Here is a 1,053,126-nt window from a genome sequence, read left to right on the forward strand (position 1 = left end):
AATATGCTGTTCCCAGTGCAGCTGCGAATGAGCACATGCACGTTAGCGCATTAGTAAAAGGCAGACTGGCTGTTTCTAGCTGCTAGTTTGCTTTTCAGTGGAGGCAGCAAGCGCCTGCCTTTTCAAAGGGGGCAGAGATCTCCATTGAGGCACCTGCAGTAAGTGCTGCAGAAGGATCCTTGAGAGGTCCCTGAGATTCCCTTTCTTCCCTATGGCATCCTGGTGGCATCCTGGTGGGGGGGGGCTGTGCACAATATCTGTGTGGCCCGCAGTAAATGTGCCTGCTGATGTTCTCTTCGCCTCTGTACCTATATATGTAAGACAGTACAAAGCCATGCAAATGAGGGACCGCCCCCTTCATTAAACTGGCACTTAGAGTGGGAAAGGGGCAAGTGTCTTCTGTCCATTCAGTGATAGCAAAGTGCCCAGGGGCGCATAAAGCAGGCTCACACTCTCATGGTGCCCCTGGGGCACTTTCTATAATGTGACACTTGGAATCCGTAGACAGGCTGCCCGCTAGTTAGAGCATGAAAGAACAAGTATTCTTTCGAAATATGGGGTGAGCCAAGCTCAGCATGCAGCATCAATTTTCCAAACTGGATCAGGAGGTGGGGAGTGGCAGCTGATCCATTGGGATGTAAGGGGTCCCTCGTGACCAGTCACCACTGACGCACTCTTCAGAACAGATTCGTGCACTTTGCAGCCAAACCATCACGACCATTATAACGAAGCTGGCAAAAAATAAATATATTTCATATGTAATGCTTTTCTTTTACGTTTTGTCACCTTTAAATTGAAATATGGTATGGAATTCACGAAAATAATGAGGACTGAGAGTCAACGTTTTATGATGTACTTTTGCATCAACATATAGCCGTGCTTCATGCATCCACTCAATGTACTTAAAAAAAAAATAGAAACTCGTTATTTTCAAAGAATGAGGCACATGTGTTTTAAAATGCGTGCACTGCAGATGGCTAGTCAGTGTTTGATGAGCCATAAACAGCTCGGGTCAGCCAAGCAGAACAGTGCCAAACCACTAATGTAACAACTGTTCTACTTTTATTAGCATACATGCTCTTGTTAACAGGGATTCCACAATAAATGTACCCGACATTTTTTTATGAATCGCAAACGAGATCACATTATATTTCGTATGTGTACCTCCAAAATCTAGCAAACAGTTTTTAAATACAAACCTTTTGGAAAATATCTTTAAAAAAAAAAAAGAAAGTACTTTTTTAAAGGTCCATCAATTCAGCATTGGATTCTATTGAAGTATTTCAAATGTTATACTGGAGGGAGAGCTGATTTTGTACAGGAACAGTTAATACATTTTTAAAGGGATCTGGAAAAGCAAACATTGAGTTATTTTAATGCACCAAGTATATCCAGGAAGTCATTAGAACTGGATCTCAGGTTTGATAAAAGTTCCTTTTAAGTTCACAGACCACCTCATACGTTGCACATATGAGTGCATACATACGGAAGTGACAGACAGCGGAAAGTACGGAAGGGAGGGCAAGAGGGAAATCTGTAACTGCTTCTGTTGTCAAACAATAACCAGATTAAGCCCTAGTTCTGATTGCATTGAAATCTAAAGATTAGTCTGCAGTGTGAGGTACCATTGCAACCAGTGCTGTCCATGATCTAGGTCGAAGTAAATTTTAAGCGGCTGAAACAATGAAAATTAGACCTGAAGCCGAACTGACTGCTGGCTGTACACATGCTTGGGCTCAGATTTACAAAGACTGTGTTTCGGTGTTGTGTTACATTTTTTAGTATTAAATGTGTTTATTGACCATTGTAAAAGGACAGAATACAGTAAAGCTGCAAAAGGGGGCGCGAGCCAGTCCAATGACCGACCAGTAGATCAGTGTAAAGGGAAGGTACAAGACAATAGCCATGTCATGAGGAAACAGTGTTATACACAGCAAGCCGCGTCATAAACCCAGTGAAGCTGGGAAGCGTCCCCAACACACACATCGCCAGTTCTGTCACTTGAGGAGGCATAGATCTTTTATCAGTACTAAGCAATCTGAGTCCAACCAGCCTCCATTTTGACACCTTCCCGTTGCCATATCACCCCTCAGTCAGCCTAAGGCACATCGCACCTCAGTCACCTGAAATAATCAAAAAGAAGAAAGACCCCCCAAACAATCCCACCCTGACCCAAAACTCAACTAACCCCCTCCCACCCCTGTAACCTCTCCCCCCCCACCCTTCCCTACCCCCACCCCCCCATGGTCCATGGTCCTCATCTACTCTCCCCGTTGGACTCATCCAACCTTCGGGGCCGAGTCAGTCTCTCTCATCTCCGCTCCGGTCTCCGTCAATCTCAACAATCGGAGATATTTCGGACAAGTTACCTCCGTAAACTCAGAAGCCAATAAAGATAGAAATGGCTTCCACAGCTCGGCATAGCGCGCCCCCTCCCCTGCCCTGGACAACAACAGCTTTTCCATGCCCAGAACCATCCAGAGGCGGTGAAGCCAGCCCTGGTATGTAGGAATGTGCTCTGATCGCCAGTGCGCCACAATATTCGGTATTGCTGACCCCAGCGCGATGGCAATCAGGCGACGCCTCCGAGATCGTAATGGGTAGGTCAGTGCATTAGGCAGCCCCAGGAGGACATAGGAGGGAAAGCGTGGGATTTCTGTATCGAAATGAGTGTCTACTTCTGCTAAGATCCGGTCCCAGTATTCTTGTAAGAATTTACACTCCCAGAGTACATGAACCAGCGTGCCAACCTGACCACAGCCACGCCAACATAGAGGGTCCTTGCCACTGTCCATCTCATACAGGCCCTTCGTAAGAGTATCAGTCAGTCCCATATGGTAGGCCGAGAGGCGCACCATGTAGTATACCCCCTCCCACTCCTTGTGAGTAAGGGGTCTCCCCAGCTCCCGTTCCCAGTGCACCCTGCCTGAGTTGTAGGTGTATCTGTGTTTGTGCATGGGCATTTTATAGAGATCCGAGATCAACTGCTTGTCCGTGGAGCGGGTAATCAGCCAATACTCGAAAGCCGTCAAGCACCTATCCGCCGAGGATCTCACAGTGGTGTTGAGCGCCCAATGCCTGACCTGTAAGTATCGGAGCCTTTCGGATTCCGGCAGACCGAACTCCTGACGGAACAGCGGGAAAGGAACTACCCCTTCTGGGCCATAGATATGATGGTGAGCACGACAACCGGCAGGTTTCCAATGCGCGAAAGCTTTGCCGTCGAGCCCCGTTTGAAAGTCTGAGTTCCCGATGATGGGGGCGACGGAAGGGTGGTGAGTTCTTGGCTAACTCCCACTCGGTCCCAAATCTCTAGCGGTACATGTGTGATAAAGGATGCATAGAGGTTAGGGGGCCTGTGTTCTCGACGCATAAAGGGAATCTCCTGCAGGGCCCGTCCGGCGACCGCCTGGTCTTGAAACAACCAATGTTTCCCGGATTCCCATCTAACCCATTCCACCAGGAAGTGCAACTGAGTTGCTTGAAAATACGTTGCCAGGTCCGGGATCCCAATCCCGCCTTGTTCTGGTGCCAGCATTGCTATCCGCAGCTTCAGACGGGGCTTCCTCCCATTCCATATAAACTGCGACAGTTCCGACTGCATCAGCTTTATCCAGGATCGCGGCGGAGCAAGGGGGATTGTGCGGAAGAGGTATAGTATTTGAGGGAGGACCGTCATCTTGACGGCCGCTACCCTACCCAACCAGGATAGCGGGTAGTATCTCCACTGTCCCAACTCACGTCAAATTTTCTGCTTCAGTTGGGAGTAGTTAATATCTACGGAAGTCAGTAGGGAAGGCGCCAGATGTATCCCAAGGTACAGGACCGCTTCCGAGGCCCACTGAAGGGGCCCACTGCAGGGGGAACGCCGCCTGTAAACAGGAGCGCATGGCTGTCTCCAGCGACATGTCGAGGGCCACAGACTTAGTCATGTTAACTTTGAAGCCCGAGACTCAGCCGAACTGTGCAAGGTCAGCAATGCACGCGGGGAGGGAATTCCGGGGGTTGGCAAGTGATATCAACACATCATCGGCGTACAGGCTTATGGTGTGGACGTCACCCCCGAACTTGATTCCCTGCACCTTTGGGTCCGACCGCAGTAGTTGCGCGAGAGGCTCCATATAAAGGGAGAACAATAGGGGGGATAACAGGCACCCCTGTCTGGTGCCTCGCTCGATCCTGAACCGGGGAGACGTGCAGCCATTGACCCGGACCGTAGCTGAAGAGAATGTATAGCAGTTTAACACCCTGGTTCGGAATTTAGGCATCATGCCGGCCTTCACTAACACCCTCTCTAAATAGGGCCAATGCACCCTATCAAATGCTTTTTCTGCATTGATGGCCAGCATGATGTATTCACCCTCCGTGCGGGCGGCCTTTTCTAGGAGGTGGAAGGCCCTTTTGGTATTGTCAGAGGTCTGTCGTTCCGGAACGAATCCAGACTGATCTGGGTCGATCAGCCCCCTCATGTATGGTCCCAGGCGGGAAGCGAGGATCCCGGTGTGAAGCTTAAGATCTACATTTAAGAGAGAGATTGGTCTATACTCTCCACATTCCGCGTGGTCCTTACCCGGTTTGGGTATCACAGCGATAGACGCCTCCAGTAGGTCTCTCGGGATTGCCCCCTCCTCTGCGAAGGAGGTAAAGAGTCGAGCGAGCAGTGGGGCCACCTGACCACAGAATGTTTTATAAAAGCTCGCCGGAAAGCCGTCCGGGCCAGGAGCTTTGCCGAGTTTGAGGCGAGAGATGGCCGAAATCACCTCTTCCAGGCGAATGTCTCTCTCTAGACATTCAATCTGATCATGCGTCAGAGCCGGTAGGGGGACAGCCGCCAAAAAATCAGCTTCCGCTTCTGGATCCGGTGGGTCAGCCCCGTATAACTCCGCATAGAAAGCGCTGAAGGCCCCAGCTATAGCATGATCTCCTGTCACTGTCATGCCATCCATCCCTCTTAACTCCCGAACTTCCCGTCTCCATGTGACCTCGCGTAACTTATGCGCCAACAGGAGCCTGCATCTGTCCCCACCTGTGTAATATGCGTGACGCAGTCGCAAGGCTGCGTATTCTGCCCTATCTAAGTCCAAGGCTGCGAGCTGCTGGCGAGCAACTTTCAATTGCAGCCATATTCTCGGGGCTCCCGTCCTCCTGTGTATTTGCTCCAGTTCCCTGGTCTGCCGTGTAAGCTCGTCTCTTTTGGCCTGACGTTCCACATTCTCTGCTGTCGAGACAGAAATAAACTCCCCCCGAACGACAGCCTTCAACGCGGCCCACTGTGTAGCCAACGTTGTGTCAGTGTTACTGTTATGAGAGAGGTAGTCCGCTATTACGCTCTGAATTTTAGAGACCACCACCTTCCTATGCAGCAACGATTCTCGTAGGCGCCAGACTCTACGGGAGCGCTGCACAGCAGGCATGGAAAGGGTGACTGTAACCGGTGCGTGGTCGGAAAGGGAGGCCGTACCTATGTCGAAGCTAGTGACAAGCGCTTGAGTAGCTGTGGAGACAGCAAGGTAGTCTAGGCGTGCATATGTTTTATGGCATCTGAAAAATATGTGTAATCCCTCTCCCCGGGGTGGAGCATGCGCCAAAGATCCACTAACCCCAAGTCCCTCACTCGGGCCGAGCCCGCGGTTGTGAGCGCTCCCACCTGTGCAGTGCGTTGACAGGACCTGTCCAATATATTGTCAAAAAACCAAATTCAAATCCCCGCCCAGCAAGAGGTAACGGTCTGTCGTGTCAGTGATGTCGGTGAGCGCTCTGTGTAGGAATTTTTCTTGGCCTTCATTGGGCCCGTAGATTGTGCCAATCGTGTAAGTCATATCTCCTATTGCAAACCTGTACACCAACAGTCTTCCCTTAATTTCAGCAGTCTTGCCCAAAACCTTGCCCTGTTGTGCCACCAGAATCGTAACTCCCGCCTTTTTATCAGGGCACGAGGAGAAAAATTGAAGTGGGAATGTACAGGACCTAAGCCGGTGACAATCCCTGGCTAGAAGGTGCGTCTCCTGTAAGAGGCAAATGTCCGCCTGAGACTGTTCTAATTGGAGGAGGATCGCTCTGCGCTTGACTGGGTTGTTCAATCCCCTCACGTTTAAAGTGAGGATAACTAAATCATCCGCCATCATCTAGAGGAGTGTGACCGTGACCCTGCCATGGAAGCAGCCCTGTGAAGTCCCATTCAAGGGTCCCAGGACCTTTCCCACCCCATAAAGACCAAAACACTGGGTTAAAGACCAACCCTTCCATCAAGTGAATCATGGACCAAACACCCGCCCCCACCCAATACCCACCCCCCCTCACAACTCGAAATTTTTGTAGTCCATCATCCAAAGATGAAAAGGAAAAAACCAGCACTGGGTAGTCTTACTAGTCTGTCCGGGAGCACTCTCCCGCCAACGGCCGTGTGGTCTGAACGGGTAACCATGCCACCAGGCCTTAGTAGGCCCCTCACCCCGTCGGGCCAGCACCACCATCTATGGCTACTGCCTCCACTGCCGCACGCTGAGCCGCTGCAATCTCTGTCGTTGGGGGTTTCTTCACTCGCCTCCGTCGTCGTTGCTGGTGCCATTGGGGCCTTAGCTCTTCCGCCTCCGACGTGACTCTCTGGGCTTCGTCTTCCTCCTCGGGCTGTTCAATTCCTAACAGACGGCAGGCCTCCGAGACCGACCGGAGCTGGTACTGTTTGTTCTCCAGTCTGAAGACTAGACGGAAGGGGTGTCCCCAGCTATATGAAATGCTCTTCTGTTGTAGGTGGGACGTGACCGGTTTGAAAAGACGGCGCTTGTGGAGCGTGAGAGCCGCCAGATCCTGGAACAGCAGCGGCGATGTACCCTGAAACGAGATCGGGTGCTTTTGTCGCGCCTTCTGCAGTATATCTTCCTTCGTGCGAAAGTCTTGGACACAAACCAGTATGTCCGGGGGGGCACTGTCGCTGCCCTGTGCGGCCCCGTCCTATGTGCCCTGTCGAGTTGGAGGACCGAGTCTAATGGCCGCCCCAGGACGTGATTGAAAAGTTCCCTAGCATAGCGAAACGTGTCTTGAGTGGCCTCGGACATGGCAACATTGCGAATACGGATGTTGTGGTGTCTAGAGCGATTCTCCAGGTCCTCCATGTGAAGCTGAAGGTCCACCTCTTGGTCATGCAGGCGGATGATTTGTTGCTGCAGGGCCGCTAGTTCAGTATCTGTATTGTCACTTTTAGTCTCCAGGTCTGCCACCCGCTCTCCTATGCCGTCCATCTCACGCCGCACCTCTTTAATTTCGCTGGCAAATTCCGCCTTGAAGGTTTGAATGTCATCCCGTAGGGATGTAAAAAGGGATTCCAGAAATGCCTTCGTGATGGGCTCTGACCCGCTGTCCGTGCTCAGCTCCATTTTCATCGGACCCGGAACCGCAGTGTTTTTATGTGGGGCGGTCTGCGTTTTCGCAAAGAGTTCTTTCACAGTTTTGCCGCGGGTGCCCCTGCCAGCGGACATCTCTTGACCCTGGGAAGCGTTCTGCCCGGCCGCGCCGCGCCCTTCAGCTGTAGGCCCGGACCTCCCTCTCGCCGAACCTGTAGGGCTACCCCGGTCTGCCGCGGCGTCGATGCCCACAGCCCGCCAAGTCCGGCGCCTAGGCCTCCCTTCGGCTTGCCAGGACTCTAGTTCCGACCTCCAGCTCGGGTCACGCAGCCCCCGAGGCAACCGGCCACCTCCACTCACCCCCGAAAGGCCCACTCACACTTCCGGGCAATCCAGTCACAGCCGCAGTCAGCCCCCGCGGTGTCTTCCTCGCCTCCTCAAGGCTCTTAGACTAGTGGGCGCCCGGCCCTCGTCTCACCAAAGTTGTGGCCAGACCCCCAATCACCAAATGGCCGGCTGCACCGCCGGGACGAGCGACTCTGACGTCGCTCAGGCACCCCCAAAATGGCATCGCGGTCCTCACCGGATAAGCGGGACACAGGCCCCAAGCGTCTCTGTCAAATCGCCAGTCACACCTCTGGACAGACCTGTTCTTCAATGGTGCTCACTTCGTGGGTGCACTCCGCCAGATCGTGGTCTCCAGTCACTCAGGCTGGCCACAAGGGACCACAGCACGCAGGCCACGCTCCGCGCCGCCGCTGCACCAACGGCTGTCTCCCCCGATCACCGGACCTCTCGTTGCCGCTAGGCAGCCCAACCGCTCCCCGGATCTCCGAGGCCGCGGGACCTCACTCTGGTCGTTCCTGGCCGCAGTCGCGGGCCTCGATGCGGCACTCTTGCGATCGCCCAGAGAGTAGGGTATCGGCAAACCTGAGCCCGCCCAGCCTGGGGCTCTGGAAACTTCCGCTCGGCTTCCACTCCTTCGTTCAGCTCCGGGCCTCGCTCTCGGCCTCATGGGTGAGCTCTCCGGACCGGCTCTGCTGTGTCCCCGGTTCCGACAGTCCACGGACCCAGTTCTGTGGGCCCCGGTGTGCCAGAACCGGTGCTATAAAACGGCCATCTGCAGGAGCAGTGGAATCACACGTCTGCTCACGCCGCCATCTTGGCCACGCCCCTCGTGTTACATTTTTTAAAGAAAATTCAATGCAATGTGTTGTGTTGGTATTTACAACCCAACAAAAACGGCAATTTGTGTTGGATTGTAACCCAAAGTAATGCAAAGCTGAACAATGCACTGCCTTGCATAACTTTGCATCAAAGGGGCATTCCATGTGTGGTGCGTATGCAATCCATGAAATCAATGAAACAGTAAACAAAAGAAAATCACCCTGCCGCTTAAGGCCTAAAGCAGAATGTTTCACTCTTAAATGGGACAAAGGTTCCCTCAGAAAGACCAAACCACCCAAGTAAATAAGCTGATATACAAGTTGATACATCAAGTTATACCTACTTACTGCAAAAGTCTGTCAACAAATTATAATTCCTTTTAATAAATACAGCATGGTACAAAAACAAATATTAATTCATAATATGAAGAAGAAACAATTTACGTCCCCCACTCCGACAAACATTCACGCCTCCACATCCCATTAAATCACCCATAACCTTTGGCACAAATCTCTATCTACAAAAAATTGTAGACAGGTATTAACGTCCAAATCCTGCGCTTTCCTGGGGCAGTGGTAAAAAGGAGAAATGTTTGCATTTCTCCTTTTTTGCATTGTGCTGCATTCTACAGCCCACATACAAAGAGAGTAATGTCTTAAAGCAAATTTTTCCTTCCTCCTCTGCAAGAAATATGCTTACCTCTTTGCAGACACTTTCGTACTATGCCTGAAGGCTACCTGCGTTGGAGCATGGCTGCTTAATTTACACCAGCAGAGGGAGAGAGCAGATACAGCACTTTTCCGCTATCTCTCATTCAAGCAACGCAGCACTGCAACTTTACTTGCTTCCATGTGTTGACAGTAGCAACGCGTGGAGGGAGTGGCTGCGGGGCGGTGGGGCAGGACGGAGGAGGAGCAGCATGGGGGGTAATAAACTATGGAAGACGGCCGAACAGAGGTAAGTAAATAAATAAATAAATCAAACAAATTTCTTTGCTTGCGCTGCATTGCCAAATGTGATGCAGTGTACACAATTTTTTTAAAATGTATTTATTTGTTTACTTACTTCCCTTCGGCCTTATTCCGTAGTTTACTACCCACCACCCTGCTCCTCCCCCCACGCCCCACCACCCCGCAACACTCCCTGCACGGGCCACTACTGGCGTTGCACGATTTCTTAGTAAATTTGACGTTGGCCTAGACAATGGATCCGGCCTTAAAACAATATGCCAGCTCTTCAAAGAGGCCACACTATCATATAGAGGAGACAACTTTCAAATTTAAATAGGCAGGCAGTGGAAAGAGGTTGGGGGGACTGAAGCAGAAGGTACAAGTTTTCACCCATACAATATCACTCAAACTAAAGAACATGGAAAAAGATATTGACTATTGATTAAAATGTCAACTTTGCAATCTTTGAATCCTTTCCATGATACGCCAAAAATCAGGTGGTTACGGGCAGACACTTTAAGCATTATTTAGAAACTAGCAGAGAGTCTTCCAGACGGCCAATGGGTCGGAGGTCATGACCTATACCACCCTGGCAGTGGACCAACAGCCATATTTAGAGATCCTCCCCTGCCTGGAGGGGATGTCTTTCCTGTGAAGCGAGCTGCTGCCACAGTAGCTCCCTTGACAGCATTAATGATTTGCTGACGGGGGTGCCATGTTTAAAGCACCCAAACGTTTTTGTTCAGAGTAAACAAACTCCTTTGTTAAACAAACTCCTTTGCTTTCACTGAACAAAACGTATATAACCCTCATTCAAAGGGAGATTTTTCTATGTGTTTGGGGGCTTTTAATATTTTCCCAGCCAATTTTACAGCCAGGAAAAATGAGTGATGGTCATCCCGCCCTTAAGAGGGTGAGACTACCACCACTGTGACCCAGTGGTCTTGTGGGTCAGGGGTTACTGTGTGCAAAGCCAGAAGAAGCTCTGCTGACAGTGACAATATGGTATCTTTGACTGTAAACAGAGCTGTAGAATGTAGATTTTTCTAGTGTTCATGACGGAAAATCTTAATTTTATTAAAGACACGGAGGCGAGTATTATGCTTTCTTATCTTGCATTTATTTTAACAGCAGCCAAGATAAGTAAAAAACTACAGTTCCCAGAGGGCCAGAAAACAAACTGGGCCATGGGAACGAGAAAGAACGAGAATACAGTAACCAATCACAGCAGACCTATTAGATAAAGACCCTAACTGACTGCGCAGCTTCCTCTTTTCGCTGGCGAGCAGATCAAGCATAGTCATTAAACAAAGGGAAAATGGATAAAATTAAGGATATAGCCAAAGTCCAGGAACATAAGTCTTGTATCAGAGGAATCCAAGGAAGAAGACCAAACAGGAGTCCAGGAGGATGATGCAGGAGCGCTGGAGAAGGAGAAGTCGGAGGTGAAGATCGAAGGAATCGAAGTGAAGATCTTCTAAGATGAAGCCGGTGGCAGGGCTGGATTCGCTGTAGGGAGGGAGAACAATGTAAAAAATGTTGCGGCGGGATAATACTCGCCTCCGTGTCTTTAATAAAATTAAGATTTTCCGTCATGAACACTAGAAAAATCTACATTTTATGGCAAGACCGGAGGCTCCTATTATGCTTGTTTAAAGCATATTAACAACATCAGACGCCACAGTATGAACAGGTTTACAATAGAACATGCGAAATATACTGTCATTTGACCAGTCTGCTGATCTCAAAATGTCCTCCAAAACGAGAGCCAGACCAAAAGGCTGTAGAAGCCATGGCTCCCCTGGCCGAATGAGCCCCGAAAACGGAGACATCAATTCCGGCAAGAGACATGACCCAACGAACCCAACGGGCAAGGGTAGGAGAGGAGACAGGAAGATGGGGTTTACGAAAGGAAATGAGGAGTTGAGAATGAGAGGGCGTTCTGAGATCAGCAGTTCGTTGTTCGTACACTTTTAAACATTGCCCCACACACAATTTGGGATGAGCTGGAAAGTAAGGATAAAACACTGAATCCAAATGAGTCTTAGTACGTCTGCGTATCTAAAATAGAACACCTGTAGGAGAGAATTGGCGAGCAGAAACATCTAGAGCTTTAACATCAGAAACTCTCTTAATGGAAATTAGACACAGTAACATGGTAAGTTTGGCAGATAGCATCTTGAGAGAAAGAACAGAATTGTCTGGCCAATTAGAAAACAATTTAAGAACCACTGTAACATCCCATAAAGAGGTATACTTAGCCAACGGTGGTTTTGCGCAACGAACACCTTTGAGTAGGCGACAAATCAGAGGGTGAGCACCAACCGGTTTGCCATCGATTTGGGAATGGTAGAGGGAGATGGCTGAACGATAGAGATTGATAGTGCGGTAAGCCTTACCGGCACTGGCTTGAGAACCAAGGAAATTAATGATGAAATTCAGAGAGGCTGAAATGGGATCGAGGTCCCTTTCCAAACACCAGCTTGTCCAAAGAGACCAGGCGGATTTGTAAGCTTTGGATGTTCCAGGAGCCCAGGCTTGGCTGATAAAGATTGAAGCCTCTTGTGAAATGAGGATGTCAGAAGTGGAAGGCCGGAAACTTTCCAGGCCGAGAGCTGCAGGGAGGAGTCGAGAATGAGACTGTGCTGTACGCCTTGGGGATTGAGCAGAAGATCCTCGAAGGAGGGAAGAAGGACAGGGAAATCCACTGCCATCTCGAGAAGAGTCGGAAACCACACTTGAGCTTGCCAGAAGGGGGCCACAAGAACCAGAGACGCAGACTGGCGGCGAACCTGAGAAAGGACCCTGTTGATCATCAGAAAAGGAGGGAAGGCATAATGAAGATGACGAGACCAGTCCTGTAGGAAAGCGTCTGTCGCCAAAGCCAAGGGGTCCGGGCGCCAACTGTAGAACCGGGGTAATTGTGAATTGAGCCGGGATGCAAAAAGATCGATAGAGAAAGGGCCCCAAAGATGGGAAAGAGAAAGGAAGACGGATGGACAGAGCTTCCAATCGCTGGAATCTCGAAGAAATCTCGAGTGCCAATCCGCTACACTGTTGAGATCTCCGGGGAGATACTCTGCGGTCAAGGAAAGATGATGTGCGAGACAGAACTCCCACAGACTCTTTGCTAAGTCCGCCAGGGGTTTGGACCTTGTTCCGCCGAGATGGTTGATGTAGCGGACCGCAGAAACATTGTCCATACGAAGAAGGATAGAACAGTGAATCCTGTTTTTTGTAAGGCTTTTGATCGCAAAGGAACCTGCAAGCATCTCTAAACAGTTGATGTGCAACTTGGACTCCTCGGCGGACCATGAACCTCCAGTCGAGATTGGTCCACATCGGGCGCCCCAGCCCGACAGGCTTGCATCGGATTCTAAGACAAGATCTGGGGCAGTGGCGAAGATAGTGCGTCCGTTCCACGCATCTAAATGGTCTATCCACCACTGAAGCTCGGTACGAGACTCGGGATCGAGAGCCACGAGATCCGAATAAGCGAGGCCTTGTCGAAGGTGTTGAATCTTGAGGCGCTGAAGAGCGCGATAATGGAGAGGGCCAGGGAAGATGGCCTGAATGGAGGAGGATAGGGGACCGACGATCCTCGCTAAGGATCGGAGAGACAAAAGAGAGGACTGAAGGACGGAAACAATCTCCGCTTTGATCTTGGAAACTTTGGAGAGGGGCAGGCGCAGGGACGCTGCAGCAGAGTCCACCAGAAAACCCAAGAATTCCATGTTCTGAGATGGAATCAGAGATGACTTGTCGGTATTGATGAGAAAACCCAGGTCCAAAAGAAGCGACCGAGTCACCAGCAGGTCGGAGAGGAGAGACTGTTGGTCGGAATTCATGAGGAGGATATCGTCCAAGTAAATAATTAGTCTGATGCCAAGAGATCGAAGATAGGCGACCACTGGTTTCAAGAGTTTTGTGAAGCACCAGGGCGCGGATGATAAGCCAAAGGGAAGAGAGGTGAAACAATAGTTGACACCTGCCCACTGAAACTGGAGATATTTCCATTGAGAGTGATGAATAGGAACCGTGAGGTAAGCATCCTGAAGATCCAAACGGACCATCCAATCGTTCGGGCGAAGAGTGTCCCTCAGATGTAAAATGGTCTCCATTTTGAAATGGCGATAAACCACAAATTGGTTGAACCACTTCAAGTTGATGACTGTGCGGAGCTTCTTATTTTTCTTTTGAACCAGAAAAATGGAGCTTAGAAAGCCTGAGGAGTCGAAGGGAAAAATTTGAATTGCCCTTTTTTGGAGTAGAGCCTCGATCTCGGAGGAGATCTGAGATGCCACGAGAAGTGAAAAGACGGGAGGGGGAGGAAGAGAAGACTGAACGGGAGGAGAAATGAACTCTATTAGGAATCCTTGCACCGTGTGTAAGACCCAAGGGTCTGCACTGAGAGTGCACCATTTTTGAAGGAACAGTTTTAAGCGGCCCCCGACAGGAGGGGAAGAAGAAAGGCTTACCTTGCTGGTTGGAGTTGTGACGGTAGTTTCGTTGACCTTTCCCTCGGAAGCCACGTCCACGTTGGGGATAAAATTGGGGTTTGTAGTCCTGGTTGTTGCTGGACGAACCTCTGGAGCCTTGGTGATAGGGACGGCCGGAAGAGCGGCCCCTGCCTCTGCCGGCCCGTCCAAAAACCCGAGGGGCGAAAACCTTTTTCACTGTTTGCTGGGCTTTGTCCAAAGAAGCAAAAGTAGAAACGAATCTACTGAGGTCACGCACCAAATTTTCTCCAAAGAGGAGACCGTTCGCTTTGGGGCCAGGATCCATAGGTGCTAGATTGGAGAGTTTGGGATCCAATTTGATAAGGAGACCCTTGCGACGTTCATGCGTAATTGCGGAATTTGCATTACCCAAAAGACAGAAGGCGCGTTGAGCCCACATGGAGACTTCCTCAGCAGAAAGTTCAGTACCATCCAAGCGGGAGGATTCCGCCAAATCAAAAATACGGGCTAGAGGGCCCACAATATCCAGCAACTTGTCCTGGCAAGTGGACCAGGCCTTGTCCACCCCTCTGCGGGGGTCCTTGCCAAACTTGGAAAAGAAGGTGAGGAGTGGTTGGTCAATGGAAGCAACCAAAGTGATTTTGTCGGGAAGAGCAGGCTTGGGGCATTCAGATTTGAGCCTGGCTCTTACTGGGGCCTCTAAAGGTAGACGTAACCTGGCTGAGATGTATTCACCGACATGGTGAGAAGGAAGCCATTCAGTAAAATTTGGGTGTCGAATAGTAGAAGGATCAAACATGGGAAAACCTTCAGAATCAAAAACTGGGTCAAAAGAAAAAGAATCCAATTTAGAAGATTTAGGGGGGGGGAAGGGTCGGTCGTGTCAAAAAGGTCAATCAATTGATCTGCGTCATCAAAGTTAGCATCATCATCATCATCATCTGTGTCCAATATGGTGGAAATTACTAATTTTCTCCTAGGAGACTCTGCATGTTTGTCTTTTTGTTTACGTTTGCCCTCGGAACCAACAAACCCCTCCTTAGAAGGAGGCCTGGGAGGAGCGGAGTCCTCAGTCAAAAGCGAGGAAGACTCGCCAATCAATGATGCTTTTTTAGAGACACGAGATTGAGCAGAGTGTTCCACCTTTCTCTTTCTGCTTTCCCCCGCAGATTGGGCCAATACTTTGGACATGATGCTTAACATGGAGTTCTCCATGTTTTTAGACATTCTTTTCATGGAAACCTCCACAGCTGTTTCCACAGAATTATTAATGAATTTATTTAAGTCCTTTTTGAAGGACTGAGAGTCCTGGGTGGGGACTTCCTCTGAGGAACTATCGAGTTCCATAGCCAGGCCGTGCCAGAAAGCAAACACAGAAACAGGAGGCAGGCGAGGGTTAAATTCCAGTCAGGGGCGTGTTTAAGGGCTGGGCCGGGCAGAGAGCGTCAGGCGGCTTCACACGCTGATGAAGCAAGGCACCGGAACAGAAAATGCAGGCACGCGAGGGGCCGGTGACTGGAGAAGCCTCCCAGAGGTGAGAGGAGGTCGGGGAAGACGCGCGAAGCAGCGCGCGCTAGGACGGAACCAAGGGAAGCCGAGGGGGGTGGGGGGTGGGGGGGGGAACAGGGAAACGAAGCACCGGAGATGAAAGGCAACACACGCGAGGAGCGTGAAAGCAAGAGCGTGAGGGCGCGCTTCACAATAACAGTAGAAATAGCATCAAAACTATCATAATATGCATGAAAACCAATAAAACAGTACTGTGAGCATAGATAAAGACACTTATCTGACTGCGAGCAGCAAGAAAAGAGGAAGCTGCGCAGTCAGTTAGGGTCTTTATCTAATAGGTCTGCTGTGATTGGTTACTGTATTCTCGTTCTTTCTCGTTCCCATGGCCCAGTTTGTTTTCTGGCCCTCTGGGAACTGTAGTTTTTTACTTATCTTGGCTGCTGTTAAAATAAATGCAAGATAAGAAAGCATAATAGGAGCCTCCGGTCTTGCCATAAAATTTCAGGCTTTCTTAGACAGGATGACTGACTACAGTGTTCCTCCCATTTTCCAAGACCTACATGAGACAACTAATCTTTCTGTGCTTAAAATGTAAATATGCAAAGTTCGATTGTATATATATGAAATGTGACTCAATAATTCAAAGATATACAGCCTGATTCATGTAGGTAAATTGCACTCGCAAAGGGCCAGATTCTGAGAATCTGGCCCTTTGCGAGTGCGATTTTTGCATTTGGTATTCATGATACCAAATGCAAAAATCGCTATTTAAGAAGTCGCAAATATGCGAGGAATAGCATTTAAGGAATCTCTAATAGAGATTCCTCAAATGCTATTCATGAAACATCAAGAAATAGCGATTTTGAACTTTTGGGGCCGCTATTTACCGACAGGTCAGACCTGTCGGTAAATAGCAGAAACTCAGAAAAATGCTTTTAAAAGCATTTTTCAAAGTTGCATGTAGCACACACACATGTCCTTTGGACATGTGTGTGCGCAACACCTGTCCAAAAGTGCATTTTAGGGGTGCTACAGGGCGTCCTTTGGACACCCCTGGCACCCTTAAAATCGCTATCTTAGTTGCGAGTAGCAAATTGCTACTCGCAAATCCCCATTCATTCCTATGGGCTTCTTGGCCCATAGGAATGAATGGGGAGTATTTGCGAGTAGCAAATTGCTACTCGCAAATAAAGAACATGTAGGAATCGCTATTTAAGTAGCAATTCCTACATGAATGCCGTTTTGCGTGTCCTCAATAGCGAATCGCTATGATTCGCTATTAGAGACACGCAAAACGGCATGTACATGAATCAGGCTGATAAATCCCTGCTTGAAGTACATGATTGTCTTCCAACTCTCCCATGATGTATATTCTGCCTTCTTACTCCCGAGTTGGGTTTGTGCTATATAAGTAGGGCTCAAACTTCAAATGTGTTGTGGGTAGTGGGGTCACTGTAAGAGAGCAAGGCCGAGGCAACTATAAGAGAGAGCTATGTTAGAGGAGGCACTGCAAGGGAATGGATTGTTGGAGCAGAGAACTGTAAGAGAGAATATGTTTAGGAGCTCACTGCTGGCAGCTGGTGATCTTTCAAAGAGGTCCTAGATTGCAGCAAACTATCTCTACTGTCTGAAAGAAGGTTTGTGGAGGCTGGTAATGCACATTTTTCTCAGAAAGTTGCTGTAAATCCATAGGCTTTGAATTCATGCTAATGAAAGACTATACGTCCAGGGTGTGCCAACTAACTCTGACCATCGCTATGAGACATGCAGGGTTACTTAGCCTAGGTTAATTTTGAGAAAATGGTGCTTTATTTCACATCCCTGGGATGACTTTGAAAAAGATTTTTTAGACCATTCTTCAAAAATATTTCTAAAAAGCCATAGGCCATAACAGGCAGCTCAAAAGTCGAAATTTCACATGGTAGTAGTACTAGAAGTAGAAGTTTATTTGATCAATGTATGATCATTTAAACTGAATTACATCAATACATATAATAAAACACCCAAAAATAAAATATAAAAGATATTACAATTTAAAAACACAAAGACAATGAGTGATATACAACAATATCACAGTCCTATAAAAACGTTTCACAGAATAAAAATCTTTACAACATAAAATGTACCCTAACAATTTTTGCTGAACATATGAAAACTCTTTAACAGTATCTAGAAATTCCTCATGTCCAACAATAAAAACCCACATAAATCAGCAAACATCCTTACATCATAATGTTACTAGGCTGTGGCTAATATTTTACTTCTGATGTGCCAAGTGTAGAGAAGATAGCTAGATGCAGAAAACACAACCCACTTTATGTTGTCTGATCTTAAAAGGCACATAGCTTCTTTAAGCCGAGAGACAGACATTAACCTACAAGCTGTAACTATCCAGCCCTTTCTGGTTTTCCGCATAAATAGGACAAAAATACATAACATTATCTATAGGTTCACTGGTAAGTTTACAATCGGAGCATATTAATGATGGAGTGCACTGTTTTTATTTGCTCATTACTGAGTTCACAGGTAAAATACCTAATCTAAATATTAAGAATAAAGACTTTGCAAGTGGAGGTTCTATCTGATCCATAATTTCACATGGTTTGTCATTTACTGTAAAGAACAGTGGTAACAAAGTGCTTATTTAAACAAATATACCCTTTTCTGTGGACAAGTTTCTATTCCAATGGTAGTTAATGCAAATAACAGTAGAAGAAAGAAGCAGTAACTAGTTGTGTTAAAGTGGTGTATTTTGATTGAATCATTTTGGGTCAAAATTACTAATTTTTTATACAGTGCAGCAACCTACGTTGCTGCAATGCTTTGCTTGAAATGGAGAGAGAAAAACAGCACCATATCTAATAATATATAATGCTGTATCTCTCTCTCCCTGTGCTGGCACACGTTAGGCTGTTTTGTGCCAGGTATGCTCCCTTGCACCATACCTTTACAGCACAAAATACTGTGCTTAGATATAGTTTAAAAATGTTCCATGTTTGCATGTGTGCTGTACATTGCAATACAAATGCAAAGTTATAAATGTTTGGAGAAAAGAAACCTTTTCTTTAAAGATATGCCTGCCTTGAGGAGGTGTAGATATTCGGCGCATAGTCCTGTCTACCATTTACAGTATAAAGGGTTTTGCGTCAAAACCCATGAATGGTCGCATGGGAACACCATGAAGCCCCCCAATAGTTTGTCACCATTATGCAAAGCATCACAAAATAGCGTATAACACAACTTTGCATTATAGTAGAGATTAAGTAAATCCCAAATCAGCTCTGTTCTTGTTTGTGTGATGTTTGTTACGCAATCCCTGCGCAACGTGTTAGTTAACCTGCAACTAAAGGACTTATTTACAAGCCCCTAGTGCTGCTGGTACTCACTTTTTTTCATATTAAAAGTGACGCACTGGTGGCGCAAGGGGCTGGTAAATAAGCCCCTAAATCCTTTATTGTTATCTGTCATGCAGTCTATACACAATGTGCACTTGGCACCCATGATTACACAGTGAGAAAATACAAATAGTGTGTGATGTGTGTATCTACACGTATTACAAATAAATATTAGGAAAAAGTTGTGTTCCACTTTTGGTAAGGAAATTCATGACAGTATATATCCTAATCCTTATGTCCATAGTATAAATGCAGTGATGTCAATAGAACTTTAGTCCTATAGGTCTATTTCTAGGGTCATCAACCAAGTGAGAACCAAAAGGCACAAATCAAATGCTTCAGTAAAGCTATCTTCTGACTTGGGGACAAAGGTCTCCAAAAAGCGAAAAGAAGCAACAACAAAAAATCCCAGAAACATGAACAGTCATGCATGTATATTCAACTAATTTAAGAATATTGTAGATGGTGGATGTAGAAAAACATACCCATTAGTTGCATTATTGACAAGACTGACGTACAGCATAGTCAGTTAGTTACTAATTCCGCTTACTGATATGCAAGTGGAAAGGGGCCTGCAAGATCTCCAGGGTCTGCAAGGGGCTGCTAGAGATAATCAGGACAACGGCTTTCCGGAGCGAAAGTGAATTGCCAAGCACAAGGGCCATGATCTGAAACGAAGGTGTCACCCACGATCAGGAAAACATGGGTTAATAAATTATACCTCGCCCCACGCAATAAAAAACGAAATAGATAGGTTCATGAAACAATATATTCAGAAAAGCTTCTGAAAAAATGAAAAAAAAATGTTAAAACTAAAAACCTGAATCAGAAGTCTGTTTCAACATATAATGGAGACTACTATGGACCACACAATACAATTGTGGGGGTGAATATAGTAGAACAAAATGTGGAATTGAATAATCATCCTTAATAACAACACAGTCACAGGTTTGGAGGAAATTATCATTAAAACAATAACAATATTGTTAGCATATTTGCCTTTTCTGCATTATCATCCTGGAATTTTCACTTTTTTTTAACCCTGTCTTTTCCTGGTATTGTGACTCTGTGAAATTGCTTTTCAGTGCATATCACGTGGTTAGCGTTACTGCGAAATCCAGCTGAGCTTGATGATAGATGGAAAGATGTTCCCTAGTTTTTCCCTCAGAGTATCTCACAGATCTCACAGAGGACCGCAGAAATAACAGCAACAACCCAGGATGGTTTCAATAAGTGGCTCACAGCCATATTGGGCAGTGATCCTTTTCGGGCTCCAAGCAATAACTAAGGGAGTGATCCTGTAAGTTTTGCAGACCATGAGTAATGCTGGGCATAGGCTTGCAATTATCTAGAGATGTGTCCTTTCTAGGGAATACCAATGACAATTTCCCTCCAGAGATCCTGTAAGGTATTTTGATATTCGATTAACCCCGCCCATGCTGATGACGAGCTCAGCTCATCATCAGTCACGGTGCTCCTGTGCTGATGGTGAGCTGAGCTCGTCGTGGCCCTTAGAACGCTCACACGCATTCCCCTGCTGTGCTGAGCATTCTATGGAACGGGCGTGGCCGTGACGAGCTGAGCACACGAGCACCGTGGCTGATAACGAGCTGAGCTGGTCATCAGCACCGGGGCGCTGTGCGCACTCCCCGCCCCCCAGCACAGTGGGGGAATTACCCCCGCTGCGAAGGGGTTAAAAGCCTATCTGAGACCACCACTATCTGGCTGCCCTTGCTGTATTCTTGGTGAGAAGAATTCTCAATTTTAATGTCAAATGAGACAAAGTTTCTATTCCCAGAATCAGGCCTTCTGGAAGGGATCTTGTCTAGAGGAAATGCTGTCTATATTGAGCTACTGGGTGTCAGTCTGATATATGTTTACCATTGTGGAAAGTTCATGCAGAGACCAAAATAATGATTTTGGAAAGGAGATTTATTCATCACAGCACAGCACCCTTCAACTCCACCAACTCCCTTCTACTGGTCACATTCCCCAGCAACCCCTTCATTCCATTACTGAATCCAGTTACATCACGGTACCAGGTGACATAATGTAGATACCATCACCACAGCCGTATTACAGATATTAATCCCAACACATTGCACTTTGGAGACAAGGAGGTAATTATCCTCAGAAAGAGGGGCCCCTTCACTTGCCAAATGGTATCCCCCAAATAATAATTCCAGCCACTATCTAAACAAAGGGGATGATTTAGAGTTTGGAGGAAATGTTAGGGTACTTGACTAATGCAACAGAGTACCCTGTCCCAAAAACCCAATCCCCCTGCCTCATTGAGAGGTTTCTGTTGAGGGTGTCCTCATTGGCTCTGTTGATAGAAAGCTTACTCTGACGGGGTATGGTACGTCACCGTAAAGCCATCTCATTAACTACTCTATTTAGAACAGAAACTGTGATGGAATTTCTTTTGTCTGTTACTACCAGAAAAAGCCTTCTAGTGAGGGAGAGAAAAAAACAATATTCACCAACACACCCTGGGAAACAAATCCAAGGAGTGAGAGTCATTAGTTTGTTATTTTTCAGGAACAAACTCCTGCATTGGAAGTTTGTTTCTGAAGAACAAATAAAGTTATACGTTTGGTGGGCAGCTATCAAAACTAATGACAGGCATCCGCCAAACATTTAGCACCCTTAAGGGAACCGCCTGTATGGCACTTCCTTTCAAGGAACTGAGATAACCGCTGAACTAGAGGTCCTCTCTAAATTTGACTGAAAGGACTACTGTTGGGATGAGGACTTAATGTCCTCTGCCATCCCAATGAGTAGTATGTTTGTCAACTTCTAAATCAGCTTCGGAAAGTAGTAGAGGGCAATGATTACGGTGGCTCAAATACTATGAAACATCCTACACACATCTTTAATAAAGACATTTAGGCTACACTATTGTTAAATAGAGATGATACAGTGGGTTGCCAGCAACAGGTAATCTAAAGCCACAAATTCACCTGGGCCCATAAATTCATTCAAAACACACTGGCAATAACCACTGGGGTCATGTTTTTGTAATTCACTAGATTAGTTATCTCTATTCCCTAACTAATCTTTCACTGATCAAAAGTTCTTTCTTCTGGTCAATGGACCATTAGTTGGAACAAGTTGATGGTGAAATGACAAATGTTTTCAATATACTTACACCTTGGAAATGATCACAGAGTCGGGATGTATTTTACATTTTTTATCTCAAATTAAATTTATGTGAACTACTTACACAGTTCAGAACAAACTCTGTTTTTCATAGGAAGGAAGATTCAAATAATCAATCAAATGCAATAATTTATACTTTGCAATGACACTGCATGAAAGGGAGAGGATAGAGAGAAAAGCACATAAGCGCATACACAGATATATTTATATTTACCCAGAATGGTGTGAAAATCAACTCCCAGGCCCAGGAATTGGTAAGGGTTCCCCAGGAAACGTCTAGCGAACAAAGGATTCAGGACAGGAATTAGGACAGAATTCAGGACAGGACAGATGACCTCTCTATCACAGACGTTTGCGTAGCACCCCTCACTGACACCCTCTTCCTCCTCGAGATTCTTCTGCGATCTTCTTCTAAATTAAATTGTTTTCGATAATTGGTTCAACAATTCGATTCCTCTTCTGCATCTCCGTCTGGGACTTCTCTGTGCTCTCAGACAGGTAGCTAACTAACTAATGCTACCTCAATTATACCTTTATGTATGCTAATACCACCCATTAATGTTTGAAACTTGTGAAAATACTAACTCTGATTGGACAGGCAAGGGGAGGTGATCATCACACCATGCTTATTTCTCATTATTTTCTTTCAGCTCTTTGTTTGAAATTCCACCCCTTAAGTTTTATACATCAGTCTTTATTCCCACCCGTATTCACAATATAATTGTCACATATTAGAGAAAAAAAAACGTAGTTCCCATCCATTTCAGTGGAATGTCGTTCCGGTTCCCATTAAAGTATCCACTAAAGAAATTCGGTTAGCGGCCATTTCAAAATCACACTCGAGTTACTGGTTAGTAAGCCACATAGGCAAGCTTCCTTCTTATTCTTAAATGTTGTGTAATGCAGGTTATTTCCACAATACAAGTTTAGTACTGGGAGATTGCATCCAAGCAAGTCTCTTTTCCATGAAACCTTGCTCCATCAATCCCCTCTCTGATGGCGTTTCAAAGCCATCACAAAATGATCCATCCCTAACCAGATGCCAACTTTAGCAATTTTCACTATCTCTTCCTTTTCCAATTCTGTTTTTATTCTTTGTTTCTCTCATCCTGTCATATAACTTTCCCTTCATTTCTTCCAATTGTATCTCATCTTATTGTCTCTTGGTTCCTTTTCCATATACTTCATATCTCCTCCTTCTCAACTTATTAGTGCAACACTTACACCATAATATTATTGACACAACTATTATTGCTATACCTACTAAGGGAAATTCAACTTGTCCAAGGAAACTGTTCTCCATATTAGTAAACCAAGTCCCTACTTTAGAAATACTTTTTGTTAGTCTTTCCCATACACTGTCGACCTCCAGTGGTTTTAATTCATCATACATTTTTGTAATATTCTTTATATATCGTTTAATTTGTGTACTTTTATTCAGGACATAAGTACAACAATGTTGCACTTTCAACATTTTACAGACTTTGCTCTCTCTAGCTAAGTGTATATCAAGCGCAAGTCGATTTTGCAAAACCATAGACCTAATTGCAACCATTTATGTATTAATCATCAAGAAGCCTCCAGGAGTATCAGTCGATAGATGATCAACTACTGTTGACAATTGACAGATTTTATGTGAACTTAGTACGACTCCCACTGAGGGTATCAATGCATTGAACATGTCACCTATTATTTCTGAAAAACTAGCTCTCTTTCTACGTATTAGTCCATTAGTATTTTCATTGCTTCCAGTGATTCTTTTTCCATGATAGATCTTTGAAAAAACTATTCCAAAATATCAACTCCCATACCACTATTCCCACACATGTAGTAAACTCCAGGAAATACTGGATCAGTTCCCCCTTTTAGTCCCCAACCTCCCGAAATTAGGAAGTTATGTTCACATTCACTGGAAACAATACATTTGTTATTATACTCTGTCTTTAATCTATGGAGGCATATTTTCCCTGTCTTCACAAAATCTAGGTCCACCGCAGCATGTTCTTTGCCAGCTGTATACATTCCTTCTTTTTCTGCCCATGACGGAATATGGTGTTTGTGTTCAGCAGCTTTTCTTTAGAAATTGCCTCCTTTCCTCAACTAAATTCAAAAGCACTTCCTCTTCTTCACGTAATGAACATGTTAGATTATCTTTATGTGCCTTTTCTATATCTAATGATATCATTGTTAGGAAAAATTCGCCCATAAACTGTACAGCTAAACTAGTTTTCCCTGGATTCATATTCTTTCTAACTGGAATTTCTGTAGACACTACAACTATCTTAGAATAATAATATTGTAATTTCCCTGTTTTATAAAATAAGCTTGATAGTACACTGCAAGAAATGCCATATGTTGAAGGTAAATGGTGATACGTCACTCCTTTAGCTACTGAAGTAGGTAACTTCATACAAAGATAACAATCACTAATCTCCATTGTGTCTAGATACGGAAATATTAACTTTGTAAATACATTTAAAGAGGATCATTGTCAGTTACTGTGTGATGTAAATCTATCTCATCTGATGCTTCTAATTCTACACTATCTCCGTTCATGTTAGCTGTCTTTTCATTAATGTTAGTGTGTCATTTTTTTTATCTGTTATCATAAGATTAGGAACTGCTATTGTTAAAAATTGCCAAACTAGTATCACTAATAAGAAACTACATATACAAACCGAACAACATCTTTTGATTTTTCTGTAACTCTGGTCGCAACCATTTTGATTTAAGAAGATTTCTCCTTTTTGTTTCAATTTAGAATCAGAATCTTTTAAGTACTTCACTTCCCCTTCATCAATTTGCTCTACGTTTACTTCTTCAGATTCTTTATTCATGTCAAGATTCTCAAACCCTTCAAGGATCACATAGGTACAACTCAGGTCCTTTGAACTTATTATTTAATACTTTCAATCTTGGACTTCTACAAATGTTTTTAGCAATTGACTGTTCACCCTGAGTTTGACTTGTAACTTTGTTTTCTTGTTCTGGATCTTCATTTGTTGTTGTTAAACGATATTTTAACCTTTTGACCCCACCTGGCGAATTGTCACCTTTTCTGACCCTTTTGACCTGCACTGCACTTTCACTTTCTTGGTCTCTTTCAAGAGCCCTTTTATTTTCGTTACGTTGTGGCACACCTGATTTTCTTCATCTTCTAAGTCCCTCTCTACCTTTCCTTGTTCAGGACTTGTCTGTGTGGCTTTTTCGGCCTGAAGTGGATCTTCTGTTTCTACCTGTTTGTTTTCGGGTACTCTTTTCGATAATTCTTTTTCTTCTTCTTCCTGAACCTGTTCTTCTATTACTAACTGGCCCTGTTCAGGTCTTACTACACTTTTGTCTTTGGCCACCTGAACGTGTTCTTCTATACCTGTCTGTCCCTGCTCAGGTCTTTCAATTGATCTGTTTGCCTGAATATTTTCTTCTGTCCCTATCTGGTCCTGCTCAGAATCTTCAGTTTCTTTGTTCAATTCATCCTGACCATGTTCTTCTATACCTGTCTGATCCTCACTATTCTCCTGTTCTTCAAATGTTTCTCTACTCCGTGTTTTGATGAAGACTTCAGGTATGTCAACTATTGGTACTCAATCCTCCTGACTTGTGCTTGGTTGTTTGTTGTCAAACTCTCTAGAGTCTCTTGCTCCATGATCTTCAACTGTACAACCTTCAGCAGCTTCAACTGTTTGCGTCAGTTGTGGTCTTTCCTCATCAGGGGCTAGCAACCTTTTTGTATGGTTGACATGTACCCAGTTTGGCAGGCCTGCACACTTCCCTGCTGTGGTAGTGACCAGTATGACTTGTCGTGGCTCAACCCACCGTGGTGCTAGGCACGACTCTCTGGTGTGGTTCTTTATCACCACCCAATCTCCAGGACTCAAATCATGAGCTTGATCCGGCTGCCTGGTCACTGCGTCTTCTCCAATCTGGTGAGAGATAGAACGCACTAGGTCAGCCAATCCTTTGCAATAATCCAATATAAGATCATCAGTTATATTCAGCAATCTATGTCCTGGTGTAAATGCCTGTCCTTGCTCTTCCCATGATAATTTCATGGGGACTCAGACCTGTGTGCCTGTCAGGAATACTTCTGAGTCCCATCAGAACAAAAGGATATGCATCTGGCCAACTCATTGAAGTGGATTCACACACCTTTGCCGATCTTGACTTTATTGTGCCATTCAATTGTTCCACCACTCCAGAAGCCTCTGGGTGGTATGCACAGTGCAATATTTGGTCAATATTGAATGCTTCACAGATTATTCAAATTATTTCAATGTGAAAGGGAGTTCCTCTATCTGATTCCAAAGTTACTGAAAAACCAAACCTAGGAATGAGTTCCCTCAACAGTAATCTAGCAAAAGTTATGCTGTGGTTTCTTCTTGTGGGGTATGCCTCCACCCACCGTGAAAACAATCACAAGGACATACCCCAATCCCTTGCATGGTGGTAGTGCTATGACATCTAGCTGTAGCCTCACAAATGGACCTTCTGCTTTCCGAATTCTTCCCCAACTGACCACTGTCTTTATCCTGGGATTATTTGCTGACATGTTAAACATCTCTGGCAAAGACTTTCTGCGACTGCGCTAAATCTTGGATTGTACCAATCTTGTCTAAATAGTCGTATCATTGCGTCCCTGCTTAAATGTGTGCCTCCATGGTACATTCTTGCCATTTGTGAGGGCATACAATCTGGCATAGCTGGTCTGCCATCGTGACACACCCACACACCATCTGCTTCTCTTTGTTCACAACTTTTCTTTGTTCAATTTTCCCTTTCACTTTTTTCTACTTCCTTTTGCAACTGTCTCACCGCTTCCAAAGTCTCAACAACTGAAATTGACGTAAGTTGGCAACTGAATCCACTTGTTTCCATTTTTCTGTTTATTGACATGTTGTTTCTAGCACAATACTGAGCAACTTGGTCAGCGTAACGGTTACCAGCTGTCACTTTGTCATTTCCTGACTGGTGATCAGCACACTTGACCACTGCTGTTTCTTTTGGCAATTGTATTGCTTCCAATAATTCTTTCACAAATTTTCCATAGGGGATCCTGAGGAAGTCATGTATCCCCTTTGTGACCACAACTAGCCATAATCATGCACAACCCCGTAACCATATTGGCTATCAGTAAATATGGTCACTCTCTAATTTTTCCCAGCTTTGCATGCTTTGATTAAAGTAATCAATTTGGCTACTTGTGAAGATTTTACTCAAGGTAAACAAGATGCTTTAACAACCCCAGTCAATTTGCATACACCATAGGCTGCACTCAGTCTACCTTCCTCAAGTCTTAGGCAAGAACCATCAACGAAAAACTTGTGTTCTGGTTCTTTTAGTGGTTCTTCTTGTATGTCAAGACTTGGCTTGGTGCACATTTCAGTAACATCTAAGCAGCCATGTTCTATATCATCTTTCACTACTTCACATTTAGGATCTGGTAATAATGTAGCTAGATTCACCATTGTGCACCTGATCACTGTCACATTTTCAGCTCCTAGAAGGATTGTTTCGTACTTAGTCAATTGACTAGGGGTAAGGTGCTGTGTTTGAGTTCTTGTTAATAAAATCTTGACTGAATGTGAAACATACACTTTCACTGGATGTCCCATCACAATTGACTCACTCTGTCCTATACTCATACAAGCAGCAGCAACTGCTTTTAAGCAGACAGGTAATGCTGAAGCCTCAGGATATAGAGTAGCTGAAAAATAGGCTATGGAACATCAGCTTAATCCATGCCTTTGTGTTAAGACTGAGCGCGCACAACCTTCTCTCTCATAACAGAACAGTGCAAATTCTTTTGTATAGTCAGGCATTCCTAGAGCTGGGGCCTCACATAAACAGCTTCGTAATTTCACAAAGGCTTCTACACTTTCATCATCCCAAACTAACTATTGGATCTTTTGCTCTTTTTTTTTGTGTCATCCGGATTAAAGGCTTCGCCAGTAAGGAGAATCCAACAATCCACTCTCTACAGTATCCTACCACCCCTAGAAACATTCTGATCTCTCTCTGCATTTGGGGTAGTTGCATTTGTCTTATTATTCTGATTCTTTCTGTGCTCACTTTCCTCACTCCTCTTTCTATTTGATGTCCCAAATATTTCAATCCTTGTTTGCAAAATTGTAATTTTTCTGGAGATACCTTGTGTCCTCCGTCAGCCAAATGATTTGATAGTGCAATCGAATCAGTGACACAATCATCTCTGTACTTTGATGCCACAAGTAGGTCATCAATATACTGCACTAAGACTGAATTTCGGGGCATAACTAACTTTTCTAAATCCTTTTTCAAAATCTGATTAAAAATAGATGGACTTTCAGTATACCCTTGAGTAACTCAATTCCATGCCAAAGTAAGATCCTCAAATTTAAAAGCAAAAAGATACTGGCTATCAGGGTGTAAAGGAATCGAGAAAAAGGCTTAACATAAATCAATTACAGTGAACCACTTCCAATGTATCTGATACAAAATCACTGCTGGATTTGGCACCACTGGACAACATGGTACTACAATTTTATTGATTTTCCTTAAATCTTGCACTATCCTGTACTTCCCACTAGGCTTTTTGAGACCTATTATAGGTGAGTTACAAGGACTTCTTTTGGGATGCCTTTCTTAATCATTCAATCAATTTCAGAAGCTACTCCTGCTTTAACTTCTGGACTCATTTTGTATTGTCGGGTGTTTGGGTAAACTGCACCGTCTTTCATAGTCACCTTTTCGGGGTCTATATTTGCATTAGACTTATTTCTTTTCCAGTGAAATCCCATAATTTCTAGATTTACTCTTCTAGAATGTCATTTTCTGTCATTAGTGAATACATTTCGTCAACGTTGGTACCTGGCTTAGATAGCATTATTTTATAAACCATGTCTTCATCAGGGGTTTGAAAAGCAACACCATCCGGTGTGCAATAAATCGTGCAATTCATTTTACACAAAAGGTCTCTACCTAATAAATTCACCGGGCTTGAATCACAGACTACAAATGTATGCATGTCTTTGAAGGATCCAATTTGTACCTCCATAGGCTTTGTAATTGGGGTTCTGAGCTGCTGGTTGGTAACTCCAACCACTTGGATAGAGTCTCCAGAGATGGGTAGGTTTGGGATGCCTGCTGTTCTCACAGTAGAACGGGTAGCACCAGTATCCAATATAAAAGTGATGTCATTACCTTCCACTTTCCCATCCACAAATTGACCTGACTGATCTAGCAGCAAGGATGCGCCAAGTACGCAATCCTCTTCCTCCCCCCTCAGGCACCGTCATTGCATCAACATATCTTCTTAATTTTTATTCTGCAAAAAATATTGTGAAACCACATACATTTTCTTACCGCTTCCTAGAAATCCGGCACCTGCACTGTACTGTGCCTGGTTCACAAAATTTTGCATAGGGGCAGGTGACACCTGATACTTCTGATTAACTACCTGCTGTGGTTGATTCACAAATCCCTCATTCTGAATCTGTGGATTTAAGTTTTAATTTGGGCCATTATTATTCTGAATATTTTTATACTTGTTTTTCCAATGTCCAAGCTTCCTACATCCATGACAAAGAAATTTTTTCTTTGCATCCTCTCTGCTCATTCGTCCTTTTTGTTTACCACCATTTGCCACATTTTCACTCTGACTCTGCTGTTTTGTCTGTCCATCTGTTTGACCATCTAAATTTATTCCCTGTTTCACTTGTGCCCACATCATCTTTTCTTTTAGTTTCTTATGCCTATCCTCAATATCGTCTCCACAATATTTAGCATACTTTAATATCTCATCAATGGTTTTAATCAGGCAACAAATCTTATGCTGTTGAATCATTTGACTAATCTCAGGTCTTAATCTGGTAACAAATTGATACACAAAATGTCCCATATCCTTATCTCCAATACTTTCAAATCCACTATACTGCTTAAGTACCTGTAATAACCTTTCATAATAGGCATGAATTGACTCATTTGGCTATTGGGTAGTTCGATCTATTTGTATCCAATGTTTTACTTTTGGAGGTATCTTCCCTTTCAAAAACGTCATTACTTGATGATATTTCTTCATCACGTCGTCTGAGGGTGCTCTTGTTTTTGGATCTCTTGGATATTCATCTCTAGGCCAATCAACTGTGATTTTACATTCTGTCCATATGTCTGCGGGCACCACTATATCAAACAAACCATCTAAATCTTTTAACAAAATCTTCGAAACCTTCACAAACCTTTCAACTTGCCTATACCATTCAACTGGCTGCTCTCTCAACTTTGGGAACTCGTTTGTAAATGACAAAATATCCTGTAGACTCCATTGAACATGCACATATCCACCTCCAGGTACCTCCCTCATGGGACACAATCTTTCTGCTTACCCTGTTTCTTTCATCAAGTATGCATTAGACGTATCCTTAGCCTATGCTCCTTCCTTTTTTTTGGCCATCTCACTCTCCACTTATCAATATCTCCCGATTTCTGCACGATACTAAGTAACTCTTTCACTTGCAACTGTCTTCCAGACAGATTCATAATTTCCAAATCTTTGTCAGTAAAATCCACTCAGTAAGACTTCTACTAAACCTTCGATCTCCCTATCTCTAGTCCCATCTCAGCTGATAGTTCTGTTAATTTCTCGTGAAACAATCTTGCATTTCTATTTATACTCTTGCAAACAAACAACAATTCTGCTTCATCCTAAGAGTTCAATCTATCTATTCCTATATTTCTAGCAATCAGTTCTTCCAATTCTACTTTCAATTTATAAATATCTAATATTTTAGGAGGTGAACTCGGTTTTTCAATCCCTTGTGCCCATCTCTCTAGATCTTCTGGTGTTACTGATGTGGCTCACCTAACCCCCGAGGATGTTACTATCCTTCCTTCTTTTGAACTGCTAGATATAACTCTCTTTGGGGTTTTGCTTATATTGTCTCTTATCGGTAGATCCATTAATGAAATTACTGATTCACATTCATTGGCTTGGTCATCAGTTATCATGATTTCTTTACTGGGTTTATTTGAAGGCATTACTGTAGCTGGTGTTTTTGGACAATTTACTTTATCTCCATACAAAGGAACAACAGGACCTATAGTTACAGGTATCGTCATTGCTTCAGGATTTACATTTAGTTGGGTTATCTTCTGTATTAATTCTTCTCTATTTTTGTTCAAGGCTTCTTTTTCTTTATCATAAAGTACTCTATTAACTGTTTGCTCATGTATAACCTGTGGAATCAATGGCGGTCCTAATACTGGAGAACTTGGGATAACTTTATTTGGTCCTTCTTGATACGGTGGAGGGTTTTTATTTAAAATGCCGTTAGGCCAGCTCCTCTCCCCAAACCATTGAGTTGGGTAACAATAAACATCTGTTATTCAGTGCAAGCTACCGCCGGGTGAACTTGCGCTTTACAAATACACATGTTATATTATGTGAAATCATATGCACAATAATTACTGTGGAATTGAAAGGTGTATTACAAGCCCATATAATGTCCACATTTTTAGGATTATACAGCAGTGTTTTTACTCTAGGGTTGGAAACGATAACTCGCTCTAAAGCATGGTCCAGCTGTGGAGAAAGGAACTCACCATGCCTTTGGCTTGTAAATATAAAGGTCTCGTCTGGAAAAAAATATTAATTCAGAGTGGAATGTGGGGAATGTTAATCGTTTATTTCAAGTTTTTGTACCCTTCAATGCATTTTCGCGCCGAAGTGAGCTGAGATAACGTTTTAACCTGATTGATATTGCGTATTTAAAGAAATGTTTTACACAATATTTCATGTCCATTTTATTACTAAAATCAATATTGTTATCTGTCGGCGTCAGTATCATTATTTTCAAGGACACACTGCTGTGCTGCGGTTATTTCATTTAATAGATAATTGGTTATTACTGGATGTTTCATGAAGTGAAGTACATGTATTTCATTTTAATTCTTGATAATTTTCGCACTATTATTTTTCTACAGTTCTCCATCACAGTGTGTGTGACTGGAAATTCTCAAGCGTGTGTGGGGTAGTTTGTGGTATTCCTAGATGCAATCTACTGTAATATGCAGTGACATACGATAGAAGAAAAAATGAAATCGTGTCTTCAGAGCGGCAAGCGGGATACGTGTTTTTGTACTTGGAAAAAAATCTTAGCCTGCAAATGATTTCCCTTTCTAAAAAGTAATATGCGTCCTAGTTCAAATAGAAAAATATTATTGAATTCATCTTCACCATGTGGTGCCGGGGACTTTTTCAGGAAGATATGATGGGCCATTCTGTATTACTGTGATAAGGTAATTTTAAAGCAAGATGTATCACTGCACCACATTTTGTTGCTCTCGTATATCATCCATAGACACACAAATATATTTACCCTTTCTACTCCTTCTTCCTTTCACTGCTGCTTACACATCACAAGCCTTAAGTCACAGCTAATGTACACTAGAGAAATCTTTGCAATGAATATACCCTTCAAATCTGCTCAAATTATAGATTCTGCTCATCCTGCGATTCGTGCGGAGTGTGTAGTTTCGAAAAACTCCAAGGTGCGGAATTTTTACTCATGAGTGGCTTAGCAATGTTAAGTTGCTGAGCGCTCTAAAAATAATTACTCCTGACCTCCTACCAGCAAGATTTCTCAATGCGGGCAGTCGCGCAGGTCGCAAATGCTCACATTGAGAAATCTGCAACTCATGTTGGGGAATTTGACGCTCAAGTAGAATGTCTACTCGAGCGTCAGGAAGCAGCAGCGCCCTCTGGCACGACGCATGGTGCTGTTCATGCTGATTTTACAATGCGGGCCAAACTCCTGGCCTAAAAAGCACCAGTCTTTTAAGGGAGCTCCGACACCAAACCCCACCCCCAGGGTTTTCACCCAGTCCTAGCGGCAGAGGTCAGGGAGGCTGACAGCAACCAGACCTCAGAGAGTGCTACTATTGTCATCGAATGGGCCACATAGCCAACGGATGCAACCTGAAAGCTTATCATGAGCAAAGATCGATAGTTCTTGGCCAGTCCTCGCAGAATCCCCAGCCACAAAACCAAGCCAAGGGCAGCACCGACCAGTACACAAAAACAGGCACCCAGGTTCCTTCATCCAAGTTTAATTGGGATGGGTTCCTATTACAAGGTTGAACTGACCCCATTCCTCAACTTAAAGCCTCCAGTAAATGGAGGCCCCTTTTTAGTTCCAAAACTTGGCGATGGTCCAAGTGCCAGAAGCCAGGTTGCACTTGGGATAATGGTGTCCCGGATGGAACTCCATATTCCACATACAATTATGGCACCAAGTCAGTAGGTAAATTTACCAAGGCAATCAGCCATCACAGTCCATTGCTGGCAGACAGGTCCCAGCCATGCACAGGTCTCCCATCATAAGCACGACATTCTGCCTCCCCCTCCCCAATAAATGGTTCCAAAAACCAAAAGTCTGCTCATCATATCATGTCCCTCCAAAACAGCAGGAGTAGCTTGTCACTTGGTAGGAAGTCCCTGATGTCCACCGAGGGCAGCAGACGCAAAGCATCCTGGCCCTGAGGGAGAGGGGGGTGACAGGAGGGCAAGGGGGTTCTGTAGAGGACCATCTCAGCCCCCACACAAGGTTCACGATTATGCTCACCACCACACCCAGCTTGTTGAATAAGGTACAGAGGGCCTCATGAACATCATCTGAGGGAGCAATAGGCCCGATCCAAGTCATTGCCACATTCGAATCACAAGGGGGGCGCAGAGCAGCTTGTCAACCCCCACCGGTATGTTACAATAAAACCAACACTACATGAGACCTTAGGAAGGTGCCCAATGACCTGCAAGAAGCAGCCCAAAAGTAGCCTAAAAATTAACCTTCCAGAAAAAAGGGCGTAGTCAAAACACCCAACTCTATCAGAGAAAACCCCATTGTGTGCCACGTACAGTGACCAGAGAGGCATACACATGTCCTCAGGACATGTTGTAATTATCCACAACCTCCACATTGCTACATGCCCCCTTCCATTCATGGCACATCGCGCATGAGCAGGTCAAAAGGTCCATCCATATTGAAAAAGCTACACACATACACATACATTAGGGAAAGTAGGGTATTAAAGCGTCGGCAATGCCCATAAAACAATAGTTAGGTAAAAAGAATAATTCATGCACCATGAAGATCACCACACTAAAACACTCTCCTCTGTCACGCAGGACCAGAATTACCCACAGAAATAAACTCCAGTGCTCCATGACTAATTGTTCAACTTCTCCTAAAATTACTCCCTAACCGGGGCCACTTTTCTGTACCCCACTAAAACGTTGTGCAAGATGGATGTACCGAATATTCCCCAAAAAAGAGAGGCACAGGAATTTCTGAGAACTAATAATGATGTATGTTTTTTTTAAAGCTAACCTACAACCCACAGTACTTATCCAACTTATCAAGCCAATTGTGCACCATCTTTATGGCAGCGCACCACCTTTTCAGTAACAGCCTCCAAAGTCCGAGGCACAAGGGTCCAAGCCAAAAAGACCACAGACTAGTTTTTTAACGGAAACATTTTTGACAACAGATTCTTTACATTTTGTCAAGCAAAGACACCCCCAGATGCCAGAAAGCTGTAGACAATCCCTCCAGACACCATCCCAGGACCTGCAATGTTCTAAAAGGTATGTGTTATTGCACCTTTGCATACTATCTGCTTAGAATTGGTGTGTCCGCATTCATCTGCAGCATGCCTAGTGACATGGAGCCTACCTTGACATTTCTACAGTGCTTGCGTAGGGACCTCTCCCACCTCACTTAACTTACACTGAACCAAACACTAATATTCCATACGCACTAAATAGCACACTCTTGCACAGCACATGGTACCAACACTTGACTGCCATGTGCGCCCAGACATCGGCTAAGTCGTGCTATGTCTTCTTGTTGATACTCCATGCCGTGGGCACAGACAAACTTTACCTATCACATGAAATACCTCCAGAAAAAGCAAAATGCCTCATCCAGCTGTACCTATGTAGGATTAGGGCCAACAGACAACTCAGTTGAGTAGAGTAGAAACCAACCATACAGCGTTACACATTTTCAGTGAGCCTAATGATATTCAAACTCAGCTAGACAGGACGCAAAGGCAGGACACTGAGATTTTCCAGAGAAGAGGTTCTTGGGGGTAGCAAGACCATGGCACCAGTGAACAAACATATCTGCTCCAACCTCTGTCTGTGGTCCTAGGGTGGCCCTTCGCATAGCTGGTCAATATTCTTTAATAAAAAGTGGACCCCAGACATGGAGTAAGAGTGCAAGGTCATTCACCTCGATGATACAAGGGGAAATGAGTCTAGGAGGGAAGGGTTAAATGCCAGCATAGATACAACATGTCAGGAATTCAGGGACACTCAGATGGATAGGTACACGTAGCTAGAAGGGAATGGGGACCCCTAATTGTACGAAAGCTTACACTGTAATCATTGTGTTTCAGAGGCAAAGGGACTATCCCGCTTGGTACAAAGGAGAATTGTGAAGCAATACTGCACGTACCAGATACACAATGGGCAATGAAGTACCTCCATGTTGATGGATACTTACTCTGGCAGTTTGGCTAGTTTGCCTACACCTAGCTCGTCTCTGGATGACAGGGCCTCTGCACCCTTGTAAATCATACAACCCCCAAACCTGGTCATCCTTGGAGAACATCTATCCGAGATCTCCCACATCCAGAAGAAAACAACTCTATTGCATCAAGCTCAAGATAAAAATAACTGCTGATTGCTTTCGCTGAGCTTAGTACAAGGACATTCCGGAAGAATTCAGATTTTTTTTCTGACGCTCAAGTAAACGCAGGAGAACCATACCCTTCTTCACAGTGCAAACAAAGGCAAACTCCTGCTGGTTACAAATAACGAGGTGGGAAATGCTGAATATCATTACCTTTGAATTTGCACACTTGCACTCTGGTAAAACTGTTGGCTTCTGCTTCACGGTTAGCGCTGAGCGCTGATTGGCTGTTTAGAGCCAATTCAGTCTCGACGGGAGGTGCCTGTTGTTGCCCACCGTCCATTTAAAGCGCACCTGATGCGGATGCGCTCTCCCCTTAGGTACTCACGCTGAATACTGCTGCTAGTTACCTGTTTTTAAAACTTGATTGTGTTTATGGAATTGTTTTTAAAGACTTGCTTGCACCTTTGAATTCTGTACACTTGCACTCTGGTAAAACTGTTGGCTTCTGCATCAGGGTTAGCACTGAGTGCTGATTGGCTGATTAGAGCCAATCAGATGCGACAGGAGGCCTGTTGTTGCCCACCATCCGTTTAAATCACACCTAATGCGGATGCGCCTAAGGCAAGCCCGTCTGCGCCCGTCCGTGCCGGGACGCTGCCAGATGCCAGTCACCCTGCTCAAATTCCAAACGATAGGTTAACATATACATGCTCCGAGCTCCTGTCTCTTAACATGCACTGCCCTAGTTGTATAAAGAATTCTTGGTCTCCTCTGATAGATTCATTTCAGTGTGAACAATGTCTTCTTAACTTTAGAACTGTTGGGAGTGGTATCTCTCTTTCTGGTTCAACTGAGCTAAGGTTTTTTAGCTTAAATTGTCGCTCACTCGCAAAACACCATGCAGAGATATTCGACTTACTCACAGACGAATCGCCCACCGGAATTTTTTTGACTGAGACCTGGCTTACACAGGACTCAAATGCAGAATGCTGGTTGGCCCTTCCCCCAGGCTATAGTATGTATCAACTCAACAGATCAATCAAGCATGGTGGAGGTATTGCACTAATTCTCAAGGAGCCTTTTTCGTGCAGTTTTAGGAAGGAGGATATTCCTGAATGTGAAAGTGCCTTTTTTTAAATCACCCTTAACCACAGTTTTTACAGTTTAGGGGTTGCCTATCTATCGCCCGCCCGAGTCATCTAATATTTTTGGGGAGCTTTAGTGAATAAGGTTATCCTACTCACTAGTAAAGCAGCAAATTTCACCGTTCTGGGGGATTTAAACTTTCATCTGGAAGACAGTGGCAAAACGGATATTGCCTGCTTCCTAGCCGATTTAGAGGCCTGTCAACTAATACAACATGTGACTGATTGTACTCATGTGGACGGCCACTTGCTGGACCTGATGTTCTCTAATTTGGGTTCTATAACGGTGTCACCTCCGGTTCCTTTGGTCTGGTCAGACCACTTTTTGGTTCCTTTTTCTTTTCAGTTGCCAGGGAAACCTGTCCCGATTTGCCCCTGCTCTGTGATGAAACGACCTTGGCATAAATTGGATGTTAGTCAATTCTCAGATTGTTGGTCAAGTTTGAAACCACAGTTCCCTTCTAATATAGAGGTAGCTAATACTCTTTTCCAGGATTGGCTGACTCAAGCGTTAGATATCAGCATTCCTGCAAAACTCAGTTCAAAGAAGAAACAAGGGCCAACTAATTCTTGGTTCAATGAAACGTTGGTAAAAGCTAAAAAGGTCTGTAAGCAACTTGAGCGATTTTGGAGGCGTGCTTATGACCTAGAAGCAAAAAATATATACTGTGATTTAATTAAGACGTATTATAGGCTGATCAGGAAAGCTAGAGCTGAATACATTGCTGCTAAAATCATGGTGACTAAGAACCCCCCTAAAATAATTTTTTCCTTTCTTAGAAAGATGCAACACTCTAATGTGAAAGCGGATCCCCCAGTCTCCTCCAATGCTCAGTGCGATGAACTTGCAGGTTTTTTCTGTGTAAGGTGGAGACTATTTATAACAACCTTCCTAATGCCAGCTTCCATTTAGTTAGGGTCAACACTGATCGAATAGTCGAGATCGAGGACAGGTTGGTCACTCCTGAATTAATGCTGTGTTCTTTTCCTCCACTCTAACTCTCTGAGAAGGAATCTGTTTGTCTTAAAATCAAATCAGGTTCCCCAGCGGATCCTTTGAGACCAGACCAACTCCATCTTGTTTACAACTCAATTCTACCAGCGGTCAGGGAATTGATTGATCTGTCACTGACCTCTGCATCATTGCCTGCAACATGGAAGCATGCAAAAGTTGTTCCTCTGATAAAGAAACCGTCCTTAGAACCATCAGACGCGGGTAATTTTCGTTCGATCTCCCAACTCCCTTTTTTAGCCAAAGTTACTGAATCCTATGTAAATACAGTTTTGGCTGAATTCGTAGAGTGGAACAATATCCTTGACCACTCACAGAATGGTTTTCGTCCATCGCTACAGCACCGAGTCGGCGCTGCTGGCTGTGACCGAGGACATCAGTGGCATCCTAGATGTCGGGGATTCTGTGGCCTTGATTCTGTTGGATTTAAGTGCCGCCTTTGACACTGTTTCCCATGACATATTATTATGTAAGCTGCAGGATATCGGGGTCAAGGGGCTGGCCCTGGCCTGGTTTCGCTCTATTTTGAAAGGCAGAACTTTCCAAGTCGCCGTACCACCGCACCACTCGCAGGTGTATGCCTTAAGCATGGGGTCCCACAGGGTTCAATATTGAGCCCTGCGCTGTTTAACATCTATGTTTAACCCCTAGCAATGGTAGCAAAACGTAGAGGGGTGTCATTGATATCTTATGCCAGTGACACCCAGCTAGTCATTGCCTTTTCAGAAAAAGTGTAAAAACAACCTCTTCAAATTTAAGGAGGACCTGTTAGTGATTGCAGACTGGATGACAGCCATGTGATTGCAGCTTAATGCTGCTAAGTCTGAAATTCTTGTGTTGGGGAGAGATAGTGACTGTTTGGTCAGAATAGTGGTGGCCGGATAAACTCAAACCAGCGCCACCGCCCAAAGAGGTGGTTAAGAATCTAGGCTTTTGGATAGATAGGGATCTTTCTTTTGATACCCAATTTAAAGTTCTTACATGGGTCTGTTTTGGACTCCTGAGGGGGTTGAAACCTTTGCTTGGATATTTTGAACCAAAAATCCACCAAACTATTCTCCAGGCTACAATCTTAGCCAGGTTGGATTATGGTAACTCCCTTTATCTAGGCGCTAACAAATCTTGTATTTTACGCCTCCAAAGAATTCAAAATGGCACAGCACGTGCTTTGCTGGCACTGCCTACGTTTTGCTTGGTATCTAATCTTTTACCTAAGCTTCATTGGTTGCCAATGACCAAAAGAATCCAGTTTAAGTCCCTGTGTGTAGCTCATAAAATTCTGTCACATCAAGCCCTCCGATGTTAGTGGACCTGCTAGTTCAGTACATCCCGAACGCCCCCTTCGCTCTGCCAACTCGGGATTGGTGTGTACCCCCGGTTTCAAAGAGCCAGAGCTGGTGGTCGATCTTTTAAGGTCCAGACGGCCCACCTTTGGAACTCCCTCCAGATCTCTATCGGAGGACTCCAGAATCATTTGACTTTTTGAAAGGCTTTAAAGACCTGGCTCTTTCCGGTGTAACTGTTTGTGTTTGTTAGAGTGGTCTATTGGCACCTGGTCTTTGGGTAGCACTGGGACGCCCCGTGCTGGGGCAGCTATGCGCTCTATAAATCTGTAAATAAATAAATAGATAAATTAACGAGACTGAGCACAGCCTAAATGCTATCATGGAAGAACTATGAGCCATCTGCTTTATGGTGATCAGTATGTTTTGGACTTGATTACCGAGATAGAGGGTGGGTTGTGTGCCAAGATCAGTGCATCCTTCTGTACTTTTAGCCCTGGAAACAATAAGGATAATGGGACATTGTATCTTACTATCCAAGCGTTGCATCATCTACAAGCTGACATAAAGAAGGAGAGAGGTGCCCCTGAGCAAGACTGGTTTGCAGACTTATTTTCCTGGTTCTCCCAATGGGTGACCACACTGTGCCTGTCATTGCTTCCCATTTCTCTTTTTATGCTGTTTTTGTTTGGTTTCCTACATGTGGGGGTTACCTGCTGAAAAAGCGCAGTCCTCAATCTGTGAGTGGGTGCATGAGTCTCTGAGTGGGTCTGTGAGTGGGTGCCTGAGTCTCTGAGTGGGTCTGTGAGTGGGTGCCTGAGTCTCTGAGTGGGTCTCTGAGTGGATGCATCAGTCTCTGAGTGAGTCTGTGAGTGGATGTGTGAGTCTCTGAGTGGCTGAGTGAGTATGTGCATACGTCTCATAGTGGCTCTGTATGCAGCAGTGTGACTGTCTAAGTGAGACTGAGGGTAGATGTTTATTTGTTTTTCTCTTTTTTCCATGATATTGGCGAATTCTTCGCAATGTATATTTGAGAATTTGTCGTGATGCTACAAAGGGAGCCACACTGAAAGTTGCAGTGAATTTTACGAATATCACAAGTGGGAAAAAAACAGTTCTTCGAGATATATCACTCATAAGGAGTTCCTCAAATACTCCTATATTCCTCTCATGAGGTCAGGGCACATCCAACCTGACCCCTTATGCCACTTTCTGCCATTTGGTTTGAGCCTTGGGGACTTTTCCGATGAGGTAAAATGGTGGCCCCAACTCTCTGCTCAAGTTGCTGCCAGCCAATTATGGTATTCATGTTGGCACACGCATTTGTGATTAATCACGAAATCCTCGCACATTTTCCACAATCGCAGTTAAACACATTTGGATTTCCTTACATTTTTCAACAACTACTGCTCAGATTTACACTGGATAATTGTAAGCGTTATCTGTGAACCAAAATCTACCTTCCGGCCAAATTTCAAATAATTGCGTCCAGCTGTTCGGCCTGTAGTCGTGTTCAAAGCTCCTATGAGAATTGACATAGGAAACACACTTTATTTGACCACTCCTTCTTCTTGGACCCCCTTGACGGACCACCCCAAAACTTTCCATGTGCAATAAGAATCACTGACACACTTTTTTGGACAATTTTATGAAGATTTGTCAAAGGACAACAAAGAAATAGGCAAGTCAAAAAACGCTTTTCCTATGGAAAAGATCCTAACTAAAACTGGCTACTGGCGACCTCCAGTAGGTAATATATATATATATATATATATATATATATATATACATATATTCGGCTGACAATATCCACAGGTTCACACTCTGAACAAGGATCGCAGCACTCGCAGGGGTGGTTTACTCAGGGTTTTTATTGGTAAACCAACAGCATAGCAAAGACGCGTTTCGGCATTGGCCTTCGTCAATTTGTTCTACACAAAAGCGCGCGGCGTCCATTTTTCATTTTATAATCACTGTTTGTAAATGTTACATAAACACAGACAAAGGACACAAACCCCACCGCTACAGGTACCGCCATCTTATAGCATTGAATATACCAATGAATATGCAGTGGGAAGATGTAAACAATACATTGCTAATAGTTCCTCCTTTTATAAGTGAACTTATTAATGAAATATCTACCCTGTATGGGCATAATCCTCCTTCTGTCCTAATAGTCTGTACATTGATCTTGCCCTGGATGGGCCATACAGTAGTAACATTTCATAATATATAATAACAATAGCATGTGCTCCATAATCTTAGAAACAGAAAATCTCAAATTCTTTACATACAGCATGACCATCCGGCCATGCACTACTGGCTTCATCTTTTATGCACTTCCTCATTCATCACTATTATTCACATGCTGGTCAGCCGACCATCCTAAGTGATATAAAAAAGGGATTTAAACATCTCTGGACATACTATTTAAGCGCATTACCCCAAATGTACTGCCAATTCTTCATGCATATTCAACCCCAACGGTGTTTTACTTTGCAAATCTATGATATAGCGCGATTCAAGTCGCCTCAACTTTTGTAATCTGTCCCCTCCCCTGATGTTCACAGGTACGCTGTCAAGACAGAAATACTTCAACAGATCCCTATTGCGTTTATGTTCTTTGTCAAAATGTCTAGCAACGGGGTAAGACTCATCATAATTGTTTATAGCACGCATGTGCTCTAAAATCCGCATTTTTACAGGATGCGTTGTGCTGCCAATATATCTGAGTCCACAGGGACAACTCAAACAATAGATAGCATACGGGGTGGAGCATGTAAGAAATTTCTGTATGTGTCTAGGTACGATTAATCCTAGTACCTTGTACGTTAACGTCCGTTTACTAAACTTGCCGGCTTTGCACCAACCACAGGGGTAGAAACCATTAAGGGTAGGAAGCTTCGGTTGTACTGCTTGTGTTACATGGTGACTTTTAACAAGAAGGTCTTTAAGGGCTTTCCCCTTCCTGAATGTGACAAGGGGATTAGTCGGCAACTCTTCCCTAATTATCGGATCCGTCAATAAGATGTTCCAGTTCTTACGCAGTATCCTTTTAACCTCTCCAGCATTCTCCGAGAATGTAGTGATTATTCTCAGAGTCCCATTCATTTTCTCATCTTTATGGGACACTAGTAGATCTTTCCTCTGGAGTTTGCTGACATTTTGAAGGGCTTGTGTTAAAATGCCCTGGTTATAGCCCCTAACTTTGAACTGATCTATGCTAGATTCTGCAGCTTTACGGAACTCAATATCATTAGAGTTGTTCCTCCTGATACGTAGGAGTTCACCATACGGTATACTCTCAATTAGTTTTTTAGGGTGACTGCTAGTGGCATGCAATGTAGAGTCGCCCTCTCTCATCTATATACACTGTGAGGTCAAGATAATTCACTGATGTCTTACTGATTTCTCCTGAGAACTTCAAATTCATGTCATTTCTGTTTAGCACGTCAATATACAACGCCGCTGTTTCAATGGGACATTCCAAGATGATAAACAAATCATCAATGTATCAATGCCAATCGACAATTCTGTCATTCCACTCCTGATTGACCTCGGCCCAGGCAACCTGCTCCTCCCACCAGCCCACGAACAAGTTCGCGAAACTGGGGGCGGAGCAGGTTCCCATGGCTACTCCTGACATTTGCTTATAAAGCTGTTTACCGAACAGAAATATATTGTTGTTTAAACAAAACAATATGAACTCAATTAACATCTTATTGTGCTCATAGAACCTCACAGGACGTTGCTCCAAAAAACTTTGTATCGCTTTAAGCCCATCCTCGTGCGCTATACAGGTATATAGACTTGTGATATCCAGTACCAACATACAATAGCTGTCCTTCCACTCAATGTTTTCAATACAATTAAGGAAATGTTTAGTGTCTTTCAAATAAGACTTCAAAGATGTTACACAAGGAAAAAGAAAAGAATCTATGTACATTGAAAGATGCTCCGTCAAACTCCCATTTGAGGCCACAATTGGTCTCCCCGGTGGATTATGTTCATCTTTGTGAATTTTGGGGAGATAATAGAAGGTGAGGATGATGGGGCACAGACACCTCAGAAAAAGATACTCATCAGTGTTTAACATATTGTTATTGTACCACTTAGAGATCATATTGTGGTATTCATCAATGCTTTTATTGTATGTTTCTTCTTTCACTTTCAGATAAGTATCCGTGTCCCCCAATTGCCGCAGTGCCTCGGTCTCGCATTGCTCCTGTGTAAGCAACACAATGTTTCCTCCTTTGTCGGAGGGTTTACATACTAAGGATGAGTCATCGCATAATCTCTTTAGGGCCTGTTGTTGTTTGTTTGTAAAATTGGCTCTCTTTTCAATATATTTGTTCTTATTTCTCAGGCGTACCAAATCCCTCATTACTGCACTGCATATTCATTGGTATATTCAACGCTATAAGATGGCGGTACCTGTAGCGGTGGGGTTTGTGTCCTTTGTCTGTGTTTATGTAACATTTACAAACAGTGATTATAAAATGAAAAATGGACGCCGCGCGCTTTTGTGTAGAACAAATTGACGAAGGCCGATGCCGAAACGCGTCTTTGCTATGCTGTTGGTTTACCAATAAAAACCCTGAGTAAACCAGCCCTGCGAGTGCTGCGATCCTTGTTCAGAGTGTGAACCTGTGGATATTGTGAGCCGAATACATTGACGGGTACACCCCCGTTACGCGAGCACCCGCTCGAGAGTGCGGCAGGCTGGTGTTGTGGGAGCTGAGATATATATATATACATATATATATATATATATATATATATATATATATATTCACTGAAAAAACCATAGGTTATAGACCATATATAGTTAGGAATTAGCATTTAAAAAACCTTATTTTACTCACACAAAACCATTGAAATTCCATATATAGTTAGTTGCACTAACTATATATTGCGCACCCGCAATCCACTGCTGATGATGTCACATATTACATCATTCATGACATGGTCAGTGACATCACTGATGACAACATCCAGTGACTATGTTTCTGTAAAGTTAAAATATGTCTTACATATTGAAGAATGAGTGGATGTATAAGTGTCTGGACGAAGGATTTAGTAGGTGCATGACTGAATGTATGAGTGAGTGATTAAATGTGTCTCACTGAGTGCATGGGTTAGTGACTAAACTGTCTTAATTTGTGCATCATTATGTCTGTTGTTCTGTAAACTGCTGCATGTGTTGATCAGTAGCTATATGAGTAACTATATGGGTTATTGATTGATTGCCCAAGTATTTGCATGGGAGACTGAGTGTGTGTGTGGCTGGATGGGAGGTGTGTGACTCTGTACAGATCAATGTGTACTTGTATCAATGATTGTATAAGAGAGTAAGTATGTGTTAGTATATGGTTGAAAACGTAAGGTGCTCTATGTTTAACTGTATAGAGTAGAAAATGGAAGTGTGATTGATTCTTTACAGGACTGACTAGGTGTGTGAGTAACTCCATGGATGAGTGGCAGAGTGTGAGTGTCTGTATAGGTGTATGAGTGCATATGATTGTGTTGTAAACATGAGTGATTGTATGTATGAATGATTGTATGGGTGAATGAGTGAATGTGTGTGTAGACGTAGGAATCAGTGAGTACGTATGTAGTAACTAGTATTGGTGTGTCAATGGTTTCAAAAATTATACTCTGTTTTTAACACTGGGTGAAACAGAGGTTATATTAAAATGTGAGGAGATGCATTGTATTGTCACATGAATGATATCATCAGTGATGTGGTCATTGATGTCAAATGAGATGTCATCAGTGATGTCATTTGAGATGTCATCAGTGATGTCATCAGTGATGTCACTGACCATGTCATGAATGATGTAATATGTGACATCATCAGCAGTGGATTGCGGGTGCGCAATATATAGTTAGTGCAACTAACTATATATGGAATTTCAATGGTTTTGTGTGAGTAAAATAAGGTTTTTTAAATGCTAATTCCTAACTATATATGGTCTATAACCTATGGTTTTTTCAGTGAATTTTCAAGGTTTTGTAAATGCTAATTCCTAACTATATATGGTCTATAACCTATGGTTTTTTCAGTGAATTTCAATGGTTTTTTAATAGCAAATATCATAAGCTGTCGAATGTCAAGTACGTGGTAAGAATTTTTTTTTTCGTGTTTATGCACACTGATCTGCTTTGATTGCTGCCCCCCACCCCTCATTTCTATTAGGAGTACTCTCTCTTTGCAGATAGTGAAGGGTAGTTAACGCAGCCCTTTCCCCCTTTGTAATCCGTCGTGCCTGCTTCTCTCTCCATTTGATTGATTGTTCTCTTTGGTTCATTCTCTATTTACAAACAAGCACAGAGTCGCAATACTCTGTTTAGTCTTTGCAGATAGCGAAAAATCGTGTAAAAAAACAAAAGGAATCGAGCAAAATCAGTAGGCCACTAATGGGATCTCTTTTTGACCTCGCTAAAATAGAAACATTAGGAACAACCTGTTGAAAATAGCAATGCGTATGTACATAAGCGGCGTTCATTTGTGTTCACAGTACCCCTTGTTGATTGTTTCAATCGAGCATTGAATTGTTCGATGTTAATTCTCTTAAGGATCTTCTCTACCTGCAAACGAGGAAGAATAGGAATATTCTCTCTCCCTTTGCAGATAGTGAAGGGTAGGTAACGCAAGCCTTTAACACGTCGTACCTATTTCATTCCTCATTGATTGATTGATTGTCCGAACATTGACTGTTTGGGAATTAGTTATTTTTGGAGGTATTCCCTGTTTGCAAATAAACGTAGGAAAATCTTTGCAAGTAGTGAAAGGGTACATAATGCGGACCTTTCTCCCCCGTTGTAATCTATCATGCCTATCCCCACTGATTGATGCACCTGTTTCACCCGGACCATTTACTAGACATACGTCATCTGGCCCGACCAGAGAGCACCCCTAGTGAAAAGGACATATGCAATAATAACGAAGTGATCACTGTATCCTGTTAACAGAAACTTTAGCATGAAACAACCTGGAAAGAAAAGAATAGGAAAACGAAAATCAGTAGGCCACTGATGAACATGAACTTTTATTAAACAACGAACAAAGAAACGATAACATAACGTAATGATAAAACCTATTAATGTCCTAGAAACAAGAAAACGTTAAAATATGCCAGTGGTGAGAGACCAGAAAAACAGTAAGAGAAACCAAATCACCCCTCGCTGTCCCACCGCCTGCCACGCCAACAAAATCGATAGACTAGGGAAAATGCAAGTCAGTAGAACATCCGCCCCCACTCTGGAAACTTCCAAGGTGGGGCAGGGTTCCGGCTACGCCCAGCCGGGAGCAGCCCATATAAGGCAGGTCCTGCTGCCACGCCTCGGCCAGGAGATCCTAACGTAGGGTGTAGCCGGAGGAGAGGCCGAGACCAACGGGACCCGGCCAGGGGATTGCCTTTACAACGCTGAACAGTTGCAGGGGGGGGGGAATGTCTCCTCGACCCTCCCCTCTCTCTCCCAGTCCGGCCGCGGTGGCCCTTGAGAGTTGCAGGTAGTCCCGCCACATGCTCTTCCGGTCCGGCCACCAACGGTCGGGGGGCCGAGGCCGACGGAATCCGGCTGCAGCCGATAAACCAAGAAACCCGTTCATGGGGCCAGAGCCAGGGGCGTCCGGCCGACATCCACCGGAAGCCCGGCCCGAAGACGGACGGGACACTTCTTTCTTTTATAATGGCTGCGACAACACTGGGGGGGGATGTCTTGCACATGCCTCCGACCCCCCCCTCGTCCTCATCGCCTGGTCCGGCCATAACAAATCTCAAGCGAGACGCCGTGGGGTGCACTGGGAGGGAGAGACGGTGCGAACAGGCCTCTCCCGCCTCCCCAGTGTAGGCTTCCCAGCTGCACCCTCAGCGGTCCAGGCGCCCGGAAAAGAGTTCTTCCACTGTGGCCATGCTGCAACGTCTCGCCCGGCAGGGTGGAGCCCGTCCGTTCATTTGACCCCGCGATCGCCAGTAGCTACCGAACTCTCAAAATGGCGGTCGACCTGGCAAGAGCGGGCCCAGCATAAAGAAATGGCCCGGTCACTGGTTGACTCCACCACCGTAGTCCTCCACGACCTTGAAGATTCTAGAGGAGCCGCGGGAGTCTCCCACCCCCGATGGGGAATGACTGCCATGATCACCCGTGGAGTGACGAAACTGTATCCGCGGGACGTCGGCGCCAGCCTCACTTTGAATTACTAGAATCCTGCAGACCTCACTTCCGGTGAAAGCACAGTGTGACCCGGTAGGAAAAATTGTTGCACCCCCTCCCCTTTTTGACTGATAGTTCAAACCACCGATCCTTTCCTTTGCCCTTTTAACGGAACTTTGGACTGCCTCCCCCTCTTTTACATTTTCTAGAGAAAACAAAACATTAACCACTACATTAGCATAGCAGTTGACACCAGAACTGTTTTCAAATTGAAAACCAACAACATCTTCAACAGAATCCTTTTTGTTTCTGCTGTGACCCTGCTCCAGCACAGGCATTGTCCCCAGCAGTAATTCTGCAATGCCGGTAAGAATAGCTGTGGTGCCTACTGGACTCACTCACCCCCGCGGCGCCCCACGCCGTTATTTGCTGGGCGGCAACTTGCTAGACATCACCTTCGTGACATCCAGATTTCAGCGCGTTCTGCTGCCTTGGAACTATTCGCACAACAGACCGCTACTGACAAGAATATTTCATTATTGGTGCTGTCAATTTCAATAAATCTATTGGATAATTCAAAATAAATTGCCACGGTCTCTTCGTTGTTTAAATGTTTTTACTGTTTTTGTTTTGTTGTATATATTTATATGTTATTAAAGTTTTATATTCCTACTACTTTGTTGGAGTGCTATATATTTTTTATGTGACACATAATTGTAAAAACTTTGATGTACAAAGAGTCATTCCTGGAATCTTCCGCTTCAGGCTCGGTCCCCTCCCCAATCACAATACAGGATAGTTTTCAGATAGTAGGAACACGTGTGGTGTGACGGATCTCATCGGGTGTGGGCCTTGATCTACTATAACTCCTTTGAAGAGGGGTGATTCTTTACAGCTGGGGCCATAAACTACATCTGCAGGGCTAGCTGATAGCCTGGACAATCGGACACAGAGGAAGAGGAGTGTCACAGGGTGCGGTAGTGAATAGGGCGAAAGGGAGGTGTCGGGCGGGCACAGTGTGATTCTCAGGGAAGAGCAGCGCAGATGGGGGGAGGTTTATTGCCCATGCATAAGACAGAGAGCGGGGGTGACCAGTGCCTGGGGAAGATGCTTGCGAGGGTGAGGAGCCATGCTACGAATCGACAGCGTGCAGAGAGTGGGTCTGGTCAAGACATCTAAAATGGCTGCCGTGCACGACAAAAGTGTGGCATTTCAAAAAAGGCAAGATGGCGCAGACAATGTTTTTCAACACTTCCTCATTTCCTTCGAATCGAACGTTAACAGACGTTGGGGCATATTACCAAAGTTAAGCGATATTTATCGCTAACGATGCTTACCAACCAATTTTTTACCACTAAGCATCGTCAGAAATTATCGAAGATAAACCTTACTATTATCAAGGTTTATCGCAAATGCGATAATAAACGGCCGCAATGCATGAATATCGCTAAAAACTCAGCGATATTCATGCATTACCGAGCTAATACTCTTAGCCATGTTATCCACCTCCCATTGGATAACATGGCTAAGAACTGCTCAGGGCAGGTGTTACTTTTTGGAGATATTCGCGCTTAGCGCGAATATCTCCAAAAGTTGGTAATAGGAGATAGATATCTTGCATGTTGTAATGCAAGTTATTGTGGTATATGGAACTCATACCATAATCTCTCAGGAAAGCAGAAACTGATCCTTTTGGGACCGCCTAAAAAGGCCTAGGGGGTGAGGAGTACTCTACTTTGCCCCCTTTTCACGTTCCGAACTATTTTATTTTACTCTCTTCTGTAATTACACAAAATACCAGCGATAAGATGCATCGGAGACACACAGTGAGAGAAAGGAGGCCGGAGATGAAGAAGACATGTCAAATACACATTGGAGATAATATAGTGGCAGAAGGGAAGTAAATATGAGTAAACTTACCATGTAACATAAAAATGTTGCACTCTATACTATAAGTCTCATTTTATACTACAATCACTTCGCTACAACCTCATAAATTAAAAATAAAAATAAATAATGTCTCAAACAATTTTTGATTTCTAAATATAAATTTATTCTTCAAAATTTTCTAAATTTGAAACAACTAGTAACATGTCCTCATCAGTAATTTCCTCTTCAATCATCTCATCTGGAATCTCCTCATTAAAAGTCTGCAATGATGATTCTTGTAACTCTATGGTCTCCAAACACTCGATAAATTCGCCATCAAGAGATTGATCAAAAAAATCATTCAAGTCATCTCCTCCTTCTGACAATATTTCATTATTGGTGCTGTCCATTTCAATCAATGTAGTGGAATCATTCAAGTCATCTCCTCGTGACAATATTTCATTATTGGTGCTCTCAATTTCAATCAATGTAGTGGAATCATTCAAGTCATCTCCTCCTTGTGACAATATTTCATTATTGGTCCTGTCCATTTCAATCAATCTAATGGAATCATACAAGCCATCTCCTCCTTGTGACAATATTTCATTATTGGTGCTCTCAATTTCAATCAATGTAGTGGAATCATTCAAGTCATCTCCTTGTGACAATATTTCATTCTTGGTGCTGTCCATTTCAATCAATCTAATGGAATCATACAAGTCATGTCCTCCTTGTGACAATATTTCATTATTGGTGCTCTCAATTTCAATCAATGTAGTGGACAATTCAAAAGAAATTGCCACGGTCTCTTCATTGTGAGCCATTTTATTTTGAAATTGCTTGCTGTAAATTGCAGAAAAAAATAATCACTTTCATTTATCGTTTTTAGTAATACATAATATAAAACTAACTTCATCAAGTATTTAGTATAACAGAAGGACTGCAAATAAATAACAGAAAACATTTTTCAAATTATCTTCAAGTGTACAACATAGTTCCCCTTACAAATTAACAACTCACCTTTTTAAAAGTAGCAGAAGTGTTAGTACTGTGTAAATCAAACACCAGAAATTCACCACCAAAAATTCCTCACAAATGTACCTCAGACAGTAGTATCACAAAATGGCTGTGGTTTCCTCTCATTTGACATATATACATAACCAATTAACTTTCATCACACACAAATACAAAACCAAAGTAACATTTTAATTGGTTCTAAATTTCAACACTTTCAAATGTGTTTTCCCCATGCAATTTTCCATAGGACATTTACATACGTCTACAGCCTGAATGGCTGAACGGAATTACACCAAACTTGGCAAAATGGTACATCAAACCTAAGAGGTCAGGAAGGATCTACTATGCCCCCTTATGGTCATTTCCCCCTTCGCTTTGGCCTCCTCTTGTCTCTCAATCCTACCGAGAGACAAGATGGCGGCCGCTACGGACTGTTTGGAATGTTGACAGACGCCGGAGAACCAATCAGCTTCGCAAAGCTCCGTAACGCGAAAAGTACGCGAAGCGGAGCGCTGTTACAGATATATATCTTTTTTTGAACGTTAATTTCTCAAAATCCACTGGAGCACATATATTGAGACCTAGCAAAGGCACATCGGGCTACCAGTCCCTAATATTTTGCCAAGTTTCGTGCAAATCCATTCAGGTGTTCGATTATTATTATTATTATTTTTTTTTGCCCCGCGGGGCCCTTTTAAAACCTCCACATCAAACCTAGGGGGTCAGCGAGGATCTACTATTCCCCCTTATGGTCATTTGCCCCTTCGCTTTGGCCTCCTCTTGTCTCTCGATCCTACCGAGAGACAAGATGGCGGCCGCTACGGACTGTTTGGAATGTTGACAGACGCCGGAGAACCAATCAGCTTCGCTTCACAAAGCTCCGTTGCGCGAAAAGTACGCGTCCTAGGACGCTGCCCGGTCCGCTGTTACAGATATATATCTTTTTTTAAACGTTAATTTCTCAAAATCCACTGGAGCACATATATTGAGACCTACAAAAGGCACATCGGGCTACCAGTCCCTACAATTTTGCCAAGTTTCGTGCAAATCCATTCAGCCGTTCGGGCTAAAAGTGAGGCCAACCGCCCTATGGAAAACTCAATGTTAAAAACACGTTTTGGGACCCCCCTTTTTTCTCGGCCCCCCCTTGACGAACCCCCCCCAAATTTTCAAGGGCTGCTCAGAAACAAAATGTGCCATTTTCCTGAAAATTTCAGCCAATTCCGTCCACAAACGCCAAAGTTATTAGACATAGAATTTTCAAAAAACCCATAGAGAAAAAATCCTAACTATATATACCTACTGGCGACCGCCAGTAGGTAATATATATATATATATATATATATATATATATATATATATATATGTATATATATATATATTTTCTACTGTAGGTAGCCAATAGGCAGTCATAGTTAGGACATTTAGCGAAATTTCGTCAAGCGGCACCAAAGTTATTGGCAAAACTAAAAACGTTTTTCCTGTAGAAACTTTGGTCCTAACTATAACTACCTAATGTCGTGTAGTTAGGACCAAAGTTTTTTGTTTTGCCAATACCTTTGGTGCTGCTTGACGAATCTTCACAAAACTTCCAAAAAACTTCCCTTTTTGGGTACAGCTGCTGTGTTGAAAGTTTTGGGTGATCTGTCAAGCAGGGGACGAGAAAAAACACGTTTTCCCCATGTTATGTCTATGGGATTTTTCATTTTTTTAAACACAACTACAGCCCAAACCACTGAACGAAATTACACCAAATGTTGCAGAAAGCTGATGTTGGTCCAGAAAGAGTGCTTTTTGTGACTTGGTATTAATCTGATAAGAAGTTTCAGAGATATTTAGGTTAAAAAATATAGGTATCCAGGAGCCCAAAATCCTACTAAAACTCAACTGAAATTTGATTGGCTGCCAACACTTCAACCAGGAAGTGTTGGCAGACATCTTTGCACTCAGTTGAACCGAGACCCACAAAAATCCTTTAAAAAAAGAAAAGGGGGCAGGGTAGAAACACCCTGAACGTCTAGGCCTCTAGGGGGTGTCCAAAAAAGCATATTAAAAAACAAAATATGCCAGGATCCATGGATCCAGCTGAAAATGTTTCAAAAAAAGAATCACAGGCTCCGGCGCTTCATTCACCCCCAGGTGAGCCAGGTCACGGGGGCATTTGTAATTTTAGGAGTGGGGCCCATGGACCCCCTTCCAGGGGCTTATTATTACTTCGGTACCACCACCTCTCGGGGGCTTCTTTAAATAATATTGTGGGGGAGGCACGTCAGCCCCCCACAGCCCTGGGGGCCACCACCTGCCCAGGGCTTCATTGTAAATTAATACCGGGGCCCGCACAGAATCCCCTTCATCCCCAGTGGCTGTCACCTCCCGGGGGCTTTATTTGAAAAAATGCAGAGGGCTGCGCAAACCCCGCCTTGCAGCCCTGGGGACTCCCACCTCCCCAGGGCTTTTTTTAGATTAAGGGCGGGGGGACTCTGCCGCTTCACGCAGCCCTGGGTACCACCACCTCCTCAGGGCGGTCCCCTCCTAGAGCCCTAGATGGTGTTGGGGACCTCTACCCCCCAGGACCGGCTCCAGCAATGCCCCCGGGTGCCCACCCCAGGACAATGCAGTTTGCTCTCTGTGCTCTCGCCAAGCCATAGCAAACACTGCTCCGTTTCATACAGGTGAGAGCATTTAAAATGCTCTTGCTTGCGCAAAGTGGGGCAGAACTGCTTTTGGACAGAGAAAGTTGTATGATCCACAGGACGCAGAGAGCTGGCAGAGAATATGGGGGCCTTCAGACTCCCCCTGCAGTCCCCAACGGAGAGGCTAGGCTCTGGGGGAGGGGCCAAAATCAGCCCACAGAGGGTGGCCATGCAGCCACCTCCCTTCCTGTTTCAAAAAAGAAAAAAGGGGCAGGCCCCCAGGGATGGGAACCGTGGTGCAGAAATCAGACGGGGAGGGGTCTACATGGCCCCCTCCCATGATTTAAAAAAATATATAAAAAAGGCCAGGCTCCGGGGGATTTTGGTTCCTGGGGCTGAAATCAGCACAGTAGGGGGACTGCTCGGCCACCTTCCCTATAAATTATAAAGAAAATAAAAGTAAAGGCTGGTCCCCAGGGATTGGGGCTCCAAGGGCCAAAAAAATCGACATAGGGAGGGCAGCTGCATGGCCCTCCTCACCCCAAAAAAAAGAAAAGGCCAGGCCCCGGGGATGGGGTCCCCGGGGCCAAACATTCTTCAGTGAAGGGGAGCCACACAGCCCCCCTCTCTTAAAACTTTTTTTTTAATCCTACTGCAAGCTGCTGAAGGCCATGACACCTCCTGTTACCTTTAGAATTTCCCACACTGTGGGATTTCTGAGAGGTCTTCGTGGCCCGCCCCCTTTCTCTACCACTCTGCAAACTTGCCTCTTAGCACGCTACTAGTTGGGAGATGAAGTCCCCTTGCCTGCTTAGGGTCCTTGGGGGTCCTCAACCCCTCCTGTTACCTCCAGTAAGTCCCATACAGCGGGATTTCTAAGAGGTCTTCAGAGGCCACGCACCCTTTCTACATAATTCTGCAAACGCATCTCCTGGTGCACTACTAGTTGAGTAATGAAGGTTTTTTGGACGCTGAGGGACCTTGGGTGCCAAGAAGCCCTCCTGGTACTTTCTGGAAGTCCTACACAGTGGGATTCCTAGGAGTTGGTCAGAAGCCCCTCCCCATTTCTCCACCACTCTGCAAACACCATTACTTCTTTAAAAAACATAGACATTCACTGCTTTCCTCAACATTCTACCAATGGCTTGAGCAGCTTTTATACATTTTTAATCTTGAAAAGGGGGTGTATCAAGGGAAGGCACGAAAGGCAAAAAAACTAGGAAAGCGTATATCGGCTCCGATCTACAGATGGAAAAAAGATAATGAGATAGGTCAAGATGAATTATGAATTACTTATAATCTTCATATTTTGTATGATATTAATTGTAGTTTTGTATTTGATGGTCCACGGATTCCCAGTGTCCCTCAATATTGTATTTTGTTTATTATGTGCTGAATTGCCTCATGTATTTATATATGTATTTATCTATTTGATGGTGATAAAACTTCCAATAAAGAAAAAATAAGGGGCTGTGTAGAGGCAAGGTCCTTACAGCACTCTCTGGAGCTGGTATTAATTACCACTCCTCCCTCTACTGAATATTGCAATTTAGTGGCTCGATAATTCTCTGAGAAGATAGATACAATCTACACTTCTTTTCCCGACTCCATCAGGAATTTAAACTCACTTTGCCAGAGAATCCATGCCCCACTGAGTGTTTTTCCAACCTCAAGACCCTAACTGTATTAGAGACCGGCAGTCTTCTCTGCAAGGTGAAACCTGGATCTCCTCTTGACCCATCTCACTGACCATGTATGTACCGAGCACTCACTTAAAAGTGTTAACTGCTGAAGAATTGTTCCTTGATTCTGTGCCTATTAATTATATTTAAACTTGCACTGTTGCTTTTTTAATTCCCCAGTGTGTTGTGCTCTTGACCTACGGTGCCTGTAAGTAAGAGCGGGTCAGCCTACTAGTTGTCTTGCACGCAGGGAGACATAAAAACCCGGTGCACCTACGGAAAGCACGTCTGCCCCCATCAGTGCCCGGAATGCGCCATGGGCTAGGACCCCATGCCATTTATCCCACCACATCTATTTAGGGGAACAGCGACTTGCACTCAACAATGGTAAGTGGTGTAATTCCCCGTTATTGGATGGGGAGAAGGACAACACTCCTTACCGCTGTAACCTATGCAACTTCTCCCTTGCGGTTAACCCCATAGCAGCCAACCCAATAGCAGATCACTTGATAAAACCACACCAAGAGATAACATCTCTCTCAATGCTACAAATAACTCGCTAACTTGTATCTTGCTGAACACCAGATCACTGATCAAGCACAAATATGATTTTGAGAGCTTGATGCAGACTTCTAATCCTGATCTGATATTCTCAACTGAAACTTGGGCCAATGAAAAATCGGAGCCCGACTGGTACCAGCAGGATAAGAATTGGCAAGTGTAGACAGGGAAAGGAAAAGGGGAGGATGGATAGCAATTATTTACTGCTCTAGCTTTAAGGCCACGTTTGACCTTACCCATCACCTTGGAGTAGAAACAACAAAATTCAATTTCACATTTAGTAACAATGTTGGGCATATTTACAAGCCCCTATCGCCACCACAATGTCACTTTCAGTGACGTTATGATGGTGATAGGGCCTAGCCTTATTTACAAGGTAGCGTTAAGCCACATAACGTGGCTTAACGCTGCCTTGTAAATAAAGCACCCTTTCACACTGTAATTAGTGTGAAAGGGGAGGGCAATGGGTGTTGCGGTGGGCGTTCCACCGCAACACCCATTCATTTTGACGCTGCCTCCTATTTACAAGGACAGCGTAAATAGGAGGCAGCACCAAAATTAGGACCATGAAAAACCTGGTCAAAAACAGGCGAAACGGGGAGAAATGCTTCATTTCTCCTAGTTTGTGATGTTTCCATGTGTGCTGCCTTGTGCAGCACACATAAAAACAGCAAATTGCCTATGATTGTTTATGTGCAGGAAGGTCCCCCTTCCAGCTATTAGGTAGTCCACATGGTGAGACAGCACAGATGTCACTTTTAGAGGTGATACACAAGGAGATTCTGGCCCACAGAGAAGAGACTCGCCAGGACAGTCGTAAGGCACAAGCGGCTGTCAGGAAAATGCAAGGGGCAATAAGGAAGCTGTCCAAAGTATGTGTTAACCTTGGTGATCGAGTCACAGATCTAGAGGAGAGAGTGGTCTCGACCGAGGCGGAATCAACAGAAGCCATTACTAAGGTGGATGCCCAAAGTGCTCAGATAACGGATATACAATGGAAGCTGGAAGATTTGGAGAACCGGCAAAGGAGGAACAACCTTCGGGTCCTAGGGGTACAGGAGGGTCTGGAAGGGCTGGACATAAGAGCCTTCGTCATCAAGCTTTTTGAGAAAGCCTTTGTGGGTCTCCCTGGCTGGAACTGGGCTGAGGAAATCCAGCGTGTTCATCGTACTCCGTTCAAACCAAAGAAACATGCAAAGGATACGGACAAGCCCAGAGCAATATTAATATATCTGGGCAATTTCTTATTAAGGCAAGCAATATCGGAAAAAGCAAGGCCGGACGCTAGGAGAGTAGTTGGAGAGATCTCATTTTTTGTCAGGCCAGACTTTTGCCATATAACAGTTGAGAGACGGTGGAGACTGAGGCAGCTGATCCTTCCTTTTCGGGCCAAAAACATGCAGGCCTATCTGATCAATCCAGCGCAATTAAAAATAATAAATGCTGGTAGAACATTGTACTTCATGTCAGAGGTCAAAGCCAAAGAATATTTAGACTCTGAAGGGGCAGCAGCATGATTTCTATGAAGATAAACTATCCGGACAGCCATAATACCTTAAAAGACAGCTGGGCAACAGGGCAACTTGGCTAATACATTATCTTTCCGGCCTCCCGGCTACCCTTATTAGGTGCTGTAGATATATGAATTGTGTGGCGGTTATTCGGGATGGCTTTCCTAAGGCGTATAGTATTTAACCAATAACTGTTTATTATTCAGGATAGGTCTGAACATATTGTTTAAAATCGTTTTTTTTTTTTTTTTTCTCCATCGCTTCAATCGACTCTTCATCACGTGCACAGACTAGGTCTGAGCGCCTTAATCGAGTGGGTGTGTGGGTGGTGGGTGGTGGTGGGGGGGGGGCGTGGGGGATTGGGGGAGGGGGCTGGGTGGGAGGTTGGGGGGAAGGGAAGGGGTGGGGGGAGAGAGGGGAAAAATTGAAAAATGAGATGCATCGGTATTTGAATAGTTTTTGTCTTAACAAGAGAGTATCAGTAATTTTCGCTAAGGTATCAAGATTTAGACAGTCATATCTTCATAAAAGACTAATGTTAGATCATGGCTCACATTAAGATTTGCTCTATAAATGTTTCGGGGTTAAATGATTGGAGGAAGCGTCAAAGAGTTAGCCACTTTGCAAGACATAACAACTTGGACTTCCTTTGCTTGCAGGAGACACACTTGCCCTGGGCCAACAGGAATCTACTATATATCAGGGGATACGAGACACTGGTTTGTTCCTCGCAAACCTCATCAGTCAGAGGTGTGGCCATTTTAGCTAAACAAAATCTAGGTGGGGCGAAAAGAGCAAAGGCAGATAGCTCAGGAAGATGGGCAATAGTAGAGCTGACCTCAGGGTACACTTTGTGTACAGTCTATGGCTCAAACTTTGACGACCCGGAAGTCTTTGACATTTTGGAAGAAGAATTGGTAGACTGGCCAACTCCTATTGTATTCTGCGGGGATATGAATATCTCGGTAGAATGGAATAGGACAGGCAGCTATATAGGATCTAAGCCAAAAGTATATAGAGCACTTGCCTCTCTTCTGAGATCACACGGACTTGAGGATGTATTTAATTTAATTTAAAAACATTTGTAAAGCGCGGCGTTCACCCTACGGTTTCTTGGCGCTATGTATGGAATGTGAAACACCCTACGGAGATGGGCTTTACCTATTTTTCTTATCCGCACCAAAAATACTCTAAACTGGACTACTTCTTTATCTCCTCAGATAAGATGAGTAAAGTGAAGATAACAAAAATGCCCAAATATTTATCGGATCACAACCCTCTAGTTCTAACATGTGTGGTAGAAAGTGCAGGAAGGCGACAAACGAGCTGGACTTTCGAAAGAAAGCTCCTTGCAGACGATAGGTTTTTGAGTCACATAAGGCAGTGGGCAAAAGAATTTTATGAAATGAACAGGTATAGTGCCTCCCGTAATACAGTCTGGGATACATTTAAGGCGGCTGCAAGGGGGGAGACAATAAATTGTTCGGCCAGATTGAGGAAGGAGGATAGGGAGGGATTCGAAACTCTGATTAGAAACTTGGGCCTAGCGGAAACACAGCATATCAAAGATATAGGTCAGCGGATCGATGGGCAGGCAAGCTTAAATAGAATTAATATAACAAAAGCGGATCTCCAGGGGCTTGTTACACAGAAGGAATCTAGAGAATATCAGTCCCAAGAGCAAGTCGGTACGAAACAGGGGAACAAGCAGGAAGAGTACTAGCACTGCGAATTAGGCAGGAGAGATCCAAAAATATTATCCAATGTTTACATGAAAATGGGACGGACCATACTGAACCAGAGAAGATCTTGAAAGTTTTTCAGACCTTCTACCAAAAACTATATGATGAAGAGGGCGGCGGGACGGCACCGAATCATAATTTAAAAGATGAAGGTCCTAAACTAGATGAAAAAAGTAGGGAGTTATTGGAATCTGACCTGACACTAATGGAGGTAAAAACAGCGCTACAGGAACTAGCTGCTGGTAAAGCAGCAGGACCTGACTGCATCCCACTGGAGCTGTACAAGTGCCTAGAGGAAGAAATCGCCCCATTATTGTTGGATTTATTTAATGGGATAGTGTACTCAGGGGTAATTCCCGAAATGTGGAAAGAGACAAATATTGTTGTATTCCACAAAAAAGGAAAACCTAAAAATAATCCAGGCTCCTATCCCCCGATCTCCCTCATAAACTCTGATACAAAACTATGGGGCATATTACCAACAACTAGCGATAATTTTTGTCTCTAACTTGTTTAGAGACAAAAATTATCGCCGCACATCGGCGATTTTTATCGCAGATAAACCTTGCTATTAGCAAGGTTTATCGCAAATGCGATAAAAAACGGCCGCAATGCATGAATATCGCTGAAAAGTCAGCGATATTCATGCATTATCGAGCAAATGCTCTTAGCCATGTTATCCACCTCCCATTGGATAACATGGTGAAGAACTGCTCAGGGCAGGTGTTAGCTTTTGGAGATATTCGCGCTTAGCGCGAATATCTCCAAAAGTTGGTAATAGGAGATAGCGATGTTAGCAACTGTTTCCAGTCGCTAACATCTTGGCACGCCCACTTTGCATGTCATTAGTGATAAATATTACTGACATGCAAAGCGGGGCCCAAGATGGTCGCTATCTCCTATTAGCTGTCACTAACTGGTGTTAGCGACAGCTTGGTAATAGGGAGATAATTTTATCTCCGCTTTCTTGGCTTTTAAAGCCAAAAAAGCGGAGATAAACCCCTTGATAATATACCCCACATTCTAAGATATGGGCCATAAGGTTGGGAAGGATCATAGGTCAGTTGGTTTCCCCCTGGCAGCATGGGTTCGTGCCAGGCCGTGATACTACAGATCATATAAGGCGGGCTATAGCTCTGTTCGATGCCTATGCTGCCAGGGATGAGGACATGGCCATGATCCTTCTAGATGCTGAGAAAGCATTTGATCGGGTGACATGGGAGTGTTTATGGGGGATCTTGGTTGGTAGGGGGTTTGGTAAGAAAAGTTTGAAGGCGATCAAGGCTATGTACAGAGATCCGGTCGCAAGGATCATGGTCATGGGGCAAAACTCTGACAAAATAATAATCAAAAGAGGTACTCGGCAAGGTTGTCCATGCTCCCCGATACTATTCTCACTATATATAGATCCCCTAATCCAAAAAATATTGATGTCTGAACAGATCATCCCGGTAAAACTCAATAGCTATACAACCAAAATCTTGGCATATGCCGATGATTTGGCAATTATTACAACTGCCCCCCAACAAGCAATGGTGGAGATTAGTCAACTGGCCAAGGATTTCGGTGCACAGTCAGGATACCGTTTAAATGAGGAAAAAACACAAATCATCTGCACAAATAACATTGTTAAACTGGATCATAGATATGTGGACTCAGCAGTATACTTAGGGGTAAGAATAAATACTAATGTTAACAAGATCATTTCGGATAATTACTATCCACTATTAGAGTCAATTGAGAGGGAGCTGAGGAGGATTGATGTGCTACATTTGTCACTGATCGGTAGGGTAAATGTTAAAAAAATGACTATGTTTCCCAAGCTGCTCTACCTCTTTCGCTCCATACCACTGCAGTTGGAGGAGGGGACAATTAGGAAGATTGAAGGAACACTTATCCGATTCATTTGGCAGTATGGGAGAGTTAGAAGGTCGTTGGCTCGTCTCTCCTTACCACTCATGAGGGGTGGCCTGGCTATGCCCAATATCAGGCTGTATCACTGGACGTGCCTGTTAGTTCAAATGAATATATTGTTTAAACAGGATGATGGATCAGTTGAACCTCCACCTGATATTCAAACAATTCCGACTATCTACGAGCTTTTAGTAGGTAGGAAGGCAGTGGGTTTACTGATGTGAGAGGTTGAAAGGAGATTTTATAAGAGATCTAGATGCAAGATCTTATTGGCTGTATGGGCAATTTGGAAGTCTGTGGGGAAATATCTAAAGATTCCAAAAATCCACGAAAATATAGATATATGGAAATCTACTACTTTTGGGCACCTAGGCCAAAATATCAATAGCCAATTTTGGAGGGAGAAGGGAATTAAGTGTCTAGGTGATGTCGTATTGGGCGATGAGATCATCGATTTTAATACATTACAACAAAAATTTGGGCTTCCATCTAGTCATTGGTTACTTCATGTACAATTGGCCCAAACAATCAGATCACTCAGGCCTAGGCTATTTCCTCTGGTGAGCCATATAGCAGTCAATTATCTGAAAAATGGAGGTGAGAAAATTAAAATTTGTTATGGTAACCTATTGCAGGAGTTAGATGATGATATGGATAAGGTCGAATCCACTCTAGCTCATAAACTAGGGGACTCGGATGTTGACCTGGATCTAGCTCTAGTATTAAATAAAAAGATTTTTCGCTCCTCAAACCTAAGGGCTCAGCACTACAAGACCCTGTTTAACCTGTATTTCACCCCATCAAAGCTGTTTTCCTGGGGAGAGAGAGATAATGATAGATGCCCTAGGTGTGATATGGGACCGGCAGATTTACTCCATATGTTTTATAACTGCCCGAGTTTGACACCAATTATTAATGAGATAAAGCTATTTTTAGAGGGGCTGCTAGAACAAAACATCGTTCTATCCCCTACAAGGATTTTAGTGGGTATTGACGGAAAAATGAAGACAGACGGCGTTGCGGAAGCTCTTGTCTTTATTTCTGTTGCTGTATTTCGTCTTTTAATTTCAGCGGGATGGAAGGATCCTTATCCACCGACCTTCCAACAATGGCTCTCAAGATTGTTAGGAATGCACAACATTGAAGAATGTCTTTATGAGTTTAAGGGGAGGAAAAAATGTGATTTTGGTAAGAAAATGTGGGCTCCAGTTAGAAAATGGAGGGAATCTAGATACAGTGCCGTTTGATAAGATGAAAATAATTTATAAGACTGTTTGATTTATATGAAGATTGTGTTTTCTCTTAAAATTATGTTTTATTATTCCTTCCACTTTTGTATGAGCACCCTGATCCTAATATCCTTCTGAGCACTTATCCTTATTGTATAATGACTGTATAATTAATTTGATATGTGTAAGAACTTATGGAATGTAACTAATCTAAATACTTGAATCATCTCAATAAAAAAAAAAAATATTGCAATGACTATTCCGACATTGATAGCCCAGTAGTAAAACAATTGTGTATGTTATAAACCCGACAGACCCTGACATAGTCACAAATTCTAGTGTATGAAGTTGTCTATGGGCCAACTGGATCTATGTTACGACCACATTTAAGCACTAATGGGCATGCATTTACCCGAAGACAATACCAAGTGTGTGTCATAACTCAATACCCGGTGGGTGCTGGTAAACAGAAAATAAGTGTTATGTAGTACAATACTACTATGTATGTGATCTCCAACTAGAATCCTCTTAACATCACCTATAATCACATCCAAGAAAAAGGAAGGAGGAAGTCAGTAGAATAGAAGAAAATATAGAAAATTGAAAAATAAAATTAAAAATGATATCTCAGCTCTTTGATGCAATTCGTCCCCTCAGACTGAGAGGAAAACAGAAAAAAGAGAAAGAGTCCAGTCCAGTGGGCAATCAGCTACAACTCAGATGCAACTGGCCAAACAGCTTCAGGAGGTAGGCCCACCCCATGTGAACATAAACATAAAAACAACATTTACATTTAAAAATTAAATAACATTTATGAATGTTGATATACATCCTAAGAGACACAAAGAACCCTAGAGTTAAAAGCAATATTCCAAACTAGCACTGAATACATCCTGATTAATTTAGTAAAAACACGAGGGGAGAAAAATAGTTACTCGCCCAGATGGATATGTAACTCCTCATCAAAGTTCAGCTCATTGGAAGCCTGGTGTCAAGATACACATATATATTTGGATTCAAGTTGTCTAAGCTTGTGTGTTCTGTTCCCACCCCTTACAGACTTGGAAATTCTGACTATAGCAAAGAAACACAATAAATGTGTAATACTCTTGAGTTCTAACTCAAAACGGCATGCTACTGTATACTGCTTATCACTGTTTTGGATAGCCCTGATGTGCTCCAGCATGCGTTTCTTTACTTGATGAGTCGTGCTCCCTATGTACATTTTGCCACAAGGACACACCAAGGCGTACATACAACAGTCAGAAAGACAGGTAATATGTTTTTTTTTGTTTTGTTTTTTTATTGATAAATAAGGTGTAATTCCATTAAAATCCAATACATATTCAATTGAAAAATTATACATGTATAAAATTCCGAATGTGCAAAAAGTTAGTCAGCATAGTACAAAAATAATATAAATATGTACATTCAAAATTCATGGGGGATTCATATTCCCATTATAAATACATTGATCAGCTTAAAACACTCATAAGTAATGTAATTTATCTTTTTGTTAGTTCCTCCATTTCTTCAGGGGCTCCCAAATATTTCTACCAAATTCTGGAGCTGTCCTCCCCTCAAATTTATATAGACATGCTTCTAAGTTATGCATACCTAACAATCTGGATAGTCACATTTGAAATGTAGGAGCAACGGTGTCCTTCCACCCAGCCGAGAGAAGAATTCGCAATACCGCTACTGCAATGAACAATAACGCTTGGGTATCTCTCTCAACATTATGTTTATTGTCTATCCCTGTAATAACCAGGGTAGGGGATAGGTTGATATTAATACCTAGCAGCCCCTCCAAAAATAAAGTTATTTCACTGCGTATTAAGACCAGATTAGGGCAGTCATAAAACATATGCAATAGGTCTGCCGGGCCTGAATTGCATTTGGGGCATTTATCATCTTCTCTAATTCCCCACCCATACAATTTTGTAGGAGTATAGTATAGGTTAAACAACGTCTTATAATGTTGAGACATAAAGTTTGCTGCACGAAAAACTTTCTTACTTAATATTAGGGCTAGGTCTATATCGACATCCGGATCCCCCAATTTTGTGCCCATGTGGTCTCTGTTTTCTCCAGATCATCTGTGAGGGCGGGCAACGCAAAATTGTAGGCAGTACCTATCTTCTTTCCCCCTTTTTTTAGGTACTCAACCAGTTGACTATCTGGGGGTGTCAAAATCTTTGGTCTGTGTGCTAATAGTGTTTGAGCAATTTGTTCATATAAAATCCAGTGGGTACCGGGGATCCCATACTTCTTCTGTAGCTCGTCAAAGCTAAATACAGCACCACCTTTCATGATATCACCCTGAGATCTTATCCCATGCTCTCTCCATACAGTACAATACACACTTTGGCCCAGATATGAGAATAGGTTAGATTTCCAAAGATTTACATTGGTGTTTATTTTGGGGATCTTCATGATTTTACTGGTAGCTTTCCAAGTTCCCCAGACCCCTTCAATGATCTTATACCTTGCCTTCCTATAATATCTTCGATCTAACTCGCAGTGCAATAATCCATAGACCTTCCTCCCCAATAACAGCTCGAAAATAGAGGGAGGGGCCTGACTCTCAGTTTGATCTTCAGATGTTAGAAGGTCCGGTTGGATTAGGATGTTCATCTGTGTAAGAAGGCAAACCAAATGATATAGTCTGAGGTTCGGCATAGCCAGACCTCCCCTGTCCCATGGTAGTGACATATAATTAATTGAGCGTCTAACTTTGCCGTACTGCCAAACAAACTTAACAAATGTGGATTAGATTTTCCTCAACACACTTTCCTCTAACAACAGTGGGATAGCCCTAAACAAGTATAAAACTTTGGGGAACATCGTCATTTTTAAGACATTTACTCTACCAATTAAAGATAGGTGTAAGACGTCAATTCTTTTCAAATCCTTTTCGATTTCATTAATAAGGGGAAGATAATTCTCTCCAACCATCTTCTTGACTGCTGAATTAATTCTAACCCCAAGGTATATGGCTGAATTTACTAATCTATAATCAGTCTTCACTATATTTTTAGTACATATTATCTGTGTTTTCCCCTCATTTAGCCGATAGCCTGAGTGAAACCCAAATTTGTTGGCCAATTGGACCAGAGCTGGCATTGCTTGATGAGGGTCAGATGTAGTTATCGCCAAGTCATCAGCGTATGCAACCAATTTTGTAGTGAAGCCATTAAACACTACAGGGCTGATTTGTCGAGAGCCTACATTTTTTTGAATAAAAGGATCTATATATAGGGAGAATAGGATCGGGGAGCAAGGGCACCCCTGGCGTGTCCCCCTCTTTATCACTATTTTATCAGACCTTTCCCCCATGACCATAACCCGAGCCACCGGATCAAGATACATAGCCTTAATTGCCCTCAGAAAGTTATTACCAAAGCCTCTACCGACCAAGATCCCCCAGAGAAAGTCCCAAACCACTCGGTCAAAGGCTTTCTCAGCGTCGAGGAGGATCATGGCCATCTCCCCCCCCCGTGGCATCATGGGCATCAAATAGCGCAATTGTTCTTCTAGTGTGTTCTGTGGTACCTCTCCCAGGTATAAACCTATGCTGCCACGGGGAAACGAGACGTCCGATGATCCCCCCCAACCTGTCAGCCCAGATCTTAGAATATAGCTTGGTATCAGCATTAATCAATGATATTGGTCGGTAGGACCCCGGCAATTCTTTGGGTTTCCCCTTCTTGTGGAAGATAACGATGTTAGTTTCCTTCCAGGACTCGGGAATTAAACCTGACCACAAGATACCATTGAATAAATCTAGTAAAATTGGGGCGATCTCCTTTTCTAAACATTTATACACCTCGAGAGGGATTCCATCAGGTCCTACTGCTTTACCTGAGGCTAGTTCCTGTAAGGCTTCAGTTAATTCTAACATATCTAGATCTCTATCAAGATCTTCTCTAGTTTGAATGTCTAGACAAGGCCCATCATCCACATAACCAGAATCTAATCCATGTTCACCCAAGACGCCCTCTTAATTATATAGGTTCTGATAAAAATTCTGAAAGACTCCTAAAATGTCTTTAGGCTTGGTATACTCCTTATCTTCGTCCTGTATACGGGAGATTAAATTCTTAGCCCTCTTTTGCCTTATCTGCAAAGCAAGTGCCTTACCCACCTGTTCTCCTGTTTCATAGCGACTTGCCTTGGAAACCTGATACTCACTAGTTTCTTTCCGAGTGACTATTTTCTGCAGGTCCGCTTTGATGACTGTTATTCTTTTTAGACTCTCCCGTCCCTCCCGTCTCTGACCTATGTCCTTAATATGCTGTTCTTCCGCTACCACTAGCATATCTAACAACTTCTCGATCTCCCTCTTGTCATCTTTCCTAATCCTAGCGGAACAGCTTATCGTCTCTCCTCGTAGAGCAGCCTTAAAGGCATTCCACACACTATTCCGAGACGCACTATACCTATTAGTATCATGAAACTCCACGGCCCATTTTTTAAGATGTTGAACAAATCTGGTGTCTAATAGTAGTTTTCTCTCGAAAGACCAACTGGTTTGTTTCCTTTCTATTTTAGGCATATCATAGTACAACACTAGAGGATTGTGGTCTGATATTGATTTTGGGACTTTCTTAATTCGCACCTTATTCAGCTCCGTGGAGGAAATCAAAAAGTAATCTAATTTAGTATATTTCAGATTGGGACAGGAGAAATCGGTGAAGCATGGATCTAAGGGTTCCCTGACCGCCCACACATCTTTAAGACTATGTGACTTCATAAGGGAGTCGAGAGCTCGGAACACTTTGGGTTTCCGCCCAGAGTAATCCTCTGCTTTGCTCCAGTCTACTGAAATATTTAAATCCCCACAAACCATTATGGGTGTTGGCCAATTGGCTAATTCCCCGTCCAAACAATCAAAGATTTCAGGATCGTCCTGATTTGAGCCATATATCACACATATTGTACAGCCTAAATTAAGTTCAACTATCACCCATCTACCTGCGCTTTCAGCATTATAACGCTTTGCTCCTCCTACCATAGGTTTAGCTAAAATGGCCACTCCTCTAATAGTTGACGTTTGAGATGAACAAGCTAAAATTTCAAGCCCCCTGAATTTCATCAGATTTCTCTTTGCCCAGGGAAGGTGGGTCTCCTGTATGCAAAAAAATATCGACATTGTTAAACTTAGAAAAATGCTCCACCCTTTGGCGTTTTCTTGCGTCATTCAAGCCACCTACATTAACTGTACAAATTTTAATGCATGACATATTTTGTATTAAGCTTTCCTGCTGAATTTTAATGGTAACAACTTTTACCTTAATACACCTTATTTTCTTTTTTTTAGATTTTTCCCCCACCACCCGACTCACCCTCCTCACCCTCCTCCCCCCTCTTTCCCCCCCACCCTCTCCCTCCACCCCTGCTCCCTAGCTAGTGAGGTGCTCAGACTTAGCCTGTGCGTGTGATGGTCGCAGTGAGAGCAGTGAAGCTCTTAATATTATAATTTACCTCATCATTCTGATCCCCCCTTGAGACATTTTTTTTTTAAAGTAGACACCCAGACTACAAATTCACCTGAACCTTCACCAATAATTTCCATAAGGCTAGAAACACGGACATACGCTCCATACATCCAAAACTGTTCTATTTCCCATAAGAGTCCAGATATTCTCTAGCTTTAATCTCAGGGGTAAAGTACATAGTTCTCCCCTCGCTTATAACTTTCAGTTGGGCTGGATTAATTAGATTGGCCTGCATTTTCTTCTGCTGAAATGGGTTGATCATTTGCCTGAGTCTCCAACGTCTCTCCACTGTAATATGACAAAAATCCGGGCGAACGAAGAACGAAATCCCATCCACATTCCTCTTAGCATCCGGTCTTGCCTTCTCCGCAATTGCCTGCCTCAGCACAAAATTACCCAAAAAGATTAGGATAGCTCTAGGTTTATCTCCTTCTTTAGTACCTTTTTTGATCTTAAATGGAGTGCGGGGAGCTCTCTGTATCTCTACTGACCAAGTCCAGTTAGACAGCTCTGGAAATGCTTGTTCAAATATTTTAATGATGTAAGCTCTGACATCGGAACCTTCCACCCCTTCGGGAACGCCAAGAACCCGAAGGTTATTCCGTCTCATCCTATTTTCAATGTCTTCCAGTTTCCACTGAATATCTATAACTTGTGCATTTTGGGCTTCGACCTTATTGACTGCGGCTGCTGCCTCCGCCTCCGTGGAGACAACTCTATCCTCCAGATTAGTTACCCGGTCTCCCAGATTGATACAGGCCTTAGACAACTTCCTAACAGCTCCCTGGATTTTCTTCACGGCTGCTTGGGATTTTCGACTGTCCTGCCGAGCTTCCTCTCTGTGAGCCAGAATCTCGCTGTGGATAGTCTCTAATAGCGACATCTGTGCTGCACCTCCTCCCGGGCTCCCCTGCAGGGGCAGTGCTGAGGAATGGTTCCAACTAAGCTCGCTCTGAGGGAGCTCACGCTTCTTTGGTGGTTTAACTACTGTTACGGGAAAGCCAGACTCAAGATCACTTTCTATATCTGGATCTGAGACGGCATTAGAGCCAAGATCCTCATCTTCATCATCCTCTGACCACTCCCCCCCCTCCGACACCGAGAAGAAGCATTCGCTCGGAACCTTTTCATTTTCTCTCCCCTTCTCAGCTTCCCCGCTGGCGACAGGATTCTCCTTTATAGGTGTGCCATCACTCGGTCCCTCTTGATCCTTTGCCATATTCGCGACATCAACCCGGTCCACTGGGCTCCTCTGGGAGTTACCTGTAGCTGTCCCGATGTTAGAGACCCCTGGATCACTCAATATGATGTTGCTGTCAGTCTCTTTCACATTCCCCATGGCCTCACAATTGCCTGGAATATCAGGCTCATACTCAGGCTCAGGGTCAAGTTCAGGCTTAGGTTTTGCCTCAGGTTCCTTCAAATCCTTCAAATCATCCCCTTTCATCAAGCATAGTCCTCTAGTATTCTGTGGTGAAGATGACCTATATACATATTATATACATAGTGTAACGTAGGGGAAGATATTTTTTTTTACTAAAGGCAATATTAAAATTGCAATGACTAATCCGACATTGATAGCCCAGTAGTAAAACAATTGTGTATGTTATAAACCCGACAGACCCTGACATAGTCACAAATTCTAGTGTATGAAGTTGTCTATGAGCCAACTGGATCTATGTTACGACCACATTTAAGTACTAATGGGCATGCATTTACCCGAAGACAATACCAAGTGTGTGTCATAACTCAATACCCGGTGGGTGCTGGTAAACAGAAAATAAGTGTTATGTAGTACAATACTACTATGTATGTGATCTCCAACTAGGATCCTCTTAACATCGCCTATAATCACATCCAAGAAAAAGGAAGGAGGAAGTCAGTAGAATAGAAGAAAATATAGAAAATTGAAAAATAAAATTAAAAATGATATCTCAGCTCTTTGATGCAATTCGTCCCCTCAGACTGAGAGGAAAACAGAAAAAAGAGAAAGAGTCCAGTCCAGTGGGCAATCAGCTACAACTCAGATGCAACTGGCCAAACAGCTTCAGGAGGTAGGCCCACCCCATGTGAACATAAACATAAAAACAACATTTACATTTAAAAATTAAATAACATTTATGAATGTTGATATACATCCTAAGAGACACAAAGAACCCTAGAGTTAAAAGCAATATTCCAAACTAGCACTGAATACATCCTGATTAATTTAGTAAAAACACAAGGGGAGAAAAATAGTTACTCGCCCAGATGGATATGTAACTCCTCATCAAAGTTCAGCCCATTGGAAGCCTGGTGTCAAGATACAAAAATATATTTGGATTCAAGTTGTCTAAGCTTGTGTGTTCTGTTCCCACCCCTTACAGACTTGGAAATTCTGACTATAGCAAAGAAACACAATAAATGTGTAATACTCTTGAGTTCTAACTCAAAACGGCATGCTACTGTATACTGCTTATCACTGTTTTGGATAGCCCTGATGTGCTCCAGCATGCGTTTCTTTACTTGATGAGTCGTGCTCCCTATGTACATTTTGCCACAAGGACGCACCAAGGCGTATATACAACAGTCAGAAAGACAGGTAATATGTTTGTCGATTTTTTTGTCAATGTTTGTCACAGGGGAACAATGTTCTTTCAGACTGGAGCTGTGTTTGAATACTTGCAATTATTAAATGTAAAAAAAGTCTACCAATGTGGTATCTGTCTTAGTAGGAATGACTGTGATTTCATCGTTATATTGGGGTGATTCCCAGCTAGATCAGAGAGATTAATCTCTGTCTTTAAGAAGTCCCAATATGTGTTCAACAATTTTCTGACCTCTTTGACTTTATTGTTGTAAGTGGCAATACACCTTACCACTGTCAGAGTATGAGGGCTCTGCAGTTTTGGGAGCAAGAAGGTCATCTCAGAAAATATTCTGGGCCTTTGTTAGGGCATCTTTTTCAATGGATTCACAATATCCTCCGTCCCTAAATCATTTGGTCATTACCCAGAATTTTTCTTGAAAAGCAGCATTGAAGCTGCAGTTCCTGTGAGCCCATAGGAATTCCCCATGAGGGATGCTGTTTATGATGCTCACTGGATGGCTGCTGTGTGTGTGTAGCAGTGTGTTGCCTGCCATGCTCTTCCTGTGGAGTTTAGATGTCAGGTTATTCCCATTAACCATTACTTTCTAGAAACTCTACACTAACATCAATGATGTTGCCCTCAAATTTTAGAATATGCGTGTTATCATTAAGTGCAGAGATGAAATTAGACACCTGTTCTTTCTTACCTCTCCAAATTATGAACATGACATATCCACAACACCACATGTGCATTATAGTCCTCCAAGGGTTCAGACACCTGCTGCTCCCACCACCCCATCATGAGGTCTGTCTATATAACTTGTGGTTAGACATGAAAAAGTTGTTCTCTAGAGAAAACTCTATCATGGATATAAGCATCTCTGTGTGGAACAGCAAAGAAATAGAGTGTGCTCTTAAGAATTGTCTGCAAACCTGTATACCATCATAATGCCTGATACTGGATTGCAGGCTGCTCACTCCAAGGGTGATCAACAAGTAATCATTTCCCCATGGAATGCCATAGATTCTTTGCAATAAATCCTGTTCTGTATGTATGAGGGTAGGGATGCCACAAACGGATGTAAGAAGTATATATTTCAAAGTGTTTTCCAGTAGGAAGCCAATAGATGATACGATTGGACTCCCTGTCGGTGCTAGTGGGTCTTTGTGAAGTTTGGGTAGCAAATAAAGCAATGTTATTCTTGGGAACTTATTTCCAAGACGGACCCTGACCAGATATGGTGCACTTTGGCACTTACACTTTATCGTGGCTCACTCAACATTTAAATACTTAGGAATACAAGTGTGTAGGGGGCAGGTGGACCAATTAGAAGGTAACCTGCTAAAGGCCATCACAGCCCTCCGCTCAAGCGTGGCCTTTAGAATATCCCTGCCACTCTCAGTAATGGGGCGGATTGCTATTTCTAAAATGGTGATGCTTCCCCGTTTATTATATTCTCGCGTGAACCTACCTCTGGTAGTCCCACACTCAATCTTTCGCACCTTGAACACTATCCTTACAGAACTCGTTTGGGGTAAGGGCCGCCGGAAAACGAGTCTCCAGAAGTTGCAGCTAGAGTCCCACAAAGGAGGGCTGGAGGTTCCCGATTTCAGGGCCTACTACTATACCTACCAACTTCAATGGCTGTCCTACTTGACAGCAAGTAGGAACCTCCAGGAAATTGATTATACATCTAGGAATATCGATCAGGGTACACTGCACTCCTTACTCCTGCCAAAAGCCAAAGTTCCATCGGAGGGGCCCCCACTGCTCAAAACTGCATTACAATGTTGGAAAGAAGCATTGCTGTATACTTCTGGAACAACCCCATATGCGACCAACATCCGATTGCTGGGCATTCCTGCCCCTGGGGGTAAGCTTACGGAAGCTAGGCTATTGGCTTGGACAGAGATGGGGGTGGAGACTGTTGGGTTGTTCTTTGGAAATGGTGTCCGCCTTGATCACGACGCTTTAATGCAGGCCACTGATGCACCATAACGTCTCTATTTAGTGCATGCAACAGCATCACATTATACCAAGGCCACTTGGGTGCCACAACGCACAGAATCGTCACAACATGAACTGGTACATTTATTGTAATACATGCGAGACGGGGCCACTTGGTTAAATGGCTATACACAGGTATCAGAGAACAAACTTCTATTGCACTTACCACACTTTGGGGTCGATTAGGATGGCGGACGGACCTGTGTCCGTCCGCCACCCCAGAGTAGGAGGGACCGTCCGCAGGGGCAGCGGCGGTCCCTCCTGTGCAATTAGGATGTGACCGCCACCCTGGCGGTCACACCCTGTATTTTTAACATTGCGGCGGGTGCTGCTTCAAGCAGCACCCGCCGCAAGGTTAAAAATGAAAGCAGTGCATTTGCATGCACAAAGCGGCAGGCACCTCGAGGTGCCTGCCGCTTTGTGCACGCAAATGAAGGGGGGTACCATAGGTACCCCCCATGTGCACCCCCCACCCCCCCTTCACCCCTGGGGGCCCGCAACGGGCCCCCAAACAAAAGTCCGTATGCCTTTTCACGGCGGAAATGCCGCCGTGGAAAGGCATAGAAATGCTGACATCCTAATATGTCTGGCGGTGCCTGATAGACACCGCCAGACATGTTAGAGCTTTTCCGCCGCGGTCGGAAAGCGACCGCGGCGGGAAAGCTGCGGACGGTCTTCCTGACCCCCCAGCCATCCTAATCTGGCGGGGGGTCTGTGAAGGCTCCGCAGCGGTTTTTCCGCATCCTCCGGGCCGGGGGACTCTTTCGCCGGCCCGGAGGATGCGGAAAAACCGCTATCCTAATGAGGGCCTTAGAATGAAGTGGGCAGAGGATGCAAACACAGACCTCACTGATAAAGCCTGGGAGAGCAGGCTCGAACATCCTAAGAGGGTATCCCGAAACCCCCAACTTAAATTCAAACAATGATACTACAAAGATCCTACTTAACCCCTAAGAGAATACACCGCATGTTCCCAGAGCACAACACTATTGCCCCTGATGCAGGGGAGATGAGGTGGACTTCACTCATATGGTATGGGCATGCCTGCGCCTCCATGAATATTGGAGCAGAATCTGGCATTCTTTAGGTGAGGTTACACACCTCATAGTTCAGGACAATATCCTGGAATGCCTTCCAGGACACCGCAAACGCACCTCAGTACTCAAAGTACAATTGCGGTTCTGGACCTGGCCCTTATACTGGCCATGAGAGCCATTACCATGAGATGGAAATCCCCTAGCTGTCCCTCGTTGACTGTATGGCAGGAAGACATGATACAATGGGGCAATGCGGAAAGCATGGCACTAAGAAGGGAAGAAGCAAGGGGGCCGCGGAAACATCCCATCTCCATGGACTGGGACATTATGATGGAAGACTTTAAACAACTAGACCTTGTGCCTGCACATGATTTCCCCACCCAATAACACACTCACACTATACTAGCAAAATGCGTGAAGAATAATTGCAGGCCTGAGTCAGGACACAACCGAGCACAAACTGCGAAGGGTCAGTTTAGGTTTTTTGAGATGTTTATAGTACTAATAGGCCACAAACCATAAAAGTGTTAGCAGACCAGGAGGGAGGGTGGAGGGTGGGGACAATTTTCTAAAAAGTTCAGTTATGTTATGGTTTAACATGCTAAGTGCAAATAATTGACATAATTACTGTATTCCATGTATATATGCAAGCAATACATGACTGTTGGAGTAGATGTTTTAGTGAGACATGTTTGGAACCGAAACAGTAAAACATTATATAGATACAAAATGTATATGTTGGGGGACGCAACAAAAGATAAAGGGCCAGATGTAGGTAAATGCCATTTACCGATTCATAAATACCGACTCATACCGAATCGGTATTCCTGAATCGGTAAATGGTATGTAGGTAAAAAATCGGTAAAAGATACCGACTCGGTCTGAGTCGGAAACCCAAATCGGCAACCACCGAATCGGAAAAATCCGAATCGGTAAATACAGAGTCGGTGATACGCATGCACCCCTATGGGCCACATGGCCCATAGGAATGAATGGGAGTCACCGAATCGGAGAAATCCGAGGCGGAAAAAACCGACTCGGTATTTACCGATTCGGTATTTACCGACTCGGGATTTTGAAAAACGCCATGTGAGCCTGCCAACCAATCAGGGACAGCCTACACACCCCACAACCAAGGCCCTGTGATTCCAACCAATGAGAGTGAAGCACCACACCCCAGCACCTGGGTGTGGCCACACCCTTGCAGATGGAAACCAACAGAACAAACAAATCTACAGAGGTGAGAGGAGCACAGCATCCAGAGGCAAGCAGAGTGACAGAATGGAGGTACAGGAAGGCCAAAAGGAAGGTTGTGAGCGAAAAAGGAAGACAAAGTTCAGCCAAGAGGAACTACAGGTGGCTGTGGAAGAGATAGTAGCCCACTATCCAAAAATTTTTGGGAGGCAGTCTCTGCATGTTGCAGAGACTGTGAAAAGGAACACTTGGATTGCAATTCAGGCAAAAGTCAATGCCATAGGTGTCACCCACCGGGATATAGAGGACATCAAGAAGAGGAGGTACGACCTGCGAATTGTGACAAAGAAGAAGATTGCTGGCCAGAAAAAGGATGCTGGTCTGACTGGAGGTGGCAGGAGCAAAGCACCCAAACTTACACCGATAGAGGAGCTAGTGGAAAGCACCATGAAGGCAGAATGCATCCATGGGATTGAAGACCTGGATAGCACAGCGAAAGCAACCAAAAAACAAGGTAAGAGGCATGTTCCCACATCCACCCCCACCAACCCCAACCCCTACCCCACTGTGTACACTCATCACACTGCAGATGAGCTCATACTCACTGACAGCAATGCATCATGGTATACGTAGTCATGTAAACAGAGATGCAAGGTGTGCAGACTATTTTATTGAGAGACACACACACATGAACAACAACATTGACCCTATGTCAATTTGTTTCTACAGGAGAGTCCTCATGCAGTTCTGTTCCACCGAGGGAGGAGAGTGCAGCACCAACTAAGAAAGGGGATAAAGCAAAGAGGAAAAGTTGTGACAGTGCAGTTGAAGGAGGAAACGATTGCACCCAGGAGCCATCAACTCCTGTCCGAGCCACAACACCTGTCCCACTGTTCCCTCTGTTGTTCGGATCACCTGAGCTCACAAACACACCCATACCAATGTCCAGAGGGTCCTTGCCGGGAGGGGAAAGTAGGCATGCGGAGCCCCCGCATAGGATCCTGCAGACCTCTGAATCAGAGGATGAGGAAGATGTGCCCCAAAATAGTGCAACAGTGGCTGACAGGCCAAGACCAACAATTCCAGCAGCAGGCGCTGCACACACCAGTGTCCTTGGCAGGAGGGCACGTGAGGGTGGGGAAGGCCAGGAAGGGGGGAGCGTCTTCTGCGGCCTGGAGGGCACAATGGTAAAAGTACAGCGCCAGCAGGCCAAATCAATGCAAGCCATGCATAGGCAGGTCCGTTGTATGAACACCAAAATGTCCAACATGGACAAGGGCATAAGCCAAATGGCATCTAGCCTGGAGCAAATGGCAGAAGGGATCACAGACATTTCGACATATTTGGGAGTCCTGTCGGACAAGTTAGACAGGGATCATCTCCAGCGTGCCAAGGAACATCAGTACATGCGCCAACATACTAAGGCCATGAACAGGTTTGCTAACAATACAGCTCTCCTGTGCAGATGCTCAATTTCTATGCAGGAAGCATTAGTGCACTGCTGCACAGACTTAACATGGGGCATGGGTAGAGGGACCTCTGCGGTGGAGCAGATGCTGAACTCCAACACAGTCAATGCTGGTGACACGGGTGTGGAGGAGACTGAGGGGTCAACAAGCAGGAGTGGCTCTAGTACACCTGTACAGGAGGTGCGCAGGAGCGGGAGGCACAACCAAGCTGAGTCAGGCACCAGCAGGGAATTGGAAGGTCAGGCACCAAAATCCCGCAATGTAGTGCGAGGACGCAAGCACTGACCTATGTGGAAGATTGACTCTACTGCACACAGTGACTGGAACTGAGAAGGTGCAGCCAGTGACATTCACTTACATTCATGGATCCTCTTCAGTTGTTACAATGATGATGTAGTGCTGATTAAACTACACATGTCATGTAGTAAACCTGTGTATGTGTCATACTTTACCTAGAAATAGCGTTGTGTTATATCTGTCCATCTCAATCTACCATCTAGTGCTGCTGGTCCTGTTGCCTGGGGTTCTGCACGTTCTTGGTCGTCATCTATGTCCTCATGATGGGTCATCTCAACCTCTGTGCCTTCCTTGGTAGCAAGATTATGCAAGATGGCACAGGTCACTATTATTTTGCAACACAGGATGGGGGTGTACTGTCGCGCACCTCCACTTTTGTGGAGGCACCGGAACCTGCTCTTCAGGAGTCCAAAAGTTCTCTCCACTACATTGCGGGTGGACCTGTGTGCCACATTGTATCGCCTTTCTGGTCTGGTGGTTGGGTTCAGGTACGGTGTCAGCACAAAGGAACGCAGGGCATATGCACTGTCACCTGGGAGAGAACAAGAGGTACATGAGTTACATTCACATTGCACATTTAGATGAGGTCTACTTGAGGGTGTGTACAACTTTTTTACCTAGCAGATATCCATCTCCAAAATCTCCATTCAATAGCCTGGTGTATATTTCGCTGTTCTGGAATATGTAGGAGTCATGCGTGCTGCCAGGGAATTTGGCAACTATGTCTGTGATGATGTTCCCTGCATTGCATATCACCTGCACGTTGATGGAGTGCGTCATCTTACGGTTTCGGTATATGTGTTCGGTGGCTGCAGGTGGGCATACGGGAATGTGGGTGCCATCAATGCAGCCTATCACATGCGGCAAGTGTGCCAGTACATAGAAGTCTGTTTTAGTTTTGGCAAGTTCCGCAGGTGTGTCAGGGAACTGTATGTAATGTCCCATTCTCTGAGTCATGACATCCAGGAATTTCCTGAAGAAACGGGACAGACAGCTCTGGGATACACCTCCTACTGCAGCTATCACACTCTGGTAGCTCCCAGAGGCAAGCAGGTGTATGCTACACAGCACCTGGACATGGGGAGGGATGGCGTGGGGCCTGGGTGTTGGATGATCCAGGTATGGGTGGAGGTCCCTTATTAGGTACATGATGGTCCTGGGGTGCAGCCTGTACCTCTGGAGTATCTCAGGCTCAGTCAATTGGAACAGAGGGATCCTCTGCCTGTACACCTGCTCCTCCCTTTGCCATACCCTCTGACCTGCAGCCTGTAGCCTTCGCCTCCTCGCAATCTCATAGAGTGCCGCCATTTTGCCAACAGTGTTGCATTTTGGGCCCTTTTTATAGCCTGCACCTGGTTACCACCTGCTTTCAGTCCATGGTAATTACTGACTCTTAAATACTGTTTTTTGTTGAAATCGGTATTTTTTTCCTTTCCTACATCTCGATGGGCATTTTTTCCGATTTCTTATTTACCGATTCTGTAAATAAGGACTCGGTAAATAAGGTGTCGGGGATTACCGACTCGGTAAATATGTTATCGGTAAATACAGAATCGGTATTTTACCGACTCATATTTTCCGATTCGGTACATTTTAGACACCTACATCCCGTTTTCTAATTACCGGTCGGTAACGGCCGATTTTACTGATTTTTGGCCGTTACCGACCGGTATTCGCCTACCTACATCTGGCCCAAAATGACGTAAGTACCAAATATATTACATTGTACATCCGTTGTGGTAGTCAATAAAGTATATATAAAAAAGAATTCTGGGGAACTTATCCAGTAAAAAAGGACTATTCCTCCCTTTCGATAAGTTCCTGTTCACGCCAATCAACAAGCATTTCATAGTACCATTTGTTGGAAATCTCAACCACATTATTAGACACCAATTCATAACAATCATAATTATTAGGTTGACGCATCCTCTCTTTTAAATAGTCTTCTGTAGATAGGACCACAACTTTGCCACACGAGTATGGCTGGCAGATGACAATGCTGTGGTCCTCTTGTAATATTATCTTGGCCAATCTTTCATTTTCTGTCAGATTTTCCAATCTCCATCTTGTTTTATTGGTTGTTTTCTTAAAGTCTCTGGTTACAAATGTTTCCAAAGTGTCTATAGCATCAGGGGAAGGGTGTGGTTGAAATTGGATTTGGTTTTGAACTTACTTGGACAATTGGCACCCAGTTCAATACCCATAGAGTCAAGGTTCAGGAATTTGTCATCAATGTACTCTTGTTCAGTGTCCAATTAAGCCAAAGTGAAAAGGATATATATATCTCCAGTGGTCAAATTGCTCTGTGCATGTTGTTTCTTAGAAATAGGAGTGTCTTTGACTATTAGTTTAAACCATTTGTGTAATTTGAGTTTCCTCACAAAGTGGAAAAGATCTACGCTGCTCTGTGCATAGTTAAAAGAATTCATCGGATAAAAGGATAGCCCTAGCCTCAACACTCTAATCACCAAGGATGCAAGCAGGCATATAGATACATTTGCCATATTGTTGGATATATTCAATATTGTCCCAACTTCTTCCTCTTTGTTTCTATTCTCTTGGGGGTTGCCACTGCTGTTGCACCATCCTCCTCTCCTGTTTTTGTTATTGCTTTTCTGTGATCTTTGCCTCTTTCTCCTCTTCTTCTTCTCCAGCCATGGTCTTTCTAAAACTATTGTTGATTTTTTGATTTTTTCCTTGGTTCAGGAGGTGGAATTCCTCACAAAATGTACCAGGTGTTAGCATATTGTTTTTGCACTGGGCGGTGACTTGTCCTAAGGTCTCAGGAGAGTAGCAACCAAACTTTGGTTGTTAAGAGGGGATAGTAACAAGTGGTCAGTCTCAAAGAAGGTTGGGTTTATAAACAGTGGTGGAGGGAATAGCATATTGTTCTCTGCTTGGCCATCATACCATCTTCAGATACGTCACTCTCACTGTGATCACTTGCAGACTCTGCTCTTTCAGGACTATGATTTTATGAGGTCTTAATATTTCTCCTCAAGTCGTCATATTAGCAATTGAAATTTGTTTTCTACCCTACTGGTAGTCCTGTTGGTCCCTTGCAAATTTCCTTTGTTTTTTTAGGACAATTTCCTCTTCATGTTTTGGAAGTCTCTTCAATATATCCTTCATCTTCTTATCAAGAGCATCTTTGATCTCATCATTTATCAATTCCTACTTAAGTTGGTCAGTCTCTTTCAATAAACGATCATGTTCTTTCCTTGCAAATTTGATCTGTATTGCCATGATACGGTTCAAATATTCCATGCGATTAAATACCCACTCTTTTATAATTTCTGGGTCGGGTTTCTCATAAGAAGGGGTTATCAAAATTCTCAGACCCCTTGGTATATGCCCATGTTCAAGACACCTTTACCGCTTCTCACCATTTGGTAATCTTTTTTTGAGAGGTTTTTCAGTTTGTAGTATTTCTGATTGAGAGGCAGTGTTAGTTCATCGCCTTCATTAGTACATGTTAGAGTACCTGTATTAATGAATAGTTCTCTCACCTTTTGTCTCAGTGTATCATTTTTTTCTCCAGTTTTTGGCTCATATTTAAGTTAGCATCAATGGCCTAAAAGCTTCTTATTAATTATATAAGTGGAGGTACTGCCTCACAAACCCTCAGACACAGTACAGCAGAGTTAATCAAGGAATACCTGAAGAATTACTATCTTAACTGAAGGTGAAGAGAAAAGCTTGTCTCTTACAAAGTAAGCTCCAAGGGGAAACAGACGTGTGTAATGTGCAGGATACACACAAAAACCTGCAGAGTGCAACCGGGATGCATACTCACGGTCGGTGTTGCAACAAACAACACGGGTCCTCAGACCCCCTGTGTTGCTACCACACACTGACGGGTTTCAGCCACTCACCTTGTGCTCCAGGTCCGCTATTATCCACGAGCAGCCTCTCTCACCTTCCTACATGCGCTGGCTCCCACATGTCCACTGGCAAGTCATAACTCCAGCCTCACCGATCCTCATGGTCATGACCCTTACAGTGGTGATGCGTGTATGGGTGATGAGCCCATTCCAACAGAGATTCTCTTTCGATTGCCACCACATTCAGAGATGCACTCTCCGGTGTTGAAATGATATCAATAAATGTTAGTAGTGAAAATCCAGTTTATTGTAATGCAGTCATTCCAAAATCCATGCCCAACGCGTTTCGTGACAACTAGATTAATCAGGGAGCATTCAGAGCTAATTTGGAATATGGCTTTTAACTCTAGGGTTCTTTGTGTCTCTTAGGGTGTTCATCAACATTTATAAATGTTAATTGATTTCAAAATGTATGCTTTGTTTTTATGTTTATGTTCACACAGGGTGGGCCTACCTCCTAAAGCTCTCTGGCCAGTTGTATCTGAGCTGTAGCTGATTGCCCACTGGACTGGACCCTTTCTCCTGCCTTTTCCTCTGAGTCAAAGGAGCTGAATGTAACTAAGAGCTGAGATATCTTTTTTATTTAATTTTTCCATTTTCTAGATTTTCTTCGATTCTAATGACCTTCTCATTCCTTCTTCCTGGATGTAAGTATAGAGGATGTAAAAATGATCCTAATTGGGGAGCGTATACATGGTAGTATCGTACTACATGACACTTATTTTCTGTTTACCAGCACTCACCAGGTATTGCGTTATAATACACACTTGGTATTGTCTACAGGTGGACGCATGGCCACTTGGGCTTACGTGTGGCAGTAACATAGATCTAGTTGGTTCACAGACATCGTCATACACTAGAATTTATGACTATGTCAGGGACTTTCGGGTATGTAACATTCACCATTTTTTTACTATTGGGTTGTCAGTGTCGGATTAGTTAGTACTATTGTATTATTACCTAAAAACTTTTCTCTTCCCTTACGTTACACTATGTATATAAAATGTATGTAGGTTACCTTCCCCACAGTTTGATTGAGCTATGTTTGCCCACTTGGGCTCTATTGGGTTAGATGGATCGACTGGTTACCGGTAGAATATGCACTCAAGACTATTGCATTCACTTGCTATGCAGGGTTTGATTTTACTTTGTAGGTACATTTCTGCCAATAAGGAGGTTTGTTTTGCAAACTGTGCCATTTAAGTTATACATCCGTATTCTGCTTTTGTGCATTATTTATTTGGTCACAGATGGCGGTTAGGTATGAGACCAACTCAGACATAATCTGCAGGAGGAACTCTCTGGGGAATACAACAGATACTTTGTCTTACAAATAGAGCATTATACTGTTTTATAAGTTTGTCACTGTTTTTGCAGGAGTGCCAGCATCCACACTTATGATGAGACAGTTACATTTTCTATTTGTAACATTTGTTTGATTCGTAAACTATGCCATTTACGATATATTTGCATTACACTATTGTGCATTATTAGGTAGTCTACGATGGTCGACGCGCATTAGGCCAACTCAGACATAGTTTGTGGCAGGAATTTAATGTTGAATTCTGCAGGAAATTATGAACTCTGTGCCTTCTTTACAAATTTGTCTATATTCTGGCAGGAATACTAGTGGTCGCCTTCATGTATTGATGGATACATCATTGTATTTGTAGCAAATATGTATTATAGTTACTTGTTCCAAGATGGCCAATCACCTCACATGTCAGGAGGAATGGATTACGCCATTTTCTATGTTAATGTATTTTTCACTTCAAAAGAGGCCAGTAGCAAAATGTACTTGCCCGTGATCAAGGCGTGATGATGCCGAAATGCATTGGGTATGGATTTTGGCATGTTAGCATTACAATTAATGTTTAACAATATCATTGGGCACCAGAGTGCACATCTTTGAACATGGTGGCGATCGGAAGGAACTCTCTCTCTCTCTCTCTCTCTCTCTCTCTCTTACTCTATACATATATACTCTGAAACATTCACTGAAAAAACAGAGGTTGAATGGATGTTATAATTAGGTTCAGATTTTGCACACAAAACCACAGAAATTCAGCAGTTATAGTTATCTCAAGCAACTTCAGCTCATGCTCTAGGGTAACTATGACTCGTGTCACCACCATGCACAGTTTTCTCATCAATAATTTCCCTGTAAATGTTGCAGTGATATTTATCAATGAGATCACATAAGATGTCATCAGTGGAGTCGGTGTCCTTCCTGGTCCTGCCCGGGAGGGACCCTCCAAGAGGAAGGACTCTGGAATATATTACCTCAAGGTAAGAGGGTCCCGGGGGTGGAAAGGTGCCTAAAGTTATCTTACCGCTGCCCTCAGTTCCCAGACCTGAGAACCCCTTTGCCATGCCCTCGGGAGAGGCTGCTGGGGACATTGCCTCCCTGCAGGACGTGGCAGACCTGAACCAGCACAGCCCCGGCCCGGCGGGGGAGGGGAGCCTGGCGGACAGATGCGATGTCCCACGCCGCCCAGCAACCTCCCCGTGACTGCCGCGGGCGCAGGGCACCCAGAAGGATGCAACACCAAGCATAGGAGGGACCCGAGAGACCCGGAGATGCCCCAGAAGAAGCACAAGCATGGCTGTGGCAAGGTGTACAGCAAGTCCTCACACCTGAAGGCTCATCTGAGGACACACACAGGTCAGTCCGGGCGCAGCGTGAGGGTGAGCTCTCCAGCCACGGTAGAGAGCGCAGCATGGCAACAGCGGGAAAGCCTCCTTCAAGCTGCAGCTTGAGGCAGGGGAACAGCGGGACACCCAATTCTTGATTTATAAACCGGCCCAACGAAAAGCTGCAGTGACCGCCAGCCAACAGTCAACAAACCAGCAAAGACTGTCATGGACTTCTTTACTTTTTCTTTTGTCCTGGCCGCCATTTTGCTGCTGCTCTCGGCCGTTTTTCTCTGGACCTTGACTCGCCATCTTGTCCATTCCCTCGTCCTTTACCCTTTTCCCTCGTTTACCCCTTGACGATCCTCTGACCCCACTTAATGGAACTCTGCTCTCCTTTTTTTTTTTTTGGTCTTGACCTGAGAAAATCTACTATGTGTATATATGTATATAGAGATAACTCTAATCACTGGTATATGCAGTAGACCTTTGTACTCTACCATTCCTATGTGACTTTTAGAGTATATCCATTTGTACCGCTTCCCTATGTATACAGAGATAACTCTGATCACTAGTATATGCAGTAGACCTTGTACTCTCCACCATTCCTATGTGACTCTTAGAGTATATCCATTTATATCTCTTCCTTGAGTGACTTTACTACTTGTACATTTGAAATTTTTCTTTGTTTGTATCTTCTCCTTGTGTGACTTTACATCTTGTACATTTGCAATTTTTTTCTGTGTGTATCTTTTATGTAATGCATGTAATCCTAAGTCCTTATGTTTTGCAACTGGTTCTTATGTAAAACGCTCTGACACCTTCGGGTAAAGTTTGCGCTATATAAAATTGCATTAAATAAATAAATTAAAAAAAAACTATAACTATAACTTCTGAATTTCTTTAGTGTAAACTCTGAACCTAACTATAACATCCCTCTAACCTTTGTGTTTTTCAGTGAATTTCTATGTTTTTTAATAGCTATTTCTTAACTATAACATCCCTGCACCCTGGGGATGAGGGTGTGTGTGATTGGGTGTATGAGTGGTTTGTATGGGTGTGTGAGTGGGTAAGTGAGTGTGTGGTAGGTGTATGAGTGCATGTGTGACTGGCTATGTGGGTCTGTGAGTGGGTGTGGGAGTAGCAGTGTTGGTCTGTGAGCAGGCGTGTGGGTGGCTGTGTGGACATGTGAGTGTTTGTGTGGTTGTGTGTGGGTATGTGAGTGAGTCTGTGAAAGCAGTCGGGTCTGTGAGTAGGTGTGTGTGGGGTTTTGAGGGTTTGTGAGTAGGTGTGTGAGTATCTGCCTGGGTGTGTGAGTGTGGGTGTGTGAGTAGTTGTGTGGGTGTGTAAAGGGGTGTATGAGTATGTGAGTAGGTGTGTGGATCTATGAGTGAGTACATTTTATTTAATTGGAACCTTAATCCGGTCTGGATCCAGGAGGGAGATCTGGGATAAATCCATCGTTCTTTTGCTCACCGTGCCACCCCAGTTTGTATGAACCGTTCCCATGAGGAGCAGGGTCAAGACTGATTTGCATGGGGTTTTGTACAAACTGAGATGGCAGGGTGAGTAAAAGAGCTATGGATTTAACCCAGATCCATGACTGGGGATGAATATTTGATTTGTTCAGCATTCCGTCCATCATTTGTTTGTGCAGCAACTTGAATCAGCTGCACACTTTTTGGGAACATTTTGTGAAGATTTTTCAAATGGCATCAAAGATATAGGCAAATCAAAAATGCTTTTCCTATGGAACATGGGTCCTAATTATAACTACCTACTGGTAGGTAACATTCAGAAATAAAATGAGTAGCTCAAATTCAATCTATGAGAGTAACTATAGTTATAGTCTACCAAATGTCAGTGTCCTCCCGGATCAGAAGAAGGGGGAAATCATTAATAGGACTTTAAACATCCTACATGATCTGGAAGCCATTATTGAAGATATTCCTGAGTCTGGAGACCTTAAAGTTTTATTGCCACTTCTTACTGAAGATCCCAGACAGACCACGGAGCCGCAATACTATCCTAATAGCACCACCGATCAAAGGATGAATGATGACCCTTCAGCCTTTCCAGTAATTGCATCAATGTGGGCAATGGTAAAACCTTTAACTCCATATCTGTGTTTATATTATCCCAGACCCAGAAAATTGACCTTCAATTAATTGAGTTAAGACAAATTTGCTGACTCCCTGGCTAAACATTACTTACCCAAGGAGTCAAGACTTTGCAATATTTGTTCAAAAGTGTATATTAACACTCAAGGGCAAACAGCATCTTTGAAGAGCTCAGACATGTACCCACCAAGCTGTGAAATCTCTACCTCAGCTCAAGCCAGAGTGTAGGAAAGTCCTTTAACACATGCTCAGCCTTTGTCTGCCCATGAACTTAGTTGGCGAAACCAAATCGAGCAACGTCATCAATAGATGCCAAGATCACACAGCAAAAAAGGATCCCCATGTCCTATTCCATTACATTCTTTGCAGATTTCTAAAGTGCTTGGTTACCATACCCGAAGGCTTCCCAGGGCTAGCCAAACTACAGTATTGAACCTGAGCTGACAAGGGACCATATGAAGAGGTCTTAGTAAGTTGGGAAAGAGTCAGGATTTGAGCTGCTTCCTAAGCAGTGAGTTCCATAGTTTAGGGATAAGATGTGTGAAGGATTGTCCACCCCTTTGAGTCCTATGTATTCGAGTCACCTTCAGGAGTTGGGTAATTGAAAATCTCAGCGCCAAGGGAGGTGGCCGCTGTGAGCTGAGCTATGTTCCAACCATTGGGACAATATTGATTGATCTGTAGCGTTAAATGATCATTTTTATCTTTGAACTAGGTATTTTCTTTTTAAGGGAATTCCTACACCACATATCACGGTACAGGTGTGGGGTAGGTTCACTAACTCCCTTGTTTGGTCGTAAAGAAGCGCTATGGATCCGTTCTGGACCTTTGGGCATGAAACATGTTGACCTGACTCCATTACACCTACAGACTTGAAGCTACTTGGGCACATAACCATTTCTTGGTTTCTCAATCCTGCCAGGAGAAACATCACATTAAAAAATTCTTTAGTATCTCCTAGACAGTTTTATCTTAATTTTCCTCACTCCTACATACACAATCACCCCACACATTTAGATGACCTCATACTTGCACCCTTCATCGTACAACATAAACAATAGCTCTCCACAAATGCAACCCTTCGTGAGGCCATAGAGCACCGCAATGCTGTCCCTACAAGGAGCAAACCACCAATGATGAAGCATGACATCCCCAGTGAAGTGTGAGTACAGCAAGAAATTGTGCATAGGATGCCCTTTCCAAGTGTCATCCACTGTTTTGTCTCTTTCTCTATTCTTTTGATAGGAACAGTGCCTTCCCAGCTAGTCTGATTACTGCTTTGAGAGCCTTGGTACTGGACCTTAATTGGCTCCTAGTCCCATCTTCTTTTTGCTTTGCGTAAACTATGTGAGTCATGGGGTATCTTTGAAAAACTCAAATTGGATTTGTTGCAGAGGTACATCTTAGTTGGGCCTCACAATATTCTTAACAGGGGCATTTCAGTCTATCTGTCCAAATCATTGAACTACCGCCATGATGTGATCTCAAATGAAATCTCTCATGTGGAATTTGTCACATTTCCTGAGGTAGACAACAAAGAGAAAACTAGGATATGTTGGGCATCCGGGGTCTGTTACAAAGCTCTGAAGGAAAGAAGAGGGCACTAAGTCATAGCATTCACCAAGATAGCTGCTCACAGGACAGTCTTTGCTTGGAGAAAGCATGAAACTATTGGCACACACTTCAAATTTTTAAGCTGGAATGTAGCCAGCCTTCCTCAGGAATTACATTTTCCCGACTTGTGCAATTTTGTACCAGCCTTTCAGATTTGCATTGTTCAAGAATCCTGGGCTGTAGATGTGGTTCACTTTAAAGGTTATACCACCTTCTGCATCCCTGCTTTAGAAGGGACTAGTGCTAGACCTTTGCGGGTATGCAATCTGGTTGTGTACTACATTGACCTGCAATACTACTGAAATAAATACCATACGGACATTTACTTGTATTTATAAAGTTTTGCTTGGCGCGAACATGACCCTAATGAATATCAGAGCCCTTTACATGACAAGACGTAGTGTAACAATTGGACTGGAAAACAAAAAAAAATGCATGAGTGCCAAACATATAAGGAAGTAAATATGATGAAAAAGGCTTGGTCTAGGTTAAGGTCAACAAAAGGGTGGTCGATCATCTAATAGGCTGATATGTATAGATTTTCATTATCACCGATATATTGTCTTAGGGTAAAAACTTATCAGAAAACATTTTGCTTCTTTTTTGAAGAAGGAGGTCGAGGAGATCAGGCTAGGTCCAGAAGTACATAGTTCCAATTCTTAGGTGCAATCACCAAGAATGTTCTGGCACCCATTTTCTTATTGTGGGTTCGTAGGGGTTTCAGAAGGAAGGTGTGCGCACTTCACGAGTATCTGCTGCCACCTGATTGTTCGAAGCTTCTGAGCCAAGTAACTGGGGGTATTGAAGTGTAACGCTTTATGCGTCATGTAAGCAATTTTCAGTTGGATTCTTGCTTCATACGGTAGATAGTTTAAGGATTTTAGAGCCGGTAATATGTGTGTGTTTCTTTTAGTTCCAAGGACAAGTCTTGCTGCCGCATTGAGGGAGGCTCTTAGAGGGGCCAGTTTGTATAGATGTAAGCCACATAGTGGGGCATTACTATAATCCAGTCTGGACGAAACAAGAGCATTAATCACTTGTTTTAGGCTATTGTGAGACAGGTAGGGTTTAAGTTTCCGCAGAATGCTCAGTTTGTAGTTTGCTCCTTTGGTGGCTGCGCTAATGTGATCCTGCATGTTCAGGTGTTTGTCTAATATAATACCCAAGGATCTAGCGGAGTCTATGATGTGGGGCGAACATTTCAGGGCTGTAAGATATTTCAACCAGAGATCAATCTAGGGGATGGTATTCGGAGGAGAGATGAGGAGAAATTCGGTTTTAGCAGCGTTGAGTTTGAGATGGTTATCCGTGAGCCAGAGGTGTGTGTTTTGTAAGAAGAAATTAAGGGATATAATATCCTCTGGGGAGGCGATTTTGCTATACATCTGAGTGTCATCCGCATACATATGGTAATGGATGTTGGTGGATTTTAGGTGGTTTGCCAGTGGTTCCAGCAATAAATTGAAGAGAATGGGAGATAGAGCAGATCCTTGGGGAACGCCAAGTGTGACTGCATGGGGCTTAGACATTTTCACTCTTAGGGATCTGTTTTGGAGGAATGAAGAGAACCATTGTAAAATGACACCTGATACGCCCATTCTTAGTTCCAGTAAGTTCAGAAGAGTATCATGTTTGAAGTGTCAAAGGCAGCCGATAAATCAAGCAGTATCAGAGGGCATGATTCATTTCGATCCAGCATTTTTAGTATGTCATACACGATATGAGTAAGTGCCAATTCAGTGCTGTGATCTTGATGGAAACCTGATTGCTTCTGATCGAGGAGTTGATAGTTGTTTATGTGAATGCAGAGTTGGCTCTGGACACCTTTTTCTAAGAGCTTTGCCAGAGTAGGGATGCTGGAGATGGGCCGGAAGTTATTAGGGTCAGAGCAGTCTGCCATGTTTTTTTTTAACGTAGGGGTTAATTGTCCTATTTTTAGGCAGTAAGTGATAGTGCCTTGACGTATTGAGACATTTACAATCTTGGGGGCAGATTTATGTCGGACTTGCGCCACGTTTACGCCGCCGTTGCGTCACGCAACGGCGGCGTAAATGTGGCGCATTCCTGCGACCCATTTTCAACGTGACGCATCTAGGCAGATGCATCACATTGTAAAGCCTTGCGCCACATGTGGGAGTTCCGGCGCAGGGTGGGCGTTCCGGGGCAGGTGCGCCTCGCAAAAGTGCCTGCGTGAAATCTACAAGATTTCACGCAAGCACTTGTGCGACGCTGCTACGTCAATTCCTTACGCCTGCTTGAAGCAGGCGTAAGGACTGACGCAGCACGTTATGTATAGGGCACACCTGAGCATTGCTGGAGTCGTGTCGCACTTGCGACGTGACTCCAGCGATGTGCCGCCCTTACGTCGCGGGATGCGCCACGCATCTGCCTACCCTTGCACCATGGCGCGCCGCATTGTAAATGCGGCGCATCCGCCGTGACGCAAGGGTAGTTTTGCGTGACGCATTTGTTCTGGCGCATCCCTGCTGATTTGGAGAGATGCGCCAGAACTCATAAATATGCCCCTTTGTCCATAGGGGGGGAATACAGGTTTAGATCTCTTTGAAAATGAGGGGTGGTAGAGGGTCAGTGAAGTGGTTAGATGGGTTTAAGGAAGAAAGAATGTTGAACATGTCATGTTTGCTGATTTGGAAGAAGGTGTTCCAAGAGGCATTGTTTTTGAAGGAGTGCCAGGAAGGCTCCTTTCCGTTCATATACTGGGAGGTGTGTGAGAAACTGAATGGGGTAGTCCATATATAGATCCTTTGCTAATAGTAGTTTGTTATCTATCTTTGTGGTTTTATCCTTGAACAAGACGGCCAGTTATTTGCAATTTGGAGGGGTGCTGGAACCGGAGTCTAACGGGTTTGATGTGCTACATGATTGCTGCTTGACTATTTCGAATAGTTTTTGGACCTATTTCTGGTTTGGTCAAGCTGTGTTCTAAAAAAGTTAGCTTTCACTTGTCTTATTCTTCTGTTGTATGTTTTCCTCGTTGTTCTTAGTAGTTCCAAGGATGGGGAAGATCTCCACACTCTTTCTGCTATTCTTTAGATTGCGTCTTTCGGTGTTCAAATTGTCATTGAACCAGGGCTTTGACTTTTATTGGATATATTTGTCTGTTGAGAGGCGCGACGGAGTTCATGATTTCCAATGTGGATGTATTGTAGAAAGCTGTGAGGTCATTGACATCATCCATGTTAGTCTGTGGAATCAAGGTATTATTGCATTTAATGATTATGGATATTTTTTAACACTGAACACAACTGATTCTTTTCAACATGTTTACAGTCAAACAGAGAACAGAGTAGAGTCTGCAGTTCTGCATCACTTGGATGCCCTTATTAAATCATGATTCAGAAAAGGGGGTGCCCACAATCAATGGGAAAACAGCATGTATCTCTAGAGAAAACTTTAATGCTACCTTTGAAACTATGAATGATTATAGATTGTTCACCAAAGAAGACAACCAGGAGTGATGAGGGTGCCATTTGGCTAATCTCACCCTCTCACAAAGCCTCAGGACATGTAATTGTGGAACAAATTCGGGGGAAAATGTACAAGCCCCTTTCGCCACCACAACGTCACTTTTTCTGACATTGTGGTGATGATAGGGGCTTAGCCTTATTTATAAGGCAGCGTTAAGCCACTTAACATGGCTTAATGCTGACTTGTAAATAAGGCCCCCTTTCATCCTATCGTTGAAAGGGGTGGGCAGTGGGTGTTGCGGTGGGCATTCCTCTGCAACACCCATTGATTTTGACGCTGCCTTCAATGTACAAGGGCCGCGTACATAGGAGGCTGCTCCAAAATTAAAACCAGGGAAAACCTGCATTTCTTCTCGTTTTTGCTTTTTCCATGTGGGCTGCCTTGTGCAGTAGACATGGAAAAGGCAGACTGCCATGGATTGTTTATGTACAGGACGGTCCCCCTTCCTGTACATAACAATCTGTAAAAAAATGCTTTTTTGTGACTTTCATGTGTGCTACATGAAGCAGCACAAATAAAAGTGACACACTGGCATTTTAGGATTGTTTATGTGCAGGAAGGGACACCTTCCTACGGGCAGACACCCCTGCACTATGGTGCAAGGGTGCCAGCGTTGGCGCTACAATGCTAAGTGTAACACCAGCACAGGGGAAAATGCAAGGCTGCACCATATCCTTGTTGATATGGTGCAGCCTTGCGTTTCAGAAGTGGCGGAGTGACGGTTAACACTTCACTCTGCCACTTCCTTGTACATATGCTCCTTAGGCTCCCACAGATATTACAGTTTTGATAACGGTCTACACAGGTAGATGGTTGATCTTGTTAGTGGGCATCTAGTCATTGACATGAAGCTGATAGAATTTGCAGACCATCACTCTTTAGCTCCACATTTGTCATCCTAAGCTTTCATCTTGCTGATTGGGAAACCTGTGGGTTCTAGCTACATCACTGAGACACATAATATATCTAACAAGAAAAGAATAAAGTGGAAACAGGTGCAGTCTTTATCTATGGTCAACCCAATAAATTACACAATAGTCAATATTTTGACTCTACCATCCTTGTTATTCCTTAACCCACCCCAAAAAACCTGCAACGTCATCTGTATTTTTGACAACATATCTGAACATTTCTAAAGAGCTACAGTGCATTGATGAACCCCCTGATTTAAAAGCAATACATTGCTTGACAAGAACTGTAGATATGCAAGTGAATCTTGACTTATGGTTCTAAATCCAATGGTGGACGAGCAATTGTATCCTATCTACAAATTAGCTGGGTTTAGACAAAAAAGATAATTCACTATAAATCACGTTTTCAGACTGCACCTAGTTTTGTCAAACTGAAGAGAATTGCTCAACATGTCATGATCATGGAGATCTGTTCCTTGTTGAATAATGTTCGAAACCAGCTACTACGGAATTCCCTTCGGGAGGCGGGTGCATTTGATGGAGCGGTAATTTCTTCTGGTAGTTTCTCAATGCAAAACCCTCATGCTACCTCTAATTTACCGCTCAAAAGGTGTTGGGCCCTTCACACCGTGTATTACCTTCAGGAGACTTAAATAAACCTGAACAGTCAAAAATGCAATTTATTATTCAAGCCAATAAAGAGAGTTGTTGAGTATTTTAAAGGGTTTTATTTTCTAGTCAAAAGTTAATTTTTCTCTGACCCTTTATTCATTAGTAAAATATCAATCAGGTTACAGAATTTGGAAAACAGGAAAAATATCAATAATACAGAACACATTATAGTCTGCATATAAGCATTACATGTAGTTATGAAAATGTGGCGCAAAATATCAGTCAAAATTTCTTAAAGAGTTTCTAAGAAAAATAGTCTTGCAAAGCTAATCAATAATTAAATAGTTGGCAAAAAATCTCCCATTAAGAGAAATAAATGCATAAAACAAATAAATCTTTGTAGACCTAATTAATTAGTCAAAACATAAACTTAAAGTTTAGCATCTAAATCTAAAGAGCCTTTCTATCTGTTGCTGCTCATGTGCATCTCTGTGTCTAAAGAGCAAAAAGGAGGGAGACAGCCCGCCCTTCACCAGACCTCAAAGGAATGTGGCCTGATGTGCCAAGATATGACGTGGAAGCAAGAAACCTCCCCCTGAATCTCCTCGGACGCACCTCCCCTTCAGCAATCTCCCGGGACGTTTCTCGTACCTAACCCATAGAAGCCAGCTGAGCTGAGAAAAGCCAGCCCCCATCCAAAGAGGACATTATTTTATACCCTAATTATTGGCAGACTACACAAAGATGTAGCATCTTTCAGGAAAACCTGTACGTGATTGGTCAGTCATGATGGCATGAGTTCTCAATACCCTGACTCATTCTAAAATCCTGACTTTACCAGTTTTAAAAAAAGAAGCATACATGAATAACTACATTTATAAACATTTGCAACATTTACTAAGAAAAATGTTTCATTCTAATTCTCTTCCTTCCTTCCACAGCGTAGTCAGATGGACACTTTTAACTAACACTGGTACATTGGCAGAATTACAAGAATCTACAGTTCAAGATGTCCTTCACTTCTTGTCATGAGGAAAGCTGCCACAGTCTGCGCATGCTCCCTTCTCATTAAATTGCAAGCCATAGCCTTGATGGATTCACAGGCAGCCATGTTTTGTGTAGGCCCCAAAAATAAAACAAACACAAAGATAATATTAATTTCATGTAAATCAGCCCATTATGTTTCCCTCCCTCATACTAATACCCCTTATAAATGTTTACCTAGCCAAGCTATTAGTGAAAAGCAGCTTTTCTATTATTTATGACAACATGCAAAATAAATGTGAAATGTGCAACATAGCATTTTCATGCTTTAGTGTAAAATTTAAAAGCACACACAATTAATATAGTGCACACAGCAACATGCATTAGTTTTTTAGATAGCTTTTCCTGCAAAAAGCATTTAGTCCCCTGTGTAGTGTTTGGTGCATTTGTTAATTCACACACATTATAAAAAGAGGTGTTATTTAACTGAAAATATTTATCAAGCAACAAGTCAAAGTCTATTAAAACAGGAATAGTGAATGTAGATTATATGGGATGAGCTGGGAAAGAGAGAAACATAGTCTATTAATCTTCAAAGCTAAAAAGGCCACTTTTCTCTACATTGCAAAAACACATGTTAATTCAGCAAAAGCATTTCAGACTGAATAGGCCTCGCTTTCATGTTTTTCATGTGCCATGTTTTTAACTTGCACCAAAATGTGCGTGGCAATTTAAATGCAATCTGTCTGAAGCACAAAAATAAAACAATGCCTGACTGCAGATGAAATCTGCTCCATCACATTTACTTAACAGACTTACTAAACTGCAACAGAAAGGGTCATCAAGTGTGTCAGATAAGGCTCCCCTTTGGCCCTTTCATTTTCATGCTGTACATAAATCAGGCGGTCGAGGAAGTTAGACAGTATATTATTGATACTCTTTCCTCAGTTGGCATCAGGATTGCTACTTTATTGTTTGCAGAGGATGCCCTATTGGTTTACAGATCTCCCATGGGTCTACACTCAATTTTAAAGAAATTTGCCATTTACGCAACTAAAAGGAGCTAATAATGAATACAGAAAAAACAATATTAATGATGTTGATGTTGATACCAGATAAAGGTGCGAGAAACACCTTCAAACAGAATAATTTTAGTTGGAAGAGGTAGAGGTATTTAAGGATCAACATGTCAAAACGTACCTCATAGACACCACAGGTCCCTGGCGCCACTGGAGTGTCACTTTTTTTGACGCTCCGATGGCGCTCCTTGCTATCCCATATTTACAAGGCAGCGCAAAGCCACTTCTCGTGGCTTAACACAGCCTTGTAAATATGGCACTCTGCAACACAGTTTTCTGCGCAAAGGGGCATGCAATGGGTGTTGCTGTGGCCATTCCCAGAGACACCCATGGCTTTTTGACACTGCTCTAGATTTACAAGGATCTGTAAATCTGATGTAGCACCAAAAACTAATACCTTTCAAAAGGAGCGTTAATGTAGCGCAACAAGGAGAATATTTTTATTTCCCCTTGTTATTTGCTTCTTCTAGGAATGCTGCATTATTATTTATTTATTTATTTGACGGTTTTATATAGCGCGAACATGACCCTTGCGGGTATCAGAGCACTTTACATGGGTCGAAAGTAGGAAACAAAAAGAACACAGGAATACATAATTAAGTCTTATAATACAGATATTAGTTGCGGGCCATATGTGCAAAGGTTCATGAGAATTTCCTTAAAAGTAAGGATTTTACTTAGGGGTCGATTAGGATGGCGGTGAATCCGCATCCTCCGGGCCGGTGGAAGCCACCACCGGCCCGGAGGATGCGTATTCACCGCCGCGGTCCCTGTGAACACCACCCGCCAGATCAGGATGGCAGTAGGATCAGCGGCAGACGGCAGGTCCGTCTGCCGCTGATCCGCGGGGTATAGCCTGCTATTTGGTAACGGTGTCTGCAAGACACTGCCAGCCAAATTAGGAAGCATGTGTACACATGCTTTTCCGCCGCGGTTTTTCCGCCGTGGAAAAGCATGTGGACCTTTGCTTCTGGGGGGCCCTTGCGGGCCCCCAGGGTGAAGGTGGGGTGGGGGTGCACATCGGGGGTACCTATGGTACCCCCCTGCATTTGCATGCACAAAGCAGCAGGCACCTCGCGGTGCCTGCCGCTTTGTGCATGCAAATGCAATGCATGCATTTTTAACATTGCAGCGGGTGCTGCTTTAAGCAGCAACCACCGCAATGTTAAAGATACAGAATGTGACCGCCAGGGTGGCGGTCACATCCTAATTTGCATGGAGGGAACGCCGCTGCCCTTGCGGACGGTCCCTCCACCTCGGGAGTGCGTCCGTCCGCCATCCTCATAGGCCCCATATTTTTTAAAAGAGGTAAAAGAAGGGTTCCGTCTGGTTTCTGGCGGCAGTGCGTTCCAAATCCTAGGAGTGATTCCAAAGAAGGCACAGTTGTATGTTTTCTTTTTGGCAAAGCGTTGTGGTTTCAGCAGAAGACTGCTGGTACTTCTGGAGGATCTGTTTCCAAGGGAGAGCATCAATTTCTGGGCCAAGTATCTCGGAGTCTTGTGATGTAGGGCTTTGTAAGTCATGCAAGCGATTTTCTGTTGAATTCTGGTTTCAAAAGGAAGCCAGTTAAGAGCTCTAAGGTCGGGGGAAATATGAAAAAAAAAATTGGAGCCCATATGAGGCTAGCCGCTGAATTGAGCGAAGCTCTTAGAGGGGCCGTTGATGTTCTGGGAAGACCGAAAAGCGTTGTACTCCCATAGTCTAGTCTTTGGATTACTAATGCTTGAACTGCCAGTTTGAAGTAATTTGCGGGAGGGAATGATGTTAGTTTTCTCAAGCTGTTCATCTGAATATTTGCACCTTTTGTTGCAGCACTAATATGTTTCTGCATGTTTAGATTTCTGTCAATTATTAATCCCAGTGATTCTGCTGAATCAACAATATGAGGTTGGCAGTTGAGCGCTGTAAGTTGTTTAAGCCATTCTTCGATGTTGGTAGTTTTGTTGGGAGGAGCGATTAGGAGGAATTCTGTCTTGAGGATGTTTCGTTTCAAGTGGTTGTCCGCCAGCCAGGTATGTTTTTTTTTTAGAGTTAAATTGAGAGTTGTGATATCGTCCAGAGATGTGATCTTTAAGTATAGTTGTGTATCGTCAGCGTACATATGATAGTGGATGTTTGGGGAGCTGAGAATTTCAGTCAGATGTTCCATGAAAAGGACTGGGAAGGCTATAGACAGCATTCTGCAGCACACCTAGAAGGAGCAAAACACCATTAATGATTGTGTTTGTGCCACCTTCCTGCACAAACACAATCATCCCTGCACGGACTCTTTCTGCACAATCACAATCATCCTTGCAAGGCAGGCACCCTTGCACCATGGTGCGTTGGTGCGAGGCAGCTTTTTTAGCAACAGTACAGGGGTGTGCACAGGGATGCACCATATTCTTGTTAATCCTTCAACCCTATGTTCTAAAAATGACGCAGCTCGGCTCAGCAGAATTGCTTGCATCACCGAGCTGCATCATTTTCATGTAAATATGCCCACACATGCCTTCAGAATGAGCAATTTTTGTGCACAAAGAACTGGAGCCATTGCCCACTTTGCTACAGAAATTAGAGGGCGCTTAGTGTCTCCTGTTGTGGAAGTATACAAGGCACATTTCTAGAGCTCTGCTCTGTACAGTGCCGAACTTTGGGGCCACTGGAATTTGGCAGACTTGGCTATATGTGAGAAAGGGTTTTAAAGAGTCTGCTGAGACTTCAACCTGGTACTCAATCTCTCCATTTGTACCTAGATATGGGAACTACGGATAATGTTTCTTGTTCTTAACTCAGGGCCATCTTGTATTGGCTAAGAATCTAGGGCACACAAGAGCTCAACACCTGCGGTCTGCCCTTGGCAATGTTCTGGGCTTCTTAGATAGTGCAGCCATGGAATGACTCTTGTATGTCAAGAATACATTGGGGGAAATATGTCTTTCACAATTTTGGGACCAGCCTATCACAATCACATGTGACAGTGATAGAGCGCGCAGGTCACCCGACCAACAATTTTACCATATGCACATTTGGGCCCATACATTTAATTCACCATATTTATTAATCGGGCAACCTTACACTCTACTACCAGTAACCCGGTTCCTTCCTATTTATTTCCAATATACCAGACTTACCAATCCACTGTTACGGGTACCTATGATCAATCACAATGGATCAGGGAGCTAGCTGTAAAAGAAAGGCAGACACCAAAATACAAACACTATTTACTCTATTTGCACTCATATAATAACCACAGACTCAGGAAGTTTTAAAACCTTTATCTAGATTTCGTCAGATTCAGAAAGCATGAGGTTCACAGCAAGTAAACTGTCAATAACTAAGATTATGAAGAGCACCTATCCATAGAGGAAGTAAATAAAACCAACAATTTAGGACTCTAAAGGGAAGGTAAAGACAGGGAACAGGCTAACAAGGATTTTTTTAGAGTTTAGACTCAGTATGTTTTCTAAAGGACGGGAAAGATAAGGATCATACTGGAATGTCACAAATGGTATACCCTTCAAGGTGGGTAAAGCAAAAGAATTTTAATAAATCTATCGATGACTCGAAGGTAACATGTAACTATAGGGAAGGTAAAAAGTGGAACACACTACTATTCTAGAACAAATTACTTTATTTGGCTAAAGGAGGGTAAAGAAAAAGGAACATCTATATTTCATGAATTGTACGGCACAATTTCTCTGATAGGATGGGGAAGAATGGAACATGCTAGTATAACAACTGTAATGTAGGACTTTATCATTTGTCAACCAAAAGAGGAAGTATGGAAAATCAATATGCAAGAAAACGTCTTTATTAAAGCAAAGAAAAAGAATGAAGGATGCAGAATAGGTTCCCCCAGCGCTATATTTACCTAGAACGGTGTGAAGACCAACCCTGGCCACGGGTCAGTTTAGGACAGGAGAAAACCAAAGAGATACGGTCGCCGGTAGGCCAGCAGGTGCAGAATGGAACCCCAGGACAGGAAACCAGATTAGGATCAGGACAGGACCAGCAAGGTAAGACCAGCACCCGCAGTTCAGCTGCAACGCCTGCGCTACACCCTCTCTGCAGTTATCAGTCAAAACCCCGATTGGGTTACCGGATTCCCCAGCAAAGTGCTCTGCCAGAACTTAAGGTTCTCAAACCCCCAATGGGTCTGTGAAACAATCGGACAGAGTGCTCCGCAGCACCTCTGTTTCAGGATCAGCTATTGAGTGCGTAGGGTCAGTGACTGGTCAGCTATTCGGAGAAGTCGGACAAATTCTCTAGCTAAACCTAGGCTAGTTATACTGTTTTCGGGTCAGTGTACCACCCCCCAAATGTTGCAAGTGTAAGAATCCCCAATTTCGATTGGTCCACAAGTAGGACAGGTCAACACACCAAAAAGGATTTGACTTTCACAAGCCTCAATTTACATCGTTTGGGACCGCCTATTGAATTTGGGGTTCCCATGCTATGTACTCTTCTCCTAACAATGGATAATACAATTTAATATACAATTGTTACAAATGCAGTACAGTTCAGCTTCGTCCTGCTGGGTCACAGGTCGGTTCCCATGAGCATCTTGACTGTGGCTGCCAGCTGGCTGGGTTCCACTGGTACAAGGTTTTCTTCCCTCTGCTAGGATGACATGCGCAGTAGGGACTTCTAAGATGGAGTGTGAAGCATCTCCACTGCCCAAAAAGACTCGACACATGGAAAGTAAAGAAAAACAATTTAGAAACACAGAAAAATTGATAACAATGTATACCAGGAATCCCTGTATGACTCCCCTTACTTTATAGTAACTGTAGCATTAGGATTAGTGCAAGACGAACAATATACCAAAGAGCTGCGGTGCAAGCATCGGACATGTGAGAACACAGAGCAGCCATTTTAGCTAGTGCGCAGGCGCAAAGATTTCCCACCAGAACTGCAAGTACGTCATGTCACGTGAGTGTGACCAACGCATGTGCAGAAGAAGTTCCCGTTAAGCAGCAGCCATCTTAGTGGCAAGCGTTTTAGGATAAGTAAACACATAGGCAAGCGTCACTAGGACATCCCGTGTAGTGTAGAATATGCAATATTAGTAACACAAACGGGTTGGTTATACTGATTAGCATTATTTGAGGTTTCTTGATACAAGCAAGTCGCTGTACGTGCGAATCCTTGCTCCATCAATCCCCTCTTTGATGATATTTTATATCATCACAAATTCATGGAACCAGATGCCAACTTTTCACACTTTCCCAAGTTCAATCTCTTCAAACATTCGGTTCAGCTTTTCTTTGGTTTCTTTATTAGGGTGAGAGTTTTTCACCCTTTTATAAATCTGATTATTTAGTTTCTCTAATTCAAGTTCATCCACATTTCTCTTTACTCCTCTCTTGTTCACAGTGTACTTCTTTTGGTGCTTTCGACATTTACAACAAATGAATATGAGAAATACTACTAAACCTATTCCTACAATTGGCATCAGTACTTTTATCAAAAAACGTTTACCTAAGTTAGTAAACAATGACCTATAGCAGAGAGACCATCAGTAAGTCTCTTCCAGGCACTGTCAACCTCCAGTGGTTTAAGCTCTTTTTCCAAATTAGTAATGTTCCTCACATACCTTTTAATTTCCACACTTTTGTCAGGTATTTAAGTGCAACAATGTTGCGTTTTCAACATTCTGCAGACTCCGCTCTCTTTTGCCAATAGGGTATCAAGAGCAAGTCTATTCTGTAAAACCATTGATCTGATCGCAACCACTTCAGTATTGACCATCAGGAACCCTCCAGCAGTGTCAGTAGATAACCGATCCACTACTGTTGACAATTTGCAAATTCTGTGTGTTTTCAGAGTCACTCCCACTGCAGGTATCAGTGCATAAAAATATCTCCTACTATTTCACCAGCACTTTCTCGTTTACTACGTACTAACTCATTAGTCTTTTCAGTGCTTCCAGTGATTTTCCCCACATGGTATATCTTAGGGAAGACAATACCAAAATAACAACTCCCGTACCAATGGTCGGGCAATTTGAAATAAGCCTTATTCCCACATATAAAGTAAATTCCCGGAAACACAGGCTCTGACCCATCTTAGAAACCCCAACCTCCAATTACCTTGTAATTATGTTCGCATTCACTGGAACCAATGAAAATATTGTCATAATAACTAGTTTTCTCTCTTTTAAGACAAAGTGTTCCCTTCTTTTCGAAATCCAGCAACATCGCAGCGTTAGCTCCACCATTTGAGGTGCTCCCTATACTTTCTGCCCATTTGGGAACTTTCTGGTTCTTGTCTTTTGCTTTCTTTTGGAAACTTTCTCTTCTTTTTTCTACCATATCTAGAAAGTCTTTTTCTTCTTTATATAAAGAACAGGTCAAGTTATTTTTGTGTGTGTCATCTATATCTATCTTTCCTACAGTTAGAAAATAATCACTCATGTATTTAGCTACGTCTCTAGTTGTATGTACAGGATTCAGGTTTCTTCGAACAGGAAGTTCAGAAAATGTCACGTCAGAGTTTGAATAGTAATACTGTAAAGGTCCTCTTTTATAAAATAAACTAGTTAGTATACTGCAGGAAATTCCATATGTTAAGGGTAAGTGGTGGTAGGTCACACCTTCAGCTTCAGAAGTGGGTAGATTCATGCAGACATAACAGTCGTCTATCTCCATAGTTTCTACATAATGTACTAACAGGTTTGCGAAAACATTTAAATGAGTCTTGTTCTTGATTTTGTTAAAGTGTAATCCTTCCTCATCTGGTGCTTCTAAATCTAATTGTGTCTGTTTCAGGCTAAGTGGTTTGTCCAATGCATCTACTCTTTGTGGTGTACTTCTAGTATGTGTTTCTACAGTGTCATCAGGTAGGTTATTATTCGGGTATAGACTCGGGTTTTTACTCATCATAGAAGGAATAGTTATTGTTAGTCCTATCCAGAGTATTAGTACTATTGCTACACTACATAAACATACTTGGCAGCATGTTTTAAAACAACCTCGTCTCGGTCTCCCATTCTCAGAAGAATCAGACATTTTGGCTCAAAAGAAGCTTCAACCCCTCTTGGTAACTCTGCACAGCTTGCTTACTCGAGTAACTTTTCAGGATGGGTTTGCTTCTTCACTGGTCTGTTCAGCAATCAATTCTTCATTAAGCATGGGCGGATTTTGCGGATCCACGATTCACGAATTTGCGAATTCACGGATCGTGGATCCGCAAAATCCGCGGATTTTGCGGATCGGCGGATTTGGGGGCGGGGCTTCCTCGAGTGTGTGGGCGGGGACAAACGGACGGGGCTTCCATGCGAGCGCACATGCCTCTTGTGTGTATAAAAGGTCAGAGACCGATCAGAGCGGCAGATTAAGAGACAGAAGCTCCTGGTCACAGGAACAGCACGGGGATTGCGATCGTGAAAGTCAAAGATGCAAATGCCTCTGGCCTGCATCACAGCGGATTTTCGATGGTATATTTGGGAAGAAGGCACACCTGCCCAGCCTCCACAACGCTCACGATTGATTTTGGGCTGATGAATGAGTCACTGAATTTAAGCTTCAACTAGGGCACATGCTTTATTGATATCTGCAAGTGTTTCCTGTTGAGGTTTATTTTTTGTGCCAGGACCGTCGTGCCAGAATGAACCCTGCCCTTCATATTTATTCAAGAAGACACCACCGTTTTTCCCCATCGTAAATAATTTACGATAGCGCCGGCAAGCTGCCAGCGCCATCCTGAAAAAGTTACTTAATTAGCTTCAACAGGAAGCTCCAACTGATAAAATAAAGCAGGCGCTCAAGCCCCTGCTGTATCTTATCTATTAGAGCTTCCTGTTGAAGCTAATTAAGTAACTATTTGAGGATGGCGCTGGCAGCTTGCCGGCGCCATCGTAAATTAGGCTTTGAACTTTTGACCGCGAAATCCGCCGCTCGCGGATTGCGGATTTTCGGTAAATTCGCGAGAGTTCGCGGACCGCGAATTTACCGAAAATCCGCAAAATCCGCGATCGGAGCGGATTTTGCGCTCATGCTTATTCTTCATCACATTCATCACTTTCGTCACTTATTTCCAGATTCTCAAATTCCTCCAACACAAAATAAGTCCATTCAGGACTCGCCTACTTGTTATTAAGTTTCTTGATACAAGCACTTCTTCTCTTTGGCTTTGTCACCACTGGGTCAGTTTGAATCGAGATCTCATTTATCTGTTCAGGCTTCTCGTTTACCGTCTTTAGACGCAATCTCAGCCTTTTCACAAATCTAGGTACTGAGTCACCTTTTCTGAGTCTTTTAACTGGCACTGTGTCTTGGCCTTCGTCAAACACTCTTTTGTTTTTGTTCAGTTGTGGCACATTGGGATCAAGTTCGTCCTCTGTATTGTTCCCTAACTGACTAGGTCCAGGTCTTTCATCTGCTTCTTCTGCTTGGTCCCTAAACTGGCCTTGTTCAGGTGTATGCTGGGTTTGGCTTTGATCTGTTTCGATCTCTTCTACCTGAACACAATTGTCTAATCCTTTCTGTTCCTGTTCAAGCTCTTCGAGCTCTTGATTTTCTTCCGCTATAACTTCCGCTCTAGTTTCTATTTGTCCCTCCTCTGACACAGGTGTTCTTGCAGGAGTGTCATTTACCTGCTCTCTCCCTGTCTGGTCCTCCTCAGAATCTGATCTAACGTGGATTTTGATGATCTGAGTAGCTTCTTCTTCACCTGTCTCGTCCTCACTATCCCACTGTCTATCTAAATGGGTTTGACTTCTAGTTCGTATAGGGTCGATTGTCAGATCGATTATTGGTATCCAATCTTCTTGACTGGAGCTCGGTTGTTCTTCTTCAGCTACTTCAGGGCCGATGTCTTGGGATCCTTCAGCTGCGCAACCTTCAGCCTCAGTTTCGTCAGGTTCAGTCACTTTCCCCGTATGGCTGGCATGGAACCAGCGAGGTACTCCTGCACACTTTACAGCTGTGGTGGTTACCAGGATCACCTGTCGTGGCTTTCCCCACCTTGGTTCTAGGCAACTTTTCCGAGTGTGCTTCTTTATTACGACCCAGTCACCTGGATTCAGGGCATGTGCTGGAGTCGTTGGCCCGGCGACATCTTCTCCCCCAACCTGGCGAGAGATAGAACGCACTTGGTCAGCCAGCTCTTTACAGTATTCGAGTACCAAATCATCAGATATGCCTATTATTTTGTATCCTGTCACCCATGCTTGCCGCATTGCTCTTCCCATCAAGATCTCGTGAGGACTCAAGCCCGTGTTCCGGTCTGGAATACTTCTGAGTCCCATCAACACAAGAGGCAGAGCATCTGGCCATTTCAATTGAGTGTATTCACACATCTTTCCCAATCCTGATTTGATTGTGCCATTTATCTGTTCTACCACTCCAGAAGCCTCTGGGCGATATGCACAGTGCAGTTTTTGCGTGATCTTGAAAGCTTCACAGATTTGCTTTATTATTTCATTCTGGAAATGACTTCCTCTATCAGATTCAATTAAGACTGGAAAACCGTACCGAGGTATAAGTTCCCTAAGTAATAATTTTGCTACTGTGATACTGTCATTTCTACGGGCAGGGAAAGCTTCCACCCATTTTGAAAACAGGCAGGCAATGACAAGTAGGTATTTCATTCCTCTACAAGGGGGCAACTGAATTAAGTCAAGTTGTAGTCTAATAAAAGGGCCTTCTGCCTTTCCAATTTTCCCTGGTAACACTATAGTTTTATTTCCAGGGTTAAATTGTTGACAGATCAAACACCTCTGGCAGAGTGCTTCTGTTACGCTACTGAATTTTGAATTGAACCATGTCTGGGTGAACATGCGAATCATCGCATCTCTGCCTACATGTGTCTCTCCATGTATTAGCCTAGCCATAGGAGCAAGCATACAGTCTGGCAACACAGGCTCATCATCAAGGTATACAATGACACCATCTGCATTTCTCCTTCGACAACCAAAGTTTCTCCATCTTTGTTTCTCCTGTGGCTCTGCTGCTTCCTATAATTTTCTCACTTCCTCCCATGTATTCACTCCCTCAAGCATCAAAAGTTGGCAGCTGTTTCCGTTTCCCCCAATCTTTATATTGATTGAAACATGGTACTTTGCACAATGTTGAGCTAACTGGTCAGCATATCGATTACATGCTGTCACTTTGTCTTCGCCAGATTTGTGAGCAGAACACTTGACCACAGCCAATTCTTTTGGTAACTGGATTGATTCCAGTAAATCCTGCACGTATTTTCCATTTCTGATAGGGGTGCCTGAAGAAGTCAGAAACTCCCTTTGCATCCACAGCTGTCCGAGGTCATGCACAACCCCATAACCATACTGGCTATCAGTATATATGGTAATTTTGAAATTTCTCCCAATTTTGCAAGCTTTTGTCAATGCAACCAATTTGGCTATTTGTGCAGACTTGACTCCATATAAATAGGATGCTTCCACTGGACCTCTCACTGTGCATACGGCATAGGCAGTGCTTAAGCCATCATCCTCATGTCTCATGCACGAGCCGTCCACAAAAAATTCATAATCCTCACTAATCAAAGGGTTTTCTTTTATATGTGGACGTGGCTTTGTACTGAACTCAGTTAAATCAATGCAATCATGTGCAAATTCTTCCCTTACCTCAGCTGCGAATGAGCTAGGTATTAAGGTAGCTGGATTCAGAATGTTACATCGTTCGATGGTCACATTTCCTGCACTTACAAGGATTCTCTCATACTTAGTCAGCCGACTAGGGGTGAGGTACTGGGTCTTTGTTCGTGTCAGCAAAATTACGACAGAATGTGGAACATACACAGTTACTGGATGTCCCATCACAATGGACTCACTCTGCTCAAGACTCATGCAAGTTGCAGCTACAGCTTTCAAACATCCAGGTAACCCAGCTGCTACTGGGTCCAGTGTGGAAGAAAAGTATGCCACTGGACGTCGAGTCAAACCATGAATTTGGGTCAAGACTGAAAGTGCACAATTGTCTCGTGTGTCACAGAATAGTGCAAAATCATTCGAATAGTCAGGCATTCCTAATGCGGGAGCAGTACACAGACATTCTCGTAGTTTTGTAAAAGCTGTTATGCTTTCGTCATCCCACTCTACAGGATCTTTTGCTCCTTTCTTTTTCCTTTTTATCAATGGTTTTGCTAGGACTGCAAATCCCACAATCCACTGCCTACAGTAACCTACAACTCCAAGGAACATTCTGATTTCCTTCTGGGTATTTGGCAGTTCCATGTTCCGAATTATGCAGATTCTTTCAGAGGTGACTTTCCTGATACCTCTCTCTATCTGGTGCCCCAGATATTTCACTGAGGTGGTACAGAACTGCAGCTTTTCGGGTGACACTTTATGTCCACCTTCACCTAAATGGTTCAGCAAGGCAATGGTGTCAATAACACAGTCGTTTCTGCTCTTAGACGCCACCAAGAGGTCGTCTATATATTGCACCAGAACAGATTTTCCCGGCAATATTAGGGTTTCGAGGCACTTTTTCAGAATCTGATAAAAAATTGAGGGGCTTTCTGTGTACCCCTGAGGGACGCGATTCCAAACGTAGACATGACTGTCGAACTCAAATGAGAAAAGAAATTTGCTGTCTGGATGCAATGGAATTGAAAAGAATGCATGACATAAGTCAATGACGGTAAACCATCCAGCATTTCACGGAATTTGGTATAGGATCACTGCAGGGTTTGGCACGACAGGACAGCAAGGAATCACAATTTTGTTAACCTTGCGCAGGTCCTGTACTACCCTGTACTTACCACTAGGTTTCTTAATTCCAATTATGGGCAAATTGCATGGACTGCTCATTACTTCTTGTTTGATATCTGCTTCTAATAATCTTTTTATTTCAATAGCAACCCCTGCTTTTACTTCTGCACTCATCTTGTACTGTTTAGTATTTGGGTAAACTGCATCTTCTTTTATGGCTATTTTAATTGGGTCAACATTTGCCATTAATCCTACATCTTTTCCAGTAAAATCCCACACTCCTGGTTTCACTGTTTCTTGGAGTTCTTCAGGTAAGTCTTTTAATGTTAGTCTTTTAATTTCGGATTCTGGTCTAACTAACATTAATTTGTAAATTCCATCCTCATCTGGGGTCTGTATTTCGACGCCATTTGGAGTGCAAAAGATAGTGCAGTTCATTTTGCACAGCAAATCCCGTCCCAGCAGGTTTACAGGACTGGAATCACACACAACAAATTTATGCATTTCTTTAAAATTCCCAATTTTAATTTCCATAGGTTCAGTAACTGGGGTACTAATTAGCTGATTAGAAACGCCCACTACTTGGATTGCTTCTCCCGAGAGGGGTAGGTTTGGAACGTCTACTGTTCTCACAGTAGAACGGGTAGCACCAGTGTCCAACAGAAAGGTGACGTCATTTCCTTCAACCTTTCCTTCAATGTATGGCCCTGTCTGGTCCACCGGCAATGAGGCGCCAAGCACGCACTCCCCGTCCTCCCCCCTCAGGCACCGTCAGTAGGTGTCATCACAGAGAAATGTGTCATTTAACAGGAATTGTGAAGTTGCTGCATTTCTATCCTCCCTTACTTCCCACACCTCGGTGTCCTCGCCTTGTTGTGCTTTGCTCCTATAATTTGGTCTAGGTGCACGCGGCAACTGATTTTGCTTTACCTGTTGCTGGGTCTTTCGTGGAGTCTCTTTCTGCGTCTGTGGATTCAAATTAATAATTTGAATATTTCCATTCTTTACATGTGGACACTCGTCTCTCCAGTGACCTATCTGTCCGCACCCGTGACAGGGAACTTCTTTTTGGCCTCCTCTCGGCTCATCTTTACTTTGGGCTTTCCCCACCCCCGGGGCCCTGATTCTGATTACTGGTCAATTTATTTAACGGCTGTTCCTATTGTTCCGCTAACTTTACCTGTGCCCACATGACCTTGTCTTTTAATGCTTTTAGTTTATCTGCCATCTCATCCTCACAATATTTAGCATACTTCAGGACCTCATCAATGGGTTTAGACTGCCAACAGATTTTATTGTCTTTGATCCATTGTGAAATCTCAGGCCTTAACCCTAGCACAAATCTATAAATGAAGTGGGTCATGTCCTTCATTTCTATGTTATCTAGACCACTGTACGTTTTAAAGACCTGTAACAGTCGTTCATAATAAGAATGCACAGTTTCATCTCTATTCTGGGTAGTTCTATCTATTCGGGTCCAATCAGTTTCCTTTGCAGGCACTTTTCCTTTGAGATGCAATATTACCTGGTTGTATTTTTTCATTACCTCGGCTGAGGGAGCCCCTGTGTTAGGGTCCCTCGGGAATTCCTCACTAGGCCAATCAATAGCAATTTTACATTCAGTCCACAAATCTACAGGAACTACAATGTCAAAGAACCCATCCAAATCTTTCAAGAGGCATTTCTGAACCTTCACAAACCTTTCTACCTGTCTGTACCAATCTACAGGTTTTTCTCGTAATTTTGGGAAGTCATTTGTAAAGGACACAATATTCTGTCTGGACCAGGCTACATGCACATATTTTCCCCCTGGCACTTCTCGCATAGGGTATAATTTCTCTGCCTTTTCAGCTTCTTTTAAAACATATTCAGATGTCATTTGCTTTGATCTACTATCCTCTTTTTTCTTGGCCCACCTGGCTTTCCATTTGTCTAAGTCTCCCCATTTTTGCAACAGGTTTAGCAATTCTCTGATCTGTACCTTTTTCCCTGACACATTCATGTTTTCCAAATCTTTGTCTGAGAACTCTGCTCTGTAGGGTTTTTGCAACACTTTAGATTTACTAATATCTATTCCCATACTAGCCGCGGTGTCCATTAATTTCTCATGATATATTCTGGTATTTCGGGTTAGACTTTTACAAATGAACAACAATTGTTCCTCCGTTAGGGTGTTCAGTCTGTCCAACCCCACATTCCCAGCTGATAGTTCTTCTAATTCTGTTCTTAGTTTGTAAATATCTAATGGTTTCAGCTGAGGATTTTGTTTTTCCAATTCTCGGCTCCATCTTTCAATTTCTTCATGAGTCACTACTGTGGCACTTCTAGTACCAGAAGCTGACTCAATCTGCACTTCTCTTGAATTGAAAGGAGTGTTCTTCCTCCGTGAACCCCCTTCTGGTTCCCTTATCGGTAAATCCATCAAGGAAATCACAGATTCACATTCACTTGCCTGATCATCTACAATTAAGGGTTCTTTTCTCGGCTGTACTACAGATGGGATAATCATAGGAGTCTTCAGGCTATTCTGCTTATCCCCGTACAAAGGAACAACTGGTCGAATAGTCACTGGGATTGTCAAAGCTTCAGGACTTGTATTCAATTGGGAGATTTTCTGAATTAATTCTGTTCTTTGTTTGACTAGAGCCTCTCGTTCTCTCTCCTGCAGTACCCTTTCCATGCTGGTTTCATGCACTATTTGCGGAGTTAGAGTAGGAATATAATTCGGGGCAGTTGGATGTGTCATACGTGGTCCCTCACCATAATTAGGCTTTAGGAATGGATTCCCTGTACTTAAAGGTTTTGGCTCCTCCTGATAAGGAGGTCTTAGGCCGGAGTCTCTCGCACTTGCGGGTCTTGATCCTTCATTATAAGGAGGTGGATTCTTCATTAACAATTCCTCCAAATAATCATCATCTGAATCCCCACTGGTCATCAAATGTTTTGTTTTTTCTGTCCTTTTCTCTCCCATTGGCGCTTCTAGTGCTATCACAGGGTATAGTCCTTCTATTATCATGTTCTGTCTCCACTGCTTCATTTTTTTCTCTTTTGCTTCTCCATGCATTTTCGGGTACCATTTACTTATTCCTTTGTCAATTCTAGGTCTAGCTCACTCAAAAGCGTCAATCTCCCATTCTTCTAAAGCCTCATATTGCGTTAGTCTGGGTCTGGGATGTAAATCATTCATTCGGGTCCTCAAATTGAACAGAATCCGGCTATTAAAGGTACCATCTAACGGAAATGCCAAAATCCCGTCATTTTTAGTATATTCCACCCAATTTTCCAACCATACACAGGTATGATACCCTTTGTCAAATAACATGAATGACGCGGGAGTATTAGGTGGTGGAATAACTATACCTTCTCTAGTTTTGATGGGCTTATCCTTCTTGAAATAATTTTTAACTTTGTCTACGAAAGTCAACTTTCTCTTACTTCCGTACATATTATAAGGTCTGCCTTTAAGCATCTGTTCTTTAGCAAACCATAAGTATTTCGGATCAGGTAAAGATTCTGGATACCACATATACTTCACAACTCTAGATCGTGCGTAAATACGTTCTTTTGTTTACTATGTTCTTCCAATGCTAAAGCGTCTTTCAATTTTTGATGACCAATCAACTCTATGGTTGCAAACAATTTTCGACCAATGATTTCGCTGCCTTTTCGTGAGACAAGTTCCCATGCTTCGGCACTCACCCCTCCTTTACAATTCCACCTCAGCTACACACCCGCTGTCTCAACCAATACCAGCGCGGCACTGAGTGACGTCAGCGCAGCTCCGCAACTGACTCCCTCCTTCACAAGGTAAGAAACAACTTCGACCTCTACCTTTTAAAGGGCATGTGCTCTGTTTAATTTACAACGCAAACACATTCGCCACTGTACTCAAGTGTCTAGAAAGAAAAGATTTTGTTTCACTGCAAGTAAACTTCTTCTATTTACTTTTCAAATACTGCGAGTAGAACCCTTATGCCTACTCTTCACACAATCATTAGTGAACCTGCTACTCCTTCGACTCATCCACTTCGGGATATATACTAAGCCAAAAGTTTCACCAGTGAACCCCTTTGCTATCAATCAAGCTCAGACGAACCTCCTACTCCTTCCGTGTGACCCTTACTAGCTTATATCACAATAGAAGTTTTATCAGCAAACTCTTTGCTACCATTTATTCATACATTTATACAGAAAACCCTAATTAGTGCTTCTAGTCCTGCGTAACCTGCACCAACTTCCTTGTGTAAGTGACCTCACTACGGCGTGGATTCTCCTCACCACCCGCTAATCTTTCCCCGGGGATTCCAGACAACATATAACAATCTCTAACGAATTATTAGTACATAAATCAATATAGCAGCTAGAAAAACAATTTAAAACATTTAATAATTTTCATAATTTTTCAAAGCAATAAACATCAATTTCTTTTTTTTTGATCGATTTTCACCATTAGCATCAAATAACCTATCTACCTATCTTAGCTAGTCCTACCTAACTTTAACTAGTCCCTAACCATAGCTCTGCTACCAGAAAATTACTCATAGAGTGCGCAGGTCACCCGACCAACTATTTTACCATATGTTAAATGTTAAATGTCGTATACTTGTAAAGCGCACAGCTGCCCCAGCAAAGGGGCGTCCCAGCGCTGTATACCGCTGGGGAACCCATCCTGGCTTTCCCTGTGAGATGGTCCCTCCTGGGCATCTCCAAGGTGAAGACAAGCATCCCCGGCGCTGATGGGGCCGTTAGTAGAGATTAAGGAAGCTATTGCCCAGAGTTGCTGAGTGGGACCCATGGTTGGAGTAGGCACCGAGGCGAGAATTATCGAGTCCGCTGACCATGGCCCAAGACCCTGCCGCGTCGGGAATCGAACCCTGGTCCCGGGCCGACCTCTGCCTCCGGGTCTGCCGCCTCTAACCAGTGAGCCACACCTCTCCACTCCAATATGCACATTTGGGCCCATAAATTTAATTCACCATATTTATTAATCGGGTAACCCTACACTCTACTACCAGTAACCCAGTTCCTTCCTATTTATTTCCAATATACCCGACTTACCAATCCACTGTTACGGGTATCTATGATCACAATGGATCAGGGAGCTAGCTGTAAAAGGAAAGGAGGACACCAAAATACAAACACTATTTACTCTATTTGCACTCATATAATAACCACAGACTCAGGAAGTTTTAAAACCTTTATCTAGATTTCGTCAGATTCAGAAAGCATGAGGTTCACAGCAAGTAAACTGTCAATAACTAAGATTATGAAGAGCACATATCCATAGAGGAAGTAAATAAAACCAACCATTTAGGACTCTAAAGGGTAGGTAAAGACAGGGAACAGGCTAACAAGGATTTTTTTAGAGTTGAGACTCAGTATGTTTTCTAAAGGACGGGAACGATAAGGAAAATACTGTTATGTCACAAATGGTATACCCTTCAAGGTGGGTAAAGCAAAAGAATTTTAATAAATCTATCGATGACTCGAAGGTAACATGTAACTATAGGGAAGGTAAAAAGTGGAACACAGTAATATTCTAGAACAAATTACTTTATTTGGCTAAAGGAGGGTAAAGAAAAAGGAACATCTATATTTCATGAATTGTACGTCACAATTTCTCTGATAGGACGGGGAAGAATGGAACATGCTTGTTTAACAACTATAATGTAGGACTTTATCATTTGTCAACCAAAAGAGGAAGTATGGAAAATCAATAGGCAAGAAAACGTCTTTATTAAAGCAAAGAAAAAGAATGAAGGATGCAGAATAGGTTCCCCCAGCGCTATATTTACCTAGAACGGTGTGAAGACCAACCCTGGCCACGGGTCAGTTTAGGACAGGAGAAACTCAAAGAGATACGGTCGCCGGTAGGCCAGCAGGTGCAGAATGGAACCCCAGGACAGGAAACCAGATTAGGATCAGGACAGGACCACCAAGGTAAGACCAGCACCCGCAGTTCAGCTGCAACGCCTGCGCTACACCCTCTCTGCAGTTATCAGTCAAAACCCCGATTGGGTTACCGGATTCCCCAGCAAAGTGCTCCGCCAGCACTTAAGGTTCTCAAACCCCCAATGGGTCTGTGAGACAATCGGACAGAGTGCTCCGCAGCACCTCTGTTTCAGGATCAGCTATTGAGTGCGTAGAGTCAGTGACAGGTCAGCTATTCGGACAAGTCGGACAAATTCTCTAGCTAAACCTAAGCTAGTTATACTGTTTTCGGGTCAGTGTACCACCCCCCAAATGTTGCAAGAGTAAGAATCCCCAATTTCGATTGGTCCACAAGTAGGACAGGTCAAGACACCAAAAAGGATTTGACTTTCACAAGCCTCAATTTACATCTTTTGGGACCGCCTATTGAATTTGGGGTTCCCATGCTATGTGCTCTTCTCCTAACAATGGATAATACAATTTAATATACAATTGTTACAAATGCAGTACAGATCAGCTTCGTCCTGCTGGGTCACAGGTCGGTTCCCATGAGCATCTTGACTGTGGCTGCCAGCTGGCTGGGTTCCACTGGTACAAGGTTTTCTTCCCTCTGCTAGGATGACATGCGCAGTAGGGACTTCTAAGATGGAGTGTGAAGCATCTCCCCGGCCCAAAAAGACTTGACACATGGAAAGTAAAGAAAAACAATTTAGAAACACAGAAACATTGATAACAATGCATACCAGGAATCCTTATATGACTCCCCTTACTTTATAGTAACTGTAGCATTAGGATTAGGGCAAGACGAACAATATAGCAAAGAGCTGCGGTGCAAGCATCGGACATGTGAGAACACAGAGCAGCCATTTTAGCTAGTGCGCAGGCGCAAAGATTTCCCAACAGAACTGCAAGTACGTCATGTCACGTGAGTGTGACCAACGCATGTGCAGAAGAAGTTCCTGTTAAGCAGCAGCCATCTTAGTGGCAAGCGTTTTAGGATAAGTAAACACATAGGCAAGCGTCACTAGGACATCCCGTGTAGTGTAGAATATGCAATATTAGTAACACAAACAGGTTGGTTATACTGATTAGCATTATTTGAGGTTTCTTGAAACAAGCAAGTCGCTGTACGTGCGAATCCTTGCTCCATCAATGCGCCATAGACGCAAAATGACTATACAAATGGTGGTCTTCATCTGCACACTGATCACATTTTTGACTCAAAATCAGCAGTGTTCCAATAGTCAGCAATTTTCATTTATTTACAAGGAAAAATATAACTCTTTCATAGGAATGAAATTACTACTTATGATGCAAACTGTCATCCCTTACTTTGGGATGTACAAAGTAGATGAATCTATAGGGCCCAAAACATGTTATATTAGGTTTTGTTCAGAAGTTGTTCTGGTGCCGTTTGTAATTTGTATTTCAGCACTGGGGCAGTAGGAACTCTATAAAAGTTGAGGATCACTGTAGCAACCACATACAGTGTTAGGCTACTTGGAGAGTATATGACTCGAGATCAACCTCAAAAGTGAAAAATGTTCAAAAGTTAAAAAATTAATATTCAGAACGTTGCTTGTCTTTGTTACAATTGAAAGACTGTATTACAGTACCTAATGAGTTGATAATGAATGCAGTATACAGTGCAGAGAATTTAACTATGTTGTTAATTGTAGCATGATTCCAACAAATTTTTATTTGGCAAAATCCCATCTGGTTGACTCTTGTAAATGCTTTAACCCTAGTAGATAAAGCAGAAAGAAGCATTAGTCTGGTTCATGTTTAATTTGCGGTAACTGAAACATCAGTTCTCAACTTAGTGAACATGTTAATATTTTCCTATAAGTGGTAGTGTATGGTATAAAATATATATATTCTCCTGATTTCTCCTAGATTTGGAAACCTGGCCCGTTTATAGGCAGAGAGCCATGTTACATGATTAATAACCTGGTTACTTACGATAATCTTCAGTACTCTGACTCCAGGTATGCCTCACTGCAGTCCTTACTTGTGGAGTTTATCTCCGCCTCTACTGATAGCATGTGAAACCAAAATAAAAGTATTTCCTGAGGAAGAGTTTCCCGAGGAACAGAGGGCTGGGCCAAAGGAACTTCCCGTAAATCCCCAAGATGAGAAATAAAAATAAAACTGGTCTGTTCAAGGTGGGGAACAGCGTTTACAACGCAACTTTAACAACGCAGTACCTTTACGACGCAACCATTACAACGCAAGTCATTACAACGACTTGCGCTGGGGGGGCTCTAGGATAGGGAATAGTTTTAATTTACTATCCAACACCTTCCCTACTATCCACGGGGACTGGAGTTGGAATAGTAAATTAAACTATTCACTATCCAGCGCCCCCCAACGCAAGTCGTTGTAACGACTTGCGTTGTAAAAGTTGCGTTGTGAAGGCATACGTTGTTAAAGCTGGCGCTGTAACGACGTACCTCCGTTTAAGGTCCACCTCTGGGCAGGAGGGAGGGACCAGGTCTGCAGCAAGGAAGTAGGTAACATGAAGATAAACAATGAACTCACATTTAATGATGCCACAATAGCGGAAATACCAAAAGCACCTTCTTTACTAGCAGATACGATGGTCGCACAGACCGAAAAATAATCGGACAAATGTGAGGCTCTTTCTACAATCAAAAAAGATCAAATACGCACGGCCCTCCATGGAGCTTTCATGACTGAATACGTCCGAAAGAACACAGCTCCCAAAGATTTAATAGTAACAAATGAAGCAAGGATTTTTTCGAACAACAAGGAGTTCCGAAAAAATTGGTCATACATTGCATGGAACTGCACGAAGGATTGGCTGGTATTATTAATCAACACAGCAAGAAAAAACTGACCGACCAACTACTCATAGAAATACAACAGAGTGAGAGTAAACTAAAGACAACAGTGCATATTTCCGTTTTCAAAAAGAAACTAGAGGAGATTAACAATGATCACTCCCAATACAAAGAGTATTTGACACAATCAAAACTAACCAAACTTAAAAAGGATGTCCAGAAGTTCAGCCACGAGACAACCTACCCATACGTCACAGTTGAACACTATGAGAAACCTCAGACACAGACTGCTGGGAGAAGACAACAGAGGTTCAGACCCACACCATTGGACTGGACCTTTAGTTCAGGAGATGAAAGGAGCAGCAGTTGCAGCAGCAGTAACGAGGGGACAAGACGTCTTCAAAAATAATACTACCCGGCCCCTCGTCAACAATCACCTATGCATCCACCAATGTACCCATTTGGCTACTGGCAACAATGCTATTACCCGCAAGGGTTCCCGTTTCAACAGGGTCCTCCTCCTTTTTTATACAGAGGCAGAGGCAGGGGAGGAGGAAAACAAAAACAGTCAAGACAACAGGCCAGAGTACACTGGAAAGACCAGGCACTGTATATAGTGGTGACGAGGAGTAAAGGGAAAGACCAGGGACCAACCACAAGCAGGGACCAAACAACATAGTGAACCTGAGCAAACATACATTATCACTAGACAAAAATTCTATCCTTTCCAAAAGACTAGTGTTTGTACCAAAACCAAAAAATGACCTCTTTACCCTAAGCATTGAACTAGCACAATTTTTTAGAAGGATCAAACTAAAGACCTTCTTTGAGGACTTGGAATCTGGTCCGCAGGAAACACCCAACACTGGACTAAAGAAAAAATCGACCTTTCTACCACCAATGCAATCTATCCCTTGTCATGTGATGGCCTTCGAGCAGGCCAATGCTTAAAGAAATAGACACAATTGATTGTCAAACCAATAAAGGCTTCCTGAATCTAAGGAACGGTGAAAGAAAAGCCTTAATGGACCTTAAGAAGAACACTGAACTGGTTATAAAACCAGTGGACAAGGGCGGAGCAATTGTCATTATGGACAGAGAGATGTACCATGCTGAATGCATCCGGCTCCTATCCGATGGTAAAAGCTATGAAATCTACCAGACCGACCCCAAGCCCAGACTTATCAACCAAATCAAAAGCCTGGTTGATGAGGGGCTTTTGAATTTTTGGATCACAAGACATAAAGCGGAGTATCTTGCATGTGAAACTCCTCCCACACTACGGTTCTACACCTTCCATAAGATCCATAAAAACAGGAATCCTCCCCTGAGTAGACCCATAGTGTCAGGAATTGGTTCAGTGCTGGAGCCCCTTTCACAGTTTTACGACTAGTTCCTTAGACTGATTGTTCAAACAGTCATCTCATAACTGAGAGACACAAAAGATGTCCTATGCTTACTCAGAGACATGGAGATTGACCCCATAGAAGACTGGATCATCACCATGAACATCGAGGCTCTATATACCAGCATACCACAGAGACATACCCTGAGCGTTGTTGAACATATTCTGCTTGAGAGGGAGTGGGATTATATGACTCCAAAACATTTTATTTTAGAATGTGTGGAACTGGCCCTGACAGAGAACTTTTTTGAATACGAGCATGATATACCACCAAATTAGAGGTACTTTGAGGGGGAGCACATTTGCTCCTAGTACGGCTTGTCTGTACGTGCACCAATTTGAAGCAGACTACATCTTCCACCAGGACAACCCCTACAGGACACAGCTGAAACTTTTGCTCCCATAGATTGATGTCATCATCATAGTGTGGCACGGTAAAAAGATATCAAACCGTGGATTTTGTGGAGTGGGTAAATACCAGAGATGAACACCTAGAATTTACACACACAATCAGCATAGACAAGGCTGTCTTTCTGGATTTGGTCATAACATTGGACCAAAGCGGCATTAAAACAAAGGTCCATAATAAAACAATGGATAGGAACAGCCTCCTCCTATTCAAAAGCTTTCACCCCAAATCCCTCCGACAAAACCTCCCGGTGGGTCAGTTTCTACGGATTAGAAGGAATTGCTCTTCCCTTGAAACATTTGATATACAAGCAGAAACACTGGAAAACAAACTGATAATTCACCACTACCCCAGGAAACTATTTAAAAAAGCAAACAAGAGAGCAAGAAATAAAAACTGAGTGGCACTGCTCGAGAACCAAGAGAATAAGGACAATGACAGACTAGTGTGCGTCACTACGTACACCCCGATATCAAATATAGTTCAGAATATCGTAGGGAAGAGATGGCATATCCTTAATGGAATGCCAAACCATGGCCTCAACCACTGTTTGCATTTAAGAGAAATACAAGTCTACGAGACAAACTGGTACACGCAAAAACACCAACCTCTCAGACCCAGACACACACAACCTTATTGGGAAACCAGTGACCAGTGAGACACTACCCATGTGGCAACTGTGTAGCATGCAACTACACTAGAGCAACAAAAGAAGTTGACATTAAGGCAGATAGGCCATGGGTCTTGAATGACTTCAGTAATTGCGACAAGGAAAATTTCATTTATCTCATCTCCTGCCCATGCAACCTCATGTATGTAGGAATGACTACCAGAAAGATCAAGAAACAAATCAATGAACATAGGAGCACCAACAGGTGCAAGAAGACAAACACCAAACTGACGCGACACTATCTTGAAATAAAACACTGGGATGTGGGTCTGAAATGGGTTGTCCTTGAGACAATTAAATGAAATGGCCCAGACATAAAAAATAAACTACACACCCGCGAGTAACAATGGGTGTATCGCCTCAGAACCTGGGAAACCAGATTAAATGATGATATCCCATGGTTACACATTAGGAAATAGAGTAGTTATCTACACCATCTCTTTGTAAACCCATCCCTGCTTTGAGGGGTAAGAAATTACACCCTTACTACATTCATGGCTGGAATTAAAGAGAACTATTTACAAAGATGTACAGAACAAGGGTATCTGCCACCTCTGTGTCCCCTGTACTCTAGTACTCTATTGTGGTTCTCTTATATATTTTTTGTAATATATTTTTGTAACCTTTTAAAAAAAGATGGTGTCCAGCATTTATGTGAAATATATGTACACAAGCATATACCATTTTCCTAAACTAAAGCTATCCGAACCCATAACAGCACAAACTGATGAGCTGGTTCTCATACCATCTCCAATTCACTTCAGCCACACCCCCGCAGCACGTCGTGTGAAGCAATGTCAGTAATTACGCCGGTAATGCCCGCCCGCGCAGCGCTGTGAGGCAAAGGCCAGGCCGTCCCAATCAGGACTCCGGGGCTTGAACTAACCCTGGGTTTAGTTTTTGTAGTAGCGCTACGCATAGCAACGCGAAGTACACTTTTCACTACGCAAGCTACGCATAGCTACGCGAACTGCGTAATACGGTAGGAAAAATGCTGTTCTCACTGATTGCACAGTGCCGGATGCTTGTCCGCACTGTGCAATCATTGCAAACGGCATCTTGCACAGTGCAAGCAGTCGTTTTCTGCAGCTTGAGTAGATTTGTACTTGAGCGGCAGCCCAGGCTTAGCTTGCACAAGTGCAGCAGCTCAACTCTGATTGGGGCATGCAGCTGATGCGCGGCCCAGGCAGTCCCGTGTGGGACACCGGGGCTCACACACGTGCATCGGTTCAGCTACACCTACGATATGCAGCCGAAGGGCCCACATGATGCGAACATCAGGCATTTTAATATATGTAGCCTCCAGGCAATCGGCCTGACACCGGAAACAACTCAAATGAACTAGTCAGCCCGTGTGCAACTAATTAAGCGATTTCATACAATTACGATGACCTACTTAAGGTTACTTTCTCACCCCTCTCCATTCTACATCAGGGAAGAGTAGCAAACATATCAAGGCAGATGAAGAGAGACTCACCTTGAGGCAGTAAGAGTATGAATGGTGGTGTGGGTGAGTCCTTTTGTGTAGTTATCTCGACTTTCAAAAGAAGTGTAAAACATATGTTTACCACCCAAACAAATTACATTTCTTCCAGAGTGTGACTAGAGGAGTCTCTAATTCTCTCTTCCCATGGGGCATTTAGGAACCTCCATTTTGGTAAGATTGTTAGTTGGTCTCACACAATTATGTAAAATGTACTGTGTTTCTCACGTTTGCAGGGACACGTCTCTCACACTCAATAGCCACTATATATATGCATGATATGTAATGTTTATTCTGCAATGACCAGATACAGTTCAGATAAATTCTGATACTTTTTTTATGGTAATCTCGTTTTGCATTACAGGTTTAAGAAAACTCGTTCAGCTGGAGGTTGACATAGGTCCTCTTACACAGTGGTCATTTCAAACCAATCCTGGTAGGATAGGGACCACAGTTTTTTCCCGTCCTGATGAATGCCATGGACCCTAAGGGCCATTTTGGCAGAAACATGTTGATGACTACAATCCCGGTGGTGATGGGGTACTAACCCCCCCATTCACCACATTTTATTTTAATACCAAGTAATTGCCCAGTGAATAAATGTATTTTGGCTTTTACATTGGTTTTTAAACTACTCACTTTCATGGGTCCCCACTTACATTCAGAAGTGCCTCCCTGTCTCCAGGTGCAGGCCTGCTCTCTACCAAACGGAGTTTCTAGAGAGCGAGGACTACCAATGATTAAGCATGACACCTGGTGGTGTGTGAGGACTTTTTTTGAGATGCCTGGTACTCCACCAAATACAGTGTAATTTCCCTGTCATTTTCCTTCAGAGTAGCTTCTTTGTGTGTATATGTTAAGGTTGGAGGCCAGCTCACCCTGAATACCCCGTAGCCTCTAGTTCCCTCCCCTGGGAAACCCCAGGGTTTAATGAGTTGCCTGTAGCAAGGAAGCCCTGGAGTAGGAGAACTATAGATTACCGGTAAGTAACTGGGTCATTAGCTCCTCCCCCTGTCTTCCTCACTCCAGTCCTTACCTTTGGCGATAATATTCAAGCAGTATTCAAACAGCCAGATAAACCCAGAATAAGATTCATACAATACCAGGTAATCTACTACATTCTGTATTTACTGATGAAACATTTAAAAAAAATGACTAAGCATCGACTGATTGAAGAACCTTAACCCCAAACCTGAAGTATAACTCACCACCCACTTGTAGCCTGAAGTGAGGCATACATGTGTGAGCTGTAGACATAATTGTGGCAGCAGTGCAAATGTAATTCATTGGTGCACCTTTAAACAAATGCCCCTGACTTAATTAGCAACCACATTTGTACCTAATCTAAACAGTATTTACCTAACATTGTCCTTCTGATACGTAAGCCTTGATAAACGTAGATTTCAACCACCTACCCAGCAATGGATTGGATGGTTTCAAACCCTGTCCAAGCCCTCTGAAAGTCACAAATAATGAATCCCATGACTTCACCAGAGATGTCCTTTTCACATAAACAATTGAGAGAGCTCCAGTCACATCAAGGGAGTGCAACTTCAATTCCTCTGGGGGAAGAAGGATTGGCATGAAAAGCTGGCAAGACTAAATCCTGAGAAACATGAAATGCGGATGGTAATTTAGGGCAAAATAATGGATCCAGTTCAGAATTAGCCTGTCTGGAAGGAAACGCAAAAAAGTTCCGATCATAGCAATGCACCTAATTCCCCAATCCTACAACCTGAACACACTGTCATACCTTATAACCTATAACCTATAGTCAGGTCTTGACTGTTGTGGCCTGCCAAAGGTAAAGGCAATCCCTTCTAGTAGTCATATTGCTACCAACATACGAAATGTACAAGCAGGAAATTGCCCTCCAGAAGGAATACCATGTTAGGAAAAATACAGAGGGCAAAAAACCTCCAATAAGGCAGTAGAATTCCAGGGGAAGATGTTTGGGTGAATGACTATAGGGATCTAAGCAGAGGATGGAACAGGAAACGAATGACAGAATTACAGGAAAGATAACTATAATAGCTGGGACAGGATAACCAGTTGGCAGGGCAGAAACCATGAAGCATTTCGATGCAAGAAACAAGCTGGACAGACTTTCTTATATAGGGCCCCAAACAGGAAATTACAAAGAAGCCATCTTGGATTTGGAATAGGATGTCAATGAAGAGGCTGCCATTACCGCTACAAGGTAAGTGTAGGGTAAGTGTAGGTGTGTGCCACTGTGAGCAGTCGGCACATAGTCCGCACTCTCCAATGGCATCCAGCAGCATGATCCACCTGGCTGATAAGAGCTTGGGCCTCGGGCAGGACGCGAGTGGCAGAGGAGTCACAGTATACCTCCCTGTAAAGCCCTGGGCATATGAGGGAATAGGCAGAAGAAACACAGAACCAAAACAGGGGCATGAAAAGGAGGGTACCCTCTCCAATAAATCAAGAACTGCAGGGGCAGATTTACAAGCCCCTTGTGACACTATTACGCCACTGTTGCGTCACTTTTGTGATGCAGTGGCATCGTAAACAATGCGCCACGTTGCGACACATTTACAAAGTGACGTATCTAGAGAGATGCGTCACGTTGTAAAGCCCTGCGTCACACTATATCTGCATCCGGTATAATGTATGCAGGGTGGGCTTTCCGTTGCAAGAAAGCCTCATAAAAGTGAAGCAGTGAAATCTACACGTTTTCACTGAGTCATTTCTACGGCACCACTGCGTCAAGACCTTATGCCTGCCTGAAGCAGGCAAAAGGAGTGATGAAGCACAATAGGGATAGGCATTCCTAAACATTGTTGGAGTCGTGACACGCTTGTGACAAAACTCCAGGAGTGCATTTACCTTTACGACAATAGACGCATGATGCATCTATCAATCTTGCACCAAGGTGTGCCGCCTTGTAAATGGGACGCATCCATGGTGGCACAAGGATTATTTTTGCGTGATGCACTTTAACTGACGGATCTCTGCTAATATGCAGAGATGTGTCAGTTCTTGTAAATCTGCCCCATAGTCTATAAGGAAAAGGCAGGAATCACACATTTCCTGTACTTCATACTAAGGTTCATGATCAACCAAAATAGGAGGAGTCTGAGTGAAAAGATGTGTAAAAGGATCTGCCCAATATGGTTTTAACTAGGAAAGTGAAAAATGGGAGTTCCGGCAGGTTAGCCACCACAAAGTAAGTGTAGGTGGGTCGCGCTGTGACTCACCAGCCGTGTAGCCCAGCCTTCCCACTGGCATCCAGGAGCACGTGCCGCCCACCCTATAGGAGTTCAAGCATTGAGTGAGACATGACTGGCAGAGCCACAATAACCTCTTTAAATCAATCATCTGTAGAGTTTCACATGGTAGGGAATGAAGAGCTTTTAAAACTAAAGTCAAATCCCATGCAAGAATCAGGGAATGTAGCATATGAAAAACTCTTGAGTAATCTGCCCATCAACCGATTAAGATTTGTGTAATCTGGCCCTCTGAAGTCTCAGAGAGCTGTCCAGTGGATCCTTAGATTTAACACTGGCAAACCCAGGAGAAAACCATCCCACCAAATTCCAGCACCTTCCTAAGAAGGGAACTAGACCCTTCTGATTACACCATCCCATGAACTGTCCCCAGTGATGCTTGTAAGCTTTCAAAGTTGCTGAATGTCTGGATTCCTGGATATCTAAAACTACCTAATCAGAACAAGAGTGAGATTGAACGCTTCAAGCTCCAGACCCCTACCCTTAACCTCTGTACTGATGCCTGGTCTAGGATCTGAAAGTTCAAGGAAGATGGGTGAGTTAGAAATAACCAAGAAGAAAAAACCACTAACCTCTGCAAAATGGAAAATGAATCCCTTTTAGGCCAATATGGGACTACCAACAACACCAATGTATTATCCTCCCGTATCTTCTGAATCACCCTTGGTAGCAGATTGATGGGACGGAAAGCATAAAGTTGTTCTTGGGGCCATGGGATTTGAGAGGTCATCTACTGCCCATGCATGGTTGGGCTGTTCCAGGGAGCCAAACTGTGGGAGAACCGCATTTTTCTGTTGAGTAAAAAGATCCAGACAAGTCAGAATTTCTGAGGTATTTCCGCGAAGATCTTTGGGTGGAGTACGTCAACATAGGAAATGAGCAGCTCAGATGTTCTGCCCCAAGAGTTCTGTTTCCCTGGAAGATGGATAGCACTCAGCTAATTCAGCCTACCTCCCTATCTCCTGTGCTACTAGAAATAACTCTTGCTGACCTCTACCCCTTGGTAATTTAGCAGGGGCCTGGCAACCATATTACCCTTCATTTGACTGGATGATCCCTTGACAAATTGGCAAAATATGTTAGGGCCATCAGTACTGGCTTCAGTTCTTTCCAATTCAAAGACTTGCTGAGTTCCCAAGGACACCGTTTCCCCATAACCTCTAGTAACTCCAAGGTTGCTCCCCAACATGACACACTCCATTTGTTGTTACTATTTTGGGAAGTGTCATTTTAAATGGCTAACCTTTGGGAAATTCTCTACCTCTAGCCACCACTGCAGAGCATGTGAAACCTGGGCGGAAACTAGGATCAAATGCTTGTACATTTGGGATACTTGGGTTCCAGACCTCTAAGAGATGCCTTACTGGTGGATACATGTGAATGCATGCCCACTGCACCAAAGACACCGTTGCTTTTGATTTATTCAAGGGAACCTTCATGGGACATCAATTTTGCAATCCTGTAGTTTGGCAAAAATATCCTTCCCACCTCCGAACTGAACAAAGCTCCTATTAACTGGATTGGATGTGCTGGAATAAACTGTGATTTTGAGTGGTTGATTAGAAATCTGTGCTCCTCCCTCCATTGCAAGATCCTCTGTTGCCTTAGAAAAAGAACGAGATACAAAAAATCAGTCATCAAGGTAAGAAAATATATTCCCCAAAAATGTTATCCACTTACCACAGGTGCCAACAGCTTTGTAAATACCCTCAGTACTGGTGGCAACTCAAATGGAAGGTTTTGAAACTGAAAATGGGGATCTTGCACACAAAACCTCAGGAATGTTGTGCACTGGGACATGCAGATAGGTATCCAATAGATTTATCGCTGTCATGCAATCCTCTAATCACAATAAGGGAATGATGCCTGAGAGCATCGTTATTTTGAAGGTCTGATGAGAGATGAAAGTTTTGACCTTCTTTAAGTCTAACATCAGTTTGAACCCTCCTGATGACTTCTGTACCAGAAAGATTATGGAATAGCAACTTTTTTCTCTCTGGTCCTCTGGTACTGGACTTATTGCCTTTTTGTCCAAGAGGGCCTAAGGGGCATATTATCAAGGACCTGTGTTAACATTATCGCCGTTTTATCGGCAGAAAACTGCCGATATAACGGCGATAATGGGCTTGATAATACGCCCTTGTTAATTCCCATAGAAGCCCATGTTAACACAAGAACATGGGCTTCTATGGGAATTAACAAGGGCGTATTATCAAGCCCATTATCGCCGTTTTATCGGCAGTTTCCTGCCGATAAAACGGCGATAATTTTAACACCGGTCCTTGATAATATGCCCCTAAATTCCTTCAATTAGCACAGAATAACCTGAGGCACTAGGGCTTGAACACATTTTCCCTGATAGCCATGAGAAATCTTAACTAAATATCCTGAGCATATGCTCTACAGACCCCACTTCTCTGAAATGCACTTTACCCAGATTTTCTGTCAAAATTGCAGCCGACCTCCAACTGGGTGTTGAACTGTCATAGTCATGTTTTAGATTGGGCAGGTGAAACCACGCGCTGGGTTGACTGGGACTAGGGTTTATCCAGGTCCAGGGTCCCTTCGGCCATACCCTTTGTTTGGAAAAAGCTTTGATGGTCCTCATGCTGGAAAAGCAGGATCAAGAGCCATTTTTCACAGTACTCCCCTTCCCCTGAAGATGGTATATACCGGCTACAGTAATTTGTGACATTCTGCCTATTTCTTTACAAGAACCTCCAATTGAGCAGCACACAGTCTAGTTGCAGCGAAAGGTAGATGCATCAAGAGTGCCTTCTGAGAAGCATCTGCCTTCCACGAGGGCATCCAAAGGTATCTCCTTGCTGCTAACGCTGCTCCCGAAGAGGAGACTGCTGCTTTCAATAGCTCAAAAGATACATCAGAGGGGAAGCGTGCCTGCTGTTTCATTACCGAAAGAGTTGGACTCCAATTGGCACCATTCTGAATCTACTCAGCCAAAGATTGAAAGACTTTCACCAGAGATTTGCTTGTATAATTTACATAGGTGCTGGCTCTGATCGAGAAAGTTTAAGCCACATAAGATCTCTTAATCGCTGCCTCCACTTTCTTGTCTACTGCTCCAGAATGGAGTGCCTCTTCTGCAGTAATGAACCCTTGCAGGAAACTCCCACCATAAGAGAGTACACCATAGATGTTGAGAAAAATTCAACAAGGATATCGGCGCATCAAAAATCTCGTAAAAGAATGCTGGTCAACTTCCTTCCATTCTGAAGTCAAAACATTTATAATTACTGAATGCACTGGAAGTGACTCAGGTGCTTTATGCTGAATAAGACACAAAATTCTTTTCATTAGCAGCCTGTTGAGCTTCAGGTAAAGTAAAATTATTTCTTAAATGCTGTAGCAAATCAGACAGCTCTTACCCCTGAATATATCGCCCTTTGACCTTCTCCTCCGTCAGCCTGGTCATCATCCCCAGCATCCGCAGAGACCATAGGGATTTTTGGAGGTGGATACCCCTCTCTGACCACAAATGCAGATTTCACTGCCTTTTCAATTATGGTTTGTGTGGCACCTAAATATATTGAAGTCTGAGGTACAGAATCTGGGGCTGTGTCTTTCATTGGCTGCGCAGGGAGTTTAAATGCTGACGTTTGGCAGAGGTTTTCAATTTTATATTAGAACCAAAGTCAGGAGAAACAAGCATTTGCAATGCAATAGGTCTCGCATTAGGAAAGTTTGAGCTATTGGTAATGTGAATGACAATTTTTGTTATTTATGTGTTGGTTTGGAAAATAGTGAAATTAATAGCTTTGTCATTTACAATGCCAATAGTTTTAACTTTAGCAAATGTGACACCTATAGCATTTGTAATGCAATATGTGTTGTATTTACGTGAGTTAGATGTATTGATATTACAAATAACAATGGCTTTTCATTTTTTTAATAATTAATACTTAAATAAAAGTTATTGTAATATATAATGGCAATAGCTTAAACTTTTGTAAATAACTTTTGTGAACATTATGTTCAGTGTATTTTTTGTGACGAAAATCCAAGAACAGAAGTGAAATATTAACATCTTTTTGTGACATTTGTAATAAAGCTTGAAACATTGAGATAACATATTTGAACCAGTTGTTGTTGAATGGTTGCACAGATTGATGCTGTGGTGGTGCTGAGTGATGTGGTGGCGACGAGTGATGTTGTGGCGTTCAGTGATGCTGTGGTAGCTCATAGTGATGTTGTAGTGCCCCTGAGGGATGCTGTGGTGGTGCTGAGTAATGCTGTGGTGATGCGATAGAGAGATAGAGTGAGGGCGATAGATAGATAGACAGATAGATAGAGTGAGGGCGATCAATAGATAGATAGAGTGATGGTGATAGATAGAGTGAGTGCGATAGATAGACAGATAGAGTGAGGGCGATAGATAGATAGACAGATAGATAGAGTGAGGGCGATAGATAAATTGAGTGAGGGCGATAGATAGATAGATAGATAGATAGATAGATAGATAGATAGATAGATAGATAGATAGATAGATAGATAGATAGATAGATAGATAGATAGATAGATAGATAGATAGATAGATAGATAGATAGATAGATAGAGTGAGGATGATATAAAAATAGAGGGCGATAGATAGAATGAGGGCGATAGATAGATACGGTGAGGGTGATAGATAGGTAGAGTGAGGGCGATAGATGGATAGATAGATAGATAGATAGATAGATAGATAGATAGATAGATAGATAGATAGATAGATAGATAGATAGATAGATAGATAGATAGATAGATAGATAGATAGATAGATAGATAGATAGATAGATAGATGGCGATAGATAGAGTGAGGGCAATAGATAGAGTGAGGGCAATTGATAGAGTGAGGGCGATAGATAGATAGAGTGAGGTCAATAGATAGATAGAGTGAGGGCGATAGATAGAGTGAGGGCGATAGATAGATAGATAGATAGATAGATAGATAGATAGATAGATAGATAGATAGATAGATAGATAGATAGATAGATAGATAGATAGATAGATAGATAGATAGATAGATAGATAGATAGATAGATAGATAGATAGACAGACAGACAGATGGATAGATAGAGTGAGGGCGATAGATAGATAGATAGATAGATAGATAGATAGATAGATAGATAGATAGATAGATAGATAGATAGACAGATAGATAGATAGATAGATAGTAGATAGATAGATAGATAGATAGATAAGAGTGAGGGCGATAGATAGATAGATAGATAGATAGATAGATAGATAGATAGATAGATAGATAGATAGATAGATAGAAAGAAAGGATTAAATAGCTCTTTTATACAAATGTAAAGCCTAAAAATTCTTCTAAAAAGTAAGGCTAAAGATTTTTAAAAACGCACAGTATCTGTGGTGTGAAATAAGGAAGATGCTAAACATCGGGTATTATTCAGAATTCTCCCTGATTTGGGATTCCTCTAAGACACCAGAATGCCTGAGGGATAGACTAAGTCTCCCTTTAAAACAAGCTGAGATATCCAAATGGGGATATTTGATATCCATGGAAGGTGTGTTACCATGGGAGGTGTTGAGCACAAAGACAGGCAACAGACTGTCTACATTTAAATATATGCAGCTTACATTATGGTTTGCAACAGCTTCTAGGGAGAAACGGGGGCTATGGGATTTGAGATCCTCCTTCAAGATCTTAGCCCGAAGAGTAAAGAAGTGGCAAAGTGGTATGGGTTTTTCCTGGAGGTAAAGGAAGAGAAATTGGAGGCCCCAATTTCGCGACCTGGTCAAATGTACTGCAGGAAGAAAACATCCAGTTTCTTTGGATGGACTCTCTAAAATTATTATACTCAACAGCCACGACCGCAAACTTTAAACCTCACCACTTCTTTGTAATTTATAGGCTGTATTGGACCCCTCAAAAAGTGGCTACGTTCGTGTTACAGCCAGTAACCTGCTGTAATAGATGTATCCTCCCAAGAGTGAACGATATACACATATTCTTTTTATGTCCTAAGATTCAAGAATATTGGAAAATTGTGGATACCACTATGAGCGATGTTTTGGGGGCATGTAGTCTTGACAGTGACCCTGGTACTCCTTGGGGTGGATAATGTTACGCTCAACCCTTTGAATAACAAGGAAAGGGGCCTATCATTCAATCTGTTGCTTCTGGCTATGCAGGAGATTTGTAAACACTGGTCAGATCCCGCTCCCCCACACCCAACGGATTGGTTAAGTGGACTAGCAATATGGATATCAAATGCAAGTCACCAAGGTCATCGGAAATCTTGGAGGATTTTATAAAATGGGCATGCTAGCACTCATGGAACTACGTTGGGCTACAGGAAAAACATCTAAATATAGTCCTATGATTACACCAGTTCATGGACCTCGAGGTGGGTCATTGCACTCTCTCCCCCTGATAAGACCAGAGCCTGGGAGGCTTGCGGCGAGTGAATGCAATGTACCGCAAGATGGATCGAGCGTGCCAAATGGTCCAAGAGTTGCCGGAGCCATGGTGAAATGAGGACAACAACAAAAAATTATGAATGAAAAAAATTGCTAAACAAAAAAGCTTTGTTAACTATACTTTCATTCTGTAAATAGAAAATGATTAGAGTTTAGTTGTATTTTCCAAGTATTGGAATAATACAGTTTTATGTGCCCCAACGGGTCAAGATTTTATATGAATTACGTTTGGAAATCTTCCTAAAGGTGAAAAGAACTTACTCCCCAGTAAAGAGGGTAAAAACACATCCAGGTTATCAGTTTTGTGATGCTGATAACCAATACTTAAATTATTTTGTATTAAAATCAGTTTCTACGACCTGTGTTTGTAAAGCATAATACACAGGCGCATTCTGATGCACTATTTATGCTGTGTTATCCGAGATCAATGAACATTTGTTATCGGTTGTACATATTTTCTATTTTTTTTTATTACTTTGTAATTCATAATTGTATTTATTGTAAATGTCATTTTGTTCTGCAGTATTTTGTGGAAATGCTACAATAAATAAATACTTTAAAAAATAAAGAAAACATATTTTCAGTATTCTTTCATCTGAACTCGTCCAGAAAAATATACTGCGCAGAGCCAACTAAAAAAAAACGGGACCAACGCCCCCTCCCAAAAGATGTTCATCTGGAACTCTTGGTGTGAGCCCTTGGCGACCATGGGAAATCAATCACAGCGTCCTGCATATGACAGAGCGATGACGAATTTTGGATGGGGGGTGCATTGCCAAGCACTTGAGAGCTAATAGAGATTTTGTTTTCATGGCAGTTGAGACCACGTTATATAAATGTTACACTAGTGCAAAAAAGGCCAAAACTATTTTGCAGTGATGTTGCGGTTTGCATAAAGGAGGTTGGGCAAACTGGTTTATTTTCAGCAGATCATGTTTTGCATAATACAAAGAGAGAGAAAATGCATACCAGTTGCAGTAAATGTATCCTGCATGTATCCCTTCAAATCCCTTTTCATGTGTCGTACAATTTATAAAAAAACAGCGCCTGCCTCGTGAATAACCTTTGTTACACCCGAGAGGCTGTCAGAATGACTGTAGGCCGGATTGAAAGGTGACTCGCCTCTCTGTTTTTGAGGCCTTGGGTGAGTTTAGCTCCGCGGATCCGCCTGTAAATTAAAAATAAATATGATGGAAATGTAGTTGAGTGAACTGAAGGGCCACTGTACACTATGGGGCTTTAAAGCATGGGTTTAGCCGCATCCCTCCCCCGCGGGGTCAGATGACAATGTAAACGAACTGCGAGCATCCTTTGGCCCTAATCTTCTGTTTACGCAGCGTTTTTAGCAGACTTCTGGGGTCGGGCCCGGCTGCCATTAAAGCCCCGAAGCCTTTTGAAGTTTCCGTGAAGGAAATAAAGCTAGCCGGTACTCGGTGCTGGCCCAGCTCGAGCCGGCTGCATCCTTGTCTCCTGCCTGACACTGTCTTTTCGAGTTCATGCAAGTGATTTGGGCGAGAGCGAGGAAAAACAAGTTGGTCTATACATTTGTGAAAATGCTGTTACAAATGCAACATTAAACTGCCACCACCACTTTACTAAACGTTTGGCCTTTTAATACACTCGCTCTTTAAGCAGAATCATTATTTTCAAACCTCCTTTGCTATTAGTGGAGAAAGCCGTGCCCCAACTCAGCGGACTCTACAGTGCACGCCCACCGCTGCCTGCTCTGGAAAGGAGGTCTCAGCAGGTAGCAAAGGACGAGGTGGTGTCTGCGCCGCCGCTGCAGCACTTCTGCATATTTGGAACTAAATGTGACGCCCTTTTTGCCGTTTTATATATCGTGAACTTGCCGAAGACCACTTTACATGAGCACCAGTTATATATTTCGTAAGGTGATAATCATTATGCCCAGCATCACAATTAGGCCCGGCTCCTGGAATATTTATTTGGGTGGGCCAAAGGTACATTCGAGTGGGCCACTGCTGGCCCGAATTATCGCTTATATATCTAGCCAGGCTTGCTTCTGGGCCTTCCTTTCTCTCCTTAGTTTTACAAGGCACAGTAAAACACGCTCTTTTCCAAGTCTCTTTCTAAATGTTATCACTCTCAAAAAGTGGCCTTGGGCCCCGGCCCCATATCAACCACCATGCAGTTCCACTTTCATTATTCCCAGTAAAAAACAATAATAAAATCACCATCAAACTTGAGACATTGAATTTAGCAGTAAATGTAATTAGCATGCATGTTGAAGTATGTGCCACAGTTGTCCTAATCGGCCGGCATTAGTGCTGGTGCAAAAGTCTTTTTTACCTCTTTTTTTACCTCTTTCTCTGTAGATAACTCAACTACCACCCTCCAACAGTACCCTTCATCTCTCTGTAGCCACTCCCCCTCATGGCCTCCTCAGACTCCCTAACTACCACCCTCCACCAGTGCCCCTCATCTCTCCGTAGCTTCCCCACACCCCAAGACCTCCGCCTCAGATTCCCTCACTGCCAACCTCCACCAGCGCCCCTCATCGCTCCGTAGATGCCCCACCCCTTGACCTGCTCCTCGGATTCCCTAACTGCCACCCTCCACCAGTGCCACTCATCTCTCTATAGTTCCCCCCCACCCCATGACCTCCTCCTCAGATTCCCTCACTGCTCCCTCCACCAGTGCCCCTCATCTCTCTATAGATCCCCCCACCCCATGACCTCCTCCACAGATTTCCTCACTGCTCCCTCCACCAGTGCCCTTCTTCTCTCTGTAGTTCCCCCCTCCCCATGACGACCTCCTCAGATTTCCTCACAGCAACCCTCCACGAGTGCCCCTCATCTCTCTGTAGTTCCCCCCACCCCATGATCTTCTCCACAGCTTCCCTCACTGCCACCCTCCACTAGTGCCCCTCATTTATCCATGCCCCCCACCCCTTGACCTCCTCCTCAGATTTCCTCACTGCCACCCTCCCCCAGCACCCCATATCTCTCCATAGTTCCCCTCAACCCGTGACCGCCTCCTCAGACTGCCTCACTGCTACCGTCCACTAGTGCCACTCATCTCTGTAGATCCCCCCCACCCGATAACCTACTCCTCGGCTTACCTCACTGCCACCCTCCTAGTGCCCCTCATCTCGCCGTTGCCCCTCTCTCATATGGATTTCATTTGTTGTATAGCGCTACTCATATGAGTGTAGGGTGTCACAGTACTTTACATAACAGCACACATTATACAGAGACAATAAATCAGTCTACGGGGAATGTCACATAAGCCAAAGAGGATTACAAGGTGTAGAAATCACGTCATCCACACAGGTGGGCAGTATATTTTACGAGGGTTTGGTCTAGAGAAGCACAAACTCAGGATTTAAAGAGTGCTCCAGTGGTTGGGGGTTGGTTTTACTGATAAAAAGGTATAACTGCCCAAACAAACTCTTTTTACTAACATTAGAATGTTGAAAGAATGGAGAAGTTCTAACTGTATCACAAAACAAAAAAGCGAAGTTTTTATGCAGTCCTTTGATGACAGTTCATAAGTAACTGTCCTATGTTAGGATAGTAACTTCTGAACTGCAAGTAACACATGGATATCTGTGACAGAGGTAGTAACCCACTGAGCTATTCCCTTAAAATTTAGTTTATCTGCATTTAAAAACTACCAACAGACAAATGGTTGCTCTGCAGCAGGATCATAAATCACCAGTTATCTGAACAGTTTTTATTGTTGTTGTACATCAGTGGCAGATTCACTGCGAGGGCCAAGGCTCATGTTTGAGTGGGCCTGGCCCACCCAGCCCACCCTATAGAACCGGGCCTGATCACAAGATGTTGTGCCATCGCCGGGACTCGACCACAGCTCCGCCTTCCAAAGTCGACTCCTCTGGCCGTAACCCATATATTGACCGTCTCCGACATTGCAGTTAGCATGAAAAGAAATAAATTCAGGAAACAGGTGTCGGGCCATTTCAAGACACTTAAATTTATAACCAATTGGAAAAACACATCTTTCCATCCGTACATTGTAGGTTTCTGTACAGAAAAAGAACAAGCTGGTGGGGAGGGAAATGGAAAGCGCGTGGCACAATAGCTGCTCATGCACACACACTTACGCACTGAGCATGCGTGCTGCCGACCTTGCCTGGGACATGGGCGGGGGATGGAGCGTGCAGCAGTGTCCGGGGCTCCTGTGAGCTGAGGGAGCCCCGCGTGTTGCAGCCCGCGTGAAGGAGCGCACCCCGCAGAGAAGTCCCACGGAAGCCCACCCCACCCGGTGAGTGGGGCATGTTGTATGTGTGAAGAGCGTGGCATGCTGTATGTGTGTAAGTGGGGCATGCTGTATGTGTGAAGCGCACGTGACCTCTTAAAAAAATGATATTGCAGGAGGATGACTTGCCCGGGAAGCAGGACAGGAGATGTGCACATTGCGTGGCTCTACGTGCGGGTGCAGTACAAAAAGGGGTGGTGATGGACGGAGCATCCGAATCAATCAAACACTCACACCCAGTCAACAGATCTGGGTTTAATCCATCACCGTTCTTTAGCCCACTCTGCCACCCCAGTTCAGACATGGCCATATGCAAATCAGTCTAACCCTGTGCCTCATGGGGACAGTCCAGCCCGAACTGCCAAGCCATGCCTTCCCTGGACCGGAAACATGCTTCCTAGGACCGGTTTCTGGCATTTCAGCCGTCTTCAGCCAGGCTTTCTTGAATCCAGTGGCAAAGTGAGCAAGGGACTAATGTCTGAGCATACCCTGCCAACTTATGGCGAACAAAGCGGTACAAAAAGGGGTGGTGATGGACGGAGCATCCAAACCAATCAAACTCTCACACCCAGTCAACAGATCTGGGTTTAATCCATCACTGTTCTATAGCCCACTCTGCCACCCCAGTTCAGACATGGCCATATGCAAATCAGTCTGACCCTGTGCCTCATGGGAACAGTCCAGCCCGAACTGCCAAGCCATGCCTTCCCTGGACCGGAAACAAGCTTCCTAGGACTGGTTTCTGGCATTTCAGCCGTCTTCAGCCAGGCTTGCTTGAATCCTGTGGCAAAGTGAGCAAGGGATTCACGTCTGATTTAGTAACTTTGCTGGCAGGGTATGCTCAGACGTGAGTCCCTTGCTCACTTTGCCACTGGATTCAAGCAAGCCTGGCTGAAGACGGCTGAAATGCCAGAAACCGGTCCTAGAAAGCTTGTTTCCGGTCCAGGGAAGGCATGGCTTGGCAGTTCGGGCTGGACTGTTCCCATGAGGCACAGGGTCAGACTGATTTCCATATGGCCATGTCTGAACTGGGGTGGCAGAGTGGGCTAAAGAACGGTGATAGTTTAAACCCAGATCTTTTGACTGGGTGTGAGTGTTTAATTGGTTCAGATGCTCCGTCCATCACCACCCCCTTTTGTACCGTCTACGTGCAGATGCACCTGCTCAAATTGCCAAAGGCTGTGCGCGTGCCCATCTCCTGTCCCACTTCTGAGGCAAGTATTTATTTATTTATTTATTTATTAATAAATAAATAAATAAATTATTTATTTATTTATTAAGTACACAGCAATAAGCCTCGCTGGCGACAGCGCTTCGCACTGCGGACGCCAGGCTCGACCTAAAAAAGAATTCTTTAAATTGCAGTTGCTAAGCAACCAAGGGGCATATTATCAAGAAAGGCGATAAAATTATCACCGCTTTAGCAGCAGGAAACTGCCGCTAAAATGGCGATAATGGCCTTGATAATATGCCCTTGTGAATTCCCATTTGAAAGGGAATAATCCCAATTCAGCAGTGCGGAAGTTTGGAACGTATCCACGGTCCTTTGTGATCTTCATGTTTGAACGAGAGACCTGGAACGGGCCTCTATGAACGGACGCACGCAAGTTACAATTTAGTAGAAACATGGATTATATGAAAGGGAAGGAGTGCACTTTGATTTAGTAACTTTGCTGTCCACAATCTTTTCGTCCCGGCGAAAGGTGCACCCCATAGAGATTAACAGTGAATATAGTCAAGATTTCGATAAACGGAGACATCGAAAGTAGAAACATCTGAAAGCTCTGATTGCATATGGATATGAACATGGACGTTACATCTTGTATTTTAAGAGACTGCTGTATATCAATTTGTTCGATCAAACGCTTGGTTGAATCATTTTTACATTTTCTTGACGTGACTAATATGTTAAAATTAATATTTTTCACACATTCATATTCAGTTAATGATAAAAGTAGACATCAGGTTTGAGTTTTCTCTATGTGATTATTAATACTTTTTACACAGTCAAATTTAGTGGATGATAATAGTAGGCATCAGTTTGAGCGGGAGAGGTAGCGGTGAAATTAGGGGATTGAGACATAGCGTGTGTTTGATGTATGGATGATGGCAATGTGAGGCGTGTTAGGGATAGAGTTATTTATTTGATTTAATTTATGCTGAGGGTATGGTGCGATTTTGGATGGAATGCATGATAGGAGAGTTCGATGTTCAGTATTTGTGTGTTTTCAAGTAGGGTGGGGCATTATGGGGGTTGAAGTAGTATGAATATGGGAGGAGTAAAAGCGTGGTTGGTTAATTAATGCAGATTGAGGGCACGTGAGCATTTTGTTTTATAACGGTTTGTTTGGGATTACGGTTGCAAGAGTTAGTTTGGGAGAGCTGAAGGGAAGAATGGCGGTTTGAAGTAGGATGAAAAATTATGTTTCACAAGGTAAATACAAGGGCGTTTTAGAGCATGGTGGATTTTTTTCAGCGTTATTTTTTGATTATGCGCTATTTGTTTAGTATTTCACTTAGGGAGATGTTTGATTTAACTGGTAGGAGGCAACAGTTGTTTGGTAATGATAAGGGAAAGTTCAAGCACAGTATGTTTCAGCACATCATTATAGGATTATAGCATAGCAGGATTTTTGATATTGTATACATGATTTTTTAATGTTACAATAGTACATTTATTTGACGCTATTGGTACAGCTTATCTCATTGTATCTTGCAGAAACCCCTGACGAAGAGCCTAAGGCTCGAAATGCATTGGGTGATACAATACAGGGCCCACGTGGGTGTTTATGAAATTACACATGCTGTTGTTTAAAGGCCTGGAATGGTATGCAGCTGTTGTGTTTCTATCTAGGACCCTAATTCGATATTCCCGATTTATGCCCTTATATGGCTATAATAAATAATACCCTTATAGAGGCATAAGAATCATATCCATATTTAGTAATAGCCCATGCAGTCCAAATACGGCAAGGCTACTCCCATAGACTCCTAGAAAGTACAACGCGTTCTTTAAACAAACCAAGCCTCCAGCAGCCCGGGAATTCCCCCTGCTTTTGTTTTGATTTGCACAAGAACTCATGGAGTCCAGAAAGAACTGTTAGTTCTTAGTGACGTCTTATGTCCAACCTTACGTCAAACACGGCACCTTTCAGGTATAAATATACCAACGTTGCCTTAAGCAAAGACACGGTGGTTTGGAGCAGAGCGGCTATCTACTTGCCCGGAAGCCCAGCTGATGCACTGAGAAAGACGCTGTCTTTTTCTCCAGCCGAGAAAATCCAGCTCCGGTGTTTCCAGTCACCCTTGCGGTTTGCTGGGAGATCGAGTCCTGAGAGAGAGATACAAGACCGCCTACATTCTAGAACCAAGGTACGGAGCTGACTAAACCCTTAAGAGAATTCTTGACTCAGATTCTTGGCAAAAACCAACTTAACTTAAAACTGCAACTTACTTACTCCTTCCCACGTATTAGGCTTAGGTCAGGTACACCGGGGTAGGCGTATATTAGAAGCACCAGTTGAGTACGTTAGTCAATGTTTTTATGTATGTATATATTTTATCCATTTTAAAGTATCATATGGCTAAAAAACCATATCAATGCTTTTACAGTATTATTTTATAATACTCCTTTTACTGTACGCACTTTACTTCATGATAAGTATTGCAATTGTGGCAACTCATTTCTCTTGCATGAGAAAGAAGACTGCTCAAAAAATAACACCTTTTATTGAAAACACCCGTCTCTCTATTTCTCTGCACTCTGGTGAAACTAAGTATGCACGATTGACTGAGTGAAATAACTGTCTATTGTTTTCATACGACTCTAGAGATACACTCTTTATTCTGAGGGAGCAAAGTTGTCATGTTTATGTGGTTGTCAGAAACTAATCCCTTCTTGTCTAAATCAGGAGAGTTAACTCTTTCCTGAACATTCGAGACAGTTTCTAGTGACCTCTGAGCTAGCTGGCAAAACTAATTAAGTCTAATATAGTCAGTAGAGACCTAGTCGACCTCAGTCCTACGTCTAAACTGCTGTTTATATTATTCCAATGCGCAAAGCCTATTGGGAATATAGGAACTACACTACACAGCCGCATATGAAAATGTTTAATAAACATTCAAACGGAATTTCGCTGTCTCCATGATATTTACAAGCAAGAGATGAAAGAAAACATTTTGGTGAAAAGGTTAAACTGTTGTCGAAATATGGAAGAAAATAAAGCATTTGAAAGGGAAAAGATCCCAATTCAGCAGTGCGGAAGTTTGGAGCGTATCCACGCTCATTTGTTATCTTCACTTGTGAATTCCAGCCCAGGTTAACACCAGAACCTGGGTTGCTATGGGAGTTCACAAGGACATATTATCAAGCCCATTATCGCCGCTTTAGCGGCAGTTTCCTGGCGCTAAAGCGGCGATAATTTTATCGCCTTTCTTGATAATATGCCCCCAAATATTTTTTCTAATGAGTACTTGTTATATAAATCAAGGGTTTTGTAAAGACGTTCTTGCTTGCGTGTGATCCAAACAGATTCTTACAGTGTGCAAGATCGCTGTGACGACCCACACTTCTTTATCTGCTGGCAGTTACAGCATGCTTCCGATATCATTTAACGGATCTCTCCACCTGTCTATTAAAGCAATATATGTATACAGGGTAGAGCAAGATTCAATTAAATAAATAAAAAAATTTTTAACTGTTAGTCCGCTATAGCGCGACTAACACTTACCTCGCCTCCTAGTCACGAAAAATGAAAAACAGGGAGGTCCTTTTGCCCAGTCCGCTGTTATACACGTCCTCAGAGAGTAGCGGGCATCCATTCTAATAGTTTTGTTTTGGTGCCCCATGTGAACGAATAAGCTCCACAGGTAAGGACTGAAGTAAGGAAGATGGGAGAAAAGGTGATGTGTCTTTTACCACTCAAGAGACCAGACCAGGACCAACTCTAAGTTCATGTGGGTGCATGGCACACTTAAGAGATGAACCTGGGGATTGTGTCTAGGTGGGTAAACATCGTCTACAACAATGTTTCAATGTTTACACATCGAATGCCATTACAACGCGGTCATTACAATGACTGCGTTGTTACATCACATGCCATCACAACGCAAGCCGTTACAACGACTGGCTGTAAGGGGCAGAAGGTGTTGGATTTTATATCCAACACCTTCCCTACTGTTGCACAGACTTGAGTTAGAATAGTAAATTATACTATTCCAACATCCAGCGCCCCCCCCCCCCTACAGCAAGTCTTTATAATGACTTGTGTTGTAATGGTCTGCGATGTAACAACGCAGTAGTTGTAATGACCGCGTCGTAATGGCATGCATTCTGAACGCATACGGTATAATGTGGCCTATTCGTCTAGGTGTGTTGACATGATTTGGACTTGTATGGTTTCAGACGTTTTGCAAACCCTCATTACACAGCTGTAAAATTGTAAAAAATAACTATACCCAGTCCCTAACTTAAGCTCCACCATCTCCAGAGAGTGATAAAAAGGGGTTCCACCTACCAATATTCCTGAAACACTGAGCATCTCAGCAGCTATGTAAACAAAATGAAGCATGCATGAGTGTGCATATCTTGGACTGTGGTGAAGAAGTCTAGGACACTGAGGGGCAGATTTACAAGCCCCCTGTGCCACCAGTACGTCACTTTTTGTGACGTACTGGAGGCATATCTTACTGCTCCATATTTACAAGGACAGGAAAAGCCACCCTGTGTGGCTTTTCCTGTCCTTGTAAAAATGGCCCCTTTACATGAAGCACTTTGTGTGAAAGGGGCGTTCCATCGGTGTTTCTGTGAGTGTTCCCATGCAACACCCATGAAACAAGACACATTTCCAGATTTACGAGGAACACAACTGCACTGCCCTAAACCCTAAATCTACCCCCAGCACGACCCCATACACCACCTGAACACCACTGCACTACCCTAAGCCCTAAAAGACTACCCCAGCACGGCCCCTACACTATCCAAACACCACTGCACTACCTTAAACCCTAAAACACTACCCCCAGTACGACCTCCTACACTACCAAACACCATTGCACTACCCTAAACACTAAAATACTACCCCAAGCACGACCCCCTACATTACCCAAACACCACAGCACTACCCTAAACCCTAAATCTACCCCTAGCACAACCCCCTACACTAAACAAACACCACTGCACTACCCTAAACCCTAAAACACAACCCCCAGCACGACCCCCTACCCTACACAAACACCACTGCACTACCCTAAACCCTAAAACACTACCCCCAGCATGACTCTCTACACTACCCAAACACCACTGCACTACCCTAAACCCTACAACACGCCCCCTATGCTACACAAACACCACTGCATTACCCTAAACCTTAAATCTACCCCCAGCATGACCCCTATACTACACAAACACCACTGCACTAAACCCTAAAAACACTACCCCCAGTTTGACCCCTTACACTACACAAACACCACTGCGCTTCCCTAAACCCTAAAACACTGCCCCAGCACACCCCCTACACTACCCAAAGACCACTGTGCTATCCTAAACCCTGAAATACTACCCCCAGCACGACCCCCTACACAACACAAACACCACTGCACTACCCTAAACCCTAAAACACTACCCCCAGCACGACCCCCTACACTACACAAACACCACTGCGCTACCCTAAACCCTAAATCTACCCCCAGCACGACACCCTACACTACCCAAACACCACTACACTACCTAAACCCTAAATCTAACCCCAGCATGACCCCCTACACTACACAAACACCACTGCACGAAACACAAAAACACTACCCTCAGCACGACCCCCTACACTACCCAAACACCACTGCACTACCCTAAACTATAATACACTACCCCAGCACAACCCATTACACTACACAAACACCACTGCACTGCCCTAAACTCTAAAACACTACCCAGCACAACCCCCTACGCTACCCAAATACCACTGCAATGCCCTGAACCCCAAAACACTACCCCCAGCATGACCCACTACACTACATAAACACCACTGCGCTACCCTAAACCCTAAAACACTAACCCCAGCACGACCCCCTACACTACACAAACACCACTGCGCTACCCTAAACCCTAAATCTACCCCCAGCACTACCCCCTACTAGGGGTGAGCAGAATTGTGTAGTCGCACTACGCAAAGCTCAGCGAAACGGTAAAAAATCTCCGCGAGCATGCAAAAGTTCTGCGAACACGCAGAATTGCTCGTTCAGCCCGTTCGCGGTGCTTTTTTCCTGTTCGCGAACGCTGTTTGCATGCTCTGGGAGAAATATATTGCGAACACGCGAAATTATCCAAATTCCGCTAGGGAACGGAATTTACCGCCCAGGCCTACAGATCTTGCCTTTTTTTGTTATCTTGGGCCCACTAGGCCATCTGTCTTTTTTTTGGGGGGGGGAGAGTGACCGCTTAGGCAAGGGCCGCTCTCCCTTGGGGGCTCTCTCTCTCCATATTTGGCCCACTAGACAACCAGGGATTTGTTTGTGGGGAGTGGCCCCTTGGGCAAGGGTCACTCTCCTTACGAGGGCAATGTTTTTTGGGTTTGTCTGCCCCTCTGGGGGGCAGATTTCAATTTTTTTTTTAATATGGCCCACTGGACCACCAGGGAATACTTTGTGGGGAGTGGCCCCTTGGGCAAGGGTCACTCCCCTTCGGGGGCTATGTTTTTAGCTGTCAGCCCCCAGGGGGGGGGGGGCATATCTCACCTTTTTTTAATCTAGGGCCCACTGGGCCACAAGGGAATTGTTTTTGGGAGATTTACCCCTTGGGCACTGTTCGCTCTCCTTTGGGGCTGTGTCTCCCCATGTTTGGCCCACTCGACCACCAGGGCTTTGTCTGCCTCCCCGGGGGGGGGGGGGGGCAGATTTTGCCATTTTTTTTAAAGTGGCCACTGGACCACCATTGAATAATTTGTGGGGAGTGGCCCCTTGGACAAGGGTCAATCGCCTTCGGGGGCTATGTTTTTGACTATCTGCCCTCATTGGGGGGGGGGCAGATCTCGCCTTTTTTTTATCTAGGGCCCACTAGGCCACCAGGGATTTTTTGGGGGTAGACTGATCCCTTGGGCAATGGTCGCTCTCCTTTGGGGGCTGGGGCATGTCATGTTTGGGCCCACTAGACCACCAGGGATTTGTTTGTGAGGAGTGGCCCCTTGGGCAAGGGTCGCTCCCCTTTATGGGAGGATGATTGTGGCCATTTCTGTCCTCTTTGGATGGCAGATCAGCAGTATGTTTTTTAGGCCCATCTGCCCCAAGGGGGGCAGAAGCCACTAGACAACAGGGGTTTTACATTTTATGAATTGGGGAGTGGCCTCAAGGGCAAGGGTTGCTCCCCTTTTACAGGGGTGAATCTTTTATTTATACTCTTAGGCCCACTTACCCCATAGCTTAGCTGGTGGATTGTATGTTGACTGGTGCATTATTTGAATATGTGACTGTAATGTTTTTTTTTCTCCTTTTCATTATAGTGTAAAACTTTTTATTCCTGTTTGCGGTTTTGGCAGTGGTTGTTCTGCCGTTTTGCATAATTGCATTTATTTGGTAAGAAAAACATTTTTGTTGTGTTTACTCCAAATGAGTATTATTGTCATGCATTAATGAATTCTTTTGTAAGTGGTGTCATAATGGCAGCATATTTGTTAGTGTTCAGAGCATGACATTCTTTGCGATGTATTTTGCATTGTCTTATGTGTAATTTTTTGTTTCTTTTTCTTTTTTAGTGGGATATTGTTGATCCTTACTGTGTCTGTGCAGAGTAGGTGGTGGTGAGTCTAGCTGCTTCTGTCAAGTGAGCGGTATAGTGTTGGGGTATATAGGTCTTTGTGATAAAGCTACATTTTGTTTCTTTTTTTTTTACAAAGGGTTTGTTGTTGTTGACTTGTTTGACAAGTTACCTTTATTAGTAAGCATTATGGCTAGCCGTAAAATGACTGCTCAGCAGGTGGTTGGTATGCTTCTTGAAGCTTCCTCTGAGCAGGATTATGAGACTGATTGTACGTCTGAGGGAGAGGAGGGAGGGGAAGATTCAGGCAGTGAGTTTTCTCTCCACATAAAATCATCGGATGATGAAGGTTCTCTCAGTGTGGATGAAGCTACTCTCGGTGTGGATGAAGCTACTCTCAGTGTGGATGAAATGCCTGTTTTAGAGGAGGATACTGCTGTGTCAATGGTGCAAGAGGCATCCGGATTGCAGCCTGAGGCTGCTAGGCTTCCTACTGGAAGTGCTGGACTCTAGGTTGATCCAAACATGGTGCAGCTGGTGTTGCCTGCCTTTAGTGGTGATGCAGGGTGTAGAGTGGATTGTGAACATTTTTTGCCTATAAAGTTTTTTCAGTTGTTTATGGATGATGTATTTTTGGGTGAGATTGTTGAGCAGACTAATTTGTATGCTGAACGGTTTTGAGGGACAACAGTGCCAGACTTAGGTCCCACTCTAGAGCTACCCCGTGGACTCCCACAAATCTGGAAGAGATGAAGAAGTTTTTGGATTTGACTTTATTGATGGGTTTGATAAGGAAGCCGTCCATGGCTGCATATTGTTTTACCAGTCCCTTGATGACAGAGCCATATTTCCTGCAATTATGACTTGTGATCGGTATTTACTTTTACTTCGGATGCTGCATTTTGTTGATAATGCTTTGGCGTTGCCACAAGATCACCCTGACTGTGACCGTCTTTTTAAGATTCGGCCTATTCTTGATCACTTTGCAGATGGATTTTCAGAGATCTATACTCCAGGGAAAGAAAAAACTATTGATGAGTCTTTGGTCCTGTTCAAGGGCCGTTTGGTTTTTAGGCAGTTCATTCCTAGCTAGAGGGAATGTTATGGAATTAAGCTGTAAATGTTGTCAGAGAGTAAGACAGGATATGTTTTTAATTTTCGTGTGTACACTGGTAGGGATTCCACTATTGACCCCCCTGGTTCTCCGTCCACTTTTGGAGTTTCAGAGAAAATTGTGTGGGATCTTGCTAGAGGACTGTTTAACAAAGGCTTTCAAAAAGGGGTGGTGATGGACAGAGTATCTGAGTTAATCAGAACACTCCTACCCAGTCAACAGATCAGGGCTTGATCCATCACCGTTTTTTAGCTCACTGCACCATCCCAGTTCAGAACCTGGCTATATGCAAATTAGTCTGTCCCTGGCCCAGTGCATCATGGGAACAGGGCAGACCAAACTACCAAGCCAATTCTTCACAGGAAAGGAAACAAGCTTCAGGGGACCGGTTTCTGGCATTACAGCCGTCTTCGGCCCGGCTTGCTTGAATCCTGATGGTGCAGTGAGCAAGGGACTCATGTCTGAGCATACCCTTCCACACTCATGGTGGCCAAAATAATTTCAAAAAGGGGTGGTGATGGACAGAGTATCTGAGTTAATCAGAACACTCCTACCCAGTCAACAAATCAGGGCTTGATCCATCACCGTTTTTTAGCTCACTGCACCATCCCAGTTCAGAACCTGGCTATATGCAAATTAGTCTGTCCCTGGCCCAGTGCATCATGGGAACAGGGCAGACCAAACTACCAAGCCAATTCTTCACAGGAAAGGAAACAAGCTTCCGGGGACCGGTTTCTGGCATTACAGCCGTCTTCGGCCCGGCTTGCTTGAATCCTGATGGTACAGTGAGCAAGGGACTCATGTCTGAGCATAACCTTCCACACTCATGGTGGCCAAAATAATTTCAAAAAGGGGTGGTGATAGACAGAGTATCTGAGTTAATCAGAACACTCCTACCCAGTCAACAGATCAGGGCTTGATCCATCACCGTTTTTTAGCTCACTGCACCATCCCAGTTCAGAATCTGGCTATATGCAAATTAGTCTGTCCCTGGCCCAGTGCATCATGGGAACAGGGCAGACCAAACTACCAAGCCAATTCTTCACAGGAAAGGAAACAAGCTTCCGGGGACCGGTTTCTGGCATCACAGCCGTCTTCGGCCCGGCTTGCTTGAATCCTGATGGTGCAGTGAGCAAGGGACTCATGTCTGAGCATACCCTTCCACACTCATGGTGGCCAAAATAATTTCAAAAAGGGGGTGGTGATGGACAGAGTATCTGAGTTAATCAGAACACTCCTACCCAGTCAACAGATCAGGGCTTGATCCATCACCGTTTTTTAGCTCACTGCACCATCCCAGTTCAGAACCTGGCTATATGCAAATTAGTCTGTCCCTGGCCCAGTGCATCATGGGAACAGGGCAGACCAAACTACCAAGCCAATTCTTCACAGGAAAGGAAACAAGCTTCCGGGGACCGGTTTCTGGCATTACAGCCGTCTTCGGCCCGGCTTGCTTGAATCCTGATGGTGCAGTGAGCAAGGGACTCATGTCTGAGCATACCCTTCCACACTGATGGTGGCCAAAATAATTTCAAGGAAGCCGTCCATGGCTGCATATTGTTTTATGCAGCCCCTTGATGACAGCGCCATATTTCCTGCAATTATGACTTGTGATCGGTATTTACTTTTACTTCGGATGCTGCATTTTGTTGATAATGCTTTGGCGTTGCCACAAGATCACCCTGACTGTGACCGTCTTTTTAAGATTCGGCCTATTCTTGATCACTTTGCAGATGGATTTTCAGAGATCTACACTCCAGGGAAAGAAAAAACTATTGATGAGTCTTTGGTCCTGTTCAAGGGCCGTTTGGTTTTTAGGCAGTTCATTCCTAGCAAGAGGGAATGTTATGGAATTAAGCTGTAAATGTTGTCAGAGAGTAAGACAGGATATGTTTTTAATTTTCGTGTGTACACTGGTAGGGATTCCACTATTGACCCCCCTGGTTCTCCGTCCACTTTTGGAGTTTCAGAGAAAATTGTGTGGGATCTTGCTAGAGGACTGTTTAACAAAGGCCACCATTTGTACCTTGATAACTTCTACACTGCTGTGCAATTGTTTAAGTAATTGTTCAAAGTGAACACTTTTGCTTGTGGCACAATCCACTCTAACCATAAAGGTTATCCAAAAGAGCTTGTTTGCAAAAAACTTCAGAGGGGACAGTGCAGTTTCTTGCGTAGTGATGACCTACTAGCTGTGAAATTTGTAGACAGGAGGGATGTGTATATGCTGACTACCATCCATGATGAGAGTACTTCACCTGTGGCTGTTTGGGGTCAGATTTCTGAAGTGTGCAAACCTGTGTGCATTTTAGACTACAATAAGTACATGGGTGGTGTTGATGGAGTAGATCAGAGGTTGGACACTTACACTGCTATTTGTAAAGGCTTACATTTGGTAGAAGAAGTTGGCGATCCATCTCTTCAATTTAGCAACTTTCAATGCTTTTGTTGTGTTCAAGGAGTGTTCTCCTGCATCAAAGTTGACTTTTGTTCAATTTCAGGAGTCTGCGATAGGCAGCCTTGTTGTTGTGGAACAGGCAAGTGTTCCTGGAGTTGGAGTGGTGGAGAATGTGGCTAGATTGAAAGATCGCCACTTTCCTGATTTAATTCCTCCCACGCCCCAAAAAAATAATCCCTGTAAGCGATGTAGAGTCTGCTTGCGAAGAGGTGTGCAGAAGGAGAGTCGTATGCACTGTGCCGATTATCCTTCTAATCCTGGGCTGTGTGTGCCCACATGTTTCAGATTGTATCACACTCAAAAGAGTTTTTGCGAACAACCATGAGTCTAATAGTGTACTGCCTGGTCTGTATCGTTTTATATAGTTCAGTTTAACGTTTGGCAATAGAATAATGTTTTCAGTTACTGCTGTTGTTTTTGTAGTTATAGTTTTGTATTTAGGTGCAATTTGTTTGTGTTTTCGTTTAAAAAAAATTATGACGGTGTGCGTAGAATGGCGGTGTGCATGGACTGGAGCTTGGCTGGCAGTGTGCGTTGACTGGCGCTAGGTTGGCGGTGAGTGGACTGGAGCTTGGCTGGTGGTGAGTGGATTGGTGCTTGGCTGGCAGTGTGCGTGGATTGGTGCTTGGCTGGCGGTGTGCGTGGATTGGCGTTTGGCTGGTGGTGTGCGTGATTGGCACTTGGCTTGTGGTGTATGTGGATTGGCGCTTGGTTGGCGGTGTGTGTACATTGGTACTTGGCTGGTGATGTGCGTGGACTGGTGCTTGGCTGGCGGTAAGCGGACTGGCGCTTGGCTGGTGCTGTGCATGGATTGGCGCTTGGCTGGTGGTGTACGTGGATTGGTGCTTGGCTGATGGTGTGTGTGGATTGGCGCTTGACTGGCGGTGCGTGTGGACTGGAGCTTGGCTGGCAGTGTATGTGGACTGGCGCTTGGCTGGCAGTGAGTGGACTGGAGCTTGGCTGGCGGTGAGTGGACTGGCGCTTGTCTGGCAGTGTGCGTGGATTGGCGCTTGGCTGGCGGTGTGCGTGGATTGGCGCTTGGCTGGTGGTGTGGTGGGTGGCACTTGGCTGGTGGTGTATGTGGATTGGCGCTTGGCTGGCGGTGTGTGTGTATTGGCGCTTGGCTGGCGATGTGCGTGGACTGGTGCTTGGCTGGCGGTGAGCGGACTGGCGCTTGGCTGGCGGTGTGCGTGGATTGGCGCTTGGCTGGTGATGTCCGTGGATTGGCGCTTGGCTGACGGTGTGCGTGGATTGGCACTTGACTGGCAGTGTGCATGGATGGGTGCTTGGCTGGCGGTGTGTGAGTAGTGACTTGCTGCTGGTTACTACACACACTGCTGGCTAAACGCCACTCCACGCAATCTGTGAGCTGGTGTGGTTGCTGTGTCAGGAATGTGGGCGTGTAAAAGTGATGGTCCCCTGAATGGCACTGTCTGCTGGTGTGAGTGTTGTAATGTGCTGGGCCCGCGGCTGGCGGTGTGAATGGTTTTGTAAGTGTCACACATATGAAAGGTGTTTGAATGGCCTGTAAAGCGGTTGGTGCTTTGTCGTGGCTTTACAGCTCACAAGCTGTGAGTCAATGGTTCAGTTTCTCGTCCTTTCAAATATTAACAGTGCATTTCATTTTTGTGAAATCTCTGGTTAATACAACTGTATACACTGAACCATCACTCACCCTCGTGCCAAATCCAATCAGTATGTCTGTGTGCTTGAAGAATAGGTGATTGTGCAGAAATATTTGTCTTTTCTGTCTTTCTCAAGCAGGGTGTACCTTGTCTCTTTTTGTGGGTGTTGTAATGTGTTGGTCTCGTGCTTGGTGGTGTGAATGGTCTTGTGTGTATCACGTATGAAAGGTGTGTGAATGGCCTGTAAAGCGGTTGGTACCTTGTCGTGGCTTTACAGCTCACGAGCTACGAGTCACTGGTTCAGTTTTTTTGTCCGTTTAATTATTGACAGTGCATTTCATTTTTGTGAAATCTCTTGTTAATAAAAATGTATATACTGAACCATCACTCGCCCTTGTGCCAAATCCAACGAGTATGTCTGTGTGCTTGAGGAATAGATGGCTGTACAGGAATCTTTGTCTTTTTAGTCTCTCTGCTAAGGTGTACATTCCATCTAAGAATAACCTACCAGCTGTAGATATTGTCGTAAACTAAACACCCATGGGAGTACATGGTGATGTCTCTCTTGTGGATACCAACACGTTATCTTACCCACAATTTCCTTTTCACATTTTCCCTGCATTATTGTGCAAAAAATGTAGACGCTGCAGAAAGAAACAACAACTTTCCTATCCCCTGCCTTTCTCCAAGTATTCCAATAGAAATGGTGTGTCACTCGCGTGGGAGGCCCAAGTTCCCGCGACAGGCAACGGGCCAAAACGTAGTGAGGCGACATCAAAATTGTCTATCACGAAACAACCTGGTTTTGCAAGGGGGTCACCTTTGTTTTTGGCCCCGTGCTCGGTGGCCATCTAGGGAAACCTTCCAAACCCACACATTTCTGACTAGACACCTGGGGGATTCCAGGGATGTATAGTTGGTGTGGATCCCCAAACGTTTACTTACCCAGAATCCCCTGCAAACCTCATATTTAAATGAAAAAAAGCACTTTTTTCACCCATTTTTTTTGTGGGAAAGTTGCGGCATACTAAGATGACACAAATTTCCTATCACCCATCATTCCCCCGGGTCTCCCGATAAAAATGCGGCCTCACTCGTGTGAGAGGCTCAAGTACCCACGACAGGCAAGGGCCCAAAACATACTGAGGCAACATCATAATTGCCTATCTTAAAACGAACTGGTATTGCAAGGGGGTCACCTTTGTTTTTAACTCCGTGCTCGGCGGCCATCTAGGGAAACCTACCAAACCCACACATTTCTGAAAACTAGACACCTGGGGATTCCAGGGAGGTATGGCTTGCGTGGAACCCCCAACGTTTCCTCACCCAGAATCCCCTGCAAACCTCAAATTTAGCTGAAAAAATCCCTTTTTTCACACATTTTTGTGTGGGAAAGTTGTAGCATCACTGGGCTCTCACAAATTTCCTAGCTCCCAGCGTTCCCCTGGTTCTCCCGATAAAAATGGTGCTTCACTCATGTGGGAAGCCCAAGTACCCACGACAGGCAAGGGCCCAAAAAGTAGTGAGCCATTATCGAAATTGCCTATCTCAAAACGACCTGGTTTTACAAGGGGGGTCACCTTTGTTTTTGGACCCGTGCTCGGCGGCGATCTAGGGAAACCTACCAAACAACCACATTTCTGAAAACTAGACATGCAGCGGATTCCAGGGAGGTATGGCTTGCGTGGATCTCCCAATGTTTCCTAACCCAGAATCCCATGCAAACCTCAGTTTTTTGCACATTTTGGTGTGGGAAAGTTGTGGCATCACCGGGCTGATAGAAATTTCCTACCACCCAGCGTTCCCCCGGGTCTCCTGATAAAAATGGTGCCGCACTCGTGTGGGAGGCCCACGTACCCGCGGGTGTCTAGTTTGCCAAAATGTATAGGTTTGCTAGGTTTTCCTAGGTGCCGGCAGAGCTAGTGTTCAAAAACTACAGCTAGGCACTTTGCCAAAATAGGGTCATTTTCCACAGTGAAATTGTATTGTGTCCACGTTGCGTTTTAGCGTCGTTTCCTCTCACGGGCACTAGGCCTACCCACACAAGTGAGGCACCATTTTTCTCAGAAGACTTTGGGGAGCGCGGGGTTGGTAGAAATTTGTGGATCCACCCACATTCCAGAACTTTCCACCACAGAAATATGAGGAAAATGTGTTTTTTTGACAATTTTTTAGGTTTGCAAGGGATTCTGGGTAACAGAACCTGATGAAAGGCAGTCAAGTCACCCCATCCTGGATTTTGCGGGGGTGTCTATTTTTAAAAAATGTATAGGTTTGCTATGTTTCTCTAGGTGCCGGCAGAGCTAGGGTCCAAAAACTACAGCTAGGCACTTTGCTAAAAAAGGGTCACTTTTCACTGTGATATTGTGTTGTGTCCATATTGTGTTTTGCGCCGTTTCATGTCGCAGGCACTAGGTCTATCCACACAAGTGAGGCACAATGTTTCTCAGAAGACATGCAGAGTGGGTAGAAATTTGGGGATCCACGCAAATTCCAGAACTTTCCACCACAGAAATGTGAGAAAAATGTGTTTTATTTGACAATTTTTTAGGTTTGCAAGGGATTCTGGGTAACAGAACCTGGAGAGAGGCAGTCACGTCACCCCATCCTGGATTCCCCTGGGTGTCTAGTTTACAAAAATATATAGGTTTGCTTGGTGTCCCTAGGTACCGGCAGAGCTAGGGTTTAAAAACTACAGCTAGTCAGTTTGCCAAAAAAGGGTAATTTTTTACTGTGAAATTGTGGTGTGTCCACGTTGCGTTTCGCACCGTTTACTGTTGCGGGCTCTAGGCTTACCCACAGAAGTGAGGTACCTTTTTCTCGGAAGACTTAGGGGAACGTGGGATGGGTGGAAATTTGTGGATCCACGCAGATTCCAGAACTTTCCACTTCAGAAATGTGAGGAAAATTTGTTTTTTTTTACAATTGTTTTGGTTTGCAAGAGATTCTGGGTAACAGAACATGGTGAAAGGCAGTCAAGTCACCCCATCCTGGATTTCCCTGGGTGTTTACTTTTTAGAAATGTATGGATTTGCTAGGTTTCCCAAGGTGCTGGCAGAGCTAGGGTTAAAAAACTACCGCTAGGCACTTTGCCAAAAAAGGGTAATTTTTCACTGTGAAATTGAGGTGTGTCGACGTTGCGTTTTGCGCCACTTCCTATCACAGGCACTAGGCCTACCCACACAAGTGAGGTACCATTTTTCTCTGAAGACTTTGGGGAACGTGGGTTGGGTAGAAATTTGTGGATTCACTCAGATAGACAAACAACAGAAGGTGGAGGAGGGTCTAAGGGGAAAATAAGTTTAAAGACTACCTTGCATCCAGTCCCCCAAACTAACTAACAACAATACACAGGGGATGCTAAGGGTCTAGAACGGACTACGAACTAACTTGGCACTCAAAATGTAGTGTAAGAGAAGTAGTCATCTAACAGGAGAGAGGAACAAATAACAATGAAATCAGATAGAGGTGTAAAAGTGTACCCATCAGCCCGCCCATTGACGGAATCTCATCATCTGGGTTTAAGTTATAAACTGGTATCTACTAGTTACCTCTTTTGACATGTGCAGAGGAAATCTAGTGTGAGATCCACCCGTGTAAGAGATAGCCAACAGGATGTATTAGTAGGCTGAGGGTAGAAAAACTGGAGTGCATAAGAGAAGGGTGAAAGTATGAGTGTGATGTTAAAAATGCCTGTTATGGTGCCAAAAGTACAATTTTATTGTGGGAGGTCAACAAAACGGCAAGATTAAAAACAAAGTGATGATAGTATCTGGAACAAATATTACTATCAGTTGTAGAAAGAATTGGTCAACATGTTTCAGCCTATAAAGGCTTTCTTCAGGACCTATATATTAAATGCTACTGCAACAGTGAAAAAGATAGTGTAGACCTACCAGTCAATAGTGTGGTGGTCTCATATCGTCCTTTATGCTTTACACAAGATATGGTTCCGGTATTTACCAGGCCTGACTTACTCTCCTTTACGCTTGTAAAGATGCTGTCTCTATCTGACCAAACAAAAGGAGTGTTGTCATGTTGACCATCTGTTCAAGGTTTCGCCCGTCAAACCTGCTCTTCATTCAGTCTAACTGTTTCTCGACTAAACACAACGTAGCTAAAACTACTTTCAATTTGCACAGTCCGCTCGTTCAATATTTCAGTATTACGATCTTCTTAGGGATGGGTTACGCTATCTTTTTCGACCTAGACGGTTCCCTGCCTGGTCCGCATGCTAAATCCGGGACCTTTTTAAGGTATGCTCCAAAGATATTTCCGGTTGTCAAAGTACATTTCCGGTTCATCGTACGTCATCATCATTGATCTTAAGGTTTCCCTCCCTGGTCCGCATGTTACAATCTCTCAAGTGATTGGTTGAAAGACATTTCCGGCCATGAAAGTACATTTCCGGTCATGCAAATACATTTCCGGGTGCCGGTTTGAACTTTCAACCATGAACCAATCACCATAGACACATCATGCTCCCCTTCTGGTCCGCACACGTAAAATTTAAATGGGACCTAGTTGTCACATCAGCCACCTTCCCTTCGACTTATAAGGAAGACTGGGGCAACGACGGACAGGTTAGTGATTCTTTCTCGCGGGATATTTACAGCACTTTTTTCCGTGTTCATGCTCACCAGCCTAACTGTTTTTCTACTCGCCGGTATACTATTTGGCTGCCCGCCGTCAGTTTTTATTGACGGCGTCTCACTACTTCCGCATCTATTGATAAACATTCTAACATGCGGAAGACTTCGATATTGTTTTGGCACTTAGCATCACCATTCTTAGAAAATATGTGCCGATCTGTGACACAGAGGCTATTTGCAAATGCAGGTGCTAACAGGCGATGCTTCACCTGTTTCCATCCTTTACGTACGACTTTATGCAGATAGTTTTAGTTGTGTAAGACACAGGTACATCATTCATATCACCACGCTGGAGATCTCGACGTATTACAAACCCTGAGATGTCCTGTCTTAATCATGACATGACAACAGTCTGGAATGTTGGAGTACTGCAATCTCCATTTTTATTGTTTATTGTTGATCAAAGATGTACCACTCCATAGAGTGGATGAGTGAGGGAGTCCGAAAAGATATGATTATGTTTTCCATTTTCCTCAACCTTTTTTTTCCCTAGAGCAGGGTCCCTTTAAACCTGAGCGAGTGCCAGGCGAGGTGAAGTTACCCCCATACAATTGATGGGTGAGTTGTTCCAACCTATATCAGTTGAATGTTGATTCACACTTGTACAATGTTTTCTCAAATATTTATATTTGTCTCAATGTGTGTTTAGATTCACTCAGATTCCAGAACATTGCTCCAAGGAAATGTGAGGAAAATGTGTTTTTTGGATCATTTTTTAGGTTTGCAAGGAATTCTGGGTAACAGAAGCTGGTGGGTGCCAGTCATGTGACCCCATCCTAGATTTCCCCGGGTGTCTAGTTTTCAGAAATGTATGGGTTTGCTAGGTTTCCAAAGGTGCCAGCAGAGCTAGGGTTTAAAAACTACAGCTAGGCACTTTGCCAAAAAAGGGTCATTTTTCACTGTGAAATTGAGGTGTGTGCACGTTGCATTTTGCGCCGTTACCTATCGCAGGCACTAGGCCTACCCAAACAAGTGAGGTACCATTTTTCTTGGAAGACTTTGGGGAACGTGCGAGGGGTGGACATTTGTGGATCCACGCAGATTCCAGAACATTGCACCACAGAAATGTAAGGAAAATGTGTTTTTTTTGTACAATTTTTTAGGTTTGCAAGGGATTCTGGGTAACAGAACCTGGTGGGAGCCAGTCAAGTCACCCCATCCTGGATTTCCCTGGGTGTCTATTTTTCCAAAATATATAGGTTTGCTAGGTTTCCATAGGTGCTGGCAGAGCTGCGGTTCAAAAACTACAGCTAGGCACTTTGCCAAAAAAGGGTAATTTTTGTGGTGTGTCCACGTTGCGTTTTGCACCGTTTCCTGTCAAGGGTACTAGGCCTACCCACGCAAGTGAGGTACCATTTTTCTCAGAAGGCTCTGGGAAATGCGGGGTCAGTGAAAATTCGTAGATTCACACAGATTGAAGAACTTTCCACCACAGAAATGTGAGGAACATTTTTGGGGGGACAATTGTTTAGGTTTGCAAGGGATTCTGGGTAACAACCTGGTGAGATTGTGAGAGGCAGTCAAATCACCCCAGCCTGGATTCCCCTGGGTGTCCAGTTTAAAATTTTTTATAGGTTTTCTAGGTTTCCCTAGGTGCCAGCAGAGCTAGGGTATAAAGACTCCAGCTAGGTACTTTACCAAAAAAGGGTCATTTTCACTGTGAAATTTTGGTGTGTCCATGTTGCGTTTTGCGCCGTTACATGTCGCAGGAACTAGGCCTACCCACGCAAGTGAGGTATCATTTTCTCTGAAGACTTTGGGTAAAGCGGGGTGAGTGGAAATTTGTGCATCCACACAGATTCCAGAACTTTCCACCACAGAAATGTGAGGAAAATGTGTTTTTTTTGTCAATTTGTTATGTTTGCAAGGGATTCTGGGTAACAGAACCTGGTGGGAGGCAGTCAAGTCACCCCATACTGGATTCCCTGGGTGTCTAGTTTTCAAAAATATATAGGTTTGCTAGGTTTCCCTAGGTGCCAGCAGAGCTAGCGTTCAAAAACTACAGCTAGGCCATTGCAAAAAAGGGTCATTTTTCACTGTGAAATCGTGGTGTGTCCACGTTGTGTTTTGCGCCGTTTCTGGTCGCGGGAACCTGGCCTACCCACGCAAGTGAGGTACCATTTTTTATGAAGACTTTGGGGAATGCGGAGTGGGTGGAAATTTGTGGATCCACACAGATTCCAGAACATTCCACCACACAAATGTGAGGAAAATGTGTTTTTTTTTGTCAATTTTAAATGTTTGCAAGAGATTCTGGGTAACAGAACATGGTGGAAGGCAGTCAAATCACCCCATCCTGGATTCCCTGGGTGTCTAGTTTTCAAAAGTGTATAGGTTTTCTAGGTTTCCCTAGGTGCCGGGAGAGCTAGGGTTAAAAAACTACAGCTAGGCACTTTGCCAAAAAAGGGTCATTTTTGTGGTGTGTCCACATTGCTTTTTGCGCCGTTTCCTGTCACGGGCACTAGGCCTACCCACACAAGTGAGGTACCATTTTTCTCAGAAGACTTTGGGGAAGCGGGGTGGGTTGAAACTTGTGGATCCACACAGATTGCAGAACTTTCCACTACAGAAATGTGAGGAAAATTTATTTTTCTGGACACTTTTTTAGGTTTGCAAGGCATTCTGGGTTATAGAACCTGGTGGGAGGCAGTCGAGTCACCCCATCCTGGATTTCCCTGGGTGTCTAGTTTTCAAAAATGTATAGATTTACTAGGTTTCCCTAGGTGCCAGCAGAGCTAGGGTTCAAGAACTACAGCTAGGCACTTTGCCAAAAAAAGGTTATTTTTCACTGTGAAATTGTGGTGTGTCCATGTTGCGTTTTGCGCCGTTTCATGTCGTGAGAACTAGGCCTACCCGTTCAAGTGAGGTACCATTTTCTCGGAAGACTTTGGGGAATGCGGGGTGGGTGGAAATTTGTGGATCCACACAGATTTCAGAACTTTCCACCACAGAAATGTGAGGCAAATGTGTTTTTTTTTGTCAATTTTTTATGTTTGCAAGGGATTCTGGGTAACAGAACCTGGTGGGAGCCAGTCATGTGACCCCATCCTAGATTTCCCCGGGTGTCTAGTTTTCAGAAATGTATGGGTTTGCTAGGTTTCCAAAGGTGCCAGCAGAGCTAGGGTTAAAAAACTACAGCTAGGCACTTTGCCAAAAAAGGGTCATTTTTCACTGTGAAATTGAGGTGTGTGCACGTTGCATTTTGCGCCGTTTCCTATCGCAGGCACTAGGCCTACCCACACAAGTGAGGTACCATTTTTCTCAGAAGACTTTGGGGAAGCGGGGTGGGTTGAAACTTGTGGATCCACACAGATTGCAGAACTTTCCACTACAGAAATGTGAGGAAAATGTATTTTTCTGGACACTTTTTTAGGTTTGCAAGGGATTCTGGGTTATAGAACCTGGTGGGAGGCAGTCGAGTCACCCCATCCTGGATTTCCCTGGGTGTCTAGTTTTTAAAAATGTATAGGTTTACTAGGTTTCCCTAGGTGCCAACAGAGCTAGGGTTCAAGAACTACAGCTAGGCACTTTGCCAAAAAAAGGTTATTTTTCACTGTGAAATTGTGGTGTGTCCATGTTGCGTTTTGCTCCGTTTCATGTCGCGAGAACTAGGCCTACCCGTTCATGTGAGGTACCATTTTCTCGGAAGACTTTGGGGAATTCGGGGTGGGTGGAAATTTGTGGATCCACACAGATTTCAGAACTTTCCACCACAGAAATGTGAGGCAAATGTGGGTTTTTTTGTCAATTTTTTATGTTTGCAAGGGATTCTGGGTAACAGAACCTGGTGGGAGGCAGTCGAGTCAACCCATCCTGGATTCCCTGGGTGTCTAGTTTTAAAAAATGTATAGGTTTGGTAGGTTTTCCTAGGTGCCGGGAGAGCTAGGGTTAAAAAACTACAGCTAGGCACTTTGCCAAAAAAGGGACATTTTTGTGGTGTGTCCATGTTGCGTTTTGCGCCTTTTCCTGTCACGGGCACTGGGTCTACCCACACAAGTGAGGTACCATTTTTCTCGGAAGGCTCTGGGAAACGCGGGGTGTGTAGAAATTTGAGGATCCACGCAGATTCCGGCACTTTCCACTACAGAAATGTGAGGAAAATGTGTTTTTTGGACATTTGTTTAGGTTTGCAATGGATTCTGGGTAACAGAACCTGGTGAGAGCCAGACAAATCACCCCATGCTGGATTTCCATGGGTTTCTGGTTTTAAAAAATGTATAGGTTTGCTAGGTTTCCCTAGGTGCAGACAGAGCTAGGGTTCAAAAACTTCAGTTAGGCACTTTGCAAAAAAAGGGTAATTTTTCATTGCGAAAATGTGGTGCGTTCAAGTTGCGTTTTGAGCCGTTTCCTGTTGTGGGCATCATGCCTATCCACACAAGTGAGGTACCAATTTTATCGGAAGACTTAGGATGATTCATATTTGTAAAGCAACTGTTATTACCTATTTACTTTCAATGCATTTCTGCCTTCCAATTGAAAGACAATAAGTAAAAAAAGAAGTCATTTTGAAAAATAACTGATTATTCTCATGCTAGTATGAGTATTCCCAAATTAGGAAATGTGCAAATATCTACTGTTTCTAAACTCTATATTTTGTTCCCATTTCGGAAATACATAGGTGTCCTTCATACCGATGTTTCCATGTATACATTTTCCCAGAATAATTGCTATATACCCGGTTCATAATAAAGAAAACATTGCAAGCGGCTGCTCAGGTTTTGGCTCTGGGTTCGTCGGGTTCTTGGTGAACCTACAAGTACTATATATCCCCACAACCAGTAAGCTCCAGCGGATGTAATGGTATATTGTTGTCAAAGAGTTGTCATAATTAGAAGAAGTTACAGGTGAAAACGTTAACACAAAAGGCTGTTTTTTCAATTAATTTACAATTTTTCCTATGTTTAACTGTTAGTTTCTATAAAGAATCCTTGAAGGATCTACACAAATGACCCCTTGCTGAATCTAGAATTGTGTCTACTTTACTAAAATGTATAGTTGTCCAGGATCCACTATTGTTTTTATACCCATTTCTACCATTAACTGGAAGGAGGTTGAAAGCACAAAAAATAGCAAAAATAAGCCATGTCCCAGAAAAATGACAAAACTGTGTCAAAAAATGTTGGGTTTCTGACAAAAGTCTGTCATTCCCTAAAAGCTGAGAAAATTGTGATATCAGCCCCACAAACCCTTTTTTGATATAATTTGCAGGGAAAAACCCAGATGCTTTCATTTGCAGCACTTTCTTCCCATTTTTCCCCAAAAAACAACATTTTGCTGTATTTTGGCTAATTTCTGCGTCCCCTCCAGGGGAATCCACAAACCTTGGGTATCTTTAGAATACCCATGATTTTGGAAGAAATGGATGCAAATCTGGCGTGGATACATAATGTGGTCAAAGGCCTAGCAGCGAAGGGGTTAAATGTCACCAAAACTCTGAGATGGCACTATAAGACCATATTATACATTGGGGGAGTTACATTGCAAAAGGAGTTTTTTTAAAAGAGAAATATTTATTTGAAGTTGTGAATGGAACACTCTATTTTACAGTTTGATTTCTCGTGAGTTGGGATTAATAATGGACGCTAACTGTATAAAGAATGTTTTCTTTTAATTTACCTAAATTAATAGATTATTGATAAAACAATGGACAAACGTAAGAACTATATGATTCTGTGAATGCAGCATTTTATGCATTGCTACTGATTTCCCACACGTGCGACGCAATTTGCAATTATAAAAAACTGTTGTTTCTAGCTCAAATGGATCGAAAATCATGCCTGCTTGAAGTAGGTGTGCTTCAGTAATATATTTGTAACTGAGTACTCTAAAATACAGCACTAGCAACTTATCAACGCTTTACCACTGCTGAATGTGCATAGCTCATTTGTTCTCTGTGAAACACTAAGACTTCAATGATATAAAACTCAGATAATTGTTCCAGCACCACTGATCAAAATATTACTGCCAAAGAAATATGCCATATAATATGATTTTCATGATGCATTAATCCAGCATAAATATATATATTTCTGCATCAGCGTCGCATTTGTTGTCTTCTGCTTCAGATTTGATCTCCCTGCCTGACAGTGAGTCAGACTCAGAGGCAAGCAGAAATGACCCACGATTGGGGTTTACCAGGTTCTCGCTGGCGCAGGAGGTGGATTGCCTGCGCCAAGACTGGCGAGACACTCTACATCCCAGAAGACCCAATCAGAGCGACGCAAAAGGAACAAGAAAATGCACCGACAGCGCGGCAAAGCAGGTTCCAAACGAAAAACCAAAGAAAAGGAATTATTCCAACAAAAGATGGAACCAGAAGAAGTAAGTCCAACCCTTAAGAAATCATGCCCTGACCCAAATGATTCCTCTGTTATCAATCTCACCAACATTGCTCTCAGTGCTGCAGAATTAAAAACTCTTTCACTGGGATTATCTTTCAGTCCCGCAAGTGACTTCAATTATGCAAAGACCAGGATTGATCTTTTCAAATACACTCGCAAGTTGAAGTTACAGAAACATTTTATTTGTAACAAATTCCAGCCCGCAGCAAATATAACATCAACAGCCAACACGTCACCGGGCTTAAATGTCAATGATCTGGAACTGTTGGAGGATTTGGAAGCACTGCGTAATGAAATCGCCAGTTCAGGCTTTTCAGAAGAACATTTGGTTTTAAACACTCCAGGTAACACCAAATTTAAACCCAAGTCTACTTTTACCCCCCTAATGTTACATGATAATATTGATATCTTTCATGAATTGGCCAGTAAGGGGATCAAAGATCTTTATGTAAGAACACTGAAGGAGAAATGCAAATTTTCAGCACATAACAACTGCTACATGAATTTGGTCAAAAAGGTGCAAGCGGATAACAACATCATAATCCGCCAGTCAGATAAAGGGGGTAATGTGGTCTTGTGGCCACGTTCACTATACATGGAAGAGGCCTATCTTCAATTGAATGACTCGCTGTGCTACAAACGGTGTGATGTCAGTGCTGTTCGAAAAGCACAAGCGGATTTCTACACACATCTGGTGGGTTGGAGAAGTTCGAGTTTACTGAGCCAGAATGAATTGAAGTTCCTCAAAAATGAATATCCGGTAACTCCCGTCTTCTACCTAATTCCGAAAGTCCACAAGAATCCTGAGAAACCCCCAGGCAGACCTATTATCTCTGCACGCAGTAGACTTCTGGAAAATACCTCCTTGTATATTGATTCGTTTCTCCAAGAGTTTGTCAGGGCACTTCCATCCTATGTACAGGACTCTGGTGACTTTTTGAGGAAACTAAACTCTGTAACATGGGACTCAGACTGTTGGCTAATAACTTTGGATGTGTCATCCTTATACACTAGCATTTACCATTGCGACGGTCTGAGGGCGGTTCAGTATTACCTGGGTAATAGACCTATCCAAATGATGTTGCTAGCCATGAATGCCTACTGTTTGCACAATAACCTTTTTATGTTCAGCAACCTGTATTTCCAGCAGATCAGAGGTGTTGCTGTGGGTGCCTGTTTTTCTCCGAGTTATGCCTGTCTGCATATGGGCTACTGGAAGAAGCAGATCCTCCATGGTACATTTCATGACATCTGTGTTGAACACATTGTGCAGTGGTATAGATATATCGACGGCATATTTTTAATATGGCTTGGCACCAAACAGCAAGCAGTGGATTTTATCAACAAGATCAATAGCAATGCATTCAATCTTACTTTCACCTCCACTATCAGCAAGGAAAGTGTTTGTTTTTTAGATGTGGAAATTGTCGCCAAAAACAATAAACTAGAGAGAACTTTTTTCAGGAAACCCACGGCAGGTAACACGGTTCTGCATGCCAAGAGTCATCATCCCGCACATCTGATACGCACTTTCCCCTACGGGGAGATGCTGCATATCAGACGCATCTGCAGCACTGACCTTCAGTGCCTACAAGCACAGGAGGCTAGTAAAGTACGATTCATAGCTAGAGGGTATACTGCTACAGCAATAGATAATGCCATCAGAAAGGCCAATCTCATTCCTAGGGAGGAGGCCCTTATATACAAAAGAACTCAGGTAGCTGACCCCAATCCAATCACTCAGCCTGCTAGGCTTATTTTGACATATAACAAGCAGCATCAGGCTCTACGCAAACTTATCAATAGAAATTGGAGTCTGGTGCGCAATGACCCCGTTATTGGGGAACTAATGACAGTTAAACCTGCAATATCTTACAGGAAAGATTGTTCGATGAGCGAAGCTTTGGTCAAGTCAAGCCCTGAGATTGCAGCAAAGGTTTCAGAAAATGCTCCACGTGTAAAGCCTGCAAGCACGGGGTCAGTAAAACTGAGTTCACAACTCCTTTCTCTGATATCCCTCGTACTATCAACAAACAGCTCACGTGCAAGACTGAGTTAGCGGTGTATGTGCTGGAGTGTCTGTGTGGCCTGCAATATGTTGGTAGCACCAAGTTACAGGTCCACAAACGGATACTCCAGCACATTAGAGCTATCAACACCAGTGACCCTGTGTATCCAGTCGCACGTCACTTCAAAGAGAAACATGGCAACAAAAGTCAGCTGTTACAATACTTCGTGATAGATGCCGTTTCCCCCCTGAGACAGGGAAACAATAGGGAGGCGATCGTACGGGCACTAGAAACGAGGTATATTGTAGAATTGGATTGTAAGACCCCTTTAGGATTGAATGCCAGCGAAGACTTTTACACTTGTCTCTAGTTTTAAACATCAACCCACCATTGTGAGCTGAACAGAATTTGAAATTCCCCGTTGATTTAACTTTATCTAACCTTGGGATGTCTAATGGTGTGTCCTCTCCTCTCCTCTCCCTCGTAGACTATAATGTTTTTAACATTATTTTGTTTTATGAGGAACTGCTGTTTTTAAATAATTAATGTTCATTTACATGATTTTTTATCTATTTTGCACATGTTTGCACTTTGTTCACTTTGTTTACACTAGAATACTAGACGGCCGCAGCTGCCCCTATTATTATATATTAGGGGCACAATTGAAAATTAACCCACTTGGGTTGTATTCTGGCACTTTGCTCTATTTTTTGCACAGCTGCATTAAGTTTGCACAGATAGGTCTTGTGGTATAAAATAATGAATTTACTCAGATATTTATTCACAAGTCTTGTATTTCAAAGAAATGCTTTTATGCTCTTTTTTTTACAATGGCTGTTTCCTATGTGCTGTTTTTACTTACGATCATGTGTTTCTCTACAACTGTGAACCCATGAGTATTTCTTTTCTGCCCATGTTGATGGTTCTAGTGTTATCCAATCACATGTTAGCTTCCTTTGCACCTGGCACTTTAAAATGTGTTTGCTTTTGACACAGCGTTGTGTGACCAAGGCCTCTGGGTAGGCCGAAACGTTAGGCTGGCATGCTGCGGTAAATTCAATAAACAAAAGATTTCTCACCTGCATATTTGGGTTAGCTTTCGCTTCTTCTCGTGTGAAGTCCCGGGTACGAGGGGACATCAGGATCTTGGGAAACGAGTCTCTTGACCCTCCTATGGGTCCTCAAAGGGGTGTTCACATTCCTGTGTGCATTATGGATCTCGTAGTCTCTTGGTGCAATTCATACCCTTCAGTGGGTGCGCTTTATTTCCAACTATTGTAATATTCACTCTTAGCTCTCCGGTGGGCCGCCAAAAACATCTGCACAGTTTCAATAAGCATTTGCTGTTACCGCTGTGAGGCATTGAACAGATCTGTGGCCCTGCGGCTCCACATTACTTTCTAGTGGCGGTGCAGCCTTCATGGCAGGACGGCCATATTTATGATTCTCAACCTTGTCCACAAAAAAGACGCACTCCTCAGCAAATAACTCTTCGAATTCTTTATTTCAAAACAAATCGGTATTTGTGAACAGCTGTAATTTTTGCGTTACGGGCCTTCTGGCCCTTGTTCACAGGCTTGGACAGAGCAAAGCAACAACAAAGCAAAGCACTTCCCTTCACACGTTAAATCCTTTTGTTTTCCCTCCAATGGGGCCTAACAGAGGAGTTCACTTTCCTGCGTGCATTATGGATCTCCTAGTCCCTTGGGGAACTTCATACCCTTCAGTGGGTGCGCTTCATTTCCAACTATTATTATTTTCATTCTTAGCCCTCCAGTGGAGTAAATTTGTTGAAGGGAAAAAGCAGCTGTGTTTCGTCGGCTTAGGATATGGGGGTGAACCAATGCATCCTAAGGAGATTGGCGAAGGGAGCAACATGGATGCCGAACGATACTGGCCCAAGTTGACAGTCTGGGAACGAGCAGATAGAAAGCTCGAAATCCACTGAAAGGCAGATTTCCTTTGTCCAATTTCCTTCATTCTTCTGAGCAATATCTGATGTGAAACCGTGCCGAACGCGACCGATAGGTCCAATAGCACCAGTATCGTAGAATAGCCCTTGTCTAGGGTCATCCTGATGTTATACGTGACCACTAGCAGAGCTGATTCAGTGCTGTATTTGGGCCTAAAGTCCAGACTGGGAAGGATCTTAACTACCAGTTAGTTCGACATGGATGGAGAAATGTTTATTAACATGCTTTTACAATAATTTGCTCTGGAAGGGAAGAAGCGATATAGGGCGAAGATTGGAAAGATCTATCAAAGGAACCGTGGTGTTCTTGAGAATGGGCCTGACGTGTGCTACTTTCCATTCTGATGGAACGTGACCCTCACTCAATGAGAGATTGAGGAGATATCTGATAGAAGGAGACAGTTGACATGCCTGGGAGGTGACAACTTTGGCCAGGATGGAATTGAGGGGGGAACCTGATTTTACCATATGAACCAGTGTTTCTACCTCTACCAAAGTCAATGGAGGGAAACTCTCTAACAGCTGGGAGGTTTTTAGATCTAGTTGATCAGATATCGGTTTGACCAGAGGCTGACTTCCTAACGGGACAATTTTCTCGTAGATGAGCTCTATTTTCTGCAAAAAGTATAGTCCAATTTCGTTACATAGTGCTTGTGTGGGCGCCTCAGACTTCTCACAGGTCTTGGGGTTGATAAAAGACTGGAGAAGGTGATGCAAGGTTTTAGGGACGTTTCCAGCCTGGGCTAAATGAGGTGCAATATGGGCTTTACGAGCTGCTTTCTATATTTTAATGGTAACTGGACAAAGTGGCCAGAAACTGAACTTTATCTCACTCATCGTGGATTGTACACCAGTGTCTTTCGTATTTCCTACTGAGTTGCTTCTGTCCACGCAGCTGAGGAGAAAACCAGGCCGTTTGAGGGCGTTTAGAGTGGTTAGGGAGAAATTTCAATGGCGCAAGTTGGTCCATAGCCATGGACACAGCGAGGTTGTATTTGGCTAGAGCTTCCTTTCTGCCATTGTCTGCGAGTACAGTAGGGGACAGGGTTTAATCCCTTCAACTCTCTTGGGCCCTGAATGGAAAATTCGATCAACGCATGGTCAGACCAAGTTAGCTGTTGGGGGGGTTCACACTGAACACTAGAAGAGTTGGAGAAGATAATGTCCAGCGTGGGGCCTGCTTTATGGGTAGGGCCTTCATTGGGCTTGGATAGGCCCAAGAGGTCTAGGTCTGTCAAAAGTGTCTGTGCATCAGCTTTGGAGGAGCATTCACTGTGGATGTTAAAATCCCCATATAATAAAAAGTTGCTGCACGAAACTACGTGGGAGGCTATTAGTTTGGTGAGTTGTATTGAAAAACCACCTAAAGCTCCTGGGGTCAGTTGACTAAAGCCCCCTTCCAGCTAAGTCGGGAGGAGAAATCTATCCGGAAAACTAGAACTTCCATAATAGTATTGCAACGCTGATATAGTGCTGTGATTTTAATGCTATCTTTGTACACAATAGCAATTCCACCCCCCACCTTTAGTGGTCTGTCCATCCTAATCAGTTTATAGCCTTTGGGTATAGCTAATGCAATGGAAGGGACAGAATGAGGCTTAAGCCAGGTTTCCGTCAGAAACCCCAGCTCAGGATGCACTGTGGACAATAGAGCCCAAACCTCAGTGGAGTGTTTAGACAGGGATCGGATATTACATAGTAAACTTTTCCATCCCTTCTGTAGCTTATCATGGGGTTTGCCTGTATCGTGGCCAGAAGGGTGGCAGGTTTAATGGTAAGGGAGCCAACAGTAGGGGGAAAACCACAGGGTGCCTCATGAGTCGGCGCCGGCCCAGCAAGTTTACCTTGAAATTGACAGGCTCAACAAGAGAAGAGGCCTTCAGATATAGGCCAGGTCTCAATCCGGCATAGGAGTGTGGGATCTGTCCTCAAATCCAACAGCTCACATCTAGTGTAATATCGGAGCGGAGTAGGGCCATGCATTAAATTGAATTGACCAGGGTCCCTGGCTTCTGGCGATGTCCAGGCATGGACAGACGCAGACGGACTTGCCTTTGGCGCGCCCGCTGCACGTCGTTTGAGGCATCCGGTTAAGTAGAAGGGGTTTGGCCACTAGAGCGCCAACCACCCTTACAACCGGAAGAGTATCAGGACTCCCTCAACTAGAATCGAGCTAGTCCCGTGATGGTCCGGGGAGAAATGACCTTCCACTAAGTTAAAAAGAGGTGAGCAGCAGTTTAACAAATTGTGCAGGTTTTAAAATAAAAGATTTAAAAAACAATATCAGTTCTGTGCAAAATCACAATAGAGCACTCAAAGCAGCTAGCAGTGCAGTATGTGTGCCAGCGCATGCCCATTCATATTCCATACAAAGGCACACATGCAATAAATAACGTGCAACATGCCACGCCAACATTGCTAAATAAAGCCTTTTGTTTTAGGCAGGAGACCATGCATAATGCGTTTCAACTCTTGACAAGTCTTTGTCAAATGAAAATATTCCTAGAGCGGATTCGAAGGCTTTTTTTATACAAACATGGCACAAACACTGAAAACTGACTGATTGTCCACATTGATTTAAGGAGGCAGTAGATTGAATTATTTTGGAATTCTGAGAAAGTTCGCTTTTCATTGCTGGTAAATGTTCACTTTCATTTCTTAAAAGGGTAAATCCTTAGGAAATAAAGTATTCCCATTGTTTTTACTTTACCATCACTTTTAGTAATTACATTTGTATAGTCACCAGGACCACAACATCCATAATGACCCACTACTGCTTTTAATATCCATAAGTGATTCAGTGTTCCATTTGTTATTATTTCGTAACTTGATATCGCTGTGTCCCAAGTGCCTTGATTTTGCCTTCAAACAGGAAAGTTCCACGTATTGGCTGAGTCATAGGGACACTGCAACTATCAAGGAATTCCGCTTTTTGGCCTCAATTGAGATATATATATGTATGTATATATATATTGCACACAATGTATTTTCCTCCTTTCAGGAGATACAGAAAGCACAAACCACTCCCAAGCAGTTGCTGCCTCAGTTATTCTATGTAGTGTAGAACCTGATACGTCTCGACCCACATGGGTCTTGGTCACATGATCAATGATGAGTACAAGTGAGATTTAAACCCCTTACCAAATGTGCAACATAGAAAAGGGACTATTTATCCCATTCCTGTGAAAACACCCACATTTACATATGATGAAATGGTTATACCTGACAATCAATTATAAATATACAATATTACATCGTATCACTTTCTCCCGTGTTCAGATTTACAAAATCTGCTTTGTCTACATATCATCAACTGGAATGGGCAGGGATTCCTGAATGCGCTAATCAGCATACAAAAATTAATGATAAACCTTTCATTACATGGGGATGACGTACATGGAAACATGGCAGACTCTAATTTCCTCAGTGGTTAACATAATTTTATAACCGTTCGGGCTCCAGTAGGCTCCATTAACACTGCTAGTCAATCACAGATATTTTTTGCAATTCTCAAATTAATTGCAACAGTATCACTTTCCTGCTCATCATCCCCATTAGTTATCGATTATCTAAAAAATTATCTAAGAACATTTCTGAAATTGTATATCACTGGTGTATCATTCCTTGGTATACACTCTAAAACAAAAACAACTCACTTCAGTCCTATTTAAAAACCTATTTATACTTATTACATTAAGACTCATTCAGAGGATCAGGGGGATTATTATATTCATGTCAATGGTTTCACAGATGTACAAACAATTCCTCATCATGGTTCAGCCCCTTAGGGACCAAAAAGTCTGCCTCCAAAATGTACTTATACTCTAGTTTTCGAATGGATAATACTTTATCATCTCCTCTTGCAGTGTTTGAAACACAATCAATACAAAAGATCCTCAGTGCCCTCCAGTCCCCTCCATGAGCCTCATTAAAGTGCTGAGCCGTGCTGTAATTTGAATCAAAGTTGGTTATTGGCTTCATGCGTTTAAGGATACGTTTCTTAACAGTTAAGATGGTACTCCCGATATACCATTTACCACAGGGGGAGATGATAGCATATACTACTTGATCGGTTTTACAAGTGACATGTTTGGTGATGAAGCACTTCTGTTTAATCCAAATTAATTCACATTCTTTGACACTTGGGTTAAATGTACTCGCTTAGCAATAGCCACATCTTTGAAACCTTGGTGGGGGTTTCAACCAACTGGTTTCCATGGGATTCATGAAACTGTGGACCAACTTGCCCTTCCTTAAGTGAAGTATATGGGTTGAAGATTATGGTTGAACCTTTGCCAATGGAATACTTCATAGTTTCCTCTCATATTAGGATATCCCAATGTTTTCGTAATATACCCCATAGCCTACCGGTAAGTTTGGTGTATGAAGTAATAAAGTGGATAAATCCTTTATCTTGTCCATCTCTATTGGCCTGTTTTGGTCTATACAACATTATTTCTCTACTTACTTTTTCAGCCCTGTCGTTAGCTTCATTGAACATCTTGTTAGAATATCTACTTTGTATGAATCTGTGTATCATATTATCACGTGTTGCAATGTAACCTCTTCTGAGCTACAATTAAATTTTGCTTGATAGAATTCACTATAAGGGATCCTTCACCTAACATTTGAGGAAAGGTTATTCCTGGCATGGAATATACAATTGCCTGCAATGAATTTCCTAAATAGCTCTGTTTCCAGAGTCAGATTTTTTACTGTCAGCCTTAAGTCTAAAAAAGCTATGATCTTCTTGCTTTAATTCATAGCGAATCGTAAAGTCAATTGAATCGGTGCAAAGTCAAACGGAACGATTTCAATTCTTACTCATCACCTTTCTAAATTAAAAAACATTGTTAATGTACCTGAGCCACATCACCACCTTTTATCAGTCATCAGTTCTAGCTCAGTGCACCAGACGTCTTGCTCCTCCCACCAGCCCAGGGAACATTTCTAAAGCTGGGGGTGAAGCAGGTGCCAGTAGCTGTCACTTGGAGTTGACTGAAGTTTTAATTCTCAAAAAGAAACTTTTTCTCAATTAGGTAAATGTATACATGTCATATATGCAATATGATCCAATATTGTCATGATGGGTTCTGGCTAATAAATGTTAACAGAATCACGATGAGGCAACATAAGACATATTAAACATTATCCATTATGTATTTTTATATTATCTGTTTAATTTGCAAAAGATAGCTTGAAAAAGCTGTTTTCTTCAGAGTGCATGTACCAATGAGCACTAATTAGAATTAGAATATAGTTCTTTTTTACCTTTCAAGAATATATATTTAATAGAACAATGCACAATGGCCAAGATCAGTGGGTTATCGTGATTCATTGTCTGAAGTGCCTACCAGAAAGTTTTGTATTTACATCATCTGCCACACAATTTTCCACTTTATTTGCATAAGAAAATGTGCTTTGTAGGTCAAATTAATTAAAGTATTACCAGGGAATGTGCTGCATAATTTGCATTTTTACTGCATACTATAGATAACCTTACTTTATAATTTGGTGCTCCTTATAGCCAAATAATCATATGACCACTGATAACGATAAAGGTCTGCAAAGTGGTTTGGTGTCTCATTATCAGCATGAAATCCTTATTTTACAGGGAACTCTAAAACATTTTCCCATATTTTCCAGTTCGATGTGAAACATGGGATTTTACTCCATTGTATTTTGTGCACTAAATGCATACAAACCTATAGAAACCATATCCAGTGATTAACACATGTATTATTTGTACATATTGTAGGCCCAGATTTACTAAGCACTTCTGATGTCCTTGCGTCGCGCAAGTCAATGAAAGGCAAATCAACTGCTTCACAAAGCCAAGCAAAAATGATTTTCACCTACAAAGTAACTCAACGCAGTGGCTTGTGTTGCCTTTGCATTGCTTACATGGCCCTGGTGTGCGTGCAGAAATATCTTTATTTCTCCTTGTTACTTCTTCTTTGCAGATGTACTGCATTCTGCAGCACGCATACAAACAGGAATATGTCTCTAAGGATTGTTTTATGCGTGGAAGTATTCCTTCCAAGGCTGCCTGCACTGGTACTAGGCAGCCACAAGTGCACCAGTGCAGAGAGAGAGAGAGAGAGAGAGATGAATTGCATCATATCATTCTCAATATGTCGCAATTCAGCTCTCTTCCATTCATGCAACACAGAGCATCAATATTCCTTGCCTTGCTGGATTTCGTGAACTGTTAGTAAATCTGGGCATGAGGTATTTACTGTTTACTATCTGCGCCATCACAATGTTCATTGGACCAATAACACAAAATTTAAATAACATGATCACTAGTAATGGTATGCTTCTATTTCAACTACTTCATTTTGAATTAGTATGCCGCAATTTACCTAAGAAATTCTGAAACTTATGCATTGAATTACAAATGCACTGGCTAAATTAAACACAAAACACAGCTTTCATTAATAAATAAAGTTTATTTCTTGTGGGAACTACACTTGACATGCAATTTCATCCAACAAGCAGCACAAACATGTTTTTCAGTAGTCTTCTGCTTTGACATAGAATCAACATTCAAAAAGGTTTTAACAGCATAACGATTTTTCTACATGAAAATACCTCTGAAATGATTATAATCTTGACAATACCCGCTTCTTCGTTTGACCACTGTTGCCATTTGAGATTTACACACATGACATAAACAATGGCGATGAATACTATGACACTGAGGTTTCAATACATACATAAGAAAACTGCTGCTTGCGGTTGACTATCATCTATGATCGCTTGTATGGATTTACATGAGTTTGGGATGGTAACAGTAAGATGTACAATCGCAGACATCTCCTCAATGCTATTACATATACACACCCTGTATTCTCTCATTAGTTTCCACATTCATTGGATCATAACTGAAAAAGGATAAATATGTGAACAGTCGACACACACTCTGAAACTGAACTTAGACCCCTGATCATGTTTTAATATGATATAAATCCAAATGTTCACTGGAAGAAATACTATAGATAACTGGTTTACCTTCATAGTAACTATTTTCTTGGAATTTGACAGACGTTCTGCCATTTGTGGCACCTGTTTTATCATGTGCCATCACTTCTATGGCTTACTTAATTACAGTTGATTCATAGAAGAAAGCAAAATTGACCCACTTTTTCTCAAGTTGATATACTGCAGTTTGTCACAGATCTTTTCTCTTTCCAAAAGGGATACAAAAGTAGTAAATATTGTCTTCAAACATTTGCCAAGTTACACCTGATACTCCGACTATCACAAATGTTACATAACCCCAAAGTACTGTAAATTATCAAAATTTGTTTACAGAAAATTACAAATTTCTTTCAAAATACATTACATTGCTACTATTGCCAAAAGGTGTTTTGCCGAAAAAAGACCTCGATGTAAATAAAAATGCAATTCAATAACCTTCTGATTAAAATTTAGGAGAAACATTTTGTGTGCTATTATCTAGTAATTGTGTTGAACTTGTAAAGAGTTTGTATCTTGATTCCTTTTTTTCCTGAATAAACTATAAAACATCTGCCAAAAACTATTGTGCTATATAAGGCTTACACAATATATCGCTGTATGTACACAGATACCCAAGCAAACCTCTACACTGCTTCATTCACCTTGACATCTGGTTAGTGACTCAATCACTCATTGAGTTGAGATCGTCCATTTTTCTCTGTTCCATGTGAACACTCAGTGGAATTAACGGTGTCTGTACTGCCTCATGAGTGGTATAATACAAGAGGGCGGGCCAGCCATTTTCAAGAAAGGTTGTCTCAATAGCTCCTGCGCTGTGGCTCTCTGTGAAGGATCTCTTACCAACATCAACTCCAAAAAGCCCCGTAATACAGAGGAAACCTGTAGTATCACATGGAGTTTGTAATGAAAGAGAAAAAAGGTAATGTTATAAAACAATGCGAACGACATGAACATAAACCACAAGATTAATACGCCATACTCCAAACACTATCAATCCTGATTTCCATAAAACAGAGTATGTGTTTTCTTTCCTCTCATAGCTAGGTATATGCAAAGGAGGAAATATCACAAACAAAAGCAGAAAAGCCCAAGGCTACTGTGTTTCGAGCTTCGACCAACTCTCATTGCTATATAACATAAAAAGGTATGCTCTAAGCAAATTGTTTCTGACTCTGAATAGCAAGTTTCTTAAGGATGGGAACAGTATGAACTAGCTAGAATTTGTTAGCTGTTATCACACAGTATAGTCCAGAGTACATTTCCTATATTTCCAAAATAGAAAATATGTTTCTTTCCTTTCATTCTCAATATAATTTAATACTAATGAGTTCTCTAATAAGCATTTTATCATTCTCAAACCTAAACTGTAAGGTTACTAGCCCACGAGAGGCTAGGAAAGAATATGATAGCTGTTAGACCTGGCACCTTGGCGTGAGTCTCCCTTCCACTTTTTGCTGATGTGCCTCAGATGTTTTGCTGGTGTTCGATGCACAGGGCACTGCGCCACGGCCAGTCCGTGCCGCAGTGCAAGTGCTCCCAATGTAAAGTGTATCCGTAATTGATTTCCACGATTGGTTTATTTGGTTTACTGACAGTCCCCAGTAACGTGCACGAGGAGTGCCGCGGCTTGTAGATACAAATGCCTCTAGTGGGCCTGCAGCGCTGGTTGCGCCACCCACAGAAGCGGCCTCGTAAGATATGTCTCGGGTCCGCAATTGCAGACCCTGCGTACAGTCTGGTACTGCCACGCTGACTGCGCAAGTGCACACACTTGCCAGTCCCTAAACCTTACCTAACCTTCATATCAGTCACCCCTATGGTAGGCCTACGGGCAGGGTGCATTGTAAGCGTAAGGTAGGACACGCCATGATGTGTGTGGCATGTCCTAATAGTGAATTACCGCCCTTTTCGTTCTTCACTATTGAAGGGCTACCTGTTCTCTTAGGCCAAGGTGAGCTGCCGGAATTATTACACGCTACAGTCCCGGCAGGCTCAGGGAACACGGTGGCACGTCGAGTTTAGTATGCCTGAACTCAGAATAATAAAATACTTCCTTTAGCAAGGTTTATTTTAATATCCTGTGTTTGCAAATGCTACTTTTAGAAAGTTAGCCTTTGCTTGCCTAACTATTTCAGCCCGCCTCGGCCAGGATGTGTATCTGCTGTCTGGGTTTGTGTGAGTGACAGGGCTGGGGGATTCCCGGGGACAGTCAGGGTTACCAGGTGGTGAATAGGGTGCTTACACCAGGATGGGTGGGCGGAGTAGTCCTTGACTCTGAATAGGGTTGTGCTCCACCACCACAATGCTGGCTCCACCTCCTGCGGAGCGTCTGATGTCCCTGCCCTGCACCCTGAAAGAAGATTGCAGCTTCCTGTCAACAGAGTGCTCCAAAACTGGGTTGAACCAGGCTCAGGCCCCCTGGTCTGCAAAGACAAAAGAAACTGAGTATAAATATAGGAGCCCTGCTCCTAACAAATCAGATCCTGTTTTGACCACGACGAACCTCTGCCTGACTAGAAGGACCAAGAGAAGCTGAAGGACGGAAACCAGTCTCTGCCCTGTAGGACTGGCTTACAGTGGTGCCTTTCTGAGAACGGAGAGGAAAGGACCAGAGAGGACTTTGTAGACTTGTGCCTGAAACAGTCTCCAAGGGCTTGATCTCGAGCTTGCCCCTGAACGGAGCCCCAGGACCAGTGGGTTCTATTCCTCCTGTGCCCGTCTGCTGTTGGGCCTTTAGTTCTTATTTCCTCGCCGGAGTTGTGACCCGGGTGCCTTCGCCCCTCCTAAGGTCATGACATCTCGGAGCCTGGTCGCCCTGCCTCCGAGAGCCCCGCTCAAGCTTGAGTCGCTCTCTGCTTCAGTGCCGGGCCCCCGTTCTCCTGTCACCTCGCCTGCTACGGAGCGCGTAGTGCGCCTCTCATCTTCTCGGGCCGGAATTTGCACGGAGCGCATCTGATAGCCTCGGACGGTCCGTACGCCATAACGTACCCGACTGTCTCGCTTTGCCCTCCTGCATACCAAGGCTCGTGCCGCACCTCAAGAAAGGCCTTCCATACAGTGGTACCGGAGGCCCGGTGCTGCACCCGTCTGCCCGAGAACGTGACGCCCCTCACAGATCCACAGGTACAACCTAGCGTGCTAAGAAGTAGTACACCCCGCAGGCCTGAACGGCGCCTCGCCCCGTGAGCTGCATCAGACCCCGGATCGCCACAACCCTCCACACATCGAGGGGGCTGCGAGCCGGACAGATCCTTTGGAGAACCGTTGGCCCCGTCCCCGGTCCGCCCTCACCAGTAGCCGTGCCTGAAACTCCTCGGACACTCAACGCAAGGGACAATTGAACTCCATCCCGAGTTCGCCTCGGATCCAGGGTCCGCAACGTTTGTTTTCCCTGTCATCGTACCTTGCTAACCAAGAACACCTAAAGAACAATTGCCTATTTAAATCTGGTGGCCCTCAATCGCTAAACGTTATATGGTCTTGTGATAATCCTGCATATGAAGTATTTTTACATAAAGTCTACGTATTTTTGATACAACCTAATGACTGGTGTCCGTTTGTGGTGGGTCAGTGGGTTTACTGTATGTGATCATAAATGCTTAACTAACTATCGCCCTTAGGATTAGCCTTGTCTGCTCGGGCCACGCAACCTAGAGGGTGAGCAGGTGTTATTCTTACGGAGTAGTTCCCTTGCCCTGACTAGAGGAGAAGGTCCCTGCTTGTCACAAGTGCATACCTGTGCCAACCAGAGACCTCCGATTCTAACAATAGCTGTCCTGTTGGGCTCCTCCTCTGTAGTGACAATATACATGGAAAGGGTGGTTTGAGAGGGTGATCTTGTGTAAGGTTAACATTTCAAGACAGCAGTACTGATGGAAGAGTACACAGGGGGTGATGATATGAGCAGCAATAGAGAAGTGAACACTACACAATAATCATACTTTAAAAGGACAGGAAACCATAGGTGAAGGTCACTACCTTGACCTGAATGAGTCCCGACAGCATTATGAAACAGATTAGGTTAAATGGTTCTTAACCCTCCTGTTCTTTTTATCAATGCAAAATACCAAGGGAATGACCCCTGAACTTAGAAGCCTTAAAGCCCCATTAGTGAGTAACGTTCTTTCAACTTTTCTGGACAAACGTAGAGTAATATAGAATTTGTATGGAATATATTCTGAAATATCCTACTGAATTTTCAATGCGGAACTCATGCTTGGAGAAATCAGGTGACTCTACCTCCTATAAGCGGGTCCTCCTGTAAAGGATTAGACATTGTCCCCTGTATGGGACAAATGGTTGATGCGAGCAGTAACTGCATTTCCACGGGGGTCAAGTACGAAACCCAGAGAGATAACCAATTTTCTGTACGGTAAACTTTAGATTATCCTTGGTAGCTTGGCCTAGGCAGCAAGGTGGTTCCCAGCTAACGTGTATGTTGTGTATGTGAATATCTAGCCAATTAATAATATTGTAAAATATATAAAGCACCTAAAAAATATCAATTTAATAAAGTAAAAATGGAACACACTAGGGACAAATAGGTGGTAGGATGTAATAAAAATGTGGGGTAAAAACAATAAACTCCCTAAAGAATTAAATGGGGTCATAAATCATTCAAATACTTTCAAAATAGCATTAAAGTCCAGTGTGAATCAGTTCAGGAAGTTGAACCACACATTCACAACCATTAAAGTTGTATGAAATCAAAATCAGCTTCTTTTTTCTCTCTTGCTTTCTCCCTTTTTCGTTTTTAGTATTTATCGGCCACATGCATCAAGTGAATTTGGAGTCGCAAACGGTGCGAATCGGAAAAATAGGCCGTTTGCGATTCCAAATTCACTTTTTGAAATGCATGATACATTTTTTAAAGAACCGCAATTTTTTGCATTTCCAAAAAATGCGATTGCATTTAAGGAATCGCATTTGTGCGATTCCTTAAATGCAATGCATGAATCTTTTAAAAATTGCGAATTTGGAAATAGGAGGTGCAAATTAACACGAGGTTGACCCTCGTGTTAATTTGCGAAATCTTTCAAAAATGCTCAAAAAAGCATTTTTGAAAGTGTCATGTTACACACACACATGTCCTTTGGACATGTGTGTGTGAAACTTGCACTTAAAAAAACATTTCAAGGGTGCAGTGGGGGGTCCTTTTTTCAAACACGGACCCTGGAGTGCGAGTCTTCTGTGTTTCCTGTGGTTACTTCGTGCGGGGAACCCTTTCTGATATATATATATATATATATATATATATATATATATATATATATATATATATATATATATATATATATGCTCCAAACTTGTTTTTTCGCTTCAACCCGAGCCTCAAACGACTGCGGGCCGTGGCGGGTTAGCGAAACCCATTAAATAAAACTTCCATTATTTTCATGAAATAAAACAACAGTCCACAGCACCCAATTGCTTCAAGCTGATTTATTCAGCAAATGCTCCACTCAACGCGTTTCGAGAACACAAGTTCTCTTGTTCACGAGTGTTGAGATCCTGTTTCACAATACATTAAATAAATATCACATGACTTGTGACTAAGTGAAAGTGTAAACAGACTTCATCGTGCTTACAAAGTAATGCACCTTTCTCAATCCAAAACACAATATTACCTCATATCGGTTTCAAACTTCAATATATGTGCAAATAAACTTTGTTTCAATGCATTGGAGATATAACAAGAATAGGGAGATAACACTAAATGAACAGAGGGCGCTGCTGTGTTCTCGGGACATACAATGCCGATATTCGTACAATTGAAACTTTATTGTTCCCATTTAACTACATGTTGACAGGATAGTTAATAGCTGGACTAAGACTCGGTGTGCGTAGCTACCCAAATACCAAGTATTATCTAAGTATTCTACACGCCGACACACGTATAAGTTGGTCTGTTTATTCATTTAGGCATGCTGTACTGCACGCATATAAGCGCATATTCGGAGTCTACATATATATATTTTTAAAACAAAAGTTAAAGTGCAGATATAGTGAGGTGTTCAACTAATAGAAAACTAACATTTAAAAAACAAAAAGAAACGCTGAAAAACACATATATTTACAAGTTATAAATTACTGAGCTAATTACTACTTGTGAGTCGCCATGCACTGCTTTTTACCATGTATATTACACCACTCTTGAAATGTTAAATAAACATCATTGATGACATTATTAATGGCATTTCAAAATAAATCATTGATAACACCATAGTCATATACATCATAGAGTTATTGAGTGTATATGTGGGTCCACAGCATAAAAATAGTCTAAACTCTAGAGGCAACTGAAATTGTGCATATAAGGTGCACCATTTAAACAATCTTTAAAGTTGAGACACATGTATTACTCTGTGATTTTTGTAGTTTATATAGGTTAAATTTGGCCCAAAGGCATCACATGCTTTACATGAGCAGCAGGTCACATAACACAGTTCAGAATTCTTTTTTTGTTTGGCCCTGGGAGCTGAAGTAATTTGCCCAGAATCACAGGATGTTGAGCCAACTCTGGGACTTCAACCTGTTCATGTTAAACAAGGTATAGGATGAGTGCACCTGATGTGGGTTGCAGAGGTATGTTTCAAAGTAGGTATGGCTTAAATACAAAGATTGTTCCAAAAAGAATTGTCAGAATGGCCAAAGCTTCGGTGGACAATGGAGCACACACCAGTAGATATCTGGACATGAACCAGTGCTAAATAGTATTAAGACAGTCACATCTTGAGTAGCAAGGACATTTATAATATGTGGATGTTTATTTCCAGAAGTTTTGGAGGCATTGCATATTGTTGAATAACGCAGAATATAGGGGTGTCTCACTTACAGGGGGTTTATCTAATACTAGAGTTGTAAACATGGCTCTCGGACAGTATGCATTGTACCCATCTCAGGAATGTGTGCAGTACGTTTTACCAAACTACGGACTGTTGCCAATAGGGCCTAAGTATACCCCTCATCCTGCACTCACAATACAGCTAAAAACTTGCACTTAGGCACACACTCACCCTGCACTCACCCAGCACACTCCTCATCCTAGACTTATGAAGACTCATTGCTTACCCTGCACTCACACAGACACATTGCTCACCCTACATTCAGGCACTTTGCTGACCCCATAATGAGATGCACTCATAAACACACATACATTTTGCATTCAAGCACATTATTCGCTGTACACACACTCTGACATACTGCTTATTCCATGCTTACACAGACACATGAGTCACAATACATTCACACAGACACACCACTCAGTCTACACTCTGCAAGCAATCCTTTCACCTTGATCTCCCTATGCACATTACTCAATCTGCCCTCATATTACTCACACTGCACTCATTTAGGCAAACAACTCATTGTATAGTCATAAAGCCACATCCAAACACTGCACTCACAATACACACTATCCAACCTGCACTCAAAATACCCTTTCCTCGCCCTACACAGAATGAGCACTTCCTCATTCTCACACAGGCATACTGCTGACCCTACATTCACACAATTCACCTTGCACTTATCCAATCACTTCACTATGCACTTCTGATGACTCTCACCGCTTCCAGCATGTACTATGCCCATCACTAACCCTGCTCTCACTGTAAATTCACAAAGTTGCATCGCTCACCCTACACTCAAATTGGTATACTACTCATCTTCTCCTCAACATGCACACTGCTCAGTTGTGCAAAGGAACAACTCTCACCCTAAACTAATTCAGACATACCCATATCCCTGTACTGACAGAGTCATACAACTCACCATGCATCAAGTCAGAGACATTGGATAGGACTAGGCACAGAACAGCTCCTGCAAAGCCCAACCTGTAGGAGTAGGAGGAGAGCTGTCAAGGAGAATTCAATCATACCCCTTTCCCTATCCTTGTTAAACTTGGATGGGTGCAGGAGATTTGGAATTAAGAAACAAAGTACAATCCTTGTAAGTGAATGAAGTATAGGGCATATTTTATACTTTAGGCAGTAATGAGGACAGCATCAGCGAGGCAAGCAGATAATTAGAAGCAACCTGGCAAACTATCTGAAGATAATATTTCAAAAAAAGAGACGGTGCAGGTAGGACACCGGTAATAGGAGGATTTGGGGGGTGAGAAAGCTGTCCAGAGAATAAAAGAGCCTGCCCAGGGTGAATAACTGTTACAGTAGTCTACAGTGATGGGGTAACTGAAGATAAGAAGGCCTCAATTGAGAGAGGCTATTGCACAAAGAGAATGAGACCACAATGAAAGAAACCGTGCCAGGTAAGATGCAGTGACATAGAGGGAACAATATCTGATATAAATGTAACCATGGAATACAGCTATGCAAAGGAGAAAATGCTGCTCAGAGTTGGTGACCAGGAGAGACAGTAGTTGACAGAAAAATATTAGGATTGAAACAGTATTTATTGAGAGAGACGTCTGTGCAGAAAAAAGGGTCTTCCTAGCTCAGCACTTTAAGAACTACCCCACTACGTTTAATTAGAAGTGCACAGCACAATACTGAGTAAATACGTGGAGCATGTGCCTATTTTGTAAAGAGTAAATTGTTACATTATGATAACTTTGAAGCCCTTTTCAGAGTAGATTAAGGGTGTGCTTTTCAGATTCTGATGATTTCCTAGCTGCTCCAGCATATTGTATGAGTTGTTTCCCACCAGTGGCAGACTTCTTCACCATGTGCTGCACCGAAAGCTGAGGGTCTTTGGGGGGGTTACACATGTAGATCCATCAGTTTAAAAACTGCCTGATATGATGAGAGATGGAAAGAGAACATGAAATTATAATGTCTATGTGATTTCAGTTCAAGCACTGCTCAAACGTAGGCTTGAATGAATTTGGAGAGAACTGGCTAGGTGGTAAGCCTTGAATCCTCTCTTTGGTGTTAGCTCCCTTCTAACTTTTGCACTGAAACATATACAAAGGTAAAGCTGTGTCAATTAACTGGACTGCCCACTCGTGTAATCAACACTGGCGTTCCTTGTCTTTTAAAAATGTATGTTTTTCTACATTGTACTGTAAAGAAATAGGTGCCTTGAATTACAAATGTGGCTTCTCTGAGTAGTACTGCACACATGGCTATCATCTGTTTTAGTAAAAAGCAATCTAGGACTCCTTCTAGGACCTCCATTCCACAACCCTCTGAATTTGCCACGCTGAATCTAGCCCATCCTCTTCACATTTATTGACTTCTGATATAATTGAAATTCTGCCCCCTTGCATCATGACTTGTGCAGAGTGGATTTACCACTTCTTCAGCATCATCACTTTAGTCAAGTGCAGAATCCCATTGCTAGACCTACGTCACTCAGTAACCCAGGCACCCTAAAATATAAAGCAATGCTGTCTGCATCAAGCATGGTAAACTCAATAAAGCGAGAGAAAGAAAGAAACTAGTGGGAAGAAGGAATGGAGAAAACGCAGGTTCAAACCACATCAGACTGTATGCCAATGTTTGGGAGAAAATGTGTACCAGATATGGAATCATACAATTATTTGTGAAATACACTTTTATCCAAGTGTTTGTTGGTGCTATATTACAAATGCTTATTACCCAACTCAGTGGTACACATAATCTGGTGACTTTATTTTCCTTAGGGGGTGTTTTTTTTAACTACACCTTAGATTTACTTCTGCTCCTGTGCACCAATCATGGTTTTGCTAACTGTCTTTTGAGTATTTGTTTTATGTGATTTGTTTTCACAAATTGCTTGTAGTAACCTCTGCTGTACGCCTGCCAGTCTCAGACAGGAACTGTATTATTAAGAGCAATTTGGAGAAATCACAAATGTGTAAAAGAAAGGGAAAGCAGCTTTCAAATGTGCACACAGGGAAAAATGTATTATCAAAACATTTTCAACAAAGTTGGTTTATTTAATTTACCATATAAATAAAAGTAGGGAAATGTTCTTCCTAGAGGTGGAAAACAGCATGTTTGGGATGCAGATTATTTTAAGGCAGTAGTTTTCAAAGGCCTCGTTTTTTTTCCAGCTCTGCCTTTTTCTACCTCCCTCATTAAAGGTTGACCATGACACTATTTTCTTGGAACAGCTGAGGCTTTTGTAGTAGCAACATCTTTTAAATACAAGCATGCAAGTAAAAGCTTATGCTTTTATTATAAAAATTGCAGTACCCGCACAAAAATGCTTGCAAAGTGCTGTCTCAAAAACAGTTTGTCACTTGATTTTCTTCAGAGAATGGAGATGGTGGGACGAGGGAGTTGCACTTTCAGGGGGAAAAATAACACACTTACTCATTAGCAAGCCATCAAGAGTGCTTCTCCTGTCAGCAGGAGATTCCTTAGTTTTGTGCGCTCCTTAAGGCCCCCTGCACGGTAAAAATTACACTGTGAACATAGGTCACAGGTAAGAATTACTTCAAGTCCACAAACCCTATAGGATGCTCTCACAGTGAAAGTATGACGTTGTTAGTGATGTTTTCAATTATGTCGTTTGATATGGCATCCATTGTGTCATAAACTATTTCATTTAAAATGTCATGAGTGATGTAATATGTGAGGTCATAAACAGTGCATGGCAAGGGTGCAAGCTATATATAGTTAGCTCAGTTAACTATTACTTGTGAATTTCAGTAGTTTTTTTTGTTTTTGAATTATATTTTTTAAAACAGTGACTTTTGTTTTTTTATGAGAGGTACGATCTTATTACCATAGCTAACTATAACAGCACTTTAACCTTTGTTTTTTCAGTGAATCTCTGGGTTTTATTAGTTACAGTCAGCCAACAGTTCCACTGTGCAGGAGTTCACCGCAGGGCCCCGCCTCATTCCCATGGACACCCAATCCCTTACTGAGCCCACCCTTTGACTGTGTTCAGTGTGGGGTTGGCCGCAATGCTTGTTCTCTGCCCTGCCCTACAGCCAACTCCACTGCAGTACCCCAAACCATGCTGCACACAGCTGTGGACAGCACTAAACTGGATGCAGGCCCTGCACCCAACCCAACGAGGACATCCAACCCGCATTTTCTTTCCTTTGTTTTAATGATTTTTTGCAAGCTTTACCTCCATGATACTATGCAAGCTTACTCTGTGAAACTACCTCACAGTAGGGCCACACTGGATCCCGTGGAATGATTTATTTTTTTATACTTTGGTCCTGGGGATAGTTCCCTTTGGGACCACCTCATAACTACCTGTAAGTAAAGGCATCCCTACCGTGCCCCCTCATACCAATTTTTTAAAAAGGTTTTCAGGACAAGGGAACAGTACCCCAACTTTAATAGTGACTGCAACATTTTCGTTTGAGTTGCAGTCAACCAATCATATTGCTTGGGACCAGGACTGGTCCTGCAGTAAAGAAATGGCCTTCCGGGGAAAAGACTCTCTTGGTCAATCAGAAGTTCCTTTTTTTATTTTGTACTGCGAGACTAACAGGGGAACAACTGTGCCGATATACCTAACATTTTTACTACTTCAAGCCCAACCGGACTACTTCTTTAAATGCAAAATTCTCGACAATGGCTGAAGGGATATACACCAAATTGCAAAAAGCATGTTTTCTAACTGAAGTGCTATCTTTCTTCCAAATTTGATGCAATTCCGTTCAGATTTTTCTTCCTTATCGGAGGGTAAAGTTTCCTATGATAAGTGAAATGAGAATAAATGTTTTGGGACCCCCTTTTCCTTGGCCTCCTGTAAATGGATCGCAACAAAAGTTTCGAGAAGGAGCCGAGGTGGCAACAATTTGTTTTTGGGGAAAGTGCCATTAAGATTTGTCACAGGGCATTAAAGTTATTAGCAAAATAAAACCCACTCTTCCTATAAAAACTCGGAGCTAACTAAATACACTTTAATGCCCTATGACAAATCTTAATGGCACTTTTCCCAAAAACAAAATGTAGCCACCTCGGCTCCTTCTCGAAACTTTTGCTGCGATCCATTTACAGCAACTTTGGCAGAAATTTTGGGGCATATTACCAACGTTAAGCGATATTTATCGCTAACGATGCTTAGCAACGAATTTTTTACCGCTAAGCATCGTCAGAAATCATCGCAGATAAACCTTGCTATTATCAAGGTTTATCGCAAATGTGATAAAAAATGGCCGCAATGCATGAATATCGCTGAAAAGTCAGCGATATTCATGCATTACCGAGCGAATCCTCTTAGCCATGTTATCCACCTCCCATTGGATAACATGGCTAAGAACTGCTCAGGGCAGGTGTTAGTTTTTGGAGATATTCGCGCTTAGCGCGAATATCTCCAAAAGTTGGTAATAGGAGATAGCGATGTTAGCGACTGTTTCCAGTCGCTAACATCTTGACACGCCCACTTTGCATGTCATTAGTGATAAATATCACTGACATGCAAAGTAGGGCCCAAGATTGTCGCTATCTCCTACTAGCGGTCGCCAACTGGTGTTAGCGACCGCTAGGTAATAGGGAGATAATTTTATCTCCGCTTTCTTGGCTTTTAAAGCCAAAAAAGCGGAGATAAACCCCCTTGATAATATGCCCCCTAGTTCTTTATCTAGAAAGTGTGCTTTTTGTGATTTGGTGTACATCTGTTTAGTAGTCTCTGGGAATTCAGGGTTCAAAAGGTAATATATCTGGATACTTAGGTATGCGGAAGAATTATAGGAGTCCAGCAGGCACGAAAGTTTAAAAATAGACCAATCTGATGGGCTAAGGTTTTTTTTTCCTGTCAGCTACATTGTTCTTGCAAGTCCAATAGGGGCTCATGCTCTGGTTGGCTCGCTGCAACCTGAACAAAAATGTTGTTGCCGCAATTACAGGACTCAGTCCCTGTGTCCTGAAAATCAAAATAACATAAGGTTCATGGGGGCAGGGTAGGGTTACCCTAACCGCTTGGGCCATGTTGGGGGTTTATGCCCAGAAGGGTCATCCCGGGGTTAAGTAAAAAATATGCCTCACTTCTGGGCCAGGTATATGCCTTCCTTTGACTTATCTAAGACTATTGGATTCAGTGGAGAAGCTACAGTCTGCAAAAATCTCAATTCCTGACAGGTTTTGCAATCGCTTTGATTTACCAAAAACATGCTCCTGGCCTGCACTGAAGACTTAATTATTAATCGGAGGATTCATGTGACAGGGAACTTCAAGTATTTGTTAAAGGCAATCAGTGACAACCTACGAACAGGGAGATTCAGTGGCCAAAAGGTCTACCTTCGTTCTTGAGTACATATGCAAAATAATGCTGCCATCGTTAGTTCATTTCTTCCAAGTATAAAACTAAAGTCAGAAAAGACATCAATTCCAGAAATTGCATTTTATAGTTGATCCAATTGTGGTTAGAGGCATAACAAAGAAACCTTTATGTGATCACTAAAACTGAGAATCACGTTTATGGATTATAGGCTCTAGGTACATTTAGCTTCCCAGATGAAATGGGGATTCTTGGTTTCTATAGGGTAAGCCAATTCCGATTGCATGTTCTGTATTTTAAACGTTTTTAAATTTCTCTAATACATTATTTTTCTCCAGAAACTAACTAATCTGTTATATCTCTAAACAAAATGGATGGTTTAATAGAACTGATGAAGATTAAATATCAGGTTGTGATTAAAAAACCTGGATGTTGAATAGAGCTGAAATTGTCCACCTCACCCAACAGCAGGATAATTATGTGCAATCTTATTATGTTATAAATACATTGAGGAGATGCCATCCATACATTTAGAGCAATAATATGTAAAATACAAGTAAAACAAACCTTGTGTACATCTTTAACTCTTGGGGGTAAATTATCTCGGATCCTGCGCATAGCTTGAAGTGGTGGTTCATTGAAGTATGGGGGTTCGCCATCTATCATTTCTATCACCATTATACCAAGTGACCAGATATCCACCTGCAATTTACAAAAAAAATCTGAAAATGTACTTATGCAAAATAAACCATGTGTACAGAAAACAATACTAATACAGCACAGATTAGCAAATTATACTTAAATAATTCTCTGCATACTCGAAAAATCATACTGTGAGGGCAGATAGGTTTGCTAGTATTGTAAGATGAGAAAACTTTAACACTTGATCAAAAACCCACAACGATGTCTCAAAAGCTTAATAAAAGGACATAAGAAATGTTATCATGGAAATGTTATTTACCTTTACTACGGGTCTTTCTGATGGATATTCTACCAACTACAGATTTGTGACCTCTTGAAATCCCAGGAGTCAGAGTGGTTCTGGAAAATTTTAGTAGCTCTTCAAGGATGGTAGGGGGTGCTCTTGCCAGGAGCAATGCAGCTGGGATATCAGTGGAATCATAAAGTGTCCACCTTGGCACCCTGATATCAGTTCCTAGTCCATTGTATCTGTGCCCTCCAAGACAATAACGAGACAGAAAAATACATCAATGTGTGACAGTGCAGTGCAACAACCTAACTGGAACCTTTTTTTTTTGTTACTTGTTTAATCCTCCTTCAGAATAGGAAACTGGGTGGGATAGGTGAGTAATCTGCAGGTAGATAGAGTATCCCCCATTAGGATTGCTACAGAAGGTAAGTAACTTTTTCTTCTAATGGATACTTCTATTTGCAGATTCCTCACCTCTTAAAGAGATTACAAAGCAGCACCTCCCTACAAGGTGGGTCTGAAGGTATGGTTATTCAAGGAAATCCCGCAGCACTGTACATGTGAAATGGCCATCCTTTCTCACCTGCGATTCCCCAAAAAATGTCTGGCAAAGGTGCGAGTAAGCTGTGTAGCCTCATGACAGATCTTAGCCAAGTGAACACCCCTGCCAAAAGCTTACATAGAAGACAATGCCTTGATTAAATGGGCGTATATTCCCTAAGGCAGCTCTTTCTTTTGTCACACAATTTTAAATAAGGAATAGGGTTATCTCCTGGACTGCCTTGCCCTTCTTGCTGCCTGAAGACCCCACAAAGAACTAGTCCTCAGGCCTGGTCTCCATGGTGTGGTTAATTTAATAATCCGCTCTTTTAGGGTTCAGCTGTGTAATCTATCCACCTTTTGGTAGGATGCAGCAGGAGGTAAAAGGAAGGAAAGGTATTGGATTGCCACAGATGGAGAGGGGTCACCACCTTTGAAAGGAAAGCAGCTCTGGTTTGAGCAACCAACTTGTTTGGAAAAAATCATGTCTTTGGGGGGCAGATGCTCAGTGATTGAAACTTGCTGGCTCATCTTGCCTAAGTAAATGTTACAAGAAAAGCAGTTTTACATGTAAATAATCTTAATTTCCAACTATGAAGGGGCTCAGATGGACAACCCTTCAAAAAAGTTAATACCAAGTAAAAATTCCAAATGGCATAGGCATAAACAAATTTGTCAGTCACTTCAAAAATCTTATCAAGATGGGAGACCTAAAAGGCAAGGCTGGTCTAGAAGAGAAATAATGACAAACTGAAGGATTTCTGATAGGATGAGCCTTCACGGGTCCACATTTTTCAGTGCACCAAGCAACAAATCTATCCGACCTTCAAGAATAGACTATCTTGGTGGAAGGTGCAGGCCAAATGACATCAACCGCCTCTGGGGGCAGTTAAAAAGACTATAGCTGCCCTCGCTCATCTCCATGCATGAAGGTGGAGGCTCTGGTGGTTGGAGGGCAGAGACTGACTGGAGAAGGTGTCCACCCTGAGCGAAAGTCAAATCAGGGGCACAGGGTGAGGTACAGTATATATGCTTACAACCCTTATCAGCCAGTCTGGGACAAAGGGGTAACTAGGGCCCTATCATGACGAATCGTAGCTCAGGACTAGAGGAATCGAAAGTATGGGAGTTAACATGCAATTAGGTGGAAAGTTACACCTCAAACAATCACCTTTCTCAAAAATTCCTGCAGAAGATTATGCAGGGCACAGAACTTCTAGAAAAGGGTATTGGCCTGAGTGGCAAAGAGATGTACCCCAGAGTAAATATTCTTTGAATCACCACCGGATGGAATCACCACTTGTCGTACACTGGATGGCAAGACCTAGGCTAACAGCCCTGATGTTCAGTGAACTGGTGAGATGGTTGGAGATTAGCCAAATTTCATTCTGATGCACCCATTCCCATAGTCTCAATGTTTCCTGGAACAGAATGTGAAAAACCACTCCTCTCCTCTCTGCTTACTGACATACCACATTACTGTTGTATTGCCCATAATGATCTGGACAGACTGACAGCAAAGCTAAGGGAGGTAGGCCTTGAGCACCAGCCGAATCACCTTTAGTTTGAGCAGGTTAACATGATGGAACCACTGAATGCAGAGGCACCAAGCTAGAGAGCCCTCATGTGCCAATGTGCCTACATGACCAGAAGGATGCTAGAAGCTAGAAGACCTAGTAGGTGCAGGACCATCAGGACTGGAATGTAGGCTCCATTCCGAAAAACCCTGAATCAAAACTTTATTGTCTAAGGTTCTCTGAGGAGGATAAGAATCTCAAAGCAATGTCTTCACTATTGCCCCTTTGAACATTGGGTGCTGAGACGGATCTAAGTGAGACTTGGGCATGTTGGTAGAAAATCCCAGGTCAAATAACAAGAACACTTTTGTTTTGAGATGAAGCAACACTCTCTGTGGGGAACTGGCTTTAAGCAGCGAATCGCCCAAGTATTGAATCACTGGGAGGCATCCCAACCTCCTGAGGCAAGCCACTGTCATTAAGTTCTTGAAGACTTAGGTGCCCATGTCAGCTCAAATGGCAGGACCCTGAACTGGTAGTAGGTGGAACCTACAACGGAAACGCATGTACCTCCTGTGATGGAGCCTTCAGTATGATAAGTCGTCAGATGAGGCTATGCACTTTGATGACGCCTTGTCTTTGTGGAAAACATTCTGTATGGTACAGTCATAGGAGTTTCTCCACCGCTGCACCTTTGTACTGTGCTATTAGGGTGCTCTTCAGGTATGTCTAGTGAATTATCTGTAAACAAGGGTGTGTCATTATCTAGCATACGAGCTGCACTGTATATTAAAAATGCAGCTTGCAGCCTGATGTACCTTTCTAGTGCTAGTATTCAACCTGATCCTAATAACATCTGTGAATCTGCTCATGGACTTTGCTGCACTATCGAAAAGGAAGAATTCCCTACACTCAGCCTTGTGCTGGTTTATATATAGCCAGTGCACCTCAGCCTCTTTGTGTTTTAGAATTGTCAATATCAAAATTGCCAAAGTACATTTTGGTTACTATGCATCCTCTCCAGATTTCCAAGTCCATGCTGCTCAGCCAGTGAGTAAGGTCATAGGATGGTTGGAGTATTTGTGCTTGGATGAGTGGACAGTTGAAGTGAGAAGGGCTGAGCTGTAGGATGCTGCTCCTGGTGGGGCTTTACATGATTTACCTTTAACCTGATCTATACCTAATAAACTTACATCTTTTATAACCTACAAGATCACATCCTTGATTGTAACACTGCCGACGAGTGGAAATGAAACTGTGCATGAGGAACAAGAAACTAAAAAGAAACTTGTGGAACTGCTGAAGAAAATAAGTGGATAACAAAACAAAAGAGATTTAAGCCTGTAAGAAGCCTGTGAGGAAGGATTGCGCCTGGCGGCCCCAGCAGTGTCCATTTACACCTGACAACCTGCAGTTCAGGGCATTTTCACAGGCCAGTGTAAATTGTGCAGCATATCTAGAGGGTGGCTGCTGAGTTGAAAGGACGTTGTTGTCAAACAGCATGAACTTGGTATGTACAAGAAGACTTCAGAGTTTGACTAGTCATGCTGGAGTGGAGTGAACAGACAGTGCTGTGATGCAAATAAAGTGGAAAGTTCTGAAGTGAGCAAACAGGCAGCATGAAATTAACCTTTGTGGTGATCACTATGGAAGGGTTTCTTCTGCAGAAGGTGTATGGTGGACGTCAGGAATGTTATAAATTTGGTGAGTTTTACCTGTGTTTAGATGCTGGGTCGAGCTGTGAGTGACATTTGGCATTTTGGACAGTGTCTATAAATTTGAAGGCAGCACGGGGAGCAAAGAGCGAGGGGCTGTGAAACCATGAGTGTCCATCTGGCATTGTTTACCTATAAATTGACTCACCACAATGGTAAGATCAGTATTTTATGCCAGCACCGGATTGCCGCTCAGATTTAGTGGAAAGAGATAAGATTACAGCAGCTCCCTGTTATGGTGGTGAGACTTTGTTGAATTTCCTCTGGGATTTTGTCCAGCAGTGAGTGACTTTCACATTTTGAGGCAGAATGATTATCGCACCACAACTACCTCACTTTGGGGCAGTGGAGGCCCAAGGATTTGAAGCTGAGGAGGGAGGTTACTACTTGCGTGGGGCTGATACCAGAGCTGTTTTGAAGGTGCTGAACTGCAACTGCTGATCCTATAATGGCAACTGGGGTAGAATGTAACTGTTCTGGTTGGTCTTATTGGTAGTATTCAGGGCTAGATGTCGGGTGAGAGGTCGCTCAATGGAGTGGGGGTTTCTAGACAGGTTACCTCAGTATATGTTTTAATGCCATGCTTATTTCTCTTCCCAGTCATGTTGGGTATGCAGAAGAGGGAGTGTGTGTACCGTGATATAGTGGTCCTAAAGTGTGAGCATGTTGTGACTTGTTGGTTGAGTTACACTGATGTGATGTGTAATTTTTACTACCCTTCATAAGGGGTTAAGGGTACAGGGGGAAGTGTTTAGCCCAGGGTTTCACCCTTCCTATGGGGTTAAGGGTGTAGGGGCATGTGTTTAGCCCACGGTTCCACCATTCCTAAGGAGTTCAAGGTGTTGGGGCAGTGTGCAAACCCATATTTGTATGTGGTAAGGGGTACGTGGTTATACCCCAATGCTGGTGTCAGTTGCGAGAGTGTAGTAGAGGGCATGTGGTCCCTATTCCTGCCATTAGTTAAGTAGATGCAGTAAGGGGTAAGAGGTCCCGGGTCCTGCCATGATTTAAGTTGATGCAGGAGAGGGTATGAAGTCTCTGGTCCTATTATGTGTTGTGTAAGTGCAGTGGAGGGTTTGGAGTCTCTGGTCCTGCCGATCTGTTCTTGAGGCTCAGCCGGGAACTGCGCGCACAATCCTTTTTTAATAACGCTTGGCGCTGGATACCTTTTATGCTTTCTTAACAGTGTGAATGACAACTACTGTTAGAAATGTTATTTTCGGGGTCAGTGTGTTTCTCTGCTACTGCCTCACTTGATTTGGGCGTGGATGCTACAGCGTGTGTTTCTTCTTTGCCCTACCTGACTCCACGCGGTAGTTCGGACGCTGCTTGCAGCGCGGCCGCCATCTTGGGGGGAATCAGGTTGGCACGCTAGTGGTTATGTCCTGTGACCTTAAAAGGTCGGACTTTCCTCGACATTTCAGATCTGTTCCTGAAGCTCAGCCGGGAACTGCGCGCACAATCATTTTTTAATAACGCTTGTGTCTGGATACCTTTTATGCTTTCTTAATAGTGTGAATGACAACTACTGTTAGAAATTTTATTTTTGGGGTCAGTGTGTTTCTCTGCTACTGCCTCACTTAATTTGGGCATGGATGCTACAGCGTGTTTTTTTTCTTTGCCCTACCTGACTCCACGCGGTAGTTCAGACGCTGCTTGCAGCGCGGCCGCCATCTTGGGGGGAATCAGGTTGGCACGCTACTGGTTAGCGTCCTGTGACCTACTTCCTCTCTCTCTATAACTCTAATGCCTCCGAGGACGTGCAGCGGACGAGTGCAGTGGGCGCGCCTTGTGCGTGCCGAAGGTGTGCCAAAGGTAAGCCCGTCTGCGCCCGTCCGCGTCCCGGAGGCGCCCGGGCTCGGCAGCGCTAAGGACTCCCTAACTTGCACCTCTGTTATTAAACATAGTTATGACTCTGTATTTCTTAACAGTCTGAGGGGACATACTGACTGCGACCGTCTGGAGCCCGTCGGCGACCCCTCTACTGCTGTTTTAAATTGTGCGCTGTGCGGATGGGCGACTTTGACCACATCTTTCAGTCAGGACACTGTGCCTGCGGCTAATATCCCTAATCTGGCACCATTTAGGGGAAATTTTGACTCCTGCATGCTACTTAACACTCGGTCCCTGGGCAAACATGCCCTGGATCTTTTTAATCTCCTAACCGAGTGTAAGCCGGCATGTCTTTTTCTGACAGAGACCTGGCTCGGTGAATCTTCTTGCCCTGATATCGCTACCGCTCTTCCCCCGAACTACTTTATGGTGAGGAAAGACCGAGATGTAGGTAGGGGTGGGGGAGTTGCCATAGTGGTAGACAGGCGATATTCTTGCTCAGTGGTTGAGACAGAGGACATCGCAGGGGTGGAGTCACTCGGTTTCTGTCTGTCTCTTTCCCCCCATCATTCGTGTTCTGGTCTGTTGCTGTATAGGCCACCGGGCCATTCCAGCACTTTTCATGATGACCTTCATATGGCCATATCCCCATTGATCATGAAATTCAAGCATTGTTTACTCCTGGGGGATTTTAACATCCATATGGATGACGCTGAGGCAGCGGACTCCTTGAAACTTCAGGATGTAACTAGTACATTTGGCCTACTACATATATGTTTTCTGCAACTCATAACAAAGGTCACATTTTGGACCAAATATATTCTTCTATTCCTATTACCTCTTTCCCTCCCTTACCCTTGACCTGGTCGGATCACTATTTATTGCACTTTGACATATCAGGCATTTCTAAAGCAGCTTGTGGTGGCGCAGACTCACAGTCTATGACCTTTCGCCCTTATCACTGGGTCACGGCTGATATGTTGGAGCAATCTCTGGCTACGCATCCCTGCCAGCTCACAGGTGAGCTGGAGAATGACCTGTCCCTCTTTCAGTCTTGACTTGTGCAGCGCCTTGATGAGTTAGCACCCTTCCCTACTCAGTCTAAATCTTTCCAACGTACCTCGGCTCCCTGGTTCACCTCTGCGCTCCATGAGACCAGAAGGAGTTGCAAGAAAGCCAAAAGAATGTGGCGCAAATGCTACGATGCCTCATCTAAGACGACGTATAAAGACCTCTTTAAAGGCGATCATAAGGCTATCATTGCAGAGAAAAAACTGTATTTCTCTAGAAGAATCAATGCTGCGGGTAACATTGGTAAAGAAATTTTCAAAATTGTCAAAGAGTTTACCTCCCCTTCCTCCTTGATCCCAAAAGCCTCCCCTTCAGAATCCTGGGTTAAGCAATTGGCTAGTTTCTTTACCAATCAGATTCTAAGCATTCACGCCTTGTTTTCGCCTATTGCTTCTATTAGTCATCCTGGCACAAACCCTTCTATAATGTGTCCCCTCCCTGAAAATCACACGCTCTTAACTTTTCCTCCTCTATCTCCCCAAATGTCTTTGGATCTGCTATTAAAATTAAAATCTGGTTCACCGTCTGATCCTTGCCCGGCTAAAATCTTGGCCAAAATGGCACATGTTATCAACCATATTGTTAACCCGATCCTCAATGCCTCTCTCGAAACTGGCACCGTCCCTGGGGTATGGAAAAAAGCTCACATCGTTCCACTGTTAAAAAAACCTACTTTGGACCCCTTAGAGCACTCCAACTATAGACCAATCTCGTTGCTCCCTGCCTTGGCCAAAATTGTTGAAAAGCACGTTCATTCCACTTTGTCCAACTTCCTTGAAACCCGAGATATCCTGCACCATACTCAGTCCGGTTTCCGCTCAAATCTGAGCACTGAGACTGCCTTATTGGAAGTCATCGAGTCTATCAAGGAGGTGTTGGATAGTGGAGGGAAGGCGATGTTGGTGCTTTTGGATTTGTCGGTGGCCTTAGATACCGTCCCTCATGGTCGTCTTCTTTCAAGACTTCAGGAGATTGGACTGAGAGGGACGGTATTCAATTGGTTCGTGTCTTTTCTGTCTCGCCGCCAACAAGCGATTTGGGCCCCTCCCTTCTTGGTGACTGTTCCCCCGTTGGATGTGGGAGTTCCACAGGGTTCAGTACTGAGCCCTACTCTTTTTAGGGCTCGGACTCCTCCCCACTGTAAGTGGGGGAGGAGTTTCGAGATCCTAATGTTATAAGAAAAAAAAGAAGAAGTATCCTTAGGGCCTTGGAGAGAGGAATTCCGCACATTCCTTAGCGTTTTCTGTCATCTGGCCAGTGATTCGTCTTCCTTGTGTTTTCGTTTTAATAGGCTTGAAGTGATAGGGTAAATGTAGTTTTGTTCCGCCATTTTGGGCATATTTCGTTCGTGCTCGCGCAAAGAAGTACATTAATTATAATTAGGAGCTGTCAGGGTGCCTCCTTAAGTGAATCCAGATGGCCGGGCGCGTTCACCATTCAGCAGCGCTCAGCGCGCAGCTGCTCCATGCCAGGCCGGGAAAGGGCTTCATTAGTTAAAGAACAAGAGTGTCTCGTAGGTACGCCAGCCTACAGATTTGGTTGCCATTCATTCGGAGCGGCTTGCATAAACCCGCATGCATTTGCGGTTGAATGTAGTATTCGATGAAATCCTCAAAGTACGCGTGTACACTCACCGCAACAGAAAGGACGTGTCTCAAAGTAGAACGCTATTTATTTTCCGAGGAGACCCTGGTGACAATATGGTAAACACACCGTGACGTGCAAAGGAAGGTTTCGCACAGTTGGTAGCTAGGGATGCGGCAGCCAAGGTGTGATATTTGAGTGCTTGGAGACTTGCGTTCATTTAATCGAAGTGCCTGAATGCTTTTTTTTTTTTTTATTTCACATCCGACAATCCAGGTTACTTTTTGCGTTATTTTTGTCAGGCCATACACAGATCTTGTCAGTTCCGTCAAGTTTGCAATGTCCGCTTGTATCCGGGTTGGACTTCAAAGGCACGTCGCCGCATGGGTGCTGCCAGTTAAGCTGTACCACCTATTCACGGAATAAGTCTGTGTGGGTGTCGGACCGCCGGCGAGTGTCTGCTCTGGGTTCTAATCTCGGCTTCTCGACGTTTTGTCCATGTTCGCATTGCACCCTCGGTCCCGTATTGCAAGTGTTGAGAAACCTGTGTAATTTTTGTATTCGAACTCTGCATATTTACTTGTCAATATGTTTGGCAGGGGGTGTGAATTGCCCTTCGTAAAATGATGAGTGGCGATGTTTCATAATCTCCAGTGATACCTTTCGCTTCTCGACACGGCCCCCCTAATGAGTTTCGGGGATTAATATACCCGTCCCTATTGTTCCAGTACAACCCCCTTCTGTGCCCACGGGATTGGGATCCTTGGTAAAATCACCTTGAATCGGCGAGATAAAAAAAAAATGTCGGTCACCTGGCAACCTCCCCCTATGCTTATTGGCTGTTGCGGTCTCCACCCTCTAGCAGATGGATTTGTCTATTTTTATGCACGGCAAGTATTCATGAGGAACCTTTGCACTTCACTGACCCTCTCTCCATAGAGGGATATGAGCCTCGAGGTCTGCCCCCCCCCCCCTCCTCCTCTTCGAGGCTCCTCCAGGGCTTCTTAAAACATTGTCTGCGTGGGAAGCGCTAACCATCCCGGGTACAGAGGGGATCCTGCCGCTCGGGAGATCTGATGCAGCTCCTTTATCCGTCCTGTTTCAAAAGTTAGATTAGCGGGTGCACAACCCATTAACATTAGGCTATTTGCCCACGCGGCTTCCCCGTAGAAACCATTTTTGAAATGCCCCCTTATATTGTAATAAGTGCCTGTCCAACTAAATGTGTAAGCCTTTTATTTAGCAAAGCACTGTGAAGCGAGGTACAACCTGCCCGAGCACGCTGCTATACAATGGAAGTTCATGTCCGTTCAACCCGATCGGCTTGTGTATCGGACTCTCAAATATTCCCTCAAGTGTCTTTGCCTTTGCCTTTATTATTGGTATATGCACACACCAACGTGCCATAAGGACTCTTGGGGTGGATGGGGGGTGCGTGGGTTACAATATGGCAGTTCATTACTTAGACAATGTATTGGGAAGGAGGGCCTAAAAACAGCTGCATAAGTAACTCATCAAATGTATGGTAGTGTGACTAGTGTCGTTCACCCCGCCCCTCACCACTATTTTTGAATATGATAAACTGTCAAATTTGATGGAAGTGTTTTGAACAGTCTTATCGTGATTATGACGATTCTCCGACCCTGCAAGCGTCAGCGTGATTTCTCTTCGGCTGAGTGGAAGCCCAGCAGAATGTGCCCGATCTAGCACCAAGCCTGAGAATACTGCTGCTGATTGTAGTGACTCGCATTGCCATGTTGCCAGTTTCAAAGCATTGCACATGTCTGCCCGAGGAATGGCGGCACATGGGCCTAGTGATTTGAACAGCCTTGTGCCCAAGGTAGGCCCCTCGGGATTGCATTTGAGCCAGCTGGTTTGACAGTAAGCCCCTAAACCACGAGGGGTTGTGCTCTTCGCCTGTGGCGATTGGACACGGGCCCAGACAGCACAGCTACCCATCTTTTTACCCACGTCCCCGTAGGGGTGTCTATGCTCCTCCCCATGAACAAGTTCAAGTGTATGCTGCTCAGTTGCTAAGGTGAAGGGGTCTGGCCTTTGCCTTGGTCTGCAGGGGCGAGAGCGAGCTTGTTTTCCTTACTTCCAGAGAAGCACTTGAAGTACACACCATCATCTACATTTTGCTGTTTTTTTTCCTTGTTTCCCACCCTGTTTACGTGGACCATCGTTCCTTCGTTTTTGGGGGGGAGTTCCACCCTACAATTTCCATGGTATTTAAGATATCCGGAAAAGGGGTAATGCCAGTTTACTCCACGAATGACTGCAAAAATCCACCGAGGTCCTATTACTTGCCCCCCCCCCGTACCCGAAGGCTCCAATTCACCTTTTTAGTTTGCCAGAGGATGTGCAGAGTGGCAGTGCGGCGGCGCAGAGTGGCGGTGCAGAGTGGCAGTGCGGCGGTGCAGAGTGGCGGTGCAGAGTGGCAGTGCGGCGGTGCAGAGTGGCGGTGCAGATTGGCGGTGCAGAGTGGCGGTGCAGATTGGCGGTGCAGACACACACATACACCACACACACATAACGCACACACAAACCACACACCTCAGTCTCTCAACACCACACACTTGTCACCACTCAACACAACACACTCACCACCACACTCACTCCCCAGGCTCACCCCCACAGACTCACCACCACACACTCACCAGTACACAGAAAACAACACACACAACAACACACCCCCAGCCGTCAATGAATGCTTTCACCATGCACAAACACCAACAACCATCATCCATCTGTGCACGCTTTTACCAAGCACACACCCACCAGCCGTCAGTGCACCCTTCCACCAGGCACACACACCTCCAGCCGGCAGTGCACTTTTCCACCAAGCAATTGCAGTATGGTACACTTTACTTTTAAACATATTCATATAAAGCACAGCATGCCACCATTGGTAAAATTACAATTCAACCAACATACTTCCACTAGACACCACATGCACACACTCCATAACACATGGCAAAAAGACATTGGCATTTACAATGCCATTAGCTCAAACTCAAATAAATCCGAGCCCGATTGCATTTCTAATGCTTGTTAATATTTATCTATCCCCCCTGGCTGACCTGGTGGAATCTCATGGAGCCCGAATTGTGTCCTATGCCGATGATACGCAGCTTCTCTTTAAATGTAAATGTAAATGTAAATGTAGTTGAGCTTATATAGCGCACAGCTACCCGCAGTGGGTTTCCCGGCGCTTGCTTAGGGAACCCTTCCTGGTATTCCCCTGTGAGATAGCAGGGTATCCACAAGGTGAAAGTCAGGCATCCCGCCGCGAGGGGCCGTTGTGGAGATTAAGCAAGCTATTGCCCAGAGTCGCAGAGTGTGAACCCGTGAGTCGAGGAGGCACCGGGGTGAGAATTATCGAGTCTGTGGAATTTTTAGCCCAAGACCCCGCCGAGGCGGGGAATTGAACCCTGGTCCAGGATCGATCTCAGCTTCCGGGTCTGCTGCCTCTAACCCCTGAGCCACACTTCTCCACTTTACTTGCGACAAGAATGCTGAGTTCGATGGTAATTCTATCAGGAGCTGCCTTGAGGCCGTCTTTTCTTGGTTTCAAAAGAATCAACTAAGATGCAATTCGGATAAGTCCGAAATTATTATCTTTGGCTGCCCCTCTGACGCCCATTGGAAATCCTGGTGGCCTGCCCATATGCATCCTCCATCAGCAGCCACCTTGTCGGTGAAGAATCTGGGTGTAAAAATTGACAACGGCTTAACCCTCAAACCCCAGATTCTTAATTTAGTCGGCCAGTGCTTTGCCCTGTTATGAACCCTTACGTTTCAGGCATTGATTGGCTCTCGGCTTGATTATGCCAATGTTCTCTATTTGGGCCTCCCTGATTACCTTCTTGCACGCCTTCAATCTGTTCAGAACTCGGCGGCCAGAGCCATCTTTGGCCTCAGCCGTAGGGCCCATACCTCAGCTCTCCTGCACTCGCTACATTGGTTGCCGGTGCGGAAAGGCATCTATTTTAAGACTCTGACTATGGCCTTTAAGTCCTTGCATGGTATTGGTGCTGTCTATTTGAGAAAAAGAGTTCAGTTCTATTGTCCCTCTAGATCTCTCCGCTCGGCCTCGCAAGCATTGGCTATTGTCCCAGCCACCAAACGCGCGCGCATTGGCGGGCGCTCCTACAGATTGCTGGCCCCTCAACTCTGGAACAAACTTCCCCTTTCCCTTAGGAAACTAGATAATCTGTTGTCCTTTAGGAAAGGATTGAAGACTTGGCTTTTTGGCCTATAGTCTGTCTGCGTTCCTTTGGCCACTCCTCTACAGATCGGCATAGCGCCGGGACACTCTGCCTGAGTAGCCGAGCGCTTTATAAGACACCCAATAACATAACATAACATAACAATGTATGCAGTACAGGGTGTGAATTCCCTGGTCCTGCTGTAAGTGTTTAGAAAAACTGATTGACCTCATCTAAACCTAATAAACCTACATCTTTTATAACTTACAAGACCACATCCTTGATTGTAACACATTTTCTCAATATTTCTATTTCAAGCCTCTTTGTGGCGCTAAAACATTTGTAACAACTGATGAAAGAGTATGAATGGTGAATGTATGCGAGCATCATGGACACTGAAAATAGACTCTGTCTAAACACTGAAAAGATTGGATGAAGCGAGTCCTCGTTCTGGCCTAGTAGTGCTCTTGAAACACTTGAATCTTGAAACTGTATGTGGAACCTGCTTATTAAATTACAACCTTAACAACATTTTAAAAAACCTGGATAGAGTCTTGCCAAGGTTCAACTGACACATTTTAATTTAATCCTTACATTCCAATGAGGTCTGAAATATGCCGCACATGGCAGCTTATCTCTCCGGTAGTGTGTTCGTACAAAACTGCTGTCATTCCGGTTGAATATGAGGTTTTGTCCCCACTGCCCCTAGCAGACTGCACTAGTCATTTTAGGTCTTGGTTGACACATGTTCAGTAATTAAAGCACAGTGCCATCATTTGCCCAGACATGCCATTGCCTCTGTTCATAGGAATCCTCACACCCCTTCACCAGAGAGCAGCATGTGTTTGTGAGCTGCAGCTGGGAGCTTGATGGAGAGGCTTTTTCTTCATGAGGTCAGTGGAGTGGCTCTCTAAGCTCTAGCCTGAGACGGGAGAGTGCGCTCAACAGCATCCAAATTCCCCATCATTGCTTCTCAGGCGGGTGGTGCTGCCGCTTGTGTTCAAACACTGAGTTCTGAGACGGTCCACCGCAGTTTCTCGACTGGTGAGAAATGCTCTGTGCTCTTAAAGCATGCTGACACCCACCCAGACAGGCAGCAAAAACAACAGTGAGTGCAAAGGTTTGAGAAGCCAGTAGCTATACAATACATGGGACTCTGTAATCCCTGTATAAAGGCACAAATGTATTTATACTTGACGACTTGTGACCCACCAAGTCCATTGATTATAATGAAAAGACATCAGACTTTACTATTATAAGGTTATTACATTCAAGTTCCGATGTCAAAATGCCTTCTTCCAGAACTAGCTGCAGAGGTGAACAGCAGGTCAGGTCACAGAGCATAATTAAATCAGCTGTTTAAATCATCAAATAGAACGTTTCTTTTCCTTCTTCTCTATTTTAACAGTTTATAATGACAAGCAGAAAGAATATGTTTATTTTTTGCACTCCTTAGATAGAGAAAAGCTTGAATCTTTCTGCCTGTTTATGCACTTCTTGAGCTACGGCAGCTTTTTTTTTCTTTTAACTGACTTACCTTGAACTGTTTCTAATATCTGTTTGGAACAGATATCTAACAGGTTTTTGATGTGTTTAATTTTGATATAGAGTTTTTTTTTATTATTCATGTTTGCAAACATGCTTGCTCTTTCATTTGAAAGAGCTACGCTCCAAGGTTTTAAGTGGTTTGTGGGAAAGGTGATGGTGGGATCATGTATTATATGGAATAAAGTACCCACTAACATACATGATAAGGATATTGTAAGTCACCTTAGAGTTTCATATCTTTAGGGGTGGAAGGAATTTTTAATTCAATTGGTGGAATTGAAGGAATTTAGTAATGTTGCGTTGCTCTTTTAATGTGGAATTACTAATAAATTCCGGTGGAATTAATGAGCAAAAAGGGACCTTAAGGATAGCAGGGAATCCCCCATCATCATAACTAAGTTCAGGGGTTCTCCGGAAAATCCAATGTCCATCTTTGGTACTGGCAAGCTGGATGAATCTGCGCGAGCACCTATCCTGAAGTGGGTAGGAGAGACCTCTAGTTTGCACACCCGCTTGCGATTACTACTTACCCACTCTGAGATGACTCCTCCGGTGCCATAAGGCATATCTGCCCACCCATTGCCTGTTGAAAGCAATCTATCTCTTCCCCTTTACTGTTTACCGCTAAACCAAGTGGTCACTCTTAATGCTTTCTTCACATTTTTCTCAGCCATAATACGTGTCCCCTCTTTAAAACAAACTTTTACAGGTGCTTTCTACTGTCAAAACTAAAACTAATGAGTAATAAATCAGAAACAAAATTGTGACCCGCGCATTTTGACACATGAAGCTATGTTGCTGTGTCCGTGCACTGGTAGGCGCTGTTCTGGCAAAAGCTAGCTAGGCCTTGCAATACAAATAGAAGTTGGCAGATTCTCTAAGCAGGATGTTTACAGCTCAGGGCTCCAGTGTACCGCTGCCAGAGATCTGCCTCCTGCGCGTCTAATGTCTAATCTGCCCAGTCCCAAAAACGCAGGAAATACGCTAGTAGAGGAACTGGAGGAGTCTTTTCAGGTAAGGGAAACAATGATGTCAAGTGTGCTTTGCTAGCCCTCACCAAGTTAGCAAATAACACAACATTTAGACTCATTACAGACCCACTAAAAAAATAATATATATATATATATATATAATATATATATATATTTTTAACATTTGGGTACCCTAATTTCTCCCAAAATTCTACAGCACTGCTTTCCACAAACGTCATTGAAACCCATCCAAGAGAAAAGCGCACTGGAAAGGTTCTCTGTCTGACATCAATTCATGTCAGGTCAGGTGCGCACAGTTCACGGCATCTTGGACATGTTGCTAATACAGTGGGATTCCTGTCACAAGACCATCAAATTAGCAGTGATCTAAGGCCCCTACCATAAATGGGGCTGGGGTCCACAGAGGAGAGGTTAATTCCCATCATTTGTGAATGCTTAAGGCAGTTCATCACACAAGCGCCAGATGTCTGCGAATGTGGGTGAGAGGCGCACTGTCTCCAACCTGTCTGCTCTTTAATGCACTGTATCTGTCTACTGCTCCCCTCTGGGACGGTGGGAACGGGAAGAGGGCTGCGTAGATAAGGGCCCAGCTTCAAGGTGGGTGGAACTAAGCAGAATATTGCAGAGTTTTTATGTTATTCCAAAGAATTCCGGGAAGTAAAACTCTGCCAGTTCTGCCCACCCATAATAACCTTATAAACGATTTTGGACTTTTGCCTTGTTCCTCTATATGGTTATGGAACTCCTTGGTGACTTGCAATATCTTTATTATGTATGGCAGGGAGTACTTTATCTCTTATATCATTCAGCTCTGGTGCAGGGCTGGGGGAGACTGCCATCTACACACTCCGCTTCTGTCATGATACAGGACTGAGCATGCCTTACTTACTAAAGAGAACATGCTTGTGTTTGCTGGGTACAAGGCTTCAGACTGCGTGCACAGTGGATGGTGTGGTGTTGCTTCAGGGCTGGAAGAGACCTCAAACTGTGCACACAACTCATGTTAAGGTGCAGGGCTGGGAAATACCTTACTCTGCCCAGGAGCGTGGTTATAGGGGACGGTGCATGACTGGGAGGAAGCTTAGTCCACTGATACCTGATGATAGCTGCTAGGTGGCATGGCATACAGAAACTAATGTCACTAACACATAGATCATGATTTAAACGATTTCCCTTCCAAAGCAAAACATGCTGTAAGCTCAGGCAGCATTTAAGGTGGCACAGATAGGATTCCTCATTCTCAAGCAGTCATACATTCTGGATTTCAAACATGAAAATAATGTTAGGAATTTGTGTCCTCATTGCCACAAACCAGTCTTAGTTGGATAATAATCAACATTAATGTTAGTGGTACTTCTTTTAATTTTTTCATTTTTATTTAAAAAATATGTTGGCATCGTCTCTTTTCTTTTCTGTAATAATCTGGTCACTACAGGACAGGGGAGGCACAAATGTACAAATCTGGTCCTGACAAATGTGCATTTGGAATAGAATGCATTCTGCAAATGGCTGTTTTTCTCCTTTATTGCTTCGGCTTCCTAACTCTTGCTGCCAAGGGCCGTCTAGGAGCGCAACACAGCCTGAGATTACCTACAACTCAGGGAGAGACTGCTCTTCAGACAGGCTGTGAGACTGCATGAGCTAGTAAGAGATCTCAAGAAGGGCTGCTCTCCAGGTCAATCTATAAAACAGCAGACTATTTATTTATTTATTTATTTAATGCATTTTTATAAAGCGCGGACTTTACCCGAAGGTGTCAGAGCACTGTACAATAGAACCAGTTACGTTACATGAGAGAACTGTTGCAGGAATAGAACAAACAAAAATAGCCTGAACAGAGTGTACAAGCAAAAGTAAGAATAAATATGACACATTTTACAATGACTAAAGAACTTCCTGGCGAACAATAGCAGGCCATAGAATCGAAACAACGCAGGTGAAAGGAAAACAATTTCAAACACAGCAAGCACAGGATGTACAGCAAAAATATAAACATATGTGACAAATTTACAAAGACTAAAGAACTTCCTGGCAGGGTCTGAGAAGGAGGGAATTATTTCTGAAAGTGTCTTTGGAATAAAAGAGATTTGAGGTCAGCTTTGAAGATCTGGATGGAGGTGATGGCACGGAGCGAAGGAGGAAGCGGGTTCCAGGTTCTCACCGCATTACCTGAGAACGATTGTGCCTACAGTTTGTCTCTTTTGAAGGAGGGGTTTTCAAGAAGGAACTTTTTCGCATTCCGAGAAGGTCTTGAGCCTCCAGACAGTTTGAGTTTATGCGCCAGATAGCGAGGGGAGGAAGAGTGCAAAGCTTTGTGGGTGATGCACGCTGTTTTGTAGATAGCTCTAGCCTCAATGGGAAGCCATCGGAGAGAAGACAGGATAGGAGTGATGTGGTCACTTCGTTTGGACCCTGAAATGAAGCGAGCTAGAGATTAGACTAAAGACTAGAGACTGAGATCACACCTCAAGACAGGACATCTCCCCACAAAGGACTGTGAGAATGACCCACAGTACAGGCTGAAATACACTTCGAAACCAACTGAAGTTATTTACAATTTATTGAACGACTGCCTCACAGAATGGGTTCAGACACTACAAAAGACAGAGGCAGATCACAAGGACAGACAGCTATCCAGGACAGGCTAAGCTATTCCTCAACAGTCCAGCTCTAAGACACAGCACAATATAGTTTGAGATCACACCTCAGGGAGAAGCTGCCAGGCTCAGAGACTGCACAGCGATACAGTGAGGTCACCAACACAGATACTGATCCATGAGACAGTCTCAGAGACATGCCTAATAGACTGTCAATGAAAGAGACACTGTACTCTAAGATGCCGCACAATATACGTCATGTCACCCCTTTGGTCAATGTTGGCGTTTTGGCCAACAGCAATTTGTGTTCCATTTCTGGGACCACTTGTAGACCATAACAATGTACATAATTGCTACATTTTGATATTCACCCTAGCATATGGAAATTTCTCTGTTGCTGAAAAAGTGACACTCGAAAGTCACACCTGAGGCATTGGAATGGCACACATAAGCACACTAAAAACATGGAAATGTCATGCTTATGGACAAAGAAAACTTGGCAGCTATGCGGATCAATTGTGAAGTTTGCAGGGTTTGTTTCTTATTGAAATTCAAATGTACTTGTTGCAAGAGTTATTGTTGCCATGGTAGCCACCTGAAAATGTCTCTTCTCTAACAATTGTATTTTTCGTGAAACATATTTTAGTCGAAGTAGAGTGATTTATGTAAAAACGTGTTTTGTTTTCAGTGGCCCCGGAGACTTAGTTTGCGTAGTGAAGGTGTGCATTTTAAAGAAACCTTCAGGTCTGTTCTGTTGCCTGTGTACGAACTAGTTGTGTTTGCTAAGTTCAAATAACAAGCTAAAAATTAAAAGTGACATGCATATTATGACATAGGAGGGAATTGGCGTCCGTTAGAAAAATGTCAACTGGATGAGTGTGAAGTTAATTTATTATGTGTCTTCCAGGGTTTCATGTTTTCCTAGTGCTTGATTATGAGAGAGTTCTATCACTCCTGCCAGTCTGAAATGTATTTAGCTGGCTGCTTGTTCGTGATGGCTTCACATGAATGCATTAAAAGAGAGGTTTGTGATTAATGCTGTCGAGGTCAGACGTGTAGGGAGTGCTACTGAATGAAGGCTAGATAGTTTAAAGAGTGAGCTTGATGACGTCGATACTCAGCACACATCCCACTCGTGCTTTGCGGTAGCAGATGTCAAGGGAGGTGGGTCATGCTTCCTGGTATGCAGACTTACGTTCGATGACGTAGAGAACAGATGCAGGAGGATTTTGTGACGTTTATGGTGCTTGAAGGTGTTTAGTTCGCTCTATGTTGATTGTATTCATGTGTGGGTGTCAGTGTTGTGTGAAAAATGGCTGTCAACTTGTCAAGGAAGTTTGTCCCTGGGTTTTAGTGAGTTCGAGGTGTTTTGTTTCGTTTTGGTTGTATGTTTGCTTTCTTGGAAGGCACATGCCCAGCCTACACACACGGGGTGAAGATATTGCTGTAGTGTTTGTGCCGTTCTACCACACATGGTGGTAATCATATGATGGTAATCAGTGCATTGACATTATGGAACATGTAGCTTTTTGTGGAAGGTGTTTACATCTCTTAAGGACTACTGGTGAGTGTCTGTTGGGTGGTACCTGTCAGAGTGTCTGTAGTCAATTGCGTGTGGTCTTGTATGTGTGCACCACGTGGTCGTGCACCCGTATGACTGACCCTGTATGCCTGCTGTTCTGCCAACAAGCATGGGTGTGGCACGGTAGGTGTGGTATGAGATTTGTGTTTGTGAGTGCGTTTTTTGTCCCCAACATATGCCAGGAATGATTACGCATAGATCGGGTGTTGTATATGCCTGTGTCCAATGTGCATCATGTCAGTGTTTTAATCGTTGCGTCAAGTTTGACAGAGTGCAGGGTGTTAGCTGTGTTTTATGTCTGCATAGTTTATGCGTGAGAATGTTGAGAAATGGAAGAGTGAGGTTGTGAGTGAAGTTGTGTTTAGAGACTGTGAGGGAAGTGACTCTAAACGGACTCCTGTCTGTGTAACTGAAAGCTAAATTGTGTCTGTCTCTGCAGACACGTCAAAGCGTGTGACTACACGTCTTGGGATCCTAGTTAACTTATTTTACTTTCACATGCCTCTCAACCACACTAAACATATAACTATTTGAAAGTAAACACTACAACTTTCATCTCTACCTCGGTGGCCTACAATGCAAAAATGAATATACCATTTAGTGCAAAACGCACAGATGTATTGAAAGTCACTAAGCAGAAGAGGAGACATGAATTGCAAATAATTTTCTGTTTACTTTTTTTAACGATCAGAGCAACTATATCGACTTAAATAACCATGCCGTTTAGAACAACATGCATAGTAAACAACCACCACGTGTCCTTGCTTTACACCGTTGTCGCTCAAAGCACGTCACGTATTTTTGATGTACACCAGGATTTAAAATCATTAAAACATTCCTCATTCTTCTCGAAATGTTCCTCAAAGATTCCAGTTTCTTATGGAGAAACCAAAAAGACCAGCCGTGTTCGAGATTTCCAGACTGCTATAACGTGGGAGCTTTGTTATTATTCACTTATTATTTTTCATTTATTCATCCAGCACGTAAGTGCACATAGTAGTAAGGCCGAATGTTTCACTTGTTTGATATATATCGGGGACAAGGAAGAGGAAGAGAACAGGGAAGAGGCAGGGTAGAAGTAAACACCGACGAAGCCGGCGCAAAAACCAGATACAAAAAAGAAAATACAAAGCCAGTGGGAACCGGACGGGGCATGAGAAAGAGGAAGTAACCATGATGGACCCATTTATGGTAAATAAAACCCTCATTAACTTAACCACTCGCACCCTCTCACCCCTTGAGAAAAGTACTCTTTAAGAAAGCTAAGCTGACCAAATGGCATACCTTAAAAGGTACTATACTAACACTAACGCTACCGGTCTAACTATTGGGGATTATGACGTTTTTAATGCCATGCAAGAACTTGATGATAGACAAGGAATGGAGGAAATCCCCACTATTAGAGCTGCTAAAACTCCTCGGCAATAGCGTCACAAAACAAAACTGTATACATAACACACACTGCAACTAAGTTTGGTATTACAGGAAATGGCACATTGTATATAATTGTCGCTGTATATATGTACATAAGTCATTTGCACTATTCGTACAGAATTATGCATGAATTCACTATGGTTTGTAATTTGCACATTCAAAGATGGCCGCTGACTACGACCTGGTAGTCTGCTTTCTACTGCCAGTATTGTTACTATGTAAACCAAAGCGATGCTTGGGGTCCTCGTGTGAACAAGGAAGACCGCTTCCAAAATGCGTAACCTTGATTAAATTCTTTTGGGCAAAATACTTCTGAGAGCGCACGTTATTGGACTTACTCTTTGATTATATGCCGGTCTGTGCACTGCTGGCGATCGACAAGCCACCGGTCAATGGGCGGATTTTCCAGAAGGGGCACTTGACTTTAAAACATATATATATATATATATAGACGTCTCTTCATTATATACTAGCATTCACCACAGAGATGGTCTCAAGGTGGTTGAACACTTTTTGAAGAGACGTGCCATATGTTTCACTGAACATAACAAAATGCTTATGGCTATTATCTCTATGTGCCGTGAAAATAACTTTTTCTTGTTTCAGAGACAGGTATACCAACAAATTAGAGGCGTGGCGATGGGGGCCTGTTTCTCCCCCAGCTATGCTTGTTTGCAAATGGGTCTGTGGGAGGAACAGGTCCACACGTCCGCTCTGGAAGAGGTCATGAATCATCAAATAATACGTTGGTATAGGTACATAGATGATTTGTTTATCATTTGGGAGGTTTCTGAAGGAGAGGCCCTGGAGTTCATAGAACAGTTGAATGTCAACAATCTGAATTTAAAATGTACTAGCCATATCAGTGACTCATCCATTTGCTTTCTTGATGTTGACATTTTCACCTCAGATTATCAATTGCACACTAGGCTGCATAGGAAAAGTACATCAGGTAACTCTTTGCTACATGCCGAGAGTCACCATCAAGTGCATTTGTTTCGCAGCATCCCCTATGGGGAGATGCTGTGCATCAGAAGGATATGTAGCTGTGATGAAGATTACACTAAGGCCCAACTACAGTGTCGCTCCCGATTTATTTCAAGGGGATACAGTTCTAGCACAATAGACAAAGTGATGATCAGAGCTAATGACCAAGGTAGAGAACGGGCATTGGTCAGCAGGGTGTCAAAGGGCAACATTCCTATGTCAGATCAACCCTTAAGACTTATCTTGACTTATAGTAATCAACAGCAGACATTAGAAAGATAATTAACAAAAATGGGCACTCATAAGGAATGATCCTGTGTTAGGAGAAAGACTAACCCGTTCTCACAATTTAACTAGCAGTCCGGAAGTGAATCCAACTACCTCCTGGATTATGGGCAGTAAAGGATTTATTAGGTGCGCATCATGCAAAGCATGTAAACATGGAGTGAATAAAACGGAATTTTTCACACCATTCAAAAACAGGCCAACCAAGATAGATAAAAAACTGACCTGTAAGACGGAGTTTGCAGTGTATGTGCTGGAGTGTCTTTGTGGCCTGCGCTATGTGGGTAGCACCAGGTTGCAGGTCCACAAGAGGATACTCCAGCACATACGTGCAATCAACAACGGGGATGAGTCATATCCCGTTGCCCGTCCTTTTGAAGAAATACATGCTAAGAAATCCAATGAACTGCGTTACTTTGTAGTGGCCTGTATCCCCCCAATGAGAAGAGGTGGTGACCGTGACACCAAACTGAGAAAACTGGAAACCAAATACATTTTAGAAATGGATACTAAGACCCCAGTAGGCCAGTAGGTATATATAGTTAGGATTGTTTTCCATAGGGAAATCGCAACATTCTATTGGGAATAACTTTGGCGCCGGTTGAGGAATCTGCCTGAATGTTTTAGCAACTTTGCCTCGCGGTGCTCCGCTCCTTCTCTGAACGTTTGGGGGGGATTCGTCAAGTGGGGGCCGAGATAAAAGGGGGGTCCCAAAACGTGTTTTCCCATGTTAATTTCCATAGGGCGGTCGGTCGCACTTTTAGCTCGAACGGCTGAATGGATTTTCACCAAACTTGGCAAAACTGTAGGGACTGGTAGCCCGATGTGCCTTTGCTATGTCTCAAGATATGTGCTCCAGAGGATTTTGAGTAATTTAGGTTCAAAAACATTTATATATCTATGGCAGCGCCCCGGTACGCGCACCGGGGAGCGCTCCGGGCGCGCCACGCGACTTGCGCACGGAAAGCTGATTGGCTCTCGGGTGTCTGTAAACACTCGAAACAGTCCGCAGCGGTCGCCATCTTGTGTCTCGGTAGGATTGAGACACAAGAGGTGGCAAAAAACAAAGGGGGAAATGACCAAAAGGGGACAGGGTACACCCCCCCCCTGACCCCCTAGGATTGATGTGGGGGCCATAAAAGGGTCCCGCGGGACAAAAAAAAAGTAAAATTTTTTTCGATTTTCGCGGGGGGAGCGCCCGGTACGCGCACCGGGGAGCGTACCGGGGAGCGTACTTTGGTGAAAAATAGTGAAAATAATAGTGTAAAATAATCATTTTGAGTGATTACAGGTAGAGTAGCTCTGAAAAGAGCTTTTGGTTCTGTGGCTGTTTTAGGTACCTACAAGTACGTCCCACACACACCCACACACACACCTCTGACACACATCCCACACACACACACACACAGCACACACACACCTCTCACACACACACACACCCACACACACACACTCCTCACACACACCCACACCCACACACACCCCTACACACACACCCACACACACACCCCACACACACACCCACACATCCTACACACACATGCCACACACATACCCCCCCACACACACACACCCACACACACACACCACACACACACACACACACTTATTATTTTTTTCTTTTTTTGAGGGGGTGCCCCACACACATACCTCCACACACACACCCCACACCCATCCCCCCCACATACACCCCCACACATACCTCATACACCCACACCTCCACCCACACCCAAACAGCCCACACACCCACACACACCTTACACAACCACACCCCCACCTACACCCACACACCCCACACACCCCCACCCACACACACCTCACTCCCCCCCACACACACACACACCTCACAGAAACACCCCACACATCCTCCACACACACCTCACCCCTCCCCCACACACACACACCTCTGACACACACCACACACACACACACACACACACACCACACACACCTCACACACAAACACACACACCCACACACACACTCCTCTCACACACACACCCACACACACCCCCCCACACACACACACCCCACACACACACCCACACATCCTACACACACACACCCCACATACATACCCCCCCACACACACCCCACCCCCCCACACACACACCACACACACACACACTCATAATTTTTTTTTGTTGAGGGGGTATGCGCCCCGGTACACGTATCGGTACACGTACCGGTACGCGTACCCTGGAGAAAACAGAAAGACAGAGTCTTTTTAAAATGTAGCATTTTTATATAAATTGGAGGTAGTTCTGAAAAGAACTGTTTTTTTATTCTTATTTTTATTGTTTTTTTGTACCCCGCGACTTAAAAAAAATATATATATATATTTTTTTTGCCTTGGGGGTCCTTGTGGGACCCCCTGAGCAGGCCTAGGGGGTCAGGGTGTTTCTACTCTGGCCCCTTTGCGAGTTTCACACCTTTGTTTCACTGCTTTCTTGTGCCTTGGTTCTAACAAGGCACAAGATGGCTGCCAGGGACACCCAGTATGCAAGGGGAATTAGTTCCCCCTCTTCAAACATGCAGAGAGGTGTAAAAAAGGGTGTGGCCTCGTTACACCTCTATGCAATGCAGCCATCTGGCGGATACTGGAGGCTCCTGGTGGGCTAGTTGGCCCCCAGGGACCCCCATTATGCAAGGGGAATTAGTTCCACCTCTGCAACCGGGCCAGGCAGCTGCGTTGCAGAGCGGTGTAACAAGAGCATAGCCTCATTGCACCTCTGCAGTGCAGCCCCCTGGCGCATACTGGAGGTTCCAGGTGGGCTAGTTGGCCCCCAGGGGCCCCCAGTATGCAGGGGGAATGAGTTCCCCCTCTTCAAACATGCACGGGGGCTGCGTTGCAGAGAGGTGTAAAAAGGGCCGTGGCTTAATTACACCTCTCTGCAGTGCAGTCCCCTGGTGCATACTGGAGATTCCTGGTGGGCTTTCAGGTCTTATATAGTTAGGAATTAGCATTAAAAAAAACTTTGAAATTCACTGAAAAAAACATAGGTTTCAGGCCTTATATAGTTAGGAATTAGCATTTAAAAAACCTTTAAAATCCACTGAAAAAACCATAGGTTTCAGGCCTTATATAGTTAGGAATTAGCATTTAAAAAAACCTTGCAAATTCACTGAAAAAAACATAGGTTTCAGGCCTTATATAGTTAGGAATTAGCATTTAAAAAACCTTGCAAATTCAATGAAAAAAACATAGGTTTCAGGCCTTATATAGTTAGGAATTAGCATTTAAAAAACCATGCAAATTCACTGAAAAAAACATAGGTTTCAGGCCTTATATAGTTAGGAATTAGGCACAAGAAAGCAGAAAAACAAACGTGTAGAACACAAAAAGGGGGCAGGGTAGAAACACCCTGACCCCCCAGGGCTGCTCAGGTGGTCCCACTAGGATATTAATATATTTAAACGTTATCCGCTAATATAATTAGCATTTAAAAAACCTTTGAAATTCACTGAAAAAACCATAGGTTTCAGGCCTAATATAGTTAGGAATTAGCATTTAAAAAACCTTTGAAATTCACTGAACAAACCATAGGTTTCAGGCCTTATATAGTTAGGAATTAGCATTAAAAAAACCTTTGAAATTCACTGGAAAAACCATAGGTTTGAGGCCTTATATAGTTAGGAATTAGCATTTAAAAAAACCTTTGAAATTCACTGAAAAAACCATAGGTTTCAGGAGTTATATAGTTAGGAATTAGCTTTTACAAAACCTTTGAAATTCACTCAAAAAACTATAAGTTTTAGTGGTGTTATAGTTAGCTGGACATTTTACTCATACAAAACCATTGAAATTGCTCCTATATAGTTAGTTGTACTAAGTATATATCGCGCACCCGCAATCCACTGCTGATGATGTCACATATTAGATCATTCATGACATGGTCAGTGACATCACTGATGACATCTCAAATGACATCACTGATGACATCATCCAGTTCGGCAAGTAAAATGTCCTTTGATGGTAATTGGGGTGGTATCAAATGGGGTAACATAGGTGGAAGTGTTAACCCCAAATTTGCAGGCCCGACAGGAACTGCAACGGAAAAATCCTTTCCGTGGCGATAGCCAATCTGTTTTGGATACCATCTCAGGGCTATTTTTGACCAAATCGTTGTGCATGCTGTATGCCCGTCTAAAGGTGACCTTAGGGGTCTCAGGTAAAACTTCTTTTAATACATGATCTGTCATAGCTATTGGCCATTGCTGTCTTACTATTTTAGCAATTTGGCGCCATTGTCTGCTGTAGCCAGTTATCAGCCTTAAAGCTCCACTCTCCTGCTTCTTATTGGAGATTTCTATACTGACTCTTTTGGGATCTAACAGTTCGAGGCGATTTAGGCTGTTTGCTTTTCACATTGTCTTATCTAGGCTATTGCTATTGTAGCCTCTTGCCATGAGTCGAGTTTTGGTTTCTCTTTGGTGGAAATCTCTAAGTTCTGGTGTGTTGCAGGTTCTATGGATTCTGAGAAATTCCCCATATGGGATACTTTTGATGGTGTGATGGGGATGGAAGCTACCTGCATGTAAAATCGTGTTTCCTGAAGTGGTTTTACGAAACAAACTGGTAAGTATCTTGTTATCCTGGATTTCTACATGTACATCTAGGAAATTGGCTTCCTTGGGGCTTATGTTGGCTGTAAAACACAAATTCAAATTGTTACTATTGATGGCTTTAACAAATTCATTGGTCTGTGCCACAGTCCCACGCCAAATAACAAAAACGTCATCAATGTATCTCCAGTATTTGACGACATTATTGGACCAATAGTCCACAAGATGTCCCCTGAGTGTGTGTTCCTCCCACCAGCCCACGTGGAGCCCCGCGTAGCTGGGGGAGAAACACGCACCCATGGTCACGCCCCTTAGTTGTTTATATATCTTGTTGTTAAAAAGAAACACATTGTTGTTAAGGCATTTCTCCACCATTTTGATCAACATCTGATTATGCTGATACATTTCAACAGGGCGTTTATCGAGAAAGAATTGCATTGCTCTTATCCCATCTGTGTGGGCTATACTGGAATACGGTGGGGATATGTCCATAGTTATCAAAAGGAGGTCATCCGACCACCCACACTGGTTGATGTTATATAAGAATTCTCTCGTATCCTTGATGTAAGCTGGCAATGATGTCACAAACTCTTGTAAGTAATGATCGATGTATTTAGACGTGTTTTCAAAAATACTGTTGATAGCAGATACAATCGGTCTCCCTTGTACAGGTGCTTGTTGTTTGTGCACCTTAGGAATAGAGTACATATTAGGAAGGACGGGAAATTCTTTATTAAGAAATTTCAGTTCGTCTTTCGAGATGAGCCCATCCCGTTTCCATTTGTATAGTTCTTTGCGATACATTTCTTGAATAATTTTACCTTCAGCCATGTCAATTTGCAGATAACATGTTTGATCGCTTAAATGCCGATTTGCCTCCTCAATGTACTCGTTTCTACTCCAGATCACAATGTCGCCGCCCTTGTCGGACTGTCTGATAATGATATCTTTGTTGTTCTTCAATTTGTTCATTAAAGCTGTATATTGTCTCATTTCATAAGAGGGCAACTTGTGTGATTTCGCCGTTTTGTGTTGCAATATCTTAAGTTCCTCGATCACCCTATCTGCATATACATCGATACCGTCTCTAGGCATATTGGGGATGAAAGTTGATGGAGGCTTGAAAGGACTGCAGGAAGGCTCCCCTATTGTAATCCCTTCTTGGTTTGCTATTTCTTGCGTACTGCTCTGGGTGTCTATATCTCCACGTAAATCATGTAAGGCCCGCATTAGCCCCACATCCTTAGCTTGGAGTCCACTAAAGGTGTCTGTTTTGTCTTTATCCCAAAACAAACATTTCCAAGCCAGTTTTGATGGCGTAGTATTTTTTTTATTTATTTTTTCGGATACATTTAAAAATGTCTACCCTTGTGTTGCAGTAGTTAAAATTGCTCTCAGGGCAATAGGAGAGTCCCAATGAAAGTAGTTGTTTTTCTGCTGTTGTGAGGTCGATTTCGGTTAAGTTAATGATAGTGTTATCATCGACTACTTGTTGTTTCTCCAAAATCGCTTTTTCTTTTGCCTTCCTTTTGTTGAGGCGCACCTGCGTCGCTGTCTTCTTCTTGCATTTTTCCTCTGCTTTGATTTTGTTGTTGAGTCCTCGGACGCAAGGTGGATTTCCTTTGCATGCGGATATATTTGATTTCTTCCGCTAACGTCAAGTGCCCCATATCCCCTCGTTTTGAACCTGGGACACTCTCATCTGACACATTGTTGCTGGGCACTAGGCTGGTCTCTGACCCAGACACAGAGGACTCGTTTCCCGCTGTAGCATTAGGTGTCGGTCTTCTAGTGTTCGGTATGTTTGTTGCTCTTTGTCTACGCCGATGATCAAACTTACGGGCAAATGTATATATCTGACCAAGCTTGTAATCTTGTTGGTCACGAGCGAATTTGTAAGCTTTTCTCGTTTTAATTACCTCTTCTTGTTTTTTGAGGCGTTCCTTCATCTCTTTGATGGTTTTATCAATATAAGCCCGGTCTTTGTTGTATTGTTCTTTCTCTAATTCCTTAGTGATACGAGCAACCTCTTCCAAATTGGTTTGCCGGTCTATCTTAGCATATTCAACTAGCAGGCAAACTAAACGCATTTAAGCCTCCAGATTACTCTCAGCCCAGGCTTTCAATAACAGCGGGTTAGGGTTCTCAAAGCTCGGTACAAGCATGATGCGCACTCTCCCCACTTCATGGTACTTCTCGAGTGATCTGATTTCCCACCATTTGGTGAGTTCTCCCCTGCTATTTTTTTTCTAGTCCTTTCAATAATGTTTTCACATCAGGGTTCTCGTTGGTATCCGTTTTTTTATGACTTGTATTGCTTTCCTGACCAACTTTAGGCAAATTCAAAAACAGGGCATCAAAAGCTGCTTCTCTTTCCAGTTCTTCCGACATTGCTTCACCAATGATATTATTTGCAAAATATTAGCAGAAGGGGTGTCTCGTATAGTTCAATTACCCCAATGCCGACTCTTCGGGCGCCTCCCCAACCTGCATGTGTGCCTCACAATTTTATCTCTCACCGTTACCGTTGCCGCCGGGGTCCGTCCTCCGACTAACTCCTCGGCTGCGACGTCCTGGTGTCGAGTTGTTCGTAATTCCGTGACGTGCAGGGGGCTGACATCCGTTGCTCCAAACGAAACAGGAACTCCAAACGGGTCCGTATTTTAGTCAGCCAACTTGATGGTGGAGGGGTCTGCGTGATTCGGGAACCGACCAAATCCCGATATAAACGAACCCCAACTTGCCTCTAAGGTGCTTCATGCACAGACAGGTACGCTGACCACAAAGATACGCCAGAGTCGGTCTTTAAATTTATGCTGCTTTATTTAGTGCATAAAAAGGTGCATGTCGTCAGACGCGTTTCGGGCACGTCCGTGCCCTTGCTCACTGATACCTGGCGGTACTGCAACACTGATTTTTAAACGAAGGATCATCAACATTTTCTGCGCCAGCAAAGTGAAACAACATGGATACAGAAATAGGACTGTGATCTACATATCATCGGTAGAACCTTGCTAAAACAGGCGCCATTTTAAAGTGCATGAAATACAGCATTTAAACTTCTTGCATTAACGAATGGTGAACAAAAGCTCATTGAAAACTTGATCTTATATTATACACGTTAATGCATCAGTGAGACAATGCTTGTCCACTATTTACCAAATAGGGTCTTTGGTCCCAACATTAAAAACCGTACATCCTACCAGGTTTAGTACCCGTTCTCATTATCGAGATATATATATATATTACCTACTGGTGGTCGCCAGTATGTAGTTATAGTTAGGACCTTGTTTCTATTCAAAAGGCGTTTTTTCTTTTCCCAAGAACTTTGGCGCCAGTTGACGAATCTTCAAGAAATGGTAAAAACTGGTGGTGCGCTCCGGTCCGCTTCTATCTTGAAAGTTTCGGGGTGATTCGGCAAGTGGGGCTGAGAAAAGAGGGGGGCCCCAAAATGTGTTTTCTCCACGTTAATTCCAATAGGAAACTTTAGACACGGCTACAGCCCGAACTGCTGAACGGAATTACACCACATTTGGCAAAAAAGTAGCCCTTGGTTCAGAACGCGCGCAGCCTGATTTAATAGACTTGCCGCCAGTAGCTTTTTAATCTTTTAACCCACTGTTGCACTTGAAATTATTATTGTGATTACTGTTCCTACCTGAATTCCACCCGCAGTCTCCTCCCTAAGCCCCGGTCCGACACGGCCTGTGCCGATTGCTCGGAGGGCTGACACGGGAGCTTCTGCAGCACTTCCGGCGGATGCCGGAGTTAGCACACCAGTCACTGAGGCTCCCCACACTACAAAGGGCACAGCGCAGGGACAATCGCGGTGAACGCGTGCAGCCTGAATTGCTAGAGTTGCCGCCACTGCTTTTTAATCCTGTTTAGTTCATGTGACATTTACTGCTTATCATTGCGATCGCCGCTTTTACCTCACTGCACTGAAGGCGCGCAGCCTGATTTAATAGACTCGCCGCCAGTAGCTTTTTAATCTTTTAACCCACTGTTGCACTTGAAATTATTATTGTGATTACTGTTCCTACCTGAATTCCACCCGCAGTCTCCTCCCTAAGCTCCGGTCCGACACGGCCTGTGCCGATTGCTCGGAGGGCTGACATGGGAGCTTCTGCAGCACTTCCGGCGGATGCCGGAGTTAGCACACCAGTCGCTGAGGCTCCCCATACTACAAAGGGCACAGAGCAAGCGGGCGTGCAGCGGCATGCCAAAGGCAAGCCCTTCTGCGCCCGTGCGCGCCTGGCCCGTGCCCACGGCCATACCTTATGGTCCAAATAATGATACAATCAGGCACCATTACTCTCACACGGCCTTACTCAACCTAAGACCCCCTGCCAAATGCCCCAATACCTGTTTCTCCTTCTACGATCGGTCCTACATTACTAAAGTATCCTCTCACTGTCTCTTCAAACTACAGAGCGACATAAACTCCCACGCTGCACCCCCTCCACCTCTAAAACATAAAACAATATCCAACATTGTAGCAGCCCTCATCAATGCCAGGTCCTTGGGAAAGCATAAAGAGAAAACCGCTGATCTAATTATCTCCCATAATCTAGATCTTCTCTTCATCACGGAAACCTGGACCAATCCATCCTCAGAACCCGATCTCCTAGTGGCTGTCCCAGAAGGCTACAACATCCTAAGGCAAGACCGAGTTTTAAAAACTGGGGGAGGAATTGCTATAATCTATCGTAGCATTTTTAAAACCGTTATAAACCCAGTCCCCCTTACTACCTGCGAGGCACTACACTTCTCCATAGCCCTCGGCCCCTCCCAATGCCTCAAGGGTATCCTACTCTACCGTCCACCTGATGGCAAAACTCAGTTCCTAACCACCTTCATTGATATGGCAGAATCCCTAGCCACTGACAATTCTACCATCATTCTAGGTGATTTTAACTTCTCCGTAGAAAATTCCACAGATAAAGACTCATACACCCTCCTATCAGAACTAGAGGCACTAGGCTTCACCCAATTGGTTCCAAGTAGCACCCATGAAGCGGGCCACACCTTAGATGGGCTATTCACCAACATCAAAAACATTAAGCTGAAAGAGGTTCTGCCCCTTGCCTGGTCAGATCACCACGCTATATTATTTGAAATCCCTTCGGACTCCCCATCACACCCCATCACCACAAAAGGAACACCTAAATCGTTCAAATCTTGGAAAGATCTTGATAATCAACAACTTAAGGATCTCTTGCCAAAATTACAACCTAAATTCCCCACAGACCCTAGTTTAGCTGCCAAAGACTACACCCACTGGCTAACCACCGTCATTGACAAACTAGTTCCAATAAAATCCCAGTCCAAAAATCGCAACTCCCCCTCTGCCCCTTGGTTCACCAGTGCCCTCAGGGAACAAAAACAGTTATGTAGAAACCGAGAGAGACACTGGATAAAAACCTATTCCTCCAACGAGAAATTTCTCTACAAACAAGAACTTAGAAAATATAAAGCCATGTTTCACCAAGAAAAAAGCCTACATTACTCTAATCTGATTGAAAAATCAAACAACTCTAATAAACAACTCTTCCAGGTTGTTTCTAAACTTTCACATCTACCCTCTCTGACTGTCCCAGCACCCTCGCAAGCCTTCTGTAACAACCTAGCCACCTATTTTTTCGATAAAGTCAATAATATATATATCAATTTTTCAGATCGCTCTACAGAATCTGCATCCTCGCAACTCACAAGCGACTCTAGGCCCACATTCAATCAGTTCCAAAGGATCACGGCCATGGAGGTCACTACAGTTATGACTTCCGTCAAATCTGGATCTGCTAATGATCCATGCCCTCCCACCAGCCTCCTTCTGGCGGCTGACATCATAGCTCCTCCACTAGCAGAAATATTTAACTCCATGTTTCGCACAGGCATCTACCCCGATATCTGGAAAAACACCCTTGTCAAACCTCTCCTGAAAAAACCCCACTTGGATGCAGAAGACACTAAAAACTACAGAACGATTGCCAGTTTACCTTTCGCAGCTAAACTAGTCAAAAAATCCATGAATACACAAATTTCACAATACATCGAAAATCACCATCTCCTGGATGATACACAATTTGGTTTCCATAAGTATCACAGTACAGAGACAGCCCTGATCAAAGCGGCAGACGAAATAAGAGCCATTTTAGACCAAGGAGGCACGGCTGTGCTCATCATATTGGATCTATCCGCTGCTTTTGACACAGTCGACCACAAAACCCTGATCGACCGTGTCAACAGCATAGGCGTCCAGGATAAAGCCAGTGACCTTCTTTCATCATTTCTCTCAAACCGCACCCAGACAGTCACGCTAGGAAACTTCAGATCTGCCCAGAAGACACTACCATGTGGCGTCCCACAGGGCTCATCCCTGAGCCCAACGCTATTTAATGTTTACGTAACTGACTTAGCAAGAGTCATCAAGTCTCACGGGATGAGCCTTACATCCAACGCGGACGACACCCAGTTGGTCCTGACCATAAAAAAACAATGGACAGGAAATAGCAGCTAACTACCAGCATGGCATGATCGCCATCAGCGATTGGATGGCTACAAATTGTTTAAAATTGAATTCCGAAAAAACTGAAGTTATGATCTTTAGCAAGCTCAGCCCGACCTGGCCTAATTCCTGGTGGCCCACAGAGCTAGGTCCCCCGCCCAACCCTGTTACCAAGGTTAGGAACCTAGGCATAGTACTTGACGACAAACTCACCTTTGCCGCTCATGCCAATACCATTGTTTCATCCTCTTTTTACAAACTGAAAACCATTAAAAAAATCCTCCCTTTTCTCCCCCCCAACTCAGGAAAAACATTGGTCACAGCTTTTGTAATGTCCTCTCTGGATTATTGCAACAGACTTTTTATCAATGCCCAGCAACAAGTTATCCGCAAACTACAGTCGGTGCAGAACGCGGCGGCAAGAATGCTCTCGGGAACTCCCAGGTTCAAACCCATCGCCCATGTCATCAAAAGTTACCACTGGCTTGCAGTAAAAAACCGTATCAAATTCAAGGCTCTATGCAAGGCTTATAAAGCCTCACGCAAGCTAGGACCCCGATTCCTTCTTAACTCCTTAGCCTTCCATGTCCCCAACCGACCATTACGATCTTCCAACGCCCTTATGATGTCCGTACCGCGCACCAAAACGGCTTCCTGGGGCGATCGACGTTTCACTGTTTCCACAGCCAAACTTTGGAACTCTCTTGATTTAGATACTCGATCCAGTCCCACTCTGTTAGCTTTCAGGAGGAGAATAAAAACCTGGCTGTTCAATCAATAACTCCCCCATCTTCTGCCACGTTCACAGCGCCGAGACGCCCTTGGGCATTTGTTGTGCTTTACAAATTTCATAAATAAATAAATAAAGAACTTGTTTTGTTAATGGTGTAAATCCGTTCAGTACTTCCTGAGAAATTGAAAGAAATGGACAAAAAATGCATTTCCCATAGGAAACTTTAGACACGGCTATAGCTCGAACTGCTGAACGAAATTACACCAGGTTTGGCATAAAGGTAGCCCTTGCCTCAGAAAGAACAGTTTTTCTTAAATGGTGTAAATCAGTTCAGTAATTGCTGAGAAAATTAAAAAATAAAACTTTCAATATTTAGAGGCGCAGTGGTTCCACGCACCCTACCGATCACGAGCTGCATTCTAATTGGCTGTCAACACTCCAAACCAGGAAGTGTTGGCAGCTATCTTGTGCCTTTGTAACCGAGGCACAAGAAAACAGAAAACAAAGGTGTAAAACAAGAAAAGGGGTCAGGGTAGAAACACCCTGACCCCCTAGGCCTGCTCACAGGGCCATAGGCGCGTTTGCACCGTGGTGAAGGGAGGGGGTACGGTCTGAGGTGACATGTGCAAACACACTCCGTGGCGCGTTTTAAGTTGGGGAATTAAGTCTCCTTCAATCCAGAGGGCCCCTGGGGTCCAAGAAGCGCCACCAGGTACCTCCAGTAAGTGCCAGAGGCCTGCGTTGCAGAGAGGTTGTCCAAGCCATGCCCCTTTTTACACCTCTCTGCAACGCAGCTCTGTGGTGCTTACTGGAGGTACCTGGTGGGCTAGTTGGATCCCAGGGATCCTCAGGATTCTAGGGGACTTAATCCCCCAACTTAAAACGCGCCACATGGCACATTTGCAAAGTGGTGAATGGAGGGGCAGGGCCTTTCTGCACCTCTGACTTAAAGGTAGTTTTAATCCCCCTGCCCTTTTACATACTAGGGCCTTACAGAGGAGGTCGTGCTAATCACAGGGGTACCCCAACGCATAGTGTTCCCTAGTGTAAGTAGGTGTTTTCACTCTATTCTAAGTGTCTTTTAGCATAGCACTGGCTCTAGGCCTGGTTAGTCCGTCGGTTACCCCCAGTACCCATCTGAAAAAGTTGAGGGCACAGGATGATTTTGCAACAAGCCTCTTTCTGCTCCTCTGTTTGTTCTTTCTGCACGTCTTGCTTCTTCCTGCACTTTTCTTCGTCTTTATGGACTTCTGTTGCTTCTTTCTGCATTTATTTAGCTTCTTTCTGTGCATTTTTTCTTCTTTCTTCACATGTCCTACCTCTGTAGGCATAGTTAGAAACTAGCATTTAAAAAAAACTTTAAAATTCACTGAAAAAAACCATAGGTTTAAGGCACATTATAGTTAGAAATTAGCATTTAAAAAACATAGAAATTCACTGAAAAAAACATAGGTTTAAGGTGCGTTATAGTTAGTTGGACATTTCACTCGTACAAAATCATAGAAATTCCCCCTTTATAGTTAGTTCAGCTAACTATGACTCGCGCGCCCACAATGCACTGCTGATGACGTCACATATTACATCACTCATGACATGGTCAGTGACATCACTCATGACATCTCAAATGACATCACTGATGACATCACTGATGACCTCCTCTCACCCTAATATAACCTTTGATACACACACTCAAAATAGAAATTAACATTTTCAAACCAATGGACATTCTAATACTAGTTACAACAACCTATTCAGTAATTCCAAGATCTACACACACATCCACTCATTCACCAACAGTCCTATACAGTCACTCATACATGTACTCACTCAGCATATGTACTCATACACCTATACAACCTGTTACACACCGACACTCATCCATAGAGTTACTCACGCACATATTCTCACATGCAAAGTATCAAACATCCATTTACCTGCATATACAGGTATACACACACCACCACACTTACTTCTACAGAAACTTACACATACTTACTCTCTTAAACAGTAACTTATAGAAACACATACTTATTTATACAGGAACTCTTCTAATCTCTCACTCTTACAGACACCAATACTCACATTTACTAGTTTAAAACATATGTAGTTACTCATAAAGACACTATTGAGACAGTCATTCACTCACTAACACACCCATATACACACTCATCCACCCATACAGTCCTGCAGACATGCTGTCTTCAACATATACAAACAGTGAGACACTCATTCATGCATCTATGCACTAAGTAATACCCCCACCGAACCACACAGACACTCATACTGATACTCAAAAAACCAACTAATAACCCATATAGACACTCATGTAGCTACTCACCAACCCATGCAGCCACTTATACGCAGTGAGAGACTGATACAGATATTTACATATTCAACCATTACTCACTAACCCATGTATTCACTAAGATACACTTAATCAGTCAGTTATACAATCAATTTTACAAAATAATCATCCATTTAGACACTTATATACCCATTTATTCTCCCATCGACCTTGAGATATACATATATAAAACATATTAATTTTCAGAAAAACACATATTCACTGGATGATATCATCAGTGATGTCATTTGAGATGTCATCAGTGATGTCATGAGTGATGTCACTGACCATGTCATGAGTGATGTAAAATGTGACGTCATCAGCAGTGCATTGCGGGCGCGCGAGATATAGTTAGCTGAACTAACTATAATGGGGGAATTTCTATGGTTTTGTACGAGCGAAATGTCCAACTAACTATAACGCCCCTGAAACCTTTGTTTTTTTCAGGGAATATATATATATACACACACACCCGCACACACACACATATACACACCCACACAGGTGCTTGTTCAGAGTGAACGTGGCTGAGAAGTTTGATGTGTTGGAGAGTGATGAACAAGAAATCATAACTCACGATGATCTACTGATCACTTGCTTTCATACCTCAGTTCCGTAGGGAAGTCTTGATATAACTTCTGGAGCCATCCAATATGGTGTTCCAACCAAAGATTTCCTTTTGGGAACCTCTTTGGAGACTTGCGCGCAGAATCCAAAGTCTGACAACTTTATCTAAACAAGGAGACAGAAAAACATGTAATCAAAATTACATAAAACATTCAATAGTAGAGATTCCACTTTGTATGTGAACTTGCATGGTTGAGCATTTGAACTGTTGTTAGCAACATAAAAAGGTTGTAATTGAAACTATTGTGGTTCCACCTTCTTTATAGGAATGTGACTTGTGGAAGAAAAATTACATTTGTCTTGAGGCATACTCCAAAAGCTGTTATTATCTCTCAGGCCCAATTGTAAGTTGTAAATTATATAATGATGTCATTCAAGATGTTGTCATTAGTGATGTCATAAATTATGTAATAGAACATGTCATGAGTGATTTAATATGTGCAGTCATAAACAATGAATGGCAGAGGTACAAGTTATAGTTAGCTATGCTAAATATAACTGGTACATTTATGTGTTTTATTCAGTTCAAAATGTTAATGTTGTCACTGACACATTCACCTAACTATAACATTATTTTAACCTTTGTGTTTTGATAAATATAATATATATATATATATATATATATATATATTTATATTTATTTATTTATATATATCAAAAACACTCCCCTTCCAATTCAAAAGGAGCCCACACTCGAGATATGGAGACATTCTTTTTTTCAGCAGCACTTGCTTCAAAAGCAGGAACATGTTTTGGCTGTCTTTACAGCTTTATCAACCTTGAAAGTGCGCAGAAATATCGGTGCATTTAAATACAGCCCACAGGTGTTGCAGACGCTACTGCCATTTTTTAACTTGGTTTTTAAAAGCACAGTCCTTTTTATCAGCAAACAATAAAGTTATTGCATTTGAAACAGCAGTCTTTTCTTATAAGTTTTTAAAATACACATTGATTGCTGGCAGCATGTGCTTTATGGAAATTTCCTTATGTAGTTCATTACAGTGTTGGCAGGTATTTTCATTGTGACAACAAATCAGTGCAAGGGTCACGAGGAACTGGCGGCAGGTTAGCGGCCGCGGCACTCAAGCTCCGTGCCCCGAGCTCCCAGCAGAGAGTGTCCAGAAGAGATGACTTATGAATGCCGATTTTGATTGCTGTTGAGCCCGCTCTCTAGCTTGCGCGTTAATGTGGTGAGAAACTCTTACCCTTCCGCGCTGACCCCATCGTGTCTTTTCTCAATTTACTCCGCAGTGCGTTGGTCTAATGTGTTACGCTCCTAGGGGCGGGGTGCAGGCTAACACGCAGGCTGACCCAGCAGCTCTTCGTACCGGAGCCTCAGAATTTCCACAGAGGGGGGCGCCGGGAGGCGTGTGGTTGTTTCGCCGAGCCGCCCCGGAGCTCCGCCGTGGAAGGCTTTTGCGGAGCATTTGGAGAGACGTTTATTGTGAGGGGCCTGCTTCTGCTCCAGCATCGTCATCGGTTGAGGTTCCAGAAGCAACAGACGTAACGTTTGCAGCACCTACAACACCTGCAACACCAGGGGAGCATTCTGATGAAAATATTACTGCGCTGGAGAGTGAGGTGAAGGGGTCTGAGGAGGGAGGTATTTAGTGGGTTTGCATGCCCAAACATCAATTTCGACCCCCTCTAATGCAGAAATCTCTATATTTAAAGGAACGCAGAGAAGGGGAGTCAGTAAAGCCAATAGAGTAAAATCTACTCGCAAAAAAAGGGAAGAAAAAGTCAGACAGCAACTCTATCCATTAAGCCTTTTTTAGAACAGGAACAGGAACAGGAACAGGAGCAGGAACTGGGGGTTTTCGCCCAGAGCATCTCTACAACATCAGGGAGCCAAGCACTCAGTAAACCATCAGTAAACCTCAGTAAAACATCCTCATATCTAATAGCTGAGGTTAAGGCCAAGCGCTCATACAGGGGAAGAAAGGCAATTAAACCAACACCTATACCTAGCTCTAAGATTACGCCCTTGCTTCGCTCTTTCTTCAAAGTAGTTCCCCAGGTGTTGGACTTAGTCCAAGATAATCTCCCAGCTGAACGTGACCCTTCCCCTTCTTTTTGGCAGACCTGACCCTTTTGAGACCCCGAAACAGTTACGCTCTCTAGAATCTTTTAGCATTGTACCTCCGCTAGTCTCCGTGCCAATCCCTCAATTCCCTCGTATGGAAGACTCATCAGTTTCCCTTCTACCTTTGGATATGGAGGGGGCCCCACTCCCGCAGGCCTCAGAGAAGACTGTAGCTTTAAGCCACATTGAGCAAGACAATCACATTATATCCCCTGCAGCTTTGAGTGAGCAGTGTGCCCAAAATGGTGAAGTCGAGGCAGTCGGCTGTTCCCCCTGTAGTAACATTAAACAGGGTTCTTTGTATCCTTTAGTGGTCAATTCTTCCTCAACCTCATTTACCAGTAAGGGTACAGAAGGAGATCAGGAGGGCCATAAGGGCGAGATCCTTGCCGAGCATATAAACTTAGATCAATCTGATTGCTCACTATAACCACCCCTAGATATACTTCCGACTACAGAAGAAATGCCAATAGCCAGCGGCCACATGGCTCCAATTTTGGACCCTCCCTCCAGCATTTCAATGGCTTCCCTACAGCTTAGGTTCTCAAGCCTGTCAGCTGACATAAAGAGAGGCTTTGAAGAGTCCGCATCTATCCAGAGAGAGATCAGAAATTACTGTGAGTCTCTTGACAGCAAGATTGATGGTCTCACTGCAAGAACGGAGGCTCTCGAAGAGACAGTGGGTGGGTTATCCTTACACCTAGAAGATACTAAACTTGAAATATCAAAACTGAAGAGAGAAGATTTGTCACTAGCAGAGAGGATGGAATCACTAGAGAACAATGCTAGGCGTTGTAATATCAGAATCCTGAATGTGCCAGAGGGAAGTGAGGGTTCGGACATCAAAGGTTTTATTATCCCGTTGTTAAAACAGTCCCTCAACCTCGACATGCCGGAAGAAGAGCTCCTTAAGGATGTCCAAAGGATTCACAGGGATCCCTTCAGGCGGAATCCCCAAGGAAACCAAGCCTAGAAAGATCTTGATAAACGTTCATACTTATACTTTAAAAGAACAGATCCTTAATTTAGCTCTAAGGCAAAAATCTCTTACCTGCAAAGGATTCACCTTTCAAATACGATCCGACCTATGTAGGGTCCCCTTGGAAAAACAATGGGAGCTGGGAAGGAGGATGGAGGCATTTCGTGACCTGGGTGCAACGGTACAAATGGGCTTTCCAGCAGCTTTAAAGATCATGTTTAACAACAAGATGTTCAACGTTCGTTCTGTCCAGGCGGCAGACGAGCTGCTGCTGTCTATCGTGGGAAAAAGGGGGCCACAGGCTAATCAAAGAGTAATTTTATCCTGTACTACTGATGGTTTCTCTTGGTAGCACCCCTCTAATCTTTCCACAGAGCGTTAATAAAAAGAGAACTATGAACGTAGAACCCTCGCTCATATAAGTAGTAGAAATAAAGTAATTTAATCATAGTAGAAGACTAAGGATAAAAAGGGAAAAAACAAAATAGTGAAGAAAAATAAAAATAAAATATACACTAAATAACCTTCAGGGGGAAGAAAAAGGAAGAAAAGAAAATAGGGAAAAGGGAAAAGGGCAAAAGAGAAAGAGAAAAAAAAAAAAAAAGAAGAGTATCACTCTGCAGGGAGCTTGGGGAGGGAGGGGGTGCCATCAGCCGGACTTGCTCCGGTTAGATAGCACAAGGGTTCCTCAGGGGTGGGATTGGGGTAGATTGGGGCACTGGGGTGTGGACATTGAGTTTGAGTTTGAGTTTAAAAATTCTTATATAGCGCTCTTACACCAGCGGTTTCATGGCGCTGTAACTGGCAGATCTCCAGGAAAGACAGGGAAGGGAGGTCGGGTAACAGGGAATTAAATGAAAATTTTACTGAAGAAGTAGGCTTTAAGTTTCTTTCGAAACTGGGAATATGGGGTTAAAGATCTAAGATCAAGGGGTAATGAGTTCCAAAGGGTTGGGGCAAGGGTCGCAAATTTTGAGCCCCCCCACTTTTTCCGGCGAAACCGGGGAACCATCAGAAGGGATTGAGAAGAAGATCGGAGCTCCCTAGCTGGCAAGTAGGGGATAATCTCCGAAGAAATAAATGCAGGGGCCGTACCCAATCGAGCCTGGTAAGTAATAGATGCAAGCTTGAATTGGATACGTTCCCGAACCGGAAGCCAATGTAAAAGTTTCAGAAGGGGGGTGACATGTGAGGATTTAGGAAGGTTAAAGACCAGCCGCGCCGCCTGGTTTTGGATCATCTGCAACCGCCTGAGACTATATGCAGGAATACCCGCATATAGGGCGTTGCCATAACATTAAACATAACATTTCCTCATTTACGTTTAGGTTTTTGGCTATTCTTTTTTCATTTTAAAATATGGGTAGTGATTCAAAACAAAAAAAGTAGGAGTAAGTGTTGACTCTTGTGGCATTGAATCCAGAGAAATTACAGCAATGCCAGGGTCTCTGAATCATGTGTAACCTTCGGATTCTCTCCTGGAATGTTAATGGCCTGCGCACCAAGCCAAGAGCAAATAAGATCATGCAATACTTGCGCGATATAGATGCGCAGGTCATTATACTCCAGGAAACACATTTAATCGAAGCTGAGATCCTCGAAGTGGTTAAGAAAAATAGGTGGATTGACAGTTCTGTATCCTCTTCCAAAACTTCGAATACAAGGGGGGTAACCATTCTTTTTAAAAAACCCTTAAAAGTAAGAATTATCTCACAGGAGGTTGATCCTGGTGGAAGATGGGCGCTCACATCTATAGATGTGGGTGGAAGTCATCTGACTCTCGCGGGTTATTATGGGCCTAATCGAGATGACTCTTCCGCTCTTGAATCATTATTTTCTCATCTCTTAAATTTCCCAGAGCCCATTATTATAGCAGGGGATTTTAACATTGTGTTAGACCCCTTGCTTGATAAATCCCCAAGTAGTAGGCAGTTAACTCTATCCAAAACAAGAGCTTTTCTTCTTGACTGCATGAGTCAATACGGCCTTATGGACATATGGAGGGTGAGAGCAGGGTTGGAACCAGGATTTTCTTTTAGAAATTTCAAATATCGGCATCAATCCAGAATCGACTTTTTTCTAATTAGTCGAAACTTGGCCGATTCAGTAAAACACATAAGATACCTCCTCTCGCACCTGTCTGACCACTCCTCAGTAGCATTATCTCTACACGGTTTATACACATCACCTTCTAGATCTTGGTCTTTCGACCGTTCATTCCTTACATCGTTGTATGATATCTTATCTATTAAAACAGATACTCGAGAGTTCATGCAACTAAACATTGGTTCAGCCAACTATTGTACAGTATGGGATGCATACAAAGCCTCTCTGCGAGGGATAATTAAAAATAAGGTCGCGTTCCGCAAAAGCATTATACCCAAGAAATCGTATCTATTGAAACCGATCTTCTTAGGGTACAAGCCGAATTAGAAGCCATTCACAGTATCTCAAACCAAGATCTTATACCCCTACAGAAAAACCTGCTCACACTGAAAGAAAAAATGGCCACGGTTTTAAATCAACGTATCCTCCAAAGATGGGAGAATAGTAAATTATCCCATTTTGAATATGGGGAGAATGCCAGTAAATTACTGGCCTGGAAGACCAAAATTGACCAGGCCCGATAAGCCTCGGTAACTACGAACAATGGTACCCTCTCTTCAGATACAGAAATTAGGATAGCCTTTACGGACTTCTTTAAAAAGATATATCAGGAGGACAAGAACATTACCTTAGATACTGTAGACAGATGGCTAGACGGTGTCTCCCTTCCATCATTTTCTTTAGAACAAAGTGCTTTTTTCGATGGGGAGATCACAGAGGAAGAGGTTATATCAGCTATCCAGTGAAGCAAGAGCAACAAGGCAGCAGGCTCTGATGGCCTACCAGCTGAAATTTATATGAATTTAGCGGCTGAAATATCGCCCTTCCTTGTTATAATCTTTAATCATATACTGCAGGATGGGGCCTTGCCACCTACATCCTGGAATGGCACGTCCATCACGCTTATTTTGAAACCAGGCAAACCAGCTAATAGCTGTGGGTCATATCATCCCATATCAATCCTGAACGCGGATTATAAAATCTTCACATCCCTTTTAGCAAATAGGCTGGCCCAGGTGGCCCCTGATATTTTACATCTTAATCAGAAGGGCTTCGTGAGGGGTCACCAGTTGCATGAACTCACTTATGATCTCATAGGTGCCATAGACATAGCAGTTAAGGATTCTAAGCCCTTGTCCATCCTCACGTTGGACGCTACCAAGGCCTTTGACAGGCTTAATTGGGTTTTCCTGTCGGGGGCCTTGAGAAAGTTCGGCGTGGGAGAGGGGTTTCGTAGGGCTGTCAAACTGCTGTATAATTGTCCATCAGCCTCAGTGCTGGTAAATGGGGCCTTGTCTGAACCCTTTGTAATAACTAGAGGTACACGGCAGGGCTGCCCTCTATCCCCTCTCCTATTTGATCTCTATGTAGAGCCCTTCGCACAGAGATTAAGAGAGGACAATACCATCAAATCCTTCTTATATGGATATTGGGAAAAGAGGGTGGCCCTTTATGCGGACGATGTCATGATAATGACCTCGGATATCAGTACTGCATTTCCTACAGCAATTAAATTAGCTCAGGAATTCGGGGAAGTGTCAGGTTACGAGGTAAATGCCTCAAAAACTGAGGTTATGACTTGGAACGATGAAGCGAGAGGCTTTAATGAATATCTCAGTGAAAACCTGCGCTACTTGGGGCTGAACATCGTTAAAGACAGTAGTCAGATTGCCCCTTTAAATTTTGCAGCAATAGCAAAAGAGTGTCGTAAGCTAATGAGATCTTGGCAACACCTCCCTTTGTCTTTGTTAGGAAGAGCGAATCTTGTAAAGATGTCAATCCTACCAAAGGTTTCTTTTTTGTTTAATACAATTCCACTTTTCTTTGACCCTTCTTTGCTGGCATAGTTACAGGGAGAAATCTCTTCTTTTCTCTGGAAAAACAAAAATCCCAGGATAGCTTGGAAAAAGATCAGGCGCCTTAGGGAGAAGGGTGGTCTGGCGGGCCCCGATATACAGATATATGCGTGGGCGTTTCAGCTCTCGCACCCACGCATGCTCCTCAAAACACCAACAGAAGAGGGAGTAGGCAATATGTTCTCGTCTCTCCTACACTGTGAAGGAGTTGGCCCCTCAGGTTACCTTTTCAAGTTTGGAGACCCCAAATTAAAAAAAAAAGTAAAACTGAAGGTGCTTTATGGCCTGGCAAGAACTTGGGCAAAGATTAGATCTACAATTAATTTGGGGTACTATTCTAGTAGATCTCCAATCTGGGATCTACCCTTGGCTCCAAGCTGGGCGAGTGACGTACTAGCACTCCCACTCAGAGAAGCCGGAATATCAACCTGGGGAGACTTGTTTGGTGAAGGGTCCTTGCTTCCTTGGGAGTATCTAGTAAATAAGGTGGAGCCTAATATGTCAAGATTTAAATATCTTCAAATATCGAGTTGGGCTCAAGCGGCAACCACACAATCTGCACGACGAACAAACTTGCCACTAGGAGGAGGCTGTGAACTCGAAACTCTTCTGATGGATAAACCACCAGTAAAGAAAGAGATCTCATTGTGGTACAATTTAATATTGGAGGAGATCGATGTCAACTTCCCTCTTCCAGAGTTACTGTGGGGAGAATTAATGCCAGGCGTGCAGGTGAAAGATCTCTGGCTATTCTCTTGGAGGGTTCTCTGGGATTTAGTTAAACCAGCTTGGCTGCGCAGAAATCATCTTTTTACCCTACATAGGGCATATTATTCCCCTCAGAGGTTGTCAAAGTTCTCTCTGGATGGCCCTGTGGCTTGTCCAAGGTGTGGTTTAAAAGAGGCCCTGGATACTCATATGTTCTTTGACTGCCCCCAACTGAAGATCTTTTGGGACTCGATTAGTAGCAAACTTTCATCATCTTTTGGCTCAAATGTTGTGATTAATCTTTGCATGGTTATTTTTGGAGTTGTTGATCAGTCTCGAAGTCCAGCAAACAACTTATTGATTTACTCCATTCTGGCAGCTCGAAGAGAAATCTGTAAACATTGGAAGGATGCTTCCTCCCCACGTTCCATGATTGGTGTACCTCTATCTTACAGATTTCGAAACTAGATCTTGCCAGGGCTGGGAAGAAAGATAAAAGAGCTTTTTGGCATTTGTTGGACTGGACACACTGAACCTGGGTTTTTTTTGGGGTTTTTTTTTCTTTCCCAGGTCCGATGATTACACTGCCATGGTTTGATCACTCTGCAATGCCCAACTATTTGTTGGCATTAGCTATGATAACAACTGGCTTATTGGTGTCACCTGTCACTTGAGCAACATAGTTGGTTTGTTGGGAATGAGTCATGCGTTGCTGATGGGAACTGTTACCACCATCCGCCGGTCTTCCCAACCAGTTTCGACTGAGTCAGCACGACTATACTCTATGTGCCCCACTACCTTCTTCAGCTGTTTGGCAGTCAGAAACCAGGAACATGGATGAGGATAAAAAAATCAAAAAAAATCAGTGCAAACTTGCAAATATTATTTCCCACCTTCTTTATAGGAATGTGACTTGTGCAAGAAAAATTACATTTGTCTTGAGGCATTCTCCAAAAGCTGCTATTATCTCATAGGTCCAGTTGAAAGTTGTAAATGATACAATGATGTCATTCAAGATGTTGTCATCAGTGATATCATAAATTATGTAATAGAACATGTCATGAGTGATGTAATATGTGCAGTCATAAACAATGCATGGCAGGGGTACAAGTAATAGTTAGCTCTAATAAATATAATTGGTAAATGTCTGTGTTTTATTCATTTCAAAATGTTAATGCTGTCACTGACATAACATAACTTTAACCTTTGTTTTTTGAGTAAAAACAAAGGTTAAATATATATATTTCTTCACCAAACTGTCCCACTAAGGAATGCGCTCTTCTCACAGCCGGGGCCCCTTCCTTCACAAAAGCGATCTCCCCATGACGCAGGCATCTTTGCACCATGGTGGAAGGGTGTCTGCGCCGGCACATGGCAGCTATTTCTGCGGCAGCGCAGGGGAGAGCACAGGAATGCGACATATCACTGTAGATGTGTAGCATTCCTGTGCTCTGAAAGTGCTGCAGCGTGGCGCAGCCAAAGGGTTTGCGGTGCTGCACGGCAGCACTTTCTTGTAGATCTGCCCCGTGGAATGTGTGCAGTCATGTCACCTGTTCCAGACTAGTAAATACTTTTTAGTAAAGTGCAAGGGACACTGTTATTTATCATGAATCACACTGTGAGTCAGTGTGCATTTGGGGAAATTATGAGAGAAGTATTTGGGTGCTTCATGTGTTTGCAGACATGTAAGTGCTTAAAAACGTTTATTGTTGTCTAGTTTTCAAGTATCAATCCACCTCCCATATTAAACATGCTTAAGTCTACTTCAGAGCACATGTGAGGATCCTGTATAAACCGCAACTAGCGAGAGTTTTGTATCGCTCCTCAAGTGCAGGGTTACCTTGTAAATACAATGCTATTGTCGTACTCCCCTCTTCCATGTTCTGTTGTCATAGGAAAACCTACCTTGCCTCTGGGAACGCCTACATTGCAACTCATTGGAGATGCGAGGTGAGCCGTTACCAAATCGGCTGCTAACATGCGTTGATGCATCTTAGCGTCGCCTAGTAAACAGAGCGATATCATTTTCACTGCATTTTTGCCTTTTTTTTAAAAAATGCGGCGAAATGGCCCTTGTTAATATGCCGTGAAGTTTGCTATGACAGATCTTGGATCTTGACTCCCACTCTGCCATAGCAAACAACAGTGTCCCGGGGATAGGCACCCCGAGACACAGCAGGAGCCGATCTGGGGAGTGGTGTTCCCCAGGGCCCTCGACTGTGCCAGAATGGGGGCCACACGGCCCCCATCCCACAATATACAAAGCCCCGGAGGGTGGTTATCCCCTGTGCTTAGAGGGACCTTTGAGCCCTCACACCTATTTTATTTAAAGCTCCAAAGAGTAGGGGTCCCTGGGGCAGGAGGGGGCCTATAAGCCCTCCCTACCCTGGTATTTTACTGGGGGAGTACCTTTGAGCCCCCCACCCGTTTATTTTGTAGCACCGAGGGATGGCGGTCCCCGGGCTACAGGGCCCCTCTGGACCCCCATCAAATTTAATATTGTAGACTCTGGGATTTGGCCCCACCAGGTAGCTAATTTTTAAACAAGCATAGGAGCCCGCGCTTTGTTTTTATTTTTTTTACGGCGCATCCATGCACCCTGCGCACATTTCTTCATTTTTTCAACAAAAAAAACAGGTCTTAGGACATGGACTGTTTTAAACTCCTATGCTCTATGCATGTAGTGGTGTAATCACCTTTACAGTTGTGTTTCAGGCATATAATTCCCCAGTCAGTATACCTACACTGCAGCAAACCACTGCTCTTGCAATGCCATAGTGACTCTTTCAGTACTATGTACTAATCCATTCACTAAAGTAAAACTCAACCAGTTATAAATTCACCCAGTTTCTCTCCTTGTACTAGTCAAATCATTCATTCAGTATCCATGTACTCATGCAGCAAGCCAGGCCTTAGGACATGGGCTTCTTCAAACTCCTATGCACTGTGAATGTTGTGGTCCAACCACCTTGACACTTGTATTTAAGGTCTACAATTCCTCTGTCAGTATCTATATAGAATGTATTTGTATAGTAATAGAAAAATATAATTTATAAAGTTATTAATATACATATATTTATGTTTATTTTTTACAGATATTTTTATCATCATTAAAATAAAGTTATCATGTCAGAAAAATCAAGAAAGAGAAAAAGAGAGCTAAAGGACAGTTACTTGAAGAAAAATAAACAACAAGTATTGGATGACCAACATAATGTGGCTAAAAGACAAAATCTTCTGGTAAGACTGCTAAGGAATTTCTTAAAAATCTTTCTAGGCCCAGAAAGAATGTTCAGAATGTTGAAACCACTGACAATGCTTCAACGAGAAGAAAAATCAAAATAATAGGAAAGGAAAAAAGCAAATGTTCAGTCAAAAGATTCCACATATGGTAAAAGAAGACAAAATCAGTATAAAGAAATACGCAAAAAATATTTTATAATAGGGTAGTAAATAATTTTATGAAATATATGAAGAAATATAAAAAGAGAGCACTATTTTATAAAAAGAAGCATATTGAATCCATTGTTAAACAGGAAACTATTCATTTTAGTTTTAAATAGAATTTGATCACTAGATTAACCAATGCATGTAATGAAGGCCAAAAGTAAGAGAAAAAGATTAATTAACTGAACTAATTTTTGTGCTGTTTTTTGGGGGGAATGGAAACACAGTTCAAGTTCAGAGCCTTTCTTTAATGAAGAGAGTTATCTTCAGACCAATTATTTGAAGCATGTAGTTGACACCAGTGGTCGAGCTTATGAGGTTAGAAATGGTTGTTCAATTGACAAAGAAAAAAATGGTTCCCAGAAATGCAGAAGAAGTGATAGCTGATGAAGTTCTAGGCAGACGTCCCAAAGCCCCAGTGTACACTTGGGATTGCAGTGTTATTTGTAGTGTATGACAAGAATCTATTGATCTTGTACGTAATGTTTTACGAGAATATAGTAAAAAAAAAAAGTATTAAACAAAAGATTAAGATGTTGCAAGGACCAGACCCTTGCAGAGTTAGAAAAAATACTGGCTTGCAAGGTCATTCTCTGGCTTGCCTTTCTAGAAAAGTATGTCAAAGTGTTTTTCACCATTTCAGGATGTTAGCAATACTCAAATGCGGAAGTTAGTTAGAAGATTGTATTATGCAAAAGTTCAGCACTAATGTTAAATGAATTGAACAATGCTCTTTCGCGTGGATCAGTATCAGATGTGAAGAAGGTTTGTGATGAAATTGAGTTTTGTTACTTTGGTTCTGAACAAGAGACTGCAGAAACTGATACATGAATAGAAGAACATGTTGAAGAGAATCTGGAACATACTAGTACAAAACATTTTGATGATTAAATTACAAAGTTTAAGGTGATTTCCGGTGAAAGGCCAAATTTGTCTTGTATTTGTTGTCGGCAAACTCACTATAAAAATCAGACTAGGACTGTTGATCTTTATCTAAAAAGGCAAAGACAAAATAATAATATGTGGAAGGAATTTGCAACTTATTTGTTGGTAGAGAATTGTTTTGATTTAGGTTCTGATCAGCGTATTTGTAAATATTGTTATAACAAATTAGATGAGCTGTCCATAATAATCTAGAGTTGGTTGCTATTCCTCCAGAACTCATAGATTTAAATACCTATGAGTCTATTCTCATTCAATGTGTGCACCCGTTTCAGGCTATTGTTCGTATGGAGCCTAAAAGAGGTAAATTGTCTCCTTCAGATTTACATAGAAGATTAAAAGGAAGAGTTGTATTTTTACCTCTAGATTTAAAGAAAAATATTGAAACTATTGGTGTAGAGTGTGTAGAAAATGAACCACTAGTTATTCTAGATAATGGCGTGCCTACAAAGAATAAGAAAATCTGGCAGGAGTTAGTTGATGTTAGGAAAGTGCAAAAGGCAACTGTATATTTGATTAAAAACAATGAGTACTAAAAAAGATTTTGTATGGGAGAAGAAATACTTTTAGCAGAAGATACTGAAACGTCAAGTGGACAAATTGAAAAAGTGGACATGTCAAGAAGTGAAGATATCTATGAACATTACAATGTACATCCACTTCATTCAAAAGAAGTGATGAGGAACACTATTTAGTTGTTCCAAATGAAAAAAGCAAAGGGAAGTCCCATGAGTGTATGGGAAGAGTGCTTGGAAGCTCGTTGTTTTCTGCAGTTGTTTCCAACAGGAGGATGATATGATGAATGACCTGTGCAGATTCCTGCTTCTGAATATCGAACAACAAGATTATATGCAGAAGATCCAAGATTTCGACAATGTATCCCTTATATATTTCATCTTTTGTTTGAAAGTGACTTGTCTGGATTTTCATATGCAGTCAACCACATATTGAAAACAGGAGTACATCTGCAAAATGTTTCTGCAAAGGATGTTAAGGATAAAGTGCACCAGAGGGATAATCACTTAGAATCTCAGCTGATTAATCTGATGGCATGTCAGCGTGGCACTAATGAATATTGGAACCGTCGTCATGGAGAACTTAAATGTATGCTAAGGATCTTAGGAACTCCTACGTGGTTCCTTACCCTAAGCTGTGCTGAATACGCTTGGGATGATTTACTTGAATGTCTTCGCGAGGGAAATTCCAATATAAAAAATATTGAATACAAGACACCTGGAGAATTGTGCTCTTTGGATCCTGTTAATGTATGCAGGTATTTTAATCATAGATTTGAAGCTATGATTTCTTTTATCTGCAATAAAAAAATCTTCCTCTTGGAGAAGTTGTGGGTTTCTTTTGGAGATTTGGAGAAAGGAGTATCAAGCAAGAGGTGCTCCTCATATACATATGTTGTTATGGATCAAGGATGCCCCCACATTTGGAACAGATTAGGATGATACTGTTTTGTTTTTTATTGACGAATATGCCACATGTGCTGTACCCAAAAGCACAGTAGAAAACAACTTAAGACAACAAGTCTTACGATTCCAAAGCCATTGTGGTTGAAAATACTGTCGACGCAAGTATAAGTCTAAGGATAAGTTCTATACCAAATGTCGTTTTGCATTTCCACGTCCTGTAATATCCAAAGGAAGAGTGAACAGTTTTATGTCAGCTATGGACATACCATCACAAGAAAGTCTCTAAAAAATAACTACAATTTGAGAAGAAGTGAAGAGTCAAAATACATAAATGACTACAATCCGGTTATTCTGTCCATGTGGAATGCTAACATGGATATTCAGTACGTTGCGGACAATTCCATTGCTGTTGCTCAATATGTAACGTCCGACATTACAAAATCAGAAAAGACAGAATTGAAAGAAATGTGGGAAGAGATTTCTCACGAGAAGAGTCTAAGTACGAAATTATACAGTTTCATTTTGAAGATGTTATCCCATCAAGAAATTGGAGCATATGAATGCTCAGATTGTTTATCATTTGCAAGTCTATACTCCAAATCTAGAAGAATAATTTGGGTGTGTCTAGGTCTTGCTGCAATGCGAAATCGGGTACTGAAATCTGTTCAAGAAATTGGATATTTAGCAGAAAAAGATCCAGAAAGTACAGATATTTTGAAAACGAATATGTTGGATACATATTACCCAAACAGAAGTTATCATCTTAAAAACTACACTTTTAAAAGGAATACTACAGAGAACATCAATGATGGAAAATATGGAGTGATTGGTTCCGAAGGATGTTTGGTGAAACAAACAAAAGAAAATCTGATTAATCACAGAAAGTTGAGTTGCGACAATGCTGATAAAAGGGAGTATAATACTATTTAGCTATTTCAGAGCTATGAAGATTCCTTCAACGCTTGTAATGATACCATAGAATGCACTGTTTTTGCAAATTATGTGAAAATGTTGAACGATTAAGTTGATCAAGAAGCTACTATTGCAGTTGAGATTGCTAGAGACAGTTCCCAAGACAGTCAAAGCTCTGCTGCGCTGAGTCAAGATCCTCTAGGACAACCAATTGTTGAAAATGAAGCAGCAATCGCTATGAATGAGGTGGAAACAGCAATGCATCAACCTTAAGAAGATGTAACGGACTTAGTAAACTTGGAAGAACAACTAAATGTTGAACAGAAAGAAATATATCAGCAAGTGGGACAAGAGATTGACCATGGTTTTCTTCATGAAAAGAAAGAATGCACATGCACATCATTCCAAGCTATCCGAATGTATGTGAGTGGACTAGCTAGAACAGGAAAAAGTTTCTTAATTAAAGTAATCACCAGTTATCTACAGAAATCAACTGAGTCACATTTGTCTTGTGTTGTAACTGCTCCAACTGGGTTGGCAGCAAACAACATTAAAGGAATTACATTACATCGTTTACTGATGCTACCTGTGGAGCATGAAAACAAATTAGACTATCACAAGCTGTGTTGAGAAGCTTGTTGTGAAGTTTCAAGAGTGCTGAAGAAAATGAAACTTCTGATTATTGATGAGGTAAGCATGGTCTCAAACGTAATGCTTGCTTTTGTGCATCTAAGAATGCAACACATTCTTAAAACAGAGTACAATGTCTTGTTTGGAGGAAAACATGTCGTAGTCTTTCCAGATCTACTGCAACTTACTCCCGCAAAAGGACAACCAGTATTCAAAACACTTGCACATGAAGACACAAGAAAGTCTCTGGGTAGTGTTGGAAATTTTAACATTTGGTCATATTTTGAATACAAAGAACTCATTACAAAAATGCGACACACAAATTATGTTGATTATGGAACTATTTAATTTGGCCTCAAGGAAAGGTGTGTTTGAATTACAGACTTTTTCTTGCACATTTTCTCCTAGTATATTTTGAAACAGTATATATACATTTAAGTTAGAACATTTTCTTAGGAGTAAGCATTTTATATATGTGTGATTTGCATTATATGGTATATTATTGACGATGTATTCTTGTTTTTTTTCAAACAGTCTTATTGATTGGTTTTTTTTTTGCCCGCTGTTATGTGATGAGTACGATTGAAATCACTGTTTCTAGTGAAATTCAATATATTCTGAGAACAGCAAAAAAGGCAAAGAAAATAATTTGTAAAATGTAAAAATTATGCTGTATTGTAAAAAATATAATATTATGTATTATAACTGTATTTTTCCTTCTCTTTTACAGATTCTAATTCTAAAATATCAAATTTTCACAAATTTATATTATAAAAAACAACTGAAAAAAAAATGTGTAGCATTTTTTATTTCTATTACTGTGAAGGTAAGTTTAACTAAGTATTAAAATGCACAATAGCCTGTGTTTAGACGTGACCAGGGCATGGAAGGACCCCCGAGCTCCGTCAGTTCTGGTGTGGAAGAGGGGAATGGACTTTTGTATGGGGCTGGAGCAGCCTGTATTCGTGGCCCGTGGCTGCCCACATAAGCACTACAAGATATGGAAGAGGTGGGCGGAATACCGGGGCCTGTGGCTGGAGCCTCCAGTGGAGCGGGAGGTTTGTCTGGAGACAATATGAAAGGGCTTTACTGGAAGGTGTTGGTGTGTTTCTACTATGATGTCTGCTATGTTGGGGGAAGGAAAACAAGGTATCGTGCGACAGGAGGGTGGGATCCGGGAGGGAGGAGTTGGGGAAGGGTGGGGTAGATGGTTTTGTTCAGTTTGATGCGATTCTTGAATATAAAATGATGCAGAGATTGCAAATGCTTTGATGATCTATATGTGGTTGGCAGCTGACTCCGGAGTACGGGGGGCTGCAATGTGTGTGCAATCCATCAAATAAAATTTGTTTTAAAAAAAAATGCACAATAGCCTGTGTTTGCACAAAGGTGAAGAAAGTGGAGATGAACGGAGTAGATATGTGTGGAAAGATGGTCTGTGGGCCTTTTAATAAAGTTAACATGAATACTGAGTTTCACTGAGGGCCAACTAACCCAGCAGGTATGTGTAGAAAGCATCATGTACCAACAATATGTCAATTTTTGTAACATAGTGATACCGCAAAAAAATCTTTCAAATTTACAAGAAGAGGAAAAGGCACTCTGTGTACCTTTGCTTTTCCATGTAAATACAACCTCCTCATACACACCAATTTTCGTTGAAAGGGCGTTCTATAGCTGTTGCTGTGCGTATTTGCACAGAACATTCACAGAACAAGACACATCACCAGATCAGAAATGATAAATCTGGACATGTGTGTGAATACTGCATCATCCTCCAATTGATGTAGCAAGGCATAACAAGGAGAATTCTTTTCATTTGTCCTCATTTTTTCTCTTTCAATATATGTTACAATGCACAGCATACATTGAAAAAGAAAAATGTGTTCACTTTTTGTACAAAAATAAACTCCACATGACACCGATATTCTGGCACCATGGTGCAAGGGTGCCTGTGTCACCACATGGCTGGAGTTTAAGCAGCAGTACAGAGTGAAGTACAGACTTGCAACATATTTATGTACATATGTTGCTTCCCTGTGCTTCGGAAGTACCTCAGCACGCTGTAGCTAAAGAGCTTACAGTGTCATGCTGCAGCACTTCCTTATAGTTCTGCAGTTATACATTCACCATACACCACAAATGCATTCTTTCAGTCAATTATGCACTACGTATACATTTATCTAAAGGTTCACACACTAGCTTACAAATTTAGTTCTTTTTTAACCTGAGTAGTTAGTTCTGAAAATAACTTTTTTTTTTTATAGTTTTTTGTAGTTTTATATATTTTTTTGAATTTTTGAAAAAAAATTCTTTTTGGGTTTTTTTTTAAAAGAAAAAAAGTCAACAGGATGAACAAAACCATGAAATTTGAGGGGGAAAAAACTAACATCGATGGTTATCAATTGCTCTACAAACTAGGTCTCCTGATTGCTCCCCATAACAAATTAAATGATTGCACTTCACGCAGTGCATTCTAACTTTCCCAAATTGGGAACGTATGTCTGGTGGTGATGTTGAAGGTGATGCCCCAGAGGTACTTGGTATTGCCGGTGGTGGAGGTGCATTTTGGCGCAGTCTTCTACATTCTTCGTGAGCATAGTTCACAGGATGCAGGGATTGGAGGTGCTTGCGCATACTAGCAGTGCAACAGGAGTATTTTTTGTTAGGATCTCCTCTAGACAGCACTGCCTGGCAAATCTTGCATGTCATCTTGGTGGCATTACATTTATTTTGTCCCTCCGGAAAAGTAAAGAATTTCCATACAATGGATGTGTATCTTTCGGGAGGGTGAGGTTCAGGTAGAAATTTTTCAGCAACAGAATGATCAGAATCAGATGATTCTTCCAATGGTGTAGCCATTTTTGTCTCCAAAAAAGAAATTCAGGTCTCCAATGAAGAAAAAATTAGGTTGTTCTCAGGACAGTTCTTCTCCCAAGGAAGGTCTAAGAAGAGTGATTAAAATGGGTGGGGTTCTTCAATAGTTAGAATAGTAAGTGTTATAAACCAATCAAATCTCTTTTTTTGGTCACATGGGATCCGCGTTGGGTGCGTACACGCAGTACGCACCCAGAGTGACTTCGCGAAATTGCATTTAAAAGTAATATGTTTATTAAAACTAAAAGAATATTGTTTTCTGATTAGTTCAGATAATATCTTGCCTTAATATTTATATTAAAAATATATCTATATATATATATATATATATATGTATATATCTTTGTGCACATAGAAAGATTTCGCGGACGTCGCGCGCCCACCGCGTCGAACACGTACATGATGTCATGCAGAAACGTGCAATCATCGCGTGGCGTAATACGTATATGTTTCGTATGCGATTGAAGTCGTGTACGGGTCACATACCGATCGCGCAGATAAATACCCCTCCATCGCACACCCTATGCGGATCCTACACAACAATCCTAAAATGGCGGCTAGGTTTCGCGCAGTAATTGAGCAAGGTGCGCTTTGGGTGCGTGACTCCCCCCAAAATTAAAAAAAAAAAAACAATAAAGAAAATATTATAAATATCTTTAAAAAAATTATAAAAAAATTAAAATTACAATTTTTTAATTTAATAAAATATATATTATATTAGAAATGTGTAATGTAATTTAAAAAATAAGATATCTAAAAATAAATAGATTAAAAAATATTAAAATATGAAACAAATATAACAATTAATACATTTAAAAATTATCATTGAAAAAAACCTTTGAAATTCACTGAAAAAATCATAGTTTTCACATATGTTATATTTAGGAATTAGCATTTAAAAAACCTTAGAAATTCACTGAAAAAAAAACAGGTTTCAGAGGTGTTATAGATAGCTGGACATTTCACTCGTACAAAACCATTGAAATTCCTCCGTTATAGTTAGTTGTACTCACTATAACTTGCGCTCCCGCAATCCACTGCTGATGATGTCATATATTACATCATTCATGACATGGTCAGTGACATCACTGATGACATCACTGATGACATCTCAAATGACATCACTGATGGCATCATTCACCTGACAATCTGATACATCTCATTATACACTAGTAAAACCTTTCAACACTCACTATAAAATATGGAGTACCATATTTGAAACCATTGAGACTAATACAAGTTTCTAAAAACCCACTCAGTGAATACTACATCTACACACACCTCTAAACACTTACCTATAGATTCACTTATACTTGCTAACAAACATCAATAGAACACTATTAAATATACTTATACACCTACATCGACATTACACACCAGCACACATCATATTGACTTATGCTTCCATCCTACTCACTTATGCAAATAATTGATCATACTTACATTTACTCAGCACCACACTTATACAAACACCACTTTAATTATTCATATAGTAACTCAGATAGTAACTCATACTTCGTGTGTTATAAAATCACTATTGCATGTATAACGTTTTCGATACTGTCACTCATACAATCACTGAGTCTTATGTATACTTATTTATAAACAACAACTGTCACATACACTGCCCTTTATATTTCTACTTTGTTGGACATGCATCTTTGAGAAATATATTTACTCATCACTACACCCATAAAAACACTCACTCACCCAAACAACTGTTTCCACATGCAGTCTTAACCTCATATACCTATAAATCAACTATTTACACATATTTGGACAGTCACACACTTCCCACCCAACCACACACATTTACTATCCCATAAAAATACTCACTTAACTAATTAATAACTAATATAGACTTTCACATAGCTAGTAACTAACTTATGTAGTAGTTTACACAACAAGATATAGGGTGATACAGATATTCACACAGTTTAATCACTAACATATATATTTAGTGAGACACTTTAAATTAGTCACTTAGACAGTCATTCATAGTGCTACTAAATGCTCCATCCACTCAGTGTTCAATGCAGATTGCTATATATATAATTCTTATTTAAATATCGAACCAAACCCCATTCACTGGATGATGTCATCAGTAATGTCATCCGTGATGTCATTTAAGATGTCATCAGTGATGTCATCAGTGATGTCACTGACCATTTCATGAATGATGTAATATGTTACATCATCAGCAGTGGATTGCGGGCGCGTGAGTTATAGTGAGTACAACTTACTATAACTTGGAATTTCAATGGTTTTGTACGAGTGAAATGTCCAGCTAACTATAACACCTCTGAAACCTATGTTTTTTTCAGTGAATATATATATATATATATATTCACTGAAAAAAACATAGGTTTCAGAGGTGTTATAGTTAGCTGGACATTTCGAGTGAAATGTCCAGCTAACTATAACACCTCTGAAACCTATGTTTTTTTCAGTGAATATATATATATATATATATTCACTGAAAAAAACATAGGTTTCAGAGGTGTTATAGTTAGCTGGACATTTCACTCGTACAAAACCATTGAAATTCCAAGTTATAGTATATAATACCCAGTGGTGGTCACCACTGGGTAGGTATATATTTGGTCAACCTTTTCCATAGGAAATGCCTTTTTGGTTTTGCTAATACCTTTGGTGCGGTTTAATGAATCTTCACAAAACTTTCCAAAAAGTGTTCTTTTTTAACTAGTTTGTGCATTGAAAGATTCGTGGTGATCAAAAAAAATTCCTCTACAAACTCGGTTTAAAATAAACTGAGCATTCTGATTGGTCTAGGGGGCTTTTCCTGTGGGCTAACTCACTTGTAGGGTCCAGCAGAATTGAGTGTTCTGATTGGCTGCCTGCAATTTGAGGAAGAATGTTGCAGTAGCCATTGCGGGACTCAGGGAGTGAATTTCAAGAATATAAAACATATAAGGAAGCAGGGTCGGGACACCCTGCTCCCTTAGCCCTTGTTGCGGGGGGTCCTAGAGGAACGCCCTATGAGGCTACAATAATGGTGTTTTAAAGCTGAAATCCCTGTGGGAGTCCCGTGGGACTGCCACAGGATTGCAGCTAAAATTGACTACCGAGGTGGGCGAGAGCCTGGGAGTCATTATTAAAAAATATCTAGGGAGGAGGCGTGATGGGCCCCCCTCGCCAAGCCAGAGTCCCTAGGGTCCCATCCAATGCTAAAATAAGGGGTGGAGAAATGTGGACCCCCTCCTTGTGCCTCTATTGGGCCCGGGCCCCATCTTGCCCCAAGATACCCCTCCCAGGGTGATTTGTGTGTGTTACAAATTAAAATAACATAGCGTCCCCCAGAGACAAATAATAAATAAAGGGGAAAGCAGACCCTCTTCCTGAGCCACTAATCGGCGCCAGGGACCCCATCCCACGGGACTAAATACTAAATAGAGGAGAGGGGAGCATGCCCCTCCCACTCTGAGCTGATACTAGGTCCCTGGAACTCCATTTCCCAGGTCCAAATATGAATAAAAAGGGAAGGTGGCATGAGAACATCCTCCCTGTTCTGGTAGCTGCCCCAGGGACCCTCATCTCCCGGAGCATGACACTTCACAGTGAGCCTATCCCCAAAACATTGTGCTTCCATGCCTGGGAGTGTGCAGGCATAACCTCCTCGCACTCTCCCAAGTAGGGAACTCCACTTTGGTCCTGCCTGACAGGAGCAATAAAAAATGATGCTCCAGCCCAGCAGGAAGCAAAGACAAAGTGTGGGAGCAAAGAGAAACTACGTTTAATAAAGAAAAGACCCAGGCTGTGTGTCCCCTCTCCTAATTTTCTTAAAAAAGGCCCATGGTATGGGGTCCCTAGTACCCTTAGTGGCTCAGAGAGGGGAGCTGTACGCCACTTCCCCTTGGAAAAAAATAAGATATGGGTGTCCCAGTTGGGCATGGGGACATCCAATAAAAACATTTTAAATACATTGAATAATAAATGAAAGGCAGGAACCGCTAATTTATTACTCTACAATTGGCAGGGGCACCACCAAACATTGTTTTATGGAGTGGGCTGCAGGAAGTTAAGCAGCCCCTCAGCAACATTAGAAAGAAACAGTAAGTCTTCTCGGTCATTCAATCCATGATCCCAGGAGAACAAACATTTTTTTATGGTGAGGGCTGCAGGTAGTTAAGCAGCCCCTCAGCAACATTAGAAGTAAACAGTAAGTATCATGGGTCATTAAATCCATGATCCCAGGAGAACTTACCATATGTTTTAAAAGCACTCTTAGTTGGAGCTCTATGATCTTCAGCTGAAGTGCAAAATTCACTTGTGGTCGTTTTTATGACTGCATTTTGTGGGCTGAAAAATGATAGAAGAAAGTCTCACAGATGTCTTTCTTTTAACATTTTTCAGTACACAAAATGCAATAATAAAAACCGCGTTAAAAGAAAGTCTCATAGAGATTTTTTAATAAAACTTGATTAAACTTTTCTGTAATATTCATTATTATTAAACGTTGCATAGTGCATTACTGAAATATACATTAGATTAAACCTATTAGTGATTTTTGGAGAAAGATACTAGATCTGCTTTATATATACTGATATGCTCAACCCTTGATAAAGCCAATATGCTCACTTTTTTGGGTGAGACCAAATGCACGCTGCGCATGCCAGAAGGCAATCAGTGTTGTAGGTTTGGCTGTCAGCAGACTGCCCACCTACAAGCACACCTGAAGGCACTGCGCAGCAGGAGTTTGGTGCTTGTTGGGGGAGTTGGCTTTAAGGAGATACACAGCGGGGGTTAGACGCAGGGCCTGGCCTGCTTTACGTATAGTAATGAAATATTACTTTACTTTGGAAAAAAACCTAGAAATTCACTGAAAAAAACAAACGTTTAAGTGACATTAAATGACATTATAGTTAGGTGAACATTTTAGTCACAACGTAATGTTTTAAACTGAAAAAAACACTGAAATTCACCAGTTATAGTTATCTCTATTAACTATAATTCACGCATTAAGATAACTATAATTCACACCCTTACCATGCACAGCTAAATACCCCAAATATTACCTCACTCATGACATGTTCTGTAACACCATTGATAACATCACTGCAACATTTGAAATAATATCATTGATGTGAAGACTGCGCATGGTGGGGGCGCGAGCTACGGTTACCTTAGGGCATGAGTTATAGTTTCTAGAGATAACTATGATTGGTAAATTTCAGTGTTTTTATTTAGTTTAAAACATTTAGTTGTCACTGAAATTTTCACCTAACTATAATTGCACTTTTATGGACCAGGTATAGAAGTGTTTCCATATGCAGAAATGGACATGTTGCAAAGTGATATCTGAGACAAAGTGCATCAGTGAATTAAAGGCTGAATGGACATGGTTTTCAAATACATAGGAAGAATATAAGAAGTCAGTTGATGAAAAGCAATAGATGAGTAGGAATTAGAATTCCAACGCACTGATATTTGAGATGGTTTAGGTTGGTAGAGAGTTTTTTGGGACAATGGGTGATCATCCACCAATCTTTCTTACTGGAATGATTTCTGATCAGTATTTTGAATACTTTGGGGGGCTGAATTATCTTTTCATTTCTTTGAGGGTGAGGAGGTAAATACTGGAGTATGATATTAATTCATGGATGTTTAGATGGTTCTTGTTCATTGATTTTGAATTCAAGAAGATACAGGAAATGTGGTCAGTAGAGTTTAGAGCCCTCATCAAGAAAAACAAAAAGTAAAAAAAAAGTGATGGGTGCAATGCTTGAATTAATGTCAAAATGTGACTAAAGACACGGACGAACAGTATGCAAATCAACATTGGTTTCAATCGAAAAAGCCCGGATTGATTGATTGATTGAGCCCGACCTGTCAGCTTACTAATGCCTGAAATTAGTCTGCATCTTCCACCCATCACTTTTTTAAATATATTTTTTAGAGTTTAGAGGTAACATGCTGCTGCAATGATTCACTCTACTGCATTTGATGCAGGGGATAACAATACATTGCCAGATAACTTCAAAAGCAATATTTCTAAAAATGTAACTTCTCAAGAGCTCTAAAAAGTAAATATACTGAAAAAGTTACACTTGCCAAAATGTTTGTTCCCACATTTAGTGAAGCAAAGAGAAGTGTGAAAGAGGTAAGTGGTTAGAAGTTTAGTGGTACAGGTTATTGATACAAGATTAATAGTTAAGGATCTAGTGCCAGATATACAAAGCTATTTTTTGTTTGCAAATGGGCTGATTAACAGAATCGGGCCATTTGCGAATGAAAAAAGGCTTTTTTGAATGCACCAAGGCCTATTGGTGATCCGGTAACCTATATTATCAAATCGCAAATAGGGTTTGCAATTCGGTATTAGGAAGGGGTGTGGTTAGGGTGTACCTTCCTAATACCAAATTGCAGTGGTATTTGTGAATGTTTTGCGACTGAAATGCAGTTGCACAACATTTGCATTTTACCACCTTCTTCAAGTAGGTGGTAACCCATTCGCAAATGGGAAGGGTATCCTTTGTGAATGTTTGTAACCACGGTCTACTCTTAAAAAATGAAAAGAAAACTTTTCATTTTGAAACACATCATGTTTTCCTTTAAGAAAAAAGGTCTGCAACTAAAAAAAAGCATTGCTCTATTGAAAAGCATTCACAGACATGGTGGTCTGCTGACCCCAGCAAGTCACCATCCCTGTGATGTTTGCGATTCCCAATGGGTCGCAAACCGAGACCTATTGTAGGTCTATTTAGGACTCCCTGGGACTCGCAATATGTGTAAAACACACCTTTGTAAATGGATGTTTGCGATTGCCAAATATTGAATCGCTAAAATTAGCTATTTAGTACTCGCAAAACCTTCCCTATGTACATCTGGCCCGTAGGGTTTCATTTATATGATTAAGGGTTTGAAGCATAGGGGTTAGTGGAGAGGGAGTTAGAGGTTAATGGTTTAAGGATTAGGGTTATGTGTTGTGTATAGGGTTAAAGCTATGGTTAAGGCTATACGTATGGAGCTTAAAGTATATGGGTAGATCTATGTGGTGCAGGGTTAAGGGTTTCAGTTATAGGGCATGGCGAGGGGTTAGGAGTATAGGGGCCATGGGTATGGGGTCGAGGGTAAATGGTTAATAAGAATAGGTTTAATGTTTAATGGTTTAGCACATAAGAGTTGGGTTTAAGAAGAGAGGTTTAGGGTTAAGGGTATACAGTATTGGGGTCAAGGGGGCATCGGTTATGAATTAAGGATATAGGGCAAAGGGTTAAATACACCAGGTTAAGGGTTTGGGGGATAGGATACGGGTTTGAAATATAGGGCTAAGGGTTTATGTTATAAGGGTCAGGGATGATGGGCAATGGAGTCCTGGGTATAGGTTTATAGAGGTATTAGGATTAAGGGTTTAGGTAACATGGTTAAGGTTTAAAGATTTTGGGTATAGAGGTTAACAGTAAATGGTTAAGACTTAAGGAAATGATTTGGGGTGTAGGGTTAATGATTTATGGTTTGGGGTATATGATTATAGGTTAAAGGTATAGAGTTAGGGCAATGGGGTTACAGATTAATGGTTAAGGGTATATTGCTAAGGGTGTGGGTACAGGGTGATGGGTGTGGAGTATAGGGTAGAGGGTTTGTGGTACAGGCTTAAGAGTTTTGTGTATAGGGGTTAAATGTGTGGAGTTAACTGCTGTATCTATATATTGGCAGGATTGGACAAGTGTTTAATGTAATGCATGTTAATGAGTGTTAGCCTATCAGTAGGAGAAGAAACCCGAAGTAATTTGTTTCACAGTACCACTGCATTTAATTTCGATGGAACACCCTTCAATTGCAATTCGAATTATTAAAATGAACTGATGTTATTTGTCAGTAAAACATTTGAGTAAACAAGGTATGGCCAATCATGAAGTGATTAAAAGTGGTCTATAACTTGTAATGAATGATATCGGACACATTGCCATCTTTCCAACAAAGGGATCTAACAGGATAAACCTTAGACAAGGTGCCTTTGGGACTATCTCCATCTCACGAGGAGTGTCTAAGAACACACTTTCTGCCATCTTCTTGGTAAACATCTGCTTAATCTCTCTCCAGATACATTTTCATATGATCTTGATGACACAAAGCTGCACACGCATATTGCACTAAAGGAGCTAGATCACACAATGGACACGAACAGCAAGAACTAAAGCTAAATGGGACAAAACAAAAATTCTTGTAATTTGTGTCAAATAAAATATAGTTGCAGTCACGTTTTCAAGTATACTCCACTGCTTCAAATGTATGGTAACATTTCTGTCATCGCCTTTTAACCTATTCCAGGACATGCTCTGTGATCATGATTACCAGAACAGTCAACCATTAAGCCCCTAAATGTTTGCCCTCAATCCTCTATGGCTGCTAGAGAGAAAACATGGCAGCTAACTATATAGTAGTATTGACTGTCTGTTTATGCAAATAATCTTAATGTCTAAATGTTTGTAATTGATATACACAATTGATCTGCACACATTGTAATTGCATTTATATAGCATTTACTATGCCTGACAAGGCATTGAAGTGCTTTACAACGAGTAGCACTTTACTTCAAAACCCAAGGTTAGTGGTCTATCCAGTGGTTAAATGTTGATTATTGTGACTAGGTATGTCATTCAGCACCAGGACACTCTAGCTGGTGAAGGTGCGCTCTACAAATACACATTAAAATGTTATGCATTTACTCCAGTTACTTTGTGATAGATTATACTTTTTTATTTTTATAGAAACATTTTCATATTGTTGATATGCACAATAACAAAAAAGAAAAACAATCGCTCTTGTCAAATATAAGGCAATTACACATTAGCCCTCACTTCTGTTGGGACCTTTACCACGTTGCACATAGTATCCCTCAAAACCATGATGTAGCCTCAATTTCCCCCAAATTCTTTCATACTTTCATATTTGTGGGGGCAGCCTCTAGCTTCATAATAGGTCTCTTCCATCTTTCCACACTGCTCATGCCTTTCATCCAAGCTGCTACCCAAAGGGCCATAGGAGAAGTCCAATGCCTAACTATATCTCTTTTGGCTGTCACTGTACCCAGGCCAACCAGCATCCTGTCCCCTCGGAGCCCTCCCACATCATCCAGTATGCCCATCAGTGCTAACCTTTGCTGGACTTCTATGCAAAGTCCTACTACATCAGGCAGGATGGACATGACTCTGTTCCAGTAATTATTTATCACCGGGCAATTTCACACCATTTGATAGAAGTCCCCTCTGGGTCCCTGGCACCAACAGCAGACTGGGGAGTCACGAATACCAGCTTTCCACAAATGGAGTGGTGTTAGGTAGGCCTGGTGGCAATTCTTAACTTGCACTAGGCTGAGCCCTGCAGAAGTCACCAGTACGCGGGTTGCCATGCCCGCGTCCCTCCCGTATGCCAACCCATCCCTCCCACTTCTTCCTCAGGGAGCCCAGTAAACTGCTTGGACAAGTGCCCCCTAAGGGTTCCGTAGGTCTGTGACACCCCACCCAACCCTAAATGGCCCATAAGCAGTCTGTCCTCTAGTGGGCTGTACTCTTGGAGATTGACCAGTTCCTCTTGATGAGCAGCAAGGGCATGACGAAGTTGAAGATACCAGAAGAGCTGAGAGGTTGGCATTTGGAAGTCCGTGCTCAGGTCCTGGAATGCCCACACATAGTTCCGTTCCCAGACATCACTCACCTTTGAAATACATATGTTGTACCATCCTTTAAAGCTCTCTAAGTACAACATCTGGGGCAGCCAGTGGAGTCTCCGGTCCACCACAAGGTGGCTCTCCATGCCCTAAACACTACTTGTGTCATCTCTCAAAAGGAGGCTGGAATGGCAACACCGTATAGGATACCTTTTACCTTGTCTAGGCCTAGCAATGATAGCTCACACTGATAAGCAGGGTTTTCCCACCCCCCCTTGCATCCAATCATAAATTGGGCAGGAGTTGGGTCACCCAGCAATACAGACAAATGTCTGGCATGACCAGGCCCCTGTCTTATATCGCACAAACAGATTTGCAGAAAGCCACCCTAGGACTTCTACTTGACCATATAAATTTGCTTCTCATTGTCATTATAGCGTCGAACCAAGTCTGAGGAATGTGCAGGGGATAATTCTGATTATTCACAAGCCTTGGGAGGATCATCAGTTTAATAAACGCTATTTTGCCCAGAAAGTTGAGGAGGCATTTGTCCCACTGTGCCATGTCCTCCCAAGCCTTGTGCGTCAAGGGGCAAAGGTTCAGGCTCCATGTAAGGCCCGGCTCCCAGAAGATGTATATACCAAGATATTGGAAGTGAACATGGCATATCGGGATACGGCATTGCCAGCCTTAGTCTTGGCGGGCACCCCTTAAAGGGACCAGCAGGGATTTGTCCCAGTTGACCTTAAGCCCAGAGGCTGCCATCTTGGCAGGGCGGGACACAGACAGCAAGATTCTGTCATGCAGAGTTGCAGTAACAGTGCTCTATTGAGCTCCAACTGGCATCTCATCGATTCAGTCTGCTTATGCAGAGTCTCCCACTCTGGTCAGTATAGAGGATTCCAGGTCTGTGATGCAGCTGCGTTTCTCACAGTATCTCCCTTGAGTGTATGTATGGGCAATACCCCTCATCGAGACCTTGCAGCCTCCCACAAGGTGCCCGCCATGTCAACTGTGCCCTATTCAAATCTAAAAAGTCTTTTAGTTCTTCTAGTGGATAGTCCACAAACTGGTCATCCATGAGGAGCCAAGCATTAAGGCTCCACATGGGGCGCTCTCCTGCGTGTTCGGAGCCTAAACAGAGTTGTGGAAGGATATACAATCCCGTGGTGTGGAGAAGGTCAACAGTTGGGAGAAAGAAGTGAACTATACTGGACAGTGACCCGTATGCTGCAGATGCATGGGTATATTGTAATTTCTCAGGGTTCCACATCTGCCAATGCGCCACTAAAGATGAGCACCCTTGTAGTCCCCCAGGCCTCTGCCCTGTTGCTAAGCCTGAGGCCCCTTGTCCAGTCCTCCAGGCCTCTGCCCCCTCGTAAAGAATCCCTTTGCCCCCGTCAGTCCATCCACCCCATGACATATTTGAAATCACCTCTCACAATGGTCACCCTTGGGGTCAAAATGGCCACTAACGTTCTGCGAACCCCCAGTGTGGACTGGTGCATGTCCGGTGGGCCAAACATGCTGAGGATATTGTATGTAGTGTCCTCCAGTGTTCTCTCTAAGAGTACGTATCAGCCCTGATTGGCCCGTGTGACTTTGGTTATCGCTAAAGGCTGTGTTTTGTGTAAAAGGATTGCAACCCCAAGGCACCCTCACACATACCACATGTGATATATTCTGTCATATCCCCTGCGGGTCAGAAAATTGCAATGGTGACCCTGTAAGTGGGTTTCCAGGAGCAGCAGGGCCTTAGGATTATGCCATTGCACAAATTGGAATACTCCGCCTCTCTTAATGCGGTCTAGAAGACCGTTCATGTTTCAGGTCATGACTGAATGGGGCCCATCATAGTGGTAGGGAATAAACCAACTGAAAACCCCTGCATGCTGTTCACCCGCCCCCTTAAAGGCTGTCTGGCAGGGTCCTCACCAATAAATCTACCACTTCGGATGCACAAGTGGGATCAGACTGTGTAGCATACCCTTTAGTGAAGAGCATAACATTAGACAGAGCAAATCGAACTTATGCGAAACAGAACTCCATCCCCCCCACTATCCTCTCTCTATAATTCCCACCCAGTAGAAGCATCTGTTTGCCATACCCAACTTAGATTTAGTACTAACTATCTAACTGGAGGGAGGTGTTGATATACCCAGGAAGGCCGAATAGGCCGCCCATTGGCTGTTGCCAATTTGCCCTACTTGTCTACACTGTCTCAGGATACAATGGTGCTGGTGTGCATTGTAGGATCTTTAAGTCAAGACGGGGGATTCACCCCAAGTTCGAGTCTGCCTCTATGATCGGTTGTGACTGGGAGGCAAGATCAGCACCCATAGCAGTGTCCTCTCTCCCCATCAGAGTATGTGGAGGCATCCGCACCCGACGACCCACCATGCCTCTGCCGCAATCATTTCCTCTGACTTTTGCCTTTCACATTTTCAAGCACGCTGTCTGATGTCAGGGATGGGGTGGCCACATGCCAGGGAGGAAGCTGGTGCGTGACAAGGGGTCGTTGTTCGGTGAGCCATGTCCATGCTTCCTTCAGCAATTTGAATAACCCAGTCTTGGAGTAATGGATTACTCACAATTTGGCAGGATTTAACAGCATATAGGGAATGCATGGTGCGCAACTTTCATTTTACTTGATCATAGGATATACGCTGTGATTGGACCTGGTGGGTGTAGCCAGGAAAGATCATTATGCTCCCTGATTAAAACATCAAGTTTCCCATAAGTCGGGTCCCCTTCAGACCTGGTAGTTTAGGAAACGTGCTATCAACGGCCTGGGTGAGGCTCCGGGTGGGAGCCTCTGGGTGAGGTAGCGATGAGCCCTTTCCAGGATGAAGCAAGAATACAGATTTACTGGGGCCATCCATGACCAAATCCATTGCTCAAGAAAGTTTTTTGTTTTTTTTATATTATATTTTTTATTATACTTCTGATCACACACATTATACTTTCAACAGTTTGTTTACACAACAACAAACAAAGGTTGTCTTACAATATTACAACATAAATGATAAACATAAGCATGAATAATTTGTAGTCAGAAGGTAAACAACAGCAAAGTAAAACAGAATTAAATAGAAAACCATATCATGATGTTTTTACATAAATCACAGGTCCCTCTATTATAATTCAGAATCCAATGATAAACTGAGTCCCAATCATAGACATGTTACCCTATCCCATCCCTCCAGCGAGCTAAGGGCTCCCAAATTCTAGTTCCTCGTGCTCTCCTAATCCTTCCCTTCCTGGCATATATAGGTTTCTCCAGGTTATGCGCCGCTATTAAATTTGCCAACCAGACTTGTATCAACGGGGGAGTCTTGTCCAACCAAGCCCTCGCTATCATTAATCTAAAGACTGCCATAGCCAAAAACAAGAAATCGGCCTGCCCAAGATTATTCCCTTCTGGCCCGATTCCCAGCAAAATCCAAGTGGGAGTTAAAGTTATCTGTATCCCTAATGACATATCCAGGAAACCCTCAATGTCTTTAATTAAAGTGTGTAACTGAGGACAAATGGCAAACATATGTACAATGTCAGCATCAGGAGAATTACACCTGGGGCACGTGGTCCCCTCAGAGCCCCCCCATTTAGCAATTCTAGCTGGTGTATGGTACAGCGAATATAGAGTCTTATAATGCTGGGATTGTAGGGGAGCTGAACACAGAATGGTACAACCCAGGTCTAATGACTCCTTAAAGGCTTCAGGATCCACACCTATTTTCTCTATCCATTTATTACTATGCTTGGCCATATCATCCGGTTTGCCCCTCACCAAGAAAGCATACCCTAACCTAATAGTTAATTCGCCACCACTAGCTATATTCTCCATAAGATCATTACCATTATATCCTACTGGGCCCCCCTGTTTGTTACCCAGAAAACTCCTAACTTGCAGAAACTTAAAGAAATCTCTTCTGTCTATACTATATTTCCTTACAAGATCCTCAAACTGGAGTATTCCCTCCTGGTTCCTTAAGTCACCTATTTGTCTAATTCCTTTATCCTCCCAAGCAGCCATTACAGTGTCAGAGAAAATTTCAGGGGGAAATGATTTGTTATTATAGACTTTAATATATCTATTATATCTGCCCATACCCGACTTCTTCAATAAAATATTCCAAACTTTGAGGGCCGCATTTACAGTCTTTGATTGTTTCCGTCTCAGATGACCTAACTCAGTATGATATAAGAGACAGTTTTCTACCTCCTGCCCTAACACTACTGCACATATTTCTGTTGACATATTTGTTATTTTCTGTAACTGACCACCCCCTCCAATCAATCCCTGCATATATTGCAATGCCGCCGCCTGATAATATAGCCTGAAATCTGGGGCGCCCCAGCCCCCTCTTTCTCTTGGTAACGACATAAATCTATAAGCCCTCCGAGTTTTTCCATGAGCCCATAAAAAACGATTTAAAGTGCCTTCCAGTGTGTTAAACCATTTAGCATCAAAAAAGAGGGGAATCGAACGGAATAAATAAAGAAACTTAGGTAAAATCAACATTTTTAACACATTTGTACAACCCACCAGAGAAAAATGCTAATTATTCAGCCTCTGCAAATCCTTCCTAACTTTAGCCAATATAGGAGCCGTATTTATCTCCACCACAGTGTCCAAATTTGCGGAAATTATAATCCCCAGATATATTGCTGAACTAACCACCCTACTATCAGAACACCTCGTGAAATGATTTATGACAATTTGCGTCTTGGATTTGTTTAACCTATATCCTGAAACTTGACTAAATATTTGGGCTTCCATTTCCACCCCCCTGATAGCAATATCTGGGTTTGGGGATAGTATAGCCACATCGTCTGCGTAGGCTAGAGATTTAACTGTGGAGCCATTCAATTTCATTGGTGGAATCCCTTCATTTCTTTCTAGTTTTCGTAAAAATGGCTCTAAATATAATGCGAAAAGTAGTGGGGATGCCGGGCACCCTTGCCTTGTCCCCCTTAAAATGTTTACTATATCTGAATACCCCCTATTTACTCTGATATGTGCAGTAGGATTATTATATTTGACTTGTATGGCTTTTAAAAAGCCTTCCCCAATACCACTCCACCTCAAAACTGCCCATAAGAACTTCCAGGCGACCCTATCAAAGGCCTTCTCGGCATCTAAAAAGAGTGCCGCGATAGGGTCGCCCAGACCCCCGGCAGCATCGAACATCGTAATTACCATTCTAACATGCTGGGTCGTGCCCTTCCCAGGTATTAAACCGTGCTGTGATGTGCTTACCAGCTGTTCGATACTCCCTGCTAGCCTTTTTGCGGGATTTGATCTGGCCCGGCTGCTTTCCCTGAAGGGAGACTACCCAAAGCCCAAGTAAACTCCTCCAAACATAGAGGGGCATCTAACCTCTCCTTTTCTTCAGGAGACAAACAGGGGGGAGGGATATCACAGAGATAACTATCTATCTGATTCTGAGTTATTAGTTCATCCAAGGAGTATAAATCATCATAAAATTTCCTAAAAACTTCCCTTATCGAATCTGGATTTGTAACCGATACCCCCTGTGAATCAAAAATCTCTTTTATGTCGGCTGCAGCGGTACGCTGCCTAGTTCGCACCGCCAAGACATGGCCAACCCTCTCACTCAGTTCGTATACGTCCTGCTTTTTGGCCATATAGTTCTCTGCTGCTTTCCTACTGAAACCTTCTATGGCCTCTCCTTTGAGGGATACAATTTTAAGTAAGATAGACTCCACTGCGATATTCTGACTTATAGCTGTGACTAATTTTTCTTCCTCTACAATCAACCTTTGTCGAATTTTTTCCATTCTGATTCTTTCCCTCTTTTGTTTGGCCAATACATAGCTCATTGTCTCCCCTCTTATGCCAGCTTTAAAGCAGTCCCAAACCGCCCCTGGGGATGCTGAGCCTCTATTTATATCCCAATAAAACTTTATCCAGGCTTCCATATGTTTCTGATATGCCCCATCTTTTAAGAGGATACGTTCGAAGGTCCATCGGGTTTTTTTACTCTCAGCTATAGACATATTACATGTTAGCACCAGAGGACTATGATCTGAGACAATCCTAGGATGTTTCTCCACTTGAGCACCAGTAATTATTGAATTGGAGACTAAAAAGTAATCCAATCTGACCAACACTTTGTGTGGGGCCGAATAGAAAGTGCTGCTATCCAAATGAGGATGTTGGTTTATCCAAGGATCAACTAAAGAATTGTGCTGTACCATGTCAGCCAATGCCCTGTGTGTCTTTTTCTTCCACCCTATGTATCTGCCCCCCGGTACCAAAAATGAGCTTTCTGGGTCATGAATGTTAAAATCCCTGCAGCATACAATGGGCTCTGGCCACTGGGCAAGTTCAGTATCCATAAACTGCCATACATCAGGGTCATCGTCAGTAGAACCATAAATTGTGGCCAATGTAAATTTTACCCCTTTAAAGCAAATTTCCGCTATAGCCCACCTACCCCAAAGATCCTCCTTCTTCCTATGAGCCACAACATCTCTGTTTCTCCCCAGAATTGCCACCCCTCTGGTCCTAATTCCTTGTTTACTGGCTGCTAATACCGTGAACCCCAGCTGATCCAGAAGGTATACCTGTGTGGTCTCAATATGGGTCTCCTGGAGGCACACCAAATCTAAATGGAGAGTTCTCAATAATCCTGCGACTTTCAGCCTCTTATTGGAATCGTTGAGGCCACATATATTAATTGAAGCAATCTTACAAGACATTAAAGCATATCAAATATCCTTCTTATCATAAACCATCCTTCAACATAGAAATGATACAAAACATAAACATATTCTACCTTCTTTGTGTATAATCTGTACTGTTTATACTGTAGCTGAATTTCAATGAAAATGTGTGTTGTTACAATAAAAAAAACGACAATTTTAACCATATTTAAAAAAACCCACGCCCCAACCCTCCCTTGCCTTGCCCACCCCCTCTATCCCCCCCTCCTTTACAGGCAAATAGGTCATAAATGACCTATGTATGGCCGTTTCTGAATTGTGACAGTCGCACCCCTCCCCCATCATCCCCCACCAGCTGATACAGCCCCCTTAAGATAACCCTCAACCATTAATCCTATTAGCACCCATGTGACCCCTGCTACTATAACTACTCTACACATCTCGATCCATACTTTACTTCAATCTATTCCTTACATCTCTTTAACTCTTCCATGTATTGCTGTGCCTTAATCTCTGAAAGGAACATTCTGACTCCCCCTTTCGTAACCACTTTCAGTTTGGCGGGAAATAACAGATAGGCCTCTGATCCCAGAGCCTGAAATTGCGAAATTAATTGCCTCAGCCTCCACCTTCTCTCAACTGTCACATGGCAAAAATCAGGTCTGGCAAAAAATGTGGAACCCTGAAACGATCTTTTACTGTCAGGTCTTGCCTTGTCAATAATTTCTTGCCGTAGCAAAAAATTCCCAATATAAACTAGGATAGCTCTAGGAAGGGGAGCCTGGCCACCTCCTTCTGCGCCATATGACTTCTTCTGTTTAAAAGGGAACCTGTGCGCCCTCTGAATTTCCCTGTCCCACTGCCACTGGGACTCCGGAAATGCCCCCTTCAGTAGATTTATCATCATCATCATCATAAATCTTTATTTCGGTAATTTTTGTCACCATAAAAGATACATACAATACAATGCATAATATTAAAAGAATAAAACGTTAAAAAACATCAGAATCCATCCGGTTACATAAAAAATTTCCAAAAATACAGAGTTTCAGATTTTATGGTACAGTCAATCAGTGATCAATGACCAGCCTTGAGGTACTGTCTCCTCAGAGACCACATTGCACCTAAGTATTTAGCCACAGCAAAGACAATGCAATCAGTCAAATCTGTTTTCAATACTCTGAACGCGGCCAAGCACTCCGCAAACCCCAAGCTCCTACAAATGGGCACAATCCATTTCCTGCGGGAAGCATTATAGGCCGGACAGAAAAAGATTATGTGGAGCTCTGATTCATTGGCCACTCTACAAGCCGGGCATAAACTGGTTGCTGAATCACTCCACTTACTAGTTAGTGCTCGCAGTGGAAGGGTCCCATGCCTCCACTGCAAGTAGAGTTTCCTAAGTAGAGCAGGATATATTTTATCCAGGGCTGGTTCAAAACTGTATTTATCCTTAATACATAAAAATGACTCCGTAAGTGTTCCCAGAGTAGCCTGACGACAGAGTGCCGCTAGTTTACTGTCACGATAGACCTTTGTCAGTCTCTTTTTGGGAATTAGTGGGCATGTGGTTGAGGGATCAGACCAGAGTGTTGGTAGGCCTAGGCCCTCCAACTCAGTTTTAATAAATTTAAACCATATAATTTTCCCAGCATTAGGCATGGCTAGGACCTCTTGTAGACCCTGCCTATAGCTGATCAGTTCCGGGACTGCCCACATCCTTCGCCAATAAACCAAGGGACGCAGTGCCAGTTCTTCACTTAGAGGTCGCAGCCCTAGGTCTAACCTTAATGGAACAAGGGGTGTACTGGACGGAAGTCGGACCACCTGCCTACTGAACTTGTTCTCCTCTCTCACCAATTCTGGGGAAGCTACGTGACCCCATAGCTCACAACCATACATGGCAGCCCCCCTTGCCTGTGCCTTGTAAATCTGGAGTGGTGGGCCGACGGGTTTAATGGATGACCTATTATTTCCCATGAGCCTCAAAACCCCTCCCGCATACTGGGCCAATTTAAGTTGTGCTTTCTGTTGGTGTGTGGACCAGGTCATATTGTCATTTATCATGACACCAAGATACTCAAAGGTGTGCACCCTTTCAAGTCTGCTCTGGCCAATAGTAGGTGTGAATCGTAACTTTTGTGGGGGATTAAAGACCATAAATTTGGTCTTTAAGGTGTTGATTTCTAAACCATGTTCCCCACAAAAATCCACAAAACCGTTTAGAACGCGCTGTATCCCCATTGGGGACTTTGAGAGCAGCAGGGTGTCATCAGCGAACATAATCGCCGGCACCCTGCTGCCTGCCAACTTGGGAGCGTCTGAATTGACAACCCCATTGAGGTGAGCGATTACCCCGTTGACATAGAGGCAGAACAGGGTCGGTGCAAGCACACAACCCTGCCTAACCCCCCTGTCAACGGGGAATCGGTTTGACAGCACCCCCTCCTTACCACACCTCACCTGGGCAAAGTTGGCAGTATGGAGACAAATAATCATCTCCAACAGGCCCGCAGGGACCCCCAGTTTGGCCAGCACCTCCCAGAGTTTTCTGCGCGGGACCAGGTCGAAGGCCTCCCTCAGGTCCACGAATACAGTGTAGAGGCTGCCACCCTCCAGCTGTACCGTTTTCCAAAAGATGAGGGCAAGCCGAAAGACCTGGTCTATGGTGGAGATCTTCTTCCTAAATCCCGCCTGGAATGGGCTCAGAATATCGTAAACCGACATCCATTCCGACAAACGATCCAGGAGTAGCCTAGTAAAGAGTTTCTGGGAAACATCTATCAGGCTTATTGGCCTATAGTTGGCTGGGAGCAGAGGCGAGCCCCTCTTAAATATAGGGACTATCTCTGCCCCCAGCCAAGTTGGGGGGATCGTCATGCCGTTCAGGATTGCGTTGAACAGCACCATCAAATACGGGGCCCAGATCTTAACTTCATGCCTATAAAGGTCGCCTGGAAGCTTGTCCAGGCCCGGCGCCTTTTCAGCCGCCAAGCCCAAAATTGCCATATTAAGTTCTCCCAGGGTAAACCCATCCATCTGGGATAGCCTTTCGGCGGGTTGGACCATTACTGGTTCATGTGGGTTCCCCAATTGACCCTGGTCGGGCGCACTATATAAGGATTTAAAGTGGTCCTCCCACACAGTTGCAGCAATATTTGCATTTACTGCCGCTATCGGTTCAGCTGAACCGTGCTTGACGATCTGCCAGAATTTACAGGCGTCTTGCAATGCTAAGGCAGCCGACATTTCCGACCAATTCTCCTGGTCCCATTATATTTTGGCATTGGAGATGATAAACTTATAGGCCATCCGCTTAGCCCTGATCTTACTGGGAGTTTCCCGAATTTTAAGAGACTCCAGGAGATCAGCCTTTGCTCTTCTACAAGAAGCATTGAACCATGAGGCTCTTCTCCCCTTGGCCTTTTTCGTCCTGGCCACCAGGTTAAATACTTCGGCTAGGTTGGTACAGAGCTCGGAATGAATATCCCCAAGCACACTGAACTTATCAGGAGTGGGTGACTGAGGGAAGAGATCCCCAACTTTTTCAAGGGCAAGGACTACTGCCTCATATAGCTTCTGAATATTTTGTGGGTTTTGCACTAGTAATGGCCATCTGATTCTACGTCTGTTACTGGTAGCAACTAGACCCTCCGGAAATGCTAAGTTTTTATCTGTGCTTGCTGTTGGCATACCCTAGACAGCGAATCTCAATGACAATACATTATGGTCACTGTCAGTCCTTCTTATTATTGTAAAGTCCCTGACTTTGGGCCAGTCCTTTGTCGGCACCAGGATATAGTCTATCCGTGATTCATACCCTGGTCTATTGAAGGTGGGCTGGGGTGGGATGTCTCCCTTGGCCCGCCCGTTACAGGCCCTCAACGAGTGGGATAAGGTGAAAGATATTATTTGAGTGGCTAAAGGTGACCATGATTTTACAGGTGGACCCGACAAGATGGGTATCTCCCAAAGATCATCCTCTTCGTTGGTTACCCCTTCCAGATGATCCGGGAGGGGCTCATACTGAGTGTTAAAGTCCCCCCGATCACAAGTGATGGACAGAGGGTGGTGCAATCAATGAACACAGACAAATCCTCGATAGTTCCCGAAGTGCCCGTAATGCCAACCGGTCTAGAGTATACATTTATTAATGCTACTTTCACACCCGATGCCCACTCTAGGACAACACACTGAAAGTCCAGTGAGTTGGTTTCGAGGTTTCTCACCCTACATCCTAGGTGAGAAGCTACCCAAATTGACGACCCTTCCCGCCCCATTTTGCCGCAATCTCAAAGGTAGCGTACCCTGTACAGGAGTGTTGTTCTCTAGCCCACGTTTCCTGGAACAGACATATGTCGTATTCCTCAATAAATTCCACCCATTCTGAGGAATCTAATTTATTAGCCAACCCAGCCACGTTCCAGGAAGGTATCGAAAGTGTTCTGGGTCCCCCCACCTCCTCGGTAGAACCAAAAACCAATGGACACCTGCTTATCCTAAACTGACTGTAGTTGGAAGAGGACTAAGCCTCTAATACCGGTGAACAGGTTGCATTAAGCACCTCAGGGAGGGCATTATCCTCGTTAATATGGCCATCTAGGCCTGGGTTGGTGATGTCATCTTCTTCTTTTATATACTCATTGGGTGTGCCCCCCTCGGGATGGTCAACGGCCTGCTCCTCTATATGCTTTATCTCACCCGTGATTTGTTTGCCATCTCCAGGGAAATATGGTGATGGTGTTAGGGCCGAGCGTGGCGGGGAAGAATGTGAATATGATGAAACAGAAGCAGAACAAAGTGAGGGGTAGGACAGAAAGCTGTGTAAGACTACCGGAAACAAAATATCAATTGCCCTATGGTGAAGTCAGTCCACATCCTCAAGGCACCCAAACCTGTTGTAAGTTGGAGTCCCATTCCACCCTCCATATGTGTCTTGCCAGTAATTACATGACCCTCCCTGCCCATGGTTTCGTACCGGCATCGTGTTCCAATTCCAGTTTCCCCCCGATTGGGAGTGAAGGCGCGGGGGATAAAAGTAAGTTAATGGTCTAGTTGCTATAGACGAATTAACTCCGTGAATGAATGAAGTGTGCAGTATTGGGATCTTCAAATGAGACGATAACACAATCACCTGAGATGGATTTGTGCGAGGTACCTATCCAGGGGACCCGTCGCACCATAAGAATTTTGCTTCTCAGGTGATTGGGTAATGGCCTATTCACATTGAGCCAGTGGGTGACCTTATTTTTTAAAGACCCAAAGTCCTCCTGCTGTTGATGTGGAATTTCTGGCACCCCCGTAAGGACTACTACATACGTTCTTACATCTGGGGGAAGATCAACATAACCCCTATAATGGTTTTTAGGAAATTTTTGTCTCGGTGGGATAGAGTAGTAAGTGTCACGGTCTTTGGCCCTCGGGGCAGCCACTACTTTCGGAGCCGGGAGAGATGGAACCGGCAACTTATTTGCACTTCCCGCTACTCTGTTGACGTTGGTACTTACAGGAACCTTATACCGGGGTTTTGGGACGGGTTTAGTCACTAGAGGTACTGGTGGAATGTCAGCGACTACTGAAGGAGTGTGGGTCACAACAGGTAGGCTAGTTGGTTTATTGCCAGGTATAGTCAAGGTGGCAAGATTTAGAATCGTTTTTTCAGTCTCGAGGAGCTGGGTTTCTATTTGGGAAAGTCTAACTTCCAAAGGGGTAAGAAGTTTTTTTAGCGTTTCCCACACAACCGTTAAGAAATCCACATCCTTTCCTTCAATCATACAAACTGGTGCCCCACCATTCTCACTTTCTATTACGAAATTCTCATGTTCCCCCATCGGCTTCACTGGACTAGATTCAGATGCTAAGGGGCAACTATTCACCACGGGAAGGAATGAATGGGATGGCTGAGCTAGTACTTGAGAGGGTAGCTGAGCCTTTGCAACCTTAGCCTTTTTCCTAGAATAGGCAGTAGCGATGTTACGCTTTTGTTTCTGGTTGGAACCCTTTAGGGAGTTAGGAGAGATTCTCGCACTCTTGGCCTTACAATTGGCAGTTGGTAATGTCTCCAAAGGTGGCCCCTCTAATCCTCCCACCCTGAACAGTGATGAACTAGGATTTGGGGGGGCAGCCTGTGGAGACCCGACCTTCTCCACTAGGGCTGGAGGAGATGAGACTGGTGGATGGTGAATAACAGCCTGCGTTAGATTTAATGCTTGTCGCATTGTGCGGTCCGGAGTTTTGGCAAAGGCAAAGTGACCCAGGGAGGATCTCTTAGCATTGGCCATCTCCTGGGATAGCCTTCTAGCTACATCCAGTTCAATAGAAACCCTATGCTGCATCTTACTGATCTCCATATCTATGGCAGTGTTGGTTCTAGTAAGAAAGTCATCAAGTGTTCCATTTTTCAACTTCCCCTTTGCTGCCCTGCTTCTGTACTCACGAGTGGACATTGCACCTTGTCCTTGGCGTAAAAAGTCTTTTTCCCACACAAGTGAAATTAGAGCCAGGGAGTATAGCCCGGACCGGACTCTCTCGTACTCGAACGGCCTCAAACGGCCCGCTCTTTGCACGGTCTTCGCCCGCGCTTCCGTCCGCGCGCGTCCCGCATTCGCGTCAGGTGGCTGGGCTAAGTAGGAGGAGGGGGGCGGGAAGAGGCACCAGGTGCGCGGGATGTTGTTGCGCAAGCACCTCTGGTCCTCGCAGTCCCGCTCCCGGTAGCTAGGGCGTAGTCTCCTCTCTGCAAAGTAGTGACCGAGCACACGGGCTCCCAGGTCAGAGGGCAAGTTCAATTTGGAGCAAGTTTTCCAGGACAGGGAAGTCTTCTGCCACCACACGACTGTCTCATGTAATAGTCCATATGTCTTTTACTCTGTGCCGACATGTTTCATTGCCATGAATTTCAGCAACTTCATCAGGGCAAAATTGGGTTCTGTTTTCAATCTTTGTTTTAGTAAATTCACAGGACCTGCTGGCTACTCCATACCTACAGCCATCGAGTGCGTTAGACACTGGGTCAAAAGATCACGTGTCTGGTAGTGGCACAGTTAAAATCTGGCCCCCGCTGCCGAGTCTGCTCAGTCCCAATCGCTTATCACAAAGCACCTAGTGTCTTGGCCCTCCAGCCCTTCTGCCACACCCAAGAGTCTAACATTGTTACGTCTTTGGCGATTTTCGAAATCTTCCATCTTCCACTGGAGGTCTTCTGAGAGCTTTTCCTGCGTTGTTTTAAAGGATTGCCAGTTCCCAAGATCATCTTCCAATTTGCCAGTTCTCTCTTCCACCTCTGTAACCCTGCCTACCAGATCATCATAAAGTTTATTCGTTTTCTTCAGTGCCAATTGAATTTGTTTAGAGTCCTGTCTTGCTTTCCGGCTTACTGATCTGGCCTCAGTCTGCATTTGCTTCAGCATATTAAATAAGAGATCAAATGGGGCACTATGTTTAGAGGAGCCGGCTGAGTCCTCTTCCTGATAAGTCTGAGAGGTTGCTGAATAGTCCCAGAGAAGCCTCTTGTCTGTACCCCCTGGGGAGCCTTTCATCCCTCTACTTGATTTTACCTGTCTTTTCTTCTGGGTAGTATCATTACCAATATCCGTGTCTGAGGAGTTGGAGCTAGGGCCGGTCATATCGCCCTCATCATCGTCACCCCGCTCCTCAGAAGACTCTTCACTAGGCAGCACTGAGTCAGAGTCCTCATTTACAGAGTAGAAGTGCTACCCTTCCATTGAGGCGATATCTCCTACTGTCACCGGTTCCTGAGCCCCTAAGCCCCCTCCAGAACACAGATCATTATTGAGGAGGCTAACTGTGCTCCCCCATGTGGCCTTGTTATTTTTTGAAACTGCTAACTCCTTCTCAAGTGAGATGATAGCGCTCATCATATCAGCGCTTCCAGTTCCAGCCTCACCTTTATGTGTAGTCTCTGCCAATGCCGCCATTGCGACCCCCGAGATGGAATCAGGAGCTGCTTCTTTCTGCTCCTGCTCCCGCATCCTTCCTGCATCCAGGGTCCCAAAATCGACGATCTCTTCATTCACCATACTCTGCTCGGGCTGTTGCTTAGCAACCACCGACGATGCATTCGATGCATCCGCGGCGTCCTCGAGGCCGACTCCACCATTACTCGGCCCTCCAGGAATACTGCAGCCACCGCTTCGCCCTGCTGACCGAGCGGTAAAAACCTCCGACAGGGTGGGCTGTCTAAATGGAGTTTCCTTTGGTTTTTTATCCGCTTTGCCTGCATTCCTTGAGAGCGCATCAACAGGGCTACACAGATTGGTGTCAGGGATCGCGCTAGATTTCACCCGCTGCTCCATCTTCGTTCTCTGCTGCGGGATCACTGTTTTTCTTCTCGCGCCTGGATTTTTTGCTGGCAGCGTAGCCTCTTCTGTCGAAACCTTCTTTGCTGTATCCGGCTGCTCTTTAAGCTTATCTTTATCTTTTTTATCGTTCTTAGCGGCGCGCGAAGGCATTTTAATCGGCTGTGGCTGTGGTTGTAGCTGCCGCTGGTGCTGTGCAGATCTTTTAGAGCTAATGGTACTCATCAGCTCTCGTAACTTCCCCTTCAGCCAGAAAAACTCTGCTATTAACCGGACTTTAAATACAGTTCCAACGGAGAATACAGCTCGGGTTTGCCGCCAGAGTTCAGGGGCCATCGGGGGTTAGTAATCAATCCATACGCAGGCCAGTTCAGGGATGATGATGAGAGAGAGGAGTTGGTGCGACCTCTCAACATAATCCGCCCGCGGCCATCTTGCCTCTCCAGCTAACAGTCCAACAAAAGGATTTCTGTGCTACCTGCTCAAGAAAGGTTTCAGGAGAAAGGTCCCGACCTTCTCCAGAAAACCAATAAAGCGAAGGTTATTGTGGTGGGCCCGGTTTTCAGTATCTTTGGCGCAATCTTGTAGAATCTAGGGGATCTGGGGAGAGGCGGATCGTCTGATGAGAGATTTTTTAGTCTCTTACAATTTTGATATCCTCCACTCGGCTTCAGTCACCCTGCCCACTGCATGGCAAAGGTCTTCGTGCAGCAGGGCCACCTCTGCACCAACCTCCCCAATTTTTGCCTCCAGTACGGTCTTGGCATCTCGATAAGCCGGGATAATTATAGAGGTGTGGCTCATTTGGTGGGCCCCTTTGCTCCCCCCAACTGCCACTGTAAATGCAGACATTTGGCATGGCCTGGCAGAGCTTTGTTGTGGTCTATAGTGCCTCCACCAGCCAAGTCGTTCTGCAAAACGTGTGGGGATGAGCAGTCACAAGTAAGTTTCCACTGGGAGAGTATCGCTGCCTATGGGCCAATGTGGGAGACTCCTCTTTGGGATGGGGGAAACCTGGCCCCCTTACACCAGGTGCGCCTATCTGGGCAGCAAGAGCAGTCAGTCCCAACCCCCGTTCATCAGAAATTAAGGTATATGATGTCTCTCGTATGGTCACTGAGGCCGCCAGGGGCCACCCACTCCATGGTGCAGGCCCAGCGCCCCAGCCAGTCTGCTTCTAAGTTGTTTATCAAAGGGGTTGGACCAGATCAAGGGGAACAACTGCAGCATCCACAGTGCCTTCAGGCCTTTAGGTTCAACCCCATCACCTTCTCTGGGGCCCTCCTCCACCAAATCTGCAGAGGACCTTCCCTGCTTCCCAGTAACTGGCCCAAAAGGGAGCGGTACCACAGCTCATCTCTCTAGCAGCCACCAAAATCTCATGGGGCAGGGTAGCCACCCTGGCAGCAGCGCAGCCCACGCGTTTTCCGTCAGTCATACCTGGGAGCTGGACCGTTGTGGAATGGGTCATTGAGAGAGGACAATTCGCGGCCGCACCCCCGCCTAACCGGGAGGCTGCAGGGTGTAACAGGCCGAGTTCTGGTCCCCACCTGGGCCCGTTATCAAACGGGAGTAGGTGTTGGTGCTGGTGCCCCCATGGGCTCAACAATCCTGGCGAACCAGAGAGCGTGCTCCACCCCAGCCAGTCAATGTGGCCAACACAAGGCTGCGGCTCTAACCTTGTCTGGCATTTCCCACTGTCTTCGGATGCTCCCCACTGCCGCTGTAACACGTAAGGGGGCCGCAATGGCCATGCTCTAGCCAGATTGGGCACACAATCACCCCGGGGGAAACAGCTTTGTTGTGCCAGCCTGGCGGGAGCTCATGGAAGTAAGCCCACCATCTTAGCCTTCAAGGCCATGCCCTGTGATAGATCATATTAATACCAGTTAGGTGTGATCATTAGTCGGGCTATGTGGTTTTAGGTGATTGATTTGTGATACAGATAGGCTGAAGGTGATTAGGTAGTGTTTAGTTTGGAGGGATAGGGTTTTAAAGCAGAGAGTTTGTGACCTATGAAATGAGGTATCAGCCATTTGCAGTATAATAAGAGATATTATGGCAGACAGGTATGAGACAGAGAGGAGGCTATACTCACAAATAGAAGGCATGCAAAGGATGGAAGGTAAGGAGAGGGTCACTCTGAAGACAGATTGGAGAGGAATCAAGCAGAGGTCAGTCAAGGTCAACTTTTAGTGCAGGATTTAGGTTATAGTGGGAGGGGGCTTTCTGAGATAGCAGGCAATCTAAGGATGTGAACGTGATGTTGAAAGCTGTAGAAAAAAACCCATTATACATAATGCCCCAAAGCCAGGGAAGGCAGCTAAATATATGCACATCCGAGTGTACACATCACAAACATTGAGCATTAGTCTGTTGTGTGCCAACCCCATGCATGACAGCCCTTTTAAACATAGTCTGCAGTATCCCAACCTTTGTCTAGGGTCTCTACGCTGCACAAGAGGAGTTGGCACAGAAAAGAGAAACAGTCTAATTTAATCGTCTTACGACACTATTCTGTATTAAAAATTATTTTTTTATTTAGTTTTTCATTCACTCATTGAAAAGGAGTTTTTGGGCATCGGCTGTGAGTGTCTTTTCAATTTTCAGTCAGATATTACATTTGTTTTGCAACCAACTCCTATTCTAGGTTGTTGATACGGCACAGTAGAGCAACCACTGATATGAAAAGTATTTAAAGATAACATCCCAAGTGTGTGCTTTGCATGTGTAAATATTTGCCCAGTATAGTTTATGCATTGTACGCATAAGGGAAACAGAGTGATGGAAGGCCTGTGGGTTCCAGTTTGAAAGTCCCTGGCCTGTTCAAGTGCAAAAGGTGGAGGTGAGTTTGTTTTTTCACCAGTCACAGCAAGTCTGGGGAGTTCGCAGGGGTGTCTGTGGGGGAATTCACAGGGGGGGTTCACACACGGGGTTAGGGGGAATTAATAAAAAAGAAAAAAAGAAACTTACCTTTCCAGGTCCCACAATCACAGATCAGGTGCAGAGGGCTGTATCCTGACCAGCGGGCGGTCTGTGTACTCCGGTTCACTCCCTGTGGTCTGTGGCCTCGGTCTGTGCAGCGCATTCCCACTCCCGGGCTCGACGGTCCCGTTTTCCTGCTCGTCTGCTGAACAGGAAGCAGGTAGCCTCCCCCCCCTCGCCTAAGCCAATCACAACGCTGCAATGGCAGCATTGTGATTGGTGGGGACGGGTGCCTATGGGGAGGCCATTTTCTCTATCCTATATAGAGAAAATTCAGTGTGTCCATGACTGGTTTGGTCGACCCCAGAGGGTCGACCAAACAGTCTGGGCCCACAGGTATTTAAAATACCATTTTATGTTTCTGCTTCTCGCACTGCGAGAAAGCAGTGGGGCAACGCTCCTCTGCCCTAATGGAGGAGCCACCCCTGTTTCTCACACAGTGACGGTGTATTATGACATTCCTGAAAGAGGGAGGACACTTAGACGCTGAAGTAGATACAGAGGGGACAGAGCTCCTATAGAAATTCGATTAGGTTTTTTTCTGAGAGGAAACCTGAATATTCCCCATGTAGCAATCCCATTTGGTATATAGGAGGGGTCAGGGAGGGGGTGCAGTTTCTGTTGTTCAGAGTGTGAACAATTCTTTAGGTGACATCTGCCTTTTGCCTCTTTCCTGATCAGTGTCTTCTTGGATGTTCATAGCTAAGTGCAGATAGTTCACACCTCTTTATGCCTCTGTTGTGGATGCTCCAAGCTGGAGATTACCCCGCTATGAGGAGCATCACCCCACTCAAAGGCTGCATCTGCAGAACAGCATAGTGAGGCACCAAACGGCGGAGTAGGGAATCTTCTTGGAGTGGCCTGCTTCCAGGAGCTGACATTCTACTTAGGACACCTTTCCATTCCACACTGTGTCATGTGGTAGGCCCTTATGGAAGGATACCTATATTTTATAACTGCCTTCAGAGGAAACGCCAGAGTAAGTGGCATCAATCCTCTTTTCTCGGAGAATTCAAAAAATTTCTACTTCAATTGAGGCTTGAGAGGAACGAGTGGAAGCCAGCCTACGGTAGTGTCTTGCTGCAACCAACTCTGATGTTGGCCATGTACAAGGTTTTTCACTCACGTACAAAAGCAGCTCATCGTAACTGAGAATCCTTAGTGGCAACGTGAAAAGACACTGTAAAAAGTGTCAAGGAAATGTGGCAGAAAGATGAAGGTACAAACGGCCTCATTTAGAGATCTGTACATGTCTAAAAACACATGGGTGCTCTTGAATTTTACTCTAGTGCACGTTATGAGACAAAACACATACTTCTCACCTGCTCATTTGCTCAAGTTTAGTTTTATGATCCACTTTCAGCTGAAAACTGACTGCAAAACAGAACATTAAACATACTAAAGATGCAGGAGCAAAAAAAAGTCATAATGGCAATTTCTTTTCTGCATAATGATCAATGAACTGCTAAAAGAACGCAGCAACTGAGCACACACTTTAAGATTAAATGAAATGAAATTGGCAAGCAAAGGAAATTATTAAGAGTAGAATGCAACCTGCCATTTCATTAAGAGAACATACATAACAGCTTACCCTTCCATCACTAGTTAGTAATATAGAATCGCTCTTTATGTCTCGATGAATAACTCCCTGAACGTGAAGGTAGGACAGCGCTTTCAGAACCGACAGGCAGACTGTGGCAATTTGCTCCTCATTCATTCTAAAAGGGAAACGTACAGAATTATATATGCATATTAAGACACAGATGGCGCTTCAGAAAGAAACATACTTATAGTCAATATAGAGATCATCGGATGGCATTTCGGAAGTGAAGTTGTCTGTTGTGCACATCCTGACAATAACCATGTCAATAATTCAGCAACTGACTTATAACATGGCAGTACAACAGTGATGTTTTTCAAGTATCATGGATATATGTGTGAGTTTCAATGTAAGGAATCTGTACATATCTAACAACAAGGTTACAATCAAATGAACATAGCGTCAGAAGAGTGAATTGAAAAGATGAACAGTTTAGCCAACATGCATACAACAGCATTATAAGAGCAAGATGCTTATGACTTTCCAGTGCAGATTCATAAATGTGCAAAGATGAAGTCATTAAAGATATCCTTCAAACCTTTATGTAAATGTGCAAGTCACTCACACACAGAACGGTGTATTGCATCCTCTGTGGCTGAATGTGGGGAGGTGAGGTTGACGGTGTGTGCTTTGCTCCTATATCAGAGGAAATTGAGCAGATGTCGCTACCTACAAAGCCCTACATTCCAATTCCACCAGATATGTGGCCCAAAAACTAGAAACATTGGGGGGGTTGCAGAAGATTGCGAAGAATGAGATCCCTGCTACTGAAACCACGGCTGTCCCATAAAAAGAAAACTGGATACCGAGCTTTCTCGGGTGTAGCACCAAAGATATGGAACTCTATGCCAACGGATGTTCACCTAATTTCATCTACCGCGTCATTCAAAAAAGAAGTAAAATCATTTCTAAGCTACCTTCTTTATGTATACTGATTGTATTCATACCTATGACTCTTTTATGATTCCTGGCATTTTCTTGATGACTATCATTGAGAACAAGCGTAGTAAGGTATGTATACTCAAGGCTTTTTACTTCCATTAATATAGGTGATCATGATAGATGCTCAATTATACTCATGTATAGTGCTCTGATACCCAATAGGGTCATGTTAGCGCTATATAAAACTTTAAAAATAAACAAATAACTATCCCTCAGTCCTTGAGGTGCACAGGGCCAAATAAGTAGGGCAGTCCACAGGGGACTCCCACACATCAATGTTTGAGCTCTGCAGAGATTAATATGTAGCAGTGTGTGCCATGTGCACGAGGGTCCTAAACTATGCCGGATGCATATGTGCTTTCTAACTTCACAAACCTGGAGGAGATGAGGGCAGCCACAAGATGTGTGTGCATGCAATGGCTCTCAACCATTCGTGGTTTGTGGTGCACTGCTATTGGCTCCTCATGCCTACGTCCTGCCCTCTCTGTGCTACTCGAGATCCACCTACAGAGAAGTATTTTGCGAATCGCTGTATCTAACATACCTTCTTTTCTACTTGGTTGATAGATTAACACCTTGTTGGTGAACAGCAAGAGGTTCCTCTTTTTCTTCATTTTCTTCACTATCTTTAATTTCTTTGGCTTTTCCCCTTTATTGTGTTGTACCAAACTCCGTTTGGCTCACGCTTCAGCTGCTCTTGCCGGCAGCTTTCATTCCAGCACTCTTGACTGACTCTGCTCTGGCTGCTTTTCTGGCAGTGGCTCTCACTCTAGTTGTCCTGGCGCTAGTATCGAGCCCGGCTGCTTTGGTTCAGTGCGTCCTGGCAAGAGGGGGTTATTCTCTCTCTGTTCTTTGATACTCTGAGGAAGTCGATGTTTGCAGGTCTTGTTTATGTGGTTTTTGTTCTTGGGTGAAACGGGCCCTGGGTACTACTACTTTTTCGGGCAAACAACTCAAGTGCTTACATGGCGCCGCCTCGAGTTAACATCAGCCGTGCTGCTAAAGGAGCCCACAATTGCAGTAAAGTCTGCCATGGGTTGGATTTAGACCCTGATATTGAGAAGGAGGAGCCCTCCAGACTACAGGATGCTAGTGATACTGCCACCGGGTGGCCAATTTTGAAACAACTTAAGAATGCGGAAGCTGCCTGGATAGTGCAAGCATATTCTAAACGCTCTCCAGGAGGGGAAACTTTACTTGCGATTATATTGATGGCCGCTGCTCCATCTGGGAATATGGATATTTTGTTAATTGCTCTTGAAGGAAACAGTGTCACAGGTGGACAGGAGCTGGATACATCACTCCCAGGCGGGAGCTATCCATCCAAGGATAACAACACCATTGGAATTGTACGTAGCGATGGCATATCTGGGGGATCTGGCTCGGACTTTGTGGAAGGGGGTGGTATTTAGGCTCTAGGTGCTTGGAGTACAGTACACAGTGTCCATATTGTTAAATCTACAACAGCATCAGCTGTCAGTCTTAGCTTAGCTCCTAATCCACTGACGCTGAGTGTACATAAGGAAATGCCTACAGATGATACTGATAACACAGGACTAAATAACTCCCGTGAGAGTACAACAGAAGAGGAGTCAATGGTGGATGTGCGTGCTAATAAATCCTTGGTTAAATGTGCTAGGAGAGATAAGAAAGTGCAAACACACTTACCAAGGAACAAGCAAGCGATAGCTGTGTCTTTTCTCGTGGCAAGACTCAGGTTAGACACAAGACCACCAATGGTAGTCCTCTGCAAAATTGGGTTGTGTCTAAAGGAGATGTTAAAGCAATAATATCACGTTTGTCTACTGGCTCAAGCGACTCCCAAAATCCACGCAAGGGAGGGAAGAAGCACAACCAGGGATGAATAGAGCTCACAACCTCAATCACTGATAGCCTGGAGGCCTTAGCTCCACCTAATACTAGCCCCCCCTCACGTAAATGAAAATGTAAATGTAATTTGCACTTGTATAGCGCCTATCACCCAGGGGTCTCTAACCGCTGTACGAATACCGCTGTGGAACCCTTCCTGGCCTGTTCCTGTGAGGTGTCCCCTCCTGGGCACCCCCAGGATGAAGCCAGGCATCCTAGCGTTGTTAGGGCCGGTGTGCAGATTAAGCAAGCTATTGCCCAGCGTTGCAGAGTGGAACCCATGATTAGAGTAGGCACCGAGGCGAGAATTATCGGGTCCAAGGACATTGAGCCCAAGACCCTGCCGCGACGGGGATTGAGCCCTGGTCCCGGGCCAGACCTCTGCCTCAGGGTCTGCTGCTCTAATCGGTGAGCCACACTTCTCCACATAGGGACATTACTGCTGCCTGCTCTCCACCTAAGGCCATGTCCGACCCCTTCTTATCTGAAAGTGAGCAGAAGCCAACATAGTGAATTATGCTGCAGATGTTACAAACTCAACGAGCCGAGGCACAACAGCACTATGCGCAAGTCAGAGCAGAAAACATCGCTATACAGTGCTCATTGTCAGGAGCTACTAGTAAAATAGCCAATCTCACTGCAGAGATGGGGGAGCTCCAAAAACAGGTTTCAGACATAGAGGATGTAGGTGCAGTTACTCAAAACACCATAGAGCATTGTAGCCATCTGCATCTTGTACAGGTTAAGCTTGAAGACCTGGAAAATCGTCAAAGACTAAATAACTTTTACGATTTTGGAATACCGGAAGGGAAGGAAGGGGAGGATCCACGTCAGTTAATTGTGCAGCTGTTTAGAAAAGCATTTCTGGAGTGATCAGATTGGGATTGGGCATCTCAAATACAGAGGACACAGAGACTCTCGATCAATCGCCCTGTCAGATCGAACACCAAGGCTTTTAATGGGGGCCATAATACACAACCGGTTCTGGTGTACTTCGGTAACTTTCTCTTGAGGCAAGCCATATTCATAAAGCAAGACCAAAGGCTTCTGTACGAATAGACTCAATGTCAATAGTGTCTCAATCGTATTTTTGCAAGCAGTGGATACTTTGAAAACTTATGGATCTTCTAAAATCTGCTAGAGCACAGGTTTTTTTACAGGAGCTCAAAAGACTTAAAAGGGTTAAAGAGGTTAAAAGATGATTTTGCAATATGGAGCAGGAGGCAGCTCAGATTTTGTCTAATATAAGGGGGGTGAGGTACATAAGCTATCCGAACCCCTCTTTCTGTGACCTAATTACTCACTTTCTAGGAAGGTCAGTTAGTTTGTCTTCTTCTCCCTCTTTTTCCTTTAAAGGTGTGAATTACCTTTTTTGCTCTTCTCTTCCCAATATTCCTTCCTTTTTCTTATGGAAGTGGCAGGTCATGGTTGGGTGGAGCAGAAGAGGGGAACACAGTGGGTGGGAACTCTCAGGCTGTCGAGCAGACTGTCCAGGGATTGGGGTGACTCCTTCTGCTAGAGTACGGGAGTGGGAAGGGTGGCTCATTGAGGTGAGGGAAGGGGTCCCAGAGGTAAGGATGGGGTGCAAATGGGATCAAATGTCAAATTGGTCAAGGCCTTTTTCTGTGGTGATTAAGGATAAAGTTGGAAATGTGACAAATGTTATAAATTTAATTTTACGATTTTCTCTGAAGATCTCAAGGTGTGGTGCGGGGTGTATTTCTTCTTTTATGTCAATGTTAAGAATTAGGCTAAGGCAAGCAACAACCAATTTAAAATTGGGTTAATACGTTGTATATGTTGGAATGTCTCCAGTTTAAACAATACTTGCAAACGTCAGTTAGTCCAAGAAGAACTCAAAATGTATAAACCCACATAGCATGTCTTACTGAAACACATATGGCTTTCAATTGCAGGTTTTTATTGAAACAGCTGGGTTATGATATCATTGTCTGTACACCCCAGATGGTTTCTATCAGGGAGGTTGCTATTCTAGCAGAGAGAAGAATGGAATACAATCTCCTGAGGGAGACAGCTGCCCCACGGGGGAGATGGGCAATTGTTCAATTAGCTATGAATGGCATATGTTCTGTGTGCATTATACGGGCCCAACTTAGATGAGCCCGCTATTTTTGACATGCTAACTGTAGAACTGTTGGAATGACAGGGAGACCTGCTAGTTATTTGCAATTTTAACTGTACCCTGGATTATGTTAAAGATTCAACTAACCAGCATGCTTCTCTAAGAATGAGGAAGGTTAGGATTTCTATTTTTGAATTAACACGCTTAATTTGTCTTAGGGTCATATGGTGGTCACTATACCCAATGGCGCCTGGATACACGTACTACTCTGTACCCCATAAACAGTATTCTAGGATCAATTTGGCTTTTGTTAACAACAAAATACTACAGTCTGTGGATCTGGAAGTGTGTCCTAGAGTAACACTGGACCATAACCATATTTTGCTATCTTTTTTGTAGTCAGGCTGTAAAAAGCCAGAGGCGTTCTTTTTCCTTCCCTCGCCATTTACTAATGGAGAAGGAGTATTTAATAAAGGTACAAAAAGATTTAGCAGAGTTCATGGAGAACAATGCTGGGTCTGCATCTCCACAGATAGTGTGGGACACTATGAAGGCCTTTCATTATAAGAGGTGTCACCCAGCAGTACATATAGCAACAAAATAATAATAAGCAACTTTACATGAGGGCAACTCGGCGGGCAGCTACACTGCTAGACGTTTTCCATGCTGGTGCAATTAAGCCGGGGGAACAAGATCAACAGGATATATATTTCTCCTTGATTGATAAATGATCACACTTGGGAAGTATATCGAGAGAGAGGGTAGCGGTCAGCTACAATAACCATCACCCCCTTCAGTATAATTTATGGTGATCCGGTAGGGAAACTGCTGGCACGCTAACTAGCTGACAACAGAGCAAGGAGTCAGATTAAGGTGATTAAAGGTGAGGATGGAGTCCTATACACACAGACACAGGCAATTCTCAAACAATTTGTTGGGTTCTATCTGAAATTAAACGGCCAAGTCAGTGGGTTTGATAAAATGGGGTTTAGCCAATACTTATTGGGGTGCACCCTACCAAGGCTTAGCGCTGAACAAGCGGAGACTCTTCAAAAGGAAATCAATGTTGGAGACCTTGGCTGCATTGTCCAGTGGGAAAGCAGCTGGTGATGATTCAATACCCATAGAGTTCTAATACGTTTTCAAGGACTACACTGTGCCACTGCTAAGAGATGTCGTACGATCTATAGGAGAGAGTGGGGATCTCCCCAGTTCATGGAATATGACAAATATTGTCTTTTTCATTAAAAAGGAAAGGACCCAGAGGAGTGACGGTCATATTGACCTATCTCCCTTATAAATGCGGATGCCAAAATCTTTGGCAAGATATTAGCTGCCCGATTGGCTCTTCTTATACCAGGATTGGTATCTAGCCAACAGCACGGCTTTATATTGGGTAGGATACTGCGGCCCATGTTGACACGGCGATTGTGGCTTTTATTGTGGCAAAAAAATTAGGCATTAATATGAGGATTATATTGTTGGACACCGGAAAGGCTTTTGATCGTGTAATTTGGGATTGTCTCTGGTCCACACTGTCGACCTATGGACTGAATGGTTGCTACTGTAATTGGGTACAGGCCCTATATAAAAATCCTTGGGCTCAACTGACATATGAGGGGCTGATATCGTCTCCTTTCCAGATACAGCGGGGAACTCGACAGTGCTGCCCGTAGTCCCCTCTGTTATTTGCTTTATATTTTGAGCTGTTCTTACACTCTCCATGTTACAATATTAAAATTTTACCAGCTAGGGCTAGAATATGTGAGTTGTAAGCCACTGCATATGCTGATGATGTGGCAGGGTATTCGTCTGATCCAGTTTCCACGCTTGAACATATTAGAGACGAGGCTAACAGATTTGGTACTTTCTCAGGATACAGACTAAATGCCAGAAACGTTTCAATCTACTAGACCAGTCTCTGGTGTGTATTCATCAGCCTTATACTTGCGGGTGCAGATATCCCCTCAAATTGAACAGATTGTTCCTTTGAATTTTGAGACTCTTTTACAGCGCGTGGTCCAAATCTTTGGAAGCTGGCATAAGTTGCCAATTAGCATCATAGGTAGGTGCAACATTATTAAAATGAATATTTTACCTACATTAATATATCTTTTTGATACAATACCTTGACGAGTTCCAAATCTTTTTTTTTAAGAAACTTGACGGGGCTCTCTGGAGTTGTATTGGGGGTTTAAAACAGCATGGCACGCAATATGGCATATTAAGTTTCCATATAGTCAGGGTTCAGCTTCCGGATTTTAAGTTATATTATTGGTCGGCGTTTGCCGGGCGTCTTAGTAAACTATTGGCCGGAGACAACTATGAATTGTTTTATAGGTTTGCGCTTGGCTCAGACAGCAGATTCTTTTTACACTGGATTAATGATCCCAATTACTTCAAAAGAGTTAGATTTAAGACTATAAGGAATATAGTTTATATTTGGGGGGAAATCTCTGCTGAATATTCCTTACCTTTTTTTCATGAGTTTCTCCCTTTGTGTACTTCCCGAAGTGTTCCATGGCTCAACATGTAAAATCTGGTCAAATGACGTTGTTGGGTGTTTGGGACAGTTGTACAATATAAATGGATTTTGCACATTTGAAAATCTGCAAAGCTCCAATGCTCTCCCTCATTGGCTTTTCTTTAAATACGTGCAAATCAGGGATTTGTTTTTGGTACGGCGGGGTATAAAAATATTGGAGCACTCTGACTTGCTGAGAGATTTTTATCAGGCACCCAAGCACCCAGGAAGTCATTAATACAAACTATTTACCTGAATCTTTGTCAGCAAAGAGTTAACAATTGCTTGAAGATTGCACTGAAAAAGAGTAATCTTTCTGAAAATATTACTCCTCTGGAAATAACTGTTGCATTAGATTCAATAAAGAGATCAGTTCACTTAAAATTACAACAATTTAGAATGGTCTGTATGTTATACTATACGCATGATAGAATAGCTAAATGGTTATGCAACGAGGAGAGGGATAGAGAGGAGAAAAACAAGTGCCCGAACTGCGAATTGAAGGTTGCTAATTTACAACATATGTTTGTCACTTGCCTAGAACTGGGGAAGTATTGGGATGATGTGAGTAATCATATCAGGACTTGCCTTGGTTTAGAGCCACAATTAACAAATAAGGTCATCATGTTGGGGTATAGTGGTGCGGAAGATGTAGGCTTACAAAGTCTTCTGAGTGTTATAATTCTTTCTGCCAGGCTGTGCATAGCCAGGGCATGGGTCTCGACAACACCCCCTGAGTAGCAAAGTGGTGGGGAATCTTTAGGGGAGTATATAAGAGGGAATATGCCTTAGCTAGAATTAGAGGATCATGCTCTATTAAAAAATGTGACCGAATATGGGGTAGGTTTAATTAGAATTCAACTGGGTTTTTATCTGAAGTAAATTGCCTTACTTTTCATTGCCTAAAAGGAACTATTAATAATGATGTATCTTGAGTCATAATTTGTCTTTATCACTTATCTCATGATTTTTGTTACAGCTTATAGTTTGATTTATTGTGATAGATAAGTGCTTGTACGATTGTATAGCTTTTTGACTTACGTATTTACTATACCTAACATATTTGCATTTTGGAAATCCCTTTATCCTTGTTTGTCTCCTGATCAATTTGACCAACAAAAGAAAATCCCAAAACAAATATGGAATGAAAAAAGAATCACAATTATATTTTTAATTTCAGTGTGATAATATACTTTTCTTTGAGTCACTCTGAAAGAAATGAGGATCAGTGTGCATTATCGTGAAAAATCTCAAACCACAGTTTTAAAGAGATTTCTTGCTAGAAAGAAGAAACAGTATATGGCTATTTAATCATAGAACAAATCTGCCATTGAAGACGTATTGAAATGCCTTAATAAGTAGGTATACCAAATCTTTTTTTTTAAGAAACTTGATGGGGCTCTCTGGAGTTGTATTGGGGATATTTCTGGTACACATTACACAGATATACTGTTGAATTTAATTGAACGGTGATGTTAGACCTGGTATCCTTGCCGTGGTTTCCCCTGACTTTTGCCTTTTGACCTCCTGCTTTGCTGACTTCATTTTTGCTGGCTTTTAGATTCTGGGCAGTTTAGCACGGCGAACTAGTGCTAAAGTGCATATGCTCTGTATTCAAAACATGATAACATTGGCCTATCCATAATTGACAAATGTAATTTACTTATAAGTCCATAGTAAAGAGCACTATATGTGCCCAGGACCTGTAAAGTAAATGTTACTAGGAGACCTGCAGCACTGATTTCTGCCACCCATTTCAGTGGCCCTTTAAACATGTGTCAGGCCTGTTATATTAGAGCCTGTTTGTGCAGTTTTAAACTGCCGTTATGACCAGACAAGTTAATTTACTTGCCAAGCCTAAAATTCCATTGCTTACATCTAAGTCATCCCTAAGGTAGGCTCTAGGCAGCCCCGTGGGCAAGGTGCAGTATATTTAAAAAGTAGGAATTTTGAGTTTTACAGGTCCTGGTTGTGAAAAACTGTTACATTTGTTTTTCACTACTGCAAGGCCTTTCTCTCCCATAGGTTAACCTTGGAATTGCTCTGAAGCATCTTTCAAGTGTAATTTCCAATGGGGAAAAGATAGTGATTTGTAGTCTGGTGTCTCTGGACTCACAATTCAAAATCACAATTTATGGTGAAGTTGGATTTTAAATTGCAAATCTGAATATGCCACTTTTAGAAAGTTGGCAATTTCTTACTTTAAACATCAGCCTGTGCCTGTCTCTGAATACCCATCTGGGTTGGACGAAGGCTGGGCTTTGTGCATTCCATCTAGACCTTCACACACAAAGGGAGCTGGGGGTGGGATATTTGCGTCCTGATGGCCCATCACCAGGCTGATGGGCCTTTCTGAGGTAGATTTGTACTGAGGAGCTGACACTTGCACCTGAATAGGGCTGTGCCTGTCCCCACTCAAAGAGCTTGTTTAGTGGGCCCTGCATGAGTCCTGTAGCCAGGCTGCCCTTCATCCTGGTTGGCCTTAAACTTTAAATTTTCCCCGGTCCAGCGCAAACTCAGGTAACCCTTAAGCGATATAGACCTTTAAGCACTTTTAAGCACAATATTGCAGTTAATCATTTACAAATTCATGTCTCAATTTTTCACCCACCATGCTACTCTAGAAAAAGGCCTGCCATATGCAAATCAGTACCGACCTTGAGCCTCATCATAACAATCCATCCTGAACTGCTAGTTGAGGCCCCCTCCATATGGGACCACAAGCAACCCCAGACCAGTTTTGACGAACATAGGTCTCATCAGTGAGGTATAACTTGAGTCCTGTGGCACAGTGAGCACTGGATCAACATCTTGGCATACCAGTCGCACTTAGGGCACAAGCTGCAACAACACCAGCAAGGTGATGAATGGAATACTTGACTTATTCTCAACCACTGGCAATCACTCGGGGCAGTATTGTTGTCCATCCTTTTACGCACACCATGCTACTCAAGACAAATGTGCAGCCTCCGGTTCAGGGAGATCCTGGCCTGTCAGTTCAGGCAGGACTGCACCTATTGGAGCAGGGTCAAAACCAATTTGTATATTGAGAGGTCCAAACTAAAGGGGGCATGGTGTGCAAAATATTCACAGTCTGGAATGTGGTCCAGGTAATTACCAGTGGCTGACATGAATTCAAGCATTCCACTCATTGCTTTTTTGCATATTTCAATGTGATGCCCTAAATGTGACAGTCATGCCTAGAAGTGGGTCCCGTGCTCCCTTTGCCACTGGAGCCAAGCTTCCCCCAAATGAAATGCCTCAACCAGGGCGAGGTTGTGGGAATCTGGCTGGCAGCTCAGGCTGGACTGCTCCTATTAGTGCAGGGTCAAGACTTATTTACATATTTACATATTGCTGGGTCCAATTTGAGGTGGCATGTGGTGAGGTGTGCAAAATATCAATGGACTGGGATGAGGCCTGAGTAATTACCAGTGACTGAGATTCATTCAAGCATACCCCATCACTGTTTTGTACACTGTTTTGAATACTTCAGTATGATGCCCTAAGTGTGATGGGTATGCAAAGATGTCAGTCCATGCTCACTTTGCCACTGGAGTCAAGCTACACCAACTGAATAGACCCAAGGAGAGCAGAACCAGTCTTAGGTTGCTTGTGTTTCGGTTCAGGGAGGACCTGGCCTTGCAGTTTGGGTGGAACTGCTCCTATTGGAGTAGGGACAAGATTGATTTGCATATGGCTGGGTCTAAACTGAGGTGGAATAGGGTGTGAAATATCAATGGACTGGGATGCAGCCCAAGTAATTACCATTGGCTGAGATTACTTTTTTAATCCTTTCCTCTCATTTCAGTCAGTGCTCGATTGCTGGAATGGCCTCTTCCATCAATGCTCAGATGTAGCAGATACAAGATGCATTCCAAATCACCCTGAGACCAAGGATTTCCCCAAATAGGTTTAGAGTTTCAGTGGCATGAGTGATCTTCGTGTAAGCCTCTTGTAAGAACTGTACCTCTTGTAGGAACTGTAAGATGTTATCAGCTTTTAGCGATGTATAGTGAGTTTCTTTGGTAATATTTATACCACTGAAGCTGTTTCATTTTTGCAGTCGATGGAAATAAATGGCTTCATGGCTATTACATATAGAAGCATGGGCAGAGGATTTTCCTGGTGTGTTCCACTAATGCGATACTACCTTTCTGACTATACTAGTGCAAGATCATCTGTCCTGTCGGAATTCTCGCAGTGGGGTTGGCGAGGTCCAGGCCAAGAATCCCTCTTCCAACCAATTTTCCCTCATTACAGTGTATCAGGTATCTCCAGTCTAATGTGTGAGAAGCTTTCTCAATATCTATAGACAACAGTGCTGCTGGAGGAGGTGGGTCCCCTGATCCTTCAAGGACATGGATCATTTCCCTAATAATTTTTGCTGTGTTTCACACCAATACAAACACACATTGATCTAAGTGTGTGAATTGTTGCATGTGCTGGAGAACTCAGTTGGCTTCAAACTTGCTAAACAATTTGTAATCAGTGTTTAGCATTGATAGGCGACTATAAATGGCTAACTCTGCCTGCCATGTCTCTGGCTGGTTTTGGGAGATATATCAATATGACTGCTTGTACAGTGGGCAGTAAGCAATATTCCACCCTTGTGGTATTGAATAGCTTGACCAAAATCAGGGTTAGTATGTTTATGAATTATGCTCCCTTGTGACCCAATTCAAACATAGGCTACATCACTGTAAAATAATTGTTTACTGAGTTTTACATAGCGCAAACTTGGCCCGAAGGTATCGGGTATCAGAGCGCTTTACACAAGCACAAGTTGCGTTACATGAGGACACATTCATTTTAGTTAGGCACGGGGAGATTAAGTGATTTGCCCAGAATCAGAGAAAGTTGTGTGTCCTTGCAGAGACTCAACCCGGTTCCCCAGATTTGAGGTCGACCGCCCTAGCCATTAGGCCAACTCTTCTCCCCGTCATTGTAAGAATACTGATTTAGTATTTTCCAAAAATATGGTAGTCTTCTAAATTTTACTATAGCACTTAATCCATACATATACTTTCCTGCTCAACATCAGCATAAATTAGCACTGTGCACCATCATTATTGGCAGGAATATTGCTGTTGGAAACTGAAAGGCCAAATCGACCCCATTTTTCTCTGCATGAGGGAAATAAATAAGGCATATCTAATGGAATATCAGATCACTAATATTCAGGGAACCACTACCAAAATAGTGCAAATCTGAAGTAACCCTTCCTTTATGATGCATTTTTTTCTAGTCATTTTTAGTAGGAAATCATCTAATCAAAATGGGACCTTTTATATATTTCCCAATGTGCTTAGTTAGTTCCCAGTAATCTCCCTTCCTAATTTAATTTTTTCTTCTTTTTACATGAAGTGCACGTACATTTATGATGAGCTCTGTAGTGAAATCTGAATTCCAGATAAAATGAAAACAATAAAAAATAAAGACTGTAATGTTCCACACCAAAACAGATGATCAGCAAACCAGACAAGTTGTGCAGAAATAAAGCAAAAAGCAATTTGCCCAAATGAAGTTAAGCACAAAAACTGATGCATTGAGACTCAATGTAAAATTGGACAGATAATCCACAAAGTCCTCGTCTTCTCCCCATATCTACTAGGGCTCCATTTTAGCTCGACATGCTGACCTCGAAGTTGACAGAAGTCGGTGGTTGAGCTAAGTCAAGATATATACCTTCCACTTGAAAATGTTTTAGAAGCATGTACAGTTCAACAGAACAATCATGGAGGTTTATTTTTTATTATAAACGCTCGCTCGAAGATGAAAATAGTCTGGAATAGGAAAAGGGAACTAAGTGAGCACTGTAGGCAATATTCACATCTGGATCAGATACATCGATTGGTCCTGATCACGATTTCCACATTCCTACTTTGCTACTTTATAGCGCTCAAACAGGTCCTCTGGAACCGGGGTATCCTTTGAGTGCTCTACAAAGTTGGTGTGACTTTGCAGGAGAGCCTGCTAAAAAGCTTCTTTAGAAAAACAAAAGTCTGCAGCAGAACGAGTGCAACTATTAAACAAGGTTTCATCTTGGCTGGAACAAGGTTCCTGCTTTATCCCAGTCTTCTGGAACAAGCACTACTTCAGGAGAATATGTCCCACAAATTATACATGTTTTACAAATTAAGATGGCTTTTTCTAAAATGGCCAAAAGGGTCCTTTATCTTTTTTTTTAATCAGTTGTTCAGCCCCCTTGCAGCACAGATGTAGGTCTACCAGAGCTTTCCAAGCAGCACCCATGTAAATTGGAATTCTGGAACTGCTTGGTGGGCCTCTCTGGTCTTTTGCTTTTGCAGTAGTCATGAACTTAATGTTCTTAAGGAGTAGGAAGGCAGGCGTCCATAGAAAAGTTAGTTCAAATATTTATGTAGACCACAGCTGTAGACCACAGCAGAAAAGTTTCTTCCAGATCTTAGAAGGAGTTTCTGAAGTTGAAATATACAGACAAAGGTATGAACAAGCTTCCAGTTTTCTTCTGACAGCCATGCATATATTTGTCTAGTGGAGCAACCAAGAACGTCATATTTACCCTTCTCCAGTATAGTTCTAAAGTCCTAGTAAATCAAACATAGGGTTTTAAAATGAAAACTAGCATGTCTATTGTAGATGATCCTAATCCTATCCCTGAAACAGATCCCTCACACTAAATTTGACTATGTGTGATATTTTCCTGCTCTAGGATAATTCCTGGTACCACTAACATCTTCCTAGATTCCCTTTTAGGTAAAAATACAATGTAGCTGAGGGCAGCCTCACTTTTTTATTTATTTATTGAATCATCTATGATCATATATTATAGCACACAGTGAGGAGGTGACGAGAGTTCTTGGCAGAAGCTATAAAGTTCGAGATAGTACAGATTTTCTTAGGTAGATTCTTTGTTACCCAGTCTTGCTGTAAATGTTTGAGAATGTGTGACAGGATATTTTGATTAGGTAAATCTAGGTATGTCAAGGAGAAAGACCTCTTTTTTGGATGTTCATTTTTTGCACAACATGTTTGTCAGGTTGGTATCTAAGTCCAAGTGTAAGGCTTTGTAAATAATATAGCCTTATAGCCCACTTCCAAAGGCTATGCAGGTTGTTAAAGGCCCTGAACCTGAGTTATAGGCCAGAGCCACAGGCGAGGACCTATAACGAGAGTGAGGACCTTTAACAACTGGGATAGCTCGAGGCAGAAGGGCTATAAGGCTATTAGAACATTCCACCCATTGAGGGTGAAATGTTCTAAATTAAAAAGGGAGAAACATGCAGAACAACATTGGAATGTTGAAGCTCCAGACTTATACCAGCCATTATAAGCCCAGAGCTACTCCATTCTGTTCAATGAAGCTCTCAACATTCCAATGTTTCAATATAGCCTCATAGCCCACCGTAGCGGGCTATACCGGCTACTAAAGGCCCGCTGCAGCGTTAAAGGCCCGATCCAAAGGCGAGGAACTTTAACAAGGCAGCTGGACTTTAATAGCCGGTATAGCCCTGCTTCGAAGGGCTATAAGGCTATTAGAACATTCTGCCACTAGATTGCAGAATGTTCTAACAAATTAAACAAAGGCTTCAGGGAGCGCGAGCGGATTGAAATCCCCTCGGGCTCCCTGAAGCCTTTGTTCACAGCCACAAAGAAGCATTGGAATGTTGGAGCTCCGGGCTTATACCAGCCATTATAAGCCGGTGGTACGCCATTGTTTTCAATGGAGCTTCCAACGTTCCAATGTTCTAATATAGCCTTATAGCCCGCCGTAGTGGGCTATACCGGCCATTAAACGTCCGCTCCAGGGCTAAAGGCCCGAACAGAAGGCGAGGGCCTTTAACAAGGGAGCAGTACTTTAATGGCCGGTATAGCCCAGCTACGAAGGGCTATAAGGCTATTAGAACATTCTGCCACTAGAGGGCAGAATATTCTAACAAATAAAACAAAGGCCTCCCAGAGCCCGAGGGGATTGAAATCCCCTCTGGCTCTAGCTATGGCCTTTGTTCAAACAATATTGGAATGTTGCTCTGCGGGCTTTTACCGACCCGTAGAAGCACGGAGCACACAATTGTATTCAATGGAGTGCTCCACATTTCAATGTTCTAATAAAGCTTTATAGCCCACCCTAGCTGGCTATATCAGCCATTAAAGGCCCACTTCAGCCTTTAACAAGGGAGCAGGACTTTAATGCTGGTGCAGCCCAGCTACAGAAGGCTATAAGGCTATTAGAACATTCCGCTACTAAAGGCCAGAATGTGCTATCAAATAAAACCAAGGCTTCACGGAGCCTGAGGGGATTGAAATCCCTGGGCTTCGTGAAGCCTTTGTTCTCAGCAACAGCTGTGAAAAACAACATTGGAATGTTGGAGCTCCAGGCAATTAACGGCCATTAGAAGCCAGGAGCACTTCATTATTGTAACTTGAGCTCTCAACATTCCAATGTTCTGATAAAGTTAGATTCCTACAGGCCAAGTTATATATAAGAGATGGATTTTATAACAATCCCTGCCACCATTTCCACAATCCAAATTTTATTTATAGTCTCCTTAAGATACATACATTTTGATATGCCTTCAATGACGTCCCAGCCGTGGTCATGACAGGCATCATACTTAAGCTGTATTGTAATAGTTTTGAACTGGGTGAAAAAAATTAAGTCTCACAAGTCTTTATTGGGCCCAGATGCACCATGCATGGTGAGTTGTGCATTACTGTTGCCTCGCAATGAGCTATAAATACTTTAACATTTGAAAATAGTCAAGTGCTTCCCTTTCATGCAGCCGGGCCGGTACACAGCAGTGAGGGCAACCATGAGAAGAAAACCATTTTGTCAGAGAGCTTGTGGCATTGCAATGGACAGTTTAGCAATTCTATGTGAAAAATTCAGACCAACAGCAATTGGAAACTGACTATGGAGATGAAAAGTCTTACAGTAACTTCATGGCCTATTTTGAAGGAAGTCTTAGGTCCTCATGACAAGTAAGGCATTACGTATTTATCACTCCTGAGAGTGAGGAATTCGCCAAGTGTGGTAAATAACTCCTATTTAGACTTTTCAACTTGAAAATGAGGCAAAGAATGCAGAATCGGTATTTAACACCCAACTGTGCATGTTTGACCTGACGAATTCTATAAGGAGAAAACTGCGAGGGTGAGATAATTATCACACAAGTCACAGTTCTGATCTCCGTGCAAACTCCTGCTTGCACAGGGATCGAAGTTCATCCCTGAACCTGTAATGAGATCCTAGTTAACTGGTTAACCAGTTCCTGTGCGCACCGCAGCCAAAAAAAAAACATATTCACACATGTATTTTCAGTTTCAACCCTGAGCACATACCGTTTCAGTCATCAAACTGTCCTTTCTAGCCCTTCTATATAGCAACATGGGTAACACGATCAGTAAGGCGATCAGTTAAGGAAAGGAAGTCATTTATAACAGCTGTACGTTGGCTCAAACTATGGCATCCATTTTCGAAAGCCTTCAGGAGATCAACCTGGAGTTTGATGTTTCCAGTGTGATAAAAAAATCCCGTGTTGGTTTGCAAATTACATGTTATCATTGCACTTTGTTGCTGTTTGAATCATACAGCAAAACCATATCAACTCGACCGTTTCATGTGGCTACTTGCAGAGAGGTATCAGCGATTTAAAATTTCATAAAGAATTACAGACATTGCTTGAGGATGAATCCAGATTTTACAAAGTGTGGCGGCTGAGGTCAGAAGGCAGCAGGGGTGGATTAGAATATCAAACGCATAGTTCTCGAAATGTAATTTATAAAATCTGACTGAATCAACAGTTAAACATGAGCCAAAAATGTGTATTGTTATGCTGACAAAAAGATAAATTATCCAAGGGACAAGGAAGAAGTAGAAACAATGCAAAGTTAGCTCGCGCTCCTGTGCTTGCTTCACATTCATCCCCTGCATATGAAAGAATACGTAGTAGTTTTATTTCATGTGATTGAAGATTTGATTAATTACTCATGTCAAGGTGGGTAAAGTAAACTGCATCCACAGCCTCTTTGACGCGAGTCGGGCCTGGCAGTACATTTCCATGAAAACAAAACAAGAGGGAGGGGCTTTTTTTTATTTATATGTCTATTATACAGCCTGCCAGGGTTTTAGTGATTTTATTGTAATTAAAAAGCACTGGTACAAAAAAAATATATATATATCACAGATATCGTCATCATCACGACAGACCCCAAACCACTCTGCAGAGCTTTAACGTTGTTTGGGCTACTAGCCTTATGCAGCATGGTGGGACAAAATATACAGCAAGGTTGTCTTAAATATGCAGCAAAAAATACCATCATGTGTCATATGCTCTGGCAGTATTATTTTCATCCATTTTAATCTAAGGAAAGAATTTAATTATTGAAATGCCCCTGTTCTATTTTAAAGTGACCATTTATTCGAGTGAAATACACAACTGTTATATTTCAAAATCAATCAATGAAGTGTGCCACTCGTGTTGACGAAGGTGTTCTTAATAGTAACATAAAACTTAAAAACCAAGATAAGACGGATTTTTGAGAATAATGCTATTTGCACACTTCAGTGATTGGTTTTGCAATATAACACCTGTGTATTGCACTTGAATACACAGTCACCTTTAAATAGAACAGGCATACTTTAAGCATCTAACATTTTCTTTTTCTTTTGTTATAAATATTTTAACAGTATTTATCTCGTGGAGTCCTACTAAACCCTGTTAACATCTTAGGATCTGAGTATGGTCTTGAGTACCTATGACTTATGAGACCGAAAGGTCAATGCTGTTCCACCTCTCAAATGCAAAAGATTGGATCCTTATCTGTTGGAGATAATTTATGGATTTTCTCTCAGTTGCTATGAGAGTAGTCTTAACATGCATTAGTCTATGAACTGTAGACAAAAACATTTGTGGTTTAAGTAGCGTGACTAATGTATGTAGGGTTTTCTTTGTTGTTTGTTTCTGATGTCCCCTTGATCTTCTTTTTGTGTTTGCCATTTAAATATATTAATTCCGCATATGATTTTGTGTATGCCTGTTTTTCATTTTCTGCTGTTTTGTGCTGCTTGTTCCAATTTGGAAGTCGGGCTTTAGAGAATAATACTATTTGATTAGTCAGCCTGAAATGACCTTCTTTGAAATAATTCCTCCTTTTGTAGCAATTTTTTCTTCACATATCACAGATACCCAGGCTTCAAATGGATATTAAATTGCCAACCTTCCCTTACTTGTAAATTTGAACTACTCCGACAGCCTCCTGAGATGCTTTTCCTGCTCGTCGAGGCCCCGTCCACCGCGAATGGGACTCTTGGCACAGATTTAAGAAGTTAAAAATTCCGCAGGACTAACCGGATGACTGTGGCCGACTTGTGCTCTATTACTGTTGCACAATCTCAAGGGGTAGAGGGGGAGGGGAATAGGAGAGGCAGCCCCCCACTCACACAGTATTCAAACAGTTAGTGCCTCACCTACATGTAACTACATCCATATAGAAGACCAACAGGGTAGGAATACTAATTATTAGTACCACCTGGAATATGTCCAATAACATGAATCCTTGCGTCTGGATGTGTACTTCAACAATATAAAATCACACAGGACCACAACAATTCACCCCCCAAAAATTGTGAAAAATAGAGAGAGTACCTCACGGTAGAACAACCCGAGGGGGTTCCCGGTTAACAATTACCGGTATACCCGCTTCTCATCATTGGCAGCTCTCTCTATGTGAAAAGACAAACGTGCACTCAAAAGAAGAATAGTGCGGATGTGAGAATAGTGAAGGAAAACACAAATAGTGACCAACGTATCAACACTGACACCCACTTACAGTATACAGAGATACATAAACAGACCCCTAACCAACCACAAAGTCAATATATAAATTGTGTGGTAGGGCTTTGCTTGCTTTACCGTTTTATTCTGATGCAGCAAAACCCTACTGATTAAAAATGGTTACTTATATACCATCAAAATTTATATCCTCAAGCCGACATGTATCATCGCTCCTATTCTTAGCGATTTCATCAGGGCATATGAGGGGTTTTCTATTCTCAGTCTTTTCAGAACATTATGGACCTGTGTGAAAAATAAAACAGAAGAACGCTCAGAGCGCCCTTCCTGTACCTCACCGGGGAGGCATTACCACTGCAGCATATATTGACACACACTTTTCAGGTGTATTTACCTCGAGTGCGCTATGTCAGCACATACCAGCGTCACTCATTAGGACACCGTGCCAAGTGTTCACGTGTCCACAAACGTGACCGGAAATAGTCACAGTCACCTGTACATATTTAAGAAAAGAAATTCAGCGTTAGATAGGCGTTTGCGGGCAAGAGCACTGATTACAAACCAAGAGGGAGTTGTTCCTTACTACTGCCACCAATACCCAGCTTTGCACGACACTGCATTCACAATTGAGTGCTTCCAAACGCTTCTCATTTATATCAGGCGGTATTCAACCGGTGGCAAACAGCCCTAGTATGTATATGTTTTGCTGATTGCGTCCCATCTTTCAACATGCCCGATTACCGCTCTCACTTACGAAGCTATTCATCAACGGACCCTTTTGCGCTTCGAACTCCCACTGCACTTTTACACACAATAATTCGCATTTTAGTGCATGGAATCACAGTCGCGCACACCCACTCGACCCATACCACACTCTTACTGTTGCCGCGTCCCTCCGGCGCTTCCGACGGTCCTCGCGCCAGGTCTGTGCGATGAACAGGAAGTAGCCCCGGGGGACGTGACCACGCCCATTACGTCGCGTAACGCGGCCATCTTGGAATGGGCTAGTGTCCACTCGTAGGGACTTCAATAAACATGCCGTCTCCTCCCCTGTTGATTGTAACTTGGCATCCAATTAATTTTTTTTTAAAAAGTCAGTGTTATGTAAGCAATGTATAAATAGACCGGAGGCCCACTGCAAGGTGTATATACTGAATGCGTATGGCAAACAGATCAAGAGAAGGGGGTATGCATGTGATAATATCCAAATGGCAGTGGGCAAATACAACAGTAGAACAGGGGAAGACAAGACTGCCTATGTGCACGTGATGAAAATACATAGCCCAAGCTAGACTGATCAGTGTCTAATGCTCAATTATTCAGGGATTTGAGTGCGAATTTCCTCAAGACCAAGCTACAGCGTGGGTGGAACAAGAGGTGCATAACAGAGCCCTGTTACCGCCTACTCACTTTATTCCACTCAATATTTTCGTTGAGTCCCTCCTGATCAGCCTTCTCCAAGAATATCCATTTCGCTTCTTTTCTTGCCAGAATATTCTCCAGATTGTATGTTTCGCCCACCACTTTTTCCAGGACGGTCCACTTCAGATCCTTAGGATCATGTCCCGATATATTAAAGTGTTGTACCAACCGGGTGGTCAATTACTGTTGGCCAGAATTTGTAACTTTGACTCGTGGAGCACAACCAGATATATGTAGTTGGCTCTGTATGCTTTTTGGTACTATTTTCTCAAAAATCTTTGAAAATGTATAGCTTTGGAGTTTTGTTGTTTTAGTGTCAAATAGTTTATAGAGCGTATCCTATTTTTCTAAATTAGGTTGGGATTTTCCTTGTGTGGTATTTTCACTTTATTTCTGCCTGTGTGCTGTAGAAATACTTTGCACTTTGCCTCTAAGTTAAGCCTGACTGATTCTTGTGCCCAGCTATCCATAGTTTAGCACAGCTTAAATTAGAGACTTTTTGTGGTTCAGTCTGTATGGGACTGTGGCTGTTGCTTGACCAGAGCTTACACCCAGTCAATTAACAACCCAATTTCTAACATTGGTGTTCAGCAGTGTGGAACAGGACTTATGTTTGTGCAGTACCATACAGTGATTTGTGTAACACTAACTCCCAGGTAAATAATTTGATACCAACTTGGGCCTTTTTAAAATCTCCTTAATCTCCATTGACGAATATTCTTTTTCTAAATAACCCTGCTATCTTCTACTACAATAGGGGTGATTGATGTTGACATCCTCACTAGGCCTGAGCTGCAAAGGCTCTGCATGGGAAGAGGTGAGTAAAACCTCCTAGGTGGATCTACAGATAGCCCTCCAGGCCTTTGAGGAAGTCAAGAAACTGCAGCCAACAACAGTGGATGATGACACTGACACTGAGGAGGCCTGGATTTTACTATGGATGAGGACCGGGACTCAAAGAGGGACCCTGAGCTGCAGGAAGGGCCCCGCTGCCCACCAGAGAAGAACTAGTATGCCCAGGATGGGGCAGGGAATAGTGTGTCTTCCAGGGGTCTGTCACCAGAGGACTTGGAGGAGAAGAGGGAGGAAAGAAGCTCAAGCTTAGCTGGTCAAATTAAAAGTGGAGGATGAGAAGGAGAATGCTGAGGTTGAGCTGGACTTAGCCAGGGAAAAGGCCATGGCTGAGAAGGAGAAGGCTAAAGGCTGAGAAGGTCCTCGTTGAAAATATACTGCTGTTGGAGCACAAGTAAAACATGAGGGAGCGGGGGAGGAGCTACGCGCGCATCCGAGATGGCCGCGTGAGCACAGGGCTCCCGAGGACCCTCGCTGCCTCCTGCATTTATCCTGGATAATATCCTGATTTGATGGAAGATCATTGAAGACACAACCCGGCTGATGTACTAGCAGGTTTTTGGGTCTGAATCGGACGCAGGGTCCCCGAGTTCTGCCGTCTTGAAATTTGTGGCCTTCTCCATGGAACAGCCTGGACCTTGAGTTGTAGCAGCGCCCAGGTCGTAATTTAACAACAACGGCTTGAGGGGATCAGACCACAGCCTCACTTCACTTTCGGTTTAGTTTCTCCAGCGCACTGTCTTCTATCTGCGGTGTGTCTGTTGATCGGACGAGCTCCGACGCCAGCTCATTGCGCTTCGAGCTAGCGACTGTTTGGCTGTGGACTCAAATTGGCCCAACTTCGCCTCCTGTATTCTTGTGTGTGATTTTAAGGAGCCATTTGGACCAGATCCCAGGCCTCCCTCCGGGTCACCCGGCTCGCCATGACGGGCAAGCCCGAGGGTGAAAAACGGAAAGTCAAGACCACTATCCGTGGAGGTTCAACCCAGACGAATGTCATGGATCGCTACACACTTTCTAAAGGATCCCCTGGTGGCGCACCTAAGGCCCAGGAGGAGGCGGTCGACGATCCTGCTGTATTGGCGGAATTAACGCTACAGGACTTGATGGGCGCCATTGCGGGTATTCAGTCTTCTATTGGTCAACAGTATGAAGCACTGGCTCTGAAGTTGGACACGGTGGCTATTGATGTCAACCTCATTCGAACTGATTTGGCCAAGACGAACGAGAAGGTGAAGTCATTGGACCTAAAGACATCCAGCCTTACCACGGATGTGTCCGACTTGCAAACAGAAGTGCGCAACCTTAGATCTGCGAATGGCTTTTTTGCTCGTCGCTTGGAGGATTTTGAAGGCCGTGCACGGCGCAAAAACGTGCGTATCATTGGGGTCCCGTAAGATTCTAGTTCACTCTCCACCGATCTTCGAGTGGAGGACCTCATTCTTAATCATCTTGCGCCCAAGGGCCTGAGCAAATTCTTTGCCATCGAACGTGCGCACAGAGTGCCAGGGGGACAGGCGAAGCCCGGTTTTCCCCCCCGTCCGATTATTGCACGGATCTTCAACTTCAGAGATCGCGACGCCATTCTGCAGGCGGCACGGACAAGCGGCCCTACGCAGTTCGAGAACGCGGCTGTGAACTTTTACCCGAACTTTTCTCAATCAGTCCAGAAACAACGAATGGGATTTCAAGGGGTGAAACGGCGACTAAGAGACATGGAACTAAAATACGCTATGTTATTCCCGGCCCGCCTGCGTGTTGAATATGACAATCGAACATTCTTCTTTGTCAGCCCTGAGGAAGCGAGTGATTGGTTGGACACTTTGCCGGCTCGCCGTGCTGGCCAGGAACATGCTGGTGGTGCTGAGGGGGGACTGATGGACCAAGAATGATTATGGTGCCTGTGCCCGGAACACTATTCAACGTGTCCAGCTGCGGCTCACTGACTTCCTTGATCATCCCATTCGTATCTTGGGAGATAGCGGGGATGGCGGGACCCCTTTCCTCCTCTGGGGTTTTCTTTGTGTAGATTCGTTTTTTGTTTGTAATTGTTAGGGCAACAGGCACACTGCAAATTGGGGTGGCTTTTGAGTCGGTGCAGGGGTGCAGGGTGGGGGGGGAGTTGTGTTGGGAACCTTGGGGGGAGGGAGGGCCATGTTTTGGGATTGTTTGTTTTTTCTTTTTCAAGGCAAGGTACTTTCATTATCTTTGACATTGGTGTGAGGCTCTTTTTGCGATGGGAGTTCATTGTGGATCGGGATGGGGGTAGAGGGTTGAGGGTATTATGCTGGAATGTGAATGGGTTGGGTGATCGGATAAAGAGAGGGGTGGTTATGCAGCTGTTGCAGCGCCTTTCGCCTGATGTAGTTTTGCTACAAGAGACACACTTGATAGGAAATACTTGTCACGCTCTTAATAGACGGGGTTATCGTCTTGCTGCCCATTCTGGATTTACATCTAGTTCTAGAGGAGTGGGTATTTTGCTTAGGGTTTCCCTCCCCCTCGAGATTGACGATGTGATCCTTGATGCCAGGGGTCGATATGTGGCACTTGTTGGGCGGTGGGAAGGAAAAACAATTTTGTTGGTGTCGGTGTATGTCCCTCCCGGCTTATAATCCACGACATTTACGGACCTGGGGCGGATGGTTCTGGGTCTCCGTGAGGGTGTTTTGATACTGGGTGGTGATTTTAATTCCGTCATTTCTGGCAGAATAGACCGCTATCCGCCCCGAGATCTTCCTGCTGCGCAATCCTGGTTGGGTGTCTTCCTGGAAACATTGGGACTTATAGATTGTTGGAGACTAATGCATCCAGAACAAACACAGTTTACTTTCCACTCGGGAGCTCATGGTAGTCTTTCTAGATTGGATTATGTCCTGATACCGGCTGCCCTGTCCCCTTCGATTGGAGAGATTAGACACTTGGCCCGGGGTATATCAGACCATTCCCCTATTTGGTTTCATTTTAATCTTGGCATAGGCGCCGAAGGGAGGGTGGCCCCGATTAACCCCGGGTATCTTCTTAACCCTAAGACTCGCACTGAATTGATTAAATCATTTGATCTGTATTTTACTGAGAATGCTGGTTCTCTATCCTCACCTGTTTCGTTATGGGAAGCTTTTAAGAATGTGATCAGGGGAAAGGCATTGTCTTTGGTGGGGTGTGCTAAGAAATGTAAGAATGAGGCAATTGTTCAGCTCGAGACTGAAATCACAGACCTGGAGACTGCATTGGAACGAGAGGTGTCTCGAGAAGCATTACATGTCCTCCGCCTTAAACAATTGGAATATAAAACTTTGGTTACTGATGCGGCAAAGATGATGAGTAGGGAACAGAAGGGACGGCTATATGATGTGGGTGATAAAGCAGGAAAATTGATTGCCTGGCTGGACAGAAGGGAGAGAGCGAGTCGAGTGGTTCCGGTGATTGAGACATGTGGTGGTGTGCGTGTAACAGACCCTGTTGAAATTGTTGAATGCTTTGCTGATTATCTTCGAGAGGTCTATACCTCGGTGTCCGACAGGCCCGAGGAGGATTCGCATTTGTTGCTTCGAGATATAGCACTTCCATGTTTGTCGGACTCGGATCGGGACTGTTTGGATGCCACGCCCTCGGTGGATGAGGTGGCTCTCGCGCTACGCTCCATTCGTTCCGGCAAGGCTCTGGGTCCCAATGGCCTTCCTGTTGAATTGTATAAATTACGCCCTGATACTCTAGCTCCCTATCTCCGTGATATGTTTTTGGCTGCGCGAGACAGTGGCTCCCTCCCCAGAGATCAGCGTCTTGCTACCATTCTGGTGATCCATAAGGAGGGTAAACCACGGGATCGTTGCTCGTCTTATAGACCCATTTCGCTCTTAAATGCGGAGCCTAAGATCCTCGCCAAACTGCTTGCTAATCGTCTGATTACGGTTATTAGCGACCTGATTCATCCGGATCAATCGGGTTTTATCCCGCACCGTAACACGGCATTAAATTTGCGACGTTTGCATGGTGTTCTCGCGAGGGACCCGACGCTGCGTGAACCGGCCATCTTGGCGTACTTGGACGCCACGATGGCCTTTGATACAATCGAATGGTCTTATCTCTGGGCGGTACTCGCCAAAGTTGGATTCGGCGCTGGTTTTATTGGCTGGGTCAAACTCCTGTATGAAACGCCTCTGGCACAGGTGGTGGTTAATGACCATGTCTTCGTGCCTTTTACTCTTGGGAGGGGCACGCAGCAGGGTTGTCCGTTGTCCACGCTCCTCTTTGCTTTGGCGTTGGAGCCACTCGCCACTTGGCTACGGTGGGAACCTTCGATGAAGGGTATACGCTGGACGCCGGAATTTGAAGATCGCATTTCCTTATACGCGGATGATATTTTATTGTACCTTACATCTCCCCAAAAATCGCTCAACGTATTGTTTGACGTACTTAACTCCTTCGGGAAGAACTCGGGCCTTACCATTAATTGGTCAAAATCCTACATTTATGTACTCGTGGGTGATGTCCCTCGTTTGCCGCGGGACTGTCCCATCCAGTTGTCGCAGTCTGGCTTTAAGTACTTGGGTGTGTTTATCTCGTTGGATCAGGCGGTTCCCTATGAAGGCAATTTACTCCCCCCCACTTCAAAGGTTGCGCTCCGATGTAGCGCGTTGGCGTAAATTACCGCTATCTCCCCTAGAGCGTGCGGCCCTTTTTAAAATGATGTCCTTACCCCGGTTCCTATACGCACTTCAGAATAGTTTTGATGTCATCCCGTTGAAATATTTTCGGGAAGTAGAATCGTTGCAGAGGCAATTAATATGGGACGGACGTTCACGCATTGCTCTTCCAAAACTGACACTTCCCTGGTATGATGGCGGTATAGCGCTCCCGGATATTCGTAGGTATTATTGGGCCTCCCACCTTGCTGCCATCAACCACGGGATGTATGGCCCGGCGTTGAATCCAGCATTTGAAATGGATAAGTGGCTGCTCCCGGGTGGTGATTACTACAGGACGCTTTATTCGGGACCCTCGAGTTCACAACTCTTGGGACCTACCGCTATAGCCGTGCGGGTATGGCATAGCGCAACGGCGGCTATGGGCTGGAGTGATAAACTAACTGGTGCAACTCCGCTCTATGCCTCTGCGAAGTTGGGTGGCCTATGGAAGACGAAGGGATTTGATAAATGGGACACGATCGGTATTAGTAAAGTGCGTGATCTCTGGGTTAAAGGAGATGTGAAGACCTTCTCGGATCTGTAAGTAGAGTATAAGCTGAGTGACAGGGAAACATTTTGTTATGTCCAGGTACGCCATGCTCTGCACTCGGTGTTGCCAGTGGGTAGTGATATTCCGGAATCCTCCCCCCTCGAAGATCGTGTACTAGACGGTTATGTGCCAGACAGTACTATCTCATTGTTCTATAAGAAAATGATTAATGACCGATCGAGTCTGCTTGATCGCCTTCGTGAAGCTTGGATTGCTGACGGTATGGAATTGGATGATGAGGACTGGCAGTCCCCGATCTCTTCTCCCAGGGAGGTGGCGATTCCGGCCCGCCTCCGTCTGGTCCAACTCAAGATCCTCCACAGAATCTATGTCACCGGTCCCCGTCTGATCCACATGGGCTACTCCACGAATGGCATGTGTAGGCGTGGGTGTGGTCTCCTTGGCACCTATCTCCATATCATATGGGAATGCCCTGAGGTGGTGAGATTTTGGAAACGTATACATGAGGTGATGGGTGAAGTAACGGGTGTTGTGATGATGCCGGAAGCCCGACAATGTTTATTGAATGTGTGGGGTCCGAATGATTATGACGTGTCGCAGCTTCGGTGGGTGACTCTTGCCAATATGGTCGCAAAGAGGGATATTGCACAGTTGTGGGGGTCCTCGAGGCCGCCTACAGTGACTGCTTGGAAGGAGAGTCTGGACTGGTGCATGTTCAGAGAGAAGACAGTGTATATGACAAGAGGCAGACCCAAAAAATGGGGGAAGATTTGGAACCAGTGGAACTCATACCGTGGAGATATCTGTACGCCCCCACTCACTGCGATTCCTAGTCCTTCCCAGTCGCCCTGACCTACATTCCTTCTAGCTGTGGTATATTGTGCTGTTCATATGCAATTCTACCTTTGGCACCCTCCCCTCATCTGTATTCAAAAAATCTTTTCTCCTGATGTCATAATTCTCCCGTCCTCCTTGAGCATAGGCCTACTGACTGTATTATTGCTGTATTGCCTTGATTGTATGTTTGTTGTGTTGTTTCTTTTTGCTTTATATAATAAAAAGTTACACACAAAAAAAAAAAAAAACCATGAGGGAGCTGAAGCTAAAGGCAAGGCTACCCGCAGGACCAAACAGTGATGGTGGCAGCGCACCAACAGTGTCTCCTGGAGAGGTGAGAGTCCGCATACCACAGAAACTGGAGCCTAACTGTTAGACCTGGCATCATTGGTGTGTTTTCCGCTGACTTTTTTCCTTCTGACCTCCTGTTTTTCTGACTTCATTTTTGCTGGCGTTAGGATTCTGGGCACTTAATCACTGATAACCAATGCTTAAGTACATATGCTCTGTACTCAAAAAACATGGAAACATTGGGTAGTCCACAATTGGAATATTACATTTACATATAAGTCTCTAGTAAAGTGCACTATTTGTGCAGAGGGCCTGAGAATTAAATGCTACTAGTGGGCATAAAGCACCGATTGTGCCACCCACTTCATTAGCCATTAACCATGCCTCAGGTCTGCCACAGTAGTCTATAACCATGTTGCAGGCCTGCCACTGCAGAGCCGGTATGTGGAGTTTAAACTGCTATTTTAACCTGCCAAGTTAACCTACTTGTCAATTCTTAAACTCCCCTTTTATTACATATAAGTCACCCCTACGGTAGGCCCTAGGTAGCCCACATGGCAGGGTGCTGTGCAATTAAAAGGTTGGGCATGAAATTGTAGGTTTTACATGTCCTGGCAGTGAAAACCCCCTACATTTGCTTTTCATTACTGTGAGGCCTACCTCTCCTATAGGATAACATTGGGCATTTCTTTTTACATTTAATAAGCTGCAATTTCCAATTGGGAGCAAGTCGATATATAATGTTTGGTATCCATGAAATTGTAATGATAAACCCTCTTTAATGGTAAAGTCGGAATTTTCATTACAGTCTTAAAATTGCCACTGGAGTCAAGCTATCCTGGCTGATGAGGGGTGAAACCCCGAAACCGGTCCTAAGATGCTTGTTTCCAGTCCAGGGAGGACCTGGTTTGGCAGTTCGGGCTGAACTGTTCCCATGAGGCACAGGGTCAAGACTGATTTTCATATGGCTGGGTTCAAACTGGGATGGCATGCTGAGCAAAAAAATGATGGATTTAGGGCCAGATCTCTGTACTGGACTGAATATATGACATTGTTCTACATTCTGTCCATCAATTGTTCTTTTTGCATTTAGAAAGTTGGCATCTTCCTGCCCTTAGCTATTTTGTGCCTGTAGCCTGCCTTGGGGCACATGACTGGGTGTAACTGATGGTTTAACTTTGTGAATCCACCCAGGCTGTCACACATGCAGGATTAGCTATGCCAGGATGGGTGGACAGAGCTGAGCATAGCCCTGCCTGCAACTAAATAGCCTGTGTTCTGAACGTCACACAAAGGTGCTAACAACCCAACATTGTCACTACAGGAAACTTGGAGCCAGGACATGGAAGGCAGGAAACCATGCAATTCAAAGCCACAGTCTAGAAGCTTTTCTCACATTCCAGATCTAGGCACCAGGGTATAAAAAGGGATCCTAAGACACTTCTCTTTAGTACACCTCTGGACCTGTGGATACTCTGCCAGGATGAAGGACTGCTATGCTGCTGAAAGGACTGCCACTCTGCTGGACTGCTGACTTTCTGTTTCCTCGCTGAATTCCTGCCTTTCTGACCTTTTGCCCAGGGAAGAAGAACATAACTTGCAACTTTATCTTGAACCTAGGGCTACTGGAGTGAGTCCAAGGGCTAGTCTGCTGGCCTCTTAATCTGAGCCTCAAGGGAATAAAAAGCTGCCCAACTTCATGCACCAACACGTGGACCCACCTGTAGTGAGTTTCTGGCCTCCAAGTGAGTGGTGCCCCTAAGTTCCTGGACCCTTGGTGTGGCTCAGAGAGCTATATTGAACCTTTTGAGTTCTATGTAACCGTGAACAGGACCATTCTCAGCAAGACCTTGTTGCTCGCACCACAATTCTAGCATTGTCAGCCTGACCCTTCGCGCTACACAATCGACTGCTCGGGGGACAACCAAGAAGAAGCTCAAGCAATGCATATCAGCGACACCTGGCCTCCTTTACATACTACTCTGGCATCCTCGCTCAACACTCTCCCTGATCCGGACGGCCGCCTCCACCGCAAACTTAAGAAGGTGAAACTTTGGCAGGCCTTACCTGGTGACTGTAGCTGACCTGCGCTTCATTGGGGTCAGTCTGAACTTGTGACTTTAACCTGGTCCAGCGCACCCAGATATCCATAGTTGAAGCTTTATGCATTGTTATGCTATTTTTAGTGAAATCTTTATAAATTCACAACTCCAGTTCTACTTATTGGATTTTTGTAAATATGATGTCAACTAATTTAATAAAATACTCTCTATTTTCCTAAATTGGTTTGGGGTTTTGCTTGTGTGGTGTTTTCACTTTATCACTGTTTGTGTGTTGCATAAATACTTAACACATTGCCTCTAAGTTAAGACTGACTGCTTTTTGTGCCAAGCTACCCAGGGTTAATCTAACATGGAGCTTAAGACATTACCAAAAACTCTATGAATTTGATGCACAAAAGCATTTAGGAGTATAGCAAGTAGTACTAATGGAGTACCCTTTTATGTACTCCTTTGTTTTCAGTTACATTCTCCTGCTTTAAAAGAAGCTGTAAACAAACTTCCCAAAGTAGCTAGCTTTGTAAGTAGTAGTGCTGTCCAAGTTGGGCATACAGCACACATGTGGGAACATTACCGATCAAACCCTTCTTTGTTTGCCATTAGTGCCAAAATTACAGTTGACTGCAATTGCAGTACCTACCACTAGTATCCCCACTAGTAATCACCACAGCAAAATGTGATTCAACTAGACAGGATTAGAAAATACCACCCACATAATATTGGTTCGCAGCTAGTTTTAAGACATAACTAGATAGTAATACGTGAACGTGTGTTATGTGATGGAGGAGTAGTTTGTGTAGTGTTGTTAAGCCACTGAAAATTCAGTGTGTTTCACCAGGATTGATTTTAACATTGTGGATAATTACAACTGTAGTTACTTACCACCATTTCATTCAATTGGTATTAATACGGAGTAGCAATAGCGAATTCAACAGCCGCCAATAATCTACATAGACCAGAGTCTTACTGCCAGTTGTTGTTTTTTAATACACGGAATTCAAAAACCCCAGTATTAAAGCTCACTCCCTATTTTATTTATTACAGTCTAGTTGTGAGATCACGAATCACTTGAAGTAAAAATGATGACATAACTACACTATTGCAACAGTTGTTTGTATCATGTTGTTCTGCGGCCAGAACCAGCACCTCTGTGAAAAGCAGGCACTGAAGCAGAACATTTAAATGCTACTTAAAACATGTAATAAAACTACGGTTTTCACAGACCCCTTTCTTATAAGTGTTCTTTCCTGAAAATCTAGTGATGTGTTGTTTATTTAAAACGTTTGTATATTAAACTGCAGGGGTTCAATACAGAGGAATTCATGTTACCCACCCCCCCACAAAAGTGTATTTTCAACGTACTCACATGCAACCAACTGTCGAGCACCCAGTGATGTGCCAAAATACACTACAGATTCCACCTTTATTATACATTATATGATTGTTGCTTAGAGGGAGCAAGACACCAAAGAACTAATAGGGCAGGAGGTTGATGGAATGGCCATATATTAAGAGGATAACAATGCCCTCTACTGTATTTAACACAGTGACATCTGAAGGATTGAGGGTCCCAGCTATTAGATATTTTGGAGACTCCTGTTTGAAGCAACTTTGAATGTATTACCTCTTTTCGGCTCATTTAAGCCCTGAGTGATGCCAAACAATACTAAAATTATGTTACCCATGTTGTAGGAAAACAGTGCTATCGGGGAATTGGTAGATGTTTAGTGGACTACTGATTAGTATTAAAGTAAGAAATGTGCACAAATTATTTGAAATTGTAGCTTTAGTTCGCCAAATGTTTATAGTCACAAATATATCCTCATTCACTACTAGCGTTCTTGTTACAACAGTGAAAATCAAAGCCCTACTTTGAGAATTTTCACCATTCCAGAGGTTTACAACTAACTACTTTCTATTGATTTCTCCCCCCCTGCCCTATGCCTCTTTTCCTCTTTATGGGTGTGCACTTCTCTTGCTAGACCGTTAACTGTGACACTGCTGAGTAAGAGAAATGGGACAGGGTTGAGTCCAAGAGATAGACAGAGAACAGTATAACAAGAGACATGAAGTAGAGGCGAAGCAGTAGAGGTAAAGATGATGTAGAAACATATTTGTGGTAGGGAGAGAAGCAAAGTAAATAGATAAAGGTGAGGTAGCCAGAAGAAAATATAGGGAGATAGATGTAGATAGGAAAACAATAGCGATGAAGAGACAGTGGAAGGGAGAAGGACATTTAGGGAGAGGAAGAGGAGTACAGTACTCCAAGGGGAGAGGTAGAAAGAGAGGTATTGTGGAAAAAGAGGTGAATTTGAGAGAGGTGAGGGCAACGAGAGGTAGATGTAGACAGAGAGACAACAGAAAAAAAAGAGATACAGATAGAGAGAGAGCAAAATAATAAAAGGGGTCGGATAAAGAGTAGTGGAGAAGAGTGAATGGTAGAGAGAGGGTTAAAGGGTAGAAAGAGAAATGTGGTATGAAGCGAAAAGAGGAAGTTGACTTGAGAGAAAGCAACCTGAGGTTTATACAGAGGTACACAGTGATGATGAGAAATGTTGAGACAGAATGTTGAGGTGGAGAGGTGAGTAAAAATGGAGAAGGTGTAGAGAGACTGAGACATTTGGGTTTTTATATAAAACAGAGAAAGTGAGTGAGGCAGAAGCGTTGATCATAGAAAACAAGGGGCAGCGGTAGCAAAATAGTGGTGGCCAGAAAGGAGTACACTATATAGAAAGGTGAAAGAAAGGTAAGAAAACGAGAGATAGAGGAGGTGGAGAAGAGAGATAGTAAACTATTGATGAGGTAATTTGAGAAGTTAGGTAGTGAGAGAGAAATGTGGGGTATATAGAGGTGAGGTAGCGAGGGAGATGCATAGTAGAGGGGGAAATAAGAGACACAGATGAGGGAGTGGTGGTGTGGTAAAGAAATGGATGAGAGGTAGAGGGAGATAAGGTGAATAGTTGTTAGGTGAGGTACAGATAGAGATGAGGGTGTGTGAAAAGTGAAGAAGAAGGAGGAGAGTTACGGGCGGGTCATATGAAAAAAGTGTACTGAGGTACAAACGAAGGGATGAGGTAGAGATCTGAGGTACGGGGAGGGCATTGAGAGTGATACATATAGATATAGACAGAGAATGAAAGAAACAAGATTAAGGTCATGAGAGAGATGAAGTTGAGTGAGCTATATTCAGTAATTTGATAGAGAGGTAAGGTAGACACAGGTGAGGTAGAGAGAGGTGGGAAAGAGAGAAAGAGGGTGAAGTTATATAAAGAAATTTAGATAGTGAGAAAGGTTAAGAGAGATGTCAAGGTACAAAAGGTGAAGTGATATATGGAGAGGGAAATGATACAGAAAAAATATGGTTCAATTTAATTGCCACCAACTGCCTGGTAGTGCAAGGGTTAAGGCTGGACAAGCTAAAATGACCGCAAAAGGGCAGATTTAATTTTTAGTACAATGCACTACAGCAACCACAGTGGCTGCACGCAGTTGCTCAAGAGAGAGAAAGCAGTGAAGAGCCATAGTTATTTAAATAGCCTGCTGCAGCTCACTACCCCAGTGCTGGCCCAATAACAGGCTATCTACCACCATGGATAACGTTTGCTCCAAGGTGCAAAGGTGAATGTGCTGTCTGGCACAGGATTTCTACTGGCAGCATACCCTTCTAGTATGCAATTCTATGGCTAGATAAATTATTAAGCATATCACGCATTATATATGTGCTGTACCGTGTAGAATGAATGCAATTTGTGTAACGTTTGCAGAAATGAAAACATTACTCCATATTTGATCCTTCTTCAAGTAAGCTTTATGTTTTGATGCAAAGCCCAGCCTGGACTTAATAGCAGAGTGGGCTTTGCATTAAAAATTATGGGTGCTTGCACTAGTCCACCAAAGTACTGCTCTGTTGACACAAAGTGGTGCAAAGTGTTTTTTGTGCTGAGAAAATTACATATTTCCAGCACAAAATACCTTTTGCACAGGAACGTAAATGCAAGTGGTGTAGCTAGACCTTTTACCACCCATGGCGGTCTGGATATTGGCCTCCCCGCGACAGCCACAGGTGAGAGCGAGGAGTAGGAGGGATGGCGGCTGTCCCTTCATTTGCCGTCCCGCAGTCGCAGCTAAGAGCAAGGGGGTTGGGTCCACCGCCCCCAAAACTCGTGCTGCCTGGGGCGAACCACCCCACCCCCTTGCTATCCCACTGATAAATGCACTTGCAAGTGTTCGGCATGGTTTGCGTCACTCTGTCCAAATGTTTACACTTAGTAGAGGTGGCGCTAAGGATCTGCTAAACATGATCAACTGTGTCAAATTAGAAAAATAAACTGTCCTTGATGAGTAAGGTTATTGTGGTAGAAAGCACGATTGTCCCACTCACTTTATCAGTTACTTGCCCACTTTGCCCACGCCTGAACATGTCTATGTTTGAAAAAGATATTGCAAGTAACCTCGGAATTCCATCAACTTTGGCCTTGTATTTTACTAGGGCACCTCCTGAGTGATTGCAATATCATTGACACGTACAGTAGGCAGCACATTAGGCAGTACGTAATAATGCCTTCCTCTTAGTTGTTTTTTTTTCAGAATTATCAGCATAAGTCAAGGCACAATTAATCAATGTGTTGCTTAACACAGGCAGAAGGATACATGTTTGACATGGTTAACAATATTGGATTATGCGATGCACACATACCTTGTGTGGGTTACTATATCCGTCAGGGCTCCACCTTCCAGAAATTCCATCACTACCCAAAGTTCATCACAAACAAGGTAACTGTTGTACATATCAACCACATTGTCATGATGGTAGTCTCTCATTATTACAACCTGTGTGGTGAAAATATACATAAGCAAACATAAGTATCTTTATTACAGTTAAACATGAATGCAGTTACACAGCTGCTCCTGGGGGAACAAGATCAGTATTCACCAGGCAGTGTCAGCACTCGGGATGCTGATTAATAGTACATCCAGCTCCTCAATTTAATGCAGAAACATCAATCACCTGTTTTTTCTTTTCTTTGCAACTTATCAGTGTGATGTAGATAACCAGTGCGGGTCCATGAACCCTGTGAGAGGTCCAACAATGGGCCACAAGCCCGTGAGAGCTTGCAACCACCACACCGGGGTCCACAAACATTTCACATTGTAAAGATTAAACATATATAAGAAAGGGGACTGAACTCTCTGTGGTTTTCGAAGTTCATGCACAGAGTGAGATGATCACCCTCTGTGATCTGGGCACATTGCCTTGCTGAGGGCATGGCCCTAACACGTATGTTAAAAAAAACTCTCAAATGTTCTTAATAACCGATACTTAGAGGTTAATTATGGTTACAAATTAAAACTAAAAAAATACTGCAATTAACCAGTTAAGATGAGCTCCAAAAACCATAACTCGCACAACATCTTTGCAAACAATATCTCACACACTGCATGCAAAGCTCATGACCAAACTCTTGATATGACAGATGCAAATACAACTGCCATAAATGATATTACAGGTCAGACTAAATATTACATTACGTTTAACGCTATGAAGGAGGGGACTATGAAAATACTATACAATATTGGGTTATGGATGTGCTGTTATTTAATGACTGTGCTTCTATGTTGTGTAACTAGTTGGTTTTTAACATTGCGAGGTCATAAGCATTGCATCCTTGACCTGTTATTTATTGGTGTAATTATTATAGGGTCGTAAGCATTGCAACTTTGACCTCAGAAGTGATAAGGCAGAGTGGAGAGTTGTGTCTTTTTTCACTTTTCCTATTTACGTTTCCAGATTTCTACCACTCACTGTAGTGTTTTAGGATTGCTGGTCACTGGTGGGGATGGTGAAAAATAGAAAAGAACATAACTTTTACTGGATCTTGAGCATAACGTTAGTGAGAAACCTTACATGATGTCAGTGGTGATTTCATCAATGATGTGAGTTGTCATGTCATCAGTGATGGTATGTTGTGAGATATCATACACAGAGCAAGGGGTGGCACATGCATATGGGGTGCATCATGAACCACAAAATAATGAATTTCAGAGATTTGTCATGCTTAAGCCGGAACCATAACTCAGTTTCTAACTGTGTTTTTTTCTCATACCAACAGCACAGCACCAAAGAAGAAAACACCACACAACAGCACAGTTGAACAACAACACATCACAAAAAACAGCATAATTAGGTGCAAAATAAACTTCAACAGCACAATACAGGAAGCGCAAAACCACAACACTAACAACAGTATAAAGTACAACAATACAATAACAAGTCACAAATATAGACACACAACACATCTGAATAGCGCAAAAGCACAACACAGTGGCCGAAAATAAAAATAATACAAGAAAGCAGAACACCACAGCACAATATCGCATCAGAACAGCAACAACACAACATAATAAAAAGACTTACCCTAAAAAACTTGTCAAATTGGTTAAAATCCTGATTGGCTCATTTAACGTACACATAAGTCCCTAGTATACAGTACTAAGAGTACCCACGGCCTGTACGTTAAATGCAACTAATGGACTGCAGCACTTATTGTGCCATCACGGTCAGCATTCCAACGGATGGCGTCCACCAGGCAAGACGTTTCAACTTCGGGGCCATAATCTAGCGGCAGTTTTTGTGCACCAGAATCCACATCGTTGGACATTCTAGTCGCGAACATGGTTTAAATATAAAGCAGCTGTTATCATCTTCACATATATCGGAGTGTTGTTGTGGAATTGTCGGAATTAACACAACACATTTTTTTGTCGCAACTGCATAGCGGTCATCGCTGTAGATGGGGCATCAATCTCTATTATTGCTGTAACGGACAGTGACGTTTTTGAGACTACAGTAACCTGTAACAGTGCATAGATTGGGTTTGCCGATAAGATATACAGACAGAATGCTTTGGACATCGCAAAGGTTAATATTCAAACCTCGTTCAACTCACCAGACATCCATCTAAGAACCTTATGTAGGAACCGAAGAGCCGTAAAATTACTTGTAGTTGAAGTACCCAGAGGTTCAAGTACCCAATATGAGATATAGAGGTTTCAATTGATATATGTACATGGCGTCCTGATGAAGGCTCCAAGCTGAAACGCGTGTAGGATTTAAATTGTACAAGAGCCATGCCCAAGATCAATTTGATTTCATTACAATATTAACCATCAATTTCTATATGACTTTGAGAATGTTCAATTAATTTCAGATAGAATACAATACAAATCACTGTATCCTCTGTTGTAGAACGATTGAAGTATTTATGTGTGCAAACATTATGCATTTTTTAGCATAGAGGTTGTCATTACCTCCAATGTATTTCTCTTGTGTTTTTTCTTTTGTTCTTAAACCATAGAAAAATATGACCAGTTTATAAAATAAGAAAAATAAAAAATATATATTTTTGTAACCAATGGTGCAAGCATGCAATTTTGTGTACTCTTTTCAGGTCTGCATTATTATTTTATATGTTCCTAATTTGTTTTGATCTCAGCCATCACTAAAGTAACCATGGAAACATGTCTCGAGGCATGCCACAGCAGCCTAGATGGGCAGTTTTCAAGCTATAATTTTGTTCTGTTAAAATGGCACTTTTAACAGGCTTAATGCTTCATTTTCAAAAATAACTAGCCACCTCTAAAGTGTGCCTTACCAACCCTAATGCAGGGTGCATAGTATTTAAAAGCAGGATATATGTATTTAATGTTTTTACATGTCCGACAATGAAAAAGGCCCCAAACCCCCATTATACTGTAGCAAAGCTGACTGTGCCATAGAAAACATTGGATTAATTTATTACACTTAACAAAGATAACTTCAAATTGACACTAGCTAATAAAATACTTCAACACGCATTTTTATAATTAAACAAAATCCAACTTAATGCCAAATTAGAATTTTGTCAGCTATTTCAGGAATAGTGACTTTAGAAAGTCACACTTTTTTTGACTAAAGTCTCTGGTAGCCTTTTCAGTCTTAATCCCCGACTGTCATCTAGCAGCCTGCTAGCCCCATGCAAGCAGGTGTGAATGGCTCCCAGAAAAGGGAACAAAAAGGCCTTCAATGGGAAGTGGTGTGATTTAAGCCTGACAGGATGGCCTGCCGGATGTGCCCACCAACTGCACAAGCTTCAAACAGGCATCCCCTGTCACAGGCATAGGAACCCATACCTAGGCCTGCCCTTTCCATTGTCCAGCTGATCAGAATGGCACCAATTCCAATGGGTGGAAAATCTGTTTTGGAATTGGTTTGCAAGGGGAGTTTCTCATTTCCCTAGACAAACCTCAGGGGCATGTTCAAAGCTCTTCCCAGGAGAATAAAGGTCCTGCAGTGTTGGATTTTGACAGCGCTGTGTACTGTGGGAAGGTTTTGGGCCAAACCAGCAAGAAGTGATGTAAAAGTGAATAGGGTTGCCCCTAGGAAATTTTTCACTAATGGTCAGGGAGTTTCCCCCACCCACAAGCTGGTGCCAGGCATACATGTGGAATCCCTGGATAACATTTACAGAAACCATATGGGCCTGTGAAAGACAGAAGAGTGCATCTGTGGTTGAACCTGTGGAGAGTGATGCCAAGGGCTCAACCTGCTCCCACTTGCACTTAAGACAAAGAAGTGGACTCCAAGGGGCAGGGTTAACTAGCTGACCTCATGTTAAGATACAGGGCCACAAAAGCTACAAGAACCCTCCTTTCCAATAGCCCAGCTGACCAGCTCTAACTGGATTTGTACTGAACCCTGCTGGTGGCTTCTGGGAGAGTCAGTCCTAACCCCAAAATGGTGCCCTCAAGGTCCTATATCCTTGGCTGGTGTTTAAGTGTACTCCTCTGACTATACAACCTGAGAACCCTTTCTGGAACTTTTCCTCCAGAGAATCAGCGGACACTGGTACTGACCCTGAAACCGTAGTCGCGGAAGTTAAACCATTGGTCAGACTCAAACTTGCAGACTTCCTCCACTGAATGGATTTGAACTCATAGAAAAGTTTCTAAGTCCGAATGTAGAGAGGCTTCATTGAGGTAAATGCTGGACAGCATGCGACCGCGAACGAGACCTATCTGGGCACAAATTTTGGACTTTGCCCATCGGAGCTTTCCCACCATCAACAACAACCAATGCAAGTTTCTCACTGGAGCCAAGGCTCCCACCAAAGACTTGCACTGCACCAGGCTGCCGCCATTAAGCCGTCCTTCGGATCCAGCCTGCAGTCAGCCTCCAGGCGACCAGTCTAAGAAGACATTTCTTCAAAAAATCTTTTAAGTCACAAGGTAAACTTTCCACTGGGACAACCCTGGTCCCTGTATTGAACTCGCAGTAAGCCTTAACTTCTGACTTGGACCCAGTCTAGCATGACTAGATAGCTGTGATTGGGGTTTTGCGCTTTAAGTGCTATTTTGACTTAAAACTCCTAAAAATCATACCGCCGGTTTTCTACATCTGAATTTGGTCCTTTTAACATCTATTTGTTCATTAAAGTTTACTCTATTTTTTATAAATTGGAGGGGGCTTTTTAGTGTGTTGTGTTTTTAACTTCTTAACTGTTTGGGTACTGGTAAAATGCTTTACACATTTCTCCTAATTTAAGCCTACTTGCTCTGTGGTACAGCTACAACAGGTTGATCTCAGGTTTAAATCACCGAGACCTAACTGAACCTGATAAAGTATTGTGACGTTATTACTTGGTGAGGACTCACATCCTCTCCATCCATTGCGACACTAAGAACACATTGCCCTCAGAATATATTTTTTTCTCTTAGACTGCTATAATTGTAATTGGCCCAAAGACCTATTTTTTCATATAATGTCTGGCATCTGTATGCATTAGGTTTGGACTGTGTTTATGGTGTTTGCACCCAACAGCATGTCCTTTAGTATAAGATTTGGTTCTAGAGAGGAGGAAGCAGATTTTCTGCAAATGGAATGGGATTTTTGCCAAGGCAATAGTAGTAAATCTGCCAAGTTTAGTATTCCTCAAGAGCAGCGTCAGTTTCTCCACTAAAATAGAAGTATCTGCAATCAGAGAAGCAGCTTTAGAGATAAAATCTGTGGTGGAAAATCCATTTGTCACATGATGGTAGAATGTCCACCATCAATCATGTGGACTGGTTACCCCAACATGTTCTTTTCCCTCAAAATAACAGGAACACCACACTTTCATGTTCATGAAAGTTAACTCATCCAGCATCTCTTTGCAGAATTTCTATCACTTGGGCAATATTGAAAAGGGCCATTATATTGCTGATGAGGTATCTGCTTTTTTTAGGATTCTTTATCACCACTCTGCTCTCAATCAGCCTATAAGTCTTCAGCTCTGCCTACTTTGCTAAGGGGTGACACATCATCACGTTAAATAGAACTTTGGTTTACATCTGTGGAGTCTTCCTGGCAAAGGTGTTGTGAGAGCGTAGCCATATAGATTTCTTTGACCATGCTTCCCATATACCTTGACATGGGTATTTTGTATAACATTTTACACTCAGAAAGGAGCAAATTACAAATCAGGTTATGTGTTACACGTAAACAAAACAAAAGGACCAGTCTACCTGAACAGCAGACTCAGCTTCTACACCCACACCTGCCAGCTCCGGTCCGCCAGCCTCGCCCTCGCCGCTGTCCCCCGCATCCAACAAACGACCTCCAGCGAAAGATCTTTCTCCTACCTCGCCGCCAAAACCTGGAACACCCTCCCCACCCACCTACGGCAGACCCAAGACCTACTCGCCTTCAGAAGACTCCTCAGGACCTGGCTCTTCGAGCAGTAGCAGCACCCCCTCCCCCAGAACATTGGGACCCTCACGGGTAAGTAGCTTGCTTTACAAATAACTGATTGATTGATTGATTGATTGATTGATTGATTGATTGATTGTTGTAATGTGAACCTGTTCAACTTGGTACCAGCCAGGCAGTTTAATTAGGCACAGGTGAGAAACAATTGTGAATTTATTTTTAAAACATCTTCTTTTTTTTTTCAAAGGACATCTATTCCCCAGTTGAAATTGCACAATTTTAACTGCTGGAGAAAGGAAGCTTTATTTCACTCTACTCTTGGCCATGTGCTAATTTCTTGCTCTGGAATTGTTACATAGCGAAGAGTAGATTTTCTTAATTAAACATCTACTTACCTTTATGATATGTTGGCAGTGGATACTGTGGCATCAAGGTGAGTGTGAATCTATATGAAGAATTTATTATGTTGGTAGAACACCACGCTAGCACACCCATCTCACCACACTCTTCACTGAAAGCACAGCCGCCAGAACAACATTCTAACATGGAGTTTTGAGAGACTTATAAAGAGCTTACATTATGAAACCCTGAATTAAAAAAGTCTAGCTTCCTCTCCCCAAGGTCTAAGCGACTCTTTAGCCACTTTCTTCTGAAAGAATACCCCAGATGTTCAAAACTCAACCTTTATGCCAAACCCTTCCCATTTCCACCTGAGGACTTCAAAAATAAAGTTTCATCTTTCAAGAAAAGATGTGATCAAAGCTTCCAAGTTAATAAAATAACATACTGAATCCAGGTGATATTCTTCCTCTTTAATATGTCCTTGCAAAAAAGCTATGACACTGATGCAATAAAACAAGCAATTGTTCTCTCCATACTAAATAAACTATCTGGATTTACTCCTATCCAGCTAAGCATCAGCCCAATTCCAAGTTTCCATTTCTCGAAGTTGATACACACTAACAGCTACAAAACTATGATCAATAAAATAAACCTGCTATTCAATTCTCAAACAAGCATCCTTCATTAGAAGGAGCAGGATCTGTTATGGAAATCAAGAAAAAAGTGCTGGATCCATAGGTCTGGTTAAAATGCTTATTTTGTGAGGGGAGACAACAAATCAAAATGATCAGTACTCCTCTGAGCCCATTACTGTAGAGTGTTGAGTTCCACAGGGCTCAGCTCTGACACCTCTTCTCTTCAATCTATACATGCGTCCCCTAATCCATTTGATCAGTGACAAGGAACATAACTGTCTGATCCATTCAGAACACAGCCAATTCCTAGCTGAACTAAGTAACAACTCCCTTTTTGTTAAACAATCAGACTACCTATGGCATTCAAACACTGGATGAACCTTAATGGCCTCTACTAAACTGTGACGAAACTGAGATTCTGATCATCAATGATGAACACTAAATTAAACTAGATGCTTTTTGGCACACTTAATTAGATCTACTGCCATCCCCTATAGCAGTGGTGCAGATGTTTGCAGTACTTTTCAATTTCATTACAATAACACAGGCTACATTATGCAATGTCTTTTATTGCAGTCTCCAAGCAGCCGCATATGTTTCAATAAAAGGGTTCCAAAGAGAACATTCAAACAAGGTAAATGATATGGCATGACAACAATCTGCCTCTTTTAAATGCGGCTCTGAGCAGATAAGTAACTCCTCTACTAGCTCTTGCCTGATTTTTAATCTGATGTTTTAAATCATTTATTTCTATGATTCTGTATTAGATTTCATACTTTATGTATCTTTTGCAGGCTAACCCCCCTCCTTGCCTTATCATTTTCCCTTACCGGTCTCCAATTTATGGAGATCCCCTTTATATTCCCTTTATTTAATGTTTTTTTCTAACATGACGCGATTCTTACAGGTCCTGAGTTTCAGGTGAGTTTCCTTTTACACTTACGTTTGGAGTTAAGCTTCATTCACAGCTAGACTCCTCTTCATGGAGATAAGCGATGCCCGTGATTTTCTCCTTTCAACGCGATCATACGCTTGAGGAGCCCTCTGGCCTCATTAAGCCGCTATCCGTTTTCGGCTCGGCATCGGGAAAGGGACCCTTCTTTCCCCAATGCAATCCCTACACGACGCAGGCCGATTCAGAGGAAAGTACCCTGGCAGCAGGCGCGTAACGCGCAAGGGCTGCCTAGGGTCTTTCCTCCAATACCGCATCTGGTCTCGGGCCTGGGGGATTGCTTTGATGCATCCCCATGACAAACAGCTCGCGGTCGACAGTTTACTGTGAAGCTGTTGTCAAAATGACTTTTCTCCTTGTTTCTTTCACCGGAGCTCATATTTAACTTATATTTGACTCGTTTTTTATGCCCATTTTTAAAAAAAAAAGAAAGAAAAAGAGAGTTTAATATCTTAATCTATCTATACAATATTAATACTTACAATAAAATACATAGAGCATATAAAGAATACATAGGGCATATAAACAAGCCCTTTTTCTCTGATTTATATATTTTTTCTTAAAGGCCATTTCTGTATAAAAAAACAACAACAAAAAAAGGGTAAGATATGTCTGACTCTGACTCTAAGCAAGCCAGTGCATCCTTCCCTACCTTTGATAATGAGAGCTTCAGATTAATGCTCCAAAAGGAAACGAGATCATGTATGTTGGAGACCCTTGGCCAGGTCATCCCCAACAAAAGACCACTTCCATCTCAAGGGGATATTTCAAATGGAGTACCTGATTTGAGGGGCATACGAATTAAGAAACTTAATAATATTGAAATGTGTACCGCTATGAGCACTGAAGGTCCTAGAGACATCAGAAATATTCTTAGAGCAGAATGCTCAAGACCCACCATCGAAGACAAGACATGTCAAACTCCTAATCTTGCCCCAGAACTTATTAAATTTATATTTAAACTCGGTCGTGATCCAAGAGAAATCATTTAAAGGTTGCCAGGACTGTCTTCTGGACGTCCTTGGTCCCCTAACAAGAATCCTAGACTCGGCTGAGGAGTGCCATATCCAGGGGTCTCCCCTTGATGTTAACCTTATTAGAGGCTGGAGTCAAAGAGCAATAATTCTCTTAGGGAACGCAAATGCTAGTATTAACGCTGAAAGGCGTAGATTGATCCGCTATAAGATTGACCCCAAACTTTCCGATATGGCGACAAAAAGCTATCTTCGAACCCAAAAGGTCTTCTTTTCGGAGAAGAATGAATAAAGTCACTTGGGAAATATGTATCGACCTTTACAGCCCTAGACAAGGCACAACAGAACATGAAAAGAGTTTTTAATAATAAACTTTTTGGAAGGTCCGGGAGAAGGGGCCTTTCTTCCGGCTGATTTAACCAGAGGCCCTATCAACGATACCGCCGCTTTAGTGGGGGATAGCAGCAATGCAGCGGATCCACCTTCTACCCCCAGCGTGGGAAAGGAACTTGTGGTTCAAAAGGTTCGAGATCCCGTGGAGCATTCAACTCCAATCCAACAACTAAGTACTCCCTCCTCCCCTATCCCTTCTATCCCCTTAAAGGTGGGAGGCAGACTCAAACTTTTTTCCCAAAACTGGAAATTGATAACTCAAGACCCATGGGTACCGAACACAGACAAGGGTTTCATGATAGATTTTGTTCAAGTTCCCTTTCAATCTTCCTTTCCAAAAGATATTCCTCGCTCTTTAGAGAAACAAAAAATAGTAGAAGAGGAAATCTCCTCTATGCTCAAGAAGGGTGCCATAATAGAAGTTCCCTTGGACACTTTAACTTTCATGAATACATTATTCCTCGTAGAGAAAAAAGGAAAAGACTGGAGGCCGGTGATAAATTTGAAAAGTCTCAACAAATTTCTAGTCTACAGACATTTCAAGATGGAGGGTATCCATCTTCTGAGCGACCTCCTCTTAAAAGAAGACTGGCTGGTCAAACTGGATTTAAAGGATGCGTATGTCACGATTCCTATGGCAGTAATCCATCAACCTTTCCACAATTGATGTGGAAAAATCAGCTTTATCAGTTCCAGGCACTTCCGTTCGGACTTTCATCCGCCCCTTGGTGTTTTACCAAGGTGATGAGAACGGTCGCCTCTTTTCTGAGAGAAAGTGGTATTCGCCTTATCATTTATCTCGACGACATTCTGATAATGTCTAAAGATCTCCAACGGATCCTCCTAGACCTAGAGACAGTTATGAATCTTCTAGAGGGTCTAGGTTTCATTATAAACAAAGAAAAGTCTATTCTGACTCCCTCAAAATCACTAGAGTTCCTCGGTTACACCCTGGATACCTCCAAGTGTCTCCTCCTCCTTTCTTCCACGAAAATATCAAAGATCAAAAAAGAAATAGGACATAATTTGAGACAAACAGACCTTCCACTGAGGGATCTATCCAGACTCTTGGGTCTTCTTTCTTCTTCTATTCAGACGATTTTTCCAGGCCCACTGAACTATCGGGCCTTACAAAGGATAAAAGGCAGAGCTCTGAGATCTGGCCTCTGGTACGAAGATCGGATTACCCTAGATCAGGAAGCCAAATCAGAACTAGTCTGGTGGTTGGACAACCTAGAAGCATGGAATGGCAAGGCAAACTTTGGTTTGGAACCAGATTTTATTCTGGAATCCGATGCTTCCCTCCATGGTTGGGGCGCATGCTTTTTGGACCAGAACACCGGAGGAATTTGGTCTCAGGAAGAATCATATCACCACATCAACTTCCTGGAAGTTACGGCTGGCCTTTATGCTCTTATGAGCTTCAAACATTCCTTCCAGGGGAGATCAGTCATTTTAAAGATGGACAACATGTCCGCTGTAGCTTACATCAATCGTCTGGGCACTACCAAATCTGCCTATCTTTCCAATCTAGCGAGGAAGCTCCGGATGTCTTCAATTCCCTGTACAAGATCTGGGGCCCTTTTGAGATAGACCTTTTTGTGAGCCGTCTCACGTATCAACTAAAAATTATTTCAGCTGGATGCGGGATCCCGGCGCTCTAGCAGTGAATGCCTTCCTGCAACCTTTGTCAGGAATCAACGCATATGCCTTTCCTCCCTTTGCCATGATCCAGAGAGTCTTACAGAAAGTGAGGCAAGAAGGGTGCTCCCTGGTCCTGATAACTCAGTTTTGGCCATCCCAAGCATGGTTCCCCATCCCTTCTTAATCCCTTTCCTAGAGAATCTCCTCATAGACGTAAACGGAGATTCCCATCTCCTAACCCAAATGGGGAGTTTGAACCTTCTTGCCTGGAGAGTGTCAGGAGATCTAACGAAATCTCAGGACTTTCGTCTTCAGCTACAACTCTCCTTAGAGAGTCCTGGGCACCAGGTACCCACTACAGATACAATAACATTTGGAAATCCTGGGTACGTTGGTGCCTGGAAAGGAATTTGGATTCTCTTCAGGCACCTATCGTTAATGTGGTAAACTTTCTTGGTGAATTTTTAGATAAAGGTTTAAGTTATAGATCTATTAGTTGCTATAGATCCGCTATTTCTGCTGGTCATGTACCTGTCAATGGAAAAACTGTGGGTAAAAATGTTATTATTTGCAGAGTAATGAAGAGTATTCGTTTGAAGAGCCCCCCAAAACCCAAATATGATACTCTATGGGATGTAAACTTGATTCTGGATCTTTCCAAGTCATGGCCTGAAAATTCCCTTTCGAATAGAAAACTCCTCCCCATCAAACTAGCAACTCTTTGTCTTATTTCTTGCCATAGAGTCTCTGATGTCAAAGCCCTAGAGATCTCTAATAGGTCTTACAACTTATTTGGTGTCAAATTCGAGGTTTATAGAAGAACCAAAACCATGTCTGACTCTATCTTCTATCCTCGTTTTGATCCTTGCCTAAAACTTTGCGTGGTCGAGTGTATGAAAGCTTATGATCAAAGAATGTCAAGCTTACATCCTGTTGCTGAAAAACAACTTCTTGTCTCCTTTATCAAACCTCAAAGAGCTGTTACTTCTACTTCCATTGCTAGATGGGTTAAGACAGCCATGAACTTAGCTGGTATTGATTTATCAAAATTTCAAGCTCATTCTATTAGAGGTGCTAAGGCCAGTAAATCTCTGTGGTCTGGAGGTAAGTTAGATGATATTCTTAAAGCGGCCAACTGGTCGAACGCTAGTACCTTTGCTAGACATTACTGTAAACCTATCGAACATATGTCTAATGTTGTATTACAAATCTTCAAGTTTACATTCTGATACCTCTGAACTTTTTCTTTACCCTTCACGTGTTTTAAAAGAGGCAGATTGTTGTCATGCCATATCATTTACCTTGTTTGAATGTTCTCTTTGGAACCTTTTTATTGTGACATGTGCGGCTGCTTAGAGACTGCAATAAAAGACATTGCATAATGAATGTTCGTGACATATTGGGTTGGCAGGATCAGGCAAAATTGGGAATTATGTTGAAACCTGGGCATGCAGATCCAGTTGTTTTGGGTGAGTTACCTATTCTCTCTGTTTCAGATAATGCTTCAATAACTGCTGATAACACTGTTTTATCAAAGTTACTAATTAAGTATGCTTCTGTGTTCTCTTACAAGGTTTGTTTAGTTAATTGTTTTAAACACAATATTGTTCTCAAAGAGAATGCAGTTCCAGTTATTCAAAAATGCAGGCCTATTCCGTCATCTGCTCGTGATGATTTAAAGAAAATGCTTTCTGATTTATGTTCTCAAGATATTATAACACCTGTGGAGTCTCCGGAGTGGGTTTCGGCCAGTGTCGTGGCTCGAAAAAGCTCTGGCGAGATTCGTCTCTGTTCTGATTTGAGGGCACTTAACCATAATATTCTCATTGATTGCCACCCTTTACCCAGAATTCAGGAGATGCTGGCGAATGTAGGTGGTAGTAGGTATTTTACAACTATAGACTTAAAGTCTGCCTACCACCAGATTCCCCTCGCCAAAAATTCTCAGCGGTTAACTACGTTTGTTACTCTGTTTGGAGTTTATCTGTGCAAACGTTTGCCGTTCGGACTGGCGACCACGGCCAGCGTATTTCAACGCCTTATTTTTTTCTAATTTCCAATTTTTTTCTAATATTATTGGCATACAGGCGTTTCAGGACGATATTTTGATTCATTCTGCGTCTTTGGAATCACAATATAATCTTCTAGAGTATGTTTTGCAAAAACTAGAGAGTGTTGGAATGACGGTTAGATGAAAGAAGTGTAAATGTATTACTCAAGATGTTGATTATTTGGGACACAATATTTCAGTTGATGGCATCACACCTAAGTTATCGTTGATCAATGCTATCAAAAATGCACCAAGGCCTCAAGATAAAGATGCCTTGAGAGTGTTTTTGGGACTTAGTGAGTATTACGCTCGTTTTGTGCAGAGTTATGCATTAATTGTACAACCCCTCCGGGATTTACTAAAGAAGAATGCTAAATATATTTGGTCATCAGACACTGAAGAAGCATTTCTTAAGGTGAAAGAATTAATTTTAGATGCATCAGCTATTAGGGCATTTTCTCATGGACAACCTACGATTGTGACAGTTGACGCCAGCTCAAAAGGCTTAGGGGCTGTGTTGAGCGAAATGGTTAATGGTCAAGAATATACGATAGCCTTTGCTTCTAGAGTTTTGAGTGGTGCTGAGTCTAATTATAGCACGATAGAAAGAGAGGCTTTGGCATGTTGTTGGGCGGTTGAAAAGTTCTGCATGTATATTTGGGGTTCAAGGTTCCAACTGTTCACTGACCATAAGCCTTTGATATATATGCTGGGGGATAGCTCCTCTAACAGAGCCTCTTCTAGATTAGTCCGATTGTTAGCTAGGCTGCAGGAATATAATTTCGATATTAAATATATTCCTGGAGGTAAGAATGTCAGGGCGTTCTGTTTGTCTCGGATTCCTTTAGAGGTTGCTGATTCAGTGCCTGAGGTTAAGGGAAATGATTTTGATGTTGTTTTTACCATTAGAGATTTGACTGAGTGTAGTAATCTTTCAGAAGATGACTGGTTGTCTGCTGATAAAAATGATCTTTGTCTTTACAGGGTTAAAAAGTTTTTGGTGCAGGGTTGGCCCTGTGATAGAAGTTTGTCCATGCAAGGCAAATGTTTTGGTCAGGTTGCTGCATATCTATCTCTTGTGGATAATGTTTTAGTGAGGGAAGACAAAGTAGTTCCTCCTGAGGGGATTAGGTGAAAGATCATTTATCTTGCTCATGAAGGGCATTTAGGAACATCAAGCACTGTCAGGAAAATTAAGGTTTGTATTGGTGGCCTGGCATTGATGGACAGGTTAAAGATTTTGTGAATAAGTGCCCAGAATGTTTGTGTTCTGATAAGCATTGGCGCCTATCTACTTCACCTTTATGTCCTGTTGAGTGGCCCTCTGGTCCTTGGCAAAAGTTAGGGCTGGATTTTCTGGTCCTTTTAATCTGCTCAGTTCTGAGAATAGATATTTGATCGTAGTCATTGATTATTTTTCTAAGTGGCTTTATTTTTCGTTCGTGAGGAGGCCTGCTTCTAGTTCTGTTGTTACATTTCTGCAACGGTTATTCATGATAGAGGGTCCTCCTGTTGAAATTGTGACAGACAATGGGACTCACTTTGTTTCAAGTGTGTTTGAGAGTTTCTTGTGTGATATCTCTGTTAAACATGTGTTGGTACCTCTGTACAGTCCCTCTTCAAATGGTCTAGTGAAGAGTGCTAACCGTTTGCTGAAGGATGGTGTACAAACCGCCGTTTCTAATATTTTGGATGTGTGCAAGTATCTTTGCCAGAAAGTATGGAGTTACAACACAACACCACACTCAACCACTGATATCTCTCCTTACTTTTTAGTCAGGGGTAGAAAACCTGTTTTGTTGCTTAATCCTGATTGGTTGAAAAATAAAGTAGGTGACGGAAGCTCTAGTTTGCATATACACAAAATCAGAAGACAGGTTGAACATAAGCAAGCAACATATAAAAGAAATTTTGATTTAAGGAGACATGTTAAAGTAACTTCTTTGTTTCCAGGGGACTGGGTGATTATAAAAAAAACTATTAGAGTTACTAAGGGAGAATCCAAATTTTCAGTCCCTGCCAAAGTTCTTAGGGTTTTAAAGATGGCTGTAATGTTATAAGATCGTGGTTGGTGGAATCGAAATGCAGTTGTTAAAGTTACGGATGAACAAGCTAGGATTATTTGCGAAAGATCCGTCAATCAAGCTGATTCTAATTGGTTTGATTTAGGGGTTCTAGCTCAGAAGAATGACATTGGGCATCGCATTTCTTCTCATTCTGGTGTTAATGTAGGGGATGGCTATTCTAATAATGTTATTCATAGTAGTGTTGAAAATATTCAAAATACTGCTGGGGATTCTGGGGACCATTCACCAATCAGATGCAGTTCTCGCATTAGGAATCCTGTCCGTTACGATGACTTTGTTTATTATTGAATCCTTTATTTTTTTTTGGTTTTGTAATTTTATTTTATTGTTTGTTTTGTTTTGGTATTATAGGATGGGGTTGTGTAGAGAGTGCATTTATTCTAATGTGTGTGTAGCCCTAATGGAAGGTATGTGCCTTTGTATTCTCTTCTCTGGAATGTTAAATGTGCATCTTTCAGATTACTGCCTGCACTTGATGTGACCAGTCGTGGGTACTTTGTATGGAATAAATCCTTCTTCATCATATAAAATTTCTCTGGATTCATCTTTCATTTTTAAGAGAGGATTGAACTTCCTACAAAGTCTTTTGACATTAACATCACCAAAACAAATCTGGGATTCCTTACAATGACAAGGTGGAGGCCATTTTAGGAAGAGGGAGCAGGAAGAGGTCACTGGGTAAAGAGTGTTCAAAGTACATGTTCCTGCCACATAGTACACAGTCTCTTCTACTTAGCCGGAGGCCATCTAATTAACAGAGAAACCTTACTATTATGTGGTGCCTGGCCAACAATTTGCCACTTTTTCCATGTGCTACAATCATTTGTACTGTTCCACAATGGTACACTGCACAGACCGCACTCATTTCGATAACTGTGGGTGAAGGGAGAGACACCAATAACGATGGGCCAAAAGGATTTGAAATCAGACTTGGCAGCATTTTCTCCCACCTAAAAACAAGAGGGTTGACATAGAAAGAAGATTTAATTTTCAGGTTGGTGTGCTAGCAGGTGGGGTATCTGCTCCCTTGAAGTCTTATAGCTTGTCACACAAGTAAAATAAGGTGAAAAGGGTATCCCTCTGGGCACAAGGCTAGCTGCACCATAAGAAAGTCCACACCCTTGATATTAGAAAGGCTTTCACTGCTTCCACCATAGATACATGGGTAAGGCGGCTGACCCATGTATCTGGGTGAATATGTATATGGGTCTGGCTGGATGTGCAATTCTGCCATGTTAAAAAGCTGCCTCAAATGGACTGCCACCTTAACATTTCTCGTTGATTTAACCATGCTTCACAAACATGCCACAACAACGTCTAGAACAGAAACACAGCTTACCTCATTGAACAGGAGCTCCCGCCTTTGCTGTTTCCTGAGATCCATTTTTTTAACTGCAACTTGCTTCCCTGTATGTTTCTCTGTCGCAATGCACACTATTCCCGTGGAACCTTCTCCGATTTTAATGAAGTTATCCAGATACTCTCGTGGGTCCCCAGGGCTGACAACCAGCTGCAGCGCAGCCCTGAACTGTTCATGTGACACTCGCGAAGGCTGCTGGTCAGAAGATGAACCCCAGCTTGGGGGAGGATACGCGCTGGAAGTAATACTGGGGGAGCTTGGGTAAGAAGCTGTGGACATGAAATGAGAGCTAGCAGGTGGAGAAGGCTGGTTGTAGTGAGAAGACTTGTGGTACACAGGAGGATACTGGTAACTACTTGCTGAATAACTAGGCTTGCTTTGGCTTTGAGGTAGTTTGGTTGTGCCTCTGGGATAGGTGTCAGATCCAGACAGTGAGGGGCTAGCAGAATTCTGTGCTCGGTCGTATTCCCCCTGCAAAACAGAAAAAAAGAGGTAAATCTGTATGTGTTGTTTAAAGAAACTGAACAGTAACTGTTTTCGTGCATTTAAAGTGTCTTACAACAGTATCTTGAATGGTACATTTCCTTGACTACATTTGTTATGCAAACTCGTCTTCTCACCTCACAATGTCATGAGCAACACAAGAATGATATGAAAGTGAATGATATGAATAATGATGCAGAGCAAGATATTCTTATAACGCACCATTTAGTGTGAAAAATGGAGAGAAAGAAAATGAAAAACCAACGCTTGAGTGCACATTAAAGACTTCTCAGTAGGTAACAGCAACAGGGGCACAGGTCTTTGTGTGGCCTACATGTCACAGGCATGGATACTGGTGAGTCTCAATCAGGTGTTCATGTTTCTGAGGTCAACACAACGTGTATCACTGAGTTCAGCAACAGCACCCTTGGTTGTTGCAATGTATGGATAGCAGGGGATTCGAGAACTTTGAACAATAACAATTTAATATCATTATATAATTCTTGGTTAAAATGTAATTGTATTGTGCATGGCAGTTAAAGAAGGTAACAACAGTTCAAAGATATTCCAGGAGAGGCCCACCCACTTATAGGGGTGGGAAGGCAAAAGTGACCCTTTTGTGTATATAACCCTCACCCACTCTAGTAGTGGCATGCTTCATCATCGGGTTCACCCCGACTCACCACAAGCAGGAGAGCTGAGCCTAAGATAGGTATATAGATAGGATAAGACCCATGATATAAGTTTGACTACAAGGCCGCCCTCTCACGCCCTCATGGGAACTTTGTCCCACTTTGTTTGGGTAATCCCCAACAGCGGCAAGTATGTGTATATATATATATTAGATATTTTATGAATTTATTTGCATGCCCATAACAGTGACCACACGGTAATTATGTGGGGGTGTGACCTCTTTACTAACCCATCCTGACAAAAGCCCAGGACCTCACACAGGGCAGTAGAACAGGGCTGAAACATGTTTGAGATATAGGGTCATAGGGCCATCAAATCTATGGAAGTAGAATAAGTATGAAGTCGATTTGCACACTGACAATCACAAATGAAAAATGTATACAGAAGTGTAACGAAATGTATGTCAAATGTGTTTCTGGAAACCCCAATAAAATATGTTTAAAAAAAGAATAGGGCCATCACAACCTTACACCCTCATAATGTTATTTTTTTTACCTTCCCTCCCACTCTACCAATACTTTTGAAGTGGGTGAGGAATTTTACCTCTAAAGTTACACCCCCTTACATACAAAAATACTTGTAATCTGGTAGGCGGGCAGCAGTGAGTTTTAGCGGTGCTGGAGCATGCCAAAACTCATATTCAGGTCCTTAGTATCTACTGCGTAGAATCTTTGCCCTGTTAGAAAAATGTTCTGCAGAACCAAAAATTTGTGTGGGACATACTATTCACAAGTCAACTGTCATCTACACACATAGTTACTCTTCAATTCAAAGAATTATAATGTGTTTAATACCTCTACACACCCATGATGCATTAGAAACACGTGTTTTGTGCACTCACCCATTAGCTAGACACAGGCTGTGTAAAATAAGGTAGAAAAGGAATATGGTAATTACCTGCCACTATGTAAACTATAAAATAAACTGGCACACTCATTGGATGATGTCATCAGTGATGCCATAAATGATGTCATAGAACATGTTATGAGTGATGCAATATGTGAGGTCATAAGCAGTGCATGGCGGGGTTCACATGTTATAGCTAGCTCTGCTATGTATAACTGGTGAATTTGTGTGTTTTTTAATGTTTAAAATGTTAATGTTGTCACTGACATATTCACCTAACTATAATGTTATTTTAACCTATATGACAAAGATGTCCTGACCTCCACCAGAGAGGCCAGACTATCATTCTTCACATGTGATAATGTAATGGTCAGGTACACAAAATAAATGCGGCATGTCATGCTTTATCACCTCCCAAGTACCTCTATGCACATGGCACACATACTTGCACTGTATGGTAGTCGAAATCCAATCAGCCCTCTAATCAGACCCATAGAAATTTCATCTGTCTTTTCGCACACAGGAGACCCATCAACCACACATTCTCCTACCAAACATGCATGTCCATCTGTTATCACTCTGGACTGGAGTGCTATAGTGCCACACCAGTGGTAGTTGTGTGCCGTTTATATTTTAAACATAACATAACTTGTGACTGCGAAAAAACTAACACATTGGGCCCGATTCAGAAAAGTAATTTGAGACAAAATTCTAACTTTACGACTTTTGGTATTCACAAAGGGCATTTAGGAGTAGTAAAGTTAGGATTTTGACTCAGTTAAACTTAAGTTTGGCCTTAAGCTAAACTTTAGACCAAAACTTAAGCTTAAGACCAAAACTTTGTCTCAGTTAAACTTAAGTTTTGTTGTTAAGTTAAACTTAAGAACAAAACTTAAGACTAAAACTTTGTCTCAGTTAAATTTAAGTTAAACTTAAGACCAAAACTTTGTCTCACTTAAACCTAGGTTTTCATCTTAAGTTACGCTTAAAACCTAAACGAAAGTTTAACTGAAACAAAATCCTACCTTTACTACTCCTAAATGCTCTTTGTGAATACCTAAAGTAATAAAGTTAGGATTTTGTCTCAGATTATTTTTGTGAATCGGACTCAATATGTTTTTTAGCTGCAGTAACTACCATATAGAATGACAAAAATGCAGACTGAAATCTTGTGACTCTGGCTACAACATTTTTAAGTGCAGATATAATGTATGTAGAAAAGTGTTCAATAAGTGGATGCTACTCTACTATCCCAGTGCAAATGGAGATCTTTATACACACTGTACAAACACTATAAAATCTATATCCAGGGGAACGATAGTTTTGTAATCAACAACATACCAGATACATTATTTATGTCAAACAATACATAAAAATCATCTGACATCAACCCAGAAAGAGAGCATGGGGTAAACACCTGTAACACCATGTATAATTTGCCTAGGCCACTCATTGATATCGATTTGCTCACTTCTTTTTCAAGGTGGATTTTTAACTTGGGTTTGTTAATATATTTTATAGAAACATGCCAAATAGGTGTTCATTCTTAGAATTGGCCACATAAGTGTCACAGTGTTTGAGAACTTGTACACATGTACGTTTGAAACAGCAAACCTTCTAGCACATAAAACAATGTTTGAAGGCTATCTGCACACATCACAGGCATCCTCACGTAGTTGACTCACTTTTTCAGGTTAATGGCCTTTCTTGAGAATGAGAAATTATGTATAACACAGGAAAAAACTACAGCATGCACCGTCATTCATGATGCTTCAGTGATGGGCTTAAAACAGCAATGGTATGGATAAGATAATAGAAGGGGACTAGAAAATGTCAAATGTATTTTCCTAACTTAGAACATAAGAAAGAAAATGGGCAATGCTTGAAAATAATGCAAAAAATGTTTTTGCAAAATTCTCTATTGAGCACTTTTAAAACTGGATGTGCGCATACTAAAAAAAATCTGGCATGTGTGCATCTGCACTAATCACAAAAGACAGCGTGTATAAGTAATTATGATTATGCAAATAAATACAAGATTCCATATGGTATTGATTTAACATTCAATCCACCTACGGAAGCCTTGAGGTTTCAAGTGAATAAAATCCGCACAAAGCTGAGCAACTGGCATTTACACATGCGTTCACAAAACTCCCTTTTTGTGCATCCTCCACCAAACCAAAAGAAAGCTTACTTGCCTTTGGTAATTTTTCTGGTGGAAACTGTCTTCTATGCTTTTGAATATCATCAGGTGTGAGATTTGGTCCGAACATTTTGCAGTAGCGCTACTGCGCAGGTAGGTGGGATCAGCTCTGCCTCAGTCTTGCTTACTACCCAGATATGACAACGTTGGAGCTGCCAAGTGAAACCCATGTGCCCAACGTCAGTTCCTCATACATTTTCTTCTGGGTCCTTAGATGCAGAGATGTGGACAGCATTGATTCAATAGTGGCTTTGCAGTGCAACAATTTAACACAGACCCTTACTTAATATCCAGATGACTACGACCCATTCCTCAAAAAGGGGAGGTGAGCAGCACCAAAGAGAAATCTGCAGGTAGATAGGGTTTCAAACACAAACATTGTTACCGTAGGTAAGTAACTTTCTTCAGAGTATAGATATCACAGCAATAGCCATCGCAGGTGGTGGGTCTGAAGCAGAGGCACAACTAAAGCCACATTTCGGGAAGGGCTACGAAAACATTTGGGAGGGCTGACTCTTTCAGTAATATGCACAGTGGAGATGCAGGGGCTCTAAGAAGGGGTGAAAAGCAACAACGCCTCATTAACACGCAAAATGTCTTTTAAAGACCTGTGAAGTACTCGGGTACGGCTGTGAATGTGCCCAGGAAGCAGTCTCAGCCCGGGCTGCCACACACGACGGGGGGGGGGGCTGAAGCTCTTTGAGCCCAATGGGCGTTGCGCGCCTGGTCTGAAGTAAAGGTCACACCAGAAAGTCTTAGAGCACAGAACGAGCAAAATTGCCATCCATTCTCATTTCTGAGTCCAAGCAATAATGCTTGGCCGGTGTGTGAAGCGAAGCCTATGTTACTGTAAGGTTTCTTTCTAGAATGGCCACCCCATTGCTAATTCCACAAAAAAATGTCTTTGCTTTGGTAAAATGAGCTCTGGTTTCTTCTGGGGGTTCTTCTTTGGCCAAGGTCTTAATCTATTTTAATGCAAAGTACAATCCAAGGAGACAGGGTCCTCTTCTGGACTGTTTTACCCTTCTTTTTGCTTACATATCTGACTAAACATTAGTCTTAGAATTTAAAGTCCTTGGTCCTGACTACATGGTAGCTGACTACCCTATATGGAACCAGCCTAAGTAGCCTCCCCTTCTCTTTGGTGGGATGGGGTGGAGAGAAAAATGTATGAAGCATAATGGACTGCCCCATATTGAATGGACAAACCACCTTTGGAAGTAAAGCTGCTTTTGTTCTCATGACCAGTTTGTCTGAGTAGACACAAGTAAATGGAGACTGGACAAACAGCACTTGCAATTTACTTACACACCAACGCAACATGCTGGCCACCAAAAACAGTCTCGAGCATAAACTGGCAGACAGACAGATTCATGCGAAGCCAGAATCAAGACTATTAGAACCAGATTAAATTCAAACTGAGGCATAATAAAAGGAGAATGGGGATATAGAAATAACAGCTCCTTCAGAAAACTCATGACTGTTGAGGACTTGAATGAAGAGGGTTGGTCTGGAAAACAAATAAAGGCTTTTAAGTCTGCAACAAAAGTGCAAAATGCAACACATTGGAGAGGTGTGCTTTTAGAAGGTTGCACTCTCCACCGGACACCAATCAACAAAATGCTTCCACTGTCCTGCATGAACTGACTTTTGTAGAGGGGTGAAGTGGAGAAGACTTACTTTGACCACCTTCAGCAGTAAATGAAACAAACAGGGATGTCTCCCACTCAATCTTCAGGAATGAAGGTGGAGACTCTGGATGTTGGGATGGCCAACTTGCCCCTCTGACTACAACACAAGGAGATGATTGATGGAGCGCCAAATCTTTTCAGACACTCACCCTCAGTCACAGATCTGGGTTGCATCCATGACTGTTCTTTACCTCACTTCACCAACCCAGTTTAGACCCAGCCATACGCAAATCAGTCTTGACCCTGTTCCTTATGGGAACAGTCCAACCTGAACTACCAAGCCAGGTCTTCCCTGGACCAGAAACAAGGATCCTGGGACCGGTTTTGGGGTAATTTACCTCATCAGCCAGGCTAGCATGAATCAAGTGGCAAAGTGAGCAAGGGACCCACGTCTGGGCAAACCCTGCCAAATTAGGGCAAACTAAGCAAACACAAGGAGATGATGGACTGAACGCTGAAACATTTCGGACACTCACCACCAGTCACAGATCTGGGATGAATCCATCACTGTTCTTTAGCTCACTTCACCCACCCAGTTCAGATGCAGCTAAATGCAAATCAGTCTGAACCCTGTTCCTTATGGGAACAGTCCAGCCTGAACTACCAAGCCAGGTCTTCCCTGGACCAGACACAAGCATCCAGAGACCGGTTTTGGGGTAACTTCCCTCATCAGCCAGGCTAGGATGAATCAAGTGGCAAAGTGAGCAAGGGGTCCACACTGGCCATACCCTGCCAGCTTAGGGTGAACAAGGCAAACCACAAGGAGATGATGGACTGAGCACCAAAACTTTTCAGACACTCACCACCAGTCACAGAACTGGGTTGAATTCATCATCCTTCTTTAGCTCACTTCACCACCCCAGTTCAGACCCAGCCATATGCAAATCAGTCTTGACCCTGCTCCCCATGAGAACTGTCCAGATTGAACTGCCAGGCCAGATCTTCCCTGGACTAGAAACAAGCATCCTGGGGTGGCATGGTGAGCAAAATACCAATTGATTTAACCCAGATCTATTGACTGGGGGTGAATGTTTGATTTGCTCTTCATTCTGTCCATCATCTGTATGTCTTTTGCTTCCTCTGACTACAACAGCAGGAGCGGGAGCAGTAGCTGAAGTGGGAGGCACAAGGAGAATCTCGAAAGGCTTGAGTACCACACTCTTTTTGAGTTGTGGCAATCAAAATGACTTCTACCCAGTCTTGCCACAGCTTCCTTAGCACACAAGAGGTCAAGGATATGGGAGAAAGGCATATGATAGTGGACAATTCTATGGCAAATGAAATACATAATCTCAAGTCTCCCTGTAAAAGAAAAAGGAGGGCGTGTAGAGTCCTCCTTTATTTTTACAATTATTGTACAGTTGACTAATAATTCAATGTTGTGATTTTATCGAGCTGTTAGTACATCTCTGGGTAAGCAAATCAATTTAGTCAGATAGTACATGGATGTTAAGATGTCTAGTGTATGTGTGTATTTTGATAACAAGTTGCATTGTAATAAAAAAATGACATTGATGATTAGTGGAAATGAAACTGAAAATGACTAATATATCAAAGGATCATGATGAGCCAACAGTTATTAGCCCTTTTTTCTTGCCACCAAACTCGTTCGGTATTGGTACAAGGTTTAAATTATCTGTTTATGTTGATTGATTTAACAATTTGTGATAAAAATGAATTTCATAACTAGCAAATTGTCTAGGATAAGCCAATAAATCATGCTGGTGTCTCTATAGGTTATTTACAGCTAGATTCATCATTGGCCCGTTTTGCGATTGCTTAATAGCGATTCATAAGGAATCGCTATTAAGGACTTGCAAAACGGGATTCATGTAGGAATTGCAAAAAATATTGCGATTCCTACATCTTCCTTATTTGCGATTAGCACTCTCCACCGGACACCAAGGCCCATAGGAATGAATGGGGAGTTAATCCTTATTTGCGATTAGCAATTTGCTAATCGCAAATAAGGATGCGATTTCAAGGGTGCCAGGGGTGTCCAAAGGACAACTTGTAGCACCCCTGAAATGCAAATTTACACAGGTGTTGCGCACACACATGTCCAAAGGACATGTGTGTGTGTAAGATGCAACTGAGAAAAATGCACTAAAGTGCTTTTTTCTATTTTTTAGCTATTTACCACGAAGTCAGACTTCATGGTAAATAGCGACCAAAAATTGCGAATTCGCAATTTAAAATTGGTTAATGAATTGCATTTAGAGGAATCTCAAATAGAGATTCCTTAAATGCAATTCCTCGCAAATATGCGATTTTGCAAATAGCGATTTTTGCATTTGGGATGATGAATCCCAAATGCAAAAATTGCACTCGCAAAGGGCCAGATTCTGATAATCTGGCCCTTTGCGAGCCGATTTTTGAATGATGAATCTAGCTGTTAGACATTAAGGATAATTGCACACTTATCACTATTAGTTAAGATTGGAATTTAAGGAATTCATATTTTTTACAATGGCTGATGTGATATGTTCTACTTAAATCTTATTTTCCACTTATTGTGAAGCCAGTTTAATTAGTTCATATAGGAGAGAAAAAGAATAGTTTGCACACTTAGCTTTAGAAGAATGACTCACAATTGCTTTTGTATTTTGATTTTGGCTTATGGAATATTTTATATGTATTCATGTTTCTTCTTTTGTGCTAAACCCCATTGACATCGGATAGCGATTTGTGATTTCATCTCAATCAATTGATTAATATAATTAAATGTTTTTTGTTAGAAATGGAGGTCTCTAGTTGGCAGAGGAAGGTACCTTTGTCCAAATAGGGACCCTTGCTTCTAATCAGGGTAAGGGGCATACACACTTTAGATAGCCCCTGCTCAGCCCCTGGGCAGCTTGGCACGAGCAGACAGACTTATCTGAAAGGCAATGTAAAATATTTGTACTCAAAACACACAGTAATACAGTGGTAACACAACAAATGGGCATCACACCAGTTTAGAAAAATAAAGTATTTTTACCTAAACTCAACAAGACCAAAACGACAAAAATCCAACATACATGTAATAAGAATATGACTTTAAAAATGTTTTAAATAACGTGGTCCATAGAAAACTATGGATGCGTGATTTCTCACAAAGTACCTGTAGATGCGTCAATATTCACTAGGCCAAACAGCCGCATAGGGGGGAATCATCGAGAAACAAAGAGATGCTTCAGTTCCTGAGACCTTGGGGAGGCAATGCGACAGTTCTTTTGCACGCAGGAGAAGTGATGCGTCAAATCCATTCTGTAGGGGCAAGTGATGCGTTGACTCCAAGACGGTTCTGGTCTGTGGGTGATGCGTCAGGAAGACTTGCCACACAGGTGCGATGCGTGGAAATCCGGGATGCGACGGCGAGCGAGGCGGAGGCGGCGAGCGAAGATGTGCCTGTTTCTTCAGTTGCAATCCTTTTATGCGTTGGTTCTTGCAGCCGCAACAGACACAGGCCTGAGATTCTTCTAACACATCGGTGCTGCATTGGAAAAACAGCTGCAAGATGCGGGATGCGTCAGTTTCTTCAGTTCTTCTTTTCTTCCAGCTCCCAGCATCAGGGACAACCTTCAGAGGCCCATACCTGGATTAGGCACCTCCTGGCAGGTCATAACTCCCTGCTACAGAGTTCAGAGGGCCTGGAGGGTGAAGTCTTTGTGTCCTTGAGACTTCAGAACAGGAGGCCAACACACACAGGCCCTTGACAATCTTCATCAAGCAAGTTCACAGCAAAGTTCCAGTCTTTGTCCTTTTCTTGGCAGAAACAGCAACTGCAGGCCAGCCCCACACACCACACAGCAAAGGGGCAGTACTCCTCCTCACAGCTCTTCAGCTCTTGTCTTTGGCAAAGGTTCTTCTTGAGTCTAGAAGTAATCTAAAGTTTTGGGGTTTAAGGTCTACTAGTTATACCCCATTTTGTCTTTGTTCGCTTTGTGCAATGGTCTCTGAGCCCAGTCCAAACCAGGGGGTAGCTCGGACCTACCATGGCAGTACCTTACATGTAAGAAAAGGGAGTGTTAGTGCCTGGCAAGTGGGTGCGATTAAAAATAGACTATCCCTTGCAGTATTATTAAGACAAACACAATAATCCAATCATCTTATTCGATCATACACATGTTAATACCCCTATAAATGCATCCACTGCACACTGAAGGAGGACTGTAATACAACCCCCAATTATATCACAAAAGCTACTTTATTTAAAACATTTGTACACAATGATGCGGTTAAAAAGTCACAAAAGATATGTGACACAGTCTTTTTTTTTGTTGGTAAAAACACAGCGTTATATAAAATACATTACAATGAAAACATCATACAATACAAAATTTCATGAACAGAGAGAAAAAGAAATTTGACAGTCCAATTTGTCATGAATACAGCATATCGATTGGGATCAATTCTAATTAGGCCTTGATGTACTTAATTTGACACCATTAACAAGACCGAGTATCCCCGTAGATTATGCTACCAAGTGGGTGCGATTGCCAGGCGGACATGACAGTTAAAAACTGTGCACAGACACTGCAGTGGCAGGTCTGAGATACCTTTCCAAGGCTACTCATGTGGATGGCACAATCAGTGCTGCAGGCCCGTTCGTAGCATTTGATTTACAGGCCCTAGCACACTTTGTGCACTTTACTAGGGGCTTACCAGTAAATCAAATATGCCAATCATGGAAACACCAATACATAATAACAATTTACACAGGGAGCATATGCGCGTTAGCACTGATTAGCAGTGGTAACGTGCCCATAGTCCTAAAGCCAACAACCACAGGGGAGGAAAAAATAGGAGAAAGAAGCAAAACGTTTGGGGATAACCCTGCAAAAAGGGCCAAGTCCAACAGTCTTGAAGAAGGTGAATCCAATACCAGACGAATTCCACCAAAACGTGAATCTACATTTTAAATGTATCTACTGTTGTTAGCCTGTGAATGAGGAAAGATGTTGTTATCTTCTCTGGCAGTAGAACCGGTATTTCCCAACAGGGATTGCTTTTAACTGGACTTCTCTGATGCTTGTCTATAGGCTTCATCTATGGGACTGATTTATATCTACACTATGTTGTTATAAGTAACTAGATATACTCACTAAAGAAATTTTGGCCTACCATTTATGAGCCGTTAAATGTGTTTACTAACCTAGCATTCAAGTAAATGCACCCTTATAATGCAGAAGAAAGTACATTTATATGACTCTATTAAATTCATTGGCCCTCTGTGGGTATAGAAGAGTTTAGCTATTTTTAACTCTTAATCAACCCACACCCTTCTCTATTTTGATGCAGAAGTGGACTTGTCCCTGGTCACATTGATGAGCGTCATGAGTTCCTTGCTGAAGGAGAGCACAGGTTTGAGGATGCTGTGGCTGGTTTGCAAGATCCCTGTTAAGAGATTTAACTTAATCCCCACCATTGGAAGTGACTACATCAGTACCTCTGCAGTCTTCTTGATAACAGCAGTGAACAAAGCGATGTTTGTAGCATTGCAGGCCACGGTCCAGAGGGACATTTCTTGTCCATGTCAAGCAGTCTGAAGTATCTGCATCTGCATCTGCTAGAGGGGAAATTGGAAGCTTCACTGCTGTCCTCCTCGCCAGGTGCCGAAGTACGCTTTGGTGGGCGGGCTACTGGAGGAGCGCTGGAAACCCGTGCCCTTACAGTAGGAACGAGACATGCCATGAGGTGGACATCTAGAGTCAACTGGCTACTTAGCCAGCAAAGGCTATGGAACAGCCCCATCTTAGTTTATATGAAGGAAAGGAACTGCTCTGGTTTGGCAGTAGGAACTCCTGATATGCTGGAAGATAGCCCTGCATCGAGTCAGGATCTGGCACCTGAGCTGGGACTGGACCCAAAGTCAGTGTCAGTTCTCCAGCCAGAGTGATGTCCATCAGCTCACTCTCAGAGGGAGGTTTTGCTGGTGGTGGAACGAGTAAAGGTGACATACATCTGGATCAAAAACCGCCCCTAGGTGCTGAGTTGTCCTACCAGGGCCTCTTCTTATGATTCTTTTACATGTGCTTAAATGACTTCAAGAGTACAACCAATGTGACCTTGACCTAACCAAGATCTGGAACGTGAGTAGCACCGAGCCCAGCACTAATCACATGTGCACCATAAACAACTTTGACTCCCGCTTCTTGATGGCTTTTGAATGTATGAGGTTGCACTGGCCTATAACTGAGAGTGGTGCTTTGGCCCCAAGCACCACAAGTAGAACTTATGGGGTTGCGAGATAGACATCTGCTCATGATAGAAGCAGCAGGGTTGAAATCCTGCCTCTTTTGTGGGAGACGTCCTATCACTTAAAAATATTTTGAAGTTTGTTTAAAGCAGCTTCGTTCTGCGCCAGAGTGTGGAAAGAAGGGAACTAAAGACAGGCACCAGGGAGGGTCATGTGCAGGGTGTGTTCAAAGATGAGATGGAGCCGAAATCACATAAGGATGCAGGAAAGATATTGCAAAAGTTCCAGATCTGAGATATTCAGAAGGTGGGAAACGTACAGGTTGAAGTATCCATCAGAAATTCGATGTTGCTCTTACTGATTGAAAATAGAAACAACACTTAAAAATTAGTGGGGAAACCCAACATGCTTGTAAGAAGAACCAACCTGCTTTGAGAATTTTACTCATAGACAATTGGTGAAGAACTATTTCCCAGCGAATAATGAACGAGTGGGTGATGTATAATAAATGCACAAAAAACTGCACAGAGTGGGTGCAATGTTGCTTGTTATGTGAAGATCTATTTTCACAGTAGTTCCAAGAATAGTCCTAAATGCGAAACATAAAATTATCTCTCTTTTGTATGAAGAATCAGACTGATTAGTAATATTCATTAAGAATGTTATTGAAAGATGGAAAATCCTGTGTGATTTGGAGCCCTGCACTGAACCAACAGCGAAAACATCAATACAATCTGTAAAAGGCAAGCATCAGTGGAACATACAAAACAATGGCCTTCACTGTCATGTGATTGAGGTCACAGGGCTATGGCTGGTATTTTTTCACATTACACACAACAATTGAAATGAGATCAGTTGGCTATCGGAACACATAAATATAATGTACACAGAGGTACAACCTTTCTACCTTTGCGTGAAATAAGTGATGCTTTGCAGTAGAGTTGCTGTATTCTTATCAGGTGTGCTAAGTACAGTCATATCTAATGCTGGTCTGACACTTACTACTGTCCTCAAATACGCAAAAGGTGACAGGTGGAACGCTTGAATGAGACTAACCAATGGCAACTATTTGGGGCAGCGTTCCACCTTATTGTTCTTTTGCCCCATATACCACCTCTGACTTGGCCCAGCCAAATGCAAATCAGTTCTGGCCCTGCTCCAATAGAAACAGGCCAGGATGAACTGCTGAGCCAGGTCGTCTTTGAGCTGGATCACCTGCAACCCAAGATTGGTTTCGGCCTCACTGGGCCTCTTTAGTCAGATGTAGATTGATTCCAGTGGCAAAGTGAGCAAGGGACCCACGTCTGGGCATACCCGTAGCTATTTAGAGCATTAAATCAAACACAGAAAAGGTGACGGGAGGAATGCTTGCAATAAGTCTTCTCATCAGCAATCACGTAGGGTAGCATTTCAACCCCGAATTTTTCTGCCCACCATGTCACCTCTGATTAGAGCCAGACATATGCAAATTAGACTTGGTCCTATTCTAATAAGGACAGTCCAGCCCAAACTTTCAAGCCAGCTCCCCTCTAAATTGGAACACTAGCCAGCCAAGCCTCGCTTTAGCCTAATTGGGTGTCTTCAGTTGGGTGCACCTTGGTTTCCGGTGGCAGAGAGAGCATAAGACCCACATTTGGGCATACTCTTGGCCACTTAGGGCATGACATCAAACACACAAAAGGCGATAGGAGGAATGCTTGCAAACACTCTACGCACTGGCAACCATTCGCACTCCAGCCCATCGTTGTTTTGCCCACCATGCCTCCTCAAATTACACCCAGCTATATGAGAATAAGTCTTGGTTAGTACAACAGGGGCAGTCCAGCCCTAACTACCCAGCTAGGTCTTCTCTGAACCGGAACACAATAAACACAAGACCAGTTTTGGCCTGACTGGTGCTCTTCAGTTGGGAGCAGTTAGTCCTAGTGGCATAGTGAGCCTGATGCCTGATTAATTACGAGTGGTTGGGACAAATTCAAGTATTCCACCGGTCTCCTAATTTCACTTTTCCGTTCACTTCAGTGTGACACTCTAAGTAAATTGGAGATGCCAGGCCTTAGTCCCTTGCTCACTGTGCCACTGGAACCAAGCTGCACCCAACTGAAGGGATCCTATTAGGCCACAAATGTTCTTGGGATGGCTGTGCTCTCTTCAGAGAGGATGGAGCATTAGTTATTTTTGGCTATTGTGATAAGTCTTGTGTGCCCAATCAAACCATTCCATGCATTCACTCCAGTTTCTTTATGGTGGATTAAACTAATAGGTGTTAGCTGTAACCATTAGTTTGGGGGATATGTGAGTTCATACACATGGCTCGTGGGATTAATAAATGAGCTAGAGGAGATTAGGTTTTTGTAGGTTGCAGGTGTAATTTATAGAAATAACATAATGGAGATTAAGGCAAATATGTATGCGCTCAGACATAGGAGGCATGCAAAGGATGAAAGGAAACAGAGGGCCATTTGAAAGAACAAAGAGGTGACAATCAGATGTTTTAATTGAAGGCCAGTTTTTCCTGTCATATTTTAAGGATGCAGAGGATATTTTCAAGTTCAAGTTCAAGTTCGGGCATTTGTATAGCGCACTACTCACCCAGAGGGTCTCAAGGCGCTAGAGGGAGGGGTTCATTGTTTGTCGAAAAGCCAGGTTTTCAGTTCTTTTCTGAAGGAGATGTGGTTCTGAGTAAGGCGGAGGTGGGTGGGGAGTGAGTTCCAGGTCTTGGCAGCCAGGAAGGAGAAGGATCTGCCACCCATGGTGGATTTACGGATGCGTGGGACTGCGGCGAGGGCTTGATTGGATGATCTTAGTTGGCGGGTGGGATTGTAGAAGGACAGTCGGGTGTTGAGGCATTCGGGTCCTAGATTATAAAGGGCCTTGTGTGCGTGGGTAAGAAGGCGGAAAGTAATTCTTTTGTTGACGGGAAGCCAGTGGAGGTTTTTTAGGTGTCTGGTGATGTGCTCTTGGCGCGGGATGTCTAATATGAGTCTCGCAAACGCGTTTTGGATGCGCTGGAGATTTTTCTGTAATTTTGTTGTAATTCCGGCGTAAAGTGTGTTGCCATAATCCAGTCAACTCGTGACCAGTGCATGGGTGACAGTCTTTCTTGTCTCGAGGGGGATCCAGCGGAAGATCTTTTTGATAATGCGAAGGACGTTGAAGCAGGAGGACGAGACGGCGTTGACTTGTCTGGACATTGAGAGAGAGGAGTCTAGAATGAAGCCAAGGTTACGTGCATGGTCTGTGGGTGTGGTGCTGAGCCCAAAGCGGAAGGCCACCAAGAGTCGTCCCAAGCTGAAGGGGAGGATCCTAGGATGAGCACCTCCGTTTTGTCTGAGTTGAGTTTTAGTCGGCTCTGTTTCATCCATTCGGCTACTTCTTTCATACCTTCGTGAAGATTGGTTTTGGCGGTGTTGGGGTCTTTGGTGAGGGAAAGGATTAGCTGGGTGTCGTCGGCGTAGGAGATGATGTTGAGGTTGTGTTGACGCGCGATAGAGGCGAGAGGACTCATGTAGACGTTGAAGAGGGTGGGACTGAGTGAGGAACCTTGAGGTACGCCGCAGATGACTTCGGTGGCCTCTGAGTAGAATGGGGGAAGTCGGACTCTCTGAGTTCGCCCAGCTAGGAACGAGATGATCCAGTCCAAGGCTTTTCCTTGTATGCCGATGTTGTTGAGGCGTTGTATGAGGGTGCTGTGACAGACAGTGTCGAAGGCGGCGGAGAGGTCGAGTAGAATGAGGGCCACTGTTTCTCCGTTGTCCAGGAGTGCTCGGATGTCGTCGGTCGCCGCAATGAGGGCGGTTTCGGTGCTGTGTTTGGCTCGAAATCCGGATTGAGATGGATCCAGGGAGTTGTTGGATTCAAGGAAGGCAGCGAGTTGGCTGTTGACGGCTTTCTCGATGACTTTGGCCGGGAAAGGGAGGAGGGATATGGGTCGGTAGTTTTTCAATTCTGAGGGGTCTGCTGTGGGTTTTTTCAGAAGGGGGCTGAGTTCGGCGTGTTTCCAGATTTCTGGAAAGGTGGCAGAGTTGAAAGAGCAGTTGATGACATCGCGGAGTTGGGGTGCGATGATGGAGTCGGCTTTGTTGAAGATGTGGTGGGGACAGGGGTCAGAAGGCGAGCCAGAGTGGACTGAGTTCATGAGGCGAATGGTGTCTTCAGTGGTGATTGGGTTCCAGGCGCTGAGGTTGTTAGTTGGAGGAGTGGGATCTGAAGGGGGTGGGGCGGGTTGAACACTGGGAGTATTCTTGAAGCTGTTGTGGATGTCGGCAATTTTGTTGTAGAAGAAGGAGGATAGCGAATCGCAGAGGTCTTGGGAGGGAGTGATGTCGTTGGATGCTGCGGTAGGGTTGGTGAATTCTTTGACGAGTTCCTTGCTGTTATGAGAATTGATGTCGAGACGGTCCTTGAATGCTGATTTCTTGGCGGATCGAATCAGTTGGTGGTGTTTGCGGGTGGCTGTCTTGAGGGAGGCCATGTTGTCTGAGGTTGGGTCTTTTCTCCAATTCTTCTCCAGGGTGCGGCATAGCTTCTTGGATTTTTTAAGGTCATCATTGAACCAGGGAGCCTTTTTGCTGGATGATTTCAACTGTTGCTTTTTCAGGGGTGCTAGTTCGTCCGCACTGTGGGTAATCCACTGCCTGAGGTTGGTGGCCGCTTTGTCTGGGTCCATTGCTAGGGTGGGAGGGTTTTGGTTGAGTGATGTGAGGAGTTGGTCGGTGGTGATTTTGTTCCATTTTCTCCGGGGAATGGGTTGTGGACAGTTGTGGGTCAGGGTGGTTTTGTAGCTGAAGTGAACACAGCTGTGGTCCGTCCAGTGGAGAGCTGTAGTGCGATCGAAGGAGATGTGCTTGCTGGAGGTGAAGATAGGGTCGAGCGTGTGTCCGGCTGTGTGAGTGGGGGTGTCAACAAGTTGTTTGAGTCCGAGATTGGACAGGTTGTCCAGAAGGGTGGTGGTGTTGTTGTCGAGTATGTTTTCAAGGTGGTAGTTGAGGTCTCCTAGAAGAATGTAGTTCTCGGAGGCGAGAGCGTGCAGGCTGACGAAGTCTGTGATGTCGTCGCTGAATTGAGAGCGGGTGCCTGGGGGCCTGTATATGAGGGTGCCTCTAAGGCTGGTCCTGGGGTCGGTGTGGATCTGAAAGTGGAGATGTTCGGCGGTTGCAAGATTGTCGTCAGAGCTGGTTGTGATTTTGATGGTGTTTCTGTGGACGATGGCGATGCCTCCTCCAGTTTGATTGGTGCGGTCTTTTCGAATAATCTTGTAAGAGTCCCGTATGGCTATGGCGATGTCGGGGGCAGAAGATGCGTTCATCCATGTTTCAGTAAGGAAGGTGATGTCAGGTGACGCAGTGTCGATTAGGTCCCAGAGTTCTGTTGCATGTCTGTGGACCGAGCGGGTGTTCAGTAGGATGCATTTCAGGCGGTTGGGTTCGGAGCTGTGTGTGGAGGAAGTGGGTTTGGTGAGGGTCCTGAAGCAGTTGAACTTGCAGGAGAGGCAGGCGAATGGGCCGTGGGTACGTCCTGGGGTGGCTACGCAGCACTGTAGTTTGCGTCTGGGGTTGAGGGAGCGGAGAGATGCGGCATCATATGTGGTTCTAGTGGGTTGGGTGTGGCGAGGACCAGGGGGACTGGCGCTGGGCGCGGGCCAGGCGCGGACGGGCGTAGACGGGCTTACCTTTGGCGCACCTTCGGCGCGACCGCTGCGCGTGACCGCTGCGCTTATAAGCATCTGTCGTAAATGGATAGTGGAGGGGGAGGGGCGAGGGAGGGGCAGCTGGGAGGCGGGAGTGAGGTGGAGGGAGGGCTCGGGTCAACAAGCAAAATGGCAGCAACAACAACAGACAAGGAGCAATGGGGCGCTATGAGGGAGCGGATTCAAGCGCGGAGTCAAAGCGCTATGCTAATAGTAAACACAATCTAAGGTAATGCACAGCCAAGTACAAGCGCGGAGTCAAAAGCGCTATGCTAATAGTAAATACAATATGAGGTGATGCACAGCCAAGTACACACAGACACAGCGCTATGAAAATTAATGCACAATAATGCACAGAGGTGCGCGCTAGCGGTTCGAAATGCAGAAGCAGAGAACAGCGCTACGATACCAGAAGTATCGGGTGAGGAGGGTGCGAGGGGAGCGACCACTCGTGTTGAAGGCAAGATGGTCACAGCTCTCCGTGAGGGTGAGGACGGCCTGTAGCTCTCGTGGGTGGGAGGGGCAGCTGGAAGGCGGGAGTAAGGTGGAGGGAGGGCTCGGGTCAACAAGCAAAATGGCAGCAACAACAACAAACAAGGAGCAATGGGGCGCTATGAGGGAGCGGATTCAAGCGCGGAGTCAAAGCGCTATGCTAATAGTAAACACAATCTAAGGTAATGCACAGCCAAGTACAAGCGCGGAGTCAAAAGCGCTATGCTAATAGTAAATACAATATGAGGTGATGCACTGCCAAGTACACACAGACACAGCGCTATGAAAATTAATGCACAATAATGCACAGAGGTGCGCGCTAGCGGTTCGAAATGCAGAAGCAGAGAACAGCGCTACGATACCAGAAGTATCGGGTGAGGAGGGTGCGAGGGGAGCGACCACTCGTGTTGAAGGCAAGATGGTCACAGCTCTCCGTGAGGGTGAGGAGGACGGCCTGTAGCTCTCGTGGGTGGGAGGGGCAGCTGGGAGGCGGGAGTGAGGTGGTGGGAGGGCTCGGGTCAACAAGCAAAATGGCAGCAACAACAACAAACAAGGAGCAATGGGGCGCTATGAGGGAGCGGATTCAAGCGCGGAGTCAAAGCGCTATGCTAATAGTAAACACAATCTAAGGTAATGCACAGCCAAGTACAAGCGCGGAGTCAAAAGCGCTATGCTAATAGTAAATACAATATGAGGTGATGCACAGCCAAGTACACACAGACACAGCGCTATGAAAATTAATGCACAATAATGCACAGAGGTGCGCGCTAGCGGTTCGAAATGCAGAAGCAGAGAACAGCGCTACGATACCAGAAGTATCGGGTGAGGAGGGTGCGAGGGGAGCGACCACTCGTGTTGAAGGCAAGATGAGAGATAGCATGCAGTTTGAGGATGCAAGACTATAAAAAGAAATGCCATTATTTCCATGTAAAAACTGTGCTATATTATATATTTTTGACAGGCACTAGAATCAAGAAAACTGTCCGCTGCTAGGCTACTGTTGGCTCATAGTTTCAATTAGGTCAGTGGAACAGCTCAAGGGCTGGAAGTGCAAATTGAGGGCTGGAAGCATATGTCGAAATATATCAAGAATTTTAGCCTGCACTCAAAGGAAGCAGTAATCTCACTGTGGTGTCCCACATGGGGAAAAAAAACAGGCACATGGATGATATCTTGTGGACATCAGCTTCCTTTAAAACCTGTCTCGTCAAAGGCATGCACAGCTTTAATATGCAAGTGATGAGATGGAAGTAGAAAGAAAGAAAGAAAGAAAGAAAGAAAGAAAGAAAGAAAGAAAGAAAGAAAGAAAGACACAAAGAAAGAAAGACACAAAGTAAGACACAAAGACGACACAAAGAAAGATAGGGAGGTAGAAGGGCAGGAGAGAAAGAATGAGAGAGTGAGAAATAAATCTCATTCAGTCTAGAAAAGAGTACAGACAGGCTGTCAGCGGGTAAATGAAAGCTATAAGGTGCCCTTATTCTCCCCTACACCCATGCTTCATCACCACGGCCACACACAGGTAGCCGATGTGGCTGACGAAGAGCTCATCGGAGCCACAGACTAGAAAGGTGAGCTGGGTGTACACACACTACAGCTCACAGAACTTGCTAAGCACCTCTACGACGTTGGGCAGCCCCTTAGGTGAGCACAGCCACAGAATAGACCCTGGTGCTGCCCAGCAAGATGGCAGCACATGTCTGGTGGTTCTTCTCAGTGTCAGAGTGGATTCTGGTCAGTGTTGTAGTTTTGGTGGATCATATTTCCTACCTCTTCACACTACATAGGACCTGTTTTGATTTGTCTGCACTCTGAATGTGACATGCCTTTGCCACATCCCCTCCAGATCTTCTGGTCATTACATCTTAAGTATCTTTTTTTTCGTACTAAGCTTCTCTAATTGAATCCCTCTTTTTAAGACCAATGGAGGGCTTCTTTGGCCCCACCCTGTATTTACTCTGCACAGTTTTCTACCTTTACTCTCCCCCCGCAATTTCAGACCAAGTAAGTAATCTCAATTCATTTAAAGTGCATCACCTCCCAAGCAACTTAAATGCCCTCCAATTAATGCCCTAATGTATAAAATAAAATGTGCCTAAAATCTACAAACTAAATCCCAAAAACCAGCTTGATGTTCTCTTATTCCGGAGACCTGCAATCAAGATGCTTCTGCACCGAATTTCAAACTAGCCAGCCCCTCAAACTACAACTCACTTCACCTCCCCTGCTCAGAGAGAAAGGGTAGATGACCCTCCACTATCTATAAAAGTTTCTTAGCTCGGTCTCAAGTTAAACGAGGCCCATAATTGCATTCCAAGCTTCTTCGCCATAAGTTTCACATTTCTCCCTCCTGCATACTCTTTTGTTTTTGGGTCTACTGCCACCCAGGTCCTTTGTTCTGTTTTTTTTCCTACTTTTTTAAATACTTAATGATTCTCCTCTTAGGGCACTTAACTTGCAATATTAGTGGGTACTTTAACATCCATACAGCTCATGACACATCCAACCATTGAATCATGGACAGCTCTGAGTCTCCCCAAGTTCCAAACAGATCCAGTTAATGAACAGGGCATACTCACTGTAAGAAAATGGGTTATTAGTTGGTGAGGATGTGGGTCCTTCTCAAATAATATGCAACCTTCCTGTCTCCAGAGAGTCAAGTATCCCCTTGTATTTTACTCTCTCAGGTTAGCGAGGCAGAGCAGTCCAAGGCTTACTCAGTGGAGGTGGTGTAGGCTGCTGTCCCTGTCCTCATCACTTCATTGGGTGTAACCATGGCAAAGATGGAGTAATCTCCGCCATGTTTGCACCAAAGATCTGCTTGCATATAAATCAGGCAGGTGGAAGATTATGTAGGCTGTAAGGATATTGGACGGGGCATCCTTAAAACCAACATATAAATCACCCCCTAAATCTGAAAGAGGATTAATAAGTACACAAAACCTATGTAAAACATGACTTGACTGCAGGAAACAAATGAGTCAAGCAAACACAATTGCAAAGACAAGAATAAAAAAGTAGCATGAACATCAATATTGATCAAAATATTGGTATTACATATGAGCATCAAAATGACAAATAGAAATAGGCAAAAATAGAGTAAGAAAAACAAGTGCATAACTAGTAAAAGACAAGCACGTTCATTAACAGAATAAAACACCAATGTAAAAAATACTAGAATTTTTTTTAAAGTAATTGTAACAACTATGGCTATGATCCCATCAAAAGCATGAGGAAAACAGCATAGGCTCAATCAAAACGGCTTCTCACAGACAAAACAGAATTAAATAAACCCAGACCGAAAAAAAGTAGTGGATTTGTTCACAGACACAATAGAAGTAAAAGATGTTACCCACTACCTACTTGTCATGATAGCCAGGAATACCTTTTATACAAGAAAAACTATGAGTGGAATATGATGTTTAGGCCAAAAAGAGAATGTTTACAGTAACAAGCAGATCGATCAGAAAATACCCCGCAGGTCAGACCTTAAAGGATGTGATTTCACAAGATCAATATGTATTGCTGCAATTTTGTTAAATTCCTCTCTCTCTCTCTCTCTCTCTCTCTCTCTCTCTCTCTCTATATATATATATATATATATACATATATATATATATATATATATATAATATATGTGTGTGTATATATATATATATATATTTATATTTATATATATATATATATATGTGCGCTCGCGTGTAAGGACACGGTCACACTCGCGGGGAGAAACTTGAACTCTATATATATACACACACATATATATATATATACACACACACATATATATATATATATATATATCGATTCCAAGCTTCCCAAGTGCCCCGTCGCACAAACAGGAACATGGACGCGAAAATAAGCTGGTGTCAGAATTTATTTTATTTTATTATATAATGAAACGGTGCATGCCTCAGACGCGTTTCAGACATGAGGCTGTGTCCTTGCTCACTCGATACATATATATATATATATATATATATATATATATATATATATATATATATATATATATATATATATATATATATATATACAGACACATTTCTTTACCGGAAACAAAATGGCTCCAGTGCAAAAGAAAACTTCAAGGACTTTATTTCAAACATTGGAGACAGGCAGTCCACCATTAATCACTTGCCATACGTCCTTACGCGTTTCCCTTAAGCCTTGATCTCAGGTAGGCATTCATCAAACTGATACAAGGGTCACATGCATATTTAGCATAGGTCAGACTACTGGATTGGTTGTAGTCCACCAATTACTGTATCCATGTTTGATGAGTACATTTTCAAACTTTTTGAAAATATTTTATTAAATCTGATTCTTGTTGAATCATTTTAGCTGTTTTAAAACTGCAGTTCATAATGTCTTGTGCAATTTCAATCTCCAAGTGCCGTAGCTGAATCTTTTAAACACCTGCAAGCAGAATGAAATATTCTGTTGGCATCCCTTGCCCATCTCCTCTTGCAATTTCTCCTGGGCACCATCCTGTTTTATTTGTAGAAGGGGTCAGGCGGGTCAGGCTCCTCTCCATAAATCCACACAAAGCTTCCTCATTTAAAGAGCCCCAGACCCAAGCCGGGCAGCTTCGTTGAGCAGGAACGAAGAATCCTGCTATTTATCCAAACCCATTTCTTCACCAGACAGGCAATGGCTCAAGTGCAAAAGAAAACTCCAAGCACTTTATTTATATACGTTTGAGAGTAGGTAGGTATAGTTAGAACCTAGTTTCCATACAAAATGCATTTTTGGTTTTGCCAATAACTTTGGAGCCGCTTGATGAATCTTCACAAAATTTTCAAAACTTTTTCTTTTTTTGGTTCAACTGCTGTGTTGAAAGTTTAGGGGTGATTCATCAAATGAGGGCTGAGAAAAAGGGGTCTCAAAGTGCATTTTCCTCATGCATTTTCCCATACGGATTTTGAACACGACTACAACCCGGACCACTGAACGGAATTACAGCAAATTTGTAAAAGCTAGATTTTGGTCCAAAAAGCATGGTGTTTGTGATTTGGTGTAAATCCGTTCCAGTGTTTTAGAGATATTTAAGGTTAAGAAATATAGATATCTGGGGACGCGGATCCACGTAGTGGACTCGCGGGTCCACAGTCCCGTGCTGTAATTTCATTGGGTGCTTACACTTCAGCCACGAAGTGTTGGCAACCATCCTGGGACTCGGCTTAAAGCTGAGTCCCTCAAAAAATGTAAAAAATAAAGTAAAGGGAGCAGGGCTGGAATACCCTGACCCCTCAGATATGGTGGGAGAGCCCGACAGGGCCTCCGCTTCAGGGTTACAAGCATTTTTTTATTCAATTTTGCTGCAAATGCATGGGTGGACCTGCAGCAAAATTAGAAACAAAAAAGACGAGAGAGCTCCAGCGCATCTTCTATAAGAAGCCCCCAGGTGGGCCAAATCCCAGGGGCAGTGCTTTATAATTATGCAGGGGTGCCCATGTAGCACTCTCACGCTCTCGGAGCCACCACTTCCCCGGGGCAAACAATAATAAACTAATGCAGAGAGGCCCGCATGGGCAGTTGGCTGATGTCTCTCTTTTCTGTTGTGATATAGATGAAAGTTGTGAATTATAGCGGAAAGTTTTAAAAGACACCAGTTTATGATAGGCTGACAGAGGCTGCATGGTGTTTACACTCTCTGTTTTACTTCTTCTCTCTATACAGTGCGGGGCCTCGTAGATCCTGAGCAAGGTCCAGGTGAGGTGAGGTCAATGCCCCCATCATGAAGGGTGAGCAAACTAATTTTATATTTTTCATAAAGATTTTTGGTGATGCATATGTTGAGAAACAACAGACCAAGCTAGGTCACACTAATGTTTGTATATATTTTTCCTCTATAGAAATCCTGTTTTCCAAGTGATATGGAGGTTTAACGTTCTCGGTTGGTACAGGTTGTATCGTATCCAACCCTTTCATTTTGTTTATTGTTTATAACCACTAAGTGCAACGACTATAAGAACAGAGGCCCTGATGAAAGCCAAGGGACAGGTTGCCCGATAGGCAGAAACATGTTGGCCCATTATTAGACAGATATTTGTTGACTGTCTTTATTGCACTGTTCTAGTTTTTTAATTAGGAGGTGTTGCTCAGCCGAAGAATAAAATTGTTAGAAGAGGGACACACCATCCTATTTTAACTCACTACATTTAATATTTTGTTTGTTGCACTTTATTTCACTAACCATCAAAAGATCAGCAATCAGATGGTGGCTCATTTATGTTGGTAGGACCATATCCAAAACCATCAACGAATGGTGTGGCTTATAAGTCCCAATGATCAGGGGACTAGCCTATATCACACCTGGGTATGGCCAGATGATAGGACTGATCATCAAGTCTATTTTGATGGTAACCCATTGCGCAATGGTGCGGACTACGCCAACCAATCTGTAGATGACCCATCAATGTCTTTATGCTTCTTAACGTATATTCACCAATGTGTTTAACAGGCTGTCTTTAGGTGACTTTTGCACTCCGAAACTTTGATAGTTCGGTTTGACAGCGCAGTTTATCTTCTCAGCTGTTAGACCCCCTGTGTTTCTGTGTTGCATATGGAGAGGCCCGCATGGTCCTCCCCGCAACCTATTTATTAAATTAGTGGAGGGAGGCCTGTGCGGCCTCCTCCATAGCCCTGGGGACTGCCACCTACCAGGGGCTTTTCTTATTTGACATGTGGCGGGGCCTCCAAACTCCTTTTTTAGAAATGGGAGAGAGGCTGTGTGGCCCCCTCCCATGCTGTTCTTTACTTCTTTGCTGCCGAGGGCCCTTGTGGGGACAACAAGACCTCCTGTTACTACAAAGCAGCGTGACTTCTGAGAGGACTTCAGATGCCACATCCCCTTTATCTACTGCTCTGCAAACACACTTCCTGGTACACTGCTGGTTGCAGGAGTAATTCCCCTTGGATGCTGAGGGTCAGTGGCGGCCAACAAGGCCTCCTATTACCTCCAGTAAGTCCCACCAAGCACAACTGCTGAGAGGTCTTTGGAGGCCACGCCCCCATTCTCCACCACTCTGCAAAAGTGCCTCCTGGTGCACAACTGGGGTATGAAGTCCTCTTGGATGCTGAGGAATCTTAGGGGCCCGGAAGCCGACCTGGTACCTCTAGTAAGTGTGACACAGCAGGATTCCTGAGAGCTGGTCTGAGGCCTCGCCCCTTTTCTGCACCACTCTGCAAACCCGACTACTGGTTAGAAAAACATAGAAATTCACTTTAACAAAAAAAAGAGGTTACGTGTTCATTATAGTTAGGCTCAGATTTCACTCTTACAAAACTAGTGAAATTCAGCAGTTATAGTTACCTGGGCTAACTATGACTTTCGTCCCCACATTGCACGGCTTATGACCTCACATATTACACCACTCATTATATGGTCTGTGACATCACTGATGACATCTCAAATGACATTACTGATGACATCATCAAGTGAGTGTCAGTGTTTTTAAGCATTTATGGGTGTTAAACATGTATACTAACCTACTAACTTAAAGGGACAGGTCTGGCTTTGTGTGTAACAGGAAAATGTCAGGAAATATTTTAACAATATTTTCAGTGGAATTAAAATCATCAGTAGTGAGTAAAGATACATTTACTACCCTGGCTCGCCGATCAGCATAAGACCAAGTTTTGCAAGTTCCTGCCAGCCATAGATATTTCTGCCTTGGCCTGCAATGTAGATTTTAGTTAACAGTGACCTGCCAAGACAAGACATAGTGTCTATGAAGAACCCAACCAAAGCGATATCCTGAGCATCATAAGCTTTAGGATAACATTAGACCCCCACTGTTGGTAAAATAAAGTATCATATATGGTAGTAATATGTACACCTGAGTCACACATCATGTTAAGTGCAATTTTGGAACCTAGGGTTACCTGATATAAATATTCCTTAATTTTGTTACTAGACAAGGAGTCAATGTCCAGATTCAGGACCATATTTTATATATCCACACCACAGTCCCTTTAATTTAAGTCAACGCTGTGTACTTTAACTTGTTCGTTACCAGATCTGCAAACACTGTGAATGTGACCTAACTTCTTGCACTTATTGCATTGTTTACCTACTGCTGGACATTGCATACAATTGCTCAAATGGGATTTAGATCTGCAGCTGAAACAAAAATTATTAATATGATGTTGAACATTCAAAAAGACTTTGCCCTTGATTTGTGTAGCATCAACATGTTCAGAGTAGCCCACAGCATTAACAGTTGGAGAAGATGTCTGAGTGGATTCCTGAGCCATCATGCGACTGGAGATTATTGAATGTTCAATGCTTTTTGGCCAGATCATCAATCTCAGAAAATGGAGGGTCTCTGCAACTGAATAGACTTTCTTGTATCTTTTTTAAAAAGCAGCTATACACAAACTGGTCTCAAATGCATATGTCAATGGATGCTCCAAAATTGAATGTAGCAGCCAATACCCTTAATACTGATATAAATTCTTCAACAGTTTTATCAGTTGTTTGTTCCTTCTTGAAAAAATTAAATCTCTCTAATAGTATGCTAGGTTGCGCTGAGAATTTGAATTTAAGTCTTGTAATCGCTTCTGAATACTAATTAGAACCTCTAGATAACCCATATGTGCTGGTCGCAAATTATCAAAAACTTGCTGCCCTTCACTTCCCAAGTGACAAAACAACATAGCAACCTTTATTTTAGGTTCAAAGCCATCTACTCCAACTGACTTTAAATAGTTCCTCAAAAGATCTTAACCAAACATTCCACTTAATCAAAGACTTGCCAGGAAGTTGTGAAATGGTGAGATCCGAGCAAAATTGTTAGAAGCCATTGAAAACAATTTTTTAAGATGCCACCATCCAATGAAGAGTTGATAAAGGAAATGACACAGTTCTGATAGGTCAATAAGTATTTCCAAGTACACTTGAGCCAATTAAATCAAAGGCTCTCAAGTTATAAAGAAACATTGCTGTAAACTTGAACTATCAAAACCAGTCTAGCACTGTGATTGAAAAACAAGCATGTCCGCACAATGTCGATAATCAAAACAGCAACAGATCAGAAAAGTAAAGTTAGTGCCAGGAGGACACTTGTACGTGCAGCCAAGAATGTACTCGTAGGACAGTCATGTGAGCTGAAGAAATTATATCAAACGCATGCACAAGCATGCTGGCTCCGAGGCTCACCTGTGTTGAGAAAGAAGTGGAGCACACAGAACTGAAATGAGGAAGTGGGCTTAGCTGCTCTTGAAACAGCCAGAAAGATGCATTGGGCTGTGTGGGCTCCAGGAAACACAGGAGGGGCACTCACTTAATAATGGCTTTGACGAGTGAAATGATACCGATGCTAGTGTGGGTTATCCGGAATGCTGTAGGCTCCAAATTCTCAAAAAGTCTGGATGGTGATAAGTCGTCGCCAAATGTTACATAGAGACTTCGGTAGCCAAGTGGAAATAAGTACAGCATTCATTTTGTCAAGCAGAAGATAATAAGAAGCCCACACACATCCTTTCCTCATGCATCAGACACCCAAAGAAGGCTGAGCAACCAATGCGGGAGCAGCGTGGGCCATAAAGCAGTAACTTATAAGGAAATACAGCAACTGGAATGTATTTACTTTTGACAAGTGAGCTCGCTCTGCAAAGCGGGAGCTTGCTCGCTCATAACAAGTTCTTAAAGACACAATGCACTCCATAGTTACTACAATGTCTTATGATACAACAGTTAGCAAACATATAAAACAGCAAGAAACAAACCCAAGCAGCAGAAGCCAAGCTGTGATTTAACTGGTACCGGCAAACAAAGGCAACACTGTCTTGGAGTTTGTATATGCTTTTGTAGAAAGTGTGACGTAAGGGGACAGACGCATATACATTCTAGAAATCTCTAATGATAGAGCTAATTATATTGTGATGACAGTCAAAGGGGCACATACCAGATGTTTCTTAACTATGTCATTACTATTGACAAAAGAAAATATTGTGCTTGAACGAGAAAGGCCAGAAAACACTGTTCATAACCATACTTATGCAGCTAAGATGAAACTCTTCAAATAGGCGAAGCAGAAACTCACATCTGCATCAATCAAGAAATAGATGAATGACAAAGGGCCATATGTATGAACACATTTTTCCATTGACACAGAATGGTTAAAACCCTTTCATACATATGGCCCAAAGTCCATAAGTAGTACAAGTGAAGAGTAAATAAAATAAATAGCTCATGTAAAGCCCGCTCAATGGCATACCCACAAAGACAATAATCAGAATACAAATATCAAACACATAGCCGCAAGGACAATCAAGCACATACATACCAGTTGCGAGGCACATTTCATACACAGGACAAGACTGAAGCTTTTATTAATATCCAATGAGCTTAAGGCATACATTATGATAACTGGAAAAGTATACCTTAGAAACCACTTTACACTGCCACCCGTCCACAGTAACTCTGCAGTGCACCCCCTTAAGGCCATAAAACAAACACAGCACTAGTTTCTTGTTGAGCATCAACTACACACATGGAGCAGCCGAGGAGCAATCAGGTCAGCATGGCAAAATGAGTAGCGCCCCATTTACCAACCGCCAGGTACAAATCGTACAAATAGCCTTGCAAGTCATCAACAGTATACAACTCCAATACATTTTGATTACCTTATTATTGCTCACCAGAACATAACTTATCAGGTGACCATCCTAACAACCTCCAAAAAGCTACAGGCCACGGGCATTAACTGTAAACAGGCTGCTTGGGTATGAACACAGACCCACAACGCCCCCAATGTACTGATCAAGAAGTTTATCATGGTTATCCAAAGGTGGAGAACATAAATCCTGGACTAAGAAGTATCAAAGGGAAGCACAGCAGAAACTGCATTTATACCAAATACAAACATAATTACCAGCTCATCCTCATCTCAGCCTCTGCAACCTCCTCCTTCCCCCAGACTCGACATAAAAACACCAACAAAGAAATACTGAGATGGAAGTCTCTTGGCTGTCATACAAAGTGAAATCACCTATGGACAACAGACAGGCCTCTAGCTTGCTTCAAGTAGTCACATCTAGTAGGCCCCATACATGATAGTTATCAGTATCAACTGAGTAGGGATATTTACATACCTACTCTTGCTTAGACAAGCACAGATGGAGCAACTCGTGCCTTGTTTAATTGGAGGTCTCTCAATATAGCATGCAAAGTGAAAATGAATCTGAAACCAGCACCCCCCTACCTTAGAATGGGACCCTGACAGTAGTGTAAAATTACTGGGACAAATCCAGAGACCTCCAGTGTAATCAAGTAATACAAAATAATTGTGGGAACAATACATCTCTCAAAAATAGTCAAAATGGCAGAAAAAACAAAGCAGAAGCAAGCTTGGGTTTCCGTCAACTCTTGATTATGGAAAAAAGGTCTGAGGGAATGGCCATTTGACCTGAATCATTGGGGTAGTTGGAAGCCATTTACATGGTATACTGGCATAAGGGAAAGCTCTAATATCTCACCACAGGGCAGACAAATAATGGAGCATATAAAGGGAGAACTTCATGATCTTGAACAACTAATTATATCTGCACCACATATAGAATTGTGTGAGTAGATTTTCCACTTACTTCCCCAGTCCATATCAGTGGTGACACCCTGATACAAGATAACAACGATGCTACACTGTCTACTCACTCCATGAAGTGCCTCAGCACAGCTCAGCAGCGGCTGCGGTAAAACTTTGTGTCCATGATATTCATGTTCATATCAAATAAAGTCTTACACGTGTGAATAATCATAGAAGTGACCACAATCATCTCCTTACAGATACAGCCTCACTGAAAATTATTACATATCAGCAGAGGTAGAAGTGCATAAATGACAAAAAGTATAGGATCTGTGATGAATGCAATGGTGGTGGATCCTGCCCAGTTCAACCACTGCACATCAGTAACTATCAGATCAGACCACAACAAAGCTATGACAGAAGAAGGGCTGCTCATATCACCCATTGCCTGCATCATACCAGATACACATTAGCTTGCTTATGTGGTGGATCTAAATTTACTGATTTCTAGGTACATTTGACTGTCATCTCAATCACTCCATGCACTTCAATAATTTATTTATTTGGATGTACCAGAATGTGCAAGCCTCATCATCTCTCCCTTCAAGCATATGTACCTGTAACACTGTACCAGACATAAGCAGCACACACACACACAGAGGTATTTCCTTTATCACACCTTCACCTTATTCACTGTTATCTGCACTATGTACCTTGACAATGGGCCACACAGCATTTCACATTTTCCTCTTTGCCATCTAAGACTGGGGATGAATCTAAATTGCCATCATAATGCCAGGCACAAGTTATATACCAAAACACCATGTAGATGACGATAAGACGCAGACAACCATGAAGAGTGCAGAACTAATTATGGGGCCCTACCTAAGGAGTTTAAGAATGTCAGAGGGAGAAGTCCATGTTGTGTGTCAAATGCACAAACTATCAACATGAGCTCTGTGACTCCCAGAAGGTGGCGGGGAAATGGACTCGATTGGAGCTTATTGGTAATGAACTAATCGCAGTGTGCACAACAGAAGAACATTAGAGCAGTGGCGGCTGGTGACATTTGAAAGTGGTGAGGCGTAAACTTTCTTTCACTGGACACAAGGCTATTTTGATGCAGTATAAGTAACGGCAGCACAACACCATGGCGGAGACACACACAAATTACAACGACATCAACTGTGACGTGAGGCTGATGCTGATGCTGATGCTGATGCTGCTGCTGTGCACCACCTAGGGAAGAAGTCTCGAATTAGGCACACGTCACGCAATAAATATACAGAATTTCCTGAATAGGAAAAGGATGACGGCCTTCTTTCACTCCAAATGCACTGCAAGCCCTCCCATCACACAACCTATGTACTTAGCAACATGATCCATGCTGTTAATTATGTGGACTTAAGCCCTATGTGAATGGAATTACTGAGCGCTCTGACACAACAAGTGCATGATGACTGCTGCTCGGATTTTTACACCAGCCTCGGTGCCTGTAAATATGCTTTGATTACTTGTCACTGCTGGTCTGAAAGGAAGCTGGTGTAATTGCAGTGGAGCGCCCTATAAGTGTGTTTTCCCGTGTCTGCTCGCAGCGGCCTTTCAGGAGCTTTTTGTTATCTGCACAGTCACCTGCTGAGAAGCAGCATCCTGCCCTGAGAGCCAATGAAAAGAGCTTGGCGATTGGCGAATAAGGAACCTATTGTGCCACTGAAAGCGTAAAGTTAGCAGCGGGACTGCTGGATGCACATCACAGTTAATTACCATTTAATAAACTTCTTCCAAACAAACCACTCGCCCCAGCGAGGTCGTCCCTTTGGACCACAGACGGCCAGGAATTATGCTGCATAATTTGCCTTTCCTTTCCGCACAATTTGTATCAACCCTGAAACATAATTTGGCCCTGTCCTGCCGCATAATTCTAGCGACACTGATTAAAGTACAGGAAAATGGGTTTTTACTGCTGTCACTCAAGGCAGCCCTTGACCCGAGTGACAACGGGGAATCACACAAAAGCCTCAGTTTGTCAGCGGAAGATCTTTTCACATTGCTAGTAGTTGCAGTCTTGGCTTCTGGTAGGAGGAAATGAGACTCACTGACCACTCAGAATAATGGTATTTGAGTGTTTTGGGGCGCACAACCCCTTGTTTTTTTTCAAGTTTTGTAAACCTTTCTGGCTTTGTAAATCTTGCGAAAATAATTTAAAAAAATGGATAAAGTGGCAAGGTCTGGGACTTTGCAACACTGCAGACAGTTAATATTTTGCTAATTATGCATATTCTATCATTGTCTTCTATAAACCATCAACTCTTGGCATAGTAAGGGACGACACCCTCCACGGACATCTAAACTCTCTCCACCATCAAAGGAAGCAGTTCGAAGGAAGTTCGTACTTTCCAAGGCATATTTGTCCAACTTGTGTTCTTCCACTCAACGAACAAAAAAAACAGCAAGATGCGAACATAAAATAAATTTAACAGAGTGCAGGGCTGTTACTCGCAGCCATTATAACCACGATTATTTAAAGGGGATGTTTGAAGCGAACTTAATGGACTCGGGAGACTGACTGTAACTGAACTTTGAAACAACCAGGTTCTGCCATGTGGCTACCTGCAGCAGAATTAGTATATGGTTTGCACCGGGGCAAGAATGGCGCAAACTGATTTTTATCTCATTATATCTACATCTGCTGTAGGAATGTGCTGAGCCAAGTGAGATTCAGTTTAATGTATGTATGTGGCGCATCAGCAAAACCAGTTCATGTCATTCCGTAATAGGCAAGCAACAAACATGGTGCAAAGCGGACTTATCTTCTATTTTTTCGAGGACGCAAAACTTTCCAAGGCGTGCCACAAGGTCTGCGCCTATGTGCAATGATAGGACAAGGGTTACATGGCATCTTTGTGGGCGAGCGAGACTTTAGCAATGTAAGAATACATCTACGTAAAATCAGACGGACTATTTTATCTGAATTGGACTACAAAGTAAAATCTGCATTATACCATACTGAATTATACTGTTCGCTAAGTACCGGGATGATGCTCCCAAAAGCCCAGCCGGCTCACTTCCAGGCGCTGTAACCAGAAGCAGCACCCGCCACCACGTGCACTCTTACCTGGCAAGGGTGCTCATGTTTCAGGCTGTGGAGGGCCCTGCTGGTTGAGATCTGTTGATGGTCAGGTGAGTGTGTGCACACGAAGCAAAGACCGCTGCGACAGGCAGGGACTGGTGGAGACAGTCAGGTACCGGCAGTGGCAGTCTGGTACGGGTAGAGGCAGTCAGGGACCGACGGGACAGCCTAAGACTGGAAGAGACAGTCAGGTACCGGTAGAGGTAGTCAGGGACCGACGGGACAGCCAGTTACAGGTACAAGACAGCCAGGTATCGTTAGAGGCAGTCAGGTACTGCCAGAGAAGGCCACGTGAAAGTAGAGACAGCCAGGTACTGGCAGAGAAGACCAGGTACGGTTAGAGACAGCTAGGTACCGTTAGAGGCAGCCAAGTACTGGCAGAGACAGCCCCGAATCAGTGGGCCACCAGGGACAGTGCTCTCACAGCCAGGGAACGGAGACCACAGACCTGGCACCGACGGGCACGGAGCTCTCACTGAGAGGACAGGTACTGGTGGGCAGGCACAGAGAGCCCTTTCTTATAGGCAGTCACGGCCGTCATTACGGGCGGGTGGGGGTGGGGGGGGGAAATGGGGTCGTCGCGCCCCGAAGGGGATGAGGAAGGTGGCGGGAGGGGTTTAAGGGGAGAAAAAAAAGATACAAAAAACAAAATTAAAGTTTGAACTTACAGTTCCGCAGACTCCACGACTCCTGCCGCCCTCTTTTTCAATTCCTGCAGTAGTGCACGTCATCAGGAAGGCGGCAGGCAGCCTCCCAACCCTCCAACGCAGCGCAGCGCAGCGCTGTGATTGGTGAGGCCGCTGCCCCACTAGCGTCATTTTCTCTCTGTATGCTGCAGCATACAGAGAGAACAGGGAGAGTGGGCGGTGTTTCTCGAGGGCAGGGGGGAGTGACTTGCCCATGACTGCTTGGGCGGCCTCAGGCTGCCCAAGCAGTCAGTATGAAGAACAGTGAGCAAGCCATTCCCCCCTGCCCTCGAGAAACACCACTCACTCCCAACCAGGAACTTCTGCTTTCTCACCGTGCGAGAAGGCAGAAACAAATGTTAGTTATTACGGTAATAACTACCATTTGTTTCTGCCTTCTCGCACGGCGAGAAAGCAGGGGGGGCGGCGCCCAAACTCCCCCATAGAGGAGCCGCCACTGCATTAGAGAGCCACATACCAAATGGTAACTGAACAAATACATCATGAATAAGATGTTGGAACCATAAAAGTCTTGCCATTGTTGTACATACATGATAGTAAGCAAAATCACAGCAGCTTGTCTTGAATACTCAGATGACTGGGGAGACAAGACTTATCACATCTTCAGCAGAAGTGTCCGTGGATAGTGACAGTGATGAGAGCAGTTGTTGCTAGCTTGTGTCTTAGAATGTCTTTTCTCCCTCTGCCTCCATATTGTCTCAATTTTCACATACTGCTATGCCAGTTTCACTCCTCTCTCACCGGTACCATCTGCAGTTAAGAGGTCCAGGTCAGGGTGTTCCCTGTGCTGGGTGTGGTGGTTTAGTGGGCTAATGAGTCCACTGTAGGGGCCTGTGTTTCACCTCATGGTCACAGGTTCAAATCCTAGTGGATCCTCTCGGCCTTTCTTCTTTCTGAGGTCGATACAAATGAGTACCATAGAGTTGGATAACAATAAACATCTGTTAGTTAGTGCCAAGATACCCTTCTGGGTAAACATGCACTTTACAAATACACATGTTATGTGCTCAGGTAAGAGCTTTCAGATGCCTTCTAACTCTGGGTTATCGCTGCCCTCCTGTACTCAGCATCTGTACCGAGACACCATTGTTTTACTGGCTGCTTGACCACCTAACAATTGTGGTGGTGACAGCAGCTGTCTGTGTCATCCATGATAGGCAGCTCTCGGCTAACGCCATGGAGTGCAGCTTTAGGCCTTGCCTTGCAGTGACCTTACTTTGCTTGTTCATGTGCTTTTAGACAGACTAATGAATCTCAGTTTGAACACCTAAATGAACCACTTTATGCTGCATAAAGCCTGAATGTATGACCTGTTGGACCTCCTCAGTTGCTTTCTGGATCAGTTATAGTTGAGTTTTATACATTCAGAGAATATTTACACTCAACTGAAGGGGTTAGAGGAAGTCATGGGTACTTGGGTATGAAGCTATGTGATTTCAAGTACTATGTGAATTCCATTTGTGTCACCTACTCGTTTAGAAGTACTTTGGTCTATTAATTTTATATTTGCATCCCGATGACACTTTATTATAGTTCACAATTGCTGCATCATGCCATGAACCTGAGAAGCATTTGGAAAACATATAGGAGCAAAGGTTAACATCACAAACCAAATGAATTATGAGTGTGATGAATCATTTGCAGATTAAGTGGGGGGTCTTGAAGTCTATGTGTATACTATTGATGTATACCACATTGAATTGGAAGCCACTAATGTTGAAATCCCTTAATACTTCTTATATCTGCTGTGCTGTGTGGAAAGATGACATGAAAGCCCACATTAGGTTTGAGTATATGCATGACTACTTTCTCTGCAGCCATGCAGAGTGATGGTTGTAAGATGCTGGTGGTATGTTCGGTAACCCTCTAGAGGAACCCAGTGGCATAATACTGTAGAGTGCATAGGAGCTTTGAGTCAGTGATCATGAAGGTGGTTTGTGTTTCATGCCTGGGAGGTGCAGAATGATTCATGGCTGTGCCTATCTAGTAAGTTCCCTGGATGCATGCTGTTTTGAGTCTTCTGTGTGTGGATGCTGAATAGCAAACACCTTTCATACTCATTTTGTAGGTTTTGCCTGCTATATTTGCAATTTAGGAATCAAAATAGTCATGCAAACACGCGAGAGCCAATCTCCAGCTATTTTTGGTAACCAAAGTGTTACTAGAAGTAACTGAAATATTTTTTCAATGTTATCACAGCTTTCATTTGTTTTCGAGAGAGGTTTATTTTTTAGGTCCATGTCCAGTATTACATCTCTATCATTGCTATTTTATGTAACTTGAATTTTCTCGTTAGAGCCATTAAAAACAAAGGGGTCATTAGGATGCCGAGCGGACTTAGTCCACCCGCCATCCTATCGGGACTCGGGACCGCCCGCCATAAGTGCGGGGGTCCCGTGGGTGGTATTAGGATGCGGCCGCCACAGTGAAGACCGCATGCCTTTCCGTGGCGGCATTGCCGCCACGGAAAGGCATTGAAAAATGCCCATCATAATATGGCTGGCGGTGTCTGATAGACACCGCTACCATATTATTCCTTTTCCGCCCCGGCCGCAAGGCGACCGGGGCGGAAAACGGGCGGACGGTCTTTCATTCTGCCGAGGTCCCCCGCCATACTAATATGGCGGGGAGGGGGAAACGAGTGTGGATGTCGGGCGGATTGCCCCCGCCTGCCTGGCGGGGGCAATCCGCCCGACATCATAATGGGCCCCTAAGTGTCAAGATCCATAGACACCATGAACTGATTATAAGTTGAAGGTAGTGATAAGAAATTTGAATGTGATGTTAACTTGGAAGCTGTTACAATAATCATGTTTACAGAATACTTAAAAATTGGTAAGTGTTTTGGCTCCATTTTATTACATTAATCACAAGACAGGAGCACTGGTCAGGTTTATCTAAATATTCAATTCTATTTAAACAGAACTTGAGATATCATCTAACATCCAATGAACGAGTAGCTTTCCCTGCTCAAGAGGGGAGATTTTAAAAGGATGTGGACTTGATTAAACTCAGAAGAGACCAATCAAGATAACCTGTGTTAAGCATGCTGTGTGATTGGAAATGCAGCCTTTGGTTCTTCACAAGAAAAGAACTGCAACTGAGGTAGCACCATGGACACAGGGGTGACGTTTGTGAATCGACGCTTAATATTATTCATGTACATGGGTGTTAGGCTGTTCCTCAGGTGTCCAGAGGAGAACTTGTCCCCAGTTCTTCATGAAATCACCAAATTTGGTGGATACTCTTGCCTAACGATAAATTGGAGCAAATCTGAAATATACCTGTTGAATCCCTCTGCCAGTGAGGTCATCTTGGAAAATCCAATTCTTTAGTGAGAGTAAACGATATGCATCCTGGGCATTAAAATTAATAAAGTTAAGAAGGTGGTATTGCTTGATAACTGCGGTGTCCTGGCTGTGCATGCAGAAGGGCTGCTAGGTCAAACGGTTTCTGTCCATCCCTGGCAGGGTGGTTATGACAGATGTCTTTACTTATTCCTGGAGTATACAGATACATCCGAAATGCATGTTTTTCAACATACTTAAATCAGAGCTCAGCAGGCTCATCTTGGTGGAGAGACAGCCAAGGCTGTGCTGGGAGTTGATAACACTTCTGCTAGCGAGGGGCGGTTTGTCTGTACCTGACCCTGAGCCATATTACTTTGCTGGTTTGCAACTTACTGGTATCTCCCACAACCATCATACCACACATTATTGTCAAATCTGAGGCCGCGGCTCCGGGTACACTACACATTTGTCTCTTTTAAAGCCTGTCATTCTTTGAGTGTTGAACATTGTACTGACAACCACTGCCTTATGGCACAGCTTGGGTTCTATCATGGGTTGTCCTCTGTTATACACTCTCATGGCCCGCAATACCTATCATTGCAGAAGCATTCGTGAAATCAACACTTATACGAGAGAACATAAAAGAGTTGGGACAGCTGTTCCACAAATAGATATTTGTAACCCTTGAATAATATTGTGACAGACCACAAACAACCACTCTAGACATGTTCATATGTTACAAACTTCGTCATGCGATCAGGGAGCATCTCCCAGGGTTCCCTCAAGATCCCAGGGAATTTATCCCTCTCACCAAACTTTTGGATCCAGGGCTTACAAGGCGGTGGGTCTCACAAATCTATAAACTAGGAGGAGCCCAATTATGTTGTGTCCCAGCTATGAAGTGATTTGAGTGATTTGGGTGATGTATGGGACACAGGTAGATGGATCTATTGCTGTGTCAAACTGGAAAAGATCTCCATTACAAATACAAATTCATATACTTATAGTTCTTGAACCCCGGTGAGACAACATCATTTTGATAACGCTAGGCTGCATGAATGCACCCGTTGTTGTAAACCACAAGCTACCTTTCTTCATCTGCATGGGAATGTCGCTACATCGCCGCTTACTGGACTACAGTGTTGGCAGAACCTACACAACAGCTGGTGCTGCTTCTCCTACTATTGGCTAAACAAGAGGTGTCCATTCACTGGATGAGGAGGCCGCTACCCACGAGAGAGGGGTGGTCTTGTTATGTGGTGACCTGCAGCACCAATGCAGGATTGCATGCCACTATGTTGCCTGTTAGATCCAGACTCAGGGCTATATGGGCATCACTGAGATCTTATCTTGCAGTGCAGCAGAATGACAGCTCGGATGACCACCCAATGACTCCTACGGCTAGCACTAACTGATTCATCCTTTTTGCAGATTACTATTATTTTCATTCAAAGGCAAATATTGATGGTGATAACTGGCACTTATGCTGGAAATACTCTGTGAATCTGCAAATGTTGATGGAGATAACTAGCACTTATGCTGGAAATACTCTGTGAATGCATGCTGCGAGATTGTGTGATCATTGTGGCCTGTTAAGTACAGTGATGGTGCTTTGAATGTGACACAGAACCTTTATATTACTTGAGTGATGGATTAGGTACTGTATTTGCCAATTATTGTTTTGCCTTTTTAATTATGTGAAAAATAAAATAAATTTTAAAAAGAAGTTAGAGGAATGGGTGGAATGTGTAACCAAAGACTCCTGTCCAATTAGAAGAATACAATTCTACTTAGACCTTCTGGTGAATAATTGCTATTTCTTGATGCTGCTTATGTAAAGAAGGTCCGGGGGGGGCCTCCCTATTTGCATACGGTTGAGTTAAAGCTATTGGTCCATTTTATTATCTTTGGAAAATTCCTTGGTCGCTGCTGAGAATGTCTAGTAGGTCATTGGATATGCAGGGAAGGTGTTTAACAGTATGGATACATCATCTTTAATCTCTTGGTGTCAATGGAAATCAGGTGAGCTGATGTAAAGAATGGATGTAATGCTGTGCGAACTCCCTGCGGAATGTTTTACTGAAGGTGAAAAGCACTGCGGAGCCTGGCAAATAGCCCTTAACTCCAAAACCAAAGGGCCCTTAGTGTGTCAAAGCACGGTCATTTGAACAAAATGTCATGTCATGCTGTAATGCATGGTTTCTTTGAAAATGAGAAACAAGCCTTGGCTGTCCATCAGGCAAACACCTATTTGTATTGCAGGTTGAATTTTGCGCAAGCTTCAGTAGACCATCATCCAAGTTGGCAAACATGTGAAGTCCCTATACCATATGTGCTGCCACTGGTGTCATGCATTTCACAAAGATTTGTGGGGCTGATAGGAGACCGGATGACAGCACCACTAACATGAAGCACTGATATTTCCTATGATTTGGGTGGATTGGGATGTGAAAACGTGTTTCCTGGAAACTGATAGAGACCAGAAAATAATATTGAAATAAAGAGATTATGTCTTTTCGTGTTACCATCCTGGAGAATCATTTCTTCCAATATTTCTTAAGAAAAAAAAGACTCAGGAAGAGAGGTCATCCTTTGGACTGTTTTATTATCTATAATTATCTAAAGCAAAGCACTAGTTTCACTGGAGCTTTGGTACTTGTTCTATTGTCTTACTTAGGACCATTGAGATGTGCCTCCTCCTACACTCTCAGATGCTTGTTATACTCATCACAGAAGGACCTTTTGAGGAGAGGAAGGTCTTGGCAAATGCTGAGTAGTGAACAACATGAATGATACCCTGTACCCATCTGTTTATTGTCACTGCTTTCTAGGCAATGAGATGCTGGCCATGTAGTTGTGGAAAAGATCTTTAAGGATTCGTTCTCATTTGGTTCGCTCTTGGGTCTTTTTCAGTTGTTCTCCTTGGCGAGCTGGCACTGCTATTGATAACTTTGGTACGTGTTGGATTGCTGCTGAAAGAACTCACAAGACTGATTTGCGTTAAGACCCAGGCAGTAGAAGGGGGGCTCCTCCACTTGCTAAACAAAAGAGTAGCTGATATGGACACATGATCTTGGTGTATTATTTTATTATTTGTAGAGCGCTGTTGATATGTTTACCAAACAGGGCCTTCCATCATATGATATCATGACAATCTTCTCTTGGGCCTCCAGTCTGAAGGATGTACTGCAAAGCCACTCTTGTTTTCTCAAGACTGCTTCAATTCCTACCTCTACGAGCATCACGTTCACAGCTGTATCAATAATGTGGATAAAGGCTAATTACACCTTGTAAAGAATAGCTTTTGCTTTGTTTACACCTTCTCTGGCCTGTGTCCTAACCGGGTCCTTGTTTTTCACTGGATGAACCAATGTATTTCAACGTTAGGGGAATGACCACATGCGTTCCCATTTGTAAGGGTGTATGCATGCCTTTATATAGACAAATACATACGTTCAATATCAGGGTGCAGATGAAGTTGTTCATGGTGTTTAGTCTTACGACGTTGACAGTACCATGCTCTTCAAGTTCAGAGGACTGTTTGTTACTGATGTACACCCAGGAAAAACACAAGGCTCCGGAAATCATTACTAAGGCTAGTACTGACCTCTTCTCTCACTCTCTCTTTGGGCAAAATGAAGGAGAGAAAGTCTTACTGATTTTTTCTAAAGCGCAAATGACCTCTGAGAGCACATGGTTTATTACTTGACTTAGGCAAGGCGAGACTATCTACAGAGCAACTGTTAGGAGGATTGAACTGGAATCTAAGGGAGGTATTTGCCATAAAACTTAGCAAACATTAGTTAAATACTGGGGCCTGGCAATGCTGATCAACATTCTTGAAAAATGTGGATATGTGTCTATCTATCACGGATGAAGTGGCCCAGGCGAAAAACTGACAGAAAGTTTCCATTAAAAAAAAAAAAAACGGAATGTACAAAACTCAGAAGGCCCACACAAGGTGAATTCTACACATCTCAATACATATATTGCTCCTACCTCTCAGGCACAATCTTATTCCGCGGTGGTAAACACCAATTATAAAACCGTGACGAAAGGAATAGAAAGTTTGCAGGCAAAGACACCATCTGAGACCAGTAGAAGTATGCCAACCCAAACAACAGCACTGAGGCCCTTGGAAACTCAACCATGCGAGCAGCTGGAGATGTCGCTATCCGGACTAGAGCAGGATTCTTGCACAACAAAGGCAGGGGCGGCTGGTGACATTTGGAAGTGGTGAGGCGCAAACTCATTTGCATACTGCACCGTACCGAGCGAGCGCAGCGAGCGCGCCCCAACCCCATAAGGGGGTCTTGGTCGGGTTACCCCCGAGAAAATTTTGAAAAAAGAGATGAAAAATCGTGCATTTTCAAGCAAATTTGAGAAAGTAGGAAGGTTAATAAAGCAATTGTGAAAGTGCAGTTATTACATTAATAGATGGCATAACATAGATAGCTGCTTATTCAGTATAACCACAGAGCTTCATACATTCCGTCCTATTACGCTCAGGTGCTGATTCAGTCCATCTATATATCTATCTATCTATCTATCTATCTATCTATCTATCTATCTATCTATCTATCTATCTATCTATGCATCTATCTATCTGTCGCTGACTCTCCAACTCTTTATTTATATCAAATTGTACACACACATATCTGCCTCTCTTTGTTTCCACTCATCCAACATTAATCCATTTATCAATCAATCAATCAATCGATATGCCTGTCTGTCTATCTATCTATCTATCTATCTATCTATATTTTATCTGTCTACCTGGCTGTCTATCATATTTTCAATCCGTCGACTTGTCTTTGATCTGTCATCTTTGTTTACTCCATATGCATCTAAAAATCAGTATTCACGCTTTTAAAGGATCAATGAAACTTGAAGTCATGTGTTTTGTCATCCACATATTTACCACACATCAGTCTGTCTGCACAAGAATCACTGCACAGTAATCACGTAATTCTGCAAGCACATATCGGCAGTATTTTTGTTAAAAGCATCAGCCTGCCTGGGTGGGTTACATCATGCATTTTGGCAGTCATTATATATGAGCTAACATATGTGGGATATGCTGCGGCCTGGTGCAGGATGGAGAAATGAATGTTTTGAAGAGTGCGTTTCTGGACCCTCGTTGGGGAAATTCTAGAGCCTGGCTTCATTCAGTCATGCAGTACCCGGACAATATCCGTCCTCCCACCTGCTCCTCAAGACGACAAGCGTGCTCCCAGTATGGTCCCGTATAGGACTGTAGATCCAAGTTATCAAGTGGCGTCCTGCCCCCATGTCTGGGAGAGACTGTATAACAGGGTGCATTTGGTGCTCCTCTTTGCGTGTGGACCAAAGGATGCAGCATCTATGACACAGCTGCCAGTATGTAAGAAATTGCCCCCGGGGGAGAGTATAGTCGGAGATAAGTTGGTCAAAGATAAGAAAGTGGCCTGCAGCAAATAGGGTGTGGCCTGTGGTCAGGGTTTCCTCATGCCAGTTCTTCAGAGGCTGAGTAGGAACCTGGGAATTACAGGAGGCCTGCAGGGGGAATGCCGGAGCATATGGCGAGACATCCTCCAATCGAGGCGCAAGGCCTGTGGTGGTGAAGGTGCTGCAATATTGAATTGGTAACCCGTCCAGGCCTTGGGTGGTTTTGTTTCTAGTCAGGTCCCGAGGGCGGATGGCCTCGGATTTCAGGGACTGTTCTGTAAGTATCCATGTTTGCCCTAATGGCAGCTGGGATGCGAGAAGAAGTGTACCCCTGCCAGAAAAGTGGAGATGGCATCTACGTTGGGGGGATGGGACACCTTGTGTATAGAGTAGTATGTGTGAAATGCATTTAGAATATCCTGCTGAGCGTACAAGGTGGTGCCTGTGGGGAGGCTATTTCCAGGATCAGACCTGAATGAGAATCTTGCCGAGCCGACCACGCAAGAAGACAGCCCGATCTCTTGCCCTTTCTGTGTGTTTTTGCCATGTAGGCATTAATGTTGAAGCAGCACAGCTGCTCCAGTAAAGCACCAATATAGTTATTGTGCTCGGTCAGCCAGGGCCTCTAGACGAGTAATGGGCTTCAGAATTGAATATGTTTTTTAGCATTCTAGAGCTCCCCCCCAGCAGGCTACGAATCCCTGACGATTCCTGCAGGCAAGCCCCCCCAGGTGACTACATTAAAGCGTCCCATTCCAGTTCTCTGGTGGATGCAGTGGCCTACTCCGCTGTAAAACACTCTATCTATACAACCATTCACGCGTTCAAATCGCAGGCGGGGCCCAGGACAGTTAAAATTACTTACTTTCGACCAAAGCGGGGCTTTTTCAAATCAAACACATTGCAAGCGCGTGATCATCATTACTAAAGAAGCGCTGTTATTTCTATTAAAGCACCGGCCGCCTCGGGTTCACGTCCTGCTGCTCACTGCGGGTGACGCTTTGTAGCCTGTGCAGCGCTGGAGCCGGCTTAGAGTTTTTGCACATGAAGATGAGGTCAGATATACCTAGGTAGCCTACGAGTCAACTAAGAGAGCAGACAGAGCAGCACGCACCTCAATACTGCTGTCTGTGACGTGACTGTTGTGGTGGACCGTCGGACGTCTGCTGGCTGCTGCTGCACGTGGCGACGACTACACTACGAAGAGATAGTTAGAAACAGAAACTAGTAACTCAAGAACGTCACGGCGAGCGCGTCCCGAATGGCCAATCCCTGCATGGTTTCATGCTGAAGTCACACAGTGATTGGCCATGATATGCAGTGCTAAGCAGTGTGCCCCCACCCACGCGCGGCATCCAATAATGGATTTTGCGCGGTGGACCAGCCAATCCTGTCGCTGCATGCAGCGCCAGGATTGGCTAGGGGGGCACACTGAGTACTCGCCTTGGCGCCTTTGTAAACCCCGGGACCCGGCTGAAGCAGCACCCCCGGCCCCTTCGGACCCTCTCTCTATGGGAACTTCACACTGGGTTTGTCGCGCATGCTCGGGCTAATCACAGACCAAAAATGCTCATGCGCACTACTGCTGCTGGCCTGCTGCAGACTGTCACTCAAGCTGCAGCAGACCAGCAGCTCTGCCCCCACCCCCTGCGCACTCCGCACCGCATACCATTACCATCGCCGTGTGTGTCCCAGTCCGGTTTGAAGTGCTGCGCTGTGGCACTTTATATATTGTGAATTTATAATGTATGTAATAGCTTGCCATGATGCTTCCAGGCTTAGTGGGGCTACGCCCCTATACCCCAATGGACGCACCGCGGCTGGTTACCGGGTAGCATCTTTATTGAAGATTTAGGCCCCTCACATCCTTAGCCTGTTCTACCAATGTTATAAGACTGCAGTGGTACCAGGGTCATGGAAAGGCTCCGCCTTGCATCCCATCTATAAAGAAGGGGATGCCTCTCATCCGGAGAACTATATACTGATCGCGCTGTTGGACGTTGATGGGATGGCATTCACAAAAGTGCTCTTGGGAGAGCTAGAGGCATGGAAAAAAAAATCATATCATACCTCAATATCAGATAGGATTCCGGCCCAACTCATCTACGCTGGACAACGCTTTCGCTTTATTATATCTGGCAACCAAGCCCACAGAGGTCACCTCCCCACCACTTTACTCATGTGTCCTTGATTATAGTGCTGCCTTTGACGGTACTGATTGTAAGATACTTTGGGAAAACTTGCAAAGTGGGACATCCCTTGGAAATCTCTGGCGGCCATCATGACGCTCCACACCGGCACCTGGGTTCCTAGTAAGCTCACACAGACACGTGTAACGGCAAAGTTTTATATGAACAAAGGGTTAAGAGAGGGTGGTGAGATCGCCCCTACATTGTTCAACTTATACACCGCGGATTTGGGAGAGGCACTTCTAAAATCAACATTTTTCCACCCAAACAAGGCCATCTTAGACTCCCAGTCATGCAGTATGCGGACAACCTGGTTCTACTGGATCAAACCAGAATCGGCATTAAAAGGGCATTGGAGACATTACTTCTATATAACATAGAAAACAAACTTCAAGCCAATGCCACAAAAATGAAGGTTCTGGTTTTTGGTAATAAACTAAAAAAAACTATTAATGGGATGTTATCGCGGCCTGCTAAGGATTGCTACTGCTAATAAATACAATTATCTGGGAGGTCAATTCTCAGACACTGGCAGATCAACATTGCAGGCCAAAGCACTAGGGGTCAAAGGCCACAAATGGACTATGCAAACTAAATCATTAGCTTCAAAGTCATTCTGCAGAGGGCATCCGACAGGTAATGCAAGCAAAGTTAATTCCAACACTGAGTTATGGCCATCTCTTCTTTCCGGGTTTGCTTACCGCAAAATTGGAGCGATTGCTATCATGTCGTTTAGAATGGTTTTCAATCTTCCATATTCAACACGGCGCACACTGATTCGGTTGGAGTTCAATATCTCAGCGATGGACATTGAATGCAAAAAAGATATAGTCAAATTGTACTATCGCGTGATTAAGGCAGGCCCTGATACAATCAGCGAAGCATTACAAATAGTTTTCCAGGATAAAAGTAGCTGCTGGACAAGGTATCTTTCGATGGCCAACAAGTCATTGTGCCTGCCACTAGACCTTTTAACCAACACATCCTTTAGCATTGCCGGCCTTAAAAGCCTGTTAAAGAAACAGGGCAAGCACATCTCAAGGCAACAGGATCTCGAACTGATTAGATACATTCCTGGCGCAGAGGGTCTTGTCTATTCACACAAAGCCACATCATGTCAACCATACTTGAAGACAGGATTGGGAAGGCAAGCCCTACAGAACGAACTGAGAACCAGGCTCCTAACATTACCAATATGGGAATATAGGAACACTGGAAAAACACACTGCCATGAAACAGGGGTTGTTGCTTGTGCCAATATCATACAGAATCAGCTGAGCACATTATTTGTTGTGCCTTGCTGGGCCAAAGGCGACTATATTTAAGAACAATGTTCCTGCAAAATGGCGTAAGATCATGTAAGGAGGCCCTAATGTTCATTTACACTACCACAATGCTGATGGTTCTCACACAAATTGGCAAGTTTTATGCGGTAGCTGGAAGGATTCAACAAACAATGCAAGAATCAAAGACGAAATTCAAAAAAATATAAGCTGTTGTTTATCTATTGTTGCAGTAACACTGGCACCATATGACTCCACACATGCACCTTGCACTTTAGGATCTCTCATAAAGGTTGAACTATCTGATGTCCCTGGGTGTGGGCTTGTCCCTATACCTAGCGTATTCTTCATTTCTGGAGAAGTTTCCCGGAGGGGACTACTGCCCAATAACGTGTCACACAGATATACGTGTTCACCTGTACCACCGTTCTTTCTTTCACATTTCATATTTTATTTTTTGGGAGGAGTATTGTTTTAAATTAGTACCATATGTCTTTTACAATATTCCAGTTGGTTAGATCTCTGCAGCATATGTCCTATGCATACTCCCTCCGGCATTCAGATGCCCCATTTGTCTCTTAGGCTTGAGTCTCCTTGTGATACACGCACAAATGGTCTGGATGCAAAATACAGAGGGCCATAAAGTAACCCTGGATTAATCCTTGCAATCTGTTGATGCATGTTTACGTATACAACAATTATATGCATGTTTGCATGACATAACATCGCATGTTCACAAACCTATGCCTTTTAGCTTTGCCTGGTGATGCCTTTTTGCATTTGCTACACAAAATAACCTTGAGCTACTTCCTGCACCCATATCATTTTGCTGCTGCACTTTTTGACGTTTTTAATTTTATACGGCCACAACATTTTTAACAATTTTATATATCTTTTTATTATCAGCTGTTTGTTTTATGACGTAATCCACACTGTTTTTGTAAATAACTTTAGGTAATAATACAATAAAGATAATGACTTACTATCTATCCGCAAGGTGTCGCAAAGCTTTCCTCTGCCTCAAAAACTCCAACTTTTGTTACTTATAACAACTTATAATTGATGTATGGCTCTAAATAAGCGTGTGGATCTGCTTCATTGACAGTGTTATTTTATTTTTCCCTTAGTGCGTTTTTTCTATTAGGGTTTAGATATATCATAAAACTAAATCCCAGCCCCTGAGACTCTCTTCACAGACATCATTTTATTGTAGCAGGGGTATCTCAAAGATTAGGTCCTCTGTCAAAAAATAAAAAAGCGATTAAATTCGGTGGGTTGTGGTGGAAACCAGACTACTGAAATATGAAAGGGGTGGGAGGACAAACCCGTCGAAAGCAATACAATACAGAAATAAACAGAAAAAGTAATAGGAATTAAGCTACATCTATTGATCATCTACATTTTCCCAAATATGCAATTGATAGTAGCAGTGAATGATTTGGATGTAAGGAAACAGAAAGCTGGAGAGTACATACATTCATAAGGACATGCTTACTTTACTCTTGTATATCAGAAATGTAAATAGTTTCGTTTGTGTTTATATATTTAATGAGCAAAAGGCAAATTAAGATTAAAATGTTTTCCGTCTGTTCATATTGTATGTTAATATTCTAACCGTACCTTCCTCTATACAATCAAAACAAATGATAAACAGCTGAGAAACATTATGGTATGACATAGACTGAGGACTAAAATGGCGACTCCATGCTAGGTTCATATGGATAGAAGGCCAAATCAAAGGCGATTGGGTGACAAGACAAATTTACCACTCAGCTGCATTTCATCTTGTCACTATGACACCTCACTGTAATTACCAGCTAAATTTACCAGAACATATTACCACTGGATTCCTCATATTTATAAGGAAGCTACTAAATATGGTTGTAAATGTCACAATAATTCAATCCACGCTGCAGCAAAATACTGGTATTTGCTGAAAGATATAAGTGAACGCTGCAGCTGCATAAATTTAGGATGAATACATCAAAAATAAGCACTGGCCTTGCGCACATTTTTATTAATTGTGACACCAAAAACCCAAAGTCTGAGGTTGGTTTTATTCAGAACTCATCTAAGATAACAAACGCTCATGGAAAAATGTAAATACCTGCCATGAGATATTTAATACAAACTAACGCAGGAACAATCATGGCTGTATTTTAGACTCTGAATGGCACAGTGTATGTTAAGAAAGAACACAAGCTTCAGGATAAGAACATATTTTAATAATAGCACACACTTGTACACAAATGGGCTATACCGACATAATTGTAATTTCCTAGCCTGGTAGTTTTGTTTGCATTCGACCACAGTAGGTAAGCACATGATACCCATTACGTTGTTGTGTTGCCGCTGTTGTTGTTGTTATGTCGCCGCTTCCCCTATCTCGGTAGGCAACTGTTGTGTTTTTAGCGTTGCATTTTACTCGCTCCCTTAATATGGACAACACAGAATAAGGGGTTTTCAAGCAGCAGATCATACAAGTGCTTGGAGGGTGATGGCTGTGGCATCCATATGACACTAACTTACTCACTGGAAGATGCTTGTGGATGGAGGAGACACCAGGGAGGATGAGAGCGATGGGGTAAAGATGAAGGAAACAGAAGGGGGGGATGGGACGGTGACTGTGACGAGACGAAGAGTAGAAGAAAAAACAAGGACTGTGACAAGATGGAGTCAGGGAAGGTCAAGAGCGACAGATAAAAATATGTGTATCATTCACATTATGTAGAGATCTATGTTCTCGGTAATGCAGGAAATAAGCATTGAATATATGACTCCCAACATTTGGAAGAGCGTTCATTGTGAGGTTAGCTGTTGCTCTGTGTAATGGTGGGCCGTGAAGTGATCCACTGCCATTAGAGACAGAGCCTAACTCTACAAAAACTTCAGGAACACAAAAAATATATATTTTCAATGCTCGGATACATAATAAGAATGTATGAGTTCGTGTGGATAGACAAGCGAAAGGCCAATCACTCCTTACATCCTGAGATGTGCCTGTAAGGTGAGAGATTCAGTGTGGAGCATGGTGAAGAGCAAGCACTGCGCATACACAATAGAGGTTTCAGGGGCCGTCGCAGCTCATTAGGTAAAGATGGAAGAATGGCGATGAAAAAGTGTTCATGGGGCTGGGAGAGCTGTTAAGGATGCAGATGCTTATAGCAGGCGGCAATGTGTGCCATGAGCACAGTCAACGCATACAGCTTGGAGCGGGCAACTTAATTCAAAGAGAGAACGGCTTTACTATGTATAATGCTTAATGCAAATGACGGGTACTGTTGCCGATCGCAGAGGCGCAAACAAAGAGTATTCTTTCAGAAATAATGCACTATGAGGTGGATACAAGGCATACAGACTTAAAAGTCATATTTTCTGAAGGTCTATGTTATGGGAGGCAAAAAACAGCCCATGTCATCTTAAGGTATTCCAACCTGCTCACCAACACCACCAAACCGCCTTGTCCTCTTACAATAGACGCTTGACCTTGGATGCACCTACTATTAATGGTTTGCTATGAAAGAGGCAGGGGAAGGGAGTACTATTATTGATATCCTCGGCCATTGTTAATGGGAGACAAGCTGAGAAAAATTCAATGCGATATCAAAGAAAAGATATCCTATTTGTAGCATGGCCACCTTGTGATGAATCCCAATATGTATGAGTATACAGATTCAGGGCAAGGTAGAATTCTCCAACGCCCTGGAAATCAAATAGGAAACCTTCTCTTGAAATGTGTGGCCACTGAAAGAAATGACGCAGCAGCGGCACATGGCTAATTCCCACTCCACACTCATAACTGAGGTAACTCATGGCAAATGTGTGTGACATCTACAAGGGGAAAGAGTGAGACGCGGGCTCGCGTGTCGCACAATTACAAATAATTACAGCGATGAATTAATTTAATCAATCAATTTCACTCACGAGGCACCGAAGTGGACAGGGCATCAAACCCGACGCCGCTATCAATTTCTAGTATTACTGCTGGCTGTCAGCCAGAGGTCCCCTGATCCATACTAGTTAAATGCACATTAATCTGAATTTGGCAGTGTAATCAAGGACCCAACTGAACTGTGAAATTGAATTCTGCGGTGGAACATCATTTGACCATTTTATGCTAAGACTGCAAAAAAAAAAAATCTGCCGCAGCGTCAATTTGTCACTGTAGCCTGCTGCACAAAAGGAGGGGGTTTATGGTTTAGCTCTGCTGAAGAAGAAGAGTGGGAAGGGAGTCTGGAACAGCAAATCACATTCTCGCTCTGGGATATCATTATCTTCAAGTAACATTACACGCAATGTATACGACAAGATAGTCAACGACTTTGGAGCCGCGTGCGGTATGTAAATTTCAGCAGCCCAAAGGAAGACCCAAAAAACCCTGCACAGGAAGAAGAAGGAAGAAAACAATTTGAAATTTAAAAATGTGCAGCTCCCTGCTTTTCCTGGCCATTCAACCGTTGGGCGCGAGGATTGTGGTCATACCCATCATCAGCTTCTTATCGATATTGGAGCAAGCGGAAGAGAAAATTATCAAAAAGTGATAAAGTAAGCAAATTTATTGCCAACGCTGCAGCATGCAGACAATTTATTGCAAACATTCTTATTAAATCTGACTACTAAAATCGAAAATTCTAAATCGTGTAGGAGCATATAGATATAAAAGAACTAAAATTGTGTATTAAACGTGGAAAGAATAATGCTTCAGTACAATTGTCGTTCCAAAGGTGATATTGGCTTACTCTGCGCATTTGGTACATGGGCAGGGAATGCCTACCCTTCAAGCGCAGTACAATAAACTCCCAGAGGAGGTGCGGGTCAGTGAAGCAGATTAAGCTGTGACATGGAATCCATCACCGCGCTGCAGTGAAAAGCAGCAGCCATTTCGGGCGCGCAGCGGGTTCAGTGACTCAGAAAAGACTGAAAGTGTGTACAGCACAAATTCAATCCAGGAGAAAGATCTTTTAGCTTTAGGAAAGAGACAGCGGAAGCCGTTTGAGCCTGCTGACTGTGAGGTCAGAGCAGATGTGACATGCACCATCTGTAATCAAATGCCCTGTGTATTTATGGTACAACAGTACCAAATCCGCTGCAAATTCAGCAGGAGAGGACACGGGCTTCTTTGTATTTGGCTTTCAGAAATAATCGAACTCGAGAACGAAAATGTTTGCAAATAAAAGGAAAAATAAGTTTAATTTCACAAAAAGGGAGAGGTGCGGTCCACTGCTTCATGCTCCTTTCATTCATTAAGTCCTATGGCCTTCAATTTAGAGGATTTATAAACAGAATTCAGTGTTACAGGCTCTAATATGCTGCTCAGATGTACAAAAGATTGGATTAGTATTGGATGGGTCTTGGCTGAAGCCGTTCATTACTAGCATATAACAACAAAGAAGTATGGACTTTTGTCATCCCTGTTCCCTCAGCACTTTATCACATACATGAGACATTTACCATAAAGTAATCAGCGCAATAATTGGGCATATCAGTAATCTGCTGGTGACACCAGTGCTTCGTTTGTTAAAAAAAAGTTTTCTCAGGAGCCTGCTGCTGGCACTGTAGAAAGCTAGTTTGCCAAACACCAAGGCTGACTAGTTTTAATTTCACCTCATTCGGCCAAACTTTCTCCATTTATCAATGTTTTCCTACCTTTCTCTTCCTTCTCCTTTATCCTTTCTCCCTTTCACTCTTTCTTGCTTCGTGTCCAAATCTGATGTTGAAAAATAAGTACTGGTCTCCAAAAATGAGTGCTGGAACTCACCATCAGCAATAACCTGCACAAATTAAGCATAGGATGATATGCTCAATTTTAACTAGGCTGGACAATAAGCAGGGTGGGATTGAGAACCCAAAGCAGCGCAGCCCTGGCAATTTTATAAAACTACCCCTTCCCCCCAGAGGGTGTCAGATGGTGGGCAAGGGTGCAAGTGTAAAGCACGGCTGCATAAGTAAATGGGCCTCCAGGCATTGCTGCTTATATTAGTGGTGGCCGATATTGCAGCACCACAGCGAAATCAGCCCCCAGTAACAAAACCGGCCCCCACTGCTCCAAAACCGACCCCTCCCTCCCAGGGAAATACCCAGTGTCCGCTACAGCCATTCCGGCCCTGACGATAAGATTGACAACAGAAAGCCAGCAGCTATTGACAAATGTTAAGACCTTAAAGCCTGCATGTTTAACATTGGCTTACCTTGAATAGGAGTTTAGATTGAACTGCTCACATTTGCGTGAAGAATCTAAATCTAACCACATTTCGATAGCTATAAAATTAGGAGTCAAATCCACCCCCAACCCCCAAAATTGTGCAAGAAATACAACTTGGAGGTACCTTTTGATGAATGCTTCTCACTTGAGCAACTTGTGAAGCAAGTGGTTTCCCAATTAAATTAGCACCTGAACATACCATAACGTGTATAACCTATTTAGATTATGAAGGCTCAATGCCTTACAAAAGTGTAAACTATTTTTAGAAAGGTTTTGTGAAATCTAGACCACGTCCATGTGAAGGCAATTCTGCATGCATCATTGTTCACAGTGTAGAACTGTGCATGTGAGCAGACCTTCATATTAGAGCTATTGCACATTATAAAAAAGCAAACTTTTTGTTGTTGTATTTATTTCCCATTTCCTCCCTCAAAAAGGATTCACTCCTCTCCTTCACAGAAGTAAATCTCTGACTGTTCTCAAGGTTGTAACTGGTCGGGGTAAAATCTGTGAATAGCCACAAATTTAGTATGCATAAGCTTTCGATGTACTTGGAAACAACTTAGGGCCTCATATAGGCTTTGACGGATGGTAAGCTGTCTTTTAGGGTTGCGATGGACATTACTTCTACCACTCTGATGGACTACCATCCCCCAATATTAGAGATGACCATCGGCCCAGTGTTCTTCTCTGTACCTTGAAAGGAACCACCAACATGACAGTTCCCAACAAAAAATGGGGTGGATGGCTGCTGTCGGTTTTGACTGTTGTTCACCAAATGTATAAAAAAATTAAGAAGCACAAAATCTAATCGTCCCTACACCTGGGAGCTTTCTCCCAAGGTTTTGGGGTCATTATGTCTGTTTTTAATGTGCATTAACGCCAGATTTTATCTGGTACCGATGGACAGCCTAAATAGGTCGAGCGGTGTAATGCCTCTACTCTGTCAGAGGAAGTTTTCTGTCAACAGAGCTAACTGGGACTCTGTTGACAGAGACTTTACAGTCCACCTTATCAAAATGAAAAAAGGACAGGTGATGGACGGAATGCTGAACAAATCAAACATTCACCCCTAGTCACAGATCTGGGTTAAATCCCTCATTTTTTGTTGCTTGCAATACCATTCCAGTTTGGACTCAGCCGTATGCAAATCAGTCTTGACACCGCTCCCCTTGGAAACAATCCAGTCCGAACTGCCAGGCCATCTCCAAAATGAGGTGGGTGAACAGATGAGTTAGACGAACAGAGTACTCTGCCACATTTCTGACAAAATCAAAGTGAACGTGTCTACAAGGGATTTCACTGCCTATCTAACAGTGTTTGAGTGATTTTAACAAAAATCAAGAGTCAGTTAAGGTAATTAGACTCAAATGTGCCCAACTGGACAAACACAAGTAATTCAATTACAAAAAATAGGAGTGGGGAAGAAGGAGGAAGAGAAAAGAAGAGAGTACACAAAACACAGAGAGTGTCTAGTTATAAAAATACATTTTATATGATTTTGACCAACACTTGGAAAAATTGAGAAGGGTACAGTTTTAACACAGTTGATACCAGCAACAGTAGTTATGACACAGATGTACAACTGAATTTAGGCATACAGTTATTAACTAAAACATCAGCTCCAGAAATTTAGTAAGCAGATGTTATCTTCAAAATCAATAATTATTGCTTAAAGAAGGTGACTTTTTCATGGAGTTGACGAGATTGTCGACGTTTCGGTCTCTTTCGTTTCAATCTATGAGACCATCTTCAGGGCAGTCGATTTTGTGCAGGATATAGAGTCCTTGTTGCTAGCAGGCGAGTTGTAGCTCGGGCTCGTGGCGGTGATTTCCGGGGCAGAACTTGTACCGCGCCTCACTGATGGACTTGGGGCTCGCGGCGGTGACATTTTGCAACACAGCGCTTTCCTCTGCAGCACTCTATGTGGCAAACAGAGCATTCTGTGTCACCCGGGCCGGCGGCAGTGATGTTTAGCCACACAGTGCTTCCCTTTTATAATGAGGTTGGGCGCCCGGGCCGACAGTGGTGATTCCGGCACCCCACACTTTAATTCTTTCTCCGCGCTACACAGTGCACTTAGGTCCCGGGAGGCGGAGGTGATTTTAGGGGGCAGTGCTTCTTCTCTGCAGCATGTCACAGTGCCTTTTAGGGGCCCAGGCGGCGGTTACATGCTCACAGCGCTGTAGAGGCAGTTCTCTAGAAACAAAACACTGTTGTCCTCTTTGCAGTAGTGCAGTTCCTCACACTCAGGATTACAGGGTCAATCCTGGGAGCTGCTGTTGTCTTTGTTATCCCAGCGCCCAGGGGATCAGTTAGTCTCCTGTCTCAGTTAGGGAGACACCCTGGAGGTGATTTTTTTTAATTTTCTTTTGGCAGGGCAAGATCAGCAGGCAGGCAATGCAACTCAGCTAGCCTGGGGCAGCAGTTCCTGGGAGCAGTCAGCCTCAGTGGTTAGTGGTAATCCCCCTGCCGCAGCAGGCTTCACTCCAGCAGGGTTTCCTTATGGTCCAGTGGTGTAACCAAAATATGTGGCCAGGACCCTCCCTTTTATACCCTGCAGTCTAGTTACTAGAAGGGGTCACACATCTCTGGAAGGGTCTGGTGGCAGGGGTTCCTGGAAGAGTCCAGGGAGTTCTGGGATGTTCCCTGCCTTCCCTGACCTGGCCGTCCACAGTGACAAAATGCAGGACCATTAAGGCTACAGTGGGCAGCCAGTCACAGCCCATTCAAGGGGAGAAGGTCTGAATCACCAATCCCACCTCACAGTCCAGGCAGGCTATCAGTATGCAGATGGGAGGGGGGAGTCTGCAGGGCCCAGACTAAGTGTAGGCAGAGAACTATCTACTTTCCAAAAGGGAGAATTCTAGGGTAGTAGTGCCCAAACCCCATATATCATTGGAAAGGGTTCATCGCCCTGATTCTAACAAAACCAAACATGAGAGACTTATTAGGTCCCAGTCAGAAATGATCCTAGAAGGGGGGTTCCCAATGTTAGCCTATGGAGGGTTAAGCCTCACTGCAGTAGCAGGGGCTTGTGCAGATATGCCAGTATCACAATGTTTTAGGGGAGACCACCAGCATCTCAGCACTGTTTAGAAGTGCTAGGGCGCCCAGATGCCTAAATCCAACAAAAAGGTACTGTAAAAATGGGAGGCACAAGGGGGAAAAATATAGGGGAGACCACCCTAAGGCTGACAGGTCCAACACTGACGATTCAGTGATGAATTTTGCAAGACTGAGGCAGAATCAGCAGACAGCATTACCTATAGAAATATATCTAGCAAGTATCTGTTAACTATTAATGTTTCAACAAAGCAACTGATGACTTTCAACTTGCATTCAGCCACCAGTCTTTGTGACACCAGATGCTTGGCAAGACCTACCCCGCTTGGAGAACTGGGAGAAAGACTTTTAGAACCCTGACCCTGGCTTTAAGCTACAGAAGACTGATGCATGCCTTGATGTCTTCACTTGACCATAAACCATAATTTAAGTGGTTGTTTAAAAATTCCAGAATGTGTTTATAAATGCTGTTGACTGTGGTTCAAGACTCTACACTTTGGAAGATAAGAATTCTGATAATGCTAATTTAATGGGTCTACTAAGACAGACCAAAGGGCAGATTTGGGTGAATATGAAGCTCTACATACCAGGCAATTCATAAGATCTACAATTCTTTGGTTCATTCTGACACGGAGCACTACTTGGAAACCGAGGGCCAGAAGACCTACAAAGCAGAAATTATGATGACCCAAATATGGAGGACATCTCTAATCTACTGAAGCCCAGGAGGGCATTGAAAAATGATTTTGGCATGCTGCTGGTGAACATCTGACGTGGAGAGAGAGTGATATGAGAGAGAGAGAGAGACAGAGAGAGAGAGAGAAAGAGCAATATGAGAGAGAGAGAGAGAGAGAGAGAGAGAGAGAGAGAGAGAGAGAGAGAGAGAGAGAGAGAGAGAGAGAGAGAAAGAGAGAGAGAGCGAGAAGTGTTGAAACGTTCGTACTGGATGTGCTGGTTATCCATACTCCAGTAAAGAAAGTTCCAATAATATAGTAAATGCCAGATCACCACTGGCAAGACTTTGGCAAAATTAACCCGACGAAATTTACACTGTCTCCGAGGACAAATGTGTGAACATGGCGTTTCTATATTTTCTATTTCAGTGAGAATGGGCATTATCTTTTGTGCGTAGCTAACAAGATCTGGACAAACATCACTGTCCAGAACCTTACTTGGGCAAGAAAGATTTCATGTTAAATAGGTCACGTGTGGGTGTTGAGCTTTTATCATGAACCCCTGTAAATCCATGTACTTGTTTTATCTGCAAATGAAGAAGTATAATATGGGATTCTTTACATTAACTTAGCTATGATGCAAAGTAAGATCCAAGGTCAGGCAATGGTGCCCTTTAATTCACAATGTGCATTGCCCAAGAATCCTGGTTTAACTTTGGCAAATATTTATAATATAATTGCTAGACACCTTCCTGGTGAAAAGGAAGACTTATCAAAACAAGCTTAAGAACAGATATCCACTTCAAAAAGTCAACCTTACTTTAGATCTTGACTCATCAACAAAAGGCTAAAATCGTTTAAAAGGAGTGAGAAAAATCGGAGAGTTGAAAAGGTGTTACTGAACTGTGTTCAGAAAATCAGGATAACTATGCATTCTATTAATGAATTACACAGGTAAAGGGGAATTCTAACTCTCGGGTGGGAAGATCACTAAAACCAGCCATTAAGGGAGGAGATGGATTTTCCCACACCCTCTTATTATGAAAAACCTAACCGAACCCTCCTGAAAGAACAGTCAACAGAAGAGAGCCTGCAAAATTGCTCATAGACTTTCGAAGCTCGGAGTTATGTGGCTAGGAATGTCATGATTACTTACTGGTAATCTTCGTTATTCTGAATCCTCTTCCAACCCATGACATACTGATGTGAGTGTTCACTCGATACAGAGACAGCACTGGCATAACAAAACTTGAGGGGGCCCCCCTGCAAGGTGAGGTTCTGTGATTTTCGACTTTGCCTGTAGCCAGCCGCCATTTTGTGACAGCCGCCATTTTGTGTTGCCCTCACTCAGGCGACACGGCGAACATAGTGTTTCTGCCTTTTCAGCTGCTCGTCTCCCCTGTTAAAAAGTAACCCTTTGTACTTGTTTATGAAACCGATGTCAGGGTCTGGCCGAGTTAGTTAATCCATGTCTAGACTGATTGATCCTTGTCTTAGTTGATTGTTTGGGTCCCACCATTCTTCCTTTACTTTATCTTGTTTGACTGGCCTTCACTATTCTCTCCGTGTACTCTCCTGTTACACAACTATTCTTTGAGGCTCGCAAATACGTCCTGCCACCTGCAAATTGAATTACAGGCATTAGTATTGATTAACTTGAGGGAAGGGGAGAACACGGGGTCTGAAAGAAGGGCATATACAAGATACTCAATAGCTTGTTTTTGAACTTTTCTCATTTGTCAGTTTTGTATGTTTTGGGAGTAGGGATTGTAAATATGTATGGTATAAAAGACTGTGCTCCACGGAATGAAGTGGCAGTCTCCTAAGAATCTACTTTCTGTAATTTCTTGGACAACTGTGCTTAGCTGCAGCTAATAAACCTGATTTTCTATGCCTAACAGAGTGTCTCGTGTCTCTGTCTGATAAGGCAGGTGAACCCGGAGATTTTTGGCGTGCCCTGCGCCGCTCGGCCCATAAGGCCAAGTTCTCCAAAGGTATGTGGAGGGGCCCCCTTTGAACTCAATCAGGAGCCCTCCGGTCGGAGCCCCCTTGGGCCTCCCCGCACCTCAGGGGCAGAGGGGGCCTGTGTTATGCCCCTGAGAGACAGGTATCCCTTTGTTTCATGTCTGGGAAGAAGGCTATTTTTCATTTTCGAACTAGTGGATGTTGCGCTTCTTCCATATCTAATACTGTTGCCCAGCCCCGTGCCCACATAACCAACACATTTTAAGCATGCATGAGAAAGTCCCTGTGAAATGCCCAAAAATAAAGCACCAAACCCCTTCCAAGAGTGAGCAGGAGAAGCACAGGACACAGCAGGAAGAACAGCAATGCACAGCTGATCAACAGTGAAGGACTACAGAGAAGGACACTTTTCAATGCCTCAACAGCACGTCAATCAAAATGTCTGACCCTTACAGACAGGGCAGAAGATAGAAGCCAGTGACACATCTGTATTGTCTGAAAACAATTTAAGGCTGTAGTGAACCTTAAAAGGAAGTGGGGAAAGAAGGACAGACATCTTGCCCAAAATGGACCCCACAGACGATCCAAAAATGATAATTGAATAGCTGTTGCAGCCAAGACTGAAAGCTTTCCCTGGGAGCCAAGCGGTGGACCAAAACATGAAGGGGTGAGCTAGAAGAATGCAAGGGCTGACTGGGCAATAGTGGACTCAGCTATGACTGATAGACAAAAAAATAACAACAACAAAAACAACAGAAGCAGTCACCAGGCAAATGAAATAAGACCATCTCCAAAAGATAGCACTAGAAGCCGACCAGCATCCACAAAGAGTCTACACCCATATGCATAGACCCAGCCACCATCATGAGTGATTTCCATTTGGCCCAGGGAATGGATAGACCTAGGCAGGCTGAAGAAAATGTAGGCAGTGTTCAGGAACTGCTAAACAATCAGTCAAAAACTGAGAAGAAAATCATGGAGTAATACTCAAGAGGCAGCCCAAAAAAGAGTACTAGAGTTTCCTATGCACAATAGCCAAGGAAGCCACCTATCCCCAAGTGAGTACTCCAAGCCACCGGGGTACCTATATTAAATAAAGGAACACCAGACTGAAGAAGAAATCCATATCTCCAACCGGAGAGAGAAGGCGTCTAAGAAAGGCGCAGAAGAAAAGCCCAATCCCTCACACCCAAGGCGAGAAACTGGACAATAGCAGAATGGGGCCTTGAAACACAGGAAGCAGGATAACGATGGGGCAGACCCTGGACCAGAAAGAAGAACAACTCACCAGTAGATCCAGCATAATCACCCATCAGGAACAAGTACTAGAAGCACCTCTAAGAAAGAAATCCAGAAGAAGAATTGGCCACCCTACAGAACATTGACTCAGATGCTCAACACAGAACTGCACAGCCACCAGTACAGGGACTGGCTTTTGATCAAAGGCAAGGACCGACCCAGTAAGGCTGAAGAAAAGAAAACACAGGGACATGATGAAATATTAATTGTGAACTCACCAAATGAAAAGGCAAAGACATTAGCCAGTGAAAGCAGAACAGACAGTGAAATAACACAGACAAGATACCTAAAAGCTGTCAACCCACTAGGCTATGTATGGTGTGTGAAACACAAACACTAAACTCCAACCAGACACCACAACCATGAGGGTCACTTCAAAGCATTAGTGAGTCTAAATCAAACACAACATGCAGACCTTACAATACAAAGATGTCTATGGTCCAGTCCACAAAAGAACGGCGTCACAACTCCACCTAGAAACAGAGACCTAGAAATGCTTAAGCATAGATGCCACTGAGGAAGCCAACGTTGTCAAAAATATTGTGTCAACAATACCATTTACCTTAATATTGTGAAACAATATATATAATGTTAAGTACAACATATATTGTTGACCATATTTCGTCCAAAAATAGACAAAAATATCGACTTGTTAATACAAATGCAGTTTAAAGTAGTAAATGATAAATATTTTAATATATATTTTTTATATAATTTTAATTAAATATATTCCACTAATATTTAATGCTACATATATAAATATATACTTATATAAACATACATGTGTTATTTTAATATATATATATATAAATATAAAAAATTTATATATATATATATATATATATATATATATATATATATATTCACTGAAAAAAACATAGGTTTCAGGAGTTATATAGTTAGGAATTAGTTTTTAAAAAACCTTTGAAATTCACTCAAAAAACTATAAATTTTAGTGGTGTTATAGTTAGCTGGACATTTTACTCATACAAAACCAATGAAATTGCTCCTATATAGTTAGTTGTACTAACTATATTTCGCGCACCCGCAATCCACTGCTGATGATGTCACATATTAGATCATTCATGACATGGTCAGTGACATCACTGATGACATCTCAAATGACATCACTGATGACATCACTGATGACATCATCCAGTGAATGTGGTTTGCTTCGTTATTTAAATATGCATTATATATATAGCAATTTACATTGAAGAATGAGTGGGTATATATAAATAAATATTTGGATGGAGGATTTAGTAGCAGTGTAATTGACTGTTTACTTGAACTATTTATAATGTCTCACTAAATATAGTGGATAGTGACTAAACTGTGTGAATATCTGTATCACTTTGTCAGTTGTTGTGTAAACTGATTCTACAGTTGGTTACTAGCTATGTGAAAGTCTATATTAGTTATTGATTAGTTAACTGAGTATTTGTATGGGAGTGTGAAAGTGTGTGTGGTTCGATGGGGGGTGTGTGACTGTCCAAAGATGTGTGAATAGTTGATTCAGTAGATATATGAAGTTAAAACTACATGTTCTAACAGTTTGGGTGAGGGAATCTCTTTATGGGTGTGGTGATGAGCAAATATATTTCTCAAAGGTACAGGTCCAACAAAATAGAAAAATAAAAGGCAGTGTATGTGTCAGTTGTTGTATATAAATAAGTATACATAAGACACAATGATTGTGTGAGTGACTGTATGGATAACTGTAATAATGATTTTATAATTCACTAAGTATGACTTACTATCTAAATGAATAGAAGAAGTGTTTTGCTAAGTAAATATGTAAGTATGATCCATTGTTTGCATAAGTGAGTAGGATGACTTCATATGTGAATAGGATGCGTGCAGTTGTTTAATGTCGATATAGATGTATAAGTATTTTTGATAGTGTTCTATTGTTCATTGACAGCATGTATGAGTGAATCCATAGGTAAGTGATTAGATGTGTGTATACATCTATGAATCACTGAGTGGATTTTTAGATACTTGTATTGCTGTGACAATGGATTTAAATATGATACTCTGTATTTTACAAACAGTGATGAAAAATTGTAATAGTGTATAAAAAGGTGTATGTGATTGTCATGTGGATGATGTCATCAGTGATGTCATCAGTGATGTCATTTGAGATGTCATCAGTGATGTCACTGACCATGTCATGAATGATCTAATATGTGACATCATCAGCAGTGGATTGCGGGTGAGCGAAATATAGTTAGTACAACTAACTATATAGGAGCAATTTCATTGGTTTTGTATGAGTAAAATGTCCAGCTAACTATAACACCACTAAAACTTATAGTTTTTTGAGTGAATTTCAAAAGTTTTAACAAAAAGCTAATTCCTAACTATATAAGGCCTGAAACCTATGGTTTTTTTCAGTGAATTTCAAAGGTTTTTTAAATGCTGATTCCTAACTATATAAGGCCTGAAACCTATGGTTTGTTCAGTGAATTTCAAAGGTTTTTTAAATGCTAATTCCTAACTATATAAGGCCTGAAACCTATGGTTTTTTCAGTGAATTTCAAAGGTTTTTTAAATGCTAATTCCTAACTATATAAGGCCTGAAACCTATGGTTTTTTCAGTGTTCTTTTTAAAAAAAATTGATTGATTAACTGGCTTATTAAGTGTATCTTAGTGAATACATATATTAGCGAGTAATGTTTAAATATTTAAATACATGCATGAGTGATGTAATATGTGACGTCATCAGCAGTGCATTGCAGACGTGCAAGTTATAGTGAGTCCAACTAACTATAACGTGGGAATTTCAATGGTTTTATGCGAGTAAAAGTTCCAGCTAACTATAACTGGTGTGAAACCTATGGTTTTTTCAGCGAATTTCAAAGGTTTTTTAAATGCTAATTCCTAACTATAACTGGTGTGTAACCTATGTTTTTTTCAGTTAATATATATATATATAAAATTTCTATGGCAAAATGAAACCCCTCATTTAGTTCCTTTTCAAATTAAATGTATTAAGTGTTACGACTTTATTCCAATCAAGATGACTTCAGGTGTGCCATACTTTTGCCATAAGTAAGACTGTTAGCATTCTAGTTGTTCTTTAGAACACTCTGGGACATTCGGTCATTGGGCTATAGTTGGGCTACATCTGGCTGATATTTGGGCTACATTTGGGCTCTTTTGTCTCTGGTGGCCATCTTGGGAGACTGCATATCAGAATTTTTTTAATGAAATATAAGAGGATTTGAGAAGTCACTCAAAATGTGCCCTAATTTTTCTTTCTTCAGCACTAATCATAATTTCTATGGCAAAATGAACCCCCTCATTTTGTTCCTTTGCAAATTAAATGTTTTAAGTGTTAACACTTTATTCCAATCAAGATGACTTCAGGTGTGCCATACTTTTGTCATAAGTAAGACTGTTAGCGCTCTAGTTGTTCTTTAGAACACTCTGGGACATTCTGTCATTGGGCTATAGTTGGGCTACATCTGGCTGATATTTGGGCTACATTTGTGTTTTTGTCTCTGGTGGCCATCTTTGGGCTACATTGGGCTACATTGGGCTACACTGGGCTACATTTGGGCTCTAACATATATATATAGCCCAATGTAGCTCAATATATATTTTTTCAAAGTTAATTTTCGTAAAAACCACTGGAGCACATATCTTGAGACATAGCAAAGGCACATCAGGCTACCAGTCCCTACAAATTTGCCAAGTTTGGTGGAAAACCATTCAGCCGTTCGGGCTAAAAGTGAGTCCAACCGCCCTATGGAAATTAACATGGGGAAAACACGTTTTGGGACCCCCCTTTTATCTCGGCCCCCGCTTAACGAATCCCCCCAAACTTTCAGGGAAGGAGCGGAGCGCCGCGAAGCAAAGTTAAGGAACATTTCAGGAAGATTCCTCTACCGGCGCCAAAGTTATTCCCAATAGAATGTTGCGATTTCCCTATGGAAAACAATCCTAACTATATATATGAATATATATATATATATATATATATATATATATATATATATATATATATATATATATATATATATATATATACATATTCAATGAACATATGGTGGGTATTTAATTGGATGTACATTATTAACAAATAAAGAAACCCCAGTTGAATTTTTTTAAATCTGGTGACTGTGCTTGTAAACCTCTACTTTAATAAGAATTTAAAAATGATTTAAAAAATCATATTTGAAAATGTGGTCTGATTATGGGGATCATGTCACTACATACAATCAAAAGCAATCCCAATGAGGCTGAAGACATGAGACATGATAAGGTCTAGATGCTGCTGATAGGAATTGAGCAAAGAAGATGTGACAGTCTTTCTCTTTTTTAAAAACAGGGGTTTGGTGTTGTCCCATTGAAGGAGTAGGCCGAAACGCCATGTTGGGTGTTGCTGCTTAATGAAATATAAGAAATAAACATCTAATGAGCATTTGAATACTGTGTAACGCCTTTGTTGGAAATATGGGGAGAGTGCAGCTGGCTCATCAGGCAGCGATGGTTGTTATGAACTAATATATAAACATATATATATAGATATATATATATGTTTATATATATATATCACCTACTAGCGGTCGCCAATAGGTAGTTATAGTTAGGACCTAGTTTCCATAGGAAATCCAAAACATTCTATTTGGAATAACTTTGGCGCCGGTGGACGAATCTTTGTGAATTTCTCCAAGAAAATGGCCTGCTTGGTTCTGCTCCTTCCCTGGAAGTTTGGGGGTGATTCGTCATGTGGGGGCCGAGAAAAAAGGGGGGTCCCAAAATGTGTTTTCCCCATGCAATTTTCCATAGGGACCTTTACCCAGGGCTGCAGCCCGAAGGGCTGAACGGAATTACACCAAATTTGGCAGAGAGGTAGAGTTCAGCTCGCAGATTGTGCTTTTTGTTAAATGGTGTAAATCCGTTCAGTAGTTTTTGAGAAAATTGCAAGTAAAATCATAGCGATATCTAGAGTCGGAGTTCAGTACGCGTACTGAAATCTGTTCAATTATGAGCACGAGCTGCATGCTGATTGGCTGTGAACTGTCTGTCAACACTCCAAACCAGGAAGTGTTGGCGGCCATCTTGTACCTCGCTAGAACCGAGTCACAAGAAAACAGTAAAACAAAGTTGAGAAATAAGGGAAGGGGGAAGGGTAGAGACATTTTGACCCTCTATGCTTGCTTAGGGGGTCGTACATGGATGTTTAGGCTCTATTTTTTATTTTATTTCATTTAAAGAAAAATCGCGGCGTACGCGCATGTAAATACCTACAATTACGAGCAGGAGCTGCATGCTGATTGGCTGTCAATACTCCAAACCAGGAAGTGTTGGCAGCCATGTTGTTTGTTGGGAGAGCAGAGTCAGAAGAAAACAGTAAAACAAAGTTCAGAAATAAGGAAAGGGGGCAGGGTAGAAACATTCTGAGCCTATAGTCTTGGTCAGGGGGTGGTACATGGATCTTTAGGGTCAATTTTTATTTTTTTTAAATAAAAAATGGCGGGGTACTCGTGCAGTACTTGTACTCGGTGGAAAAGGTGAAAAAAAAGTAGAAGTCTGTTTAATTCATTAGGTCCCATTCATTAGGTCCCGGGACGGTAAATTACGGGGCAATTTTTCTGCATAATGGGGGCTTGTAAGGTGCCCCGAGCACTGGGGAACGGCACTCCTCTGGTTTTATTTCGAAGTACGCGGGGGGGGTTATGGTCCTACTCCCCACAGTCTCGGGGAGCGGCAACCCCTCGGGTCTTTTTAAAAAAAATATATGTTTTGAGCTCTCACCATACACGTCGAGGGGAACGCCACCTTTCTGGGGCAGTAACATGTAAAATGACCTTCCAGCTCCGGGTACCTGCATTGTCTGGAGTTTTTTATTAATGTTGGGAGGGTGGGCTTGATAATACGTCCTTTTTAATTCCCATAGAAGCCTATGTTCTGGTGTTAACATGGGTTTCTATGGGAAATAACAAGGCCGCATTATGTAGCTCATTATCGCCGTTTTATCGACAGTTTCCTGCCCATAAAATGGCGATAATTTTAACACCGGTCCTTGATAATAGGCACCTAAGTTTACTGGTCAAAAAAAAGAGCAATGATCCATATTATCAACAAAAGGCGATACATTATCATCGCTTTTATCGGCAGGAAACTGCCGATAAAAGCTTGAAATGGGCTTGATAATATATCCTTGTGAATTGCAATAGAAGCCCAGGTTAACACTAGAACCTGGGCTGCTATGGGAATTTACAAAGGCCTATTATCAAGCCCATTATCGCCGATTTATCGGCAGTTTCCTGCCGATAAAAGCGGCAATAATGTATCGCCCTTTACTGATAATATGGCACTGACGGGCATATTATCAAGGACCGGTGTTAAGATTATCGACGTTTTATGGGCAGGAAACTGACGATAAAACGGCGAAAATGCTCTTGATAATACGCCCTTGTTAATTTCCATAGAAGCCCATGTTCTGGTGTTAACATGGGCTTCTATGGGAATTAACAAGGGCGTATTATCAAGCCCAGACGCGGCCCATGGAGGGAGTTGCGGTGAGACAGGAGGAGCAGGGGAGGGGCAGGGTAGGGGGGGTGATAAACAACGGAATCATGGATGATTGTAGGTAAGTAAACAATTAAATTAATAAAACGAATTTCGGGCCAACAACAACAACATAAGGCGATACATTATCGCCGCTTTTATCGGCAGGAAACTGCCGATAAAGCGGCGATAATGGTCTTGATAATATGCCCTTGTGAATTTCCATAGCAGCCCAGGTTAACACCAGAACCTGGGCTGCTATGGGAATTTACAAGGGCCTATTATCAAGACCATTATTGCTGCTTTATCGGAAGTTTTCTGTCGATAAAAGCGGCGATAATGTATCGCCTTATATTGTTCATAATATGCTGCTTCGTTCAGTACCCTGCATGGCATTTTGCGATGCAGGGCGCGTTACGAAATTCGGGGCATATTATCAAGGACCGGTGTTAAAATTATCGCCCTTTTATCGTATTCGTAGCGTATGCTGAGAATGATTAGAAGTAGAAACTATGGTGCGATCACTCTCTCACTGTCAAATGAGAGCACAGGGCGAGCTATGAGAATAGTTAGAAGTGGCCACTTATTGGAGATCCGATTCAGCTGTGTGTCTTATTGTACGATGTTAGGCAATGCTTACATGATTATGGTAACTGAGCGTGTGGTTTGATTAAAAAAAAGTTCTGTTAACTCCTCTGCATGGGAAGCTGGATGTTTCCATCTGGCTGTCGATTTCGACCTTGAAAGCAGAGTCAACCAAATGTTAAATACAGACGTATCGTGGAATTTTAGGGAGTTAATTTAGACTATCTTTAATGCGTCCTCGAGTAGGGGGTTAGCTTACTTTTTTTAAAATATAATAATTGGTCTTGTGTCTTCTGTAGAAAGTATATTTGGTGTCTTGTCAGTGTTTTTTCACTGCATTTTTTGCAGCATCTTTGGTGAATTGTGCTTAATGGTCAGATTAGTTGCCAGTGTGCTTGTATTAATTTGTTTACTTAAAAATGGATGCACATCTTGCAGCAGACAATATTTCTCGGTTGTTGCTGGTCCGCAACCGAATGCTTAGTTACTATGGTGCGCTGCCTCTTGCAACGTTGAGTACAGCTTATGGATTATCGTTTCGATTCTCCTTTTTCACATGCGTTCAGCCTGTCTTCCATTGCCTGAGCTGTGATTTCAACTGGGCCCTGGATTTGTGCATCTGCAGTACGGTGTCTCCCAACGCGGATTACGACCAGTTGATGAGTCCTTTAGTGGTTCGTGACGTGCTCTGTTCTGGCGGCGGGATTATGGCCTTAGCAGCGACACATGGAATAATGGGACGTTGGAATGTTTTTGCAGCGGCGTATGAGTTATTGGCACGCAGTTACATTGAAGATGACCCGAGTTTTCCTCCGACGGTGATAGAGGCTCCGGTCGTTGAGGAACATGTATGTTCATTCTCACTATTAAATTGGATGGCTGAAATGTTTTCAGATGAGAACAATGACTTGCTGTTGAAGGCTGTTGCTACATACTGTGCTTACACGCTGTTGGATTAAGACTCTTTGATTTTTCTGCGTATTCTTTATTTTTTAGCTACTGCTTTCTATCAAAGAGCGAATAACTTTTTTTGGGAAATGTGAACTTGACTCTGGTTTTTAGTCTTGGAGTGTGCGTTTCTAAGTGGCACACGTTTATATTATGTGCTTTGATGAAGAAAGGGTGCCGTGGGGCTTAGGCTTTCACTGACACCCTGTTAAGTTAGCATGGGTTTATTAGAAGCATACACGCTATTTTTGCTTTCCTGCTCTGCTTTGCACGTGACACATACTTGTGATATTGTTTAGAGAAGGCTGAGTATTTTGTTTTATATGAGAATAATTTGGTATGCTAGATTTGTAAAGTACCTCGCTAGTTTTGTGTGTATAGTGAGAGCATGGAACATCAAAGTTATCTTAAATACTGTGTCTGTTAAGAATGATCCTCGGAAGTTCGAGCCATTATACATATGCAGTTGTGTCCACCTTTGATACTTGCGCTTTTCATAATGCATTGTGGAGGCAAAGTTACACACAGCTGGAGAACATTCATAACTTGATAGTTTGTGGAGCACTGAATGTGATCTATTACTGCTGAGTACCAGAGGTATGGGTCTGACCATGTAATCCTATGAGACTTTCTGTAGTTATAAACTAATCTGCTAGGTAGGGAGGGTGAAATGTAGGTATATTTTAAATGTGTTTACCTTTAGTATTATAGGACGCTTTTTCCGTTTGTATCTTATATAATAGTAACAATGCTGAGAATCTTGTTTGGGATAATATGTTTGGTTGTATTATCTAAGGTACTGTGCATGAGATTTTGGCGTTAGAAATAAACATTTCAAAGTTGCACGTTTCTTTATTTACATCTTGTATTGGACAGGTGTAAGACTATAATGAAAGAGTGCTATTGTTATCCACGTTACTTCATGTAAGCTAAGTGGCGTGTTCTGGGTTGACTAATCATTGGTGTTTTTGTTGTAGGGCAGTGGGTCCCAAACTTTTGACCCCTGAGGACCCCCCATAGAGTCACCACTGGAAGCTGGGGACCCCCAAGCAATTTGTAGGATTTAAATTTCAAACATTAAAACCGTAATTCGGAAAAAAGTAACACATATGTGCACACAAAACAAATATTCAAATTACTAATGATTTTAGTGGCATATTTACAAGCCCCTATCACCATGGGAAAATCACTTTCTGAGAGTTTTCTGTGGCGATAGGGGCTTTGCCTTATTTACAAGGCAATGTTAAGCCACTTAACGTGGCTTAACGGTCCCTTGTAAATAAGACTCCCTTTTGACACAATGCTTAGCGTGAAATCGGTGGGCAGTGCGTGTTGTGGTCGGCGTTTCCTCTGCGACACCCATTGATTTTTACTCTGCCGCCTATTAACAAGAGCAGCGTAAATGGGAAGCAGCGCCAAAATGAAGGCCAGGGAAAACCTGGTCTTAACTTGGTGAAACAATGAGAAATGCTTCATTTCTCCTCGTTTTAGTAAAACGCCTTGGATTGTTTATGTTCAGGAAGGTGAACCTCCCTGCACATAAACAATCTTTAAAAAAAAAGACATTTTGTAACTTCTATGTGTGATGCATTAAGCAGTACACATGGAAGTGACAAAATGACATTTCAATATTGTTTATGTGCAGGATGGGGTACCTTCCAGCACATAAACAATCTTCCCCTATTAAAAGTAGCGCCAGTGCAGGGGAAACGCAGGGCTTCACCATATTCTTGTAAATATGGTGCAGCCTTGCGTTTCTGAAGTTGTAGAGTGTGTTGTTAAGTCAAGGAGGCTGGTCTGGAGAAGCACAAAATAAAGGAGTGCTTGTCTGGAGAAGCACAAACTCAGGATTTAGAACATAACACAGTGGTTAGCATTGACTTTAACAATAAAAATGTATTTCCACCCAAAGAAACCTTTTTAGAAGCATCAGGATACTGAAAGACTGAAAAAAAGCATGTCACTAACTTGTACCTTGCAGTTTGCAAGCAGTTGTTTGATGACAGTTTTTTGGTCTCTGTGCTAGATTACGATTGTCACTTATGAACTGCAGTGTAAAAAAAGAATCTGTGTGACAAAAGCAGTAACCCACTGACCGATGCATATCAAATACTGTTTTTTAAAATGTATGGTACACTTCTTTGCAGTAGGCATATTAACCCTCTGTGTTACATTAGTTCAGTCACAGCTGTCACTGGACAAAACTCCCATGTCTCTCCAGCAGGGAAATCAATCACTGTTGTTATCTTGACATTGTTATTGTTCTTTGAAAACTGCTAATTAAACAAGATACTTTGCAGTGCTTTTAAAACTGCTGCCTGCGGACCCCCTGGGAATGTGTGAGGGACTCATGGGTGTCCGCGGACCACGGTTTGGGAAACACTGCTCTAAGCCGAAGAACCAATAAGTCACTGATTGCTAGTCTGGCAGGTTGTTTGTGTAGTAAGGTGGGTTTTGGAACACCGTAATTCACTGAGGTCCTAAGTCTTTATGCACAGTTCTGTGTATGAGCAGAATTCCTGGAACAGTAGTTACAACAAAAAGGCTCAATAAAGGGCTTGCACTTTGAATATGAATATAAAATAGAAGAATAGGTTATAATCACAGTTAAGGAATGCAGAAATTAGATGTGTGTATGTGTGGATGATGTGTAGTTTGAGTGGAAGATGAAAAACTTGAAAAATTAGAGAGGTTGTAGAGATGCAAACTTTCCATTTCTTTGTAAAGGAAGTGGGTGTTTAGTTTTCCATTGCATATATATATATTCACTGAAAAAAACATAGGTTTCAGGCACGTTATAGTCAGGAATTAGCATTTAAAAAACGTTAGAAATTCACTGAAAAAAACATAGGTTTCACCTATGTTATAGTTAGCTGGACATTTCTTTTATACAAAATGATTGAAATTCCCCCGTTATAGTTAGTTCAGCTAACGATAACTCGCGCACCCGCAATGCACTGCTGATGACATCACATATTACATCACTCATGACATGGTCAGTGACATCACTCATGACATCACTGATGACATCTCAAATGACATCACTGATGACATCACTGATGACATGATCCTTGTGAAAGAGTGGCAGACCTCCTCTCACCCTAATATTACCTTTGATACACACATTCAAAAATAGGAACTAACATTTTCAAACAAAATTGAGATACCAATACCAGTTAGAACAACTTATTTAGTATTTCCAGCATCTACATAGACATTCACTCATTCAGCAGTAGTTGTATATAGTCATTCATACATGTACTCACTCATCATATGTACTCATACACGTATACATCCTGTTACACACCTACACTTATGCATAGAGTTATTCACCCACATACTCACACATGGAAATAAACTATCAAATATCCATTTACTTGCGTATACAGGTCTACACACACCACTACACTTATTTCTACAGAAACGTACACATACTTACACTCTTAAACAATCAGGTATAGAAACAAATACTTATTTATACAGGAACTCTTCCAATCTGTCACTGTCATATATAATCACTTATATACATCAATACTGACAAATACTAGATTAAAACATATGTAGTAACTCATTAAGATACTATTGAGACAGTCATTCACTCACTAACACACCCATATACACACTCATCCACCCATACAGTGCTGCAAACATGCTGTTTTCAAAACACATACAAACAGTGAGTCACTCATTGATGCATCTATACGCTAAGTAATATCTCTCACTGAACCATATAGACACTCATACTGATACTCAAAAAACAAACTAATAACCCATATACACACTCATGTAGGCACTCACCAACCCATGTAGCCACTTATAGACAAAGTGAGACACTGATACCGATATTTACATATTTAAACATTACTCGCTAATACATGTATTCACTAAGATGCACTTAATAAGTCAGTTATGCAATCAATTTTACAAAAGAACATCCATTCAGACACTTATTTACCCATTTATTCTTCAATCGACGTTTAGATATAGATATATAAAACATATTTATTTTTTCAGAAAGACACATTCCCTGGATGATGTCATCAGTGATGTCATCAGTGATGTCACTGACCATGTCAAGAGTGATGTAATATGTGATGTTATCAGCAGTGCATTGCGGGAGCGCGAGTTATAGTTAGGCCTCACTTTTAGCCCGAACGGCTGAATGGATTTGCATGAAACTTGGCAAAATTGTAGGGACTGGTAGCCTGATGTGCCTTTTGTAGGTCTCAATATATGTGCTACAGTGGATTTTGAGAAATTAACGTTTAAAAAAAGATATATATCTGTAACAGCGGACCGGGCAGCGCTCCAGGACGCGTACTTTTCGCCCAACGGAGCTTTGTGAAGCGAAGCTGATTGGTTCTCCGGCGTCTGTCAACATTCCAAACAGTCCGTAGCGGCCGCCATCTTGTCTCTCGGTAGGATCGAGAGACAAGAGGAGGCGAAAGCGAAGGGGCAAATGACCATAAGGGGGAATAGTAGATCCTCGCTGACCCCCTAGGTTTGATGTGGAGGTTTTAAAAGGGCCCCGCGGGGCAAAAAAAAAAAATAATAATAATAATCAAACGGCTGAATGGATTTGCACGAAACTTGGTAAAATATTAGGGACTGGTAGCCCGATGTGCCTTTGCTAGGTCTCAATATATGTGCTCCAGTGGATTTTGAGAAATTAACGTTCAAAAAAAGATATATATCTGTAACAGCGCTCCGCTTCGCGTAACGGAGGTTTGCGACGCTGATTGGTCATTCTGTCACTGGGCTATAGTTGGGCTACATCTGGCTGATATTTGGGCTACATTTGTTTTTTTTCGTCTCTGGCGGCCATCTTTGGGCTACATTGGGCTACATTGGGCTTCATTGGGCTTCATTGGGCTACATTGGGCTACATTTGGGTTCCAACATATATATAGGCCAATGTAGCCCAATATATATTTTTCAAAGTTAATTTTCGTAAAAACCACTGGAGCATATATCTTGAGACATAGCAAAGGCACATCGGGCTACCAGTCCCTACAATTTTGCCAAGTTTCGTGCAAATCCATTCAGCCGTTCGAGCTAAAAGTGAGTCCAACCGCCCTATGGAAATGAAGGAAATGAATGGGTAATTTGTAATTAGCAAATAGCTCATCGCAAACTAGGAATGGTAAAGAATCGCTATTTATTCCTTAAAGTTCGCTATTTAGGAAATGCAAAAAACTTTGATGATACATATGGCGGTTCATCTCTAACAAGATAAGAAGCATAGGGATAGATTTATGATGACTGGCGCATCACCAGGGATGTGTTAGTCATTCTGTGCCGCTGTTCCGTCACCTATGGTGTGCTGCATTTACAATGCGGCGCATCATGGGGCAAAAACAGCACAGATGCGTGATGTATCTGTGCCGTAAAGGTGGCGCATTGCTGGAGTTGTATCGCAAGTGTGATGAAGCTCCAGCAAGGGTCGGGGTGCCCCTGTCGCAGGGTTTCTGTTCTCACACAGAACTGTGGACAGAGGATTGGAACCTCGGCGAATTAGGGTGTCCCAAAACTCACCTTAGTAATCAAAAACCCCTTAGCAAGCTAGGTACAGTGTCACATTGGATATAACAAACTCTCAATGTTTAGACAATCCAGAATATGAACTTATAGTACCTCAGGATACGTGGAACTCATGAACAGTCGGTCGTTATATATTTCTTAGAAACCAGAACATGGAGTTAAGAAGAACACATGTGTATTTGAAATGTTTATTTACTAATGCCGTCTTCTCAGGCGTAGTATCTTAGATAATACAAGTACACATATTATCAGTAGCAAAATTACCAGCATAGTTACTAGTACATAAAAAGCGAATGGTGACAGTATGTTAACATGCTGTAAATGAATAAGAGTTAGCAACACTTATAAGCAGCCGCGGGCCGTGGAGGGAGTTACGGTGGGGCAGGGAGGTGGAGAGGGGGAGGGGCAGGGTGGAGAGGGCTCCACCCTGCTTCTCCCCCTCCCCGCCTCCCTGCCTCACTGTAACTCCCTCCACGGCCCGCGGCTGCTTATATCTCACCCTCCCTAATACACATATTATATTATTTGCTAAGAAGGTCTCTTTGTGTTGGTTTAGGGCGTGCCCATACTTTAGTGTCTTAGATTTGAAGGAATCACATCAGCATACACCAGCTCTCTCTTCATGTGAACCGCATCAAGTGTTGTGTATGTGTGTTCGGCAAAGCAATATAAAACCCGCCTCATGCCCAGAATTGGCAGAAGTTGCACTTATGTTATGAGTATGAAGTCGTGGAGATCAGACCTCATAACAATTCTGTATCGTGTTGTTCTTGAAACTTTAGCACTCGCTGTACAGATATAGTTTAACAAGCAAAGCAGATAGTAGAGCAATAACATATTATTCTCATGTAAACCACGATGAACTACTAGGTTGAAAGCTAAAGCAACAACTAAGTGTCGTGTGCAGAAGTTGCAAAAAAGGAAAAATGGCGTTTAAACCGGTAATGAGCCCATGCTAACTTAACACGGTGTAAAGATATCCAGGACGTAGATGACACCTCCCCATGATCCGGAAACGAACTGAATAAGATAATAGAAGTGCCATCTCATGAGAGCAGATTGCAAGTTTATATGTGGACGGTCCGCAAGGTAAAGCATTAAAAACTAGGAAAATTTAATGCTAAAGAAAAATAAAACAGCCAAGTACTTTATCGAGTCTTAAGCCAATAGGCAAGGTAAATAATAAAAACTTGACAAATAAGTCAATGAATTGTCAATGAAATGCTAGTACTCAGCATATCAAACATGAAAAAGGTCTATGACATAACTGTGTATGCAAAATAAGCTGCAACAGCCTCCAATAGGAAGTCACCGTCTTTATCCGAAAACAGTTCAGCCATCCAATTTAAAAGCGGAAAAGAACATACGTGCTCTCCCAGCACCGGATCCTCTATCACCATCAGAGGACAGCTCGGTGGGTTTTCAAGAAAGCTCTGTTCCAAGAAAGACTGTGTTGCCGCCAGTAAATTCCAGGGACCAATTAGTCCATGCATCAATGCCACAGCCATAATCCTTTCGCCAGGACAAACCAACTCGTGAGTAATGATAGGAGTCATCAGCTGATTAAAGTCGACGTCAGGAGAAACCGGTCCGCAGAGACACAAATCAATGGCCCAATCGAAATCACAGGTCAGGCAGTGAAATACAGGCTGGACACAGGTGAAGTAGGAGAATCGAAAAGATAATCCATATGCCGTGCTTAATATCGCCAACGGCATTGTGCCATAATATTCTAGCATGCGATTGCGGAACAGTGTCAGCAGCTGCAGGGCGGGAGGTTGCATAGGAGGGACATCCATATTTAAAAATGTAAAAAAGCACAAGAGCGTCCGCTGGTAATGCAAGTAAAAATGGCAATCCACGAAGCAGAGTGGAAAAAATACAATGAAAGAAAGCAGGGATGACTCCAAAGATTTTCTCAAATGAAGTCACGAGACCACTGGTAACAACTTTAAAAAAATGCGCCAGGGCCTTTGTGGAGGATGCGTTAGAGATAGTCCGAACCATCTTGCTGAAATGGAAAGGCAAATCTGAATTGAAAAGGGTCTGCACCTCTGTACGGGTGTTCGCTATGTGAAGCACGAAAGTTTCACGGGCCGAACTCAAGGCCACCTCTCTCTGAGACAAAAGAGCTCTTATTCTTGCCATGCCGTTGAAATCTGCTCCCAAGGTTGGTATTTGTGGCGAGATTGAAAACTCCCTATGTTCATGTGTGGGAGGAAATAGAACATTTCTGCAGCAAATAACCCGTTCACTTACTGTTACGATAAAAGGAATACTTTTAATTAACCCAGAACAATCTTCATTATTGAGCATCAAATAACTACCATTTTCCAACAACTTGAACGTGGGGATGATAGCAGGAACTGGCGTGCCTTGCAACACGCAAGCCATATTTGGTCGGTGTTTGTTGCATGAACCGTGTAACTGTATGTGCCTACACATTAGTGAATGATCTGGCGTCTCAGTGCATTCCTCTCCATTCAGATAAACTTCTTGATCATCTTTGAAACATCTGTATGTGTATGGAAGCGACCAGACCTCATGAAGAAAAGCACTACCTAAAGGTTCATAACGACCTATTGGTATATATTTCATACAATTTGAAAACGTATATAAAGCAAAAGGCAGCGTTATTAAACCGTGGATAAGGCACGTTGCCAAAAAACCCGCAATCCTCTGCTGATGATGTCACTGAGCATGTCATGAATGATGTAATATGTGACATCATCAGCAGTGGATTACGGGTAATAGTATCTCTAGTTTACTCCCCTATAGCTGTCTTTCTTTTAACATAAGTGTCTGTTTCCTTCCCTTATACTTACTGTTTTTGGTTCGCTTCCGGTTCGCGTACCGGCGAGCGAACTGGGAAGCGAACTAAGAGAAATAGAGGTTGGCACAGTTCCAAATATTGTACCAATTTTTTAATAACGGGGAGGTAGTTCTGAAAAGAACTTTTTTTTTTATTGTTTTTGTTGTTTTATATTTTTTTTATTATTTTTCAGAACATTTTTTTACTTTTTTTGAATTTTTCTGAACAGTTTTATATTTTTTGGGGTTTTTCTTGGAGGGGGCAATGAAAACGATTCATTGTAAAGGGCTCAACAGGAGCAACAAAACAAAAAAAGAAGTATTTATTATTTTGGGCGTTTCGTACAAACTTGCATATGATAGTCAATAGCTCTGTTGATCAGAGTGATGCTTCTTTCTCCGTAGGAAATGAATCCATCGCAAAATACGCAGATGTGTTTTACTTCACCAAATTTCATTTGTATATTTGGCACCATCTCCCTGCCCTCTGGTCCCGTTACTTCCGGTACAACAGATCTTCTGGCCATAATAGGGAGATTATCTAGGTCGTTCCGAAACTGTGCAGCACTGTAGTTGTTAGGATGCCACCTAGTCATATGGCGATGCATTGTGTAGTTTCCGAAACTGTATTTTTTCTCGGTTCCTCTGGACAGTCTATCTTGACATATAAGGCAAGTTACGTATCTTGCATTTACTTTTTTCTGACCTTTGGGAATTTAAAAAAATTGCCAAATGAAGTTTTCTTTCCGGTGAGACGTCCTGGGCTGCTCAGGCAAAAACTGCCTCTCTTCGTGCTCGTCGTCCTGTTCCTCTTCTTCCTCTTCTTGTTGAATTATAACTTGAGCAGGTGGTCCACTCTTCCTTGGATGTGGTGGAGGTGGTGGGGAAGCACCAGCTGAAGCTACTAAAGAAGCCATTGCTCAGTGATCACAAAGGGTCTTTCTCTCACAATGATGAAAGTCAGAGGGGGGAAAGAAGGAGGGATTTTCATCATTTGGGAAAAACAAGAGTTCTCAACCAATGAAAAGTGTTCATTTTAGATTATATGACCTAGTCTTACATCATTAGGAAACCAAAAGTGAAATGAACCAATGAAAAGTGTTATTACCAAGTCACATGACCTGCTGTGTTTACGTTAAGCGCTTTGCAGGGCCTCCCGGTTTGCTTCCAGAAACCTGCGCTTTGCGACTCGCTTCGCGTACCAGTTCGCTAACGTAGCACGTCATATGACGTATCACGCGACAACGCGAAACGTCATGCGGACGGGAGGCGTCACGATGTTGTTTTCTAACGCGGCAGTTGCGGTAAAGAAACGTTTACCGGCTCGCGGTCTATTTCGCGGCATCAAGGTCAGCTAACGGGAAGCTTCCCGATTCGCGAAGCGGGAACGAAGAAAAAAAAATATTTAAAAAAAAAATTATTCATAAACATATAAAATATATTTTTGGATTTAAAGAAGAATACATTTTACAGCTACAGATATTAGCTGTTAAAAAACCAATGAAATTCACTGAAAAAACCATAGGTTATAGACCATATATAGTTAGGAATTAGCATTTACAAAACCTTGAAAATTCACTGAAAAAACCATAGGTTATAGACCATATATAGTTAGGAATTAGCATTTACAAAACCTTATTTTACTCACACAAAACCATTGAAATTCCATATATAGTTAGTTGCACTAACTATATATCGCGCACCCGCAATCCACTGCTGATGATGTCACATATTACATCATTCATGACATGGTCAGTGACATCACTGATGACATCACTGATGACATCTCAAATGACATCACTGATGACATCTCATTTGACATCAATGACCACATCACTGATGATATCATTCATGTGACAATACAATGCATCTCCTCACATTTTAATATAACCTCTGTTTCACCCAGTGTTAAATACAGAGTATAATTTTTGAAACCATTGACACACCAATACTAGTTACTACATACGCACTCACTGATTCCTACGTCTACACACACCTTCACTCATTCACCCATACAATCATTCATACATACAATCACTCATCTTTACAACACTATCATATGCACTCATACACCTATACAGACAGTCACAGTCTGCCACTCATCCATGGAGTTACTCACTCACCTAGTCAGTCATGTAAAGAATCAATGACACTTCCATTTTCTTGTCTATACAGTTAAACATAGAGCACCTTACATTTTCAAACATATACTAACACATACTTACCTTCTTATACAATCATTGATAAGTGTGGCTCAGGGGTTAGAGGCAGCAGACCCGGAAGCTGAGATCGGTCCTGGACCAGGGTTCAATTCCCCGCCTCGACGGGTCTTGGGCTAAAAATTCCACGGGCTCGATAATTCTCGCCCCGGTGCCTCCTCGACTCACGGGTTCACACTCTGCGACTCTGGGCAATAGCTTGCTTAATCTCCACAACGGCCCCTCGCGGCGGGATGCCTGACTTTCACCTTGTGGATACCCGGCTATCTCACAGGGGAATACCAGGAAGGGTTCCCTAAGCAAGCACCGGGAAACCCACTGCGGGTAGCTGTGCGCTATATAAGCTCAACTACATTTACATTTACATTTACATACAAGTACACATTGATCTGCACAGAGTCACACACCTCCCAGCCAGCCACACACACACTCAGTCTCCCATACAAATACTTGGGCAATCAATCAATAACCCATATAGTTACTCATACAGCTACTGATCAACACATGCAGCAGTTTACAGAACAACAGACATAATGATGCACAAATTAAGACAGTTTAGTCACTAACCCATGCACTCAGTGAGACACATTTAATCACTCACTCATACAGTTAGTCATGCACCTACTAAATCCTTCGTCCAGACACTTACACATCCACTCAATCTTCAATATGTAAGACATATTTAAACTTTACAGAAACAAAAAATCACTGGATGTTGTTATCAGTCATGTCATCAGTGATGTCATTTGAGATGTCATCAGTGATGTCATCAGTGATGTCACTGACCATGTCATGAATGATGTAATATGTGACATCATCAGCAGTGGATTGCGGGTGCGCGATATATAGTTAGTGCAACTAACTATATATGGAATTTCAATGGTTTTGTGTGAGTAAAATAAGGTTTTGTAAATGCTAATTCCTAACTATATATGGTCTATAACCTATGGTTTTTTCAGTGAATAGATATATAGATATATATATACAGCCAGTGTAACAATTAAAAAAATTTATTTTACATTATATATTTTTTATATTTTTTAATTTATTAATACGAACATATATATATATTCATATTAGTACATTAAAAATAATATTTATATATAATATACATACACATAAAAACCATAAAAATATTTAAAACATTTGGCAGAGGGGGAAACATGGCGGCGGCTAGTTGAGCCGCGGCAGCACTCCGCTTATGGGCTCCTGCAGACGTGGAAAAACGGGGGTTTTAAGCTACCTCTTTTAGGCTTTATCGCACATGCTTCCATTGCGGGACGGCGCATAACTTCCTCAGCTATTCCATCTACAAAAATGTGAAGCTTAGTTTAAGTTTTCAGCTCTCTCTCGGTAAACGGCAGCGTTCTGTCGCCATACCTCTGCCTCCCATGTGTCTAGGGGAGGAGACTACCACATTGCCTGCAGCAGCGGAGACTACGGAGTTTGCAGCGTCTGCAGCAGCGCTCTCATCGATCGGCGTGCAGGAGCCTCTGTACCATTGCAGAACAGTCGGGGCAGGTATCTCCGCGTCTTCCTGCAGGGGTGTGGATTTGGTCGCTGGCCGCCCTGGAGCTCAGGAGAGGCCGTCGTACACGAGGTATTCTGCTCGGGCGGTACAGCTCCACAGTAGCGTCCCAGGCACAGTTAGATCAGTTCGAGGAGGGAGAGATTTCAGAGGAGAAGCAGCCCAGACCCCAGCAGCGATGTCAACGCAGACAGCATAGACATCAGAACAAGGAACGATCGAGCGGTAAAGGCGAAGACAGTGGTGAAGGGAGCAGTGGGGAGGACTTAGTGGGCTTGAATTCGGAGGCTCCATTAGTGCCTGCTGGGGGGATCACTCGAGGAGGTAGAGGAAAGGGGAGGGTGAGAGGGCGCACGAGAGGGAAATGCGCTACCACCGGCAGAAAGGAATTAAATAAAGCTTCTTTTTTTCTTAAACCCGATTTGAAAATCAAACCTCCCACCTCTAAAGCAGATTTAACTATTGATACAAGCGATGTGAGGGAATTATCCGGTATCAGCATTGGAGAGGGGGGTTTGGGCTCAGAGGGCCCTGAAGCTCATACTAGTTCTAACAATAACGCTTCTGCTGATACTTCTGTTGGCTTAGATAATAAAAAACTGTCGACATATCTAACAGGCCAGGTTAAGGCAAAGCGTTCATACACTCCTAAGTCAGCAAAAAGTAAATTAAAAAATCATGTTACCACCTCAAAAATAACTCCCTCGTTACGTTCCTTCTTTAAAGTGGTCCCTCAAGTGGTGCTGTTGGGCAATAACCCCCTCTTGCCCCTACAGAGCCAGGAGGAAGGGGATACTATACTAAACCACGGATGGCTTCTAAAGAAGCTGAAGGACTTCACATGGAGGACACGGCAGGCACGAGCGTCCCCACTTCTGATCTTCCACTGGATATCACTTTAGAAGAAGTAGAGGGGCCAAATGAAAGCAGCAATAGCGCCACTGCCAAATTTAACGTGGACAGTAACATTGCAAACCATAATAACACCGATAACACCGATAAGGACATGAATTATGCTAAACTGAACGAAGGTAGTAACATCGCAAACCATAACAACACTGAGAAGGACATGAATGATAACGATAGCAACCAGGGCCAATTGCTCCTCCCTAAGCCAGAAGGAACAGGTCAAGTGGACCTAGTTGTTTACCATATGCCTAGTAATATGCCCACTAATCTGGACCAAGCTGGGCCTTCCTTGGTTTTGTTCACCCCACTGGCACAGCCATCACTACTTGCTCCTCCGAGTCTACAGTCAGTCCTTCAAGAAGCTGGCTCAACAGATTCTACAAAGGGCGGGGGGGATTCTAGCACTGCCTATGATACCACTCAGGCCGTGAATACTGATCTGGTCTCTACATTGCAGGCTTCTTTTGAGGCAATGTTTGCAACCTTGGCTGTAGACATTAAAAAGGGCTTTGAGACTTCTGCATCAAATCAAGCTGACATACGAGGCTTTTGCCAATCTCTGGATAGTAAACTTGGAGCTCTCACCACTAGAACAGAGACTCTTGAAGATTCTATCACAGAAGTGAACATCAATCTAAGTGCCACAAAAGCAGAAGTAATGAACCTTAGACAAGAAAATCAGAGCTTGTCCGACAGGATGGAGACTTTGGAGAACCACGCCCGGAGGAACAATTTACGAATTTTGAATATACCCAAGGAAAAAGAGGGTTCAGATATTAAACAATTCGTGGTCTCGTTGTTAAAGGAGGCGCTACGACTAGATATGTCTGAACAAGAAATAGCCATGGATATCCAGCGCATCCACAGAGAGCCTTTTTGAAAGAATCCCCAGAGAACAAAACCCAGAAAGGTTTTGGTCAATTTCCTCACTTGTTCTCTTAAAGAAACTATTCTCAATATCGCGCTGAAACAGAAGGTGGTTAATGCTAAGGGGTTTAACTTTCAGATAAGATCGGACCTTTCTAGAATTACGCTCGATAGACAGTGGGAGCTCGGTAAGAGGTTGGAAGCCTTTAGGAGTCAGGGGGCCGTTGCCCAGTTGGTTTTTCCAGCAGCACTAAGGGTCATGTACAAGAACACCATGCACAACATAAGATCAGTGCAGGCTGCAGATGATTTCCTGCTGAGTATGGGTAGGAGGTCGGAGCCCGCTAAGTAGTTTGTGCTTAAATTTTTACTCCATCTGTTCTTGGGTCCTTGCTAACTATTTGTCTCCTTCCCTTTCCTGTTAAAAAACTTGTTAACGGTCCAGAATCTTCATCTATGTTGACATAAAGATATTGAATAGTTACTGAATAGAATATCTATGAGACGCATAGTATAGAGTAAAACTAAAAAAAAAAAAAAGAGGGGAAAAAAAAGAAAAAAAATAGGAAAAGAAAGGAAAAAGGGAGAAGGAGCGAAAGGGAAAAAGGAAAGAAAAAAAAAAGAAGAAAAGAAGGGAAAAAGGGAAAAAAAAAGGAATATATAAATAGCTGGAACACTTCATCATAGGTTATTACATTTTTTGATAAACTGGGTGATAAGATTTATATGCCCCTAGGGGTCTTATTTTATGGTTTTATTTCACTTTAACCACACCTATTTCACTTCGGTCTTTTTCCTTCCTTTCCCCCAAATTAGTGTGTTGTTGCTTGGTTGAGGCAGGGGTCCATAGCGGTGTGCTATCTCTCTGGGAGTCCAGATAGATAGAGTGGGGGTTTCCCGTGGGTGGGGGGTCTGGAAGTCATCTTCCAATAGGGCTATAACTTTATCCAAGACTGGGATGTTTCTGTTAAATAACATGAAAGCGTTGAACTATAATGACATCTGGAGGACACTTCATGGGTCTCAAAGGGGGGGCACATTTAAGAACTATAAATTTCACCACCAGTCTCGGATTGACTTCATTCTGATTAGCCATACCTTGGTCAAACAGGTTAAATCAGTCACTCATTTACCTTTTCATCTCTCTGACCATACAGCTATTCTTCTTGAGCTTGAGGTAGCATCTAGGCCCTCTCTAAGACACTGGTCTTTTGACAGATCTATACTCGCCTCTCCCGATATTATAGAAGCATTAAATCACGAAGTTAAGTCCTTTTGGGAGATTAATCAGGGGTCGGCTCCACCTGGGATTACCTGGGACGCATTCAAAGCTACAGTAAGGGGATATCTAACCAATATATCGGCATACAAAAACAAGACTTACAGGGATGCAGTAGCCTCTCTTGAATTGGAGATAGCAGGACTCCAAGAAGAGATTGACTCAAACCCACTATCATCAGGGTCCTTATCAGTGGAGTTGCGAGACAGATTAACGGTATTAAAAGGAGATCTCTCCTCAGTTCTGAGTGCACGGGTCTTAGAGAGATGGGAGGCTAGCAAGTTGGCCCACTTTGAATATGGGGAAGGTGCCAGCAAGCTCCTTGCCTGGAAGTCAAAGACAGATAGGGTCCGAAATAATATTAGTTCAATTAGCAAGGACGGTGTATTATACTCTTCAGACGAGGAAATCAGTGGTGCTTTTAGAAGCTTCTTTAGGGAAATTTATCAAGAGGATAAGAATGTACAACCCAGCCAAGCAAGGGACTGGTTATCTCGGATTGCCCTTTCGGCTTTAAACTTAGAACAAAGGAATGCCTTAGACAGCCCTATTACTTTGGAGGAAGTAAGATCTGCCATCTTTAAAAGTAAAAAAGGTAAGGCTGCTGGACCCGATGGGTTACCCTCTGAAATATATAAAGTAATTTGTCCAACAACTATTCCTTACTTAACAGACTTGTTTAATAGTATTCTATTAGATGGTGCCTTACATCCCGCCTCTTGGGACAGGGCCTCTATAACTTTGATTTTAAAACCGGGCAAACCAGCTACTAATTGTGGTTCATATAGGCCCATCTCAATTCTCAGCACAGATTATAAAATCTTTGCATCCGTGCTTGCGAATAGGTTGGGTGGCGTAGCAAATAATATTCTGCATTTGGACCAGAAGGGTTTCATAAAGGAAAGGCAACTTTATGAATTGACTTATGACCCTATTGGCGCAATAGATATGGCCACACTAGCATCACTTCCCTTAGCAGTTTTTACTTTGGATGCCACAAAGGCTTTTGACAAGGTAAACTGGATATACTTAGAGGAAGTGTTAAAAAAGATTAATCTGGGAGACAATTTTAGGCGAGCAGTAAAACTACTTTACAAAAACCCTTCTGCTTCATTATTGGTCAACGGGGAACCTACTGTGCCATTTAGCATTTCACGAGGAACACGTCAGGGCTGTCCCCTCTCTCCACTTTTGTTTGATTTATATATAGAGCCTTTTGCCCAACTAATCCGTGATAACATTAATATAAAACCTTTTATTTTTGAAGGATGGGAGCGGAAGGTCGCATTATATGCGGATGACGTTCTAATTTTTTCATCAGAGTTGAGCACGCCATTTCCTACTGTTATATCTATAGCAGAAGAGTTTGGGGCAATATCCGGATACGAAGTGAATGCATCCAAAACCGATATAATGGTTTGGAATCATCCCGTACCGCTTGTAGGGGTACAGCCTAGTTCTACTCTCAGGTATCTCGGGTTAAATATCTATACTGATATTAATAAGATCGTCCCTTTAAATTTTGCTCTTGTGGCTAAGGAGGCTCGAAGATCGATGAGAACTTGGTCCGCTCTCCCTATCTCCCTGATAGGCAGGTCCAACTTGGTCAAAATGACTATATTACCCAAGATTATGTTTTTGTTTAATACTATTCCTCTTTTTGACCCATCTTAGACTGCCAAACTCCAAACCGAAATAAATAGATTCATATGGAATAGTCATACGCCTATGTTATCTTGGAAAAAGATAAGACGTCGTCGTGAAAAAGGGGGCCTTGCAGCACCAGATCTGCAGTTTTATGGTTGGGCCTTTCAACTTTCCCACATTAGGATGCTTTTAAAGACCCCTAACAATGCAGGGTGCGGGAAACTATTTTCAGCACTTCTTAAGGGGGAAAAAATAGGGCCATCGAACTTCTTGTTAAAATTTGGCGACCCTAAGTACTTTAAGAAGGTCAAGCTAAAGATCTTGAGGGATCTGGCCAGAACATGGGCTAATTTAAGACGCACACTCAAACTAGACTACTATCTTAGTATGGCCCCATTATGGGACTCCCCAGGTGCTCCGTCTTGGCTTTTGGATAGTCTGGCTCTCTCAGTCAGAGAGGCTGGTCTTACATCATGGGGGGACCTGTTTGTTGAAGGAATCTTACTTTCATGGGAGACCCTGAGTTCAAAAATAGGAATACGTTTCTCATGATTCAAATACCTTCAAATCCAGAGCTGGTCTCAGGCTTATAGTCAAGGTAGGGGTAGGTTTAGAATAGGCACTGATAGTATTCTAGTAACCCATCTCATTAACAAACCACCTTTTAAAAAAGAGATTACATTTTGGTACAACCTTATATTAGACGAGACCGAGGACGAATTTTTGCTCCCCCGCTCGCTCTGGGAAACATATATCACTAACATCGATTTGGAGAGCCTGTGGCTAAAATCATTTAAGATTCTGGGGGAGATTGTGAAACCTTCCTGGCTTCGTCCTAACCACCTGTTTACATTGCATAGAGCGTACTACTCTCCACTGCGTTTATCAAAGTTTCCCAATAATGCTCAGGTGGCCTGCCCTAGATGTGGTTTGGTAGCAGCATCAGATGTTCATATGTTTTTCGAGTGTTCATTTATAACATCATTTTGGAATGAAATGTGTGTTTCCCTCTCGTTAGCAATAGGTTTACAAGTCAGCCCTAGCCCCATGTTAGTCTTTTTTGGTATTATACCAGAGCTTGATGGCATGGGGAAAAAGCTGGTCTTCTATAGCTGTTTGTTGGCTAGAAGAAAAATATGTAGACGGTGGAAAGATAAGATACCTCCCCTCTTTGCTGATTGGCATGCAGCTATGTTACAAATGGCCAAATTGGACTTGGCTAGAGGGGGTAACCAACATAAGAGGAGATTTTGGCTATTGTTGAACTGGTAATCATAGACCAGATCTTCATGTTTTTTTTTTTTTCCCCCATGTCCTATGATTGTGCTGCTTTGAAGAGTCGTCTTACGGGATCCTCTTTTGCTATACATACCCCACATGGGCATCCTTGGCTACGAAATGGGTTGTATATAGCAGTATGCTAGCCCTGTTGGTACCATCTGACGATGATTGAGTTGTAGATGCTTGGCACTGTGGGATACTCCGGTAGGAATCATTAAAATCCCCCCCAGTTAATCTGGGTCAGTGTCCCAGTTATCTCCTCTAACTGCTCGTTACTATATGGTCACTAAGGGCGAATATGAGGACAAAAAAAAAAATATTTAAAACATTTATACGCTAAAATAGATTGATTACTGTACAATATAAATAATATATTGAACATTAAAAAAACAAAAACACATTTACAAAAAAATATATAAGCATCAAAATAAATATTAGAAATAAAAATAAATAAAGCAATTAATACTTTAAGCTCTATTTAACCAACATTAATAAAACAATTGGAGACATAGAATATTAAATATACTATTCCCACTCCAGTCTGTGCAACAGTAGGGAGCGCAATGGATTTCGGCAGGGTGAAATGTACTATTCCCATTCCACTCCATACAACAGTCGGGAAAGAGTTAGATTTAGGGGAGGTAAAATGAACTATTCCCACTACAAATTGCACAACAGTAGGGCAAGTGTTGTACTGTGGAGGGGTAAATGTACTATTCTCACTCCAGTATGTGCAACAGTAGAGAAACCGTTGAATTTTGGAGGAGTGAAAGTCACTATTCCCACTCCAGTCTGTGCAATAGTAAGGAAAGAATTGGATTTCGGAGGGATGAAATTTACTATTTCCACAAACGTCTGCGCAACAGTAGGGAAAGCGTTGGATTTCGGAGGGATGAAATCTACTATTCCCACTCCAAACAGCATAACAGTGAGGAAAGTGCTGGCCATTGGAGGAGTAAAATTGACTATTCCCACTCTGCTCTGTGAAACAGTAGGGAATGTGTTGGATTTCGTAGGGGTAAAATATTATACTCCAAACAGCGCAACAGTAGAGAATGTTTTGAACTTAGGCTCAGTAAAATTTACTGTTCCCACTCCAGCCTGTTAAACAGTAGGGAAAGTATTGGATTGTGGAGGGGTGAGATCAGTATTCCTACTTCAAACAGCACAACAGCAGTGAGGGCGTCAAATTGCAAAGAGGTCAATTTTACTATTACTACTGCAGTCGAAACAAGAGTAGGGAAAGAACTTCACTTCAAACACATTGCAAATGTAAGTAACACCATGAATGTAAAAACATATTATTCTCTAAATATAAAAATTATTAATTAACATATATAGATTGATGTCAGCGGATGGAAGCCGCGAGAGCACGATTCCAGTAAGTGCTCACGCGAACACTTTTCCACAGCAACAAAGCAGCGTGACAAGGCTCAGGTCACCCTTTCCACCCACTTGGGATTTTATTTTTGTGCCACAAGTACATGAACTTTGCACCCACTCGGGAAAACTAGAACACCCAAGATGCCGCAGGAGTGGCAGCGTCCCCACCCAGGGGCGTGGCAATTCACAAAGGCAGTTAGTTCATGTGCCAAGCACACAGCGCCACAGAAGAAGGGAGTTGGTTTCTCCCAAAACGCGTCTGGCAGCACGAACTTTCGGAATGGTTTACCTGTATACCTGCCACTAGCAAGCCGTGAATAAACCTGGTGTGTTCCAAAAGAATCTTCCTGGTGGTCCTTTCACTTTGGGAATCTGGTACTTCTGAATATATATATATATATATATATATATATATATTCACTGAAAAAACCATAGGTTATAGACCATATATAGTTAGGAATTAGCATTTACAAAACCTTATTTTACTCACACAAAACCATTGAAATTCGCATATATAGTTAGTTGCACTAACTATATATCGCTCACCCGCAATCCACTGCTGATCATGTCACATATTACATCATTCATGACATGGTCAGTGACATCACTGATGACATCACTGATGACATCTCAAATGACATCACTGATGACATATATATATAGCAAATGAAAAACATTAATGCATTTACAGGATCACTTTTCATTAAGATAGTTAATGATCAATTAATAAATATTTAGTTATTCATTTCTCACCCTATACCCCTACAAACCTACAGCCCGCACCTAAGATATAACTTAATTTAAACACTGAAAATCTATTGAATAATTAATAATGAACTGTTCATTATTACTTAATTAACTTCCTTGCCTAGACCCCTACAAATCTAGCAGTTAACACCTAAAATATAATTATAAATATTTCAGAATTTAAATATTTTAAATTAAATTAAATAATTAATTCTCAAAGAATAATTAATAATACATTAAATAATTAAACAACTTCCCTCTCATACCCCTATAAACCTAGCACCCTGCAATGAAAATATTAGAACTATAACATCAGTATTACATATTTTACATAATTGAAAATGAATTATAAATTATAAAATTATAATTATTAGTTAACTTCCACCCCAAACCCATACAAACCTAGCATCCCACAACTATAGTGTTATGTGTATAAGTAAAATAAATATGTATTCCATATATTACATAACTATATAAATATTACTTAATTTACTTTTCATCCTATACTTCTACAAACCTAACAGCCTGCAAATAACATATAACAAAAATAAATTAATATTACATAATTGACATTATAAATATTAATCATATATTTAAATAAAATGTGTTCAATAATTCACAATTATAATTAACCAATTAACGTCCTCCCTTATTCCCCTATAAACTCAACATCCTGCTGTGACACTATAAATTAGTATAACAAAATTAAAAAAATTGTACATCACTTAAAATTACAAGATATATTTAAAATAACCTATATATAAACAATAGAAACACATACAAATAATATATCAACTAAAACACATTCAAATAATTGAGAAAACTATATATTTTACCACTGTATTATAGCAAATATATTCAACACATTGATATTATAAAAAACTATATATTCCTAACCAAAGAAATCTAAATATAATTGTCAATGATATTTGTGCATCACAATGTGTATCCCGATATTTATTTTCTGATATGACTACCTCCAGATATTTTTAATCTGATATTTTGTCCAAATACGATAACCACAGATACAGTGGCTGAGAGAAAGCAGATGGAGAGGCAAGTGGAACTGAACCGGAGGCCAGAAGAGAAGTCATGAACTATCACTAATAACCATACTAATACATGGAAAAGGTAAACAGTCTTTATATTTTAAGAGGGTTTCGATCTGATGAGCGGCAGGCAGGCAAAATGTCTCAAAGTACGAGGTTTGCGACTCTTTGCCGGCCGTGGCCCGTGCGGGTAAGAGCGGTGGGGCCGGGTGGTGGTGGGCCATTTTGACAGAAGATAACGGAAAATGTCTTATTTATTAAATTTTCTGTTTTGGTCATCTGTCGAATCCCCTCCAACCCGGACCCACTGCCCCAACGCACTTAGCAGCACAGGCAGCGGCTGCTCTTTGCCTATGTATGGATGGTGCACCTTTGCCTAGAAAAATGGCTTGTTCAAGGTCTCGGCTGTAACTAACCGCTGAAAATAGTCCTCATTTCTCATGTTTTCCCAAAAGGACATCATAACAATTTGAATTTACGCTCTAATGCTAGCAAAGGCCATTCAACCACAATGACACCACAGTCTCCAGAGAGGGGCTTCTACGTAACAGCAGTAAGATTGATTGCAGTATTTATCTCAGTATCTAGAGGACAAGGATTCTTGTAACCCACCACTCACTGTGATTCTAACTGTCAAGTTTAATTCCACTCACCTTGATTCAGAGGATGCTCAATAAAAGGTGATGTACATTTAAATAACAGCATTTTTTCTATGGTCTCTTGGGACTAGCATTTTACCTGGTTCATTAGGTGGGGATTATGACTTTGCACATATTGGCTCACTGCTTTACCAAAAGTATAATTCCACCAAAACTCCAGAAAAGAATGACTTGTAAATCCATTAAGCCGTTTCACATGGTATTTAAAGTTATGGTTAGCATCTACCTGAAAGCAAACAGTGCAACGTTTCTTCGTGGGATCAGGATCTTCAAATTAGTTGCTCAAAACAGGTTTGCTATTGAAAACACTTTGAAGTAAAACAACAAGTTCATGCTTTGTTTCTTCCATATTTTTTTTAACTGACATTTTACACAAAAGCAGCTACAGTCTAGTTTACATTCATGCTTTCTTACGAATAAATATGTTATTACGTTGAAGAGTTATAAAACCAACTTGTTGCATGCGAATAAAATGAGACCACATATTCCAAACAAACTGACGCCTCATAAAAAATACTAATTTGCTAGTGAGTAAAAATGTGTTCTTACTTAAAAACAAAGGGGCGAACAAAGGATGCCTCCTAACACTTTGCACACACCCAAACTCTGTCATAGCTTGCTAAACAACGAACACTGAAGCAGCAACAATCAAATGAAGAATTTCTATTAAAAATAAAGTAATTTGGACAAATACATAACAAACCAAAACATAAAACCAGCAATTTCTCGAAAACCTTCAAAAGCGTACAATTAGTCAAGCCAAAACAAAGTAGAAAAGAGGCATATTTAAAAAAATATACTCTCTAAATAAAAAAAAGATGTGGTATACATTGACATTCAAATCAATCAGTCTTAACATTGTCTTCGATAGACAGGAGTTTGTAGCTGGATAGAGGCAAAAACATACCTCACACATTACCCTTTGGAAAATGTTGCTCAGAGACTGACATAAACGAAAGAGCCAGCCTGTCTTTCAACATTATGGAGCGTTTGGATTGCATATTGAAAACTATGTAAACTTAACTGTGTTCCTTGTGCGGTCAGACTGACACTTTTCAAAAAGTAATTTCCGTACCACATGAAACATCAACAATATAAATAACAAAAAGCGGTTTGTAAGTTTTGATCAGTTTTAGCGCTTCTGCCACCCTTTGCAAAATATACTGTGATGATACACTTCATATAAAAGCACCTACAATTCTATCATATCATCAAAATATACTGTGTTCCAAAAGTCTGAATATTCTGTAAGAGTAATGCGCTTTTTTAAGTTCAAATCGTTGTCTGAACTTTTATGCAAAGAAACATAAAAGCATTAAAGATAGTGACCCATAGGTTGAGCATTCCCGTTAACAACAATATTCTTTTCGGGTCCAAATTCCAAATGAATGATTTGTATGCATTTACACTGCCGACTGCATCTAAGATAACCTCCATCTTGTATCATACAGCAGAGCATTATCCCTGCCTCTAAAATAATAAAAGCTGATTAACTTATTCAGTGCCTAATGTGTGTTGGTGGTTGCAGATGATGGGCATCAACACTCATTTTTGGGGGCTGTGAACAATTTTTCATAATTAGATTTTGACCCAGAGTAGGAAAGAAAAACGAAGGAAAGGACGATACAAGAAGGAAGAGAAAGATAGTAAAATAATGACAATGCCAGTAATTAGGTGAGAAAAAGAAGCCACAAGAGTGGAATAAAGAGATAGGAAGGCTACGTACGGTGATGAAAGAAAGAGGAATGCATTTAAATCAGCACTAGGCAGCCTTGTAATTCAGCCACACGCTAAATCAGCAGAAAAAGAGGCAGACTGCTAAGAAAAACATCCCCCCGTGCAATTTGCTTTTAACAAACTAAACACCAGTTATTACTGTAAGTATTAGCATATGCCTTTAAATAGCAAAGAGAGGACACCGGCAGACGTTGAACATGTTCCTCTAGACAGATAAACGGAACTACTGGAATTAGGAGACTATAGGTATAAAAACCAGATTGGAAAAGTGCTTTCCAGTACAAGAGACAAAGAACCAAAGTACTAATTCCTTGTTTACCGATAACCAAAACCAAGAGCTCTTAGCACTTCTGAATATCATATGGCTCAGTGAGCTGTAAATCCCATTACAATGCCAGCATAATTCCCTTCCTACCAAGCCCATCCCAAATGTTTCTGAGGGGGCCGTGGAGTGCGATGTATAAGATTGTATTCAGAATGAGCAAACATTGCCACTGGCCTACGAAGCAGCGGGCAACTTCCAACGATTTCTAAACTATCTGAGTCCCATCGACCCATGGTTACTGCTGGATTGTAGCCACCATTTACTGTCTCTCCATAACTGAATCGCTGGTGTTGGAACTGGCCATTTTTGCAGTGTTATCCCCAAACTTTTTGCTTCTTCCTCCCTTATTCTTCCTGACCTGTGGCTGTTGGCAATAGGACTCTGCGCACTTTACCACTGCTGATCAGTGCTAAAGTGCATATGCTCTCTGTGTAAATTGTTATTGTAATTGGATATACATGATTGGCATATTTGTATCACCAAGAAGTCCCTAGTAAAGGGCACTGGGTGTGCCAGGGCTGAGGATGACAAATGCTACTAGTGGGCCTGCAGCACTGATTGTGCCACCCACATGAATAGCCCTAAAATGGTGTCTCAGGCCTGCCACCACAGTGCCTGTGTGCAGTCTGTGAACTGCCATGTCCTGCCTAACCCTTCCCTTTCTGTACACATTGGTCACCCCTATGGAAGGCCCAAGGTACCCCCTTGGGCAGGGTGCAGTCTATGTGAAAGATAGAGCATGTACTAGTGCAGGTGACATGCTCTGGTAGTGAATTACAGCCATTTTAGTTTTTCACCATTGTAAGGATAACTTGCCCCATAGGCTATCATGGGGAATGCTGGCTACAGTGGCTACCCACATATCTTCCCATAGGAGCAAGATAGGACATAAAAGTCTAGTATTCCATAACTCAGAATTTAATGACACATCTTTTAGGAAAGTTTGCTTTTAAATCCTGTGTTTGAGAACAGCACTTTTAGAAAGTAGCTGTACTCTTGTCTGACCTTTCTGTGTGCCTTGGCCTGTTTGTGAATTGACTGTCTGGTTTGAGAGTGACAGGGGCTGGGGAGCCCCCAGGAGGCTAGACGAGTCAGCCCTAGGCTGAATGACTGCATCTGCATCTGCATCTTGAGTGGTGGGAGGGGATAGTCTTGGGACCTGTATAGGACTGTGCCTGCCCCCCCCCCGCAGGGCTGGCTCCACCCCCTGTGGTGCGTCTGATGTCTCTGCCCCGCACTGTGAAAGGAGAGAAGGAATCATGTCTACAGTGCTCCAGGGCTGTGCTTTCCATCCACAATGCTGGCTCCACCTCCTGCTGGGCGGCTGACGAACCTGCCCCTCTCTCTGAATGAAAAGGAGAGGCCAGGAAAACAAAGTGCTCAAGGAACACCCAGAAATGGTTCAGACCGAGCTCAGAGCCCTCCTGCAGAAAGGGAACAAAGACTTTTAGGGGTATAAGTACAGGACCCCAGACTACAGAAAATTAGATCATCCTGGAATCAAGAAGGAACCTCTGCCAAGGAGAGAGCTGAATCTGAAGAAGGAAGACTGTCCTGCTGTTGCTCGGCTGGACTGAAGTGTGTTGCTTTGCTGCCAAGGAGAGGGGAAGGACTTTGCTTTGTGATGTGTCCCCTTGCTTGAAGGAATCCACAAGGGCCTGAGAAGAGCTGGCTCCCTGTTATGAAATCCCAGGAACAAAAGGACTTCACCCCCAGATTTCCTGAACTCTATTGAGAGAGTTCTGTCCTTCCTGGAGTGTGTGGCCCAGTCATGGTGCCTCTGGAAGTTGTACCTGTGTTGGGAAGCTGGAAACCAAGCTTTTAAAGACTTTCTGCAAGTTTTGTCGCATCGCTCGCTTGCGGAGTGCATCCCCGACAGTGCGAGGAAATTCCCACCGCTACGAAGGCCGAGATCGTCGCAGCGCCTGTTGCCACTGCCAGAGCCATCGCATCCTTCGTTTGCGGGACGCACCAGACCGGTGCGGGAAGACTACCATCGCTGCGAGTGTTGGCGCAGAGCCTGTCGTCGCTGGGTGAGATCGCCGCACCGCTTGCTTGCGGACCGCATCACGTCGCTGCGAGTGTCATCACAGAAGCCATCGAGGAGCTGCGAGAGAGAGATCACCGCTGGTCCGCGCATCATCACCCAGGAGATCGTCGCAACTCCAAAGATCATCGCATCGTGCCTTTGCAAGAGAAAATTTCCTACGGAACCTACGCACCGGAATCCATACAAATCCGCCTTCCTCCCCATACAGACCGGATTCGTTGCAACACGCCTGCTGCTGCAGCGGGGTTGTCGCATCACCTCCCCAGGGTCTCAGGAGCAACGCATAGCTTGTTTTCCACTGCACCAGCTTCTGCTTTGGAACTTTGTCGCTTTTAAAAGGTACTGTTGGCAAAAAGTGACGCAACTGTGAACTTTTCACGCAACTGTGGATTATTTTATCGCAACCTTAAGAACTCTTTTGCAACCATATTCTTGAACTGTGTATGTTGGATTTTTGTCGTTTTGGTCTTGTGTAGTTTACATTAAAATACCTTTATTTTTCTAAACTGTTGTGGAGTCGGTTTGTGTTGTTTTCACTGTGTTACTGTGAGTGTTGGCACAAATACTTTACACATTGCTTTTGGATAAGCCTGACTGCTTGTGCCAAGCTACCAAGGGGGGTGAGCAGAGGTTATCTAAAGAGTGCTTCCTCCTTACCCTGACTAGAAGCAAGGGTCCCTATTGGGCAGTGGCACCTACCTCTGTCAACTAGAGACCCCTAGTTCTAACAGCTGGTAACAGTAAGATGATACACCTATGGGGACAGACGGTAAGGGCGATGGATTGTTGTTCAGATTTTCTGGGCGTGACAGGTGCTCTGCAATGTTGGGAAGCAGGCAGTTTTGGATTCGCTTTGCATGGAGGTGGGGGGGCTGTAGGGAACAGATTACTGTTCTGTTTACACCACAATATGCAAAGTTGGGCTATAATTCCATCCCAATGTTCAAATTTACACATTAGCATTAAATATTGGAAAGTGCTCCTGTCCCAATCGTTTCACCATGCTGGAGCAATGCATCCCTAAATACACACCCAGATACCGCACATGACAGCAAATACAGATAGGGCATGCTTATCTATGCCTAATGTCCTGGAATGTTAACGATCTGGGTGACAAGTTCAGGAGGGAAGTGGTGCTACAGTATATCAAGGGATATTCTCCTGATGTGTTCCTCCTGCAGGAGACACACCTGGTGGGCACCATGTGTAGAGCCATGGATAGATGGGGTTATAGAATGTTAGCTCACGCAGGATACATGACAGGCTCCAGGGACATGGACATATTAGTTAAAAGATCATTGGCCTTAACAATCCAAAACACCCAGGCAGATAAGTGTGGGCGATACGTGGCCATTACTGGTACATGGAAGGGGGCAACTGTTAATATCCTTAGTGTTTACATCCCACCTGGACCTCATGATACACCACTGCCTGACTTGAGATCATTGCATCTCAGTTTCCCAGATGGAGAGCTATTTATGTGAGGAGACTTCAACTTGACCCTTAAAGATGCAAGCAATAGGTTCCCCACCCCACCTCCCCGGCGTGTGCCATCAAATCGTACATCATTGGCAGACATTCTTAATGCCATGGATCTTGTAGACATGTGGTGCTCTCTTAATCCCACGATGCAGCACTTCACTTTCCACTCTGGGGCACATGATACCCTCTCCAGAATCGATAATGTCCTGGCCTTGGCTCATCACCTCCACCACTTTCGTGATGTTCTTCACTTTGCCAGGGGCATCACTGATTATTCCTCCCATTCTATAGTCTTGGTAATCGCGAGATCAGACGAACTATAATGCTCAACCTTAGGATCTTAAAATTCCCAGGGTGAGAGAGGGACTCGTAAAAGTCACAGAACATTACTTCTTGGAATTGAAAGGGGACAAGGCCTCTCTCCTATTGTAGCCCCCAAGAAGGACTGATTTGTAGGCCAGTGGTCATGTTCGTCGAGCAGCACTTTGCTTCTCAGTTCGGGTTTGTGATGGAGGCCATCCAAAGTGACATCTCACAGTTGGAGAAACAACTGACGCACCATAGCCAAACTGATACCAATCATAAACTGGCACTACAGAACCAAGAGTATTGTGACATGGTGAAAGAGGTGGCCAGGGCTAAACACAGGGCGACCTTACTCCGGGTTTATGAGGTGGGGGACAGGGCGGGTAGGCTGGCTGGACAAGGAGAGGGCGAGCCAATGGGTATTAAAGTTTCATTCTGGAGAGGGGGAATGAATGACTGAAAAACTGGTGATAGCTTAAGCTTTAAATGCCTCCTAATTTTCTAAACTTTACTCTCCATCTCACGCCATGACAGAGGAGGAATCCTGTGAGTTGATAGCAGACTTAATACTTCCTACCCTTATAAACGATGACAATACCCTCCTGGAAGGTGATATTCCAGAAGAAGAAATAGTCTGCCTGCTAGAAGAATTAAAATCTGGTAAGGCACTTGGCTCAAATGGGATGCCCATCAAACAGTACAAATTCATTGCTCAGAAACCTGCACTGTACATGCTACGGATGTTCAAAAAAAGTAGGGAGCGGGTGATCCTCCCCAGAGACCAACATGTGACTACCATTGTAGTCATACACAAAGAGGGCAAACCGCCAGACGACTGTGCTTTATGTAGGCCTATTTCACTCCTCAGTGCAGGAAATTCTGGCCAGACTCCTGGCTTTCCAGTTAATACAGGTCATTAGTACACTGGTCCACCCGGATCAATCTGGCTTTATGCCGGGGCGCAGTACTGCGCTCAATTTGAGGAGATTACATGGAGTACTGGGTCATGCGTGCTATATTCAAGAAGATGCCAACATCCTCTCTCTCGATGCCCGCATGGCCTTTGATACTGTTGAGTGTCCATACCTCTTTAAGTATTGGCTAAAATGGGCTTTGGTCCCAGATTTGTAGGCTGGGTCTGGCTTCTGTACACGAAACCCCAGGCCCAGGTTGTGGTATATGGTGGAACCTCACAAGCCTTTCACCTGCAGCCTGGTACCAGGCAGGATTGTCTGCTTTCCCCCCTCCTCTTTGCCCTAATGTTGAAGCCCCTGGCTGCTTGGATCCAAATGGACTTGCTGCTTCGGGGACTCTGCTGGAAAGATCAGTGGGAGAATAGAATTTCTCCTTATGCTAATGATGTCCTGTTGTATTTGGCAAACCCCAAAATCTCTTTGAATAGAGTAATGCATATACTCACCCTATTTGGCTGTTATTCTGGATACTTGATAAATTGGGTGAAAACACTAATCTATGTATTACATGGCCCGGTGCCCATGCTACCGCAAGACTGTGAGGTCCGAGTGGTTATGAAAGGCTTCAAATACCTTGTAATTTTTGCCACCACTGACCAAGATCTCTTCTATGAGAAAAGCTATTACCCCCACCTCCCAGAAATGTTAAAGAAGGATGTACAACATTGGAGATCCCCACCCCTGTCCCTACTTGTGAGAGCAGTGCTCTTCACAATATTGGCACTGCCCCATTTTCTATACATTCTCCTCAATACGCAATACCCTGTTTCAGCGACATACTTTAAGACCCTAAACTCGTCACTACACACACAACTATGGAATGGGTGTTCAGAATGTATAGCGCTTTGTGAGCTTACAATGGGATAGTACAATGGTGGAATTTCATTACCCGATATACAGAAGTATTATTGGGCAGCCCAGCTTGCCAATAGCAACCAGTGGGTGCACCTATCAGGATATGGATCGTCTGACTATACAACCTGGGGTTTACTTGCTTTCTTTATATTCCACTTCCCCACGATCTGCAATACAAGGCCCCACAGCTGTCACAATCACACATTGGCACACCGCACTGGCAGCGCTGGGGCGGAAAGGTAGATTAACTCAATCTACTCCCCTATAGGATTCTGTTGCATTGGGCACTCTAGGCACACTACCAGAATTTGACAAATGGGATCTCATTGGATTGTCCAAAGGGGTGGGGGATCTCTGGCCACGAGGAGCAGTCACTCCCTTTACCGACTTGCAGCGGGACTATTGACTAGCTCCCACTGAAACATACAGCTATTTACAAGTTCAACACACTCTTCAAACAGCACTGCCTAGAGGCGAGGAACTGCCTGAGTCCTCCCCACTGGAGGATAGACTACTAGATGACCATATGATTCATAAGGCGACATACCTCGCGTATCCCAAATTAATGAATAACACTTCAGACACATTCATACATTTGCGTGAAAAGTGGGTTTTAGATTTGGGTGGAGTAGAAGATGATGAATGACCTGAGACTCTGGCCTCCCCAAGGGAAATAGCAATTAAAGTTGGATCCCACCTGGTGCAGCTCAAAACACTACATAGAACCTATTTCACTTGTACCACATTAGTGAAAATGGACAGAGCAACAGATGATACCTGTCGCAGAAAATGTGTTCAGAAAGGTACTATTTTTCATATTATATGGGAATGCCCGGTCAGACACTGCTATTGGGAAGCAGTTGCAAATTGTATGAATACACTGTGTGGCGCGACTCTCATGGCTAAATGGTGCTTGCAACATTTTTGGAACAAATCAGATCTTAACTATATAGACCAGACCTGGATGACTCTGGGCCTGGCAATATCCAAATGTAAAATTGTCCATCATTGGGGGGCTGAGATGGTGCAATGTCTGAGGGATTGGAAGAACAATATGATAGCCGAGAGAGTGGTTTATAACAATAGAGGCTGTCCAAATAAATGGGAGAAAATATGGGGCAAATGGAATGAATATCCTGGGAGATTGTGTGTTTCCCCCTCACTTGAAAATGGATTCGGGCCCACCATAGATCATATACCCAGATCCTATACAGTTGAAGGTGGGTTTGCAAAAGGTGGGCACTTGTCTGATGTGTAATACAATTGTGGAGCTATATCTTTTTATAACAATGACAATACGTGATTTGATTTTTGGTTTAAATAAAAAGATTTTTTAAAAAGAGAATGAACAAACATTTTTCTTTTTTTTTTTTTAAAGGGAACCCTAAAGATAGAATATTACGGACACTGTCTCCAGTACTGATCTTTTAACCAAATAAAAGTGTTTTCAGGTGTGTTAGACTAATTAGCTCAATGAGACCACATACAAACTGTAACTCCTAGAATGCATTAGGTTATTACTAGGAAGGCATGGACTGGAAACAGTGTCCTTAATGATCTGGGGAGAGGTGTCACCCTATCCAACGAACCCAACACCGCAGAAACACAACTTTCGAGCAGGCATGGAAGCCGTTGCCAAATGGATGAAAAACAGCTGCCTACAACTAAACGCTAACAAGATGGAAGTACTCATCTTGGGCCCAAACCCCAACACCTGGAACAACACCTGGTGGCCCCCGCCCTCAGAAATCCGCCCAGCCCCACGTACCACGCATGCAACCTGGAACAAGCTCAAAATGGACCGCCAGATCAACTCCATCTCATCCTCCTGCTTCCATACCCTCCGCCTCCTACGTAAGACCTTCAAATGGATCCCCCTCGAACACAGAAAGACCGTCACTCAAGCCCTGGTCAACAGCAGACTCGACTACGGCAACGTACTCTATGCAGGAATAAACAAAAACCTGACGCGCAAGCTAAAGAATATCCAGAACGCTGCCGCAAGACTGGTCCTCAACCTTCCAAGACACTGCCACGTCTCCCAGCACCTGCGCACACTCCACTGGCTCCCCATCGAGGCAAGAGTCACTTCAAGATGCTCACCCACGCACACAAGGCCCTTCACCACACCAGACCAGCATACCTGAACAGCCGACTCAAATTCCACCCACCCCAAAGGACCCTACGATCAGCCCAGCTCTCCAACGCCATGGTCCCTTGCACCAGAAGAACCAGATCGGGAGGCCGCTCCTTCTCCTTCCTCGCGCCAAAGCCTGGAACGCCCATCCGCTCCACCTCAGGCAGACAACATCGCTTACCATCTTCGCAAGAAACCTCAAAACCTGGCTCTTCGACAGACCCCCTCCTTAATGGACTGGAACCTGCACCTCCCCCACCCCCGCGTCTTGAGACTCTTAAGGGTGAGCAGTTGCACTTAACAAATGCCTGATGGATTGATTGAGATGATGTGGTTGAACTTCTGCACACGTTTATTCCAACCCGCTGCAGAATTTAGCATTCCTTTAGGGGTGGCTGTTAGCCTAGTCAGCCTTTGGCTGATCTTCCCCCAAACTTGTTTGCCTTACTCCTCCTATCTTTGCTGAACTTGTTTTTGTTGGCCTTAGGACTCTGCACACTTTCCCACTGCTAACCAGTGCTAAAGTGATGGTGCTCTCTCCTTTAAACAAGATAACATTGGCTTACACCCAATGGGCACATTTCATTTACTTGTAAGTCCATAGTAATGTGATACTACATGTTCAGTGGGCCTGTAAATTAAATGCTACTAGTGGGCATGCAGCACGTAGTGTGCCACCCACTTACATAGCCTTTTTAGACATGTCTCAGGCTTCCCACTGCAACCTGGTTGTGTAGTTTTAAACTGCCATTTCGACCTGGCAAAACAACCTTTGGCCAGGAACAACCCTTCCTTTTTAATACATATAAGTCACCCCTAAGATAGGCCTTAAATAGCCATTGGGGCATGGTACATTGTATTTAAAAAGTTGAATATGTACATTTAAAGTTGGACATGTCTTGGTAGTGATAAACTCATAAATTAACTTTACTATTGCAAAGCCTACCTCTCCCATATGATAATATTGGGTTACCTTATGACATTTAATACATGAAAACTTTTGATTGGGAGCAGGTAGGAAACTCATGTTTTGTATCTGATGGTAAACAGGCACATGCATCAAGGTAGGGTTTTGTGAGTCCTTAATTGCGATAATTAAGGAATCGCAATTAAGGACTCTCAAAAAAAGCCTATGCATGTAGGAGTCGCTGTAAAAATAGCGATTCCTACACATTCCTTATTTGCGACTCGCAAATTGTGAGGCGCAAATAAGGAATGGCTTCCCATTCATTCCTATGGGCCTACAGGGAAATTGCATGCGCAATTTGCGAGCACCAATAGGTCCTCGCAAATTGTGCATGCAATTTCAGGGTGCAAGGGTGTCTAAAGGATACCCTGTTGCACCCCTGAAATTGATCTGTGAACATACGTTACGCACACACCTGTGCTCTATTGCCGTCAACCTGAACTTGTGACTTTCAACCGGTCTCATGCGACCTGGTAACCACGAGTGGCATTTTGTAATTTTAGGTGCTGTACTTACCTTAATTTTTTTTAATTGCCTATCTCTGGTTCTACTGATTTGAATTTTGTTCTTTTGATATTAAGTAATGTATTACATTTTACTCTATGTTTCTAAATTGGTGTGGGATCAATCTTGTGCTGTGTTTTCACTTTATTACTGTTTGTGTCCTGCACAAATACTTTACATATTGCATCTAAGTTAAGCCTTACTGCTTTTGTGCAGACCAGAGGGTTGAGCACAGGTTAATTTAGTGACTTTTTGTGGTTCACAATGATTGCGGCTGTTGCTTGAGAAGGACTCATTCCCCCTTCAACCAACACCTGAATTTTTCACAGAAAGTAATACTGGAAGAAACAGAATGGACCTGTACAAATTCAAACAAACGCTGATTAACCTATACCACAGCAGCTTCAGGCTCCTAGTGGGTTCTTCATTATTTTCTTCTCACAAGACTCAGGCAAACAACAACTGTATGAAACAGCACCAGCTTTTGCATCCCCTAAGGAGCCTCGGGCATCTAGAAAAACCCATGGTAAATTAACTAATAAAACACACTTATTGTAACTTCAAACTAGAAAGCTCATGTAACTGACCATAAATAATCCTTGGACTGAATAGGTTACCCAGCTCACATATTTAATGTGACTGACCACAAATATTCCAGTTCCTTTTGGAGAAGTATGTTTGTTTCAACTCAGCCAGGCACAGCGGTCCCTTGTTCCAGTATCCAGGAATTGGTATAATAGAGTATTTCTAAAATCTTTAAATCAATATTTAATGATTTGATTAGGCTTCTGTCCAACCTGGCTCGGATTTTCAGTGTACCGTTCTTTTTGTATTGGGTATTTTTTCATAAATTATTCTCGCATAGTATGCAATACAAATATAAAATCATATACTGTGCCTCATTTGGAGAAGTAATGACTTCATAAATATGTGAAGAATTAACATCATGATTTAGTTTGTGGATCTAATTAATCAACTCCTAGCAACTCGATTGAGTTGTAAATCTATCTATTAATCAATCAGGGGGTTTAAAGTGCGCTACTCACCCGTGAACGTCTCAAGGCGCTGGGGTGGTGGTGGGGGGAGGGGGTGCAGCTCCTGCTCAGTCTGGAGTTGTGTGGGTCTAAAACATCAATTTCTTGCACTTTGATGAGAAAAGGTGGATACTGGAAGGTCACAGTGATTTCAGACACATCCATTCTGCAGGCCAAGGTGTCTGTTCTGTGGTGCCTTTGGGTGGGGCAAGGGACAGCAAATAACTGCCTCTCTTGACAAAATCCATTCCGAACTAGATAATGAAAAGGTCAGATACAAATGCACAGAATTTACTAATGATTATTGCTGCAACATATTTATTAACTGTGTTGTGCACTGGAGTAGGTACACACAGGCTTCCTTTCTGAGTTTGTGTTGGACCTGGCCCTCCCTGCATGGTCATTCGCAAACCTTTTGCCTTTACCCTCCAATTTCTGCTGACTCTGTTTTTCCTAGCCTTAAGTCTCTGTGCACCTTACCACCATTAACCAGTGCTAAAATGCTTCTGATCTCTCCTAAAAACATGATAACATTAGCTTATACCAATTGGCATATTTAATGTATTTATAAATCGCTTATTGTGCCCAGGGCCTGTAAATTGAAATGCTACTAGTGGGCCTGCACCACTGTTGTGCCACGGACTTAAGTAGCCCATTTAACATGTCTCTGGTCTGCTAATTCAGCCTGGGTATGCAGTTGTAAACTGTCATTTCAACCAGGAAAAATAAGCCTTTTGCCAAGCCTAAACCTTCCTTTTCAATACATATACGTTATCCCTAATTTAGACACTGTAACGTATAGAGAGAAGGGTACAATGTATTTAAAAAGTGGGACATTTACTACTAAGTGTCCTTTTAAATTAGCTTTTCACTACTGCCAGGCCTACCACTCCAAATGGATAACATTGAGTTACCTTATTATATTTAATAAGCTGTCATTTCCAAATGGGAACAGGTAATCAGTTCATGTTTGATGTCTTCAGAATTGTAATGAAAAATCCTACCTTATGGTAAATTCAGATTTTAAATTACAATTTTGAAAATGCTGGTTTTAGAAAGTTGGGAATTTCCTGCCTTAGCCATTTAGTGCCTGTTTTCTGTCCTGGGTACATGACTGGGTGTAGCTGACAAATGGGTTTTCTGTATTTCTCCTAGACAGCAACACAATATAAATATAAAGCTTAGGTGTTCCTGGATAGCCATCACTGGCAGGCACTTGAAGAGGCTGTGTCCTGCCTCCACCTAATGGACTGCATACCACCTGCAGTTAGTTTGGAGCTGGGACAGGGACTGCAGGATGCCTCTGGACTTCAAAGGGAAATCTGTAGAAGCGTTTCCCCCACTTCAAAGGCACCACTGGGTATAAATACTGGACATCAGATACCAACCGTTGACTACACTTCTGGACCTGTGGATACTCTGCCAGGAAGAAGAACGGCTGACTGCTCAAAGGACTGCCACTCTGCTGGACTACTGCTCTGAAGGGCAGGTGCCCTGCCTTGCTAACCTGTTGCCTGGGTGAGAATGTCTGGGCCTGCATGTCTTGAACCCCAGAGTGACTTCAAGGGCTAGTTTGCTGGCTTCCTCATCTGAAGCCTCAAGGACACAACAGGTTTCGAACAACCTTGCACCTGCACCTGGACTCTGCCATCTGTGACTCTACCCTGCCAAGTGGTGCCACCCCAGTCAGGGATCATTAGAAGTGGGCTTAAGGTGCCTTTCCAGCCTCTGTGGTACCAGCGTTATTGACGCATCACCTCTGCTGCGTGGCGCAACCCCAAGCAGAACTTACGCATCACCGCTGCTTCGTGGATTGGACTAGCGGTGGGTGTAATGTTCCGTTCTACCCACGGAACTGGCAGCGAGCTGCCTATTTTCCATCCGTTGGCGCAATTCTGCAGAATCCCGCAGAGTTTTTCTGTAACTCTGCAGAATTCCATGAAATGAAACTCAGCAAGTTCCGCCCACCGCTAGACTGGACCATTGCAAAGACCCGCATCACCACTGCAGTCCACAATACCTTCAGAACCGACACTGTGCCATGCATACTCAGCGCAGGCCCTTGCATCCCTTGTCCCCGACAGTCTCGAAAATGACGACGGACTCCGCATCAAAGCCTCACAGCTCCTCAGAACTACGCATCTCCTAAAATACTTAATGCCTCGATGAGTTCTGGCTTTGCATCCCAAACACTCGTTGACAGGATCCTCGACAACGATGCAGGACCTTGCAACGCAGACTCGCTGCACCTCAGAAACAATGAATCACTTCCGCTGCACGATGCACCTTCGATGTGGATCCTCGCGACGCTCCACAAACCAGGATTTGAGGTACTTTGTCCAGCGGGTATAACTGGGTCCCTGTAGCCGGCCCACGGTCCATCGCGGTCAGGCTGAATTTGTGACTTTGTCCCATTCCAGCACGCCCACATATCCACAGTTGGCACTTTAAATGGTTTGGTGATATTTTTACAAAAATCTTTAAAATTGCATATCTCCAGTTCTACTGATTGGATTTTTTTCATTTTGGTCTTTTTCAATTATTACAAATTATTAATTGTTTCTAACTCTTATGGGACTCGTTTGCTGTGTCTTCTCAGTGTGCTACTGTTTGAAGTGTTGCACTTATACTTTACAATTTGCCTCTGAGTTGAGCCTGATCTGTCTGCCAAGCTACGTGAGGGTTGAGTACAGGTTCATTTAAGGAAGAATTCAAAAGAATTGTGGTTGCTGCTTGAGAAGGTTTTCACCCCTCTCAACCAGTAACCCAATTTCTTACAGTTTGCAGAAATGTATTGCATTGTCGTGTGCACAAGAGTTAGAAATAACATCACATGCTTCAAACAATGTTGGGCCTTAACTTTCTCAGTGGTGTTGGTAAATGGTAATTTTAGATACTGCGAGGTGCGTAAATGTCACAGTGCTGATGGTCACTCGTTAAAGGGTATCTCGACAAGCACTGGAGATGTGTTTTTGCTGCAAGGCAAGCATCTGCCCCCTCTTTGAAAGTAAACGTCTTTCTAGAAATATTGATTGTTTTTTTCTTTCTACCGGTTTAGATCCACAGATTGCATGCTATCCCCAAAAAAAACTCAGTCATCTATATTCCTAAAACCCTGCTTGAAAAATTGACCTTGACTTAAACTTTCAATTTTACTCTCCTTGATTTCTTTTGATTGATCGTTCCTTCTCTTCCACCTTTGGCCGGCTTACCTCATATATAGAGTAGTTTACGTTCTATGTCTCTCTGCCTTAATCTCTCTATCTTTGAACCATATCTCTGCATCGTTACAATATATCTATTCATTCCATCAACTACTTGCTTCTCACAAGAAAACTGCTGTAAAAGCATTAAAGGGTTTCATTTAGAGCACAAGACTAAGCCTAATAATCAATAAACTCTGCACTAAACACTAACTTTGATCCCAGACCAGCATGCTGCTTGATGTAAAGGACTTCAATGCCCAATGATATATAGGCACAACATTTTGAGTTGGCAAAGACCAAGTATTAAAGTGTATGTGCCTTTGCCATGTTCCACAAGCTTCTGTTGTTCTCTTTATGACTATGGAGACCACTTGCTCGAAGACAGCATAGACACTTTTAGAATCAACCTCATTGGCCATTTTGACAGCCTTACAGCTGGTTTGTTGCGGAATTGGCAAGCGACCACATGATAATATTCCCTGAGTCCATTCCGCCAGTGCCTTAGAAGAAGTTCCGCATATGAAGGCATCAACGCACATGGATATCCCATGGATATCTGGGGATGGGGAGAGTGGTCAACCCTTATCAGGTCCTTTCCTACGAAGAATCTATTCGACCTGTTTGTGTAAAAGTTTTATTCTGCCATTCCTCCTACAGAACAACCAGTACATTGTGGTGCATGATAAGATCAAAGATTCGACTATAGTATATCCCTAGTATATATTAGGTTGATATCCCTAGGAGAACACTGAACCTCCTTCAGAATTTACCAAAGAAGTAAGCCTGGAATATCTGGCTTCCATTAAGTTAGCCCATTAGGCGGGTGGTGATATTATTGGATGGCTACCGGTGAGATGAGCACTTAGGGCAAGTAGTAAATAAAGAAATCCGATGGTCGATTGAGGTGGCTCCTGTCCGGGCGAGTGAAAGATGCCACAATAGGTCTCAAAACCAAAGCAGACATCATTGCACCAAGGAGCATTCTGAAATGCCTGTTGGTGATTGTTAGAGATGCCAGACTGGTTAAAGGGAACTGTTTTCCCTGCATTGGACGGCTGCTCTCATTTTCATCCATTACTGGCAGAGTGCATGAATATTGACAGCCACTAGAACTTTCACATTATTCAAGTGCAAAACATTTTCCATTCTGCATTTGTTGTTGAATAGAAAATGTGTTTGTTGTTTAATGAAAAATAACACTTTTTAGAATGTTACACAAGGGAATCTTACATTTATGTTGGCAAGTGGCTACTGTACTAAATCTAGTTAATGGCCCAGGCTCATCCTGTCTTTCTTGCGGTTTCAGGTCTTCGTTAAGTGGCGAGTGAAATGTGGTTGACGTTGATGTTTGCCATGATTAGCAATAGAAATAAAACTTGAACAATAACATGAATAAATCAAAAACAATAAGCGAGTATGCTTTAGGGATGCCAAATGAAAATCTGAATGTTAGCATAATAACCAGTAATTATGTCATGAAAATACAACTTGGCTTCAGTACATTGATAAAGGAAAACAAAATATCATGAAAAACACAAAGGGTGACTATTTTTAGTTTGAAAAAAGATAAAAAGAAGAATTAGGCATGAACGCTGTTTCCAAATGCTGGCACATGAACACCGTAAGAAACATTTTTAGGCACATAATATACGTTTATTAATTTGGAAAGCACCCAATTGAAGTTGTCAGAACTATTGAAGCTTTAATATGCAGCTCTCTAATTGTATACTGAATTCAAGTCATTGTAGAAAATAATTATAGGATTTTATTTTAACTTCAACAGCAAATCTGATATATTTAACTACACTTATAAAATTAGGTTAAGCTTATTTTTTATTTCAGTTAACAATATTTTCATGTCATGAATGTAGCACACTATTTTTCAGGAGGTTAACTTTACCTTTGCAATGCACGCTGCTGTTTCGGACAAGCGAGGGTAGGTATATGAGCTGTACGAGTGTCCTTGATGGTTCATTTTACAAGCACTTGCTCCATATGGAATCACTGGCTCCTGCAGGCCAGACCCTGATCTTGACCTCTGTCTTATGGCTGGCTGTGGGCTTGTCTGGCTCACATAGGAAGACTTGGGCCTCCTTTCATAATCGTCCTTGGAAAGTCCATCTCCCCAGTCATTGTGCTCAAGTCTTTCTGTCGACCCTTCACTGAGAATTCTAGTTCTAGAAGGAGTGCACTTGTAAGGTTCTGCATAAACTACAGGCGATCCAGAGCTGGGTCTTTGGAACTCCCATTTCAGACCACCGCGTTCTGATGAAGCACCTTTATCCTCCGTGTGTGGCCGATACTCTGGAGAAAACCTTGAGATATCTGATTTTAGGGGGTTAATGTCTGGATAATATGCCTCATACGATTTCATTTTCATGGCATGGCCATTTTGCTTGGTAGGTTTGCCTCCTTTACAAAACCTGTCTATCTCTTCTTCCTGGCGGATGCCTTCTCTGCATTTTTCAGAAGCATAACCTCTGTCTGACTCACGGGAATACTGGGCATAAGAGATGTAGCCATTTTCCTCTAGGTGACCTTGGGCGTGGTTGGAATTCCCTTGCCGCGGGGTGGGTGGACTTTCTTTACGTAGGGAATTGGAACGTGTAACTGAAATACTGTCAAAATCTTCTAGAAGGCCATTGACGGAAGTATCCTTTTGAGGTTTATTTCCTCTAACAATAGTCTGGAGAAAGAAAAGGAAAATGAGTTTATAAAATGGGATTTCCTTCATATTTTATCTTTTCTTTCACTCAAAAAGAGGCGTACTGAACTGTAGCGTTATAAAAGTAAATCAGTGAATTTCAGAGTTTGGTCATGTCGCTTAAAGTAAACTGTTGGATTACCACAAATTCAGTCAGATGATTAAACGCAATATATTAGCAGTACATTACCTAAAAGGATAATAAATATGCACATTTTCTATCCCCGCAAGCACACACTGTACACAATACACAATGTACATTTGTACGCAATATTACATGACTCAGGGTCTTATTGATCAATATTTATTGCTATAAACAAGTATACATTCAATTGCGGTGAAGAAAAAAAGTATTCATTTAGGGATACTCACAAGCAATAAAAAATAACATTAGGAAGCTTCTTCTCCAAGCCTTAGAAGAACAGTTGAAATTAGCTGATGCCAGCAAATTCAAACAAGTGTAATACTGTGAATAAATATGTACCTCAACTTTGTTTTCCTGTCATTATTGTATGCCTGTATTATGATAAACGCTATAAAGCATCTCATATTTTGCAATTATTTTCTAAGTATGGACTGTAAAAAAATAATGATTTACATGAAAGTGTGTTATGTCACTAGCTGCTCTGTGCACTATTAACAATCTTCTAACAGGTCTCTTGACCTCAAACCTATACACCTGCTGCCCAGGTAAGGAGTAATGTTATTGAGCAGGCGCCCCCTGCAAATAGAGGAGGGGCACTATTTGTCGCTCCATGGACAAGAGCCAAGGTGAGGAGTCCGTTGTTTGTTTCCCCATGGAGGAGAGTCGTGATGTCATCTAGAGGCACCTGGGACAGGAACATTTACGGCGTTGAGAGGCGAGAGATTGGCCTCTTTTCTTTCCACCGCACTCTTGCATACCGGATCACAATCCACCCACCCACTCCTAGATGAAGGCGGAATTCATAGCAGCAGAAAATTGGGGCTACCCCAAAAATGTAGACTGATTCACTGACCCAACGCCTTGGAGGGGTGTTGAGTTGTGTAGGCACTGGGCAAGCAGGAGGGGAGACTGGCCTGTAGGTGGTCCTGGACCTTATCTGCCCTACCCCCAGATTCCTAGAGATTACCATTTTGGGTGAAATGCCTGGAGTAGAACATGTTGGGCAATTTGCCTAGTGACAGCACAGTAAAGGGGTTACCCGAAAATTGAAGCTGATTTACGAAACTGATTTGTGTGAGCACTGGGCAGGCTGGAGGGGATACTGACCTGCCAATGGTCCTGGACCTTTCTTCTCTACCCCGGATGCTTGGAACCAAACATTTTGGGGTATGTGCTTGGTGACAGGTACGCCAGCAGGAACAGAGTGCTATGTGGTGCCCTGGTGTATGTGTTAGCATAGAACTGTGGCTACTGCCCATCCCTCAGCTACTTGCACGTTGTGAGCACACTATTGATTCAAGTGGGATGAAAAACATGAGGGAGGTGCTCTTAAATGGGTGCAGTCCAGGAAGAGTGTTTAAGAAACTTGCACAATAGGTGTGGCCTACAGAACTAAGGGCAGTGCCTATAATATGAAATAAAAATATAGAAGGTGACTGTCTCACAACGGAGTGACCTGAAACCTAGGGAGCACAGAGAGATGGGGGAAACCCAATAAAAAATGTAACATTCGACAAAATGATTATCACAGGACAAGAGTGCAGAGTCTAGAGAAAAGGGTTATCATAAACCAGGGACAATGCAAAATCTTCGAGGAGAAATTCAACAAGTAAACAGTGAAAATACAAACACAAGGATGGGAAAGGAGTGGAGCCAATAGACGTATGTAGGAGATGGCACCAGGAGAAGCAAGACTAGAGACCCGGGAATTGCCAGTGGTCTGAAGAGTAGAAAAGCAAAATACAGCAATAGAGGCCCTTGACAAACTGGGGACTCTCAGACAATTCCATGGTACCATTCACAGGAAAAATGGAGGGAGTGCAGTTCTTAAAGAAGCAGAATTGGATCGGAATTGACATTTGGGAGCAATTTTAAGGCAGAAACACGGACATAGTGACGTTTACGTGCCAATTAAAGGCATAGCATCTGCATATCGAGTTTTAAATATTGTGCTCCCAAAATATTGTGGAAAGAATATCACCTACCAAAATATCTATAAGGCAAGAATATATAGGAAAGTCTAGATGCACTACACTTAACTCCATGACAATATATATTTAAAGGGACTTAGATGTGGAGTTCAGAATACTAAACCTGTATGTACTCACATACAATTATGTTTATGCTATTTTGGCAGACAATATACTTTTTACAACAATATTTTGGAAGCACAATATTATTGTGTTTAATAATCCAAAAATGTGCACATCAATAAAAACTTCACGAAGAGCCAAAATCGGTGTTGTGCATTCATGTCAACCACAGTAAACAAACTAGTCTGTGGAAGCGTGGGAATATTAAATTGAAATCTGACTATAATTGTCACAATCCTGGCATCATAAATTAGTTTCTTCAGAAGCTACACAAAGAACAAGCCACAAGTTGCAACTGTATTGCATTCAGGAATCATGGACTGAAGCTTGCAATGTAGGCATGTTAATCTGCTGCTTTACAAATACTTATGGGTTCAACATGAGGTATATTCACTTTGAACTCAGTTTTACTGATGTTTAATGCCAATCCATTATCATCAATCAATTGTTAAATTACAGTGTGGTAGCTAGTCAAGGACATCGAATTGTGTCCATAATTGGGTTGAGTGCTATCAGCATAGCTATTAACCTCCATTCATGTCTTTGCTAGAAATTCATTTATATGTTGCAAGTAGATGTTAAAGTGCTATAGGGTTAATGGAAGTCAACCCACCAATCCTCACAAGATTAAAAGAGGACCTAATAAGAGTGATAGGATCTATAAAGACTAAAAAGTGGATACAAGAATAATGTTGTTGAATTGATTTATAAAGTCTATATTGATTATCCAGCGGATTCGGAACCCACCGTACGTCTGAAAGGCAGTATGTCTAAATTACATTTTCAATTATTCTTTACACATTTTGCTCCATTATTAGCTTATGTCATAGTAGTTCACTCCATACTAGGATTCAGCACAATATTATTGTGTCTGTATTGTATCATCGACTAAGTGAAAGTGGACAGTTCCAACTCCCAATCATGCCAGCCATTAGTATTATCCTTCTGTGGTGCATACATCAGGCAGAGCTTCAATATATTAGTTTTTATGTAAGCTTGAGTAAAACTCAAATTTCCCTTGTTGTGTGCCATGGTTTGGATTATGTCAATATCTTTCTAACACAGGCTAACAGTCTTCATGTAAACATTTCCACCTTATGATCCAGCCAGACTATTTAGAGATAGATAGTCCCCCTATAAAGCATGCTGATCTTGCCAAAAATGATATGTAGAGATGTTCCCCTTTCCCTTTTTTGCATTGTGCGAACCGTTAACATTATAAGATGTAATGCTGATATTTTTAGCCAGAATGTGTTGCTATTTTTCTTATGCTAGGAGAGTTTGCTAGATCCTTGAAGATACCTATTAACATTGAATTTGAAATTGGGTTGCTGATCACCTAATGAGCTGCACAAATGGTGTCTATCTCTGTAGTGCTCCACTTGCTAAGATTTGAGATGACCCTCATTCCAAGGCTGCTCTACATTCCTCCTGCAGCTATAGGAACCCTTCAGTTCACAGATAACATGAGCGAATGGCAAAACAAAGTGCTAAAAAACTGATGCACCTGAATGAATCTTTAATAATTCCCTAGGCACGGTATGTGAAAGAAAACATAAATCAGCCAACTATTAGCGTGATTAGTTAGCAATAAACCAGTTCCAATGGTACCTTATGTTTTATCTCTGCATGTGTCCACGAGTCATCAATTTAACATTATAGGTTGAAAGATCAAATTCCTAGAAGCAGTGATCCAGTGTGCTCACCATAAAAACAAATACATGTTTGTTATTTATGTTGTACCTTGAGTTTGAAATGTTCATCAAGACACACTTTAGCGCCATCGTTTATAAAGTTACAGAAAATTGCTGAGGTTGAAAATGTGTTTTTTCCCTGCCAGAGCTCAGAGCCAGACCATGTTTGTGATGGGGTGAATTAGGTCTAGACACCAAACCAATTTCCCTCTTGATAAGTAATTCCAAATGAGGGTAAACCTGGCTCTTTATGTTTTATATTTTGTGTTTGATTGAATGGGCAGTCGGTGGACATGTTGTACTGTATTTCTGATGGAAGATCCCACCCATGGAGCTGTTGAAAGGCTCCTTCCAAGTGTTTAATCATGAAAGTGGGTAAAACCTCCACTTCTTTTCCTTCTGCAATACAGAGCCGCTTTTGGTTTGATATTTAGCAGTAGCATTCTAATTTCTGTGCAATCTGAAACAGCATGTAAATAATTCCAGCCATATTTCAAGCTCTGATGAATGCTCCCTAATAATGTCTTGCCCAGTACGTCTTCCAGATCTCACACTTGAGTGGTGAGGTTGCCTAGTAGCAGTAAATCTACACACGCTTGGAAAGCAGGTCCAAAATAAAGACACTCATTTTTGTCTCAATGGGCTTTCGTTTTCCACTGTATTTTAGCTTGTTTTGCAGTGCAGGCCACAGATCCCAACTAACATTTCTTTAATATTAACTTCTTAAGGTTGCCTAGATTCTGAAGCCTAGCCTGGTCAATAACTATCCAGTGTAGGAGCTGCTCATTGTGAGGGGTAGTGATTTTTCATATTTTGTCATTTATTTTTCCAAAGAAAAGGCCTCATGGCATGTCTCAATAAAATGGATTGCTTATTCTCCTAGGGAGTGCAATGGGTGTAGTTCTCGTAATCTTTCTTCCCTGGTGGACCGATCCTTTGGTGGTTAGGGTGTTTATGGGCTTTTTAATACTGGTTGTCTTACTCCAGTCGTACATATTTCTTCCGGTTGTGGTCTGTTATTAATTCTGGATTTGTTTAATTAATTTTGCCAGAGTTATCATTGGATCTAAAATTGATGTGTGAAAGTCAGGATAGGCAAACCGTCTGCCAAGTGGGATGAATATATCACTACCAAAGGGGGCTGGCTTTCAAAAACTCGTGTTGATATGCTGTTCATGAAAGGGGCTTTTCCCAGACATCTAGTTATACAGAGTTGTCTAGTTTTCTAAAGCTTAAAAAAGTACTGGCCAGATTTGCTATCTCCAGTGAAGAGCCTTTGATAATAGCAAATGTTTGAGAGGCCTCTTTCTGAGTCCCCAGCAAATATTTGTATCTCCCAGTTACATAGTGATAACCTGTTCCTACTAGTTCTTAGAGAAGTGCATCTTGAGCATACGCTTGTTTATCATCAAAGGGCCTGTGGTCTTTCTGATTATAATTTCATCAAATGTTACAAGTCTTAGAACCCAAATGTATATGTTATTTAAGAATTATATCCTCTGATATGTTATAGAATAACATTTTATGGCAATACATAATAACATATTGATGCGTGAAGGAGTGTCAGTAGGATCTGAAGAGCAGAAACCACTCTTAGTGACTCGAAGTCCATGTGAGGTTCGGAACCAGAACTTACATTCCTTTCTTTGACACCAACTGATGGTAGTATGGTTCAGCATGGTTGGGTAGGGCACTAATTCCTCTTTTCTCCTAGAGTGCAACAAAGAGGAACCAGCTGCTGCTTGCGCAAAGAAAGACATTGTTCTAGTGTGTACCAGTGGTTCGGCTCCATTGTACCAGTTCTCATGGCAGGAAAGGCAAAGCAGTCGGTAGGAAACAGTTCTAGTAACCTGGAAGGTCTAAGTCATCCTCGAAATGCTAACTGCCATGTGCAGAGAATGGTGTAGAAAGGGACAGTGGTCTGCTTTTTAAAGGAGACAGGAGCCAATGGAGACAGACTAAACGTTGCCTTATTTGGATACGATACACCAAGGTGTGATCTCTCTTTCCGAAACCTATTGGAAGAGGACAGGAAGAGGGAGGTTCCAGCAATCATCTATTTAAGCCACATTCCCAAAAGCCTTCAGCAAAGAGCAGTGGGATTACAAAACAGGCACTCTTTCGTCGCACAGGCCAGTGAGCTAGGAAGCACCCTTGGGATGGGAAAAACAATGGAGGGATGAACAATTACACCACAACGACTGAAATCACACCTTGTGTAGAAGCAAAGATGAATAACATAGAAAGTGACAAAAACAGACTCTGTGAAGGTACAAGGAGAAATTAGGAAACAGCACCTTGTCAAAGGGCAAAGAAGACTATAGAAAACATTCTCTGGGAAGAAATGATAAGGACTAAAGAAAAACGTGCCATGTGAATGAACAAGAAGGACTGTGGAAAACTTACCTCCTGAAGAAACAAGAAGATCTGTAAATAATATACCTTGGGAAGGACCAAGGAGCACTGTTGATAAGATCAAGAAGCTCGACCTTCACAAGCAATACTAATATATTAAAAACCTTATTACCCTGCAGTCCAGCTAAATGTGATTACCAAAAGCTTTAAAGTCAGTTATACAAATTAGTAAATAATATGTATCATTTAAATATACAGAATACAAAGTATAGCAACACTGGATTAATCTAAGGCAAATCCAGTACATAGGTTTCTTCATTGAATGTGGCCTAACCAATTCCTCTCACCTACCTTAAATTATAGGGAGGAGTTCTCACTCTCATGAGAATGTTCTTATGACCCATAATAAACTATAATTGTAGCACTCAAAAACACATTCCTAATTGTAGCACTAAAAAACGTGCCTTAGTAAATAAATCAAGGGCACTGTATGAATTAATTAGGATAATTAGAGATAATCTACCCAAATAGGTATTTCAAAATCCATAGAGCTAGACACAAGCTGCATTCACATATGTGTAGATTTCTTCAGGTTGAATATAGCCACTCGAGGCAGAAATGGCTGAACATGAACTGGTGTATAATGTAACCAAATTAATCTTCCTTATTGAGCTTGAATGATAATCGAGTCAATTCCAATATGAATCATTTGCAGTTACCAAGGGCCACACTTATCCAGATTAAACTTTACACACCTGAACTCACCACATAACTACACCCTCCACTAATTTGTGTACCTGGTCAATAATTCAACTTTAAAATACTGCAATATATGCTCAGCTCAGTTTAACAATGATCCTGGAATAAGGAATTATTTTGAATTTCTTTTTCTATATTAAATTGCTTCCATATAAAGTATCAACTTTTTTAGCAGCAATACATTTATTTTGAATTAATAACATTCCTAAATAAGCCCAGACCAACAAATCACTAGACTCCCACCTGTAAGTCTCTAACAACTTGTGCCTCAGAATAAACAGTCAAGAAAGAATTGTTCTTGAAAACAACCAGAGGTAATAATAAATTATCTCATGTCAGGGCAAAAGATGGAAGATTATCGATTCGAAAATCTTTATTTCGATCACACATGATCATAAAAGATATACATTATATCACATTTATAAAAAGATTTAAAAACGTATTAAACAACATGAGTAATCCAAATCTTTTTTAAAAAGGTTTTCAAATGTTCAAATCTGTCCTGAGTCTCCAAGTCTCTTTAAGCAGCAAGTTCGGACGTACCACATTGAGGTTAGAAATTTGGATAGTGCAAAAACTGTAGTAGGAGCTAGATCTGACTTTAAGACTCTGTAAGCAGGTAGAAAAGTTCTGAACCCCAAGTTTCTGAGGAGGGGAACTAACCAGTATTTCCTGCTCCTCCCATAGGCCGGGCAGAAGAAGACCACATGGACGTCGTTCTCCTTTGGGTGGGCACATGCCGGGCAAATTTCTGTGGAGGAATGGGAAGACCATGATGCTGTGAATGACGCCAAGGGAAGAGTTCCATATCGCCATTGGAGAAATAGTTTCCTGGTTAATGCCGGAGTCATGGCATCTAGGACGCTTTCTAGTTGATAAGAATCTTTAATTTTTATAAACTGGTTGGATAGTGATCCATCCCGTGTTCCTTCAACAGCTCTGGAGAGCATGCAGTCGTAATAGGCTCTCGAGAGCTCTTTTTTGGGGATCTTAATACTAATATTTGCTGGGTCCAGCCAGAGTTCAGGAAGTCCAATTGCCTCAAAAGTTTTCTTGATATAGTTCAGCCAGGGTATTCTTGTGGCGTTGGGCAATTGTAAAAATTCCTGCAACTCAGTTCTATAGGTTGAAAGGTCTGGACTGCTCCATAGGCGCCGCCAGAATGCTAGGGGTTTAAGCCCCAGCTCCTCCGTTATGGGCCGGAGGCCCATATCCAACCTGAGAGGAAGTAATGGGGTGCTCTGTGGAAGAGCAACAGTCTGTCTCAGGAATTTATTCTCGATGGTTAATAATTTGGATGATGGGATATGACTCCACAGCTCGCCCCCGTATGTAACTCCCCCCCGAGCCTGTGCCTTGTAAATGTAAATAATAGGGGTAAGGGGCCGGTAGGGTGATTTGTTCACTAGTCTCATAGTACCACCCACCAACTGTGCCAGTTTGATGTTTACTTTTGACTGGTGAGCCGACCATGTTAAATTTTCATTGAGGGTGATCCCCAAGTATTCAATTGTGTGCACCCAATCCAGTTGAACAGTTCCCAGCTTGGGCGGTGGGCGGTTAAGGGGCTTGGGATTGAGAATCATGTATTTTGTTTTCTGTGGGTTTATTTCAAGTCCCCTCTCCACACAGAACTCCATAAACCCATCCAAGATTCTTTGAATGCCCATAGGGGATTTGGACAGCAGCAGGGTGTCATCGGCAAACATAATTGCCGGCACCCTGCTGCCAGTCAGTTTTGGGGCGTCAGTGTTGGGAATCCTGGTCAGGTGGGCAATTACCCCGTTCACAAAGAGGCAAAACAGGGTCGGTGCAAGCACACAGCCCTGTCTTACTCCTCTGCGAACGGGGAACCTTTCGGTTAAGTTGCCACCTCTGCCACACCTAACGCGGGCATAGTTGTTGTGATGTAGTCTCATCAGGATTGCCAAAATATCACCAGGGACATTCATCTCCTCCATGACTTTCCACAGTTTTGCTCTGGGGACCAAATCGAAGGCGGCACGCAAGTCCACAAAGACAGTGTACAAGGTGCCGCCCTCGATTGATGCTGTCCTCAAGTATATAAGGTTTAACCTAAAAATCGGGTCTATTGTCGAGACTCCTTGTCTGAATCCCGCCTGATAGGGAGTCAGGATATCCGTCTCCTCCCTCCAGTTCTGAAGCCGGTCCAAGATCAGTCTCCCGAAAAGCTTTTGGGATATATCAATGAGACTGATCGGACGATAGTTGGCTGGGATCAGAGGGGAGCCCTTTTTGAAAATTGGAACCACCTCTGCTCCCAGCCAAGTATCCGGCACCTCCATCCCGCCCAGAACAGCGTTGAATATCATCATTAGATATGGGGCCCATATCCCTGGTTCCTGCTTGAATAGGTCGCCGGGTACCCCATCAAGACCAGGGGCTTTACCTATGGATAACCCAACTATAGCCTCCCTCACCTCTTTTTCAGTAAAACGGTCTCCCGTTGGACCAAGCACTATCATATTAAATGAAGAGTTCAGAGCCCCTTCCTCCATTGAATATAATGACTGAAAGTGACTCTGCCATAAGCTGGGAGCTATATTGGGCTCTATTGCTGAGGATAGGTCCTCTGTTCCATTGGACACTATTCGCCAGAATTTACTCGAATCTTTGTTGGCAAGCGATCTTGAGAGGTTCTCCCAGTATTGTTGATCCCACTCGGCCCTGGCATTCGCCAGGAGCTTCTTGTGGGACCTTCTCATGGTTTTGATTTCCTCCCTGCCTTTGCGCCCCTTAATTGCAAGTAACAATTTGGTTTTCGAGTCCCTACATGTAGCATTGTACCACGTACTCTTGGTTGAGAGTCCTTTATTGGTCCCTCCTTTTGAAAATAGATCCAACTCCAAGGTGCTGATTAGTTCTGCGTGAATCTGGGCCAACTTTTCTCTATTCCCTCCGTCTCCAGCTTTCGTCCCTATTAGGAAGGCCCTCTCTAAAATCGGGGTGATTCTTGCATATAATTTTGGTAGCTTATCACCGCTAGTGACCAGTTTCTCCCACCTAACTTTTCTCCGGTTGTTTACTAGGAGAAGGCCAGACTTCTCTTTGTTCAGAGCAAGCGGTTTCTCTTCGTTGCCTGGTAGGGCATAATGGAGTTCCAGGGCGTTGTGATCACTGTCCCTTCTCTCAATGACTTTAAAGTCAACTATTTGTGGCCATATTGATAGTTTGACGATGATATAGTCAAGTCTGGATTCGCTACCAGATTTGTTATAGGTGCAAGTACTTGGCGTGTCTGATTTGCAACGCCCATTACAGGCCCTTAGACCTTGGTTTAGAGTGAGGGCAGTTATCTGCAGGGCGAGCGGGGACCAAGCTCTGGGAGGGGGCGCCACCGTCGCTGGAACTAGCCAACGTGAATCTTCCTCAAGAGAGGGACCATCACGCAGGCCTGAAAGTGGTTCATACTGGGAGTTTAAATCACCTCCCACCAGGCAATGGAGTTCCCACGGGATGCCATCTAGGAACACGGAGAGTTCCTCTATGGTCTTAGATTCTTTTGACGTGGGTACCGGTCTTCAATATACATTTACTACGGCCAATTTCATGGAATTTGGCCACTCTAATAGGACGGCTAGAATATCATCAGAATCTGTCTTCAGACAGCTTGCCTGACAGCCTAGGTCTGACGCAACCCAAATTGCCAGTCCTCCAGATGGCCTGCCTCGCCCCCCCCACTTAGCGGGTTTCGAGAATGCCGCGTATCCCTGGAATGTAAGTTCTTCTCGGGCCCATGTCTCCTGAAAGAGTAAAATACTTTTTGAATTGATAAAGGAAGCCCATTCCGGACAGTCGATTTTACTGGCCAATCCAGCAACATTCCATGAAATCAGGGTCATGGGATGTGACTTGGGAATAGTTAGCCCTGTGACAGTGGAGTTAACATCATTAGTCTCCTGTGTGGACATCTGGGACGGAGGCGAGTGCCCCCGGGCCAGCCTTGTGTTGGTGTCAATCTCGGGTATGTCCACTGGGACAGGCTCCAGATCTTGATTCGATGATGCCTCATTCTGTGTCCTTGTGTATAGTGGTTGTTCCACGGATGTGCTGTTCCCTATCCAATTAGATGCAAAGAGATCCCTCCCCTGATTCTCAGGACGTCAATCTACCATTTCGAGACTGCTATATCTATTATGGGTGGGAATTTGAGCTGGATAATGCATTCTATAAGGTCCCTGAATTCCTCTCATGATTCCCCCCCTCCGCCCCTTCTTCTGCTGTTGGTCTCCCAGCCCGCCTCCTCCCCATACTGTGAGAAATTGTCAAAAGGTCTTCCCCTGTGATGGAATGGTACACTTCTCTCCCTACGGCAGTTTCCCCAATCATCCAGCAACTCTTGGTGATACCCCCATCTCTGATCCTCCAAATTATATAAACTTGAGGGATAAAAGAATGAGAGCGGGAGGGCTTGAATGTTACTGCCTTGGTCATCAGAAGCCCAAGCACAGATGTAAGCTGCTGTGCCCGGCTCTCTGAAAGTGACCAGGACGCAGTCTCCTCTAATTGATTTTCTGGAGTATCCCACCCAGGGAGCCCGCCTGACCATGGCAATGTCGCTGGTTGTTCCACGCGGGAGTGGTCTGTATATGGATAACCAGCTAATAACTTTGTTTGTGAGGGAAGAAGTAGATTCAATTACTGTAGATTTTAATTCAGGGACCCCTGTCAGGATCATGGTATAGGGGGAGGCCTCCGGAGGGAGATTGACAGGTTTAGGTTTGCGGAGAGTGTTTTGTTTTTCCCCTAGAAGTGTAGTTTCACTCTTTGTGACTGTGGGGATTGTAGCAGATTCTTTAGGTGGGGGATTGGTAGATGGAACTGGTATCGATGGCTGCTGGGTTTTTGATATGGCGATATTTGTGTTGGGGTTATCCTGGGCTTGCGGTGTCTTGGGATGATTGAATTGCGACTTTTGCGTGTCAGTGGCTAAGCCCTTTTTCTATAAGATTGAAGTAGGTTCACTTCCATTCTTGGGTTTAGGATCTGGGCCCCATTTGGCTCCTTTAGCTCCTTTAAATTCGAGTTTCATCGAATCAGCTAGTTGCACTGTAGATTTTTCGATATTAGCCAACCTAGCTTCGATCTTGATCAGGCGAGCTTCGAGGGGGCTCAGTAGGGACCTAAACAGTGTACCTATATCGGCCAGTGAGATGTCATCACTGGAGCTGTCGACTAAGGTAGTGTTTGAGGCGGCTGCAAAGGCCGTGTGACTGTGAACCAAGGGTGAAGTTGCAATACTGGGCTTATCTGAGTTAGTGCCTGCGATGTCTCCTTTCGAACCATTTCCCCTCGACGGTTTGGATTTTGGTGTTTTTGACCTACTACCTTCATTGTTTTGTCCCCCTTTCTTATTTTTTTGGATTGCACCTTCCCTGACCCCCCTGGCTCTATAAGAGCTAGTCTCTTTGTCGTTTACCAACACTATGTTTGGATCGGGTATCATAGGCAGGATTCCTGGTGCAAGTTGAGGTATGTGAGCATTTGGGAGGGCCATTAAGCTCATGTCCTCTAGGTCACAGGGGGCCTCGAATATAAAGTCTGGATCAGTAGTTAAGACACTAGGTGACTGAATTCCTCCCACTTCCCTTGGTGCACTGATTATAGGTACTGACCTCCCATCCGGGGTTTTCGCTTGGGCCATTGGCCCCAATGAAGATCTCCTCACCCAGTCTATTTCTTGGGAGATTCGTCTTTCTAAGACTTCTATTTCCTCGATCAAAAGTGATCCGGCTTTGACGAAATAGTTGTCAATAGTACCTTTATTAGCTCCAGCCGCAGCCAGGGATGATTTGCTCCTGGTTTCTCTTGTGCACATTGTTCCGGTTTTTGAAGAAAGAATTTACAAGAGGGGGGCCCGGCCCGGTCTCTACCGACCTCGAACGGCCTCAAACGGCCCGCTCTTTGCCCGGTCTTAGCCCCGAGCTCTGTCCCGCGCGCGTCCCGAGTGCGCGTGGCAAGTGCTCACTAAATAAGGGAGGAGCAGGAGGGGGCGGGAAGAGGACCAGCTGCGGCCGATCAGCGCCGCTGTGCACGCTGGTCCTCGCAGTCCCGCCTCTGTCCGTGTGCAGGGAAAGGATGGTCAGGACACAGTTCACGGGGCCTCGGACGGCCAGGCGGGTCCCACGGATAAAGTCCCCAGCAGGGTTCTGCAGCCACGAGGGGCGCCCGCGGAGCGGGGGCCGCGAGGCATGGCGTAGTGGCCGGCAAAGTCGACGAGGCAGATTCCGCTGTTGCGTGATCCAGGTAAGGCACAGAAGAGAGTCCCACGGGACACACTTACAGCACGCTCTTATCTGCTGGAGGGGGCGGGAAGAGGACCAGCTGCGGCCGATCAGCGCCGCTGTGCATGCTGGTCCTCGCAGTCCCGCCTCTGTCCGTGTGCAGGGAAAGGATGGTCAGGACACAGTTCACAGGGCCTCGGACGGCCAGGCGGGTCCCAAGGATAAAGTCCCCAGCAGGGTTCTGCAGCCACGAGCGGCGCCCGCGAAGCGGGGGCCGCGCAGCGTGACGTAGTGGCCGGCAAAGTCGACGAGGCAGATTGCGCTGTTGCGTGATCCAGGTAAGGCACAGAAGAGATATATTTTTTTGCCATTTCATGAACTTTAGTCATCTCATGTCATGTTTGAATACATCCAACAACAGGTTGTATCAACCCTATCTGCACTATTTTTTGGATTAAAACCTAAATATATAACAGAGTAGTTGTGTGAGAGGCAATATAACTGCAAACAGTTACCAAATACTGCTAGTCATATATTTCAGATTTCGGACAATTCTCAAATTCCTCAGAATAAAACATATGTGCAAGAGCCTCCATCAATTCTTAGATGCTGGTCTCACAAACATATCCTAAGTGAGTTGTGAGAACTTGAAGCTCCATAGGAATTAGTCTTTTCATCTCATCAATATTTTCATACATTATTTTAAGAGGAATTGTCTGATATTAAAACAGAATATGGACAAGTAGAATTGGTTTAACAAGACTCACCGCCTTACGTTTGAAAACTGACTTGTCTGTAGGCCTGCTTTTATTTGTGCACAGAGGTGCCTGAATTAATTGCCTCTGCTTGCTCACTGGTCCAAAAATGTTAATGTTGAGGTACTTAATATTAGTACCACCATTAGTTACTGTAAGCTGTTGTCAGTGATTTCTCTATAGTTATGTAGTGCCCTGAAATGTATACTTCTTGGTTAAGGTTTCAAAGGTTAAAGTACTCATCCAATAGTCCTAATAAATCCAAATTAGTTCATCAGCAAAAAGAGGCAAATGGAACATATTTTGCCTGAATATAAATCCCCTTACCAGAGGATGTGGTCAAATACTATATATTAAAGGCCCCATAAAAAATAAGAAAGAAAGATATGACACCCCTTCTTTGGGGTCGATTCCGATCCGGTAAAAAGCGCTCCGAATCGTCGTACAGAGCGTTTTTTCCCCGTACGAATCATACCTGTAAACGTCCCGTACGTACGACGAAGTACGATTCGTACCAGGAGCCGTACTCCGTACGAGTCGTACAAGACATCGTACGACTGTAATCTCCGTACGATTCTCCCTCGGAACCCGCTGTACGCGACATCTGTACGGTTCGCGGCTGGATTTTACGACCCAGCAAGTACGATACATGTCGGGTACGCACCGTACGACCCTTTTTCTACGGGAGCTGAAAACAGCAGTAAAAGCAGAGTTTGCGCCGAAACAGGTACGGAACGGCCCCCCGGGTACGGTACGTACCCCCCATGATCGCAGGGGTACGCACCATACCCCTGCGATCATGGGGTGTACGAGCCGTACCCCCATTGTACGATCGGTGTACGAGCCGTACCCCATGTACGATCGGTGTACGAGCCGTACCCCCATTGAACGATCGGTGTACGAGCCTTACCCCCATTGTACGATCGGTGTACGAGCTGTACCCCCATTGTACGATCGGTGTACGAGCCGTACCCCATGTACGATCGGTGTATGAGCCGTACCCCCATTGTACGATCGGTGTACGAGCCGTACCCCATGTACGATCGGTGTACGAGCCGTACCCCCATTGTACGATCGGTGTGTGTACGAGCCGTACCCCCATTGTACGATCGGTGTAGGAGCCGTACCCCATGTACGATCGGTGTACGAGCCGTACACCCATCGTACAATGGGGTACGGCTCGTACACCAATCGTACAATGGGGGTACGGCTCGTACTCCGATCGTACATGGGGTACATCTCGTACACCGATCGTACAATGGGGGTACGGCTCGTACACCGATCGTACAATGGGGGTACGGCTCGTACACCGATCGTACATGGGGTACATCTCGTACACCGATCGTACAATGGGGGTACGGCTCGTACACCGATCGTACAATGGGGGTACGGCTCGTACACCGATCGTACATGGGGTACGGCTCGTACCCCCATTGTACGATGGGTGTACGGCTCGTACACCGATCGTACAATGGGGGTACGGCTCGTACACCCCATGATCGCAGGGGTACGCACCGTACCCCTATGATTATGGGGGGTACGGACCGTATGGTGTGTATGTGTTTGTGGGCTTTTCCGTACAAATCGCCCTTACCTGACGTGGACCGTACGAATAGCGTCCTCATACCCCGGTCTGGATCGTACTCGTCGGGTCGTACAGCATGTGTACGAGTCGTACGGTTCACGGTTTCAGCCTTGCTATACGTACGGATCGCGACGATTCGGACGGATTCACGGAATACGGATCGTACTTCGCGACTCGGACGGACAGGTACGATTCGTACGGAGAGGGCTCCGGATACAAATCGTACGGACGGTTTTTTTCCCGAATCGGAATCGACCCCTTTGTGTCCCTTTCTATCCAAAAGTGAGCAACATGCTATTCATTTACAATTTCTATGGCTCTTGAGGAAAATCAAAACATACCATAAAAAATACCAGCCAAAATACTGCATGCCAGTCTAGAGGAAGACCCACTCTACTCGGTTAAAGGGCGTTTTTTCATCTCAGATTAGTATCGATATATGCAATCCTCTCCATTGTGCTTGACTACATCAATCATGGTATTCAAGACCTTGGCCTCAGGGAATAAATTATTGCCAAGAATACACCAGTTAATTTAATTGTCTATGACTAGGAGAGACTTTTGTCAAGCAGGTAGCCAGAACTTTAAAAAACCCGGTACAATCTGCATGTATTAAATATATTGGATGATAAGGTACTTTCCTGGTTTGGAGAACACAACGATGGATACATCCTAATAGCTAGTAGGTGTGACTCCCATAACAAACATAGAAATAAGTTAATTATTCAACATTGCCACTACCTGAAACCTGAAGGTTGCATATAATTCAGTGGTAGGTTGGAAATCCCTGCAGATTTGCTGATAGGTAAAACCTTTCAGTTCCAGAATTCCCTCAGGTGTAATAACTTGATTGATATTAAGAGGCCACTTCACAGATAACGTTTGCTAAATCAACCCACTTCAGAACTGTCTTACCGTTAAGTCTGCATCATTAGATACGGATCAAAAAATATCTGATTTAAGCCTTCTGAACCCTATAGCAATTTTGTCCTCTACACTAAATAGTACTGCAACGTGTCTTCCTTCATCCAGTTACATATAAAACTGTTTAATGGACTGGAAAGTACCTGGTAAAAGTTGCCCTGGGTAAGAATTATCTGCCTTCTTATTCTTATTTGATTGCCCCATTTAAAAAAGGAGAACAGTGGCAAAGCCACTGCAAGTTGTCAGAATCAGTTTATTAAGTAACATAAACACCAAAGAAATGGATAATATATGGCAGATATCCCAATTCCTCCTTAGCCCTCATCTAATCCAAAAAATGAATATACATATGCTATTCTATAGGCCAAAGCTAAATACATACAAGAGTATATCACTTACCCTCAAATGGTATACAGTCATAATATCGAGTAAAAAAATATAGAATGGGCAAAATATCGAGTTAAAAATATAGAATGGGCAAAATATCGAATGGACAGAATATAGACACCAAAAATATCGATGGACAGAATATAGACAACAAAAAAATCGAATTTTAATTTTTTACATTTTTGCGTGATATAATTCTGGAGCAGGTTGTGGGTTTATAGGGGAATAGGGTGGGAAGTAATTTAAATATAAATAATTAAATATTTTAATTCATTTATTGGTATTTATTTTGAATTAATTGTTAATTAATTTTCAATTGGTAATTAAGTCCTTTCTGGACTCCTTAATAATTGCCCAAATCACTCATAATCCCCCCCAAAAACTCTAGCCAAATTTAGCCATGAACTTTCCCACCGTATCAAACTTGCCTTGACCCAGAGAACATTAGAAAGATGTGTCGCCAAGCATCTGAACAACATCAATGCTAGGGAATATTTGTTATCAGACTACCAATCCAGTTTTTGGTTTGGTTTTACAATGGAAATCCAGTGCTTAAAGTTAATGGATAAGATGTATCAAATCTAGGCAAGAGGATATTCTTTTTCAATTCTTTGGCGGTGTCCTTTCATAAGGTTGCTCACTGCAGGCTAATAGAAACCTTGGCGCATTACATGGGCTTTTGTGGCCCAATCCTTGATTGGGTCTCTTCTTTCCTCACAGTTACTAGAGACTGCAAAGATGAATGTCTGAGAACTGTCTTACACCGAACCCCCCAAAAAAATAATTTGTACTCTTCACCTCCTCCCACAGGATCAAAACTATGTTTGCCCTACTGAACTCATTTTAACTGGCAGGCTTCTCTCCCATTCTATCTTACTCTATCCCAAATAGTAAAGTCTCTGTTTTTCATCCTTGATCCTTCCCTCACACTTTTAACACACATTATGTAGGTTACAAAGTTGGCCCACTTTTACCTCCATGCCCTAAACAAAAGAGAAAACACAAGACATTGTCTATCTTCAGACCATTTAAAAATATGTGGGCACCTTCATCATTTCAAGATTGGAGTTTGGAACTATTTTTATTAGAGTTTTAAATATTGTGATACCAGAATATCATCACAAGAATATTGGGATGTAAAAAATATAATTGACTGGGATATTGTAGGGAAGGATATTATTTTTAAGTGTTGTTTTTAATTTCTTTAAAAACTTCATGCTTGAAAATATTGTTGTAATATTTTTTCAACAGTTTTGCAATGGTTCAGTTCCTATCTATTTTTTAAATTGTTATGTTAAAATGTTTATGATTTGTTTTTAATTTACCTGTAATGCTGTATAGTTTTTTTTTTTTTTTTTTTAAATCTTTTGTTTTTAAATGTACATTTTAGAAAGTCTAATATTACATTTTAAATATGTTAATATTTTACATTGCAGTTATGAATGAAATGGTTATGTAAGTGTTTAATAAGGAAATATCAAATATATTTTTTACGAACATCTTTAATTATATAACTGGAAGTGCAAACATCACACATAACTATTTTATATTGTTACTATTGTTAATTTTTATTTCTAATTCTTAATGTAGACCTTTCAAAATCACACTATTTAAAAATTTCAAAACAATGTTAAGGTTCTCTTTAATGTCCAACACCTTCCCCAAAGTGGCTTGGAATTTATTAGTACTAGTAAATCTGACTCCTTGAATGTCAAACACATTCCCCATAAAAGCTTTGTTTGGTGTTGGAATAGTAAATGATTCCCCATTAATGGCCAACACTATCCCCAAAATGACGTGGTGAAGTTTAGTTGGAGTCGGGATAGTAAATCTTACCCTTTTATTGTCCAACACCTTCCCATAAACAGTTTAGATTGAAATAATGTACAACCCAATCCAAATTTTTGTAGCTTTGAATAGTTGTTTAAGATATTTTTTATTAATACATATTGATAGCAATTGCAACTAATAGCATTATGTAGTTTATGTTTTACACATAGCTTTCCTTAGTACATCGTATTTCTGCATTACAGTACGATTACATATGCATTTTTGTTTTCAAACACGTTTTAATGTTGTTTTTCACATAATATATATATGTGTGTGTGTATATATGTATATATTTTTTCACTATGGTGCATGCTTTGTTAACATATTTTACATAATTCTCTATTAAAATATATTTTGTCCTTAAAGTAAACATTAAATGCACTTTTTAACAATACATAATATATATAAATAAACTCGAACCTACCTGCTGTGTGGCTCTTTTCACAAGGACACTCCTTTCGACTTGATAATTGCGGCTAGTCCAGCCGCGGAAAGAGCCCTGCCGTGTTCCACGGTCCTTGCTGGCGCCAAACGACGTCAGCAGCAAGGCGCAGGAGGGGCGCGATGGAAGTCGGATGGTGTAGCCTCCCAGTTTGAAACCTGCATCAACCCACTGGGGACTCATAATTGTTTTACCAGGGACAGCGTGTCAGCAATTCACTGGAATTCGATGCCACAGCACTACATTGACCAGAAGGCAGTGCTACTGCCTCCATCCACTTGGAAGAGAGTCACGTGTATATCAGGTGCTGCAGCCTGCTGAACGCTATCCTAAACAGTCCGCCTATGAAGAAGTGCAGTCAGTGCACGAAACGCGTCGGCAATTTGGACACTTAAAACGATGTTTGTTCTCAACAGGACGCTGCAGCTTACATCAATAAATCGCTGAAACTCGAACCTACCTGCTGTGTGGCTCTTTTCACGAGGACACTCCTTTCGACTTGATATATATATATATATACACATAAAAAAGAAAACATCTCTCGCTTGATAATAACATACAATGGGAACTCTAAAGAGGTGCAGAAAGTAATCAATCGACATTGGGGTATTCTCAAAAATGATCCAATAATTGGTGAAAATCTACCAGAGAGAGCAAGCATCACGTACAAGAGAGGTAGAAACGTACGTGACATTCTGGTACACAGTGACCTAACCAGTAACACAGTTAGGAAAGGTATCGATCTACAAGGTTTCTTTCCATGTGGCCACTGTAATGCCTGTGGTAGCAGTAAAATGGTAAGAGAATATTGGAATACTAGCACCAATAGAATGACACCGATATCAGTTTATTACCTGTACCAGTACTTTTGTCATCTACGTATTGGAGTGTCTGTGCAATTTACGCTATGTGGGGAGCACAACACATATGGCAAAAATCACAGGTACTCGAACATATGAGGGCTATCACCAATAAGGACAGACAGTACCCCATTGCTCGTCATTTTGCAACTCACCATTTCTCAGATTACACCAAATTAATATATTATGCTATTGAACAGGTTCTGTCGAAGGCAAGGTGAGGCAATAGAGTGTTGAGGCTAAGACAGACGGAGTCTAGATACATTGTGGGAATGTGTACACACTATCCCACGGGACACAATCTGGATGATGAGATGGCCATACATCTGCAAACAGAATAACGGAGTGCCATCAGTCAATAGTTACATAACGCTCTACTGTGGAATGAATGTAGTATTGAAATCTATGCTTTTATTGCCAAATGTGTTGATGTTACATAGGTTCTCATACACATATGCATTTTCCTTTACAGGAGGAAAGGAAAGGGACTCATCTCTACCTGTGGCAGCAGGATCCCTACCTCTTTTCTTCAGCTCATCTTCTGATCATGTTCCAAGGAGCTGATACGATTTTACATTTTAAATGCACATTTTGATCGTTGTTAGGAACATTGGGGTACATACACAAAGGGTACACAATAAAGGATATCTACATTCACACTAGAACAAGGTAAAACTATAGCCTTCTCTGTAGTTGCCCATACTTATGCTACCCACTAACAAGGGTTATACACAGGCATAGAATTATTAATATAGACTTAGTTCAGCCCTGCGAGGCTGCAGCACGTTACATAACGGCTTTTGACAGTATTACTCATTAGAGTCTATACATAACAGGTGGGCAACACAATCCACATAGGTCGCAAGACTGAGAAGGCAGAGAGTGTCTCAACAAGAGGTACCCACTATTAAGGGTTATTCATTGCCACATCAAATATACATCATACGTTCTGATATCGCCATGGCAATGACCGCATGCACAACCACGGCAAGTCGAAGGTAGTGTTTTAGAATTGACGGTGTAACGTGCACCGACTCGCATATAAGCACCTTTCTTGCCAGTTCAGTAAAACCAACAAATAGAGCATTTTGCCATAGCAATAAGGAAAATACAACCCGGGCAACGCATAGTACCAGCCAATTCCGCTACACGCCAAAATGGCGACGATAGAATACATCATAGCGTTTACACCTAGTAGACACAGTCCCTCCACTATGTTTATACTATTGTGTATGTAATGGACATTGTGTGTGTGAACAAGCCACTACGGTGGCGAAACGCGCCACGGCGGTTTATGATTGAAAATAAACCCCCACTTTGATTGCATCCAGCTCGTGATTACTGTTGTCAGGACGATTCTGAGAGCGTGAGAGGTATTTCGTTTTGTAATTATATATATATATATATATATATATACACACATAAACATACATACATATACATTCATTAGTGTTATTGATGAATGTTAATATTAATAGTACTTTTAATATATATTTTACAATCTTGGGTGACATGAGAGGCCTCAGGTGCAGAAACTAGAAACTCTCTCGAACTGGAGGTCGACATGATCAGAACTATGGCGACCCAGAAGCACAGGTGCTACTACCTCAGGCCTGACTACTCTACTCCTCCACACCAGAAAATCTGCCTCCATTTCTAACTACTGGAAATTTCTCAGAACCCTCTTGGTCTGGCAGTTTCTAAATTTCTTCCAAAGTAATTTTTGAGCCATTGTTTCTGCTCTGTTCCTGGTTATATTCAAATTAGCACCTTGAAAACTAGGTAAAATGACTAGTTCCATATTCCCTATTTGTTTGAAATTTCTGTTCATCACTATCAGCCTTGTTATATGTCATGCAATGTGATCCTCGGGAACCACCCCAATATTTTTGGGTCCTAATACACTATATAAATCTGTTAACTAAATAAAATAAATATTGTGTGTGTATACAGACAAATGTTCATCATGTTTAAAGTTTTCCCTTTGAATTTGAAGCAATCTTATACACAGCAGTTAGGCTTCATTGGTCATCCATTTTGGATTACTGCCTTATGAAAAACATTCTCAACAAGAATACAAATGTTAACATTCTTTCTCTCTCTGGCAGACTACGTGTATTTTATTAGAAATATCGGAGATATTTTGCTATACCCAGAACAATCAACAGTACACAAAGTGGATTGGTTATCTGAGCTGTAGGATGCATCTCCTGAAGCATAATACAAGGAGACTGCACGACAGCCTGCTTGCTACTGCCTTCCAAAAAAGCAGGTTAGAGGCTGGGTGTTGTACTCAAATTCTTTGTCAGAAGGATACAAATATTCTTAACATGCTGCATTCATGGTCAGTAACCTGTGAGTAAACATGTTAGGTCTTTATATAACACAACCATGGAGTACCTAGAGTACCTAAACCAGCAAAAACAAAGTCCAGCATAACATCAACAATAGAGGAGGTAGAGGCAAAAAGATAGGGGAGTTTTTACAAATAAAACGTATTGTAGTACACCATACAATACTACTTCAGTGAGTCTTTGGTCATGCACGCTTGCTCTTTCCTTCCTATGTAGACTTTTATCTGTGAAAAGGCCCTCTCAACATTGGCACTTGAGACAGGCAAAGCCCAAACAGCCAGTACACACTTTTCTAACTCTGGCCACTGATATAGCTTTCCATGCCAATACTGGTGCACCTGAAAATTGTGATTCTCTGGGATAGGCTCTGCAACATATGCCTTGAACTGGGCACATATGGTGTCAGAGTGATTGAAGCAGTCAAAAATGATGCAGCAGTTCTGAAACTCCAGAGAAAATTCACATTAATGAAAGGGATCTAGAACTTGTGCAGAGTACCACAGTAATTCTTCATTGACTTCAAATGCCATGGTTGGCAAAGGATCATTTCTATGCATCATTGCAAGACATTGCTCCTCAACCTTTATTTGCTTAACAAGTGGCAAGCACTCTAACATGGAACATATTGCAGAGCCAAAGTCACTAGCAGTGTCGCACCAGCCTACTCTCAAGGAGATGTTTCACATCTACACCAATTATGCTGAACACTTGGTAGAAAAGGGTGTTTTCAAACTCTGTTTTTTTATGTTTACTAGAGTAGTCAATTTTTCCTGCAAAAATCTAAGACTGCAGAAGAGTGTACTTTTTCACACCCCTATGAATATGCTACAGAAGATCCTCACATTTCTTGCGTTTGGCATCATCACTCTGAAGATTGAAAATATGCTTTCAGCATACCATCAAACATGTGGCAAGGATCTCTTACAGAGAAGCACTTCGGCTCTGATATCGATTTTGACAGTTCATCACACTTTTTTCATGTATGTAGCTGAATTACTGCAAATACAAACAATAATATTCCAATCTTTTTTTTAACTTGATAAGAACATTTTGCAGCAGCATTCCATGTGACACTGCATTCCATGTTTTCTAAAAGTCTGGTGTCATGTTTCTACCACTATCCCAGATGCTTAGTGACAGCAATCTTTTCACATATACCTGTCACTACACCTTGCATTGAATGTTTATAGCTTGGGGAGTTTGACAATTCACCTACTATCAATAATGACTCACTAGAAAAGGGGGCTGATGTAACAAGGGCTTTTACCTAATCTCTGTAGGTAAATGTGATGGTACATATAAGGAAATATTTGTATGAAACCAGACTTTTTATCTATCAGTGAAAGAATCAAACGTAGCCAAAATAACAAATATGATTTTGATATTTCCTGATTCTCCTGCAGTTTATAACATAAACAAGACCTAAAACATCCTTCAAACCCCTACATCTTTAGATCAAAGACACAAAACAAAAAAAGGCAAAAGGTAGAAGAAACAATATTTTTGTGATATTCCTAAACAAAACTCAAGCAGAATAATGTTAGCCCAGCCTTTATTGCTGTTACCTTGTTTAATAACATTACATTGTATTGGCCCCTTCAGGAAGAAATAAAAATTACTATTTCACTCTCCTTTTCCTTTCTTAGAATGGCATTTAGTTTGTGCATGTATTTTTTCAGTGTTTATATGTTTACACTGATGAGGGCTATTTCCTTTTTATTGGGGTATTATCAGTTATTATAGGTTTAAACCTAAAACAGCACAGCCTAACTATGTCCTATCCAGTCCCTGCATACCTCTCTAATTTGTTAAGATAAATTAACATGTGTATGTGATAGGAAAATTGTTGACACCTCAAAAGTACAAATATTTTCTGTTACACACTATCAACGATATGTAGTACCAATAGTCAAACACCTGCCTTGTGGATATGGAATCTAAATATGCTTCATTTCATGATGGGGACTTTAATTATCCCATTAGTTCCTCCCCGAGAGTGGATGATGTCTAAAGATCGACAGGATGCATACCTTAATATTCCAATTCACTCGAATCACCAGCAATATCTAAGAATCTTTGCCCAAAATTGGCATTAGCAATTTCAGGTGTTAACTTCCAGACTAACTTTAGCTCCAAGAATATTCACAAATGCATTGGCTCCACTAATGGTGCTGGTAATTCCGGAAACAAGCTACACCTGTACCTACATAACTGGGTAATACACTCTCAATCTTCAATAGGGATGTGTCAGGACACAACCAAGGCCGGTCAGCTACTTGTCAATCATGGCTTCCTGATCAACATCAAAAAGTCACAACTCATTCCCTCTTAAGATCTAAACTTAATTGGAGACAGATATAAAACTGCAGAAGGAATTGTCTATCTACCCGAAGAAGGAGCAGAGAGGTTAATGCTCTATTTATCCAATCTCCTGTCAGGGAGCAAATACAAGGAAACATGGGATGTACCTTTTGGTTCCAAATGCATGGGGATTTCGAAAGTCCATTGGTAGGGAAACTTATTCTAAAAGGTGTTTTGGTACTAATGTTTGGGTTTGAACTTGTAATACGTGTTCCTGTAGGCGTCCTGCATGTTTGTGCCTTATATACCACATAGTATATTGTGTCAGACATCTGTTTTAGATTTGGCCTCCTTCTTCCCAGGATGACAAACTTCCAATTCTCGTATCTTCATCAATAAAGCGGAATTATCAGTGGTGGTTAAGCCCTTTAAATCCTAAAAGAGGATATCCCCAATCTCAGCCCCCCTTATAATAATTACAATAGATGGAAGTAAAATAGGTTGGAACGATACACTGGAGTCTCTTACAGCACAGATACAGTGATCTCAGTCTGTTCTGGAGCACATCTCCAACTGGAGCGAACTAGCAGCAATTCACAGGGCTGTTCTTTATTCATCACCTCTAATGCAAGGTCAGTAAGTTCTCATTCATTCACACAATACAGTGGCTAGGTCTTATGTAGACAAACAATCATGAACAGGTTCAACATCACTTGCTCTATTTTTTGTCCACATCTATTTTTGAGCAGAAGTAAATCTGGCACTCCAAGTGTGGAATTCTTTGCCGGACTAGACAATGCTCATCTTCGAATACCAAATACAACAAAGACAGCGGACCAAAAGACAAACTGTATCAGACCCGTTTTTCGAACTAATATCTCTAAACGTGCATAAATACAAATGTGTGCACACACCACAAGCACCTGCTGCCTAGGTGCATCCACCAAAAACTGGTTACAAATTACTTTAAAAAGCATAGCGATGCACAACACCAATAATCAACACTCACAAATATGATTCTTGTCTTCATTTTTCTTTTTTCTTAATTCTTTTTATAAAGTTTCACGTATACACAGAAATGACAGCAAACATGTTTTATCCATCTAAGCGGACTTCTTCAGGGCTGTTAATAGACTAAATACATTCAACATATGAGACACACATATTACACAAAGAAGAGGGAAGAATACACACATAACAAACGTAATCTTTAAATAAAATACATAGCTACAAACTAGATAATGAAACACAAAGTAAAGTACAAGATAAATAAAGAATATTTATAATGACTACAATTTATGGATATATAGTGTGTCAACAAAGATCAGATAGTTACGGCAAACAGTGAGAAATAATATTAAGCTAACAGAGCATGTGGTTGCTATTTTAGAAAGACAGGTTGTATTACATCTTAAACACACTTGTGTTTAGAAAATGCAGGATTAACATACATGATAATCAAAAACAAATACAAAACACAAAAACCGAATGGAAGAAAATACATATTCAAAATCATTTTACAGCATAAACAGCTAATGGGTGCACATAGTGCACTAAATGTCATGTAAGATATCATATGTAATACTTTCTAAACAACATTATTGACATCATAAAAACGTCCCAGGCAATACATGATAGGGCAGTGAAGGTCCCCTATACTAACATAGTTCTGGGATAGTGTCCAGAAAGAAGAGTAAGTAAATAAGTGGAGAAAATATGAAATATAAATATGAACAATGAAAAATAAAATCAGTAACAAAAGAAAGTCAAAAATAGAACAGCAGTGGAGTGTTGTCACAAACAAAGTGAAAAAACTGAATTGCTCATCTTCCTTGTGATATCTCAAGGGTTTCAAGCCAAAGGCATGTTGTGTGGATGTGTTAATTTCTCCCAGGCCTCATTTGTACACCTTCCCTCGTGAAATCTCTAATTCCCAGGCATTTAGTACACTTCCAGAATCAAAGAGTTGACAATTCTAGCAGTCCCCTTCTGGCTCTGGATGAGTTGGTTTCTCCTGTTGAAATTAGCTCTAGTCCCTTGAAAAGTGTCTCTATCTGTGCCTGTCTATTTGGAAGTAGAGGGGCTTACAGCATCTAGGTCTGTTTTCTAATGCAGCTGCTGTTCAGAAGCCTCACTGCCATCTACTAGGAAATCATTTGACCATGATGGGAAATCCCTTTCTTTTTCGTCTTAGCATATTTTTTAACCCTGTACATACTTGCCTAAATGGGTTCTTTAATTTTCTGAAGATGATTTCCATTTAAGGCTATCTGGTTCCACCTCTAGAGTAAGAAGGCAACAATTAAGGTGGTCATAGTCCTTCGAGTGGCCTTTTGAAGATGGGATAGTTGGGAAGTCATTTGCTAAGGGGATTTTCTCTTCAGAGTCCCCTTACCAGGTCAGTGGTTTCCTCGTGGAATCTTCCTTTAGTCTTCAGAGAATCACAGCAGCCACCATTTAAATCCATTGAGAAGGTTGCTTTAAATATTTTAAACTTGAAGGTTTTCTTAGTGGTCATTGTTACAGCAGCTCACAGATTAGGTGGGTAATTGAGATGCTTCTCTGTCAAAGCTCACCAGGTAAGGATTTTCCCAGACAGGCTGGTTCTTTGCCTAAGTCCAGATTTTAGACCTAAGGTTGCGTCTTCTTTTCATATGCATTAGGAAATTTGTTTTAGTCCTTTTTTCACACTCCCTCATCTGAGGAAGATATTATGGCATCTTTTAAACACATGTGGTACAGTAAGAATTTATCTCACTTGAACAGCTGATTTCAGGATTTGTGGCACTCCTTTTGTTAACTTTGATTCCTTCAAACAGGGTTGTTAGCTCGAAACCTAAATCTTTTCCCTCAGTAGGTGGGTCACTTAAAAAATCTCTATAACGTATCAATTGAATACTGTTCCTGTTGCTGAGCCAATTCAGAGCTGTTCCACTTGTGGTGTCCTCTTGGACAGAAGCTGAAGAGGCCATCATTTAGGACATTTGTTAAGTAGCAACTTGGACAGTTCCTTCGACGTTTGTAAAACACTATCATTTAGACTTGATGAATCAAAAGGATTTTTACTTTGGGACCAGTATTTTGAATTCTACTTTTCAATTATTTTTTTCCGTATGGCTTTATTTCTGACTAAAATATAGATCTGTTTGCATTATCTTAGGAGCTGCTTTTCATTTAAGGTCCTGATGTAGTCAGCTTTCTACCAGCTTCATAATAGTAAGGACTGGGATGAGGTAGGATTGAGGAGGTACTGTGCAGATTATTTACAGGTAATCTCAATTGATCTGATTATCCTTCTCAATCCTAGTATTTACATCCCTTCCTCCCTTCCTGAGAATGACTTGTGAAGTGAAAAGAATCTATATCAAGTCTTATGAAAATACAAGTTTACTCTAATAAATACAGAAGAGTAAATGCATGAGGCACATGAGCTCCTCATCAACAGCTCTCCATACTCAAACATATACTTTCTATAAAAATAATTTTACTATAACCAATGGGATAATACATATAGGAATGACAGACCGACATTCCTAATGTCAGAGTGAAACACTTCTCCCCTTTCAACACAAGACAACAAAAAGCACAAAACACTTACACAATACCCACATAACACAGCCACAGTAAATATGTTACAAACACAGACCACAAACACTAATGAACACACAAAAGAGTACAATTCATTTACCAGTCACAGGACTATGGAGTACAAGAACATCAGGTCTATAAAGTATAAGGAACACATTTTGTGTGAAGCCTCCTATGAGGCTGTAGTAATTGTTGAGCCTGATCATGACGAAAAGTTTCCTTATGTGTAGCGACCAAGTCTACTCCATTTCTGCAACGCTTCTCCCATCACTTTTCTTCCAGTCAATAGCCAAACTGTATATGCCAATTTTGGCAACAAACAAATAATTCTATCACTGACCATAAGAGATATGAATTGCATTTCCCCACACATAAATAACTTGTACAGGTTCCCTGAATTTGCACACCCCTTTTCCTAACAGCAAAGGAGCCTTAATGGACATCCAATCACTCACAGTTAAATTAGCACTCTTCTGCTTGCTTTACACAATTTCATGAACATACTGTGTCACACTTCTCTCATCATTATTCAACTTCACACTACTGCATGAAACCTGACATTCACCATCCAAAATGTTGAAAGATCAGATACTACTTTACCCCTCATCCTTTCAAATTGAACTTTTCAAGTGACAGAACGTGGTGTTGTGCAATAAGCCAGAACAATTCCCTAATGGAATCTGAACAATCCTTTTGTGATCGAAGTGTACAACGAACATACTCAACACCTTAGGATGATTCTTGACGCCGGTCGGAGTGCAGCACTGATTCTATTAGATCTCAGTGCTGCCTTCGACACGGTATCTCATGACATCCTCCTGTCCCGGCTGGAGGCGATAGGGATCACGAGACTCGCCCTAGAGTGGTTGAGGAGAGATCCTTTTGGGTCTCGGCTCCACTGTTCATCTCTAAGCCTTATCCTATCGGTCAGGGGGTCCCACAAGGCTCTGCACTTAGTCCCTCTCTTTTTAATCTCTATGTGCAACCCCTGGCCGATGTAGCAAAAAAAGTGGGGCCTCATGCTGGTATCATATGCAGATGATACCCAGCTGGTCATCACTCTATCCGAAGGGCCATCTGCTTTGGCTACCAGGTTTAGAGATGGAATGACAGCTGTCGCCCAGTGGATGACGGACAATTGTCTGCAGCTCAATACCAGCAAAACTGAGGTTTTGCTGGCAGGGAAGAACACCGCCCTCTGGACTGAGCATTGGTGGCCGGCATCGCTGGGCAAAATGCCAAAACCAAAGGCTCTTGTTAAGAACCTTGGAGTCTGGATGGATTCCTCACTAACCTTCCAGACCCACACCAAGAGAGTGGCAGCTACGTGTGTGGGCCTGTTGAGAGGCCTTAAACCCATCCTGAAATACTTTGAACCAACGGTGCGTCAGATCATCATACAAGCCATGGTCTCCACACGTTTGGACTACGCTAGCGTGTTGCTCCTGGGCGCTAATAAATCTGAGATCTTGCAACTCCAAAGAGTCCAAAATATGGCAGTGAGAACCCTGATAGGTCTCCCTCGATGGTGCTCGGTCAAAGCTACAATGAAAAAACTACACTGGCTACCGATTTAATCTCGGATTCAGTTTAAAGCCCTGGTTATGGCGTTTAAGATTCTTAAGACCGAGAGCCCGGCCTTACTACGCCCTTTGTTGACCTGGTATGTCCCGCAGCGCAGTTTGCGTTCGCTGGGTCAACATCTGGTGAACGTGCAACGCATTAAACTATGCCGCATGGGTGGCCGCTCTTTCCGGGTTTTGGCAGCCAAACTGTGGAATTCTCTGCCGATCGATATTCGTGGCATGGAGAACATATTAGTCTTTCGGAAGGCCATTAAAACCTTTCTGTTTCCATCACCATAGTTTTCTTCTGTGATTTTTCTGGCTAGCCTCTGCTTTTGTCTCTGGATCTGGTAGCGCCGGGACACCCCTTTGCTGGGGCAGCTGTTGCGCTTAAAAAATCTGTTAACATAACATAACATAACATAACTCAACTAACATGTTATTAAATCTTTCCAATTTACCATTAAATTGGGAGTAATAAGGTGGGGCCCGGTTCACAAAAGTAATCTGAGACAAAATCCAAACTTTACGACTTTCGGTATTTACAAAAGGCATTTAGTAGTAGTAAAGTAAGGATTCCTCACTTTACTACTACTAATTGCCTTTTGTGAATACTGAAAGTTGTAAAGTTAGGATTTTGTCTCAGTTTAGTAGTAGTAAAGTTATGAATCCTAACTTTACTACTACTAAATGCCTTTTGTGAATATCGAAAGTCATAAAGTTAGGATTTTGTCTCAAATTATTTTTGTGAATCAAGCCCGTAGTGTTTGAGAATGTTTAATACCAAACTTGTGAAGAATGTTCTTCAAAACCACAGAAGACAACTGAACACCGCTGTCTGTAAAAGTTTCACATGACACACCTTATTTAGCAAACACTGCTTTAAAGAAAACTATGACACTGCTAGCTGTGGATTCAGATACTCACTTCACTTTTCCCCAACAGAAAAGATGATCATTTAAAACAAAAAAATACCTCAGCTGGTTGGCTAAAACCTGGAAAGGACCCAGAAAACCAACAGCAACTTTCTGTCATACCTTTGAAGGACAAGGGGGATAACAATAGTGCAAAGAACAGCTGTGTCAAGATGTTTGTCACTACGGGAACTCTGCAAACAGTTTCTTATCAATTCTTTGACATCACCATTCAGCCAAGTCACCAAAATTATAATGCACCCTGCGTTTGGTTGCACTCATACTTGGATGTGCAGGATGTGCAGTTTTCAGAATGCATTGTCGAAAACACTGTGGTGGAATTAGTTTATCAACTCTTACCAAAAGATTACTTTATAACAAAAGCTCATCTGACACTTTGCAAAAAAACTGCAGACTGACTTTTAGAATTTTTTCTTTAGGAAAGGCAAAAAGAGACAAAAGAGACCACCTGCTTCAATGCCTCATTAAGTTCAAGTTCTTTGCACCTATCTTCTATATTGGCACACACAACCGGGTCCGACTATTCCTATGCAAGACATCTTGGTTTGTCCGAGAAATGCGGCGGTTTTCCAGGAGCATATCAAAGCTCTCGTCTACAACGCCTCAGGCTTCATAACGGTCTTGCTCAGGAACAGATAAGAGTTCCGAGCATTTCGCTTTGGATAACATACCTATTGATATTACCATTTTTTACGTTTATCTCGGACTGGCACATGGACTAGATAGAAACTCGATTTTGGGGAACTATACAACTTATGCCGCCGCATTTCCAGGACTACACCTCTATAAGCTTGGAGGAATAGTAAACTGACAAATAAGATTGTGAGGTCACATAACCTTTTAAACCAAGGATCATCTACATCCTACCTTTGCAAAAGCTGTACAGGACGCGTCCGACTTTGATAACAACCAATAGCCTTGAGGAAGTTACTTCTTAGTAACAAAACAAGTGTTGGCTGCCTGTTGTGTTTCTTTGGGATATATGTGCAGAAGAACCTTTGTCAACAAGTTTTGTAACATATATCATCAATATGACAAGACATATACAATTGTACAAAAAATGATATTAAAATAGCAAAGATATTTGATGTCTTGTATGTTCTCTACATACAGTTAAAATTTGGATTGTGTACTTTGATCATTGTAAGTCGTGATTCTCTAATAAGGTCAGGACAGGAAAATCTCTCCCATAGAAGCATTTGCTCCTAGTTATAACGAATATCTGAGTGCCGAGATACAACGGTCCAGTTAGCTTATTTTGTCTGATCTCCTTAGGGATTTCAACTAAAGTCGACATCTGTGGTAGTGGGATGTCACCGTTACCTTGAAGGGCACCATCATCTTACTTAAAAATCAATTGGGACTGCTAAATTTAATGTTGACAAAATCAGAAACCCAACTGTCACTCCCTTTTAACAATCCCTCTGAGATAATACATTTGCCATACCATATGCACTAGCGTCTACAGTCACAAACATTTACAGCTTTGAAAATAAGGCTGCAGAGAAGAAGCAAACACAACATTTTGTTTGATCAGCTTGACAATTTCCTGGCATACCCATGATCATACAAAATAAGTATTGTGCTTCAATTAATCCTATAACACTCAGTTCGACAGACGTGATCCTTCATGAACTTAGAAAAGAACTCGCACATTCCTAAAAAGGAACTTTTATTATGCCATCAACAAGTCCAGGTTTAAGTTTGACAGCATCAGCAGATATAATATGCCCCAAGTACTCCACTTAACTGACCTCATATATGCATTTAACCCTTCTTAGCATGACCCTATTTTCCAATAATATATTGACAACATTATTCAAAACAATATTATGCTTTTCCAATGTTTCTGTAAAAAATAATGTGTCATCTTGAAACACCACAACATTGTGAATTCCTTTCAACATTTTGGACATTACCTTCTGAACTACAGATGCTGCTGAGGCCAATCCACATGGTATTCTACAAAACTGAAATGTACCATCAGTTATATATTATAGAAAACTGTGAGGTGACATGAAACATTATATAATTCCACCTTATAATAGGCTGAATGTCTATCAAGCTTAGTAAACCATTTGGACTGGCCTACTGACATTATTAAATCCTCAATGTGAGGGAGGGAAAACTACTCCAACCAAAATATTGTTAATAAGGAACTGAGATCGATACATAGGCACAACCTGTCGGTTTCCTTTTAGCTAAAACCACTGGGGAAAGCCTAGCCTGCATCTTTCTGAGAATTTCAGTAAGTTTCCCCCTCACACTGAGCAAACTATTGTGTAACTCACGCTTAATATGTACATTGTATTCTTTCACATTAATGACGTGAAAATGTTTTGATCAATCCAATTTTCACTTTGAAAACATCATTAAGCCTTGACATCCACTGATGATTTTTGCAGAAGCAAGCTCTGAAATCTGAAACTGTCTTCTAAAGATAATGGACATTCCCTTCCAGGACGGATCCCCATGTACAAATTTGCCTGATGCTACTATCCCAGGACGTCAATCTACTTCTGGCTATTATCAAACTTATATCTTGAACTTTCCTATCATGAAAATAAATGTAGATCCAAGTAGATCAAATATATTGCCTTCAAAAACAGTGGTAATAACATCAGGGGGTAATAAAGCTTTGTAAGCCCATTTCTCCTTGTACTTATCTATAGCTGTAATGGTAATCCTTGCTCCTGAATAAGGCAACCATAAATGACAATAGCATTGTGTGGGTCTCTTAATTTTTGTCCTTATTGTCAATACTACCAATTTACAAGACCTCAATCTCAGTCAACTAACAACCCAATTTCTCACAAGGTTGAGTACATGTGTAGCTCTTAGGGCATGCTACTGAGGAACTGTCCAACAGCTGCTTGACCACAAAACTTTTCCTTGGCACCAGCACTATACAATATGCAGAGGAAATCCTCTTACTTGTTTGGAGATTAAATAAAGGAATCAAAAGCACAGCTTTTAATAAACTGTGGAGATTAAATAAATGTCCTTTGCCTCAAAGTCCAATGACCAGCATTTCACTTTGGGAATGTATGATCATTTGTATTCTAACTTTTCCTTCTTATTAGCATACCCCAGTGTTAGACCTAGCATCCTTGGTGTGGTTGTCCCCTAACATTTTGCCTTCAGACTTCCTGTTTTTGCTGACATTGTTTTTGCTGGCTTTAAGACTCTGCTCACTTTACTACTGCTAACCCATGCTAACCTGCTTGTGCCCTCTCCTCAAAACATGTTAAATTGGAATATACCCAATTGGCATATTTAGTGTACTTATAAGTCCCTAGTAAGTGACACAGCCTGTGCCCAGGGCCTGTAAAGTAAATTTTAGGCCTACAACTGATTACACCACCCACTTAAGTAGCACATTAAACATGTCTCAGGACTGCCACTGCAGCCGGTGTGTGCAGTTTTATATGGCCATTTCGACAGGCAAAGTAAAACTTTTGATTAAAAGCTGACCCTTGTCAGGTCCCCCAAGATGTGCAGCCGGCGAATGAAAATTGACAATCCAATAAAGTTTAGACAGTTTCTTCTAATTTTAGTCCAGTTTATTCCAAGAAGTACTCCTTTTTAAACCATATGTTTTCATGTTTCCATATTTCCACTACGAGTTTAACAAGTGCCTTCGCAGGATTTTCTCCAGAATGCATGGAGATTTACCATTCCTTATAATGCAACATGAATGACATATACCCAATGCATTTTGGGCAAATTGCAGTTTGCTTGAAATGCACTGGACTTGAAGAGACTCCAGCTTCCACTCTGAATTTAATACGCTCCAGGGTTGTATGTGTAAATACTGCCTTTTGAGCAGCAAAGAACTTTATCGAAGACTATTGCAATTTAGAGGGCATTATACCACTTTTTAAATATAAAGTAAATCTTGTGCTAGGCCTAAATAAACCTTCCTTTTAAAGACATGTAAGTCACTCCTAGGGTATGCCCCGGACAGCTCGGAGAACGTGTACTTTTAAGCTTCACATGTCCTGGTAGTGAAAAACTCTTAAATTCATTTTTCACTAGTGCAAGGTCAGCCTCTCCTATCAGACAACATTGATGTTGCCTTATTGCATTTTGTAAGTGTAATTTCAATATGGGACCAGGTAACCAGTTCATATTCGGTGTCCCTGGAATTGCAATGAAAAATTCTAACTTATGGTAAAGTAAGATTTTAAGTTACAATTCAGAAAATTACACTTTTAGAATGTTTGCATTTTCCTGCCTTAGCCATTTGGTGCCTACAGCCTGTCTCTGAGTCACATGACTGGGTTTAGTTGACAATTGAGCTTTGCGAATTCCTCTTAGGCAGCCACACACAATGGAAAGCTTAGGTGTGAGTGGATGGGCCATTACTGGTTGGATGGGAGGGGGAACAGGGCCCAGCTTCACTTACATTTGAATAAGCTACACCTGTCTCCACGCAAAGAGCTGAATTCTCCCTGTAGAGGCTGGACACCTGTGCCCTTCAAAGGAATGCCTCTAGAAGCGTCTCCCCACTTCAAAGGCACAACCGGGTACAAATACTGGACCTCAGACACTACCTCTTCAGTACACTTCTGGACCTGTGGATACTCTGAGGAAGAAGGACTGGTGTCCTGCTGAAAGGACTGCCACTCTGCTGTACTGCTACTTTGAAGAACTGCTGCTTTGTTGTGCTGAGCTGTTGCCTGCTACCCTCTTGCCTGAATGAGAAGGACTGGACCTGCATCTCTTGGACTCAGAGTGACTTCCAGGGCTAACTGACATGACAGGCCTCCTGATGTGAAGACTCAGGGACAAAGCAAGCTTCCAACAACCTTTCACCTGCTCATGGATTCTGCCATCTGTGAGTCTACCCAGCCAAGTGGTGCCACTCCAATCTTGGGCCCTTGGAAACGAGGCTTAAGGTGCTCTGCCAGTCTCTGTGTATTCCCATCCACTCTGCTGCACAGCGCAGACCCGAGCAGAATGAACACATTGTCGCTGCTGTGTGGATTGGACCCATTGCAAAGTCTGCATGCTGCCACAGTCCCATCGGAACTGCCACGGAGCAAAACATCCTCGGCACAAGCCCGTGCACCCCGCGTCGACGGCAGTCTCAATGATGATGCCGTACTCTGTATCACAGCTCCTCGGTACCGACACAATGCCCTGACTGCGCATCACATCATCGATGCTGGTCTTCGCATCGCAAGCTCTGTCTATGGGATCCTTGCATTGCAGCCTCACGGCATCTTGGAACCAACACATCACTTCGGCTGCATAACACATCTTTTTTTTTTTTTTTTTTTTCTTTTTTGGATATTCCTCATATACCAAAGGTGGGCATTCTAGATGAGGAAATCCGCCTCTTCTCTCCTCTGTAATGATGTTCCGACCTCAACGTTATTCAAAAGAAAAGGAGAAGAAAAGGTATGGATACCCCTCTAGTTCAGCTGTTTGCAGGCTCCACTCCAACTCTTGATAGCTGTACGGCCCTTGGATTGAACTGGAGAGCCGACACCCACAGTGCCCAGGTGAAATCATTGGAATACAACCAAAGCAATCTCATCGATTCCGCCAGGCCACTAAGGCCGCCCAGATTTTATCATGGCTAGAGCTATCACAGGCCTTATCCGATTCACTTATATATATGATATATTTCAGACAATCAGAAAATTTAGGGGGCAGGGGATCCTTCCAAGCCTTACATATTTCCCGCCTTGCTAAGACCATCACATAAAAAATAAATTTGGTTGCCAATTCTTTAGATTGATATCCTGGAACTAAACCAGATAAGATTATTGTAGCAGCGATGGAGAATTGCATTCCCAATACATCAGTTATAAAATCCTCTATTCTGGACCAGAAATCTAAAAGTCTAGGACAGTCTACAAACATGTGAAGGTCATCAGCGTCGGGGGCTTTGCATCTAGGACAATAATGTTCTATTTTAGTGATCTTAACCAATTTTTTGGGAGAGATATAGACTCGATGTAGAGTATATAAATGATTTATTTTGAGGGGAGCCGCTTTAACTACGGTATTTAACATCGTAAAAGAATCTGCCCACATGATGTTCAAGTTGCCTTCTTCAGCGTCTATTGTCCCTCCCCACAACTTTAGAAGTTCTTGTTCAGTGACTCCATCTATATCTAACATGGCCTCATACCAGAAAGATACTTCTTTCTTCCATTTCCCCTTTCTATTTACTAAATCTAACTTAGATTCAAGAGTTTCTGGGGCCCATGATATAGTAGCCCACCAAGCTGACAGTTGATAATATTTGAATCTAGTAAGAGTTCCTCCCGTCAGCCTAGAAATGGAGTCCCAGTCCATTAACTGTGTATTGTGTTGTAGATCTCCCCAATGTGTGATGCCCGCCGTCTTAAGGGGATTTGACAATTGATCTTTAAGGCATTCCGGTGTCCCTGGAGAATCCCATATTGGTGCTTTATACACAAAATAGGGGATCCCCAGTTTTTTCTTGATAAATACCCAATTCTTCAGGACAGTCTCTAAGATCTTTAACCTTACTTTCTTATAGAATCTGGGATCACCAAACTTATAAAGAAAATATTCCCGCCCTTGAGGGATACTCTGTAATAATGCCTGAAATAATCGGCCCAAAGATGACACATCAGCCTTATCTGCCAGCAACCGAAAATGTTTAAAATGAAATGAATGGCAATACAGAAGCAGGTCTGGTAATACCAATCCCCCGACTTTAAGTTTTCTCCTCAGTTTTTTCCAGGATATGCAGGGAGATTTAGAGTTCCAAATAAAAGTTCCAATTTTACCCTGTATTTTGGCTATGTCTTTAGAACAAAAACTCAAAGAAATAGCATTGAACAAGAAAGTAACTTTAGGTTAAATAACCATTTTTACTAAATTAACTCTACCAAAAATATTTAAAGGAAGACCAGACCAACGCAAAAGGAGCCCACATACCTCTTTAAGGATTCTATTGAGGTTAATTTTTGATATGTCTAAGATATCTTGCGTCAAAACAACTCCAAGATATCTCATCTGTGGTTTAGCTAAGGGAGATATTGTTTCCGGATACCACTGCATAACCTCTGTTTTTTCTTTATTAATTTTATATCCGGAGATTTTGCCGAACATTTCCGCCTGTTCAAAAAGTCGGGGAATTGAAATCTCCGGATTGGTCGTGAACATTAACAAATCGTCGGCATATAGTGCACATTTTAAAGCTAGTTCATGTATAAAGAAAGGTTTTATCAAAGGATCCGATCTTAACTGTATAACCAAAGGTTCGATATATAAATTAAACAATAAGGGGGAGAGGGGACACCCTTGTCTTGTGCCACGCGATATCTGAACCCAATCTGTAAGGGTGCCATTGACCAGGATGCTGGCCCTTGGATTTAAGTAAAGTGATTTTAATGATGATATGAAATTTTTCAGAAGACCAAATCCGGCTAGCGCCTCCCATAGATATGGCCAGCTGACCTGGTCAAATGCCTTAGCGGCATCTATTGCTACAATGGTAAGCGGGAGTTTCCGATTTGTAGAATAGTCTATTGCAGCAATAGCCTGGAAGGTCAACTCATTTAACTGTCGCCCAGGCATAAAGCCCCTCTGGTCTTCATGTATGATAGTTTTAATCACTTTGGCCAATCTCGCCGCCAATACCCCCGCAAAGATGTTATAGTCGGTGTTTAGTAGCGAGATTGGCCTGTATGATTCAACCATTAGAGGATCTTTATTGGGCTTCAGAACCAGGGTGACTGTGGCTTCTATCCAGGATTGGGGAATAGGTTCACCAGTCAGATGTATTTTATTAAATAGGGAAGTTAGGACTGGAACAAAAATGTCGGGGCTTATTTGATAGACTTCTATCGGAAGCCCATCTGGGCCAGCTGCCTTTCCTCTAGACATTTTTTTTAATTGGTTATGGACCTCACCCTCACTGATAGCTGAGCTCATGAAGGCACTATCTGCTGTTGTTAACTGCGGTAGGCCTAGCTGTTTTAACCAATTGACTGCTCTTTGAGTCGGGGTTTCCCTTTCTCCGGTATAAAGATTTTGCATATATACCCTGGCTTCTTCGGAGATCAGATCATTATCATAGGATATGTCACCAGAACTATGTAGTCTTAGCCCACAAATTTGATTTCTTACCCTATCCATTCTGGTATTCCATGCCAGTATACGTCCACATTTTTCTCCATAGGAGAAATTTTGTAGCTTACTCGCATCCCATCTATCTTTCATTATTTTATCTAGGTTAGCTTGATATTTAGCTTTTAATCCTTCCAGATCTTTCTGAATGGCCTCCAAATTCGTATACTGCTCCGATGATGCGTGCTGTAGCAGTTGTTCTTTTGATTTTATTCTGGATAAAGATTCCTCATCAGCTTTCCTCCTAGCCTTATTTTTGCCGACAGTAAGTGTTGTAAATAAACCTCTTATGTAAGACTTAAATGCTTCCCAAACTATTTGTTCTGACGCAGTAGCAGAATTAAATCTGAAGTATTCAGCAGACTGTTTCAACACACACTCTTGTACATCATTTTGTAAAAGTAGGGATTTCTCAAGAGTCCAGCGTTTAAGCTGTAACTTCTGAGGGAGCTTGAATATTAATTCTACTGTAGAATGGTCTGATAGTATAGCTGGAATATAAGAGGTAGAGACAATTGACGGGAATATGGCTTGGTCTGTAAGAAAATAGTCAATACGTGAATGATGTTTATGCCTATGACTATAGAAAGAATAGTCCCTATTATTTCCATTCTTAATTCTCCAAACATCCAGGAGATTAAAATCCTTCATGATGTTTTTCAACTCCCTTTTCGATTTATGTAAAGGGGAAGAGATGGCTCTGGAGGTACGATCTAGATTTGAATCAAAAACTAAATTAAAATCTCCTCCCAAAATGACGGGTAAATTCATGACAGCAAGACTAATTTTCAAGTTTACCAGGGCTTCAGGGGAATCTAAGTTTGGCCCATAATATACTGCACAGGCTAATCTAATTGTATTTAAATTCAATGATGCTGTCAACCATCTGCCAAGAGTCTGTCTCGTATTTTTCTACTTTGATCCCACAATTTGCCCGGATAATCATAGCTACCCCCCTAGTATTTCCACTTTGTCTAGAACACAGCAGATCTTGTATCCACCTTTGGTTTTTAAAAGCTTCTTTACATTCAGCTGATTCCAAATGAGACTCCTCTAAGAGGTTAACATGGGCCCCGAATTTGTTTAAATATTCACAGACTCTAATTTGCTTCTTTGCTTCTCTCAAGCCATTAACATCCCAACTTATTATTTTATAGGTTGTACTTGGCATAATATTGGGATAAATGCTTCATATATAGCTCCACTCTGGGCCTGATCTCCTGCATCGAAAAGATTTGCTTCATATTTGTTTTAGTTTTTATGGCTCTATGAGGAATAATTTTTCTTTTTTTCCACCTCCCCATATCCCACCCATCACCATCCCCCTTGGGGAACCCCCCCTCTTGAGTTTTGGCGATCTCGTCGCCATTGAGAGCTCAACCCCAATCTTAGAATCTGCCTCTTTTCATGCTTTGTGCATATTTTTATGCCTTCACCCCCATATATACACATATATATATACATATACACACACATATATATATATATATATATATATATATATATATATATATATATATATATATATATATATATATATATATATTTTTTTTATTTTTTTTTTTTTTTTTATTTTCTCCTTTTTTTTCCCCTCTCTTTTTTGTACGTCACCTCACAGAGGAAAGGAAAAAAAAATTTGTTATTCCTACTTCCTTTTTCTTTATATTTTATATTCCCTTGTGTGCTTTGTGTTTTTTTTTCCAAGTGATGTGTTATTTCCCAAATAGCTCAACTCATCATGATACAAAATAGATTAAGAAAGGAGAGACTATCTTTGGGCTTCTTTCATACTAATGAGGAAGCTATCAACCTCCTGTACGGAGGTTAAGTTGTGTGTTTTGTTTCTCCAAACTACTCTTAGTGCAGCGGGGAACTTCATCATAACCTGGGCTCCCTGACTTCTTAGATCCGACATGCGAGACCCTAACTCCCATTGCCTCTGTGCTGTGACTCTTCCAACATCAGAGCGGATCAGATATTTTGAGGAGTCAATCTGGAGGGAAGGGTCAATAGGAGCCCTGGTCAGAATCAGCTCTTTTATTGCAAAGGTGTGAAAGTTGACCAGAATCTTCCTTGGGGCACTTCTATCTGGATGTCGACGGAAAGGATCCCTATGTGCCCGTTGAATCTCATCCTCCAGGTTGATGTCTGGTCTGTCCTTCAAAACACCTTCTCTCAGCAGTTTACAGATTAATGATTTTACATCCCCATTTTCCGCCCCTTCCGGAATTTTTAGGAATTTCAAGTTATTTCTCCTCGTATGGATCTCCAATCGCTCCATATCTAGTTGTAATGCTCTGTTCTGGGCTTTGAGTTCAAGTATCGTCTTGGAGTGCGCCTGAGAGGTCCCGGATAAGATGGCAACTTCCCCCTCTAAAACCTCTGTTCTGGAACATATATCATCTAATTTACTTTCCAAAGAGGTACATTTCTCAGCGATCTCCCTCTGGTTACCCTCCGAAATCTCAAATTTGGAGAGCAGTTTAGCCAACAGGTCTTCATGTAGAGATCTACATAAAGCCTCCATATTTTTACCCAAGCTATTACTCTCCTGCTCTTGTTGCAGTAATCCCGAGGCATTAACTGCCAGAGGTTTATTAATGTGGGTAACCTGAGCCTGAGGCAGGGTGCTGAGCTTTGGAGGCAGACCTGATACTGGCAGGGGGCTAGACTCACTCTCCATGTTCTCATCCACTTCCAAAGCAGGTGGAGGATCTTCCGTATCCAGGTCAGTATCGGGTTCCATTGTAAGGGGAGCATAGCTGTTCTGCAAAGTAACTGACCCCTCTACGTAGGGAGGGGAAGGGAAGTTCTGAGTCTCTGGTTGTAACGCTACCACCTTACCATCCCTGTCTGAAACTGACATCGCTTTCTCCATTATTTGGAAATAGGTTTTTAGAGAGGGAGCAGGCTTAGATATAGTAGAGCTTCTTTTAGGTTTTTTTTTTTACTCCAATTTTATTTTTCTCTCTTCTCTCTCTCTTTTTTTGGCGTGGGTGAGAGGGACCAATTGATTAGTTTTTTGACTGAGTGAGGATAGTAAACAATCTTTCTCTGGTTGGGAGCGGAGGAGATATCTATTCCTTACTACCGGGGGCTGAGCTAGCTGAACTGGTTTTATTGGTACAAGCAGCTGATCTCCCTTATCTCCCTTACAGGCGTTCTGCTCCCCCACCTTACCGAATGGCTCCCCTCTCAGGCCCCTCTTTTCACTAACCTCTTTTGCCTGTATATTTAGGGGGACTGGGACAGATGGAATGTCCATTCCTTTGCAAAAAGCACGTTTAATCGAATCAAAACGCACTTGAAACACTGCAACTCCAAGCCTAAAACTACAGCCGTTATCAAAGACCCCCCTGGGACAATACCGGCTCACCGCTATTACCGCCGGTCGAGGGTAGGTCTTTGCTGCAGCCGCTTTGGTTTTGCCCCAAGATTTGGCCCAAGTTACACCCCATGCATCCCTTCCTCTCTCTCGGCCAGCTGTGGGTCCCGTCATCCGTTCAAGCCAGGATACGCCGCGTTCCAAGCCTCAGTCCCGCGGGCGTTCAGGGTCCTAGCGCACCTCTGTTGCTGCTGGGCTCGGCACCAACGTTGGGCGAAGATCGAAAAAAAGAGAAAGCAGGTTAGTGCGCAAAAACCTTAATAATTCGGATATAGTGTCCACATAGTCTCACCACTATGAGACGACGCAGCTAGCCCTGAGACAGGGTTAGGCACTCAGTTAATCATGAGGCATCTTCGGATCGGGACGGAGCACTCGCGACCGGCGTCAGCCGGCCGCCATGTTCCCCGTGCATAACACATCTTTGACGCAGATCCTCGCAATGCTCTGCAAACAGGGATTTAATGTATTATATTCAGCAAACCTAACTGGCTACATTGCGGTTGACCTGAACTTGTGAATTTGTCCTGGTCCAGTGCGACCAGATATCCACAGTTGGCACTTTGTGCTTTTTGGAACTATTCTCACTAAAGTCTTTAAACTAGAATATCCATGGTTCCACTGATTGGATGTTTGTTGTTTTGGTCTTGCTTTGTTTAATTCTATTTTTCTAATTTGATGTAGGATCCTTTTTTGTCCTGTTTTCACTTTATTACTGTTTGAAGTGTTTGAATTGTTGCATAAATACTTTACACACTGACTCATTTTTTCATTTCATAAGGCTTTATTCGGAACAAAGAGCAATGTCCATAAAAGCACATAAAAAAGAATAAAAACATTTTAGACAATTTCCAATGTTAAAAACAAGATATACAGGCAAGGGGTTAAATAAATAATTTAAAAACTCATACTTTTCCTTGCATTGATTGCTTTAAGGAGGAAGGTAGCCGTGAAAAAACAAACATCAGGATGATGCAAGTTAAAAAGCAATTTCATGGAGTCGATTACAGTCCTGACTCCAAACTTCACAAAAATAGGTTTTAAATAAACAATTCGTAGGTACCTATACATTTGACACAACAGAAGAAAGTGCATAGTGCTTTGTGCTGAAATATTGTCACATGGACAGGGACCAACTGGGTGCTTGTTCTGGAAAGGGAGAGCCACCTAATTGTGGGCAATCCCAATCCTTAATCGTGTTAGGACAAACCGGTGTGATGCTCTAGTCACTTGGGTTAGATAGGGTTGATAGCCCACAAATTCATTAAAGCCACTATAGGACACGCAGGTGGATAAGTTGCCACTATTACCAAGCCGCCTCTCAGAAAGAAGATTCAAGAAGGACTTCTTCATTTCGGATTTGGATAAATCAGAGGCCCCGTGATTGTCAAATTTAATATCGAGGCCATAGATCACTTGGAAGCTATCTAGATTGTATTTAATCCACGGGATCTTTAAATGGTTATCCATAGAGAGGCAGTCATTGATGATGGCTCTACATAGGGAAGTTTCATCTTTCATCCAAATCGATCGCCATAACATAAGGGGTCTAAGGAGAATCAAATCGGTAAGATGTTGGATGCCGAGTTCTCTTTGTAGTAGTTCATTGGAGGCAGATTTAGGTAGACACAAAAGTCTTTTTAAAAAGACGTTCTGCTCCACTTGTAGGCTCCCGGCCGGGGCAAAGCCCCAAACCCCGGCACCATACAAAGCGGTAGAGAGGCATCTAGACTGGAATATTTTAAGCATGTCTTTAGTCCGCCTATCCCCTAGTTTCGTGGCTAATGTAAACACTCCATGCGCACTCTTTGCCATCTTGGCCCTCACATTTTTATGCTCGCTAGACCAGCTGCAATTGTTAGAAAATGTGATACCCAGATATGAAAAGTTTTCAATTTGTTGAACCTTTTGTCCATCGATAAAATAAGAAGATGACTTCCTTTTACGCCCCTGTCCACATTCCATGACGTAAGTCTTGGATTTATTAATCACAAGTTTTCTCCCTTTTATAAACTGTGAAAACCCATCCATCAGGCGTTGGAGGCCTATCGGGGTGCGAGGCAATAAAACAGCGTCATCAGCGTAAAGTAATATCGGGACGTTGACATCGTTAATTTTAGGAGCATCTGCAGTAATGGTTTTTAGGGCGGAATCCACTTCATTAATGAAAAGGGTAAAGAGCAGGGGGGCGAGAACACACCCTTGTCTAATACCCCGCCCAATCCGAAACTTAGTTATACACTCACCATGGGTACCGTATCATACGCAAGTACGTAGTTTAGCGTATAGGCGTGCTAAAAAATAAACGATACCCTCCGGTGCCCCCATTTCAATCAACTTGCCCCAAAGAATTGCGTGGTCCACCAAGTCGAAAGCACTACTCAAATCTGCGAAGCAGAGATAAATAGTGCCCGGCTTGGCCTGCGTATACTTTCAGATCAACAGTTCGAGATTTAGACACTGTTCGATCGTCCCCCGCCCCTTTCTGAACCCAAATTGACATTCTGCCAAAATGCCATTGGCCTCTACCCATTCTTCCAGCCTGACCAGAAGCACCCTACTCATAACTTTTACTGAAGAATCTAGCAAGGAGATCGGGCGGTAATTCTTCACATCCCACCGGTTTCCTTTCTTGTAAATAGGAATTATGATGGATTCTTCCCAAGTAGGGGGCACCCCATTATAAACTGCTGCGTTAACATTTTTAGCTAAAAGAGGGCCCCATAGCTCTGGTACTAATTTATAAATATCGATAGGCACCCTGTCCGGGCCCTGTGCCTTCCCCCGTTTGCTGGCCCTAATGCTATCCAAAACTTCCGTGACAGTAATGTCCAAAGGGACGATGGGCCAACTATCCTCTTCAAGAGCCATAGCTTTGTCAGAATCAAAAATACTAGAAAAATGAGAAATCCAAGTTTCACTGTTAACCTTGGATGTTAATTCTGGAACCTTCTCATCTTTAAGGAACGTACAATTCACTGTGGCCCAAAACAAGGTACAATTATTAGTTTCAGCTGCCTGAGCCAGATTATCCCAGGCCTCCTGCTGAAGTTCCAATTTCCTTCTTTTTATGGTAACCCTGTAGCTAGCTCTAAGTTTAAAAACCAGGCTCTTATCGATAGGTTTGGCTGCCAGTGCCCTTTTTAGCTCTTTGAGCGCAGAAGTACATGCTTGGTCAAACCACCCCCTTAAGAGGTCTGACTTGCATTTAACTAAAGTAGTAAGCTTGCAATCAATAACAAAGTTAATTCGAATAAAATGCCAAATTATTTCGGGAGTGACGTCAATATCTTCAAGAATCTTAGTGATTTCAGATAAGCAGCTATTTATACTAAAATCAGACGTCATTTCTGCTTTATCCCCTTTCCACCCTAGTCTTGTCCCATTAGGTCTATAGGGATCAATATTCTCAATAAGCCCCATACTAGATATCCTATTCTCTTTCCAGAGAAAGGCTTCTATAGTTATACAGTTATGGTCGCTGAGCAGAATGTCAACGACTTTAGGGGCCAAAGTCCAGGGCACAAGGCTAGAGGAAATACAAATAAAATCAATCACAGTGTTGGCCCCCCGACCTGTAAAAGTGGGGATTGTCTCACCTAGATCATTTTTCTCATTGGCCAAAATATCCATGTCATATGATGCTAAGAGATTGTTCAGAGACTCCCCATACTGATTGTGTAAGAAATGGAGATCTCCGTCTCCATAGCGATTGACCACCCCACAAGTATTAAGGTTAGAGAGGGGGCAAACAGACGTATTAAAATCCCCTGCCAAAAGCAAATCAAAAACAACATTGGAGCCCATTATAATGTCATCCAGGGAGCTTGCTAGAGCATTAACCACCTGTACCCTGGTGCTGTCAAAAATATTATTGTAAAAATTAATTAAAAGGATATTTCTACCCTCCTTCTGGGAGTGCCATAAAATCTGGGAATGTGCCCCAACCAGTACATGTTTTTTAACAATAAAGGGGATTTTGACAGAAATCAAATCCAAGAGCCCACCTTTAGCTCTACCCGAAGTAGATGCTGTGGCGGGTAATTGATATGAGACAAATCCATTATATCCTTTAAAATCTTTGCACCACGTTTCCTGGAAACAGATGATATCAAAAAGGGCCATAAATTCTGACCACCCCAGACAATCAGATTTGGACGTTAAACCCGCGATATTCCAGCTAGCAATATGGCAACTAGAAAATCCAGTTGCCATATTGATACAATGATTACCCCGTAAACTGGTTATAGACGGATAGATGATGCTTTGACTATCATCTTCCGGCAATTCCTCGTTGCATTCCCCTAATTCACCCTCTATACTGGCTATCGTACAATCTGCATGAGTCAGAGTTTCTTTAACTACAGGCCCTGAAGTTGTTACAACGGGTCCTACTCCTGATGATACGAGATCCTCACAGGATAAAGAAGAGGCCAGACCATAGTCCAGTCAATCGTTTGAGTTTAACCCACTTAAACATTGAAAACGATTGGAGGTAACCACCTGGAACCCACTCGGCATACTTGACATACTGGGACCTCTCGCTCTGCCCCACCCATGATCATTATTAGGCTGGCCTGTATAATGTCTATAAAAATAACCCAAGGGACGGAGTGAGATACCCTGGTCGTTCGGTGGACGAGAGGTGGCTCTAATCAAAGAAGTGGTTGCAAGATGGGGACTTTTAAAATTGACAATTACACAATCACCCAAAATGTTCTTATGTGAAGTTCCTATCCAGTTGGTTCTGGTGGTGATCAAGATCTGGTCTGCCAAAGCAACTGGAAAACCACATTCTCTGTTAAGCCAGACCACAGTTTTATTCTTTAAGGATACGTGTGTTTCATGGATACCGTCAGGTCCCTCCTCCCTTACTGGTAGGACATTAGCCAGGACTGCCACATATGGTGTGCAGTCAGGTGGTAAATCAGGCTGTGAATAGCCATAACGCTTTGTCTTCACGACGTTAGTACTCGGTGTATTCCCTATAGATAAAGTAGTGGGTATAATTGGGGACACAGAGTTGGTAACCACTACCGTATCAGTGCTTGAATTCCCAATAAGTGGCTTTAATGGCTCGCTGGTGCTGCCCTGAGCCGTATTAGCAGATAGCACACAGTTGTTAAGGCCAGGATGGGTTTGCACAAAACCTCCTAGCCGTTTCAGTTCCCCAGAAACAATATCAAGTGTGTCAAGTAGGGGTTGTAAAATGTTATCGAACTTGGTATCGATGATACCTATCAGCAGCTCTAACTGCTCAGGTGCTAGTTTCAGGTGGGTATTGTTCGAAACAATGTCAGAGTCATTGATAGTCCCTTTATGAGTTGGTTCGATGTTTTTTTTACTTTTACAATTTGCACCCCCCCCCCCACCCCCGTTTAGACAAAGCAGGCCTACTTGCATTTCTTCCAGACCTTAACACCCTCTGGACTTTTGGGGCCGGTGAACAAGATACCACAGAATCGTTAAGAGTCTCATTCCCCGCCAATGTGGGCTCTAAATCAAAGGATGTCGGCATGATAACGGGGTCTGGGGAGCCTATAACACAGCTAACATCCACAGAGGGAGTAGACAGAGGAAGAGATGCCTGAGTTGAAATAGGGAGAGGGTCTGAAGAACTCCCCTGTCCTAAGGATTGTCGACGTTCCTTATTGATTTTATCTACCACTTTGACAAGATAGTAGTCAAGAGTGGCTACAACAGGGCGGATATTCCCTCCATTTGTTTTAGACATTGTAAATCCAAGGAGAAATAGCCCTTCCCAGTAAAGATGGGATTAACTAAATTAAAATATAACAATTCCGAAGAGCACAATTTATGAAATGAGAAACCCTAGCAAATTAGGGATAACGGAGGCAATCTAAAGACTACCATATAACATTAAAAAGAGGGGACAATTACTTTAAAGGCCCGCAATAATATATGGGGAAAAATTTGGGAGCCTAATCACAATTACCGGATCCGGTTCACAGTTCTACGTATCCTCAAAGTTTCTTAAGGCGACAGTCCAGGATCCTTGGCCCAGCCTAGCCTCGTCCTGTCCCGGACTGTCACAGACTGTCCTGCCCTTGTCCCGGGCTTCTCCCGCGTTGCTCCCGCGCGCCACTCGCGGCGCGAGAGGTGTTCCGTCTACTTAAGCGCCTCCGGGCGCGCTGGTGGCGTGATTGCTGCGCGCCTCCCTCAGGCTGCTGGGAGAGGTAGTCCGGCCAGTGGCAACAGAGCCGTTCCCCTCACGGCGTGGCCGGTAACTGCAGAGCCGTTCCCCTTCACGGCGTGACCGGTGACTGCAGAGCAGTTCCCCTCACGGCGTAACAGGTGAGAAGTAGCTGCCCCAGGAGCTCAAGGCGCTCCGTCTACTTAAGCGCCTCTGGGCACGCTGGAGGCGTGATTGCTGCGAGCCTCCCTCAGGCTGCTGGGAGAGGTAGTCCGGCCAGTGGCAACAGAGTTGTTCCCCTCATGGCATGGCCGGTAACTGCAGAGCCGTTCCCCTCACGGCGTAGCCGGTGACTGCAGAGCTGTTCCCCTCACGGCGTGACAGGTGAGAAGTAGCTGCCCCCAGGAGCTCAAGGCGCTCCGTCTACTTAAGCGCCTTCGGGCGCGCTGGTGGCGTGATTGCTGCGAGCCTCCCTCAGGCTGCTGGGAGAGGTAGTCCGGCCAGTGGCAACAGAGCCGTTCCCCTCATGGCATGGCCGGTAACTGCAGAGCCGTTCCCCTCACGGCGTAGCCGGTGACTGCAGAGCCGTTCCCCTCACGGCATGACAGGTGAGAAGTAGCTGCCCCCAGGAGCTCAAGGCGCTCCGTCTACTTAAGCGTCTCCGGGACCGCTGGTGGGGTGATTGCTGCGCGCCTCCCTCAGGCTGCTGGGAGAGGTAGTCCGGCCAGTGGCAACAGAGCCGTTCCCCTCACGGCGTGGCCGGTAACTGCAGAGCCGTTCCCCTCACGGCGTGGCCGGTAACTGCAGAGCCGTTCTCCTCACGGCGTGGCCGGTAACTGCAGAGCCGTTCCCCTCACGGCGTGACAGGTGAGAAGTAGCTGCCCCCAGGAGCTCAAGGCGCTCTGTCCACTTAAGCGCCTCCGGGCGCGCTGGTGGCGTGATTGCTGCGCGCCTCCCTCAGGCTGCTGGGAGAGGTAGTCCGGCCAGTGGCAACAGAGCCGTTCCCCTCAATGCATGGCCGGTAACTGCAGAGCCAATCCCCTCACGGCGTGGCCGGTGACTGCAGAGCCGTTCCCCTCACGGCGTGACAGGTGAGAAGTAGCTGCCCCACACACTGACTCACTTAAGCCTGACAGCTTCATGCCAAGCTGCTAGAGGATTGGCTTGTGCCTCGCCCTGACAATGATTGTGGTCAGTGCTCGATCAGGGCTCACACCCCAGTCAAACTTCAACCCAATTTAGTACAGCCACAAACTACTGTCTTATGATGATTGGATGCTGCACTCTTAAACTGAAAAGCTTTGGGTGAAGAGTGCCCTACGGCTATAAAAAAAAATCACCTGGGATGCATGTTATTCAAATTTACCATACAATTGGTGCCTTTGCTTCCTTCCTGCTTCTATACAAATTTAAAAAGAAATGTTGTTGAGTACAAAATTAAAACCAAAATGGTGTGATTTCCTTTAAGATAACTTTAAAAAGGCTGGTATTTTTGGGTTGCTGGTGTTAAGTAAGGCAGTGTTAGGTGAAAATATCTAAACCAAAATACGCCACAACAATATGAAAAGCAGACTTTTGGAGATGTTACATGAGATAAGAATGTTTAAACATATTTGTTATGTTACATTTTGCTGTGGCTGTGATGTGTTGTGTTACATTTGTATGTTGTTATGGTACATTGTTGCATTGTGTAGTGTTCTACTGTGATTTTTATGGTGCGTTCTGTTCTGACTGTTCTGGTGTATTTTGCAGTTATGTGTTATTTGTGTTGTTGCATTGATGTGTGATGTGTGCTGTTATGTCGTGTACTTTAGAGATGTCAAGAAATGCTGGTACATTTTGGACCAATTCCTTTAAATTTCCAGTGAGCGTCTACAGTGATGAAATACTGCTTCTCCAGCCATTTGACTATTTAAGACAGATGCCAGTCCGAAACTGTGGCAGAAATATATCTTAAATTAGCACTTCCAGTGCTAACCTTGGCTGATCTGGCTCAGTATAAGTTGCTACCAATCCACAGACGATTATTAGAGCACACATTGATCAATGCAAAACACTGCCCGGTTACAGATGGATCAATATGACGATAAATTAGAGAGCATTGGTGAGTGTTTTGTAGTAACTGTCGCATTAAAATCGATGAAACCCAATCAATTTGAATTAAAGCCCGGAATTTCTTCCGCGTTCTTCCATTTTCTTTCTCTTGCTTTCTGAGCATTTGCCGCGTTTGCTCCGGGCTCCGGTGACAGTGGTAATATTTCACCGTGTTCCTTTAGTTCCTTTAGCGGTCTGTCCTCCGGTGATAAGCTATAATGGATCTGTCTGTAAGAACAGCTGCCTCCCCATGTTCCTAGGAGTAAGCGAAGAACTGATTTTGCGCTCAAACACCATATTAACCTTGACAATAATGAAGTGAGTAATTAACTGTTGTGGCTTCAAAAGGCCCCGGCATGCATTTTTAACGCCTCTACTGTACACGTTCTGGAATCAGCAGAGTACGTTCTGGTATTATACGAAAATGCGAGTACCGCGCTCCATGCGCAGATTTAAAGTGTTAACTGAGCACAGGTTAAAACAATGTCATCACACCAGCGATCTACATTTTTCATTTGCGGCGGCGGGTGTCTGGCTTTATTTATGGTGACTGCTGAATGCTGCCGGCAGAGACAAGCACCGAATAATAATCCTATAAAAAAAACAAAAAAACAAAGGAGAAACGAAAGCCACAGAAACTGGGGCCTCATTTATGAAAAGTGACGCATCGCTGCGTGAAAACAGCAATGCGTCACTTTTCTCTGTGCCATCCTTGCACCAGCAATGATGTGTCATATTTACACAGTATGATGCATCATTGCGCAAGGAGTTACAGATACGTCAGTATTTTTGATGTATCTGTATGCCGTAAAAGTGGCGCATTGCTGGAGTGTGTCACAAAAGTGACGCAACTCCAGCAATGTATCCTTTCACATGAGGCAAGCCCCATGTGAAAGGGCCTGCGTCAGTCTTACGCCTGCTGTGAGGCAGGCGTAAGAAATTGACGCATTTGTGTCCTAGAAGTGGCGCAGTGAAATCACATAGATTTCACTGCGTCACTTCTACGACCCTTTGTTGCGTCAATACGCCCCCCTTGCATACATTATACCTGGTGCAGGTATAATGTGGCGCAGGGGTTTACAAAGTGACGCATCTACCTAGATGCGTCACTTTGTAAATATGGCGCAAAAAGGCACATTTTTTACGCCACTGGTGCGTCACAAAAAGTGACGCACCAGAGGCGTAAAAGTGACGCACAGCCTCACAAATGAGGCCCCTGGTTCTTAACTGTTAACCTCAACCTAGTGCACGCGGCGGGCGGCAAGTGCAACTCGAGATGTTCGGGCCAGGCTTTGTTTTCATGCTGGAACTGTAATCCGCGAGGTACCTTCCTACTCTCCACTTCCCGCAAGAAGCTGTTATTTAGCACAGTAGTAGGGGCTAAAAGGGAAATTATCCGGTATACTTGAAACCAGAAAAACTGCCAAAATTGCAATTTCCAAATTTCTGTCCTCCAGTTGTGTTAAATTGTCAGTAGCCATAAAAACATGCAAAAAGGATTTTATTACAATTAGGCAGGGTTCGAGTCGGGGTAACACGTGGGTGGACGGTGTCCCCCCACCTTTTTTACCGGGAGCTCGATAACTGCAGCAAATGGAGCCACACATTCACTCTTTGGCCTCTCTGGGGCGAGATCGGAGCCCATTCAGAACGCTGCTCACTCGCTGGCTTCTCTGATGCAATCGCATCTAAGGGATGAGCGAGGGGAGACAATGAGTCTGATGGTGCAAGCCACCTTTCGTGACATCACTTCCTGTCGTGACGTCAGCGTCCCCCCATTTCTTTGCACTGCAGCGACCGCCCATTACGACCGACAATGCAAGATCTGCACTTCACGCTACAGTATCGACTGCCCATCGCGACGCCTAGGCAAATCTCCAGCAACGACTGTCCAGGAGAGCTGACAGGATCTTCGTGCTACAGCAACAGCTGCCTGCGATGTCCGGCCTGCTCTTCATGCTACAGTGGCTGCGACATCCGCAACTCATCTCTGCTCCTTGGAGCCCCCTCTTCTGTGAACAGAACTCTTTGCGCTTGACTTTACAAGGTAACTTCGTCAGCTGGACTGGCCTGGTCCCTGTATACGGCACGCGCTCCATCGCGGTGGCCTGAACTTGTGACTTTCACCCAGTCTCACACGACGAGAAAACTACATTTGTGTTTTTAGGAGCTATATTTAGCTTAAATCTTTGAAAGTGTATATCTATATTTGCACAGATACCCTTGAGCCTCAAGTCCTACAATAACAAATATATTTGCTGTTTTTCTCTAAGAATGTCTGTAAAATGTGTTTTCGGATGCAATAAAAATGGAATAACTCCAGGTGTTCTGGCCCGTGGTGCTTGTGGTGGCCCTGAATGCTAGTGGCGACATTTTGAAAAAGTAAAGGATAAATAAAAAATTTGTTTATAGTTGTCTGGTCCACTCTCCTAGCAAGGAACTCTACACGGGAGTACTATGGATAAAAAACACGTACCATTTATTCTTTTTCTAAATATGTACATTACATTTCCAAACTGTATTAAACATGCAAGTACAGTAAATTGCTTCTTATCGTTTAGCAAAAACTAATGTAAATATTCTTGAACCGCGTGCAGCTTACATGGACGGCAGTGTTAAATATTTTATGAAAGTTCTTGCATTTGTACACGCCACAAGAATCATATGCAGCACTCACATCACACCACACCTGAAGGAGCTCTACTGGTTCACCATTCACAAATGAGCGGAATTCAAACTCCCCACTGACACTTTCAAGGCAGTATTTAACACTGGCACAGAATACCTGAACAATCGCTTCTGGTTTCTCAAACCTTGCAAACAGCTCCGCTCGTCTGGAGTTCTACCTGCACAAATCCCAGTCTTATAGAAAACCAGATCCCCCAGTCACACTTTCTCCTACAATTCTCCTAAAGCGTGGAACAAGATGCCGCTACACATAAGAGCATCCTCCTCTCTTCTAGAATTCCGCAAGATGTTGAAGACTTGGCTTTTGAAGTAGGTACACTAGGCTCTAGGTGGGCCTTGACTCACACCGATTCAGCCTCAATCACCCGCGTAGCTAGGGGGTCAAGGGAGGGGTGGTCCACCCCAGGCGGCACTATTTTGGGGCGGCGCGGTACATGTGTTTGAAGTGCAAGCGCGAATGCTGCGTTTCCAGGCTTCCGGCAGGCTTGGGCGTAACTGCTCGCAGGCAGCTCTAGCTGCATCAGGAACAATTTGACCGCCAATGATTATTAGGCCGTGGGACGTGAAGAGCCAGGGTCAAATGGAGTTCATTGGCTCCGGACCTGTTGCCCCTGCCTGCCCCTGGGCGCTGTGCTGCCGGGCAGAATAAGACTTGCTGAGTTGCTTGCGGTTGCCTGCCTGCCTGCCCGCCCACGACGACGCCGTGGAGTAGAAGAACTTGGTGTTGTCGGTGAGTGTCACTCCCGGGGCACCCGTTCCCTCTGAGTGCCCCCGCCCGCCCTGACTCACACAAATCACTTTACTACGCTATTATTGTTAGAAACTAGACCTGCGCCCCACGGTCTGCGACATGGCTGTAGCTGTTGCTGGGGGAGGTGGAGCGGGGAGTGGGGTGGAGGAGCCTTCTTGCATTTTGTGTATCAAAGTTCCAGTGTATATTCACATTTAATATCCCCACAAGTGGACTTTTTTTTATCTGCGTAATGCTGTGTCTGTGCTTGGGAAGAGTGGCGGCCACTGCGGCGGAATCCGCGCACAAGCTCTAATGTATGCAATCACTTAGAATATAATGCAAAGTGGCTTCAATGTGTCGAAGCATGTTAATATAGCGAGATAGAACACTTCCCCCACTGTATTCAGAAACTACTAATTTATTGCATTTCTTCGGAAACAAGATCTTCATAAAATCTCATTCATTTGGCACCACTTTTTTATTATCAAAGTATCACAGCTATAAAGCAGTCTAGAACAAATATAGACACTTGCTTTTTATTACTAATGTGCCACAATGGCTGCTCTACATGCTTTCATCAGTTTTAAATGTAGAGCAGTTTTCGGAAAAATCAGAGTAATTTTTCTTCAACTGCATTGCTCGGTTATGTGCTCGGGACAGTGTTCGTTTGCATGCGAATTGTGGGAGGAATGGGTTGCTCCTCGAATACTACACTTTTGTAAGTATCAAATCTGAGACCACTTTGAACTTTGAAGTGCTTCAGTTCTGGGTGTGTGCTATTCAACATCACTTCTTACTGTGGTTTACCAGACAATTGTGGTGGCGCACATGCATCATAGGGGACATCTATAGAGTTCTCTTTACAAAATGTCTGAGCCGGTCGTTCATGACAGTGCTGCGTGGACATTGGGTGGGTGGCGCGGTGGGGGGCGTAATATTTAAATTCTATCATTTTGAGCCAATGCCTATCCCGTGATGTAAAATAATGTATTAAAGCGACACACACAAGTTCAAGAAACAACTTCTCTTTAGTCTGAAAGACCCTTCGGCATACCTATACATGACAAGACTGCGCGCCTCGTCCTCGACGCCAGGCCTGGCCCTTGCCTGCAGCCTGGCTGCCTCCTGTGCATAAGGCTTCTTGAGCTGCGCTGCTGGCTGCGGCCAGCCCAATGACTAGAGCTTGGTTGGTGAGTGTGTTTCCCACGGCCTGAGCTAGGTCGCAGCCCCTCCCTCTGAGTGCCCCACAGTCTCACACACGGTGATGTGAGGGTCATTATCAGGGTCGGAGAGTGGAGACTAGGAGACCCCTCCACACTTGAAAGTGACTAGTGTGCAGTGTTGTCTGTTGTGCACAACTGGTAGGCAGTCTGAGTGTCTGTCTACTGCTGACTGTCCCAGGCGCACAAGTTCCATTGGGGTCAAAGTGCATCAGCCCCCGTCGTGTGTGGCAGCCCAGGCTGTGACAGCTTCCCTGGCACACACAGCTGTAGCCGAGTACTTCACAGGTCTTTAAAAGACCATTGTTGGTTAATCAATCAATCATGCCATTTGTATAGCGCACTACTCACCCGGGAGGGTCTCAAGGCGCTTGGGGGGAGGGGTATGCTACTGCTCGAACAGCCAGGTCTTGAGTTGTTTCCTGAAGGCGAGATGGTCCTGGGTCAGCCGAAGGTGGATGGGGAGGGAGTTCCAAGTCTTGGCAGCCAGGTAAGAGAAGGATCTTCCTCCGGCGGTGGCTCTTCAGATGCGTGGGACGGCTGCGAGGGCGAGACTGGTGGACCGTAGCTGGCGGGTGGGCGTGTAGAAGGTCAGGCGGTCGTTGAGGTACTTGGGGCCCAGGTCGTGGAGAGACTTGTGTGCGTGGGTGAGGAGCCGGAACGTGATCCTCTTGTCGACGGGGAGCCAGTGCAGGTTCCTCAGGTGGCTGGAGATGTGGCTGCGTCGGGGGACATCCAGGATGAGTCGGGCGGAGGCGTTCTGGATGCGCTGGAGTCTTTTCTGTAGCTTGGCTGTGGTTCCGGCGTAGAGGGCGTTTCCGTAGTCCAGTCGGCTGGTGACGAGTGCCTGGGTGACAGTCTTCCTGGTCTCGGTCGGGATCCAGCGGAAGATCTTGCGAAGCATACGCAGGGTGTTGAAGCACGATGAGGAGACGGCGTTGATTTGTCTGGTCATCGAGAGGGAGAGGTCCAGGATGAAGCCCAGGTTGCGTGCGTGGTCGGTTGGCTTGGGTGCGGTGCCCAGGGCTGGGGGCCACCAGGAGTCGTCCCAGGCGGAGGGCGAAGATCCCAGGATGAGGACTTCCATCTTGTCCGAGTTCAGTTTCAGGCGGCTGTCCTTCATCCACTCGGCGACGTCTTTCATCCCTTCGTGTAGGCAGCTTCTGGCGGTGTCGGGGTCTCTGGTGAGGGAGAGGATCAGCTGGGTGTTGTCGGCGTAAGAGATGATGTTGAGGTTGTGCTGGCGTGCGATGGCTGCGAGAGGTTTCATGTAGATGTTGAAGAGGGTGGGGCTGAGTGAAGATCCTTGCGGGACGCCGCAGATGACTTCGGTGGCCTCGGAGCGAAACGGGGGGAGGCGGACTCTTTGTGTTCTTCCGGCGAGGAACGAGATGATCCACTCCAGTGCCTTCTCTTGGATACCGATGTAGCTGAGGCGCTGGACTAGGGTGAGGTGGCAGACCGTGTCGAACGCAGTGGAGAGGTCCAGGAGGATGAGGGCCACTGTTTCCCCCTTGTCGAGCAGGGTCCGGATGTCGTCGGTGGCTGCGATGAGGGCGGTCTCGGTGCTGTGGTTGGCTCTGAAGCCGGACTGCGAGGGGTCGAGGGATCCGTTCGTCTCGAGGAAGGCGGTCAGCTGTCTGTTGACGATCTTCTCGATGACTTTAGCAGGAAAAGGGAGGAGCGAGATGGGGCGGATGTTTTTGAGATCGGTGGGGTCCGCTGTAGGTTTCTTCAGGAGGGCGCTGATCTCGGCATGCTTCCAGCTCTCCGGGAAGGTGGCGGTGTTGAAGGAGGCGTTGATGATGTTCCGGAGTTGGGGTGCGATGGTGGAGTCGGCCTTGTTGAAGACGTGATGTGGGCAGGGGTCGGTCGGTGATCCGGAGTGGATGGTGTTCATCGTGCGGGCTGTGTCTTCGGTGGTCACCGTGGTCCAGGTGCGAAGGGTGGCGGTGGGGGGCATTGGTTTGACGGTTGGGTGTGTGGGTGGGGCGCCGAAGCTGTTGTGGATGTTGGCGATCTTGCAGTGGAAGAACGAGGCGAGGGAGTCGCAGAGGTCTTGTGACGGAGTGATGTCGTTGGTGCCGGTGCTGGGGTTGGAGAACTCCTTGACGATAGTGAAGAGGTCTTTGCTGTCGTGGGCATTGATGTCCAGTCGTTCCTTCAGGGATTTCTTCTTGGTGGTGCGGATGAGCTGGTGGTGCTTGCGGGTAGCGTGTTTGAGGGCGGTCATGTTGTCGGTGGTCCGGTCGAGGAGCCAGGCTTTCTCGAGGGTGCGGCAGGTCTTCTTGGAGTCCTTGAGGTCGTCGGTGAACCAGGATGCCTTCTTGCTTCTGGGTCTGCTGGGAGGGTTCTTTAGTGGCGCGAGGTCATCGGCGCAGGCGGTCAGCCACTGTGTGAAGTTGCGGGCTGCTTCGTTGGGGTCCGTTGTGTTGGCGGGTGGGCTCTGGCTGAGGGAGGTGGTGAGCTGGTCTGCGGTGATCTTGCTCCAATTCCTGTGAGGTACCTGTTGCGGGTGGTGGTGGGTCGTGGATCTTTTGAAGCTGAAGTGGACGCAGCTGTGGTCGGTCCAGTGGAGTCCGGTGGCGTGGCTGAAGGTGATGTACTTGCTGGAAGAGAAGACGGGATCAAGCGTGTGGCCGGCGTAGTGGGTGGGGGTGTTGACCAGTTGCTTGAGTCCGAGGTTGGCGAGGTTTTCCAGCAGGGCGGTGGTGTTGCGGTCCTTGTTGTTCTCCAGGTGGAAGTTGAGGTCCCCGAGGAGGATGTAGTTGGTGGAGGGGAGGGCGTGCGGGCTGATGAAGTCTGTGATGTCTTCGCTGAATTGTGTGCGTGGTCCCGGGGGTCTGTAGACGAGGGTGCCTCTGAGGGTCGTCTTAGGGTTGGTGTGAATCTGGAAGTGGAGATGTTCGGCTGCGGCGAAGGAGTCGTTGGCGTCGGTCGTGATGCGGATGGTGTTCCTGTGGACGATGGCGATGCCACCTCCGGTCTGGTTGATGCGGTCCCTCCTGATGATCTTGTACCCGTCTGGGATGGCGATGGCGATGTCGGGTGCAGAGGAGGTGTTCATCCAGGTTTCCGTGAGGAAGGCGACGTCCGGTGATGTAGCGTCGAGGAGGTTCCAGAGTTCCACGGCGTGTCTGTGGACGGAGCGGGTGTTGATCAGGATACACTTGAGGTGGTTGCTGCTGGTGTTTGTCTTGGCGGGTGCGGGGCAGGTTCGGAGGCAGGTGAACTTGCAGGTGCAGCAGGTGAAGGGTCCGTGGGTGCGTCTCGGGGTGGCTCGGCAGCAGGCGTGGGTCCGGCCGGCATTGAGTGCGTTGAGAGTGGCGGCGTCGTAGGTCAGTCGGGTCGTCTTGCCTCGGTGGGGAGGGCCAGGGGTCCTGGCGCTGGGCGCGGGCCAGGCGCGGACGGGCGCAGACGGGCTTACCTTTGGCGCACCTTCGGTGCTCAATCGGTGCTCCCGCTGTGCGCGTCCGCTGCGCGGTCGCTCTGGGGGCGTCATAAGTAAGGAGCCGGGAGGGAGGAGCAGCTGGGTGGCGGGAGCGGGGCGGCGAATGGAATCACAGGGGGGCGGGGCAGAGTTAATGAGGCTTTGTTGTTTTTTTACCCCTTCTTAGAGCCCCTGCATCTCCACTCTGCCTATTGCTTGAAGAATTAGATTTTTTTCTTAGCCACCCCCCTTGAAATTTCGCTCTAGTTGCGCTTTGTTACTATCTGGCACTGGTTGGTTAATCTCTCGCACACGTGCACTGGGCTGGTTGGCTGGTCTGTGTCACTCTGTGTGCACTTACTGCACTGTCTGTTGCCACAAGCCCAGGCCCCAGCCTTAAATCCTGTGACTGTCCTCGAGTTAGTAGCTGCCGCCTTCAACTTCAGGATGACGCCACGAGTGGACCAGGATGGTTCGGTTGACTGACTCTATCCTGCCCTAATCTAAGTCAGTGACATTTAATTTTTACCTCTCCCTCCAGGCTACCTATACAGTAGGAACTTGTCTAGGTTACGATTCATGCCACAGAGGGGTGTGGGTGTGTGTGCACTGACCGATTCATCATTCCATTTTTTAATGTATATTTTTATAGTGTCGCCGTCCTTTTCCCCCACGCCCCCCCTACCTGAAATGGGCGGCAATCTGGGGGATAGCCCCGGGCACCAGAAGCTCTAGCTACGCCCCTGAAGGTACCCTCCGGGATGGTAGTGCACTCTACAAATCTGCATAATTTAACATAACAGATACATGAATTTAACAAAAGAAACTTGCATACAATCAGAAAAAGTGGCTGTAAGACAAGCAGATCACCCAAGAGTTTCAATTTCAGTATCAGAGAAAAAAGTGAAAATTGGCTTTTGCCTAAGAATCTGGGATACAAGGAAGTGGAAGCTAGAAGAACTCCAAAAGTGAAGGAGAAGATGAAGTGAAAGAAGAGGTGACTGTGGGTTGGACGAGGGAAGCTCAAATCATCTTAATTGCAGTTATAAAGTAAGATTAATTTCAAAAACAGATATTTTCGGAAGACCCAACAGATTTTATAATTGGGATGAGATCTGAGAACGATTTATATGTAATTGTGTATTGGTGCACATGAGCAGAGTCCTTCTAAAGTCTATTACAGCTGCTACATTGTGTCTTTGTAGGTTGTCATGATTGATCCATGGCGGTATCTGCACAATATAGATTATTTTGTGGAATTCTAGATGCCACTGAATAGCTGTGAAAAGGCAGGCAAATTATGGTTATAAAAATGGCATGATCACATATTACAAGGATTATATCGATGCACAAATGATATGTAGTGGAGTGCTTAATATCACACAGTTTGACACACTGGACAGCATTGCCAGACTTGATACTTTTCTGGCATCTCAAGTATGCTTTCTGTAAATTTCAACTAAATTCTATATGGAACTTTCCAAACAAACATTGATATCATTGTGAGACTCACTGTAGACCACTCACCTCTTACTCTGGTTTAGACCCTATCTTTGGTAAGATGGAGTCTATCAGCTCTCTCTAATGAACTGCAGAACCTTAGTTTGAGTCTTCTTTCTTCTTTCAGAATCCTGCTAGCTAGAAATGACAACGAATTCTAGATCAGTCTGGCCATGTTGGGCTTGTTGGTACTGTCGAAGTTGCCATGAGTCAACATAAGCAGTTCTGTTAATTGAACACGCCACTAACTGGTTCCCAGTGCTAAGATGGAAGAAGATCATTCAGTATAAAAGTTATTGAATTGGATTTGTCAAACCAGGCCACTGCCACCCAGAAACTGCTATCTCTACAATGTAAGTAGGCAGACAATAATATTGTGTTGTAAAAATATATATCAGATGGGTAAACTATAGTTTGGGGTTTCTTCAAATGTAAACAGGTTTTCTTAATCCAAGTATAACACATCTATGGTCTAATTTTCCCCCCAAGTGACAAGTTTTTACATTTTAAGTTGTTTTAATCAGAGCTGTCTCAGACCAATAAGTACTAAATGTTAGTTAACATACAGATTTTACTCAGTTTAGTAGCTTTGCAGTGATGTAGTAGAAGAGCATCCTTTTTTATTCAAATTATTGAAAAGGATTTGTCAAACAAGACCACTGACTCCGTTTTGTTGCGACCTCTAAAATATAAGGGCCTCATTACGATGTCGGGAGGACCTTAGCGATCTGAAACCACCCGACCATAGGTTGGTGGTTCCGACCTCATAATTTGGATGCGACTGCCCTATGGGCGGTCGGAAACATCCATTTTCCAAAGGCAGCCTGTTCGGCAGGCGGAAAAGGCCTGCAGCACAAGCTGTCACTGGAAAATGGATGTTTGTAAACATCCCTGCACCGTGTGGCAGGCACCTCACCCCTTTTCCCCCAGGCCCATATCGAAGGCCAGAGGGGAAAGGGTCCCTCCTAGGGGCTGTCAAAGTCACTTTCTGACAGCCTTTCCATGTCGGAAAGGCCGACATGGAAAGATTGTTGGAAACGGACATTGTAATCCCGAATGCGCAGCCGAGGCTGGCTCCGCTGTCATTGATGGTATTACAATTCCGCTCCTCTTCCGACTGGCTCTATGGCCACTGTCATCGTAATGCAGTGGTCAGAGGGAACCCCCGATGTTGGGCGGAAAGCCTCCGACAGTCTGTCGGATGGCTTTCCAAACGACATCCAAATCAGGCCCTTAGTATCAATTCCGAAATAAAGTGGGCAATCAGATATGTTTAGAAGACTGTTTCATTTTTCTAATTTAATCAAGTTTGAATATATCCAATAATGAATTTCTACTAAGAATTCTCATACATTTGCAACAACTACTGCTTTTGTCCACTAGTTAAGGAGGGAAATGTAACCAGTATATATTTAGTTTCTTTGGAGTGCATTAGTCAGAGGAACAATAATCTTCAACTCCTTTCGTCCCAGATTGGTAGACATCTTGAAAGTGGCACACTTATTAAGGAGTCATTTCTAACATTTACTTCAAACTGGAACCCGAACGTTGCAACATGGTGATCAATATGCTTCAAATGTGCACAATACGATCCACCAGGCAGGCCATAAAATGCTGGTTTTCTGAACTATATGAAGGAATGTCCTGATATTTTCTTAAAGATAAGCCTGTGAGTGTTAGAGCTAGTTTTGTGGGTTTCGCTTAATTGTTTTTTCGACTCACTATTTGAAAGTTATGTGTTTGTTTTGGTATTGTAACTGAACCAAGAGCTAGCCCTGTGAATGGAGGAATATAGCGACCTTGTCATTTTCCTGCCTAGTAGAAAGAAGTTTGGGATAGATGTTCTGACACAGGCCACAAACAGTGGTCCTAAATTGCGAACCTACTTTATACAATTTGTCTATAATTTTGCGATGTGTTCTATATACTAATAGGTCACATCACAATATCTCCAGTCACAGGTGGTCACAGAACAACTCGCCTAATGTATATTAATTAGGCAGGCCATTATTCATAATCCCCTTTGATAAGCTACAAACAAAGGGATGATCGTCTGCAAGGAACAGCAGACAACCATGCCTGTGGTTGTATTTCAATACGGTAATCTTTTTTGTAAAGCAGCTTGTATTAAAGAGCAGTGCTGCTTTTAGAAAAGAATGTTTCCCATTTGGAAAACAATGGAAGGGACAGGCATCGGCCCAAGGGATTACTGCCACCTTCTCCTGGGGTCACTATTCACCATTACCCTTTGCGAATCAGTTACTACCTCCTTTGGGGTATCTGTAACTGATCAATGGTTTGCAACAACAACTGTGGTGATAAACCAGTGATTTATGCCATAACAAATCACAAGTAGGAGGGAATGCCAATTTCATGGCCATTCCTAATTGTGAATCAGTATGGGTCTCCAAAGAGATTTTATGAATTCGAAAGGCGTTTTCCAACTTGCACAATCATTTTAATACATACCTCAAAGTTATTTTGAGTTTGCAAAGTTTATGGTTTTGCAAACCACAGGATTTGAATTTGCAAAATGGCGTTGAACATCTGGCTCCAAATATTATTTTAAAGTCTGCACATTTTGGCCAAAAGCCCACAAATGCCCCCTTTGTAGGATAAGGGAGCCATTGCGCGAGCTCAGAGGCTAGGTATCTGCAGCTGTGCAGACTTGTATCGAGAGGAGGGATTCCTGGCACCACCGGTCCCCCGACTTACAAACCTCCCCCTTCTTTCTCTGACACACTGCTCTACCATCGTATACGGGCAGTTTGTTGTCAAATACATAACACATTCCGGGACCCGCCACCCACTCTGCAGGCCTTAGAAAGTATACCTACTACTTCTTCAGCAAATAAACGTATCACTAGACTCTACTCCTCCATGCAGAAACCTCCGGTCCGCGGAGGCCTTCCTGGCTGTAGTACCCAGAGTAAGGAGAGCCAGGACCGGAGGAAGGCTGTTCTCCTTAAACACCTCTAGGATGTGGAACTCACTCCCACTACAACTCCGGACTAATTCAAACTTACTCTCGTTTCGCAAACAATTGAAAACCTACCTGTTTGCTAGGTCCACTTAAACCTAATTTTCCGTTACTCCCAGCTCTGTCTTCATGCTCAGCGCTTGGACGCCCATTGGGCAGCAACCGCGCTATATAAATAACAATACAATACAATACAATTACCCAGTGGCAACACCAAACCGTAGAGAGCATTGGAATGCTGAGCTGCACCCACAAATGAAAGACGAGGAATGGAACTTCTGCTGTGCTCAACTAGAGCAACTATCCCCAAACGATAAGCTCAGGTTACTTCACTTCAAATTCCTAAACCAATATTATCGAACACCCATATAATTGTTCCGTATGGGCATTAGGCTAAACGCGGAGTGCTGGAGATGTCACACAGACCAAGCTACTTTCCTGCATTTGGCCTGGAATTGCCCCCAGATAGCGGAGTACTGGAAGGAGATCTTTCAAAAAATAAGTGAGATACTCATGGTACAAATTGAGCCTGGGGCATTGATGGGCTTACTGGGATACATAAAGCATGTGCCAGTGGGGGTTCGCAGACTATTAGCTAGGCCGTTATTATTAGCAAAACTCAGGATTTCCATGAAATGGGGTAGGCCGCACCTTCCAAAGCTCAAGGACTGTATTGAAGATGTTACGGTTTGCCAAGAACAACTCACTGCTTTTTGGGAGTTAGTGCCTGTTGCATCCAGACCGAAGGACATTTGTGGTCCATTTGTGAGCTGGCTGAGGGCGGCACGTCAAGACACACCACAGCCTAGAGAACGCTGGGGCCTAACCGCCTTCCTGCTGCCTAAGTCCGGACTTTGCACACTGGAAAAGAGACTGCCTAAAGTGATTAATTCTCGAGAAACTTTTATGTATAAGCATTGCACGTTATGTGATAATCATGTTATTGTACACTCACTATTAAATTACAATTCGCTTCACTTGCTATCTAATATGTCCCAAAAGCTGTGTATATCAACCTGTATAATATTTTTTGGCAGCTCAAATATTATACAGTCTGCACATGTTATTCTTTCAGCACTTTGCATGCTACAATTTCAAGTAGTTTACTTTGACGGATTTTATATTGTAGGAAGAGGTGAGGACTATGTAGCTGGGATTCAAATTACATCAGATTACTAGTTGGTGGTTCTTGTGAAGCTGAGATGTTTTACTTGGTATTCTCTTTTTTCGTTTTTGTGCCAGATATTTTCATTGCATTTTTAACAACATTAAAATTTACCTCCAAATTAGGTGAAGTATTCTGCATTGTCCACATTTAGAAAATTACTTATTTATTAAACCCTGACTAAGGAAGACATCCTTCTAATTGGAGGCTACACTACAGCTGGTAAAGCGATATTTGTTTCTGAATATGTGCCACACACCCTATGTTGTAATAGCAAAAATGCTGCGTTTTCCATACGTAAAACTGCTCTTTAAAGTCAATCTTTGTTTCTTTGCTAAAAAAATTCATTGATCTTGAGTATCCACTGAAAAAGTTATCTATTTAAATGAATCTAGATTTTGTACCTCCCACATTGTATATAGAATCACCTTGAGGCTCAATGTTAACTGGATGTGACAAAGGTCTGTTAGGATTCCTTCTTGGTTGCCCGACGAAAGAGAGACTACTTCCAGTAACCACAGGGCTACCCTGTACTTAATAACAAAGTGAAAGGTGTCATGAGTCTCCTCAAGAGGATCTCCAAAAGGAGGAGGGTAGAAATCCTCTTTGGCAATCTGGCAGTTCTTCGTAGAGGATGAAGAATAATGCAGCAATAGATAAGACAGGCACTAAACTCTTCCTGACATCAAAGAGGAGAAAAGAACCAAGCCAAGTCATCTACAACAAGTTCTAAAAAGAAAACCAACTGCGAGGAACAACATTGAGGACAAGAGTAGAGGGAAGTGAGCAAAGAAAATGAAGAACAATAGGAAACCAATGTGCACCAGCACATCTTCCACTTGTGACTGCCTTCTTTACATATGAAGAACTGACATCAAAGGAATGACTCAAACTTCATCTTCTAAGGAAAACCTCTGATAGAGTTCTCGGAACAGATCCTAATGTTGGAAAGGGCTCCTCAAAAGCTAAAACATGCAGGTTTTCTAAGAATCATGTGCTGTGCTTGACATGCAAAAAAGCCCAATTATGCCAATCACTGCCTATTGCAATGAATGTGTGGCTTTGACACCGCATTTCCACACTAATGATTTGAGATGACCGTAGAATTGCACTCAGGAATTTTTGGGGGGGATATAAACAAATTATTATTGCTTTAGTTGAGGTAATACAGGTCAAATTGAAAACTATCAAAAAGCCACAATCAGTGGCAGAATACAACACAGGTGTGTACATCTCATAAAATAGAAACAATATCATTACCCCATCCACAGCGTTAAGGCCGGTCCATGCCTGTGGCCCCATTTGCTCTATATTTTGGCATATTTAGCAGGACATCCTTGTACCTCGTATACAGGTTTTTCATGCTGAACGCACCAGTCCCCCTTCACCTGCATCTTGATGGTGTTGGGGGCGTGGAAGCCTTTCAGTATGCTCCAATGTCACCCTTAGCAACGAGCAGGGCTGTCCCCTGGAAGGCCCGATCGGCACAGGAACTCCCGACACCTTTGATCACTCTCAGGAGGATCAGTAATGGGGACATTTTCAGAATGCTCAGCAGCCACTGTTTTTCAATATCGTGTTAAGATAGAACAGGACCATTTCATGTAAAAAAAAGTCTGCTGGGACTTGTGAGCAGCGGAAACACGCGGGGCTGGCCAGGAGTCTTACATTGAGCAATCAGTCGGGGGCTAGGTATGCACAACGTAAATAGTATGTTTGCACTAGGTACTCAGGAATTCTTAGTGTGGTCCCAGGGGCACAGGCGCCTAGGTAGCTGCTGAGTGCACAGTCCCTCAACATGCAACTTGTGTGCATGGTAAAAGCATAATATTTCTCTCTCTACGGACAGCCCCTAGCAAACTAGCAGCACAGATGAGAGAGTATTCCCGCCTTCTGAAGCTTTGGTCTTATCAGGATGTAATTGAAAGAAATGTCAAACAAGAAAGGGAGCTTGAACAAAAGCAGCATCTTTCTAACAACGCTCAATAGATGGATAATTGAGTGAATCAAGAATTGAAGACATTCCAGGACAAATCCAGGAGTCAAGCATTTCTTGAGGCTTCAATTCTGGTTGTCCTTGTACCATGTTTGATGGAAGTTCAGAAGGAAGCCAATGATGGAGATAAGTAAAACATTGTTTCAGTTGAGAAAGGTGAAAGTCCTTTCTTGTGTATAGTAAATTCAATAAAAAAGCCATAGGATGAATCTAATGATTAATAACAAATGGGCTAAAAAATCGTAGTTGATATTTGATTGGCAATGTATGAACATGAAGAAAATGCGGCAATAACAAAACTAACTCTAGGAACAAAAGGAAAATAATGTGATCGTAACTTATCAGTTTGCTCCACCGTCTTAATATTTGAATGGCTTAGACTTTCAGAAACAAGTTGTCTTTGTTACAATAGCATCACAGATGTTGTCACGAGCATTGCTAAGCTTGCTCTGCGTATCATTCGACTGATGATGATAGCCAGAAGAAAGAGCAGGTTCAATTGCTAAATGCTTACTGTCATGAGTACAAATCAACAAAACAGTTGGATTACAAGTGTTGGGCCGGCATGATGGTAAGGAGAGGTGGTCTAATAGAACACAATGCCTTGCTCTGTGCCGGTCATAATCTGGCTTAAAAAATGCATACCAACTGCTGCCATCTTAGAGACGGATAAAGGGTGGTCTTTCACAAGAGGAGCGTGGCCTTCCACCAATGTTAGCTTGCAGGGTAGGTATAGTTGCGTAAATGGGTAAAACAAAGAGCCAACCCCAGATTTCCAAATCAGATCTCAAACCCTTTCCTTATCCGGATGTACCTAGACAGGGAAATAGCAAGAGAGTGTGTACAATGTGATATTACTCCTTAGAGTAGGTGGGATATCCACTATTTAAAAGAAGACCTTCCCAATCCATATTTCCAGCACTGCCAAACAGAGATTAACCCAACAGAGACAGTGGGAGAAGGATAGGAGTTGTGACAATGGCTCTCACCTGCCATTCTGGGAGATGAACCAGGGCTGACAGGAGGAGTACCCTTGTTCTTCCACGAAATCCAGGAAGGAAATGTCATGGGCCCTAATTGGTAACACTAGTGTAGTGGAGGTAGAAGTAGAAAACGAGAGGTAATCCAGGACCTGCAGAAAGAGTATGGACTTGCTCCCTTTTTCTTCCAGGCCCCTGACTTCCCTAAGTGGTCCATACCTCTGAGTGAACCTTAGAAAGGGGGAACTAGGACCTGATTCGACCAGCACTATTAATAAGGAGAACGCCCAACTGTACTACAAAGAGGCTAGGAGGAGAGGAATAACAACACTGAGTTGAAGAGCGTGTTGGCCCACATTTCGTGCAACATTAAAGTAATCCGCGAGCAGGGGAAGTTATTATTTCCTGTGAAAAACGCTAATGAAAAACAGTAAGAAGTATCACATGGAAGAGAGGGATACATTGATCTAAAATTAAAAGTTGACAACTATACCGTATACTGAATCACTGCATATTCGACTCGCTCATTAATTCATTTGACGCCAAAGAAATTCCGTCTTCACTTTCAATATTGTGGCATCTACAGTATTCTCTCCTTGGTTTTCCACCTTACATGGTTCATCCTTGTGTTATCGTCCTCCACGGTTTGAGAGTAGCAAACTATTTTAATCGTCCCCTGGATACTTGGGCTTGATTGTCTGAAAGAGGTCCTGAGGAAGGTGGCCTTGTGCCGCCGAAAGGCGCGTCCACCCAGTGCGGGGTCTCATACTGTGTTTTGAGACCTACTAATTGGCGGGGTGCTCCTGCCAATTAAAATCCAGTTTCCTTTTTTCCAGATATTGTAGTTTTGAATGAAGTGAGAGTATGAGTGTGTTGGTATATTGTGATTGAGTGTATGTTACCAGGGGGATCATTATTTGGGTAAATTGTTTCTTTATGTACATAGCTATTGTTATAGTATATATTTTCTATTGTATGAACCATGAAAATATTTATGAAATGTATATGTGGTAAAATGTTTTTTATGAAGTATAATGAAAAAAATAAAAAAATATTAAAGCACTGATAAATTGAAAATAAAAAGCTTTATATATTTTTGAAGAAAATAAAAATGATTGTTGTGTATCTGTCACCTATATCATATTAAGAATAGGATTCATACCAGTATTGAAATATTGTGGCTATTGTGGGAACACTGCCCTTCTAGTTGGGAGGAGAGGAAGAACCATAGTTAAACCTTACCCAAAACATACCAAAAGACAGAGACAGACTGTAATATAATACATCTATCAGGAGAAAGAAATTTGGGACAAAAAAAACAGACACAATCCTGAATGAAAATCGTAATGGTGCTACTCAAATACTGCGAACACTCTCTGCTAAACTAAGTACAAAGAGTAATGATCATACTTGTTAGCAAAATGTACTGGGTTACTTCATATTTAAGGTTTAAAAACGGACACACCTACACAGAGCTCTCCAAAAACATGAAAGATACCGAGGTCCTCTATCAAAATATTGGTATGAGCAACCCTTTAAGACAAAAAATATCCATCAACAAACATACCCAGCACATTCTATGCTTGGCACTCCAAAGAGCTAGCAGAACAGCCCTGCAAGTGACCATGAGCATGGAGACATCAGGGCTTGAGTCCTAGAACACAATAGCCAGCAGTGTGAGCAGCTCCACTGCCCTTCTTGAATGTGCATAATCTTCTGTAAATGTTAAAACTGCTCTCAGCACGGATATAACAGTAAGCCATCTCCTGAAGCTCCAGGCTGGCCAGGGTGTTATTGAAAAAAACAACAAAACAAGGAAACATACACCAAAGAAGCATCTTCCCCGGATTCTCATTAGATGGAGGGCCTTTTCCGGTGATCAGAAAACTGAAGACGACCTCAAATATTCCAAGAATCACACATTTCTTGAGCCTCATTTCTGGCATCCCTTGTACCATAACTGACAGAAATTCAGACAGAAGCCAATTACAAAAGTCAGGAACTTTAGGCTTCGGTTGGGATGAGTGAAAAAGAGAAAGACTCTTCCAACTACAGAAACATTTAAACTGAAAGACAACAGGATTTATTTCAAGAGCTGTCAAGAATAGCCAAATAATTTGCACTCAAAACTTAACTGTTAATGCATTGACAAGAAGAAAACAAGAAGCCTAGACTTTTTTTGTCAGGCACAATAAAAATAGAACTTGATCTTGGCTTATCTGAAGTTTTCTTCATCGTGTGATGTGAACAGAGTTGACTTCCAAAAACAAGTTACCTACACATCATGTAGTTCGTAGCTGTAACCATAAGAACACATTTCTTGTAAAAAAGAAAAGACATGGAACAATATCAAGTGCTAAATATGACATTTCTCAGAGAGCCTCTATAATGTATTTCACTTTCTAAATGTCATAACTCACTGGCTATGGCAAAGCAACAGTTCATAACAAAACTGGTTACCTACTGTTGTAGTGTCGTGTAGACCGTCCAGGCCGGGCTAACAGGGTTGTCAGAAAGCGTGTTAACCAAACGTTGATTCTATGCTTTGACTGAAAGCAAAAAGCACAGCTGAAGGAAGAGGAAGGAAGGCGGGGAAGGTGGCGGAGGCTGATCACGGATGTCAAGTAAGGGGACAGGGATACATAACAGAGCAAATGTTATATGGCTCCACGATTACTCTTCTACCACTGCATGGGAGTTTAAAGCAGTGGCAGATGATTTTGGGGGCCATACATAACATAAAACTATAGATGGGTAAAAAGTGAATTCCGGGGATGTTTTTCACCCCAGAGTTCTAAGTGACATCATAGACAACTTGAGCTTTACTCAGAACTCCTCGGTGAAAAAACATCCCCGTAATTCACTGTTACCCACCTATAATTCTAAACATTGAGGTTAAAAAAGCTCAGTAATGCCTCAACCTAAATTACGAAGACAGCGAGGCATCATTATTAGGTGCGGAATTACAGTACCAGTGCGAGTTTTACCCTGAGCGATTGGGAAAAATCTCCGTAATAGATGTTTGAACATCAATTCCTGTATGTTTGTCCATTATTCTGGACTCCTCCTCACATACATTCCTTCAAGTTTTTCCTAATGAAATGTGCAAGGGGAAAACAACTCTGGAGTGTGGCATTCCCGCACAACTCGTAACCCCAATTCAGTTTCCACCCAATTTGGGATGTACAGGTTTCTCATAATGAGACAATTAAAAGAAAGGCGGGGAAGTCACAATGGCATTTTCTGTCCTTTTGTTTTTTACAGAAAGTTACTAGAAGTTACTTAATGTTATGAGGTCTCTAAAAACAGCAACATACTCCTTATAGCTGAATACTTCCTTGGCCAAGACATTGCATTTTTTAAAGGGATCCAAGTTACAAGGACAAGTGCGTATAAATTAAACATCTATTTTAGTTAAGAACACGGATAATGTGCCTCTTATTAACACTAGGACCTCATTCTGAAGAAACCCTGTGACTTAACACTTCTAATCCTGATAGAGTTCAAGTTTTCAAACTAAGGAAAGGATTTAAGGTCCTCGTTTGACTGAGCTCTCTGGAAGACACTGAAAGATGGCAGAGCTGCACCCTTAATCCATCTGAGAAGCAATACCTTTCATCTGCCATCTTATAGAGACGAATTTTCGAATAACACTAAGACAGCACTGCAGGCTTTCAAACATGCAAATCTTCAAATGACGTCTTTAAGAGTATTTAGCATGTATGGCTGATGCAGGGATCTGTGGACTTCCGAGTGCTTCTAAGAATATTATTTTATAGTGAAGGGCACTGCCATTCATGATATAGCTAGGCATTAAGGGTCAGAAAATCTATTCTATCAGGAGCCCTCACAGCTAATTTAAAAGTACCTCCGGGCTTAGTTTCATTAGGAAATCTATTGAAATTTTACAATGGTGAAATGTCCATCGATTTTTGATAATCAGCCCTGAAATAGTTTAAACAACTATACTTTATTCACAGACCAGAACCGTAACCACAGAGAAATGGCCAGCACAGTGTACACAGCAACTTTATGAGTGTCTGTGATCCTAGCTAATCATTTCCATACCTGACTAGACATAGCATCACTTCTTTAACCCTTTCAATGGCAGGGTGTTTTTTACACCTATGTGCTGGAACGTGTAACTATTTAGCCTCCTAGTCCACCCATACAAACTAAATACATTTTTGGCACATTCAGGGCAGCCGCGGCCGGCAGTGGGAGTACCTGCAGGGCGGTGATGTGGGGAGGGGGAGGGGCATGGTGGGGGGTAGTAATGCATGGATTACGGAGCTTCCCAGGTAAGTAAACATTTAAATAAATAAGACGAATTTCGTTGAGTGCACTGCATCCCCAAATGCGATGCAGTGCGTGCAACGAAATTCGTTTTATTTATTTAAATATTTTACTTACCTGTAAAACTCTGTAATCCATACATTACTATTCCCCACCCTGCCCCTCCCCCTCCCCACGTCACCGCCCTGCAGGTACTCCCACTGCCGGCCGTGGCTGATTGAGGGCTATATGTTGGTACACACCAAGCACCACTCTCTGATTGCAGCCTGAAGATCTCATTAAAAAGGTGGAGATATTTTGAAATTCTGACCAGGGTAATGTTGGCCTGAATGTTTCAGGAATATCAATTTTTGTGGGGTTTCCTAAGGAACGTAGTTTGCACAATCAGTTAAATCATATTGTCACAGATCACAAAATTGCAACAGAATCATTGTTTATGGTGCACTGTTCATTGGTATGCAACGGTTACCACGCATTTTTTACAACGCGGTACCGTTACCACGCTACTTTTACCACGCAAGTCGTTACCACGACTTGCGCTGGGGGGCGCTCCAGGATAGTAAATTGTTTAATTTACTATCCAACTCCTTCCCTAGAGTCCACGGGGACTGGAGTTGGAATAGTAAATTAAAAAATTTACTATCCAGCGCCCCTCCACGCAAGCCGTGGTAACGACTTGCGTGGTAAAAGTAGCGTTGTAATGGTACGCGTTGTAAAAGAACGCGTGGTACCGTCATACATCCCTGTTCATTTGATGACAGATATGAAACTCAAGAAAATATTCACATAAAAGCAATAAATGTTCTATTATGTGCAATTTCTATAATACATTGGTGCATGTTAGATTTTGGGGTCTCTAGTTGGCACAGGTATGTACTTGTGACAAATAGGGACCCTGGCCTCTAGTCAGGGTAAGGGGGATACACTCTTTAGATAACCCCTGCTCACCCCCTTGGTAGCTTAGCACGAGCAGACAGGCTTATCAAAGGGAATGTGTGAAGTATTTGTACCAACACTCACAGTAACAGTGAAAACACCACAAATGGACTCCACACCAGTTTAGAAAAATAGAGTTATTTAATCTAAATAACCAAAACGACAAAAATCCAACATACACAGTTCAAGAATATGGTTTCAAAAGAGTTCTTAAGGTTACGGTAGAATAATCCACAGTTGCTTCATGTTTTAGCCAAAAGTACCTTTAGATGCGACAAAAGTACAAGTGAAAGCTGCAGCGTTGAAAAACAAGCGATGCGTCACTCCTGAGACCCTGGGGAGGTGGTGCGACAACCCAGCTGGATGCAGCATGCATGTTGCGGTGACTCCGGTCTGTATGGGTAGGGATGCGATACCTTGTGTGGATTCCAGTGCGCAGGTTTCGTAGGAAGCGTCTCGCAAAGGTACGATGTGGTGATCTTCGGGACAGCGACGATCTCAGGTGCGGCGGCGATGCGCATCGCAGTGTCGATCTTCTCCTCTCGCGGCCCCTCGATGCGATGGCTCTGCGATGACTCTCGCAGTGACGTAATGCGGTCCGCAAGCAAGCGGTGTGACGATCTCACCCAGCGATGACAAGCTCTGCAACGATACTCACAGCAATGGTAATCTTTCCGCACTGGAGTGATGCATTCCGCAAGCGAACGATGCGTCGGTTCTTGCAGCGGCAAAAGGCGCTGCGACGATCTCGATCTTCGTGGTGGTGGGAATTTCCTCGCACTGTAGGAGATGTGCTCCGCAAGCGAGTGATGCGTGAAACTTTGCAGAAAGTCTCTAGTTTCTTCTTGTCCAGCTTCCCAACAACAGGTACAACTTCCGGAGGCACCACAACTGCCCCAAGCCCTCTAGGAAGGACAGAACTCTCTCAGTAGAGTTCAGGGGGAAAGCTGGGGGTTAAGTCCTTTGTTCCTGAGACTTTTTAACAGGGAGCCAGCTGAACTCAAGCCCTTGGAGATCTCTTCAAGCAAGGGGACACAGCACAAAGCAAAGTCATTCCCCTCTCATTGGCAGCAAAGCAACTGCAGGTCAGCCCACAAACACACAGCAGGACAGTCCTTCTTCTTCAGCCTTCCAGCTTTCTCCTTGGCAGAGGTTCCTTCTTGATTCCAGGATGATCTAATTTTCTGTAGTCTGGGGTCCTATACTTATACCCCTAAAAGTCGTTGTTCCCTTTGTGCAGGAGCGCTCTGAGCCCGGTCTGAACCAGTTCTGGGTGTTCCTTGAGCACTTTGTTTTCCTGGCTTCTCAGGGTCGTCAGCCGCCCAGCAGGAGATGGAGCCAGCATTGTGAAAGGCAGGCACAGGCCTATTCAGGAACAGGTGCTACCCCCTCCCACCACTTTAGATGTGGATGGAGCTATTCAGCCCAGGGATGGCCCACTCACCCTCTGGGAGCCACCCAGCCCCCTGTCACTCACAAACCAGACAGTCAATTCACAAACAGGCCAGCCAAGGCACACAGAAAGGTCAGACAAGAGAACAGCCACTTTCTAAAAGTGCTGTTCTCAAACACAGGATTTAAAAACCACCTTTCCTAAAAGGTGTGTTATTAAATTCTTAGTTCAGGGATACCACACTTTTATGTCCTATCTTGCTTCTATGGGAAGATATGCAGGTAGTAAAACAAAGAATTGTTCCCCTGGTGTAGTCTTTTTGATGCTCCAACTGCCTTGAAAGCTATCTGCCTCCTATTCACTATCATTCAGCAAGCGTATTTAAGATGCTCTCACTGTTTAAAAGAGCTATCTACTTCTCATTCCATCACATTCAACCAACATTTAATCAAACATTTACACAAAAAGGATCCAGTGTATCGCTCCCGGTTTAACACAGGAAGAGTTAGAGTGAGGTATAGTGTACCTAGAGTTTACAAATGTTAACCTGACAATGCAAATTGTGTTTACAATCTTGTTTATTAAAAATGTTTTAAGTTTAAAAAAAACAGTCAATGTGGATATTATTTGTCGTGCACCATCCAACACAATTCATGAAATGCAGTTAAAAACACAGGTTTGATTGTCTATTTTCGGGTTCAACCCCACACAAATTATTTTGTATCAACAATCCAAAACAAACAAATTCATGAAATATACTTAAAAATACAATATTATGTATATATTCAAGTTAAAAACCCAAGCAAAAAAAGGATTTTTTGTGTCGACGTGTTTCGGTGGTTGCTGACTTTTACGCTCCACCTTCCTCAGGACAAATGATTAAAAACACAATATATTCTTAAAACAAAGAGAATGGGAACCCGCAATGAAGTCTTGGGAATCCGTGGCTTACTGGATCGTCTTATTCCTGCTCAATTGATGCTTAATCTCAAATTATTTTAGCTCTTCTGAGAGGACATATCTAGCATTGTTCCTGTCCTCCTGAATATGGAATTATTACCTGTCGCTCCGTGCTGTGCTACTCATGGTACCAGATACTTTATTTTCTGGTGACTAGCATTTATCGTCACCCTCCTTCCTTAGGTAGGATTATTCAATTATCCCGGGGTGTGATTCTTACAGGTAGATTTCTCGTGGCCTCAACGTCGCGACAAGGATACGGCAATGGAATTCAGGTAACCACTGCACACAGCATTCCCCATTATAGCCTATGGGCAAGATAGCCTTACAGCAGTGAAAAACGAAAATGGCTGTCATTCACTACCAGAGCATGTCACCAGCACTAGTACATGCTCTACCTTTCACATACACTGCACCCTGCCCAGGGGGGTACCTTGGGCCTTCCATAGGGGTGTCCAATGTGTACAGATAGGGAAGGAATAGGCCTGGTCAGTGGGGACACTGGCCAGGTTGTCATGGCAGTCCACAGACTGCACACAGGCACTGCGGTGGCAGGCCTGAGACACCATTTTGGGCTACTCAGGTGGGTGGCACAATCAGTGCTGCAGGCCAACTAGTAGCATTTGGATCACCTGCCCTGGCACACTTAGTGCACTTTACTAGGGACGTCCTGGTAACACAAATATGCCAATCATGGATAACCAATCACAATAACAATTTATACAGAGAGCATATGCACTTTAGCACTTTTCGGCAGTGGTAAAGTGTCCAGAGTCTGATTGCCAACAACCACAGGTCAGGAAAAATAAAGGAGTAAGAAGCAAAAAGTTTGGGGATAACCCTGCAAAAAGGGCCATTTCCAACAGTACACAGCAGACCTTTTTTGCCCTCTCTGACTGACCAGAAGAACACTCTGATCATGACCGTTGTCAGCTTTTTAATAATTTCGTTTTCAAAACTTGGAAGTTCTTTCTAGCCTCCCTCACGCAGGAACATACCCTTGCCAAGGCTTAAACTCCAACTTTGCTTCTATGGGTTTCTTGGTTGTGGTGGTACCCGAAATGTATGGGTTTTATGTACGTTCAGAGTGTCCATAGGCACTAAATTAGGTGTTGTGAATTCTGGAAAGCAGCCACAAGAGAAATGCTTGTTTAGGGTACCTGTTTTTATTCATTATTATCAGCCATTGGGCTGTATGGAACCATGCAATAACCATATATTTTTAATATCTACACATACTAAGGTTTCTATTGCTAGGAGTCAGTCCTCGCTCACCCTGATTGACTGGCTGGAAGATTGCGCTCAACATGACGTTTGTCAAATTTTTAGAATTTCTATCTAAACTATAGTAATTCCCTCCAGCCTTTCTTATGCAGGAACATAACACTTCATTTTCCACCAGCTTTGTTCCTTTTGGTCTCCTGAACGTGGTGGTGTGATAAATATATGATAAATATATAGGCTTTCTGATGGTTGAGAGTGCCCAGAAGTTAAAGACTGGGTGCAGGGCATTTTGGAAATTTGGAAAGCAGATGCAAGCGAAATTGCAGTATAACATACTTGTCTTTTGGTCACATATATCACCCTTGGACTGTATGGAAACATACCTCAAACATATATTTTTTATGTTGAGATATCCTAAGGTGTCCATCACTTGGTTCCAGGCCTCCCTCACACTGAATGGCTGGCTAATTAACATTACATTTGGCATAGTTGGCATATTTTTAGTATTTTCCCTCAAAGCGTGGTTAGTCTCCCTCAGTTTTTCTCATACAGAACCAAATATGTGTTCCCCTCTGTTTTATGTGGAGTTAGCAGACATGTGGGGGTTTCAAATGGGTTTGAGCAGGGAGCCACACACTAGACACCTGGGTATGTTTTTGATAGGGGAGACTCAATGAGGAATGTCTGGAGCATTTGGGCCCAAGGTCAGCAGGCACCAACTCTCCAAGGCATAGATAAGAAATAGAGGAACAGGGAAATTCACTGTACTGTGGCATGCATGAATCCCAATATGATTTATTAGCCGGAATCCATGAAAATGTCAAAGTATGGTTAGAAGAAATCATAATTTCTTCCTTTTTCTGTGAAAGAAAAGTCCAGAACTTCAGACAAATGGCAACAGAGAGATGGTGGGTTTTCCCTGTTGCCAGAGGACCCCAGGCCCAGATCTCTGCAATTACACCCCAGCAAGAACCTGGGTGATATATGGCCTTTTTCTTAAGCTAAGAAAGAATCCAAACAGCACCCAGATTATTTGCTTGGTTGCAAAGGTGTGTGTATGCACCAACACAAGGTGATGGATTCTGTTTTTTTTGTCTGGAGTTAAAAAAAATCCAAACAATATCCAACTCCTCTGTGAGGCCCAGTGTGTCTGCACCCCTACAAAGTGCCAGTCAATCAATCAAATCAATCAAAATTACTTGATTCAGTTTACATAGTAGAAAACCATAAAAGTTACAAATCTGCACAAAATGTATATAAACTACATACTACATAAAGATATATATATATATATATATATATATATATATATATATATATATATATATATTTATATATATATATATATATATATATATATATATATATATATATATATATATATATATATATATATATATATATATATTCACTGAAAAAACCATAGGTTATACACCATATATAGTTAGGAATTAGCATTTAAAAAACCTTATTTTACTCACACAAAACCATTGAAATTCCATATATAGTTAGTTGTACTAACTATATATCGCGCACCCGCAATCCACTGCTGATCATGTCACATATTACATCATTCATGACATGGTCAGTGACATCACTGATGACATCACTGATGACATCTCAAATGACATCACTGATGACATCACTGATGACATCTCAAATGACATCACTGATGACAACATCCAGTGACTGTATTTTTCTGTAAAGTTAAAATATGTCTTACATATTGAAGATTGAGTGGATGTATAAGTGTCTGGATGAATGATTTAGTAGGTGCATGACTGACTGTATGAATGAGTGATTAAATGTGTCTCACTGAGTGCATGGGTTAGTGACTAAACTGTCTTAATTTGTGCATCATTATGTCTGTTGTTCTGAAAACTGCTGCATGTGTTGTTTAGTAGCTATATGAGTAACTATATGGGTTATTGATTGGTTGCCCAAGTATTTGTATGGGAGACTGAGTGTGTGTGTGGGTGGCTGGGAGGTGTATGACTCTGTGCATAGATGTGTGAGCAGTTGATTCACTAGATGTATGGGTTCAAAAGTGCATGTGGAAACAGCTGTATGGGCGGTTGACTGTGTGCATGAGTGTATTGGTGAGTGAATGGATATCTCAGTGCTACATGTCAAAGTAAGTACATATGTAAAACACAGTACATGTGAGAGTTGACATATATAAATAACTGTTCAAAAGAGCCAGTAAATGTGTGAGTGTCTGTATGGATCATTGTGAACTTGTATCAGGGATTGTATAAGAGAGTAAATATGTGTTAGTATATGTTTGAATAAGTAAGGTGTGTATAACTGTATAGTTGAGGAAATGGAGGTGTGATTGATTCTTTGCATGACTGACTAGGTGTGTGAGTAACTCCATGGATGAGTGACAGTCTGTGAGTGTCTGTTTACACTGAGTGTATCTAAGGTTATATTAGAGTCTGAAGAGCTTCATCGTATTATCACATGAATGATGTCATCAGTGATGTGATCAGTAATGTCAAATGAGATGTCATCAGTGATGTCATTTGAGATGTTATCAGTGATGTCATTTGAGATGTCATCAGTGATGTCATCAGTGATGTCATTTGAGATGTCATCAGTGATGTCATCAGTGATGTCATTTGAGATGTCATCAGTGATGTCATCAGTGATGTCACTGACCATGTCATGAATGATGTAATATGTGACATGATCAGCAGTGGATTGCGGGTGCGCGATATATAGTTAGTACAACTAACTATATATGGAATTTCAATGGTTTTGTGTGAGTAAAATAAGGTTTTTTAAATGCTAATTCCTAACTATATATGGTGTATAACCTATGGTTTTTTCAGTGAATTTTCAAGGTTTTGTAAATGCTAATTCCTAACTATATATGGTCTATAACCTATGGTTTTTTCAGTGAATTTCATTGGTTTTTTAAAAGCTAATATCTATAGCTGTAAAATGTATTCTTCTTTAAATCCAAAAATATATTTTATATGTTTATTAATAAATTTTTTTAAAATATTTTTTTTGTTTCGCTCCCGGTCCGCGAACCGGAAAGCTTTCCGTTAGCTCAAATTGATGCCGCGACCCGGTCCGCGAACCGGTAAGAAATCAACATCGTGACGCGTCGCGAAAGCGCGACGTATCGCGTTGCCGCGTAATGCGTCTTATGACGTACCGCGTTAGCGCACCCGGAAGTGCCCCGGGGCGCGGACCGAGGCGCGAAACGCAGCTCCCCGGAAGCGTTCCACAGCGCGTAACATGAGCGTGAGAGGTCATGTGACTTGTTAATAAAACTTTTCATTGGTTCATTTCACTTTTGGTTTCATAATCATGTAAGGCTAGGTCAGGTGACCTAAAAATAACACTTTTCATTGGTTGAGAACTATTGTTTTTCCCAAATGATGAAAACCCCTCCTTCTTTCCTCACTCTGACTTTCATCATTGTGAGAGGAAGACCTTTATTAATACTTCAGAAATGGCTTCAGTAGTTGCTTCAGCTGGTGCACCCCCACCACCACCTCCGCCTCTTCATGGGAAGAGAGGACCACCTCCCCAGGTCATGACCAACACAGAGGAGGAAGAGGAAGAAATGGAGGAAGAGGAGGGAGAAGAACCACAATTCTTGGAAGAGGTGCCCCGGGTTTCCCATAAGAAAGCCAGTTTCATCTGGCAGTTTTATTCAATCCCTCCTGGCCAAAAAAAAGTGAATGCGAGGTATGTCACCTGCCTCATCTGCAAAGATAAATTATCAAGAGGGACGGATAAGGAGTATAGTTATGGGAACTATACTATGCATAGGCACATGACCAGGAAGCATCCACTTAATTACAGCCGGGCGGAAATACGGGATTTGGAGGAAAATCCAACATCAACTCCTGTGGCCAGATCAAGATCGTCAATTTCATTGACACCAGCAGAGGCACGGGAAACTGTGCCAAACATACAAGAGAATTTTGGCCACATGAAACATACTTGTATGCACTGTGGTGCGTTGATAGCATGTGGTAATATGAGTATAAATGCTATCAACCTGGCTTATGAACATCATAATTGCCCTAACCGCCCCCAGTAATTTTTTTTTGCTCCTGTTGAGCCCTTTTCAATGCCTGTTTTTTGTTGTTTCCCCCCCAAAAAAAACAACAAAAATATAAAATCGTTCAAAAAATACAAAAAAAACAAAAAATGTTCAAAAAATTAAAAAAAAATATAAAACAACAAAAATATTTTAAAAAAAAGTTCTTTTCAGAACTACCTCCCCTTTCAAAAAAAATTGCTAGAATGTTTAGCACTCTGGCAAGCTCTATTTCTTTTGGTTCGCTTCCCGGTTAGCTTCCCGGTACGCGGACCGGGAGCTAACCAAAAAAAAAAAAAAAAAAGAGTAAGTATAAGGAAAGTAAACAGAGAGTGATGTTAAAAGAAAGACAGCTATAGGGAGTAAAGAAGAGATACTGTTTAATAGATCTATTTACCGAAGAAAAGACGGAAGAGGGTATAATTGTGAAAAACAAAATAGATAAGGAAGTGAAAGAAAAAAAAAGAGAGTATAACATTAACAAAGAAGAGTTTCTTGGAGAATGTGAGTGAATGTTCAAAATAAGATTAAAACATGTGGAATAACAGAGAGAAAAAATAGAAAACAGAAAACAAAAAATAACAGAAAAAGATTAATTGAAACAGCAAAGAAATGTAAGTAACATAGAGCCATATCATCAACATAGGCAATAAAAGTTTTGCAGCTTTTATTGGCAGAAATGTGTCGCTAAAGCCGCTTTTGCGGCAGAAAACTGCCGCTAAAACCACTTTTGCACCAGTTTTCTGCCAATAAAAACAGCAATAATTTTATTGGCTGTGTTCATAATATGCCCCTTAGTGTGCTTCAACTACACAGAGAAAGCATTATGAACAAATAGTGATAGAGTGATCAGTCAAAGACACTAAGAGTAATAGAGACGGAGTGAGTGAACAAGAGTGAGGAACTATGAGAAGAGAGGGACTGAGAAAAAGAGTGGAAGGAGTTGAGTAAGTAGGTAATAGAGAAAGGAATGAGGGAAGTAGCAAAGGCAGGAAACTGAGGGTTAAAGAAATGAAGCAGTGGAACTAATAGAAGTTAAATGTGATAGAAATGTAACGAAAAGAGTACAAAACATTTACCTTATAATTGTCGTTAAATTACTCACTTTTTGTTTTTATACTTTCAATCTGTGAAAGAGAGAACAAACATTTGAAAAATATTAAAACATGTATTTAAAAATTACAAAAGACAAGGGAAAAGATTGAAGGACAAACAGTTTTTCAACAACTTTGACACTTACAGAAGCTTCTGCTTCTCCAGGCCCCCTCCACAGTCCTAAAGATATACATTTTAAACTAACAGTATCTTGATGCAGATGAAGTGAGGCCTATCTTAAAACATGGTGCATCTTTTGCATTGCTGTTGTCTCAGAAAAGTGTCGCAAGACACTAAAATTTTAAATGATTGCTTCAGGATGCCAATAAGATGTGTCCTATCCAGAGGTTTGTTTGAGGTGAGGCCTACTCAGGGTTGCAGATGAAATTTCGAGTTGTTGAAGAGAATAGAGGACATAATACATGTGAAGGTCTACCAATGAAGTGAGTCATGTCCACTGCACTCTTGAACAAAGTCCAAACCTCCTATGTTTCCCTGGACAGACCTAAACTTGATCTGCACAATGTGATTCGTAATGATAGGAAACACAGGTGATGTAATTGAAATACGTGCAATTTCTTTTGCTCATTTCACAATCACATCACTTGTGTTTCCTTTGCTTAGGTATCTCATTGTGCAGATGTAGTCCAGCATATGAAAGAGTACGCAGAAGTGCAGCACTGCATGCAACAACTTTGACACTTACAGAAGCCTCACCTTCTCCATGCCTCCTACACAGTTCTACATATACATCATAAATGCAAACAGTACAGAATTAATTATACATGTTAAATGGTTTATTTTTGCTGTTCTCAGAATGTATCAAAATTCACTAAAAACCGTGACTTGAAGGTATTCATCATATAACAGCGGGGAAAAAAAACACAATCAAAATGATTGTGTTTAAAAAACCCATACAACATAACAAATCAGAATTCAGAACTCCTTAAAGTTAACTTACTTTCCATGACGTCAAAGAATGTCCTATGAACAGCTTACACTCTGTTGTGCTGTTATTACTTTCGCCCGCCACTTTCTGAAAGAAAACCTCCATCGTTTTTAAAAACATGTTACATGCAATAAATGACTTCTTGCTCTCTACCACAAGTTTCCACAAAGCCAAATCTTGTCAGAGCCATTTATAACTCTTGGAATTCTTGTAAGCCAATCCCGTCATTTGGCATTTCTGCAACTTTCAGAATTAAAATGTTGAAGATCATTTTCACAATCCTGGAATAGTAATATCTTCCCCTTCTTGCTCAGTCATGTTCTACATTTCCTATGACACTGATACTGCTTACTATGAAGCAGACTTACACTACCTCTATGACTACTACAATTATTTAATTCTCTACATCACTTTTAATCACAAAGCAATGTAAAACAGTAGACAGCATTGCAGACTTACATTCTCTCTACTCTATGTTTTGATTGGCTGCTTCAATTAGCTTATAAAAAGAAATAGTTTTTCTAAACTCATTCAAAGTGCACTTATTTCTCCATGACGTCCAGTCTTATGGTTAGAAGTTATGTCTCTGAACTACACTTATCCTCAAGGCCAAATTGTGTAGGAGCCATTAGAACTTCTTGAAATTCCACAGAGCACATCCCGAGATTCTTTCCCTAAAATTTTGGTTTTAAAAACACCAGGTAAGAGTTTTTAAGGTCATACGGCAATTTTTTTTTGAAAATTAAAACAGAATCATTGCAAAATGACCAGCCATTTCTAGACTTTAACCCCTTCCACGCTCATGACGAGCTGGGCTCGTCATGAGGTAGCCTCCTCGCACGCTCATGACGAGCCCAGCTCGTCATGAAACATGGGAATGAGAAAAACTCAGCACAGGAGGGGAAAATGCATAGCATCGATGTGGTTAAATAAGCTGTGTAATGTCCTGATGTTATTGAAGGACCGTCATGATATATAATTGCTGCAGTTACAAAAGTCCTTCCTGATATTGACAACTGCGAAGCCACAAAATGTTTAATTAAAGTTGTCAATTTTGTTCCATCAGGCCTACATCGTTGGAACATTAAAATGACATACTGGCCATATGTTCATATAAATATTGTGGACATCATTTCAGATTTACATTGGCTACACTCCATGTTGTGATCAGCTGCTTTTACTAGCTTATTAAAGGAGACTGATTTACTGTCTGGCAAAGTTAAATATATAAATCTTTCTGAGTCTACACTAGTAGTACTTGATACCATACAGTTCTCGCAGTCATGCTGCCATTGATAAGAAAGCCCAAACAGCTGATCTACATCTACACCTTCAGCATGCAATACATCAAGCATATACATTAAAAACTCCTGACAATCTTGCTGAATATTTTGAGAGAATTGTGTTTGGCCTGAACATCTGTCTAACAGATTTCGAATTTCAGACACACTTTCTATGTTTGTTCTATCAGTGCTACATTTCTCTAACACAGAATTTAACAAACTGCAAAATCTTTGATCAGAATTGACCACAATCTCTTCTTTTACATTTTCTAGAGAAAACAAAACATTAACCACTACATTAGCATAGCAGTTGACACCAGAACTGTTTTCAAATTGAAAACCAACAACATCTTCAACAGAATTCTTTTTGTTTCTGCTTATAATTTCAGGTTCATCGACTTTTCGTCTTTTTGCTACAACCTCCCCAGTATTGGTTACATTTCTTCGTTTCCGGCCTACCACACGTTTCTCAAACAAAGGATATTGAGGCAAATGTGGCGCATACTCTCTTCTTAACCTATTGTATTCCTTAACACAATCTAGATCCGCACAAATGCTTGTGACATCACACTCAATCAAGTACAATCCCGATAAAGTTCTAACTCGTGACAATGCCACATATGCCATACCCTCCTTGAACACAGAACTGCCAATATTAACCAATGCACTGTCTACACTTAAACCTTGCGATTTATGGATTGTCACCGCATATGCCAAGCAAACAGGAAACTGCTTACGGCGAACATATAAGTCTTTTACAAGCAAAAATCTAGCAGAGCAACGACCAATTAGCTGTACTTCCTCAATGCCATCAAATTTAATTTTTAAAAATTCAATTCCATCTCTATTTCTGTATTTTACAAAATCAACAACATTACCCATTGATCCATTTACCAGACCTCTTTCAACATGTAAATTCCTTCTTAAAATTAAACGGCAGTTCAAGCACACATTCAGAGTCTTTTCAAAACCTGCAGTTTTAGATATACTCTTCTCTAATGAATCCAATTTTGTTTTCAGATTCTCAGACAAAATAATTGTTGATCCCATATGCTCTACTCTGTCAATAGCTTCCAGTTTCACAATCTCTTGCTTTTCTAAATGCAACATTTTGTTGTTGAATTTGGCACATTCTGCAAGAGTTGGCATCAAACATATTCCAGATTTCTTCTCAGTAATTTTCTGAAAAATATTCTCAGGCACAACATCTTGTTCTGGATATAAATTTGACAGTAATCGTGCATGTAAAGCTTCTTTCCCATGCTCGGTCACTTTTCCAATTCTAACATCTTGTAGAATAGTCTTGTAAACTTCATCCTTCGCCTGACGCATATTTTCATGCAGTTCAGCATAATTGAAGTTTAACCATATATTGACGTTGCCAATGCTGCCTAGGCACTTCCTGGTATCTTCATGCGTGAGCATTTTGAACACAGGTTGCCCTTTCACTGGTGTCAGTTGCAGAAGATCTCCGAAAACAATGATGTGTTTGCCACCAAATAACACATCATACTCTGTTTTGAGAACTTCTTGCATTCTCAAATGCACAAAGGCAAGCATGACATTGGAAACCATGCTTACTTCGTCAATGATAAGAAGTTTCATTTTCCTCAAGATTCTTGAAACTTCAAAACAAGCATCTCCAGATAGCTTGTGATATTGTAATTTGTTGTCATGCTCCACTGGCAGCATCAGTAAACGATGTAAAGTAATCCCTTTAATGTTATGTGCTGCCAGTCCAGTTGGAGCGGTGACAACACAAGACAGCGATGACTCTGTCCTTTCCTGCAAATAGCATGAAATTGCTTTAATGAGGAAACTTTTTCCAGTTCCCGCTTCTCCACTCACGTACAGTCGGACAGGCTTCAACGACGTACATGAGCACTCTTTCTTGTCATGACTTAATCCATGATCAATTTGCATGGTAACTTCGTCATATATTTTCCTCTGCTCAACGTTGAGTTGTCTTTCCAACTCTTCTAAGTTAACCGCATCCTCCTGAGCATGTGCCATGGCTCTTTCCACTTCATTCATAGCAGTGGCAGCTTCATTTTCGATAACAGGTCCTCCTAGTGGATCCTGACTCAATGAAGCAGAACTCTGACTGTCCTGAGAACTGTCTCTGGCAATCTCGGCTGCAATCATTGCTTCCTGCTCAATTTCCGCATTCAACATTTGTACATATTTGGGAAAAGCAGGACATTCTATGGTCTCCTTGGCGGCATTGAAAGAGTCTTCGTAACAGAGAAAATATCCAAGCAGTTCCTCTTCTGCACGCCAAGGCTTGAAAAGTTGCAAAAGTGCTAAATAGAAAAACTCCTTTTTTTCAGGAGATTCGCCACTCAATTTTCGATGGTTTACCAAGTGGCATTTTCTTTGCTTGACCAGACATCCCTCACTTCCTATTACAGCATACACTCCTTTCTCAGTATCTTCTTTGATGTTCCTCTTGAATATGTAATTTTGAAAAACCTCATACAGACAAACATTCTCGAGGTGAATGCTTCGATTTGGATAATATGTATCCAACATGTTGGTCTTCAAAATGTCGGTACTGTTTGGCTCCTTTTCCGCCAAATACTCAATTTCCCGCACAGGTTTGAGAACTCGATTACGCGTTGCAGCAAGACCAAGACTCGCCCAAATGATACTCCTGGACTTGGCATAGAGACTTGCTGAAGACAACCGGTCAGAACATTCGTACGCTCCGATTTCTCGATGCGACAACATCTTCAGACTGAAACTGTACAACTTCTTGCTGAGGCTCTTTTCATGGGGAAATGTCCTCCCACATATCCTTCAATTCTGTCTTCTCTTTTTTGGTGATGTAAGACGTCACATACCGAGCCACAGCCATACAGTTATCAGCCACAAACTGTATATCCATGTTAGCATTCCACATGGACAAAATCACCGGGTTGTAGTCGTTGATGTACTTGGACTCTTCGTTCCTCTTCAAATTGTATGTGTTTTTAGGTGATTTCTTCATCACATTATGTCGCAGCGAAGACATCAAACTGTTTACTCTTCCTTTAGAAATCACCGGTCGTGGAAAACCGAAACGACATTTGGTGTAGAACTTGTCCTTGTTTCGGAATTTACGACGACAGTACTTTCCACATCGATGGCTTTGGAAACGCAGAACTTTTTCTCTTAGGCTTTTCTTCTCCTTTGCGTTTGGAACAGCACACGTAGAATACTGTTGTATAAAACTCATCACTGAGTCTTCTGGATCCGTTCCAAATTTAGGTGCATCCTTGATCCACAGCAACATATGTATATGAGGAGCACCTCTTGCTTGGTACTCCTTTTTCCAGAAGAAATCCAACACCTCTCCAAGAGGTGGATTCTTCTTATTCATGATGAAAGACATCATAGCTTCAAATCTATGATTGAAGTACCTACATACATTGACTGGATCCAAAGAGCACAGTTCTCCGGGTGTCTTGAATTCGATGTTTTCTACGTTAGCATTTGCCTCTCGTAGAAATTCAAGTAAGTCTTCCCAGCCATACTCGGCACAGCTCAGAGTGAGGAACCATGTGGGAGTACCTAAGTTCCTCAGCATACATTTTAAATCACCATGACGACGGTACCAGTACTCATTAGTACCACGCTGACACGCCATGAGATTAATCAGGTGAGAATCCAAAATACTGTCTTGGACATTGACTTTATCCATAAAGTCACTTGCCGAGATGTTTTGCATGTGTATACCACTTTTCAAGATGTGGTTCACTGCATATGACAGTCCAGACAGATCGCTTTCAAACAGGAGATGAAACAAATAAGGAATGCATTGTCGAAACCTAGCATCTCCTGCATACAATCGCAAAGTCCGGTATTCAGAAGCAGGAATTTGATGAGGTCGCTCATCATATCTTCCTCCCTGACCTGTTGGAAAAAGCTGTGGGAAACACAGAGCTTCCAAACTTTCCTCCCAAACACTAATGGGACTCCCTTTGGCTTGTTTCATTTGAAACAACTCAATAGCATTCCCCATGACTTCCTTGGAATGCAAAGGATGAACACTATAATGTTCATATATTTCTTCACTAGTAGAAGTTTCTACTTTCTCAATTTGACCAGCACACAAATCGCTATCCTCTTCCTCACTTACTTCCTCTTCTGCAACATATACATTCTTATAGTATTTATTATTTTTTTTCAAATACAATGTTGCCTTTTTAACTTTCCTAACATCTACTAAATCTTGCCATATTTTCTTATTCTTTGTCGGAACCCCATTAACTAAGATAACCAGAGGTTCCTCGTCCACTTTTTCTACTCCAATTGTGTTAATGTTTTTCTTCAAATCTAGAGGCAAATAAACAACTCTTCCCTTTAATCCTCTCTGTAAATCTGATGGAGGCAATTTCCCTGTCTTTGGCTCCATTCTTACAATAGCCTGAAAGGGATGGATACTTTGAATCAAAATAGATTCAAAAGTATTTAAATCCTTCAATTCAGAAGGAATCTCAACCAATTCCAGATTATTATGAACTGCTCTAGCAGGCATCTGGTTTTGATTTAATTTGCAACAACAATAAGTACACACACGTTGATCCAATCCCAAATCAAAACAATTTTCTACCATCAAGTATGTTGCGAAATCCTTCCATTCACTATTATTTTCCCTTTCACTTTTTGCATATAAATCCACTAACTTAGTCTGATTCTTATAATAAGGGCGTCGACAACACACACAAGTGAAATTTGGCCTCTCACTTGATTTGACCTGAAACGTGGCAATTTCCCTCTGGAAATTATCTGTACTGGAAACCTGTACACTATCTTCCACATTACCCGCTTCTTCTTGGTCAATTTCAACATTCTCCTCTTTACTTCCAAAGTAACAAAACTCAATTTCTTCACATATATTCTTCACATCTATTTCAGAACCATGCAAAAGAGCAGCACATAATTTTTTAAGCATAATTGCTGGACTCTTAGCATAATACAACATTCTAACTAATTTCCTCACTTTATTATGATGCACTGCTAGCATCCTGAAATGATGAAAAACACTCTGGCATACTCTCCTGGAAAGACAAGCCAGTGAATGACCATGCAAACCTGTCACTTCTCTCACTCTGCAAGGATCTAATTCTTGCAACAACCTTATTTTCTGCTTCAAACTTTTCTTATTAAATGACCGTACAAAATCACAAAGCAAATTGATGGAATCCTGTCGCACACTGCAAATACTACTACACTTCCAGGTGTACACAGGACCCTTAGCACGTCTTCCTAAAACCTCATTACCTAACACCTCTTCTGCCTCTGTTGTCACAAGTTTTTCTTTTTCAACTGGACAACCATCTTTCACTTCATAAGCACGACCACTGGTGTCAACTGCATGCACCAAATCATTATCCTGGAAATAACTCTCCTCATTAAAAAATGCCTCACAGCTTGAACTATGCATCCATTCTCCAGAAAAAACTTCACAAAAATTACTACGATTAACTATTCTCTTCCATCTACTATTTCTTTTGAAATCATAAATTGCCTTGTTTAGCTTCCTAATTCTATTGATTGTCAAAATAAATAACTTACGTTTAATTTCAAATGCCTGATCAATAACTTTCTCAACTTTTTTTTTTCTCTTATAAAAAACCACTTTCTGTTGACCTTTCTTAATATTTTTTAACAAATTGCCAATTATCCTGTTGCGGAACATTCGTTTACGAATGTCCCTAAACTGTTGTTTCCTTATACTATCATGCACAGAGTTATCTCTTGCTCTAGCAGTAACATTTTTGATTGGCCTTTCCTTTCCATTTGAATTGCTTCTCTTTTTCTGGACTGAAACATTTTCTGTAGTAATATTTTTTTTACTGCAAATATTTCTTATGAATGTTTTTGTACTCTTACCCGGTGCTTTCTTGTTGACTTGACAAATCTTTTTGTTAGAGGACTGCTGCTTTTTTTCAATCACCTGCTGTCTTTGACGTTTTGCAGCCTTTCTCAGTCTTTCTTTCGTTGGCATGGTGAAATGTTGAAATGATCTGCAGTTGAATCTGTGGTAAAATATATTAAAAAATGTTATTAACCACTATTACCCAACAGTACATCAATAACAGTAATCAAAAACTTAAAACCCTACTTTACATTTTTACATATAAGATTTTTTAGTGCATGGCAATTTTAGAATACAGAAATAGCAGAAAAGAAATGGAATTTATATTCATGTTACCTGTGCTATCTTATATGTGAATCTGATCTAATTTTATGAGCATATTTTAATATTTTATTGAAGACACTACACATAACCTGTTTTTGAAGGTGTCTTTATTTTTAAATTAAACGGTTTACATTTTTACTTTTTATTTATTATAAATTTTAAAAATAAATGTTTATAGTTCCATAGGATCAGCAGGTCAGCTTCCCACCCTATGTCATATAATTCGGACAAATCTGCATCCTCATCACGTTCTTCTTCATCCTCAGGATTTAAATCATCCAAGGGATCAACATCCACTGATGTTTCAATTACAAGTTCAATGATGAGGTCAAAATCAACTGATTGCAGATTATCGCTCATGTTGATGTTGTCTTTATCTTTAAAGAAAGATAACAACAATGAGATGTTGCAGAGTAAGAGACAAATCTCAGAGATTATAATAGTAAAATTGTTTAACAAGAGTAACATTTTGCAGCTATTATTTAGCCATGTCCAGCGATGCTGAGCAGGTGAAGCCTATGTCTAATTTTTCAGTGAACAGGACTCATCTCTTCTTAACCTTGGATAAGCCTCACCGACTCTGTGTCCCCTGCACATACTTAAATGTAAAGGGGCAGATTTATGTTAAATGGCACATCCCCAGGCATGCACCAGTTAACGTGCACCGCTGCTCTGCCACCCATGGTGTGCCGCATTTACAATCAGATAGGAGAAAGCTGCGTCAAAACCCTGCGCCTGCTTTAAGCAGGCATAGGTCTTGACGCAACATTGTGGAGATGGGGCACCCCTGAGCCTTGCTGAAGCTGCATCGCACTTGCGATACAACTCCAGCAATGCGCCACCTTTACAGCACAGATACGTCACGCATCTGTGCCATTTTTGCCCCATGCTGCGCCGCATTGTAAATGCAGCACACCATGGGTGGCGGAACAGCGGCGCAGGATGACTGGCACATCCCTGGTGATGCGCCAGTCATCATAAATCTATCCCTAAGCTTCTTATCTTGTTACAGATGAACCGCCATATGTATCATCAAACTATTTTGCATTTCCTAAATAGCGAATTTTAAGGAATAAATAGCAATTCTTTACCATTCCTAATTTGCAATGAGCAAATTGCTAATTGCAAATTACCCATTCATTTCCATGGGCTAGGAGGCTCATAGGAATGAAGGTGCAATTTGCGATTAGCAATTAGCTCATCGCAAATTAGGAATTTTTCCAAGGGTGCAGGGGTGTCTCAAGAACACCCTGCTGCACCCCTGAAAAAGAAATTTGGGGGCATATGGCGCACATACATGCCCTAAGGGCATGTATTGGCGTCATATGGCACCTTTTGTTTTTTGGAAAAAAAGCTTTTTGAAAAGAATTCGCAAATTACCACCAACTAGAAGTTGGTGGTAATTTGCAAATCCTTAATGGCATTTTTTGCATATTTTTTGTTTGATACATTGCATTTAAGGAATCGCAAAATTTGCAAATCCTTCAGTGCAATCGCAAAATAAGGAATAGCAAATATTGCTATTCCTTATTTTGCATCAAACTTGTTTGATACATACCATTTGTCTAATTAGCATTCGCAAAGGCCGAAATTTGCAGAATTTTGATCTTTGCGAATGCTAATTATCTTGATACATATGGCCCCAAGTGAGGCCTGTCTTGCAACATGGTGCATCTTTTGCATAACTGCTGCATCGGTTTCATGAGGCACGTTTTTTTTACACCATGACACATCTGCCTAAATGCATCAATTTGTAATTTTGTCGCCTCATAGCAAATCTTTTGCACCGCCGCTGCATCATAAAAGTGACGCACAGTGGCGCAAAAGAGGCATACACCTATCATAAATCTGTCCCTAGCATTTTAAATGATTAATCCAGGATGACGATAAGGTGTGGCCTATCCAGAGGTTTGTTTAAGGTGAGGCCTACTCAGGATTGCAGATTAAAGTTACGCTTGATGAAGAATACAGAGGAGATAATACATGTAAAGGCCTACCAATGAAGTAAGTAATGTCCACTTTATTGCGCCAGTCATCATAAATGTATCCCTAAGCTTCTTATCTTGTTACAGATGAACCGCCATATGTATCATCAAACTATTTTGCATTTCCTAAATAGCAAATTTTAAGGAATAAATAGCGATTCTTTACCATTCCTAATTTGCAATGAGCAAATTGCTAATTGCAAATTACCCATTCATTTCCATGGGCTAGGAGGCTCATAGGAATGAAGGTGCAATTTGCGATTAGCAATTAGCTCATCGCAAATTAGGAATTTTTTCAAGGGTGCAGGGGTGTCTCAAGAACACCCTGCTGCACCCCTGAAAAAGAAATTTGGGGGCATATGGCGCACATAAATGCCCTAAGGGCATGTATTGACGTCATATGGCACCTTTTGTTTTTTGGAAAAAAAGCTTTTTGAAAAGAATTCGCAAATTACCACAAACTAGAAGTTGGTGGTAGTTTCCAAATCCTTAATGTCATTTTTTACATATTTTTTGTTTGATACATTGCATTTAAGGAATCGCAAAATTTGCAAATCCTTCAGTGCAATCGCAAAATAAGGAATAGCAAATTTTGAATTAAGGACATTTTAAGTAATTTCCACATGTGCAGTGTTTTCAAATTTTGATTTGAAAATCGTTTTTAGGGAAAAGGAATGGTTTAGAAATTTATGACAAGGACATAATGGTGTATGCTTCTTTATAAGGCATTTCACTGTCTCTGATGTCATTTTTCCCATATTACATTATAAGACCTTTCCCCATGGAGCACATTCCTTGTAAATATGCTCCCACCTGTGCATGGTGAATTTAGATTTTGACTGTTTGAGTCACATAGCCATGTCAAAAGTGACCCAAAAAGATTGCAAAGGCTTTAAAAAAACACTTTCATGTGTCTTAAGGACATTTTAAGTCATTTCCCCATGGGCAGTGTTTTGTAAGTGGCGCAAAAGAGGCATACACCTATCATAAATCTGTCCCTAGCATTTTAAATGATTAATTCATGATGACGATAAGGTGTGGCCTATCCAGAGGTTTGTTTAAGGTGAGGCCTACTCAGGATTGCAGATTAAAGTTACGCTTGATGAAGAATACAGAGAAGATAATACATGTAAAGCTCTACCAATGAAGTAAGTGATGTCCACTTCATTGCGCCAGTCATCATAAATGTATCCCTAAGCTTCTTATCTTGTTAGAGATCAACCGCCATATGTATCATCAAACTATTTTGCATTTCCAAAATAGCGAATTTTAAGGAATAAATAGCGATTCTTTACCATTCCTAATTTGCGATGAGCAAATTGCTAATTGCAAATTACCCATTCATTTCCATGGGCCAGGATGCCCATAGGAATGAAGGTGCAATTTGCGATTAGCAATTAGCTCATCGCAAATTAGGAATTTTTCCAAAGGTGCAGGGGTGTCTCAAGAACACCCTGCTGCACCCCTGAAAAAGAAATTTGGGGGCATATGGCGCACATAAAATTTAACAACATTCCTTTACCTCAAAAACGATTTTCAAGTCATAATTTGAAAACACTGCCCACAGGGAAATGACTTAAAATGTCCTTAAGACACATGAAAGTGTTTTTTGAAAGCCTTTGCAATTTTTTTGGGTCACTTTTAACATGGTTATGTAACTCAAACAGTCAAAATCTAAATTTACCATGCACAAGTGTAACCATATTTACAAGGAATGTGCCCACGGAGAAAGGTCTTTTAATGTAATATGGGAAAAATGACATCAAATGTCCTTAAGACACATAAAAGCGTTTTTTGATTGCCTTTGCAGCATGTTTGTATCACTTTTAACATGGCTATGTAACACAAACATTCAAAATCTAAATTTGCCATGCACAGGTGGGAGCATATTTACAAGCAATTTGCGCCACAGAGAAAGGTCTTACATTGAAATGGGAAAAATAACATCAGAGACAGTCAATTGCCTTATAAAGAAGCATACGCCATTATGTCCTTGTCATAAATTTAAAAACAATTCCTTTTCCCCAAAAACGATTTTCAAATCATAATTTCAAAACACTGCACATGGGAAAATTACTTAAAATGTCCTTAAGACACATAAAATCGTTTTTTGATTGCCTTTGCAGCATGTTTGTATCACTTTTAACATGGCTATGTAACACAAACATTCAAAATCTAAATTTGCCATGCACAGGTGGGAGCATATTTACAAGCAATTTGCGCCACAGAGAAAGGTCTTACATTAAAATGGGAAAAATAACATCAGAGACAGTCAATTGCATTATAAAGAAGCATACACCATTATGTCATTGTCAGAAATATTATAACCATTCATTTTCCTCAAAAACGATTTTCAAGTCATAATTTGAAAAGACTCCACAGCTCCTATGCAGAAAAACACCCTGTCAGTACTAATACTTCACATTTTCTCCAATTACATTTTCTCAAAGAAACAAAATCTATTTGTAAAACACTTGAGACAAAGCAACATTTGAAAAACACAACTTTCTTCATAATTTTCTCCTTAAAGCACACTATTCTCTATCTAAATTAAAGAAATATTTTCTCACCTTAGCAAATACTTTGAGTTTGAAAACAGTCTCAGAAACACACCAATTTGTCTTCAGCAGAGCAAAAGGTATGCACTCCAGAGTCTGCAGCTATCAAAAGCACAGAAATGCTGTAATTCTTCACACATATCTCTCATGTCACCCAATCAAAACTCTTCCCTCACTTTTTTTCAAATGAAAACCCTTCCCACCTCTGCCATTTCATGCTTTTTCTGCATGGCAACCACCTCTTGGAAGACCTCTGGTGTTTGCAAGTTCACAGAACAATGTTGCAATTGAACTCTGAACTCTCAGTGCACCTGCGTATCCACTGCAATCTTTCATTTAATGACTTTTTATTGACCATTCAAAATACATCTTTCAAAGAACTCATCCATGCACCCTAACTTTCTGTTTTCAGCAATCAAAATCCACCAATCACTGTTACTGCTTCATTAACACAGAAACTCCACAGTTTTTTTCATTTTAAACTCTCATTTTTTCAACTGCCATTTCATTGCCACACTTCATCTGACTGCAGCAGAACCTTCTCTCACCATGTTTTCTGTCTGGATTGTTGGACATAGTTACATCTATTGGGCTCACAGGTATGCTGAGAACAGGAATTTACCTAACCTCAATTTACAAGATGTGGAAATTAAGTGGTTTGGCCACAGAGGATTAAAATGTCACCAATTGATACCATTGGTGAAAACCTTTATGCATTTGCCAAAACCTGACCTGTTAATTGTGCACTGTGGAGGTAATGATTTGGGCACTTTGACTGGGGTAGGTCTGGAAATGCTTTTAAAGGACACCTTTGAGCAATTGATGGCACTTTTTCCTCAAACTGCCTTGGTATATTCAAATATATGCCAAAGACAGAAATGGAGGTGGTCAAACCAATTTTGTCCACAAATTGAGAAGTCGAGGAAGCATGTAAACAAATCTGTTTCAGCTTACATGAGAGACCATGGAATGGGCTCCCTGTACAACAATAACTTGCGTTACTACATGCAAGATATCTACAGAGGAGATGGAGTTCACTTCTCAGATGAGGGCAACAGAATTTTCATTCTGAATTTAAGACTGTGCATTGGTACCTACTTATAAGTACCTAAATGTACCATAAACCCAAAAGCTCTTCTCAGAGCTACCCTACATCTGATCACTCACAATTATTATTTTACTCTAACATTTTTCACTAATTTTCAACAAAGTACGCTCCCTGGGGCGCTTCCCGGTACGCGAACCGGGAGCTAACCTCGCGAAATTTTTTAAAAAAATGTTTTTTTTTCGCACATATAAGCCTCCTCAGCCACCCTCAGAAAACCTAGGGGGTCAAAATAAGTCTACCGTGCCCCCTTCTACCCATTCTGAACATTATTTGCCCTCCATCTTGTATCTTAATTCGACCGAAACACAAAATGGTGGACTCCCGTAACGCTTAATGTTCGCGAACCGGGGCGCTCACCAGTTCGCGTACCGGGTCGCTCCCTGGGAAGCGCACCATCAAAAAAGGTGGGAAAGAAGTTTACAGAAAAGCAACTGGAGACAATTTCACCAAATATAGATTAGCTCATACTACATACCAATCCCTAGCATTTTCACAAATTTGATTGGAATTCCATTTAGCCATTTAGCCTGTAGACCTCTCTAAATACCCTGAGGTAAATTACTTCTCAAAACACATCTGAAGTGTTGGAATTGACAACCAATTAAAATGTTACTTTCATTTTCTACTTTTTTTACCTGACATTTGATTAGTTATGTACCTGAATATATATATAAAGAAAGAGAGAGAAACACAGCCATTTTGACTACTACTTCCTGAATTACATTGCAAGATCATTTTCACTCACAACTTAAACTTGTTTTTAGAAGGTGAGATATTATTTTATAAATTTGAAAACATTTTCAGATAGTTATATACTATCCCTCTGTAAGAGTTAGACATTGAGAAAGGCTTCTTTATTATAATTATGGATTGATTTATGTTTCTGTGGTATAATTATGAATTTACTTAGGCTTCTTCACAGGCACTTTTTAATAGTACTACTTCACGCCTGAAACCATACAGTGCCCATAGATTACTTCTCTGTTATAAACTCACAAGTACCTGTCTGAACTTAAACCCAACAGTGCCCTATCACTACTGATATATTTATTTTTTATGCAAATTACAGCAATAAAATGGAAGGTGAGCAGAATGTTTCCTTCGAAATTGTTCTGGACAGCAACAATGAACAAGTTATGGAACCCATTGATGACTTAGAATTCATGGATGAGTCACGGGACTATGAATTACTTCAATGTGTAGAATCTGTCGATCATTTACTCCATTATGATGACGGTCAAATGTGGGAACTTATGTTCACTCAACAAGAGGACATATCGGACAGTCAAATGCTAGACGTTCTATTAAATTTTGAAAAACAATCTGAAAAATAAAATTGTATGTAATATTAAAAAATTGTTTGAGTCTTTAATCATTTTTATATGTAATTCATAAACTAGTTAAATGTTAGAAATGTTATTAAATTTTGAAACACAATCACAATAATAAATAATTGCTTAAAAAATAAAAAAATTAAAAAATAATCAACAAAACCAACAATCAATTAACATACAGTATTTGAAAAGTCTATAATTCATTTTTCATTATAGTACGCTGCCCAGAACGCTTCCCGGTTCGCGAACCGGGCGCTACCCACGCAAAAAAACAAAAAAAATTATTTTTTTTTTTTTGCCCCGCGGGGCCCTTTTAAAGCCTCCACATTAAACCTAGGGGGTCAGGGAGGATATACTATGCCCCCTTATGGTCATTTCCCCCTTTGTTTTGGCCTCCTCTTGTCTCTCAATCCTACCGAGAGACAAGATGGCGGCCGCTCCGGACTGTTTAGAATGTTGACAGACACCGGAGAGCCAATCAGCTTCGCTACGCGAAGTTCCGGTACGCGTCAGGTACGCGAACCGGAGCGCTGCCCTGAGCGCGCTTACAGATATATATCTTTTTTTAAATGTTAATTTCTCAAAATCCACTGAAGCACATATATTGAGACCTAGCAAAGGCACATCGGGCTACCAGTCCCTACAATTTTGCCAAGTTTCGTGCAAATCCATTCAGCCGTTCGGGCTAAAAGTGAGGCCAACCGCCCTATGGAAAACTCAATGTTAAAAACACGTTTTAGAATTTTCAAAAATCCCATAGGGAAAAAATCCTAACTATATATACCTACTGGCGACCGCCAGTAGGTAATATATATATATACATATATATATATATATATATATATATATCAACAGGAACCTCCCTCCAACAAAGAAGAAGCAGAAGCCCAGAGGAGAAACTTTACGAAGAGGCTTTATTTTCTCAGTGCAAATCCAATGGCGGCGAATGCATTTCGGCTTCCGCCTTCTTCAGCGCCCATCACCAGAATAACAGCCACGGTGAGAGTGTGTGTCCTGCTTCCTATAATGCTGTCAGCACGGGTCCGCTCCTCCCCCCTGCAATGGAGCTCACCTGTTGTAGACCGTGTAAGTACTCCGAACTACAACTCCCAGAAAGCCAAGGTATGCCAGCAATCCGGGTTGGTGGAAATTGGGGGAGAGAGTAGATTGATCTGACTCTCTGTCACGGGACCCACAAGGAGCAAGACGCTATGAAACACCAGTCTGTTCCGAGATCATGCAGCCCCTCCTCGAGTCTCCACGTACCATCACAGCCTCTGCCACCAAAAGTCCAAAATGCGGGGGCTATATGCGCAGTGCAGATTGCCACAGGGAGAGGTAAGTACCTCAACCGCGTCTGTCCTCATGATAGCAAGGTCGGGTACCGGACCAATTCCATTCCTGGAAGAGCAAAGTGGAGCTAAAAAAAATCCAAACAATATCCAACTCCTCTGTGAGGCCCAGTGGGTCTGCACCCCTACAAGTGCCAGTCAATCAATCAAATCAATCAAAATTAATTTCTTCGGTTTACATAGTAGAAAACCATAAAAGTTACAAATCTGCACAAAATGTATACAAACTACATACTACATAAAGATATATATATATATATGTGTATATATATATATATATGTACATTGTTTTTATACATATGAAAAAATATAGTAACATTTTCACTACAGATTAAAATCTAAATTCATAGACGGATAAGATACAATAATCAACTTTTTAAAACTCTAGACAATTTCGATACCTTAAAGAACATTTCAAGAACCCAGCCACAAATGGGATACAATCTGGCTTTAATATTTGTAAAAAATAGAGAGCAGGGCTGACCTGGTTAAAATGTAACTTTAATAAAAGTGGTTTTAAAAAAAAACCTCAGCGGGGCTTCATAAAAGCTACAGAAGAACACAAAGTGCAGCAGGTCCTGTGGAGACACTCCGTCGCAGCCACAGGGTGTAAGCACTTGTCCTTTATGACACCCCTTCGGAACGGCGAGTAAGAGATGGAAATAATCCATTCTAAAAAAAATCATTCATGAGCTGATAAGGGCCACGATAAATATGGCTACAAGTATGGGGTAGATTTGAGCATCACAAATCTGCGGACGCTAGTTTTTGACAATTCTAACCCTTCTCTATTTAACTTTTTTTGCAAGATAAACGATTGTTTCACAAAAGCTACATCTTTTTTGATAATCTGATCAGGATTTTAAAAAAGTTCCGGACGCCCCATCTCGCTAAAGCAGCCCTTTAGATATTTTAACCACGGAATATTAATCATGTGGTCCAGGCTCAGAATTTCTTTCAATAGCAGATGAGTAAGGCCAAGATCTTCATTCAGCCAACAATTGCGCCAAAAAAGCAAAGGGCGCATAGCCAGTATATCACAAATAAAAGGTATCCCAGTCTCTTCATGAACTATTAGGTTCAAGGTTCCTCTAGATACCCCTAACAACTGTTTTAGGAAGTTATTTTCTGCCACCTGAATTCCCTCCGATGAAGCGTAACCTCACAATTCGCTACCGTAGCTTGCAATCGCTATACTCTGTGCCTGGTAGATTTTCAGCATAGCCGCTATCGGACGCTTTCCCATTCTTGCAGTGAAATAAAAAATCGCTGCGTTAGTCCTTATCACCTCCCCCCTTCTTCTCCGGATTAAAGGGCCCCAGTCCAGGTGGTCATCCAATAGGACGCCCAGATAAGAGAATGTTGATGTTATGGGCACTATTTCCTCATTTACCTTAAAGGTGTACTGCCTCTTGGGTCGCAGTCCGACCTGCATAATGTAGGATTTTGAATTATTTATGGCCAGATCTCTTTCCGCCATAAAACTACGGAAGGTGTCGAGCAGTGTCTGTAGACTCTTTGCGGTGCGAGCTAGAAGGACCACATCGTCTGCATAAAGCAAGATGGCAAACCCCTTCGGCCCTCAGATGGAAAGTCAGCCCCTGTTTCTCCCAAGGTCTTATCTAAATCATTAAAATAAAGATTAAAGAGGAACGGGGCTAAAATGCACCCCTGCCGTACACCCCTTTAAATGCTAAAGTCCCTAGAGACCCTAAGATCCTGTGCAAATCTGATGTTTGCCTTAGTATCCCTGTGCAAATCCATGAGAAAGTCCACCAGATTAGCCTCCACCTCCATAGCCCTAATGGACTCCCACAGCTTCCCACGATTGACACAGTCGAAAGCGGATGAGAGATTCATAAAGGCCATGTAGATTGTCCCCTGGCGGGCAACTCTGTATTTTCCGAGGATCAGGTAGAGATTAAGGCATTGGGCCAAGGTAGAATGACCTGGGCGTAACCCGTACTGAATATCAGAGAGGATCTTGTTATTGTCCGTCCAGGCCGCCAATCTGTTCAATACGACTCCGCCAACAACCTTGACCACAGCATTGATAAGGGAGATCGGTCTATAATTCAGTGTGCTGTTATGATCACCCTTTTTAAACACAGGTACAATTGTGGATGTGCCCCATGACTCTGGGCACCCCACCCCTGCCGCTGCATTAAGGACGGCCACCAAGATGGAAGCACATAAAGAGGGATTAGATTTAAAAAGGTCTGGTGGAATACCATCCGGGCCAGGCGCTTTGTTACATGCCAAGCCGGCAATGCTTTTCTCCACTTCCCTTTGAGAGAAAACAACCGTGTCCTGAGTCTGGTTTCTCTTTTGCAGTCGGGGTAGGGATGAGGCACTCTTAAAGATGCAATTAAAATGGGACACCCATTCCTCCTCAGTTATATTTGTGCCCAGGTCCTCAGCTCTGTCCCTGTCAAAAAGTGGCCTATTAACAATACCCCAAAATCTGGTGCTACTGGATAGGGTGGCTGGATCTAAAAGATCTCGCCATGTAGCCTCCTTCAATTATGTCTTACGGGTTGCCAGTATCATTTTGTAATTAAGACAGAGAGTACGAATCCGAGATTGGTCCCTCGGAGTCGCTTTCAGAGCGGCCTTCAGCTCTCTGGCAGCTTTAGAGCAAAGTGGATTGAACCAATTAGCGTCAACAAACGACGCTCTATGTGCCGGAGCGGTTAATAAAGTCCCCACCTTGGAAACAATCCCTTCAAAAGCTATAAGAATACCCTTAGCAGAGGATTCAGGGTTTCCACAAAGAATGAATTCTGCGGCACAAGATTCATGAACTTTTGCATAAAAAAGGGCCGGGGTTACTTGGAACCATTTAAGGCGACGTTTGCCATCTGTAGGAATCATTGTACCCAAGGGTACCACCCTGGCCTTCCTCTCAAAAATACTACCCACCAGGTGTACGCACACTGGATTGTGGTCACCGAATTTACTCTCCATGATCGAAAATCCCGCAAAAGTGACTGAATACTTGCAGAAATCAGAATATAGTCAATGATGAACCCATTACTGCGGCCTTTAAAGGACGGAATCAACTGTCTACTTGATGGAGGTGCAAAGGACATAGAAGAAATCAAGTCATATTCATTGAGCAAATCATTGAGTATGTCCCCTTGTACAGAGAGCTCAAAATGGAGACCCCTAACAAGTGGTTTCAGGGTCACCACACAGGTGAACATTAAAATCTCCTGCTATCAAAAGTCTATTGCTAAAAAAGCCGCAGTACTGCCTAACAAAGCTGTTCAACTCAGCTAACTTACAAGCCCCCTGTCTGTTCACTGCATTATAAAAGTTTATCAGACACACGCTAGAGTTTCCGCGCCTCAATACAATTGCTTGGAGATCGCTATGAGCAGAGGGAATATCCTTAATATGACAGTTCAGCGACAAAGAAATAAAAATAGCTAAACCACCCCTGGCTCTTCCACTAACTGCTGGGGAAGCAGGGACAAAATAAACTTTGTACCCCTCCAGCGAGATATTGCAGTTCACCAGCCATGTCTCTCAGAGATAAATCACTGAGAAATGCCTGATGAATTGCACCCACAACTGTTCTATAAACTTCTCTGCCAACCCAGCAATATTCCAGGACATAACATTATAGTCCTCTGTCTTGGACCTATCCAGTAACACAGGGCTGGGCAGCTCCACCGACATTTGAACAAGTGACCCTGTACCCGGGAAAACCTCCAATGTCTCTTCAATAGGTAACTCTAGATTGTGGCTGGACTGGTGTCTCTACACTATAGCTCAGTCAATCACAATCATTCAGCCCAGAAAGAGTTGCGAATCTATTTGACCCCTGAGGAAAAGAAGTAACCAACAATCCCCCGACAAGTTATACCCATTTGCCAAAGGTTGAAAATATCTGACCCTGGTAGATTCCACCGGGTTCTGAGGCCACGGGTAGCATGATATATTTATGTTAGCCTGCCTTGGTTTTTCCACCTAATAGAAAAATCCCAAAGGCAGTATCTGAATGCCGTGATCCCTATTTACCAGTCCAGCCTCAACCTCCCAAAAAAGTTTCCCCACAGGCAAAGGATTGTTAAAATTCACCACAATACAGTCACCCTCCCATGATTTCCTCGACCTTCCCAGCCATGCAACACGGCGGACCATAATAATATTACGTTCAATCACTGGTCCAACACCAGTGTTGCTGGACAGCCAATGAGTAACTTTATTTTTAAGTTGTGAAAAGTCCTCCTTTGTACCAGACGGGAGAGTTGGCACATTCCATAAAATGACAACCAGTGGAGTCGACTGCGGCGGGAGGTCAATAATTGGTCAATTCTGCTGTACGTCATAAGAATACCCCTGCAACATACCCCCGTTTTTCCCCACAGAGCTAGAAGCTGGTCCAGCTTGTTTTTCCGGCAGGACCCCATTTGATAACAAACAGTCGGGAGCCTTCCCACTCACCCCCCCATAGCTGCTAGCAGTCGTGACTATAACAGGGGGTGCATTAATAATTGGAGGATCGGTGGTTTCAGACGACCCCACTATGGGAGCCCTTGTCGATGCATTTTCTAATTCTACATAGGTTGGCACCGCACAGCTTCGCAATAGGTTTGATTGTATAAATTTATGCTGGTCTGCTATACTCGGCTCTATGTTGTAAAGTTTAACCAAAATAGGTTGTAGTTTATCTTCCAACATGCTGCATAAAGTAGATTTAAAAACTTCCAACAATGGGGGGTCACTGCCAATAGTCACCGGGGTGACTACTGGCAGTGGTGGCCTACTTCCTGGTGCTGCTACTAACAATGCGTTAAATTTCATTTTTTTAGCTTGACTGCCCATAGCTTTGCCTTTTCTTTTCGTGCTGCCGTGAGATTTGGATGCTCCCCCCGGTTGAGATGGCTGACTACAATCGCCCGATGTCTCAGTATCAACTGTAGAGCTTTCCCCTCCCTTACTTCTGGTAGCTTGAGGGGCGGCCCTCTGCCTAATTTCGGCGGTAACATCAGGAGGCAAAGGTGTTGCTATTACATCCTGCAGTATCTCTATTACGGGGGAAAGCACATCAGTATCTTGAGAAACGTTCCCAAACCCCTGTGTGAGCATAGTACATCCCACCTCATCAACACAGTTGTTTAAATGGTCAGTTGACCCACCCAAGAGAGGTAAAAGACCACTAGTAGGAGATCTAGATAATCGCCTGTTCACCAGCGCAATCTCCCTGTCTATCACTGTGGCAGCTCTGGATAGAAAGGCATCCATAGTTGTTATAGTTGCCTTTGCACAACCTATGGACCCGGCCTGATTTACCTGGGTCTTGCGCCACCCCATGGTAGATAACCTAAGATGATATATAACTCAGGCCTGCCTTAATCCACTAGGGCCACAATAGATAAAACCCACCAACAGATTTAATATTGGTTTTCCCAAACAAAGAGGCTGCCCAATAATACCATAGAGATATAAATATTGTATAAATAATCTGTATAACATATAAAACAATAATCACAGAAAATCCAAACAAAGAACTAAAATATCCTGGCCCAGCCCAGCCTCTTCCGGCCCCTGACGGGCACAGACGGGCCCACCCTTGGCCCTGGCTTGGCGCTGCGGGAGGCGCCCAGTTGTTTAAAGCGCCTCCGGTCACTGTGAGATGACGCAAGCAGAGGGCGCCACAAAAGGATGCCTGGAAATGTAGTCCCCAGTAGTCCGGCAACTGGCCCAGAACAGCCTCCAGCAGCGGCGTGAGAGGCAGGCAGCAAATCCACCTCGTTAGGCTGAAAGAAGGGCCGAAGGCAGGTGAGTCTGTTCTCCTTCGATGGCGGAATAGCCCAGCAGAGTTCAAAAACAGTCCAGGGGTGGCCCTGCCCTGCCACGTCCTGATATCGCGCCTCCAGTCGCCACGATGACGTCCCCCAGCAAGCGTCAAGCAGTGCCTGCTGGGGATTGTAGTTGTTGCTGCTATTGCTGTTTCCCTCATGTCAGGTCCTGCTGGTATGCCCCCACCCAGCCGTTCCCCTCACGGCACTAGTGTCACTGATGTCAAACACAAGTGAGTGCGTCCCCGCCGGTATTCTCTTGGTGGTCCTTGCAGTTCACAGAGTACAAAGATGCAGTCCTGTCCTCCACCACCACACCGCCGCTGAGTTCGTTTTGCAGCGGGGGGAGGGGGCAGCATACTCGTTGGGACAGTTCACCGCTCAGGACCGTTCCGCATCTGGCATCATTTTTCTAGTGCATCAGCACTTCACATAGCACCGGGACAGAGCGATTTTCCCGATGTAATTCCGTCCGTCACACACTCCGGTGATGTCCGCAACCTGCACTGGCTCATACTTGGCATCCGGCAACGGATTGCGACTGCCCTTCAAAACCTCTAAGCTTCCAAACCGCTAAACCAACCTTGCAGCGAGGTCACGTAATTGCGGGGCTGGTTGCGGTAGCTTTTGCGGTGTTTGCGGTGGGGTCACGGTCCGGTTGTGATGGGAAAATCCGCCGCAGGACCCCCGCAGGACCTCCCCCTTAGTGATGGCGGGGATCGGCGGAACAACGGCAGCCTCTTCTCACTCTTCTCACTGCCTCGCGCTGTGCGTCCTCACTGTGGCTGACAAAACCCCAGTCCCAGTCAATGTGGATATTTTCTTAGGATAAGACTCCTTTCTGGGAAACAACTGTGTGTGCCTGTGCACCAGAAATGCACCTGCCGGTGGATTTTTTTCCTTAGGCTAAAGAGAATACAGAACAGTATCTGGCTCCTTGCTGGGGCGCAAATACTTTACTCCTCCCTCTCCCAATGCTTCTCTTGGATACAACCAGCAAAATGGGCTCCACGAACACCCTAAATGCTGGGGTCTCCCAGCAACTCACCAGGAAAAACTACAACCCGGCCAGACTGATCCTCAACCTCCCACACAGGAATTACATCCCACAATACCTTAGGGAGCTCTACTGGCTACCGATACATAAACATGCTCATTTCAAACTCCTCACAGACACATTCATCTTACTATACACCTTAGTCCCTACCTGAACAATCACATCTCCTTCCACCAACCAGCCAGACACCTTCCCTCCACAAGACTCCTACTTGTACACATCTGACGCATATACAGAAGCAGATTAGGAGGACAGGCATTTTCTTACATCACTCCTAAAATGTGGAACAACCTCGCATACCAAGTCAGAGCCTCCTTTTCTTTTCATGAATTCTGCAAGACGACAAGACCTACTTTTCAATTAACCAACCTACCCAAGGCAGGGCCAGGCACACAAACCTGCTCAGTGACAGAATAGCTTAGCAGGTGATAGTGCGCTTTACAGATATGCATAACATACGATAACATATAGGAAAGAAAGAGCAAATAATACAAGGATTCCCATGGTGTGCTAGTAGATAAAAACAACATTGTTCACTTTATTCAAACAGTGGAAGGACACATGTCATCCAATCAAAATGAAGTAAAGAACAAATATTCCTACCTCTATATATCATTGCGATATTATTTCCTTTCCTACTGAGGTACTTCCCATAACAATGCTACCACACATTTAACATATGTAATACATACAACACAATCATATCTCCTACGGTTGTGGGGATCCCCTGTTGTAATAAATAGTTCAAACTAATCAAAATATAAATATAATAAAACAATGTAATATTACGTGTAATAGCCAAATGTGGCTTGTACAAAATTAACGTCCAACATAGTGGCCTTGACATAATCTGTTGGTATATTTCTAACAGCACTGTACATGTGTTGCGTTCTTTCCTATAAAGAATCAGCCACGGCCGGCAGTGGGAGGAAATGCAGGGCGGTGATGTGGGGAGGGGGAGGGGCAGGGTGGGGGGTAGTAATGTATGGATTACGGAGTTTTACAGGTAAGTAAACATTTTAATAAATAAAACGAATTTCAATGAGTACACTGCATCCCAAAATGCGAAGCAGTGCACGCAACAAAATTCGTTTTATTTATTTAAATGTTTACTTACCTGTAAAACTCCGTAATCCATACATTACTACCCTCCACCCTGCCCCTCCCCCTCCCCACGTCACCGCCCTGCATTTCCTCCCACTGCCGGCCGCGGCTGTAAATAATTCATTTAGCCACTTATTTATGACTAAAATCTGCTTATTTAACTATATGGGGCCTGGAAAAGTAAATATAAGGCTAAGAGAATGAGTTGACAAACATTGACTATTCTGTCCACTACAGGTCATCCAAAACCTATGATAACAGCAAGGCAATATGTTTCACTGTATTCACGTTTTCTTATATTATCTAGCCCATTGTAAACTGGTAAACAAATAGACTTGGCAAGACTAGATTGAGTCAACCATATAAAAATACATACAAAAGGAAAACAAGAAAGTATAATTACGTTTATTTTTCCATTGAACTGAATACAATTAATTGACTGTAAAATAAAAATGTATCATAACTAAAACAAATAAAATTAACCTACGTCACATTAAAGAAAAATATATATCACACTTGACCTTGAATAAAATTATTAAATATAAAAACTACTTTTTTTAAAATATTATATTAAACTTTAAAATTTTATTAAAACACCCTCATTAAAAATGCTGTTTTTAGTTCGAGGACCGTAGGCTGCAATTGCGCAGTCTCGGTCAGAGAATTAATGTTACTTAGTATGGGGGCATGAACCCGCCCCTCTTCACCATTGGCTGGCTTCCTAATTGGAGGCCAGCCATTGGAGGGGAGGGGCGTCACTACGTTCAAGCCTCGTCTTTTTCCGATTCGGGGGCGTGTTTTTTGCAGTTTTCTCGCCGTGACGTCATCCGTCACTCAACAGCAAAAAACCACGCCTCCCAGTCTGAAAAGGACGGGGCTTGTTACTCAGTCCTATCAAACCTTTCTCCCATTGGTCCGGCCGTTTTAGTCCTTCGTTAGTTTCACCTAGTTTGCTGCACCAGCTTTCACGCTTGTTTCTGTCGGTTCTTGTTATTTCCAGGACTTCCTGCAGATAAATGCAGCTCGCGGCAGCTGGCGTTCTTTTTAGGTCGAGAACCGTAGGCTGCACTGGGGCTCTTTGTCCCCAGGCCCCCTCTACCCCAATTCAGGGCCCGGTGCTGGGAGTGCGGCCTGCAGGGGACGGCGGTGACCCCCGAGCCCGAGGAGGGTGCCCTGGAGGGCTGGCACCGGGAGCTGCTGCTCTTCCGCCGCTTGATGTTCACCGCTGTCTGCCTGAGGAAGTGCAAGAAGGCTGCTGGCCGCCACCGTGCCCTTCTGCAGGCAGCAGTCAGCGGGACCCGTCGCCTGCTGGAGCCCGGAGCAGCTGGTGGGAAACATCGCCCTGGAGTTGCAGCAGCAGCACCTCCACTCTCGCTCTGACACCTTCGGGTAATGTTCAGGCTATATAAAATCGCATTAAATAAATAAATAAAGTCCCTTCCTTGACTGAGTGTTGGATTAGAAATGGCTGTTTTGTTAATAGCGAGTTCTAGCGACCGATGAGGAATAGCTACGGGCCAGCCAAACTGAGTGTTGAACTCACTAGGGTGGGGGTCAGTGAGAGGAAATTTGCACACCCATCTCTTCATGAGGTCAGAGGTGTATTAGTTTACTGAGTATAGCGCTGAAAAAATGTTCTCGGCCGACATGCTTTCCAGTCTTTACCATCCGGCCCGCTCCGCTCCCTTCTGTCCCCACCCAACATCAAGCTCCCCGGTTTGCTGTTTACTTCTTCCACGTTGAACTCCCGACAGCTTCACTTTCGGTTTCAGGGAGGTTGAGGGCTGGGAGAACAGTCACAAAGGACACAGCTGGCTGCACGCACTTTTCATGGCCCTGTTAGATCTCTTCCAGGGGTCCCGGGACTGGACCCTGCTCCAGGACAGCAAGGAGAACGAGAGGCGACAGGAAGCTGCTCGGGGGGCACATGGATCTGCCTAGGGGAATGGAGGTGAGGATAGGTGGGGATTTCGGGGCAGGCAGGAGCTCTCGGCCAGCTGAGCTGCTGCCAGGGGGCACGGAGGACGCCACCCGTAGGCCTGGCTGTGTTTCTGGGATTGCAGCATGTATGTACATTGTAGAACAAGTATTTAAATGTATATGTTTACGTCCCTGGTGCCTCTGAATTGTAACACTGTACACATTTAAATGGAATTTGCGTTTGCTATTTTCATTTGGGTTAGATTTCGAGTTCTTCTCTTCCATAATTATCATAAAGCTTTATCTGGCTTGATTCTGAGAAATAAGCAGGGTCTGTGTGCAACCCCTTAGAAGCAGAGCCGCCTTCCAGTTACCACAGCTGGTTACAACCTGTCAGCACCACCGCGCCATCCTTCTACAGCACCACCGCGCCATCCTTCTACAGCACCACCGCGCCATCCTTCTACAGCACCACTGTGCCATCCTTCTACAGCACCACTCCCCCATGCTTCCACAGCACCACTCCCCCATGATTCCACAACACCTCCACTCCATGCTTCCATAGCACCACCACTCTATCCTTCCACAGCACCATCCTTCCACAGCACCACCCCGCCATCCTTCTACAGCACCACGGCGCCATCCTTCTACAGCACCACTCCCCCATGCTTCCACAGCACCACTCCCCCATGCTTCCACAGCACCACTCCCCCATGATTCCACAGCACCACCACTCCATGCTTCCATAGCACCACCACTCTATGCTTCCACAGCACCATCCTTCCACAGCACCACCTCTCCATCCTTCCACAGCACCACTGCTCCATCCTTCCACAGCACCACTGCGCCATCCTTCCACAGCACCACTGCACCATCCTTCCACAGCACCACCGCGCCATCCTTCCACAGCACCACCGCGACATCCTACCACAGTCTGTGTGTGTGCGTGGCTCTGTCTGTGTGTGTGCTTGGCTCTGTCTGTGTGTGTGCGTGGCTCTGTCTGTGTGTGTGTGCGTGGCTCTGTCTGTGTGTGTGCGTGGCTCTGTCTGTGTGTGTGTGTGTGGCTCTGTCTGTGTGTGTGTGCGCGGCTCTGTCTGTGTGCGTGTGTGCATAGCTCTGTCTGTGTGTGGGTGCGCGGTTCTATTTGTGTGTGTGTGTGTGTGCGGCTCTGTCTGAGTGTGTGGGTGGCTTTGTGTGTGTGGCTCTGTGTATGGGTGCAAATGCAATAGGTCTCGCATTTGCGAGCGATTAAGCTATTGGCTTTGTAAATGACAATGCCATTTATTTATATGTTTTAAAAACAAAAACATAAATAAAAATAATGTCATGAGCAATGCCAATAGCTCTAACTTTAAAAATGCCAAGACCATTGCATTGTAAATGCTTGTTATTTAATGTGTTACAACCGTGGCTCTAAGTTACATTTGTAATATATTTTCATAATTTTAAGTTACAAATTTAGTTTAAAATAATTTTAAATTTCAGTCTGTTACTAAATTAAAAAATAATAAATGTTTGCTCCGCTTGACAAACCTTTACGAAACTTTCCACCAACAAAGTACATCCTCCTCAGCTCCTTCCTGGAAAGTTTCAGGGTGGTTGTCCGTTAAGCGGGGCCAAGAAAAAAGGGTATCACAAAACTTGATTTTCACATGTTAATTCTGGTAAGTAATTTTGGAAAGTAATACAGAAAAAACAGCGTAGATCTCTGTGTAGAAAAGAAAGGAGAAAGGTAGGTGGTGGAGATCTCCTCTCTAGGCATAGATGTGTGTGTTGTACTTTTTACTTCCTGAAGTAGAACTACTTTACCGGTTCCAAAAGGCCTTTGCTGAATCCGTCTCAAAATCTTTTGCCTGTGCATGCCTAAGATGTGGTTATGCCTCTGCAGTGCCTTCCATGCGCTGATATGGGACATACCCACATGCAATGCAGGGATTTCAGGTTTGGTGTTATATTTGAGGAAATTGTATGAGCATCTGCACACGATAAAAAGAATGTGTATTTGGGATGGGGTACACAACTTGTCATGGTACTGTGTAAAGACATGAATTCTATATTAAATGAAGCCCTATCATGGTGCAATCCGGAAAAGTCAGAACATTGTGAGAACTATGTGCTCCTGTGCTGTTCCCCATCCTTCACTTTTTGTGAAAACCACAGGGTAAATGTCCTTGGAGAGAAAGTTTCTGCAGGATCTACATTTATCATCTCCCTTCCCACTCTAGGTTGTGTGGCATGCATACATGTACTATACATTCGCAGGGGCTTACACTCAGAGAGAAAACCTATGTCAAAAACAGCAAAGACCATAAACATGTGCCAATGGTTCGAAGTTGGTAAAAGTTTAGTGTGATGGTGGCGCCGTCTCACATTTAGTTAATTGAGAATGTTGCCATACCAATCAGCAAAAGGCTGCAGCACTCCACAGAGACACCAGTGATGAGTTGAAGGAGCTCATTTTGCTGTGAAACCGCTTTAAGCCTGTGTCGGCTTTGCTAACGTTCATTGGCATTCACTGCATTTTTGGCAACACTAACCAGCTGATCAAAATGGACTCAACTGCGAAGCCTATTTTTGGAAATCTCTGAGATCATTAAAGACTAATATACTTCCTGAGATCTTTAAAGACCTGACTGTGAACTGTGATATACTTCCTGTGACATTTCAATTTCCTGGTATTAAAGAACCATTTGCAAATGTATATAAGCTCTCAGGAAAAAAACACACAGTATGGCCAACACAAGAAGTAGAAGAATGCATTCACTGCTGCTCTTAAATATCAACCGAGAGGCCAAGGATTACTGTTCGATCCCCGGTGCCGGCGGCAGATTAGCCCAGCACCATGTGACTCTGGGCAATAGCTTGCTTAATCTTCCCGCCGGCCGGCCCCCAGCGCCTAGAGACCTTTACGGGTGATTGTTTGCGCTTTACAAATGTGGATTATTATGTCTGCCAATAAGAAAGCGTCACCAGGACAGCTGTGTCCAGGAAAACTATCAGGAGAGATCCACTGGCCAAATGAAACAAAGCATCAGGGATTACACGATGCCATGTGCTGAAATTTCAGGTCAAACTAATGAGAAACTTACCATCGAGTCGATATTTTGTTGCCCAACAAAGCGAATCATTTGATGCTGGTGAACTAGTCTATGTGACAAGGACAGCCAGCTTAGAAAAGCCCTATATTAAAACCACATAATACAATTATTCATAATATGAGATTGTCCATTTCAGATTGGTAGTGTGTTTTGAGGTTATGGTTGCAATAAGGCCGGTGGAAGGTGTGGTTTGCTGCTAGAGGAGTAACCAGAAAAAATAAATACCCCCCACCTGGACCTACATCCAGAATGGCTGCAAACAAGCTGCCCGTTTTTTCTCTACATGTCACCTCTAACTTTCCTCTATTCTCTCCCAGCTTCCGCCTATCGTTTGCTCTGTTCTGCCCCTTAGTCTCTCTCATTTCCTCTTTCCTGTGTGTCGCTTCTCCCTTTGTTTCTCTCTCCTCCAATAGCTCTCCCCTTCATACTCTTTTTGCCTTTCTGTCCTCAACTCTTGTCTCCTTACTTTGTTTTTCCATTTTCCTACTTTCCCTTCCTCTTCTCTCCCCTGATCCTTGTATTTCTTTCTCCTCCTAATACACACGTTCTCTTTGTTTCTATCACGGCAGGTCTCATCTTCTCCCTATTCCATCTCTCCATCACGTTTGCCCTTCTAACTCTCCTGTCTAGTTGTCTTTTCTCTCCCTCTCACCTTTTCTACTGTCTATTGCCAGGCTTCTCCAATAAGGACCTCATGAGCTACTGGTAGCTCTCCAGCTACCTGTGAGTAGCTCTCCTGTGTGCAGTCCAGCATAATAAAATTAGAAGCTTTTGCTTGGCTGAATTAATATGTGTATACCAAAATTGAAAAGTGAGTATTGGAGGAGAAATGGGTGTATTTTCAAAACCCATCATTTCCAAAATATATTTATTTAAAGCTGTCATTTGAATGACAAATCATGCAGCTTTGGGAGACTTATTTCTAACATTATTCCTTTTGTTTATTGCAGCTGTTGCTGTTATGTATTGCTCTTGTAGAGGTAATCCAAAGTGACTAAGCCTTTTTTTACATCATTGCTAGCAATCCTGCAATGAGGTATCATGGCTAGTAATCAGGCAAAAACACTACGATTGCTGCTTTTGCATTCATACATGCCAATGTAAAGTGACGTGGTTTAAAAATGTCTTTTTACAATTAGAAATGGCGTCCATTGCTCTCTGCACCAAGCTAAATACATTCTGGATAATAAAAAAATGGTTGACTTGCTTCCTGCTGTCTTCAAATTCTTATGGAATTGAATTTTCGGTTCTTATTGCTAGTTCTTAGTTTTTAATTACAGAAAGGTACTTTTTTTGGAATAGAGATGTTGTGAGCCTCTAGGAAACTCCAGCAGAGGTATCTCATGCTCGCTCTGCTGTTAGATGCAGCTTCGGTCTGAAGAGAATAATGGCGTCCGGTGATGGACGCTGGGAATGGGTCTGACTGGGCGGAACTCCATGTCACTGACTTTCGCAGGAGATGAGGCAACCTCCTGGTGCCTACTGGGAGTTGTAGTTTTAACCAGGCAGGCCGCTAGTAAGAGGCCTGTGTACTACAAGCCCCATAAAGATTAGTCAAAGCAAGGAGGGATCTGAGCAGGGGCTGTCTCTCACACTGACAAGCTCCACTCGGTTGATTTCTCGATGCCTTGGGGGTGGGTAGCAGCCTGTACCCCTGCTTAAGCTGGTGGAGCGGGGGTTCACGACGCCACTGTTTGATGGCAAAGCTGCTTCTGCAGCAGCCAGTTTGGAGGTCTGGATTGAACTATTGTCTGACTACCCCTAGACAAGCAATTCTCTCTCACCTCGTGCTGTTGGCTGCTTGGTGTATCATGCTTGAAGTACCATTGAGTTGGGTAACAAGAAACATCTGTTATTCAGCGCCAAGATACCTCTGGGTGAACATGCGCTTTACAAATACACATGTTATGTTATGTAATGTTATTATTCCTACTAGAAAATGCTTCCACTGGGATTCGGGGGGGAGGGGGAATTTATATCAGAAAATACTCTCAATCATCACACTGTTGCATTCTATTCTTTGTCTTCAATGTGCTTTGTTCTGTGCTAAACAGATTGTGATGCAAATAACATTTGCAAATGCCTGTGACTACAGGTGTTAACACACCGAAGCCAGGCTTACTGGCTTAGCAAATGCTTGTAAATGATTTAGTTGGGACTCAAAGTCAAGTCAAAATTGTTTATTTCTGTTCATGTCGATCCAAAAAAAATCTAGAATTAAAATAAAAATATTTACATTTTATAAGTAAACATAACAGATAGATTAGATTGGTACAGGCATAACCAAGAGAGAATTCATCTAAAAATATACAATTATAAGGCAAAGCATTTTTAATGTGTTTTAACCTTCTTATGATACGCAATTCAGGGCAGACTAATTGGTTCTGCCAGTGCCTGTGTGCAAAGTGATAGACATTTTGCATAGGATCTTCATTCCAAGCCAAACAACTTGTCGCCCAGAGGCGTATCAATTGGAAAATAATGAAAAGTAACAACTGGTGCACAAGGACGACTGCAGTACATACTATAAGCGCACTGGCAACCCTTGCGGCGCAGCAGCTGCAGGAAGTGCTACACTTGTGCAGTGCATCCTCACAGAGGTGTTGCAGGCATTCCACCAATATCACACCAACCTCTAGGCCGTGAATGGGATTCAGAAGAGGAGAGGAAGCACACTCTTTTTCCTTTCTCGGTGTATCTTCAGACAAGTTCCTCTCATGCTACTTGCATTGTCCTGGTAAATACCATGTTTTTAGCTTTACGGTTTGTTTTTCCAAGGTGTCTTACTGTTAGCCTACAGCAATTAAAATACTTATATCTGCATTTGAAAGCTATGTTGGCCCTCTCACTCATTGGGCTGTTTAACCCTTGATGGCCTACATGAGAGAGACAGGAACGCAGTTGTACTTTGCATTTCACAAGTTTGCACAGTAACACTATGACAGATGATACCACCAGCCATCTGCATGCTGCATTGTGAGGCCTATTGTGTGTTTAACACTGTCTTATGGGCTCAAAACCTCAGCATGCAAAGTGCCGCTGACTAAAAGGCCAGAAATGCTGAAGGTGATATACATAACATTGAGCCACATGTCAGATATGTTTTAAAATGGAGCAAATCCTCTAGCCCGCGTCATCAGTTTATATTCCATAAGACAAAGACTAAGTAAAGGACGGTGGCAATAGAAGAAGCAATATCAACCAATTCTCTCACACATGCAGAACAGGTGCTACACAAGTAGACAATATACTAAAGAATGAGTAAGAGGATTTACAGGACTGTTGTTTGCCGTCAAAAAGCCGACATAACATGCATGAAGCACAACACACCTGAAAGACACAGGCAATCCCTTATGGAGTCACCAAACGTTCATGTATTCTGTATAGTATGAAGTGCCCTCACTCAACTAGTGTGGCATGCTTCACCAATGTGTTCTACATGTACCCCTGGAAAGCTTTCTGGGGGAAACTGTTCACTGGTTGCATATTTTCCTAGCTATTGATTCCCTAGTTTGGGTGAATTTATGTGTCTTATGTCAACATTTATGTTCTCCCTCTATTATACTGTTAGCTATATTTTAGAATTGTGAGTGGGTTATCTAGAAATGTTTATTTCTGGTGTCTCCCTACTACAAGTTTAAATACAGGAGGGTCGAATAACTAGCACAACTTTTCACTTCTGTCAACAAATGTTGGTGCTTCAATATTGCACCTATGGGACAGGGTGCCTTTCTCAGGACTACAGATCTAAGTATCAGACATCCAATAATGTGAAACTGTCCCTGGTTCATAGGCCATGTTATGCAAGTGCATTCAATAAATCCTTTGTTATTTCATAAGATGGTGCAACAGTAGTTGAAACACCACTTCTTCGTAGAGCAGGTAACCTCAGGCAGCAGCAGCAAATGGTTTGACTGTCATAGGACATGTACTCATTTGCTTCCTCACAGAACAGGTACAGCATGACAGCAGCAAAGGAAGCTTCCCTCTTTCACAGAAGACAACAAGTGCACTCATCAATTCCCTCCAGACCAGATTCAGCAGGGCAGATTAGTACAAGCTTTCATTGTTTGCAGCACATGTAAACTTCAGGAATGAGTGACATGGATGGTTACAGACAGATCTCTGGAGCAGGAATTTAACTCAGTGGGGAATCTAAAAGTAGAAGAGTGAGTGACTAAGCAAGTATTGGCACCAATCTGTCTTAGGTGGTATTCCACGTCAGCATTCAGAAAGTCATGCAAATGTCACTCGGAGACCAGTCGTCAATGTGGTAACTCTTCGGCAGTCCTGCAGTCTTGCTGCTGTCCCTTCCTATAGATCCAGCTGCTAATATTTACACTTCCCTTTTTTTTTTAAATGTTTTTATTGTTTGCAGGCGTACAAGGAATGAGTAAATTAACTCATAAGTGATTAATTTCGACATACATAAATTATTTCCGTATAAAACAAGTACAGCTAAATCATGAAATATTGTTTTGGGAATAGATGAACAAAAAAAAATAATATCAATTTCTTTTCAACGTTGATGCGAATAATATAATTCAAACTATTTTCTACACCCCTCCCCTGTATCACAAGAAAAGAGAAAATATAATATATACAAAATGAAGCATCATGAATCTATAAAAGTACCCCAAATTTTTTCGTGCTTTTTCAATGACTGTAAGCCCCTGATCTTAGCTAGAGCTAGTTCCATTGAGTATATCTCGATTACCAGGGCCCACCAATCCCAGACCTTAGGTATTTCTGGACTAATCCAAGCTCTGGCCAAAGTTAGCTTAGCACAGGACATTAATATCGTGGCCAAAGCGGCTTGTGGAAAAGATGCCGAGTAGGTGTCCAACAAAACAGAAGTGGCCGTAAATGTAGGCAGCTGAATATGTTTCAGTTTAAGAACTTTTTCTACATCATGCCAGAAAGTTTTAAGATTCGGGCACGAGAATAAAATATATACTAAGTCAGCTGCTTTGGCAGAGCATTTAGGGCATTTTGTACGATCGCTATGAATGTTATTAGATGGCCATTTTGAGATTCTTTCCGGGGTGTAGTACAGCATACAGGTTGTTCTAAATTGTTGTAATCTGAGGTTTGAAGATCGCACTCGTTTATTGATATTTATTAAAGAACTCTCAATCTGTTTAGGTGTTATATTTGACCCCAACATTCTGCTCCATTTGTCAGCCAGTTTAATACAATCATTTGATTTAAATCCAACAAAAAGATTGTATGCTTCGCTTATTGTGGATTTATTTTTGAATGAGTATAGACATGTCCAGATATCACTTTCAGTGACCTCCAATATTTGTTTTTTATTAATCAGGTAGTTATGTATCTGTAAGTGTTTATATCTCATATTTTCAGATAGATTATATAATAATTTGAGAGTATTGAAATCTAAAAAACCTTGTGTTCCATAGAAATCCCCTAAAACCGTGATGCCCGATCTTAGCCAGCAGCGAGTATTAATGTCAGAAAAAATATTTGGTAGGCCCGGATTGCCCCAAAGTGGAAGCTTTGGGTGAAAAAAGCTGGTATTGCAAAAAGAAAGTATGTTACCCCAAATCTTTATTAAGTCTCTTATAGTCTTAAATCTAACCCTTTTGTAATAATTGGGGTCGTTAATTCGGAACAGAAACATATTCGAGTCGGATTTTAGTGTAAACAGATGAAAAAATAAAGTCCTTCTTTCATTTAATAAGGAACGAAGACGAATTACAAAAGCAGACCAAAAGTATAGTTTGAAATCAGGAAAATTGAGTCCGCCATAGTTCGTATTATTTTTCATAAGGGCCAGTGATCTGCTTGCTTTTTTATACCCCCAAATAAAACTGCTAAGTATTCCGTCAAGTTTTTTAAAAAATTGATTGTTTAATGCTAGTTGTATAGACCGAAATAAGTATACAAATTTGGGCAAAACTTTCATCTTGATTAAGTTAATTCTGCCAGTTAGGTTCAAAGGTAATCTGTGCCATTTTTTTAGCAATAGACTGGTTGATTTAATTAGTTCGTTATAATTTAAATTATTAATTTCTAGTACTTTAGCCGTGATTTTAACCCCAAGATATGTGGCGGAGTGGCAGATCTCAGGCACAGCCACTGCAGGTGTGTAATTAGCTATTACTTGCGTTTTTAGTAGATTTAATTTATAACCCGCCACATTACCATATTTTTCGGCTTCTAATGCTATTCCCTTTAATGCTTCCACGACATCTTCAGTGTAGATCGCGATGTCATCTGCGTATGCTGTTATTTTTAGTTCTTGTGTTCCTGATCTAAAGGGTACGATCTGATTTTGAAGTTGGAGTGCGGACAGAAAAGGCTCCAATGAAATGGCAAATAGAAGAGGGGATAGGGGGCATCCCTGACGGGTACCTCGTAAGATAGAAAAGTCTGAAGATCTCAGTCCCCCATAGCTGGTATATGCTGAGGGTTTATCATACAGTGCTTGAATGCTCCGTAGAAATTGTCCTTTAAACCCAGTCCTAAGAAGTATGTGCCAGAGAAAGTCCCACCCCACTCGGTCAAAAGCTTTTTCAGCATCTAATAGAATTATGCCAAGTGGGGTGGATTCTGTCTCTGCCACATCTAATGCGGTTATTGCCATATTAGTATGTATAGTAGTGTCCCTACCAGTTATGAAGCCATGCTGTTGTGGGTTGATGATTTGAGGCATAATAGGAGCTAATCGTAAAGCTAGAATTTTAGCGAAGATTTTTGCATCTGTATTTATTAAAGAGATGGGGCGATAAGACCCTCTCTCTTCCCTTCCTTCGGTTGACCTTTTTTAAAAAAAAATATTATTTTTGCCCTATTCCATGACCTAGGTGTCTTTCCTTCTAGGCCTACAAATTGCATGACTTTCAGCAATAGTTGTTCAAGCTCTTCTAAGCAGAATTTATATATTTCTAGGGGTATGGTGTCCTCGCCCGCCGCTTTTCCTACGGGTAATAAAGCTATCGCTAGATGCAATTCAGCCAATGTTATGTCCTCAGACAGTGAGTCTATCTCTAAGCAATTCTGCATTTCCCCAGTGTGCTCCTCCACATATGTATGTATGTCGTCTAGGTTATAGTCCACTTCTGGGGTATATACATTTCTATAGAAATCAGCGAATTGTTCTACAATATCTTGTGGTTGAGTATAAATTTTATTGCCAGCCCCCCGTATGCTTGTAATAGTAGAGTTAGCTCTATCCTCAGCAACTTTGTAGGCCAGGATTTTCCCGATTTTGTCACCCCCCTCATATTGTGTTATTTTAAATTTATGTAAACTATTTGTGCTTTTCTGGATAAATTTTAACTTCATTTTATTTTTGATTGAACAGAGTTCAAGGCCGATTTCTATGCTTTTTGCTACATTATTTTGAAGAGCTAATGATAGTTGTTCTTCTAAAGCTATTATTTTAATCAATAGTTGGTCATTATTTTTTTTGTTTTCAAAATGTTGTCTATTTATATAAGCCTGAGTGAAACCCCTAATACTTGCCTTACAAGCATCCCAAACCATATCAGGTGAGGTTGAGTTGATATTTATGCCTATAAATTCGGTAAGGTGTGATTTTAATTGCGTCATAAAGGATGTATCTGAGATCAGATGTCTCGGGAAGGAGAATGGTCTGGGTGTAGTTCTAGTATTTATTGTTTTGATGGTCAATAATATTGCATTATGATCCGATGATATTCGAGGGCATATAACCATAGAACTATTCACCAATAAATTTTCGCTTGCTAATGCCATGTCAAGCCTAGAGCATGTTTTATGAGGGGCAGAATAATATGCATATCCAGGATTGTTAGCGTTTAAGTGTCGCCAAGCGTCTTTGATGTTATGTACGCGGCATAAGTCCAGGATAGCTGATCTAGTTTTATGCATTCTTTGATATCGCCCAGAGCTAGTTGTATCAATTCTGTAATCCATGACGCAATTAAAATCCCCCATAATGATAAGTTCTCCCTCCAAGCCCAAAAGTTTAACGTTCAGATAGTCAAAAAAGCTAGGGTCATCTACATTGCAGCCATAGACCACACATAAAACATATTTAATATTTTCGTAGCTTATCTGCGCTATTGCCCATCTGCCATCTTTACCCCAAAAAGTCTGTGTTGTCTCAGCCCGAAATCGCGTATCTTTGAGTATGGCGACCCCTCTTGTAGATTGTCCAAAAGCAGAACAAACTATGATGTCGTATCCCAGATGTTTAAGGAGTTTTTTATCCTTACCCGCAATGTGTGTTTCAGATAATAAAATGATATGGGGGTTATGCATTTTCAATTCCTCTTTAACCAAGCACCTTTGTTCTTACTATTAAGCCCGGCTACGTTCCAAGCTAAATATTTTATTTCATACATCTAGAAAATACAGAAGATTAATCCCTTAAATTTTAAGCATGTCTTAATTTTTCCAAAGTAGATTTCATGACATCCGCATGGCCTCATATATCGCATATTTTTAGTGTTATAGGTGCACAAAAAGATTCTGGCTTCATGATATGCGGCCAACCCCACATTCCTCTCAGCCTGCAAACAAATTTTCTTAGTTTTTCTCCTCCCACCCTCAACCCCCCATATTGCGGAGACTCCCACCCTCCAACCCCCCACCCCCCCCATCCCTCTGCATCTGCTGCCGCTGAAGGGGCAGCTTTCGTGTCAAGTCGCCCGGAAAAGTCTCTCCCATCCCCCACTTGCGCTGTTAAGAGTTTGTCAGCGAGTGTATATAGAAAATAACCTGGGCGTTTGATATATAGCTACTTGAGAGTTACAAAAGTTGCAATAAAACAAGAAATATTTAACAAGATTAGCCGATTTTAGCAGATGTGTCATCCCCCCTGCAGCCAAAGTATTAAATATTGGCAATTTCTAATACTTATTAGGTCACAGAAGAAGAGAAAGTAAATGAAATAAGTAAATGGACTAGACTAATTCTTAGTCTTATTCTTATTCTTATTCTTGCCCGTATCGATGTTGGCTAAATAAGCCTCTGCTTCTTTGACTTCAAGAAAAAAGTGTGTATGGCCATCTTTGATAACTTTGAGCCTTGCTGGTTCTTGGAGAAATGCCTGGCCTCCGCTTGATTTTATAGGATCTATTAGCTTTCGAAGCATCCATCGTCTGTCCATTGTTTCTTTGCTGAGGTCAGAACGGGCAAAAATTGAGAATTCACCAATAGCTACCGGAGTGTTAGGGCGTGCCCTCTGCCATATTGCCTGGCGTAATAAAAAATTTCCAAAGAAGATTAGAAAAGGACGTGGGAATCGATTCTCCCTATTTCTCTGTATCAGAGGGAGACGATGGGCTCGTTGGATTTGTGAATCCCAGTCCCAATCTGCTAAATCAGGGAAGGCTTTCTGGAATAAGCCTACTAAGTACGCCCTCGGGTCAGAGCCTTCTGCGCCCTCCGGCACGCCAAACATTTTTAGATTAGAGCGTCTCTGGCGATTCTCCAAGTCTTCAACTTTTTGTTGAAGTGTAGCAAGTTGGGTTTCGTGCCGGTCTGTTGCAGACGTAGTCTCTAAGTTGTTCTCTTCTAGCGAAACCACCCGTTGTTGTAGCTCCTCAATATCTTGCGAGAATCCCCTGAGCTTAGTGGTAATTTCTTGTAGAGTAGATTGAACTTTGCTATTGTCCTCCCTCAGTTGTAAATAGTATTCCTGTGCTTCTGCCCGTTGGTTGCTCAATAGTTGCAGTATCATATCTAAAGAAGCGGGATCGGCTGATTCTTGTCTTGAGCTTTGTTTAGAGATAATTATATGTTCATTAATCTCCACATTAGTATAGGAAGAAGAAGGTTCTGAAGAAGAGAAAATATTCGGGGCTGCTATTGCTGCAGAGATTGCAGTATGTTGTACCATATCAGCCTCTTCTGTAGAAGATTCCGTAGTAAGCTCGGGTTCAGGCATCATCAAAAGTATAGAGGCGGACGGTGGTATGTAAGGTGTGTTGGATATATTCGATGGTAAATTTAGTGTAGTATCCAAGGGGCAGGAGTCTAAATTAGAAGATGTGGCGGTATCAGGTAGAGTCTCTTTATTGGATATAGGTTCTGTAGGGCTCCCCCCTGATAGTCTCTGAGTCATATTTTTGACTAGCCCCTTTGCTTCAATCTATCTTCTTAATGGACTTTGGTTCTGTAAAGCTTTAATTGAGGTCTGACAGTTATTTATCATATGTTTGTTTAATATGCCACCATTTCTACCGCATTTCTTTGCCTTCGATTTTGTTTTCTGTTTTCGCCCTTTTTTAGTGCGTGCTTTTGTTGCGTTACCCAGATAGACCCCCTTGTCACCCTTCTCCCTCAGATCATCTTCGTTTTCTACGTCTGTGTCTTCAATGTCTTCAATGTCTTCAATGTCTTCAATATCCTCGAACGAGCCTTGCTCTATCTGATCTGTAGCCACCTCCGCCTCTGTTAGCCCATCAGCTTGCCCACCAGGTACCGCTAATATTTACACTTCCCAATGAAACTTAGATCTCAAAGGCCAGCCCTTGCTAGCCCAATACAGGGACCTTCATTACTTGTGGTGTCAAAAGCGATGGAAATAGAGCCATGTACCAAGTATGTGAAAAACGTGCTTCTAACCTACTCTCTCGATTTCTCCATCCATCACCCTTTCTAGCTCTACATTCCCTTCCCTCTATTACATATTGCCTTTTTCTCTCTCTCTCTCTCACACTTGCTATCCAGTCTCTATTTCTATCCATACTCTCCTTTTTCTCCCCTTCCCTCCTTTTCTTGGTTTACATTTCTATCTCTCCTGATTTTCATCTGGTTTTCACCTTCATTTCTCTTCTCACCCTTTTTTTCTTACCCTCACCTCCCTCACACTTCATTTACACCTGGCTCTCTCAAACCTTCTTCTACCCTAATTGAATCTGTTAAACGTACCTTCTGTAACACTCTTCTAAATTTTCTCATTCTATCCCCCTTTTTGGCTCTTACCTCCCCCTCTAATATTTCTTCAATGCTACTGGTTATACCTCCTAAAGCACCACATATGGCCATGAAAAGAATTGTTGCCATCCTAGCTCAAGGTACATATTTCTGTACCAACGATTCTAGGAATAGCATCACATTTGCTGCATGTACTGGAAATATGACACTCCCTTCTGTTGAAAGTCTAGGAATCCATCTATAAATCACTTTCCCAAAAATATCCCCAACTCTCGTCCTGTGTTTCACACCATCCTCACTTCTTACAGCTACTCTCTCAAGCTCTTTGTTATCATTCATCCTTTTCGGCTTCTTGAAGACATGATCCTCACACTTTCCCTTCTGACCCCTGCTCCTCCATTTCTCAATTTCATATATGGTCCTCTCTGCAACTTTTCATGTGCATACCAATTTTTCCATCCTTTGATATTCTGCTCATTCTTACCCTCTTCACTTTCCTCAAGCTTCCCTCCACACACTACTATCCTTGACGGTCATCTCACTATCATATCATACATTCCATATCACATCTTTCTTTCACATAACTTCTAGCCTCACCTTCTTCTTACATCATTCTCAGAAAGATACCCTTTTCTTTCCCACACACGCCTCGTACCATCTCATTTAAGCTTGAGGGCACTCACACTGTCACCTGTCATTAAATGGTCTTCTCACAAACATAGATGCACACATTACCATCCCTCTTTCAAATCCTACTTTACAAGGCAAACCTTTCTTACTTGCCCTTCACACAAAACCTCCTTACACTACACCTTTGCTTGTTGGTATTAGCTTGCTCATATCCTTCTCTCTCACCTACTGTTTCTCACAAGCACTTTCCCTCTTTCAGACTTTCTTCCTTACTAAGGGCCTTTTTATGAGTTTCGGTGGTCCCGGAGCGGGCAGCATGCCACCGCTCTGCTCCAAGACTGCCAAAACTCACTGCTGCCCACCCACCAGATTACAAGTAATTTTGTGGTCTGGCGGGCGGGCAGCATATCGGTTCCGCGGCGGTGGTGTTTTAAGGCTCATTTTGAGCCTTAAACAGCACCGCCGCAGGACTGCCAGTGCCCCTTCCTGCAACACCGGCACACAGGAGGGGAAGCACGGCGCATAACACAGGAGAACATATCGAGTTTTGGAACCGCATTTAAACGCCAAAAACAGCCACCCCCTGTAACCAAGGACATTTGTGGGAAATCGTCTTTAAACTTAACGAAAGATACCCACGAAGTATTTACACGTGGAATCCGAAGAGCGGAAGGCACCACGAGAAAAGTTACAAATATAAGAAACAAATGAAAATGCTTAAACTCCCTAGCAGAAGGTAAAAACAATCCACAATTCACAACGTAAAGATACATCTCAAGAACCCAGGGAAACTGGCCACTCAGGGAGACCTTAAGTACACTATCGTGCCTTTCTGTCAAGATCTCTACAGAAAGAAACTTTGTTCTTTGTGAAACTGAGGACCCCAGTATTAATTGTCCTGAGGAAGGTGTGACCGTATCAAGGGTACTAACACCGAAACGCGTCGACGCCCGAAAAAGATTGAGAATCCAATAAAGCCTAGAAGATACCAACTGTATGCAAATTTAATAATTGTGGTATAAAAATGCAAAACTAGTAAGGCTATGGATCCCATAGATCAGTTGATACAACATTCGAGCAAGTATTACAAGTGGGGTTTTTGTTCTGTATATCTTGTGTTACTGACATTATTGTACTACATTGTATATGTTTCACGTTTAGATCCTTATGTAACCTTCTCTTTTTAAATTCAGAATATGTTATGTATGTGTTTTTTTAACAAATTTTATGAGTTTGAAATGTAATTCTCATTGTTGACATTGTATTTTTTTAAAGAATTGTATGTTTTCAGAAGAATTGATTGATTTTTTCTGAAATTTTAATACCTGATTCTCATTTTTAATAAAAGATTGTAAACATCATACTTTGGTTTCTGGTGTGTTCCCTGACAATAGGTCCATGGGTTTTGTGGACAAAAAAGAACTCCTGTCCTCTACATGCCATAATCTCCAATAATATACCAGGGATTTTCCCTAGACTTACCAGGAAGGAATACACCATGACATGCATTCATTCCCTTGCCGTAACTGTGGGTGCAAAAATACAAGGGGGCACAACATGTGCCCTCCTGCATCCACCCCTGGGCACAGAGGCACAAGGGGGCCCTGTAGGGGTCCCCTTTGTTGTATCACCACCACACTTTTGATGCCGGTGCAACCGCCATGAAAAGAGTTGCGGTGAGGGAACTAAAGATATGCTTGGAGGTGTCGCTGTGGCACCGCCAGCATATTTTGGCTTCGAATCGCTGCAAGACTGCCGCAGGGTCCTTGATCCACGGCGGTAGCAGTGGTTCAGTGGCGGTTCAGTGGCGTTCTGTGCCAGTGTGGCGGTGATCGGACGGCCACCATGACTACGTCGGTCCAATGGACCACCGTAGTCATAATAATGCCCTTAATGTCCACTCTCAAGTGTATATGTGTTTCTTGTGTTCCGATCACCAGTGCAAATGTTTAATGATCACTTTTTGAAAATTACGCTGGTGAAAACAAATTTGTGCTACACCATTAGGAAATAAAGAACGAGAGGCCTTGACGATGAAGCCTACAGAGAAAATCATACTTATTCAATACAGCGATGACTTCATGATGAAACGTAGATTTCTAGTTGTGAAAATTCAGCCAAAGAAATGTCTGGGGCCATTATATATTGCTGAATATTATGCTTATCCTCTTCATGAACTTATTTGATCAGCATGTCTGCACAAATGCAATATATGAGGATAGTTTAGTAATGCCACAGTGAGCTGAAGAGAGGTCGCTAACGAGTGCGGTATGCTGGAATTCATGTGCTTGAATGCTGCAAGGACTACTCAGCCTTTTATCATTCCAAGGTGGGTAAATGAAATTCAGTAAAATGGGTAATAGTGCCATATGTTATTTACATAGTCATCTGTGTTATTTACACAGGCACACATGCAGTTTTATCACTATTTAAAACAATATGATTATTCACGTATTATTAGTAAAATAAGACATTAAATAAAGGATCATTATATTTTGACACGTGCATGTAAAGGAGTGTACCACACATCCACCAAATGTTCCTAAAATAAATGTCCACTTGTGATATTTCCCTCTTTACAAATTGCATTTCTCTTCATGAAAACGACTGGGTTTTTAAAAAAACTAAATGGGCACAACTGCGCCGACAGTTGCACTTCCGGTGTTCTTCTGACTGTTTTAATTTACATGAATCTACTGCAATACTTCTGCAGCCATTTGGATAACTGGTTAGATACTGGAGTGATCCGCTTTCGATTGCACTCTGTTATCAGCTGTGCTTTGGCTCTGACAGCCATGATAAATGAAACTGCCTGCAGCGAACAGGCTGGCCACAGCTGCCGTTTTGTCTTTATCTCCCATTTAAAAAGAAGTCAGGAGTTGCAAGATAAAAACAAAAGAACTATAAACGAAGTAGGTGTAGCATTATTGAAATATGTGCTAAAGCGCATTTAATTGAACTAGTCACAAGTTTAAATATTACACACAGTGGGACAAGTTTTCCAATTAAAGAGAAAAGCTACGTGTAAAAACCCAGTGGCGTCTGTAGAACTGGGGGCCTTTTTCACTGCTCCATCTCCTTGCGTCCCACCGTTGAAGCTTGAATGTGCCAAGAGGCAACACAGAAAAAAACAAGCATTGGCAAAGCCAATAGGTTTCGCCTTTGAGACTATTGGCCCTGCCATTGCCTTTTATTCTGCATTGAGAGGTGTCTATTAAAAGTGATAGTTTCACGAACTGAAACGGCACATTTAGTTTCAGAAGGTATGTTTAGCACCAACGTCTGGTTTAATTTAACTACAATTTTGAATGCATTAATCACACTGATCAAATGAAAGTTTGCAATGCTTTGACTTTTGTATGGTGCATGTGCCATGAGGGAGCACAGGAACACACTGCACAGATGTGAGGAGATCAACATGTCCCCAAATACTGATTTATATATTCACTCTCTAAAGTAAACGTATATCCAATGGGAAAAAAAACACAATCCAACGGTCAATGTCAGATATGTGTATGTGTGCATGCTCTAAACAACATATGAAAGGCACTTAATTTACAAAAGGGGTAAATGGCCAATGGTCAGATCTGACTGTCTTATAGCTGCCAAGTTTTCAGCATGCATATGAGTGACACTTCTGTTTTTACTTTGCATATGAGACAACATTTTGAGTGACACTTTATCAAGAATAAATATGAGAGGCAAAGCAGCAAATCTTCATTGTATTGTACTTTGGGCTGCCACCTTTCCCAGATAAAAATAACGGCCATATGTCAATGTTTTACCATTCTGCAAAGGCGCCGACATGATCCTTAAATTAAACTTTATATAAAATCCTCTTTCTTCACTTTTAGCATAGCCCTTCCACCTGTGTTTACTTTTATTATCATCCATGGATCAATAAGGCACCTCTAGAACACATTTTACAGTTCTTCCCCCTTATAGTTACTGCTTAAACTACCAGCATGTGGTACCGGGATTAGATGACCAACTCCTACCGTCGGAGGACAAAGGGCTGCTGACAGTGGCTGGACTGGTGTGGACTGGTCAGGTCACTTTGAAGAACTACTTTGAGTGCCAGGACAGGAGACTGTGTACACATGGCCCTCACAACAAACACATGTGAGGAGCAGGTGAGAAAATGACTTTATTCCTTTCATCCAGGGGGGCTGGCAGGTGAGCCCCCAGCAGCATCGTCTTTGGCAAGGAAAACAACACGGCAAGGTGCCTTCAGGATCAAGGTGTGCTGCAGTTTATCGGGCCGGTCTGCGTTGTTCATTATTTATGTTCGGTTTCAACACGTTGCTGGGACAGAGACCACGTGGTCCAGGGCCACCTATTATATTTAAGAGGCTGGGCTCCAAGTTGACCAGGACGGCGTGGTATGACTGTAAACACTGAGATCACCTGTGTTGTGTGGTGATTTGTCATTTTATGGTGGGGTGAGACAATTTAATTTTAATTTGTCAGAAGTACCAGACTGCAGACCAAATCCAATTTTAGCTCGGTGGAAGGTTGTTATTAATTATGCAGCTGAAGTTTGCTCTGGCATTAGTGTGCCTCGCTGCGGGTGATCCCTGGAAATGGAGACTTACAACTAGTTAGTGGCTTGGCTCAGGCATAACTCTTTCCTAAATTTATACGGGCTGTAGGGTGGATATTCCGCCTCATCAGATCTTATCAGCGCCAGGATGCCTGCAATGGTGACAGCTGCGCTTTATAAGTTTGTTAAATAAATAATAAATAAAATGTTATTAAGCTTTTTTACTACTCTGGTGTACAGAGATACATGAAAGTCCTAACATGCAAATGTCTTAATCCCACACCACTTCCCAGATTGTCAAACGTATTGCTCCCTGAAAAGAACTAGTCTGTTCAAGACTGAAGTGAAATGGTGTGATACAGGGGTGTGGCTCTAACACATATACTTCTTAAGAAGGACACAGTGCAGACATGACTGCTGCATCAGGCATGACGTGACCCGGATTCTGAGATACACTGTAGCCTATTCTATTCACTACAGGCGAGGTGCACAACCCTGACTCCTGATAACTCCTGGGCGCTACCACATATTTCAGAGAGTACGCACAAGCAAAGGTTGATGCACTGAAGTAGAATTTGTGTTAAACTGAGGAACCATATAAAAGGACAGAAAATGTGTAAGAGGAAAAACAGAGGGTCATCCACCCTGGAAGCAGAATGAAGAAATGAGAATGCCTTATCAGTCTCTATGAAATTAGATAAAAATTGTAAAGCTCTGAATCTCAGCGCGTAGCCGCAGCTACGCAGATGCACTCCACTCTGAATATACAGACCACTCCGATTATAAATTTGCTGTCCAAGGAAAATTTATTCAATCATTGCAGCATGGAAATCAGGCAATGGAACAAAACCCCCAGCGCGTTTCGGCGAAGGTCTCGCCTTGGTCACGGGTTGATGCACTGAAGTAGAATTTGTGTTAACCTGAGGAACCATATAAAAGGACAGAAAATGTGTAAGAGGAAAAACAGAGAGTCATCCACCCTGGAAGCAGCATGAAGAAATGAGAATGCCTTATCAGTCTCTATGAAATTAGATAGAAATTGTAAAGTATCTAGTATGCCCCATGAAGAAAAAGATGGAGGACTTTAGCATGAGGTTTGCAACAACAGAGCCAGTTGGGAACAAACATGAGCACAGATCATAACTGGTGAGCAAACGTGTGCACAGATCATAAGCACAGAATCAGCCATTAAAAGTGAGCTTAACTTAGTTTTTTTGTCTTGCCGCAGCCGGTGCTCGTGCTGTGGTGAATACATGCTGGGGGCAAGCGTACGAGGCAGATTGCACGTGCTGTGGAAGATGCGATCCTGAAGCCATGCAGCGTCTAATAGATTGTGTGCCACAATCTCCTAGAGTCTGGATCGTAAGCTCCAAAGCGGCAGAGATTTCAGCAAAGAGCATGCGCATCACAATCACCTGTACGTCTATAGTGTAAGCTCCAATGCTGCTGAGGTTTTCGCGGCCATAGTAGAAGGAATCCAGTGCGTGTCTGCGCGTATAGAATTGAAATACTCTGTGAACAGCTGAGTGTCGGCGGACAGTTGGAATATCGACTTGTTGACTTGAAAGCTTGTATCCTAATGTTGATTCACACACCTAATTGTGGACACTGTTGGTAATTGTTTACTGATTATAGCAGTGTTCCTGTAATTTGCCCACACTACAATGCATTTACAGGGGGAGGGACAGTGATGTGAGATGGGGATGATAAAGGCAAATTAACAGTGCTATTTTATAGCCTAGCTAGGATTACACAGAAATGCTTGCACTTTACAAATAAAAACAAGCACAGCGCAAGAGCTGTTGCAGGCAAAACCATAACAAAATAGTGCCACCAAAGTGAATGGAAACAGTACTTCGGTGTTGGGAAACTGATAAGAGAAGTACAGAAGGAACAACATGAGGAAGCCAGAGGAAACAGTATGCTACAGCCAAAAGTAACAAAGGAAAAGTAAGTGGCAAGCATAGAAGTCAATGAAAAACAAGGAAAGCAATGGGTGGGGTGTAAGCCCTTTTAAGATATATATTAAATACAATAGATTTCACAAGCACAACACAAGTGCTGTGCACGTGAAACCTAAAAATGACACTGCAACGAGCCACATACATTTATTTGTCCATCTACATTTCACTGCAAGGCAGTGTTTGTTTGAGGCAATATACAAGCATACATTCTACTAATATGTTCATGGTGCAAATTTGTTTTTATTGTTTTACATCCAAACAAGAGACGGATATGCAGACTTCATGCATAGACAAGCCCCAAATGGAGAACAACAGGGTAGAACTCAACCAAGACAAAGGTCTCGACAATACCCCTCCCTCCCCCTCCCAGTTCTCTCCCTCTACTTGCTTGTAGGTTAGTAGAAATTGGAGTGCCCAGAATCCCCAGTGATTCAGTCATACAGTTGTTCATAACATGTTTAAATCTGTTCTGAGTCAGATTTGGCAATACACAAGGCTACATTTTACTAACATGTTTAAATCAACTCAAAGTCAGATTTAAAAAAATTTAACAAACATGCGTATCTCTCTTTCTCTCTCTCTCTCTCCATAGACTCTTTACACAGATGTTGCGGAAAAATGGCTGAACAGATTTTTATTAAATTTGATAGGAATATAGGTTATGGTGTGGGAAAGGGTCCTTTTTGGTTATGTAATGTGAATTGGTACAGTAGTTTTTAAGATATAAGGGACAAAAACGTAGTGATCTAATGGGCTGCGGTTTACCGCGGTACATGGTGATGACGAAGCACAATATAATTGGTTAATGAAAGCCCTCACAAAAGGAAAAGGCAGCCATATTGTTTAGACCACACTTTTAATGTGAAATCTAGATTGTTAGACCTGGCACCATTGGCGTGGGTCTCCTTTCCATTTTTTGCTGTTGCCGCCTGTGTTCTTGCTAAGTTTTTGCTGGTCTAGATGCTTTGGGCACTTTGCCGCTGCTATTCAGAGCCAAAGTGCAAGTGGTCCCTATTGTAAAGTATTGTAATGGATTAGTGACTCTATGATTGGCTATTTGATTTACATGTCAGACCCTAGTATAGTGCACCACGTGTACCCACGGCCTGTAAATAAAATGCTGCTGGTGGGCTTGCAGCACTGGTAGTGCCACCCACAGAAGCAGCTTGTAAAATATGGCTCAGGCCCGCCATTGCAAAGCATGTGTGCGGTCTGGGACTGCCATGTCGACTTCGCAAGTGCACACACTTGCCAGTCCCTAAACCTTCCCTTTTCTACCTGTTAGTCACCCCTAAGGTAGGCCCAAGGAACCCCCATGGGCAGGGTGCATTGTATGTAAAAGGTAGGACATGCCCTGATTTGTGTGGCATGTCCTGATAGTGAATTACAGACAATTTCGTTTTTCACTATTGCAAGGCTACTTGTTCCCATAGGCCAGAATGGGAAGTTTGATTATAACATCATATAATCCTAACTGACGCAGGGAACACAGTAGAAATTTGAGTTTAGTATGCCTGAACTCAGAACAGTACATCTTTTAGTATAGGTGGTTTTTACATTCTGTGTTTGAAAATACCACTTTTAGAAAGTGGGTATTTTCTTGCCTAACCATCCAGTGTGTCTCTGCTGGGTTTGTGCATTCCATGTCTGGTTTATGAGTGACAGGGGGCTGGAGAGGGCCTTGGCTCCAGCAGTCTGATGGGTCAAGGTTGGGCTGAATAGGACCTGCATTGAATAGAGAGTAGGCGGAGGAGATTTCCTTTCACTGCCCTGGGTCCGCATAGAATAGATAGTAGGGGGCGGAGATTTCCTTTCATTGACCTGAGCCCTCATAGAATAGAGATTAGGGGGAGGAGATTTCCTTTCTGCTACCTAGGCCAGGTCTGCTCTCAAACAATGCTGTCTCCACCTCCTGCCAGGAAGCTGCACCCAGGAGGACAGAACTGGTTTTGACTAGGTCCAGACACTCTCTGCCTTTAGGGAACAAAGGATTTTGCAGTATAAATATTGGGGCCCAGAACTTTAGATCCCTTCTGGGAATCAAGACAAACCTTTGCTGAGGAAAGAAACCAAGGAAGCGGAAGCAGAAGACTACCCCTGCGCTGGTGACTGTTTGGGGTTGGCCTTCTGTGGTTACTTATTGCCAAAAAAAGAAGAAAGGGAACTTTTGTGTACTTTCCCCATCTTGAGGAAGATCTCCAAGTGCTTGAAGTTGAGCTTACTCCTGTTCTGAAGTCCCAGGGCCAAAAAGACTTCACCACCAGCTCCCCCTGAATTCCCTTGCTGGGAGTTCTACCTGCAGTGAGGTGCCTGCTGTTGTTTGGGCCCTCTGAGAGGACTGCGTGTTGCTGGGAGAGGGAAGCACGACGCAACAAGGAGAAGCGTGTCGCCGCAGCAGCAGTTGCCATCACCTCCCCTGCGATGCAGTAAGGAACCGACGCATCACCTCCCCCAAAGCAAGGAACCATCCCTGCAACCCTTTTGTTTGTTTTGCGTGACGCATCCAAGGTACTTTGAGAGTAAAGTGTTGCATTTACCATCTACATTGAACTAAGATATTTCTACAATTTTAAAGTCTTATTTTTGATTACTGTATTGTGGATTTTTGTTGTTTGATCTTGTGTTAAGTCTAGTAAAGATTACTTATTTTTCTAAACTGGTGTGGTGTCCATTTGTAGTTTTTTCACTGTATTACTGTATGTGTTCACAAATGCTTAACACACTGCCTCTGAGATAAGCCTGTCTGCTCATGCCAAGCTACCAAGGGGGTGAGCAGGAGTTATCTAGAAGTGTATCCCCCTTATCCTGACTAGAAGCAAGGGTCCCTATTTGGACAAAGGTGCAAGCCATTGCCAACTAGAGACCCCATTTCTAACATAGATTATTACAGTTTGTGAAACGTATAGGAAGAAATTAGGCAGTTTGGGAAACTCAGTCAATTATTTTTGTTGATGTATATGTTTATTGTGTAAAAGGTTTACAGAGTACAGCAATACTTTCCTGAAAGTATCTAGAAAGTACCATGGAAATAAAATAAAAATATATGACAAGAGGCACTCTACCATTCGCTTCTCCACGTCTCTCTACAACACGCCAGTCCACTCTATGAGAGGGGTCTCCAACCTTTTTTGTAGTGATCTTCAGATTGCTAATGAATTTAAAAGTGAGGAAATATGCTCCCTAACATATTGAGGTGTAATTGTATTAATTGTAAGTGGAGAAAAACATTTACTCATTAAAAATATTTTCAAACACTTTAAATTTCTCCCAGTTGAAAAACATTACAGTATCTTTCAGTTATAAATATGGCACAGTGTCTACTGGCCACTGGGGATGAGAGTCTGGCTGGCCGGCAACACTTTGAAATGGATAAAATTAAAATGATGAGTTAACTTAATAATTATCTCTCATGCTCCAATATTGAGTTGACAAGGACTTTTTTCATTTAGGATTTAAATATCTCAATGCTTCAGTTCTTCACATCTGTGCCCTGGGTCATAAATCTGACTCCAGCACTGGTCATTCTCAGGCCCTGCTATCTGCAGCCTGAAGATAATAATGTAAAATATACTCAACCTTCCCATGAGATTTAAAGGAAAATGTTAACAGGTGCTTATTTAAAAATGAACTCAAGGCTGCAAGCTACTCTGAAGGTGTCTGTGAGCTACTGGTAACTCGTAATTGACTAGTTGGGGACACCTGCTCTACTCCACAACAGTCTATGGAACTCCACTCATCCCCGTGTAAGCAACACTTTATGTCTCTTCATTCTACAATACTCTGATGCACTCAATGCAATTCTAAGCCACTCTATTCCACTCTACAGATCTCAATGCAACTCACTCTATGCCATTCCACTCTTTACTCCACTGTACTCTATGAAACACTATGCCACTCTAAGCTGCTCAAATCTACCCCACTCTGTGACACTCTATGCCACTCCACGTTCCACACTCTATGACACTCTACTGCACTCCATTCTACAACACTCTACTCCACTCTATGACATGTCACTCCATGACCCTCCACTCTAAGTCTCTCTATGACACGTCATATGCCACTACACTATATGCCACTCTACACCACAACCGTCTATGGAACTCCACTCATCCCGCTAAACAACACTCTAAGCTCCTTCATTCTACAATACTCTGCTGCACTCAATGTAACTCTACAATAGTCTACTTCACTCTCTTCAGATATCCATGCAACTCACTTTATGCCACTCAACTGTACTCTGTGAAACACTATAACACTCTAAGCCACTCCACTCTACTCCACTCTGTGGCACTCGACTCTGCAACACTCTATGCCACTCCACTCTACCACACTCTATGACACTCTACTGCACTCCACTCTACAACACTCTACTCCACTCTATGCCACTCCACTCTATGACACACCACTCTATGACACTTCATTCTACGGCACTTGACTATATGACCCCCAATCTACGATGCGCCACTCTATGTTCCTCCTCTCTAAGACACTCTACAACGCTCCACTCTATAACACGCCACTCCATTCAACTCTACGACATGCCACCCGCCTTCACAAAACTCCACTCTATGACATTCATTGCCACTTCATTCTACGGCATGACACTCCACTATAAGACACAACCCTCTATGCACCTCCACTCCAAGACACTGTACTACTTGTCATTCTATGACATACCACTCTACTCTACTGTACAACATGCCACTTCACTCTACCTGACTCCAGAACAATCTAGTCCATTCTATGCCCCACCACTCTATGCCACTTTGCTCCAAACTATGACACTCCACTCTACAACACTTCACGCCACTCCACTCTAAGACATGCTACTCCACTTCACCAGATGCTGATGCATTATACGGCATACCACTCCACTCTAAGGGCCCGATTCACAGAATGAACTTAAGACTAAATCCTAAACTTACTACTATTTGGTATTCACAGAATGCACTTACTACTTTCGGGATTCACAGAGTGAACTTACTACTTTCGGGATTCACAGAATAAACTTACTACTTTCGGTATTCACAGAATAGATTTAAGACTACTAACTCTAAGTCCGAAATCGGGGAGTAAATTCCGGCCCGGAGGCGGAGCTTACAGCCTGGAGGTGGAGCTTCCGGCCCGGAGGCGGAGCTTACGACCCGGAGGCGGAGCTTCCGGCCCGGAGTCGGAGCTTGCGGCCCAGAGTTGGAGATTTCAGCATGGCAAAAATCCCCACCTCCGAGCCGGAAGCTCCGCCTCCGGGCCGGAAGCTCCGCCTCCGGGCCGGAATTTACTCCCCGATTTCGGACTTAGAGCTAGTAGTCTTAAATCTATTCTGTGAATACCGAAAGTAGTAAGTTTATTCTGTGAATCCCGAAAGTAGTAAGTTCACTCTGTGAATCCCGAAAGTAGTAAGTGCATTCTGTGAATACAAAATAGTAGTAAGTTTAGGATTTAGTCTTAAGTTCATTCTGTGAATCGGGCCCTAAGACACTGTACGACACCCCACTCTATAATATGCCACTCCACTCTACTGTATGGCATGCCTCTCCACTCTACAACACTCTACTTCACTATATGCCCCTCCAATCTATGCCACTCTACTCCACTCTACGACAGACCACTCCACACTATGACATGCCATTCCACTCTACAACACTGCAGGCTACTCCACTCTACGACATGCCACTCCGCTCTACAAGATGCCTCTCCACTCTAAGACATTGTATGACTTGCCACTCTATGACAAATCACTCCACTCTACTGTATGACACACAACTCCACTCTACGCCACTCCACAACTATACTCCACTCTCTGCCTCTTAACTCTACGCTCCTCCACTCTATGACTCTGTACTCCGCTCTGTGCCACTCTAATCCACTCTATGCCATTCTACGAAACACTCCACACAGCTCCCTCTATGCCAACCCATGCCACTTTACTCCACTCTACTCTACAACACACTACTCCTTTCAATTCCATTGTACTCCACTACTCCACTCTGTGCCACTCCACTGTATACCACTTTATGTCACTACACTGTATGACACTCTATGGGCCAGATGTATGTAACTTTCTGTTAGCATTTCCTAAATAGCGAACCCTAAGAATTGGCTATTTAGGAAATGCAAACTGGAATGTACAAAAAAAGAGATTTTCTAAATGGTTTTGAATTTCTTAATTTGCGATTTCCTAATAGGAAATCACAAATTTGGAAATGAAAAACCAAGAGTGCTTATGTGCCTAAGGCACCCCTCAATTCATCTCCAAGAAAAGTGGTTCACATGTAGAGCGCACAAATGCCCTAGGAGCAAGTGTGCGCTTTATGGTACTGTAGAAAAAGCTTTTTTGGGGGAAGAGGGGCATTTTGAAATTGCACATTGATACCATCGACTTGGAGTCGCCGATAAAAGCATTCCTTAAATTCCCATTCCTCATTTAGGAAATGCTTTGTACATGTGCTTCGGAAATCGCAAATAGGAAATCTGAATTTGTGATTTCCGATTTAGGGAATTGTAAATTGAGGTTTCTACTAGATAGAAATTGCATTTTGCTATTCATGATCTGAATTTGTACACTCCATTCTGTGACACTATCTACGACACTCCACGACACTCTCTTTCACTCCACTCTATGACACGTCAATTGCTTCTACAAGACTCCACTCTATGCCCCTCCACTCTAAGACACTGCACGCCACTCTATGACACAGGACTCCGCTTTACTGTACGACATGCCACTCCACAACACGCTATTCCGTTCTATGCCCCTCCACTCTACACCACTCTAATCCAATCTATGACACTGTACGAGATGCCACTTCACTCTACTCTGACACGCCACTCCATTGTATGACACTCCACTCCACAACACTGCCTGTCACTCTACTTTAAGACACACTACTCCACACCATCAGATGCCGATCCACTATAGGACATGTCACTCCACTCTACGACTCTCCACTCTAAGACACTGTACCACACACCACTATATAATATGCCACTTCACTCCACTGTATGACACACCACTGCCCTGTATGACATGCCACTCCACTCTACTATGCTGTACACCACTACTCCAGTCTATGCTACTCCACTGTATGCCACTCTATGCCACTCCACTCTACACCACTCTACCACACAGCACCCCACTCCACACTACAGCACTCTACTCTATGCTACTCCATTGTATGGCACTCCACTCTACAACACTCCACTCACTCTGACATTCTTCTTCACTCTATGCCACTCCACTCTACACCTCTCTATGACACACCACTCCACTTTTTTGTATGACATGCCACTCCACTCTACGTCTCTCCGCAATATTCTACACCATTCTATGTCCCACCACTCTACGCCACTCTACTCCAATCTATGGCACTCTACGAGATGCACCTTCACTCCACTCTGAGACGCCACTCCACTGTATGAAACTCCACTCCACAACACTGCACAGCACTTTACTCTAAGACACGCTACTCCACTCTGCCAGATGCCAATCCACAGTAGGACATGCCACTACACTCTACAACCCTCCACTCTAAGACACTGTACGACATGCCACTCTATAATATGCCACTCGAATCTACTGAACGGCACGCCAATCTCCAACACTCTAATTCATTATATGCCCCTCCTATCTACACCACTCTACTCCACGCTACCACAGACCACTTCACTCCACTGTACAACACACCACTGCCCTGTATAACACGCCACTTCGCTCTACAACACTTTACTCTTTGACACTGTACATCACAACACTCTACGACACACCACTCCACTCTACCAGGCACCACTTCACTCTATGGCATGCCACTCTACTCTACGCCACTCCACTTGAAGTCACACTACTGTACAACATGCAGCTCCATGACACACCCCTCCGCTCCCCTGTATGACATGCCACTCAGCTATATGGAACACCACGCCACTCCACTCTACGACATGCCACTCCACTCTTTGCTATGCTCCTCCACTCTAAGATACTGTACAACACGCAACTCTATGACATGTCACCGCACTCTACTTATGACACACAACTCGACTTTAGAACACTGTATTCTACTCTATGCCTCTTCAATCAATCAATCAGGGATTTGTAAAGCATGGCACATCACCCATGAGTGTCTCAAGGCGCTGTGGCTGCTAACTGCTTCATGGCAATCTGTTTATTCGAACAGCCAGGTCTTGTTCACTCTACTCTCCTCCACTCTATTCCCCTCTGTGCCACTCTAATCCACTCTATGCCACTCCACGACACTCCCCGCAACACCCTCTACTCCACCAAATGTCACTTTACTCCACTCTAATCTATGACACAGTACTCTTTTCTACCTCACTGTACTCTATTACTCCTCTCTACACCACTCCACTGTATGCCATTTTATGACACTACACTGTATGACACTCTATGCCACTTCTCTGTACTACACACTACTTAACTGTAAGCCACTCCACTCTAAAACATTCTACTCCATTCTACGCCACTCCACTCTACTACACTCTACGGTACTCCACTCTGCAATGCTACACTCTACGAAACTCCTCTGTCTGACACTCTATGACACTCCACTATATGTCACTCTGCACCAGGCCATGACACTCTTTGGTCCTACACTCTACTGGATGCCACTCTACTCCACTCTATGCCATCTACTGCACTCTAGACTGCTCCACGTAAGCCACTCCAAGTCACTTTACTGCATTCTATTCCATGACACACTACTCCACCCTACTCCACTGTACTTCACTACTCCACTCTGTGCCACTCCACTGTATGCCACTCCACTGTACCACACTCTACTACTCTGTACCCCACTCCACTCTACAACACTCTACTCCACTCTTTGCCACCCTACTCTAAGACACCCCACTGTACAACGCTCCACTCTGTTACACTCTCCTCCATTCTACTCTATGCCATTACACTCTACAACACTCAACTCCACTCTGTTACACTCCACTCTACTCTATAGCACTTCACTCTACGACAATGTACTCTACTATAAATAATATCAGATATTATTGTAGTAGTCTATTATAAACTTACCATCTAGTATGAAGCCACCGTAAGGCACATGTTTAACTTACCATACACTTACCTTTTATCTCTATATTAATTATGTTGTATTTCTAATACCTGAAAAAATATGGTTACTTTTCACACAAGCTCTTTATCGTTTGAGATATTTGGTTAGTTCTGAAAATAACTTTTTCAACATTTTTTCAAGACATTTTCTTTTTTTCAAAGGTTAGCATGGTAAACCAACAGAAAGAGTTTAAAGGTCAGTATTACAAACCAACAAAAAGAGTCTGAACATAAAAGAGGCAACAAAGGCAAAAAAACTTGGGCTGTTAGGGAGACACTGGTGAGCCATGACAAGCTCCTGGTGTTTGGTCAGATCTCTCTCTCTCTCCTGAAAAAATCAAAGTATGGCACAGGAGACAGTATGTTGCAGTACTGTCTCAAGCGATCTACTAGCACTGTGGTAAAACGAGCAGGCATTGATGCAGGGACAGTTGCACCGGGTGGTGGTGGAGGTGGTAACCGTGGTGACAAAAGCAAAAACAGGGTCCTTCGGCAACCAGAAAAAGGATCCACAAGGATGGTCTTGCCATCCTGTTCTCTCCATTTCAAGTGTGCTCAGGATTTGACTGTGCCTGTGTCACAATGTTCCCATACCTCCCACTCTGAAAATGCTGTGGATTTTGGAGGAGTCATCCTAATGTTTGCACCTATTTAAGGCTCTGCACAAGCTGAGAGCATGCAGAAGTTCATGATACTTAGCCTCCAGACAGTATAGGCCGGTATAGGGTCATTTTATAAAATGGATTTTCCTGAATATTTATTAAAAATCTAACTTCACCATTGAATTGGATTTTTTAATAAGTATTACAACTAGATGTTCAAATATTTGTCTTGCTGGCCCCATTCCAGAGATACAGTATTAGTTTGAATTTTTTTGTACTCTGGTTTTCTAAATAGGACAGCTAGGTCTGCCGCCGTGAAAATTGCTTTTTGGGCATTGTCACTATAGGGACATAGTAACATACATTTTCTACACGTCCTACTTTTATACTGTGCACCCTACATTAGGGGCTGTAAGGCATACATAGGGTGACTTGTTAATAGTAAAAATTATATTTTCTCCTGCCAAAAACAGGTTATTTTGACATGTCGCACTGCAGGGTTAAGGCTGCAGTAGTCAGGCTTCACAGGATAATCCTGAAGTCATGTTTGCACTTCGACTGTAGTGGCACAATAAGTGCTGAAGCCCACTAGACTGTACAACAAGAAGAAGTGCCAATACTGATTCATAATTCAAAACTGTTTTACCAAAAATACATAGACCACAAAATAATGCATCTGAAAGCTCAGCAGTAGCTTTTTATTCAAATATGCGATTTTTTTCAATCTCAAAACATTCAATGCTTTAAAAATCACAAGACAAACAATGGGATTAATTATGGACACAGGGACTAGTGAAAAATCCAACAAACATTCATTCACTCTCACAAGCTCACTCGTTCTACAACACACCTAACACATTCAACCTACTGGGTGCAAACACAACAAGGGAAATTCAATAAACCACTTGAGGAGCACCTGGACTGCCAACACGAGCTATTTACACCGTTAATTTTTCTTATATACACCCTGCACAAATCAATTCGACTGTACAACTTAATCAAAAGTAATCACAATAATTCGGTGTGACACCGCCACAACTAATTGGCAAAAAAACAGTTTGGCAGAACCGATGGTCTACACATTTCGAATCTACTTTATTCTTGGGATTCTCCTCAGGACCACAAGAATCAGTTCAAAAGATACAGCAATATCTTAGTTTCAAGAAGCTCTTTCCAAAACAACTCTATTTACATCCCACAGTGTACCTCTCCGGACAGCTTCCTTTAGTTCGAATAGCTCAAACGCCACAAAGTGGGCAACAGCGCCCTCCAAACGCCAGCCGGCGTGGAGAGTCCTATTTCTCTTTTGGATACTCTGTTTTCTTTTTCCGTTCCGTGCAATACAACTTTTCCTTTAACACGAAAGATCGGGACCACTGTATTGTTCAAACGAGAGCCTCGATTGCAAAAATGGCGCCATATTGCTAGATTCGAAACGCGTAGACCATCGGTTCTGCCAAACTGTTTTTTTGCCAATTAGTTGTGGCAGTGTCACACCGAATTATTGTGATTACTTTTTGATTAAGTTGTACAGTCGAATTGATTTGTGCAGGGTGAATATAAGAAAAATGAATGGTGTAAATAGCTTGTGTTGGCAGTCCAGGTGCTCCTCAAGTGGTTTATTGAATTTCCCTTGTTGTGTTTGCACCCAGTAGGTTGAATGTGTTAGGTGTGTTGTGGAAAGGGTGAGCTTGTGAGAGTGAATGAAGGTTTGTTGGATTTTTCACTAGTCCCTGTGTCTATAATTAATCCCATTGTTTGTCTTGTGATTTTTAAAGCATTGAATTTTTTGAGATTGAAAAAATCACATATTTGAATAAAAAGCTACTGATGAGCTTTCAGATGCATTGTTTTGTGGTCTATGCATTTTTCGTAAAACGGTTTTGAATTATGAATCAGTATTGGCACTTCTTCTTGTTGTACAGTGTATAAGGCTCAGCCTTGCTGATTAGAGCCATACCCGTTTTTGGTACTAGTAGCCCACTAGAAGCATTTAACTTCCAGGCTTTGGGTTTCTACATAATATTCTAGGGACTTATAGGCAAGTTAAATGTGCCAATTAGGAACAAGCCAGTTCAACCCCATGACAGGGGACGCAAAGGCAATCTACTCAGGGTTAGCAGGGGTAAAGTGTGCAGAGCCCTAAAACCAACAACAGTATAGAGTCCAGCAACAGCTGAAAGATCAGGGGAAAGCACCCAGCCAAGGCACATTTTGTATAATTTAACACCAAAAAACCTACTTGGATGGTGTATTCACTTTCACCCTGAACTGAGATACATGTGCAGAGTCAAACATGGTCAGGTAATTTGTTTTGTAGTATGCTTTGCAGATTTAATGCTCTTTATGGAGGATATTCCTTCAACACGCTACTGACTGTGCTTGAAGAAAAGGCAATAGCTTCAATCTTATATAAAACTACTGTAATGGGCAGCAGTTAGCTTGTGAATTAATGTTTTCTGATCTCTCTCTAGAGCCAGTTGTTCAAACTCATCAAGCGCTCTTTTGACCAGAACTTGGTACACACTCTATTAAGCCTCAAAATGATTCCAACTTGTATACAAAATATACATTAAATTAGTTCAGGAGTCAATTAAGTACCAATTAAAAACTCCTGCTTAAGTTAGAAAAATGAGTAGCATGAAATCATAGTCCCTTTTTCAATGCCTGCTACATGCATTTTCCTCTGTCCGCATTGCTCCTAAGCTAATTTCCTGTATCTTTTTACTTGCTCCCCAAACCTCAAATCATGCTTTGTATATAGTAGATTGACATTTCAACTCTATGCAGTATGCCCAAATATAAACGCTGAAATCTTATTCATTTTCTGATTTATATGCATTCTATTCGCTGATGATGTACATGACTTTGCTATCTTTTTTATCACTTATTGCAGTCTTACTATACCAAGATTCTTTTATTTTGAGGTTACTCTGTGTTCATTTAAATTACTATTGCTTTTTGGTGAATTATGTATGTCTTATTCTGACTGCCCCTAGAAGCTAAGTCCTGGCTTGGGTTTGTGCACTGGAAAAAATAAACAGCACAATACAATACAACCATAAATTGTTGCAGCAATGTCAAAAACGTCATCTAAATATATGCTTGCATTACTAAGTTAATACGTATAGAAAATATTTTGACATAAAAGTGGGTAGGGTGCCTTAAAACCATTCATGCTGGCCACAGAAGACACTGTGGTATAGCTTTGCTCATCTGTAGTCAGCTCAGATGCTTAGCCACATAGGTAAAAGTTAGGACACTTCAGGACTCAACCCCAAATTCTTGAGAACGGTCAATACTGCACTATTTCCTTTTTAGGTCTGGCCCTAGCCAAGACTTTTTGATTTTACTAAACTCGTGTACACAATATCCATACCAACAGGGACTTCCAGCCAGCACTCTTTATCAATTGGCTTGTTGTTGTGTTATGTACATTTTTCGTCTACCCGCTACAGCAGTGGTTCCCAAACTTTTTCAACCTGCGGCTCCCTTGACTTATTGGCCTTTGGCCGTGGCTCCCCATTATGTCATTTTATTTTTATTCGGGTGGTGGGGGGATGTAAGCCCAGCCTCGGCTCACTACCTTAGGATCTCTTGGAGTAGATATTTTAGTTACCCTAGTAAAGAGCCATATGTAGTTCCTTTTTTTTAAGGAACCAAAGAAGGAGATTTCCCAGATGTTTCTAGGTAGGAAATTGTGGGAGAGCAGACCGGCTGTTATTAGCCTTTCTGTAGTAATGTTGATTAGCCAGACAAAAGGACAAGCCTCTTCTAGAAACATTAACAACATAAACTTCAGTCCAGGCATGCAACGCCCATAGTGCTCAAAGGTCTGCAGCTCGCCTATGTCATGTGTGTCAGCCCCGGGCACACACACAGACAGTTGTTGAGCTTATCACATCCGCACGAGTACTTCTCAGGTCTTCAAAAGACCATTTCCATTTGTTATTTTTTTCACTTCTTAATCTCCACTCTGCCTATTGCTGGAAGAATTTCTCCACCTCCCCCGAAATTTGCCTTTAGCTGCACCTCTGCTGCAGTCCCACCTTCGCCCCTACCATCTGCTGAACAGCAGTGTTCCAGAAGAACATATTAAATTGTGACATAAACTAAGAGTTGGGTCATATACACAAAATAATATAAACAAACCTAGAGGGAAAGATCTGGTATTAAAAACATTTTATGAGATAGAAACTAAATAAATCCTTACCCTGTCCAGACGTGCGTGAAAGAGGTGAACATGGATCAGAGCAAAGAGTCTCTACCACAAAGCACAGGTTGATTGTAATCACAAGTGGAGGGAGGCTCTGGGGCCCTCAGACATCGAAATGAGGATGGCTCAGGGTTATTCACCCGTAGAAGGGCGACTCTGGGATGTTCAATGTGAGGGGTGTCTTTCTCTCACGTCCTTGCAAGCTGACAAGTGGCTGGCTCTGGAGCGTTCACACTTATGGGGGTGCCTCTCAGGTTTTCCTCACACGTCTATGGTGGCTGTGGGGTGCTCTCGAGTTGGTCGGTCGCTGGCTCCAGGGGGTTCACCCTTTAGCGTGCCTCTTCTGTGCTCAGCCAAGCATTGCAGCCTTCTTTGCTCCTGCACATGTCCCTCACACAGACTACACTGGAGCACTTAGCGGCATGGACAGTTCTATGCAGCCAATCCTAAATCCTACAAGGAGCCAAGGCTGACAAACTTCTACCAGTCAGCACAAGACACAGTTTTAAATTCCATGTCCTGCGTAGAAATAACTAACCGGAGACCATTCTCGCCTCCGTGCGCAAAGAAAGCTGCGGTCCCGCCGGAGTGTGAGGTGTCAGACAGTGAGAAGAGGACTGTCTGGTATAATTAAATTAAAATATTGAGAATATCAAGTGTTTCCACTTGGCCTAAACGCACTGTTGCCTAGCCAACCCTGGCTTTGATACCTTTAGTTAATTACAGATTATATATACTCTTCAACACCAGGGACTTCTCAACACCTCGTTGGCCACTGGAGTAGTCCCTGACTCCTTCAAACAGGCAGTGGTGCTGCCAATTCTAAAGAAAACTAATGCAGACCCTTCCGTCCTAAGTAATTACAGGCCTATTTCCTTGCTCCCTTACCTAGGAAAGATCTTGGAAACCCATGTCACTCGCTGCTTGAGCGCCTTTATTGAGAGTTCATCCTTTTTGGACCCTCAACAGGCCGGTTTCCGCCCCTCCTATTCTATTGAGGCGGTTATTGCTGCCGTCATGAACACTTTAAGAACTGGGGCTGATAATAACATCTCTCAAGCCCTCGTCCTGCTAGACCTGTCGGCGGCTTTTGACATGGTCGATCATTCTATATTGATCGACCGTGTCACTAACGCCGGCATCCAGGGCATGGCCCTTGATTGGGTCCGATCTTTCCTTGTCAAGCGCTCTCAAGCTGTACATTTTTCCACTTTCTCTGCTCCTTTCTCCTCTCTTTTCTGTGGAGTCCCCCAGGGCTCAGCGTTATCCCCTCTTCTTTTTAATTTGTATATGCAACCCCTTATGGCTTCCCTCCGCAAATCCTCTGCAACAATCTTCAACTATGCAGATGATTTGCAGCTGATCTTTCCTATTGATACCTCTCCCTCTTCCCACACCGACTTCCAAACCACTTAGTTATACATTGCCCGACTGGATGGCTCACAGCCAGCTCAAGCTAAATCCTACAAAGACGGAACTTGTGCTGGTGGGTGGGCCGGCCAACCCATGGAACGATAGCTTTTGGCCCCACTCTCTTGGGGTCCCCCCCCGCCCTGTCAACTCTGTGAAAAGCCTCGGTGTAGTCATCTCTGGTGATTTATCCATGAAATCTCAGATCTCTGCGGTTACATCATCCTGCTTTTTCCATCTACGCAGGATACGCAAGATCTGTAGATTTCTTACCAGAGATGCACTCATTTTAGTCATCCTGGCTCTTGTCATCTCCAGGGTTGACTTCGCTAACATCTTATACGTGGGGATCCCCGCCTATCAGCTCCAGAGGCTTCAACTGATACAAAATCAGGCCGCCCGCTTAATTTTCCACCAGCCTAAGCACCAGCACGTCTCGCCATTATTACGGAGCCTTCATTGTCTTCCTGTGGCCAAACGTTGCACATTTAAACTTGGATGCACTATTTTCAAAGCCCTTTACAATCTTGCACCTGCGTTCATTTCTTCCAATCTAAAGCGGTACATACCAACACGAAATTTACGCTCCTCTGCTGACAATCTCTTGTGCATCCCACAAATCCATCGCAAGAAACATGGTGGCCTCCGTTTTTCTTTTTTAGCCCCCGCATTTTGGAACTCCCTCCCTTTCCCCTTCCGTCACTGCCCTTCTTATGAATGTTTTCGCAGGACATTGAAAACGTTCCTCTTCAAAGCTGCATTTGAGTAAACTTTGGCCCTTGCCTGCCGCATCTGTTATGAGCGCCAAGAAACCGTTTCGGTGAACGTGCGCGGTAAAAGAATTTTTAACATAACATAACATAACATATATAGTAATCCAAAACAATGCAGAACAAACAATCTATTACACATGTTTGTTGTAATCAGAATCAGATATACTTGTGGTTTATACAAACAAGAAGTAAATAAAATGTCAAGAACATTCACGAAATCTGTATTCAATAAACTGATGCATTTCTAAAGACTGCCCGATGCATTTCGGGTCATGGACCCTTTTTCCGGGGCTTGATCTAGAAAAAGAATTAGTTCATTCATTTTAGTTGCATTTGAACCTTGAAAAAACTGAAAGACGAAACCCGTGACTCTCAACCACTGTCGTGAAAAAAACTGGCCGATACATAAAAACCTCGTACCTGTTCTCATGTTGTGGGTTGCAAAAAACGTACAGCTGCTGCAACCAAAATGTACAAGTGAGAATTAACCAGAAATGCCACACTGAAAAAAACAGGTAACTCCTCATGCTATCGGAGAGCAAAAAAAATACACTAACCTGACGGAATCGGTAAAGGTTCCGACACTGATATCCCTTTCAGTTTTTTCATACCATACCGATGGGTCAGTGCAGTTTTTTCTTTCTTCTAAATCATGCACGGAGCACTTTCTTCACTTTTTCTACTTTTTTCTTGCTCTCTCATACAACGTAGGATATTACATGTAGATAGAAGCTTTCTTCGAACATGTTATAGTTATTTCAAGGTTGTTTTGCTTGCAACATTCAAGGTTCAAATGCAACTAAAATGAATGTACTAATTCTTTTTCTAGATCAAGCCCCGGAAGAAGGGTCCATGACCCGAAATGCATCGGGAAGTCTGTAGAAATGAATCTGTTTATTGAATACAGATTTTGTGAATGTTCTTGACATTTCATTTACTTCTTGTTTGTATAAACCACAATTATATCTGATTCTGATTTACAACAAACATGTGTAATAGATTGTTTATTCTGCATTGTTTTGGATTACTGTATATATAATCTGTAATTAACTAAAGGTATCAAAGCCAGGGTTGGCTGGGCGGGGGAGGGGTAGGGTGGGGGGTGATAAACACTGGAATATGGATGATTACAGGTAAGTAAAGAATTAAATTAATAAAACGAATTTCGTAGCGTGCCCTGCATTGCATTTTACGATGCAGGGCCGGAACGAAATCGAAATCCCTCCACGGGCCGCAGCTGGGCTGGCAGCCGAGGCTAGACCTGTTGACTTTGCCAATGCTTGTTTAGAGTGTCAGTCGGTCACCATGCCAACCTGTATGGAGAAATCTGTGGAATTTACAAACCTAACTAAATTAGTGACATCTGTAAATGATGCAGGAAAATCAGGAATCAGAATTTAGACCATGTCTGTTTGGGAGGTTCTATCCCCAGGCCAGGGCCGGACTGGCTGTACTGGGCATCGGTATTTCCCTGGGAAACTGGATGGGTTGGGGCTGGTTTTGCAGCTGTGGGGGCTGGTCGTGTTACTAGAGGCAGGTTTTGCAGCAGTGCTGCAGCTGCAACATCGGTCCCCTGTAACAAAAGCAGCAAGCAAGCGTTGATAGCCTCCCGGGGCCAGGTAGTGCAAATCCGAGAAAATTGTCAGGCTGCTTTGAGTTCCCATTCTGGTCCTCCCCCCTCACGCCCCAACAGAGTTGGGTGGCTCTATTTGGATAACATCATATTGCACAGTCACACAATTTTATCCCATTATATTAGGGGCCTTTGTGTAAAAGAAGTAACAGATCTAATTACTGACCATTTGACCAGGAGGAGCAGGCACCAATGAGGTAGAGGGAATTTAGAAATTTAAAGTTTGCAAAAAGGTTATCTGGAAATAGTGTGAGCTGTGATGATTTTATTATGTGAATATTATTCTTTGGCCATCAAGGGAGCTTCGTGGTTAAACCATCGACTGTGTGTTTAATGCTTCTGTGTTATTTCCTGAAACATTTCACTTAGTGTGACATCCTTGCTCCACGGCCCTCTCTTCTGCGTCAAGTCAGAAAGTCGGGTGGGGACACAGGGATCAAATGTAGGAGAAGCCAAGATAGATGGATATAACATTGCTGATGTGTCTGACTCCTTTGGAAATTTGAACCTGAGTGGTTTCAGGCACTTAATACCAGGTAGGTCAAACAACAAACAGAAGCATCCCATTTTAAAAACAGGCATCGGAAATTTTACAACAAAAAAAAACAGGCATCGGAGCTGGATACAGTCGCAGTACAGATTACAATCCATAGATAGAAAGTTAGTAAAATGGCCAAACACTACAGCAAGTACATGGCAAGTGCACAACTGGGGGCATAAAAGCACTTTTACCAATTCACAGGGGCGTCTCCTCCACTAGGGCGGAGGAGCGTCGCCCAACTGCTTTCTCCAGTGTGAGAAGCAGAAACATAAAATGGTAATAACTTTCTGTATTTACTATTTTATGTTTGGCTGTGGATGGGCGGGGCTGACCTGCAAGCAGCCAGGGCAGGGGAAGAGTGATGTGCCCCTTTGGGGCCACCCAAACCAGTCATGCGCTTTCTACCCTTTCTCCATGCAGGCTGCAATGCAGCCTTCATGGAGAACATGGCCTCCCTGTAAGCCACTGGCTGGGTGGGTTCCCCACCGATCATAACGCTGCCATTGCAGTGTTGTGATTGGCTATGTGGAGAGAGCCTGGCCGCCTGCTTCCTGTTCCTGCCAGAGGCAGGCAACAGGAGCAGGAGCCGAGAAGACACGGGACCCGGCCAGTGAAAAGATAAGTTCAATTTTTTTTTAAATTACCCACCCCCATCCCAGCGCGATCCATCCCCCGCCCACTCCCGGCCGGCCGCAACTGCTGATTGACAAAACTATTAGCTTATGTAACTTTGACTTACAAACTGGATGAGGCCTTTTCAGGAGTGCAAACATCACTTTTACTACTCTCATACACTGATTGCGAATTCGTAAAAGGATCTACTCACACAGAAGGTTTAGTGTCAGTAACTCTAGAAGCAGAGGTCTGTGAGGGTGGGAAATTGAGTTAGGTACCTCTTCTGTCCAAGGATCATGTGAATTGACAGCTTTTGCAGAAGAATCCAGGAAAGTTGTCATAGGGAGCCAAAGCCATCTTTTATTGGCAAGAAACAATGGGTTGACATACGCTCTGCGGCGAGCGTTTCTGTCACAGACAATCCCCGAATCTAATGAGGGTGCAGGATAAGAGTTTTTGCCAAGAACAAGGACAAACATAGGTACTATAAAATAACTATGTGGGTATTGGGAGGGTCCTCATATTCTAAGCCATACGAAAAGCAGAATCAGGCATGACAAGGGTCCAAAGAGGTTAGGGACAGAGTAGGCAGAGCAGAAGCGTGTTGTGGGCCATGTCTCACTGCCCCAGTCATCTCCATGTTCAAAGCCGCTTTAGAGTATCATGATAATGCACAGATAGCAATTGGCCTACTATACCTGAGTACCAGAATTCATGTCACTAGATTGATGCTTTTGTCCCTGCCAGGTCCTTTTTAAAGATCCAATCCTAAAAGGTTCTCAAGAAGGGAACATCCATGGTTGCAACCAATAGACTACATGTGGCTAATCGGCTGACTGTCCTCTCAGAGGTCATTGTTGTGTGCTATAAACCAAACTACCTCCATGACCCATAAATAAATTAAAAAGGTGATGAGTTGGACCCAGGGGCTTGCCTACTATAGTAATTGTTAAGACAAATAGAGGTCTTTAATGACTTCTGAAAGAAATGATACCTCCCTGAGAAACTCGAGATTCAACTCAAGCGAAGTCCAGAATTCTGTCCCTGACAGCGAAACAGTAACCACCTATATCCACAATTTTGATAAAATAATTTGTCAACAGGAGGTGCTTGATGGAATATACGTTTTTGCTCTGTGTTGGGGCATGATTTAGGTTGCTGGCCTGGACCTGTTTTTACTGCACAGAGGTGCACTGCAAGATGTTTGGATTGATTATGACACCGAATGAAGCTATGCAATGATTAAATCGTATCTATTTCTTTTAATTGCAATGCACTACTTGCTTCATTTTCGACATCTGGCATCATTCTAGCTTGTGCTTCAACAGTAAGGTTTGGAAGAAGGCATGGTTTTAAATAAAGATACAGAATGGTTTGTTACCTCATATGTAATTAGAATAGGTCTACTTCTCCATTTGCGGTCCCATTTATTGAGACTGAATGCTTAAATCTCTGCCAGGATAGATGTATAGATTCTTAGGGAATTTGTTCAACTGCACTGTGTAACCAAATAATAAAAAGTCTCAGGTGGAGCAGAATCTAATGAGTTAGCAGTAGCCTAAATGGAGTCCATAAAATGTGGACCCTGTGAGCTGACCACTGCTCAGGCCCCATCATTCTTCTCAATGTCTATGTGCTTTGATAACGCCAAGGAACTACAGGGCGTATTGTTATTCGGGCACATCCCAGTGTCACAGCACATATAAATATAGACACATCTGGATAGTGGCCATGCTCCGCTCAATAGCCTCCATGACTCCACATTGGCACCACATAATGGCATCCTACATGCTACAGCATCGCTTATTCAGGGCCTATAGAACAATGGCATCAACCCATCCTGATTGAACTCTATCAGCTCCCCTTGCCAGACCCACCCACCATTTTGACAACCAACTGCATCATTCACAAAGCCATAATGACCAGCACCCCAACGTGGCTTCTAGAACATCCGTAGCCAGGACACCATCAGATTAGAGCCTAAAATGTGTGAAAAGGAAACATAAAAAGCTTTTCTATCTTTGCATACATGGTCCTGGTCATTGTCTCTGCGCCTACATCCAGTTGCGGACGACATTAGTCACGTGTGGGGGGTGGGGAGTCGCACAGTTAGGGTCTCACGGGGAAGGGGGGTGGCATAAATGTAATAATACATTTTGAAAAATAATTATCTGTCGGCTGGCCGGTCCCACGTTTTCTTGGCTCCTGCTCTCCAGCCTCTGGCAAAAACAAGTAGCAGCCAGCCTCCCTCCTCTAAGCCAATCACAATGCTGCAATGGAGCGTTGTGATTGGTGGGGTCGCTGCCCAGCCAAGGGCTTACAGGGAGGCAATTTTCTCCATGTAGGCTCCATTGCAGCCTGCATGAAGAAAGGGCAAAGTGCGCATGACTGGTTTGAGCAAACCAAGAGGCCGTCCAAACAGTCATTGCGCCCTCAGGAGTGGAACACCACTCCTCCCCTGCCCAGCCCTGCTCGCAGAGCAGCCCGCCCACCCGCTCAACCAAACCCTTCTCCTTTCTCGCAGTGCGAGAAGCAAAAACATAAAATGGTAGTTTTATGCACTGTGAGAAAGTAGTGAGGCGACATTCCTCCACCCTAGCGGAGGTGCCGCCACGAGGCCGTTGGTGAAGTCATTGCACTCAGGGCCAAACAAGTTTAAAGCTCTCTGTCGCAAAAGGGGGCTCGAATTAGGAATACAGCAGCCGACACCGTGACCGGAAATATGACACATACTTAAAATGAGCAACGTTTGTACAGAAAAGAGCATTTGACCAACGTTTGCATTACTCTGAAAACCTAAAGCAGAGTATGAAGACGTGCTACGCATCTACAACGTGCTCACGTTTTCAATCGATATTACATTGTATTACATATATTCATAAAGCAAGACACTGGGCCAAAAAAGATTAAAACTCCCATATTTTTACAAAATAACCGTTATTAATGATATTGAATGCAGTTAGGGCTTGGGGCTCATTTATGAAAAGTGACGCATCGCTGCTTCAAAACAGCAATGCGTCACTTTTCACTGTGCCCTCCTTGCGAGACCAATGATGCGTCATATTTACAGTATGACGCATCATGGCGCAAGGAGTTACAGATACGTCAGTATTTCTCACGTATCTGTATGGCGCAAAAGTGACGCATTGCTGGAGTGTGTCACAAAAGTGACTCAACTCCAGCAATCTGTCCTTTCACATGGGGCAAGCCCCATGTGAAAGGGCCTGCGTCAGTCTCACGCCTGCTGTGAGGCAGGCGTAAGAAATTGACGCATTTTTGTCCTAGAAGTGGTGCGGTGAAATCTTATAGATTTCACTGCGTCACTTCTATGACCCTGTCTTGCGTCAGAACGCCCCCTCCTGCATACATTATACCTGGCGTAGGTATAATGTAGCGCAGGGGTTTACAAAGTGACGCATCTACCTAGATGCGTCACTTTGAAAATATGGTGCAACAAGGCACATTTTTTACGCTGCTGGTGCGTCACAAAAAGTGACGCACCGGAAGCGTAAAAGGGACGCACGGCCTCATAAATGAGGCCCCAGGTGTGTAACCTCGGGCATCTCTCAACTATAGAAGGATAGTCATTCTGGAGCAGTTAATGGGTTCCCGTTGATGTTTAAACCATCTTGAACTGTGGATTTCCCTCTCGGAAATAAACCGACGGAAACGACTTGAGTATCAACGATTTTCCTCTGGCTCCACCTGCTGGTTTTCAAGACAAACCTAGAAATCCGAGCCCAGAAGCGGATAAAACACATTAACTGAGTGTTGTCATACGAAAAGGCAAGCACGTCAGATGTCCACTGGTACCCGTTAACCCTTGCATAGTTCACACCTCGCAGAACGGCTCGAGGTTTGTAATACTTCTATTGCCAACAGTCTGCTCGCCTTCAGACACATCTACAAAGAATGAATTAACAAAGACGGTGGACTTTGCTCGTTCGAAACAGATATAACTGTATATCAAATATTGTCTGAAATTATTAGGGGGAAAAATGCAGTCTCAATAAACTTGAAGGCGTCTCTTACTGACTTCGGGAACAAGGAAAATGTGAAGCTCTCAATTGACTGGACCAGGACAGCAGAAGTGTGTGTGTGTGTGTGGAGGGGGCGGGGAGGGGGGCGGCGGTTTGCGGGGAGGGGAGGAGGGGGGTTTCAGTAGCATTGCAATGGAATCCTACAGGTAGATTCATCAAGCATTTTTGCGAGCGCAAACGGTGCGAATCGCAAAATTCGGCCGTTTGCGCCCGCAAAAATGGCATTTGAGATTCATCAATGGTTCATGAACTCGCAATTTGAAAAATCGCAAATAATTGCGATTTATCAAATTGCGATCGCATTTAAGGAATCTCAATTTGAGATTGCTTAAATGCTATTCATGAACCTTTTAAAAATTGCGAAATCGCTATTTTTAGCTGCTATTTACCGCAAAGTCTGACTTCGTGGTAAATAGTGAAAACTTAGAAAAATGCACTTTAGTGCATTTTTCTAAGTTGTATGTTACACACATGCATGTCCTTTGGACATGTGTGTGCGCAACATCAGTCTACATTTACATTTCAGGGGTGCTACAGGGTGTCCTTTGGACACCCCTGGCACCCTTGAAATCGCATCCTTATTTGCGATTAGCAAATTGCTAATCGCAAATAAGGAAGCTGTAGGAATCGCAAATGAAATTGCGATTTCTACATGAATCCCGTTTTGCGAGTCTTTAATAGCGATTCCTTAATAATCGCTATTAAGGACTCGCAAAACGGGACAATGATGAATCTGGGGGCTAGTCTGTTGCAAGGAAGTTAGGCGGTTCGTGGAGGGAGATAGTAGGGTACATTTTAGAAAGGCAGCTTGACAGATTAGGCGCCTGGAGCTGACATCCATATGGGACAGGCAAGTTTCGGTTTTAAATATTAGGGAAGTTGAGTCACCCTTCCAAAATGAGTACCACCGGACAGGTAATGTCAACAAATGCTATTCAGAGAAGAGGCCAATGCTAAAAAGGCTCCGGTGGAGGGGAATTTACTTACCAGTGATAGTTGTGTGATCCGGCCCGCAGGGATATTTGGCACCGAATCTGTTTTTGAAGACAACCCGCTTGACAAACCAGTGGAAGGAGCTGTGTGCGGAAGCTGAAAAGTTACTGGAACCGGTTGAAGGTGCTGAGCACAGGCAGGTGGAAGTAACTGGTCTTGGTTCATCCAGTTCCCGAAGAACTGGAGTAGAACTGGATCGGGGTAGAACTGCCTTAAACCCTTTCAAATCTTGGAGTAAATATCATTAACTGTCCTGTACTGAACATCGATTTAAAATGCCTTCCATTCCATCAGCATTGAGCCCTGGTCTCAGAAAGGCTCCTTCATCCTGGCTGAGTTGGCCAATTGTATCCATAATGGCCGCCTCCAGGTTTGACAGATCCAAACTTGTATTCAAGCTGATTGCTTGACCCACATCTGGTTCCAACTTCATCTTGAACGGCGTTGCGGTTCAATAAGCAGGGCCCACAGTCACATCTGCTCTTACCTACTCAACCCTCACAATCTTTGAGTAATATTGCAGCATTTTGAAGCCTGAGCTGCATCCACCTGTGAGCCTGTGCCAACAAAACGTCATGCCACCTAGATTTTGTACTATCATGACATAATCTATTAACAGGAGTTTGAATCTATCTGACAGAAACACCAAGTCAGATGCTAACAAACCTCGTTTGCCTCCTGATGGCGTATTCCCATATTTGCTGTTTGGTGTTGGTGTTTCTGGATGGCTTCCTTGACATAGTCTATTCCTTTTACATCCCTATTCGTTTTTAAGGCTTTTTCCACATTTCATATTGCCATTGAACGTTTCATTTATGGCTTATTCTTGTCTTTTTAAAGGTTTCCTTGTTATTTAAACTTCATGTAGATCTCCATGTTCTATAACAGGTCACAGATTTTCCTTGAGGTTTTAATTTCAGTTTAGGCCTACCAACCGAAGGCGAGTCAAGGACCCTTGGGCTGGGCACCCGGGCATCATCATCATGTAGGCTGTTTTCTGTCGAGAGTGTTAAAAGTACCTTCTTGACTTTCCTTTTAGGACAATGTCTCTTACCCAGGTTTGAAGAAAGTGCTTTATGAAATAGAATGGAACAAATTAACAATCTGAATCAAGTCTAGATATGGGCCACAGTCTTTTATATTCAAATGTCATGATCTGGAAAATTGAATTATTGAAAACAATTACACAGTCTTTTCCACAATCAAAATCAATTATAAAAAAAGTTGGAATAAGTGATTCCAATTCTTTTTTTGTCTCTAGCACTGAGGTTAACTGGTTTCTGTCAGTGTAGTTAGGACTGGGTAAAGAATGTGTGCACAGTTTGGTTAATGTTAGTCTGAGGGTTAGGGATATGTTAAGTTTAGCTTAAGGTTTAGTTACATTTTGGGATAGGCTGAGGGTTAACATTAAGGTAAGACATTGGGTTTGACTATGGTCAGGGCTAGACTTAGGATTATGTTTAGTGTACAAGGGTTAGAGTATGGAAACACACCAATGGGAGTGCATAAACATACATTCAATGAGAATGTATCACTTAGGATACATTTTTCAAGAGCATGTATAACTTTATTATGTTTTCTATATTAATGGTAATTCTGTGTTTTCACTGAACAGGAACAAGAAAATGCCTCTTCCTTCTGGTTTATTATAGACCGATTCATTTCTTCTCTTAATCTACGCCTATGATGTTATAGTATCCCTAGAGACATTTGGTGACACCCTCTCCCCTCAGATTCTCATATTAAGTGGGTGTTACATACCTTTTGACAACTACCCTTTTTCAGCTACATTCCAGCAACAGCATCGAACTTACCATGAAAACGACTCCTTCAAACATTATTCACAGTACAAATCAGCATACATAGCTTTGAAAAAGTCCCACTGACAAAACCTGTGTTGGCTGTTCTTGGTGCAAGCAAAGGTAATGCAGGTTCACCGACTCTTAATTAATAAAGAAAAACATTATAATATTATACATGTACTTGGCTGAACAGATGTCAAATTCCTAAAACAATCCCGCAAAGACAGTGCAATGGCTAGCCCATCTAGATCCACCGAATGTAAGAAATAACAGGTAAATTATTCCTGGTGGCTGATCCTGATGCCAGAAACACGTGATGTTTCTGTTGGTGCACTGGTACCACAAAACGCGTTCCGCCGGCAGCACCATGCACACTGACTTGTGACAGAGGTGCTTGTTAGCAGGGCAGAGTAGGCAATTCTGGGACTCCAAGACAGTGTTGTGCCTGGTACAGGGGCATAGAGACATTAGAACTCCACTAACTATGTAGACTATGGAGACCTGTTCACTGGGGTTTGCTACAGTCCGAGGCTGGTTGTGGCCCTGGAGGTTTGGCTGGTCACCGCAGCCTGCTTCAGGAGATATGGGTGAAGCTGTGATGAGAGGCGGCCTACTGACTCCACCACACTGATTCTGAGAGAGGGGATCCAACTGGCACCAGAGTCTGGCTAGATAGAAGCAGCCAATACGGCCTAGTGGAGACCGGTCTGAACACACACGCGATTGAGACTATTCCACGAGGACTTCTTATCTGCTACTGCTGAATGCAGAGCCTGGCTGTAACTGCGCGACATCTTGAAGTGGTATTGATTACCTAGAAGCAATTAAAATACAGATGCCTGAAACTGACTGCACAGTCATATTCTGTGATCTGACTGCAAACATGGAGAACAACAAAAATGCCAACGTCATGAAGTCAGACAAATTAGTCTTGTACACACCTGGACATGGTTCTGAGAGCACCGAGGGATAGAACATTCCTCCAACTGTGGTAAATAAAGCTGGGCATTCAATGGCTGAACTACTAAAAACTATTACAAACTCACGCATAGTACTAGAATACAAGATAGACACAGTCTCTGTCAGAATTACCCTCAACAGGGATGACCTTAGGAATCTGTGAGCTAGGTCGAATCATCATGGGGAACTTTATTGTTGATGGGAGAAGAAAGGTAGCTCTATCCTCAGCACACTTGCTCGATAGCATGTATGGATACATGAGACAACGAATGCACTAAGAGTTAACATGGAGTAACAAGGAAACCAGTATCCAAGGGAAAATATGATATTAGGGTTGTTTGATTTACAGCAAGTGAATTATTACGAGAGTTTCCTGAAAAGAATAACAATATGGGTATGAGGTTCACAAGATTCACAAGAACTTCAGCTCTGCTAGAACTTCATGACATAATACGGCAACCCCATAAAAAGGTTGGGTTATACTGATAACTGGACCATTTCAGCAATCTCTCCCTAGGGCCTTTGACCGGGCATATGATTGCAGAGGGAATGGCTGAAGGCCACTGGCAGTGGAATTTCCAGGGTGCATCTTGACAGTGATATCAATGGGATTACATTGATTTTCTCCATACGATGTGGTCATGTCCAACAGTAGAAGAGTTTTAGAAACAGGTGACACATGCCCCGAGGAGTCCAGTGAAAACCACAATTACTCACTCCCTTAGGACTAAATCCCAGACTGAAAGAGGGATTTAGCTGACATCAATGTATGCTTCTTTGGCTAAAAGCTTGCCGGTGATACATTGGCTGTGTCTGTCTAGCCCTTCCTTTGACTCATGGAAACTAGTTGTGAGGGAATGTAAAAAAAAAATGTAAATTGATACTTGTATAGCGCACTACTCACCCGCAAGGGTCTCAAGGCGCTTGTACGAATACCGCTGTGGAACCCATCCTTGCTTTCCCTGTGAGGTGTCCACTCCTGGGCACCCCCAAGGTGGAGACCAGGCATCCTTAGCGTTGTGGGGGCCGTTGTGGAGATTAAGCAAGCTATTGCCCAGAGGTGCAGAGTGGGACTCCATGATTAGAATAGGCACCGAGGCGAGAATTATCAGGTCCGTGGAATTTTGAGCCCAAGACCCGCCGAGGCAGGGAATTGAACGCTGGCCTCGGGCTAGACCTCTGCATCAGGGTCTGCCGCTCTAACCATTGAGCCACACTTCTCCGGTTAGTGTCAGAGTAAATCCGTATGACTGAAGTGAGAATGGTCAACAGACCTTAGATCTTAGAGACTGGAGTGAAATAATGAGAGTGCTGAATGGAGATGATAAAGATGCAGAGGTGTCACAAGAATCCACTAGCTAGACTGGTGAGCTAAGTGGGAAAATAGGTCTCCAACATAATCCTTAGATGCGGCAGAGTGGACTGTAGTTTGAAAGATAGCCTGTATGGAACGGATTATGCAAACACAAAGTGCATAAGGCAGAAAGCCTGGCATGAAAAATGTGGGTTTGCTACACCAATAAGTTTGATGCGGCTCTTGTATTGTGATCAACCTCATAGGAAGGATCAAAAAGAGTGAATGGTTGGCCTGGGACCAAGATGGGGATCAGAGCGGAATGTTGCTATGGTGAGCAGCGGGGCTACAATGAATATATCACTGATTGCATCTAGTATCTATAGAGCACCCTCTTGATTGCTGGTAAAGATGTTGGAGGAGCTTCCTGTTCAAAAACTGAAATACTGGAGAGTAGGCAGAGGAGACCCTGGTCCTCGTTGCCCTTCACCAATGAGCGCTGAAGATCATTCTTTCTATGGTGGCAGCAGTCCTGAACCCTGTGATATAGGCTGGTGTCGACTAAGAGATGACACTAGGGTGGATGAGTCAATGATAAATGCAGCACACTGGCTAGTAATGTGTACTGGAATGCCCGGAGTAATCTCCCATACCACAAAGTTAGAAATGGAATGGAGTTTTAAGCAGGCTGATAAAGCTTGATTTAACAGATATCTGCCAGGGAGGTACATGACATTAGCAAAACTCCCAGCCTAGTAGATTGCAGAAAGATCCCATCTTAGGGTGGCATTTTCTTGACGTCTGTTTGGGGGAATGTCTGGGGAAGGATTCCGATGGCAGCTAGCATTGGATGGGACAGTTACCTGAATTCCTGCAACACAAGAGTGTACTGGGGGATAATTAAAAAATGCTCTCTGTCCTTGAGAGAATTGTTGAGCTTGCCTTTTGTGTAGTGGTTGGGACTACCCAGAACCTATACATCTATACGTAAATGACACGTTAAGCATAGGAGGTGTGGAAGCAGGCAACAATAAACATAGAAGGAGACAAATGTATGCTAGGTTTAGGGAAGCAGATCATACATGCAACAAGAATCAGGCAAGAAACTTTCATACAGCAACCACTTATGTTAGCATTACCCTTCTATAGTACAGTTGGTTTAGTTAGGGTACCATACACAGGATGGTTAAGATCATACTCTCAATTGGAGGTGGGGTAAAGAGCAACACTCTAATCCTGAGACTGGGACGAGGTGCTACACAATAACAGTTGGTACCTATGATCAGTGTGTCAATCACTCCAAAGCTATTTATGATCTATTTTTGGGGTTCGGGGATGGGAAATTCATTTAGTGGCAAACTGGGGGCTGAGTGTAGCTGGAGGGATGAGGAGGTGTAATGTAGATAGTCTATCACATTTCCTCTGTGCCCAGCTCCAGGTAATTCTCCTCATACTCCTTCTGCCCATTTAGAGTAAGGATACTGCTACGCTAATTATTAAAGTTTGACTCAATTCATTCAATTCAATGTAAACTTTATTCGGTCTTTGAAATAAAAAACATAAAAGTAGTACAAACCATAATAAAAACATCACATATAAATCATCCTCAATAAAATCACATTAAAAGACAATAAAAATAAGTGACCTCATAAAAGACCTAAAGGAAAATCTAAGAAAATAGAAACTATCCTGCCCTTCCCATAGGTTTAATCACAACTATTTCGCAGTCTAACAACAAATTTTTTTTTAAACTGAGAACATTAAAAATAATGTCTCCAGGAAGCATTTGCAGATATATCAGAGCAGGTCGAACCTGGATAAATTTGGCCCTTTTCAGTAATGAGAGAATAAATTGTTTCCTAGATGCAGTGTAAAAGCTACAAAACATAGTAAAATTTAACATGTCTTGCGGAGATTTACTGTCACAGCCGCAGGATGGAAGATTGACACCCCTATTCCCCCCACAAGAAAGGCTAACAGGAAAGGCAGTAGGTCCAGATGGAACCTGGTTAATAGAAAGCGATCGTACCTGCTTTTAACGCACATAAGGTAAGGCTCGGTCGAGGGCACTGTTTTTACAATGATATACCGTCAAACTCCAGGCTTCATAATGTCTCTCTCCTCCCTATCCAGCTCCCTCCTTTTATAGAATTGTTCTCTCACCCAGCTAAAATCCTGTTTCCCAATCCTTTCTGGGTTCCTAAAAAGATCTCCCTTGCCCAAATTAAAAAAACAGTCCCTTATATATTTAAGCCAGGGGATGTTAAGGGAGTGATCCAGGGATAGACAATTCCTTATACTGTCTTTACTCAATTGGATCCCAGTCCTGGCCCAAAAATTCATCCAGCGGGAGAGAGGACAGAAGCGGTAATGTCTGTTAAATAAGCCACTCCCATTTCTTCATCCACTGAGAAGGTTGGTGTACTTTGTGGAACGCATAGAAAGCGTCTGACTCGTTTCTTTAGATGCACAAGGTAGGTAAATCATAGCAAAATGGATCCTGTGGAGATAATGCAAAGGTGTTTACGAGTGTCTGTTGCACTAACACCCCGAGTCCCTTAAAAAGCTATTCGGGTCAGGTACTGACCAAGTGGGTAAACCTGGATCATTAGAGGTTACATGAACAATATCCTGGATAATACTCTGAGTAGGTCCACAGTGGCAAGGTCACAAAAGTAGCAAACAACATTTTGAACTGTTTGCTTTTTTTTTTCATTTGACTGATACAAGCAAATTATTAACTCCAGTCAAAAGCAGTTTTTACACTATTCAACTATTTACAATACTTCCTCTCAAACACACTTTTTAAACTCCATAATAAGAAGCTTGGAAAACTCTTTGGGACCACTTCTAGCCCTCGAATATAGACGTTTAAGAGAGGCGCCTTGACTAATGTCGCTTTTAAGACACAATTAGCAGATTATCTAGACAGCTGTTTTGGCAGGAAAGAGGGATAAGCAAATAGCGTAGCGATGATATGGAAGGCATTTAAGCATTAAATCAGAGGAGTATATTCGTCCACGATCAGCGGGATTAAGGCAATCAGGCTTGAAGTACTTAAATCTAGGGATGCTCTGAATGGACTTGAAAATGCAATATGATGCACACACAGGAAAGAGCTACGGTGGCTTAAATTCACTGCATAAAAGAGACACTTGATAAGCTACAGTCAAGTGAGGTTAAATTCTATGCAGAAAACCTAGAGGCATATTATCAAAAACAGGCGATAAAATTATCGCCGCTTTATCGGCAGGAAACTGCTGCTAAAGCGGCGATAATGGGCTTGATAATATGCCCTTGTGAATGCCCATAGCAGCCCAGGTTAACACCAGAACCTGGGCTGCTATGGGAATTCACAAGGACATATTATCAAGCCCATTATCTCCTGCCGATAAAGCGGCGATAATTTTATCACCTGTTCTTGATAATATGCCCCACAGTGTCACGTCATGTGCTTCCAGGGAAAGACCAAGACAAGCACAAGAATGGTTGGTTCAGGGTAAGAAGGTTCGTAAACTGAAATTTTACTGCACATGTGTCCAATATAGAACAATGGAAACTTTGAACAGGGACATAAAATATATATTTTGAAATAAATAAAATAATTAATCTATTTCATTTACATAGTCAGGTGTTATCTTGCATGGACCATGTCTTCCTTGACCTATATTGAGCATCCGGGGGTTATTGAGAAAATACAGCTCGAAAGCCCTTGTAGACAAATATTTCTGAGCTTCATTCAGTGAGGTTTAGAAAAATATCTAACCATATGTCATTCTAAAAAGCTGAGACAAGACTGGAACTTATTTCAAAAGAGTTTCTGTAGCAGAATGGATAAGAGAAGATCTTGATGAACCCATTTACGCCCATTAGATCGCAGCTGCATTCATGCAGTGAGATCTTGTACACCCACTTGACTGGTTGGGCTCACCATGGAATCAGCATTGAAATGTACAAGTTTGTTACTACTAACTACCCTAAAATTTACTTCAGATATGGAGGATGCAGTGGAAAAGAGTGAATGGCCTCTTACCTCTAGGCAAGCAGTATTAATAGTGATGCAAAAACCCCAGAGTGCGGTTTGTAAAGACCAATCGTTAATATGTTTGTATCATAAAATATTAGACACAGTAATTGCCAATAGGATGTCCCTTCATGCAAACTCACTTGTACACCCTCCCCAGGAAGACTTTAGCCTGAACAGCTGACGAGCAACAATCTGCTTAGTTATTCAGTATATTGACCAGCATTAATATAACGCTGGTGGCAGCTGTGGAATCACTTGATAATGAAAGGTCATTTTATTCCACAGCTTGTGTGCATTGGAATTCCACCCTCCTTTAAATTTGGCTTGCACCTGATCAAACTAATAAAATTTTACTACACTAACCCAATGGCGATGTGATGGACAAAGAGCATTGTTAGACTTGTCCAGCTTAGGGTTCTCTTCCCTGTCAACTTTTTGCCTTCCTCCTCCTTTTTTCTGACCTCTTTTCTACTGGCCTTTGAAATCTGAGAACTTTACCTCTGCTAACCAGTGCTAAAGTGCATGAGCTCTCTCCTCTAAACATGGTAATCTTGGCTCATACCTAATTGGCGTATTTAGCTTACTTATAAGTCCCCAGTAAAGTGCAATATATGTTCCCAGGGTTTGTATACTAAATGCTACTAGTGGGCCTGCAGCGCTGATAGTGCCACCCACTTCGGTGGAACCTTTAAACATGGCTGAGGTCTGCCATTGCAGAGCCTGTGTGTGCATTTTTAAATTGCCATTTCAACCTGGTAAAATAAATCTTTCTGCCAGGATCAAATCTTCCTTTTGAATACACATGGCACTCCTAGGGTAGGCCCTGAATAGCCCTGAGGGCAAGGTGCAATGTATTTAAACAGCAGGACTTGTACTTTTAAGTTTTACATGTCCTAGTAGTGAAAAACTCTTAATCTGTTTTTTCACTACTGCAAGGCCCTATATCTCCCCCAGGATAACATTCGGGTTACTTTATTACATTTTATAAGTGTAATTTCCAAATGAGAAGATATAAGAGATTCCAGTTTGGTATCTCTGGAATCCTAATTTAAAACCCTAACTTAAGGTGAAAACAGATTTTAAATTACAATTCTGCAAAAGCCGCTTTTAGAAAGTTAGCATGTTCTTGCCTGAGCCATTTGGGGCCTGTAGCCTGCCTCTGGTCACATGACTGGGTGTGGTTGGCAGGTGAGCTTTGTGTATTCCTCCTAGACAGCCACACACAATAGGAGCTTAGGTGTGACTGAGTGGGACATCACTGGCCGGATGGGAGTGAGGAGCTGGTCCCAGCCCTACTTACACCTAAATAGGCTGTCCTGCCCACACAAAGGGCTGCATATCCCATGTGGTAAGCTTGCAGCCAGGACAGGCAAGGCATCTGTGCACTTCAAAGGCTTGCCTTTAGAAGCATCTCCCCACTTCAAAGGCACAACTGTGTATAAAAGAAGGTCGTCAGACACTACCACTTTAGTACACTTCTGGACCTGTGGATACTCTGTCAAGAAGGACAGTTGTGCTGTCGAAGAACTGCCACTTTGCTGGACTGCCTTCTGTTGGACTCTTGCTTTGCTGTGGTGTCCTGCTGTTTGTTACCCTCTTGCCTGGTTGAGAAGGACTGGGCCTACACCTCTTGAACCCAGAGTGACTCCAAGAGCTAGTTGGCTGCCTTCGTTATCTGAAGCCTCAGTGACATAACAGGCTTTCAACTTACTGCACCTGGACTCTACCATTATATATTTTATTTACCATTTCTGAGTCTACCCTGCCAAGTGGTGCCACCTCTGTCCTGGACCCTTGGAAGTGGGCCAGTGGAACCAATGCATCTTGTCTGCTGAGCAATGCATCCCGAGCAGAACTGACGCATATCCTCGATGGAGCGACACAGCCCCGAAAAGAACCGATGCATCGCTGCTGCAGCGTGGACTGAACTTTTCGCAAAGATACATATCGCTCACCACAGTCCTTGGAACAGACGCATCACCCTGGCTGTGCGGCATATTTACAGCCCAGGTCCTCACACCTCTGATTGACAGAAACCGCTATGATGATGACAAACTCTGCATCGCAGCCTTGTAGCTTCTCTGAACTGCCGCATTGCCACTGGTGCGCCACATCTCCTACGCATTCCAATCCCAGTTGACGGGATCCTCAACAATGAAGCAACAGGAAGTCACCCTGCAGCCTTGCCGCATCAGGGAACCGCTGCATCGCTCTGGCTGCACAGAGCATCTTCAACATTGATTCATAAAATGCTCTGCAACCCGGGTTTAAGGTACTATGTTCAGGCGGCCTAATTGAGTCCCTGTAGCTGCCTTGTATACCATTGCAGTAGGTCTGAACTTGTGACTTTGTCCCAGTCCGGCACCTTGTGCTTTTTGGTGATATTTTCACTGCAAAATTTAAAATTCAATATCCCCAGTTCTACTAATTAGATCTTTGTTGTTTTGGTTTTGCTTCATTTATTAAAATGTGCTCTAATTTCCTAAATCTATTATGGGATCCTTTTGCTGTGTGTTTTCACTGTTTTACTGTTTGAAGTGTTGCACAAATACTTTGCACATTGCCTCTAAGTTAAGCCTGACTGCTCTTTGACAAACTACCAAGGGGGTGAGCACATGTTAATTTGAGGTTTGCTTGTGCCTTACACTGACAAGGATTGCGGTTGCTGCTTGACCAGGGTTGTTGCTTGACCAGTCAACCAACAACCCAAATTCTTATAGGCATATTTTACCAAATTAGGTGTTTGTCTTAACTCCACTTTAAACTAGTCATGGAACAAGGCTGGCACAGATGATTAGAACTGCTATGCCGGGAAAAGAAATGAAAATTTTATATTTTTCTGTTAACTTCCCTTATGTGGAACACAGTCAGGACCTATAACACTGATATGTAACCCATAGTGGATCATTCTGACCAATTTGGTTAGGTTTACAGGCTCTGAATCGAGGCTAAATCCGAAATCTTTCCTTTGCTATAATGAGTGAGAGAGTACAGGCAGGCACTCTGCCTCTAACTTTCTTCATTATTTGAGAATCAGGACTACTAGTCAGTGAAAGACATTATGATTTATAATTGGTATGCCATTTCACAGTAGAAAGTGGGCAAACGGACTTCTTTCTGAAATGTTAATATTGGAAGTGGATTGCTCAATTGTTATGATCTTCCTTAACCCAACTATACTAGCTGGAGGAATTGGCAATGCCAATCACATAGTTGAATGATATGGAGGTACAAGTTTGCTAAGTGGTGCATACGTATGTTACAAATATGCGCCACCTGAGACATGGTCATTTCAATTATTGCATACTCTGGCACATACCAAAGGCAGACATCCCAAAAAATTGTGCCACTAAAACAAGCCACATGATGCTGAAGTTGATAGATTTCACAAGAACGGGTGTTACTTCAGGTGGGTGTTTGGGGTGTGTTACCCTCTATATGTATGAGTTCTTGGCTTCGTAGGTGGGTCTCGGAGCCCTCAGTCGCATCTGCTATGTCTGTGTTGGTATTTCTCTTCGTCCTGATTTCACTAATAATTTTTGGAATAAGGAACATAACAGTATATTGTTTTGTAAAACAGTTATAAATCTATACCCATATATGTTCTCCTGGAATGGAAGCAAATGTATTACTTTTTGGAATTCACAAACATTGGCCAGCTGCACCATTCTCAGGTTACCATGCATACTACTAGCAAACAAGCCTCCAAAAGGTCTAACCACTGGCAATCATTCGGGATTGCATTTGCACCCATTATTATTTGTTTTTACATAATTGTGCCTCTCTAGGCAGAGAGCCTGATTCAGTGTTTGGCAGATGGAGTAAAGGCAGAGAGGGCGGTTGAGAGCTTTGCATTATCACCCCTGCCATTACTCCACATGCCAAATTTAGAGCTTTCCACCGGCTCTGTGCACATCTCTATGCATTGGCAGAAACTGCTGTTTTGGGGATGCCTTTCAATGTAGGAAAAGTTTAACGAACAGCCTCATCAAACATGACTGCTGGCCATTAAACTTTTACAAAATTTTTATTTTACATAAATAAACTTCTGAAGCGGGAGTTTGTTTTTGAAAAGTAAAACACTAACGACCCTCACACCATGTGTGTTTTCCCCATGGTGTGGGGATCACGTTTCTCCTTTTTTACTGTTCCTCCCTACCAGGATACATTTGGGGGTGACATACAGTTAAAAAAAAGCCATCCAACCATCCACTCTACATAGGAAAGTTGGATAGCTTACCTTCACCTGCTCCTACTCCTTGGAACTGCTAGAGGAAGTTTTACAACAATGGGGTACATTTGACGCTGTTGGTATCAAATCAAAATCAGGCAGGTGGACCTTAAGTTTGGCAGGCCGGGTACCCTATTATTGTTGCAACAGAGTACCCTGTCCGCCAAACTCAAAATCAGCACCAGGGACAAACCTAATGCAAATCAGTACTGACACTGTTGCTCATGTGACCAGATAATCAGCCTTGGTCATCTCACCCTCACTCCTGCAGCCCGTTGCTTTTTTTCACGCCCGATGTATCACTGACTAAGCTACGCCACTGGTCATAAGCTGGTTCACCCACTGCTATGAAACACTGTGGTAGCCTCAAATACAATTCACCAAGGTCAGCTTTAGGAATAGTTATACTGAGGAACTATTTAGCCCCAATCAAAGTTCCTTACTATATGTGTTGACAATTTTGAAGGCATCTCCTGTGAAAATCATAGTTTATGAAGGAAGAGATGAGATAGAATTTCAGAAACAGGTAAGCAAGATTCTCTGACAACCAGCTGACATTTCCACTGCCTCAATGGATGAACTTAGCAGGAGGTTTCAAAAGGCTAATGGTCAAAAACAAAAGTTTTATGTTGCTGGTCAGACGTTCGATTTCTACAGTGACTATAGTGTTGAAACTGCTTAGGTAAAGAATTTCATGAAGCATCTTCTGAAAGATGATCAAAGAAGATGACATAAGTAGGGACATGAAGAACATCCCACAATTTAGGTGCAACAACAGCAATTGCATACAATGTAGATGTATGACAAGGAGAACAAGAGGCAGAGTAAAGAAATGTCTAGGAGACTGAATATAGGATAAAAAGAGAAGACAGATAGAAAGGTGCCAGAGAAGTAATGCAAATCAAGAAAATGAACAGAAAATGAAACTGAAAAGCAGTGGCTGTGCCTTCGCTAAGGCGGAGGAGCGTAGCCCCACTGCTGCAAAGCAATGAAAGAAAGAACAAATAAAATGATAATAACTTGGTATTACTATCATTGTATTTGATCCTGCTGCGCAGCTTTGCAGGCGGAGGGGTATGCTCTGCTCTTGGAGCAGGGAAGGAGTGGTTTGTCCACTCCAAGTGCGCAGTGACTGATTGACCAGCCCTCTCTGGCTGGCCAAAAAGTCATGCGCACTTCGCATGTTCTCCATGCATGTTACATTACAGCCGGTGTGTAGAACATGCCCAGGCCCCCATTCCCTGGCTGAGCGCCGACCCACGGCTCTGAGACCAGTCACAGTGCTGTATTACACTGCTGAAAAGGAAAGGAAATACCGTGGGCTCAAACTAGCAGTAATGGACAAGTCTATTAGCCTAGGCCCAAAACCGACTGAACCAGAGTAGTCAATGGTTGAGAGTATGTCCGAGTGTGATGATAAAAGCTCTTGCCTGCCAGCTATCACAGTCCATAGGTAGGACCTAAAAAGAAAAAGGAATACAAGTACAGATCTTTTGGTGTTAGGTAATTGCAAATAGCATGTAGTAGTAAAAACTAGCATCCAAAAGTTCATAGTGCCAACCGTGGAAATCTAGTCATGCAAGACTGGGTCAAAGTCGAGAAATGTGGCTGACCGCAATGAAGCATGGGTGGGAAACTAGAACTGGATTGGGCTCAGTAAGCACTTACCTTCAGCCTTAGAAGAAAGTAGAAGACGTTTCTAGAGAATGCCGTTTAAATGCTTGGAGTTTCCTGATCTTGCCCTGTCTCCAGCCTGAACGCATGAACAATGAAGTCGTGTGAAGTCTTATTGATTTGCTAGTGGGGCTGTGCCCAGCTCCTGTCCCCCATCCTATCTGTGATGGCCCATCCAGGCACACCTAATCCATTAATTATGTGGCTGTCTGGGAGGAATAAACAAAGTCCAATTGCCAGCTACACCAAGTCATGTGACCCAGGAAGAGGCTGCAGGCACCAAAGAGGGCGGAGAAACAGCAACTTTCTAAAAGTGGCATTTTAAAAATTATGACTTAAAATCCAAGTGCCATTAGTGGTTTTCTGGTCGTGCTAGACTGGATCACAGTGAAAAGTTCAGGCTGATCACGAAGGTGCACGGGTTGGATACAGCGATCAGGAACAGTCTGGTGTAAAGTTTACCTTCTAACTCAGTCCATTTCCATGTGAGGAGCCTCAGTTGAAGTTTTGTGTTGCCAGGGGCCGCAGGGAGATTGTTGTTGGCTCGAAGACCTGGCTATTGGTTGGCATTTGACTGCAAGGAGATGACTGTTGGCACAAAGAGCTGGTTGACTGTCAGAGCATTGTATTCGTGGAAAATGCGGGAGGTGATTGCTGAAATTAAGAGCATCATGTAGGTGAAGTACAGACATTGCAGCTGGGGAATTCGCATTTACATTTGGAAGCAGGTCTTCCGTCAGCCTTGGTGAAGGTTTCTGGTGCTCCTGAGGAGACTCTGGACTGTTTTTATTTTAACAAAAAGCCCAGGACCTCTGGAGTTTCACTTGGAGTCCGGTTTGTGCTGTTTGCAGACTGGAGGAGTACATTCTGACACCAGCCAGGGGTCCAGGTCTGTACAGACAACTCTTGGGGTCAGGACTCACTCCATTATCAGGGTCAAGGCAAGTCCAGTTGGCGCTGGTCAGCTGGGGAGTTGCAGAAGCGGCCTCTGACAGCTTGTCGTGTCCTGTAGCTCAAACTGGAGGCCAATTGCCAGCTACACCAAGTCATGTGACCCAGGAAGAGGCTGCAGGCACCAAAGAGGGCGGAGAAACAGCAACTTTCTAAAAGTGGCATTTTAAAAATTATGACTTAAAATCCAAGTGCTATTTGTGGTTTTCTGGTCGTGCTGGACTGGATGTGAAAAGTTCAGGCTGATCACGAAGGTGCATGGGTTGGATACAGCGATCAGGAACAGTCTGGTGTAAAGTTTACCTTCTCACTCAGTCCATTTCCATGTGAGGAGCCTCAGTTGAAGTTTTGTGTTGCCAGGGGCCGCAGGGAGATTGTTGTTGGCTCGAAGACCTGGTTATTGGTTGGCATTTGACTGCAAGGAGATGATTGTTGGCACAAAGAGCTCGTTGACTGTCAGAGCATTGTATTCGTGGAAAATGCGGGAGGTGATTGCTGAAATTAAGAGCATCATGTAGGTGAAGTACAGAGATTGCAGCTGGGGAAGTCGCATTTACATTTGGAAGCAGGTCTTCCGTCAGCCTTGGTGAAGGTTTCTGGTGCTCCTGAGGAGACTCTGGACTGTTTTTATTTTAACAAAAAGCCCAGGACCTCTGGAGTTTCACTTGGAGTCCGGTTTGTGCTGTTTGCAGACTGGAGGAGTACATTCTGACACCAGCCAGGGGTCCAGGTCTGTACAGACAACTCTTGGGGTCAGGACTCACTCCATTATCAGGGTCAAGGCAAGTCCAGTTGGCGCTGGTCAGCTGGGGAGTTGCAGAAGAGGCCTCTGACAGATTGTCGTGTCCTGTAGCTCAAACAGGAGGCCAGCTAATGAGAGTGTCAGAGAGTGCCAATTTTATACCCAGTGCCAGCCTCTGTGTGGGAAATGGATTTCCTGATTATCCCAAAACGAAGGACGCCAGCATTCAATGTAGTGACAAAGATCCATAAGGCCCAATTTCCACCGCCGGGCAGGCCGATAGTGTCCGGTATCCAGTCAATACTGGAACCGTTGTCCCAATTTGCAGATTTCTTTCTGCGCGAGAGTGTTATCACCTTACCATCATACCTTCAGGATACTACAGATGTGTTAAACTTACTGGCGACCTTGGAATATGACTCAGACCAACAATTCCTGGTTACAATTGACATCGAGTCTTTATATACCAGCATACCCCAGGAAGCCATGCTGATGGCAGCAGCGCGGGCACTGGGGGCGACTGAATGGTTCTATTACACACCGCAATCATTCGTTCTGCAGTGTATTGAGATTACGCTCACTCGTAACTTTTTCCAGTACAAGGACCAACTGTACTTGCAGATATCGGGCACTTCGATGGGGGCTACATTTGCCCCCAGCCTAGCATGCATCTATGTGGGGCAATTTGAGAAACATCACATTGACCACCCATCGGACCCGTATCAGAGGAACATCCGCCTTTAGAAAAGGTTTATTGATGATGTCCTGTGTGTGTGGGAAGGGACAGAACAAGATCTGCTGCAGTTCCTTATGGGGCTCAATAGTCGTGACCCATGCCTGAAATTCACCTGGCAGTACAAAAGGGACACAGCAGTGTACTTGGATCTCGACATTGTAGCCCAGAACCATCTACTAACCACACATGTCCATAAGAAACCCACCGACAAAAACTCACTACTTCATTACGAATCATTCCATCCTCGAGCCCTCTGAGACAACCTGCCGGTAGGTCAATTCCTCCGGTACCAGAGGAATTGCAGTACCAGGGATAAATATGTGGAAGAATCGGATGAATTAATGGTCAAGCTGGAGAATCGCGCCTACCCTAAGAGAATAGTGAAGGCAGCATGGAAGCGAGCGCTCAATACCCCACGGGAAGCCCTATTAGAAAGAACACCGAAAGAGAGGGGCGAATGTCTACCAGTAGTAACTACATTTGATCCACTTTCATCAAAGATTCGCCAGATCTTAAGGAGACACTGGCACCTACTGAGCACCAGCAGTTTTAAGATCCCCCCCCACGGTTTGCTTTCAAGAGGTCCCAAAACTTTAAAGATAGACGGGTACATTCGCGTCCAAAATCCGAGGTACCAGGACCATCTGCTTTAACGGGACATCACCCCTGTGGATGCTGCTCTGTATGTGCCCTAACAACAAAAACGAAAAGTGTCCAACTGATGAGCGGCAAGACCTGGCAACTGAATAGTTTAACAAATTGCAACACACCAAATGTGATTTATCGCTTAACATGCCCGTGCGGGTTACACTACATCGGCCTCACTACAAGAAAGGTCAAGATCCACATTCAAGAACACCTGAGTACGCTCAAGGCTGGACGATTGACGACGAGATTGGTAGAGCACTTCAAACAGTCAAATCACCAACCCAAGGAGATACGATGGGTGGTCCTGGAAAGAATCAGGGGAGACACTGCCACAATAGAAACCAGGCTGGCCACCAAGGAAGCGCGATGGATCTACCAAGAGGCGGCAGACAAAAGGGGTTTGAATGACCTCATTGAATGGAATAAGGTGTCCGTACGATGAAGGGGTCACCACAGGAGGGCCCTCCTGTACGGTAAACACAGTTAACATAAAGGGACCGTGAATACCTTATATCGGGTGGACCTATATACGGTCCTTGTTCCAAACAGTGGGGTTAGCCCCTGAAGCAGAGACCAAGTGCCTGTAGGAAAAAAACATATGATGAAGTGAAAGCCCACTAATAATTAAAGTCTGCAGCATGCCAATATGATCCATCCGGCTTCTGTAAACAGAAACAAGCACAAGACCCAGTAATTACATCACACACCACCTCCAAACCACCTAGGAGAGTCGTACACTGGGATAGTAGAGACAGGAACATAGTCAAATGCTTAAATATAAATAAATCAGCATATCCACACCTGACTATAACTAATACTTAGTGTAAGTCTGAAACCCCAGGGTGAGGCAAGATGAAATAGGTACACTACAATGGTATTTGCCGCAAGTACACTCCATTCCAAGATGGCCACCGCAAGTGACTGGGTTACGTGCGGCGGCGCCCATCGTGATGACGAAACACGCAGCGCTCACCGGCGTTCAAAACAACAGCGGGGAAAGCGAGCCTCTGCGAACGGGAACGGGAGCCCGATGAGAGACGGTGTACAGCACTATTGACGGTAAGAAGGCGGGACGACTGGGCAAACATAGGAGCGTGTGAGCATAGTTGAATAAGTCCATGTGGGCCATAGAGGCCACACATGCTATGAGTCGCAAGTGGATTAATGCTAAAAGGGATAGGGTCACAAAAGGAATTGGAGGAAACGAGTGCGAGAAACCGTGCAGGTACTTGCAGCAGTACCTACCAGGGGCATTGAGTACAAGGGAAAATGAGGGGCGCGGGTGTTAGGAGTAATCCAACACACACTAACCCAATGCGCATTTGTAGGTTGACGATAAGCGACCGCAGCACACAGAAGGGGATCAGTAAAGCGTACAAGTGTATGAAGACCCCAGGTATGCTGACAGACATCCTTATGAAGGTAAATTCCACCGCTTTCCCTGAAACAGTTGGCTTTTATAAAATTGTCAACGACATGGGCAACACACTTACTGGTGTCACTCTATGCTTTTATTTTTGTATGTGGTGTCTATGTGCCTGCTGATTTAACAACTGGCACAGGCCAGAGCAGTGTGGCAAAGAAAACCCCCAGCCCTGAAGAAGTTGCCGCCCAACACAGTTAGGCAACGAAACATGTTGGCTTCATATACTTCAAAAACGAAGCTCAACTGGAGAGTGTAGTTTTTAATAAGAGTAGGTACCCAGCACAGAATAAAGCATATCAGAGAGCCAGGGTAATCTAACTCCATTTTTAACAGGGCACCAGACTGATTAGCAGTTGTGGCGCCCCGGGGAGGGGGGGGGGTAGATGCACATGAATATAATGAGGTTTTCTGATAGCAGCTATACCTGACTGGGTATAGTTGTCCCCCTGGGCACCGATTTGTGCTGTGTACCAGCTCTGAATTCAAATCAAATTTTAACTTCGAATGATTAAATCATGGTGCTTTTTCAAAATGATTAATCCATTATTTCATTTATTTCTCATGAAATCCAATGCATTTCGGCAGTCTCGGCTGCCTTCATCAGGGAAATAATTATCTACAATGATCAAAGAAAACATACACCAAATTAACATTCGTAATGTCTACAAGTACATTTCACATATACTTATGCTGTTTTTTAACATGTACTTATGCTGTTTTTTAACAAAATCGTTTTGCGTTTCATAAGTGCGCTCTAATGTGGTACGATGAGTGCTACCCCAGTTTCTAACTCAATCAATGACATTTCTACCAGAATCGGGTTAAACGATTTCTGTGTTAGGATCATGTTCTACTAGCTATCCTGTGCAGTAGTTCTCTATCACATGTTTCGATTAAAAGACGGCGTAACCTTATTTTGTGAAACTCGCTCTGAGCGCTGACTAATTTCTACAGTGCTCTGTTCCTTCTAAAAAGGAACGGGATTGAAGTAGTTCTTACGCGCTTTTAGTTCCTGGAATCTATGCCTTAACCGCTCACCTCGGCGTTTGTTGCCTCCCGCTCCGCTGCTCAACTCGCTAGTTCTGTTCTCTTCCGGTATTGCGGAGTTCGTGCATGCGCACTATAAACACTATCGCTGCTGTTTTTTTATTGTATACGATCTAACGTTAATGAATTCTCTATGTTAAGTCGATCTACCCCAGTGCTCACTTCCACTTTGTCTTTATACTGCCAAAAGGCTAGAGTTGCCCTTTAGATTATGCGTGTAAATCATCTAATGAAAATCTCAGTCGGAACATGGGTATTTATAAATAACATAAAAATTCTGTACGTTCGTTCAGTCCGCCTGGCTTCAGGCTGCCCAGATTGAATATCCAGTAATTCTCCTGTTTTAGTAAGTTCGTTTTGTTCATGGAACCTTCTGTTCTAGGCAGTGTTTCTAAGACGCACACTCTTAGTTGGCTTACATTATGTTGTATCTGAGTGAAATGTTCTGCGATGCTGGTTTTCGTAGACTTTAACCTTATGGTGCTTTTGTGTTCGTTTATACGTATTTTCAATTTTCTTTCGGTATGACCTACATATACGTCTCCACATGGGCACTTAATCATATATATTAGGTTGCTTGAATCACATGTTGCATTCACTTTCAATGGTATGGGATGCCCCTTTTGTGGGTGTGTTATGGTAGAGCCCTTTATGATGTTGTTGCATGTGTTGCAATTATAACAAGGTACAGTTCCACGAAAACGAGTTTTGGTTGCCACTTCTTTAGTAGGTTTTAAGAAATCTGCTATGTTCTTTGCACGAGTATGAGCAAAAATCGGTTCCTGAGTGAAAATTCCTCTAAAGTCCGGTTCCATTTTTAACATTGGCCAATGTTTTTTAATGATGTGCTTAAATTGTGTGCTGACAGTAGAGAATTTACTCACGCATGTGATGCGATTACTGGTAGTTGTTTCCTTTCTTCGTAGGAGGTCTTGTCTTGATTTCAATTGGGCTTGTGTTAGTGCATTTTGGGTGATATCTTGAGGATACCCCCTATCGCTGAATCTTTTTGTCATTTCGTTCAGTTGTTCTGAACATTGTGAGGCCTCTGAGACCACTCTCTTCACCCTTAACATTTGGGAATATGGCAAGTGTTTCTTGAGGGCAGGAGGATGATGGCTTTTGTATTGTAATAGGTTGTTTCTGTCTGTGTTTTTACGGTACAGGTTAGTGGAGAATGTGTTGGTCTGTTTGGTGATTTCGACATCCAGATATTGTACTCTTGATTCATTGATATTCCAAGTGAAACCGATTTGATCTAGTTTAGTGTCCAAAATTTTCAGTTGTTCCTCTAATGAAGTTTTAGGACCTCTCCATATGGTAAAGATGTCATCTATGAACCGTACATACATGACGATGTTGTTTGTCCAGGTGGGGTCTTGGTAGACATGTTCTTCCTCGAATGATGCCATAAATAAATTAGCGTATGCCGGAGCGGCACAATTTCCCATTGACGTTCCACTTTTTTGCATGTACCATTTTTTATCCTGTTCGAAATAACTGTGCAACAGCGTGAATTGCATAAGTTCTAAAATGAATATTTGCTGTTCATGGGAATATTCGCTATCTAAAAGAGCCCTTTCGATAGCTTCCAATCCTTGCTGATGCGGTATCGAGGTGTAAAGTGCTTTTACATCAATAGTGGCCATGATCATATTCTCTTCTGGGTAAATTGTAGATAACTTAAGTAGAAAGTCTGTGGTATCTTTCAAATATGATCTGGTTTTTAGTACTAACGGTTGAAGATATCTGTCTAGATATCTCCCCACTGGTTCGTGAATGCTTTGTTTAGTGGACACTATAGGTCTACAAGGTGGTCTCTGTAAGTCTTTGTGGACTTTGGGTACTAGGTAGATGGTTGGTGTTCTGTAATTTTCTTGGATGAAAATGCACTAACACGAGCCCAATTGAAATCAAGACAAGACCTCCTACGAAGAAAGGAAACAACTACCAGTAATCGCATCACATGCGTGAGTAAATTCTCTACTGTCAGCACACAATTTAAGCACATCATTAAAAAACATTGGCCAATGTTAAAAATGGAACCGGACTTTAGAGGAATTTTCACTCAGGAACCGATTTTTGCTCATACTTGTGCAAAGAACATAGCAGATTTCTTAAAACCTACTAAAGAAGTGGCAACCAAAACTCGTTTTCGTGGAACTGTACCTTGTTATAATTGCAACATATGCAACAACATCATAAAGGGCTCTACCATAACACACCCACAAAAGGGGCATCCCATACCATTGAAAGTGAATGCAACATGTGATTCAAGCAACCTAATATATATGATTAAGTGCCCATGTGGAGACGTATATGTAGGTCATACCGAAAGAAAATTGAAAATACGTATAAACGAACACAAAAGCACCATAAGGTTAAAGTCTACGAAAACCAGCATCGCAGAACATTTCACTCAGATGCAACATAATGTAAGCCAACTAAGAGTGTGCGTCTTAGAAACACTGCCTAGAACAGAAGGTTCCATGAACAAAACGAACTTACTAAAACAGGAGAATTACTGGATATACAATCTGGGCAGCCTGAAGCCAGGCGGACTGAACGAACGTACAGAATTTTTATGTTATTTATAAATACCCATGTTCCGACTGAGATTTTCATTAGATGATTTACACGCATAATCTAAAGGGCAACTCTAGCCTTTTGGCAGTATAAAGACAAAGTGGAAGTGAGCACTGGGGTAGATCGACTTAACATAGAGAATTCATTAACGTTAGATCGTATACAATAAAAAAACAGCAGCGATAGTGTTTATAGTGCGCATGCGCGAACTCCGCAATACCGGAAGAGAACAGAACTAGCGAGTTGAGCAGCGGAGCGGGAGGCAACAAACGCCGAGGTGAGCGGTTAAGGCATAGATTCCAGGAACTAAAAGCGCGTAAGAACTACTTCAATCCCGTTCCTTTTTAGAAGGAACAGAGCACTGTAGAAATTAGTCAGCGCTCAGAGCGAGTTTCACAAAATAAGGTTACGCCGTCTTTTAATCGAAACATGTGATAGAGAACTACTGCACAGGATAGCTAGTAGAACATGATCCTAACACAGAAATCGTTTAACCCGATTCTGGTAGAAATGTCATTGATTGAGTTAGAAACTGGGGTAGCACTCATCGTACCACATTAGAGCGCACTTATGAAACGCAAAACGATTTTGTTAAAAAACAGCATAAGTACATGTTAAAAAACAGCATAAGTATATGTGAAATGTACTTGTAGACATTACGAATGTTAATTTGGTGTATGTTTTCTTTGATCATTGTAGATAATTATTTCCCTGATGAAGGCAGCCGAGACTGCCGAAATGCATTGGATTTCATGAGAAATAAATGAAATAATGGATTAATCATTTTGAAAAAGCATCATGATTTAATCATTCGAAGTTAAAATTTGATTTGAATTCAGAGCTGGTACACAGCACAAATCGGTGCCCAGGGGGACAACTATACCCAGTCAGGTATAGCTGCTATCAGAGGTCTATTACGTATCACTCCAGACGGGGAGTGAGCCCTGGAGGCACGAATAAAAAGTATACTCAAGGAGTAAAAGCGGTGCACGGTCCTAATCCAAAGAATATTACAATGAGGTTTTCACACTTTTGAGTTGTTTATTATTTTTCCCATTGGTATTTTTCCTCTTTCGAAATTCTATTTCTTTTTGGTGGGAAGGAGCCGATGATGAGAAGTGGAACACACTGACGAGTACCAGTCAGTAGTTCCCTGGTGGTTGCTCCCGTGAGATTCCTTCCTTCCGCCCACACTTTTTGCTTTACTCTTGTTAGTGGACACACAGTAGCGCCTGAGAGTGAGTAGGGCAGACACACACGGGATGACACACAGTTGTTACAAGGACATTATAGAGATAAGCACACTCTGTTGTAAGAGGCATAGTGAGTGATAGGAGTAAGTGAACCCACACACACGAAACAACAGATGATGAAAAGGAAAATAAAGCTTATAGATATCAGGATCAGGTTTTGTGTATGAATATGATATGAGTGGAGGGTACCTGAATCCGTAGATTCCCTCTGAGCTCCAATTTGATAGGATAGGATCTGTGTGGGGGTTACCTGCTTTGTCTAACTCCAAAGTGGTTCTGGACAGTTCTTCCTCTGTCCCTGGATCTGACTTTAATCTGTCTACGATAACAAAGGGCAAGCAGGCCAAGGTGTGGGCTGCATTTGCCAGTGACAAGGGAGGCAGCTTCAGAAGTTAGGAAGGGGTGGGCACAACCCTCAGGTTACCCTCTAAAGCTCAGGAAAAGTATACAAACCCCCAGGCCATTCTGCTCAGAAGAGGATCAGCCTTTCCCCAGAGTAAAGCCCCTTTCATGTTCTGCCTGTAAGGAATACTCGTCGTACCACAGGAGTGTCAATAACAGTCACATGACACTGGACAATGGCACAAAGGCACATTTGGTTTAGGCAGAATAATGACAACTTTCTAAAAGTGGCATTTTCAGAATAGTGATCTAAAATTCAACTTTACCATTAAGGATGATTTTGAATTACAATTCAAATGAGTTGAAGAATTACTTCTCTATCTGCTTCCAAACTGATGTAATCATTTATTAAGTGTAATGAGGTAACCCAGTGTTAGTCTCTGGGAGATCTTGCCTTGCTACAGTGAAAAACAACTTTGGGAGGTTTTCACTGCCAGGACATGTCAAAATAAAGTACACTTTTTTTAACTCTTTATTGGCGACTGTGATCAGATATTGCATTGTACATACAGGTTTCCCACATCGTATACAGTCTTTTCTTTTTTCTCCCCATTTAAACATCTGACTCATTGCCTCTTATGATAAGGTCTATACAATTAGTCTATGACAGCGTGGACCACTCCATGTAATAGTACTATTGCTTTACAAGTAAGTACAAACTGTCAATGCTCGATCATTCCTCTGCATGTATACATCTGTGGACTCATAGTTTAAGGCAACGCCAGTCCCCATCCCTCCTAACATCCCACCCGTTTTGTACATCTCCTGACATCTCAGCATAGGCAGTGCTGTATTCCTGAGCCTAGTAGTCGCGAAGGGCTGACATATCTAAATAAGTGTGAGCATCATCTACTGGCAAACCTGTACACACCATGGGCAAGGCTCCACTCGCGGACACACCCTCCCCCACCCGGCCATCTCCGCTACGCGATCTCCGTCTGGGAGGGCATCAAATCCATGTCCTCCAACTCCAACAGCATCCGTTCCCAATCTTGTGCAATCGGGTGTTTCCGTAACCCCCTTTCCTCTTCCCTCCTGAGAATTGAACCCTCAGCTCTACCCCACTTCAATACTTCGGATCGCCAGGTCTCTACAGTCGGGGGTCGTGCAGATTTCCACCTCATAGTCAGTGCCCTGACCGCCAGTAATAATGCTAAGTCCAGGAGCTTCAGTGGGGCCTTATGTCCTTTGGGTCTTTTCCTGTGTCCAAGCAAGGCAGCGCCCCCTCTGGTATCTGCACGCCCGTGGCAGTGTAGAGTATGTGTCAGACCTGTCCCCAATAGCCGTCTATGCGTGGGCAGGACCACAGCATGGGGAGAAGGCCGGCCTCCTCCGCATGACACCGGGGACAGAAATGGGAAGAGTCAGGAAACATCCTATGCAGTCTTTGGGGGGTAAGGTATACCCGATGTAGTAACATGGCTTGTATAAATTTAAACTTCACATTTCTGGACACTCTTCTAGGGTTTTCCAGAACAACCTTCCAGGCCCCATCCGTCATAGCCTCCCCTGTGTCCAACGTCCAGGTGGTCCTGAGAGAAGTAAGGGGTGTGGCAGCGTGTTCCCTAATGCCAGTGTATAACCACCTCACTAGGTGTCCCCCAGTCCCCATGTAGTGAAGTAGGTGCACTAGTTCGTGTTGCTCTGGTTTACTAGGCTTTGGGGCCCATGTAGTACGTATGTAGTGTATCACCGTGGCATGTAGGATGTATAGTCGTGGTGGGGCTCCTGTGGCTTGCACAAAGGAGGCGTGATCTAACAGTGTGTCATCTCCAAACAGGTCACCAACTCTGTCTACCCCCGCGTCTGTCCAGGGCTGTAATCTACGGTGCATCAGCCGACCTTGTGGCGTTGGAATTCCCAGCAGGGGGATGTTATCGGCATACGGCGGGGTCGTTGACGTGTATGCCAGAGCCTTCCGCTAGCATATCAGGGCGGTATGCAAAAGAGGGTGGCAGTCTCGGGGTACTTTGGCCTTGGGAAATAGTAAGAAGTGCAGCTCTCTGCGTGCCATCTGTTCCCCGGTAAAACCGATTTCGTGCAGATGTCTACCCGCTACCCATCGTGACAGCCATTGTAATTGACTCGCGTAATAATAACCGCGAAAGTCTGGCACGCCCAGGCCTCCCCGTCTAGTTCCCAATTGAAGTTTCTTGAGGCTTACTCTCCGGCGGCCAGAACCCCAGATGAGGGTGATCAAGAGTGTATTTAATGTATTAAAAATATTTTGCGGGAGGAGAACCGGTAGGTTTACAAAATAATAAAGCAAGCGGGGAGCATGACCATTTTAGAGACTGCTATCCTACCCATGACAGACTGCGGCAGAGATGTCCAGAATTGTACACTACTACGGAGGCCGGTAATGGCCCGCCGAATATTGCCTTCAATCTGGTCTTCCGGTCGTCTATAGACATGTATGCCTAAATACTTAAACGTAGTCAGTGCTATCGAATTTGGGAGGCGCCAAATAATATGTGGGCTGGCCGTTGTCCATCATGAAAATAAAACCCCACTGATTTCGTCTGGTTGTTCGCCAGGCCTGACACATTTGCGAACCGGTCAAAGATGGTCGCCAGGGCCGAATGATTCTCCTCCAGATTAACCCTGAGCGTAGTTCGTGAAGTAGAGCTACGCGAAGCTACGCGAAGTGCACTTCGCACTACGCAAACTTCACGTAGCACTACGCGAGCTGCGTAGTAGCATGTTCGCACTGTGCAAGATGCGTTTTCTATGATTGACCAGTGCGAACAAGCATCCGGCACTGTGCAATCATTGAAAACGGCATCTTGCACAGTGCGAGCTGTATTTTTCTGCCGCTCGAGTAGATTTTTACTCGAGCGGCAGCTTTCTCAACGCGAACTGGTAGTTTCTCATCGCGAGCGGTCGCGAGCATGCACGACCACTCGCAATGAGAAACCTGACCTCCCCGCGTTGAGAGTCTTGCCAGGGTGTCATTTTGCTAGCTCGCGGTCGCGAACATGATGTTGAGGAACGCGAACAAGCAGAAAATGACCGCTGCACTACGCTACGCTGCGCTAAGCGTGTTTGCACTGTGCTACGTGCAGCTCGCGTAGTGCGAAGTTGCGCAAACTTCGCCCAGGGTTACTCCAGATCCCGGAAATACAAAAGGATATCATCGGCGTAAATTGATATCAAATTGGGTGTGCCACCGACGGAGATGCCCTTCTCAGCCATCCCGGTCCGGAGGGCGATCACCAGGGGTTCAAGGGTCAAGATAAACAACAGGGGCGACAGCGGGCAGCCCTGTCGAGTGCCCCGATATATGTTATAGCTAGAGGAGACGTGTCGACCCATGCGCGCTCGAGCCGTTGGGTGCGTGTACAACAGCCGGATTCATCGTATCAGGGGGTCGGGGAGGCCAAAACGTTTCAAGACCTCCAACATAAATGCCCAGGACAGTGAGTCAAAAGCTTGTCGGAGGTCCAGTGCGACACAGCCGGCCTGAGGGAGAGTCGGCGGCGTCGCAGCCATAAGGGCGTGGAGTCTCCTCGTGTTTTGGGACGTGCTCCTACCCGGCAGGAATCCACACTGGGCCGGATGAATTGAGGCCGGAAGGTGGGACTGTATTCGCAGAGCTATGGCTTTACTGAGTATTTTATACTCCGTAGAGAGCATTGAGAGGGGTCTGTAATTGGCGAGATCAAGGGTGTCCCGACCGGGTTTAGGGATTGAAATACGGTGGCTTGCATCGTCGTGCTAGGCGGGTGACCAATTTCATAGGATTCCTTATAGATGTTCTCCAAGACGGGGACTAGGGTCGTAGAGTAAGTCTGGTAAAACTCTACCGGCAGTCCGTCCTGGCCAGGAGTCTTACCTCAGTTAAGAGAACGGATGGCTATTTTGATTTCCTGCTGTGTGATGGGTCCGCCCATCCCTTCCTGCTCCGCTCGGGACAAGACTGGGAAAGGCAAAATTAAGTACACTTGTTCTACTTTTTAAATACCATGTAGCCTGCCTTATGCACCTGCCTCTGGGTTGATTTATAAGTATTAAGAAGGAAAGTTTAGGCCCCACAAGGTTTAGCCCTGGTACAAGGTGTATTTTGCCAGGTTGAAATGACAGTTTAAAACTGCTCTACGGGCAGAAATGACAGGCCTAGGCCATGTTCTACTGTGCTACTTTAGTGGGTGGCGCAATGAGGGCAGCAGCCCACTTGCAGACTTTAATTTACAGGCAGTAAGTGGCAGGTTTAACTTAAGAGGCAATTTGTAAATTATTTGTGCAACACTTCAAACAGTAACACAGTAAAAACATCACAAAAATACTCCACACAAGTTTAGAAAAATAGCTTATATTTTTATGGCCAAAACAAGATCAAAATGACTGGCTTGCAACAAGAAAGGCAAGCCGAAGCATGGCCTTGACTCACCGTTGTGCTCCAATTACAGAAGACATTTTCTTTGAAGATACTGCAGAAGCCCTCGCTCACAACTGCAGGCCACCCTGGAACCTGCCCAGTCACTTTATCACAGCGGGTGGATTTCGTCAAGCTGTTCGGGCAATTGATCAGGCTGTCTTTATATCTGCCCTGCAGACAGTGGGTGCTGGCCTTTGGTTTGGACCCTTAGAGCATAAGGGGCCTCCTGAGGCCCGCTTGATGTACTAAACCTATAGAGGGGCAGCCACCACAACGAACAGTAAGTCAACATGCTGGACAATAATAGACTGTGTCCTGTCAGTGCTTGCAGGGGTTAGACTGGTAGCCAACAGATAACTACCATGATGGGTTATTGAATGGACAAAGTGCCTCACATTATTTAGCCGGGCGTCTGTGAACTCAGCAGGAGGAGAAACCACAAGCCCCAGAGGCACCTGCGGCTGCCGCTGCCCACAACATTGCTCTCGCACCCGGAGGTGCTTATTTTCTTCAGTCTGGGGCTCCAGCTCCACAGCCAAGACCAGGCCAAAAGCGGGCCCGTCTGTGCCCGTCAGAGCCAGAGGCTGGCCTGGTCAATCCCACATGGTTTTCTGTTCTATTTTACCTGTTCACAGCCTAAGAAGATTAAAAAAATGGGTCAGTGAAAACTAGATCAGAAGAAGGGCAAGAGAAGCCCCAGCAAGCTCTGGACTATCACTACACTGGACAATTATTTGGCAAGAGTGGTGAGGAAATTATCGGAGGAAATAACCATAGCTGAAAGACGCCTGAATTTGGGTGAGGGAGGGGGCCGCCTGAGCCACCTACACAGCTCATGAACAAGCAGAGCAACAATTGTGTATCTACCGCAGTGCTATCAATCTCTTCCTCGGACGCAACTGAAGTTGATCCAATGACTATTGGTGGGGTAGATCGCCTAAAAGATAGTGTGTGCACCAGTGGTCAAAAGGAAGTGCAAAAACAAATGTAAAATAATAGCGAAACCAAGCACATGGGGTGCCAAGAAAAAGAAGCTGCCCAAGGCCACTGATTTGCAAGGGCTTGGACTATACCAACTGGGAACTTAACAATGACAAACGTAACCAATTAATAGATACATGTATTGCTTGATCCCTTGTACGAGAAGATACGTAAGATAGAACTAATGGTGAATGTCTTAACTTCTAAACTCGACCAAATACCAAGAATCCGATGTAGTAATATACACAAGATGGGTCTGAGGTCACTTACACAAGGGCCGTAAGGGATGAGGCTAACCCCTGCCCAAACATCAACCCAAGTGCCAAGTGGAGGGATCAGTAATGTTACAGATTCAGCACTAAACCCCGCCCGGTTGATAAATAGGGATCCAGTTCCTGCAGAAGGGGACTCAGCTGACGCAGTAAGAAATAATAGGGACGACAGGGAAGGTTTGAGTACCTATTCACATAAGAAGGGTGACCTGACTACACTAAACCTCCCTCCTGAATGTGGCCCATATGTAGTGGTAATTACAGGGGTCCCTGAGCTACCTTCATCTTCTCAGGAATCCACTGTGCCGATATGTAACAAAGTTTGCCATTGGTTTTGTAAAAATCCTCCCTTTGATCTAAGGGAGTACAAGGATAATCTTTTTGCCAGAAGGGTAGGTTGGGTGGGATCAGGAAGAAAACAGTGAAAAGGGGACTGTACTGTGGTCAACTGTACAGACCCATCATTGGCCAAGAGGTTAATCCTTAGTTCCCACACTCAGCGGTTGACAGATGAGGGAATTAGCCTTGAACCCCCGGGCTTTTTCTAGGGTCACCTGAGGCCAACAAATAATCATATCCAGACCTACCAGAGAGGCACTGAAAATATTAATTTTATTCCTACTGCCAACTGATATCTTCCGCTGGCAGGCCTCGACAGTAATGACTGATGACATGAAATCCCCGCAGCGCAAAACGAAAGTAATAAAGGGAATTGCCACAAACACTAACTCTAATGACAAGAATAATATCCTGGAACCACTGGTAAGTAGGCCTTCAATCTTTAAGTTTGCTTCCTGTAATTTTGAGGGAGTTGCTACAAAAGTATTGCACATCCTAGAAAACAGAGCCCTTCAATGGTTGCAGAGCTTTAACTTGGTACTCGGGATGATTTCAATGCTACGATAGGCCAACTTAGCTTAGACGAGAATCATTTTGCGAAGGAAGTGCAATACAACCATTTAGTTGGGGCTCCGACAGAGAGCAGCGACTGATGTGAGCTTTAGTGGGTAAAGCTTTAGTGGCAAACCAACCTTAATATGGTGGGGAAAGGGAAAGACCATTGATTTAATTTTTTTATCAAGGTCAAAGGGAGAACGGGTTGGAGCAGGCGACGTTATATCCACCAGTTCTGTTATAGAGATCATAACCCCAGAGTGTTTCAACTATTAATACCCTCGGGAGAAGGAAGAATTAGAAACCCAGGACTAATTAAGCGGAGAACTGTAGATAATGGGTGTAGAATCAGGTGGCGTAATATACAGACTCCCAGTAAAGCAAATGAAATCTGGGTGGTTTGATCGAGACTGCAGACTTGCAAAGGGAGACTCTTAATACTAGGCCAATAAATAAAGCAGATGTTATTCGGGCAAGAAAAAGATATAAGATGACGGTAAAACATAGGTAGTAAACACCAAAGGAAGAAACATGGGATAGACTAATGACTGCCTGTGCCAAGAGGGATTCTATGGGCTTTTGGCAATAATATAAGTAATAATATCTCATCAAAACTGTTGTTACAACACTTTTCTGATATTTACTCGGGTGACCTAAGCAGGCATAATGAAGGCGATGGGGATGAAACTGAGTTTCCCATACCATTAAAATTCGAATTAGAGGAACTAAGAGAGGGGATTAGGATGAGCCCAGCCAATAAGGCTCCAGCCCCCAATGAGATCCCAATGGATCTATATAAATTACATTTTCAATGTTGGGCTCTGTTGATAACTTATATTGTCAATGCAGCTGCAGCTAGAGAAATGCGAAAGGAATGGAAGTGTGCCACAATTGTGCCAATTTTTATAAAAAAACACGGACAATCAGAATCCTAGCTGTTACAGACAAATCTCTTTGTTAAATTCAATCCTAAAGGTGGCTGAACAGGTTATTCTGCGGAGGTTGGAGGATTGGTCCCAAACCGGAAATATTTTAAGTCCAGTTCAGTATGGTTTTAGGGAAGGGAAGGGAACTATGGAGCAATGCCTAAACTTTGAGCTGTTGATAGGTAACTGTGTGGTGGCAAAGAAAAGCACCATCCATTTAGCGTCCATGGACCTAAGCAGTGTATTTGACCTAGATAATACGTCAAAGCTGTGGTCCATATTTGCTGATATGGGATTGCCTAGAACCTTGTTGAATTTGTATGAGCCATGCATTCAGATATGGCTGCAACTGTTAGGTATGGTCAGAAGGGGGAATGCCCAGACTCTCTTACTCTCCCAAGAAGTGTTTGGCAGGGATGTGTATTGACACCACTTCTACTTCTAATGCATATTAATGGATTGAATACGTTTTTAATAGATAATGGAAATTATATGCTTAGGTTAAACTCTGCTTTCATCCCTTCTCTGTTGTATGCAGACAATGCAGTTTTATTATCTCGCACAGCCAATGGCCCATGGGGAGTGGTGGACTTGTTTGTAAAGATTTATGAATGATCTTCACCTGGACACTAATATCCCTAAAGCCCATCTAATGATCTGCCGGAAGATTACTTCTAAAGTTAGGCCCCTATCTATTAAGTGCAGTGTAATCAATGTAATTAAGCTTGTGGGTTTCTTGTCTGACCTTGTGGGAGTGCTGTTCCGGTTTGCCCGTTTGCTTCTGGCCGTTAAGCCACGCCTCGCGGCCCCCGCTTCGCGGGTGCCGCTCGTAGGCAAAAGACTCTGTTGGGATTTTGTCTTTGGGTCCCTGTCCGTGCATTGGAGCACCAACGCGCCTGCAGTTATCGTCCATCCACAGACCAAGGCTAGAGGCGGGACTGCGAGGACCAGCGTGCTGAGCGGCGCTGATCGGCCGCAGCTGGTCCTCTTCCCGCCCCCTCCACCCGTTAAAAACATTGCGGAGTGTAAGCTGCCTGGGTTTCTTGTCTGACCTTGTGGGAGTGCTGTTCCGGTTTGCCCGTTTGCTTCTGGCCGTTAAGCCACGCCTCGCGGCCCCCGCTTCGTGGGTGCCGCTCGTAGGCAAAAGACTCTGTTGGGATTTTGTCTTTGGGTCCCTGTCCGTGCATTGGAGCACCAACGCGCCTGCAGTTATCGTCCATCCACAGACCAAGGCTAGAGGCGGGACTGCGAGGACCAGCGTGCTGAGCGGCGCTGATCGGCCGCAGCTGGTCCTCTTCCCACCCCCTCCACCCGTTAAAAACATTGCGGAGTGTAAGCTGCCTGGGTTTCTTGTCTGACCTTGTGGGAGTGCTGTTCCGGTTTGCCCGTTTGCTTCTGGCCGTTAAGCCACGCCTCGCGGCCCCCGCTTCGCGGGTGCCGCTCGTAGGCAAAAGACTCTGTTGGGATTTTGTCTTTGGGTCCCTGTCCGTGCATTGGAGCACCAACGCGCCTGCAGTTATCGTCCATCCACAGACCAAGGCTAGAGGCGGGACTGCGAGGACCAGCGTGCTGAGCGGCGCTGATCGGCCGCAGCTGGTCCTCTTCCCACCCCCTCCACCCGCCCTTCTCTCTGATAATCAGTGACAGTAACGCGCACGCGGGACGCGCGCGGGGCAAAGGCCGGGGCGAAGACCGGGCTAAGAGCGGGCCGTTTGAGGCCGTTCGAGGTCTGAGCGGTCTGGTCTGGGCCCTTTCTCTTTCACCCTAGCCTTACTTTCTCATTTTTCATTTTAACTGTCATTGGCCATTATTATTGTCCTGGCTGGTAGTTATTTTATGCCCTAATGTGCACGCGTGTAACTCGCAATAGGGCGGCCAAGGGGGGGCTGGTTCACAATGGTCCTATGGACGATTTTATTACACGTACAAATATCGCCATAGACCATGAAATCACCAAACTCCAAACTAGAGTGTCCCTTGACCTGGAAGCTGCTAGGAAGTTGTCACTCGAATTTGCTAATTCTAAGAAATCTTCCCTAGGGCACATAGCATCGGCCATGACCCCAAATCGCGCACATAACCCAAAGTGCGTACTAACGATGGCTAATGTTCACGACACTCCTGTTTTGCTTATCCCCTCGCCACCTCCGCACTCTTTACCTCTGCATGAAGGTTTGTCCATCCCTGTGGGTAGCCCTCCCCATCCTCTCACTTCTATTTCCTATTTCTCTGATATTTCTGTTGCATCCACTTCCTATGGTAGACTGGATAGTATCCCGGCCAATCCGCACAAAAGAAAACGTTCTCCCAGCACAACTTCTTTACAGGAAAAGATCAAAAACCAGGGGGCTAACCTTTCTAATGCTGGTAACACCTTAGCCGACGGTGGTCTGGGAATGCTCTACACTCCTCCGCAGGCTCCTTGGTGCAACGATAATGTGGAGTTAGCTCCTGCTGCTCCCAAAAGTATTCCATCAATCGAGATAGCAGATCTTGCCACTAATGATCAGGAGGGGAGGGAAAGGGAATTTATAGGAGTGGTTTGGGATACCTTGAAAAGTCTCCTATCTCCCCTGGATTTAAGACTCTCTCGAATTGAGAACAACCTCCTAGAGATGGAGAAAAGCATCATAGCTCTGGCCACAATTGGCCTGAGAGGTCTTGAACGCCAGGGTTTGATAGATAATAATACGGCGCCCCAGGTTCCCACACCTTCCCCCACAGTTTTGCTTGGCTCGTCCCTCGACCCTATTGTGCCTTGTCCCACTCAGCCCATCCCTAAACCACGTACTAAGAGAGTTGTCACCTCAAACCCGACACCCCAGCCTAGGGCTAACACCCCAAACTCTTCCATCTTGCAACCACACACCCGTACTAGGATGGCTGCCCCGAGGACACAGAATTTTAATAGTTCTAGCCTCCGTTCCACCCAGGTCTATCAGGGAAAAACCTCTACTCGCTCTACTGGGGGTCCTTATACCAAAAGCAATTTTCGAGGGGGATATATTGATCTCCCTCCTGAAGCCAATGATTACGTGGTGGTTTTGACGGGTGTGCCAGAGATAGAGAATGGCCATCATGAATACCAGCGTTCTTTACATAATAAGGTCATGCACTGGCTTAACACCTACAGACCGATTCCCAATGGCAGAAGGAGCAGAGTCACAATGGTACGCAGAGTACCGTGGGTGGGATCAACAAGGAAATCCATTCCCGGTGACTGCATAGTCGTGACGTTTGACGATCTCTTCACGGCTAATCACATCTGCACCTGGGTGAGCCAAGATGGGGGTTCCTCCATTGCCCCGAGGCCTTTCTCATTCTTTTATCCACCACGGGTTGCATACCCACAGGGGGGTAATTGGTCCTTGGGTCCCCAACAGCCTAGTTGGGGGTACTCCTTTAGGGAGCATAATCCGACTAGAGGCTGGTGCGGGATCACAACTTCAAACAGGTTTGGCAGCCTTGAGGAGGTTGATTGACTCCCTATGTCTCCTACTCTGGTACCATCAACCCAACCCATGGCCTCTTCGTTGGAAGCTGATATCTGCCCCCTGTCGACTACCCTGGCTGTGACGAGTACTGCCCTTCCGATGCAAACTAGGACCCAGGTTTCACCTGTTCAGGGCCTGCTGTACTTCTCCAACTTTGACGGTAATACCAATACTTCCGCAATTGTGAGCGAGATAGCCCTTGATCCGCCGCCACCTATAGCTCCTCTCCAGTCCTCCTGGCTTGTCGGTTGCGATGCTGCTCCTTCAGTCCCTGCCCCCCCGACCCGCAAAAGATCTGCAGGCAACTCCCAGCTTAAGATTTTAAGCTGGAATGTGGCAGGGCTTGCTCGAAACTTCGATAAGCCTGACTGGAACTCTTTTGTGGAGCCTTTCGGAATTTGCCTCCTCCAAGAAACCTGGTGCTTGGAGCCCTTGCACAGGGTGGGTTTTACGACGTACTTTGTACCAGCATCGAAACCCAAGGGCAGTAAAGGCCGCCCTTCTGGTGGCCTTCTTATCTGGGTTAGTATCACACTGGGGCTCTCCATAAAACACATAAACACTCAATCTCCAGACCTGATGAGACTTACCATACAGTGTCCGGGGGGCAGGTTCCTAGAAGTGTTTAACCTGTATCTTAGGGGGGTCAGGGGGGGGGAACTCTCCCTTATCTTCAACCAGAGTTGAAGAGGAGCTTAGTGGTTGCAACATTGACTCCCTTATTGTCCTGGCTGGGGATTTTAATTGCTGTTTTGAACCGCTGGCCAGTGAAGACATTTTGGACATCTGGGAAGACGATGCCAAGAGAGGTATCCCTTTGCTTGTTCTTGACCCAATCAAGAAATGGACACAGAATGTCATTGACATTAATTCTCTCTGTTTAGAATATGACCTCAGGGCCACTAATGGCCGTTCTAAATCAGATACCAGGGGTGCGCACACCTTCAACAGGGTGGGCTGCACCTCGAGAATAGATTATATACTGCTAAACCACAACTTATGGCAGTATTTTCAAGACATGGAAGTCCAACAAACAATGGATAGTGACCATAATCCTCTGGTTCTATCACTTGCCATCCCGTGGGTAATAGGGAATTCATCATCGCCCAGCTCTAATTGGAAATCGTCCCACGAGGTTGTTCCATCCAATTGTGGCAGGCGATTAAAATGGGCAAAAATCGCCGTGGACGAAACGAGAATGGCCCAAGTTGGGACCATAATGACGAAAGCTAAGCGCCTTTTAGGTGCGTTGGATTCCGATAATGCCGTCCTTACAACATTTACGGAGACCATCGCATCGCTTAGTAACCTGTTTTTAGTTCCTCAGGGTAAGGCCAGGGCTATTCGGAGAGCTGCAACTAGGGGTAGAGACCAATGGTACTCCCCCGCCTGTCGTGTAGCCAAAAGCGAACTGATCCGGGCAGTTGCCAAGAAAGTGCCCGCCTTGATTTCATTCGCTAGGAAAAACTATAAAAAAGCCCAAGCAGTGGCAAAGGTTACCCATGAAATAAACTTCTGGAGAGATCTAATGGATGCTTGCTCCAGTAAGGACTCGAGGGGTTTCTGGGCCTTGGTTAGAGGAAGGGACAGGCCGGTCGACTCACTGTTGACATGTAACATCACAGGGGAGGCCTGGTTGGCTCATTTTTCCAAACTCTACTCTAACCCATTAGGGGCTTTGGACCAGACTAGGGGTCTCAGATACAGAGTACCTGACGCTAGCATAGATTTAGACCCCATTTTCACATCTAAGGAGGTCGAAGTAGCGATCAGGTGCCTTGTGCCCAATAAGGCGGCAGGCCCAGACGGCGTTCCGGGCGACTTGCTCCGGATTAACTTGGAGGTGTGGAGCCTACTCATTGCCCAACTTCTGAATGAGGCCATGAAGGGCGGTGGCTTCCCAGATTCATGGAGGGGTGCGGAAGTCGTCCCTATTTTTAAAAAAGGCTGTAGGGACGACCCTGCCAACTACCGACCTATAAGTCTGCTTGATTCTACCCAGAAGGTAGCAGGGAAGGTAGTTTTAGGGAGGATTTTGCAGTGGGCCGATGAAAAGCAGGTCTTGTCTGACTTTCAGGCCGGTTTTAGAACAGGTACTGGCACGATTGAGCAGACATTTCGTTTTCTAATGCTTTATTGGAAAGTGGTAAAACTGGGCAAAGGCAGTCTGTATCTCGCCTTCATAGATTTGCAGACTGCCTTTGACCTAGTCCCACGCAATCAATTGTGGGCTGTTCTTGAGGGCTTGGGCATGCCCTCGTACCTGCTCGCATTGATTATTAAATTCCATGAAAGCAATTTTGCTCAAGTCAGATGGGGGGCGCAGGGCGAAAAAACACCTCGCATCTCTGTAGACAGGGGTGTCCGCCAGGGGTGTGTGCTAGCCCCCACTCTGTTTTCATTATATCTAAACGGAGTGGTGGAGCATCTTCTTAAACTACCAGCAGATGCACCCTCCCTGGCGGGCAGGAAGATACCAACTCTCCTGTTTGCAGATGATACCCTGCTGATCTCGAAATCCCCTCTAGGCCTCCAAACGCTGTTATCAAGGTTCAAAGGCTTCTGTGATTCCAGGGGCTTGGCTATTAACATCAGTAAAACCAAGTTCCTGGTGCTGAATCCCCCTAGGAAGACAGTACACCCCCCAACCCTTGACTCAATTCCACTAGAAAGGGTAAGGGAATTCGATTATCTAGGCATCCGAATCTGTGACTCTATGAGTTGGAAGGCACATCACCAAAAAACTATTCTGTCTCATAGGAGGGTCACGGGTGCGTTATTAAAAGAACATCGTGCCTCTCCCCTTAAACCTATCGGGGTGATATTAGATATTTATAGGGCTAAAGCTGTGAGTGCGGCGTTATATGGGGCGGAGCTGTGGGGTACGCAGAAATTTGACGCCTTGTCTCAACTGGAGAATAAATTTCACAAAAACCTAATGAGGCTCCCTCAGAGCTCTCCCACTCTTCCTCTATTACTTGACACAGGCACACGCTCCATAGCCGAGCAGGCTAAGCTACGCCCTCTTTTACTGTGGGCCCGCATATGGAATGTCCCTGAACTCTCAAGCTACGCTGACGCTCTATGTGAACTCCTCTCAACCCCGGGTTGGTATAAGATCGGCTGGCTCCTGGAAGTGAAGCGCCTCCTTTGCGTATTGGGCCTGGGAGACGCATGGGCCAATAGATCTTCACCACCTAAACAGTTGCTAAAGAAAATATTCTGGTCGTGGGTGGAAAACGAGAGAGGGAGCCACTCCAATCTATGTAGATCGGCTGCTGAGTTTTTGGTCATTAAAGATCTCCCTTTTAGAGAACCTTACTTGGATGTGATCTCCAATCCAATAGACAGGGCACTGTATTTTAAATTTAGGGTTGGAGTTTTGCCCCTTGGTACACGGACAGCGAAGTGGAAACCCCCTTGGCAAACTATAGCAACCTGCCCTTTCTGTGCTAGTAGGGATGAATCCATTGCCCACTTAATGTTTGAATGTGCGGCGTATGCTGCTCCTCGCCGCAGATGGTTGAAACCTCTTTGTCTGAGGCTGGGCACCCGGTCACACGTGGAGGCCCTACAGATGTTAAGATCAGACACGCACCCCTTTATTGCTTGTGGACTGGCAAAATTTCTGGGATGGGTTTGGAGGATAAGATCTGCAAGGAAAATGATCCTCCAGTAAAGTTACCTACCCCGATCCCTCTGGTTTTAGCCATTTATTGTTGTGCTCTATTTCTTCCTTAAGGATGATATATTGTCTATGTGTATAAATGTATTTTAGACGGCTGATTTGCACAATTGTTGTACATATAATACTGTTTTCTATTTGATCTGCTTGTTTGTACTGATGGTTGAATTGGATAATTGTTTATATTTTATAATTATTTTTATACTGTAATGCTTTTAAGAAATGACAAAATATTTCGAAATAAAGCTATACAACCATTATAATTAAGCTTGTGGCGCCCTCTTTAAGTTTTCTGTTCCAATAGACAATAAACCCATAGTTCCTCTTCTCCAGATCTATAGGATGAAATGTCTGCCAGTACTCAAGTTTAGTGCAGCCATATGGGGATATCAAAAATGTTTAAAAATACAGAGGGAAGAGAATTGATTTTGCCGAAAACTGCTTGGGGTTGGTCCCACAAGCCCTAGCACTTTTTTTCATGACAAACTGGGTTTGGGTTTGTGGAAGACTTTGTAAAAATAGCCCCATTACTTTTAAGGGTTTCTGTATGGTGTAGGGCCACACAGCTTTTAATAGAGAAATAAGTCAGGACTGTCTTGGCTGTCATCAGGGGCATAAAATACTGTGGTAGGTATATATAAAAAACTTGGCTATTAAATTGGAGCATCCAGAAATGTATTACACTCCCCAGTCTATTGTCAAACGGATGGGAAGAGGATAAAAGAAAAATATTTTAGATTAACTATGGAAACGAGGGAATCAAGGGCCTTGGAAAAAATGACTATGAGAGCCTTTAAGATAATACAAAAAAATAGAGGTCTTGCGCCTTATCTCACCTTGGCTAAAAATCCATGGGAGAGATCCCTGCTCACTAGGTTTAGAATGGCCTCGATACGCTGTAGTGTCTGCTTCCACCGGGGCAATAAACAGTAATTCTATTTTAATATGCCCATGTAATGGAATTACCCTACAAACTCTGGACCATTTGGTACAATTCTGCCCAATGGATAACTTCTAGTGAAAAATATATCTGCTCCCCATTTTAAAGGCTAGAGGTTTTTATCAATATAGGCCTGCTTTTTTGCACTAACAATTACTGTTATATCCAACTGTTATCTTAGCTGTTCTGTCTTTTATAAAATGTGTTCCAAAACTGAATGCTGCTATACATGTACAACTGGTTTTACCCCAACACCAAAGCATGATGCTCCTTGTATACTGCAGTTTTAATAATAATGCTATATGAAACTGTTTTCCTTTTTTATAATTGTATATGTATTTACAGTTCTTTTCATGATGTAAGAAGTATGATTGATGGTTTTAGTCTGCACTTTTATGATTATTAATTAACAATGGAATAAAGAAATATTGATTGATTGATTGATTGATTGATTGAGAGGGGTTTACTCACATGCAATACTCCATAATTAGTTACCATTATGCATGAATACTAATCAAGCAAGGCTTTGAATGTTACTCAGACTCATTGGATATAGTCACTGATGAAGGTAGCCAACCTCTGCTCCTTGAAAAAAAATTTTTTCAAGGGCTGTAAAATAATGTGTAAAATGTTTGAATATGGTTTCAAGATAATGCTTAGTGTAAACATTTAGGCCCCCATTAGGATGGCGGGCGGATCGCCCCCGCCAGGCCAGCAGTAGCCACTGCCGGCCTGGCGGGGGTGATCTGCACACCATCCGTGCCGGAATGACTCCCCGTCATATTAGCATGACTGGGGGGGTCCGAGGCAGACGGAAAGACCATTTGCGGCGGACGGAACGACGGTCCGCCGCTTTTCCGCCCCGGTCGACTTGCGACCGGGGCGAAAAAGGGTTTATATGGTGGCGGTGTCTATCAGACGCCGCCAGCCATATTTGGATGGGCATTTACCAATGCCTTTCCGTGGCGGCAATCCACGGAAAGGCATTCAGAGTCTACTTTGGGGGCCCGTTGTGGGCCCCCAAGGACTCCGGGGGTGGGGGCTGCACATGGGGGTACCCATGGTACCCCCCTGCATTTCAAAGGACAACGTGGGAGGCACCTTGCGGTGCCTGTCACGTTGTGCTTTGAAATGCACAACATTGCAGCGGGAGGTGCATTCAGCACCGCCCGCTGCAATGTTAAAAATACAGGGGGCGCCCGCCACTGTGGCGGGGACATCCTAATTCCCCCTATGGCTTATGGCGGGCGGTCCCTTTCCACGATGGGATGGCGGGTGGGCAAAATCCGCCCGCCATCCTAAGGGGGCCTAAATGTTCAAATGTATTACCTCAACATTGAAGGGTGTTGAGTTTAATTAAATTAAATAACAGACTGAAAAGTATCATCTCCTACATAAATATCAGTTGGTGTAATTTTGTTTCAAACAATAATAAGTAGCCCAACCCAGCTGATTGAAAGGTCCAACCCCTTAAGTATGTGGACTTTTGGGAAGTTGGCTTTTTTTCTTAACCAATATGTGCCTTTGACTGTCCCTAGTATACACGTCTGCTTTGGGCCTTGAGAATTGACTCCAGACAGTCATACACAGAGAGAGCTTAGGTGTGCCCTGCATATCCTGATAGCCCATCCTCAGGCTGATGGGCCATCTTGAGTTAAAGTGGTGGGAGTAGTTGACACATCCACCTGAATAGGACTATGTCTGTCCCCTCACAAAGAGCTGACTATCCCTCTGTAGTTTGTCCTGAGCCAGAGCCAGCAAGGGCAGGGTCTAGTGCACTACAGAGACCTTTCTTTGAAGTCTCACAACTTCAAATGCTGAAATGAGTATAAGCACTAGACCTCTGACACCATATACTCAGAATACTTCAGGACAGAGGACATTCTGCCAAGAAGAAGAGCTGTTGTGCTGCCAGGAAGGACTGCCACTTTGCTACTTGCTTTGCTGTGCTGGCCTGCTGCCTGCTGCTTCTGTCTTGGGAGTGAGAGTACTGGACTTTGCTCTCTGCATCCTGCTTTCTACAGTTCTCCAAGGGCTTGAGTTGAGACTGCCTCCTGTACAAAGTCTCAGAGCCATCAAAGACTTCACCTGCAACACCTGGACTTTTCTGCTGTGAGCCCTACTCTGCCAAGGGGTGCCAAACCCAATTCCTGGGCCCTTGGAAGTGAGTTTACTGTGATAAACAAGAAGAAGCCAGTACAAAGACTTTGAGTGTGACTTTGGAGCGGGCGCTGCTCTCTGACAACACGTCGCTGCCTGCACCAGTGCCGTGTTCCCTGTTCAACACAATGACTATTACATGCAACACATGTCCCGACGCCACTGCAGCGCCTTTGAAGATCCACCACAGTCTGTGTTTCAGGCACCGCGTCACCGAAGTCCGTGACACCCAACTCTGCTGCAGCACCTGTGGCCCCATGGTGTGACATAAAACAAACGTGAAGTTGACGCCTTGTTGCCTGTCCCTCGACGCTTCATCAATCCCGCACTACCAGCCGAACCGTTGCCTCACCACCAACGCTGCATCATCTCCCCTGTGCTTTGCAACATCCTGGCTTTATTATTATTATTATTAACATTTATAGAGCGCACGGCTACCTCCAACAGGGGTGTCTCGGCGCTAATAATGGCAACAGCAGCAGGATTTAAGCCAAATGAGGGATTTCAGGGAAGGCTAAACAGCTACATTTTCACTGTTTTCCTAAATAAACTTTCTGTCTTAGCCTTACTGGTAGCCAATGCAAGCTTCATAGTTATGGGGAGATGTGGTGGCGGAGTGGCACATTCCTGATCAGCCTTGCAGCCGAATTTTAGATAATCTGCTGTTTCCTGATCAGATATGCAGGGAGGCCTAAATACAGTCTATTGGCATAGTCTAATTGTGATATGACCAGTGCATGCACCACCCTTTTCCTACAGTCCATAGGGAGATAGTGGAGGAACTTTCGTAGAGTTTTTAGTTTCCAATAGCACTGGGAGGATACATGACTTATCTGAGCTTTACCTGTTAGTGTGGAGTCAAATTTAAAACCTAACTTTCTTGCAGACTTCATAGGTACGGGGGGGATTAAGCTCTACAGGCCACCGAAGTTCTGCCTTTGGGGGATGTACCTGGCTAAAAAACAGCACCTCTGTTTTTTCGGTGTTCAATTTCAAGCAGGTGTCTGTCATCCAAGATGAGATATTGAGAAGACACTGCTTGAAATTGGAGAAGGCTGCCTCCGTATGTTCCGTAAAGGAAAACACCAGCTGGGTGCCATCAACATAGGATACAACCTTTACACCCCATTGTTCAGCTAGAAGGGCCACAGGGGTGAGGTAAATGTTAAAAAGGGGAGGGCTCAAGGCCAATCCCTGTGGGACACTGCAAGTCAGAGTTTTCGCAGATGATATGTGAGGATGGAGGGACACTTGTTGAGAACGGTTCTCAAGAAATGATTTAAACCAGGCAAGTACGGTTCCAGTCATTCCCATCATCTCAAGCCTCTTTAACAGAATCCAGTGAGATAGCTTTCAACAGCTCAACGACTCTGCATTGCCTCTAGGAACCAACGCCTCAGTTGCTTCAGTGACACTTCAGCTCCGTTTGCAACGTGCGGTCCCGAGCACCGATATGCCAATGACCTGACCCGACATTAAGGAACCAACGCCACACCGGCCTATGCAACGCCTCACCTCCCCGGCGTCTCGCAATGCTTTGTTTTATCATAGGTTCCAAGGTACTGCAACTGGGGTCTGTATGACTCCATAGCCGGACCGCGCTCCAGCTCGGTCAGCCCTGAACTTTAAGATTCAACTTCGACAAGCACGTCGTTATAGCCCTAGCCCAAGCTAATGTGTTTCTAAGAGCTAGAACTGCATTTAATCTTGAAGAATTCATATTTGTGTATGTTGGATTTTTGTCGTTTTGGTCTTCTTTTACGCAGATTTTTGGCTATTTTTCTAATCTGGTGTAGAGTACTTTTGTGGTGTTTTCACAGTGTTACTGTGTGATTGAGCACACATATTTACACATTGCCTCTTTAGTTTAGCCTGACTGCTCTGAGCAAAGCTACCAGAGGGTGAGCACAGGTTACCTTAGTGTGTACTACACTTACCATGACTAGAGTGTGGGTTCCCTACTTGGACAGGAGGCAAGCCACTGCCAACTAGACACCCGGTTCAGCTGGGATATCTTAATACAACGGACAGCAGACCTCTCTACCCTCTTTAGCTTTTTTGCCGCCTGGCACCACTGCAAGCCCAGTAACTTCTAGGGTTCACAATGCCACAGTGGTGCTGACTGAAGCAGAAGTTGGAGGGAGCATGCAGCAGTTAAAGATATTCTTCTGCTGCACCCAGTACTGGCAGTTGTGAAACGCACAACGAAAGCTGTCATGGAAAACTTCCACTTTGCAAATGGTTACCGCATGCTCTTTTAAGCCGATAACTATTCAATTCTGTGCAATCGCAGGAGCTGTCACAAACGATTGATACAGTTTGTTTCATTTCACTAAGAGATGGTAAGGTCCTCGTGACATATTTGGTGCAATAGAAGATTGAAAGCCCCATCAGTCAAAATTATAACACTCCCTCGTATTTATTTTAGTTCCAATGTCTTCTCCGTTGTTTAAAAAAAAACAAATTACTAAGCTAAATAGAATATTTACCTCTTTAACATGGACAGGTATAATTCCTATCTGGTAAGATGAATGTGTGTTTTATTGCGAGTTGAGAGGTAGACATTCGGATTTGAGCTGTATTATTTTGCTAATTCATCTCAATATCTCCAAGAAGTTGTTATTCCGGAATCCAGACTCACTATTCTCACCATCCCAGTTAAAGGTGAGCTGGACCCCGGAACACACTCCAAATTTAGCAGATCAAATTGCTTTAAAAACGAAAATTTCAGAGAGTGCTTTATTCATGGGCTTATCACTGTGGCTAAAAAAAGATTTTTTAAACAAGCTGCATACCTTTATGGGGCACCCCACTATTGCAAGAGGAATTAAAAACAAATATTATAGAGCGAAACAGCGAGGAAAATGATGGGACTAAACTACTGTATTACGAGTAGGGTTACAAAGCTGAGGAGTCTCCAAGCTTACAAACGTAAGATAACACAAAACCACAACAACATTAAGCAGAATAAAAGAAAGGAGGACAAATTAAGAGTCCTTGCCGCAAATAGCACAAGGATTTCACTATAATTGCACCAGCGTAAGTAGGAAATAACTCAGAGGAAATATTTATTCAGCATTCCCATCCCAAACGCACCACTTGAATCAAAGGAGGATCCAAAGGAGAGATAATAAATGCAATAACAAAGCTCACAAACAGTAAGGCTCCAGGCCCAGGTGGGTTTACGCCGTCCTTTTACAAATATTTTAAGAATGCCCTGGTGGAACCCCTTGTGCAACTGTTTAATTCACTCTCTAAAACAGGAAAAGTTACAAGTACTATGAAGGAATCCGAATCCCCCTTGATTTTCAAACCCCAGAAAAATCTAAATATATGTGGGACTCATAGGCCTAAAGCCCCCTTCAACATGGATGCCAAAATACTAGCTAAAATATTTACAAATCACTTGGGAAATATATGGCCCTTATCAATCCCATGAGCCCACTCTGGAGTTACAAAGAATAGCCAAGCAATGGGCAATATTTGATTGACATTACATTTCAGTGACACAGTAGTTAAACAAAACAAACAAATAAGCCTTTTCTCGCTAGATGTGGAAAAGGCATTTGACAGGATGGATTAGAAATTCCTCCAAAACATTCAGTCATGCGGATTTACCCTCTGCTCTGAGATCCTTGAATACCCAGAAATTAAAATCCCAGTGATTCTAGATCAACTTTATGATGTCAATATTCCACCTTCACCACTACCAGGCACCTTATACAAGGAAGTATACGGTTGGAGAAGATTGGAGATTTCCTGGTTCAGCTGTATTGCATGTGTAAATGAAATACATATGTGAATTACTCTGTTATTCCAAAACATTACCACTGAAATTTGACTCTGATATTATCACAGAGATACAAACTAAATTACGAGCCTTCCTAGGACTGCCCCTTCCATGTGTGGAATAACATTCATGCCTCCCAACTCAGACCGATTATAGAGCTCACTACAACTAATACCTTGAGAAAGCATGAAAAAAGCATACAAAGCTAAGCCATTACACATTCTGCATGGCTGCCCCCGCCCGATAGCCTGTGCTGAACAGATTTGATTATACTCCACTGCAATCCTACTGGAAAGCAATAGTGGGAAGGGAAAGAGTGATGATATTTCCCTCAGCAATGTCTCCAATATTGAGTAATCCTGATTTATGTTCTGGTGTCCAAGATACAGGTTTCATGAGATGGTTTGGGAATACAGTAGCAACACTGGACATCTTTTTGAAAAGGTTACCCAATTTCGTTGCCCTCTTAAATGCAAAAATGGGAAGTTGATCGTCAAGAAGTATACAGATATCACAAAATAATTCACTGGATAAATCAGAAAGACAACAAACAAGCAGCTACTAGAGATTTGACAGTCACCGAAACCTTACTAAAAGAATACATTTATAAAAGGTATAACAATACTCCATATACACCTAAGTAATTTCTTGGAAACGCCTAAGCCAACATACACATTAAAATGGGAAACAGAACTGAGAGTGGAAATAGATGAGGAAACTTGGATTAATGCTTTGTCAGGGTAGCTAAATCCTCCATCAGTAGCCACTGCAAAGAAAATAGCTTTAGGGTCCTGGTGATATGGGGCCATATGCATCAAGCACTAATGCATTCGCAAATGCCGAATTCGCAGAATTTCGGCATTTTGCGAATGCATTAGTGCTAAATGGTATGTATGAAAGAAAACTGCGTGCAAAATAAGGAATCGCAAAATTTGCGATTCCTTATTTTACGAATGCATTTAAGGAATCGCAAATTTTGAGATTCCTTAAATGCAATGTAAGAAGCACAAAAAAATGCAAATTGGCCTTAAGGAATCGCAAATTACCACCAACTTCAAGTTGGTGGTAATTTGCGAATTCCTTGAAATATGCACTTTTTTGCATTTTCAAAGTGCAATGTGAAGCACATTCATGCCCTTAGGGCATGTATGTGCGTCACATGTGCACCCATGCTAATTTCAGGGGTGCAACAGGGTGTCCTTTGGACACCCCTGCACCCTTGAAATTATTCTCAATTTGCAATTCTCAAATTGAGAATAACTTCCCATTCATTCCTATGGGCCTCCTGGCCCATAGAAATGAATGGGAAAGTATTCCTTAATTGCGATTCGCAATTTGCGAATCGCAATTGAGGAATACTAAGAAATCGCTAAAAAATTGCGATTTTGTACATACATTTGAGAATCGCAAATCAGGTTGTTGATACATATGGCCCATGGTACTTAGTGCCAGCATGTCTACACTCTGACCTATGCTGGAGAGGTTGCAGTGAGGTTGCAGTGAAAAATGGACAAAGGCACATATGTTGTGGTCCTGCAATGAGGTACAAATATTTTGGAAAGAGATAATAAACCAAATTAAACATATACCATATGTTGTGCTCGAAGACATGGGTGATGCCTCTGAATATCATCCTACTACCGTAAACCTAAATCATATGATCCTAGCTGCAAAGTTCTCTATCGCACAGTGGGTACATGTTTTTATATTTTCAGAACTCTCAGAAAGGCGCTTCCACTCATTCCTTCTGAACTACATCGGCCAACTATCATTGCACTGATTACCTCTCGTATTGATTACTGCAACGCCCCCTACCTCAATATCTCCACTGCATCACTGAATAAGCTCCAGGTGGTACAGAATGCAGTAGCAAGACTGATTCTTAAAATTCCCAAACTTCAGTCTGCTAGAGAAGGGATCTGTACCCTAGATTGGTTCCCCATTAAGGAGCGCATCTCATTTAAGGTCGTAAGCAAAGTATACAAGGCCAGGCTTGTCCCAACTCAAATCTTTGTTTCAATGGTATATTCCAGAGAGGACCTTGAGATCATACACACAGAACAAACTGGTCTCGCCCAGATTCCGCAGATCCAGATGGGGCGGCCGCTCCTCCTCTGTCGTCGCCGCCAAACTCTGAAACTCTCTCCCCTTTGCCATGGTCAACGCAAGCTCTCTCCCTGCTTTCAAGAAACTCCTGAAAACCTGGGTGTTTCTCTCTTAATCTGCTGTTGCGCTCTTTCCCCTGTTTTTGTCTGCCTGGCGCCTTGACACCTTCGGGTATAGTGCGCTTTACAAATATTATCCTATCCTAACTCTCACCCCTTCTACATGCGATGACCAAATTTGTGGTCTATTTAAGGGATTAGAAAGTGATGCCAGTTTTCCGTGACAGAATGAGTCAATTGGAGAGGGTTAGGGCACCTGTACGTACGAATATAGAACATTAGGGGTGTCACAGATGGCGCTCAGGACAAATGTCTACAGTGCTTCCAATATATCTGATAAATTTGACGCTAGATCAACTCCAAACAGTTTATCATCTGACACAGAACACAACATTCCATAAAAGATGAAGGGACAACTAATAGAATACAGGGTAGTACAGTAAAAAGCGGTGGAGGTGTATAAAGGACAACAAAGATATGGACTACCAAACCAAGGGAGAATATTGATTGCCTTATTTTGGTTTGAGGAAGTTAGCTAATGGTTACCTGTTGGAAACACATGCGATGTCTCTCTGATGTGTTTGTGATCTGTTTTTGGGAAAATGTTAAAGTTTGGAAAAAAATATGTAATGGGAGTGGGTACCTCCAAATGTTTTACAAAATCTGGTGGAACGACGTGAGAGCCTTGAACGACTGGTGGTAACAAAGGAAACGAATGGACACAGCCTTTGTGATCTCTGGTGGCGCTGGGTGAGTTGTATTGTATTTTTAATCAGTATATTACTATAGGAGAACCTGTCGGAAACTACAAATGCAAAAAATGCTAAATCTGACCTAACTTGAAGAACTGAGTCCAATTAGTACTCATAAATGGAAGTCCGAGGACCCCCTAAAGCGGCAGAGTTAATATTACAAATTAGGCAAATAATGTAACTGGAAGACATTCATTTTGTTATACATAACGCAACATCAAAAAAAAACAAAAAAAAACTTAGGCACATTGTTGAAGCACTGGATTAAGGAACTCGTTGTGGAGCGGACATTATTGTGATGTAGCTTAGAATTAAAGAAATAAAACATCACATTCAATGACGGTATAGTTATTACACGACTATGTATAAGTCTTTCATGAGCCGACCTACCATATTATAATTTACTTTATTGTATAACTTGTATCACTTGTATAGGAATACCATTTTCTTGCACCTATATCATTTTAAGTTTTAAAGAAGAATTTTATTGAGCAATAAAAGGGCAAAACAGAGTAGACACATATATCATAATGTAACCTGCTATTAGTCAATATAATCTATATAAATAATAAGGAGAATAAGGAAAAAGAGCAGGGAAGAACGGAAAGAGAAACAAGAAAAAACAAAGGAAAAAGGGGGAATGAAACAAGCAATCAGATGTATTAAAAAACAGTTACATGTATCAAGTCTCTTAAAACATTTGTAAAAATGCAGATAAGCATAAAAATACATAATACAACAAAGAAACGAAAAATGCATGTTTACGGCGGTTTGGGAACTTCTTCGTTACTTGGGGAATGTAAAGGAAAAAATTGGGCCGATAGGTCCAAAAAAAACAGGCAACCATAATAAATCTCTCTTAATAGCAAGAGTAACAGGGTAAACATAAGCTCTGTCTATTCTGTGGTTGTAGCAAACACCATACCACCAAGCTTGAAAGGAAATAGTGGAGGTATCTTTCCAGGACTTGGTGATTTGTTGAAAAGCAACAGCTATGAGTAAATCAACAATGCTAGAATTATCAGTGGATTGAGACCAAATATCAGCAATACTTCCCAGAAAAATGTGTGGCCAAGAGAAAGGGAAATTAGAAGAGAAAATCTTATTGATCTGACACCAAACCTTGGACCAAAAAGAATGAACTAAGGGACAAGTAAATAGCATATGTTTAAGATCTGCAGCATCAGCGGAGCATGACCAGCAGGTCGAGAGAATGGATGAATCAATTTTATGTAATTTGACAGGGGTAATCAAAAGACCTATATCATTTTAAAAAAAGATACAAAATGGCAAGTGGCAGGGGGGGGGGGGTGAATTTCCAAAAGCCTATTTGTTTGCTAAATAAACCCGAGTCTTTGATCTTCAAGCGCCTTAGATGTGCATGTGTTGCCTAAGCACAGTATGAACACTAGATGGCACATTTGTATTGTCTTTCTTCGGCGAAATAATTAATATTATACCTTTGGAAATGTGGGAGGGAAACCAGCAGAACGTTCTTTCGAGGCAACTCGTCTTGTTTGCAAATCAAAAATGCTCGGAGGAAAAACTATGGACAAATCCGCAGAGGCATTGTTGTGTACGTGAAATAGTATGAAACAGGAGTATTTTGTGAATTGGCCCAATGTTTTAAATAGCTCAAAGGAAATGCAAATGTAATAAACGTTTTCCTTTCATCCATTCATCTCTTTGTCCAACTGGCTGGTGTACTCACACAAGCCTCTAGATGTCAGCCAAGGATCATATTTGCTTTGGTCTGACAACATTTACGGAGGTTAACATAGTGACGGAAAATGGCCTGTGGAAAAAAACTGCAGATAACAAAACACTAAACCAGATACACATCTTTTTGAATATTGGTGCATGTATATACACCCTCGTAATTAGGTATTTTGATACAAAGTCTACATCTTGGGGGAGAAGCAAAAAACAGAGGACGCCATTTGTCACTCTTAGAAATTGTATGCCAAAGCATTACATGAGAAAAACATACAACAAAGCCATCCCCATAAGCCCAACTCAGGAGCCAGCGGTGTACTAGGAACAGAGGTTCACTAGGTTTCACTTACAAGGGAATCTTCAAGAGAGGCTTCCACAGCCGCTCCCAGTGAGCATATGATCAAAAGTACAATATACAAAAAAGAACAAATTGACACATTATCAGAATTATGTTATTTTGACATAAACTGCCTAATCATTAGAATGCCAGTGTAGACCTAGGATAAAGGAGTAATAAGGAATATTTTCTAGCGATTTGGTGAAAAGAAGCAAACTAATCAACCCATTTCAAAGCGGTGGGCTTCAGCCTTAGCATCATCAGTTGTATATTTGATGGGAACACTGGTTATTTCAAACAATTTTTGCTAGACCAACTACATCCTCCTATGTCAGTCCCTTCGCTTTCACCATGCAGCTTATAAACTGAATTAACAAATCACTACATTTTCCACCAACCTTGGGACACTAAGTAAAGTACAAAAACATGCAAATCACGTGGCACCTCCTGACCAATCTGATGCCTTTTCCACAGGGCTTTAAGTGGGCCAGGTAGTTCTTAAAAGCAGGAGCCGAGATGGGTACATATTGGGCTCTCCATTTTTACCTTCAGGGTGAGGAAGAAAAAAAATGCTTAACTCTGCAATAGTACTATCTGTCACTGCTTTAGATGCAACTTCAAAGAGACTAATTTCTCAGTTTTATATTCTTCAAACTTGGAGCAACCACATTACACAAGGAAACAATCATGTTTCGAATCATAGGATGTTGAGCTGACTGACGTGAGTGTGATATGGGCACTGAGGGCGCTTGGGACCTGGGCGACACTAATAATAAGCCCGCAATGGAGAATAAATGATCACACCCATACAGTATGATAGTTGGATGGAAACTGGCCTCGTGCGACCACGCCTCCCTTTATTACCACGCCCGGACCACGCCTGGTCCGAGCGCATGGGTGCAACACATCCTACACTGAGACTAAAACACTACAATGCTGGCTCATTACAGTGAGGTCGAACCTGCTTTCGCAGCTTGAAAGTCAGCAGCTCTAGCCTTACGCCACAATCTCGCTCGCAAGAATGGAGGCCTTTTCAATCTTCTATTCTACAAAGCTATAGTTGTTGTTTTTTATCTTATGCAACTAACAACCATTGACAAAGCCTATAGTCCTGGCTCGTTGTGGGAGTAATATTATTTGTTGTGCTATATAGTGCAAAATACAGCGGCACAACTGGTCATTAACCCGTTTGCTGCTTCGAACGTTAAGCGCCAGTGCTAAACGTTCGAAGAAACGGGTGCGGCCACGTCGGCCGTTGGACCTGCACAGCACCAGGGAGGTAGCTTGCGCGACGTCCAACGGACGAAGGCAGCAGCGAACGGGTAGACAAACCAGTGCATACCCCCTCCTGCCCTCTTTTGCAACAGCTGCACTGGTTCTATAAGGAAGAGAGCAGTGTTTAAGCTCATGGTGATGGTGTTTAGAGCAGGGCAGGAGACTGGCCCGCTCTAGTTAAGGAGGAAGATAATAGCCTACATAACTGTACACACACACTAAGATCTAGCAATCGGAATCTGCTTCTCCCGTGTAAAATCAGGAAAGCCAAAATGGGAGGACCCGCATTCTCACATCTAGCCCCTCTTCACTGGAACCGTCTTCCTGATGAGCATTGCGCCTGCTCCAGTCTGGGACAGTTCAAGAAGCTGTTAAAAATGTGGCTTTTCTAAAGCCGTAACTTTGTCTTAGCCGCTACCCTTGTGCTGCCAAAAGCACCGAGAGATCCCTGCAGGGATGATTCGTTGCGTGATACAAATCCTAATAATAATAATATATCTGGATGAATGGACAGAAGCAGCAAAATACCAGTGGGGCAGCGCATTACGGTACAGATTTTTAGCTTCAGTGTTTTAAGCCTCGCCCATAATTACATCGGCCACGCCCCTATGAGAGACCCCCCACAGTTTTTTCATCCCACTTAAAGCCCTGCTGGGCTCTTTCTTTGCTATTCAATGACTGAGATAAGTGCCTTCCTTTCTCTCTCTCTCTGGTGTTTTGGATTTAATCGTACTAATGTTATTGTACTGACTGACGATGCAGAATTTATGTTTTAGCATCTTAAGATTTTGCTACTGGACTAATTAATTTATTTTGCATTAGGTCCTACCCCACTCTCCGTCTTACTACTGCAGACACCCTCTGAGTGTGCCTGGTTTGCCAGTGGGCTTTCATGTCCTGAAGAGGTGAAGGCACAGACCGCTCGGCTCAGTTAGCGACAGAGCCTGCCTCTTTCTTAAACTACTGAAACTAGCTTTAGGCGATCAAGGTGACGCGACCTTGATTCATTAAGATTAATTTGCTCTTGTTCTCCCCTCCTGCGATACTAGATGGTAGTCTAATTCACAGTTACGTATGTTGGTGGTGCACACAATCGTCGATTCACACAATGAGTGGCAAAGAAGGGGACTTCAGAGTCTTCATTGTCAAGGAAGAGAAGGTATTTTCTGTCCTGGGTGTTCAGCTCACAGGGGCCACACATGAAGCAGTTCATTAGTTGATTCAGAGGGCAGTTACGCCTGTGGTGGCACCTACTGGAAAACAACATATAAGATGGGTGACTGACTAGACCTGTGCTACTCCTCAACTAGATAGAAGAAGACTTACAGGTAACCAAAAAACCTTTGAGAAAGATTACACAGAAAACCTCTTCGAAGGTAGGATGCAAGTCTAGCTCTTCTCCGCAAACATATGTTTTCGAAAAACTGAAAGGAGCATTCATTGAGAGTGGTGCCACATTAGAGACGGGCACTCACGGATAGTGGAAGACCAAACAGGTCAGTTCAAGGAGAAACCAAGAACATCCAATAAAGGCATTTCGTCATTCTCCTGTTAAGAGGATAACATTCTGAGGAGCAAGAGACTTCCGGCTTTGAAGAGCTACATGACAAGGGCAGAAACTGATGACTGGTCACGGTAGCCAGGAAGAGGAAGCATCTGTCAGAACTGAAAGAAGAAAGGAAACAATAGTCAGACCAAGATCCGGCCACTTAGCCTGAAGAGGAGAGGAAGTGTGACTGTGATTATCTCCACCATCTGAGGTCTTCCAGTGGACATCTGCCCTGAAAGTGACCAAATAGGCGATCAAGGTGATGCGACCTTGATTCATTTAGATACATTTTCTCTTGTTCACCCTGCCTGCGATATTAGATGGTAGTCTAATTCACAGATACGTATGCAGGCACAATTCAGAAAACCTCTAGATAGGAGTCCTAAACATCAGTGGATATAAAGATATCCAAAACCTTGAAAATCAAACCAAAGAAAAAGACATTTATGGGTGATTTCATAAGGGATCCAAGAAGGCGTTTGCTAGATCTTGGACATCATGCCAAAATACATTTTTGGACTAGGTGGTCCCCCTACCAAATGAAGATTACCAGTGTAGCCACAAAAGACATTGGCCAGGTGGGCCCAAATCTTTTATATGGATGGAAGCAGAGGGCCATCCACCTTCTAGCAAAGCGAATTGCAGCATTTCGGCCAGAGGTGCAGGTCAATATTTTAAAGAGTAGACTCAAAGGCGTGGGAACTGCTAACTCAGGAACATGCTGCGTTGCCCACGGCTGGCTTTTTGAGGATCATTTTGTGAAGAACCTCAGGAAATCTGACTCAAACATGCATCCCTGGCCAAGACACAACTAACAATGTGTGCAACTCTAGAGGTTTGTGGTGTGCTCATGTGGTAGGAGGTGACTGTCTGGGTGCTTCAATAAATGAGGGATGTATGACATTACAACGCATGCTTTTACCACGCATGCCTTCACATCGCAGTTTTTACAACGCATGCTGTTACAACACATAGCGTTAAGGGGTGCTGGATAGTGAATAGTTTAATTTACTATTCCAACTCCAGTCCCCGTGGATAGTAGGGAAGGTGTTGGATAGTAAATTAAATCCATTCCCTATCCTAGAGCGCCCCCCAGCACAATGTGTTGTAATGACATGCGTTGTAATAGTTGCATCGTAAAGGCACTGCGTGGTAAAAGTTGCGTTGAAAAGGATGTTTCCCATAAACGAGGCTCTAGGAGTTTCTAGTAATCCCACAGGGGAGGGAAGGGCCAAGATCAATGGTGCCAAGGGGTCTTTCTTGCCCGTTCAGCACCAGTCAAGAGGATATTTTTTCAGAAACAACTAAAGATGCATAGGAGGAATTCCAGGTTATGGTGATCTGTCTTCCCTTGCAAGATTACATGCTAAATTAGTCTGGTTTGTGCATGACTAGTGCCTGGTAATCAATGGCGCTTGGTTGGTACACAGTGTACAAGGTTCAGGACCAAGTTTTAGGGAACTTCAGTTTAAAGCGTGAGACAGAGATTTTGCTATTGTCTACAAAAATAGGCACATAGTGAAGTGCATAATCTATACGTCTGTGTCCTGAATAGAACTGATCCTGTCATAAAAGCTAGGAAATGTTTCATTATCGTTGAGTCAGAACACTTGAACTCACTCTCCTTTCCCCTGCGTACTGACTCAAACCTTATTACGTTCTGCCTTCACTCAAGACTTGTTTCTTCTCACCTGTTTTTTTCTCCATTCCAGTCCATCCTGTAAGAACCAAGACCCCAATTTTGGGCAGTGATCCTCTCTTAGTCAAACCCACATAGCTATTGGAAATGTTGAAATACAAGTTTATCGACAAACCTTCTCCTGTCCTTCCTCTAATAAGTAAGCAAACGACAGACCCGGAAAAGACAAACAATGCGTTCAGTGTAAAAGGGAGAAAAGGCAAAGGATCCAGGAGCTGCAGCCGCTGCAAAAGGCTACAGAAGCCCAGAGGCCATCACCCTCACATGATACAGAGAAACAAACATAAACACACGGTGCCTGATTCACAAAACGTTTTTTTCCTTCTATTTCAAGACTAGATCACATCAAAGTGAAGAGTGAGATGCACCTAAAGACAGAAAATCTGTGGCTCAAGACCAAAGTAAATTTAGACTTAAAGCACGAGACCTATCTATGCCACATGACTGCATTTACCATCTGAATGTCATCTTCTCTCCGAGCCCCTGTGATTTTAAAAAGTGTGACAACATGTCTTTGTAATTTAATAAACGGATCTGAAAAAAAAGTTATTCAAACATAGAAAGTCATTTCTGCAGTTTTAATATGTTTGAAATATGTTGCTTAGAAATTATGTGTGTGTGAAAGGATGAGCGTTTGGCGTGATAGATGGTCACACAATGGTGAGGTGGTGGTATGTGGATTCTCACTGCAAGTAAGGTGATCAGAGGCAAAACGTTTGGGAGTACAGGGTCATTAATCGATTGGCAAGGCTGTTCAATCTGCAACCATGTGCACATTGTATATTTTGGAAAATATGTTTTTGTAAAAACTATTTAGAGAAATTACTTTACCATATGCCAGAAATGTGGAGTAAAGGAGGACAACCTACCCTACTGCCCTCTTCAAAGGTCAGATAAGGCCAGTCCTTGTTAAAATAAGTCCTCCCCTTCCCTAATTTCCCATCCAGATTCGTTCCTCTAAAGTCCAAATTCAGCCAGATCTCTTCTCGCAGGTAAAGGCATTGCAATATGGTCAGCCCACTCAAACCTCTTTACTCCATGCGTCGTCAGCTTCAGCTCCATGGCAAATATTGCGTGGTACAATATATTCTCAGTTGATGTTTTATACCATGCTGCATATCGCCCAATAGAGAACTTCATCCTACTACCAGCAAAACCTTCGACTTTACCACCTAGAATGGGGAGTTTTTGCACTGTTCTGTGGCTCAATGCATTATACGTAGCTTCCCACCTTCTGTCATTTGACAACCACTGTAGAGTATTGACGGCATCAGTCACCTGTACTGAGAAAGTGTCATGAATGTGCGCATACATACTCTGCTTTTACCAATAATAAACACAATAATTACAGTAAAAAAAGTTAATTAGAGAAAGTCAAACCACATATGAGCTTGGGGACCACTCTTTTACCACCTTTGGCTTTTGTTGGTTAAAAGCACTGCGCCTCATATAAATGACAGGCGGAGCATTTATAAGGATAGAAAATACTAATCCAACTTTTAAACTTTTTTCGGGTAAATTTGGATTTTTTTGGGGGGATGAATTTGAATGCTTCCAGATGGCACAACATTGTTTACTGTGGGTGCTTACAAAGTACAGAAATTTTAACTTTAGAAAGTTGCATACATTTTCTCATGCATAAAATTGCCCAGGTCATTTATCTAATGATTGCTAAATATTTTCATGTGCTGCATCCCTCAAAACGAGACACCATAACTTCGGAAAGATAAATATGTAAGTAGTCGACTAATCCATTTTACAGTAGATCACTTTGGAATGCACCAGTGTTTGACACACATGAATTTAAAACACACATCCTTCTCATCATTGTATACTGCTTTCTAAAAATAAAAGAGGAAGGGCTGGGAAACAGGATACGGCAATACCTTCATAGGAGCAAGTTGTATCGGGGTGATACACGACGGGTCCACCACAGGCTTGGGCCTGTTGGCCGTGTCTGCCAGCAAACTCTGCCATTGTTGGGGAAGTCCTGTGAACTTTTGCTCCCTGGGATCAAATCCAGTATGAACCCTGTGTTCGAAGTTTGAAGGACCAGAAATCTCTATCTTCTTCTTCTTCTTTCCAAACATGATGGGAAATCCTGAGCAACCTAGGAAAGCAAGAGCACATGACTGAAAGTTACTTGCAAAGTGAGAAAATGTATTTATTTTAGGCAGAATTATCAGACATAGAGTCTGGTAAACATTCTATAAAATGGCACAGCCATTGCATTAAAGACATCGCATTGAAGGGATTTGCCTCTAGTCTATACTCTGTCATCAAAAGAACTTCATCGCTATGCTACACCATTAAACTTTTTTCCGAATTCTGTTGCAGTGAATTTGTTGAATTTTCAAAGATTTGGTCATAGAACTCTGTTGATATTCCAGCCCAGCATCTTAGATGATGGTTCCCTAGAAGATGCTAAGAGAAGCTCAAATTTTCATTTGGCTTCTTCCTGATACACCACTAAATTACTTCTGAATCTCATAATATGTGACGTGCGATATGTAACAGAGCATAAGTCCCTACCTTTTTCTCAAACATGTGAAACAGCCAACACCCCCGATACTCCATGAAAAAAAAATAGAAGGTAAGAAAACATACAGCAGTTGGTGACACAGAAGTTACCACTAACGCGACCCACCAAGAGCTTGCATTCCGTCCTCTCCGGCCACAGGGTATGGTACCAAGTACATTCACCTAGACCCCATTCCATTGCATCAGAGTTTACAGCATGAACACTCATCATAGCTAAAACAGGATATAACACGCCCACTTCAGACAAATACAGACCTACAAGGACAGCAGAAGCAAGAAGATACAACACACTTCCTTCCTTTTAAAACCCAACATCTCATGCAAGACAATTACACTGCACAGAGAACAAAATGTAGTTCATACGCACAACCACATAGTCAAAGCTAACAAGCTGATCATAATTCCCCGCATGAATATATGCAACAGTTCCGCAGAAAAGCACACCCCCACAGAGCAAGGTAAGATAGCAGATGAAAACTTAAGTGAAGCAGAGATGCAAGCTGTACTCCATCTCTGTACTGATGCATAAAAATCAGAAGGCAACAAACACTTGGCAAAGACATTAAAGTCACACCCTATATGACCAACTCTTACACAAATGGGGGATCACTACACCAGCCCACACCAAAAACAAAGTCCACTAAAAAATAATAAAGGGGTTCTGCCCAAATCACCCTCCCATACCTGAGCAAGGGACATCAAAAAGATGATGAAGTAGAAACAATTAGTACTGAGGGATTAATTCAACATTTAATTCTACCCAAGATATAATTAATTATCCAGGTTTGTACAAATAATTGTAATAAAGTCACTATTCAGAAGTTTTAAGGACATATCTACGTGTCACAGGACAAAGTGGCGCACAAAAACAAAAATATATTAAATCATACTACAAAAAACACATACATTATATATACATATCACAAATACAATATATACATTACATATACAACAACGTACCCTAAAACAAAGTCCACGGCAGCAAAGACTGTTCATGCATCTATCAATATAGGGAGTGCATGTAATATGTCACAGATGTGAAATTCACAACACTCCACATGTAGGTCAGGGAGCGATCTCAGCACAAAGGTCAGAACATCTAACATCATACATTTTTAAATAGTTTCCTCATAATATTTTCTCAATATAAAAAATGATATAATTTATATAAGCATACATTAATGATTCATTTGCATCTTGTAAAATAGCTTCTTGGGGTGTATTTCTCCTTTACTAAAAGTAGTATATGAAGACTTGTGCAAGTGATTGCAGTTTACTATTTGGTATTTTACCGGGTATGGGATATGGTGACCCAGCTTTAATTTTAAATGTGCTCACAGTTGTAAGTATGCTGCAAACAACTTAAGCTATTGCCAAACCACAAAATACAAATCTTCAAAACACATACTTCCGGGCGAATAACAGGCAAGGGACAAGCCAGAGTGTTACATTTTCCTCGCTTGCCACTTGTAACATTAGTCTCTTGTCTGCTGGGCAACCTTGGGCATTCTTTGACAACAGTTATTGAAACAATTAGCTATCATGAGAACAGACTATGGAATGCAGATAACACTGCCTAAACACTCAGCGACACTTCCAAAACAGGCACATCACAAGTGCACTTTCCTAACCAGGGCAAAGTGCATTGATTTGTGAATGCTGAGCACTTTTCACAACTTGGGGGCAAGGAAGAACAAGGGGCAGAATGGAGGTTATTTTAATAATCCGCATGTTGTTTCTTTAATCGTTAAGAATACAGTAAAGTGCAAAAAATGTTTTCACAAAAGGAAAAGCTAGGGGGTATTGTGGGATTGCGATAAGAGGAAGTGAGCAAGAGAATCTCTTTAAAGGGAGATTTGTGGTGATAACTCGAAGGCGATTTAAATTTCTCTTACAGGAGCACGTGCCTTGGAGCTTTCAGGTCTTACACAGTTTAGTTATACGTCGCCGTTTCTGGCTGTTGTTTTAGTGTGAAGCTGCCCTCTCTTTCAGCTCTTGAAAAAGGGAACCTCAAACTTTCCTTCACTCTCTTCCTTACAAATTACCAACAACAGCTAGTAGTAGCAGGCAACCTCACAATTAACCTCGACCTACTTTCACTAATCCATAGGCCTTTTGATGAAGAAATGATGTGATTTAGAAGTAGAGGGAGGAGCTGCCAGATTAAAGAGGCAGCCGACAAAAAATCAGAGAATCTGATGCAATGTGGAGCTAAGAGGCGCATTCTGGCCTCCCCTTTACTTTAACCTGAACTAGAGCTGCCTGCAGCTCTTTCTTGGAAACCATCTTGTTATTGAGTTGTTGTAAAGTGCAGCTTTCTATTGGACCCCAGTGCAATGCACAAAGTGCCAAAGATAGTGCTCATCAGGGCTGGATTTAGGGCGATGCAACTCGTGCAGTTGCGCCTGGCACTGATCTCAGGAGGCAGTGTGTTTAAAAATAACTTATGGGTTAAATAGCACGTGCTGCAGGGTTCCTTGTGTGTCCTTCACTTTTCAGGCAGCAAGAAAAATGTCAAGATAACGCTAGGATTAATGCTCCTGCTTGAAAGAGATCAGCGTTTTGCCTAGTGGCAGTTTTGACTCATAAAATAGCACAGAGGGTTAATGTGCCTGCTGCTAAGAGTGTGTACCATGCAGATCACAAAACTGAGTGTGGGTGAACCATGGGTAGTGCTATAAAAGAAAATTAAGTGCATGTCAGAGCGGGGCTATGGAGAGATGAGGGGCACTGGTGGAGAGTGGGAGTGAGGTGATTTGTGGAGAAGAAGGTCATAGGGGGTGCGCCAAATAAGACGGTCACAATGGGCACCACCAGTACTAATGCAGGCCCCATGCTGATTTCCTGAAACACTACCTTATATCACAAATAAAATTAAATAACAAATGGGAATATATTTAAATAATAATGTATTCAAATATGTTTGGCTTATTCAACTTTGTAAGTGTGTTTTTGAAATATCAGAGTAGTAAACGCCTACTCATAATTTTGAAAGTTTCAACTAACTATTAAAATTAGACATCAAAGAAGGGAGAAAGGAAACAGGGTGATGTGATTGAAATACTCATTAGAGTAGCATATCACTTTACAAGCGTCCATCTATTTAGCAGCAGGGGCTCCTCCGCTTTGGGCGGGGGAGCGTCGCCCCCCTGCCAGCAGCTAAAAAGGTTAAAAAATACAATGATAATAAAACAAGTTTATAATCGTTGGATTTTTCAACTTCAACGTGCTGCATCCTGGGGGTGGGTCTCAGACCGGCCAAACCCACATGCGCACTGATCTGTCTCTAACCCAGCTGTGTTGCCGGGTTGGAGACAGCAGGCATAGTCTCCAGTCTCCATGGGAGTGCAAATTATCGGTACTTAGGCCAGTCCTGAAGCAGCTCTCATTCATGAGAGCAGTTTCAGGATTGGCCGCAGGGGAGGCTGGGAGCCTCTGCCTGCAGTGGAGCCACGAGAGGAACAGAAGACCGAGAGTACGGCGGGATGCAGGTGGAAGGTAAGTTCTTTATTTTCTTCTTTCTTTCTCGCCCCCTCTGTCCCCACACCTTCTCCCACACCAGCCCCGCCACGCTGTCCTAGCCGCTACTTCTATTTAGACGTGGTTTGAATTCAATAAAACAAAAGTTTCTGATGGATGCTGTAAGCTAAACACATGAGTGAAAACAAGAAGGACTACATGCCTTGTGGAGACACAGACCTGTCATGAGACTTTCCAATGGTGATGGTCATCTTGAGTGCTTTGCATACAAGTTTATATTGGTCTATAGCGTCTTTGCTGGGCAATGGAGATATATAATTGCTGTAGCCGGGATGCTGTTTTCAGAAAGTCAGAGGACTTGCAGACTGTCGCTTGAAAGTCTACAAAAGATTGGACTGAACTCAGAGAAGTATTCTAGTTCAGATCATGTTTAAGGATATAGATTGTGCACTTGAACACTATTTTCTTAAGTCATTCCTTAAGAGTTATGAATTCTTATATTGGCATACAAGAGGAGCAAAAAAACAACCTCACCTTGTGCGGACTTTCTTGACCTTTTGTAGATGTATTTTGTACTAAGGTACTGGTTTAGTTGGAAAAGAAAATTGCTGGTTATCAGGCAAACTGTATGATATTAATGTAATTTTTTTATGCTACAGTTTATGAACATGTCACATTGAAAGTAATTTTAACCACAGAACGTTATTACATCACCTTGAAGGTAGTTAACTTTAGCAAGCAAGGTTTGGGGCCTCATGTATCAACCTATTTTGCATTTGCAAATGTTGTGAATTGCAAATTTTGACTGCTTGTGAAAGCAAAATAGCCTTTCAAGGTGTCTGAGAGGCTTTGGTAGTGCATTTTAGGTAATCACAATTTTTAGAGATTAACTAAATTTGCTACTACAAAGATGGAATCGCAATTTGTGTTTCTCTAAGCACATGTAGCAAGCATTCTCTAAATGCAAATTGTGCATTTAGGAAATGCTATTAGCATTAACTCCAAGTCGATAGTAACCATGTGCAATTTTTGAAAATGCACAAAAAATGCATTTTTCAAAGAGCCATGTAGCGCACACATGACCCTAGGGCAGGCGTCTCCAACGAGAACTGATGAGCTACCAGTTCCAGCTACCTGCGAGTAGCTCACCTGTGTGCATCTCAGACTACTAACATGAAAGCCTTTGTTTGGTTATTTTATTATTTGTAGCCAAAATTAGAAAATATGGTTTTGAGGCGAAAATGAGGGTTTTTTCAGAACTCATAAGCTGATGTTTGGAGAAAAATGGTTCAATTTCCCAAAAATAAATGTAAAGCTATTATTTGAGTTGGAGACATTTATTACTTATATTGCGCCAGCTGTAGATGGCCAAATACCGAGCGCTAATGCTGAAATTCTCAGAATTTCAGCATTTGCGGCCCGTAAATAACCATGTACAATGTAGGTAATGCCAAACGCTATCGCAAAATAAGGAATCGCTAATAATAAGGGAAACCAGTTAGCGATTCCTTAATCTGCGATTAGTACAAACCGAATCCCTAAATAGCGATTCGCAAAATAAGAAATTTTTAAAATAAATTGCAAATCGATGTACCACAACTCGCTATTACTGATTTTTCAAATATTCATTATTTAGGAGTCGCAAATTACCAAAGACTCAAAGCAGGTGGTAATCAGCTGCACTGCATTTAAACAACCCCAAAATGCAACAGTATGAACACAATGACGGCCCTCTATGTCATTGCAAAGCGGCTTCGGATTCAAGCAGCAGGACTGAGGATCTGGAGATGGGAGGAACGCATGTACAGACAGTGCATTACATTATTCCAACTGACTGAGGCTGAAATCCATGAGAGGTACAGGCTTCACCCCCAAACCATCCTAGACTTGATACTGGACCTGCACCCACTCCTGGAGCATCAGATACCAAGGGCGCACGCTATACCACCACATGTCCAGGTGCTTTGTAGCCTGCACCTACTTGCATCAGGCAGGTACCAGGGGGTGATAGCTGTGGCAGGTGGTGTGTCACAGAGTTGCCTGCCCCGTTTTTTCAACACTTTCCTGGATGCCATGATGCAAAGAATGCACCTCTACATGCGGTTCCCTAGCACACAGGCGGAACTGCATAAAACCAAGATGGATTTTTATCAAAAGGCACAGTTCCCCCATGTAATAGGGTGCATTGATGGGACACACATACCAATCTGCCCACCTGCAGCTACAGAGTACATATATCGGAACCGCAAATCTACACATTCTATCAACGTGCAGGTAATTTGTGATGCGGACCACATCATCACAGACATCGTAGCCAAATTTCCACTGAGCACCCATGAGTCCTACATATTCAGGAACAGTAGGATCTACACACGTGTGGCTGGGGGCAAATTCGGGGAAGGATACCTGCTAGGTAAATCAATGTGACACACCCTGATGCATACCTTGGATGAATGTGTTGGTGACTGTTATTAATGACTCTTCCTCTCTCACTCAGGTGATAGCGCATATGCTGTGCGGGCATTTATCCGGACTCCATATCTCAACCCATTATCCCCAAGTGAGAGGAGATTCAATGTGGCACATAGATCTACGTGCAACGTTGTGGAGTGCACCTTTGGGCTCTTAAAAAGCAGGTTCCACTGCCTCCACAAAAGTGGCGGTGCACGGCAGTACCACCCTATCATCTGCTGTAAAATTATAGCAACGTGTGCCATTCTGCATAACCTTGCCACAAAGAAAGGAACAGCAGTGGAACTAACTGACTCCAAGGGTGAGGATTGTCCACAGCCAGAGCACAGCGCAGCAGGTGTGGCAGCAGCACCAGATAGGAGACACCGACGGGCTGAGATCACACGCAACTATTTCTGAGTAAGTAATGAGACAAAGCCAGTAACTGTAAGTGTGTGACAGTGTTTTATTAACCTTAACTCATGCAATAGCACAGCACACCATGAAGGCTTCAACATGCCATGCCAATATTCAATAAACATTCAAAATGTGAAATGGGTTACATCACCCATCTCACAATGCCAGATGATGGCTGTCATTATTTTCTGCGCCCACGCGCAGCACTGCCTCGTTCCCTGGGCACACTGTCCTCGCTGGCGGTCTGTTCTGTGGCAGCTCCATGCCTTTCACAGCGCTTCCTGGACTCAGTTAGAGGGGGGTGATGCTGCTGCAGCTAGTTGCCTCCTCACTTCCCCCCATCCCCTGCACCTGTTGTGACTATTTGGGTGGTCTGGAGCACTTCCAGAGCACTGGTAACTGTGACCAGCCCCCTTGCAACGTCACAGCTGCAGTGGGCCATCTGTTCCTGCATTGCCACCGCCTTAGTGTAGCCCTCCAATTTCTGTTGGTGCCTGCGCCTCACCACACAACCTTCATCCAGTTTGCTGCACTGCGGCCTCACCGCCTCTGACATGTCCCGCATGCCCTCAACCACAGTGTTGTTCATGCTGTTTATGCCCTCCTTAATTTCCAGCATGTGTCTGTTCATGTACACCATCTGGCGTTGAACTGATCTAATGGCTTTGCCTTGCAGGCGCTGTACCTTCAGCATATTCACCTCCAGACCAGAGAATACGCTGGACTCCTCGCCCTGTACAACAGGACTGGCTGCCCTTGATCTGCGGCCTCTGACACCTGTGTGGGCACGCTCAGTGGGGGACTGTGTACCTGCACTGTTCTCATCCTCTACCAGCGTGGAATGTTGGCCTCCCATGCTCTCCTCCTCTCCTGGAGGCTAGCCACTGTATGCCTCCTGGCTCTCTGTGGTGGTGGTGGTGATGGTGATGGTGGTGGTGGTGTGTGCTCAGCAGGAGGCAAGACCTCCTCATCCTGTGTGTTGGCTCTCCTGGGTGCCTTTCCTGTGTCTCCTTCAGCAGCCTTGCGCGCTGCCTCGCCTGTGGAGACAGACTGTACATTTACTCACTTTCCTGGCAGCATTTGCGGAATCATACATCTAATGACTGCCAATCACACTGACTGTCCTCTGCTTGCTAATTACTGATGTGTGTCACATGCTTTTGGGTTCAGTGGACTGACTGTTATGATATGTGTTACTTCTGACTACATCTCCCATAATGCATTGCTGTTTTTTTGGAAAACATGTACTGGAGTAGGAATCATTGTGGTTCTGAAAATCTGGATTCATATAATAGTTCTGGACTCGAGAAATAAAACTTCATCGAAACATGACGAATTTGGTATCAAAAGACCGAGAATGACGAGTACATCATGTACATGTATTTTCAGCATATTCGAGTGACGATTTCACCTCGAAATCGTCATTTACATTCTGAACCCTTGGCTCCCATTTATATGTTGCCCTTTACATAGGCCTTAATCCAGTTGAATTTGATTCCACAAGGACACATACTCCTTAATCGACTTTCCCTGACCTCAGTACAAGTTGGAACCATTGCCCCAGGCCGAACTCGTTAGGTCAGTTCCCTCCCAGTGGCCGAGCAAGATAGCATCTAGGCTCAACAAACCATAAAACCATCTCAGCGCGCACACCTGCCATATCTCGCTCACATCTATCTCCACTCTTTTGCTTCACTTACTTTATGGTGGGGAGGTGCCCGTTTTTATTAGGGGTCCAGTGTTATCTGATGAAATGTTGGGCCTTGCCGAATGATTTGTTGTAGGCAGCACGAAGTGAAATATGGACATGTCATCATGACTCTGCTTTTTCTTTGTACTGGAAACATGTTAACAATTTACTTTACAACCAAGAATGTTTTGCCTAGGGCCTAGAATCGTGTATAAAAAGAGAAGCCTGACTTTGTAAAAGTGTGCAGTCTCCTGAGAACATACCCGTATTGTACTTCTAGGACACCTGTTACCTTGGTTGCAGCCAATAAACTAATCTTTGACTTCACCTAGAAGACTCTGAAGTTTCTGTAGGTCTGGATCAGTAAGAACCCGAGGTCTCTGGGTGTTGATTCCCTGGCACCGCTGGGTTACCGGTTCTGTGCCGGTTCTTAAAAACCCAGTACCTCAGTTGGCGCCCAACGTGGGGCGATTCCAGTGGTACCAGTCAGCCAGAAGATCGTGAGGAGCTTCGTGTGGAAATTCCGGAGGACGGCCAACCACCTCATCGACCCCTGCATGTCGACGTGGTCCGAAGGTCTTTGCTGCGAGGTTCCCCGCTTCCCGACGGCTACAAGGACTGCTGCCCTGGCTATCGCCCTGATTTGGACCCTTGAAGTTTTTGGTAGAGCGAAACACTGAGACGAGTCTTCTGGTGACGTCATCGAGATAATTTCAGTTAAGTATAAGTGGAGCGTCTCCCAGTCCTTAGTTGGACTTACTTTGTGGTATCTTTGGGATACAAAAGGTTTTGTATTGGTACTTGCAAGCACCATAACCGAAGGACTCGTGTATTCACGAGAAATATCGTAATCGATAATCCTTTGAAGTTTGGAACTAGACTAGAGAGCGAAGATGCCTAGTCTTAGACTTGGGAATTTGTTTTGTCTTGGTGGTAATAATAGGGACTCCCGATTGGAGGACTCATGTCCGGTTCCTCCAGTTGGAACTCCGACTTACGAACTGTATGTAAAACATGGGGTAGGCCCCATCACCTACAACGAAGTATGGATTAAATACACTAGGAAAGATGGTGTTCTAAAATGGCCCCAATATGGTAGTTTTGATTCTGAAATCTTAGACAACCTTGAAGTTAAACTCTTTAAAAAGAAAGCCCGGCCGGCGATGTTTGACTCTTTCCGCTTATGGCGCAAAGAAGCCAAACAAAAAGAAATTAAATTAGCTAAGAAAAATAAGAGAGAAGGGGGACTGTCAGTAATGCAAGCTGCTGTGCAGTTTAAAGATAATGAGGAAGAGCAGATGAAGGAGCAGTTGCATAGGCAACGTAAAATGGCAATAGATAAATGTTATCCAGTTTTGCCGTCTCTTCAGCAAGAGGCAGCAAAAGAGCGTGAAAAAGACCCATTAATGTCACATTTGCTAAATTCACCACCCCCCTATGCGCAGAATGCCACAGCACCCCGCAACCTTTAGTTGCGCAAACTACGCCTCCTGCTCCTCAACAGCACCCACCAGCTGTTCCTCAGCTGGCTCCTACTTCTTCGGTGCAGCCTCCTCCAGGCCCACCGACCACTTTTGTTTCACCTGCGTTTTCTACAATTTTGCCTACTGTACTTTTTACGTCTCCTAATGCTCCCTCTACGATTTTGCCTAGTGTCCCCTCTATTTCCCTTGATACCTCTTCTGCTATCTCTACCCCCGCCTTATCACACCCTGTTTTTCCATCTGTTTGTCCTTCAGTTTCACCTTCCATTCGGCAGAAAATGGCCAGCACTGTTACTAATCTTCTTTTACCTCTTTTCGGGTCGCCTACTACGACCCCTAACATGGGAAGAAGACAGTTGCGAAGTCAACTGCCTGATTATCAAGAGAGAGATTCACTGAATAATTTAGCTCGGAAATGGGTCATGGACACTGCAAAATATGATGTACAGTCAGTCATGGAAGTCTTCCATCAGTGGGAAGCAGCGACACAGAGATATGTTTTCGAACAGATGTGTGTTTTTCTTGGCGAGGATTTAGAAGACAATGATCAAGACTGCATCCCACAAGAGATGTGTCGTGTACGGTTTAAGTTTGGAGAGGGTATGATTGTAGGTCCAGAGGTGGAAAAAGCAGTTGAAATGTTGTTATCATATCGAATTAAGGGAGGCAGTTCAGGGTCACCATCTGAATCTAATACATCCAGTAGGAAAAAGGCGCGACAGTACCCTATGAGAGAAGTTCCGCCACAATGGAGAGAGGGTGACACGACTGCTGTCCCACCTATTCTGCCACACTTCCAGCGTGTATGGGTACATGTCCCATGGAAGCGAGCTGAAGTTTTAGCACTCAAACAAACATTACCAGATCCGCGTAAAAATCCTGCAGGGTACTATAAAGAATTGTCACAAACTGCTGGGTCATGTATAATGAATTTAGCCGATATCGATATGTTATTTGGGAATGTTGTTCCACAGCCTTTATGGGGTAAAATTCGTCATGTAGATCATGACCAGGAATTAGGTGACACATGGGCTAATATTACTGCTGCAGATGCCCGACAAGTTGGTGGTGCCAAGCCTGAGCCTTTGATAGCAGAACTCCCTGGTAAAATAGTAGATTACATGAAAACAATAATGCCTGCAATACGCGTAAATTGGGATAAGTTGTCTGCATGCAAGCAAAAGAAAGAAGAAACTGTTTCAGATTTCTTCACCAGATTTGAAGAAACATTCATTGACCACAGCGGTCAAGATATGACCACAGAAGGTGGTCAGAGATTGTTTGTCGATAAATTCGTGCACAATCTGCTTCCAGAGTTGTGTAGAAAACTAAAAGATTCAGAAAGTTCTTGGGCAGTCTCATCTTCAGCCCAGATATTGGCTACTGCGCAATATTACGAAAATAGAGACAAAGATGAGAAAGATAAAGTAGAAAAGAAAACCAGAGAACTAAAAACGAAGGTTTTGCTACAGCAAGCCTATCCGCCACGTGGTGGTGGTAATCAGAATAATAATGGTCAGAATCACTATCAAAATACCTTTCATCACCCTCAACAGTATCAGAGAAACTCGCAAAGATTCGATTACACTCAACCCCGTGTAGGTCCCAACCAGTGTTTATATTGCAAACAAGAGGGTCATTACAAGTATAATTGTCCTGCCCTATCACAACGTGCAAATGGAGTTTCTGGTGTAAGAGGTCGTGGCAGTCAGCAAGCACCTAGAGGTAGAGGGCGTGGAAACGCCCCACAGGACGCCGTCCCCTTCCACCACAAAACTCTATGAACAGGTTTGATCAGCAAAATAACGTATCTGACAGGACAGCTCAATACTATGTTGATGATTATTACATAGAAAATGAGCAGTGGGAGAATGATGATCGCTAGGACAGCCATAGACAAAGAGAGGGAGTTGTTTCAGTTCCAGTAGATCAGAGTGGACCTTACGTTGAGGTGATTACATCAGGTGTGTCAGAACCTTTTCTGTTGGATACTGGTGCTACAAAGAGTTCTATTATGCACTCCAAACTCCCTGGCGCACCTTTGTCTGGCGAAGTAAACGTTTCTGTAGGTTTTTCTGGCGCCCCGGTTCGAAATCCGATTTCTGACCCTTTATCGCTTTCTGTTGGTCCTTGTGAATTTGAAGCACCCCTTATTCTGACAACAGGTTGTGGTGAAAATTTGCTAGGATTAGATTTGCTAAAAAGATTGTATGCGACTTTGTATTGTTCTCCTTCAGGAGTACAACTCACTTTAGGTAAGAAAGTGGTTTCTCCCATGTATTTGTCGAGAGATGCACTTCCAGCAGAATTGTCACTTCTCCCAGATATTCTTTGGGCTACTGGTCCTAATGATGTAGGTCTTTTAGAAATTCCACCATATGTTGTAACATTGAAGTCGAATGTCAAAATGCCACGAATTCCCCAATACAGAATATCTAATGAGGGTGAAAAAGCTTTGCTAGCGATTGTTTACGAATTGATTGAAAAGGATGTGATTGAGGAAACACGAGGCAATGTTTGCAATAGTCCTGTTCTGCCTGTTTTAAAACGAACCGACCCTTCTCAGCCACCTGTGTACAGATTCGTGATTGATCTTCGAGAAGTAAATAAGATAGTTGTGCCACAATTTCCAGTTGTGCCCGACATTACCACATTATTGACCATGATTCCAGCTTCTGCTTCGTGGTTTTCAGTGATTGACCTAAAGAATGCTTTCTTCAGCATCCCAATTGCTGAGGAGAGCAGGGACATTTTTTCCTTCAGTTTAGGAGGTCGAAGCTTCCGCTTTAAACGCGCTCCTCAAGGCTACTGTGAAAGCCCCTCAATATACAGTCAAGCTCTGAAAACTCAGCTTGACACGATTGTTTTGCCTAAAGGTGCCACTCTTGTACAGTATGTGGACGATTTGCTCATTGCTGCAGATACTGAGAAAATTTGTAAACAGGCCACATTGACATTATTGCGTCATCTGTGTGATCTGCATCACAAGGTGTCACTTTCCAAGCTTCAATATTGCCGACAAGAAGAGACCTACTTAGGTCACCTCTTATCGAAGGAGGGAAGGAAACTGACCCCAGAAAGAATTCAGGCAATAGCGAAATTGAGTGTGCCAAGAACACAGAGAGAAGTGCGTGCTTTCTTGGGCATTACATCGTACTGTAGACAGTGGATTCCAAATTTTTCGTTATTGGCCAAACCCTTGGTGGCATTAACGTGTAAAAATACACCCAATCCCATTCCTTGGTCTGAAGAGTGTCAGAAAAGTTTTCTCGAATTACGCACAGCATTATGTTCGGCTCCTGTGTTAGGTACCCCCAACTACAGTAAGCCTTTCACATTGTATGTCCACAAGAAGGAAGGCTGTGCATTGTCTGTGCTGACTCAGTTATTCGGAGATAGACAGCGGCCATGCGCCTATTTTTCATCCACTTTGGATCCGGTAGCACAAGCATTGCCGAGTTGTTTAAGGGCCACAGCAGCAGCAGCTGTTTCTATTCGACAGTCTGCAGGTCTAGTAATGAATAATACACTAATCGTGATGGTCCCGCATGCAGTAGACACATTGTTAAATAGGACCAAGACACAGCACTTAACTAGTGCTCGACTGTCCAGTTACGAATTGACGCTGCTAGCGAGCCATGTGCATATAAAAAGGTGCAGTACCTTGAATCTAGCCACGCTGTTACCAATTGCAGAGGAATCAGATGCTTTAGAACAGCACGATTGTTTCCTCACAACAGAGGAAGAGACAAAAGGGAGAGTGGATTTATTTGACACTCCTCTTGCTGAATGTGATGGTACATTATGGGTAGATGGTTCATGCTTTAAGCTCCCAAATGGGAATGTGACTGCAGCATATGCTGTCACAACTTTGCACACAGTCGTTGAAACTGCACGAATACCACATGGTTTGGCTCAAGCCGCAGAATTAGTAGCACTTACGAGAGCATGTGTATTGTCTAGAGGAATGAGAGTGACTGTCTACGCTGATAGTCAGTATGTGTTTGGAGTGGCTCACAGTTTTGGACGATTGTGGAGAGAACGTGGGTTCCTGACTTCGCATGGAGCTAAGATTCAGCATGGTCAGTTGGTGAATGAGCTTCTTGAATCACTGACCTTGCCCCTGCAAATGGCGATTGTGAAATGTAGTGCTCACAAGAAGGTGACTGATGATTTTGGTCGTGGAAATGCATTTGCTGATGAGACCGCTAAGGAAACTGCAAAGAATGTAATAAGCCGAATGTATGTTGCAAGCCCTGAAAGATGGACTGGTGAGGTTGGAATATGTGAGGACACGATAGAGAGTGTCATGTAGCTCCTGTATATCCTTATATCGTGTTAAGTTAGCATAGGTACATTTGAGGTTTAAACGCCATTTTTCTGTCTTGCAATTTCTGCACACGACACTTAATTGTTGACTTAGCTTTCAACCTAGTAGTTTGCCGTGGTGTATGTGAGAATAATATGTTATTGCTCTGATATCAGCTTTGCTTAATAAACTATGTCTGCACGAAGAGTGCTGAAGTTTCAGGAACAACACGATATGGAATTGTTATGAGGTCTGATCTCCACGCCTTCATAGTCATAACACAAGTGCAGCCTTTGCCAACTCTGGCTTCAGGCGGGATTGATATTGCTTTGCACGAGGCACATAGAACACACTTGATGCGGTGCACATGCAGAGAGAGCTGGTGTATGCTGATGTGATTCCTTTCATGCTAGGACACTAAGGTATGGGCCCGCCCTAAAACAACCCAAAGAGACCTTCTTAGCTAATAATATAATATATGTGTTAGGGTGGGTGAGATATAAGTGTTGTTAACTCTTATTCATTACAGTATGTTAACATGCTGTCACCATTCGCTTTTTATGTCTTAGTAACTATGCTGGTAATTTTGCTACTGATAATAAGTATACTTGTATTATCTAAGATACTGCGCCTGAGAAGACGGCATTAGTAAATAAACATTTCAAATGCACATGTGTCTTCTTTACTCCATGTTCTGGTTTGTAATGATAACATAACGAAAGAGTGTTCATGAGTCCCACGTACCCTGAGGTACAGTAAGTTCATGTTCTGGTTTGTCTAAACATTGGGAGTTTGATATGTCCAATGAGACACTGTAGCTAGCTCGGTAAGGGGTGAGTTGGGTACTAAGGTGTGTTTTGGGTCACCCTAATTCGCCGAGGTTCCACTCCTCTGTGCACAGTTCTGTGTGAGAACAGAAACCCTGCGACATGGCGCCCAACGGTTTCGGTGGTCTTATATCATGACACTCGAGTAGTTTATCGTTCATACCTTAACCCCTTCACCACCGTTTCCGGAAAGCGGGGTGTCGGTGAAACCTACCTATTTTTTGAAATAGGTCTTATTCAAGCTTGATTCTTTCTTAAACGGTTTCTTTGAATTACTACCCAGTTGTGCTACAAAGTATTCTTTGTATTTTCTTGTTTCCAGTGTTGTCATGGCGGCGGTGGCCATTGCGCAGCATAGTCGCGTGGCGGTGCGCAACCATCTTCAGACGTACCAGGTCCCGGTGGATGGGATGGCTGTGATTTTCGTGGTATGTGCAGATCCGGCGTTCCCTTACGAGTTGTTTTACTCTTGGGTTACGTTTCCGGCTGTGGACGCAAATTCTGGTTTGTTCCACTCCTACACCGCCTCGGCTGTCCCGGCTGAGTATACACCGTACAGGGCATTGGAAATACCTATTGATCATTGGCAGCATCGAGTTTGGTTTGATGGCGCCCTTCCCCACTCTTTGTCCGCTGCGAGGTTAGGTCCACTCTCAATTCCAGGTACAAATTGGCCTGCGTTGGGTGGTTTTACCCCACACCCGAATCACGGCGCTTGTACCCTGCAGGAAATTCGTAGGCTACATGTTGTTTCCATTTCTGTGATTCGAGCATTAGTGCAATACATCGGTCGCCACCTGCCTGGTGGTCCCCAGGGAGGTGCGGCCGTTCCCATGGATCGAGGCGGAATGCGTCTCAATCCAGTGATGGTAAATTCGGTTTTTGGTGCATGCGGTTTTTCCGAATTCTACTCCTGCTGATAAGCATAGAATGTTGACGATTACTTTACCGAAGGATTTAACTCCTGAACTTGTTGACTGTGAAAGCTGGGGAAAAACATTTGCGGCCGTTTATACGAGGTGCTTCGGCACCCCGTCTATGAATGCCCTGCCTGACATCATTAAACGTGTTCAGAATGATCACGGTCCAGAGGCGGCGGTTGAATTGGGTATGCGCCTGTGTGGTTCTTTTGAGATTGTAAGTGATCTCATACTCTCCAATGTTAAAGGGGATGCTGTGAACTTTCAGGTGTCGAACGCTTTGGCTGCTCTGCCCGATGCCGATAAACCCCGTCAGTTGGCAAAGATTGTTGTGGCCGCTTATAAGACGATTGGCCGCACAAGTAGAGGTCTGAAATATTTTACAGTAAAGGAGAAAAAACAACCTCAGGGACAATCTGCAGTTGCAGATGTCCAGCCTAAGTCCAAAAAACAGAATTGGCCTAAAAAACAGACACAGGGGAAGCAATATAAGCAGACTCAGGATTATTTTCCTGCACTACAGACTCCTGCGCCGACAGAGAAAGTTTATGATTTGCGCGATCGCGCGATGATTAAATCACCTGATCGATTTCAGGGTTCTGATCAACGCTCTCCTCGTTCCTTTCAGGAAACATCGGCCCCGAAGACCGGTGGAGGAGGGGGTGGACGTGGACGTGGTGGCCAACAGGGACGTGGTCAGTCCCGCCAAACGGACGGCGCAGTGAAGCAGGAGGATTCTACGCCTAAGAGACCGCAGTTTGCGAAAAAGAAAGTCGCAGCCTTAACAGCGCATCGATATGCCACAGATAGTGAGAACGCGGCTTCGGAATCTGACGTGGGCTCTGACCTTGCTGGACAGCGCGGCGGAGATAACCATAGTCAGAGAGGCGCTGCGTCCACTACTGAGGGTGACAGCGACTGATGTCTACGTTGTGATAGAAACAGCGGATACGAGACTTGCTCCCCCAGAAAGACTTTATGAAATTGTCCTGTTAATTGAAGGTGACATACAGCGTACGGTTAAAGGTGTATTTTGGGAAAATCTGTCTTCTGCGTATGATATTTTACTTTCGGAGGCTGACTGGCCCCCACCTTTTGTGCTCGCGGCGCCGCGAGGGGAGGAGGTGATCCTCCCCAGTTTCGCGAACACTGTCTCGAAAGAGCATGCGCAGCATTTTGCAGAAGAGTGGGCTCGAGCTCTCGCGCCGGCTCTGTACCGTAACCAATGTGGTTGGGATAAATTGTCACCTTGCCACGAAATTCCGTTGCGGTCTCAGCCGCAGCCTCAACCTCAATATCCCATTAGGCATGAAGCAAAATCTTCCGTCGCGGAAATCCTTGAACAATTGGAATATCAGGGAGTTATTGAAACGTGTGTGTCACCGATGAATAATCCCCTTTTTACTGTGAACAAACCTGACGCATCATATCGTTTGGTTTTGGATTACCGGCATTTAAACTCGCATTGCCGTAACTGTGCAGTACAGAATACTCACGGCTCTGCCCTTGTGGATAGTCTCGTGCGTAAGCGTTTCAAGACAACGCTTGACATATCCAACGGTTTTTATGCCCACAGATTGGACAGCTTTAGCTCCCAATGGACCAGTTTTACGAGCGCTGGAGTCCAAAAACAATTCCGGCGTCTTCCAATGGGCTATAAGAATAGTCCTGGTATATTTACCGCTCGCATTGTCTCTATTCTGGAGGCACTCGACCCTGATGCTTTTTCGTATGTGGATGACATATATCTCACAGACGACGATATTTGGGAGCATCTGTGTCGTGTAAATTCTGTTATTTGCAACTTCGCTGACATGGGTTACAAATTTAACTTTGCAAAATCGCACATTGCTGAACACACAGTGTTGTTTTTGGGCTATGAGCTCAACAATGAAGGTAGAGGTTTGGCTCCTCACTTCTTAGAGAAGTGCGCACAATTGCGCGCTCCTACAACACTGAAAAAATTACAATCTTTACTGGGCTTTTTGAATTTCGGAAGGACATACATTCCAGAATATGCCCAGCGTATCAAGCCGTTGTATGCATTAATACAACCTACTTTCTCAAAATCATGCTGGCTGCCTGAGCATTCAGCCATTTTGCAATCCTTGCAGGCTGATCTGCTCGCTTCTAAATACTTACTGACTCGTGATAACCACACCAACCTGGTGATAAGAATAATCCCAGGGGCGGTGGGTTTCACGTACCTGACTTTTAATGAAGGAGACACAGTGCCTATTGCTTACAAGTCACACTTGTACACTTCGGCTGAATTGCGGTTTCCCACTGTGGAGAAAGTTTTAACTGCTGTACAGATGGCGATTCTTAAAGAACGAGCTCTGTCACAGGGGAAGCGCATGTTAGTGGTAACACCCTGTCCTCATTTGGAGGCAGTCACGAAAGCCAGTGTACCAAATTCTAAAGCTTTGCACCCACGGTGGATTCAATGGGCAGCGTCATTGACGTCCACGGATGTCACGTTTATTTTTGACGCCTCTTTACGGTCGCAAGAGTACTTGCAGTATGAGTTCGTTCATCCTGCTCCTCTGGCTATGCGACCTTTGGAGGACTTCCATTGCATCATTTACACTGATGGGTCGGCGCAGGTTGCGCATGGCTCTAAACATGCCTACGTTTCCGCATGCGCTATTGTGGTTGGTGCTATGTTGAACGATGAATTCATTTCCAGGGAGGTACACACGTTGCCCCTGGGCGATTGCACTGCACAATTGGCTGAGCTTCGTGCTCTTTTACTAGCGTTGGAGTACGCAGATCCAAGTGTTACTACTCTGATTGTAAGTGATTCTTACTACTGTGTCGTCTTACAATGAAAACTTGTTCTTTTGGATTCAAAATGATTTTCATGATTCCAAGGGTAGCACAATAAAACACAAAATGATCTGGGTTCGAGTGGCAGAGCTTAAGGCTATGTTGCCTCTCGTTTATGTGATTCATACTCTCGGTCATCAGCGCGTAGGAGTTCACGCTGTTGGCAACTCGCTTGCTGATGAAGCAGCGAAATCAGCAGTATCTACATACTTAGTTGCAGCGGTTACTAGGTCAAAAACCAAGATTGATAGCGACATCTTGGCGGCAGTTGCTGCCTCTGAGAAGGGAAGTAAGCATCCTGCGGGATTCCCTTCGAAGTACAAATACCACTTAAGTCCCGAAAAGGTTCCTTTTGTGACAATTCCTGACGTTGGGGAACGGCTGATTCTCAACTCGGATCGCAGAGCAGACTTGATTACAGCGGCACATGAAGGTGTGGCGTCTGCGCATGCGGGCGTCTCGGCCACTGTAACTCAATTACAACAACGTTTCTGGTGGCGGGGACTGTACAAACAGACGCGTGATTATGTCCTTCTTTGTGACATATGCCAGCAGATTAAACCTTCAACTGCTACGCGTCCGCCACAGACTCAGTTGTACATTTCTAATAAACCGCTAGGTTGTGTTTATTTAGATCACTGCGGTCCTTTTTCATCTGATACTGCGTATAAGTACATCTTAGTAGCAGTTGACTCATGCACACGCTTTGTGTGGGTATGGCCACATCGCAGCGCTGATTCACGGACTGTCATTAGAGATTTGCGTGTCTTTATAGGGATTTTTGCCTGTGGTACCTTCCATTCGGATCAGGGTCCGGCTTTCGCCTCTAAGGCGTATAAGGATGCCATGACTTCGTTGGGGGTCCAAGTCAAGTTTTCGTCTCCCTACAGACCTGAGGGTAACAGTGTAGTTGAGCGAATGAACCGTGATTTAAAGCAATCTTTGACAGCCCGAGTTATAGGCACTGGCAGAAACTGGCTGGCTCACCTCTATGGCGTGCAGCGTGCTCTTAATAATCTCCCTAGAAGGTCTCTGGGTGGGCGGACCCCATACGAAATGCTCTTTGGCATCAAGATGTTCGTCCCTGACCTTGACGGTCTAGACTGTGTGGTTCGCGCCACTAGCTTTGACGCAGATGAACATTGCACTGTTTTACAGAATCTACAAAAGACCAGAGACAGTCTTGCAAAGGAACATTTGCCCTCCAAGTCGGATGATGCGTTGCAGATCCCGGTAGTTGGCTGGCTACCCCAAGTTGGCGAACTGGTTCGAGAGAAGATAGATAACAAGAAAGAATTTGGTCCTTCCTATCGAGCTCCGGTTCCTGTCCTTGGAGTGAAGGGCACAAGAACAGTCATTTTACCACCACTTCCTGGTCGTAAGGAAAACAGGTTTATTTCAATTGACAATGTCAAGATACACAGAGTGGCCGATTCTTCTTAGCATGACACCGGCTGTTTCCTGTCCTTCCATTGTGAAAAATTCAGTTATGCCCACTGTTTCTAATATTGAACCTGAAGTGGCCATCGAATTACCTGCTGTTTCCAGTCCGTTATTAAATAATTTACCCGGAACTAACATTGATGAGATAGACTATACCTACCCCACTGATTTGTCCATGCCTGACCTGCAAGCTCGTTTAGCCACGGAATCCAGATTTTCATTTGACTCTGCTTCCCTTGCCTCGAAGAAACCCTCTCGAATTGCAGTTTATGCTAGCCTGTTTAAAAAACATTTTTTGATACCCCCTTGGACATACATTTGGCTGGTCCTTTTTTCAGTTTACCTTTTTATGTCAATTGGCTTTGTGTTTTATTTTTTTCGAATCATGAATGGACACTATGTCGAGGAGAGAACTTGCATTACTCATCTGAATGGAACGTTGGCCCCGCTTTCCTCGTCCCATTCTACACACAGATTTAAAAGAGACTTGACTTTGGTTAACATCACAGCATGGCCTGTCCTTGATGGAATCGTGTGGGATGCAGTTCGGTTTCAGATTCATGGCCCAACGGAAGTCGTTAATGTCCCTAATGTACTTAGAGTGAATATGGGGGATGTGGTGAAACAAAACATTCGTTCTGATGACTGGGATGTCAATGCTGTAGAAAGTTTATTTTCTGATTTGCAATACTATGCTGCATTTGATGCTGAGGATTTATATTTAGAATCTGCTAATTATGGTGAATTATTCTGTTACCAACATTATGGCAATCACTTCTTACACAAAACATCATCCAGAAGGGATACTGTTAACTTTACTCAGTGGGAACATTGCCCAGCGCCTCATCAGGGGAGTTCTGAAACATTTCTGAGAAAGTATACTTACTTCACTGACTTTAATCAGTCCAATCCCGAGTCCTTTTATTTTAAGTTTCGAAAAATGCCAATGTCCAAGGTTAGACTTACCGATACTAAATTGTTGTATTCGAAGTCCTTCCTTGATCAATTAGTTACTGGAGGCTATGAGTTATGGAAGGATACAATAGACCTTAAATCAGTTTGGGGTTCAAAGGCCTGGCAGGTACAAGGCACTGAGGCTTTGCACCGTGCATGTCTCATCCCGAATCATATGCTGTTTCTGAATGAAACAATTTCCCAGACCACATGCTATGGATTGGCTACTTCTAAAAAATTAAACGCTCCTTCTTTCCCGGATTTGGAGGAATATGATGGTTGGAGTAATTTTACTCAGTTGTCCATTAGAGAATTACAGACTCTACTTCTTAATTCCTCCTTTAACATTTCCAGTGTGAATCCTAAGGGTTGGCTGCTTTGGCACCGTAGTGCTGATTCTTGCCAACATAGATTTTTGAATTTAACTGACGGTTTTAAAACTGTTAGATCTGATCCCCGTTTTGACTTAGGTCATACTGTCACCTCGTATTCTGTAGGCAAATTGTGTCAAAACTGGCTGAAACATTCAACTTTACCTGCGGTTAAGAATCACCTTTCTAAACTAAATGCAGACGTGGACTTGAATGATTTCATTAAAGGCCCGGCTAGTGGCAGGTCGAAAAGGTGGTTATATGGGGTTTACAATGAAATTTGGAAGCTATCACAGATTGAGGCTGCTACACGCCTTAGGGCTATTGATCAAGCAAATCTTGAGAAAGTGCTTGCAGTTGTTGACAATAGCATTAATGTGCTTTCCTCTAGGATTTACACATTGGATAATATTGTGTCGTCAGTCGTCGATATTGTACATGATGAAGTGTCAGTATTATACCATGGTCAAAATCAATTACGATCAATCATGCAGTTTGCATGGACCCTTCAAACACTAAAAATGGGTAAAGTTCCCTGGGGGTACATGAACGTTTCTTCTTTATTTGCACCGTTTAATTTGACTGACACTTACTTTCAATGCGTGATGCTTCCTTTTCTATGTTACATATTGAAAGGTTAGAATCTTTACCTTTTTCCGTGGCTGAAGCCACTGCTGCAACGTGGCTTATCCACGGTTTAATAACGCTGCCTTTTGCTTTATATAAGTTTTCAAATTGCATGAAATATGTACCCATAGGTCGTTATGAACCTTTAGGTAGCGGTTTCCTTCATGAAGTCTGGTCACTCCCATACACATACAGATGTTTTAAGGATGACCAGGAAGTTTATCTGACAGGGGAGGAGTGCACTGAGACGCCAGATCATTCTTTAATGTGTAGACACATACAGTTACACGGTTCATGCAACAAGGACCGACCGAATATGGCTTGCGTTTTACAGTGCACGCCAGTTCCTGCTATCATCCCCACGTTTAAATTATTAGAGAATGGTAGTTATTTAATGCTCAATAATGAAAACTGTTGTGGGTTAATTAAAGGTATAGCTTTCATAGTAACAGTAAGTGAGCGGGTTATTTGCTGCAGAAATGTGCTTTATCCTCCCACACGTGAACATAGGGAGTCTTCCATCTGGCCACAGATACCAACCTTGGGAGCAGAATTCAGCGGCATGGCAAGAATAAGGGCTCTTTTGTCCCAGAAAGAGGTGGCCTTGAGCTCGGCCCGTGAAACTTTCGTGCTTCACATTGCAAACACCCGTACAGAGGTTCAGGCTCTTTTGAATACTGATTTGCCTTTGCATTTCGGAGCGATGGTTCGAACTATCTTTAACGCATCCTCCACAAAAGGCCTTGCACATTTTTTTAAAGTTGTTAGCAGTGGTCTCGTGACTTCCTTTGAAAAGATTTTTGGAGTCATCCCTGCTTTCTTCCATTCTATTTTTTCATCCTTGTTTGGAGGGTTCCCATTTTTACTTGCATTAGCAGCTGGCGCGCTAGTGGTTTTTTATCTCTTTAAATATGGATGTCCTTCCTGTGCAAGACCCCGCGCAACAGCTACTGACGCGGTTTCGCAACCGCATGCTTGAATATTATGGCACACTGCCGTTGGCGACATTGAGCACGGCATATGGATTATCTTTTCGATTCTCCTACTTCACCTGTGTCCAGCCTGTATTTCACTGCCTGACCTGTGATTTCCATTGGGCCATTGATTTGTGTCTCTGCGGACCGGTTTCTCCTGACGTCAATTTTAATCAGCTGATGAGTCCTATCATTGCTCACGAGTTGGTTTGTTCTGACGAGAGGATTATGGCCTTAGCAGTGGCGCATGGACTAATGGGTCCCTGGGATATATTGTCGGCAGCACAGAATTTCTTTGACTTAAGTGTTCTTGAAAACCCACCGAGCTGTCCTCTGATGGTTATAGAGGATCCGGTGCTGGGAGAACACGTATGTTCTTTTCATCTTTTAAATTGGATGGCTGAACTGTTTTCGGATGAGGACAGTGATTTCCTATTGGAGGCTGCTGCTGCTTACTTTTCATATACAGTTTTGTCATAGACACTGCCTCGGATTGACGTGCTGATTGATAGCATTTCATTGTTTTTATTGACTTATTTGTCAAATTTTTTTTATTATTTCAGTGCCTATTGGCTTGAGCCGCGTTATATTTTTGGGCTATTTTTTAGCATTAGTTTTTAATGTTTGGTTTCGATTCATGCTCGTTTACTGTTGAGTTCTGCTCTCATGAGTTGGCACTTTTGTTATCATATTTAGTCCGTTCTCGGATCATGGGGGGGTGTCATGTAGCTCCTGTATATCCTTATATCGTGTTAAGTTAGCATAGGTACATTTGAGGTTTAAACGCCATTTTTCTGTCTTGCAACTTCTGCACACGACACTTAATTGTTGACTTAGCTTTCAACCTAGTAGTTTGCCGTGGTGTATGTGAGAATAATATGTTATTGCTCTGATATCAGCTTTGCTTAATAAACTATGTCTGCACGAAGAGTGCTGAAGTTTCAGGAACAACACGATATGGAATTGTTATGAGGTCTGATCTCCACGCCTTCATAGTCATAACACAAGTGCAGCCTTTGCCAACTCTGGCTTCAGGCGGGATTGATATTGCTTTGCACGAGGCACATAGAACACACTTGATGCGGTGCACATGCAGAGAGAGCTGGTGTATGCTGATGTGATTCCTTTCATGCTAGGACACTAAGGTATGGGCCCGCCCTAAAACAACCCAAAGAGACCTTCTTAGCTAATAATATAATATATGTGTTAGGGTGGGTGAGATATAAGTGTTGTTAACTCTTATTCATTACAGTATGTTAACATGCTGTCACCATTCGCTTTTTATGTCTTAGTAACTATGCTGGTAATTTTGCTACTGATAATAAGTATACTTGTATTATCTAAGATACTGCGCCTGAGAAGACGGCATTAGTAAATAAACATTTCAAATGCACATGTGTCTTCTTTACTCCATGTTCTGGTTTGTAATGATAACATAACGAAAGAGTGTTCATGAGTCCCACGTACCCTGAGGTACAGTAAGTTCATGTTCTGGTTTGTCTAAACATTGGGAGTTTGATATGTCCAATGAGACACTGTAGCTAGCTCGGTAAGGGGTGAGTTGGGTACTAAGGTGTGTTTTGGGTCACCCTAATTCGCCGAGGTTCCACTCCTCTGTGCACAGTTCTGTGTGAGAACAGAAACCCTGCGACAAGAGTGTGAAGTCCATCCAAGCTGAGGCCACAGAGAAAGAGTTGAGCACGTGGAGAGAGAGTGCAGGAAGAATGGATGCAAATGGTTGTTGGGTTGAATTGACAGAGCATCTGAGATGGTTGTTACCCGATGCATATGTGCTTGCAGTGGTTACAATGGCTCATGGAATGGCTCATATCAGCGTGAAAGGGATTTGCGAGTTGTTGGCCCCAGTGTGGAAGAATTCAGGGATTCCCAAGTGTGCAGAGAATGTTGTCAAGAATTGCATGGTATGTCTGAAGCACAATCCTGGTAGGGGAACCCCAACTCCAGCTGGTCATTTTGCACCTCCTACGTATCCGTTCGAGGTTTTGCAGCTAGATTTCATACATATGGAGAGGTGCAACAACTTAAAATACGTGCTCGTTGTTGTTTGTGCTTTCTCAAGATGGGTAGAAGCCTATCCCCTAAAAGACAATACTGCCTTATCCACAGCAAAAGCCCTTGTAAAAGAGTACTTCCCCAGGTTCGGAATGCCGAGAATGGTCTGGTCTGACAACGGAAGTGAATTTGTGGGTCGTGTGATGAAAAGAGTGTGTGAAGGGCTAGGCATTAGGCAGAAGTTCCACGCTGCAAATCACCCCCAATCAGCTGGATTAGTAGAATGTTACAATGGCACGCTAAAACTTAAATTGGCCAAAATCCAAGCGAGCACAGGTCTTAAATGGCCTGACGCTCTACCCTTAGCACTCCTATCCACCAGAATGACTGTGCATTCGCGAGTGAAACTCAGCCCGTATGAAATTGTCTTTGGCCGGCCAGCCAACATATGGGGAGTGCCGAGGCCCACAAAGTTCAGCGAGCTGCAACACCCTATTTTGCTTGATTATTTGTATGAATTGACGGCTAAATTGCGTGTTTTACATCAACAGGTCCACAACACCCTGCCTCCGGTCTCTGAGACTCCAGGTCACTCCATTGTCCCTGGATCCTGGATCCTCGTAAAGAACTTTCAAAGGACAAAGAACGACCAGCCCAGGTGGACCGGGCCGCACCTCGTCCTTCTTTCTACGAGGTCAGCAGTTCGAGTGGAGGGGAAGGCCAATTGGATCCACGGGGTCCATTGCAAGAGAATCCCTTCACCTCCGCCACATGACCAATGGGTCCAGAAAGGTGGCACTGGCTCAGAGCTCACAACTGATGACCGTGTAAAAGAAACTAACCCTGATTGTGAAAGCGAGAACATTTTTCAAGAAACTGTGCCACCACCAGAACAATTGAACTCTTTGGAACCTGAACTCCTGTTTCAGGACCAGACAGTACCAGGAAAAAGACGCTACAATTTGCGACCGAGAAAAACAGACTAATAAAAGTGATTCCTTTTTATGATCTGAGACCAAGACCTATGGACTAATAAACGTATCTTTTTCCCCAAATCCTATTTTTGAAAGTGCAGATCTCCCATTTAGGAAACTTGCTTATTTTTGTTTTTCGAACCGCCATCCGGGTTCCGCTGCTAGGGCCGCGATTGGTTAAAGTCTTCGGAAGTGCACCAAATGACGTTAGGTCGATGGTTCTGGTCGGTCCAAGGGAGTTGCCCTAGACTGACAGAAGCACTCCTTAGCAGAATCAACCTCCTCGTCGCGGGCAGCACCTTAGAGAGGATGGAGTTTCCTGATGTGGAGAGCCCTGCCAAACAAATGAACTTTAAGCAGAGACTATGTAACACGATGACAAAGAAAAGTTTTATAATATTGTGTATTTTTATGCTATCCAGCGTAATGATTTTTTTGATAAGTTATGTTTTATTCTCTTTCCATGTAACATTTGCGCCCACTGCACCACCCATACCTCCTCCTACTATTTCCTCTCATTCTTTCCACCCTCTGCCTGACCACGAATCAAATAGGAGATTAGAGTTTGTTAATAACTCCTTTGTTCAGTTATTACACCAACACCAACTTGTAATGAACACAACTAACTGTTGGGTGTGTGGTCTCATGCCTCACACAACGGATAGAGGTATCCCCAATTTGGTCCTGCCATTTAGTCACAATGGTTCAGTATGGGCATATAGGACAATGTTCATATATGCACGACAAATCCAACCCCTACGTTCTGTAAAAGACAACCTCAAGACTAGCGCCCTAGTCAAAGGTATAGTTGACATGATCAAGGAAGTAACTTCTTATGAAGATACTCCGGATGATGAGATACTTGCATATGTAGGTTGGAACGTGACCGGATATGGCACTACATTAAGTGAGAAACAGCAAGCCAAAAGATCGTCCCCTATCTGGATCGTACCCCATCAAGGCCACCTGTGTCTGCAAGGTATTGGCAAGAATCCCAGAGCTCAGCTAGGGAAGAGTATCTGTACAGAAACGTATGTTTTTGGATCTCAGACTTCCCCTGCGTTTTTAGCCGCTAAGGGTACTTATTTCATCTGCCATGATAGAGCCTATACATGGTTGCCCCCTGACTTCTCGGGCTCATGTTTTGTTTCATTCCTGTTACCTCCCACCTACACAGCAGCGGCAGACTACCACAGGACAAGGATAGTTAGAGGTGTCTTGAGTGAAGAGGACACTGCAGGTCAAGAATTTGGGGACTTTGCAAAGGGTTTTCTGCCGTTCTGGGGATCCATGGCTAACAGTAGAAACATAAGGCAATTAACAAGGGTAGTTGAATCCACCGTGATTGAAACTGCGGGTGCCCTTAGTAACCTGACTGCTGAGCTCCAGTCGGATCGACTTATGACCCTTCAGAACCGGGTCACTTTGGATGTAATACTTGCGGACCGAGGTGGAGTATGCAAATTGATCCAGTCTAGTTGTTGCATTTTCATCCCAGATAATGCTCCAACCGTGTACAGGGCCATCTCCAAACTACATAAGATTTCCGAATCTATTCATGTGGATAAAGGAGATTGGTCGTTAATGGGATGGTTCTGGGAACTGATATCTGCCTGGGGATGGAAAATTCTTATGGTCATTGGGATGGTCTTAGCCATTCTTTTCCTGTTCTGTCTGTGCATACAGTGTGCTCCTGCAATATGTGGCCTCTGCGTTACATCATGTGTAAGGAAGCCTGTGTCAAGAGATGAACTAAGTACTAGAATGATGTTACAGCAACATCTCAATGACTTTAGGAATATAGATCTGGACTCAGACTAACATGAGGATAGATTAATTGCCTATGTAAGGGCAAAAGGAGGGTTTGTGGTTCTGAAAATCTGGATTCATATAATAGTTCTGGACTCGAGAAATAAAACTTCATCGAAACATGACGAATTTGGTATCAAAAGACCGAGAATGACGAGTACATCATGTACATGTATTTTCAGCATATTCGAGTGACGATTTCACCTCGAAATCGTCATTTACATTCTGAACCCTTGGCTCCCATTTATATGTTGCCCTTTACATAGGCCTTAATCCAGTTGAATTTGATTCCACAAGGACACATACTCCTTAATCGACTTTTCCCTGACCTCAGTACAAGTTGGAACCATTGCCCCAGGCCGAACTCGTTAGGTCAGTTCCCTCCCAGTGGCCGAGCAAGATAGCATCTAGGCTCAACAAACCATAAAACCATCTCAGCGCGCACACCTGCCATATCTCGCTCACATCTATCTCCACTCTTTTGCTTCACTTACTTTATGGTGGGGAGGTGCCCGTTTTTATTAGGGGTCCAGTGTTATCTGATGAAATGTTGGGCCTTGCCGAATGATTTGTTGTAGGCAGCACGAAGTGAAATATGGACATGTCATCATGACTCTGCTTTTTCTTTGTACTGGAAACATGTTAACAATTTACTTTACAACCAAGAATGTTTTGCCTAGGGCCTAGAACCGTGTATAAAAAGAGAAGCCTGACTTTGTAAAAGTGTGCAGTCTCCTGAGAACATACCCGTATTGTACTTCTAGGACACCTGTTACCTTGGTTGCAGCCAATAAACTAATCTTTGACTTCACCTAGAAGACTCTGAAGTTTCTGTAGGTCTGGATCAGGAAGAACCCGAGGTCTCTGGATGTTGATTCCCTGGCACCGCTGGGTTACCGGTTCTGTGCCGGTTCTTAAAAACCCAGTACCTCATCATACTGGCTCATTGGGGATTGTGGAGTGGTGTTAGGGAGTGGGGGGCACAGCATGCTGTGCATGCATCTTACCTTGCCTGTCTGTGTCCCCAATGCCACTCACGCTCTCTGGCTGGAGGGTGGACTCCACCAATAAACCAGGGCAGTTGGTACAGGCGCTGTAGATGTCCCACCACCTGTCTGCGTGGCTTGCTTGAGCCTTTCAACAACCGTCTCTTTTGCATGCTTCCTGAGGTCATACCATCGCTTCTTTAGTTCATCTATTGCCCGCTGTGTTATGACAATTGCATTTATCCTCTCCTGGATCACCAGCCAAATTTTCCTCTTTTGGGATTCCGGGACATGCAAGGATTGTTTTCCAAACAGCTTGTCGTGGTCCTTTGTCACCTCCTCTATCAGCACCTCCAGTTCCCTCTCGCTGCATTTGTGCTTTCTTTTTCACTCTCCTGCCTCCTTTTCGTTCTCCCGGTTGTCCATTTTTATCTTTGGTGTGTCTTCAAGATGTTTGCAAAGCAGCTCCTGTGTAGTAAGGTCTGCTCCCTGCCTCTCGCACAGCTTCAGCCACAGTGTAGCAGCAGGTGTCAGGCCACTTCCTGCTTGTGATGTCATCAGAATGCACCGTAATGGCAGTTTAAATAGTTAGCGATTTCTTAAATTACCGATTCGTTAATACCAATTCAGTAATAAATAATCGCTATTTGCTAATCAGTAAATCGGAATCGGTATTTCATTTTACCAATTTTTACCAATTCGCTAATTTTGTAATGAATATTTACCTACATTGGACTTAGCGAGTTCTTAATAGCGATTCAGTAAAAATTGCTATTAGGAACTCGCACATGGAGTTTTACTTACATAAGGCCCTTAATTACCTTAGTGCCGGGGAATAGCAACAACGGCTCTTATGTATTACACATGTAGATGCATTCCAAATTGATCATAGTTTTTTACTTTACTGCTGGCAACCCTGCCTAATGCACCGATGTGATCACTGTTGACAGTCTTTAATGGACTATCACATCACTTACAGTAGCTCAGAAGAATTTTCATTGAACATAAGTAGCTCTTATTGCATAAAAGGTTAGAGACCCCTGCCTTAGGGCATGTGAGTGCTTCACATGCACACACCTTTTTTGTTGGGGTGCCTGAGACCTTAGGCCCCAGGGCACCCTTGGTCGCAAATTAGGTAATGTAAAACCATTTGCACACCTTACCATGCTTGTAGATTTCCTTGTCTGAAAATCGTGTGGAAGTAAATACTTTTACAAATGCAAAATCAACTTCTGAGTACAGCAAAATTGGTTTTGCAGCCACAAAAACCTATTTGCCTGTGTAAGTCAAACTCAAATGCACAAATAGTTTTGCGAATCTGGAGCTAGGAGTCATTAGAGGGTGAAATAGGCGACCATCTGTGTCTTTGCTAGGTGGATAATGGCCTGGTGATGCTACAGAAAGGACCTGACTGCCTCTGGAGACATTGAAAAGTTCATGCAGATTCTGTATTTTAAATCTACTGGCAAGCAACATAACAAAGAGCATGGGACTGCAGGATGTTAAATCTTAGAAAACCTAGGGGTCTTGACAGTGATAACCCCTACCAGACTTAGAAATTACCCTGAATTTGACGGTCTATTTACTAAAGCATTGCTAGGAATTGCTGTCAAAACAGTTCCTGTCTACGATTTTTGCAGCTTGGTGGAGGGCTTTGTCAATTTGAGCCATGCACAAAACTGTTTTCTATTTTATTTCCAAAAATAAAATCCTGAAGCAGGAATTTCTTTTTGAAAATTAAAAAGAAAATGCGTCTCCCACAATTGGAGTCCACTCCCATGGTAGGAGGAGCATTTAGCAGTGTTCACTGCCCCTTACTGCCAAGGTTTTCCTTAAGGTTTCGGGCAGTTAACAATGACCTTTAATTTTGCCCATCTAAATTAAGTGGGCTAAATTAGAGGCCTGACTATGACGGCCTTTACTCCACAGGCCCGTTGGATGGGTTTAATCACGGGAGAGATGGAGTAGTCTCCTCCGTGATTAACTCAAAGGTCTGCTGGCATCTAACTTTGGAGGTGAATACAAAAAGGTTGTGGGTCCAAAAACCTGGCCAGCCAGGACCTCAATAATTGCAAAAACAGAGAAAATGCGGCTGGTCAGATAGTTTACAATATCATTCAGGGCCCACACAGCCAATAAGTGCTGAGTGGTCAGGCCTTTTGTTAGCAAAATATTTATTCAGAATTTAAAAAAACAAATCTTCAAAATTGGTAAGAATATGACGTACAAGGAGACACACCATCAGGACAGTCAAATCACAAAGCAAAAACAGGCAACTGTATACACCAAAATTGTAAAGTATACAAAACATTGGAAAAATGAACAAATCAGTCTTTTTACATTAAATAGACACCAAAATATCACTTCGACTTCAATACAAACAATGCAAATCAATTGAAAAATCAGAAACATATAACATAAAGAATCAAAACAAAACCAGTCCTTTGACTGTACTACCAATGGACAGGCGGAATGCACGATGGAAAAAGGCTGCCTGCCTATCCACGAGACCTGTGACACTGTATTTTAAATGGTTGCAAACTAGGGCCCACTGCAGTGGGACAAATTAGTCCCAAGTCGCACACTTCCTTCTTGTCACAGGCTGGGGGTCTACGCGTTTCGAACCAACAAAGTTCTAGGTTCTCCTCAGGACAGGGACTGGAATAATCACTGTACAACGTGCACAGATGATCGCACGGGTGACAGCGAAGGCTGTAAACCAGGACAATAACTCTCTGGAGCAATTTAATCGATGTCAGAGGTGAAATGGCGTCCGCCCAGCGGTACACTGCTGTAAGGTTAGATCACACTCACATTCTTAGTATACTGAGTGCCGTCTTGATAAGGAATCAATTTAGGGGTTGTTTTGAACGTCGGTGGCGGGAGTAAATCTGCCGCAGTTCAGAAATGTTAACCGGAAAGCAAGTCCGTTGCCGAAGGCGTAGTGAAGGTCTAACTTTGGAGGGCAGACCATTATGGTGGCAGTAAGCACGCTCTGTTGCAATCGAGTATGCTTACCGCCAACGTAAAGAAAAGAAAAAAAAATAGTTGTGAACCCCATATTGAAACCCAGTTAGGGATGATAATTGTATTAGAATCAAAGCACACCAAAAACTTCATACAATTCGTAACAACAACAAAAAGATTGAAAGTTTGTGCACAAGTGTTTTTTATAAAGGCTGAAAAAACTTTTGGGTGTTTTAGGAATTGAAACCAAGAGATAATAAGGCAAAGATACAGGGACGAAAGTTACGAAAGTGCTAAAAAGAATGACTGAATGTACAGATGGATGAAACATTGTTTACAAAGATTATTACCACAAAACTATTGTGCAGCAGAGCGAAGTCAGAGATTCCAGACGCACTTTCGGAAACAAATAGGAGGTATGCAGCAAAATTCACACACCACCTGAAGTCAGATGTAAATGATTACAAGGCTCTGAAATTGAAAATATTGTCATGCCCTAATTTTCGGGCATTTTTCTCGTTTCTGTAGCATATCTGGCAAGTTTAAAACGAGGGGGTTATATCAACAGATAACTATTAACTGGATCTTTACAACAAACCGAGTGGTAAAGAAGAAGTGCAGAAAAATATGTACAGTAATTGTTTTACCATATATTTTTTCCGACCCTCAGTATTAAATACATTCTCTATATTTACTGGGACATGCAACCTTAATACCAGGCGATGCAAGAGTAAATTGTGCATCCAGCAGTAACTAATGAAGATGGCTTTGGCAGATTTTATCAGCTGGAAAGGAAGAAGGGCGCAGAACACAAAAAATTGACTATTTACTGCACCCTTTCTCTAGCAGAAAAAAAGCAGTTCTAGGGTTGAATATCAGAATATTGTGGACTGAAATATTGTCTGTCCTAAATACCATGGACTGCATGTAGTATACCAAAATAGCCTCCCACTTGGCGTAGACGTTATATTATTCATTGTCATGGGGCAACATTTTTGTGAATGATATTTACGACACAACATTTAAGTCAGAAGATATTCTTCTCACCACGACACTGTGGTACATGACCTGACAACTCTAATGATGCTTGGTATCACCGGGCCCTCTCCTGGTTTTACCTTAAGTTCCAACTCTTTTTATAAAAGATAAGTGCAGTTTTGTAAAATGCAAATATTGCCAGACAGCCTGACCACCAGACATTTTTTCTACTAAGCACATCTCAGCACCCACCCTCATTCCCCTTGATCCCGAGGGATCTAGGGGCAGATTTACGTTTCCTGGCACATCCCTGCAAATCAGCAGTGATGCGCCAGGAAAGATGCATCATGCAAGTTTACCCTTGCGCCACCGCAAACGCGCCGCATTGTGAGTGTCGCATCTGCCGGCGTAAGGTTGGCGCAGTGCTGGAGTTCCAACCCTGCCTATGTCCAACATGGTGCGTCAAGCCTTACGCCTGCTTCAAGCAGGCGCAAGGTTTTGACGCAGCGGGGTCGAAAAAGATTGTAGATTTCACTCAGCCACTTTTGCGTGGCATTCCTGCACCAGACTGCACCCCCTGCTCCGAAACACCCACATGAAACCTGACGCATGTTTCATGTGGCAGAGGGCTTTACAACGTGACGCATCTCCCTAGATGCGTCACGTTGTAAATATCCCACACCATGGCGCTGGCTTTACGCCGCCGTTACGTCATGGAAGTGACACAACGGCGGCGCAAAAGTTGCGTACGGGGCTTGTAAATCTTCCCCCTAATATATTCCAAAAAAACAAGCCTTCCTCATTACTGGTGAAACAATAAACGTATACAAATGCAAACATTTTAAACCTCATGGAATAGCATTCCTAGATTTTTACATCATTTCAGTTTCTTGCCACAAGTGCTAGTACGCCACACTCTAAACTCCCTGCAGTGCGTCGGTGTCCCCTCTCGACTCATTAGCAGCACTTTCATTACCTCCACTGGGCTCTGTGCTGCATATGTAATGCCCTTCGAGTTTACTCTTCTGGCCTGGAGTCATCAGACAATGCACAGACCCACCGAGGAGGCACACAGACAGCCGCACCAACAAGTCCTGGCTCACGGGGGGATAGGCTCAAATGCAATCAACAGAAATGCGCGCCAAACGGTGGCGATAATTACCGAGATAACAGAGTAAAACAGATACTCTGCTATTTAATGGGAACTGACTGCCAATTATCTATTTCTTAATGGATCAAAATGGAGTGCATACAGCAGCTGTCAGAGTCAGAAATACATTCCCTGCACCGCACACTTCCTCATTTTACAACAGGAACACAGCAGCAGACAAGCTGGAAGTTTGGGTGGATAGTGTGAAGGATTGTGTATGGACAGCACCTGGCCGCTAGGTGGCGGCAGTGCCCAGTTATTTTGAAATCAGATAAAGGCTTTCTTCGTGAAGGCAATCCATGCCGCTAATGACATTGGTTTAACCTAGACAGCAAAAGCCATTCTCTGCTGTGCATGTGATGACTGCATAAACTAAAGCCTTAATTCTGGAGCGGCACACCACTTCCAAAAGCTTGCACCACCAAAATAACACCTAAAAATAGTAACGCACAGTATCTTGGCATCTGCGTACATTAAAATTAGATCACCTGTCACACACAAACCTCTCTCTCCTATCTCTCTCTCTGTCTCTCTCTTTCTGCACCTCGCAGCACATACAGAACGAAGCAAGACCGTCTTCTTGAAGGCAAAATTGTATGGAAGGACTTTACCGTCCTTGGAGACTTCAATTTTTATCTTGAGGCCCATGATGACCCACACACTGGGGCTCCATTACAAACAATGCACTCTTTGGGATTGTCTCAATGGGTGGACAGTCCCCACGCAATTCTTCTCTGGGTAAAGTGAATACACTCCCCCCTCGGTCCAATCACAGCGCCGTATAATCTATCGAGGTCCTGTATCTCCGGCTAGTCAATCCTGGACCTTTTCTCGTGCTTGGCCCTTTGGGTGATGTTGATAATTACACACACTGACTGGAGGCCGTGTCTATCTCGTGACCTGACCTGACCTGGTCAGAGCCGGTCACTCCACCCGCCGCGTGGCCCACCCCTGGTGTGCCCGGTCTCCGCTTGCTGACGCTGCCCGTTGTGCCCCTGTTGTGCCCCTGAGCTCTCCGCTCGCTGCCGCTGCCCGTCGTGCCTCTGTTGTGCCTGACCGTATAGTATCTCGTTTTTGCCAGTTTTAATGTTGCGCCTGTAATTTTGTTTCTGACCGTCTTTGCTTTTTGACCGTATCTGCCATTGTATTTTGTTGTGTTCGCTGTTGTGCCCCTCCACCCCGCTCCCTGCTGCTGCTCCCCCGCGGCCCCATCCTCGTTCCCTCCTCCATCACCGCTTCTCCCCTCTCCACTCGCCACCCCGCTCCCGCATCCCAGCTGCTCCTCCCTCCCACTGGAAACATAGGGCTGGGTCCGCGAGGCGGGGAGCTGTGACCTGACCTGACCTGGTCAGAGCCGGTCGCTCCACCCGCCGCGTGGCCCCCCCCTGGTGTGCCCAGTCTCCGCTTGCTGCCGCTGCCCGTTGTGCCCCTGTTGTGCCCCTGAGCTCTCCGCTCGCTGCCGCTGCCCGTTGTGCCTCTGTTGTGCCTGACCGTATAGTATCTCGTTTTTGCCAGTTTTAATGTTGTGCCTATAATTTTGTTTCTGACCGTCTTTGCTTTTTGACCGTATCTGCCATTGTATTTTGTTGTGTTCGCTGTTGTGCCCCTCCACCCCGCTCCCCGCTCCCTGCCGCTGCTCCCCCGCGGCCCCACCCCCGTTCCCTCCTGCATCACCGCTTCTCCCCTCCCCACTCGCCACCCCGCTCCCGCCTCCCAGCTGCTCCTCCCTCGCTCTGCCCCCCACTCTCCATTTATGGCAGAGTCCACTCGTACGCGCAGCGTTCAACGCAGCGGGTGCGCCGATTGCGCACCGAAGGTGCGCCAAAGGCAAGCCCGTCTCCCCCAGTCCGCGCCTGGACCGCGCCCAGAGCCAGACCCCCTGGCCCCCGCAGATGCCAGCCCACCCGCCGGACCTACGACACAGCCACCCTCAATGCACTCAACACCGGCCGGGTCCCCGGCTGCCACCGAGCCACCCCAGGACGCACCCACGGACCCTTCACCTGCCAATCCTGCAACTTCTCCTGCATCCGGACCTGCACCACATCCGCCAAGCCGAGCACCAGCAGCAACCACCTGAAGTGCATCCTGCTCAACACCCGCTCCGTCCACAGACACGCCGTCGAACTCTGGAACCTCCTCGACTCCACATCCCCAGACGTCGCCTTCCTCACGGAATCCTGGATGAACGCCTCCTCAGCGCCCGACATCGCCATCCCGGACGGATACAAGATCACCCGGAGGGACCGCGTCAACCAGACAGGAGGAGGCATCGCCATCGTCCACAAGAACACCATCTGTATCACAACCAGCTCCGACGACAGCTTTGCCGCCGCTGAACACCTTCACTTCCAGATACACACCGACCCCAAGACCACCCTCAGAGGCACTCTCATCTACAGACCCCGGGAACCACGCACACTATTCCGCGAAGACATCGCCGACTTCATCAGTCCGCACGCCCTCCCCTCCGCTGACTACATCCTCCTAGGGGACCTCAACTTCCACCTGGAGAACAACAACCGCAACACCACCACCTTGCTGAACAACCTCGCCAACCTCGGACTCAAGCAACTGGTGACCACCCCCACCCACTACGCCGGCCACACGCTTGACCCCGTCTTCTCCTCCAGCAAGGACATCTCCTTCAGCCACGCCACCGGACTCCACTGGACAGACCACAGCTGCGTCCACTTCAGCTTCAGAAGGACCACGCTCCACCACCATCCGCAACAGGTTCCCCGCAGAAGCTGGAACAAGATCACAGCCGACCAGCTCGCCTCGTCCCTGAGCCAGAACCCTCCCACCAGCTCAGCGAACCCCAACCAAGCCGCCAACAACCTCACAAGGTGGATCAGCAACTGCGCAGATGACCTCGCTCCACTGAAGACCCCCCCATCAGACCAGGCAACAAGAAAGCATCCTCGTTCACCGACGAACTCAAGAGCTCTAAGAAGAACTGCCGAGCCCTCGAGAAAGCCTGGCACAGAGACCCGACACCAGACAACATGACCACCCTCAAGCTCGCCACTCGAAAACACCACCAGCTGATCCACACCACCAAGGAAACCGCATTCAAGGAACGACTAGACAACAACGCCCACAACAGCAAGGAACTCTTCAACATTGTCAAAGAGCTCTCGAACCCTAGTGCCGGAAACAACGACATCACCCCCTCGCAAGACCTCTGCAACTCGCTCGCCTCGTTCTTCCACAGCAAGATCGCAGATATACACAACAGTTTCAGCACACAGCCGACGCACCCTACGACCACACCAAAGCCCCCCACCACCACCCTCCGCGCCTGGACCCCGATCAACACCGAAGACACCATCCGCACAATGAACTCCATCCACGCCGGATCACCAACCAACCCCTGCCCTCACCACGTCTTCAACAAGGCCGACTCCATCATCGCACCCCATCTCCGAGACATCATCAACACCTCCATCGACACCGCCACCTTCCCAGAGAGCTGGAAGAACGCCGAACTCAGTGCCCTACTGAAGAAACCATCAGCGGACCCCACCGACCTCAAAAACTACCGCCCCATCTCGCTCATTCCTTTTCCTGCCAAAGTCATCGAGAAGACCGTCAACAGACAGCTGGCCGCCTTCCTCGAGACAAATGGATCCCTCGACCACTCGCAGTCCGGTTTCAGAGCCAACCACAGCACTGAGACCGCCCTCATCGCAGCCACAGACGACATCCGAGCCCTGCTTGACAACGGGGAAACAGCGGCACTCATCCTCCTGGACCTCTCCGCGGCGTTCAACACGGTCTGCCACCGCACCCTAGTGCAGCGCCTCAGCAATATCGGAATTCAGGAGAAGAAAGTGGAGTGGATCATCTCCTTCCTCGCCGGAAAAACCCAGAGAGTCTGCCTCCCCCCGTTCAGATCAGAGGCCACTGAAGTCATCTGCGGCGTACCACAAGGATCATCGCTCAGCCCCACGCTGTTCAACATCTACATGAGCCCCCTCGCGGCCATCGCACGCCAACACAACCTCAACATCATCTCCTATGCCGACGACACCCAGCGGATCCTCTCACTCACCAACGACCCAGCAACCACCAGAACCAACCTACACGAAGGGATGAAAGACGTAGCCGAGTGGATGATGAACAGCCGCCTGAAACTGAACTCAGATAAGACGGAAGTCCTCATCCTGGGATCATCACCCTCCGCCTGGGACGACTCCTGGTGGCCCCCTGCCCTGGGCAGCGCACCGAAACCAATGGACCACCCACGCAACCTGGGCTTCATCCTGGACTCCACCCTCTCGATGACCAGACAAGTCAACGACGTCTCCTCTTCTTGCTTCAACATCCTACGCATGCTAAGGAAGATCTTCCGGTGGATCCCCACCGAAACCAGGAAGACGGTCACCCAGGTGCTTGTCACCAGCCGACTGGACTACGGGAACTCCCTCTACGCCGGAACCACAGCCATACTTCAGAAAAGACTCGAGAGCATTCAGAACGCCTCAGCACGACTCATCCTGGACATCCCCCGACACAGCCACATCTCCGGACACCTGAGAGACCTGCACTGGCTCCCCGTCAGCAAGAGAATCACGTTCCGACTCCTCACCCACGCGCACAAATCTCTACGCAACCAAGGCCCTAGATACCTCAACGACCGCCTGACCTTCTACACTCCAACCCGCCAGCTACGATCAACCAGCCACGCCCTCGCCGCCGTTCCCCGCATCCGAAGAGCCAAAACGGGAGGAAGATCCTTCTCCTACCTGCCGGCCAAGACGTGGAACTCCCTCCCCATCCACCTCCGCCTGACCCAACACCACCTCTCCTTCAGGAAGCAACTCAAGACCTGGCTGTTCGAGCAGTAGCGGACCCCCCCAAGCGCCTTGAGACCCTCCGGGTGAGTAGCGCGCTATACAAATGCCTTGATTGATTGATTGATTATCTCCTTAGCACCATTAAAATGGTGAAGACCAAGAGGCATGGTATTACCGCCCCAGTTTTTCCGAGGCGTTAAGGATCCTGAAACACGCCTGCAGGAGGCAAGAAACATGTTGGCGCTTAAACTATTGCAACAGCGAAAAGGACAAATATAAGATTTGCCTGGCTAGTTATAAGGCTTCGTTTCGTAAGGCAAAATCTGAATACTTTACTATAAAGATAAAGCGTACCGCAAATTCTTCTGAGGAATTATTCTCTACAGTTAAAAAACGTACTTCTGCCACTGCTGCTCTACCCGAAGAATGCAATCTTTTTGCAACTCAGTGACAAGTGCCTTCCGCATCAAGGCAGAGGATGTCTTCAATACCTTTTCTTCACTCTCATCTGTCCCTTAGTTGGACAAGTCTTCTCTGTTGGTAACTAATCCAGGCACAGAACTCAACTCTTTCTCCCCTTCAGTGGCTAAAGCAAACACAAGGAAGTGATGGACGGAGTGCTGAAACTTTTTCAGACACTCACCCCAGTCCCGGAATCGGGTTGAATCCATCATCATTCTTTAGCTCACTTCGCCACCCCAGTTCAGACCCAGCTATATGCAAATCAGTCTTGACCCCGTGCCTCATGGGAACAGTCCTGCCTGAACTGCCAAGCCATATCTTCCCTGGACTGGAAACAAGCACCCTGGGACCAGTTTCGAGCAAACAGCCCTAATCAGCCAGGCTAGCTTGAATCCAGTGGCAAAGTGAGCAAGGGACCCACATCCGGGCATACCCTGCCAACTTAGTACGAACAAAGCAAACACAAGGAAATGATGGACAGAGCGCTGAAACTTTTCAGACACTCACCCCCAGTCACAGATCTGGGTTGAATCTATCATCATTCTTTAGCTCACTTCACCATACCCAGTTCAGACACAGCTATATGCAAATCAGTCTGACCCTGTGCCTCATGGGAACAGTCCAGCCTGAACTGCCAAGCCATGTCTTCCCTGGACCGGAAACAAGCATCCTGGGACCGGTTTCGGGTTAACAGCCTAGCCTAGCCGCTGAAACTATTGGAACCAAGCATTCTGATATATTTCATTTTATGTACCTTTTGGGTTCTTTCCCTTCTTCTTGGAAGAAAGCAGTAGTGTTACCCCTCATTAAAAAACCTTCTCTCGACCCTAATGATGCTAACAGTTATCGGTCCATTTCTTGTCTCCCACTGCCAGCTAAGATTTTTGAAGTGCTGAATACACAACTGGGGGATTATATTAAACCAACAATTTCATGGACACTACACACTTTGGGTTACAGGCTGACCACAGCATAGAGACCTCTCTTATTAATGCTACAGGGGAGATCAAGTCTACTCTTGACCAGGGTGGCCAGGCAGCACTAATACTGCTTGATCTATCAGCAGCCTTTGATACTGTGAATCATGGATCAGCATGGGAGCTATTGAATTGATTTCTTTCAGGCCGGGTGCAATTGGTCATTCTAGGTGGGTACTCCTCGCCACAGTTCGCTCTTCTTTGTGGGGTTCCCCAAGAGTCATCTACCAGCCTTTCCTTATTAACATCTAAGTCACTTCCTTTGCTGATCTGATAGGATCATTTGAATTTGCAGTGACGTCGTATGCTGATGACACACACATTGCTATGTCACTGGCTACAGAGGACAGGGGAGTGGGTTGAGAATATGTAACTGTATGAAAGTGGTGGGACATTGGATGTCAAGGAATTATCTCAAATTGAATGTGAAAACAGATGTACTGGTGTTTGGAACTCAGCCCTTTTTTTGGTCCCTGACTGGTGGCCTTTAGAGCTTGGTCCATACCTATACCTGTCTCAAACTCCCCTGCCAGAACTGCCCCTCTCTGACTATTACAAAGTCTACACTAGCTTCCAATACGTATGCGGGTTAGATTCAAGATATGTTCTATTGTGCACAAACCACTAAATGGTAGAGGCTCTGGTTATCTAGCAGAAAAATGTACTCAATACCAGCCTCTCAGAACTCTTCGCTCAGGAGCAAAATTCCCGCTCCTCATTTCACGTTTTAAGAAATCTAGTTTGGATAGGAAAGCCTTCTCCCACCTAGTCACCTATAACTGGAATCAGTTTTCACTTCATCTCCAAAAATGCCCCGATTACGTTTCGTTGAGAAAGCTCCTCAAAACCGAACTTTTCTAAACTACTTGCTTCTAATATGGCCTGACTGCTGCACCTCTGTAGAACGGAGATGCCCCTTTGGGGGTGTTTCAGGGTCTTTACAAGTCAATAAATAAATAAATAAGATGTGTTTAGAACCTGAGAATTTTAATAAATAATAAACTCTCTAACATTGATCAAGCTAATGCTGTAACATCTGATCTTTCCTTTTATACCGGGTCTTCTCCAGAAAACAGTTGTCACCTCTCTTGTTCTCCCAAATGTTGATTATTGCAATGAGCTTTATCGCAATACCCATCAGCAGGTTCTTTAACAAGTGACAAACCTTACAGAATGCTGCTGCTCGGCTGCTGTGCAAAAATTCTCAAACATCAATCCGTCTCTAAATCCATATCCTAACTTCACTGGCCCCCTGTCAGACAGAGGGTGACTTTTAAGGCCATGTGCACAGTGTTAAACCCTCTGCATGGGATATGCCCTGACTTCCTGAAGAGGAGTTTCACTTGGTTACCACCAGTTCGATCTCTGCATTCGGCATCGGTCAAATTATTGATAGTTCTCAGATATGCGAACTGGGTGGCAGAAGCTTTGAACTTGGGGCCTCCAGCGCTTGGAATGCCCTTCCTTTACATATTAAAGCCATGCCCAACCATCTGGCTTTTAGAAAGGTGACAAAAACTTGTCTCTTTTCCACGTGCTAAACTATCTTTTTACCTATTGCATTTTCTCAGCACTCAGTTAGCGCCAAGACACCTTTTTGGGCATGTGAGCACTTTACAAGCATACCTACCATAACATAACAATCACACATTTAATATCAGTATGATGCACACCCACATCGTTACCTTTTGTAATCTGGCGAAGCAGACTGATGCAATGTATACAAATGCAGCTCCAACCACAGCTTTATTTATGCAGGTGGCTGCAGGAGTTGGACACCGGTACTCATTATTAGCGGTTGGGACTTATTGTTCTTAAAAAGGAAAGAGAGTACCCTTTGGACCCACAGGAACTGGGTAAAGTATGATCAAAGGAAAAGTGTTCCCTGGGTTGTGTTTTATCTGGGGAATATCAACACTACATCCAAATCCTATTCCTATCTATACCACAATCAGTCAGGTTATCACTCATGCATTTCTTCTAGGTAATAGTAGAACCACAAAGGCAATGTATATATGAGAAAAATCACAGTATTTATAAAAAATATATTTTGTTAAAAACACATGAATTCATCAAACTAAAAATGAGTCTTTCTTAATACTGTGCCTAATGCTCATCAACAATTCAAGCACAATTCCTTTATCAAAATGTACCAATTCAAATTAAAAACTATAGTTAAAACATTTTATATTTATCCCCTTAGGGTTGCTAAACAATTTTTTTACATATTCCATTTTCTCAGCACTCAGTTAGCGCAAAGACACCTTTTTGGGCATGTGAGCACTTTATAAGCATACCTAACATAACATAACAATCACACATTTAATATCAGTATGATGCACACCCACATCGTTACCTTTTGTAATCTGGCGAAGCAGACTGATGCAATGTATACAAATGCAGCTCCAACCACAGCTTTATTTATGCAGGTGGCTGCAGGAGTTGGACACCGTTACTCATTATTAGCGGTTGGGACTTATTTTTCTTAAAAAGGAAAGAGAGTACCCTTTGGACCCACAGGAACTGGGTAAAGTATGATCAAAGGAAAAGTGTTCCCTGGGTTGTGTTTTATCTGGGGAATATCAACACTACATCCAAATCCTATTCCTATCTATACCACAATCAGTCAAGTTATCACTCATGCATTTCTTCTAGGTAATAGTAGAACCACAAAGGCAATGTATATATGAGAAAAATCACAGTATTTATAAAAAATATATTTTGTTAAAAACACATGAATTCATCAAACTAAAAATGAGTCTTTCTTAATACTGTGCCTAATGCTCATCAACAATTCAAGCACAATTCCTTTATCAAAATGTACCAATTCAAATTAAAAACTATAATTAAAACATTTTATATTTATCCCCTTAGGGTTGCTAAACTATTTTTTTACATATTCCATTTTCTCAGCACTCAGTTAGCGCAAAGACACCTTTTTGGGCATGTGAGCACTTTATAAGCATACCTAACATAACATAACAATCACACATTTAATATCAGTATGATGCACACCCACATCGTTACCTTTTGTGATCTAGCGAAGCACACTGATGCAATGTATACAAATGCAGCTCCAACCACAGCTTTATTTATGCAGGTGGCTGCAGGAGTTGGACACCGGTACTCATTATTAGCGGCTGGGACTTATTTTTCATCATCAAATTAAGACTCACAGTAAGAGAGAGAAAGGCAAACTCAGGAAGATGGATGAAGAGAAACATTGAAAAACTGTAAAAAAGAGGAAAAAACTGGTGTGAGAAAGAAACTGAGAGTGAGATAAAGAGAGACAAAATGTAGGCTAGTGTAAGAAAGAGGCATGAGATGGAATCGAGAATAGGCAGCCTTGATATTCGGTAAACCTGGTAATAGACACTAAACAGCCCTAGCAGCAGACTCCTAGGAAAAAAACATAAAAACTTTGGGCCTCTGCACTGATATATATTTTTTCGGATTAGGCACTGGCACCAACACATTATAAAACAAACATATAGGATGTCACTGCAAAAAGCCATATTTTGTAGAAGGTGGATGAAGAAGATGCATAGGACTAGTAAGCATCCTCTCTATCAACATGATGGACATCCAAGACCTCAGAATGTACTGACTAATCGTGGTCCAACAATGCTATTGTGATATTATTTGGACAAGACATAGAGTCTACATGTTCACATCGTACTGCCCTTGCACCAGTGGCGAACTTGATAAATGTTAGACCTGTCAGTCGTTTTGCTTTACTCCTCCTGTTTATGCTGAATTTGTTTTTGGCTTTAGGGTTCTGCGTACTTGAGCACGGTGCGAAAGTGCTTGTGCTCTCCTTTAAACATGGTGAAATCGGCTTACCCCCAATTGGCACATTTCATTTACGTATAAGTCCTTAGTAAAGTGGTACCACATGTATCCAGAGCTTGTAAATTAACTGCTGCTAGTGGGCCTGCAGCACTCATTGTGCCACCCACTTAAAAAGCCCTTTATATATGTCTCAAGCCTGCCATTGCAGCCTGTGTGTGCAGTTTTAAACTTCCATTGAGACCTGGGAAAATAAACCCTTTGCCAGGCCTAAACCTTCCTTTTTAATACACATGTCACTCCCAGGGTGGGTCCTAAACAGCCCATAGGGCAGGGTGCAGTGTATTTAAAAAGTTGGGCATGTACTTTTAACTTTGAAATGTCCTGGTAGTGAAACACTCTTACATTTCTTTTTCACTACAGGACAGTCTACCCCTCTCATTGGATAACATAGGGTTACCTTATTGCATTTACTAAGTGGTAACTTTCAATTGAAAGCCGGTAGGAATGTTGAATTTGGTGTCTAAAGAATTGTAATTTAAAACCCTGTTTACTGGTAAAGTTGGATTTTAAGTCACAATTCGGAAAAATGCCTTTTATAGAAAGTTAATTGCATATACGGGGGGTTTCGTCCAAAAAACACCAGGCTGGAAGTATTCAAAATTATATAAATAGAGAACCTGGATGTTCAATTTTCAAGGCAGCGGTTTTTTTTAGGTGGTCAAAAAATTTAGGACATTAAGTTCATACACATTTGAGTGTCTTAATCACAACTGTTTTACATATAAATCATCATTTTATACATGTCTGAGTTGAATTCATATCTATTACACAAAGACAATAGTGCATTTACAATCAATTTGAATTGTGAATAAAAATAACAATAACAATGTGCTTATGTTGAATGCAAATGTGCAAAATAAATTTTATAAATGAAAATATGTTCAATTACACAAGCAATTAGTTTACACAATTTATGCAACACAGTTCCTAATCTTCTAAGTGTGAAAAAAATGTATTTTGAAAGGAACTGCTGCTTTGTGTTTTGCTCCCAGACCGTGGACAAAGAACTGTCACCTACCACACTTGCACATCACAAAGCCCATGCTTCAGCAATGATGTACCGCCAGACAAGTCGGGCCAGGACAGGAAGGCAGAAATTCCAAATACCTATAGGGGTGAAAACCTCAAGAAGCTTCTTGTACTTCAAAGCTGGCACCAAATATAAATATTGGCCCCTCAAACCAACGTTTCAGTACACCTGTGGTCCTGTAGAACACTCAGAAGAACTACCATGCTGCTCTGCTCCAAGAAGGACTGCTACTCTGCCTCTCTGCTGCCTTTGTGAGAAGGACTGGACTTGCATCTTGAACCCAGGACAACCAAAGTGATTCCAAGGGCTAGTTGGCCGGCCTCCTGACCAGAGCCTCAGGGACAGAAAAGGCTCAAACTACATTGAACCCAGCATCTGGACTCTGTCTGCTGCGAGTCCACCCCAGTCCCGGACTCTTGCAAGTGAGTCCATAGGCTCTCTGCTAGCCCAGCTGGGGTCTTATGGGCAGAACCGATGCAGTGCAACACATTTCTTCGCAGCACTGTATCGGAACCACTGTTGGCTGATGCATCTCTGATGCAGGACATTGAATCGCAGCCTGCAGCTCCTCAGAACTGCCGCTATGTATCCCTGACACAGGACTTCGAACCTGAATCCTCTGTCCATGGTATCCTCAGTGATGAAGCAGGACCACACATCAGAAGTCTCATCTATGGCTTCATTAGATTCAACCCCTGCGTGACACATCCTCGACGCAGGACCTCGCATTGCTGATCAGAGATTATTGGAGCCACACCTGCAGGACGCATCTTCAACACAGGACTCCGCAACCAGGACCGAAGGTACTTAGCTCAGCGGGCCTAATGTTGTCCCTGTATCCGACCTATGATCCATCACAGTCGGCCTGAACTTGTGGCTTTGTCTTGGCGCAACCCGATTACTACAGTTGGTGCTTTGTGCTTCTAAGCACTCTTTTTTTACCTAAATATTTAAAATTGCAAATCTCCGGTTCCACTAATTGGATTGTTGCTGCTTCGATCTAAAATAATTTATTACATTTTATTCTATTTTTCTAAAGTGGTGTGGGATTTTTCTTGTTTTGTGTTTTCCCTTTATTCCTGTTAGTGTTCTGCATAAATACTTTACACATTGCTCCTAAATTAAGCCTGACTGCTTTCTACCAAGCTACCAGTGGGTTAATTTGGGGTGGTTTGTGACTTGAACCTGGCAGGAATTGTGGTTTCTGCTTGAGTAGGGTCTCACCCCCTTCAAACAGTAACCCAATTATCTACAATAACCATGCTACATTTCTGTGCAAGTATTGTGCAAAACGAACTCTTTGATCAGATTTTGCAAGCTATAAAAAGTGAGGATTGTAGATCCTGTAGTGATCGAGGAATCGGATCGGATAGTCATTTGCCTATTACACAAGACTACAGGAGCCCCTGAGGGAGTTTATTCCACTGCTGTGCTGCCAGAAAGTGAAAAGAACGGCCACCCATCCTTTCTCTCTTGACGGTAGGAATGCTCACCTGCCCCGTCCCGCTAGATCTCAATTTGTGAGTAGGGGAATAGGGCGTAAGTAGGTAGTGCAGGTAGGTGGGCCCTTCCTTTGTAGGATCTGGTGGCTAATACAGAGAGCCTTACATGGAATACGCTCCCTAATCGGAAGCCAGTGAAGAGAGGTGAAGGCCTTCTTAGAAGGGGCTCTATTTTGTAACATCAGGACGAGACGCGCTGCTGCGTTCTGGATACGTTGGAGTCTCTGTATACATTTGACATTTGCTCCTAGATAAAGTGCCTTTCCATAATCCAGACGCGATGTCACCAGGGCATGAACCATGGTTTTGCTGGCAGTGGTAGGCAACATATCTAGAGTTTTCCGGAGTCCAAGCAGGACTCCAAAACATGTGCCTGCCACTCGCCTGGTGTGGTGCTCAAATGAAAGCCTGGCAACCACCACACCCCTAAAGTTCTGACCTGTTCACAGGGAATTGGGGTAGGGCCCAATGTCTGAGGCCACCAAGCCGACGACCACACTGATGGTGGTTTACCTATCACAAGCCCCTCGGTTTTGTCGCCATTGAATTTGAGGCAGTTATTAGCCATCCAGGATGCCATTTCTTGAAGGCAAGTCACAAAATTGCTGGCAGCCTTCTCATCTGCCTGTGTTAGGGACACCACCAGTTGAGTGTCGTCAGCATAGGACACAATATTGACCCCAAATCTTTCAGTAATCTCTGTCAGAGGGGTGATATAGAGATTAAACAGGGTCGGGCTGAGGGTGGACCCCTGTGGCACCCCCTGTCTCAACTTGATGTTTTTAGAGTAGTAGGGTCCCTGGGCCACCTGGAAACTGTGGTCACGCAGAAACGATTCCATCTATTTTAAAGCACTGCCATCCACACCTCCCTTTCTGAGACACTGTATCAGAGTCAGATGGGCAACAGTGTTGAATGCGGCACTTAGGTCTAATAAAATGAATGCCGCCGTCTGTCCCGCATCTACGTATTTCCGAATGGTCTCCGTGGATAGGAGCAGAGCCGACTCGGTAGAGTAAGACGCCCGGGAACCAGATTGGGTAGGGTGAAGTAAGCTGTGCTTACTAATGTGGGCCGTTAATTGGATATTAACTACCTCCTCTGCAACCTTTGCAAAGTATGGTAGCAGAGAAATGGGGCCCAGATTGTCCAATTGGTTCATGTTAACAATAGGTATTTTTTTTAATGGGAGAACAACCAGTTCTTTCCATTTATTAGGGACCATTCCTGAGGTGAAATAGAGCTCAAGGAGATGTCTAATACAGGGCTTGAGAGTCTCAATACTCCCTTTTAGAACCTTGGGAGTAGCAGGGTCTCTGGGTGAGCATGACTTAATGCCGATGGCTCTCTTATTTAGGGTGTCATGGGGGGGGGGGGACATTGAATTTATTAAGGTGTTCTATCACCCTTATGTTGGCTGGTTCATCACTATCCACACACCCCTTTGTGCAGAGACCGAGAGGGTGGAGTAAATCATCTCCACCTTCTCCACAACGAAGTCGGCCACCAGATTGCAAGACTCTACTGAGCCTATATTATGCGCTGCGATTTTGGCCAGGGAGGATATCTCTTTAAATATCTCTTTAAAAGATATCGGGACAGAAACCATGTCACAAGTCACTCCTGTGGAGGTCAATTAGAGATAGCAAGGGACAGCAGCTGCCACTCATGGCTTTTCCTTTGGTGACCCAGGCACTGACCTTGGTGTCTTGGTATTAGGTGGCAAGAAGGAAGCAACAGTAAAATGTAGTTTAAGAGCCATGTTTAATTTATGTGGGTTCAATTCCTTGCACTTCCCCTAGCTTCTCAGTAGGAAAGACATGCATTTTGAAGGGCAAAGCTTTGGATGAAATGGTCCCACCTGTGATGGCTTTGTGTGAAAAAGGGCGTAGTACCACATCTGTGAGGTTTGGTTTTTGTGAATTGATGCTCATGATATCTCTATATCACTGAAGCACATGGTCATGTCATGAATCACATACACATGTTCAATTTACGGCACATCAACACAAAAATCATTAAAAGTACAGGAGACAAAACAACAATGTCAACATAAGGTCACTCAGGCAATACCAGAGTACATGACTGTGTGTCGAACTTGCTAGCACTACTGCCAAAACAGAAAACTGTAGAACCATACCTCATGATGCATGAAAAGCAACATATAAGTCTGTCAACAAGCAAACACACAAATCACATTGTTTCACATGCATGTGCTGAAGCTTCAATATCTTTGCATTGTTTTGATACTTCTGCAGAAACTCACAATATATTCTGGGTAAAGAGCCTATGAAATAATGGGAAAAAACTAGCAAAACAACTAACCAATCTTGACAAATGGACTAAGCCATTTTCAATCTCGTTTCCGGGCACGGCACAACACGTAAATGGCTATGCTCAGCATTGTTGAAAACATGTCAAATGCTGTATGTAAGGGATACTACTGGGGTCATCTGACCCTAATGGAGCTATGTAGGAAAGTGCCCTGTTTTTAAGGTCACCCCTACACTTTATTTCACCAAAGCTGATAGTAATGACTCTGAAACTGCAGTGGAGCCTGCTAACCAGGTCTCAGTGACAGTGCTTTCTTTCTAAAACATGATGAATGTGAATTGGTAACCCTATTGGCAAGGACTCTAACCCCTTCAAGGGACTTGGAAGTGGGAAATGGGGAACCCAGGTCATGGGAGCTAAAGGAGTCGCCAGGGTCTGAAGCATTGATTGTGCCACCTTGAGTGACTCAAGTAAACAGATGACATAAACCCTGCCATTGCAGACTTAATGAGCAGTGCAAACTGCTTGAACTCTACTATGCCCTAACCATGAGTAGAAAGGTCAAAGCACAATTTCTAATATATGTCATTCACCCCTAAGGCAGGCCTCCTGAGCCCGGGAAGCAGGGTGGATTATATTAAAGGTGAAGAACTATAAGTGCAAGCTTATGTGTCCTTGTAATAGCTTCCTTCAATAAAGGGCTATTATAAGTGTTCAGGGGGCCGTAGGATAACATGGACTAGCATCTGGGCACCCCCAGGTTACCAGCTCCATTATGGTCCCACTGAAAAGGGCCATGTGTGGTATCAAACAACTTGTCTCATCAAACACAAACTTTTTCTAAAGTCAAATTTAATGTCACACGTACCCTGATGGCTACCTTAAATGTTGCCCACCTGTTTGCCCCACCCTTTCCTGTGCCCTGGCTGACAGCCTGCAGCTTCTGCCACCAAGACAGGATTATGACCCCCTTCCAAAAGGGGTGATCTTTCTCAGGAGGCAGAAACAAAGGCCTGCCTGGCAGGCAAGTGTCACCGCCCTTCCTGGCAAGACGGCTAGTGAAGTGGCACTTGATGCGGCAAGCTTCAAAGACCACACCACCTCTGATATGCAACCAGGCTTCCACCCAAAGGAGGAAAAAGCCAACTCCCTGCCCCAACTACATTTGCAACCAAGGGATGTCGGAAAACTAGATAGTCAGCAGGCAAACACTCCCAGAAGGCTACCCACACCCCTAAGGTGGGCTACTTGTTCTGTACAGTGGAAGAAGAGTTGTGCCATTTTTAAAAGTGTCAGAATGGAGCCACACGCCACAGGAAGTGGTAATTAGCCGCTGGGGCTAGTAGCTTCCACACCCCTAATGCCACTACATCTAGGATTAAAGGGGCTTCCTTGGCACCAGAACCTCAGATCTGCTTGAATCGCGACCATGAACAAAGAAGTGACCTGTGACTGCAACTTCAGGACCTGCACAAACAAAAAAGCAAAAATCTGCACCTGTGGCACCACCCTGCAACTGCACAACCACGATTCGTCCTGGACCAGAGATTGGCTCTAAAGGAAAGAGGAACCTCTCTGCAAGCCATAGGCAACTCCAGAGCTCCCTTGGACTAGAGGTACTAGTCCCCTGCAGCCAACAGGCAAATCGCACTCCAAGAACCAAAGAATCACTGACAATCGGGTCTGCTGAGGGATCGCCCAAAAGTGAATGGAGTAGTGGGTAATGTAGTCCTGACCTCCAGTAATTTTCAGGTGACTACTGTTTTCCCCCAGCCTCCAGGACGTCGAAGTAGCCAAAAGCTGTGTTTGCTACTAGCAAGGCTTGTTGGAGGCCAGTCCGGCTACTACTAACTTTGTTCAACGCTGTGCCTCGAGGGAATCCCACAGGATCTTCAACCCACCATCCCAGTGGCCATGTTGCTGAGATTTTACACCCCTTTCCTCATCAGTTCCGTCCGAGCAGCAAAACCAGTACACAAGTCTCTTGCGTTTAGCACCAGGGAAAACCAGGGCCACTCTTCTGCACCCGGGCCCTACGAGCCAGGAAAAAGTCAACTGACTGTCGGAGCCTGGTCCTAAGACCCACATCACCTTATCCCCCAGTGGTTTCCACTAGGTTCGACCTGCAAGTGACCGAGTGTCATTAATGGCATTTCCCATTGACCGCAACATTATCGTTTGCAAGGGTTAAATGCCAGATTTATTTCTCCTTTAAAAATCCATAACTCTGGGTATATTTATCCAATTATCTTCAGTTTGGTGTCTAATTTTAGATGAAAATATGGTTTATTTTTTAGAAATTGGAATTGGATTTCTTTTGAATCATATCAATTACTTATCTTATCGTCCATGTTGGTACTCTGAAATACTTAACACATGTTCCTCTAGTAAAGCATGACTTCTCTGTGCCACACTACCAGGGCTGAGCTAGGGATTTATTAGAGTGAATCCAAAGGACCTATTTGTGGGAACGTGAAATTATTGCATAGTGAAGCCTAACCAGCCTCACTACCTTACCCCCTTTCCTACAAGTTGCCAGTGGTGTGTGATACAGTTGTCTATAAAGTCCTACTGAGCACCAGGCCCTTATGCTTCAGTACTAGGAGAACATTACTACAGATTGTGTCTAAAGAAACAAACAAAGTGATAAAAAATTAACTTCTCATTGACTATAAGAACTTGTTTTTAAGTCCCACATGACGCAAAACATGGACTCAGGCTCTCTTATCTGTAAATTGAACCACTAGGAGTTTTAATAAACAACCTTGGACTTTCATACCATCGATACACAGTTCTATGTATTGGTAACACTATAGCTGTAGGTAAACATCAACCATGGCTTATTTATTAACTACATTAATGATGGCTTATTAAAATTACATAACCGGATGTCCTCTTGACAGTTTAAGCTGACTCTGAATAAAACTGAGTTTTTCATCATCAACTCAAGCAAAAACACACTCAGTATCACCGAGTATCAAATTTGTAGTGTCTAAGGTTCATGCCCTTTTTTGATCGTTAACCCCTTCCATGCTGATGACGGCCCCGTCCGTCATGCATCACGGTGGGCGTGTGCTGATGACGTCTGGGGGACATCATGAACCCGCCCACTCATTAAAACGGCCGTACAGGCGCAGAATCGCGACTGCGCCCAAGAGGTTAAGAAGGCCTGAGTAAGGCATTCTAGACTCAAAACCTAAATCATGCTTTGAAAAGCTCAAGGGACAACAAGGCCAGAGTGAAACACTTGACGGCTAAAATACATTCAGGAACTCTCGTCAGTTGTGTCACGATTTGCCTTTCACATCTCTCATGAAGATAACAATTTTAAAAATCATCGGATTTCAATAAATATTTATTAAACTGAAAGAAGCATTCTGGAGACTCTGAATTTACACTTGTCCAATAATCTCATCTAGATATGAGGGTCAGCACAAGTAGGCGCTAATAAACATAGCACCCCAAAGTTACAAACAGATTTCAAAGCACTTTAGAGACAGGCCAAGCTTGCACAACTAAGGACTGACACTACCATTAATAAATAGCTGAGAAGAAACTCACTGTGAGTTAGAAGGACTTGAGATGGTTGACTGCAATGAATAGCATGGCCTCCCCACATACAAAACAGTATCCATTCAGACACTTCTCAGTGTGTGTTGAAACCTACAAAGCAAGGTTTTACTATTTCTTTTCTGCTTCCGAAATTCTAAAAAGATTTTTCACACAATCTATGTAAGTTTTAAAACATTTTTATTAAATAAGAAATGATGTCAATCAAACCGTGTCTGCACAAAGGCAAATCACGTGCTCCGCTGCAGCGCCTCACTGCTTCGCTCCTGGTGTTTCTGTGAATCATTAGCGTCCTCTTCTGGGAAAGGAGCTTTAAATGACTTTGCTGGGGAGTGCTGGGAGCTGAGCTCTGTTGCCCTGAAAACAAGCTCATACCGCAATGAATAGCACACACATGGAAATCTATGAAGGGAACCTTTTAAAATCATGCTGCCCACTATTTGGAAATGGTGCTGAGCTACCAGCAGTTATGTAGCGCTACCTGCATGAAAATCTGTGTTATATCTCAAGGTCCTTGTCCACTGTGGCGAGGGTAGGATTCATGCTTCCCGATGAGTGGGGTGCAGAGCTCTGTTCCCCTGCAAAGACACCTCAATTTTTTTTTTACTGAGTTTTATATAGCGCGAGCTTGACCCGGTATCGGGTAACAGAGCGCTTTACATTGCACCAGTTGCGTCACATTCATTTTTGTTAGGCAAGGGGAGATTAAGTGACTTGCCCAGAATCACCGTATGTTCAGCGTCGTTGCCGAGACTCGAACCCAGTTCCCCAGATTCTAGGTCGACCGCCCAAGCAGTTAGGCAACTCCTCTCCCCTCAATTCCCCTAAAAAAATTGATGAAGGTAAATGTCTGTCATTATCTAAAAATGAATGAATGCCAAGGCTAAATCTAGGTGCCGTAAAAAAGAATATATTTTTTGGGTACTACCTTACACACCCAGTCTGTTGGCAAATGCTGGAAACAAGAAGCAATGTTTTTCTGCATCACAGCAAGGGATATATGCATTGAGGGTGTGGGATATGTTTTTAGAGCAGCTATAGCTTAGCATGCAAAAGTCAATCAGCACCCATGCCATAGGGCCTGGGGAAACATGTTACCTTGCTTCAGGTTTTGATGCAGTCTGTTTCATTGCAGAGTGCATTTTCTATACCAGAGTCTGCTGCAAATAAAACATATTTGGTAGTCCTAACATACGTCACCAGAAAATACTGGCCATGCTGATGTCACTTCCTCTGATTGAACTGACTCCGGTGTTCATGTTATACAATGTTATCTAATGCCAGGTTCAAGTGAAGTCTAATCTGTGCTGTTACTGAGATAAAGGTTGCATTTGTAATGTAATGGATGCCCAACAGAAGTCTTACATTAGAAATGCAGCCTGTTCTCAAACACAATTTAATTTAAAAAAAGACACATTATCGTCCAGTAACACAGGCTAATAATTGTGCTATATTACATTCCATCCTTCAAACAGATCGGCGATTTGGGAATGACTTAAAAAACTATTACAGAATATTGCAAAACCAAGCTTACACAAAATGAAACACCACGCTACCTTACTTACTATTACTACACAAGTACTCACAAAATGTTGGATTTGTAAATGCCGCCTCAGCTGAGCGCAGCATGGAAATGTGGTGATGTTCTGGGAAGGTTTCGTTTTTTGCTTGGTGGGTTCCTCATCATTGCACACATACATAAAATAACCTGTGGTGATTTCAAATTGTGATATAGGATCTTCCCAGTAAGTAGCTTCTGCATTAACAAATGGGCACCTTCTTAGATCTTTGCAAGTCTTCCTTGATTATGGGCCAAATGACCAATGTATCAAATTTTCCAGGAATGGCTAAATAGAAATTTAAAACAGTAGGTCAGACCTTTTATAGGCACATCTGTCCATACCAATGTTACATTCAGACATTCTGTGGCTAAAGCAGTCAGAGACAATAAAATACCTTGCAAAAGAGCTCAAAGATCTATGCATCAATACACTGTTTTCTTTTCTTTTAGTTCTCAGAAAGACTGTTCTGTTTCCTGCTCTCACTACCCCACGCTGACAATGGGATAAGAGCTCCATAAAAAAGCTGACAATTTCCTAAGTCAATCAAAGGAAGAATATGATCAGCAGTATGAGACTATTTTTCGTTAGATGAAGGGGAAGAGTCCGGAGAAGATCCCCTGCTATTTCATTTTCAGTTTAAAAAGAAATACAGCTGTTTAGTGTGCAACTTCTGCTCTGAATCCGCTTTCCATAATTTGGTGCGCTGTCACAAGACATCACATAAATTATGCTGGAAGTAAAGGTTGATAAACAGGGTTGTGATGCAAAAAAGTCAACAAAAATGATTACCATCTAATTTGAAGGTGACATTACTTTAGAAACCCGAATAATGTATATATCAGAGTTGGAATACTTTCTTATTTTAAGATCACATAAACAGGCACCCAAGAATGTCCCTGATTTAAAGGTTGTTTTGACTACTCCACAGATGGTCTAGACTGATTGGAGAATGCCTTTAAGCTTATATAGAGGGTAGGACCACTGCCAGACCAGGGTTTTATCTGAACACGGCTTCTTTCCTTAAGCACTATTCCAAGAATCCCAAAAAGGTGATAGATTCAGTGCATGCTCTTCTCAATATAAATAGCTCAAGATAACTGGCCCTTTGATCACACTTTGCATGTTATAAAGTGAAAATGTCTAACAAAGCTACAGATCCTATAGTGATTGATGGATCGGCTCAGGGAGTCATTTGCCTATTGGTGGACCTGGACTTTTTTGCAGGGTCACCCCCTATATTTTTGCCTTCTGTTGCTGAACTCATTATTGTTGACGATGTATGTATGTATGTATGTATGTATGTATGTATGTATGTATGTATTTATTATTTGTACGGCGCAACTGTCACCCTACGGGTATCCTGGCGCCCAAACAGGAAGTAGTCAGATGGTACGACAATACACTAGCTGTTGTAGCATATAGAACAGCCGTCGGAACTATTAGATAGATTAGACTTTGGCGAACAGCCATGTTTTCAGGCTCTTTCTGAATCCCAATAGGGTGTCAATTTGCCTGATGTTCTGAGGAAGCTCGTTCCACAGCCTAGATGCAGAAGTGCAGAAGGCTCTGCCTCCCATCCTCGATCTCCTGATCCTGGTAGTTACTGCCAAACCCTGACTAGAGGAGCACAGGGACCTGGTGGGCTTATACCAGGAGAGCCTTTCCTGTAAAGGAATAGGTCCCGTGTTGTGCAGGGCTCTGAACACAATACATAGGGACTTAAAAACGACTCTACTCCCGATTGGCAGCCAGTGTAGGTCTCTGAGCGCCAACGTAGTGGAGGAACTGCGAGGTCTTTTGAGTGCCAGCTTGGCCGCTATAGACTGGACCCTCTGGAGCCCCTGTAAGATGTATAAGGGGGGCCCTAGATATAGGGAATTACAATAGTCCAGTCTGGCCAGGATCACACTCCTGACCACTAACGGTCTGGACTCATCAGGCAGAAGGGGCAAAATCTGTCTGAGCGCTTTCAATAATCCAAAGCAGACACTGATGGTTTTATTGGTCTGAGAGGTCATTTGGAGATCCGCATCAAACAGTACCCCTAAATTGCGCACGGTCTTAACTGGGGTGCAAAGATCCGCTCCCGGCGCAAGCCTGATCTCATAGGAAGGTTGTTGACTCAGTTTGGCTGACGAGCAGTAAACCACCTCCGTCTTCCCCTCGTTAATTTGAAGGGAGTTTATTTTCAGCCACCTGGAGACCCTACTCATGCAATTCTGAAAGGTCTCCATGGTCACCGCCTGTTTTCATTCTAGGGAGAACACCAGTTGGGTGTCGTCGGCGTAATTTATCACATCTATTCCATAGGATTTAATCATGGGGATCAGGGGATGCAGATAAAGATTAAAAAGAATAGGGCTGATTGAGGAGCCCTGAGGTACTCCATGACTAACCAGGGACTTGGGAGATGAAAAGGGTGCTAGGGTCACCACCTGTTGTCTATCTGTCAGGTAGGATTGTATCCACATCAGGGCCTTGCCCTTCACGCCCAGTTTTTTTAGCCTACTTAGCAGAACTGCATGGCTAACCGTGTCGAATGCGGCCGACATGTCCAACAGCACCAAGACTGAGGAATTGCCATTGTCGGCTCGCATTCGAAGGATGTCCAACATGGTTGCCAAAGCAGTTTCTGTTCCGTGGCCTGGGCGGAAGCCAAATTGGTCCTTATCCAATAGGCAGTTGTCTTCCAAATATCCTGACAGGGACCTACTGACCACCTTTTCCACAATTTTTATCGGGTAGGGCAGGAGGGATATGGGCCTGAAGTGCGCCGGAATAGTAGGGTCCAGCGATGGCTTTTTAAGCAGGGGGGTAACCACTGCCTGTTTCCATGCTTCCGGCACTATGCCTTCCTCCAGAGATTGGCGACACATCTGATGCATCCAGGGAAACAGCTCTGTCCCATATTCCTTCCAGATCCTATGCAGAAGGGGGTCTAAAGGTGACCCAGATGATATATTATGGGCCAGACTAAAAAAGAGCTCCTCTGTAAGAGGGGTGAAGTTTTCCAATGATGACCGTATTGGTAGAGGTTCCTCTTCTTCTATCTGTGCCACAGCATCTTTGCAGGTAGCCCTTTCCTCCTTCAGCCCCCCCACAATTTTAGCAATCTTTTCCTCAAAATAGATCGCAATCTCATCGCATAACACCTGAGTAGCAATCACCTTATTACTCGTACAGGTGGGATGTGAGAGTTCCCTTATGATATTAAAAAGGGTTTTAGTACTGTTAGGGGACTGAAGAATAGTAGTGGCATAGAAGAGTGCCTTAGCTTTGGCAATTGCTCCTTTATATTTTGCCTGTTCCACTTTCAGCAGTTTTTTTATCCGAATCTGAATAGCATCTACGCCATTTCTTTTCTGCCTGTCGGCGTGCATTGCGTAGGGATTTCAGCTCCTCATTAAACCAGGGAGCAGATGGTTTCCTCTTATTCTTAATGTTTTTCAGAGGGGCGAATCTATCCAGGGTATTTGTAATGTAATTACAATACTTTTGATAGTTCAAGTCTACCGATTCCTCTGGATCATAGGAGACGTTGCTTATAAAGATAGGTTTTGTTTTATCCTTTGGTAATTTAGACCAATTCCGTCCCTTCCTATAAGTCACCGGGCACTCACTTCCGTTCCCCTCAATGGGTATAGAGATCTGGAAATGGATTAGGGAGTGGTCGGTCCAGCACTGAGGTAAGATATCAATCATCTTAGTCTCAGTCTGGTTGGCAATAGTACTCTGAGTAATTTTTCTCTGCTAACCAGTGGTAAAGTGCTTGTGCTTTCTCCCTAAAATATGGTACAATTGGCATCCACTTGATTGGTATATTTCATTTACTTATACGTTCCTAGTACGTGGTATTGCAAATTGAAATTGAAATGCAATTAAATGCTACTAGTGGCTGCAGCACTCACTGTGCCACCCACTAAGATAACATTTTAAAACATGTCCCACACCCGCTACTGTAGCCTGTGTGTGAAGTTTTCGACCTGGCAAAATAAACCTTTTGCCAAGCTTAAACCTTTCTTTCTAATACTTATAAAGCACCCCTAAATTTAAATAAATGGGACATCTGTACTTAATTGTTCATGTCCTAGTAGTAAAAACTCCTTAAGTTGTTTTTTTCATTGTTGTACCTAGGTCTGGGCATAGTGGGCGTAGTGGGGCTACGCGAAGCATCACGACGTGGGGGGGAATCTACGCACACCCACACACTTCGTGTAGCCCCGCTACGTGCCGCCCCACTCCGGCCTCCCTCCCGCCCTCTTCTAAATGCCGTTAGAACCATTAAAAGCATTCTAAAAGTAATGAAAACGACTTACCTGAGATGCAGCGTCCCGGGGCTCCCTCTTCCTGGTTTATCGACGACTTCTTCCTCACAAATGCGCATGCGCGGGCGCCCACGCATGCAAATTTCTCGCAGGAAATGCGCATGTGCGGGCGCCCACGCATGCACATTTCTCGCAAGAAATGCGCATTGTTGAGGAAGAAGTCGGTGATAAACCAGGAAGAGGGAGCCCCGGAACGCCGCATCTCAGGTAAGTCGTTTTCATTACTTTTAGAATGCTTTTAATGGTTTTAAGGGCATTTAGAAGAGGGCGGGAGGGAGGCGGGTGCAGGCAACTTTGCTCCTCCATGGAGTGTGCATAGTCTGCCTACTACGCCTACTTTGCGGATTGAGAAGTAGGCAACACTACACACACTCCGTGGACGGAGCAGAGCACTACCCCCATGTTTAGTTGCAATGCCTATCTCTCCCATTGACTAACACTAGGTTCATCCAAAGAAGAAAAGGTGAAAATCTTGAAGTTTGGGTTCCTTGCAAATGTGATCGGGCCCATTTGCGCCAAGACTCTGCCATGCACGATGACCGCCAATGCAAACCTCTGGTGAAACATCCTCGTCGCGTGATGACTGTCCACCACGACTGGCAGTGCAAGACCTGCACTTTGTGTTACAGCAATAACTGTCAGCGATTCCCGACCCATTCTTCGCGCAACAGCGATGACCGTCTTCAACACCCAACCTGCTCTTTACACTACAGACAGAACCATCTGTGAAGCTCATCCTCCTCCTCATGGCCGCCTCCAAAGCGAACGGAACTCTGAGCCAGACTTGAGAAGGTAAGGTTTCAGTGGGACTAACCTGGCTTCTGTATTTGACCTGTGCTCCATCGCAGTCGGACTAAACTTGTGACTTTCCCCTAGTCCAGCCTGACCAGATAACCGCAAGTTGCACTTTGTTCTTTTTGGCACTATATTCAGCTAAGAAAATTAAATTCATTATCTCCAGTTCGACTGAATGGATTTTTGTTTTTTCTGGTATCATTTTATTTATTAAAATGTATTCTACTCTTATAATTTAGTTTGGGGTTTTTCTTGAGCTGTGTTTTCACTTTATTACTGGTTGTGTGCTGCATACATACTTTACCCTTTGACTCTAAGTTAAGCCAAACTGCTTTGTTCCAAGCTATCAGAGGGGTAATCACAGGTTACTTTAGTGACTTTTAGTGGTCCACCCTGACAAGGATTGTGGTTGTTGAATGCATGGGGCTTCCTAAGCTAACACAACCAACTCAGAGAAGCAAACATGATTTTCTAATAAAGACTACTCTGACAGTGGGCAAACTGGCCTGTACAGGACCAAGTCCTCTAGCAATGGTTTCCTATTCAGTGTCTTCTTCACCCAGAAAATTAGCAAATGCGTTGCTATGTTTACTGTGTAGGAAAGGGCCCAGTGTTTCTTCAAGCAGATTTTCAATTAAACCAGAATATGCAAGGATGGACTAATTGCTCAGGCCGGAGTGGGTGACCGGTTCGGAAGTGATGGCTGACAGTATTTAAAATGTAATGAAAATGTTTAGCTTTTCCTCTAGCCACGTTCAAGAGGCAGAAGGAAACCATACTTTCAGAATAAAAATTGTGGCGTTGAAAGGTCCATTTCAGGTAAAAAATCTTAAGACTTTCAACCCTTCGACTTTCTCTCTGTGGTGGACATTTAACATAGATGGAAGTCACCTCTTCACTGATGCTCCATTTCCTGGTGTACGACTGCCATTTTTATATCTGGAAGATATGCACCCCTCAGTTCCCAAGTGAAATCAACATCAGAAATACATTCGGGTTTTGGTAAAAGATTTAAGTATGGCTGTTCACAAGTCTTTACTTCTGCCTCTCTTAGGTTCCATTGTGTTGTACAAATATCCTTAACCACATCGATGCTCGATGAGTTCCAGCCCTGTGCTGGAATATGCAAAAACCCATTATTCATGACGAGCTGGGCTCGTCATGAGCGTGCTGGGAGGCTACTGCATGACGAGCCCAGCTCGTCATGAGTGTGGAAGGGGTTAAGCCTGTAGTAGCATCTCCTAGAGCAAACAGCAGGAATTATTGCTATACCTAGATTTTATATCGCTCGGATCACACGGCAAAGATCTTTCGTCCAGCATATACAGTTGAAGACCCTCTACTACAGTGATTGTGTTTTTGTCTCAGCTGGCACAAGTTATTATTATTATTATCAACAGTAAGTTTAAACAGCAATGAAAACCCACAAGGTATGTAGGTGCTGTGTCCAAGGAAAAACAAAGTAGTTAACAATGTGTTTTTCGCGCTTTCTGAAAAGGTAGAAATTGATGGCGCTGCCTGAACGCATCGGGCAAGGCATCACACAGACTGCATGCAACTATCAGGAAATAGCTTTTTCCCAACAAACTTACCAGGCACCAGAAGAGGTTTGCAAATAGACCGTAATGGCCAACTTGGACAATTGGGATTGAAACTGTCTCATGTACTTCACAGCCATGAAAAAGTGACTTATGCGTCAATGTCTTAAAATTAATCCTTGTTGCTGTGGCTGTTAATGCAGTTTCGGGAAGGATGAAATATATGCAGCATTTGGAAAATCAAGTCCTGCTCTCACTACAAACAATCAATCAATCAATGTTTTATTTGATTGTGTAATATAAAATTATACAAGTAACATAAAATGAGCCCCCAACATAGTTATACAAGTATACAGCAAAATTACTCAGCAAAACTGGCATAAAGGTAATAGCGGAAGCCAGAACCACATAGTCATTCCTTATTGTGTGGCACAGAGTACCCCGTAAGAAATGTTGATACAAAAAAAAAAACTTTATGTGTCGCTTAAAGTTGTAATTAATAAAAAGAGCAGGCCTGGCCTGATGAAAGTGCATCAAATAGATAAGCACCCACTGTTTGTTATTATATCAAATATTGTATTTTCAAATCAGTACAAGATTAACCATGTACAATTTTCAATTTTCTAGTAATTTACAATCACCTTTCATACATTGATTCAAGATTATTCAGGCTTTTTTGTGTTGATAAATTCCTTTATTGAAGATGGATAAAATATTCACACCAGATTAGCCAATGTGTTTCGTCCCTTCTCCAGAGACTTCTTCAGGGCTCAATCCTCCTCCATAGATGTTTCATAGTGATCCGTTCACATTGATTCGTTCGAAAGGGTCCTCAATTAAAAAATGGAGATCTTCAGTTTTATAATAAAACAGAATTGATCCAATTCAGCAGTTTTCTCGTTTTAGTCCATGTCGGCATATATTCCTGCTATGCCACAACTCTCTTGAGTTGCGGCGGCTCATCAGCGTCCTCCGGTGGTGTCCACCACTCCTTGCTTCAGGTCTCTGGTGTTCTGTCAAGGCCGGTGGCGTCTTCTGCTGGCTCTGCTGTGTTGGGTGGTGGACACTGCCAGAGGACGCTGATGAGCCTCCGCAACTCAAGAGAGTTGTAGCATAGCGGGTTTATTTGCGGACATGGGCTAAAACTAGAAAACTGCATGAACAGGTCTGTTCACGCCAAGACCTTTCCACCCACACTGCTCGCCAACGCAAAGGTCGAGTGAATCCGACTCATTGCGCCACAATGATGCCCAGCAACACAATATGTGCACTTGGCACTACAGCATTGACAGCTCGAGGTGACTGCCAATGCAAAGCTCTAGCAAAGGCTATCCACCGGAACCGACAGGATCTTCGCTCTACAGCGACGACATCCATGATGCCCGGCCTGCTCTTTGCACTACATTGATGACAATCTGTGACACTCTCCTTGCTTCTCGTGGCCCCTTCCACCACGAACAGAACACTTTTACGCTGGACTATGAAGGTAACTTTTTCAGCTGGACTAACCTGGTCCCTGTATCCGGACTGCACTCCATCATGTCACAGTCGGCTGAACTTTCACCCCGTCTCCCATGACCAGAAAAACGCGAGTGGCTTTTAGCACTACACTCACCTGAAATCTTTAAAATTACATATCTCTAATTCAGTTGATTGGATTTTTGTTTTGTACTCTGTACAAATACTTTACACATCACCTCCAAGTTAAGCCTGACTGATTTTGTGTCTAGCTACAAGAGGGTTACACATAGGTTAATTTGGGGTTTCCTTGTACTTTCACCCTAACAGGAATTGTGATTGGTGCGTGTGTCGGGTTTCACCCCCTTCAACCAGTAACCCAATTTCTCAATTTAACATACTATATTTTCCTTATTTGTGTGTTGCAGACTCTTAGAGGATGGATGAAGAATAGATATGGCCAGTAAAAGAATCACTATGACTTGTGGATTGCTAAACTTTAAAAAAGGTAGTCTCCTTAACTATTCCACCCGAGAGTGATTTCCATGTGTTGGCAAGACTGAAAAGACATATATTTTTAACGTTCAGTCTATGTCTTATAACAATGTGGGTGTTATGGGACGTTATCAGGAGGTATTTAAGACATGGCTGCAACTGAAAACAAGGTTAGATTACATGCCTGTTTTAATTCGGCTAAGGCTGGTAATTGAAATTATGGACCAAACAGACTTGTGGAACACTGTGGGGCCAATGTTTTTCACCCAGTGTTTGTCACCAAGGGAGCCAACTTGCTAACAGCAAGTAGAGTCTCAAGGTAAAATACCTGATGCAAAATGAGGAGTAACCAGGGTACTCAGGACAGGAATTACTGATTCAGTTGTTAATTCCTGATTTCTAATGGGAACCTCAAGGTCCCATTGCAATTCCTGGTAACTCAGCTCACTGCAGAGGTTACTGAGGACCTCGTAATAATAAACTTAAAAAAACATGTTCCCAACAATATATGACATGAGAGTGCATAGCATGTGAACAACACAAGCTGCAAACACAAAGAGTGTATGGGATAAAGTACCCAAATGTGTGTATTAAAGGGATATTGCAAATCTCCATTGAGTTCCTTGACTATGTAGAAGAATGAGACTGAAGCCAGAGTTTCCTTCTAAGGTCACGGAATTCCGACGATAATTGCAATATCCTCATAATGTACAGCAGGGCTTACTTTATTCCTTATGATAAATGGTCACACAATCACCCTTCCCACAACATACTTCAATCCTTGGTCTGGTATTTCATATGAAAGATATAGGATGTTTGTCAATATGAAGGATACAATTAGAATCTCTAGTTCAAAATTGAAAACACCAAAACGCAGTTAAATCTCTGTTGCAAAAAGCTATTTCAATCAGTTTATTACAAGTCAGAATAAACAAAAAATCTGCAGCTCAGAATGTGTTGAAACATGCAGAGAGATTCTGTCTTTTCCTTTTCGTTTTTGTGTTTTTTAAATTGCATCTGTATTCTCTGTAACCTGTCTTTGCCATTGATACTGTGATATCAGAACTCAACTGTAATAAATTATTACAGTTGTCCAGCTGCGTCATTTCCTTATTACAGGCAACTGGAGACATCAGAAGATGTCTGTAATAAGGAATTTGGAGATGAGCTTTACTACAGGGATTGTAGGCTCTTGTTTTATAAACAGGATTATGTCTACTCTTATTGGCTGTCAATAAACAACTTTTAAGTGATACACTTTTGTTGTAATGATAAAGATCTGATGTGGCTGCATGCCTCATCAATAACAGAATAATGTGTGGAGCCAATTACTCTGAGAGGCTTGGATATCTGGAGTGCAGTTTTATGTTTTCCTTCAATAATTACCTTTTTTCTGCACAGGGAAGATGCCCACCATAATTTTCATAGTTGTTCTCATTGCAATTTCTCCTATGCCGCTTTCATTTTGGTCATATTCAATGTGATCTTAATACCTCTAATGTGCTTGGGTTACTTTTTTCTCTACGGAGGTTGTCTGGAACCAGTAGAGTACTGTTTATTCCATATTTTTTATATGAGGAAAAACAAGAAACCTCAAGTTATCTGGTACCTCCAACAATGTTACATTATCCGACTCTGATTCTACTTACAATGACATGGATGCTGCTTCTCAGAAACTTGACTTTCACTCAAGCACAATTCCAAAGACATACCCATTAGGTAAAATGCCACTAGGAGCAACTAAGAGACCAAAAAAAGATCCTCCTCACCAGTAAAATCTGCCCCTGCTTCCATGGATGTGATCCTTGAGGAAATGTGTAGATTGAAAACTTTTATGGAAAAGACGTTGCAACATATTGATAAAAAATGGTCTGCTTTGGAATCACAAGTTCTGCTGGTGCAGCAAATAACAGACAATCTTCAGCTTACAGATTCACGTATTTCCCATCTTGAGTCAGAAATGTGTCTACTTAAAAAGCACACAGAGGATCTTGAAAATCAAAATCACAGAAATAATCTTTGTATGTATGGCTTCCTGAAAACACAGAGGGCTCCAATCCGACAGTCTACTTTTAAACTTTTCCTGCGAAATCTCTTGCCAAGTCTACAACTACTCCTCTCAATATACAATGGGCACACAGACTGGATCCCAGAGTCTCCACAAAGCAGGGAGGAGTTATACTACTTTTCTTGCAATACACCAATCTCTTACAAGTAATGTCTGTGGTTAAAACTAAAAAGCAAATACTCTGGGCTGGACATAGACTATTTTTCTCCCAAGACGTAGCCAAAGCCATTGCGAATCATCGGAAGCAGTTCCTAGACATGCGTCCTCAACTGAGAGCCGCAAAGGCTCAAATTGGTTTAATGCACCACTGCCTGTTTAAGTAGACTTACAAAGATAAGACTACTACTTACAAGGAGCCTACTGCACTGAAGAAATGTATTCAACAACACTGAGGAGAAGATATGGACACTTCAAGAATTACCTGATTATTAATCTCTTTCTCTCGCTTGTTTTCTTCACATATTTATAAAACTAGTTGACTTGTTCATATCTTACTTAACCCTGCGCGGGTAACTCCGCTCCGCCAGCTGAGTTTGCGGAGATTTGCCTACTCCACTCTCTGTTGCAAACGCAGAGGTAGGCAAAACTCCAACTTCGTGGTGGAGCGGAGTTAGCCAACCCCTCCACCCTCCCAAATTTTTTAGAAATTAAAAAAAGAAGGCACTTTCTGCGTGTCTGCCACCTCCTCTGCCTGGCCGCTCTCCTTCCTGCTCCTCGCGTCCTTCTTGAATACAAAAAAACCCATGTTGTACGTCTTGCACATGTGCATGCTCAAGACATACAACCTTGGAGATTTTCATTGAAGAAGGACGCGGGGAGCAGGAAGGAGAGTGGTCAGACAGGGGAGTCAGCAGACACTCAGGTAAGTGCCGTCTTTTTAAATGTTTAAATAATTTGGGAGTGGGGAGAGGGAGGGAGTGGAGTGAAGTGGAGCTCCACTGAGTTTTTTTCAAACTCCGTGGAGCTCTTCGTAGAAACACTACACCAGCTCCGCCCACCTTTAGTCTTACTGACATGATGTATTTTTCATAATATAACGACGTTTTTATTCTATAATATCTTCTTTTTTAATACATGTATTTTGTTTCTCACGTCTCGTTCACCGTTGATCCCACCATTATGTGATGTTTTTATTCACGCCATGGAGGAGATGAGGAGCTGAGGAGCTGCCGAGGAGTTACTGAGCGAGCAGCGAGGCGCAAGGCGCAAGGAAGGCAGCGGAAAGCTCCTGCGACGCGTGTGTTGTGCGTGTGGTGTGCAGAGGGCAGCCGGAGCTGCTGGGGCTCGCACACATCGGCGCATTGATGCCTCGACATCCTCGACACCTCGAGAGGTTCTGAAACCGCAGCTATACCCGCCGAGCACGCCGCCGCCCGCTTTTCATCTTCCACCATACGCTGTCTGAGGTGAGCGGGGAGGAGCAGGGGTGAGCACGGGGTTTGGGCTGCTTGTGCCCCGTTGCTCTGTAGTTTCTGCGCACCTGGCCCAGTGTGGGCGGCGGTGGACGGCTGTGGACGGCTGTGAGCACCCCTTGGATTAGTGCATGAGTGCCTCTGTGATCGAGCAAGAGTCCAGCAGAGTGCGCCGGAGAGCTGTATTCACCAAAACTTCAGTACGCCAGCTCCATCACATCGAGCGGCGAGCGGCTGCTGCTGCTGCTGCGGTACCGGTATCGGTACCGGTTTGATACCGTTGAAACCACTGAAACCGAAGCTGGTCTTGAAGTCACCGGGAGCCCGAAGCATCCATCGTGGCTCCGCAGACACTGCAGCCCTTAGCCCAGTTGAAGCCCATCTGCAACATCGCCCCTCCCTGACGGCAGCTGCCCCAGTGTTGTGTGCCGTGCCCTTGCAAGCCTGGACACAGAGGGAGCAGACAGGCTTGGGAGGTATAAGCGGTGAGCCGCGGTGAGGCTCAGGGGACGCATAGACCACCGGAGCGGAGTAGCAGCCTCATGATCACGGCCTACATCAGCGTTGTAGAAGGCCGTGGAAGGTCCATGATCAAAACTAAGCTGCGGAACCCCAAGCATAAAAACGCGTAAAACATATAAAAACGCGTAGAGCCTGTAAAAAACGAAGCCGGAGATAAAAAGTCGGAGAGCCGGCAGATCGTCAACAAGTAAGCGGGAAATCATGAGGTCTGGAAAAGTGCGGCAGGAGACAAAGGAGACAAATGACGAGACAGAAAGAAATAATGTAGAAAAAGAACGGGGTCCACTAAAGCACGGGAAGAAAAAGAAAAAGAGCGTACAGCAAAGAGAGAGACTTGTGTCTGCCCCCGAATTATCGACAACTAGTCCGAAAAAAATCATCGGAATTCAAAAAATGTTTTACTTGAAGGACCCCATGGCGGTCATTTATGGGCAAACGCATGAACAAGCGCACCTGCCAAGTCCAATTACACCGGCATCAAGGACAAACAACAGTGAACAGCCGCAAGTAAAGAGCAAGATAGAGGAAAAGGAAGCACAAAAATGCACGATCGAGAACAACTCGCTGACTAAACCAACAAATCAGTCACAAACCTCTCAAATTTCTGCCAAGTCAAAAGGTAACTTTGAAGACCGTAACACAATGGTGGTACTAGCCCAAATACATAATAACAGCTCCCCAACTCAGGAAAAACCTGTGAAAATAGTAACCAGGCCTACGGACAAAGACAATAGCCCTACTGTAAAGGAAAACAAAATTGGGGTCGAGCACATCATTGTAAAAGATGACATATGGTCAACCTCCTTCTCCTTACCCAATGAGACAAGCTTGGACAGACTAATGGAATCTAATATTCAAACAGGAAAACTCATCAAATCCCAACGTAATGAAGAAACCAAGAATCAGCAAAGCCCGCAAGGTGGACACAGGCCGGCACAAGATCGGGAAAAGGGACTGGGTGGAGAAGAAAGGTTAGAATCAACACCACTAAATCCAGACAAAAACCATGACAAAGGGGAAGAGGGGCAAAAAAAAAGGATGGTCAAAAACAATAAACCTGACGTCCCCAATTACGATCTCCTCCGTGAGTGGGGAAGAAGAAGTGTCAGAGGTTTTGGGAGTTCAGGCTGGAGAGGTCATTAAGGCCCCATGGAGCGAAACATTACTAATAACCCTGGACAATGCAATTAGGGCACTGAATTTCCAGTCCGATAAAATGGATGTACAAATTGATTTAATAAATCTAATCGCTGGTCATATTTCAGGCATAAATACTAGGCTGGACCATATGGCATTGCTCCTACCTAGGCGGGTAGATACGGCATACCACACAGACACCGCCCGGCCAAGCTGTGTTTGTGGCAAATTGGTGGATAAACTGTCAAACCTACCTGACATCCTAAAAGATATCCTAGGGGCAGTTCAGTCTTCAATAGGAATAAAAAAAAACAGGAGCCCCAGAGGGATAAAGCGTAAGCGACAATCAAAAAACAAAGTTAACAAAAAGACAAAGGAAACGCGCCAGGAAGGGGAGGACCAAACCTAAGGAGCTCCCTCTGACAAATGATCATACTTATCCAATCTTCAATCAAACAACCTCAAAGAAAGAGAAACTACTAACAGGAAAAAACGCGTCAAACCTCACAGATAAGACCTTGGATCAATCAAACCAGTCAAGAGAAGAGAATGGATACAACTCGCTAATTGAATCAGTGACCTCTCCAATGTTGATCAAATCAAATCACATACAAAGAGCAAAAAATGTGTCTACAAAAAAACATCAAACTACTCAGCTACAAAACAAAGACCGGATCCAAGTCAAAGGTGACGAAAAACGATCATGCGAAGAGGACAACGGAGACCAGGTAGTAATGACACAGCGGATAAACGAAACCCCAACACATGCTGGTAGAAAAGTTAAACAATACAAGTGGACCCAAAACTCTCTGAAGAACGTGGAAAAACAACCAATCGAAGGCAATAAAATCAACCAAAGGCAAATTATAAAAACAGATATGGAAGACGGAAGTGCCAGAACGCTGATTAAAATAAAGACAAACGGGTATGGGCGATCTTGCAACCTTCAACAAACAGATCAGTACCTAGCACATACACAGACATCTAAACAAACAAAGTACGACAAACTGGATGGCACAAAAAACAAAGGGAATAAGTTGAACATAGGTAGGCCAATCGCACCCATCTTTAAGCCGGATAGAACAACTACCGCAACTGGAGAAACAACAAAAAACGCCCTAGGACTAGGTAGAACAATAAACACGAAAGGAGATCCAATAAAAAACACACAACAGCAAGAAAAAAAGGAAGAAAACCCAGTAGTCCAAACACAGGAAGAATCCCCTGAAAAACTGACATTCATACCAGAATATCAGACAACTGGAGGACAAGACTTCTTGAACAGAGGAAATATAATGCGGTTGCTCAAAGAAATTCCAGAATTAGATGAAATATCATCGCAAGAACTTCTGTCTGTAGAATTCAAAACCAATGTAAACAATCCGGACGTAGAGGAGTCCTTAACAACTTGGTCGTCAAGAAATGTTGTAGACAGGATACTCGCTATGAGCCTGACCTTCGAAGCATGGGGCATTGGGCTGAGGCGACATCAACGGAAAAAATACCCATTCCCCCTTTTAAAAAACACCCCAAAAAAAATTCCAGAAAAGGAAGCCGAAAACCATCAGAAATCATGCTTAAGGAGTGCTTGCTCAGTAACCCCACAAAAAATACCACAACGAGCAAGGATCCAGGCAAACTCGGACGAACAAGAAACCATGCTGGAAAAGAGCACAGACTGGTCTTGGGTCGCAAAGGCACTGAGCAATAAGAGTTCCTAGCCATTCTAAAAAGCCAAATGAGAATAATAATCTACAGCTGCGGATAACACTTTATGATCAAAACGAACCAGGGAAAACCCAAAGAACTCGGGACGAATCCATCACGTTGAACACACACACGATTAGCATTTGTTCTTGGAACGTGCATGGCTTCAACAGTATGGGGCAAGATCATGAAACCATAAAATTCTTGGAACAACACGATCTAATATTACTCCAAGAAACTTGGAATTTGAGCCCAGTATCCATCCCTGGTTACATGGAGTCTCATGTCCTAGCAGAAAAACTCTCAAAATGTGGGCACCCTAGAGGAGGCCTATCTATATACATCACACAGCGGTACGGATGGCAAGTGGAAGAAGTAGATACTGGGGTAAATTGGCTGCAAGCAATAAAACTCACAGAGCGGACTAACTCGAATCTACACAACCATAACTTATTAATGCTCAATGTCTATGTTCACCCAGAAAAGAAACAGAAGAAGGAGAGATTAACAACACTATGGTCCTTGATTCAAGCACTACAAATCTCACACGATTCGCATTTCCTGATCATTTCAGGAGATTTTAATAGTAACCTAAAAAAGGACAATTGTATAACTCAGGAGCTCGGAGACCTGGGCCTATCAATTTTGAACGTAAACGGGGACAGACCCACATCAATAACTTTCTTAAGCGGTAATCGGAAATCAACAATAGATTTCACGATAATGAGCAACACCCTGGTGTCGAAAGTACGCACTTTCTTGGTAGAGCAACGCACAGAAAGTGATCACTTCCCATTAATTACTAAACTCAATACGCTGGTCAACAAATCCCAAAAAATGAAAACTGTTGCTCAATACACTGAAAAATTCAACCTTCGGAAAGTGATATGGGGAGGGAAAGACATAAAACCAACAATAGAAAAATTCAAAAAACAATTGTCGGAAATGACAAGTAAAGAAAAAGAAAACCCAATAAAAACATGGGAATATTTATGTAGTGTCCTAACGAGAGAACCTCCAGCCACGAAACCGAATAAAGGACGAATCGATACAGGGAAGAAGCCTTGGTTCAACCTCTCCCTCAGGGAGGAAAAAAGAAAAATTTCACGCGAAGTCCGGAAGCAGGTAGCAATAGTGAAAAATGGAAAGAAACCGGATAAGGTGAAATTAAAGGCCATGCGGAAAAAATATAAGACCCTGCTGAGTAAAGCAAAAAAACTATACCAAGAAAAAATCTGGACAAAATTACTAGTTGCAAGTAAAAATAAAAACGGTCGGTCATTTTGGGGTATTATTAACAAATTGACAAAGGGCAACCTACTCAGACAAGAGGCAGGAATAGGAGAAAGTAAATGGATCCAACATGTTAAAAACATGTTTTCTGACAGGGAGAATGGACAAAATCGACAGTGTAAAAAAGAGTGCGGAATATGCACCAAAAATTTAGTGCATGCAGAAGCTCTTTTTAGATCACAAGAAATCCAGCAGAAAGATATCAGCATGCCAACCGTGGCCAATGAAAATCGGGCCAAAAATAAAGCGGGCAAGGAGCCTACAATACCACCAAAAACACCAGAAGAAATAATACCAGTCCTAGACACCCTGGTAACAACCAAACAGCTAAAAAGTATAATAAAACGTCTAAAAACAGAGGGTGCAGCAGGTCCTAACGGGCTACCAAATGCGCTTTTTAAATACTCCCCGGAATTCTGGGCAGAATATTTAGCACCACTCTTTAATTGGATCTATAGCCAGAACAAAATGCCCAAGTCCTGGAAAGGGAATATAATACACCACATTTTCAAGCAGGGCAATCACAACAACCCAGGGAATTACAGGCTAATATCGCTGATCGACGTGGAAGCGAAACTATATGGATCATGCTTGCTGCAGCATCTCCAAGACTGGATGGATGACACAAACATAATACCCATGTTGCAAACGGGTTTTAGGCCAAGAATGGGCACTTTAACAAATTTGACAACCTTGGCCCTTCTAAAGGAAAAAGCAGAAGCAAAGAAGACCAGACTGTTTGCTTGTTTCATAGACCTGCGATCCGCCTTCGATAGGGTGAACCGGAACAGACTATGGGAAAAATTAAGATCATGGGGGTTACCGAAGAACCTATTGGAGGCTATAATAAGCCTGTACAGTGACACCTGGGCTAGAGTCAAACTGGGAGACAGAAGCAGCATTACTGCCGAAATACGCACGCAACAGGGCCTAAAACAAGGCTGTGTACTGGCCCCAAGCCTATTTGATCTCTACATGGCGGACATTACCAAACACATACAGGTGGGGGAAGGTCAGCCACCGAACTTGGCAAACACCCCAATTCCCTTTCTTCAATATGCCGACGACATAGTCGTGTTGAGTCAAACCCCAATAGGGCTGCAAAGAATGAGAAACAACCTTGTAATTTATTTGGAGCATGAAAGCTTAGAATTAAATAAAGAAAAGACCAAAGTAGTCCGCTTAGTAGATCCGAAGAAAACAACATTCAAATGGTACGCAAACAGCACCCAAATAAAGGAGGAAGTATCCTGTAAATATCTAGGATTAAAATTGGGACGAGGCCCGACCAACAAAGAACATAAAATAGATCTAAAGGTGAAAACACACTCCCTGATCTATGCACATTGGTTATTGCGGAAAAAACTGAGCTGTCCAAACTATACACACTTGCTAAACGTGATGAAATCACAGACCTTACCCACCTTGTCATACGCATTGGCCACCTGGTGTAGCAAAGAAGCGAGGCTGCTAAATAACCTACAAACAAAGGTATATAAAGCGGCTCTAAATCTTCCAAAATCAGCCTCACCAGCACAGGTACGCCTAGAATTTGGCCTGCTGAATCAGAAATTTCGCAGTATGGGTACTTTTGCGAAACTTTGCCACAAATTACGTTTGTCAGAGGAAGGCTCACTGGACAGCCTGTGTTGGAATGAAATCGAAAACCAGCAGAAACAGTCTACACTAGGCAGCTGGGGAGATTTCTTGTTGCAATCCTTGAGGGGTTTAAAAATCCAATCAACATGGGATTCAATCCCGGACAGAACCAGCTTTGATAAGACAACAAACAACGCTGTCAAATGGGAATCCTTTCTTGAAGACAAATTGATAATCTCGAAGCGACGACACGGGTGGTTAGTGATAAACTCATATTCTGGGCCAAAGCCACAGCCTTATTTAGAAAGTCATTTTAATGAGAATCTAAAACAGAGATATATAGAACACCGGCTGGGCTTACAGCCTTCTAAGGACTTGCTACCATCCTGGAAGGGAAGTTATACAGACCCTCATTGTCGCCTATGTGGGTTCCAAAATGAAACATTGCCCCACCTGCTATGTGTTTGCCCGGCTCTTATGGACTTAAGGAGACGACTTTTAAAAAAAAATTTTAATAAAATGAAATGAACATTCGTACATGCAGGCAAGCTGTAATTCGATGGTTGGAGGGATCGTCTCCCACGTTGGCTTGTAGGGGGGTCAAATACATGAGAAAAGTAGAATCGCTCCTACGACAAGCGGAACATGGGGAGACAAGAGATGTTTTTTTAACATGTACAAAATAAGCACATTTTTTATGAATTTCAACGATTATCTAATGCACTGTAATTTTGTAATAATTTTTAATAATTGGAAACAATACAATTTTGACTTGACTTGACTATTCACGTCAAGACTGCCCTGCCGACTTATGAAGTTTCAGGTGTTGTCGCAGTCGTCTTCTGGTATTTCCACCCTCCCTCGTGTTCTGTCTATGTTTGGTATGTTTTTCATTTGTCATTTGTATGACTTGTACTGTCTTTTTGTTCTTTTTCTTGTACGTTCTTGCTCACATTTCTGTCAGTGGTTATATTCTGTCCCCTTCTCGTTCTCAAGAACCTTTTCACTACGATTTCCTCCTTTCTCTGTTTTACTTAACCTAATTTATATTCTTACCTATATTTAATTCAGTTTTACACTCATTTGGTTATTGTAGACATGTTAAATGTGCATGCTCTATGTTTTAGTATTCAATTCCGAATTACTACATGGAATAGCAAGGGATTAGGATACCCTACAAAACGGCAGAGGATGTTATTCCATCTTGCCAAACTAAAAAATGAATATGCACTTGGAACGTCAGGGGAATGCACACACCAGCTAGGCGCTACCAAATTTACTCGTACCTAAAGCGACACAAGATAAGCATAGCACTGCTCCATGAATCACACTTGAACAAGGCAGAGGTTCAAGCACTCCACCGCAGATGGCGCGGACAACTCTATGCCACAGACTACTCCTCATATGCTCGCGGTGCACTGATATGGGTCCGCCCTGGGACCCCCTGGACAGTCACGGATACTAAAATAGACCAGGAGGGCAGGTTTGTTGTCGCACAAGGCAGGCTAGATGGGCAAGAAGTAGTACTAGTGTCCCTATATTCCCAAACACTGATCAGGGAGGCTTCCTGGCGCGCCTCTCCACGATAATGGCGACCTGGCACGCGGCTCCATGGATACTGGGCGGAGATTACAACTGCACACTAGATACAACACTAGACCGCTCCTCCCCGCCCCCCATTGGCGCTCCTATGCGAGGTGCCACAAAGGCATTACTTGAGTGGGCCGCGCAGTGGGACCTCCATGATGTTTGGAGACCACACAACCCTGGGACACGGGTATACTCCTATTACTCAGGCGCTCACGACTTGCATGTCCGCCTAGACAGATTCATGGCATCTACTGAACTCCTACCCCTTGTAACAGATACGCGCTACATGGGCCACACACACTCGGACCATAACCCACACTTTTTGTCCATAGCTTGGGAACGCCCGCGCCCCCCCGTACCCACCTGGCGACTGCAGCCTGCACTGCTACTTGACGCGGCTTTCCGCGATTCCCTCCTCACACGCGCTGCTCAGTACTTTGAGGACAACACAGACACAGCGTCCTCCCCCCAGGTAGAATGGGACGCCTTCAAGGTAGTGATCCGAGGTCACTGTTTGAGGACACAGGGCCACATGAGGCACCAACTGGAGGGCGAATTGACTAGGCTGGAATCTGACCTGCTCGACAGGGAGGAGGAGGCTATTGAAGGCGATGCTGACTCGCTGCAAGGGGCACACGCAGAACATGCGCGCCTACTGGAGCGACTCCGCAACATCAACTACGCTGCACATTCGCCGAGGACGCCACACCTGAGTGACAGACCTGGCAAGCTACTGGCCTGGCTGATTTCACAAGAGACTCGCTCGACCCTCGTGTTCTGTCTATGTTTGGTATGTTTTTCATTTGTCATTTGTATGACTTGTACTGTCTTTTTGTTCTTTTTCTTGTACGTTCTTGCTCACATTTCTGTCAGTGGTTATATTCGGTCCCCTTCTCGTTCTCAAGAACCTTTTCACTACGATTTCCTCCTTTCTCTGTTTTACTTAACCTAATTTATATTCTTACCTATATTTAATTCAGTTTTACACTCATTTGGTTATTGTAGACATGTTAAATGTGCATGCTCTATGTTTTAGTATTCAATTCCGAATTACTACATGGAATAGCAAGGGATTAGGATACCCTACAAAACGGCAGAGGATGTTATTCCATCTTGCCAAACTAAAAAATGATATGGCACTTCTTCAGAAGTTCACTTCTCTTAGAACTAGAGTCTGCCAAACTAAAAAGAGGCTGGGCAGAAAAATATTTCTGCTGCCCCAGCTAAAGGAAAGAAGAATGAAGTATTAATTATGTCATAAAAAATTACACATTACTGTTATTAACCAAGATCATGATCCTGAAGGTCGATGGATTATTGTTATACTCCTTGTTGATAATATACCTATAACAATTTTCAATGTGTACTGCCCAGTCTCTGTCGACATTTTCTGTACCACAATTTCTGACAAATGACTTCAATGCGCTGATGAATATATCATATTCTAAGGCAATTGTAATCAAATTCCCAATCCCATATTGGACAGAAACTGAGCAATCACATTTATTCACACTAAAATGCATTCACTATTTAAACCTACCATCCATGAAAGACATTGGTTGATATTTGGAGATGATGTCATCCAGACATTCAGGAATACACCTTCTACTCTGCCCCTCACCATTCTCAATCTCAAACAGATTATCTGTTCCTCAGTAAGTCCTTGGCTCCACACGCCCTACACTCCGATATAGGATCGATTTTGATTTCAGAATCACTTATCACTTATCTTGATCTTCTACCCTTATCGCCACTTGCAGATAGATGGCGTTTTAATAACTCGCTACTTTTAGACACTAGAGGCATTACAATGGCGGTCAGACCAACTGCCGTCCTCGCTAGCCCTTTCCGACCGCCAAGTCCGGGAAGCTTCCCTCCACCATATTACGATGCAACCGCTGCTAACGCAGCAGTCAAATCTACGATGAAGCACATATCCCCAAATATGTTGCTACTATTGCATACAAAACTCACATTAAACATGTGAGTTGTACACACATGCATGACATGTGTTGAGGTATGCCTTGTGCACCATGTACCAAATTGATGGAGTGTGGCGGAATGTGCACAGTCCAGTCAATAGTGATACATACCGCATAAGAACATACCTGAATTCCAGTGCACACAGGATCATAGTCATTGGGGTCAGCTGCCAGCTGTGTAGGGGGGACCTGGAGGAAGGGATTCAAGGTGGAGACTGCTGGAGAGAAGCGGATTTGGGTGAGTATGCACCCCAAATCCTTTGTTTCCGACAACTCGAGGCAGCAGGCCGGATCGCCATGGTCGGGTCATCGGAAACCCTCATCGTAATCTGGACAGCAGTCGGAGATCCCTGCACTGCCCTATGGATGCTGGTTTTCTCTGACCGCCATCTCAGCGGTCAAAGTAAAGGTGTTGGAGTTGGTGGTCTTTCAGCAGTCTGTCGGAGTACAGGATGCATGCATCATAATCCGGCAGTCGGACCGACTACTTCCGACGAGACCACATTGGTCTGACTGCCTCTGACAGGAGGGCAGAAGCCGGTGCAACCGGCATCGTAATAAGGCCCTATGTTCTCATCTCAATTTGAAGCATTTGCCTCTGAATTCTTTGCTGTTAACAGCACTCCTGACTCCTCCTATGTAATGATTTGGGATTCTTTTAAAGCAGCAGCACAGGTTTCATAATACATGTTGTTTAACACAAGAATAAAAATCCATAGAGGCTCAATCAAATCAATTACTTGATAAAATTAAAAAAACTAGAATATGCTTACTATAACTCAAAAAGCGAGGTTTCCTTGAAACACCTTATTGAAGCTGAATTCACTTTTAACAGACTAACCACAAATGCCTCCTCTTCATTTTTATTGAAGAGTAGTGATTGTTATTATGGGGGTCAAAATAAAATGGGAAAATTACTGGTGAACTATTTAGAAATTAGAAAGGATAGAACAAGAGTGGAGTCTTTAAGGAGCAGTGAGGGACTACTCTTTTTAAGGAGAAGGATATTATAAATGAATTCATTAATTTCTACACAAATCTATACTACCCAGAGAACAAACCCTTACAATCAGATCTTACCATGTATTTTCAGCCCCCCCCCTAAATCTAGCATATTGACTTTGGTCCGTTAGGTGCAGATATTTTATTGTCAGAAATCACTCAAGCAGTATCTATCTTACATAGAGGGAAAGCCCCTGGGCCTGACGGTTTTATTATCGAATTTTATAGTCACTTTGCAAAATTCCTTCTTCCCAAACTTCTACTCTTGTTTAACTCTTAAATTAATATCAGTTTTTCTCAAGGCTCCTTCCAGGATGCCGTAATTTGTTTAATTCCGAAAGATAATAAGGATCTCACTCAATGTATAAAATGTTCCCAAAATGTTTAGCATCGCACATTGACCCTATCTCACCTGATCTCGTAGGCCCAGAACAATCAGGATTTGTTAAAGGCAGGTTGGCCTCTGACAATGATTGTGTCTTTTTTTTAGCATATTAAGGAAAGCATCCACTTTGGACCATCCTATTGCTGCTGTTGCTTTGGAAGCAGCTAAAACTTTTGATAGGATCAGTTGGGATTTTATGTTTTATGCATTAAAGTGGATATGTTTACCTTCCAAACTGAATACTTTGATCTCCGTGTTGTACACGTATCCTAAGGCTGCAATTTTTGTTAATGGTATGCTATCGGATTATTTTCTCCTGTTCAGAGGTGCACAGCAAGGATGCCCATTATCCTCTCTTTTGTTTATTATCGCACTCAAACCCTTTATAACTAAACTCAGACAAAAGCCAGGAATCTCTAGCTTTCAAATTGGGGCACAACAAATTAAGAAGTTAGTCTATGCCGATGACATTCTTCTATATTTGTCAAATACTACTGAGTCCCTCCCTCCTTTCCTTGAACAAGTCCATGCTTTCTCCCAACTGTCAGTTTATCGGCTCCATACTGATAAATCAAAATGCCACCTCGAAATGTCTTATGTAATAAGTAACATTTCGCTCATACTGGCTTTGTCTGATAACCCACAGAAATAAAATATGTGGCGCTATGGTTTTCACAGACTATTAAATATACCCTCAATTTGAAGTTTGATTATGTGACTAATAACTAAACTATAGCATTACCCGTTGGCATTCAATACTTCTCTCTTGGTGGGGAGGATCAATTCTATCAAAATGATGCTCACTCCTCTGATTCTATATAATCTCTATGAATCCAATTCACATTCGCTATTACTATTTAAAAGAATTGATTCCCTTTTATCAAAATTTCTTTGGAAAGGCAAATCTACTCATATAGCTCTATCAATTTTAAAAAGAGATAAATCAGATGGTGGCATTGACTTTCCAAATTTTAAGAAGTATCATTATGCTTTCTCTTTAAAACTATCCAACCAATGCCTTACTTTAGACTACCCCTTACACCATTCTGTATGGATATTGCTGGAGAAGTCTCTCTCATTTTCCCTTTTTACTTCAAGGAAGTCCTCTCTTTCACAACTAATATCTCTCAAATACGTACTCCAGTTGATACCCATTCTCGTAACATTTTAGAGCCACTTATACCTTTTACTTATCCCTCAGTGGCTACATTTCAACAACAACCTATTTGGCATAATAAATCTCTACAAATTAGAAATCATTTTATATATTGGGAAGCATGGTGAACTAAAGGGTTTTGCTGGTTATCGTAACTTTTCAAGGATGAACAGATCCTGTCTTTTTCTGAACTCCAAGCTCAATTTTCCCTACCATTCACTGATAGAACACAATATGATCTTCTAAGCACCTCTCTCACTCATTACATTTCCATGCAACCTCACACGTCCTCCTTTCTCTCTACACCAGCTATACTTTTCCCTTCAATAGGTACCAACCTCTTGGCTTCTAGTATTTATAAGTCACTGCATGCTACTTATAATAGAACCAAAACAAAGATTGAGTTATCTTGGGAAAATTATTAAATGGAATGTTGGCCAACTGCTCTGTGAGATAAGATATGGCTTAAACTTCATAAACCCACTTGAGCTACAAATAGTATACAAATTCTTTTTTTTGCTTAGCACCCTTCATTATTTACTCCCATGACCCTAAAAATGTTTTCTCCGAATTTAAGTTCCTCTTGCTGGTCCTGTTCATGCTCAAATGCTGATTTGAAACATATGCTGTTCGAATGGCCTTCCATATTCCCGTTTTGGAAACTGGTATGGCAGCAAATAGTAAGATTTTCAAGGTTAATATTTCATTTTCCTTATTGAATGTTTTTCTGGGCAACTTAGGTCCTCAATGGTCTCTCTAAACTCCAGGTCATAAGCTGCTAGATTTACTATTAGCTGTTGCTTTTCATTTAATAACTCCCAATTGGAAAAAAGCTCATAATGTTACCTTTCGATCTTGGTGGAACGCTAAATGTTTCCATCACAGGATGGATACCAGGTATGTTTTTTTTCTGTATTGTTAACTATAAAGAGAGATTTGTTATGTTTTCCCATGACTGCTTATTTATCTCACCCTACTTCACTTCGGAAGCCCCCTTGAACTCATTCATCTACCTTTTTTATATTTGTATATTATTAACTTATCATATAGTGTTACCAATGTGTATAAGTAATATTCACTTTGCTCTTTTTCATAATGTCAACAGTTTCTATTGCTATTAATTTTGTCCCTTTTATTGCATAATTGTATATATCCTTATTCCTCCCACTTCATTCATCCCATACATTTACATGTTTTTTTACAGCATAAAATTTCTCTATACTCATGTACATATTTCAACAGCATTGCATTTGCTATTTATTGTATTTTTCTACCTGTTATCCCTGCCTTATTTGGTTATCTTTGTTTATGTAATCTATTGAGTGCTGTTCATTGATCTAAATATACTCAAACTAAAATAAAAGGAGAGATATATCTTCTATATTTATATATGATAGGCAGACACCTTTCTTTTGCTTAGAAACAATATTCTGCACAGACTTTATGTAGTCTAGCATACAGATCAGCTGGAAATTCATACGTACCTTATGCAAAAAAGCACCCTCTTCAGATAAACCGCACTAGAAACACATTAGAAAAGCATATTAGAACAAACAATGGCAGTGAGATCTGAGCACTGACAGGCAATGTATCATGGCCATACTGATTGTATTCTCCACACTGCACTTTCAGATCAAAACGCTGGTACTGATATCACACTAATTCATCATTGCTTAACATGCTTGTCAAGCAGCTCCTTTTCCATGAAAATTACAGCGGAGATTTTAACACAATTTACAAAGCGTTGGTCAGCACACTTTACAGTACATATCGGATTTTCTCCTACGTGCTTTTCAGCAATTATTGCCAGATATATTTTTTAACCACTTTAATATTGCCTGTTTTATACTAACATAACAAAGACAGTCGATTATAGAGCAGGGCACAAAGTAAGAGAGTCATCTAGATAAACAGCAATGAACCATAATGTCTCACAACTGAGTAAGGCTTGTTTCATCGGTAATCACCCATTTCAGGGGAGTGGGGAGTGATGACCTCACATTAGCTGCTGCACTTTATACATAATTTTTGAGTTAGTCATGCTTGGCCAGGCAGTGGCGTAACGAAACTTGAGAGGGCACCACTGTAAATATATATGGTGGTGGTCCCCCAATCTCCAAACCCAGTCAAGAGCTCTTAGGCCGGTGGCCCGATGCCCGTGCATAGTGTCGGATGGGACCCCCTGGAGATCAGGTATGCATGGCCTAATGTCACACCAGTGTGGCCAGGTAAATGCAGTGCCTGAGTCAAACACTTTCAAGAAAGGAATGATCATCTTACTTTTAGCCAGCCATTGCACAGTGATTATAGTCCCACCCGCCAAGTTATCCTACACTTTCAACTCCAGGTGCTGATCAAGGGCACACATTTACTTCAGTCTTAACCACCGAGATGGTAGCTGAAGGTCACGTGATTGTGAAGGAGCATGGACAAATTACTTAAAAGAGGTTTTGGTCTATCTCATGATGCATCCAACTGTTCTAGAATGAATGAATGAATGAATGAATTGTGTCTTATACCGCGCTAACTTAGCCCAATGGGCGTCAAGGCACCTAAAATAAAGAAACAGCCAGGTCAGACAGCAAAATCTCATTGATAGGCTCTGATGAAATACCAAGTTTTAAGGGCCTTTTTGAACAGGTCAATGGAGGGAAGGGTTTTGATCTCCACCGGAAGGGAGTTCCAAAGCTGAGGAGCAGCAACAGAAAAAGCTCTCGCTCCCCATCTGGTCAGCCTGGCACGGGGCACTACCAATTAATGTAGGCCGGCCGATCGTAGGCATCTCGTGGGAACATAGCGGGTGAGCAGGGTACCAAGTGCATCTGCAGGACCCACCGCAAGTGCTCTATATGTAAGACATAGGAGCTTAAAGAAGATTCTAAACTGGACAGGGAGCCAGTGAAGATCTTTCCTAGCAGTGGTGGCAGATGATGCTATAGGAAGGGCCAGGACGAAGCGCGCTGCGGCGTTCTGTACAGTTTGCAATCGGTGGATAAGGCCCTTGCTGGACTACATGTAGAGAGAGTTACAGTAATCAAGCCTGGAGCCAAGAAGAGCAATCGCAATCTGTTTGCGCGCCTGGAAGGACAGGTAGTGGAGAATTCTTTTTAAGATCTTGATGACACCCCAGCAAGTGGCCACTGTCCTATTTACTTGGAGCGTCATGGAGAGTGAAGTGTCAAAGATGACGCCCAGATTTCTGGCAGATTGGGAGGGAGTGGGGCAGGTGCCTAAAGATGAAGGCCACCACTCGCTTGACCACATGTGTTGGGCTTTACCAAAGACCAAGATCTCTGTCTTGTCGCCATTTAGCTTTAGGGAGTTAAGAATCATCCACTCCGCTACACGCTGCATGCATGATCTAAAGCTGAATGCGGATGTACTGACAGAGTGGGCCAGCGACACCATGATCTGGGTGTCATCGGCGTAAGACACCACCTCCATCCCCTGTGATCTTACTAGTCTAGCAAGGGGGGCCACGTAGATGTTGAATAGGGTCGGGCTAAGGGCCGACCCCTGTGGCACCCCACATTGCAATGACTTGGCAGGGGAGAGGAAATCTCCAAGCATGACTCTCTGTTCTCTATCATGGAGAAAGGAGTTAAGAAGACTCAGGGCCGGTCCAGTAACCCCTGCCTCGCTAAGCCGAGATGTTAAAATGGCGGGAGACAGGGTGTCGAACGCAGCCGTGAGGTCTAATAGGACCAGCACTGTTGTTTGGCCAAGGTCAACTTTGCGGCGAATATTATCCACCACATTCACTAGAGCACATGACTGTCCAATCACCACTAGCCACCAAAACAAATAGATCTTCCAGCTGATGTGGCATTGATCTGTGCCTCAAGGGCCATCCTCTGATAGCGCAAAAATCCAGTATCAAGTTCATGAATTTCTGCCACACTAACAAAGCCACCCACAAATTCAAACCCTCTTACCTCCAGAATGCCTTGCACAGATTCAGAGTTGACTCCCACCTTGGCTATCACCATCATATTCAGGAAAAAGTTTAGTGGCGGCCAAGCTTTGATAGCCCTCAGCTTCCAACTCTAAGCCTCCTTATTACCTCATCATCACCAACAGAATTGCTTCTTTCAATTTAGAAGATGGAGAAAAGCCGACCACTTTCTTCAGCCTTTACCTTATCCCTCTTTCCTTCTCTTTCTGGATAAACTAATTTCTATTTTTTACTCTTGACTGGCCTGCAGGCATCAGAGTGGCATTGTTGGAGGCCAGCAAAACCTAGCCATATGTGCCCAGCAGCAGAACATTGCGAGTGTTGCAAATCTCACCAATCGTCATATATATTGCGCTACCAAAGCATCACAGCAATGCATTCTCAGGGGCAGACAAGAGAAGTATCAGTGGTTAGTAATTACTAGAGCTTGTTGAAGAAAATGTGGACTTGGAGTAAGACCTAAAATGTCTGTCAATGTTTAGGAAAGCTTATCACCAAGGGATTACTCTTCATGGCTCGATACTGAAGATAGAAGAATGTGAGAACATCTTAAGAATATGCATATACGGATTTTCATTTTAGTGGTAACAGAATACAGATCCCTAACATATTTTCTAAGTAGGAGCAGTGACAACTCTCAGTATTTATCTGCTAATAGTATTATTATTTCAGTTTGTATCTCTTGGACGCCCCTCAACCTACAGTCCATCCGCTAAGTTCTCATGAGAGTATGGTTTAACTCCCATACCATTAGGAACAGTGGGGAGTGACACAAGGTGTACTGTAAACCGGAGCGACTCCTATTTGCCTGCCTTGTGGACTCCTGCATTGTTACCCAATGGCGACTGGAGTGCCCCTTTCATGTCTTTGGTAGATATGGCATTCTTATGTGACACTACTTGAATGAGCATTGCACTTCCACTGTATTGAGGGCATACATAGTATTTACTTGACCCCTTTTAACTGTAATACTAAGTATTGTGCATTGCTTCCCCCCAAATTTACTTTTTTGGGGTTCCATCGGTCATATGTAAAATAGAAAAATCTGTATGATGCACTGTTTAAACGACTCCACTAAGATGTGTGCATTCTTAAATCACTAAAGGTAACTGCTTAATGTATCCCTGTCCTCTCCACCACAAAGGAAGGTAAGATACTAATGCGGTTATTTAGTAACTCCTGGCTATTCTTAGATCCACACACGTGGCCCACTTCTGCCCAAAATCATTTTACCAATTACCACAAAATAATTAAAGAAAATAGTAAAATGTGAGCTGAGAACAGTCAAAAAGAGCAAATGCCAATATGGGGTCTTACAGATCTCCGTGTAGGTCTATGGGAAAAAGACAAAAGTCTAGGAAAATAACTGGCTAGTTCATGTGGTCAGATATTATTTGCTGGCTAAGCCTGGCAAACATGCTTACCTTTGGACGTAGTTTTCTGTCTGGAGCGAAAACTTCAGCAGGGGGATGTGTCCCCTGGCATCATTTAGTGAGGTCTGCACCACCTCAGATACACTGATCTGGTCTCCATGATCAAAAATAATTATATAGATCAAAAATCTACAAGAGTTGGAAGATTGTTCCACACAACTGTTGATGCTCAAAGCAAAAAGGCTGGATAACCCAGGGAACTTTTTACAGGGAATATAGAGCATCTGTCTCTCTCCATTGGAAAGAACTTACTAGCACCACCATTTCAGGTGTTCATATACTAGACAAGTCAACGTCAATCACAGCTGAGTGAATGAAAGATATGTTTTAGGTGTTTAATTGGAAAGTTCATAAACCGTTAAAATTTGCGCTAATTGGAAGAGACAATTAACTCCACGTTTATACAGGCTCAATTGGCTTCCATGCACATTTATGTTATGTTATGTTATGTTATGTTATTGTTTTTTGTTGTGCGCACAGCTACTCCAGCTAAGGAGCGTCCTGGCGCATTTGACAAGGAGGAACATAACACAACAAAAGGAAGCGGAATACTAAGAAGGGACCACTCTAAAAGAAAAGCACATCGAGAATAAACTGGGGACTGAAAAGAAGCAGCTAAAACAAAAAAGTTTTCAAGGCTTTCCGGAAAGCCAAAAGATCCTCCAGCAGACGGATTTCCATCGGGAGAGAGTTCCACGCTAATGCCGCCTTTACACAGAAGGAGCGTCCCCCCATACGGCAGAGCCTGTATCTAGGGACTACGACAAAGGCATGGCCTTGGGAGCGCAGGGTGCGAGTGGGGACATAGAAGGAAAGGAAGCGAGACATGATCTCAGGGCCTATGCCTCTCAGAATCTTAAAAGTCAAGCATAGGACCTTGAAAAGAATACGCTTCCTCACTGGGAGCCAGTGTAAGGAGCGAAGGACACTCTCCACCGAACAAAATCTGGGCAGGCCAACAATCGCTCTGGCCGCAGCGTTTTGCACCCTTTGCAGGCGAGTGAGCTCAGCCTGGTTGGCCCCAGCCAGAAGAGAGCCAGCATAATCCAGGCGAGAGATAACAGTGGCCTGGATTACTAGCTGTCTGGTTGGGGCATCAAAGTATTTGAGGACAGGTCTTAAGCCTCTCAACAGACCGAAACAGCAGGCAGCTGTTCTTTTAGTGTGTCCTACGAAAGTGAGACCAGCATCCAACCAGACTCCCAAGTTTTTCAACTCCGACACCGGAGTCGGGGTTGGTCCCACCTCTGATGGCCACCAATGGTCACCCCAAAGTTCCACTCCCCTTCCGACAATCATAACCTCTGTCTTGGTGGCATTCAGCTGGAGACAGTTCCCCGTCAACCAGCTAGCCACCGCCTTCAGTCCATCCTGAAACCTGGGGGCATCTAGTTCCGCATCCCCGCTGAGAGTAACCGCTAGCTGAGTGTCGTCGGCATATGAGACCAAAGTTAGGCCCCACTGCCTGGCGACATCAGCCAGCGGTCTCACGTACAGATTAAACAACGTGGGGCTCAGCGAGGATCCCTGTGGAACCCCCATGGCAAGTGGCTGGAAATTGGACTTGAAGGGAGGGATGGCAACACAGAAGGAACGATTGCCGAGGTAGGAGCGGAACCACTGCAGGGCCTGGCCGCCGACACCAATCTCCTCGAGCCGATGCAGGAGGATACTGTGGGAGACCGTATCGAAGGCAGCGCTGAGGTCTAACAATATCAGCGCCGCCGTCTGACCAGCATCCAACACCGCACGGAGATGTTCCACCATCACAAGAAGAGCGGTCTCCGTACTGTGCCCAGCACGGAAGCCGTTTTGTGTGGAGTCAAGGACATTGGTTCGGGTGAGATATTCTGACAGGGCCCGGTTGACATGGGCCTATGTTATCTTCGCCGGCCAGGGCAGCAGCGAGATGGGACGGTAGCTTTCAGGCCTAGACGGGTCCAAGGAAGGCTTCTTGATGATAGGGGACACCACCGCCTGCTTCCACTTAGCTGGAACCAACCCCGACTCCAAGGAGAGGTTGACAAGGGAGCACACAACAGAGCGTCCCATAAAGGCCTGATCTCTAAAGAGAGCCGGTCTAACTGGGTCATGTGTTGAGAAGGCCTTTCACACAGGGAACAAAGAACAGGAGCGAGAGATGGTTTTTCCCTTTGTGTGTTTTTCATAGCAGCACAAGGCTGGCTGCGAATAACGCCAACAGCACAATAAAAAGTTGCATTTTAATACAACTCATGTTTCGCAACATCATCACAGCTACATCAACAATGTCACTACGGAGACGTTTGAAGGTAAAGTCCAGGTAAAAAGAACTAACAGGTTAACATTTGTTTTATACTGCCCCCGTGTCTGACTTCTAGGACCCCTTATAGAATATAAAGATTGAAAACACATGTAGGTCCTTTGCTGTGTCTGTTTAGGCGCTGGACGCCCAGGGTGACTCTCATTATAGTAGATAATAAGCCAGGATGGAAGGTTTTGACTCCACCATGTGAGGTCGCTCTACCTGCTCTTCACAATGCAGGAGCCACTCAAAATCCAGAGCAAGGAACACGGTCCAACAGCATCGTTGGCTTTCACCCATTCCCATTTTCCCTCAGATTTACAGCCCAGAGGTTGGTGACCAGCATTTTGCAGTGCACGACTAGTACTACTGTAGACCTGCCTTGGCAGCTCGGGCTGGACTGCTCCCATGGGGAACAGGGTCAAGACTGATTTGCATATGGCTGGGTCTAAACTGGAATGGCGTGACATGCAAAAAAAGATACATGTAACCGATATCTGTGCCTGGGGGTGAATTTTTGATTAATTCAGCATTCTGTCCATCATCTGTTCTTTTTGCAGAGGTTGGTGACCAGTATTTTGCAGAACACACCTAGTATTACTATAGCACGACTCGCAAACTACTAAATACAATTTCAGAATAGGTCCCCTTAATCGAAGTTTTGAGATTATCTCATTTTTCATGAAATATTTATTTGTAAACATGTTTCCATTAGTGGGTCAGCAGCAGGTTATTTCCACATCATAACAGCTCTTTCCACAATTAGACTGCACAGCCTCTTCTCTCTTCTAGCGGAGTAGCACTTTACCACTCATACCTTTCTCCAACATCATTAAGCCACTGCTTCCGAGAACCGCAAATGCGTAGCAGTAGTGGAGTTCTGGGAATGAAACAGACAGCAGTACTCTTCACTGTTCCCACATTCTCAGTAGGCGTCATGATTTTGAGATTCTTTCTTCTATTATGGACTGCGTTGCATTCCTACCCCGCAGCAGTTTGCCAGTCATTGTGGACGCAATGGTTGCCTTAGTTCTGCTACATCCCTTTAGCAACAACAGTAAAAATGCAAAAGATATTTTTTAGAAATCACAGCTTTACTTGCAGGCCACAGGTTTCAACTCCAATAGGTATAATAAGCTTTTATTTTGCATTTCGGGAATAAAATGAGTACAACTGAATTTAGTATCCGAATTCCGGGGGTGACATTCCAAAAAGTGTTTCAGTCTGCCTACCGCAGAAACAATACACAAAAGCTCATTATATGGTAAAATGACGAAGACAGGACATGTCTGCAAACTGGAGAATATCATTGGTGTAGAACGTTTCTAAATAAACATTTCCACCAGTTAAATTCATTTGCAGGGGGGAGTGCCCCTGATTTGTTAGGCAGTGTTATAAGTAACAAGGTTACAAAGCACAGGGCGTGTGGCCAATCACTATGCAGAATAGGATCCGCCTGGAGCGCTGGTACTCCAAATAGGTATTTATTAATTGAAGCTTACCTGCCTTTCAGTGCCACACCCCATGAGCGATGATATTATGCACAAATACAGATGCAAGTTTGATGGGATTGGTACAGTCAGAGTAGGTCCCCTTTATCGCAGTTTTGAGATCATCTAATTTTTCATGAAATATTTATGTTTCCTGCCATCTTGGAAGTTCCCCTTCTTCTGGCTCTTGAGTTCCAATTCCAGGCTTTAATTTAGGAATCAGATCACACACTGGGATTCATATTATTTGTTCTTCCTGTTCCTTAATGGTGGAGTTTTACTTTCTGGGTCAATTAACTTTTCTTTTCCACGTCACATTTCTCCTAGAGTATAAAAGAAGCTGAGCCAGGTTATCTCTGCGCTCCTATCACTTCAGTTAGTTGCTTGCTCTGGATTGCTGGGTTGCCAAACTACCTTTCATCTTGCTCTTTTGTGTTCTCCTCACTTGACTGCAGTCTTTCTGCCAGTTGCAGTTATCTTCAGATACTTTCCCCTAATTGCTGCATGGTTATATTAACCTGTCCAGATGTTTTTGTTCCTGACTTTACAGATTTTTTCCCTGGTTTCAAATCTGGTCCGTGCTTCACCTCCCACTTTGAAAATGTCTGTGTCCAATCCTGGATTTCTGAGTGGTAGAAGGAAATGGAAACCCCTATCTTTCACAAAAGACCTTGACTTCTATTGTGTAACCAGCCATTGACAGGTTGTGATGTCAAAACGTTCCGCCTGAACAAAGAATAGATCAAACAAAGGGACTGCAGCCAATGATGTGACAGTTAAAGAGCACACATTACCACTGAAAATGCGGCACTTTGAAATGAAAAGACTCAGCAAATCTTGTTGTTTCCCCACTCTCCCTTTATTTGGATTTGCTAAAAATAAATATGATGACAATCCCAGGAACCTGAGAATTTCTGGAAAGTATTCCACTGATACAGCCATGGGGAGACTTCTTATTACTAATATGGTTAGAAACATCTTATTCTGGGCCACACAGTTGGCCACTCAGTCTAGTTTTCTGCTTCCTTCCTAACAGCTTTTACACATATGCTTTACCAATGATGCCAACAGCACCACCTAGGTTGGATTCCTTGAATTTCAGCAGGATGACTATACATGTATGTAACTGTATTTATTGTGCGTGGAATCCGATGGAAAAATGTACTCTTCTGTCTCTCACTACCTCCAGCAGTGACCTAATGCACAGGAATATGAAGACCATTGGTAGATACAGGAAAAGGGCAAGGGGATAAGAGAGAACACAAAGACATAGAATTTCAACATTCTGGCTAAGCACTTCTGTTAATCATGGATGCCTGGAGGAAGTAGTGAATATGTTGCAAAACACCCATCACTACTGTTGATCAAGCATGTATGCAGGAAGTAGTGGGTATCTAAGGCAAGATAAATCTTAAGTAACTTGCCATAGTAGGTTTTATGCTTAACTGTGATGGTGAATGGATAGATCTTGGCAATATTTTTTCTTTGACTCTTTGTACTTTGATGTGAAACATATAGTTTCTAAAAACTAAATGCACAAAGAATGAGTACCTCATACATATGTCCACTAACACTTTCCCCTATGGCCTAAATAACTGCCTGGAACTTGATCTCAAAGTACTTGCTATGGAAAATGAGTTACAGTTACTGTTTCTACCTGACTCTTGAAGAATTGTAAGGTTACCAACAATGTTAATATTGTGTTGTTCCTTACTATTGGCAATTCTGTGTTTATACTAGAACTATAAAATCTTATACTTCACAGAGCAACATAGTCCAATCTAAAAATATTTCTTGTCCCTTTACATGGAAATCCTTAGCAAATGTAAAACACCCAACCCTATAACACTTTGTATACATGTACAATAAGTAGTTCCAAGTTTGTTTCCGTTAACAACACAATTTTCTAAATACATACTGTGTGTTTTAAATGTCCTTCACTACAAATACATAAAAAAGTAGTAGATATTGGCAAGAGAATCCAAGATCCATCTAACACGATCCTGACTGCAGGAACATTATATCACGATTGAGTTGATTGGAGCCATGGGCCACAATAGAAGTTATACACTGATACCCTAGATAGCCTCCATCACTCTAAAATATGCAAGAGAATTGTAAGGAACTATTGGAATACTAAAGCAAAGCGCATTCTCGCACAGGCGGACAACACTGATATTCCTCACTGACAGCCAGCTCAGTGTGAGTGGGCTTGGAGCATTGCTGCACTCATCCATTACGTAGCATTAAGTAGCAGTAATCAAGGCCGCCATTACCACTTATTGACATTTATATGGACAATGACTGGTTTCATAAACATTACATTATCTTTCAGAACAAACAGCAGCCATTTGTCATTGAGTTAGTAGATGGAATGCATCTCTCTTGTGGACCTGTTAATAAAGAGCCACCAACTTTTTATCGTGACATCGCCCAATATCATGAACTTGTGACTTTTGATTTTTAGTGCTGATCCTTGATATATCATTTGGCTTTAGGTATTTCTTGATTGTCTTAACATGCTCTTTGCATAAACTGGGCTGCTAAAACTATGTTGGTGCATTTTGAATACTGTGTTACGCAACATCTCCAGTTTTCGAGTTCCTACTTTATCCTGGCTCATAAAAGATTATCAATCTATTGTCCAGTCGAAATGTGGCCTTCATCCATAATAGCTTCTATGGCTAATGTATCTCTGAAGTACCACAAATGAATGGACATAGTTTCAAAAGCTTGGGTTAATGAAGTATGTCCTTGTCGGAACTATGATTGGCAAACGGACCACCTTTCCGATGCAGTAGTTCCTTCTGGATGGATCTATTCCCAGAAAATACCAGAAAAGAGAGCAATACAGGAATATCAGCAGATCAATATTGAAAATAGTCTCATAACACCAAACAGATCACTTGTAGGACATCTTTATTTTTTAGCCCTACAAGAACTCTTAAGATTTAAGACTTTGTATATATTACAAAGGGTTAGGAACAAGGTATCGTCAAGGAATGATACCCTCTTACCATAATATATGATGTTCTGAAGTCATTGCAAGGCACTACAGATTTTACATTATGAGATTTATGGGTAACATATCATCTTTAAATAATTAGAGCTGAAGATAAACGGAAAAACCCTTCAGAACTTCTTTTGGTCGTTTTTATTAATGGGTGATGCCTTTTTGGCTACGTAATGCCCTGGCAGCGATTAATGGACATCATATTTTCTGGTTATTTACACGACTGTGTTATGGATTATGCCTGCCTGTTTGTGGGACTACCGGCGTACCTCCTCCATAGGCTGCAGATTGTGCATAACGCCGCTGCTAGGTTGATCTGCAAAGTCCCCTATCGACACTCTATCTCCCCCCATTTAAAGACATTACATTGGCTCCCGATCACGGCCCGTGTCAAATTTAAGGCCCTGGTCCTTGCTTTCAGGGCTCTCAACGGAAAAGGCCCAAAATACTTGAAACAAAGATTAAAACCAGTCCACTCCTCCCTTAATCTCAGGTCTAACCATCTTCACCTTCTGCTCACCCCTAGATTCCGTCTAGTAAGAAAGGGTGGCAGAGCATTTGCAGTGGTAGTGTCAAAACTCTGGAATTCACTACCCATCAGCCTTCGGCTCATTGACGTCGAGTCTCAATTCAGGGGCAAATTAAAAACCTTTCTATTCTCGGGTCAATAATTCTCTCTCCCCTGAGCTGCATTCCTCAGCGCCGGGACACCCCCGTTGGGGGTAGCTGTGCGCTTAATAAATGTCTGAAATAATAATAATAATTATTAAAACAAAATTCTGGTTTTCCCACAGACATACTGGGGTATGAACAGCACGTCAAAGAAATACAATATCGCTTACAAAGTTGTCAGTTTGCTTCAGGTGTAAACAAAGTTAAAGGGAATTCCAGAGCTGGCTTAGTATTTGGTAATAAAAGCACAAATTAACCACTGCCCTAGTCTTGATTCAACAAGATTGTACCAACCCCTTTACAGTGGAGAGAAATGTACCAGACAAAGCAATTGGAGCCATTGTTATTCAGTCTAAAAATGAGAGTAAAGCATATCTCATAGCATTTTTTAATGTAAGCTGTTGTCACTAGAACAAAATTATTTAAAAAACGTATTATGGTAAACAAAACCTTCCTTGAATGGAGATATTATCTTTTAGATGCTCAACATCAAATAAGAGTCCAAATAGATCACACGAATCTTCTAGTACTTCAACAAATGGTGTGTAGGAAGGGTCGACAGGCTTGCTTGGCTCATGTTTTCAATTCAATATGGCTACCATGGTCTCTGATCGGATGAGTTTTATTCTTGCTCTGCTGATGTAAAGGAAATATTTTTTAGCACTTCATGAAAGTGCCTCGTTCTGTTCCCTGCTCTGCCCTCCTCACTGTGTTGAGCCCTCCCTCCAGCTCCCATACTATCCCACCCACCAGCTAGTCCAATTATCTCCCCTTCCATGCTTTCCATTAAAACAATTCAAAGCTTTTCTCTTGTAATTTGATCCACACTCCCATTCACCTTGTCTGAATTCCTTCCCACCAATCGTCTTCCACTTTCATTTCCTGTTTTTTTAACTTGTTTTTGAGAGGGTCTCAAACAACACTGCTACCAAGCCACTAGCTTCTCTTGACTTGTGCTGCATCCCATACATATTTTATTTTTTAAGTTACCATTAGAAATTGGTCATTAGCTATTTTGGGATGATAAATCAATAACAAAGGGTATCTTTAAAAAAAAAATTCAAGCTGGCTCTCAGTTTGTCAGCAAGCATACGCACGCATAGGCAGTCATCTTGGAAGTTCTTTCTGTATGAAAAAAAACATTCCAATATGTGTACCCATACATGTATATAAACCCTGATGCAGCAGTTGTCATTTTGGACCTTTATTTTTTTTAACACATTGCATGGCTGCTTGTGTTCGGGTTCAGTGAGGACCTGGTCTAGCAGTTCTCGCAGGCCAGTTCCCATGGGAGCAGAGCCACGACTGATTTGCATATGGCTGGGTCCAAACTGAGGTGGCATAGTAGGAAGAAGAACTATAGGTTGAATGGTACCCAAGTGATTAAACTTTTTGAAAGCATTCCTCGCATCACCTTTTGTGAGTGGGATTCAAACCTGAGCCATGTCATCAAAAACAGAATCATGCAAAGGATGTATCATTCAACTGATCCATCAGACCAAACGCCGGAGCCAGCCTAGATCACCAACACGGATCGCACACCATGAAAATGTAACTTGTTTACTGGTCTTTTGGGTAGAACAATACCACATGCTATACTGAACCCTGAGTGGATAGCAATCATTACTGTGCCTGGAAGAGATATTTTGGTCACCAAAACAAAATTCTAGCAGAGCAATGCTCTAGACTGCAACTGAAGTACAACCAAAAAGATGTCTATTGTGTTTCTGACTTTTGCAGTCATTAGTCAGTAAGTACATATTAATGAATGGGTTAACTACATGGCACATAACTAGATGTGCTGTGGGTGGCTGTGTGTGACTGTTCAGCTATAAACATATGTTGGAGAGGGGCACCCAGAGTGCTGCTGTGCTGTAGCTGTCACCAGCCATCCAATCCGAGCAAAAGATTTGGTGTTCCTTTAGGACTTTTATATTCACTGACGAAGCTAGCATTCCAACAGTAATGGATGAGTGAATGGGCATAAGAGTAGAGGGTGGCAGGTGTGTGGGTAGCTCATTTCCACTCATAAAAGAACATCTTCCGCCTTACTTGTTACCCCCAGTCCTACTACCCAGAGTTCAAACAATCTCAGAATACTACCTCCTCTCACATACTGTTTCTTTCTGCCCACACAAATCTCTTAAGACTGCATTTTGCTAAAATTAACTACCCTCAAAATCACATAGGCTCATACAGCCTTGTGATCTGAGGTTACACAGCCGATGAAAAGAAATGGAAAAGCACGGAAAGCTCATTAAAAGAGAGAAAAATGAGTAGCTGGGGTCTAAAAGGAGGACACGGCCCTGAGGAGGCCTTTAAAAGCACTTAACCTAGTAAATATTTGAAGAGTTATGGAAGGAGCAACGAAAAGACAGATAAAGAGAACAAAACATTGACAAACACAATTGGATTGGCTTTGTATAGATCTGTTCCAGAAAAAAACCATCACGTCTAGAAATGTGCTCACTGTGAAGATCAAAAAACGCATGTTGTTGTGGGCCTGATGAACACACGGGTTGCTCTGAACTGAGCTGCAAGCACCATCTATCTTTGTGCTGCATGGAACTGGCTAAACCTTTGCAGTTGAAAGTCATTCTTCACAAAGGCGCAAAATGCCACCTTATTAATATTAATGAAAAAAGGTTTGTTGCTTAATTGCAAGCAGTTAGCTAATGCTGGGATGGAGGCCTGGATGAGACAGCAAACCGCCACCCCAGCATTCAATTTCATTCGTTTTTGCAGTATGCTGGCATTGCAACTCTTTGTCTTTAAAGGGACATGGGTCATAATAACACAAACAGTAGCCGATCGTGAGTAGACTGCAGCTTTCGAAGTCAACAGCCTGCAAACAAAGATTTTGAGATACTTTGTGTATTGATTGATTAATTGTTTTTTATTTGATTGTTGCTGTTCATAATGTCTACATAGTGTTCTTACCCTTTTTCACAAGGGAAATAAATAGTTGTAGTATTCTCCTTCTAGTGTTCTAACTGTGGTTACGATGTTGTATTTGTAGTGTTTCAGTTCTAGTGCTGTTGTTTTAGTGTTGTAATTGTAATTATGTGGTGCTGTGTTTATATTGTTATGAAGGTGAAAGTACAGGCTCTAGACAGTGGGAAGTGGCAGCAGACGAACACTGATTCTAGGGAATGGGTGCTAACAATGGCAGACTCATGAAACCAAAGCAACAACTAATGCGGGGGGAGGAGCCAAGCTCGCGTCCGAGATGGCAGCGCTTTAGCTCGGCTCCGTCAACTTTCCTGTTCGAAACATAAATCCTGCCTTTATCCTGCCCCGGGAAGACAATTTCTGCTACGCTGTGGATCTACGGCGATTTATAGACACTTACCGTCTGTTCCGGTTGTCTCTGGGTGCCGTGGTTCCGGAACTGTGCCTTCGCTCGCTTCGGGTCCTCCGGAGCGGACTGGCCTGATTCTCCTTGGCGGCGCCCGGACGGGGCGTTACGCTATGGCCGGCCCTTGATGGCGCAGTGGACTCGGCCGACGAGGCGGTTGTGCAGAGAGGCCGGTCGCGGCTTTCTGGTTTGATCAGGCGGTCCCGCGGCCTGGGGTGGAGGCGCTGCCTTCTGTTGACGGGACTGACCGTAATTGTGGCTTGTCCCCCCCTTTGTTCTCCGGTCCGGCCATTTTGAGTGCCTCCGCCCGGACTCGGAGAACGGGGCCGGCGGCATTGGGGGGCCGACGATCCTCCTTCTTCTGGTGGCCCCCCTTCCTGCTCTGGACGTGCCTCTGCTGGTGGTCGACTGAATTCCGTTTGCCTTGCTGTGGCCCGGTCGGGGGTCCGGGATCGCTGCGACCCCGCCGGGCTTCCAAGATGGCGGCCGACCCTGTATATCTCGGCCGGGCCGAGATGGGCGGCGGTGGTCCACGATGTGGCACAGAAACCAGATACTGTAAAGGTGTTCCTACACTTAAGGACATCCTCGCCGCCCTGCGCTCCTGGGATACTCCTGTGGCCGCACCCGCTGTTAACCTGGAGGAGGCTCGTTTCGCTGGGCCGTTTGAGCCCCCCCTGGCGTGTGCGGCTACGTCGCTGCTAGGTGCAGCTGGTTCTATCCTGGAAATTATGGACCCGGTGGCTGCCGTTTCTGCTGAGGTGCGGAGTTCCGCTGCCCTCCATCGTGATGTGTCCTCTCCTGTGCTGTGGGTCGGTGGGCCGGGTCCTGTCCGGGCCGGTCTTGGTGGTTCTTCCTGTTCTTCATCTCCTCGAATGGCCGATCGTAGATCCTGTGCTGACTCCGCTGGGTCGACTTTCCTCGGATCATCTTCGGAACTGTGCCTGCCTTGTGTACAATGGTTTCTGACTGCTCCGGATCATTCGAGTGGTGCACGGAACATCTTATGCGGTTTGAAGTTTGACCTCCCTGTTCTCTGCCTCCTGTTCCTTGTGGTCTGGTTCTTCGTGGGGCGGACTGCTACAGATTTGGAAAGAAAAGGACAGGGATGAGACGATCTTGCCTTTGTGGACTGTTGTCTTGCAATGGTCGGATGATCGATTAGTATGGTATGACCATGTCGGACTTTTGTCGTATTCCTGCTCTGTATCCTTCAATTCTTTGTCTTCCCGTGGACACTGATGTTTTGGACGGGAGGGTGGGAGCCGTTGATTCTGTTATATGGCCCTCTCCCGTGTTCCTTTCTCCCTTCTTCCTTCTTTTCCCCCCCTTTTTTTGTCTTTATGGTTCTATCTTGCTTTAGCTCTTCTATATTTCGGGTTTTGATTAGGGCGACAGGCACGCTGCTGTGGGGTGGGCCATAGCCTTCTGCAGGGGTGCAGGGTGGGCTTGCGGGGTGGGGGGGGGGGTCTGTCATTTCTTTGGGGGGGTTTTTTCCCCTCCTTTTTCTTATTTTTTGGTTCTATGGCTCTTGTGTGTCCTCTTTTTCGGGACGCGGTCTCAGCATGTGTCCCCCTGGGTGGGTTGTTCTTGATGCGCTGGCCTTTGGGTCTTACTGTGACTTTGGCTCACTATTTAATTTTGCTCTGATTACTACCGGTTCTATATACCGATTTGTGGTTACCGGCCTCGTTTGCCATGGGGCACATGCTTGGGGTGGCGTTCTTCCTTTCGCTTTTTGTCCCTTTTCCCTCTTCTTCCTCCCTTCCTCCCCCCTTTCGTGGGGGGGGGGGGTTTCCTTATCCCTGGGTTGTGTGACGGAGGGCTTTATTTGATAAGCTTTTTTCGAATCTGTTTGATACGATATGTTCTTATTGTGGTGGGTGGCGTTGAACGGCAGTTGCCACTGTTTTTCTTGTGCGACTCATATTCTGCCCTTACCGATAGGTATTTGTCATTATTGAGTTCTCCTGTATCTTTTACCATGGCTGTTCGCGGCCCACCACGGCCCTCCGAGACTTCCTACCTGTTTATTATCCTGTTGTACCCGTTTCTATATATTAGAAAATCAACCTTCTCGTATCCTGTCCCTGCTGGTTGCTATATGGCTTTTAGCCCTTATTTCCTGTATGATTTGTTGTGATATTCTGTATGCGTTTCTGTATTGTTGATTATGCTCCTTATCTGTGGTGGCCGGCCCGCTGGGTTGTAGGCCCGTATTTGTGAGCCTTCCCTGTACAATAAAGGTTTTAAAAAAAAAAAAAAAAAAAAAAAACTAATGCTAAGGTAATAAAACAGGACAATATTAAGACTTTTCCTGAAAAGGAAATTATTTTCTGTAGCTCTTAGTTTTGCAGAGAGCATGCCAGGAATGAGCATCAAACATGAATAGCCAGACTGCTCGGGCATGACCAACAAACCTTTATAAGTATCAGAAAACTTCTTCAAAGGACTGGAGAGGAATGTATGACGGAATTCCGCATGTTTTTTTTTTACGCATGCCTTTGGAACTCTGTCATTTTAACGAATGTGTCTTTAGCATGCATTTGTTCTGCACGCAAGTCATTTTAACGACTTGCCTTGGGGGGCACAGGATATTGGAATAGTTTAATTTACCATTCTAAATTCAGTCTGCGCAACAGTAGGGAAGGTGTTGGACTTTAATTCCAGCACCACTCCACCACTGTGGGACCCTAAAGCAAGTCGTTGTAATGCCTTATGTGCCGATCGTCTGTGTGCTAAAGACGCACTCATTCTGTTGCCTGCGCCGTGAAGGCACAGTGCGATTCTGGCTTCGTCCTAAAGAACGTTTCCCCCAGAGACTCCACCTAACAACGGAATGGGTAAATTGTGCCCTAATATGGAGAGGATCTGTTTTTGAAGATTTTATGACAAAGCAGAAGTGCCATACAGATATTTCTTGACCAAACCAAGTGGCCAGTGAAGTGGGAAAGCTGATGGAGGGCAAGCATAAGTCATGCTACAGATATCTGAATCAACTGGAGACACTTAGTTAAAAAGGAAGATGGTACAACAGAGAACTGAAATCGATTTTTTTCTCAATATAATTTCTTGAATTACATACTAACTCAGATGCGATTGCAAAAATGAAAGGATATTTCCTGAAACTGTAAGGAGATAGAAACAAGAAAAGGTGACTGGGCACATGATAGAACTGATCCGTGGCGAACATTACTCCTAAATTACAAGCTGAGTATAAAGGGTGAGTCAACCACGGTAGAGCTTGCCATACTTCAGTTAAATATATACGGTGCACTGTACTGGGTAGGGTTTTTGGAAGGTCTACTAAGATTTATTTAAATATCAGACACAGCAATAAAAAGTAAACTGTTTATGGGATTTCAATTAGTTTGACTGCAATCCTTACAGACAACTGATGCATCTCCTACTGCAAAAGAGTATTAAACATCTTGACCTTGTCTAATTAAGCTTCAATGAAAAATAGTCAATACATATATGGAATAATTTTTACAGGAAGCCATTAAAAGATCACAGGGGGTTATTATATCATAATGAGAGTGTATTCAATAGTAAATAAAACAATTCTTAATGTGATTTGAAAGACAAGATGAAATGTATGTGTATTTTGAAGTTCGTATAGTTTCATAAAAAGTAGAATAAGTACCTAAAGATTTGGTTTGGGACTCCTTCAACAAAGGTTTGGTCTTGAGCCCTCATAATACTTATTTAAAAATGTGCGAACTTATGGGAAAAAACACAAAAGCATGAAACCATGGAGCCTCTGATAACATTTCCCTTCTAACCAATCCCCAACAGTAAAGCATAGTGGCATAAACAAAATTCCACTTCACAACACAACAGAACATCACTGTGCAATAAAAACAGCAGAACACATACAACACTGAAAAATTGCATGATAAAAAGCAATAAAATACAAATAAGAAAAAAACAACACATAACAGTGTGACATAAAAAAATACAACACATAACACTAGACAATAACATATAGCACTGCAAACCAGCGTACCACCACAACAAACAACACAACTATAAAACAAAAAATGTAAAACATGGACTACAACAAAGTCAATACATCAACCATTAACCTCCAACTCTTCTTAAATAGAGTGGGCATTTACTACATTGAACAGTATATTCAGCGTCGAAGGGTCAGAGTGCTCATATAGCCCTCGACATTCGTTTGGTAAACAGTGCTAAAGAAACCAAATGAACAAATGTGCCTTTCTGCTGTTCAATGCTCTCCTATTCTTCTCCAAAATATAATGTGCCCCCCTCCCGCGACTCCTTTCCTAGGTGCATATTCGATATTGTTACAATGGAAATAAATATCTCCTGACAGGCATGTGGAGAGTGCATTCTCTGTGGCTGACATCTCCCACGTACCCCTGCGAGATCAAAAATTTAAGCAGCTGGAACCTTTTACCTGGAAAAAATTCAAAGTGTCCCATGACTATACCATATGCCCATGTTTCCAATGCAAACGTATATCACCAACACGGCGATTTTCTGCCTCCTGAATTTCACAAAAATGTCTTAAAGTGTTTGCAACCAGATAAATAAATCAGCGACTTTCACAAGGAAAATGATATGTGAACGGCCGGAGAAAAACCATTAATTATAATTTGCTTTGGACTATATCTGGAAAGATAACTTATTAATTAAACAAGGCGTTTAGCTGATTAAAAGTGTTTGTATTTACTATATTCTTGTAAATTAGTTATTATTAGATTTTTTAGTAATATATGGTAACTACAAAACATATTCATACCATCATCATCAATCAGTACTGACAAGTGTTGTACCTACGCTAGCTGTTTATGTGTTCTCTCCCTCGACAATAAGCTACTACATTCAAATGAATCTTGAGGGTTTTTTTCTTTGTTATCTTTCAGTCTCTCTTTTTAACACTGAAAAAGTCCAGGTATTGTGAATAAATGATTTTCTAGCATAAATGTCTCTTATACCAGGTTAATAATGTTCACAGATTAAATCATAAACAAGACATTATCATTATGTCAAAACTATGATGCCTAAGCTATCTCTCTTCTCTTCTCTTCATATATAGTTACATTTAGAATAAATGTTAGTGCAAGGGTAAGAAACTGGGCCATCGATCATATTAAGATTACTTTTGGGGCAAGGGTAGCTTTTGGGCATAGGGTTTGAGGAAGGATATTGTTTATGCTTATACTATGGAGTAGGCGTAGGGTAACAGGTACTACTAATCATAATGACATTCATATACTTAACATACGTTTTTAATATAGGATAGGGGTGGGGTTGATTTAGGAGTGGGTTTAGTGAATGTTAGCACTAGTGTTAAGATAAGCATTAGGGTCAGGTGTAAGTGGTGAGGTAACAATTACGGTTAGTGTAAATTTAACAGTTTTCATTATGTTTTAGTGTGGATGGTTAATCACATGATATCAGTTGATATATAGGTAGGTTTATACAGTTAGAACAATGAAGTGGGTTTGAGATAGCAACATACAACTCGGTTTAAATACAAGACTATTTGCTACCATGTAAATGCTCTTACTGGCTGTTTCCTCAATTTCAAGGTAAGCAAACATGTAAGCCACAATTTGCTGGATGGTTCAAGCTACCATGATGCGACTTAACTACAACAAGCTGTTTATAGGTTTGATGATCAGAGTAATTGGGAAAAACAATTATTGGAGGGCTCGTAACCCCAGGGTACACTAGGGGAGGCACTGATGATGGGAAACACAATTCAGGACACTTATCCACACATAATTACACAAGTGGCCAGGAAGTGGCATCTGGTGATACAGAAAATTATCAGGAAAGCTCTGTTTACGAAGAAACCATCCAATCTGGATATATCAACCATTGAAAAATATCAAGAAAGACATGGCCATCTGGGAGGGGATGCAAGGGGGCTGGATCGTAGCAGGAGACTTGTGCTGCAATAAAAAAATGAGATTTTTCAGGAAGCGCAGGAATATTTTGGGGTGGGAAGAGGTCAGTTCCTGCAATATGCTAAATTGGCAAAAATAACAAGAGATCTATGGCTATCACTAGATGCTCCAGATGACTTTCAAATACTTCAGGCATTATTAGAACATTGGAGTGTGAACACTCCATTGTAGACAATGGAGCGCTCTGGGCTTCTAATCGCCGATAGAAGCCTGAAGCATCAACATTCCAATGTTTTTTCACAGCTGTTGCAGTGAACAAAGGACTGACAGAGCCCGCAGGGATTTAAACCCCCTTGGGCTCCACGAGGCCTTTGTCTTACAAATTAGAACATTCTGTCCGCCAGGGATGGAATGTTCTAATAGCCTTAGATCCCACCGTAATGGTATCTAGTGGCAATTAAAGACCCGCTTCCTTGTTAAAGGCCCTCAGTTTGGGCTTTTAATGCTGGGCGTGCCTTTAAGGGCTATTGGAGCCCGCTACAGCAGTCTCTAAGGCTATATTAGCATTAGTTGGGGGTAAAAGGTTGATAACTAACTTGTATAGAGCCCTGCAGGGAGACAAGAAGGTGGATGTTAGTACAGTACAGTAAAGATGAGTGGACAACATGGCAGAGCATATAGCAGATGAGGAGTAGAAAAGACTGTGTGAACAAATAAGTTAGATATCCACCAATGCTAGATGTAAGGTAATTCACTTTCACTATGTCCAAAGAAACTATCTCACTCCTATGAAACTGGCAAGAATATACCCGGGTGCTGATGTCAGATGTGCAAAGTGTGGAGAACAGCGCACCGATTTTGATCACATGATGTGGTCTTGTACTGGCATTTCGTAATTTTGGGATAAAGTAGTGGCAGCCTTGAAATCGGTAGCAGGGAATTTAATAGATACAACTATAAAAACCTGTCTGCTTAGCATATATAAGGTTTGGAAATCAAATAGAATAAAGAGTACATTCCTGTCTTTAGGGAAAATATTGGCAAAGCGTAGGATTGTTATCAACTGGAGAAAAAAACCAGACCGCCCACTTATTCTTGCTGGCTTATTGGTATGGGCAATAGCAAAAGAGATTCAAATTAGAACATGCACAGTGGATTTAACACAATGGGCACAGGCCCCAGACCGAAACTGTGGCCAAAGGACATGCTTTGTGCTCAGAACCTGCAGAGTATGGGACAAGGTCCCATACAATTTTGGGGAACGGGACTGGGCGAACGGTATGCCAAAAGTTGATACTCCACCCCAAAAAACACAATGTTTATGGTTGAAGGTTGTGCCCAATGGGTACCTTACATTATCCTCATGGACAACTCCACTCTCAAGAAGGGTCAGGACTCCCCCCTTTAGCATGACATTCACCAAAATCAAAAGTGCTAATATATTAATGCTTCCCAGGTATAGCATAGACATTTGTACATGATACAGAGGTCCTAATCTGATCTATGTTTTGCCACTGAAACATGGCTCGCCACAACACTCATTTGGGAAAGCCATCCTATTTGCCCAGGTCCCCCCATTTTGTGACTGATGCTGGTGGTCACTGACACTGAAGGTGCCCTGGGCTCTGCTAATCAAACCCAGGGGCCAGTTCTCTGTCCTCTAAAGGTATATTGTAATTGGTATAATACTAATTGGCAAAGACAACCTAACTGTAAGTCCCTAGTATATGGTAGACATGTAGGTTAAGAGACCCCAGTGGACTTAATGCACTGAAGTGTGCACTACTTTGGTGTCTGATGTCATTTGAAATCCAGGCCTGCCTTGCGGGCTGGCTTTAAAATAAAGGTTTGTTCAAATTTGACTTTGGAATTAAAAGTCCTTCCAAAATTCAAAACGACCTTTTTATTACCTTTCAGTCACCCCTATAGTCTGCCCTAGGTACCCCAAGGGTAGGATGCATTGTTACAAAAATCAGGGACATATGCTTCATATGCCATGGTAAGTAAAAACAGCCAAAGTAGTTTTTCCCTATTGCAGTTTTGCTAGCCACATAAGGTAACATCGGAAGGCTTTATTAAACATAATAAAGTCTAGCTTTTGATTGGAGCTAGTTAAATGTCTCATTCAAAGTATCAACATAATAGTTACAATAAATCCAACAACTTGCTGGGGTCGGATTCATTATAACTATTACTTGAAAGTAGTTTTAGAACTTACAATGAGGTTACCTAAAGCAGCCCTGTAGCAGCCTCTTCTGATTGGTTAGCCTTTGAAAGTCTGAGCCAAGCTGCTCCTTAAATAGGTGCGAAGAGGCCTGGGCTGAAACAATACAACCATTTGGTAGGAGATGTACTTCCTTGAGAAGCCAGGGAGAAGAAGGGGGCTGGGGAGATAAGCTGAACTTCAAAGGCAGGAGAACATATGTCATAGAACCTAGGCCAGCCCCCACTTCCTTGATCCCCAGTCAGATGGGAGCCCCCTAATTAGATTAGGAGAGGGGCAGAAAGGGGTGTGTAGTGAGGTGTTAGTCACACCTTTGTGTGAGGTGCACAGATACACAAACTAAGGAACAATTTTCTCCATATTAATTTTTGTGAGAACAGTATTTTCTAGTTAAAAAATATGCCACACTTCAAAGAAAGTGGTCATAGCTGAGTGAGGATATGTTACCTGTATTGGTTGGGGTGTGTTCCCTATTTCCAGCCAAGAATGGAGGATAAATATGGGAGAGCTGCAGGAGCTCCTCAGAACACTGCCAGGAACAAAAGAAGAAGAAGGACTGCCTCGATGGACCTTTGGACTGCACCACAGAAGGCTTGCACTCAAAAGGACTGCACCTGCTGCACTCTCAAGGCTACACAAAGAAAGGACTGTGGCTGACTCAAAGAAAAAGTAGTGAACTCCCTGATCAACAAGAGGTACAAAAAATTTGGAAGAAGTCACCTGCAAGCCCTTAGAGAGGATCACCCCAGCTGACCATTTGCACCTGCATTTTTCCTGAACTGTGCAGATGTATGGTGGGACATTGAGTCCTAGCCCCCAAGAGGCAACCCCGAGTCTCTGAACCCTTGAGCTGAGCTTGTGGACCCTTACTTTCCCCAAAGGAACAAAGAAACTTCAAGACTTAACAGCTTGGAAACTTTCTGCAACATTTCATAGAAAAGCTCCAGGGGGAAACTGGCTCGACGTAGAGAATCAAGCCACTGTCGTCAACTAGGGAATTGGCCTGACCATGTTTGTTCCACTGAAAGCTCTGGAGCCTCTCACTGTTGACGTCAAGGGTAAAGACTTCTGGAGACTCCCAAAGGCATCGTGCTGCAGCAGGCCACCGTCGTTGAATCTAACTTTGGATTTGAGAAGTCCAGAGAACCCACCGACAAGCCAGTCAATGAGAGAAAAGCTAAAAAAAAAAAACTACGTCCGAAGGCAAACTTTGACTGTGACCTAACACTCAGCTTATCTGACCTGAGCTCACGATCGGCCTAAAAATTTGACTTTGTCCAAGTCTAGCGTGACCAGAAAGCGGTGAATTGCGTTTTAGGCCTTTTGGCACTAGAAAGAACAATCTTTTATTTAATCTTTAAAAATTCACATCTTCAGTTCCCTACATTGGATGTTTGTTGTTTTGGTGTTATTTTAAAGACAAACATAATATCTACTTTTATACATTGTTGTTGGATTTGTATTATGTTGTCTCTTTTACTTATTTACTGATTTGGTAATATTAAATGCATTACACGTCTACTAAGTTAAGCCTTAGTGCTTGTGGATGAGGGTGAGGCGGGTTCTTGCTTAGGTTGTACAATTGAACCACAGGATACATTTGAACAGTCCAGTCTGCGAAAGGGAACCTGGAAAGCAGAAATTCAAAGAACTGGTAGATTTTTAAAATGGGGCCCAAAAACTGCTAGGATCTAACTATTTCTGGTTATACATTCATTGTAAGTTGGATCAGTATATGTGTTACATTGCTATTGCCCAGAAATCATGCGACGGGGGGCAAAGGTGGGTTTGACGGGGGCAGCCAGTGGGTCTACACACGGCCACAGCCCACCCGCATACAGAGTAGTTCTTATGGGGCTACAGGCACTCTACAAATTGGGGAAGTGGATGGTTCTGAACCCACAGTGCAGGGCAACAGGGAGGTGAGGAGTTTTTGTTGTTTTAGAGGATAAAGTTGACACTTTTATGTTGGCTTGGTTCTATGGTTATGTGTGACGTCTAGCTTGGCAAAGATAGGGCACAGGAGAGCTTTAATGGGATGAAGGAGAGGGAGAAGGTACACAATACTTAGCAGACGAATGTGCACTGAGCCAGTATATACCACGGCAAACCTGATTAGAGGGTACAGACACCTCAGACATGCAATTGTGGCACGCAAGGACAGACACCACTCTAAAAGTCTCGACTTGGAATGTAAATAGCCTGGGCCATAAAATTAAACGTACAATGGTGCTTCAGTACTTACGTAGACAAGCCCCAAACATTGTTTTACTGCAGAAAACACACCTCAAGGGCAATACTTGCAAAGCACTAGATAGGTACGGCTATAAGCTCCTTGCACATGTAGGATACACCTCAGGTTCCAGAGGGGTAGAGGCATTATTTCAGGCTTCACTCCCATTTGTACCGGGGCAGATTTGGCATGATCAGATGGGCAGATAGGTGGCTTTGACTGAGAGTTGGGAGGGCAAGGTCCTAAATATATGGTCAACCTACATACCACCAAGGCTGCTGGCACTCACTCTGCTGAGTGCTCTGTTGCTGGACTTCCTGACAGGTATAGTGATAGTGGGGGCAGAAATGAATGCCAAGATGGATCCCGAAATGATAGGGTGTCAATTTCAGAGGGTGGACAGGGAGCAGAACCACTGAGAGCCTTTACGGAAGCTCTCAGATTGGTAGACCTAAGGAGGGAAAATAACCCAGGGGCCGGACAGTATATGTTTTATTCAGCATCACATGGGAGCTTTTTCCGCTTGGAGTACCTCATGACGCATTACACTGAAGCACATAGCTTTAGGGGAGTGGCTCATATGGCAAGGGGAATATCGGACCATTTGCCAGTAGAGGTACTAGTACAAGGGCCTACTAGAGACACTACACTGTCACCCAGACTCGACCATTGGTTATTTAGGGACAGACAAGTCAGAGATAAATTGACGGAACGAATGAATCAGTATTATCAAGATAATGCTGGTATTGTGGATTTGGTGTGTATACTGTGGGAGGCCTACAAGACAGTTATTCAAGGGTATGTCCAAGCCGTAGCTGCGGGAAAGAGGAAGGAGCAGTGACTCCAGTATGACAACCTGGAGAAAGACATATCGAGGCTTGAGACAAGGGCGGCGAAAACAGGAGCACTGAACGCTGGTGCCCGTCAGCTCATATGGGTTAAGCAGCAGGACACGAAAGACATAGCAGACGAGGCAGCCAGGGCACAGGCCAGGGTGACCCAGAGAAGATTATATGAAGTTGGGGACGAGGCTAATAAGTTGAAGGCATGGTTGGATAAGAGAGATAGAGAGAGAAGCTGGGTGCTACAGTTCCAAACACCACAAGGGATGATTAGTGGGATGGGTGAAGAAATAGCCACAAAATTCAAAGATCACTACAAACAACTATATACACCCACTTCTAGTAGAACGGGGTCAGATTGTGTCAAGCATCCTAAGGATGCTCACCTTAGTAGACTACCACATGAAGAAGGAAGGAGTTAGAGAAGGACCTATCAGTTAAAGACATTGGTCAGGCCATTAAGGACATTCAATTAGGCAAGGTGGCTGACCCAACGGCATGCCGATCGAGTTATACAAAGGAGTAGCATTGATGGTAGCCCCACATATGTTTAACATATTTCAAGAGGCATTAGAATAGGGTAGCTTCACATAAGACCAAAGGCTGGCCACTATTGTAGTCATTCTGAAAAAAGGGCAAACCCCCTGATGAATGTGGGTCATAATGCCCAGCTTCTCTATTGAATGTTGAGGCTAAGGTATTGGCTAAGGTACTAGCAACCAGACTCAGCGCAGTCATCACATCCATTATCCACCCTGACCAGTCGGGCTTTATGCCCCATAGAAGCATCCAGCATCATTTACAGTGCCTACATGGAGTGATGCACGTAACACAGATGAGGAGAGACGAACACACAGTGCTCCTATCTTTAGACTCCTGCATGGCGTTTATTAATATCGAATGGACCTATTTGTTTGCGGTGCTAGAAAGGTTTGGATTAGGCCCCAACTCTGCGTCTGGGTGCAGCTCCTATATACAAATCTGCTCGCTAGAGTGAGAGTTAATGGGGTGGTGTCATGGCCAGTGACCCTACATAAGAGTACGAGGCAGGTATGCCCCTCTTCCCTATGCTATTTGCTGGGGCATTGGAACCATTAGCTGGATGGGTCAGACAAGATCCATTAATACAAAGGATTGTGGGAGGCAATGGATGGGAAGAGAAAATATCGGTCTAGCCAATGATAAACTGTTGTATGCGACAAACCCACGGTCCTCGATGGGTCGGATACTACACATATTCCAGCTGTTCAGAGGATATTCGGGATACCATATAAACTGGGATAAATTCCTCCTATATGTGTTGACCAGGAATGAGCTTGCTTTGCTGTCCAGTGCTCATGATTGGTGAATAAAAATAAGTTTAATTATCTCGGCATAGTAATCTCGAAGCTGGACAGTGAGTTCCTTGAGGATAATTTATTTCCTTAATTAGACAGATTGCGCAGGGATGTGCTGTACTGGAGGCAGTTGCCATGGTCTGTGATGGGCGGAGCAGCTTTTTTCAAAATTATGATGCTCCCTAGACTATTATATATCCTACAGAATGTGCAATATAAAATAGCACCCGACAGTTTCTGAAAAATAGATAGCGAAATCCGGCTCTTCCTATGGGACGGAGATAGTCCATGAATAGCCCTACATAAATTGCAGGGGGTGTATGAAGGTGGATTGGGGATCCCTGACATCAGGAAATACTATTGGGCAGCCCATCTGGTGACAATTAATGTGTGGGTGTTCAATGGGCAGGAATAACCAGCATACAGAAGCGACCACTACTCAATGGGACAGAGGGGATATCCAGGGGCACTCTATCGCCGGCGAGTTGAAAGACAGTTGCCAATGGACACGCAAACGACAGTATGTATATGGAGGGAGACAACAAGATTCCTGGGCTGGGAAGGGAAACTGACCTACTTCGGGAGGTGGGTGGACTACAAGGTTTCCATGCGTGGGAGGTTCTTGGGACTGAGTACCTGGGAGACGTGTGGAGGGGACATAAGATGATAGATTTTGAAGAATTGAAGACAGAATATCAGATGACTAACTACGAACAGTGCATATACATTCATCTAAAACATGCACTCCGATGCCATATCACTGAAGAGGAACAATTAGCAGAATACACTCCGCTAGAAGATAGGTTCCTGCTAGATCCTATGACTAACAAGGCCACATCCTTGATGCATAAGAAAATAATGAATAATTTACCTGATCCACTGAGGACTCTTCAGGAAATGTGGGAGAACGAGGTGGGGACGACAACTGGAATGAGCAATACAGAGTCCTAGGGAGGTTGGAGTTGGGGCAAGGTTTTGTCTCATATAATTACGCATCCTATATAGGTCATATACCTCAAGGGCAAAATTAAATCAAATAGGCCACTTCAACACCGACCTATGCGCAAGGGGGTACGGTGAAGTGGGCACTTTTTTCCACATTCTATGGACAAGCCTCCCAATTCTGCAGTATTGGAGAGAGGTAACAGATAATATCTAAAGTGGAGGAGCGGGAGGTCTCAAAAGAGTGGCACATACTCTATGTGATGGGTGAAGATACATTTTCCAAGTGCATGAAGATATGGCTTGTGCTAGCAGATATAGTGGCCAAAAGAAATGTAGCAAGGGTGTGGGGAGCATACCTGCCCCCTGGAGTTGCAGAGTGGGTGGAAGATATAGACTGGTGATGCACAGCAGAAAAAGTGGTGTTCCAAAGCAGGTGGTGCCCGAGTTAATAGTACAAATAGCAAGTGGAAAGAATATAGAGGCCTCCTGACGAAATACATGGTCAGCTATAACTAAAAGTCGATTGTTGAATTGAATTAGAAAACAATGGTGCACTGAGGGAAAGTCAGGCCTACCCTCATGGAGAATGAATGAAAACATTGTATCAGTGATTGTACTGGCAAGCTTTTGTTTATTAAAAAAGACTATCCCAAAAAAGCGTGTCTGCTTGTTTCCAAGCTACCATGGACTGAACAAGGATTAATTTATTGAGACTTGACTGGACTTATTAGTGACTAAGGTATTATTACTAGCTGAAGGTGAATATCCCTACCTACTAATTATGAAACCTGACATAGCCATCACCATCCCCAGGTCTTCAGCATCATCAAAGTTGCCTACCCTTACTAGGTGGGAGAGGGACGGACATTATCTTTCATCAAAATATTCAATGCATTATCCTTGATTCAATCACCACTGATAATTTTGAAATACACGTCTTCCTGATCATCTCCAACACACTGTCCTCCACTGGCAGACGTTACTGTATAGACCTCCAAGTCAGAAAAAGGATTTCAGCTACATGCTAGCAGATATATCGGCCCCTCATTCATGAAGTTCGATAACCTTTTAGATTTTTACTTTCATTTTGATGACATAAAAGACATCCCTACTACTAAGCTTAGAGATAACCTTAAGGCCCTTGGGCTCTTCCAAAAAATCACCAGCCTTACTAATTTAGCTGAAGACATTTGAGACTTCATTTACACTAACAATAACAATATCTAGGGTGAGCCGCTCCTATCATTCACCTGGGCAAACAACTTTTTTTCCTCCACTCTCCAGCTACTTTTGGCTTTAGAGCTTTCATAGTCCCATCCAGGTATTCCAGCACAAAGCGAAGATCCTGAAAACTCATTAACAATGAGAATCTGGCTAATACTTTGCACCTGCTGCCACCTGTACGATTAAATAATATTAATATGAATCTATTCCAATACCATATAGTGGTTTCAAGTTTTCCTTTCTCACAGATCTCAATCCATTCATCTTCCTCCCTATGAGTCTGACCCAACCACTATCACCTGTGGAGGCACTCAGGGATCTTCCTTTATCCTGGCCCTCTTCAACATCTATATGGCCCCACTAGCAGCCACTGTCAAAGCATTGGACTTTCACGTTCTGTCATATGCTGATGATACTCAAGGTACACAGTCTAAATATTGAGTTTGTAATATAGACCTACAGAAATATTGAGTTTGAAATATCGAAGGTAAAGAATGTCGAGGTCAAGAATATCATTAGACAGAATATCGACCCTAAGGTAAGTAATATCGATTTTTTTATATCGATATAAGTAATATTGAAATCAGTAATATCGATATCAAATATATCGATGTTACTAATTTCGATGTTACTAATATTGATATTTGTATTATTGTTATGTATTTTATTATGTAGTTAATATGTATGTGTTATATGTTTTTTGTTAAGTATTTTACTTGTTTTAAATTATATGTGTACTATTTTTATATATCAATAATGTTATTTTTAAGTCAATTTTATGTTTTAGTACTGGAGCGGGTTGTGAGTTTATAGGGGAATAGGGTGGGAAGTAATTTAAATATATTAAATTAATTATTATTTTTTTAGGAATTACAAATTCATTTTAATTAATTTTGTGTTTAAGTTTTGTAGCGGGTAGTGGGTTTACAGGGGAATTGGGTGGGAAGTATTTTAATTGTAATAAAATAATGATTTATTTTAATTTATTGGTATTGATAATTAATTCACTTTTAATGAATGAATAATTGGCAATTAATTATTTTAATTAATTTATTTTTAAAATTGGTAATTAATGTTTGTAATTGGTAAATCATTTTTTTAATTGGTAATTAATGTTTGTAATTGGTAATTATTGTTTGTAATTGGTAATTAATTTTTTTGATTGGTAATTAATTTTTCTAATTGGTAATTAATGTTTGTAATTGGTAATTGATGTTTGTAATTGGTAGTTATTTTTTAATTGCTAATTATTTTTTTTAATTGGTACATATTTTTTTTATTGGAAATTATGTTTTAATAATTGTTAATTAATGTTTTATAAAAAGTATTTTTTGATATAAAAAATATTTTTATTTTTTTAAGTTTTTTAATTGCTAATCAATTTTTAATAATAAATATGTTTTTTGTTTTGAAAAATATTTTATTGTTAAATATTTATTATTTGGTAACTAATATTAATTAATTAATATTTATTGGCATTTATTGTTAGTTATTCAATTGTAATTATGTTTTTAATAATTATTAATGGGTATTTGTAAATGATATTGAGTTATTTAAAATTTAAATTAATAATTATTTTAAATACAAACATTATTTATAAGTATGTTATATTTAATTTCTATGCTATCCAGCGCTCTCCCTACTGTAGCACTCTCTGGAGTGGAAATAGTAATTTTTTGCCCAACGCTATCCATCGTTTTCCCTACTGTTTCACTCTCTGGAGTTGGAATAGTAATTTTGACCCACCCGATATCCAACGCTTTCCCTACTGTTGCACTCTCTGGAGTGGGAATTGTAATTTTTACCTTCCCGCCATCCAACGCTTTCCCTACTGTTGCACTTTTTGGAGTGGGAATAGTAATTTTTACTCCTACGCTTTCCCTACTGTTGCAGTCACTGGAGTGGAAATAGTAATTTTTACCCACGAGCTATCCAAAGCTTTCCCTAATGTTGCACTTTCTGGAGTGGGAATAGTAATTTTTACCCCTACACTATCCAACGCTTTCCCTACTGTTTCACACTCTGGAGTTGGAATAGTAATTTTTACCCACTCGCTATCCAACGCTTTCCCTACTGTTGCACTTACTGGAGTGGGAATAGTAATTTTTACCCCTACGCTATCCAACGCTTTCCCTACTGTTGCACTCCTTGGAGCAGGAATAGTAATTTTTACTCCTATGCTATCCAGCGCTTTCCCTACTGTTTCATTATTAAATATTTTTAACTATGTTTATTTTATTTATTAGTATTATTTACTTTTTTTTACACATTTATTTTTAACAGGAAAAAAAACGATATTTTTAATTACGATATTTTTAACATCGATATTTTGGTTTCGATATTTTTGCACTTACCTTGTTGTAGATAGATATTCCAGCATCGATGTTTCTGTAGGTCGATATTCTGTGAGTCGATGTTCTGTCAGTGATTCGATACTCAACTCACTGAGAATACTGAAGAGACTAGAACTATGCGGGTGACTTCTGATGGGATGAAACAAACTGTTTGAAGCTTATTAGCGATTCGACGAAGGACATTTTATAATGGGAAGGCCAGTAATATCTGGTCCACAGATCGGTGGCAAAGTGCACTTGGCTCTCTCCTTTCCCCATCTGATTCAGACAGGAATTTGGGTATCATAGTGGACAATATTTTGTCTGTGAAAGAACATGTTAGGGCAGTTTGTGGAGCATGCCACAGTATCCTGCACATAATGTCCTGCACAACATTTTGTGATGCAGTGAGCGCAACGAAATTCGTTTTATTTATGTAAATGTTTACTTACCTGTAAAACTCCGTAATCCATACTGCCCACGTCACGGCCCTACAGAAACACCTACTGCCGACCGCTACTGATGGTAGGTGGTATTTACCCTCGCTATAAAGAACAAAAGATTATTTCACTGTATTCCTTTTCTGACACAGTTGAAGAGACAAACATTTTCTTGATAATGGTTGTAAATTACGTTTTTACTATTAATTTATGTGAGCTGTGTATCAGATCTTGCATTTGGTTTAGTTTCCTCCTCAGAACTCTTTGCTGGGGTGCTGGACGCTACTTTAAGTAATTTTACAATTATTTACAATGTGTTTGTAGAAATAGTCTATGGAAACTCTCCCAGAAAGAGAACAAAATTTACGGCAAAACAAAATTTAAAAAACTTGAATGATTAGATCACTTTACTCTTTTTTTTTTTTAAATCCGAGATGTCTTTTTAGGTCCCTAAAATGCGCCGAATTCATAACGGAATATTCTTTATAAAAATGAGTAACATGCAGAAATTGAAATATGTGAACTAGGGACACATATAAACAGCAGAATTGAGGCAAACCCAAAAATGAGTCAGTGCAGTGAATACAAAGTCTCACTTGTATCGAGTGAGACATGTGGATCCTTTGAAAAGATTGCATTATACGTGTAGCATGCTAAAGCAAAATTGATAATGTGTAGCAAGCCAGCTAGCAACAGAAATCGGCGTCTGTAGACGTCTTGCAGTAAGCCTACGTGAACCTCACTGGGGGGGGGGGGCGGCGGGCCCACAAATGCATCCGTGACAAATAACAAACCAATTTAAACGACATCTGCCAGGCTATCAGAATGCGTACCACATACAGAACGCGCGATAGTTCCTAAAATATGTGGGATAAAATGAATTGTGCATCATGAAAAAGTTTTGTTAAAACAACAAAAAGTAAACAAGTGTTAATGTATCGGTTTTTTTCATGTAAACATTGCTGGATGTCTCTGTTACTATATATCCATGAAATTCTCAATAGGACTGACTGACATGGTAAACCAGCAATCCATACACCCCAACGACTATATCAGGCGACATTTTGGACCACTCCTTTTAAAAGCCACTTTTATACAGCAATAGCAGGCGTCAAACGGCCACCACATTTTGCACTGTCCATGATTTTGGAACAGAAGAAAAACAAATATCTTTCACCTGCAACATCATAAAGCTTTGAAACGTAGAGTGCAGTTGTTAGAGTGCTAGACAGATTTCCCTACTCCTGCACCAGATCATGTTCATTGTTTCTAAACGAGTTCCTCCTCAGAGCAAGTCAACCTTGAAGTATTCTGCAGCAGGATGTAAAACGAGGAACGTGACTGAAAAAACACTCGCACAAAGACACATGTAATATGTGGTCAACACAATGAACCGGTCAGTTCCTGCTTGATAGCTTTATCGAAGCATATTGCAAAGCCCAGGCATCACACACATCTTGATGTGTCACTTTTAGAAAGCAGAGCAGGCGCCATTTTACAGTGTGGAGTAAACTGGGAAGTGACCCGTATAAACGCTGTCATAGAATATTAACATTCAAAATGGCAGCAGGCAGTAGGGCCAGATGTGCTTCCTAAAATGTGCCCATGTTGCTTGCATCTTCACTCACCACCATCTCCTGCCCGTTGCAATATGTCCTGACAAATGTCTCTGCATTCGTCAACAGGAAATCCACGCAACATGCGCTTCACCATTTGTGTAAATGTACTCCCTTTTCACCTTTCCACCTGCAGCTCAAGGACATTTACTAATTTCTCACACTTCATAATATCAGAGACCATCATAGAAATCTACGAAAGTCACAGGTTTCCAAGAAAAACGGTTAATTCCCTAAACATAGCTTATCAACCGAAAAATTAGGCAGAAAAATGACTGAACAGATCATAACCACTTTCTGGGTGAACATAAATTTGAGTAATTAAAAGAGTAAAAGACAGTTAAGTAGGGAGGACCAATCTTATTTCATAGAATAGAGTGAACCTTTCTGGAAAGTCTTTCCGCAGTTTAAGAGTTATAGGGACCTTAAATGTGGAAATGACATTGAAAGTAGGGGCTTTTGTTCCTTTTTAAAAGAGCCATTTTCCTGCTCTCCCCTGTACTTATATTTTGAAATCGTCACAGACGAATAATCCGGATGAGCAAGTATGGCGGGAGACAGTGGGATGTTTGTAGGTGGTGCAGCTGAGGATGCGAGATAAATGCCATTGTCTGAAAGGAGACAGGACCGGAGCTTGCACATTCCCTCTTCCCCTGAGTTCAATCGCCCCTACAACTCAGTTCAGTCCCACTTCCTGTAGGGTTGGTAAGAAATGTTGCGTGATTTGTCAGTACCTCCAACTATGAGATACAGCTGAATTGTTTCACTGAAGCCTCACAACATGGTCCTTATTCCATGACTAAAATCTGCCCTTTCTTCTGAACACAAAAAGCTCTTGAAAAGTCCAACTGCTCTCTCACGCCTGCAGTACTGTAGAACTGAATATTACTGCCAAACTGTCCAATACAAAAAGAACAATTGATGGACAGAATGTAGAACAATGCCATACATTCACCCCACTACAGACATCTGGGCCAAAATCCATTGTGTTTTTGCTCACCATGCCATTCCAATTTGGACCCAGCCATATGCAAATCAGTCTTGACCCTGTGCCCAATGGGAACAGTCCAGCCCGAACTGCCAGGCCAGGTCCTCCCTGGACTGGAAACAAGCATCCTAGAACCAGGTTTGGTCTTTTAGCCCTCATCAGCCAAGATAGCTTGGCAGAGTAGCATGGAGAGCATGGGACTCACGTCTGTGCATACCCGTCCCACTGGGGCTGACAAATGCAAAAAGAACAATTGATGGACAGAATGTAGAACAATGTCTTACATTCACCCCACTACAGACATCTGGGCCAAAATCCATCGAGTTTCGCTCACCATGCCATTCCAGTTTGGACCCAGCCATATGCAAATCAGTCTTGACCCTGTGCCCAATGGGAACAGTCCCTGAAGATCCTTGGTTCTCAGCAGTATTCAAAGCTACCTATGAACCATCAAGTGTTGGTAGTCTATGAGCCTCAGACATTCTAGCACCAGCCAAGAGTCCAGGACCTGGGAGGCACCTCTTGAGATAGGACTTGATCTCACAGGCTACATCAGCGGAGTCCAAAGGCAGTCCAGGAGCAACCTGTCAGCTGGTTACTTTGTAGACAGGCTTCTTAAGCTTTTATGTCCGTGAAGATTAACAAGAATTTAGCCACCTATCCCTTGGAGTTCACTCACAGGTCCTTGGATTGAGTGGGAGCAGGTCCAGACCATGTGGTCTCTCACTAAGAAGTCAACAGTTGTAGAAGCCCGTTCTCTTTATGAAGTCTTGGTTCAGCAGTTGCAGTCTTTGCTGGTGCATACTTTCTTTCTGACATCCACAGTTTCAGAAGGTGCAATCCTTCTTCTGTCCTTTCCCATTCCAACAGTGTTCTGAAGCTGGAAGACATGGGTGCCACTTTAATGCCAACTGCGAGCTTCTGTGTGAGGAGGACTCCCTAGCCTCTCATACATCTTTTTGTGCGGGGTTGGCACTAAACAATCCTAATAATGCATCTCTCTGCCCAAATAAAAAATGGTTTGACTCTTCCCTGGGTCAGAAATACAGGCACGCCGCTGAGATGTGTCCTGTATATTTAGCCCCCCTCCTGGAAAATGGGTTATGCAATAGATTTTCCTTCTAGAGAAGATGCGCAAGCCTGTCTACATTCACAAAGGAGCAGGCAAGCTAAGGTGTGACTTTCATTTGCCTCTCAGAGGTGGTAGCCCGTTTGAAGCCAAAGCCAGCTGTGGCCCTAGCCCTCTGGCCATCCTGCAGCAGGAGTTCACGTATCATCCCACCAATGGTCCTTTTGTTCCCGATTCCTGGGAGTGCTTCACACCTTCTAGCAGGAGAGTAGCAAGCTGTCTTGGGTGATAGCTGCTGCAGTTAACAGAAATGGCTACCAGAAGTTTTGAGCAAGAAAGATGACTTTCTAAAGTCACATTTGCATTAAAAGTTATTTAAAATCTGACTACAGAAATACGTTGGGTTTAATGCAACAAATAATTTGATACATTGTAGTAGTACATTTGATGGTCCCAAATGGAAATTAGCATTTAGCCTGTGGGCTAGAGTATCCCCATGTTAGCCACTGGCACTACCAGCTTTGATACAATTTTGAGTATATCACGGTGAGGAGATGTAGATTATAAAAGGAACATGTACTTATTTTAAATATTTCCATGTCTTACTGGCTATTAAGACCTTCCTTAGGGGTGACTTATAAATATTAAAAAGGAAGGTTTTGACTTGGGGTTTATTTTGCCATATCTGGTTGGCAGTTTAAAAGCAGCCCGACTACGCTACAGTGTCAGACCCAGTGCCATGTTTTCACCTTGTCACTGTAGCAGTAGCACAATAAGTGCTGCGGTCCACTGGTGAACTTTAACTTATTAGCCCTGGATATATATATTTTGTACCATATACTAGAGACTTATAGGTAAGTAAATGATGCAGGTATCGGGCCTTTGATACAGTCTCTTGGTCCTTTCTCAAGGTGGTGCTTCAGTGTGCAGGTGTTGGCCCTGTCTTCTGTAAGCTTGGGAAATTGTTTAAACTGGCCCTTCTCCACATGTCCGCGCCAATGGGATTCTCTCTCTACCATTCCCGATTCGTGGGAAGGCATCAGGGCTGCCCCTTGTCCCTGCTGTTCTTTGCTCTTGCCATAGAGCTGTTGGCCTGGTACGATGCAATACGCGGGTCTGGGGCTGGCACTGGGGGGAGGTTTGGAATACCGTTTTGCCCTATATGTAAATGGTGTCATGCTTTTTCTCAGCAACCCTCAGACAATGGGTTCTAGGTGCTTCAAAAACCTTCAATTATACGCTGAGGCGTCGGGCCTATGGGTGAATGGTGGCAAATCTGTTCTGGTACCAGTTACTGGTGATGCAATGGGACGAATCTGGTGCCCTGAAATTCCTACAAGGCAAAATTCTTTTATGTGCTGTGGGGTCCACATTTCCTGCCTTCCAGACCTAGCTTGGTCTCTTAATTTTCATCCTCTTCAATTGACATTGGACCAATATATGCGTAAATGAAGCTGTCTCCCATTTAATCCAATGGGACAAGTTGCTTTATTTAAAATTATGTGCTTGCCTAGATACCTTTATGTCCTCGCAAACTATCCACACCCTGTTCCTTGTGCGTGGTCCTGCTCCCTCACTTCAAAGTTAACTTCTTTCATCTGGGCGTGTGGTGCCACCCCATGGCCTTTGCATCAGCTAGAAAATCACCGTCTGATGGAGGCCTTGGTTTCACTGACCTCTATGCCTACTATCTCCCCGATCACCTGGTCCCAGTGAATGAGTGGTTTACTGGGGGATGACACTGACTCTGCCTATCATCGTGAACTACACCTTCCGGGTTTGAATGGGCTACTGGATCTCATTATGGCACTTCTGTGACCTCCATGGTTCCGTCCTGCACTTGGATGACGGTGCTCTGCTGGAAAGCGGCCTTACGCCTCGCCCGCTGGATGCGCCGCCTCTCAGATATGACCTTGCGGGGTTCTCTCAATGGGACTGCATTGGCATTATCTATTTGGGTGACATTCGTAAAGTGGGGCTCCTAATGTCCTTTCAAGAACTGCAAGAATAAAATAACTTATCACATGCACAATTCTTTTGTTACTTACATATGTGTCATGCCCTCTTAACTCACATCCTGGCAGGCATGCAGATCCCTGAATACAGCGCTCTTGAAGGAAAGCTTATGAGGTTTGATCTCTGCGATCTATTGTTCCCTAATGATCAATGCCCTGGATCTCTTCCTGCACCTCCTCCGTAAATGGGAGGGCTGGGTGGGAGAACTGAAGGACGAGGACTAGAGAGAAGCTTGTCTAGCCCCGAGGGAACTAGATATTTCCTCAAGATTGCGGATGGTCCAAGTAAATTATCTTCACACCAGATATTTGTCGCCACGGCGACTGCAGCAGACAGAAGGGAGTGGGCAGGTTGTTTGTGCACGCTGCCAAGCCCCAAGTGCTGATTTTTTCATATGGAGTGATCCTGTCCATGCCTTACATCCTTCTGGAGTGGAGAGAAACAGGAGATCTCTGAGGTCCTGGGTCACAATTTTGAGTTGGGTGCCTGGGAGGCTTTAATGGGGTTGTTGGAGGGGACTGGCGAATCCCGTGCCAAGAGGATATTTATTGGGGGGTGTCCTTGTTGGCCAAGAGAGACATTGCTCGCTGCTGGAGGCGCCCAGAGTACTTGAGGTGTAGCAGAAGGGAGTTGATTGTTGTGCATGCCAAGAACGACCAATTTATGAGGCTCCTGGCTGCCCTCGGAAACACAAGAAAATTTTGTTGCGGGGTGGAACACACCATGGTCTGCCTCTGTAAGGTTATAATTTGGTTGAAAAACTGTCAGTAATCAAAGATCGAATTCAGTGGAATGATCTTCTTTGATTGTATTTATATGTGGATGATGCTGTGTATTAGTAAATTTAATAAAATGTGTCTATTAAAAAAAAATCTGCAGGTTTCAGCCAATTGCACATACACTTCGAGGTGTCAGACCATGTGGAGTGGAGCATGGTAAGCAGGGAACAGTGCACTAGAGAGTCGAAAAATCAGCAGCATCAGCACACATTTTTTTGGGGGGGTGACAATACAAAAAGAGGCATTTTCTTACAGGGAGTATAAATACAAATACCAGGTTTGCCACTGTATCATCCAAATGCAAAAAAACTCCTGAATGAACGAATAAAATAGAATTTATAAAGCGCAACTAAGACCTCAAAGGTATCCTCCATGCTTAAGAACCAGCCTCAGTATTGCCAATGAACCCCATACTTCATCGTGTGATTAGTTAAATGATCAGCTATTTGATTTGATGGATCGTGGTACCTGTACTCTACTCAACTAGAATTAAACCACAATTATTTTTAAAATACATACAGTAGTAAAATGTGCCTGTTTGTCAGAGAGAGCAGAAATAAACATAAACTAAGACTGGTATTTCGAAATAAATCCGAAAATACTCCCTTGGCAGGGGACACGTCCCCTTACAGTAAGCCCACAGAAGCCCCTTAAAGTACTACAGTGTGTTTGGAGATGGGCACTGCGAAGGCACGTGCTAAGCGGTGGGGCCAGGAGTGTAATGGAGTAAACAGTCTAGTAGCTGGGGGGGCGGAGCTAGGTGGGCTGAGGGGAAGAGGAGGGGTCAGGACAGGATGAGGGTCAGTTAGAGTAGGGACAGGGTTGATGAAGGGTGTATAGAATAAAGCTCCCTGAATAGTAACCAGCTGTGTCTGTGGTTCTTTGTAGCACGATGCTACAACTGGCGACGAAGGTGGGATAGGCATGATTATAGCCTGCAGAACCCAATAGGAGTGCCCTGTCCCCTGCAGCATCAAGTAAAGAATCTGCTGCCTGGTAGTGCTGCCACCTGAAGAAAGAGGTCAGCAGCCGGTGACCCTGCTCCCCCCCAGCGACTGTGGGAGCCCAGAGGGAGCCACTGAATCGAGCGCTGAAACGCTCAGGAAAAGGAAGCTGTTTCGCGCTGAAAGCGCGAGTCACGCCGGATGCGTGCAACTTGGCACCCTAAAAGAACAGGAGTCGGGAGCCCACTCCGACCCTGTCCAGCACCCCAGATCGAGACCAGGGTCCCCCGACGTCGAGGACGCTGTCCCCGAGAGCCCGGTGACAAGCACTGCTGAGCGCGCTGAAAACGGAGCCCGGGTGCCGTCGGAGGTCGGAAAACCTCACGCCCGATGCGTGAGGTTTGGCACGCCAGCGGAGAAGAAGAGCGGGAACGTGGAAAGTAAGGCGGGAGCCCACCCCAACCTCACCTGGTAGCTGCGGTGGCCGAAGAAAAGTGAGCCCTGATGTGTGCTGCCCCCGAGGTTGCCGGCCGGTGAGTCCAGAGTGAGCCAGAGTTGGGTGAAGCAGGAGAGAAAGCCTCGTGTGACTGCAGTGACGGTGGCCATCTTGAAGTCAGGCGCTCTTCAGGACAGACCCCTTGATCTTCATAGAGCGGCCATTTTGAAGTCAGGCATGAGGAAATAAACAAGCATTGGCGAGCAGAATTAAACAAGCATTGACAAAAGCAAATAAACAAGCATTGGCGAGTAGAAATAAACAAGCATTGTCAAGAACAAATAAACAAGCATTGGTGAGGATTTATTTTATTTTATTTATTTTTATTGAATTTGTATTGCGCTCAGCTACCCGTAGAGGGTTTCCCGGCGCCAGGGACAGCCTAAAGAAGAAAGATAGGTAATTGCTGAAACAGGAGAAGCAGAGAACATTTGAACAACTAAAACAGAAAAGTTTTTAGCTTTTTGCGAAAGGCCAGAAGATTGGTCTCCGTTTTAAGCGTCAGCGGAAGAGCATTCCACATCTTCGGCCCCAAATGGGCAAAAGAGCGGCCTCCCATTTTTGTCAAGCGAATTCTAGGAATTACAAAATTGGCTTGATTTGATGACCTAAGGGAACGATTTGGCTGGTATGGCCGGACAAGATTGTGCAAGTATGTGGGAGCAGAACCCTGACGGATTTTGAACATAAGGCACAAAGTTTTAAAAGCTACACGGTCAGCAATTTTTAACCAATGAAGGTCACATAGGGCTTGTGTTGCAGACATTCTGCGTGGGACATTGCACAGAAGGCGGGCAGCTGAGTTCTGCACAACCTGGAGTATATTCATTGTAGCTCTATCAGCTCCCAGATAGAGCACATTGCCGTAGTCGATACGGGACATTACAAGAGCCTGGACAACAGTTCGACGAGTAGACTCAGGCAGCATCCATAGGATCTTCTGCAACCAGCGTAGAGTGTTAAACAAAGGACAGTAACACAATGGTAACCCCCAACGCCTCACCACAAATAAAGCCCCTTGTCGCGGGAGGATCTCACCTGCGAGCTCCGGAACCTTTGACTGTGACCACGGGAGGGAGTATGGGCCCCAAGTGGCAAGAATGGTTAGAAGACTTCGAAGATTATATTGAGGGGTCCAAAGTGACGGAAGACAAGGAGAAGTTAATCCCCCTCCGCAACCTAGCAGGCCGAGAAATAAGCAAAATTGTCAAAGACCTTCCGCCTGCAGATGCGGGAACATACGACAAAGTACATGAGGCGTTAAACAAGGCGCGTCAAGGGAAAGAAGAACCAATGAGTGCATTCATTACCCGGTTACGACGGCTGTCGAGACACTGCGAATTTGAAACCTTCTCGCCTGACGCTACCATCAAATCGCAAATCATAACTGGTTGTCACTCTGAAACGCTTAGAAGACGACTGCTGAGGAAGCCCCATGGACTGGAAGAAATAGAGGAAATGACTCGTGTCTACGACCAAGCGGAAGAACACGCTGCCACCATTGAAACAGGTCACAGTGTAAGTCACGAACAAGCACACCGTGTTCAGGAACGGCACAGCAGGAGACGCCAATACTTGCACGAAAAACAGTGGACGCCAAGGCCGTCCTCTCGCCAACGACGCTCGGAACATCAGAGGAGAGATCCAGGGAGACGAGACCGAAGGCCAGAAAGAAACAGACGATGTTATCGTTGTGGATATGACTATCCTCACATAGATGCTTGTCCAGCAATGGGCCAACGCTGCAGGAAATGTGGGCGCTCGAATCACTTCGAAGCAATGTGCGGAGATTATCACAAAGAAAGGCGTAGTGAGACATCAATACCATCTCGCTCTGACACCAAGAAGCATCACGTACGTGCTGTTCAAGAAGAGCCCATGCGGTCTGAGACCTCATCGCATTCCAGACGAGAATCACGCAGGTCGCGGTGGGAACGCAGATCCCCGTTGTGTGACTCGAGATCGTCTTCATCAAGGGACTCTGCCTACACAGTAGCATATCTAAACATGATTGCGGACCCTGATCAACTCAAAAGGTACCCGCGCCTAGACATTAATGTGGGAAACCATGTCACCAAATTCGTAATGGACAGCGGGGCCTCGCTAAACTACATCCCAGTCACAGAACACGATAAAATGGTCCCGAAGCCCCCATTGACTTTTGCACCTGTCCGTGTTTTCACGTGGATGTCCAAAAAACCACTCCAGTGTCTGGGCAAATTCCACACGACCCTTACTTATGACAACGTCACCATACCTGCGGTCATTCATGTCATCAAGGGACCGGAAGCTGACTGCCTGCTCAGCCTCCCCACCGCAGAACGTCTCCGCCTGGTGAATGTGTTATTCAAAGTCTCTGACAACCAAGACTGTGTCAGCAAATTTCCCAAATTGCTTCAGGGCCTAGGCAAGCTAAAAGGGTGTCGAATCCATCTGCACATTAACGAACAGGTCAGACCCGTTGCGCAGCACCCACGACGGGTTCCGTTCCATCTTCAAAGTGCTGTTGAGGATGAGCTTCAAGAGCTCCTTGCAGCGGACATCATTGAGCGCACAGGTGGCCCGACCCCGTGGGTGTCGCCAGTGGTCATTGTGCCGAAGAAAGGGACTCCCAACAAAGTGAGACTGTGCGTTGACATGCGCCTACCCAACACTGCGATTGAAAGGGAGCGGCACCCTGGTCCTCACCTGAGTGACATGATCGCTGCACTGAATGGTGCCAAAGTATTTTCAAAATTGGACTTAAATAAGGGTTATCACCAGCTGGAACTGGACACCAAATCCCGTTACATCACCACGTTTGCAACGCACCTAGGTTTATTCAGGTACAAACGGTTGAGCTTTGGTGTCTCGTCGGCCGCTGAGATCTTCCAGGAAGCGATCCGGCAGATAATCCAGCACATCCCCAACACTCTGAACTATAGCGACGACATCTTAGTCTATGGGTCAGATGTTCGTGAACACGACATTGCTCTTGATCGCGTCTGTCACGCACTGTTAGATGCCAACCTGACATTGAACAAAGAGAAATGTGAGTTTCATCAGGCCACCCTAAAATTCTTTGGTCACATTTTCTCTGTTGAGGGTATGAAGCCGGATCCGGACAAGATTGCAACTCTGAACAATACCAAGAGTCCACAAGACGTCAACGACCTGAGATCCTTCTTGGGGATGGCCAGTTATTGTGCTCGCTACATTCGTGACTATGCGACCGTTAGCCACCCCCTTCGGATCCTCACCAAACTCGGCCAGCCGTTCGACTGGACCCCTCAGTGCGAACGAGCGTTCAAAGACATCAAGCGGCCGTTGAATCAGCTGATAGCCTTTCGTACTTCAACCCTCACAGGAAAACTGAGATCACAGTGGACGCAAGCCCTGTTGGTCTGGGAGCGATCTTGGCACAATACGATAATGACTCTGACCAGAGACGTATTGCTGCTTATGCCAGCCGCAGCCTGTCTGATCCTGAGAAGAAGTACTCTCAACCTGAAAAGGAAAGTCTTGCTGTGGTCTGGGCGTGTGAACACTTTCATGTCTTTGTCTATGGCAAGCACTTTACCCTGATCACGGATAATCAGGCGCTGGTCACCATCTATGGCAACCCAAGATCCAAAATGCCCCCAAGGATTGAGAGGTGGGGTCTCAGGCTCCAGGAATACACTTTCACCATAATTCACAAACCGGGGAAGGCGGAGAACCCGGCTGACTACATGTCCCGCCACCCTCAACCGTCATCTGGGTCCAAACCATCGATTGCTGAGGAATATATCCACTTCGTGGCTGACCAGGCATTGCCACCTGCCATTCCCATGAACGACGTCCGGGAAGTCACTGCGCAAGATACTGTTCTACAAATGGTACGCCGCCGGATCCAATCCAATCGGTGGAGACACAATCCACAGGATGAAGACACCGACCCCACAGTCCAGAAAGAGATGCAGGCATTTCGGCATGTATGTGACGAACTGTCAGTTACCGATGACGGAGTCATCCTGAGAGGTCAACGGCTCATGATCCCTAACCAACTCCGGCAGGGAGTCGTCAACTTAGCCCATGAGGGCCACAGAGGAGTAGTGTCCACGAAACGAGCCTTAAGGGAACGCGTTTGGTTTCCTTTCCTTGACCAGATGGTGGAGTCGACTCTAAAGGATTGTCATCTTTGCCAACTGACTAACAAGAGCAATCCACCAGCACCACTACAGATGACCGACCTGCCTAGCGGAGTTTAGCAAGAAATTGCCATGGACTTCTACGGACCGTTGCCGTCCGGAAAATATGTAGTTGCCATAATCGACGAATATTCTAGATTTCCCATTGCGCAAATAGTGTCGTCTACAAGTGCTTCCTGCACTCTCAAAGTACTGGATGAAGTATTTGCAACGTGGGGTGTCCCTAAAGTGGTTAAGACAGACAATGGTCTCCCGTTCAATGGGCATGAATTCAGTGCTTTTGCAAAGCACATGGACTTCAGGCACAGGAAGGTCACCCCACTCTGGCCACAAGCAAATGGCACCGTCGAAAGGTTTATGGCGACAATTAAAAAGACATTTCAGCATGCTACAGCGGAGAAGAAGGAATTGCAGGTTGCTTTGAATGAGGTCCTCAGAGCGTACCGATCGACCCCACACTCTACCACAGGACAATGCCCTGCAACCCTCATGCTAGGGCGACCAATGAGAAATCGCATCCCAACATGGGAAGGAGCTTTGCAAGCTGAGTCACCAAGTCACGACCATCATGAAATGGCTGCAACTGACAAACTCAATAAGGACAGAATGAAGTCATACGCCGATGCCAAAAGGAGGGCAAGGTCTCCATCCGTCCATGAAGGGGACTACGTCCTCGTCAAGCAAGAACAGCAGAAAAAGACTGAGTGTCGATTTCGTGATGAGCCACTACTGGTCACCCAACAAAAGGGCACCATGCTGACTGCCGAATCTGACCGGCGCCGAATCACCAGGAATGTCTCTCACTTCAAGAGGTGTTCTAGAGACACGGATGAGCCACTGACGAGCTCCATTGGTCCACCTGCACCTGAGGGACCTGATTCTTGTGATCCAGACAGCAGTGACCATCAGATTGGATGTCCGCCGACAGCGTCCACAGCAGCCATGTCTCTGCGACCACGTCGTGATATCCAGCCACCAAAAAGACTCATTGAAGAGATGGACTGACAACACGTTCATTTGTTTATTAAGAAAGGGGGAGATGTAATGGAGTTAACAGTCTAGTAGCTGGGGGGCGGAGCTATGTGGGCTGAGGGGAAGAGGAGGGGTCAGGACAGGATGAGGGTCAGTTAGAGTAGGGACAGGGTTGATGAAGGGTGTATAGAATAAAGCTCCCTGAATAGTAACCAGCTGTGTCTGTGGTTCTTTGTAGCACGATGCTACAAGGAGCACCTTGCAATCATCGGATTTATTTCGACGGACGCACATATATGGGAACATTTCTCCGTGCTGCTATATTCTGGAAAGACTCTGAGTTTGGCATTTTAAAGAGTACAATGAAATAATAGCCTGTATTTGGAGGTTAAAAGTTCTCGCTTTAATTTAGGAGCTTTTCAGCTTTATTCAGACCAGCGGTCCGTGATTGAACTGCAGCACAGCTGTTTTATTACAGCCGCTTTGAAGTGTTTTTATCTATTGACTAACACTTTCAGAAAATAAGTCTTTCTTTCTCTGGCAGCTTGTGAAAATACAGTTCGGGTTTTACGTCAGCTAATGTAATGTGTGTGGGAACTTTGCTTTAACAGCTAAAAAATAACGCTTGGAAACACTAGTTTAACATGGTTTTAACCTTTCAAAATGGGGTTGAAAAATATGCCAATTACTATTAAGATATTGTAAGAAAATGTTGCACTATTTGTTAAAAGTTCACACACGTTAAATCTTGCATAACAGAACTACTGCTAGCCATAGAGATGAAGTGCATTTTCCATGTTTATTGTTTTTTACATTTAAATTGTGCACCAAAATGGCGCTTTTTAGATTCAGAATGGCATTTGTACTGCCGAAACGCGTCTCCTTTTTGCTTGCCTTTGTGTCCAGAGAAATCTGCCTGTAAAACGCAAGATATGAACATTTCCAGTAGAGTGGGATTAGTGATACATGGATGCTATGAAATAGAACCTTGATTTTTTTTTTACAAGGCAGAATAAAATAATCAACAGCAAAAACGATATGGCAAAAAATTCCTTAGCAACATACTCAAGATATTTTTCATAAATATTGTAAAATGAAGATGACATATCAAGCACGACTAGTGAAGAAGGAATCGTGACTCATATTTAGCATCTTACCAACAAACATTTTCTAATGTTAGATCATTTTAAAATCAGTCTGAAAATAATACAGGCATGGATTGATTAGAAAAAAATATAAGTCTTATTTTTGGAGGAACTTAGGGCCTGATGTACAAAGACCCTTTTAGAACCCACTGTGGGCAATTTGCACACTCACTGGTTTGTGAATGCCTATGCAATTTGCAATACAATCTTAGTGGGCATCACAAATTGTATGTCTTCAGGGGTCGCAAAACATCGAGTATCATGAATAATAATTTGGGAGATCACAGTTTGCAACCCCCTCTTAATGGCTGCGAAGGCAGGCTTGTTGCCCTACAGGGAGAAATGTATGGTGTTACTATGCGATCATGTTGATCGCGGTATGTTACAACGCAGGTTTTACAACACAAGTCGTTTCAACAACTTGCGCTGGAGGGCCTGGACTTAGGGATAGTATGATTTACTATTCAAACACCAGTCTACATACAGTAGGGAAGGTGTTGGAATAGTAACCCATACTATTCCTTAGCTTACAGCGCCATGAAACGACTTTCATTGTAAAGCCCGCATTGTAAACCTACCACGGTGAAACGCCTGCGTTGTAAAAGTCTTCTCCCATAGGAAGCAGCAAAGCACAATCCTTGCATTTGCTTTCCTGAATGGAAAATGAGAGAGAAACAAAGTTGCCCATGTCCATTAAAGGGGCAGGTTCCCCCTTATTTTTGTAAACACAATTGTATTTACTTTTTATAAACAATCATATCCTAGTATGAAGAGGTGTGAGTGAATCAACAATTCCATGCACTTGATAGGAGCTGTTTTTAATTTAAAAAAAAATCTCATTTGAAAACACATCGGGGGGAGCACACCGTTTTGTTATTTGCACCATGCTTTCATATGCTCTCTTCTCGTCTCATTGGATTGGTAAATATTTCTCGCGACATCACTTTCTAGTTGTGGGTAATATTCACTAAACGAGTATTGTCTCTCATAACTACAGCTTTATTATGCACGAATACAAAAATGGCAGTGGAAGTGAAGTTCATTCATGTAGGAGAAATACAGTGCTTGCAAGTCACTATAAAATGAATGCTTGTGCTTTTTTATAATCATAGTTTTGTGCTCAGCATTTTTATTTTCAAGGACAGGAGTCTCCATGAATCCATAATCATCCCAAACACCATCTTTTTTTTTACCCATTTTTTTTATTAGTATTTGATATAAAAAGTATTTACAATTATACATATATAGCATATATCTTGGGCCCTGGCCCAGTGCAGGTAACAACATTGTGGTACATGTCATCGCTACCCAAGGACTGTACATAGGCATTACAAGTATAATACGTCAGGGCAAAAAGTCAAGCATAGTACAAATTTTCATGTCAATATAAAAACCATGCCTCTAAGCCACCCAGCATTAATCCTTGGGTACCATGCAAGGTAACAATACTATATTTCAGACATATTGGGGCCGATTCCGATCCTGGAAAAAAAACGTCCGTACGATTTTCATCCGGAGCCATCGCCGTACGATTTGTACCCGTCCGTCCGAGTCGCGCAGTACGATCCGTATTCCGTCAATCCGTCCGAATCATCACGATCCGTACGTATTGCAAGGATGAAACCGTGAACCGTACGACTCGTACACATGCCGTACGTCCCGACGAGTTCGATCCGGACCGGGGTATCAGGACGCGATTCGTACGGTCCACGTCAGGTAAGTGCGATTCGTACAGAAAAGCACACATTCACATACACACCGTACGGTGCGTATCCCCCATGATCGCAGGGGTACGCACCGTACCCCTGGGAACATGGGGGGTACGCACCGTACACCGCGATCATGGGGTGTACGCACCGTACACCCAGCGAACATGGGGTATGATGCGTACACCCCATGATCGCGGGGTACTGTGCGTACCCCCCATGATCGCAGGGGTACGGTGCGTACCCCTGCGATCATGGGGGGTATGCACCGTACCTGGGGGGGGGCCATTGTGTACCTGTTTCAGCGCGAACTCTGCTTTTACGGCTGTTTTCAGCTGCCGTAGAAAAAGGGTCGTACGGTGCGTACCCGATACATATCGTACTTGCTGGGTCGTAAAAAGCAGCCGCGAACCATACAGATGTCGCGTACAGCGGGTTACGAGGGAGAATCGTACGGAGATTAAAGTCGTACGGTCTCTGTACGATTCGTACGGAGTCCGGCTCCTGGTACAAATCGTACTTCGTCGTACGTACGGGGGACGTTGCAGGGTACGATTCGTATGGGAAAAACGCTCTGAACTGCTGTTCCGAGTGGTTTTTCCCGAATCGGAATCGACCCCATTGTGTTGTCTCATTGCACATACACCATCATTGTAATTTGCATAATACGTCTCTTAGCCCTGTGTTTGTTAACTGAAATTCTAGCACAGGCAACCTAGTTGAGAAAGATGAAATTCGGAGAAACCTTAATGCTTAATGTTCTTGGGAACTACTGTCTTTTACATCCTACAAGCTGGGTAAAACGCATAAGTGTATTGTGCTCTAACCGGCGGATGTACGAAAAATAAAAGTAGAAATAGTACTTAACTGAAGATTAGACATTTGCCTGTTGGCGAATATTTTATTGACCAGGCCAATAATTGCATTGGATGCTTTCCTTATGCATGAAACCCCTTTCACAATACCAACATCAAAACATACACCGCACTGCAGCTTGTAAATCACACTTTCTTCACAGAAGAAAATGAAAACTATTATAGACAAAATTACAGTGATTCAATTTTTCTTAAAATATTCTGATTGGGACACAATTACTTATTTCAGGGACTGTAACGGACTCATGTTCATCTATGTTACTAACTGTTCCAAATGATCACACTTAATGCTACTGCCTGTGTTGGTTGAGTTTTACTCACTGCCTGACAGCAGATTTTAAAGAATGAGGCAAAACATTGGCTGTTAAATGACAAATATAAGTAACATCTAATTTCACATGCATCTGTCCATGTGAAAATATCCTTGTTGACTCCTCCCATAAAAAGACTACCTCTGACACAAGTTAAAAAGCAAACCTCTGCCCATGTTCTAATATTTTACTATAAGCCTCTTACTAGGCAAAGGCTGACAGAATAAAGACTTAGGAGTGTATGATTTAGTGACTGGCAGATCAGTACTGACTCAGGAAAAGGCTCCAAGACTGTTATCATGGTGTGAGGACAGACAACTTTACCTCAACTTAGAAGCTGAAACCTGCTATCTTGAATCTGGACGAAATGTTAGCTGAACCCAGTAACATATGTTACTACCCTGTTTTTATGTTCATTCACATGGTAAATATGCAAACAATCATGGATGCCGAAGACTTAGCATTACTTTTGGACACACATTCTCAGCCCTAAACATCACCTTCCTATGTGTCAGCTCTGAACCCCACAATGTGACAGCCACCACCAACGGAACCAATTCCAAGAACGATTGCTCCTACATCCTGCCTTTGACTGCACCGGCCATTCTTCCCCACACTATCACCCTTGCCAATGTAAACCGAAACCCAGAACACCAGCTGCGTATGAGAATATCTGCATATCTCAATCCATGTCCTCCTACCGTGCTAAAGGGATCCCATTGAAGGACTGCAGGAAAAAGCACCACATCCGCTAATCTTCCTTGACTCATGCTGATAGCCGAACATGATGATGAGGCAGTGAGAAACTCGAGAGTCCTAGACCCAACCTCTAACAAAACGTTCTACCTGCACTGACCTGCACTGACCACCTTGAAGGCGAAATTTCTGTGCACCAGCAACACCTGAATCTCCCTCACTTTCACCTTGTCTCTCACCAGCATCCAAACCAACAATGTGTGCATTGTCTCTTTTTTGTCCGGTGGCAATCTCACCTCCATCCATTGGGAATCGATTTCAATGCCCAGGAACGACAAGCTCATACTCGGGCCCACAGTTTTCGCTCGTGGTAACGGCACCAACAGGTCACCCGTAGGCTCTTGGAACTGAGCTGGGTTCCCCAAAAAATGAAATCCTCTAAATAATGTGTCACCAGCTGATGGCTCAAATGCCATGAGAAAAGTCACAGCAGAAACTAACTGAAACATTCAAACAGTGCACACAAGATTGAACAGCCCATGAGCAGTGCCTTGTCCATGTACCACCTCTCCCCAAATTCAATGCCCACTAGTTAAAAATCATCCAGGTGTACCAGAAGCAGCTGAAAAGCTGACTTGATGTTGCACTTCAGCATCAGGGCTCCCTGGCCTGCCATCACTACCAGTGACATGGCCACGCCAACAGAGGAATATGGCTGTCCACATCATAATCAACCAGTGTGACCCCAAAGGGTTCTCCAACCTGGCCCAACTGCGCCTGCACACGCTCCTTGTCTTGATACTAATACTTTCTTATAGGTCGTGGGCAACACACGGAACCCAGGGGGGCGGCAGAACCTCTCCTCTCTGCTGATACCACCCATCCACTACATGTACTGGCTGGAGGCCACCTGTGACCTTCCAGCCGGTAGGGTCGCCAAGGCCGTTCCGGACCTTCTACTGTAAAATGCTTAGGGATTCCTCAGCGACGTCCAGAGAACCACAGTGGGCCCAGCCATCTCTTCACCATGGTGCCCTCGAGTCACCCCAGCTTTGCCAAGTCCGGAGAACGGAGCCGCTCCTCCACCTGAAAAACAGATGACAGGCCTGGTGTACTGGCTCCCTGCACCGTCCGCAACCAGCCCCCGTCCTCCACCTGAGCCCCAGACCACCTACCACCTTCTGTCTACACAATTGCATCTACCCTGGAGTACCTGCTCACCCCAGACTGACCCAACTCCAGCTGCACAACTTCCCTGCCTCAGAAATCTGCGCCCCAACTCTTCCTCGTCCTCGTCCTCATCCACACTCCCTTCTAACATGGTTGCCACCAGTGCAGACGTGGGACCCCAAGCCTGTGCTGACCCCCCCATCTCCACCCCTTACATGGCCAGGCATGACACTGCAAACCTGAAGCCTGCAGCTCATCCCTTCTAGTCACCCTTCCCCCCAGGGCCATCCTACAGCCTAACGTGACCACAGCACCTGCAGGGTTCTCTGCAGCCAATCCAACTTCCCTAAGCAAGACATCTTCTCCTGCCCAATATAGGGCCACTTTCCAACTGCCAATCCCTCAGCAATTGAGTGCCCTCTTACCTCAGGACCCTCCATATGGCTAGAATCATTCTATCCTGCACCCTCAGCACCTACTTGTGCCCTCATGTGCCCTAAATATGCCTCAGGCCCCCACCCGAGTGCCTCCTTTTCTGGTTGCCATGCCCCCTTTCCTGCCTTTGCCCTCTCTGCAGACCATGCCGCTCCACCTGGTGGATCTGCAAATGCCGCCCACTTTACCTGAGCCTTTCTGGCAGCAGTACCGTATACACACACACCACGTAGTCAGGACATGCCTTTTGGCCCATATCACATAAGGTGGCCGCACTGGCAGCCACATCATTAGAGGCTCACACGCCACCCACCTCAATAGCCTCACACCATGGCCCGCTTCCATTTTTAGGGCCATGTGGGCTTGCCTGGTCAACACAGCCCGGCCCGCCCTTGCACTTGATGTCCCACTTCGTAGCACACCACGAGGGGCTGCTCGTCTTGCAACCTTCGCGGCCCCTGGCACTTACCCAGTCAGTCACAGTAGAAGTCGCGAACAACTTTCATGGCGTGGAACACACCAAAACGGCTGCAGCAATGCGGTCGGACGCCCGTCTAGGCGGGCGGGCCAGGCTCACCATCACATCATCTCCCAACACAAGATGGAGACGCCCTGCCTACCGCAGGAGCAGCATCGTCTCCACCACTTTCGCCGCTGAGTCTGATATGCCTAATGTACTCCCAATAATGCACACAGCTAACGTACCATGCAATAACTTGCTATAATAACTTCGAATATTGCCACAAATCTCCCTGCCACCAGTCACTAGGCCACTTGTACCTAAAATGGTGGCAGGGGGTCCAAAAGAAGCCCTTACATAACTTGGCCTACAAAGGGCTACAAAAGTAGTCCAACTACAAAATGGCAGCCCTGGACTCCACCACTCTCCCAATCTGCCTGGGATGCAGACCTCCCTGTGGTCGGATACCCCCCAGCCCCCTTTTTTAGTTTCATTCACATGATAAATATGCAAACACTCATGGATGTCGAAGACTTATTACTTTTGGGCACACATTTTAATGGAGCATTAACAAACACACCAGCACTCATTTAATCAACACTGGAAGAAAAAAAGGCTGACTCAGACCCACACAAATTCAAACTGCTCAACACCGTGTTGCAGGAAAGTTTCTGAGAGAGGCACAGTGATCCGCTGACCTTTCTCATCAATGTTCCCTTACTTCTCATAGAGGATGTCTACTTGTCTGATGTAGGGCCACTTCAACTTAAACTCTTTTTGTATTTTGACATATTTCAAAGTTGCCTTGAAACTTTTAAAATAAAGCAAAACGTCAACATTATGTGTCCAGCAGAATAAGAAAAAAATCAGGTTACATAGGAGTGAAAACATTAGAACCATCAGAGCATTTAAGTACTTGAACTGCCTCCTTTATGAGGTGGTTAAAAGCCTATCACGACACGACTTGGAACACAGCAGTGCTCAAATAAAAACACAAAAATAGTTCTATGGCTTACATTAACTAAAGAATAGTCGTGGGGTTCACTCTCTGTGTGCCACTGAAGGGCAAAATGTATGTGTCTAAATCAAAATATAACACAAATCAAAAACTTTCGAGAGATTCTGGGCACCCTTCTACAGCTATACTGAGTCGAATAAGGGAACAGGATAAATATTGAAAAGAAAAAAATTGCACTTCCTTTTCGTTTTATTTAAGCACTATAATAATTTAATTTGTTGTTTGTGCTGGATATAAAACGCTCTCACATGTAATACTGAAAAATGGAAAAGTGCTTTTAGAGCATGAGTAGTTTTGGACCTGTTTCTACTTTCCTCAAAGATGATGGTGTCGTTTTGAGGAGTAATGTGGGCCGGGTGTTTTTCGTCATGGTTCTTTCTGCACATTAACTTAGCAGCTTGTAAAAACCAAATTGTATCAGAGAAGTAGTCTAGTGAAACTGTTAAGATGTGGTGAATGCATTTATCCAAATGAAATGAAAAGGCCTCAATCGCAATTTATAACACGGAGACAAACATTATTCACTTTAGACTCAATTAAAACATACCTTTGACTTTGCTGAGTGAAACATATCTACATTAAGAAAGGAAATGTAAGTGAGTACTTAAGTGAGAACAACAGGGTGGTTCTTTAGAAAGTTCACTTCAGGGATACAGCAGGATAGTAACTCATAAATAAGGGTGTGTAGGGTGAGGCAAGAAAGAAGAAACACTGAACTGCACACACACTGCTAAATCTTCTAGGACTCAGCTCCCTGCTGCCGCAACCGCCCTCAGAGCCAATCAGTAGTCTAGCCCGTAGTCAGCCCTCACCACTTGCCCAAACTGCTTGTATATTGTTTATGTGAAACTAATTTATTTACTGTTCGTTCCTATGGACTGTTGTATTATTTGCCTGCCTCATTTATTTTCTATTGGAGTAGGTTACAGTATCAGTGGTCAGCCATGTGTGGTGCTTGACCTAGTCCAAGCTGGACTGCAGTACATTTGATCCTAAATGCATGAATACTTGTGTTTTCTTGTTTACTTACATAGGAGCCCGTTCCTACTGGTGTGTGGTATGATCAGGGGGCCTACTCTCATTGACCCCCTTAGGTGACAGTCTTTACTTTGCACGGTGGAGGTGGGACAGTTGACAGGTAAACCTTCCCAACAGGAGGAAGTCTGACTGGCCTGTCTGCATACGGCCTGACGGCCAGTGTACTTGGTATTTATTTATTTTTTGCAGTTTTTATATACTGCGAACTCGCCCTGAGATATTGGAGCGCATTACGTGAGGAACATTACACAATGACACATTCATTTTTTGTAGGCACAGGGAAATTAAATGATTTGCACAGAATCAAAGGATGTTGAGCCAACTCAGAGACTCGAACCTGGATCCCCAGTTTCACAGTTGGCAGCTTTGGCTGTTACGCCACTTCCTCTCACAAGTATAAGTGACTTGTTATGTGAATGGGAGTGAGTGAAGTCGTTGTAAGCCAGAATCTCCAGCAGAATAGAGATGGGTGGATGACCTCTATAAAGGTGGAGTAATTCAACAGTAGAACAGATAAACAAAGCATATCCTGTGCCACTGGCTGGATCCCCTCAACCACTACTGAGGACACGATGGCCTAGATCTGGATGGCAAAATGGCACCAAGGAAAGGGCAGAGAATAGTAAGTGGGTCAGACATACAGATGAGCACTAGGGCTTTCAAATCTATAGGCCAATGACTGGTGTAATCTACTGCCATCTTGGCAAGGGCAGAATCAGTTCCCTGTTTTGGCAGTGGGCCAGAGGACAAGCCAGATGTCATGCTTGAGGGGTCTCATGTCCGAACTCCCAACATTTGCATTAATTCCCATAGAGAATGAAAAGGAGTGCGGATTGCCTAACAACTGCACGCCTCCAGTACCACTCCCTAATGACTCTTTGCACGCCCCTAGCTCAAAGGTAAGCCCTTAGGATAGGGATGCTGCAGGGATTAGGAAAATGGTGGCCTTTGCAAATCTGAAATGAGAAGAATCAAACAAACCAAGTAATTCCTGCCTCTACAAGGCATATCTCATTTGTGCAGCAGTTCTCCAACTTGCCAAACACCAAGAGGAGGCACAGTGTTGTTGCCATGTGTCTAAAAAAACTGGGGAGGCTTCTGTGGAGTATTCATCAATGTTCAGGTTTGTCACCCACAGCAGGCCACGCTGCACCAAGTGTTGATGTATGAGAACAGGGAACTATTCTCTGCCCAGTGGCCATTGATTCACTCAGGGGACTGGCCACTACTGATAGAGGAAACATTGCCCATGCTTGTGAACTAACTTGCCCTACAAAACCCCGCTCAATAATTAATTTGATCCAGCCCCCTTTACCTATGCATCTACCTCCTTTGTCGCCCTTTTTAACTGCCTTCTCTCTTTTACTGATTATTTGCTGCAGTCTGTGTAATTCATACCCACGGGTCAGTGAACAACCAATAGGATACAGAAAATACTAGACAGCAAGAAATAACAATGGGCCAGAATAAAAAGCAATGGCACTTGAATAATAAAGCAACTGACCAGAAAAACAGAACAATAATGGACTCAAGGGGAAATCTTTAAAAGGCCGATGTAAAGTAAATACTGGCAGCTACAGAAAATACTAAATTAAGTTATAGGTCCACCGTTTTTTTCCAGGCTTAGACTTACTTTTTTCCGATTTTCTACCAGACCGTTCAGTTTATGTTTAGGACCAAACCTGGCAACATAAACTCGTAGCTGAGGTACATCCATTTGAAAAGTGGTCATGACCACTGCATACAGTCCCACCGTACCGCACAGAGGGCATTGCACAAGTGAAATATGACGCACACAATAATAATACCTTCTTTTATGCAGAGCTTCATACCACACTTTTTTGCTGGTTGAAACCACTGACAGCAACGGTTAACAAGCACTGAGGGTATACCGCCAATATGTTCCTTTTGATGTGCAACAAAAGTGTAATTCCCCAAGAAGGAAAGCTAAAACCATTTTCTCCATGTAGGGTGCAAGCAGCCTACATGGAGAAAAGGCAGAGTGTGCATGATTGGTTTGGTCGGCCCTGGGGCCGACCAAACTGTTGGCACCCTCAGCAGTGGGCAAGCCACTCCTCCCCGACCCGCCCGCCCCCAACCAAACACTTCTGCTTTCTCGCAGTGCGAGAAGCAGAAACATAAAATGGTACCATATTATGGTTCTGATTCTCGCACTGCGAGAAAGCAGTGGGGCGACGCTCCTCCGCCCTACTGGAGGAGTCGCCCCTGGCAGGAGCATGTGTTACAAAGCTTTCCCACGTGTTGCAGCAGAGACCCAATAGCTGAAGCATTCTCCTGCGTAAAAAGGTGAGTGGGCAGCACCTGCTGGCTCCAAAGCCCTTTTACAGTACATGCCCTCCTCTTAACCCTCTGTTTTCTGGTCTGGCCTGGCAGAACAGCTGTCACCAGATTTTAGGTGATCAACAGAAAAAGAGCTTTAAGAACATTAATGAGAGATGGGCTTTGGCTCCACTCAAATATGTATTCCCCTAAATACAGATTTTGATTGGCTGAAGTTGTGTCCTTCTGCTGAAAGGGAGCTTGTACTGCCCTTTTTCTCTTGTTAGTAAAGCGTATGCTTAATACTACAGGACTGAGTTGGTTATGGTGACAAGCCAATGGTCAAGGTTACAGCCCTCATCTACTTATTATGAAAAGTTATGGCAAAGGCAGTAGGCTTGACATATTTATTGAGAAAAGCACGTGTTAAACCGAATGTGCCTTTAAGGGTTGATTGTTTTTTTTGTTTCTACACTGAGTTGAGGTTTGGAAAGTGGGTATTTTGTTAGATGGAATATCGCCTATTAGAATATTAGGCAAGCACTTCGGTGTTGGATGACCCCTGTAACAAACCCTCAGGGTAGATGGTTTGCACTTTGAGAATCCTTGCAATGCCATTTTAGGAAAGGTTGTATATTGTATTGCTAACTGTACTATTGTACATATTTGTAATTTTATGACTGTATGCCAATGGTTGTCTTATAGGAAAGCTTATGTAGGATACATTAGGCCTGAGTGTATTAGGGTAAGTAACCAGTGATAAAGATTTTTGGCCTGATTGGTTCGTTAGAAAAAGTAATATCAAAGTTTATAAGTCAAACCCTTTTATCATGATGATTTACTACAATAACAGGAGGCCTGACTTATTTACTTTGAAAATAATATGTTAAAGCCAATAGGCCTCTAAGGGTGGATTACAAATAAAATGTTGTAATCTTGTATGCAAATATCGTGTTACATGGATTGTCAAAGACTTAAGAAGTCATAGTTTTCCCATTGGTTTCCTCTTCTGACAAATCATGCGGGCCGAAGGCCTACACCAGGAGACCTACAGGGCAAAGCAAACCTTACAGCAGCGAGTATGTCTATCGTTTTAAGATGATCCTGTACTATATTTTAAGAAGATATTAAACATCATCTTATTGCTCATGTTACTGAACAAGTTGTGGATGTCATGTCTTGTTTAATTCAAATGCTTATGAGGTCAACAAGGCACTTACATGAACTAAAACCATTCAATTAATGGGTCACATTTTCAAAAACGCAATAGTGTAAAATTCGTTTCAAAATAAACTGGGTGCATATTCAATTATTTATTATAGAAGCCACTCTTTCTCATTTATTTCATTTAAAACATTTAACTAAAAAAACATTAAACTTGCAGGGATATTAGATGTGTGCCCATTTACCCTGAGAATTGTGCATGGCTGCAGCTGTGCTAAATTTGTGCATGATCAATTTTTGCACAGACTTTTTCTTTTTACAAAGCACCTCCTTGCATCTACGTGTAAAACAAGTATTCGAGCAAACACTGTGGGGACTCCCCTGGTTTGAATGAAGGGAGGTAGACTGCCCAACAATCTGTGTGTGCAACGAAAATAATGCAGGCCTGACTCGTGCTGAGCCTGCTTTGCTCAGTCTGGTAACTCCCTATCAACACTGACACAAAACTGCCGACTCCAGCAAGTCGCTGCAGACAAAGTGGGTTGGATTTTCTATTCAATACGCATCAATGTTCACAAAATCACTGCCGACCGCTCCTCCTGGTAGCTGGCTCCAGTCGGCTGCGTTATATACTTTGTTGCCACAGGGCCTTGCCATTCCGGGTGATTTCAGCCACTGAAACCAAACGAAAAGCAACTTCCGAAGAGAAGGCAAAAGTGTGCCAGCCACATGAGAAGCCGAGGAGCTGGAAACCGGAAGCACAGCAGCGCATCCCTCTAGAGAGCAAATCTTATTTTTTGCTAAATCCATTTGCATGACAGCACACCTGCTTCCATCAGTAACAAAAATATCAGAGTATTAATTCGATTAGAGTCTCGCTCCAGCGGAATCGGCTTGACACAGTTTTACTTCACTTGTCGAGGAACATGGATGTTTGCTCCGCAAACGCATCAAAGAAGCACTCGGAATACCTAATGGACTGAAACGCAAAGACCGCTCTGGAGAGAGGCAGCCGAGTGCTCTACTTTGCAGGCATTTCAAGTCTATAAAAAGTAACACCTCTCCACTCCTCAGAGGGGTCACGTGGTATCTAAACAATGTCAATGGGCCCGTTTTTAGCACTCGGGCAGAAGCTGCGACCGCAAAAGAAGGTGACCAGATCAATTAATGACACCTTCAGACGTGTAGAGAAGAGGGCAAATGACAAGCCGACAAAACAAGCATTGACAAAGCCAATAGGTATCGCCTTCGGCGTCTATTGGCTACTCCGGTGTTTTTTTTGTTTTTTTTGGTGATGCTGTACAGCATTCCTGATGTGGCGCACCATTGTCAAAGCATTTTTTTTTAAAGCCACCCGTGTCATTTTGTAGGTCTGAACACCATGAATGCGTTTGCCTACAAAAAGACGTGGATTTTTGTTTTGCTCTTTATTTACGGAGTGGGGAATAAAAACAACGTGCAAGTAGGTGGGAGAAGCAACAAAGGGAACACGAGTGGGGGAGTTGAGATAAGCAAATTGATAAATTCGAGCAATATAGCGCTTTGGGGGGGAGCAGCACAGAGACGGGAAACCCACATGGGGGATTAGAAGCACATGAGTGAGAGCGCATCACGAAAGGGGTGGGTGAGAAGCACTTGTGCAAGACAGAGCACAGAAGAAAGAAGAGAAGCATGCTAGGCGAACAGCTGGAAAACACATGAACTCTCATGAAGTGCTTAAGGCAAAAGAAAAAAAGTTCTCTAAAAGTGAGCAGTGGAATGAATCAAGTCATTGCAACAATTCAGAGGAGAAACAGGCACAAGATGAGCAAGGCAAGCTATTAAAAAAGGTGACGATTCAGAAAAGGCCACCACAAGTGTGGAAGGGTATGCTCAGATGTGAGGCCCTTGCTCACTGCACCATCAGGATTCAAGCAAGCCAGGCCGAAGACGGCTGTAATGCCAGAAACCGGTCCCCGGAAGCTTGTTTCCTTTCCAGTAAAGAATTGGCTTGGGAGTTTGGTCTGCCCTGTTCCCATGATGCACTGAGCCAGGGACAGACTAATTTGCATGTAGCCAGGTTCTGTACTGGGATGGTGCAGTGAGCTAAAAAACGGTGATGGATCAAGCCCTGATCTTTTGACTGGGTAGGATTGTTCTGCTTAATTCAGATACTCTGTCCATCACCACCCCCCTTTTTGAATTAAAAAAGGTGACAGCATATGAGAGTGACAGAAAAGCTAACCAATTGTAAGGAACGGGTGGGTCAGAAGTCCTTCTATGTGCTATACAAACCCACAATATGTCTTTTGCAAGCAGAATGCTATGCTGTCTGGTAGGCTCCACCTTGAAGGTTTAGTTTTAGACTCTAGGAACAATAAACTGGAAATTACATAAATGAATGGGGGGCTATTTATGTTGGGTGCTGCACATCAAATGACTGATCTGTAATCTATGTCTGGGAGCAGACCCAAAAGCTAGTAGAAGATAGAAATGAAATAACTGTATCTTAAACGTTAACATAAACTTAAGGTAAACTAAAGGTTTTCTAATGAGGAGACACCATTTTATCATTTACGTATTGAATTTTGTAATATGGTTGCTCCCATGAGCCATTGCTTATGGATCTTCGAGTCCAACTCTTTTCAATTCTTCTTTTGCCTGCTCTCCACTCTCCATTTTTTTTGCGGTCCCCAACGAGCCACTGCTTCTGTTTTTTTATTTTTTATTTTATTTAACTGCTTCTCTTATTCATTCTAGTGGGTTGAGAAAGGTACCTGAATGCTTTACCCAGTGCTTAACCCCCCCCCCCATGCTCATGACGAGCTCAGCTCGTCTTGAGGCTCGGTTGCGCTGTGCTCATGACCAGCTGAGCTCGTCATGACCGCCGTGGCACTCACACGTGGGGATAATTCCCCTGCTGTGCTGAACGTTCCACGAAAACGGGTGTGGTCATGACGAGCTCAGCTCGTCATGAGCACAGCACCATTGTGCTGGATGACGAGCCGAGCTCGTCATGAGCACCGGGGCGCTGGGCGCGCCACCCTCCCCCCAGCACAGCGGGGGAATTACCCCCGCGGCGAAGGGGTTGATTTACCGAGGCAACAGAGGGGAATACAAAAGTGAAAGACAGAAAAACCGTCACAAAATTTTTTCTACACAATGGGGAAATGGTATTGCCAAATAAAGGGTGTGGCCATGGGGGCGAAATTTTCACCCTCATTGGTCAACCTATATATGGGATATTTTGAATTGATACATATATGGAGGAAATGCCCGGTGAACCTGACGGATAACATATTGTATCTGGGCAGGTATATAGATGATTTACTATTGTTTTGGGCAGGCAGTAGGGATGAGTTGGATACATTTTTTGATCATCTCAATGACAACCCCTTTAATTTAAAATTTACGAAAGAACAAAGTATGTCCAAAATCAATTTCTTGGACATTTCCATTGTAGTCAAGAAGAACAAATTATGCACTGTGCCATATAGAAAGGAGACCGCATGCAACTCTGTGCTGCACGCAAAAAGTGCCCATCCTACAACACAGATTAAAGCAATCCCCTTTGGGGAAATGTTACGAATTAAAAGGAATTGCAGTGACACAGAGAGAGTGGATGCAGAATTAAAGATGGTTGAGAAAAGGTTCTTATCCAGAGGTTATGACAAAACAATGGTAACAAGTGCAAGAAACAGAATTGACAAAATAGACTGAGACTCGCTGCTAAAGTATAAACAACACAAATCGGTGAAAAAGAATAAGAATATAAGATTTATAACACCGTATAGCACAGTGAGTACGGATCTGTATAAAATATTAAACAAACACTGGCATTTACTGTTAGAGGATACTAGTCTACATGCAAAAGTGGGCTTAAAGCCGGCAATTACTTTCAGTAGGGGTAAAACGCTGAAACAAGAACTTTGCCCTAGCTACATTCCCCCATTAAAGACACGCACTGGGATGCCCACAGCGCCCAAAGGATTTTTCAAATGTGGCATGTGTTGTATATGTTGTTTTGCACTAAATAGGACAACACACTTTCAGTACAATAGTCAGAAGCAATTTAGGCTACACCACTTCATCAACTGCAACATGACACATACAGTGTATTGCCTAAAATGTGTATGTGTATGTGACTGGATTTATATTGGAAGTTCGATCAGACCTTTGAAAGAAAGGATCCAGGAACACATTCGTGCAATACGCAACAACAATATGCAATATGCAATATCCCTTTCCTCTGTAGTCGCTAGAGGGAGCCAGAGAGCGGAATTGTGAGTACACCAGAACGCCATTGCCTCGTGGCGAGTGCAGTGCTGCCACAGAGGGAAGCTGAAAACCACCGTAGTGAGAAAGGGAGGAAAGCAGGCTGCCGGTCCTCGGCTTTCATACCCGTCACTCGTCTCCATCTGCCGATTCAAGCACCACAAGGTAAACAGGCAATTAACCAGCACAACAGCGCAGCACAGCACTATCGGCGCCTCAGCATCCTGGGGCGTCTTTAACCTCATAGCCTCGGAGCCTCACAGAACTTTTTGCTCTAGATAAATTTTCCCCGAGTGCACCACTGCCAGCCACCTGCCACCTACCACCGGGGCTGGGAACCCTCTGGCGGAACATCGAGGCCCCCCCCCCTGCAACCTACAATTTGGGACCCACCTGCTGTTTGTTGGCTTGGCAGTAGAGTGTTGGAGGACGCGTGCGAGACGACGTGTTGGACAGGCAGTGCCACGGACTTTTGACCCTTCCCGGCCTCTCTGGCCTCTTCGCCTCTCCCCCGGTGCGAGCGGCTCACAGGCTGGTGGCTTGGCTGCTCCCTGCCCCTCTCCCCCGTGCTGTGCAGAGCAGAGCAGAGCGCAGAAGCGCGACCGCAGGCGGCCGCCAGAACTCACACCCTTAACAGCAGCGGCCGCAGGCAAAATTCGGGAGCGGCCCGGTCGCAGCGGGAGCCCTCGGCAGGCATCCGGCCGGGGCCCCGAGAGCTCTTGATCATCGCAGGGCTATTCTGGAAAGCGGAGGAGGATTGCAGCAAGGTCCCCTACAGCGGCAGGAGCATTCCAGAAGCCGCGGGAACACTCAGCAGCCCAGGTAACAGTAGCAGCCAGGGCTACCCTTGAGGCGGCGGGAGTCGCAGGAGCCACTGAGACCAGCCTGTGCATCTGTGCATCTGACGACACGGGAGACAAGAGGTAAGAGGTGGAGGCAAGCGCGGCAGCCGTTAGAGGTCGCCGCCAAGTAGGAGCCAGAGGGCGTGGTCTGAGGGGTTGGTAGACCAGGTCTCCAGCTTGCAGCCCCCCTCGTGTGCACCACTTGCTAACCCCTCCGTCACCCTCCACACCTCCGTCCCCTCAAAACAAAAAACACAGCGCAACACAGGGGCCCACATCAGCACTAATTCTGTATTCCCTCCCCACCAGCACAATCAGGCACAAACAAGCCTAGCCCCAGCAAACGGCGCAAAAAGAGATGGCGCTGAGGAAGACTAAATCCTGCACGGAGGATGAGGGGGAAGTGAACCCTGAGAGTCTAGCACAAAGAAGGGTAACCAGAAGCATAAGTACCCAAAAATCCCAGGACCTGGTCACGGGCAATTCCCTCCCCCAAGGCCTTATCACTCAATTCTTTCAGGCCTCAAACTGCCCCTCACCTTTGGATGAAACGTCACAAGATCCCGCCAACGATGCCATACCGGGGATCCCAAAGATCCACCCAGCCCCAGGGGACTCTTACTCCTGCGAGTCTGCTAACTTCGAGACACCTGGGAGCCTTGAAGCTTGTTTTCTGCCTGAGGTCAGGACAAAGAGCCCGATTAGGGTCACTGCCGACATTCACGATAGGCCAACGTTGTGGGCGAACGTGGATATAGACACTGGGAGGACAAGCGAGGTTGCCACATCCTCCTCACCAAAGAGCACAGGCACAGGCAAGGGCCCGAATGCAATTGTGACACCTAGGGAAATACAGAGGCCAATCCCCCAGGGTACGGAGGTACCAACAACTTCGTTCTTACTAAAATTGGAACAGACTATTGAACGAACACTTGAAACTACCCCCATTAATTTAGGAAGAGCTAAGGCCCCGAGAACTGCACAAACGGAGGGTGGGAGTCCGCTGAGTTTAACTCATCACCAAGACTTAACCGACCCAATTGATGAACCCACTTTTAAAGACCTTAAATTGTCAGCTATAAGAGAAGTCCAGGACATAATGGCTAGGGCACTGTTATGGCAGTCCGCAAAGATGGAACTCCAAATCGATCTTTTGCAGTCGATAGCCCAACATTTGGTGTGCCAAGATGATAAGCTGGCAAAGCTGGAAGTCCAACTTAACGTCCAACAAGCTTATGCCGCCAGCACCAATTCCTGTGACGTCTTAATCGATAAATGGGCAAGTCTACCCGAAGTCTTAAAAGTGATGCTTGCATTAGCAAGGGGTCAGGGCGAGATAACCACGCAAGAACAAGCCGCACAAAAGCTACCACCACAGACGACAGAGCATGCCGAAACAGCAACCCTTAGCACAACGGGCAATAGCGCCACAAAGGTTCCCCTAGTAGGGCCCCGTACTAACTTTATTTCAGCTAATAAAGGGAATGGTGACCCCGAGGCCTCGGATCTCGAAACCGTTAGTGATGACCTGTCTGTTACTACCTCTGAAGTGGAGAGGGTCGAAGGAGCATTAGCAAGTGCCAAAGCTCCGTTATCAAGGAGAGCCAAAAAAAGACTAAAAAAAAACTTAAGAAGTCCAAAGTTAGAAGCAGAAACACATCCTCGGTGGTATCAACCCTGGGTGACACTGAAACTAAACGTATCCCCAAACCATTCTTCCCCATTTTCATACCTAAGCAGGTGTCTAAAATGGGCAAGCCATGTGACGCACCTCTTGTTCGCGGTGAGGCCCAAAGTCAACAAATCCCTCTCATGGAGGGTCAAACTAATGAGGCTCTCCAACAAAGGCCTTCACAGGCGGCCGTCGCCACACCATTAGGTGCCCCCAGCCCTTCCGGTTGGGTTCTGAAACATGAGTCTGTAACAAATCCCAAACTACAACAGCGCGCACAGCTAGTACAGTCTAGAGTGGTAGGTCTACCAACCGAGGGGCAAGGGAATCAGCAACCAGGAGTCGCACTCAAAAATTACCTAAATTTAACATCAGACCAGGGGGAGTGGCAAGGATGTCCGAGTGTGGTAGGTCAATCAAGCATGGGGCCCAATGGGCAGCAGCCAGAATCCACTCACAATAAACCCTTTAAATTTCAATAACCAGAGGCTTAAGCTCCAGGGAGAAGGGGTGAGTTTGTGCTACATCACACAAAAAAAAAAACAATCCACCTATGAGCTGCAGTTAACCCCAAGGTACACAGCAAAAGGCCCATTTGACATCTTGAACAGGTCTAACATTGTCCGCCTCTTTGGCCATATTGCCTCGCTGGCCCAAATCACCTCAGAAAATATTGAGTGGGTGATATTCAAGAGATTGGAGATAGACACTCATGACGATTCCACCATAATTGGACTTGCGAGTCAGCAAGTCCAACAGGCTGTCCTTAAGGAAGCAACACTGCTCGCTGAATGGGGCATTGACGTCGCTGCTCCAAGAACACTGAAATATCCTCACGTCCTGTTGCCGCAACAGGACGCACACGAACCGCCATCTATTCTTAAAGGCATAAGGCACACCCGCCCAGAAATAGGGGCGAAATCAGGGCTGGCAAAAACCCCGCTAAAAAGCAAAATCCAGCAAAACGACAGGCAACGGAGCGTGCAGCGGCATTTCTAGACATCGGATCACCTGGAGGGCACATGGAGACAGTGTCCCTAACCTAATAAACAGCCATGTAAAAAACGCCTGCCCAAATCCACTCAGGGGCCTAGTCCGCGAGTTATCCATCATTTCATGGAATATTGCGGGGGTGAGTAACATCTTTAGGGACATAACTACACCTGAATACCTCGCACAAGGGGACATACTGTGTATTCAGGAAACCTGGGCAAGGGCAACAACCGCCATTGGTGGCTTTTACGAACATTTTAAACCAGCGACCAAAAGGACAATCTTTGGACGCCCGTCAGGGGGTCTCTCTATCTACGTAAGTCATGCGTGCAAAATTAACACAACTGAATTAAATTTGGAGTCTCCTGATCTTCAAGCCATCCTAATCAGTAGGTTGTCATCGGGTCAAAAATCTCGCCCCCTTCTATTAATTAATTGGTATTTCAACCCAACTAAGTATCAAACCTCCCAGGCCATGGAATCACTTATTTCAATTTTGGAAGATCTTTTAATAAATTGGAAGGACCAAGACGTAATAATTGCGGGCGACTTCAATCACAGAGGCTTGGGTTTAATTCCGGAGGCTCCATCAAGCAAGAAGTCTGCCTTTCTGACTGAATTTCTCGCAAATTTTAAGCTGCAATCCACCCATGGAATACAAAAAAAGTCCCAACCTGAATGGACCACCATCCCGACCTTTAGAAATGTCTCTACTATAGACTACATCTTTATCAACGAAGGGCTTGCCCACAATCTTTGCAACTTCACAGTGGACGACAGAGAGGAAAGCGACCATAGGCCCCTCCGCGCCACATTCAATCTGGCGCGGGTACAAGCAGAATTACAAGTAGTTATTGGAACTACCACGGGGGAGGAACATCACAAAGTGCTTAAAAGAATAAAATGGTCAACCAATCTCTGTCATAGCCTGTTAGACTATGTAGCTAGAAGAGAGGAAGAACCCAACCCAGTTCAAACTAAGAACATCATTCACCTCTGGGAAACTCTGACCTCCGACTTATTGGAACGCCTGGGCAATAATCATCATTCAAGAAGTCGCCAATTCCACTCTGATCCTCGCCGTGCAACATCGTGGTGCCTGTCACAGTGTAAGCGTGCTCTAAATAAGGCAATCAGGGCACAAAAGAAAGGCACTCATTTGTCAGGGAGATACTCCATTGCTGCTCTGCGAACAGACTATAAAAAGAAAGTCTGGGCCCACAAAAAACGGCAGACTGAACAGAATTGGTTGACCGTGTTCTCCTTAATTAAAGGAAATGACAATAGCAAGCTTTGGCGTTTCATTAACAGTCTGACCCCCGGAGGAGAGCAAAAGGAAAACAGTGTTGCAGGGAAAGCGTGGGAACAGTATGCCAAAGGGTTGTATACCTGCGAGCCAAATCAGGCCACTGCAGGAAGCCGTGCGTGGTCCAAGGTGGCGGCGGAAATTATCGAACCCGAAAGAGCTACGTCAGAAGGCGTAAATTCGACCTGTACTAGATTGTTCACAGAAATGGAGGTACTAAAATGCATCAAGGCCATTAGAACTGATGGCGCTCCAGGCCCAAATGGGATTCCGGCCCATGTTCTGAAAACTGCCTCAGCCTTTTTTGCATCCAGACTCACCCCTTTATTTAACCATTCTTTTGCCACGGCAATGTTGCCATCCTCTTGGAAAGGTTCTATTCTATTCCCCATCCATAAAAAGGGGGACCACACAAACCCGGCCAATTATAGGCTTATAGCTCTCCTGGACGTTGAAGCAAAGATATATGCCCGCCTTCTTCTCAGGGATCTGGAGGACTGGGTGGACAAGAATGGCATTCTTCCGCCCACACAGACTGGCTTTAGGGCTCATAGTTCCACTCTTGACAACATCTTAGCCCTTTCCTACCTTGCGAAGAAGGCCAATACGAGGAACAAACCGCCCCTGTTCTGCTGTTTCATAGACTACTCCACAGCCTTTGACCGAGTGAACAGGGGTCGGCTCTGGGCAAAACTTGACTCGTGGGGGCTACCACAGGCTCCGCTAAAAGCTATAAAAGCGCTCTTCGAGGGCACCTGGGTTAAGGTGAAGCTAAGCCCCCAATAACAACTGCAAGAATTGAAACCAACTCGGGCCTCAAGCAGGGGTGCGTCTTGGCCCCCACGCTTTTCAACTTGTATACTGCGGACAAGGGGACAGCTCTGAAAGATGCCAACTTAGCACCTCCAAAACTGGGGAGGCTCGTCTTGGGAACACTCCAGTATGCAGACGACACGGTGATCATGGACCACACTAGGGTGGGGCTCCAAAGAGCCTTAAGCAGTTTGGCATTATACAATAAGTCAAATGACTTAAGGATCAACGTGGGCAAGACCAAAATCGTCATTTTTGGCAAATACCCCCTCAAAAAAGAAGCTTCATGGTCTCTGGGAGAGCACCGTATTGTCACTGCCCCATCCTACAACTATCTGGGCACCTGGGTCTCTGAGAGTGCCTCTGCAGCCAAACATCTGAAGGAGCTTAAACCTAAAATTGACAAAACCATTCTGTCGCTAAGACGCTTATGCCACCGCTTGGACAGTCCCTCAGCAGAACCAATGTTGACAGTGCTCCGGGCAAAACTGATCCCTGCCATTGCATATGGGCACATAGCCTACCCTGGTGCATTTGACAAAATGGTCAACGCGGCCCAGGCGAAAGCCTATAAGATGGTGCTACAGGCCCCTAGATACGCAAGGAACACTAGATTAAGGCTAGAAATAGGCCTTAAGCGACCTGAGCTGGTATTACTGGGGGACCTTTTAAAACTCTACATTAGGGTATTGAAAGCACCAGAACATTCGCTAAAGCACTCCCTAAAATCAATCTTTGATGAGGTGGGCTCCCCCTGGTACTCAAAGGTAGGACAAGCTATTGCAGCATTGAAAATTGAAAGAAGGAGTCTGTCCCTGCACGAAATTCCTTTCTCAGCTTGGGCCCAAGCAGTTAAGCGACAAGTCCGGATCATCTCCTTTGGACTTGACCTTGCATCCCTTCGGCAAAATCCACTAACTCAGGCCCTGGACAATTCATATATTCCAGGTAAACCCCAACTTTACCTGCAAGATCCAGTATCCACCTACGCGAGAAAGAAAATGTTGTACTTTCGACTTTTGGCCCTCAGGATCATGGACTTCAACCCCAAATGGGCCCGTACGGATGGCACCTTGGCCTGTCGACTATGCAATTACCGTAGAGAATCCTGGCTACACTTGCTGTGCTGCTGCACAAAGCTGGCCAATGACCGCCATCGCTTGCTGCTCCCGATTCTACGGAACACGGACTATAGAACTTGCAGAGAGGCTTCGGACTGGTGCCTCTCAGTCTCCACGACCTGTTTGATAGCCAGAGTTGGGAAATTTATATACCAGGTAAAAATGGCACTCGACTCCCACTTAACGGCATTGTCTGTAAAGTAACCGGAAGCCTTCCGCCCCAGTTATCCTACCTGGGCTGGTTTAAAGATCTACGAAGAGTCCATCTTTCGTTAACAGCCCCTGGTACATGAATTGACTCTATCGAACTTTCATGTGCCTCCCCTTATCAGCTGGGAAACACTTGTACAACCTATACATCACTCCTTTTAAAAAGAACTCTGTTTCGGACAGCTAATCAGGATTAATATGTTAGTATTTTAACTTAAAGTGATTTTCATTTTATGCTTGGATGGAACTTGGGTGAGGGGGGAGTCGGGACGTTCATAAAGCTTTTTATTTTTTTTATACTGTAAAGATTTTAAGTAATCATGCAGTTTATTAATAAATAATAATAATAATAATAATATCCCTTTGCAGTGCATTTTAACATGACACACCACCAGAATGAATTACATAGGATCAAATTCCATGGAATAGATGTGGTGTTGCCAGGCCCAAGGGGGGGGTAATCGTGAGCGTAAATTACGGCAACTGGAAAGTAAATGGATTATTTCTTTGAGAGCAGTAGAAAAAGGGGCAAACATTGACAAAGAGATGCATGAATTTCTGTAAAGAACTACGAATTCACTGTAATACATATAACAGATGATCAAGTAATATTGAATCAAAAATGCAAATTTTCTGTTTTTTGATACATTAACAGAAGGATGGATATCTATGATGTATAATGTGCCCGAACAGTACAAATGGAATAAGTATGTGACATCTAATTTTTTTATTGGTTGTATATATGTTTTTAATATTACAGGAAGGTCTGAGTAATTACATTCAACATATAGAATAACGACATTAAAATACCAATTGTATGCTATGTTTCTATCGGAAATAATAAATGAAAAGAGAGCGGCAGCTAAGTGCGATCACCCCATAATAATAAGCACCCCTTCCGCTTTAATGTTTAGGAGTCTATATGATTGATGATAAATGAATACATAATTTAGACTTTCAAAATGGCCGCCACATAACTGGTACACAACAAACGAGTTTTCAAAATTGGTCCGTTGTCGCTTTTCATACCAACAAAGGGGAGGTGAGACAGAGAGGGCCCCGGAAGAGAAACGCGGAAGGAAGCCACCGTTCCCGAAAAACGCTGCACGCGTAATGGCGGTAAGTTCGAATCAACAAAATGCCATGGGTTATAAGTAGTGTAGAACGCGGGCCAGTTAAACAGGCATAGATATGAAAGTGGGACATTTTATTCTCTTAGACTGCTCGCATTACTAACCGGGTAGCGGGCGTATAGAATGATAAACGCAGACTAGGGTTGAAGATCTTAATGCACGGTTTAAAGTTGCGGGCAGGGGTAGTACGAATGCTGACTAGGGTTAAATATCATATCGCGCTATATAGGATTATGGATTAACTTGTTGTTGCTGAATAACGCATAAGAAATTCGACTTGTAAATACGAGTAGCAAAATAAGATCAGTGTAGAGTTAAACATAGCAGAATTGATTTCTTCATTCCTACCTGGGGAAATATTTATCAAGCCAACCTGGGTACAAACTTTCCTGGAATTCTTAGCCAATGAATATAATCGTGAAACTTGGGGCTTTTACATTTAAAATACACATGAATGTCTGTAGACAACTATAGCAGCTAGAAATCTTGTCAATATCGTGATTTGAAACTTGCATTTAAGTGACTCGGAACAAGTCTAAAGATAATTAGGACTAATGGTTGATTTTTATGGATACTTCAGATGGAACTTATCAAGGCTCCAAGACCAAACCTTTCGAATTTTGAATAGCCATATGGGGATCGAGTACAAAACTATTTACAGCAACTTCACGCATTGAAAAATAAAAGGCGAGTAGGTAAGCACACTAATTATGGACAGATTTGTAGTAAGACGTCACGTTAATGTACAACGCGATTTGGGATGTAATGGTAAATATTACGTCCGTATATCTTTACAGGAATAACATTGCCAAGTTTGTAGTGACATTTAATGCAGACAACAAACATCGCTCGACTGAACAAGTGTTTGGTAAGCGCAAAATATAGAATCCGAATTAAGATCAATATTTTTATAAAATTCTTTTTTAACAAAAATTATGCAGTGATTGGCATAATTTTGGGCACAGTAGAACATACTACCCTTATATTCGGCTTTTTCACAAAAGGTTTTCTCAATAAATACTTGGACCAATATATGGACACGACGGTTGAGGTGATCGCACTGAGTAGTTATGCTCTTTACATTTGTAAAAATAATGCAATACACCTTAAAATAAAAATTGTCTAATTTTAATGATATAAGGTGCACATAGGCAAACATGATGGTGGTGGTGGCACTCAATACACTTGGAAATGGGATCTATGTAATCTTATAGTGTTAATGTATAAGGTGGTCCATAGAATATCATTCTGATATGATATCATATTTTGTATGAAAATTACAGCCTTGAAAAAGCCCGGGAAGGGCGAAACGTGCGTCGGCTGTGACAAGAGAATTAAAGAAAATTGAATATTGATGACATTTCTGTGTCTCAATTATGGACTAACGTACACTGGACATATCGAATGTGTGTGGCGAGATGCCCATTGGATAAGAGTTATTAAGAATAGGATGTGCACTGGTATTTTTTGTTGAATGCATATGATACTCTGCCTCACTTTGAGTGGGTAGATAGTCATAGATTAGTGCTAAAGGTGGATGAGCACAACATCAGATTTGCACTCCAACATAGTAATCAAATGATACGGATCAGTTTGTTGAAAATAAGGGGACACTTTACGATGTGCTGATTGTTCTATGCAAATCCGCCATTTCTTTTGTTGTGACAAAAAGAGAAAGCAGTAACCTGAAAGAGTGAGATGAAGAGGTAGGAATGTCTGGTAGTGGATTAAAGAGACCTTAGGTGGATTGAACACTACTCAGCTTTGTTATTTGGCGTGTGACATCTGTATTTCTCTCTCTCCCCTCCATTTCCCCTCTTTCCCCCTCTCTCCTTTCCCTTTTCCCTTGCCAACATTTGAAACATTAAACACAACCTGCCTTCGTCTCTCTCTCTCCCTGCTCTTTTTATTTCTCCCTCGCCACTTCAATAACATCTGCATTTGTCTTATTCCTCCCCATGACCTCCCTCTCTCCTTTCTTCTATCTTGTCTTTCTCCCACTGTCAAACATCTTCTTTTTCTCTCCCCTTTCTCACCATGTTCTCTATTCTCTTTGTCTATCTCTTTCATGTTCCTTCTCCCCCGACTGACTTTTCACATTTTGGATAGTGTGTCACTAACTTCATCTTTCTTTCTTACCTCTCCAGGAATAGGAGATCAACCTAGGCACACAGCAACAGCAGATCTCATAATAAAAATAGAAAATGCAGTGGTGGTGACCTTATAAAATAAGCACTGGCATAGATAATAGGTCTCACCTTTGGCATTTTATAATAGAGCAATTGCTGCCAAAGTGGGTGTAACAAGGATTGATACAAGGACGGCAATCCAAATACAATGACAGCAAAGAAGTGGTAGCAAAGAAGCAGTATTATTAAAGTGAATAAAATAATGGTTAGTTCAACTAAGGGGAGAACTATTTAAATTAGTTACAAGACCTGGTATAGAGAAAATAAGGTCAACACAGTGATCAGCATTAGGGAATTGTACCTGTTGTTCGAATCCAATGACTTTAGATGCCTACATGTGGTAGAGATAGGGTCATAAGTTGTACTCAAATTCAGTGGTGAAAATATGAATTCTCCTCCCATTGGGTTTGCATCCACCCGTTGATATGCGTATAAAACCAGCATTTATAACAAGTAGTATGGGCATTATTTTAATTTATTTATTTATTTATTTATGGGTTTACATCGCGCTAGAATAAACTCCCGAAGGAGTATCTCCGCGCCCAAAAAAACACCAGAAACACAGATTAGGAGAGCAGTCACCTATAGAGAGAGTTAATTCTGAAACAGAAAGGTTTTCAGCTTTTTCCAGAAACTCAGATGGTTCGGACATTGCTTGAGAATCAGGGGGAGCTTGTTTCATAATCTGGGGCCAACCACTGACAGAGCTTTCCCGCCCTGTCTTGCCTTCTTCACACTAGGCACTCGAAGGAGGAGTTGGTTGCTGGACCTAAGGGAGCGAGCAGGATTATATGGTACAAATGTATCCGTCATGTATGAAGGTCCAATACCGTTAAGACTCTTGTGGATTACACAGCAGATCTTAAACTTGACCCTTTGGCGAACGGATAGCCAATGAAGTTTGTCCAAAAGAGGTTTGGACGGGGATCTAGGACGGGCATTCAGAACCAGCCTAGCAGCAGTGTTTTGTATTACTTGAAGTTTGGCTAATACTCCTTCATTGGCCAATGCCAATAGTCCGTTGCAGTAGTCAAGACGACTAAGAATAAGTGCCTGCACCAGGGGTTTCCTGGTGTAGTCAGGGAGCAGGGGGAACACTCTGCGGAGAAGACCTATAACATGAAAGCAATACCCCATAATGTTGTTCCCATGCTGTTTTAGGGTTAGCTCCTGATCCAAGCGCACCCCCAGGTTCTTAACAATCTGCTTTGGATCAGGAACCGGACCTAGATCTTGCAGCCACCAATCGGGGGTCCATAAAAATTTGGCCTCCCCAAAAAGCATAACCTCCGTCTTAGCAACATTGTATTGTAGGAAGTTTGAAGACATCCACTGGTCAACTGTCTTCATGCCGTTAGAGAAAGCTATTTTAACCTCGGTGGTGAGAGATTTGAAGGGAAAAAGGAGCTGTGTATCATCTGCGTATGATACCGGGATGAAACCAAATGATCTCATGATCCTAGCCAGGGGGGCCACGTAGATATTAAAAAGAGTGGGGCTCAGACAGGAGCCCTGTGGCACCCCCTTTGTGATCTCTACCTCAGCCGAGCGGAAGACCCCCATGTTGACACATTGGGTGCGATCGGATAAAAAACTCCTCATCCAGGCCAATGCCTTCTTCTCAAGGCCAATCTCTGCAAGCCGTTCGAGCAGGATACTATGTGATATGGTATCGAACGCAGCCAATAAGTCTAACAGTACCAACCACGGAGTAGCCCTTGTCCTGGTACATGTGGAGATCGTCCATGACTGACAGTAATGCTGACTCCGTACTGTAATTCGGCCTGAAGCTGGATTGAGAGTAATCCAGGCTGCCTGACTGTTCGATGAAGTTCAAAAGATGTTTGTTCACATATTTCTCTGTGAGTTTTCCGAGAAATGGGAGCAGAGATATTGGTCTGAGGTTGGGCAGATCCGTCCAAGGAATTGCGGAATTTTTACGAATAGGTCTCACCATAGCCTTTTTCCACTCTAGCGGGACTCGGCCTTCGGTAGCGAAAGATTGATAAGACGCTGAATCCCAGGGCTGAGTGTGCTGCCAAGCATCGGCATTAGTCTAGCTGGAATGAGGACAGATGGACAGCCACTCTTTATTTGGCTCACTAAGCTTTCTAGCAACATGATTTAAATACATCTGGACAAAAGTATCATTATTGTTTGTTTGTGTTCACCCCTACACTCACATTCCTGGGCACTGAGAGCAGGTGCACAGGGACTTCACTCTTGAGCTGGCCCTGTCCAGACCTGTGCATGAAGCCACTGTTTGTCCCAGTGTGAGATAAGCACGCAACCTCTGCGCATAGAAGCCCTTCGTAGGCGCATAGCTTCGGCTCTTCTGCGCACCCCAGCCTCCTGACATCACCAGTGATCCTGCTTCCTGGACTTCGAGGCTCCCTCTTCCTGCCACGGTGAGGTGGTGTAGAGCTAAAGTTGGTGCATTTCAAACACACAAGAAAGCCGAGGGGCAGAAGGTGAATACACAGTTGCCGGGAGCCGAGAAGGGGTGGGAGGTTGGTGCCTGTAAAAGGGCGAGCGGAGCCCAAACTTTACTCCGCCACCAGGAAGTCATGCTCAGCCCTGGGCTGTCAGTAGACACCCTGCTGCATTGTGGGAGTGGTGAATTTGAGTGTCTGCCATTGAACCCTTTTCGACAACACACCTGATTAAAATGTTTGTAAGAGAAACGCCCAGGACTGGAAACGAGATCCGACACTACAAGCAGCGGTGTAGAAACCCCAGGGAAATGTAGAAAGCACAAAAACCACAGCTGTGGTTGTCCCAGAAATGGAAAACCCCAAGTAAACCTGGTTTGTGAGAGTATCGGGAACCGGAGACCCCGCTGCCATCCATCGAATACCTTCAAATGCAACACCTTTAGCCAGGAGCACGGTGCATTCTAGAAATTGCAGTCTCACTTTGAACATTACCAGTGCTGCGTCCGAACCCACAGAGAATGAAGCACTGTTCACTAAAAGCTGGGTGAAGATCTAAGCAGGGTATGGGGTGACTTGGCAGATAACATCACTCACCCTGTTATGGCACAGAACAAGCTTTGTGACTATTGCCTTTTTTATATAGTATCTGAAAATATAAATAAGCATTTTGTAATGGTAGGTGATTTTGGGATAGTGAATGTTCTTCCTGTGCGCCGCTGGAGAAGGGGAGAGGGCTTAGATCAGCGCACAGTGTTTATTAGATTGTAAAGCATCCATCTCATTGCACCCGAGAGCTTCACTTTCATCCCTTAATGGGACGCAGCGTATAATGCTGGTGGGATAGGAAAGCAGATACAAGCGTGGCCGCGAAAGTGAAAGCGACATGTCCGAGCAAAAGTAACATGATCCACAACAGATGGCACCCTGCGCGCCACTGCTCGCTCCCACGACCCCTATGCCATGGGAGTGAAAGTTTTGAGGAAAGGCGTGTCATGCATCTGTCTTTGGCCATGTGCGTGCTTTCATTATTAAAAGCCACATGCAAAGACCTATGGGATGTGCGGGAGGAGGCAGACCCACACGGAGAAGTCTCTTCGAAGTCTGAAGTGATTCCAAGAGGCCCTCTCCTAGGGCAGCACATGCGCACTGCGCCTAGGCGAGACCTAAAAAATGATGAATTTTGAAGTGCACTATACTGGATCCTAATGGCACTATTACTGGAGATAAACCTTGCTCCTATGAGACTCCGCTGAAAGTATGGATTTATTAGCAATGACCAGTAGGACATTTTCCTAGCCCTTGCAGAAACCAGTGACTTCATCATTTGTGGACCTCAGAAGGTGCCAAAGCTACGGAAATGCATGATCTATGCACAAAAGATTTCCAGCTTCATCCCTCTCAGAACATTTTGCAGTGATGAAAAAGGCTTCAGTGGGACCTCGCGCTGAAATTGTCTGGCCACATGCAACCCTGTCCAGCTGTAGCATTTAGCTTTGTCCAGCTAGAAGATTTTGTGCTCCAAAAAAGTGACTTAGTTCAAGGGTTAACCTTTGAACTGGGACAATCCAGTAACTTCAGCGGCTATGACAGACTTGCTTTGTCTCATTAACAGCTTTTGGCATCAAAACGTATCTGACTTCGAGGTATCCATGCAGTTATGGCACTCTGACTTGCCTCAATGAAAGAATTTAACATCCAGAAATAAAAGACTAGGTTCGTCGCTAACATTTTTGACTCATGTATTCTGTTAAACTTGCCCAATCCCTCTCTATCGCAATAACACAAAATATGCTAGCTGTCTAAAGTGACATAGGGATATCCAGAAATGGTGTGGGGTTAATTCCTGTATATCTAAGACCAGACTATGCTGTTTTTAGGAAGAAAGGCCTCACACATCCTGGAGGTGGTATGCTTCATCTTAGGGCATTTAATCACACAACTGACTGAAAGCAGTGGCATGGACTACAACCCTTCGTGAAGCAGTGGGAAGCACCTGGATAGTTAGTTAAGTAGTCATAGGTGTATGTAGCACATGGCATACTGAACTTCTGGCTGATCCTACAGACGCCTGTGAATACCTTGCACTCTCCATTTGCAACAACAACACCCAACTGTGCAGACTACACATCTTTTACCACCCCCCAGGCAATAATTGCATCTTCACTGACCACCTCATGGAGATCATCATAGCCAAGGCTTCCCCTAACTCTAATTACATTTTCCTTGGTGATTTCAACATGCACTGGAACGACCCCAAGGACCCTCAGGTCAATACCATCAGAGACTTCCTGGCTGACCAAGCCCTTACCCAAGCCTGCACACTCCCTACTCACTCGAAAGGCGCCACTCTAGACTGGATCATCGCTAAGGAATCAGCGGTCAAACTTATCGCTATAGACCCATGTGATTGGTCTGACCACCACGCTATCTCCTTCCTTCTGCCTGGCACCCACAAGACATGGACACCACAACCTGTAATGCCCAAACGATGGGTTAGAGACACGAAGAACCTAGATCACGGGAAATTGGTGCGCACTGTGAGACTGACCTCTCACCCCCCTCATCTCACCTCGTTCAACAGCCTCACGGAACATTACTCCTCTACAATATACGACATTCTCGATGACCTTGCTCCTCTAAAACTCAAAAGAACCCAGATCAAAGACAGGAATCCCTGGTTCAATGAGTCCCTCAACAAGGAGAAGAGATCCCGTCGGCAGACAGACCGTAACTGGAAACAGCACCCATCAGCAGCCCATCTAAAACTTCTCCGCCAGGCCAGATATGCCTACAATAGGAAAATCCTCAACTCAAAAAAAGAATTCTTCAGAACAGAACTAGAGAACGCCAAGAATAGACCTCGCAAGCTATTTGACTTGGTCAAACACCAATCCAACAAACTAGCAAAAACCTCTTAAGAAACCCCTAAATCACTAATATAGTGTGAGGAATTCTCCTTCTTCTGTAACAAAATCTCTGCCCTAGGAAACAAACTTAAATCCGCAAATTTCTCCCTAACTCCGTTGGCTCTACCTTCTCTCTCTGCGCTGCCGTCTCTGACTTCACCCAAAAACCAAGTGCACTGGTCCAACTTTAAAGTCGATGATGATCTTTTGCTGGCGGTACCTAGGGGTTCTCATCGAGGTCAAGTGTTGCCGGCTTGCGGCTGCGACGATAAGTCTCCGCAAGACCTGGCACACTTTTTGTTTTTCTGCCCCTTTTATGCTGTACCAAGGAAGCTATGCTTGAAACCCTGTTTGAAAAAATTGAACTTCCAACAATTTCGTCCTGCACAATATTTTTTACAGCTGCTAAATTATGATTACACCTTGTTTATATGTAGTTTTTTAAGAATGGCGATCAAATTTAGAAACAGTATGGAAGGTTAATAATACTGATACTGTTATTTATAATTGCTGTTAAAGGAATACTATTTTTTAAACGGTCTTCAATATCTTGATACAGTGCTGTATTTTTAATTCTGTGATTTTTATCTGCAATTGATTACGCTCTTTTAAGATTATGTGTATGTCATGTTATTATCTGTAATGTAAATACTTTTATGGTTGTCAAATCGAACAACCGAATAAAGTTACTTGACTTGACTCGATGATGAACACTCTCTCGAAAATTCTATCCTCCTTAAACCCAAACAATCACTTCAATGATCCTCTCCCCTCTAACTGCCTAGCCGCCAGCTCTCAGGCTATCATCCCTTCCTGGACTGCAATAATCAACGCTTCCCTCCTACAGGGATCGATACCTGACTCTCTCAAAGCTTGCCAAGTCGCCCCAATCTTAAAAAACCTAAGCTGGATCCAACATCCCGTGAAAACTATAGACCTATATCCAACATCCCACTCCTCACCAAAGTTCTGGATAAATGTCTGCAACAGCAGCTGACCCTACACATCAACAACTTCCACTTACTAGGCGACTTCCAATCCGGGTTCAGACCTGGACACAGCACTGAAACCACACTCCTCCACATCGTGGATGATGCCCTCCAAGCCCTGGACCAAGGCAAAACCTGTATCCTTATCCTCCTAGACCTAGCCTCGGCTTTCGATACGGTAAACCACGAAACACTCCTTAAACACCTCAAACTCAAGATGGGTTTGGATGGCACCGTTCTTGAATGGTTTAGGTCCTTCCTCCAGAATCGCTCACAGAGAGCCCTAATTAATGGCAACCTATCTGCTCCCTCTCTGATCATGGTGGGAATCCCTCAAGGCTCAACCCTGTCCCCTACCCTCTTCAATCTTTACCTTGAACCGCTCACAGAGGTAGGACGCACCGCCAATATCTCATACCCATGTATGCCGACGACACACAGATCTACATTAAAATATCTTCTCCTAAGGACATTCTCTCCCTGAATGAGACCTTGAAGCTGACTGTTCAATGGCTCACCTCTAACCAGCTCAAACTTAACCCAATAAAACAGAGTTTCTTCTTATCTCCCCACTCAAAAAACATTCCAGACATCCAAAAATGGATCAAGGCTATCATAGTGCTAAATTGCCCTCCTACCATTGTGGAATCTGCTAAATCCCTTGGAATAACTCTAGATGGCAGCTTGGCCATATCAACTCAATGGCCAAAACTTCCAGATTTCACCTGAGTTACCTAAGAAACCTGAAACCCTTCCTCGACACTCCCAACCTAAAAACGGCAAACCAGGTACTAGTCATCTCCAGACTAGAATATGGATGCTCTACTCTCGCAGGTCTACCCACGAAATCTCTGGCCCCACTGAAAGCCTGCCTCAATGCTGCCACCAGACTCCTAACCAGTTCAAAGCAATTCAACCACATATCTCCCCACTTGAAAGCTCTAAAATGGCTTCCTCTAGAGGCCAGGATCCAACTTAAGCTGGCGTACATCACTCATAAGGCTCTATACTCCAATACCCCGGCATTTCTCTCCCAGAAACTCATGATATTCGGAGGAGCCAGAAACTCCCGATCTGCCAGAGACCTTTTGCTCCAACCAGCTCGCTTCCGGAAAAAAAAACTACAATCGGGCCTTCTCTGAGGCCGCTCCAAGAATATGGAACTCTCTCCAGCCCACTATCAGAAGACTGTTGTCTTTGCCAAGCTTCAAAAAGGAGACCAAAATGTTCCTTATAGGCAAATTCCTCACCTAACAATCGCATTACAATCTCCTCTATGACCTTGTTCCACCCACCATTACGGCATTATCCTTGGCTTTTCCGGATGATACCTTCCCGGCCATTCTGGGCATCACATCCAGGAGCTGAGTCTACATATTTTCTTGTATAATAATTCTACCTGTTTTTATCCCAAATGTATCCGGAATTTGAGACTGTTTGTTCTTTCTGGTATAATGTACCTACCCCTTTGTATCCCATTGGTATCCTCCCCTCCTAAGTCCTTTGTATACCACCCGTCAATCCTGTAAAGCACTCTGATACCCTCACGGGTCTGGTCTGCACTCTATAAAACTTTAAACTAAATAAATTAAGACAACTGTTAAAATTTCCTCTTGGTGGACTTCTAAGATCATTTATTCTTGTCCCCGGAGGCTGGAAGTTAAAAAAAGAGGAGAATATCCAAATTCAAATTCAAATTGACTTTATTTCGGATATATTGCAATCCATAAAAGCACAAAATCATTACACATTTCATTATAAAAACACCACAAAATTTTACAAAGTCAATCTTAATTCATACATCATATACTTTTCTTGCAAGAATGAGTAGACGAAAACAGTACCACAGATAAAGTGCAAATAGTGCCCACATACAACAAAGTGCATTGGTGCATTGGGATTCGACTAATTCATATTTACTCATCTAAACATTTTCTTAATCTCACAGTTAATTTTAAAAATTCTAACACCTGGAGAACACTGTCAGTGTGCAAAAGCTGTAAATACATGAGGGCAGGTCCAGTTTGATTAAAATTTAATCTCTTTAAAAGAGTAACAAGATACCGCCTGCGGGGGTATTCATAAAACCTGCATAAAAATATAAAATGCAGCATATCCTGTGGAGACTTCCCGTCGCAGCCACAGGGAGCTGCAGTTTTCTTAAAAATGTCCAACTTTGGTCTGATTAAAAGATGATGAAAGATGTTAAACCTGAACCGGGTCAGCAAGAATTTTTCATGGGGGGTAAAGGAGCATGTTAGGTACAATTCCATAGTATCACAAGTTCTTAACATGATATACTTCCTAACATTGGGTTTCAAAAGCTCCACTTCATCTCTTCGAGCACTACGATCCATGTAAAAGGCCCTCTTAATTGCTGCAACATCACCCTTAACTATTACACTCGGGTTTTCAAACAAGTTCAGGCGTCCAAGCTTCAGAAATTGGGACTTCAAGTATTTAAGCCATGGTACACACATTGCATAATCAAGCGATACAAGATCTTCCACTATCTGGTGAGTTAAAGGAATTTCATGATTTAACCATAGTTTTACCCAGCATAACAGTGGTCTTAATCCGATGATATCGGATAAGTGCTGGCTTCCCAGCTCTTCATGTACCGCTAGATTCGATGTACTAACTGGTACACAAAGCAGACGCTTTAAAAAATTATTTTCGGCTATCTGTAGTTGTTCGCCATTTGCATAGCCCCATATTTCGCTGCCATAGACTGCAGTGGCTATTGATTTGGCATTGTATAATTTCATCATGGCCACATTTGGCTTTTTCCCCAGTTTAGTAGCAAAGTTGAAAATGGAAGCATTTACTCTGGTCATTTCCCCCTTCTTCCTAGCCACATGTGGGGCCCAACTAAGCTTTGTATCAAATAAGACACCCAGATATGAGAACATATGGGTGGTGGGGATCAGGACATCATTTAGCTTAAAAATTAACTTCTTTTTAGGTTGACGGCCAACATGCATTATGTAGGATTTAGAATTGTTGACCTTAAGATCTCTATCAGACATGAAGTTATGCCTGGAGACCCTTTTCTGTTCTTGAGATTAAAACCGCATCATCTGCGTATAAAAGCAGAGGAATACCCCTCGCACCAGCTCTAGGACAATCTGATTTTGCTTCCTGCAGTACGGCATCTAAATCATTTATATAAAAGTTAAAAAGAAATGGGGCCAGGATGCACCCCTGACGTACTCCTTTATTAATGCTAAAATTTCCTGTGGTTTCCCCGTTCGATGAAAACCTCACGTTAGCTCTTGTGTCATTGTGCAAGTCCGCTAGGAAGTCCACAATCCCCCTATCAACACCTTTATCCTTCATGGTCTGCCACAGCCTCCTCCTGTTAACACAGTCGAAGGCTAAGGACAGATCCATGAAGGCAAGGTGAACTGCTCCCTTCTGTACAACCGTGTATTTATTCAGGATAAGAAACAGGTTGAGACACTGGGTTATGGTAGAGCGGCCTTCACAGAAGCCGTATTGGGAAGTAGACATAATATTGTTATCGATCGACCAGCTTGTTAATCGTTGAAATAGGACTCTCCCCATGACCTTAACCATTGAATCTATTAGGGATATTGGTCGGTAACAGAGAGCACTTCCCCTATAATCCTTCTTAAATACAGGGACTATAGTTGACAATCCCCACATTCCCGGACAACCCACTATGGCCGCAGCATTAAATACAGCAACCAGAATGGGTGCCCAGAAAGCTGGATCAGATTTGTAGAGATCCGGAGGTATTCCGTCAGGTCCCGGGGCTTTATTTACAGTAAGACCCATTATAGCAGTCAGGACCTCACTTTTATCAAATGTAATAGCACCACCCCTATAAGGGGGGGCAACAACCATGGTTCCAGGGTCCTCCGAATAATACAAGCTTTTAAAGTGACTTTCCCATTCCTCTTTAGTTATGCAGCAAATAAGTCCATCTCCTGGGTCCTCAGCCAAAAAAGGTTTTTTAACCAGTGCCCAGAACTTGGTGCTGCTGTTCAGAGTAGAGGGATCAAGTAATTCCTCCCAGGCCTCTTTTCTTAGGAACTCCTTGCGAGAGGCAGTGATAGCCTTATATTCCTTTCTGCATGATTTTACGTTCTCCCGAATCCTCGGGGTAGCTGATAAAGCAAGCCTCAGTTTGCGAGCAGCTTTAGTGCAGTCCGGGCTAAACCACCTCGGACCTATTTTCACCTGGTTTTTATTAGGGACGGATAATAACTCTGACACCTTCTCCGAAACATTTTGATAAGCCGCTAAAACCTGCCTGGGGTCCCCCCCTTCAATGGTACAGTCTTTGATATCCTCTGCACAACTTTCAACAATGTTTTTATAGAGAATGTCCGCTGAGACCATTGACCATTTATCTGTTGTTACCAGCCTACCTTGACTATTATTCTTATTTCCCTTTTTAACCAGGGGCATGTTAGGCAGATTGTTAGAGGGTTATGGTCACTAAATTCGCTTGGGACAATGCAAAAAGAATCTAAAAATGTTTGCATTGTCCGAGAGACCAATATATGGTCTATGAAGGTGCCCCTACCATGCCCTTTAAAGGTGGGGATATCAAAGCGATATAGCGGGTCCCTTAGTGTCATAGCCAGTGAAAGGTCAAAGTCGTCCAACAAGTCATTACACAATTCCCCCTCAATTGTGTGCTCCATATGGAGAGAACCCACACGTTCACAAAACATTTCTGGTAAACACTTATACAATGGGTCTACACAGAGATGCAGATTAAAATCCCCCATAATCATGAGGTTATGGCCCAAATCTTTCATAAAACTAGACACAAAAGAATTTAATATAAAAATTTGATTCCTGCCTACACTATCTAGATTAGCATTATAAAAATTCACCATGCCAACATGGACATTACCTCCAGATAAAACTAAACCCATTACACCTGTATGCTGTGATTCAATTCTTCGTACTTTGCAGGGTATTAATATGGAAACAAAAATTACAAGACCCCCCTTCGGCCTACCCCTTATTGATGGCAAAGCTGGCACATAAAAAGCCTTATACCCCTCCAAAAAGAGGTTACATCCCACCTCCCAAGTTTCTTGTAAGCAGATGATCGAAAATCGCTTAATGTAGGTCACCCAGTTTTCATCAGACATTTTAGCCGCAAGACCAGCGATATTCCATGAGACAACATGACACTCTGGCATTATGCCCACCTGGTTTTCTGAGTTTGTAGATTCACCTGTAGCCACAGTATCCTGAGCCGCAGGTACCACCCGTCAATCACACAGCTCAAGACCGGATAACACTTCGTACCTGTTCTGTGTGTTAAGATTCAACCCATATTGATGGCGCCCAACACTAGTATTCCTGTTAAAGATTTCGTTTGGTCCACCTGACCCACAGGGATTAGTGATGTTATAGAAAAATTGAGTGTCTTGAACTGGAGTATAAGGTTCAAACACCCGCCTGGTTAAACTCTGTTGGGGTGTAGATTTGCACAAATGTGCATAAAAGTATCCCAGGGGACGCACACAGATACTATTTTCATTATATACCAGTGAGGAGGCTCTCAGAAGGACAGTTGCCACGTGCTGGGGATGTTTAAAATGTATAACTATACAGTCCCCCGAACCTATCTTTTTGGAAGGTCCCACCCAGTTAACACGCCTTACAGCCATTATCTGGTCAGAATATGTAATGGGAAAACCACAATTTTTGTTGAGCCACTGCCTTATTTTTCAAAGAGGTGTGGGATTCATCATAAGGAGATGCAGGATGGGTACCACAAGGGGGAAAATTAGTCAGTACTGCCACAAACGGTGCATAGTCCGGTGGTAAGTTTAGATAACGATTATACCTCGGGGGTCTAGGGGCTCTACTACTTTGGGGGGCTATAGATGGTTGTGGCTGCGAAGCAGTTACCACAGGGGTGTCCAATCGGTTTGGTGTTACAGATCCCGTGGCAACTGCAGCAACACTATTCCCCCTCCCCTTGTTCCGCAGATCATTAACTTCCGTAGCTTCTCTCCCTTTTCCCCCAGAGTGTACATTTCCAGTAGATATTGCAATCCGCTGTGTCGATAACAAACCACCCAGCCTCGAAGACTTCCTTTACCAGGTTATCAATCTTATTGGATAAAGGTTTAATAAGCTCCTCTATCTTTGCTGTTAAAGAAGCTTCTAGATTTTTTATAAGTGAAGCAAGCAGATCAGTGTTTAGATTGACACCATTACCATTAGTGCCAGTACCATTAGTGCCAGTAAATACAAAAGGGGTTATTGCAGGGCTATTAAGTGCCTTGCCAGCTTTTTTTTTAGCCTTAGAGTTATTACGCATCCCAGACTCTTTTTGAGGTACTGTCCTGCAAGTTCTCAGGGGCCTAGTTTCAGGCTGAGTATCATTCAGCACACCAGCATCTTCGCTTGACAAGGCAATTGAATCTGAATGGATCTCAACACTCACTACAATAGGCAATGGAGGGTCTACAGATATAGCATCACTCGTATTAACCTCAGTGTCTTGGGTCATAGTAGTTGGGGATTTTTCTGATAGTTCCACTGTCATAGTGCCCTTTCCCAGAGAGGCACGTCTATCGTTGTTTATCTGATTTATTTTCTTAACCAGAAAATTATCCATAGAGGCGGGGCCCACCACCACCTTATCAGTTTTGGATTTAGACATTATAAATAGTAGTGATACAAAACTTACACACTAATAGCCCCTGGTCTTCACACTCACAAGAATAGGTAAATAAAGTATACCAAAAGAAGTCTCACGTGCTCACGGCACGCTGGAGGTCCGAATAAGTCGATGTAAAGTCCCTGGCCCAGTCCATGCTCCTCAGGCCTCTGAGGGCCACAGAGGGCCCGCCCTTTGCCCGGGCTTCGCCCCGGGCGCTCCCGCGCGCGTCCCGCGGGACGAGGGGGCGTGGTCTCCTTTATGCGCCGCCCAGCGCTTCCTGCTTGCGTCCTATTGCAATGAGGCTGCTGAGGGTTGGAGTTTCTGCGTCCCCCGGCGGAGCCAAGCCCGGCCGGGAACACCACGGTGAAGTAAAAAAATAGCGGAGCCAAGCCCGGCCAGGAACACCACAGCGGAGCAAAGCCCGGCCGTGTACAGCCACAGGTCTGTTGATTTCGCCTCATAATTCAATATAGTCTGAAAGGTTGCGTGGGAGGTCAACATGTTTTTGTACACATTAAAACCATAAAGTACATGTGAAGACATTCATTAGTAGCAAAGATCATCGCCCTGCTAGCAATCATCAATGGGAATGAAAAAATATGAATAAATGCAGCACTGGTGATAGTAATGGAAATTACCCACTAGCAGCTGGACCCACTTAACATTCAGTCTTAAGCCTCAGGTCGATAACTATGGTAGAGGTGTGAATAGAACTATGTGAGTATCTGCTGCAAAAAATTGTGGCCCGCCAGGCTGAAGAGTCAACCTCAAATCATGCTTAGGTCTCGGTCAAGCGCAGCCATGGACTCCTGTTGGCACTTTACTTTCTTGGAGGTTTTTGACTCAAAATTTGAAACAGCCATCTAAGGTGCCCTTATTCTGATTTTACCCATGTTTCTGTCCCCTTTTTATCTTATTAAACCCTCTCCTTTTTACTAAATTGGTTTGGATATTGTATTGTGCAATTTCTTCAATTTATCGATGATTGGGTACTTTTAAAAATATTGTTATCTAAGGAAAAACATGTTGTTTTGTGCCCTAGTTATCAGAGGTTAAACCATATTTTCTAAGTGAATTGGGTTTTGCATTGCAAGATAATAATTATCTTAATTGGATCTCTCATACGGAATTAACTTCTCAAAATTTCACAGTGTCTGGAGGAATGACGAAGATGCTGTCTGATAATGTAACTGTCCCTTAGATTTGAAAGTTCATGGCCTCAATATATTTTCGTGCTGACCATCTCAGACATCAATACACTCACACAACTAATCTAAAATCAGTGGCCAACAAAAACAATCTGGAGGGTGAAAATTGTGACTGAGTGTTGCTGAAGGTGAGTGTACCACAGAGATGGTTTTCACTGAGAACATCACTATGGTGATTTGTCTATGCCAGAGTAATAGCTCGATAAGTGCCTATCCACTCCACAGCAGTAGTCGTTTTGTAGGCTGTTAAGGATATTGGCTCTAAGATACCTCAGCCTAAGGTCCCTTGTTTGGTATGTAGCATTGGACATCTCAGTGGGAATTGCATCTATAAACTAGACATTAGACAGATAATCAAGGCAATAGAGCTGACTGGCCTTGCCACAGTGAAAGCTGAGAAGGCACCAGGGGCCATCATTAGGAAAAAATATATTAAAACAACACTGGCTCTTCACAAAAGTCTTCACAACAGTCCTGGAAGGCACATATTGAAAGCAGATCAGCTGTGCTTTGCCATTAAGACTTACAAACCATACTTTCAGCCACTTGACTGGAAGTGAGGCCATTTTCAGAAACCTGATTCATGAAATTCTCTCATGTACCAATTCAGGCTATGCTGCCAGAGATTTTCTCAATTGTGGCAGAACTACAAGGAAAGGGTTGTTGCCTTGATAGTGAATAATGGTATATGCCTTTTTCTATTGACACCAAGGAGACATTTAGCTACTGAAAGAGCAGCATTTAAAATTCTAACAACCACAAAATATAGAGTCCACCAAGCAGTGGTAGCACTGTTGAAGATGAACTATTTGCGCTTTGGTCTTATTCATATTTATCCCCTTCTAGTCTTGGGGGACTTTAACATGTGGACTGGCTAAATACAAATCCTGAGGTAGCCTGTTTTGTGTCATCTGACAGCAATGTCACTAAATGAATGGGTTGCTAGTACTACCCACCTCAAGGGCCAGAAGCTGGACCTAATTTTACCCACGACAGTAGTCCCGTCGAACATGTTGAGTGGACATATTTCATGCATAGAAGATGCTCTCTTTTAATCATGAGAGTGGTATCAGCCCTGTAATTGGGAGGCGGAGGAACATTTGGAAGTGGGAAGTGGGGAGCTGAACTGTTTAGCCTGTGAGATGCTCCTTATACAGTCTTTCCAAAAAACTTTCCCATCTCATGTTAACAAGTGGGTTGACCTGTTTGGATCTACTATCAATGACATGGGTGAGCACATAGTAAAATTTCAATACAGTTGGGCACCACCAAATTGCATCATATGTTAATAACAATATCCAGGAGGATGGACATCAGACTAGTGAGACTGTCGATGTTCTTAGAGAAATAGCTACATTTTAGGTCATTAAATGCAATCAGTGTTATTTTTACAGCAGTGTAAAAAACTTTTGTCAGTATCTCTGAAATACATGTAATTTATTTGAACCGTTAGATCCTTCCTTAATTCCAAAAACATTGAGATGATTATAACATTGTTGATCTTCCAGTTCTTCAGTCTTTCAGCACACTGCCCTCAAACCCTCAGTTAATGCTTCAGTAGCTTCTGCTGCTTTTGAAGAGACAGTTTTTGCCTCCATAATTCATACTTTAAGTTCTGTCATTCATTAGAATATTTCCAAGATCTAGTGCTGCATGTGACAATAATTGCTTATATAAAGTCTGACTGGGTGAAAATACTGTCTGAAATTTGTATTATCTCTCTTTCTGTTTAGATTTGTTGGCCTGTCACTTCATTCACATGTAAAGTAGTTTATAGCATAATGATCATCTTTGTGTTGGATTCAATCTGTACTTAGATCCCAGATGAAAGTGGTTGCAACGTTAATTGATTACTTTATGAACTAATTTAATCTGCTTAGGGGACTTTTCTATTAGCATTATTCAGAGTCTTCCCCAGTTGCTTTCTTATGAAGTTGCCTATCATGAGGCAGGCAGAACCTTCTATGCATGGAGTTTGCCTGTCAAGCACTGTAATGACAGCCTTTCACTAACAGGTTCAGCATATTTGGCCTTGATCTTAATCACGTCTTGCCTGAGTCTTAGATTGTGCTTCCTTTTCTTCCCATTTGTCCACTTAGGACCTTGCTCTTGGCATGTCACATCTGCGACAAGGAAGTTGATGAAGTTCCTATGTGCAGTATGTGCATCTAGAGTATCAGAATCAACTTGTGTCGCCTACTGTTACTTAGATTATTTAATTCCAGTTGACAAATGTATAGCTGGAACTGCCTTGTTTCCGAACTAACCATGGTATATGGCTCAACAGCTTGGATTCATTTGCAACATAGATGCAGACAGAGACAGTAGTTGTTGATAACGTAATAAGGCACCTCAGTAGCTGAAATGGTTATAGCTGTAGAAGTCCATTTAAGTCCATTACACATTTAAAATTGTTTAAGGTATCATTAAGACATAGATTAGGCTGGATAGCAGACAGGTTTCATGACAAAAATGGAAGCAATATTACAGACAAGTCCATATGTCAGAGAACTCTCAGAACTGGTAGAGTGTAAGGATTTGTGCCACGAGGTGCATTAGCAAATGTTGCCAGTCATGGCATAATTCCCAGGCCCTGGCAGTATAACTGGGGTAAGTTATTATGCATAGGAACAGTATGGGCCATCACCTCGGTGCCCCCAACTAAATACAGGCCCCTTACTGTAGGTATCTACGATCTGTGCAATGTTCTCTACTCTAAAGGCTGTCACTCCCATTCTCTTAACCGAGAGGTCCCTCACTTTCCTCACAGCCAAGGTATGGTCTGAGAATGTATTAGGTTTCTCACTGTAGGGAATTTGGTTACCAGGACAAGTGAAACTTAAAAGTACATGTTCAACTTTTAAAATAGATTGCACCCTGTCCTATGGGTTCTTTGGGCGCACCTTAGAAGTGACTTATATGTATTAAAAAGGAAAGTTTTGGCCTGGTAAGAGGTTTATCTTGCCAGGTCAAAACGGTAGTTTAAAACTTCCAAAGAAGCAATGGAAGATGTGTTTGACAGGCTAAATCAGTGGTTGGCACAATAATTTCTGCAGGCCCACTGGTAGTATTTAACTTACTGGCCCTGAGTACATGTAGTACTACTTTACGAGGGACTTATAAGTAAATCAAATGTGCCAAATGGGTGTAAGCCAGAATTATCATATTTTAGGGAGTGAGCACACTCACTTTAGCACTAGTTGCTAGAGTCAAAGGCCAACAAAAACGAAATCAGCAGAAATAGAGGATTAAGGCAAAATGTTTGGAGGAAGACCACCTTTAAGCTGACAGGTCTAACACTCATCTTTAACAATTCTAACTAAATTATGAGCCGAATACACCCTTTCATCTTAAATTTCAAACCATTCTTTTTCTGTTTCCGTGCACTCCTCTTTTTACCTCCCGGACAAATTCCCTGTGTGCATCCATAAGTCACAGATTTGGGTACTATTTCTCTTTATACATGACATCACTGGGAGACAACATACCCTCCTTAAGTTGTTTTTACAGCCATAATGATATATCTGAGTATGACAACACTCGGATGCGATTCTACTTAACTTTCTTTTCCACCTAGCTTCTCACCCCATGTGTCTGAATTGGAAATCTGACATGGAGAGCACTCAGCTCACTTATGATAAATTCTACTCATTAGCATCTTTAGTGCTGACCTCATTAAGGAACATGTCCATACACTCCCAATGAAATTCTTGGGTCCATCTCTCCTCGCCACTAGAAACATCTGGCTGATGTTATTCTAATATAAATCTGGATTCATTCATATTCACCACAGCAATCAATCAATCAATCAACAGCATTTGTAGAGCGTGCCACTCACCCGTTAGGGTCTCAAGGCGCTGAGGGGGGGTCGCTACTGCTCGAACAGCCAGGTCTTGAGTTGTTTCCTGAAGGAGAGATGGTCCAGGGTTAGCCGTTTGTGAGTGGGGAGGGAGTTCCATGTCTTGGCTGCCAGGTAGGAGAAGGATCTTCCTCCGACGGTGGATTTGCGGATGGAGGAGGCGAGGGCGAGGCTGGCGGATCGGAGCTGGCGGGTGGGTGTGTAGAACGTGAGGCGGTTGTTGAGGAGAGCCTTGTGTACGTGGGTGAGGAGTCTGAACGTGATCCTCTTGTTGACGGGGAGCCAGTGCAGGTCTTTCAGGTGAGCAGAGATGTGGCTGTGGTGAGGGATATCCAGAATGAGTCGTGCTGAGGCGTTCTGAATGCGCTGGAGTCTTTTCTGGAGATTGGCTGTGGTTCCTGCGTAGAGGGTGTTCCCGTAGTCCAGACGGCTGGTGACGAGGGCCTTGGTGACCGTCTTCCTGGTTTCGGTGGGGATCCATCGGAAGATCTTACGGAGCATGCGCAGGGTGTTGAAGCAGGATGATGAAACGGCGTTGACTTGCTTGGTCATCGTGAGGGAGGAGTTCAGGATGAAGCCCAGGTTGCGTGCGTGGTCCGTTGGCTTGGGTGCGGTGCCCAGGTCAGGGGGCCACCAGGAGTTGTCCCAGGCGGAGGGAGATGGTCCGAGGATGAGGACTTCCGTCTTGTCTGAGTTCAGTTTCAGACGGCTGATCTTCATCCATTCCGCGACGTCTTTCATTCCTTCCTGGAGGTTGGTTTTAGCGGTGGCGGGGTCGTTGGTGAGGGAGAGGATCAGCTGGGTGTCGTCGGCGTATGAGATGATGTTTATGTTGAGGTTGTGTTGGCGTGCGATGGCTGCTAGAGGGCTCATGTAGATGTTGAAGAGGGTGGGGCTGAGTGAGGATCCCTGTGGAACGCCGCAGATGACTTCGGTGGACGCGGATCGGAACGGGGGGAGGCGGACTCTCTGGGTTCTTCCGCCGAGGAGCGAGATGATCCATTCCAGGGCCGCTCCTTGGATTCCGGTGTTGCAGAGGCGCTGTATCAGGGTGCAGTGGCATACGGTGTCGAAGGCTGCTGAGAGGTCCAGGAGGATGAGGGCCGCAGTTTCCCCGTTGTCGAGGAAGGGACCTGATGTCGTCGGTGGCTGCGATGAGGGCGGTCTCGGTGCTGTGGTTTGCTCGGAACCCGGACTGTGATGGGTCGAGGGATCCGTTGGTCTCAAGGAAGGCGGAGAGTTGTCTGTTGACGGTCTTCTCGATGACTTTGGCTGGGAAGGGGAGGAGCGAGATGGGGCGGAAGTTCTTCAGGTCCGTGGGGTCTGCGGTGGGTTTCTTCAGGAGGGCGCTCAACTCGGCATGTTTCCAGTTCTCCGGGAAGGTGGCGGATGCGAAGGAGCTGTTGATGATGTTCCGAAGTTGGGGTGCGATGATGGAGTCGGCTTTGTTGAAGATGTGGTGTGGGCAGGGGTCGGTAGGGGAGCCGGAGTGGATGGTGTTCATCAGGCGGGTGGTGTCTTCGATGCTGATTGGGGTCCAGGTGCGGAGGGTGGTGGTGGGGGGTGCTGGTGCGGTGGTTGGGTCCGTGGTCAGCGCGCCGAAGCTGTTGTGTATGTCGGCGATCTTGCGGTGGAAGAATGAGGCGAGTGAGTCGCAGAGGTAATGCGAGGGTGTGATGTCGTTGTTGCAAGCGCTGGGGTTGGAGAGCTCTTTAACGATGCAGAAGAGTTTCTGGCTGTTGTGGGTGTTGTTGTCCAGTCGTTTTTTGAATGTTGTCTTCTTGGTAGTTCGGATCAGCTGGTGGTGTTTGCGGGTGGCGTTTTTGAGGGCGGTCAAGTGTTCTGCTGTCTGGTCGTGGCGCCAGGCTTTCTCGAGGGTGCGGCAGGTTTTCTTGGAGTTTTTGAGGTCGTTGGTAAACCACGAGGCTTTCCTGCTGCCGGATCTGCTGGGTGAGTTCTTCAGTGGTGCGAGTTCGTCGGCGCAGTTGGTGAGCCACTGTGTGAGGTTGCGGGCTGCTTCGTTGGGGTCCGATGTGTTGGCGGGGGGGTTCTGGTTGAGGGCGGTGGTGAGCTGGTCGGCGGTGATCTTGCTCCATCTTCTGTGGCTCTCCTGTAGTTGAAGTGGATGCAGCTGTGGTCTGTCCAGTGTAGTCCGGTTGAGTGGCTGAAGGAGATGTGCTTGCTGGAGAAGATGGGGTCGAGCGTGTGGCCGGCGTAGTGGGTGGGGGTGTTCACCAGTTGCTTGCGTCCGAGGTTGGCAAGGTTATCCAGCAAGGCGGCGGTGTTGCAGTCCTTGTTGTTCTCCAGGTGGAAGTTGAGGTCCCCTAGGAGGATGTAGTCTGGGGAGGTGAGGGCGTGCGGACTGACGAAGTCTGCGATGGCTTCGCTGAATTGTGTGTGTGGTCCCGGGGGTCTGTAGATGAGAGTGCCTCTGAGGGTGGTCTTGGGGTCGGTGTGTATCTGGAAGTGGAGGTGCTCGGCGGCGGTGAGGGTGTCGTCGGAGTTGGTTGTGATGCGGATGGTGTTTCTGTGGACGATGGCGATGCCTCCTCCGGTTTGGTTGATGCGGTCCCTCCGGGTGATCTTGTAGCCTTCCGGGATGGCTATGTCGATGTCGGGGGCTGAGGAGGCGTTCATCCATGTTTCTGTGAGGAAGGCGACGTCTGGTGACGTTGTGTCGAGGAGGTTCCAGAGTTCGACGGCGTGCCTGTGGACTGAGCGGGTGTTGAGCAGGATGCACTTGAGGTGGTTGTTGCTGGAGCTCGGCTTGGCGGGTGCGGTGCAGGTTCGGAGGCAGGTCAATTTGCAGGCTTGGCAGGTGAAGGGTCCATGGGTGCGTTTCGGGCAATCCTGCGGGCTTCCAACTACTGAAAGTTCCAAGAATCCAAACTCACCTTTCTTTCCTCTTTGCAAGCGCACCAATTAATAGCCTTTTCATAAGCATAACTGACTACTGCAACTGGCTCTTAATGAATCAGTGCAATCACATTCATGCCACCCTCAGTAACGCCAAACTTTGCTGCAAAGACTCAATTTAATATTTTTAATCACACTCCCATCTCCCCTTACTGAACCAAGGCTGGCTGGTTCTGAATGAACAAAAAGGTTCCATCCATGTCACTGTTCCTTCTTATAAATAAATGAAAAGCTATTTTTTTTAAAGATGTTGAGAGACAGAGAAGTTAAGGTACAATCAGTATATTCTATCCGCATGGGGTAGGAACCAGTCCAAAGGGTCTATAGAACAATCTAGATGCAGTCAGTTGCATGTAGTTGACAACCAATCATAAAGGAAAAATACATGGGTCATCATCAGGGAAGGAATTTGGGTAATAAGCATGTGGGAGGAATGTAAGATATGGGAAAAGACAGAGAAAAATATGGATTAATCAAAAAGTATGAAACAGGGGAGTGGGGAAGGGTTGAAAGTTAGATCTAACTGATGGTGATGTGTGGCCTAGTGTGAACATGTGAAAATGTAAGCATTTAGTAGGAACACATAGTTATCCCTGTAAGGCCACAGGGGGGCTTGTATATGACATGCCTTGGTATATCCAAACCAGACTGTAATATGCAAATTAAAGTTGTGTCTCAAAGGAGAAAAAATGCCTACCAGCATAACTATTTGAAAGTTTAAAAAAGGAAAAATAAATTAATCACATCCAAATACTATGACTCAATAGCGGCCAGTGTATGCTACGAGTGGCAGGGCAGGCAGAGGAGGTGAGGGGGGCATAGGGGTCACAGAGGGAGAGGAAGAAATACAAAACAATTATTATTAAAAAAAATAAAAACTTACCTTCAGCCGACCACATCCAGCATTGAGCTCCTCTGCTCCTTCCTCTTCTTCAGGTGCACAGCCTGCCCTGTGGCCAATCCTGAAGCGGCTCTCACATGAAAGCAGCTTCAGGGTTGGCCTGAGCGCTCTCGATTAGCGCTCCAGGACAGACTTGGAGTCTGTGCCTGCTTTCTCCAAACCCAGCAATGCAGCTGTGGTTGGAGAGAGTTTCACTGCGCATGACAGTGTGGCAGACCTGAGACAGCCAGCTAAAAAGTCTTGTGCAGTGAAGGGAGTGCACACACCACTCCCCTCAGTGTTGTCACCCTCCTAGGCCCCGCCTCAAGGCGACAGGAAAGGAGAAATAAAACAAGTGTTCTTTTATTTTTCCTTTCCTGCCATTTTGGGGGCTATGCTCCTCTGCAATAGCGAAGGAGCTGCCACTGCTATGACTTCATATACCTCTGGAAGATGACCAGAGGTCCATAATTCAGAGTATGATTATTACTTTAAAAGTTCAACGATATAAGCACATATTGACCTGAGAGTAAACAAGGAAGAATAAAATGTGTTTGTAAATATATAAAAGAGAAAAAAAGCCATATACTTAAAGGGCACAAGGAGAGTAAGGCTAAGTTTAATTCTTACCCTACTCTCAATCATCCATCCATACTTTTGCTACCCCCTCATTTTACAACATGTTGCATTTCATACAGACAATGTTTGTTTTTAAGATTCCTGCCAGCCTAGACAACCCCTAGGGATCAAGAGTACTACAAAGTACAAATATATATATTTGTGTGGATCAATCTGAGTTGTATTATTACTTTGCTACATGACCTATTATACCTCATTTGCTATCAACTGATTGACCATGATTACCTCTGGACTGTTCCGAAGACATTTAGGGCCAGATGTAGGTAGCCCAATACAGGTCGGTAACGGCCGAAATTACCGAATTTCGTCCGTTACCGACCGGTATTAGGCATCTGAGATGTAGGGGCCATATTTAAGGATTCGGTAATTTACCGAATCGGTAATTTAAGGAATCGGTAAATTACTGAATTCTTAAAATACCGATTCGGTAAATTACCGAATCCTTAATGTAGGGAGCACTCAAGTGAGTGCATTTGTCATTTAAGGATTCATTATTTACCACCAACTACAAGTTGGTGGTAAATACCGAATAACTTTAAAAAAGTAATTATTTGCTTTTTTTAAAGTGCCATGTGGCAGACATACATGCCCTTAGGGCATTTATGTGTGCCACATGTGCACCCATGCACTGTTCAGGGGTGCAACAGGGTGTCAATGTGACACCCTACCACCCTTGTAAATGGTCCCCCTATTACCAATTCGGTAAATACGAATCGGTATTTACCGATTTGGTATTTACCGAATCGGTAATTACCATTCATTCCTATGGGCCTCCAGGCCCAAAGGAATGAATGGGAATTACCGATTTGGTAAATACCGACCCAATCGGTAATACCGAATATTACCAATTCGGTAAAATGTACCGAATCTTTATCTACATCCCATTTACGGATTCTGAAATACCGAATCGGTAAAATTCGGTATTTTAGAATCGGTAAATGGGACTTACCTACATCTGTAAATTGATACTTGTATAGCGCACTACTCACCCGCAAGGGTCTCAAGGCGCTTGTACGAATACCGCTGTGGAACCCATCCTGGCTTTCCCTATGAGGTGTCCACTCCTGGGCACCCCCAAGGTGGAGGCCAGGCATCCTTAGCGTTGTGGGGGCCGTTGTGGAGATTAAGCAAGCTATTGCCCTGAGTTGCAGAGTGGGACTCCATGATTGGAACAGGCACCGAGGTGAGAATTATCAGGTCCGTGTAATTTTGAGCCCAAGACCCGCCGAGGCGGGGAATTGAACCCTGGTCCCGGGCAAGACCTCTGCATCAGGGTCTGCCGCTCTAACCATTGAGCCACACTTCTCCACATCTGGCCCTTAAGCACTTGTGGTTTGGTTCCTACTCCTTTGAAAGATATAATTTGTCTACTATTGACTGGAGTACAATCAATCCCTTTGAACTAAATTGTTATTGCATAATCTCTTTTTCTGCACCTCATTGTACTATGTGCTGGACTGGTCCCAATGCATCAGCACTTTTAGTCTGATTGTACAAGTTCTCTTGTGGATTAAATACAATCTTCATATCTACCTGATTTGTGTCTGCAGCAAAAAAAGTTTAAAACAACTAATAATGTAAAATACTATCTAAAGTTATTCAGTTTCGTATCATACTGTAAAGGCGGGCTTGACGGGAAGGGTTAAAAGCTGAGAAAACTTTTCAGCATCCGATTATTCTAGCTGCTTAATTGCAGTACAGTTTTATATTAATCCTCCGAGTCCTGGCCTATTTTCAGACGCACTGAAACGCTAGAACAGCTGGAGGTCAGTCATATCAATTAAAGGCAGGTCAACTCAAATCAAAGTGCAATTTCAGAATTGGTTCCAGATAAAAAAGAAGACAACATATCATTAACTATCTGAATGCTTCTATGCAAATCATGATAACATGAGCATGAATAATACATTTCACTAAGGTATGGAAAAACCTACGTCACACCTGAATTTTAATTATCTATGGATTTGTTTGTGCAACATATTACAGATGCCCTTCTAGGTAGATTTTAAAGGATTTTCTATAAAGAGTTTGCCACAGTGTTGTGCATTCTTAGTCACTCCACATTTGAATATATTTGAACAGCAGCATTATGAATGTAATTCATATTTAGGTTTGCAAGTTTGTGGATTTACTAGAAGAACAGACTCTAAACAGAGATTTTTGGAATGTGGATAATGAGGTGCCAGTTTAAGTTTAAGTTTAAGTTTAAGTTTAAAATATTTATTGAGCGCAACATACACCTGGGCGGTTTCTTGGCGCTAAAGTAGAAGGCGACCAACTGAGCGAGAACAGTAACTAAGACGGCAACAGGAAAATAGGGAATATACTAGAGAAGAGCCTGAGGAAATAAAAAGGTCTTCAGAGCTTTGCGGAAGACGGAGTAATCAGTGAGGGACCTAAGATAAAAGGGGAGAGAGTTCCAGAATATGGGGGCAAGAATGGAAAATTTTGAGCCACCCTGTTTTTTTTTCCGGTACCGGGGCACAGCTAGAAGGAGTTGTGCTGAAGAGCGGAGGTCTCTGCCAGGGACGTAAGCCTTGATGGCTGAAGATATAAATAGGGGGGCCAGGCCAGTCCTGGCCTGAAACACCATGCAGCCCAGTTTAAACAGGGCGCGTTCCCGCACCGGGAGCCAGTGAAGAGTTTTCAGGAGGGGGGAGGTGTGGTGGAATTTAGGAAGACCAAAGGCAAGGCGGGCAGCCTGGTTTTGCACTAGTTGCAATTTACGGAGGCTGTACTGAGGGATGCTATTGTACAGAATGTTCCCGTAGTCCAGGCGGGACAGGACCAGTGCGGACATAATTAGCTTGAGTGCAGGAAAGGAAAAGAAACGGGAGATAGAACGAATAGTGCGGAGAGTAAGAAAGCAAGAAGAAACCACAGAGCCAATCTGGGAGTGCATAGTAAGTTGATTGTTTAGCTTAATACCAAGAGTCTTAACAGAGGAAACAGGAGTAGGAGGAGAACCAAAAGAGGGGGGCCAGAAGAGAGAATTCCAGGGACTGGAGCAACCACCCGTCACCACAAGTTCCGTTTTATCGGGATTGAGTTTCAGGTGGTTGAAGTTCATCCAGTCCCTGATGAAAGATAGCGTAGATTGGAAATTGGAGATAGAGTCAGGAGTAGAAGAAAGATTAAAGATGAGCTGGAGGTCATCGGCATAGTTATATACCGAGACCTCCAGTTGCTGTAGGGCAAAGATGAGCGGAGCGATATACAGATTAAAGAGTAAAGGAGAGAGAGAAGAGCCCTGGGGAACACCGCACTGGACCTGGCAGGGGGTAGCTGAAAACTCCCCAAGATGAACCGCCTGGGTCCGGTCCCTCAAAAAGGACGAAAGCCAGATGAGGGCTGATCCTCCTATGCCCGCCGCCTTGACACGGGAAAGCAAGATGGAATGATCCACCGTGTCAAAAGCGGCGGACAGGTCAAGAAGGACCAGCGCCTGAGGTCTACCGGCGTCCATACCCTCTCTGAGGGTGTCTAATACTGACACCACCACTGACTCTGTCGAGTGCTTTGGACGAAATCCCGCCTGACATGGGGCCAACCTCCCGTTCTCCTCGGTAAAGGAGCTGAGTGCAGATGTAACGTGCCGCTCCAGCACCTTCGCCAGAAAAGGGAGAAGGGAGATGGGGCGATAGTTAGCCATCACAGAGGGGTCGGCTCCCGGCTTCTTCAGGATAGGGACGATGGAAGCGGCTTTTAACGATGGAGTGACAACCCCTCGGGCCAGTGAATCGTTTAGGAAACCCAGAGGGGGCAACAAGCAGACAGTATAAATCTGCCGTAGGATATGAGCCGGACATATGTCAGATGGGGAGCCGGACTTAATTTTAGGGAGGAGGGACAAAAAAAGTTCTTCAGAAAGAGGAGGAAAGGAATTAAAAGAAGCTGGGACAGGGTGAGGGAGGGGGTCAACAAAAGAAGGGGAAGGGGGGGGGATGTTAGATTTAATTGTCGTGATTTTTTCGACAAAATAGAGATTCAGTGAATCGCAGAGTTTCTGGGAGGGGGGGGGCTTAAGTGTGGTCCGGTCAGAGAACGCCAAATCATGGGTAATGGCAAAGATCTCCTTTGGTTGATTCTTGGCAGCTAAGATTTTCGCCGAGAAATATGCTTTCTTGGCCTCAGTAATTTTTTGCTTATAGGTCCCCAGGAGGTGAACGTAGCGGGTCCTGGTATTCGGAGAATAATCCAGTCTCCATTTGCGTTCAGCCCTTCGAACCGTAAGCTTCAATTCCTTCAGCTCGGGGTTGAACCACCGATTGGCGTCTTTAGGGCGCCTAATCGAGGTACGCCGGAGGGGAGCTAAACGATCGCTTCCTTCCGTGAGCCATGAGTCGATGGCTTTGGCTTGGGCTGCGGAATCTAGCCCCGATAGAGGGGGAAGGGAGGCCCGGAGTGCGGTCGAGAGATCAGACAGGTTGGCCTTGCCCCAGTTACGAGCCCATGAGTTTTTGATGTGAATAGGGGTCTTGACCGATGAAAGACTAAGGGAAAACGAAATTATAAAGTGATCGGACCAAGTGCAGGGGACAACGACCAGCGTGGAGAGGATACAGTTGAGAGACCAGACCTGGTCAAGGATGTGCCCATGAATATGAGTAGGGGTGTGAACAAAAGAAATAAAATTAAGAGAGAGAAGGGTTTCTGAGAATTCCTTGGATGACACACACTCCTTAGGGTCCGAAGGCCAATAATTAAAGTCCCCGAGGACTAGAGCCGAGGCATAGTTGACCGCCAGGGTGCCAAGTAGGTCTTGAAAGGCCGGGAGAAAGGAAGGAGTTGGTTGGGGAGGGCGATAGACGAGCACTATGGCTAGATGGGGGGAAAGGGAGGAAGAGCGGACCACCAGATAGTCGATTCCGCCCAGGGAGGGAGAAGGGAGGACTTGAAACTGGAGATCCGAGCGGGCAATAAGGGCAACGCCTCCACCCGCTTTCCCGCCAGGGCGGTCTGCGCGGATGGCATAATAAGTCGAGGGAAGGGTAGCCAGGAGGGAAGGGAGGGAGGCTTCAGTAAACCACGTTTCCGTCAGCAATAGGAGGTCGGGTTTATCAGTGTCTAAGAGAGTGAAAAGTTCATGGTGATGTTTAACGGCAGATCTGGTATTGAGTAATATGATAGATAATGGGGGAGAATACGACTCACAGGTGGTAAGTGGGGCAGGGGACGGCGGTGACGCGTGAGGGGGTGGGCAACCAGATGGGCAGGCATGACAGGGGGAGTTACAGCCCAGCAGTGCGATCCGGTGGATGGAACGAGGATCGAGGGGCCAATGGCCCTGCAGTCGGATCAAGGCCGCGGAAGAATATTGGATGCGAGAGCCAGGGGTAGTGGCCCCTTGCCCCGGTCTGCCGCGGACGGGCGCAGACGGGCTTAACTCTGGCGCAACTCCGGCGCGCCTACGTCGCGCCCGCTGCGCTCGTCTGCTGCGCTGACGCATGAGGAACGTCTATGTAGGCAGTGACACGATGGGGGAGGAGTCGGGAGGGCGGGGTGGGGTCAAGTTAAAAACAAGATTGCCGTTCGCCGCTCTTGATCAGCGGGACAGTGAAGGAATAGCCAGACAAGCTGCTAGCAATCAGCAGAGTAACAATTTTAAAAAGAGCCAAAGTGTGAATCCAGCGCTCAGCGCGAAGCCCTCCGCCCTCTGCCACAGGGCTTAGACAACGCGCGAGGGGAAGGGGCGAGCCTAAGTAGGCAGTGACACGATGGGGGAGGAGTCGGGAGGGCGGGGTGGGGTCAAGTTAAAAACAAGATTGCCGTTCGCCGCTCTTGATCAGCGGGACGGTGAAGGAATAGCCAGACAAGCTGCTAGCAATCAGCAGAGTAACAATTTTAAAAAGAGCCAAAGTGTGAATCCAGCGCTCAGCGCGAAGCCCTCCGCCCTCTGCCACAGGGCTTAGACAACGCGCGAGGGGAAGGGGCGAGCCTAAGTAGGCAGTGACACGATGGGGGAGGAGTCGGGAGGGCGGGGTGGGGTCAAGTTAAAAACAAGATTGCCGTTCGCCGCTCTTGATCAGCGGGACGGTGAAGGAATAGCCAGACAAGCTGCTAGCAATCAGCAGAGTAACAATTTTAAAAAGAGCCAAAGTGTGAATCCAGCGCTCAGCGCGAAGCCCTCCGCCCTCTGCCACAGGGCTTAGACAACGCGCGAGGGGAAGGGGCGAGCCTAAGTAGGCAGTGACACGATGGGGGAGGAGTCGGGAGGGCGGGGTGGGGTCAAGTTAAAAACAAGATTGCCGTTCGCCGCTCTTGATCAGCGGGACGGTGAAGGAATAGCCAGACAAGCTGCTAGCAATCAGCAGAGTAACAATTTTAAAAAGAGCCAAAGTGTGAATCCAGCGCTCAGCGCGAAGCCCTCCGCCCTCTGCCACAGGGCTTAGACAACGCGCGAGGGGAAGGGGCGAGCCTAAGTAGGCAGTGACACGATGGGGGAGGAGTCGGGAGGGCGGGGTGGGGTCAAGTTAAAAACAAGATTGCCGTTCGCCGCTCTTGATCAGCGGGACGGTGAAGGAATAGCCAGACAAGCTGCTAGCAATCAGCAGAGTAACAATTTTAAAAAGAGCCAAAGTGTGAATCCAGCGCTCAGCGCGAAGCCCGCCGCCCTCTGCCACAGGGCTTAGACAACGCGCGAGGGGAAGGGGCGAGCCTAAGTAGGCAGTGACACGATGGGGGAGGAGTCGGGAGGGCGGGGTGGGGTCAAGTTAAAAACAAGATTGCCGTTCGCCGCTCTTGATCAGCGGGACGGTGAAGGAATAGCCAGACAAGCTGCTAGCAATCAGCAGAGTAACAATTTTAAAAAGAGCCAAAGTGTGAATCCAGCGCTCAGCGCGAAGCCCTCCGCCCTCTGCCACAGGGCTTAGACAACGCGCGAGGGGAAGGGGCGAGCCTAAGTAGGCAGTGACACGATGGGGGAGGAGTCGGGAGGGCGGGGTGGGGTCAAGTTAAAAACAAGATTGCCGTTCGCCGCTCTTGATCAGCGGGACGGTGAAGGAATAGCCAGACAAGCTGCTAGCAATCAGCAGAGTAACAATTTTAAAAAGAGCCAAAGTGTGAATCCAGCGCTCAGCGCGAAGCCCTCCGCCCTCTGCCACAGGGCTTAGACTTAGGACTCAGGGCTTAGGCTTAGTTTCTGCATGTATCCTAGACCATTGCCACAATAAGCTTGTGAACAGTGCAAAGGGTCTTGTATTTATTACTGGCCACGGCTGGGAGCCAATACAGAGCTATCAGTGTAGCTTTGATGTGGTCATGCCTTCCAATGATTAAAGAGAGTCTAATAACTTGAATTTGTGTCCAAAAAAGTGTGTCATGACAAGAACACTTGTCAGCTTTACCCAGTGGTCACTTTGGAGATGTGGTGGGATTTGCGGCATTAACATAGGTTGAGATCTGTACCTTTAACTACTTTTTTTGACCTGAAGGACTGGCCTAAATCAAAGAGGATGCCCGGGTTTCATGATTTCATTTATGTGTGATTCCAAGGCCCCTAAGGCTCTCATGCCCCCGTTGGAAGTAGATGCCCTGTTAATGTGGGGTAATTCCTCTTGAGAACAGCAGCAATTATTAGACTAGTTCCAAAATATTCCCTTTTACTATCACACATGCAAGTTGCATGCTCACGTTCACTCACGTCTTCGCGGGAAGTGACTTCATCGCATCCCACCCTGACAAAAGCCCAGGATTTTCAAGGCCACTAGGAAGGGCTGAAACATGTTGATGTTCTAGTCTGGGGTCGAAGGACTACTACATCATTTAGCCCTACTATTTCTTTTAACCTTCCCTCCCACTCTGCGAATACAGGATATATTAAGAGTGGGGGAGGAGATTTATTTTTAAGTTATGACCCCATACACCAAATCTTCACAAGTGATCCCTGGAATATGGCTGAGCCCACCCCGACGTTTAGGAGTTGGGGTGAACCCGAAGATGAAGCATGTCACTACTAGAGTGAGTGAGGGTTATATTGAGAAAAGGGTCTCTTTCCCTTCCCACCCACAAATGTGGTTCGACAAATGACTGGTGTGAAAACACTTGGTGTTTCTTTCCCTTACTTTTTCCTGCAGGAACCAGCCTGGTTTCATAAGGGATACTTGTTTGTTGCATTGGACACAATTACCTTGTTGATCATGCTCAGAAACTGACCATTCTTCACAGCCTGGAATTAAGTATACTTCACTGTAAAGGTGTTAGGAAGGTAGCTAGACTGGTCCTGTAAATCTGAGAGGGCATTTTGGATCTTGGTGATTTCAGCTGAAAAGTTGGCATATTCACAGTGTTGGGTGGGTCAGCCTGCAGAAGATGTTAAAGATTTCGTCCATTTGATTAGGTGCCTCAAATTTACATTTAGCATAGAAAGCCTTCTTGGCTCTTTTGTTAGCTCTGCGGTAAAGTTGCTTGTGTATTATGTATCAGATTGTATTGCGTGCCACATGGGAACTGTACAATTATCATTCCAGGTCATAGTTAGCACAATTAACTTCTGTTAGACAGTTGTTGAACCACTTGTTAGTTGCTTTGGTCCTCTTCTTAGGTTTTCTAGTTATATCTGTGGCTACCTTGTCAAGAGTGAAGGATAAGCTTTGATATGTTTGCCACTAAACATTCATCTTTTGTAATCAGGGAGTTTGATTTTCACAGCATTATATGCTGTTTTGAACACCTCAATGCACAAACACGCACTGTTATGCTTTCAGCAAAGGTACAGTTTTTTTTGTTGTATCTTTAGTAAAACATATAGTTTCAACCTACACACCATGTTGCATCAGCCAATGAACAAAGGACTAATTGAAGTATACATCCTCAAAATGCCACGGTCTTGACATATAGCCCATCCAAGCAATGAAAAACACACACAGCCAATGGCACAAGATGGATAACCCAAATCCCACTCTGTTTATATGTCTTCATACTTCTTTTAGTTGTATTGATGACACAGGCTCTTGCAACAGATAAAAGCTGTATCTAGCAAGTCTTGTAAAGTCTGAGACAGACTCACCTGTGACCTGCAGAACTCTGGCTGAGTGCTAAGTTGACTGAATCACCTTAGCAGTCATAAATGTGACCAACTCTCATGAGAAAGGGTACAATGATAGAAAATGTCAGTGGGGTATTTAATCGACTATGTATGATGCTCTTAATCCGTGAGGAAGGGCAGTAGGGTATAAACTGCGCAAGGTCATGAAGCTCAAGTAAACACTGAACATTTTCTTAATGAGAGTGCTCCAAGGGTATTGCACAACAACCACCCGGCTTTGTAAAGGAATGTAGACCTAGGTCCACACACATGAAACACACAAAGAGTCAATATCCTGAGCAACAATCATATACTCAAACACATATACGTTCACACAGTAGTCTAAAAAATAGTTCTTCTTTAAACTTTATTCAATATATTGTTTGTTTATATCAGTACTCCAATCTTCATCAACAACACATTGCCACAGATTAAGCCACGTGTTTCGTCTTTATGGGTTTAACCAAAGACTTCATCAGGGCTAAAACAATGAAATACATCAGCTATATTACAACATGTATAGCCAATGTTTGGTAATTAATCACAAAGTGCTTCACCAAGTAAAATACATATATGGTCAGCCACTTTGAGCTAATAAGTCCACAAGGCATGGTGGACACCAATGAGAGTGAAGCGTGTCCCTGATAGACAGGGCAAGAAAAATAATAAATTCACCCAAAGAGTGTATAAAGAGAACACCTAATATATACCAAAATAACACTCTAGTGCTTATAAGATAAAATCCCCTGAACACCTCATGCACACTCTAGGTGTAACAACGTTAAACAAACTCACCACCTTTAGCAATATATAAGGGAATACTAGAGTAGTGACATTTACCAAAAAGCCTTCATAAATTTCTCAATATTCCAAATGTATCCTGCAAATCATGTAAAGTAAGCACATTATATACTCATTGCACGACCATGTTACAAACATATGAGCAATAGAGCTAGTATCAATAAAGTGCATGCAAGTGTGAATACAAAGTTTCCAAAGATGTTAGTGCTAGGTAAAGCCATGATTTTTTAAATTTACCGGGCGTCTTCGACTAGCTCCCCAATCTAGACACCGGTAACAATTGTAACCCGTTGTTGAAATGTGCCAGTTAAATCGTGTTAACTGTTATGCCACAATACCCCAATCGGGACAATAAAATCCATGTTACGTCTTACAAGTAGACAAACAATAAATAATATAAAACTACCAAAGTTCTTCAGTGAAATGCCATTACCTGAAAGCGGCTAGTAATCCTTCGGAGAGTACTCTGTGTGTTTCCATGGGGCATTGCATCCTCGCCATCTTTGAATACTAATTTATACGTCACCACTCCATGAGAGTAAAAAAAGGACCAGAGTGCAGGGATTGTGTAGCTTCAGTCCAACATGGACGCAATTTTGGAACATGTCACCATGTATATAATAGATAATACAAGTAAACCAATAGGTAATCCTAATGCTAAATTCAGTACACACAAATGAACGTAACTGTATCTAAATAACAAATTTCCATTCATGAGAAGAACGACATCCTATATCATACTTAAAAATAGGAAACATCAATAAGACGGTAAGTGCCCAAACTTAGCTGTTAGCCCAAGTGTAACACACTACTGTCAGCGTAACAAATCCTAGCTCATGAGCTTTCTACTGCTGTGCGTAAAACATGCCTCTGTGTGAAAAGCCTAGTCAATGTTAGCCTTCATAGTTAGAAGCTAGGTCCAAAAATGGCCAATTCATATAGTTAAAAAATATGGCTGTATAAACGTATTTCGCTCTGTATTGAACCCCTCCCTCTAGCGCCTTGAGACCCTCTGGGTGAGTAGTGCGCTATATAAATGCCCGAACTTGAACTTGAACTTATATATTGTAAAATGCCCTAGATGGTTATTGAGTGCATTACACTATGTCATAAAAATAACACATTTTACAATAAATACCAAAGAAATGTGTTTATATTGAAACCAACCACCAATATTATAAAGAAAATCATAAAAGTAAAAATCCAGAAGAATAGCAAAATGAAAAATGTGAAAAAATAATAAATTTGAGTGGGAGAAAGAAACAAAATAGAGAAAGCAGGTTGCTAATCCATGTTATGAGTCAAGAGATGGAGACACATATGTTTCTCAGATCATCTGAAAAGCATACATATATTTACAGTCTTAATACAATAGTTCATTAGAGATAACAGGTTCTATAAGTACATACAGTCTCTGTTTCAAGTCTGAACATCTATGAACCCCCAAAATACGGATGTATGACGATACAACGCAATCATTAGATCACAGTACATTACATCGCTGTTTTCACAACGCAAGTCGTTACAACTGGAGGGCACTGGACTTAGGAATAGTGTGATTTACTATTCCAACCCCAGCCTACGTAGAGTAGGGAAGGTGTTGGATTAGTAAATCACACCATTCCTTAGTCTAGAGCGTCCTCCAGTGCAAGTCGTTGTAACAACTTGCGTTGTAAAAACATCAATGAAAATGTATTGCGGTGTTTTGACCACGTTGTAAAGGTTGTTTTCCCAAAAATACTGTAACTCATTATCAGTACTGATGCCTAATTCCACAGCACGTAGTTTCAGGATCCTAGGAGCTTCGCATTGTCTAACTCTAAGCTCTCGGTTTCCATCTCTGATATCAATAGGTATAGATTCAATACCATGAAATTTGAACGATAGCTGTTTGCTTTGTGCTGTACATTCAAGGACATGAGTCACAATGGGCTACCTAGATTCCAAATTCTTAAGGGCCCTAAAAATGCTCCGAAATGGATCTTTGAGACATCTAATAGTTTGGAGCCCGAAATGATGCAGAAGGTTTACAATGGTGGAGCCAGTGGATACTCTGACAGTGTAAACCTGGAGCTTCTCCTTATTCTAAATATTGCAGGGGGAACAGCAAGTGTGTGTGGAGGGGGCAGTGCTCCTCTCCCGGCAATCTCTAAACAAGACCCAGACTGTTTCATTAAATGGCAGTATGTATTCTGGAGAGAGATTGGAGAGATTCGGGTGAGACTTGAAGATGGCTGACAAGCATTCACCTCTTTTTCCAAGTCAGCTGTCAGGCTACAGATAGAAACTGGCTTTGTGATAAAACAGAGTTGCAGTCTGGATACAGTCTTGTTTCTGTGAATAAGAGATGGCTAGGCCTGATTGGGAGATGAAGATGTAGTCCTTTATTTGTTTTTGATTGCTGACCTGGTGATCAAAAGGGTGAATGATTTTATGTGTGTGGTGCGAACTGAAATCAGCTAAGCTGAAAAAGTACGTAAATAATAGAAGTAATTGATGCTGAGCGGCTGTTTACAAACAGGCAAAATATAAGTTCTCACAGGGAAAACAAGAGGTTTTGGAGGAGAGGGTGAAGGTAAATACAGCATATTACGAAAAAGGGTGGAACACTTTATCATCAGTGCCCAATGATATTAAAACACGTTTAGCTGCTAGGCCCTGTGGTAAACTGTACCTGTATTTGTAACATGGAGATATTATTCAGATATCATAGGACAGCAGAAAATGTATTTTTCTAGTACGTCTGCTATTAGTTCTTACAGCACTCATATGCAGAACACTGTGTGCAGTATTCAGTTTCAGGGACACCTCCAAGTAAAGAAAACATGCTGATGCTGTTGGAGTTTTAAATAGTCATCATCACACCTCTCAGGGTTCTGACTCTACAATAGTGGATCACAGGCCGCCACCGCAGCTGGCACAGACATTTCCTTACATCAAATGATGAATGTGTGTCCTCATGTAACGTAATTGGTGCTATGTAAAGCGCTCTGATTCCCGATTCGGTTCGGGTCAAGTTCGCGCTATATAAAACTCTGCAAAAAAAAAAATGTTTGTAAATAGAGTGTTGTGATGACGTTCTTCCCTTTCATCTATACAGTAACACCTAAAGCTGTCAACTGTCTGCAGCTCCAGCTACATTCACACTTGCACACTGTCATGTGTTGAATACGTAATCTATTGCGCTCTAATGCAGCTTGGTAAAGCATCAAGGCACGGAAGACAGTTTAAAGGGAATAACGCAAACTGCTAAGTCCTGTCTACGATTGGAAAATGGGAGATCTTTTCAAGCAAGGCACTGAGTTAACTGAACAATAAGTAACTTGCTGACCTTTAAAACATCCCAGTTCTAGACTCAAGTGTGTACATACAGGCAATACTCCTAAATGCCCTTTGTTAATTCCCAAAGTCGTAAACTTAGATGTTTGGTCTAAGTTTAGACCAAGCATCTAAGTTTACCTTTGTGAATCGTGCCCTCTGAGAATATCTCAGAGCAAGCGCATCTCCTCCACCCAGACACAGAAATTGCTCAGGAGCATATTTAAATTAAATAAGTATTACAGCATAAATGATAAAATATAATAATCTGCACTTCTTTCTCCTTATCAGTATGAAGGTGGGGTATTATGTGGTGATGCTGGGTAGGCTGCACCATGTAATACTATCACAAACCCCAAAGATAGTCCTTGGATTCACAATAATAAATCCTAGGCTCAGTAGTAGTAGTGTGGTAAAGAGCAGTCAGGCTCTACTATAGGAACATGTGTTAAGCATTTGAGTACCAACATGGATGATAAGTAATTGACATGACTCGAAAGAAATCTGACCAATTTATTAAAAATAAGCAGATTTTACTTTTAATTTAGACACCAAAGTGAACTTGATCAGCTTCATATAATCAGAGTTATGGATTTTAGAAGCAATATGAAATCAGGGAAAAATAATACAGTGAAACTTAATCATTGCAGTCAATCGGAAAAACCACTAGTGACAATGGACCACTTGCAGGTCGAGTTGTGTGGAACCCAAGGAGGGTAAATGTGATGCGGGTTCCACGACCGAGCCATGACAGTCAGTTCAATTTTACCTGGTCCTTTCGAGACTGGGTGCAGAGTTCCCTTGGCTGTCCCTGGTGCTGAATGGGAGCCAAGGGAGAGCTGCTTTTACCACTTACACTGTGATGTGGGGAACAAGATGTAAAAACACAACGTGGGGCCGCTGCTGAGGTCAGACAAAAATTGGATGGAGTTCCCTCTTGGCACAGTGTCAAGTTCAGGAGTCGGTTGCTGGACTGATGGCCAACAAGCAGTGAATACAGCAGATGGTTACTTTGATGTCCGGTCGTCGGGGACCTGACCTTTAGCTTAGAATGGGCCTCAATGAAGCAGTTCCAGGAGTATTGCCATAGGTGCAGAGTTTCCTTCTCTTACTTTGTGCAAATCCTGCTGTTGTTGTCTCGGGTCTCTTCTTTGTCCTCTTTGATGCAAGTTGGATCAGAACTAAGATTCTGGTGTCAGGGGTGTCCCTTAAATCCTAGATTTAGAAGCATTAGGTGTGTGGGTGCAAGTGGCCAATGGGCTACTAGCCCAGCAGCTAATCCTCCCCTGAAGTGAAGACATACAGGGGTGTATATCCCTTTTTTCCATCTATTCTACTACTTTTAAAAATGGCAGATGTCTTCCTCAGCTGTACAGACCAGGTATCCCATCCTAGAGGAATGGCTAGCCTTCTGGGGTTGTACGCCTCCTGACTACCTTATATTTCTGCCAAGCCAGGTCCAAATGTGCCTAGGGCAGGGGGAGGGCTATATACTCCTTGGGGAGAAAGGTTTGATGCATATCAGAGTCAAAATAGCCTTTAAAGCTCACCCCCTTGATGTGCTCCTTCACTGGCCTTCCTGGGAGGGAGGTGGTCTGACCACCTTGCTGCCTAGGCCTTTGCTCCTTGCTGCTGGGAGTGTTCAAGCACGAGCTGCCAGCCAGAGCACAGGAAAGCTGGGGCAACCAGGTGAGGAACCTCTAAGGAAGCCACCTGGGTGCATGTCACATCACCTTCGACATGAGATTTCAGGGGTGACAAGGCACATTATTTGATAACAAACGTAACAAATTTAGGTGGTCCCATAATGGAGCTAGCAACCCTTGGGGTTCCCAGATGCAAGCCCTTGATATCACTTATAGTCTACTGTATTGGTAAAGGCCACAATCTGGACATATAAGCTTACACTTACGTGTCCACACCTTTAATATAAGGCACCTTGACTCCTGAGTGCTCAGGAGGCCTTCCTGAAGGGTGTGTAACATATGTTAAAAGCATTGCATTGACTTAGCCACAAATGATGAGGGGAAAGTCGAAATGGAACAGTTTACAATGTTAATGCAGTCTGCAATGGCAGGCATGCAGTCAGTAGTTTACGAGGGTCACTCAGGATGGCACAAACAGTGCTAGAAGCCCCACCCAAGCCCTAGGTACTCGTTGTACCATATACAATGGACTTATAAGGGGTTTAAAGACCTTGTCAATTGGGGTTGTCAATTTATACATATCAGTTTAAGGGAGAAAGCACTAGCACTCGGACCTGGTTAGCAGGCTTCACTGTACTGTCAGAGTCAAAAACCAGCATCTAGTATTGCAATAGGGGGCAAAAAGTAGGGGAACACTGCAAAAAGGCCTGCTCTCCAACATGATCATATAGAAAGGAAAAGCCCACTCACGGGAACCCACTGCACTGAGCTCTTGTGCATCATTTCCCAAATTTTCAGACCTACTAAATTCATTTCCTCTAGGCAAAAACAATGAAACTTATTGTTCCCAATCTTTGTATAAACCTTTTTAAGTACACTCGACCTTTTGAGAGATACAAGATAAAACAGAATCTATACTTACATGTAGCACCTATGAGCTTTGACTGCACATACCCTCATCCTGGTCTCCTTTGGCCATAGCCCGGGGAAAAAAGAAATGAAAAAGCCAATAGGTTTAACATTTCTACGGCCTGAGGATCAGGTATGCACATGCCATAAAAAGAAAGACTATTGCACTAAAGTTCTGACATAGCCATCTGTAGAATGAATTGTACAGAAAAAGCGTGGCTTTTTCTGTAGCATCTTTTTTTAGATGCTCACTCCCCAATGCTACCAGTACATTTGCCAACCAGTTTCAGATATAAAATAGTCCCTCTTGCATTGCCAAAAAGGCAGGAGAAAAACCAAAGCAGCCAACAGAAAAACGGTACGACTAAAATAATAATTTAGCAGTTGCAAAATTTGATTAACAATGTCTCAAGTTAATAGGTGAAGGCTCCGGAGCAAAAGGTTCCAACTGCCCAAGAATAAGTAAGTGATTCAGAAAAGGGAGTGGTGATGAACAGAGTGTCTGAATTAAGCAGACCACTCTTACCCAGTCCAAAGATCAGGGCTTGATCCATCACCGTTATTTAGCTCACTGCCCCATCCCAGCTCAGAACCTGGCTATATGCAAATTAGTCTGTCCCTGGCCCAGTGCATCATGGGAACAGGGCAGACCAAACTACCAAGCCAATTCTTCACCAGAAAGGAGACAAGCTTCCGGGGACCGGTTTCTGCCATTCCAGGCGTCGTCCGCCCGGCTTGCTTGAATCCTGATGGAGCAGTGAGCAAGGGACTCATGTCTGAGTATACCCTTCCACGCTTATGGTGGACAAAATGATTCAGAAAAGGGGGTGGTGATGAACAGAGTGTCTGAATTAAGCAGACCACTCTCACCCAGTCCAAAGATCAGGGCTTGATCCATCACCGTTATTTAGCTCACTGCCCCATCCCAGCTCAGAACCTGGCTATATGCAAATTAGTCTGTCCCTGGCCCAGTGCATCATGGGAACAGGGCAGACCAAACTACCAAGCCAATTCTTCACCAGAAAGGAGACAAGCTTCCGGGGACCGGTTTCTGCCATTCCAGGCGTCGTCGGCCCGGCTTGCTTGAATCCTGATGGAGCAGTGAGCAAGGGACTCATGTCTGAGTATACCCTTCCACGCTTATGGTGGACAAAATGATTCAGAAAAGGGGGTGGTGATGAACAGAGTGTCTGAATTAAGCAGACCACTCTTACCCAGTCCAAAGATCAGGGCTTGATCCATCACCGTTATTTAGCTCACTGCCCCATCCCAGCTCAGAACCTGGCTATATGCAAATTAGTCTGTCCCTGGCCCAGTGCATCATGGGAACAGGGCAGACCAAACTACCAAGCCAATTCTTCACCAGAAAGGAGACAAGCTTCCGGGGACCGGTTTCTGCCATTCCAGGCGTCGTCCGCCCGGCTTGCTTGAATCCTGATGGAGCAGTGAGCAAGGGACTCATGTCTGAGTATACCCTTCCACGCTTATGGTGGACAAAATGATTCAGAAAAGGGGGTGGTGATGAACAGAGTGTCTGAATTAAGCAGACCACTCTTACCCAGTCCAAAGATCAGGGCTTGATCCATCACAGTTATTTAGCTCACTGCCCCATCCCAGCTCAGAACCTGGCTATATGCAAATTAGTCTGTCCCTGGCCCAGTGCATCATGGGAACAGGGCAGACCAAACTACCAAGCCAATTCTTCACCAGAAAGGAGACAAGCTTCCGGGGACCGGTTTCTGCCATTCCAGGCGTCGTCGGCCCGGCTTCCTAAGCGTGGAAGGGTATACTCAGATGTGAGTCCCTTGCTCATTGCACCATCAGGATTCAAGCAAGCCGGGCCGAAGACGGCTGAAATGCCAGAAACCGGTCCCCGGAAGCTTGTTTCCTTCCCAGTGTAAGAATTGGCTTTTGTAGTCTGGTCTGCCCTGTTCCCATGATGCACTGGGCCAGGGACAGACTAATTTGCATACAGCCAGGTTCTGAAACTGGGATGGTGCAATGAGCTAAAAAACGGTGTTGGATCTAGCCCTGATCTCTTGACTGGGTGAGAGTATTCTGCTTAATTCAGAGACTCTGTCCATCACCACCCCTTGTTGTAAATATTTTTGTCCACCCTAAGCGTGGAAGGGTATACTCAGATGTGAGTCCCTTGCTCATTGCACCATCAGGATTCAAGCAAGCCGGTCCGAAGACGGCTGAAATGCCAGAAACCGGTCCCCGGAAGCTTGTTTCCTTCCCAGTGTAAGAATTGGCTTTTGTAGTCTGGTCTGCCCTGTTCCCATGATGCACTGGGCCAGGGACAGACTAATTTGCATACAGCCAGGTTCTGAAACTGGGATGGTGCAATGAGCTAAAAAACGGTGCTGGATCTAGCCCTGATCTCTTGACTGGGTGAGAGTATTCTGCTTAATTCAGAGACTCTGTCCATCACCACCCCTTGTTGTAAATATTTTTGTCCACCCTAAGCGTGGAAGGGTATACTCAGATGTGAGTCCCTTGCTCATTGCACCATCAGGATTCAAGCAAGCCGGGCCGAAGACGGCTGAAATGCCATAAACCGGTCCCCGGAAGCTTGTTTCCTTCCCAGTGTAAGAATTGGCTTTTGTAGTCTGGTCTGCCCTGTTCCCATGATGCACTGGGCCAGGGACAGACTAATTTGCATACAGCCAGGTTCTGAAACTGGGATGGTGCAATGAGCTAAAAAACGGTGTTGGATCTAGCCCTGATCTCTTGACTGGGTGAGAGTATTCTGCTTAATTCAGAGACTCTGTCCATCACCACCCCTTGTTGTAAATACAAGAATAAGTAAGTGGCATGAAAAGTTCTTGCTTGGTCATAAACATATTGTTTCTGAAGTCTGAATTGAACCTGATTAATAACTGTGCACCTTGATCTAGTGGTCCACCAAAAAAGACCTTTGACAAAAGCTCTTTTAACTAAGCATTATATTTCTTCCAAGACAGCTAAGTGGCTACAATATTTCCTTACTCACTTGATCGATCAGTAATTCCTTATCTTATACACAGCCAAATACAGACACCTGTAGAGCATCTTCATCAGTAGGACTAAGATTTCTATAACTTGAAATGTCGGCTGACCTTAGCATCAATTGGAACAGTTCTGAGGAAGGACACTGAACAATCTCAGTAAAAAAGACTTTGTTCGGCATATGATCAAAGGAAATTTCAAATCACATACAAAGTGTGGTGGCTGCCAAGGAACGGGGGTGCTGAGGCGGGGGAGAGATACAAAAATAAAAAATAAACATACCTTCTTCTTCACTTCCACCACACGTTTCCCCTCTGTCTTTTCTGCTGCACCAGAAGCACCCAGACTCCTGGACTCTCCCAGCCAATCAAGACACTGCATGAGGAGCATCGTTATTGGTCTGAGCTGCCTGTTTGGCTGCTCAGGAAGTACCTGGGAGGCTGTGCATGTCATTCACTGGGCTGTGCAACCCAAGTGGAGAGCATGCAAAGGATGCATTACTGCTTAACCGGCCCATAGGGCCTGCCAAGACGTCATGCCCACTTAGGGAGAGAGTGTAAACAACTCCTCCTCCCTCCGATGGCGGGGAGACCAGCCCTGCCCCACCTGACCCGGCTGGAGTCGCAAAGAAAAATAAAATAATAATAATTGTGTATTATCATTTTATTTGTATTTTACAATGTTGTGGGGCGACGCTCCTCCGCCTTAGCGGAGGAGCTTTCACTGTTTACACCTTGTTTCTGCCCCAAGGCAGTGTTAAGATATAAAGCCAATTTACAACTGGTTCATGGTTTGTTCAAGCCATGAGGCCACTGCCACTGCATTTTAGGTCTTACCTACAGACACTGTAAGTCTTGCCTGCCGAAATGCTTTAGGTATTACCTGCGGAGAGAGTTAGCGGTCTGTAGTGAAAGACCTATTGCATACAATACAATATTACCTAGAGTGAGCTTTCAATCAAGCCCTTACTCATGATTAGATCTGGTTTTGACTAGATGGCATAACTTTGTTTCACAATTCTATGCTCTGGCTTCAACAGATTTCTTCAATTCTTCTTTTCATCCTCCCATAAAGCCTACTTCTTTACCATCATTTTGATTTGATGAGTTTCCAAAGCTCACATCACTATTTTTTTCACGAAACATTTAGCACCGCATTGGACATGACTTTCCTAGTTCACAGCTCATAGGCCATCACTGCCTCAATTGTCTACTGCCCCCCCCCCATTCCTGCCCCTCCACTTCCTCCTGATTGTTTAGAAATGGTTTAAAAATTTCTAGCAAGGGCCCAGCAGTTGAATATTGTGAAAGTGACTCTCACTTCTTTCATTATACACTTCTGTACACATTGTGTTGTAATTTAGCATTCTAAAACGGCCATTAGCCATTTTGGATCAGTAGATGAATCTTTCAATAAAAATTCACAAAGGGTCATCAGTGCATCATGACACCTGCAAATAAATACATACATATGCAGCAACAGCCATCTTGGAATGGTTTTTATCAGCCATGAAAACCATTACATGGTGCCCACCATTGTGTGTGCTTGTGTAATGATATACTGGTGGCCACCTTCAAATGATTTTTCTCAAAAAGAAAAATATTCCAAAAATGCTGTCCACGCATGCTTACGCACGCATCATGACACACCAGCAGCACTTTTTTTCTTTGAATCTTTGCCAATGGGAAATAGCATTGGCAATGGTCAGTAACTCAGGTATCGCCTTTCACATGCAAGGCCTGCTGGCTTTGCCAATGCTTCTTTGATCTGTACCCTGATCAGTGCTATTGGGTAATTGCAGGCCTGCAATGCCGGTCCTTTCCACTATATGACTTCAGGTAAGTCTCATTTACACTGCAACACATTTACAGTGCAGATTGTAAAAATATGTTACTACTGCAGAGCTTACACCCTCACACACACGCATACACAAACAGTAGTGAATTTAGTTCCACACTCATTCACAGATTTAGTCAAATTTAGAAACTCACCACAGAGAGAAAAAGAAAGAAAGAGAGGGAAGTAAAAAGAGGAGTGAATGAACAAGAGACTAGCAGAGAGAAAAACTGAGAAAACTCGGTGGCAAGGTATAGAGAGGGAAATTGAGAGATTTGAGAATGAAAGGGAAGGAAAATCGTAAAGATAGGACTATTGGAACAGTCTCCGGAGCTACATAGTCCACCTCAACAGGCACTGCATAATGTAAAGGCAATGGCACTGTGTTACCATCGCAATATAATTACATTTAACAAATGGTCCCACCTATGGAAACTGAGATACTCTGACACATAGCTGCATCAGAACTTTTTACCACAAAGTTTACTCATGGTCACCCAGGATTAAGATCAGAACCTAGTTAAATGTTATGTTATGTTAACCTCCATTTATAAGGCGCACGGCTACCCGGAAGTGTCCCGGCGCGGAAGCTAGATAAAGGAGATAAAAAGGGAGCTGACCTGGCTGAAAGATTACTTGAATAACAGAGTTTTTTAAATGTTTTTTAAACAGCCTGAGGTCACCGATGCTGTGAAGTTCAAAGGGAAAGGCATTCCAGGCCATGGCTGCTCTAACAAAAAGGGAGCTGCCACCCCTTCTAGCCAAATGGTACCTAGGTACTACAGCGAGGCCTCAGTAGTGCAAATGTCTGGGTGGCACATAAAAAGTAAAGCGTCTCCTAAGATACAGCGGCCCTGCCTTGTAGAGGGCACCCTGGACCAGTGTAAGAGCCTTAAACAGAATCCGTTAATCAACCGGAAAACAGTGCAGATCACATAGCGACTGCCTTCCGCTAGATCCCCAGTAAGGCTCTTGCTGTCGTGTTCTGGACAATCTGAAGCTTTTTAGCTGATATGCCGGTAGACCAATGTACAAAGCATTGGCATATTCCAGTCGTGACAGGATGAGCGGACGGGTCACCATTTCCTTGGCCCCTTTAGGCAATAAGGGCAGGAACTTCTTTAATTGTTTAAGTGTGCCAAAGCACACACCGGCTAATGTATTAAACTGAGGCAGAAATCTTAATTCCTCCCTGAAGCAGACCCCCAGATTGTTCGCCGAGCTCACCATAGAATTAGGCATGGGGTAACCCACAGGCCAGATGTCCTCTCTGAAAGGCGGAGGGAAGGATCCATAAAGGAGCACCTCCGATTTCTCCTCGATGCACTTCAGTTGGGCCTGCGATAACCATTTAAAGACTTCCGCAAGACAGTTTTTAGCAAGGGTTAGAGAATAATCTGGTTTTTTCCATGAGAAGAGGAGCTGGGTATAATCAGCATAAGCTATGATTTTAGCACCGAGCTCCTCCGCCAGGTAGATAATCCCTCAAGAATTTCTTTACCTTCCTCCTCTTAATGCCAGGAAGGCTATAGCATTTGCACTAATTACGTCAATACTAAATTATTGTAACAGCTTATATGCAGGATGCCTAAAACAGCTAATGCATAAACTTCAGATGGTCCTACATGCAGCAGCCAGACTGGTACCACAGCTCCCTAAAGGGAGCTCCACATCAGCTGCATTAAAAAGACTCCACTGGCTACCTATACATCAAAGAATCTTGTTTAAGACACTGATGCTAGTCTAAAGACTTCAAGGCCACTGGTCCGAAATATCTCACTATCAGATTCAGTCACAACAAGATCCCGAGAACACTGAGATCCACAAATGCAAATCTGCTGAAGCCACCCTACTTCGGATAAAAAACTCGAGGTGGAAAATCCTTCAGGGTGATAGGCACCAAGGCATGGAACCAATTGCAATTGATCTCTGATTTATAAACATGAAAGATCCTTTTAACCCCTCCGCTGCGCTGAACGTTCCGCACTGGTGCGGAACGTTCTATTGTGCGGGCAGGGCCGGAACGTTTAGCGGACGTGCGCACGTGACACCCGCTGAACGTGGCCAGCACTGAAGGGGTTAAAAATACACTAAAGACATGGCTTTCCTAAGACTCTGACGCACTCTGTCGTGTCCTCATTTAAATCACCCAATGTATGCTTCAGACAAGGTCTACACTGCTGCTTAGTACAGCACCAGGATGCTCATTCCTGAGCCACAGCGTGCTTTAGAAAAACTCCATTCATTCACTCATCAGTTTAAATAATCTTCAGCAAGCATCTAGCCAAACTCCTTTCTTACAACCTTTCTGCCTGATTCCTTCATTGCTTAAATAATCCTGAGCAGAAGTCAATGTGATGACGTCAATGAAGCAACAATGTACAGCAGATGTTCACGGCTTACCACAATACTTTTAATGTACTTAAGAAGGGATTTTAAAAACCAAAACAATTTATTAATCCAGTTACTGTTGGCGTTTGACCATAATTGCTAAGGTGATTCATCCCAGCTCTTATGTTTTTTCCTATTCATATGCATTATGTATCACTGTGGAAGATACATCTGTGCATTTTCATGTGCATCAGTTTCCGTAATGCTATTTTGATACTATGTTGTTCGATTGTAATTCCAAGAGAAGCCATAGGCATAGCCTGCAGCCAGAAATAGAGCGGCGTTGTGAGTCACTGTTGTTCTAGCATTTAATATCTCAGAAGATGTGTTCCAATTAAGGTCTCATCAAAGGACACTGTCAGGTCATTTAGATATGGGTCATTATAGGTATCATAATACATCACCAGTAAAACAGAAGCAGTAAACAGTTTCAAAGGCAGCCCAAAAATCTCCAACTAGACTGTTTCATGGACAAAACACCTTCATGCATCATTAAAGACACTGAATGCAATTTATAATCTGAACTTCATACACTAGGGGAGAGGAGTTGGCCTAACGGCTAGGGCGCTCGACCTCGAACCTGGGGATCTGGGTTCGAGTCTAGGTAACGACGCCAAAACCTCCTGTGATTCTGGCAAAATCACTTGCCCCCACATGCATCAAGCGATTTTGGAGTCGCAAACGGTGCGAATCGGAAAAATCGGCCGTTTGCGATTCCAAAATCACTTTTTGGGATGCATTAAACAATTTTTCAGAAATCGCAATTTTTAGCGATTCCTAAAAATACGATTGCATTTAAGGAATCGCATTTGTGCGATTCCTTAAATGCAATGCATGAATGTTTAAAAAAATGCGAATTCGGAAATAGGAGGAGCAAATTAACACGAGGTTGACCCTCGTGTTAATTTGCGAAATCTTTCAAAAATGCTCACAAAAGCATTTTTGAAAGTGTCATGTTACACACACACATGTCCTTTGGACATGTGTGTGTGAAACTTGCACTTAAAAAAACATTTCAAGGGTGCAGGGGGGGTCCTTTGGAACCCCCTCAGCACCCTTGAAATGCATTAACAAATTGCGATTCGCAAAATGAAAATCGCAAAAAGTTAATGCCTTCCCATTGATTCCAATGGGCCTCTAGGCCCATAGGAATCAATGTAATGCCATTCCTTAATTGCGATTCACAATTAAGGAGTCGCAAATAAAGAAAATTAAGGAATCGGAAAAACTTTTTCAATTTCTTGATGCATAGGATTTTGCAATTCCTAAATTGCGATTCCTTAATTTTCGCAATTTAGGAATCGCAAAATCCTACAATGATGCATGTGGCCGAAAATCTCCCCGTGCCTAAAAAAATGAATGGGTGTCCGTCCTCATGTAACGTAACTGGTGCTATGTAAAGCGCTCTGATACCTGATTCGGTTCGGGTCTAGTTCGCGCTATATAAAACTCTGCAAAAAAAAAAAACTCCACCAGTTCTTGGCCACACTGATGGAGGCTACTGCAATGTCACGCACAAATGAACCAGCAACAGGTATTCACAGATCAAAACCAAAGAAACAATCAAGAATACCCACAGCAATTGCCAACAGCTTAAGCACACAAATGCAATCGATGAACGCTCATCACACAAAAAAGTTGATTGGAACCATTTCAAAGCATCAGCATGTACTTTCACAGCAACCAGCCTATTGTCAGTTGTGGTAGGGCCACATTTACACACGCAGATTTCTAAGAAATCTTATGATGCAACAAACTTTGAACATTCAAATGGCATGAGATCCAGATCTATGCATCACACAGTGCTTTGTGACATATCCTTGATCAACACATGGTGCTCCTATTTTTCGGTGTAGTAGAATAGTCCACACTAGGACAAAAGTCTAGCCAGGATACGACTCTTAGCAATGCAGTGCCTATCAACACTGACTACATATTCACATGTACATGTCGAAAGCACCATACTTTTATGCCATTTAGGTTTGTGTACTGATAAATGCATATGGAGAGTGCCACAAAACTCACAGCATATGTGGGCTTCTTACCCACTTTTGATGTAGAATACCCCTTTCAATCTGTGTTAGTGCTTCCAACACTGTTCTAGCCACATACAAGGTACTATGCATCACATGCATCGGTTTAAATGTGCCTCTGGTCTCTTTAAAATCTCCTCTAAAATCTATGCTAAGTCACCTACACTTGGCTGATGGGGGAAAACAAATTCTACATGATATTTGTGTTGCACTCTGTACCAGGCACAGTATTCATGACGACATTGAAAATTATCCAGCTACTGATGATGTGCATGAAAAGGAAGGAGGCCAGCAGAATGAGGATTTTGATGGTGCTGCCATTCAACGTTCTTTCAACCAAATGTAAACCCATATCATCTTCTAGCAAGTACGGGCCCTTCACTGTAAACGTTGGTTCAGGTTTTTTTCTGACTAATCACCCTAATCCCTACAAACAACCATCAAAATGCACTTTTAGCATTATCTTGTGCCCTAATTCAAGTAATCATTTTTATTCACAAACTGCACTTTGTAGTACATTTTGTAGTACTACAAAATGCAATTCACAAACTAAGTGCAGGTTTTTACAACTCTGCACTCCTCATATTTATGTGTGCGGAGTTCCCCGCCCTAATTGCGTAGTCTCTGGGTGCAGAGAACTCTGCTCACCTAAGTATAGGGAGTATGGAGTCATAATACTTTGCACGTATTTTGTGAGTACTGAAAAGTAGGAGAACTATAAAAAAGGATAAGTTTACCTTTGTTATTCTGACCCAATGTCAGAACAATATGCTCTCCTTGGCTCTTCCAAAAAGAACAATTGAATGGAATGCTGAATAATGTCAAACACTAAGTGGTCACCACAAGTATGAGATCTGGGCATAAATCCATACTTTTTTTGCTCACCACACCATTTCAGTTTGGACTGAGCTATATGAAAATCAGTCTTGACCCTGCTTCCCATGGGAACAGTCTAGCCTGAACTGCCAGGCCAGGTACCCCCTGGACTGGAAACAAGCATCTTAGGGTGGTTTTGGGGTTACACCCCTTATCAGCCTGGATAGCTTGAATCTAGTGGCATTGCAAGCACAGGACCCATGTCTAGGAATAACCGTCCCTCTCTGGGTGACAAATGCAAAAAGAACAACTGATGGATGGAATACTGAACAATGTCAAACACTCGCCCCCAATTAGAGATTTGGGCCTAAATCCATACTTTTTTGCTCACCATGTCATTCCAGTTTGTCCAGCATCAAGACGTATTTGCAAATGGCTGGGTCCAAACTGCAATGGAGTGGTGAACAAAAAAACAATGGTTTGAGGGACAGAAGATATCTCCCTTTCAAAAGTTGACCTCAACAACACTGCAGAAATGGTGCTCCTTTCAAGAGGTGACTTTTGAAAAGCACAAAAAATCTTGTACAGATGGGGACATCCATCTGGTTAATTTTCACTGGAGCAAGTAGAAGAACCAGCTGACATCACAGAGTAATGCCAAACAGATCTTAGGCATCGAGAAGGACAGCACTACTTCGGAAAAAGAGGAACCGAACGCACTTCACAGAGACCCAGAGAGAGAGCTGAAAGACTCTGTGACAAGAGGCCAAAAGGTAAAAGGCATGGTCCAAATCAAGCACACATGGCCCCAGAAAGAGAGAAGAAAATATACCACACAAAGGTGAGCTATAGCTAGAGGAGCCAGGGGGTGGAACACAGAGAAGGTGATGGGTGATCAGCTGTATCCAGAATAGCATGATAGCAGAAGGCCTCATTGATATGCAGAGAGAGCCTGAGGCCAGAAGTCTAGTCTTCATGAAGAGGGAATTACAAGGAAGTAAAAGGGAGTGAAATTAAATAGACCTTGAGAGTAAGGTAGGAGTGGAACATATGGATCACATGGAGGAGGGATCTTCCATAGAAAGATCACTAACTTGGGTATGAGAAAATTCTAATTTAATTTTGAAAGTTTCACAGGAAGGAAATTTAGACAACAGTCGGGTAAGGGCTCAGACAGCCTTCTAAACTCCACAACAAAATGCACACAAAAGGTGGATATGGGGCAAAACACATACTCTAACCCAAGTTGGCAACACAAAAGGATTAGGGAGGGGACACACACCTCTGACAGGAGACACATATTTTCCCTAAAAATTGGCTCAGAATGAGGTCACAGGAATTCCCTGGATAGTAGAGGCAAGGGGGAATTCTGCTGATGAGCCATCCCTTGGAGCAGCCCAACATGAATGGCAAGATAAAAAGAGGAGTACCTTTGCCAAAGTGTTATGAATTAGAGAGACATCATACACAATCGGCTCAATCTATGCTCCAAACTATTGTCATGATTTTTTTGGGGGGGAGGCAATAAGTGATATAATGACAATGGCCCAAGGGAAATGATCAAAGGCTGCTGCCTTAACTTGACCATGGATAGTTCCAGTGCCCGGTCAGCACAAAGAGTGCATTGTATAGGAGTCATATCAGAGAATGGGCTTAAATGACTGCAGCAAGTGGGATTAGATGACATCTGGCGAGTCCTCACTTTTTGAAGAAAATTCAATCCATGAAAACTGGCTTTGTAATTATTTTAGATCATGCACCTAGTGAGGTAGATCTTAGTATACAGAGATAAATACGGAGTGAAACAGACTGGATGTTGGACAAAAACATCATGCCCTCCAAGCCCATAGTCCAGGGACTATAACGCCTTGCTGCTCTTTATGAAAGACAACAATAAAGGTGAAGTAGATGATGGAAAATAATTATGAGATGCCCTGAAAGCAGTAGTGAGAGTGAAAAATCCTGTCAATCTTGGCGAAGCTCAACAGAGAAAGACAAGAGATAAAAGAGTGCCTTGAAAGCTAAGTGAGAAACCATTCCAATAAAATATGGAAAAGTAGGGTCCAAAAGAAAACGAGAGATACAAAAAAAGTGAAATATCCCCACACTGCGTATCTAGCAGAAATACTACGACGGCAACAAAAACACAGGCAGAATATTGGCAAGTAAATTACGAACAAAAACTGCAAAAGAGAGAGTAAGGAAAAGTCAAAATGTGAGTGGCTACTGGAGCCAAGACAATTGAGGGATATGAAACGCATTTGGCGAATTTTATGAAAAGCTCTTTATGGTAGAAAAAGCCCAGGAAGACAAAATAATGAGCAAATCTGAAGTGCTAGTGGAAACAGTATCACGGATGGAAGAATTATATATGTCTAAATGAACAGAAGAAACAATATTGAGTATAGCCAATTTAAAAGTGGGTAAGTCCCAATGCACAGAAGGCTACAGTGTGATATTTCATAAGATTTTCTGCACAGAAATTGCACCTCTTCTGACTAGGTTGGTTAATAGATTCAACAAGACCTAGGGTACAACAAAGACAATGACACAAGCAGTGATCTCTGTGATAGCTGAGCCAGGGATTTACCTTTCATTATGTGTATCATATAGACCCATATCTCTGTTAAATGCAGATATCAAGATCCTCACAGGGATTCTGGTGGTTAGGCTGGGGATTGTGCTACTAAACCTTCTGGAAGCAGATCAGTCTGGCTTTGTCCTGGGCAGGGGTCATAAAGATAAGATAGAGAAACTGTGCATATCATTTATAATTTACACAGAACCCAAAAGGAAGCCCTGATAGTCATGTTAGAAACACAGAAAGTGTTTAATATGGTTCATTGAAATTTCTTGAGCACACTTTGCCTGCCTGACGGGGCAATAGAGGTCAAGATGGCCGCCACGTTAGCATTCACCGACAGCAGACCTCACATGGTCATGTGACATGGTCATGTGGTTTCCCAGCAATACATTTAAGCAGGGAACACCAGCCACAGTTCACGTGACAGCGAGTTGGTGAGAGACACTCGAGTCTTTCCCTCTCACTATAGGTACACAGCTAGAGCTGTTTGATTGGTGAGTACATGTAATGGATGCAGCGATTGCATATAGTATTAGCTACACACATATAGGGATGTAGATAGTAACTGGCACTCTCACCATTTTTTAGATGATCCTTGAATAAGAGCCCCTTCTGGGCTCGGAGGAGTTAATAGATTTATACTTGTGACTTCCCCAACCACCAAGGTTCAGTATCCCAAGAGTATGTCGGCTCACACATTGTACATTGTTTTCCACACCATACTAATAGGAATTTCATTTTCCTTTAAATAGGCTGTCGCACTTCCTTCTTTTGTCCTGAAGAAGACCCTGTTTGATGTATCTACAAACACATATATATAGAGGGGCGAAAAGTCAACGTACAACCATCTCATGTCATGGCTCACTATGACAATTAATTAAAGAAATAGGACTGGCTAAAGTGAAAGACATAAAAAGGATAGAGAATTTATATTATTGTCTTGTTTATTGTTTGAATTTGAAAGGTCACACATTTGCACTGTATGTCACCACAGTCACCTATGGAATTGTCTGTGTATTTGCTATTGTGTGTTTTTTGTCAGACAGACCCATTGTTATTATCTTTTTGTATAAAACTGTTTACACAATTGGTGAGACAAATAGAAAAACAGAACAAATAATGTAATAAATATATATTTTTGAGAAGAACTTACTTAGGTGTGGTACATTTATAAAAGTTCACTATGAATTGTGAAAGAAATAATCGGTTCTGAACCAGTACCCCGTGGTACTTACCCAACGGAACCACTTGTAGCTTTAAAACTATTAATCCAGGTTCCGAAGGATACATGGTGACCCCATTGATCTTAATGCCATCAGTATTATGTCACTGAAGTCATAGGGTTTCTGAAAAATACAAGCATCACACAAAGAAGTGCAACAAAATAACTATGCTCATTCAGCAGGAGAGTAGTACGGGTGGCATGCAGCAGGGTGTGCAGTTTCGAGCATTCAGACACAAATGTATTATTAAGGCGTGGTGTGGGACTGCACTATCCTTTACAAACAGCACATTTTCTTTTTGAATGTACACTAAATTTGCACAGAGATGAGGTTTTGCCGATAACACTACAGAGTGTACAAATTATAAATGTGTGGAAATCAGTTTTCAGTGAATATGTATCCTTCGGGCATCTCCAAGTAAAGTGTCTTGATTTATTTTAATCCTATTAAATTATTTGTTTCCATCACATTTCAGAATTACAAAAGAAAGCACTTCATTTGTGTTTACCTAGCTGCTGATAGATTTTGAAATATTTGTAGCGCTCAAGTTTTGTTGTGAGAAATCAAAAAAGTAACACCCTCAGCCTTTCCTTTCACACTCAGCAAGATTGTCATAAAGGGCTTCATTACGAAAGCAGTGGGACCGCCACTGTCAGCCCGACGGTGGCGGTCCCACCACCATCGGAACCTGCCTCACAAACCGCAGCATTTTGATGGCGGGCGGATGGTTGGCTGTCAGAGAGACTGACTGCCACAGATTTGAAGGCCGTCAGAGGCAACTGCAATCCCTACAAATTTGGGATTACTATGTCCCTTCCTGTCGGCTGTTTCATGGTGGTTTCCCTGCCAATAAAAGGCAGGCGGAAAGGGACATTGCAGGCCTGCAGTGGGCCCCCCGTCCCCCTGTCCCCCTGGCCCTCAAACATGGGACCTGGAGGGCTCCTAAGGTGCCGCCCCTACATATACCTCATGGTGCCTACCACATAGTGCAGGGATATGCAAAATGTGTTTATTTCGTACTTCGGCGTGTGCTGCAGCCCGCAGCACACGCCGCAATACAAATAAATACACTTTGCAACTGCCTTGAAGGCGGTCGCATTGTAATTCCCATGGTGGGACCGCCGACAGCAAGTCGGGTGTTCCCATCCCTGATATGATGGCGGTCAGACAAAAGTCAAACCGCCATCAAAATGAGGCCCAAAATTCGCATTACAAAATCCTCTCACTTATTACCAACTAAAACAGAACCCTACATGTGTAAAAGAATAGGTAGAACACAAAGCACAACATTTGACCTCTACAACAATAACATTTAAAGGCGTCTTTATTACCCATTCACCTTCTCGAACTCCAGCATGGATATTTTTGGGTTGCTGCAGCACCCCTTCTTCAAGCACCCAGGGTCTTGGAGAAGATTGCTCAAGATATAGCACAGAGTTCCTCTGCTTCTAACAAAAACTGGGCACCGATATTACGCTACTTGGTCAAATAGTTTGTCAAAATCACTTGCCCAAAATATTTATGTGTTCTTAATATATCTAGAGAATTTCTTAATGAGACAATCACCACAAACAAGAATGGACTAAAAGGGCTCTAGATACATTTAGGTAACTGGCGTTTTGGGAACTGGGGAAGGCATTACAATAATATTGTTTGGAATTACTTAATTTACCTCACTTGTTACCCAGTGGTTGTAGTTCTTTGTCCGATGACAAAACAGAATAAAAAGATTACATCCTAAAATAAGTAAATGGTAAAACATAAATTCTAGTAAAACCCCAGAGCTCTTTTTCCCTATTAAATTAAACAACTGGGATTAACAACAAATGTACAATGTACGGCCTGTATATTGCTTGTAATAGTTGCTAAAGTAATGTATGCATTAGTACAAATTCATCGTGAAATATTTATACTTGGCATTACTTTTACATTAACTTGTGGGATTTTTATTTAAATACCTAAGGAGCTGGAGAATGGGAGAAATAGTTAAAGTACTGGTGTGATTCAATGACTGAATCAAATGCATATTTGGTGTCTCAGTAGTGGAGTTCACATGATCGAAGGGCAAAGTAATGGAATCGAAAAGGGGGAGCAGCAATTAAAATGACCGAGTCCTTCGCAATTAGTGCTAGTTAGGTTTGCTGATCCATACACGTGGGCACCATTTCCATTAAAAGTGCATATTTAAAATGCTTCTGTGCATGTGAGAATAAACACTGTAATACTTTCTAATGGATATGGAGAATGTTGTCTTTCTTCTCCATCAGCTTGGTCGGCCTTGTGATGGACCAGGCAAAATCACATGGCACATTACTGCCTAGATGTGTTGGTCTTTAGTACATGATAAATACATTATACATTTTTAAGGTTTCCATGGCAGCAGCCTGTACATACAGCCAAATGTAGGGGTACAAAATGTTTTCCATGAAAGCTCTGCATGTAAAATTATTTAGATGAACTCTTAATTCTAAATTACCCGCATTGCAAGGCAAACAACTATTGCTGTTTTGTGACAATTAAATATACAAAATGTTGCCTAGGGCTTGTCTGATTAAGGGCCTCTACAACCAAGCAGCTTCAGTGCAGTTAAGGGGCAGGACTGTGACTCAACAACATGAGATTAGTCACTGCAGAGGGCGAAGAGAAAGAGGATGGACAGTGATTCTTCAGTCATGAATAACAATAATGCAATGCAGCTAGGAAAAGGGCTGCAGTGCATCTCGGGATAGCACTGCAAGGTTAAAAAGGATTATTTGTGGGAAGTGGTGTTGTCCAACAATTCTTTTTAAAATGGGTACGGAGTTTTTAGCATTGAATAGACACCAGTAAAGTTACTGATATTTTTAACGCTCCATTATTTATTCTCATAGAATCTAATACTGGCCTAAAAAGTATTACAACTAGGTCCCCAACTGCATTTGGAACACGGTGACCCGCAGGAAAGAAACTCGGACAATCTACTACATAGAAATTGTACCAACACGAGGAGTTGTCCGCTCCCCGGTTGCTTTCTTTACCTATCCTGCGGGGGTCGGCGCATTTTGGAAACTAACACTGCGTTTTTATGCTTATGAGCCACAACTGGCTCATTGATGACGAAACCATTTCGAGTAACAGAAGCCTTCTAGGACTTCTAGGATTTACACTTATGATCCCCATTATCCGATGCTCTTTTTACCTAACTGGCATATCATTACTTGAGTCTCGGGCCCTGCCGGGTGGGAATTATCACCGGCGGAGCGACCACCCAATTTACGTTTACTCCAAATACAGCCCTGAGGAGTTGCGGAAAGACTATTCCACATGCGACGAAACACTTGTCGGCTGGCTTGCTTGAGAAATTAAAAGAGACTGAATTACTTACAACCATACAAGAAACTTTTGTTTTTTCTGTTGGCTTTGCTTTGAAATGTACATGTGCCTACACTGACACACCTTTTTATAGTCTATTGTTGTGTGCATGGGTATCTAGTTGTAATTTTGTAGTGCGTTGGTTGTTTTCATCACACAATTGGGGGGTTATAGGGCTTATACCCTCACCTAGTTGCACCACACCCTAACCTTTCAGTCAGCAGAGCGCCCTACCATTTCCCTGACAAGAAAAACCCTTTCGCAAGTACATAGCCTAAAAAGTATGTCCCATCACTTTGACCTTTAGATCAAGTGGTAGCGGTTTTGTTTCTCAGGGACATGGTTACACTGTGGTACCAAATCCAAGAGTCCAGGACCTCACACTTTTCTTATAACACCGGTGACAATACCTTTGCAGGGAAAGCAAAGGGGAAGTTGAATCTTGCTCACAACAACCTTTGTGAACTTGGAATTAAGGAGAAGGGTGTGTGTTAACAGGAGATGTTAGCTAGCTAATGTTAATCTTACAATGTGTGCACTTTAAACTTGGAATCCTTATAAAACTGCTAGAATGAACTTTATAAATAAGGAGAAGCCACTTTCCAAACCTAATACCGTGGAGAGTTTGCCAGTCTTTCTGCAGCTAGACACAATCTGTCAACGTTGGAGTACCAAAATCCAATAAGCCTGCGTTGCATGGAACTGTGGATTCTGGAAACTACAGAGGATCCAGTGACCTGCAGTAGACACACCTTGTAGCTCATTCTAAGAACTCTAAGCTCTGTATCAGACATTGTACAGAAGAGTGACAGTTTTGCATCAAGTGTCCTGCCTGAGTTGCAAGAATCAATGTCTATACAACTTCTATTCCGTTATGCCCAGCAGTATAATTCACCACCAGTTAGAGGACCAGGGTGACTCACTAGTCTGAAACAGACACGCCCACTCCAATATTCGATAGCAGCTTCCTCAGATTGGTTTTTACACAGCCCACAAAATTCCTCTAATCTAATCAGATCTTGTGGAGCCAGTGTCCTCTGCTCATCTATGAGAGAAAAATTGAATAACTTTGTAAAAGATGGTACAGACCAATGGAGCTGCCCAGCTTGTATGGCAATCTTGCACCCACCATCATCTGTCAAAAATGCCTTTCCTAGTCTGATGCATTGTTTAATTTGCCTCGCTTAAACATAGGAAGCTGGCCAGCGTATTAAACACCCTTGAAGAAATGCGGCCCTGAATCTTTATTCACTGGTGAATTTTCAGCTCCATAAAAACTACTAAGGCCTATAGTAACTTTATTTAGTCTGCTAAACCTTCAAACCCCTATAGGCACACTCAAGCACCCACTAGCTTTGGCTCATACACACTGAACAGATTTTTAGAACTGTTCTTCATTTTACTTATGTAACAATTTCCAATTGGATAACACTGGTTGCCACACTCTTCCATGTTAATAGTAGCTCCAAAGAGGTAATAAAAATGATTTCCTCCAGTTTCTCTTTATTGATATTTGTTTAATATTTTCTGGAAGTTATCCGATACATGTTTCCTTTTAATGAACTTGGTTTGGGCCTTCCATTATTTATGTTTTAAATGTACCTCTTTTTACATTGTCCCACTCTTTAACCTTTGCCTCTTCCCTAAGAGTAAACTACAAGCTTGATTCACACTATCAGAGGACGAGACAAATATATTTTAAGGAGTCCTATGCTATGCCTTTGTGAGGTTCTGCATTAAGGAGGTTGTGTAAACACAGTTGTATCCCACACAAGTGGTTTTCCCACTATCTCACTTAAGTTTGCCAGCCAGGAGAATTTCGTACACCTCTTGTTAAAATACCTTTTTTTTTATTTTCTGAAAGAGTTCCGTTGCATTTTTTTGCTTAAGGTCAGGCACAGAGTCATGACCGGTCACTGAAATGTCAGTGGAGGAGAAGGTTCACCCAGCTTTCCTCCAGGATTGTGAGAGAAGATGATCAGACCAAAGAGAATGATGTAGCAGAAAGGGTTTGGATCAGTCAAGTCAAGCAGATACACACAACAGACCAGACTGCAGAAACAATTTCTCTCCCATCCCGCATCGCCTCGAATCCCTGGACTCAACATATCATCCCCATCTCAGAGACTGCAATAACGGCAACCATCACGAAAATGAAGAACAATGGGGCACCAGGGCCTAATGGGATCCCTGCCTCCATGTTTAGATCTGCACAAGATTTCTGGGCTAGGACCATAAAACCACTTTTTTAACCATGCCTCAACTACTGCTATGACACCGACTTCATGGAGGAGGTCAATTCGCTTCCCAATTTATAAAAAGGGAGATTGCTCCATTCAGGCAAAATATCGGCTCACTGACCGCCTCGAATTGAAAGCTAAAGACTATGCCCGTATTCTTTTGGAGGAGCTAGAACCTTGCTCTACAGAAAAAAGAATCCCCCCTTTCTTCCAATCTGGATTCAGACTTGAGTGCTCCACAATGGACAACATCATAACACTGGCGCATCTATCCCACTGAGCTGTAAGGAGCAAGCAACTCTCCTTGTTCTGTTGCTTTGCTGATTATGGGGGAATCTCACGGCAAGGGGGATTCTCCCCGCTCCTTAAGGCAATAATATCCCAATATCAGGAAACATGGGTGAAGATAAAAACAAGCCCCACCACAGCCATCGCCAAGGTGGCAACTAATAAGGGGCTTAAACAGAGCTGCGTGCTGACTCTTCTATTTTTTAACTCTTACACCTCTGCGCTGGCAATTCACTGGAAGGCGTCAGTTTGATTACACCAAAGCTGGGCAGAGTGTGCCTTCCCAACTTGCAGTATGCAGACGACACTACAATTATGGATCACTCAAGAGCTGGCCTGCAGAGGGCCCTCAACACTCTCCATCATTACAATCAGTAGAACAAACTCCAGGTAAATCAGGGAAAAACAAAGGTCATTATCTTTGGCAAAGACCCACACAAAAAACTCATTTGCAGTTAGAAGACTTACAAATTACATCAACTCCAATCTAAAGTTGCCTAGGCGTCAGGTTCACGGAACAAGCTAAACTGGCAGCCCACCTAAGGCACCTCAGAAATAAGTTCACCATGTCACCCACAGCCTAAAATTCCTAAGAAACCGCTTACAACGTTTAACTATTTATCCAATGCTGAAGGTTTTGAGAGCAAAACTGATCCCGTCTTTTAACTACAGCATGTTAGACTTTTTCCGGAACCTTCAATACACTTCTTCAGAAATCTCAGATCACGGCGTACAAGAAAATCTTGCTTGCTCCCCAGCAAGCCAGAAGAAAAAGGCTGAGACAGGAGCTGTCTTTCAGGAGTCCAGACCTTGTGTGTCAGGGGGACTTAATAAAATACCACATTAGGGTCCTGCGGGCTCCAGAGATCTCCCTCAAATTCCACCTTAAATAAATCTTTGAAGGGGAGGGCACCCCATTACAAACCTAGCTAGCAAAGGCAATCAGAAGTCTGAGCATTGTGGCTGACAACTTGCACACCCAAGAAATACCATACTCAGCCTGGAAAAAAGCTATGAATAAGCAAGTCAAGCAAACATCATTCGAGTAAGACACTGAAAGGCTTCGCCCGAGCCCCACCACCATGTCATTAAACGCTTCCTACATCCCAGGAAAGGCCGAGCCCTACTTCCAACATGCACTCTCAGTCCAGGTACACAGGAAAATCTTCTATATGAGGCTCATCGCATTGCCAATCTCAAACTTAAACCCCGCCTAGGTATGGCAGACTGAGGCTACCACATGCAGGTTATGTAATTATCACCTGGAATCTTGGCTCCATCTGCTGTGCTGTTGCCCTAAACTTGCTGAAGATCATCACCAACTGCTTGCTACTTTCTCTGTTGTGGGCAAATAGCATGAGACGATGCAGAGAGGCTTTGGATCTGTGCTTCTCTGACAACACACAAAGGTCCCTAACCAGACTGGGGAAAGTTACAGGCTCCATCCGACTTGCACTCCTCAATGCCTCTACTGGGTGACTCTGGCCTCTGTCGAAGATCAAGAGGCCATCTTTTTATCCTCCAGGGACTGCAGACAGTCCCCATTGTCTACTGAATGGGCCACATAAAAAGCCTTGTGCACAACAAGATGATGCTTTGTTTCTTCTATCTGCCTGCACCATCTTTGTGGGCCTTACCAAATTGGGCAGGTCATTAACGCAGCCCGGACTAAGTCTCTGATACTCCCAATTTTCAGGGTGATAAATGGTCAGAGTTTAGTTTGAGCATGCCCACAATTGCCCTTGTTTGTGAGCGTTCACAAACTTACAAGGCTAACCATGCCTTGTAATGCCCATTTCCCATCTCTTGTGAGGGATTCATGCTTTATACCTGGCTGGAAACAAATTGTGAATTCCTGGCAGCATAAGAGATGGCATCTTTTTCCATAAACCTATGCTTTCAGCTTACAACATTCCTGTGAATTGCACTTATAGCGTATAATTATACTTTTTTTTTAGAAGAAACAGGGTGGAAGTAAGACCATTAGGGTATGGAGGGGTTGGAACCACAGGTAAGAAATTTGGGAAAATACAAAGGACAGGCCAGTCAAGAAAACTTTCATATATGGTTCTTGGCATATGAGATCACCAAGTTCCCTAACCCACAGCCACAGGTAATGTTGTACAAAACTGCTCATTTGTATTGGATTGAGGGGGCAATTGCAGACAAGAATGTCCACCTGTTCAATGAATTTAAATGGAGTGGACAGGAGAATGAATTACAGATTGGTTTAAGTTTAGATCTACAGTAATTTGGACGCCAAGAGCTTGATACGAGAGGCGGACACTAGACAAAAGTAATACAAACCATCTCCAAAGGAATTAAAAGTTCTGAAAGTAAAACAGGCTTCCACACCAGACTGTAGTTTCGCCACCTTGCCTTGATGAGTAAGTTAGAACTGCCAAGCAGGAACATCTGACTGCCCCTGGTAACTAATATGTAATTTTGCAACTTTATACTCTATTACGAGAAAAAGCGATTGATTGGACAAGAGAAAAAATGCCTGGAGATCTTTCTGAAATGCTGCAAGTTCCCTGGATTACCTAAGTATGCAAACCCTAATTAATCATTTGCCGTAGAGAGGAGTCCACTGTTCCTGAGTAGAATCTGTTGTCGCTATTATGAGCCTGAAAATGTTGAGGATTCAACTCCTAAAAGGTGTAATGACCTGTCCATCAAACCAGAAAGTTCCTGAGGTCAATGATCAGTTTAAAACTGGTTGATCAGACGGACAATAGTATGCATTTCTGTCCATGGAAGCACTAAAGTATAGGCAACCAAATTTCCTGGGCCACTTTCTTGCTGTTCTTTCCAACTTTGATAACAGTGCCACCCGCTGAGACTGGAGTTTCATGTGATAACATTCTTATTCGTTTTTTTTAAGTGTACACAGTCACCCCTGGTGCTGCCCTGCTGCTAAAAGAATAAGCCACAATTAAAATGGACAAAATCAAAGGAACTGCTAATAGAAGAATCAATCTAATAAAAAGCACTTTCGAGCTCTCCTGAATGCTAGGTTATTGTGAAGCCATGAAATTAGCTTGGAAGATCACTCCAAAGCTTAGACCCCAAATACCTAGTGAGCGACCACCTGTTTGAGATTGCCTTACCCTCAGTGCTTGCCATAAGAAAGAGTCGGTGCACAGGGGTATGAAGGGCCTATATAGAAACAGCCCAAGGAGGAGGCTTGTAACCAAATGATCCCTTGTGCATTAAACTAATGATTTTTTAGCCCACTCTCTGACATATTTGTAACAAGTCACTGCTTTTCGTGCTGCAGAAACATATTTTTTCAGTGATGAAACATAATGGACACAAAGTTTTGGATCTTGTGCAACTTCATGAGTGCAGAATTCAGCTGCAGTGGCTGTGTTGCACAGAAGCTGCAACAACCTTAGACTAATGTTATATCAATAAAAATGAAAGAATCTTTCCCAACAAACAGAGGGCAGGAGATCAAGAAACGAAGGCAGAGCGAATCTGAATTTTAAGAGAGACAGCCTCCTCCAAAAGACCACCTAGCTGATTGACCTTAATTGATGATTTAGGGGATTACCTAACCCAGAGGGGCAAAGTGTGTTGTGCCAACGAGGTTTCATATTACCAATGGAAAGGAGTTCATGCTTGTCACTGTTTAATTCCAGAACGTTGTCTCATTCCATGCTGAATGACAATCAGTCACTCAAACTAGATGTAGAGTTTAGTCCAAGTGCATGACATCAATTGTGTGTCTTCTGTATAGGTCACTACAGTATAATAAAATGTGTTAACAACAAGGACCAAAGGTTTTAAAAACACACTGAAAATCGTTATTCTCCAATGCTTTTAAACTCAAGGGGCCAGATGTACGACAGAAAATATCATGCGCAAACGGGTTTGCGACACATTTGCGCATGCAATTTTCCTCTGCTCCATGTACTAACAATATTTTGCGAATCGCAAATAATTTGCAACACGCAAAATAGTGTTTTGCGACTCACTATTAAGAAGGGAAGTTCCCTTCCTAATAGAGACTCAGAAGCCATGTACAAATGTTTTGCGACCGCAATTGGGGTCGCAAAACACTCACAATTTACCGCCCTCTTCAAGATGGTGTTAATGCAATCGCAAAAGGGAAGGAGGCCCTAGGGGACCCATTCCCCTTTGCACATGCAGGTGAAAATATTTTTTAAGGGCAGGCAAGGGGTTTAGGGACCACTCCCTGCCCTTAAAAAATGAAACAAAAATGTTTCATTTATTTTTGTTTAAATGCATTCCGTTTTCCTTTAAGCAAAATCGGCTGATTTTTTTTTTTTTAACGGCTTTATTTAAAAGCAGTCTCAGACATGGAGGTCAGCCGAGCCCAGCAGGCCAGCCATTCCCAATGGGGTCGCAAATTGGGAGTGTCTCATTAAAATTCATGAGGCTTGCATTTTGCGACCCCATTGGGAATCGCAATCAGTGTCTCAGACACTGTTGTACATTTGAAATTTAGACTCGCAAATTGCCGCAATTTCAAATGGTCGTACATCTGGCCCTAAATTAGGGATAACGAGGAGCCCTTTGGGTCCCTACATTGAAGTGCAAATCTTTTGAAAGGAAGGCTGGGAAACTTTGGAACCTGAAGCTGCCTTCAAGACAAGATTTGAACAATGCTTCCACAGAACCAGAAAAGCCAACTTTTCGGATTCTGGTCGCTAGGATGGTAAGGTCTCGGGTAATGAAAGTGGCAGCAGATCTAACGCCACCTGCACCCTTGGTACAATACACAATAGTTCGTACTTTGCCCACGGCTATGGCCCTGACAGTTTGGTCCCTTCTGCCTCAGCAAAATATGAGCGTTATAGTTTTCCTCATGTAAAATAACAGCTACCCTGGCACAAAGCTTTTAGTTATTTTGCCTAAAACAGTACGTAATATGATGCGTCTGCCAACTTCAAGCCCAATTAACCAGTACTTTCCAAACAAGCTTTGTCCACTATATGCTGGAAATGGCAGACATTTCCTTAGCCTGACAAGGTTGAGTATCCTGGAGCATACAGGTTATTCCAGAGATACTCTACGATGCTTGATAAATCAAACATCTGGATAAACCATCCCGTGCACTTCAGTTTCAATGCCATTTTATCTGATGGTTAGTCACCTTTGGGTTCATCATCACTCTGCCTATCACGTGTGTTAAGATATTCCTCCTGCAGAAGTACCTCCACTGCCTGATTTATGATCTCCAGGAGATTTGCAGGAGAGAGCCATTACAAGATTGAAAAAGCCAGTCGTTGTTTAGGAGATGAGGCAGGTGAACCAAAAACAACATTTGCCCGAGCTGAAGGCTGTCCTGCAGCTGGTGCCACTGTAGTAGCATTTTTTTTACGTCCAGTCTCCCGGACTGTGCAAGCTGACTGGTTGTAAAATGCCTCTTGTAGGCTTAGCAATAACTTACAAGGGCTTATGGGCAGCCTCATGTCTTATCACTGGGTGGCTTTATAATCACTCAATTGCTTGCTTCTTTTTCAAGCTTTCCTTGACCAAGTTTGTCCATCTTGTAGTGCATTGTATTTGTCTCCTTCACCCTCTCCAGGAGCATGGCCTCTTAACCATCTCTCTGACTGACTGGCTTATATCCTTCCACTGCTCCCTTTTAGGGAACTACTTTTTTTCTTTTTTGCTTAACCACTACATGAGAGTGTATGTGTTTTTCAGCTCTCTCCCTCATAAGCTTATTCCCCTACCAAATACATGTCCCTGCGCTCCATGTTGCTGACGCTGTCTACCTCTTGTTACAATCTCTCATTTGCATCAAACTCCCTGCCTCCCCAGCGCTCCATGTTTTCTTGCTTGTGTGGTCTCCCCTCACCCCCATTGGTTTCTCTCCATCATGACCTGCTTTCCCCCGCAACCCAGCCATTCCCTGTTGCTTCCCCCCACCCATTCCTCCATTGCCCCAACACCCAATGGCTTAATTTGTTTTGAGTGGGGAGGACCAGGCAGCAAATTGCCCCTCACTTTCATGCTTCACCTTCTTCGTTTTTTTTATATTTGCCAATCTATTTCAGATTAACAAAACAAAAAAACAATGGTGCCCCTCCATTTTATAGGAGTGCATGCATAATGACGTCATCACGCATGCACAAGTCTACAAAATGGCTGCATCATTGCACTTTTTTTTCCTTTTTATCCTTTCGTCAAAAGCCATAAGTAGATATAATCGGTTCCAAAGGTGAGACCTAATGTTTTTTTCAAAAGGCTTATTTTCAAAACACAACATCTTAAGCAGAGCCCAAGAACACTCCTTATTTAATACAGGAGTCTTCTTCATGTCTTTTTCCCACATTATTTTGGGTGCCACAAATCCAAGCCATTTTGTGACTCCTTGCTCCAACTTGGAGAATGCACCACACCACCCCTCTAAACAAGGTACGGAATGGGATAGACAACCATGGGTCCTTCATCAATTCACACTGCTCTGCTAGGAACTAGCGAGCTTGTCTTGCCTGCAACACAGAAAACAACAAGATTCGCCATGGGAAGGGGATGTCTTCTAATAACAGTAAATCAGACAAAAAAGACAAAGTAAATATACATAAACATACCTTTTCATTAGGGGTAAGCAAACGTGTCACCACAACAGTGCTTCACTGATGTACCATGTGCTAATAACTATTAAAAGGTGACAAGCAGTCTAATTTTGCTCACGTAATGCACCCTGATGACAGACTGTGCTTGTACTAAGAAAATTAAGGGCAATTCTTTAACAAGCAGATCACAGATTTCCACATAATATGATGGTCTAGTTATACAATGGCTTAATACTTGATTATTTAGCCAAATGTAGTTATGTATGAATGGAAGTGCCCTCTCTTCACAGTTTATAAAGTAACAGTGCAGTCTGGCATGGATTACTCGCAATACCGAATGAAGTTTCAAGTCTAGGATATTTAGAGAGTGCAGTGCAGCAGCCTTGACGCGCAAGTTCAAGATATGCACGTGAAACCAACATTATTCTTTGCTATTTGTCGGAGAAATGCACCCGCCTATCCGAGCTACCAAACCCATCTACTTCAGCTAGTTTCAAACATTCAACGGATAGCACTTCATGGACTATTTTTAATACACAAAAGAACATGTTGCTTGGAAAAGGGGATACTTGCTCGAACGTTCATGGATCTGAGAAACAGCAAGTTCTGTAATTTACGTGCTCTCGTCTGGCAGGCACTGTTGTGATCAGAATTATACTTAAAGCATTGCTTTTTGGAAAATGGTATCTGTATGATCAAGGAAATGTATACAACAGGCTGGTTTCTTTGACTTCTATGCCTTATCGTTACTATTAAATAAAGGAGCATCCATATGTGGGCAATGTGCTCGTATGTATGAATTGTGCTTGTTTTAGGTGAAAAGTATTAATATTGAGAATATCAATTGAATGCCAGACACAGAAGATATCTGCATTCATTTTCAAAAAGGGGCATGTTCAGTATCAATTTTCAAACTGTAGGCTCCAGCTAAACTTTCACTAGCAACCTTACACTGTCCGCCCCTTAGGTTCAACTCTGTAAAGAGTTCAGTGTGCCTCTTTCTAGAAAAACACTAAAGAAACAGAGAGGGAGTTGGAAACAGAAAGCAGTCAAGTTAGTGTGAGAGAGAGAGAGAGAGAGAGAGAGAGAGAGAGAGAGACTGACTATATCAGAGGCAGAGAGAGATGGGCAAAATAGGAATTGGGAAAAGAGCCAGAGAGGAAAGAAGGGAGAGGGTGAGATAGAGAGGAGAGTGGGAACCATGGAGAAAGAGAGTGAGAAGTGACATCACAGGTTTCCTGCCAAAAGATTCTTTAAAAGAAGAATCCAAACAAGATGTCTTCATTTTCCACTACCCATCTGAACGGCAAATGACATCACTGCATTTCCCAGGAAAAACAACACAGGGTCATGGCTCTGACCCAGTAAGGCTAAGTCCAATGTAACAAGAGAACGACACAACTGCCAATACTGGACATCACTTTCTAATATTTGTACTGACCTTTATGAGCAAAACATACCGGTCCGTTTTTGGTTTCCGTCACTAGTTTATTGGTTCATTTTTTCACTAGTGGAACATTATTTCTTCATAAACATACCACCAACTTTTTTGTGCATGTACAAACAAATATAAAACACTACAAATCAATACAGCAAAATTTTAATATACAATACATTTACAAATTTTCAACACATCCAACCCACATTCTGGCCAATCCATTCATCCTTCCCTCATACAACAAAACAAACATTTTGGTCCTATTGTCAGGAATGAATTATCTGTCCATATAGATGGTTTTGCACTTCATAATTAGCGGTCTTATTAGGTCAGAAAAATCATTTGGAAGCAAAGCCCTGTTATCCAAACAAAATTCTCTCTTTATTCTGATTGACAATAGGCACCAAACCAGGTTGACGCGTTTCGAACCCCCAATTGCGGGCTTCTCCTCAGGACCAACAGTCTCTTATTAATGTGGAACGCAGTCCCTTAACCCCTTCGGCGCTGATGACGAGCTGAGCTCGTCATCAGTTGCGCCGCTCGCACGCTGATGACGAGCTGAGCTCGTCATCTAACGCGGCTTTTTGAAAAAAGCCGCGTAGCGCGAAAATCACCGCAGCGCGTATGCGGTTAATAAAGGTGAAGTTGAGTTGACACAGGTCACAAAACACTCTATTTAGTTGTGTGGGTGCATTTCGAGTCTGGGTACAGCTTGAATCAGAGCCCAGTGGTAAATTGTTTGTTGAAGCACGGGTTTCTTGAGTCACGCCCTTTACTTCATTCGGTCGCTCCTCTCACAATGTCAGGGAAGTGTCATCACTGCATTTCCCATCATCCATCTGCACAGGAAGTGACATCACTCGCTGACTTCTTTCTTCTTCAATCAATTCCTCAGGGTGTCCTCAGCAAAGGGTGGATACAGACAAGGACATTTCCTGCTTGGACCTGTTAGTGCCGGAAGGGTCTTGGCCCAGAAAGCCTATTCCACATACACTTTTGAAGTGACATATAACCATGTGCCTCACCCAGCACCCCATACTGCCGATCTCCACAATCGCACCCAGATTACGTTGATAGAACACTCACTTCACATCCTCACAACACACAGACCCAACCTCATGCATATCCCACTAACTACCACATACACTCATTGTTGGACTTGGCCCTTTTGGCAGGTTCATCTCTGAACTTTTTTCCTTGAACTTTGACATGATGGTAGTGATTTTTGGCCTTTGTGCACATTGGCACTGTGGCCCAGTGTAAAGTGTGTGCGCTCTCTGAGTGCGTGTGGTGAGATTGGCCTGCCCTCCCATAGGAATGCATGGGAGATTTGTGTGTCCATGGTAATTCCTGATATGAGAGGAGTGCAGGGGCGAGTTTAGTAAGTGCAAACTCGTGAGAATAAATGCTGCGCAATAGTGTGCGCAGATTTATTGTGACTAGTGGAGAAGTGCCACTTTTAAGAAGTTGCTATTTCTGTGTGCAGTTTGTCTGCCATGCCTGATGTGAATTGCCTGTCTGGCTTGTGATTGACAGATGCTGGATGATGTGGGTGGCTCCAAGAGCCAGTATGGGTCTGCCCGGTGGTGAATAGGGAGATCTACATGTAGATGGGAGGGAGGAGTTGCACCTGGGACCTGAATAGGGCTGTGCCTTCCCTCCACAATGCTGGCTCCACCTCCTGTGGAGCGCCCGATGTCCCTGGCCTATCTTGTGAAAGGGAGAGAGGAGCTCAGCAAAATAAAGTGCTCCTGAACCAGTGCATTTGGTTCTCCCCTTGCCCTACAGTTGTAGACAAAGGAAAATACTGTATAAAAGTAGGGAATGTGACCCCATAAGTTGGTTTTCTTTTGGATACTGACAGAGGGGGGCTTGCTGCTGGTAGCCCCCCTGATGACTCCAGGACTTCTTGTACCTTTTTCTTCCCTGTGTCTTTGCCAAGGCTTGCTACAGCCTTCCAGCGACCTGGTAGCGCTTTATCTAGAGCTTATGCCTAGGAGAGGGAGAGCCTGGGGGCTGAGCAGCACTGCGCTGCAGCTCTTGCTGAGGGAATTCCCCTCGTAGGGATTCCCCTCCTTCTGAGCTTTGTGGGTGCCCACCCCGCTAATTTAATAATTTTTTTATGCGCGGGTGCCCATCCCGTGACTTTGCCTGTAATTAAAGCCGGTGCCCTCACCGCTGCATATTTCTAATCTCGAGGAAGCCTACCCCTCATTTTCCGCCGAGATAGGAAATCCCCGCCGTGGCCCATGGGGCCGAACCAGAAGTCAGGCACCCTTTGCCCGGGACATGGGCGGGGCCTGAAATCCGTCCGGAAAAAGGAGGCGGCAGCCTGGAGCCATGCTGGCTCCACACTAAGAAATCCCGGTCTCGAGACGGGGGACCGGGTGAAGTATGGCGCGTGAGGAAGGTGGGGCTCGTGTGAGGAAAGAGAGCCCCGCAAGCGCCGCAGCCTGTCTCCTGAGGGGGCGTGAGGCACATTGCCGGTGCCTGCCCCCGCTGCATCCACTCTGAAGAGCCTTCCCCCCGCCAAGAGCCGGTAAGTTGAGACGGCGGGGGGGGGGCACATGTGTCGCACAGGGCCGATTTGGTGAGCGGGCCCACACTTGCCGGCTGCACCATCGGCACGGCCTCCTATGTCTTTAGAGCCCGTGTGGCTCAAGCCATGGGCTAACTTGATTGAAGAGGCCCCAGTGGGGGTCCCCCAGGCACAGTGGTGCCAGTTCGTTATGTGGCTTCACAGCGGCACCGCAGTTGCGGGCCACAGCAACCATGGGCATGGTTAGTTTCAGAGCCAGATGGCTCCAACCTCGTGGGCATGTTTTTTCAAAGCGCCAGGGCGCTTCACGTTTGGGGGGCAAGTTCTGCCTGGCATAATTATTTCAGAGCACATGTGGCTCCTTCGTGTGCATTCATTTTCAGAGCCTAGATGGCTCCAACGTTTTGCTGATTGTTGTCCAGAGCCCCGTGGCCCCAACGTTTGGCACATTTATTTCAAGGGCCAGTGAGAGCACATGCCTCATTTGATTATTTACAGCTGCGCAGCAATTAGTGCCAGCTGCACCATTTAGGCGCACAGTTCTTTTGAGGTCTTGTGAAGTCAGGAGGGAGATGCACTCCTTTGCCCCACACTTCCCAGCTGCCCAGCAAGTAGAGAGCAGCTGCTACGTTTAGGTTTGCGCAGTGGCGCACCCTTGACTTTCGCTGTATTGGCAGCGCACCCTCACATTCTGGACACAGGGCATCTGAGCCCCTTTTTGAGATGGCCAGTTGGCGAGGGGGACGGTTATATTTATAGGGCAACAAGCGCTAAATGTGATTTATGTGCTAATGTGATGTGGTGCTAGGAAATGTAATGTGCGTAGTATGTTTTAAGCACCCTGTTTTATACCTCTAAACTTTGGTTTATGATTATGAGGTTGTTTTGCATATCATAGTTTATGCTAGTGAGATTATGTTTCACTCTGTGATGTATGCCCCTAATGTGAGTTATACTTAAGGGGTTGGGGTCTAATGTGTTTAGACTTGTGAGAGATTGCATAATGTGTTTATGCTGGTGAGGTTGGCACAGAATGTAAGTAGCGCCTGATGTGATACTGTGCATAATGTAGTTTATGTTACAGGCTGATGCTAAGTACAGTGATTACCAGTGTTTACTGGTTGTACGTTTATGAGCTGTTTTACTTCCACCAAGTTCGCTTTGCGATGGTCCTGACAGTGGTCCAAGTGGCCCTGACATTTGTAAATAATTCCCTTGTAGATATGACCTAGTGTCAGGTCGTACCATGTATATTATGTGTTTACTATTCTAATGTGTTTTGAAAATACAAAGGCTATTTTTGATATGACCTTGTGTGGAGTTCCTTTTGTAGTGTGCGTGGGATGTTGTTGCTGTGTGCTTACGCAAATGCTTTACACATGGCCTCCGGGATAAGCCTGACTGCTCGTGCCAAGCTACCAAGGGGGTGAGAGCAGGGGTTATCGTTGGCGTGTAACTCCCCAGCCCTGACTGGAGTGGTGGTCTCTGCCTGGCTTTGGCTCAAGCCTCCGCCAACCAGAGATCCCATTTCTAACACTCATACTAGCGAATACACATTCCAACTCATGCCCATAAAGGCTCGCTGCGTATTATTTCATGCTCCAGATATCGAAGGCTTCCTCACTTACCACAAGCTTGAAACTTACCACAAACTTGGCACCCTCTTCATCACAGAAACATGGTTCACACCCACAGCCTCACACAACATAGCTGTCCTTTTTTCCACAGGCTACAGCATTCAGCATGTGGACCACGAACATAAGAAGGGAGGAGGTCTTACTGTCATCCATAAATTCTCCTAGTCCCGCACCTAGCAATCGACACTCACATCGATTCCATGCCACTTCCCACTCTGTAATTCAGACCACTACTTTCAATCTCATCTACGGACCTCCTGGGTAGAACAAGGACTCATCTATCTGGCACACCCACAAACCCTCCTGGGTGACTTTAAACTCCCTCACAAAACAATCTAAAAAGGAAAGACAAAAAGTAAAGACACCCTCTCAGACTCGTCGACACACTCAACAAGGTACAGCACATCACCCAGCAACACACTAAAATCACCTTGTCTTTTCAACATCAGCAGCAATCCAATACAATCCACCTATACTCCTAGGCTGGAAGGACCACCTCACTCTTCAATTCTCCCTATTCAGTATTCTACCAACATACCGAGGACAACCGGAAAGGGTAGGCCAATTATTCAGATCCTTCAAAGACTGTTACATCAAAAGCTAACCACATGAACTCATCTCTCACCCTGCCAGCTCAGTGACCGATGCCAACACCCTTCTAAATAACTTCATTGTTTTTTTGGGGGAACAGCCATGCTTTCACAAAAATACATAATGCAAGTTGAAACCTTAAGCACTCTGGTACTATAAAGACCTTGTTGACAATAAACACTCCATCTGTAGACAGGAAAGAAAATGGAAGAAAAACACTAACCGCAGTGACCTAATGATACTGAAATCCCTTCACATAACATGCAGAAAACTCACCAAAACCATCAACAAATTCACCAAAAGATGTGGATTACTTTTTTAAACAAGCACTGCAGCAACTCCCTGTCTTCCCCACCTATTCCACACCTCACAGACAAGAGCAATGCCATCAACCTCAACTTCAGTGAACACAATAAAGAATATAAGACAACAAATCAACATCAAGGCTACCTCTCCTCTAACCCTACCCCTACTCGTAGAATTCCACCAAAATGGTTGTTCTTTAAAGCCCTGACTCTCAAAAGTCTTGCCAACACACTCAACTTCCTCAATATCACTTTCTATCAAGATGGCATCTTACCCTCGTCCTTCATCAAACCTCTCTCTGGGGACTCTCTCTCACTCCTACTCACTATTGTCAACACCAACCTCAATCAAGATATCATTCAAGCCATTCTCAAACCAGGCTAGATACTCCGGCTCCTAAAGAAACCTTCACTAGACACTGTGATGACCTTTCTAACTATCAGACCATCACCCAGCTACCCTTCATTGGCAAGATCATTGAAAAAGCAGGCTATGCTCAACTACACGACCACATCAATGCTAACCATCGCCTGGATGACTACCAATCTGGGTTCAGATCCTTCTGCAGCATAAAGACTGCTATCTTATCTATCACAGACAACACCTTTCAGTCTACTGATGAAGATAACCCTTGCCTCCTGATACCGTAGTACCTGTCAGCTGCGTTCAACACGGTCGATCATCCAACCCTCATCCACACCCTGGAATCTCAAATGTAATTCACTGGCAATGTACTTCACTGGCTCTCCTCCTACCTTTCCAATTGATACTAGTCTCCAAGTCCTAAAGAATTCCTATGACCGGCAGAGCCCCCCAGGGTGCCATACAGTCTTCTGCCATCTTCACCTTGTACATGGAGTCCTTTGCGGCTCTATGGACAGATAACAGCATCAATAATCACAAATATAGGCCATTGGCCTTATATTCAACAGACCCTGTTAAAGTTTGGATTTGGTCCCATATTCCTGGCCTGGGTAAAGTAACTGTATACCAACGTGAGTGCGAGTAAACAGGGTACTATGGGACACATTTCCTGAACAGAGATTCACCAGATAGGGCTGCCCACCTTCCCCCTTGCTGTTGCTCTGGTGCTAGAACCACTGGCGTGCTTGATCAGGTACCACCCTGCCATAAGCGGGTTTATCGAAAAAGAGGGGCACCTCCCGGAGAAGCAAATTTTGCTTTACGCGGATAATATACTGTTATATGTCAATGATCCCAAAAAGACACTCCCCCTAACCCTACAGTTGTTTGAAGAATACAGCAGATATGCAGGATACAAAATAAACTGGGAGGTACTCTTGATACCCAGACACACCCTAGATGCCTAAGAGTAGTCCAAGAAGGGTTCCGATATTTAGGTCTAAATATATCGACTAATGACTCAGCGAACCGTATTCAAAATATCAAACGGGTTCTAGCGGACTTCAGGACAACCTAAGGCAGAGGAGACAACTGTCCTTGATGCTTTCGAGCAGAGCAGCCATGTATATGATGACGTTGTTACAGCAAACAAATGATGGACGGAATGCTGACAATGCAAACATTCTCCCTCAGTCAAAAGATCTGGGTTAAATCCATTGTTCATTTGCCCACTACGACACCTCAGTTTGGACCCAGCCATATGCAAATCAGTCTTGACCCTGTGATTCATGGGAACAGTCCAGACCGAACTGCCAGGCTAGGTGCTCTCTGGAACGGAAACAAGCATCCTAGGACCGGTTTCAGGGTATGTCGACCTGCTTCAGCCAGGCTAGCTTGAATCTAGTGGCACAGTGAGCAAGGGACCCACGTCTGGGCATACCCATCCCACTATGGGAGAAAAGTGTTACAGCAAACAAATGATGGACAATGAAACCCCGAAACCGGTCCTAGGATGCTTGTTTCCAGTCCAAGGAGGACCTGGCTTGGAAGTTCGGGCTGGACTGTTCCCATGAGGCAGAGGGTCAAGACTGATATGCATATGGCTGGGTTCAAACTGGAATGGTATGGTGAGCAAAAAACGATGGTTTTAGGGCCAGATCTCTGTACTGGGGTGAATGTATAACATTGTTCTGCATTCTGTCCATCAACTGTTCTTTTTGCAATTGTCACCTCGAGTGAGAAAGGTATGCCCAACCGTGGGTCCCGTGCTCTCTGTGCCACTGGAATCAAGCTATCCTGGCTGGAGAGCGTTGAAACCCCGAATCCGGTCCTAGGATGCCCGGTTCCAGTCCAGGGAGGACCTGGCTTGGCAGTACGGGATGGACTGTTCCCATGAGGCACAGGGTCAAGACTGATTTGCATATGGCTGGGTTCAAACTGGAATGGCATGGTGAGCAAAAAAACAATGAATTTAGGCCCAGATCTCTGTACTGGGGTGAATGTATGCCATTGTTCTACATTCTGTCCATCAACTGTTGTTTTCGCAATTGTCACCCTGAGTGGGACGGGTATGCCCAGACGTGGGTCCGCGCTCTCCATGCCCCCGGAATCAAGCTATCCTGGCTGAAGAGGGTTGAAACCCTGAAACCGGTCCTAGGATGCTTGTTTCCAGTCCAGGGAGGACCTGGCTTGGCAGTTCGGGATGGACTGTTCCCATGAGGCACAGGGTCAAGACTGATTTGTATATGGCTTGGTTCAAACTGGAATGGCATGGTGAGCAAACAATCAATGGATTTAGGCCCAGATCTCTGTACTGGGGTGAACTGTTGTTTTTGCAAATGTATAAGATGACGACACTCCCGAAGTTACTCTATGTATTACAAAATACATACTGTAAGCTGCCAGATACAACTTTTAAGATGATTACTGAGGAAAAACGCAGGCTATCATGGGATGGGGGACACCCGAGGGTAGCACTGCGAATGCTACAACGTAGTCAATACAACAGGGGTGTTAAATCTTATTTTTAAAAACATTGGCTCAAGAGGCTGTATTTTAGTAGTGATTTTACTCACTATTGTTCTTTGCACTCACCTCTCGGCGCCTTCTCTCGGAACCAAGGTTTGGCGATTATTACCCACGACCGCCATCTTGGGAGGGAAGAAGGTTACCGGGCCAGTTGCTCCAATCTCCCTGCCTACAAAACAGGAAGCTGGCGCAAGCGCGCATATTGATGTCCCCTGAGGCGTGAGCCGGGTGGACCCGAATTTAGGTGCTAAATCTTATTTTTAAAAACATTGGCTCAAGAGGCTGTATTTTAGTAGTGATTTTACTGACTATTGCTCTTTGCACTCACCTCTCGGCGCCTTCTCCCGGAACCAAGGTTTGGCGATTATTCCCCGCGACTGCCATCTTGGGAGGGAAGAAGGTTACCGGGCCAGTTGCTCCAATCTCCCTGCCTACAGAACAGGAATATGGCGCAAGCGCGCATATTGATGTCCACTGAGGCGTGAGCCGGGTGGACCCGAATTTAGGTGCTAAATCTTATTTTTAAAAACATTGGCTCAAGAGGCTGTATTTTAGTAGGAAACAAAGTTTGGCGATTATTCCCCGCGACCGCCATCTTGGGAGGGAAGAAGGTTACTGGGCCAGTTGCTCCAATCTCCCTGCCTACAAAACAGGAATCTGGCGCGAGCGCGCATATTGATGTCCCCTGAGGCGTGAGCCGGGTGGACCCGAATTTAGGTGCTAAATCTTATTTTTAAAAACATTGGCTCAAGAGGCTGTATTTTAGTAGTGATTTTACTGACTATTGTTCTTTGCACTCACCTCTCGGCGCCTTCTCCCGGAACCAAGGTTTGGCGATTATTTCCCGCGACCGCCATCTTGGGAGGGAAGAAGGTTACATGGCCAGTTGCTCCAATCTCCCTGCCTACAAAACAGGAAGCTGGCACGAGCGCACAGTGGACGAGCGCAGCGGGCGCGTCGCAGGCGCACCGAAGGAGCGCCAAAGGAAAGCGCGTCTGCGCCCGTCCGCGCACGACCGACGCACAGCGCCAGCCATGCCGCTGGTTTGGTCATAGAAGCCCCAAACCTATATACATACTCTAGCGAATTTCTCCATAGCCTAAACACCTTGAAACCTAACCCGGCATGTACGAAATTTTGGCCACAACAGCTTATGAGAAAAGGTCTGGGAAGTTGTCCAGGCTGCAAACATACGGCGGCCCGGACCTCAAGGGACTTACAATGGAGGACAACTCAACAAATAAGCTGGGGCAAAACAGAAAGCCAGGTTGGAAAACAATGGAAATGTGCTTTATTTAAAGCTAGATCTCTAGTCAAGCATAGCACGGAGATTGCACACCTTATCCAGGAGGAAGGTATTATGATTGCCTTTATCACCGAATCTTGGGCAGACGAAGGGTCAGGCTCAGACCTAATAAAAGCCACTCCCCCAGGGTATACATGCCACACATTAAACAGGCTGGGGAAAAAGGGTGGCGGTCTGGCTGTGATATACCTACAAACGCTGAAGGCAAACTTTAGCGCTTCTCCCAATCTGGAATGCGAGGCATTAGACTTCAGCTTCATGTTGTCGCACCACTCCACATTTAAAGGCACACTGATCTATAGACCACCGGGACCCAGGAGCCAGTTTATAACACAAGCAGAAAACTGGCTTGGAAAAGAGATAATTACCAGCTCATACACCATATTGGGGGACTTTAATTTTCATCTAGAAAGGGGTGAGGATGGAGACACATCCAGCTTGATAGATCTAATGAACTCATTGGATCTAGATCAATTGGTTACGGATGCCACATATATAGCCGGGCACACACTTGATGGTATTTTCTCCAACAACAGCCATCTGAGGTTTTTAAACACGCTCCCAGTTGTCTGGTCAGATCACAGGATAGTGTTCTTTGAGGTGATATCAGCAGCTCAAGACACCCTGAAACTCGAATCAAAATTAACAACTGTTAGATTATGGGGTCGAATACAGGCCACTGAACTTCAGAATCAACTGGTCTGTACCGCCCCTCTGCTACCAGGAGCCTTAGATGGGGGCTCTTTGGCTTACACTACCTGGTTGGAAGCAGCAGCAAATAAATTAGCCCGATAAAAACTGTCCACAACAAGAGGGAACGTCCAAGGGCGCCCTGGTACTCCAAGAATCTTAGAGATAGCAAACTCCTGTGCAAACATCAAGAAAGGGTATGGAGGAGGGAGTATAATGATGAGGAAAAAAATCAAATATAAACTCTGCCTGGCGGACTATAAGAAACTACTGCACAAAACTAAACAATAGTTTTTAGTGATGAAAGAACAGTCCACAGAAAACTCTACTAAAGAGTTATTTAAAACTGTCACTGCCCTAGCCCTCCCCCCTCAAATCCTGTCATAGCTAGTCAAGAGCTATGAGACGAAATAGCCAGCTTCTTTTTTAAGAAAGTAGAGGACATCTACATCACATTCACAGGAGATAAAAACACCACCGCTCAAATGGAAAAGGCTAAGGGGGATGAAGTGGGGTATAGCATACCCCAATTAAGCAACTTTGCACCGTCTACAACAGCAGAGGTCCACAGTGCCCTGTTAAAATTAAATCTGGATCTCCTAGGGACCCCTGTCCTCCCTCCATAATAAAACTGGTAGCCGAACCAGTGGTACCAATTTTGACAGTAATCATCAACAGGGCCTTACTGGAGTGTTACTTTCCACAAATTTGGAAATCAACGTCGATTCTTCCTCTACTAAAAAAACCTAAGCTGGATCCTATGGGCTCTAATAATTTTAGGCCCATCTCTAGATTACCGCTCCCGGCAAAAATCATTGAAAAAATAATCAACAGTCAACTTAGTTGCTTTCTAGAGGAGGGACATTTACTGGTCCCACGCAGTACGGCTTTAGAGGGGGTCATAGTACTGAGTCGGCCCTTATTAAATCCACAAAAGAAATAAGGGCCACTCTAGATCAAGGAGGGAATGGGGCTCTGATTATGTTGGACCTCTCTGCGGTGTTTGATACGGTCCATCATAATCTTTTGATGGACCGGCTGCATGACATCGGGGTCACAGGCAATGCCTGGAAACTGCTCAAATCATTCCTAGCAGGCAGAGTACAGACAGTTGCACTTGGCAACTTTGCTACAAAACCATTCTCCCTCCCCTGTGGGGTTCCACAGGGGTCATCTATGAGCCCCACGCTCTTCAATGTTTATGTCTCTCAGCTTGCTCCCCTCATTGGATCTTTTGGGTTCAAGCTGACATCATATGCCGATGGCACCCAAATTGTGGTGTCAATGCGGCCTAATGAAACTCAGGTGCCAGCAGGACGGTTTCACAACTGTATGACAGAAGTAGGTGGATGGACGGCTAGGAATTGTTTAAAACTCAACTCTGCCAAAACGGAGGTGATATTGTTTGGCAACAACCCCCAATTCTGGACCCCAGCATGGTGGCCAGATTCCCTGGGCCATTTCCCAACACCTGTTAGGAAAGTAAAAAATCTAGGATTCCTAATTGACAATAAGTTGTCCCACAAGGATCAAGTTAATTCTGTTGTTTCGACCACATCTCCTTCATTTTAAAATCATGTAAAAAATACTGCCCTATCTGCCCACTGAATGTAAGAAGACAGTGGTCACGGCCTTAGCAATGTCCAGGCTGGACTACAGTATAGTCAGGTGGTGGATAACTGGGATGTAAATTTGTACATGCTGTGACTGGCCAGACATGTTGTCATATGACCTTATACTGTAATGTGTTAAATATGCAAGATGTATATCCCAATGGACTGGCTCATTTTGTATTGTTTATAATAAAAGAAAACAAAAACAGTTTAAAAAAAAAGATTTACCAATATGCTAACAATACGCAACTCCACCTGAAAGTCTCCTCTGCTCCATATATCCAATGCCCCTAACTCTGTCTATACCTCATCCAGACCTTGGTGTTCAGCACTTACCAGAAATGTAACCCAACTAAGAGAGAATTCCTGTTATTTGCCAAGAAAAATAAGCACAAAACAGTAAAACCTGGTTCATTGGTGTGAACCCTGACAGCTTCAAACTCCAACTATTACCAAAAGCCTAGTCACTTGGATTCACCTTTGATACCAACCTCACCCTCAAGTAACACTGCCTGAAAAAAAACAAAGACTGCCTAGTACTAGCTCTCTCTTCTTAAGAAAGTGAAACAGAGGGCGTGGCCATGATAGCAGATGCGTTGCTTCACTCCTTCGCTGTCTCACCACAGCAAAAACCCTCTATTGCAGAGTCCCGGACCTGGAGAGGTGACTGCAGAGACCAGGTGCTGGTTAAGAGGCTGCTGGTGCCAATGGTCAGGTGTGCAGTTCAGCCGATCATGTGTGGCCCCCCTTGGTGGCTGCAACCAGTGTTCGTGCTTTTCAAGATGGCAGCGCTCGCGCAGTGAGGAAGTACTGGCCGGCTGCCAGAAAAGACTGAGGCTGGACCAGTGGGAATCCTGTGACCCTGACTTCAGTAGTCCCGCAGGGGGATATTGGAGGTCTGGACAGAGTCGGCTGAAAAGCCCAAGACCTGGTGAGGACCTGATGCCCAAGAGCAGCCCAGGGAGACTGTGCTGAAGGGCCGCCTGGGCTTACACTGGAAAGCTCAGGTGGCTGGATGGTGCCATGGAGCAGATCAGCTATGCTCCAGTACCACGGCTCCAGTACCACGTGATACAGAGTGTAGCGGCTCCAGGGGAATGGACCCCCACCCCATAGCCCACTGGTGACAGCAAGGTGAGAGAAAGTGGCAGACAGGAGCAGACAGAGGTGGAGGTGCCTCTCCACAGACTGGAAGACAGCTGCGGCCTCTGGGGGTGATTGCAGGAAGGATGGCTGGTGGATGCCACCGATGGTGATCATACAGGATGGACAGCCCAGTTGCCCACTTAAGCATCGAAGCAGTGCTCTAGCCGAGCAACTGGCCCTCCACATGGCTGGTGTAGCTGGGGCAATGGATGCTCTCATCCCGTGACAGAGAGCCCATGTAGCCGTGCCTGGAGGGATTTGTCAGCAGCGCATAAGATTAGCCCCTCAGTGAAATAAGTGATAGAGCCCGAGACACGATATTGGTTCATACCAGAGGTGTACAGAGCACTGCATTCCAGACTGGAGGTTCTGGTCAGGGGAGGACGGCACCAGGAGAATGAAGGAGTGCTTTCTGAAAGACATGCTGACATGCCTGGTGGGAGCCCAGGTCGAGAAGGCCAACAGTCTCAACGATCGGCACGAAGGGAGGCCCTCTGATGAGTTTGTTTATGGAGGCGCTCTTTGTGCCCCTGAGAGAAGATATCCAGGTGGTGAAAAAGGAACTTGCATAGGACCTAAGGGAGGTCAGATGATACCTGGCAGAGGTGGCCAAAAAATTGTCGAAGCTCAAGGACAATGAAACTGGACGAGAGGAGGAGATTGAGCACCTGCAGCAAGAAGTCTTGCAACAGCGTGAAAAAAAAGGTTGCCCTCCAGGCCCATACCAAAGATCTTGAAAATATTTCACGCTGAAACAAAATACACATTCAAGGGGCACCGACTGGGGCTGAGGTCACATACATCACCTATGCGAAGGCCTTCTTCCGCCCGATACTCAAACATATGTGAAGTTGGACATGCAGCTTGGACAGGGTTCACCGGTTGGACCTCTTGAGAGTCGGCAAGGGCTGTCTGCCTGAAATCATTGCCTTTTCATGATTTTCAACTGAAATAAGCCATCCTGCATAGGGCAAGGGGCGCACAACCTCCTTTCCTACTCCTCGCTCCCTGAGAACATCAGAAGCGGTGTACCTCAAGGCTCATACCTCAGCCCAACACTGTAAATATGACACCCCTGGCCAACATTGTCAAGAGCCATGGACTCAACATCATCTACTTCGCCAATGACACCGAACTCATCCTCTCCCTGACCATTGACCCAATGTCCACCAAGGATAAGTTCCAAATATGCAAGAAAGATGCAGCCGCCTGGGTTACCAACAACTGTCTTAAACTCAACGCCGACAAGACAGAAGTACTTATCTTCAGGAATGGCAAAGATGTGCTCTGGAACAATGAATGGTGGCCACCTGAGATGGGCCCAAACCCAATGAACATGCCCGTTACCCAGGGCCGGACTGGCCGTACGGGCACCGGGCAATCCCCCGGTGCCCGCACGGGTGGGGGCGGTTTTGGGCCCCTGGGGGCCGTTTTTGTTACAGGGACGATTTTGCAGCATATCGGCCCCTGTAACAAAATTGGCCAAAACACAGCCCTGGCAAAGAGCTCGGCGGCACCCACGCAAGTTCTCACCACAAGAAGACTAGACTGTGGCAATTCCCTCTATGTAAGAATCAACGCCCAACTTATGACATATCTCCAGACTATCCAGAACAAAGCAGCATACCCACCGTAACTTCAGGAAACTGGCTACCAGTCGCGAAGCGATGCACGTTCAAGATGGTCACCCACGTTTACAAAGCACTACACAATGAAGGACTGGCGTACCTCAACAACTGAATGAATTTCAACCAACCTACAAGGAAACTCCGCTCTGAATCCGTTTACCTGGCAGCCATTGATGCATCCACCGGATGAACAGTGGAGGCTGCTCCTTCTCGCACATGGAGGATAAGGCCTGGATGATCCTCCCCCTGCACCTTGGAGCCTCACCATTGCTCCAGCAGTTTCCGCAAGATGAAAATAGGCTGTGCAAGGGAAAAGAGTGGAACTAGAGAGGAAGGTATGAGAACTGCAGGCTATCCATAAGAGGACAGGGGCTCCATGAATCTAGCAGCAGTTGTAGACTTCACGGGGGCAGCGCAGCTGTTTAGATTTAGATGTTGAGGAATATGCACTGCTCCGATTGCAATGTTCCTTCTATGTAGGAGGGAACCAATGAGGCAAGCTCTTGGCCAGCAAGTTATGAGCTAAACGACAGGCTCATAGGGTAGAAGCACTCCAACAGCCGGATGGTAGTGAAGTGAAGTTGTGGAAGATGCAGCAATAGCGGCGGCCTTTAAGGATTTTTATATGTCGCTCTACGAGGCACAGGACTTTCAACATGTTGATTTGCGGGCTTATCTCAGGGCACACACGTCGACTGACACCCTGCGGCAATTGCGTGCCAGAAACTTCTAAAATTGCCGGGTCCAGGTGGCTTTCCTGCACTTTTTTCTAAAATGTTCTGCAAGATATTTGTACCCTATCCTGGTTAGACTCTTTATCTCGTTGGCAGATACATGCTTCCTCCCACACTCCATGGGCTTCCATCACAGTTACACCCAAAACTAGTATAGAAAGATAAACAGCAGTGTGGCTCGCATCAGCCCATTTCACTTATACATGTGGATGCCAAATTCTTCACCAGCACTCTGGAGGCATGTTTAGGGCTCCAAATGCCAGGCCTGGTGGATCCCAATCAGTCAGGCTTTAATACCCATCGCCACTGTGCAGGAAACAATAAGCACACCCTCCATTTGGTGGATAAAGCTAAACACTTGCGGTGGGAAATAATGCTTTTTGCCATTGACTGCGTGGATCGGGTTCATTGGCCAAATCTAGAAGCAACATTGACCCATTTTGACATTGGGACAGATTTCATGCCAGGATTCTTAGCAACTACAGTGAGCCTCGAGCAGTGGTTCGACCAATGGTGTGGCATTGACCCCCGTTCCTATTGGTAGAGGAACGAGACAGGGCTGTCAGTTATTGCCCCAGTTGTTTGCTCTTAACATGGAGCCGATAGGCAGAGAGGAATGGGGATAACCCACGTATTACTGACGTGCGGTTTGGGGGGAGGTGGGAGCATACCATCAGCCACTATGCAAATGATGTTAAGAGAGTGAGAGAGAGAGAGATGAGAAAGCTAGAGAGAGATTACAAAATTAATTTGAAGGATAAAGTTACAGTTTAAATGCATTGATTTTAACACAGTGATTGTGAACTTCTATTGGATTTGTAAAATCACAATGACATTATTTAAAGACCATTAATGAGACCATTCAAAAAGATGTTTCTGTTAGTAGGTCTGACTTACGTACTACTTGTCTATTCCTGAATTGTCAAGAGTTGGTCCCATCTATTCTTGGGAAAAATAATTGTGAAGCAGGATCTAAAAGTGGTAACTGCCCCACTGAGAATGAAAACGTACCTTGACCCTCAATGATAAAAAGCATAACTGCAGAATCTGGTGACTTTAGCCTCGAGTTTAAATACCCTGCTCATCATTGAAAGAAGGATCTTGAGTTGTGCAGTACTGTTAACAATGGCTCTCAACTGAGGCTTGGATAGGCCCACAGCTGATGACTTTAATTTGACTCTTTAGTAAAGATAGGAAACGTTTGACCATGAACTACAAAACATGAGGAAAATGTTAAGGCGGCACTGTTGTCAAAACCTTTGAAAAAACTAAAAGCCACACCTTATTCTCAGAAATGAATAATCTGTGAATGCAGGTTAAAGTGGGTATTGATAAACTGAATGTAAAAACCTCCCTTTATTGTCCTTTTCCAGGTGCAGTAGAGAGCTCTATTAAAGTGTACTCAGCAATCCCAATGAGATATGCCAAGTAACTTGCTTTACCAGATGAAGGCAATGTACAGGTAGTCCAGTGCTTAACTTGAGCCTGTGGTTTCTTTCTGATGCTCAAAACTGGCACTTATATGTCAACACTGGCACTTTTGACAATCTGCCACATGGTTCCGCTGTTTGTCTAAGTGATGAGCACACAACAGCTGTTTATAATTTTAATATCTATTAAAAAGGACTAATATCTGCAGCCTAAACCATTTTTATAATCTTGGGGCCCTGGAATAGTCTGAATTGTCAAACTTGTAGGAGTGTGATGGTAAGTAGTTGTGTTGGTTCTGTCATTAGCAGCGCTGGCAGGGGCAATCGATGATGCAAGCTGCAGTGCCTCATAACGAGGGCCCTGGCACTGCTTTTTATACAATTTGAGCACTGGGGTAGTCCAAATAATGTTAAGTCAAAATATATGGTGTACTCCCTCAATACAGAAGCAAGCTGAAAAATAAGATGAAGGATGAAGAAACCAAAGGCAGCAGACGGAAAGCAGATAAGGAGCAGGCTGTCAGGAAAAATATTATCTTTGTGAGGTTCTTTTACCTTGAGTTGTTAGGGGAAACTGGAAACATTCTCCCATTCTGATTATGGAGTACAGGAAATCATATTTGAAAAAATTGTCCAGCACGTAATAGGGCAGACTGGAATAATGACTTGTGATAATTGTGAAATACACACACTTCTTACAGAAATGTAATAGAGGATCTATGTGGAATGTAAATATCTAAATATGTAAATATCTAAAAATAATGGCGCAATGTTACACTTCCAACTAATCTTCTCCTCACATTCTGAGTTCTATGATCGAATGTCAGTTGGTACTTCTCAGGTATTTACATCGGGAGTTGTTACATCAGGAATGCCTTTACTGTGCAGGCCAGTTTGTAAGTATTCATCCAGACCACATGATACATGTTGCTCTTAATGCATGTAATTAATAAAGAAGCAATTTACCAGCAATTGACATCACCCCGTGTGAGTGGGTCTTGGTATATAAATAAATACAAACACACACACACACACACACATCCATTTAAAATCGAATATTTAATATGATTCTTTGTTTAAATGTAATTATATATTTTTTAAATTGTAATATCTGTTTATGCTAAATTAATACTATTTTATTTATTCAAATTTAACAATTTAAACTACCATTACCTTAATCCTAAAAATCCCTTTCTACCACTAATCACTACCTCAACTTGAAACCTAAAAACTCCTTACAACCCCCAAACCACTACCCATCTCTAACCCCCAAAAAATCCTCACTACCCCAAACTACTAGCCATCACTGAGCCCTAAACACTAACTACTATCCCCATACACTATCCATCCCTGAGCTCTGAAAACTCACTTAATATCCTTATACACTCCCCATCCCGAGCCCTAAAACCCCCTACTACCTTTATGCATTATCCTTCTATGAACCCTAAAACTCCTTGGTACCCCAATACACTACATGACCCGATCCTAAAAAATCTTTACTATCCCTTTGCTTTACCCATCCATGGCCACTAAAAACACATTACTATTCTGAAATTAACCCATATTTTGATGTTACATTTTTAAACAAATCACCTAATATGTATTACAATTGTTTAATTAAACTACTTAAAACAGGGTTTTAACTTAATAATTATTTAAATATAATTTTCTTTTACAATTTTAAGTTACATAACCTCAGACACACACATATATACATATATCGTTAAGGTTAGAACACTTAAAACTAACTTGCATGTGAAGTAAAGACTTCCGATTTAACATATACAATGTAATGATTCTGATGCAGAAGCTTTAAGGTAACGGTAATTTACCATTGTAATCCATTCCCAGATCAACCCTAAACATATGTTGGTGCACATAAAACGGGGCTGTTGGAAATGCTATGATTATTGTATGAAAGCAATCCAAAGCTCCTCATGAATGAAGAATTATCACATAAATTATACAATGTCACCTGAATTGGTGAAATTGCGCTTGTTTGATTATGTGAGGCACCACGAACACTGAGGAGGACCACCTTCTTCAATAATTTAGGGGGAAACCTGAGCCAAAAGAGCCTTAAGATAAAAGACTCATGGCTGAGCTCCAGTGGAGGCTTTACCTCTAGCAATAAAGTCACAGAGGGCAAATGATGAAATATGCCATCCTTCCATTTCCGCAATGCAAGTCCCCTAGGGGTCTGCAGAGGAAATATAAGGAGACATTAAAAAATGGAGACATTAAAAAATGGAGTCAAGCAGAGAGAAGTGTTCAGAATTGACTGCAGTGCTCTCAATAATGGCCCATATCAATTCATGCATGTCTAGGTCACAGCCGAGGACTTTAGTTTGTCGCTAAAGTAAAGGATGTCTGCTTCACAGAAGAACTACTTTTACTATCTGTTTTGGTGAGCTGTCACATGAAGGGGATAACATAATAATGCTGCCGAGAGACGAAAGAGCTAAACACACATTTCCTGGCTACTGCATTTAGAGTCAACAGCACCAATATGCACCAACGTGGTTTATGCAGTAAATATTTCTAGTAAAAGTCACCATAGTTCTTTATGCACCCACAAAGTATACCAATCTCTTTTTGACCCCTTCTCTCTCCACCACACATGATGCCAATTGTTGGGACACATCCACAATGTTGAAATGCTCTTTAGAGTGAGCAGGTTCTACAACCACTTCAAAGAATTGCCTTTGCTGAAGCATATAACCACTAAAAAGGAGATCATATCCAACCTATTCTACAAATACAGAAAACCCCGACAGCACATAGAGGAATATAATCGAGAAGTTAGTCTGATGTTTAATATATCTTCATTGTTGGCAAATTCCATCTGACCTGGCTTTACAATCTGGGCCTATTACAGCCAGTATTCACAACTACAATAGCTGAAGCCTTATGGTAAAGATGGCCAGAGAGAACTGTACATTGTATCAACACTATTCTACGGTCTCAGGCTATCCACACTTCAAACTGGTGTTCAGACACAGTTTGACACTGTGCTGAGGAATTGTGCCATTAGAATACTTTGTGCTATAAAAAGACTGTTAATAAACAGACAGCATGCAAGAAACAATTAATTTTTCAAGAGTAACTGTACATCTCAAGAGATCTGCATGCAAGAACTGTGCATTTGTTTAATGAAATGATTTTGCATTTCCTAATGTGTTCGCTGCGTCTTTTGGACTTAGTACTAGGTGTTGTTTCACATTAATGTTGATTCTGGCTGTATTGCACTGCAGAGATTACAGATCTTCAAACATCAGACTAGGTAGCTACCAAAAATGATTTTTCAATGCGTGAAAAAATCAGTTCTACAAGAATACAAAGTTAAATGTTATGGAATTTGTTGAGTCTGGCTGTGTTGGGTGTTTCACTAATGGTTGTGGGTGATTAGTGTTGGAGGAGGAAAGCACTGTTCTAGAGTTCTGAGTTGTGAATTACTTTTAATGTGATATGCTTTAAAATTTCTAAACTATCTATGGAAATGTATAATATCCAACTATTTCACAGCTTTCGACTACTACTACTTCAACGCCGTAGGGTGGTGATGTCAACCTTTGGATACACAAAATTGTGACAAGCAAAGTATCAAGGAAAGTAACAGAGCTCAATAGGTTAATGCATGCAAGGTCCTTTGGAGCCTTTCCAGACATATACAATGTCCCAGTAAATTCTGAGGCTCAGTAGGTGGTTTGTTAGAAGAGATAGGTGGCAGTTAGGAAAAAGGCTACTTTCATAAAGGAATATGTAATGAAATCCTAATCTGCTACATAATGGAGACACTTATAAATAGCATGAATTCAAAGACTCACACAATATATGAGTACGTGGACAGCCAGACTCACAAAAACCCGCTTAGTGTCTGACGTTTCAGTACCAGAAATTACATATGCCCTTAACATCCTTAAAACAAAGAATAAATCACTAGAAATGGTTAACCTTCCACTGGAAGTGTATGACAATTATTCTAATAACCTCACTCTGTTATTAAGGCAATTGTATTGAAATACAGGAGATCAATGGGCTCAGGATTTATTACTCTTATCCCAAACTCTCGCACGGTCCTACAGAATGTAGGAACTAGATATCTACAATCTTGTTTAATGACAAGTTTAAATCCGGACAAAATTTACTACAGTGAATGAGGAATCCATGTAGAATACATCATACCTAAACTGATTCATCCTTCCCAATGCAGCTTTGTCTAATGTAGATTTGATCATTCCCACATACAACATATAATTACATAATATAGTTGAATAGACAGAAAAACAAACTCATTGCAGATAGTTTTATATGGAAAGAAAGCATTTGATCTAAGCTGGTTGATTTTAAAGTGCATTCATGAATTGATTTGCATGCTATATGCAAGAGAAAAAGCACAAATTATAAATAAATGACTATATATTTGAGTCTTTCCTCCTTGCTACAGGGACAACAATAGGTTTCCCTATTTTCCCTTTACGTTTTACTCTAGTCATTGAATATTTAGGAAGTGTTGAAAATGCTGCAAGTGTTGCTCTTTTTTTTAAATAACAAAGATCTTCTGTATGTGAGCGATATTCTTCTATAACTTGTGTATCTTGGAATTTCATCAGGTCAAACACTAAAATAACTGACACATATCAGACTTGCTGGTTATAAACTAAACATGTAAAACACAAAATCTACAACATTGGGCCCTCTTTCCTAAATAGGAAACTTGCAAAATACTCCCCATGCCAGGTAATGCAATTCCAATATTAAGCCTTTTTCACCATTCCAAAATTCAATTACATAAAATTTGTGTTAAGAGACTTCTGAGTGACTGCAGCTGAGCCGCAGAATCAGCCACCACTCTTTTGACAGTTCAATTCCATATTAATAAGATTCAGGAAAAAATAGAAAACGTTGCTCTTTGCATTACATCCACCTTGCTGTAGATCTCTGCAGGTGCTGCTTTACTCAGAGTATTTCTACGTCCCTGGGGACAGAAAACGCAATGGCTATCCTTGTTCATGCTCAATACAATATTCACTTCGTGGCAAGAGACTACCTAGGTATTGGATACAGTGAAATACAAAATGTCCTGCTCGGGGAGGCAAGATGGCGGCCGCTTAGGACGGCTGGGCAGCAGTGAAACTGGAGAGATCCCGGCTTTAACAATGTGCGGTAATCTGGACTAAGAACCCACATCCTCGCACAACCCGTGAACTGTAACCAGAACACTGTAATCGCTGGAGGGGAAAAATTGCCATATGCTTCTCACCTGTCACCAGCCGCTCAGACGGCTTCTGCGGGAGCTAGCGCGGGCTGCAGGAAGGATTACGTCGGGAAGCGTGGCAGGGGCAGGCCTGCTTGCGGAGCTCACGGAGTTTGCCGAGTGGAGGCGGAGCTCGCGAGGTGGGCGGCGTTTGCTTCTCGGGAATCGGCAGAGGCAGAGACGTTTGAGATCCACGCAGACAAGCGCGCAGTTGCAATTGGAAAGTAGAAAATTATGGGGCACTCTGGAGGCAGCAATAAAAACTGAGGAAAGCGATTGGGACGACAAGGCATGTGGTAAGGAGCAGTTTGGGGACAAGGAGAGGAGGAAAGAGATCATGGCTCCGAAAATGAGTGCCAGTGCCAAAGCAGCTGCGAGAAGAAAAGCTGCTGCTGAACAGGCAGAGTCAGTGTCTGAAAGGGAGGCAGATGGAACTAAGAGGAATAATCTAACACCCCCCACTAAGAAAACAGTACAGCAACAAGGAGCAGCTAAGATTAATCATGGCACTACCCCAATTTCGAATATTTTCCAGAAAATAAGTAAAGAGAAAGAACCTTCTAACGAGTCTCTGGAGGTGGGGATATTGGAGGGTGGCAGCCCAAAAGGGAAAAAGATGGCTGCTGCTCAGATCATCGATACTGCAAAAGAAGAAGAGCGTATGAAGGAAAAAGCTGAGGTAGTGGAAGAGACCGAAATAACTACAAAAGCTATCTCGAACCCGGAATCTGATACTCCCCTCCTAGCGTTGGAAGAGATTCCTGAAGAAGAGCCTATTGAAAGTACAGAGGATAAGAAAGAAGTCCCCAGTGAGGCTTTGTATTCAGTCTCAGAGGGGGGGGAATGGTCAGACGAAGATGAGGGCAGCTTGGATCGAGAGGATAGCGGTTCAGCCACCGATAGCGAACCTGAGAAGGAAGAAGATATCCCTCCAACAACTGCTGTAAAATCGAATATAGGACCAAGAATCTATGGACAGAGACGAGATCAGTCGGTGACTAATTCCCTTTTGGAGAGCCCTGGAGGGGAGGCAGCGCAAATGTCTCTTCTGGAGGTGATACACCAGGAAATAATTGCGCATAGGGAGGAGGCTCGACAGGAAAGCCGCAAATCACAGGCTGCTGTCAGGAAAATACAAGGAGCGGTAAGAAAATTGACAAAAGTATATACGAATTTGGGAGAGCGTGTCACCAATCTAGAAGAAAGAGTGGTTTCGACAGAAGCAGAGACGGCAGCAGCTTCTAACAAAGTAGATCTACAAGGGGAACAGTTGACTGATGTACAGTGGAAACTTGAGGCGTTGGAGAATAGGTCACGGCAAAATAACCTTCGCATACTTGGGATACCGGAGGGTTCAGAAGATACGGACACGAGGGCCTTTGTAATAAAGCTGTTTGAACATGCCTTCACTGAACTGAAGGGATGGGATTGGGCGAAGGAGATTCAGAGGGCGCATCGTTTCCCTTTTAAAGTTCATAAAAACGCTAAAGAAGGAGATAAGCCCAGAGCGATTTTAATATTTCTTGGAAATTATAACCTGAGACAGGCAATCTCTGAGAAGGCAAGACCGGACTCAAAAAAGAATGTTGATGGCTTCTCCTTCTTTGTTCGGCCGGATTTTTGTCATGTCACGGTGGAGAGACGCTGGAGACTAAGACAGATGATTAAACTATTTCAGGACAAGGGTATGCAGGCATACCTTATCAATCCGGCACAGTTGAAAGTAATTAATGGGGGGAGAACCTTGTATTTCCCCTCTGAGATAAAAGCGAAGGAATATTTGGATACACAAGGTCCTTAGGCTATTCCACTGATATGAGCAGGAAATGTTATGGTAGAAGCACATATAAAGGCTGTAAAAGGGTAAACAGTAAGAACGGGTAGGGTGTGGAGTGGGATGGTGTGTAGGGTGGAGGGGACAATTAGAGTCACAGGAACTATGATGGTCTTAGTATAAATCTCTTCAGTTATCACTGCGAACCATCACATGCACAGACCGGCTGGTCTGAGCGCCTCTGAAAAGAGGTGGGTGGGGTGGAGAGGAGGGTGGGCGGGAGGGGCTGTAGGGGGGAGGCCAGGGGAAGTGGGGAGGAGGGGGAGGTGTTGGGGGGGGAGAGGGAGGGTGGTGGGGGTGGAGGAGGGGAGCAAAAAGGGAAAAAAAATTGAGATGGAAAAGGGTCTGATGTCGGTATACAGTAAATTCATGGATATTAGTCAGGTTGGAAGTAAAAACTATATCATTAATGTCATGCATTAGGATATGCACTATCAACGTAGGGGGCCTAAATGACTATAAGAAACGACAGAGATTGAGCCACTTTGTTAAGTTTAATAATATTGACGTACTGTGTTTACAAGAAACCCATCTGCCTTGGGCTAAAAGGAAACTATTGAATATCCCTGGATACAGCCTGTTAGGCTCCTCGTCACAAACATCCACAATAAGAGGGGTGGCCATTATGGGGAGATGTAATCTGGGGGGGGTGAGACGAACTAAAACGGACGGGTCCGGCAGATGGGTTTTGGTTGAATTGGACCTAGGCATCACAGTGTGTGTGATTTATGGAGCAAACGAAGATGAACCAGCAGTATTTGATGAGCTTGAGGGTGAACTAGCTAATTGGGGTACCCCTTTGGTGTTGTGTGGAGATATGAATATCTCGGTTAATTGGAGCCAAGGAGGTAAATATATAGGACGCAAACAGAAGGTATATAGAGCACTAAGCTCACTTTTAAGGTCTCATGGTCTGTCAGATGTTTGGTCGGAAAACATACCCGGGGACCCGGGCCATACTTATTTCTCTTTTCCAGCTCAAAAATATTCTAAATTGGATTATTTCTTTATTTCAACGAGAGAATTATGTAAAGTCAGAATTGCTAAGCTTCCAAGATTAGTATCGGATCATAATCCCCTTATAATGACATATAAAGTAGATAATATACCCAGAAGAACAACTAAATGGACATTCGAAAGGAAACTTTTGAAAGATGATAGGTTTGTTAAACATATAAAGCAATGGGCGAAGGAGTTTTTCGATATAAATAGATATAGCTCATCCCGGAACGGGGTATGGGAAACTTTTAAGGCATCTTTAAGGGGGGAGACGATCAGTTGCTCCGCAAGACTAAGGAAGGAGGACAGAAGCAAGGTTGAAAAGCTCATGTCAGAGTTAGTAATATCAGAGAACCAACATACAGAGGAAATAGGATTAGGCAAGGATGGGAGTGAAACAGCTAAAACTATGGCGTTGATCAAGGGAGATATTTTAAAAGTAATCACGCAAAAGGAGACTAGGGAATACCAGACATCTCGAGCGAAACGTTATGAGACAGGTGAACAAGCCGGCAGAGCACTAGCGTTGCGCATAAGGCAAGATTCCAATAAAAACAATATCCAGAAGATTGAAGAGAATGGTATAGAATATTCGGATCCAAGAGAGATAATGGGTGTTTTCCAAAGATTTTACCAAAAACTATATGATCAGGAGGATAGATGGGTACCATCTAGACAAGATTCCGGAATTACATGTCCGACTTTAGATGATAAGGATAGAGAGCAGCTGGAAAAAGACATATCATTAGAGGAGATTAGGATAGCCTTACAGGATCTTGCAGCAGGCAAAGCTGCAGGCCCAGATGGGATACCTATTGAGGTCTATAAAATTCTTGGGGAGGAAATTCTGCCTCTACTTTTAGACCTTTTTAACAGAATAATATGCTCAGGGAAGATCCCAGACTCATGGAAACAGACGAACATTGTGGTTTTTCATAAAAAAGGCAAACCAGAGGTAAATCCAGGCTCTTACCGGCCAATTTCATTGATAAACGCGGATACCAAACTGTATTCTAAGGTATGGGCAAAGAGGCTGGGGGGTATATTGGCCAACTTGTCTCCCCATGGCAGCATGGGTTTGTTCCAGGGAGAGGCACGACAGACCACACCTCGCGTGCGATCTCGCTGTTTGATGCGACGGCTGCCATGGGGGGAGAAATGGCCATGATTCTCCTAGATGCTGAAAAAGCCTTCGACCGTGTGGTCTGGGAGTTCTTGTGGGAGGTATTGGACAGTAGAGGCTTTGGAGAGAAGTGTAGGAAAGCAATAAAAGCTATGTACTTAGATCCAGTAGCTAGAATTACAACTATGGGACTACAGTCAGAGGAAGTGGTAATTAGGAGAGGCACTCGTCAGGGGTGTCCTTGCTCTCCTATACTCTTCTCACTTTACATTGATCCATTAATAAGGGAAATTTTAGACTCAGACCAAATCACCCCTGTTATATTAAATGGACACACTACCAAATTATTGGCTTATGCGGATGATTTGGCAATAGTTACTATCAACCCGCAGATGGCTATGGTAGAATTGAGTCAATTAGCTAAAACATTTGGACTCCGCTCGGGTTATAAGCTAAATGAAGAAAAATCTATAATAATCAGTACTAAGAATATTTATAAAGCAGATCGGAGGTATGTGGAATCAGCAGTCTATCTTGGGGTGAGGATCAATGCGAATGTGGAGAAAATAATACAAGAAAATGATGTACCCTTGATCACAGCTATCGATAAAGAGCTAAGAAGAATAGACGTCTTACATTTATCCTTGATTGGTAGAGTGAACGTTCTGAAGATGTCCATGTTTCCGAAATTACTGTACCTCTTTCGGGCCATACCATTGTTAGTAGAAGAGGGCCTCCTGAAGAAAATGGAAGCTGTTTTTTCACAATTCGTGTGGCAATATGGGAAGATACGTAGATCTCTGGCTCGATTATCAGCACCATTAGAGGGAGGGGGCTTGACTGCACCAAATTTAAGGTTGTATCATTGGGCTTGCCTAATATTGCAAATGAATGTACTGTTTAAATTTGATGATATTGATGTATCAAACGATATAGCTAGAAACCCTACAATTTATGAATTAATAGTTGGTAGAAAAGCAGTGGGCCTACTTACTAGAGAAATTAACTGTAGATACTTTAAAAGGGGTAAAAGCAGAGTGATGTTGAGTGCCTGGGGCACATGGAAATCAATAATGAGGTATTTGAAGATTCCAAAAATTAACAGTATGGTAGATATATGGCGGTCAAATCCTTTCGCTCATCTTGGACTGAATAGTAATAGCAGGTTATGGAAGAAATCGGGGATCAAATGTCTGGGTGATGTTATGTATGAGGATGAACTACTCGGATTCGATATGCTTCAGCAAAAATTTGGTATACCTGCGTCCCAATGGTTGTTATACAGACAATTGGAACAAACAGTTAAGTCTATCAGACCCAGGATTGGTATTCAGGAGCTTAACCCAATTTTGAAGTATGTTATGAATGGCGGCAAAAGGATTAAAATCGGTTATAGTTACCTTTTGCAGGGCCTGGGGGATGACATTGGACAAATTGAATCAGATTGGGCGGAAAGAATAGGGGATTCAGATATAGATATTGATTTTGCCCTAGCGATGAATAAAAAGATTTTAAGAGCATCAAATTTAAAGGCACAGCATTATAAGACTATTTTTAACTTATATTATACGCCTGCTAAGTTGTTTAAGTGGGGTAAGAGAGAAAATGACAGAAGCCCTAGATGTGATCAAGGTCCTGCAGATTTACCTCACATGTTTTATAACTGTCAGAATCTAATTCCTGTTCATAATGAAACTGAAAGATTTTTAACAGGGCTGCTAGAGCAACAAATCACTCTATCCCCTACTACGGTTTTGATTGGCAGGGACGAAAGCTTAAATATAGAGTTTGAAGCAGAAGCATTTATTTTTATATCTATGGCTGTTTTTAGGATTTTAATATCGGCTGGTTGGAAAGACTCTGGTGCTCCCACTTTCCAGATGTGGCTAACTAAACTATTGGGAACTCATAATACTGAGGAATGTTTGTATGACTTTAAAGGAAAGAGGATGAGGGAACTTGGTAAGAAGATATGGGCTCCGCTGAAAAACTGGAGAGAAACTAGATGATGAAGAACTTAAAGATTCACTTATGACAGTGAAAGTACCCCCTTATGTACTATTGATTGTAACAATTTTGGCTTTTTGATTCCTACGATTGTAGTTATGAAATGTCTTTTGTACTTTTTTTAAACCTGATTTTATCCCGGTAAATTATGAATTTGTGTGATACCCGGAACCATCTCAATAAAAATATAATAAAAAAAAAAAAAAAGAAAGAAATACAAAATGTCCAAAAAATAGATAAAAAACATTTCTCATATCAATAACTTGTCTTAAACATTATGCTTATAAGTGGGACTTTAAGTGATTGAAAGATAACACCACTTGTTCATTTATTCTATCACTTATTTCGGAATTAAAATGGTAAAGGATGGTTACAACAATGTAATAGTAAACTTTGTAGTCGTCTTTGTGAAAATAAACAAGGATTGTGGACACAATTCCTTCCCCAAATTTCAACTGTAAGGAAAGAGCAACATCAGCAAGATAAATTGGTTACTCAAGATGTTATATATATTTTCCATTGTTCCTACAGACATTCCTAAACTGCATGGCTGACTCTGCTAACGGAGATGTGAATATAATCTACGTACAGGCTATAGGTAATATCTTAATTTTCGAAGACCTTTTTGTGACGTTTACATTAAGAACTGTTTTGTGCTATGCTACTATATCAAGGAAGTGATTAGCATGCTTAGTCCTCATTTTATTTAAGTGTTCTAATTGTCTTTTCTAATTTTAAAGTGCAATAACAATATATTTAAAAATACAGGAGAAACAAATGGTCTTCAGAAGGCTTAGCAATGAGCCCCAACAACTTTGCGCAGTTTAATGACAAAAACATCGTAGGGACCCTGCTTTGTACTCAGGGAGTGTCTTGCACTCATCCTGAACTTGCCTCTTCCCTGTCATCAAGGGCACAACTTTCTTGCACTGATGTGTTGTGACAAATCAGCTAAAAGTATTTGATAAACTGACTGTGGAGATTCCATTCAAAGTTGTCTCCAGTAATATGATAAATGTTTGAGAGACTATTTGGTATCACTGGGGAGATTTCTGTATACAACCATTTTGGTAAAAGCAAGCATAAAGGGAAGAAACACTGACACCTTTACCCTATTATTTATGGGTGCATCTGGCATGTGTCCCGTTTAGTCAGTATTTATTTTTCTGTATGTGAATAATGGCATGTAGATGTATGCACATGATCTAGTCCTCTCCAGGAATTCTGGAAATATGCTTCCCAATGTTAAAGAGTCAGGTCCTAGTCCCCCTCCCATCATTCATGATAATTAACCAATTGGCCCAAATTGTTGCACGTGATAACTAACAATGTAGACAGACTGACTTGTAATCTTGCCTAACTCATTGGCAGGAATTTGATGAAAAAAATATCAGTGTGTTTCCCACATTTGTAGGTCATCATCTATAGGCAGCCTGTATGCACTGCCTGAAAGACATGATGTATCTCCTCTTAGGCTTCAAGCAGGCCAATCGATTTTCATTAGTTTTTTGTTGTGCCATTCACAAATGCTGGCTTTTGCTTGCTACATTGGTTGTAAATGTCTCTCCTTTGGGTGCTTGATTCCCTCTTATTGGATTTCACTCATTTTTTCTTCTGGTTGGTCATCGCAACAAGTTCACCGTTCCTCCTGGTCGGCCATCGTAATACATTAACACAACAGGAGTAGTATCACGTTTGGTTACCAGATGGCTCCATGGACACAGTGTTCACATTCAAGAAACAATATCCAACCCGTACATTGCTCACGGCGGACGTATCTTTTTTTTCTATGTTATCGCTCTGCTTATTGATTTTCTTTTCCCAAGGCTCATTCTTTCGCTCACCACTCCTCCCTTCATTTGTGCTTCTTTAGCTGCCTTCTTCTATGTCCGCATCCCTGGCACCTTTGTCCCTTAAGCAACCCACAGACACCACAGCAGCTGTCTCCAGGGCCATCTGTGCACAGCCCAGCCCCCTCCCTGTCGTGATTTTAAGACTATTTAATCAGTAGAATTAGAAAATAATGAAATAACAAGGCACCTGCTCCACGGTGCTTCTACATAATCTTACATGGCTTCATAAAGGGGCAGGCGGTGCTTTTGCAGAAAAACATGACTCTGAGTTGGACTATTTACTATCCGGTAAAAGGGCTTCTGATGTAGACATAATAGAAAGACTCCCTTTTAACAAGATCTCAGGGCAAGTCACTGGTGTGAGGTAGCCTCCAGCAAATGAAAAGAGATGGAATATAATGCACCACTTAACCGGGAAAGATCTGGCATAAAGGTTTTTACACTAATTTCCAAGAAATATAAAATGACTACTGCCCAGCAACTCCTTCAATTTTGAGAATCTGGAAAGCTTTTGACACAGCTCTGATAGATTCCAAGATGTTGGCAGGTCCCGTCAGGTAGGGACACCACATCGCTCCTGTTTCAGGTGGACGCAAGGCAGAGCTGTGACTGGAATTTTCTTCCCTCCCAGTGTCAGACACAAAACCCTACACACAAGGAAGTGATTTCCCTCCCTCATCTGTAAATATTATTTCCCCGAACAGTTGCGCACTCATTGGGGAAATGCCCACAGATGCAAGTCTGTTTACTGTGACTTTCTCAAAAGCTAAGGGCTTCTCACACTAGCCACTTAGCCATCCTCGATATGACCTTGAACCATGTAATTCACACTGCTATCGCAAACGACAAAATAGAATCGGGTGTTTCGGTTGTGTGACGGTATATTTTCACGTACGTCATTGTAGTGTTGGGCCCTAGGCCCACATGGTGTAAGGAATGAGACACACGGACACCAGTTAGGGGATGGCAGATCTGGCCACGAGCACGTGCGCTCTGGCTCTTTTATTGACAGCGTCACCTGACCCAGTGACGTCTGTGGTGGGTGGGTGTTTAGTGTAGGGTTACATAGAAAACAACTAGACTGTGTCCTAGCAGGACACTACATTCCTCCCAAACTTTAAGGAAAGGAAAAGCGAATGTCCAACCTGCAAGAAAACAGAACAATAACATTTGATAGCCCCAACAGATCTTCTTCAGGCGATCAGCTGGGAGAATGTTGAAAGTTCTAGGACTACAAAGTTCAGTCAGATGAGCTTCACCTCGGCGGTGTACTTCAGATCATCCTTATCTTGCTGTGTTGACGCTTATATACAGTGTTCATCACTTGGAGTATTGGGAGCAGAATGGGTGCGACCCTTGAGGGGTCTCGTAGGTATTCCTAGTTCAGTGGATGACAACGCATTGTTGGTTGTAGGAGACGACTATGGCACGAGAGGTCTTTCTTTGGATTTGCTGCTCTTGATGCCTCCACATCTCCGTCCAGTCAAGTAACTTCCGACTTGCCTTCCTTGCTAGACTCCTCTCTCACTGGAGCCTCGAAGACTGGCCTCTCCTGCTTGGACTCTTCTCTCACTAGAGACGCTGGGAGGACCCTCTTGCCGGACACGATGGGACCGGGTGGGCCGTGCGGGCTTCGCATGAGCCGCGCAAAGGCGTCGCTGCCGAACTGCCAACGGACTCACCGCCAAGTCTCTCATGATGCCCTCAGGGGTGTTGATGTCATCCGCCAGGATGGTCTTGCCGTTAGGACATGGGTTCAGTGTCTTCACCAGACCGTTTCTCGGTGCCAGGTGATTACCTGGGGCCTTCATGCTTCCTGTTGCCTGTCGTGGAGCTGCCGCTGCTGCACCTCTCCCATCCGGATTCCTCTCTCACAGGATATGCGGCCGAGGCCCTTGTCCCCTGGACCGCCACTTGATCGCGTGGGCTGTACGGGTCGCTGCCGAACTTCGGACATGGCCACAGTCGAGTCTTGTGTAGTCCACAAGGGTGGATTGTCTAGTGCTCGGGTATGCTCTGCTTCGGCAAGCTTCAGGTTCACGGGGCATCCATGCGGTTCTTCGGTGGTTGGTCTCCTCAGGTGCGAGTTGTCGGGATTACTGGGATCCACACGGATATTGCGATGTTCCTTGGACAGCACCGATGTTCCTGTGTGCTGACTGTTGCACTGCTCCTTGGACAGCACCGATGTGCCTGTGTGCTGTCTGTTGTTCTCCCTCTTCTTCTGTGGAGTGATGTTGTGTTACTCCATTCTTCCTCTTCGTTCTCTTCCTCGACGCGGTCAAGTCTTCTTTCTTGCTTGCTCGTGCTAACCAGGTTTTTCCATGTAGCGGGCCCTCTACATGTCGTCCCCTTGGTCTTGTCCATGTGGTAGGACACTGTCTTTCCCTTACTTGTTGACTAGACCTGTCATCGTATCTTCCTGGTACTTGATCCCTTCTGTTGTCTTCAATCAGGATACCCTTCTGTGGTCAATTCCATCGTGACCCTCCTGTCTCGTTGGGTTCCTTTGGCTCTACTGTTCCTCCTTCCTTTTCTTTATGGCGTCTCGCCCTTCTTCTCCCTGTTCCTTCTTGCGACGTGACCCGGTCACTGAACTGCCTTGGTCTTCCCAGCCAGTCTTCTCCAGGTAGCGTGCACTCCACCTGTTTCTCTCTGGTCCGGGCATGGCTCTCAGACACTGGTCTTATCTTCTAGTGACTGGACCGGTTGTCGCCATCTTCTCAGTTGCTTCTTCTTTCCTTGGCGACCAGACTGGGTGGTCGGCTTTCATCTTCGGCATGAGTTGTCATGCTGTGCTATTTGCTTGGTGGTCGCGGTTCATCGTCACGGTGATTTGGCGTTGGCGCACTTTGCGCGGAGGAGGGTTGCGTCACCGCTCCTGGTGCATCTCTGGTGCATGCCGCCATGCGTGCTGACGATGGCGCTCTGGTTGCTGCGAGATGTCGCTGTGTTTCTTGGGGACCTTTGTGCGCTGTCCCGTGGCGTTGGCGTGTCGCTGTGCAGCGTCACTCTGGCGCTCTTGATCCTTGGCGCTCTTGGCACGTTCCGGCGCAGTGCTGCGCTGTCCTGTGGCATTAGCGTGTCGCTGTGCAGCGTCACTCTGGCATTGGATTCCTGGCGCTCCTGGCACGTTCCGGCGCAGTGCTGCGCGGTCCTGTCGTGCGGGTGTGGAGTTCTGGCACTCCTGGAGTGTTCTTCCGCTTTGTGGTACGGTTCCTGCGTTGCTTGCGCGTTCCTGCGATTGCGGTGAGCACCTGTGGCCACAGGCATCACTTCTGCAGTGGTGATGGGTCTCCGTCTTCGTCCGCGTCACTGCAGGCTTACTTCACCTCTGTAGGCTTTCCCTTGGCTTGTCCTGTGCTTGTTTGCTGATGCAGTACCATCCAGTGTCCACTAGATGGCAGTGTAGGCTGGGTTCTCTTCAGCAGTTGCTTGCCTCTTCTTGGTGACTTTCCTTTCCATGTTGTTAGGGCTTGCAGGACTGCAGGACTTGCTTCTGCTATGGAGTGTGCAGGAGGGGGCTGGAGTCACTGCTGTCTACAGGTAAGTCCCATTTCTTTCTTTTGTCCTTTTTCAGTTGGGGCAGTATGCAGCTTGCAGCTGTAGGGCACAACAGTGTTTATGGTGCAGTCTCTCTCCATTTCCCTCTGTCTCTGTATTGGGCGCAGTGATGCACTTTGGCCACTAGATGGCAGCGCTCCGAAGGACCCCCGGCAGCCTCACACCCGCTGCTGCCGGCACTGCCGGTGCAAGGCTTCTCTCCTGGGCTCCCCCCTTCACGTCCTCGGGCGCAGGCACCCCCAAACCAGGTAGGCTCTTTTCGCTTCTCTACTCCCGCCTGCAGCAGCTTCTTGATTAGCACGCTGCGCGGCGGGGAGTCGGTATGGCTTCAACTGGGTGCAGCGAAGGTGGGCAAAATGCACGTCCAGTGCTTGGAGTGTTCCCCGCCCCTCGCAGCAGGCTTCTTTAGACTCGGGGTTAGGAGGGGACTGATACTGCTGTTGCCGGCTGCCTGCCGGATGCTGATTCTCTACTTGCGGGCAGACTGGGCTCTTGTCGCGGGTGGGCACCGCCTTTGGCGCCCGGCAGCTCTTCCCACGCTGCGGGCGTTCCCTTTCACAAGTTCGCGGGGCACAGGGAAAGTGCAGGTAGGCCGCGGGTGGGCTCCGCTGGCCTGGCCTCATTTTCCATATATTTTCAGCAGCATTCCGGCCGCATCGCGCCCTGCGGGGCGCCTTTGCTCATTGCGGGTGGGCTCCGCTTTTTCTGCTAAGTGTCCAGCAGGGGGTCGCTGCACTCGCGGGTGGGCTCCGCTTGCAGTAGACTTTCGACAACGTTCCGAGGGGGGGTCGGGAGGCGGTTAGCTACTCCGCCCCCTCCCCCTCGTAGTTCACTTAAGGTCCGGGTCCGGCCGCACACTCCCCACGCCGTCTACAGTCTCTACGCCCACCGCCTTCACTCATACACGCGGCGGGGACAGGGGACACCTCGGGCAGGCCGCGGGTAGGCTCCGCTGGTCCTGCTTCTGATTGGGCATTGTTCGTGGGCGGTCGCTTCCCGCTCCCGGGCTCACCTTCGGCCGATGGGCCTGGTCTCTGGTTGCGGCCGTGGCGGGTGGGCTCCGCCCGGCCGGTGCACCTCTCCGGTGGGGGTCTCTGCCTCGCGGCCGTCGCAGGTGGGCACTGGGCGGTCCGCCCTTTCTCTGGTGGCGCTGGATGGCGGCGGCCGACGCGGGTGGGCTCCGGTCGGCTCGGCCTTGAAGGCTGGTGCGGTGGGCCTCACGGTCGCTGCAGGCTGCGGGGCTCCGACGTGCCCACCGGCTTCTCGGCGCTGCTGCGCCCTGCTACAGGGGGTGCCCTGCAGGCGGGCAGCTCTCTCCCCCTTATCTCAGGAGGTTTTGGCAGTGGCACGCGTGGCTTCACTACCGGCCTCGTCGCCAATGTAGTGTTGGGCCCTAGGCCCACATGGTGTAAGGAATGAGACACACGGACACCAGTTAGGGGATGGCAGATCTGGCCACGAGCACGTGCGCTCTGGCTCTTTTATTGACAGCGTCACCTGACCCAGTGACGTCTGTGGTGGGTGGGTGTTTAGTGTAGGGTTACATAGAAAACAACTAGACTGTGTCCTAGCAGGACACTACAGTCATGTGACTATTTACATACAATCATCAATTTTTACTAAATTGTGTTTATTGAAATGTATTACCTGCCTGAGTTCTTTACAGTTTCAATATGGGCTTAGCAGGGACTTAGTTGCCATTGATGCAGCAGGTACAGTTCACCAGGTGTACAGATTCCTGAGGGGCCCAGTGATCCCGGATAATTGCACAAAAGCAGTTAGCTTTCCCCATTGACCCACCCGTCTTGTTTTGATAGGCTATTCAATACTCTACTGACGCATTTGCACATAAAAATTTTATAGTGCTGTTGACTTGCATCGAGGCACTTGTCTTTCTGTCTGTGCATTAAACCCATGCGTGGGCATGACGGAACCACGCCACCATGAGCCACTGGCGGGTGTGCTCATAACGGTGTGGTTCCGTCATGCTGCAGCCGCTCCACCCATGCGGCACTGATTCCTCGCCTGTGCTTGCGAATTAGTGAGAGGGCGGGGCCGTGACGGAACCACACCGTCATGAGCACACGCCGCCCGTGGCTCATGAAAGCGTGGTTCCGTCACAAGTGTGGAATCGCCGCGCTCACCCCTCCCCCCCCCTCCGTGCCACGGGAGATTTTGCGTCGCGGCCAAGGGGTTAAAAAGCCTTGTTAAACTTGATAACACTGTCGGTCCATTAGTTGCACTTCATCAATACCTAAAATATAATCAGGAACAAATTTTGCTATGTTATGTGTACAGTGCTCCTAGCACTGGGCGCTGTTTCTCCAAAACCATTGCAGAAGTGACAGCATGTGACCTTTCTGGAAATGTAATTGGCCTTTCCACAGCTCAGGAGACTTTTTTCTTATAACTTTTCAATATGCTGCACAGAAGCCATGCTGCTCTGTAACATAGCTTAAAGACATTGGCAAAGCCAATAGCTCTTGCTAAACCGTTATAAGGTCCCAAAGGCAAGACCTATTGGCTATGTCAATGCTCGTTATATGAACTTTTCAAAATACAGCCAACCTGCTATGTAGTTCATTCAAACAACTGCTTTGTCTTTTGTTTATTTTGGTCTGGGGCGGGAAAGAGCAGAGATTATGCTGGGATACTCTGACGCTTCTGCATGTCGTCAATTGTGGAGGTTCCTGCAGTTCCTGATATACAGCTATGTCTTGCAGCTCACTCTCTTTTCACTACTTTCTTCTATGAAAAAATATCTCCTGACACCACATCTGAGCATCAAAAGGGAACAGCTTTCCTTTTGGATGTTTGGTTGTGTCTTGCTTTTTTTGGATGGAGTGAATTCAAGGACAGAGAATACAATGGTGAAGATTGCAGCTTCCATATCAACTCACTGTTGAAGCTACCTAAAAGACGTAACCAATCTGTCATAAATCTGACTACCGTGGCATGCCACTTCAGTTTTCCCATTAGCCTCATATCCTACATTGACAACGTATGACGTAAATTTTCAGGATTGGCTACAGCTACTCTTTGATTATGTTCATTTCTATTTGTTACTTTTGGACCTTCCCATCACCTTCTGATGAAGGTTTAGCAGTCAATTTTAGATTACAATTTCATCCTCCCTGTTAGACCTGGCACCATTGGCATGGGTCTCCTTTCCATTTTTTGCTGTTGCCTCATGTGTTTTTGCTGGTGTTAGATGCTTTGGGCACTGTGCCACTGCTGTCCAGTGCCACAGTGCAAGTGCTCCCTATTGTAAATTAATGTATGAATTGTTGATTCCATGATTGACTGGTTTGGTTTACCTGTCAGACCCTAGTACAGTACACCAGGGGTGCCCAGGGTTTGTAAACCAAATGCTGCTGGTGGGTTTGCAGCACTGGTTGTGCCACCCACAGAAGCAGCCTGTAAAAGTGTGTCCAAGGTCTGCCATTGCAGATCCTATGTGCAGTCAAGTACTGCCATGTTTACTGAGCACGTGCACCCACTTGCCAGTCCCTAAACCTTTCCTTTTCTTCATATCTGACACCCCTATGGTAGGCCCAAGGGCAGGGTGCCATGTAAGTATAAGGTAGGACATGCCTTGGTGTGTGTGGCATGTCCTAATCGTGAATTACAGCCATTTTCGCTTTTCACTATTGCAAGGCTACTTGTTCTCCATAGGCAGGAATGGGCAGTTAGATTATTACATCCTATAATCCTAACTGACTCAGGGAACACGTTAGAAATTCGAGTTCAGTATGCCTGAACTCAAAATGATAAAATGCATCTGTTAGTGAAATTGATTTTAACATTCTGTGTTTGAAAACTATCCAAGCCTGCCTCTGCTAGGTTGTGTATCCCTTGACTGGAGTTTTGAGTGACAGGGCTGAGGGATTCCAGGAGACAGAATGAGTCAGCCCAGTGGTGAATAGAGAGATCTGCATCTAGATGGGTGGGAGGAGTTGCACCTGGGACCTGAATAGGGTTGTGCCTTTCCTCCACAATGCTGGCTCCACCTCCAGTGGTGCGGCTGATGTCTCTGTCCTGCACAGTGAAACAAGAGAAGGAATCATGTCAACAAAGTACTCCAGGGCTGTGCTTTCCCTCCACAATGCTGGCTCCACCTCCTGTGGGGAGTCTGATGTGTCTGCCCTGCACTGTGAAAGGAAAGAAGGTGTGTTGTCTACAGAGTGCTCCAGAACTGGTTAGGACTGGGCAAAAACCCCTCTGCCCTCAGAGGACAAAGGATTTTGGGGTATAAATAGTGGGACCATGATCCCAAGAATTTAGATCACTTTTGGACAACAACAAGAAACCTTTGCTGAGGAGTGGAACCAGAGAGACTGAGGAGAGACTATCCCTAAGCTGAAGTGCTGCCTGAGGGATTGGCCTTCAGTGGTTGCCTGACTGCCAAAGGAAGGAGAAAGGAGCTTTGTGTACTTTATTTCAACTTGTAAGGATGTCCAAGGGCTTGGAACGGAGCTTGCCTCCTGCTGAAGTCTCAAGGACAACAGACTTCACCCACCAGCTCCCCAATAGTCTTACTGAAGTGTCTGCAGTTGTGTTGGACTTTTTGGGGACTTGCGTGACGCAAGGAACTGGAAGCGCGACTCAAGATCAAGAAGCGTGTCACAGAACTGCCGCTTCACAACACGAAGCGCCTCGCATCGGCGGAGGAGAGGATCGACGTCGCAGCAGGTGCTGCCGCATCACCGGGAAGCATGTCGCAGGAGTAGAAGAGCGACGTCGCATCAGATGCCGCCGCATCTCCGCGAAGCGTGTCGTAGGGTCAGACGCGGCTCATTGCCAGAGAAGAGGATCGACGTCGCAGCAGACACCGCCCCATCACTGGGAAGCGTGTTGCATCAAGGAGAAAGCACCATCTTTATTTCTTTGCACCTGATCTTTGTCGCATTTCCATCATTGCAACACTTTCGTTGCCCTACGTGTCGCATCTTAAGGTACATTGACTCAAAGTGTCGCATTTTAAGATCTAAAGAGAACTAAGCTAATTCTACCAGTTTAGGTACAGTATTGTGGATTTTTGGCGTCTGTGGTCTTGTGTTAAGTCTGTATAAAGAATACTTATTTTTTACATAAAACCGTCCGTCTGTAGTGTTGTCACTTGATTACTGTATGTGTTCACAAATGCTTTACACACTGCCTCTGAGATAAGCCTGTCTGCTCATGCCAAGCTACCAAGGGTGTGAGCAGTGGTTATTTTAGGAGTGTACCCCCTTACCCTAACTAGAGGGAAGGGTCCCTATTTGTCAGAAGTACCTACCAGTGTCAACTAGAGACCCCCAAATCTAACACTCCCACTAAAAAACGAGTCACATAAATGGCACTAGTTTGGAAGTTACTGTGTGCATACATTTTAGCTAAGAAGACAATTATATTAACATAATGACATCTAACCTGCACTGAGCAGGGGGAGAGGCGCAGTGAGGTACGAGTTACACGGAGGTTGATAACATAGGACTGGATTCCTTTTGATGTGGCTGTTGTTTACATCAAAGCGTCTGTGCTGCAGCACAGGTAAAAGTGTGCATTAAGTGAGGATATGTGTGCTATTATTATTTTGCGCTGTCAAGGGTCTCAAAAAAATGCTATGATCTGCTCCGGGAATTTTTCGTCGCTGAAAATAAAACATACATTTGCTGGATTCTTCCAAAGTAAATGTCAACATTCATGGATATCTTGCACTACAGAAATGTCAACAATAAATAAATTATCAAGGCAATTGATACCTGGGAGCACACTATTTTTCAGTGCATGAAAGTTAAGGAGCTGCTACGAGACCAACTAATCTTAAAATGTGTTTGTGGTAAACTGAAATGTGGCTGAATCTGAGGGTTAGGGAGAGAAGTTTGTTGATTCTGTATTAACATGCACCATTAATAAACGTGGTTTAAAAAATAGTTTGTCCGTAAAAACGCAACGTTCGTGGATTTGCTAAGTTCTTATTTCCCTTTGTTTCAAACACAAATTTGAAACCTTTGAATTTTTATTAAACAAATACACATTTTTCAAGACAGGCAGTTGTTAATGCTAATGCAAAAAAACTACAGTATGAGCTACCACAACCAACAGACCTCGTCCAGCATTTAAAGGCCGAGTCATGTCCTTACCAAGAAGAAAAGACACGCTCCACGTTTAGTTTTTTTTCTCCACTTTTGATGTCCAAATAGGGTTTATTTTCGAATGTTGAAAAAAACACTCGATTATAGAACAGTATATACATCAGTCAGAAAACGCCAATGAACATTCTCAGTTAAACAAATTACTCATAAAAGACGATCGCTTTTTCCTCGGCCGTAATATCTGTTTCAAACACATGAATTATCAGCATTGACAGGTCCACAAAATTCTTTAAAATAATAAATACGATCAAGTTGGTAGTGTGGCTGTCTGCCAACTACATGGTGTGCACGCCTACATCGTGATACTTGGAATTCTCATGCCCCAGTTTTTGACCTCTCCACCTTAAGTTCAGGAAGACTGCAGCACTGCTCCACAAAAGGGAAGGTGTTTGCGCATCGATGTCCATGGAAAATACAACACAAATAAGCAATATCATACTGTCTAAGAAGTAATTTCACTCCGACCTGGTACCCTCCCCTCCCTGGATTCACATAATCAACCTATTACCTAAGAATGCCCAAAAGGAGCTGAAACAAAAACGCTGTCAACAAATTCTCTGCAATAGCAGCAGGCAGAAAGAAGGTGACCTTAACAGAAAAATTACCATCAAAGAAATACCTTATAGAAAGCAAGGACATGAGAAGAGTCCATCAGAGAAGCAGAACATGGGTGCACCATACAGACAGTCAGGTAAGAGCTATGCCTGACAGCACCATACAGATTGTCATGTAAGAGCCATGCGTCCCCCCACAAAAGGCACGTGTCTAATAAATATCACAAAAGTGGCATTACCTTCAAACAGACCGAGCCCTTAGATCTTCGAGTACAGGTTCTTTTACCTTGACTTATCTTTTGCATCAGTGCGTTCAGTCCATAATGACAGTGCGATACAGACCGAGCATTCAGGGCTGGCACCTCATTATAAAGGTCAGTAATGCAACAATCCTAGCGGTCAACCAAGTTGTGACTAAAAATTATAGGAAAAGGGATGAAAACTGCCTTTTTATTAGTTGATGGGAGTGTTCCAGCAGCAAAATGATATTTTGGCTGCAGTGTTGCATATGCTCGCACGATTTTAAATATCATCTTACGTGATCAGACTAGACATAGGGCCTCTTCCAATGATCCAAAAACTAAACGCATTCTCTGTTTTCTGATTTAGAGATGTTTTAGGACCAAAGTACTTTTTGCTACTTTTTCAACTGTAATGAGATGCTTCTGAAGATGTCTGCATTGCTTTTTTTCTGCTTTAAAACATGGCTTATGAGGGGCATGTCCAGCGGAGTACGATAACGGAGGTGCCCTGCTAGAGCACCCGGCCTGCGCCTGACATTTTGCAAATCAATTCTAAATTGGTGATCCACTTCTTCAGTGGGACCGATCTTGCCCCAGTAGTGATACATGGGCCTGTGAGGTCTAGACAACTGCAGCAGCCGTGGTGTCTCGTTGGTGCGTGGCAGGCCCAATGGAGGTCCCAGTGGACTGCTGACTGCCTGGGAGGTGGTCCATGTCAGTATGAGTGTGGCCAGAGGGGGCGGCCAGGCACTTGTGCCATGCACAATGTGGTCCTCCGTGGCATTCCCCCTCTCCCCCGCACTGGACAGCTTGGTGCCTAGATGTCTCAATAGTGCTTACGATGGGCACAGGGGTGGTGCCCCCTGCCCCGTCTTGCATAATCACGAATTGGGACCCGCTGAGTGGTTGTAAGAATGGCCCCGCGGAAACACAGAGCTGTGGGCTGCCTGTTATTGATAATGGGATAGCCATTAAAGTCACCCTGGACCTGGGCACAGTACTGGAATGAGAACAATGGTCCGTGACCAAAATTTGAATCAATTATAGAATGGTTATTGCCTAGAACATTGCAATAAAGTTACTAAATAACATAGAATGAGACAATGACGTGCATATACAAAATTGTGCATCCAAACATTTACGTAGACCACACATACACACAAACGCCACAATATCTGATAGATTTCAAGATATTTAATGAGCAACTCAATTGTTAATGTACTTCACATAGGTTGCGCGCAAAAGGGGGAGAGGTGAAAAGAGTAGAGTAGTGGTGTTCGGAGGTGGAAAGGTGGATCAAAGAGTAAGACATAAACAATTTAACACATTTTTAATACTGATAGCAAAGATCCGTTCAAGCAATCCTGTCCAAGGATGGTTTACAAGTAATCTGTAAATTATTCAACATGCATAAAATGCAAAATCCAATGTCATAGTGTGATGAGTAGAAGGTACAGGTCTTGGTCAAGGGAAGGCGTCGACGTTTCGACTTGACTGTGCCCTCAGGTGTTTGAACCTTGGCTGCGAGTCTTCATCAGGACTGTATGGGAGAGCAACCTAACCTGCAGCCAAGCCTGGCTGGGCAGGTAAGAAAGGAGCGACGTGTCAGAAGGCTCAAAGTCGCCCCAAAATGATTCGTCTGGTGTGTTCCAAGCACATCACCATATGTAGGTATCGTTTTTTGAATCGGTTTCCGATTGGTCCAGATATATAGATGATATCTTTTTTATCTGGACCAATGGGGATGATTCCCTGACTGAATTTCTTGAATGGCTTAATGCCACAGATGAGAACTTGAAATTCACAGCTCATAAAAGTACTAGCAGTGTGGAATTTTTAGACATCATTATAAACAAGCATTTACAATGCAATGGTTTCGCCTTTGGAAAAGTTAGAGCTATTGGCATTGTAAATGACAAACTTTGTATTTATGAGTTGGTTTTGAAAACAGATAAATAAATGGCATTGTCATTTACATTGCCATTAGCTTAATCTCTCGCAAATGTGAGACCTATTGCATTTGCACCCACACACACAGGCACACACACACACACAGCCAGCCGCACACACACAGCCAGCCGCACACATACACACACACTAACCCTAGTGTTTGTGCACCAGTCTCTCGGTCCTGGTGTGATTGACCAGGGCCCTATGCTTCACAGTAGGTGTTCTTAATACCCAATATCCAACATAATGAGTACCAAACAATAGGTACCTGCCCTCTGCTCCCCCATACTGCTCCCAGGAGATAGGACTGATTTCAGCTGCGCAGCACGCGCCAGGAGGTGCTCCATTATTTTTGTTACCTGATCTGGAAAACGGCCTCCAGGTAAAAATCTCATTCCATATACATAACTAGATGAAATTACAATACAAAAAAGTTTTACAAAATATTTGCAGTGCATAATTCCAATTAAGTATGTGAACTACTTATTAACCCCAGCTTCAAATGCTGCAAGTAAAATACTGCTACTTAAATTTCCAAGAGGACTGAACTTGGCACTAGAGCCAAGGATGACTATTGTCATCTCAGGATGCTCATCCTGTACGAAAGGAGGTCCCTCTTTCTGCTCTGTATACACTCTTTTGCACCGGAGCCAAGGGCACTGTGAACTTAAACAGATCCGAAGAAAGAGAAAGCAGACGACCACCACCAGTTCCATCTACATGTCCGATTTCTCCATCAGTTGTAGGATTTAGCCCTGCATGATCTCTGGCTCTATCGTGGTTACAGCACAATCTAGTGCATCTAAATCGCTGAGCTCTAGAAACTCATCTTGCTTAAAGTCCACCAACAGCACCTGCCTGGAGCAAACAGAGATGTGCCAGCTTGCAACTTACTCAAACAAAAAGGGTGTGCAAAATTGGTACAGCATGGTGTGTTATAACACATCTCTTCCGCAGATACAATGAAAAGTTTACAAGACTCCTAGCACAACCCCACATTTGTACACTGGCCTCAGAGCCTACGATAATGTCATCATGTGCACTCTACGATACACTCAGGTTACAGACCTCCTATGATCACCCAGTCTCAGTGCCCTGGGTGATGTGTTGTTGTCCGGGGTGCAGCAGGGAGGCAAGGTGGGTGCGGCCTTTCTACCTCTCCTCCCTCGCTGGGTTTTATGGAGCGTGCATTCATTCCCACATTTTGTTCTGTGCATTGTCTGGCGGGCCTCGCCTAATGTAAGGTCAGCGGGTGAATATCGCACAAGCAGCCCTCTGGCACTTTGTTTGCAGGTCAGCCAGCTTGCCTAGCCTGGCTATGGGCAGCTTTTGAGCGACGAGAAGCAGGGCGCTGTTTCCACAGCGCGTGCAGGGTCCCGGGATTGCAAATACCTGAGGTGGAACAGTCAAACGCAAGGGAGCAATGCGACACCCTGCGTTTATTAGCTGCCTGCCACTTTCGTTTTTGAAACGTTTATGGCTGCAATTCATAATCCCGGAACACTTCACCACAAGCAACTCTCGGGGTCTGAGATCACACGGTGCGAAGGTCACAACTGTGGCAGCCCGAGGACTCAATCCACGGCGGCCACGCGTGTAAACTTGCATCATCAGCCAAAGGACAACATCGCTGCCATTTCTTTCAGCAAACAACAGAAAAGCCTACCTTAAACACGGACAGCGGGTGGGGGGGGGGGGGCAGGGGCGGGAACGGGCACACGGAGAGCAGGAGGGGGGTCGGGAATGCACGGCGGCCACGCGTGTAAACTTGCATCATCAGCCAAAGGACAACATCGCTGCCATTTCTTTCAGCAAACAACAGAACAGCCTACCTTAAACACGGACAGCGGGAGGGGGCGGGAACGGGCACACGGAGAGCGGGAGGGGGGGAATGCACGGCGGCCACACGTCATGTTATTCCGAATACAGATGGTTCTCCCAGGCATGTCTGGTCCTTGATACTGCTTACCAGATGACTCCCCCTCTTTAGGGATACAATATTACAGCCGGTTTACCATCTTTACACCTTTATAATCTACACCCAGTAGGATAGCCAGAGTGCGTGTGGGCTGTAATGTAAGAGATCAAAATGATGAAACTATATACATACATGCCCAATACCATGGTTTATCAGGGGAATGTGATGTTTTTGTCAGCTACTGCTGGTTAATACTAACAAGCGATACGATGTGCACCGGTGTGCTCGGCGCAGGAGCTCCCTTGATGCATCTGTGATTTACTATAAACAGAGGAATGCGAACAGTTACTCAACATCTGTCCACTACAGACGCAGACACCCAAAGTCGGGTGAAGTAGCTCGGCTGTGCGGTTACGCAAACAGGGCTGGCATTGGCACAAAACTGAAGACAGCCAGGTCAGCATTTGTTTACTGAGTGGCAAGTCCCTCGCTGCCCGGGCACGGCGCGCACCTACCGATCCCCTGGATGAAGATGAAGCCCGCTATCATCAGCACGGGGTGCCAGTTGAACTCAGCCAGGCCTCCGTCCCAGCCGTTCCCGCCAGTGGAAGACCCAGATCAGGGCGAAGAGGACGGCGAGGAAGCCCAGCACCAGGCTGCAGGCAAGGAAGTGGAGGAAGCTCCTGTAACATTCCATCTTCGCCCCAAACTCTGAGCGGCAGGGGGAGGGACGCCACGCGCTGCTTCCCCCCGCCCCGTGCGCCTCCCGCGGCGGCAAGCTGTGAAGGAAGGGGTGGGCCCGGCGGGAGGGGGCCAAGCGCGCCCACCTCCGGGCCAGCTCTGTTCGCTCAAGTGTGCCAGGCGTCCAGCCCGGCCTTAAAAGTACGAAGAATCCGAGTTTAGAGGAACAGTTGTGGCACCCAACCCCTACCCCATGTATGTTCAGACGCAGGAACTATCGTAAACAGGGAAAGCATGTGGAAGAAGCACGGGCACACGGACAGGGGGGGGGAACGGACAGCGGGAGGTTGGCGGGAACGGGCACAGGGACAGGGGGAGGGGGGGCAGGAAGGCAAGAAAAACATAGCACTGACCTGTACTTCTTCCGGAGGCCGTGGTCGGCATGGAATGACGAAAACAAACGAATAAAAAAAAAAAACGAAACTCCGCCCACCGCCGCGATGACGACATCGCAGAGGCGGAGAGGGAAAGAATCGTCGGGAACGCCCACCAATCGCCTCGGGATATGACGGACAGTTCTCTCTTCCAATGGCTAGCCTCCATTTATGGAGCTAGCCAATGGAAGAGAGAGGCTGAACTAAAGCACACAGTGTAACTCAAGAGATTTCGACCTGCGCCGAAAAGCTGCGCGGCGCAGCTTTTCGCCAGGTCGAAACCTAAAAATCAAGATAATACATTGGAAGTTGACCTATTCGTGAAACCCACGGGCAGAAATACACTGTTGCACTACAGCAGTTTTCACCCCCGGAATCAAAGACAAAGTATTCCGTTTTCACAATTCCTTAGAGTCCGTAGAAACTGCTCAAATATTAAAGACTTTGATATACAGGCGTATAGCATGAGGAAAAAATTCCTGGAAAGAGGATACCCCCACCGGCTGGTGCGGGACTCCTACAAACGTGTGCGTTTTTTTGACAGAGACCACCTTTTAGGCACAAACACTCAAAAAGAGTCTAAGGATAATGATAAACAATTGGTATGTGTCACACGGCACTCAACTGTGGATTCAAAAGTAAAACAAATAATAAATGCAAACTGGCATATTTTGAACAGTAATTCAAGCCAGGGACCTAAACTAGTCAACCCTTTATTCGCCCATAATAAATACATAAAAGATTGGATCGTTCATTCACGATCTGGCAAAGGAACAAAAGAGCTGACCAGTATTCAAAAATCCATTGATGGTAATAAACCCATTAGGGGTACAATAAAATGCTCTTCATGTAAGTCATGTGACTTAATAATTGAAGGTGAAACTTGGGTCCATAATGGTTTTAATATTAAAGCATCCCACATGTGGAATTGTAAAAACCCAGAATATCATCTATTTGATTCTTTGCCCTTGTCAACTAGGGTATGTAGGAGAAACAGCGAGGGCCATTCAAACTAGAATAACCGAACACCGTTCCGCAATTCGAACTGCTAAACTAACGGTCTCCCTAGTTAAACATTTTATTGAACAAAACCATACCCCTGAAGATGGAGAATTCCTGAAAAAATAAATACCCCAGAAAATAAAGGTGGACAGAAAATCCAAAAAAAACGTGAAGTTTTTTGGATATTTTGTCTTGACACCTTCAAAAACGGCCTTAACTGTGAGATACCATGGGTAAACGCTATAATGTAATTTTGTCCGGACGAGTGATCATTTGCTTGTCCCCCATGGCAATGATCTCCTGAACAATGTTATGTTTGTCCTATTCTATTATATAACTAAAAGATACTAGTTGACATCTTCTCTTTATATTATTGAAGAGTACACAATTTAGAATACTACAGACATAATAAATCTCTTGACTTATGAGGTCGACTAACTAGTATGATGGAGAATTAGATAACTAACTATCATACAACAACAAATATAACTGACTGGTTTTCCCATATAAAATGAAGTAGTGAAACCAATTGGCTATCTTGCTTTTTTGTATTGATAATTTTAAATGCATTGTATCATTGAACGGAGAATTCGATAAATTGGTAATAAACAGTCTGTCTTCATTTTTGACAGTCTGTTTACGCCTTTTATTAGGGAAACAATAGGACCGATTCTCAGCCAATTCAGATTTGAGTCACTATTAATGTATGACCATGTGAGTAAATATACGTGTTCATTATAGAATTTGTTTAGCTATATCTGAATTCTGATATTTATAATTTTCACATGCATTGTACTAATGAGTGAAGTATTCGACATCACGGCCCATAAAGTAGTCTGTCTTCACTTTTTAACATTTTGTTTATGCCATTCATATCGGCAGTAGGACGAGCGTTTCCAACTAGGCTACGTTCTAGCTGTCATTGGAGGTTGGCCACGTGACTAATTAGATGCGTGACTAATGCGTGTACCAGAGAATATATAACTTAGCGTAGATTAAACAAGTCCGTTTCCCTATCGGCATACGCAGACCACCATTTCATCGCGGTATCACCGACGAGACACAGGAATCATATCAGGTAATAATCCTCGAGAAATTGCCGTTATGTACCATTCTGAAATAAGACTTAAATCTAGTCTAGTTCAGCTATTAGAGGTCACAGACTGATTTTTTGAATCACTACCTACAGATTATACTGAAGTTCAACAGTCGAGTTTACGAGCGGATTCATATCTGAAAACGCTGTTGTCCATCTTATATAAGTGCCAGCCTCGGTATTCGGTATTTCTATCAGGTAACTACGCTATAACATGACACTATAACCAATTTCGTACTTTGTTAAACGTGACAGAGTGCATGATGATACCATCTTTAGAATAGTTTTTAGTTTAATAAGAAATGGAGCATAGGGATATTCCTCCCATGCTCTTGTTTCAATTTATCACCTTCACTCGCCTCCCTTTGTTACCCTACGGTTGTTTTTTGTTTCTTTTTTACTTAGTCCGTTGTCACTTGGACTAAAAAGATTCCGCCTGCACAGCCGTGAAAGAGTTTTACCGAAGACGCGAGACACCGCTCTGCGTCTCGATTGACCCATTATATAACTAAAAGGTAATATTGGAGTTACAATTTAAAAACAGTTCCAGATTATCTATGGTGGACAAATAGAATTTAAAGATTTATAGAAATTCTGCATTTTTACATTTATAGCGACATTTATCCTGCATAAAGAAAACCAACTTTTTCATCGCTCGTCTATTTTCAAGTTCAAGAATACGTAAGGTTCCATCAAGTATAAAATAGGTAAATATCAATTCCCATTCTCAATTCAGGAGGATAATGTCATAATGAAAGTGTTGGTGTAAATATTACCTATCAGCAACATCTCTCTAATCATATATAGAATTCCATATGAAAACGGGTTTACGTCGCCCTGGTTATCGTGCAGCAGGTGAAATACATCGTGTTTGAAGAGTTCTTGGACTACATTAAACTTAACAGGTACACATAAAAAGAATGTATCCTCTGTGCACCGAGAGGTTGTGCTGATAATTCCACTAATGACACTCTGTGGATTGAAACAACATACGATTCACGCATATGAAGTGAATACTCTCCTATGGAACCGTATGTTTTGACATTGATCACATTTATATTATCTGTCCCATTATAAAGTACATCAAGAGCAATAAGAAATGTCTAAGATGGTTTATGGGTGTCCTATGTTTTCTAAATCAGGTAGATACAGGCCTCAAATTGAGAATGATAGATACTCTAGTAACTGTCCTTTTTAGTAAATACAGGAGAATCTTGAGCTCGAGATATAAGTACATGACTAGCAATAATGTATTAATGGCACAAGTGAAGAATTGTTTAAAGTGTAGAAGGTATATACAGTGTGTTTATTGTATTTTATTGTGATATTGATCAGTATGCTCAAAAATTGACATGTTCCATTGTACAGAAAATGTATTATGTAAATGATTTATGGCATTTTACTTTTGGTATGAAATGTTAATATGTGTATTTTATGTATATTTTTTATTAACAGAAATTCTTGTGGCTATTCCTGAAGAAGGCATGTAAAACGCCGAAACGCGCGTCGAGACAGAATTGAAAACAATTTTTGCCACTTTTAAAGTATTTTTTATATGAAATTGTATGAGAAGGTTATCTCTTTTTTTTGTAATGTGTATTACTTTGTGTACTATGTAAATCCTGGTTTGAGGATTTTTTAACAAATCATTAAAAACTGTGACCTTCTTTTTAAATCTTTTTACGTACTTTTTTTGATACTTTCTTCACATTTCTCATGGTGCCACATATTAGCATTGGTTAATAATGTTCAAATTCTAGATTGCCTAGGAACGATATTTGTCAAACGCTAAATCCCTGTCCTAGTAATCGCTTTATACATGGTTCAGGGGGTCCTTGTTATTCTCATACTATACTTCTGCATAAGACACGCCCAAGTGTTATTACAAAATCTCAACTAGACTCACAGGGAAGATTAGAGCAACTTGAAGGAACCCTGGAGGGCCAACCATGGGTTGTGGGTTGTGGGCATTATGTATGTACCCCCAGCACTGATTACCATCATTACAAACACTGTCTGCTGCTCTGCTACTGGCCCAGCCTGGCACACTGATTCTCGGAGTGGATTTTAATGGTATAAAGAAGACATCCTTAGACTCAACATCGACCACCTCATCCAAAAAAGGTCTGGCTCTCAACTGATGGGCAGCTTCCCTGGAGCTGAAGGATGTCTGGTGTAGATGGCGTAGATGTCACCCCAAAAAGACAATTTTCCCTCATTGCTCCGCATCGAATAAAAGCCACTCCCGACCCGACTTCTTTTTCATGCCATCAGACTCCCTGGCCATGATTTTGCAGCCTCTCAGACCATGTGCAAGGAGAAGTATGGCTGGGCGCTGCTGCGCCTGGTACCAACAGAGTCTGACGGCTCAGTGCTTAGGAGTTCTTAGCTGACCTCCTTCCAGTAACCATACGACTACTTTCATTTAAATCAGCATTCCATGAAATCCTTGGAAACCCTATGCTGACTCACACATTCATTGAGACTACCAACGTCATGGGTCCCTAGTCCAATACCAATTGCACAAGCAAGGTACCAAAGCAGAGAAGCTGATTTATTGACTATCCAAGAGGGGTTACGATTCATCCCAGCCCTACAGACAGAGCCGGTTCTATGATTTGCGAGGTCCTGGGCTAAATGAGCAAGGCGTCTCTAATTTACTTAAGTGACCCTTTGCAAGGAAACCATTCAGAGACACTGAGGGAGGCCCATTGTACAGGATTTTAGCACACCCACAGTTTTAACTTTTAGCCCACAAGCAATTCTCACACCTTCAGCCTGATAGGTGTAAGAATTGCTTGTGGGCTGAGAGTTAACGCTGTGGGGGCGCTAAAATCCTGTACCATTGGCTTCCCGCAGTGTCTCTGAATGGGTCTTCTTGCAATTGAGACAAGGGAAAGCGTCTCTCTCCCCTAGGCCTCCAGACACCATCCCTGAGAGGCCTATGCCTCCCATAGACCCTAACTGCAAGGAGACAGAGAAACAACAGGGCACACAATCGGATCAGGGCCCCATGCTGGTGGGCTGAGTGCGAGGCCCTGGGCAGCTGCCCAAGCTGCCCTTGCCTAGCGCCTGCCCTGCCTACAGACATCAGGGGAGGGCTGACTACAAAGCCTCAGAGATCACAAATAATTCTCTGGATAATTCCCATACTCTCTACAGTTGTAGTTCTCCTCCCCACTGACAATATCCCACCCGATAGCAGTACAAACTCTTTTTCAGGCTCATAACTTGCAGACCCAGATGCCCACATAACCTTAGAGGAGCTTCAGATGGCTATCTCTGCTTCTTGTCAGGTACACACCTGGGACCAAATGGCTTCCCTGTTGTATTCTAGAAGTGTTTCTCATCCCTTCCCAGGCAATGCTTGCTGCATCTGTTTGAGGTGAGTTATACTGGCTCCCTTCCATCTGATCTCAGAATGGGTACAATCACAACTATACTTAAGCCTTATAAACCTCCCAATCTCTGCATCTCATATACGTCAATTTAAAATGTAGAATCTAAGCTCCTGGCCAAAATGTATAGCCCCCAGACTAACCAGCATTAACAAAACACTGAAACACAAAGACCAACATTGTTTATGTTGGGTAGAGGCATGCCATTGCCTACGTAGACACCAGGTGGCACTCACTCAGCTAGACGGGCTACAGGGTTCGAAAGCTCTGCTACTAGTAGAATACAAAAAGGTATTTAACACAGTCCACTAGCCCATTCTCTTCTAAATACTTCACCAAATTAATTGTGGTTCCGAATTCCTAACCCTAGTTGAGGCCCTGTACGAGTCCACAAGTGCACGGGTACGCATCAATGGGACTCTTTCATCCTTTCAGCAGGGGATGCAACAAGGTTGCACCTTGTTGCCTCTCAGCTTCACTGTAGTATTAGAAACACTGGCAGTGAGGGTCAGTATTGACCCTCAGCTACAAAGCTGAAATTTACAGTCCCCCAAACAACGTCGCCACTCATGATGTGCATGCTTGAAATATACAGGGAAGTTTCAGGGCTGTGGGTCGACTGGGCAAAACCCCATATATACTGGCACACCCCCTCACCCATGCCAGGCGTTAGACTGCAGGCCACACAAAGCCTGTTCCAATATCAGGGCATCACCATAGACCTTGGCCTGCGGGTGGCTTGGGAGCTGAACATAATCTCTAATATGAGGCCCATCTCTAATGATCTGGACTCCTGGATTACTCTTCCCCTCAACCCCCTTGGCAGAGTTACTCTCAGCAAGATGTTGGTGCTCTTCCGCTTTTTCTATGTGTTACAATATCACCCTTACTCCCTTACTTATTAAAGGGGTCCTCACTGGGGGGCTTCCTAAAGGGAGTTCTGGATTTCAACCTCCTGGAGGCCAAGTTAGCAGTTGGTCCCTTGGAATAAAAGTGTATTTCCTGCCCATACAAGACCTTCCTTCTCAATGTCCCCAATCCACTTGAAAAGCTATGTGCAAATTGTGCAGCTAACGTAGGGGAACTTGACAATGAGGACAACCAAAGCCAAAATGGCCTCCAGAATGTGGAATATTATGTCCAACCTCAGGCTCATACAATTTTACTTTTTCCATTGAATATATTACAGCCCGATAGGTTGTGAAGGATAGGGTGCTCCATGTCAATGAACTGCCTGCGAAGTGGGAACCCAGAGTGGTCCTTCTTTCATGTTATTTGAGCCTGTGCTATCATAGCCAACTATTGGCACTCTATACACAGCACACTTACATGCCTCATACAACCCCCCATGGCCCTGGTTCCTAAAGTGACTCTAGTGGAGATCATTGGAGGGATATGCTCCCACCAGACACCTGAGATTGTTAGCAGTCATTGGCTAGCGTATAACCAAAAGGGACATCGTTAAAGATCCCCTCAATCGCCCTCCCTCCTTGTGTCCACTTGGTTACATGATATGGACTATTGCTGTAAAGCCGAAATAGAAATATACAAATGGAGAGGATACGCCAGCAAGCATCAAAAGGTTTGGGGCCCTTGACTTTCAAGGCCTTCCTATGCCAACGATTAATGTACCTCCACTCTATTTAAACACCGTTTGTCAATGATGGGGAAAGGTTGCTACGATGTACATTTATGTATTCATACTCTTATACTCAGTGTTGCCTTGAAGTTTTGTTCTGCTCATTTTATTGGTTTAATCTGCAACACACCAAACTAATAAACAGAAGTGTTACAAAAAGCTTGAGGCGGTGGCTGATCAGAAGCATAGCTGAGGATTGCTGCCAATTCAAAGGATGGAAGACTTCAGGATTAGGGGAATTGGGTTTCTGTTAAAAAGAAAAGTCAATCAGCACAATTCATGTGGAAGAACTAAAGAGGAATCCAAATGCAGATAAATAATTTCAGGCTAGATTGTACATGACATTTGCACCTAAGGCTTTAGTTATTTCCAGCAGAAAGAAGTGAGAAGAGTAGAAAAAGTTGCCTAGTTAATGACTGTATGTAATCTCAAAAGTCAATGTTTACAGCAACCAGGTTTCTGAGTCGATTCCTAATTTATAAAATTGCTTCAAACTTAAATTTGTTATCTTTTGGTAGGAATATCCAAACAATGCATACTTTGCACCATATGGATAATCCAGTCTGCAAAGTATAGCCTTGTTATATTACTAGGGGAATATTAGACATGCAGCTACATAAAATATGTCATTTACTAAACTTGGAAATCACATTCCTGGCTCAGTTCTGGTCACTCTGCATCCAGACCATACTCCTGCAAAGTTGAACAAGTCACTGCTATTTCAAGTGAAAACCACACTATAGTAAGAATCGTGAAATAACTTTACTGCATTGCTCTCCTGGGTAAAATCTGCCTCTAAATATGGTTTTCAGTGCCATTCTTCTTTAAGCCTATGGGGCAGAAAAAGTCCACTGCAGGAGGCACAGGCCCAGAGCAGAGGGAGACTTAGAGGTAAAGATTTCCTTTTATATACTCAGGGAAGTAACTGGGCTGGAGTTAAGAGACTGGGAGACCTCTGCATAGTAGCACACAGGATTCTCATAATTTGTGTGATTTAAGTGAATGAGACATACATTTTTGCCTCAAAGAGACATGAAAGAGAAACAGGGCCACACTAACAAAATGTGGGAGAGAGAAGGCCAGGAATTTAAGTCCTATCTGCTAAGGAATCATCACCAGTAGCTAACTTGTTTCACCTTTTAAAATACACCCATGACTTACTCTCAGGGTAGAATTGTCTAAACAGATGAAAAAAAGCCAAATTCCTAGCTTCCTTCACTGATTAATTTATGTCTGATAGAGGAATGTGGACAGGTTTGTCTACAGCTCTGACTTGAATGTTTGCTCCAGGACAAGATTGCCTCGCACAGGCCCCTGAGGATTCAAGGGTCATGAGCTTAAAAGTGAAACCACCTTGCTACTGAGGAACTTTCCACCTGTGACTGGGAGTGTTGAATGTGCTACAACAGAGGACACTCGTGCCCTTCTCCACCTCAATCCAGCATGGCAGAATGCTTCTTACTGCTTACTGTGGTCCGAGCTCCTTGTGCCCACCCAGAGGAATGTCAATATTAATGGGCAAACCCTCCATTATGCTCACTCCAAACCAGTTCTGGGGTAGCTTCTTCTCCCACTGAGTCTGGGGCCAAGATGAGTAGGAAGACAAAGGAAGGCAGGTTTTGGTGTGAGCTACATCTATGAGTGGCAGGGTAGGTCGGCTTAGAAGTTCAGGAAGGGGCTGGTCACAACCCCAAGCCATCCTGGTCAAGGAAGAAAAGCACCTGTCCACACCAAAGCCTTTTGTCCACTGTCTGGGAGCAATCAACATCTCACCACAAGGGAGCCATTCACTGAAAAGTCACATTTGGCTTAAGCAACAAATTTACAACTTTCTAAAAGTGTCATTATGTAAATAGAAATATAAAGACCAACTTTACTATTAAGTTGGATTTCAAATGACTATTAATCTAAGTCTTTAAATCATTATCTAGCAGCTCCCAACCCACAATTGGGCAGTTTAAGTTGTTATAATATAACCCAGTGTTTTGCCTTGCTACAGTGAAAATGTACTTTGGGGGATTTTCACTGCCAGGACGTGTAAAACTTAAAATATACACGCACTACTTTTTAAACTATGTGCACCCTGACTTAAGGGCATTTAGGGCCTCCCTTAGGGGTGACTTATAAGTACTAGAAAGAAAGGTTTAGGCCTGGCAAAAGGTTTATTTTGCCAGGTCCAAATGTCAGTGCAAGGCTGCCCACCCAAGTTTGCTATGGCAGACCAGTAGACAGGTTTTACAGTACTATTTTAGTGGGTGGCACACAAAGTGTTGCAATCCACAAGTAGCATTTATTTTACACACCCTGGGTACATGTTGTACCATATACTAAAGACTTCTAGGTAAATTAAATGTGCTAATTAAATATATGCCAATTTTATAATCTTTCAAAGGGAGAGCACAAGCACTTTACCACTGGTTAGCAGGAGTAAAGTGTGCAGAGTCCTAACACCAACAAAAATGGGTTCAGCTACAGAAGGCAAGAATCTAGGGGAATATCACACAAAAGATGGTCATTTCCAACTACCACTTTTGTTCAGGCTTTGTGGGGGGAAACATCCATTACAGCACAGTCATTACATCGCACTGCTTTTACAAAGCAACTGTTACAATGCAACTGCCTTTACATCGCATGCCATTACAACGCATGCCATTAAAATGCATGTCACTACAACCCATACCATTGCAACCCATACCATTACAACGCATGCCATTACAGCACATTATAAGGTAAGTATTGGAGTTTTTTTTTGTTTTAGGGTGGGTATGGGTTTTGGGGTAAATGGGAATAGTCATTTTTATCCCTACACTATAAAACACTTTCCCTACTGTTGCACTCACTGGAGTGGGAATAGTATGTTTTACCCCTACACTATCCAACACTTACCCTACTGTTGCCATAAAGTATTATGCGTTGTAATGGTATGCGTTGTAATGGTAGTTTTTAAAAGTGTGTTGTAATGGCATATGTTGTAAAATCATGCAATGTAATGGTAGTTGCGATGTAAAAACCAAGTTGTAAAAGCATGTGTTGTAATTGTATGCGTTGTAAAGTTATATATTCTTTGTGGGAGCTCGGTCACACCAAGACTGTTCCTCTAAAGACAGTCTCTCTAAAAGGCCCCATATAGACATGAAACTCAGTAAACCATGGAGGGGCTGTGTTTACTGGATAAAGTGGTAGCTGTGTATTCAAGGGCACCTTGGTTCAAATCTTGGTTTTCCTTATCTGCCATTTGACACAGGGAATGGTTAGAACCGGCCAAATTATGGTATTACATAGTAGGTCAGATAAATGTAAAACACTGGACTTTTACCAATTCAATCCATACCACGATTTATAACAGCTAAGAACTTTTTGATTCAGCACACATCACATGCCTTCACCAGTACCTAAAGGTGTACCTTGTTCTTTACCATAACGTTTTTTGTAGCCTGCTTTATAAATTTGCAACGCTACCAGTTCCAGCTTACAAATGATACAAACATGAGACAAGATCAACTCCTAAAGACAAAATAAATTAAATAAGTTTCATGTATGTACAGAAAGCCTCTCAAAGTATACATTCTAAAAAACAAATACAAAAAAAGATAGAACTGGTAGTTTTGAAAATTGCATCGACTAGAGCAGTCAACAGGTGATTCGCTTTGAATCAATAGGGTGATTTCTAATTTTGAAATAGGTGAAATATTGTTTATTTTATGAACTTCACTAAATACAACTAGATATATACTTAAACATAACATGCAGAATTAGTGCATTACACACAAACCGTACATGTTTATTTGTGTTCAGTCAAGGCTTAATGAACGAGCCTAATGAATTACCTTTCTCAAAGGCAAGTTTGTCAATCATTAACGCAAGTCCTGGCATTAGTTAGCACTTTTCCATCCAAAGTGAACTAAGAAACAAAAGCACGAACAACGAGTTAATTATACTTGTCAAGGCAACGGTTAGTACAACAGTGCCTTTCCAACAAAGTAGTCAAGACATTTGTTTTCATGTGGTGAGGTTTTCCATCAAAAGCAAGTGAATACAAAAAACACTGAAAAACACATAGAAACCTGGATGTGCAGTCTCTGCACTTGCGATCAACAAGAGAAAATGTGAGCAAGAGTCAAGAATACCAGAATCACAGGTATTTCATACCTTTTGCTTAATTTTTAAATACATGAGTGCCAGTGCCAAAAGCTCTGTTCAGAAGCTCGCGGCCGGTGCAATTAAATGCCAGAGCATGGGATAAGTGCTGTTCCCCATTAATACGTGCTGGTTGTCCCCACTAGCAACCACTGGCTTAAATTAGGCACTGTTCACACCACAGAACAGTGGTCAGCGGGGTTACAGAGACTCTGTAAACAATTAACACGGCTGCCAACACTTCAACCAGTGAAGAGAACATCATTTACAGCAGCTGAAGAAATAACGCCGGTATTAAGGTTTTGTGAGCAGTAAAAAGCCACAGCCGACCAGAAACTGTGCAGAAACAGGAGAATAAAAGGGGACCTGTTAGAAAAATCACCCATTTTGCCCTGTTCACCCCCTTTTTTGGTGCTGAGTGGAACTGGTGGTAGCTGACTCTGACTGTGTACTGGGCTCTGCTACTCAGGCCCAGGGCCAGTGATATGGTAAACACAAACACATTACATTGAGGTACATTTATAATTGGCATTACCAACCCTATAAATTCCTAGTAGATAATAGAGTCAGGGAATGAAAACAAACTATAAGTACCTAGTATATAATATGCCATGGCAGTTTAGAGGCCACCAGCCTTTATTGCACTGCATGTGTGCACTGCTGAGAGCCTGAGGTAATTTTAAAAGCAGCCATGTGTTGCATATTAAAAGTAAAATCCACTGCAAACTCGGCTTTGGGTGTAAGGGCTCTTTAAAAATGAAAATCTACCTTACTTTTATATTGATGGTACCCCAAGGTCTCCTCTAGATGTTCCAGGGGTGGTGGGTCCCTATAAAAGTGGTGTTATAAAGCCTGGTGAGTGAAAGCTTCCCAATTTATTTTTCATCATTGTAGGAAATTCACTACAAATTCGACTTTGGTTATGTAGGCGCTGTGAAATAATAACCAAAATCCTTTTAGCATTTTAGGACCCCCCCCCGAGGCCTCCCCTAGGTATTCCAGGGGTGGGGGTCCTGTAATTATGAGGAGGGGCTTTATAACAGAGGTTTTATAAACGCTGGGAGGAAGAAATTGAACATTTAATTTTTTCCCCTTGAATACAGTCGGCCTCATAGGCTAACATGGCAATGTGTTATGGACACATATTTATTACTAGGAGAGTGTAAAATATCATTCAAAGACTGAACATAATGGTACTGATAAATCCAGCATTTTGGCATTGTTGAATTTATCATAACTTGTACAGAAAATACGTTATAAGACTTTCTTTTCTGTAAGCCAAAATCCAGCCTTTAGCACTCTTCCCTGATTGGTCAATCCAGAGGGGATCAGCCAGACTGCCTTGATTAGGTGATACGTGGTCTGGCCGGGCAGAGGTTATCTAACGGACAGAGCTCTGTGGGGCACAGGAATGCAAGAGCAGGCGGTTGGGCCATAAAGCATCAGCTTCAAAGGAAGAACAGGTCAAGCACGCCTGTCAGCCAGGGCCATCCTGGCCCTGCCACATGGAATGCTTAAGGAAGGAATTCACAAATGTGAGTGAGGGGAGTTTATGGAAATAAGCCATATTCTGAGTTAGGTTTAGTTAGCTCCTGCTGCTCTGCTGACATTTCAGCTATGATAGATTTTGAGAGAATAGTACTTTCTGGGACAAGACTATGCCACACTTTGGAGGAAGCGGTCATGCTTTGGAGTGTCTCCCTACACCTTATTGGACAGGGGTGCTCTCCTGCTTGTCGCCAGAGAACACTAGATAAATATGTGAGCGGTGCAGAGCCTCTCAGTTCTGCTGCCTGAAACGACAAGAGGCAGGAGGATTGTCCGGCTGGAATCCTAATCTGCCTGCCTAGTGAAGACTGACCCTCCTGCACTATCTGGAACTATAGCTCTGAGGGGTTTGCCTTGCTTCAAGAAGGAGTGAGGCATGGACTCACTGCAGCTACAGGTTATCAGAGCTTAACTGGCCCTTCTATAGGCAGAGTCCCCCTTCTGGAGTGCGTCCAGTGGAGTTTTAAGGGGTTGACCAAGTGCATTGTGGGAAGTGAAGTCCAGGCCTGCCAAGGACCACCTAGGAGATTGCAGACCCTTGGATTTGTGTTTTGGACACTTGAACCCGCCAAGAGACCTTCTGAAAGGACCACCAGAAGTTTGGGAAAGTTTGGGAAGATTTTTTTTTAAATATCTCCAGGAGGGGACCGACCCGACAGCAAGAGCCAAGCAGGACACCTTCAATCGCAACCTGGCCAGGTTTGTCCAGCTGAAGAGCTCCCCTGGTCCAACTTGCAGAGTTTGACTGGGAGCTCCCTGAAAGTCATGCCAGCAAACACTCACCGAATCTGGACTAGTGGAAAGTAGCGAGGGCACTCTACAGAAAAACCTCCAAAACTGTTTCTAAGTCAGAAGGTAACATTCTGGCCGAGGTCTACTGCGTGGGGGATCTGAGCAGGCAGGGCCCCATCACGGTCGGCCTCAAACTTTGACTTTGTCATGGTTAAGCACGACCAGATGTCCAGAAGTGGCGCTATTTGTTTCTATGCACTAGAAAGTGTTTATTCTTTAAAAATTCATATCTACGGTTCTCTACATTTGATTTTCATAGTTTTGTTGTCATTTTCAAGATATATATGCTATTTTTAGAAATTGGTGAAGGAATTTTATTGTGTGTTGTGTCTTACTTATAAATGCTTTACATGCCTGTCTCCTAAGGTAGACCTTATTGCTTGGTGTCAGCTACCAAGGGTTGAGCAAGGGACTCATTTATAGAGACCCTATTTAGGACCCAGTACCATGTTGGTGGCCTTGTTGCTGGTGTTAGTTGCCTACCTATCACTCCTTATAACCCGCCTTTCAACAGAACCTGGTTGCAAACAGACCACTGTTGTTTGCAGAGTGGTGATTAACCAAACCAATCCTTGGAAGTGGTGTCCTGTCCTCAAGCTGAAGCTGATCTTGTCCTGCATAGTAATAACATCTACTAATGTAACAATTCCAGCACATTATTTTACATTTGTATTACAAACATGTTTTATTTCCTTCAACAAACAAACAAGAAAGGGAGTGAAGAGGTTCTGTAAGTAGTGGACTCACCCTCCTCTGTAAATCATGAAAAAACAAAGAAAGTCCACACTTTACTTGTAGAATAATGATATCCTTCCTAGACCAGTTCTGTAGTAGGTGTATAGAAAACTGTTAGTTTTCCTAAAGATGTATAGGAAAACACAATGTTTTGTGAAAATAACCCTCACCCACCAAAAGGTCCCTGGGTGGCATGCTTCATCATTGAGTTCTTCCCTCCTCACTGCGGGACGGGGCGTGCTGCGACCGACGAAGACGTGGGAGCACTTATTAGTGAGGTGATACTATGTGTTGGTGGGAGAGTGGAAGGGTCAGAGGGAACAAAGTGAGATTAAAAAATACCTGGCTGTGTGGAAACTAAAATGTAATACTCCCTATAGCTGGTTTTAGTAAAAATGGGGAGTGGAGAGTGTATGCTATAATGAGAAGTTGCCTCCCTCTTCTATATGTTTCGAAGCCATCCCCTTGGCTTCTCTTCAGGACCAAAACAGTTGATCCCTGCACCACTCTTTAAAAAACTAAATTGTGGTCTGCCTGATCAATGTTGCAGTCTCGTGTACATATTATAAAACATGCACTCATATAATACCCAATTGGTATATTCCTGTGAGTCAATCTGGAAGGATAAATGTTTTATATTGTGATACTGTTTCCCATTTGAAAAATGTGGAATGTATAATATCATTCTTGATATCTTGAATATATGGTTATGTGCTGAGCCTTTTTTGAATTTGGTATTAATTTTGGTTTTCCAAAATATCAAGGGAGCTAGGAAGGTCAGGTTCCCAGCTCGCGCACTACCATTGAAGATTCACACTAACTAGAACGACTAAAAATACCGGTGCAGGTCTAGGGTGCCTTGACCTTTTATCTTGTTTTTCCAACATATAGTATCACCTCACTAATAAGTGCTCCCACGTCTTTGTCGGTCGAAGCATTCGTCGTCCCGCAGCCGGCGGAAAGAATCCGATGATGAAGCACGCCACCAAGGGACCTTTTGGTGAGTGAGGGTTATTTTAACAAAACATTGTGTTTTCCTATACAGCTTTAGGAAAACTAACAGTTTTCTATATGCCCACTATAGAACTGGTCTAGGAAGGATAGCATTATTCAAGTAAAGTGCGGACTTTCTTCGTTTTTCATTATTTCCTTCAGCGCCTTACAAACAAAGTATTTTTCTGGCACTCTGACATTTCACTGGTTGTTTTTCAGTACCTCTTGAGCCCTTGACCTCAATCTCCCAAAATCCAACAATTTCATAACACTGCAGGATTTTTTGGTGGTGAAACAAGTCTTAGGGCCTGAATACGAGTTTAGGGGTTATCACACCTGATAAATAATGATACCACGGGGTAAGCTATTTAAATTGTGTGATAAATAACAACTATTATGAGTGTGTGGGTAATATGCAGATTCTGGCATTTAATCCAGCAAAATCTGCATGGTATGGACAATATTGTATGTTTTCTTTCATTGCATTTCAGCAGGTTTGACCTGTCAATTTTAACTAGGGTTGGGGTATTAAACGCATCCGAGAATTATCGGATGCATTAAATACATTCAATCTTGTAAATCCAACCCATGCATAAACAGGCATTTATCCATGGGTAAGAATTACCCAACGCACTTGTAATAAAGCCTGTATTGTTAAAGCTGTATAAGGGATGGGTCATAAAGTCAGGCTCAATGTGATTCTGCGATTATCATGTAACATCCTCTTAAGGTCCTGCTAGGAATCCTTGTTAAAACATGGATAGACATGCTTCAGAATGTGCATATCTACAGCTTCTCCGTGTACCTTTCTTCGGGAATTGAAGATCTGAAGTGAGGGATGCAGATGGGGTGCCTGGTGCTCTGATTACAATGAATGAGATTTCTATTTTGAATGAAGACAGTCATCTGTAATAAGTACCTTTTATTAAATTAGTTGATAAGCTCACAATGTGTTTGCTGTGCAGGAGCAAAGCACATCTGGTCAAACCCTGTATACTGACTCATTACAATGCCGTAATAGCACACCAGAGAAATACCAATGCCACAAGATTCGGTATTTCCCAGGTGCGGACCTCCGATATCATTCAGAGTTTAATAGGTCAAAATGAGTAAAACCTCATGTATTCCCCCGTTCAAGTTGAAAAATTCTGAAATGTGTGTTTTTTTAGCCTTTTTTCAACTCGTTTCATCTAATGAAAAATTTAATGGGAAAACAGTGGGGTGAGAAAATATATATCTTTTGTAATTTTTTTTGCAGCGGAAACCCTGGCCTGAGGGCTTTTAGAGGGCCTTACAAGAGAAACGAGATGAAGCACATTTTTCTGTGGACACTGGGGGCATATTAACAATGAATTGGCATAGGGCAGTACCGCAAGTCATTTTGCTGCACTGCCATACACCAATTTGAAAGGACAGAAACACACCGTATTTACAAGATATGGTGCATTCATGTCTTTTCAGCCAACGTTGGCACAAAAATTGCAGCTGTGCGCCGATGCAAGCACCCTTGTAGCATGGTGCAGATGTGTCTGTGTTGTTGGCATGATTGTATTTCAGCAGGAAGGGCCACCTTCCTACACAAAATCAATCACGAGAGGCATTTCCTCGTTCTATGTGTAATGCAGAATGCAGCAAGTAAAAAAAGGAAAAACGAGGAGAAATGTAAACATTTCTCTTCAATACGCCTGCTCTGGGAAGGCATATGTTTTTACTGCAGCCCCAGATTCACACCATGTTGTAAATCTGTGGCAGTGTCAAAATCCATGGGTGATGTGTGGGAACACCCACAGCAACACCCATGGCAGGCCTCCCTGCCGCAATGTAAGGCAACGCAGCGACTTGCGCTGGGTGGCCTTACACCTTATCTACAAGGCCACGAAAAGCCACGCTATCTGCACTGTGCACCACCAGAGTGTCTAAAAAGTGGAGGCTCCGGTGGCACAAGGGGATTGTAAATATGCCCCTGGGAGATAAGGCGATTTGCCCTGAAACACTAGGAGTTGAACCTCATCCAGGAATCGAAGCAGGTTCTCCAGATGCTAAGTCAGCAGCTAGGCCACATATTCTTTGTTACTGACGAATCAGCAATACATCGGGATTCATGAATGTACCATATGAACAAAGTGGCACAGTTGTGCGTACATTTGACATTCATGCATGGGGATGACACTTTTCAGAGGAATAGTTCTATGTTGTGTGGTTTAAACAGCTACTTTTGTACTAATCAATGTAAATTCTCTCACAAAATATCTTCATCTCATCTAAGCAGTAATCTGCTAAATCAACGCTTGCTGTAAGATTACAAAAACAAAATATATACTTCAATCCACTGTCGAAAAAACAATATTTTTTAAAGAAAATTGTTGAAGTTGAGGACATTACAATTGTTTTTAAGTGGCTCGAAAAGGGCTTTGTGAAGATATGCAAGATTTGGGGCTTACTGTATGAGTATTACATGACAAAAGTTTCAGTCAGAAGGATGTTAAGGGAGTATGATATATCATTCCCTAAGGCAAAGTACCGACAGGGCTTAGAGTTTTTGCCTTAAAAATAAAAAATGAAAACCAACTGCATTATTGGTTTGGAGGTCAAGCCCTGTTCCATTACCCTTACCTTTTATGAAAATACCTTGGGTACCTTAAGCACTTGCAAATTATCTTCTAACGTTCACAACTTTGTTTTTAACTTACCCATTTCCTGTTTCAATTATTTAACTCGGATTTGCACCAAGATCCCTCATCTCAATAAAAAAAAATCTGCGAGCATCAATTATCAGCAACATGTCAAGAACTGATCTACATAATACAATAAACTAAAAGATATAACCAAAACAGACTTCCTTAGTGGGATCAGGCAGTAATAAAATAATGAACATTTGTAATACAAAAGTATACTAAAAGTGATGGATAGTATACATACATTAATCTCAGTCCATCATTATTTTGCACACTATGCTTTCTCAGTTTAGGCCCAGCCATATGCAAATCAGTTTACTCCCTACTCCAATGGGAACAGTCCAGCCTGAACCGCCAGGCCAGGTCATCCCTGAACCGTAATCCAAGTAACCCAGATCCGTTTTTGCCCTAATTAGGGCTCGCCAGCCAGACGTTGGTCCCATGTACACTGTCACTGAAGTCAAGCTACACCTGGCTGATCAGCCCTAACTAGTGCGAAACCAGTCCTGGGATCAGTTTTTTGTACACATTTGTAATACAAGTCATTATGATACATGGAAAATCCTCGGGGGTTAACATTAACCTTACAGAATGAAAAATCATTGATTATTTACATTCTCGCCTGAACATGAAGCAAACATTTGGACTTCATCAGTGTGATAATATCATTAGCATGTCCACTTCCGATAACATAAAAGTATTATACAATGGATGGAAACTGAAAAGGATTTCTGCTGCGCCTAAAACTTTAGAGGCACTTGAATCCACAATAGATCTGCGAGTCGGTAGGAAGAAAATAAAGATATGTATGAGATTACTAATAATGCCAGGTGCTTGGCGTCACAAGCCATAAAGGCAGATGGTATAGGCGCGTGGGTAGGAGTATGTAGGAGATGATTTGTACCAAATGTGCAATAATAAACAAAGTGATGCATTTGAAACGCTTACACGTCTTCCGTCACGTTTACCATGTACCCAAAAATATCCCTCGAAACCGGGCTAATTTCCTGTATTTAAGACGGTTAGTATCATTATAAATGAACCCGGGACTATACAGTATTATGTTATGTTAAATTCCTATTATTCAAGCGCCGGTAGCGGAATACCATCCTCAAAGGAAGCGAATCTGAAAACGTGAAATATTGTAATAGTGTGCAATGCGCCAAATGAAGGCAGCAAAGCCTTATTCAAACTAGGAAAGGCTGTATTATACAGCTCTTCAATGCATAATATATATAAGTAGAACAACCCCACACGCACACGAAACAATAACAATAACTGCACACAGGAGTCATTCTCAAGCAAAACCAGATTCCACTCACAACTTTCACTTTCCAGGTGGCATTCAGATGAACATTCCTCACACCACGATGATTATGCGTCACAAGGAAGCCACGAACAGCAGGCACATTCTATCTTGCATACGCCCTTTCTTATGTAATAATACATATTCAACTTTTAAAGACGTTCCGTGAATTGGTTTGGGGATTCGAAGACCCAAAGAAAGAAATCCACGAAGCACTGTACATAACGGACATTATCAAGGGCAAACATTACACCTCCCAATACAACACAACTCATTAGCTCAGGCATTCATTCTCTGTAGGTTGAAACTGCCAAATACATGCTTTTCATAAGTGGACTCTAAATTATGGTTCTTTACCCCTAAGGTAGAACAATTCTATTACTGCTTGATAGATTTCTCCGAGGAGTACTTAATTCGTAATTTTCCAGGACATGTGCCCAGATTTCAGGAACAACAAAGACCCCTTCAGGTTAGCCATCCACTCAAACCCCTTCAACTAATCAAGCGTTTGGATAACTTCACAAAGCACTCCATCACGTGAAGCCTCTTCAATTCTTTTAATATTGTCTCGGAAACACAACGCATTTCTCAAACATGTAAAATATTGTGTACTAATCTCTGACGCACTGGCGCTGTCAGGCTCAAGGCATGTGGGAGTGTTAGTAATGGGATCTCTAGTTGGCAGTAATTGGCACCCTCTCCAAGTAGGGACCCTTCCTTCTAGTCAAGGTAAGGGAGTTACACATTGAAGATAGCCCCTGCTCACCCCCTGGTAGCTTGGCACGAGCAGTCAGGCCTATTTCAGAGGCAGTGTGTAAAGCATTTGTACATAAAACACAGAGTAACACAGTGAAAACACTACAAATAGACACCACACCAGTTAAAAAAAAACAATCTTTATCTAAACCAAACAAGATCAAAACGACAAAAACTCCAACATACATAAGCAAAGAGATCACTTTTAAAACGTTTAAGCAATTCAGTCCATAAAACTCTATGGATGCGTTGATTTTAGCACAAAGTACCGTTGTGTAGTATGTATTTTCTAGCAGTTCTCTTATTTCAGCGAGACAGCAATTTCCTCACGTTGACAGTGGTTTTGCACTCCTTTGAGACTACTGACATTGCATGTATGGCTGTTTAATTTTGACTGGTGTTCCATGCTCGGGTGCAACAGTAGCTGTAAGCTTCTTGGCAACGTGAGTCAGTTGCTCTTTAGGTTCACAGCTGCTGGACACTCCCATTCGTGGGTATTTTTACTTTAATCAAATAAACCCCACTTGAGCTTTCTTCTGCCTCCATGTCTTACCTTACTTTAATGCTTCAAACTCCCAAAAACAGCTACAAAGGAGGGACGCATCAGAAAACACAAGCGATGCGTCGAGTCTTGAGTCTCAGGAGAATAGAGGAGTTAGTTCTGCTGCACGCAGGAGACGTGTTGTGTCGATTACTTACTGCGAGGAGAACCGATGCATCAAATTCCGAAAGAGGCTCCTTACTTCAGAGCGATATTCTGGAAACTTGGCACCCAGGTGTGATGCGTGCAAAATTCAGACGCGCTGGGCTTGATGCAGCGGTGCTGAAACAGGTGTTGTGTCGATTCTTCCAACCTCAAGCTGCGGAAGCATTGATTCCTTTATCTGCACAGCAGAGCCTGCATCGGAGTCAGAGTGGGGGTCTCAGATATTGGAAACATGGTGCTCTGGACTAGAGCTGTTCTTCCAGGGAAGAACAGCTCGAGGAAACTGTTGTGAGGAAACTGAGGCTGTTTCCTCACAACGACGTGCACCGCCCCTCGGAGACGACATGAAGAAGGTCCCAGGAGGAGAGAGGAACCACGAGCAGAGAGAGGTGAGGGGGATTGGGTGTGGGGGATTATTTTCTAAGGGTTTAGGGTAGTTTCAGGGGGTTTGTGTAGTGTAGGGGGTCGTGATGGGGTAGTGTTTTAGGGTTTAGGGTAGTGTTGTGGTGCATGTGTAGTGTAGGGTAGTGTTTTAGGGTGTAGGGTAGTGTAGGGGGGTCGTGCTGCTTGAGTGTAGGGACAGGACTTGGGGTCAGTGGGGTTGTGCTGGGGTATTGTTTTAGGGTAGTGTAGTGTTGTTTGTGTAGTGTAGGGAGTCGTGCTAGGGGTAGTGTTTTAGGGTTTAGGGCAGTGTTGTGGTGTTTGTGTAGTGTAGGGGTCGTGCTAGGGGTAGTGTTTTAGGGTTTAGGGCAGTGTTGTGGTGTTTGTGTAGTGTAGGGGTCGTGCTAGGGGTAGTGTTTTAGGGTTTAGGGTAGTGTTGTGGTGCATGTGTCATGTAGGGTAGTGTTTTAGGGCTTAGGGTAGTGTTGGGGGTTTGTATAGTGTAGGGAGTCGTGCTGGGGTTAGTGTTTTAGGGTTTAGGGTAGTGTAGGGGGTCGTGCTGGATAGTGTTTGAGTGTAGGGACAGGACTGGGGGTCGGGGGGTCGTGCTGGGATAGTGTTTTAGGGTTTAGGGTAGTGTTGTGATGTTTGTGTAGTGTAGGGGTAGTGCTGGGGGTAGTGTTTTAGGGTTTAGGGTAGGGTTGTGGTGCAAGTGTAGTGTAGGGTAGTGTTTTAGGTTTTAGGGTAGTGTAGGGGGGTCATGCTGGGTAGTGTTTGAGTGTAGAGACAGGACTGGGGGTCATGCTGGAGGTAGTGTTTTATGGTTTAGGGTAGTGTAGTGGTGTTTGTGTAGTGTAGGGGGTCGTTCTGGGGGTAGTGTTTTAGGGTTTAGGGTAGTGTTGTGGTGTTTGTGTAGTGTGGGTTAGGGTTTAGGGTGGTGTAGGGGGTCGTGCTGGGTAGTGTAAATGTAGTGAGAGGACTGTTGCTTACCTTAGAAACTTTTACCACAACTATACCTTTACCACGCATGTTTTTGCGTTGTAATGGCATGCGTGGTAAAGGCAAAGTTGTGGTAAAAGTTTTGCGTAGTAATGGTATCTCATTGTAATTATCAATGCGTACTAACACGCTTTGTAATGATACGCGTAATATTTGTACGCTTTGTAACAACTCATATTCGTCAGTGACAACCCCTCCCACCACGCTAACTCATGAAGGCCCATCAGCCTGGTGATGGGCAATCAGGACATGCAGGGCACACCTCAGCTCCCTTTGTGGGACTGTCTAGAGGGAATGCACTAACAGCCAAACTATCGGTCTAAACCAGACGTGAATTCCACAGGCAGGCAGGCGCACAGGATGGTAAAGCAAGAAAATGCCCACTTTATAAAAAGTGCCATTTTCAAACACACAATTTAAAAACCATCTTCACAGAAAGACGTGTTTTTAAATTCTGAGTTCAGGGAACCCAAACTCCAAACCTCTATCTCCTCCCAATTGAAAGTTACACTTGTAAGATGTCACAAGGCAGCTCCAATGATAGCCTACAGGATAAATAGTCCTTGCAATAGTGAAGAACGACGAAATTAGCAGTATTTTACTATCAATACATGTAAAACACTCTGGTATATGTCCTACCTTTCACAAAGACTGCACCCTGTCCTTATGGCTAACTGGGGCCTAACTTAGGGTTGTCTTACATGTAGTAAAAGGGAAGGTTTGGGACTGGTAAGTAGATGCACTTGCCAGGTCGACATGGCAGTTTAAAACTGCACTTGCAGACACTGCAGTGGCAGGCCTGAGACATGTTTACAGGGCTACTTATGTGGGTGGCACAATCAGTGCTGCAGGCCACTGGTAGCATTTGATTTATGGCCCTGGGCACACACAGTGCACTTTACTAGGGACTTACAAGTAAATCAAATATGCCAAGCATGGATGACCAAACATAATCACAATTTACAGGGAGAGCGCTTGCACTTTAGCACTGATCGGCAGTGGCAAAGTTCTCAGAGTTCAAATACCAGCTAAAAATAAAATCCAGCATACAGTCAAAAATACAAGAGCTAGAGGCAAAAAAGACAGGGTACGTCACGTCAAGGATGCCAGGTCTAACTGGGAGAAACAGAAGGCATCAGCAGTTTGGCATAAGCTTTTAATAAAAAAAATAGTTTAATTAGTTTTTGTGAGGGCTGTGAAAGCTGCAGACTATCTGGCTGCCCATTTCTGTATTTTTGTGCGCCATTCTGGAGCAAACTTTATTTGAATTCCAGTCGCCATTTAGGAACACAAAAACATTAATGTGAGAACAAATCCTTTCAAGATAGCGAGCATGCATGAGCAGGAAACCTTATATATGTGCAATAACCAGCAGCCATCTTCAAATTATTTTTGTTATACTTTAAAAAAAAAAGCCAAGTTAGTCAGCCATGTGTGCATGCTGATGGACGGCAGACATCTTGGAAAATTTAAATATAACAAAAATCTTTCATGTCATCCATCAGTGCACACACTGAAGCTCATCTTGACATTACGTTTTGATGGAACATTTCCAGAATGTTTTGGAATGGTTTTGGCCAGTGGTTCTTAACATGTGGTCAGGGGACACCTGGGGGTCTGCAAAGCCTACTCAGGGGGTCCACAACTGCTTATAAAAATACATACTATTTACAGAACAAAGTGCATATAAATGAAAAAGAAAAATGTACAATTAAAAACCTTAAAACATTCTGTAAATGGTAATGGATTTGAAATTAGAGGCTAAAATGAAGTTAGTATCCTCAGATTGATTCATTGGAGCAGTGCAAGAGCATCAAACAGAATATAGTGTGGACAATGAGTGGCCACAAATGAGTTTAGAAAAGCTCCAACCTTCCCATTAAAATGAAAATGCTTAGGCCGGATTCCTTGGCCTCCAGTAATTAGTCACTGGGGATCCCCAGATTCCAATAATGATTCAATGGGGCTCCTTAGTTCTAGTAATGATTAAGTGGGGTTCCACAGAAGTCAAAAGGTTACGAACCACTGGTTTTGGCCATAAACTATGTCAAAGCAAACAAGCACTGTCAAAACCAATAGCTTTGCATCCTGATTAAATATGCGGACATCGATAGAACCGCCTTACTCGAGGAAATAGATAAAATCACTGAAGAGCTGGAGTCAGTTGGTGACATAGATGAGAAAAATAAACTGAGGCAGGAGATGATGATTCGTTTAAAGAAAGAAGAAGAAAAAATAAAAGAAAGAAAAACATTTAAGTTCCACAGAGACAAATGTGACAAGAAGCAGGGAAAGATTTTCACATTTGCACCAAAATATGAAGCGCTGAGAACATCAAAATTGAACAAGACCAGTGAAGATTCAGCCGGTAGTTCAAAGACCCTCACAATAAATTCAGACTCATCACAATCTGGCATGAGTTCCGCGGTAGACAGCGAGTCTGAGAGAGAAATGAACCAACAAACACGGTCACAAACAGTTCATAAGACCTCACTAGTGGATGAAGTGGGTTTTTTAGTTACAGATCGGAGACAAACTCTCCAACCACGAGCAAATATAAACAACCAAGGTGCAACTGCACCCGGAACAGAAAAGAAAGACGACAAGCCACAAAGAAACGAGTTGAACCAACGAAAATGGGGCAATGTGGGCTGGAGGAAAAGGAGATAAGTAACCAGCCCAGGGCCACCGGTAACAACACAATAATAAATTTGACAAGTGTGCAACTCAGTGAGGAGGAGACACAAATACTAAACTTGAGTTTATCTTTCTGTCCGGCAAAGAACTTCAACTATCCAAAATTATGCTTCGACATATATAAGGCTGTTAGGAAACTCAAGCTAAAGAAGCATTTTGTCTTGAATAACAAAAAACAAACTGTGGATAATAGTAAAATCGATCAGAACATTACAACAGACTGCCAGTTTCCCAACCTAACTCAATTCGATGTAGAGCTCATTGATGAAATTCATGTTTTGTGGGATGATGACACGCATGACGTAAACACACAGAACACCAGCCATGAAGAAACTGATCAAACGAATACAGAATCTAACCCTATGATGGTGACAATGGCAACCCCCATGGCTTTCAAACCTAAATCTACCTTTAACCCTATACTTCTGAGAGACTCGATTGATATCTTTCATGAAAATGTGGTTAATCAGACAAAACTACTCAATTCTAAGGTACAAAATATGAAGGCAAGTTATACTAGAAAGGACAACAAATATTGAGACCTTATTACTAAGTTACAAGGCAATAAAGACATAGTAATACGAAACTCTGATAAAGGGGGCAACATTGTGCTGCAGACCAAAGAGAACTATTTGAAGGAGTCTAACTCCCAATTAAATGATCGAACTTGCTATACGAGATGTAACACTGTAACATTGAAAGCCATGTATGAGAAACATTACAGGAATTTAACAACATGGAAAATCAAGGGTCTGTTGACTCAAGAGGAACATGACTTTCTCAAGACCCAGTATCCAGGGGTACCCACCATCTACTTTATACCGAAAGTACATAAGGATCCAGTGAGTCCCCCGGGAAGGCCCATAATATCGGCGGTTGGTAGCATGTTGGAGCACATGTCACAGTATATAGACTACTACCTTCAGGATCTGGTTAAAACCTTGCCCTCGTATGTGAGGGATACCAGTGACTTTCTCCTAAAACTTTCTGGGTTCAAATGGGAACTGGGGTACCTACTAATTGCAATTGATATCTGCTCATTAAATACCTGAATAGGACAGAAATATGGAGTAAATGCACTATCCTACTATTTGACAAATAGAACATCAAACACTGTGAACCACAATGAAATGTTAATTGAAATGGTCCAATGTTGTCTATCAAATACTTTTTTTATGTTTAATAGTGTTTTGTACCAACAGATGCAGGGTGTCGCCATGGGGGCCAGTTTCTCCCGCAGTTATGCCTGTTTACTAATGGGGTGGTGGGAGGAACTGGTCCTCAAAGAGCAACACCAATTGAGCATAATAAGAAATGTTCGGTTATGGTTAAGGTACATTGATGATTTGATGGTGGTATGGAATGGGAGCCATGGAGAGGCAACCAATTTTATCAATGATATCAACCAGAATAACCTGAATTTGCAATTCACAGCAACAATTAGTCCCACTGATGTAAGCTTTCTGGATACATTGATCTACATAGAGCAGAATAAGATTAAAACTAAACTCTTTTGGAAGGCCACAGCTGCCAATTCGACACTGCACGCTAATAGCTCACATCCACATCGCCTTATCAATAGTATCCCTTATGGGGAAATGTTGCGGCTGTGACGCATACATAGTGAGGACAATGATCTACTAATTGCACAGATGGCTTGCAAAGAGAGGTTCCTGGAAAGGCGCTACTCTGAAAAAACTATTAACAGTGCCATCAATAAATCCATGAAGTGTTCTTGCAGCCAATTGCTGAATAAAGAACTACAAGCAAGTACCAATAAAGACATAACATCAACCAGTGAATTCAGGATTATTACTGAGTATAACAAACAACATAAACAGATCAAATCTATTATTGAGAAAAATGGGCCCCTTGTGACAAGTGACAGTATTATTGGACCATTTCGTCCCTTTAAACCTTCCATTACGTATAGCAGGGGACCCTCCATGCTTGATGAGAAGGTAAAAACAAGTCCTGAAGTAATAGAAGGTACATTATGGCTACAAACACATAGAGGATTCTATAAATGCAAGAGTTGCAAGGCATGCCAACTTGTTGTCAATACCTTAGCCTATATGACACCATTTAGCTCCAAACATCACATGATCACCAAACTCCTTACCTGCAAAATGGAATATGCAGTTTATATACTATACTGCCCATGTAATCTCCGTTATGTAGGTAGCACGAAATTACCCGTCCACAAAAGGATATTACAACACATACAGGCAATAACAAACCAAGATAATACCTATCCTGTGGCCCGTCATTTTCGGGATAAACACAATGCTGATAAGAAACACCTTAGGTATTATGTAATAGATTCTGTGCCAGCAAGCAGGAGAGGAGATGATCATGAATCTAAACTGAGAAAATTAGAGACTAAATACATACTGGAGCTAGATTCGAAACACCCGAAAGGCCTCAATATCACGGAGGATTTGCACACTTGCCCAAGCTGAGGTGTTGCAAAGCAAAGCCCTTTTGGGATATACTACGTCATGTCCTTCTTTTTAACAGTTACCAGAGATAATACATATGAAAACAGTCTTTAGAAACCTCTGATTAAATGTTGGACCAACAACCTCCAAACTTTGTAGAATACAACGCATAAAATCAATGTTTAAACTTCAATTTTAGCATATACTGTTTTTATGGACATGATTCAATGACTGATCTTAATGAATATTTATTTATTTATTTATTTATTGAGTCATGTTTACATTATACATTAGGAATGTGGGTATCTCTCTGATAAACATGAGACGAACTCTCTTAATTTGAAATTTGAGGTTCGAATACTTAAAAACCTGAATATCTGAATATTTAACCATTTTATTCATTGGTACATTTGCTCATCAAATGCTTGTATAATTTTAGCAAAATTTATGTATTCTGCGGTATCTATTTTGGGGTTTTAACTATCGGTACTTTTGGCCAATTATTGGATCTATGATCGGCATCTAACTGTATGGAATAGCGATTTGCACACCCAAATGTGACCCAATATCTTAAAACGGGTATTTAGACCGCGACTGCAATTTAAACTAAAAAGAACATGCTAAAACATTTAACTGATCCAGGGCTCTAGATCCCACCACTCACACATCATGTGTCCCATAGGAAGCATATTTTGCATAATAGCAAGTTTCTAAGGTTTTCATGGGTATGTAGACCGAAACTTTAATCTATAAATCTAACGTTGCTTCAAGGATGAAATATCGGATTCCAAACTTTGCACAATGAAATATTTGAGATAACTATATTGGTAATTGGCACAAGCACACAGTACACTTTTTTTGCACTAGCACTTTTATTGGCTATAAACAAAGATTTTAGAACTGCCAAAAAATGAAATTTACAATTAATGTACCTCAATTGTCATCAATTCGGAGTTTGTCATGAACTAACATATGAACAATGGATAGACGTCTGTCTCTGTTGTCTATGGAATCTTAGATACTTGGTTTGTGTTTACTTCACTTAGATAGTTGCTGTGATTTTCAATCTACTATTTTAACCTCATCGCTGCTTGAGTTTCCCCTGCTGTGCTGGACAGCAATAAAAACGGGTGTGGTCATGACGAGCTCAGCTCGTTATGAGCACCTGAGAGGTATATGCCATGACGAGCTGAGCTCGTCATGAGCATGGAAGGGGTTAAGCTATTATTTTTATTTCAATTTTAATTCATGACGCATTGTATTCATACAGATATAACTCAATTTTTAGCATGTAAAGAGGTTTTATTCAAAGATAATTAGAGCAGCAACAATGTTTTCTATGTCTATGCTAATGTTTGCACATGTGATGTAAATTAAGAGCACCTTTCACTTTAAATAATGGCACTAACGCGTATCCCATGTCATGTGATCAAGGCCTGTGGTGGGCTGAAACGCTTAATGGCGAGACTCTGCACCCTGAAGAAATAAAAGAAATATAAGGCACATTACCGTGGTCCGTTCCGTTTTTTCCTTCCAAGGACGAGTGGCAGAGCTCAGGAATATTCATTAACAAATGGCTTCCCATTCATTTCTATGGGGCATCAGGCCAGAGTAATTTCTCTATATGCACATTTATATATATATATGTGCATATAGAGAAATTATTCTGGTCTGTATTTTGCAAAAACCTTGAAAAATGCACTAAAGTGGGGCATGTGTGTGTGCAACATGGGTGCACATTACAATTTCAGGGGTACAACAGGGTGTAATTTTGACACCTTTGCACCCTTGAAATTGCATGCGCAATTTGCGAGTACCTGTTGGTACTCGCAAATTGAGCATGTCATTTCCCATTCATTCCTCTGGGCCTTCAGGCCCAGAGGAATGAATGGGAAGCCATTCGTTAATTGCGACTCGCAATTTGCGACTCGCAATTAAGGAATGTTTAGAAATGGCTATTTTAATAGCGATTTCTACATGCATAGGCTTTTGAGAGTCCCTAATTGCGATTCCTTAATTATCACAATTAAGGACTCGCAAAAGCCTACTTTGATGCATGTGCCCCTTAAACCTGTATTAATGGAATCTTATCATACTGTGCAAGTACATACTGAGTCAGCACCAACCCATTGTTTCTGACCATTTGTTTTATTATTTAGTAAGACTGGCTTCAATAACTAAATTATATTTTTCCTCTAGGGAATAAAATAAATGTGTGTGCAATTGCTGTCTGTTGGAAATGTGTAATTTCCCTCGACTTTTTGCCTTTGTCCTTCCTGGTTTTCCGCTGATCTATGTGCTAGCCCTAGGACTCTGAGCATTTATGACCCTACCATTCAGTGCCAAGGCGTTGTGCTTGTCATATGCATACTGGTGACCGGTGTAAACATGACTGGCTTATTTGAATTAGCTGTAAGTCCCTTGTCTAGGGGAAAGACATATACCTAGGGCATGTAACTCAAATGCTCCTCAGTGGGCCTGCAACACTATTTTTGCCACCAGCACAGGTAGCTCTTCAAACATGCCTTAGGTTTGCCCTGGCAGGGTCTTTGTGTGCAGGTTACTGTTACTCCGCTTGGCATTTAAAAAGCTACTTGCCAAGGTTCTGCATGTTTCTCCCTACAATGGAGTACTTCCTGGGGGCAGGATGTGGTATAGGCAAGAGGCAATGCATTTGCGGCGCGCGCGTGCGCTGTATGTACTGGTAATGAATAGCACTAGATGGTGTGTGTGGTACAGTGGGGCCAGCTTCTCGCATTGATTAAAATGGGGGTCCAGTTGAAAGTCTATTGAGCAATATTTGCTATAAGCAGAAATGTAGCAGCATAGTGTTTGAAATCGATGAGTTAGTAATGGCAAATCCTCTCATGTCGTGCGAGTCAGTCTGACTCTGATCTACATCTGGGTGCTGGACGGACAGCTACAGCTGTACATTCCTGATAGAAGGCCATAAACTAGGGGCTTAAGGGAAACTGCAGACCTCTGACTCTGAGGGAGCTTCATAGGATGGATACGAGGGGGTGTAATTAGCACCTGCATTCCAAGGGGCAGGGTCTTGGCCCCACTAAAGATATTGCCTCCCAGGGTAGGATGGCAGACAGAACAAAATGTAGAGAGGGCTTGTTCATTTCAAAGATGGCCTTTTTAACAGATCTCATCTTCAAAGGCCATTGTGGGTATAACTACTGGGACTCTGCCCTAAGGAGTTAGAGATGCTTTTGGGATTGAAACCTTGCTATGCTGGTTCGACGCTGGGACCTCAACAATAAGAACCATTGGGGCAGGATGGACAGCAACTGGATTACTCGCAGACTTGTGGTGGCCTGGGGCTTGTCGTGCTCCAGGAAGATTGATTTTGCCTGGTTGTTGCTGGACTGCAGCTAATTGCTAACTATTGTGGCCGCGGGTGCTAAAGCCCTCTCCAAGGGTGAGTTGTCTGGCCTCTTGTCCACAAGACCCCAGGGACAGAAATAATTTCCCTGTTCACACAAGATTATAAGGACCTCGCAGGGTGCGGCAGAAACAGGTAGAAGTGATCGTCGGTTGGGACATGGACCATCCTGATGTACGGCGTAATCACTCTGTGCAGAGAGGTGTGCTCATAAAGATCAGCAACCCACCTCGGGGGCTGGAATGTGTGGAGTTCGAGGAGTGTTTGGGAAGTTTGCCAAGTCCGAGTGACCCATGCTTGCAACCGAAAACCAGTGCTACCTTGCAATCTGTAGTGTGTGATGTCTGAGGAGTGTTGGGGGACGTTTGCTGAGTCTGCAGGACCCAAGCTGGAATCCTAGACTGTCTTCGACCTATATATTGGGCAGACAACACTGCCTGACATTGTGGCCTCTATCTGAGGTCTCTGGCTCCCTCCCCCCTGGCCAAAGCCAATAGGTACTCTGTTGTTCAGAATGTCGTGACTGGACCCTAGGGGTCTCGTCGTGCCTTGTTTGACCCAAGACTGGCTGCCTGGAGGAACTGCAGCTCGCACCTCAGCGGGAGGGGAAACATTTCTCCAATTTGGGAGGGCACCAGCTTCCTGTGTCACAGTCTTTTGCCTACGGGGGGATGGTGATCTTGCACTTGTGAAGGTGTCGCTGGGTGCCTGAAAGCCTAATCTGGAGGGACGAAACCAAGTAACTGTTTCCTTCTGCTTTAGGTGGTCCCAAAACTCTAATTAAAGTGTCGCCAGCGAGTGCAACATGTGTTGTTGGCTGGCGTAGTTTGAGTGGCTGAAGGTCCGGGTCACAAGGCGTAGCCAAAACTTGTGATTTCTTGACCATTACAACTGTACAGGGTATGCGATATTGGGAATGTAGTGTTTTATGCCAACGTGTTAGCAGGAATGTGGAATACCTCTGAACAGCCTGCATATATGTTTCTGTCACTTTTGATGTTGATGGGATTGATTGGATCATGAACCCTAGGGGAATACACACATGGGTTTATGTTGCTTACGAAGCTGAGGGGATAACAGGGCAAGTGAATACCTATTATTACTACATAACTGTTCATGCCGTCCTGCTGCTAATGGGAGAGTTAGACAACTGCATATAACTGTAAAGCATGTATCCAATACGTATGTCATTTTGATTGCAATGTTTGTGTAATACAAAGACCAGCCTTTTATACATACAGTGTGGAGTCTTTTTGTAGTCTACTCAGTGTGTTGTGAGGGAGGTGTTGTGCCACTACTTTACACTTTGACCATGAGGATAAATTTGACTGCTCAGTGCCAAGCTACCCCAAGGGTGAGCACAGGTTATTGGGCAAGTTTATTGTCCTCATCCGATCTAAAACGGTGTATTCTGTCGGACTTCGATGCATCCCAGCCAGTCAGAAACCGCTGGGTCTCCTACTGACCTTTAGCTTGAAAAGTGAAAACAAAACTGCAAGTCTTTATAGCATTTTAAAAGGTGTTTTACTTAGCACAGATAACCCACTAAGTCCTCCTGCTAGCCTGTCTTTAGTGTTTATTAGAGAGCATCGGTATTTAGAACTGCAGTGAAGAAAAACATAAGTATTCCCGGGCCATAATAATAACTAATAGCATTCAGTAAAGAATTGCAGGACTTCAGTCTAAGAATTTCATTTTTATGAGCTTTTGTAGTGTTTCCAAGTTATTGCAGCATTTCTATAGTTTAAATACTTCAAAGGTCTTAATTATTTACTTCTTTGTACATAACTTTGTTTGTAATCATACTAATTATGTGCTACTTCTAACTGACTTTAAAGCTCAAAAACATAAATTACTGCAGTTACTGTTGTCTAAAGCCTTCTTGAGTCTTTTTAGCACTTCTACAGTGTTGCTACTTCTAATAGTCTATCTTCCCATCTCTCTCAAGGCTACTTGAAGACATATGTGTCTTAACTGGGCTTCGCTCTCGTAGTTGTCTCACAATGCTCTTAACTGTTGGGGTGTTTTAAACACCACATAGATATTATCAAAGGACACTTATTTATTCCCAGTATGTGAGAACCCCAAGTTTCAATGCAGGTAGAGTGTCAGAAGTGCGAGGAATATTGGGCCAGATTCAACTAACTTAAGACAAAATCCTAAACTTACTATAATTTTGGTATTCACAGAAGGCACTTACTCATTTTGGTATTCACAGAAGGCACTTACTCATTTTGGTATTGACAGAAGGCACTTACTCATTGATGAGTAAGTGCCTTCCGTGAATACCAAAATGAGTAAGTGCACTTACTTATTTTGGTATTCACAGAAGGCACTTACTCATCAATGAATAAGTGCCTTCTGTGAATACCAAAATGAGTAAGTGCCTTTTGTGAATACCAAAATGAGTAAATGGTAGTAAGTTTAGGATTTTGTCTTAAGTTAGTTCTGTGAATCGGGCCCATAAAGTGTCAGGAATCCTGACACATAAAGAGAGGACCGACGTCACTGAGAATAGGGAAATTACATCTAGGTTCAGAGTTTAGTGATCTAGTGCACCAACACCTTTAGAAAAATGTCCTGACTCTTTAGTTTCTACTTCTGGGTCAGTGCTGGGCCACCTTCATAGCTGCAGCCTTTGGCTACTGCTTAAGTCTGCCAGCCAGCCTTCACACCCTTCATGTGTGTTGTGGTTTCACTTTCTTGCTTCCTTATACCTTCTATGAATTCTTACGTATTTTACGTATTTGTAAAGCTCAACTCTTATCCCCATGGCACTAGGGGCCAGATGTAGGTGAGGGACATATACCGACTCATAAATACCGAATTTTACAGATTCGGTATTTATGAATCGGTAAATATGAAGCTGGGAGACGTAGGTATTTTTTAAAATAGAAATACTGAATCGGTAACATTCGGTATTTACCGATTCGGTAAATACCGAATCGCTATTTCCTATTGATTCCTATGGGCTGTGAAGCCCATAGAAATCAATGGGAAATACCGAATCGGTATTTACCGAATCGGTAAATACCGAATGTTGCAAGGGTGCAGGGGGTGTCACTTTGACACCCTCTAGCACCCGAAGTAAAGGCATGTGTGACATGTGGCACACATACATGCCCTTAGGGCATGTCTGTGTGTCACATTGCACAGTGTGCATGCACAGATGTGCATGCACACCTGGATTCGGTATTTTACCACACAATAGGATTGTGTGGTAAAATACCGACTCTTAAGGGCCTGTGACACTCTCAGGAGTGTCACCTACATTTGGATTTACCGAATCGGTAAAATTACCGATTCGGTATTTTACCGAATCGGTAAATTTACCGAATCGGTAAATTTACCGATTCTGTAAAATAATGGCCCCTACATGCCAATTCCTAAATACCGGTCGGTAACGGCCGAAATCGGCCGTTACCGACCGGTCTTTGGGCTCCTACATCTGGCCTTAGGTAGCTACCCATCCTGTTCATTGAGAGAATTCCTCTAAGCTCAGGCCTATAGAGCAATATATTAGCCTGGAAAAAAACAGGTTTTTAATTTCTTTCTGATTCTACTGGAATTATCAATGAGATGGATATCCAAAGGTAAAGAATCCCACTCGGCAGCAGCCAAATAAGAAAAAGATCAGCCACCTATTCTAACTTTCCTTAGGCAGTTAGGTGTTGCAAGGGCTAAATTACGAGATCTCAAGTCATGAGCAGGAATACAAAATTCTACTCTGTCGTGGGAGATCTAGGGTTTTAAATTACAAAGGGCTTTATGTGCGAGCATAAGCATTTGAAATTGGCTCTTCTGCACACAGGTAGCCAATATAAGGATGCTACGCAGGCCGAAGCAGAACTTTATCTGTCCATGTTACAGATTAGCTTGACGGCAGCATTTTGGATTACCTTTAATCTCGTGAACAGGTAATCCACAATGCCTACCAAGGAGGCATTGCCATAGTCCAGTCTACTAGTTATGAGAGCCTGGACTATTGTTTTAAGCCAATTTATTGGAATCCATTTGAACAGTCTTCTCAAAAGCTTGTGGATGTCAAATAATTCTTCCTTCTGCCTTGGTTAGGAAGGATTTGTGGCGCTGTACTGTCTCCGCTTTCACCCTTTGAAAGTACTAGCTCTATCATACCCTCTGCTTCTTCCCAGGAGTCGGGAATGTCCCTGGGTCTTCCACAGTGAACATCACAGCCTCATTGGTGGAAGTACTGGTAAGAATACAAGCATCTGGTGAATTGTGTTATTATCATTTCCCCCTACTCTTTGGCATTTATCCGTGATTAATAGCAGGGTTTTACGGAATTAGCTTTTATTGTGTACAAACATACATCATTTGCCACTTGGATAGTTTTCTTGTACCAATCCGCCACTAGCCAAACCAAGGACGCTGGAGCAGTTGTGCTCACTCTCTCCCTCTTTTCCTGGCTCTCTCCTTGTGTCTCATCTTGTTTTAGCTGCATATCAGCAACACTCATGACAGTAAAGAGGAGTAGGTTTCACATGAGAATCTGAATGCTACTGGACATTGACATAGAGAGAATCAGCATGCACACAACATTTTATGTTGATGTAGCACTCTGGCCCAGTTGTAAACAAGAGGCGAGGAACTTCGGATTGGTACAAGTACCATATACCCAGATTTACTTGAGGTTGGCCTGTTGCAATAATGCGTACGGTACAGAGCACATACTGTACCTATCTTTTAGCTTTAGCCTAGTGACATTCAGCTATAAAATTTAAATTGGTTATAATTGTATGCCATCTAATTTAGGGTGTGTGAACCTTTTTATTATAGGGTCTGATTCATGCTTTTCCACCCATACACATTCACTAGAGTAAGTTTTGGCAGGTGGTACTGGTAACTCAAAAGCATTTGGTTGCACCGGTAATTCTTTTTCACTTTTTGCAACAATTACCAGGAGTTCATACAAAAAAGTACCCGAGCCTGCATTCACCAGCATCTAATCCAGCAAAAGAATGCTATTCCTCCCAAAAGAGTTTACCTAAATTTGGTTATCTGGTGGGTTTGTCTCATGGAAACTGCTTTTGCTTCTATTTTGGACTTTTGCTATAGATATTCTTATGGATCAGTATTCAAAGTATGAACCAAAGCGTGCTATTGTGATCTGCAACACAATGAACCCTCTAAGAATTGGAAAAGCATAGTTCCATTTGGTTGCATTCTTGGCATTTTGTGGATTTGTACACAGGACAGCATTGCATGGTTGCCTGCTGCTAAAACTGCCCCTCTTCCAGACAAATATCTGAAGTTCGTCTTTTTCCATTTGTATGATAGTTTCTCTCCTTAATCTACTCTGACTTAGCTGGGTCTTTTGATTTAGCCTCTTATGAAGACTGTTCAAAGAGTTTTATTTTATTGCACTTCCCATCACATAGTGGTTCCTCTTCTCTGGGTTTATCAATCGTATTTAGCCCACTCCCCGTCTTCCTGACACTTACAAATTTGCTGCTATCATATTCATGGTTTAGGACTATTTACATGCACCAACTGCTTAACTGTTTAATATTGTTTGAGCTTCTATATCTTTCATTAAACAACCAACTCACTGCGCTTATGCTTGCCCCACCTTACCCATTTCAATTTTTTTGCTTCCCTTTCTGGACAAAAAAAACCAACTCTCCAAATAATCGTATCCTATCACTTCCAATTAACATTCAGCTTCCAAGATTCTCGACCCATGGGCCATATGTATCAAGACACTCATTTGCGATTCCCAAATAGCGATTTTTAAGAAATCACTATTTGAGAATCGCAAATGGGTATGTATGTACAAAATCGAATTTTTTTGGCAATTTCTTAGACTTCCCTAATTGCGATTCGCAAATTGCGAATCCCAATTAAAGAATACTTTCCCATTCATTTCTATGGGCCAGGAGGCCCATAGGAATGAATGGGGAATTATTCTCAATTTGCGATTCGCAATTTGCTAATCGCAAATTGAGAATAATTTCAAGGGTGCGTCACATGGCACTTTGAAAAATGCAAACATTTGCAATTTTCAAGGAATTCGCAACTTACCACCAACATTTTGCTAATTTGTTTTGCTACATACATTGCATTTAAGGAATCACAAAATTTGCGATTCCTTAAATGCAATTGCAAAATAAGGAATCGCAAATTTTGCGATTCCTTATTTTGCACCCGTTTTGCTTAATACATTCCATTTAGCAAATTCGCATTCGCAAAGGCCGAATTTCGGCGAATTTCGGCCTTTGCGAATGCGAATTTGCATGATACATATGGCCCATGTCTTTTTAAATTGTTTTGCAAGTAACGTATATATTTGTGGTCAATATGTGCTCATGTTCACCTGCTTATGTTTATTTCGTTTTGCATACTCTATGGAGTATGCTATTTAGTTACCCTTTGTTTATGAGATTCGCACTAAACACTTCAATTATCTGTAATATTCATAATGCATCAAACCTCCAAAAATTCTACACTATCAGTCAACCAGCAGCCAGATAGACAGATATAGATATACTATTTAGAAAATGATACATGAGAAATATGCAACTAATTCTCTAAAAAAAGTAATTTATTTATAGAGTCATCCTTGTTGCTTTTGACTTCTTCTATCATTATTGATTTTCTTGTAAAATTGGTATCTTCTTTCCTTTTTCCAATTGCAATGAGAGCGTTCGCATTTCTCACTAAACATAGTACATGAAGCAAATTGTTCCCATCAGAAAATAAAAGCAGGTCTAATTTATCCTGAATGTCCTATGCTCAAAAGCATTGTGTAATTGTAACGTTTAAAATGGAAATGAACAGAGGTTCCATTTCTGCCTTCTATTTACTGAATAGAGCAGGACCTTAATAGCTTTTTTCGACTGCTAAAAACACCGACATAACAATCTGCTGCGGCGCACGGCCAAACACAATGCCAACTTACATTTCATCCATCAGATGGAGATCGCCCTTGACCTGCCAGTAACATCAGAATTGATGCCATCAAATATACGTATTAGGGATAAGAGTCAGTTACTGTAAAGCAAATGCAGACATGTTAGCAACCACGACCACTTACTCTTAAGCTATGAGTTTAATCAAAGTACTACAACATAAGAGCAAAATCTAGGCATATGAACTGCGACTCTGGAGCATAGTTTTCATTCTTATCCTATACCACTATTTCAATTTCTCGTTCTAAATATTGGGCTCAATTGCCAAAGCTTTTTTCAGGTCTACGTTCTGCCTGGGAACAGTCATGATGTATGCATACATTTATTATGTGTCTTTCACTAAGGACGTGTGAGTGTGACTTATGTTCGTGTATAATACATGGCAACCTGCAATCCGTGTATAAAAGACTGTCTAATTTTCTCATTACAGGCAATTTGTGATGTCTCCTGTCACATGTAATAAAAAGAAATGCGTAGCTGCTCATCTGCGATAACTTATTAGTTGAGTTCTGACATCACAATGCTTTCTGCCAACAGTTAAGATGGAAGGGAGATCACAGAGCATAATTACATCTACAGTTTATTTATTTATTTTTATAAGTGGAACAGGAGACATGAATTCTTTTTATTTTTTTATTTATTAAACTTTTTATCCCCATTTTTTACAGAGCACGACATCATAATAAACTGTTCATAAAAAAGTAAATGACATATCATCCTTTGCACATGTAAAGATGAAAACAAGCAAGACAAAAATTTAACAAAATTATAGAACAGGTTTTTGGAGGATATACCAATATCAAATGTAAATCAAACAATGTAGACATAATATAATACCCATAAATAAACCTAAGCCCGAACTTCCTGCCTTGTTCTCCAGTTATTAATAGGCTCCCAGATTTGCTTCCCCAGTCTTCTACCCCTTTTACCCTTCCTTGCATAGATCCCTTTCTCCAAATTATAAACGGAAAGCAATCTAGCTAGCCATTGATGGAATGTAGGTGGAGTTTGTTGGACTTGGCCCTTTTTGCAGAATCATCCCTGAACTTTTTGCCTCCTCCTATATTTTTTCTGACCTGTTGTTGGCTATTTTATGACTCTGGGCACTTTACCACTGCTGACCATCTTACAGTGGACCACAGGTAGTCCCAGGAGACCCGATCAAAAGCTTTCTCAGCATCCAGTAACATAACTGCCATCGGGTCTCCTGGAACCTCTGTGGAATCAAATAAGGTGATGACTCTGCAAATATGTGGTGGTGTGCCCCTTCCTGTAACAAATCCATGCTGAGTTGTACTAACCATTATATCTATAACTTTTGCAAGCCTAACTGCAAGAGCCTTGGAGTAGATTTTGGCATCGGAATTCATCAGCGTTATTGGCCTATAAGACCCCGGCGCTGTGGATGACTTACCCTTTTTTAGAATAACTACAATATCTGCTCCTGCCCAAGAATTAGGGACCTACATCTACAGTTTAAACAACGAAAAAAACAAGAACTGGCCTTCCCTGCAGCTGATATATTTTTCTAAAACAAAAAAACTATCAGAAGAAAAGGAGATGTTTATGACATGTTTATTTTTTATACGCTATTTGTCATTACAGGACAGTCAGAATCTCTGCATGTTTCTAAATAATCTGGGCCACAGTATTTATGAACCTGACTTGCAGTAAAGCAATCCTATTGTCTTTTGCAAAAAATACCACCTGCTTTTTTGGTGTATTTAACTGCACAGTACAGATTCTGCTTTTATTGGTATAATCAGCAAGGAACATGAAAGAGCAAGATACCAAGTACTTTTAATCTGTTTTTGGGAAGGATAATGGACAGCAATTTTTTAAAGAGGTATATCAATGGGCCAGGACTACTACAGTGTGGTGCAAAGGGTCAGCCCATTTCAGTCATTGGCTAACTCCACGGTCTGAGATGGCCTTCTGCCCTTTCTCAAGGAGCACCTCCACACACCAAGGAATTCCCTTTAGTGCCATGTGTCCTTTCTGAAACCAAAAAGGTTATGCTTTCAACCATTTTTTCTCCAACACTAGAGGTTTTCAAAAACTACAGCAAAACAAAACGAGCATTAACAAAACCAAACGACTGGCAGCCACCCCAGACCTGTTGATTTTGCCAATGCTTGTTTTGATTTGCAACAACAACCTTTTATGTGGACTTTAGTGTTTACCAGAATGTTCCTCCATTACAGGAAAGACACAGTGATGAGTTGGAGAATGTTTAATGGACTTATGCATAATACCAAATGACATGCACATAGCACAAGAAATTGTAGCTTTGGTTGCAGGCTATTCATAATACCAAAGAAACTCTCTTCACTACTGGTGTTTTGCTACAAGAGTCAAAATCCAAACACTGCATTAATGAGTTTCACCATTCCATCAGTTGAAGCCAGATAATTGTATCCTTATTTCCCTTGTAGTCCTCGGCCCTATTCTCGCATTTCTATGCATGCACGCACTCCTGTGTCTAGAAAGTGACCGGTGACCGCTGACTCTGCTGATTAAGAGAAATTGGAGAAGGATAAACACAACAGCAAGGACAGAGAGATAAAGTCAAGAGCAAGACTGGAGAAGTAGCGATAGAATGGAGGCAGTGATAGATGGGATGTAAAAAGACAGGTGAGATGGGGGAGAGACATAAGGTAAGGAAACAAAGAGGTAGAGAGAGACACAGGAAAGGTAGAAAGAAAGAAAAACTAAATGATGCATTATAGAGACACAGGTGAAGTATTGAAAGAGGTGAGGTTGAAGAGAAGTGAGAAGTCAATCAAAAGAGGGTGCGGTAGAGAGAGCTGGGAGGTAGAATTAGATATAGATAGAGGGTGGGGTGCAGGAATGAGTACGTGCTGAAAGGAGAGGTAGAGTGAGACAGGTGTACAAGAAGGGGTGGGTTTAAATTGAGGAGGAGCAGAGAGGGATGTGTGAGTTAATAACAGATACATAAAAAGAGGGAAAAGCAGCGAAACAGATGGAGGGAGATGAGGTAAGGTAGTGAGAGAGGTGAGGTTTAGGGAACAAAGACAGAGAGAGAGACAGAAGAAGTGGCCAGGTGGGGTAGCAAATGAATGGAGAGGTAAATGAAGTGGAATGAGATAAAGAAGTGAGAGAAAGATTGGTGAAGCAGAAGAATGGCCGAGAAAGTGTATAGAGAGGTAAGATATGGAGAGATAGGGGAGAGAGTGCTGAGGTTAAGGGAGGCGAAGTAGACAGGAGAAATTCAGGGAGGTGTGATGAAAAATAGAGCACTAAGCAGAGAGTGCGGGGTGAGTTACATAGAGTGATGAGGAACTGTGAAAGAGGAGAGAGTGGGAGGGGAGAGAAAGAGAAAGAGGTCAAGAAAGACTGGTGAGGTAGAGGAGCTGATGTGAAGTTAGGAGAGAGACCTGACACTGAAAGATTTTGTGTGTTTAATTGCCAACAATGAATTTCCTGAGAGTGTTTATGAACGACATTATATGGCTCAACGAATGTGTGACGTTACAACGCATACATTTACAATGCATGCCTTTACAACGCAGTTTTTACATCACAACATCCTTTACAACGCATTCTTTTACATTGCATGCCATTACATTGCATTTTCAGAAACTACCTTTACAACGCATTCCATTACATCGCATTATACCTTTACAACGCATACCATTACAATGCAATACAATGACATCGCATTTAAGGTAAGTGTTGGATAGTATAGGGGTAATAATTACTAATCTAACTCCAATGAGTGCAACAGTAGGGTAAGTGTTGGATAGTGTAGGGGTAAAAATTACTATTCTAACTCCAGTGAGTGCAACAGTAGTGTAAGTGTTGGATAGTGTAGGGGTAAAAAGTACTATTCTAACTCCAGTGAGTACAACAGTAGGGTAAGTGTTGGATAGTGTAAGGGTACTATGCGTTGTAATGGTAAGCATTGTAATGACTTGCGATGTAATACCTGCGTTGTAGTGACATGCGTTGTAATGACAGGTGCTGTAGTGACATGCGATGTAATCGCTGCGTTGTAATGACATGCGATGTAAAGGATGTTGCGATGCAATGACTGCTACGCAAAGGTAGTGCGATGTAAGGACTGTGTTGTAAAGGTTGTTTCCCGGCTGAACGTTTGCCTCTGAGAAGGCTGTCCATCTTTTAGGCATACCTTGTTAATTAGTCTTGGTAAATATGGTTAAGTTGTGCTAAACATTCTGCGTGCTACAGGGACAAACCCACCTGTCAAGGTTTGTTTGTAATTAGTCTATCCATGTACAGTACACTTCTTCGTACGAGTACCCTGTGCTTTATAACTCATTTTGAAGAACAATTCTTTTGTATTTGTTATTGATCTGGATAATAGCATGATTTTTTTATTTGCAAATTTTCATCATCTGCGAAAAACCAAATCTAATAGAGGTACTTTTACAACAGCTCCATATATGACCATCATATTCCATTTAGTTCATTAGTACATCTTGTTTGACTAAATCCATTTTGAGTAAGATAACTCTTGATCCGGAGGCTCTCTCAATGAGGTGCTACGATCACATACATTCATGGCTGGAGACAATTGGCAAACCAGTATAAGGCATGCAAATTGTATTGTATTGTAATTGCATTTATCTACCTCTGACTAGGAGTCGCAGTGCTTTTTCGGCGAGTAGCACCATACTCCGGAACCCATAAAGTATTAGTGGTGAATTATTATAGTGAAAATATGAAAGTAATTTGACTGGTGGATATGTTAGTCAGTTATTTGGATTGAGAAGGCTACATTGTACCAATAAGTGGAATTTAGTAGCCTTCAATGAAAATTGCAATTTTCTGAAAAAGAACCCCTTTAGGTTACGATTTTTACACACAGGGAAATTTGGTACTTTTGGCAAACAATTGACAGATCAGAAAAGGTTTGGAGCTCACAGCTGTTCATAGGTTAACAGAACGTGCAGGAAGGCACTGTGCATGGAAGGACTATTGACTTTCTAACTCACTTTACCAAGAAACCTCTTGGAATGTGGAAGCCCTGGACAACTGCCCACATTACCCATGCTTTAAAACATATCTGAAAGTATGCACTAACGAGCTAAGCGCTGATATTGAAGTCACGTCTACATAATGTAGGAACAGGAGATCAGGGTGAGGGAAAGAAAAACGTGTTGTTATTGTTATTTAGGACATGTCAGTGCACGTGAGACTTCAAGTGTGGAAAAAACTACACTTTAGCTTGGCTGCACTGGATCACTCGGTGAACTATTTGATGGCAAATAATCCCAAACTATGGAAAAATATGATTGTGTAATAAAAAGAACACTTAGCATATCCATATAATAAACTATAGTGCTTATTGTTAGCCAGTAACATAAATGAATAACATTTACATTATGAATAAAATACCATGTTTACCAAGCCATTGCACTATAAAACAGGGATGCACTTACGTGCGCACATAAAATATAAACATTATTAAATACAAAATAAAGATTGGATACAAAAAACGGGTATATTTACATTAATACAAATATGTCTAGGTGTCCTTCTTCACCATTATTCCTGCACAAAATAAAAGATGCAACCAAAGTAAATATCAACACTTCATTCATATGGTCATATAAAGCTAAGGCGTCAAGTTGAAATCTTATATCATAATTATTGGAAAATTGAAGAAGCCATTTTCTCCTTAACTTCTTGTAGGGAAAAGGCATACATTCAGTGTGGTGTCCTTTCAACTGTAGTCACCAAGATCAGCATTTGAAAGATGCCAATCCCAGATTGCACAATATGCTCTAATGTGAAGGGTCCATAGCTTAAATTTCATATATAAATTGGAATATGTCCCTGGCTTCAACTGATCGAGGTAATTTCACACCAACAAAAGATTTTCGAGGCCAGATAGTTTACAGTTAAGGGACCAATTTTAGTTTTATTAGCAATGCTACCACATTTACGTAGCTAATATGACTCCTTGACTATCCTGCTACTATTGATGCCAATTAAAAGAGGATTATCCCTAAATCCCATTAGCCTCTAATCTAAAAGCAAATCTTTCACATGCCTTGGCCATCTAATACCATCATCTTACTACTGGCAGACAATTTCGAGAAACTATATTAAATATGAGCTAGCAAGATGGTTCCTATTCAATCGCTTCCAGTGTAATACAGGACATAGGGCAATCATGCCTGAAATAGTCTTAATGCTCATCTTCACATACAAGGGAGGCAAAGGTGTTCCCTGGCCCAGCTTTAGCAAAGATTGTAGCAATTTGTTCTCTATTATCTGCAGCTACTTTGCTTTATTGTATCCCTAGATCTCTGCACCGTACAATTGATTTTTGCCTTTATACTTGCAAATTTATACTTAGTGGCTGGTTACCAATTTTACTCACAAATCTCGAAACTGCACTGGAGAATTACTGCAACTTTTCCTACATGTTAGCACCAATCAAGGTTACGATGGAGATCAATTCCTAGATAGACAAAGTGACTGACTCTCTCATGCAGCATCTCTCTAACAAAAAGCTTAAGAAACATTAATTGTCAAACCTTTTTCTATGCAAAAGTTAGCAAATATATCAGTCAGCTTGTGCATTGAATTCTCAATTAAGGGTATCAAACCTGAAATATATGCATAAAGTAAAAATGTTTTACTTCCATGCACAAGAACTCTAGGACATCAAAATTGGATTCCCCCAAGTAGGCCCCCACTGAATAAAAAAAACACAGGTTGAACGAGTGAGAGGCTAATACACAGCATGGACTCACACCTGACGGATTTCAACAATGTCACCACATTTTCTATTTGCCCATATCAAACAAGGATTGTAGTTTTAGTATGGGGACATTTTATGACCATTTGTAAGGTTGGGTCAATTTATAACTGATGCAATGTAATGTCATAGAGTTTGGGCCTACTCACCAGATTGAAATCTGCTTTTATATCAACAAAGGCCATATATCAAGGAATGGTCTTTATAGGAACATATTTTACACACATAGCATTAAATCATGTGATCTTAGTACCTGATCAGCAGTCACCAGACCATTATAAATCCTGCTTGGGCGTATGCAAGGATGCAGTTTGTATCAACTCAGCCTTTCGCACAATTGATTAACCCCGTCCCAAAGACTTTTCCCACTCTGTCCAGTAGATATTTGCATATAATTTGTCAGGTCCATGCAACTATCTTATTAATGCAGCTTTACTTAAAGAGCCAATCACCAGGACACATGCATATATGTTTATGCCAATGCAGAGTAATAAACGCTGACTATGATCTATGTCAATAAATTGGGATTTGGCTGGAAGAAGTGAACAGGGACCAGCTATGGGCAGGGTGCTTTATAAGCCTTCTGTGCATGGATCACTTTCTCCACCTCAGGAAATAAAATAACCATGGAGATTACCAAATCTGGCCATGCCTCCGCATGTAGCCTATCCTTTGACTCAGCAGAATAGCAGATTGCACTATTGAACAATTTGCAGCATATTGTTTAAAAGTGCGACCTAGATATTTGCTCCGATAAAGTGATCTTACTTACTTGCCCCTATTATAATTGCTAGATACCAGCTCCTAGGATCTTTTAGTGTTTATTTTTTAGCAGCATTGTGAAGTTCACTTCACAACCTTAATTAGTCTTCCAGTTTATTCCTATTCAATATTTTCTAATAACTAATCCTTAGTTTTTCAAAGTAAGCCTCAATACTAACTGAAGATCAGGTGTTTGCCAGGGCAATTACAAACTCCGTTTTCTTCACCCCGCATTCCATATCAAACCACTTTGAATATTTACTGGAATTCCTTCCCCTGGGTGTATTCATGATTTACCATATAGCAGCACCTGTTCCAAATCATATCTTAAACATTTCAAAGTTGTGCTTTCTTCAACCAGGTAAACTTCTAAAATGATTCCTATATTATCTTCTAGCTTTTCCATTAGTGCTGATATCGTGATGCAGTCCATCGTATAACTCGTATGTTGGTGCTTAATAGGACTTTCAGGGGAATTTTGTTCACCTGACCACAAGGAAGTCCTGAGCAGTGATGGATCAGCAGTCCAGCAGTCGTCAAACAGCAGTGTGCTTCCCCTGCACTGACAGAAGTGAGAGTGGAAGAAGGGTGTCTGCCACAGAATTTGGTTAAAGTAGATTATAAACAGGCCCCCAACGTGTATCATAAGAACATAAAAGTAGGGCGTAGCTCCTTCTATACTAAATGTATTAGAAAGGCCGACAACAATGGTAAGGACAATTTTTTAATTGTCTCCAGCTTGGTAGCCCCTAAAGCAAAGACCCCCCTTCCAGTGGCTAACCAGGCTTTTTACACAATGCTAGGTGAATTTTTTTAATGATAAGATTCTCAAAATTCAAGCCAATATAGGAAGTCGGAATTCATTGACTTTTGTTACATTAGGTAGCAATATTTTAGGGCCTTCTGCAGAAAAAAAGCTGACATGCTTTGTACCTCTTAAATTAGCAGAAGTGAAGAAGCAGTTAGTACTGTGTAAGTCAGGCTCACCGGAAGACCTATTACCCCCAGTAGTGGCCCATGCTGAGAGTGCTGCTGGGTGCTGACGTGGGGAGGGGGAGGGGAAGGGTGGGGTTAGTAAACTATGGATTACGGCCGATTACAGGTAAGTAAACATATAAATAAATAAAATGAATTTCGTTGCGCACGCTACATCGCCAAATGCGATGCAGCGTGCGCAACTAAATTCATTTTATTTATTTATATGTTTACTTACCTGTAATCGGCCGTAATCCTCAGTTTACTACCCCCCACCCTGCCCCTCCCCTTCCCCACGTCAGCGCCCGGCAGCACTCCCACCATGGGCCGCTACTGATTCCCCCCGCATATTTTGGCAGAGGTTGCAGACCATATTGCCCTTCCTATGAGAAGTTGTTTTTTATCTCACTTCAGTTAGGTGTTATTCCTAATGCCTGGAAGAGAGCAAATGTGATTCCCACACCTTAACAAGATGAATGGTAATCCAGAAGAACCAGCAATTGTTCGACTGGTTTCACTACTCCCTACATTTCCTAAAATCTTGGAAAAGTGTGTGAACCACCAGCCAATACATTTTTGACTGATAATAAACTGCTACACTCTTCTCAGTCAGGCTTTCACACTCGACACAGCACAGAGACAGCATTGCTCAAAGTCGCTAAATCAATAAGTTTGAGTCTGGACGCCGGTCTCAATGTGGCATTGGTGCTGTTGGACCGGTCAGCAGCATTTGACACAGTGGACCACAGCATCCTTCTAAAGTAACTAGAACATTTTGGTGTGGCAAACAAGGCTCTTGGCCGACTGGGGTCATTTCTCGGGGAAAGAGAGCAGGTCGTATTGAAGAAGCCATATTCGTCTAAAGCTAAGCAGTTGAGATGGGCGGTGCCACTGAGTTCTGCCCTGATCCTCACCCTCTTCAACATTTACCTGTCTCCCCTAGCATTTCTGGTGGAATCGTTCAGCATTAAGTTTATTTCCTATGCGGACGATTCTCAGCTCCTATTCACCAATGAAGGAGATTCAGTCAAGGCAAAGGAAACATTTGCTCGATGTCTAAATGCGCCTCTTGAGTGGCTAAGACAAAACAGACTTCAGTGCAACCCAGAGAAGACTGAGATCCTGTTGTTTGGACCTGATCCTCTTCCAGGATGGAAGGGGGCTAGACCGAGCAATGTTGCACTGCGTTCCCCCCTCCCTCTCTCCCACGTTCCCCACAGAGATGGTTTGAAATCTGAGCGTCCTGTTTGCTCAAATCAATCATCTAAAGCCCAGGTCTCAGTGGTGGTGAAATCCTGCCTTTGGATTCTTCATCTCCTTAGGAAAGTTTTGTACCTGATACCTCAGGAAACACAGGTAACAGTGGTTAGGGCGCTGATTTTTTCACAATTGGATTATGTCAGTGTCCTGTACCTGGGAATTCTGGAATATCTAATCCAACGCTTGTGCAAAATACAGCAGTTCATTTACTGTATAGGCTTCCAAGGCATTCACATGTATCGCGAGAAGCTTCCTTGGCTTCCAGTGCGCAAGCGAGTGCTGTTCAAGGCACTAACTCTGACACATCAAGCCTTGTACAACAGGGGTCTTTTGTATCTGAATGAAAGGATTAAAGTTTTCAATCCTGTGAGATTGCTGCTCTCTAGTCAGATGGGGCTATTGATGATACCCACTTTAAAAAACAACGCAGAGGGGTTTTTTTGTTCATGGTCCAGGCTATAGTCCTGTGAACCAGTTGCCAAGACATTTCAGACTAATGTCTGAGGAGGGCAGTTTTAAAAGGCAACTAAGGTAGGGGACACTTGCCAGGTGTTGTCTTCAGTTTGCCAGTGGATACTAATGTGCAAGCTCCGGGACACTTCTGGAGTAGCTATGCGCAATATAAATAATCATCATTCATTCTTTCAGGGGACACAGACCCAATGGTTAAAAGTAAGTTAGGTGTTGCCCTAGCAAAGATAGGGATGGAGGAGTTGAGCACATCACTAACCAAACTAAAAAGGGAGGAAGAAAATAAATGAAACAGCTGTAATGAAGAGTCAGGTTATAATGGGTCCAGTTACTGTAGAGAAGAGTCAACTTCCCATGGGAAGTGACCTTAGCAGGAGGATGTAAGACAGAGTAGGCCATGCAATGATACAGCCTGGCTTCTTGACTTTCTTCCTTGCCTGACAGTCCAGGGAAACTCTCCCTGGGTTGGGCTGAGTCTTCTGGGCTGTTGGCTGTTGGGGAGATGGGGGGGGGTTTGTGAGAAACCAGGGCTTTTTGCAATGTTCCCCCCTCCACCTTTTTCACATTTTGACTACTAGATGCTGGATTTCTGATTGTGCACATGGTTATTAGGTGCCAATACAATTGGTACTAACAGCCTACCTGTATGTCCCTAGTATGTGGTAGAGCATGTAGGTTTAGAGGCCCAGTAAATGTAATGCACTTAAGTGTGAACTGGTGTGTTGAAGGCTGCTTATTAAAATTAAATTATATACAAATTCGACTTTCGAATTAAAGGTACTTCGAAAGTCTTAAACTATCTTACTTTTACATATATATCATCCCTAAGGTCTCTGCCCGAGGAGTAGGGCACCTTGTAACTATAAGCAGGGAAATTATAAAAGATGTTTTATATGCCCAGGCGAGGGAAAACTGCCAATTTCATTTTTCCATATTGTGGCACATTGTCTCCATAAGCTAAGTATAACTATTAATAGGAGTGTGCTCAAAATATACTTCAAAGCATTAAAATGATAGAATAATTCCAAAAACTTGGCACAGAAAATAAATTATAGGACTTTCTTTTCTGACGAACTAAAATTCAGTCTTCCAGCAGCCTCTCCAGATTGGCCAGCTTTTTGCCCTAAAAACTTAGCCTTGCTTTTAAAAGAGGAGTAGACTCCCTAAAATCACCTGCATCATCGCCAGCAAGAAGAAACCAGTTGACCACCATCAGCTGGACTTTCAAGGATTTGGCCAGGTGCATTGTGGGAGATGTAGTCTCAACACACCAATGGAGCAACTCTGAGCTTCTGGAACCTTTGAACCTTTTCAAGTGTTGTGGCCCTTTATAACCCCAAAAGCAACTTCTGGAAGAAGATCCAGAAGTTTGGAGAAAATTGGAGAATTTTTGGTAAAAAGCTCCATAAGGTGACCAACCTGTAGATGTGAGGCAAGCCACTGACGTCGACCGCGACCTCGCCGTGATTTCAGGTTTGTGACACTGAAAGCTCCGGAGCTCAAGACTTTCAGAATTTCACTGAGGCCTCGCTCTGAAACAAGCCGCTTTCGTCGACTCGAAACCCGGCCTGACGAGGATCCTTGCTGGATGTCGAGAGAAAAGCTAAAAAAAAGTGAGCATGTCAAAAGGTAAAATCTTGACCAGGGCCTACCGTTAAGTGTATCCGATCCAAGCTCTCTTGCAGTCGGCCTGATATTTTGACTTTGTCCCAGTCAAGCCCGACCTTATGTCCTAAAGTGGTGCTTTTGAGCACTAAAACGTGTTTATTCTTTAAAAAATTCATATCTCTGGTTTCCTACATTGGATTATTGTCAATTTAGTGTCATTTTTAATCATTGAAATATTTCTAGTTTTTTTAATTCATGTTGGATTTTATTGTGTCTTACTTATTTAATGTATTGGTGTTTTACATGCTTTACACACCTGTCTCCGAATCCTAAACAAAGCATGTCTGCTTGTAGCCAGCTACCAAAGGTTGAGCATGGGAATAACTTATTGAGACCTTGACTGGGCCTTATATTGTGATTGTGGCCTTAGTACTAGTGGTCAGTCCCTACCTACACCTACTAATAAACCACATTCCAACAGCAGCACAACACTGGAACAACGTGCCTCTTTCGCTCAGATCACACCATGACTTGGTCAATTTCAGGAAATCTTTGAAGTTCTGGCTTTTGCCTGTTTAATATGTTACTAAGCTTGAGCTTTAACTGTGTACTCTAGCACCAGGTTATCTTTTAGGTCACAGCAGATGTTTATAAATATTATTTAATTCTTTCATTCATTCGTTTGATGTATTAGCGTAAATATGCTTCTTAAAGATCCAACATAGTCATGAAATTGTCCTGTTGTAGCATAAGAAAAGACTTCCTGGATTGTTCTCGTTTAGAGGAGCTTTCATGGAAGCATATGCTTTAACGGGATATCAGAAGCCTCCTCATCTGTCTCTATCTCATACTTGTTGCAGGTGTCATATTTATGTCCGTCCTTAAAGTGCTCATCTGGTTCATTCTCCTTCTCTGAATTAGTGTGACTAGATGTGGAGGAGGGATTGATGCTTCTATAACAACTATTTTAGGCTTCAATTTCTTTGGAATAGAATTCTGCTGAAGTTACTCTGATAGGAAATCTTGAAATGGAGTCTTAATTTTCTTTCAGTGATTGCTTACAAAAGTGAATTGCTTGGTTCTCAAAGTAGAGACTGTACCTCAAAGTGGCCTGGTCTGTGTTCTCTGTGTATCTTCCTCTTCTCATATCCATTTCACAAGAGTCTGCAAGTGTTTTGATCTCAAACAATTTGTAAGCGGCAGGTTGCTGTATTTCAATTAAAATTTCTTTACGAATTTGGCTTGATAAGACTCTCTGTCAACATACCCTCTTTTCAAGCCTGAAACTGTTGTTTGGACAGAACATCTTTTAGAGATTTATCTTTAAGTTGGGATGATCATATTCACAGATGACCTTTCAAATCCCCAAATGGGATTCTCTTCCAGAGGTTTTTCAAAGACTTGGGCAGAAGGTACTACAGGAGAGTTTGTTTCGACCATGATGTGTGTGTTTTAATGTATGTCACCTAGAAGTTATCATGCACTATAAAGCATTACTCATGACACCTTATGATACCTTGCCAAACAGAGATTACAGCCAGACCTTAAGAATGTGCATTCACAGCCAAGTCTACGCTGCTCCACTTAACAGAGGCCACAACTCCATTCTCCATCGAATATCCGCTCCAATGGGCAGATGGCATGGTTAAATACGAAGGGATTCACATGTGCAATGACACGGAGGTGGTCTGGAGAGCCAATTTAGGCAGCGCAATAAGTTGGCTTGAAGACAGAATTTCCAGTTGGACAAAACCTCCGCTGTCCCTGGCAGGAAGTATCGCCATAACAAAAATGGCGATCCTTCTCAAGTTCCTTTACTTGTTCGTCAACATTCCCATACCAATTACACAAAGGTTCTTCAGGCGCCTACGATCCAACCTCATAACGCTAATTTGGGTTGGGCATCAGCCCAGTGTCACATACGAACTGCTGACGTTACCGCAGGCACAGAGCAGAATGGGAGCGCCGGATTTGCAACTTTATGCACTTGGCGCCCAGGAACAATTCTTACGTAATTGGACACACCCTATACCCTTCCAGCAGCATGTTGTGTTAGAGATAGACAAAGCTTCTCTGTGCCCTCTTTCGACAGCCCTTTTCCTGCCATACAAATGTCTGGGACCAGATATAGACACTCCGCAGTGCCTGAGGTGGGCATGGACAGGACTGGTGCGTCGCGCGGGCTGCGCACATTTGTATGCCCCGTTGATCCTTGTGACAAAAAATCCAACACTGCCTCCGATGATGGAGGGGGTGCCTGCGCTCGCGCCACCAAGCTCGGCATCAATACATTTGCAGATCTCTATCCCAACGACCGATTCATGGACCCTCCCTCCCAGATTCGGGATGGAAGCACTCTCCTGGACACTATCCTTTATTACCAACTATGAACAACAAGTTGTACAACATTTTACACTTTTCCTGCTCCCCTGCAAACATTAATGGCCCTAGACCACATCTACACAGTCAGAACCGCACGGAAACTCCTACATACCTTTACAACCACATGCAGCGCTCAGCTCCTGCAATGGGAACACCGGCACAGGAAGCTTGGGAAATGGCCTTCACACACCTCTCACTGACGAACAGTGGACATACTGCTGTGGCCAACTTGAATTCTTAGCCCCCAACTGCAAATTACGCCTCATACATTTTAAATATTTACACTGTATATATCGAACCCCTGCCAAATCATACAAAATGGGTATCTCTCCCGATTCCCACTCCGCCCAATGCAACAGGCCGGACGTGGAATTCCTCCACCGTGCTTGGCAATGCCCCGTGACTGCCGCCTACTGGTCGGAGGTATTTAACACTAGTGGGAAAATCATGAGCACACAAGTAGACCCCTCCCCGCTGATGGGTCCCCTGGGACATGTGGAGGACGTAGACCAGGATGTTAGGAAGTTAGTGGCACTAATGCTACTTCTAGCAAAGGGCAGAGTCGCGATGAACTGGGGGAGGACCCGGGCACCACTGACTGGCTCAAAAACACCCCACTTTGCCAGGCACAACTGACCAATTACTGGGAACTAATGCCAATGAGATCCTGCCCAAGCAACATCTGGGAACCCTTTACGGCCTATTTCCGACTAGTAGAACCCCTACAGGATGACCCAACCAAATAAACGTTTTTAACTCACGCACCTCATGTGACAACCAGTGTATCCTACCCATTCCTTCTTTATGATGCCACATATGTATGAACCTATATTCAAACGTGGCCCTGACTGTGGGTGTCAGCAACTGTAACAATATCTACTGTGCATGTGTCATCTCATGTAAACTGCTATTCATAACCTGCTGGTAACAATGCCAACAATTTAAATTAAAAAAATAAAGAAAGAAAGAATGTACATTCAAAGGAAAGAAGTGTTCCATTCGGGACAAAATAAAAACAGCGCATTTCCTATCATTTTGGGCCCCAGCCTTTACCTGGGAGTCATTCTCCTGTGACTGAACCCAGGCGAGTGTGAAAGCTCAATTTATATGTTGAAAAGTGTCCCCATATCCATTGTGTCCTATGCCTTCTTTCTGTACTAAGGTGGAGTCTGTGTATGTGGCCATTGTGGGTTTCGACAAACATGCCTATGAGAAATGGCCACTCACATGGCTTAAGGATTTGCTCAGTATGGGAATAGACAGAGCAGCGAAATTGTACTTTGTGTCATGACTCGACTATATTGCCGGAGTCACTTTGCACACCTCTCTCTACCAAAATTTGTTCTAGCCCAGAGACCTAGCTCATGTCAATCCTCCTACTCACTGGGTAAAAAAATAAAGGAATGGAAGTCGATTACAAACTTAACCTTCAGGCCTAGTTCAGCTAGTTCGTGTTTTTTCATCAGCGTTTGTTGAAAAAAGTTTCCACGTTTTTTTAGTTTTCCAAACAAAGTCACAATGTTAAATGATTTTATATCATCAAGAGGGATTATTTTGACACCATTGACATTGGTCTCCTTAAAACAACTACCAGCATATTACAACTCATACAAAATGCCACAGCCAGACTTTTATTGTGCCTTTCACAGGAGGAACATTACACCAGACTTGAGGTCTTTGCACTGGCGCTAGAATAGGATCTTTGCTAACCAATCATTTCAGCTGGTGCAATCCAGGGTTTGTGTTTAGATTGGCCAAGTGCACTTGTGTGCGAGCAGTAGTGGGGTCTTTCACACCAGCCTCCTTTGAAATGTGTTACTTGTCTTCTACAGAAGGAGCATGTCTTTCTTAAGTTTATGAAATGCAACTCTTTGAAAGTGTTTAATTTTCATGAATCATCATAATCCAGTAGATGCTAGTAGCCATTGGAGCCCAAGAGTGACTGTCTGCACTCTAGAAATCTGCAAATACATTTGAAAACCAAATTAGACGTCAAAGAAAAATACGTTGTTAATATTCTACATTCCGAAGTAGATGGCAGGAGAGTACACAGAATATGATCTACAACAATGTACAGTGCAAACCTACTGAGGCACCTGAAACTTGTATGCAATGTGTTGACACCAATAAAACAGTTTTGTAGCCCAACAGCGATGGCATTGGAGGACATCCAAACCAATCTACACAATACATGCTGAGGGGGACAATGGAAAACTTCAAAATGCTCAGACATTCCAGGATTGGTGCAATCAAAAATTGCCCTCACTGTGGGGCTTAGCCCAGAACAGAGAGCCAGTCAAAAGCGATGACTCAATGGCAATCCCTCCTATTATTAAAATGTCAGTATTTGCTCCTTACAGACAGAGGAAACCCTCCTTCTTCCGTGGTTTAATCTAATTTAGCCACTCTGCAATATACACTTGCTGCAGACAAATTTGAGTTATCAGCAGACATTTGGATCTTTTACTGCTGTAGATTTAAGGATTACATGATGACAAAAATGTAGCTATTACACAGGGAAGAGGGGGGAGTCCTGGGGTATTCCGCACTAATGAAGCAATTGTAATTTTTATCTCTTGCTTCCTGTTATGTAAATATTATCAAATTCAATCAACGTCCGGCTCTGACATCGCTACCCAATCCAAGATCCTTCTGCATTGGAATGTGTCCACCATATGGTAAACAGCTGAACCTTCCAGGTGAATCAAATTCACTTGTTAGCCTTCGTCAACGGTGAGGTGGTGATCTTCTCTGATATCTGGCAGAGGAGATGATTCTCTTTTCTGAGGTCCAACATTTTTATTGAGTGTTCAAAAGGTAATAGGATTGTTCCAAGGTTGAGAATCACCGGGTAGTTTGTAACACAAAAGTCTAGAATACACTGTGATTTGCAAAGCTTCACTTTTTAAACGGCACAAAGAATAAAAGCATTGGCACCAGCCTGTTAAGTATGAATGCACTGCAAAGACTGAAAGGTAGAGGGGAGGTCCTATTAATTATATCAAATGAATGAATTAGTGAATGGGCATGGCCAAGGGTAGAGTGAAGGATCTTTTTAACCATCAAGTGCATTGGTGATTGAGAAACCTTACAGAAAACATAGAAAGAGTGATTTCATTTTTTAATAGAAAAGTGCCTACGGCAGGGCATTCTGCTCTAAGTGGTATAAAAGACATATGAGTGGGGGAGAGGTCTCTTAAAATAAACTGCACACATGTCCCTCTTGTTTTTTTATGTACCACATAAGAACAAAATCTGGTCTAAAAATATGTCGGAGGATGCAATAAGAATATATTTTCATTTGTGACTAATAAGCCGTATGGAGATCAAACCTTCAGTCGCAGAGAAAAAAAACGAGAATCCTTCAAAAATAACATTTGGCGTAGACGATTCTGGTTTGCGCTAACAGGTTTCTAGTGGGCACAGAGCGTTCATAACACTGTATGCGGAGTCTGTGCACATTTCTCACATTGAGAATGATGGATCAGGCAGCTCAAGCAGATATGGCAGTAACTGTCAAGTAATGTACACAGCCTACTCTGTAGCATACAAGAACGCACTTTAGGGAAATAAAAAATAATAAAAGTTATTGCCACTGATGGTCCAAAAAAAGATGAAAAAGCGTTCTACAGTTAAACAGAATACATAAGCTGATGATGGAGTATGTGGGGGAATTCATCCATGAACAATCTAATTTTAAAACCTATTGATCAATAATGTGTCTAATTGAGAATAATGAAAGATAAGAATTAACTTATAATGGGCATATTTACTAATAACATGACTGTTAGCTGCACAATGAGAGAAACAGAGGGTGATTGAAAGTAATGGAAGTGAGTCAAGAGCACAAAACCCATCATAAATGTTTACTCCGATGTCTCTTCACATCCAAACAGACTTCCTTTGCTGGATGCTTCATTCAGGCCTTCATTTTACAGAGAGTGGCTGAATGTGCTTTTTTATCAATTGCTCTTTTTTAATTGTTTACTTTAGGGCTGATTACAGGTCTAGTCAAACTATGATAATGTACTTAAGAATGATATTCCAGCTACAGTAGTCTTGAAAGTTCAAATATACGCCAGTCCAAAGGGTGGAATTATAGATGGAGATGTCTCTCAATCCTTAAAAGCCAAGCCAATAGAAAAAAACAACTCCCCTCAGATTAACACTTGCACTCTATGTCTTAATTTTCATCTTAATAAATGATAACCTGTAAAGTTTGTAAGCCCGATTGCGGAGTATCCAAGTATGGAGAACTCTGCACACATATTTATAAGGAGTGAGGAGTTTGTCAATACCTACAAGTAGTACACTTACACAAAAATTTAAATTTACCTTTGCGAATCAAGTCCAAAGTGGCTACCGTCTCTGTGTAATATATATTACCTTCTCAAATGCTATGCTCAGACACTGTTTCTTCTGCCACTCGTCACTAATGTTATTTCCTGAGTGTTTACCTTTTAGAATGTTCATTTGGTCTCCCATCTCCTTTCTGGCCTATGGACCCTTCATATGTGTAGGAAGCCCTCATTGTGAGTGAAAATCACCCAGGAAAAGATTATTCTATCTATCTATCTATCTATCTATCTATCTATCTATCTATCTATCTATCTATCTATCTATCTATCTATCTATCTATCTATCTACATATATATATATATATTCTTTGGTGGAAAAAATATATATATATATATATATTAGGGCCAATGGAATAACGTGATTGTATTGTCACAGCAATTTTCTCATAATTATAGATTTGCCAAATTTGCCACATAATCCATCATCTACTACATAATCTGCAGATTTTAACAAACAAAAGAATTTTGGTTTCGAGCTCTAGCGATTCAAAAGGTACAAAAATGCAGTGACACGTGTTGCTGCGCAGTGAACAGCCCTTTGCAAAGCTGGACTTGATCCCGTTTAGTTGCTTATTACTATTTTTGGGTGTTAAAATAGCACTAATGAAGTGCAACCAATGTGCAGACATTGTTACCAAGTTTAAAAAAGACAAAATAATAAGTAATACTATTGCAAAATGTGCCCTTACGTAACTATAACTTGTGCCCTCGCCATGCACAGTTTTCTCATCAATAATTTTACTGCAAATGTTACAGTGATATTATCAATGATGGCATAGAAGATGTCATGAGTTATGTAATATCTAGAGTAATTAACAGTGCATGGGGAGGGTGCAAGCTATAGTTACCTTAGGGCACGAGTTATAGTTACTTGAAAAACCTCTAACTATAACAGCTGAATTTCTATGGTTTTGTGCATACAAAAGCTGAACCTAACTATAACGTCCCTGTAATATTTGCTTTTTTAGTGAATTTATAAGGTTTTTTTAAAAATTCTATTTCCTAACTATTACATCCCTGTAAGCTTTTTGGATTTTTTCAGTGAATTTCTATGTTTCTTTTTTACGTTAAGTAAAATGCACAGGGGTGTGGAGGGGTGGTGGTAGCAGGGCCTGTCCTGGCATTGTGATGTCCACATCCAAGCCTTCTGACCCTGCCCCCTCCTCCTTACCATCTATTGTCCAAGTCAATGCCCCTGCTCCCTCATTATACCCCTGGGTGGCCGCTGTTCTGCTACTGTCCTTCCACGCTGCCCTGAACAGTTAGCTTGCTGCCCCATCCACCTCCTCCCTACCCTCTGTTGTCCGAGTCCATGCACCAACCCCTTCCCTCCTGCCCTGCATGGTCCGATGTGCTGACACTGCCCTCCATTTAGCTTGATGTTCCTGACCACTCCTCCCGCTCTTTTTGCCCAGTTCTATTTCCCATAATGGCCCTCCTCCCTGACCTTTGTGCTTAACTTGCTGCCCCTACCCTCCTTCCCCCTGCCCTCTGATGTCTGTGTGCACATCCTCATTCCCTCCTTTTTGCCCACAATGTTTCATGGACCTGCCACTGCCCCTCCTATCTACTCTGAGTGTTCTGATGAGCTGCCACTACCCCTCTCACCTGTCTAGTATGGCCAGATGGCTGCTGCCTGTCCCTGCCACCTCCACCCTTCCTGTCCGAATTCCATACCCCATATCCCCTCCCTCTTGTCCACCATGGTCCATTTTTCAGCACCACCCTTCTGCCTTCCATACTGTGTTGTGCTGCAACCACTTCTCCTGCCTGCCTTATCTGTTCTGTTGCGAATCCTCTTCCCCTGCCCTCTCTTGTTTGTGTCCAGCCCTCTCTTGTATGGGTCCAGCCCCTCCCTGTCCCTTCTGTTCTCCATGGTCCTTTGTGCATGCCCCTACCTCCTCCCGCTTGCCTACAGTGGACGTTGTGCTGTCACTGACCCTCCCGCTTGCTATGCAAGGTCTTCTGTGCTGCCACAGCCCCTTCTACCTGCACTGTGTGGTTAGCTTGTTGCCCCTGGCCCACTTCCACCCTCCCTCCCTTGTCTGTGTGTATGCCATTATAGTCTCACTGTTCCTTTCCATGGTGTGTTGTGCTTCCCTTGCCCATCCCACCTGCGCTCCAAGGTCAGATTGCTGCTCCTGCCCAGTCTCCCTCTGCCCTCCGTTTTACATGTGCAGGCCACTATCACCTCCCTTCTGCATTGTCTGGCTTGTTGTCATGCTCCTGCCCCCTCCCTCCTGCCCTTCATGGTCCATTATGCTGCAACTGTCCCTCCTCTCTGTCCGGTATGGTCAGATTGCTGCCATTGCCTCTTTCCTCTCTGCTGTCCATGTGCATGGCCCAGTACGCTCCCTATTGCTTTCTGTAGTAAACTGTTCTGCACTGCTGTCCCACTTGCCCTGTGTGGTGTATTGTGCTGTGCAATCCCTGGCACCTACCCTGTATGGTCAGTTTAGTGCCCATGCCCATCTCACTCCTGACCTCTGTTATCCGAGTTTATGTAACTACCTCATTCCTCCTGCCCTCCACGATCTAATGTATTATACTTACCAACATTCTGAACTTGGTAAGAGGGATTTTTTTTTTAAACCTGGGGAATTGATTGTTGCCGTTGACCTACATGGAAAAAGAGGATATTTTAGGCAGGAGAAAGATAAAATAAAGCATGTATGGTTGTACTCCCACTGCCTCTCTGTTCTGACCTCAATTTAAATGTTCTGCTATATTGGCACAGCCTCTCTTGTCTGCCCTGCATGGTTTCCCCCTTTCCTCGGCCCTCCATGGTCCAGTGCGCTGCCACTGGCCCTCCCACCTACCCAGCGTGGTCAACTTGTTGCCTCTGCACCCTTCTCACTGCACTCAATTATCTGAGTCCATGCCCCTGACCTCTGCCTCGCCACAGTATTCTAACATTCTATAGTCACTACAAAAGTGTGGCACGCTTCACGTCATCTTGATGTAATCAGAACTGCAATACTTAAAGCATTTCCTTTAGAAATTATAAAAATGAGAGGGTCTTATTCCCATATAAATTATGGGTAATGCTGTAAAACACGAAAATGAGGATATGTTTTGTCAGTACTCAAATAGTGACAAAGCACTTTTAAATGATGTGCTGTCTTTATATTTTTTTTTATCCAGTTGAACACTGGTTATATGGTACGCTTAGGGGAGAGGATGAGGCAATACGGCCAGGGCAGAGCTGCAGACTTTGCAACTGGGGAACCAGGGCAAATCTTTTGTAGTCTTGTAAATTGCTTGATTATTCAATAATTCACAATTCACCCTTCCCTCGGGGTACCCACAGATACTTTGTATAACTTTGGCATTGTAGCCTTGTGGTTGCCTTACAGGCCCCTTGGTAGAAGTTTTCTCTATGAATAAGTTAAACATACACATTACTAACACTCTCAGCCAGCATGTAAATGTATTTATAGCTTTGTTTTCTTCACCTATTTTGTTTCTAATAACATGACATTCTCTCCCTAACCAAAGATAAGTCGTACACAAAAGTAACTGATAGTTTGAGGATGTTTTTACAACTCATATAAGTGCTGGGGGAAAACAGATAGGTACTTTGACTGAAACTTTGACTGATCCCTTCTCTTTGGGATGATTCCTCTTTTTCTTTTGCTCTGGAAATCTGTTTCTTTGTCCTTCATGTGTAACTGCAACCTATAGAAGTGCTTCTTAACCTGTGGTCCGTGGACCTCATAGAGTCTGCAAAACCTACTTAGGGAGTCTGCAAATTTTAAAATTGAAAATTTTAAAACATTCTGTATCTGAGTTATGTTGGTATCCTCAGATTGATTCATGGAAGCAGAGCAAGCACATCAGACAGAAGATCGTATGGATGATGAGTGGCTTTAATTGGATTTGGAAAAACTCAAACTTTCCCAATAAAATTAAAATTGTATTTTATTTTTTTGTGAATTAAATCAAATATTTTATCACTTGTGTATATAAATGCAGAATCCTAGTTTCTGTACGTTGTTTGTATTTTTTGCCAGTTCAAATAATCGAAAATGCCTAGGCTGGGGACACTGACTACAAGTAATGACTTAGTAGGGGGCCCTGGATTTCGAAAATGATTCAGTGTGGGTCTCTCGGTTCCAGATTTGATTAAGTGGGGGTCCACAAAAGTCAAAAGGTAAAGAACTACTGACCTATAGTCTTTGCCCTGCCCTATGCCATCTGTCTAAAGTATATATCTTTTGTTTTCAAAATTGCAACACATCTTACTTTAGCAAGAAAACTGCCACTGTAAAAATACAGGTCCACTAAGTGCTACTGAAGTATAGTGTTAACCCAGCTGTTTCTTAAAAGTAAACGCATGTGGCTTTAGGAGGTATGTACTTTTTTACCTTTTGCCTTTGCTGGTTTTACAAAATGACCATTTATAAATAAATGGCATGATATACAATACATTCAGCAGTTTCATGCTGTTCACGTAGTGGTCCTTAATACAACCACATACCAATCTGCAAATATCATGGTAACACAGATCACAAAATCCGTCAAATTATAGATTCTCCGCTGCAATACCAAAACTCCTACATAGTTCTTCTGCAGGGGCTGAGGACAACAGAGCATTACATGTTATTCTGCAGCTTATGCTGTGGAAGGTTCTCTTGCATGAATAGTTATATTGCATGTTAGAAATGGGGTTTCTGGTTGGCTAGGCACATGAGCCAGGCAGAACGCACCAGTCTAGTTGGGGTAAGTTAACCACCAAAGATAATCTGTGTTCACCCGCTGGTAGCCTGGCGCCGAGCAGTCATGCTTATCATCACAGGCAACGTGTAAGCGTTTGCACAACACACTCACACAGAAACACCATGAATACACCACAAAAGGGACTTCACACAAGATTTTATAAAATTATAGTATATACTGTGCATATAACATAGATAAAAACGATATGAATCATAAGTATTGTGCATATCATGCAATTACTGTAATATTACTCGTTAGCCTGTCAATGCAAGAATCAAAACAAAACACATTATAATATCAGTGCATGAAATGCAACAGGTTATACAATAAAAACATGAGTCATAAGACATTACCATCTGCACATGAATTATGAAATATCATCATAAACTCATAAAGGCCCAGTCCACCTAAGCGCCTACTATGCATACTATGGAAATTTAGCAAAGTTCCTCAATCAGGCAGATTCACTGCTGAGACCAGGGCCTCAGTCAAGTTTTTACATCGTAATACCACACCAGAACAATGCCCCCAAGTTCAGTGCACGTGGTGCCCTCCGGGGTCTCTGGGGTCTCTGAGACCACAATGGCAGAGAAAGAAAAATACCAGCATGAATCATAGGCCTCAAGAGCCCCTGCACTTCTGTAATAATATGGTAATTTCAGCTCTCCCATGTAGAGCAAGCTCCTAGTGGCGGTTGGGACCTCCGTAAAGGGGGCACCCGGTAATGCTGGCTGAGCTCGAGTGCCCCCAGGCCCAGGTATGTGCTAAAACAGTGGGGGTGGAGCACACACACTGTGGACGCAGCGAGGAGACCTTGAGTGCTCAAATGCAGCTGCCTGCAAACGTGCGGTACAGCTGCCACAGCCCAAACCTTTTTGGTCCCAGCACCTCTGCAGTCTCTTCCGACCCGACCAACAGTGTCCTGGAAAGGGAGGGGGGCTCCTCTGGGCACTCATGATGCCAGCGGCTTCCAGAGCGGACCTGCCTCGGCAGATGCAGGCAATTCCCTAAAAGAGGGGGACGGATAATGCCCATGTGGTTGCCTGTGCTGGCAACAAAACGTCCAAGGGGAGAAAGGCAGCCAAACCTGACTTTGGGGAGTGTGAACCGAACCTAGCGGCACGCCGATTTCGAGTGCCTCACTTCCCCTTGAAGCTTTGTAGCACTAACCAGTGCTTGCCCGGCACTGACTGGAAAGATGATGACTGTCCAGACCCACGAGTCCCATTGCTGTTTTGAGGTTTGGTGGAATCTTTTTTGATACTAGGGTTCCAACTACCGGGAGGGGGCTGAAAACCAACAAGCCCCTTGAAAGCTCTGGGGAGCACTCAGCAAACAGCAGCCAAACAGGCCAGCACACATAGAGCCTTAGCAGAGTGGCTGTCCCTCCAGCAGCCCAACAAGCATCAGGCCAGCACACCAAAGATTGTAGTCGTAATGGCTGTTCTTCTTGGCCACACAGCAGCCCTCTGGTAATGTTCAGAATGTAGAGCCAGCAGCATCTGGTTACAAGTCCCACGCAGTGTCTACCATCATGGGGTCAGAGTCCCTGTACTTATACTCAAAATTGTCTTTGTTCAGGGTGGAACTTCAAAAGAACCTTTAGAAGTGTGCAGCAATCCCCTTTCAACCCAGCCCTTGCTACCGTTATCAGTAGGGGTATATAAGCCCCTTTGTTTGAGGGCCGAACACAGGCTATGCAACTGTAAAGTGTGAAAGCCTTCTTCCTCTCCCAGCCCTGGAATTCAGAAACATGCAGATGAATGCAGATGTAATTCCTGCCACACCCAGCCCTTCCTATGTTATGGCTGTCTGGAAAGTTTGCACCCAAGTGTAGGTGTCAGGCAGGTCAGACATGGATTGGAGTCAGACTGCAAAGCACAAGTAGTCATAAGCACAGAGAAATGCCCACTTTTTACAAGTGAGAAGAAAGGAGGGGTTTGGCCCTGTGGGAAAGAGGGTAGGTAGGGCCTATTGTAATACCAAAAAAGGGGATTTACCTATGCCTCTTGTGAGCACAATTGTGCCAACGTTAATGTACAGCAAAGAGAAAACCACATCAATTAGTTAACTCAGACATTTAATGTCATTTGCTTTTAAGCTTTGTCTATTTTGGTTATTTTAAAACAAGGAAAGATACATAGTCAACTTCACATTGAGCAAACATAATTTTTGCCAGGGAAAAGCAAGGAAAACAATGTGTACAATCAATGAATTGAAATAAGTAAAAATGTGCAAACAAATTATATCAATGATAAACATTTTTACTTATTTCAATAGTAAAATAACCAAAATAGACAAAGCTTAAAAGCAAATGACATTAAATGTCTGAGTTAACTTTTTATCACTTTTTATAAACTTTTTATCACTTTTTACAAGTGGCATTTCTAAAATAGTAATGTAAAATCCAACTACACCAGTAAGTAGAATTTATCACTACCATTCTAAACATACCAAACTTGGCAACTCCACACCTTTCAGATCAGGAATTACCATTTAAATATATATAAGGGAATTCCCAATGCTAGCCTATGACAGGAGTAAGCCTCACAGCAGTGAGAAACAAAATAGGCTGTTTGTCACTACCAATACATGCCTCACATAAATACACATGTCCTACCTTTTACTTACACAGCAATCTGCCCATAGGGCTACTACGGCCACCTTATGGGTGACCTATGTGTAATAAAAGGAGAGTTTAAGTCTTGGCAAGTTTTAAATGCCAATTCAACGTGGCAGTAAACTGTGCATGCATGCTGTGCAGTGGCAGGCCTGAGACAGGGTTGAAAGGTTACTTCTGTGCTTGGCACAAGCAGTGCTGCAGGCCCACTAGTAGCATTTATTTTACAGGCCCTGAGTACATGGTATACCACTGTACACGGGACTTGATTGTAAATCAAATATGCCATACATGTGTAAACCAATTATACCGTGTTTAGAGGTAAGAGAGCACATATACACTTTAGCACTCAGTAACAGTGGTGGCATGCCCAGAGTCCTAAAGCCAACAAAAAGAAGGTCAGAAGGTGGATGAAGGCAAAAGGTTTTGTGAGAAGACTGCAGGAAGGGCTAGATCTAACATGGTGTGAATCCTATTTTCTGAACTTTGCCACAGTGTAGTCACCTGATACATATATTTGTTTGTGGATTTTCCAGAACTTCACAAGTCATAACGGCTGTGCGCTCAAAGACATGCTTCAAATCGCTCTCAAGCCAAGCACTGGACAGAAGCGAAGAAATCAGTTAGGCTGGGCAGGAAACCATTAGTTCATGAAAAGTACTAGTAATAACTGTAACAATTAATACAGGTCCAAGTAGAGTGTATGGTGCTCTTCCTTTAGGCCAAATGTTGGCTGTGGGATAAATCTCCCTTTCAGTTCAGGAAGTTAGAATGAAAGGGACATGGGTGGTGGTAATAAGTACGCAACCACCTTGCACACTGGGACTAGGTCTCACCACATATGTTAAATGGTGCATGGGACGGTGGGAAATCTTTCTGCCAAAATAGATTTCCCATAACAGAAGCACATCATACTGTTACAAAGGTAGTACTGGGAAATATTGGAGTTTTTTGTGATTGGTTTAGAGACTATCACCAATAGTAAATTTGTTTTAACTTGAAAAATCTCTTAATTACGCCACTGTAAAGAGGCAATCTGCTTGGAGCTGAAAAAGTAAGCAAGACATCCCTGCTGCAGCAAAGAAGACATTTTCACTCACTGCCACAGGCTTGCAGGAGGTGTGTCCCCTGATCTCACGTGATGGGTATGCCTCCACCACTTACCTATAGATGGGAAGCTAAGTGTTCTGCTTTTAAGAACCACAGGGGCATTTGACTCTCACTATTCTGAGAATAAACAAAAGCCTGTCCACCGAAGCAGCTTGCTGCAAGAATCTTGGATGTTGTAGGGCTAAGATAGAGCCTGCAAGCTGCCGGCTGCGGCTCAGTTAGAAGCACCTTACCCTAAGAAGCTGGAGTGTTGAGGGGTTGAGACTAGTCTTTGCATAGTGGGAGTTGACTGGGGAGACGAAATAAGGGGTTACTTCAGTGGAATTACCTCTGAAGTAGCCAGCAAGTGGTACAGAGAATCTTTCAACTTATGCATAGAATTCTTCAAACCATATAGATGATCTGCTTCAAAGCATTATTCGAGTCACGCCAAGAATGCTAAAATAGCACTAAGTCAAGGCCACAAGAGGTCCCTGGATCCAGCTGGAAACTTCTATACAGCACATCCTAGAGTTCAGGTTGTTTGACCTGTGTTCTCCTGGGATCAGGATCCCCTTGGCTAGACTGCCCTTTGATTCTCTGCCCACCATTCAACTATATAACAATAGGGCCTCAACAGCATCAAGCCACATCAAGCTGGAGACTCCACAAACCTGGAGCACATTTTTTCAACTCTTCCAAACGAGTGATTAAAGTCAATTGAGTCATCTAATCAACATTCTCAAGGCAGTGTTCAAACTTCGAAACAACCCCATGAATTTGACACTACTTTAATGAGTAAGACTACAGAGTTCAACTAAAGATGTGTGCATTGGTCAAAAGCAGATACATTTGGGCCTACGATTCATGGGGGGAGTTTAGCAATTTTCTATCACCACACAACAGCTAGTTAAGATGTTTTGTCCTGCCCCCCCCACCATTTCCTGCTTGGATAGGCTTCATGGAGCAGGAAATAGTGGCTAGGCAGACTGCACCTCCAATGAACTGTGGTAGGACATTGAATAGCGTGTGTGCAGAGCCATGAAGGATGCAGGCAGGACATCAGTTTGGGCATGGACCTCAGAACTAGGAAAAGGGAGAAGAGTGGCACCAGTCCCCTCCATTGCCTGAATAGGCCTCTCACCCCAGCAGGAACAGGGCTGAAAAAGCTCAGCTGATGCTGCCCCTCATTATTATTTTTTGTAAACTATGGGCCTTTATGTCCTTGCCTAGCTATCCATAAAAATCTAATCAGTAGAACTAAAGTTATGCAAGTTTAACATTTTAGGTTACTATAGTATCTAAAAGCACAAAGCGCCACTTGCGAGGTCATGCTAGACTGGGGAAAAGTCACAAGTTCAGGTAGACTACGATGGAGCACTGGCTAGATACAGGGAATAGGTTAGTCCCACAGAAAAAGTTACCTTCTTAAAGTCCTGCATACTGAGTTCTGTTTGCGGTGGAGGTGGTTGGGAGGAGCATGTAGCACGAAGGGCAAAAATGGCGTTGTGGATGGTCATCACTGTTTAGCACGTAGATTCGGTTCAGCGGTCGTTGCTGGTGCTTAGCGCTGGCGGTCACTTCAGGCTGTCGTTGCTGTAGCTCAAAGTGCAGATCTTGCATTGCCGTTGTAGCTGGCGGTGTCTGTAGCACAAAGAGTAGGCTTCACCAGAGCTTCGAGTTGGCGGTTGATGCGGGCAGCAGAGTCTCGGTGCAAACGGGTCTGTTTGTGGTCGCAAAGAGTCCTAAAGTTCAGGATTCCTTCTTTTCTCACAGAGGAGTGCACTTGGATGCCATCCAAGGGTCCAGAACCTGTGATCAGGGACTCACTCTACCAGACACCAGCAAGGCTCAGGCAGGTCCATTTGCAGGTCCATTTGGAGCAAGTCAGCTGGGCACTTGCGGCCTCTGGAGCTTGTTGTGTCCCTGCAGCTCAGCTCAGAAAAAGGAGGTGAGATATCTTACCCTTGGAGTCACTCTGTTTAGCCTGCCATGAAGGAAGCAGGTCCACTCTTCCTTCTAGCAGAACAAGGCAGGCCTCAAGCAGCAGGGCCATTATCTGGGGAACAAGGCAGTCCTCCTTCTGTGGTTCACAGGTCCAGAAGTGTATGGAAGAGTTGCTCTGATGGTCCAATATTTATACATGGTGCAACTTTAAAGTGGGGAAATCTTCTATGCTACATCTACGTCTGGTTTTGGTAAGTTCTTTCCTTCCTCTGTCAAGGCTCCAAGAAGTCTGCAGTGACAAAAAACTAGTGTCAGGTTCCTTTGTGTGGGTGCTGAAGGCAGCCTTTGAAATGTAAGTGGGTGAGGGATTAGCTCTGCCCCCCAGCAATCCAGCTAGGGTGGCCCATCCTGTCAAAACCTTGTCCACTTTGTCTCGTTGTCTGGGAGGAATACACAAACCCCACCTGCTAAGCTATTCACAGTCATGTGACCCAAGACACTGTCAGGGGCAAAAGAAGGGTTAGAGTAGGAAGATTTCAACTTTCTAAATGTGACATTTTCGGAATTTAGACTTTAAATCTGACATTATCATTAAAGAGGATTTTAAATTACAATTCATTAGAATCTAAACATTACATTTCTACCTGCTCCCACCCATCCAAAAGTAAGCACTTATTAAAGGTAATATGGTAACCCTATGTTATCAGATTGGAGAGGTAGGCTTTTCAGTATTGAAAAACAAATTTAAGTATTTCACTACCAGGGCATGAAGAACCAAAAAACACATACCTTACTTTTTTTATACAATGCACCTTGACTATTGAATTGTTTAAGGCCTACCTCAGGGGTGACTTAAATGCTTTAAAAAGAAAGTTTAAGCCTGGCAAGGAGTTTCTTTTGCCAGGTTAAACCGGCAGTTTAAAACTGCACTACAGGCTGCAACGGAAGGCCTGAGACATGTTTTAAAGTGCTACTTTGGTGGGGTGCACGTCCACTAGTAGCATTTGATTTACAAGTCCTGGGTACCAAGTAGTACCATATACTAGGGACGTACAAGTACATTAAATGTGCCAAGCAAGTGTTAGCCAATGTTTCCGTGTTTAAGGGAGTGAGCACAAGTACTTTAGCACTGGTTAGCAGAGTCCTAATGCCAAGAAAAACTAAATTCAGAAAACAGCAGGGTTGAAGGAAAACAGTTTGTGAGTGACCCTGCAGAGAGGGCCAAGTCTAACACACATATACTTACTTATTATAGTTTTTCTACAGTGCAAACACAGTCTAGAAGTATGTTAGAAAGCTTCTCGGAGATTGTAGAAAAATATTACACTTGTGGTTTTATATTTACTGTGGTCACTGCAGATTATCTTTAGAGATATAACTGGGGAATGTATTGTGACTAGCAAGGGAGATTCTGGCCCCCACATACTACAATGACCCCAGCAGACTGCATAAACCATCAGCCTCAGTGCTAGGAGGCTCAGGTGCAGAAACGTCTCAAAGAAGGCCTCCTGCGATGTGCGCTACAAAGCACCCTCCGCATTCCTGCAGGCGACTGAAATAGGCTGGGCTGGGCCACCCCTCTTTACGGATTGAGTAACTTCTGAAGGTATTGTACCTTAGTGTTTTATCTTATCCTCTGCGCCCATTTTGTATTTGTGATCCGCCTCATGGCGAGGTGTAAAGCGCCGCAGCTAGCAAATCCAGAGCAACCCCTTCAACATTAGATGGCTATATTAGAAAAGCAGTTGGAGCCATAGAAAAGAAAATTGCCCATGCGGAAAGAGGGCTATCTATCACTACTGTACAGACACCCGGGTCACTGACACCCCTAGTGTATTTCAGCAGTTGGAAATGTGCATTCACATGGTCTCACTTCAGATACAATATCTATGCCACCCCTGCAAATCCTGCATACAGACCCCTCCCCATCTCTCAACTTTGATGGTGCACAGGATAAAAGCACTCTGCCTGGATCCCCCTGTAATAATACGCCTCGCTAAATTAAAGAGGCGTCATGGTCTGAAAAAATGGTACTAACTACTAAAGTGGGCACTGGGTCTACAGGTGATCGGGGTCCATTACATGATAAGCTCCGAGGTGACATTGAGAAGCTGTTGGTAGGCCTACTTGAACCTATTTCTAAACAATTAGGGACAATTGAAGACTTTTTGTCGAATATTAGGAGTCTCTATTCCACTGGAGCAGATGCTATTAATCCCCAGTCTGAGGGCGCACATTCTGTTTCAACAATATCTACCAACTGCGACAACTGTGATAACCTGACTCGGTTAGGCGAGAAGGTTCCTGTGATGGGAAGTACCAACAACAAGCACATTCAACACCTCCAAGCGCATTCCGCCATGGGGCGACCCAATGTAGAAGAAATACACACCATGCAAAGGGGTCTGTCACAGGTTCTGCGAATACAATCCCAACTGTATCCCCCGGAAAATATGACCCAGACGCCCACTAATGAAACACTTCCTGAAAGTACATCCAGTAGTCTTTAGCAAGTCCTAGGAAACTGAAGTAATAATGGGAATGAGGGATTGCCTGATACAACAACAATAAACTTACCACCAGCCTGTAGCCCATATGTGACAGTCATGGCAAATGTTCCTCCCTTGAAACCAGGTTCAACTGAGACCCCATTGCAGTTAAAGAATAAAGTTTTGCACTGGCTTCACTCTAAGTTTTTATTTCCGACTGCCAAAAGCGACCACATTTTGAAGATACGGAGAGTGGGGTGAATTGGCCCTACCAAAAAGGTGTTTAAAGGGGACTGTATTAAACTACCCGGTTATGCCAGAGAGACTCTAAAAAAGGTCATCACAGCTGCCCTGGACTGACAATAACCTCATACTTTTTGCCTAAGGATATTTTTTATTGCTATGTATTTCATGATCTTGAGCCCACTTGTGACCAATTTTGTGGTAAGCAACATGATACCCGACACCCAGTGGCCATCCCACTTTCCAATAGAATCGAAAGCTTGTGCTCACTACAGGAGAATGATTGACTTTACATTGTGAATTACATCATACTTATTGATAATAAAGGTGGATAGACAGCAATAGTTAAAGATCAGTGCCTTAACCCACCTGACATTGACCCTTTATGTTTGTTCAATCGTGTAGTCTCTATTTCCACCCTACACTCTATACCAATTTTTTGTACTTGGTTCGAAGCACTTAATCAATCTGACCCTCCTGTAGTCTTCAATCAATTTGATCTTAGGGGGAAATGCTCTTTTGCCACATGGAATGAGTATGGCTGTGAAGTAAGTTGAATTCCCCTGACTGGTGTAACCTTACCCTAGACTCCAATATAATTTGTATTCAGGAGACCTTGTGTACAGTGTCTACCTTTGTTAAGGTGCATACATCGTTTTTCCTGGAAGCCACCCCAGCTCCAGCAGGAAGGGCCACAGGGGGTCTTCAGATCCTAGTATCTAATTCATTATCCTCCACCACTAAAAAGGTAACAACGGTTTTAACTTATGCACACTGCACAGCTACTTTGGTCATCACCGAAAAATTGACCTAATTTAGTTGTGATCAACGTTTATAACAACGTTTTCAATTCATCCTTGTTGGACTTGGCCCTTTTTGCAGGGTCATCCCTGAACTTTTTGCTTTCCTCCATAGCCTTTTTTCTAACATGGTGGTTTTAGGACTCTGGCACTTTACTACTGCTGTACAGTGTAAAGTGTGTGTGTTCTCTGTGGTAAACATGGTAAGATTGGTCTACACCTGTTTGGCGTATTTAATTTTCCTGTCAGTCGTTGTAAAGTGGCATCTCAGATACCCAGGGCCAGTAAATTAAATGCTACTGGTGGGCTTGCAGCGCCGATTGCGCCACTCACCAAAGTAGCGTTTCAAACCTGTCTCAGGCCTCTGCCATTGCAGGGCCTGTGTGCGCAGTGTTACTGCCACTATGAAGGGGCACCTAAAGCGCATGCCACGTCTGTGACCCACCTTTTACTGCATGTCAGTCACCCCTAAGGTAGGCCCTAGCTCGCCCTATGGGCAGGGTGCATTGTAGGTGAAAGGTAGGACATGTACCATGAGTGGGTGACATGTCCTTTTAGTGACAAGCAGCCATTTTGGTTTCTCACTGCCGTGTGGCTGCCCACCCATAGGAATGCATTGGGGATTCCCTGATAAGTGTTTCAGTGGTAATTCCTGATATGAGAGGAGCAGGGTGGTTAAGTTTGATATGTTTGGAATAGTAATAATAAAGGCTGCGCAATGGTGTGTGCAGATTTATTATCACTGTTTTAGAAATAGAAATGCCACTTTTAGAAGTTGGCATTTCTGGGTGCTATGTGTCTGCCAGCCTGATGTGTATGACAGGGGCTGGTGAGGTGTGCGGCTTCAGGGAGGGCAGGGTGAGTCAGCGCTAGGCTGAATAGGAGATCTGTATTTGGAGTAGTGGGAGGAGTAGTCACCTGACCCTGAATAGATCTGTGCTGCCTGGGTGAATGCTGGCTCCGCCTCCCTGTGGTGTGTTTGAGGACGGATCCCCATCTGACAAAGGAGGGTGGAAGCCTGGTAAACAGAGTGCTTCAACACCCCCAGAACCAGTTGAGGCTGGTTCCCCAAGCCCTGTGCCAGGGCAGAACAAAGCGAAAATGTACTATATGTACTGGGGCTGTGACCCCATGAATGTGTGCTTCCTTGTGCTACTGTGGGATACTTGCTGTTTCTGGGCCCAAGGAGGAACCGCCACAAGGGACTTCCTCCCTGCTGGAGGGCCCTGTGCGCTGGCCTGCTTGGGCCAAACCTTTTGCCCTGGAACTGTGGGACTCTGGTCCTAGCACCCTGTGAGTGTTCCACCTTTGCTGCTGGAGTCCCAGAGACGGGGACTCGACCCTTGCCAGAAGGAGAGAAGCATCTTGTGATGGCAGCGCAGGGCTGCGAGGTGCCCCGGAGGAATTCCCAATGTGGGGATTCACCCGCATTTCCAGAGGACAGCAGGAGCCTACTCCGTATTTGTTTGCATATTGCTGCATTTTTGGGCTTCCTGGGATGAAGCGGGAGCCCACCCCGCATTGTGGTAGTCCCCGAGTGAAGCTACCGCAAAGAGCAGCGGCCCGGAAGCCAGGCAAGCTCCTGGTTGGAAGCAAAGCCAGAAAGGGAGCGGGTGTCCACCCCGCATTGCCCATGCTGCAGAAGTGAAGCGGGAGCCTACCCCGCTGTTGGATGCCAGAGCCCTGTGCGCCGATCTGAGTACATGACGAGCACTCCAGCCCTGCCCTGAAGAGTCTGGCTGGGCCCGGGGAGAAGGGCTCCAGCCTCGTTCGGTCCACGGACCGGAAGCCAGGCAGTGGGAGGCCTGACGTTGGGCGGGGCACTGCTCAGACGACAGAGTCCCATGAGCAGAAGAGGCGAGGAGTCACGGAGTGGGAGCCTCGAGGCTCCGGAAGCCGCAGGAGAGAGCGGGCCGATCTGGAGAAGCCCCATGAGTGCGGCCCATCAAGGCACATTGTCGGTGCCTTCCCCCCACCTTCAGAAGACCGGAGGTGCCAACAAGGAGCCTCGGTGAATGGGGGCTTAGCGGAGCAGTGTTGGAGCTCCCTGAGGCACTGGTGGTGCCAGTGCTGATTTCTCTTTGGGGCAATTTTGCTTTAATAGTCCCAGAGTGGGGCTCCAATGGGCACCTTGTTAGTGCCAGCGCAAAGCTGATTTGTCTCAGCTACACCGCGCGAGAGCGGGCAGCTGCAACGTGGGGCCATTTATTTTGGGTGTGGATAAGGATGGGGTGAGTTGCATCCCCTACCCACAGTGTGCTACACATATGGCTTTTGCTGCCAAGGCAGCCAGAGGACCCGTGGAAGTGACTTTTGGGACAGACGGCATTTGAGCCCCACCAAAGGTCAGTTGGCCTGGGGTCATTTTTATGTACTAGGAGGGCGCAGATCCTAAAGGATTGCATAATATGTTTATGCTGAGAGTGATGTACGCACCTGGGGAATATTGCTACGGTGCACTCCAAATTGTGATTTATGCATAATGTGTTTTGTGCCAATGTGATGCAGACATAATGCGGTTATGTTGCTAATGATAATGCTGAGTTCATTATTGTACCAGTGGTTACTGGTTATGTTATTTTACTACTTGTGCTTTGTGATGGTTCTGACAGTGGCCCGATTGGCCTTGTCACGTATTTAATCCCCTGTATATTACTACCTGGTGCCAGTTGGCACAGTCTATATGTGTGATTATGACCTAATGTGTTTTAGATAATACAAAGGCTATTTTTTATATAACCTTGTGTGGAGTTTCTTTTGTAGTGTGCCTAGTGTGTTGCCGCTGTTGTGTGTGTTGCGTAAACGCTTTACACATTGCCTCTGGGATAAGACTGACTGCTCGTGTCAAGCTACCAAGGGGGTGAGCAAGGGTTATCTTCAGTGTGCAACTCCCTTGCCCTGACTAGAGTGGTGGTTTCTGCATGGCTGAGGCGCTTTTGCCCTAGCCAACCAGAAATCCAATTTCTGACAATCCTGAAGTTCAGCTATGCATGCACTAGATACGAGGTTGGAAGAGTTTATACGGACAATCTGCTCAAAATGTATTATTGTCTGGCTAGGTGATTTTAATATCCAGAAATGTTCCCTTCCGGCGAAACTGGACTGTGGTGTGAATGCCTTTCCAACATAATGATTACGGAAAAGCCTTGAATGCCTTGATTTTCAAGTATGGATTTCTACTTTTAGGGAATAGCTGTGAGGATATTAATGATTTGACTCGTTCCTTTATTGGCAGAGCTGCACATGCAACCAGTGATCATGTTCTCCTCTCTGCTTCTGCAAGCGATTTGGTCAGCACTATTATTGTCATTCCACTGCGGTGAGTGATCACATTCCTACAGTTTTATCTTTAGCATTTCAGGACCACAGCACTAAAAGTATTGCATGTATCTCCAATATCACCCCTGTCTGGCCTAATGGTATTAGGATTAAATGGGCTGGGTGGACCCATGTAAGGTACTGCGGAATTTACGAACCATAAACCCTCAATGAATTTAGTTATTGCTTGGACAACTAGGTAGATCATTAGAGGCTCTTAAATGCCTTTAGTCAAATCACTAGATCCCTCAGTTCATTACTGTTAAGATCTCTTAGATCTGGTAGTACAGGGAGATGAGGGTGGTTTGATCATTCATGCACCCAAGCATCTAAACTCTGAAGGGATGCCCTTCACAGTCTCCCCAGGGAATTTCCACAAATTAAGCAATTGTGCAAACACTATAAGCATGTACTTGCAGCCAGGAAAATGGTATTTACAAGAGGAAGCACGGGCAAACCTAGCCAATGCAAATGATCAAATGACTTGTTCATTTTTGGAATATAGTGAATGCCTCTTTTTTAAAGGATGACTTTATGCCTGAACTTCACTCACTAGTCCGCTGCATAGCATGGTAATTCATTTCAGGTGTATTTTTGATTCATCTATGATGGATACACCTCTAGATAGTGGAATTTTAGAACTGCTTAAATCTCAGCTTCCCCTTCACATTACTTTGGAGGACGTCCTCCTTGCTATTGATACAAGTGCTGAGGAAAAGGCGCCAGGCCCAGATGGAGTGGCAGCAGATACAGTTAAAGCTATGAGGGAACTATAGGGCCCCATTCTGACCAGGGTGCTGAATGCAGCTGTTGAGATCACATGTTCCCCATCTTGGGCCATGTCGATCATAGTCCCTATTTTTAAGAAGGAAAACAAATATTGTTCCCTTTATCTCTGTTTCACTGACCTCAGTAGTGCATTTCATTTGGTTGACCACATATTGCCCTGGTCCACATTGATCGCACATGGTGCCCCTAGGAACTTAATCAGATTTTTAGCCCACCCATATGGAAGTCTATCTGGCACGGTGCGGTTAGTTTAAAATCAAGAAGAGTGTCAGACAGGGGTGCGTAATAGCACAGCTCCTTTTTTCACTTTTTAGTAATGGGGTGGAAGGCTCCTTCTTGAGACTGTGCAGGTCGATGCCCCTGTCATTGGCAGGCAAATTCTATTGTATGCCGACGATGCTGTCCTAATATCTAGAACCCCTGTTGGCTAACACAAATTAATGGACTCTTTTTGGCACATCATGGACTCCATGAAAATTAAATTTTAGAAGGCAAAAAAAACCTTTACAATGGTGTGCGGGAAAGTACAGAAACGTAGGACTTTTTACATTGAGGGAGCCCCAATTGTTAATGCTAATTACTTTTAATATCTAGGGGTTCTATTTACAAGTGGTGGGTCTTGGGCACAGCATGTTCTAAGTACACAGCTGAAAATGAGTAGAATATGTGAGGGAGTGTTCAGATTTTCTCATAAGATCGGCAGTCACCCAATCAAGACAATGGTTGAAATTTGTAAGGTGAGGGGTCTTACAACTGCTATATTTGGTAAGGCCTGTGGGGTTATGCTAAGAGTCAACTCCTTCAGGTAGTAAGAAGTCCACATTCTTAAATATTTGTTATGTGCACCCAGATCTGCGTCATCTTTTATAGTACATAATGAGGCTGGGTTACACTTTCTAGAGGATACATTAGCTTTAATTTCCCTATTGCGTTGGCAGTCTATATGGACAAAAGTAGAAACATATTTCACCAAGTCAATTTAATCTGACTAGCTCTTGCCCATGTTTTGAAAATCCCATGGTTGTCTTATATAAATGTTTATTTTTAGTTGCTGGTTAATTCACCCATCTTGACTAACCCCGGAAGTTGCCCCTTTGAAGAAAAGCATAACTAAGAGTACCTTTTTGAATGACAGATGGGAACTTAGAATGCTTCATGAATCTAAGAAGCATACTGTTGTTTTTTTTATGTATCAAATGGTCTGTTGGAGGGTTGCCAAAATGATTTAATTTGGGTGACTAACATTCAACACAGCTATGTGTTAACTAGATCACGACTGGGCATTGTCCACCACCTTGTAGCCTTGAATGAAAAAGTACCCGCCAGACACAATACCCTGTCCTTGTGATGGTGAACCAGTCCAAAGAACATGGCATTTTATTTTTATTCTGCAGTTTTTATGAGGGTTTGAGAAGATATTATCTAAAAATACTTTTCCTCAATGGTAATATGTAAATTATAAAGATGCTTTAAAATGTATATTTGCACTAGGTTTGCGTTACAACTACACTCTATATATAGGGTACCATACATTTTAGGAAACGTATTGCACTGTAATATATTTTCATGTGGAGGTTTTAAGAAGTTTTATATTTTATTTTAATCATTTTCTTTTAATACTGCTGTGTATTTACTGATGAGTATTGATGATGTTTTCTTTTTTATACACTTTAAGGCCTTCTGTCTCTGTGCCGAATAAAGATTTTAAAGAAAAGAAAGGCTGGATTATTGATTAAGAGTGAGAATATAAAGAAACAGGGCATTTTGCAGTATTATATTTGTAGTGGTCATAGAAGGAAACATTTAGATGTGTGACCAGAACATTGTAAGCAGTCAAGGAGAAGAAAAATCTAGTGAAAGAGTGGCCAGTTTAGGCAGCTAACGGTGGTGAGCCAAAGCTATGAGGAAGAGAGTGAGTATGCATCTGTCACTAACTACTTTAGAGAAAAAGCAGGACGTGCCCATTTCTCAAGATGCCATAGGTATCAGAGTAGCACATCTTAATTGTAAATTTGTTTGGCTAGTTGTTTCACACATACTTCACACATTTCCTCAAAGGGTACTTAGCTGCTTAGCCATGCATCCAAGCTCAAGCTAAGAGATACTTTACAGAAACTAGGTTAACTTTGTGGGTTGGATTCTTTGGGTGTTGTGTGGGTTCAGTCACAGCTCACATCCAAACTTTGGTAATTCCCACATAGATTTCGTTCTAAATAAACACGGTTACCAAAAGACACTTTATGACTTACAAAGGCTGCTACTAATAATACTATACAAATTACATTTCAAAATGTTAGTAGCCTCCCTGGGGATACTGGGACCTGTCATGAAATCTATCAGAGTACACTAGTAAGCGTCTGTGGTTGGTTGGTACTTTCTACCAAATTATATGGCCATGTCCACCCTACTAAGTCACGTATGACGAGAGTACTCATCGATATGGGTAGAATCCTAAACATTAAGGCATGAAGCGCTATATAAGAAAAAAGGATTAAGTACTGAAACATCAATATACAGCAGAATAAGAATGGTTATTGCAGAACTAAAAGCTCGTCTTGGGGATTGCATTATAGGGCACTTGGCATGCAAAACTGTCCAGAAAAAATTAATACAGTTAAATGACCAATGGCGACCTGTGACAAGTTTACCCTAGTAGAAGACAGCACACAGGTACTGTGTCGGAAAAAGACAACTATTATATGTCAGTGTTAACTTCTGGCACGCTGACCCCAGAGTTGAACTGCAGAGCAAGCCAGGTGTTCTGAGACTAAGGGATAAGATGTAAGGGGAAGCATGCAAAAAGAAGTGCAAGGTAGGCTGTTACAATTACTTTTCCGTGGAGATTATCATACCAAATGTGCCTTAAAGACTAAGTGTAAGTATAAAGTTTTGGAAATAAACAATACATCAATGTTTACAACTTTAGTGCAAGAACAGCGAAGATGTAACCAAGTTACAACATAATACTATTAAGGCTAACTTAACCTAAAACTTTTCAATATACACTTATCGCCCAGCCTTGCAGTTTACACACCTTTAAACTTCAGTTGAACGTCTAAAAATGTTGACAATCCACCCTCTAGCCAAAAGTTCAAACCACAAAGACGCCGAGTAATATAATTTTCAATAATAATTTACTGAAATAAAAAAAATATATCAGCATCATTGCTACGGATAATAACGACACGTAAATTGGTCATACTTCTCGATACAGGCATAACGTTTTATGAGCTGTTGACACTTCTGTGTTACTGAAGATCCATGTGACTCCATAAAAAGAAGTAAAGGGAAAACTAGGCACATATACACAGAATATGCGACTTAATATAGACATAGCGAGACATACAGTACATAAAGCCTGGTTACTGCATGAATAGATTGAACAGCGTGATGCTGCTTTCCACTGTCACATGCCCGGTGTTGCAGTGTACCGCTATCTCCACAGAGCACAGTGTGTGTACAGGAAGTGCACACGGGGAGTAGAGTCATCGCTCAGAGGGTCTATCTCTGGGACGAAGCCACTGGACGGGCACATGGGGGGAGGGTGTGCTGTGCAGAGCCCCTGTCACACACATACATTGTCTGCTCGGGTTCATGCCTCGGAGCCTGCTGTCAGCCTGCACAGCATCTCCTAGGAAACAGCCCTCCTGCCATGTATCCTCCTCCCTGTCCCGGACTGGCCGGCTGCAGCGCGCCCGAGACTCTGGGTACCACGGATGCTCTGTGCACCTTCAATACCGGGAAGCGAATTACAGCCTACCTGCTCTTGCGGTCGGTTTGGAGAGCGCTGCTGCTCCTGCAGCCCGCTTCAAGCCGCGGACGCTCACATGCTGGCCTCAGCCGGCGCCATGTTCCTGCCGGGCTGCCGCGCGTGCCGCCCCCCTGCAGGGAGAGCGCGAGCCCAGGGGTGGGAGAACAACAACAACAAGAGCATCAACACTGCCTGCCTCCCCGGCGCCAGCCCCAGCCCGGTGACAGCGCCGCCGCCGCCGCCTGACGCGCCCGCGCAGCCTCCGACGCGCCTCCTGCAGGCGGAGCCGGCGCGCAGGCTTCACTCAGGAGGAGGATGCGCGAGGGCCGCGCAAGGACAAACAGGCGCACAGCGCGCCCCGACGCCACCGCAGAGCACCGGCGGGCGTGCTAAGCCTCGCGGAGGGAGGGCAGCGAGGTCACGCAGGGCAGCCGCCAGCAGGGTCACGCAGGGCTGCATCCATCACAGGGGCACCGTCACTCTAAAAGGCATGACTCCCGGTACACCTGTGGGTCACACTCAAGGACACACCTCAGCTGTCACATCCTGACATTTGAGGGGATAAGCAATGTTGAGATTTAATCTACTGCTGGTCTTGAATTGTTTTGTTCTCAATTCTATATAGTTTAATGGGGCGTCCGGGGAGAGTCATCTCCTCCTGGGTTTTTTGGAGAGAGGTGCGTCAGAGCTGAGCCAGAGGGTATAAACCGCTGATAGAAAGGGGCAGACGTATTATGGAGTTGTAGGGACTGATTGCGTACCTGGATTGGCCTCTTTTTGGTAAATGCATTGATCCAGTTGAATATTTAATTAACTGCAATTACCCGTGGTTTAGGTGTATTTTTGGTGACGAAGTTGTTTCTAGGATTCGGAGGGGAAGCTTACTAGTTTTATTTTCTCACGGTAGATTTCTTCACATGGTCTTTTTACTTTGGATTTTTGCTGCCTTGCTTGGCCACTTTATTGAGGTTCTTTTATGCTGGTGGACTGTTGTCATTACTATTTTAGAATAGGCCTTTGCAGGGGGAGAGCAAGATGATACAGTAGTTGCAATAAGTTTGGATCGTTGCCCGGCAGGAGTGTCTGGCTCAGAGGGACGAGGGAGAGTAGGCATTGGCTAGTGTTAGCTGCAGAGAAGTTGGCCAAGTTCAAGGGCATGCCTACGGGGAGCTAGACAAGTGTATCGTACAAGTCTGGGGGGGGGGGGGGGTATTTTGGATGAGTTGTCAGTGTTTGAATGTTAATGGCAGTTTGTTTGAGATGGTGGCCGTTACCACGGTAGAATAATGGCGGTAAGACTGTTAAGTGATGGTTTTGTATTATTGGGGTCGGGTATTCCGTGTCTTAATAAATAGACTGTTTACATTTTTAATTAGTGAGTCCGTAGTTTGCTGCGCCGTCTCTACAGATGGCATTTTATACTTTTCCCACACATTTTTTTCAAGATGACCCAACCACTCACTGAAATATTTGTTGAGAAGTGGTAAACATGGAAGGTTGTATGGGGTGTGGATATCACACTTAAAACTGTGGCACAGGTGTGGCGCCTGAGTGTTACAGTGAAGGGCTAGGCTGATGTCTCTCAGAGTGAGGCACTGAAGTTGCTGAGGAGCACTATCGAGAAATATCAGCATGCATTGGCCCTGGACTTATTCATCAAGGGAGAGTAAACATATGTGCCGGTTTAGACTAAATGTAGCAAGTAAAAATAATACTTATATGTGTCTGACAAGTGCAAATGATGCCTTATATTACAAAAGAAAGACACATTATGAGGAAAATTATGTTGCATTTTATAGTTATTTTAGGTTTTAGTCTTTTTATAAAATGAAAAAGACATTTTAGAAAAGGCAACAATTACTTGCATTGTACAAAATCACAACAGTTGTACAAATAGCACCGCCCCATTAAACCATACTACATCAAATTACTATTTGGATATGGACTCCCTGTCCAAAAGAACGATTGGACACATCTGGCTGTAAAGGCCTCACGATCGAAGGGAATAGAGTAGGGAGCAAAACACTTAGTAAGAAAAATGGAAAAGCACCCCCACCCCCTCCAGGGAAGGTTCCAACCCACCTAGCAAACGCTCTCCTCAGGAATAATTTCCCTGCCCCACCTACAGAAAATTTGACCCAAAAGTCCCTGGCTAATTCCACCTGAATTTTTGGTGGATATTCAACTGAGAACAAATGGCCCTCAATGTCAGTTTGTTCCTCAATTCCAGAAGGATTCTCTTTCGTCATAGCATCTCAAGGCTCAGATTGGGTGGAAAAAGAAGCCTATTAGGCTCATCATTACTCTGTCTTTTTTACTTGCAGCCCTTACCACTTTGTCTCTCAACTCCTTATCTCCCTGTCATCATTACAATAACTCATATCTCTCTGTTGCTACCTCGAAGCTCCTGATTCAGTCTAGGAATACCTTCTACATTTGATGGCAGAGTGTACGAGTCCACCTCAAGCAGCTCACACTATATATTGCACATTTACTTGTTCAAGTTTATTTATTTTGTATTTATTTATTTAATTAATTCTTATAAAGCGCGGACTTTACCCGAAGGTGTCAGAGCACTGTACAATAGAACCAGTTACGTTACATGAGAGAACTGTTACAGGAATGGAACAAATAAAAATAGCATGCCATAGAATCAAAGCAACGTAAGCATAAGGCACACAATCTCAGGCACAGCAAGCACAGACTGTTCAAGCAAAAATATGAATATAAATGACAAATTTTACAATGAATAAAGAACTTCCTGGCGAAAAATAGCAGGCCATAGAATCAAAACAACTCAGGCAAACGGAACACAAAATCGAAATGCAGCAAGCACAGGATGTACAAATAAAAATATAAATATATGTGACACATTTACAATGACTAAAGAACTTCCTGGCGAGGTCTGAGAAGGGGGGAATTAGTTACGAAAGTGTCTTTGGAATAAAAGAGATTTGAGGTCCGCTTTGGAGATCTGGATGGAGGTGATGGCACGGAGCAAAGGAGGAAGTGAGTTCCAGATTCTCACCGCATTACCTGAGAACGATTGTGCCATCAATTTTTCCATTTTGAAGGATGGGGGATCAAGAAGGAACTTTTCCGCATTCCGAGACGGTCTTGAGCCTCCAGACAATTTCAGTTTATTCACCAGATAGCGAGGGGCGGAAGAGTGCAAAGCTTTGCGGGTGATGCACGCCGTTTTGTAGATAGCTCTAGCCTCGATGGGAAGCCATCGGAGAGAAGACAGGATAGGGGTGATGTGGTCACTTCGTTTGGACCCTGAAATGAAGTGAGCTGCTGAATGGAGGACGGATTTGAGAGGTGAGATTTGGGAAGGCCAGTCAGAAGAGAATTACAATAGTCCAATCTAGAGAGAACTAGCGATTGAACCAAGGTTTTTAGGTCATTCTCCGGAAAGAACCGACGAATCCCCCAAAGAAGGCGCAGCTGATAACGTGCGCTCTTGGCCATGGAATTGATGTGTGAGATTAGGTTGAGTCTTTTGTCCAGTATGACACCTAAGGATTTAGCGCAGTCATCAATGATGGGTTTACTGTTGAGTAGATTCAACTGATCCAACCAGGATTGAACAGGAGGCGGGGAGAGAGAGTTAGATAACAGGAGGAATTCCGTTTTAGAGGGATTGAGAATGAGTTGGTGCACTAACATCCAGTTGTGAATAGCGTTGAGAGTAGAGCTGAGTAGCGAGAGATCATTAGGGGAAGACACCTTGAGGTATATTTGGGTGTTGTCCGCATAGAGATGGTAGAGGATTCCAGATTTGCTTAGGAGGTTCACTAATGGTTCCAGATAAAGATTAAACAGAGTGGGAGCAAGGATAGAACCTTGAGGTATGCCTTGACCGACCACCAGTGGAGACGAGAGACTGTTCGTAATCTTAATCATTTGGGATCTGTCCGAGAGGAAAGAAGCAAACCATTTGAGTACTGTGCCTTCCACACCCATTCTCTGATGAAGAATGTTCAGGAGGGTGTTGTGATTAACAGTGTCAAAAGCTGCAGAGAGGTCAAGAAGAATCAGAAGGCACGATTCCCCCGAATCGAGAATATGCAGCACATCATCGATCACTTGCAGCAGGGCTGTTTCAGTGCTGCAATTTTGAATAAAGCCCGACTGGAACATGTTGAGGAGATTATTGTCCATAATGTGTTGGGACAGTTGTTTTCCAACACATTTTTCTGTGATCTTTGAAAGAAAAGGGAGATTGGTGATGGGGCGGAAGTTATTGAGCCTGGCCCAGTAGGAAAGGGTGTTAGTATAGAAATCAATGGCGATGCCACTGGGTATGGGGTCATTATTTCTGCATAGGGACTACCAACACTGTTTGCTGAGGTCCTGTTCATAGTTTGGGAACCTGTAATTGCAACAAATGATGGACGGAATGCTGAATGATTCAAACATTTTCTCCCAGTCAAGAGATCTGGGTTAAATCCATTGTTCTTTTGCCCACTATGCCACCCTAGTTTGGACCCAGCCATATGCAACTCAGTCTTGACCCTGTGCCTCATGGGAACAGTGCAGACCGAACTGCCCAGCCAGGTCCTCCCTTGACCGGAAACAAGCATCCTGGGACCGGTTTCGGGGTATGTCACCCTCCATCAGCCAGGCTAGCTTCATTCCAGTGGCACAGTGAGCAAGGGACCCATGTCTGGTGGGCATACCCATCCCACTTAGGGCAAAAACTGTAACTGCAACAAATGATGGACGGAATGCTGAATGGTTCAAACATTCTCCCCAGTCAAGAGATTTGGGTTAAATCCATTGTTCTTTTGCTCACTATGCAGGGGCGTAACACAGGCCCCCGCAGCCCCCGCAGTGCGGGAGACCCCTGTGCTCCAGGGGCCCCTCCGCAGCCATCAGCCAGCAACCACTGTGCACTCTGTCTTTTCCTTCGTGCCCTGTGAGAAGACGAGAACAGTGTCCGTTCTCCTGCCGCTGGCAGCTGCCCGCCCCTCTGTTTGTTCCCCCTCTTCCCTCTCTTTCTTCTCGCTCCTCCTCGTTTAGTGAAAACCAAGACTTCAAGAAACTGGTAATTCCTTCTCTTTCCTCTTTTCGTTTATTTGCTCCCCTGTGAAATGGATCTAAAAAAGAAAACCAGGTTTGCTGGAAATGGTGTCTTTTACTGACATTTTTCAATTTCTACGTGCAGCCTCGGGTGAAGAGAAATAAAACATTCTGAATATGAAAAATAAGCAACTAACTAACAAAAGCAAGACTGAGTGGTTGTATGGTGGCCACATTGATTTTTTCACAGCGAAACACATTAGCGCCAGTATACAGTGTTTGCCAAAAAAGCACTACTTTTGTTTTCTCCTCTCTTTGAACAGCATTGTTTTCCCTGGGTGGGAAAGTGCACCTTTCCGGGAGGTACTGAAATACCTGCTTAATATGTGAATTGGAAAATAAATGTGTACAGAGGCAGTTTGTTTACAAATGTGGGCTTTTTAAACCACACTGCCTATGTTTTGTAAGGATAACAAAAATGGACACTGAAACGGGTCCTTTCCGGGCCCTTTAGTCATTGCCTTTACTTTTTAGGCTAAAGCACTCACTAATTTCTGAATAATGAGTGTAAAAGGAAAAAGGTAACCATGTTGTTCCTGCGTGCTTGAATTAATCTTGCATTCCCCATGAGTGTTTGCTTTTTCTAGGATGTTGTTATTTTTTTGGGCAGCATATTGTCTATTGCCTAATTTTAATTGAGTCGTCACATCCAGGTGTTTATAGTGTGTCGTGAAGTGCAAGTTTCTCTCAGTGGGGCAGTATGGTGTTCAGTGGGGGGAGAGGATGTGGCGCTATGGTCAGTCTACTGAATTTGGAACTGGGAATCCAGGTTCAGCCTTCATGACCAGTCCACCAGACCACTCTCCTGAGGGAGCACATTCCCATGCTGGATATTAGAAGGCCCGCAAGACCTTAGAAGCCCTGGTGTCTTAGCACCAGCAGGTGAACCCTAGCGGTGGAAAGTGCTGGTTAACCTTCTAGGCCTGTCCACCACGATCCAAGAAGTTCACCTCAATTCTTGGAGTCAGGCCTATGAATCAGCACACCCTAGAGTGACAGTGACTCTGTCACTGAGGTCAAAGGACCCTGGAGCAGGGTGGCTCTAGGGCAGTGTGACCGCACCAGACACTGACTTCGGGTGGGGGCGTCGTGTTTATAAGTATAATATGGTTTTTAAAGCACTTGCTGCCTCCTCCTGGCCTCCAACAATTTTCAGCAACATTAAAAATGTCATGATAACTCCAGTGATTAATGTTCTTAGTAGAAAGAGATGGTGTTTTGTCTAGTGGAAGTTTTGACTCATAAAAAGGAAGCGCAGAGGGTTAATGTGCCTGCTGCTAAGAACATGTACCATGCAGATCACAAAGTGCACATAATGCAAATAGGTCAGTGGGTTACTGCTTTGTCAGAGAGACCCTATTGTTACTTGCAGTTAATAAGTTAAAATCCTAACATACAACCATGAGCTATTAACTGTTATGTAAGACCTGCATGCCAACTGCAAGGTATAAATGAGAGCGTTATGGATTTTTCTCCAGGGTGGGCGTGGCTTGGAGGCCGAAGGAGCTGGCTGTGTGAGAGCCGAGCTCCGTGTCGGTCCCCATAAAATCCTGCAATAAAGAGGCCCTAGCTGCCCTCTAGCTGCCCTCCAGCGGTGCCCAGACTCATCGATCGAGGAGCTCCCGTCCCGGGGAGTCGCCCGGCGAACAGGAGGCCGTGCAAAGGGGGCTTAGGGGCTTCTGAACAGTCCGAGTCAGAGGACAAGGAGGCAGCACAAGATGGTGGCGAGCCGGGGAGGAGCGTCTGGGCCTCTGGCGGTGGTGTCTTGAAGTGGCTGAACACCCTGCGCAGCTATCACTGGGGACCAGGACCTGAGAAAGTTGGAGGGAGCAGCGGCACCCGCATGGAGCGCCCCCGAGGGGTCTGGTTGCGACGACGGACTGAAGGCGAGCGGCTCGGCGGACGCTGGGGAAGTGACCTGTGAGCGTGAAGTGCTCGGCTCGGTGGTGTGGATTAGGGCCCCCGCGATAAACAGTGGCCCGCGGCAGCGGAGTTGAAGAACGATGAGCGGGGAGTGCCCTCAGCCTTCCGCATCTCCCGGTGAGTGGGGCGCGGCCTGTCTTGTGGCCCTCGGCTGCGGAGGCGGTCAGGGAGCCAAGGGGCGGTGGCGCACTGCGAGCTGGGACCGAGGCGGGTGAGGACGCGGGGTGAGGACTGGAGCCCAGCCGGGCACAGCGGAGGACCAATTGCCTTGGGGCCGATTTACGAAGGTGTCAGGGTACCACACAAGTGCCAGTTAGCATAGGTCGCTGCATCATAGCCAGTGGTACTGGCCATGGAATTCGGACCTGCTAACTTTGGGCACTACTTTTAAACTAGCTGGGTCACCACCACTATTGCAATGCCTGGTCATCCTTGCAAGCCTCTTTTGTGATATCTTTATGTCCTACATGAATAAGGAGTCAGTCTACTGATGGTGTCATCCCTGCACATTCACAAGCAATCTGGTCTTCTAAACCTCTTCAGCATATAAGACAGCATTAAAGAGGGGGCCCAGAGGACACAGGACACACTAGATGGGGGTAAACGGCACATCATAGAGGGGAGCTGGAGCTACTCCCATGAGTGGATGTCTCGACGAGCAGGACTACGGTGGATAGTGCACATGCGGCTGCTGCGCTGGAAGAGAGGGGGTACCCCGGTCACCTTTTACTGACAGGAGGAACGTAGTCTGGAGGAAAGTGGATTACTCTGATCACCGGGAGAAGAGTGAGTGTGGAATGGGACTGCGGCTAGCAAGGCGGGCGGTATTGAGGTCCAGTGAGAACAGAGCCGCGGCTGCACCTCCCTGATGCCGCAGTGATCAGGGTAGGGGCTTGCAATTCCTGATTGAGGTGGAGGGAGCATGGCTTTGTGAGTAGCTGGATGCCCTTCACTGACGGATAGGAACAGGCGAACCTCACGATTGTTCTGCTGGGTGACTTTGAGTGGCCTTCTCTGGCAGGCACCGCACCCCGGCGCTAGTGGGGCCGCAGAAGTAAGCGGTGCAACTCTGGGAGCCTCAGCGGTAGAAGCGAATGTACTGGCGCACTGCGGTTGTCTCACACCACTAACTATGGGGAAGCCGAGAGGAAAGCAGGGAGGAACAGCTCAGCAGCCAGAGGGCGAGCAGCAGTCCCTGGGTGAAGTGGAGGGAGCGGAAGAGGCCCAGGATCTGCAGCTGCAGCGACAGTTTGATCGTATCTTAACGGCGATAGCGGAATCCCATACAGCCCTGCAACAGGACATTGCGCAAGTAGCGACGTGGCTGGGACTCTTGAGGGCAGACCACTCCAAACTGGTGGACAGGGTGAAGCAAGTGGAAGTGACAATGCAGGAGGTAGGGCCAGCTAAAAAGGTATTGGAGAGCAAGATGGTGGATGCGCAGGATTAAATTCAAGCACTGGAGAGGTGGGCTGAGGACGCCGAAAGCCGCAATAGGCGAAACAACATTCGCATGGTGGGGCTCCCTGAAAAAGTGGAGGGTCCGAACATGGTGCAGTATCTGGAGCAGTGGTCGTGGACGGTGGTGGCGACGGAGGGCTTGTCTTCCTTTTTCACGCTGGAACAAATGCATAGGATGCCTGCTATGCCCCCGCAGCCTGGATGTCCCCCGCGCCCGGGGGTGGCTAGACTCTTGCACTACAAGGACAGGGATTTGCTGCTCCAGAGGGAGCGGACCGACGGGCCATATGAGGTTGACAATGGTAGAGTGACAATATTCCCGGATTATACTTTGGAGATCCAGCGCCATCGTACTTTATTCCTATCAGTGAAAAGGGAGCTGCGCATGGAGGGCATTCCTTACTGTTCCCTGCGAAATTGAAAATTATGCTTGAGGGTAACATTCATTTTCATGACACCCCAGAGGATGCATGGGCGTGGCTGGAGACTTACAGAGCTGGCGCGGATTGGATGGAGAGGCAATTGCAAGAACTTTCTGAAGGGCTGCCCCAGCGTAAATCGCAGAGCCTTCGCCGTTGGCGTCCTAAGGTATAGAAACCATCTCAAGCTGAAACTGATCTAGGGAAACAAGATACGCTGCAGGCAGTGTCAGCGTTATCTAGTAGTCAGTCTATGCAGTCGCTGGAGGGTATGGACTCAGAGGAAGATAAGACACGGTCGGACACAGAGACGTCGGAAGTTGGCAAAATTCGGATGCCGCAGGTCACCCCGGCCACAGCAGATGGACTCATGGATGAGTGATAGTTCATGTCTATGGGTGAGGGGCTGGAGGGTGGTGGAGCGGGTTGCGAGTGGAACTTGTGTGGGGCAGTGCCAGAATGCTGGTGCTGAATGGCGACCAGGGAGGGAATGCTGGGTGGCGGCCCTGAGGCGGAGGGAAAGTCTTCATATTGTGGTGCTTTGTGAACTTGTAGCCTGGCACGCTGGTGGGGTAGCGGGTGGAGATTTATGGGGGGACCTCAAGGGAGTTAATATGTGTGAGAGAGAGGTCGCCCGTCGGCACCAGACCCCTCCCCAGTAGCCCTTAAGGCGTGCCTGCGGTGCTACTGGCTTAGTTGTGTGGTGTGTGTGGGTACTGTGTGGTAAATAAAAGAACTAATTATTTACGCTGTCGGAATTTCTATAATTACCCAAGAAATGGTAACACATAAAATGAGGAGCAGAGTCCGTGGTCTTCGAGTTGAAAGGGTTTTATTCCAGAACTCGAGTTAAGGGAGAGCTCCTTCACCAAGCGGGTTCAGGAGTAGTCTGCTTTACTTGGAACATAACAGCACTTATATACATTATGAGTAAAATAAAAAGAAGGAGTTCCCCCGGACTTGATTCAATCATTCATGATGTAATCATACGGAAGACATAGCATGCTTGTTCTCGTTTAAAGAATAACTTGGATTACATTTACACACAGACAAACATATTGCATTGGGTGATTGTGGTGACAAGTTACAGATTTACTAGTGTCTGGGGACAGAGAATCGAGGCATTGTTACAGGGTCGTTTCTGTCGGAAAGGTAAAGAGGATGAGGCATTGTGCGTTCTTTACTTCTTACACAAGGGCGGTGATGTCTCACAATGGTATATGTGTGCAGCTGGGAGGAAGGAGAATGGGCTGTAATTAACTATTCTTCTTCATGGCTGTCTCGTGTGCTTGATCAGGTTTTCCCTTGATTGTTCACCCAACCCGTGGCGGCCCCCGCAAGCTGAGAGATCATTGACGAGCGAGAGCTGCTTGTTCTGTGACAGAGTTGGAGAGGGGGGGGTTTTGGCGAGCCAACCATCTTAACTGACTCCGTTCTGGTCTAAGGGAAAATATCGAACGGGACGGAAACCCGTAAGATACACGATGGCTGGACATTATTTTCTTTGCATGTGCCAGTACAACGAAGAGAAAAATAGGCAAGAGGGGGTATAACAGGATCTGTGCTTGAAGTAGGAAAAATCGGCTTGCCTGGTCGGTGTTAGGGTGAATAGGGTGCATGATGGGACACCAGGCGGAAAAGGGAGTTTTTAGTCAACTTCCACATTCCCTCCTTGTCCCATAGAAACCCTATTACAGAAATTCTTAATCAATATCTATATTCATTAGGTCGTATACTTGTTCTTGCAACATGATCTTTTCATTTTTCTTTCCTCTGTTTCGTGGACGAGGAGTACAGGAAGTGGCACACAGTCCACAAAGGGCAGGGCCACACTGGACACAGAGGCAGCAGGTGAAAATAGTGGCGAAAACGAGGCCCAGGACTGTTAATGCCTTCCACCCCCAGGTGGACAGGAGGTCCCACAACCAGCCGGTCAGGGACCATGTGCCGGTGTCCATATCCAACTTATCGGATAGCACATGGAGGCGAGAGATAGCAGAATAAACTGATGGGGCGTTGTCTGGAATAAATACACAACAACTGGACCCTATTACCTTACACACACCACCACGGTCGGCTAACAGGACATCTAAAACTATACGGTGCTGCAGTGTCATGAGCCTGTCTGCAGCTACCTCAGCTGTAATGTTATATAAGGCGCCAGTTGTTTCGTCTATGGCGGCCTGAACTACACGGGTTAGTTGCCGGATGTGGCGACTATTTGCCATAGGTCCCCAGAAAGGGAGAAAACCTTTAAAGAAGTCTCCAGCTTCTTGTCCTGCAGTATCTTCTGCATCTATGACCCCCCTTCGCTGTCTTCTAACTTGGGTCAGAGGGTCAATCAGGTGGTAATCGGCAGGGGCGGTGTAAGTCGGTGGTAAAAGGAATGCGATGTAGCACTTTCCAGACCAGCCTTGAGGCAACCAAGTGCGCGCATGGGGTCCACAGATGAAATAGGTGTTTGGGGCAGTTACTATGGTCAGAAAATCAGGAGCGGGTAGTGTATATGTCCTATCGCACTCGCTGTTCCCCATTACTTCCCCTTTTCCTTTCCCCCTTATGCAAAACCGGCCGTTTTGCGGTACTACCCAACCTCCTTGATCTGTCCGTCTTTGATCGGCGGAAAACATTTCCCTGAAGGAAGCAATGTCATGGAACTGAGAGTAACTGATATTTTCGTGATCTTCGGCCCTCCCCCAGGTTACAGTAAGATCCACCATTTTAGAAACAGCCTTTACTATTTTAGTCTTTACTTTGTTCCAATTACTCTAGTTTTTCAATTTTGTCGAGGGGATGTTTCTGACTGAGGCAGAAAATATCATGGCTAATGCATAGGCGGACCCCGAATAACCGAACGGGAGAGAGAAAAAGGGCATTCCCTTATGTACGGAATGTGTCATCAAGCCACAAACCCAACAGTTCGTCTTGTTGACTATGAGTTGGTGTTTATGGAGGGTGGAAATGAAGGTATTATTTATAAACTCCTTTCTTCTGTCCTCGAGGTGTGGGGGAAGATCAACATGGGAATGCATAGTGGTATTCTTTACAAGTGTGGAAGAATGCGGAGGGAAAACTGTACATAAGATCCAACCCAGACAAGCTGCTATACAGCAAACAAGTAACATTATCAGAAGGAAAATCGAGAACCTGCTATGCAGTAATTTTACATAATTAGTCTTTTTCCATTTGTGCATCATGTCATTTCTCCTCATTTTGTCTATGAATTTAATATCAAAATGTCTCTGTACACGAGATCAAAACGTCACCCAGCAGCCGCTTCACCAAGAGCTTGATCCTGGGCTTAATTAGCTACCGGTGCGTTACGATCAGGTGTAATGTCTTTAGTCTATTTTTGGTGAGATCGCAGCCGCGATCTGTATTCCTGTTGAGGAGTGAGTTCTGGAAGTGGGGAAATTATATCCGGGGCGTTTATAGCCGTTGAACAGGGCACAGTGTCTGTTGGTGTTGGTCCAAAAAAAATTCTGCAGTGGCTAGCGTGGAGCCATCCCTTGCGTCCTTCTACTTTGACGGCCGTCCTCGTGGTCAAGAGTACTAATTTCGGAGCCGTCCACCTTTTCTCCAGGGGGCTGGTACGATCGAAGTTCCGCACAAGTATCCAATCTCCGGGCTTTATGGAGTGTTCCTCAGGCGTGGTGTGGTCTGGAAAAGCTGCTGCAACCTGCGAACGACAAGATTGGAGTGCAGACATCAAGGAAGCCAGGTAATCTGTCAACATGTTAGAATCAATTTCAGTCAGTTTCCTAGGAGAAGGGACACCCCAGATGTTAGGAGGTCTCCCGAATGTTATTTCGAAAGGGGACAGTCCCGTCCGGGAATGTGCCACCATCCGCATGTAAAAGAGAGCGACCGGGAGGGCAGTGACCCAGTCTATCCCTTTTTCTGCACATACTTTGGCTAGTTTCGTTTTCAAGGTCTGGTTGTGTCGCTCTACCAGGCCCGCTGCTTGAGGGTGTCGGACACAATGAAATCTCCAGGAATATCCCAGTAGTAGAGAAACAGCCTCCATTAGTTTGGAAGAGAAAGGCTGTCCATTGTCTGAATAGATGACCCTTGGTAACCCATACCTGGGGAAGAATTCTCTCACTAGTTGCTTAGCGGTTGTCTGGGCACCATAGTCTGGAACGGGGTATGCTTCAGTCCATCGTGTCAGTGTACACACTACCACCAGTACATATTTGTACCCTCTACATCTGTCCATCTGGATATAATCCATTTGGAGGACTTCGAAAGGATGATCAGGAGGCTGGAATCCACCCTGTTCTACTGGTACTCCTTTACCAGGGTTAAATTGGCAACATATCATACAAGTTTTTATCTTTTGTTTGGCTGCAGCTCTTAGGTGTTTGTTAAACCAGATGTTCCGTAAACTATCCAGCATACCTTTCTCGCCTAGGTGGGCGGGGCTATGGACTGTGTCAATTATGACTTGTACCATGGAGTCAGGGAGAAACCACACTGTTCGGTTTTTGGTCATCCAACCCTGATCAGTCTGGACCCCTCCTTGTTCAGTCCATTTCTTTTTTTCATCTGCGGTGGCATGTGTCTGTATGTCTTGCACATCTTTCAAGGGGTCCCTCACTATCATAGTGACAGTCTGTGTGGGTAACTGAGAGTCTGTGGTATTCGCTGGATTCTGGGCTGTCTGTTTAGCAGTCCGGTCCGCTAAGTCATTTCCTTTAGATATAGTGTCTGTAGCTTTGGTATGTGCTTTGCACTTCAGAATAGCTATGGCTGTAGGCAGGTGTATGGCATCTAGTAAGGCTTGAATCAGGGGACCATGTTGTATTTTGGCCCCATGTGAGGTAAGAAAACCTCTTTCTCGCCACAACACTCCAAAATTATGAACTACACCAAATGCATATTGGGAATCGGTGTAGATGTTCACTTTCAATTGTTTTGCCCATATGCAGGCCTGTGTCAGGGCGATGAGCTCTGTTGCTTGGGCTGACAGGATGTCTATTCTTTGGGTCTCTATAATTTTACAGTCCGTTGTTACGGCATAGGCTGCCACTAACTCTCCAGCGCGTGTCCTCATGCACGATCCATCCACATAAAGTGTTACATCAGGATCTGGGAGTGCAACATCTGTTAGGTCTTGTCTTGGTTTTGTCACTACATCGATCATCTCCACACAGTCATGCTGTGTCGTGTCATCTGAGATTGAGGGAAAAAGGGTAGCGGGGTTCAATATGTTGCACCGTCCGATCTCTATGTGTGGCCGAAAGAGCGTTAGTTCGTATCCTGTCAGTCTTGCTACAGTCAGGTGTTGAGTCTGTGTTCTGTTTAGAAGGACTTCCACAGCATGTGGCACTTGTACTATCAGGGGATGTCCTAACACTATTGAATCGCTTTGTCTTATGGCCAGGGCTGTAGCCGCAACGGATTTCAGACATGCAGGCAAAGCTTGTGCTACGGGGTCCAATGTGCTAGAGAAATAAGCACAGGGTCTATTTCTTCCTGCTTGGTCTTGTGTGAGGACAGATAGTGCTGTTCCGTCACGTTCGGTCACGAACAGGGTAAAATGCTTGCTGTAATTCGGGGTGGCCAAAAATGGTGCTTGACACAGAGCTAGTTTCAGAGCTTCAAATGCTTGGAAGTGTTCTGATGTCCAAGGGAGAGTTGTATGAGTGGCTGCTTCCACTGTAGTTAACTGTATGAGTGGCTTAACTATGTGGGCATACTGAGGGATCCATTGTCTGCAATATGAAGTGAGACCAATGAATGCACGCACTTCTTTTTTGTGACTTTGGCTGTGAAATTGTCGAGATCAATTGGATTCGTTCTTGTGTCAGTTGCCTACCCTCCTTGGACAGCAAATGTCCTAAGTAAGCCACTTGCTGTGCGCAGAACTGCAATTTTGAGGGAGACACCTTGTGACCTTTGTCTGTCAGGAAGTGTAGAACTGTGAGAGATGCTTTTTCACAGTCTGGTTCTGTCCTTGCTGTGATGAGAATGTCATCTACATACTGTATTAATGCTGTGTTGGTAGGCATATTGATACTGTCAAGTTGTCTTTTTAGTGCTTGGCTGTAGATGCTTGGACTTTGTGTATAGCCTTGGGGAGCTCTAGTGAACCTGGAACTGCGTCCTTTTAAACTGAATCTGAATAGATATTGACTGTCCGGATGTATAGGAATGCTGAAAAACGCATTCTTCAAGTCGATGACTGTGAAAAATGCAGCTTCGTGGGTCTATGGCAGTCAGTAGTGAGGAAATATCTGGGACCACTGGATATTGTGGGATCACACATTTGTTCAGTTCTCGAAGATCAACCACCAGTCGGTAGACCTGGGGTGCCTGAGGGTCAGTCCTTTTGAGGACTGGAAGAACTGGAGAATTGCAAACATTTGAATCCGTCTCTATCACCACTCCATGTTCTATGAGTTCTTGGATTATCTTGAGTAAGGCTTGTTCAGCCTTGGGTGGAATCTTATATTGTCGTATACGGGGTAGGACTACACCCTCCTTGAGTGTGACTTGATGTGGGGTGATGTCCATGTATCCGACATCAGTCGAGCTTTTTTCCCACAAATGTTGTGGGATGTCACTTAGTCTGGGGTCGAATTCTTTGACTGTGAAATGTCCTTTGAAATCTCGTAGAAACAATTTTACTCCTTCCGTTGAACAGCATATTACTGCTCCTAGTTCTTTGAGTGTCTTAATTCCTAGTAAATTCTCTGGGCACGTTTCCGTAAGGACTAGATCAGTAGTACGTGTCAGAGGACCTACTCCTAACGAGACTTGTTCAGATACTTTGTTTATGATCGGTTTTCCTGAAAAGCCCAGAGATATATTATGTGAGCCAGAGAGAGGAACCTCTGGGACTTCCTTATGACTTATGGTAGTCCTACTCGCCCCCGTGTCTATGAGGAATTTTCTGTCTTGTCCCAGTAAGTGAGCTTGTACATATGGACCTTTCTGATCCACTGGAACTGGGATAAGGGGCAAGTCACTTTCTCTCTCTAGGCTGTCTCATGCATATGGTTTAAACTCGGGGTAATCTGACTGTGCGTACTGGTACATCTGTGTGGCAGCAGCAGCAGGCGTCTGAACCTGTGGAGGGGTAATGGTCTGAGACTGCTGAGTGTTACCTGGTCTGGTAGTGTGAGGGCGTTCTTTTGTCTTTCCTGTCGCTATGTTATGTTTCAGGACTGGGCATTCCCTCACAAAATGGCCTGGTTGCTTGCAGTAGTTGCAAGTACCTTTATTGGCCCCCACATTACCTTTGGGGCCTGTGTTTACTGGTGCCGTCTGTGCAACCAGTACCTTCATTTTTGTGTCTTTTACTCGTTTCTTTTCTTGTTCCTGTTCTTCCCTTACTCTGTTGTGGTGGTACTGTAACATTTGTAACATTTGAGAAGGACTATTTGCTTGCCAGGTACTCTCAATCTTTAACACTCTATTTCTGATGGGGGGTAGGGCGTTGTCCACCAATTTGGACACAAAAAGATGAGGATATGCCTCGCTACTATGTGTGAGTCCACTATTTATAGAGAAACATTTCTCCAACCTGGTGTAATAATCACCCGTATCCTCGTCTGGCTTTTGTTTACAGGCAGAAATGGCATCCCAATCTTCCTTTTTTGTTGTCAATAACAGAGGCAAGACCTGTATGAGGAGACTGGGTAATTCCTTTGCACATTCACCTAGACCTTCACCTGGTTTTCGGTCGGTCTCTTCTTTTTCTAGGGCAGTCCACGTAATCTTTTTACCACCCACCTCCCAGTCCTTTTCCTTCAATTTATCAAATATGCCTGTAGGTAGAATTAGTTTAAGTAGTATGATTATATCTGGATATGTAAAACTACCCATTTGGAGGATATCCTTCAACTCTCTATGAAATCCTCCGGGATCTTTTTCGTGAGAGGGCACCATCTTTTTCATTTCCAATATTTCTAACTTGGTAAGGGTAGTATACACATGTATTTGTTGCAGTGTACCATCTGGCTGGGGTATGGGGTGGATTTCTCGTAAGGGGTATTGGCCTATACTGTAAGGTTCATGGTCTGATGAAGCTAAGGTAAGTTGGAGGTAACGGAGGCGCAGGTCCAGAATGGTATTGATCAATTCCGGTCCCCGAGACCTCCATCTTTCTGTCACTACTTCTTGTAACAGTTCGTATAGCTTATCTGATCGGTGGAAATTATTTTCGTATAAGGTAGCCAGGTGTTGGATCATATAAATACCTGCTAGCCGTTGTTCTGCTCGAGGAAGAGCCAGAAACATTTGTGCTACTATATCTGGGCCGTACACCCGGTGCTGTGATATCCAATGGGTGGCAGACCGGGCCAATTCCTTTTCTTGTTGAGTAAGGGGATGCTCATTGTCTATCCATTCATCTAGGGCTCTTTCTGTGGACTGAAAAAGGTCTTCCGAAGAAGGATCTAATCTTTTAACTTTCCGCGACACTCGCCGGGTTCGCCACTTGGAGCCAGGACAATGTCGTGCTACACCCAGGAAATTCATTCTACCTAGTGTCGGACCCTCATTTTCCTCTGAGTCGTCCTCCTGTGTGACTTTCTCAGAGTGGATGGTGACAATTTTCTTAACCAGTCTTTTAGTTATTTTGTCGATCTGATGTCCCAGATCGTGTGCTCCCCTGTGTACCTGATCACTAAGGTCTATTAACTCAGAGTCTACGCTTCCATTACCCGGGTCTAGTTCCCGGATCAGACAATTTATGATGAACCGCAGGAGCAGTCCTCTGATGGGAACTTTTCTATTTTTCATGACCTGGACCAGAGTATCCGGACCTTCACCTGTTCGTATGAACTCATAAACTCTATCCAAATGCTTCGTTATATCAGGGACCTTCTGGAGTTGACCCAGGGCTTGTCTTAATCTCTCTGATATCGTGGCCATTGGGCCACTACCGGGTTCGGGGTCGTAAGGACACTCAAGAGGCGGGACATCGTCTTCATCCACAGCCCCGTTCCCGGACATTCCTAAATCAGAGGTGGAACCACCGGCTACTAGTTCAGGAGCACGTGTAGACGGGCGTGTTCTAGGCATGTTAACATAAGCGGGGGGGTGGTTCCGACAGATTGGCAGGGAGAAAATTGTCGAGAACAGTGGGAATTACTTTCACTGGGGATTTGGGATGTTCTTCTATAATTTCTTCTGACAAAACGGGATAAATGCCAGTAACAAGGGCGCTTCTTTCTCTATCTGCCTGTTCAGCTAAAACCTTCTCACCTTCTTCCTGTAATTGTTTTTCTTTAGCCTGTTCCGACATTCTCTTACTTTTCTCGACTTTCCCTAGTTCTTTCTGGGCCCTCCTATGTGCTTCCTTACGCCATAACTCAATGGCTTCTGTCTGTGAGGGCCTCGCCTTTCGTTTCCATAACTCTTCTTCTACTCTCATAATACATTCTATGTCCCAGGTACCTGCGGCGGGCCATCTATGCACCATTTCTAAATTTTCGGTATAGTCTACCCAAAGGTCTAAGAATAATATGGCACTCAATCCATGTTTGTTATACATGAAATGTCCAGGTGTATCTCTAGGCGGGATTTTAACTGGTTTCTCTAATAGATTCTTTTTGGTGCCGATCGTACGTAATTTGGAAAACAGAGGCATTCTTAAACTCAACTAATTACGGTTAAAAAAAAACTTGGAATATACAAAAACAAAATTAACACTTTATACACTAAAATATAGTGCAACCGTACCGGTCTCACGAATGAGACACGTCTTTACCGTTTTCCAAAAATTGAACCCGTCTTTATACTTTCCCAGTGGTACTCACCAAGAAGCAAAACTTGAAGACCTGGTCATCGGACTCTTGACGCTTGCGCAGGAATATCGGGGCTCCAAAGACCTCGGACTCGGCGTTCTCACTGGTCGGGCTCTGGGTTGGGACGCTCCGCTATCTTCTTCACCGCCTCGTGTGGAAGATCGGTCGCAGTCTGTCTCCTCCTCGTCTCGAGGGAGTTAGCGGGAACACCCCGCTGTTGTGCACTTGAAGTCCGTCGAAAGTATGGAAGGGACAAGGACCCGACTTACATCGCCGGCGCGTAGGGAAGAGGGAGCGTGCCTGTTCAGGCGCCAATTAATGTGGTAAATAAAAGAACTAATTATTTACGCTGTCGGAATTTCTATAATTACCCAAGAAATGGTAACACATAAAATAAGGAGCAGAGTCCGTGGTCTTCGAGTTGAAAGGGTTTTATTCCAGAACTCGAGTTAAGGGAGAGCTCCATCACCAAGCGGGTTCAGGAGTAGTCTGCTTTACTTGGAACATAACAGCACTTATATACATTATGAGTACAATCAAAAGAAGGAGTTCCCCCGGACTTGATTCAATCATTCATGATGTAATCATACGGAAGACATAGCATGCTTGTTCTCGTTTAAAGAATAACTTGGATTACATTTACACACAGACAAACATATTGCATTGGGTGATTGTGGTGACAAGTTACAGAGTTACTAGTGTCTGGGGACAGAGAATCGAGGCATTGTTACAGGGTCGTTTCTGTCGGAAAGGTAAAGAGGACGAGGCATTGTGCGTTCTTTACTTCTTACACAAGGGCGGTGATGTCTCACAATGGTATATGTGTGCAGCTGGGAGGAAGGAGAATGGGCTGTAGTTAACTATTCTTCTTCATGGCTGTCTCGTGTGCTTGATCAGGTTTTCCCTTGATTGTTCACCCAACCCGTGGCGGCCCCTGCAAGCTGAGAGATCATTGACGAGCGAGAGCTGCTTGTTCTGTGACAGAGTTGGAGAGGGGGGGGGTTTGGCGAGCCAACCATCTTAACTGACTCCGTTCTGGTCTAAGGGAAAATATCGAACGGGACGGAAACCCGTAAGATACACGATGGCTGGCCATTATTTTCTTTGCATGTGCCAGTACAACGAAGAGAAAAATAGGCAAGAGGGGGTATAACAGGATCTGTGCTTGAAGTAGGAAAATCGGCTTGCCTGGTCGGTGTTAGGGTGAATAGGGTGCATGATGGGACACCAGGCGGAAAAGGGAGTTTTTAGTCAACTTCCACAACTGTTTGGATGGGGAATAACTGTTTTGTTTTAGGACCTGTTCTTGGTAGGGAGGGGGGATGGGGGTGTTGGGGATGGGGTTGGGTTCTGGGGGTCACCGGTGTGTTAAACAATGTCGATGGAAGGAGGAAGAAATTGCAATGTGATAAGGGCAATACCTGATTTGAAATGTGTTACTTGGAATGTGCGGGGACTATATACGATGACAAGGCGACACAAGGTTCATGCATACTTGGTCAGGAGGGAAATACACATAGCACTGCTCCGGGAAACTCATCTCACGAAGGCAGAGGGCTTAGCGCTGCAGCGTAGATGGAGGGGCCAGGTTTTTAACACTACTTATTCGGCGTTTGCGAGGGGGGCGCTGATTTGGATCAGAGCGGGGGTCCCCTTCCAGGGCTTAAACACACGATTGATGGGGAGGGCAGGTTTGTTGCGGTAGAAGGGCGCCTATATGGCAGGGAGGTAACCGTATGTAGTATTTATGCACCTAATGTGGACCAGGCACGATTTCTGGACCAGATGTCCGGCACCCTAGCGCAGTTCCTGGCAGGCCCAATGATATTGGGAGGGGATTTCAACTCGATTGCAGATACACTTATGGATAGGTCTCACCCCCCCTTGGCAGAGTCCCCGGTTCATAGGTAGTCCAAGTATAGGGCTGATTGGCAGGCTCGGTGGCAGCTGGTAGATGTGTGGAGGTTGCACCACCTGCATGACAGGGACTATTCCTATTTCTCAGCGTTGCACAAGCTTCATTTTTGGCTAGACGCAATTCTGTGCTCCCCGTCGGTGGTGTCCTCAGTGACCGAATCTGAATACCTCACGAGGACTCTGTCGGATCATAACCCGTTGTTGGTTACTTTACACTGGACGAGGGACAACGCCGCAATTCCCACATGGTGGATGATCCAGTGTTTCGAAGAGAAGTAGAAGAGGGGATAGCACATTACTTCGCCGAGAATGCAGGGACTGCTACTACTAGGGCGGTGGAGTGGGACGCTTTTAAAGTTGTGGTGCGGGGGTTATGCATAAGTAAATATGCTGGAGTAAGGAAGACCCTGCTGCAGGATGTGGAGGCAGCAGATAGCCGATTGAGATTAGCGGAACAGGTGAGGCCAGGGCACCCTGAACTCCAGGTAGAAGTAACAGAAGCCAAGGAGAAGCTGGCCCAGGAGGTAGAAAGTCTCCGCTGCTTCGATTATAGGAAGTATGTTGAGAAGGCTCACACAGAGAGTGATAAGGCCGGGACACTGCTGGCCTGGCTGGCAAATCCTACACCGAGGGGCTGCCCAATCTTGGCCCTGGGAGCCGGTGAAGGCAACATGGTATATACCCAAAGGGAGATTATGCAGGAGTTCCGGAAGTATTAAGAGAGATTGTACGGGAGTACGCTAACAGCAGATCACACTGAAATTGAGTCCTACTTGGGAGAAGTGTAACTTCCACAAATAGATGAGGACCAGGCGAAACATTTGGGTTGGGACATTGCCCTTGAGGAGATAAGGAGCGCCATAAAACAGATGGCGCAAAATAAGACCCCAGGGGTAGATGGGCTACCGGTTGAGTTCTATTTGCACTTTATAGACATACTGGTGCCAAGGCTCTTAGATGACTGTAGAGAGGCGCGGGAAACAGGACAGTTACCGGAGATGATGCGGTCGGCCCTCATTGTCCCATTATTGAAGCCGGAAGGGATAGCACGGGCACGGCGGCATATCGCCCTTTATCAATGATGTCCACAGACTATAAGATCCTTAGTAGGATCCTGGCGTCGCGCCTGATGCAGCATATGACGAGCCTGGTGCATGAGGACCAGGCTGGGTTCATCCCTACCAGGAATACTGCTACTAATGTGCGAAGACTGTTGAGGGTCCTGGGGGAAGCTTGTGAGGGCTCGCCCGGGGAGGCAATCCTTTTCTGTAGACATAGAAAAGGCCTTTGATAGCCTCAAATGGACGTATCTGTATAAAACGTTGGGGGGTTTTGAGCTGGGCGAAGCATTTGTGAGATGGACGGCGGTGTTATATTCCTCAGCAGTGGTGCGAGTTAAGGTAGGACGAATGATTTCCCCCAGATATGCGGTGGCTCGCGGGACGCGACAGGGTTGCCCACTTTCCCCGTTACTATTTGCTTTGGCAATAGAACCACTGGCGGCGCGAGCTCGGTTAGGACGGTGGCATGAGGGCCTAACCTTTAGAGGGGATCAGCAACACATCTCCCTGTACGCAGATGATTTGCTAATGTTTTTGGTGGACACGGGCGGGGCTATGGCAGGAGCAGCACGACTATTATCAAGCTTTGGGGTGGTTTCAGGATTGAAAGTTAACTGGTCTAAGACATGTCTGTTCCCGGTGCAGCCGGGAAGGGGAGCTCCCAAGTTGTTATGGGCTGTGAGGTGGGAACCGTCTTGCTTAGCGTACCTTGGAGTTCATATTTATCATGGCGTTAGTGATATATTGGAGGGGAATATAGGGAGATGCATACGGGCCCTAAAGGGGAGTATGGCATTTTGTGGTGCCCTTCCACTCTCTGTGATGGGGAGGATACCGTTGCTGAAGATGGTGGCTCTCCCCTGGCTGCTATACCTTTTTAGAACACTGCCTATTTGGGTGCCGTGCTCGGTGTTTGACAACTTGAAATCCATGATGGTGGGATTCATTTGGGGGTCAGGGAGACGCAGGGTGGCCCTCAAGACATTGATGAGGCCAAGAGGGGAGGGCGGCCTAGCAGTGCCCGATTTCTAATTGTACTACATAGCAGCGCAGCTACAGGTCCTTAAACAGGCGGTGGCCTTGGAGTTCAGGGGCCCTGACTCAGCCAGAGGAGGTGGAATCCCAAGACATGTCCTGTCCTTTATGGCATTGCGGCAGCGGTTGGACCTCAGAGACCTTATATTGGAGGAAACAACCCTGAGGTTGTGTTGGAATAGATCCCAGCGGAGAGCGGGCATGCGGCACCCTTACGCGCCGGAGATGCCACTGGGTATGCTAACGGCATTGCCACATGGAGGGGACTGGTCCTCGTTGAGGGACTGGGAGAAGGCAGGGCTCCAAGTACTGGGGGACTTATATGAAGATGGGGAGCTGTTTTCTTATCAGGTACTGCAGGAGAGGTTTGATCTCCCCGGGGGAAGTTTCCAGAGGATGCATGCCGCCCTAACACTAGCGATACAGAAACAATGGAAAGAGGGATTGATCGAACCTAAAACTACCATGGCTTGCCAGTATGTGATGATGGTGGCTGGTATCTTCAAAGCAGTTACATGCTTGTATTCAATGATGTTGGAATGAAGGCTTAGCCAGATTGGACGAGCTGCGCCTAAAATGGGTAGGGTTACAAAAAGGGGGTGGTGATGGACAGAGTATCTGAGTTAATCAGAACACTCCTACCCAGTCAACAGATCAGGGCTTGATCCATCACCGTTTTTTAGCTCACTGCACCATCCCAGTTCAGAACCTGGCTACATGCAAATTAGTCTGTCCCTGGCCCAGTGCATCATGGGAACAGGGCAGACCAAACTACCAAGCCAATTCTTTACTGGAAAGGAAACAAGCTTCCGGGGACCGGTTTCTGGCATTACAGCCGTCTTCGGCCCGGCTTGCTTGAATCCTGATGGTGCAGTGAGCAAGGGACTCATGTCTGAGCATACCCTTCCACACTGATGGTGGCCAAAATAATTACAAAAAGGGGGTGGTGATGGACAGAGTATCTGAGTTAATCAGAACACTCCTACCCAGTCAACAGATCAGGGCTTGATCCATCACCGTTTTTTAGCTCACTGCACCATCCCAGTTCAGAACCTGGCTACATGCAAATTAGTTTGTCCCTGGCCCAGTGCATCATGGGAACAGGGCAGACCAAACTACCAAGCCAATTCTTTACTGGAAAGGAAACAAGCTTCCGGGGACCGGTTTCTGGCATTACAGCCGTCTTCGGCCCGGCTTGCTTGAATCCTGATGGTGCAGTGAGCAAGGGACTCATGTCTGAGCATACCCTTCCACACTGATGGTGGCCAAAATAATTACAAAAAGGGGGTGGTGATGGACCCAGGTAAAATGGGAAGGGAGCATTGGTAAGGCCATACCAGAAGCCACGTGGGGGCACAGACAGCGTAGGGCGTGGAAGGGAACTAGAAACGCCCGGTTCCAACTGGTGCATTTCTTTATTCTACATAGAGCCTATTTGACACCGGGCAAGATCAGGGTGGTGTAAGACGCTGTATTTTTCTCTGGGGCTGACCTTCTGGACTCGCTGCTCTCTCCTCCACGGCCGGGCTTAGCTCCACCCCCCTGTTCCTGCTGGCTGTTTGCTCACACTGTCGACCGGCCGGGCTTGGCTCCGCCGGTCGGCTTGCTGCTTGCCTACAAGCCCCAGGATCCTTAGGGGCAGGAGGACGAATCTCCACGCGCCAGGAGGCGCATAAAGTCACGCTCGGGGCTGAGTTCCCCGGTGGTGTAAGACGCTGTATTTTTCTCTGGGGCTGACCTTCTGGACTCGCTGCTCTCTCCTCCACGGCCGGGCTTGGCTCCGACCCCCTGTTCCTGCTGGCTGTTTGCTCACACTGTCGACCGGCCGGGCTTGGCTCCGCCGGTCGGCTTGCTGCTTCCCTACAAGCCCCAGGATCCTTAGGGGCAGGAGGACGAATCTCCACGCGCCAGGAGGCGCATAAAGTCACGCTCGGGGCCGAGTTCCCCGGTGGTGTAAGACTCTGTATTTTTCTCTGAGGCTGACCTTCTGGACTCGCTGCTCTCTCCCCCAAGGCCGGGTTTGGCTCTGCCCCCCTGTTCCTGCTGGATGTTTGCTCACACTGTCGACTGGCCGGGCTTGGCTCCGCCGGTCGGCTTGCTGCTTGCCTACAAGCCCCAGGATCATTAGGGGCAGGAGGACGAATCTCCACGTGCCAGGAGGCGCATAAAGTCACGCTCGGTCCCTCGTCCCGTGAGGACGCGCGCGGGGCGCGCCGGCTAAGCCCGGGCAAAGGGCGGGTCGTCTGTGGCCGTCCGAGGCCAGAGAAGGCTGGGCTGGGGCCTACTCCCTTAGTGCCATCTAAAGTATCCTATTTGTCTCACGATCACAAACATATTGTGTCTTCCGCCTCTTCAAGGTAAATGTTGACTATCTTGGGGTCAGCTGTGATTGTTTGTGGCCGCCAAAGCTCCTTTTTTGTGTGCCTAAGCTAGGGACGGTCCAACAGCTGACTCTATTTTTCTTTCTTTGAACTATTCTGGACTCTGCTGATTTGCATTGGAAAAATTTATATTTATCATGACTGCTAAAAAATTAAGGTCTGTGCGACTATTGGTGGGTAGGACTTGCTCCAAGACCAAATCAAATCCCCTTCGAAACAAGGATGTTTCTGTTACGCTGTTAAAAGGAAAATGTCAACTATACAGTTTATGGGAAAGGGGAAAGGACAGAGTCCCCATAGCGGGGTCAAATACTGTAGATAATAATGGAGAAGGAGATGGAGAAGGACGAACAACTGTGAGTGGTTACAGCAATCATGTTGATCCAATTGATTCAGCAAATATGGCAGAGTTTGCTGATCTCCTTACTGTTGGGGAGGGTGGGCCCCTAGATCCTTTGAAACCCTCGGGTCTTCTGAGGCAAATCCCTGGGCATAAAAATAAAAATAAAAATAGTCCTCTGACCCTTCATGGACCCTTAGGTTCTACTTTTAAAACAGTGGAGATGACAGTGCATAGACCCTTACTCTCCCCCGGTGAAATCCTAAAAGAACCTCTCGGTCCTTCCCCGCCTGTGGAGGCTCGAAGTAATGATTTCACTCTTCCAGATCTAGATATAGAGCTCTGCAAGAGATATATCACCTACGATACTAGTAAGACCACTGAATTAGCAAATACTCCAGCAATAATAGCCCCCCCAGGACTCCAATTATCCAGTAGTACTCCCTCCAATAAATCCCATTATTATATATCACAGTCAAACATCTCCACGAGCCCTGATCTTAACATCACTGATATCCATCTTAACCAACCCACCAGGCAGGATAAACCAGTCTCTGATTCTTTATCATCTCTAGAACATCTGCTTTCTTCCATCTTAACGTTACTAGAAAAAATTGTTGGTGGTTCAGATTGTGTGCTGGAAACTGTAACCCAAATACTAAAGGTATTATTAAATAGCAAACAGGGGAAGGAATCTAGCTTAAAATGCGAGTCTATTCCAGTAGGACCGAAAGTGAAAAAAGATAAGGTGGTAGAGAATAAGCTTGAGAATGTTTTCCAAGATTCAGTCCTAATTGAACATGATGGTAATTCCCAACCTATTGAACGAAAGAAAAAAGTAGTGACGTTGGGGAATATCCTTGAAACTCCATCAAAAGCTCCAGCAGTTAATTGTGTCATTGAGCTTGATCAAGAAGTAAAAATCATGGTGGACTCTTAAAAAAGGACAGATAAGGAGTTATTTCCAATTTTTAAACCTCAGATAAATGAGGGGAAAGAGGGTGTTCTGGATTCATCATGTGAGGGGAAAAAGGAAAAAATTGGGAAACTTAAAAAGAACAGAGGGAAAAAGAGGAAACCAATTCGAAGATTTGCAAAAAAGAGGCAAAGAAAAATTAATTTTGAAGAACACTTAGACACCTCTATTGGAAAAGATCTTTCTCAGGGATCAATGCTTAATGCATCCCAAGATATGATCCGGCAAGTTAAATTAGACCAAGAGATCCTGAAACCTATAGATCAGGTGACAGGTCCATTATTGACTCATAACGATTCACCCCCTAACACTATACCCCCCATGTCAGCTACCTATAATATCGTAACAGGGGGGTTACCATATACTACAATTGTGGAGCAGATGAATCCAGCTAGTCAAGTATCAGTAGCACTCAATCCCCTGGCTAAGTCGTTCCCTGATACGATTGGAAGAAAAAGGCTCCAAAAATGCCAAATGATGTCCTTGAAAGGGAAAGTATAGATACTCTCCATTTAGATTTTTTCCCTTTGTTTGATACGGATCTCATATTAAATAGATCCTCGCTTCTTAAATGCTTCTTGGAGATCGAAAGTCTGAAACTTATCCAAACTAATGATATAGACTTAGTTTCCATTTTGAAAACAGAGGTTGGGAATATAACGAGGGTAAGGTTTTTAAAAAAAATTATCGTAAATCATATCCTTCAATGGTCAGAAGGGTTACAAAGTAGGGGGATCGATGTCACTCCTTTTCTAGAGAAACCACGAAACAGAAGTTTTGTTAATAAGCCCATGCTACTCAAGGCAGTCTCGGGCAGCAGAGATTGTCCTACCGAAATTGAAGACTTAAAAATCTGTATCTCAAAAAATGTACGACAGGTGACATATATAAACCCCCTCCCCCTTCCATCCCAACGGAATGCCTCAGAAGAGAGCCTTCAATGGAATTGGTTGCCTGGTGTCCTGTCGAGCAGATCTAATAATAATCCCAAACTGCACCCTAATTTCTAGCAACGATCTAAAAATAATATTGTGGAATGCTGCCGGAATAAAGAATAGCCCAGAGAAATTACAATTTTTACATACATTGGATGCTAACGTGATTTGTCTCCAAGAGACTTGGTGTGCAGAGAAATTATTTGTGGGAAAGGATTATTTTTCGTTAGATGGCAGAGCTACTCCCTCTAGGAGAGGCCATGCAAGGGGCGGGGTGGCTTGTTTGCTGTCTAATAAGATAACATGGAATTTTGCTCACTATATAGACCCTAGCAATTTTTTCCAGGCAATAACATTGTTTAATTTCAACAATGTTGAAAATAGCAAACCATTTATTTTGATAAACGCTTATATTCCCCCAGATGCCTGCCATAATGCACTTCTAAAGAAGGTCTTTTCTTATATAAAGAAAATCATAGATGCAGATCCTTCCCCTCATATAATTTTGTTAGGGGATCTTAATTGTAAAATCTCCAACCTCAGCCTAGAGATGTTCAGAAATAAGGACAAAGAGGAATCCTTGCAGATTCCTCAAGCCCTTTTTCCAGGCAACATTAGGACAAATAAGAGAGGGAAACTGATTCTTGAGGAATTGACAGAAATTGAAGGTATTATAGCAAATGGAAGGTTATCCTCAGATACACCGGCAAACTTTACCCATAAATCAAATAATAGTGAATCCATTCTAGACTATGTGATAGTGGGAAGTACCTCCTTCTCCCTTTTGAAAGATCTTACGGTTTCTAATACACTATATAGCGATCATAAAGTACTAACTATCACTGTAAATCTAAATCCATCTAAGACGGACCCATAGTCATTAAACAGTGAATTGGTCAGCTTTGGAAAGAAATCAGGGAGATGCCACTGGGATATTAGGGCAATTAGGGGTTTGGAGAGTATTCTAGAGGCTGCTGTGGAAAATTTGGTTAACTGGAAAGGATTTGAAATAGCATGTTTTGCTGATTTTATGAATATGGTGATTTCCATTGCAAAAAAAACGAATCAAAAAGGAAATACTAAAGTAATTCCTAGATCCCTTAGTTTACTTAATATTGAAATAAACAAATTAATAAGGGACAGTATTCGATTTATTCGCTCGAAAGATATCATAGAATAGTATTACTAAAAAGAAGGAGAAGTAGGGTGAAGGTAAAGATGAAAAAAGAGAGGGAAGATACTTTATGGATTAAATTGCGGGAAGCTGCGTTTAAAGGTCAAGTAAGAACATTCTGGTCTCTCATTGGGGAGGGTTGTGGAGTAAGATCTAGACCCCTTCCAGTAGTCATTGAAGAGCATACATGGGTTGGTTACATCGAGAATCTGTATGCAAGTAACGGAACGGGGGTTGGCTGTAGTGGAGTAAATCAGGATTGCTCTCCATATGGACCACCTTCTGAAAAAGACATTGAACTGGTCATTAAGGATTTGCGTTCCTCTGGGACTATGGGTCCGGATGAGCTTCCAATCTCGGTTCTAAAACAAAATACCGAAATGTGGAGCAAAATCCTCTTTCCGGTGTTCCGTTTTTGTTTCGCATGTAAAACCGTTCTCCCATCTTGGAAGGGGAGCATATAAGTCCCCCTTTTCAAGAAGGGAGACCGTGACGCTCCACATAACTATCGACAAATTGCCCTTTTGGATGCCATAGGTAAAGTGTTCGCCAAATACCTTCTGAAGCTGAATTAATGATTGGGTGGTTACGGGTGAAATTCTACCCCTTGAACAGACTGGGTTTAGGCAAAGGCATGGAACCATGGATAATCTAACAGCATTGCAAGTTATAACTGAAAAATACATTAAGGTTCGAGGAGGGAGAGTCTATGCAGCCTTTATAGACTTCTCCACAGCATTTGATAAAGTAGATCGTCCTTTGCTGTTGAGGAAACTATCGGACCTTGGCATGCCGACCACCCTTCTGGAGCTAGTTTGGGGCCTATCACTCTGATACTTGGTGTAGAGTCTTGATAGGAGGGAAAGACGTCTATCCCAAGCTATTACTACGGCAAATGGTTTAAAACAAAGGAGTTTACTGGCCCCTTTATTATTTTCCCTGTACATATCCGACCTCCCCTACGCCCTGTCTTTATGTGAAGGTATCGCCCCTGAATTGGGGGGTAAATCGATTGTCTGTCAGCTTTATGCAGACGATATATTAATACTGGACTTAACACCGAGGGGATTAAATAATCGTCTGCAGGCATTACATGAATACGCAGAGGCCCACCACTTAAAGATAAATGTGTCAAAAAGTAAAGTAATGTGCATGACGGGAAGGAAAAAGCTGAAATATAGGAGTTTTGCCTGGTCTGTAGGTGGACAAAAATTGGAAGTGGTAAAATCTTATGTCTTCCTAGGAAAAACAATAGGTGTACATTTAAGTGATAAGGCTCACATAGCAAATACTACTCGGAAAGCAATGGCACAAGGCAAAAGTTTAATCTCCCTCTATAGATCTACAGGCAGAAGACACGTTGCCCTTTTACTAGAGGTTTTCCGTGCTAAAATCCCAGCTTCCTTACTGTACGGCATTGAATTACTTGACCTAGGAAAATGTTTTTTTTAAATATAACGGAAGGTAAAATCTTACGGTATTTAACCTCAGTTAATACTGCCTGCTCTGTGGCCGCCCTTAGGTTGGAATTTGGTTTGCGTAGTAGTTGGGTTCAGGGCCTTGCAGGGATAGTGCGATGGGTTTCTAGCCACGCAAAGGGAGAACCTGGTACACTAATATCTCTTATTCAGAAAGAACTATTAGGAACTCTAAAAGAGCATTCTTTAATTGTAAAATTTTTTAGAATTGCGGTTGACCTGCTTCAATTAGATGAATCTGTACTTTTTACTTTATCTCCATATCTGCTAAAAGCCACCCTGAAACTGGCTTCCTGGAAACTAAGCTTCAATATGGATAGGGAAGCCCGTATTTCAAAGAAAGGTGGTGTTCTGACTTTTGACTCCTGTCTGATAAGAAAAGTACAACCGTATATTATTTGGAATCTCCCCCACGGAGTACGCCGTTTTTGGCTCTTATTGAGGCTGGATTTTCTTCCTCTGAATAATGTATTGTCTAGATGGTATGGTGCCTCAGCCATGTGTAATCTTTGTAATAATTCAATTCAGGATGTTACTCATGTGCTTTTTGTCTGCCCGGCTCTACTTTTACATCGGCGTAAGTGGATGAGACCAATTTGCCTACAATTAACTATTTTGTCTGTCACCGCATTTATAAACGCCATTCATAATCCACCTAATGAAATGTTCTGCCACAGCATTTTTAACTTTTTTTAAAGCTTTTTAGACATATATATTAAAAAAAAATGTATATGGATGTTACAATCCTTTTAGAGATTTTACCTGATGTTCTTAAAATGGTATCCCTGTATTCTATATTTGATTGTATGAAAATGTATATTTTATCTCTGATTTTCTTTTATGTGGATCTCATTGGAGTTCCAAACCATAAATAAAATAAATTGAATTGTGGGAACATTATAATGCTGACAATGTGATGTGTCCTCAATGTGCTGTAGTGGGAGCAGACTTGGAGCATATGATGTAGGGATGCCCGGCCCTGGGGACTTATTGGACTGAAGTGGGTGATCTATTAAACCTAATTACAGAACGTCAGCTGACTTTTGATATGGCCACATGCATACTACATTGGTTTCCTCATACACCCAAGTCGAAGGTGACTAGTAAGTTTGTTGACATGGGCCTAGTATTAGCAAAAAGGGAAATCACGAAGCGTTGGAAATCAAAAGAGGGGCCCAGTGGTAGGAGATGGAGGGGGGAGCTGCTTAAGTGGGCTGGTAGTGAGGGAGCGGTTCGCTATCAGATGGCGATCCGACAGAAGAATGAAAAGGCGATGGAAGTGGTGAGAGCTTGGGAAGAGTTGGTTCGGTCGTTGATTGCCCATACATCCAGGCAGGAGGGGGAACAAGGAGACGGGGGGCACAGGGGTAGTTGCAGCCCCAAGATGGAACATCCTGATCTATTGTTCTCACAGACCTCATATGTAGAAATGTCATAATTTGAGTGCACACCGGTGACGGGGTGGGGTGAGGAGGATGGGGAGGGGATATTCATTTGGTTAGTTGTTAGTTTAGTATGTGTACAGAGTTGGTTGTTACCATGATATTGTTGGGTCGTTATGCCCAGGTGCGCATTAATGCAATCCCATGGGCTAATGGGCTGGAATCATGATCAACGGGACGATATTGGAGAGTTGGAACTGTATGTTATAAGTGGGGGGGAAGAGTATGTATATACATGTACCCATGACTTCTTGATTGCTGAACTAAAATTCAATAAAATATGTTTTAAAAAAAATGTTTTTTCCCCAGTCTTGATTATCCTAATGTTGTAAAAAAGTGTTCATTTGGGTAGAAATTAATTCTGATTATTAAAGAGAAAGCCCAACCATGGGATTAAGTTTTGAATTCTGAGTTTGTGTTTCTTCAGACCAATCACTATTAAACTATGCTGCCTACTAGTATGGTTGTCATGTGACTCCTACACCTTGTAGTCCTTTGTCTTTTATAACATTTCCTATACAATGATTTACACACGTATGAATGATTGGGTCTGTGTAATATGTATGATGAAAGTGCTCTGACACGCTACACTGGTATTAGTGAAGCTGTATATTTTCTGATACTTTGTTACTTTGCCATTTTTACACATGTTAACAGTCTCTGCAAAGATTTTTCCTTATTAGTACCAGTGGAACATACAACTGCAGCAGTGAGGAAGGTGACCAGGAAAAGGGCCTCCACTTCACAGCAGTACAAGACACATTTTTTAGTAACCTTTGATCCGATAAACAATTTATTAGTTAAATCGTCAGATTATGCAGCAGATGATGCATTATGTGGCAAATATGGCAGAGCCATAATTATGTGGAAAACATTTGCAAACTAGGATATTTTGCCATTCATGTTTGAACTGCTCTTGTGGAAAAAGGGAGGAGAAGTGCTGATGATAAAAACTCCATGGCTGGGAGAGAAATGGCTTGTAATTCCACTTTTAAGGTTATTTGGGACATTCTGTGATTGGAAACATATCCCACTTTGTGAGTGTATTTTAATGTCAATAACTCATATTAAACCTTAAATAAACATGTGTATCTATTGGTTAAATTAAATATTATAATAAGCTGTAACCGGTTAGTGAAATGGGAACCAAATACTAATTATGCTCTTTCTGCCACACCTCTGACTCCGCCCACTGACCCAATCTAAGCGTTACTCATGCCCTCTGATTCTCCGCCCACAGTTCCCCTACTTTTTTTCCCCCACTTCGACCACTGCTTCCATTGTATTTCCTATTACGGGAGGTGCCGCTATCTCGTTCTTGCAAAATGGAGTGTGCGGGGATCTGCTAATTTCTGGAATGGTACAAGCTCATTAACATAGCGGCAGGGGCCACGCAGAGGAGAGAACCCCTTATAGGCTCAAGCAGAGGAGCAACTAGAGAGAGCCACATTTCGGGGGGGGGGGGCTACTATCAATTTCAGGGGGGAGGGCTAATTCTTCCAGTGATAGCCAGAGTGGAGATGCAGGGACTCTAAGAAGGGGTGAAAGAACAACAAAGCCTTGTTAGCAAGTACATGGTCTTTTAAAGACTTGATAAGTACTCTGGTGAAGCTGTATGGGCCCAGGAAGCCGTCTCAACCCGGGCTGACACACACAACGTGGGGTGTGTGTGGGGGGGGGGGGGTGAGATTTGAAGCCCTTTCAGCCCAATGGGGGTTGCACGCCTGGGCTCAGGTGCATGTTTTCATTGTGTGTAGGGGTCAATGCAGGAGAGAAGTTTTAGGAAGATGAAAGTGCATGGTGGAGCTGTGGTTGAGTGAGGGGTGGTGCCATTGGGGACTATGGTGACTGAGGCAGATGGATAGCAGCAATATTTAGATGTGGGGGACACTCATCTGATACCACTGTAACTGGGAGATCAGTCACACTGTGAGACATAAGCACTGCCCATGAGGTGGAACATTGATTTACTCCTTGTGAAGGTGGGCTGGGTAGAAGGGAGGTGGGATCCTACAAAGCATTTGTAGCACAAATTGTGGAAACATCTTTTGCACTTTAATTTCCAGCCTCTGTGATGCCTCTCTTCACCTTCACCCCACCCTTCCTCCTCCCAGTCCCACTGGCAACCATTAACCTATTCAGAGTCGTCACTAGCTCGGGCAGGAAGCACACTGGGTGCATTCAGTTGCGGCACACTCCACACTCCATTCCATTAATTTTAGGCCTTGCTACAGAGAGTCCTTGCTGATAGCTAAGGTTCACGTCACCGATAAACAAAAATCCACAGAGTGGGCTTTGGGTCAGCTGCCTCCAGCCACTGAATTTTTTGGGTCGCCTCCCTTCAGCATTGCTTACTTAAAGAGTATTTCCAATTTGTATAAAGCCATATGTGTATTGCGCTGCTTTACATTTTAGAGTGATGATTGGAAAATAGTCTATCTCCACCATCTCATATGTAGAATTAATGTAACTTCGTATAACCATATTTTCTCTGTGTATTTGATGACTTTGCACCTCAAAATGGTACCATTCCTCCTGCTGACTTTGTGCCTAGAGTATTTTGCACCTAAATGTTTTTTTGCCCCAAAACTAATTTTTTGTCTTAATTTTATTTTTCCACCCGAAAGCGTCTCATCAGACCCAGCTCTTTTTTCATCCAAATCTGATTTTGCAACTAAATTTAATTTTGTCGAAATGTGTTTTTGCTCCTAAAAGGACTCCTAAATGTACTCCTAAATGTGTTTCCACACGCCTGCTAAATTTGCACTACATGTATTTTTGCACCCATAATATTTAGATTCAAAAGGTGATAGTGCACCCTGCATCATTTACACAGAGAGTGAATTTACTCATAAATGTGATGCTGCACAATTGTGTTTATAAACATTTTGAAAAACCTATGCTATTGTTGCACCAATGGTGCTTTTTCATGTGAATGAGCTGCCACCCTATCACGTTCATGCACACCGATTACCCTCATGTGACAACTTTCTATGGCAGTTTCTGTCTTTTTTGAGCGATTTTGCAACTTCATTTCATATTACACTATTGCCACACTACTATGATAACCAGATCGTGCAACTCAAAAACTGGGACATTTTATTTCACAAAAATAGAGGAAGGACTACACATTTACAACAATAAAGTGGCAAAGAATGACAGCCCTCATCCCCATAGACACACACAGAAGAGGCACTAAAAAAATAAATAAAATGTAATTTTTCAAACCAGCATCATACCTGTTAATTAAATTGCTTACTCATAACAGCTGCTTACTAGCCATGCTTTGGAACAGCTAAAAAAGAGCCTCACACTGTTTTCGGTTTACCCTCTCAAACAACCGGGACATGAGGCGGGAAACATCCTTTACAACGCAACTTTTACCACGCAGTGCTTTTACATCGCAACTTTTACAACGCAAACCATTACAACGCATTGCGCTGGGGGGCTCTCTAGGATAGGGAATAGATTTAATTTATTATCCAACACCTTCCCTACTATCCACGGGGACTGGAGTTGGAATAGTAAATTAAACTATTCACTATCCAGCACCCCTCAACACTATGCGTTGTAAAGGCATGCGTTGTAAAAGTTGCGATGTAAAAGCATGCGTGGTAAAAGCATGCGTTGTAATGTCATACATCCCATGAGGCACTTTACCGTAATCTTCCTGGACAACTGTTGGCAAATCCGGGACACCTGGTAACCCTAGTGTCACACTACTCCTGATTATGTTGTACCAAATGTGATTTTGCACCTCATTGAATGGGCGTAACATAGGCCCTACAGCTCCTGCGGTGAGGGGAAGCCCCCAAGCTCCAAAGGGCCCCCTCAGCCCAGCACCCAGAGCTCCTGATTAAGTTGGAGGGGGCCCCTCCACGTACCTTGCAGGAGGGACCCCTCAAGTTTCGTTACGCCACTGCCACTATGCCACCCCAGTTTGGACCCAGCCATATGCAAATCAGTCTTGACCCTGGGCCTCATGGGAACAGTCCAGACCAAACTGCCAAGCCAGGTCTTCCCTGGACCGGAAACAAGCATCTTGGGACCGGTTTCGGGGTATGTCACCCTTTATCAACCAGGCTAGCTTGATTCCAGTGGCACAGTGAGCAAGGGACCCACGTCTGGGCATACCAAACCCACTTAGGGCAGAAACTGTAACTGCAACAAATGATGGACTGAATGCTGAATGGTTTGGGAACGTGCTCAGTTCTTTGCTCTAGGAGTGATCCACCTTCAATCTCATTGGACCTGAAATCTCTCAGATCTTTTACTCCTGTGTTATGTGGATTTGTCGAGCGCGGCTAATCGCTCGTGAAGGTATCCAGGCTCTGAGTAGGGCAGGCTGGAGGCGTAGAAGGGAGATCATGTCTATATTGTTCCTTTGGAAGTCCATGAAGGAGGGGGAAGTTCAGAGGTGTTTCAAAAGGTTGTTCCAGGTCTTGTCTGCAAAGTATGAGAAAGAGTGCTCTCTGTTTCTGGTCTTCGTGATGTGAGGGAGGTGTCCTCTTGCCTGGGATGCAGATTGAGGGTGTCTGGTGGGTTGGTAGAAGATGAGGCGGTTGTTGAGGTAATTTAACCAGTGTTGTGGAGAGGTTTGTAGGCGTGTGTGAGTAGCTTAAGCTTACATCTTTCCTGGACCGGGAGCCAGTAGAGTGTGTTGAGGTGTGGAGAGATGTGGTTATTTTGTGAAATGTTCAGGATTTCTATTTATTTTCTATTTAGGGGGTTTTGTAAAGCTCTTGGTGACGCCCAGAGGCGTGTCCCCGCGCTGAGGAGCAGATACTTACTGGAACCTACAGAAGTGGAATACCTTACTGTTCGAATAGTGCAGTTTTAAGCTTGGCCCTAAATATTAGTTCTGATGGTTCTAGTCGCAGTGCTGTGGGAAGTTTGTTCCATCTGGAAGCTGCAAGGTACCTAAAGGATCTTCCGCCCATCCGTGCTCTAGACACCTTGGGAATAACCAGGAGTCCTGAGCCGGAAGATCTCAGAGAGCGGGACGGCTCGTAAGACGTCAACAGTTCTTTCAAAGGGAGAGGAGACCTCCCATTGATGATCCGATGGCACGTGCATAGTGCTTTGAATTCTACCCTGCTTCTGATCGGGAGCCAATGCAAAGACCGAAGAGCCGCTGAAGATGCGGCTCTTCGGGGAAGTTTAAGCACTAGCCGGGCAGCGGCATTCTGTAGGACCTGCAAGCGGCTCAAATTCTTCTCCAGAGTCCCTAAATAGATAAGATTGCCGTAGTCCATCTTTGATGTGACCAGTGCATGCACCAGGGTTTGACGGGCTCTTATAGGTAAAAACTTCAATGCCTTCCTGAGACTTTTGAGTGTCCCAAAGCATGATCCTACCACCTGATTGATCTGGGGGCCAAAGGTCAGGTCAGAATCGAACCAGATGCCCAGGTTCTTTGCTTTCTGGCACGGGGTGGGAGTTGGACCTAGGCAAGGTGGCCACCATGCCGACGTCCACGCCGATTGGACGTCGGCATGGTGGCCACCTTGCCACGGTAGGATGAGTCTGACAGCGTCATTCTGGGTGGGTTGGAGGACATGGGCTGGAAATCCAAAGTAGATGGTGTTTCTGTAACCAAGTCTACTTGTGATAAAAGCTTTGGTGGTGGGTCGTCTGGTGTTCCGTGGGATCCACTTGAAAATCTCGCGTAGCATTCGCAATATGTGGAAGCATGATGAGGATTCGGCACAGATCTGTCTTCTCATGGAGAGGTTGGTGCCCAGGATGATCCTCAGGTTCTTGGCATGGTCCACAGGGGTGAGAGGCCAAGTTCAGAGTTACAACAAGAGCCGTCCCATGGGCAGTGGTTGTAGCCAAAGATTAAGAATTTGGTTTTGTCTGTGTTTCGCTAGAGGCAGTTGTTTTTCATCCAAGCAGCGACATTGCTATTGCATTTGGCGAACTTTGCTTTAGTGGTGCTGGTTGAGTCGGTAAGGTAGATGTCAAGAGCAGCTTTGTATGTGGATCTTGTGGTAGTGTTTTTGTCGAGTCTCCAAGTTGTTTGCAGTGACACTTGGACTACTTGAGGTCATTTGATTACCAGCTGGGGAATTTTCTGTTTTTGTAGGTCTTGTTCCTGGTGGGAGCAATGCAAGTGCAGCAGGTCAGCTGGGCAGCTGAATGTGTTATATCCCTGTAGCTCAGTCAGGATGCCAGTCAGCTGACTCTTGGAGTCACTCACGTTAGCCTGAGATGAAGGTAAGCATGTCCAGTCTTTCTTCTCAGACACCTAGGTAGTTCTCAGCAGAAGGGCAGTCCTTCTGTAATGTCCACAGGTCCATGAGGGTTCGGCAGAGTAGCTCTAGAGGCACAATAATTATACCTGGTGCCACTCTTTGTATGGGGGGACTCCCTGTCCTACTCCCACATCTGGTTCTACAAAGTTCTTCCACTTCCCCTGTTAAGGCTCTAAACTGCCTGACTTGTGACGCACCCACTCACGGAATATAAAGTAAAGACGTCAGAACTTGACTATCATAAGTCATTGCAGTCTACGTCTAACATCACAACGCCTGCTGCCAGAGGCAGCAGCCTAGGTGAAAGGCAGGTCATATCATGGAGGATAATTAATTCAGCTGTTTAGCAACACAAACTTTAAGTTGCTTTTTTTCTGCTTTATATTTCTAGCTTACACTGACAAGAAGAGAGAACATGTTTATTTTTGGCACTCATTAGATAGTTAGAGAAAATCTAGAATCTTTCAGCATGTTGCTACACATTGGAGACGAAACAGGGCAAGCATGGTGTCAAATTCCTTTGTGTTTGTGGGAAGCAAAGACCTTTGAAATGTAAGTGGGGCTGGGTACAGCTCCTCCCAGTCATCCTGCCAGGATGGCCCATCCGGTCCACTCCTGTTACTGTCTGGAAGCAAAACACGTACCCCAATAGCAGAGCCATCCACAGTCAGGTGACAAAGGTCACTGGCAGAAGGCACAAATGGATAGTGGAAGAAAATGTAAACTTTTTAAAAGTGGTATTTCCAAAATTGTGACTTAAAATTCAACTTTACCATTAACGAGGATTTAAAATGACAATTCATTTGAGCGTAAACAATATATCTATTTTCAAAGTTATACAAGAAAAGGGCGGGCCTTGCCCCCTAATTTCAAAACTTGTTCGGTAGATATAGAATGAGTGTTTCAGTGAAACCCTGCAAATAAATTGTCCAGCAACCTTTAAATAAACCAAAAGCCATATCTTTTTTTTTCATTCATTAAACAGTACAATTATTGACTCCATATAACCTGCAACATGCTTACATAATATGACATACCTTCATCCAAGTATACGGGAGGGTCAAAACAAATGTCTACATAAAAACACCAAAGGGACATGTTTTTAATATTGGAGGAATTTGTCTCCAAAAAGAGCTGGCATGTGTACAAGTGTTCAAGCAATTCAACTATTGCTTCCCTTCCCTTAAGGGTCAGCAGGATAACACTTTGAAAAAATGTAATAAAATCAGACAAAAACGATTAATCTCAGCTCATGGTGGAATAGTGGAGAGGTACCATTAAAAGGAAAGTGGTCCCCCTTTCCTATTTTCTTTGAAAATATATCATTTTTGCGAAGACCCCAAACCTCTGACATGTTTGAGGATCTCTTTGGACGCCATAAGCCAAATCAAGTGGGCGTAAGCCAGAAATTATTATGTGAAGCGGTGTGTGGCTGTGAATTATGTGGCCCTGTATTACCAATCATCCCAGAGTGTGACTCTGGGAAGTGTAGTTTTAACTGGACTGGACCTGCATTCCATGACAGCACCCGGACTCAAAATGGGAAATCAATAATAAAATGGGTTGTATAAACTACATGTGCAATTCAATGCTGTATCTATTCTGACCATTAAAAATTCAAACATGGTAGCGTGTGCTTGCGGGAGACTGGGCAAACGGGGTCAGGGATAGTAATGTATGAGACAAATGTCAACTTTTTAAAAGTGGTATTTCCAAAATTGTGACTTAAAATTCAACTTTACCATTAACAAGGATTTAAAATCACAATTCATTTGAGCGTAAACAATATATCTATTTTCAAAGTTAAACAAGAAAAGGGGGCCTTGCCCCCTAATTTTAAAACTTGTTCCGTAGATATAGAATGAGTGATTCAATGAAACCCTGCAAATAAATTGTCCAGCAACCTTTAAATAAACCAAAAGCCATATCTTTTTTCCATTAGTTAAACAATACAATTATTGACTCCATATAACCTGCAACAAGCTTACATAATATGACATACCTTAATCCAAGTATGCGGGAGGATAAAAAAAATGTCTACATAAAAAAAACAAAGGGACATGTTTTTAATATTGGAGGAATTTGTCTCCAAAAAGAGCTGGCATGTGTACAAGTGTTCAAGCAACTCAGCTATTGCTTCCCTTCCCTTAAGGGTCGGCAGGATAACACTTTGAAAAAATATAATAAAATCAGACAAAAACGATTAATTTCAGCTCATGGTGGAATAGTGGAGAGGTACCATTAAAAGGAAAGTGGTCCCCCTTTCCTATTTTCTTTGAATGTATATCATTTTTGCGAAGGACCCAAACCTCTGACATGTTTGAGGAGCTCTTTGGACGCCATAAGCCAAATCATGTGGGCGTAAGCCAGAAATTATTATGTGAAGCGGTGCGTGGCTGTGAATTATGTGGCCCTGTATTACCAATCATCCCAGAGTGTGACTCTGGGAAGTGTAGTTTTAACTGGACTGGACCTGCATTCCATGACAGCACCCGGACTCAAAATGAGAAATCAATAATAAAATGGGTTCTTTAAACTACATGTGCAATTCAATGCTTTATCTATTCTGGCCATTAAAAATTCAAACATGGTAGGGTGTGCTTGCGGGAGACTGGGCAAACGGGGTCAGGGATAGTATTGTATGAGACAAATGTCAACTTTTTAAAAGTGGTATTTCCAAAATTGTGACTTAAAATTCAACTTTACCATTAACGAGGATTTAAAATCACAATTCATTTGAGCGTAAACAATATATCTATTTTCAAAGTTATACAAGAAAAGGGGGGACTTGCCCCTAATTTTAAAACTTGTTCCGTAGATATAGAATGAGTGATTCAGTGAAACCCTGCAAATAAATTGTCCAGCAACCTTTAAATAAACCAAAAGCCATATCTTTTTTTGCATTTGTTAAACAGTACAATTATTGACTCCATATAACCTGCAACATGCTAACATAATATGACATACCTTCATCCAAGTATGCGGGAGGGTAAAAAAAATGTCTACTTAAAAAAACCAAAGGGACATGTTTTTAATATTGGAGGAATTTGTCTCCAAAAAGAGCTGGCATGTGTACAAGTGTTCAAGCAATTCAATTATTGCTTCCCTTCCCTTAAGGGTCAGCAGGATAACACTTTGAATTTTTTTTATAAAATCAAACAAAAACGATTAATCTCAGCTCATGGTGGAATAGTGGAGAGGTACCATTAAAAGGAAAGTGGTCCCCCTTTCCTATTTTCTTTGAAAATATATAATTTAGCGAAAGACCCAAACCTCTGACATGTTTGAGGAGCTCTTTGGACGCCATAAGCCAAATCATGTGGGCGTAAGCCAGAAATTATTATGTGAAGCTGTGCGTGGCTGTGAATTATGTGGCCCTGTATTACCAATCATCCCAGAGTGTGACTCTGGGAAGTGTAGTTGTAACTGGACTGGACCTGCATTCCATGAAGGTACCCGGACTCAAAATGGGAAAACAATATTAAAATGGGCTGTATAAACCACATGTGCAATTCAATGCTGTATCTATTCTGACCATTAAAAATTCAAACATGGTAGCGTGTGCTTGCGGGAGACTGGGCAAACAGGTCAGGGATAGTATTGTATGAGACAAATGTGGTTCCTTTCTTACATTTTTGGGAAATTCAATACAAATACTAAATCTGCAAATCTGCTTCACCCAATATACCTTATCGTAATACAATGTCTTACTATAACTGTACCTTCTCAGTTCCTTTGTACTACTTCTTCTGGGGATTCCTTCAGATCCTTACATCCAAACAGAGTTAAACTTGAAAAAGAAATACGTCCTCACATAATTTCAAAGGAGCTTGTTTCTGTTATATCATTGTGCGTTTTCGGAAGTACCAAAAGGTTTTTCATAACTTCTTTCTCCTATTTCATAATCTTTCTTATCTGCCAACTAACTGTATTATTCACACAAGAACTCGGTATATTGTTTTTGTCATACTATTTCTACTGGGATGGTAAAACAAAGTTGCTCTATTTTCTTTTCTTAAATCACACAACTTATCTTAAACCTCGCTGGATATAAATTGTGATTATTTACTGCAAAAAAAAATGCTGGTGTGCCTTCTGTCAGAAATACGTTGTCGAAAAATCCACAAACTGTCTCAGTATCTGCTCTATTCACAACTTTCAATTGTGACCGTCTCGAAAACAAAAATGAACTGTTGTTCACAACTATGTAAAGAATGGACACAGCACAAAGGAACAAGAAAATGACTTTATTAACAAATGCTGTGCTAATGATATGGAAAGCATCAGGCAAGCTTGAAGTCTGCAGAGCAACTGACAAACCCATCTCCCAGGACCTCGGGGTAGCTGTTCCAATGCAGAACGTGAGTAAAAGAACATTACAGTAACAGGTAGGTAAACAAGGTAAGTGCTTACCTTGACAATACAACACACTGCATGCATTAACGGAATCCAGTATTTCCACAACAAAAAAAGAGTTAGCATTTATGGCTAATTTTGTCGATACAACGAAGGCATGAGTGATTTCTGTGTTTTCTCTCCATTTTCAAACTTGACACACTCTATAACAATTTTTTCAATTTCCGTATTGACTCATGGCCACCAAATATTGTCCTTATCTCTTTTCTTTGCCTTCACTATTCCCTTATTAATTTCTTTAATCACAAACTATTTTCCTCTGCAAGTTTTGTTGGTAACATTAATTTATCACACCTTGTAGAGAGCATGTCATTTTCAGTGCATTCATTTCAAACTTTGCAAAATGGTCTGTTCTTTCTTCACCCAACCCTATTTCCAATACATTGTGACTGCCTGTAAAATGCAATTTACCATACCTTTCCCTCCCTTCATCCAAGATTACTGGTTCACCATAACCTGTTACTAGTGCAACTTATCAATCAACGCACCAATCTTCATTATTTTCATCCATGTGAACTGACATATTTGATAAATATTCCACTACTACATTTTTTATACCAGGCACAGTATAGTCCTGCAATTCCATCAACCACCTGGCAATTCTCCCCGATGCACACAACATGTCACTTGTAGTAAGAAGCTTTGTCAATAGTTTGTGTATGCTTCTAATTGTGAACTCCTTTTCCTACACAAATTGTTGGAGTGCTGTAAGACCCATACATAGGATACATTTCATGTTCAATCATAGATTTTTCAGTGAATATCATCGTGGAAAAAAAGAATGCCTTTTACACCCTTATATAACTCCTACACCACCCTTTAGAAAAATGCTTCATTGACTGCTACGTCTAAGGGAATGCATTTAACTAAGTCTGGGCAGTGAACTCCACTCCGCTCGCATTACACGGAGCTTGCGGAGTTCCGAAAAACTCTGCTTCGCATTGCAAAGCGGGGTTTTTTCCTCACTTGTGTTTGTCAACGTCATGTTGGTGAGCGCGAGCAAAGAAAATCCACCTTCCGGCAAGACTTTTCCTCGCTCACAATCTTGATCATCAAGTTGGAAGCGTGAGCGTGGAAAAATCAACCTCCCAGCGAGATTTTTCAACGCGGGCGGTCAGATTTCTCATTGCAATTGGTCACGTGTGCTCGTGACCGCTCATGTTGAGAAACCGTCAGTCCGCGTTGAGAAAGCTGCCGCTTGAGTAAAAATCTACTTCAACGCCAGAAAGGAGGCAGCGCCCGATTGCGCTGTGCATGGTGCCGTTCGCTATGATTGCACAGTGCGAACAAGCACCTGGCACTGAAAATCACAGCGAACAGCATTTATCTAATTCACACCACTGCTGGCGGAGCACCACATTGCGGCGGCGTTTACTCAGCGAACTCCATTCAGGCAAACTTTTTTTTTTCTAAATGTGTTTATTAAGTTTTAGAGGTAAGTACAGTGTATACAGTATATCAGAGATAGCAAATACATTTCACAAATAGCTGTACAATATGACCGAGTAATACACAAGATATTTCGTAATGTCCAGAAACTATAACAACAAAAACAGGTCGTAGTCAGTACTTTCAATTTTGGCCGAATGAATATCATGCATCTTATGCATTTCGAACAGCCAATCCCAGAATAAACAACATGCAATTACTATGGGAAGCGGGCAGCATGACACATCTCATCTTTCACAAGGATAAACAGTATACTGGGTAAGCATACATGTTACGGCAGCGTACGGGGTTGAAGTCTTATTACAAACAATCAGGCTCCAGGCCATAGTTTCTTATACACATTTAGGGTAGCTCAACCTCTCTTCCTAGGCTCAGAGTATGCACATCTATCGCGTCATTCTGTCCTATTGTTTCAGATCCAGACTGGGTAGCTGCAGGGTTTAGTTTAGTTTAGTTTAGTTTATTTATTTGTTGCATGATTAATAAAAATCTTTGCAAAAAAACTGGAGGAGGTACACAATCAAGAATTTTTACAAAAACAGTTAAAAGCAATAAAAGAGAGTTAAGAATATGGATAAAAGATCCGAGTAAAGTGATACAATACATTGAATTAGTATTAAAAGAGAAGAAGTAAAAGCATTCAACGTTTGCTAAGTCTTTGTTAGTTAAAAAAAGAATTATCTTAAAGTGCAAAAGCGGATTTTTCTTTTAAATTCAAGTTCAGTCTCTGGTCTCTAAGTTCTGGCTCATGGATCTTTGGTAGTTGGAAAAAAAAATGGTTTTCTTATAGTGTAGAAGCGGATCTTTTTGAGCCAGGTTCAATCACTGGCCTCTAAGTTTTGAAGCATATTGACTTTTACATGAAGCGCACTAGACTACAGGCTAGTTGGATATCTTCTCCCTTAAAGCTGATCAACAGGGCTTGTCTGCGAGTTCGCACGCCATATTGGTTCCAGAGTTATTTGGCCCCTTCGGGTACTATCTAGAGCTTTACAGCTACATAACAAGTGTAAAACATCCTCCTTTTGATTGTCGCAAAGCCTGCATTTGAGATTAGATTCCAGGCGTTTCCATGGGGGAAGATGTACTTTTGACGGGATTACCCCCATCCTCAGCCGCAGAAACTCTTCCTTCACCTTCCTTGAAAAGCTGGTGCTGAGGTATGGCTGAGTTGAGGCGCTAGTGTAGCCTTGAAGTACGAACCACCCGTGTGATCTCCTAGTTATTGCTGCTTTGTCTTCTTCCATGGAAAGAATTTTCACTGACTTGTTGACCAGGCGTTTGAAGCATTTTTGTGAACAGCTCGAGTCCCAGAGGCCTTGTAATGCAAGGGATTTTATGGCTGTTTGGAGGTACACCATTGCAGGGGATCCCTTGTTTGTCTCCAGCTCTTTCCAAAGATTGACGTTCAGGGAGTCTGTTGCATCGTTCTTTACTTTGTACCAGTATTTTGCATACGCGCCCTTGCGCGCAATTTGCTGCTTCTGTAAATCAAACTCCATTCTTAGCTGTGCTGGGGAGGTGTACGGAGGGAGTGAGAACAGTATTCGAAGTGTTTTACTGACCACATTATCTAAAATATCTTCATCTCTCCCTCTCATACATTCGCTGCCATATGTTATTGATGGTAACAGTTTTGCACGGAATATGTCCAGCAAGGGGATTAAGTTTGGGCCCGCTATTTTAATTCTCGATATTTTTTAAAGCGATGGCCAGTGAAATCCCTCTGTTTTTTATTGTTGCTGTATGACGCTGGAAAGAGCCGTTGGAATCAAAGGTTATCCCTAAATATTTGTATTCTTTAACTGTTTCAATTTTGTGGTTATGCAGAAATTAGGTGTTGGAGGCCTACCGGGGTGAGGCTGATTAGTATCAGGTCATCTGCATATAGTAAATTCGACAGTGTAAGACCCCCTAGCTTAGGAGCATGGTGGTTGCAATTGTCTAAGTCTTTAGAGAGATCAGACATAAAGAGGTTGAACAGGGTCGGTGCGAGGACGCACCCCTGTTTCAGCCCTCTTGAGGTTGGAATTTCTTTGGATAAGCAATTGCCGGACCCCAGTTTTATTTGGACCCAGGTGTCTGAATGCAGTAAAATCAATAAGTTGAGCAGTTTGGAGTCCACCTCCCACTTTGAGAGTTTAGACCACAGTTTCCCTCTGTCGATGCTGTCAAAAGCGGCTGAGAAGTCGATATAGCACGCTTATAATGGTTTTTTGCGTTTAATGGCAGCGTCTATCAGCAGGGACAGGGCTAGGATGTTAGTCGAGGTCCCTAGATTCTTTTGAAACCCAGTCTGGTTGGTGGGAATACATTTTTTATTTGATGCCCAGGAGGTTAGTTCTTCTAGGAGTAGCCCAGAAAAATGTTTAGCATCTATATCTATAAGAGCTATGAGTCTGTAGTTCTTAGGCTCGCTCTTATTGCCTTTTTTATAGATTGGAGCTATTATTGAGCCCCTCTAGGATGTCGGGAGTTGTTCAGCCTTCCAGATGTCGATGAAGACCGGGAGCACTTGTTCAGCCCAGTAAGTTGGTTCTTGTTTGTAGATAATAGGAGGGATGCCATTTGGGCCTGGGGCTCCCTCCTTCCATCCTTTTGCAATTCGTCCCTTCAACTGCTCAATCGTACCTGGGAAGTTGGTGTCCGCAGCTGGTTTTAGAGTCGTCGCGATCTGCTTGCGGAATTCAACATTTCTATGGCACACGTTTGTCATTTTGTCGTTAAAGTGTTTGAATAAGTAATTTACCCAGCTTGCCTCTGTAATGTGGGAGTTCACTCCGGGAACATTCGGATTATCTATTTTATTAACAGTGTTCCAAAATCTTGAGCTGTTGTTGTTTTTTGAATCGAAAAGTAGTTTTGCCCAAGTTTTTTCCACGCTTCTTGTTTGATTCGCCACAGGATTTTATTCTTTTTGCATTTTAGTGTTCTCAATTTGGAGACTAAGTCGTTAGCTCTTCCATCTTTCCTCAGCCCACGAAGTGTGCTGTTGATCGCTGTTTTTATTGCTCTTAAATCCTGCGTTAAGAAGGATTGAGGGTAATATTTTGGCTTGCTGGTCGGGCAGTGCGATGTTATTTTTTGGCATGGCCGTTTGTCACTTTCTTTAACAAAATTGGGCATGGTGTTCATTAGGCCAAAGGATTTCAAGAAGGATTCCCAGGCGAGTATTTTATTATCGATCTGCTCGACAGCGCTTTCCCAGCACGTCTTTGCTACTTGCGTTAATCGAACCGGGTCGCTGGTATTGCACTTAATTCTATTGCATTTTGCAGAGGTCAGTAGCTTTGGGCCGTTTGCTGGATATGTATCACTGTCCCTTGGGCTCTTAGTGTTAGTTCTTTCGGGGGGTTGTTGATGCAGTCAGATATTCTGATTTTAAAGTTTTGTACTAATGCGAACAGTGAGAAGGACAGGAAGATATAGTCGATTGCTGTTGAAGTCGTCGAGTTATGGAAAGTTGCTGCTTGGGGACGGTGCCCCGTTATTCGGCCATTTACCGAAATCAAACCCAAATTGGTTAAATCCTCTGATAAGCTTTTTGATACGTTTGTTTGTTTGCCCCAAGGGCACGCTTCCAGAGGTGGAATCCCCCTAACATACAAGTAATCTTCCATTGGGTAGTTCTTTCCTATTGATTTCGAAAGGAACATATTAAAGTCTCCTGAGACAATTAGGTTCGAATTGTCCACTTCCGTTACTAGTTTGTTCAGTTCTGTCACCAGTGTAGTAGCAGCGTTTTTTTTCTTCTTTTGGGTGCAGATAGGTATTGACCACGATTAGTTATTGCCTACTGGATCCCGGTATTAATATTTCCAACTGGACTGCAATGATCCCATTTTCAGATCCCACATTTTTTTTATTTAGCAGTTCTTTTACGTGGTTTATCGATTGAATCGAAGTGTATATCGTTAAACCACCTTTCTCGTGACCGTATTTTGAGGTTCTCCTTGCTGGGAGGTGGAAAGATTTGAAGCCCTGAAGATGGAGCGGCTCTGCTGACCAAGTTTCTTGTAGCAGTATTAAGTCATACTGCTGAAAGTATAGCAATAGATCCTTGTAGGTACTTTTAGCTCCTAGACCGTTTATGTTCCAAGAACACAATTTAAGTGACCGATTTATGTTTGAGGCGTTGTCGGATCGCTCTGCAGACTGTCATTGGGTGGGCTGTCTAGAGTTGATTGTTCTTGCGATCCAGTCCCATTCTTGATTTTGGGTCGCGAGATCGTTGATTTTTTGCAGAAGGGGTATACCGGCTTTTCGTTCAATTGAGCTTCCTCGTGCTCCTCTCAGTATGGATTTTATGGGAATATCCGGTGGGCGTTTACTAAGAGTTGCGTTAACGTTTTCTTGAGGATTACGAAGTAATGGAGCTGGGTAGCCTGGACTGAAGAACGGTTTAATTCGAATCACCCATGCTTTTAATTGATTTTCCTCTCTTAAGATTTTTTTCACTAATTCTCCAGAGTTCCAGGTTGTTTTTGTTATTTCCTGCTCTGATAGATGTTTAAGTGTAATGAATTCGACAGTCTCTAAGTCGTGAGTAGTTAGCTTAGCTAAAGATGTTATTGAGTTCAGGACTCGTAAGATATTACTTCGGTTTAAAATATCTTCACGGCCTTTGGATCTGTAGTCAGGGATGAAGAGTATTGTTTTGGGTTCTTCAAGGTTGATGGCCTCCTGTCGCTGGTCAATGTTTGATGCCCATTCTGTGCTCTTACAATTATTATGTACTAGCGGGCTTTGAACCCTTTGGGTCAGCGGACCCAAGTTGGCAATTGGTGCCCGTGCCATGCTGTTACAGTTCCTGTAGTCTGGAGGTGGTAAAACTCTTTGTGTCAGTTGTCCCAAGTTGACAGTTGGATCACGGGGATCATACTTGTTACTGTCCTGATTTTCGCCCGATGCTCGTTCGAGGGCTGTGCTTTGGAATGGCCCTGGGCATTGCTTTCTTAGGGTCAGAGATTCCTTGTCAAAAATTACATTAGGTTCGTTTTTCATTGCTGTAGAGGTGATACTGGTGGCAGTATCCCAAGGATTCATTCCTCCAGTGGATTGTGCCACCGGGTTGTCCGCAGTTTGTTGACCCGTTGATTTGAGATAGAGGTTTTTTTTTGTACTAATGCTTGCTGCCCCAAAGTCATCTTGTTCGCCTGTTTCCACAGCTGTTCCCCTTGTAAAATTGGCTTCTGTTGGTTTATTGTTAGCTGATGTTGCCTCTTGATTTCTAAGAGTAAGTGAAATGGGAGGGCTTTCCCTGGGTTTTGTTCATCCTTAGTGCCTCTTTGTTCTTTCACTGATTCTGTCATCGATTTGTTGGCTTGAGGGAAGTATGTTTTTTTAGAGCCCGTCTTATTTCTCCCTTTTCTCTTCAATTTCCTTCTTTGTTTGGCTGACTGTTGTTTGTTCCATAAGTTCTCCCCGCTTACCACTATGGCGGCCGGCTCTCTGGTTGAGCTCTGCTTTTTTTCGTCTTGCGAAGGCATGGAAGCGCCTCCCGTTTGATTTGGATTCTGGTCATTTGATTCCCTAGAGCAATTACGTAGGTTGTTAGAAGCCGTTGTACCGTTGGGAATATCCACCAATTGTTTTTTTTTCGTTGTCTTGCAGTCTTGGTTTTTTCTATCCCTGTTTGCTTCAGCCCATGCTGCTCTATTGGAAATGTTTCCAGATTTTATATTTGTTAAGAGCTCACTCATTACATCTGGTAGAGAAGATAGTTTATCGATGATTAAGTAACATGTGCAGCTTGGTGGGTTAATTGTAGTTTTTGATTGAACTCTTTTAATAAACTCGTTCAAATCTAGTAACTTGGTATCGATGTTGATAACATGGGTGGTTAAGCGGGTTAGGAGATTAAGTTGGATGTCCATCTTATCCAAATGGTATTCCATTGCTTTTGACGTGAGATTCATAGTGTTTGGCAGTGATGCCCAAGGACCGCTCTCTTCTGTGTTTAGGGTCTTTGGTGAATCAGCCGTTTTAATTTCTGTGTCGTGTGATAGCATGACGCTTGGTCCCTGGATGTTTGTGGCCGCCATTTTCTCCCGTTCTTCCGTTGTCAATGGAGATGCGCTATCTACTAGTGCTGACCCTGGGAGCTGAGTGGTAGTTGTAGTTGTTAAAGCCATAGATCCCACTTGCGGTGAGGGGTTTGGATCAAAAACGGCGGAAAGTGCAGGTTTTAGTAGCACATGCTGGATCATGTTTAGACCAGGATAACTTAATTGAGGTAGACTATTTGACTTCGGCACCGGAATAGGAGACTCGCGCTTTGATTTATCTGCTGGAGTAGAATGGAATGTATAAATTTGAGGTGGTGAATGATCTAGGTATTCATTGAGAAAAGGCTCATTGGCTTGATTGTCAGGCTCATCTGCTCTCGATTTTCTTGCCTTGCTTATGTCCTTGCTCGCTTCAAAGCTTTTATTATGCCACCTGGGATTATTTCCATCGATTTCGGTGTTTTGAAGGCTGTTAGCTATTGTAATTGAAGTCATTGTAGAGTCTCTAATAGGTTTGGGTGGGCTTTCATTGCTCTTGTTGCCCAAATGATTAGCCAGAACTGATGCTGATTGTAAGACTGGTTGTAGGGCTTGTGCGGAGACTACGACATCGTGTTTTGTTAAGATGATTATCTCGGGAAGCAAAGGGGAGGGAAGGCCTTTCTGCGCGGGGCTCATATGGTTCAACACTGCCCCAGCATCTTTAACAAAGGCGAACTTGGAGAAGATTTTTGGTTGGACAAGAGGTTTTTTTTGTTTTTGTTCGTTATAGGTTTGTTGATCAGTTTGTCCTTGCACCGAGCCCTTTGCTTCGTGCTCAAGGGTAACTAAAATGTCATCCTCTGTGCTTAGGCCACATCTTGTTTGCCTTGATTGTTTTTCGTAGTTGTCTGAGGGGGTATTGAGTAACTTATTTTTCTTCTTTCGGTTACTCACTACTGTTGAAATACTTCGTCTTTCTTTGCCTGATCTCATAATGGGTAAAAGCTGGTGACGGGCGAGAGGGAGGTGGAGGTGGAAACCCAATAGATCTATAAATCCTGCGCAATCCTAATGAGTAGAAATTAGTAGAAGTTGCTGCTTCTAGTACCCCTCACCTTCAATGCAGAATGCAGAATGCCAGTTATTCAGATCTATTAACTATTCGCGTCGCTTACGCGTCACTGATGCTTTTGCGATGCTTTTGTGCTTTTTCACTTAAGCGCGGCGCTGCATTGCGTTGCACATGACACTTACGGAGTAAGCAGCGCTGGGTGGAGCCAGTTAGTCAGCTGTAGGCCGTAGTCAGAAGCGAAGGTTGGTTGGTTGGGGGGGAGGGGGTCAACGCGCCACAACTCGGCTCCGTAGCCTGCTACCAATGTCCACAAAGTCTGCGTCTACGTCTTCACTCACTCACGATGTGCAGGTGGGCGGGCTTGGCTTGGCTTGACTTGGTGCCGCTTAGTACCACTCTCCTCTCTCCGCTCTCCTATCTGTGCGCTGTGCTGTGCTCTGTCCCATGCTCCTGCTTTTAGGCTCCTGCCCGCCTGTCTGCCACCATGCTTGATCACTGGGTCGCTCAATGGAGGAAGTCGGGCAGAAGTAGAGCCTGAGGGGACTCAACTGCCCCCCTTTGAGGTTCAGAAGGGCACAGGAACGGGCTCGTATTAGGTGTAAATGCCAGCGTCTCCAAGTGCCTAGAACAGCCCGGAACTGCCCGGAGCTGCCTAGGGCTGTCCGAGTTCGCCCGAGTCCCTTTCCACAGCTCTCACCGCGGCTCTTTACCACCGCTCTCGCACCCGGTTTTGTTTTCGGGTTGCCGCGGTTATCTCTCGTCGTTTAGTGGCTCTCTCTCGGCTCCCTCGGCTCTCTTGGCCCCCGCGGCTTCCTTTCCGCCGCCGCCTCAGCCACGCCGCTGGCGCTGCCGCTCCTCCTGTGAGTGCTCACTGCTCTCTCCGTTCGCGCTGCTCAGCTCACAGCACCCTCTCCTGGAACACAACTCGATGCATAGGTGCAGGGGAATTTACTCTAGTCCGTGCCCAGTTTACAAACGGTTCCCATATATCACGGGGTCTAGATGCTGAAGGCATTAACTCCCAGTATGTGCCAAGTTGTGTGTGTCCGTATGTTACATCCGATACCCAGGCTGCAAATGTGGGCAGAACTCTACGGCCCCATCTGACCGCCACCTGGCGCCTGGCATACAACAATAAAAGGGCTGTAATTTGCGTCTGGCCGGTACAGTGTCAATTATCAACCCCAGGAGTCTTAGTTGTGGAGAGGGATCATCAGATCGTCCAACTATTTGATTGATAGCATTGAATATTTCAGCCCAGTAATTAGTAAGGAAAGAGCAACTCCAAGCCACATGTAAGAATGTAGCCCCGTCCATATCACATCTCCAGCATCTAGCATTGTCCCTTAAACCCATTCGGTGGAGGCTAACAGGAGTGCGATAATATCTATGCAGGAATTTAAAATGTATTCAGCGCAGTTTGTAGTTAGGTGAAAGTTCCAGCAATTGTCTACAGCAAAAGGACCATTGGTCTTCACTCAGTGGTGGGTCTAGTTCTCTATTCCAAAGTTGCATTGAATTTGGTATTATAATCGGGGCTTGGTCTTGCATAGTAGTGTATAAGCGAGTTACTAGTTTTTTCGGTGTATTTTGGAGTGCAAGCAGTGTCGGAGGCTCATCCGGAAATCCCCCCCAGAATGCCCGACAGGAGGACTTCAGTTTATGATAGGTGAATGCGTCCTGGAATGACACATCCGAATCCTCCACCCCCAACTGTGGATCTTTGAACACACCTTCCGGGTATATATCAGCGAATGTTTGTAATGAAGTGCCAGCTAATGATATCTCCCCTCCACTTTCCGCCAGGCAGGGGATCATTGGGTTATGTTTCAGCGGAATGGCCGGTGTGTATAGCAGCGGGAGGTGAGCTCGCTTCTGCAGCTCCCGCCACGCCCATCGTAATGTATTGGCCGTGTCCACATCAGAAGCGGGTCTTGGAGCTCTATGATAGAGAGCCACACTCAAAGGCAGTGGAGCCACCGAGTCGAGCTCAACCGCCACATGCGGTTGATAGGGTGTTGGGTAGGACCAGAAGTGCAGGTACTGAGCTTGTGCACATAGGGCGTAAAGGTGCATGTCTGGAGCACCCAGGCCTCCCGGTCTTAGTGGTAGGGTCAATAATGCCCAGGAGAGTCTAGCTTGTGTGCCGGCCAAGACTAATGATAGCAGGCAAGATCTTAAGCAAGTAAAAAAGTGTTTCGTGAGTGGAATCGGGATGTTTGTAAACAGATACAGGAACTTGGGCAGGATTACCATTTTCGCCAGTGCCACTTTACCAGCAATAGAAAGGGGTAGCTGCGACCAGATCGCCACCTTGCCCTCAAGCCAATCTATAGCTCTTCCAAAATTTAAGGACCAAATACTTTGGAGGTTGCAGCTTATCCATACACCTAGGTATTTCACCTCATCTGCCTCCCATCATAGTGGGAATTCTGATTGTACCTCGGGCGTGCTATCTGTTGGGGGAAATATTACATATTTAGACCAGTTTATTGATACTCCAGTTAGGCCTCAAAAGAGTATAAACTCCCTTAGCAGAGGGTTCAAATTTTCAGCTGGGTTAAGGACGTATAGGGTGACGTCATCAGCATATAAGGAGATCAACAAACTGCGCGTGCTGAAGCCTATCCACCAGTATGATGTTGTCTTATCCTGGCCGCGAGTGGTTCCATAGCAATGGCGAATAATAAAGGAGATAGGGGGCCACCCTGTCTAGTTCCTCTGGAGATCTCGAATGGGTCAGATATCATGCCATTGACTTTCACTTGTGCCATCGGCTTGGTGTATAGGAGCCGTATTTGGTTAATAAATAACGGGCTGAATCCAATGCGATTCAATATGCGAAACAAGTAGGGCCATTCCAGAGAGTCGAATGCCTTTGTGGCATCTAAAAAAATTGCCGCAGCATGAACAGTTGGGTAGAGATAGTGCAACACTGAGAATATGGTTCTGAGGTTGTGGGATGTGGAGTGCCCAGGTATAAATCCCGATTGGTCCGGGAGGGCCACCGTTGGGAGTAGAGGTTGCAACCTGTCAGCTATGATTTTTGCATAAATTTTCACTTCCACATATATGAGCGAAAGGGGCCTGTAGGAGTCCAGAGATTGACTATCTTTATCTGGCTTCAGTAGTGTAATAATCAACGCCTCCCGCATGGATGCTGGCAGGATTTCTAGTTCTAGTGATTCCGCAAAGACAGCGTGCAGTTTTGGCGCTAATTCCTCCACATATGTTTTATAGAACGCTGTGGTGAGCCCATCTGGACCCGGCGCCTTATTTAACGGTAAGCCTTTAATAACTTTTGCGATATCTTCAACCGTCACTGGGAGATCCATGTATTTCCGATGTGCATCGTTGAACCAAACCAGTGCTATGGATTCTAAAAAGTTTTCGAGGTGTTTTGGAGTCGCAGTGAGTGTAGACGTGTATAGCGTGGAATAGAAATTTCTGAATTCTTGCAGAATTTCGCTTTGACCCACAATCGTATCGCCTGTAGGGCTATCTATCGTGTGTATGTATGCATTAGGTTTGACAGTGTTAATAAGCATTGCTAGTGTACGGCTTGGTCTATCCTCTTCCCCATAGCACCTAGCTTCAGTTTGTTTACCTAGGAATTTCAGTTCCCGTTGTGCTTCTTCAGCAAAGTCTAGTAGCTTTACTTTCAGTTCTGCTGCTATTTCAGGCTTGGGGTCTGCGCAAAATAGGTTTTCTAGCTTCTTTATATCCCCCTCTATGGTACTCATTGTATTTCTAATGGCCTTAGGGACTCCCGCCTGCCTTGCGATGCATTGTCCCCTTATAACTACCTTGAAGGCATCCCACAGCACTGCTTCAGTGGACACTGAGCCTGAGTTAATATCAAAATAGTTTGTGATGTCTTTTCTTATTTCTTCTTTAAAAGCTTCATCAAGCAGCGCGTGGGGTGGCAGGCGCCAATTAAAGTCACGGGTAGGGGCATCAGGTATGTTCAATTCCAATAGACACGGGGCATGGTCTGATAGCGAATGGGCCAGGCCTCCAACCCTCGCCGTCCAGGTGGCCACATCAGGGGAGACCAGCCAAAAATCTAGTCTCGACCAGGCTGCGTGATGACTGGAGATGCATGTGCCTTCACGCGCATGTGGGTGTCTTACTCTCCAGATATCTGTCAGATCTCCCTCCAGCATAATATCATGTAAAGCTTGGTTAGCGTGCCGGTGTAATGGCCTATCCGTACCTCTGCGATCAAGGGAATCGTTCAGAACCACGTTAAAATCCCCTCCCCAAATAACGGTAGCGCAGTCCATCATAATTATCTTAGCCCAGACAGCTCTAAAAAATTCTGGTTCATCTGCGTTTGGACCATACACAGCTGCCAGTACAACCATTTTGCCACTTAGCACACCGCTGACCACAACAGATCGCCCATCCGGGTCTATGCATATTCTGTGCTCTCTCCAGTCCAGTCCCCTTCGTACCAGTATTGCCACCCCTCGAGCATAGTTCAAATATACAGCAGAGTATGTAGCACCCCATCTGCTATGTTTGAGTTTCGGTGATGGCTGGGTGTTTATGTGCATTTCTTGTAGGAAACAGACATCTATGTTATGCCTCTGTAAATATGTATGCATTAACCTCGCCTTCCTGCCGTCGTTTAAACCTCGAATGTTCCACGTCAGGATTTTAGTCATACCCAGCTAGAAGGATCAATCTGCATGCGCACACTACCACACAGCTCCCCAACAGTACAGTTTTGTAGGGTGACATTCGACAAATTCCATAGGTACTGACCTACCGAACCCCCAACTTTCCCCCACCTCCCCCTATCCTCACCAACCCCCCAATCAGGTTGTGACTTGACCTACCCAGAAACACGCAAAGCGTGAAAGTTAACGGAAATTGTAACCATTGGGAGACTCCCCCGGAGGCGCGGCAGCACGCGCATACACCCCCGTTTGCACAGGGTGGCCGAGGGGTGGTGATTCATTTCCGCAAATATCCAAAATCGTTTTGCTAATAAATCAATCTAATCTAATTATATGGTGAATGTTCCATTATAAGTATCCCTAGTAAACAACTAGAAATCGGACATTTGGCAACCAGCAACCATCTCTGAGCACAAAAAAAGAACACCAATGTACAGGCGTCAGTAATAGTGATTACAGAAGTGAAACATTCCACACATGTTTACACACAGATTAGGTGCCCATTATCAATCGTTGTCGCTCATGTGGCCTTCTACATTACCTCCTCTAGCGCCCTTATGTGTCGCCTTGGAACCACAGACGTGTTTGGCAAATTTGAGTGCTGATTTAGCATCAGTAAAATAATGTGTAGTTCCATCATGTGATACTTTAAGTTTCGCAGGGTATAGCAAAGAGTAGGGAATCTCAGCTTTAAAGAGAAGACGCTTAGCTGGCAAGAATTCTCGGCGAGCAGCTTGTACCAGTGGCGTGAAATCAGGGTAAAAGGATATTGAGTTCCCTTTGTGTGTAATTCGACCTTTTTCTATGGCCAGCCGTAGGATTAAGTCCCTGTCTTGATAATTCAGCAACTTGGCTAGTATAGGTCTAGGTGTGCTCCCCACTGGGGGCTTCTGTCCAAGTGCTCTGTGTGCACGTTCTACAGTAAATACAGGGGAGAGGTGTGGGTCAAAGAGTTTGTGCAATAAATCAGAAACAAATACTTCAATTTTTCCGATGGCCGTTGTCTCCGGAATTCCGGTTATTCTGATGTTGCCCCTCCTGGAATGCGCTTCCAAATCATCAGCTTTCACGCTCAGGATTTCCAGATGCTTATCCATAGCCGAGATGTGCTCCTTAGTTTCCTTCTGAAACTCACGCTCTTCAACATGTCGGTTTTCTAGACAGTCCAGCCTCGTTTCGTGCGTTGCAACCTGGGAGTGTACTTCTTCCAGTCTAGTTGTGAGGGCGTCCAGTTTGGTATCGATGCTCTTAAGGCTGCTGCGCACCTCCAGCATTAGTGCCTTAAGGTCGTCATCTTGACTTCCCCTTTGTGTATCCACCGGTTCAGTTTCTTGATTTGTGTCGCTGTGCTTCGGTAGGCGCTTGTTTTCAAATGTGAGCTTGGGTTGGCGGTTTTCAGCTTTTCCCATTTCGGCTCGATTGTAGTGTGCCCTACTCGTTTGTTAGTGTGTCCTGCAGCTAGGCACTTGCACGCTCCCCAGCAGGGTACAGACGTGACCACCAAGGGTATTGTAAGCAAATCTCAGGTAATCCGCTATTCTGTTAGGTGGGTAGGGTTGTTGTACATAGGGCTAACAGCTTTTCAAGCGATCACGCCACCTATTCCATTACGATGGCGGCGACGCTTACTGACTGGGATCTCGAAGGAAGGATCAGGCCACGCCACACCAGACAGTTCTCGGGCCCCGCGCGGCACTAATGATCGTGGTTCCACTTTTCGCGTAATGGTCACGCAAATGCCAACTCCCACCGGACCAGAGAGCGGCACCGCTCAGACCAACACGTCACTCAGCCTCAGTCTTAGGGATGAACTAGGGGCCTCTTCGCCCCTCACCACTTCGCCGCATTCCGTTTCCCGCTCAGGAGCAATGCTTATGGGGGGAAGGGGCGCAGATATCGTATCTAGACCAAGCTATGTTTACACCACACCGGTGAGTGGACTGTGCAGATCACAGGAATTTGACCCTCTCCAGCCAACACGATCACAACTTAGCTTCTCGAGTCCCTCTCAGACCCTTTACACAGTGTAATCGCCGCCGCCGTGTAGGCGGCGCGGGCCGCATCTTAAAATGGCGTCACGCTGGGACGGTTACAAAGCCCAGCGTCACGGAGCCCCGCACTTACTAGCCAAGCCCTTGGTATTGCAGGATATCGTCTTCTTGGGCGGTGTTAGTTGTGGGCAGCTTCGCAGGTGTCGTGCGGCATCTCATGCAGTCGCTACGATCCCAGCGAGTTGAATCGTGCCGGGCCTTCGCAGCCTCGGGCTCAGGTAGCAGCTTGTATCAGGGCAGGGCACCGCTACCTTCGGTTTTCAGAGCAGGGCTACCACGGTGGTACTTCGGACAAGCGCAGCTAGCCATGTGAGTCAGTTCAGGTCTTGTGCTTTTGCCAGCAGATATATCACAGCCTCCGCTTTCAACTTCTAGCGTTTTAGTGTCATTTATTTGCGGAAATAGCAGGATTAATTCAGGATAAAAGCCCCGGCCGGCGGAGCTCGCTCAAGAGGCGGCCATTTTGCTGCCTGGCTAGCCACGCCCCCCCCCCCATTCAGGCAAACTTGAAAGCATGGTAAAGGTGTGATAAATATGGTGAAAATTCTGCTGTCAGGGTGAAGTGGAACTTCGTAGTCTGCTGATGTTAAATTCAGTGCAGGAAATCATTTAATCCCTTTGGCCATAAATAAAATCAGTCCAAAATTGCTGTCAGCAATAAATTAGATAATTCAGTAAAAGAAAGCAGAATAACATCCATGAACATAGCAAGTTGTATTCCTGTGCTACCAATGATCTTCTTAATTTGAGTGTTATTGCTAAATTGTTTCACCATGGGTTTTAGGGTAAGATTAAGAGTGGGGATAGAGAACTCCCCTGCCTAGTTTCTCTATCTCAGATAATGTGTTATTTATTGTCACTCTCACTACAGGTTTGTGGAATCCCACAATCATCCATCTCATCACCTGCCCTCCAAAGCATATCATGTGCATAAAGTCAACTGCTTTTTCAGCATCAAGGGTGGCTAGGATATTTTTCTGGTTGTCCCTGCTTCCTATATATATGAGGTGTAATGATTTCTTCATGTGATCACTAACTTGTCTTCCCCCCAAAAAAGCAGCCTGGTCTGTTCTGGCAGAGAGTGGCTATTTTAGTACAGATTTTAACATCGATATTAAGTAACCATATTGGTCTGTAGGAGAAACAGCTGTCAGCAGGTTTACCAGATTTCAAAACTGATGCATTGCGCCGATCGGAACCGACTCATCACCCTTCAACGCTGACACTGTTCGACAACAGCGGTTCTACAGCCTGCACGGCTTGACGACGATGCTCTGTGTAGCTTGACAGCGACACATTGCTTTCACCTCAACGAAGCTCATGGACGATGCAGCAACCGGACTGCATGGAAAATATTGACGCATCGTGCCTTCAGCATCAATGCTTTGCTCAAACCTAGGTAATTTCTCAGCGGTCGCTGTGTGGGTCAGGTGTTCGGCCTGCCCTCCATCACTGTAGGCCTGAACTTTGGGTTTGAACCGGTCCCTCGTGATCTCAATCAATCAATCAATCAATCAGAGTACTTGTAAAGTGTGCTACTTACCTGTGAGGGTCTCAAGGCGCTGAGGGGAGGGGGGTGACGCTACTGCTCGAAGAGCCAGGTCTTGAGGAGTCTTCTGAAGGCGAGTAGGTCTTGGGTCTGCCGTAGGTGGGTAGGGAGGGTGTTCCAGGTCTTGGCGGTGAGGTAGGAGAAGGATCTGCCGCCGGAGGTCGTTCGTTGGATGCGGGGGACAGAGGCGCGGGCGAGGCTGGCTGAGCGGAGCTGGCGGGTGGGGGTGTAGAAGCTGAGTCTGCTGTTCAGGTAGGCTGGTCTAGCGTTGCGGAGTGCTTTGTGTGCGTGGGTGAGGAGCTTGAAGGTGATACTCTTGTCGACGGAGAGCCAGTGTAGGTCTCCCAGGTGGGGGGTGATGTGGCTGCGGCGGGGGACATTGACGATCAGTCGGGTGGAGGCGTTTTGGATGCGTTGTAGTCGTAGTATGTGTGTGGCTGGTATTCCTGCGTAGAGTGCATTGCCGTAGTCCAGTCTGCTGCTGACGAGGGCCTGTGTCACCATTCTTCTTGTTTCGGTCGGGATCCACTTGTAGATCTTGCGCAGCGTGTGGAGGGTGTTGTAGCAGGAGGAGGAGACGGCGTTGACCTGCTTAGACATGGAGAGGGAGGAGTCGAGGATGAATCCTAGGTTGTGTGCCTGGTCGGTGGGTGTCGGTGCTGTTCCCAGTGTGGTTGGCCACCAGGAGTCGTTCCAGGCTGAGGGGGTGGGTCCGAGGATGAGGACCTCCATCTTGTCCGAGTTCAGTTTCAGACAGCTGCTCCTCATCCAGTCGGCGACGGCCTTCATTCCCTCGTGGAGGTTTGTTTTGACAGTGTGTGGGTCCTTGGTGAGGGAGAGGATGAGCTGGGTGTCATCCGCATAGGAGATGATGTTGAGGTCGTGATGGCGGGCCACTTGTGCGAGGGGGGCCATATAGACGTTGAACAGCGTCGGGCTGAGGGATGAGTCCTGGGGGACGCCGCAGATGATGTCGGTGGCTTTGGATCGGAAGGGTGGGAGGCGGACACTCTGGGTTCTGCCGGAGAGGAAGTACGTGGTCCAGTTAAGGGCCTTCTCTTGGATTCCGGCTTCTTGGAGGCGTGTCTTTAGAATGCGATGGCAGACCGTTGACTGCTAGTGTCTTTTCAACACTGTTTTTGCATTAGGGCCTCATTACAATATTGGTCTGAGTTTCCTCCTCCTGACACCGACTCGGAATCGGGACCGACCGACTCACGGTCGGTGGTTCCTCATGACCAGTTGTGTTGCGACCGAATACTGTCCGGTCGGATTCTCATTGACTTCTATTGGAGCCTGTGTCCCGCCTGACAACACAGGCTCCTATTGGAAAATTGGGGGGGGGGGCGGAAAATTCTGCACCCTGACGCAGGTACACCATGGTGCCTGAAAAACAGTGTAGAGTTTTACTGGGGGGTCCCTTAGGTACCCCCTTGCCCCCCAACCAGAGGCCACAGGATGATGGGGGCCCTGCTAGGGGTCCCAAAAGACACTTTCCAACAGCCTTTTCATGTCGGACAGGATGACTCAGAAAGGCTGTTGGAAACAGCCCTTCCGATGAAGGGGGATAAGTCCACTATAGTCATGAGGCCCTCAGGAGGCAAGGGGACCTTTCCCCCGACCAGCTGTGCACCAAGAGGTGCGTTTTTAAAGTGGTGGGGAAACAAGCATGGCCTCTGACCACCTCTCAGAAGTCCCACTGTGTGGGACTTATTGGAGGTAACAGGAGGTCTTGTTGGTCCCTAAGAACCTTCAGCAGTCAAGGGGAATTCATATTCATCAGCGCCCTAAAAGGCACGTTTGCAGAGTGGTGGATGAAGACGGTGGGACCTTGGCGATTTGGCAGCAGTTTTTTGTTATTTCTTTTTTAGGAAGGGAGGCTGTGTGGTCCCTCATCCCTGGACCATTTTGGACGCTGGGGACCCCATCCCCCGGGACAAGGCCTTTTCCTTTTTCAAAAGATGTTTTAGATAAAGGAAGAGGGGCCGCATGGTCCCCCTTCCCTTAGCCATTTTTAGCCCAGGGACCCCATCCCCCAGGGCCTGCCCTGGTTTTATTTTATTTTTTTGATATTGGACAATATTGGCCATGCCGCCCCCTCCTAAGGCCAATTTTGGCCAAGGGACCTCGTCCTCCGGGGCCAGGCCTTAACCTTTTTTCAAAAAATGGGTAAGGTGCCTGCGTGGCCCCCGTACTGGTTCAATATTGCCCAGGGACCCCATGCCTGGGGCACGGCCTCATGTTGGGGACCTCGGGGGGAGCCTCATGGCCCCCATGGTCCATTCTGGTGCCCTGCCTCCTGCGGAAGCCAGCATTGTTTTTGGACAGAGGGAGCTGCAAACATGCAGCTCCCTCTGCCCAAATGGCTTGGCAGTGCACCTGCCAAGCCATAGAACCCTGCAATGTCCTGGGGTTGGGCACCCCGGGACATTGCTGGAGCAGGCCCTGGGGGTTGGCTGTCCCCCGGGCCATGGAGGGATCCTGGAGGGCCAGATCCCCTCCCGTCTTCTCATTAGCCCTGGGCAGGGGGGTGGTCCCCAGGGGTCTGCAAACGACCCCCGTCTTTACTTCATTTTTGCCCTTAGTGGTGGTGGTCCCCGCGGCTGCGTGAGGGGGGCTGGAGTAAATATAGCCACAGGAAGGTGGCAGTCCCAGGGGTTTGTGGGGGGATGCGTGACCCCCGCATTTCAGTAAATTAGCCCTGGTGAGGTGGCGGTTCCCTGGGCTGCCTGGGGGATTGAGCCCACCACACATTAATAGGTGGTGGTTCCCTGGGCAGTGGTAGGGCCCATTTGCCCTTCTGCATTTCTGTGATTCAGCCACGGGGAGGTGGCAGTCTCCAAGGCTACGGGGGCTCACACTTGGGCCTCCCATCATTATTATTTATTGCTCCCGGAACCTTCCCCACCCGGGGGCTTTCATTAAATTAAGCACGGTGACCCGTGCTTCGTTTTTTAAAAATATTCGGCAGGATTCACGGATCCAACATGACTCCCGCCAAATGTATTTATTTTTAAATGCTTTTTTTGGCAGGGTCCCCCTGAACAGGCCTAGGGGGTCAGGGTGTGTCTACCCTGCCCCCTTTTCTTTTTTTAATGGTTTTGCTTACGAGGAGTCACCAGATGGCTGCCAACACTTCCTGGTTTGAAGCATATACCAAACTAAGCAATCCTGTCGGATGTCGTACTTTACTCGAGTGAGCTGCAAAAGTAACAGAGGAAAGGGTCAGGGTGACAATTGGACCTAAATCGGCATCACTACGTTGCATATTAAGGGCTATTGAAGCCATCTGCTTTCACAGTTTCTGGATTGTTTAAATGAATAACCAGTTTGAGGGGACTACATTTTAACATTAAGATTCTATGTATGGAAAATGGAAGGAGACTATAAGAAGCACAATTACAAGGGAGACGTGGCCTTTCTGATAAACCGTCACCCAATAAATTGATGAGATTAAATTGAGAGACTTAGTTGTGTCTATTGCAGAAGTTTTTTATATAAAAAGAGAGGAACAAGCTCGGTCTTGATAAAGGTGGTTTATATGGGTTTAATACCACCGAAACACGTCACCACATTGAATTAACTAAATCTGGTGGAAAGAAATAGATTTGTTAAACGGGTACCAATATTGATTTTCTTAACTGATTAGCGAACAAACAATTGCAAGTGTATTGTCGTATGTCTTCTTTCTCTTTTTTTTTTCTATTCTTTCTCCTCTCCCATAGGAATTAGCTTTGCTATAGTGATGGAACAAGACATTTTCATGATTTATTGTTTTTAGTTTTAGTGGTGCCTTGTATCTATTAATTCTGATTATAGTAGCCTTAGTAATTTTTGAAAATGAATGGAATTTTAATGTAATAGTATAGTGTACTATGGCAGGCGTACGGGGTAGGTGCACCAGAATCGGCACCCGGTGTAACTCCCGACAAGGCACGGGAACCTATCGTCTCCAGTCTCTGGAGTTAGTTTCCCAATAGTGATGGGTTTCCTCAAGAGCGGCTTCCACAATCAACCACACAGTAGGATATACAGTAGCGTGTCCCACCCTGACTTATTTTGAGGATACCTGTTTTTATATTCATTTACATGTGCACTTCACCTACCATTTCTGTTTTTAGTCCTGATAAAGCGCCATTGACCCGTGTGGCAGGCTAGGCGCGAAACATGTCGACTAGCTATACCCAGGCACATTGTGCCGGGTGGGGGAAATTTCTTACCCACGGGGGCTGATTTGAATTTATCCTTTTACAAACAACCTCTAGATATTTTTAATTCACGTTGCACGTACATTTTTCACCCTCACGATAGGACCCACACACCCAAAGGCACCATCCGGCATTTGTTGAAAAGATCTCCGACAAAGTGACCCTTTGGGGGACCCATAGGGGATTGCAGCGCTGGCCCTACGAGGAGCAAATAACCGATGATGAAGTATAACATCCTTCGGGGTGTGTGAGGGCAACAGGAGGCAAGACTTGTTCCTCCCCTTGACTAGTGGGTCCGCTTTAACCTAGGTGTCTTTCCCTTTTCTTATTCTTTCTCCTTTTTTTAGGGCCCTTGGGTAAGTTTTGTACCCGGCCTTAGGAACAGTGTCCTCAGTGGTTTGGATAGTATAGTGTTGGCCATACTTATTTTATAATAAAATAGGTTTTAATATTATACATTGTGTTGTGGTACTATAAGTGAGACCGGGGTTTAGGTTAACATACCACATTGGGCTGAGACTGAGTGTATATGTGTGAGAGTGCTGAATTACGTTGAACCCAAAGGGAGGTATTTTTGATATTGTAGTTGTACATCTGCGAAATCTTTAAATTTCTCACGAACCACTGAATGAATTTACACCATTTAACAAAAAGAGTGCTTTCTGGACCAAGAGCTACCTTTTTGCCAAGTTTGGTGTAATTCCGTTCAGCAGTTCGGGCTGTAGTTGTGTCAAAAATTTCACATGGAAATTAAAATGGATAAAAGCCATTTTGGGACCACCCCTTTTTCTCGGCCCCCCACTTGATGGATCTTCCCAAAATGTTCAGCACAGCAGCTGAAGTGAGTGCCGTATTATTTTTAAAATTTCCAGACAATTCGTCAAACTATTTAAAAGATATTGGCAAATGAAAAAATGCTCTTCCTTTGGAAACTAGGTCCTAACTATAACTACCTACTAGCGACTGCAAGTAGGTAACATTTATATATAAGGACCATTAATTGACAGTCAACTTACAAATTTGAGATCAGATTTAGGTACACCATTCTCAAGACCATGCTGTAGAAAGAAAGAATAGCAAAGGGAACACCTAGCACCCGGAGGAAGTTAAATTGGGTTAGAATTATGCAGACTCTCCAACAGCAAAACAGTACAAGAGAAGTAATACTTGTTGTTCTGACAGAGCGATCTGATTCTCCCTACAATTTATTTAAATCATTTGTAGAATAGCACAGTTAAAAATGGAAGAACCAACAGGACTCAATAAAAGACATGTATGAAATTCATTTGGTTATTGCTTTAGACATAAAAAATGTGTAGCCATAAGCAATCTTTTGAGAATTTGAGTTAAGAATATCACAGCTACCATTAAGGCATCCAACATTTAGGCAAGGCTTTATCAATCAGGGAATTGTGACGCGCGCTACTCATCCTTGAGTGTCTCAAGGCACTGGGGGGAGGGGTGCAGCACCGGGTCAGTCGAAGAGCCAGGTCTTGAGGCTCTTCCAGAAGGTGTGCAGAGTGGGGGTATGATTGTTGTTGACAGAGAGTTCGATCCAGGTCTTTGCCCTGATGTAAGAAAAGGCTCTTCCACCTGTTCTTGCTATGCAGGTGCTGGGGGTTTCGGCGAGGGAGAGGTGTGCGGACGGAGGTTTCTTTTGTGTATGTGGAAGGAGATTCTTTCGTTGAGATATTGGGGTCCGGTATTGTGGAGTATCTAGAAGGTTACTCTCTTCTCAATGGGGAGCCAGTGGAGGTGTTGCAGGTGTTGGGTGATATGTTCATGTCGAAGGATGCTGAGGACGAGTCTGGCTGCGGTGTTCTGTATAGTCTGGTGCTTGCGGAGCAGGGATTTGTTGATTCTGGTGTAGAGGGTGTTTCCATAGTCTAGTCTGCTGATTATGAGTGCATGGGTCATGGTCTTTCTGGATTCATCTGGGATCCATTTGAGGGTCTTGTGAAGGAGGCGGAGGGTGTTGAAACAGGAGATGGCAACTGCGATGATCTGTTGGTTCATGGTGAGGGAGGAGTCGAGTATGATGCCAAGGTTCCGGGTGTGGTCTGTGGGGGGTTGGGGCTGCCAAGGGCAATTGCCCACCAGGTGTTGCCCCATGCAGAGGGTGAGAGTCTGAGGAAGAGGACTTCTGTCTTCTCTGAGTTGAGCTTCAGGCAGCTGCTGCTCATACAGGATGTGACGTCCTTCATTCCTTCCTGGAAGCTGAGTCTGGGCTCATTGGTGAGGGAGAGGATGCCCTGGGTGTCATCAGCATAGGACACTATGCTGCATCCATGCTGTCTGACGATGGCGGTGAGGGGGGCCTTGTAGATATTGAAGAGTGTGGGGCTGAGCGACGGTCCCTGGGGCACTCCACAGTTGATCTCTGTGGGCTCAGAGAAGAAGGGAGTGAGTTAATCAGGTGGTTGTTACAAAAATCAGTTTACAGAGTTACAGAGCCCCACTACCATTAAGACAGAAGGATAAATCATTTGTCTAGCAGCTCAAATCCTATCCTTGTAAAGGGAAAGGGTTCAGATTTAAAGTCCATTAAGGGTGATTCCAATCAGCAAAGAACAAAGAAATAAAAGGAAATGAAAAATTAAAATGGTTCGGCAAAGGAGTTTTTAGTCCATCAGCTACCAACTGTAGCAAAAACAAAACACGCCAAAAGTGAGAGAATAGTTCTTAGTAATCATCAAGAATCTATCGGCATAGTATCCTTTCGCAAAAGGAAAAGAAAAGTATGGCGTTTGTCAAGAAGTAAAAATCAATGGCGTTGCCTCTCCTTTGGGGTTTCATTTTTTATTAAGGCTCTTACAAAATTTGAGTGATGTAGCATCACAGCAGCACCAAAATATTTGTATATGCTCAGATTCACTTAATGTCACCTAGGACACTAGTAACAGTGAGATGCTTTCCCATGCTGCTCATGAGAAACGAAAGATTTGAAAGTCCACATAGGCCTAACTTCAGTTGAAAAAAGAAATACAACGTTTCCATATATAGCAACAGCTGAAATCCTGTTCCCACAGGAATATTTCACTGTGAACATTGAAGAAACATATAGAAAAGTCCAATTATACAAATAGAGCAACATTTCACTAGTTGTAAATGGACAATTGTATTAGGTCAGGGGAAAGGTCAGCATTAGACTAAAAGCATTAAAAAAAGCCTTTACATTGGCATTAAACAATTCAATTAAATAAACTCTAAATCAATATCAAATATAATACAATAAATCATATCAAATAGGAGATATGTAGAACTTTCACATGACATTACTACATGGAAATAGCTAAAGTTAGAAATACCCTACTACCACAATTTTTCTGAAAATTCATAGAAGTTTATAATTTTCTAAGTTCCTACCACAAAATTAGTTTTTCACTTTTTATAAACTATAAAATATCTAGAATTATTAAGCAAAATTTCAAGATAGTACCTAGTTTCTACACATTTGTGCAACAACTTTTCTAAATGGTTCATTCTAACAGAAAGCATTAGAAACACTAGGCCACTTTATTAGCAGCACAATTTCATCAGTAAACGTTAATAAACAACATGTTCATTGGAAACTCTCATTAATGCAAATCATCTATATGTATTAGTGCTGCTCTGTATGTATATTTTCTTCATTTTGCATTTTAAAGCATGCTTTTATGGTGCTTCTAGTACACTTATCTCAGTTTCATGTGTCGCTGTGTCTAACATGTGCAAAGTGAATTTTCAGCTTTTCATGTGTTTAATCAATACATTTGTTGTGAATTAGGATTTTTAAAATCTTGCGTCATCACCTGCCTACATAATGCTTCCATTGTACAGCATGAGCAGAGCAGAGCTATCAGGGGTACAGCATAGACTGTAGGTGTCCAGACTGCATGAGCATTGCACAAGCTGCAGGTGTACAGCACAGCCTAGCAGTGATCCTAGGAGTGCAGAAAAGACTGCTGGAGAATACTGGAGACTGCATGGGCACTGCAGAGGCTGTAGGGGCACATCACAACTGGCTGTATCAGCACAGCAAAGACTGAAAGAACTCCAGAAGCATGACACAGACTGCAGTAGCCCTCTAAAAACAATAAACAATCCTACTAACCTGTATTACTTACATTACAGAATTAATCATAAGTTTGATGCCGCCACCTATTCGTTAACCATCTTTATTTCCTCATTTTTTTTATCATCCTGTTGGTACATTGCTTAACAAAATACATGAATAACAAAATACTTTACCATTTATCACAATTATTTAAAAATGTCATATATATATACTCTGACATATATGTAATCAATCTCAAACCCCACCTTCACTCAGCAAAATCACAACAGAGATTGCTGCGGTACAATACAGACTGTTGAAGCACAGCAGAGACTGATGTAGCACAGCACAAGGACTGTAGGTACACAGCACAAGCTACTGTAGCACAAGACTGCTTGACTACAGCAGATGAAAGAGGGGTACAGCACTGACTGTAGGTGCCAAGACAGCATGAGTACAGCACGAACATCAGGAGTACAGCACAGACTATAGGGGCACGGTAGAACATTAATGAGAATTGAACAGGCACAGCATTAATTCCAGTGGCACGGAAATGAGTGACATCTGAATGAGCGCACCAACGATTACAGAAGGATGGTACACACTTCAACATCAGAGCAGAGAATGTAGGAGGCTAAGAGATACTTCAGGAGCACAGCAGAAAACTGAGGGAGCACATCAAAACAAAAACTGCAGAATTATATTTTGAGTGCAGGAGCGCATTACATATTGTACAGGCACAGGAGAGACTACAGGAACATGGGAGAAACGGCAGGAGCACAGAAGACACTGCAGGAGCACCTCAGAAATGGCGAGATCATATTACAGGTGCTAGGAACACAGCACAGACTGCTGGAGTACAGCATAGACTGTAGGAGCACAGGAGAGACTGCAGGAGCACTTCAGAGATGATAAGATCATGTTACAGATGGTAGGAGCATGGCACAGGCTGCAGGAGTACAGTGTGTAAGAAACTTCAGAAAGAACACAGCACAGACCTCATGAACAAAGCAATGAAAGAGACTCCATGGGGAATACTTCAGAAAGCTTCAGGAGCACAGCAATGAATAGCACAGGGCAAGAGAACAGATGAGGGCAGGAAGTGAACATCATCTCTTTGTGAACGATTCAGCTGGAGTTCCCCATCTTTCTCTTCTTTCCTTTCTCCGCTTTTACTCTCCATCCTCATACTCTCAATGTTCCCTCCTTTACTCCACTGTTCTGTATAGTCTCTCTTTAATAATTTCTGGCAATGCTAGAGACAGGTTAAACTGAATGTCAAAGATCATGCCATACCAACAAAGAAACAAGCATTGACAAAGCCAGTAGGTTTGGCATTAGTGTGCTGTTGCATGCAAACAGTGTTCTGTGCAAATTCTGTTTCCATGCGATAAAATATTAACGTCAGGCCTATTACCTTTGTAAATTCTTATTTTTAGTGGTGGCAATGAAGGAATGTCCACATTAAAGAAATTGAAAGAGTCCAACAAATAATGCAATTTCATAAACTGTGTTTGCACTGACCATCCAAGATACTGATGCAAGCTCGGAAATGGGTTTTAACCACAGGAAGCCTTAATGAAAACGGATAAATGTGTTGATACGCTTTGCTATTCCAGGAAGATCTATATTAGGTTCATGCATACGTGTACTTTTTGCAAGTCATGTCCACATTAACCACACAAAACATACACAATCACACACACATAGACTCCCCACACACACACAAGATGCTCTCTCTTAACATTAGACATGTGAAAACAAAAGATACATTGCCATGCAAGCAGAAAGACTACAATAATACAGCAATTGGCCTCTATTTCATATCTCTCCCTCTCTATTAGTTTCTCTCTGTTCTTATATCTCAGCTGCACTAACCATTTAAAATACTTAAAAGAAATCATACGACAAGCATTTGACAATCTAGGCTGAACCTAGTCAATCACTCTATATTCTAACTATGACGTGGTGAGCGTCCCTATGACATGGTGAGTGGATAGGTAACTCGCTTATCGCACGTGCAATGGAACATGCAAGGCAGGTAATAATACTGGAAAGGGGAAACCTATGCAGAAGATGTGGGGCCACATGTATCAAGCTATTTTGCATTCGCAAATGGTGGGAATAGCAAAATTCTGCCGTTTTATGTATGAAAGTCTTTTGGATTCGCAATTTAGGTAATCGCAATTTTTAGCGATTACCTAAATTGCGAATGCAAATAGGGAGTCGCAATTTGCGATTCACTAATGCGAACTGTGCATTTCCGAAATGCTTAACCATCAACTTCAAGTTGATGGTAACCATGTGCAAACTTTGAAAAATGCACAAAACTGAATTTTTCAAACTGCCATGTTACGCACAAATGTCCCTAGGGCATGTGTGTGCCTTATATGTGCACCTTTTTTTGTTTTTGCCTCAGGGGGGACTTAGGCCCCCAGGCACTCTTGCCTTTGCATTACTTAATTTGCAATTACAAATTAGGTAATCACAATTTAGGTAATGCAAGTCCATTCTCACCTGTGGGCCTTGGGGCACATTGGAAGGCAATTACAAATAGCAATTCCCTAATTGCGTTTGCGATTCTTAAGAAATCGCAATTAGGGAATCACTATTTGCTGTCTGTATTGTTACATTGCATTTTGCGATTACCAAATAGCAATTTCTTAAAATTCGCTAATAGGTAATCGCAAAATGATACTTTCATACAAGTGGCCTGTGGTCTCCTTCTGACACCCATCACATTTGAGTTGTGAGCAGTCCTTGCCACAATAATTGCACATGTGCTGGTCTTTCCTCCTAAAATATCACTTTAAAATATTGTGGTCAGAATAGTGTGATTGCATAAACATTGTGAACAAAATAAGAAATATTTTCCATTTTTTACAATAATATAAGTTTAAAATATAGTTTGCTATAACATCATTTTTTTGTTGTTTTATTATTTTGTATTATGATTTTATTTCATTTTTTATGTTATTGTGAAATGTATCTAGGATTTATTAGATTTTTTATTTGTTATTCAGTAGTGTAGGTTTAAATTAGTTAATTTAGTTTTTAATTGTTACATTTTAATAGTGTTCTGTGTTGGAGCTAGCATGGATTTAGTTATTTTTTAAGTGTATATTATCTATTGCTATATGCTTTCTATTTTAAAATTAATGTTGGATTTCTAAAAATTGATGAATTTCAGTGGTATTTTGCTTTTTTAAACATTAGGTTTCGTATTATTTTTAACACCTAACTATAATTTCTCTTTAAGCATTATTTTTTTATCGAAAGCTAAAATCGTATTACTGTTCCTAACTATCGCATCACTTTAATCTTTGGTTCGTTCAATACAATTCTAGTTTTTTTTTCTTACATTTAGTCAGATCATATTACCATACCTAATCATAATATCATTTTAAAATGTGTTTCTTTCAGTAAATCTTTTGAACATAATATTCACCCAGCTCCCCCACTCAGCATAGCTTTTGGCATGCTTAGGGAAAGAAGAAGCTGAGAAGGCTTGAAAAAGCAGTCGGTGATGCAGACCACAGGTGGTGCAGGGGATGAATGTTACACTTGGGCTCCAGCAGCAGACATGCTATGAAGGTTGAGGTATGGTGGGAACGAGAGCAGCATTAACCAGACCCCACATAAATCTTCAATAGCACAAGGCTTAATTGCCCAATTACCTCAGTGTTCCTCCACTAGGAGTACAATTAGAAAGTATTTCTGACATGGTAAACACAAGATCAGAAGAGCATTTAAAAACAAATAGCAAGAAATGATCATAAACCTAACATTTGATGCAGCGGAAACATGGGGTAAGCTTATATTCACCACTCGTAACCAATTTAATTACCACTTATCTTTTCTCCTTATGAAACTAAGGGGCCGATTAGGATGGCGGACGGAAAGCCTTGCGGGAAATGACCGTCCGACCGCACCGTGGGGAAACCGGTGGTGCTATTAGGATTCCCCTCCAGCAAAACCCGACCGCGCCGGACGGTTGTCTCCAAAGACCGCCGACCGCGGACGGAACCATAGAAAAACCGACAGCTGTGGACGGAGTGGCCGTGGTAACAGGCCCAACCGCCGACAGTGCAGCGGAGTCCGTCCGTGGGCTGGGTGTGGTGTTGCATGGGCGGCGTGTGCCAAATGCGGGGGGTGATTGTGCTGAGGTGGGACTGGTGTGGGTGCACTTGTGAGTGTTCCTGTCCCCACCAGGGTGTCTGGTGTGGACAGGTACCACTGTTCATGCATGCTGTGTCGTGGTATGTGTGTATTGCATGCTTGCATACCTGCGGCGGCGTCCACGACGGTGCATGACTTGCTGGTAGTGAAGAAGGAACAGGGCCGGGAAGGCATGTAGGGCTGAGTCCATGGCGCTCGGGTCCGTGCGGTGGGTCTCGTGGCAATGCTTTCCCTCTCCGTTGTGGTGCTTCCACCGTCTATGAGATGAGGTGTTTCCGCTCCGGTGTTCTGGTTGGTTTGCGACATCGTAATATTGCGGACGGTCGGGACGTCATACGGCACGGCGGTAAGCCTGGATTGGCTCCGTCCGCCGTGGTGTCTGGTGTGTTCCCGCGGCGGTTCACGTTTTTACGCGGCGGACGGTAAATGTGCCCAGTTCCCCTTCCTAATATAGCGGACGATGAGGTGCATTTTCCGCCGCCTCCAGCCCAGCGGTAATGCATCCGTCCGCCATCCTAATTGGCCCCTTAATTAGGCCCAAACCTACAACTGGTCTTCTGATGAACCTTTTCAACTGTTAAAATAGATAATACCCCCATTATGAGAACCTACAACATAGGGAATATTCTACAAACTAACTATACACCACAAGGTACAAATCTCATTAATCAAAATCACCAATAATGACAGACTCAGTTTTACTATTCACTTAGATTCGAATCACAGTTCATCACACAAGAGAAAGCAAAGTAATATACAATAACATCTCATTTAACGAGCTTGAGTGAGTGGATAGGAAGAGGGATAAAAAAAGCATTATAACAAGATCAATGCAAATTCAAAGTATCATACAAACCAAAAGAAACTATAGCACAGCGTGCTAATAGTCTGAAGGGCTAACCCTCTGGCTGGAAGGGAAAGTTGGGGCAACCTCACAAAGGTAAGAGGATCAAAGTTAAAGAGTCAGGATCAGACAGCCGTAGCCATAGTAGAGTGTTGTAATCTGTATTATATTTATCTGGTTACTTTCTGTTACTTTCTCCCATAGCTGCTCAGCCAGTATGAATGTAATGCATGGAATGTTGGTGTGATGGTCTTGAATGGAATGTTTGGGTGCCTGGATGCTTGAGTGTGACAGTTGGAGTATGGGCTGATCAGCAGGCAGACTGCTCCTAGTGGGGCAGTATCGCTACACCTCATCTACCTGTAACTGAACTCAATAAATCTATCTCAAATATATCACGACTCCCTGGAGTCAGTTACTACAGATGTTTGGCGATGATTCTTGAAACGAAACTCTGTGTGCTTTTAAAAGGACTCTGAAACACGAAATCTCTTAAGGAAACCTATACAATCAAGATAAAGCCTACTTTGAAGTACAATGTGTGACAGTCCCACCAGTGTCCTTTTCATTGGACAGCCCCATAGAGCGCGTAAAAAATTTTGGTTACAAGGATCATAAATTCCTCCTACTTTGACAGATTGTGTGATCCTCAGCACTTTTCAACGGACAGCCTGTCCTGGACATGGGTTTAAACCTTCACCATTCTTTAGCTAAAGAATGGTGATGGATTAAACCCAGATCAGTTGACTGGGGGTGAGTGTTTGATTTGCTGAAACGCTCCGTCCATCATCCCCTTTGGTATCGCCTTCCAGACCCTAGCAATATCCCTTTCAGCTAGGATGAATTCCAGAAGCATGAGATGGCACTTGTAGATGTTGCCCCCAATCCCCTCCATGACATACAGGAGGATCTGCTTCGGTGAACAGGGAAGGTCCCACCCCAACACTTTAGAGAGACAGGCCATCACTCCCTTCCAGAATCTCACCAATGCGGAGCAGTGCCAGACAATATGTAGCAGGGTACCCTCCTCATGTTCACATCAGAGACGCATAGGGGAAGCCACCAAGCCTGCCCTCCACAAACTAACCCTGGTATAATATACCCGATGGAGGTATTTGAATTGATTAAGCCGTAGGCCCATTGCAATGGCCGCACCTTGCAAAGAGGCCAAAGCCTCTGTCCAATCCTCCTCCTCCATCAGACCGACATCGCCCTCCCATGTCTCCCTCAGATGCTGCAATGAAGGAGAACTATGCATGACTAGGGACTGGTATATTTGAGAGATCTTGTGGTCTTGGAGATCTCCCATAAACACCTTGGCCTCTTCCGGACTGAACTCTGCCAGTGTCTCCAACCCGTCCACACTAGGGGAAATGGCATGTCAGAACTGCAAACATTTAAAGAATTGGGTTTTCGCCATCTGGAAATCTTTTTGTGTATCCTGAAAGGATTTCAAAACAGGTCACCGCATAACGTTGCCCAGGGTGGAGATCCCGATGTTGTCCCAGTCGCAGATCCAGAAAGAGCAGCCAAGTGTGGTAGGCGCCCATTGTGCCAAAGAGGTGACTCCTGGGTTAACCTGTTCCTCCAACCCATCCTCCATAGCGCCTGCCTCCATATCTAGCAAACTGTCCGCGTGGCAGACGGTAGGGAGCGTCTCAATTGTGCAGAGTAAAGCATTGTATGCAAAGTGTGTCCCCCCATTACACTGTTGTTTGACAGCGTACGCCGAATCCATCCTATCCCCATACCACCATTTGTTCAGGACTAGCAAGTGTGAGGCCATATAGTAAGACAAGATATCAGAGGTCGCCAACCCCCCACAGTATGTAGACTGAAAGCAAGTCCGCAGGGCCACCCTTGCCACTTCACCATCCCAGAGAAACTGACCCAGGGCTGCATTAACCTGACAAAACTACCTAGGGGGAATCGGATACGGATGATTTTGCAGTTGGTACAGCAGGTGCGGGAGCGAAACCATCTTAAAAATGGCCGCCCGGCCATATATAGACAGGGGCATGTGAGACCAGGTTTTAATGTCCTCCCGTACACAATCCCATACAGACGCCAAGTTCCTATCCCTGGACGTGGTAGGAGAATCCGATAGGAACACTCCCAGGTACTTCATCCCCCATACACCACCTGCACCGAAGATGCTCAGGAGCCTAGCTCGCCCCTACCGCCCAAGACCCAGAGGGTAGACTTTCGAGGATTCATGGATAGGCCAGTGGTTTCCCCAAAAATCTGCATTATGGGTAGCAGCCGCGGCCCGTCCTATCCAGATTAGTGAGGAAGAACAGCACATCATCGGTGTACAGGCTAATATTGTCCGACAGTCCGACAGTCTGTGTGCCCATTCAAAACCGGTCACTTGAACATCAATCCGCACCCAGGTAGCGAGGGGCTCCATCATCAGCGTGAACAAGTACGGGGACAGCGGACACCCCTGTCTGGTGCCCCGCCCAATAGGGAATGTAGAGGAGACGGAGCCCGCCATGAGCACAGATGCAGTTAGATCTGTATACAGTAGGATTAGATATGACAGGAAACGAGGCCCTATGTTCAACCTGAGCAGCAGTGGAAATAGGTACACCCAGCTTAAAGAATCAAATGCCCTGTCCATATCCGTGAACAATAAAGCCGCCCAATCCCCCTAGAGTCACAGCAGCAACATGCGCTCGCCGGATATTGTGATGGGTCGCCCGTTGGGGCATAGACCCAGCCTGGTCAGGATGGACCAATGAGGTAATATGTGGTCGGAGACGATTTGCTAACACCCTGGCCAGAATTTTGGCCTGGGCGATACGAGGCATGGTGATCAGGAGGTCTACCGGGCTTATGGAACACCACCACTTCCGCATGTCTCCAATCGCGGGGCAGGCGACCCTCTTCCCTGGCCTCCTTTACCACTTTACGATAGTGGGGACCCAACTGCAGGAAATATCGTTTAAAGAATTTGTTCAGGAAACTGTTCGGTCGCGGGTCCTTACCGGGATGCAGGACCTCTAGAGCGGCTCCTAGATCATCCTCCGTGAGCCAGCGATCTAACTCCACACTCACTTTGTCAGAGAGGGCCATAGGCGGAAGGTCATCTAAGAAGCGACCGATTACCTCTGTCGATAAGCATTCCTTGGGGGCATAAAGATCAGCGTTAACAAATCTCTCAGCAATAGCTGATGAGTCGGAAATAGGTGTCCCATCCGATCCCACAATGCCACGGAGAGCCTGGGGCAAAGTGACCACTGACACAGTCTATACAGCAACTTACTAGATTTATCCCCTCACTAGTAGATCCTGCTATGGGTCACTAGCCACACCTGGCAGGCCTCCTCTAGGAGACGATGCGAATAGACCTGTTGCGCCAGCAGCAGCTGGCGCTGAGCCAGTCTCCCCCCTCCTCTCCGCAGCGCACCTCTAGCCCAAGGATTTTGCCTTCTGCTCATATGAGGGCCTCCCTTTGTTTTCTGCGGGCCACCGCACAGAAGGAACAGCCAGATTCATGAAGCCAAAATCGTCTCGCAAAGGGCCAGATTCTGAGAATCTGGCCCTTTGCGAGCGCTTTTTTTGCATTTGGGATTCGTCATCCCAAATGCAAAAATCGCAAATTTAGAAATCGCTAAATTGCGAATAATTGCATTTAAGGAATCTCAATTTGAGATTCCTTAAATGCAAATCATGAACCATTATAGAATTGCGAATTCGCAATCTGGGGCCGCTTGAAATCGCTTCCTTATTTGCCATTCGCTAATTGCTAATCGCAAATAAGGAATGAATGGGAAAGCCATTCCTTATTTGCGATTAGCAATTAGCAAATCGCAAATAAGGAAGCAGTAGAAATCGCAAAAAATATTGCGATTTCTACATGCATCCCGTTTTGCGAGTCTTTAATAGCGATTCCTTAATAATCGCTATTAAGGACTCGCAAAACATGAGCATGATGAATCTGGGGGGAAATGTCCACCCCACAAATTGTGAGCTTTATTGCTTACCACAGAGGTGCAGACCCCTGTACCGAGCCAACGTTGAATGCCAAATATTGATCAATGGCATCCTCCATCTGTTCCCTACAGTCCTCCTTCTGGAGGTTCCAGGCTGAGAGGTGCAACCTGAAAGGCCAATGAGCACTTCCGGCCCGTATAGTGATGGCCACCGGCGAATGATCAGCTGGCACCACCCTGCTATCGACCGCCCGGGGGACAAATAAATAGTCAGGGTGGGAATATGAGTTGTGCACTGCCGAGAGATAAGTGTATCCCCGCGATGTGCCATGTAGCCTGCGCCAAGGGTCCACCTAGTCAAGGCCCGTCACTATGGAGCAAAGATTAGTGGGGTGTTGAGCCTCCAGTCAGCCCCCCAGCCTCCACAGATCTCTGGCCATATACATAACATTGTTCCAGTCCCCACCTACAACTGCCATGCCCTCTGGTATATCTGCCCACAGGGTCATAATTCTAGCCCCCAAACCCCAGGACAGAGGCGGGGGGCATACACACTCCCCAGCACCATGGTGTCACCATTCACTGTGCCCTGTACAAACAAGTATCTGCCCTGAATGTCCCCCCATGTCTTGACATGTGTATAGGAAACCCGGCGATGGATCAGGATGGCACCCCCCACCGGGACCCCCTCACAAACCTTGAATGGAAGACAAGGACATAACCAAAACCTTGAAAGCACTGCGTCTTCCTCCCATGAGGTGCGTCTCCTGCAACATCAGAATATCTGCGTAAGCGCGCTTTGCCTGTTTTAGAATAGCCCCAAGTTTAATCTTATCGAGCGCCCCTCTAACATTCAAGCTAAGTATCCGAAGAGACCCAGAGATATCTTGTGGACTACCCAAAATAGCTGCCATTAAAGGGCTCCATGTAGGTCAATGACACAGATGACAATATGCAATACGTGCAACCTGACTCTGGAATAATGTAAAACAGTGCAACCAAGAAACAAAAACCCCTCAAACACAACCCATTAGCCCCCCCCCACCCTATACCTCAATAACAGTAAAGTATCTGTCGCGGCAGGCAGAGCAGGGTGACCCCAACAGGAGGTCCCACCCCTCACCTGCCAATGGATCCCCACCTCACAGCCCATTGTCAGCTGGCCCTCTCTCTGTTTGTGAAAGTCCCACATAGAGACCGGCCTTCATCTGTTCTTCTCCAGTTAAAGCTGTGGATTTGGGACCTTGGGACTATATGTCGAACTTATGGCTAGTCTGCTGACGCATGCTGTCGCTAGGACAATCCATCCCGAGAGGAGGCACCACATGACTGGGAGCGCCACCTGGACCTGGAGCGCCTGCTGCCCCTCCCCTTCGGTTTGAGCTGGTTCCGGGCCACCCCGCTTGAGAAAGAGTCAGACTCCCTGCCTGGTGGTGAGTGGGGCCGTAGTTATACTGTCTCATCAGTTCATAGGAACACCTCCTCTGGTGAATCGAAGAAGTGGGTGCGGGACCGATACACCACACGTAGCCTAGCGGGATAAAGCAATGCATAGGGGAGTTTGGGCTCTTGAAGGCGGGCCTTGGATGCCATAAAGGACTGCCTCCGCTGCTGTACCTGTTTTGTATAGTCTGGAAAAATCAAGATGCGGGCATTGTCAAATAGTAGCGTTACTTTAGCCCAAGCCTGGATAGCGTCCCGGTCATGATAATTAAGAAACTTGGCAATGATGGGTCTCGGGCAAGCTCCCGGTGGGGGTTTCTGCATTAAGGCCCTATGAGCGCGCTCCACCACAAAACATTTAGATAAAGCCCACGGGGGAAGCCAGCCCTCCAGCCACTCAATGAGGAACCGCTCAATGTTTCCATTTTCACAACCCTCCGGGAATTCAATGAGGCATAGGTTATTGCGCCGAGCTCTCCCTTTGGCGTCCTCCACTCGCAATACAAGGCCTTGTTGAGTGGTCTCCAGAGATGTCAGTCACTGCTGCAGAGTGGCAAAAACATCCTCCACACCCTGAATCCTTTTCTCTGTCTCTGTGTGTGTGCGACCGCATTCCGCAAGTCCTGCCACAGCAGCAAAGTCATCTGAGCCAACTGCTCCAATCTTGGCATCTAAAACATCCCTGGACTGGGTGATGGTAGCCATGAGGGCGGCATTGTCAGGCACAGCGCCCTGTGTCCCCCCATAAGCCGCAGCAGAGGCCCCCGGGCCTGTAAATTTGTCAATCATGCTCTGCTTGGCCGATCCTCCCCCCGGTTTATCTCTCGTCATGGCGGACCGCACACCACCTCCTGCCCCGGACAGGGGCCTGCCTGCGATCAGCGTATCACTGTTGAGGTATGGGAGGCTGTCCAAACTAGTCAGGAGCAACAGGTATGGGGAGCACGGCCCCAGCAGTCCCACCAGTCACCAGCGCCAGGATAACACACCACAATCCAAGAGGGGAGCTGAGGGCCCCCAACCAAGAAGCACCAAGGATCTATATGAACCCCAGGGAGTGCAGTGGCCCTCGAGGATGTCAGCGCAGCCCGATAGACCACCAATGGAGGTGCTCTGTGTAGTGGGAGAGGAGGATGGAGCGCAAGGTCTGCCTCACGCCGGACAGTAGGATACGGTGGGGGGGCACGTCCAGCAGCCCCAAGCCTCGTGTGCCCACCTCACAGCACCACTAGTAGGCACCTCCTGCGGCCAGACAAAGCTGCCGGATCACTCAATTTACGCCCCGCACAGGCAGAGGGGAACCAAGGCACATGAATAGAAGGATGGGCGCTGCAAGATCCAGGCCCCGATCTTCAAAGGACACTGATAGTGCTAGCGTGGCCCAATTAGCAGCCGATGCAAGAGTACTGCCAGGCCAAGGGGAAGACATGCACACGCCGGCACTCACTGAGGTCACCGCCCCCACTGTCTTCACTCCCAGTGCCTC

General features: G+C 43.6%; 1 protein-coding gene across 1 annotated transcript; it reads right to left on the reverse strand.

Annotated features, from left to right (window-relative positions):
* Positions 1 to 166,457: 166,457 nt before the first annotated feature.
* Positions 166,458 to 974,357, reverse strand: PAK5 (p21 (RAC1) activated kinase 5). Its single transcript, XM_078649528.1, has 9 exons — positions 974,148 to 974,357; positions 632,824 to 633,047; positions 422,441 to 423,226; positions 315,923 to 316,414; positions 299,480 to 299,613; positions 264,919 to 265,045; positions 217,719 to 217,844; positions 180,702 to 180,836; positions 166,458 to 167,888 (listed from the first exon to the last, which is right to left on the reverse strand). The coding sequence occupies exons 2-9, from the start codon at positions 633,025 to 633,027 to the stop codon at positions 167,733 to 167,735; spliced, it is 2,160 nt and encodes a 719-aa protein (XP_078505654.1). The 5' UTR covers positions 633,028 to 633,047; positions 974,148 to 974,357; the 3' UTR covers positions 166,458 to 167,732.
* Positions 974,358 to 1,053,126: the final 78,769 nt, after the last annotated feature.

This window comes from Lissotriton helveticus, chromosome 6 (assembly GCF_964261635.1).
Source record: "Lissotriton helveticus chromosome 6, aLisHel1.1, whole genome shotgun sequence".
Taxonomy (NCBI): domain Eukaryota; kingdom Metazoa; phylum Chordata; class Amphibia; order Caudata; family Salamandridae; genus Lissotriton; species Lissotriton helveticus.

Coding starts and splice junctions, on each gene's coding strand:
- PAK5 (XM_078649528.1), bottom strand. CDS start 633,027: ATGTTTGGAAAGAAGAAGAAGAAGATAGAGATTTCTGGTCCTTCAAAC. Junction 299,614..315,922: donor GGGAGCTCCTGTTCAATGAG/GTAAGCTGTGTT, acceptor TTCACCACACAG/GTTGTAATAATGAGAGACTA. Junction 180,837..217,718: donor GACTTCCCTACGGAACTGAG/GTATGAAAGCAA, acceptor TGTAAATTGCAG/GTGGATATCTGGTCACTTGG.